We start from the raw sequence: 1,061,814 nt of genomic DNA, 5'->3' as shown, positions 1-1,061,814 counted from the left end.
GAGCAAAGGAGAAGTACGTAGAGACTTGAAAAAGCTCTGTGCTTTGGAAATTACACTCCTACTGCCCCTAGAAATCCTGCCCAGATAATAAGCCAAAGTTAGCCAGATGAAGGAACAGTGGCTCCAGGATTCCTGTCATACAGCCAACGGTCAGTGATATAGTGAGTCGTCTCCTATCAGCTAATCCTGAAGCAATCTTCGAGTGGAGCCGAGTCCCATGAGCTCTTGCAGGTCAAAGAGCCACACCTTGTCCAGACCCAAAGAAGCAACCAGCAAATCCGCACCACTTCTACAAAATAAACAGCTGCTGTTTTAGGCCACTCGGCTTTGCAGTTCTGTGTTGCATGCCCAAGGTTAACTGATACATCGTGTTTCTTCAGCTTATAAAAACAGTCTTTCAGTACTGTATTCTCTGCCTTTCACTGAATTTCTCTTACGTTCACGAGAGGGTGGCTCTCTCGACTCTACCCTTCATTTCCGTAACCTTTTCTGCGTCCCAGTCCCTTGCCCTTCCACTCTAAGTGTTGGGATTTCATATGCAATTTCACTTGAGGATAAAAACGAGCCTACACTTCCACCAGTTGGCCCAATAAATTTTTAATTAGGTAACCATATTTTTAATTTCCTGGAAATTTCTTGCTCTCTGCTTCTTTTTCGTAACAGCCTGTTACAGATATAACATCCTCTCAAGTTCTGCTAAGGGTACTAATTAGACTTCTTTTTAAAGTCTCCTGTACTCCCTAGAAGAAGACTTATACCTAAATCTTCTGGTATCGGCTACTCTTTTTGTTCATCTAAATATAGTTTTTCCTTAAATATCAAATGATCCTTGATTGTCAGCTTATTTTTCTAAATGAAAAATGATGCCAGTGGGTATCCACAGTCTTCCACGTACACGGTGAAATACATTATCCCAAAAGGCCTCTCCCTAGACTGAAACGGATGTCAACAGTCAGAACGTTCTGCAGAACAGCAAGTAGGCGTGGTGGTAACCCCCACAATGTTTTATGAATTTCACTACTGAACACATTTTCTACTTTTTCTCTAACGTTCAATGTGAGGTTTCATTGTGGGAAAAAAAAAATCCACAATCTGCTTCATTATTTTAATGTTCCCTTAGGAGAAAAGAGAATTAGGCTAGTGTGTTTCATCTGTTGATTCCAACCAACTCTCAACAATTACTTTCACCCTTGACCTCTTTTTAGGTTCTTGTTTATTAGCTTCCTTGCGTCATAAAATGCCTGATGCTAACAACAGAATTATTTTCGATGGAATGTATTTTGAGAATGCTACATGTAAAAAATGATATATTTATAATAATTAAAGATTCTAATACAGATATTTTATAGGAAAACCTTGACTTTTCTCTAAAATTCAAAAGAATATATACATTATGACAGTTTTCAAAGGACTTCTGAAATCAGCAATTATGTAGATGAATGGCTTATTATATGCAAACATTGCTGCACTTAACATTCTAGAACTGAAAGTTCATTTAAGTTTTCTGACACTGAATATTTCTTTTTTATGTTTCTAAACTTATGAAAGCAACACAAGCCCAAAAGAAAAGCAGTATATTAAAATAAAATAAGGTTCTCTTCCAGTGGCAACAGAGATAAATCATTTCCCAAGGAGAGTTCATCAAGGCTAGAGACTGGCAGAAAAATAGTAGCCCTCACCTTCAAAGATCAAGCTAATCTTAAAACACTCCCTATCTCCTGTTTGGCTTTGATGTATTCATATGCTCATTTGTCTTAAATCTCAAGGCTGGTGTCCAACAGGTTATGGTTACCAAAAGAACTGTCTTATGCAAAAATATTTATTTAGTAAGACTCACTTTGTTTGTATTTTAAAATAGTAACTTAAAAAATTTTGGCAGAAGAACCCAATTTTTAAACAAAATCTTACAGAAGCCACAAAACATACATCAGTGAGATAAAGTGGAGTTAAGTTTTGCATACAGAGGTTGAGGGCGGAAAACCCTCCTAACAGCTTCAAGGCCTGGAGACAGAGCAAAGATACCTTTTCCTCAAAAGAGACTGAAATTCAAACTTATCTTACATGAAGGGGAACAAGGGTGATGACTTCATATTGATATAAATAGGCTCTCATACATATTCCCTGAAAACAATTAAATAAAATACTTCACCAACGCATTAACTGAACATCTCTATAAGCAAATGGTGCAAGGTACACGGAGAGCTACGTAAGACAAACGAGGCACAGTCCCTAACCTCCAGGGGTTCAAATATGAGTCGTGGAGGAAGCTGAAGCCATTCCGTGTGGTGCTTAATTCCAAAGCAGACCAATGTAGGTTGGAGTATTTCAGCAGATTAACTGTGGAGGGAGAGGGAAAGATGTTCCTTAACCGTATCTTCAAAGATCACCAACATTCATGCAAACCGGAGAAGGAAGACAAGCAACACGGCAGTGGAAAATAGACTTTAGAGAAGACATGTGCAAATGTGCTGATGAGAGGGCATCTACGTAATGAAGTGGAAAATGGGGTAGGGGCACTTGGGTGGCTCAGGTGGTTAAGCAACTGCCCTTGGTTCAGGTCATGGTTCCAGAGTCCTGGGATCGAGTCCCGCATCGGGCTCCCAACTCCATGGGCAGTCTGCTTCTCCTTCTGACCTTCTCTGCTCTCATGCTCTCTCTCACTCTCTCTCTCTCTCAAATAAATAAATAAAATCGTTAAAAAAAAAAAAAAGAAAGAAAGAAAAGAAAATGGGTATATCCAAGTTTGAAGGGAGATATACTATAATAGCTAAGGGTGGGAAACAGAATTAGTGTTTAAACCATTTGCTGCCACTTCCTGCTCTGCCTGTGCCTCTGGGAGAATGACACGTCCCTTCTTCACTCGGGCCAGGCTTGCTGGACTTGCTCTGGCGATGCAATGGGAAGGGATGGTCATGACCTCCCTACTGCGGGACAGACCATGCTGAGAAAACAGGTTCGAATCAGATTAAGGATGATGTCAAAGAGAAGAATTTATGTCAGGCAGAGTGAATATCTAGTGTAGGTTTATAAAGAGTTTTCATTTCCAAGCACATCCTGTCACTCAGGGCTTTCCACCGAAGCACGGCTGACGCTGGGCTCCATTCTGACTAGTCTTAATTGCACATGGTGGCATGGCAGCCAATACCCAAGTCCACCCTTCTAGAAACGAAAGATGAGAAGAAACATGTCTTCTTTTCAGTCTTTATTCAAATGTGCCTTTCTTGGTGAGGCCTGATGGCCTCTTTTAAAATTTTAACCCAGGCCTATCCTCACCTGTCATACTCTGTGTCTCCTTCCCTGACTGTCTTATTCCCCATAGCTCTTCATCACCATTTTTGTCTATAAATATATAAATATATATGCATATATAAAATATATATCATATAGTAAATATATAAATTATATATGCATGTTTTATATCATTTAAATAAATATTTATATTTATAAATATATGTACATATTTATAAAACTTAAAATTAGTCAACATTTCACAGTATCTTTCTAAAAAATTATAATCTCTGTATCCCCAGAAAGAAGGCAAGTAATAATTCCCTTTTTCACAGACAGAATAAGGAGGAATGAAAAATCACTGGGAAGTTTATCCCAGTTACTCTGTTAATATCAGTATCAGAATTCAGAAAGATCTTGACCTATACTGGCTTGATATATCTTGACTAATGGATGACTCATTTTCAGCTAAGCAGGTGTTAGGAAAAGTCCCATTCCCACTCATGCTGCCAAAGAAAGTAAGTATTACTTGTGACAAAAGTTAGAATGCAGAACTTGTTTTGTTTTGCTGCCCCCCTGCCATAAAAAGGTTAGCAGTGGTGAAATCATTGCTAAGTGAGATAATTCTGTTTTTTTTTTTTATAGTTAACCTGCTTTTTTTATGCTGGCTAGGAAATTTACCATTTTCATGGGGTTTTTTGGTTGCTGTTTCTTTTCTTATTTTGTATTATTTTTTAATGGCAAAACAAATGTAATGTTTTAAACAAAACAACTTTTAATGTTCTGTTAGAACGCTATCATTTGAAATGTAGAGACTCATGATACTATGTTTGCAAATTGCAAGACTTCTCACAGAACATGATTTTTTTGTTTCCAAAAAACCTTTCCCCCTCAAAGTAAGACACTGTGCCTTTGAGAACAAATCTCAAGCTAATCATGAAGAAAGAACTCTTGCTTATGAATTTCTGCTCTTATTACTTCACAGATGAAAGAAATCTAAACTAGAACATCTATAGATATTCTAAAAATTAATTGAGCATGGGATGATTAAAATATAGTACTTTTGCCTGTCTTTAACTGCCTTATATTTTATAAAACATTTATTTTTATTTAAATAAAACATTTAAAACGACTTACCATTCACATTTTTTACAAGTAAAAAATGCTCAAATATCTGGTAATTACCAATACTCTTAAAGACTTTATTTATTTTAGAGAGAGAGAGAAAGAGAGTGAGAAATGGGCAGGAGGAGGGACCAGGACAAAGAGTGTAGAGCACACCTGCACGGAGCGAGGGGTCTGATGGGCGATGCTCTCCCAGGACGGTGAGATCATGACCTGAATAGAAATCAAGAGTCAGAAGCTCAACCAAATGAGCCGCCCAATTACCAAGACTTTCAAATGGCCCATGTCCTAGGGGGGATTCAACATTAGAATAAATAAGACAAAGTCTCTGCTCTATGGAACTCACAGTATCTACAGATACTAAAACACACATACATAATTACATTACCTCAAACTGACTCAGGAGAAGCTTATAGAGATGCTATATGAGAAGCTCAAGAGGGTCGTAACTATGTCTCAAAGATGAAAGAAAATTCTGAGGAAGTGCCATCTGAACTCTATCTTGAAGGATGTTTAGAAGTGTCAGTGCAGGTTCTTCCTTAGAAAGAGCCTAGTGTACACAATGGCACCAAAGTAAAAAACAAAACAAACAAACATAGAAACAAACATACTCAGAAAAGAAAATACCAAGTATTCAATAAATTGTTAAGTTTTAACAGATTATTTAGACAAATAATTACTATCAAGTAAATGTCATAGAAAATCATTTTGGTAGAATACTGTCGGCGATTGTGAAGAGCTTTATACCACAGGCTACGTATTTTGAAGCTTATCTTACAGGTAGTACAAAACCATCAGTGGTTCTCAAGCAGAGAAGGGGTGTGGTCAATTTACTCGTCTCTATTTAAATAAAGTCACTGGGGTTGAAAGGATGGGAGGCTGGTGACTGAGACGAGTTACTACGCAACTGTAATCACTGGGGTGAAGGAGGCAGCGTGAATGGAGATGAACAGACCGACCTAAGAGAATGATCTCCAGTCACAACTGTGGGGTGACACGTACCAGCAGAAAGAGGAGAATCAGCATTTCCAGGAAGAACATATGGAACTGCTGGGGTAACTTAACTTGTAGATGGCTGACAGGCAGTGAAGATGACCAGTGGGCAGCTTCAAGTAATGGAGTGAGGCTAGAAAAGGCATCAGAGTCACCTCGGGGAAGGTGGCAGTTGAAGTCAGCTCAGGGATAGCCACACCAAACAAAACAGAGGAAATCAAGGAGCCTGGAAAGGCAGCATCAGAGATATAGGGCAAGTCAACACAGAATCACACTCCAGAAATCAAGGACAACATTTTCAGGGAGTAGGACATAATGCCCTCAGGCCAAAAGAGTCAAATATATGGGACTATAAAAGTCCTTAGATACAGCAATGAGGAACTCATTAGGAAGGAAAACTGGAGAATAGAGCAGAACTCAAGATTATCATGAAATCGGAAAGAGAGCGAGGGAAGGCCGAGAAATAAACATCGTTCCTTGTGAAAGTTTTGGTGAGGAAGAGAAAAAGAAAAGAAAGACATGCACGTGTGAGCAAAGTAGAGTTCAAAGTTTAGACAGAGGGACTGCACAGAGCACAGGGAAGGAGAGACTGCAGAGAGACACAGCAGAGGTATCACAGAGAGAAACTACAATTGTGAGGCACAATAATACAGAAATAACCTTGGACATGAAGGAGGGAGACCATCTTTTTTTAAGCATTCAGTGTGTGCCAGATGCTTTGCTTTACATTTTCATGTACATTTCCTTAATTAATTAGCCAAACACTACCTATGCTTACAGGGTATTTATAGTCACTAAATGATGGAACAGAGAGGTTTATTAAAGACAGAATATCTCAGGAGTAATCCTGTCTCTGTGAAATAGGAGATAAGGTCATCTGTTTCAACAGCATGAGGAATCAGGTCGTAGAAGCGGTAGCACCCCCGTACCACATGGATAACAAAACATTAGTCTGGAATGATTTAATATTTTTCAAGCACCAGTTCAACAATTAGCATACACTGAAAATAAGATCCAATGGATGCTTTAATGAACAATGGCCTTTTGTTTTGCAAAGAAGACAGGAATAGGGGTGCCTGGGTGGCTCAGTGGGTTAAAGCCTCTGCCTTCAGCTCAGGTCGTGATCTCAGGGTCCTGGGATCGAGCCCCAAATAGGGCTCTCTGCTCAGCGGGGAGCCTGCTTCCCTCTCTCTCTCTCTCTGCCTGCCTCTCTGCCGACTTGTGATTTCTGTCTGTAAATAAATAAATAAAATCTTTAAAAAAAAAAAAAAAAAGAAGAAGAAGAAGACTGGAATATGGGTCAAACTGATGTTACCTACATCAATCCTCTCTAACGCTTAATCTTAAATCAACAGAGGCATTTCTATCAGGCAACTGTGCTAAAATAATGTCTATGCACGATTTCACAAGCATTTTACTATGTGAAAGCTCCATGCTGGGAATCACTATCAAATGACTAATTTAAAACTAATTATTTCAGCATCAATCTGGATAATGATCCATAATGAATGGGAAAAGAATCGTCTGATATTTCAAGGCTTTTCCTACTGCTGCAAATCAGATACATATAAGAAAACACTTTAAGTCTTTTATTTATAGATTAAAACATGGTCTAAAGAAACCTCACAGTGTTGACATATTTACAAATTATATTTCAGTTGATCACAGAATAAATAAAAATTTTCACACTGAGTCAGTTAAGGAAAGCTAAAATTTATATATTTTATTCTGGTGTGAAAAAATAACTAATACATAATGCTTGACCATATGGTCTTGTAGTCCTTTTGCTAATTACCTACAAATCACTGCATAGGTCTCACAGCTTCTTCTTATTAATAACTGTACTATCTTCCCAAAGATTTATTCCTCTTTTCATATCTTTTTGTTTTAACCACCATCAAAGAACATTCATATTTCTAATAGCATTTATTGCACAGGACTGAATATACAACCCAAAACACACACACACACACACACACGAAGCATGCCTTACATTTAAATTAATGTTAATTATTTGATAAAAGCTTCAGCAAACTAAAATATTGCAATAGTTTTATTTTAGTCAACATTTTAAAATCTTTCATTAAAGTCTGGCAGCCTGGAGCACGAAATGTGGCAAACAGGCATTAAGATGTTGTAATAACAGTTTCTGATATAGAAAGCAATTAGCTCTTTTAAAAAATGATCTATTTTATATAAGCTACATCTAATTTGGGACATCTGCTTCAAACAATGTTAGAGTCAAATTTAAATTTTGTCATATAATAAATCTAGAATAATTATTAATTTTTTAAAGTGCAAGCAGTTGGATAGCATGAGCGAGAAATGGATATGAAATTAAAATTAAAACTGAAGCATTTAAATCCTAATAAAACCCTTGCTCCTTATCCTTCATCAGAAAATTTTATATGTTCTATCCTTTTTCCAACTGGATATACTATCCAGCCCTAAAGTAAATTCCTGTGAGGCGGGGATTATGATTGATTCGTAACATGCATCAACCAACTGCAAATGACTTACAGGAGGAGGTGCTAAAAGTATTTGTTGAAATACAAGATCCATGACCTCTCAACTCTAAGAAGCGTCTTACTCTTACAGGGAACATACTGATTTGTTATCACGTTGGTCTTCTAGTAATAATGTATAAAAAGCAGGACACTTGGGTGGCTCAGTCGGTTAAGTGTCTGCCTTTGGTTCAGGTCATGACCCCAGGGTCCTGGGATCGAGTCCCACCCTGGGCTCCAGGCTCAGCGGGGAGCCTGCTTCCCCCTCTGCCTGCCACTTCCCCTGCTTGCGCTCCTTCTCTTTCCAACCAATAAATAAATAATTTTTTTAAAAAGCCAAAAAAGTATGTAGAATGTATCAAATAATCTGTTGACATCTTAAAGGCCCTTTTAACAAACAAATGTAAATTCTTCTCTAAGCTTTACACTGTCGTGCCAAGCTAACAGGTTTTCTTCTTATTAATACTGCACAGATCTTCAGGAAAGTTAACATCCATTACTCTGATTTCCCTGGCTGCCTAAACTGCTAATGGAACTTAGTAATTAAAGTTCTTTTAAAACAATCCCAAATCTGAGCCTCTTCCCACTCCGCCTGATTAGGAGCCGCCATTCACATTAGCATTAGTCCTTAACAGTGTAATACACACTTGATGTGACGGAGGCAATCATTATCTACAGATTCTTTCAACCTAGGAAGAACTTCAATCTGGGAAGAACATGTAAAGGGGAACTAGGATATTTCTATTCCTAATAACTGATTCCACCAGGAATCTTGTATGAAGCCTCACATTCGGAGCGAAGATCTCTTTACTTACAACATTCTCAGTCTCTTCATAGTAAAGAGCCCTGAATTCAGCCAGCATTTTAAAAGGCCACTTTGTCCCATTTCCTCCTCTTCACCAAAAAATGCAAAGTTTTGCAATGTCTCAGATAGGTATTCAGAAGCAGGTGCCCAAACTGATGACCAGTATCCAGAAGAAAAAAGAAAACAAAAAAAAAAACAAAAAACAAAAAAAAACAAAAAAACCCCTTTCTAATCAGAATTGCTAACTTGTAAAGCAAAAAATCAATAAGAAGCAAAATGAGTCTGAAAAAGAAAGGATAAAAGAAAACAATTTTACAGAACCACTTGGTCCCAATTTAAAAGGACTCTGATCGAACTGACCAGCATAACTAGGAAATTAGAGTTATTGGTCCTAATGCCCTTCTGGTAAAATTCTCATCTTTTCCCCAAAGGTTCATTCAAATACAAGAGGCCATAAGACCTCTCAGCCACCAAGTGATGGTCTGATGAACCTGTTACAGAATCTGAGGGACACAGTGCTCTTCTGTTTACAATGCTTCCAGAGAAAAATAAGGCTTTTAGAGGCAGTCCTCTGTTTCAGGCTTCAGTGAGATGTCAGGCCAGCGGAGGAATGATGTTCCATTGTAGTCCCTACAAAGCTGTAACTCAGATGTACTAAGTAGGCCATATATTTAATGTCAAAATTAAATTGCAACTATCAACAATCACTTACAGATAGACAAATGACTGTCTTTATTACTTCTGTTATAGTCCAGCTTTCCTAACAAGAAGCTGCAGTATTAACCCTGTGGTCTGCTTGCGAGTTCCTTGTAAGAAGGATGCTTTAAGAATTGATTTTGTGTAACTGGAGTAAAAAAGAGAAATATGTAGACAAGACAGAAGCAAAACTGTAATGAGAGGCAAACAATACCCAAGACAAAAATCTAGTTTGTCATTAAAGATAGCATGGTAAAAATAAAGAAACTAGTCTCATAAAATTGTTGGTCTAGTCTAATATAATATAAATAATCAGGCTAACTTTTCCATAATACATAATGTAACAAATATAATAAAATATATTTTATAAAAAATATCTATATATTTTATAAACCTCTTCTTTCTGGAAACATGAAACTGAAATCCGAAGGATCTGACAGGTACAATTCCACATGAGAAGGATTTTTTTTGTTTAAAATATTAAAGTGTTAACTTTCAATACTTTGTCACAGTTAATTTATACTTTATGTATATATGAATCTTCAATGTATCTTTAATACCCCCCTCTTAGTATTCACTGCTATTCCTCCCAACACCTGTACAGCCCAGGTGAGCAATACTATTTCATGGTATAAAATCATCAGGCTGAACTGTTAAGTAAATTTACGTACTTAGTCCTTGGGTAAGGTGCAATTACAACTCTAAGATGCCAGTTTCTAGAAAAATTCAATTATGGATAATGTCAGATTGACAAAACTTCATACTTCTGGCTGATTTTTTCACTTGGGAAATCACATGAATTCGTACAGCCCTGGAAGGTGTGGACTGCCTCAGTTTTGTACCCACTCCCTGAATGTAGGTGTCCAAGAAGCCTCATCACTGGCCACGCCAGCCTGATCTCTGCCCCCTTGGATCCTGACGTACGGGGAATGACAGAGGGTGTGCGGGAGGCAAGCGGATGGCTTGTGCCAAGATGAACTAATGAGAAAAACAGACAGAAAACTCCTTTCCCTGACTGCCCTAAATGTCCTCGGTATGAGTGGCAGGTAAACAGTGTTTAACTACACATCGATACTTCTAAGTAATCAGGAATGGAAAAGCTAGACAGTCCCAGAGAAAACTGAGCGCATGAAGAAACCACCACACGGCACAGAGACAAGAGAACTTACGGGCATTTACAGAAGGACTCCTGTGATGATTACGATTTTATGTTTTGTTTTTTGTTTTTGTTTGTTTGTTTTAAGATTTATTTATTTATTTATTTGACAGATCACAAGTAGGCAGAGAGGCAGGGAGAGAGAGAGAGAGAGGAGGAGGAGGAGGAAGCAGGCTCCCTGCTGAGCAGGGAGCCCGATATGGGGCTTGATCCCAAGACTCTGGGATCATGACCTGAGCTGAAGGCAGAGACTTTAACCCACTGAGCCACCCAGGTGCCCCAAGATTTTATGTTTTATTCAGCTTTTATCACCAGCAAAGTATGACATACCCAGAGTGATGGACGAATCTTTATTTTTTAAAATAAACGCTCCAATTTTCTCATCTGTAATATTGAGGTTTTATGTTCTTTTCAACCTCTATAATTCTATAATTTCATTTAAAAAAAAAAAACCTCAAACTCTTCCCTCAGCTACTAAAAATACAGTAAGTTTGATTCTTCATTTTGCATAAATCAAAGAACAAAGCATCTTTTGTGCTTTACCTTGATTTTTCTCTCTTTCGAGCAAGCCAGCCCTGGGTGCTCACAGAAGGCGAGTCTCACACACAGCGGTTAGAGAACAGCCTCACACATATTTTTTGTATGTGGGAAAAGAACACAGATACTGAATATTGAATGTTGAAAATATTCAATTTTCAAATTAAGTCCTTAGGTCCCCCCTCGCCCCTCCCTCTCTCCTCTCCCGCTCCTCAGGCTTTCCTTCCTTTTCTTTTTTTCTCTCTCAGTGTTTGAAAAGAAAAATTAAAAGTCATGAAAATCAAGGCAGTACAACAAAAGGCCTGAATTCTAGCGTAAAGTCATCAACATGATCCTAAGAGGCACATACTGAAAACTCTGCTGGACTCTGCATGTTTGTTACTGATGTCCTTTTTACCCACATTTTATCTATTCTAAGAGTGGAGCTTTGTAACCTTACCTTACCTTATTATTAAAGATTTCTTATTTTATCTAAACAATACTCTTAATTCTCATCACTCTTTAAGCCACTGTGTATTTCCTAATTTGCTTGACATTCAGATTTTTCAACTGTCATTATGATTTAAGAGTTTGCTGATTCTAAAAGGTAATCATATAAAAAAATTGTTCCAAGGAAAACAATGTTGTGATGCTTAATAGTATCTGATGATTCCACTAATTATTTTTCACAGGCAAATCTGCTACTGAGCACATGTGAATACCTCAATCACATGGCTAATTTCAGGTTTGGAGATTAGGAACCTGGTCTATTTTGTATGGTACAGCTAGCTGAAATCTGAGAAATATGACCCATTCTTTCTAGTACTACCAATCTCATTCTTTGTGTTTATTCGGTTAGTAGCAGTACTAGCTGCAAAGTAAAACAGTACCGGGCAGGTTTGGAGAAAAAGCTGCCTCCCAGACTGAAACAACCAGTTACAAAGCGTTCTGGGTATAAGGCATCCCATAAGAATTAAAATGGTTCTTTCTTCTTCAGTGCTAGTACTGAAATTATCATAAAATTATATAATTAAAATTATTTGACACTTGCAAATCTCACTAACAACAATGTATAACAACATAATTCACACAAAAAAGTTAATGCTAAATTGCTCTAATTTTAAAATACTTCTCATTCAATTTCAGATAATACTTTTTTTAACTATAGAAACAAATTGACACGAAATAGCATAAATATACAGGAAGAGCACCATGTCTGGCGAAACGTGAAGTTACAGACCCATTCACACCTACTGTGGACCAACGCAGGAAACAAGGGAATCAGTAAGGTGTAGATTAACCTTATTTTAACAACGAGGAAATATGGTCAAAGAGGCTAAAGAAATCACTAAACACGGTGCACACTGTTAAAGGCCCCGTAAAGGACTGTTCCAGGGAACTCTCATGCAAACCCTAGTTGCCCATGAAGCTACTCAAGAGCGTTACAGAAACCTTGCTGCTGTTTTCCCGACTGTAACATCACCAACCCAGACAGTGCCAGGTGTCGACAGTGACACAGAATGGATATACTGTAAAATAAATGAGGAAAGAACCCAGGAAGAAGGGAAATAATGTTAGGGATATCCATGGTGAGACTGAGACGCCAGGGGGTCAGACTTGCAAACACACCCACACTCAGGCACACACGCTCCTAAGACAGCCCAGTATTCCTGAAGATTCCAAACAAGCCCGAGGGATGAGAGCCCCCTGGAAGAACTCCTGAGCAAAGCTGACCAGAGTGGGAGCTGACTCAAAGGCATTCGATCACAACGAGACCAGCTCTTGGACTTGAACCTTCACTTTGCCTTAACTGGAGTCCCACAGGAACTCCTTCAATCCAGACAGAATTTAAAGAATGAAAGAATGTCTGGATTAAAATAAAAATTTGCTAAAATTTTTACCTTGGGGTAATTTGTTAGGTTAATGAGGAACTTGTTTTTCACCATTTCGTTTCAGAGCTTTTTCAAAAGCCCCTAACTTAAGCCACTTCTTCCCAAATTTACTTCATTAATATTGATTTTCATTCATTCATTGCTAATTAGGGTTGAATCATTACAGAAATACAGTATTTTTTTTTTCTGAACAAATACTACGGCTCTTCAATCCAATGGATGGCTGGACTGAAATGCCTGAAGAGAGGCTCTGTCTCAAGTCCGAGTCCAACAAGATGATCAAGGTACATGGTATTTCAGATTCCTTCATACTTTCCTCCATGATTAGGCTTAAAAGGAAAAGAAATACTGAACTGTGAAGTTCCTTCTCAACTTCTGGTTTGTCCTAACAAACACTGTATCCCCCTCTAAAGAGTCCATACTAGTCTTTTCCGTTGTGCCGACTGTAAAGCGAAGACACGACCGCCCGCACACCGGCGTTGCTCCTCTCCACCTCTTTGAAGGCATAGAATGAAGGATGCTAAGCGTTCCAACCAGCTCCCCTAGAAGTAGTTAATACAGAACAAGCACAGACAGTCTAGGGAAAAGAATGTTTCTGAACAACTGACGCGAAATTCTTTATATTAAGAAATCAGAAAAGAAGACATGCTGTTTCTGCCCATATTACCGTTATACAGCTGACCTGAAATCAGCTATGAGCAAAACGGGTGGATGACTATACTTCTGACTTTGTCTCCCTGATGAGAGAAGCCTACAATTATGATAGGAGAACACAAAGGCTTTGTCAGAGTATCTAAATCCGAACGCTCTAGCTTCTTGCCACCATCCTCTTCCCGTCCGTCCGTCGACCACTTTTCCCAGGTCTGGAGCAGTGGCTGCCTTTCCAGTTTCCCTCTTGTCGAGTCATCTTACTGATATCAGCTGACTTTCTGAATTTGTACGTATGTCATTCTTCCAGTGAAAAACTTTCACTGTGCCCCAAACACCACAACTGCTAGGCACCCCACCCTGCATATACTTCATTTCACACCTCTCTGATTCTGGTCACTGTGCAAGGTCAAGTTTGACAACCTTCCTCTAGGTCTTGCTGTTGCATACCGCTACAAACATTCTTACACAAACAAAGATCTATTGGAATTTGGTTTTCTCCCCTCACCTCCTGCTTGTCCCTGACCCTTCATTCCTTAGAAGTTGGTATCTGGGCTAATGGTACCATCATTCTCTCCCAGCTGCTTAAGCCTGGTAAAGTACAACTTTCAAAAAAGGTAAAACCCTGACTTGTGTGTAAATGCAAAACACACCTGTGTCAAAGATTTTATATACACAGAAATTAATGAGGAAACCAGTAAGATGTTGAAACCAGTTAAAATGAAAATTTGAAGAGCTATGTGTTTAAAGGCATATTTAAAAAGTAGTGTTAGGGTAAGATTGCTGGATTAGACACACAATGGGTTAATGTCCAATAGGCCAGTATACCATAATTTTTAAATCATCTTTTCTACCAGGCAGAAATCATCAGTATTTTCCTACCACAAAGTTATACAATAGCCTGGAAAATGGGATAGCGAGTCTTCACTGAACTGAAGGGACACCCAGTGATCTCCACACATATCTATGCTTCAGAATTATTTTTTTTTGGCTAATATTCTCACCTTTTGATAATGATATAATTCACAGACATTGTTTTTCAAACAAAAAAGGCTAGCCTCATTAGGTCTAGCCTAATTACTCATAGGAAAGCAATGTAAAAAGGATCCTAATCAAATATACAAACGTTCTAGAGTTTGTGCTGCAAATATGTGGGCTTACAGTCCTGAGCAGCTGTAAATGACGAAGAATTTACTTCTGCCTGGACTTTTCGTTGAGAGTCTTAACATGAGATTTGTAAAACCTCACTTGCTTTATCATGGTCTAGAAGACCAAGCCCGAGACACTCTGTCCTGCAGATTTCACTCTCGGTACCTATAAATTTGGCCTAATTCCTCTCTTCTTAGGGTTCCAAAATGTTCTCAGGTCTCTGACCTGGCAGGAGACCATCAGCGAGGCTGGTGCCCTGTAAGGCAAGGTTCTTGGGAGAACTCTGCAGGCACTGAGCCCACATTAAATAGTCTCGTATACAGGCTTCCAAGAAATTACTTGCTCTCTAATAGTACATAAGCTCTTCATACCTAATTAAATGACAATCACTCTCAAATGTGGTATTGGTTGCACAATTGATTTTTCCCATTTATATTCTAGTAAAACAAAAGAAGCAAGATTCTTATTGACTCTATCCAAATAACTGTATTACCAAGTAAAATAAATGAATCTCAGTAAAGTAGCTGTTTCTGAATTCTAAAGGATGAGTGAGAATCAGATAACATTAAAAATGTTCCATTTCATGACAGATGCTGGCGAGGATGCGGAGAAAGGGGAACCCTCCTACACTGTTGGTGGGAATGCAAGCTGGTGCAGCCACTCTGGAAAACAGCATGGAGGTTCCTCAAAATGTTGAAAATAGAACTGCCCTATGACCCAGCAATTGCACTACTGGGTATTTACCCTAAAGATACAAACGTAGTGATCCAAAGAGGCACGTGCACCCGAATGTTTATAGCAGCAATGTCCACAATAGCCAAACTATGGAAAGAACCTAGATGTCCATCAACAGATGAATGGATCAAGAAGATGTGGTATATATACACAATGGAATACTATGCAGCCATCAAAAGAAATGAAATCTTGCCATTTGCGACGACGTGGATGGAACTAGAGCGTATCATGCTTAGCGAAATAAGTCAAGCGGAGAAAGACAACTTTCATATGCTCTCCCTGATATGAGGAAGTGGTGATGCAACATGGGGGCTTAAGTGGGTAGAAGAAGAATCAATGAAACAAGATGGAATTGGGAGGGAGACAAACCATAAGTGACTCTTAATCTCACAAAACAAACTGAGGGTTGCTGGGGGAGGGGGGTTGGGAGAAGGGGGTGGGATTATGGACATTGGGGAGGGTATGTGCTTTGGTGAGTGCTGTGAAGTGTGTAAACCTGGTGATTCACAGACCTGTACCCCTGGGGATAAAAATATATGTTTATAAAAAATAAAAATTTTTAAAATAAATAAATAAATAAATAAATAATAAAAATGTTCCATTTCAGTTTACCATACTAAAGTCTATGAAACAGAGACTCAGAGATAACTCGAGAATAAGAAAAGGATTCCTCACAGAACCATAAAGAACAGAAAAGTCAAATAGTACCAACAATATCCAAACAAGTAACCACAATTAAATTTCCCTTATCATTTCATTTGGGCCTTAGTAATTAAGTGTTGCCCCACTGATACTGCTTTCATTAAGCAGATCTGCGGCTGGGCTGCCTCAGCCCCGGCACAGGCTGAATGCTGTCTGTCCCCTTGGTGGCAGGTCCTCAAGCCTATTCAGTCAAGTGGTAATAGTTCAGACACTGGTACAGTCCTGTGTACAGGTTCCAAAGATGGTCTTTGCTGAATTCTAGCCTGTAGCTCATGGCAGACTTGTCATGCAAGCAATGCAGAGAAGAACCCTGTCCACTAATGAGACTCGTGGGGACTCCTCGATGGCTCAGTCGGTTATGCAGATGCCTTCGGCTCAGGTCATGATCCCAGGGTCCTGGGATCAAGTCCTGCATGGGGCTACCTGAGGCTTCTCCCTCTGCCTGCCGCTCCCTCTGCTTGTATACACTCTCTCTCTCTCTCTCTCTGACAAATAAATAATAAATAAAATCTTTTAAAAAATGAGACTCATGATTGTGGTTAATTGATTACAGTAACCAATAATATCACAATGGCTAAGAGTAAAATTCTCTCTTGGGATACAACAAACAACTATTTCATAAGGATTTCCCATACAGTAAACATACAGTAAGGACAGCAGAAGCACTTAGTTTGTGTGTATAATCCAAAAAATATGTCTACAAATAGTTAACATTTGGCTTACCCAAACTTAACCTTAACCATCCTTTCAGACTGGATAACTTCAACCAGAGAGCTCTCAAAATACTTTGTTCAGAAACATGGAACCCATGGAATAAACCTAATTATTTCTCGATTGATACTACTTGTAAATTAAAAGAAGAATCTTTGCGATTTTCCAGAGTTCTTCAGGAAAAAACAAAGATAGCTTTAGGCATGAAAGACATTCTGATTTTTTATTTCCTAAACTTATAATCAAATCCGAGGAAGGCAAAATCAAGAGTTACTAGCGATCTGCTGACTTAAGACAGGATCGCGGCAGCGCGGGAGCCCTGGTCTCCTACTGAATCGACGTGGCACAAAGAAGATACACAAGTGTACGGGAACCGCAGTTCTTCACCAGGAGGGAATGACAGTCGCTGATTTTGTCTACTTGCATGTGTTTGTTTTATCTTGTTTTTGTAAGTAATCAATGACATGGTAACGTCAACACAAAGCTGAGAAAATCATTCAGCTAACTGAATCTCTAATACTTAGGCACATTACTCAGCAGGTAAAAAATAACCTGTTACCACTCTTGGTGAACTCTGACACCAATTTATCATTTTAACGGAGTGAGTCATTTTCTAGAAAGTTTTGTGTTAGTATGATGTTTGGCAGTAGAGATTTCAGGAGTAACTTTTATTTCCTTAAATTCTCCTGAGAACAATGCTATCAAAACCGAGCAAACTTTACTAAAGATTTAATACATTTCATTATGTCTTATCAGACTCAGGTAGTTATAAAACAAGGCAAATAAAATATATTGCCCTCAAACACTCCGCCACTCGCTATGTATACTCTCTCTCACCATTCTCTTCCTATACTGGAACTAATACTTCACTTTAGGACAAAACTAGTCTCATTTTTTTTTTCTTTTCAAAATCAAAAGCACTTACACAGTCTCGTTCCTCTGTCACTCCTGCTCCTAGCGATAACATTAGTTATGACTTTAGCAAATGTAGTAACTCCTACATGGTAGAGAAAACTGAGAGACAGATAATTGAGAACTGTCAGTCATTTGCATGCAGCTGTCATTTTAGCAGGCCAGCAAAGTCCTTAAATACACATTACACCTTTTTCTCTAGCCATATTCATACCTCTTTTATCTTCCTAAAATGGCAAAAAAAAAGAACATATTCACTGATGCAATCCATTAAAAGAAGAGTCAAAAGTACAGAAAATTCAAAATACGCTTTGCATTAAACTTAATATTCCATCTTGCTTAGAAATTATTCAGGTATCCAAAATATTACTTATTAATTAACTCAATTTAATATTAATGCAAGTTTTGAAGTTGCCTTAGGCCTTGAAATCATGTTTAAGCTGACACTCTATAAAACATAATTACTGTTATGAAATCACTGAATACAATTGATTAAATACATTTGAAAATATTTCATAATCTCAAACATTATATAAAAGCAATGCTAACTGATTAGTAAGGCAATGTAAAAAGTTTGGAAAACTTAGATTCTTCAGTCCTTTCATGAGAGAAAAGTAAATGCTATTAAAAAATAATATACACTTCTACTTAAATCTGAGAAATCAGAGAAAGTAACTTTTTAAAGAGAAATTATAAAGCCAATCTAATGTATTCAAAGATGCACTTTCACTACGTGAACTTGTAGTCTCCAGTGTTTCTTAGTGGTTTCTCTAAGAAGGATGGGTCAAGTGCAGTATTAGAAGTTCAGTTTCTATATGTTTGTGAGTTTAGGGAATATGGAATCTAGGAAGTACTTAATTATCCCTATAAACTAATCAGGAAAAGCATCTTTAAAATCCACGCTGAACTAGTGGGCATTGCAGGGGTAGGAACACACTCACACCATGTCACACACAAGCTTCCCTGAACTACAGTCACACGCGGGCACAGATGCATGGAACTTATACAGCTCCACACCTTCAGCCACAGGTCGGAAGAAAACTAGAAGCACAGAAACTCACCAGAGCAGCTCTCAAAGAAGTTCTTTCCCTTCCGGCGGGTACAAAATATATATTTTTTAATTGATCTAAGGGCATGGGGGAAAAAAATACCTCAAAGACTAAAAAGTTGGATTCTCTATCAACCTCTCACACATTAGAAAATAGGTAAAGCATAAACCCAAAACCCCAATCATCACTGCCACCAACGAGCTTATTGGCAAGATTCACATGCATTTAATTTCTCCTTCCTTTCTGGAGCCTCAGGTGAATTTATCACATGAAACAGGCAGTCATGATAATTTACTGAATTACTTTGCAAGACATATGAGGTCAAAGAATATAGGATAAAGTGGACTGTGAAGCTTCAGAACATGGATTTTTAAAGTTTCATCTTTTCCTACCTATTTTATTTTCTAATACTCAAACGCTGACAAACCGACTGTATAACTATTCTGAAATAAAAGCTAACACAGGCACAAAGCCAAAGAATCCTAAGTGTCATATGAAGGAAGAACAGATTTTCACTTGAACTATTTAAAAAGAGCTGTCAAATCTTCTATTTACCTAAAAATTAGACCTCTTGCAGACACATTTTAGCAAAAAAAAGCAGAACAAGAGCCCACAGACACTTCCCATTAACAGGCTCTTTCTGTTAAAGAGCAGGAGATGCCCTGAGACCTCTATGGGGTTGTCTTATCTTGAAATACTACTCAGTCTGAGTACTAATCAAAGAAAACTAGTCATTGTATGAATTTAGAGAAAATAATATTGATTTCACATTTATGTTTAGTTTATGAACATAGCATTCTTCATAAACATGCAGTGCATTTTTTGAAGTTTTCAAAGCAAAGGTTTTTGTCCAGAAACATCTTAAGTTTTTATGCATTCTGAAGTATACTGAATTTTCTATTGAATAATTTAGTCCAATTAATACTTACTTTCCTTTATGTGTAGCAATGAATTATTCAATTCATTAATACCCTCTGGGCTTCCACAATTTCTCAGATTAGAGGCAGCACAGCCTGTCTACCATAGATTATCAAGAAGCAAAATCACATGTGCACACATACATGTAATATACCATTTACCATTCTCAGATAAAACTCCATGCTTTGCTTAACAGCATAGATAAGGAAGACATACTATGTTGGAAAAATGTATGTTTCTACCCTGCAACTACCAGCTAAATTTTCTTGAATTATCATCTATTTCCAGTAAGCTTCACATTCCTAAAACGCATGGAAGATAACAATTATTTTAGTCAAGTTGCAATGGAAAACAAAAAGAAAAATTATACAGTTTATGTCACAGATGCTAAAAATTGACATGAAATGACATTCTAGACTGATAAATTAGATTCAACCCTATTTTTAAAGAAACAACAAAAATTAGCAGTAAAAACTAAAAGAACAAAAGGCTTAAAGTAAAAAGTTGAGTTCTTGTAGTAATCCTTTAAACGAATTGAACTGTAAGTATTTATAACTGCCTTAGTCTCTCAGTGTTTCTGATATTAATAACCTGGAAAGAAATAAGCATTGCTTCCTGATCATTACTCTCCAGTCCTTACTTTTGAATATGCCCATTTGTAGATTCCTGCTGAATTAGGATACACCAACCGTATAACTTATTGTCCAAACCAAAACACTTTTTAGGATAATAGAAGGTGTTTATTCATAATTACACCAGAGAAACAGACCCAACTAGGACCCTCACAGCAAACTGAGATGTATTTCTATGAATAAAAGACGAAATGATACAAAATGAACAAGACCATAATAATATATCATACTATCTAGATTACTCTCCATGACAATGAATTAAATAGAAGTCTATTCTAATTTTCAGAATGGAAATGCTGATCCTCCAATATAATTCCATAATAAGCAGCACTCAAACAATAGGATTGGCAAAGGAAAAGTACATTTAACCTAAAAAAGAAACAAAGAAATAAACAACACTACACTAGCAATATTGTCAACAGTGACACATTAGAATGCCTGAGCCACAGATAACCTAACTCTGATCTTACATCTGGGGAGCTGTGGGGCCAGGGCCAAGATGGACATTGACCTGGAGTCATCTGTTCTCTCTAACTCCATCCAGGTTGAATGCTACCATCTTCAGCTACCCATGTGGCTACACTAGAGGTAGAGAAGTTGTGTAAACTCATAGAAGGTTTCCTCTCTTTCATGAATCATAAATGCTTACCTAACTCCCTACTCCCCAGCCCCCTGCCTGCCCTGCTTCCTCCCATTGCCTTCCACTTATGGCCAGTAGGCCCTGACGCACCTCTGAAAGCCTAAGCCTTCCACCAAGAACATAGTTGGCTTCTTTCAGAAATAGAGACATTCCCTAAGAAAGACCAAAAATCTCAGAAAATACAGTGATTCAGCCCCAGCTGGTTTCAGAAAAACCTGATTTTCTCGGAAACTTGTGGCCAGCTAAGTCCTTCTGGTCAATGCCTACTTGATGTCATTTACAAAAATAAAAATCAGATCCAAACAATGTGCATGTGTGCACATGTCTTTAAAAACCAAACAAAACAGCCCAATGTGGTATCCTACAAAGAGTACAGGGTTTGAAATCCCAGAGACCTAGAGGCCTGGCACTGATGCTGAACAGCCGTGTGTGCTTGGAAAACTATCAGACCCTCTCGAAGGCTTAGAAACATTGACCTTGCAAGTTGTATACAGGATTCATGATATGGTGCCTATAGAGGATTTAGCATAGCTCCTGGAATGTAATAACAGTTACAATTTATTGAACAATTTCTATCAATATTATTGAACATTGTTCCCATGTATTCAATTTTTCTTTCAATGGCTTATTTATACAGTGCCTACCTAACGACACGGTCAATTCTACATCTTGATTTTTCACATTACAATATATGTATTGTCATGTTGAAACTGCCTTCTTATTTACTGTTTTACTGGCTACTATTCCACTGAATATCGCCAGTTCCTTGAATTTTATGAGGCCTTTGGTCCTTTCTGCCTTCCTAGTTCCTAGGATTCTATGTAGCAAATCATACAAAAGATCAAGGAAAGAGAGAAGGAAGAAAGGGGAAGGGAGGAAGAACGGGAGGAAAAGTCTAATCACTGTAATATGAATGGAAAAGGCAGGGGTGAGGGGGCTACTTAACTAGCCCCCCACAGCTTGGAATCCCCAACACCGTGACTGATTTTTGCGCATCTCCAAGGAAGAGTTGGCTCCGTTGCGCATCTCCGCTACGGCAAACCTCAGCGGTCTTAGAGAAGAAGGCTGAGCGCTGCACTAAAAGAGATGGATTACAGCTCTTCCTTTCCGTTTTCTGTTTCAGGGCACAGAAAACAGAGTCTGGTGGGTGCTTGGCCGTCTCTGTCAGAAGAATATGAGACTCTTGCTCTCGGGGTCGTGAGTGGGGCCCCACGTTGGGTGGAGAAATTACTTAAATAAACTTAAAAAAAAAAGTTAGGGATTCTTTAACTGTTTGATACCTGGGACGGTTTGATGAGTTAGCTGTGGAGCTGTGTAGACAGCTGGCTTAACAGGATACTGGGGAAGACCCCAGGGGGGAAAAGTGCTCTTGTACATGACCTTGTCTTTGGGAACTAAGTCATGCTGACCAAAACAATGCATTCTACAGACAAAGTAATGAACCATCAAATATAACTGAGGAGATTGTTTTATATCAGTCTTGTTCCCATGTGTCTCCTCGAAGGTTTCCTACTAAATCTGTTCTACTTCCAGAACGAGAAGACAAAATTATGATTCAGGGCAGTTGTTCACAAACTTTCTAAAGCAAGCCCCAGCTTTCCTAGGCAAAATCTTACAAAGTACCAGACACATGAAATAAAATAAAAGTTATTTTTGTCTAAAATAGCATTTATTGACTTTGTATCGTGCCACATTACTGAACTGCTGTATGAGTTCTAGTAGTTTGAGGGTGGAGTCTTTTGGGTTTTCCATATAAAGAATCATGTCATCTGTGAAGAGAGAGAGTTTGACTTCTTCATTGCCAATTTGGATACCTTTTATTTCTCTTTGTTGTCTGACTGCTGCTGCTAGGACTTCTAGTACTATGTTGGACAAGAGTGGTGAGAGTGGGCATCCTTGTTGTGTTCCTGATCTCAACGGGAAGGCTGCAAGCTTTTTCCCATTGAGGATGATATTTGCTGTGGGTCTTATTTTTAAAAATAAAGTATTATAAGAAATAAAAATGGCTTATAACTTCACAGTCTAATTAAAGAAAAACACAAACAAAACAAATTTAATTAGGAAATTAAAAGTTACAGAAAGGTACAAAATTAAAAAATCAAAACTTCTTCCCCTGTCTCTCGGGGCCATATCATCAAAGGTTAACACACATGTCAATTTCCTCTCATTCATTCTAGAGTAATTCTTTATACATTCACTCAAATATATGTATCTTAAAGGTAGTATTTTGCCAAATAAATTTATAAAATAGATTTTATATTTATTTTCACTAAAGTAAACCAACAAAAATGAAGTCTATTTTTTGAGCAAAAGCAAGAGTCAGGTGTTATGGAGGATAACTGAAGCCTCAACACCTCCAAACCAGGTTTTATTTGGGTGATTTGGTTACTTCGTATTACAAAAATGTGTCAAAGCACACAAGCAGATATATAATGAACAGTATTTAACAGCCTGCCTTAAAATCGCCAATACAGAAATTTGAGAAGAAGAAAGCTTGGTTTCAAAGCTGAATTTCTAATAATATATGGAAGATAGCTGAGTTCTTCATTCATGGATGTTAGTCAAACAAAAAACATTCAGACCTTTTAGCAAACACCAAGCCAACATTTTACATTCCCTTTTCGTTGTACAACCATGAAAGCACGCCGGAAGTGGGTGACGCTCCAGGCTGACCATGAAGCAAGGAGAAAATTTGCTTCTGTGCTCAGCATGGTCACCACCTCATGATTTTCAATACTTTCTTTTTCTTGCCTCTCTCCTCCCTCAACCAGTTTATCTACCACTCCTCCGCTACAAACAATGAGGTATGGAGAAATACTTTCAGTTCCTGGCTACATAACATCATGTTAGAGTTCTCAGTTCTAGGGCGCCTGGGTGGCTCAGTTGTTAAGCGTCTCCCTTCAGCTCAGGTCATGGTCCTGGGATCTTGGGATCGAGCTCCACATCTGCTTCTCCCACTCCCACTCCCCTGCCTGTGTTCCCTTTCCCACTATCTCTCTCCCTCTCCCCCTGTCAAATAAATAAATAAAATCTTAAAAAAAGAAAAAGAAAAAGTTCTCAGTTCTAGACACAAGATTCAGTCCTTTACTCCCATAGCACACGTGCACACACACACACACACACACACACACACACACAGTCTTTGGTGTATCATTTGTTGAACACCAGAGTTTTCCTAATAGTTCCCTATATCATCCTTCCCCTCAACTATTTCAAGAAAGGTGACAACATTTCTATTATAAAATCAAGAAAGGGGGCACCTGGGTGGCTGAGTGGGTTAAGCCTCTGCCTTCAGCTCAGGTCATGATCTCAGGGTCCTAGGATCAAGCCCCGCACTGAGCTCTCTGCTTGGCGGGGAGCCTGCTTCCTCCTCTCTCTCTGCCTGCCTCCCTGCCTACTTGTGATCTCTCTCTCTCTGTCAAATAAATAAATTAAAAATTTTTAAAAATCAAGAAAGTTCTGAGAGGAATAAAAGGGAGATTAGAGATATAAAATAACATGGCATTGTGACTCAAGGCTATAACATCAAACATCACATGCGCAGCTTGACAAAGACACCTTTCTCCTGCAAGCTTCCAAAAGGTCTGCCTTAACAATATATTTTATATGGCCTTTCCATAATATATATCTGTGTTTCAAGACTTTATATTATGCTAAATGAGATTCCAATGGTCAGTCTCTATGTATGTATAAGCATGGTTACACGGCGTTCTTTTTTTTTTTTTTTTTTAAAGATTTTATTTATTTATTTGACAGAGAGAAATTACAAGTACACTGAGAGGCAGGCAGAGAGAGAGAGAGAAGGAAGCAGGCTCCCTGCTGAGCAGAGAGCCCGATGCAGGACTCGATCCCAGGACCCTGAGATCATGACCTGAGCCGAAGGCAGCGGCTTAACCCACTGAGCCACCCAGGCGCTCTTTTTGTATACAACATTTTTCAGGAAGTTAAAGCCTTGTTAATCTTTTACTCTAAAATATGTTTATAATTTGTGAATAAGCTTCTTTTACAAATAAGCATTTATCTCTTGGCTTGGTGCACCATGTAGACGGAAGGAGTATGCGCAAACAAACACAGCTATATCATGGTTAATTGTATATGTGAACCTGGCTATGGTGCCAGTTGTTTGATTAAACATCCATCCAGATGCTACTGTTAAGGTTATCTAGTAGTTGTGGCCAAAATTTACAATCAGGGGCGCCTGGGTGGCTCAGTCGTTACACATCTGCCTTTGGCTCAAGTCATGATCCTGGCATCCAGGGATCCTGGCATGGAGCCCTGCATCAGCCTCTCTGCTCAGCAGGGAGCCTGCTTCCTCCTCTCTCTCCCTGCCTGCCTCTCCACCTACTTGTGATCTCCATCTGTCAAATAAATAAATTTAAAAAAAAAATTTTTATTTACAATCAGTGGACTTTACATAAAGGAAACAACCTATACAGTGTGGATGGGCCTCCTGCAATTAGTTGAAGACCTTATAAGCAGAAAAATCTCAGGTTTCCTGGAGACTAAGGAATTCTGCCTCAAGGCGATTATATAGAATCCCTGCCTGAATTTCCCGCCTGCTGGCCTGCCCTACAAATTTCAGACTTGCCAGTCCCCACAATCAGCTGAACAAATTCTTTAAAACAAATCTCTTTATATCTAGCTAGCTAGCTACCTACCTACCTACCTATCATCTCCTATTGGTTCTATTTCTCTGAAGAGCCCTAACTGATACACATAAAAAGTCTCTGCCAAATACAATTTTCAACAAATACTTACTGAGGGGATTTATGTGCCAGGCACTGTTCCAGGTGCTGGGGATACAACAATAAATAAAACAATCAAAAATATCTACATTTTGGTGATATTAAGGTGACTAGCAAATTTTTAAGTGAAGTAACCATAAAATTTATCACATGAGAGGACACTTCAAGGGTGAAACGGGATATAAGTAATATTATACCAGGACAATATGGCTAAACCGTAACTACTCTGGACAAACCAGGATGGTGGAGTTCACTTTAATCTTCAGTGTAACTCTGGCCCATATCCCTCAAACAACTATGCATCTGGTTAATTACAGAAACCCAAAGGTGTACTGTAACCCAATTACAGAAATACCCAAAGGTCTGTCTATGTGATTAATTAAGGTTGAGGGATAGACCTAAAAGGGCCTTACATGCTTTGGATTCAAATCCGGTCATAAATCCGCTCAATTACACATTATATTCAGGCCACTTAGAAATCTATACAAGTATGAGATCTAATGAGATAAATATGTAAAACATACACAAAAGCAATTGTTCTATTTACGAGTCTTTAAGTATTACTTGATTTTTAAAGCCATGTGAATGCATTTCACTAGTTTCAAAATGTTTAAGAAGAGAAATTTGATCATCTGCTCTGAAATGGGGCATTTTATTAAATGCAACAGTACTAATAAAATTACAGCAATGCTATATATATAATAATCCTGAGCATGGGGCATGCATCACTCATTAATATTACTAGAAGTCACTCTGCATTTATTTTTAAAATTTTTTGATTCATTAAACTGAATTCTACCCCAGTGTATGCTGAAGTGGAAGCTGACTTTAAAAAGAGATCAGACAATCTTCCAGCCCCATTGGAAGCTGCTGCCAGGAAACAATGGTGAAGAGATTTTCTCTGAAGCGTGACCACCTGAGCAGCAACAGCCGCATGGAAGCCACACTGTTTTGGAAGCTGGTTTCATAACTCTCCACCCATGGCTAAAACCTCAGAGAGAATCCTGGACCAGACCCATGAGCTGTCTGCAAAGAATATAAATACCTCTGAGTAGGGGCTAAAGGATGAAGAAAATCCTCCTGTGTCCCCAAATATCCCCCCCACTATGGCTTATTACACAGGCCAAAGTCTTTCTCCATTCCCTAAGAATCCTCCCAAAGGCACAAATCAAGAGCATCAACTCTGAAAATGACTCTTAAAATCTGAGAAAGGAAGAATGAGTTTACAGGTGTGTAAAGACAGCTTGGGCATGACAATTATTTCAGAAAGCAACATCCTAAATGATCCCAAATTGCGTATCGTTTCTTTTCGTTGCGGTGGAGAGTGTGGCTGGGAGAAGGGATGGCGGGGATCAAGGGAGGGAGAGACGCGAAACCAACACGGCGCCGTTTCTAGATCACAGGACGGTAGGACTTCCTAGTGAGATGCGTGAGAAGCCACCGAAGGACTGTCTCCCAAGGAGAAAATTCTGCTATCCACCAGGAGTTAAGAACTTACATTTCGGTCACTTTATAATCTCGCAACAGCGAGCCTTAAATGAGAATGACAACTATGTTGCTTTTTTTTTTTGTCCAACTTGCTAGAGATGTACTTACTGTTCCCCTCCGATTTTGAATGTGAAGTTCATTCACATGTGGGCCCACGCTCTCCTGGTAAGTTTTTCGGAAAACAGAGAAAATGAAAATCTCTCAAATGATATTGCCGCTGCTACATTTTGATGTGCATCCTCACAGAAATCTCCTTTGTATGATCACTCACATACACACGACTACATGGAACTCTGTAAGTCTGAAAATAAAGCAGGTTCCCTCCTCCATCAGAAATAATTTATCAGGGCGCCTGGGTGGCTCAGGAGGTTGTGTCTGCCTTCAGCTCAGGTCATGATCTCAGGGTCCTGGGATTGAGCCTGGCATTGGGCTCCCTGCTCAGTGGGGAGCCTGCTTCTACCTCTCCCTCTGCCACTCCCCTGCTTGTGATCTCTCTCTCTCTCTGTCAAATAAATAAATAAAATCTTTTTTTAAAAAAAATATTTCATTTATTTGACAGAGAGAGATCACAACTGGACAGAGAGGCAGGCAGAGAGAGAGAGGAGGAGGAGGCAGGCTCCCTGCAGAGCAAAGAGCCCGATGCGGGACTCGATCCCAGGACCCTGAGATCATGACCTGAGCTGAAGGCAGAGGCTTAACCCACTGAGCCACCCAGGTGCCCCAAATAAATAAAATCTTAAAAAATAAAATTAAATTAATTTATCATTCTGAAAAGGAGTTTCCATATTTTTTTATCTTCACTTAATCTGTGATATTACTAGATGCCCTCTCAATTATCACGTCTTGAACAAAAAAATCCAATTTGAGAAAGACACATTACATGAAACAATCTCAATACAGAATTGGTCATTTTCCTAGTGGTTATGCCTTCACAGTCACTAAAAAATAACCTTTTAAAGGTCACTTTTAAAAAGCTATACTCTAGTGTTTACACTGACAAAATCATAAATATATAGCTATGGGAGAAATGAAAAAAAAAAAAGTGTCCCAGTGTTATGTCGATGAATTTAAAAAGTGCTCTAACTCAAGCAATTTGAGGCTGTGCCCATGTTGACATACATGAAGAATCTGAACAAAACTGTTTCATGATAGTAAAAAAATATTTCTAAATTAATACTTTAATAATCATGGTTTTAGCTAACAAATTAATCGCTATGTATAGATATCTATTTCATTTTTATCCCTAAAATTTCATATGGGTAATTCAGGCAATGAACAGATTCTCATAAAATTCTTATTCAGGTATTTAAGGGATTACCTTTTACCAGGATTTTTCAACCCTGAACTTTTGACATTTGGGGCCTGTCAACTCTTGTGTTGGGGTCTGGGGGGCTGTCCCGTGCACTGCAGGATGCTGGGCAGCCTTCCTGACTTCTGTTCACCAGATGCCAGCAGTACCCCCTCATTGTCACAACCCAAAACACATCTCCGGACATGGTCAATGTCTCCGGGGGGTAAAATCACCCCTGGTTGAGAGTCATTGCTTTCTATTTAGAATCAGCCCTTATTTGGGCATGTGTGGCATATGTATTTGGTTTTTATGAATTTTGTAAACTACTTTTTCAACTGATCCATATAATTCTTTCCAATTTCTCAATCTTGCAAATGATACTTCAGTGATTTTATGCACAAATCCCTTTAGATATTTTTCAATTAGTTCCTTATGTTTTAAAAATAATAGTTTTAAAGATAACTGTCTAAGGAGAATTCATTTTTTTAAGTTTGTTTATTTTTTTTTGATAACCTCTACACTAAATGTGGCATTTGAACCCATGATCCCAAAGTCAAGAGTCACAAGCTCTTCCAACTGAGCCAACCAGGCACCCCCAGAGCTCATTTTAAATTTGAACAGTTTAAATATACCTACAATGAAAGACAATATAAAGTAAAAAAAAATTTTACGTTACCTATGATTTTTAGTTTCTATATATAACATATTTTTATTAGAATTAATAAGTAATCTACCAATAACACTTATTAAAAACTATTCTAAATGAATAAATGTTTCAACACTATCTTGAACATATTTTTCAAAGACATCAAAATAAATACTTCAGAGGCCCATCATGTAACAGAACTGTATCGCTTCTAGCATCTTTCCTTTAGAAACAGTATGTGGTGATTCAAAAAAACAAAATAATTCTTGTCAATCAGTGATTTGAAGATATTTTATTACCAGCTGTCATAAACTATGTTAAGAGGCTTAGAGACTTTTGCTCCAGCGAATTCCAACTAAATAGTTTTAAAGATTTTAAATACCAGTTGATGCATTTTTATATTGTTTATGAATGCAAGAAGGACATACCCAGTTGACAAGAGTGGAGCTGAACAGGGGTCCAAAGTAGTCTCAATTAATTATACCTATAAAGTTTAATTTCCTTTTTTTTTTTTCCTAAAGGTTTTACTTTTTTTGAGTAATCTCTACACCCAACATGGGTCTTGAACTCATAATCCTGAGATCAAGAATGGCATGCTCAGGGGCGCCTGGGTGGCTCAGTGGATTAAAGCCTCTGCCTTCGGCTCAGGTCATAATCCCGGGGCCCTGGGATCGAGCCCCACACTGGGCTATCTGTTCAGCGGGGAGCCTGCTTCCCCCTCTCCCTCTGGCTGCCTCTCTGCCTACTTGTGACCTCTGTCTGTCAAATAAATAAGTAAAATCTAAAAAAAAAAAAAAAAAAGAGTGGCATGCTCAATCAACTGAGCCAGTTAGGTGCCCCTAAAGCTTAATTTCTTTAAAGCATTTTCTAGAACAAATATGCCAAAATATTCACATTTATTAATTCAGAGTGCTGGAATACATAGGAGTCCACATTTATTACCGCAGTCTCTGAAATATTTTACGAATCTTTCATAATATATGTATTTTTGTTTAAACCAACTCATGATTTAACAGCAGACTTAAATGCATGCATGATTTAACTGCAGAGTCTTCTCACAAGAAATCTTATGAAATTTTTCTGGAATCAGTTGTGCTTTTCCAATAAATGAAATGAGTAAACAAGCATTGATTTTCATGAATTTTCTGTGTTTGAAGTCTCAGGTGATGGGATTTGTTTTCAAAAGCCTCCTCCAACCCTTCCACTCACTCAGTGTTGTTTGCAGTCACGTAAGTGCTCTTTGCCTGTTTCTCCGCCCCCCAAAAAACCATGACAGTATCTACTCAACAGCATTACCAAGAGAATTAAATGAGGAAACGTTTATGAAAACATCTTCTGAACATTAAAGCTGCCCTATACTAACTAGTGGCATAAAATATTTATATATTCTTTCTTGTGGTTTAAAAAATATTAAGCATTATGGTCTATTATTCCTCAGTGTTAAGCATGGTCCCCTTTTATCTTAATGTCCCTAAGACAATCTTAACAAATAACCACTTGTCAGATAATGGCAGAAGCAAGTCTTCCTCGTTCTTCAACAAGTGCCTACTTTGATCAGCATCTTTATGAAGGCAGAGAACTTTGATGCTCAGCATAAACTAGGTACTTTGTTGAAGTAAAATCTATACAGAAATTGAAACTCTCCACAGTATTTCGTATCATTTGACCCAACATTTAGCCCAACAGTAACTCTCTGGTATAGGAAAGAAAGATACTGTTATACTCATATTATTTATTTATTTGAAGATTTTTTTTTAATTTATTGGGGGGCCTAATTGCCTCAGTTGGCTAAATGACTGCCTGGGGACCAGGGCACCATCCCAGATTCTGAGGATCAAGTCCCCCATCTGGTTTGCTGCTCAGGAGGGAGCCTGCTTCTCCCTCTGACCCTCACCACTTTCATATTCTCTCTCATTCTCTCCCTCAAATACATAAATAAAATCTTTTTAAAAAAAAAGATTATTTATTTGTCAGAAAGAGAGAGATCGAGAGCACAAACAGGGGGAGCAGCAGGCAGAGAAAGAAGCAGACTCCCCTTGAGCAAGGAGCCCGATGTGGGTCATGATCAGGACCTGAGCTGAAGGCAGATGCTTAACTAACTGAGCCACCCAGATGACCCCATTATACCCATTTTAAAGATAAGAAAATAGGAATGCAGAAAGTTCACTTACTTGAAGTAGTAGTTAGGTCATGCCTAGTAGTTGAGCTTCCACATTTATTGTGAACTATCTTTATTATCATGGCTCTTCATTAGACCAGTTGGGGAAAGCCACATTAATAACCATCTTTAATAGTTATCAAGTTGTTGGGGCACCTGGGTGGCTCAGTAGGTTAAAGCCTCTGCCTTCAGCTCAGGTCATGGTCTCAGGGTCCTGGGATCGAGCCCTACATCGGGCTCTCTGCTTGGCAAGGAGCCTGCTTCCTCCTCTCTCTCTCTCTGCCTGCCTCTCTGCCTACTTGTGATGAGATTAAGAAATATCATCATAGATATGATATAGAAAATACTGAATTTGCTGAGAAGCACAGAGCCCAGAAGAGAACCGGAAGTGTACACTGTGATCAGGTACATACTATGCCAGGCACCGTGCAAAGCATTTCACATGGAAAAGCAAAGGAGAATCCATTCGGCAAGATACGTGCTACCAGTAGCCCCATTTTCCACAGAGGAAAACTGTGGGTCAGAGGTTAAGTGTTTTCTATAAAATCAGATAGCTAGCAATTAATAGCAACAGTATTCAAACCCAGGTCAACAGAACCTTGGAAAGCCCAAATTCCTAACTATGACTTGTACCGTACACATGTAACTATCAGCATTTAATAGTTGATGTGTACTATATGAAAGTAGGACTAATTTACCTTCCCTCATGAAGATAAAAGATCAACCAGCAGTCATCTTCTAATTGATTACTTACCCTTCAAAATTTCTCTTCAAATCTTTGATTCATTCAAGAGAAAACAAATTCTTAACATTTCCTTAATAAATGGAAATTCACATTCTTTCCATATAAAAAGAATGTGCTAGTCTTCTAATAATTAAATTTAACCAGTTCTGTGTATACAGTTATACCAGTGTAAATTTAAATAATTAGAAAGTGTTATTGATCTTTTAGTGGGATAAATCTGAAAGGTGCTTTTTTTTTTTCAATTCCACAGAAAATGTTCCAGAAATAATAAAAAAGATTCAGAATTTATTATTGCCATATGTAAATGACTTTGATAATCTTACCTACAATACAATTGTTAGGCCTTAAATATTTGATCACACTTTTACTGAATTAAACTAGGTGCTATCTGCCATGGATTATGTTTAAAAAGGATAAAGTTGGATAAATCCATGGATATTTAAGAATTTTAGTTGTTTGCTGGTTCATGGTTGTATTCCAACATTTAAAAAAGTAAACAACAGGGATTTTTGACTCCAGATTTTTACTTAGCGGCCTAGTATAACTGTGTAGTCCTATAGACATAGTCATAGCTCCTGTATTATTTTTAGAGTATATACAAAGAAAGAATATATACAAATTAATACTAATTAGCAAGTAAAGCAAAATGTATTTTCTACTTGGCTATTGTGAGTGTTCACATGTAATTTGCTCCTAAGGAAATTTTAGTCGGTTACAGCGTTGTGAGAATTATTTTAATTTTATGGTTATAATAGGAGCAAAAAGGAATTACAAAAAGCCCCCTTGGAATTCAATCATAGAAAGTAAAGATTCAATTACTTGGGAGGTCTTCAGTACTGTGAGATAGACAGTATACAGAAAATGAGAGGCAGACCAGGGTCATCATTAAACTGTAATCCCATATGGCATTTCCTCCTCTTAGCTTCTGCTACAATCCATTTACATAGAATATGAGCTGCAAACCAATCATTACAAACAGACATACACCCACAAATGAGAGATAACTATGCTAAGTGAAATGTAAACTGACTTTTAATTATTCATTAATAGTAATTTAGAATATTTGTGGCATGACATAATGTTCTCCTCAAGGTCTATATATACCAGAAATTCACCTTACAGATGAAAATCCCACTACTAAAAGGCTCAAGTTATAGAAATTCTTCTAGAACAGGGTGGGGTTCAGCATCAAACTCTTTCATTCTAAGTGCTAATGTAGTGGTTGAATGGCATGGTTGAAGTGCTAATTCAAGGTCAAATGGCACGAAGTAGATTGTACACTTAGAACGGTACCCAACACACAGTTAACATTCACTAGCAATAGCTACTATATGTACATTCACCCCTCGGCAATTTTTCAGCTCCAAAGTACAGTTAAGGGCAAGAACTAATTCAGGATATATACAGGCACAACCCACTTTCAATGCTTTTAAATTAAACAGCCAAACATGAAAGACTTTCCTCTGAGCCAAAGGATTCATCTCAGTCCAAGGCCCTGCAGCCACTACCAACTGAACAGAGCTGGCAGACAAGATGGAAGTTATCTGCCCTTGATGACCCGTGGCCTGGCGTGGCGCCCAGAAACCCAGATCCCAGCTACTGACCTCATCGTACCTCCCATGACTTCAGCTAAAAAGTTGGGTGTCCTGCATTGAGCTCCCTGCTTGGTGGGAGGCCTGCTTCTCCCTCTCCCACTCCCCCTGCTTGTGTTCCCTCTCTCGCTGTATCTCTCTGTCAAATAAATAAATAAAATCCTAAAAAAAAAAAAAAAAGAAAAAAGTTGGGTGTCATCCTTGAACCTTTTTCACATGCTCTCCATAATGCATCAGCACTTCCACTGGATTGGCGTCGAAATGTCACCCCTACCATGACAACTCCATCTTCGCCATCAGCACTGCCATATAAATTCGCCATCGTCTCCTACCGCTTTCACCAGTCCCCTGTAACTCTGGCTCCTAATGGCAACCAGAGCACCTGCTCTGAAGGGCACCCCTGAGCTTACTGCCACCACCACCCAGATCCAACCCTGAAAGAGTTTCCATTCCTCTTCACCTCTAACGCTGACCTTTATCTCTAACAGGACTTTGTGATCTGGCCCTTTCAGGCTATGTTCCAGCCTCAGGCAATCCTCCTTCCCTCCCCCGCGGCACTCCAGCCATACTCAAGTCCCTGGTGTCCAGCCTCCAGGTACCCTGCCATCACAAAGCCCTGGACAGGCACTTTCCTCTCCACTTTGTTAGGCAACTACTTTCCCTTCTGAGTTCACTACACTGTCACTCCCTCAGGGCTCCTTCCCCCACAGCCCTTCTTTGTAGATTCTTGTGACCTTCTTTGTAGATTCTTGTGGGTATACTTGCCATGGGCTTCATTTTACTGCTCCTTGAAGGCAGGGGCTCTATTTCTGATACACTTGGTCACACGGTGTCCAAGCAGCACCCAGGAGAGCCTAGCAGTGGCAGATGCTCAGGACACACTGTTGGAAAGCTAGAGTAAGTGAGTAAGTGGAATAATGAATACACTGATGCAATTACCCGCAGTCGATTATCATATCCTTGACAGAGCCAGTATCACAGAAGATTTAGTTTCTAATTCAGCACAGATCTGTTTGGCATACATGGTATTCTGTTCATTTAATACCGTGCATATTTGCTCAGTATTGCAAATAAATCACAAATTTGGCTGCAGTAGTAATCACACGTAGGTATGATCAAAATTCCCAAATATATACAAAGTTCCTTAAAGTCAAACTCCGACAAATTGATATCAATTTCCAATCAGTGTTTTCATTCTATTCATTTAATTATTCAATCATAGAAAAATACAGGAGGCTAAGCAACAAAAGAGTTCATTTAAAAGTTTTCAAGACATGGAATACATAGCGCTTCATCTACAAAGTAGCATGATGCCATCTATACAGAAGTTTTACAATTGTGTATACCAAATTTCCATATCAGTTTCTTTTATAAGGGTAATTGTGTCTTAGCATAATCGAAAGTTAGCATCCATGTTTGTATGAGTATGTAATGTTTACATAACTCACTAATCTTATGTGAATCTGGGTATAGATGTGTCATTTTGATAGATGCGAAGATTAGTAAGACCAAAAAAGAAGCCAATTTCTTAAAGTTCATCCACTGTCTACTTGCTGTTGCTACTGCATTTGAACTGTTTTTATACTTTCATTGGATTCACAATTGTTTGTCATTAAAGGTTTATTTATATATCGTAATTGTATTGATTTTCACACTCATATTTTCTGAGATCTTTGCCCCTTAAGTACTTTCCATGTGTTCACCCTTACAAACAAGGCATAGAGTCTTTTGTAAATCAGCAAATGTTTACACTGCAAAGAAGACTCTGCTTAATCGATCTATAAAGTTTCTCCTCGTGCCCCATTCCAGAAGTTAGCATTTCTTTTACAGTCTGTACACACATGCCTCAAATGCGCATTCAATGTATATGTCACATATCAGACTACTATTCACTAAAAAGGTAAAAAGTTATCAAGTTCAAACTCTTTAATTTACAAACAAAGTAAAGCACAATCATTATTAGTGCCCTTGCTAACAGATCTGGACTAGGAAAATCCAAGACACTGAAATAATTACAAATACCTAAACATAATTTTTCCATCTTACAAATAATACCAATAACACAAAATTATTGTTGGAAAAGAAAGCATAGCTAAAATAAAACAATACAAGAGGAATGAAATATTATACAGAGATAACTCTTTTTAATATTTTGGTCCGTATCCTTCAGAGACTTCCCTAAACAAACATGTATCTTAAAAATTAGCTAATACACATACTATTTTTAACTTGATATTTTAACTTGTCAGTATAGTGAATACCTGTCCATGTCAACAAAACACAGATCTACATCAACACCCGTGAAGCTGCATGGGACTCCAACCTCAACCCTCTTAGCCTCCCATTTATCTCCAAATGCCTTCTAATGACCTTCTGGAGGGAAAAGTCCAGAGAACAGTTGCAATAGTGGCCTTTTCTTAGTATATTCCCCAACTGAAGAGGAAATGCTCTTTCCAGAGAGGGCAAGATGTCAAAGGATATCTTCTGGTTGTTATTTCTATCCAATATGGATATCTGGCTTACACAGTTAGCCCCAATCTTGACTAAAATGAACATTTAAGAGCAACTGACTTGGTCAAGTTTTAATCCTTGGGCCTGAGAAGAGGAGCCTTCCAGCAGTGCTAAAATTTGACACCAAAAATTTTTCCTGTTTACATGTTAATAAATAATAAATCTCCCTTAGATGAATGGATAAAGATGTGAGATACATATAATACATATATTGTGTATATTTCCACACAATGGAAAATTATGCAGCCATCAAAAAAAAAGAAATCTTGCCATTTGCAATGACATGGATGGAACCAGAGGGTATTATACTAAGCGAAATAAGTCAATCAGAGAAAGACAATTATATGAGCTCAGTGATTATGTGGAATTTGAGAAACAAGGCAGAGGATCATAGGGAAGAGAAGGGAAGGGAAGAGAAGAAAAAATGAAACAAGAAGAAACCAGAGAGGGAGACAAACCGTAAGAGACACTCACTCTCGGGAAACAAACTGCGGGTTGGTGGAGTGGAGGGCTGGGAGGGACGGGGCGGCGGGTGGTGGACACTGGGGTGGTGTTTTGGTGAGCACTGTGTATTACATAAGACTGATGAATCACAGACCTGTACCCCTGAAACAAATAATATACTATATGTTAATAATAAAAAGAAAAGTCTTATAACTAATTGATTGGGTCTTTTGACAGGTGATTATTACACATCAACTTCCCTCCTATAAAAAAGTAAACTTTAAAGGACTTAAAAATTCAATCAACACTTCTCTATGCTCTCTCTTTGAGCCACTCCTTCTGACATGTGGATGATTTTCCAGAAATGTTAAGGAGAGCAGAAGCGGATGCCACCCAAGGAGCCAGTCCACTGGGGCAGATTGCTGCAACAGCTCGGAAGCTGCCTCACCAGGAGCCAAGCAGATGAAACTCCCTGTTCATGAACCACCAAGGAGGATCACCTGATAGAACGTTGGATCTCAAGTGACTTCTCTTCCCTCTCATTTCAACTTTTTTTTTTAAGATTATTTATTTATTTATTTGACAGAAATCACAAGTAGGCAGAGAGGCAAGCAGAGAGAGAGGCGGAAGCAGGCTCCCCGCTGAGCAGAGAGCCCAACACGGGGCTCAATCCCAGGACCCTGGGATCATGACCTGAGCCGAAGGCAGATGCTTAACCCACTGAGCCACCCAGGCACCCCAAAAATTCAACTTTAATATACTACTTCATCAGAATACAAAACTGAATGTCAAAGCACATTCCCATTTTTTTAACACGTTGCTAGTTTTGCAAACAATAAAAAATAACACATTTAAAGAAATGTCCATATACTCCACAATATTAGGAAATGCAAGGCTTTCAATTATTTATTTATTTTTGGTCATTGTTAAAGATTTAGTTCAAAGTCAAACTTAAATACAGTTGCCTGAACTTGTCCTGGGAGTCCATGTGTTTATTTTTATACAAATGTTACCCACATCACTTCAAGTCAGAAAAAAAGTGGATGAGCCACAAATACACATTGTTTTTTACAAAAAATATAGGTCCATTGTATATAACAGTTATCCCACCAACCCCATAAAAGACAATTAATAATTAGCTACTTTTAAAATATAGACAATACAGATGATGCAATCACTGAAAGGAGCCATAAAGTATCATTTAAACCTCAACTTGGCCATGAATGCATTAGGTAAACCTAGGATAATACATTCGCCCACCTGGACCATGATTTTCAGAAACACAGGTGAAGGGTTTGGCCTACATGTAATCAAAGACTTGCAATGTTTGTGGTTCTAAAGATCCTTCTGATACAGTGTATTCCAGTATCACCTGGAAAAGACTTCTCTCTTTTTTTTTTAATAAAAGATTTTATTTATTTATTTGACAGAGAGAGATCACAAGTAGGCAGAGAGGCAGGCAGGGTGGGGGGGGGAAGCAGGCTCTCCGCTGAGCAGAGAGCCCGATGTGGGACATGACCCTAGGACCCTGAGATCATGACCCCAGCCAAAGGCAGAGGCTTAACCCTGAAAAGGACTTCTCAAGATAGCTTTTCTTACCACATTGAGAAAGGTAAAAGAAAGTTCTATTACTGCTTTCTTAATCTATGCTAAAAGGCCCATACCCTTACCTTCTCCTAATGTGGCCACTAAAAGAAAATCCATTTTATTAACTTTTTTCTTCTCTTTACAAAAAATCTATTGGGATCAAATCATATATTCAATGAAAATATTATGTCACTAAACATGTTATGACTAAGAACTGAAACATGCAAACGAAGAAGTTCAAAGTTACAGTTCCCACAGCAAATCTAATCCAGTGTATTTGAAGCATACATGTAGTGTCTTCTTATTAGCAGATATGCAGTAAAATGCATGCCTTAATATATACAATTTGCACAGTTCACATGAATTATGCTTCCTATGGGGACCATAAACTTTGAATGTTCTTTCAAAAACTTTAATTCTTAGTCATAACTTTGCATTAACATAAGGCTAGGGCAACATTTTTGTCATGGTTGCTCAGATTTTACCATATTTCTTTGGAGGAGACATAAAAACACAACACAAAGAATAATGACAGGAAACCAGAATATATTTATGCCAATGTATATTAAGGCATTTGCATATGGTTATGCATGAAAATTATCCTAGGGTGCACATAATCACATGTTTTCCTGCCACAGGGAGAGAAACAGTAGTATTCTTGCTTAATATCAATATAAAGCAGTAAACACAGTATGAAATTAAAACTTTAGTATGTGATTGTCCATTAAAATCCTAGAGCGTCTTATTTTTTTTATTTCTAGATCACAGATAAATATAGGCACTATGTCAGATAATAGAAATTACTGCTTGATATACCTGTCCCAAAGAGCTTTGATTCCAAATGGACCTAATCATATTCTAATTACCTGAGAGCCCACAGCTGGCCTGAAATCAGAAGTCCCACCATTAAGCTCATATGAATAGGGAAAATTTTTTTAACAGAAAATACTCTGTAAGGATCTGGGTAAACTTGTTAAAGTCAGGCCAGTATCTGGCAAGTTAACCATTACAGGTGGACTCCATCCAATGCACGTGTAGCCACAGATGCTCTGTAAGGATCTGGGTAAACTTGTTAAAGTCAAGTTAAATGGCAAGTTAACCATTACAGATGGACTCCATCCAATGCACGTGTAGCCACAGATGCCCAGGATGGAGCAAAGAGCTGAGACCACAGGGAAATGGAAAAGGTACCAGAGGGTGGTTCCTCTGACTCAGCCAAAGTCCTCAGCAAATTATTAGCTTATAATTAGTAACACTATTCTGCTTAATGGGCTCCATGACGGTGATGTCATAACTATATCTGGAAGCTAATTGCATGGGTTCTTTTAGACAGTTAAGAAATGAAAAGTATTCAGGTTACTCAGGTTATACATTTTCTAAGCCTTGTTTTTCTCATATTCTTCACTATAATTAAAGAAATTAAACTTAGCAAATCCAAATGTCTGAAAGAAAACACTTGCACTATATCTATTGCGAATTAAGCCCACATCAAAAACAAGTGGGAGACTCTTGATACCATATGCATACATGAACATTCTTATCCTTATTCTTAACCAGGGTCATGTCCGTATGTTTGGTGTTGGAATTTAACAAGGACAGGAAGATTCTAGTGCCTAATGCAAACACCAAATTATTGGGTAAAATTATCACCTGAGGACTTCAGTTTCTACAACTCAAAAACTGGTATGTTGTTTTTATTTTCTGCCTCAGATAATTATAAGAAGGAGATGATGGCCTTGGCGGTATTTTAGAATTCTAAAAAATAATGTAAAATATCATGAGAACAATTTTGAAATTTTGATTTCATTTTACAAGGAATGCAACATATTATCAACTTTTACAACAAAACCCAAACCCTTACATAGGATAACGTTTCTAAATCCCACTGTAATTTAACCAGATGCATTTAAAATTACTACACTGTACATTGGTTCCATAGTTACTCGTTCTTACTCATTTCTTACAAGATCTACTACTGCTTTTAAACAATAAGTTTTTCGTGGGCAGGGACTACATCTACTCAACTTTCTCTCTGTAGGGTCTAGCTCTTTAAGCAAACATATAATTAATAAAATACTTGTGAAGATGGTAATGAGATGATATTTACCTAAAATAAGACAAAACTGAACATTTAGCACTCATAGCCATGCAAACCTATGATAATTTAAGATTTGAATTTAAATTCCCTACACATTCTCAATAAACTGACTGATAATTAGGTACATGAAACACCAGTATCATGTAAGTCACTTGGATTGCCAGTATAACTCAAGACAAACTGCACTTCAAGAATCTTTTAGAAGGATTTTTTACTGGATAAATGCACTTAATAATTTTTATGAGAATCAAAATAAACCCAGGTCTTACCACTTCTTTGGTGGTAAATACAAGAAGGAGCATATTCTATGGCATATGCAGATAGCTAGATGATAGATAAATGGAGAAAGAGGGGAAACAAGCATCTCTCAAACAGCTGGAAAGAATCAAGCTGGAAAAGCCTTGACAACTCTAGTTTACATAGAGGTGAGGGGCGACTGGGTGGCTCAGTGGGTTAAGCCTCTGCCTTCAGCTTTTTTTTTTTTATTTTTTTTTATTTTTTTTATTTTTTATTTTTTATTTTTTTTATTTATTTATTTGACAGAGAGAAATCACAAGTAGGCAGAGAGGCAGGCAGAGAGAGAGAGAGAGAGGAGGAAGCAGACTCCCTGCTGAGCAGAGAGCCCGATGCGGGACTCGATCCCAGGACCCTGAGATCATGACCTGAGCCGAAGGCAGCGGCTTAACCACTGAGCCACCCAGGCGCCCTGCCTTCAGCTTAGATCATGATCACAGGGTCCTGGGATTGAGTCCCGCCCCCCCCCCCCCCCCCGCCTACTTGTGACCTCTGTCAGTCAAATAAATAAAACTCGAGTTTAATAGATGACAGTGACTTTAAAAGTATAATTTTGTATGAATTAATCATTCACAATCTTTCACATCATTGTACTATAGCAAGAAGGTTAAGTGTTGTATCTTCCTTACTTGTGTGAATTCAAGGGCTGCTATTCAATAATTGTAAATAAAATACCTTTCTGGCTATGGCTGTACACTTTATCCCATTCCTCCTTTAACTCATATATATTGTTCGGTCAACGTCCAGCTTTGTATTTATAGTTTATATCAGAACAAGTTTCATTCGGGGTTGATTTGTGACATAGATAATACCATAAGCTACTTTTCTACATTGCTTCTTCGAAGACATTTCCATTCCTGCAGAGTATACAGATTAAGAAAGTTACACATAATAAGTAATGTGCCACTATAATTTGAAAAATTCATCTTGTTCACGTTCTCCAGCTCCTACTAAAAGATTTATAACACCACTGAAACAGGAATTGATGAATTCATCACTGTCTGGGGCATTTTGATCATAATCAATAACATAATTTTACCCTTAAATAGGATTTCAATTAAAGCATATTTTTCAAACTAATTTTACTTTAACATAAAAATGGGCTTTTGTACCATGAATCATTAACCCACGAGATGCCAGACGAAAATTATCTGTCTCTGAAGCTCTGCATCAAAAAATAATACATGAAACTAAACTCTCTCTCTTCTATTTCATATTTCCCACATGTGAATTTCATTTAAAAAATTACATTATTCTATTTTCGTCACAGAATATGAAAAGTAATATACTTTCATAAAATAAGAGAATCATGAAAGGTTTGTCAGATGAAAGTGATGATACACTGCCCCTGCTTGGACAATGTGAATTTTATCTACAAAGAAAACATTTTCATCTAAACAAAATTACTTTGTCATATCATTATAAAACATCAAAAAAATCTTTAAAAATCCTGTGAAATTTATACACAGTATAAAAAATGTATTTTATGATAATCTTCCTATTCTAGCTATCCTGTTGTATTACAATGTCAAAAAATGCACAAGTTTCTCCCGCAACACAGTACAAAATTGCTTCCCTCAAAATAAAATTAAAAATCAAAAATCATTTTAAATTTATGGTATAAATCATTTCATTATAAGGAAGTCACTTTCATTTTTGGAACCTTTAGATATATAGTCCATCCTGTTTTTGCCATTTACTAAGAACTAAACCTAAATGTTTTACTCCTTATTTTAACCACAATGACCTCATTGTTTCCCAATGGTTAAACCCAAGACATTAGTAAAGGCACAGGGAAGAGGCTTGTTTCTTGCCTCTCACTGAGTAAGTAGAATGCAAAATGAGTACTACCTTAAGGGTCTGTAGAGGGATGCCTGAGTGGCTCAGTCAATTAAGTGCCCGCCTTGGGCTCAGATCCTGACCCCAGGGTCATGGGATCAAGTCCCTCACTGGGCTCCCTGATAAGGGGGAAGCAGCTTTGCTTCTCCCTTTCTCTCTGCTGCTCCCCCTGCTTGTTTTCCGTGTGTCAAATAAAGAAATAAAAACTTAATTTAAAAAAAGGGCCTCTATAAATAGCCATGGGATCATGGAGAAGGACTGTCCAAGGGTGTCAGGAAAGACTGTACAAGAAAACAGTGTTTGAGTTTGATTTTAAAGGATGAATTCCTATTTCCTAGGCGGAAAGGAGAGAATGTGCAGAGGAAATGACATACAAAGGCACAGTGTATTGGTGAAACAGAAATCTTTACTGGGCAGGAGTACTGACCATGGCAGATTGATTTGTCCATTTTTCCCATACGAAGGGAAGGCTCCTGAAAGGTAGAGCTCTTACTCACCTTTGTGTCAAGAAGACCTCTCAAGATCCACTATACAGTAAACACTCAACAAAGTCTGTGAAGTAGATGAATGGGACAAAGGGGGACAATCCGCAAGCTCTGTTCGTTGATCTTAAGATGGTCAGCCCAATTAGTGTGGTTTTGCCAGTTTATTTGTAAATGCCTATTTAATCTTTGTACTGTATTCTGTTTGTGTAAGAGTCTTCCTTGGTTTGGTTCATTAGGTGTTTGACTTTCAAACTAAAAAGGAGATGAAATGTATAACTGAGAATTCCAAGCGCAGAGCAACATTCAACGAAGAAAGAACAGTGGTTAGGGAGCACGGGCCTGCGCTGATTTCAGATGCTCAAGGCCAAGTCAGAAGCTCAACAAGTTTCTGACGACATTTCTATGAAAGTTCTAATGCCTAAACATACCAGGCAGAGAATAAGATAAAGTAGAGGCTAAAGAATAAAGACAACTAGATAACATTGGGGAGGCAAAGGGAATGAAGACATGGAGTCCTAACCACATTACTGTTAGTTGGGATTGATTAGGCCAAGCGGCAGCAGGATCTAGCACAATGGAGAACCCTGAACACAGTGGTGTCTTTACTAGACACAATCAGTGGGGTTCTAGGCTCTGCCCTCTAACACCTGAACATTCCTGTGTCCTGGAACTCTGTAGTCAGTAAACCAGGCTTATTAAATACAGCAGGATTATGGCTGAGGGAATCAACTATTCATATCTCTGTATTTGGTATGTTCTCTAGCACTTCATACTTCTTTGCAAAGCAGAAAGAAAGGTTCAGATAAGTAATCAAATGTGAGGCAGGAAAGATAAAGGTACACATTTGGAGAGGTTTAGAACAGAACTCACACTTGGAATGGAAAACCATACTTGGAATAGAAAATATATTCCAAAGTCTGGGCCTGGGGTGAAGGGAGGTGGGGTGTGTGTGTGTGTGTGTGTGTGACTTGAGCTGAAGAGAAGGAAGAGGAGGGATCAAAAGCCTTAAAATGAAAGGACATGGAGCACCCTGGATTGGGAGAACCTGGGAGCAGAGTGCCCCCGTGTCTAGCTGTTCCCCAATGTACCTCCATCCCTACAACTCATCACCTATGAACAACCTGCAAGCCAATGGTTCTGTATTTATTAGTTAATACTTACTAAAATGTCTTTTGCTGTCAGAATCACTCAAAACATTTCACCTACGTACTGACTTTCAATACAATAACCCTCTGAGGGAGGCACTACTACCGTCCCCATTAAAAGTGTGGCAAGATAAGGTTAAATGCCTTGCTCAAAGCCACAAAGATTTCCATTCTTCCCTGAAGAAGGTGGTAGGAACTTGACCACCTTATGTGGAGAGGAGCACACACAGGAGAGATTTCATCACCCCAAGGAAGGCACTCAGTAGAAGACCATGGAGATTTCCCTCTGAGTTGGGGTTCTTACAAACATACCCCCATGATGTCTGTTTAGTCAATACCATGTTAAAACTGTTGCATGTCCAGGAGACATCACAAAAATAAGAGCATTTAAAACTGTTAAATATTTTAACATGTAAATTTCTTTTTACAGGTTGGGAAAAAAACAAAACAAAACAAAAAAGAAACAAAGGCACCATAATTGAATTAAATCCCTGCTGGTTCCTTGTAGATAGAAGAGAAGTGTGTATGCCCAGAAAAGGACTTCTAAGACATGTTAAGAAACAACTAAGGTTGGAAGGTAAGTTTCCTCACCCAGAAAAGAGACAACAGAATTGAAAAATAAACAAACAAACCCTTCTGACTAAAAACCACAGCCAGCTCATGGTTGGTTACATGAGTCTAAGAAGAAAAGACCAAATTTTGGTTGGGTAAGGAGGTGGCTGCATTCACTGATTCGCTACCATGGTGAAGACTTGCCCAACCTCTGATCATTCTCAGCTTATCCCTTTATTTCTAAGGTATCTCTAGGGGAAAAGGAGGAGGTAGCTTTCCTTTTTATCATGCTCAGATGCATGTTTTTTTATCCTGTAATTAGAATAAAGCAAGTTTCTGAGGGCCATTATAATAGCATATAGATTCTAATAATAATTGTGAACCAATACCCTGGATTTTCCACTAATTGAGGAAAATAATGAAATTGACAAAGGAGCTAGAATTCCTTGAAAAGCAGATGGGAACCATCAACATTCATGTATACACAAATGCCACTCCTTGTAAAAAACAAGATGTAGAGGAGCCTAGGTGTCTCAGTTGGTTAAGCGTCTGGCTCTTGTTTTTGGCGCAGGTCATGATCTCAGGGATGGGAGATCACACCCTGCATCAGGCTCCGAGCTCAGAAGGGAGTCTGCTTGAGATTCTTTCTCCCTCTCTCTTTGCCCCCCAACACACCATGCATGTACTCTCTCCAAATAAATAAGTAAATATTAAAAAAAAAAGGAAGAAGAAAGAAAGAAAGAAAAACAAGTTACAGCCCCCGATTTCCCATATCTCTGCACAGCACTTAAGAGATCAGTCCTAGCAGAGTGAAATGTTCAGAAAGGCTGAGAAAGCTGAGGAAATAAGAATATAAACCAATTCAGTAAGTGAATTAAAGTGTTCGCACATAGTATGGCATTCTATAATGTTTTTATGTCACAAATAAATTGGGGATTCATCATTTTTCTGCAAAAACTTTTACAAAGTCCAATTTCAAAATTATGTCAGGTTAATTTAAAAATAAAAACCTCATTTTTAAGCTAAGTTGGTAAATTTGTTAGAAGTATCACAGTAAAACAGGAAAATAATTAATACAAAGCAGTCTCCTGGTAGAGGAGGTACCTGGTACCCATAGCCTGTGTATTAAAATTTAACAAGTAAGCACTCACATAATAAGCAGAGTTTCAGGACAAACAAGCTCAACTAATTCTTGTTTCCATTATAAACAAATATTGAATTTACAGGTACAACACAGATGACATATTAAAATGAGGTTACAAAGTACTTAGGATTATGAATTTCAACCTATATTAATAAGAAGAATGAACACATCAGGTTACTGCTAAGCTCCATCTAATTACTTACAAATTAATTGAGTACAATATAGAAAATTATCATCTAAAAGACACTCATGATAGTACTACTAAGAAAGTGCGGAGCCTCAATTATCCATGCTAATTAAGAGAACTGGCTAATCCTATGCAGTGGATAATTTAACAATTCTTTTTATTGGCACAGATTACATGTCTGTGCGTGACAGATTTACCTGAACATTTTGTTTTTCTCAGTTCAGGAGTAAAAATAACTCTGCATTCCTTGCGAGATCATAATGCAAAGCCAGGATATTTTTTTAAGATTTAAAATGGTAAATTACGAAGTATATAATCCACACGTGGTATAGTATATAAAATCTGACTGCTGTTTATCTTTTAGTTAAGCTTTCAAAATACATTTAATAAATGCATTTATGGTAAATGAATTGTGATAAAAATAAAAAGATTAATTTTTTTTCCTATTACTTTGAAAATGTCTCAAATTTAAGCTATACAACGTATCTTGTGAGTCACCATCATTTCATTTTACAGATAAAAATCATAATCTTTAAGAAGTCACACATGGAGTTACACATGGTAAGCAAACAGCTATCCTATTTTTAAGAACTTTTTAAAACTACCTATTACAAACATATTTTGAGTTCTTTCTCACCCCCACTCTCATTCTCCTTTCTTTCAACAAATAAGTACTACTAGTAAAAATGTAACTGATTAAATAAACTGCACGCCAATGAAGTTAGCTGCCATTATAGACTTTGTTAGACTCTTGGATATTGGTCTTGGATATTGTTAGACTCTTGGTTTGCTGATCAGACTCTCAATTACAACATCATGTATTCAAGTAACATTCAGCACCAAATAGAGAAATACAGCACACATAGTAATTAGGAACATGCACACCAGAAACTTACCGGAATCACAGACAGTTCACACTAACGACGGTTCACACTACGACGTTCACACTATGATGGTTCACACTAACGATGGCTCACACTAACAACGGTTCACACTACGATGTTCACACTAATGACGGTTCACCCTACTTCACACTACCACGGTTCACACTAACGACGGTTCACACTAATGATGGTTCACCCTACAACTTCACACTACAATCGTTCACACTAACGACGGTTCACACTACGATGGTTCACACTATGATGTTCACACTACGAGGGTTCACATTAACAGCTATGACAGGAGACAAATTATTTAAATGGTTAGTGCCTCCAATACTTCATCTACAAAATGAGGATAATATTAGTCCTTATCTCTTAGAGCTACTGTGAAGATTAGATAATCCATAGGAAGGGATTCATACACAGTACCTATAGCAAATATTGACACATACTCGATCTGGCACAGACACGTTAGCTCTTATTACTGCAAAATATTTATTTTCAAATGCATAAATTTTAGACAAAAGAAGGAAAAAAACTGAATTTTTTTCTCTAAGAGAAATGTCACACATTTCCCACAGTTTCTTATAATGATTAAAACAATGACAAAACAGGGACGCCTGGGTGGCTCAGTCAGTTAAGCATCTGTCTTCTGCTCAAGTCAAGATCCCAGGGTCCTGAGATCGAGCCCAGCTTCTGGCTCCTTGCTCCGAGGGGAGCCTGCTTCTCCTTCTGCCTGCTGCTCTCCCTGCTTGTGCTCTCTCTCTCCCTCTCTCTCTCTGACAAATAAATAAAATCTTAAAAAAAAAATCAATGACAATACATGTTCTTTGAGTAATTACAGTAAGGATTTTCAACTGGTGTGAAGGGTAGAAGAGGAAGATATGGATTCAATAAGACATCTTTTAGTCAATACTTTAATAGAACGCTATACTTAGAAAATGAAAAAGTTCATAACTGTAACATTAAAATAGGCAACTTTATTGTAAAAGGGGCATGGATTTAAAAATAAAGATTTAAGATCAGAAAAGTACATCATCCCACAAGGTAATACCCAAACACCCCCTTTACCTTGTTCTCTGCTCCTGCGCCAGCAGAACATGGAGAGCCCAAATACAGACGCGAAGCTGCAGGAATGCTCAGGGACAGCAGTGGCAGAAGAGGCCCTGACCCAGGATGTGTGCTCCCAGCACAGGAGAGGCTGCCCAGGGGGGCAGTTGCCAGAGCAGGAGAAGGCCGGGCCCTGCAGGGGAGGCAGAAGAAGGGAACACCAGATCCCAGCAGATGGAGCCCAAACGCAGTCTGTTGTGTGCCATCCACAATCAGATCAACAACTGCAAGGCAGCCCGGCCTGCAGTCCTCACCCAACACTCCTACAGAGCCTAAGGACTGAGACAACAGGTACGCTAGGAACTACTCATCCTGGCCACTCCCGCAGCATCTCGGAGCCTCGAGGACAGGACCTGGCATGTGGCAGGCACTAGTTTGTAAGTCACGCTAATGATCAACGTTCAAGTTCTTTAAACACTGCCAACATGTGTCAACTTGCAAAACTATGGACTCGGTTATAATCTGAATCTACTTGCTTAGAGTGACTCAAGTCTGTGGAATCACGGGAAATTCCTACTAGGCCCAGGGACACGTAAGGGAAGACAGGAGGGAGAGACTCAGTGGCGTGCTCCCTCTCTTCAGCAGAGACACTTTCCAGGCAGGTCCTTCAATCTGGGAGGAGGCACTGATGATGATGATGATGACGAAGATGATGGAGATGAAGTAACAACATACTTGGACTACAGTAATGATGTCATTTGTACTTTAAAAATTTATCAGCATTTCAGAAAGTGAAAATAAAGGCCAGACGGGGTAAACAATTTGCCTAAGTTATAGGGATAACTGAAAGCAGTGAGTTTGGATCTCAGGCCTCTAAACCCCTGAAGTCAATGCTTTTATCCTGCTCTACCGTCCTCTCCACCGGAACGGGCATCCCATCATCCCATCATTGTCAAAGAAGCCTGAGATTCCTACTTGTGAAACTAAAAAATGAGTAGACATCTTTTTTCCAAATAAACATGTTTTTACATGTGTTCACATCTGAACAGATTAATAGTAACAAACTACCAGAGAATATAAAATGATTATATAGACTCCACCTAGTTGAAAACATTAACAGTGGTGTCTTCTTGAGTCAGAAATCCCATTTAATAATATTGTGTTGTAAAGGGGGCTGTTTATTTAGAGATCTGGATGGGAAGCTAAACTTTAGAATTAAGGAATTCTGATTTAACTGTCACTTATGTAACTATATTCTTTCCAACACCATTTCCTAATTCAGGAAGGTTACTCTCATTCCCAATCTCAAAATTTCCCCACCTGTGCCATTCATTACCAGTCTCATACTTAGTACCCCCTTTTATGTATACCAGTGAAGGTCTGGATGCCAGTAACTCTCACTTCCCGACACAGATGCTTGCAAACATAAGCCATCCCAGAACACGAAATTCGGAGTGCACTGCTGACTTCAGAAAACTGACAGGCAAACGGTATGAATGAATCTGCAGCTACTTCTCTGCATCTACGCTCAGGTGGCACCAAAAAGGACGATCCTAATATTCCAAAGCGTAATAATCTTGTAAGGAATTATATAGGGGTGAGGAATGGGGCATGGGGTATGATATACTTAGAATGTTCTCATTATTTTCCAAATTGAAAAAAATGGGCATTTAAATATTATATCTGAACCATAAATTAAGATTACCACCGTGGAAAGCAAACACACCACTTCAGAAGCACATTTAATATTTACAAACTGAAACAAAATAAGACAAGAACCAAACTCCTTTCCTTTGTGCTACTGAACATTTGCAAAACCTAAAAGTGTGCTTGGTGAAGTGGTTAATATATACAGATTTAAATATCGTTTCGAACTCCAGGTCATCACGAGGATGCAGGTCCGTACACAGTACTCTATTTGTCAATTTCAGATTGCTGTGGAAAGTGCTGAATCCCATTCTTTCAGGGGGATAGAAAACATTTATAATAGTAACAGCCCCACAGCTACATCTTCTTGTAACTTGCGCTAAGAATGAAAAAAAAAATCTTTATGACAATAACAAGAAAATGAATTTTCGTTTTCAAAGGCAGCCTGTACCATCACCGGCTGTCCTGCCACCCAGCTCTTCTGAAGGCATTCAGGCCCTTCACTGCAATGTCTCAAAAATCAATAGCAATTTATTCTCTCTTTGGACCCCAAGCAACAAAAGTAAATAATACTGTCACCTCTAGTCTGCCTGCAGAACATGGTCACAAAACAGCCTTGCCACTAAAATACAACCTTATGCAGCTCTTTATCTATGCCGGTGCTTTTGATTGTATTGGCTTTCGTAGGGGACAAATACTTCAGCAGAGCCACACAAAGAGGTCAAGCCCTTGTACCTTAGCCAGACAGAATGCTGAGGCCAGAACTGAAAAGAAATCTTGACATCCACCCAAGCTTCCTGCTTCGATGTGGCAGGTTTCACGAAAGAAAAATGAAAAAAAGAAAAAAAAAGTTTTTGTTTTTTTTTTCTTTTCAAGACTGTTAAAGCTAAGGGGAAAAATATGCTATCAAATATATCATATTTATAATTTTTCACTACAGTATTTTTAAAAATCACCAGGCTTTCTGAAATAACTAGCTGAACCATAACATTTTGCAGCTAAAATCTGTGATTTTTATATTATCTGACTGATATAAACATTAATCTATAAACAAAGACTTAAAAGTGAAAGTTCTACTTTATGCTCAACAGAGCAGTTGGTACCAACATCACCTACAAGATACTCCCCACACTCTAGAACATTTAAGGTGGCTTTTCAAAACAACAGAAGTATTATTTAAGAATAATCTAGTATAAACCTATCCTTCTCCAGATAAAGGAAATCAGGCCCTATATTGAAAACCTGAAAGATAGGTTACTGAGGAAGCAGGACTCAAATACAGTTCTGGCATCCTTTTCTCTCTACCGCTTATTGATGAGAAGTTCCATACAGGCATCCTAAAGAAGGGCCAGTCATTTTGATGAGAACAGAAAGCCAGGATCCCTCGGGGTTATAAATTATTTCTTAGAGAAAAATCAAGGACTTTGGAACATTTATGCAATAATCCAAATTTTCAAATCATAGAAGAATTTATCAGTCATACTAGAAATATTTACTAATTATCTGTTGTATACTCATCACTAAAAGGGTCTAAGAAAAAAAATATATACAAGTTTGAGAACTGTAAGACAAAAATAGAAAGTAATCAAATGTCAAATTCTGTGAAGAATTATGTGAAGAATGAACAGAGACCTGGTCAAGGGCGGGGTCGGATCAGAAGGCGGGATCCCAGGTGGGATCAGAGGACATGTGGGTGAAGGAGAGGGGACTCACCATGCAATCAGGCCCTGGGAGGCAGACACACTGGGGGTTGGAAGGTCCTAGTGGAAGCAGGCACCGCTGGCTCAGCAGTGGGCACCGGGGCTGCAAAGTGCCGAAGCAGGGGAGGGCCAGATGCTGGTAGCTCCGGAAGGACTTAAGTTTGATGTGGCAGAAACCCCAAATAATGTAAAGTTAAGCCTTTTACTTCGGAAAATCACTGTGGTCATAATTTGGCTCAGTCCTACCTCAAAAAAAAAAAAAAAAAAAAAAAAAAAAAACAGAAAAACAAAAAACAAAACAAAACAAAATACTCTAAAGGTATGGTCTTACTGGTCAGAAAAATATGACTTGAAATATTACTTAATTTTCTAAACCAAAATATTTTTCTTTGATATTTCACTTATACAACCAAAAGCATAACATTGTGAAGAAACAGATTCAAGACTTATGATACTGCTTTTCTGGTAAAATTAGTACCAGTAAACTAAGATAAGGGGGAAAAATCTCCGAGTCTTCATTTTTATTTTGTGACATTAACTACTTCAGAAAAAAAAAAAAAAATGAAAAGCCCAATTGGAAGTTTTGATAACTCAGGTTTAAATTTTATACTTTGAAGAAGAGATATTAAATTGAGATACACTCCATCTATAAATATATGAAGCATCTTAAGTTATTTATCAAAATTAATTCAAAATTAAATTTAAAACAATCAGGGGCACCTGGGCAGCTCAGTCCATTAAGCATCCAACTCTTCATTTTTGGCTCAGGTCCTGAGCTGGAGCCGAAGGTCAGGATTGCCCTCATCAGCAAGTCTGCTTGAGTTTTTCTCTCTCTCTCTCCCCCACACACACCCCTCCCTATTGTGCTTTCTCTCCCTCTCTCTCTAAAATAAATAGAAATCTTAAAAGAAAGAATTTTAAACACTTCTTTCAAATTTTAGAAAATTCAGAAGCTTTGTAGAGACCCAACATTTTTTTTTAAAGCATTCATTGTAGAAAGTTAGGGAAAATACATATCTATAAAACACAAAAATGCAAATAATCACATGAAAGCCTGTCTACCAGAGATGTCTACTGCAACATATGATATATGCCTCTTTCTGATTTAAAAACAATCTACAGCAGAGATATAAATATCCTACCTATAATTTGACAATACATATCAAATGTCATGAAATCCCATCAGAGAATACAGTAACACAGTAACACCACTCATAAGAATTTACCTCAAAAAACCAAAATTGTAGATGTGGACAGTAGTCTAGCAACAGGAATGTTTAATGGGACATTGTTGGAAAGAGTGAAAGTTGGAAATAATCTTATCCAAGAGCAGGATATTTAACAATTACTTTATAAACATATGCAGACTTCAAATATTGTCAGAGTTTATCTATTTTCCCTATTATCCTAACTTTTGAAGAAATACTCCTAGAATGTTTATAAATTAGTAATGTGCACTAATTAATTTGTAAACATTGAATGATGGTGATGGAACTGATCCTAATGTTAAATGCCTTTGAGGCAGGAACCATGTGTGTCCTGCCCACCCTTGTAGATAGAGACCACAGTAAAAGCAATAGAGGAACTGGGATATGAAAGAGAAGTCAGACTGTACCAAGACAGGGAAAGTGGTACTGGAAAGTCACTTCAGGCAGACTACATGGCAGAAATAAAGAAACCGAGTCCAGGGAGTACACAAGATGCAGACAGTTGTTGGAAGACGAGTGATGGGATGCTGGTGGAAGTGTGACATAAAGCAAAATGGTAATATTATGTTGGGGTCAATTTTTGAAGGATCTTGTGTGGAAGGTATGCTCTTTGGAATTCTTCAGATAAGCCAGAGTCAACTTGGACCAATAATGACATCAGTATTCTAGATAAGAATTATTATAGAAGACAGATAGGGTTGAGACAGTAGGAAGAGAGACAAGAGGCCAAACAAAAATAAAGAAGCCATCACAACAATATCAGGCAACAAATAATACCGACTAGAACAAAATAGGACAATGGGTCTGGAGAGAAGAAAACAGACAAAAGAAACACTGTGGGGTATAATCAAAAGAATTGGCATATAGGGGGCACCTTGGGTGGCTCAGTGGGTTAAGCCTCTGCCTTCTGCTCGGGTCATGGTCTCAGGGTCCTGGGATCAAGCCCTGCATCGGGCTTTCTGCTCAGCGGAGAGCCTGCTTCCTCCTGTCTCTCTGCCTGCCTTTCTGACTACTTGTGATCTCCGTCTATCTAATAAATAAAATCTTAAAAAAAAAAAAGAAAGAAAGAAAGAAAGAAAGAAAGAAATATGTGAATATTTAAAAAAAAAAAAAAGAATTGGCATATAAGACAAAGAGGGTTTCATGGTGTTGACCCTATATGGCTAGGGCAGTAATAAAATAAAGAGGGTAACACACAGAGAGGGCAATTTGGGGTGGCAGAGAAAGAAAAGCTTATTTTTAAATACACTGAACTTGAGGTAACTCCAAGAGGGTGATGCTCAACTGAAAAATGAAAATAAGGCACTGTAGCTCAGAATGTAGATTTTGGAAGTACTCAATATACCGGATTGGGTGAAATCACATGTAGACAGCTTTTAAGGTCAGAAGCAAACCACAGTACGCCACTTACAGTATCGATAATAGGTATAAAATATCTAAAATAAAAATCGCACAGGACCTACATGAAGAAAGCAGTAAGCTAGGGTAAGGGATGGAGGGAAACATCTTAATAAATAGAGAAATATGATAGGTCTGTATGGGAAGAATAACTTGGTTAAGGTGATCCATTCTTTAATTAATCTGCAGATGGAATGCGGTTCTCATAACATCTGCAATATAACTTTGGGAAGCTTAGTGAAGTTATTCTAAAGTTATCTGGAATGAATTTCTGAGAATAACTATTTTTAAAAGAGGAAGAAAGAAAAGAGAACCCGACTGAATGGACAGTAAACATCTTACAAAAGCGCAATAACCTACTGACTCATAAACGGAAAGAGGACAGGATGAGAAGTCCAGAAATAAACACAAGTCCATGTCATTATTTAAATTATAAAACCCTGGATTTCAGATCAGCAAGGGAAGAGATCAGTTAATAAGACGCAACATATAAGAAATTCGGTCTTTCTTCTGAGATGGGTTGGGGACAATGGAGAGAGTGAGCTTTTCATAGATGGAGGGGAAGACCTCAGGGACAGAAGTACAAAAGAGAATGTTTGTTTACTGCAAAGTTAGGGAAGTCAGGGAGTTGTGGATTCTAGTGAATGTTTAATGCTGGCAGAAGCAAAAAATGAAGTCACTCACTATAATGAAATGAAGCCTTTGTAGAGGAAAATGTCAAGAGGAATTATTTGACTCTGATGATTGGGACAGCTCTGGAGAAAAGTCTTGATGAGCTCTAGGATCTGACTTATGGGAAATGAAGGGATAGCAGAAGCAAAATAAATAAATAAATAAAACTTCATTGTCAGAGAGTGGGTTTGCCAAGTTTAAGATTTCTGAGTTGTCAGCTCTGAGAAATGGCATACTAAATCAGACTGCAGCCGGAAAAATGTCTGGCCGGGATTCTGACAGGTCGGTAATGTAGGCTCTGACGTTCCCAAAGAATTACCTGAGAATCAAGGCAGAGAAGGGAGGGCAGTGAGGTTGATAAAGTCCTCCAGGACTGCAGAGAATGGGACTGCGGATAAACAGATGAAGGGAAAGAAAAGGAAGTGCCTAAGATATATTTTGAGCTTTGACTAGGGTAAAAAGTCCCTGACAAGCAAATTGTGAGGCTGATGTGTAATTCGTCTTTGCACAGCGTCTAACACACAACATACATTCCGTAAAGACGGCTTCAAAGTCGGTGGATGCTGAAGATCATGCTGGAAGAAATCTTGAAAACCTGAAGCCCGCCCTGCATCTGACCACCGGCATGGGAGAGAACGCACAAGAACAGCAGCCGCGGGACAGCACACGCACACGCACGCGCCCTCAGCAAGAGCCAGCGAGGATCAGCCGAAGAGGATGGGCAGAAAAGCTTCCCTTTACAGGAGGTCAGTTGGAAAGGGACCGTTCAAGGTCCTCAACAGCTGAGCTGGGTGGGAGGCTTGCCTTTGTACCTTTGGAATGAAGTTACTTCATTAGTTCTGCAAAGGTTCACTTACTGGTTCCTCCATTCCTGGTGGCCCTTCCGGCTCTAGACAAGGGTCCTCGCCAGTAAGGAAACTATGGGCAACGGAAGCCATGGACAAAAATACTCTTTGCACCTGAAACTGTAAGAAAAGTCAACATTTTGGAAATGGTGGGTGAGGCAGACTCTGGGGAAAAAAGTTTTTTTCACAACCACGGTTTATTTCTGGATTTCAGTTTGTTCTCTCAATCCCACAGGTCTGGAACTCGGTCAGAGGTGCCGGTACTCAGGCCCATGTGACTGGTTTAAACTAGAGAGGCAATGTGGCAATCCCCGGTGTAAAATGCAATCCTCAGGCAGACCCTTATTTGCACCTGCATCAACTCAGTAAGTACTGATTAGCTTGCAAATTTCTTTGAAAAGAAGCTTATGTAGATATCTAGGTAAAGAGAGTCAAAGGACTGCGTGTTTTTAAAACCTTTATTAAGAGCTATAATAGGCATACAATACGCAGCATGTATTTGAAGTATATAATTTGCTATGTTTGGGCATAGGAAGGTTCCCATGAAATCACCACCACAATCAAGATAATGAGTAAATCTTGCCCCGAAGAACCCACCGGCCCCTCTGCCCCCCCAACGTCTCTCCTCCTCCCTCTCCCACCTCCAGGCGCCACGCGTCTATTCTCTGTCCCTACGGATTCATTTGTATTGGGGGGGCTTTTACAAATAAAATCATAGAGTTTATTATTGGGGGAGGGCTTCCACCTTTTATATAGCATTACCCTTTACCCAGTGAAGCTTACTTACAGCCACAGTCTTTTTCATACATTTGCCTCATTTGAAAAAAGGCTTTTTTAAAAATTTGCACATTTACAAACAAGTTTTCTTCATGAAAATTATACACATTAGAAAACTACAGTCAGATTTACTGAGTTAACCCCAAATGGCCACTATTTTTTTATAATATGGGACACATTTTACTGTGTGGTCTGGTCTCTTTCCTGCCATGTCATGATTTTCGAAGTCATTGCCACCATCCCATGTACCAACAGTTCACTCCTTTTTAAATGCTGAATCCTATTCACTTGTATAGATATACGAAAATGTGTTTATCTGCCTGTCGATGGTCATTTAGGTTATTTTCAGTTTTTGCCTATTACAAATAAAGCTCCCATCAACATTTGTACACAAATCCCCATATGGACATAGGCTTTCATTTATCTCAGGTAAATGTCTGGGAGTGGGAAGGCTAGGTCTCCTACAGTAACTGTACGTTTAACTACAAATCTGCCAAATTATCTCCCACCGAAAGTGCTTTTTCCATTTCCAATTCCACTTGTGGTGTATGAGATTTCCTGGTGTAATACATCCTTACCAATTCTTGGTACAACCAGTCTCTTTAATTGTATACATGCTAACAAGTACAGGAAGGCATCTCACTGTGCCTGAATTTGCATTTCCCTAACCAGTGATGGTGAGCATCTTTTCATGTGCTTACCTGCTGTGTGTATCATCTTGTGTGTGTATCATCTTTGCCGAAGTAGATGTTCCAGTCATTTGCCTATGTTATATTTGGTTTTCTTATTTATTGAGTTTCGAGAGTTCTTTATTTATTCTAAATATAACTTCATTCTTAGATATGCCATTTGCGAATACGTTTTTCCATGTCTTGCCTTGTGTTTTCATCCTCTCACCAGTGCCTTTTGAAGAGAAGTCGACAACGTCCTATTCATTGTTATTTGTTTTCTTTTACGGATCAGGCACTGGTGTTGCATCTAAAAAATCTTGCCTATTTCCCTAAGTCACGGAGAGCATGTTCTATGTTCTTCGGTGGAAGTTTTACAGTTTTAAGTTTTACATTTAGGTCTATGATCTATTTTTAAATTTCTGTATATGGTATGAGGTGCAGATTGAGATTAAATAACTACTTTTTATCTGACGGTGATGTTAAAGACCTTCCGATCTGACCCTTTGCTTTGTAGATGTTATGTACAGTATCAGAAAGTGACACAGTTGAAGTTTCTAAAAAAATACACCGATGAAGCAGATGTAAGACCTAAATTCAGATCTAAAAGCTAAATCTAAGGCCTATAATATCACCTCTACGTCCTCAGCATAGCCTGGTTACAGAAAAATCCTTGCAGGTTCAACACATGCTGATTTGGAAAGTGATGTTTACCTGTTAATGTTATCTACCTTCAAAGTGCAATTATAAAAATAGGCATAATAGTAAAAAAAAAAAGTTTTATTGAAAAAAAGAGAGGGTTATTATTTTTAAAGTGTGTCTCCCCTGAGAGAGGTAAGTAACACACTTCCTGATGAGGTTGCAGCATCAATGTCTCAACCATCCCAGGAGACAGATGGGGACAAACGTTGACTGATATTTGATACTACTGCCTTTTTCAAAAAGGGCAGATGCTTGGGTCCATCAGTTAACATGCTGTTAAGATGCCTGGGGCGCCTGCATGGCTCTGTCTGTTAAGCATCTGACTCTGGATTTCAGCTCAGGTCATGATCTCAGGGTGGTGGGACTGAGCCCCAAGTCAGCTCTGAGCTGGGTGTGGCGTCTGCTTAAGACCCTCTCCCTCTCCCTCTCCCTCTGCCTCTGCCTCTGCCTCTCTGCTTCTCGCTCTCTCTCCCTCTCTAAAAAAAAAAAAAACTAAATAAAACCTACAAACAAAATGGCAAATGCTTGGCTCCAATATCAATGCCAAACAAGCAGGAGTGATGACAGAAGTGTGATGCCCCCAGGTCATACTGCCTATTCTGCCGCTGACCCAGGAAACCTCAAAAGTGACAGCTCTGAGTTGGGCTCAGGCCTTGAGCTCAGCAGTCAGTGTCTACATTTTAAATTCTCCCTTGCTGTAACTGCTTTGGCCGCTGAGTATATTTCTTTTTCAGTGTCAATGTTAAAATATCACTGTCATCTAGGTTTTGTCTTTCTCATTTCTGATCCTATTTCCTTTCATATTAAAATATTATTTTCTAGTATCCCAAAATTATGAAATTCATACAAGCAGTTTTCTCTTTTCTTCCTCAAATAATATTAAGACAAATACAATAACAAGTTACTATTTTAAAAGTAGGTAAAATGCAGGAAGTCTCTTCTTTGGCCTCTTACTTCACACATTTTTGAACAATTCTAAAAATAGTGAAGGTTTCTCTCTGCTTAACAGCATAAAACAGCACGAGACTCTCTTATTTCATTTTTGTTCCATCAAGAAAATAATAAAGTGGAAGAAAAAGTAATATATCAGCAAAAAATACAAAACTTTATCAAGGATAAATTCTCTTACACATTTCTAACTCTTTAAAGTTGTAAGATAAACATAACTCAGGAAAATTTCATCATGAAAATAAAACTGTCATGACAGAAACAACAACAACAGCAAAACCTTAAAGCTGTGTTGGATGCCCAGTGTCAATGTAGGGTGTATTTTTTATATGTGACGACATTTTAGGACAATAATCCGACTATACATATTCATCAGCCTTAAAAAATATTCAAACACTTTGACCCAGTAAATTCCATTTCTCTGAATCTACTGGAAAATTTCAAAAACAAATCCTAAATCTGGAAAAAGCTTCACACACAAAGATGCACGTAGCAGTATGATGTATAAGAGCAGCATACCGGAAACATCCCAGCTAGCCAACAGTGAACTGATTAAATAAAATACAGTCACTTCACCTGGTGAATCATTATACAGGTATTAAAATCACATTTGCAAACAAAATGCAATAACCCTGTAATATTAAATAAAATTTCCAGATAAAAACCCGTGCAAAGATAATTATATTAAAAATGATTTGTAGAATCAAAAACACTGTGAAGAAATCTACTATCGCTGGGACGCCTGGGTGGCTCAGTTGGTTGGACGACTGCCTTCGGCGCAGGTCATGATCCCGGAGTCCCGGGATCGAGTCCCGCATCGGGCTCCCAGCTCCACGGGGAGTCTGCTTCTCTCTCTGACCTTCTCCTCGCTCATGTTCTCTCTCACTGTCTCTCTCTCAAACAAATAAATAAAATCTTTAAAAAAAAAAAAAAAAAAAAAAAGAAATCTACTATCGCTAAAACTTGAAATAATTTTACTGGGGCAATGAGAGCACTAGGATTTTTATTTGTACTTTACTTTTTACAAATTTTTTAATGAGCATTTATTATTTTAAAATGTAAAATATTTGGTATTTTTAATAAGAGAGTCAGGAAATACAAATCTGCTCACGCTTCTCCTACAGTGACAGGGAGCAGCCAACCTTGTTCTACACTGGTGCTGTGCAAAAAGGCCGCCACTACCTACAGGTAACTATTTCAATTTAATTAAAATGAAATAAAACTAAAAATTCAGTTCCTCAGTTACACCTACTACATCTTAAGTGCACAGTCACTGTACATGGTCAGTGGCTACTGTATCAGACCGCAGAGAGAACGAGTCCATCACGTCAGAAAATTCTATCGGAAAGTGTTGCTCCAAATAATTGGCACAAATTCTTAGAGGATAAAAACACCACAGAAAGGAGGAAGATCCTGAAGTTAGCCTGTGCTGACCCAACAACCTTGGTCAACTGAGGGGGCCTAACTTACAGGATGGAATATGCCATACAAATGACTGGCTCGAGGTCAGCAGCAAGTCATCCATCATTCTTTATGTATTATTTAACTATTCCCTGGGATGTCATTTCTGATATCTAATAAATTCATAACAAATATCAGGTCTCTTAGAGGTTTATGAACTTGAAAAATCTAGAATCCATGCCAAAATGGAACAATTCCATCAACAGGCAGCTTTCTCAGGGAGTAAATAAATTTGTCTTTATGTTGTAACACTAGCTTGACTTGGAGAGGCAGGACCACAGGAAACAGAATTTTGGCAATAATGTTTTTCAAACTATTTTTCCTTATAAAAATTTCTGGAAAAGAAGGTAAAAATGAAGGAATTTTTTTGAAAAACTGCACTTCTTTGTAGCATCAAAATCACTTAAGTGAATAAATATTTAATAGTAGAAAAATATATATCCTTCTTTGAGAAAGTAGCATAAAAGCAGTAAGAATACAATTCACTGTTCATCATTAATGCCAGTTTTGTCGACTGCAATATTTTATGCAGCTGGTAGTCCATTACATATTACGCATTTCCCATTAGAATGTTTATTTAATTTTCTTGATTTGCCCTCATCATTGTATAAAGATGTTCCAATCAATTTTAAATTAATAGGCTGCCTTCATTTCGAATATGCAGACTGCGTTTTACTGACATATTGTGCACACTACAAAAGGCCGATTATCTTTGCTGGAGTATGCCAAGACCCTCTGATTTTTCAGCGCTTTCCGCCCTTGAGATTTAAAACTCAGCTCCTTAGCCAAGAAAATCAAGGCAGCATAAACTATAACTATTAAGACTTAAGTTGCATTTAAAAGTGTTTTAACTCCCCACAGCTTTCTATACAATTCAGAAATCATGTATATTTTTAAAGGTTACTAAATGTTCGTTAGAGGTGGGAATTTTATCCCCATAGCAATTTATATCAGTGAATAACCCTTAAAGTGTAAGCCTAATGATTGCCTTTAAAGTGAGTCTATTAAAAGAGTCAGAAAAGTCGGGAAAAAAATAACAATATCTGGAGTCAGAAGGCTTGGATCTGATTACCAATTCTACTGATTCTTTAACCCTATTTCCTTACCAATAAATAAAATGGGGCTAGTAAAAAAGCATACTTCAGGGCGTGAGGATACAGGGCGTGACACAAGGAGCAGGTTACTTATTTTAAACTCTGATCAAATTAATAAAGTAAATTATTTGACACAAAACTAAAACAAAATGGCTATGGTTAAAAAACAAATCACAGCAGGATTTAAATTTATCTAGTAATATGAGCAAACAGATTTGTGAAAAATATAAAATAAGTATTCCTTTTTACTGAATATACCACTAAATACAGCTTTCTAGGACTTTTTAAAGATTTATTTTTTTATTTTTATTTTTTTTGAAGGTTTTATTTATTTATTTGAGAGAGAGACAGTGAGAGAGAGCATGAGCGAGGAGAAGGTCAGAGAGCGAAGCAGACTCCCCATGGAGCTGGGAGCCCGATGCGGGACTCGATCCCGGGACTCCGGGATCATGACCTGAGCCGAAGGCAGTCGTCCAACCAACCGAGCCACCCAGGCGTCCCTAAAGATTTATTTATTTATTTGATAGAGACAGAGAGTGTACAGGTGGGGGGAGGGGCGGAGGGAGAGAGAGAGCAGGGGAAGCAGGCTCCGAGCTGAGCACAGAGCCCGAAGCAAACCAGGACTCCATCCCAAGACCCCGAGAACATGACCGGAGCCAAACCAAGAGACTAATGCTCAACCGACTGAGCCACCCAGGCATTCCTCTAGGACTTTTAAAATGTAACCATGTTTATGAAATAAAATTAAAAAGATCTGCAATTCCTATAAATTGCCTCTTTCATATTGCTAGGTCAGAAATCTCGGACATCGTCCTTCTCATATTCAAATCCGCCCACCACTGACCAGCTGTTCACCTCTGAGCAGTAACGCTCTCCTCTGTGAGATGGGGGATGACACCAACTTCACGGTGCTGTTGTAATATCCAAATTACAATGCTGTGAAGATGTCACACGGAAAATGGGTACTATAAAGGATCAATACATGTCTACCATAATCTTGATATAGTCAGTCATGAACACTACTTGTCAAGTCCTCTGGTGTCGCTTTTTAGAAGGGCACTAATCCCATCATGAGGGCCCCACCCTCATAACCTCCACTAACCTAGTTACCTACCAAAGGCCCAACACAGTAGGGGATTAGGGCTTCCACAGATGAATCTGGGCCCAGTGGGACAAAACTGAATGTACAGCAGCAGCTGGCACTGGACTGGTCCTGAAAATGGGCAGCAGGGGGGCAACTGTTTTTTTTGTTTGCTTGTTTGTTTTTTAAAGATTTTATTTATTTATTTGATAGAGAGAAATCACAAGTAGATGGAGAGGCAGGCAGAGAGAGAGAGGGAAGCAGGCTCCCTGCTGAGCAGAGAGCCCGATGCGGGACTCGATCCCAGGACTCCGAGATCATGACCCGAGCCGAAGGCAGCAGCTTAACCCACTGAGCCACCCAGGCGCCCCAAGGGGCAACTGTTTTATAACCCTAACCAGAGCTAATACACCTTCATAATCTAGGATAAACAGAAAAGAAGACAAAAGCTGTGTGGAGAAGGACTTAAACTATATTCCTGAGAAGAAGGTGGGAGGAATAAACAAAGATAAAAGAGTCTTTTCTGAAGGAACAGTTGCCTTCTACTTTTCCCTTGTGGAAAAGAGATGAGATAATGCTGGATAAATTTAAGATAATGTTCGTATATGGTCATGCCTCTTTTTAACATAGCCATCCTACTGCAGAGGCTATGTACCTTAACGTGATGAAAAAGTAATCACACCATTGATTACGAACAATCTATATGAAATATAAAAAATTAACCTTCTGAGAAATTATAACAATTTGTTATTGAAGACGTGTATGTAAATCTTTCCACCTGTGTTACTTTTTTATACAGGCCAAACTTAGCAGGAATCTCTAATTATTTTAACAGTGGGATGGCTTAACAAGGGTGTTGCTGGCCCACAAACGCAATTCGATTCTCAGCATGACTGCAAGAATGACAATTTACAACCTCCAGCCACAAGTAACTAGGAATATTAAGGTCTTATTAATTTACACAATGGAGAGCACATTGCTCCTAGATTAGTCAGAACAACAGAAAAAAAAAATTGAGGACCCTTGTGTTAATACAATACTTATTACGTGTGCTGGATTTGGAACCCAAACGTTACGATGGATTCTAACAGCTCTAAAGCATTTACACATACCTCTGGTCAAGGCAACTGTTAAAACCACTCTGCTCATACCAGAGAAGGATTTCACCTAAATAAGCAGCCTGAATTAAAATTCAAGCCACAAGGCATATACCTAAGTTAAAATGGTATTTACTAAAAAAATTTTTTAAAAGGGCATTTACTACTTTACATATAGATAAATCTCATAGACAAGATGTTGACTGAGAGAAACAAGACATAAAAGAAAATACAATGTGTGATTCCAACTACATGAAGTTCAAGAACAGGCAAAACGCATCTATGGCGACAGGCATCAGACGGTAGTTAATTTCTGCAGGAGTATTGCTTGGGAGAGCGCGTGAGGGGGCCTTCGAGACGGGAGCCTTCATCTTATTATGCTCCATCTCAATCCGAGGGGTGAGAACGTGAGTGTGTGCATATGGAAAAAGTCTCTGAGCTCTACACATTTGTGCATTTCACTGTCTGTGTGATATACTTCAATTACAATGAAAAAAAAAAAAACAGATTTACACCATTAGATAACTACCTAACAAAAATGAGTAACAGATCAATAATACTAGATAATGATCTAATAAATACACAATAATCTTCATCATTAGTAAAACGATAGTAAGAACCAAGCGTGCACCCACTTAGGATGTTCTAAAACCCATCTCCTTCCAGCACGGCCTTCCACACTTTACATTTCAGTGTGGCTGCAACTCCTAATCCTCCTGCCAGATTCCTGCAGAAGCCAGGCTATTGATAAAACAATTGCTGCGCCTGTAAAGAGTTTTATTTGCTCTCGTTCCCCATCAGCTTAATACAAAGAAGAAAATATACTTGAAAAGGATCAAGTTCTATAAATAGGACTAAGTGATTATGGAGTAGGCATCTTTATAATTGTGTTTTTACCTTTTTTTCCTAGTTGTTTCTCAAGGAGTACAGCTGAAATTGAACCATAAAGCTTAGCTTGACAGAAAGGCATTAGCCTACCACACTAAACCACAAAGATAGGAGAGACAGTTATTTATGAAGAAACACTGTTTGCTATTATCCTTCTGAGATTCTACAAAGGGGCTAAATATTGATGTATTTCCAAGTCACCTTTCCCCCACTTCTTGTATTAACAAGCTGGAGCAGGTTTTAGATGCTCCTAATTTGTCAAGATCAGGTGAGCAGAACTGTAGTACAGAGCACACGGCTCTCACTCCTACAAGGGCTCTGTAACCCTGCAGGTCATTAATAATTCATGGCTCTTTCTTGGTTCACAACAGGGGCATTACTCAGAGGGCATCACTCTTACTGAAAGAAGTTAACGGCCATGGGCAGACAAACAACACACAAGTCAAACAAGAAGAAGTCCCCTATGAATCTGTGGACATTTAAGACCTGTTCAAGAGCTCCGACTGCTATACCCGCCCCTGCCCACCACCAAAAAAAGAAAATGCTCAGCATTCTTCACCTATATTTATACTGCCTGTTGGGTCCAATCTGACCATTTTTAGAACTGTATCAGCTGTGTTAACTCAATTCTTTTCAAATCACCTCACTCTATAGTATGTTGAATCAGCCAATGCTACCGGGTGTGACTGTGCTATGTTTACTGACTTAGTTTCTACAAACTAAACTTTTTGGCAAGAATATGACATCCACCATAACACTGGAACTATGGGGTTCCACATTATTTATTCATTAAGGAAATACAAAGGATCCCAATGTCTTATGATTGAAAACAAGTCCCCAGGAAATAAACCCATCTTTTACTGCCCTCCTCCATATGTTTAGCCCCCTGGGTATAATGTACACCAATACTCTATAAAATCCATCTAAAATAACAGGAGTTACGGTCTCCGAAACCTATAGGGAGAATCAGGCTAGAGTTTAAGACAGTAGAACAGGGCAAAGCCGGAGATTGTGACTGTAGATCCTGCTTGAAGGCATCTCAAAAAGACAAAACAAAAAACCAAAACAAAATACTGCTAGGTCAAACATGCACATGGGGGTGTGGTCTTGAATCTTAGACCCATGGCTCAAATCAGAAGAAGATTCAGATGAGGATGTATTCCTTCCTCTAAATGGAAGACATTCTTGTTGGTTAATCAGAGCATTCATTTTTTTTCTTGAAGATGTATTTGAGGAAATACACTTGATATTGTTTAGAATGTAAGACAAATTAGGTTTCAAGCAAAGCTTGAACTTTCTGAATATCAGTAAAAAGCAACCTTGCTCTAAGAAAGAATAATAATACCTACAATTGGTGGACTGCTTACTATGTGTGCCAGGTACCATTCTAAGCACTTTGCATAGATGAACACATTTCTATGGCTCACAACAACTCTACAGTCTAAGTACTATTATTACCTCCATTTCACAGATGGAAAACTAAGCAGACATAGAATGGCTAAGTAACCTGACCACAGACACACCGCTAGTGAACAATGAGGCTGCTATTCAAACCTAAGCCATCTTTCCTCAGAGCCCGCACTCACACACTGCTGTGCCTCTTAGCTAAAAGCACTATCCATGTACTCCCTGGGAAAGGATCATCAAGGGAAGGGAAACACTTTCATTCATTAGCAAGACTGAATCAATTTGTGGGGTGGGAGGGAGGAATGCCTTACATTTATTCCATACAAAATAAATAGAAATTTATCACCAAAATCACTACATAAATGACAACTTGCTCAGGACTAAGCAAGAAAAGGCTTTTATACAATCTGTAACTGAATAAAATTCTTGGTAATAATAATTAGTAGATATCAAATCAAATCAGTAAAAATTTGATACAACAACTATATATTGCTTTTGTTCCTTACTTGAAATCGACGTCTTTGGAATCTGTGGCACAAATATGAGTCTATGTCCAATCAGATGTTCATCCTTATTTCTTCTTTTACTAATGAAATGCCCAGGACAGAATAAGTAGAGAAATTACATGACCTTTGAAAAACATTGCTTTTTTTTTTTAATCGATAATTACAAATTTTAAATTCTACTGATTTGATGAGTACCAAATACAATTGATAGACTTCTCTCTTGGCACTGAATATTAAGCCTTCATGTTGCAATGAATGATTTTAGTCATGAAGGATAAGATGTCCCAAAAAATTGAGTCTTTGGTAGCAATATTATAATCTTTTACCTGGGGTGTGTTCCTCCCATTGACCTCTTTCAGAATAGATAGAACTTCACCAGAATCAAAGTGTGTACATTATTTGTTCTCCATATGTGGTAAGCACTAGATAATAGGGCATATTTTCACATAGACACAAAAAGCTTCCTTTAGTAAAATCCCTTACTATATCTACAGATGTAATTATAAACGTAAAGCTAAAGCATTTCAGATCATCATAAAAGTAAAAATATTTTTCTCAATTTACACAAACTTAAAATAAATATGGAAGATTTTAGCACAAGATACTTCACTTTTTTCAGAGAATTAAAAATACACGTGACTATCTTATAATGGAAAGAGCTACAGGCATGTTGCGTAACAGATAAGTGCCTGAAAATGTCAACTTTTTGTATAATTCCAAGAGTATGTCCCAAAGGAAAAAAAAAAGCATAGCCTCAAAATTTTAAGATAATAACAGTCGATATGATTAAATGCAGGGTTCCCCCAAACAGTCTATCCCATTAGATAACCCAAGAACAAAGCATTTATAGTTAGAGAAGTTTGAATAACACTTGAAGAATCAAAACATGTTTATCCTATTAAGGGCTCTGAGAAGTCTGCTTAAAAAAAAAAAAAAAAGTTAACTTTCTTAACCCCATATTTCTGAAGTTCAGTTGACCTATAACTTTTTTATCAAACCATTAAAAGTTCTAGAAACTAGTGGTTCATTGAACACATTTGAAGAAATGCATTTAACGCTTTCCAGTTAACAAAGTACTTCTACATGCAATATTCTCACTTCAGTCTTAATTCAAAACCAGTTTTTTTTTTTTTCAGGAAAAAAGTTCTATCAAATTACCAATAAGAAATGAATCCAACCTCTACTGCTATAGTCAATACCACTAAAAAGCAATGGGAAGGAAGGTAGCCCCATGTCCCCGAAGCAGCAGGAGCCTTGGGCACCCTGACAGGGAAAAGACAAATATACCTACCATGCAAATACTTTGGACGTTCCCAATTTTCTACAGCTGTACCCCCTCCTTGCTGGGCTCATGAGGACACAGGTTGTAACAATTTTTTAAAGGCCATGTGTGTGTATATGCACAAATCACAAAAACCTACTGCTTCTTCAGGGGTAAATAAGATACCAAGAGTTATGAACCCATACTCAGAGACTGCTGCGGCTGCTTCGATTGAAGTCATTCTGTCTGCTCCAGCGAAGAATGCAGCAGCAGATTCTATGCAGAAATCCCATAAATGAGAACCCACCGCTGGAAAGGGTGAATGCACAGCCTGTGTATTCACAAGTGTCAGTAGGAGGCACAGGAAGGCAGGACACAGGCACTGGTCCCAGAGACGGAGCTCACACATCTAAAGGCAGCGCTTTCAGAGCTGCTGTGGTTCTTTCTTTTTTAATCATAAAACACAGTAAGAAGTATATTTTACATCACAACCTGACATACATATGCATTCACAAGTACTTAAATGAAACTACAATTTCGTGAAACCATACAGACCTTTCTAGAGGAGGAGTTGTCTCCTCTCTATTCTGTTCCATTAAAAACTAAAAACCAGGGGTGCCTGGGTGGCTCAGTGGGTTAAAGCCTCTGCCTTCGGCTCAGGTCATGATCCTGGGGTCCTGGGATCAAGCCCCGCACCGGGCTCTCTGCTTGGCAGGGAGCCTGCTTCCTCCTCTCTCTCTGCCTGCCTTTCTGTCTACCTCTGATCTCTGTCAAATAAATAAATTAAATCTATTAAAAAAAAAAAACTAAAAACCAGCCATAACTTGCTCAATTAGCTTCTTGCACCACTGTCGGCTTACTAGCCATATTTTGTATAGTTCTGCACTGAAGGACTCGAGAAAGCCAGCACGGTCGGAGCACCCAGCAGCCGAGAAATCAGTGTCACCACCTCAGACAGAGACAAGCTGTGCTCCGGCTCCCATCACCTACAGTAAATGCTGCATCAGTCCAGGTGCGTCCCAGGAGACCTCAGGGATCAGGGCAGCATCTACTGGCTGAGGACCGAGCCGTCCCTGCAGGCAGCTGTCCCTCCTCTGACTGTGCTCCGGGAGCTCCCTCACTCCAGGTCCAACTTTCCTCGGTGATTGTGAAGTTACGTGTTGCACGACACGCAGGGGACAGTAAACCAGACACAAACATAAGCTTGAGGATGGAAGACTCAAGAGGAAATCCAGAAACGTGCCCAGCTCTGAAAAAGCCTGCCCTCCTCTCCTTTCTCCGCCGTGTCCCCCAAGTCCGAGTCTCCGCCATCACGCACACACCGAGGCCAGTCCGGGAGCGCCCTCCTCCGCCTCTGCGGACACCAGCCCCACGGGCGGCTCGGGACTCAGCTGTCCCTTCTTTCTCCAGACTCCGAGTCTGTGAGATAAGGCGAACTCTCAGTCCATACTTCCGATCTCCCTTCCTGGTTTTTATTTTTCTCCACAAAACTATCAATATGTACCATATTACGTATTTTATACTTTGATCCTAAGCTCTCACAAACACAGCGCTAATCCACCATCTTCCATCCCTTCAACATATGCTGCCTGGTCTAAGCACTTCCCTGAACTCATACTTCTACAGAATCGGAACAGGAACTGGTTTCCCAGAAATCTCCAGAGGCCATGCTAACAATCCCTCAGCCAAGCTACAAGGAGAGCTACAGAGCGCTATGGAAAGCTACAGCTTCAGTTAAATTTCGGAAATCCTTAAACTTGCCCCCTCTCCCACGTCAGAAATACAGCAAAACTAGATTACTGCAAGAAATGTTTGTTATTTAGCAAAACAGAAGTAGCCAGGCCAAGATGGAAAATGCAAAGGAAAACTGAAGGAAACAAGATAACAACATGGAAAAGGTAAGAAACCTAATTGACGGAGATGGTTTTCTCGAGGCATAAAATTGCTAAATGTGAGAGAAGTCTTAGAAATGATGCAGTCACTTCTCCTCACTTTATAAAACAGAAAACCAAGGCCCAGAGATTTATACATAGCTAACCCTGAAATGGGCAACTATTATAGAAATTTTGATGGTGTCTCCCTCGAAGGCACCCGTGAGTAGCAATGGAAGTACCCGTCCTGTCATCATTTTGAGGCGATAAAGCTAAGCAATGATGCTTGCTATAGCCCCTCACCCCACCTTCTACTGCAACATCACTACAGCTCGTTGCTCCGAGTCCTGCCCCGACTCTGGCTTCAGGTCGAGGGCACAGAAGGATCCAGGTGCTCAGCTAAGGAAATGAGTGTCCAGTTACAAAGACTTTATTGTTACTGGTTTCCTGGTGCCTGAAGTCCAGACTGAGTCTACAAGCTGTACCATATCGGCCCTTAAACCTGGGACTCTGGTTCCAGCTACAGTCTGAGCCATCAGCCACATGCCTGTGTTGCATATTCCCAGGTTTCTACCCCTTTGTGATCACGGTTGCTGTTTTCAAGACCTCTTCCAGACAGTCGAACTCCGATTTCCCTGCCCCTTGCATCAGCACAGACCGTGCTATGCCGCGTAACTTAGCAGGCCTCGGGTATTCGAGTCCTGCAAACTCTCAGATAAAGGACTGGCCCTTTACTTGCTCCTGGGATATGACCTCTGAGCCCTTGAAATATGAAAATGTCTTTTAGTACCCTGGAGTATTGAGCCGCACCACACAGTTTATGCTAGCAATGTGATTTACAGTAAACATCCATCTTTGTTCAGCTAGGCTGTGGACCATGCTATCAGTTTGACCTCTGGAGAGCCCAGAGACAGAGTAATCAAGGTCAGCCACTCTGTGACCCCTGCCTACCATACTCCTGGACACCGAGCTCGCTAAGCCTCTCCGGTTGACCATAATCCACACACGTCGTCACACATCCTTGCTGGGAGAATGAGGCACATTTGTAACCCACTGGGAGAAGACAACTGGGGGCTGCTCACGGTCTCACCTGTACTCCTCCCAATGTTCCTTTTGCTCATTTCACTCTGTATCTGTCACTGTAATAAACCATAACTGTGAGTATAACAGCTTTTCTGAGTTATGTGAGTACTTCAGGCAAATAACTAAAACTGAGGGTGGTCTTGGGGACCCTAGGCATAAACTAGATTCTCTTTTCCCACAAGTATCTCAGTCAGCCTTATTATCCAATTCCTTGGTCATGACCACTCTCTGTTCAAATATCCATAACCACTGAACCTCTTAAGTTTAATCAACTTCGGGTCTCAGTGGAAATAAGTGCACAGAAAGAATAAGCTCATATAATTTGTATTGGGGGAAAAAAAATAAGCAGCAACTTTTGAAATGTAAACCAATTACAGGAACCAATTTAAAATGAGTAAGACCGACCAACTGCAAACTAGATCATTTTCTGCTTATTTACCTGATGACTATTTTTCAGGTAAGAGATTAATGTGCCTCATAAATTCAACCCTGTAAGATTTACGTGCCCCACAAGGTCCTGCCCAGAGCAGCCATCTTGCCTTTCTCTCTGACCCATCTTTTCTTATCCACGGCCCTAAAACATCTGTCTCTAACACTGCACCCTCCCTCAGTAGAGATAAGGAGCTGATCCATCCAAACATCCATCACTGACCTATAAGAATCAAAGAGGCACATTGTTAGTTCTGCTTCTGGCAATGGAGGACACTGAGAGTTTGTCTTTGGGTTTTTCTCTTCACTTGGTTTTAGGCTGACAGTGGGCAGCTGTACCAAAGCTGTCCCTAACAGATGTGAGGAGAGGAACAGCACCCGATGTGATCAGCATCTCTGCCAGTCCCTTCCCCAACTGTATTAAAGGCACCCAACTTGGAAAGAGAGATTTGTCCAACCATCAGACTTCACTCTTACTGGTTCAGTGTTCCAAAATTCATTGTTTACTTATACCAAAGTATCAGACACCAATAGCTGGTTTTGCTTCAAAGAAACTTTGGTTACTGATGCACAGATCCCTCAAAATAGTCAAAATCACCACCCTGGATCTCAGAACTCTTAGTGCCTAATAAAGTTTAATTGCAGCTATTTTAAAAGAGCTATTTGAAGAGATACAAAGTGACTGAAGCAATCAAACAAGAACTAGATGGTGGGGGGGGGCGGTTAGGCAACTCAAACTGCACGTGAATTTCAATGAGACCCGGATGTTACTGAATATACTCCACCCCCCACCCTACAAAACCACGCCTGTTGACCTCGAGCAGCTCCAGGGATAAATACCAGAGAAACCAGTGTTTGTAGATGGAGGAGATCTAGGAGGCATTTCTGTCAATGGCTGTAATCAGTAGGTTGATCCTGACAGCTTTTCTCATTCTCTGTGCTAGAGATAAGGGTGATAATCACAGCAATCAGCAGAAGAAGAGGTCTTCCACGCGGAACTAGAGAGGAACAATAAGCCCGCCTGATGGATGGTTTCACAGGCCTTGGAAACCTGCCTGTTTGCACAAGTGCCCCTAGAGGCAAGTGAGCAGATGGGCAGCTCTGAGCTTTGAGAATCCTTTAAAGTTACTCAAAATTAAACTGTATCACTCCTCAGAGAATTTATAGTCCTGGAAGGGTTCGCTGCCCTGTGAATAACCTAAGAACATACTGAAAAACTGCATACAAGTCAAATTAGGTTAAATTTTAAACTTCTGTCCTTGAAAAAAAAAAGTCAGTATCTGATACAGAATTATTTATCTTGACTTGAATTTAACTGCATTTGATGATACCTTTTATGAAATGTAATAATACATTCCATGTTAAACAGTTGTGACGTTTTCCAAAATGGGTCCAAAGCAGGTTTCATCTTAAATGGGAAGCTTTAGTCCCAAAGGAATGGTCCTTATCTGGATGTTCTGTCAGGCCTACATTCATTTTTATAACCAACAAATAAAATTTAGTGCCACAATAGTAAGTGAATAAAGCTGTGGTTGGGCTTTTCAGTATGCTTTCTGGCTCTAAAGCTCGAAGTCAAATGCTGGTAACTGTCAGGATGCTCTTAGCACTCCACACCCAGCCCTCACACCTCAAGTCAGTGTCATCCGCAGACAGAAATGAGAAGAAATTGAACATATTTTATGGCTGTTCTGCTTGAGGGAAGAAGAATAAGGTAAATCAATACTTCTCGTCATTTCCTGAAAATAGTGTATTCTCCAAGACACTTAGCCAGCATTTGCCCATTTAAGCAAGGACAAAAACATAAAAAGAAAGTTTTTAACTCAGAAAATTAGCACGTCAATATTTCTGGGTCACAGAAATTGAAGTCATATCAAGCATTACTTTAAGATCTAAGCTAAATACACTCTCAGGGTTGGCTGCTCTCGGTAATGGTAACTATCATTAAGAAAATCTAAAATTGAAGGAATAAAGAGTCATATTTAACACCCTGTTATTGTTACTGAAATATTACTAAATTTATAGCCCCATTTAAAAATGCCAAGACTTGATTTCTTTTGTAAAATTAGATCTGTAAAAACTTTCTATAACTTTACTCACTGTCTGCCCACTCACTGCTCCATCAATTCAACAGGAAATTTTTTCATAAAACTCTACTGTTTGATGTTATTTCTGACCTTTGGGAGTGGGTATGTCTCCATTCCCTAACCATGTCATTCATACATTTAAAGAGGACAATGTAAGAGTGGGGTTCAGAGAGACTCCCAGTGATTTCTTACAACTTAGGAAATCAATTCTGAACCAGAAAATATAATTGGCTGCAGACTGGAAAACGTATGTTATAACTATATAAATTAAACAGGCTCCTAGCAATATTTAGAAATATTAAAAAACATCACTAGTAACATATGGTATAACCGGAAGTACATGGAGTTTAGAGTCAGAGAAACTCGAGTCCAAATCTTGCCGAACCTAATGACTCCTGTTAGACAGTTTTGACCTCTCTGAGCCTACCGTTAATTTTCGTACAATGGGAACATGCAGAATGTATAGCTGTTCTGAAGTTTAAATGAGCATCTACCTACATGCAGTGTCTGATGCAAAGTGTTCGGTAAATGTTACTCTTTTCTACAAATAAACTGCTTACAGAAAACACACTGAAGAAAGAGAAGGATCGGGGAGAGAGGGACTGGTAGAGAGCAAAAATAAAATAAAGACAAAAGATAGCACAGTAGCAATGATTGCTAAATATTATGGAAACAAATAAAAACTGGAAGAAAAAAAAATCCACAGTTAAGAAGCTAGATCATTAGAATCTTAGTTTTTGAAGCCGAGGAGTTCAATTCTAAATCCTAAGGGAGATGTGGAAAGGGCATCTCACAAGACAAGAAGTACAGCAAGTTCAAACCCTGTTTTGCTTATAGGTTTCCTCTTGAACCTTGATTTAAAAGTTGGTGGAGGGGTGCCTGGGTGGCTCAGTCTGCAAGCATCTGTCTCTGGCTCAGCTCTGATCCCAGGGTCCTGGAATTAAGCCTCCCATCAGGCTCCCTGCTCATCATGAAGCCTACTTCTCCCTCTCTCACTCTTCCCTGCTTGTTTTCTCTCTCTCTCTCTCTCTCTCTCTCTCTCTCTCTGCCAAATAAAATCTTAAAAAAAAAGTTGGTGGACCTTTTCCTGTGCCCTAACTAGACTCAATAGCTGGGAAGAGAAGAGCCATTCGGAAAAGCATCCATTTGTTTGTGGGGAAATTAGACACTGGATTCACTGCATTGTTCATTCAAAGAATCTGTGATAGGAAGGACTTCAAAAGAGCAAATTTTAAGCAAATCCCTGAGATTACATTATTCCATCCATAAATATTTCAGAATGAAATGAAATATTTAGGTAAGGACTAAAAGTTAAGGACTAAAAGGTAAAGTAAAGGTAAGGTAAAGGACTAAGGGTAAAAGGTAAGATAAGGTAAGGACTAAAAGGTAAGGACTCTTTTAAAATATACAAAACTATCATTAACACACCAAAAACTCAATAATACTTCCTTAATATCAAATTAATATTCAAATATGTTCTAGCGCCTCATAATTATTTTATAATCTAATTTTATTTTATTTTATTTTCAGTGTTCCAAAATTCCTTTGTTTATTGTTCAGTTCAAAATCCATATGTTTGCTTCCAAACAGGCTAGGTGTGGGGGAGGGTGGTGAGGCGCAGACTGAGGAGTTCCGAGTTGGATGGACGGCCCAGGGGCTCCATCATGCCATCCTCCCTCCTTCTGCAGAATCCTCATACTTTTGATAATAAAAATGTTTTACATCTTCTATAACAGGAAATTAAATACAAACATCAACAGCAGAAATAGGCAACTAGAAGCACCAGTGTTTTTGATGTATGCTATGGCAGCAAAAAGATGGGAAGCATCTGTTCAAGCAACAGTGTAAGGCTTTTGTTGAAGTTCAATGCAAACCTATTGAGAAACTTCAAAAGCTACTAAGGAATCAATTCTTATGAATCAATTTTTGCATATCTACCCCTTTTTAGTACCATTTCTTGAGGGAGGGGTGCTTGTTAAAAATAAAAATCCCCAGTCCCTTTTCGTTTCCTCTTCTATGTTCTGTTGGATAAATGATGCTCGCACACCCAGGACAGGAAGACACACACAGTCGAGGATGGGAAGTCATGAAGCACGAGTCATGAAGATGCAGAGATGACAGCACATATTTTCCGAAGCTGTCTCATCTGTGCTTAGGAATGGCCATCATAGGAAACTCTGGGGAATCCATTTAGATTTACACGTTAGAAAAAGCTTGTGCTGGCATTTTAGGGAAGGCCTCCCTCCTCCCTGCCTGAATATCTTAGCAGATGTGATGGTAGGTTCTAGAAGAGGATCAGCACATATAAAGCACTGGTAACTATGTTAAATCCTGCTGGTTGCCTAGTCCCTATCTCTTTTCCCTTTCTTCTTGCTAACAGAACCCTAATATCATCACGGGGCATGGGGTGACAATGCACCTAGATTTTTAAAACTATATTTTCCATCCAAGGTTGGCCAGGCAACATCGTCCATATTACTGAGATGTAAGTGGAAGTCACTGATGGACTGTGGGGAAAGCCTTTTAAAAGGGGAAAGATGAGCTGGTTCGCTACTTTTTTGCTCTAAGTCCTTTGTTCCTCTCTTCCTGCCTATAATTCTAAGTGATGGCTGGAGTTCCAGAACCATCACTTGAGCATGAGGACCCCAGGCAACCCCTAAAGACTGTGGCTCACAAAGCCAAAGGGCCTCATTTTCTGGCTCCCCTGGCAAGAAAGTCTGAGAGTTTCTTCCCATGTGCACTAGGCATCCAGGTCTTGTACTTGGCCCCAGGCCACAAGCTTCTGGGATTGGAACAGACTTCTAGAGCTTCCTATGTCCTCCTTCTCCAAGGCAGTGTGCACTAGCCACCAGTCTTTCTGCCTCTCTTCATTCTTCAATACCTCCAGGCAGTTGTTTCTGTGTTATGTCAGCTCTTTTCTTTCAGAGGGGAGGGAATTCCGGGAGGGCTTTAGTCCCTCATACTTGGAAGCAGAATACCTTAAATTTTACTCCTACCTAAGCCCCAAGGAACGGCTAGAATCTATACAATGTAGAGGTGGTTTCTTGATCAGAGAGAGTGGTACTCATAAACCACACCCAGTGATAGCATTCAAAAACCATGAGCTCTTCATTGTTCATTAAAATAATTTTGTTAATCATTTTACAAATATTATTAAATCACTCCATGAATGGTTTAGGATTAGGTACTAGCTATATACATAATCACTGGAATAGAAACAAGGCTACAGGGGTCTTATATGTCAATATGTTTCAGATCTTTATGCATATTTTTTTTCCAAGATTTTATTTATTTATTTGAGAGAGAGAGAATGAGAGAGAGAGAGCACGAGAGGAGAGAGGTCAGCTGGAGAAGCAGACTCCAGGCTGGTACATAAGTACCAAGTAACAAGCAAAGGATGGAGAAGATACTAAAAAATCCTTGCCTTTTTAGAATGTTATTGGAGAGTGGGGAAAAATGAAGGAAAGAACAACTGAAATCAATATACAATCAAATGCAGAAAAGGAAAAAATATGTACCAAAAAATCTGCCATATTATGACAAAATGTTCAAAACATAACTGAATCAACTCTTTCTAGATAATGTGATGAAACTAAATAAGATCTCATTAAATAACATCTACTAATAACATCTAGTAACTCACTAAATAACATTAAATAACATCTCACTAAATAACATCTAGTATGCTGTGGAACATGATTAGTAAATACAGAACGCTAGAGATCACCAATCAGTTAAGCTTACTACAGTAACAGATAAATAAGACACGTATTCTAATGCATCATCTATTCCTTGTCTATTTCTTCCTACGTTTTACGTTCAAGCATCCTATATGAACTAAAAGCTAATTTTAAGAATAAAAATTACTCCAATGTTTTAAGTCTGAGTAACTAGAAGAATGATAAAGTCACTAATGAAAATAAGTTGGGAGAAACTGATTTGGGAAGAAGAAAAAGAGATGACAAGTTATGTTTTGAGTATGTTTGATTTGCAAAAATAGCAGACAATCGTGGTTGCGTCCACAATTTTTGTGCTTGACTATTCATATCTGAACTCCACCCACTTCTTCATTTGGACGCCCTCAGCAAGACTGTACCATTTGGCTTCATTGATGGCAAAATTAGGATCATAACATCAAACTACAGGATTATATTTTGAGAAATAAGTGGCATAATTCAACTTAAACACACAGAAAATAGTATGTATTAAATGTTAATATCTTTCCCTTTCTTCCTTCTTCCTAGCCTGTCTTTTTGAAACCCACTTTGATTCTGTATGAATTTCTACTTCAAACTGACCCATTTCCTAACCATCCTTCAGCATCATTTACTCATACCAGTCACACATCCTTTACCCCTATTCTTCCTATTCCTCTCAATTTTACAAATGCCATATACATTCTTCAAGGTCCAACACAAGACTCCTCTTTTGATGAGTAAATAATCACTCCAATCTATACTGCTTTTCCTGTGCTAGATGCCTCATGGCCTGTGTTGCTAGTAACTGTTTTACATACTTATGACTTGTCTCTCCAACTAAACACAAGATTCTAAACAGCAGAATCTGTATGGAAAATTGCTTTCATTTGTAAGGACTGGAATCTGGCCCTCCTTGGAGATCCATACAAGCTTGCTGAATAAAGGAATCAGTGATGCCGACCATTAAAATCCAAGGACTAATACCAATTCAGATATACCCAGTGAAGTTAAACTTACATCATTTTTATTGGTGAGCATATCAAAATCAAATCTGATTATAACTGAAATTTTAAAAAAGGCTATTAGATTGGCCTAAAAATCAATGTTTTAAAAAGATACCGTAAAAAGAGACTTTTATAAAAGAACTTATACTACAATATTTACTTAACACTTGCACATGAAGGCAAGAATTAAAAATGGAAAGGGATTTTTATCAGAATCTTGACAGAATCACAAATAAGGGTTTAAGTAATTTATAAGTAATTTTTAAAATCAGAAATGTATTTTTAAAGATCAACTCACTACAGCAGCACTAGAATTAAAACTACTACACGAGTAACTTATTTATTTATTTATTTAAATTAATTTATTTGTCAGAGAGAGGGAAGGCATGAACAGGGAGAACAGCAGGCAGAGGGAGAAGCAGGTTCCTCACTGAACAAGGCACCCGATGTGGGGCTTCATCCCAGGACCCTGGGATCATGACCTGAGCCAAAGGCAGATGATTAACAGACTGAGCCACCCACATGTCCCAAAAGTACCTTATTTAAACTAAATGTGACAAAAAACATTCAGCATATGCAAAAGTCCAGCACACCTCCATAATTTACCTAGGGCTTAAAATAATGTATAAAGACAGCCTGGAAAGTGAAGGATAAACAAGGGATAAACAAACAAGTTTGAAGGGGTTTTGTTTTGCTTTGTTTCTTGTTTTTTGTTTTTTAGGTCAGTACACAACCAGACTCAATATCACTTCAAGCATCAGAATCAGTGCAAATTTTGTCACTGGTATTTGGGGTTAGCAAAATTACAGCTTTAGAGCCCTGTTCTTCCTTACATCCAGACAGAAATCCACACCACAAAATAAAACCTACAGAAGCACATGACTACATGTGGGAAACTGTTTCACTTGTAAATAATTTCTATGTATATTCTATGAAACAAAGTGCTTAAAAATCAAACCATATTACGTCTTTGTAAAACGAAGTATCTTCCACAAATTGATGTCTTTAAAATAACTGAAAATAACCTTGAAGATTGCTCTACAAGGTCAAGAAATTAGTAAATAGCTTACAGAACTGAAATTTTATATAGTAACAGTTATGTCTGCGTATTAATGAACTTCAAGCACTACACACTTGGCAGGATGTTGAGATCAATGTTTCCAAATATCTGCCATGATAGATTGATTCTCTGGTTATTTAAAGTCACTGCTTTGCAAGTAACTTTAAGTAGTTAAGCAACAAAATTCATCTATTTAGAAAAAATTCATATTCTATTTCTTCCATAGATGGTCCTTGTAAAGAAGCATAAACAACCCTAATTCTCAGCGGATAATATGCAGAGAGAACATATACACAAAGGAGGCTTCATTTAGATAAAATGACAAAGAAAAGTACCATTTCCTGATTTTTTTTTTTCCCTTAGCCCTCCCCACCTACCGCCTCGATTCTGGAAACGGCAGAATAAATTAAAGCTCCTTTCTTCTACATCAACTCCTTTGTCCTCTCAAGGTTGCCTAATCATATTCATCTCTTAAAATGAAGTAAGAAACATTTCAAAAGCGGTATTCACATTAAATCAACTTTCTGATTCGTGCATTGCAGGAATAAAGCAGTGTAATCACATCTTAAATTGGTTTACAGCAGGCTGTCTACCTTATCCTGGTTCTCAGGATTGATGAAATGAATAGTTTTAAAATAGCACTTTTTGAAATGACTGAGAATTAATAGTGCATAATTATCTCAGTGTTGACAAGTGAGAGATGTTTAACTCCTTAAATGAGCTTTCCTAATGAATCAGTGTCAGAGAAAGGCTTCATTGCCTGTACCTTGTTGATTGATATCTAAGGGGATTGATTTAACCATAAAGGCATACTAAAAGCCAATTTTAAAAATCATTTATGTAAAAACTAAATGACCCAACTTTCACTGACTATTGAAAGATTTACTTAAGATTTTACTGTAAGTTTCAATAATATTCTAGGTATTGGACTACCAGGAAAATTACATATTATCTGTCTACTTGCAACTCTTCAAGCTTTCCATACAGCTTCAGCAAAACAGATTTTAGTATTACACTGCCAAGGGCCTAAAATGAAAAAGGTAAACATTAAAAACTACTGAAAGGAAAAGTAGTACAGAGATTGTTTCCGACCTTTCTATTTGAGGATCCTAGTGAAGGACAACTACAATGAATATAAATAAATAAATCAATAAATCCCCATGCCTTTTTTTTTTCCATTTTTTTAAATTAAAAAAATTTTTTAAATTAAAAAAATACATGTAAAAAATTTGTAAGAATGTTATCTTTACCACGTTGAACTTTTAACGTTGTCTAGTCACCCCTTGTCTCTAATTCATGTTAACTCCTAACTACAGCATTCAATTCTGTGTCTTAAACACTGCGGGGGGGGAAAAACAGACTTCTATTCCTAAACACCTGGAAGAGAGAAACAGGAACACTGCCCAGCAACAGATATGCAGACGAACATAATACAGACCAGCTCTGATTTACTCTTTATTTTTCCATATCCTTCAAATATGCCAACTGTGTAGCTTAAGTATGTGTCAGGCGCCGGGCAAAGAACAGTCTAGTCTTCAAGACATCCAAAGAGCTAAAGAACATCTCCCCACTTTGCAGAGGAGGCCAAGACTATGGAGGCGAGGCTCCTGCCCGAGTCACAGAAGGGGTAGTGGGTGGAGCCTGACCTTGAACTAAGGAGACCACAATGCAGAATCCACGCACAGTGCGTGGGCAAATATTCGCCACTTAGATTATCCTTACGGGACCGCGGATATTTCAGCCGTCAGTAAAGTGTGGTGCTATGAGAGGATGCTCAGCTACTCCCTCACGGATTCATGATACTGGAGAGGGAACTGCATGTCAGTGTTCTCCCACAGGCGGGGATGCAGTGGCTCCAGGGACAGGGCCCTCCTGTCTGGAAGCCACAGATGGCACTGGGATGAAGGGGGGATTGCTCCGCTATTAAATCCTTATAGAAGAGGCCTGGGGATAGGTAAGTTTGGGGTACAAACTCACGTCTTCGACCTAGCGACCTCTGTAATTAGAGTCAGAGGGCCAGTCTGAAGAGCTTCAACGGTGGGAAACAGCGAGAGCAGAGTGTGAAGGCGACGTCAGCCCAAAGTACTGGTTGCTCTGCCTGGGCACACGGGGCCCAATGGCCGCTCCCCCCTCCAACACACACACACACACACACACACACACACACACACCGCAGGAGGTCCTAATCCGACACACACACACACACACACACACACACACAGGCCACAGGAGGTCGTAATCCGAATATCCGCCCGGAGGCACTCTCGAAGCCGGAGAGCTGGGCTCTTGTCTCCCGGAGTTGAAGGATGAACTTCACACAGGAGTGAGGGTTATGGAGCAAGGGTACAGGAAAAGCTCTCCGGAGTGACGGGGATCCCAACGGGTTGCCAATGTGGGCCTCCAACGACAGTCTCTTATTTAGAACAGACCAGGGAGCTTGTGGCCTTAACATTCTTGGGGCATCCTGGTTTGAGTAAGGACTGGTGATTACATCTTTAACGGCTTATTACTTTGGTCATAGGTGACCGTCATAAAAAAATAGAGACACACCCCCCCCCCAACACCTAAGGCAGGGTGATCTGGTTTATTCCCTCATCTCTGGTTTCCTCACACCTCTGCATTTTGGGGATTTCTGTGAGCCTGACCACAGAGCCCCTACCTAGCGCTCCCTACCCCTTACTCACTCTGGAGAAACAAACACCTTCACATTCCTTTAGGCAACCAAGGCCTCTGCACCAGCACTCCTCCCCGTGTACAAACCCTGCCACTTCTCCCCCCAGACTCCTACACGACACAGCAGGAAGGAAACTAGATCTTTACTAGCCAAATTCCCAGCTTCGGTCTTCTATCTTAGGTTTCCAATAACATAATTAAGATACATGAATGCCTCAGACCATTCTAGACCCATTAGTCAAATTTCAACTGTACATCAAAGCTCACTGGACTATTTTGCTAAACTGACACCTTAAAATGTTTTAAGAGAAATGCATTCGGAGGTCCAAATGTGTGGGTTAAACATGACTTCTTAAAGCATAATCAGCTAAGAAATTGCCAATGTTGATTTATAAATATTCATGATAAATATAAATGTGTACTAAAGAGAAAAAGGTCGGGCTTCCTCATCTGCATGTGGGGATTATGAGAATTATTTCTTGAGGAATATTAAATTAGTTACTGCATCTGAATGGGCCTGGTAGGATCTAGCATCAGCAGGACTCAAAGGTGGTCATGTTTGAATTGTAAAACAAAAGGAGTTCACACTGTATTTATATTTTTTAAAATGTACAAGAAAAACAGTACTTGCAGTAATCAGCTTTAAGCTACCTCAAATAATTTTATCGCATTTACCAAGTGCATAGAGATTTATATTGAAAAATAAAAACATACCAAGAACTGCAGAGTTTCAAAGGTAAAAATGTACTTCACATATTACTTTGTAGGTAATGTTCCTCTTTTTGCTTTTAATTTGCTATCATTAGCACAAAAATCAAAATGTTAAAATGAGGCTTTTGTTAAGAAGTTCTAGAAATTGGTCCTTCTAACTCTTTTAATGTCTGTGATGGACAACCTCCACACACAGCATAAGCCCGTGAAATGGCTGGCAAGCCTTAACAGGGTGCTTACCGTGGGGCGTGGGGTGCCCCTAGAGTACAGAAAAATGGGGATTTAAGGTCAGTCACCTCTTCACACGGTTTCCTGCCCTGCCCAGCCCTTCAGGTGTTGTCTCTGAAAAATCTCTTTCCTCCCTCAGGAGAACATGATTTTAGAAACAGCTATAAGGCAATAGCACTTAGCACCTGTAATTTTGTAGCTGTAAATTTAAGACTGCGGGCCCAGTCCAAATATTCCGGGCCTGAAACCCCACTGTTTTCATCAAAAGTGCCTTCAATCAAGTGGAACCTAGTAGCGCTACTTCTTTAAGGAGACACGTTCCCAGCATAAAATCTAGATATCCCTATCCCTCAACTGACATTTAGTGAGCAGTATCAGGCCTGGATGAGGCAAAACACTGGCTTTTTTCAACTCTTTCCTCAAAATAATGAGATTTCGAGAACAGCTGTCAGTCATGGAAAGCCATCCTCAAACACTGTAGGATGCCTCGAAACCTGGTTCTCAAAGAAAATCAAAAATTAAAATAACACATTTAACAGCTTATAAAGTTTAAAAGATCTTATCTGCTCTGAGACACAGAAAGAATCAAATCATTTCCTCGGCCAGGCAAAACTCAGGTTCCATTTGTAAGTCCTACTCCGTAACCCTCAGTCTGCCCTGTTGGAAGGTAATTATCAGGGCCAGAGGGATCGTCCCTGCTGCTCCTCAGAAGTGAACACAGGGAGCTAAATTAAGGTACTCAGAGGTAAACTCAAAGGTTGTGCAGAGCTTAGCTGTTTGACTCCTGTGGCTTCTAGAGCAGAACACTAACCACTCACACTTCCTCAGAGGAGGGACAGAAATGGAGCAGCAGAAACACGGCTTCTCAATCAACCCTCCGGCTCCTGCTAATCCACGGGAGTCACACAGCTACCACCTGAAGCAATGGTCTTAAAATGCAAGTTTTAATGTTATTTCATTGTAGTGTCCTTGTACCAAAATGCCTTTATTATGTAGTTTCCGTTTTACCTGTACATTAAAAAAAAAAAAAAAAAAAAAAAGGAAGAAGAGACCACAGCAGGAAAGCTAGCGCTGTGAGAAAGGAGGACATAAAACTCAAGCAATGAATTAAAGAGGCAAATGAAGGGACTCTTTTCCTTTATTAGAAATAGAAGAAACAGATTGTGCTCATCTCCCCAGGGCCAACAGCCGCCCTGCGTGGAACTCCGCCAGCTTCAGTCAGAAAGCTCACTTAGGAATTCTGCTCTGTGAAAAGAGGAAGCCAGATGGGCTATTTACTTTCAACAAGATAATTCTGGAGGAAATTGTTATAAGTCACAGAAACTTTTTAGCTTCATCTGCTATTTTAGCCTCTAAACTGATTCACCAAGAGGGGTGAGGGTGCTGTTAGAAGGAGAGCAGAAACCTGGGAAGGGAACGGAGGAATCAAGGCAGGTGCGGCGCGAGCGAGGCCTGGTCAGCAGATGCCGCCAGGCCTCCCAGCCTGGGCTGGCTCCACTCCCCACAGGCCACCCACCACCCCCCTGCACAAGCCAGTGGATCCTCTGCGCTTCTGTTTCCTCCTGGGTATCCTGGGGACCATTCAGGGTCCCAGGAGGTTGGGAAGATTAAATGGCCTGATGAGGGTACAGCACTTAAAACACAACACACAACATGGGCTCCCAATCACCACGGGGCACCTATTTTTATCCCTGTCATTTTCTCTTCTATTTGCAAAATGTAAAGAGAATCCATCATTCACACACATACACACACACCTCAAAATTCTCAATACAGCAAGAGCTAAACGTTATATTAATCTATTGATGCTACTTGATAGAACTTATACATGTGAAAACAAACTATTTTACTTTGCTATCACAGAGAAAAATAATCCAAATAATATCCTTAGGTCAAGAATTTCAAAGCAATTTTTTTTAAGTTTTTATTTATTTATTTGATAGAGACAGAGGTCACAAGTAGGCAGAGAGGCAGGTAGAGAGAGAGGAGGAAGCATGATCCCCACTGAGCAGAGATCCCGATGTGGGGCTCCATCCCAGGACCCTGAGATCATGACCTGAGTGGAAGGCAGAGGCTTTAACCCACGGAGCCACCCAGGCGCCCCTCAAAGCGATTCTTCTACATAAAAATTATTTCAAGAAAAACAGCCATGTAATTAATACAAAGGAGTTCATTTATCAGAAGCTTCTGATAAATATAAAAGACACTTCCTAACTCGGGAAGCAAAATTTTCCCTATCCAGCTGCAAATACTGACTATCAGGACAAAAGTCAAGATAAGCCTGAAATGCATACACAACGGAAAATGCATCCAGCAGCTTCACTTTTTGGATATACAACATATAAATATTACTTATTAAGCAAAACTAAAAGAATTCAAGGTAAGTTACGGGATCATTAGGCATACAAGTTAACCTACTTTTCTTTTTTTATACTTGTAATACTGCTCAGGCATAACTGATAGCTCTCAGAGAATACGAGTCACTCTCAACAAAGCAATACATAACGTTCAGCCTACTTATACACCTTGGCAGGAGAAAGGAAGACATTTTTAGAAAGATTATTCAACATGAAGTACTAAAATAAAAATATTTTAGTTTTGCATGGTTATCTGAATTGATTTTGAGGAAATCATAAGTATTTGATTTCACTGCCACATTAAAGAAATGGCATCACTATTTTTTGTAATATGTTCTCTTTCTAAAAAGGAAGATACCCCCCCAAAATAATTAAATTTTCAAAATGTATTTATGGGTTCAGATAAGACAAAAACAAAAGCAAACAGCTTTTAAAAACTAGAAACTCTAAAAAAATATATTAATGTATTTAATTTTTTACATTCTTGGTGACTCAATCCACTGCACCATGAGAAAATTCAATCAGTGTTTATGGCATGAACATTTGAGAAAATACACACACACACACATACACATGAAACTTACAGATTTTATGCCCTAATTAAGACCAGAAAATAAACTGAAAAGAGTCTGCAAGGAAAGATAAAAGAAGTGGAAATCATATCTTTAATTTAATTATCCTTTATAAAGTTAATATAAAATAAAATTTCCATAAGTACTGGAGAAAAGCAAATAACAAAGCAAGACAATTTTACATTTCAGTAAATTGGAAATGGGCAAGAGAGCTGATTTCCTGAGAAACAACCAAATAGGACTTCAAGCTACTGTCTAAACAGTGATGAAATATTAAATATGAAATTGTCACTTTTCTCTCTATACCCAGAATCTCCGCCGACTTCGAAAGTATCTATTATTTCACTAACCCTAAAGCCAAAAATCTAACAGCCTTTGCCACGGGTCTAACTCCATTCTGGACAGAAATAACAACGCCTGCCTGCTCTGATAGGGCATCAAGAAGCTCAAAAGGGATGTGCCTTGCTGGGAAAGCAGGCTTCCTTGGGCCGCCTGCATCCTGCACGTCTTACTGAGCAGTCAAGACTACAAAGAGGGTCTGACTGCTGCTTACCAGGGCCTGTTTCTCAGAACTGCTTTTGCAGATACGAGATAAGGCAACCTGGCCCCCTAGACAACGAACAGTTTTGGTCACTGCTTGCTGTAAAACCAGTGAATCCCCCTCACAGAGTCTCCGCTGCAATGCAAACTCACTGTATACAGCATCCGTCTAGACCACGGGATTTGCGGGCACGGGAAATGGCACCAATATGCTGATACTCGTGCTGCTGATTTTACCTTAGTGATAGCATCCTTGGTCTCTGGCCATAAGTCTTATGTCTCTGCCTGCAACCATGAAATAGTACTGTCTAAATTAACAGCTTGTCAGTAGGGAACATCAAATCCCAAATATGCCCAGACCGGAGAGTTTGGGCAAAGGGAGGAATGCTGACAGAAAAATGGCTTTCTGAAAGGAACAGGGATCACAAGTTCGACTTGGGGATATGGAAAAACATTCCAGCATCTATGAGGGAATGCTCTCACCAAAGTGAAAAGCGGGGGGACTAAGAGTCCCCACTGTCCTGATCATTAATGAGGCTCAGAGAAGAAAGGCAGGATTGAGACAAGTTACAGCAATGGTACCTTGGTTGTTGCTCATTCATTCTCCATGCAGGGGAGGAAAGGGGGTTATAGTGAAATGGAGGCAGCCAGGTCTTCAGCCTGGAGAAAGACAATGTGTGTGGGGTTGCTGAGTCAAGGAGTTCTCAAAGCTGTACAGCAGAATCTGTAATGATGACCTCGCTACTGACGGTCTTTGGGAGGAACAACCACATCCCATGTTCCTTTTGTTGGGCCCCAGCTGAGCAGTTGCTGGGAAACAAGAGGAAGTGTGGCTTGATTACTGATATGAAAGAACTGTCTCCCTCTACATTACCTGATGCCTGCCTTCCCCTCTCTTCTGACTCCACGTGCTTTAAGGAGAAAGGTGATCGGGGGATCTGAGGTCTCCCTGTCCCTAAAAAGTACTGAGATAGGATGGGGAAGAAAAGGACTCAAACTGTTATGGTTCTGTTGGACATAGGAACCCAAGCACCAGTGTCCCAGAAGGGACACTGAATTCAAGTGACGGGGTTCGGTATTCTCAGTGGGTAAGGGAAGCCAAGGGAAGGTTGTGAGAAGAACCTTGGGGATAATTCAGTGTGCAGTCATTGTGGCTTCCACATCTGACTCTATAATCAGAATTGATATGTGCCATGTATGCACTTCACAGTTCCTGGGTCAGAGGGTGTTTTCATGTTCAGGAACTCCTGTGCCTAGAGAGGTCATGTCCTAGTACAGCCGCATGCCTTCTTGATGGAGCCACAAAGTCCATCCTTTCACTTTTTTTTTTTTTTTTAAACAAGTAACTATTAACATACAACTCAGCCCTTGTGAAAAATAAACACCTGACATTCTCAGTTTCATGGAGGTCTACCTGGACTCGATAATCAATGAGATGGAAAGGGAATGAAAGACCTTGACAGTCCAACAGAAACGGCGTGTTCAAGAGTCAAGGCGTTCTGGCTCCCGCACCATCTTACCTACATTAAAAAAATGGCTACTCCTTTGGGGGAGACTAGAATCCCTATTCCACCATGTGAAACAAAGCTTCTGGTCCAACAGGGCTCACGCAGGTTCCTTTCAATGGCTGGGCAAAGTTCACTAACAGCTTGGCTCAGTTCAAAGTGCATGGTTCCTCTGAGCAACAGCAACCGTCCAGCCGCAGTGACAGCTCTGGAGGACGAGCTGCGGTAAGGACCGCTCACACCATGGTCTGAATGGAAAGCTGTCTCTCTTGTCTTAGACAACGCTCCTAAGGGCCAGGAATTCTGTACTTTTACAGACTCTCAGACAACTGCCAGTGGTTTAGATGACTGTCTTGTCTGCCATCTGAAAAACGAGAGACGGACAAATTAATGAGCCCCTCTCCATAGGGCCACAAACCATAGAAAATTGTGAGTGCTGATCAGTGTGGGTCTCTGACATAGGAGCTCATGGTATGGGTTGGTTCTCCAACGACCAATAGGAATCAGGCTGTGGTTCAAGCCTGTGCCGCCCAGATCCTTGCCATCATTACTGGGATCCACCATCATGGATGGAGCACAGAGTAAAGGTATTTCAGATGCAGAAGCTACCACTGCAAGTCAGACTTGTGACTCCTTCCAAAAGTTGACCCGTTTGTCTTCCAGAGAAGAAGACCATGTTTGCCCTGTGTACTCCCAGCAAAACTACTACATTAAACCTTTGACTCCCATTTTGAGATAACCCTAAAGCTTTATAATTGTCAACAGTTTTATAGGTTACTGTCCAGTCAGCTGACTTTGCTTATACCACTGCGTCTCTTGAAACTAAATGTGTCATGTTCTTAAATTTTGTCATACTATCTTGAGTCTGCCAATGGTGTGTCTTTTGCCATAAAGACCACCCAACAGCGAGACAATAGCCAAAGTGATCAACAGACATTTCAAGACCTTTATCAACCACAAATTGCTGTCCTTATTGAGAGATAAAAGGAACTTTAAGAATCAATTCAAAACAATTTCTGACCCAACCTCACTCACCACCTCTTGGGTTACACACCTTAATAAGGCAGTTCGGTCACTAGATAGAGCCATCCCCAGAAAGGGTAAGGAGTTACACTGACTTCACTGTGAAAATCTGAGATTTCTCCCTGACCACTCCTGGGCATAATGTGTTTTTCTTTCCCCTAAGAGGAATCTCAGGCCAGGATAACTGATAAACCCTCCTGGTGGAAGTCCATTCAAAAGGGGTCCTAGAAGATTCAAACACAAATTTAGTTCAGTCACCAGATATCTGTATTGGACTAGCAGGGTCCTAGATCCCAGATAATGAAGATAATGACTGTCTGGGTTACTTAACTGAGTCCACTGCTCACCACGTATCTCCCCAGTGGTCAAAGGGGTGGGCCTAATGAGTCTCTATAAATTGTGTAAAAATGCCCTTATGCCACCAGCACCTGGCCCTTCCAAACAAAAGCTCGACCTGGAGAAATGATAGAGGTATAACTACTGCAAGGGGACATACCCAATTCCCCTGGCTGTGGAGGGACAGCAGCAGATCTGGGACTGGGAGGGATCGTGTCAAATCCCAAGAGGTCTGACAGGTGTCATCAATGCTCTCTTAATTCTCTATATCCAGTACCTTGGCCTGGCAAGACAGTCATATGATCCACATGCGTCAAGGAGTAGTGATGACTGGCAATCTGACTCACTAACACACTTCTAAGCCTGTCATCCCCATCCATGGGCTGCAAAAACAGAAAAAGTCATGTGGACTCGATGTGGCTATTCTTGAACTGTTCTGCTGAGCCTCACGCCATCAACGGCAGCTCCAAAACATGGGCCATCCCATCATACCTGTGAAAACTCCCAGACGCAATCTTATCTCAGACTGATGGATACAAAATCATGGGCTTATCTGGACTCCTAAGCAGCCCTGCATGGTGGGCAAGGCTGCAGCTCTTCAGAAGACTGTCTATGTTGCTTAGTTAAACCTAACAGTGATCCAAATCAAGGGTAGCAGCAAATTCCAAACTAGAGTGACCTGTGCTCTCCATGTGAGAGAAAGCAGAACATGAAATAGCTCTCTACTGGGCAAGAGGTTTACTTTCTGGACCACCTATTGCCCCTGTTGTAACTATTGGCAATGTTATTCCAAACTTCCTTGTATGGGTCATAATAGAGAGTAGATTCCATAATAATTAAGAGCAACTGGACACCCCCTGGGATTTATTCACATCAGGCTGAGTCAGAGACCCTGACAGGATGGGGACAGATGGATGTAGAGTCAGTGTTGCAAGCTGGCCTCTTCCTGGTGCTTTGAATCCTACTGATCACAGCTTAAATTAAACGCCCTATGAGACAAGCTGAATAGATTTGATCCAAGTCTCTGTTGGCCCAGTGAATCAGAATGACCATCGTGATAATGACTCATGTGATAATTCATCACAAGCCAAAATGGTGTATTAAAGGCTGCTGCATATTAGGAGAGAGAGTTTTCTTCAGGACTCATACTCCCCTACATATGTTGCTAAGTGGACCTAGAATGCATGCCTCAATTTCTTTACCTGGGCCACTGTTGAATGCATAAGGGTTACTTACATATTCAACAACCTTAAGAAATAAGATGATGTCGGGGCGCCTGGGTGGCTCAGTGGTTTGGGCTGCTGCCTTCGGCTCGGGTCATGATCTCAGGGTCCTGGGATCGAGCCCCGCATCGGGCTCCCTGCTCCGCAGGAAGCCTGCTTCCCTCTTTCTCTCTCTCTCTCTCTGCCTGCCTCTCTGCCTACTTGTGATCTCTGTCTGTCAAATAAGTAAATAAAATCTTTAAAAAAAAAAAAAAAAGAAAGAAGATGATGTCTACCCCCAAAGAAAAGGTTTGCTTATTGCTTGCTATAAAAGTGGCAGGTGCAGGGCACCTTGGTGGCTCAGTGGGTTAAGCATCTGCCTTCAGCTCAGGTCATGATCTCAGGGTCCTGGGGTCAAGCCCCTCATCAGGCTCCTTGCTTAGTGGGAGCCTGCTTCTCCCTGTGCCCTTCCCCAGCTCATGCTCCCTCTTTTTCTCGCTCTCAGATAAACGAATAAAATCCTAAAAATGCAAAAAGTGGCAGACGCTTCAAGCTCAATAAAAAGTCCTCAACTGCAATGCAAACCCACTGTATGCAACGGCATCCATTTGTGCCAAAGCACACCAGCCTTACAGGATGTGGGGCAAAGGAAACTGGTGTAAATACGGTAACACTTGTGAAATTTGCCGTGCCATGAGTAATAAAGTCCTTCTCTGACCCAGAGTCTTGTGTCTTCTGACAGCACCCATGATACATTAGCAGGCTACCTACTGGTTTGCAAGGGGAGTAAAAATCAATTGCCAGACCCAACAAGCTTATCTCTGGCTTGAACAACCTGTGATACCTGATATAAAGCCCTGTTCAGGCAACCATCCATATTGAATGTTCAACTACAAACTGACACGGATGTCACAAAGTTGAAGCTATTCATCCTAGACTGCTGGATGAAAGCAAGAGAAAATCATTAACACATGAATGTAAAAACCTAGATCACTTCCCCATCTTCTAGAACCTCAATCTGTGGATTCTTCTACTGGGCCTCCACATAAAGCTGGAATTCTTTCCTTCAGTTCTAGCTCTTCTGTAGCAAAATCCTTATGAAGCGGAACTAGTACTACCACTTTACTACATTATAGTGGGAGAAAAACCTTAAGTATATGAGATATCATCATATTCTGCTTTAGGGGAAAGAGTGATTCGGACGACGGCCTGAACAGGGAAGGAGTGAATACGGGACGCTACTAGCCACATGCCGTGGGGGGGGGGGGGTGTACTTTATATTTATTTTTATATTTATATATATTTTTTATTTCCAAGCCTGATTTTCAGAAGTACCATTAATCAGTAAATCAACCAAACAAACAATAAGCCTACCCTCATCGAGGCAGCAATATGGCTAGAAGACTATTATTTGGGGTACCTGAGTGGCTCAGTTGGTTAAGTGGCTGCCTATGGCTCAGGTCAATCAGGGTCCCCGGGTCCTGGGATGGAGCCGTACATCGGGGTCCCTCTTCCTGCTGCTCTGCCTAATTGTGCTGTCTCTCAGTCAAATAAATAAATAAAATCTTAAAAAAAAAAAAACTATTGTTTATAAAATTAGGTCTCTGCCAAAGGAGAGGGAAAGCAGGAAAAGTATGCAAGATTCAGGGAAAAAAAAGAGTTAAGAAAGACAATTTTATCTTCTATTGTCAAAAATCCTACAAAAGTGGGCACCCGGGTGGTTCAGTGGGTTAAAGCCTCTGCCTTTGGCTCAGGTCATGATCCCAGGGTGCTGGGATCGAGCCCCGCATCGGGCTCTCTGCTCAGCAGGGAGTCTGCTTCCTCCTCTCTCTCTGCCTGCCTCTTGCCTACTTGTGATCTCTGTCTGTCAAATAAATAAATAAATAAATAAATAAAATCTTAAAAAAAAAAAATCCTACAAAAGCAAAATATTTAGGGTTCAAAATTTACCTTCAGAAATTTAATGAGCAGACCCAAATGTCACGGAGTGATTTGTGTATGATTACTACAAAAGATTTGTCTACTAGTTATCACTCACTGTTACAAGCAAATGAGGAAAGAAATTGAGAAAGGGATGAAATAATTTAGAAGCAGAATTATAAATGTTAAAATCCAACTCCCTCAGAGTTATGTCCAGACTTCAGGCTAAGTATCAAATGTGATCTGTAAATATTCCAGATTTATTGCGTTGTAATGCATGTGATTAAAACCAACTTGCTAACAATTAGGGAAATCCACAAGCTCGGAAGGTAATTTCATATTCAGTTGTCTCCATAATTCATTAAAAATACAAATGGTGGGACGCCTGGGTGGCTCAGTTGCTTGGACGACTGCCTTCGGCTCAGGTCATGATCCTGGAGTCCCGGGATCGAGTCCCGCATCGGGCTCCCAGCTGCATGGGGAGTCTGCTTCTCCCTCTGACCTTCTCCTCGCTCATGCTCTCTCTCACTGTCTCTCTCTCTCAAATAAATAAATAAAATCTTAAAAAAAAAATACAAATGGTTTCTGAGAACAACCACAGACAGGAATTTGATGGGTGACCCCTCCCCCGCCCCCTGGGAGCCATGCGGAGAAGGCAGCCTGTGCTTATTCATCATGTCTGTACCCTCATGGGGAAGTGATATGCCGGCATGTCCTGCTCTTCAATTATGTGGACACAGGATACACCCTGATGCAGACACTGCTGGGGTGTCTTGCTTACTGCAGAGACACAAATATTTCAAAACTATCCATAATTTAAAAAAAAAAAAAAAAAGGTTGAAGTTTAAATCTGTCTTATAAATAACATGAAAGAACATCATTAGAACAACTATGAAGAAGAATCTGACTTCAGTTCTTTGTTTTAGAGCTGGGACCTTTGTCCATTCCGGGGTCTTTGTCTAGCAGGGCTAAGAAGGAGGCAGAGCGACAACTCCAGACAGAAAACTGTGTGGATGACATCGGAGCAGGTCAAACACTAAGAGCATGGAAACAAATCTATTTTTCCCGTTTAAAAAGAATCCCTCAGAATAATTAAAATGAATTCCTACCCAAATTAAATTGCCTTGAAGTTTTCTGAGCAAGGCTTTAGGCATTATAAACACTCCTTGACTTTGGCCTGCCAGGTTTCCTCGATCAATCATGCGGTAGCCTAAAATTAAATTGAAATGATTAGATCAAGGAAAATCAAATTTTTTAACATTTAGTTTCAGTAATATGATTATGAAGCTTTTAGTGATATTGTAATTACTTTGAAGCTCTGAGCATATGTTTCTACTGAGAATATTCCATGGAGAAAAGGTGCATTAGGGAAACAAGTAAATACAGACCCCAGCAAAGCACTGGGGTCGTGAAGTTAAAAACTAACAGTGGAAAAGAGACAATGCATCCATGTGATTTATATTCAAAATATCCTGCAGGAATAACCACTTTTAAATCGCAGCTAAAATAATGGAATCGCTTCCCTCTAATGGCAGCATTAGAGAAGCAATAAGGAGAAATGCCAGAAAAGACCCAAGAAAAAAAGAAAGACATCATTATCCTGTACTAGCTCAATTTTTGCACAGGAAAATGTGACAGACTAAGATGACTCTAAAATTAATAAATCTCTTCTCAGAATACGAAACATTTTAAAATACCTCATCTATGCCCAAATCAAACCATATAATTACTGCCTTTTCTATTCTTTCATCCACCTCGACACTTACTGGGATTATGCTCCATTTGGGGATTACAAAATTAATTTAGATGAGGGCCCACCCACCGCAAGTATCAGTAGAGAGTGGATTCTTCCAAGGATGTACTTCAACCTCAGCAACAGGAAGGGAGATTAGAGAAGACAAAGCCAGAAACAAGACAATGGTCTCCTCTCCTTGGAGTCACGCTTCCACTCATTCAACATTTCTTAAGTACAAGCATACGTCGTCCCCCAAGAATGAGGCAAGTAAGTACACACAACATTAGAATGAAATGAGATTAGGTCTTTAAACTTTAGCAGGAAAATCATTCCATCAAAATATCTGAAGTACACAAATGTTTTGGAGGATTACTTTCCTCTGATGATCAATGCACAGCTAATTGTCCTCGTAGCTCAAAGATCCTAAGTAGGAAGCAATGCAGCAAACGTGGCGTTTACCTTAGATATTGCCTATTTTTTTTTATTTGAATTCACGTCTTACTTTCAGTCACAGACACTGTCACTTTCTACTGTCGTAGAAGAGCCCTGATTCATCAAGTTATATTCACCCACCAGTGACCACAGCAGGCAATCAAGTTTCCTTCCTCGACCCCAATGGATCTGAGTCTAGGGATTCGGCACAGAGCATCTGTTTCACACTTGCGACTCCTTATTACATCCGATGGGCCAGATCAGTACTGCCGTAACTCTGTCATCCTAAAGTGAGTACGATTTAACTTGGTCCCACTGCCAACGCAATCCTTCTGAAAATAAATCTGACCATGCCTGTCCCTGGCAAGCAGACCAAGTGGCTCCTCATTATTAGCACGACAAAACCTGCACCCTCCAGCACGGGACAGAAAACGGTCTTGAGCAGGCCTCTATCTCTCGTCACCCTGATCCCTCCTCATCTCCTTCTCTGAGGTCCTCACACTCCCAGCTCCCGTCCACAAATCCTCCATCCCCAGCACAGTCTCCGTGGTCAAGCCCCAGCATCTTGCTCCGTTAGGAACGCACTCTATTCCCCTGCTCAGGAGACTGCTCGTCCCTAAAGGTCCAGCACAAATGCCACCTCTTCTCTGGAGGTCCCCTTGTGCAAGTCAACACACTTCCATTATAACTTTTGTTGCTGCTGATCACGATTCTGCAGGTATAGGCAGCGAAGATGCTGAGTTGTAAGGTATCAGTGAAGATACTGAGTTGTGACTTCCTCATTCGGATCTGCAGAGCTGCTACCTGTGACGGGTCCTATAACACAGGGTCTCAATAAATACTGGTTGAATTTAACATTTATTTTCTTTCTTCTTTTTTTGCAATAAAAATAAACTTCTATTTTCTTACAAATCCATTTCTACATCTATTTTAAAAATTTATTCCTTATTTCTCTTAGAGTTCTCCCTAACTGTACTAACAATGGGTAACTGAGTATTTTCCAAACATTGCAGCTAAAACTGCCTTATGAAACCAAATTCTATACTGATGTCTTTTGAAAAAAAATTAAGCAAAATAAAGTACATAATTCCATTCTTTTTTGTCCTTCATAACTTTAATAGAATTTATTTACAACTTCTGTGTAATTTTCAACCAAGCCATATTAGTTATTATAGAAAGGACAGAACAATGTTACGCTATTCCACAGGAGCAATGGGCATCTGACAATCGTAGGGAACTGGCAAATAAGAAATCAAAATGTACATCAAATGGTTTTTGCTCCTGCTTTGCCTGGTCATGTGTTGTTGTGTGAAGTCATATTTCCTGTCAAAAGCATAACAAAGCTTCCCCTGCTCTACAGGATACAAATGAGCAACCTGGTACAGCAAATTACCCAGCTGTAATTCACCATTTCAGTCCTGGAGTATAGCCACGTGTTCTTTTGCCACCTGAGAAAACTACGTTGAAATATGAGTTATGTCCTTGGCCAGCCTCATCAACTAGTCCACAGAATAAATACTAGATTCCTCACGTGTGACATTACTGCATTGCCTTTAAACAACCTCAGAAAACCCAAAATCAGGTAGGATCACGGTCAACCCAACATCCTGTATCTGTTCTCCTTAGTTCATGGTAAAACACTTCAAAATTTGCTTTCAGATGGTGCAAACCCTGACGGTAATGGCGGCAGGCTGAAAAGAACCTCCTCACGCTGGCCACGTCCTAGTCCCTGAAGCCTGGCAGTGTGACTGCCTGGCAAAGCGGGGTTTGCAGACATCATGAAATTCAGGATCTTGAGATGGGGAATGTAATCACAGGTGTCCTTAGGAGAGCAAGGCACGGGGAGGTATGCCTACAGAGAAGCAGAGGGTGCTGTGACTGCAGACACCCCAGCAGCCGGGACGCAGCCTGTTGGCAGAGGTCCAGGAGCAGTCTCCGCAGCGGCCTCCGGGAGCCAGTTCTGCTAACACTGATTTCAGCCCCTTAAAACTCACGGGGAATTTGTGCCCTCCAGAACTCTAAAAGAATAAACTCGGGTTGTTTTTAGCCACCAAACTGGCAGTATTTTGTTACAGCAGCAACAAGAACCAACCACAATAACCAAGCCACCCCTCACCAGTGTATAATACCACTTTTTTTTTTTTTAAGATTTTATTTATTTATTTGTCAGAGAGAGTGAGCACAGGTAGACAGAGAGGCAAGCAGAGGTAGAGGGAGAAGCAGGCTCCCTGCTGAGCAAGGAGCCCAACGTGGGACTCGATCCCAGGACGCTGGAATCATGACCTGAGCCGAAGGCAGCCACTTAACCAACTGAGCCACCCAGGTGTAGTTAGTGAATTGATGGTGCTAATCTGGCTTCCAGAAAATACTACTTTTATGACCAGAACATGAGATTACTCGACGCAACGAATGGTAATTTATTTGACCTAATTTGTCACAGAAATACAGTGAGTGCCACATACACTATAATGGTGATACATTTGTCCAATCTTTAAGCCTGTGTTTATAACATATTTTGCATTTCTGTTATTTGCAAAATATTATATGCTTGATGTTGAACATCTGAAAAACACCAAATCATAATGCAAAAGAATTCCACAATCCAAAGACTAATTGGGGGGGGTAGTTTCTGAAATTTTTACATATATAATGTTATGTAAATATATGTAAAACATACATATGTTTTATATATATAATGTTATCTAGTTTTCAGGTATGGCAACTAGGCTCTTATATTAATATTTTTAAAAATATTTCTTAACTAATGAAGAATTTACACATTTATCAGGCTTAGGTCACAATGTTAATATTCTTATTATCGTCATTGCTTGAAGAGAAAAAAAATCATGTCCCCTCCAGAAACCTGACCTCAAATGGCTTCACGATCCATTCTCTAACTTCACCAGCAAAACTTACCGTCTACCCGGCATAAAATGATTAAATTGGCTGCAGAAGCCAGAAGGGATTTTTAATAAATTTATACACAAAGAATTGTGACAACCACGACTAGAGCCTATAAGGAAGTTCCTAATACGTTAGGCCTCAGATAAAATTATTCCAGAACGTCCCCCCTAAAAAACCCGTTATAAAATGTACAGTCATGCTGCCGTGCCCAGCAGTTACCAGGGTATGAAGGCAAGCATACAGACCTGGTGCAAAATCACCGCACACTGAGATTAAGATTATTTAGTGAATTCCTTGTAATGAAGCCAGTGGGGGGAGGGAAACAATACATTTGATACAAACTTTGCGTGAAGTGAGACACTCCAAATGCCAAGCATATACATAAAAATGGACCATGAAGAAAAAGAAAACTCTAGAGAGGACCACAATAAAGGAAGAAATGCCCTAACCTGCCAATGGCTGGGCCTCTTACCAATTCTTAAATGTAGAGTGGAAGCAAATACCAGACCGTCACTGCATATTACTTTCTGTTTGTATCATACAATTATGTCGAAGTTGACTGCCCAGTAAAACACACACGATTCCTATCCAATACTATTAACTCAGGCATCTTCATTTAAAACCATGTTTTGATACTGTCACACAGAATCATCCAGACTTGGTGAACGCCAGCTGACTTGTGCGTCTCAGTGAGTTTGTGCTCTGCAGCACATGGGATGCCGCCTCAGTTGTGCTTAAATCTGGAGCTCTCACTCTCCAGGGGCATGCCATGGAGCTCGAAAGGACTCCAAGCCAGAGTTCAAGGGGTGGAAAGAAGCATCCTAGAGCACGAGTTAGTATTCATCAACCTTTATTCTCCAGGCAGTAAGCCTAACTGGTCCCCCATCCACTGGCCAGCCTAGTTCCTCACTCCCCAGAACCAGATCAAGGAATAAAGTGTATTCAAGACCAGATTCCTAAGAAAGTAAAAGTCAGAAACAAGGCTTGTTTACCGCAGACTGTCTGGTTGGTCATGCCAGTCCCACTGTGACCCTCAGAAACACTTTTACAACCACCAGTCAAGCCCTGTGGAAACCAGCAGCAAGAGAGGAAAGAGTCCCCTTCTTTTTTTTCTTTTTTTAATTAAATTAATTTATTTATTTTTAGAAAAACTGTATTCATTATTTTTTCACCACACCCAGTGCTCCATGCAATCTGTGCCCTCTATAATACCCACCACCTGGTACCCCAACCTCCCACCGCCCCCCGCCACTTCAAACCCCTCAGATTGTTTTTCAGAGTCCATAGTCTCTCATGGTTCACCTCTCCTTCCAATTTCCCTCAAGTCCCTTCTCCTCTCTAACTCCCCTTGTCCTCCATGATATTTGTTATGCTCCACAAATAAGTGAAACCATATGATAATTGACTCTCTCTGCCTGACTTATTTCACTCAGCATAATCTCTTCCAGTCCCGTCCATGTTGCTACAAAAGTTGGGTATTCATCATTTCTGATGGAGGCATAATACTCCATAGTGTATATGGACCACATTTTCCTTAACCATTTGTTCGTTGAAGGGCATCTTGGTTCTTTCCATAGTTTGGCGACCATGGCCATTGCTGCTATAAACACTGGGGTACAGATGGCCCTTAAAAAACAAAGAGGCAACCCACAGAATGGGAGAAGATATTTGCAAATGACAGTACAGACAAAAGGTTGATATCCAGGATCTATAATGAACTCCTCAAACTCAAAACACATGAAACAGGCAAACATATAAAAAAATGGGAAGAAGATATGAACAGACACTTCTCCAATCAAGACATACAAACGGCTATCAGACACATGGAAAAATGTTCATCTTCACTAGCCCTCAGGGAGATTCAAATTAAAACCACATTGAGATACCACCTTACACCAGTTAGAATGGCCAAAATTAACAAGACAGGAAACAACATGTGTTGGAGAGGATGTGGAGAAAGGGGAACCCTCTTACACTGTTGGTGGGAATGCAAGTTGGTGCAGCCTCTTTGGAGAACAGTGTGGACATTCCTCAAGAAATTAAAAGTAGAACTTCCCTATGACCCTGCAATTGCACTCCTGGGTATTTACCCCAAAGTTACAGATGTCGTGAAAAGAGCCCCCTTCTTAATTACTCAGACAGCAGCTGGTCCTCCAAGTTGAAGAATGAAATGTTCAAATTCCAGTTTCTGAGAAAATGAAGTAATGTTGGGAGGAGAAACAGAAAGACAAAGCAAAGGGGGCGTGCAGGTGGCTTCCGTGAAATACGAACATTGCAAACTCGGTCATTCCTGTTTCTCTCCGTTATTCATGCGGAACAAGTTTTGGGTGTGTATCCTACCTTTGCATGTTCTAGAAAACGCATCCATTTGCCCAGTAAGCTTAAAAAATCACAATGTAGCTTAAAGGGCTTCATCTCAGGTCACCTAATGTATGTACTGAAACTCCAGAAACACTTAACGATAGGAAGAAGGGGCACATTCATCAATTAGATAATGAAATTATCTCATCTGGAACACCCCAATATTAATTCCCTGATCACTATTTTCTCCCTATTTAATGAGGGTGGGAATAGGGGTTTGAGGGACAGGTAAGGTTGCTATATATTGTACATCTCAAGTTTTTTCTCTCTTCCAGTGATAAGGGCTCTAATATTAACCTTTATGAGGGGCCCTGTTCAAGCTTTAACAGGAAAAGTGAATTGGAGAAACCATCAAGAACCTATCAATACTATTAAAAACACAAACACTGGTCCCAGGACGGTCTCAATACATGACGAGCTGTGTAAGTTATGCAGATACTGAAAGGAAAGAACCTTCCTCTGCACTACGCTGGGTCACTGCGGACTCCAGCTTTGGAAACAGTGCTTTCCCCATCTACCGAAGAAACTCTGCACAGAAACCGAAACATCACGGGCCTACACCAAAGGACATACAGAGTACTTCCAAAACATGAATAAATTCAAACTTTTAGTAACATGAAAAGAAATACCTGTCAGTGAGAGTATTTAATACATTCTATAAAAATAAGTACTTTTTTTTTTCTTAAAGAAATGTGGCCCTCCATCAAAGATGAGTTAATGACATCAGAAATGTCGCCAGGCTGAGAAAAACCATCTCCTATCCTACAACCTCCCCACCTCTCTTACTGGAAGACCATCTCCAGCTTTAGAGAAAAAGGAAGCCATTCGTACTTACCTGGACTTCTAGGCACTACTTAACTATACCACAGCTTTCCGTTCCCGCCACAGACCTCCCTCTGAGATGTCATCCGTTCTCGGGCACCTGAGCGGCTCAGTCCGCCAAGCGTCTCCCTTCGGCTCAGGTCATGATGCCACAGTCCTGGGATGGAGCCCCACGTCAGGCTCCCTGCTGGGCGAGGAACCTGCTTCTCCCCCTCTCACGGCTGCCCCCCGGCCCTGATTATGCCCTCTCTCTCTCATATAAATAAATCAAATCTATACTTAAATAAAGAAACAAATAAATAAAATGTAATCCATTCATGATGCTCTTCTGGATACCATGGTTCACCGACTCCTTGCCACTGTGGTATCGAGCTACCGTCTCCGACCCTGCCTACAGCTGACAGCCCATGCCCCTCCAGCCTCGGGCCGGCCTACTTCTGCGGGCCTCTTCCTCCCTGCATGGCCTTCACCCCGCTCTTCCCTCTCCCTGCCATGCCTCGGCTCACGTCTGTCCCCCCATCCAGAACGCTGCCTTCATCTAACGAACTCCTACTCATCCTTCAGCACTGGATCCCCCAGGCTCTATATCGCTGCCCCCGCCAGCGCTTCCCTGTAGAAACCTGTATATCATGCATGGTATCTGCAGTGTACGACTGCAGGTCTTTGTTTTTCTGTACTATGTGCTGTTGCGAAGCTCCTGGCTGACTCTAAAGGAGGAGCTGATTGTTTTAGATTGAGACGTGTGAGCGTTAACACACAGGTGGGGATCTTAAGGAAAACTTCATCTAAAGCTGTTGTCATTTGAAATGAATCTGGCAGGATGAACAGTCGTTTCCAGATGTACTATAGAGGAATGATGTTCAAAGGTGAGAAAATAACATGTGCAGAAGAGACCTGAAAATCTGTGGTGTGATGGTGTGTGTGTGCTTGTGTGTGCAAGTTTGTGTTCACATATACACATCTCTTTCTGATTACTCTGCTTCTGATGGGGGAGGTGAATTCTTACCCCAATAAATGTCTTATCAGTCCAACTAGATCACAGACTCGTCTCAGAGAAACAGTCTCATATTTCCCTGTGTCCCTTCCTGGTGGGCAATATACAATACACTTGCCCCCTGCCCGGACCTCCTCCCCTGCACAGCATCTCCCAGAACCAAGACCTTAATAAGAACCGACACTGAAATCATTAGTGGGAGCTGAAATACCTGTTAATCCAGGGAAGAAAGGTTTCTATTTAGTGAAAGTAGATACAGGAATACACCTGGTTGAAGTCCCAGATAATTAGGACATACAGTACTAGGGGAAACAGAGTAACCTTACCACCATTCTTTTTAACCAGACTCTCTCCTATAAGGGGAAGTAAATAAGCCAGGAAGGCGAGCTGCAACATAAATCAGCCAACTGTCATATAAATTTCCTTCTTTAATATTACAAAACTTAAGAGAGAAACCATTCAGGTTACTACAAAGAAATATTTAAAATGAACTCATTAAATGCAAATTAAAACAGAAACTCTGAATAAGCACTGGGCCACAATTAAAGGCTGAAGAAACAGCAGGTAAGAAACAATTTTCATTGATCAAAGAACTAAAAGCTAACAGAATAGACTATTCTGCATTGAAACTGGTTTCATGAATATGAAGCATTTCCAAGTAAGGAGATTTTTTTCCCCCCATTTTTCAAAGAAGCTTTGGAGGTGGAAATGGATCTGCATATCTTAATACAAAGTACTTTCATTGTATCATTTTCAAGCAATGAAGCCATGAAGTTTCTGAAAAATGTAGACTTCAAAAAAATCCTTAGAAATCATTCCAAAATTGAAAATGGCATAAGGTCATCATTTTAGAGCCTTTGGATCCAAAGAACTGTACATAATTACACAAAATCACTGATGCAAAGATTCACTAGGATGTCCTTTATGACACAATTGTACCTCATTGTAAATAGGAGCTTTCAGAGCCTATCCTGAGTACTTCCATGTAGGGTCACTTTTTAGCTAAAATTATTGAAACAGCAGAGTAGCAGAGTAGCAACTAGAAATATAAACTCTGAGACTTCAAAATTCATCACATGTAAGCTTTAAAACAAATACACAGATGTGTAGGCAAATAGTAAAGTTAGATTGCACATTCATAATAGCAAGGGCATTTTTTTTAAAATTTCATTTACTCATGTATCCCTGGCACCTGGAGTAGTACTAGGCACACAGGGACTCAATTACTGGATCTGCTTTCATGAAAATAAAACAATATAAAATAAAACATAAGAGAGTTTTTTCCCCTCATAAATTCATTTTAAAACTTAAAATATATTGATTTCCATTTAACAAGAAAGCAAAAATTAAAATATTCTATGTACACAAGGGGTAAATGGGCATTCTGATAAACACTGCCAGACAAGGCAGAGCCACCAAGCACAGTTGCGCAGCTTGTGCACTGCTCAAAGTCACAAACCTGAGCAGGGATGGAAAAAAACAGGGACAAAAGAAAAACCCAGTAGATGCTCTGCTGATGTATGTGAGTTAGCCTTGAGAAGGATGCCTGTTTGAAATTTTTCAGTCCTGAGGAGCAGGGCAACTTTTGCTACCTTGTTGCATTAGACAGAAATGTAAAATAGGATGACTTACCTTGGAACAATTGAGAAATACCTAGAAAAATTCAAAGTCCACTAATTCTTTGACTAGAAAATCTGCCCTGAAATTGTAACAAGATTTTTTTCTTTACAAATATGCTTATATATGCAAATAAAAAGATATGAATATAAGCATTTCTGATGATAGCAATCTGTAAACCTACTGAGTGCTCACTTGTGGAAGAATAATTACATAATTTGTGTACATCCACAAAATAAAGAAGTAGGCAAGAATTACTGCGGAGTGGAACTGTGTAGGTAGAAATATAAATTTCTAAGAGACAATTTAAGCAATATACAGATGTGACCATGTTCTAATTGTTATTTTTTTTTAAAAAACATCAAAAATTTTTAAAGATTAAGATACTGGATTTGAATTCTAATATTAACAACACTGTTGTATACAGATCCATGCACTTCAATACCTGATACTATTCAAATACCTAAATCCAGTTCTATAGGAATTAGAATATACAAATATAACTATTAAAATTCAATTTAAATAAAAAGAATCGTTAAATTTTAAAAGGGTAAAATACGTAATGATGCCAAAAATTATATTTTTCTCAGTAGGATTTTCTTTTTTTTTTTAAAGATTTTATTTATTTATTTGACAGAGAGAGAGATCACAAATAGGCAGAGAGACAGACAGAGAGAGAGATGAGGAGAAGCAGGCTCCCTGCTGAGCAGAGAGCCCTTATGTGGGACTCGATCCCAGGCCCCTGGGATCATGACCTGAGCCGAAGGTAGAGGCTTAACCCACTGAGCCACCCAGGCGCCCCTCAGTAGGATTTTCTTAAGCCTTTCTATTCTGCTTTATATTATCTTGATATCCTTCCTCAGACTTCTCAAAGTCATAATCACCAATGTCAATTAAACTATGTTTCTTTGGCTGTCTGGGTCAGGGCATTTAACATGTCAGTCATAATCCAAGTGAGAAATATAAGTACTTTTGAAACAGTCTCTGTGCCGAGAAGGAATCTTAGTGTTTAAGAACGTAAAGGGAAGGTTAATTCTCCTGGTAGTGGGGTAAGAGCCACTCCCCTTTACTCCTACTGTACCAACTCACCTATTTTGGTTTTTCCTCAAAAGTAAGCCAAGATTTATATAAAGTGGGAGAGTACTATTTGCATTAAAGAGGGTGTAGCAATTAACAAGAGCATAGGCATAAAGGGGCAAGTTCTGAGTAGCACAATGTCTTTAACAGAAAAAAACGATCCCAGATATGTACTGATTTATATTTTGATTCCCAGTTTATCAGTAGATATAAACTCTAATGCCTTTCCTGGCCCCGAAGAGTAGTCACAGAAACAGGAAACCCATCACTCCGAGACTTCCTTTAAATTGCCTCTACTTTAATCATTCTCCTCCCTTTCCACACTTGCCAACACAACCAAGCACCAAATTGGCAATTAAGATTTTTGCTAAAATGCACCCGCCAACAGAAGGACGCACTCTCTCCCTTCCTCCACGTTCACTTAGCTGCCACACTCTCTCTTCCTTTCCACGCTCTCCCATACAACCAAGGCCAACATTGGCAACGAAGATTTTTATAAACATATGCCCGACGACAGAATTAAGCAATGCAACTAATTGTATAAAATAATTTACTGCACATTGTCCACATGGTTTTTATATGTAAGGTACTCTTCTTGGGAGGGGGCATGTTGTAATACACATTTATTTGCACTGTGTAAAACTGTATCTGGAATATGAGAAAAAAACATCTTTTAAAATCTACCTTATATTTTTACCGTAATTACAAGTTACTAATAACTATCTAATCAAATCCAAAGATTGATTATACTCTTTCTTCTCCTGTCCCTGAATCCCAAATAAACTAAACAAACTGCCTAAACATAGTTCATCCTAACAAAGTGTTGATACAGTAATTTATTAGATAATAATTTAGAATTGTGATTTTTAGATCTTAAGTCCCTGTCTTTATATACAGCTTTACTATAAATTTGCTTTTAAAAGTACCCATTCACTAGGGGCACCTGAGTGGCTCAGTCGTTAAGCACCTGCCTACGGCTAGGTCATGATCCCAGACTCCTGGAATAGAGCCCTGCATCAGGCTTCCTGCTCCGGGGAAGCCTGCTTCTCCCACTCCCACTCCCTCTGCTGTGTTCCCTCTCTCTGTCTCTCTCTGTCAAATAAATAAATAAAATCTTAAAAAAAAAATCCATGCACTAGATTAAGCTGAATTAAAATAAAATTTGCCCAACTGTCTTCAAAATAAAATATAAACTTTTTTTCCTATAAAATACTGACATCACAGGGTCACCTGGGGCGCTCAGATGGTTAGGTGTCTGCCTTCAACTCGGGTCATGACCTCCATGTCCTGGAATCACGACCCATGTCTGGTTCCCAGCTCAGAGGGGAGTCTGCTTCTCCCTCTCCCCCTGCTTGTGTTCTCTCTGTCTCTGTATCTTTCTCAAATGAATTTTTAAAAAAAAATCTTTAAAAAGCATACTGACATCATGGATTTTGAAAATTTCTTGTACTTGATTTTCTGATTCAGTTTAAGAGTTGGATTTATAGTGGATTATATGTAATAGTCACCTTAAAAATCTCAAGATTTATAAAAGTTTATATGAAAAATGTATTTAGAAGAAAAAATGTCTTAATTTAATGACTCTCAAAAGTCATTCACCAAAAGTCTAGAAAGGTAAGAAAAGTTGGACAACATCATTAGGTTTTAGTAGCACTGCAAAGACAGCGCCAGTTAATCACAGAGATGATTCTCCCAGTGTTCTACATTTTAACATTAATTTCCTAAAAAAAGACTTAAGACTTTATCAGTGCATACAAACTTAAGGATTTTAAAAATCCACTTCTCATGTTTCTGGATAGATCACTGACTTCGGATGTACTCATTGCAATCAAAAGTGTTTTGTAAGTGGCACTCATCAGGAATAATCCCCAAATAGGCTCACCAAATCTCACATACACAATCTAGAGCAAGTCTCTGTCATTTAAAAAAAAAAAAGGCAATGGTTTCTAATCATACTGTGCAGTTCCACTAACTTCAAAAGATTCCCGCTAGGAAGAAAAAAAATTTTGGTTTAATAACCCCAGAAGGGAGAAACTTTGCTGATCTTACACACCACAGTGTTTAAAAACAATAAACCATTTCCAAAGCTTTCACCACAAAAATGCACCCAGGTCATTTTGTGTTAGATAACAATAATAATTCATTATGCAAATATTTAATCCTTGTTATTTACTCTTAATTCTTTCATCTCAGACTTACAATGAGAGATTTAAAAGGAAAAATCGGAGGGAGCAAGACGTTTAAATCCCTTAGCAGGAACTTCCTTTGATCCTAATCATCATTGCAGGCACCTTCCACCAGAGTTTAACGCTTCGCTAGGGCTTCCCCGGAAAGAGACCGGCAGACGGTGAGCTCCAGTCTGTTCCTACCCCGAAGGCAGCTTCCCAGGCGCCCCGAGGGACCTGCAGACGGAACCCCCAAGTCTGGCCGAGCGCCGCGCCCGCCGTGGGAACGCGCGACCCAGCCTTCGCCTGGGGAGGCGCGGGGGCGCGCACCACGGTCCCTGGAGAACTTGTCTCCTGGGGGAAGCCTGCCAAACCGCGAGCGGGGAGGGGGCTTGGAACACACACTTCTACTCCTGGCCCACGGCGGGCACGGCGAGGCCCACGGCGGGCACGAGGACGCCCGCAGCGCGGGCTGAGGACGGGCGAGCACGGCCGCCCTGACACTGACAGTTGACACCGGCGGACACCCTGGGGGTCCCTGTCCGCCGAGGCCCGGCGGGGCGGCGCAGAGACGCTGTACCTGGCAGGCACTCACGTACCTATCATGGTCACTGCGCAGGTGGAGGCTGCCGGGCATGGAGTGACCTACGCGGGAACCGCACCCGCACGTGCCGCCCACCAGAGTGGCTCCGGGGTTAAATCTTCCAGCGCTCGCCTCCCCGGAGGCCGGCTGTCGGCATGCGCACGCGCGGACGACGCGCCGCCAGCGGCCTTCTGGGAGTCGTAGTTTTGCCGCGTAGTTTCTCGTCACCCCGCCCGCCGGCCGCCGCCCCCCGCTCGCCGCCCGCCTTCCGCAGGCCGCCTTCCGCCGCCGTTCCGGATTCAGGCCCAGGAAACGTACGTCACGGGGGGACGGGGCCACTGGGCCGCCGTGTTGACGCGTCGCCTAGCAACCAGGAGGCTCACCTTTGGAAGCTTGCTGCCGCTCTCGCCGCGGTCCTTCCCTCTTCCCGCCCCTCCCCGCCCTCGACTCCCGGCACCTCGGCGCTGCCAAACATCTGGATCAACCTGGGCACTGCGAGGGCTTGAATTTCTACCAGTAACGCGCCTTTTTACACTTTTTCCCGAACTCCTCCTCACATCCGTAAAACCCACTGACTCTCGTACTACACGTTTTATGAGAACAAGACATTTCTTAGGAAGATGGTGGCAGAAAAAGAGACCCTGAGCTTAAACAAATGCCCAGACAAGATGCCGAAGAGGACCAAGCTGCTGGCGCCGCAGCCGCTGCCCGTGCACCAGCCTCACTCCCTGGTTTCTGAGGGCTTCACAGTCAAAGCCATGATGAAAAACTCGGTCGTAAGTGATCTTCCTGCCTTGAATGCCCTCGCTCCGAGTCCGGGGACGCCAGGCGATAGATGCTGGCCGGTCCTGTGGTGGATTCCGAATCTGTGTGCTGGGTGGTCTTTGGCAAAAATGGCAATTCCCCCGCAGACGGTGCCCAGCCCAGAGCGGAGGTCCCGCTAGGTTGTAGGAAGGGTCGATCCCATCCGTAAGCACCTTCCCAATAACCCCTGATTTCCAGACCACCCCAATTACTCTTAAACTATCGACGCGAAAATACAAAAGAGCCTCTTATCGATTCCTAGTGGAGCACCCCCCCCCCAACAAAGGGCCTTCTAGAAGGCAAGTTCTTAGAAATCATAAACTCTTGCAGAATTTGACGTGTGCTGATGCACACCTGGAAGCATGAACTGATTAAATCACCTACAATAAAAAAAATCTCATCAATTCAACCTAAGAAATTTTAGACTATCCCTGCATTTACTCTTAACAACCCTTTTTCTTACAATATCACATCAGCCTGTTAGAGCTAGACAATTTCATATGAAGTCTATTTCCAGGACTTTTAAATGATAATTTTTTTAAAAAAGTTGAAGATTCAGTTCAGGTACTTCTATTACTATAATTTGTATTTCATTTCTGTTATTTGCAGTAGTAAAATTAAAATATTCTCAATACTATTGTGGGGGGAAGGTTTAAAATGCACACAAGTGATTTAGCTACATGCCATGATAGGTTTAAAATAAAAACTTTACTATTTGTTAAACAGTTTTAAATTTGGTATGCTAAACCAGGTTTTACCTCTGACTGACTAAGCCAGCCCCTGTCTGGGAATGAGATATTAATAATAAATGCAGCTTTCAAATTTGTACAATTTACACTCTGGGAGCATCTGACTTATTGTATAGTAGTAGCTCGTTATGTTAAATGAATAGTGTTGCTTTCCAGTATCACATTATTTCTTTTACGTAAGTGTTGCAAGTCTAATATAAGCCCCATCCTTCACCTACATGAATGAAACAGATAACTTCTAGATCCCTAGGTCAGATTGCCATAGTGCTACACAACATGATATTTGAATTATTGGAATGTGTGTCAGTTGGCTTACAATAGTGAAAATTTGTGGAAATAGACTAAAACTCTGGCTTGTTGTGGTTGCAGTCCTTTTGCATGGTTTTCACATAAATCGGTGGTCATGGGGGTCAAGATGACTCACTTATCAGCAATATAAAATACTACAACCATTCAAGCTAATTATTTGTTTTTTCTTCCACACAGTATTTCTTATTATAATCTTGGTCATGTTTTCAGTGTTATATTTGTTCACAGACATGTAGAAAATTTGTCAGATTCTCTCTTTACTAAATTTATGTTTATAACCATGTTTGTTTTCTAACATAGTCTTATACCTAAAGTCATAGTTCCTGGAAAATCAAGTATTCTACTATTACCAAATGAAGTAAATATGCTTACAAAACTAAAATAACAAAAACCATTGTGAAGCAGCCTTCTTTATAAACAACTTATTTGAGTTAAATATCTCCTTATATTTGTATTTTTAGGGAAAGTCTCTTAATGTAATAGCTGTATTTCCAGGAAAACCCTCAAAACAGATGTGTCTTTCACTTCATTTAGTGGGAAATTACAATTTATAGATGAAAGCATTATCCGCTCATTCATTCATTCAATCAGCAACCCCTTATCCCTCTCCCACTCTCTCTCTCTCTCTCTCTCTCTCTCTTTTTTTTAAATATTTTATTTGTTTATTTGACAGAGAGCTAGAGAGAGAGCACAAGTAAGCAGAGCGGCAGGGAGAGGGGGAGAGAGAGAGCAGCAGGCTCTCCACTGAGCAGGGAGCCTGATGCGGGACTCAATCCCAGGAACCCTAGAATCACTACCCGAGCCGAAGGCAGCCGCTTAACCAACTGAGCCACCCGGGTGCCCCCCTCCCTTTTTTTTTTGGTTAGCTAACCCAAGAACCAAGAACTTGCTAGCCATAGGCACAGTTGTGAAGATTTGGGATCAGCAAATCAAAGTCCCTGTCCTTCGTCCTCCGAGGAGAATGACCATACAATAATGTTTATACAAAAGGGCTTCAGTGGTGTAGGAAATAAAACATTTCCTTTTCATATTCAATATTTACATTTCATCATTTCTGTCTTCAGCAGCATAAACCTTTTGGCATTAAAAAGTCAGAGTAGCTCTGTTTCTTTCTTAAGGTTTATTTCTATTCAGAAAACAATGTGCCAGTCTCCTGCTTTACTAAATTACAACCTCTGTCCCAAAGCTGACACCTAAGTCATTTTTCCAGTGTTGGGGCTCACCTTCAGTTACCTTTCAAACACTTGCTAATTAAGCAAGTCACCACCCAGTGCTCTTGCACAAAAGACAAACACAGCTAAACCCTAAAGAGTTCTGTGGGCACTCTGGGTGTTTGAGAATGCTTTAGTAACATAAGTAAATACACTTGATCGTAAACAGATTTGATCAGATGGGCTGTACAAACAGATCCCTATTTAAACAGTCATAATCTGTGTATAGGAATAAAAAATTTCTAAAGTAAGAATAAACATAAATGGCCAGTTTTTAAGACTCACTATCAGATATTTCTCTTCCTTCACTTCCTTGAAATTGTTGCATTCTGTATGAAAACAAGCAAGGAGAAAGTTACTGAAATCAGAGACTAATAATCAAATTCATATTGTTATATTTGCCTAAGAAGACTGATAGGACATACAGAATTTGAAGATTTCATAGTCCAGTTTCCTTTTAAAGGCCTTGTTTCATGGTATGTTAGAACCTATAACCAGAAACCAGTAGCTCGGTGTTTCATTGGTTTAATCTCAACTGACAGTAGGTGCTTTCCGTGCTAATACACTTTATCATAAAGCAAGTTAAGATTCAGACCCAGAGTTATGATGATACAGAAGTTGACTTCAACCGAAGCTTTGTACTGTAGCTTTCCTTTTCTATAAACTATAGGTGTTTTATGTTCAAAGCTTAAGGGAATGGAAGAAATAATTATTTAATACTACTTTACTTATAGAGAGATGTTTATACTTACCAATCATACATTCATTCAACACATAGTGGTAATGGTCAATATTTATAAATTATGCACTAAGATACCAATTTGGATGCTTTAACAGAGTCCAAATAACCATAGTTTAACTAAGAAGGAAGTTGTTTCTGTTACATATAAGTAAAAGTTTGTTGAGCACTACTTGTGTATTCTTGCTTTATATCCTGTAGGATGATGCCATGGGTCAAGGTGGTCTTACCACCACCTGGGTCAAATAACCACCCCCAGAAAGAAGGAAAGAAAAAGCAGAGAGCTTCCTTTTAGAGGAAAGACCCAAACACTATACCCCACTTCCATTCACATCCCAGTGGCCAGAATGTGGTCATTAGCCTATATTTTCCCTTTTTATAAAAACTTAAGAAAAATTGACCCTTGACACAACTCTCAGGCCCCCATATCTGTTTCATCAGGAAAGGGGCTATGAAAATTTTATACGTGCAAAAGGGCATAATCTCTAACACCTACTTCGGGCATGGGGAGAGAAAAGCGGGTCAGGATCAGTCTACAAGAAGAGGCAGGAAGAAATGGAGGACCAGCGGCTTCGTTAGGAATGCGTGTCCTAAAATTTGCACTTGTCACTCAAGTTCAAATCCATTGCCAAAACTTGCTCTTATGACTGCATCTAGTTGTAGGAGAGACTGGAAAATGGAGTCTCTGGCTGGTAGCTCATGTCCAGCTAAAAACTTGAGGCATTTTATCAGTGTAATAAACAGAAAAAGGGAAATTGGGGGATAATTAGAAATGTCCACCACCAGTGCTAAGCATGCTATATTGCTGATGAGAAGGAAACAGATGAGTAAAATAATTATAGTTCGTGTAAATACACATCTGTGGTAAGGCTTACAGATGTTTGCTCAGTATAGTGGAAGTACTAATGATGAGGGGACCAAGTGATAATAAGCTGACTGAGATCCTTGTCACCTGTCCAGATTTTTACAATACCATCCAAACTGGTCTCTAGCTTCCTTCCATCATTGGTCGTTAGTGTCATCTATCAGTATTACTACATTCATCTTTCCAGTACAAAGTTCCCTTCTCATCACTGGTACCTCCACAGGACAGCAGGGTCTTCTGTGATGGAATCCCATGCTAAGGTTTTAATTTCATCTCCCCCTATGCTCATTTCCTTCTGCCAGATTAAAGCTGTAACTCTTCATTGTTGTGATTCACTTATATTGTTCCCTTTGCTTGAATGCCCTCCCCCTACAACTGCGCACCCTCGTTCATTCAGACTTCATGCACAAGTATCTACTGATCACTGACTGTGCCAAGCACTGTTTTACGTGCTGGGAGTTTAGAAATCAGGAAGCGGTAGAACCCATGCTATGAAGGAGCTCAGGTTTTGTGGCTAGCTCAAACACCCACTGCTTCAGACAACTGCCCTAATTCTCCCTCTTTGCCAACCCAGATGGAAAGTTATCCTTTGCTCATTGTTTTCTACTTTTTGTGATAGTTTGACTCGTGTTTTACCTCCTGTAACTTCCCTGTGAGGGGAGAACACACGACTAACTAATTTTTTCATCCTAAGCAGCACCTAACAGTGTACTAAGTATCTGATGAATGGAGGTAAGCAAATCTACCCTTTCTTCCTGTTTCATGGGCGCCCTCTTTCTTGTTGCTATCATAGTCACTTGTCTTTAGACTGGGTTTTTTGTTTGTTTGTTTGTTTTTTAACCCCTCTCCCCTAATTAAGGAGCTCAGGAGATGCCTTTAAAACTCAGCCAGATTAAGGCATTCCTTATCACAAACCCTTCAATGGCTCTTCATCTCAGAGAAAACTAAAATTCTCACCCCTGTAAGGTCCTAAGTGGTAGTTCAGTGTTTTCTTCCTCACTCATTCTGTTCCATCCACAGTGCTTTCCTTGCTGTCCTTGAATACGCAAGTTGCCCAGCTGGCTCAGTGCCTTTGCCCTTTCTGTAACCTCTAGTGCAAATGCATTTCCCCCTTACATACCACCATCTCCTGGTCCTGCGGTTTTTTGTCAAAAATTAACGTTGCATTGACGGCTTCCGTGACTATTTAAAATTTCAGCCTCTTACTAATCTCTTCCATCCCTGCTCCAGCACTCATCTTCTGTACATCTTGTGTTTTTCCGTAAATACTGACCACCCGCGAATGTTGATTTCGTTTATCCTAGGTCTTCTTCCGCTACAGAGTAAGATCCTTGAGGGCAGGGAATTATTGCTATTTTACTCACTGCTGCATCTCTATCCCTAAGTTCCCGGCACATAAGAGGTGCTGGGTTTTGTTGTTGTTGTTGTTTGTTTGTTTGTTTGTTTGTTTTGTCAAATAGATTAATGAATGACCACCTTTTAATCTATAATGGACAATTATCTTTGAATTAGCAGCTTTAAGAAAATGCTCATGGCATTTTATAAATATAAAATATAGGAATTAGAATAATTTACAAATGTTTTATGCCATATTTTAACTACCTTATTATATAAGTTATGTATGTTCATTATAAAATGTTAAAGTAGTAAGGTTTAGAAAAGCTTTCTCCTATCTAAAAATTTTAGTTTTTTTCCCCCAAAATCCCTCTTAAAATTTTAATGTTCTATTTTAAAGCTTTGCTGTTTCCTGATTCATTTTTGTTTGGGAAGTGGGATAGATAGTTTGGTTGTTTTTTTGTTTGTTTGTTTGTTTGTTTGTTTTTTCCCCAGATGACCAGAGGGTTCTTACGCGACCCTTTACATATAGTTAAACTAAATTATATAAAATATCTTCCTATTTAATGTGAATGACCTGGAAATGGTATACGTATATTAAATATAGTAGCTTTTTTTTTTTTTTAAGGAGAGAGAATTTTTTTTTTTTTAAGATTTTATTTATTTATTTGACAGAGATCACAAGTAGGCAGGGAGGCAGGTAGGAGGTGGGAGGGAAGCAGGCTTCCCACTGAGCAGAGAGCCCGATGTGGGGCTTGATCCCAGGACCCTGGGATCATGACCTGAGCCAAAGGCAGAGGCTTTAACTCACTGAGCCACCCAGGTGCCTCTATAGTAGCTTTTTATATGTTTTGATATATATAGTCATTTTTATTCCATCTGAATTTCCAGCCCGTGTTATGAGGAGAAAAGGCAGATTTTTTTTTTCCCCACTTAGCATATAAATCTCAGACAACTTAATTTTTTTGTTATGGTGGTTTCAGGACACTTACTAAATGGTAGAACAAGGAATGTAACTTAGATTTCTAGGTATTTCTGACTGGGACCAGTCCACTATTGCTCACATGTTTTTTAGACTTTAGTTGACCCATCATATGCCAACATAAATGTATCATTTGAATATCAAACCAATGACACTGGTCCAACACCCAGATCGTGAAACATATATTAACACAGAACTCCCTCAGCCCTTTTCCAATCACTGCCCAATATACCCCCAAGTTCAATCTTCTGACAACAGATTTGCATCCATGGAATCCTAAAATCCGTAATTGTATTGTGTCTGGCCATTAAATTTGTGTGACTCACCCACATTATTGCATATGATTACAGACCCTCCATACTCATTCCTGTTTAATACTTTTGGGTGTCTATAGAACATTATGTATCTGTTCTTCCACTAATGAGTTTTTGTGTGACCTCTAGGTTAGGAATGTAACAAATAGTGTTACTAGGAAAAATCTAATACATTTTTTTGGAGAAAATATGTATAAATGTCCCAGAATATACTCCTGGGAATTTCCGAGCCCGGTGGTATATATATGTTTGCTTCAGAAACTATGTCAAAATCATTTTCCAAATTTATTTTTCAGATTTAAACTCTTGCTAGTTCTACATGACAATATTGTTTACTCTATCTTCTAGTTGTTCTCTTTATTTTGCATTTTAGGTTTCCTAGTGGGTGTATAATATTATCTCATTGTGAATTTAATCCTAATTTTCGTTATGACTAATGAAGCTTAAAACTTTTAAAAATATATTTATTGGTCATTTGATTATCCTCTTCTGTGAGGTGTCTTTTCAAGACCTTTGGGTGTTTTCCTTATAACTTCATTTGGCTTATAAGCCATTTATTAAATGTATATGTTCCAAATATAGTTTCCCACTCTCAATTTCCTACCCATCCTCTTTTTTTTTTTTTGAGGGAGTGTGATAAGAGGCCTGGGGCGAAAGGGGAGAGAGGGTTAGGCAGAGGGAGAGAGGGAGAGAGTTCATCCCTCTGGTAACCAGTAGTTTGTTTCCTATAACTAGGAGTCTCTTTCTGTTTTGCTCTTTCATTTGTTTTGTTTTGATTCAGTATGTAAGTCAAATTATGCAATATCTGTTGTTATAAATTATTTCACTTAGTATAATACCTTGTGGGTCCATCCTTGTTGCAAATGGCAAGATTTCATTATCTTTCATAGCTGAGTAATATTCCAATTATATATCTCTCTCAAATCTCTTTTATCTATTCATCTATTGACAGACACAGGTTGTTTCCATCTGATGGCTATTGCTATTGTAAATAACACTACAATGAACATACAGGTATATATATCTCTTGAAATTATTTTTCATTTTCTTTGGATAAATACCTAGAAGTGGAATTGCTGGATCACATGGTAGTTCTAAGTTTTTTAAAAATCCCCATGCTGTTTTCCACAGTGGCTGTACGAACTTACTTTCCCACCAACAGTTTATGAGGGCTTCCTTTTCTCCATATCTTCCCCAGCACTTTTTGTCTTTTTGATAACTGATCTGACAGGTGGGAAGTGATTACTTTATTCTGGTTTTAACTTGCATTTCCCTGATGATTAATACACTGAGCACAGAACATTGAACATCTCTTCATGTTCCTTTTGGCTATCTGTATGTTTTCTTTGGAAATATATCCATTCACGTCCTCTACCCATTTTTTAGTTGGGTTTTTGTGATTATTGTTGTTGCTCTTAAGGTGTATAAGTTCTTTGTATATTTTGGCTACTAACCCTCTTTATATCACATATGTTTTATAGATATTTTCTACTAGTCATGGGTTGCCTTTTCATTTTGTTCTTGGTTTTGTTTGCTGCATAAAAGCTTTTTAAGTCTTTTTTTTTTTTTAAGATTTTATTTATTTATTTGACAGAGAGAGATCACAAGTAGCAGAGAGGCAGGCAGAAAGAGAGAGGAGGAAGAAGGCTCCCTGCTGAGCAGAGAGCCCGATGCGGGACTCGATCCCAGGACCCTGAGATCATGACCTGACCCGAAGGCAGTGGCTCAACCCACTGAGCCACCCAGGTGCCCCTGCATAAAAGCTTTTTAGTTTAATGCAGTTGCATTTGCTTATTTCAGCTTTTGTTGCCCATACCTGAGAAGAGTGGTCCAAAAAATATTGCTAAGACCTATGTCAAAGAGCTTATTCCTGTGCTTTCTTCTAGTGATTTTATTATTTTAAGTCTTACATTCAAGTCTTTAATCTATTTTTAATTTGTTTTTGTACATGGCATAAGACAATGGTCCAGTTTCACTTTTTTGCATACTAGTCCAGTTTTCCCAGCACCATTTATAGAAAATACTGTATTTTCTCCATTGTATCATCCTTGCCTTCTTTCTCATAGATTATTTGGCCATATGTGCGTATGTGTCTATTTCTAGACACATTCTATTCCATTGATCTACATGTGTATTTTTGTGCCAGTAGCATACTGTTTTGATTACTACAGCTTTGTAGTATTGTTTGAAATCAGCGAGCATGATGCCTCCTGCTTTATTCTTCTTTCTCAAGATCGCTTTGGCTATTTGAGCTGTGTTGTCGTTTCATACAAATTTTTGGATTCTTTGTTCTAATTTTATGAAAAATACCACCGTATTTTATTGCGGATGGCACTGAATCTCATAGATTGTTTTGGGTAGTGTGGGCATTTTAACAGTATTCTTCCAATTTATGAGCATGATATGTCATTTCATTTATTTGTGTCATCAATTTTTTTTCATCAACGTCTTATATGTTGGTTTTTGGTTTTATTTTTTCAGATTTTATCTATTTGAGAAAAAGACCCATAGCAAGAGAGAGCAGAGCAGGAGGGAGGAGCAGAGAGAGAAGCAGTCTCCCTACTGAGCAAGGAGCCCCACATAGGGCTTAATCCCAGGACCCCACTGGGATCATGACTTGAGACAAAGGCTTAACCAACCAAGCCACCCAGGCACCCCAGTGCCTTACAGTTTTCAGAGAACAAGTCTTTCATCTTTTGGTTAAATTTATTCCTAGGTATTTTATTCTTTTTAATGCAACTGTAGGTGGAACTGTTAATTTGTTTTTGATGGCTCATTATTAGCATATAAAAACATGACCAATTTCTGTTAATTTTGTACCTTGAGATTTATTGAGTTCATTTATTAGTTCTAATAATTTTTTGGTGGCGCTTTTGTGGTTTTCTATATATAGTATCATCTGCAGTTTCTTTTTTCTTATCAATTCAGATGTCTTTTTATTTCTTTTTCTTGCCTAATTGCTCTGGCTAGGACTTCCAAAACTATTTTGAATAAAAATGGTAAAAATAAAGTGGGCATCTTTGTGGTCTTCAAGGAAAGGCTTTCAGCTCTTCACCATTGAATATGTTAGCTGTGGGTTTGTCATACATATGGCCTCTATTATGCTGAGCCACATTCCTTATATACTTACTTTGTTGAGAGTTTTTATCATATATGGACGTTGAGTTCTGTCAAATTGTTTTTCTGCACCTATGAGATGATAACGTAATTTTTGTTTTAGTTTTGTTCATGTGGTGTTTCATGTTGACTGATTTCTGGGTGTTGAAGCATCCATGCACTACTGGAATAAATCCCACTTGGTTGTGGCATGTGATCCTTTTAATACATTATTTAATTCAGTTTGCCAATATTTTATTGAGGATTTTTGCATCTATATTCATCAAACATATTGGCCTAAGATTTTCTCTTTTTGTGGTGTGTTTTTCTGGTTTTGTCATCAGGGTAATTCTGGCTTTGTAAAATGAGTTTGGAAGCATCTTTTCTCTTTCATTTTCTTAATGATTTGAAAAGGATAACTACAAACTCTTTTAAACAATGGGTAGAATTCACCTGTGAAGCTGTCTGGTCCTAGACTCTTGTGTTTTGAGAATTTTTAAGTTAATGATTAAATTGTATTATTTGTAATCAGTCTGTTAAGATTTTCTGTTTCTTCATGATTCAGTCTTAGAAGATTGTGTGTTTCTAGAAATTTATGTCTTCTAGATGTTGCAATTTGTTGGTGCGTAATTATTTACAGTAATCTCTAATGATTCTTTGTATTTCTGTGGTATCAATTACAACTTCTCTTTGGGTTTGGCTAGCAAACCCTGAGATGGCAAACTAACTGACTATTCCAGACACGTAAGTAGGAGAAAGAAGAGGGCCTGGGGCCAGGTGTGCTGCTGGTGGTGGTATGCCTCAAATCAACTCCACTTTTGTTATGCATGTTATTGTTACCTCAAAGAATCAGGATTAGAAAGGAATGTAGAGTTTCAATATCTAGGGCAGTGACATTTACAGGCATTGTGTGATTAGAACTACTTGTGTTCATGACCTGCAGGCAGGGAGTAGGTGACCATTAAGGATTTATATCTAACCTAAGTTAAGCCTCTGTGCCCTGGGGGATAGCGTTGGGCCACAATGAGGATCTGACTGTTTTCAGCCCAGAAATTTAAAAGGAGACCCAGTGTTCTGGTCACTCCTTTGCTTTTCAGCTAACCTCTTCCAAGGAGGATTGTGTTTGTTGCTACCCTGGCATTGTGAATTCTTTCTTATTCTTTGCAGGTTGGAGGTCTTGCTGCAGTTGTGCCAGGTACAAATCTCGAGCTTCTCCTGTTTGGGGAAAGCACTTTTATTGAGGCTTTGCAAACTAAAAAAAGAAGCAATAGACAAATGAGTAAAATAATGGACAGTCGATGAGTCCCCATCTGGTATTAGAAAACCAGTTTTTGGGGGTTTAACCATTGTAGATTTTGACAAGAAAATACTCTAGGTTTTTTGGTTATGCTCATGTTCATTAATGGTGAGAGAAGATAAAATCTGTTTTTTTAAGTTGTGAATGTCTAAGGTTAAATTGTCATGAAGGAATCCTTGAAGATGCTTCTTAATTCTTCCCAGATCATGTTGAGTACCGTTCCAGTATAAAGGGGCTTTATTGGCCTTATGGGCCTTATGCGCCCAGTCACAATTAAGATCCTGGCAAAAAGCCAGGGCCTCCTGTTTCTCTCCCAAGTATTCTATTGCTACTTCCATCAGTTGGAGTCTCTGAGACAAATTTTTTTTAAGATTTTATTTATTTATTTGACAGAGACAGCGAGAGAGGGATCACAAGCAGGGGGAGTGGTAGAGGGAGAAGCAGTTTTCCTGCTGACCAGGGAGTCTTATGTGGAGATGAATCCCAGGACCCCAGGAACATGACCTGAGTGGAAGGCAGCTGCTTAAAGATTGAGCCACCCAGGTGCCCCTCCCTAACAATTTTTGATTGATCGTCTGTTGTAATTGGAATTCTCAGGTTTCATTATATGCAATTTGATCAATACGTTGGGTGGTTTGGAGTGTATGGGTGAGAGTAGCTATGGCAACACTAGTGGTTGTCAAAATGGAGTTAGCTGCTACCATGCCTGCAATGAGCAGGCCTAGAAACCTGCATCGCCTTTTTGATTCATTAAGTGCCTGATGAAGAATGCTGAGAATGCTGATTTAGATTCCTCCCAAGGCCTAGTAAGGAGGACTGGGATAAAGGAAAGAGGCTGTCTTCTTAAAACAAAGATGGGAGTAGCTTTTTGGTAAGTAATGTTGTAATTACTTACGCTGCATAATGTGCTTTCCTCCTTTAGAAGTCTTGATAAAGTAGCGTCTAACCTCCGTAGATAGGGATATATTGGCTCCAAATAAGGAAACATAATGGTGTGGTATACAGTGTTGAATATAATCAGTAAAGTTCTTATGAAAAATCATGTTGTAACTACCTGAGGAATTGTAATATTCCCAATGCCACACAGAGAGAGGGGGGAAATACATGTCCTAGCCTCCAGAGGGACATTTGAATGGGGAGAGTTAAGGCCTCCTTCGCACCAGATTCTAGGAGAGGCTGCTCTGCGCATCCAGTCTCTGTCTCATTAGCTATTAGACATCCTCTTGGACTCTGGTGTGTAATAGTATTATTATCTAGGTTAAGGGTATTGGGTTAAGAATTCAACATGTCTCCCAAGTCACCCTCTCTGAAGATATGGTCCATTTAGTACTTGTCTTAGAGATGAAAAGAGAGGAGTGGCTTTTATTATGGGTCTCATTGCCACAGCCAGATAATGCCAATGAAGATAACGCTGAATTGGCTGTTTTTGTTGGTGCCTTTAGGCACAAAATGTAACCAAATTTGGGAGGAGACAGTAATGCAAAGAGGATCATACAGAGAAGTGCAGACGGGAAGAACTGTGGCATATAAATTTACATTATATGGTATGGAAGCCCAGAAGGAGCCGTTAAGCTGGGGTTGGGAAAAGGGGAAGGAGGTGTCTCCTACCCAGTTAGAGTTATTGTTGAGCACAAAAAAGGCACATCGGCTCACATTAAGGGTTTCCAGAAGGGCGGGTTAAGCATGTATGCCCAGTAGTTAGTGGCCATAGCTCCTGGAATGAAAGAGTATGATATACCCATCATGACAGAAGTTGCACTTAAAACTGAGAGCATGGCAGGAACATTTACAGGTGTGGGGCCTTACCCTGTGGGACTTCTTCAGATATCTAAGTAGTTTTCTTAAGGTCTCTGCAGTTCATTCCTGTTGCTTGTTGTGCTCTCTGTAGCAGGTGGTTTCTGAGGTTGGGGTTCGCTTAACTTAACCTGACTCATCTGTGGGATTGGGTTTGGGCTGTGACAAGCCATGATATGGCTTGAAGTTCTGTGTCAGGAGCCAAGGTGGTCCTTCCCATGAGGAGACACAAGCAGATCCTCTTCCCCAAGTGTTAAGCTCATGGGGGCGTTGCCATAGACTTGAGTTAGGGTCTTCCCATAAGACTAAGAGTTGTAGTCCTAGATATTCTCGTGTGAAATGTTTTAATGCTGGTGTTAAAAATTGGTCATTAAAATTAAGAAGGTTTAGAGTTAAGAGTTCCTTATATAATCATGAGGAGGGGTCTGGATTACTTAGACCCATATTTCCCCTCTTTTGTTTATTTAACATGTGTTTAAGGGTGGGGTGTGCACGTTCAATAACAGCTTGTCCTTGTGGGTTATAAGGGATGCCTGTACAATGCGTGATTCCCCCAAAAATGTAACTTATTTATTTATTTATTTATTTACAGCTCGTTGGTCACATCTGAGTTTACGCATGTCTCTCTCAAATATGACATTTTAGTCAAAGCCTTGGTAAAATAACCAGTGTTTTCAATGGTGTCCTGTTATAAGGAGAACAGATTGTTACTGAACTTATGTAAATGACTAGGATTGCCATGAAGAAATACTGAGACATCTTTGAATTTTGGAGGGTTTAGGTAGAGAGAAAAGTTAAATGCTTTAATTTGTTTTATTTTTCTGTATATCACTGATGTCTTGAGAGAAAGTCTCCTTAGTCTGGAAGAGCAAATAGAGGACCAGCAATGTTTTAAATAAGAGTCACAAAAAACTATAATTATTTTTTCCAATTCACTTAGTCCCATGATACTGTTCTTGTTTAATTTGAATGCAGCTTTAGTTAATTCTGGAAATTCCTACCCATTTAAGTTTTAATAGTAAAGATACCAAATTCCTGCATTTGCCCTTAAGTTCCTTATACAAATTTTCTTGAAGATGGAACAATAACTATAAATGACAAAAATTCAGACTGGACATAGTTAAAGATCTGATGAGATGAGAGTTTACAATAGCAGTAATCAAAATATCAAGCGATGATCTTATATTAAAACTTTAGGAATTGCATATAACCTCTAGAATAGTTACTGCATTTACCCAAATGTAACCTAAGGCTTATCATTTGTTTAACAATGCTTCCAGAGTAACTTAACATACCAAATAAAAACGCCTGATGAATTAAAGAGACTTCATTTACAATTTAATTCTTGGGAAATTTGTTAAAAACAAAACAAACCAAAACCAAAAATAAAAAAAATTAAAAAACCAGAAAGTTTAAGCATCTGCCTAAATAGGATTAGAGATCTTTAAAGACCTGATAAAAACAAAACATAGAAACTAGTTTTTTGAGCAGACAAAAGAGAAAAAGAATCCTTTGCTTACACTTTTTTATCAAGAACAGACCAACAATTCAAGAAAACTTTGACCTTTTAAGAAGAGAGTAAGCAGACTTTTAATCTTGTATCAGTGTACTTGAAAATCTATTCATTTTAATCTTAGTCGATCTTAACCATACCTAAAATTTGTTTCTAAAGATTTCCCTCCAGACCTTTTACAGCTTTCTTTTGCATTCAGATTTTTACCCAAGTCATTTTTCCCAACCAACCACTTTATTTAAGACAAAATTACCTTCTCTTACCTTCAACAAAAATGCATTCCCGTTCTTTATATCTTCCTTACATATCTTCTCCTTTCTACATATAGAGTTGTTTCCCTTAGTCCCATCAGTCTTAATTATATACTTACTTACATAATCAATTACATAATTACTACGTACACGCCTAGAAACCTTAGTCTGCACTGTGAAAACTAAGCAGTGACCAATTGTGAACTGTTACAGCAAAATTCTTTAGATGGCAAATTTATGAATTAATTAAGCTTAGACACATTTACCAACAGACTCAAGCATCCTTAGTTCTTTTGGAATAAGAAGTCAAAAGCATGAATATACATCCAGGAATCAATGCTTTAGCACTGAATGAATTTAATTTAGCACCAATGAATTTAATCTTGTTTCTCATTCAAGAAAAACCTTAAAATTTCAGGTTACCAAAGACTTTGAAAGCTATCTTAACAAGTACCCAAGAAAACTTTGAGACAGACAATTAACCATCCTTTTAGTTATCTTTAGTTATCTTTTCACTAACAGATAACATGAGCTTACTTGACTTTTAGTAAACCTCAATAGAATAAATTTTACATTTAGTGTTGATAATTTTAAAGACATGTCTGTCGTCGTTAAACCAACAAACTTAAATTAATTTAAATACTGAATATGTCTCACCTGGGCCCACTTTTTTAAAAGTCTATCAGTTTGTTCCCCATTGTCAGTTTTTACCTGAGACACTGGTGGGGAAATCCCAAGATGGCACATTTTTTTGTTTGTTTGTTTTCTTTGATGCACAGAAATTTTAAATTTAATTTTAAGTATCTATATGATGAAGTTTTAGAATATAGGGTGAGGTTCAGTGGGGTGAGGTCCAGAGCCGATGACCAAGAAAGAATTTTTTTTTTTTTTAAAGATTTTATTTATTTATTTGACAGACAGAGATCACAAGTAGGCAGAGAGGCAGGCAGAGAGAGAGGAAGGGAAGCAGGCTCCCTGCCAAGCAGAGAGCCTGGTGTGGGGCTTGACCCCAAGACCCTGAGATCATGATGGAGCGGAAGGCAGTGGCTTAACCCACTGAGCCACCCAGGCGCCCCTCCTCCTTACATTCTTGTATGTGATTCAGTCATGATGTGTTTAGCTTTAAAAAAGAAGTGTAAGTCATTGGTATCTCTTTGGCTTTCAGGTAGCAAAATTGCTCCCAGTAACCTACCACAATCTTGTAAATTATCACCCCAACTAGGTATTAACGTCAAGGTGGTGTTTTAAGTTACCTCCGACTACCATAACAAAACACCGTAGCCTGGCGTGGCTTAAACAACCGAAATTTATTTCTCATAGTTGTGGAGTCTGGGAAGTCCAAGATCAAGGTGCTGGACAATTCAGTTCCTGGTGAGGACTCCCTGCAGTGTGACTTAAACGTTGTGTCCCCACAGGGCCTTTCCTCAGTGCCAGCACACAGAGAGACTCTCTTACTCTTCTTTTAAAACTGCTAATTCCATCCCAAAGGCCCTAATTACCTTCCAAAGGCCCAGTCTCCTAAGACCATCACCCTGGGATTAGGGCTTCAACATACAAATTTTGAGAGATACAAATATTCAGTCCATAACAAGTTGGGGATGGAATTGATGAGTTTGACTCATCTTTGGGGGCTGAAGGAGGGGCCTACTTTCCCGGAGTTCTTTGCTACTAGAACAAAATGATGTTTCTGTAAACTAATGGAAAGCTAAAATTTTCCTTTAGGAATGAAACTAAATACGTGTGCTACACTTGCATTGTACAAAAAATAATTTATTTTGTTACGGAACCTGAACTGGAACTTGACGGAAGAACAAGTCAGAAGTCTCCTGACTCGGAGACTTTAGAGGATCAGAGGGTTTTTTAAATACCGGTGGGCTCAGAGGGAGTTGTTCTCCAAAAGTCTGAGCCCGGAGCACAAGTAGGGAAGGGAATTTATACCCATCTACTTCTGCATACTTGATACTTTTGGCAGGCGGGAAAGGGGGTAGGAAAGAAGAACCCAGAAGGCCTTTGAGGCAGGGACTGGAATTCCCTTGCTGGTTTGGCCAGCCGTCTTAGAGTACAGTTTTTCCCTATCAATTGGATTTAATGTTTTTCTTTTAACAATGTGTTTTGGGTGGAGGGGTCCCTGGGTGGCTCAGTCTGTTAAGCACCTGCCTTTGGCTCTGGTCGTGATCTCAGGGTCAGGCTCCCTGCTTGGTGGGGAGCCTGCTTCTTCCTCTCCCTCTGCTACTCCTCCTGCTTGTGATCTCGCAGTCAAATAAATAAATAATATCTTAAAAAAAAGAAAAACACAATGTGTCTTTGAACAATTATTTTAATTATAAAAGGGAAACATTCTTAGGTAGAGATTTAAGACAATACCTTAAAAAAAAAAAATATATATATATATATTTAAATACCTTTTACTAGAGTTAATCACTCTTGAACTATTCCTGAAAAGCATCTCTATATGCTTTTTGTGTAAAATTGCACTCTTATCATACATATGTTATCAATGTATTTTAAATTTTGGTAACTGCCATTCTCATTGCTATTTTTTTTTATTTGATTTACTTACAATTTGTTTGGCTTTTTGTTTTTATCTTCATATATTATCTCCTGAATTTTATCTGGTTTTGATAATAGATTTATTTCTGCTCTTGCATATGATTCTTGTTCTCTTACTCCCCTTTATCAACTTTCTTTCCTAAAGTTTTGATTGAAATATTTATCTCATGCCTTTCTTTTTAATACCTTTATTTTTAATAGAGATTATTATTATTATTATTATTATAAAGATATGTAATTGTATTCCTGTTTTTAGTTTCATATGATTGTTATTTATGAGTGATTCTTTTTCCCATTGGTTGGAGCTTTATGATCATGTTTTGACTATGGGTTTTTTTGTTGTTGTTGTTAACAGATTTGTTGCTTGATGGTTGTGTTATTTCATTTCTACAGTTTTGGTTCCTTGGAATTTATTAGTTATCATTGTGGTCTAGAATAAGATATTTTCTGGAAATATTCTTTGGAAACTTGAAAATAGACATTTTTTGTCCATAGTTATTCTGGATTGTTAATAGCAGATAATTTATTTAACTTCAGCTTATTACAGAAACCATCTATATAAACATATTTTCACTATTTGATAATATACGTCATGAGTAATAAGGCTTAGATCTATCTTAAACAAATCTGAAGTAGGCAGATAAGATTTGGTATTTCCTCTTGTTTCTTTTCTATATCCATATTTAATAGTCCATAGGACAGTACCGTCTTCTACTTTGTCTGAATGGAAGGTTTAAAAACACAACTGCTTGCTAAAAATCCACTTATTAAATGTTCTTGATTCTTGTCAAGGATTTTGATAAGTAAGGAGAAAAATGCAAAAGAAAACAAGTTACAGGGGCACCTGGGTAGCTTAGTGGGTTAAAGCCTCTGCCTTCTGCTCAGGTCATGATCCCAAGAGTCCTAGGATTGAGCCCCGGTATTGGGCTCTCTACTCAGCAGGGAGCCTGCTTCCTCCTCTCTCTCTGCCTGTTTCTCTGTCTACTTGTGGTCTCCCTCTGTCAAATAAATAAATAAAATCTTTAAAAAAAAAGAGAGAGAGAAAAAGAAAACAAGTTACAAACAAGAATTGGAAAACAGTGCAGGACACATACCAAATAACTATTTCAGGAGTTCCTGAAAATGACCTAATGATAGCTAACAATTTTAATCAAATTTACTTGAAGAACCCAGAATTTTGGAACTTGTCTATAGTATCCCAATTATTTGATTTGCTGGAAAAAAAATTATATTTTCAATATATTTTGTATTCTATGGCCTTAAAATGAAAATTTTGACAGAGAATTCAGGAAGACCTACTGATTTTTGTTACTGCTTAATAAGAACCAACTTAAAAATTAATCTGCCACTTTGGGGGGTTGTGCAGACCCATCATCAATCACATGGTGACCAAGTTTTGGTGAGAAGCATGACAAATTTTAATGCATAGCGTGACCACTGGTTTTGTTGGAGATTAAAAACGAGGCAAGAGGATTTTAGGTTTAATATTTAGCATCCAAGAATTGAAACGGTAAAGCATTTATAAGCTAATTCAGTTCATCTATGGTAGAGAAGAAGTATTATGTTTAGCGGGAGATTTATTAAGTTTTCCATATACATGTAAGAGTCATAGCCTAAAAAAAAAATTAAGATATTACTTATGAATTTTATTCCTTACCAAAGCCACTGCCATTTAGGAAAAAGCATGTGAATTTATTATATCATAAAGAATAAATTATGTTGTATAAATAATAATTTATACTTTAGAATTATCCTCTAAAACCAATTCAAATTAAAGACATCAATGTAGCAGAGGTTAGAGAAAGTAAGACTAGAAAAAATATGATTATATAATAAATGCCAAATAAAATAATGAGTAAAAGATAGATTATGGCGAACTACCTTCCTTTTGTGGTTTTTATTTAGAAGAGAATCCATGGAGAAATAGATACCACAGATTATTCTAAATTAAGGTAGTTAAGAATAAAGAGTCCCCAAGACAAACAGTAAATTCTTAACCAAATCTTCTGTGTCCTGCACTTTGTATAAAAAAAGAAATAAGTTATTTTACATGATAAAACTGTAACTTTATTTCAAAAACAAGCAGGTAACACACAATTAAATGCCTTCACATGAACATAAAAAAAGTATTTTAAATTAGCCCACATTATATTTAAGTATATTTTAGAATTTATATAATTAGTGATTATTAAAACAGAAAAGCAACAATTGTATAAAATAAATAATAGTAATTTTGTTATTTAGTTATTTATTCTTTTAGGAAAAATTCCTTACTTATTTTCCCAAAAATTTAGATTTATTCATATATTTAGAGATTGAGAGAGAGAGAGAGAGAGAGAGAACTCGCTCATGAATGGGGGAAGTGGCAGAGGGGAAGAATCCTCATTGAGCCTCTTGCATTGGGCTCCTTGCATTGGGCTCCTTGATCAGCAGAGAGCCAGCTTCTCCCTCTCTTCTGCTGCTCCCCCTGCTTGTTCTCTCTCTCTCTGTAAAATAAATAAATAAAATCTTAAAATAAAATAAAATAAATGTTTAGTCTCCTGTTAGGAAAAGCATGGGCTAATATCCCCCTGGGAAGGGTGGGGAACATTCTGGAGAGTGGATAATAAGCACCCTAAAAAGTTCTGTCTACTGCCAGGCCTATGTTGACAAGTTGAACTTGTTATTTCAACTTCTAATATTCTATAAAATAATTAGTTAAATTTGTTAATGTCACTCTGTTTTGTAATAGATCTCACCTTTATCCCTGGCCAGTCACCCACAAATAAGTGATATTTGTCTTTGAGGAAAGTAGATTGAAGCAAATCTGCTGAAATTTATTAAAATATTGGAAAATGAACTCAGAACTTATATGCAGTTTACAGTAGAAGAGCCATATAATGTCCTTTACATTGTCAATGGCTTTTCAGACTGAAAATTATTTCTTCAAGTCTCATTGTGACAGAGGCACAGGTTGGTAGGTAAAGTTGTAAAGATTGGCTTATAAGGGCTTCTCAGACCCTACCCCATGCCTGCTCCCTGTCCCCAAACCCACATTCTTTCAATTCTAATTAAGTATTTCTTATTTTAAATCTGTAAATAATATGCTTGTACTGCAACTTCCTTTTTTAAAAAAGGTCTTAATTGAGGTACTGACAATAAACTACATATATTAAAGCACAGAAGTAGGAATATTTTGATATACACATGCAGCTGTAAAGCCATCACAACAATCAAAATAATGAGCATATCCACCATTTCTGTGTTTCCTTGTGCCTCTTTGTAATCCCTCTCATGCTCCTTCTCCCACCTCTAGTCAACCAGTGATCTGCTCTCCATCATATGAGTATGCATTTTTTAGAATTTTATATAAATGGAATTATACAAACTATACTTCATTTTTTTTGGTTTTTTCTTAGCATAATTATTGAGATGCATCCCTGTTGCATGTATCGATACTTTATTCCTTTTTGTTTCTAGAAACACTCTACTTGTGTGAACCTCTCACAATTTGTTTAACCACTCACTGTTGGTGGGCATTTAGGTGGTTGTTTCCAGTTTGTGGTTGTTGAAAACAGTGACTATGAACATTGGTGCACAAGTCTCTGTATGGATTTGAGTTTATTTCTCTTGGTTAAATACCTAGGAGTGGACTAGTTGCACCAACTGTCAAGAGGCTGAAAGGATCAAAACCACATCATGTCAGCATTACCCCCAGCTGGTACAACGTTACTAATGGCAATGACAAGTTCATCCTTGTCATCCTTGAGACATTCAGAGGATCTCACAGAGGATGATAAGCTTGCTTTGTCCATGAGGGTGGTTCTTGTAGGCCTATAATACACAGAATAAAAGAAAAAAAATTGTTCTTATTTTAATAAGTATAAACCATCAGTGTGTACATAGCGCCATTACTATAATCTGAAAACATCCATCCTTGATTTATATATGGTATTAAATATATAATTATTATATGAGCTTTATTGAGGTATTTTTAATTATATTATAAAAACAAAGTCTTCATAATTTTCTCCATTAAGAATACTTATGTCTGCATTCAATTTCTCCATTGTAGGCTGCCCAACACATATTAATGTTTAGAATTTCTCATTAAAAACTGATAGTTCGTACTTTAACATTTTACTTCATTTATTGAGATTTATTTGTTCCTTGTCCATAAAACTCAGTTTTATGTTGCCTTCATTATTTTTTTTCAGAGATATCTTAGGAATCCTTCACATTTTATAAGGAACCATAAATTTATTCAGCCTAGGGCCAACAGCTAGCTTTCATGTTGACCCAGATGCATATATGCCATTTAGTCAGTGAATTTTGAAAATTTGAGTGATAGAACATTAAACTGAAATAATGAACCAGTAAAAATTTTTATAGCATTCAGAAAAATTATTTCTCAGACACTCAGACTATCATTTTACTCTTTAAAATTATTCTGGGATCATAAGGTAGACCATGAACGTATTCCCAAGGCTTGGGAAAATCAACAGATCATTTTTTCTGGTGATCAAATGATTTGACCTGAGTACATGATGAAATCTTGTTTTTGGAGAGCTATACAAGACATTTGTAACTAGATTATCCATCTTCAAATAATGGACTAGAATTTTTGGAAAATCTTTTCTATGGTGTCTGTAAAGCTCCTTACATGTTAAATGGTATGTATGTTTTGTCAATTAAAGCTATTAGCTTCATATAGTACCTGCCAGTGTGTACCATTGGGTTTAAACTTGGAAATCTTCAAATGATTCATCAGCAGATGGAAAAACTACTATAATTTCAAGGGGGTTTCATGGAGAGTAAAGAAAAAGTGCAATGAATCATAGGCAGATGCTCAACACCATGGAAGACCGAGGCAGGAAGTGCTCACAGGATGGTGGGTTTATATTGTTCACAAATCTGTTAACATTGGCCTGTCCTATAAAGCATACCTTTAAGGAGTTTATAGGATTCTAATCTTCTTGATGCTGTCACCACTTGTGGTAGTGAGTTAGGTGCTCAGGAAGGCATATTAATGCTTACGAATCACTAAGGTGCTATTTCGTGTTTGCCTGATCACTTCATTGGCCTTTACCTTGTTTTACAAATGCACTTAATTCAGTAAGGAGGAATGCTTCTCCTGAAGTTTTTACGTGGGTGATAAGTGTTTCCAAGATACACACATCATTTTATTTGGGATGATATATGTAATTCAAGCAATTACACACACACACACACACACACACACACATATATATATATATTTTTTTTTAATTTTGAAGGAAGCACTTTAAAATTAGCATAACATCTAACCATGTAGATACATATTCCTGTTTTCCATTATACTTAATGAGAATGATTCTTATATTTTAAGTAAGTATAAGTAACAAAAATCCTAGAAGGAAGATTTCATATCTAAGTATTTTAGATTGCAATTTGGCAACTAAATGCATTAATCCGAATAGATAGAGATTATAGAGACTATTCAGGTTCCCATTAGTCATTGAGACATTTGTGTGGAAATGTCATTTTTTCTTCTTTAATTCAGTTCAACTGCTATAATTAAATGATATTGTTCATCCAGCAGCAGTCCTGAAATCTTTTGTACCCTGGCATAACATAGCAAAAAACAAACAAGTTTTCTATAAAATGTAGTTTACCTTCAGTTAGAAAATTTTTCTTTTAAGTTTTTAGCTTTATCTTAATTACTACTACAGAATAGAGCCTCTCAGATCAGTGATATAGGCTAATTTCAAATTTTCTCTAAAGCTACAAATATACTCTTCATTTTCCCTAGTCTTGGCTTAAATTGCTCTGCTTGCATTTGTAATCAGAAATTGATTGGGTTGCTGTGGAAACTGGAAAAGTATGTTGCTCGTTGAAGACAAAATGCAGTAGAAGTACTGTTATCATAATTGTCCACCATCCTAAATACCTATCAGTCTGAACAGTACATTGATAAAATGTTCACACTCCAACCCTAAAATGCTTCTCTTCAGAATACGGCTTTGTGGTCAGTATTAATCCTCTAGACTGATTTTTATAACAACCAGCTTTGTTACGTATTTACTTTGTTTCCACACTGAACATTTTTTTACACACAAAAAATGAAATTAGTTTCCATTTTATTCATACTTATCAGGCACATCATAGAACAAAAAACATGAAGCACAGTAAAATATTAGTTTTTAGAACCCAATCGTCTGAAACATTTTATCTGCTGATCATGAAGATATAAAATAAGTGCAAAAAATCATTTGAAACACGAATTTTTAACATATGGTAATAAAGAACAATAGGAAGTCAAAGTCTATTTTATACACAAACACACATACACACAAAAGCAATATAAAGCAATAGTATGCATTTTACCATGTGAAAGCAAAGATGAATTCTACTTGTCTGTATTTATTTATTTATTTATTTATTTTTGAATTCTACTTGTCTTTAAAAGTCTTTTGTATGAATGTTGAGAGAACTAAGATTGGACAAAGGTAATAAGGAGGAAAATCAAAAGAAGGAAACACCAAATGCGCCCAGTAGTGGGAACAATGGGGTTATGAGGGATGGAAGCACATATTCCAGTGCTACAAATTTCCATTAACACCAGCAACTTTCCTGGAGACTTCCATTGTTTCCCTGATTTCAACAAAAACAACTCCAAAAAATGATCTGATTTCCACAGTTTAAAATAAAATATCCCCAATCTCTCATAAATATTAAGAAACCAAGGGCCACAAAAGAGAACAACCTACTGAAGGTTAATAGAATGTAGCATCTATGTACAATAAAACCCATGTTAGAAGCAGCTGAATTTGGAGCTACACCTCATCTCTGTAGTGTCAGGGACACACAAAATAGAGTACTTAAGTTCTGTTTTTCTAAATAGTTTAAGACCATGAGCAAAGAAATATGCCTTAGGAGATAAATATGAAAATCTATAATATGTGACGTAGTCTAGATGATGTATTACCTACGTAATGTCTTGCCGAGATCTGGATGCTAATCTTGAGTACTTTTTTCCACCGTATACCTCAGAAAAAAGTTTGAAACCACTGAGCATGTTTTGCGCACGCTTAGTTCAACTGTATCTTTATTTTTCTTTAAACAGTTTTTTTTTTAAAGATTTTATGTATTTATTTGAGAGAGAGAAAGCACCAGAGGGGACAAGGGGAGAGGCAAAGAGAGAGGGGGAGAAGCAGTCTCCTCTCTGAGCAGGAAACCCAACACTGGACTCGATCCCAGGATCCTCGGATCATGACCTGAGCCAAACACAGGCGCTCAACTGACTGAGCCCCTCAGGCACCCCTAGATTGTATCTGTAGAAGTGAATCCTTGTCTTCTTTTTAAGAACTGGAACATAAACGCAAAATACATACATATATATGTATGTATAGCAGTTTTCATATACTGTACACCCTGGTGCACAATTAAAATTGTTTTGACACATTAGATTTATTAAGAAGTTAAGCAGAAGGGAGAAAAACATTTGTCTAGATGCATGTACTATATTGTACACTTTTTGTTGTTTTAAATAAGTAATAAAAATTAGTTTATATGGGCTGCCTGGGTGGATCAGTGGATTAAAGCCTCTGCCTTGGGCTCAGGTCATGATCTCAGGGTCCTGGGACTGAATCCCGCATCCGGCTCTCTGCTCAGCAGGGAGCCTGCTTACCTCTGTCTCTCTCTGCCTCTCTGCCTACTTGTGATCTCTGTCTGTCAAATAAATAAATAAAATCTTTAAAAAAAATAGTTTATAAGTCGGAAGGGTATACACTAAAAAAAATCTTTCATTTTCATTTTCATTCAATCCATTTCTCCTTTCCAGAGGCAGCCAGATATCTGTATTTTACAGGGATATTTTATTCATTTTAAGCAAATTGTATGTGGCATTTATTATTGTCAGACTTCTTAATCTGAGCAAATCTGGGGGTTGTATAGTATGATATAGTTTTGGTTTTTTTTTTTTTTTTTAAAGATTTTATTTATTTATTTGAGAGAGAGACAGTGAGAGAGAGCATGAGAGAGGAGAAGGTCAGAGAGTGAAGCAGACTCCCCATGGAGCTGGGAGCCCGATGTGGGACTCGATCCCGGGACTCCGGGACCATGACCTGAGCCGAAGGCAGGCGTCCAACCAACTGAGCCACCCAGGCGTCCCAGTATGATATAGTTTTATTTTGCTTTTCTGTCACTATAATCACGTTAAGCTGCTCTTCATTTGTTCATTGGCCACTTCTTTATAAAGTGCTGATTGAACTGTCCTGCACATTTTTCTATTAAGTGCCTGTTTTGTTTTGTTTTTGTTTGTGGTTTTTTTTTTTTTTAAGATTTTATTTATTTATTTGACAGACAGAGATCACGAGTAGGCAGAGAGGCAGGCAGAGAGTGAGGAGGAAGCAGGCTCCCTGCTGAGCTGAGAGTCCGATGGGGGGCTTGATCCCAGGACCCTGAGATTATGACCTGAGCCGAAGGCAGTGGCTTAACCCACTGAGCCACCCAGGTGCCCTTGTTTGTGTTTTTTATTATTGACTTGGAAGAACTGTTTATATACTACAGATCTTCAGATCCTTTATTGGCTATATGTTTTGTAAATATCTCCTCCCCTTCTGTGGCTTGTCTTATCACTCAATTAGGAGAGTCTTCTGATAAACAGAACTTAACTAAGTTTAATGTGGTCAAATTTATCAATATTGTCCTTCATGATTAGTGCCTTTTTTGTATTGATTAAGAAATCATTCTCTATCTCGAGGCCATAAAAATATCCTTACTTTTTACATTTAGACCTATAGTCCAACCTGGAATTTGTTTGTTTTGTGGCTTTTTGTTTGTTTGTTTTGTGGGGGTAAACTGTGAGATAGGATCAAGTTTCATTTTGTCAGTCTGCGTATTGGATTGACCAGGCACCATTTTTTAAAAAAATACTACCCTTTCCGCATGTTTCACAATACAACCTTCATCATAGATTGAGTATTCATATGTTTCTGGACTCACTGTTCTGTTTTACCATCTTTTGTCTTGCTTATTCTAACTTTACATCGTATGTTGCTACCTGGAAGAGGTAGTCCTTGAAAATGTTTTTCTTCTTTGGGGGTAAATTGGCTATTTTTAGCCTTTTTCGTTTCCATATAAATTTAAATTTCCTTATAAAATCTGCCCAGTTATCAAAACAGAGTTGAATTTTGATTGGAATTGGAGTGACACATATCCGTCCATGGTGTGATTTGGCATCCTTGTTATGTTGCAACTTCTAAGCCATGAATGTGGTATATCACTCCATTTAGGCCTCCTTAATTTCTCTCTAAAAACTTTTATAATATTCTCTATAAGGGTCTTGCATGTAATTCTTAATATTGATTCTTCATACATTTTTGTGCCAATGTATATGGTCTCATTCTTGAGGTTTTTTCTAATTTATGACATATAAAATTATTTTTTAATACAGGAAACTTGTGAAATTTATCTATTAATTTTAATAATGAATATGTTGAGATTTTGGGTCTTTTGCAGATGTAATGATATCATATGTGAATGAAAATTTTATTTCTTCTTTTCCAATCCATTTTACATTTTTTTTTTTAATCTTACTGAATGAGGTTGGCCTTTGGTACATTGTCAAATAGTTAAATAATAGTGGGCATCCTTGCCTTCTTCTTGATCCCACAGAAGAAACTTTAATAATTCATCATAAAGCACAATATTTGTGATGCTTTTACTTTAGATTTCCTTTATAAGATTAATGCAATGTTTATTTCCAATGTGCCTGAAGTTTTTTTCTTAGATGTTGATTTTATAAGTTTATATCTATTGAGATGCTCATATGCTTGAAATTGGTTTGCTGATATATTTTGTTTGTGAATTTTAAATTTGTGTTCATAAATAATACAGATCTATACACCATTTCACATTATCCGTTTCGTTTATCCCTGTATATTGTGAAAACTTAAAAAAAAAAAACAAAACACCCCTAGTATGAACATTAAAAAACATGCAGTTCAATATATGAATATGACGTGTTTGCTATGTATGAATGAGACAGATGTATTGGCTTGGTTGTCGAAGTACTCTAGTTTTATTTTTAGCTTCCTCAACAAATAGCTGTGTGCTGTTTTGCCAGTCATTATATTCCTTGATCTCATACAATTTTTGTAAAATTAGGCATTTAAAATGTATTGTTTTTAAAGCTTCTTCCAGCTCTAGATTCCAGCGATATGCAAAGTTAATACTTGTGCATGACTCTAAATATGCACAAACTTATGATAAGTTCATATATTTTCTCTTGAATGTATAGCTTATTTTTAGCCTATATGTATGATTTTAAAATCAGTTTCTGTCTGCTTTGACTTGCCCAGTTCTTAACTAATTTTCACATGACTACTTAGTTCATTATTGATAGTACTTTGTAAAGACCCACAGATAATCGTAGATGGGGATATGCGCTATTCCACAACCATTTTAAGATTATGGATAGTCGAGCCAAATTGACTAACTTGGAAATCCTAGCTATACTAAGTGTTAAGTGAGATATTTCTCTCTTTCCCAATTTTTTTTCACCTATAAAAGATGATAATAAAAGTACATACCTCACAAGACTTTGAGGATAAAGTAACATATTACATTAAAAACATGAAGACCACTGCCTACTAAATATGTTTGCTCTTTTTATTTGTATAGATGTCTATACCATGACTTGATAATAAGCTATTTTTAACCTTAAACAAGTAAAAATAATCATTTATCTATAAAATTTAAAAACCTATTTTTCAGGAATTTTTTAAAAAAGAAAAGTAGTATTGGGGCACCTGGATAGCTCAGTTTGTGAAATGTCTGACTATTGATTTCGGCTGAGGTCGTGATCTCAGGATCATGAGATGGAGCCCCAACAGGCTCCAGGCTCAGCAGGGACTCTGCTTGAGGTTCTTGCCCTCTCCCTCAGCTCCTCCCCCCACTCCTATGCGTGCATGTGTGCACGAGTTCATGCTCTCTCTCTCAAATAAGAAATCTTAAAGAAAAAGAAAAATCATATACATTTTTAAGATATGTCTTTCACTCAAAAGATATGGTTTTGACCCAACATGTAAAAAAATTTTAAACTTCAGGAAAGTTCTTCTCTTCTTAGAGTCAAATTTCTATCCATTGAATAAAACTTAGGCTACTTCTCCATAAATTGACATGGAATTTCCTTTATTACTCACATGAATAGAGTGCATAGAGGAACATTTATTGAATAAGGATAAATAGCTCCCTAGAATACAGAAATGCTCAGATCATTTCCACTGATTACTATTGATCTTATTTATAAATTTCTCAGCACCAGGTTTCATTGAGTAGAATAATAAACTGGTGCTACTAAGAGTAAGAATACTTCTGGTAGTGTTCTTGATTAGTCCTTCCATGGACAAGCCCTTCTGTTTTATACAATGTATCCTCAAGAGGTATCAGGTTAGGACTTTGGCACCTACTCTTAGCTATGCTTCCTAGAGTGTGAGTCATGAGAATTTTCACATTACCATATGTTTCTGAGAATATTCTTGGCCAGTGATAAAAGAAACAGAAATAAAAGCTGTGAATCTGCATCTGCCACCCATTAAGAGTAGGACTGACTTGACCTATAAGAAGAAAAATGATAGGCATCATTCACTGGAACAAATTTTATAAAACACTCCACAATTTTATTTTCTTAAGAAATATCTTTCCAGATTTACTAGTTATAATAGGTGATGTTTTCCTCATCCCTCTGGCCAGGTCTAAATATACTTTGAGGGACAAAATACATGTTTCTTGGTCATACAGTGAAAGTAAATCTACTAAAGAATCTACAACTAAAATTACTGAAAATGTACTTAACAGATTGGTTATGAGTTATTATTTTCATCTACAGTAATACAAATGCAGCTTCAAGTATATTATTTTTGTTTAACACAGTGTTCTAATGGTCCAGTATTTGGGCTATTTTTCTTGAAAATAAACCTAGGTATGTGTCTTGATTGCCCAGAAGTAGAGCCTGAGGCAGGTATTCTTATGCAAGTAATTTGTGAAGGGGGAGATTTCAGAAGTCATAAGTGAAGCTGGAGAGCAACGAAGAAAAACTAAGCCAGGATGTGGCTTCAAGGAGAGTCTAGCCTCAGCCTGATCCCATGAAGTGTTTGCACCAAAAGTTGGGTCCTGACTTGAGGCAGAGGAGTGAAGCTTTTGTGTATGAGAGCTCTTCGTGCACCTTGCTGCAAGTAGTCCAGTTACTGGCCAGGCTATTCCAGGTGGGGGGTATAGCTCCAGGCACCTCTAAGCAAGACCACTCCCATTTCCCAAGTGCAGTGCTCCTAAGAAGTTTGCAGATATGAGCTGCCAGGGATGGCAAGTACAGGGTCCCTGGGGATCTGCATGGAGCACCAAAAGCCTACCATAAGCAAAAGTTGGGCCTTCATGGTTCCACACATGAATTGTTGATGGAGTCCATACTGTAGCAATCAGTGGAGGGGAGTTGCAGGTACACAAAGGGGCAAGACACACTTTGAGAGGCAGGGATGAGTATGGAATGCTTGAGGAACATGAGAGGGACGTTGTAAGAGGATAGTGGGGACAGAGGCAGTTATAAGAGAGCTGCTCAAGGAGGTAACAGGAGGAGCAGGGCACCAAGAGACTTGTGTGCCAAAGGAGTTGAAGGATTGTTTCAAGCACTGTGCAAAGCCAGAGGAGATAGGTCATGGCTTGATGTGATGAGGAACCACAGAAGGCCAGAGTGGCTGGAAAAGAGTGAACCAGGTAGAAAGTTAAAATGCTAGGAAATGAGATAAGAGAGTGGGAGTTTAGAAATTGTAAGGACTTCTAGGCCTTTGGAAGGCCTTGCTATGCTTTGGCTTTGGCTTTGGCTTTGGCTTTTTCCTGGGTGGAATGGGCCACTGAAGGATTGTGAGGAAGCAGTGATCTGGTAAAAGGATCACCATGGATGCTGTGTTCAAGACAGACCAGAGGGCCGTGTGAGCAGAAAATGGGGAGACCTTGGAGTGATTCAGGAAACAAAGGATGGTGGCCTAGATGAGGTGGTTGTACTGGAGATGTGGAAACTGAGCATATTCTGGGTACACGGTCTGCCTGACAACATTTATTGGTGCCTTGGATGGGCAGGGATAGGCATGTGTGCGAGGAAATACAAGAATGAAATCTTTCATGGCTTTCCTTCTGCCACTCATCTCTACAGCCTTCCCCACGGGGCGGGATGCCTTAGCTCTCCCTGCTCTCTGTGGCTCCGCCTTCTAACCCCACACTGTCCCTAGAAAGTCGAATTCCTTTACTCAACCCAAGAAGAACCATTTTAGCTCCCTGCTTGGATTTGTCCTTGGTTCCACCTCTGCGCACCCAAAGACTCATTCTTTGTTTGCCCTGCTAAACAAAGCGCTTTAGAGCTGAGTCTCACCCTTTAGTGACGATGAGTTAGAAGAATTTTTTTTTTGGTCTTTTTCTCTTCACTACAATTGTTTTTCAGTAGAAAGGAACAAAGTTAAGATTTATTTCCCCTCCAGTATGAAGTACTCTATTACCTTTAGAAATCATAGTATGTTTTGGTTTTGAATAATTTTTCACCGCACTCTACCATCAGTGCTAAGCGCTGTACGCGGCATATAATTCTTTTAATAGAACAGTCACATGTATCAAATGGTAATATCCCAAATTTATGGGTGGGGAAACTGATTCACAAAGGTTAAGTGAATTGCCCAAGAAAAAAATTTCAATAAGGTAAATTTCAAAAGCCTGTCTGAGTGAAACTAAATACATCTGCTTTGGAATGTCTTTAAAGATACAAGGAAGGGCACCTGGGTGGCTCAGTGGGTTAAAGCCACCGCTTTCTGCTCAGGTCATGATCCAAGGGTCCTGGGATCGAGCCCCGCATCGGGCTCTCTGCTCAGGGGAGAGCCTGCTTCCTCCTCTCTCTCTGCCTGCCTCTCTGCCTACTTGTGATCTCTGTCTGTCAAATAAATAAATAAAATCTTAAAAATAAAAAGTAAAGATACAAGGAAATGGGTCCAGTAAAAAGCTCCATGTAGTCAAGGAACTGCATTGCTACATTAACTAGCATTTAGTAAGTTCTCAGCAAATAACTGTTGAGTTAATGAATGAATCCATTTATGAGGCATTATCAACGTGACTCTGAAACTGTGGAGGAAGGAGAACCCAGTTCTAACTGGGAGCTTCATAGCAGATATGGTATTCTAAGGGGTCTTTAACACTGAGAAGGATTTCAACAGGTTGACAATGCAAAACCAGTTTTACTCCAAGCCAAGAAAACACTGAAAAAAGCAGAGGAATTATGTAAGGCATAGTTTCTCTTCAGTGGAAGCATTAAGAATCAGGGCTGGAAAGCTTGTTTATGATGGATCACCTAGGGCTTTGATCTCCGTGAACTTGTATTTCTTTCCACATTGGACAGCCTTTTGGGGGAGGGTGTATTAAAGAGTATAAATTATCTTTATATTATTTGTGAGTTTTAGTTTAAAAGATTAAAAGATCCTAAGTGTATGGGTGCTTTTTTAAAAGACTTTTTAAAACTATATATATATATATATACACACATATATATATATGTGTATATATATATATATTTTTTTTTTTATCATAAGTGATCTTAATATGGTAGAGATACCAATAGACTTCAGACTGTGTGTTCTTTTTATCATGGTTACTAATTTACATTATGTGAGTAAGTTACTATTTGTATCTTGTTGCATGCTAGAGATATCACATTTCAAAATCAATTTTACATATATAGCAGAGAATAATCAGTTTAGAAAGCAGATTAGTTTTGCATTTTTCAAACATAATCTTTGCTTTTCATTCTTATAGGAACTCTATTGATTTGCGTATAATATTATTTTACAGCAAAGTATACCCTTGATTTATGTCCAGATGTTAAATATTTATACTAGTTTACCCTTCGTGTGCAGTATTTTATCTCTATAATTAGACTAAATGAGCCAGGTTTGCTTTTTAGCGACAGTTAAGAATACGCCTAACAAAATATTCACTAAAAAGCATGTGGGTTCTGTTTTCATGAAACCAATTAATAATCCTGGCAGGTTCTCAATTTTTTCTAAATTTTAGGACTTGCCTTACACAAATCAGAAGTATTCTGGCTTTCAAATTTACAATATGCATTCAAACTTTAAATGCCCTTGATTAATAAAAATACATGTGACAGCAAAGTATAGCTCTGCTTTTAAGCTGTTAGAGAGAACATAAAATGATTATGGCTTGCAGTAAACGTTATTATGGTCCTTAGATGTTTCCTGAGGGACTCAACAATCTCTCACACTTTCCTTAAGACTGACCCTCTCTCCTTGAGAAGCAGACAGGAAGGAGAGCTGCAGAGCCAAGACCACTGTCGGGTCACCTGTCACGGCGCTGACAAGCCTCTGATAGAAAACCTAATTTACAGTTTAAGAAGCACATCCATTATCCTTCTGATTTTAAAATAGAACATACATCAGCAAAATGATAAAAGAAAGTGCTTTAGAATTATGAAAGTCAAGGACTATTTCATATCATAAAGTCACAACCCTTTTTGAATATTACTTTAAATTATAGCCAAGTCTAATGATATTCATGTGTTCTGCTCTCTGAAAATTAGTATCACAGTATTCCAACTACTGATAATCCAATAATCATGGATTAACTATTAACTCCCTTTTCCATTTAGGCAGATGATATTGCCAGTATTTAGATATTTCTTTTTGAAATGGGTGTGAACTAGAAGATTGCTAGAAGAACTTCAATAATTAATGTTTTTCTGTTTACCTACATTAAAAGTACAGCATTGTTTTATTTCAAATCAAATGTCAGTTGGCGATGTTCTTAATACTTTCTTTCTCACTTCTTACTCTTGTGTCTCTAGTTACTCCCAAATGATGAATGACATGTGGGAAAATCCTGGTATTTTTTAGAACTACTGTCCTCTTAAAATGCAAATAAACTCTTTTAAAGTGTCCACACAAAAACCTTGGATTTTCTTTTGAAAAGGGTAGTATTCCATATTACTATAATCATAAATTTCATTGCAGTAATTGTGTTATAATAATTAGTGGTATGGATTAGATAATTTGGATTTTCTAGCATTCTCTTCCTATGTTCTTATCATGGAAACAAAATGTAAACATTTTTTATAATAGGCTAACTTACTAGAATACGATTTGAGATTTGACACTTCAAAAGCAGAAATGTTGAAAAATTTGCTTTGTAGTCTATGCTAGTGGAATTCAGGGTGATCATTAACTTCCCCATATCCAGATTTAGAGGCAAAAGTCTGAAACAGTAGTAATTTATCTGCCTGTTAGCAATTCCTCCTATATTAGCTATTTACTGGCTTTAATATGAATTGTTCTCCCTATCTCTGCTATATTTTAGTGGACTGTGCTTAGCTTATCTCCTTCCTATCTAATATTATTTGAAATAGTCATTAATTTTTAATATACAGATAAGAATAAAAATAAAAGTATTATTAGACTAAAAATTTAAGAATCCACACTTTCACATTATATTCACATATAAACTACATTCTTTCTATCCAACTGTCTACCTACTACCTACCTAGATATTAGACCTACAAGGTGAGGTGCCTCTTGAATTTGACTACTGGCTTTTTACCAATCTGCCTATCTCATAATAAATTTTAGGCACTGCTTCTGAGGCCTCCTTCGGGGGGTGAGGGTAAAACCTTGAAGTCCCTTTTGCCCACACAGACTCAGTACCCAGTTACTTTTCCACTCTTAACCTTAACTCCTTTTTATCGTTTCCCTCAGCCCCAGGACCATAAAATTCCAGGACCCTTTTTTTAGGGCTCCGTCAAGACTGAAATGAGCCACTCTCCATTAGTGCATGGTCCGCAGGGGAAAATGGAGCAGGGAGAGGTCACAGTGTCTCCAGGTTACCTCATGTTTATTCCGTTACAGTAAGTCATTAAGTGCTTAACTTCGATGCTTTTGACTTTCTACTTCAATCTTTTGGTCCAACACCTAAGAGCTCATCTCTCCCTCCCTAAATCAGGGGAGGTCCTGATATATATATATATATATATATATATATATATATATATATATAACACATCATTATTATTTTTATGTCTATATTCATGAGAGAGATTAGTATATTATTTTTTCCCTATTCCAAATTTTTGGTCTGATTTTTGCTTCTAAGTAAGAGTGACCTCAGAGGTGGGTGCCTGGGTGGCTCAGTTAGTTAAGCGACTGCCTTTGGCTTGGGTCATGATCCCGGAGTCTTGGGATCGAGTCCCACATTGAGCTCCCTGCTTAGCAGGGAGTCTGCTTCTCCCTCTGACCTTCTCCCCTCTCATGCTCTCTCTCACCATCTCTCTCTCAAATAAATAAATAAGGTCTTTAAAAATAATAAAATATTAAAAAAAAAAAAAAGAAGAAGAAGAAGAGTGACCTCAGAGAATTAGCTGGGGTATAGTCCAGGTTTTTCCCTTCTGGAAGAGTTTGTGTGACGTTAGAATAATCTTTTCTCACAAAATTTTGCAGAACATTTTAGGAACATTACTGGGATGATTCCTCATGGAAACATTTAAAACTTACATTTTGCATAACTGTTTTAATACTTTAAATATTGTGGGAGGATTCACTCTTACTATTTTTTCTTGAGTCAACTTTCTAAGTTATATTTTCTATTTATCTCAGTTTTCAAATTTACTGGCATAAAATTATTTGTAACTTTTAATTAAGTTTAATCCCTGATAGAGCTCTGTGATGATCTTTTCATTTTTATTGTAATTTTTGTGTCTTCTGTTTTTATTCAGTTATCAACCAGTTGATTTTTAACCAACTTTCTGTTAATAACAAATATTTGAATTTGTAGAACCAATTTTAAATTTATTCATTTTATTTCTCTTTTGTATTCTATTTCATAAATTTCTCCCCTTATCTGTATTACATACTTCTTATTTTATTGCTTTTATTATATTTCTTTAAACAAGTTGAGCATTTAACTTACTGATATTTAGTTTTTCCTTTCTAAAAAATTATGAAGTGATATTTCTCTAAGTACTGATTCTTAGACATTTTTTCTTATACCAGTTTCTTTATTCTTCAGTTGTCATAATTTTTACATTCCTGTTATTTTTTCAAAGTATTAATATTGTATTATTGTCATCATCGTTGCTGCCATCATTATCTATGATGATACATTTGCCCATATATCTGAGTTGTTATACATTTTTTGTTTGTATATTTTCAGGTGATTCATTAGGCCCGTAATATTCAGAGTCATCGCATTTTTCTGGTGATCAAACTTTTATCATTATGCAATAACCCTTTCTTTCCCTAAATACATTTTTTCTGCCTTAAAGTCTGCTTTGATATAAATAACCCATAAATAACCCACCTTTGTTTGTTTAATGTTTTCCTGAAATATATATTTCATCTTTTGCTTCACTATTTTTAATTCTTCACTTTGTTTGTATGTTTGTTTCTTTGGTGGTTCTCATAAAAACAGCATATAATCTGGGTTTTATTTATTTTATCCATTCTGATGGTTTGTGGAATATTTAACCTATTTATGTCTATTGTAATCATTGATGTATTTGGATTTATTTCTACTTTATTAAATCTTGTTTTTTATTCTATGACCATTTATTACTTATTTTCATTTTAATTAATTATTTTATTACTTATTCCGTGCGTTATTTTTCTTTTTGGAGGATTTTAATACATTATCTCTGTTCTTTTAGTTATTACCCTTAAACTTTTACTGTTCATATTTGCCTTAATAATACCTAAATTTAAACTATTTTCACTTCTCTCTTCAAGACTATAGGTGAACAGTGCCTGGGTGGCTCAGTTGGTTAAGCATCTGACTCTTGATTTTGGCTCAGGTCATGATCTCAGAGCTCATGATCTTAGATCAAGCCCCAAGTCAAGGCTCATGCACTGGGCATGGAGCCTGCTTACGATTCTCTCTCTCCCTGTCCCTCTACACCACACCCCCAGAAAGACTGTATGTTTTATTAGAATACGTAAACTATGATCACCACTCTCAGACTTATATTGTTTTTCTCTAGCATTTTTTTTTAACCCCATGAATTAGACATCGTTTTTATTATATTAAATAGGTAATTAGATAGGCATGTATGATTAGTACCATATTTTCTCACCATTCCTTTTGCATCTCAGACCATTCTTCTGAAATCACATTTATTCTTGAAGAACATACTTAACCACCTCCTTTAATAAAGTTCTCTTGGTAGATTTTTTATATTCAGTGTTCTGGGAATGTAACTATAGGATAATATTGATTGTCTCTCAATTCTTCAAAGATACTATTCAATGTTACTCTTATTTCTGTTGTTGAGAAACCTGCTGTTAGTCTAATTATTGTTCACTTTTCAATGATCTACCTTTTTTCTCTTAAAATCTTATCAGAGTATTTTCAGTTAAGCAGTTTTACTTTGAGATTGAAACAGATTTTTTTGTCACTAATTGTGCTTTGGATGCACTGGAAATATTTCTTAAATCTGGATTTGGAAAATCACAACTGTTTTCAAAATTTTATCTCCTACATTCTATGGGAATTTAAATATGTGTTATACTTTCTCATTCTCTGCTCTATCTCTTAATTTTTAAAATAGTTCAACCTCATTTCTTCATTTTTATTTACTATATCGGTGATTCTCTCTTCAGCCTAGAAAGACTAGATTGAGAGAAGGAATATGACCAGAACATTTATGGATTTTTTTTCACTAAATTCTGAAATATCAATATAAATTCTGAAATTGCACTAAATTGTGAAATATCACTATAGGCTTCTTGTCTCTCTAAAATGACTTTGTACCTTTCTTATTTTCTTAAAGTAGTAAGATTCTCTAAGTATAACCTAAATGCACACATTTGATTGACAATGCTCACTATAAGTCAAATTCATTTGGGAATTTTTAACTCAGAAGTGAACTCCATTGCTTTCTATGGGAAGCCTATCTTGACTACCTTTTATGGCTGTTGTATACCTCTCCTGTCTGTTCTTACAGCATTCTGTACTTGATCAACAGGGGTTGATTTTGCAGTAAGTTCTTACTGCTCCACGACCTAGCATACCTTGACTACTGTAGTTTAGTTGAGGACAGACATTATTATTATTGTAATTTTACAAGTAAGGAAACAATGTTAGGCTAAATTAAGTGTCTTCATAAAGCCTAGATATTATTAAGCATAGTTCTCTGCTTTTTAGAACTTACTTTACAGTTTTTGTGCCTCCTCCCTGAGGAAAGTGGTTTTTGCCCAAAGCAGGCCCTGTAATGATGGAGAGTATATTGACAAGGTGCTTATAGAAAGAAAGAGCCTATGAAAGTAAATATCCAAATGTTGCTGGATTGTAAATGATGATGTGCACTTTAGCTCTGAATGTCTGGGTTTTACTTAGAATTATTTAGTAAAGTAGATATATATGAATACAATCACTGTTTTAGTACATTCAGGCAGCTGTAACAAAATACCACTGGGTGGCTTATAAACAATATGAATTTATTTATCACAATTCTTGGGGTTGATATAACAAGATGTCATAGACTGGGTAACTTCAATCAACAGAAACTTACTTCCCACAGTTTGGGAGGCTGAGAAATCCAAGAACAGGGTGCTAGCATGGTTGGATTCTGGTGAGAACCCTCTAACTGGCTTGCAGATAAACACCTTCTTGTGTCCTTATATGGTGTCATCAAAGATCATCTCTCTTCTCTCTTTTTGTAAAGGCTCTAAACGCTTATGATCCTCTACCCTGTGATCTAATCACCTACCAAAAGCCTCATCTCCTAGTACTATCATGTTGGGGATTAGGGATTTAATATATAAATTGGGGGAAATCTAAACATTCAGTCCATAGCATAGGTTTTTTTTTAAATTTTAACTTTTTTTTTCTTCAATTTCCTTGTAGTCTATGATTAGAAACACAACCAGACTATGCTTTCTTAAAAATTTGTAACCTAAAATTCATCTGATTAGTTAGTTGGAATTAATTGCCCTTATACAACTCAGGAACCTTGCTTCATTTGTTTCCTTTATTATCAGGGACATCACAATGCAGTATTTTTATTATATATGGCCATCTCCCCTATCAGGTAGAGCTTCTTGGGGATAGAGCTGTCTTCTGCCTGTCTTTGTTTGACTGGATGTCAGTATATGTACTGGGCAGGTAGCAGGGGCTAGGATTTCCCTAACTATAATCAAAACTTGATATATGACGTCTGCGCACCTGTTATCAATGAGCAAATCATTTTAGGACTCTGACAAAGAGAATTTTATGTGTTAGAAATATATGCTTATCTAACTTTAAGTTAATTTTGATTAATTTCATATAATGTATCATATATGTATAATGTAGAATATATAATATCAGCATATTATATAATGCACAAATCACATATACTTTTCAAAAGACTCAATGCCCTTAATAGCTATATAATTGAAAACTAAATCAATTACATAATTTATCTGAAGTGCTTATAACAGAGTGCAGAAGAGGGTTAAGCATAAAAAATATCAGGTTGTATAATGCATATACTTTTCAAATTATGTGCACATCAAATATTGATATGTTAAATAATGTTTTTCAATGTCTGTTATGATATCAGTGATATTTTATCTTCCTTTCATTTTGGAATCATGTTAAAGCAGATATATATCAGCTTTGTCTTCCTTGCCTATTAAATTTTCTATGATGTAGTGAGTTAGTCTAAACTAATACTCATAATCATATATTTTAACACTGAAATGGAGCTTAGGAATAATCTGGCCCAACCACAACCCTATTTTTAAATATGAGGAAACAGGTGTGGAGAAAGTATAAGACCTATATGAAATTAATTCAAGTTTGGCCTATAAACAAAGCTGGATCTAGGTTTACTGAGGCCTGAAGCTTATATAATTTGGGAAGCCCTTGTTAAGTAATGGAATAACCAGTTAGATAAGAAATTTAATATTGACTTTAAATGAGAAAAGAAATTAAGAAGGTGACAAATACCACAAGTATAATAAAATCCAGAAATTAACATTTGGTATTAGTGGTATTAAATTGTCTCCTAGACTTCCACAGTACTTTTCTCCCCATGTTTGCTAGCTGTGTATTCCTTGATCTTCTTTTCATAACAGCAATTGTATAATGTCATTTTCTTTAGAAAACAAAGAAAGATCATCAAACTTCTCTGTGGCATGGTTGATGAAAACTTGATTTTTACTTTGAGCTTTAGAAAAATATCTTTAAGCTTTTTAACTCCTTGTTGGTGTTGCCACATCTCTATCTTGCTCTCCATCTGCATCCCCTTCCTCTAGCCATGGGAGTCTTTGGGGAACCTCTTTTAATGTCTCTCAGCTCCCAACCACCCCCATCCGCAAGGCCCAAGGTAACATCTGGACACAGAGAAGCAGGCTGGTTCTGGTGCACAGACCAATTGGGATATAGTGCTGGCTGTCCCACCAACCTGCCTCAGGCCGGGGGCAGAGGTGACTAGCCTCCAGCCCTTGCAGGGGGCTGACACTGTTCCCAGAAGGGCCCCATACAAGAGAAGGTGCCCCAAAGCCTAAGCTTCCATTGTGTATCTCCCTTGCCTATGGCAAAACTTTTGCAAAAAGCCAAAAATTGCTTTCCTTTTTACCAAGAATTTAGAACATTCTAATTGACCTGCTAAGTACTAAGGTAAAAATGGATGATAACAAATACTAATTTAAGGAAGAGTTTCACGTTTAACCTGTGTCTCCATAGGCCACATCTCCTTGAGGTTGTATAGAATTAGCATTAACTCAGTCAAAAAGTATGTCTCTGGTTCAGTGTTCTACTGCTAATTTGAGCAAATCCTGATCCCCCTTTAAGAATCTCTTCTATGGGCAAAGTCTAGGTAAAATTGGCAAGGTAAACCCCTGTGAGTCCTTGGATTTATTATTTAGTGCATGCAATTTTATAAGGAAATATCTTATTTTGTACTTTTATTTGAGAAGTTGAGCTAAAGTTTCGTATTAGCATATTTTGGAGCAACTTGCAGATGACTGTCTCATAACAGAATCCCGCCGCACACTCCAAGTGCGTTTCGTTTGAATTATCACCTTCCCTGTACTTGCCTTGAACTAATGGAAAAATAAGGAGGTTTCTTCCCTCCCTCCCTTCCGCCCTCCTTCCTTCCTTCCTTCCATCACACGTATATAGTTAGTATCTTTTGGACCAAACATATTTGGGATCTTAAGTATAGAGTTGTGAGCCAAACAGCCACTGTCTCAAGCCTCACAGAGCTCACAGTCTTAATATGTAAAATACACAACTGCAGGAGAATCGTGTCACAGTTTTCTGTATGCATTAGGGTTTTTCAGGAGCTTTGAGAGAGACACTAGGTGTGAGAATTGAGTCTTCATACACGCTACCACTATGTTGACAAAGCTGTACTGAATCTAAAGAAAGAGTAAGTCAGCACCATACTCCTGGTGTAAGTTCTCATTCACCTTCTGTGGGACAGCTTCGATCCTATTAAAATAATGTGTCATAGGATGGATAGGGGGATTTTTACTTTTTCTTGTTTAGGTACATGATCCTGGAACTTGCTTTGTTTTATAGTTACATAAGTGTTATAACCCTAAAGAGCATCTACGTAGTGATCATATGCTTTATTTAGTTTTACTTATTTAGCATACACTCACAAAGCACTTATACCTGTCAGGCACTATATTAGGTTTGGTTTTCTTTTTTTTTTACAAATATCAACTCGTTTTTTTTGCGGATGTATTTTAGGTACATTGTGGTTAAAAATAATTCGGTACAAACTTGGAGGTCCAGCAGAATACATTTTTCACTGTTGTGAAGTTACTCAAATTGGAAATACCCTTCTGAAGATGAGGTACCTGATGAAAAGATAGAGACTCAAGGAAATCTCAGTAGCAAATACCAGAACACAATGACTCTCCCCCAACAAAAAATCTTCTTGACTTTGTCTCTGAACTCTAAGACTATCTGTTAATTCCTTCCCAGGAAGCTCTTTGGTTTCTAATAAAAATTGACACATGGAACAGGATTCTGTCAGCCTCCCCTCAAGTCTGGACTCTCAGAGGGAGCCTAGCTTGGGTTGGCCTCTGAGGCTCTGACACTGAATCTTTTTTAAAAAAGAGGAGAGTTCTACTTCTTGAAGGACATGGCCTTATCAACAGTGCTGGGTTGGTCTGGTTACAAGGAATTCTATTGAGAGTATATAGTCATTCTTACTAGAATATTGTATGTCTGTCACACTTCAGCAAACAAAATATATATGTATATATGGAGAGAACATGTACCTTCCCTTTTCTTTGGACTACCTTTTACCACTCTGCTCATTTCCTAGCATGTCTTCAGCCAATTTCAAACATCGTAAGCTTCATCCAGAATTCAACATTGTAAACCATCTAAAAGAATGCCATAATACACAGGTCTGAGAACTTGGAGGCCAAAGAATAAAGAATCATGAGCCAAATACACCGTTTTCCCCTTAAAATAAGTATTGAGAGTATTTATTTTTAAATGCTAACTCAATAATCAATAAGGATGTGATTTCAAAACAACGTGTAGTCCATTTCCAATCAAGAATGAATTACAGGAACTGAATTTTTCCTCCTACTTGAAACAACTCCAGACAAAATACATAAAGCAATAGCACTCAAGCCTGCTGGACATGAGCAACGAAAGGCAGTGATCACTGAGAGATGGGAAATGAGGTGAACCCTACAATTGCCTCAACTTACTGTCTTGAGAAAGTTTCCAGGCCATGACACAGGAGGCTTGCTATAAACTGAATTGTGTCTTTCTGAAATTCATGTGTCAAAGCCCTGACACCTAATACTTAGACACAGAACCTTTGGGAGATTAAGTTTAGATGAGTTCTGAGGGTAGGGTCCTCATAATGGGATTGGTGTCCTTTTAACAAGAGACACCAGAGACCTTGCTCTCTTTCTCTCTCTTTCTCTCTCTGCCATGTGAAGACACAGCAAGAAGGTGGCCGTCTACAAGCCAGGAAGAGCGATCTCATCAGAACCTGACCATGCTGGCACTCTGATATCAGACTTTCAACCTCCAGAACTGTGAAAAATAAATTTCTGTTGTTTAAGCCACCCAGTCTATGGCATTTTGTTATGGTGGCTCAAGGTGACTAATACAGGGTAGGAGCCTCGTCAGAGCCCAGCTGTCACCTCAAGTTCAGGAGATGGACTGGGAATTCAAGGAAGTCAAATCACCTAGCAGTCACAGAATAGGGCCTGAGAGAGGCATGAGGTACACAGGGAGAAATCTAAGATCTGCCAAGGTCCCCCTCAAGTGGTTTGCTGAATACTGATCCGTTCATTCTTGAGGAAACTGATAGAGGCTTCAAAGGACCACCTGGAACGACAAGATAAAATATGACCAGGGCTTACCAAGGGAGAGACAATTCCTGATCCTGGCAAACAGAGCAGGAAAACCTAGTAATTCATGGGGCATTGGTTAGAGTACTGAGAAGGTTGTCTCATACTGGAGGGAGGGAGTAGGAGTGAACCCTAGAAAAAATGATTTGGAGCCACCAAACAAATCTTAAAGGTACCCAGGTGATCCTAAATATCCCAAATAAATTAACCATGTCCAGAGAAATCTCAAGAATATTTATGGAATTTTCAGTATCCAAAATTTTCAGCATCCAAAAAGCTAACATCCAAAATATCTAGCAACCAATAAAATATTACCAGACATGCAAAGGAGCAGAAAAGTACAATGAAAAATAAGAAGAAAAGTCAATCTATTGAAACTGATCTAGAAGTTACATAGAAGATAGAAATGGGACATTAAAAAATTGTCCTTACAACTATATTTCATATGTTTAAGGAGCTAGAGGAAATATCTTATATGTTAGTAGGGATGCTGAAGATATAAAAAGATCCAAATCCAACATTAATAGAAGCTATAATGGCTGAAGTGAAAAATACACTGGTTTGGAATTAAAGGCAGGTTAGATGTTGCAAGGAAAAGGATTAGTGAACTTGTAGATAGCAATAGAAACTAGCCAAATGAAACATGAGAAAAGAAAAAATTAAGGAAAAAGATGAAAAGAGGATTAATGGGCTTTGAGACAGCTAGAGGTGGCCTAATATATTTGTAATTGAAGTCAGTGAAAGGACAAGGTGTTGCAGACAAAATAATTGTTGAAAAAGAATTGTTGAAAATTTTCCTAAGTTGGTTAAAACTATACACCCAGAGACCTAAGAAGTTCAGTAAAACCCAAGTACAAGAAACGTGAAGAAAACTTCACCAAAGCACATTATAATCTAATTGCTTAACACAAGTAATAGAAAAATCTTAAGAAGTAATAGAAAGAATAAAAGACATTTTTATGGATAGTGGAAAGAAGTTAAGTATGACATCAGCTTTTTTAATGGGAAAAAAAATTCAGGCTATTAAAAGGTGGATGAACATCTTTAAAGCACTTGAAAAAGAAAAAAAAAAAAGTGAACCTATAGTTCTTTACCCTGAGAAAATATTTTCAAAAATGAAGGGGAAATGCAGTCTTTTTCAGACCTATATAAGTTGAAAAATGTTCTCATCAGCATTCACTAAAGGAAATGTTAAAAGAAATCCTTCAAACAGAGGACAATGAAACCAGAGGAAAACCTGGATGTATACAGAGGAATGGAGAAAACAAAAACAAGATATGAGTAAATATACTTTATTTCTGTATGTTAGATAATACCTAATATTTTCATTATTTAGATCTTTAAAATTAATTACTCTTTAAATAACAAGTAACAATGAGGTGTGAGGTTTGTAACATTAAGTAGAAATAAACTCTGTGACTACATTAGCATACAGGCCCAAGGTGGGGGGTAAAGAAAGTACATGTTGGGAAGTCCTTTATATACTACATATAAAGTAGAGTATATTATCACTTGAAAGTAGATGGGATGAACCCTAAAGCAAACACTAAAATAACAATAATTATAGCTAGTAAGCTAAAAAAAAAAAAAAGAAGGGTAGAAAATACAATAATTAAAAATCCTCAAGTAATCCAAAAAAGGCAGAAAATGGGCAGAAAAGGAACAAAAGTAAAACAAAAAGAAAAAAATAGCAACATGTATATTTAAGCCCAATATCAATCCTATTAAATATAAATGGCTTAAAAACTCCAATGAAAAGGCAACAATTATTAGATTGTATTTAAAAGCAAGACCCATCTATGTCCTGCCTACAAGAAACACTTCAAATATAAAGACATAAGTAGAGTTCAATTAAAAAGATGGGGAAAGATATAACCTGCAAATACTAGGAAAATAAAGGTACAGTGGCTACTATCAAACAAGTATCAGAACAGAGAATAATACCAAGAATAAAGAAGGTCATTTCATAATAATAAAGGGATTAGTTCATCTGGAAGACATGACAATCCTAAACATTAAGCAGAAACGGACAGAACTGTGTGGAGAAACACACAAATCCTCAATGATGGAGATTTCAAAACCTCTTTCTCAATAATAAATAGAAGAGTAGACAGAAAATTAGTAATGGCAAAGATAACTCAAACAGTGCTGACAGTCAGCTTGATCTAGTTGACATTTATAAAGCATTCCACCAAAGAGCATGTGGAACACTTATCAAGATGGGCTGTATTCTGGGTCAACCTAACTGTTCATCAGCAGATGAATGATAAAGTGCATAAACAAACAATAATATTAGGAGGGGGAAAAGTGATAAACTAAAAATAAAACATAAATGAGGCAATAAAAAAGAGCAAAAAAAAAAAAAAATCCAGTTACCATAACAAACTTTGACTATTGCAAAAGACTTGGAATATGTGTTGAATCAAACAACTTTTTTGTTGTTCTCTAAGTGGGGAATAAATAATGCCCTATTTGGAGAACAGAATTTATGTGAGTCAGCCAGCTATTACTTAGAGAATTTAAATTTCTAAGTTTTTCTTTGTAAAACAGAGTGCATTCACTAAAAGCCAGTTTTCCAATGCCATATGCTTTACAAGGTTAAATTTTAGTAATAATTTAACTGATGCCCCTATGCACATTTGTGGTTTACTTATATTATTTGGCTACACAACTTTGCTGAATTACCTAGTTAAGGGAAATTTCATGTTAAAAAAAAGTGTTCTGGAAAAATAGGCCATATCAACTAATTCGGAGTTTTCTATCCTGAAGTTTGTATAAATTCAGAAATAATTTTTTCTAAATGCTTTTATGGAAGAAAACTTTTAGGAAAAAATATTATAAAAATTAATTCAAATGGAAATTCTAAGAGCTTTTGGATATTTTATCTAATTTAACTCTTACAAGTTTGTGAGATGGGCATTATTATCTCAATTTTACAGTTGAGTAAGCCCAAGCTCAGAGATTAATAATCTATTGGAAGTCACACAATTACATAGCAGCTGATAGAGACCTTTTAAATCTTTGTTCAGTAATTTTTCCAGTAACTTCATACTGAAAGTTAACACAAGACAAAATTACCTACATTCAGACCAAGAAATAACCACTGGTAATGTTTAATACATCCAAGTTCTGGGCAACCATTGACAGGGAAAATGAGTAATCTTTTAGACTACATAAAAGTTTACTCTTGGTATTTTATAAGCGTTCTTCCACAAGTTCTCAGCTTTCCTCTCTTCATCTTTCTCTCTCCTCCATACACACACAAATATAACACCAGTAAAATAAAATCATACTATATATGCTGCTTTTCATTCATTGCTATGTATTAGCACTTATTTGTATATGGATAATTAACTTATATTATACTTTTCAGTGGTTGTTTAGAATGCCACTTTAAGGGCATAGTTTGCATAACTGGTATCAACAGGGATTTCATAGTTTTTCTATATTTTAAAATGTGGCATGATAATAATTCTTGTACTACCTCTCTGTGAATTTTCCAATTATCTCATTAGTATAAATCCCTGGAATTATAATTGCTGATATTAGCATAATTTTTGACACCTATTATTAAACTTCCCTCTACAAAAATTGTACTTCATTTGGAGTCCCTCTAACAGAATATGATTATAAATACTTCTTTTATAACCCTGTCAACAATTATCAGTAGTGCATTTTTGACAACTAGTGAAGAGGCAATGGCATCGCCTTGTTTTATATTAATTGAACTTAAGAACATAAGAACATATCTTTTCATATGCTTTGTCATTTTTTAATAATTTTCTTATAAGATGTAGATGATTTTATGTTCTCTTATTTGGTAAACACTAGATATCTAGCCTTGAGTCTGGCAAACTAAGGCCTATAGTTTACTATTTTTTAATCATTTTATTTATTTATCTATTTATCATGATAACTATACTCTTTAATCCCCAGTCCCTATTTTCCAAATGCCCTCACCCACTTTCCTTCTAGGTAACCATTAGTTTGTTCTCTATAGTTAAGATGGTGTTTCTTGGTTTGTCTCCCCCCTGGTTCCCCCGCCCTTTGTTTGTTTTGCTTCTTAAATTAGACATATGAGTGAGATCATATGGTATTTGTCTTTCTCTAACTTATTTCATTTAGCATTATACTCTCTACCTCCATCCATGCTCTTGAAAATGGCAAGATTTCATTCTTATATATGGCTGAATAATATTCCACTGTATATGTATACCACATTTTCATTATCCATTCATTTATCAATGGACATTTTTAAAAGATTTATTTATTATTTATTTTTAGAGAGAGAGCACAAGAGAAGGGGCAGAGGGAGAGAGAATCTCAAGCAGACTCCACATTGAGTACGGAGCTCCATGCAGTCTGATCCCATGATCCTGAGATCGTGACCTGAGCCACCACAACCCACCCAGGCATTTCCTATTGATGGACATTTAGACTGCTTCCATAGTTTAGCTATTGTAAATAATTGCTGCTATAAACATAGGGGTGCATGTAACCCTTTGATTTAGTGTTTTTTGTATTTTGTGGGTAAATCCCTAGGGGCTGGATTACTGGATCATATGGTAGTTCTGTTTTTAATTTTCTAAGGACATTCCATGCTGTTTTACACAATGGCTGCATCAATTTGTATTCCCACCAATAGTGCAAAAATGTTCCTTTTTCTCCACATCCTCACCAACACTTGTTGTTTCTTGTGTTTTAGATTTTAGCCATTCTGACGGGTGGTATCTCACTGTAGTTTGATTTGCATTTCCCAGATGATGAGTGATGTTGAATATCTTTTCTTGTTGTCTGTTGGCCATCTGTATGTCTTCTTTGGAGAAATGTTTGTTCATATCTTCTGCCCATTTTTTAATTGGATTATTTTATTTTTGGGTATTGAGTTGTATCATTTCTTTATGTATTTTGGATACATCATTTACAAATATATTCTCCCATTCAGTAGGTTGCCTTTTAGTTTTGTTGATTATTTCCTTCACTGTGCAAATTTTTATTTTGATGTAGTTACAGTAAGTTTTGTTTGCTTTTATTTCCCTTGCTGCAGGAGATATGTTTCCAGTTGCTATAGCCAGTGTCAGAGTGCTGTTTAAGAATTTTTGTGGTTTCAGGTCTTACATTTAGAACTCTAATCTGTCATATTTTTGTATGGTGAAAGAAAGCTATCCATTCTCATTCTTTTGCATATGACTACCCAGTTTTCTTTACACAATATTTAAATTTACTTTTTATTTATTTTCAGCATAACAGTATTCATTATTTTTGCACCACACCCAGTACATAATTTTTTGAAGAGACTGTCTTTTTTTCTTTATACATTCATTCCTCCTCTGTTGAAGTTTAATTGACAATGTATTTGTGGTTTTATTTCTGGGTTTTCTGTCCTATTTGACTGATCTCTTTGTTTATTTTTATGCCAGTACCATACTGTTTTTTCATTTTATTTTATTTTTTCAGTGTTCCAAGATTCACTGTTTATGCACCACACCTAGTGCTCCATGCAATACGTGCCCTTAGTACCTACCACCAGGCTCACCTAACCCCCTACCCCCTCCTCTCCAAAACCCTCAGTTTGTTTCTCAGAGTCCACAGTCTCTCATTGTTCATCTCCTTGTCTGATTTCCTCCAATTCACTTTTCCTTTCCTTTTCCTAATGTCCTCTGTGTTATTCCTTATGCTCCACCATACTGTTTTAATTACTAACACTTTGTAATGTAACTTGAAATCTGGAATTGTGATACTTCCCATTTTGTTTTTCTTTTTCAAGATTGCTTGGGCTAGTCAAAGTCTTTGTGGTTTCATACATATTTTATGACTGTTTGTTCTAGTTTTGTGAAAAATGCTGTTGGTATTTTGATAAGGAGTGCATTAAATCTAGATTGCTTTGGGTAGTGGAGGCATTTTAACAATACTTGTTCTTCCAGTCCATGAGTGTGGAATGTCTTCTCATTTCTTTGCATTGTCTTGAGTTTCTTTCATCAGTGTTTTACAGTTTTCAAAGTACAACTCTTTCACCTCTTTGGTTAAGTTTATCCTAGATATTTTAGTATTTTTGGTACAGTTATAAGTGGAATTGTTTTCTTAACTTCACTTTCTGCTACTTTATTATTAGTGTATAGGAATGCGACAGGTTTCTGTACATTGTTTTGGATTCTGTAACTTTACTGAATTTATTTATCAGTACCAGTAGTTTTTTGGTGGAGTTTTTTGGTTTTTCTATATATAGAAAGATATAGTATAGATACTATATATAGTATCATGTCATCTGCAAATAGTGAGAATTTTACTCTCTCTCTTTTTTTTTTAACCAATTTGGATGCCTTTTGTTTCTTGATGTTCTCTATTTGCACTGGCTAGGAGTTCCAGTATTATGTTGAATTGAAGAGGTAAGAGTGCATATCCTTGTCTTGTTCTGGACCTTAGGGGAAATGCTCTCAGTTTTCCACCATTGAGTATGATGTTGGCTGTGGCTTTTTCATATAAGGCCTTTATTATGTTGATATGTTCCCTATAAGACTACTTTGCAGAGTATTTTTAATCATGAATGGATGTTGTACCTTGTCAAGGGGTTTTTCTGCATCAATTGAAATCATATTATATTTTTATCCTTTCTCTTATTGATGTGACTTATCATATTGATTGTTTTGTGAACATTGAGCCAAAATTGCTGCCTGGGAATAAGTCCTACCTGATTGTGCTGTATGATTTATTTAAAAATATACTGTTGGATTCGGTTTGCTAATATTTTGTTGAGGATTTTAATATCTATATTTATGAGAGCTATTGACGTGTAGTTCTCTCTCTCTCTCTCTTTTCTATCTTCATCTCGTTTTCTTTCCTCTTGTATTTCTTTCCTCTTGTATTCTTGGAAATTATTTGAGAAGAATGGGTATTAACTCTCTTTAAATGTTTGGTAGAATTATTCTATGAAGCCATCTGGTTCTGGACTTTTGTATTTTGGGTTTTTTGATTACTGATTCAGTTTCCTTGCTGGTGATTGTTCTGTTCAGATTTTTTATTTCTTCTTGTTTCAGTTTTGTGAGGTCATATGTTGCTAGGAATTTATCTATTTCTCCTAGGTTGTCCAATTTGTTGGCCTATAGGTTTTCCTATTTTGTTAGAACTGTTTGTATTTCTGTGGTGTTGCCTGTGATTTCTCTTTCACTGGTAATTTTTACTTGGATCCTCTCTTTTAATGAGTCTTGCTAGAGACTGATCAACTTAATTTGTTCTATTGTTATTTTCTCTGTTTTGTTTTTTAGTTTCTATATCATTTATTTTTGCTCTAATCTTTATTATTTCTTTCCTTTTGTTGGGTTTTCTTCTTTTTCTTGATTCTGTAGGTTAAAGTTAGGTTTTATATTTGAGAATTTTCTTGTCTCTTGAGGTAGACCTATACTGCTGTAAAACTTACCTCTTAGAACCACTTTTGCTAAATAAAAACACTATTGTGCTTTTTAAAAAAATTAACATATAATGTATTATTAGTACCGGGGGTACAGGTCTGTGAATCACCAGGTTTACACACTTCACAGCACTCACCATAGCACATACCCTCCCCAGTGTCCATGACTATTGCGCTTTTATTTCCATTGATTTTTATATAATTTCTGATTTTTCTTAATTTCTTGGTTGACCCATTCATTTTTTAGTAGTGTGTTATTTAACCTCCATGTATTTGTGCTCCTTTCAGATTTTTTTCTTGTGGTTGATTTCCAGTTTCATAGTGTTCTGATCAGAAAAGATGCATGGTATGACTTTGACTTTTTTTTTTTTTTAATTTGTTGAGATTTGTTTTGTGGCCTCATATGTGATCTCTTCTGGGAAATGTTCCATGTGCACATGAAAAGAATGTGTATTCCACTGTTTTAGAATAGAATGTTCTGTATATGTCTGTTAAATCTACTTAATTCAGTGTATCATGCAAAGCCACTCTTTCCTTGTTGATTTTCTGTTTGGATGATCTCCCTGTCAATGTAAGTGGGTTGTTAAGGTCCCCTACTATCATTGTATTACTATCAATTATTTCTCTTAAGTTTGTTATTAACTGTTCTGGTGTTTGGGTGCTCCCATGTTGGGCACATAAATATTTACAGTTCTTATATCCTCTTGTTGGATTATCCCCTTTATTATTATATAGTGTCCTTCTTTGCCTCTTGTTATTATATTTGTTCTAAAGTCTATTTTGTCTGATATAAGTATTGCTATCCCAACATTCTTTTAGCATCCATTTACAAGATTAATGTTTTAACAAGCCCTCACTTTCAATCTGCAGGTGTCTTTCTGTCTGAAATGAGTCTCTTATAGGCAGTATATAGATGGGTCTTTTTTGCCCCACCCTGTCTCCTTTTGTCTTTTGATTGGAATATTTAGTCTTTTTACATTCAAAGTAATTATTAATAGATATGTATTTATTGCCATTTTGTTATTTATTTTGTGGTTGTTTCTATAGATTTTCTTTGATCCTTTCTTCTCTTCTTCTCATTCATAGTTTGTTTGCTTTCTTTAATGATATATTTGGATACTTTTCTCTTTATTCCTTGCATGTCTGTTACTGGTTTTTGATTTGTGTTTACCATTAAGTTTGTGTGTAAAATCTTATACATATAACAATCTATATGAAGTTGAAGATTGCCCAGGTTTAAACCCATTCTTTACCCCTCTCCATGTCACATTTTAGGTCTATGGTGTCATATTTTATATCCTTTTATTTTGTGAATCCCTTGACTGATTTTAACAGAAATATTTATTTTTACTGCTTTGGTTTTTTTTTTTTTTTTCCTCCTCATACTCTCACTTATGGTCTTCATCTCCACTCAAACAGTCTTCCATAATATTTCTAACAGCCTGATTTAGTGGTCCTGAACTCCTTTAGTTTTTGTTTGTCTAAAAAAAATCTTTATCTCTCCTAGTCTGAACGATAGGCTTGTTGGATAGAATATTCTTGGCTGCAGATTTTTCCCATTCAGCACTTTGAATATATCATGCCACTCTCTTCTAGCCTATAAGGTTTCTGCTGAAAAATCTGCTGCAAGGACTTATGAGGCTTCCTTTGTATGTAACTGTCTTCTTCTCTTGCTGCTTTTAAATTATTATTTTTTTTTCTCTATTGCTTATTTTGCCTTTTAAATGCTATATGTCTTGGTATGGTCCTCCTTGGGTTAAATTTGGTGGTGGGGTGGGGGAGGCAAAATATCTGTGCCTTCTTTATCTGGATATCTGTTTCCTTCCCCAGATTAGGAAAATTTTCAGCTATTATTTCTTGAAATAATTTTTCTATCCCCTTATCTCTCTTTTCTTCTTCTTCTGAGATCCCTATAATGCAAATGTTATTATGCTTAGTGGAGTCATGAGCTCCTAAGCCTATTCTTAATTTGCATAATTTTCTTTCCTCTCCTTTGCTTAGCTTGGTTACTTTCCATTACGCTTAGTTACTTTACATTACTGTGTCTTCCAGGTCGTTAATTTGTTCCTTTGCTTCACCTAACCTGCTATTTTTTTCCATCAAGTGTATTTTTATTTCATTTATTGTGCTCTTCATCTTTGATTGGTTTCTTTTTATCTCCATGTTAAGAGTCTCGCTGATGTCCTCCACTCTTTTCTCCAGTCCAGTGAGTATCTTTATGATCATTACTTTAAATTCTCTATCAGGCATATTACTTACATCAATTTCACTTTGGTCTCTTGTTTTGTTTTGGTCTTGTTTTTTTCATTTGAGAGATGTTTCTCTGTCTCTTCATTTTGCCTGAATTTTCATGTCTGTTCCTGTGTGTTAGGAAAGTTAGCTACTTCTCTTGTTCTTAATGATAATAGAAGAAGTCCTATAGTGCCCTACAGTGCAGTGTCCCCTGTTCTCCAGGGCTTGGTGCTTTAGAGAATGTTTCCTATGCATGCTACATGTACTCTGCTATTGAGTATTGGGCTCCTTTTCCTTTAATCCAGTTGCTTATTATGGGTAGAAATGTGTGTGGTGATATGCTTATGAAATGAGACCTGCCCCCACTGCTACTAGAACTGTGGTCCCACAAAACACACAGGTCAGGAGATGTGATGTTGGCAGGGTTTGCACTGGTCTTAAGCAGGAGGTGCCCACAGCACTAGGGTTCAAGTGCAGGTCATAGGGAAGGACAGATCCCCAACATGGAGGGGGCCCGAGCTTGGTGTAAGCAAGTTAGGTAATAAGTGTCAGTGTGGTGCTGGTTCCCACAGATAGCCATTGTTTATGCTAGGGGATACGAGAGGGAAATGGCACCTGTTAGCTTTTTTATTCCTTGACTGATTGGTCTTTTATCTTTTATTCCTTGAGTGATTGGTCTGTCCATGATCCCTGTCCACACCCCAGGCTCTGCTCTGAGATGAGAAAATCACTCCTCCTCCCATCTGTCCCTAGTGTTTTTCCAACTGCTGGTTCTACAGCTGTATCTGCAGGAACTTTTTGTCATGCTGTCTCTTTAAGGGCAGGAGCTCTGACTCCTAACGCCCTTCAGGCTCTCCCAGAGCACAGCCTGCCTGCTGATTTTTAAAATTCCAGGCTTTAAGTCCTGCCAGTTTTAAGAGTTTATGAAATTTGGCTCTCTCACTTTGAAAGACAAATATTATAGAGATTCATCCTTCCTGTTTGTGGGCTCCCTGGTGTGAATGTCTATTTTCTGCCCTTCACTGAGCCACAGGCTCCCTCACTTCCAAGATGGCCATAGTTCCTTTTGTTCCTTTGTTCCTTGTCTTCACCCTTCTGACCTTCTTCAGTGTGGCTTCTTCCCTACCTTTAGTTGTGGATCTCATTCTCTCAGCCTTCAAGTCATTTCCTGGGTTATTTATGCTGATGTGGGTATTACCTAGTTGGATCAGTAGGACAAGGTGAGATTACCATCCTCCTACTCCACCATGTGCCCAACCAACCAAATATATTATTAATATATTTTACTCTTTATTATAAATTTGAAATCATTTAGTTAAGTTCTTTAACCACTTTATTAGTTGGATTATAATTATATTGACTTTACAGGTTAATCAGGTAAAAATAGCAAATTTAGACTATTGAGTCTTCCCACAGAAAAACAAGATTCAAATCTTTATTCTCTCGCGTCTTCGTTTCTATGTTTTTTTAGAACTTTGTTGTTTTCTTCATTCATCAATGTGTCAGGAACTCACCAAACCTTTCTTTCTGACCGAGATTAAGAAGGTCATGTAACTAAGTCCTAATGAATACCACTTCTAGCATTTGTTCTAAAAGTCCCTACCCATAGTCATCTTATATCAGTTTCTCCACTCCTTATCTGGATAGAAAGTACTCCAAGGGCTAGAGAAAGGTAGACTCACAAGATGGGAGGATTACATTAAAGGCTGTCTACCCAGTAGGAATGCCTACATTGGACTTTGTATGCTCAGTGAAGTAGAATTCATAGTTTTAGACCACTGGCATATTTGTTTTGTTCTGTTCTTTGGGGTGTGTGTGTGTGTGTGTGTGTGTGTAATTCAGAAGTTGGTTGTGGAGTAGGCAAATATCATAGCAGCAACAACAAAAACTAAAAGCATATGGTAATGACTTAGCAACTGGGCAGAAGAGCTGTGAGAAAAGGTAGAGCACACTGAAAGACTGAGCAATATTGGGATTCTGTGAACAAAATATTTAATATCAATTGTGATCATTTGGAAGGCAGACTTAGCTCCTCCTGAGGGTATGGCCCTGGGGAGAAGCTTGGAAAAGGTTCAGAATAATAGTTTGTGTGGCTATTCTTGGTGCCTTCAGCAAAGTGTTACAAGGAAGAGGTAAGATCAGGCACAAATTGTAAAATCTGTGCAGCTCCTAAAGACTCCCATTTCTGATGTTGTATATCCAGTATCTCATGTAGGATGACCAAAAAGTAGAAAAGTCCTGGAGGCCAGACCCAGGACCCATGGAGGAGAGTGTAGGAAGGAGGGAGGTCCCTCCAGAAAGCAGGATTAGGCTCTAAAGAGGGACTTTCTGTCACTATCATGACAGAGGTATCTCACAATGCCTTCTTGATAGGGACTGCTGTATCTCAGTTTTTCCTTCCCCTAAATGGAAGTATTCACTATAGCTATCTTATCCTGTTCCACCATTGTATATTGGTTTACTCAGGGGCCAGTAAGCCCCGCTTTGAGTTCATATGTGCCACATTGCTCCAAGATAGTCACCTTTGAGCTTTTAGCCTATGCTTGGGTGGGGCATTGGGTTTGTATATGGAGCCCATACCATCACCATCGGTGAAAAGAAGAGAGAAAGGGAGATTTGGCGATGAAGCTGGTTGATTTTAGCAAAGACTAGTTGGAGTCTTATAAAACCTGTTATGTTCCTGAGCACAAAGCTACACTACATTTCTCAGCCTTACTTGCAGCTAGAGGTGCTTTTTTACTGATTTTTAGCCAATGGAATGTAAGTGGAAATAATGTATGTTATTCCCAGTATGGTTGCTTGAAACCTCATAGAGGAAATCATTCATTCATTCTCTATCCTTCCTATCAGCAGAATTAATAGAGAGATTTCCTAGGACCTGGAAAAGGGTAGAGCCACAGTGTAAACGTTGTTGAATCCAAGAATTATCAAATAGAAGGCAGGAATATATACTTTGGACTTTGATCAGAAGAAACAAAATTCGAATTGGTTTCATACAATAGAAGTTGACTGGAGGGTTGATTGTTATAGCACTAAGCATTTTTTGCACTAATGCAATTTTTGTTAAATTTCTCCCTCTCCTTTTTAATGTTTTGAAGGTAGTCCTTCTGAGTGGTTCAAGGATCCAGTATGAGCAAAGTTCATAAAATTTGTCAGTGGCATCGTATCACTTAGGTTAACTTATATTTCATTAAAAAAGAAATCAAATGCATTGTTAGTGCAGAGTTCTATTAAGTCAAATATAGTGTACAATGAACTATATATTGGCCATAATTTCCAAATGACATTTGAAAGGACACAAAAGAGTAGCAGTTTTACAAGTAGAAATGCTGAAATTTCTGCCATGAGTAATGGTTTACACTAGGAAGAAAAATAAGTATGTGATCTGCTTTTGCTTTTGCATGATAACAGGGAAGAAGTGATTGATATTGGGTTATTCATTTATGGGTAGCTCATCTGTGTTTCATTCCTTGCCCTGTCAGACTGAGAAGACCTACCAATTTTATTAGGGCTGCTGATGTACTCTGTACTTATAGTTTTATTACCTGGTGGAGAAGCTACAAAATATTGGCAGTCTTTAATAACGAGCACTTTATGTTTCCTTGTGTCAGCAAATTTCTTAGATTAATACCCTATGTTTGATTGATGGAATTGTACTGAGTATTTTTTTTAAGGTTCTAATTTCTCTAAATGCTTGTTAAAAATAAAAAAACTATCAGGAAGCCTAACATATATATGAATGTGACCACATATGCAGATATGTGCACACACATGTGTCTCACATATGTATACACGTGACTGTGTGTATGTACACATGTGTGTAACTATATGTGTATATCTGTGACTTCATGTGTGTATATATGACATATATATGTATATGCCTCTCTTTGCCTGGGGAAATCTGTCTGAAGCTGATATTAAATATTTGTCTATGGTTACAAGTACTCAACATGTTGTTGTCCATGCTATTAGGTTTATTAAATATTTTTAAAAATCCAAACCACAAGATTTAGAGAGAAAATACAAACCTCAGTGTTCTGGAGTTGGGAGGCATAAAGATGCTTATTCTTTAGGTTTTTTTGAAGCTTATTAAAGCTAGCTCAATGTCAGCATTGGACAAGCGCTCTGAATTTTTTAAAAATTGAAATGAGAATTTAAAAAAATCAATTGAAACAAATATTTGATCTTTTGTTGTAAAACTTAAGATATGTTAGTTTTCCCTCCCTTCCCCTGTGGTCCTCCACACCATTCCTTATGTTCCACGTATGAGTGAAACCATATAATAAATGTCTTTCTCTGCTTGACGTATTTCACTCAGCATAATCCCCTCCAGTTCTATCCATGTTGATGCAGAGGGTGGATAGTCATCCTTTCTGATGGCTGAGTAATATTCCATTGCATATATGGACCACAACTTCTTTATCCATTCGTCTGTTGAGGGACATCTTGGCTCTTTCCACAGTTTGCCTATTGTGGACCTTGCTGCTATGAACTTTGGGGTGCATGTGCCCCTTCTTTTCACTATGTCTATATCTTTGGGATAAATATACCTAGTAATGCAAATCAGAGAGGGACACAAACCATGAGAGACTCTGGACTCTAGGAACCAAACTGAGGATTATACAAGGGAGGGATTGGGGGAATGGGGGTACCCTGGTGATGGATGTTAAGGAGATCATATGTAGTGATGAGCACTGGGTGTTACACAGCTAATGAATTGTTGAACGCTATGTCAAAAACTAATGTACTACATGCTCGCTAATTGAACATAATAATAAAAAATTTTTTTTAAAGAAAAAAGATACATTCATTATTTTCAAGGAATCTAAGAAAATGGAAAAGATATTTTTCCCCTCTTTTGATCCTTGGATGAGAAAGAGATAATTTCATAACATTTATTTTATTATCTTTTTAATTTCATAACTTTTAAAAGCTTAGGACAATTTTCAGAATAATCTTTGAGCTTTGCTGTAATGATTTTTGTGATACTTCTATCCAACAGTTGCTAGTTCCTATGGCACTAGGTAAAAACGTCTTGAAGAAATATGTAAGTTTTTAAAATTTAGTTTTATAGAATAATTATAGGCATATCAAATATTTAAACATGTCTGTTATTGTAGGGGACTAGAAACTCACCTTTTGAAGGAAAAAATCAAAGAAAATCACAATAAAAATCCATAATCATGTTGATTTTCAAGATATAAGCTTCACTAAGCATATTTTTCTTTATAGAGATGTAAAGGAATGCCTACTGTATCAAATTATTCTTAGTTAAGTTATAGGATGAGGTTTCTTACATCAAATTATGTTTTAACTATTTGAAAATTAAATAGGTTCATTTCAAATCATATGAATATCATGCATTAATTTACATAAATGACTTTAATTACTTTTCAATACATCATGAGTTATTAATTTAGGCTGTTCTCATAAGTCTCTTGGACTTCTTCAATAGAAAATAACTTCCTGTGAATTTGCACTAATTATTTCCTCCTATAAACAGGATTAATTACTGTGCCAAAATGATTGGCCAGAGAAAGTGCATGTGCATTTATTTTTTAATTTTTTTAAAGGATTTATTTATTTATTTTAGAGAGAAAGGGGGAAGGGGTAGAGAGGGAAGGTTTCAGGGGGAGGGAGAGGGACAAGCAGACTCCCCACCGAGCATGAGGTCTGACTTGGGGCTCAGTCTCACAACCCAGAGATCATGAGGGGAGCCAAAACCAAGAGTTGGATGTTCAACCAACTGAGCCACCCAGGCCCCCGAAGAGTGCATGTTCATTTAGACACCTTAAAAGTATCGGAGTTTGATTATAGCTTAACACTATTTGAATCATGGCCTCCAAGCCTGTACTTCTATCTGCACATGGAATAAAAACTTTACCATAAAATTAACCTTGAACATTGATGACCTACCATTCCCCAATATTAATATACTAATATTGGAACCAGATCTTACATAATAGGAAATTCTTCTGTTTTATCTGATTATAGAATCTGCTTTTGTGTGATGTTTTAACATAGCAAAATATGTATAGGTGCTCTTTAAAAGTTTAGGATGTAACATGATTGGAAGAAGTCTTTGTTCCCCTTGTATAACATTGGCATGAACTAAATGCTCTGGAATTGGCAATGATGTGTTAGCGCAGGGTCTGGGATTAAACACGTGTATGTCATTAGAGCTTGATAATTCCGATGTGCACGCTCATAGATTCTCAGGAACCTGTATAGTTCTCCTTTCTCCATTCCCGTTTTAAATATCCTAATGGGGTGTTCTATTGTTTTATAACAAAAGAAATAATTTTCTCATGTATATGTATATATCTATATCTATACATATATGTGTGTGTATATATATGTATCTATATAGATATATAGATACATATACTTTTACTTAATCATTCAATACATAGTTAATTCTTTTATCTTTCTTCATAAATCAATCTTTCTGGCTCATTAATCATCTGTACTGCCCTTTTAAATCTTAACCATATATTTCCCTTTCCTCAATACCTTGTAAACTTGATTTTCTCTCTGCTGCACAAAATTTATTACACATTCTTAAGTAGGCTGAAGATATAAATTGCTTTCTGGAAGAATGGCACTTTAACATTAAAATGTCTCTAAGAGTAGTCTTATCTAGATCTGTGTTGATCCTGCTATGTATCAAAAGACAAGTTAAAGCCAGAAGAGATCTGAAAGCATCTTAAAATTACTTTGCACTTCTGAACTACTGAGTTACATTTGATTGGATAGTTCTAATAAAATGACAAGATTTATCACTTACAGAACATTAGTCCTATATTATTGTGTATTGTCCAGAACTTTTCCTAAAGGAGAAACATATATTTAAAGATGTAGCCCAATTTTTTATTAATATAGATGAGCACAATTTTTCTAACCAGTTTTTCTTCCACTGGAATATATCATAGGTAGAATTAGCATGTTGCTTGCAATTTATATATGTGATCCTTATAAATTTCACATACTTCAAGATATGTTTTATAGTGAGTATGAGATTTATAGAGAAACAGTCATTCTATAGTTAGATTATTTATGTGTGAACTTGCAAGGATTAAAAACTGAACTGAAAACAGTGGTTTCAGTGGATACATTTGCTCTTTTTTTCCCATTCTGACTTTAGTTTGCTTTGTGCTTATCTCTTTCCTGTTTCTGTGGATCAGGATCAGGTTTAAGATCTTTTTTTTTTTTTAAAGATTTTATTTATTTATTTGACAGAGATCACAAGTAGGCAGAGAGGCAGGCAGAGAGAGAGGAAAGGAAGCAGGCTCCCTGCTGAGCAGAGAACCTGATGCGGGGCTTGACCCCAGGACCCTGGGATCATGACCTGAACCGAAGGTAGAGGCTTTAACCCACTGAGCCACCCAAGCGCCCCGGTTTAAGATCTTAATATCATCTTTGACTCATCCCTCTTTCCTCCCCCACCTCACATAGAAATTTTCAAGTATGTCAGAACAATGTCTTCTAATTATCTACTATTTTAGATTTCAAGTATGTCAGAATAATGTCTTCTAATATGTACAATAACAATGTCTTACTTTATTTTTTTATTTTTTTTAAATTTTTATTTATTTATTTATTTGACAGAAAGAGATCACAAGTAGGCAAAGAGGCAGGCAGAGGTTGAGCGGGGGGGAGCAGGCTTCCCGCTGAACAGAGAGCCCGACAAGGGGCTCAATCCCAGAACCCTGGGATCATGACCCGAGCCGAAGGCAGAGGCTTAACTCACTGAGCCACCCAGTTGCCCCAACAATGTCTTACTTTAAACACGCATTTATAGGTTGCTTGATCCTTCCTTCTATAATAAATTCCAGGAGAGCAGGGATCTTACCTGTCTGTTCACTCCTAAATGCCTGGAACCTAGAACAACAAATCCTCCTTAAATTAATGAATGTCAGTTGTGTTTGTTTTCCTTTTATTTCAGACTAGCCCTGCCCTGGTGCTTTTTACTTCTATTTAAATGATTTAAAATAAGTGACATTCCTTTGATTTAAACGTCACCATCCAGTTCTCTTTTCTAGAAGGAAGATGAGGCAGTGCAGGGTGTAATATGCAGTCTTAAGCAGGAGCGGTCCTGGAAAGCTGTAGTAAGGTGTGCCATGAGAAAGCATGGGTTCTGATGCATACCTGGCAGGAAGGTGTGTATGTATTACAGGTTAAGTGAATAGATGTGTTGGTGGGAACATATGGAAATTTTCTGTCATTTCTGTTTTTCAGTGAAGAGGAGCAAGATTATTAGCTGTGAATGTGGGTGGGGAAGAGGTTCTAGAGGTTTGAGCAGAGAGTAAATGATGTGAAACAGTCGTGTATATGAGTGGGGAGAAAGAATAGGGGATTATAACAAAATACCATCTTTTAGGTGCATAGGTGCTAGCACAGAGTTGGCAGAGAGTTTATTTAGGCAGCATTGGGGTTTTGCAAAGTACAAAAACCCGAGAGAGGGTTAAGGGGGTTGAGGGGAGTCCAAGGGACCAGTTGTAGACGTATCAAACCATGAAGTGCAGAAAGAGGGAATAAAGGGGAAAAAGGGAGATCACTGTTCCAGTGGAAGGTTTTAGGGTTAGGGCTTCATAGGGATTGGGCTAGAAAGAGAAGAGATGGTAACCTTAGAGTAGGATACTTGAAGCATGAAATTCCTGGATGCCTAGGAATGCAATGGCATCTTTATACATGCAGCTTTACTAGACAATTCCAAATGCTTTCCAGAGTGGCTGTATCCCTCTCTCCGAAAGGAATGAGACTTCCTATTCCTCCATATCTTCTGTAATATTTAATATTTAAGTCTTTAAATCACATGGAATTGAATTTGTGTATGGTGTGAGGTAGAGCTCCAATTTTACTTGTAACATGAATACAGATGTCTCAGCATCCTATATTGAATAGTACAGCCTTTCCATATTCATCAGCAATGTCTCCTCTACTATCTTATCAAATTAATTAATGCATTAATTCAACAAGTATTTACTGAACACCTATTCTGTACCAGGCACTTATAAAGAACAAAACAAATAATAATCCATTAATTAGAGCTTATAATTCAGCTTGAGTAGGAAGGCAATAAACAATAAGTGTTTTAAACACTTTCCACACTAAGGAAAAAAGAAAAGCAGAGCTGGATAAGAAGGCTGGGGGCCCCAACGTGGGGAGACTGTAATTATTAAGTGGAATGATCATGGTGGATCTCATTAACAAGATTTGGGCAGACACTTAAGAGTGGTAAGGGGGTTCATCAAACAAACATATAAAGGGAGAACACTCCAGTTAAAGGGAACAATCAGAGCAAATTTCCAAAGTTAGGGATATAACTGGTGTGTTCAAGGAGCAGCAGGGAAGCCAGTGTGCTGGAGCGAAGTCAGTTATGGAGAGTAGGAGGAGGGGAAACCAGAGAAGAAATGGTGGAAGCAGATGTGTAAGGGTTTGTAGACCATCATATGGATCCTTTCCCCCCACCCCGCCCCAGGACAGTTACTGTTTCTTTTTGTTTTTCATTTAAATATATCATCCATTTGGAACTAATTCTGTTGAAAAGTGGGAAGAATTGTTCCAATTTTATTTTTTTTCTGGATGTATCCCATTGTCCCAATACCAGCTAATGAGTAGTCCATGTTTTCCCCATTGATTTGAGGTCTACTTAGTGATATATTGAATGCATGTAATTATTTAGATCTATTGCTAGATAGTGTTCTATTCTTGTAGCTCCCCACACAGATTCTTTTTCAAAGATTTCCTACATAATCTTGTTGGTTTATTTTAATGCAAACTTTGGAATCATCTTGTCTATTTCTGAAAAGAGAAACCAGGTTGTATTTTTATTGGGATTGTGTTAAATGTATAAGTTCACTTTGTATAATTGACCTATTCATGATGTGAAATTTTTCTATCACAGAAAATTATTTTCTCACTTTACAATTCTTCTTTGTATCTTTTAGTCGTATTTTAAAGTGTCTTCAGATAGATATTATACATTTCCTATCAATTATATCCATATTTTTAATCTTTCACTATTGTAACTAAGATCTCTTAGGTTATATTTTCTAACTGGTTGTTTTAAATATTTACGCCCATTCCTTTGAATTTCTTCTTTGAGGACTTCAGTTATGCATCCTTGTTCTCCTTGGCCAGACTTTATTTCTCTCTCACATCTCCATTTTTCTGATACCATCACTAATATCCTGTGTGTATTTTTGCAGTGGTTTTTTTCCCTTTTTGCTTCTTCCAGTTTCATCTGCATATTTTGAATTCTTTATTTCTACTTGTTCTTAGAAGGCTCCAGCTTTGTTTCATCTTCTATCACATTGCCATTTCTTCTCTGTCATAATTCTTACATTTCTACTTTTTGGTCTTCTGTACGAGTGGTTGCTTCACACCAAGTTTTTTAAATTTGTGACAAATATTTGGTTACAGTATTTGTCTCTGCATTATATTTTTCTTTAATTGGTAAGTTTCATGGCTCTTTGATACATTTTTTTTTTCTTATAGTATCTTTGTTTTTGTGTAATGCTGGGTCCCATTTTAATGCTCACAACTGAATGAGTTGACTTTTCCTAGACTATAATCTGAAGTAGGCGTCTGGATTGGGATAGAGGGTAGCATTCTTCTGAGATTTATAATCCAAAATCCTTCTCCTTCTCTGCTGTCAAAAGAATGATGGTTGCCAATGCTATTTGTTTATGTATTTATTTTGGGGACACTTCTCCTCTGCTTCTCTGATCCCAAATGGATTTGAAAGGTCTTTTTCAGGGCACCTGGGTGTTTCAGTTGGTCAAGCAACTGCCTTTGGCTCAGGTCATGATCCTGTAGTCCTGGGATCGAGTCCCACATCGGGTTCCCTGCTTGGCGAGGAATCTGGTTCTCCCTCTGACATCTCCCCTCAGGCTCTCTCTCAAATAAATAAATAAAATTAAAAAACAAAAAAAAAACCACAAAGTTTTCTTCTATGAGCTCTTCTTACCCCCATTTTTGCAAACAGGAAATAAAAATTTGCACTCTGTGGGATCATCCTCACCAGAAACATTTTCTTCTGATATTTTCTTAAATTCATTATTTATCTCTCTCATCACGCATGATGATTTATCTCTTCCCTTCCTCCCACATGACTTATGCCTTATCTTAGCTAACTTTTTTTTTAAAACAATATCCTCAACGTCTATCCAGGTTGTCACAAAAGGCAAGATTTCCTTCTTTTTTATGTCTGAGTAGTATTTCATTGTGTATCTATAGAACAGTTTCTTTATCCATTCATCCATTGATGGACACTTAGGTTCTTTTCATCTCTTAGCTATTGTAAACATTGCAAGAAACATGGGGGGCATGTACATTTTCATATTAGTGTTTTTATTTTCTTCAGATAAATGTTCAGTAGTGGAATAGTGGGATCAAATGGTAGTTCTGCTTTTAATTTTTGAGGAAACTCCATACTGTTTTCCATTGTGGCTACACCAACTTATATTCCCAGCAACAGTGCAGGAGGGCTTCTTTCTCTCCACATCCTTGCCAACACTTGTTATTTCTTGTCGTTTTGGTGATAGCCATTCTGATATGTGTGAGCTGTTGGCTTGTTTTTGATGGGCACTTTTTCTCCTAATTTTATAGTAAATAAAATTCATATTATGTTTGTATGATTTTAGAATAAAAAGAAGAAAGAAGCGTACATGTCTGAAATCATTTTACCTTTTTTTTTTTTAAGATTATTTATTTATTTATTTATTGACAGAGAGAGATCACAAGTAGGCAAAGAGGCAGGCAGAGAGAGAGAGAGAGGGAAGCAGGGTCCCTGCTGAGCAGAGAGCCCGATGCGGGACTCGATCCCAGGACCCTGAGATCATGACCTGAGCCGAAGGCAATGGCTTAACCCACTGAGCCACCCAGGCACCCTCATTTTAACTTTTGAGATTTAGTACTTCTTAGGTAGCAAGGAACTAAAATAGACTAGGAAGAGGAGGGCATTTTCTGGACTCTTCCTATACTTCTTTTAAAGACAAAGTTATCTTATGTTTCATTCTATAGCAAAAACGAAGATCCAGTAACATGTCTCAAAGGGAAGACACAAGGAAACTCCTCACTGACTCAGGGTGTGTGTGTGTGTGTGTGTGTGTGTAAATTACTTCTGGAAACATGAGGAATGTTCATATAGAAGTCCAACATACTTCAAATCATGCCTGCAAATTCTATTCAAATTATTACTTGCAGGCATACCTCTGAAGTACACCATGGCTGTGGAAGAGGGAAAATTTCTGCATATAAAGAAATCTAATAAATCTAATAAATCTGAGTGGGCGAGCTCTGAGTGTGTAGTTGGGGTTAGTTGGACAAATGGCCAAGATTGGTTTGTGGCTTTTTATTTTTTTAAGATTTTAAGATTTTATTTATTTATTTTTGTGAGAGAGAGAGAGAGAAGAGTGTACAAGCAGGGGGAGTGGCAGAAGGAGAAGCAGCCTCCGCACTGAGCAGGGAGCCCCCTGTGGGGCTCCACCCCAGGACCCAGGATCCTGGGATCATGACCTGAGCCAAAGGCAGACACTTAACCAACTGAGCCACCCAGGCGCCCCGGCTTATGGTTAATAGAGAAGAGGTTAAGACTTTACTCTCCATGTGGACTAGTTGGCTTTATTTTGGCCACAGCCTGGCGTAACTTCATCTGGCATTCACAGATGAAGATCTTGGCTCAGGAAAAATGTACTTTATTTATTAAAAAATAAAATATGAGGTAAATAAAATGTAAAAACCACATTACATCTGGATAGCGAATAAAGCATTGCTAACTTTACTTAGAATAGACGACTCAGGTACATCTTAGATTCCACTTCGGGACTACTTAGGCCTCTCTTTGCTCCTTCTTTTTCTCCTCTTACATTCTTAACATTTCTTTACTGGTTGAATGAACTGTGATGGAAATCGTGATGGAAAAAATCCACACTGATCAGACTGTAATCCTGTATTTATCATGTTATCTTCCAGTTAAGTTGCAATATGTGTGCTTTGTATGTGTGATAACATACATGTTTTTGCACATTGTTTTCTTCCTTTTTCTGTCCATTAGAGTTTATAATTTTTAATGAGTGTATTGAACATCTCTATAATTATATGAACTTTCAAAGTACTTTATTTTACAGGGATCCAGTAGACTGATGGGAAGGCAGAACTCTTTTTTACCTATGTAAATATCTTTTACTGTAGACAGTTCCAAAAATCTTTTTTTCTATTAAATAAGTAGGTGTTTTTCTTTTCCTGGAGAATATCAGCTTGGGTCATTAGACACAAGGATTTTCCCATTTTCTATTTAAAATATTCATGATATGTAAGATGTGAAGGCTCACAGTTTCTCCACATACACAAAAATAACATTTTTACTCTAATTATTCAGTACGAAAGAACTCTGTTGCAAGACACAGGAAATGCACATTTCGATATGAACTGTTTAGCACGGTTTCAGCGTTAAAGGTGTAGCGGGGTCCTGTGTGTTTCAGACTCTTCCCCATTTATGTTCTCCTTTCACATTTAGCCACTCGTTTCTTTGGCCTTCGCGTGGGGTGTGACAGTGTATTAGCCAAGCTGTCTCGGGCGCTCAGGCATTTTATCAGTTCCACAAGACAGATGCTAAACAGCATAGTCTAAATTGAAACCTCTGATGACTCTCTGGAGACGGGTTGATAGCAGGAATCACACTCAAGCACTTAAATAGGTGGCCTTTCCCCATATTTAACTGCAAGGACAGAACAGCTTTTGAGTAAACGTTTTTAGCCTTCAGCTGTCAAGATTTCTTTTTTATCATTTGATTATTGCATCTCGTTTTGTTAGGAAAGGCGTTCAATCTCCTTTTTTCCCCCCCACGTGGAGAATTTAAAGGACCACTGATGCCTATTACTTTAAACAAAACAATTTAGAGAAGCTGTGTAGTCCAATATTGCTTTCAGAACTATTTTAGGCTACAGAGACAACATTTGGAAATAAAATCTTAGTGCCAAGTGTGTTCCAGTTGAGTTGTAAATTTAAAATGACATAACCATAATATTCTCAGCAATCTTTGGGACTTCCTTATTTCATACAGTTGTTGCAGAAGCATTTTTATATCAAATTTTGGATCATAGCCTGAAGGAAGTCTTGAATCTCTGAAACTGAGGTCGTTATAAAGGTGATAGAGCTGAGAAAAACAAGCCTTGGAATGTAAACAGGGATGTATTTCCATAACTCCTGTACGTTCCAACAGGGAGTTGTGCTTTTTGAGATTCCACTTAGCTCTACAATTGGGTGGATTCTCTGATAATATTGTTTGTCCTCAGTATTTGTCGAATTAATAAATACAGATGTTAGGTTATAAAAGTATAGAAAGGATCTCAGAGGTCAGCCAGTGTCATTTTTTTATGTTGAGCCACAAGAAAGCTGAGGCTCCCAATTGTGTGATCACTTGCCCATGATGTATGGGAACTAACTCATCGGCGCCAGGCTCATGCTTACTTCTGTACTGCTGTATCTTCACAAGCTGCCTTAGATCCTTTTGAGAATAAGGCAGGGCATAATTTATTGTCAAGAAGAGTCAAGTCTAGTACTAAAGTCTTCTAGATTTTTTGGATCGAAATATTTGTCATTTCATTCTGTATTACTACCTTCATTAACATTGTATCCACATTCTACCTGTGTGAAAAACTACACTATACGTTTCTTGGGTTTTTTTTTTTTTTTTTTTTTTTTTTTTGCGGGTGGAGATGTAATCATCATACGACAGTGCTAATTTAATTCTAACGTATTATAACATCTGTAATACTAATTTTAGTTTTTATTTATTCTAATCATATATAAACTAGTCTCTATAAGCACTTTAGACAAATCTAAGTTATTTCATCTTAGTGTCACACAAGCCTTAGATTTTAAGCAAAATTTTCTCATTTATCCAAGTAAATTTCAGAAGAGAAAATGTGGGCTTTAATGTAGAGTTTTTACATAAAAAGAAAATATGTATTGGTCTCATCAGTAGTGAACTTGTGGTCATAAGACTGACAATATTGATAGTTACTTAGACCTAAGAAATGTACAGAAAATACAGGCAGTTGGTTCTGACTTAATCATTAATAGATACAAAAGTTGTAGATACACAAATCTGTGATACAGCAACCATAATTATCTGATAATTATTTCTAATTGAAATTGTACAGAATTCAAGTTTATAGGAAATTAAAATATATTTCTGCCTGGCTCCACTGAAAAGTATAGGTATTTTGCAAAGCTAAATAACATTTTCTAATGAAATAAATAATGTCTTAAAACGGAAATGTTTTATTGTCTGAGTGCACAGAATTCTATATTTCTGTGGCATTTCTGTAGCATATCACCTGCTTATTTCTATAGAAGAGTCTAGGGAATATTCTCATCTCTTTTCCTAAATGATATGTATCTTAAGGATAATATATTTGACTTACCTGTTTGTCACCAATAATACCAAGCCTAGTGACTTGGAAATATTATATATTCAATGTATTTTTCAATGAGTGAATGACATAGACAGGATCTATTTTAGAGACAATTCCTTAACTCTATTTCTAAAAAATATTTTAGTGTATGTGACCATAGGCCCTTGAATTCAGGTTTATGAGTTTTTAACACTGAAGAACCTATACCTCTCATGTTTCTCTGGCTATTTTAGATAAGTGTATTAGTCATAAATATATATTTTATTCTAAAATCTATTCCATTTCCATAAGTGATTCGTTTATGAATTCCAGTATTATAGCCCATTAATGTTTTTTTTTTCTTTCTCCATTTCCAATCACAATTAACTTTGCCCAACTTTAACAATTCTACCATACTAGCAACTCAGATTATAACAGTTCATGGGGCAGGATGGCCCCCAAAGACTGCATCTGGTTTCACATTCCTCATTCATCCCTCAGTGCACTACAATCTGCTTTCCATCCCATCATGCCAGCAGAGCGTTTTAATTTTCAGAGAACTCTAAACCCTCTTCTTTTTTTTTTTTTTTAAAGATTTTATTTATTTATTTGATGGAGAGAGATCACAAGTAGGCAGAGAGGCAGGCAGAGAGAGAGAGAGAGAGGGAAGCAGGCTCCCTGCTGAGCAGAGAGCCCAATGTGGGACTCGATCCCAGCACCCTGAGATCATGACCTGAGCCGAAGGCAGTGGCTTAACCCACTGAGCCACCCAGGTGCCCCTCTAAACCCTCTTCTTAACTGGCCCACTTGTATCATTAAAAAACGTGTTCCTCTCATTCGTTGATTTCTATACCATCCCTTCCCCATTGTCTTGCTACCATTCTGACTCTTCCTAGTCTCCCAGAGAATCCATTTATTATTAAGTCTTCAGGAAATGTTTCAAGTTCTCAGCCTTTTTCTCACCGTATTCTTACTTTCCCTTTGGAAAGATTTACCAATTTCCATTGATTTAACCCACCACTTGACTACAGGCAAACTTTATCAACAGCCCGGATCTCCCTGATAATCGCCATACAGATTGTTCTGGTGGTCTACTGTTCGTTTGTCTTTTAGGCATTCAATGCCTAGTGGGAAGAGAACTCCAAGGTTGGGATATGGCCTGTCAGAAAAGTCTCCTGAGAATTAGAGGTTTGTGGTCATGAAGGTGATTCGTGGTTATTCAGGAGAAAAAGGAGGGAAAGGAATGGAATGATGGAGAATAAGAGGTTGGTGGAACAGGAAAGTCATGGAGCCCGAAGAGAGCAGGCCATATTTGAGAATGGCCAGTATGTGGGCATAACTGGTGAAGGAGCCTGTGGAGAAGTAACCAGAGGCATCACTGTCAGCTTCCAAATGCCTGCACGGCGGGAATGCATGTCAGTGGGAAATCATCTGTGGATTTTAAGTAGATGAAGGATATGATTTAGTCAATATTCATTGTGCACAGCAGTCACAATATCCTGACGGAGGAATGATATAAAGAAATTCAAAGCCAGAGCCTCATCTCAAAAAGAGCAAGTAAAGAAAAAAAACAAAGAAACTTTTCTACCAAAAAAAAAAAAAAATATATATATATATATACATGATATTTTAAAATGCTAAACAAGTAAAAATGAAAAACAAAGAAGGCGAGGAGATATTTACAATAAATGCAACCAATGGTTGATATCTGTTGATAGAAAAAATTCATACAAATTGATATTAATATAGAAAAGACATGAACATACTTTCACAAATGTATGCATATAGCATTATTCTAAAGTAAGAAAATATTTGTCCTCATTTGTTAAACATAGTAATCGAAATTGAACGATAGGAAGATGTCATGGACTGAATGTTTATGTTCTGCAAACTTCCTATGTTAGAGCACTAACCCCAAGTGTGATGTGTTTGGAGGTGGGGCCTTTGGGATTAGGTTTATGAGATGACCCCTAAGAGTGTGGCCTCTGTGACATGATTAATGTCCTGAGAGGAGGAAGAGAGATCAGACCTCTCTGGAGCACTCTCTGGGACATGAGGACATAGTGAGAGTCTGCAGGCTAGGAAGAGGGTTCTCAGCAGATCATGCTGCCATCCTCCTTGTGGATGTCCAGCCTGTAGAAATGTGAGAAAATAAATATCTGTCATTTAAATCATCCAATCTATGGCATGGTATAGCAGTCCAGGCAGACTAAGACAGAAAATCTATTCTCCTCTTTAATCAGCAAATAATTTTATTAAGATTCATAAAATATAAATTTTGATTAATTTTGTTATCTCATATGAGGGACTCTGTCTGAAGGATATTATTTAAAATGGGGGAAATGTGATATGCCAGAGATGTTTATAATAATGTGATTACGAAATGCAAAAAAAATCAGAAATAATATAAATTTCAAATATAATTGCAAATGGTGGAATATGGCTTGGCCACAAAAAGTGAACTTCTATTATCCATAGCAACATCAAAACGTATTATACTACGTGAAAAAGTACATTAAATAGAACATATTTAAAAATGAAAAATTATGATATTTTTACATATGTTCTAAAAGGAAATAGCACAAAATTAACAATAGGTGGTAGAACTCAAAGTAATTTAATATGATTTCCCTCCATCTCATAGTTTATTTTTTATGTAACTTAAACAAATTGGTTATTTGCATCTTTATTATCAGAAGCTTATTTCATCTCTGCCTCTGGATGTCTTCAATCAGTCATGTGCCCTAAATAATTCCCCTCTAGGTTTTTGCCCAAACCCAGCCTGCTAGCATAGTGACTAAGGACATGTCCTGCAGAGCAAAGTGCTAGGGGTCTCTTTCATATTACTTAATAACTCTGTGATTTCCGACAGTTTATTGAGGCTATTAAAACTTAGATTTTCTTGTCCATAAGGATCATTTCATGTGAGTTTTGTCGAAAACTGAAACCAATAATGCCTGTAAAACAATGAATAGTTCATTAGGGGATATTGTTGTTGTTCTTGATGGCATCCTAATTTAAAGCCTTAGCGACCTTGTGCTTGGACTACGCAGTCAAGTTCAGACTGATTATCCTGACTCTAGGCCATCCCTTTAGAATCGCATCGGAATAAGCTTCCTAAAAATGGGTTACCCACTTCCCTTGGATGTTTTCTCTGACACTATTACATGTAGGGCCTGATTGTTAAGGACTCCACAGTATGTCTATATATGTTGAATCTTTGTTGAAATATATATATTTTACCATATAAGGCATTGTTAGCTATTACTAACAAAAACATCAGTATCATAATATTTTTTAAATATTATTAAAGTTTCTTATACAAACATTACCTAATACAAGCTAACTTTTGTTAACATGAGGTGCCCCATCTACTAATACAGTCAGATTTACCAATTTGTAGTACTTTTGCAAGCATTTTCGTGTTCATCTACTAACTGTAGATAATGCAAAATATCTGATGTTTAGAGCAATTACGATTGGCAAGTGGGGCAGACACTGAATTACAGTCCTACTTACTCAGAAGGGTAGGCTGATGGCAATAAATTTGCCAGTCCTGGGGCTAATATTCAAGTGCCTCAGTAGCTGGGAGATAGGACAACTCTTGCCCACCAACTGCTTAACCACGGCACTTTCAATGAATCCACATTCCAGGTTAAAGCTGATGAAAACAAGAGGAGCACCTGGAGGGCTGATTGGTTAAGCATCTGTCCTTGGCTCAGGTCCTGATTCCAGGGTCCTGGGATCAAACTCAGAGAGCTCCCTGCTCCCGTCTCCCTCCCCCTCTGACACTCCCCTGCTTGTGCTCTCTCAGTGCTCTTTCTCTCAAATAAATGATAAATAAATTTTTTTAAGCTGATGAAGATAAGAAATTAATATCTTTGCTTTTTATTGTTTCAATGTTAGTAAGCTGGCTAAACAGACAAGTAGAATAACACAGTATAGATTTCCCACTTGAAGTAAAGTTTTTTTTTTTTTTAAGCAGCTTCAGTTTATGCTAAAAAATAAAACTATTGAAAAGAAAACTTTCAACTATAAGAAGAATTTTAGAGAACCTTAAAATTCTTTCCTACAGATTATTATTAGTTTTTGTGACTGTATGTAGAGCCTGTGGTCTATGTCCTAAATCCATTCCAGCATTCACTAAGTGTAAGCATATAAAGTACTCTGTCATTTACAGTCACTTCAAAGTGCATTCAATATCTTGGTTCCCAAGTGCATTAGATTTTATTAAAAGCATTCTGCTGCAACACCCATTCTTCCTAATTGGTTTATGGACAGCCCCCACCATTCAGACAAAACGTAATTGCATTTTCCCACAAATCTAGTTTGATTTATGGTTCCTTATTTGTTCTATATTATTTATAAGAGAGTTGGGGTAAAATTCTTAAGACATTAAGTAAAATGTACAGTAGTCCTTTGATAAATATGGGATGTACATAAGGATTCTTAACAGTATTTTGCTAATTTTTAACTTTATTTAGTCAGGCTACGTCCATCTGTGTGATTTCCAGTAGTAATATCTTTATTACCTTTCCAGAGATTGTTATTTACTTGATTTTTCATGTACATACTTCTAGAATCACTTGGAATGTTAGAATGGATCGTGTGTAGAATATTAAAAATATTCTAGCCTTCTATTCGGTTTAAGTAGGTATATATGTATTTGGAACAGAAAAAATATTATCCAGGAACAGTGACAGAGCAGCTGCTTACGATTAGGTAATGCCTGTGTTGCACTGCAGGCTTGACTAGTCAAATTTCAGATTCAGATTTGAGATGCCAAGAGTTAATTTATAATGTGTCTATAGGAGAATCCAAAAAATAGTGTTTTTAAGTGAGTAAATGGCAGAAATATAAGAACAGAGGTTAACAAACACTTAAGAAAGAATTTCCACATTGTTGGGTGATTACATAGCAAACCAAGTGAAGACTTTCCATGGAATTGTAGGCATGGAATCATTTCTGTAGCGAGTCCATGAAAATTTATGGGAAGAAAGAGGAAGTATACATTATCTTTAAACAGTTTATAAAGAGCCCCTTAGGTTTCTTAGAGAGAAATATGTTCATTCTTTGAAAAGTTTGGATGATTAGAATTTTGAATTCAGAATCAGAAAGAATGGAATATTAGAATAGGAGACAAAAGGAAAAAAGAGAAATTGATTTTAAGATAAATACAAAGTAAGGGAGAAAGATGGATACTCTCTAGCAAAATTTTGGTCAGTTAAACAAATGGGAGACTTGCTGTCAAAGCTTAAATAATAACTTGGCATCTAGAAGAATGGAAAGGATGGTTAGCAGATGATAAGCAGATAGAAGATCTAATGATGGTTGTAGCTGAATGTTTTGGAATGAGGAATTAAGCCTTTCATCCTTACTGGACCAGTAAAGAGGTCCTCAGCACCCTCAGTGGGGATAGCTCGGACTCTTACCCTGGCCAGCTGTGCTAAGCTCTTATCCTTTCTGCTGGGGTACCGTCAGAGAATGCCTCCTTGGGGGACAGGAATGTTATTACTGCCCAGCAGTAATGAGGCCGCCCCCTTCCGTGGTGTCCCTGTGGAAAGCAGTCATGGGGTGCTCCTTCTCCAACCTGTCCAGGAGGTGTCACTGGAGGCCTAGTGGTATTGAAGCCCTCACTTTTACCCATTATCCATGAGAAACTCCCTCTGTGGAGTCAACAGTGGCCAGGTGGGCCTCCAGGATTTCAACCCCAGCCTGACTGTAATGCGCTCGTAGCCTTTCCCCACATCTCTGCCAGACACATTGGAATAAACCAGCTAAAACAGAAGGTAGAAGGTCTGAGTCTCACAATCACCAATGTCCACGTTTCAACAGAAAATCAGTCATCACACAAGAATCAGGAAGATCAAAAAGCAAATGAAAAAAGACGATCAGTAGATGTCAGCCTTACCCTCTAGGCCCTGGCAAGCACCAGTCTGATCTCCGTTTCTGTGAGTTCAGTTCTTTTAGATTTCTCATCTAAGTGAGATCACACAGTATTTGTCCTTTTGTCTCACTCACTTACTCACTTAGCATAATGCCTTCAAGCTTCATCTGTCTCGTCACAAAAGGCAAGATTTCATTCTTTTCTTATGGCTGAGTATTTCATTATATGATTTATGTACGTATGTATGTATATTATCGATATCTATATTTATACATATATTTTTTATTTAATATTTATTTTTTTAAAAAGCACCCAAAATGAAATATCTACTTACTAGCAATCAGTACTGCACGGTAATACAGTGTACACACACGTAAACACATATGCACTATTCTCTGTAACTTTCTGTAAGTATGTATGATGCTGGTTTAATTTAGCTAACTTTTCTTTTCTTTCTTTCTTGTATACCACTTTTTGTGTGGTATACATTTTTGGATTATATATAGCACCATTTTGTTAAAATGGTGACGCAATGGTAGATTATAATTTTGGGGGGGTATATAACTTGTTGGCAAAATAGAAAGTTGTCAATTCTTTATCAATTTCCAAAAATGTGTTTCAAAATTTACCTCTCCATAAGTTGCTAAAGTCCTGGAGTGCCATCTCTGTAGTTTCTGTCATACTGATGTAGATGGGAATGTGTGTATAACATCCAGCTCAGAGCTCTGCACAAAGTAGTTATCATACACATATGGTTACTTGACAGTCGAATGAATTTGTCTGAAAATGGTGGGCAATAATTCTAATACCAGAACAAGTTTCAAATATTTTGTAAGTAAGAGCCAGTCTTGCTTCCCCACTACCCAGTATCACATCAATTATTTATGTAATTACATAATATGTAATATTATATAATTGATTATATAATAATTATGTGATTACATATGCTGGGAATAATGTTCTATGTAGTAAAGTGAATTCTAAACTCAGGGGCACGTGGATGGCTCGGTCAGTTAAGTGTCCAACTTCTGATTTCGACTCAGGTCATATTTTAGAGAGCGTCTATCTAGAATAGAGATAGAGCCGTGCATGGGACTCAGGGCTCAGCAGGGAGTCTGCTGGAGAGTCTCTCTCCCTCTCTCCCTTTGCCGCTCTCCACAACCTTGCATGTGTGTGGGCATATGTGGTCTCTCTCTCTCTACAAAAAATTAAAAAACTAAAAAATAAACTCTAATAATTTGTGTTACCTCACTATTCACCTCTAGTTCAACGTTTAATCATCTCAGTATTTTAATATCCCACTCAGTTCTTAGTATTAGCCTTTCTATGTGTGCTGATAAAATGTATTTATCGTATTTGTTACAATGATGTATTTTACATATTTCTTTATTGAAATTCAAATTTTTTACATGGATATTAAAAATTAACATGATATCAAGTAACTTAAAATACTAAGATATTGCATAACTTACTTGCTATTTTGTCCATATTAAGAATTAACAAGATAGTCTGTTTTTATTAAACTAGAAAATATCTAGTATTTACTTTTTTTTCAGAGAAAGGTAACCAGTGGTCTATAATTTTCGAAATAGTTCACTATCACTTTCAATTTTGTAACCTAATGAATTAATAAACAATGCAGATTTAAAAGATTCTTAAAATGAGTAACTCAATATAAAATGTTTCTTTTTTGGGGTGCTTGGGTTACTCAGTTAAGGGTCTGCCTTCAGCTCAGGTCATGACCCCAGGGTTCTGGGATTGAGCCCCGTGTCAGGCTCCCTGCTAGGTGGGGATTTACTTGAGATTCTCTCTCCCTCTCTCTCTGCCCCTCCTGCTCTGCTTATGCTCACTCACTCTCTCTCTCTTTCAAATAAATAAATAAAATCTTAAAAAAAAAAAAAGAAATGTTTCTTCTTTGATAAAAATCTCAGTTGGGGGTGGCAGAATCTCATGTAATCTAATGGTACTTTCTCATATATTCATAATATTGAAGGTGTGCTGTACTTGCACATTTTCTTTTTAAATTATCTTATTTGTTATGGCTTAATGTTATGTAACATTTTTATATTTTGTAAATATTCACAACAGAACATATTTTACATTTTATATATATGGAAAGACTTAAAGGACATATTCTATTTTTTAATATTTGTTTTAGAGAGAGCGAGCAGGGGGAGGGTGCAGAGGGAGAGAGAGGACCCCTAGCAGATTGGGTGCTGAGCAGAGCCTGACGTGGGGTTTGATCCCATAACCCTGAGATCACAACCTGAGCCGAAATCAAGAATCAGATGCTTGAACGACTGTGCCATCCTGGTTGGTGTATTTTAAATACATGTAGGATGTATTTTAAATCTATTCATTCAGTATTCCACAAAGTATATCAGACCTGAGATTAGAATTAGCAATTATTAAAAATGTTAAAAGTTTTAACACTCTGAACTTAAAGTCCTCTATTAAATATTTTACTTAAACGAAAGTTTAGATTTTTTTTCTTTATCATGTGATATTTTTAAAGTGACTTTTTCTAAGAATGCTATCTAAAGTAGCTTGAAATAAAGTAAACCCTTAATGGTTATAAAATAATTATCTTCTTTGAATGTTGTATTAGTGAAGTTGCTGTTGTGCATCATTAAACAATTTGGTTTTTATCTTCCAGAATATTTCATATAAACTAAAACTTAAGAAAAGTCTTTTTACTGTGCATTTTTGGTTATTTTTCAAGACCTGATTTCTATTTTTTTTTTTTTTTTTCTTTGAAGGTGAGAGGCCCTCCAGCTGCAGGAGCATTTAAAGAAAGACCAACCAAGCCCACAGCGTTTCGAAAATTTTATGAGCGAGGAGACTTCCCAATTGCCCTTGAGCATGATTCGAAAGGAAACAAAATAGCGTGGAAGGTAAGTCAGGGCACAGCCTGGAGAACCAGCTGGGCCGCTGGAGTGACATCTCCCAATGCCAAATAGACTTGGCCAAGTAGATAAACCAGAGTGATTTCTCGGAGAACGGAAGGTGGTGGGCAAGCTCTTAGAGAAAGCCCCCCTGTGTCGGCTGTCTACCTTGACTAACAATTAAATTACAGCCTGCAAAAAAGAAAATGACAGAGTTGCTTTGCCTCCGAGAATCGTCTGCTGCCCAATTCATCTCTATTTTTATGAGAACCTGGCAGTGGTGCCTGTTTCAGGCGGTCCATCAAATGATGGAGCTGGTGGCTGAATGCGGAGGGCAACAGCCATTCATCTCCCCCGGATTTCACCTTCCTGCAGGACACTTCCAAATGGAAGCTTTAATTACCTAAATGGATGGGTCAAGATTGTCCCCTCCCTGGCAATGCGGAGTGGAATACAAAAGCAGGTCGGCTCTCGCGCTTGCACTCACTCTCTCTCGGTCTGCGGCACGTGTCAGCAGCGGTGGCTGTCACACGTGCCCGGTTAGAGGCTGACCTCCACGCTGAAACCATTACGGCACCGACATTTTTCTGACAAAAGGTTAATTGGCTTCAAAATAAATGTATTGCCTAATGACTCCATTCTAATGCGGCTGTGTTTCTTTCTAAAAGGCTCACTGATGGTATTTGTAAAAACTTGCCAGTCTCTTAACCGGAGAAGGCTTTTACATTTAATTTGAAAAAACCAATGCTGATCTGTAACTGGCTTCTGCTATTTAATTATTTTTTGCTATCAAGGACCTTGCTTTGGGTGATTTTTATCAGCTAAAAGGGTTTCTCTGCCTAAAGCCAGAGCAGCACATGTGTGTATCACCACAGGGTGAGGAACGTGAGAGGTGCTTGCCAAATACCATCTCACTGATGCAATTGACCCATTTAACGAAAAAGTCCTACAGTCGTGTCTGAAGGTGGAGGTAGGGGTTGTTTGCACTTTGTGTAAATTTACAGCACTAAATAAAATAAAATGGCCAAAGTAAAGAATTCATCAATATAAACACTTAAGTTCATCAAAATTGACCTTTTCCTTCCTTTATGGAACAACTAAGAGAATTGTTTGCATTATTTCCAGTATGTCTTTAAATGTTTTCACAGAATTATCAAACATTTCCAAACCTTGAGTAGCCATAATGTAATTCAGTTATCGAACGTAGAATTACTACAGACTATTTGGTCATAGAAATCTGAAGGTGTTTCTTTTATTACATTTTGTCATAATGTTTTTAGGAGGATGAAGGACCGCACTATCTTGCTTTTAATCACTTCTATTAAAATGTGTATTTGTTATCTGACAGTGTGCATACGATGAGGAAAACCTTACAGCAAGTATGAGTCATTCAGATATTTTAGTCTTAATATACGTATATATTCCCAAAATTTTACTGTGATTTTTGTGGGTTTTTTTACGTTTGATTAGGTACATGGATTTTGTGTTTATTTGTCTGTCTACTGGCTCCACAGGGCAACACAGTGGAAGCTCTTTAAAATCCCAGTCCTTTGGAGTAAAAGGATATGCTATAATTCTTTTAAAAAAAAGTTAGTAGATTTTGGTGTTTTAAGCAATAATAGTCCATGAAAATTATATCAATAAAAACTTTATAGATTTATTTTGACCTGCTCTAATAGTCTTATGAGTAACTTTTAGAATTGTTGAGAGACTAGGAAAAAAATTCATCTTGAAAAGAATGAAAACATAGGATGAATCATTCATTTTGCTTTATCTTTGATAATCCAACAATCAGAAGGCATATAAAGTACTTTTCCTTTTTATAGCTGTATTAATTCTTTGAAGTTACTATTGACGATAGTACCAATTCAGCAAGCTAAAAAGTCCGAATAAAAAGGAAGGACTTTATTTGCTGTCGGTTCTAGAAGAATAGCATACGTGTAAAGAAACCTCTTATCCTATCACCTGTAGGCTTCTGCCAACCACATTTCATTTGTACTACTCTAATATTGAAATGAAGAGGTTAGAATTATTAAAGATAGGCTTGTAAACAGTCTCTCAATATATTCATATTTATTCCTTGGTGCATGGGCTGTAGGAACAGTCTAGTACTTGGTAGCCACAGAGGACATCTTTAGGATGCCATACCTAAGGAAGGGGCCTTGAATGTTGAAGGAAGCAGGGCTGTACCCCCCCTCACACCCCCCCACCATGAAACAAAAACAAACAATCCATGACTTTGCATGGTACTTCCTTCCTATGTGCAGACAGAGCACAGGTCGTGTCACAGCTCACACCCCCACCCCTCCCGCTGACAGCTCCCGAGTAACTCTTTTTCCCAGGAAAATACTGGTGCCTTCTCCATACTGCTTGTGACACCACTGGGACTTAAAGGGGTTCGTGAGTGCCTGAAATGGCATGCACAATTAAGTAGTAAGAAGTGGTATGTCTTTTATCAGAATTTCCTGTGACTCTGAAACCCTTAGGAGTCACCGTCCTGAAGCATGATGGAGGCTGTCCCAGCCCCTGAGGCTCAGCTCCTCCATGAAGTTGCTGATCCTTGCTGCCCACGACCCCAAATTCCCTATCTACCTGTTCTAGATTAGCCAACCCCATTATTGTTGTATTAGAAGTCACATATTTCTTGAAATAACAAAGGTGCTCTATGGTAACAATTTATTAATGACCAGAGAAAGTCGAAAATAGAAGAATTAGATGTAGGTAAATGTCTTTGCACATTTAGATTTTTCAACCCGCATCCTGAACTGCCACCCTCGTTTAGTGACCATGAAAATGGTTATTTGTTTCCCAGGCCAGGAAAACAAGGCAGACGAAATGCCATAATCTGTACGGTTTGGTCTATTCCGTATGGGATCGCTGAAAATCCGAGTACTAATGCAACTTTCTGCAATGGTGAAAATGTTCTACATCTGCACTGTCTAATAATTACAACTGGCCATATGTGGCCATTAAGCCCTTGAAATGTCCCTAGTGAGACTGAGAAACTAAATTTTTAATTTTAATTAATTTTAATTTAAATAGCCACATGGTTACCATATTAGGCAGTGCTGCTCTCCACTAAGATAGCAGCAGTCCAAAATGAATGCCGGAACCTGCAGGCCAGATGAGGGCTAGAGCTCTGTGCAGATTACTAGGAAATGAGAAAACAGGACTGGTGCATGCATTTTTTGGTCACGGCTGTCTATGCTTATCAAATATTCCTTGGTAAATATAAAAAAGGTTTTGCAAAAATTTTGTAGTGAAATTTTTTGTAGTGAAATTTCAATCTGCATCCTGAACTGCCACCCTAGTTTAGTGCCCATGAAAATGGTTATTTGTAGTGCAATTTTTTGTACTGAAATTTTTTCCATATACTGATCAGTGCCAAGTTAATTATCTGTTAAAAATGAATAGATCTGATCTGGAATGTGAAATCTACCAGGCAAGCTCTGGTACACTTTTTAAAAAATTTTAAATATACATTTTCTACATACAGCTAAAGAATGATTAATTATTAATGGCTAAAGACATTAAAAACATAATAATGACTTAAGAGAAAAAAAAATTTTTTTTAAATTTATTTGTCAGAGAGAGAGCGAGCGAGAGCGAGCACAGGCAGACAGAGTGGAAGGCAGAGTCAGAGGAGGAAGCAGGCTCCCCACGGCCCAAGGAGCCTGATGCGGGACTCGATCCCAGGACGCTGGGATCATGACCCGAGCCGAAGGCAGCTGCTTAACCAGCTGAGCCACCCAGGCGTCCCTTAAGCGAAAATTTTTAAATCTGTTTCTTTTTTCTGCATTCTCCTTGACTCTGCCAGCATTCAAGGAAACGTGACTTTATTCTATGGCTGTTATCTTCAATATCCAGAGCATAAGCAATAGAAGTGAATGTTAGCTGCTTTTGCTAAACATTCTGGATAACTTACAAAGCAGATAATCAGCATGAACAAAGGACATTCTAAATTGTGTTTGAGTTTCCACATCTTGAATTTCCACATGGGAGTAGAAGAGCTTGCTGTAAACTGTCCTCTCAAGTCCATCTCCCGCTTCCTCCATCCCTGCTCCCACACCCTCAGGGTTCCTCAGGAGTTACCCTGCCCGTCCTGTCCCTGCCTCCCTGCTCTCTCCCCCCTTCCCTGCTCGCCCTCCTCCTCTTCCCCCTCCTCCTTCTTCCTCTTCCTCCCCTTTCCCTTCCTTTTCCTTCCTTCTTTTCCTTCTTCCTTTTTTGTTTGTTACTTCCTGGAATGTACATTTTTGCCTCTCGTATTCCCATGGTCAGTTTTGGAGAAGGAACAGGAGCCCATTCTAATTCCCTATTTGCGGGCAGGAATCTGAAGTCCTTAGTACCCTAAGGGAGGGGAAATGATCATTGTTATTTACACGCTTCATGAGGAACAGATATATAAATCATAGGTAACACATGAAATTCACTGCCTTACAAACTCTGATCCCAAACCATTATTTTAAAATAGTAGGGCAATGCAAGTTACTTTAAAACAGCCACTTTTATATAGACCTTGGCAGAAGGAGTTGGAGAAAAATGTTGGAGTTTGTTTTTTAAATTAACTATATGGTATTATAAACCACTTATTTATTTTGGTGAGCTACAGCTGCACTAAGGTGTCTCTAAGTTTCTTCACTTTCTAGGCATTTTGATATTGTAGATACTGATAGAAATCACCTTTCTCCACCTGTCCATGATTCCATGCTTTATGACAGAATGTGGCGTATACTGAGTCTCGTTTTCACTAAATTTCTGGTGAACATGCCTAAAGATGTCCCAGGTATTAGATAGATTTGGATAAGAAATAAATAGCCTATAACTGTTGCCAAATCAGGATATAATAGAAACCCTCGATAAAAACGCAACTCAGAGAACGGACATCCAGACTGTCTTCAACAGGGAAAAAACTCAAAATGGGCTTTGTCAGCAACATGTAGTCCCTCACCTGGCAAGGTTGTGACAGGCATTGTTCAAAGTGGCATCACCGTGCGGGGCATTTCTGCATTCTTGTTTTCTTATCCCTTATTGAATATGTATGTAAATGATTCTAGTGACCTGTTATTCTGAAGTAAAATTGACAAAGTGAGAACTGATGCACATCGGCAGGTACAGGTGACAGCAGACTTCAGTAGCCTCTACTCCCTGCCCACGATGTGATCTTCCTCACGAAAGCATCCTTCCTCTGAGGTTAATGTATTCATTCTTGTAGTTACGTTGGTCAAAACTTGGATCACACAACTTTTTTTTTTTTTAATTAAAAAAGGACTTCATAAATTAACATTAATTAGGTAACTAAAAACACATTTTTCTAATTTTTTAAATAACAAATTATATATTTATATAAAAAAGTGTAAAATAGAGAGAGTTAGCATATAATAAGAAAAGTGGAAGAAAATGAAAAGCAAATAAGGGCCTCTAGTGGAGCCAGTATTAGGATTCATAAAAATGACTTATTCTGAAGTCTTCTGAGGGAAGAACCTCTGTATCCCGCGTTCATTTGCTCATTTATCTCAGCACCTGGAACAGTGTCTGGCACAGAGTGAGCGCCCAGTGATATGCACGGAATGAATGGAAAGCGTTCTGGAGCGGATTGGCTATCTCCAGGTTTTACTTCTCTCGACACTGTTTCATGACATGTCTTTCACTCTGTAGGCTTCACTGTCTTCATCAGTGAGTGAGAACCATATGCTAGATGATTGGTATGGCCGCTTTTCAATTATGGGAGCTCTAAGAAATTTCCTTTCCCAATTATAGAAATAACTATAATTTGTGATATCCATGAACTATTTCAGGGAATAAGTATTGCCTAGAAATTCCAGTAAATTTGAATGCACGGTCCAGAGTTATATGCACTGGTTTCAGTGGGCTGGACTTTTTCATGAAAATGCTCCTTTGATTTTATGTAAATGCGTTCCCAGTGAACTTATTTTTTTAAATTTCGTAAATTTCAAAATGGCAAGTTTTCACCTTTCTAAATGACTACATATATGTCCAATTTGAACATCCAAGTAAAGAAAGCACTATGCATAAATGAATACTCAAATTCATTTTTAAAATTTCTGACAACAGTGGCCAGACTGCACCCTCAATTCTAGGTTGACCCCTCTTTGCTAATACTTGGGCATGACTCTCTAGAATTTCTTCTTGGTATGTTCTTTTTCTCAGTTCTTTTCAGTCCTTAACAGCACTCATCGTATTCATGAACTATAAAAAGCTCTGTCAATGTGACTGTTTTCATTGACATAACTAATAATTTCCTAGTAGGAAAAACAGTTATTGAATATAATTATTATTAAAATCATGCACTAATTTTCTTACAATTAAAATCAGCCCCAAACCATGGTAGCTCATTATCTGTAAATAGTACTGCATTTTAAAGTAAGTCACTCTGCGATATGATATCTGATCCATTAGTCCTCGTTACCTTGTTCTCAACATTCTATACTTTGGATTAATCATTAGTCCTTTGGTGTCTTCAATTTCTTAATGTTTCAGTTTCTTAAGGACTAAAAAAAGATTGATGTTCTGTCTATACCGACCCTCTACCCCAGGTAAAACCAATGTTGATTTTTCAAATCTTGTAGGCAAATTTATTTGAGAGTTGCATAATTTGTTTCACATGAAGAAGGATGAATGTTCTTTTGGAATTGTCCTGGGCTTCTGTTTCTTTTGATAACTGCCAAAGCTTGAGTTTGGATAGCAGGCCTTAGTAGAATTTGTAAGGCAAATTTTACAAAAGAAGTGACAATTTACCTGATTTTTGTACAAGAGAGCTGCTGCATTTCCCCTATTAATTCCTCTGTGATTAATTAATAGACAGAGCTTATTCTAGAGGTCTTGAAAAAAAAAATAATCCTCTGGCAATTACTGTGCTGTTCTGTGTTTTTTGGAGGAGGGGACGGCATGCACAATTAATGCCATTCTTTTATTTGATGTAAATTGCTATGTCTTAAAAGTGTACAGCACGAAAAAACAGCCATGTATCAGAAATAACTTTAATTTAAATTGGTTAGATGACCTCTGAAAGCTAGATGAAAGATTTTCTGCTGAATGGGCTGGTGCTCCCTGCTGCCTATATAATTTATGTGAGAAATTAGTGCGAATGGTTCACTTTTATGGAGCAGTGCTGCTTGTAGCAAGCCTGCAGAAACAATTTTCCCCCAAGCCTCCATCTGTTCTTCAAACTAGGGCATATGCCATCTCATCGAGCTTGAAAGTCAACTGATTTATAACTCCTGGAAAGTGCAGAGATTGAAAAGAAAGGTCGACCGCAGCTCTGTGACAGTGATTTCGTAGGCACCGCTGAAGACAATTCTCATTACCAGGGGCCCAAGGGAAACAAGCCATGTTGTAAGTTTCAGATCTCCGTGGACTGACAACTTCAAGGAAACAAATCACTCCTGCTTTTTACGTTCAACGACCCCCTGTTGAAACGTAGGGGCAGTCTTGGTGGTGTGAGGGTGTCCCAGCTGGGACACTGCGGTGTCACTCACTCTCCCACCAAGACCTGGGCCGGTTTCCACCCTCCCAGAGATCCCTGCCACCTGCCCTTTCAGGAGTATCAGGACGCAAATCTTGAAACTAACAATGTGTGTTGCTGCTTGTTAGAAAGTTCCATTTGGGGACACACACTGGACTTTGATGATTTTTCCGTATCTGCCTGGAGGGCGAATCTCCAGATCTGTTCCAATTAGTAATTTAATGAATGGCTCCCACTCTGTCTTATCTCTTGTCACATATCCCTTTTCTTTATTGAAGCACTTTTGAGATCAGAAGTTCTTTGACAGATGACACATGCAATCAGATTGATGGTACGATAGTAACAAAAAAAAATCAATGTTTGTTGGACGCTTTTATTTAGAGTGGGCAAAGTGTGTCTCTGCATCTGAGGCTTCCAGATATGGAGTGAATTTTCAGCCCCCTGTAGTTGTATTAAAGTTTTTCCTTTTCTTTCAGGTAAAATCTAAATAAAGTGTTATGGAATACTGATATAAGTTTTAATCCATATTGGAGGCAGCAATTTTAGTAAATACATTTTACCTTTATCAAAAAACTTATCCTGACCTTGAAAGTTATATGCAAAAATCAGTACTAATAGGATAATCAGTTGATCATGTAAAAAAAAAATCATCCTTATCATTACCTATGGAGTTCTATTCTCAATATGAAATATATACAGTTATTTTATAAAATAAGAAAGTATTGGGAGGTAGAAAGAATAAATAAATCACCCACCATTGCACCATTCATGCATGCAACTGTTAACATTTTTTGACGTATTTCTGTCTTTATTTTTGCATAATTGAGGTCTTAGTGTATACAGTACCTTGTAAAAACATATTATACATATATTACATGGCATATAATATATAATGTTTTATATATAAGTGCATATAATAAGTGCATCCCATTTTACATGCCATATAATATATGGCATATATTATATGGCATGTAAAATGGGATGCACTTATTATACATATACATAAACATAAAACATATATTATATATTTATTATATAATATATAATATATATTATATGCATATACTATCTATTATATGGCATATAAAAATGGGATGCACTTATTCTTAGATTTTTCTGATTTTTTCATAGTTTAAAAGTAATAGGTGATTATTTTAGAAAATTTGGAAAACAGATAAAATGTATGCAGAAGACAGCATTTATTCTGAGATAATTAGTAACTGATGTTTCAGTTCAGTTCTTCTGCACGGATATTTTAACTTTGTTGAAATTCTGTTTCATAGGATGATTTTTAAGGGGCTCAGGGGAACGTTCAAGGACCTAATTAGGAGAGGAGAGTAATAATGGACATAGCTACCACAGGAGTATTAATAATTAATAGTTCTCTCCAGTTCAACAACAGCAACAACAACAACAACAACAAAACCCACAGTTTCAGATGCATTTTTAAATTCCCGGTGGTCATTGCAATGGGCAGTGGCACATGTGGCATCTCCTTTAGCAATTCTTATACCACAGTGATACTCGGAAATGTGTTTGTCATTGGGAACATGTGGTTAGGACATTTTTGGAGAAGAGAAACAAATATTAAGAAAAATTTTTATTAACTATGAAATACATTTCTTGCTATTGGACAAGGTGTAAAAATAGACAAAGGCGGTTGACAAAATCATTAGAAAACCACTTTCTGCTCCCAATCTAAGACATACTCCTAACAACAGCAAAAATCCTGCAGAGTTTCCACAATTGCATTCCAGTCTGAACAAGGGAAAAACCCATAAAACTTTGAAGCCATGTATTTCCATTCTTTGAGTCCTTACCTAGATTCATCTTTCTCTGCTCATGTATATCTTTAACCAATTTTATGAAAAGCAAGTACATGGGTAGAGATTTCCAAATCCTTGAATATCTTGAAACTATATTTTTTCAACTTTCATGCATGCAACACAATTTGCTTCATATTAACATTCTTAAATTAACAACTGTTCCTTTCCATACCTCTGAAAAACGTAGTATCATTACATTCTAACGTGATTACTGAGAAATTAAGACCAGTCTGATTTTTTTATTCCCTTGATCTGTTTTGGTTTGCTTGTTTATTTTGTCTGGCAGCCTGGGTAATTGCACTATTTTTGTATGATTAAAAGTTGCTTGCATGTGTATATTTAGCTTTCAGTGTTTCTTTCTTTAATATAGTAATATTATTTTGCCTACTTACTGGAAATTTTTTTCTCAAGTGAGGAAAGTTTTTTTTTTTTTCTGTGATGTCATTGGTGATTTTTCTCTTTTCTCTTTTCTTTCTTAAAACAAATACATGGAGAGTGTAAACGTGTTTTATCCTGTCATTCCTATCATGGTCTCCCTCAATATTTTCATCTTTTTATTCACTTTTTAAAACTTTTATGAAAGCGTTCATATATTTTCTGTTTTCTCTAGTGTCAGTTTGTCTATCACTGCCTCAAGTTCAAATCTGACTTCCACTGCTGTTATTTAGTCCTACAGATCTTTATACTGCTCGTTTCCCCACTCATATCATTACACGTGTCGGCTTCGGAATCATTGTACAAGCAAGTTTCTCATAGATACTGTTGTGATTTATTCTTATTTTGTACCTGGATTAACAAAACTAAAAAACATGGGCCAACCACAATCCCACAAGCTGAGGCAGCCTCTACTAGTTTGTTAGTGTGAACTCCTCATATTCTCTTTCTCTGCATTCGCAGATCTGTGTGCGTATTCAAATTTTTACAAAACATTTTACTCATCCATCATAACTTTTTTCAATTAATTACAAGTCATAACCATCTTTCCACATCAGTGAATGTGCACTTTAAAAATCATTTTGGGAATCTCAAGAGTACTCTGCAACTTAACCAATTCCCTATTGTTGGATATTGATGTTTTTCTTAGATAGTAATGCTTCTTGCCAATCTTCCGCTAATATAACCAATACTGTTCTCAATATCATTGTACATTTTGTATATATTGTGGCTTGCAAACATGTCTGATTATTTCCTAATGGTAAAATCTCATTTTCTTTTTATCTTGGTCTATTCTTAACAAATGGATTTCTGCTTTTCTTCTATAAAGAGGTTTGGCTTTGTGAATCTTTGAGCATGCCCATTTCTAAAAATCACTGATTTCTGCAGTAATGAATTTAAAGGGGCTTCCTCACCATCTAAATCTATAATACGATATTCCATTTCATTTTTTGCAAGATTCATATATTACTGTTTATTTACCTTCAATTTTACCTCAATCTAGACTTTGTGTTTGCTAGAACATAGAGCAGAGGGTTGTCCTTGACCTCATTCACTCTGCTTGGAGACTGGAGAGCTGCCCTTATCAGCATGACTTGGGGAGCCTGCCCAGTTCCTAGCCAATACCGTGTGTCGTATGAACATGCTTCCTCTTGTCCCATTCTGTTGGCCTTACAGGGACTCTCTGTGACTTCTGACAGTAAGACAAATGGATTAGGTAAACACGTACAGTCCTAAAAGTGCACATGCACCCAGCTGTGTTTTCCTCTGCCCTTACCCGCAGCATTTTGCTTGTGGGGCGCACTGCTTTCCAGGGTGCAATGCAGTGTGTGACCAGGAGTCTCTGTCCCTTTCCTGGTCACAGGTTTTCTGAGAGTGGGCCGCCAAAGGCTGTAGCAATGATATTGACAGAAATGAGGACGGAAGGAGGAAGACAAGTGCCTTTGTCTTGAAAAGCAGCTGCTTCATAGCAGCAGGATGGTGGCTGAGTCCATGCCCACCCCCGCCTGATTTTGTTGCCATCTTACCTTTCTCGGGGGACAGAAAGTGGAGGAGGGGTGAAAAAAACCACCTAGCAACTGGTTGCAAAACATGAATTGACCAAGAATTGTGCTTTTTAAGTTCAGTTCCATTGGCCTCATTGTATGTAGAAATTCCTTTTATTTCCACCTGTGCATTCATTATAACACCTGGTTTCAGTTTGCAGGTCGAGTTTTTCTCCTGGTCCGTATCTTCATAGGTGGTTTTGTGACGCGCTGGGAGATACTGTGACAGATACTCTTGTCCAGATGCTCTTTAGAACAGCCAAGTCCAATTTAGTTCTGTCCATCATGGGACAGTATTCCATTACAGAGAAGTAATGTGATCTCATCAACGCTGAGGCAACAGTGACTCATCTATTCATAAAAGAATTGAGTAGCTATAATGGGTAAGACTCGGCAGTAGCTCTGTAGCCCAGCTGATGAGGTTTTGGTCTTGAGAAGCTTCTTGACTAGAGTAGATCATTGTTTGATGAAGAAACTTAAAAGTGCACAAAGAGCACATACCGAATCTTAAACCAAATCACTTCCTCTTGAGTAGTTCATAAATTTGTAATTCTTTATTCAGTATGTGTTCAATGTTTGCTGCTTTAATGATATGGTTCAAATAATTTCTATAAACAAATTCTTAAAATTTGACTCTACGAAGTTTTTACTAGTTCATAAACTTCTATACATTTCAGGGAATGCAGTTTGCTGACACAGGTTTTTTTCTCCCGCTTCACTCTATTTATTACTATATAAACAAATAGCAAATTTTACCTTGAAAATGACCATGAGGTGATCAATCCACAGTCCTATGTGTCTACATATTGTGGCAATCCCAGGTATCAATGAGACATCCCTGACTTCAAAATTCTACACTTATTTTGAAACATACACTATTTTTCATGTTTTTACCTAGATGTGAATTTTAAAGATTTATCCTGTTTGAGATTCAGTCTAGAATTGGTGTTTGCTTCAAAATCATCATACAAGTTTTAAATTTGAAGACATTGGAGTCCCTTTTAAGTACAAGTTAGACTTTTTTCGTGGTTCCTTTCATATCTCTTAATCTCATTTTTCTTACTTCCATCTCTTTAAACTACTTGTTTCATTCTAGACTAATTCCTCAAATCTGTCTTCCAATTTAATAATTCTTTCTTCAGATGAGTTTAATGTGTTGCTTAACCTGTGTGTTGAATTTTATTTTATTTATTTATTTATTTTTTTACAAGGAGAGACTTTTTTTTTTTTAAGATTTTATTTATTTATTTGACAGACAGAGATCACAAGTAGGCAGAGAGAGAGGAAGGGAAGCAGGCTCCCTGCTGAGCAGAGAGCCCGATGCGGGGCTCGATCCCAGAACCCTGGAATCATGACCTGAGCCGCAGGCAGAGGCTTTAACCCACTGAGCCACCCAGGCACCCCTGAATTTTATTTTTAAATTCAGTTTTAGTGAATATCAATTCTAGAATTTTTTTTTCTTTCCTTAAAAGATCTGCCTGTTTTGTTCTTTCATTATGTCTTTTCCTTGCTTTATGGTTTCTCTTACTGTCTTGATCATGTTATATATTTTAAATATATTCCTTTAAAGTTTCTTTCACATTCATCTATTATCTCTAGTTCCCAGGATGTGAGTTTGAATCTGCCACTTTCTCTTACTCTCGGCTGTTTTGGGTTTTTTTTTTTTTTTTTTTTAAGATTTTAGTTATTTATTTGACAGAGAGAGATCACAAGTAGGCAGAGAGGCAGGCAGAGAGACAGGAGGAAGCAGGCTCCCTGCTGAGCAGAGAACCCGATGCAGGGCTCGATCCCAGGACCCTGAGATCATGACCTGAGCCGAAGGCAGCGGCTTAACCCACTGAGCCACCCAGGCGCCCTTTTTTTTTTTTTTTTTTGCATGCTTTATGATATTTTACTGGGAGCTTCCCTTTTGTGCAACGCACTTTCCCTGCGACTCCTCTTGCCCTCCGACGGAGAGGCATCCTGCAGTATGCTCTCAAGTGTGTTTCTCCCCAGGCATAGGTTCTGACTTAACTTTTATGTGAACCATGTTCCAGGTTTCTTCACCAGCCTCCCACTTACCATGGGAGATTTGAGTTTTTTCTTCTTTTCTGGGAGCTTGGTATTCGCCTTTCTTTCTTTTGAGAATGGCTATATATTTTGTAACTTTTCTTCCAGCATTTTTCAGTTGTATTAGCTTTTTCATTTGTATTAGCCAGAGACCTTATGATAGGGTTGCTTTCTCCATCAATTTACTATATTGCCTTTGCTACAGAGGAAGAACTATCTTGTGATACAAACTTTCTTTTTTTTTTTTTTTTTAAGATTTTATTTATTTACTTGACAGAGATCACAGCTGGCAGAGGGGCAGGCAGAGAAAGGGGGTGAGGGGAAGCAGGCTCCCTGCCGAGCAGAGAGCCCGATGCTGGGCTCAATCCCGGGACCCCGGGACCATGACCTGAGCTGAAGGCAGAGGCTTTAACCCACTGAGCCACCCAGATGCCCCAGTACAAACTTTCTTTATTGTAAGAACAAATCTAAAAATTTTTTCATGTAAAGAAATGGGTGAAATAAAATACTCTTTGTATTTCTCATGGAAGCCCTTGTATTTAAGTGAATGTTAACAATTAATGTGTATTGCATGATTTTATGTGTGTGTGTGTGTTTGTATGTGTGTAATCACACACAGATATCTATTAAATCTCTTTTGAAAGTATTAAAACTTGGGCTTGGAAAAATGACAGGGAAAAGACTTGTAAAGATTCTGTGCCAACCCACAATTCCCATGCTTATATATAACGGGGGTGGGTGGGAGTGTGTACATGTGTGTGCATGTATACAGTCATCGGTAGTTAAGATTTCAGTTTTCGTTTTGTAAATTTAACCAGCAAATTAAGGTGAGTAGAGTGACCCTAAGAAGACCTTTATCTTTTCACTATTCCTGTCTAGTAATAGTGAATTTCTTGAGCATTAACCCATCAATTGGAAAAGATTTTTAAATGCTTCCCATGTAAGCAGTAAGTTGTATAAAGTTTTACTAAACCTCATTAAGCATTTTTAAAAAAATCAGTAAAGTATAATATATTAAAGAGAATTTAATTTTTATAAATCTTTATTCACAGACATACTGACTTTAGATTTACTGTTAGTTTCTCTTTTTGAAGTGTTGTTTGGGGAGGGAAGTATTTGTGTGTGCACAGAAGAGACTACTCTTTAGCATACATTTTTCCTTTCTCTTTATATTTTTTAAAAATTCAATACGAGAAGCACTAGTGTATTACACTGGCAATATTAAAACCACAAGTCAAAAAATACAAGTTAAGACTTTTATAATTCTATTTGGGAATCTCCAGCTCACTCTGCCTGTGTGGGTTATAATTTTAACACTTCATTATTGTAACTTATTACATTTAATAAACTAACAATTGGGACTAGCTTCAAATCTCAAGAAGCAATTTGGGAGATGGTTCATTTCATGAAGAAGAAATGTAAACTCTCACGGTTGAGACTATACAATTGGGGAGACAGAAGGAAGACCGAGGGCAAATGTATCAGTCAGTTGCAATTTCCCCAGTAATATTTTTGTTTGGTCAAAAATACTAGAATTTAGGTCATTTTGCAGAAATAATGAGCTTTAATTTTAAACCCAATGAAGATATCCCCCACAGAATATGGTAGTATTGTGAAATGCTTTTTTGGTAAGGCATTTGCCTGTTATTAATGTAAAGCATCACTCTTTGGCTTTTTTTTTTAATTTTATTTATTTGAGAGAGAAAGAGAGAGAGAATGAGTAGAGGGAGAGGGGCCGAGAGAGAGGGAGAAGCAGACTCGCCCCTGAGCAGGGAACCCGAGGTAGGGCTCAATCCCAGGACCCTGGGATCATGACCTGAGCCAAAGGCAGACCCTGGGATCATGACCTGAGCCAAAGTTGGGATCATAACCAACTGAGCCACCCAGGCACCCCACTATTTGGCTTCTTAAAGAGTCACTTCAGTTTTTCTCATCAGTTGCTGTCTTGTACTTTATAAATCAGAAACCTTTGCATGGGTGGATTCCCAAACATGCCATCTTGTTTCTTCCCTCTTAATCTTTACTCGTGGTTTAGTACCTTTCCTGGGAAATCCAGCACACCCCATTGCTAGTCTCAATGCTGAGTGGTATAGACATCTGTCTTCAGGTCTCCGCTGAAGGATTCTGGAAGGACCCCGGCAGGGTGTTATCTAACTTTCCCTTACCATAGGCCTGATTTATCATGAATAAATATTTTAAAGGTGATGTTTCAAGTACTTTATTAAAATATTATATTTTCACATTTTATATATTTCATTTATTTAACACAATAGCAATTTGAATCGTCACCTATTCCAGAGCCCAGCGTAAGGATGGTTATCTTAGACATGTTTTTAATTTTGTTTTTAAGCTCCATAAATCTTTTGGTAGCTGTTTATTTGTATGATTCCTTATAGAATGTTGTCTGTAGTCCTTTGAGGACCTTTGTAGTATCGGCTCACTGAGTATTACAAAATTGCTGATAAATAGATAAACTCTAGTGGTCTGGTCATATTGTAACTGTGGTGTATGTGTTGTTTTTAACCACATATCATCTAATCAATGTCCGTGCAACTTAGTAAGAAGCATCCAGTCATTCAACAGACATCACCTGAATTCCTACTATGTGCCAGGCACTGCTCTAGATTCTGGAAATACAGCCATGAAAGAAACAAATTCCCTGTCCTCCTGGTGTTTCCTTTATAGAGGAAGAAAACAAGCAATCAAATAAGTAAATATAAAGACTGTTAAATGGTGATATTACAAAGAAAAATAAAACAGGGTGATAGAGATAGTCATGGGAAGACTGGGCACAGTTTTATGCGGTAATCAGAGGAAATCCCTTTATTTTAATAAAGTGACATTTCATCAGAGGCCATTTGGTAGTATTTTTTTTTAAATTCTTAAAAAAATACTTGACGATTTCCCCTTTTTAAAATGTGGTGATGCCAAAAAGACGAAAGTGTTAAAGAGAAAATACAGTGAAAACAACCAAATGAATTGTGTTCTTTCAGGACACATTAATTACTGAAAATCAGTGTCAAAGTTATAACCCAACACTAATGAATTAACAAATTATATTTTAATTAAGTTCTTATTCTACTTAAAAGCTAATTAAGGGATCATGAATGACTGTGTTTTGTATATTTCAATATAAATATTTTATGAGCATATGCAAATATATATTTCCTTTGTGAAAAGTACTTTACACATTTCAAATGTAAGGAAGCCTAGATAACCAACCAAATCCACTTTTATGTCCCTTTTCTCTTTGCTTTCGAAAATAAAATCATCACAAGTAAGCAGATTTAGAAAAAGAGATGGGAAATAATGCGACACACATGAGCAGACACAGCTGGGTACCGAAGTGTCGTATCTGTCTTGTCTTTACGTGGTTCACACAAAATTGGAGCTTCCAATTCAGGCAAAGTCTGGCCTACAGGGAGGACTGGCATATATCCTTTGGAGACACAATCTGATAAATTAATCGCATAGTATCTTTTTTTGTATAAACATACCAGACATTTACTATGATGGTTACATAATATACTGTTCTATCTCAGAAATTAATAGACTTAAATGAGAGGAGATTAGGTTGAGCATTGCATACACGCGCTCTCCATTTGTTTGTTCTGAGCATTCTTTCATCCATCACACACTGGCTGGCTGCAATTCATTAGGTGCAGCAGACGTCATTTGTGATAGAGGTCTCTGTACAGTGTGCGCCATTAGTCATAAGTAAAATGAAGTAAAAAGTAACTTAAAATAATGCAAAATTCCTGTATTTTATAAACCATAAATCTAAGTGCTTGCCCCACTCTGAGCCAAAAAAGTAGTGCAGAAAATGTGCTTGAGAAATCAATTGGATATCAAGATCATTATAACAAAAATCTAAGTTCTGCGTAATTAATAAATTCACATTTTTATAATTTATTTTTCTTTATGAAATTATTTTACCAGAACAAAAGTGTTCATCTATTTTTTAATATAAATCTGATGAGAGTTGTATAGCAGATGGAGTGTCAGTATATTTAAGCTATTTTTTATTGTTGGAGTAACAGAATACTTAAAGGATATTTAAATAAGTAACTGCAGCATATTTTTTAAAGGTAATATAACCAAGTCTGGATTCTGACTAATAAAAAGTCAGCATAGTCACCTAAGCCATGTTTTGGGCCTCAGATTCTTTTTTTTTTTTTTTCATTTTTATTTATTCAAATAGATCTTTAATATAAAATCAATATAGTATGGGATGCTAAAAAAAAGGAGGGGAGGAGTGTGCTCGTGTTACTTCTGTGACACCAGGAAGCGAATGAAATCTGCTCAGAATGCTGTCATGGTTCCTAGCTGATGGATCTAACATCAGTGAACTGCTTTATTCTCTCTCCCCACCTCCATGCCCCCATCCCCTAGTATGAACCAGAACGCCTTTCTGGTTTGACTGGACTACTTTTGATGAATTAAGCCAAAAGCGAAATTAGGGGAGACCAAGTTGGTGTGCCTGGATAATCTGGGATTAAGATTTTGCATGTCCATAGGTCCATGGAGGATTCATTGAGCTCCAGGTGGCCAGACAGATGGAGTCACTGGCAGGTTTAAAGTTTGTTTCACCATGAGTGTCACTGCCTGTGACCCTGGCTTGTCCTTACCCATCCAGTTACCTGGCTCCGAGGACTTAAGCCCAGAGCCATCCCTGGCCTTCACCAGGAATACTTTTTTCCCAGCTCTTGGCCAAGTTCACTCTCTCAGGTCTGCAGTCTAGCACGTCAAAGCAGCCGTCATTGGCCATTCTCTATAAAATGACACCCTCCCTGCCCTCATGCCCCAGGAACATGGTATTTCTGCAGAGCCCAATACCATGCCTGTCCCAGGCAAAACAGTGAACCAAGAAAGGCCTTTTTGTTAGTGGATCTCAATGCCATCCAGGAGGAGCTCCACATTTCTTCAGATGGAAGGATTAAAGAATGGTAGTCTGGATGAAAGTGTGAGAACAGGGCAGAGGGCAGGGCGCTTACAAGCACATTGTTCTTCTGGTGGCTTCTGTGGGTCAGAGCAGCTCAGAAGATGAGCCTGGTGAGAGAGAAATCAAACCACTCAAGATATCTCTTCTAGTGGCCACTTGGCATCTTCTTACTGTCCGTATTTCTGACATACACACTATCAGTCCTTTATTCATCGGTTTACTTGTTTATTCAAGAAATATTCCTGAGCACCTTTGTTACCGTCACTGCTTCCCACAAACCCTTCTGTCTTATTTTTAATCAGCTTTATTTTGTCTTACTCTGCTGGCTACTAAACTCACCTGTTCCATGTTAATCACATTAGAGGGCTGCTTGTTTTTCCAAAGTAAATATTGTTCATTGCTTGAGCCTAAGAGCATGACTTTAATGGCGGTATTTGGGTACAAGGGCAGGCATGTGGGGTTTAGAGAATAAGAAAATAGTCGGGCAAGAGCGTCTGTAAATTACACTTCTTAAGGCTGACGCATACACAACTACTTATTCCATCTAGGATAGGTCTTTGTGATCAAGAGTTAATGGAGTTCAATGTATACTTGTGGATTTTCATTGGTTTCATATATTTCATTCAACAACACTCAACTTACGGAGTATCTGCTGTGTGCCAAGCACTGATTAGGTGCTAGACGTACACCATCTAAATCCTTGCGTCTTGTTGCTTGAGTCACTGAATATGATAAAATCACACTTCTAAAAAATAGACATCTTAGTTGTTTGAGATTTTAACTCAGAATACCATATAATGATATTTTGGGACATTAGAAAAACCTGAAAGATTTATTTTCTGCTTCTTTGATTAAACTTCCTTTATTCCCTATTAAAATGTGGATTTTAGAGGAAAGTAAAGCTATGAAAGAAAAGATTTTTTTTATCAGTCATTGTAATAATCACAAAATCTAAATATGTCTTATCAGTATTCTGACTGACATGGGATGGTTGCTTCTAAATTTCCTTTTATAATAGTTGAATGAAATTAAACAAAATTCTTGCTATATTTGGTTTAAAATGATTTTGATGATCAGCATGTGTTAGCAGCCTTTACAAATTCTAAACAACTTTCACCACATCTATAATATTCTTTAGTTCCTTCTGGGATTTGCTGCTTAAAGGAAAGTGGGAACAATGAGGCTCACATTATTCTGATAATTAACATCTGTGAAGGACAAGCTTCTGCATAAATTTTTCTCATAATAGGAGGAATTACATAGAAACAGAGCGATGCATCATGTGCTACGGTTTTAATATTTAAACATTTTTCTCTTAGGGACTGAACTTCTAGCTTCTGCACATAAAAGCAATCTTTCATTTTTTATTTTTAATTTTTTGCTCAAATAAATAGAGAAGATACTTGCAAATAAACTATTTTGTTTGGTTATAGTCCTCTTTTCTACACATGAAAATCAGGGATTTGTAATTCTAATAGCTTTTCAAATTATTTCTCCAATTATTTTTTTAAATCATTTTTGTATAATTTATAAAGTGAAGATTTAATCAACATTTGAAAGAAACAATATTTCATTTTGATATTTAGCTAATTCCTCTTACTAAGCTCTCTCAAAGAATATTACTATGGGACGCCTGGGTGGCTCAGTGGGTTAAGCCTCTGCCTTCGGCTCAGGTCATGATCTCAGGGTCCTGGAATCGAGCCCCACAGAGGGTTCTCTGCTCAGTGGGGAGCCTGCTTCCTCCTCTCTCTCTGCCTGCCTCTCTGCCTACTTGTGATCTCTCTCTCCCTCTGTCAAATAAATAAATAAAATAAAAAAAAGACTATTACTAGAGCTTTTTCAACATATTAAGTCCAATGTACAGAGTTTTAACTTTCTTCCCCATGGATGCATTATGATGTGTTGAATTTCATGTGATTCCCATAGAATGAGCAGTCAAGCTTCCTGTCACTAGTTTCAAGACTAATTAGCTGTCTTTTATTGGGAAACCAGAAACATATTGCCCATCCCTTCAGCAGTCTTGGGAAATGGTCCTACTTCAAGATGTGGAACACATTACTTCCAATTAGTGACATGATTTCTAGTATGGTTAATTGTCCTCCTAGTAACTCAGGAAGATAGTATGAACACCTATTTCCACTTCTGATATCCTGAAGCTTTTCTAGTCCCCTTGCCTGGAGAACTTGTTTGGGAAGTTTTTCTGGAATTGGAGCTCTCTTTTTCTCTTCCTTTGAAAATATATACACTAATAATGAAAATACAGAAAGGGAAATTAGAGAATCGATTCCATTTACTATAGCACCAAGAACCATAAGATACCTGGGAATAAACCTAACCAAAGAGGGAAAGGATCTGTTCTCAAGGAACTACAGAACACTCCAATGTGGAAGACCATTCCATGCTCTTGGATCGGAAGAATAAACATTGTTAAAATATCTATACTGCCGAGAGCAATCTATACTTTTAATGCTTTTCCGATCAAAATTCCACCGGTATTCTTCAAAGAGCTGGAGCAAATAATCCTAAAATTTGTATGGAATCAGAAGAGACCCCGAATTGCTAAGGAGATGTTGAAAAACAAAAATAAAATGGGGGGGCATCACGTTACCTGATTTCAAGCTTTACTACAAAGCTGTGATCACCAAGACAGCATGGTACTGGCATAAAAACAGACACATAGGCCAGTGGAACAGAGTAGAGAGCCCAGATATGGACCCTCATCTCTATGGTCAAATAATCTTCGACAAAACAGGAAAAAATATACAGTGGAAAAAAGACAGTCTCTTCAATAAATGGTGCTGGGAAAACTGGGCAGCTATATGTAGAAGAATGAAACTCGATCATTCACCGTACACAAAGATAAACTCAAAATGGATAAAAGACCTCAATGTGAGACAGGAATCCATCAGAATCCTAGAGGAGAACATAGGCAGTAATCTCTTCGATATCAGCCACAGCAACTTCTTTCAAGATATGTCTCCAAAGGCAAAGGAAACAAAAGCGAAGATGAACTTTTGGGACTTCTTCAAAATCAAAAGCTTCTGCACGGTCAAGGAAACAGTCAAGAAAACAAAGAGGCAACCCATGGAATGGGAGAAGATACTTGCAAATGACAGTACAGACAAAAGGTTGATATCCAGGATCTATAATGAACTCCTCAAACTCAACACACACAAAAGAGTCAATCATATCAAAAAATGGGCAGAAGATATAGACAGACACTTCTCCAATGAAGACATACAAATGGCTATCAGACACATGAAAAAATGTTCATCATCACTAGCCATCAGGGAGACTCAAATTAAAACCACATTGAGATATCACCTTACACCAGTTAGAATGGCCAAAATTAGCAAGACAGGAAACAACATGTGTTGGAGGGGATGTGCAGAAAGAGGAACCCTCTTCCACTGTTGGTGGGAATGCAAGTTGGTGCAGCCTCTTTGGAGAACAGTGTGGAGATTCCTCAAGAAATTAAAAATAGAACTTCCCTACGACCCTGCCATTGCACTACTGGGTATTTACCCCAAAGATACAGATGTCGTGAAAAGAAGGGCCATCTGTACCCCAATGTTTATAGCAGCAATGGCCACGGTCACCAAACTGTGGAAAGAACCAAGATGCCCTTCAATGGACGAATGGATAAGGAAGATGTGGTCCATATACACTATGGAGTATTATGCCTCCATCAGAAAGGACGAATACCCAACTTTTGTAGCAACATGGACGGGACTGGAAGAGATTATGCTGAGTGAAATAAGTCAAGCAGAGAGAGTCAATTATCATATGGTTTCACCTATTTGTGGAGCATAACAAATAGCATGGAGGACATGGGGAGATGGAGAGGAGAAGAGAGTTGGGGGAAATTGGAAGGGGAGGTGAACCATGAGAGACTATGGACTCTGAAAAACAATCTGAGGGGTTTGAAGGGGCGGGGGGTGGGAGGTCGGGGTACCAGGTGGTGGGTATTATAGAGGGCACGGATTTCATGGAGCACTGGGTGTGGTGCAAAAATAATGAATACTGTTAAGCTGAAAATAAAAAATAAATTTAAAAGTATATATATTTTTTAATTTTAGGAAATAATAGAACTTTTTCATTATAACAATTTTATTTTTACTAACATTTTGTAAGTATTGTTACAATCACTTTGCTGTTCTTTTAAAAAATGATGGTAAAATACACATAATGTAAAATTTACCATTTATGTTTAAGTGTACAGTTCAGTAGTGTGTAGGGGAGAAATGTTTTTCTCTTGCCTTTGTTAGGGATTTTCAATTGGGTCTTAGGATTACGTCGGCATGAGACAGATCAACAGGAGGAGACTATGTAAGTTTTATGTGACATGGCCGACCTTATAAGGATTGAAGACCCCAAAAATGGCAGAACATACTGCTTACTTAGTAGGAGGAACAAAGGCAGTTATGGAAAAAATAAATCATCTGAGGAGTTTAAGGAAGACATGAATCATTTTAACAAGGCCTGTTTTTGTAGAATTCTCAGTCTCAACTTCTTGCCCCTGATAAGAATGTTACTTTCCTTCTCAAACAGAAAGGCTTGCTTTCACACGGGACCATCATCTCCTCCTTTTAACAAAAAGAAAGGCCAGAGTGTTTTTCTTGTATTTGCTATTTTCAAGTGCCTTTAACTCAAAATAATGTTTTTGCCGAAGTGGCATATTTTGGGGTGGCATCTCCCGCCATCCTTCAGATGTTAAGTACATTCACATTGTTGTGCAACCGACCTCCAGCATCCTTTCATCTTGCAAAACTAAGATTCTGTACCCACGAGATAACGTCGTCTTATTCCTCCAGCTCTCAAGCGACGGGCAGCTGCCATTCTAACTTCTGTTTCTAGGAAAAGAGCATAATGCATTCTATAAGAGCTTTAATAGATGTGTTAAGCACATAGTTAAGGGGTTATTTTGTTAGTTATATAGGTATAAGGGAGGAAAAATACATTTTCTCTACCTTCTTACATTTAGTGACTGAGGAGTGTGATTTAAACTCACAAAAGACAGATTACTAGGAGAAAAAGTTTATTGCGTGTGCACATAGCAGGGACTCCCAGAACAGAAACTAATAGAACCAGGGGCTTGGGGGCGCCTGGGTGGCTCAGTCGGTTAAGCATCTGCCTTAGACTCAGTTCGTGACCCTGGAGTGTCAGATGGAGCCCCACATGGGGGGGGGGGAGCATGGTCCCTGCTCAGCGGGGAGTCTGTTTCTCCTTCTCCCATTCCCCCTGCTCATGCTCCTTCTCTCTCAAATAAATAAATAAAATAAAATAAAAAAACAGGGGCTTACAATTTTTAAAAAGGGTGATAAAGTATGGAAAAGAAATTAAACCCAAGATAAAAGAGGATTTGGGCTTCTGGGGAGGAGCAAGTTGTGGGACAGAAACTAGGAAAGGCAAGGCAATTAAGATTGTTTTGTAAGGTTTGTTATGTGGGCTCAAAGCGTCTCAGGTGATGAGGGTTACAACACCCCCCCTTCCCCCCACCCCTCCATTTCCCCCACCCCCCACCCCTGTCTTCTTCCTGATAGGGTACATGAGGGCACTATTAGAAATGAAAATTTCCTTTACAAAGGAGAAATGTGTTCCCTGCCTTTATGCAGAAAGGGAGAACAGAGAGCTCCTCCTGTGTTTGCTGTTTCTTCATTGACTTCAGCTCAAAATAATCTATGCCAAAGTGACATATTGTGTGGTAGCATATTCTGATTCCTTTCATAAGGTATTGGTTTATGGACTCTAAATGTTAAAAAAAAAAAATCATTAAGTCAATTGTATTACGTCTACTTGAAATGTTAGTAGCCAGTGAAAGGAGTGAAAAAACTACCTGCCGTACAGAAGTCTCATGTTAGAAAATAAAATATCAGGACAAAAATATATTTTTTCTTTTTAACCCAGTATAAAACATAACAAATACATAAAGGTTTAAAAAAGCCGGGGCGCCTGGGTGGCTCAGTGGGTTGGGGCCTCTGCTTTCGGCTCGAGTCATGGTCCCGGGGTCCTGGGATCCAGTCCCGCATCGGGCTCCCTACTTCGGCGGGGAGCCTGCTTCCTCCTCTCTCTCTCTGCCTGCGTCTCTCCTGCTTGTGAACTCTGTCTGTCAAATTAAAAAAAAAATTATAAAAAAGCTTAAAAATGACACAAATTGTTTTAGGCCAGTTGAATTATGTATATGCCATTTTCCAAATATTTTGTGTAATATCTCTCTTACCTGTGCACATGCGTATGTGTGTTGGTGTTCAGTTTTCTCTTCTACTTGCAAGGATTTTGCTTTTCATACCCTGACTAAAACTTGGAATTATTTGATCTTTAAAAAAATAATAATAATGTGAAAAATATCTAGGCAGGTCCTGAGTGTCTTTGGCCCTGTTACCAGCTCTTGTTAAAAATGCTTTAAAGCACTGAAACAAGCCAGACTGGATATTCTGTTTCCATAGAAGCCTTTTTGCCTCTATCATTTGTGTGTTACTTTGTGACAGCTTGCAACCTAGAAGCTGGGATTTCATGTTAAGGAATACCATGAAGGTTTAGCCTATCCTAACGCTAATCCAACATTTAATTCTAATGTAACACTTAGTAATACATTTCAAACCAAATGGAGTTTACTTGGTTTACATAAAAGATTAAATCCCCTTTATCTTGGTAAATTAAATTAAAATAAGCTTAAAGAATAATGGGAATGTGTATACTTAATTAGTTTTTGAATTTTTATATTTTTACCATATTTCTTTGTATCGTTCAGCAGACTTTGTTTTGAGGACTTTATAAAACAAAAAGTTTTGTTTTCACTTTCCCCATTTCCTTACATTGTTTGAGGATTAGAATAAATTATACAAGCTAAACTTTACTATTTTTCATTACTCAAGTATATTTTTCTGATGATGAATATACTTTAGAAATGGCTTATTTAAGGGCTCCTGGGTGGCTCAGTGGGTTAAAGCCTCTGCCTTCAGCTCAGGTCATGATCTCAGGGTCCTGGGATCGAGTCCCACATCGGGCTCTCTGCTCAGCGGGAGCCTGCTTCCTCCTCTCTCTCTCTCTGCCTGCCTCTCTGCCTACTTGTGATCTCTGTCAAATAAATAAATAAAATATTAAAAAAAAAACTTTAAAAAAAATTTAAAAAGAGAAATGGCTTATTTAATAAATCAATGTTTCATCAGTCATTCCTGTATGATTTGCTATGCAAAGTATACATGAGCATTACAAAAAAGAGTGTTTATGTTAAATTTTATTCTGTTCGCTATTTGTTACCCTTTCATAATTGTTCATAAAACAAATCTCATTTCTAAACTGAAGATACAATAGTTTTCTGCCTATATACAGAAACAATCTTTTTTCTACATATATTATTTTTATTGTTATCTGTAATTTATTAAAAGAAGGCAAAGCACTATCCTGAGTCATTGGACCGTACTAGGAAGTCATTCTTTTATAGATACCTTACAATGTATGAAGATGAACAAATCACAAAGTGGTAAAATGAACACCAAGTTATAATGTTTGTAAATAATTTATTAACCACAAATGTATTTCATAAATATTTAATTGTATTTCTTAAATACATGTTTGATCATAATCCTGACAATCAAGAATACCAAGGGTTTATGAAACTCTATTATAAGCAGAGAAGATGTGGGTGTTTTTTGCTTTGTGGTTTTAGGTATTATACTCCGTAGCATGTGCTTTTGAATCTCTGCTACCAGTTATGTTAGATCTTCAAGTACAGATGCTTGCCACTGAGGAAGAGAAAACCAGCATGGATCTTGCAATCTTCCATTGGACCAATTTTAACAAAAAATAATAATTCATTGCCACTTTTCTGTTCTTTTAAGGTTTATGTTACACAATTTAATGAAAAGTATCATACTATTTGAGTTTTTTAGTAAAATTTCTCTTCCCAATATGAAAAAAGTGATTAAAAATAACATACACTTTTTCTTCCTCTCTTCTCTATTTTGTGTGTCCTGCATCCTATTCTGTCTTTTGCTTTTTTAATGTTAATTTCTTTTTCTAAATCTTAAATTCGGACTTACGTTTACATTGTTTTAAGCTGTAATCCTTCATTGTCTGTTGTTCATCTTAACAGTTACTTATTCCATTTTATGCCATTTTATAGTTACTTATACACAGAAGCTTGATTCACTACCAACGAGTCCACTGGGGCTTTGTGCCATTAGTATGATCTTTATATACTTTATATATATATTAGTATGATCTTTATATACAGGTGTTCCCCTTCCGTGTGTAAACGGTTTCTTCTATTAATCTAACCTGTGAGTCTTTGCCTGTGATAGGTTCCTGTGCTCTCTGATCAAATAACTCCCCTTCTTGAGCTGGATAGGAAATGATACAATGAAGGTGAACTCTATGGGAAGCTGTTCGTTTTTATACTGAACATTTGAAAGCAGCCTAAATATCCATACTTGGATAATCGGTAACTAAATCATAATACATTCATCTGATAAGATATAATTTTTTGGACTAGCAATGTGGTAAAAATAGTTAGGCTATAGTGCTAAATTTTTTTAAAAATGGAAAACTCTATATATAAAGTGGCATATTCCAGAATTAAAACTATGTGAAACACATTCACAGGTCAAAACAGTGGGCAAGAACATCAGAGTTTGCAAGATTCATTGTGTCAGTGTAATAGGAGTATCATCTATTTTGTGTGTGTGTGGGGGGGCGAGGTTCCATACTTTTAGGTAAAGTTCATTATTGATATGATTAAAAATATTTTTAACTATAAAGATAAATATATAAAAAATTTTAAGGATATATATGTTTAAATATTAGATGTATATATTTATCTGTAAAACCTATGATGAACAGTCACTTAACTAAACTTAGCTTTTCTTTTGTTATCTCAAGAAAATGCCTTTTGCTGTCACCTTTAATATTTCTACCATCAGATTGCTGCAGACCTCATGCCAGTTCTCTTTCTCAGAGGCTTGGGACTTTAACCTATATGATCTGCTTAGCTTCATTCAAATTATTTTCTTGAATTACATGTTTACAGTTTAATAGAAAGGTGTTAATTTGCCTCCAGCTGCTAAAATTAATTGCCAGTTTGCTTCTTTCAAATTTTGCATTTTAATTTACATGTTATCATACACTCCCTAATGTTTTGTATCCTGTTTTTTACTAAATATCACATTATGATTATTTTCCAGTAACAATAATGATAGAGTACCTGTGCTAACATCTGTGTCCTTAAGATAGCAGATGTCAAAACAAGGTTAGACATGCAGGAGATAGATGAGGAAAGGGGGAAGCCCTGCAAGGGCGGGCGAGCCCGCAGACCATGACGTGGGCTTGACCCCAGCGGAGGAGGAAGAACATTGGGTGGAAGCCCTCGGACTGCACTGCCCCCCCAGAGGAGCGCTGGGTGGGGTGGTCGGCAGTCCTTGAGTCTCGGTGGCCTGTCGGAAGATCCTGTGTCCCCAGGAAGAGCCTGCATCAGCTGCCCCACCCCAGCACGCCTGAGAGCAGCCTGTGGGAACACGGTGATGAAGGTCAGAGCGCCGTAGCTGGGACATGATCATCACAGTCCCTGACATCAGAGATCTGAGAAGAAGCATGCCCTGCCCACTTTGCAGAAATAAATCACAATGCTGTATAACATTCCATCTGAAAGCTATGCCATAGTAAACTTCAGTCTTTTGAGCAAGCCAGGAATCTAGGAATCCTCGACAACTTTCTTTCACTTCCAAAGCCAAGCCATCGCCAACGCATATTACTTTTGTACCTGAAATATCTCTTCACTCTGACCTTTTAGTTTATTTTGCCAAGACTCTAATAATAACTCCACCCTATTCTTGCGTCTTCACTTTAGAATGACCCCTGTCCACTCTGTCCCTCGGCAGTCACCATTGCGCCATGTTGCCAGAGTAACTTTGGACAAAGAGAACCATGTTTTCTTAACCATACCCTTTTCAAGTTCGCTTACGGCTTCTCATTGCTCTTTGAGTGATGTAAATTGACCTTTTTCCTGTAGTGTTACGAGTTCATGCTACACACTCCCTTGCTCTCTGTGCCCCCTTCCACTGACCCCCGTTCCTCCTCCACCGACCCCCATCCTCCTCCACTGACTACCTTTCAGTTTATTCCTGAGACACGCGTCCTCACAGCACAGGCTTGCTCTGTCTTCTTCTGGAACATTCTCTTCCCCTCCTTATCAACAGTGTATGCGTAGCTCAGACCACAGCTCAAACGTCAGAAGTCCCCTCCTTGACACTCCTGATGAGGTCAAAGCCCCTGACGATGAAGTCCTATAGCACACCATCTTCCTCATCTTTATAGCATTTACTCTAGCTCCAATTTCCCATTTCCTTTTATAATTATTGATCACTACACTTTGTAATACTCTGCAGTACCCCACTATATTCTGTGCTATGAAGGCAGATCCACTTTTTTTTTTGGCTCACCAGCAATTTATAACACCTAGTGCTATAGAACAAAGTAAATATTTATTGTTGGAGGCAGAATTAGTCTTACTGTAAAGGAATAAATTAAAACACAAATGGGAACAGTTGTAGCTGTAAGAATTTATGTGGTCTCCAAGGGAAAAGGGGGAAGGAAAAGCCATCCAAGGAGAACGCCTATATCCTGTATCATTTTGGGATGTCAAAACATCTTTGGAGGCATAGACTTGCCAACATCAGCATGCAGTCTTGTGATTCTTTGGAGAATCAAAAAGTACCTTAGATTAACTTGAATGAAAGAGATAATTTAGGAAGAGGCTGAAAATGAGGGTTGGTATAAAGAGACATCTAACCGTAAAGGAATTCATATGTAAGTTGAGTAATTTGGACTCTACTTGGAAAGCTATTTAGAAGCACTAAAAAGTTTGAAAGAGACACCTGAACAGATTTACTTTCTAGAAAGATTTGTTAGGAATGAGGAGGAGAAATTGGAAGGAGCCAACGGAGCCAAGAAGTCCCATCAGGCTGCTTTTCTGAAAGTCAGTGGATAGGAGAAGAGTTTGAACTAAAACATTAGCAACTGTGACATTGGAAGGGAGAGCTGGGCCAGACAAATGAAAGAGTTATTAAGGAATTAGAATATGCTGCAGCCAGCCAATTACTTCTCGAAGCTGGGGAGCTGCTCATGCCCCTGTAAGGTCAAAGAGGAGGTAGCCTGGGAACCGACCTTTAAATTGGGCAAGCAGTCAAATTTCAGCCTTCTCTGTGAGCCACAAATGGACTTTTGCCTTCCCCAAGATAGCACTCGCAGGGAAATGCAATTACTTCTCTACCTTTTACTAAAGCCCATCCTCTAGCTTTGAGAGGGACATAGAGTCAGGCCTTGGAAAGAGGACATCCATATGTCCAGATGGTTAGTAGAACTAAAGCCTGAGATCAGTGATAACCATGGTGAACACAGGATGGCCCAGACTTACATTCAGAACATTACAGAATGCCTGGTGCCCTCCCTTGGGACGAATAAATCACATCTAGAAATCTACCAAGATATACTTCTATTCACTCCTTGGCCTTGGAACAGGATATTAAGAGAAGCTTTGGAAAAACACTTAAAATATTCTCTTTCTAGCTTTCAAATCAAGGTAGTTACCTTTATTCTTTCAAAGGCTTCCTGAGGCCAATTTTTATGACAAAGAGGGCAAGTTTTGAAAGCACTGTATATCCATTCTTTGTGACTTTATTTAAGATTTGCAGATTGTATCTATGTTATGTTAGTGTAATTTAAGACTAATTTTATGTCAAATCCATTGGATGGTAATTATTTACTGAGCTGAATAGATGTACTATGTGCCAGGAACCATACTAGTGCTAGACATGCAGGTCCTTAATACAGAATGGTCTCTGCCCCCTTAAGTTATGTCACTTGGGGGGGAAACCCACATGTGCAAAAAAAAAAGAAAAAGGAAAAATAATACACATTTGTAACAAAGATATAAAAATCTAAGTGCTGTGGGAATACAGAGGAAAAGGCAACCTTAGGGAAATCAAGTTGATATCAAGTGGGAACTGAATTTTGTCAAAAGAAAAGTAAGAGAAGGGTTTAGGGGAAGAAACCCAGGCAAAAGAAACAGTGTATACAGAGATACAAAACAGCCGAGAAACTGACATTATGGGAGAGTAAGCAAGCACCTAATGCATTGACCTTGGGGAAGAGGTTAGGAAAGTTGTTAAGCTGGACTTTAACATGTATGCACGTGGGCACACACAGACCACACATGCGCACACAGGAATGGGGATATCACACAGGTGTGTTATGTTGTACGCAGACAGTAAGGCATGGGGACAGGGGAGAGAAACAACGGGATAGGTTAAATCATCTCAAAGTTCGCTTGGAAGTTCTGTAACTGTGGTCAATCCCCAGTCCCACCCATGTGTGTTAAGAATGTGATCCCATCTTCCTCTGTTCTGGTGCCAGAAAATCCTGCAGTGCCTGATGGACAGGACTGTTCCCCTTGGAAGGGTGTCTGCCGAATGGTGCGTACACCACCCAACAGTGTGCGGGCCCCAAGTGGTTATCAGTTCATTTAGGTGGTGGTTCAGGCACTTTCTGCCCTCCTGAGATCAGGATTGATAACACGCTCCGGTCTGTCTTTATCAATTTGTGGCTCACTCTCTTGAACTGCTCTGCAGACTCACTTTTGTCATCTTTCTAAAATTGTGGAGATTATTGAAAGTGACAACTTGGTATTTGCAATGATTAAGAAGATACTAGAAGTTTAGAGTTAAAACTTCTAAGTTTTAGATCATTAAAATATCTAAATAAATAAGGTAGATTTAAAATATATCAAAAAGAAAAGGCATGCTTTCTGTTTACCATATAATAGTAAAAAGTAATTGATCATGTTCTCAATAAGAAAGAAACAGGGGCGCCTGGCTGGCTCAGTCGGTAGAGCATGTGACTCTCGATCTTGGGGTTGTTGAGTTCAAGCCCAGATTGGGTGAAGAGTTCACTTAAAAGAAACCAAGAAAGATAGAAACAATAAAGCTCTAATAATACCAGGTATGAAATCTGGGGCAAGTTACTCATCCTCTCTCTTTTCTTCAGTTTCCTTATCTGTATCCACAGTCAGGCCTCAAGGGCTGTCCTTCACTACAAGGATTAAGTGAGAACTACAACTTGAACTTAGAACAGTGTTTGATCTGTTTGCTGTAGTTATGAAAACAATTGTTTTTATTGCTTTTAGTATTATATATGTTTAAATTAACTAACCTATTCTATGATCAAAACAGAAGGAAATATATACATCTACAAATTTTATCTCCTGTGTATTTTGCCTTAAACTGTAGTTATTTTATATGTTTAGTTCTTACTAATTAGTGAATTCCTGGGGTTAGGAGATCATTTCTTTTCTGATTAAAAAAAAAATTGGATGATTTTTATCTTATTCTTCTTCGTTTACTTGCTTGACTTCATATAGCGCCTTGCACACAATAAGCATTCAGTAGGTGTTTGTGGAATTGAATTATGTCAAAGCTCACCTTTTCTTATCTGTGAAAACCCATGGGTGGCTAATAGTCTATTAAGTTGGTAACAGAAACTTCTACCTGCATTGTTCCACAAAAGAATAACATCTGTAATGTTTGTTTAACCAGTGGAATTAAAAGATGCTTTGACTTTGCTCTAAGAATTAGAGGTTTATGTGACCCCAGATAAATGCTGTCTGACATATAATGAGACATCCAAGCAAAGGGATTAAAAAGCAAATAACGGGTGCCCCTGGGTGGCTCAGTTGGTTAAGCATCTGACTCTTAGTTTCTGCTCAGGTCATGATGTTAGGGGTGTGAAATAGAGCCCCAAGTCAGGCTCTGCACTAAGCGTGGAGCCTGCTTAAGATTCTCCCTCTCACTCTCCCTCAATCCCTCTTCCCCCAAGGAAAAAAAAAAAAAAGCAGATAGTATAGGTCTGACATTAATATATATATATATATTTTGGTTTCGGACTGACATTGTTTTCTACCAGAGAAAAATGAAAGCAAATGTTGTTTGTGCATGTACTTTTATAATTTACACTTACTTTGATAGGTCGTGTCACCAATAATAATTCGCATGTACACCTGAAAGCATGACTGAAAAGGCCACCATACCACTAATTACATCTAAAATCTTTTAGTTTTGACTGGGGCTATCCTGAGTCCAATATGAAATGCATTTGACTCTGACTTTATGTAAACGAGCCTGATAATATGTTCCAAAGGCCCTACTTTATGGCTGGTTGTCGTATGACCTCTCGGTGGTCAAATTCTTCGTTCTCATCAAGTTCTATGTTGGTTGCCCCTTTGGAGGTCATTTGTTGTCCAGAAAGCCTTGTTCTCCCTGTAACCGTGTCCTGGAAGATCAGCCCCCGGAGCATCGTCACTCTGGGGCCGGGCCTCAGGTGTTGGGAGGTGGGCTGGAGCCAGCTGGCCTTGCCTGGTGTTGGACCAGCTGAATCCCAGCAGCAGAGGATGAGTGTTGACCATTAAGGACTCATTCATTCCTAGCCCTGCAGTTTATTTGCTATGCGATGTGGGGCAAGTTACTGAAACTTCTCCAGTCTCAGTAGACTCCTTTGTAAAGCGAAGACAATTGTGCCAAAGTGCCCACACCTCAGGGCCCTGGTGAGGATTAGGTGAAACAATGCAGGTAAACCCCTTGGGCCCCTGCCTGGCTCACAGTAAGAACCGGGTGACATGGTGATGGCTCCATGGCTCTCTGACCGTTGTTCACTGGCCTGGGGTCCTTCAGTTTCCGCCAGGTCCTAATGTCATAGAGACTCTTCTTTTTGCCTCTTAAAGATATGCAACATGTTAAGTATGTTTTTAATCATATGTTACTCCACGGAGGAGAAAGTATTATAGTCATCTGTCTTAAATTGTTATTATTCTCATTTTTAAAAAATTGAAAAAAAAGAAAAATGGGGTAAGGAATTTGACTTGCCAACTATTAAAATGGATGTTAAAATAAAATAACCCCCAAATATGGTACGAAAACCAGTAGGGAGAGCCACAGAGCAAATGAGCAAGAAGAAGTCCACAAAGCAACATGACTGTCAGTGCAAGCTAAGCGAGCTCAGAGGAAGGCACACAGTTGTACTGGAAGCTGGTGGAGGCAGGCTCCAGCTCACCGACACGGGGACTCCCTGGTTGCAGTGAACCCATTAGTGTTTTCTTCCACTTGAGATACCTCAGTGGCACTTAGCACAGTTCCTTAAATGTGATAGACATTTGGTAGGAGGTCAATTATTTCCCTGGTCTTCCTTGGACACCAGTGACAGACCCTACTAGTCAACCCTGCCTCCTCTCTCAAGGAGTCTGGGCCCTGCCACAGAGCCTCTTTTGCACGGCATTCTGGACCATCTCTACCAAAATGAAACCTTGTGTGTGCCTGACCCAGAGTGCTGCTTGGCCTTGTTCACTTCGAAAACTGTGACTCTCCTGTCACGGACAGAGAGCCGACTCGACTTGTACCACCATCTAGTACCCGACTCACAATACATTCAGTTGGCTTCTGTGATTTTAGAGAAGTCACTTCAGTATGATGATGAGGTTACCCATGAGGTTACCAGATAATTAGCAGGTGTCCCACGGTCGTTCTCAAGTGGCTTGTGAATGTGTCATGTAGCAAAAAAAAAAAAAAAAAGAAAGAAAGAAAGAAAAATTTTACACATCAATGGCAAAAGCTTTGAAAAACTTACAGATCTCTTGCATGTGCCATACCACACTTTTAATATTCATTTAGTTTAAGCGATTATTTGATTTAGCTTCCTACGTGAAATGATTATTCTTTTTAAGTAATTTAAATCATCTTATAATTTTGCTACAGAACATTTAGCATTTTAAATGATCGTTCTTTGTAGCTGATTTTTTGCCATAGTTTCACTAGAAGGACTGGATTTCCTATTAAAGGCTTAGTACTACTCTGGAAGCTCTTCTCCCTCTGAATTTTATGTTCCCCGTTTTTGGCTATGGAGGCATTTGGAGTGATTCTAGCACGTTGACCTGGGTCTTCCCTAAAGAGGTTAGGCAATTAGACCGTGAAGGAGGGACGTGCTGTTGCCAGTAGGTGGCTCACTATGAATGTACTTGGGACAGGATCAGAAATGTCACCCCTCCTCCATTTGGCCTTTGTTTCCAATTCCTGCTTCTTTGAGGTTTTTTCTATAATGTCTGAGTCATTTCCAGAGGGGAAGACAGAGGGGTTAAAAAGAAGCAAGCAAGCAAGCACCAGCCTTTGAGGTCTAGAAGAGCAGAGACCCCCATCTTAACTCAGCGTTCACAAAGTGTAGCCTAGTCCCAGTTCTCTTTCCACATACAATTGCTTGTTCTTTTGTTCCTTGTGTCCTTGGCAAAGACTGAAAGAACCCAGCCTATAATACTTGGGCCTCCTGTGTCATTTAAGAAATAATAAGCCATTGTCTTCATTAAGCCACCCTTGTTTTAGCAAATAGGATCCAAATACCGGAGAGAGGACATTTCGAAGGGGGAAGAATTCGAGCAGAGATGCTTTGCAAAATTCCCTAGAGAAACGGCTTTGTTTCTCCTATTTTATTGCTCCTTACTGAGAAGATTCATATTCAAATGGGTTGAGGTTGTGAATAGTTGCTAGCACGTTCTCATGCACCCAGGAAGGCTATGATTATGGCTAATTACAATGAAGAATGAAGTCCTAACAAGAGTGCTCAATCAGATTGCTGTTCGTGCATGAAGTAACTAGGGCCAGCCAATGGAGGTGTGATTTGGGTAATTGCAAACAATGTGGCTATTTGAAAAATGCTTAGTAAATCTGTTCGAGACAAAATAAGGTCTAATTAATCACTTTAGGCTCTGAATTCCCCAGATGATCCATTTGCTGTTTTGGTGGTGGTTGTTGTTGTTTCCCTTTCTGGGTCCCTTTAATAAACTATTTCTAAGGTATAAAATATGTTCTTGTGGCCCACACTTCTGTTTGTTGGGGGAATGCGCTGTGTCCCCCGTTAGGTGGTTGCCTTTCTGCCAATCATGTTGCAGCCTGCTTTTAGTGCAACTTGACAAAATGTTTTTAAAAATAAATGTGTACATATTCTTGTTACCCTCCAATAGGAAAATGCATTATGAAAAATTACTGTAGGACATTAACTATTAAATGAGTAAGCACGTTGGTGTCACCATTGTGCTGTCGTGCCTTAACTTGGATAGTCCGTGTGTGTTGTGTCTGGCCCTTGGAGCAGTGTTTGCCGTATATGTTAGCTGGATAGCCCTGGCAGAGAGGCCTCTGGGGAGGCACAGTTACAGTGTAGGAACTCGTATGCACACACCCCCCATATTTTTCTCAAAAAATACTTGAACTGAAATTGACTTGAGCTTGAATCTTTTTCTGTTTACCATTTTGTACCTTTGTTTCCTCATCTAAAAATGGGCTAATAAAATGGCCAAAATGACAAGAAATGTGAAGGGATAAAAATTACCCAGTTAGAGGTTTTAAAAACATCGGTCTTCAATTTCATTTAAATGTCTAGTAGAATAAACTCTCCCTATTTGAGGAGTTTCATTAATTTTGCCTTATTTGTTTTCTGTATATGAACAAAAGGAACTTCCTCTTCTTAATTGAATTAACATGACTAGAAATTACACTCAGCACAGATTTTGACCTAAGGAGCAATGGATGTTTATCTTACAACCTTGGCTGCTGTTCATTCTAAATGAGGGAAGGGCGGCAGGGAGGAGGGAAAAGAAGTTAAAAAAAGAAAAAGGCTGAATTTTATGTAGATATCTTCTTATTTTAACTGATTTACATCCGTCACCTATAAGGAGAAGTAAATACTGAAATTACTGGTCTCCTCATGAAGATAAGTGAAAAAAACATTCTTGTAACAAAGAAGAAGTAATTCTACACATACATACCTATAAATCTCTTTAATGTATCTGAAACTAGTAATTTATAATTAGAAGGCTTTTTCTAGTAGTTATCACCAAATGAATTTTATATATAATGAAGACAGATAAAATAACAACGTAGGAAAAAATGGATTTTAGAGCCTTTGTCTCATTCTTTTAAAAATGTACTCTCGATACAATGCAAATTGCCAGATTCACTGCCTAGTAACAATATAAATTTGAGTCCTATTTACCATTACCATTGTTTTATTTTAGCTAATGATTTGGAATCTTTAGTGTGAGTTAAAGTAATTGTAGCTGTTACTTTGTCTACCAAAAATACCAATTTTCTATGATTTGATGATATAAAGCATTTGTCTTAATAATTTGGGATTTTATATTTAATGGCTTATCTCAAATTCCTGGTTGTCCAATATTTTGTTGTCAATTTAAAAATTTTAATCAATCAATATACATTTGAAATGCCTCATTATATGTCATACAAGAGAAATCACAATTATGTTCTCTAAGTCACTATTCTAACCTTGTTCAGGTGCTGCCTTTGAAAAATTTACATTTTGAGTATAAGAGAAGGTGGTTAAAAAATCCGAATTCAAGTAGTTGCTTGAGAGAATGAGTAAAGTCCATTTTTTCCCTGATTAATATTGAATCTGTTACTTCCCTTCCTGCTCACCAAACACATCAATACAGATGCAAATAAGGTGAGGCCACTTCCTTGTAAATCAGCCGTCAACATGTATCAGGGAGAAAAACAATGAACAAGGAGGACTGCTGTTCATAAAGGCTGTGCCTTTCTTCTGTTTGCAAGAAGAATATTTATGGCCTTTAGAGCTGGCAGCAAAGAGCATTTAAAAATATAAGTTCATATACATCCAAAGCATTTTGTGAATTAAATCAATTCAAAGTGTAGAGTTTGAGAGGGTTTACAATTTCTTGGTAACTGTTTCATAAAATTAATAGGTTGTTGGTTTGATATATTATTCAATTGGCTACAGTATATTCCCAGTTTTTACTCACAGATGTTAGGAAAAGTTAATGAAGATTGTTTTAAAGTTGCCAGTTTTCTAAGAATGTGAATACAATAAAACACAATTCATCAAAATATTATTTAATCTTTGATTTAGGTCTATTAGGATAGCAATAATGTTGTGCATGTATATAGTGCCTTCTATATTCCTCAAAATGTGTATTATTTCCTTTAATTTGTAAGTTAAAAACAAAAAACAAAACCTTGAGTAAAGTAGGTCTGGTATCCATATATCAGATATCAAAGGAAAAGCCACTAAGGCATTGATTGACATGATTAACTAAGGAGTACTCAGAAGTGAAGGAAGGCTAGCCCAAACACAAGTATCTCCCCTGCCCAAACACACACATGACCTCTCATTAAAAATACCTGTTTCTGGGGCACTGGTGTGGCTCAGTTGGTTAAGCATCCCACTCTTGTTTTGGTTCAGGTCTGGGTCTCAGGGTCCTGAGATCAGCCCAGCATAGGGCTCTCCGCTCTCAGCGTGGAGCCTACTTGAGATTATCTCCCTCTCCTTCTGCTCTTCTCTCCCTCTCCCTCTCTCTCTCTTTCTCTAAAAGAAATAAATAAAGCTAAAAACCAAACCAAAACACCAGTTTCCTTCACTTCATGGATAAGCAGAAGTGCTGGCGGAAAGTCCTGGGTAGTTAGATGTTGGATAAATCAGCTTTTACTCAATCTTTTTAAAGTAGGCTGCCTCCAGTTGTTGGAAGCACTTTACATTTTCGTGCATCACCCTGAAACGTGCCATTTATATAGACGTCCACAAATTTTGATATGTAGAGCTGAAATGCGACAGAGGTAGTCTGCAATAGAAAGATAGTATCAATTTTGATCTTCGGTTTTAGGCAGGAGAGCACAACTCCGCCTAACTTGGGCACGTGTTGATGGAAAAGAAATTGGGCACTCGTGAACTGAGGAGGAGGCTCAAGAGAGAGTTCTGAAAGGTCTGTTGCATGAGCTCCATGTCCCCCCTTCTACCACTTTGTACGATTCAGAGTTGGAGGAGGGAGATGTACAGATCTTTCGTCATGGAATTACGCCAGGAAACGAGAGGACAGGACTGGCAGGAAGAACTTTCTGGGACCCTGTCTTAGACAGCTCCAGCTTCTATAACAAAATACCACATAACAGAGATTTATTTCTCACAGTTCTGGAGGCTGGAAGCCCCAAATCAGGATGCCAGTGTGGTTGTTCCAGTGAGGGCTCTCTTCCAAGTCACAGACTGCCCACTTCTCCTCGTATCCTCCCGTGGCAGAGAGCAGAGAGAGGAAGCAAGCTCTCTGGTGACTCTTAAAAGGCAAGAGTCCTCCTCATGAGGACCCCGGCCTCCCGTCCTCGCCGAACCCTAATCACCTTCCAAAGGCGTCACCCGCTGACACCATCTCATTGCGGGGAGGCGGGGGGCCGGGGCAGGGTTGCAACAGACATATTTTAGAAGGACACGTACAACCCATACAGACTTCCTTTGTCCTCGGTGGTCTTTGGGGAGCACCTTTATTTATTCCCTCATCAATACTAACCACAGCAGAGGAAAGGAAATTCCCGAGAAGGGATGATGCTAGGAGGGGGCAGCGGACGCTGGCACAGGAGAACTGATGCAGTCTCCCGACCGCGAGCTGCAGGGGACGAAAAGTTTTCCTCAACCCTCTGAAGGTTTCTGGCTGGGCCAAATAATTAAACTGACAAAGACAGTTTGCCAGGAGAAAAGCATACAAATATATTTCACACTAAGTTTACGTGACAAGGAGCCTTCATCAAGAGATAAAGACCTGAAGAAAGGGTTAAGCTCAAGTATTTTCATGTCAAGTTTGCTGAAGAGTGGAAAGTTGTGAGAAAATGTGATCGAACAGAAGGGTCTGTATGAAGGGAGGTTAAACGGGGAGAACTCAGCCAACCTCTCAGAGCACCTCTACCCTCGGAGACAGCAAGGCTCCATCCCTCTGCACGTGGGGGCAGAGGGCGCCTCCTCTGTAAGGGTCAGAGAGTCCTTCCTACACCTGCTGTTTGTCGATTTCCTTCCACTTCAGATGCTCAGTATGCCAAGTGTGCCATCTTTGGGGGTACATTCCTGAGCCCCATCAACTGAAAGCAGAATTTCTCTCTAATGTTCCATGTTTAATAACTAAGGGGCCATCTTTATGAATCAGGAATATTTTCATATTCCAGACCCAAAGAGCAAAGATCTAAGACTAGTACGAAAAGTCACTCCACGTCATCAAAAGAGGATGGTTATCTACCTTAATGCATGTTTCTCGACGTTCCTTAATACTATTCTGTGCACACAAGTGAGATTGTAAGATCTAGAGAAAGACACGGATATGGCAGGAGCTAGAATAGAGACAGCCTCTTTCAGGTGGGGCATCATCTGCAGACCACTCGCTCTGACTCCTCTACACATGATTTCCCACCCTTTCCCTGCCTGACCCGTCTCAACACTGGAACTCATCCCGTATCAAAGGCAGAATCTCCTGGGCTCTCTGTGCCCTTCTGCCTGGCTCAGATTTAAGGTAAAAACTAACTGGAGGGACACCTGGCTGGCTCAGTTGGTTGAGCCTCTGACTCTTGGTTTTGGCTCAGTCCACGATCTCCGGGATGTGAGATCCAGCTTTGTATCAGGCTCTATGCTCAGCACAGAATCTGCTTGAAATCCTCTCTCCCTCTCCCCTGCCCCTCCCCCTGTTCTCTCTCTCTCAAATAAGTAAATAAATCTTTAAAAAAAAAAAAACAACTAATTTGAAATCTTTTTTACTTCCTATTCTCAACAGGTTAGTAATCAACTGGAAGTTTAGTGCTCTATGTTTGTCCTGTTTTGTTTTTGTTTTTGTTTTTGTTTTTTTCCCAAGCCCCTACTGTAAGTAAGAATGCCTTAAACATGGCAGAGTACTGAGTGTAGTGGAAAGCCTGGGCCAGGAATGCCCTTCACTAGTTCCATGACCCTGGGCAAGCCACCAGGCCCTCATCCCCCTGAAAGCAGAGCCCTGGGTTTGGCCACCGCATACGCTCCTGACAGCATGTGCTCAACTGACATTAGCTGAGTGAATAATCAGATAATTGCCTTAATAAATATGACTTTGCTGGGCTTCAGTTTCCCGCATGTAAAAATCAGAGAGCTGGACTAGACCACTTTTCAGTTCCTTCTAGTGCAAGGAGCTGTGTGTAACATAGTCAACAATACTGAACTTTGAAGAGAAGGCAAGCTTAAGTTGTCACGGATGTATCTTAAAATCCTTATTATCATTTTAAATGGTGTTTGAGAATATTGAGCAGGCACCTCTGGTTTTATTCCCTAAAAATTAAACTTGTCTCCTTTACAACCAGGGAGGGTGATACTGAATAGGAGGGCCTGAGCTATAGGCTGGGTTCCTGTTGAGAAATGGGTTAATCCACATTTTAACTTGGAACCACATGTGTGCAGTGAGCAAAACTTTGACATTTACAGAGCATCTATGCTGTGGCATAGTGCACTATTTTCACATATGTTATTTATGAAACCCTAAAGAATGCAGTACAGTATATAAAATTATTTAATTTAAAAAATGCAGGCTCTGCGAGATGACTCAGCTTGCCCAACTATAGCTAGAGACTAAATGGATGGAGCCAGTATTGGAATGTAAGTCTGGACACGTTGTTCATGCTTTCATACCTCCCTATCTAATGTTTCATTTCAAAGATTTCTACCCTTTTGCTCTCATTTTCTTTTATGTCTTTTTACTCTGCACATTCCTTATCTTGAGGCTTTTTGTTACTTTTTTCTCCTCCTCAGTTCTTCCATTATTTGGGTTTTTCCATTCCGTCCCTTGATGGATCTATTTTCCCCAGGGAACCAAGTTGTTTTTCCTCTCCCCAGTTTCTCCTGAGGATACAGAAATCCTCTACGTCTTGAGTTCCAGTTACAAAATACTTATTTCTAAGTTTCACCTTCGAATAATTATCTCTCTTTAGTTTTGTCTTCCTCTTCCTTTAAACTGTGTACTGCGTTCCTGTTGATATTTTATTAAGTCATTTTTACATGCTTGAATAAAAAAATTATACTTAAGATATTTAACTAGCAATTATCAATATTTGACTGCTTGATTTTCATAATGAAATCATAGTTTGACCTGGAAGATAGTATTCTAAAAGGAAATCATTTCACTGAAACAACAGAGTAGAGCTGAGGGAGAAATACCCTAGGATAAACAAATAAATATTTATTCATTCTATATCTGTTTGTTGGTTACCTACTATGTATCAGCCATTCTTCTAGGTGACAATACGTAACACCTAGTATCTTACTGATTTTAGAAGGTCAAGGATAGACAGATACAAAGATATAAAATGAGACAGATATATTCTATCTGCCTATTTGTCTTCATAAGGACTCAAGTAAAAAAAAAATTCTGATATGCTGGCTTTTGTTCAAGTTCTTGTTTTAAAGTTTAAATTGACTCTTTATATATTTTAGAAAATTTAATTTTCACTAAACTTTCAGTTCCTACAAATGTTACCACAAACATTAACTCCCAAAGTACTTTTAGTATATGTGCTGCCGAAGCGAGCACATCCAAAAGTGCTTTTAGTTGGTTGGGAAACTATTGTCTGATAAAGTCTGTATCTGAGGGGAGGAGTCTTCTGTTCTTTCATTACCCCTACACTTTTACTGAGTATTGACTATGTACAGTAGACATTTGTTGTAAGCAATTCCATGTATGTTTTTATTATATAACCACATCTGATCTGTAAAGCCTGTGCTGTTATATATTTTTTTCTTGTCATGTTCAAAGAATTTATTAGCCAAAAAACTGGGCAGAAATACAGTTAGACTTCCATGGTGATTGGTAAGGGAATGATCTATGGTAGCCCTGAGTTTTCCGAGCTTAGTGTGAATCTCTTACCAATTATTAAATGTTAGCTGAACATTTATGAACACGTGTCTTATACTCCCTCTAGGATACTATAAAACCTCAAGAAATCTAGGAAAATGGCCAAATTATTGCTCTGGACTGTGGTTTTTAACAGTAATTGACATATGCAGGTTACTGAAGAGCTTGTGGTTATTCCGGTCAGAAAACTGATATGTGAATTTGTAGAGTATCTATCCAATCTGCCATGGCTCTAGCAAAATTAAGGTTCATTAAATTACATAAGTATATTGTGAAAATGATACATTCCTGCCTAATATGCTGGTTTTACTCTTTTACCTACCGTCTTAGACCAGTGACAGTAGGGTCCCAGCATTTTAATAAACCTTACATTAAAGCTTCTCCTATACATTAATCTGGGTGTTTCATGCTGAAACAGACTTTTTTTTTTAAAGTGTATATCAAGTTTCAACTATACTGATTCATTTTTAACTGCCTAAAGAAGATTTTTAAAAGCTTAGACTGTAGCTCTCCAGATTTATAATTCCACTAAAGCCTGTTATATAATCCTGAAAATGTTTAAGTACATCACATGTAATTTAAATTATTGAAAAGTTTATTTTAACTTCTTGAAGACCCAGAACTCCTAATTTCACAAAAGTCCCCACTTCTCCAGAATAAATTTAACTTGCCTCATGCCATTAGTATTTAGAAAGACTCAAATTAAGTGGAACATAGCTAAATTGAACCTTTAATTAACTAGACTTTTTTTTTCTTTTGCTCTACTTTTAAAGAGAGAGCATAAAATTACTGGAAAACAAACAAGATAGCAATGATTTGTTTTAAAAATCCACCTTCAAGGTTGATGCTGGGGTTAGTGAATATAGCTAGCCCAGTTTGCATATGACAAAACTACAAAGTTACGATCCATTTAAAATAATGTACCAGAGATACCAATGTTTTCTAGTTCATGAAAGACGTATTACATTTTGTTTGACATAGTTTCATTTGCTAAAGCAGAAAAGTGAGCTAAAAGATGTTGAGAATATTTCCAGCAATGAAAGATTGAATCAGAATTGGTTTCCTAGTTATCACTCTGAAAACCAAGAAATTAAATTAACCCAAACTCATTTTCACCTGAGCATTCTAATTAATCAAACGGATTAACAAACGGATGGGTAAGAGATGAGAAATACTTGTGGGAGAGAAGCAGAATCAATACTTTCGGTGAGAGAAACTGCTCATGTAGAACAGTGGTGGCACAGACCACACACTTCCTGGGAGCAGCAGAGTCCTGTCCTCCTCACCTTTGCCAACTCATTTCCCTGCAGCCTGGTGTTTCCATGCCGTTTCCAGAGACCTTCCAAAGACAATTCCTGCCCAACAGATTCTAACCCCCTGCCCTCTGCTCTGGTTACTCTTTATGATAACATCTTTAATAAACATACACAGTCTGTCGTGTCTGTGCAAGATACTATGCTCAGTAACATAGAAACCCTCTATCCTGTAGACCTGGTCCTTTTGCTGTACCTTCTCTTAGCTCTCTGCACCTGAGGATTTGCAGTTAGGGTACTTCCTCTGTCCATTTTCTTCAAGAAATGCTTACGAAACACATAGGAAAAAAAAATGTCTAAACTGATTCTCTCTCACCACCTTCGTTTACTTCCTGACCTTCCTACTTCCACAAAGAATTTGAGGGAAACTAAAAGGTACCATTACAAGGAGAGCTTACACAGAAAAGGGACAGAGGTAGAGGGGAGAATTCTCTCAGAACAAGTCTGTTACGGGAGGCAATTTAACCCACACCAAAAGGTATCACTGATCTTCACAATAGGACAGAAAAAAGCCAGGAAACATGACACGTTCCCCAGTTCCTGTTTGATTAAAGGCAGTTAAGTCAGTGTGAAGGGGAAACCAGACATCTTCTCTGCGCTGAACTGAAGAGGTGTTTCCTCTGTGGTCGTTTGTCTCAGGACTCGTCCCATGACCGGCACTTGGGGATATTTAGTGACTGCTGAGTAATGACTATGGTCGGGATGTAGATGATGAACAGGACCCGCGGGGGAGACAGCCCCTGGCTGCCCTTGTCCTGCTGCCACTGGGAAGGTCCCTTTGCTGGTGGCTCGGCGTTCCACACACTGTGTGCACCTGAGATGTGTCTCCTGAGCGCTCCCCAGGCCTGTACCCCACTGGGGAGCCCAATGTGGGCCTTCATCTCGGGCACTCTCAGAAGCCCCAGGTCCCAGCCCAGTGTTCTCTTGTTTGGACTTTGACTTCCTTTGCTCGTTGTGTTTTTTCCCATTTGTATTTCTTGGTTATCCCTCCATCGCTGTTACCATTTCTCCCCCAATTCTCTAGTTAACAGAAATCAGAAATCAGTGGTGACAGGTTTTGTTTTTAACTGAAGTCTCGGGAGTAGCAGTTGAGGAAACTCTGCTACAGAACGGGGAAACAGTCCCCCTCTCTCTAGACATCACTGTGGTGAGACCTGACTTCTGTTCTGGCTGTGACACCCTACAGAGCTGGTGGCTCCCACCTCAGAGTTGCTTCAGGATTCCCTTGCTACGCAGAGCACCTGGAGTCTCTGCCTCCCCTCCCTCTGAGACAGCCCAAAGGCCCATCTTTCCAGAACCCAAATGTATCTGAGGTATTTTCCTAACAAAAAGAGGAACCAAGGCTAAGAGAAATGTTGTCTTCCTGGAACACCTGGCCCCAATTGGAATCTGATTTTAGAATAATACAAGTTTCCTTCCTGCTGCACACACAGAGCTCCATGAATGGGGTCCTGAGAATCAGGTGGTGACCCTCCACTATGCCGGGGACTTCTGCCAATCAGAACACTCCCATTTCCTTCTGCAGGAAAGGAGGTCTCTAGGGATCCCCAGTCCTAGAAGGCAGCCTCATGGAGGAAAAGGCCCTGCCCTTCCCCCTGGCTGACCTTGATTTAACTTTTTTCTCAACACTCAGTACCCTGCTGTTTGCTCTTGGGCAATTTTCAGAACCATTCTGAGTCTTACTTTTCTCATCAATAAAATGGAGAGAAGAAATCTTAACCTTTTGTTGTTACATTCCATTTTCCCTTCAAGGTGACTTTCCATTTTTTCTAGACAATTATTAAGCTTTCTCTCATGGTCTCAGGAGAAGCCTTACGTCCAAGGATTTTCAGGCACCCTTGAACCGCTAGCAGAGACCTTTGCACGTATCTCTGTGAGTCGCGTGTTCCACCATGTTGCTTATAGAGCCAGTCTGGGAGGTGAGCCTGCTCAAATCTTCACTCCATGGGAAGGCAGCACACACTCCGGAAGGCCAGTGGACTTGCAAGCCATGCAGTCTGGCCAGCTTCCCACTTAGTAGAGTGACCATAAGCAAGGCATTTATCTTTCTTGACCTCAGTTTCTTCTTTCTAAAATGGAATCATGATGTATCTCAGGGTTTTTGTGAGGGAAGTACTTAGTGCTTGGCATACAGTTAAGTGCTCACTAAGCCTCTAGAAGGTCAGGTACTGAAGCCCAGTGGTGCCTCATAAGCCTTTCTCCCCGGGTACTCTGGCCCTCTGAGGAGTACAGGATAGAGACTGCCTGTCTCTGTCACCGTCTGGAGAGGAGCACTTTCTCTGGCACCACCAGCCTAGCTTGTACTCCAGGATGTCCTGACAGAGCACATCCTTCCTTTCTGGTTTTCACTGTCTCCTCCTTCCATATTCCAGGACCATGTGAGCCCCTCCCAACCCCATGCACACAGGAGCTGCAAGGGAAACACTCTTTCCCCCTGGGGAGGAGATTTGGGGGGATCTTTACACAATCACAGGCCAATACTCTGAAGCTACTACTGAATAAGGAGATAGGCCCTTCCAGTTTTGCACTAAAACTTGACGTTAGATTCCTTTTAGACTTCTCTATTGAGACTGAATTAACCCTATAGCTGCTGAGAGCCCACAGCATACACTTAAGGGACCTAAATTAGACCTCCTGGCACCTTTGTTTATTCTTCATGTTTAGGTACCATCTGTACAGAGAAGCATGATGGGATGAGAACCCTCTGGCTAGTATTGTTTCAGTGCTGCTAGTTACTGATGCTTTACGGATCTTCATAGAATCAGGGAGAACAGCCAAGAGCTGTTGGAGTTTGCCACTGAATGGCGGCAAGGGCAAATCCCAAAATGGTTGTGAACGTACTCTGTTATCAGTAAAACGAAGGGGTTGGGCCAGATGGGCTTCACCATCCCTTCTGGCTCAGAACAATCTTTGATACTGTGATTCAGTCAATCTAACATATCCTTAAAGTCTTAGAGCATGTTTTCTGAGTATATCCCAGTAGAATACCTTGTCTGTAAAAAGCTGAAAGTTATTATTTGGGAATAATAAATCAGAGCAAAAAAGATGTAGAGTTCGTGGTGTCTTATTAGTTTCAAGTGTGCTAATCCTTATTTTATGAGATTTAATTTTCATGATGTTTACTTTCCTGTTCACCCTATTGTCAAAAAAAGAATGCTTTTTGTGTTCAGTGAAGAGATAGGCCAGAGACTGATAAATGTGTGCTTTGCCCTTGCTCAGATAAATGTGATAGTTAACAGAAGCCATGGCAGGTTATTGGGGAGCTTATGTTTACAATGATAAAATTAATACCTTACAAGTTTTCTAAGGAGTTTGTTAGATGTTGCAGGTTTATTTTCAATATGATCTCAGAGTTGGAAAGTTAAGACGAATGATCCCTGGTTCTTGACAAATGCATTATCCGTAATACCGCACGCAGAAAAAAACTACACGTTCAGCAAAACAATAATCTGTCATAAGGCCAAACTAATTTACACGTAATTAAAAATTTACCTGAAAATATAAGAGGAGCTCTCTCGAGAGTATATGGAAAATTTTTGTGATTATTTAATAGTCTCTACTTTTTTCTTGATCACTCTGTTAGGGCACGGTAGTCTATATGGTTTTATAAAAATAAAGTGAATCTTAGAGTAACTGAGCTGGAAGATACATTAAAAAATCATCTGCCTCTAGGAAAGATGGGTGTCCTCTTTTTGTTCTATCCCCAGATGGGTGTCCCCTCTCTGGGGATAGAATGGAGACATTCTGGAGCCTCTGCTGGATTTTATTCCTGTGGACATCCAGGTGACTGTCACTGTCTCACTTTCATGTGTCACTGCATTACCTCGGGGCATCTTCAGTTATTTACTTCTGCATGCAGAGATGCTTGCAAAGCAATTAGCACACCACTTGGTAACTGTTGGGTGTCAATGACAGATATTAGTATTTTTCTGTCTGTACGTGGCTTTTTGAGGAGTTAACCAAAATCTGGGGGAAATATTAGTCAGTTAATAAAAGTTATTAAATCATTTTCATTCTGAAAATATATATTTATAATCCTAAGTAAATATTCTTTCTGGTAATTGAATACTAGGATGCTATTGTGGTTGCAAACACATACCAACAAAAATCATGCTGAAGTGATCATCGAGAAGGAAGAAGACATCTAAATTTGTCACCCTCCACTTCTGTCTATGAAGAAGCTGCCGACTTCCAGACCGTCCTTTCCTGCCCAACTGGCCTTCGTGTCTCTAAAAAATAATATATACACAATTTGATTGAGTTATAATTTAACATTTTTGTATCTACCAATTTTTTGGAACATATTTGGGAAAAAAAAAACCAACAACATACAGAACATGATTACCTTGAGAAAATTTTGTATGTATATTCACATGCCTCAAAGCATATGTTATGTTAGGAAATTAGAAACTCCTCTTAAAAAGTATAATGAAACTTGTACAAAGTATAGGAAACCTTCATAGGAAAGAAGAAGAAAGTAGTTTATTTCTGTAGTTGGATTATTTTGGTAAAATCTTATGAAGAAAATGTGCAGGTATGATCCATGTTTTCCTAGCAAACACTTTTGGTTCCACTCACCACCAATCCCTCTAAATGTACCTCACCCAAAAGCAGTTTGCCTAAAGAGAAGTTTATAGAAATTCAGGGAATAAGTGTTCAAATGTAGTGCAGTACCTTATTATCTCTCATTATTATTCAGATTTTGGCCTCAAGGCCCGAATAGCACTAGGTCAGAAGCTCAATTTTATTAGTACATTCAAAAAGATAATTAGTCAATTAGGAAGTGAAAGTACAAAAACTAGTTTAATGTGCAAAAAGCCATTTACAGGATAGTATAAACCTGACTCTGATTCAAATTCTAGAAATTAATGCTAAGTTTGCCTTCTACCACCATGTTTCCCCTCCAATCTAAATATATTACTTATATGTATGAAGTATGGTTATCAAGAAATAAAAAATGTTGAATTCCAAGAGTCTTTAGGTGGAATGAAATTAAGTTGCCCTACAGACAGTTAAGTAGCTGGACCATGTGCTCTGTGAGGGGGCATGTCTGTTCCCACTTGTTCCTTAGTACCTAGGACAGTGCCCAGTGGATAGTAGATACTTAACTGACTCACTCATTAAAGATGGACCACTTATCATTACTTTCTGAATTTTAGTGGTAGAAGCTTATTAGATTCCTTATTAGACCCCCACTTTCATTCACTTAGCAAATATGTTCAAGTCTTAGCTGAGTATGCTGTAGGTCATCCAGAAATTGTATAATGGTTCTCAATATAATGCTAAGAAGGTCAGTTGCAGGGAATATTAAATAGTAAAAATGTCCAAAGCAAAGACTATTTAGAGATCACTAGGGATCATTACTAGATGTCATTGGTGATTGTTTTGGCAGGAAAGCATCAGTGATGCAAGCTAGGATGATCTTCTTAGATCCTGATTAGATGCTAAATGCTATTAAATGCCCTAAAGCAGAATAAATACATTTAATTTTATTCCAATCAACCTGGAAAGAGTTAATGCTACTTCTAAAATATGCTAAATATTCTTCTAGGTACTAGCTGGCTTAAAACCCCATTTAGCACCCAAACTTTCAGTGATTCCCTGAAACAATTTGATAGGGTGACCCAATAGTAGGTGTGAAAAATAGGAGTGTAGTCAGGGTAAATGGTACCTACCAGGCAGCAGCAAATCAAAGTGCTAAATAACTGCACGTTCTCTCTGGGGTTTCTTGTAATGCAAACTACCTTCTTTGCAATAAATATGAAGCCAAAGCCAGAAAGAGATTTTATTGCTTACAAGTAGGTGGTGCTTCTGCTTGTGCACTTTCATGTTAGACCTCATATTAACAATATTGATTATTATAGAGATTTGCATAAACTCAATATTGGAATGGACGAGTTTACATTTGCTTTGTATTCTAAATCAGACAGGTCAGGCAAAAATATGAGGGAGGGGGGGAAAAAAAAAGCCCAGCTGAAAGATAGGTTGTCAGAGTTCAGAGTTGTTTTTTTTTTTTATACTTAGCTTTTCACCCAACCCAACGCTCAGATGCCTTAAACAAGTCTTATTAATTAGACAAATTGCTTTAATCTTTCCTCTCAAACTTTATCTGCCCATTTGCCTATCTCTTTGTGAGCATGGGAATATACTTTCTTATTTCTTTATATCAATTAGGGCTTTGGGCCAAGGTTTGGGGGCATGAATCTTATATACATCCATCTTCCTCCTTAGGGTTTTCACTCAAAAGCTCTGTACAAAAGATGACAATAGAAAAATAGCAAATAAAGTGCCAGCTGATTAATTAGACTGGGAAAGTGCCCTGATAATCTTCAAAATCAGGAATTTTGGGAAGAATTATATGACACCATGGCTCCTAGGCCAGAAAATTCCTTATTTCTTTCCCTGAGTCTCTGCCTACTGAACCTCCAAACACGGAGCTTAGATTAGGTTAATTCTGTGCAGAGAAAGGCCAGTCAGAATCCCTCAAGCACCTGTCGGCAGAGGGAGCAATAGCGTGTGGCGTGTACGTGGGTAGACACACATATGGACACACAATTCCTTCAGCTATAGCGCCTGCATAGTGCGGTGTTTGTATATCTCTTGTCCTTCCTCACTGGAGATTTTTCTGAACTGCTAGTCAAAAGTGCCTGGAGGAACCCAAGTTCAGCATTAGCTACCCGTCTTTCATGTTCAAAGCCGGTCTTCCCTGCAACGTTCTGCTCTAATAGCTGTGTCCTTCACTCAGGGTGCTTAATACTAAATGCAGAGAATGATCAGTTTGGTTATCCAAGCTACATTTTTAAATAGTTGTCAATGATTATACTTCCAGGGAGATTTTCTTCCTTCAGTAAGATCTGCTCTGTGCTTAGCAACTATTTGGTCCTAGAAAAAAATTTTTTCCCCTTTTTCTGGAGCTTGAGCTCCTGGGTCTGTCTCGAATTACTCTACCTCATATTTGTCTAAAGTGAGTCGCCGTGTTGAGAAGGCACATCTGTATGCATTTTCTTCCCTAAGTAGCCCTAGCTTAGAAGTGATCTCCTAGCTATTTTTCCCCTTTACCAGCCCCCTCCCTTCCTAGGCAAAAGCTGTGTATGTCACAATGCCTCCCGGGCATCACTATAACCGTATGGGATGCAGCCATGAGTCTGGCGGGCGGGGGGTGGAATTTAAATGGCCACCATTGTAGGGGCTAATCACAAAAGAAAACAGTTACAGGTAGAACCTCATGGTAGGTGCAATGACGAGAGACTTTAAACCACACTTGAATCTTCTTCTGATAAGGGGGAAGCCAAGAATGAGAAGGACAACCCCACTGGGAACCATTCTCTTCTCTTTTTTTTGCCTCTACTAATGCGGAGAACGTGGTGACCATGACTGCCAACAGGTAGACACATCCCCAAATAACAGAATGGAACCTTGTGAGCGTTGACTCATTCTTGTGTGGGTCAGATTCACTCTAATATTCAGGAGTCCTCAATCGCACATGGACTGATTGGGACCAAATACCCAACAAATTGTATTTTATAGAAATGTTTTAAGGAAAAATGTTACGTGAAGTCTTTCAGTCCAAAATGGCCTTTCACTCTCTTGTCTAGTACAAAAGAATGGATGTCATAAAATATCAGAAGGGATGTGTTTTTTGGCTTATTTTTAAAAAGATAAAGATTGGGTTTTTTTTTTCTTTATGGAATTATAGTTACTGATGAACAGTTTCCTATCCCTATATTATTAGATAGCAATGGTCACCATGGTAACTAAGTTGAGTGCTTTAAATTATTTCTTATAACATTATTTTTGGAACTTTACCTAAGGTGAAAGGTAGGTTCACTTAACTATTTAAATACTAAATTTAGAATGTACTTGGGGGGTGCCTGGTGGCTCAGTTAGTTGAGTGTCTGGCTCTTGGTTTAGTCCGGTAATGATCTAATGGGTTGTGAGATCAAGCCCAGCAATATGGTCCGTGCTCAGCATGGAGTCTGCTTGGGATTCTGTCTCTCACCCTCTGCGTGTCCCCTGATTACTCGCTCTCCTGCTCTCTCTCAAATAAATAAATAAATCTTTAAAAAAATGCACTTCAGAGTTATAAATATTATAAACAAAAGTACAGTTTTACTTTAAAATTTGGAGACTTTTTTATATAAGGGAAATTGTAAACTTAACTTTTAGATGTTTGTACCAATTAGTGTGGATGAGATACAATATTGCAATTTGTACCTTTATAATAAAATTAATAATGTTATAACATTGAAATAGATATTACAACAACAGTAGTTTTTATAAGTCATGGATATGAATAACAATGAGAAGAAAATTATTATTATAAACTTAATTTCTAATGTTTTTCCTTAAATAAAACTCCACTAATAAACTAGCTTAATGATTAATTCTCTTTTAAATAAAATAATAACAAGAAACATTTTAATAAATAAGGGCTGAATATTTTACTTTTGTGGAGTGTTTAATGCTTTTAAAAATATTGCATAGAATGATGCATTTCTGTTGATTTTTAAGGAGAAAGATAGTATCTATATCAATTTATCTATCTACAGAACTGTAACTGTCTACAAAATTAATCATATTATGCATTAGGTATCTTATTAATATTATTAGGGAAATTTGGAAGTTTTCTGGCCTTTTAAGTTTGGACATAGAGCTAATACATATGGACAACTTAAAAATTAATCCTCTAGTTTCACAAAATATATTGCTTTTAGCTTGTAGCTTACCATAATTCATACCATGCTAAGATTAGTAAATGTATACATAAAGCCCTACATCATTCTGAATCTTAGTGGAGTGAATGTGATGGTGACAAGTATAACTAAGGATGTCTTGCTTTTCTTAGTTTGTGTTCAGAAATACTGTGGGTATTATACAATGGTTCTTTATATTTAATATTAAAATTTTAGTACTACTTAAATTTTTATCCACTGAATATTACATTTCCTGTGGTATGTAATTGCATACAAAGAACTGCAAACTGTTTTGATGCAACCTCCCTTACCTTAAAAATCAAAAAAAGCCTCTTAGTTTGCACGATCTTCTTCATAAATTAAGCCCTGATGTGATTATCCATCAGTTCACAAAAGAACACATTAAGCTCCATGTAAAATATATATTATAAAATAAATACTTTATTGCTAGTTGTACCCAAAGAGATGTAGCCTATTATTAACATTAATTAAAAGTCTTAAGCCCTTGATTCCATAGAATCTATCCTTAGAAACTACGCACCTGGGTGGCTCAGTCGGTTCAGCAGGGGACTCTTGATCTCAGCTCAGGTCATGATCGCAGAGTGTTGGGATCATCAGGCTCTGTGCTCTGCGGGGAGTCTGTTTCAATCTCTCTCCTCCTCCTCCTTCCTCTGCCCACCTCCAACTCGTGCACTCTCTTTCTAAAATAAATAAATAAATCTAAAAAAAAAAAAAGAAGAAGAAGTTTGTCCCTTGTGGAGGGAGAAGTTCAACACGGAAGATACGGGGAAACTATGTATTTACCTCCCCTTGATGCTCAGTAAGAGGAAGGGATTAGAAGTTTCATTGCATCTATTGGTCAGAAAGGAGCCATGGCATGTTTTGGCCTGAGTGGCCTGGTATCCATTCTGTCTATGCATGCCTCTTCGGTACTTAGCAATCATGGGTGGTGGTGCAGAGCTGATGCTGAAACTGATAGAAACTGATCTATTGTTTATATTTATTTGAGAATCTGCTTTGTGTCAGGCCTCGGACTAGTTGATGCAGAGAGGACAGTGAGTAACAGATGTAACTTTTAGTCAATTGGACGGTGATACCAAATGGTGGTCCATCAGCTCACAGAGCTGTGTGTGTAGGTCAGTGGGAATTCCGAGCACTGAACATGAATGAGTTGATTCTCTAAGAGTCAATCTCCAGATGTATCTAAAAAGTGCCTCTGTCATTAAGTGTCTATAATAGGGATGTCTACGAGGGTATCTTTTAAAGCACTTAGCAGAGCACTGGCATATGGTAGGTACTAGGTACTGGGTATCCCCCTCCCTCTGTGTCAAGATCAGACCAGGCCACTAGAAGAGACAAAAGTCAGTTCTTTGTTGCTGCCTCTGACATTGTTTCATCCACACTGGGTGCTATTTCCTTCTGAAACAGGGAAGACACCAGAGGGAAGACAACAGGTGGGGAATGGTTGCCTCTAATGTGCCCCTGTGTGGGAATGAATTTTCAGCCAGCAAGCATGGTCTGGGAGAGGGAAGGTCCGATTCTCTGGCCTCCAATGGCAGCTTGTTTTCTTGTCCCTGCATAAAAAGTAGCTATGCTGAGAAATGTTGGATTTTTAATTCGATTCAGCAAACACTTAACACCTGCCACATAAAAGGCTGAGTAACTTGCTCGGAAATTTGTGGGTGACATGGCCCCTTACCGGAATCTGCTGGAAAGAATTATCCTGTAGTTGATGTCAGATTTTGATAGATTTACTTAGGACCCTTGTTAGATACAATGAAATATCAGTGTGTATTTCTCTCTGTTATAGAAAAAGGCAAAGGAAGAGAATAGCAGAAAGTCTCTTGCGTAATCGACGCAGAAGAATGAGTGTGTCGTGTTGTTTGTGATATCTGTGGTGGACAGTAGCATGCGGCCAAAGGTTCTGCATGTTTATGGGGGGAAAAAGGTGAAATATGATTTTTAAAAAAAATTTTCAGGTGATTCTAGATTATGCAGAGTAAGTTCAGCCGTGATAATTAAACAAGAATATTTTTAAAAGATAAAATGAAAATTTTTATCCCTTTTAGAATAGAACTTATCTTAAATTTCTATAAATTTATAGAACTAAATAATTATAAGAAATTTATGAAATTCTATTCATTTTTATAAATTTATATTCCCTTTTGAATGAAAGGAATCTTTAATTTCTATGAAGTGTTAGAATTCATACATAACTATGGAGTAAAAAATAAATTGCACTTACCTGAATTCTTCCTCCTAGGTTCCCTAAAATGACAAGTCACTTTAATACCAGTGGGGCTCCACGAAAGCGAGACCACGTTCTGTGGCAGCCAGATCGGAGATGTGCAGCAAGGCGTGCATCGGCCCTCAGTCCATGCCGACATTGTCTTAGAGGGGGTTAGGTGTACATATCGCAGAGCATCTGTGTCCATAGAGAGATGAATATTCTAAATATTCTTTAGGTATAGATATCATTTTCCTGGCCATGGTAGCTGCTAATGGTGATGCTGACCAGGGTACACAGGTATAGCGTTGGATTAAAAAAGCCAGTATATGGACCACAGCCTTGGACAGCTTTGATGCACATACTTTATTCTGTGGATTGTGCCTGTTCAGAGTATATTAGAACTTAAAACCTGAATTCTTTGAGTTCTCTGCTTATGTACATTGCTCTCACAGTGTTACCAGTTTAGAGATTGATTTTATATTCACAATTTCTTTTAAATTACATCTCTGATTTCAGCAGTTTCTTAATACTTTGCTGTCTTGGGGCAAGTTTAGTACACTTGATCTTTATTCAGCAAGGGTGAACATCAAATGGTTAAGAATGCATCAGATGATTTTTTTTAGAAGTATACATATATACACACACATACACACAGAGAGAGAAATGATAGATGACAGATAGCAAATTATAAAGCAAACAGGAAAAAATGTTAACAGGAGATGAATCTGGATAAAAGGCATGTGGGTGGTATTTCCACTATTTTTGTTTCTGCAACATTTTGTACATTTGAAATTATTTCTTAACAGCAAAAAAAAAAAAAAAGCAAATAAGCAAACTTCCAATTACTTCATAAGTCCTAGTACATGGCATAAATGCTTTGTACTTAATTAGGAATAGAATAGTATTTGTAGGGCCCCTGGGTGGCTCAGTTGGTTAAGCGTCCAACTCTTGATTTCGGCTCGGGTCATGATCTCATAGTCGCGGGATCCAGCCCTATTATGCGCTCTGCGCTCAGCGGGGAGTCTGCTTGAGATTCTCTCCCTCCTTCTGCCCCTCCCTCAACCTGGGCTCACGCACTCTTTCTCTCTCTTAAAAAAAAATAAATCTTTAAAATAGTGTTTGTGATGAACCTAAAATACAAAATAGCAGTGTCTGTATGTCACCTTCTCTCATGTAGGTCTGGGTACGTGTGGGTGTGGGCAGACTGCACGTGGTGGTTGGTATTGGTGTATGTTTCATCAGCTCCACTAATGACTTATCTGTCTTAGCAGTGAAAATTAATTAAGTAGGGCCAAAGATTTTAGGGACCCAGGCTTATATATTAGACTGGTGTGAACCCAGCCTAGCAAATGTAGGAAACTGTGCCATGTAATCCACAATTCCTGTGACAGAGGTGCCCTCTTCTCCAGTCACAATAAACATTATGGAGAACCTTCAGGACAGAGTAGAGGCTGAATGTTAGCCAGGTCACTGTAACCATCTAAGATGCCACCATCACCATAATAGCATCTTCTGAGGTAAATTTTGGTCTTGTTGAGGTTACTTCACGCATCACATTGAAATAAGCACTACATGGATCAGAAACTATGAACAAGAAATGTTTTTGTCCGGTCATCTGTAGCATTTAGCACTTGACCAATCTCCCCTTCCGGCCGCTCTCTTTTCCCTTGCCCGTCTTGATAACTCTATCTCCTGGTTCCCTTCGGGTCTCTCTGGCCAATCCTTGTCAGGCTGAGACCTGGCTCCCCTCCTCTGCCTTCTTACCTGCATCTTTCCTCCTGCACCACTCCACTGTCCTTGTTTGTTCTGAATTGTTCTTCTCCAAAATCCTATTTTCTATGTATCCTGTGACCTGATGGTGCTTTGTGTGACTTAACATCAACATACAGCACGGCATCTCCTGGTGAGGTCGGGGCTTTGAGCCTTCATTCCTTGAAGTGTGAGGATTGTTTCTGTGGCAGCAGGCATGGGAGATGTAGAGACAGGAGACACTTCCCATAGCTCGTTGGCTTATTTTTTTTTAAGTAATTATTTTACAGTTTTCAACTGTTTGCTCATTGCTAAAGTTTTGGCTATTGTATGTCAGAGAGGGGAAACTTATTTTCATGTTTAATTTTTGTTACATGAATCTGGGGGCAATTGTCCACTCCTTTGTAACTATTAGTCACAGACCTTTGCTTTTCCCTCAAGACAAGTATGCAGGGATGAGAACTATAAATTCTGGACAGTATTAACTTTTTTGCATTTTAAATGATTTCTAAGGGAAAAGGAAGAAATGTTATTTATAAAATAATTGTACAACCTCAGTTATATTCGATTTGTTGCTTTGGTATGGAGGAAGTGTTCCTTATCAGCTACCAGACCGAAGCGAGTTCCTCGGGGATGGTCTTTGTCAATTAGGTGAAAGGTAACTTGAGTGCAGACTGGGCGTGTGACTTCCTGTGTGTTCTTTGGAATCTCTGGAAAAACCAACAGCAGATGCTGTTCTAAACACAGGGCCACCCTGGTTCATGTGACCACAGATGTCCCGGGGGGCAGGACTGCGCGTGACCTCTGCAATTGTCAAGGTACTCCCAGGGAAATCACTGTTTGTTGTCAGACTTCTACAAATATTCAGAAGGAAAGAACTAAAGCTATTTCTGAGACTTCTGTCAGGACATAATGTGAAATGTTAAGAAACGTAGCTATTTTTACCATCAAAATTGAAGTTGAATCCTGAGATAATCCCAGAAAGTTCTGTTCTTGCCCCACCATGATCCTCGAATGCGTTCCGCAGGCTCGCGTCTAACCACGGCTCCATCCCTGGGCGTGGGGCGAGGGCCTGATCTTCGCGTGAGCCCTCTGTGCCGGCGCTCACTAGCACAGATACTCGGCTCTGGATCTAAGAGAAGCCGAGCCCTTCTGGCCTGCAGCGGAAATGGGCATTTTGCTCCCTTCCTGGGCTGTTTCCAGGAGAGAGGTTGCAGATCACTTCTGCTCGTAGGCTTGTCGTTTCCATTCCAAGATCTCAGCCTTTGGGAGATGTGAAGAGAAAAGAGGGAAAGAGGTCAGAGGAGAGTCTCCTCGGCTCACCACGGCTCTCTCCTGCCCCCACGGAGAGAAAACCCTCTGGCCTTGGAGGATCGTGGGAGGGTGGGGAGGGGTGGAGAGTGGGGCAGGGCATGGGGGGGGGGGTGCTAGACCTTAAGCAGACATTTCTATATAGAGCTCTGGCTTCCCATCAACATTCTTCAGCTTTGGAAAAAACCAATGCCCAAGGAATTTAAAAGACAAAAATCTTTTCTCTAATTTTCTGCTATAGCAACCCTTCCCTAAGGCAACAAGCGCTATCTGCTGCCCTAACAGGAAAGAGGGTCAGAATTTCTAAAAATTAGCAAGGAAAGAGGACGGAGGAAAAATTTCAGAACGACATCCGTCCACAGTGGCGTTACTATGGTCATGGTGATCAAATTGGAAGCTTTCTTTTTAGGCTAGTTTTGGCATTTAGACTCAATTCTCCTGTGATAGAGAAGTATAGAATTGTCATAAACATGAGTATTAAAATAGCAGCATAATAATGACACTGTAGGAGTCAAACTGGATTCGATGGAGAAGCAGTCATCTCACCTGATAAGCCGTTATGACCCTTAAGCTTTTGAGGTTCATTTTCAGGTGTTAGTCATCAAGGTGGTTCTAGCTGTGAACAACTCTATATTGTCCTATAATATACACTCTATTTTCAGTCTGTTCAGATGATACCAAATTTTCTACATCATTGATCCACTAAAAAAAAAAAATTCTTTCCTTGAATTCTGTTTGCCACTAATCAGGCTATTATATTCAGTTTTTTAGATAGGTTAACAAATTGAAAATCCAGCTTTAAATGTTGCGGCAGTTTAAAAATAGAAGTCTTTTACTTCAAACTATTCTGAGTTGCTGCTTTAAGCAATAAAAATGTACTTTATAGCTTGTTAACCTAGATCTCATGGATATCCTTTCTGCAGTAATGTAAGTAGATCATTGTTTACTGTCTAAATCAGACTTGTCAGAGCAATGCTCTCTAGTGATTTTTTAAAGTCAGAGTAAACTGATACATTCTGTCTTCGGTGATTATCCGGCCTGGCGCAGTGTTCTCCTTGCGTGCTTGTATTTTGAATATGAATAGCAACCTTTAGCTGACTTTAGCATTTTATAGAAATGCTTATACGAAACTTCTTTTATATGTAACTTATATGTAACTTCTACATACATCAGCATCTACCAAATATATTAACTGAGCTTCATAACCTGGTTATTTTCTGTTTCACTTGCTTTTAAGACCCTTGAATAGGCACTCACCTACTTTATACTCATTAAATCAGAATATCGGAAGCTACCTTGTTTTGAGGTGAAACATAAAGTAGTAGGAAGAGTCCGGTTACTCCACATTTTAACATAATCTGCTCAAGGTTAGAGCATGCTACCAGCAAGCAGAACGTGCCAGGGGACAAGGTAAAGGTGACATGGAATGTTATGACCCGAAATGAAGTATATCAAACTGATTAGGAAGGTCTAAATACATCTTGAAAATTGGCAGATATTTTAGGAAGAAATGGTGAGTCATTAGAGCTGAGGCCAGTTAAATAAGAAGATTAAAATATATTATTCTGAGGGCCTATTGCCATAACTTGCAGTTTGGTATTGAACACAAAATCCAGTCTAGTTTTAAAACTTAAATAATTAACCATTACTTTGGATGCTTGCCATCTTTCTGTCGGTCCCAACATAAATATATATATTTATACATACCTATGTATAAATATATATGGTCTCTAACAGAACAATGTATAGTACAGAAATCATCCCTTCTGGGTTTTATTGTGAAATCTTGACCAGCTGTCCTCTTAATCGATTTTCTGCTTTTTCTCTCCAGGATCTTCAAACTCTCCGTGTGTGTGTGTGTGTGTGTGTGTGTGTGTGTGTGTGTGTGTTTAATTTTTGTTTTGCTTTCCTGGCTTTTTACCATCATCATTTAAATATTCTGGTATTTACATTTACCACAATAAAAATTGTGTCCTTGATCCTAATTTTCTCTCCTGGAACTGTCCCGGGGCTCTCCCTTCTTCCGAGCCAGCCCCTGCTAAGGGTTTCACTTGTACCAGTGCCTTCACTTTCTCACTTCAAGATCACTTGGATAAGGAGAAACTTCTGCCTATTTGTCCCCAACAGCAAAAAGGAGGTCCAGTGCCTAGTTTACTTTATCAAGTATTTGCCCCACTTGGGCATTCTCCTTGGTCTTCATATCACATAACCCACAAATCTGCTTCCTGGGGTGGAACCCAAACCAACTGGTTATGTTGGAAGCCCTCCAGCAAGCTACATTCAACCCTGAGGACCCCACAACCTCTGTGATCCTTTAGACCACAAGCCTCGGTGACTGATGGTTTTGGTGACTGGAGCCTGAGAAGTCTCCTCCTGGAAGCGCCCCTTAGAGTTTAGGTCTTCAAGCAGCTGCCAGAGACACCTCTTTTGCAAAGCAGCTGTTAACTTATAGCTGGGCTCTTCTCAGAACTGAGCTCCTGATCCAAGGAGGACTTGTAATTCTCTGGCCTAATACTCACATTTTGGCCTAAGTCAACTTAGACACAATGACTAAGAGGTAGGAGGGGCCCAGGCAGCCTCAGTTGTCAAGTGGAAATAGTTTACTAAGTTCCTGGGCTTAGTTCACTGATGCCTGGGATAAGCTTAGACCCAGTGTGTCCACTCGGCTGCTGCAACTGCTCAACTCCACCTCCAACTCAGGAGAACTAAAAATGGATGTGGTTGCTTTGGTTAGTGGACAGAACTGGAGGCCGTTCTCAGCTGTAACCCATACTCCTCTTAATAAGCCTTCTCATATGTTTTCCTGATTTTTTGGATATTGTCAATGGCCTAGCTCTTTGGGCTGCCCAACTACAACTGGCAGATAAAACACATTTTGGGGGAAGAGACTGTGCAAACAAATTGCACTGCTGATCACATCATCTGGGTTACTGATATAGAGGCCCATAGTGTGGATCTGTTCTCTGATAAAACTAACGGGAATCAAGCTACTGATAAAGCCTGTGCTGCCCAGATAGCCACCAGGTCAGCCTGGACCCCTTGTCATGCTGAACATGGCAACATGGCCGCCATCGTAGATTGGGCACACGGTACAGAAATGGGGGACTCTGTGCAGGTTTCCTACACAAAGCTACCACTGCCTAGAGACTTGTGACCCATGTGCACCACTGGGGTGTTTTTGCATGCTCCTGGAGACTGACCATACTGGACCTTTGGTCTTCACCTGGGGCTGCTTGTGGGTGGTGCCTCATCATGTCTAACATTGTCTCAGGCTATGGTATTGCTGTTTCAGTCTGATCAGCTCATTTCAGCCACACCATTGGGCCCTCAAAACAAATTTGCTCATACCTTTGGTTCATGTTTGCAGTCTGACAAAAGTATACCTTTTTATCACAAAACCACTCAAGAATAGGCTGATGGACCTTTAGCACTGCCTGCAATCCACAAGCAGCCAGCACTGTTAAGCACTGGAATGACCTCTTTAAAAATTAACTTAAAAATTTTAGTTTTGACTCCTTATCTCTTCCTGGTTCATACACCTTAGTAAGACTGGTTGGTCACTGAATGCAGTTATCTCCAGAAAGGGATCATCTTCTTTGGTCCGTTTTCTGGGTAATGATCAGAATGCAAGGGTGAGGAGTCATATAGACCTATTTTGGAAATTTATAACCCACCCTTGTTATTCCTGAAAGTGATGCTTCTTTCTCTACCCCAACAACACACTCCCCCAGACCCACTTGGTCAGTGTACCCTTTAGGGCTAGTGTGTTCAGATCTAATTCTAATTCAGCCCTCAGATTCTCTTGTGGGGTTGCCGTGGATCTGGGCCATTGGATAGTGACCACTGGCTAAAGGGTGTGCTCACTGATTCCCCCTATGATGGTTCTGCACCAGCTAAAGTGGTGACCATGATGGGTATCTGTAACTTCTATTAAAAAAATACTCTTGGACCTCTTGTGCTTGACCCACCAGATGAAAAGTTTGGAGTTAGTAGGAGATGTTGGAAATAAAGTGAGTTAACACCACTGAAATGGGCTTATGAGGACAATAACCCTTAGCACCTGTGTAGGGAACACCTCAGACATAAGGTGCTGTAGAGAAGGGAGGGACAGTAATGATATTCGTCCTTTAGAATTATCCCTGCTACCTTCCATATAAAGGAAAATGACTTGGTGCCGCTCACCCAAACTAGTATAAACACTTTAAATGTAACTGACTACTGGGTCTTCCATTTATTGCCAGACAGATATAACCAGGATCGGATTGCAATTCCCCTTAACTAATTGAGAAATCTGTTGGAGAGGGGATGGCCCCAGATCGCCTGGTAGTATGGACAAACAGAGCAGATAGATCGATGGTTCTTGGGCAATCCCTCCAAAACCAAGGACTTGGCTCAGTTATCCAGACTGAACTGTAAATCTGAAATTTTACCAGCTGGCCAAGAAGTCATGTTGTACTAACACAAAATATACCTCGAGTCAACTAGGTCTTACCTGGGGGTTGCCAGCTGCTGCAACCAACACTATCGTCAGAGGCATGCTAGCAGGTCCCCAGTATGTTTTGTGTTAGAGTCAGGCATTAACTTGCTTTCCTTCCTCCTTGAACTTTATGGGTGCTTCTTTAGAGTTTAGGAAATAACTACCTATAGGACATATAGCACTCAGATTTATAGGGATATCCTAAAACAAGGCTGCCTTTGGTTACCTGCACCCCATGGAAAGTTTATCCATATGTTGAGAGTCATCTAATCAAGAAAGTGGTGTGAAATATGTCCTTGACCTGACCTGAAGGTACCAAGGGCATTGCCCTGGAAGGCAGTCAAGTCATCTCTAATTTACTGACCGAAATTGTATGACTGATACATGTACCTTAGACCTGCTCGTAACAGGCCAAGACAGAGTCTGCACAATCACTAGGGCAATCACTAACACCTTGGGACAAATAGAAGTTATAGTTATTGGCAACAAAAGCATAACATTGTGGGTAGACCAAAGCTCTGTGCATAATTGTATTTTTCTATCTGAATTTGCTAAGGGGTTGATGTTTGGGACTTGAGTGGGATGGAACCTCCTGTTCCTGATAAAGTTATTCATGAATACAGAGATAGTCCTATGGTATTACCCCCTCATGCCCAGAACCATGATCTGGAACAGGATTTGCATAGAATGCCAGATTATTGACTTTAATCCAACAAGTATTTTTTATTATAAGACTCAATCCTAGGTTAGGCAGGTAGAAAGTGCAGATGGGTAAAAGCATATGTCTTATTTTCTAGGAAATTGTGATTTGGTTGGAAAAACAAGTGGAGTAAATGGCTTAAGTAACACTCTTTTGCTTTGTTATTTAATAATAAAATTGTACGAGGCCAAAAATTAGTAATACAAAAATTCAGGAAAGAGATTGCAATCTCTAAAGGCTGGAAGGGTGCCATTTGAGTGCATGCCAAGCCCAGTTGGCCATCTGCCCACCTATGAACATTAGACCACTATCTGTGGTCTGAGGGCTCTTCCAAATTCTCCAGTGACACGGATTACTTGGTCTTGTGTGACTTTTCTGAAGAGTAAAGTCTTGATATAAGTCATAGGTAAATGATTCCTTTTGTTGACTTGGAATTTTTTTCTATTCATTATCATATGAAATAAACTTTGTGGAAGAAATTATGCCAGCTCTGCAAAGAGTGTATTTTTAGAGAGAACATTTTCATTGAAACAGAATCAGAAATACAATATCCATGTGATAGAAATTGTGATTCTTGTTGGGATATATTATTATTATTATTATTATTATTATCGAAGGCATTTAATAAATATATAAAAAGTGCCCATTAAGTACACCAAAGATGACAACACTGACAAAAAGACATCAAAAAATATCTTTTTTTGAAAGACATTTGAAGATTAAAAGCAGACAATATACACCATCAAACAAAATGAACTATCTTGTGGGTGATTATAGAACATAATTTCAAGGTACCATGTACTGTATGTAAAGTGATAATTCGTGGTAATGAAAGAAAAACATTGCAGCTCTCACTGATGTTTCAGCCAAAGTTCATGGCCATGGAGCTGTATGATTGTCAGTTGCCCGTATCTGAGGAGCATTAACTCCATGGTCTTACATCTCTTCATCTTGACTCATCATCAGGTGAAATTATTGCTTACTTATCTATTTTAAGGCTTTCTTATGAAAACACACTCTTTTGTGTAGCTTAATCTTGACAGCAATGCCTCACACTAAGCAAGTCCGTATTTGGATTGCTTGGCTTCCACATAGGATGGCTTCAGACCTGTACAATCTGAAGATAAAATCTGCAATATGTTTTGTATGTGAATAAATCTTAGTTCTCTCTGAAACCTTAGAAGACTCTCCACAAACAAATGGACTCCACACCATGCGTCCAGCCTTCTGGACCGTCACTTATAGGATCCAACCACGAAGGCGTGAACTCCGTGCGGCAGGGGTGGCTTTTGGTTGCCTCCTCAGTGCATTTGCTGCTGCCTTTGCCCAAGGCAGACACATCAGTGTCTTTGTCATATTTTACAGTGAGGACAGTTGAATGTTTTAGCCAGGCCTTTTCTTTCTCTTACAGGAGAGTATTGTTAGCGATGAACAGGGAGAGATTACCCAGAGCGCACTACAAAGCGCTGACACAGCACCAGATCGATCCCAGTGGCTTTGCTTGCGACTGTGCAGGGATGGCTTTGCCATGAGGTCCACAGGGCCAATCAGGCGTGAGAGCTGTTCTCAACCCCGGACGGCGGAGGCCGTGTGCTTGTATAAAATTTGCCACAGTGAGACATTTTAACTGCAGGCCATTATTGCTGCGGTTTCTGCTCTGACTTGCCACCCCCACCACCCCGCGTCGCCCTTCCCCTGCTGTGTCATGGGATTGGAGTGGCGCTGGGCAGTTCAGGGAGGTGGCTCAGGGAACACCGATGTGGACATACACTGGCTGTGAGTTTATTGCAATACATGCGAGGGTTCACCTTCCCGCTTACTGACCGCCTCACCGGCCGTCGCTACTGAAGGTCCCACAATTGTGTCCCAATAGGGACAAGGCCTGTGCCGCCGGCAGCAGATCCCGGTGGAAAACAAGTCAGGAGAGACAAGCTTGGGGATGTCGGGAGCCAGAGCAAGTGTCTGGTAACTTCCCAGATACGGAAGAATTATGTGACTTGTTGGATGTGTAAGAACGTTGTCAGAGGAAGGTGCTCTGCTCATTGGTAATGTGATATGTGCGATTCTAAAGCTACCCTACATTGATTTCTTTTTTCATGGGAGTTATGTAAAATAAAATTGATCACAATCCCTTCCTTTGTCGGACCCCCATCTGTGGCAGCACTTCAGTAAGCGAGTGCGAAGTTGAATATTCTGTGCCTGCCAACATATTCGACCACCTTTTTTTTTTTTTTTTAGATTTTATTTATGAATTTGACAGAGAGAGCGAGAGCACAAGTAAGGGGAGTGGCAGAGGGAGTGGAAGGGATGCGGGACCAGATCCCGGGACCCTGGGATCAGCTGAAGACAGACACTTAACGGACCGAGCCACCTGGAGCCCGTTATTCAACCATGTCTTAACATGACTGATCATCTTGTCCCAAAGCATTCTGACACTTCCCAAATGGCACTTTTTTTTTTTAAAACCATAACCAGTAGTTCATTAAGAGGAAGAGATAAATCCTAAATAATAATGAATAGGCTCTCAGATTGTTTGATAACCCAATTAATGAAGAGAAGTGATGCCTATGAACCCAGTGGGAAGAGATTTGGATCTCCTGCTGCTTTGACATGAAGTTCTGACATCACAAAAGATGATCTCCCATGTTGCAGAGATGTGCGAGTGAGCCACTGCCACGGGAGCCTGGTGACAAGCCAGTTGACGAGTGTCGCCTGAATCAGAGTGTGGAAGGTTAGTTTCCAAACAAGAAGAGCTGAAAAAAGCCTGAAGTCATATAGCTCTCATGTGAGAGAAATTTTGGATTTCCCCAATCTGACAATTATAAAATGTGCACAATATAACCCATAATGAGTTGTGAAGATGAAAGAAAATTTCAAACTATCAATAATAAAAAAGATATTTGGATCAATTTTCATTATTATTATTATTGGTGCCTAAGGAAACTATAAACTAGGAATCAGGTTGTAGGGGTGCCTGGGTGGCTCAGTCACTTGGGCTTCTGCAGTGAGCTCAAGTCATGATCATGGGGTCCTGGGACTGCGCCCACCTTGGCTCCCTGCTTGGGGGAAGTCTGCATCTCCCTCTGCCCCTCCTCCACGCATGCTCTCCCTCTCTCTCAAATGGCTAAATAAAATCTCAAAAAAAGTCAGGTTGTAAAATTTTTTTGTGTTTTGGATATTTGGAATAATTACTAAAATCCACCAAATCTTGGTAAAATATTAAAAGAAAATAGAATATTTGTTAATATCCCCATTGTATTATTTAATATCTAAATGCATTATTTAACTGAGGTTTAGTATGTACACTTGCAATTTCAAAACCTAAGAAAGTGGGTTTAAGTCTCATCAAGTGTTGGGCCCCTGGAAGGCACCGTCAGTCAAGAACCGACTCTTGGTTTCAGCTCTGGTCATCATCTCAGGGTCGTGAGATCGAGCTCGTGTTTTAGCCCATAGTCTGCTTAAGACTCTCTCTCCCTCTGCGCCCCCCCACCCCGCCCTTGCTCTCTCTCTAATCAATACATAAGTCTTTAAAACAAACCTTTTCATGTGTTAAATATAAATAATGGTTTAATTCCGTAAGTGGTTCTCAGATGGGGCGAACAAGCACCCATCTGACAGCGTCCCCACCCCAGAAGATGAACACACCTGAATAAGTGTCTACAGCGATTTATTTCTGTGTGCTGAGTGTTCCCTGATTGTCTGGTCATCACAGTCCAGTGTTAAATATTGAAAATTAGTGGCAGTATTGGGCAGTGTGGCTTGACTGGTAGGACGAGGTGGTTGTAGGTGGATGAGACGATCCCTTACCAGGCAGGCTGAGGAGGAGAGCACAGGTATGAGGGAGCCTCACCAACAAGCAGGAACCAAGGGCAGGAAGCCGCTTACCAGCCCTCAGTCCCGTGAGTAACACTGCCGAACCTTCCAGGATTTTGTGTCGGCCACAGCACCACACAGCTAACTGCTGGTCGGATATGCAGAACCTTAGGCCCATCCAGACCTTCTGAACCAGGACTGGTATGTTAACGGCTCCACTTGTGTGCACTTGAACGTTTGCAAAACCTGGGACAGGAGACTGTCCTTCCATTCTCCTTCTGCCTTTGCTTGTGCTGTCCTCTGTGTAAGGAAGGCCTTCTTCCCAGCCAAGGCTGGGCCGCTGGCGCTGAAAAGACACGAGGCAGGTAAAATGTGAGCTAAAGTAATTGCACGAGGCAGGGAAAGAAATCTTGCTGGATGTGAGAAATATTAAGGTGTTAAATATGTGCAAGCTTGTCTGGGAGACAGGAGGATGACAGTGGAATTGGAAGCCTAGCACTGGTTGAGGCATCTAGATGTGTCTACCGTCCCTTCTTTACAGAAAAGGGGATGTGAAGGTCTCAAAGCCAGGACAGGCCCAGGCTAGTGTTCCTGACTCAGTAGCCAGCACACTTCCCTGGATGGACGTGAAAGGTGAGAACAGAGAAGGGTCAGCATGATGCTCAGACACCTGAGGACCAGAAAGGGACTTTTGGGGAGGAGGGCTAGGGAGAGGGAATCGGCTCATTGTGGTGAGCCCAGGGCGTGCTAAGACACCCTACAGAACTGACCTAATCTCCAGGAAGAATGGAAAGAGGAACCTGCGCACTCACAGCACTCGCGTTGTTCCTCTAGTGTCCCTGTCCTCTGAAACATCTGTTTTGTACCTTCTCTTCTTGTCTCGAACTCCCTCCCTCCCCACACTTCCTTCCTCAGACACTTCTAAGGCGTTCCGTGCCGAGGAGGAAGGATAATGTGAATGACGTAATTCCTGTGTGTGATGAACTTTACATTGAATAGGAAGATATATGGGTATAAAGCTACTTAAAATAGTCTTAAACTAACAATATTACCACACATAGTTAGAATGTTTGAAACAGTTGACCATTTTCTCTAAGATTCTTCTCTTAACTTCTCTGATATGTCTCTCTCCTGCATTTCCTACACTTTACTCCTTGCCTGGTTTCTCTTCCTCTTCCTTTCCCTCTGCTCAACCCTAGATGATGGGGCACCCTTCCTCAGCCCCTAGTCCCCATCTGTTTTCTTCCCTAAGTTGATAATAACCAATACCATGGCTTTAAATACCATCCCTATAATATTGACTCCCATATTGACATCCTTAGTCACTTCTCTCCTCTTGACCTTCAGATGCATATCTTTAATCTCCTATGTGATATCTCCACTCAGCTGTCTGATACCCCAAAGTTAAAATGCCCAAAATATAACTCAGTTTCTCTGCTTCTCCCAGTTCTTCCTCCAAAATGCTCACATTCCATCACAGTAAATGGGACCAATGTCTAACTTGTCACTCAGATATGAAATTGGAAATCAACATTGTTTCTTCTTTCCCTTAAATCCTCACATCCAAACTATAAGCAAGTCTAAATAACTCTTTCTCCTAAATATATCCTGCACATACCACTTCTCTCTATCTCCAGTACCACCTCGCTTGTCTAAGCCACCATGTTGTCTTGCCTGGACTATTGCAGTAGACTTCTTACTGGACACTCTGCCTCTGCTCAGGTCCCTATAATCCATTCTCCAGCAGCCAGAGTTATCTTTTATATTTACATATCAGATTACATAATTTCCTGACTCTATTCCTTCAATAGTTTCCTATTGGATTTAGAATAAGATTCAACATCTTCTATCCCACAGAGTCTTACATGAATTCATCCCTAATCTTCCAATCTACCACTCTAAACTCATCTTCTGTTGCCATCTTTCTCATTCTCCAGGGTTCAAGCACACGGCCTTCCTTGCTGTCCCTCAAATCTGCCACGTCCTTGGTGCCTCAGGGATTTCGTGTCTGCTTTTCTTTCTGCCTGCAGTGACTCTTGCATGCTGGCTCCTTCTCATCTGTCACGTTTAGCTCAAATGTCACTTTTACTGAGTACTCATGCCCAAATGCTTTATTTCCCTCAGTTACTCTCTATCATATTACCTTGTTTATTTTATTCAAAAGACTTATCATGAACTGAAATTATCCTGTTGGCTTATCCTCTTTCTCCCCACCTAGAATTCTTGAGATATGCACTACATATCTATCCAATTTGCTTTAGCATCTCTCATGATTAGAATGTGGGCTTGATATATATTATAAGCCCAGTAATATTTAATCAAATGAATGAGTACATTAATGAATATACAACACATAGATACATAATACACACAACTTAGCCTGACATAGAAAAGACCAGGAGAGATATGACATCTGTTTTCTAATATTTGAAGGAACTTCATCAAGAAGAGGGATTTAATTTATGCTACATCATTTCCAGGAGATAAGCAAAGTCAGAGGCAGAAGGGGGCAAATACTGGTACAGTTTAAAGGAGAACTTTCTAGCAGTAACATCTGTCCAAAGTTTGGGTCCTGTTTGAGAGATGATGAGTTCCTTGTCACTAGAGCTGTTCATGAATAGACAGCATGGCTGTGGGGACAGAGATGTAAAAGAGATTCAGAGCTTCCTGCAGTGAATGGTTTTTAAGGTTTCTCTCAATCTTGATTGTCTTTAAGGAGCGGGCAGTGATTTTTCTTTAAGGTGCCTATTGTCCTGTAATAATGAATAGATAGAGGTTAGGTTGGTGAAAACATAGACCAGACTCTTCAGCTGAATTCAGTACTCTTCACCAAAGACTAGGTTTTCACTTATGCTTTTTCAATTAAAATGAGATGGAAAGAAAGAGAAAACAGAAGCAACTTATCCTGATCCTGGGAAGGATCCTTGTCCTTATCCTGATCCTGCCTTCACTCAGAAGTCCTTAGAGTGTCTGCTCCAGAATTTTATTCAGAGTCATATAAAATGAGGTGTTTCATTGCTTTATGGTTTTACTATAATTTTTACAACAAACTGGTTTACCCAACACTTGCCACACTTTTTATTCATTAGATTTCAAGTCATATGACTTTTGCTTCAAACCCGTTTCTGATGGGTGAAGCATGCCTCCACTGAGGATATTTGAAATATGTTGAAGTCTTTATAAGAGCACACCCCAAAAATATTTTGCATAATGACAGGGTCACTAAACTACTTAAGAGTTCCTTCCAAGGTGACTGCTCGGTGACAAGCACCTATTGGACATATTGGTTCTGTTGGAAGTGTTAAAGAAACATACATAGACATATTTCATTAATGTCACGTGACATGTGTGTCGAGGTGCACATGCGTATCAAAATGCCAAAACTCTTACTAGTTTTGTTTGTTTTGACAAGAAGATCATTGCTGTATGGCTTTGCACAGTGCACCCTTAATATTTAGGGCTTTGCAATTGCAATACACATTGATTCTGCCATTTTGGGAGGTTTTTTTCATTGCACTTAAAACATTTATTATGTGTCTCCTCTGCATATGCACAATCAATGTGTAATAAGGCTATATATGTGATTATAGTGTTGTATTCACAAAGAAAATAGCTGTTAGTATGAAACAATCAATTTGAATTTCCAGTGAGTAATTTGAGTGGTTTGTAAACCTTTTAATGTTTTGTAAAAAAAGCAAGACTGATTATATACCTTTGAATATCCTTGAAATAAGGTAGTTTATTTTTGATGAGTGATTGTAGAGCTTCTAATCATATACTCAGCATATAACATCTTCCAAATTATATTCTTTTCTATTTTTAAGAAATGAAATGCTCTTTCATGTCTACTCCTAATTTATCATTTTGTAGTTAAACCCAACGAACTGATAGACCATTATCCTATCTTATTAAAACACTCATGGCTTGCTATTCTGACAATATATCAAAAGAAGAGCAAAACAAGGAAATGTATACAGAATACTTAAGTCAATTTTATCATCGATATGAGATTTTTAGGTAGAGATGCTATAATTCTTAACAATAAAGGTACAGTATAGTTTGGTTTAGCTTGAGTTTTCAGATCAATATTCTTAGACAGGAATAATCCTATAGTTTCATATTTGGCCAAATTATTTTCTTCTGAATCTCCCAAAAGGGAAATAAAGCATCCCTTTTATCAGTTTGACGCTGTTATGAATGTTGCCTTTGAGGTTTTGTTCCTCAATTCGAAAGACATTTTAACAACCATAATCCAAGAAAGAAGATCATATATTTATCATTTGATCATTTTCACAACTCCCGCATTTCTGCTATAATAATATACCTTAGTGCTCATTTTTCCCAACTATTAGAGTAAAGCTCTTAGATTGAACTCTTTCTGGTTATTTAGACATCCAAAAGCTGAAATATTTTATGACTTCTACCTTTCCATTAAAGAAAAGCTAACATTTGCCCAGATCTTGATAAAAATTGGTATCAGATTAATGTGACTTTCCCACAAACACTATGGTTTGTTGTCATATAGCAGGTAGTAGTGTTGTTACAGTCAGATACTCCCCCCACCTTTCTCTGTGAGGGACAACGGTCACTTGTGTTCAAGAGTTTGAATGAAGGATAGAAATACTGAAGAATACATTTTTGTCTGGAGAAAAAAAGAAGGCTATATTAATAACTTAAATAAAAGGCTTAAGATTTTAATATTGGAGAATACGTAAGAGTGTCTCACCTGTCTTGTCTGCCTGCCTCTCTTAATGTGACTATGGTAGGTTTGTGAACCAGAGGCTTCATTCAGCCTGTGCTGAAGTAGTCCAGTGTACCAGTCGGGATTCTCTAGAGAAATGGAATCCATAGGGCATACAGGAATAGAGAAACTTGTTTTAAGGAATTAACTTATGTGACTGGGGAGACTGGCAGGTTTGAAGTCATCAGGAGGGACATTCAGACAGAAGCAGATGTGATAGTCTTGAGCCTGAAATTTAAGACAGGATGTCAGAATGGAAATTCAGACAAGGTTTCTATGTCGTAGTCTGGAGGCAGAATTCGTTCCTTCCTTCTCTGGGAAACGGTTTTCCCTTCTAATTCCTTTAACTGACTGGATAAGACCTACCCACATCAGGAGGGCAATCTGTTTTACTTGACTTTAATGGTTTTAGGTGTTACATCTACAGGATACCTTCAGGGCAACAATTTAACCAGTGTTTGACCAAATAGGTAGACACCATAGCCCAGCTAAATTGATACAAAATTCAGCACCACACCCAGGGATGCTCCCCCAATCCCCACCCCCCCCCCCGGCCCCCCGGCCCCCGCTCCAGGCCTCTTTTGTGAGACTGATACAGTCACAGGAAAACCAAGGCAACACTCTCTTTCTGAAATCCTAGCTTTAAGACTGGGCCTGAACTTCAGGTTGAGTGAGCAGGGAGCACCAGCCCCTGCCCGCTGAGAGAGCTGGGGCGTGCAGCAGACGCTGGGGACAGGGGAGCGTGCGGCAGTGGAAGGAGAGAGGAACTGAGAGCTACTGAGGCTGACCTGGTGAGGGCTTGTAAGCTCGAGGCCTTGAGTCCAGCTCAGCACAGCAATTCTCTCTTTTGCTTGAGCAACGAAGTTTAATACGTGACATTATCAGGATGAAGTTCAGTGTTAAATGATGTTCAGAAATCCATGGAGTCATTTATTCGTGTGTGTTTTGGCTCCTGTATTTGCCTTTATAGAAACGTTGGGCACTGAGATAAAGCAGTGAGCTAGAGAAAGACAACGTCTGAAATGTTTGGTAGATTCAGCAAACAGTGAGCAGTTGATGGCGTGTGAACTACGGTTCACGCAAGGGTCAGTGGATGATGCAGCAGGGGACACTGTGGGAGGAGACGACCATCTTGGGTGAGGAACTGGGTTTCTCTCTCTTTCTTTCTTTCTTTCTTTCTTTCTTTCTTTCTTTCTTTCTTTCTTTCTTTCTTTCTTTCTTTCTCTTTTTTAAGATTTTATTTATTTACCTGACAGAAAGAGAGTGAGCACAAGCAGGGGGAGCAGCAGGCGGAGGCAGAGGGAGAAGAAGACTCCCCGCTGAGTGGGGAGCCTGATGTGGGACTCGATCCCAGGACTCTGAGATCATTACCTGAGCCGAAGGCAGACACTTAATGGCTGAGTCACCCAGGTGCCTCAAGAAATTAGGTTTCTTTGAGGAGGAGCAAGTATGGTGAGGCCTGAAGGACAAGGCTAAGTTATCTAGAGAAGGGAAGAAGGCTCCAGTCAGAGGAAAGGGGAGGAGTGAAGGTATTGGAGTATAAGCCAGAATCATACAAGGAACGGAAAGGGCGGAAGGGTTGACCCAGATGGAGGGAAGAGAGACAGAGAGACTCCTTAAGAGGAGAGAGCTCTACATTGTCCAAACCCTATTGGTGCCCTTGCAAACCACAACCAGTATTTGAGGAACAAGGTAGATGGTGATGCCATTATCTGAGATGGGAGAGCTGGGAGGAGGAAGCCTTTTAAGGAAGCAACGTGGTCATTCTGTTTGGGATATGTTAAATTTGGGAGGTCAATGGTAATTCTGTTGGGGATATCTTAAATTTGGGAGGGGATGTTTAATGTAATCAATGTTTGGGGCCCAGGGAGTGTGTCTGTATGATCCTCTTTCCCTGTGTGAACGGGGTGGGCAGAGGCTGAAAGATGGGACGAACTCTTTCTGAAGAATAGTCTACACACACACCAATAATGATAATAATAATAATAGTAATACTGCACCTTAGTTAACTGCCACTACAGCACGATTTACCAGTTAATCATAATTTACCATTACTGGTACATTACAATTTACCAGTTAATTAAAAAGCCCCTTCACTTAGCTCGCCAGTCAGACACCAGGACCACAGTCACAGAATGGGAGCTGGAAAGAATCCCACAGCTCATCGAATTCAACACTTTAATTTCAAAAATAAAGAAATTGAAGCCAAGAGATCATCAAGACGAAAAACAAAACTTCCTGATACCTAGTACTTTGCTCTTTCTACTATGGTTTAGTGAGAAGGGAGTAAGGAAGACAACACTTTAACGTGACAAATATTTCCCCTTTTTTCATACTGCACTCTCAGTCTTATTTGAATGCCATTCACCTAATTTCTCTTTCAATTAGTGTTAAGCCATGATTGATTGGCGGTAGCTGCCTGAAACACCATATCAGAAGCCACATTGCTTTGCAGCGTCTACTACAAATGGGACACATATTTAATGTCCAAACCACTCTCAAAGGACAGTGAAATGGAGATTGATTATTAATTATGCAGGGACAGCGGGCATGAGCCAGGACTGTCCTGAGCAAAGTAGAACCTGCCGTCTCCCTAACGAAGAGTGGGAGAGGACAGACATGAGGCACAGATGCCATCTTTGCCATTCCTCTGTGCTCTGGGTTTACCATCAAAATTAGAATTTGTTTTTATTTTGATAGGGGGAAAAAAGAGAAAAGAAAAGATTGATTCTGTGAGGCAAGGTTCTAGAATTTTTTACTACCATCCTCTTCATGGAGATTTACTAAATATTGGTCTTGGATGTTCATAATGTATTACTCCCCAAAAGTAACTAAAATAGAGTCATTTTTATATAACCCTACCTTGATTCAAAGGAAATATCTCAGAATGAGGACAATGTAAATGTTGGTCTACAAAGTTTGTCTCTCTGCTCTTTAAGTCAGTTCATCTTTCTTCTGAAAGAATATTTTCTATAAAGTCAAGAGCTGTGTCTCACTTTTGATGAGCACATTTAGAATGCTGGAAATAACTTAGACACAGGGTGGAAATTTTCTTTTTTAGTGTAAGCTAAATAATTAGTAGACAGTAGTGCTTCTAAAACAATTTTAAATGCCAGATCATATTTGAAAGAATCATGCAATTAGAGTTAAATACATTGAGGGAATGTGGTTATCACTTATGTCAAGAGCAAACTTAACATTAGTAATTGTGGTAACATATACAGCAAGTACTCATAAATGCGCTTGTTTCAGAATTTCCTCTTGACCTTTTTCACGAGCAGGTGTTGCCAGATCTTTCTCCTGCAGGTGAGGCATCTCAAAAGGAATTCAGAGTGTAGAAGTTCAGAATCCCCTTCACTGTGGGATTTGTATAAGGAATGGACACATTACAGAAGAAAAGACTCAACACCCATTACCAATTTTTATTTGAATCTCTGTACCTCCCAGTAAATTTCACTGAAAATAATGATCATATCATACCTAGTACATCAGAGAAATGTTCGTGTTAGTAGAAATGCAGAATCGTTCTAGAAAGTAGTGCGTTGATAACACATGAAAACGAATGACTTTTAGGGAAAGGTATAAATATGGGGAAATGCAAATCATACTAAATGGTAAAAATGTCACTAATGTGAGGAGCTAGAGTCATTAGGGTATGGAAAGTTGGTATTCTATGAAATACTTTTTTTTTTTTAAGATTTTATTTATTTATTTATTTATTTGACAGAGAGAGATCACAAGTAGGCAAGAGGCAGACAGAGAGAGAGGAAGGGAAGCAGGCTCCCTGCTGAGCAGAGAGCCCGATGCGGGACTTGATCCCAGGACCCTGAGATCATGACCTGAGCCGAAGGCAGTGGCTTAACTCACTGAGCCACCCAGGCTCCCTCTATGAAATACTTCTTAAGCAGAAGACTTAAGTAAAAAGCCCCCCAAATAAGAGTAAATCTCATTATTGAAACTTACTCTGTTCCTGTACCATGAGTTTTTTTCTATTTGAACTATTTACATAGATCAGATTTTTTTAAAGTCGAGACATTTTGCCCTGGAAAATAAGCATTTTTATGCAAATTTTGCCCTTTAAATCTTATAGCTTTTAAATGTGGTTGCTCTTTATCTCATAGTTTTTGAAATGGCTTATAATTAATGGTATTATTAAGATACGTTATCAGTATATGCCTGTTTTTATGTATATAGTAAGTGAATATCTGGACTCATTTGTAAAACAGATTTGAAATTAAGTAATTTTTCTTTCTTCCAGTTGGACATTCTAACATTTTTTCATAGTCTGAAAATCAGCTCCTGGGATAACTTGAAAAATGTTGTGGTCATGAGGAAGGAAAAAAAGTAGAAAAATATTTCCTACAGATTTAGCCCATTAGATACTAGGACTCAACAGGCAAGATTTGTCTGGTGGGATTTCATGGTAGAAAACAAAACGATTTAATTTATTTTAATCCACAACCTCAAATAACGTAAAGACCCATGAAGTTTTTGTGTGTGGCTTCTTTTCTTTTTGTTGTTCTTATGGGAAGGAGTGAGGAAGCTACATTATTTCATTTGTATTATTTCTAAAAATTGCATTTACAGTTGAAGCAGGCTCATACTATTGAGAGTATGAAACACATTTCAATAAAAATTTCCAATATTTTCAGAATGTTTCTATTCTCTTGGTAGAAGAGTGAGCTGAGGCACTCCTTTATCTTTTAGAATTTTTGTAGCCAGATCTTAAGGACCAGATTGATTATGTAACTATCATTTTCAAGTTATTTTCCTTCTGATTTCAGTAACGAAAACCTCACATACCTTGAAAACTTAAGAGTTCTGTGATATCACAACAGAAAAACTCCAAGCCATACTTTATGCAAATTGTAACAGATTTATGTTTTTCAAATTAATTGAAACTGCAACTTGGGTATTTCACTACCAGATGTCACTGTCTCATGATTTGAACTGCTGGAATTCAGCCAGTAGGTATATACTTAGGTATAACCATACACTAATTTTCAGATCAGTTCATTTCTGCCAGTTACTGGGAAAGATGGTCTGTTGGGGTTGATTAGCCTAAAGAATGAGGTTGTATCATCTGTCACATGGTGAATAGCCTATTGAGGGTGCCATGATGAAATAGTTTTAAGCCTCTGGGATTGGCCATGCTGGAAGACCGTATGCCACTGGCTTTCTATATATATGCCAACAAATTCCCCATTTTGTACTTAGACTATGTTTCTTTTTTTTTTTTAATTTTATTTATTTATTTGACACAGAGAGATCACAAGTAGGCAGAGAGGCAGGCAGAGAGAGGGAAGCAGGCTCCCCGCTGAGCAGAGAGCCCAATGCGGGACTCGATCCCAGGACCCTGAGATCATGACCTGAGCCGAAGGCAGCGGCTTAACCCACTGAGCCACCCAGGTGCCCCAGACTATGTTTCTTTAAGATGCAACCTAAAAGGTTTTAAACACAGTAGAGTAATATTTGGAATTACAGAAAAGTATGCTTTGGAATCATAGATGTCCACTACTGAGAAGGAACATATGTGAATTTGGACCACTTGAACTTAACTTTGAGCTTCAAAATTACACATAAGTGCAGTGTTATTATTTCTGTACAAAGGGTTATAATTTGTTCAATAGAACTGAAATAAGTTTGTGTTAGCCAGCCCTGGGTGACATGAATATCCAGGATCCTGTCACAGTGAACAAGGGGATGGGGTACTTTAATTAGCTTGAACTGTTTGCCTAGCCCTTGGCTGTGGCAGCAGGTGTGGGATCAATCCAAGTTAAGCCATATGAGATGGATTCCACACAGGAAGTGAGGCCTGTTCCTAAAAGATGGGGGGATGGAAGCCGAATGGGCAAAAACAGTAGATGTGCACAACAAAGCCTTGAATTGTTCTCCTGCATCTCTCCCTTTCCAGGAGAGGGTGATTGTATCCAAGACTGCCAGCTCTATGTCTCTAGAATAAAATCTGAAAATGACATCCCTAGCAAGAGTGCCAAGATGTAGTATGAACTCCGTAGTTCACAAGATTTCTCTGAACCTGACTTCTTGTTTCCCACTGGACGAGTCTCATCTCCATCACTCTCCCCTCCAGCTCTTCATGAGTCTTTTGAATTGTCACACTCCTTCATGTACTACTTTCCACCTCACACATTTTGCTCTTTCTCATAACAGAGATTTTTCCCAAGTTGTTGCTTCTACCTGGAAACATTTCCCCATTGTCTTCTGTAGCCATCATTTAAAATCACCCTTCAGCATGGCATTTTCTAAATTTCCTCCTTCCTTGACCCCAATCCCCACTTTCTTAACAGATTTAGGTATTTCTCTTATACATGTCCATAGTACTTTGTGCTTGCAAGTCTCCTTTGCATTTATTATACCGCATTATAATAAATGATTTATAATAAATGATCTATTTCCCAATTAAACAATGCCTTTATTAAGAGGAGAGACCAAGGGATATCTTAGTTTTCCTCCACAAATTCTCCCACAGTATCTTTCACAGGGTTTGGTACATAACAGACATTGAATGAATGGTCCGCCATGAGTGAGTGAATGCATGATCGAATGGATTCAGACAAGGCAGACACTAAAACATTTTCCATTTTCTCTCTGCAAATAACGAAGAAGCATTTGAGAGTCACTAAGCGCCATGATATGAATACAAGCTCCAGCCTGAAGGCCAGAGCTCAAAGCCCTGGTTCTTCACTTGCCAGCTATGTAGTTCTGGGCCGACTACCTGACCTCGTGTGGTTCTGTGTTCTCTTATGTAGAGAGAATGATGGTAGTTTCCACCATACCAAGTGATTTCTCCTTTCACAACTCTGAAAAAAACAATTATTCCTATGTTATAGATGAAGAGACTGAGATTCAGAATAGTGAACTGCTCCCTAAGGGCACACAGGTTCAAAAATGGGGGGAGTATTAACTCTATGGAAGGGCTACCTGACTAAAGCCTTCACAGCTCAACTGCAAGAGATGTTGCAATTTCTTTTTATTGCCTAGAAGATGGTACAGGGAAATATTTTTCTTACCTTAGCTAATTTTGGTACTAATGATTATTTTCTTTACAAGAATGTAACACAAACCAAACAGGCTTTAGATATTGCAACAGTTGAGCACACTGCTTTTTAAATTTTAATGTTTATCCTTTTGGGTAATTGAACATAGATACTTGATAAATAAATACAGCGATTTCCCTCAAACTGGAAAAAAATCACCACAGATCTTTTGTATTCAACATCTGCTTTATTTGTGTAGATATTAGCAATTTCTTTCCAAAAATAGAACAAGATATGTTGGAAAATGTGCTTGGCTCAGAATGGCAGAAATTTATTCAGAGTGTAGTGAAGCTGGATTCCTTTTTCTCCATTCCCATGTGACAGATGACCTAAAGAGAGATAACTGAGTCTCCAAAGCCCTAGATGACCAAGATGGAAGAATTGGTAGTTCGTTGTTTGTGTTTTTCTCTGCAGCTGAATTCTTAGAGCCCACCTAGGAAGGAGGAAATATGGATCAAACCAGAAGTCAAAGAAACATTCTCACCCTCTGGCCTACCACAGGCAGCTAGCACTAGCTGACCATAGTAAGGATTATGTACTGCTTGCTTTACCATCCCGAGCTCATGAAGTTGGACACTTCACATGAAGGATGATGGACCAAATTATGTTCCACTCAGAAGATCAGGAAAATACTGAATGATTTTTTTTGTGTGTAAAATAATTGACATATGTTGTTAGTCATGATATCTAAGTCATGACATCTGCATTGATATCAATTTGTTTTCATTAACTTAGACAATTAAAATCAAGAACTGTGTTATTTTAAGCAAACAGCTTCATTTTACATTCATTTATTTCTATTTTGCATGAACACAGCTGCATTATAATGTGCCAAGCACAATGCTCTGCTGTTTATGTATGGGAGAACGGTACCGCTCAGGTAGATGTGCAGTTTTACCTAAGGTGTTCTGAAAGGACAAGGGCATGAGATTTTGTTCTCTTCCAAAAATAACTCTTACTCAAACTTTAGAAACTATGGATTTTCTCTCTCTATTACCAAAAACAAATGGAATGTTCTGGGCCAATGGTCTAGGGCTATTGAATTGAAGTTATTTAATTTGTAATATCTTTCCCAATGGTTTTGAATCCCTTGGAAAAACAAATTGACCAAAATAACTCCTGCATTTAGGATATTTTCAGAATACAAACATATGTACCATATATGTATATATGCACAAACATATATATGTAACATACATAATGTTTATATTACGTTATATATACATAAATGATACAAATATATATATTATGTTATATATAATATGTATATTATATATATAATTCATGTATCTCCTCTGGTACGTGTACAAGTGACAGTTTTATAGGTATGTAACCAGAAGTGGGGCATCAGAAAATGCCCATCCTCAGTTTCACTAGTTATTGCCAAATTCTTCTACAGACTCAAATTCAGCACAATCCAAGGAAGACTTACTGGCAAAGATGACAAAGATGTGGAGAGAGGGCCCACCAAGTGGCAACACAGTGACTACAGCTAGTGGTAGCTGAGCTTTTAACACTTTTAACTACTTCATGAGAGATATCTGTAATTTTCTCTCTTTAAGAAAATTTTCAGTCAAGCATTATTGTTTGACTGAAAATTTTCTGTATTACATTCAGTCAAGTATTATTGTTATACTCACCTCCTAAAAATTGTTGGTTAGTGATCTCTCCTCTGTTTTCTGAAAATGTTTATGGAAGTTTGGTGTTATTTCTTCCTTGAATGTTTGGTAAAACTCAGCAGTAAAACTATCTGTTCCTGGGGTTTTCTCTTTTGGGGAAGTTTTTCGTAATAAATTCACTTTCATTAATAGAAAGATGGATATTTAGATTTTCTGTTTGTTCATGGGCAATTGTGATAATTTTACTGTTAAATCTATCTGCTTCATCAAACTTGCCAAGTTTTTGGCGTAAAGTTGCTTATAGTGTTCTCTTGTTATCATTTGAATAACGATAGAGCCTGCTGTGATAACCCCCTTTGCCTTCTTAATATAGATGATATGTGTTCTCTTATTTTTCCAGATCAGTGTTAAGGGCTTGGCAATTTTGTGGTTTTCAAAGATTCAGCTTTGCCTTTGTTAATATTCCTTATTGTCTTTTTCTATTTCCTTGATTCCTGCTTTATTGTTATTTCTTTCCTCCTGCTTACTTTAAGATGACTTTCTCTTACTTGTATAGTTTCTTAAGGAAGAACCTTAGGTTAGTGACTTTAGGTGTTTGTTTCCTAATGCAAGCATTTAGAGTTTAAGTGTCCAATCTTTGCTTTATCTGCATCCCACACATTTTGATGTGCCATTTTTTAAGTTCTCATTTAGTTCTGTGTTTACTCGTTTCCCCTGTGATTTTTGTCTTTGAACCATGAATTGTTTAGAGTTGTGTTAATTATTTCCCAGATAGGTACAGCTTTTCTAAATACATTGTAATTGTTTATTTTTGAATTAATTTTGTTGTGGTCAGAGAATACACTCTATAGGACTTTAATGCCTTTAATCTGTGTATGGCCCACATATAGGTCTATCTCCATGAACACACCATGTACACTGGAAAAGAATGTATATTCTGCTGTTGCTAGATATAGTACCCTATAAATGTCAGTTGTATAAAGGTGACTGGTCTAGTTCTGATCTTACTCGTTTTTTGTGTATTTCTATCAACTGCTGAAAGAAGTATGTTAAAATCTCCTAGACTGATGAGGTTATTGTCTATTTCTCCCTGCTAAGTCTTGTTTCATGTATTTTTTGGGTTTCTTATTAGGGGCCTACTTGTTTATAATTACAGTATCCTAATTAATGAATTATGTTATCATTATCATATTATGAATATCATTATGAAACATCTCTCTTTGCCTTGAAATCCATTTTATCTGATATTAAATAGCCATGCCAGACTTCTTATACCTACTATTTGAGCATTTGGTTATGCTCCATCCATTTACTTTCAAATCATCTGTGTCTTAATATTTAAAGTGTATCTCTTGTTGGCAGCATAGAGTTAAGTCCTGCTTCTTTTAAATCTACTCTGTCAGTATCTGTCTTTTAATTGTCATGTTTAGAACAGAAAGAGTCAAACCTTTTCTTAAAGCCAGATAGTAAGTTTATTAGGTTTTGCAGTTTAAGAGGCAAGTTTGAGGGAATTATATAGATATTTATATAGTTATTGAAAATGTAATTAATCAGCAATGTAAAACTATTCTTAGATTGTAGGCATATGAAATGAATGAATGAATGGTGATAGGCGAGATTAGGCCTTTGGGCTATAATTTGCCAATCCCTGTTTTATACTGTTAATATCTAGTATGATTATCAATATTGCTATTTGACCCATCATTTTATTATGTTTTCTGCTTGTAGTACTTTTGTTCTTCTGTTTCCTTATCTATTTCCCTTTTCTGCTTCCTTTAAGTTATTTCAATATATTCGCATTTCATGTTAAAGTATTTTTAGGGATGGCTGGGTGGCTCAGTGGGTTAAGCCTCTGCCTTCAGCTCAGGTCATGATCTCAGGGTCCTGGGATCGAGCCCTGCATCAGGCTCCCTGCTCAACAGGGGAACCTGCTTCCCTCTCTCTCTCTGCCTGCTTCTCTGCCTACTTGTGATTTCTCTCTCTCTCTCTGTCAAATAAATAAATAAAACCTTTAAAAAAAAGTATTTTCAGATAATGGCTATATGTTTTGTTTTATTTTCAAGGATGCTTATGGATTATAATATCCATAACCTAACCTTTCACAGTCTTGTTAGAAGTAATGTTGTGCCACATGATATATGATCTAAAAGCCTTGCAACCATACAAGTCCCTTACCTCTCTCCCCACTTTGTTATAGTTGTGGTGTGGGTTATATATTCCTGCACTGAGAAACCTCACAAGACAGTGATGTAATTTTAGTGCTTAGTAGTCGTATGTATTTCAATATCAAAAGATATTTCACATCTTTTAAATATGGAAAATAGTTTTCATATTTACCAGCAATTTATCATTTCCATTGCTCTTCCTTCATTTCTGAAGTTCCAGCTTCCCTCTTACATCATTTCTCTTCAGTTTGTAGAATTTCTCTCTCCATTTCTGGTAGAGCAGTTTTACTGAGAATGATTTTTCTTAGTTTTTATTCATCTGAAAATGTTCTTATTTATCCTTCACTCTTGAAGGATATTCTCACTGAATTCAGAATTCTGAATTGATAGTTTTTTGAGCACTTTAAAGATGCTCTTCTACTGTCTCCTGGCCTCCATAGTTTCTGATGTGAAATCTGCAGTTTGCGTACATTTGAATCACTTTAATGTATTGTTTTTTCTTAGGGGTTTTGGAAAGGTTTTTCTTTATCCTTGGCTTTTAGCAGTGGGATTAGGATGTATCCAGGCATGGTTCCTTTGAAGTTATCCTGTTTGTGGTATTTTGAGATTCTTGAATCTATACTTCTATGTCCTTCACTGAATTTGCAAGTTTTTGTCTGTTAATTCTTCAAACATGTTTTCTACTTTAATGATTCCCCTTTCCCTCTGAAACTTCAATTGTGTATTTCTTATCTCATACTGTATCTTTGGCATTTCATTCTTTTTTGTTTGTTTCTTTAACCTGCTTCCCTTATTACATTGTTCTTATGATTTTATAGAAACCATATTCTATGGTATCCTCTTTGAGAGACCATATAGTTTCATGAAATTTTCTGCTGCTACATATAAATATAAATATAGATATGTATAATATCTATATTATAAGTATAGATATTCTCTAAGTCTTATAAGTGGCATTTTATATATATATAATATTTATATGATATATATGTATTAAATATAATATCTATATTATAAGTAGAGATAATCTCTAAGCCTTACAAGTGGCATTTTCCTCCTCTTTTGTAGTTCTTTTTCATAGTCTCCAGCTGTGTTTTCTTATTTTTTAAGCTTTATTGAGATATAATTAAATACAATACTGTATAAGTTCAAGATGTGCAATGTAGTGGTTTGATATATATGTGTATTATGAAATAATTACTACAAGAAGGATAATTAACACATTTGTCACCTCACACAGTCACAATTTTTCTTTATTAAGAAAAGAAGGAAATCCTGCCATGCGTGACAACATGAATGGACCCCAAGGACATTATCCTAAGTGAATTAAGTCAGAGAAAGTAAAATATTGTATGGTGTCACTTGCATGTGGAATAAAAAAAAAAAATCAGAACTCAGAGAGACAGAGAGCAGACTGGTGTTTTCCAGGGGTGGGTGATAGGAGAATAGGTGAAAGTGCTCAAAAGGTAGAGATTGTGGTTTTAATCATTACATTTCCTCAAGCAAAGCAAGCAAGTCTCCTAAGAGCTGGTGTCAACCAAGAAACACAGAGTCTGTATTTGTCAAGGGACACAGTGAATTAACAGATCTGAGTCCTATTTCCAAAGCACAGATGAGGTGGCCAAATTCCCTCTCAGCTCAGCATTGGTTAATGTATAATACTCCTGATAAAAGTTCTAGTTTCTCATGGTGGCCTATTTCTTCTACCCATACTGCTTTGTCTTCTAATTTTCTGAAAAATTAAAATTTCCAGAATGCTTTCCTTTTTGTCTCTTTCCTAGAATAATTTAATTGTGGAGATCATACTTTCCAAGTTACACTGTAGATTTGCTTCTGGTGTTACTTTTGCCTGGATTTATATCTAGCCTTATATTAACTGTGCTATTTTGAGAGAGTTAAATTGGAGTATTCATGGTTTCACTATTTGGTTGAATTGTTGAAGAAATCTTGAAATAATGCACATAGGACATTTCTTACATTTCTTCTGGAATCCTGCAATGCATAGGAATGGGTGAGGCTGTTCTCTTCTTTAACCTCAGCAGCATAAGCATCTTTCAGTGCATCTGGCCATATCCAGTCATCCCTGCTTCTGCCTTGAATTTGGGGAGACTTATAGCCTTGGCACATGGCCCGGCTTCTAGGTTGAAAATACTTTCCTAAAGGAGTAGGACTCTCAAGGGCAGGTAGGGTCTGCATCCTGGCCCTCTGTCTCTGAATCAGAAGGCAAATGTCTTCAGGTCTATTTTAGAGAAAAATTAGAAGAGGTAGATTGAGATTCAGGGACCAGGTACTATTTTGAATGAGAATGCACGTCCCACTGCTGAATTTTTGAATGAAGAAACCATTCATAGCTATCTCCCTTCTCCACCTTTAGTCAAGTCAACGTCTAGCTTCTTTTACACACATGTCGTTACTGGAGCTCAGACTGCCCACATCTTTCCCTTCCACTCTTGCACGCGTCTCCTCTGCTTTGCCTATTGCTCCCTCTGGGGATGACTTCTCCAGCAAAAGTGTTTGCAGGAAATGAGATTTTCTACAAATATGGACAAAATGAAATATATTTATACTGGGAAGCTTTCACTCATGTCTATGTAATCATTCCTGTCATCTTTAGACTGATGTACCATTCTATAAATGGCAAATGTGTTGACAAGGTGTGAACTTGTGCTTATCTGATCTAGTATGTGCTTATCTGATCTAGTTACTTAAATGACCTAAACACTATGATCAACCTTTTAAGACACAGATAGACAAGTTATTAATCTTCCTTGCCACTTTGTTAGTAGACTCTACAATATAGTAGTTTTTAGACCACCAGATATTTTAAGTTAATAACATTCAATGAATAAGAAATCAGTTTTCTCCTCATTGTGGAAGGAAGCTAATTGTCATAGGTATCATCTTCCTAGATTAAGTTCATTAAAAATGTGTTCTTTTAGGAAATTTGACAACATTTTCAGCGTCCATTAGCTAATAGTAAATTAAAGTGTAACACCTCTGGCACTTCATGGGACGTCCGTATGAATACCCAATGAAGTCATAATTATACAACAATAATGAATATCACACCAATTTATAATATAGTTAAAATAAAGTCCTTTGAAAGTTTATGTTCTCATCAATTTTAAGAATGAGACATGAATATAGCTCATTGGAGCAATGCAGGCACTCAGTGAGTGTTTGTTTCCCTGTATTTCAGGCACTTACAATGATTTTGAAAACTGAAAAATATACCAACACTATGCTGGGAAGAGGTGTGAGTATTCAAAAGAGGGGTGCCAGTTTATAGACGATGATTATGAGAATATTTTTAAGGATAGAATAAAATGACGATCTTGTTTCCAAAGAAATTAAAACACATGTGTATTAATTCATTATTAAACAACTGAAGGATATAATAAAAAACATTGAAGGACATAACTAATGAAATTATCCAACCCCAAACAGGCTTGGCCAACTACTTAGAAAGTAAACTATTCTATTTTACTTTCAAATACAAATTCATTTTTCTACATTCCCCTTTTCCATCACAGAAGAAAAATTTACCATGTTCACAACCTGTCTTATTAAATTTAATAATTAATATGGTATTGATTTGGGGTAAAAGGCTGATATTGCAAAGATAAGAGAATCCAGGGACACTGACATAAGATGTGCAGCTGGATGGTTAGGACCTAAGAGAGAATCAAGCTCTATAGATGTGCAAGTGAGGGAGAGGAGTTAGTTGCAGTGTTAGCATTTGAGATGGGCCTTAAAGAATGTAACATTGGGACAAATAGCAGTGTGGGGGGTGTATTTTAAGTGAAGAACACAACAAGAGCAAATGCATGGAGACAGAAAAGTTCCACTATGTTTCTAGAAAAACAAAGGTTTTGTGCATATAGAATTCACGTCTGTGATTTGTGGGACATAAACACGGAGAGGTAATATATGGTCCCTGAGAAGACAAGACCTAAAGGGATCAGATAAGAAATTGGTTTTAATTCTGGGAAGTAATGTGTGAGTGCCTAGAAAAAGGACAGACGCTTTTTGAGTCACGAGTCATCCGAGCCAGGCTCCCGAGCACTGTGTGAAATGGGTCATGTCAAGGATGGAGACACCAGAGGGATTCTCAGCTATGGGGTTAGTGAGGTGGTGAGGGTGAGGGACAACTACTAGTGGCATGGGAAGAGAAAGGAAGCGTACGGATGTAACAGGCAAGTCTGAGTGTGATCGACAGGATCTACGATGATGAGGCTTCCAGGCTGCATGTTCACAAGGAATCCTTCTCCAACATGTTATTGTCATTGAACGGGTTGCTTTTAATTGAATGAAGGCATTGCATTACATTTTCCTAAACTAGGTCTTTACAGAAAAGTGTCCCCTCATGTATATGTATTATTCTAGTGTAGTTGAGTCATTAAAATTCATTTAAAATGGGGGCCCCTGGGTGGTTCAGTCAGTTACGTGTCTGCCTTCAGCTCAGGTCCTGGGATCAAGCCCCACATCAGGCCCTCTGCTGAGTGGGGAGTCTGCTTCTCCCTCTCCCTCTGCCCCTCCCCACTCATGTGCGCGCGCTCTCTCTCTCTCTCTTTCTTGCTCTGCACTCTCTCTCAAAAAATAAAATATTAAAAAAATTCATTTAAGATGATTATAAATATTTTAAATGAAAAATTGCACTGTATCAGATTGCTCAAGTAATACAGATTGCTATATAATAAAAAGTCAGAATGTGGTACATATATAAGATAAAAGTACATATTTTGTGAGAATACTATGCAGACATCTTCCTATTGTACAGTGATGGCTTCTCTGCAGCGCCAAAGCACAATGCAGCCCCTTGACCCTAAATTGGGATTGGGCACAGCCAACTCTTCCAGCCACGTCCCTTTATGCCCTTGCCTTCCCGCTCTACCGTCTCCCCATCCTTCTGCCCAGGCACAGCTGTCAGGTGTTCCTCTTGTTCCCTGAATGAAGGGGGGCCGAGGGAGGGAGACAGGGATGAAGGGAGAAAGCCAGAGCAGAAGTCAGGAGCTCTGACTCCATCTTGCTAGACATACCTTCTCAGGCAAGTTAATTAACTCCCTGAAGCTTGACTGTTTTTATTCGTAAAAAGGGAACGATAAGATTGTTATGAAAATTTAAAAATGAATGTATTGTGGTATCTGGGGCTATATCAGCCAAATTTGCAGTCGCTACTCAGACTTGCTCCTGCCCTAGTAAGCTTACACTTTACTACGTATTATTTCACTTCCCTTCTCGCTTTGGCTCATTACTAGAATTCTTGGATGGGTTGAGATTACCATCATGCCTGATAGTTAAGGACAGATGAATAAATGATGGAATTGGTACATTTCGGGTGTTTATTTCTAGCACTTGCCATGGATTTGAATCAGTTCAGTCAAATGCCCTTACCTGGTCTCTTTTACAACCATTGGCAAATATTAACTGTTGGCTGGGTATGGAGTGTGGGCAGTGAGTGTGAACCAGAACAACCTAATGGTTCAGAGCATGAAAATGTTATCTTGGCCTCAAAGGTACTCATGAGTAACCAGCTACAAGTCATCATTTATAAGTAAATAAAAATACTTGGTCACTTTCAGGAGAGTACGACCAATAGAAAGGAACTAATTTGGTCATCAAAATAGTATTTTTAGGCAGCCAAATAGGAGGTCAAGTTCATCAGCCCATATTTAAATTAGAGCTAATTTTTATTCTAGGTGGTAGGGAGAACAAAAGTTCTTATTTTTTAATTCTATGGAAATGTGCGAATCAATGCTGTTCATATTGTATCTGCCTAAGGCTTTCATAAAAACACAGTTAATTTTCAAAATAATGTATCTATTATATTTTATGTTCATGAGGATAATTTGAAACATATATTTCTACTCAGGGACTTTTGAACTAAGCAGTGGAACAAACTGCAATAATTAGCTGAACTACAAACGAAACTTGAATGTTAATGTGTTTTTATATAAACAAATTCTTGTTACAGCAGCTTGTTTGAGGAGCTTAAAACCTTTTGTTATACTCCGTACCTGACTGAGCCAGCACCGCCATGCAGACCTGGGACAGGTGCGGAGAAGCGTGGGCGGGTCCTGCCATGCCGCAGTCCTTCCGGCTCCTACTCTAGGAGACTTGGCTGCAGGGCAGGGCCTGTAGGAAAAATCCCTGCTGTTCTTCCCTCCACCATCCGCGGCCGCTGGTGGAGAGGAGGAGCCAGCCCTTGCCCAGGGGGCCTGCCTCCATCCCTGTGCATCTCACTTCCCTCTGGACCTAGTTTCCTCATCACTTGCATGCCTGGTGATTTTTGCTATTGGATGTGAAATCCTGTATGTACATTTTACATGTTTGGTGCCAGATATTTTTGTGTGCCCTTAAGTATTCTTGAACATTGTTTTGGGATGCCATTCAATGACCTCCAAACAGTGTGATCTTTCTAAGACTTTCTTTAAATTCTTAAAAGTTATCCTTCCATGAGCACAGTAAGTCTAGGGTTTTTTCCCTACCGTGAGCCGATACCTATTGGCTTCTTCTGCCCAATGTCTGTTGAATTATGAGGTTTTTCTACCCTGTGTGGTGGAACAAAATATAACCACAGCCCTGTGCCACTGTGAGGACGGTTTCCCCTGGCTGCTCCTGGTTTGGGGGGTTCCTTGGGCAGTGTCCTCATCTGCATGTGCAGATTAGTGTTAGGCTGAGGCCTCTGCAGCTTTCCAGAGCAAATCTCTCCTTGCCTCTGTCCTGTGAACTGTAGTCCCCCTGACTTCCCAAGATGCATAGTTCCACCTTTCCCACTCAGCAAAGACTGCTGGGTAGATCTAGGCTCTACTGCTTGACACTGGGCAGTGTGCCTTGTAGGGCACTTTCTGGGGGACACTGTCCTATTCTGCCTAATGCTCAAGATCTAACAGCCATTGTCTTCTGTAAGCCATCCTGCTTTTTAATATTTTCAGGTTGGAGAGTAAGTCTAGTTCTTGTTCCTGCATCCAGGTTGGAGGCAGAAGTTGAATTGGTCTGAGGATGTTCAAAATGTTGTCTGTATTGTCAGCTATTTTTAAACAAAACAAAGAATGACACCTTGTCAATGCCTTTGTGAATGGATAGAAGGCAAGACATGGAGACTGTGTGGTAGACTTTTGTGGTGGGACATTGCTGGTGGATGATGCGATTCTTCGGGACTACTGGAAGGATCCGGGCCAGTGCTGCTGTCAGAACGCGTGGTGAAGTGTGAGGTAGACTGCATGGAGCAGTGTCCTCCCACAGAAATACAACGTGGCCCACATAGTCAAAAATTCTTCTAATAACCACATTTTTTAAAAAACAAAATGAAATTTTGATGAGATTAGTCCAATATATTCAAACTATATTCTGAGCATTGATGATGGAGTGCTAGTCACATTTCAAGTGCTCCTGGCCACATGTAACTATTGGCTACTGTTCTAGAGTCTGCAGGTGTAGAGTGAGAAAGGAGAGTTGTAAATACACCTTGGCAGATCCCCACATTTGAAGAATAGAGAGATGCAGAGGGACCCTAACACAAAGGTTTAGAGGGGTCTTTCTAGATTTTAGTTGTCCACAAAAAGAAAGCAGCATTTTAAGTCTATCTACCAGATTCTCCATAGCACGAAACATCCAAGGTCAGGTCTAAGAGGTGGTCTTCTTCTATCACTGACCTTGGCCGTGCTCCCCAAACCAGTTTCCACTCTGAGAAAAGACATCTCCTCAGGTTGCAAGTGAGCTGGTGACCTCTCAACCTGAGATTTACCGGCCATCTTAATCAACGTAGTGTTAGGTGGGGTCATCCCTGTAACAGTAACTGCACACATTTAATAACGTGTCTGGTTCTCAGCCACTCCAAGACTTGCAGTCTAGCAAGTGGGATTCTGGGGAAAGTGTAAGACGACAGTACGACTCCCTTGCTTAGTGCTTTGTGGCTCATTTGCAGCAGTTACATCCAAAACCTCATTTGGGCCCAGAGCCAACACTGCCAGAGACCCAAAGTTCATGGAGAGGGAGGGAAAAAGAGAGTCAACTAAGCTTCTTCTTTTGGTCTCTATTGGTTATTCTTCCGTGCTGCTCTACTAACTTTCTCTGCTTCCTGTTCAACTTCCATGCCGTTTTCTCTTTTTTTCTCCAACTGTTTTCTCTTCTTTCGTTTTCTTTTCCCCATCTATCACCCCCTGTATTTCCGATGTCTTAGATTTTATTTTATACTATATACATATATATATAACCATTTAACTGTCTTGGAGGGATAGTTTTCTTTAATAATTGTTGGTATAATAAAAAAGGCACACATTTTCCGGGAGTTATGTTCATTTAACTGATGCTAGCATGGACTAGAAATTCATGTTTCATGATCTGTTATATTATTGAACACTGTTTTGTGTGCTGCCTTTTATTTTATTTTTATTTAGGCAATATTTTAAAACCGTAATTACATTTAAGTTGTTAATTTGCAAAATTTATTTAGTGCCTGCTGTCAGTCTTTTTCTTAAATTAAGAACCATGCAATAAATTAGTTCATACTGGTAATTATATTTTCTGAAATTATTGAAGCAAATCAAAACTAGAATGTCAAAGTATTTTCTCAAATGAAGCTGAACCAAACCCATAATTTAAGTTTGTTGCTAATTCTAATTGCATATAAACACTCCTTATAATAGATTTCTCTACTTCTTCTGGATCATGGGTCTGGAGCTTTGGAATATTACAAAGGAAAAGAAGAATCAAAAACAGTTCTTCCAAATATCTCATCTTACAGATTCTATACTGAGGCTAAAAAAGGTTCCCTAATGTGCCCAAGGTCAGACACAAAGTTAAAAGCAGAGGTGGGTTTAGATGAGAAGAGGAGTGAACTCAAACTTGGTGGCCCCTGCTGTGTTCTAGGCAAGTCAGGGACTAGATGCATGCCCTGCACTAGTTCCTTGACTCCTTCTCCCATGGTCTAGATCTGGCTTCTGCAGTAGTACTTGTCCATGTTCTTGTTCTTGTTCTCCATCTCTCTGTCTCTTTCACTAATTGAGTCTAGGATGCAGCAAAGAGTAAGGGAACTACTTCCCTAAGAATTAGGTAGGGGCAGAAAGGAATTTATTTCTTTAAAAGACATGAAAATAACATCTAGAGCTCCTCCCTGCTGGGCTCCTAACCTGGACTAGTCACCAGTACTCTGGGCCCGCCTTGTTTCTCATCGTTGGCAGGCTCTGGTGACTCTTTGTCCTTTTGTCTGGCTTTTGTTTTTATGGGTTGCTTTGTGGATTTTAAAAAATACTATGACATGGTGAAATGTTATGAAGACAGACAATGTCAGCAACCATCTTTGTATTGCTTTGGTACACAGAACTGTGACTATACTTCCAAACGCGGAGAGAAAAGAGTTTTTATTAAACTATCAGAAACTACAATGCACACCATAAAGAATGTTTTTAGAACTCAGTTTGTTTTTAAATACAACTACATGGGCAAATGTACACATTCTTAATGAGTTTGGGAAACCTGTTTCTCTTTCAGCCTGTGCATGTGACTGTGCAAGCATGAGATCTTCTACCAGTGTCCCCATGTCTCCTAAACTTGGAGGGCCATTCTGTCTTTCACCATTAAGTAGAGTAGCTGCAGCCCTCATGGCATGTGCTGTGAGAAACGTAGCAGCTCTTTTCCTCCCTTTGCTGTTCCCGCAGCTCCCAGGTTTTAGAAGGGGTTATGTAGTGTCTTCTGTCTCCTTTTCTCCAATGTTTTACACCTGATGCCCTCTTTCATTCATTCCCCTAAAGTACCGGGAACACGAGACTTTTACTGAGGGTTTGGGGAAATATGTGGAGGCTAGAGCACATCACAATCAAAGGAAATAGAGTTAAAATTGGATATTAGACACAAGTCTCCAAAAAAGTTGCCCATGATATCCTGACATCAGGAAGATTTTTACTTGTTTGTTTGTATTTGTTGTTGTTGTTCTTGGTTTGTTTGTTTGTTTTTTAATTGTTTGGCCTGCTCTGTGTCTTTTAAGCCTCTTAGACTTCTCAGCTCCCCTCCAGCTCTAAAACCCTTTCTTACCCTCGGTGTCACTGCAGATTTGAATCCCAGTGGCTGCTCCTTTCCCTGTAAAACACCCGAGTTACTTGACTCTGACCTTGGGTCAGATTGGCCCCCTTTGCAAAACCAAGATCGAAGCCTCAATGAACAGTCTACTGCTGCTTGTCAGTTCTTAACGCCAAAAAATATGCATAAATTTTTGGGGCACCTGAGTGGCTCAGTGGGTTAAGCCTCTCCTTTCGGCTCAGGTCATGATCTCAGGGTCCTGGGATCGAGTCCCGCATCGGGCTCTCTGCTCAGTGGGGAGCCTGCTTCCTCCTCTCTCTGCCTGCCTCTCTGCCTACTTGTGATCTCTCTCTCTCTGTCAAATAAATAAATAAAATCTTTTTAAAAAATGCATAAATTTTTTAAAAATCCCTTGGACCTTTGAAATTATAGTTTGTTTTTTTTAACATGATTGAATTCCTAGGCAGATTTCTTTAGTTAAAGGTGGGGACTGGTGGATACAAAGAGTTATTCTCATACACTGGAGAGGATTATTTACAGTTTGGGAAAATTATCAACCAATATACTCTCAGTATTACTGTCCATTCTCAGTCTTCTTCAGGGAGACACATGTAACAAGTATCATATCACCTACTCTCTTTTCTTTACTTTCCGTCCATTTTCCCTTGTTTTATCTGAATATTTTGTACTGACCAGTTTGCCACTTATTCGTCATCTGTTCAGTATGGCTAATCAGTTCCTAAACCTACCTTCTGATTTCCTAATTTCAAATTATAGTGGTATTTTTCAGGTCTAGAATTTCCATTTGATTATTTTTTATGTTCCGGCTCTTTGATAAATTCTTCACATTCTCTACTCTTTTGTACATATTAATTATAATTACTTAAAGTTCTTATCTTACCATGAGATCTAATCCACTTTTGTTCCTGCCTTTTGGTCATTTGGTCCTGGTTCTGGCATGACTGGTAATATTTGATCAAATGCCAAACTTGAGTATGAAAAATTTTGAGGCTCTGGATGATATATTTTCTCCAGAGATATTATATACTTAAACGTAGCAAATAATATACAGACAGATGCATACATGAGGCAGAACCTCAGTCAGATTCTTTAGGGCTGTGATTTAAACTTCCCAAGGACTGTTCTGTTTCCATTCCCTTTACTGCTAGAGTCTAGCTCTTTGGAAGATGCCCCTGAGGGATGGGCCTCTGCTAGGTATCCTTCTTTTGTTAGACCCTGTGCTCCTGCATCTTCAGCATTGCTAAAATATTTAAACTTCTTCTTAGATTTTTAACTTCTTAAGCCATGATGCTTTCTAGGCCTCTCTCCTGGGCCGGTGCGGCTGAGGATGTGCAAATAATTGCAGGAGATGTTGGGCTCACTTTCCTGTGCTTCCCTGTTCTCCTGCAAGTTCTAGTCGCCAAAACAGCCTGAATTCCAGGATTTTGCTCCAGTCCATTGAGACCGACAGAAGCTACAGGCCACTGCTTTCTCTTCTGTCTCTGTGCCCCACGAAGTGAATTGGCATATATCTCAAGGAAGAAAATCATTGGTGAATTTAGGCATTTTTTTTTCTGAAATTTTGGCCTTTCTGTACTAGATGTCTTGGTCACTGTCCAATGCCTTCAAAGAGCTTATTTTTACATTTTATATAAACATTGTATTTGCTTTGAGTAGTGGGGTTAATTTGATATAAGAAATCCAGAAGTAAAAATCCTTTCCTTGGGGTGCCTGAGTGGCTCAGTGGGGTAAGCCGCTGCCTTCGGCTCAGGTCATGATCTCAGGGTCCTGGGATCGGGTCCCGCATCGGGCTCTCTGCTCAGCAGGGAACCCGCTTCCTTCTCTCTCTGCCTGCCTCTCTGCCTACTTGTGAACTCTCTCTCTGTCAAATAAATAAATAAATAAAATCTTTTAAAAAAAATCCTTTCCTTCATTATTTTAAGTTATTTCTCCTTGCCTCTAGTCTTCCTACCCCTGAATACACAGAATAACATATTTCTGAAACCTCAACTATCCAGTCACTAAATTCTTTTTTTCTTGGGAAGAAATAGCCAGGAAGATTAATGCAAATATAATCTTTGTATGTATATTCATCCTTGTATGCATATCTATGTACGTATATCTGTCTTTTATATTCTGTCATTCTTGTGCCCTTGGAAATGCTTACATTGTGCTTGTGGAAATCTGAATTTCTCTTAGCAATCTTCACAGTGTTTTACCATTTTACTGCTTAACATCTTTGTTTAAATATATTTTTTAAAAATTAGAGTTTGTAGATTCATGACAAACCTCATACGTTTTTAACTATTCATGTCTTCCCACAAAATTCTTAAATTTTTGTATACATGTGTTTGGAGGTCACAGTGAACATACAATAGAACTCTGACACCTTGGCCAAAGCACTTGAAATATACTAGAGTTCCCTCAGCAAAGGAAAGGACTCTCTCTGCTCTGTGAGTAAAGCTCTGTCAAATTCTTGTTCCACATGGATGGAAAGGCCAAAATAATTAGTGTATGTTGCTTCATTTTTCTTCCTTACCTTAAACATACTCATTTAATGCTCTGTTAAAACAAGTAGATATAAATGCATTAGAAGAAGCATAAAAACCTCAAATTTTGGATTAACCTTAGTCTTAAAGGAGATTTGCCTTTACAATAGTATGTATTCTATACATTTTTGTACTTTTAAAATATACTGGCACATATTGCATGGAGCACTGGGTATGGTGCATAAACAATGAATTTTGGAACACTGAAAAGAAACTTAAAAAATTCTGTTGTTTAGGGATTTTTTAATCCCTATAATAAACATATAACATCATTACTAGTTTCCGGTTTACAATGTAATGATTGGGTATTTTTTTTTTAAAGATTTTATTTATTTATTTGACAGAGAGAGATCACAAGTAGGCAGAGAGGCAGGCAGAGAGAGAGGAGGAAGCAGGCTCCCTGCTGAGCAGAGAGCCCGATGCGGGGCTCGATCCCAGGACCCTGAGATCACGACCTGAGCCAAGGCAGCGGCTTAACCCACTGAGCCACCCAGGCGCCCCATGATTGGGTATTTGTATGCACTGCACAATGACGGCTGTGATATTGAGTTACCAGCCATCACCATATAAAGTTACAAAAAGTTGTTATGATGAGAACTTTTAAGAACTTTTAAAGTCTCTTGGCAACTTTCTAATAAGCACTACAATGTTATTGACTATCGTCACCATGCTGACATTACATCCCGAGTATATCACAACCCATGACTTATTTATTTTAAACCTGGAAGTTGGAGTGTCCATTGATGGATGAACAGATAAAGAATATGTGGTGTGTATATATTATAAGTGTGTGTGTGTATAAAATGGAGGAATACTACTCAGCCATAAAAAGAAAAATGAAATTGAATTGGACCTTGAGGGCATTATGCTAAGTAATATAAGTTAGAGACAAATATTGTGTGATCTCACTTACATATGGAATCTTAAAAAACAAACCACAAAACAAAACTCAGAGATGGTGAGAACAGAGTGGTGGTTGCCATGAAGTGGGCTTGGGGTATGGGCAAAATAGGGGTCAGCAGGGGGGTGAGGTGGCACAAACTGCCAGTTATACAGCGAATCGGTCACGGAGATGTTATTTTTTCTTAAGTTAAGAAATAGTACCATCCATCTTTATGAAAACAGTCATTTTGATTTCCATTTTTTCATTGAACACTCTCATTTCTGTGAATTGTGTTTTCCTAACATGAGATACATTGTGGGAAAATAGTTATTAAACATTAGTGAGCAGATCATATTTTGTACAGGGAATCACATGCCTCCTCTTCTCCAAATTAAAAATGCCCAGGGTTTGGAAATATGTTCACTATTCGGTTTTTTCTCATTATTTAAAACACATCAATCTCTTCTAACCTATTTGTTTTTTATGAATAAATTAAAGAAGAAATACTATAAATATCTCATTATTCTTGGATTTAATCCAAACTGATTTTTTTTTTAAGCTAGTAAAATATATGTGGGAAAGAATTCAATATAAGCACTCAAAACATTCTTCCATTGTGGAAAGGGCTAATAGATAAAAAGAAAAACCCAGGCAGAGTAAAGAAGACAAGCCACTTGGTGAAAATACATAAACTTGCTTTAGCTCAGAGGGAAAACAAGTAAATAAACAGTGGGTGAGTAAAATCCAGCTTTTAAATTTATATGAGAAAGAGAAATTCAAGCTGAAACAGACGGCATGTTTAATTTTTTCCTGAATAGATGAGATGAAGGATTTTTGTCCTCTTAAAAAGAAATTGAATCTTGCATGGAACGTGATGGTTGATGGTGTGCGCCTCCTCTGTAAGTTGGCTAGTATTTATTTATATTCCAGTTTCTTTTCTTCTTCTTCTTCTTTTTTTTTTTTTTTCTTAACCCCAAGTTATCAGTTACTGGGTTGCAAACATTCCAGAGATAATTTGGTATTCTTTCAACTGACAGTTTTTAAAAAGCAAGTCTGTTCAGTCGCTTGCTCTCGTAGTCCCCCTAGAACTTGTGAGAAATGGTGGATTTCTCTAGCCGCTGAATAGTGTTCCTGGCCTTAACTCCCTTTGCTTTAAGATTCCAAGAATTCTACTCTGCTTTCCAGGTTTCTGCTGGTAAATCCTTGGAGGGAAATACCCTGTGCATTTCACAAGCCTAGGAATGAGATCTGTTGTTAAAGGAGTGTCAGTGTAGCTCCCCGACAGACGAACGTAAAACGATGGGAGCAATGATTTGTTTTTTTCTATTCTGATGCGAATCCTAAAAGATGGAAAATATTTTCCAATAAACTAGCTCTTCCCTCTGTATGTTGTGAGAAACTGTTTATTGGTTACTAACCTGATCTGTTATTATAGGACACTGCCCAGGGAAAACTCATTTTTTAAAAAATTATGCAGTACATTTTTGTTGTAGGTCGTGAAATGGTTTGAACTTATTTGTATTTGATTTTTTGCCTTCAGCAGCTCAAGTATTCAAACTTGGGAACCCTTTGCTACTATCTAGCTCGCTGAATTTTCATCATATAAGCCTTTCCTCTTTAATGCAAAATATCCTAACAGACTCTTCCCTCAGAAACCACTTTAAAGAAACCTAAGGAATGGGGGTGGTTCAGTAGATAAATAGCACCGTTCCCGGCGGGGAGTGAGTTCACCTATCTTGATCGGATCTCTTAGTCTCTTGTGAGCAGCAGTCCAGAATACCGAACTGTATGAATAATTCCACTGTTCGGCGTGATTGATAGCCTTGGCTCAGGAGAGTCCCGGAATTGAACTAACAACCACACTTAATTGTATCGCATCTTTAAAGGAGATAGCCCCATTTAGCGGGGGCGCAGTCGCACAGAGGGTCACGGTGAGGAGCCGGCCCCACCTGTAGCGCCTGACTGGCTAGAGGATGCTTCCAGCTTGCTTCCGGGCCCATCTCTGAACCAGGTTGTGCAGCTCCTCCTGCACGGAATGATTTATTTTCTTCTCTGGGGCTGTTTCTAGCTTTGACATTTTTGCATGCGATATTATATCTGCTGATAAATATGTGAATTTTTCTTGCTAAATAATTTGTCTCTAGCAATGATAAGAAATACTCCTACTTCAAATATATAAGAATATTCCTATATGGCTGTGGTCCATGTGTGTTCTTTGGCATCCAAAAATCCTCTGCATTTATTTACCTGCTATTTAGCTATTTCAAAAAAAAAAAAAAATTAGAAGGATGAAACCTGGGGAATCTAACAGGGTTTACTGCTTTAATTTAAAGAACCAAGAGTGTCATAACTGCACTGAAAATATACTTTCCTTGTAACCTATATTTAATGAATTATGTTTATTGCCTTTTAGGCTCTATGGTAACAGGCGCTTCACCAGAAATAATAATAAAAACTATACCTTTAGCAAACATTACTTTAATACTTTTGAATTCTTATTAAGCTTTTACTGAATGACATCTCAATCTTCAGGCTTAATTAAATTCCTTAAGTGATATCGAAAGAGTTTCTTTTGCATGCGAAGTGTACAGATGAATCAGTGGAAGAAAAATAATTTAAAAGACTATGAAATAATTATTCTGAAATAAAATGAACCTTTTTTTCTGAAAAAGTAACATAAAGCAATAACTGTTATCTCATAAAAATAGAAGATTTAAGGTAAATTTCTCCCAAGAATGTTAGGGTCTAAGGAACCTTGAGATTATTCTCCACCTGTCAGGCTAAGGTATCAGAAGGCAGGTTTTCCTCTGGAATTGTCTAGGACTGCAGTACTACTCGACTGACAAAGCTTTTTCTCCTTCTCTCCCTCTGTCTGTCTCTTTTATTGTTGTACTACTGCATGCCAATCATCCGTGATAAAAAAATAAAAAAAAAACAGGAGAGAAGGTTGGCACATTCGATTCTCAAGCCTAAATTCACTCTCTCACTACCTTTGCAGAGTTCATGGTGCATCTATAGGCCATGGTTTTGTTTTGACATGACATATAGGCAAAACCCCAGGAATTGTAGATAATAATATATGAACTTTTTGATATTACCCTTAAAAATTCTGCTCACAATAAAGGTCAATAAAGATGAAATATTGCTGTAGAATACCAATTTTCGTGTTTAAGTGGTCTAATATAGAGAACTAAAGAGCTGTAATCTCAATATTTTTTGCATGGTTTTAATTTACTAATTGAAAAATAAATAAAACTACATGAAATAATTTCTTTCCCTATGGATAAGTGTTAAAAAAGGACACTCATCTTAGAGAGCATGCATGTTTATTGTATGCGGTAGTATAATCTAGCAAGTTAGAGATTGTTTGCACATGTTGGTGCTAGACATCTCAAATTTGTAGTCTATCTTAATGCATTTTAAATTAATTTTTCAGCTGCATTAGAAAGAGAAGGACAGCTCGGTTATTTAGCTGTCATGCGAGCGAAGCAGGCGTTGTGAAACACCTGCCCTTTTCTGTTCCACATGTGAAACGGAGGTAATGTGTGAAACTTTATCTCCACCTTCCTTTCCTAGGACTTACAGGATGGGGAAAAAAGCTATAAAATTTCCTGATTTAAAAAAATATACATAACCCTGAGTTTCTCACTTTAAAGATGGTCACACCAAATATTTAAACACGATTTCTATAATTGTGCAAACTTTTAGCCTCAGACACCAGATAGATCATTATAGCAGTTTCTGGCGTCCGGTGCTACCTAATGTTTCCCACTAATTAATTTGGAGTGATTTTCTTCACTGCCTTATTAGCATTCATTCATTAACTGAACAAGTTTTGAAGCTTACCATGTATTAGGCTTTGTGCTAAAATGAATGAAACTGTATGGGTGAATGAAAATCTTATGTCAAAGAAATTATTAATAAATCCTGTGTCAGGTAGCTTATAGGTTAGTAAGGGAAGGTAGCAAGAGTAATCAAGGAAATGCAATGTTTTAGCAAGTGTGTTTTTTGACCCTTAATCCTGCAAATTGGTTTTTACAGTACTTTGCAGAGATAATTGTTGACTACTCATGTCATAGCTGCTTTTTCCTTTCATAAGTTAAGGATTAACCTGATGCTACAAATTGAGAACACTAGCAAAAAATGAACTTAGGATGGTAATTAACCCATCATGACAAGTCAATTAGGGACCAGTAACATCTGCTAATACTAGGGCACTAGAAATATACGAGCTTTTGTGTAAACAGAGCCAATAATCCTTATCCCATGTTGTAGTACCTGGACTTAAAAATCAAATTATTTGGACATCACCTGTAGTTGTTCACACATCAATGAAAGAATGCCACAGAAAAATGAAATCAAAAGAGAGAAAAGGAACAAGAAAAGGCAAAATGGGCAGTTGGCTGAGTAGGTAAGGTAGCTGGGCTCATTAACAGCAAAAAGGTGAAAATATTTCCAATTCCCTCAGCAGACTGGAAATCTGCTCTAATACTATATTTGTATTTCCTGGGAATGCATAGAAATGACATGTTACTTATTTATCATCCTGAGCCTATCACCACGTTCCAAGACTGACTACTGCACATTCTCCCGAGTCTAGTAGGAGCAGAGTTGGGCGGTGGCATCACAGTCTCGGAGGCACACCTGTGGGGTCCGGTCATGGCCACACCTTTCAGCCTTCCCCACTGCCTGTGAGCTCTACTGCTTCCAGTTTCTTTCTGGGCTTTTCCTCTGTCAGGCCGGTGACCCGGTGGCGTGTGTGGAGCCTGGGGGGATGTCACTGGTCCTCCCTCTGGCCATTTTCCCTTTGCTGTGAGCACATGCCCAGAACACACAGGGTAGCTCTGGGTGAGTCCACTACTTGAACTGCTGGATGCCTCACATTAAAGCGTGAGACACAGTGGAAGGAGGCGCCAGTGACATCGCGGGGGACATTAGCATTGTGATCTTCTCAGCATGAAGACCCCACTGTGTGGGGGTCATTCTCTCTGGTCATATTCTTGTTGGTATTTTGTGATGTTTTCTTTTAACCACCCTATATTGTCGAACTACTCTTAATCAGCCTCACTTGATAGACAGCACTGTCAGCCTTTACCTGTGTTGGTTTCCCAGGGCTGCCAGGACAATGGATGTTTACGGTCTCACAGTTCCCATGGCCAGCAGACTGACCTGCAGGTGTCCACAGGGCTTTGCTGCCTCTGAAACCCACAAGGGAGGACACCCTGGCCCTTTCCAGAGGCTGGTAGTCCCAGACATTCCATGGCTTGTGGCAACATCTCCCAAATCTTCACATGGCATTCTCCCCATGTCTCTTCATGTAGTCTTCCTTCCGTGTGTGTGTGCACATCTCTGCATCTGAATTCCCAGTTTGTAAGGACGACAGTCATATTGACCTGGGACCGACCCACCTATGACTTCCTCCTAACCTGACTGCCTGTGCAGAGACTAGTTCCAAATAAGGTCACATTCTGAGGTCCTGTCGAGATACAACCAAACTTAAAATAGTTACTCAAGTTGTTCCAGTTAGTTTACTTCTTTAAACCACCAGTAAAGGTTTATCACATTTTTAATGTGGATTTCAAGTAGATGTCAGGTGATGCTGTAGAAATAAAACTGTGTAACTTCTCAGTGAAAGATAAAAATGAGAACAAGCCAATGTAAGACCAGTGATTTCAAGGTAGGCTCTGCAGTCAGACTTGGGTTCTAATCTCGTGTCTTCTACTCACTAGCAGTGTGACATTAAGGTTAGCCTATTGTTGGGTCTCAGTGTCCTCATCTGTAAAACGGGAGTGAGGTCTTCAGCTTATAAAGGAAACTAAGGAATTAATTGAGGGAATTAAGTTACTTGATCCGAGTCAGATAGCATAGTGTCTTGCACATAGTCAATTCTCTATTAGTGTTATGTTTATTGAAGCTGATTATCTCTTTGCTACTAACAAAATCTTGATTAGTCTTAGTAGAATATTAACATATGTCCTATGATGTATTCTCTCATATGTCCTCTTTTTTCCCTTGTGAATGTAGGGCATTACATGCTGTTCACTAAGATACGGGTAAGCAAACCCAAATCTCATCTTGTCACCTGTCGTCATTCCGTAGGTTTGGGCGGGTGAATAGACTAGAATTGGAAGGCTGGACAAACCTGATCCTGGGTGCCATAGGCGCAGCGTGGGAGAGGACCCTGGGGTGTCAGAAAAGCCAAGGATGGAGAAAGCAGGTGTGGGAAATCGCCATAGTTAAGAGGGCAAGAGACCAAGAATCCAAGGATTGGATATAGGCATCCAGCAGGGCCCATTACTAGCTACGACGCGAACCTGAGCCTGCTGTGGGTGGGGACCTGGGCTCAGAGGGGGACTCAAGAAATAACCTGGAGATTAAAGCCATTCGGTTTTAGGCATAATTGAGTATGGAGAAGGCTGGAGACAGACATCCTCAGAGAGGCTTACAAGCATTATTGGAAGACGGGCTGCTCATTAGCAAGCATCGCCTGGCCTGAGCCATGGAGTTTGCGAAAGAATGAGGTGGCAACCTCCGTGGTTTGATCTCAGGAATGTTACACAGGTCCTGAGAAACTCACCAATCCTTTCTTACCTCTTAAGTGATGTCCTTGGCTTCCAAACATTCTACATAACTTATCCCGGTTGATATTCTAAGATTATCCTCTTAGAAAGGGAAAACCTTCAATCTGTTACTAAACATTGATTCCAGTTACGGGTTAGTGCTATCGAAGTGAGAGTTTTAACAGGGAATGGGAGCCTGAGGATATGTGGCATCGGGATTAGGAGCAATCCCAGTGCTGGAGAAATGTCCATGCATCCCCGACATTGTCTTTTGACCGTACGCAGCTCCACCAGAAATTCAGGGACAGAGCTCTGCTCCCTTCATGGGGCCATAAAAATCATATTATAAATGTTGATTATGCTCTTAGGTAGCATACAGAAGCCATTGTAAACATTTGTTCAGCTGAAATATAATGCATTGACTGTAAAAACAACACAAAACAAGTTTGTCAAAGGTTCAGTAACCTCTTTCCTTCACTCAGTGACAGATGTCATGTGCTTAAGTCACTTGATCATTGCCTGCCCAGAACTAAGTTCCAACGTTTGTAATTGGTGCATCTGTCAGTGTCACGTATCTTTCTTAAGGTGAAGGGGAATTGTGTTTGATTTTTCCCTTGGGTCTTATTTTTATTTCATTGTGTGCTTACCTTTTTGTCCAAAATCCACATAAAGTAGGGCCCCTTGGAAAGGTTTTACTTTTGAAACAAAGAAGCTCGGAACTTTTCTTTCATCTTTTGTGTTGAGAAAAAGTAGAATGTGCTTTAATCATGAGGAATATATATCAAGCCACAAACTTAGAATAGATACACAAATATAAACAAGCTGGAAGTGGATGTCCAGTCATTTGCTGAAGAAATAGGCCATATATATTATTTGGGGTATTAGGAAAGGCAGGATAAAATTTACTTGGAATTCGTATGGGTGATACTTAAATTGTACTCTTAAATGTATCAAAAATTTTGCACTAATGATATAAAACAGGCTTTATTGAGAATAGAAAGCCATTGAAATCCTGAGAAGAATCAGGTTTTTGACAGAGTGAATCACCCAAATATCCTCTAGAACTTTAAGAAAAAAAAAAAATTAATTAAAACAGCCCTTAATTAGACCAGTGTGGCTCATGGGGCTTTGGTGGTACTGCTTTGCAAATCTAGCTAGCAAAAAGTTTTAAAAAACTATGCTAGCCTTAACATTAACTCTGTTTTATGAAAAAGAATGAATTTCAAATATTAATATCATATATTAATATTTAAATATTCATTTAAAAAGCCATTTTTAAAATAGCTCAGTTAAAGATTTTTTACAACATAGCTCATTTGTATGACAGACTCTTGCCCACATTCGCTCATGTATAATTCTTAAAATGAAAACTCTGAAATTTCCAAGCACACCTGATGCATGTTTATGTATTCAAACTTCAAGATGACTTGCCTTTGGCAGGTCTTCTGAGTGATGTGAACTATGGTGGTCATTTTTGTTGTAGTGCCCGCCCTGATAACCCATAGTCCAATGTGCTTTTTGCTTTTAAAATTAATTTATTCACTTGGCAAATATTTATTGAGTACCCATATGTTGGACATTGTCTTGACATGGGGTTCAGCAATAAACCAGTCAAAATTCTTTGTTTACAAAGCATGGGGATGTGGAGGCTGACAGTACATAAATGCAGAAGTACACCATGGAGCATGTTGGAAGGCAGTAATTGCTAAGATCAAGCAGGGAAGGCGGGTCGGGAGTGCAGCGGGGGTGGGGGGGCATGCTAGCATAACCAGCGTGATGAAGGACCGTCCTCCTGAGACATTAGGCACAGAGAGGAGGAGTGTCTGGCATGGTCCATGAAGAGCATGGTGGCCAGTGTCCCCAGTGGGAAGGAGGAGGGAAAACGGAGCAAGGTCGTGTCAGCAAGGTCACGGGACTAGCTCCTCTGGGCCTTGAAGGCCATCATAAGGACTTGGACTGTTGCCTGGAGTGATGAAGGAGGAAAGGGTGGGGCATCTGAGCAGAGCAATGACACGGTCCGGCTCGTGTTTTAGAGAGACCCCTCTGGCTGCCGTGTTCAGAAGAGATAGAGGGAACAAAGGTCAGGACAGGGAGGTCATGTGGGAGGAAGACACATGAACACAGAGAAACATAACTGGCTTAGACCAGTTCAGGAATGGGGAAGGTGCCGAGATGTGCTTGAGTCCTGGCATGTGGTGGCTCCAGCAGGAGGAAGGAACAGAGGACCTGTGTCGTACGCACCTGGCCGTGCCTGCACAAACTCCCAACAGTCCCTCATGTTTGTAACTTACGCTGTCCCCTTACGCTGTCTGATCCACCTGTACACCAGGTAGCACCCAGTAAAATCCAGGAACATGTCAGCTCTGTCCGTGGCTCTCACCCAGACCCGTGCTGTGTCCTTGCTTTTGTTCTCTGCAAACTTCCCCTTCCTCCCGGTTTCTAACCCTTTACCCCTGTAAGTGCCTTTGACAACGGAGTTTTACTGGCTGTTTCCTGGCCTTCTGTGTCCACAGGGCAGCCCAGCAGGCTCAGGGGCCCTGCACTCGGACCTCACCATGTTTTGCTCATGCTTACACCCCCCAGTAGCTAACATAACTGAGCGTTAATAAATATTTTAAGGTGAAGGAATGAGTGAGTGTATTTTTCTGAGGAGGTTGTTGATGTCACTCTTTCTTCTGAAAGTGTGGCTAACGGTAAATATCTGTGCCAGGAGGCAAAGGACAGTCACTGGGGACAAGGTGGACAGTGACGTAAACCGAAGTCCTGGACATGAACATGCCCATATTCAGGATCATTTTTAAAGGGTATTGCCTTCAGTGTGCCCTGTTTACCTTGGCTCATAAATAAGGGGCTTGCTTAGAAGACCTCTAGGGTCCCTCTAAGGGATACTGTTCTGTATTTATAGAGCTGTGTTAGTTTTTGTCTACCAGTTTGCTATGACGAAATGAAGATGTCTTGGGGAGCATTGGATAAAAGTCAAACCGGGGGGAAACAGTCATGGAAAGAAAGGCAGGTTTTCTGTAATGAACTGCTTATAAAAATGATGGAGATGTGTATTTGGGCAGGTGAAGACAGCTGGGGGTATTTAAAGTATGGGAGATCACATTTGTTTAGGGAATGTAGTTTTTAAGGACTAAGTCTATGTAAAAAAGGATTCTTCAAGAGGTGATTATATCAGTTATTAAAAGATGTTCGTGCCTTGGGTGTGCAAATATCAAAGTGTGGAATTTCTAATCTCTCATTATGTGATTCAACAATTGTAAGGTACCAATGAGATTCTCAGGGATCTCAAATGTATTGTGTGAAATTTTTAGCTCAAAATAATATAAACGTCCTGACATGGAATAAAACAGAAATACTTAGAATTAACATTTAAATGTGTATGCATAAATAAATGTATGTATAGACAGCTATTGACATGTGTAAGCAATCGTGTATATATACACACATCTGTTTGTGGCCTCTGAACAGTTTTTACTGGCCTTGACATTCACCAGTCCCAGGAGTGTGCTCAGTATCATAGAACTCTATCCAGACCTGCATATTTTCAGCATGTTTATTTTCCAACACCATTTCGTTGCAGTTGTAATATGCCAGTTATATCATGAGTTGCGACCCCATGCACAGTCACCTTTATAGCACTATTTCAACCTAGATAATAATTCCCTTGGGGAAAAGACTCTTGTCCTACATTGTCTTTGTCAAGCCAGAGAGACTAGTGCAATATCTTGCCAGGAGGAGTTGGAACTCAATAAATATTTATTCAATGAGTTGTTGGGAAATGAATAAGTAAACACAACAGAAATTTACTAGGAGACTGGTAATTTTGGAATACAAGACAATGAAAGCAGGAGCAGGGATGCTTTTATGTTGGTTAAAATCCCGGACTATAGAATCAGACCTGATTTCACATCCCAGCTCTGCCATTTACAAGCTAAATAACTTCGAGCAAATTACTTAATCTCATTAAAGCTCAGTTTTCTTATCTATAAAACAAATGAGTTTTTCTGAAGGTAAAATGAGATAATGCTTAGGAAAATTTTCAGCACACGGTAAACTCTGATTACTTTTAGCTATTTTTATGAAAAGTAATCATCACAAAAATATTACATTAGTGAAATCATATAGACCTCCTCTTTTTTTTTTTTTTTGTTAATCCTTGGCATTTGCACTGGAAGATGTGGATTTATGAATGGTTTCAGTGGGAAAAGGAAGATCTAAATTCCCAAGGGGAACACTCCAGAGCAGTGTGTAGCCAAAAAAGGGTGGAAGAAAGGGTTTGGAGCCATCAACAGATTTTCTGGACATCTGAGGATTCCAAGGCAGGTTCACTGCAATGGAGATTTTGACTTGGATTTGATTACATTAGGACAAAATTGAGCTCTTGAAAGAGGGAAGCCATGGTTGATGTTGAATGTAGAAAAGTAATTTCGCCATGTGCACTAAGGAGTAAGTGAGGAGAAGGCAGGTTTTCAGGCAAGGTCTAGAGCTAGGATTAGGAAGTTACCCACCAAGTGACCAGTGGAGTCAGAATTACGGGTTTAGAAATTGAAAAATGACAGGAATTGATGTTTGGGGAGGTGACACTGTCACAGGGGGGTTCCTTCTGGGAAATTCTCCAAGTAGTTTGAACACATTTCAATTTAAATAGCTCACTTTGTACTGTCATTATTTATCTGTTGTTGCTTTCCTCTTTAGAGAGTGTGGTAGGACACAGGAACTATTAAGCTATGATTTGGAAATGAGCCTAGTGGCGCTGGTGTTTGAAGATGGAAATGCTCCAAGGACTCCCAGTTGGGGTGGGGCGGGGTGAAGGGCAGATGCAGAAACAAGTGGTTGCATCAGTGATGAGACTTTCCTCATGGGGAGCCAAGAAGTGTTGTTGGAGTGCAGTCATGGTACGAGCATAACTGCATTTGGAAATACCTCCCTGATAGCATCATAGAGGATGGATAGGAAAACACTGATGGCAGAGAGACCAGAAAGTAAGTTATTAAAGTCTTCAGGTCAGAGGTAAGGAATGCCTGTGCTGAAGATCCCAGTAGGGAGGGGAGAGCGAGGAGTGGACGATAGTGATGAGTTAAAGGAAGGAATCCACAGCAGCAGTGACAGACTGAATTCAGATACATGGGTAAGTGTAGTAGAAGGAAAAGAAGGAATTTATACCCACTGAGCTCTTCTTTTTACCTTTTGAAGTAGAAAGCAGAGACATTTCCTGAGAATAAGGAGGTAAGGATGGATTTGTGGCCTCCAGGGTGTGGGAATGGTGTGGGATGGGAGAGGGGACGCATCTAAATCACATAAAGGAAATGCTGGGGCGCCTGGGTGGCTCAGTGGTTAAGCCTCTGCCTTAGGCTCAGGTCATGATCCCAGGGGATCCAGCCCGCATTGGGCTCTCTGCTCAGCAGGGAGCCTGCTTCCCCTTCTCTCTCTGCCTGCCTCTCTGCCTACTTGTGATCTCTATCTGTCAAATAAATAAATAAAAACTTAAAAAAAAAAAAAGAAAAGAAAAGAAAAGAAAAGAAATGCTATGTAGCCCTGACATGCAGATTTGCATGGTTCCTCTTGCTGCCAGGGCTTAAGAGAGAAGCAAGCTGACAGTTCAGTTGATCCAGGTTTGGGGATTTGCAGAGAATGCCAGGGAAGGCTCTGACCTGGCTAAGCAGGTGTTCAGCATTTGTTGGATGAATGAGTTCACAGTTGGACCCCACGGAAAAGGAGTTTATCAGGGATATTGTACAAGAAAATAAAAGTCCGGAAACAAGAAATTCATCTTGTTTTCTAAGACATCTCGTATTTGGGAAAGTCTTCTGTGACCCCAGGTATGTCCAGTACCACGTTGTATCTCAAAGGCCCCAGTCCCTTTGCCGCATTCTGCTTAGTTATAACCAATAACCAGATTGTTCATGACTGTTCATGTGATGTCTACTTCCCCACTGGCCCGTCGTCTCTGTTTTGTTGATCATTATATCCTAAATGCCGACACACTGAGAATACAATAAATCTGTAGTGCTCAATACATATTTTAACTGACAGAATGACATTTTTATATATTTTGTTGCTTGGTGGCATCTGGTAAGGTTTTGTGAGTTTGCTTTAGTTAGGAAGAAGACTAATAAATTACAAACGGTTCTTTATTGGGATATAGGTTCTTTCTGGCTCATAATGGCAAGAATCTGTGTATTTACTTTGGAATTCCATGGAAATCTCACCGTGTTTAGATATACAAATAAATATATCTAAAACCAGCTTCTGGGTAACTTAAATCTAGCCTGTGTGATTATTTAGTTACACTCAATGGTCTTTATAGTTTCTTCTTTACCCCCTTACTACACATTTTATTATACTAAGTGTTTTAAACCAGCTAATGCCCATTAAGTGGCACACGATATGTTTTATTATAGAAATGAATGTTTGCTTTAAGAACAGGTGCTTCTTATTTGGGGTTTGAAACAAAGAAGCATCTATTTTGCTAGAATACATCTGGTATCAGTTCTATTATAAAAAGTGAAAACATTAAAAAAAATTTTCAGATATCAAATGTGAATGTTTGTGATGTCTGATTTCTGAATGCTTATCCTAGCATCTTCTATTAAAATCTAGAAGTGTTATTAAAAGGCATATTGTTCTGTAGATTGCCTACATAGCTTAATATATTTTAGTTTAATAGATAGGAAGTTTGTGCCATGTGTACTGTGTGGTCTTCATACTTCAGTTATGTTTAGACTTTTGATCAATGTATTTCTGTGACTGGTAAACTTTCCCTTTTTAATGACTTTTTTGCATCCTAAAGTGTTACTTTTCTTAGCAATACAAAATTCAATATTGAGTCTATCAAATGAAACCAATCTTAAAATCATAATGGAATATGAATAGATTTCTCAAAAAAACCTTTTGTTTTATATTAAAAATTATTCTATATTTCTTCCCCTTAAACATCAGATATTATTCACAATATTGCTAAAGAATATTTTTATTTGCCCAATACTAATCTGTGGCTTATTTTTGGAGCAAGTTACACAGCACCTATCTGTCTTCTATCAGGTTGGATCTCAGATCATCATAATTTGGTAGGTAAATAGATGCTGATGGTTTGTGCTTCTTTTTCTTTCCATGCTTCTGAGTATTTGTCACATTCACTACGTTTTTGTTTTTTTGTTTTTTTTTAAGATTTTATTTAATTATTTGACAGATAGAGGTCACAAGTAGGCAGAGAGGCAGGCAGAGAGAAAAGGGGAGGCAGACTCCCCACTGAGAAGAGAGCCCGATGCAGGGCTCGATCCCAGGACCCTGGGATCATGACCTGAGCCAAAGGCCGAGGCTTTAACCCACTGAGCCACCCAGGTGCCCCTCATTCACTGTGTTTTAAACCAAATATCTTGGGGATCTATCACTGTTTGAGATTATCTAAACATCTGATTTACCTTCATCAGGGAGCATCAACTATCCAAAATGATATATCCCCCACATATACATTAGCCAGAAACTTATTTCATGAAATTATGAGGTTGTCATATAATCCACCTCACCAAGAATACTGTCAAAACCAAGGAAATCTGCACCAGTCTTCCTCACTGAAATATTGTGAAGATTAATGAGGCATTTGTAGTTAGATTGTGCAGTTCTTCCAGGAAATCTCAAAGCAAGAACAAGATACCACTTCCTTTTGAAAGGCATCTGTTTCACTGTCAGACCAAACTTAAAGCTGTCAGAATGATACACACTCCGGAGTAACTTCCTGCTTCCTTGGACATGTCAGAGTATTGATGTTCCAAAGTGACAGGGCTCTATTAATGAAGGAACCAAGGAGGTGGGAAAAATTGTTACCCAAATTTCAATCAAATGATAGATCATGAATAGATAGATTTCAGAGAAAAGAAAGCCAGAAATCTATGGTATGTATATATAGAAAGCTTGCAGACAAGTTCGTGGAAGTCCAGCCTTCCTTACCTAGATCCTATTCATTCCCTAATTGCAAATGAGACACATTTTAACTCATGTAAAATGTACTAAGGTACATTTTAACTAATTTTATTCATTGAAATAATATGTGATATATTGCAACCTTATGAACTTTAAAGAAAATGTATTTATTACTGAGAGCTAATCAGGCATTCAAGACAAAAAGCCAGGGGTCGTCCTTGGTTTCTCTCTTTCCCTTACCCCCGAGCCATTAGTGAGCACCATTGGTATTTATGCTCTCCCAATGTATACAGACCCATCCACTTCTCTCCAAATCCATTGCCACATCACCTCTTGTCTTGAACCCTGCAACGGACCCCATTTGTCCCTCCACTGTCTCTTTTGCCACCTGTCCCCCATCCAATATCCCCAAGAAGCAAAAATGAGCTTAAAATGTCAGTCAGATCATGTCACTCCACTGCAATGACTTTTCATCATCTTTTTAAAAAATCAAACTCTTTACCTTCTTCTTGCTGCGTAAGTTCTGTCCATTCTGGAGTCCTTTCTGTTCCCTAATAACTCTCAGCCAGGGGCACCTGGGTGGCTCAGTGGGTTAAGCATCTGTCTTCGGCTTAGGTCATGATCCTTGGTCTTGGGATCGAGCCCGACTCTCCCTCTCCCTCTCCTTCTACCCCTCCCCCATCCGTCATGGTCTCTCTCAAAGAAATAAATAAAAAATTAAAAAACCCTTGGAGCCATTTCCTGCATGAAGGCCTGGGGACCTCCCCAGTGCTTTTCCCTCTGTGTGGAATGGCTGGCTCTGTCCCACCGTGTAGATCTCAGCTTGAATAGTGTCCCCTCCAAAGGGTCTTTCTTGACCCTCTTTTTATCGTTGTGAACATCTCCCTCCCCACGTTATAATCTCAGTTGCAATCTATTATGGTAAATGCTATTAATGAAGCCAAAGTGTGTCTCTGTTAGGGCGCTTACCAGAAATTGCCACTTTTGTCTGCCTGCCTGGTTCCCATGTCCCTGAGAGAGTGTAAGTTCTCTGATGGCAGGACGCCTGCCTGTGCGGGGAAGCCCTGGCCCCCGGCCCAGCACCGCGCGCGCACACAGCATCAGTGCCGTGCGCTAGTGAATGAATGGTCACAGGAAAAGTGCCAGTAAGCTGGATATATGTTATGTGCCTAACACATTTACAAAGAAGTAGTTGGATGTGAGGTCTGACAATGGCCATTTAATTAAATTTTCAAACTCTGTATGTAGCCATGCCATGCAAACAGTTCCTTCTTGTGTGAGTTAGATTTTTGGTGAAGAGGGCCTCATCTTCCTTCCTTCTTTCTTTCTTTCTTTCTTTCTTTCTTTCTTTCTTTCTTTCTTTCTTTCTTTCTTTCTAAAATGAGATTATTTATTTATTTATTCATTTGACAGAAGGAGAGAGCACGAGCCTGCAGATCAGCAGGCAGAGGCAGAGGGAGAAGCAGACTCCCTCCCGAGCAGGGAGCCTGATGCAGGACTTAATCCCAGCACCCTGAGATCCCGACCTGAGCCAAAGGCAGATGCTTAACCCACTGAGCCACCCAGGCACCCCCAAGGGCCTCAATTTCTCCACCGAAAGGAAAGAAATGAGAGCCGTTGATGTCTACGTCCTCCTGCTCTGAGGCCCTCAGCCATTTCGGAGCTATCCTGAGGTTGTGTAGGTGCGGCCTACCGGGAGAAGCCGCTGGAAACACCACGTGGGGCTAAGGGATGTCTCTCTGAATGAACACAGGAGCACAGTGGGAGCAGACCATCTGTGGGGAGCACCTTGGTATTTCCAAGCTCTATCTGGGGCACACACGTAAGGTTCCATGGAGCAGGTTACCCTGCAGCAGGCTGACAGTATTGAACCTGCTGTAGCTCCCTGGTCCCCATTGTCTCATTAGCAGGAATGGCGGCTGCTATCAAAGAAACCAGCTGCTTTCCTCAGTAGCAAACACGCACACGACTGTTTACACAGTTTTGCTCCCTCCGCTTCCCCCTCTCACTTTCATCCCCAGCCACTTTACCCAAGGAGAATCTTGCCAAATAAATAGCAGATTAAGAAAATGCTTCTCAAAACAAAACAAAAAGAAAGAAATGAAAGAAATTCTTCTCCTTAGTTGTCTGTTCAAAACAACTTTGGAAGCAATCTGGGAGCAGGCAGCAGTATCTTTTCACAGACTTTTATCTCTCGCAAGTTGTTGAAAGAGCTAAATTAAAGTTCCTGTCATTAATCCTTGTTCTGAGCACCGTAAATCAAAGGAATGAAACACTTCTCCTCACAATTCAGATCCCAAACAGGTAAAAATTACAACATAAAACAAAATTTAATACTGGCATTGCCCCTGTCACCCGACCGTATATTCTTGACTGGAGTAATCAACCAGAGGGTCTGGGTGTGCTGTAATTCAACATTGTTTCAAAGCCTGTGGGTTTGATAAACACATTTCATTTTTAATATTTCTATACGCAAAACCGAATTTGGGTAAAGATGGGGATGTCATTCTTACTTGACTCTAAAAGCTAAAAAGTGCTGGGTTTGATGCAGTCTCTACCACTCTCTGCAATTTCCCTTGTCATGACAGCTTCCCTGACATAAATTCAGCTTGTAAAGCTGAACGTCCCTCACTGTCGCGGAGCATTCCTGGGGAAGGCTTTTCATTTGCAGGTTGCACTTGACGCGGGTTCTAGGGAGGGAAGGCGGGCGAAGAAAGAAGTGGACAAGGGGGGATGGCGGCGAGATCCCGTCGGGGGCCCTGACCGATGTGTGGAGCCTCCTGTCGCCTTCCCCATCTGCGCTGCGGTTCTGCCCTTCACCGGATGGGGGTCATGGGCCCCACGGTCAATCCTGTAACCCGCGAAGCCGCTCATTACGTACGAAGAGCCGGCAGGAATGGGATGCGCCAGCCTCACACCAGCCGCGGCGCAGTCACGAGGATCTGTGAGCGTCTGCCCACTCGCCCAAATGCCGTGGGAGGAAACCCGTGTCTGAGCACAAGGAGTTTATAGACAGCGTGAAAGAGGAGCCACGAAATGTCGCAGCCTCAAATTCCCTGGCAGTCCCCTTTCTTGGGGTTGTAGATTCATGGTAGCCGTGCCTCCTCCTCCAGAGTTGTACCCCGAATTTCAGAGGGGCCCATAAGCAGGGTCCATATTTTATTAGGAAATGTGGGTCAAAAGAAAACAACCTGCCTGCAAAGTAAATTTTACTGGATGAGGTTTTTAATATTACCAAACCGCAAACGATTAATCTTTTCCGCACAATTATCACTAAGGGTGGGAGCAGCACCGGCCTCTGTTACCAAGCCCCACTCTGCCCTGCTTTCCTGAAGTCAAGGGCAAGCTCCTTCCTTTCCCTGAAGGTCACTGCATCTCCGAGGCTCCTGTAAAGGGGACCTGCCCTGTGTTCACGCTGCCTTTCCTCTCTCCCTTCCCGTGTCTTTGTCTGCACTGTCACCAGACAACTCACGGTGCTCTCAAGAGACACATCTGTATTCCTCTGACTCAGAAGCCACGTGTGGTCATGAGGGCTCTGACCCCCATGTGGGACAGGTCAGGATGGCAGAGGGCAGAACGCTGGGCCAGAACCTGAAAACCAGCATCTAGTTCCAGTTCTCTCATTGGTTTTAAGACTTTGGGCGAGTCTCAAATGTTCAAAACTCAGATTTCCTCATCTCAAAGACATGAAGAAACTGGACCTAGTGATCTTTGGATCATTTCTAGCTCTGCAGGGATTCATTGTAAAATAATGTGTCCTCAGCGTCCTATAGAGAAGTTGAGGAGTGAAGCGTCTTAAGGCCACGACTCTTGCTGGAGGACAGTCTTCAGGATGGCCCACTTCAGCCGTCCAGTGGACTCTGCTCCACATTTTCTTCCGGAGTCCAATTCCTTCATTGGCTACTTACCATGGTCAAATCTGAGAGTCCACTACGATCTAAAGAAGCAGCGCCCTCTCTATTAACCCCAGCGTGGAATCATGTGTCCTTGCAACGACCTTGACCAGCTGTATCTCCATTATATACCATGAACTGAACGCATTACTTCGGTCCAACCCCTGCACTTGCAGAAGATCGGGCTTATGCCAACCACCGCCTCTACTCTCTGATTCCACCTGGACAGCATCGTTGAAGTTCAAGTGTGATGTTCTCCAGGCTTGAAAGATGAGGAGATTTCATAGCACAGCTGCCACACCCACCTATCCAAGGCCAAGTATACTTTCTAGAGATTCTGTGTAGTGATCATACAGAAAGCCGGGGAATTACCTACTCAATATTTGAATAGTTTCCTGTACATAGTACGCTAATGAAAACCATGTGGTCTCACATAGGAGAATCCTGAAATCCTAAAACCGCCATCATGATTTTTTAAATTTAAATGCTTATCACGGTGTTTAGGAATCCCAAGTGTTTATTAATAGATGACAACTTTTTATAAATCTGATTCTTTTATGTTTAATCCACCGTATAATACTCACATAAAAACTGTGAACTCAAGAATAAGAAATAGGGGGCGCCTGGGTGGCTCAGTGGGTTAAGCTGCTGCCTTCGGCTCAGATCATGATCTCAGGGTCCTGGGATCGGGTCCCGAATGGGGCTCTCTGCTCAGCGGGGAGCCTGCTTCTCTGTCTCTCTCTCTCTCTCTCTCTGCCTACTTGTGATCTCTCTCTGTCAAATAAATAAATAAAATCTTTAGAAAAAAAAGAAGAGTAAGAAACAGGTTGGAAGGGTCCCTGGTAGGGAGAAACTTAGTATTAAACCTATACCATTGACAAAGGAAAAAAAATCCAGAAAACAGATAACTGAGCATTGTTTCCAGAGGGGTCCAGCCCCAGCCCTGGCATGAGAGCCGACAGGTCACGAGACAGCAGGCAGGCCGTGCTTCTCTCTGGCCTTAGTTCTTTGTTGCAGAATTAGTCAAAGTGGATCTGCCCTAAATCGTTCACATTATTGTCTTGAAACTCAGACAAGAGAATGTTTGTGCAAGTTCTCTGCAAGTGTGATGCGCTGTTCTTCTCTCCCCATCCCATGCACGGTGCTTCTTGTTTTACCAGCAGCTTGTTTCTAGGACTCGCTCCCGCTCCCGTCTTGTACCGCAAATCCGGTTGATGGTGTGTTTGATGATGCAATGATGATCCTACTGTTGTTTTGTAGCAACCTGGGCAATTCTCTCATTTGAAATCCTACATCATCTTGTCTTTAAAGTTGTTAACTTTCCTTGTTAAGATGCTCTTCTGAGTTCTTCCCCCTAGATCACATAGGTATTCCAGTATTATCCACATTTTCTCAGATTGTCATTCAGCATATTTATGATGCAATAAACCAATGTTTCAGTAGGGACTAATAAGGTATCAGAAAGTCATCAGTAACACTGCTTTTTACAAAACATCAAAAATGACTTGTATGTGTGTGTATGATGTGTGTGTGTGTGTGTGTGTGTGTGTGTGTGTATGAATGATGCATCTTTTGAAAAACAGAAGAGTAACTGTGGGAGTCCCATTATTTCGGCAGAGGCCATGAAATGAACAGGGTTTGCAGTCAGGAGAGAGTTAGGTTTTGTAAAGAAAGAAAGAAAATGAAACAGTCTCAAAATCTACAAACTTACTCAAGTTATTGAAATATCCTTTAGTGATTATTTTCTAAATTTTCTCTCAATCAGTTATCCTTTTTCTTTTGAAATTTTAGAAGACAGTTTTGGAGAATTTGCTGCAAGTAAAATCTTAAGTAATAAAATAGTTTAAAACTGTAAAAAAAAAAACCTGTAAAATAGTTTTAAATTTTAAAATATGGGTTTTACGGACTTACCAAAGCTTAAATCAAAAAAGAATGTTGCAACCATCATTTCTCACTGTAAATGTAGGGTGGGGTGCTACCATATGTTATCTCTATAATGAAACATAAGGGGTGCAGTCGTATAATTAATAGCAAGCCATTTTCACTTAAAAAAATTCCAAAAAAAAGTTGAAAATATATTTTTTTAGAGGAATTCAAAATATAATGCCAAAATAAATTCTGAAAAATATAGCAACCTATCAATGTTAATGTTATTCTGCTTTAAGAAAATCAATATACAAAATTTAAAACATAAATTAATATTACAGTTATCACAGATTCTTTGCTTTTATTTCCTTATGTAATTTTTAAAATCGTGAGCTTGCCTCCTTCATTTACGATTCATTTTGTAACCAATTTTCTTCTGGCATGTGGTATCTATCCATTATACAGCACTGAAAATGTACTAGTTTCAGTGAACTCTTTGAGTTTCATTAAATACAAATATTAGTTGTTATACAGAATTTTCTGCTTTGTTCCTGTTTCCTATTGACATGCCTCTACTTCCTCCAACTATAATGATGGTGATATCAATAATAGCTAATATTTATGTAATGCTCATATATTTCTAAGAACCGTATGTTTCATCCTCAGGACAGCTTTATGAGGTAGATATTGTCACCTCCTGTCTTAGAGAGATGAATTCACTTGTCCATTTTATACATAGTTATCAGTGAATGGCCCTTGTGGGACTTGAAACTGGCCACCACCCCCAGAGTTCATGTCCCAAGTCACTCCCATTGGTTAGGGTTCCATAACAATAGCTATCTTGCCCTGGCTTGCTGTGACTGAGTCTTACAGAAGTAAGCTCTCTGGCACTCAAAATCTGTTTTCTGCCTTTTGCTGAAAACTTAGAGAAAATAAGTGTATGTGCTGAAATTTCAAGTGCATTACTATAGCAATCCGAGTTGACTTTGTTGTGATCTTGTGTCTTACCTGGAGGACGCCTAGTACTGTGTCCAGACAGTCAGACTGCTGGTTAAGGAGCTGAAAATACGTATTTGGGAGCCATGAGCCAACAGACAAGAACTCAGGCTATGGGAGGGGCCTAGTCACCTTCATGTAAATTGCTGCTATGATCTAAGCTCAACTATCTTAGTAATAATTAAAACGTGATATTGTGAGCATAAATATGCCCTGATGTATAACCAATGAATAACATGTATTATTACATGTCTTAAAATACAAGGTGATGTTGTGATAAGCACAATAGGACTACACAAGAAAATTCATCATCTGGAGTTTACCCAAATTCATCTGTACAGGATATCTGTTCTTTATGCGTTGTTTTGTACTTTAAATGCAATAAAGTGTTTACAAAGCATAAAGCACTTTACTCATTTTTCATGTTTTACTTCAGCTTTTCCATTTATTCTTTTTGCTCTCTAAACCACTTTTCACTGAAGATAAGTTTGCTGACATACAGCATAATTACTCATTTTTTCCCCTCAGTTATTCAATTCTGCTCACGATTTTTGTATACTAAAAAACACTTTTGTTTAGTTTATTCTTCATAATCATCTCAACATTTTTTTGTTATTGATTTAGCCCTATTTTTAGGAATAGTTGGATCTAAAACAAAGAATTTAATTCAAATAAAATCTCCCTCCCTTCCTTCCTTCCCTCCCCAAATATTCTTACTACCATACTGAGAGTGCCATGCTGTGACTACAAAGCTACAGTTACAAACCTGCCCTCGGGAGGTCCCATGTGCACTGAGAACACAGTATAGTATGAGAACAGAGTGGGACAGGAGGATGCACAGGGGTGGGTTTTTGAGACAGGATTTGAAGCACGGCGGTGTGCAGGAAGGCCGTGGCTGCACAGGAAGGCTGAGCAGAGAGAAGGCGTAAAGATGAAAAAGAACAAGTGTGTATTTGAGGAATCTTGAGAACGTGAGGCAGTGGGTAACTCACTGTAGTGAAAAATGGCGGTAAGAGGCACAAGACAAAATTAGGAAGAATGATTGCTTCCAAAATATGAAAGGCATTGGGTACCATGTTTAACATTTAAATTATATTCTGAAGGTCTACAGATCCGGTAGAGATTGTTACGTAGACGAGGAAGACTGTTCTGTGTTTTAGCAGAATGACTTTGGGAGCAGTTGTGAGGGCGAACTGCAGATGGACGGTGCCGGACGGTGTCGACGAGTCTAGCCGCCGTAGGAACAGAATAAAACCGTTGTCTTCTGTGTGGAAACACGAGAAGAGCTTGAGAGACGTTTTGAAGTAGCGTTGACAGGACGTTACAACCGATCAGGGTTGAGTAGGTGGAGAGGTGGTTGGAAATAGCTCTGTTTCCTCGAGTAGATGACTTGGGAGATGGCGCTGTCATTACCTGTTGTGAGCGTCATAGGAAAAAGAGCATGCTGAGCACAAAGCTAATTCAGATTCAAAAATATTGAGATTGAACAGCGTGAAGGTATCCAGGTTAAGACATTAGGTAAGAAATGGTAATAAAATGCAGGAGGTGAGAAAAAGAACTTCAGGTCAGATTTGTAGATATGAGAACCACTGGCATTTTAGTCTGCTCAGGCCTCTGTAGCAAATGACCACAGACTGAGTAGTTTAAACAACAAACATTTATGTCTTAAAGTTCAGGGGACTAAGAGGTCCACGATCAGGGTGCCAGTAGTTTTGGTGTCTGGCTGCCTCGTTGCTGAGTCTTCATATGGCAGAGAGCAGAGAGAGAAGGAAGCAAGTTTTTGTGTCTCTTCATATGAGGCTCTCATCCCATCATAAAGGTTCTACGCTCAAGGCCTAATCACCTCCCAAGGGCTCACCTCAAATACCATCACACTGGGTTTGGGAGCTCAGAATATAAATTTTGGGAAGACCCAAACATTCCATTCATGACGATTGGCATGTAGGTGTTAATTGAAACCCCAGACAATTCTCTGGCTTCTTGGAGTGTGAGTAAGATGATAGGACCAAGGATTAGATTTTGAGGACAGCCGAAACTTCAGATACAGAACATGGAGAAGGAGCAATTGATATGAACTGAGAAGTGTTCAAGGAGGTAGAGATTAAAGATTTTTTTTTTTCTGGAAAAAAAAAATAAGTGTTAAGCTATAAATATCAAAATACCTTACAAAAATGAAGTATGATAGAAAGTTTTAAAGTACTCCTGTTTAACAAAACTCAATAAAAGAACAACTGTTCATGATTAAATACTAAAGTCATTGATAGCAAATTTGACACAAGGCACGTAGCTGCTTTCATTTCTATTATTTAACATTATTTTAGATACTAATGTAATTAGACAAGAAAGTACAATGTATAACATAAACAATGAAAATAAAATTATTGTTGTATGACTATATTATATACCAACAAAAATAACCCCAAGATACTCAATTAAATATTATTAGAAATATCAAATGAATTCGGTAAGATGGATGAATATAAAATAAATGTACAAAATGAAAGTGCTTTTCTTTATATCAATGACCAGTTGGAAATAAAAACAAAGAAAAAAAATCACAAAAAACAAAACAAAACAAAACAAAAAACCCTGCATAGTTCCTAAGAAAAAATACAGCAGGAAATTTCAAGACTTAGGTAAAAAAATACTATAAAACTGTATTAAACATAAATAGAATAGCATTTATATTAGTAGATTTTTTATTATATTAACATCAGTAAAGATACTTTAACTGTAGATTAAAGATGAAGAATAGATCCAGAGAAAATATATTTGTAAACATTTGGCAAGTAAATAATATCACCAGCATAAAAATATCTTTTCCAAATTGAAAATAAAAAGGTAAATAGCACAAATAAAAATAGAACAAAAATTGAGCCAAATAACAACTGTAAATTATTTTAAAGCTGATATTTAGAAGTTGTTCTTCTATTAAAGTAGTACAAATTAAAAATACCAACGAAATACCATTTTCTGTCATCAATCTTACAAAATTTTTAAACATGCAGTTAATAGCCCGTCTTAGCCAGAGCTGGGTCGATATTTACCTGGTGAGGTCAGGACGGCCACTGGAATTCTAACTTTCTAGTTCATATACATTTGCAACCTTGAGCCCCTTCTTCTTTCAGAACCCTACTCTACTCTTCTCTCTGTGCAGACCTTCCAATTCCAAAATGCAGTAGTTAAAAAAAAATGCAGTAGTTAGAGGACAATGCATGACACCTAATGTCCTTGAATGTCACTGCCCTGCTTGTTAAATATGTGGAATCTTATCCCTGGGGAAGGGTGTAGTAAAGTAGGTAATGACTTATAATACAGATGGGAGTATAAATTGCTAAAACTTTTTTGTAGACCTACATGACTGTCCTTTATTTTTTTTTAACACTTTAATCACTTTATTTTTTGATCTTATAAAAATAAAAGCACTCATATATAATCACATATGTATAACTATGTTTATAACAACATAGTTTAAATACCCAGACACTATAAATACATGAATGCCTGTCAATTAGAAAATGACTGAATGAAATATAGTATATTTATATAATGGAATATTTTATACCTATTTAAAGAATATATTAGATGTAATGTGTTGACCTGGAAAGATGCCCATAATGCAGTGTTTTAAAACAACCATGTGTAGAGTAACATGTACTTTTTTAAGAAAAAGAAGCAGGTCTCTGTTTCTCTGACTCTTACGCTCACACACATGTACACACAGTGTAGGTACACATCTGTATATATGGTGGGCGGACTGAAATGTAGGGGGAAATACATTCCCAACTGTGGGAGGAATGGGTGCAAATAGATACACAGAGTATTATATTTCTCTTCATACAACTGTGTTTTTTAGATTTATTTAATAAGCTTTTTATTTTTGCCTTTCCAAAGAAAAAAGTAGGAGGAAAAGAAGGTCAAGATAATGCCATTCTCTAGAGTTGAAGCAAACTGATTATAGTTGAGAACGATGAATTCAATGTAAGTTGTATCATATGGTGGAAAAAGAAAGCAATAAAAATTTAGACTCGCCTGATAATACCATATTTCCTTTTATTGACCAAGTTCCTCCAGAACACTGATTTTTAACATTTTTAAGGGTGGAGAGTCCGATGAAACTCGTTTCTCAGTTAAAATTGCATGAATTTTCAAATCCATCAATTGCACATAACTGGTAGGTTTTATGAGTCCCTGTTCTAATATGTTTTTTTTTGTTGTTAAAAGAAGTTGAAAGTAAGTTTATAAAATTATACTCTCTGATTATGTCTTCTTTCCTCATTGCTTTTTTCCATTGTTTTGATGATAACCAATCTTTAGCATCACCTGATTTCTTAGGAAGAATATTTATTTTCCTGTTAAAAATTTAATACTAATTCAACCCAGTTTTGCCAGGGCAAGATTCCTTTATTCTCCTGTTAAATTTTCCACTCCAACCAAACCATACTCTTACTAATTCCCCAAACACAGTCTAAATTCTGGGAGTTGTTTTCTTTGATCACCTTTGCTTCGGCTTAAAATATCCTGCTTGTTGCCCATTCCCTGGCCATCTTGTTGCTGTCTATTGAAATTCTATTCATTCTTCTAGTCCCATGTCCAAAGCCTCCTCTTTAACTAAATTTTCCTCCAGTCCCTTAGCTGGAATGACTCTTGCTATACTGTGGACCACAGCTCCTTGTTTTTATTTCCATTGTATTTCCTATCTCATCTGTATAATGTTATGGTTAATTGTATGATGTCTTATCCCATTTCCTGGCCTATTAGGTCCTTGAGAGCAGAACTCGTATCTTGCTCATTTTAAATCTGCTATAACACTTAGCACAGGACCTTTCAAATGGTAGGTCCCAATAAATGTCCAATTGAATTGATTTTGAGCTGACTTCAGTAGGAGTCTGAAACAGAATAGCTTTTTTGGCTTTAGGTTTTTTAATGCAATTTTGCCTCTTCTCTTCAAAGATACCTCAGTCAATCTACACAAATAGTCCATAATTTTTGTTTCTAGCTTTCAAATTGTATCCTACTTTAGGTAATTCTAGTAAATGATATCTATTTATTTTTATTTTTTAAAAGATTTTATTTATTTGTCAGAGAGAGAGAGAGCACAAGCAGGGGGAGCGGCAGGCAGAGGGAGAAGCAGGCTCCTAACTGAGCAAGGAGCCCAATGTGGGACTTGATCCCAGGCGCTGGGATCATGACCCAAACCAAAGACAGACACTTAACCAACGGAGCCACCCAGGCATCCAAATGATACCTATTTATAAAAGAAGAGTGAATGTTATTTTTTTCTATTTTATTTATTTATTTGATAGTCCTTTTTTAAGTGGTGCAAATGAATTTATATTACTTTTAAGTTGTTTGATGTAATTTCATCTCTTAGACATTTGGAATTTTGATATACTTTTATAATTTACATGATTTGTTTTTAGTTTTAGTTTAAGTGACAAGTCATTTTTTGGTGCATTCTCTTATTTGGATAAATAATATGTATGACACAAGAATACTAATGATAGCTTAATGCAACTTAATGTTTTTTTTTAAATTTATTTATTTATTTGACAGACAGAGATCACAAGTAGGCAGAGAGGCAGGCAGAGAAAGAGAGTGGAGGAAGCAGGCTTCCTGCTGAGCAGAGAGCCCAATGTGGGGCTCGACCCCAGGACCCTGGGATCATGACCTGAGCCAAAGGCAGAGGCTTTAACCCACTGAGCCACCCAGGCACCCCAGCTTAATGCAACTTTAATGTCACTTAAGTACTTTCTATTTAACAGTAATTAGAAAGTTTACTTAAATAATATAAACTTAAACATGTACTAAAATCTCCCCCTACTCACCCTGGGCTTTAAAAATCTAGTATTGACAAATAATAATCAGACCGGAAAAGTAAAACTTAAAAAAACTATCAGAAAGTAAGAAATTGCCAAAAATTTTATATTTAGAAGGAATAAAGTTCTAAGAGTGTTAGAAATCTATGTAATTTAGTGCTTACATTTGATAGATTGATAGTACAGTAACTACTTTCACTGAGCAAATTCATAATGTTAAGAAAGTTCAAGGTCTTCTCAATTCTAGTTCTCATTAAAGTTATGTGAAACACACACATATATTTCCAGTGTAATCACTGGCATAACTTTAATAATAATGCATACATATTTCATCTCAATAGGGCCCAAACATAAGTCTATGCCTATATTATCCAATTTCCCATTGTCTGACCCAGTCCCTGAAAGATAAACAGTGGAACATTTTCATTCCTTTGGCTTTTCAGAAAGCAGGGGAGATCTAATTGCTTTTTTGCCTTTACATTAAGATACTATTTCAATTGGATACTGTCGTGATGTTTTTCTATCAGGATCAAATAAGATAGGTTCAGACATAGATCATAAATATGGCAGAATTAAGGGAAAATAAAAATACCCTGGTTTATACGTTTGTTTGTTTGCTTGTTTATTTAAAATCTCTAAACATATTTGTATACTAATTCTTTTTTTTTTTTTTTCATTCTAGAAACACATGAAATGACAACAGGGAAATACTGTTTTATTTATTCAGCCTATAGATAGAAAAGGAAATGCAGTTTGGCGACTGTGGCCATTGCTGCTATGAACATTAGGATGCAGGGGCCCCTTCTTTTCACTGTCTGTATCTTTAGGGCAAACAACTGGTAGTGCAATTGCTGGGTCATAGGGAAGCTCTATTTTTAGAATCTTAAGGAACCTCCACACTGTTTTCCAGAGTGGCTGCACCAGCTCGCATTCCTACCAACAGGGTAAAAGGGTTCCCCTTTCTCCACATCCTCTCCAACACTTGTTATTTCCTGTCTTGTTAATTTTTGCCATTCTAATTAGTGTAAGATGGTATCTCATTGTGGTTTTGATTTTTATCTCCCTGATGGCTAGTGATGTTGAACATTTTTTCATGTGTCTGTTAGCCATTTATATGTCTTCTTTGGAGAAGTGTCTGTTCATGTCTTCTGCCCATTAACTCACTGGGTTATTTGGTTTTTGGGTGTTTGAGATCTCGGATACCAACCCTTTATCCATAATGTCATTTGAAAATATCTTCTTCCATTCTGTGGGTTGCCTCTTAGCTTTATTGACTATATCCTTTGCTATGCAAAAGCTTTTTATCTTGGGTGGAGGGATGGGGTAATTGGATGATAGGTATTAAGGAGGGCACAAGTGGTGATGAGCACTGGGTATTTACATGCAATGAATGAATTGTTGAACGCTACATCAAAAACTAATGAGGTACCATATGTTAACCAATTGAACAAAATTTTTAAAAATTAAAAAAATGAAAATTAGGCTGACAGAACCCAAGACAAAAACAGAAAGGGAGGCAAACCATAAGAGACTCTTTAAAAAAAAAAAAAGATTTTATTTATTTGAGAGAGAAAGAGTGAGAAGCAACATGAGAAGGGGGAAAGTCAGAGAGAGAAGCAGTCTCCCTGCTGAGCCAGAAGCGGGATGTGGAACTTGATCCCAGGACTCCAGGATCATGATCTGAGCTGAAGGCAGTTGCTTAACCAGCTGAACCACCCAGGTGCCCTGAGAGACTCTTAACTATAAGGAACAAACTGATAGTTGCTGAAAGGGGGGTGGGGGAATGGGTTATCTGACGATGGGCATGAAGGAAGGCACCTGAAGTAATGAGCACTGGGTGTTGTATGCAGCTGATGAATCACTGAATTCTACCTCTGAAACTAATAATACAGCATATGTTAATTAAATTGAATTTAATTTTAAAATTTTAAAATGAAAATAGTACAAGAAAAGGCCATCAAAGTAATTTAAAAAAAAGAAAAAGAAATGCAAAAAAAGCATACTTAGTTCATTTAAGATTTGATTTTGTCAGGTTTGCATCAGTTAAACTAAATACAGATTTATAAACATTGCTAAACATCAGCTGTGTGGTGGACACTAAACCTAACATAAATAATAGCAATATATGGTTCTGCCTTTAAAAAGCACATTACACATTACCATGCAGCCATCAAAAGAAATGAAATCTTGCTATTTGCGACGACGTGGATGGAACTAGAAGGTATTTTGCTGAGTGAAATAAGTCAATCAGAGAAAGATGATCATCATATGATCTCCCTGATATGAGGAACTTGAGAGGCAATGTGGGGGGGTTGGAGAGTAGGAAAGGAAAAAATGAAACAAGATGGGATTGGCAGGAAGACAAACCATGAGACTCTTGGTCTCACAAAACAAACTGAGGGTTGCAGGAGGGAGGCGGGTAGGGAGAGGGTGGTTGGGTTGTGAACATTGGGGAGGGTATGTGCTAAGGTGAATGCTGTGAAGTGTGTAAACCTGGCAATTCACAGACCCGTATTCCTGGAGCTAATAATAAATTCTATGGTAATTTTTTAAAAAAAAAGCTCATTACACATTATCCATAATAAACCATACTACAAAAAAGAAAATACTGTGGCAATTTGTACAATAGGAATATAAGTGAGGATAGAAAGCAGGACCCGGAAACAATTATTTTTAGATTGAGAAAGAATTTAGGATAAATTTCACTGAGGAGATGTCTTGGGCTTTGAAGCAGAGATATAACTGAACAGAGAAGAAAAGGGATCACTACCAAAAAATGAAACACTTGGGTGTAAATCTAACAGAATATGTACAAGATCTATATGAGGAAAACTACAAAACTCTGATGAACAAAATCAAAGCAGCACTACATAAATAGATATTTAAATAGAGGGATATTTCATGTGCATGGACAGGAAGACTCAATGTCATCAAGATATCAGTTTTTCCTAACTTGATCTACAGATGCAATACAATCCCAATTTAAATCTTAGAAAGTTATTTTATGGACGCAGCCATCTGTTTCTAAAGTTTATATGGACCCAGAATAGCCAACACAGTATTAGAGGAGAGAGTTGGAGGGTTGACACCGCCCTATATCAAGATTCACTATAAAGCTCTAGTAATCACGACAGCGTGGAAAGAGTGGACAAATGGATCAGTGGAACAGAAGTAGACCCCATGACATACTGTCAAGAGATCTTTGACAAAGGAGGAAAGGCAACACCGTGGAAACAAAAAGAGTCCCTTTAACATAGGGTGCTGGAACAAATGGACATCCACATGTGAAAAAAATGAATCTAGACATAGATATTCACCTTACGCAAAAATTAACTCAGAATGGATCATAAGCCTATATTTAAAATACAAGAGCATAAAACTCCTATAAGATAATATAGAAGGAAACCTAGATGACTTTGGCTATGGTGATGACTTTTAGATATGACACTGAAGATATAATCCATGAAAGAGATAATTGATAAGCTGTATTTCATTAAAATTTAAAACTTCTGCTCTGCAAAAATAATAACAAGATCATGAAGAGATAAGTCACAAACTGGGAGAAAGTATTAGCAAAAGACACATCTGATGAAAGGCCACTATCCAAAATATATATAAAAACTCTTAAAACTCAACAACAAGATAATAATAAAGAACTCAAAGAATGGGCCAAATATCTCAGTAGACATCTCAACCAAGAAGATATACGGATGGTAAATAAGCATATGAAAAGTTTCTCCGCATCATATGTCACCAGGGAAATACAAACAACAATGAGATAGAACCATACACCTGTTAGAATGCCCCAAATCCAAAACACTGGCAGTACCAAATGCTGGCAAGGATATGGAGCAATAGGAGCTCTCATTTATTTGTGGTGGTACGAGATGGTACAGCCACATTGGAAGATAGGTTGGCAGTTTCTTACAAAACTAAATATACTCTGACCATATGATCCAAGTAATCCTAGTCCTATTTATCCAAAGGACTTGAAACTTACGTCCATGCAAAAACCTGCGTGCGGAGGTTTATAGCAGTTTTATTTACAATTACCAAATCTTAGAAGCAGCCAAGACATCCTTCAGTAAGTAAATGGATAAATAAGCTCTAGTAAATTCAGACAATGAAATGTTATTTAGTTCAAAAAAGAAATTAACTATCAGGCCGTAAGAAGACACGGAGGAAACGTATATGTGTATTACTAAAGCCAATCTGTGATTCCAACTGCATGACATTCTGGAGAAGACAAAAGGATGAAGACAGTAAAGGAGCAGTGGCTGCTAAGGGTTGGGTGGGTGGGTTGGGGAGAACAGATGGAGCACAGATGATTTTTAGAGCCATGAAAATACATGGTTCTGTAATGATGACCGGATGTCATTATACATTTGTCCAAATCCATAGACTACACAACGCTAAGACTGCACCATGATGTACACTATGGTCTTTGGGTAGTTATGGCCTGTCAGTGTAGGCCCGTCAAGTCTAAGAAATGTATCCTCTAATGAGATGTGTTGATAATGGAGAAGTCTGGGCATGTGTTGTGATAGAAGGGATATGAATAATCTTCATGCCTTTCTCTCAATTTTGCTATGAACCTAAACTTTTTGTTTTAAAAAAAAAATAAGGTTTTCATAGGGGAAAAGGGAGGGGGGTCATCCTTCAGAGATAGGAGCGAGGTTAAAGAAGCGTGGTTGAAGAATAAAGAGTAGTTCCACACAGCTGGATGCTGAGTTGAGAAGATGGAAGCCATGAAGCTGGGGGCACAAACGCATCTGCACTTTAAGGTTTCTAATGGCAAGTGAAGAGTTTAGATTTTGTTTCCAGGTATGAGTGACCGGACACGTAATTGTTCTGGGGAGGGAAGTGACCCAGTGAGTTATTTTCTACAGAAGGTAAATGTAGCTATGACATAGGAAATAGATAGAAATAGTTAATCATTAAAATACTTATAGACTTTGATGGAATAATCACATTTCCAGGAGTTTATCCACAGGAAACAACAGAATCTACTGAAAAACCTTTATGGACGATAGTCATTAAAATGCTGAGTAGTTTGGGAAATCATTAGAAATAGTTAGGGGAATAGTTAAGGAATCATTACAAATAGGTTTTGATAATACTACGAAGTTACCAAGCTATAATTTTTAAAAAGCACAAAACAGAAAAGCATGAGTATAGTTTGATTGTGGCTAATGTCACAGAATTATGTGTGGGAAAAATCCTAGAAGGAGATAAACCAAAATAGCAAGATGGAAGCTCCCAAGAGTTGACTATTGGTACATTACAGTACCCAGTACATTTCTCTAAACATGGATTAGTTATGCAATGAAAAAAATCAATAAACTTTTAAACAGACCAATTGAAAGTAGCCAAGTTCTTGAACCCAGCAGTGACAGCTTGAATGCAGAGGGAGAGATGGATTCAGATTCCAGGCAGGAACTTGTTTTCATGTATGTGGACGATAAGAAAGATCTGGTGCAAAGATGACACTGCAGCCCTGACCTCTAAACCAGGCAGATGGTGATGTTTTCAGTCACACGGCAAATGCAGGAGAGGTGGGGTAGGAGGCTTCACACTGAACATGTTTATTAGGAGGGATCCTTAGGATACCCAGAAGATGCATTCTTGGGGTGGCTGGTGATGACAGCATTCAGTATTGACAAAGATACAGTAAATCACCATTTTCTGGTCCCAGGATGGAGATGATGAAAAGTAATTTGGTAAAATGTACATGTCCTTCAACCCAAATATAGAAAATTCATTATGCACTTTGATCCAAAGTAGACACAAAAAATCATTATTTACAAAGATGTTCATTGTAGGATATAGCCTATAACCTAGTGAAAATAGAAGAAGAGGAAAACAAAACACTCCCCGCCAAAGTAGGGGAAAGTCAAATAAATTATGATGAATGCATTCAGTGGAATATTGTGTAGCAATTAAAAACAGTGTGTTAACAATGTATATTAACAAAAGAAATACTTCTGCCAAGTTTATTTTTAAATCATGCATTAAAATTATATGCACAGTACGGCTTTGACCTTTTAAAATGTTATATAAATAAGACCAGACTAATCACATATCAGAGTATTAACAGTGTCTCAACTCCTGCTAATAGTATCACAGACCTACTCATTTTTAACTTTCTTTATTTTTGAGTTCTTCTCTACCAAGAGCACACATAACTTTTATAACTAGAAGTTAAAAAGAAAGAGAATTAGAGGGAAAGAATATGTGTCCAGAGACCAAGGCTCAATGTGGATTTGAGAGTCAACCATATATAAGTAATAGCAGGAGTCACCGGTAATCCTTAAACTCCAGAGACAGATTATGTTGTCTCTCTTAATAACTTCTTAGTACATAGGTTTTATACAATAAACTGAAACATTCTAATGATTCAGTCATATGTTTATCAAAAGTCAGTTAGAGCCTTAGGCCTTTGTCATTTGGGGATGTTCAATAGAATGAACATGGTTTTTAAAATTGATTTGATAAAGATAAAACCTGACATTAATGAACAGTAATTCATTTTCTTACTCTTCTTCAGAAAATATGTCATGCTCAATTTTAATTTCAAGAAAATATAGAACAAATCTACATAAAGCAAAAATAGTAAAGGTTTGTTTGCCCTAAGATATGTTTTGCTCACTATAATTGGGTTGTCAGAATGCATCTGACATATGCTAATGAAACAAAATATGGTTTATTTGGTTACATTGGTCCTTTTCATACTCAAACCAGCAACATTTATTTAGCTTCTACTCAGATGCTGAGAATTAAAAAGTAGAAACTTAGGCAGCAGATGAAAACCACCAGCAAAAGGCGGCGAATCATTCATTCCAGTGAGTAGTAGAACGACATAGGAAACAGGACACTCGTGTCATTGTGAATGCTTAGATTCACAACAGGCTTCCTAGAGGAGGTGACACTATGGCGTGGACCTTGAGAGCAAGACAACAGTAAAGAAAACTTTAGATGAAGTCTTTCAGATATTGCCACAATGTTCTTCAAAGTGGTCATTTCAGTTTACATCTGAATCAGCCAAGAATAAGAGTCTCCATTTTTCCTCATGTTGGCCAATACGTGACACTGTCAGACTCTTAAATAATTTTTATTTATTTTTATTTTTAGAGAGAAAGAGAAAGAGAGTGAGCAGGAGGAGGGGCAGAGGGAGAGTGGGAGAATCTGGAGCAGCAAACTCTGAGTGAGCCCAGAGCTCCATATGGGACTCCAGCTGTGGCTCCATCCCGTGAGCCTGAGATCATGACCTGAGCCGAAATCAACAGTCAGACCCTTAACTGAGCCACCTAGGTGCCCTTATACTGTCACAGTTTTTTTTGTTTAAATTTTATTTATTTATTTGACACAGAGAGACACAGCGAGAGAAGGAACACAAGCAGGGGGAGCGGGAGAGGGAGAAGCAGACTTCGTGCTGAGCAAGGAGTCCGATGCGGGGCTCAATCCCAGGACTCTAGAATCATGACCCGAGCTGCAGGCAGACACTTAAGGACTGAGTCACACAGGCGCCCACTGTCAGACTTTTAATCTACATTTGTCATGTTGGGTGTCTTTTCCTGTATTTATTTAGCAGTGCATATTTTCTCTTCTATGAATTGCCTGTTAATATCCTCTGCTCAGTTTCTCTAGAGTTGTTTATCATTTTCTTATTGATTTAAAGGAGTTTTCTATGTATCCAGGATGCTAGTTCCTTGCCAGGAGATACTTTTCTCCTTTTCTCCATCTTCTTGTAGCCAGACTGCCTGAATCCCATACTCACTAACAATGTGTTCTTAAAATAATTATTTAACTTCTCTGGGCCTTCATTTTCTGAATGGTAAAATTGGCATAGTAATATACTTAGTGGATAGTGTTGTTGTGAAAATTAAATGAGCTAATATGGAAAGAGCTTGGAAGTATGTTTCAAGGTTGTAAGTATTAATTAAATGTGGGCTGTGGTTGTTACAATCATTATGGTTCTCTCTCACGAAGTAGATTGTTTCTTATTGGCTTTTTCACTAAGGGTGTGGTATTTTGGGGGTCTGGGCTTCAAGTAGGAGCCCCTGACCCACTTGTTGTGGACTCAAGGACTTGTCTTCTGTCTTTGTGCTATCCATAACTTAGACTCAAGTTCCCAGAGTAGGAATGTCCTCTGTAGGGATATGTTCCAACCATCACAGGGCTTGCCTTTCTTTGATTCTTGTTTATCCTTACTTTCTTAAAGGTTGACTATGAACAGAGAGTTGTTACATTTTTTGAAAAATTCCTATTTAAAAAAATTGAGATAGGTGTAAAATCAGGTTGTGCATTGGAGATTATTCTTATTTCCTGAGGTAGGCCTGTCTGAAAAAGAGAATTATAGGCCAATATCCCTGATGAACAAAGATGAAAAAATTCTCAAAAAGATACTTGCAAATCAAATCCAATAGTACATTAAAAGAATTATTCACCACGATCAAGTGGGATTTATTCCTGGGCTGCAAGTGTGGTTCAATATTTGCAAATCAATCAACGTGATAGGACACATTAATAAAAGAAAAGATAAGAACCATGATCCTCTCAATAGATGCAGAAAAAGCATTTGACAAAGTACAGCAACTATACTTGATAAAAACCCTCAACAAAGTAGGGATAGAGGGAACATACCTCAACATCACAAAGAGGTCATATATGAAAGACCCCCAGCTAATATCATCTGCAATTGGGAAAAACTGAGAGCTTTTCCTCTAGGGAAAGAGGGTTCAGGAACAATACGGGGATGTCCACATTCACTACTGTTATTTAACATAGTACTAGAAGTCCTAGCTTCAACAATCACACAACAAAAGGAAATCAAAGGCATCCAAATAAGCAAGGCAGAAGTCAGATTCTCACTCTTTGCAGATGGTATGATACTCTGTAGAAAAATCCAAAAGACTCCAACAAAAAATTGCCAGAATTGATACACAAATTCAGTAAAGTTGCAGGATACAAAATCAATGTACAGAAATTTTTTGTATTTCTATGCACCAATAATGAAGCAACAGAAAGAGAAAGCAAGGAATCAGTCCCACTTGCAGTTGCACCAAAACCCATAAGATACCTAGGAATAATCCTAACCAAAGAGGTAAAAGGTCTGTATGCTGAAACTATAGACACTTATGAAAGAAACTGAAGCTAACACAAAGAGATGGAAAACATCCAGTGGTCATGGATTGGAAGAACAAGTATTATTAAAATGTCTATACTACCCAAAGCAGTCTATACATTCAATGCAATCCTTATCAAAACACCACCAGCATTTTTCACAGGGCTAGAACAAACAATCCTAAAATTTGATATGGAGCCATGAAATTTGTATGGAACCAAAAAAGACCCTGAAAAACCAAAGCAATCTTGACAAAGAGAAGCAAGGAGGCTCACAATTCTGGACTTCAAGCTACATTTCAAAGCTACAGTGATCAAGACAGTATGCTACTAGCACAAAAGCAGAAGCATACATAGATCAATGGAATAGAACAGAGAGCCCAGAAACGGACCTCCAGATACATGGTCAACTTAACTTTGACAAAGCAGGAAAGATTATCCAATAGAAAAAAAATAGTTTTTTTCAACAAATGGTGCTGGGAAAACTGGACAGCAACATGCAGAAAAGTGAAGCTGGACCCATTTCTCTTTTTTTTTTTGGACCCATTTCTTATGCTATACACAAAATTAATTCAAAATGGATGAAAGACCTAAATGTGTTATAGGAAACCATCAAAATCCTAGAGGAGAACACAGGCAACAACCTCTTTGACATTGGCTGGAGCAACTTCTTACCAGACACGTCTCCAGAGGCAAGGGAAACAAAAGCAAAAATGAACTATTGGGACTTCATCAAGATAAAAAGCTTCTGCACAATGAAGGAAACAGTCAACAAAACTAAAAGACAACCTATAGAATGGGAAAAGATATTTTCAAATTACATATCTTATAAAAGGTTCATATCCAAAATCTATAAAGAACTTATCAAACTCAGCACCTGAAAAACAAATAATCCAGTTAAGAAATGGGCAAAAGACATGATTAGACATTTTTCCAAAGAAGGCATACAAATGAGTAACAGACACATGAAAAGATGCTCAGCACCACTCACAACAGGGAAACACAAATCAAAACTACAATGAGGTATGATCCTCACACTTGTCAGAATGGCTGAAATTAACACCGAAGTGGACAACAGATGTTGATGAGGTTGAGGAGAGAAAGGAACCTTCTTACACTGTTGGTGGAGTGAAAACTGGGGCCACCACTATGAAAAACAATATGGAGATTCCTCAGAAAGTTAAAAGTAGAACTACCCTATGACCCAGCAATTGCACTACTAGATATTTATCCAAAGGATACAAAACTTCTGACTGGCACCCTGATGTTTATAGCAGCATTATCAACGACAGCCAAATTATGGAAAGAGCCCAGTTGTCAACTGATTGATGACTGAATAAAGAAGATGTGTATATATATGTGTGTGTGTGTGTGTATAAAACAAACAATATATATTATGCATAATATTACATATATTATATAATGGACTATAACTCAACCATTAAAAAGAATGAAATCTTGCCATTTGCAACAACATGAATGGATCTAGAGTGTATTATGCTAAACAAAAAAGGCAGTGAAAGACAAATACCATATGATTTCAGTCATACGTAGAATTAAGAAACAAAATAGATGATCACAGGGAAGGGAAAAAAAGAGAGGGAGGCAGACTATAAGTGACTCCTAATGCTAGGGAGCAAACTGAGAGTTACAGAAAGGGAGGTGGGTGGGGCGAGTATTAAATAGGTGATGGGTGTTAAGGAGGGTACTTGTGATGGTGAAGAATCATTAAATTCTACTCCTGAAACTAATATTACGCTATAAAAATTTGGGGCGGCTGGGTGCTTACTGGGTTAAGCCTCTGCCTTCCGCTCAGGTCATGGTCTCAGGGTCCTGGGATCGAGCCCCGCATTGGACTCTCTGCTCATCAGGGAGCCTGCTTCCCTTCCTCTCTCTCTGGCTGCTTCTCTGCCTACTTGTGATTTCTGTCTGTCAAATAAATAAATAAAATCTTTAAAAAAAAATTAACTAAAATTTAGGGGCACCTGGGTGGCTCAGTGGGTTAAAGCCTCTGCTTTCGGCACAGGTCTTAATCCCAGGGTCCTGGGATCTCTGCTCTCTGCTCAGCGGGGAGCCTGCTTTCTCCTCTCTCTCTGCCTGCTTCTCTGCCTGCTTCTGATCTCCATCTGTCAAATAAATAAATAAAATCTTTAAAAATATATATATATATATATGTATATATATATATATATAAACTAAAATTTAAACAAAAACTTGAAACTTTAAAAAATTAAGGTAAAAATTATTTCTAAAATATTCCACATGTCATATTGAGGATGTAGAAGGCTTTGTCCATTTTTCTCTCATAGCATGCTATTTCTTTCCTTTTTTATAAGAACTCACCCTGTATTAAGTATATGAAATATTTTCTCTCATAGTGCAGATATGCTTTTTAAATGTAGCAGCATTTAATAGTAAAATGAAGCAATCTTTGTAATTTCTGCTTTTGGAGACATGCTTAGGAGTGTTTCTTTCATCCCAAGATAACATAAATGTCATTTATATTATTTCAATTTTCTTCCTATACATTTATGAGACTAAATATTATTTAGAATAAATGTTGCATGGGAAGTCAATTAGGGGAACTAACGGTGTTCCTCCAAAATGTGTAACTCGGTGTTACAACCCCTCTTGGTGAGTACTTGTTTGTTCCTTAATAGACGCATCCCTGGATCAGTTGCCAACTGCACTTTGCATTCCGTATGTGGGGCACTGCCAACTGTAGAAGCACCAGTCTGCTTTCCCACACCCAAAGAGTAAAGAATTCACATGATTTCCTACTGAGCAGGAATTCATACTGGCAGAAAGAATAGGGGCAAATATGGCATGTTTAATTACTTGTGTGATCAGTGTAAAACGACTTTGACCTTAATTAGCCAATAGTTGGGGTTATGGAGGGATTATCCTGGAACAGTCAGGAAATAAATATAAATAAAAGGATATAATAAAATTACTGGGAGATCCATTCTGTTTGGTAGGAAGCAGTCGAGGTGTCATTCACCTCTCATCAGAACTGATAGTCTCTGAATCAGATCCTAGAGGGACGCACACCGACCTTAGCATGAGATGGGTTATGGAACCTACCTTCATTAACTCTGCAGATACTTTTGAGCACCTGTATGTGTGAAGTACTGTAAGGCTCTCGAGCTGTTTATTGGCCTATGAGATTTAGGTATTGTGATTGAAACCTGTATTAGAGAGATGTTTGCCAAAGTACAAACTCGACAGTGGAACCTCAATAAAAGATTGGGTATTCACTGCTCACCTAACTGTTCAGACCCTCAGCAAACTTAATTCAGATTAAACACAATGACAATTCAAAAATAAAATTGGCTTAGGTTTCTATATATTTACTTAACATTTTAGGAACACACAAAATTTCCTTTCTTAGAGAAGATTAGCATTCCGTAGGGTAAAACATGTTAATTATAAAGATTGTGTTTATTTTAATTTTTAGAGAGAGAAAGAGAGACTGTGGAGGGTTGGGGGACAGAGGGTGTGAAAAAGAGAGAGAATCTAAAGCAGGCTCCATGTTCAGCACGAAGCCTGACATGGGGCTTAATTTCACAACCCCAAGATCATGACCTAAGCCGAAATCAAGAGTTGGACACTTAAGCAACTCAGCCACCCGGGCATCCCAAAGATTGTGTTTATATATGAAGTCTCCTGTTCCCATGCAAGGTTTAATCCACTAAACATGACTAATTTTCTTGCAAGCTTTACTTTAACCTTAGTTTTTCATGATTTCTGAGTATAATGTAATTAATCCTGGTGATTTAGGGCCTGCCCTGGTATTCTGCAGTCTTTAGCATGGAATCCTTCATTTAGAATGCTACAAGTGGACATGCGAACCTACAGTTTTACTTAGGAACATGAATTATGAAATGTAATTATAAACACAAATGTCTACATTGGTATTAATTTTACAACTTATAATTGTACTAGAAGCCTCCAGTTGGATGAACTTGCAGCATCCTATGGTTGAATTCATTTAGATGGATTGCAAAAGAGTAAGCTGTAAGCTGAATTCTATTTAGAGGAGTCTGATCATTAAGATCCTTGTATTGGGTTACAAATCTGAGATCACAGTGAACTGAGCAACATTAGTCCAGGCTACCCCTGCTAGATTTTTCTTCTTCCGTTCCAAACCTGGCAGTCTCTTAATGGGATCTGCTGCATCTGTCAGTAGGCAATGCCCAGTCAACCTGTTGGTCCACATGTGGGTCCTTGGAAGGCCCAACCTCACCTTGGCCTCTGCCCTTTGTGACCAGTGAAGGCTTTCCCAGAAGTCACCCTTTGAGGACACTGATGGGACCACTTCCCACTGGCCTTGCCCACACCATGCCACTCCACACAGCTTCCTTAAAGAGCAGAACTGCTCACCCAACCCAAGAGGGCACATTGGCCTCCTTACTTAGTAGTATTTGGAGTCTTTGACATTAAGCTGATGTGGACTGAAACTGTAGCTCTGGCTTTCTCAGTGTGTGTCCCTGGGTATGTATCTTGACTTTTCTTTATTTCAGTGCCTTCATCTGGTAAATGAGGTTGTTCTGAGATACACATATATCATACATAAGGGAGCCCCCTGGCTGTGCAGGAGCTCAGCAAATAGTAATTCACATTATTGTTAGTTCATACCACTGTTCATTTATTTTCTTCAAGAGTTTCTATTGACCATACTATGCTCTAGGAGCTATATAGGTACTGAGACTACAACAGTGAATACTACAGTGTCTACCCTCAGAAGCCTACAGTTCAACGAGGAAAGAGACAAATATTAAATCACCTACCGTTCAGTGAGATTAGTGCTGAGACTGGGGCTTCTATAACACATGGGAGGGCTCCTATAACCCAGATTTGGGAGCTGCCAGCAAGTGCTTCCAGAGACACTGATGGTCCCAATTTCTGGAGGAGAGGCAAGGATTTGACAGAAAGAAGAGAGCCTTCTCAGCAGAGGTGGTAGGATATGCAGGGGCCCTGGCGAGGGATTGGAGGTTTGTGGGTTCTGCAGAGACCTCGGTGGGACCCACTGAGGTCCCTAGATCCTGCAGGCCAGGCTGCACTTTTAAATCGATGGGATAGTCACTGTTCAGGAACTGATTTTATGCATTTTCGAAAGAGTTAATGAAACTGAACAAGGAAGAAACGGGTCTCCATGGAGTGAGTAACGAACAATACAGCTGTTCTCCAAAGACAGGAGGTAGAAGTCTGGAACTTCAAGAAGAATCCAGAAGCCCCGTTTTCTCCACCGTGCTCGCAGTTTTAAATATTTGCACATTCCCCAGACCTAGTCACGATAACATAGCATGAGAACTAGGCCAGACGGAGACTTTTTTTTAATGAGGTGGGAGTGACGGCCAATAAACAGAAAGCAGAACTAACAGGTTTAAAAGCCGTCAGACCAAATCACAGAGAAGAAGAGGAGAGGAAGACGGTCGTCTGTGGATGACTTCTGCTGCCGCTCGGTCTCTGTTTTATAAATTGGAAACGAGCAGTTTTCCCAAGGACGTGATACCGGTTCTTACTCCTAGGACACACTGACTACTTAAAGAAATTACCTTGGCTGCATTTGATTTTTGGTGGAATTTGACTTCATTATTTGGTCTTGTTTGCGGGTTTGGGAGCTTGATCAGTAGAAAGTTATTCACACAAGAGAATAAAGTGAAGTTACCTTGATAAAATTTTGTTGATAACTTTTATGCCAGGTGATTAAATTCTGGCCTAATGTGCCAAGACAGAACCTCATAATATACATTATGGCATTTGTTTAGTCCAAGAAAACTCACTCAACCAAGAAGTCCACTGATAGCATACTCATTTAATATAATTACCCTATTATGCATAAAATTATGTGTTTAAAGTGAGTTAGGCAACCTGCTTTAATCACTGCAGTAAGTTGTAAATGAAATGAAAAAATCCTAGCTGTGATCTTAAAAGCATTCTGTACCCTATCTGCTATCCCTGAATAAAGGCATATTTTTCAGAATGACATCAAAATATTGTAATCATTTATTTGGAAGTAAGAAATCTCCAGAACTTTTAATTAAAAAGTCATGTAGGTTGATCCATATTACACATTATAGACCCATGTAGATGACAACAAATTAATGCTTCTGGAGTGTGTCGTACAGAACCATGGTGGTTTGGGAGCTGCTTCTGACTTGCCATGTCTGCTTGTTGCTAATTAAGATTTTCCGTGGAAAAATTTCTGAACTGATCAGCAGTAAGATTCACTAGAATGTCTTTGACCCCTCTTTACATCTGACCCTTAGCAAGTTCTCTGATGTCATGTATGCATGTATGGAGTGAAAGAGAGGGAGATAAAGAAAGATTATTTGAGCCAAACAACAGAATGATTTTAGAAAATATCTTTTCAGGTTTAAAAAATAAAGAGAAAGAGAGAGAGAAGAGAACTTTGGAGAGCCTCAACTATATTTTAAATATCTTGGTGTTGGGGCACCTGAGTGGCTCAGTGGGTTAAAGCCTCTGCCTTCGGCTCAGGTCATAATCCCAAGGTCCTGGGATGGAGCCCCGCATCGGGCTCTCTGCTCGGCGGGGAGCCTGCTTCCTCCTCTCTCTTTGCCTGCCTCTCTGCCTACTTGTGATCTCTGTCTGTCAAATAAATAAATAAGATCTTTTTAAAATAAATAAATAAATAAATAAATAAATAAATAAATATCTTGGTGTTGCCCACAGTGACTTGATCATGGTAGATGCTCAAAAAATAGTCTTTGGATGGGTGAATAAATGGATGAAAGAAATGTCTCCCCCTTTTTAAAACAGTTTGGTTGAGTATTCAGGGGAAATTCTGTCTGTTGACAAATGAATAGAGGAGAATATCACTACAGACAACCAAGAGACTATAAATGGATATTTATTCCTTTGCAGAAGCTTTTTTCTTGTCATCAAACTCTATTTGATTTATTAGGTAGGCCTACCCAGCAGTGAGCATCAAGTATGAGGGAAATTTAGCTCCTCTATAATGAGGAGTCATAACCTGGAGGTCTGACAGCTGGTTCCAGCACTTAGATGGGTTTGATAAGCCTGAGTAATTGTTTTTTGTGAGACATTTACAAATGGAGAATTTTCACATCCACATCTCTGGCTTCTCTTGAGCACTGCGAGGTCTGACAATACCAAGCTTTATATTCTTGTGTGTCAATAAATGTCTGGAGTCAAGTAATACCTTCCTTGTTTTCTGCATTCCCATGGGTTCCTACTAAGTCCACCATGGTAGTGTAAAACCAGTTATGTTAATTACCCTATTTGCATTATTGTTTTTCTTAAAGGGAAGAAATATTTGTATGAGTCCAGATTGGGTGAACCACACGTTGCCAGAAACATGAGAAAGAACAAATTTTGGCGTGGAAGTGAATAATCACCTTGTTGATAGATACACAAATAAAATATGCCTGTGGGGAAAGAACAAGACACTGCCTGCCTTTATGATGCACTTTACTTGTATAGTTACTATAAGCATTTGAATTTTAATTCTTGCTTTCCAAATATCAGTGATGAAAGGGAGAGAAAATTGAGTTTGTTTGCAGTACAAGAATGGAATTAGAAATGATATGTGCTGGAAAAATCTGTGGAAGTAAAAGTAGCAGGAGATGAAAAAGGAATTATTTCTAATTCAAATCTCACTTTTTCCTATATTCACTTCTTGCTGAATATTATTGTCTTTTTCCTTAATTGTTGTCTCTCTCTCTCATCCCCATCTTCTTCCCATAAATTATTTTGTTAACCAACAGACACAGGTAGAATGGCCTCAAGGAAATGAAGTCTAACACCGATCACAGCAACAAGACAACCATAGTTGTTGTTCATTGTCCTCCTCTCCTCCACTGGCCGCTAGGTGCGGTGTCATTTCTTTATTTTATTTTTTTAAGGATTTGTTTATTTATTTGAGAAAGAGAGAGAGCACTGGAGATGAAGGGAGGAGCAGAGGGAGAGGGAGAGAGGGTCTCTCGTAGACTCTATGCTGAGCATGGAACCCAACGGGTATGGATATCGTGACCCTAAGATCATGACCTGAGCTGAAGCCAAGAGAGGGATGCTTACCTGACTGTGTCACCCAGACACTGCTAGATTAGGTGCCTTAAATAAATTAGCCCTAATCATCAATCACAATATTTATTTAAGATAGCATTGCTAACCCCATTTTTACATATCCTGGGACAGAACTTTAGGATGGTTAGATAATTTCCTCAGCTAATAAAAGCAGACCAAGATTCAAATTAGGTTCACATGATTGCCCTTTCCACTTGGACTTACTTAATAGTCAGCTAACCATTCCAACTGGATCATTAACTCATGCTTAAAAAAATAATAACCCATCAGTCTGTTTCAGAGTTCATTGATCCTGAAGTATAACTTAGAAAAAAATTCTCTATAATTTAAGTCACGGTTGGTCTTTACTTTTCAAACTAACACATGAAAATATTTTAATCTCGGAGCTTTTGTTGTATCCTTTTCTGATACATATGTAACATTATATACAAGGTATATTAGTGGTGACATATAGCATTGGTAAAATTTGAGTGTATAGGTTTGTACTTTCACATATATATAAATTTAATCTGTGTTTGGGAATTTACTTACTTTCCTAGCGAACATCTTTATTTGTTCATTTGTTCATTCATTTGGAGTAGTAGTATACAGACAAAAGCCTGGGCTGTCAGTCAACCCAGTAGACAATATCTGGCTCTACCATTTACTACTACTGTAAGACCTTGTTCAAGTTATTTCATTTCCCATATTTCAGATTTTTTTTTAAATTTTAAAACAGGACTAATAATGCTGGCTTTGTTTGAAAAATAAACTGATATACAGGTTACCTATTTCTTCCTGACTGTGCTCTAGTAGTTTTCCTGTTTCAAGAAATCCGTCTTTCATCTACATTGTCGTATTTAATGGCATAAACTTCCTCCATAATATTCTCTTATTATATTATTAATATAACAAAGTATTACAGGATATTACAGAAGACTACAGAATAACAATGAGGAGTCAGCCGTGGTATCAGCATGCTCATTCCCCCACGTGCTCATTTGTATCTTCTCTCTTTCTTAGTGATCTTTATGGTCAGGGGCTAATTGAAGGTATTGATCTTCTCAAAGAGGCATCTTTAGGTTTCACTGATTTTCTCCATCACTCTTACGTTTTCTATTTCACTAATTTCCACTCAGATAGTTCTTTTCTTTTCCTTTTTTGTGATTATAGTTGACACCCAATGTTACATTACATTACATTACATCTACACAGTGATTCAAGTCTCCAAACATTATGTTATGCTCGCCATAAGTAAAGCTACCATCTGTAATCACACAGCACTATTACAGTTATCATTGACCGTGTTCCCTATTCTGTGCCTTTTATTCTTGTGACTCATTCATCCCAGAACTTGCAGCCTGTATGTCCCATTCCCCTTCATCTGTTTTGTCCATACCCTACCCCCTTCCCACTGGCAACCATCAATTTGTTCTCTATATTAATGGGTTTGATTCTGCTATTTGTTTGTGTATTCAATTGGTTTGCATTAGTAAATTCATGTAGTATTTGTATTTCTCAGTCTGACTTATTCCTCTCAACAGAATGCCTTCAAAGTCCATCCATGTTGTCACAAATGGCAAGATCTCACCCTTTTTATGGTTGAGTAATATTCCATTATAGCTGTATCTATACACCACATCTTTAGCCATTTATGTATTGATGAACACTTAGGTTGCCTCCAGATCTTGGCTATTGTAAATGATGCTGCAGTAAACATAGGGGTGCATATGTCTTTTCAAATTAGTGTTTTCATATTTCTTTGGATAAATACCCAGTAGTGGAATTATTGGATCATATGGTATTTCTGTTTTTAATTTTTTAGGAACCTACATACTGTTTTCTACAGTGGCTGTATCAATTTACATCCCCACCAACAGTACATGAGGGTTCCTTTTCCCTGCACATCCTCACCAACACTTATTGTTTCTTGTCTTTTTTACTTTAGTAATTCTGACAAGTGTAAGGTGATACCTCATTGTGGTTTTGATTTGTCTAACAAAATATTAACAGCATTTTTCACAGAGCTAGATCAAATGATACTAAAATGTGTATGGAACCACAAAGACCTTGGATAGCTAAAGCAATCTTGAGAAAAAAGAACAAAGCTGGGAGGTATCACAGTTCCAGATTTTAAGATATACCACAAAGCTGTAGTAATCAAAACAGTCTAGTACCGGCATAAAAATATACACATAGATGAGTGAAACAGAATACAGAGTTTGGAATTAAACTAGTCAGTTAGTGTAAGAAAGAGGAGGCAAGAATATAAAATGGAGAGAAGACCATCTGTTCAATAAATGGTGCCGGGAAAACTGGAGAGCAACTTGCAAAAAATTAAACTGGACCACTTTCTAACCATACACAAAAATTAACTCAAAATGGATTAAATACCTATATGTGAAATCTGAAACTATAAAAATGCTAGGAGAGAACACAGGCAGTAATTTCTCTGACATCAGCCATAACAACGTTTTTCTAGATATATCTCCTAAAACAAGGGAAACAAAAACAAAAATTAACTGTTGGGACCGCATCAAAACAAAAAGGTTTTGCCCAGTGAAGGAAGTCATCAACAAAACAAAAAGGCAACATACTGAATGGGAGAAAATATTTGCAAATGATATATCTAGTAAAGGGTTCATATCCAAAATATATAAAGAACTTAAACCACTCACCACCAAAAAACCACAAAAACCCAAACAAGCCAATTGAAAAATGGGCAGGGGACCTTAATAGACATTTCTTCCAAAGAAAACATACAAGTAGCCAACAGACATATGAAAAGATGCTCAACATCACTAATCCTCAAGGAAATGGAAATCCACTCACATATGTCTTATTTCCTTTGTTTTTCCTACTGTGGCTTCTATTTTCTATTCTTTTCCTAATTTCTTAAGGTAGAAGCTGAGGTCATTGACTTAAGATCGTTCATTTTTTTCCTAATAGGGATTTTATTGCTATAAATTTCTTTCTAAGTACTATTTTGGTTGCATCTGACAAACCTTGATATAGTTTATTTTCATTCTGTTGAAATGCTTCGACATTGTTCTTTTGATTTGTTCTTTAACACAAGTTTTATTTAATTTCCAAGTATTTGAGGATGTTTCCAGAATTTTTCCCATTACTAATTTCTAATTTAATTTCATACAGTAAGATAGCATTCTTTGTATAACTTTAATTCTTTTAAATTTACCGAGACTTGTTTTTTGACCCAGAATATGGTCTGTTTTGGTAAATGTTCTCTATGCACATTAAAAAATGTGCATGTTACCAATTTGGGTGTAGTGCTCTAAAAATGTCAATTGGATTAATTGGTTGACCATGTCATTTATATCCTTTGGTAATATTATCTAGTTTTCTATATCTTTGCTGTTTGGGGGGCGTCTACTTGTTCTGTAAGTTATTGAGAAAATGTCATTGATAGGGGTGTGGCCACAGGGAGAATTCTTCTTTGTGTGTGCTTTCCTGTAGCCTGTAGTGGGGATTGGAGGAGAGTGACCAGGTCCCATGTGATAAAGCAGGCAATAGTGTGTGTGTCACCCAAGGAGTGGGAAGGATTGGCCCTACATTCCAGAGTTGATCTACATCACATCCACCTTTGTGAACATCTTTTCCAGTGTGGTTTGAGAATGTTCTTTTAATAAACATCTTTGCTTTGTCAAAAACAAAACAAAACAAAACACGAACAAAAATAGAACCATAGTTATGGCTTCTTCTAATTCATCCTGCAGTTCTGTCAACTTCTGCTTCCTGTATGTTGAACCTCTGTTATCAGAATTGTTGTTTGTTGTTATCGTCTTGCTATATTAAAGTCTTTATCAGTATGAAATAACCCTCCTTATCTCTGGTAGATACCTAGGCTCTAAAAGCTACTTTGTTGATGTTAACATAGCCTTTTACTTTTGGTTTACTATGACTTATACTTAAAGTATGTTTTTTGGAGGCTGCATATCATTTTTTAAAGTTTCTTGTTCTAATTCCAGTATAGTTAACGTACAATGTTATATTAGTTTCAAGTGTACAATGTAGCGATTCAGCAGTTCCATACATTACTCTGTGCTCATCAGGATACTGTGTTCTTAGCTCCCCTCACTTACTTCACTCAACCTCCCACTCACCGGGAGTTTGGTCTCTAGAGTTAAGAGTCTGTTTCTTGGTTCGTCTAACTATCTTTTTTTTTTTTTCTCCTTTGTTTGTTTTATTTCTTGAATACCACGGAGGAGTGAAATTGTGTGATACTTGTCTTTTTCTGACTGATTTATTTCACTTACCATGGTACTGTCCGGCTCCATCCAGGTCCTTGCAAATGCCAAGATTTCATTCCTTTTTAAGGCTGAATAATATTTCATTATAGAGTTAGATATGCCACATTTTCCTTATCCGTTCCTCAGTTGACGGACACATGGGGCTCTTCCATAGATTGGCTATTTGTGAATAATAATGCAATGAACATACGGAGGCATGTCCCCTTGAATGCATGTTTTTGTATTTTGGGGCTAAATAACCAGTAGTGTGCTTACTGGATTGTACGGTAGCTCTATTTTTAACTTTTTGAAGAACCTCCACACTGTTTTCCACAGTGGCTACACCAGCTTCTAGTCTCACCAATGGTACATGAAGGCTCCTATTTCTCTACATTCTAACCAACACTTGCTGTTTTGTGGTTTTTTTTTTTATTTTAGATGCTATATAGAATTTTGCCTTGTCTTCTCTATAATCTAATAAGCTCTGACTTTTAATTTAACTTAATTTCCTTTCATATAGTTATCTTTCATATGATTATGATATGGTTGTTTTTTAATTTATCACATTATTTGTATTTTTATTTGCCCCATCTGTGCTTTTCCGTTTTTCTTCTTTTTTAAAAAATTTTTGTTGGGTAATTATTTTTTATGATTTCATTTAATCTTACTTATTAATTCAGAATTTTTTTGCTCTATTTTAGTGGTAGCCATAAAGTTTATAATATATATTTTAACTTGTCATGCTAAAACTTCAAAAGCTTTATACCACTTAATATATAGTATAAGAATATTAAAACAGCGTTCTGCCATTTCTTTCCTCCTAAGGCTTGTGTTATATTATACCTCTTACTTGTACATGTTGTAAACCAATAACAAGACATTATTATTATTCTTGCTTCTAATATTCAATTATCTTTTATAAAGACCTAAATAATGGGAAAATTTACTCATATAGTTACCGTTTCCTATGCTTGTCTATCCTTTTCTTAGCCACAGGTTTTTGTGTGGAATAATTTTCCTTCTGCTGGATTGATTTCCTTCGACATTTTTTGGAGTGCAGTTTTGCTGTTTTGAACTTTTTGTACGTCTGAAATAGTATATAGTGTAGTACTTTCTCATATATTTTTAATGTTTGCTTCTGAAACATATATTTGAGGAGTAAAGATATCTTGTTTTACATTAAGTGTAACTTTTGTTCTCTGGGGTTTTAGGATTTTCTCTTTATCATTAGTCTCAAACAATTTGACTATGACATGCCTCTGTGGTTGCCCTCGGGTTCTTGTGCTTGAGGTTTATTGAGCTTCTTGGATCTGTGGGTTACAGTTTTCATCAAAGTTGGAAATTTTCAGCCATTACTACTACTTCTGCCCCCCTCCTTTCCCCTCTGTCTTTGGGGACTCCACTTATACTTGTATTAAGCTGTTTGAAGTTGTCCCATAGCTCACTGATGCTCTAATTTTTCTGTCCTTTTTTTATATGGAAACTTTCTGTTGCTACACCTTGAAGCATGTCAGTCTTTTTTCTGCAATGTCTAATCTGCCATTGCTTCCACTATCTTTTTCATCCCAGACATGCTGTTTTTCAGCTCTGAAGTTCTAATTTGTTTTTTTGTTTTTTAATATCTTTGGCATCTCTACTTAAGATGTCCAGTCTTTCTTATAGGTTCCTGGACATAAGAAATACAATCTAATAGCTACTTTAATATCCTTGTGTACTAATTCTGTTATCTGTGTTGTTTCTGAGTCAATTCAATTGATTGGTTTTACTTTTCATCATGGGTCTTAGTTTCCTGTTTATTTGCATATCTGTTATGCAAAAACATTGTCAGTTTAACTTGCTGGGTACTAGCTACTTTTGGGTTCCTACAAATGTATTGTAGCTTTGTTCTGCAACACAGTCAAGTTACCTGAAAGCAGTTTTGCTCCCTTTAAGTCTTGCTTTTATGCTTCAGGTAGAACCAAATCAGCATTTCCTGTGGGCTAATTTTACCCTGCTACTGAGCCTTCTGAGTACTCTACCAAGTGACCCAAGATTTATAAGATTTTCAAGAGATCTCCAGAAATCTTAAAATCTTATAAGATTTTCTGCAGATCTCCAGAGCTCTCCTTCTGGTAGGTCTCTTGTCACTGGTGCCTGTGTCCCTGGAACTGCAGCTGCCTTGGGCTCCCTGGACTCCCTGCTCTGTCTCCTCACCTCAGGGAGAACACTGGAGTTCTCTTTGCTTCACTGACTGCACACTTCCTCCAGGCGTTGAGTGGGGGCAATCCCAAGTCTTACCTCATTCATTTCCTGTCTCTCGGGGATCGCTGTCCTTCATTACCCAATGTCCAATGTCTTTAAGACCATTGTTTCATGTATTTTCATATGTATTTCACTTTTTATGTATTTTATTTTCATATATTTTTTAGTTATTTCAGGTATAAGGGTTAATCATGTCCCTCTTTCTCCATCTTGGTCATACCTGGAAGTTGCTGAGTTTCAGACTGAACCAGAATTTCCTGGGGGCACTTTATCAAGCTCAAACAAAGCAGCTGAGGCATGGGGCAGCCAAGAGTCTCGGTCCCATGACACAGAAGGGCAGCAACCAGCAGTGGAAGTTTAGCTGGGTGTCACAGATCAACCGATTGTTTCTTTAACTCCCCTCTCTCAGAGCTTCCTGAATCTAAACTCTCTGACTCACCTGGGCGAACTTCATTGTTTTTATTCTGAGTTTACAACCTCCAGAGGCACATCAGAGATCATAAGGGGACTTGGCCAAAATTTAATCATTGCACTTCCCTCCATGATCCTTTATCCATGTAGGTCCTCAGATTTTCCATAGCTCCCTCCAACACACACACACTCCCTCACACACACACTCTGTCACACACACATACACACACTCGTGCCCAAGATTGTGCTCCGTTCTTCAAAAATGGGTCGCTACAGTACTTCTGTGAGGTTCCTTCTCAGCACTTCTTCTCTATCTGTATCTCTTCTGAAATAAAAGCCAACATAGCATTTCTACAGCAGAATCACAACATATTGACCCCGAATCTCGCCACCCGGCTCTCGTTCAGATCACGTATGATCTTGCGACGAGCTTTATTTTGCATGTTGTCTACACCACCAGTGTGAAAGAGGAGGTGTAGAGAACTCCAGTGAAAAGAGGGTCATGTGTACATCACCATGTCATGCATAGATCTCTTCCCCCTTCCTCATGGAGCAGTGCACAGCATAACAGGGGGACAAAAGATAGTCTGTTTCCCATTGTAACTAAATTTGGCTTAAGTTTAGTCAAGACCAAGTCTAAGAATTTCCTAGGAGATACTGACACCCATTTGTGCTGTCTGAGTGGTGGCCTAGCACCGTACACACCTGGGGGGCTGTACATCTCTTCCCTTCACCAGGAGAGATGCTCAGGCTCTCACCTACCCCAGGAAAGAGGTCTGGGTTGGGAAACATGAAAGAGGCTCATGAGCTGCTAAACACTCGTATGTGTCATGTTGAGAGGGTAGCTGTTGAGTCTGTCTACGAGGGAAGCATGGAACCACTTGCTCCTGAAGTGAACTTCAAATTAGCTTTCGTTTTTTTATTTGATTAGTTGCTCAGCCTTGAGCAAAGCATGTTACCTGGGCTTGTTTCTGTTTCTTTATCTGTTAGTAAAGAAAAAGCCATGACAGTTTGATTTCCAGTAATCTTTCCTGCTCCAGAAGGCTTTTATTGCTCATTTTTGTATAGATATGGGACAAAATCACTATGAGCGAGAGTAGAATCCTGTGTTTCATTCAGGAAATTCTATGAAGCAGAAGACTACAGAGTGTGTGGACAGACCTATTTAGTCCATCCATGTGACAATAGCAACAAAATCTAAGTCATTAGCATAGTTCTTCACGTATTATCGAGGCTCATTCATTTAGTAAACATTTCATTCTTGGAGATATTTGTATCATGTGACCATAAATAAGAAATTAGTGGCAGAGATAGGAATAAAGTGTAAGATATTTCCAAGTCCTTTGTCCTGTACGAATCTCCCATTTTATATCTTATTCTATAAAATAAAATTATGCCATATTAAAAGAAAATGAACTCAGCATTGAAAATGTAAAACTTTCCATCACTGAAATTTATATTATTAGGATCTCAAATTTAAAATTGCATTAATGTGGCGCATTACATTTAATGATTTCAATAAAAATAAAGACAATAGTCCTCAAAATTTGCTCAGATCTACTTCCTGTAGTCTTTAGAAAAAGATTTTGCTCTCCTGTGTGGATCTCCTCCAGAATTTTTAATCTAAGCATGATTTCTTTGACAATCCAAATTATGGAAATTATTAGCACAGCTAGCCACTTGCTTCCTTCAGACGATGAGCAGGCACTAATTAGCTATGCTGTGGCATGTCCCATTGATGATTAACCAGCTGTGATGGAGTTATTTACACCTCTGGAAGCCGTGCAGAATCTTACACATTTGAAGCCGGGGCTTAATCATTCCTGGCAATAGAATTTCAAACTTACACCTGAAACGCTACTGGAAAACTTTAAGTATAAGTTTTATCATTATTGTAAAATTTCATTTTTCTGAGATTTGTGTTCCTTTTCCTTTAGTAATGGATTATCATTTTAAAAAAAGAAATTTCAGTGAGTACAAAGAATTGAAGGTTATAAATTCTTTCTTTTTGGTGACATGAAACATACTAATATATAAGTAAAATGTGATATTCTTATATTTGAGCATTTATGTATTTGTGTTATTTACATAGCTGGGCTTGTGTTAGTAGAAAACACAGAAATGTACATATTCAAAACAAAAAAATGATACTAAACTTTGTGGTCTTAGTAGTTTGGGATTCGAGATCATTTTGAAGGTGTCAGTAGCATTTTGTCTAGTAAAAAAATTTTTTTGATTCCTTCACTAATATGCTGTGAATGCTATGAAGCAGAGCTCGTAAGTTAAATTTAAAAAGCAAAGGATTGCAGTGCGATTCACTACAGCAAATCTGTTTTCCCGTACTAGATGATACCAAACTGTTATTTGTTTTTTGCAGAGATAATAAAGCAAAATACTACATTCTGATTTCTCTAGAGTTTTACTAAAGCAACATCCATTATTTGTTGTTTTGTTTTTCACATTATTCCCTCAGAAGCAGCAGCAAGAAATGAAGAGTTCATGCTGACGGTTTTATTAGCATGTTTACATGTAGATGATGTTTCCCGTGACAAGTCCGGAGGAAAACAGACCTAAATGCACCCCCCATGTCCGAAGCCCTCAACCATCAGTGCAGTCCCTCCTCCATAAAACCTGTTCTTCCCAACCAGCCCCATGCAGCCACTGTTCTTCATAGCCAAGCACGTATTTTTGGTGTCTTTATTTAGACAAGCCGTCGTATCTTGTGCACCGTGACATCCTTTCAATCTTTGTTAGATGAGTCTTGCTGTGCTACTTTTCTCTGTTTATGTCTCATCTTTAAAGTTTAGATCTCTGACTTCTTTATAAATAGCTCTCTTCTCCTCAGCAGAATTCTGAATAAACTGTGAATTCCTTCAACCAACAAGAAGCACCTGTGATGTCTCAAGCACTGTTCTAGGCAGGAGGACAGCCCAGGAAATGATACGCATGTAACAGCTTGCTCCCCTGGCGAGCCTGCAGATAAACAGTAGCATTAATAAGTAAGTCACAGCGTTTGGTGGCAATGGCCATCGGAGGACAAAGTGGAGCTGTGTGAACGGAACCAGGAGTGCAAAAGACACAGACAGTGGGGAGTCCCGGAACTAAGCTGCAGTGACCCTGGGACAAGTCTGGCCAGCAGGGTGCGCGGCCTAGGAGAGGAGAGGAAACCACAAGCAGGTCCCTCTCAGTTGGAAAATGGAGCAGCTGTGTTGGACGTGAGCAGATTATTGGTCCCAAATTTATGGATCAGGGAAATTACTTCACCTCCCCTAGGGATGAGTGGGTAAGGGGAGGAGACAGGTAAGAAAGGGGTCAGGAAGGGACTCTTCTTACCACGTGGAAGAAATACAGGAAGGGACATTCTCCTGCCTGCACTACTTTTTTTTATTTTTAGTAAAAAAAAAATTTTTAGTTTTTTTTATTTTTAAAATTAACCTATAATTATCACATGTCTCAGGTCTGTGATTCGTCAGTCTTCTATAACACCCAGCGCTCATTACAACACACAGCCCTCCCCAATGTCCGTCACCCAGTGACTCCCTCCCCTCACCCCCCTCCCCTCCAGCAACCCTCAGTTTGTTTTCTAAGATTTAGAGTCTTCTATGGTTCTGTCTTATTTCATTTTTTCCTCTCTTCCCCTCTGATCCTATGCCTTGTTTCTTAAATGCCACATATGAGTGAGAACATATAATTGTCTTTCTCTGATTGACTTATGTCACTTAGCATAAAATCTTCTAGTTCCACTCACGTTGTTGCAGATGGCAAGATTTCATTTTTGATGGCTGCATAATATTCGTGTGTGTGTGTGCGCGCGCGCGCGCACGCGCGCGTTTATACTCCACGTCTTCTTTATCCATTCATCTGCCGATGGACATCTGGGCTCTTTTCATAGTCGCGCTATTGAGGACATTGCTGCCATAAACATTGGGGTTCAGGTGCCCCTTCGGATGACTACTTTTGTATCTTTGGGGTAAATACCCAGTAGTGCAATTGCTGGGTTGTAGGGTAGCTCTATTTTAAACTTTTTGAGGAACCTCCATATTTTTTTTCAGAGTGGCTGCACCAGCTTGCTTTCCCACCAACAGTGTAGGAAGGTTCCCCTTTCTCTGCATCCTCACCAACATCTGTCATTCCCTGACTTGTTAATTTTAGCCATTCTGATTGGTGTGAGGTAGTATCTCATTGTGGTTTTGATTGTATTTCCCAGATGCCTAGTGATGTTGAGCACCTTTTCATGTGTCTTTTGGCCATTTGGATGTCTTCTTTGCTGGAATGTTGCCCACATTTGGAGTTTAAACACCAGCCTTTGATTAACCAGAGGTGGCCCCTGCCCTGAGGAGAGGCTCAGCAGTCTATGTGGACAGTTCACACCCTGAGCCTTGTAGTGCACTTAAACAGCCTGGATTTGGAAGTTGTTCACAATGCTAAAAATCTATGGAGACCCTGACAGCCCCACACAGACATGAAAGCCTGAATGTCCCCACTAGATCCAGTGTTCCACCATGATCCACCAGTATGGACTATGAAATATGAAAATACTTTCAACCTACTCTCACTAGCTACTACCCTAAGCTTTCTTCTCCCCACCAGAGCTATCCCTGCCTTGCCCTGGTCCTTCCTCAGATACCCTGGATATTCCTCCCTCCAGCAACTAAGGGACAAGAACCCTACGCAGCAGGGTGCCCAGAACACAGCCTTGCTGGCACATCTGAGCCCTTGTTGAGCAGATCGTTAAATGTAAATGTGGCCTCTGGGACCCACACCCTTACCAAGTCCCAAGAAAGTGCCCACGCTTGCAAGGAAAGGTCACTATTTAGAAATGATGTGGCTAAGAGCTACCCAGTTAATCCTTCCCAGTTTCACCAATAGAATCAATCACTCCATCATCTCTGAGACAGAGTGATTAAGGAGGAGGGCTAGGTTATCACACTAGCTGAGCTCTGGTCACATGGAAGGAAATGCCAAGAGTAGCAGAAAAGTTCCATCCCAGCATCTACAAGTAGATGTCTCTTTCATGAGGACAAGAAGCAAAGCTTATACTTCTTGGTATATGTGTGTTTAGTATTTTTTATCCTAATTAACATATTATGCTCCTTTGATCTTAATCTTAAGAGCAAAAGGAATTTAATCAATATGTTTTTCCCATAGTCAAAATAGATTTATGAATGTCATTGTTTTTGTAACATTTCAAGTTCAATCACGTGAAACTGTGCATCTGCAAAGCTAGAAAATCAAGTCTTGCTTTTTACTGCTCAGTAAGAGCTGACGATATCTTGAACTAGATTTGCAAGTGACCTGTACTGCCAAGATTAACACATAAAGAGGAGCACAGAGACAAGCTGGCAAGAAAGTCAGAAATTCAAAATTGAAATTGACCAATGATGTATCCATAAATATATGTAATATTTTAGATAAGGAATCTGAATGAGCTTCAACCCAGGTGGTTCACACCAGGGCTGTCAGGATGCTTATAGCTGTAGAATGTGAATTTTAGTTATCTATCTCACTTGCTCTGTGCGGCAGACCCCAATGTGCGTCTTCCCTGAAAGCTGTGTGGTGTTGTGTACTGTTTACAGCCTTACAACGTGCTAACTTTGCAGGAAGAAAGGACTGAAATGGTTATGTAACTACTCATCGATTTCCCTGACAAAAGCATAAGCATCTGAATGCACCGCTTATCTCTTGCTTACCTTTGCACACTTTTGAATACACAGCACAATGCCATGTATACAGCAGGTACTCCATAAATGTTCATTTCACAAACCAAATCTTTTACGGTCTGTTTAAATCTCTACACTTAAGCTTCCAACACAGTCACCAATACATATGCATGGCTAATGGGAACAAAGGCACATGGGGCAGGCATGGCCGAGCATGGCACAAGCCAAACTCTGCCGACTTTATATGAAAGAAGGAATGTGAAACATCTCTCTAACTCCTATAGAGACATCCCGTGGAAATGGTAGCGTTTTGCATGTTGAGTGTAGGGAAATACATTGATAATATTAATTTTACTTGTTTCTTTTTTACTTTTTAATTTGATGAGAAAATGTTAAGTTATGCATGCAGTTTGCTTTTATGGCTCACATTAGATTGTTTTGGACAATGCTGCTGTGGACAAAAATGTGGACAGTAGTGAGTTAAAGTGACCTCCTGTGGTCGCCATGACACCCATGTAAGCCCTAGGACAATGGAGTGCCCAAGTTGTGCTGTCATCGGATCTGGCATGACATTTTCCCTGTGGCGTATGAAGAACATTTGCGTGGCAACGACAGTGTCAAAGGACTGCAGTGTGCTTCTCACATGGGCTTCTGCTGACCTTCTGTTAGTGTGCGTGGTCTCCCCTTTCTGAAGCTGTATTTAAACGAGTCCGCTTTGAAGGCTGTCCTAAGAACGAGCTGATGTCAGGTTGAAGAGGAACTTCAACCAGACTCTCAGGAGCCGCCTGTGCAAACCTGAGCCTACACACAGATGTATTTGAGGGCCACACTGGTGTCAAAAATCCACCAGATCTAATGGTTCACACTATTTGAAAATATATTAAAATCAAGATGATGTATTTTAATTGTTCATATTTAAATAATTACATATAAAAATGAAAAAATAGAATAAAAAAGTTTTTACCTTATGAAATTGGCTAATTAGAAAATTGCTTCAAAATCAGCTTTTTTTATTTGATCAAATCTTGACTTGGATCAAAACCAAAATAATAAGCAGCATACCCTATGAAAAGTTAAGTGAAATGATAATAACACATGGGTAATTTCTCATCTTTTGTCATATCTCTGCTATATTTTGTAATATACAGTTTTTGCATATTAATTTGTAATTACAAATTTTGTAATATATACTTCCTTAGAATTTTATGGTATTTTGAAAAAAACTCAAATAATATTCAATTAACATTTCTTTAAAAATTCTTTGTTTCTAATCTAAATTTCCAATTCAAACAATCTATATTGTTGAAAATTTTTTAAACTTTAGGTAATATATACCAATAAAGCACTTATCTTTTGGTAGGTAAATTATTTAGTTATCTTTTATGTTACAAGAAATGCAATGCAGTAGAAGCTTTTGTAAACTTGCTTATAAATTGATAAAATCCCACAACAGCTGCACATCATAAAATAAGCCAATAATTTCTGGACAGTATTCTAATTATTAAGAATTATGATGCCACATTTCTAGACATGACACTGCACATAAAAAGTTAAATCATCTTCTAATATAGAAAATCTATACTCAACTATTTTAATAATGTTATCTCCAATGTATTTGAAGGATTAACAGTTATATTATGATTGTTATTTAAGTCATTGCAACTTTGAAACATTATTTTTAAATAGTATATATTTTACAAAGAAATAGAGGAAAATGGCAAAAAGAAACAAAAAGAATTTTGCATTTACTCAGATATATATCATTTCCAGTGTTTATCTTGCTTTTCCAAAGTTCCAAGTTATCCATCTGGTATCTTTTCAATCATCTTGAAGAATTCCCTCTCCCTCTGTATCTCCTGTAGTGTAGATCTACTCCTTCTAATCTTCTTTTATCTGAAAATGTCTTTATGTCACCTTCATTATTTTCATTGTTTTTTTCCCAGTTTTATTAAGAAATAATTGACATACATCACTGTGTAAATTTATTTTTTAAATTTTTATACATTTTTTTTGGTATCAGGTTTTAATTTAAATTTTAGGTAGTTAACAGATAATGTAATATTGGTTTCAGGAATGGAATTCGGTGATTCATCACTTACATACAATGCCCAGTGCTCATTACAGGTGCCCTTCTTTTTTTTTTTTTTTTTTAAAGATTTTATTTATTTATTTGACAGAGATCACAAGTAGGCAGAGAGAGAGGAGAAAGCAGGCTCCCCGCTGAACAGAGCGCCTGATGTGGGGCTCGATGCCAGGATCCTGAGATCATGACCTGAGCTGAAGGCAGAGGCTTTAACCCACTGAGCCACCCAGGCTCCCCTACAGGTGCCCTTCTTAATACCCATCAACCATCTAGCTCATCTCCCACCCACAACCCCTCTGTCAACCCCCAGTTTGTTCTCTATCATTAAGAGTCTCTTATGTTCTGCATCCCTGTCTTTTTTCCCCTAATGTTCATCAGTTTTGTTTCCTAAAGTAATTATATAGTATTTTTATCTTTCTCTGACTGACTTATTCTTAACATAACAGCCTCTAGCTCCACCTGCGCTGTTGAAAATGGCAAGAGTTCATTCCTTTTGATGGTTGAGTAATATTCCATTGTATATAGTATATACCATATCTTTTTTATCCATTCATCAGTGAGTGGACATTTGGGCTCTTTCTATAATTTGGATATTGTTGATAATGCTTCTTTAAACATAAGGATGCATGTGGCCCTTCTAATCAGTACTTTTGTATCCATTGGGTAAATACCTAGTAGTGCAATTTCTGGGTCACAGAGGAGTTCTATTTTTAACTTTTTTTTTTTTTTTAAGATTTCATTTATTTATTTGACAGACAGAGATCACAAGTGGGCAGAGAGGCCAGCAGAGAGAGAAGGGGAGGCAGGCTACCTGCCCAGCAGAGCGCCTGATGTGGGGCTCGATCCCAGGACCCTGAGATCATGACTGAGCTGAAGGCAGAGGCTTTAACACACTGAGCCACCCAGGCGCCCCTATTTTTAACTTTTTGAGGAAACTCTAAACTGTTTTCTAGAGTGGCTGCAGTAGTTTACACTCCCATCAACAGTGCAAAAGTTTTCCTCTTTCTCCACATTTTGCCAACATGTCATTTCCTGAATTGTTAATTTTAGCCATTCTGACAGAATTGAGATGTCTCTTTATGGTTTTGATTTGTATTTCCCTGATGCTTACTGCTATTGAGCATTTTTTCATGTATCTGTTGGCTCTTTGTATATTGTCTGTTCATGTCTTCTGTCCATTTCTTAACTGGATTATGTATTTTTTGGGGGGTGTTAATTTGGTAAGTTCTTTATAGATGCTGGATACTAGCCCTTTATCAGATATGTCATTTGCAAATATCTTCTCCCATTCTGGAAGGCTGCTTTTAGTTCTGTTCATTGTTTTCTTTACTGTGCAGAAGCATTTCATCTTGATGAGGTCCTAGTTCCTCATTTTTGCTTTTGTTTCCCTTGCCTCTGGAGACATGTAAAGTAAGAAGTTGCTGTGGCTGAAGTCCAAGGTGTTGCTGCCTGTGTTCTCCTCTAGGATTTTGATGCATTTAGGTCTTACATCTATTTTAAATGTATTTCTGTGTATGGTGTAAGAAAGTAGTCTAGTTTCAATCTTCTGCATATTGCTGTCCACTTTTCCTGACACCATTTGTTGAAGAGACTGTCTTTTTCCACTAGATATTCTTTCCTGCTTTGTCAAAGATCAGTTGACAATGAACTTGGGTCCATTTCTGCATTCCCTATTCTAGTCTATTGATCTATGTATCTGTTTTTATGTCAGGACCATTCTGTCTTGATAATTTCATCTTAGTAATACAGTTTGAAGTCTGGGATTGTGATGTTTCCTATTTTGCTTTTCTCTCTCAACGTTACTTTGGCTATTCAGGGTCTTTTGTGGTTCCATACAAATTTTAGGATTGTTTCTAGCTCTGTGAAAAATGCTGATTGTTTTTTTATGGGTTTTGGTGCAATTGCAAATGGGATAAATTCCTTAATTTCTCTTTCTGTTACTTTATTATTGGTGTATAGAAATACAGCAGAGTTCTTTACATTGATTTTATATCCTGCCACCTTGCTGAATTCCTATATCAATTCTAGCAGTTGTTTGGTGGAGTCTTTGGGTTTTCTACAGAGTATCATGTCATCTGTGAAGAGTGAAAGTTTGACTTCTTTCCTGCTGATGTGGATGCTTTTTATTTCTTTTTGTTGTCTGATTGCTGAGGCTAGGACTTCTACTACTATGTTGAACAACAGTGGCAGGAGTGGGCATCTTTGTCATGTTCCTGACCTTAGGGGAAAATCTCTGTTTTTTTCCCATTGAGGATGGTATTAGCTTTGGGTCTTTCATATATGGCCTATTTATGATGTTGAGGTATTTTCCTTCTATCCCTACTTTGTTGGTTTTTTTTAAAAAATCAAGAGTGGATGCTGTATTTTGTCAAATACTTCTTCTACATCTTTTGGGAGGATCATATGGTTCTTATCCTTTCTTTTATTAATGTGGTGTATCACGTTGATTGATTTGTGGATATTGAACCACCCCTGCAGCGCAGGAATAAATCCCACCTGATCATGGTGAATAATCTTTGTAATTCAATTAGGTAGTATTTTGTTGAGAATTTTTACATCCATGTTCATCAGGGATATTGGTCTATAATTCTCCTTTTTAGTGGGGTCTTTGTCAGATTTTGGAATCAAGGTAATGCTGGCCTTGTAGAATGACTTTTGAAGTTTTTCTCCCTTTTCTATATTTTGGAACAACTTCAGAAGAGTAGGTATTAATTTTTCTTTAAATGTTTGGTAGAATTTTCCTGGCAAGCCATCTGGCCCTGGACTCTTGCTTGTTGGGAGATTTTTGATTACCAATTCAATTTCTTTGCTGATTATAGGTCTGTTCAAATTTTCTATTTCTTCCTGCTTTAGTTTGGTAATTTATATTTTCAAGGAATGTATCCATTTCTTCTGTACTACACAATGTATTGGCATACAATTGCTCATAAATATTCTCTTATACTTGTTTGAATTTATTCAGTGTTGGTTGTGATCTCTCCTCTCTCATTTATTTGGGTCCTTTCTCTTTTCTTTTTGATAACTCTGGTTAGGAGTGTATCAATTTGTTAATTCTTTCTAGTTTCATTGATCTTTTCTGCTTTTTAAAAATTTTTATATCATTTATTTCTGCTCTAATCTTAGCTATTTTCCCTTCCTCTTCAGGTCTTAGTCTATTTGCTGTTCTTTCTCCAGCTCCTGTTGGTGTAGGATTAGGTTGTGTATTTGAGACTTTTCTTGCTTCTTCTTGAGGAAGGCCTACTATTGCTCTTAGGACTGCCTTTGCTATGTCCCAAAGGTTTTGGTCTGTCCTGTTTTTCTTTCATTCACTTCCATATATGTTTTTAAATTTTTTCTTTAATTTTCTGACTAATCCATTCATTTTTTAGTAGGATTTTCTTTCTTTAACCTCCATGTATTTGGGGTTTTTCCAAATTTTTTCTTGTGGTTGACTTCAAGTTTTTTAGTGTTGTGGTCTGAAAATATGCATGGAATGATCTAAATATTTTTGTACTGGTTGAGTACTGGATTTGTGACCCTGTATGTGATCTATTCTAGAGAATGTTCCATATGCACTCTAAAAGACTATGTATTCTACTACTTTAGGATGAAATGCTCTGAATGTATCTGTTAAGTCCATCTCCTCTGGTGTGTTATTCAAAGCCATTGTTTCCTTATTGTTCTTCTGCTTAGATGATTCACCCATTGCTGTGAGTGCGATGTTAAAGTCCTCTACCATTACTGTACTATTATCAGTGAGTTTCTTTAACTCTGTTAATTATAATTGTTTTATATATTTGGCTGCTCCAAAGTTGGGGCCAGAAATATTTACAAGTGGTAAATCTTCTTGTTTTTTATTATGACATAGTGCCTATCCTCATTTCTTATTTCAATCTTTGGTTTTAAATCTAGTTTGTCTGAAATAGGTATGCCTACTCCAGGTTTCTTTTGATGTTTATTAGCATGGTAGATGGTTCTCCACCCCCTCACTTTCAGTCTGGAGATGCCTTGGGTCTAAAATGAGTCTCTTATAAGCAGCATATTGATAGGTCTTGGTGTTTTTTTTTTTTTTAATCCATCCTGATAGTCTATGTCTTTTGATTAGATCATTGAGTCCATTTATGTTCAGATTAATTATTGATAGATAGGAATTCGTGTCCTTGTATAACCTGTAAAGTCACTGTTCCTATAGATCGTCTCTGTTCCTTTCTAGTCTTTGTTGCTTTAGGTTTCTCTTTCCTGCTCAAAGTGTGCCCTTTAATATTTCTTGCAAAGCTGGTTTAGTGTTCATGAACTCCTTTAGTTTTTGCTTGTCTTGGAAACTCTTTATCTCTCCTCCTATTCTGAATGACAGCCTTGCTAGATATCATATTCTGTCCAGATATTCTGTCTAGATATCATAGATATCATATTTTTCCCATTTACCATGTTGAATACCACTATATTCCAGCCTGCCAAGTCTCTGTGGACAGATTTGCTGCTAAACTCATGTGTCTACCCTTGTAGTGTAAGAATCTTTTGTCCCTAGCTACTTTCAGAATTCTGTCTTTATCTCTGTATTTTTCCAGTTTCACTATGAAATGACTTGGTGTTGACCTGATTTTATTGATTTTGAAGGGAATTCTCTATGCCTCTTGGACTTGAATACCTGTTTCCTTCTGAGATTAGAGAATTTGTTCAAATCAACTTTCTGCCCTTTTTTCCCATTCTTCTTCTGGGACTCCCATGATATGGATATTATTAGGCTTTGTGAATTGCTGAGTTCCCTGAGTCTATATCCATGATCTCATAATCTTCTTTCCCACTTAAGTATTTTCCATAATTCTACCTTATATACCACCTATTTGATCCTTTTTTTCTTTCATCCTCATTGTGATTACATCCAGTCAGTTTTGCATCTCAGTTATAGCATTTTTTATTTTGTCCTGACTAGTCTTTTACCCCTGTAGCCAGGGTTTCTCTGATGTCTCCTATGCTTCTTTAAAACCCAGCTAGTATTCTTATGACTGCTATTCTAAATTGTTATTCTTATTCTTATAAATGCTTATATTTGTTTTGAGCAAATCCCTGGCAGTTATTTCTTCTTGATCTTTCTTTTTGGGGAGAATTTCTCCATCTTGTCATTTTGTCTAAGTTTCTGTCTTTTGGGTTTTATGAAAGCTTGTTATGTTTCCTGCTCTTGAGGGTAATACTATTTAAGAAGGGACCCTAACTGTCCAGGGCCTGGTGCTTCAGTAAGTATTTCTGGTGTATGTTGTGGGCACTCCACTGTTGTGTTTTGGCTCCTCTTTCCCACAGGTCTGTTCTCTGAAGAGTTCCTCCTTGCTTGCTATGGGGAGTGTTTAGACCTTTAAGTAGGTGAGCTTTGATTTGTTTATTAAGATAAACCTCATATTTTTAAAGCAGACTGATCCGAGAAAAGAGAAAAGGAAAAGGCCATATATAAGCCTGCTTCCAAATTAAAAGAAGGAAAATGAAAAGGAAACAAACCGATAAACAAAAAACTGTAAGCCTGATTTCAAAGAAAAAAAGAAATTAAATTAAATTTAAAAATTTTTTAAATTTCTAAAAAAAGTAAGCCTGGTCCTATTTCTACCAGAGCTAAAGCTGTTGCTTTGGCACACTCTATGTTTAGTAGACTTGCTACATGTGGGGGACCAGTTTTGGTCCTCTGGGAAAGAGGCCTGCTGTGTTGGCTCATAGTCAGACATGCCCTAGTAAAGCTACACCTGCCAGGCACAGGGGGCGTGGTTTGGTATAAGCAACTCTAGCTCCCTCCTGAAGACACTGTATTTCTTTCTGAAGTCCAGCTGTACTGGGAGGTGGGTAAGAAGAATGAGGAATTCTTCATCCTTCCTCTCACCCCTGGGGAGGAGACTTGCAGTGCCCACTACTCAGGAGGCCCTCACAGAAAAATGAACAGTCTCTCCTGTGTCCCAGGCTTTTGTCAGACCTCAACCAGTCTGTGCCCCATCGTGGACATGTCTGGTGCCACAGTCCTCCTGTATTTTATCTCTGGCTGCAGCTGGGATTCAAAATTTCAAAACTTAAAGGATCCAAAAGGCACTGACCTGCTTTCCTCTCCTGGAGGAGAGCCTCACAGCACTGTGCCTTGCACCATTGTGTCCCAGAAAAGCAGTTGTAGGACTGCATACTGCAAAAAGCTGTGACCATGCTATCGGCCCTATGTATGTGCCTCTGTCCCCTGCTATTGAAAAGCAGCTCAGTAATGCCCAGCCGACCTTTTGTCCTTGGAGAGGTAGTATACCCTGTTCCAAATGTACTCCAGGAAGGGAGTTCTCTCCTTCTGTGACCCGGAGGATCCCTACACCATGGTGTCTCGAATGAACCCCACACACTGCTCTCTCTTCCGTTCCCTCACTCTCTCCCTGACTATTTCTCTCCACAAAAAGGGCTTCCTTTGCTTCATGGCACCTCGGTTTTTCTCTCCCTCAATTCTCATCTTCAGACCTTTCATCTTCCACATTCTCTCCCTCTAATTGTGCAATTGTTTTCTTATTTCTCAGATCAATTTCCTAGTTTTTAAAATAACCTGATGTTGATCTAGCTGTGTTCAAAGGAAGAGGCAAGCTCAGGGTGTCCCCATTATTTCACGTATTAATTCCTCCCTAGAATTTTCTTTATATAAATCTTGTCACTTGCAAATAGAGACCATTTTCCTTCTTCCTTTTCAATTCTGATACCTTTTATTTTTCTTCTTGCCTGGTTGTTCCAACTTGGACTTCCAACATCATGTTGACTAGAAGTGGTGAAAAAGGGCCACTTTGTTTTATTCCTGAACTTAGAGGAAAACTTTCAACCCTTCACCACTTAGCATTATGTGAGCTGTGGACATGTCATAGATGGTCTTTTTTATGTTGAGTTATGTTCCTTCTATGCCTAATTTGTTGAATTTTTATCATGAATTGATGTTGAATTTTGTAGAATATTCCTTTTTTCCATTATTGAAGTAATCATATATTTATTTTCTTTCATTCTATTGATATAATTCACCACATTGTTTGATTTGTTTATGTTGAATCATCCCTGGATCCCAGGGATAAATCTCATTTAATCATGGTAAATGATCCCCTTAATGTGTTGCTTAATTCAGTTTGCTACTATTTGTTGAGTTTTTTTGCACCCGTATTCATTCATACATGCCGATGGGCACTTGACCCCCCGCGTGGGGGGGATGCGTGCATTTATCAGCTAAAAAAAAAAATTAATTAAAAATAAATTTAAAAATTTTTAAAAAATGACAGATTCTGGCGAGGATGCGGAGAAAAGGGAACCCTCCTACACTGTTGGTGGGAGTGCAAGCTGGTGCAACCACTGTGGAAAACAGCATGGAGGCTCCTCAAAATGTTGAAAATAGAACTGCCCTATGACCCAGCAATTGCACTACTGGGTATTTACCCTAAAGATACAAACGTAGTGATCCGAAGGGGCACGTGCACCCGAATGTTTATAGCAGCAATGTCCACAATAGCCAAACTATGGAAAGAACCTAGATGTCCATCAACAGATGAATGGATCAAGAAGATGTGGTATATATACACAATGGAATACTATGCATCCATCAAAAGAAATGAAATCTTGCCATTTGCGACAACATGGATGGAACTAGAGCGTATCATGCTTAGCGAAATAAGTCAAGCGGAGAAAGACAACTATCATATGATCTCCCTGATATGAGGAAGTGGTGATGCAACATGGGGGCTTAAGTGGGTAGGAGAAGAATCAATGAAACAAGATGGGATTGGGAGGGAGACAAACCATAAGTGACTCATAATCTTACAAAACAAACTGAGGGTTGCTGGGGGGAGGGGGGTTGCGAGAAGGGGGGTGGGGTTATGGACATTGGGGAGGGTATGTGCTTTGGTGAGTGCTGTGAAGTGTGTACATCTGGCGATTCACAGACCTGTACCCCTGGGGATAAAAATATATGTTTATAAAAAATAAAAAATTAAAGGTCTAAAAAAAATAATTAATTAATTAATTTTAAAAAAAGGATAAGGATATTGAAAAAATTTAAAAAAGGATAAGGATATTGACCTATAGTTTTCTTTTCTAGTAGTAACCTTTTCTGGTTTTGGTATTAGGATAATACTGACTTCACAAATAAGTTAAGAGATTTCCCTCCTCTTTGATTTTTGAAAGTTTTTGAAAAGGGTTGGTGTTAATTATTCTTCAAATGTTTGGTAAAATTCACCAATGAAGCCACTGGTTCTGAGTTTTTCTTTATTTAGAGATTTTGCTTACTGATTAAATCTTCTTACTAGTAACTGGTCCATTCGGATTTTCTGTTTCTTCTTGATTCAGTCTTAGGTTTCTAAATATTTTTTATTTCTTCCAGATTGTTGAGTTTGTTGGCACATAGTTGTTCGCAGTATGCTCTTGGGATCTTTTTAATTTTTGTGGTATCAGTTGCAATGTCAACTTTTTCTGTTTTAATCTGGTTAATTTTGGTCCTTTCTCTTTATTCCTTGGTTAGTCTAGATAAATATTTCTAAATTTTGTTTCTTTTGAAAAGAACCAGCTCTTAGTTTAGCTAATCTTTTCTGTTGTATTACTGTTCCCTATTTCATTTACTTCTGCTCTAATCTTTATTTGATGAGTTTGGGCTCAACTTGTTCTTTTTATGGTTTCCTAAAGTGTAGAGGTAAGCTGTTTCCTTGAGACCTTTCTTGCTTCTTAATGTAGGCATTTATTGCAATGAACTTCCCACTTAAAACTGCTTTTGCTTCATCCCATAATTTCTGACGTATTGTGTTTCCATTTTCACCTACCACACCATTTTCACCTATCTCAGTTTCTTCTTCTTCATTCAGTTTCTTCTTTGATCCGTTGGCTGTTTAGGAGAGTGTTGTTTAATTTCCACATGTTTGATTTCAGTCCTCTTGAATTTCTTAAGTCTTGTTTTGTGGCCTAATACATGGTCTAGACTAGAAAATATTCCACGTGCCCTTGGGAAGAATACATATTCTGTTGTTGGACAGAATGTTCTGTTTATGTCTCTTATGGCTATTTTATTATTATTTTAATTATATATAATGACTTCTTTGTCTCTTTTTAGCATTTTTATTATTCAGTCTATTTTGTCTGATATAGTAGAATTCCTCCTGCCTTTTGTTATTATTGTTTTACCATTTGCTTGAAATGTCTTTTCCCATCCCTTCACTATCATTCTATGTGTATCTTCAAGACTGAAGTGAGTCTTGTGTGACAGCATATTGTTGATTGTTGTTAGTGTCATTTTTAATCCACTCAGCAATTCTGTGTCTTTTGATAGGAGAATTTAATCCATTTACATTTAATTACTGTTAGATAAGCACTTACCATTGCCATTTTGTTCATTGTTTTCTAGATCCATTGTTCCTTGTTTCTCTCTCTTGTCTTTTGGTATCAGTATGTTTTGACATCTTTATGATATTCTTTAGTGTAATTACTACAAGATTTTTGTCTTGTGGTTACAAAAAATATCTTAAACTTGTAATCCTGTATTCAATTCTATTCACTAGAATTCACATGTTTTGCACTTTTACTTCTCTCTCTCACATCTTAGACTATTGCTCTTATAATCTGTTTCTTTATATTGTGTAACTAATTACAGATTATTGTATTTATAGTTATTTTTTAAAAAGATTTTATTTATTTATTTGACAGATCTAGCTCACAAGTAGACAGAGAGGCAGGCAGAGAGAGAGAGAGGAGGAGGAAGCAGGCTCCCTGCTGAGCAGAGAGCCCAATGTGGGGCTCAATCCCAGGTCCTGGGATCTTGACCTTAGCTGAAGGCAGAGGCTTTACCCACTGAGCCACCGAGGTGCCCCATATTTGTAGTTATTTTTGCTATGATCTTTTTTTAAACTTTTAAACTAGAGTTGTTAGATATGTACTACTATTACCACATTGCAGAATCTAATTATGACTACATATTTATCATTACCAGTGAGACTTGTGCTACCTTTATGTATTTTTTTATTGATGTTAATTATTTTCTTTTACTTCCATCCAAAGAATTCGCTTTAGCATTTCTTGTAAGTCCAGTCTAGTGGTAAAGAACTCCCTCAATTTTTATTTGTTCAGGAAAGTTTTTATCATAAACTTTCTTTTCTGAAGGACAGTCTCAGCAGGTATAGAATTCTTGGTTGATTGATTTCCTTTCAACATTTTGAATACGTCATCCCATTCTCTCCTGGCCTGAAATTTTTCTATTGAGAAATCTGCCAGTATTCTTATGGGCTTTCCTTTGTATGTAACTGCTCTCTTTCCTTTTGCTGCTTTTAAAATTCTTCTTTGCCTTTGACTTTTGACAATTTAATTACAATTTGTCTCAGTTAGCCCTATTCAGATTCAACCTCTTTGGAGTCCTTTGTGCATCATGGATCTGGATGTCCATTATTTACCTGGATTCAAGTTTTCAACAGTTATTGCTTTATAATATATTTTCTGTCCCTTTCTCTTTCTCTTCACCTTCTAGAATTTCCACAATGCAAATAATGTTTCTTTTCATTGTGTCCTATAACCCCTATAGGTTTTCTTCACTGTTTGTTTGTTTTTTTCTTTTCTGTTCCTTTGACCGAGTAATTTCTAATATCCTGTCCTCCATGTTGCTGATTCTTCTAGATATCTGAGTTCTTTTTTAAAGCCTCTCTGAATTCCTCAGTTCAGTTATTTTATTTTTTAACTCTAGGAATTTCTGTTTGTCTCTTTGTTTGTTTTTTGATGGTTGCTGTTTCTTTGTTTAGCTTCTTATTTTGCCCATACTTTGTTTTCTTGATTTCATTTAGTTGCCTGTGATTTTTTTTTTTTACAGTGCATAGACTTCCTTAAGAGGATTATTCCTAGCTCTTTAATGGCTCCTGGATCTTCATTTCTTTAGGGTCACTCACTGGACCTTTATTAGTTTCCTTTGATGGTGTCATACCTGATTTTTCAAAATCCTTGATTCTTTACACTGGGATCTGTACATGTCTCTGCTTTGGCAGAGACAGTTTTTCACCAGTCAGCTTTGTTTGAGTTTCTGGACATCAGCTGGTTATGTCTTTGTCCAGATGGGGCCTGTTATTATGGCCTATTTTGGGATGAGACAAATGTTTGAGCTCTATGAACAAGGGTGAAGATGTACCAGTGGCTGAGAACAGCTGGATAGGATTGCTAGTCTAGTTTCCTACCCAAATGAGGCTGTAGGATGGGCTCTGTGGTTGCTTGAATTTTCTGGTCATGTTTACTAGATGATCAAGATTGATTACTATATTCAGTAGTAGATAAGTTTTGAATTAGCTTCCCTGGCCTGGCAGTGCAGCCAGCCAGATCCCAGTGCCTATACAGCTTGTTGTTTGGGGATCTAAATTGGGCTTTAGTGTGCATTGAATTTCCTGGTCAGGTGGGGTCACCAGTTTTATTCCGCAGACAGAAAAAGCCATGGAGTTGGATTCTGTTCAAGTACCACTATACTTGAATGGCCTATGCAGTTTCCCCAGAGCTCTGGTTAGGTTACCTGGTTGGATAGGCTGAAGGCTATATTCAGAGATGAGTGAAGCTATTAATTAGATTCCCTACCTGGACACAGCAGGAGAAGTAGCACTAAAACTGGTAAAGCTCTTCCTTCTCTTACCTCAAGCCAAATTTCATTCCAAGCTCCTTGGCAGGACAAAGACACTGGCTTTGCCCTACAGACTTCTTGCTCTATCTCTCCTTCTCTCAGCTCTAGCACTGCTGGTCTAAACAGTTTTCAGAAGTTCAGAAGTTGTCACCAGCCCTTCTGGTCAGATGGGGATGGAAGACACTCTCTGTGTAGGTGGAGCTATGTCTCAACCCCCTTGCCTGGGTAGGAAGGGGAGGGATCTCTCCAGACTACTCTCAATTTCTGAAACAGTCTCTACAGTTAGGAGGGGCTGGAGCTTCCCTCAGTCTTATGTCTGAATTAATCTCCTTGCCTGTGCATAGGGCAGAAAGACTCCCCACCCATTACAGATGTTCCTCTGGGAGTGACCTATTTTGCTTATTCCCCTTTTGGTTCCAGTGCCCCTGGGCCACATAGCTTCCAGTTGTTGATGCCAGCCCATCTGCTTGGATGGGGTTAACAGGCACTCTCCACAGTGGGTGGGCTGTACTCAGTACCTTGGCTAGGCATGACCAAACTGGGTTCTGAGGTTGGTAGTACTCCTCTTTGAGGATCTGATCAGTTCCCTGATCAGAGTGTACCCCTGACTTGGTTCTGCAGATGAGCAATACCTCCAGTTGGGATTACTACTTGGGCACTGCAGATATGAACTCAGTTTGTCAAGATCTGGGTACTGGCTATTCTAAGTCCCTACCTCCTTCTCTGTCACAATCAAATTCCCAGTGGGCAGGCACTACAGATTTTCCTACAGTCCTCATGGTGTAAGATCATAGTAGAAACTCCAACAAAGTGACCCACAATGTTATTGTGCTGGATATTCCCTCTGGGTTTTCTTTTTCCATTGGAGGAACCAGAGGCTCAAGAGATATCTCTTCACGTGGTGCTGGCCTGGGGGAGGGGTAATGCTATCAACTTGTAGCTGCTTCTTTCTTCCTTTGAATGCACTCTTTCCTAATCTTTGAGGAGAAATGACCTAAGTTGCCATCTTAGTGATGATACTCTCTCAGAGTAACTTTATATAAGCCTTTCCTTGGTTGAATTGTTGGCTAAGATAGAGGACATAACCTATACAATATCTCTGTTTCTTTTCTTTTTATCTGATGTTCCTTGTTTCATTCTTATTAAATAAGACTAAAAAGATGAACATTGCTTTGTGGGAGGCATCAGATGGTATCCTAGGAAGATCTGATGAGAGGACTGAATCACCCCTAAGACAAAGCCCACGGGCCCTTCAGCAAACGAGCACATCTTCTCCAGGGTGATGTGTCTAGACTCTCTGGATGTCACTGAACAGTTAACTTCTATTGCCTGTTTCTTTCAAATCTGATAGTGTTATTTGACTTTTCCCTGATATACCTTTTTTTTTTTTTTTTTTACAATTTTTTTAAGAGGGATGGACTACATGTAATTTGTTCCTCAGTCAATAACTGTGTGTTGGGGTGAGGGGAGAAGAAGTGAGATGACTGTAGAAAAGCTACTCACGGAAGTCCAAGTCCAAAAAATCTCTAGTCTTTTTGTTTTAGTAGCATTGAGAAGAAATGGTGGGAAAAGAATCAAAGCCAGAGTGTAAATTTCTTTTTTTTTTTTTTAATTCTTCAAGTCTGCTACCAGATTCAGTCACTTAATTCAGAAAAAAATGATGCCAAACTTGTTTATAGAACGTAAGTATTTTTACAATAACAAACTTGTAAAATCCTTGAAAAAATACATTGATTAGGTTTCTGTTAATTTATGATTCTAAAGATGAATATGGGGTTTAGATTAAAAAAAAAAACTACCTAAAGAATTTAATGATTTTTCTTAATGATATGACAAACACAGGCAAATTACAAAATGGCAGCATTTCCATCCTTTCTTATTTGATAGAAAAGCTAGAAAAGCCAAAGTTTATTTTTAATTGAAAACTATACACTAGATATTTAGATTGACTTCAATAAATGTAAATTTTAGGAGTTGAAATATATTATAATTCCATATTATTGTAAGTTCTAGTATCTTTATGTATGCTGGGTATTGTGAAGTAATTTCAAAGTTATTTAGGCCTTTCCTTTTCTCTTCTATTAAACTTAAATATTTGGACAGTATTTCATAAAGTCAGTAGGAATAGGTCAATATAAATTTATTGTTATTTTGGGTATCTTCCCTAATATGAAACTAAAATCAGAAAATATGTTTGATCCTAAAATGTACTCAAAATTTTTATCATCTAAAACACTTTTCATGGCCAAGAGAACTCTTCATTTGTTCTCTTTGGTTGGTTGGGTTTTGCTTCAAATGGTTACTTCTGGTCTATTTTTCACTATATTAATCCTGTTGAGCCTGTCATTTGAATAAACTTTAAAATCTGACAGACATCAACATATCAAAGTATGAACTTACCACAAATCATGATTGAGCTATTATGTCCATACTCACTATGTACATAAAATTTGGTAGTCAATGATGAATATAAACATGAGTGAACTATCAATTCCAGCTTCATGGAAAAGAAATTCTGAGAGCAGAGTTTGTAATCAGGGTTTCATTGTGCCTAAATTTGTGTTCACATAAATAATACCAATTATTTATGATATTCAATATAGGTCATTATGAGGTGGTCTAAATAAAGGTCTCCAAAGCAATAAGGGTCTTACTTGTGTCCTTCTTCAATTCATATTTACCATTAACAGGAGGTTAAAATTCCAAAGAAAAGAGACAAAATTCTAATATTTCTGCATTTGTCTTTCATAAGTAAGAAATGCCCTGCATCCTGACCACCTGAATTTAAAAATTTAATGTAGCAAATCTAAAAAACAAGAAAACATTCTGTCTAGGTTGTCATTGAAGTTGATAGAAGACTGATTAAAATAGAGGTGGTATTATTTTGAAGAGAGAATGAAATGTAATTGAGGAGAGACTTACCACTTTTTGTAATTCTGGATCATTTTTACATTTTTCCCTCTTTTTCTGTTAAACCTAGCAAACATTTTATTAGTGAGTTTCTTTTCACTTCTACTTTTCAAATGTCTATTTTCATCCTCTTTTACACCTGACACTATATTAAGTACAAGAGTAACAATCAAATTCAGGGTCCTGTATATTACTTGTTACACGCAGCATCTAATTTGGAGTACTATTCCTTTATGTGACAGCCATAGTGCAATCAACAAGTTTATCTATTTTTCACATGCTTTCCCATTTTTTACACTTACGCTGTACCATGTTGCCAAAGCATATAGCCATTACATAACATTCTTTTTTCCCTATAACTATCACTTACTCCTACTCCTAGTTTGACAGGTAAATATTTATCTAATCCTCATGCCCAATCCTTATGGCAGTACATCTCCAGACATTTGGTTGCCTGAGCTCTTTCTTCAACGGAGTTCTTAGAAAGAATTCATGAGATCAATATTTCCTGAGATGCTGAATATTCCTTAATAGATTTATTTGAGTCTTATGTTGGAAATTTATTATGGCTAGGTATAAAATCTTTGGCTCATATTTTTTTTCCCTTGACTTACCCGTTTCTTCTTATATAAAGCATTATTGTTAAAAATCATGATGAGAAATTTTATAAGCAAACTCATAATTTTGCATGGATTTATTTGCTTTTTTTTTTTTTTTTTTTTTTTTTTTTTTTTTGTTAGGCCTAGTAATTTTTTTTTAATAAGCCCCAGTGTTGGTTTTTTAGGATTACTTCTTTGGGGAATATGATTCTGCCTCTCAATATGTAGTTTTGAGTTGTTATTTTAAAGGAACATTGTCTTGAATTATAATATTTTAGTATGTGGTCTGTTCTACTGCTCTGGGTTTCCTCTCTAGGAATTTGTCTATGGTTAAGTCTGTTTTCTTCTCTTCATCTGTCACTCCCTCTAAACCTTATTCTATGACCGTGAATTATTTTTTATTTAAAAATTTCCTCCTTTTCATCTTCTGTTTTTCTTAAACTATTATCTGCTGTAACTGTTCTTTCTTGCAGTTTTTTATTTTCCCCCAATTTGGGCTTTATTTCTGAAATTTACTTACATTAAAATTTTTTTTAATTCTATCACTTCATTTCTTAATTATTTTCTGATTCTACTTTTTTAAAGTCTTTAATCGCTTAAAACCCATTTTGTTTTGATACATTAGTTTATTAGTTCTTTTATATAGGAATATATCTTGTTATGGTGCTTTTATTATCTATAAAGACACTCTTATGCTCCTTACTCTGTTTTTTTAAATTATGACTTAGTATGGGACTTGGCAATTGTTTTCTATCTTTGTACCCTTTTAGAAAGGAGGGTTTGATCAAGTTAGCTTTTCTAGCTTCACAGCTCTAGAACTACCTCTTCCATCTCTACAAAGTGATTTAAAAAATGTCATTGTACTTTTTATGATCTGTTTTCTCTCTTACTTTGCCCTTCTTTTAGGTAGACATTCTCTTTCCTTTCCTCTTCTAGTCTGGTGCCACTCTGCTCCATTTGGATTCTATTCCTCAGTGGAGGGCTTTATACTGGAAAGGAGCTGGGGATATTTTAGGTTCAAGAATGCTTCCAGACTCTTTCTCACTAACCACAAACTGGAGCGGACTTCACAGGTTGCCCCCTTTTGCTTCTAGCATCTGCTGGTGTAGTTCTAGTCCTTGGGTCAGGAGACACCCTTTGCCTTGCACAGCTGCTGATGCCACACAGTTGTTCACTGTTCACCCCACCCATGCTCATTCTAAGGGCCACCAGGTGCTTTGCACACAGTTTAGCTTCAGCTTTGCTGTCCTGGTTGCTTTCTCTGTTTTTATGAGAGGATTAGGAAAGATTCAAAACTATGCCAGGGGCGCCTGGGTGGCTCAGTGGGTTAAAGCCTCTGCTTTCGGCTTAGGTCATGATCTCAGGGTTCTGGGATCAAGCCCCGCATCCGGCTCTCTGCTCGGCAGGGAGACTGCTTCCCCGTCCCTCTGCCTACTTGTGATCTGTCTCTGTCAAAGAAATAAATAAAATCTTAAAAAAAAAAAAGAAAAAACTATGCTATCATATTTCCTGAATTCTTCCTCTTTTGCTTATAGATACTGACTCTGTACTAAAAGCAGTAGCTTAGGAACCTCAACTCTGAATTTTCTCAAGATAAACAAGATCTCCTCAACTAGAACAAAGTGAGGACTACGGCCATTTCAGATACCTCTGGCAAGATAGATGTCTTTTTATTGGCAAAAAAAAGAAATCCTTAGAGGATCCTAATTATGGTAAACAATTATTCAGAAACAAGTTGCCCTTCATTTAGACTGTCAGGATAACAACGTAAAGAAAACATCATACTTCCAGTCTCTACCAGTTCAGGGAATGGTGCTATCTTAAGGCTGAATGCCAAGAGCACAGGCCAGCTGTTACAAAATTTAATTAAAACAGTTTTGATAATTAGCACAACTTGTTTATGAATGTGAAAATATTTCTTATGTGAATATACCGGTCACCTTGTCAGTTATGGGGGAAGAGGAGAAATCCTACAACATATGGAGATGTGGAACAATTATTAAAAAAAAAAAAATCACGACTTGGAATTGCTCTTGAACTATCCTTCATTCCTTGTCACCCTGATAAAAGCAATAAAAATAAAACCAGCCATGCATGTCCTCCCAATATGATTCATATATATATAAATTAAGAGACAAGTTCTTTTTATTGAAATTAATAGAAATGAACCCAAACCAGTTTCAGCAGTGGATATTCTACAGACCATTGGCCTTGAATCCAACAGCCTGCATTAGGATCACAGTCTAGCTATTTCCTGGCTCTGACTTACAGTCATGTTTTTTAGTTTTGTCATATTTTTCCTTTTATTTAGTAAATAACAAATCACCTAGACAATTTTTCCCCTTTTCAGTATTTTATTCTGAAAGGTCCATTGCTTTTGAATAATATTTTGCCATCCAAGGTTCGTAGTACAACTGTTCTAAAAATGTCACATTTGGAAAGAAGAAAGAATGTCACGCCTGCTTTTTACTGTCCTCTGCCTCTAACATTCCTGTCACCATCAATTGACAAAACGCCTAAAACAAACTCGGGTTGTCTTCTCCAGATCCTTGTTGCCATCCCCCATGGCTTCAGTTACCTTCCTGCCCGCGCCTTTCCCTCAGTGGCTTCACGGTCTGATCCTCTCACTGCCTTGTGCTTTCTTTGGGATCCTTGTAAGGGTTCTTCCCTCTGCTTGCCCAGCATATGGTCCTCGGGCCTCTTCCCGTGCACTGTAAATGCTCTCCCTGGTGATCTGTCACCTCAACCTAGATTTCACTCCTACGTTCCCCGCTCACTCGTCCAGATATCTCCTGGTCATCTCCACTTCACTTGGGTGGTGCACAGAACTTGGCACGTCCATGATGGAAATCATGCTGTCATATGCCCCCACCCCTTGCCCCGGTTGCAGACCCGGCCTCCATCATTGCCCCCCATCTGGGTTGCGTGACGGCGCGTGAGCGTGTACTGAAGGTGGAAGACTGGAGCTCTTCTTGATCACGGGCAATTCTTCACGCCCACTGTAAATCTTCCACTTATGCTTTGTATGTCTGTCTTCGAATTATCTCATTTCTCATTCTATTTTTTCAGCCCCCTGATTAGCATCTTTCTACTTCCTCCTTAATGAGATTGAAACTGCTAACAAAGACCTTTTTAGCCTGGTCCTTCCCTGGGTCCATGCTCATCTCTCATAATGCCCACTCCTTCTAGCCTAAGCCTCGGCCGCCCTGAAGCCCGCAGTTCCCCAAGGGCAACATTCACACACTCCCGTCTTTCCTCTCCTGCCCGCTCCGCCTAGGTTGCCTTCTTGCTTGGAGGGAGCCTGTCTTCCGTCATCCTGAGTTAGGTTTCCTTCTTCGATGTGCCAAAAATTTGAGTTTCCTTTTCGTAACTTTTAATGTTATCCTAACAGTATCTCATAAATATCCATTTTGATACCCCTAAATATTTGAATTTCTCTTTGAAGAATTTTTACTTCGTAAGAATGGTTACGTGCAACCAACTTCTGATGGTCTGCTGGCAGGCTCTTCTACAGTGCCGCTTCCAGCCGTCTGAATTCTGTTTGGCCCAACTAGATAAAGGCCTGCTGCTGGTTGCAGGAAGGAAAATGGACTCAAATCGTTTCAAAAAGAATGGGGCCAGAAACCCATCTATTCATTGTAACTTTCACTGAATATTCATTGAGTAACTACTAGGTGCTCAATAACGTGCATTGTAGGAAGAATTGGGATTAATGAAAAATAAGTCCCTGCTGTCATGGAACTTGAAGCAGATTGAATAAACAGATAAACATATTATTTCATAATTATAGATTATTTCATAATTGCTTATGTCACTCAGCAAGAGAATGTTCATTGTCTCCAGCTGAGTTCTTACCGGCTTTCAGTTTTGTGATTCTCTCACTGGTGAAGGTACTGGTAGTCCTTCCTGAGGGGAGAGAAGACACCTCATGGCAAGATTCCAAGAATAACCCAGAAGAGATCATAGCAGCTGGGGGCCTCCTGGCTGTGGTGGGGAAAGTGTGGGGTCGGATGCTCTGTGGAGCAGCTTTGTAGAACTTACTTCTCACCAAGGCAAATGTCCCCAAACTCACTGAAATCCAGCTAAGTAGGCTGCCTGCCAATTCTAATTACCTGCTCCACTGATTCATCCATTATTATATGTAATAGAATTAACTGCAGCACTGAACCCACACTTTTGTGGATTATTTGCCATTTTTCTTACCATTTTCAACATTTTAAAAATTTGTGTGTCAAATCAGAGATTTAGGAATAATGAGATTGCCTTAGATTTGTCCTGGGTCATGATTTACTTATAATGAATTGACATGGAATTCACTTAAATAATTTCCTGCTTCCTTTTCCTCAATACTTAGGTCCTATAAAGAGGTAAGGGAGGAATGTGATGTTTTTTCCATCTTTTCATATTTACTCATTGCATAGTTACAAAGCATCTTGATCTTGTTTTGAAGTCAATGAAAAAGTTAACACCATCTCTTTAGCTTTCCAAGCAGTTCTGTCTGTCTTCGGTAATTTTCTGATGCTCAGTACAAAGCACTATTTTAAGCAAATCACTTTGTGTAATTTTGAGAGTGAAATGTGATGGAGTTTGCTGTGAGCATTAAAAAATCAGCGCAGTTAGGACTGATTTTCCTCTTGAAGTTCAAATTGGAGGCTTGGCCTTTGATTTGTGGATAAGAGAACCAGGCAGTGCTGAGTTTTTAGTTCCCACCCAGGGTTAGGGGGCCTCTGGTTCGTTTCCCGGCAGCCTCCAGGGTTGGTCCGGGAAGCAACCACCTAGGAAGGGCCGTGTGTCGGGGAGGATCCCCCACACTCATGCAAAGAGCCCAAGTGAAAGCTCAGAGATTCTTCAGGAAGTGCAGATGGAGGGCCAATTCAGACAATTAACAGCAGAAAGACTTTTTTTTTAAAACCAGTTTGATAAAGAGGAACAACATAAAAGTTTATCTCACTGGAAGCCTTGTATAGGAGCTGAGAAACTCAAACCCAGAGGAAAAAATTTTATATATTTAGCCAGCTGATGGCCTTCCACTCCAGACAATGGTCAAGTAAGCCCTTCCTCCTCCCTGCTAATTTCACACTTACATAATAGAGAATATTTAAAATTACAATTCTAGCTGCCACTCTTGTCCATTTTTACAGTTAATGGAGTTTGTTTATGTAATAACAGACATCATTGAATATTATACTTTCCCACACATTATTCCGGTGCAGTTTAACTCTTACTATTATCTATAATGTGATCTTTCTAGCTATTGCATTGCCTTGATAGAATGATTTTATAAAATGATTAGTAACAGTTCTAATACCATGGAGAAAGAGGTAGCACATAGCCAGATGTATGCTAGTTGAGAAAACAGTGTTCTATAATGTTTAAAGCACATCAGAATCCTACCGTTATTTATGGGGGCTATAATTACCTGTTGGCAGGACAGTGGGCAAGGCTTCCTCCATCAGACTCTTGTCTCATGTAAGTATCCATTAACTTGTTTTTGTTCTCCATTGAACTGTTAGCTCTTCTGGGGGAGAGAAGATTGTGCCCATCCCATGCCAAGAGCATCTAGTTTATAGCACATGGAAACACTCAGTAAGCTTTTGTTGACTGACTAAAGCATTGCACAGCTGGAAACCTCAGGGAATAGCCACATGCCAGGGCACACAGGGACCAGGTACAGAGATGTCACAGCAAATTTAGGATGATCCAGAATCTTCCCCTGAGGACAAGTCTGCTACAGGTTGTCCAATAGTGTTGAATAATTACTGAAAGGGATAGGTAGGTCATTTCTCATCAAAACTGCAGGATAAGTAACAGTACCCTCCTCCACTTCCTACAAAAGAGAGCCTCAAGATGAATAATTAACCCACGGGGTTTGTGTGAAAGGTGCCTTCATCCTTTAAAAGCTCCAGTGGATTTAAATGAAAATGCACATAATTTAAGGATGAGAAATTTATTTTTTATCTGTGCTGGAAATAGAGTGACTCTGGTTGCATCTATTTGTTTCATACCAACCCTGCTTGCAGGCACTCTGCATTTATCTGAGGTTTGCAGAACATTTTTTCTCAAGGTATGTCTGACTGCTCTTGCTTTTTTCATCTTTCAATACTGAGATCTAATTTCTGTACAATATCACGTTCATCACACTGAAAATTGTGCTATATTTAATGATGCAAGTAAATTGAAAAGTAGGGTAAAATCTGGAAACATTTCTACCTTACAATCATCATTTCAAAATCTCAGCTGAATTTCTAGAATTAATTTAATGCCCCTTGTCTATGTTATGGGAACATTTTCAAGGTGATTCTTGGTGTACTTTTTTAACCTCCTATGAATAAAAGAAATCCTCATATAGTGTGTTAGAATGTCAGCTCCTTAATTCTTGTCATTCAGTCTCCATAAGATATAATAACCCAACCTCACCGTGAGACAGGGACCTCCTGGATTTCCCCCCCTAGAAGATAGCGTGTCAGGTTCAGCAGAGAACAGTCCAGAGGTAACCTCCATCAAGGTTGCTCCACGCTGTTCGTGGCCAGTCATGAGATGACAAAGTGAAGTGGGAAGGAAGCCGGCATTCATCTCACAACATTCACATTCACATGAAAGTGTGATGAGCTTTGCCTTGTGAGCAGCAGTGACTTATTTTCTCATTTACGTAAATGGGTAGATAGATGTGTGTTTAGTGGTTTGGCCAATCTCTGCTCCCATCTCTGCTCCTACCATCTTCCTCTGGCTTCCACACTCCCTTTGCTCCTCTGTCCCAAGTTAAATGAAGACATAAGAGCATGAAAACCACACAAGGACCTCCACAGAAGGACCACACAAGAGCCCTGAAGAGGGCTCCTGTCACTTGCTCCCACGCTGAACTGTCTAGAAGGCAGTCATGGTCAGCTAAGCCCTCAGAGAAGGCTGAGAGAAAGAATCCAGTGGTAAACCCCTAAGGAAGTGGAAATAAGTCTAGTTTCTGTCCCATGAGCCAGGAAATTATAATTAGAAGAAATTAAATTATACCTAATTGAAAGGAGTCTATTTTATAAGACTGTCTATTGTGGAGCCCATATCTAAATGTCACAGGCTCTTGAGAATCTCTCCTTTTATGGTTTTCAATTTTTTTTAGGCCTTTGTGATTTTGTTTCTTTTAGCCTAAAAGTTCCTTTATCAAAATCATACAAGGTTTCCATGTATCTAGTGGCACCCTGGGGACATTCTAGAACTGAGTGCACATCTTCCAGATTTTGATCATTTTTCCCCTCCGTTGGCAGACAGAGGGCCGCGTAAAATGCAAGTCCCGATAGAACCATTAGAATGCTTAGATGCTAAAGATCCCTTAGAACCCAGCAGGCCTGGGAGAGAGCGGGGCCCGGGCGCCTGTTGGGGTGGCGCTCATTCCGCCACTCTTCCCCGCTCCGCTGCGGAGGAGAACTCCACACCCACAATATTTTAAATGTAATTAACTGATGAAAATTCTATTTTTTGTATAAAGTTTAAATTATTGGAAGTACCATCATTAATGTAAGGATATCGGTAGTGCTTTCCTTAATATAAAATTATAAATCTATCAGGCCGTGTGCATGCAAAGAGGAAGGATGCAATGATCTCAGTTATTTTTCTTGTGTCTAGTTCAGTCACTCCAACTTCAAGTCTCGCTCTGGAAGTGATGTAATCATTTTCTTATAGGGTTGTTAGTAGTGTTGCTTTATAACCCTCAATGGAAGTAAGCTGAATAGTGGCCCCCAAAGAAACTGTGGGTGTCCTAATCCCCAGAATCTGTGAATATGTTCCCTATGTGACACATGTAAGGGTCTTGAGGTAGAGAGATTGTCCTAGATTCAGGTGGACTCAGTGAGCACAGTGGTTGGTCCCTATAAAAGGGAGGCAAGAAGGTCAAGGTTAGAGGGACGCGATAATGGGAGCGGGGGTGGGATGATGGCTTTGAAGGAGGGAGGAAGGGAGGAAGCCAAGAAATGCTAGCAGCTTCTGGAAGTAGAAAAGACAAGGAAACATTCTTTCAGAACCAGTACAGCTCTGCTAATTTTAGTCTTTAAGACACATTTTGGGGTTGCCTGGGTGGCTCAGTCAGTTAAGCGTCTGCCTTTGGCTCAGGTCTTGATCCCAGGGTCCTGGGATGGAGTCCCACATCGGGCTCTCTGCTCAGTGGGGAGCCTGCTTCTCCCTCTCTCTCTGCCTCTCCCCGAGTTGTGCGCTCGCTCTCTCTCTCTCTCTTGCTCATCCTCTCAAATAAATAAAAATAAAATCTTTTTAAAAACCCACATTTTGGACTTCTGACCTCCAGAAATAAAATAAATTTATAAGTTGTTATAGCAGCTATAGGAAGCTAATGCACAGACCATTTCAAGCTGTCTTCTCTGAATATATATGATCTATTTATGACTATCTTTTAATTCTTTAGGTTGCTGTCTATAATTGACATTTTTAAAATGTGACTTTGCCAGCTAATCTCTCTCTTTTACCACCAATGGCTGGACAAAAATAGTAAGAGGCAGTTGTGATAAATATAGTTGCATTGCTAGTGATTTAGATTGTTTTGCTTAAGGAGATTTTTACTTAATTCTGTAGGGGCGAAAGGAGAGGAAGTGATTCAAAGAGAATTTTCTTAAATGTTAAAAACAGGTAAAAAGAAAAATTAGTTTGTATTTTCTGCTTCTGAGTGTTTATAAACTAGTTTATTTTTCTGCTTGTTGGTGATTTTTGGAGGTTTTGCAGCCATTTTGTGATCAGGAGGGGGTTCAGTTGAGCCCTGATAGAGGCCATAGAGGAAAGCTGGAAATACTCTGGCTCTTTGGTATTTTGAACAACTCATTTAAGCAATCGTGAAGCTGCCCTAACCTGGGACTTCTTCATTCATGCCACTGAACAAACTTTTTGATACAACTAGGTATTTGTTGGTCATATCTTCAGACCTTGCAGCTATAAGTGGGGAGAGGGGGTGTGGGAGGAAAGTAATTTTGAACAAGAGAAAGTGAAAGGAAAAAAATTATGTAAATGATGCTAGAGATTTTGTAAAACTAGGAGGAAAATGAGTTTCGATAGCTTTAGTAAAATGAACCATTCTATTCATTTCTTGGTCTACATTTTCCTATTTCTTTTTACTTCCTTCAGAATGAAAGGGGTGACCTCTCGTCTGATGTAAAACGCATCGTCAGAATCACATATGTGTCACTGTTACAGTGAACTGTGACTGTGGTCAGAGTTTCAGAGCAGTCCAGAGACAGTTTGAACCCTGTGGTTCCACAGGGCAATCAAGTCATGTTATATACACTATGTGAGAAATATTTCTTTTCTTTTTTTCTTTTTTTTTTTTTTTTAAGATTTTCTGTATTTATTTGACACACAGAGAGAGGGAGAACAAGCAGGGGTATGGCAGGCAGAAGGAGAGGGAGAAGCAGGGCTGAGCAGAGCCGACTCAGGGCTTGATTCCAGGACCCTGGGACCATGATTGAGGCAGAAGGCAGACGCTTAACCGACTGAGCCACCCAGGCGCCCCAAGAAATCTGTTTCTATCTGTCAAAATTCTATTACAATACAGTAAGTAACAACAAAAAGTTCCCTGTGGCTTGTGAGAGCAGATCACATGCTTCTCTACCAATTCCATTTCCAGTGATTTCAACTTGGTAGCTTGAAACTTGCTATGGTGGGAGTTTGCACAGCACAAAAATCAACAAACACTATTCATCTGAGTTCCCCTCCCCTGAGAGCCAGCTGTTACACATTCACAGCATGCCACTGGAAGCAATGACAGTAAAGACATAGTTTCTACCATCATTAATGATATTAATTTTAGTTACTTTGGGCAATGCTGTATTCCAATCATAATGTAATGACATGATTAATATTTTAATTTGCTAAATCAATCTGCTCAAATTTGCTGAATCGATCTACTAAAATTAATTGCTAATGCTAATGGTACATTGCAAGACTTAACTATCTGAAGCACTTTCAAACTTATTTTGTTTTACTTTTTCCTTTTCTATCATTTTGTCTTTCTATATAAAAACCATCTATACTACCAGGAGTTAGCATGAAGGGATTCTTTATTTCTCCTCTTTCCCACGGTTCCAGGCCTTTAAGAGAGTTGTGCATGGACTGTACACTCTGCTGGATCTAACAAACAACGGCATTCTGGAAACTGCTGGGTTGCGTATTGTGGGTCATAACGCGTAACCCTGGATGGAGGCAGGATCTAATGGCCCTAATAATCTGGGCCTTGTTTGACACATATCATGAACTAAAAGTGCAGGAGACTAAATGAAATCAAATGTCCCTTTCAGTTGAGAAAAGAACAATGAGCCTAAATAAGTTAGGATTGATGAGTGGACAATTCAATCACTTTCTGCCTTTGGGCAAGTCATTTTACCCTAAATGGAATTCTGGTTCTCACTTGTGAATCAAAAGGGGATTGAAATGAATGATTTAAAGTCATGTAAAATGACATGTTGCTCCCAGATGACTAAATCCAGGAGGTCTGAAGCCAATACTTGCTTGACATATTGTAGAAATTCCCAGAAAAACACCCTAAAATAAAGGACATTTGATCCAGAGAGGGTGGAGTAAATTAACTAAAGAACAGTTTATTCATTCATTTATTTATTCGTTTTTCCACCCATCCATCCGTCCATCCGTTCATCCATCCAGGTCTATGGGACAGACCCTGTGACACGCTAACTCTGGGCAGACACAGCACAGACATAAAGACAGACCAAACAAGAGAGGCAGAGTATAAATGTGTGTGTGCAAATGTGCATTCACACTTACGTGGAGAGGTACTGCATGGTGATGGGAATAAATGTGTCCTATGTGCGCCCTATGCAGCCTACGGGAACCCCCCTTATTGCCTATAACTGTTCATTTCTTGCCTTTAACATTCCATTTCCATCATGAGATCTAGGAGGTGAGAGAAGAGGGAAAGAGAGACGTTCGGAACTGACCCCATCCAAGTGTTTCATTCGCCCTCACTCCCTTCTCTCCTTCCCATTTGGCGTCACCTGGGTATGCAGGGAGGTTTAGGGGGCCTCATGCAGGCCAAATAGAGCGTCTGCGATCAATCTCATGTTGCCTTTGTCTTTTCACTTTCTCAGAAATGCAAAGTCATTTCCCAAGGTTCTTGGGTGTGGGCCTTTGTCCTTGTGCCTGTTGTGGAGCGATCTAGAGTGGGAATGTGTTCTTGGTATTTTCTATGACGCTAGGCCGCTGCTTCTGAAGCTTAGTGGCTGGCTGGGTATGAAGCTCCGTGCACAAGCGTGCTGGCGAGATTCACCTGTGTCTACTGACCTGTCTGAGCTTTGACTCGTCACCTTCAGTCTCTGTTATGATTTACTTCTCCGGGTGATGTCCTAAGAACCCAAGTATAGTAACCAACCACGATCCTTCCCCATCATGCTCAGGAACCATAGGACGTCCCTCAACCTTTTCTAGTTGTTTATCACACACCTGCATACACACGCAGGGCTTGGGTTCGGAGTGGAGATTGCGGGGCTCTAATGCTGACGATTTGCTCTTCACCTCCCCTCTCCCCTGCGCTTAGCTGACTGAGCCACCCAGGAGCCCCTCCTTCCCTGTTCCGCACTTTCCTCCTGCTCCTGCTTCCCTACTCCACCTAAAAAGGCAAGAGGAGATCTAGTTCATATTACTAAGTCAGTCAATATTTGAGAACACTTTTAGTAATTACCCATGTAATCGTAATATGTGTCCGATGCTATTGCAGTAGAGCAAACTGATAATAATGATTAACATGTACCTGGCACAGTTCTAGATGGTTTGCATGAATGAACGAATATATTATTCACAACAGACAGTTGATGTGTATACCGTTATCATCCCCATTTTAATGAAGACACTGAAGTGACTTGCCCAAGGGCATGCCGGTATGTAGAGGCAGAGTCAGAAGCAGGATTGAGATTCATGCTCCAAAGTCCACACTTCTCACTACCATTAGATGAAAAAGCTGCAGCATTAGTAAAATTTCATAAAGAATAAATAAGTAGCAAAATGGAAAAGTGCTCTAAGGAAGTAGAACATATTCAAAATAGTAAGATCTTTGGTATCATTGGAACTTAGATTGTGGGAACAAAATGTCAGAACATTAAGCTAGGAAGGGAATTTGGGTACAGATTCTTTACCATGGTGAAGAACTTAGGATATACCCTGGATACATTTAGTGATGGACATTTCAAAGATAAGTGGTATGGATGGAATATTTTTAAATATTTATATTAATATTAATATAAATTATATATAAATTATAAATATTAATTAATATTAATATCTGAAGAATGGACAAAACAGAAAAGAGAGTAGTGTTGAGGGATCACTTGAGAATATGCTTCTTGATTAATTCACTCCACAAATAGGCAATGGCCTATGCACCAGGAATTAACGTTACAGACCAGAGGAAATGGGTGGGTCATGGCACCCAGAGCTCAGAATTCAGAGATGGTGGCAGAATGTAAATAGATATGGTCAGCAAAACGAGTGTGCTCCTAAAGGCATCCCTACAGTCAGAGTTGCTCTGCCATGCTTATTTCTCCAAGAAAGAGCAACAGAGCTTCCTGAGCTGGGCGCAAAGGCATGTTCTGTGGAAACTGAGATCACTTGAACACATTAGATTTCTTGAAGTTTGACAGTAAAATCATGGCTCCCACGTGCCTGATATGAAACTATCCTATTTTTTTTTGTTGTTGTTTTTTATTTATTTTATTTTTTTTAATTTATTTTCAGCGTAACAGTATTCATTGTTTTTCACCACACCCAGTGCTCTATGCAATCCGTGCCCTCTCCAATACCCACCACCTGATTCCCCCAACCTCGCACCCCCCACCCCCACCCCTTCAAAACCCTCAGATAGTTTTTGAGTCCATAGTCTCTCATGGTTCACCTCCCCTTCCAATTTCTCCTCTCCATCTCCCCTTGTCCTCCATGCTATTTGTTATACTCCACAAATAAATGAAACCATATGATAATTGACTCTCTCTGCTTGACTTATTTCACTCAGCGTAACTCTTCCAGTCCCGTCCATGTTGCTACAAAAGTTGGGTATTCATTCTTTCTGATGGAGGTATCAAACTCCATAGTGTATATGGATCACATCTTCCTTATCCATTCGTCCGTGGAAGGGCATCTAGGTTCTTTCCACAGTTTGGTGACTGTGGCCATTGCTGCTATAAACATTGGGGTACAGATGGCCCTTCTTTTCACGACATCTGTATCTTTGGGGTAAATACCCAGTAGTGCAATTGCAGGGTCATAGGGAAGCTCTATTAAAATGCTTCAAAGTATAGGGATAGAGGGAACTTTCCTGAACTTCATAAAATCTATCTATGAAAGACCCACAGCAAATATCATCCTCAATGGGAAAAAGCTTGCAGCCTTCCCGTTGAGATCAGGAACACGACAAGGATGCGCACTCTCACCACTCTTGTTCAACATAGTATTAGAAGTCCTAGCAAACAGCAATCAGACAATAAAGAGAAATAAAAGGTATCCAAATTGGCAATGAAGAAGTCAAACTCTCTCTCTTCGCAGATGACATGATTCTTTATATGGAAAACCCAAAAGACTCCACCCGCAAACTACTACAACTCATACAACAGTTCAGCAACGTGACAGGATACAAAGTCAATGTGCAGAAATCAGTGGCTTTCTTATACACTAACAATGAAAATACAGAAAGGGAAATTAGAGAATCGATTCTATTTACTATAGCACCAAGAACCATAAGATACCTGGGAATAAACCTAACCAAAGAGGTAAAGGATATGTACTCGAGGAACTACAGAACACTCATAAAAGAAATTGAAGAAGACACAAAAAGATGGAAGACCATTCCATGCTCTTGGATCGGAAGAATAAACATTGTTTATTCTATTTACTACCTAGAGCAATCTATACTTTTAATGCCATTCTGATCAAAATTCCACCGGTATTTTTCTTTTTCTTTTTCTTTTTTTTTTTTTTAGTTTAAAAAATTTATATATATTTTTATTTCCCTTTGGTTTTTTTGTTTATTTTTTATTTTTTATAAACATATATTTTTATCCCCAGGGGTACAGGTCTGTGAATCACCAGGTTTACACACTTCACAGCACTCCACCGGTATTTTTCAAAGAGCTGGAGCAAATAATCCAAAAATTTGTATGGAATCAGAAGAGATCCCGAATCGCTAAGGAAATGTTGAAAAACAAAAATAAAACTGAAAGCATCACATTACCTGATTTCAAGCTTTACTACAAAGCTGTGATCACCAAGACAGCATGATACTGGCATAAAAACAGACACATAGACCAGTGGAACAGAGTAGAGAGCCCAGATATGGACCCTTAACTCTATGGTCAAATAATCTTTGACGAAACAGGAAAAAATATACAGTAGAAAAAAGACAGTCTCTTCCATAAATGGTGCTGGGAAAACTGGACAGCTATATGTAGAAGAATGAAACTCGACCATTCTCTTACACCGTACACAAAGATAAACTCAAAATGGATAAAAGACCTCAACGTGAGACAGGAATCCATCAGAATCCTAGAGAAGAACATAGGCAGTAACCTCTTCGATATCAGCCACAGCAACTTCTTTCAAGATATGTCTCCAAAGGCAAAGGAAACAAAAGTGAAAATGAACTTTTGGGACTTCATCAAAATCAGAAACTATCCTATTTTTATTAGGAACTTGTAATAGATCAGTTATCTTGGTGGACCATGTTTGCTCTATGATGATGGAAGTAGTCAGCAACCATTGCTTTAGAGTATTTGATTTACTCCCAAACAGAAAACAACCCATTAATTCAGCGGATTTTTAAGACTTCTAGAAGGCAGGCGGTACCAGGTATCAGTGGTGAACCGAGCCCTGTCCCTCCCCACAGGGAGCATGCAGACATATCTTCATACACTTCATTGCAGCTGAAACTGATGGCATTACACCATCTGAATGGGTGGCCATCGGAAATTAATAACAGAAGGCAGTAAGACCAAAGTCTAAAGAACTCAGGAGCACAGAGAATAATGACATAAAGGATTTACAGATAGAGCAGAATTGCAAAGGACACCCTGAATAGCAATGCTTGATCTTCACTAAAAAAACTGTCTTAGCAGATGTGGAAATGGCAGGGTTTATTTTAAGACGAGAGACTCTGAATCCCCAAGTCGTGTAATGAGGAGAATGAGAATGACCCTTTCACTCCATGTGGTTTCGAATTTTCTCTATAACCTTCACTGACTTAAAGGAAATACTCTTCATACTACATACCAAGAAGTTCAGTCTTTCTTATGACAGAGAAAGCATGGCGACATTTTAAAAACTCTGCTTTGATATTGGGATCTAAGGTGTCTACTTCCAGAATTACAACCTGGCATACAGATTGTATATGCATCATTGGTATACAATTCCAAAATGTCAAAATAATTTTATTTTAAATACCACACTTTCTATAAAAGAATTATACTTAGTTAGGTGGCTCAAGGTTAAACTTGAAAGCAGAGGTTCTGTGAGACAGATAGTAGTTTTTCATTAAAAAATTGGCAGAGGTTTTGGTTGATAAATGTGGTATCAGTCATTTTATGCGCTGTTATTTAACCAGTCAATGTATGTATTTGTTTTTGTTTTATAAACTACCTTATTGTCATACTCAAATAAAATACATTTTACAAAGTACCTTGTTAGTTTAATTCAGATGAGATTTTCAGCGTTTTATGTTTTTATCCCCTAGATTTATTGTTCTACCACACAAACTCAGAAAAGATGGTGTCATTTTCTATAAAGATATTCTGACCTACTTGAAAGTCCCCCGAATCCCTGGCAGACGTTGATGTGTGCCCCGCTTTAACCTGTGAGCTCTCCCGGCTCTGTGTTCTGTGTCCTTCACAAATGACCTCTGTTCTTCAATCACTTTAGACAAAATGACAGCAGGACCAGAATAGTTTAAGAAAATGTTGGTATAGCTAAAAGAGGACCTTTTTTCTCTGAACAAAGTGAAGAAATCAAAATGTAAAGAACACGGTAAATACAGAGGAAGTAGACGATACTTGAAGTTTGTCAAGGAGGGACTCCTGATGAAAACAAGAGAGGGCTCTTTGGCGGCTGTCTTGTAGCTCTCCTCTAGCGTTGCCCCTGTTCCGCAGGCATGGGGCTGAGCTACTGACATGCTCTCACTCCCAACATTCCCTAGGAGAGGGGCCCTTGTATCGTCCTGTTTTGAGGAGAAGCAGACTGAGGCCGAGAGGGATGAGTAGCGTGATCCACCAATGACCGAGGAGTGAGGACTCGAGCCAAAGTCCTCTGTGCTCCTCTGTTGAGCCTCTCTCCGTACTAAGAACGCACGACACACATTTGCAACTTGCCTGCCACACGCTAAACCATGACCGGTCTGGCTGATGTGCTTTTCGGTGGTTTGGTGGCATCTTGCCTGAAACCTTCCACATTGGCTCCTCCATTGACGACGACGTCCTTGGAAGCCTCCAGGCACCCAAATTACCTCCCTTTCTTCTCATTTTACCAGTGACACAGTCCAATTCTCTCAGCACTTGGGGAGGAGCAATTCAATTTTCTAATTTTAGTTTTACCACAAGATACCAACAGTATGTAAGCTGAAGCATGCCAAAAGGTATTTTGTTTTTAAAAAGAAATTTAATTGAGTTTTAATTGATAGAGCTAGGAAGATATTTTTAACCATAGGGTCTCCCCAGGTCTCCTGGCTTGCTCCTGGCCGTGCTGTAAAGAATGACGACTGGTTCGCGGACTGGAAGGTTGGCCAGTGCGTACACGCCTAGCATGATGCAAGCTTTGGGGAGAGAGAGCAACCGTTGTCTTTCCAGGGGGTAAAAATAGTCCTTCCTTCATGTGATGGTTCAAATTTCCTTGTAAACCCGAAGCTATAAAACTCCTAGAAGAAAACATAGGGGAAAGCCTTCTTATTATTGATATTGGCAATGACTTCTTGAATATGACACCACCAAAGCATAAGTCTACAAACAGAACAACATCAAGCTAAATAGCTTCTGTAGCACAAAGGAAACGATCAACACAAGAAAAGGCAGTCAAGGAAACAGGAGGCAATATTTGCAAAGCTATCTGATAAGGGGCTAATGTCCAAAATATATATCATATGTAATATTACATATATAAGGAACTCCTACAGTTCAGGTCGTGATCTCAGGGTTGTGAGATGGAGCCCTGTGTGGGGAATCCATGTTCATCAGGGAGTCTGCTCGAGATTCTCTCTCCCTCTCCCTTCACCCTCCCCTCAGGCACACACTCTCTCTAAAAATAAATCTTGTTTAAAAATGGACAAAAGACTTGAATAGACAATTATCCAAAAAAGACCTACACTGTTCAACAGGTGCATGAAAAGTGATCACTTTAACTCATCCTCAGGGAAATGGAAGCAAAAACCACAGCGGGATAAACCACCCCACTGTTAGGCTAGGTCTTACCAAAAGGTAACAAGGGTTGGCAAGTATGTAGAGAAAGGGGAACGCTGTGTGCTGTCGATAGGAACAGAAATTGGTGTAGCTGCTATGAAAAACAATACGGAGGTTTCTCAAAACGTTGAAAGAGGGAAATCCTACCATATGTGACCATGTAGACCTGACACAGAAGGACAAATACCAGATGATTCCACTTCTAGGAGGAATCTAGCATAGCCCATCCCATTGAAGTAGAACGTTGAATGGTGGTTCCTAGGAACTGGGGGGAGTAGGGAGATGCTGCTCCATGGGCATAAGGTTTCAGTTATGCAGGATGAAGAGGTGCCGGCTATTCTTTCTTAAATGGCATTGAATCCTGTCAGCTGCTTGCTTAAAAACCATCTTTATTTTGCTCGTGCCTGAAGTATCCGTCCAGACACAGTGGACACAGAAGGCGCCTTCATGCCTCCCCGACACCATTACTGAACTAAGCACTGTCTCTTGACCATGTTGTACCCAATTCCTGTTTGCACGCCTTTGCTCGGTGCACTCATGTCTTCCCATCTTGCGAGGCTCGTCAAGATCCTCCTCCCTGATAAAACCTGTCCTGTGGACTCCAGCCCATAATTATCCCTACTTCCTATATGCCAGGGCCTCCTCCTATTTGCCCTTGGTGTGTACCCTTATTTAGCATTTAATCATGCACCCCACTGAAATTTTACTTAATTTTTTTGTGAGTGTATTATTTTCTTTCCAGAGCATAGAAGGAATCAATATCATTTAGCACACGCTATCTCATTTAATCCTTCATGATAACCCTGGGAATTAGCTATCCATTTACAAAAAGTAAACTAAGTCTCAGAAAGCCATAGTAGCTTTCCAGCAGTCACAGAGTTTGAAAATGATGGAACCCTGTACATGCAAGTGATGGGTTTGAACTCCCCTCTGCCTGACTGCAGACCCGAGCGGCTCTCCACAAAGGCACTGTGTCAGTCACCCATTCTTTCCACAAACTGCTAATACTAAAACATGAATCCAGGAAGTAATTCCTATTTCTCATCTTTTTTCCTACCCACTAATATCCCCACCTCTCCTTGACATTCAGCACGGCACTATGCCTAGTAGAAGCTCTTCATTGTAATTTTTGCTTTAGTTTTATTTTAGGTGAAATTGGACTAAGAAGTGTAAGAACTCATGACTTTAAAGAACTTTAATAAATTTGTATCTAATCCCTGAAAGATAAGTACATAGCAAAATTATATGCCAATGCAAAAGGCATCCAATATTGCCCTCGTAACAATTTCTTCTTAAAAATTGCTTCATGACATGAACTTCACCTGAATTAATCCTTTGCAAATGTCCTTAATTCTACTGATTTGGTTGAGTGCATTGAGGTTCACAGTACATTATCTAGTTCACGGAGAGTTCTTGTAAATTAATGCCATGTTTTGCAGTTAACACCAGTGGTAAAAGCTGCAAATGATCTGTTTTTAACTGTGTCCCAACTCCTAAAACTGCTGGACTTCTCAGGTCTATCATGTTTCTTGCTTCTCAATTTGATTAATGCTTGTTATCCCAAAATATAAGTATCTCCTCTCTACCTATGGCAAAATTATACTGTTTTTAGCAGTATCTGGAGATATGATAAAGGAAAGAGAAACTTTTATTTAAATACATATTTTGCTCCTTTTATGTGCCCTTGGTTTAAAAAAAAACACTAATTTTAAAATTTTTAAGAAACTCCTTTAACTCTATGACAGGTGACAGAAGGTGGGAATGTTCAAAGCTATAGAACAAGGGATTATTTCTCTTTCATTTATTACACTTGAAAGTATCACTCACTGACTGCTGTGGTTAGGAACATACAATCCCTGGATAATAAAGGTTAAGTGTGCATAAATTCGAGATCTGCTTACAACTGACCTTTAGCTGTCTTGTTAGCATTTTTGACAGAAACTTAAAATAAGGTTATTCCATAAAATAACTTGATTCCCCATCCTCAAGTCCAGATTTTTTACTCTGCCATCTAGACAGAGCCTTCAGTATTTGTAATGAAACAACAAGACATCAAGTTATGAACAAGGTGAGCAGGTCAGAGGAAAGATGCACGGAGCCCCAGTCCTCACTCGGCCACGGCTTGGAATGGGGTCCCAACATGTCACGGAGATTCTCTAGTCTTTATAGATTAAATTGTACAGACTCACCCTCTTTTTGAATTTGAGTCAGCCCATCCATGAGTAGAGTCAATATATCCACTTGTTCATGGAACACTGCGCGGGTCTTCCATTTGTGCTTGTCATTGTCTCCCTAAAGTCTTGTGCATTGACTGTTAGTTTTATGACTCATTATCTTAAAGGTTTGTTTTTCTTCATTTCTTGCTATTGTGAATATTAAAAAAAATACTTTATATGTAGTTTTTAGTGGCATAAGGGAATGCTATTTTTAATGCACTGATCTTTTATGCAGCAGTTTTTCTGAACTCTTACTAATTACGTTTGTAGATTCTCTGGGTGTTCTATGTAGATAGCTAAATCATCCTCGAATAACAAGAGTCTTGTTTCTTCTTTGCCAATATTCATACATATTTTATTTTCCTCATTAGCTAGAAACTCCAGTACAATGTTGAAGTAAAGACAACAGTCTCCGTGCTTCCTTTCTATCGTTTTCTCCATAATGAGAATGCTCCTCAACTCTCCCCATAAAATAATATAGTTGCTCTAGGTTTTTCCTTGAAATGTTTATTTTTTAATGAATGATTTCATCAAATGCTTTATCGGCATCTAAGAAGATGATCTCATTTTTCCTCCTTTGATCTAGAAATTTAAAAATGATATTGAAGTATGCTGGTATTTCTGCCATACAACCTACTTGGCTGCAATTTTGAATGTGCCACTGAACTCACTTTGCCTAGTACTTCATTTTGATTCAGTGAGATTGGGCTAATCATAGTGGCAGGGTTATTCTGGCCTCTGAGAGTGAGCTGTATCCGTTTCCTTCTTCCTCTGTTCTTAAAGAATCTTTACCGGTGGGCTTTTTTTTTTTTTTTTTTAAGGTTAAGTAATTTCACTTTAATTCAATTTTAACATGTTATTATTTCTATAAGGATTTTTCTTTGGTCTCTGATTTAAAAGTGTTTTTAGATTTCGAAACATGTGGAGATTAAAAGTCTGACTATCCTTTTCTTCAGAAAATGTAACCCATGTGACAGATATTTTGGAATTTCTTGAACTTACTTTGCGGCTCACTACTATTCAGTTTTCTAAGCAGTCCCTTGTACACTTGTAAAAAACATGTTTTATCTAATTATTGAATGCAGAGTCTTATATAGGCCCAGTAAGTAGACCTTATGTCTAAAACTTGTCTAAATTCGGAACCTCTTGGAAAAAGGTACAGCTAGAAGAACATCTCTCACCTTATACCAAGAAAAGTTACAAATGGATTCGGGATTTTGATATAAAGAAATCCTAAGATACTAGAAAAAAAATTATAAATTGTTTTTTAATTGTTTCTATTCTTCTACAAAATGGGGGAAAATCTTTTTAATGATGACTCAAAATTCAGAACCTCACAAAAGATTAATGAATTCTAAAACAAACAGAAGTCTGCATTGCCATGCAGACAATTTTTTGAAACATTACATTTCAAAACATTTGAAATGTTATGGAAGTAACATACAAAAGTTGAATCCCTCTAACATAAATGAGCTAATTTATGAGTTAATTTATTGAACCCTATATCTGAAACTAATGATGTACCATAAGTTGGCTAATGGAATTTTTTAAAAAATGAATTTGGAGGGGAAATAAAGAGCTGGGAAAAAAAAGAGAGAAAATAAAACAAATGTCAGTGGGTACAAAAAATGGCAAAGGATATGAAAATACAACTCACAGAAAAGGAGAGACAAATGGCTTTCAAAAATATCTTTAAAAGGCTATTATTCAGGGCACCTGGGTGGCTCAGTGGGTTGAAGCCTCTGCTTTCGGCTCGGGTCATGATCTCAGGGTCCTGGGATCGAGCCCTACTTCGGGATCTCTACTCCGCAGGGAACCTGCTTCCTCCCCTCTCTCCGCCTGCCTCTCTGCCTACTTGTGATCTCTGTCTGCAAATAAATAAATAAAATCTTAAAAAAAAAAGGCTATTATGCTCACAGTAAAAGAAGTGGAACTTAAAACAACACCAAAATAATATTTACCTATAACATTGTAAAAAATAAACTGTGATAGTGTTTTCTTTGAATGAAAATGGAAAACAACTACTGTCATTTATTATTGATGAAGAGTTCATTTAATACCATCCCATGAATCACCAGTTGGCAATTTCTGTCAAAATACACAGAGGGTATGTATAAAAAAATGTATACATATACCATATATATACACCCTCTGAAAAGCAATTTCTATTCTAGGAATTTATCCTGTATTGTATTTATTCTTTTTTTTTTAACCATACCTTTATTTTTCACTTTTCTCTGCCATTATATTTTGAATGTGATTCTTACAAACAGATTTATAACTGAAGTATATTTTTTCTTTTTTAACAATTTCTTAAGAGAATAATCTAATTTAATCTATTTATACTTAGGATGATTACTTTTATATTTGGGCTCATCCTACATATTTTCTCTTCTCTCATGTGTTTTCCTGTTTTCCAAACATCCAAGTAGGATGTTTGACCAGCCTTCTGTTGGGCCGATTCCTTCTATTACATTATGTTCTCTTGGAAGTTAATTCTATTTCTGTTCTTTTGAAGGGTACCCTTGCATTATAATATGCTTAATTAATTTTGAGGTTAACCAGCAACCTTATCTTTATCCCTCTCAATGCAAGGACCTTACTTTGACCCGGATCACCTTCTTGTCATTTTCTGTACTTTTCCTTTCTCATATTGCGACTTCACGTTTTAACCTCACCATAATGGATTTAAAAAAAGTTACTATAGGGGCGCCTGGGTGGCTCAGTGGATTGGGCCGCTGCCTTCGGCTCGGGTCATGATCTCGGGGTCCTGGGATCGAGTCTCGCGTCGGGCTCTCTGCTCATCGGGGAGCCTGCTTCCCTCTCTCTCTCTCTCTCTGCCTGTCTCTCTGTCTACTGTGATCTCTCTCTGTCAAAAAAAAAAAAAAAAAAAAAATTACTATAGTCAATGCTTCTTTGGTCTTATCCATTTGTTACGCAGCAATTTTTCTGAACTCTTACTAATTATGTTTGTAGATTCTCTGGGTATTCTATGTAGATAGCTAAATCACCCTCAAATGTTATCTCTTGCATCTCATTTCTTTGTCCCACGTTCAGCATGTATAGCACATTTTATCCATTTTATCCTTCAGTGAGGATGATAATGTCTGGGTTTAAAACAAACAGAAAAAAAAGCTCCGTTGGTCAAATACATTTAGTTTGTCTTTATCTTGCAAGCCAGTTTAGCTGAGTATGGTACTGAAGATTAATAATTATTGTTCCTTTAGCATGTCTAGTGGTTTTTACCATCTTGTGTGGCCTCTATTTTGTTAATGAGAAGTATAATTTCAAGCCTAATTTTGATCCTTTACATGTTACCTGTCTTTTATTTCTAGCTGCTTTTAAATCTTTTCCTTGACTTTGGAGTTTTATAGTTTTTCTGAAAAATGGCCAGATTTGAATTTTTAGTCTGAAGATTCACATCTTTCTTCAATTATGAAAGATGCCCAGCCTTGATTTCTCAAAACACCTCCTTTCCTTGTCTATCTGGAACTCCCCGGGGTCTCATGGGTATGGAAGCCAATCAGGTAGGGGCTTCCCTGTGCTGCACTGGCTTTCCAGCTCCTGTGACCCAGATCCCTCCTCTTTTCATCTGTGGTCAATCTGTTTCCAACAACTGCGTTCTGAGGTTAATGATGCTCTATATTCTTTGGAAACTTTATTTCGTTCTTTTCTAAAAATGAAATATTCTATGTTTTAAGCACTTCCAAAAATTATTTTTTTTAAGATTTTATTTATTTATTTATTTGAGGGACACTGAGAGAACACATGCAGGAGGAGAGGGGCAGAGGGAGGGGAGAAGCGGACTCCTGGCCGAGCAGGGAGCCCGGTGTGGGGCTCCGTCCCAGGACCCTGGGATCATGACCCAAGCTGAAGACAGTTGCTTAACTGACTGAGCCACCCAGGTGTCCCCACTTTAAAATATTCTTTTCAAAAATTCTGTAATTTCTAGGTGCTAGTTCCAGAGCTCATTCCCATGATCACTGGTTTATTTAGTCTTTCTTACGATGACTCTGTCACCATGACGGTGGTAAGTTGTAGCTGTAGTTACATTTTCTGTGGCAGCCCTATGCACCTAGCTCATAAGAGTATGAACTCTTTTCCATTTGCTTTGTCTGGGTCCCAGAAGTTTCCTTTCCACTGTCTGAGAAATATATATATATACTATATATACAGTATATATATAATATATGTATACTTTTTTTGCTGTTTTTACTTTAGGTTTCCATTTGGGTTTCTGTTTCTCAGAGGGGATCTTTCCCATCAAGAGCTTTGTCACACATCAAGCTCTCTTTCTCTTCCACAAGTTTTCTTTTTGTCTCCACAAACTCAAGGAGAGACTTTCTGGTTCCCTTCCCAAGGTGGGGCAGCCCCTGTAGGCCTCAGTCCTATGCAAGAGTCTCAGCTGACCCCCCTTCTCTTGCTAAATGCCCTGTTTTCCTGAACTCTGGAGACATTGAAACCTCAGTCCCAGCCTCGAGATGTGGTCTGTATCTGATACTCTCCTAAGTCACATGGCACCAGCCCTGTGACTCTGAATTAGTCTGTATCTCCGGCGTCTGAGGCTTTTCTGACATTGGCTTTGCATTGAACACATTTTGGTATCTTTTGGGCTTTGTAGAGCCTAAGGATCACAGTAGTCTTGTCTGCCATCCTGTGTGAGGTCTCCTTTTTGAAATTAAAGAGCATTTTTCATGCTCAGAATTCTTTTTGCGTCAAAGACTTCATGCATTAGTGCGTAATTTTAAGTACTATCATTGAAAAAGCTTAAAATGACATTTTTCAGTTATTTATCGTCCTGTTATGTATTTGTCATACATAACATCTATATGCACTTGAAACATAAAAGTACATCTAGGTTTGAAATATGTTCCATACACTATCCACAGACAGTGCTTAATACCTGTGTCATTGGTCAGGCCTCTTGCAGGAATTCACCCACTTCCTCGAGGAAGAACAGTGGAGCTGAAGCTTTACTTTAGAAAATGGCATAAGTCCAAATAAAGTCATAATATAGTAATAGATAGTTATACTTTTTCAGATTGGCTTATGATTCTAAGCAAGATCTTCGATTCCTATGCTAGGAGCTGTAATAACAGATACTCAAGTTATATTTCATTTGCTAATTGAAGCAAGGATATGGAAATTTTAAGAGTAAGTTTCTAATCTGAATTTTCAATGAAAATCATTAACCTCATTGTGTTTCTGACTTTTCAGTATAGCATTACTACCTTACACATTTGTTATGGGGATAAAAAGTTATATATGATAGGCTGGTAAAGTTAGAATTTTATTGCTTTTGACCAAAGGTCATTGTAAGATTTAGAGATAACTTGTGAGTACTATGTGATCTTTAAAAGGTTATAAAACATAAATTTTAAAAAGAGAGAGAGATTCTGTGAGTAAAACTACTTGATGTTCTGGAGTTAACACCCAAATGGTGATCAATCAGTATATTACTATGTAATTTTATCTGATGTACCAAAATCGTCTTTGTTCTGTGTTCTACTTCAAAGAGCTTTCTTTTAATTCTGGATTTTTTGCATAAATGTTGAAGAAAGATTCCCAAATTTCATAAAAGTTTGAAAACTACTATTTTTATAGTAATACTAAAGAAATAAAAGTGTAATATGTCATTAAAACAAGTTATCCTAAGAGCAAAGTGATTAATATAACTAAAAAAAAAGGTTTATTGCTGAATAAGCAGTAAAAATGACCTTTTGTAAATCTAAATGAACAAAAAAACACATTGATTTAGAAAAACTCTAAAGAAGTCACCATGTGACAGACACGCGCACAAAGACAAATAAGAGACCTCCTCACTTATCTTTAAATTTTGTTTTTATCTTGAGCTATTTTCAACATCTAGATTTTTGAAAAAGGAAGTCCTTGTATTATTACGTATATATATATATATATATATATATATATTTTAAAGATTTTATTTATTTATTTGACAGAGGGAGAGAGATCACAAGTAGGCAGAGAGGCAGGCAGAGAGAGAGGAGGAAGCAGGCTCCCTGCTGAGCAGAGAGCTCTAACGTGGGGCTCAATCCCAGGACCCTGGGATCATGACCTGAGCTAAAGGCAGAGGCTTAACCCATTGAGCCACCCAGGCGCCCCTATTACCAATATATTATTATGGGCACACATTAATGCATTTATTTTTGATGATACTATGAAACCAGAAACTTTTCCTTCTAAAGTATTAAAAAGTAAACAGAATAGCAAATTAATCCTTGAATTATTTGTAGTTAAATGAGGGTAAATAGAAGCACTAAGAAGCAAGCCATTCTGATTGTCTATGAAAATACTCATAAGGGGCGCCTGGGTGGCTCAGTGGGAAGTCTCTGCCTCTGGCTCAGGTCATGATCTCGGGGTCCTGGGATCAAGCCCTGCATCAGGCTCTCTGCTTAGTGGGGAGCCTGCTTCCCCCTTTCTCTCTGCCTGCCTCTCTGCCTACTTGTGATCTCTGTCAGATAAATAAATAAAATCTTGCGGAAAGAAATACTCATAAAACTCATGAAATGTAAATAATCACTGTAGTCCTAATGGAGAAGACATAGCTTTTTATTTGTAGAGTACGCAAAGTTGTAGAAAACATTAACCTATGGAAACCTATATGCCCCATCATGCTACAGGGCCAGTGTTCACCACCAGGCTCTTTGTGCACTCTGCTGTGGTCCCTGATCTCACCTTTAGAGATGACCATTTGTCATCGGGCCATTGTGCCCTTTGCTGAGTCTGCCTCTCAAAGAGTTAGCACAGACGAAAGATTCCAAAAGGTCAGAATTGAAATTCAACACATGCTTGCTGAGTATTCACCTGTTATCTGCCCCCACCCTCTCAGGCAATGACAACTCCCTAAACAACAGAACTTAAGAAACAGCGATGGATAAATGATAAAAGCCACATAACAAATCAAACAGGGTGGTAGGCCACGGTAAGAGGGCCTCACTGAGCTAAACTCTACGTGAAAGGAGTTACCAGCAACCGAGAGTTCTGGGGAGAAGAGAACCAGTTCTTTCAAAGATACTCTCTAAGGAGCATTGGGTGAGGCTAGGCTGGTCAGGGGACAAAAGTGTCTTTCAGTGTCTCCAGAGAGCAGTACTGTGGAAGGATGGTGTGAAGCAACGGGACCTGGGGACAGATCGGGGAGGCCCTGTTGAGACCTGAGTCAGAAGCAACCATAGGTCAGGATTCATGTGGAGAATGGAAATAGGAAGGCAGAAATGGAAACAAGGAAATGAGTTAGGAGATGTTGCAGTAATCAAAGAAAGGCAAGGTAAGTCTTAGACTAAGCTGGCAATCTGCAAAATGGCAGGAAAGGAAATGAGATCAGGATTTGCTTGGAGGTAGATTCAGTTGGATTACTGATGGGTTGAACATGGGATTTGAAGGGAGGAAATCAAGGATGACCCCCAGTGCTGGAGGTATGGTGTCAGGCGGCCAGGGTCAAGGGTGTCATGTAATGAGAACAGAAAAGGGACAGGAGAGTTGGACAAAGTGAAGGTTACTGGTGACCTGGGAAGGGTCACCTGCAGTGGCATGGGCAAAGTGGGCTGAAGAGAGAATGTGAGGACACAGACAACTTAACTGTGGACACGTGAAATTGGGCGGGAGCTGTCAGGAGCTTATCAGAAACAAAGGAAAGTACATCAAAGAGAACTCAGACATATTACTAAACAAAACACAACACATGTGAAAGCTCTGGATTTTAAAGGAATGTAGGAAGGCTTCCCAAGTCCTAGACCACATTTGTCATCTGAAGCAATAGCACAGTAACAAGAGAAACCCAAGAAGATATACAAGCAGCAAATAAAGTTATGTACAAAAAAAATTTTATCCTATAGTAAGTAGAGAAATATCTGTACTGTTTCAAGGAGTTTCTTACCTCAAAATATAGGGGCAAGTCATTATTCCCTTGTTTGAGGCAACAGATCTACAGTGGCAGCAGATGTGCTAAATAACAAATGGGTCAGAGGAAGAATAGCCAGTAGAAAGGAGCTGCTGTGGTCTGTGAGCTCAGAGTTAGAGACCTAGAGATGATCTTTTCTCAGTTTCTCTCCCTGGGTCTTTCATTCCATTTCTCTGCCTCTCAATTGCTCCTCCTTTTTTTCTCTCTTCCTTTATTCTTTCTTCCATTGCTTCTCTTTCTTTCTTTTCAAAACTTCGGAGAGTAAGAATCATGTATGCTCTATATTTGTTGTTTTAAGACACATTGTGAAATGGGAGGGGCAAAAAAACAAATGCAGGCTTCAGCTACTTAGGAAAGATACTGTGAGGGGCACCGGGCTTAGTTGGTTAAGCGTCTGCCTTTGGCTCAGGTCATGATCCCAGGGTCCTTGGACTGAACCCCATGTCAGGCTCCCTGCTCAGTGGGGCATCTGCTTCTCCCTCTCCCTCTGCTCCTCGCCCTGCTTGTGCTCTTTCTCTCAAACAAATAAATCTTAAAAGAAAGATACTATTAAAACATAATGCCAGAGGGAGAAAGAAAGTAAAAGTGTAGAAGACACAACAGACAAGCTGGTTATGGCAGTGTTGGTGTTTGAATGGACCAGGACACCCTGTGTTAGTAATGGTAAAGGGGACGGAGATGTGAGGACACATGGAGTAGTCCCCAGGAGAGTTAATAATGCTGAGCCTCTACGTGCCTCACAATATAGCCTCAGAGGTTGGATCACATCCTGCAGCCAGATAGCTTGGGGTCAGATCCCAGCAACGCTTCTCTCTAGCTGGAGAACTTAGGCAAGTTATTGAACCTCTCAGTGTCTCAGTTTCTCCATATTGATAATGGAGATACGCATAACACCCACCTTTTAGAGTTGTCATGAGGATGTGGGGGAAACCAGAGGAGGAGATGAACCATGAGAGATTGTGGACTCTGAGAAACAAACTGAGGGTTTTGGAGGGGAGGGGTTGGGGTTAGGTGAGCCTGGTGGTGGGTATTAAGGAGGGCACGTATTGCATGGAGCACTGGGTGTGGTGCATAAACAATGAATCTTGGAGCACTGAAAAAAAATAAAATTACAAAAAAAAGGATGAAATGAACTAATACACATTAAGTATTGAAAATAGCGTCTGGTATCATAAACAGGGCATGTTTTTAATGTTGCTATCGTGGATGTTCTTAGTATTGTTGCCCCAAACCACACAAAGAAATAAATCAATGGAATTCCAAGGAAAAAAATGGCATGTCAGCAGTCTTAGTAGATTTTTAATTTTCTTCTCCAAGTGACCTAAATTTATTTTTAAATACTTGACAAAGACATGAGATAGCAGTAATAAAATATTTAAACAGGCTATCTTATCTTTCAAATCACTGCCCTCTCCCTCAAAAAAAGTAACCTACATTAAAAAAAAACCCTGCAAAATAGAAAGGAAAAAGTAAATGGAAAACAACCACCAATGGCCAAAAAATAAGATGACAGAAGCTAAAGTAGACATAGAGATAAATGTGAATGACTTAATGTATTAAAATAAAAAGTCCTAGATCAGACTAAGTACAAAATTTAATAACTTGCTCATTATAGGACACATATGTACAAGTATGATGGTGGGCTAAAACAGAAAGAATTAGAAAAACATCAATAATACAGACAAACATAATACAGATGGCATTTATATTATTAAGTTAGGCTACAAGGTAAAATTAGTGATAGCAACACTGTACCTTTTGGAGCTGAATGATGTAGCAGTATCTTTGTTAGTTGTACAAAACAGTGTTCTAAAATGTCTTCAGATACACAAAAATCCTTGAGAAGGCAGGCACTGGATATATATTCCATAAAATTTTACTATGAACAAAATAAATTTTATAAATATACAAGGAATATAAAAGAAAATTGATGTCCATATACACCTCCCTCTGGGATTCATTTGCCAAACTCCAATTCCAAGAGGACATCCAAACATTCAGCTCTTGACTGTTTATGTCCCTGATTGGCTGGGCACTCAATCAGCAGACTAGAGACAGACCTTCTGCTTGGCCAATGCAGGACATTTGACTCACCCTACAGTGACATTCGGAGATGTGGTGGTTTCTCACCACAGTTTCTCACACCCAGGGGCAGGCAGGCCTGTGGCTAGAGACTCCAAAAAGCTGAGAGAGAGCTAGAAGGTATAAAAACCTCCTAATGTAAAAGGCAGTTTCTCTAAGGTCTTGATGGGCTCCTCACTCAGTTATAAGGTGGTAATTGAAAGCTGGGTGCGTTCGTAAAGACTTGAAGACCTGGGGAATTTGCACCTCTCACTGGAGACGCTGCATCCTTTGCTCTGTAAATCGATTGTGCCCTCAGTCTGAGTCTGTTGGCTTCTTTCCATTCATGATATCACTATCACTTCTGTCACCTTGCAGGTGGCAAGTGAGGTCATAGATACAGTGAAGGACCTGGGCTAGAAGAGATCTCCTGCAGCTCGCAACACATCATGTCTTTTCTCAACCCCAGAGGTTTCGTTTCCATTCACTGTTGATGCTGGATGGTTTTACAAAGATCAGGACAAGAAGCTGTGGAGGTGTTATTGAGGGTGAAGGATATAACAATGGAAAAGTGACATATCTCTGTTCCTGAATGAAGCAGCTGAGCAAGATTGGGATATTTTGATTTTGAGGCGACTTGAGAGCACCAACATTCTCCTTGTCATGCAGGATCCAGCGAACATGCACATAACCCTATTTTATCCCTCACTCTCATACTTGCCAGGTCCTGAAAAGACACATTTCACAAGAGTATACTGGTGTGCCATTCCTATGAGATTCTTGTTAGAAATTCAGATGAAATCCTCTTTTCAACTTTTTCTCCCTTTTTTATTCTATTCTTGCATATATCTTTTTGACATACATATGGTGGACTTCTTGAATCCTTTTAGGTATTGCATTTGTGCCAAATGGTAAAATATTAACCAAAGAACCCCTAAGCCAATACCAATGTTGATTATTGATTATTGATTATTCCAATCTGTTGACATGTAAAGGTCAATGATTGTAACCCCATTGCTAATGGGATTAAGACATGATAATGCACTTCAGGTTGTTAGATGAGTTGCTTAATAAAAAAGTCTTCCCAAAGTCCTGAAGAATGTCTTCCTCCTAAGCCAGTGACAGCCTCCTGACGGTCTGGCCGGGCTTTGCCCCACTGCTGTCTTCACATGGCATTTCTTCTCTTTCCTTTCAGGTAGAGATTGAGAAGCTGGATTACCATCATTATCTGCCTCTGTTTTTTGATGGGCTCTGTGAAATGACATTTCCCTACGAGTTTTTTGCTCGGCAAGGAATCCACGACATGCTGGAACACGGGGGGAACAAGATTCTTCCTGTCATTCCACAGCTCATTATCCCGATAAAAAGTAAGTGAACAGGTGAAAAAGCATCATTCGGTTTAGAAGGTGCTGCTTTTTGACAACTCGCTAATTAAGCAATAAAACACAACGGACTCAGGCTATCCCCAGGTTTTGCGGGAATTTTATAGGATGACATACTGGGCCAGACATCCCAAATCTACTCTATCCCATTGCTGATACCACACTGAAGTTTCACCATGTAAATAAACTAAATTGCATGGGGTTTATAGTAATTTAAAATGCTTCGGAGTAATGATGCAAGCATTAATGTTAATTTATACATGCGCAAGTCAAGTGTGTGTGTACGCCACACCATCTCTAACTTATAAGTTCTTTTCAGATGACATCCTTAATTCCTAAATTACAATGTAAACCCAATTATCTTTAGGATCTTTTAGGTAGTAGGATTCATAATTTAAAGAAAAAAGTCTGAAATGGGGAAAAATAATGTTACCAAATACTTGGAAATTTTTTTTTTTCTGTGATAGGTTACCTGAGGAAACTCTAGAATAACCCTGTCATTGACTTTATTTCTTTTGTTAATAAAATGAAATACTTTCTTCCTATGCCACACTCTTAGGCATGAATCTCTCTGGACTAGTTGTCTGAAAGCAGCCCCTTCCAAAGCGTTTCTGGGATTTTCATTTGCCATTGAGATGGTCTATAATGACTGCCCAAGAAGCCCTTGGGGAGTCATTGGGTCTAGTCATCTGGGTCCAACCTCTTCTTTTCAGTCCACAGCTGCTGCTGACCCTTTTAATAGGGCCATCTTTTGGGGACAAGGCTCTAGGAGGGGATGGCAGCCTCCCTCAAGTTGGCAATGGCCAGGCCTAGGCGCTCGCCACCCACCATCACACCCCAGGCTCTGTCCACACCAGAGTTGCCATCCACGCTGTGCTGCTGGAAAGCAGAGGGGTGGCGCTGAGCACCTCCTGGGCAGTGCCATCCATTCCTTTCCCAGCTGCCCTAGGCCTTGGGCCTGCTTCCCCCACCGCGGCTCTGCCTCACTCCCTCATCCCGGGTGAACCCTTCCTGCAATGATTGATTGGACACCTGCTCAGTCTCCTGGGATCTGGGGGAACCTCACTCTCACTGTCTGGGAACTACCTTGCCATGTGCTTTGACCAAAACAAGAACGAAACAGTTTAACATTGGGTCCTTTCCCACTGCCTGGATTATTTCATCTTATCTGTGGTGACCTTTTTATTGATATGAATGAATTGTTCTTAGAATTCTCGATTTTTGGTCTTTCTGCTGTCATGGTTTATACTGAATCAACTCTGAAACTTGCTCTCATCTTTTTGAGTATTTTTTTTTTTTTTTGGTAAGAGATCTGTAACTGACCACTCCAGATTTCCACCAAGACATAGAAGGAAAACCAGTAAAAAGACAGGCTACCTTCTGTGCAAAGTAACACAGGAAGAGAAATGACACTTTAGAGCGGCTTCCTTGCCCCTCATGCATCAGCTGAATGATGATCTTTGAAGTCCTTCAGGAAGAACATATAATGCTGAGTGGCAGGAAAGTCCTTTCTGAATGTGATTTATTCTAACAGCTCACGATTTTTGAATATGTTAAATTCTAGCAGAAATGCTACATTTTCTAAAGAATGATGTACAAGTTTTATTGACAAATAAAAAGGCCCAGAACATTCTCCCCAGGAACCATCTTTAGAGGACACGATCCTTTTTCTCCTGCACCAACAGAATAGCAACAACATCCAGAAGTCTGTTCTGTTCTTGGAAAAAACCTGTTGTTCTTAGGCTCACTGTCTTCTCGGGACTTTTTCACTTGTACCTCCATTGAAATCACTGAAGGGCAGAAAGAGAGTTTCTAAGTAATATTTTGATTTTACTGTTTACACTTAATACATACCAAAATACAGCATTGCAGACCCAGGTGAATTGATTTTCAACTTTGATCTGTATTTTAAACATATTTAAATGAGTTGAGAGAAGTGATGTGTTCTAAGGACAAAATTTACAGTACTCACATATTAGAGGTAATTTGCTCACAAGTGAAAACATTATTAAGAACTCAGTAAACATGTTTTGTCAGGTAAAATTAACTACGAATTTGATAATTTAATCTTCCAAAGGCAATGAGAGTTTATTTTGGTAGATATCATTGCTTTCCTTCCTGGGCTTCTGCTGTTACATACTGATCCTGAATCTAACTTGGTTTGCTTCTCAATCTACTTACATCACTCAGAAGAAATACTGATTATGCAAGATCATGCACAGTTCCAGCACAGTGTGAAAAACATTACGTGCATCACGTCTTTCAGGTGAATTCTGGATTGAGGCTAATTGATCTGGAAGCAGGCTGAGGTGCATAATTGGCATAACATAGCATGTGTAGCTGATTTTTCAAGTTGTACTATTAGTATAATTTTGACTATCTCCGAGGGCAAAAATAACCTTACCATCACCAGCTAGCAGTTTTTAAATAGTTTTCCTCCAATTCTAACTAATATCTATATATTAGTAAAGCAAAATACGTGCACTCCCCACAAGGATAAGAACGAGACTGAGCTGCCTCTCTACTTCTCGAGTCTGGGGTTGACATCAGCTAATTACAAGGCTGATCGTTCTGATAGGAAGAATGGACAGATTCAGTGTCTCTAGGCTTTCTAAAATGAAGACAAGTAAGAAAGCACTTTCTTTCTTCTGTCTTTGGTTCAAGACCCCAAGTGAGGTCATTCAGTGATGACCAGAGGAGTGTGCATCTAATACTCGTTCTGTTTCTGCCGCTCTGTGGTGGTTAGGGTTCTCCCCTTTCTCCCACTGTTTGACTTCTACCTTCTTGAGTTATTCTGGGTCAGAAGCTTCAAAAAATACCCATATAAAGGAGTCAGGGTTGACAATGGAGCACTGATTGCTGACAGCAACAGCAGAACTTTGTAGGGCAAGGATGAGATGAACCGTCTCAGCCAGCTGAACTGTGGGATGTAGATTTCCATTTACTCTATCTGGTCACAAAAACACACATGCATCAGGATCCAGCAGAGCAATACCATGAAGAAGCCTCTAGAAACTCTGTACTTTAAACTCAGAGATTCCAGTAATGACCAGGAGGACAAAGAGAAGCCAAGAGCAGCCCCAAGCACTGGGTTTGGGAATCTCTGTCTTCAGCAGCAGCAAGAGCAGTTACCCTGAATGCCAGCACATGGGGCCATTCCTAAAAGGCTGCTACACACAAGGAAGGAAATATCTTGGACAATGAGAGGAAGAGAATACCTCAACAACATTTAGTTCAGGAGCCAGAAGAAATCCATAGGAATTTGACATCCTCCAGATGCAGGAAGATACGGCATCTGGGAGACAGAGGCCAAAACCCACAAGAGGGGGGGAAAGCTACACACAAAGAAATAAAGTAACTGGGGTTAAGAATTTTACCAACAGTAAATTCCAGACAACAGTGAGCATTGGAAGAGAACCACCTTGGGTACGTTTCATCCCATTCACATGAGTAGAAGACCTGATGTACGTAACTGCGTGAACATTTGTGGAAAAAAAAAAAAAAGAACTTATAAGTTAAATGCCCACCTGTCTCACACAAGAAGCTACTGAGACTGTGCTCCAGCTCTCGGGAGGGAAAGCCAAGTTAAGGACCCCGAAATAAGGATGTCCTAGTGTGAAAAGCAGTTGATATTAAAAGCCACTAAATCTAGAGTTAAATTTAAAGAGTTGATGGAAAAGAGTTTCAAAACTGCATGAAATCTCTAGTAATTATTTTGGAGTATTATGTCTAAAAATCCAAGGAAATTGAGTATAAGCCTTCTAAATCATGGAAAAGATCAAAGTAGTTAAAACAGAGCCTATACATTAAAAAGACAAAAACTGGGCAGACAGTAAGGAGGTGCTAAGTGTCAAAAGCATAAAATAAGGTGAAAAACATGAAATCAAATATATTATTTGTGAAAATTAACTTTCAGTTTAGTTTGTGGAAAGAACACTGAATATAAACTCTATATAAAACTAAATAGTACTTGAATAGTTTAAAAATAAATAACAAATTAGGATGAATGAGAAAAAAGGAGGAATAGTTATTTTAATTGTAGAAAGGTAGAATTTAATGTAAAAAAATCCACATGTAGAGAGGATCAATTTGTCTCGATAAAAATGTTCTAGGTAAAAATGTAATCATATGAGCCTTGGTTCCTGGAAAAAACACAGCATCATGTTTAAAACAACGAACAGCTACTTAAATTTAATTTAATAATTTCTTTGGTATGACCTTCAAGAATTCCTTTCAAGGAATCCTTTCAATCTGGCTGCTGATTGTCTTTGACCTTATCTCTTATTACAGTTGACCCTTGAACAATGCAGAGTTTAGAGACACCAGCCCCTTGCATAGTTGAAAATCTGGATATAACTTTGACTCCCTTAAAATTTAACTATCATCAGTTTACTGTTGACTAGAAGACTTATTAGTAGCATAAACACTCAATTACCATATATTTTGTATGCTATAAGGATTATATACTATAGTCTTATAATAAAGTAAGCGCAGGAAAAATGTTAAGAAAACTATAAGGAAAAGAAAATATATTTATAGTGCTGTATTGTATTTATTGAAAAAAATCTGCCTATAAGTGGACCCTTGCTGTTAGTGTTGTTCAAAGGTCAACTGTCTCTCCCTTTGTATGCTCTGTTAGCTCTAGCCAAACTAAATGTTCTATAAAATTTCTTTTCTGATTCTGTACCTTTGGTTTCTTTGCAGAATGCCCACTCTCACATTCCCCAGGGCCTCAGTGGTAAGGGACCTTCAAAGCTCAGCTCCAGTAGGAATTGTTCCTTGAAGCCTCTTTTGTTTCTTCTCTCCCTGCTTACCCTAATCTCTAGCCTTCTCCCTACCCCACCTTCCCTCTCCCACAGACTCTTATATGTTCCTTTGTTGTGTCACTTAGAACATAATAATGTTAGTAAGTAATATATTCCCAACATCATCTAATGGGATTGCTAGTACATCGTCAATTCATCAAAATACTTACAAAATTAATTTGATCGGATGCATAACTACTATTCATAAGAAAATTTATATAGATGTCATAATCAAGTGTGAAGTGGCCATTTGGGCTTGCCACTATAATGTATATCATACAAAAACTATTTTGTAAGAATCCCTGATATGAAACAGCAAATAAAGAGAATAATGACATAATGCTTTCCATCTACTAGAGAAATTATGTGTGTGGTGAAAGTAATTTTTTGTTTATTCATCTTACATTCTCTCATGTGATTCTTTCTGTTTATAAGCAGAAACATACATTTGTGAGATGGTCTGCTAGGAGGCAAGTTGACTCCAGCTGCTAAAGCATTACAGAAATAATCTCTTCTAGTCCCATCCATGTTGCTACAAAAGTTGGGTATTCATCCTTTCTGATGGAGGCATAATACTCTATAGTGTATATGGACCACATCTTCCTTATCCATTCATAGCAACGTGGACGGGACTGGAAGAGATGATGCTGAGTGAAATAAGTGAAGCAGAGAGAGTCAATTATCATATGGTTTCACTTATTTGTGGAGCATAACAAATAACATGGAGGACATGGGGAGATGGAGAGGAGAAGGGAGTTGAGGGAAATTAGAAGGGGAGGTGAACCATGAGAGACTATGGACTCTGAAAAACAATCTGAGGGGTTTGAAGGGGCGGGAGGTGGGAGGTTGGGGGAGCCTGGTAGTGGGTATTATGGAGGGCACGTACTGCATGGTGCATTGGGTGTGGTGCAAAAACAATGAACTCTGTTATGCTAAAAATAAATTTAAAAAAAAAAACGAATTACAGAAATATCACCGATCTACAAATAGACAGCGCATAAGAGAGTGGCCTCTTTGGAGAGCTCTAATGAGTTGAGGTCACCCAGCTATAAAGGATAAACATGCAGACACAATTAAAGGGACTTGCCATTTAAGTAGCAATAACATTTTAAAAAGCAAGATATTCTTGTTAAAGAACACTCAGTGGAAAAAATATACCAGGTAAAGATAAAGCATGAGAATTCATATCTCAATATAAAAAATTGTTCTGAGAATTCTGTTTAATTAGAAAGGAGCATGTACAACTGAAATGCATTACTCTTTGTGATCTAATAACTTTACTTAAATACCTTGAAATTATCCAGGCAAATTATTTTTAAAGTGATAATTATAACTATAAAAGAGTAATGATGTTTAACAAAAAATAAAATACCTAATTCTGAAAATATGGGAAAGAGATATATTAGGATTATTTTGATTACTAAATCAAAAAAAAATATTCAAATTGTCAGTCAGGTTTGCTTGATGATTCCTGTAACTGAACAATCCAGAGATGGGTCTCATTTCAAGCACGGTTTAATCTGGTGGCTCACCACTGTCATTCTCTGTTCTGTTTTATGCAAGGTATCTTAAAGCTGGCTCCCTTCTTGGCTTCTGAATGTTCCAAATAGGTCCAGGGACTACATGCTTGCTTACTTACTTATGTATACCTGTAAGAAGGAAAAAGTGTCATTGTCCCTGTATTTATTAAACCATATGCCAGTCTTGAACTGTGGTCAGGGTGATGGAACACACTGGCCAGATGAACCTAGGTCATGCAATGATAGTACAGGTTAAAGGAAAGGAGAAGTTAGTTTCCCTAAATAACATGAATTCTGTCTGAGACATTTACACCAAACATCTCACAGCTCCCCAGCATTTCTATTATGCAGTTCTGTGGAAGCATGGGACTAACTTTGCCAATGGGCTGTGAATAGAAGAGGTGTGTGTCCCTCCAAACTAAGCTGTTCAGAGCCAATGTCCTCCTCCTCTCTCTTCTCCCCACCCTGTGTTAACCTGAGTTGGATGTCTACCATGAATGTGAAATGGTCCTTTGCTGAGTGAAGCCAATGAGACATTAGGGTTAATCTATTACTACAGCAAACCTAGGCTATACTGACCAATTCAGATTCCCAGATGAGAACCCACAGCAATCAAGAAAAATGAAATCTGGCATCTTATAGCTTAAAATATACTGAGGAAGTCCCCTCCATCTTGTGATCTTTCAGCAGCTGATGCTAAAGACCACCTCTCTGTCCTTTTTGAGAATTAATGTGGCCACTGGAAAGGGGCCTGGTCTTTGCTTCTATCGTACACTCTACCACTTTGGGCAAATTAGTCCAACGCTCTGAGCTCAAGAGATGAGTCTGCGTCTCCAGAATAATGAAATTAATCATATCTCAGAGAGTTGTGACTGTTACATGAGTACATGTGTGGAAATGCCCGGGCCAGGTGAGAAGCAGGCTCTTAACAATTGGTGAGTGCCGTGCTGAAGATGAGCGGTTGTAGTCAGGTGGGATTCTAAAGTCCAGTTGTCTGATGATTGCTGTTCTTCCTTCTTTCCTCTCTACCCATTTCTCTCACACTATCTGTTAACCCTACTGCCCTTGTTTCTCCATTTAAAAAATCCTGCCATGAAACTAGTGTTGCTCTACAAGAATTCCCGCCCGGAAATAAGTGTTAAGGAGGTACAAGGACAACAGGCAGGGGTCGGCCGACCCCAGAAACGTGTGAATAGTTAGCTCGTCGCTTACCAGAGAAAGGATTCCTTCTGGGCCTAGGATGTGGGGTAGAAATCAGGCACAGCCCTTTCTGAATAGGGAAAATGAGTCAGAGAGATGCAAAACAAAGATGAGTGCTACAAGAGCGAATGGGAATGGAACATATAGCTGTCTGTGCCAAAAACACAGCTGAATAAAACGGGTAAAGACCTAAAAATAGCAAATTACATTCTCAAACCAAATTCACTGTGTATTGGCTGTCCATTTGCCATTATCTAATAAGCAAAGTTCATCAATTTTCTAGTACAGTGTGATGGTTAAGAGCAGAGTCTAAAGTCAGACTATTTGGTCAAAATCCTAACTCTACCACTTACCAGCTCTCAGACAAGTTAACCACTTGGAGGTTCAGTTTATAAAATTGGCAGAAGAATGGCACCCAATCTATAGGTTATTTCAGTGATTAAATGAGCTAATACATTTTAAGCCCTTAGCAGAGCACACAGTGTAAGCGTCATAAATGTTAGCATCACCATCATAACCATTCTCTGTCTTGATTAGGGCAACAGTTTTTAGTCACCAAAGCTAAAACTTCATCTGGCAATCTTAATCCTTCCCCACAAGGGCTGAGTTCTAGTCAGGGAATAGTGCTACTACAGAGTGTTGCTTACTTTCTCAGAAGATGCCAGAAAACTCAGCTCCATCACAATGACTCATTCCTTAAGAGAAATCTGCTTAAGCTCAGGACCTAGCAGATGTGTAGTCTGATTGCCCAGAGTCCACGATAGAGTCTGTGTTTGCTCTGCAGCTCTGAACATTTCTCCTGAATGTGAAATGGCTCCATTTTCACCAAGACTGGGTGAGACGTTGGGAGGAAGTAGAGTCTAACCACCCTGAGCCTAGGCCTTGAGCTCACGCAAACCAGACCTCAGCCTGCCATTAACTAGCTGTGTGGTTTTGGCAAGTGAATTATTTCATTTATCCCAGGGGATTATAAAACCTATTGCCCAGAGATGAAGTAAAGATTAACCGACCACATGAGTAGAATGATTAGCACAGTGCCAAGTCAAAGTGGTAATAATAGCAAATTACCATTTTTACCTTCTTGGTGTTCCGTCATGGTCATATCTCTACAGACTTCCTAGCTTTGGGCCATTGAAAAATTAATAGATTTGGATTCTATAATTCTCATCACAGTTACAATACAAATGTTAGATGGAAAATTGATTAGATCAAGTAGAGACCTCAGTGGTACTGTAGTAGGACCAAATCATCAGGGCATATCTCTTGGATTCAGTTGTTCACCCGGGGGAAAAAAAGGCTAACTCTTCAGCCGTTTCTGTGCCTTGCTTAAAAGGGAAGTCTTTCCAGATGCCTTGCTGATAGAGTCTGTCTATGATCTCCTTTATGAGTAAACTTACCAGAATACATGAAGAACTCACCCTGGCTCGTAATAATCACTGCAATTTTCTTGGGAGTTCTCAGATAACTTGCTTAAATAATCCATTCCAGAATTGTATCAAATACTGATGCCAAACCTAGTAGTGAGCAGTTCTTCAGACTCCTGCTTTGGGATGGAAGTGGAGCTCTTTCTTGGAAATGGATATACTAATCCACCTTCTGTTCAGTGCCCCAACTTCCTGGTTTTGTGAAAAGCCTATATACATTGTGGTCTTCTTTATAGTCTACTACTTCCACTGTCTCAAAGCTGGGGCAAATTTAGAAAGCTTTCCTCGACCAGAGGAAGAAATGTAACTGCAATTCTTAGATGTAGTGCCTGCTTGCCACAGCAGACTGTGACTGATTTGGTCTTATTCTGGGAATGAGGTCAGGGATGGCCAGCTCCTTGCTTTGGTCATCAACCCACCTGCGGCCCACTCCTTTGGGCTGAACTGAACCATCAGGCAGTCTAGGGACCAGGGAGCAAGGTGTGAAAAGACAAACCCTGACAGTTTCCTGACAAAGCAGAGTATGAGTAAGTTTACTCTTCATTACTCTCAGAGATGTTTGTGATGTATGGAAGTGTGCAAAGGCCCAAACTGGGCTGCAAAAAGAGCAGGCGTGTGTGGGATTACATTGTTACTCAGGTTCCTTTATGTCTACAAAGTTGTGAGTGTAACATTCTTCATGCTAGGGATTCCATCGTTGAGACCATTTTGGTAATGAATACTTCCACTTATTAAAAAAATTATCATGTATCTGTCTTTAAAACCAAGTACATAAGGGAAAGAAAAGCCAAACACTTACCAAATGCTAACTTGTGTTCTATGGTTCTAAAGTCAGAATACATTCTTGTCAATTGAGAAAGTGTAAAAATTAACTACTTCTCATAACAAGCTTTGATAGATCCCAGGACCCTGAGATCATGACCTGGGCCGAAGGCAGAGGCTTTAACCCACTGAGCCACCCAGGCGCCCCAAGCATTTTTTTATAAAGATAGTTCCCTTCTGTATGGGATGAGAGAAAAATTGATGCTTTTATTTTAACATAACGCTTACTGGAAAACAATGAACTAAAGACAAAATTGTAGCCTTTATCATAGGTTTCCTGGATGCCCATAATAGCTGAGCTAAATCTCTGATGCTTTAATTGCCCAAGAATATGAGAACTCGGCCATATCACACTTATTTAGCTGCTGAATTCTGCTTGGGAAAAGAAAAATTTCTACAATTTTAAAACCAACATTTAGTTTGAAAACATATTGTGATTTTATTATACTATGTAAATTCATGAATTACATGATTAACACCCCTTGACCAGTAAAATTTATGTCCATTTCAATCCAATTTAACAATTTGTGATAATATAATTATTTATAGAAACCCACTTAATTCTCTCAAAAACAATAGAGCCAGTAAGAGAATTAAGTAAGGGGGCGCCTGGGTGGCTCAGTGGGTTAAGCCTCTGCCTTCAGCTCAGGTCATGATCTCAGGGTCCTGGGATCGAGCCCCGAATTGGGCTCTGTGCTCAGCAGGCAGCCTGCTTCCCCCTCTCTCTCTGCCTCTCTGCCTGCTTGTGATCTCTCTCTCTCTGTCAAATAAATAAATAAAAACTTAAAAAAAACAAGAGAGAGAGAATTAAGTAAGTTCACCAGTAAATAAATATATAAAATAATATGTTTTTAAGTATACGTTATCAAGAATTTTTAGAATGCTTATTTCGATAAAATGGCTTTAGACAAGTAGTATCAAAGTATAAAATTCCTTTGAGTAAACCTAACAAATTATGCAGAATCTAAATGAAAAATAATAGCTTTCCTGAGGAGCTTAAAGATGACAAGGAAAATTGAAGAGATGCAGGTTTCTAATGGAAAGATTTCGTAATAAAGATGTAAATTTCCCCCCAAGTAGTCTCTAAATTTACTGAAATTTTTATCAGTCTCCAGCACATATTTTAAGCTGTCGAAATTATTTTAAAGTTTGTCTCAAGATACAAGTGGTTAAGAATAATCAAGAAAATACAGAGAAAGCATAGAGAGTTCTATATTCCACAAAGTTAAAATATACAAAGTCATGATCATGAAGAATAATATTTTTAGGTAAATATGCTGAATATTTTTTAAGCAGTATAAAAAATGTGCTTTTTTATTGGAATAAAATCCTATATGTGTGTATGTATGCCTACAGAAAAGATAGTCTCTGCTTTAGCGACTGAGTATATAAATTTCTGTTTACATTCTATTCTACAAAAGGAGATCATAGCTTTATAACCTACCTTTTTCCTCACCTGTATCTTATCAACATTTTTCTAAAAATGTATAAAAAATATATTTTTCTTTTTTTTTAAAGACTTTATTTATTTATTTGACACAGAGAGAGATCACAAGTAGGCAGAGAGGCAGGCAGAGAGAGAGAGAGGGAAGCAGGCTCCCCGCGGAGCAGAGAGCCTGATGCGGGGCTTAATCCCATGACCCTGAGATCATGACCTGAGCCAAAGGCAGCGGCTTAACCCACTGAGCCACCCAGGTGCCCCCAAAATATATTTTTCTATTAAGTGACTTTGGTAGCTTTGGAATTTTCCATTACATAGGTATACCTGATCGTATTTAATTCATTGTTTTTGGAACATTTAGATTGTTTCTAATTATAAGTAATATTATGGACCACATCCTTCCCTATCCCTCTTTCTGCACGGGTGCATACTTCCTTAGACTAAATGCCTAGAAGCGAAATTGCTGGGTCAAATACTATACACATACAGTGGCGTCCCCACCCACTGCCCCCACACTTTCATCCATGGTTTTGCTTTCCATGGTTCTGTCTCCCATGGTCAACTGCAATTCAGAAGCAGATGATCCTCCTCCAGGCATATGTCAGAAGGTCAGTAGAAGCCTAATGTTATGTCACAATTCCTACACCAGTCCACATGCACGAAACTTTTATTACACTCTATTGTTATAATTGCTCTATCAGTTGTAATTGCTAATTTCTCAGTACACCTAACTTATAAATTTAACTTTATGATAAGAATGTATGTATAGAAAAAAAACAAGGCATATGTTGGGGTTTGGTACTGATATGATAAGAATTTACTGGTCTTGGAACAGATCCCCCATGCATAAGGAGGGGACTACTATATTGCTACAGAAAGATTGTGATGGTTTCTAATATGGTATCTGTGAGAGTGCCTCTCTTCCCTAACCTGTGTCCACACTGAGTATTACATTTTCAAAAACTTTTTGTTAAATGACATTCAAAGTTATAAAGTAGTGTTATTTTGATTACTAATGAAGCTGAACATTCTGGAATGTTAATTTTTTGTTTTATTAATTTGTGCATTATGTATTCCTATTCCTTGCCCATTTTTAATTAGCAAATTCAATCTTTTATTGGTTTGTGATAACTATTTGTTTATCAAGGATATTAACATTTATAGCATATTTCAAAAATATTTTTTAGACTTTATTGTTTGCTTTTGTTTTTTGTTTGGTGTTTCCAGTTTTAAAAGAAGAACTAGAAATATTTCCATTTTCCTGATTCCCAAGTAGTGAATCATATCTGATAGTAGAAAATGTTTACATTTTGCAAAAATTATAGCAATAATGGTTTTTGTGCTTGAGAAAAATCATACATGTAACTTATAACCATTGAAGATGAATAAGTTTTACCATTTTGACTTTAAATTATTTTTTCCTTATTCTCCAGCAATTTCTATATATCTAGAAGCTCTGTCTTGTTGATTATACTTGAAAGAAGTAAGCAGCACAATAGAAATCCAATTTTTCTGAATAGAAAGGTCCCACTGGCTGATTTATAATGTCAGTAGATATCTCATGTTAGACCCTTCTTAAAATCTTAAATCTTGAGTTCAAAGTCCTCACTTATGTCTTGACAATAGCTTTCGGGCCCATCAAGACAATAATAAACACGTTCCTGCTCTTTTAAGGTACAGAATCATATTCTTTATATCTGTTAACATACTTTTTCAAAGGAAAAGAAACTTTTTTCAAAAAAAAAAAACTCCCTTTTTTATTTAATTCCATTGGGATGGTAAGAACAAAAAGACTTCCACCTTAATGGTATATCTTAATTCCTCAAGAATGAGGAAGAAAAAGAGAGGAACTGAAGTGGAAAGGGGCAATATAAAAAAATCCCTCCTGGATGAAGTTAAGAGGCTTTTAGAGTGCATAACCTGCCTTTATTTCACAGAGACTGCAGAGATTTTTGAGCTATTCCTTGGTCATTTAGGAGGACTGAGTTCCATTTTCGATGCCGTTAAGAAGAATGGTTCACACATTTTACTTGTCAGTCATTGTCAATCCAATAGCATTTATCACAAACATGTTAATTCAATCAAGGTTGCAGTGAAATGAAGTAATTATTTCCTGATGGCTGTTATTACCATCCATGGTGAGAGAGATTATTAGTTTATTTCCAAGTAAACATCATCTCTACAGACAGGCATAAACCTAATCAACAAAAGTTTGATGTCATTATTACTCATAGATATAAAAAATTTAGCTCTAAGTCAATATATTCTCTGTGGCATACTCGAACATTGGTAGTAAATGAGCATAATCTAGGCTGTTTTATTGCAAACTTTGGTATGCATATTCTAAAAAAAAAAATTAAAAAACTGAAAAAGCCAGTATTCTGTAGCCACTTTGGCTATGAAAATCTTTCCTGCCATTGTCACGTGGGCTCCACACAATGATACAACTATTTAGAAGACTGTTTCTGTGCTACCTGGAGTTCCGTTCCCGCATTGCTAAGTAGAACTTTTACCCCAGGAGCTGCAGTCAACCTTGTAGAAGGAAGACTCTTGTCTAAGAGGAGACAGCCTCCAGCATGCTGTTCCCTCTCCCGGAATAGTCTTCATCTAAGGAACAGCTACTCATCTCTTGAGTCTGTCCTGTGTCTGGGAGCCTTCTTTACTCTCTCCGCTGGGCTTAGGTGACCCTTTGGTTTGCTCTTTAACTACCCTATCAGTCTTATGAATATTCATCAAACTTGTAGTATTTGTTCACTATCTTCTTCCGGACTATATGGTGAGCCCCAAGGGGATGAGTGCTATATCTGTCTTCTTCACTCTCCTACTCCAGTTCCTAAAAGAGTGACTGGCACATACACATTCTCAGCAAATATTTGATGAGTGAGGATTAAGTAAATGAATACATGTAGAGTGCTCTGCTTCGTTTCTGGAATATGAGGGTACTCCACACACATGGGTACTCGTGCAGGAGCTATCACACAGCTCTGTGTACTTCTGAGCCCTAAACATGTTTAGCTTTATTGGTAGAGGTTTTAAGAGTGTCTCTGCCCATAATCCTCACAGCAACATTTCTGCGGGCTCCCAAGTTCTCTTTTGTTAAACTGAGCTGGGTCAGGAGGCGGGGTCAGTACCTGGTCGCCTGAAAAAACGAAACGAGTTTTACACTGGATCAAACGAGGAAAAGAGCCCCCACTACGGTCTGTGAGATGCTACACCTGCCCATTCCCCTTCCCACCTTCCCGTGGTATTCTGACGCTTGGCTTTTAGATGACTTACTACTACAACGCTTCGGCTAACTTATAGCCTTCCATTTCTAGTTGTTTTCAGAGTCTGGTCCGGCCTGCAGTGTGTCTGAATGCTGTGGTAATGAGCCAGTGTACAACCGAGAGCCATAGTTGTATTCAGATTGGTTCCCTGAGGTAAAGTGGAGCCACCTCCACTCATCACATTTGTGTTTATAGACGGTCCTCAACTTAAAATGGTCTCATGTAGGATCTTTCAACTTTAAGATGGTGTGAAAGCCATATGCATTCAATAGAAACTGAACTTTGAATTTTGAATTTTGATCTCTTTCTGGGCTAGCAATATGTGGTAGAATATTCTCTCATAGTGCTGGGAGTGGCAACGAGCTGCAATTTCCAGTCAGCCACGCAGGGGTGAACAAAGAGACACTTACGATTCTGTACCCATACAACCATTCTGGTTTTCACTTTCAGTGGAGTATGCAATAAATACATGAGATATTCAACAATTTTGACCAGAGCCTGGGAATCTGGTCGAATCATTACTAATAAGGGGAATGTAGGAAAAATATAAAGCTTATGGAGGAAACCTATCTTTGGAACACACTGAATTTGAGGTGCTGGAAGATCCCAGCTATTGAAAATGTGAGCTAGAGTTCAAGAATAATGCTAGGACTGCATCACATATATTGACCAGGTGCCATCCCTTTGGTGGCCTGGCTCCCTTTGTCTTTCCATACATGACACATAGTTTAATCCCAGCCAGTCTTTTCTTTAGAAGATGGAACATCTTACAAATAAGAGCCTTTGACTTTCTCTTAGAATAGTCTGGGGGCATCACCGTTTGTCACCATCTCTGACGTTCTATGATAGATGCTTTCTATAGCCCTTCTATTTAAATGTTGGAACTTTTAGTCATTTTAGAAGGTAAATAATACATTCTCATGATTGGGGAAACTGAGACCGTGTAGGGGAGTGAGCCGGTTCATACAGCTAATTACCAGAGTCCTGGTCCCTAGACCTCTGCTTCCCTTGCTGGGACCAATGGTACCTTTCAGACCCAGCAAGCAAGGGGACAGCCAGGTAACCCACTGCTTCCCACCCTGCCTCCGCAGTGTAGCTTGTTCCTGTGCATTCAGAATTATTCTTTAAAACCACTTTGGATCTCTTACTGTTGATTTCTTCTAAAGTCCTGAGCTTTAGGACTTTTCTTTCCAGCTTTCTTGAGAGTCTAAATACAGTCACTTTATGTTCACTTCTACCAGGAACTTTGCTGGTGTTTGTTACAGCCTGCGGTTTCTCCGCACACACACACCACACCCAGTTCTCCCTTCCCAAATAAATGTCTGTTTCCTGGCAATGGTTTTAAGGATCACATAAGTCGTTAACTGGAAAGGATTGTTGCACAGAAATTTGTCTTTATGTCGGCCTTCATGGGGTCCTCTCACCCCAGGGACACCAACGGACCCTCTCCATCACCGGCCTCTGCTGTGAAGGATGATGAGAAGCTTTCTTAGGGTTGGTGAGGGAATGGGCATGAGCTGGAAGAATGAACAATGCACAAACCAGGTCTTGCTTTTAACATTCAACACTACAGTGCATGATTCAAAACTATTATAATAAAAGTTCATCCAAGTAACCGAGTACAGTTCAATTAAATGGCCTTTGCCTTACCCTTGTAGAAATTAATGCTTTTTATTTTCGGTTTGTTCCTTGTTCTACCTTGAAGATGCCTTGAACCTTCGAAACCGGCAGGTTATCTGCGTCACCCTTAAAGTCCTCCAGCATCTGGTGGTGTCCGCTGAGATGGTGGGTGAAGCTTTGGTGCCGTATTACCGGCAGATTCTCCCCATCCTGAACATCTTTAAGAATATGAATGGTGAGTGATCCCAGGAGTCGAATGCCTTGGGAGCCCTAAGAAAAGGGAGCGGTTTGGAGCAGAGTTAATTCGCAACACATGTAGGATCTATGATTGCTTATAAAACCAGGATCCATGTGGGGATCTAAATAGTATAACTCCCACCCTTCCCTGCCACTCCTCAGAGAAACAGTAAAATGAACAATTTCATTTATTACTCCTCACACGTACAGCTTACTGCCTCAGTACAGAAGCGTTGAAGCAGTTCTGTAATCTCCCAGTAATTAAACTGTAAAGTTTTTGTTAACAGTCTTTTGAATACATTAGTAGGTTTTGAGTTTGTCCTTTCTCTTGGTAGTAATTCTACCTTTTGAAACTGTTAAAATTTTATTAATTGGCTTAAGATGAATTTTTAAGGAGAAAAATAGATAATTTGTAGCTATTTAGTTGATGGTGAGTGCTGATTACAAATATATATGTGTGCTGATGCATTTATTTGTTTTAATTATGCTATAAGCTTTGGAAACACTAGTGAGCTCAGCTGAATCTGCTTTACCCTAACAAAGGTACTAGCAAGTTGTGGTGATCTCTGGCAGGCAGTGGATGTATATTTGTTTATTGGGAGTGTGATTTTCCTTTTATTCCTCTTGAAAAGATGTGATTCTCATTTTCTTTTATGTTGCTACCTTGTAATTTCCATGCTTCTCATATGCACAGCGTAAGTCAACATTTGAAGTTAATTCCTGACAGTCATGTAAATAAGTTATCAGTTCAGTGGGACACTGCATGAATTTTGTGTGTGTGTGACATGATCTGCTCATGTACATACAAGAAAAAAAAAAGGAAACAAAAAACCTGCGTGTTCCTGCCACATACAACCACTTTGTTTGGAATTACTATTTTTTAATTCAGAAATTGCTATTAAAAGTCTGGTTAATTAAGCAGACTATTCAGGAAATCATGGAATCCTCAAAAGGTCTTTATCTGTCTTTCAACAGCAGGACCTACTTATATACTTAATATTAAGTGTATTTAGTAGAAAGGAATTCACCTGGAGTTATAGAAGCTTAGGAATGCTCATAATAGAGTGAATTAATATCCATCCAAAATACTTGAATGGCAGAAGACTTAATGTGGACATTGAGACAAGTTTCAGGAAACCCAAAACTGGGCCTTATTAAGTGAATCTCCTATGATCTAATAAACTGACAGATTTAGTAACAGCATTTCTACTCTATGGAAAATACTTGTTCAAGAATTTTTGTATTCAGACTTCCTATTTTTACTATAGAGCAGCGTCAAATAGCCACGGGGCTATAGACTGACTCTACGTGTGCACGTTGTTCCAATATGGCTCATTAAAGAAGCCCTAAGTTCGCTCATTCTGTCTAGACTCCAGTTCACTGGAGAGAGACAGAGATGGCAGAGAGCAAGAGGACGGAAATCGAGAGATGACGGAGAGAGTTACTTTAAAAATGGAAAATTCAGGAGGAGCCACCCCCAGAAAGTCTCAGTTGTAGCTAACATTTTTCAAGTGCGTGATTAGCAAGGGTCTCCTCAATAATCCTCGTGGAAAGCTGTGGTAAATGTACCATTGCCATGCCTGTCTTTTCACCATAAAAGCTGTCTTTCTGGAATTCTTCTCACATGTAAACCTGTGCTTCTGTGCTTGACCGTCATGGACCATGAGCTCTAGCACACGTCTCCCCTCCCTGGAGTAAGAGCAGTGGCTCCTACCACCCTGGGCTCATGCTTTCAGTGTCCCACGGTAGAATCTCCAGCTTAAATCTAAGCAATTTTGTATCATATAAAAGAAGAAAAACAGTGATGTTCAAAAGACAATTAGAATCTCCCACATCCTCAAGGAAACCTGCAAAGAAGAGTAAGTTTAGCCACCACTGAGAGATAAATCACTAGATCGTTCAAGAAAAGCAGTTGGTTTCTACATCTTTCTCATACTTTTGATTTAATTCTTTAACTCACAGATGTTCACATGCTTAACAAAAGAAGTAATTGGCTCTAGGAATATATCCCTATTTAGATTTTATCAATGTGGGAATTTATAGTTTATACCCTAGCCTTAATTGGTCCCAAATAAGGTTAATTATTTTGGAACATTTCGAAATGCATGCACGAGGAATTCTACATTCAACTGTTTTTCTGCTTAATATCTTTCCGATATTTGAGGGGGAAAAATATTAGCTTCAGCTTCATTTTCTCCTTATCTTAGAAACCTGTCAGTAGAATGCCAGGATGCAGTAAGCTGGATTTCCAGAGGGTCATATTACAAAATTGGAGCATTCCAGCTATAAAACTTAAAACTATTCTTCAAAGTGGCTATGTTGCCATAGGTTCAGTTCTACCAAAAGAAGCATATAACACAGGATTTCCAATTATAATAGTACTTTTACTACAGAAATAATTTAACTTCAGCAGCAGCTTAATAAATCCTATTTTATAATTATAGATATTTATATTCATAGACCATATATACTTATTTATCTGAGCGCATGTCTTTAGAATAGTCATATTTATAAAGAAAATTATATTAGAAATATATAGCATGTAACATTCGAAAAAATTCATCTTTAATTTCAACGTATTTAAAAGAATTCTACACATTTCTATGTTTCCCCTACTTAACTTTCACATAAGTCAAGGTCCTGTTAAATTCAGATTAAAACATTTCTTTCAATTCCCACCACAAAATATTTGTTTAGAATGAGACCAGAGATCAATGCCGGAAAGAAAGAATGAATGAGAGACTAGTCCTTCAAAGTAATGACCTTGTCCTCTGTCAGTGTTCCCTCCAAGGGCAAGCCTGCTCCTTTCCTGCAATTTCTGTCCTATTTTAATGTCAAATGGACTTTGTGGAAAACGAGCAGTGGGGCTGAAGAGATAAGAGCTGGACAAACAGTGAAGCAGGCACAGACTCCAAGGCGCCCTGGACTTCGAGTCTTCTCGAAGGGGGGACCAAAGGGAGCCATCGAGGGGCAGGCAGGAGTGGGAAGTGGGTAGCAGCACTGATCGATGGCCCAATCTACACTCCTATAGGTGTTCAAACTTCCAGCAAGCCCCACATAATGATTCCTGTCCTGAGACTTAAGAGTGGCTTTGCGTTTCTCTTTATGCGTATTTTTAAAAGGGTTTAATTAGGCTTCATTTTAAAAGTTATAAAAACAACAGAAGTCTAAGAAGAAAGCTGTGACTTGGAGGGGGTAATAACATCTAGAGTCAGAAGATGCAAGTCTTGTAGCTTTTCTGACTTTACATTGCTTTTAAATTTTTCTAAATCATCTATACAACATATAAGAGCATCTTTTTTGTAAGGTTGATGTGACAGTTGAAGATAATGTGTCCATAGGTTCTTTGTGTACATCCTGGTTGACCAGGTGCTCAGTGAGATGGCCATCAGTATCATACGACATGATATACATGTACCATATTATAGACATATGATACTAAGATGTTCTATACAGATATTGCAATGCTATATAAATTATTATATCACAACTTGAGTAGATGATTGAATGTGTTGGGCCCCCTGTTGGGTAACCCTTCTGCTTGGCCCTTCTGTGAGCCTTCTATGATTCCTGTTTTTCCAAGGGAGTGATCTCTTTGCCTCAAAGGATTCATCTTGCCTCTGATTGCCAAACGCCAGGTGGGTGACCAAATAAGTTAAGGACTCCGGGATTCATTCAAGGATAATGGGTTTTCAAGTCCATCTTTTCCTGGCATAACCTTTAAGCTGGAACATTTAAGATGTTTTAGAGAAAGTCATATTTTAAAAAGAGAAGCCTGAGTGTGACCAAAAAGGGACATCTGGATCACTATCCTCTTTGGAAGATCCAGAGTACTATCTAAGTTTGAGCTTGTTTTCCTTAATTCTAAACAATGAGTTTTGGATATCTAAACCATGTTGTCTTTCTAGGCCCTGCTTTGAGCTGAAAGAGAAGGAAGAAGTAGCAATTTCTTCTTTCCTATATACTTTCACAAATGTTATTAAAGGTTACAGAAAATTAAGACAATAGGAATGTTCAATTTATAGCTTCCAGAGATGAAACTACAAAATTAATGGGGCAGTGTATTGCATTTGAGAGGCATGAAACAATAAACGGCATTAAAACATTTATAGCTAAAATATGGGGCTCTGCCAGCAGATTAGAGCTCTCCAATCACCCTGCTTTCTGGAGGCAATCCTAATTTTGCTTCCTTTGTTTCCAGCGGCACCAGTAGTCCTAAAACAGCTCAGAGACTCCATGCATCAGTGATTCTAATAGCACCATAAGTTTATGTCATGGAACATGTGAAAATAGAGTAATGAAATAACGTTTGTTTATGTGGATGTGAAAATCAAACATGGCCCCTTTGTGTGTAGGTTTTCCTAGGATAGTTCTAGCATGCATGCCACTAGAGATTAATAAAAGTCGATGAAGAAAGGATTTAAAAACTGCAATTCAAGTTCAGACACATTAAAACATATAGATATGAAAATGCATTAAATTTGTAAAACTTCAGAGTATTTGTACCAAGTCTTGGACCCTGAAGTTTAAGTAGTTTGAAGAAGTAAGAAACAATTGTTTTCTCCTAGTAGTCATTTAAAACACTTCTAATGAAAGCCTAAGTGTTCTCCATCAACCGGATTCAAACTCTCCCAAATGTTTCAGAGAGCCCATTGGGACCCACTCTCAATGGTCCTTTAAAATGCTGACGAACTTTTGGGAGCTGATTGTGTGACAAAAAAGTCTGTGGGGTTTTTTAAATCTCCAATTGACTTGTATAAAGGTTATTTCTCAGAGTTTTAAATTTAATTTTGGAATTAAGTTTTATTCCCCATGGGATTCTGTCCAATTTTGAGGATGACTTAAATTTTAGAAATTTACTTCAAAGTTTCTTTGAAATCTTTAGTTTTATTAGATGTGAAGACACTTGAGTGTCTTCAGTTTACTAAGGTACATATTAGAACTACCTCCTCCATTCCTGAACGGTAGATTCGGAATGATCTTGTGTCTATCTCATCTTCTTTGAGTTCTTCCTCTGCTCAGATTTAACTAGTTGCCCTAAAGAGAATCCTAGGATCATAACAAAGCTGGCAGATACACATAGGGACCCTTTGGTCTGCACCTATCTCCAATTTACTGAACTACCATATCCCATCATGAGTTCTACAAGGTCAAAACATTTATGTTGGGTTTTCTTTCTCCTGTGCAGACTGTGTCATGCCTAGAAGAATTAGGTGCTTTGCAAGTGTTTGAGATTCATACCCTAACCCAGTCTTCCTGCCCACTACTTGTTTATTCAGTCTTGTCCTAAATAAGTAGCTTCACTATTTCATGAGGTAACCCATTCTTCTTCCAAAAGAAAGTCACGTCCTACGCTAAGTTGAAACTTATGACTAACATTCTGATTTACCTGTTTAATCCAAACCACACGGAACAGTGTCAAATCCCTTTCCCAAATAGCAGGACTTTGAAAAATTATGTAAGACTTTCCTTCCCTCTCAATCTTAATTTCTCCAAGATTAAGGTCTCTTCTTCCACGTGTTCTTTATAAGCACAGCTTCCAAAACCTCAGGGGGTGGGGAGGGAGGACCCTCAGATCTGCAAACACTGATGATTCTGCAGTAGTCTGAGAACAGCCCCAGGACACAGAGGTAAGTCTGCCCTCAATGAGGCACCCCACATGTGGTCAGCCTGTAAGATGTCTGTACTATTTAGAAATCTACAGATGTGCACTGAGTCAATTTCCTTTTCATTCAAACTGCTTCATTCAAGTTTTCAAACCCATTCACTTCGGAAAAGAAGTCCGTATTGGGTGGGGGGCACATAATAGAAATTGCCTCGGAACCTGTTCTGTTTCTTCTCTGTAGACCACTCTGGTTGCATCTGCCAAGAGGGAAAAATTATTCTCCAAGTTGTGTCTCTGTATCCAGAAACACATGAACAGGCAGGGTGATGACCCAACAAAACCAGAATCCAGTTCTGAAGGCTGTGTATTAGTTTCTTAGGGCTACTGTAAGACATTTCCAAAAACTGGGAGGCTTCAACAACAGAATGTAATTATCTCATGGTTCTGGTGTCAGTAGGGCCACGCTCGCCAAGTCTGTAGGGATGAATCAGCGCCATGCCTGTCTCTTTGCTCCTGGGGCACCTGGCAGTCCTTGGGCTCCAATGAGTACCTCCATCCACACGTGGCATTCCTCAATGTGTGTCTCTGTGTCTCTTCTCTTCAGAAGAGCACACCAGTCCTTGTAAGGATTGGGTGAAGGGCCCAGCCTATCCCAGGATGAACTCCTTTCAACAAATCACATCACGAGGACCCTATTTTCGAGTAAGGTCAAATATAGAGGTTCCACAAAGGACAATGTTCAACCCAGGACAGCCTTGGCTAACTCTCCTCCAGGGTACGTGGAGATAAAATCCCATCCTTGATAAGCAAAGCTAGAGGTTTCGTGTGCTTTCTGCTCTCACTGTAATAACTGAAAGCAGACTCCCGCTTTCCACAACAGCAAGTTCACCTTTTCCGTTCAGCGGGATGGGCTTGTTGGATTACGACAGGAAAGGGATCTAAGTGAGCATGAGCAGAGGAGATGGCAAGGACCTGATTTCGTTTCCCTTCAGTGATGCTGCAAACTAAGCAAAGAGGGGAAGCAAATGCTTCCTCAGCTTGGGGTGGTGCCCCGGCTGCTCCAGAATCCCCCAAGGGCACCACTGCCTCCAGGCTTCCAGAAGGCCCCAGAGCCCGACTCTGGGTAGGGGACTGCCTCACCTGCACCAGTCCAAACAGCTGGGCAAGGGGGCTAGGCCATTGTGTGCTTGAACGGTGTTTGGACCAGTAAGTTGCGGTTCACCTCATGGACAAGGACAGGTAGAACAATAAGGGGAAAAACCAGAAACGGGACAGTCTATAAGAGCAAAGGCTCTGCCATCCGGTTTCCTGGCTCTGAACCCTGGCTTGAGTTAGGGTTCAAACCAGCTGTGTGACCTTTGATGGGTTATGCAACTCTTCTGTGCCTCCATTGCCTTAATTAAGAAAGGAGTTTGGAGGCCTAGAGAGAGCTGGCTGACCTGCAGAGGGCTGCCGGGGATCGCTCAGGAGGGCTGTCAGTGCCGTGGAGATGAGGACAAGGCGGGTGGGTCACGAGTGAGGTGGAACATGGGTGAAGTTGCTTTGCAAACCGGCAGGCGGTAGGTGAAGGTCACATCTGCTGCCTGACTCAGAGGTTGTGGGGAAAGCTGTGGTTTCGGGTCCTTCCAAGAAAACTAAGTGAAATCAATTGGAATTCGTATGGCAGTTTGGTAAGGTGATCAGATATAATATAATTTTTCAAGAATTGATATCTTTTTCATATGCCAGCCGTCAGAAACACTGAGAAATTTGTCTCCGACGGGCCGAAGTATCCCATCAGAGGGAAATTTCCGCGGCTCCACTCCGTGAGGTAGTTTTAGCTCCTCCTCTGGATTCCTTTCCTTTCAGGAGAGAGTTGAAATATTTATCCAATCAAAAGGCGGAAACTAGAGGTTTTCCAAAACCAGCACACCCTAATGGACTATTGAAATCCCAACCTTTTTCTGAGACAGACATTGCTTTCAGTTTGTAAGTGGCTTTTCTATTTGGAGTTTCTCTGTGTGAATCTTTCTGAAACTCAGTGTCCGAGTGTAACTTTGCTTCCATGGGTCAGATTGTCAGAACACCAGATTATAGATGGTCCAGGGGCATCACTAGAGTCCCAGATTAATGGCAGACTTGGTGTTCTCTAGAACGATATTGTCTAGAACAGGCTGCACAGGTAAACCCCGCGCATCATCGCTAAACTGCTGCAGTAGGGCTGCTGTTTCATGGAAAGACGGGCTTGAGATGGGCGCTGGCCCTCTGGGCCCCACTGCCTGCTTGTCGGAATGGACCATGTGTCCTACACCCAAGATCTCGACCTTGAGTGACCACCCTAATTCCAGTCCAGAGACTCACAGGAGATAGCACTTGTTTTTTCTCCAGAAGTGGATTCAAACATTGCATCCTCTGGAACCTCCTCTGACCTTGCTGTGACCAGCAGAGGGAACTGGTCTCTCTCCCCTGGGGCTTGCTACTGTTGTCTCTCCCACTGTATAGATTCTGTAATCTACCCTTGTCTCTCTCATCAGCTAGCTGGGTTGGTCCAGAGGCAGGGAGAGGTGGGGACAACTGGCCGTTTGCTCAACCTGTTTGCCAAACCATGTGTGAAATTTGTGGTTTTTTCCCCCTTAAACCCACTCTGAGGTACTCCAAAATGGATCAACATACAGAATGATTTGATTCCAGCTGGTTCCTAATCCTTGGCCAGTATATCTCCACCACTAGCTGGAAACTGGCACTTTTCTGAATAGGAGATTTCCACGGATTCAGCTAAGGCCTTTAAGATATGCCTAGAGAAATCTGTATAATATGCTTTAATGTATTTAAAAGCTCAAGATGGGCCCCAAATGAGCAAGCATGCAAATATTCGCCCAAGAGAAAACAGTGTTCTCTTCTATTTTTGCAACAGAAAGTTTTACTTAATCTGGGCAAGAAAGCACATGGTGATTTCTAAAGCTTTAATTCAAAGAGGCTCCTATATTCCGCCAGATCATAATTTGTACTTTTTAAGTCACCTAAAATATCAACTATGGATTTGTAGATAATTAAGGTCTCGTTCTCATCTTCCTTTATATGCAAATCTTTCAGGAGCACCAACAAATGACTTTTTAGAGGTCTCTATGTGGACATTGCAGAGAAAATAAGCATGTCACCAGTGTAATTGTTATGTTGAATAGTCACTATTCATGACATAATTAAAAGGCAAGTTTTAAAGGGAATTGGAGACAAAAAATAAGCTTTATTCAGTGGGGGAGTCTTTCCCTGACTACATAAAACTTAACAGGGGCCTTACTTGTTCTGCTCACTCAGAAGATCAAAGGCACTTGGAGTCACACAACTCCAGTGCTTAAGAATCACTTCATGAACAGATTGACCAAAATTCTGAACTTGGCTTGTCCTCAGATACTCTGCCTCCCACGCCACCCCCCAGCACAGATCTGTTCTGTGCTGGAAGCTTGCCTCAGAACACAGGAGTGCCCTGGACCGTCCCCTCCATTTCTCTGCCTTATGTCTTGTCCTCCCCACAAAACTTCGTCTACCGAGGTTGTATCCCCTAGGTTGTCAGGGTGGGACACGCTGATGGTGACAAGAGGGGCAGTCCTCGCAGCCGATGCTACCCTGAGCTAGCATGACACTTACTTCTTGGGCCCGGAGGCTGTAAGGCTGATTGTCTCCTGGGAAACATGGCTGACAGATCTTCCTGATCCTTCCATGGGCAGTCACTCTCTATCCTGGAGATTCTCCTTCCTTGGCCCTGAGTCTTCTTCCTCCCTCAGTGAGGGTGAGTCTCCTACACTCAGCTCAGATTCTTGTGCCCACAATTCCTCGGTTCTTCTAGAAAGCCCTGTTCCACAGGGTGGAAATGACCCCCGCAGCCCTCCCTCCCGAGGAAAACTATACTTGCCCATCCTGAGTGCTGAAAACTCTGGGAGTGCAAGCCCAGGCCCTCAGTCCTGCTGGCCGGGCTCCTCTGGATTCTCAGCTAGGACGAAGCCCCAGGACTTTGTTTGGTCCCACTGTTGGGAACACGTTCAGGGCTCTCCAGATGGTTCTACCAGCCAGGTGAGATTGGAAGCAGAGCACAGAGTAGCGCCCTTCAAAGACATCTCCTCCGTGTCTTCTCACCACATATGGGCTCCCTTCAGAAGCCTTCCTCTGTCCATCTGGGGAGCTGGTCCCCTGAAACTCCCACAGGCGTGCTGCTGACTGAGTGGCTCTGTGGGTCGCATGAGTCGCGGTTTTCAGCTCCCTGTCATATCGGTTTTGGCTTACTTGAGCCAAACACAAAACTGTTGGAGGACTTTTCCACTTATGGTGAAATCAGCTTTCTGTTCGTATTGTCTTCCTCAAAAATCTATTATTTTTCACATTGACAGGGTGGAATGTATATAACTCAGCATAAGCTTAACCATCAATGAAGAAGGATTGAAAAATATAATAGACATATTTCCTTAGAAAAACTGCAAATAGTATTGATATTTCTTTGCTTGCCTGCTTTCTGTATTATATTTTCATGTACATCCTGAATTAATGTTCCAAGTAATAAAGAAAGAAGCAACGGAGGCAATGTTGTTATGACTAAGTTCTACTCAGATCCTTCCAAGATCAATTTGCGTTTTCACCCTTTAAATACGGTACTTGCAACTGAGCTTTCTGTGAGCCTATTTCTATCCATTTTGAGATGGCAGTGAACAGAAAGTGACCCTCCATTCAGTGACTCTCAGAGTCTGCATACCTGCTACAACCATGCTTCTGCTTCCCCCAAAGAAACCCTGCATTTATCTTAAAAACTAAAATCTAAAACTAACTAAACTAAAAAGCTAGTATTTTAAGCTTTGTTTTTACCTTTAGATAAGTTGGATATTCTACACATAGAGGGTTTCGAGGAATTTGTAGTTCTTCTAGCAGAAATCAATGAGTACGATACACAGTTGTATGTGGATATGTTTATTATAAATAAGGTAAACAGCCACCTGATCAGATGGCTGGGATGTAGGTCTGTCTAGAAGCAGTGGAATATATGTTATCATTTCAAAGTTTCTTAAAATTCTGCAAGTGTGGAAAGATGACACTCAAAGAGACGTAGTAGAATATTTAGCTTGTGATGGCAGAGGCCCAGCAGAACCTGGTAGCACGCCCACCTGTACTTACCCACCTGTCACACTTTCTGGTTTTGCCTTGGAGTACTGGGCCTCCTTTCTCTCACCTGAAGGCTGGTCTCACTACCTCCAGGAAAAAAAAGCACTAGGCTAGCTCAAGAAGCTGTAGAGAGCAATGTGGTTTTTACCAACTATTTGGGAAATGCCAAAGAGAAGACCACATAGTTTATATTGATTGATTGATTGAAGGGGGAAAAATTACTGTGCGCTTACCATATGCCAACTTGGCAAAGCCTCCTAAAAATCCTTAGAGATGGAAAGCAGGCCACATGCTGCCATTTTCCACTTCTCAAATCCACCAGAGGCTTCCTCACAGCCTTACCCCATGTGCCTGAATTAACACCAACCTCCATGGGAGACCTGGGGAGTAAAGGGCGTTTCCAGAACCCTGAAGAAAGAAGTCAGCTTTCGGTTCCTCTCACCCCCACCGTCTTCTGCACTCGTTAATACCTTGACCCTGAGGTCAGGGCATGAATCTGGAAGAATAAAATCCAGATGCAATGGTGGACTTGTTGAGACTGCTCAGATGGCAAGAGGAGGGTGCTTAGACTTAGTGCATTAGCTTAGCCAATGAAACAGTGAAGACATAGAACAAAGTTTCAAATTACTGACCATTACCATTGCCTTCTTGCCGAAGAATAGGTATGTCGGCATCTCCAGCCACACACTGTCCATTCCTGGGAAGGTCCTGAGAAGACCTTCTTATGTGGGCAACCTCCAAACACTATTTTTTGGGAGGAAGGTTTAGGTTTTGTTTCGTTTTTGTTTTTTGTTTTGTTTTGGTTTGGTTTTTGTTTGGTTTCTTTGTTTTGGTTTTACTGAAATATAATATATAGTATGCATAATTTTAAGATGTACAACATAATGATTTGATATATATTGCTAAATAATTACCACGAGAAATTCAGTGAACTGCCATCACCTCACATAAGTACCTTTTTTCCCCTTGTGATGAAAACTTTTAAGATCTACTCTCTCAGCAGTTTTCAAATACAGAACACAGTATTGTTAATTATAGTCACCAAGTACTGTTTTCAGCTGTCTCTTAGAATTTCCATGAGCAGTTTTTGTTGAACCTTTGCTGGGAATTCCACTGTGTGTAATTTTTACATAATCCCTGCTAAGGACTACAGTATGATATGCACACTGTGTTTACAAACCCAACCAGAGAGCATTTGAGATTATGAGTCCTGAAGCTACTAACGTTACAACCGGGTTTGAGAGCCCCCTCAAGTACATAAGATACGGGCCATGGAGGACAGGCCAGCATCTGGTGCCTCCTTCATCACCAGGGCAGCCAGCAGACCCAGCCTTTCTCTAATCTACCAAACAGCAAGGAGCCAAAAGCTAGGTTCTTTTTTCAAATCTCAGTATTGTTACTAGAATGTAAATTCTATGAAGGCAAGGACTTTTGTTTCTTTGTCACTGCTTTATCCTTGGCTTAAGAAGAGTTCCTGGCAGTTCTTGAGCTCAATAACATTTGCTGAATAGATGGGTATGGATGGATGGTATATTTGTTTTCTGTTGCTACCATAACAAACTACCTCAAATTTAACTGAAATAGCATCCATTTATTATCTATAGATCAGAAGTCCAGTGGGTGCCGTTGGGTAATATGGCCAATAAGGCCAAAATCAGGTGTCAGCCACCCTACATTCCTTACAGAGGTTCTGGAGAAATTTCTGCTTCCAAGCTCATCCCAGTTGTTGGCAGAAATCATTTCCAGGCAGTTGTAGGACTGGGGTCCTCATTTCCTGGCTGGTTATCAACAGAGGGTAGCTCTCAACTTGTAGAAGACGCCCACCTTCCCTGGCTCATGGTCTCTCCATCTTCAAAGCCAGCCATGGTCGATCAAGTCCTTCTCATGCTTCCAGTGCCTTAGACTCCCATTCTGCCACATCTCATCTGCTTTCCTTTTCTGCCATTAAGGACTCAGGTGATTACATCGGGTCTACCCAGCTAATCTTAATAATCTTTTAAGGTCAGCTAATTAGTAACCTTAATTCCATCTACAAAGTCCTTTCACAGCAGAACCTAGACTGGTGTTTGACTAAAGAATAAGAGAACAGAAATCTTCATTTTTAAAGATTTTATTTATTTATTTGAGAGAGAGAGAGAAATAGTGAAAGAGAGCACAAGCCAGGGGGAGGAGCAGAGGGAGACGCAGACTCTCCCCACTGAACAGGGAGCCCATGCAGGGGATCGTGACCTGAGCTCCAGACAGACATTTAACCCACTGAATCACCCAGGTGCCCCTCAATCGTGAGGCTTCTTAGAACAGGAATCTTGAGGGGCATCTTTGGAAGAAGTCATGCCAAGGCCATGACTGGGACCCAGAAGCCTATGTTCAGGAGGATACAAAATTAGCCTTAAAAACTTTATGAAGGTAGAACAGCTCTACACTCCCAAGATTGATTCAGAGAAGACTGAGGATCTGTAAAACCTTGAGTGAGTATAACAAGAGGTAGAGTTTAAAGACTTTGATTAGAGTCATTTCAGAATTGAGCCACGCTATGCAATGATCCAATGATTTATATGTAAGTGAAGAACAAATCAAGAAGTTCATTTCAACATGTCTTTTAAAAGTTTAGCCAGTGAGAAAAGAATAGCATCCCCAGTAGAGTTCAGTTAGCCTCTTGGCCAGTGGTGTTCTCTGCTCTACCACATGGCTCCTTATCACAGAGAGTATATTTCATTTCTGGAGTGATTTCATCAACATTACCCCAAATTCCCATAGGCCAGTAGTAGTAAGGACAAGGAAGTATTATTTTTGGTACTGTTATCCTTGCTTTACAAATAAAGAAGCTAAGAATTGGATCAAATGACTTGCCTAAGGCCGCATGATAGAAATAAGCTATAGCCAAGACTTAAAAAACAGATCCTCCATTCAAACCCAAGCGACAGATACTCTGAAAATGTAAATTGCTTTGCCAGAAACAATGGTTCTAAGGCAGTTCCGACCCACAGACTTCTTTCATTTAATGTGCTGAAGTAAATGGAGGTTTCATTGACCCGCTTTAATAATTATTGTGTGCTGTCAAATCAAAGCAGCTGTTGCTGATCTTCTCCACAAACTCAAATTCATTATAAAGCCAAAATGTTTTCTTATCATCAATTTCCATTGTGGAGTAGTGATCAATAATAACTTGAGAAAAATTCTGAACACAGAAAACTGGCAGCAAGTTCACCTGATTAAAAGCATGAAAGAGTATTCGCTATCCCTCACCTATGCTTCTGCTCTTTTTGCCAGAAGGCATCCAATTTTTTCTTCTAAGTGATCTCTAATCTTAGCGTGGGTCTCAAACTCACAGCCCCAAGATCAAGAGTCCCATGCTCTACCAACTGAGCCGGCAAGTGGCCCTTAAATCTCTTGTTTTTTAATCCAGTGTTTCCTTCTCGCAATTATCGATAAAAGCAGGGTACATAGTATAATCATCCTGTACACCAGGTCTTCCTAGAAAGGAAGTTACTCCCTAGAGTCTGCTTCAAACTCTATTTGAAAACATCTTGCCAAATATCATCAAATGTGAGATGTAATCAAGTGTTAAAGATAATCTACATTTTATGCAATCCTGAGAAAGAAAAAGTGTTGCCAGTTAAACTGACACACTATTAGCATCCTGATTAAGGAATGTATAAAGTGTGACTTAATGAAATACTTATAGCCTGGTCCAGCTTGCAGAGCGAGGTATCAACCACCTCAAACACGGAAGATGAACTAACAGGAACGGAGCGAGCGTCATGCCCTATTAACTCTCGGGGGACTTCCTCTCCATCCCCTCACCTAATCCTCACAACTGTCCTCTATGCCAACAGTAAGACCAGTTTACAGACAAGAAAATTCAACTCGGGAAATTCTACTGCTTTGCTCAAGGTCATTCAGGAGCAGAAGTGATTCACATTTAAATTGGCTTGATTCAAAATGTGTTCTTTTATTTTTTAAGATTTTATTTATTTATTTGACAGAGAGAGAGATCACAAGTAGGCAGAGGCAGGTAGAGATGGGGGAGGGGAAGCAGGCTCCCCGCTGAGCAAAGAGCCGGATGCGGGGCTCGATCCCAGGACCCTGGGATCATGACCCGAGCTGAAGGCAGAGGCTTTAACTCACTGAGCCACGTAGGCGCCCCAAAATGTGTTCTTCTTTAAAAAACTTTTTATTAGATTCCAGTTAGTTAACATACAGTGTAATATTAGTTTCAGGTGTAGAATTTAGTGAGCAATCACTTACACCACTCTAGCTCATCACAGGTGCCCTCCTTAGTGCCTATCGCCCATCTAGCCCATCCCCCACCCACCTCCCTCAGTCAACCCTCAGCTTGGTCTCTATGGTTAAGTCTCTTATGGTTTACCCACCTCTTTTTTTCCCTTCTCCTATATCTATCTGTTTTTTTTTTTTCTTTAATTCCACATATAAGTGAAATCATATGGTATTTGTCTTTTCCTAACTTATTTCGCTTAGTGTAACACTCTCTGGCTCCATCCATGTTGTCGCAAATGGCAAGATTTCATTCTCTTTTATGGCTGAGTAATATTCCATGGTGTACACGCACCACGTTGTCTTTACCCATCCATCAGTCGATGGACCTTCGTCTCTTTTTACAATTTGGCTATTGTTGATAATGTTGCTATAAACGCTGGGGTGCATGTATCCCTTCCAATCAGTATTTTTGTGTCATTTGGGTAAATACCTAGTAGTGTAATTGCTGGGTCATAGGGTAGATCTATTTTTAACTTTTTGAGAAACCTCCATAACATTTTCCGTAGTGGCTGCACCAGTTTGCACTCCCACCAATGGTGTAAGAGGGTTCCACTTTCTCCTCATCCTCTCCAACATTTGTTATTTTCTATATCATTAATTTCAACCATTCTGACCGGTGCGGAGATCATACTTCATTGTAGTTTTGGTTTGAGTTTCCCTGATGATGAGTGATGTTGAGCATCTCTTCCTGTGTTTGTTAGCCATTTGTATGTCTTCTTTCAAAAAATGTCTATTCATGTCTTCACATTTTTTAACTGGATTATTTGCTTTATAGGTGTTGAGTTTTGTAAGTTCTTTATATATTTTGGACACTAACCTTTTACCAGATATGTCATTAGCAAATATCTTCTCCCATTCCCAAGGTTGCCTTTTAATTTTGTTGAGTGTTTCCTTCTCTGTGCAGAAGGTTTTATCTTGATGATGTCCCAATAGTTCATTTTTGCTTTTGTTTCCTTTACCTCTGGAGACGTGTCTCGTAAGAAGTTGCTAAGGCCAATATCAAAGGGGTTGCTGCCTTTTTTCTCCTCTAGGATTTCAATGGTTTTCCGATCTCATAGTTAGGTCTTTCATCCATTTTGAATTTATTTTTGTATATGGTGTAAAAAAATGGTCCAGTTTCATTCTTCTGCCTGTGACTGTCCAGTTTTCCCAACACCATTTGTTGAAGAGACCGTCTTTTTACTATTGGACCTTCTTTCCTGATTTGTCCCAGATTAGTTGACCATGTAGTTGAGGGTTCATTTCTGGGTTTTCTATTTTGTTCATTGATCTATGTTTCTGTTTTTGTGCCAGTACCATACTGTCTTTACCACTACAGCTTTGTAATATAACTTGAAGTTCAGAATTGTGCTGCCACCAGCTTTGCTTTTCTTTTTCCAGATTGCTTTGATTACTTGCGGTCTTCTGTGGTTGCATACACATTTTAGGATTATTTGTTCTAGCCCTGTGAAAATTGCTGGTGGTATTTTGATAGACATTGCATTAAATATATAGATTGCTTTGGGTAGTATAGACCTTTTAACAATATTTGTTCTTCCAATCCATAAGCGTAGAATGTTTTTCCATTTCTTTGTGTCTTGTTCATTTCTTCCATAAGTATTCCATAGTTTTCGGCACACAGATCTTTCACCTCTTTTGGTTAGGTTTATTCCTAGGTATCTTACGGGTTTTGGTGCGATTGCAAGTGGGATCAATTCCTTGAAGCAAGAATTCTCTTGCTTCCTTACTGGTGTATAGAAATGCAACAGATTCCTGGATGGTGATTTTGTATCCTGCAACTTTCATGAACTTGTGTATCAATTCTGGCAATTTTTTCGTGGAGTCTTTTGGATTTTCTACATAGAGTTTCATATCATCTGCAAAGAGTAAAAGTCTGACTTCTGCCTTGCCTATTTGGATGCCTTTGATTTCCTTTTGTTGCCTGATTGCTGAAGCTAGGACTTCTAGTACTATGTTAAATAACAGTGGTGAGAGTGGACATCCCTGTATTGTTCCTGAACCCCCCCTCTCCCAGAGGAAAAGCTCCCAGTTTTTCCCCATTGAGGATGATATTAGCTGTGGGTCTTTGACATATGGCCTGTTTGTGAGTTGAGGTATGTTCCCTCTATCCCCACTTTGTTGAGAGCTTTTATCAAAAATGGATGCTGTGCTTTGTCAAATGCTTTTTCTGCATCTATTGAGAGGATCATATAGTTCTTATCCTTTCTTTTATTAATGTGTTGTATCACGTTGATTGATTTGCAAATATTGAACAACCTTGCAGCCCAAGAGTAAATCCCACTTGATTGTGGTGAATGATTCTTTTAATGTATTGTTGGATTCAATTAGCCTGTATCTTGCTGAGAGTTTTTTTGCATCCGTGTTCACCAGGGATATTGGTCTGTGATTCTCCTTTTTAGAGGGGTCTTTGTCTGGTTTTAGAATTAAGGTAATGCTGGCCTTATAGAATGACTTTGGACGTTTTGCTTCCATTTCTATTTTTTGGAAGAGCTGCAGAGGAATAGGTATTAACTCTCCTTTAAATGTGTTGTAGAATTCCCCAGGGAAGCCATCTGGCTCTGGACTCTTGTTTATTGGGAGATTTTTGATTACTGGTTCAATTTGTTTTCCAAGAAGGCTAGACTTTCTTCTTGTCCTTCTTATAATTTCTTGGCCAGCATATCTACCCGTTTCAGGCGTGTGGGTCAAGATGACAAATGGAGAAGGGACCAGGCTAAAGACCATATTGCAGAATTGTTGCTGCTTTATGTAGCTAACATCCAAGAAAAATGCATGACCAAATTAGGTAACTAGAATCTGTGTGACCATGAACATTCACGTGCATTTTTAAAAACAAAGAAATTATTTGGAATACAACAATAATGCAAATATTGATATATCTCAATTTCTATACAATATTTTTGCAAAACACTGATAGTCAAAAAATTAGCATTGTGAAACCAGTTTTAGCTTTCAATTTTTCACTAAACTTGTTTTTTTTATTTCAAAAGACCTACTTTTCAGAATAATAAATTTGAAATTATAACTCTAAATAGTCAAACTTTAGTTTCTCTTTATAAGGAAAGTGGAACAAAATGATAGCATTATAATGAAATCGGGAGAGTAGAATAAAATAAATATTATAAAAACAGTTTAGTTATATTTATTGTAATAAAGTGAAACAATTTAGTGTCCACATAACAGGTTAAGTACACTGGAGCTGCCAAACTATGTATGTAATTGATACTCAATTATTTCAAACACATTGTTTTAATAAACTTTCCTTGTTTGATGAATTTAGACTGTTTTTGTTGACTAGCAGAATTACTTTCTGAATCATAATCTTTTTATCCTAACTAATCACATAGTTCTCCCAGCAATTGTTCCAGTAACTATAGGTATGTAGATTAAAAATTACTCTTGCTGTTCACTCGTCATTTATTTGGTCAAGTTGGTATTTTGAGTTAAGCGCAAGTGGAGATTACACAGAGGACAGTTTTCTCCTAATCTTGACAACTCACAGAACAAGTGTTCTCATACTATCTATGAAGTCGTCTAAAATGTGGCATTTTCCTATATTTATAGCACATTATGGTAAAGTGCTTCTATGTACCAATTTCTAAAAAACCAATATCTAAAAACCAGTGTATACTTTTTCTTAGACTTTTCTGCCCACTTATACTAGAAAATTGATTACACTATTAAATTTATCTTAGTTTCCCATATTTTAAAAAGAAAGTATAATTCATTCCAAATAAAAATTTTCTAGGGTAATAACCACTTAGCATATAAATGATTTTAGTATTGATATAGCTAAGTTTCTCTAAATAAATAATTTCCATGCCCAACACATAATATACAAGACATGCCTGTTAAGTGATAGCTTTGTAATGCAAGAATTTCCATTATAAAAGCCTGTGAGATGCAATCTAACACATCTGAAGAATTAACACTCTCAGATTGTAATTGCAAGATAAGTTATAATTACTGTTTAATTTCTTGGTTGAAAATCTTTGGCATATGTATAATATAAAATTGACTCTGAAATTACGCAATTAATATTATTAGCATTTAGTGCTTCCTTTTGAAATTACAGTGACATTATCTTTTTTCACTCAAAAAATGTTCAACCAGAAAACCAGTGCTTAAAGTTTGGAAAGTTTAAAAAGTGTCCATTAATATAGTTAATATATAAGTTGCTAAATTCAGGTGAACTTATTCAACTTTCAGTCATTGAAAATATGGTATCTTCTATAGAAGGTATGCTGTTTGAAATGTTTTACAAGAAGATAAACATTTTTATAATTCTGTTATCGAGGCCATGAATTAATATGCAGCGTTGTGACATTATCCTGCAATCTTTGTCAAATCTATTAGGGAAAGTTATAAATCTCCTCTTAAAAATTGATGTGTTCTTAGAATTGATTGTTTGTCTAAACTATGTCTCTCACAACATAAATTTCAGAGAATTGTTCTGCCGATTATATTTCTAGGGTAGATATTTCTGACTAATTTTAATGGGATTATTTACTGATTTGTCCCAGGTTTTAGTTTGTATTATACAACTGTCTTGACAACAGCTAACAGTTATTTCATCCTTTCTATATGTCAGAATAACTGACATAAGATTTAATTGGGTTAAATGCTTCTTGTGAATCATCTCATTTAATCCTCACAAACCCAAGAGGAAGAAAGCATTCTTCATCTAATTTAATTGATGAGGAAATGAAAGCAGAGAGATTAAGTAATTTGCACATTGTCAGTCAGTTAGTCAAATGGTACGATAGCACTATTCAAGTGGAGAGAGGAACAAATGTGAGAACTTCTGTAGTTTTCCCCATTTCGTGAATGCTCTGCGTTTCCACTGCACCAATTAGTTCTCTCATTACAGTGTATTAGATAAGTCATTCCAATATATTGATTTCACCTTCCAGTGCTTAAACCAGCTGTGTTCAACAAATAACATTCCAAACTTGTGGCTTATTCCAAAGGGTTTCGTTTTGTTTTGTTTGCTTCTAAATTCCAGTTCCTAAATGAACAGAAATAGTGTTCAATACTAATACTTTACTATGATTTAAAAAAAAATACGATGTGTGGGGTTGATCATGGACAAAAGTTAGACCCAAATTCAGTATTTATGCAATAGGATGAAATTTTTTACCTGGCTACAGTTGATACAGGGTTTTGAAAAGATACAATACTTTTTTTTTAAGATTTTATTTATTTATTTGACAGACAGAGATCACAAGCAGGCAGAGAGAGAGTGGGGGAAGCAGGCTCCCCACTGAGCAGAGAGCCCAATGTGGGGCTCGATTCCAGGACCCTGAGATCATGACCTGAGCCAAAGGCAGAGGCTTTAACCCACTGAGCCACCCAGGTGCCACATAAGAGGGTTTTAATAAATATATAACATACACAATAGTCAAGAAGTTTATTATACATACTATATATTCATTAGAGCTCTTTTATTGTAATTAGAGCATGCATAGACTTTTGCTGAATTTATAGTACCAACCTCAAGAAGTCCATGAACGTGATGATATGGATAGCTTTTAAAACTGAGAAATTTTATCATGGAGTGTATGATTGTTCATGTGCAGTAGTTCATTCTTTGTGTAGAAAGACAATTGTGCTGACAGTGTTAGTTTTTACACAGAAGATCTCATCGTCAGCAGGACTTGAGATGATTCAAGGCAATTGCAAGAAATGCACTTTGGAATGAAGAGTTTATAAGATTTGTCCACTGGAAGATGTGAATTAATTGTAACTTGGAGAGAAAGAAAAAACCCAGTAGTTTTATAAGTCTGGGGAAGATGACTTGCTAATATTGATCAAGAGAACAGCCGTGCCATGTAAATGATTGCATGGTAGATCTTTAGCTAGCATATTCGCTTCGTTCTGAGAGAAAGAGAGAGGGAAGAGAAAGAGAAGAACACTGACCATAATCCAAACTACAGAAGGAATTTCAGTAAATAGAAAGATTAAATTTAAAACCAGAAGGACTCAGGTTTTTTAGGGGGTGGGGAGGGAAGAGTAATATGATAAGAAATAGAAAAGCACTGAAAATGTAGAGAAGGAATATCAAGTAAAGCCATCAGTTTTAACTGTCGGTATAAGGCAGGGTGCGTTCAGAATCAAGGTCCCAACGTGTGCTCTGGATGACCACTAGTCTGCTCAAATATATCAGATTCAGAAGGGCCTTATTTCCTATTTGGCGAGTCTCTTAACTAACACCTCTCAGTAAGCTGGCATCTGACCTCTGCTCAGACCCCCTGAATCACATGGGATTCACAGGACCATAGTGTGACTAATGCCATTTTGGAATGTCTTAACTGATAAAATTCTTTTCTATATTTAACCAAAATCTTCCTCCCTATAATTTTCCACTTCGGTCTTCATTTTACTATGAATTCCTCACTCAGACACTCTCCTTCTGTCCAGGCCCCTCTTTTTTTTTTTTTTTTTTAAATATTTTATTTTTTTATTATTTTTTAAAAAATTTATTTATTTTCAGCATAACAGTATTCATTATTTTTTCACCACACCCAGTGCTCCATGCAATCCATGCCCTCTATAATACCCACCTCCTGGTACCCCAACCTCCCTCCTGTTTAAACCCCTCAGATTGTTTTTCAGAGTCCATAGTCTCTCATGATTGACCTCCCCTTCCAATTTCCCCCAACTCCCTTCTCCTAACTCCCCATGTCCTCTATGCTATTTGTTATGCTCCACAAATAAGTGAAACCGTATGATAATTGACTCTCTCTGCTTGACTTATTTCACTCAGCACAATCTCTTCCAGTCTCGTCCATGTTGCTACAAAAGTTGGGTATTCATCCTTTCTGATGGAGGCATAATACTCCATAGTATGGACCATATCTTCCTTAGTATGGAGCACTCCATAGTATGGACCACATCTTCCTTATCCATTCGTCCGTTGAAGGGCATCTTGGTTCTTTCCACAGTTTGACGACCATGGCCATTGCTGCTATAAACATTGGGGTACAGATGGCCCTTCTTTTCACTACATCTGTGTCTTTGGGGTAAATACCCAGGAGTGCAATTGCAGGGTCATAGGGAAGTTCTATTTTAATTTCTTGAGGAATCTCCAGCCTCAAAAGAGGCTGCACCAACTTGCATTCCCACCAACAGTGTAAGAGGGTTCCCCTTTCTCCACATCCCCTCCAACACATGTTGTTTCCTGTCTTGTTAATTTTGGCCATTCTAACTGGTATAAGGTGATATCTCAATGTGGTTTTAATTTGAATCTCCCTGAGGGCTAGTGATGATGAACATTTTTTCATGTGTCTGATAGCCATTTGTATGTCTTGATTGGAGAAGTGTCTGTTCATATCTTCTGCCCATTTTTTGATATGATTGTCGTTGAGATCAGGAACAAGACAAGGATGCCCACTTTCACCACTCTTGTTCAACATAGTATTAGAAGTCCTAGCAACAGCAATCAGTCAACAAAGAGAAATAAAAGGTATCCAAATTGGCAATGAAGAAGTCAAACTCTCTCTCTTCACAGATGACATGATTCTTTATATGGAAAACCCAAAAGACTCCACCCCCAAACTACTAGAATTCATACAGCAATTCAGCAACGTGGCAGGATACAAAGTCAATGTGCAGAAATCATTGGCTTTCTTATACACTAACAATGAAAATACAGAAAGGGAAATTAGAGAGTCGATTCCATTTACTATAGCACCAAGAACCATAAGATACCTGGGAATAAACCTAACCAAAGAGGTAAAGGATCTGTACTTGAGGAACTACAGAACACTCATGAAAGAAATTGAGGAAGACACAAAAAGATGGAAGACCATTCCATGCTCTTGGATCGGAAGAATAAACATTGTTAAAATGTCTATACTGCCTAGAGCAATATATACTTTTAATGCCATTTCGATCAAAATTCCACCAGTATTCTTCAAAGAGCTGGAGCAAATAATCCAAAAATTTGTATGGAATCAGAAGAGACCCCGAATCACTAAGGAAATGTTGAAAAACAAAAATAAAACTGGGAGCATCACATTGCCTGATTTCAAGCTTTACCACAGAGTTGTGATCACCAAGACAGTATGGTACTAACATAAAAACAGACACCTAGACCAGTGGAACAGAGTAGAGAGCCCAGATATGGTCCCTCATCTCTATGGTCAATTAATCTTCGACAAAACAGGAAAAAATATAGAGTGGAAAAAAGACAGTCTCTTCAATAAATGGTGCTGGGAAAACTGGACAGCTATATGTAGAAGAATGAAACTCGACCACTCTCTTACACCGTACACAAAGATCAACTCAAAATGGATAAAAGACCTCAACGTGAGACAGGAATCCATCAGAATCCTAGAGGAGAACATAGGCAGTAACCTCTTCGATATCAGCCACAGCAACTTCTTTCAAGATATGTCTCCAAAGGCAAAGGAAACAAAAGCAAAAATAAACTTTTGGGACTTCATCAAAATCAAAAGCTTCTGCACAGCCAAGGAAACAGTCAAGAAAACAAAGAGGCAACCCACGGAATGGGAGAGGATATTTGCAAATGACAGCACAGACAAAAGGTTGATAACCAGGATCTATAATGAACTCCTCAAACTCAACACACACAAAAGAGGCAATCATATAAAAAAACGGGCAGAAGATATGTCCAGGCCCCTCTTAACTTCATGGAATTTCACAGCTTTCCCGGTGCATATCACTCTTTCGACTTATTGATTTGGAATAACATACCTTTTCTTTGTCACGTCCCAAATACACTCAGACTCAGTTTTAACTATTTCCCCAGATTGACTTTTCTTTTTTTTTTTTTTTTTTTTAGGTTTTAAAAAATTTATTTTTTAAAAGTTAACATGTGCATAAAAGGAAACTGAAAAACACAGAAGCAAAGAACAAAGTCATCCATAATCACAAGTAGTTTGCAGTTTGACTTCTAGGTCCCATGTGTGGTTGACTTTTCAAGACCACATTTATTTGCTGTGCTTTCCTTCCCTTTGTTTCTCTTGCTGTCTGTTAGTTTCTCCAAAATCCTAATGCACTGTTCAAAATTTGGTCCTCTTTTCTCGTACAAGTTTGCATGTCAAATTACAGTACATCCTAGATGTTTAGGAATCCCGTGTTTCTCATGATGTGAAAAATTAACACTGATCCTCTGTTGCCTGCATTTTAAATTTGGCATAAGTGACTCTGTTTGAGGCCAGAGTCGTCCACACAGTTAATAAATGTAGGCAGTCCCTTGTCTCCCCAGGATGAAACTTAGGTCACTGTTTTGGCCCAGAAGTGAAATATCATCTTGGCAGAACACTTCAACAAACATGCTGACATCTTGATTGTTTTTCTATCTTTTTGCTTATTATTGTTTTATTTGACAGGCCCGCTAGCTGGGTTCAGTGTCATGTTTCACAATGCTAAAGAAAATCTGTGATTGTACGTAAGGCCTCTCCACCAGACAGCTTCTTAAAAAAATAAAAAGTAATCTTTCAATATTTTCTTCCACTTGCTCTCCAAAATTCAATCACTTACCAAACTTATACTACTTTTCTGTTTGCAACTTTATTTCTAGCCCACTATTACCAGCCATCACCACCTGCCACTGCTCTAGGTCAGGCCATGACGATCATACCTGGTTTATTACAGTAAATCCTACCCTGTAGTCCTGGCAGCAAACATCACCTGGGTTGGTCCATCTCGGTTTGGAAGGCCTCCCTGCAATTCTAGAAACATGAGGTCAGCACTCTAAATGAGTACAGGACAAGAATGTGCTAGCAGGTAGTGGTTTTCTTTTCTTTCTTTTAAAATACTTCTATCTTTATAGTCATATGACATTATCTCAGGACTACCTGTTGTGGGAGAGAGAAAATCCAACTCCCTAAGCAGCCCCTCCTCCCAGGACTTTGAAGGGCCTGCACAGACACTCTCAGGACAAATAACACTCTTTCAGAAGAAGAAATGGCCAGCATGTCAACTAGATGAGTGTTCAGAGATAAACAAAAAGATTTCTGATTTTTAAAAATGTCTTTGCTTTGGGGTGCCTTGGTGGCTCAGTGGGTTAAAGCCTCTGCCTCAGGTCATGATCTCAGGGTCCTGGGATCGAGCCTCGCATCGGGCTCTCTGCTTAGCAGGGAGCCTGATTTCTTGTCTCTCTTTGGCTGCCTCTCTGCCGACTTGTGGTCTCTGTCTGTCAAATAAATAAATAAAATATATTAAAAATAATAATAAAAAAATCAAAATGGCTTTGCCTTATTATCAGTGTGCATAGGACTTTATCCGTGGTTCTATGAACGCTGCTGTTAAAGAAGTATTAAGAGGTGGGGCAAGCACCTGCCTCTTCCATAATGAGATGGAGGAAAAACGTTGGGGCCTAAAATCTCCCAGAGCCAGGTATATGTTCGGATGATTGGAGGGATATTGAAGCCGGAGGTCGGTTTTATAGAGCTAGCAGAAAGTCACAGACAAAGCATGACTGCTGAGATTTTTAGTGTGGAGAGATCACAACCCGGCTGAACCTATGAGAAGGTAACATTGTGGAGAAAAAACTAGGAACAAATAAATAAACAAAAAAGCTAGGTAGACCAGTCTTCACAGGTTCAGACAGAGAAAAGGGAGAGGAAAACATAGGTTTGTCCGTCGAAGGCTGGTAGGCCACTGTCTCACCTCTTTAGATAGAACTGGGTGGGATCATCTCTTTGATTCCTGCTGCTCCTGATCCGAAAGTCATAGAGAAAGCCATCTGCTCATGCATTTATAAAATGAGTTTTGACTGTCTTATGTGTGCCAGGCACTATTCCAAACACCAAATATAGAATAGTGAACTGACACAAATAAAATCACAAATATTTCACAAATCACAAAATAGTGTGCTCTTGTAAGTTCGAGGTGATGACGGTGGTGATAGCAACCAGCCGTACTGTGCGCTCGAAGTGATGATGGTGATAACAGCCAGCCCTACTGTGCGCTCGAAGTGATGATGGTGATAGCAACCAGCCCTACTGTGAGCTCGAAGTGATGATGGTGATAGAAGCCAGCCCTACTGTGCGCTCGAAGTGATGATGGTGATAGCAGCCAGCCCTACTGTGCGCTCGAAGTGATGATGGTGGTGATAGCAGCCAGCCCTACTGTGCGCTCGAAGTGATGGTGGTGATAGCAGCCAGCCCTACTGTGCGCTCGAAGTGATGGTGGTGATAGCAGCCAGCCCTACTGTGTGCTCGAAGTGATGATGGTGATAGCAGCCAGCCCTACTGTGCGCTCGAAGTGATGATGGTGATAGCAGCCAGCCCTACTGTGTGCTCGAAGTGATGATGATGGCTATAGCAGCCAACCCTATTGTGTGCTCTAGTGCTTTAACAGGTTATCTCGCAAAGCCTCCAGCTAGGCTGTGAGGACAGCCCCGCTGTGGTTCATTCTCCTCTGAGACTCCTGGTGGTCACACTGCTCTCTTCACCAAAGAGCTCTCCAGGGAGGAGCCAGAACAACACGGGGGTGGATGTGAGGGTGAACATCAAGTTCAGGTTCACATCCTATTTGCAGTCTTCCTCTAGCTGTCTGCTAAAGTGGCCACTGGACTCATACTGTGGCAACACTCTGATGATACAAGCCTTTCAGACAGGTTGTGTTGGCACGAACCAGCTAAGAGCCAGCTAACTGAGATACAGCGAATGAAGGACAGACACCCTCTTGCAAGGACCATCGTGTAGGTGATCAGGAAGACCAGGCTCGAGTCCTGCTCTGTTTTGGTAGGTTGTAGAACCTTAAGTGAGGCACTCATTCTCTCTTTGTATTTCTTCAGTGAGCGAATGGGAAGGGTAAGTCGTCCTATGTCCTCAAACACGTCGAACCGGAGGGGTTCTTTACTCTCGGTGGACATTCTCTGTGACACCAAGGCTCCTTGCACTTTTCACATCTCTTCCTTCTTTTCAGCCTCAGAGCTGGTTGTCCTGTGTTCCCATCACTCCTCACCACCCGCTTTCTGTAGAGCCTTTTACTCCAGAACCAAAGAAAGGAAAGACCTAGTTCCTTCCCGAGACCCCCACTGTCCCCTCCTTCTCCCACTGCATTGACTCCCAGCTGCCCAGCTCCATCTCCTACCTGAATGGCTGAAATCAGTAGTTTCTGGACTTTACGATCCTCTTGTAAACACTGGCAAAATCAATGAGATTTCCACACCGGAGGGTGAGGAACATTGATGTGGATGCTATTGATAATGACTTCCATTTCAGAAACGCGGAGTAAATACAGGGTGTTCCTGCTGCATTTATGCATAATGAGGCATTTATGCAAACAACCTCCACTCAGCTAGTTGAACTGCCTGGGGCAAAATAATATTCAACCTTCAAGCTTAATAACTGCATAAACTTAGAACGAATAGGAAGCATTCTGCTCTGGTTTTGAAGAGCCTAATTAAGTGTATTCAAGGAGATTTTTTTCAGCCTCCTCCCTTTGAAGCACATTTGTGGTCCGTTTCAGAGAATTGATGGCTGTCTTAATGTTTCATTGTTATAGAACATCCCTGTGATTTTTGCATTCTGTAATGCAATACCTTCGTTTCTTTGAAATAATCTGTGAGATTTTATGCTAAGCCTTGATCTTGTTCCTTCCTGTTTTTATTCTAAGTGTATTAACAAATACTCTTTGGAGAATGTGCTTGCAAGCTTAGGTGTATCTCACTTTATCTAATAAACGTGTTTCTGGCATGTAGTATGTAAATCGGATTTTAACAAATTGAATCATACATCTAAATGCCTAAGGGGTACCCATTTTAGGAAATAAATCGTGTTCTGAATTTTAAGTGAATTTTTACACCCTAATTTTTCTATCCAAGGTTTTCAAGCAGCTTCATCACAGACCTATTAAAAGAAAGGTCCTTAAAAAGTAGTCAGTGACATCCAGTGACATGGACAGCTTTGGACTGTAATTAGCCATTGAAATAACTAATAAGTCAACCAAATCCCCTATGTAGAAAGAGAAACCTTTGATCTCATCAAACCAACATTTACCACATGCCTACTGTGTGCTGGTTTCCAGAGTTACATGGGAAAAGAAGACGCAGGCTTCAGGGTACTGGAGTGGATTCCATAAAGGACTTTGGTTGTAGACTGAGTAGAAGAGATGAAACACTTTATCTTCCAGGGGACTAGCCTGGACCTTGGAAAGAAGAGAGGGATGCTTTCTATTTTAATTGATATTAAAACCACCCAGAAGCGAAATTTATATGGTATGTGGATGGCAAATGTTAGAAAAGCATCCTGAGGGTGATGGAGTCTGAACTGCTTTTTATTGCAATGAGGACATAGTCTGTATGTGTCTATAATTCCTCTTATGCCCCCTAACCTGAGGGATACTATGAGTGAACGATTATAGGTAGGGGAGAAAATCACAGGGGTCAGGATTGAAGGAAGCGAACTGATTTGACCAATGAGTTGAAAATTTAAGAAGGCAGAATGAGGGCACAGTTTGATAACAAAATCACAATGTTGACTACATGTCACCTGCTCAAAGACAACCAACTCCAAAGAACAGGTCCTCTCCATCCATTCCGCGTGCCATTCTGCTAAGTGAAGACATCAATCTCATGACCTCTACTCTACTCCAGAGAGGTCATGAGATTGATATCCTCCCTTAGTTTCAATGGTCTCATGTCTGATCATTGCATCATGGCCTCCCTAGTATCCTCATCCTAAGAGCAAGCCACCAGCCTCAGTGGCCACATAACCCAAGACGATCCATCATTCCACTGGTGGGAGCAATGGGTCTGTGCCGAGACCCTGGGACCTAATACCCCCTTGCCTTCCCCTGCCCACTTATGCAGGTTAGAGAAGCTTCCCAAGGGGAGTGATTGGTTGGGGGGGGAGGGCGTGATGTGTTTGAATGGAAGTTTGTCTTTTATAAACTTAGGATGATGAGCCACCAGAGTCAGAACCACTCAGCATGTGTCAAGCACCACTTCAGAGTATATTGAAGCAGAGAGCAACAACAGTGCTGGGAAAAACAGAAAACAGACAGAACCGATGACTCAGTGAAGGTTTTTGAAAGAAACAAGGGAGAGTAGGTTTTTGCTCAGAGCACAATGTCAATGATTTAAGGCCGGGGTCCAAGGGCCTGAGCTTGGGTTTGCACCAAGAGAATGGAGAGGAGGAAAAGCCTGAGAGATGGTGTTTGAAAAATCAACGCGGCTAGACAGTTGATGGATGTGGAAATGCGGACACATGCTGATCTGGAAACACCGTGAAGCCTCTGATGCCATTTCCCGGAAAAGACAGCACAGGAAGAAGCAGGTGGAGGGCAGGCTGTCATGGATGTGGTGAGCTGAGGTGACCCCGAGTGAACCTACTCAGGAAGGACCTGGAAAGGCAGGCTCTCCTTGCCGGCCACCCTGCGGGCGTGGTCTGTTCCCCCATCACCCACAGAAGGAGCAGTTTCATCCGGGTAACAATGCCAGGGTAGAGTGTGCAACATGAACAACAGGCAAAATCGGAACTTGGATAAAAGCAGAAAGAACCTAGGGGACACTCATCCAGAGCTTTCTAGAATCATCCACTAGGGTCCCTGCAGACCATCTAGGAAGCCAGCATCGCCATCTAACCTAGATTCACACCCACGAACACGGTGCTCCTCCCAAAGCTCCATGAAACCCCGAGTGGCCCTGTGCAGTGGCCTCAGCTCCCTGCCGGGCAGTGACAGGGGTCCAGCCTGGGCAATAACCCAGAGGTGGCTGAGAAATCAGGAAGGTAGGGAAAGGAGTAGAGATTTTGAGGTTTCAAAAGAGAAGTTTCTCGTGAAAAGGGGAGACGAGGCCATGGTTACAGGGAGCTGTAAAGTGCATCGTCGGCCTGTCAGACTGTTCCGCTGGGAGAGGAAAACAAGATCACAGACAGGGAAATGCATCGATCCTTAATTCTCTTAACCTGCAGGAGCAGAATCGCCAGCATTTATGATCTTGAAATTAGAGTGAGGTGGAAGAGAACTCCGCTCCTGAGAGCGATGAAGGCGGATAACGTCCAGGCTTCGGTGGGACGGGGACGGCCTGAGGTCTGTTATTGACTCTGTCAGTAGCTCATTATGCGGCATGAGGTAGAGCCTCTGCTTGCGAGGGCAACAGTGGTGAGAACAGTAATTATTTCCTGGGAGCACGCTGACGGCCAAGGTATTTATACATCAGGCGAGAGGGAGAAAAACAATACTTGCCACCTACCTACCCATTAGAGGTGACGTCTGGATGAGGGGGGACATGAGTAGGACTGTACCGTCAGCTTCTGATCTGTCGGGTCTTTGCCTGACTTCGCTCTCCGAAACAAGGTCAGTGGTGCAGTTTGTCCTTTGAGTTTCTGATTTCGTGTTTCCCCATTCAGGCTGAATGGCAGAGAAGCCTTCGGAGAAGTGAGCGCCCATTCTTCCTGGTTCAATAGAGCATTGCTAATCTATGTTAATGGTGGATATTTAAGGACAAATTTTTCAAAACAAATAAGACTCCTGCATGGCCAACCTTGTTTTATTTATAGAATCTCGCTTCGGAGTCCGTGGATATTCTTATTTGATATTTCTTCATCTTAAGCTAGTTCCACCTTGCTTATTTCATTGGCTAACTTAGTAAAGAAGAACTAGTTTTAAAAAATTCAGAGGGTGTCATATTTATTTTCTATACATCTTGTCACTTACTATGTATGTTTGTAAACAAATATGTTTCATTTTTTAGGAGACATATGGCTTCTAACTTGTTTGACTTAATAAGGTAACAGAAGTTCTGTGTGAAATCTGCCTCTAAGGGTTGCACTCTCGCAGTGATTTAATGCTCCGGAGGGTTTCAGCTCAAGGGCAGAGACCGATCCTTGTCCCCTCTGCGCCCCACCTCCCTTTGCCTTCCCAAACTCGTGGAAGGGTGATCCGTGCAAGGAGACTCAGAAAAGCGCTAAAAACAGACCAGATTAAACCTCAGGCTGTTTTCAGTGACCCGCTCTGTTATCCTTTCCTTTCCTTGGAACTGTTCAAAGTGTCCAGTGAATTCTCTAGGACACCCTCTATGGCAGCTTGGCCTGAGTTAGGAGAACCTGCAAAGGGATACGTGTGGGGAAGTGTCCTCCTCGTGTCACTGTGGGCCCCGCTTCCACAGAGCCCTCATGGGGCAGTTTCAGGCAAGGACAGGGGGGGCACACATCCAATCCCACAACAGTCCCACTGTGGGAGCCAGGATCTCAGAGAATGCACAGGATGGTCATGTAACTGGGGGGGCACGACGCAGAGGGGCACAGCTGCAGACCCCAGCCCGGGAGCCAGACCAGGGTTCCAAGACCAGCCACTTTGCAGTCACGAGATATATGAGCAAGCTGATTAACTGCTCTGTGCCCCATGTTCTCATCTGTGCAAGTAGGATATTAATAGTACTTACTTCATAATTCCGTTTAAAGATTGGGGCTAGCATTAGCAAAACATTCAGAACATTGCATGGCACCTGGTGAGTGCTACAGAAATGGGAAAATCACAGGCTCTTGCTGGCACTATGATCAAGGGTTGGTGTCCAGCAGCTCGCTGGATGGGTGTTGAGTGCCTTGGGGAAGAGAAGAAACCCCAGAGAGACTGTTCGGGACAATCCAAGACCATTTAGAGGCCTGCTTAGCTCTACCCTTCTTGGAATAATGAAGACCTAATATGTTGTGTATCTTGTAAACTTTGCAAGTATGAACAGATAGAGAAAGGCAATTGCAATCTATAATTTTCATTCATGAACCCTGTGTAGAGACTGATCATTGATGATGCCTGGGACAACTCAAAGATGCATAAAAACCACTTTGGGGCTGTCATAATAGAGACAGCAGAAAGTTAAAGGCAGGAAAAATGCTGAGGAAACAATTTCTCCCCTCAAAAGAAGTTTCTCTTTTAATTATAATCTCAACAGCCCTCTATGTATTCTATATCTATGTATGTTTGCTTGCTTTGCACCTTTACATGCTGGGATTATATCTGGGGGCTCATAGTCCAGATAATGGCTGGCTGCATTCATTTTATATTTCCATATTTGCAAGACCAATGGTTCATCATTTCGGGAGTCAGTTTAGCACTCTTTGTAGAATTTTGTCCTACTACTTTTTGTAGAGACACATTTTGTAGAGTTTCCCCATTCATGGCAGGAGAAAAATAATAGACTCATTTTTTAAAATAGTGTTTTGAAATTGCTTCCAAAATAGCTAGAGTTTTAGGAGAAAAGACTGTGTTTCACATGACCCTGAAATGTTTAATGTGCTAAATAAGATAAGGGGAATTCTTCTCTTACTGGGAAGACTTTGAGGGGACTGACCTAGTATTCGTCTATTCTGGGGATGATGCTCTGCCATGTTATAACTCCTACTGGTCTTCCCATAGCATCAGCTGCATAACACTGTATGTCTTAACAGATCTCCCTTCATTTATCTGGACACCTTCCTCTGAGTAAGCCATGGGCAGCATGGTCATTTCTTTGCTTCTCAACTTTAGTGTGTGAACTGTCAGCATGGGGCATTTCAGGTCCAGAAAATTCTATTAGAGTGTGAGAGTTCTTAGACCAGACAGTTGCAGATCACAAGGATAGGTGCCCTGGGCTAATGGGACATGTGACAAGTTAATACGGTTGGCTGGAAGGACGGAGCAGAGACACAGACACTCAACATTAAGCATCTACTATGTGCAAGGCAGAACTCTGCCTCTACTTTCTCCTCCTCTACAAACAAGTAGTTCTTTCTTGTTTTTTTTTTTTTTCACACATTGTAGACTTATGAATCATGTTGATTTTAGATAAAATTTTGCAGCTGAAAGTTTGAAAGAGTTGATCTCAATGGCATCCCTGCATGAGTTCTGATAATGAAGGAACTCAAAGAACCCCAAGCCTATAAGGGAATGAGCTGGACCCAAACATTTGCAAGCATGGCCTCATCACTTTGACGTGGGAACCATGCCATATCTTGCCAGACTCTGGCCACACATTCCTTCCACCAAGTGCCAAGAGGCATCTAACTATTAGTCTTCAAGGATAAAGTGTTGCTACATGAATAAAATGGAAACTGCCAAATTCAAGAGCTATTAAGTAGTATTCCATTTTCCAAAGTCATAAAATAAAAATAGTGTCACTCTAAATTTAATAACTGTAGTTACTCACACCTGACTCAGTAGATATTGGGAGGGCATAAGTGAATGCCCAAAATGTGTCTTTTTCAACCACATTTTTAACTTCATCGAGCCCCAGCTTATTCAGAAAAAAATAGAAATAATAATTACTTCATTGTAAAGATCACATCTGATAAGGCACTTGGTAAACTATAAAGCACTATACACTGTTCAATTTTTTCTTTCTTTCCCATTCCTTGGGTGAGACTGTTGTGATGTTCAAACCTGTATCTTAACATCACTGAATACTCCTGGGTCTTTGCTGAAATCTGAAAGTCCGTTTGACTTATGACTTAGCGTATGTCTCATTGGTTTGATGAGTATCTGTTTCAGGGTTTTGATAAAGCAGAGGGGCGGACCTCACTCTTGTTTCACCGCATGGGTTTGGTGGCCACTCATAATTCTCACCTCCAGCTGACCCTGACTCAGGTAGCCCTTCTCAGTTTGCTTCGTGCATCTAATATGTGAATTTCACTTCACTTCTCAGTTATAAGGAACTCGTATTGTTCAGTTAATTTTAACTTTATATAACACCCATTTCATTCTTGTTCATTCTTGTTGCTGTTAATCTACAAAAGCAGAAGGGTATTGGGAGGAAGAAGATGCAACATTAGTGGTCATTTCTACTGATCTGCTTCTAATTCTTCCAGATATCTGAAAGCATTTAAATTGATCTCTATTTTGACCAAGAAGGAGAGAAAATTCTCCAGTATAAATGCATTCAGAACATTTAGATAATATCCTAAACAAAAGAGAAAAAACAAGCTTACAAGTTTTCTTTGAATTTAATGATATATTTCTGACTCTGATTTGTTTGTATTCTCCACCGTCATCCTACTTGAACTATTTTGGGTTTTGTTTTTTTTTTCTCTTAAACAAAGAAAAAAGAACCTTTGTAAATCTATCAAATGAAGATAAGGGAGAAAGGCCAACATTGAAACAATTTAATTAAAACTGTGGGTTTTTTATTAGGAAAAAATATTTAGAATAAAATATGACTTTAGAAAACATTTCCATCATCTAAGACTTTGTCTGTTGGTTCTTAAGTTTAAATCCTGTATTCTAGAGCCAACAGTGCAGCCTTGGGCATGTAAACATAAGTTAAAGTAATTTACATGATATAGGAAAAATCCTGATTTCTAGAAAAGATACAAAAATTGGGAAAATACATTAACTGAATTTTTTTTTCTCAAAAAATGATATTAACATAGAATAGAGTTTTCTCATTGTAGAACCTGATGTCCAACTTTTTATGGATATGGCTCAAATACTATTTTTATTAAATCTTTGAATTGGTTGACTATTTAAGCCTTAATTTAATACATCATAGTATGACCAAATATAAAATTGTTTTCATTTTCATAAGAACTCTTTGGAAAAAAAGCTGAGGAATTTAGGAAGGAGGCTCTGACCCTACAATGAAATATCCAGTTTCCTCAGGGATGGCATCCTGTACAACAGCACAAGCAGGAAAAGGGCAGAGGAGAGTGGAAGAAGGAACCAGGGGCCAGAGCTAGTGAGGAAGACAGTGCTTTTTACCTGCTGGAGCCTCGAAAAAGCAGTATGACCATAGGATGCCCTTTGCACTGCCTACTATATTAATAGTAATTAATAATTGATCATTATAACAGCAATTAATAATTAGTAATATGGTGGGAAATGTCCAATAACCATTATTCTAATACTCAAAAATAATCCCCCCGTAGACATCTTGTAATTTTTAAAAACTCTAACTTTCATGACTCCAAAATATTGATTCTCATGAATTATATTCTTATGAAAAAATAACAAATATGTGGGACATATGAAGGAGGAGCAGGAAGAGATGAAGGCAAGGCAAGTGTTTACCCTAGTTTAAGTCAAATAGTACAAGGACTGGGGGTAAGTCAGTAGAAAACCGTGGAGAGTCCATAGACAAATCTCGAAGCATATGAGAATCTAAAATCCAGTCTGGATGACATTTCAAATCATTTGGGGAAGGCCGAAGTATTCAACAAGTAGAATTCAATGCTTCTCCATTTAGGAAGAAAATAAAAGTCAGGATGTATACCTCCCAGCACTCCTCAAACACTTCTCAAGTAGTTGAAGGATTTGTGTGTGAAATATTAAAACTATAAAAGTACTAGAAGAAAACATAGGATCATTTTATTAAACAAAACCAGAGTGTGGAAGGCATTTCTTAGATTTCAGATCTAAGAGACATCGAGAAAAAGATTGGTAGATTTGACTATATAAAAGCTAAAAACTTGTATACAATGAAAAGCAACCCAGTTTGTCCCCAACTGGAACTGAATGATTTCAATACATAAAACAGTGAAGGCTTAATGTTCAAAACATACAAAAATCTCCTAAATAGAGAGTAGAAAAAGACAAGCAGTGCAATAGAAAGAAACAAGTCAGAGAAGAAGCATAGTCAAAAAGAAGAAAATATCATCTCCATTGATGATAAACAAATTAAAACCACAGTGGGATATAATCTCTAGTTTTTATGAAATTCTTAGACATTCTTGTACAGTTAATGAAAAGGCAAGTAGGCCCCATGTTTTGAAAGATAGTTTAACACTTTCCGTTCATCTAAGTGAACATTCCATTCAACCGCTAAACCTGACTTCTAGAAAGCTATCCTACAGAAACCACCACACAGACGTCACTGACATAGCAAAGATCTGGGATGAGTCTAAGTGTCCATCACTAGACAGAAGCCTGTGCAGTGTTTTTTTTTTTTTTTTAAGATTTTATTTATTTATTTATTTGACAGAGAGAAATCACAAGTAGATGGAGAGGCAGGCAGAGAGAGACAGAGGGAAGCAGGCTCCCCGCTGAGCAGAGAGCCTGATGCGGGACTCGATCCCAGGACCCTGAGATCATGACCTGAGCCGAAGGCAGCGGCTTAACCCACTGAGCCACCCAGGCGCCCCTGCAGTGTTTTATAAAATGAGAAATACAGGGGCTCCTGGGTGGCTCAGTTGGTTAAGCCATTACCTTTGACTCAGGTCATGATCCCAGGTCCTGGGATCGAGCCCCGCTTCGGGCTCCTTGCTCAGCCGGGAGCCTGCCTCTCTCTCTGCCTCTGCCTGCCACTTTGCCTGCTTGTGCGCTCTCTCTATCTCTGACTAAATAAATAAATAAAATCTTTTTAAAAAATGAGACATATATTCTACCTTGGGAAAAAGGGCACTGTCTATTGTAAGATTAAGACATGCGCGCAAATACATAGGACGAGCAACGTGAAAGTGTGAGTCTATTTCTGTCTGGCAGCAGACACGAGTGTATGTGTGTAAACACACAGAAACGTTTACGTGTTTTCTAGTAGGAGCAGTAGGAGCAGGACGGCATGGGCCGGCAGAGTCACGGTTTCTGGAGGGTAAACAGATTTCCATCAAAATATGCCAAGTGATGCTTTCATTCAGAGATGCCAAAATACCATGGGCAGCAATTTTACTCAAGTCGTCTCACCAACCCTAGACTGAGCTTTCCACCTTTTTTCTGGAATGGCTGACCTTGAGACAGGGCCCCCGAACTGCCACATCTCTGCTGAATACTGTTAATTCCTCTAGATGACTCCTTCCACTTCTGCTCATTTTACAGAACTAATTTCTGTGACATTTTATTTTTACAAAGCACTGAACCCAAGATTGTCTTCAGTATTTACGAGGGCATTTACAAAAGGAACAGAGCAAATGCAGTTTAGACAGGTTCCAATAATTCTCCCAGTCTTTCTGACACCAGTGTTTCAGAGTTCACCTTTCCTCTACACACACTCAATTAAATTAAAATATAGCTTATAAAATGGTGGCAAAAGAATCTCAAAGGGCACAGCAGAGGTGAAAATAAAACAACTTCGTATAAACCATTCCTATTATGAGTGAATATATTTAGATTTTGTTAAAATTAAAACCCAGGATAACTATCAAAGCATAATGGCATAGGCCAGAGCAGAAATGAGGAGAGAATGAGGCCGGCGGCAAGTCACCAACTCCTGCGGCAGTCACGCTGCTTACCCTTTTTCTCAGCCCTGAGCGGCGGGCCTGGCATGGCCACTAGACAGGGGACGGTCTGGGTCTGCTGCAGCTGCTCACAGACTCACAGGGCAAGTGCCCGCCCCATCCCCACCCCCTCATCTCTAAGTCCCAGGAACTTAGCGGGCAGCGGGCACTACATGAGTGTGTTGCTGAGGAATTTGCAAACTCAAATCAAAATGGTGCCTTCCTCTTATTTTTTTTTTTTTTTAATTAGAAGAAGAAAATTAAGACCAACAGAGTAAGTGAAATTTAGCAAAAGCGAGGATTCTCCCAAATCTCTGACTGGCCCTTTTTCCTAGGAGGTCCAGAAAGAAAGACAGGTACGTTTATAAGGTATGTGCTATGGTGAGGAAAAACAAAAAGATACAGGTATGTTTTTCCATTATGATACTTTGTCAAATTATGAAACTTAAAGGACAGGTTGCCTCCACCGACTAAAGCTTGGAATTTTCTGTGCCACTTGCAGAAAATAACCTTTGCTTCCGTTGACATTTTTGTCAGTCCGTATTTCCAGGAGACAACCCTGCTTGTGGCCTCATTCTCTTGGGACGTGGAGCCCCATGAAGAAGGGACTGGTCTGTTTCCTTGACCGCACATCCCAGCATATAGCGGGTCCTCGAAAATGTTCGCTGTTGTAGCACAAGAATCTCCAGATGACTTCACAGCTATATTTCCTCATCTGGATTGATTTTCTCTTTTTTTAGGCCCCCCCCGGGGGGGGGGCTATGGAATTAGATCAGCCATGACATTTAACTAGTTCAACCATACCCAGAAAAGTTAGGCACTCTTTGTCGTGTACAGAGGAAGAAGTTACTATCTTTGGAGCTTACAGAGACTTACCAAAACGGTGCGGTCGTTTGGATTACGTCCTATCACTTGAACACCTCGTGCTCACTACAAAGCCCACCTGTATTTCAAGTGAATCACTAAGCCTGACTGACTGAAGCCCCCTGATTGTTTTTAAATTATGAGATCATCTTTGAGTATTATGTCTTTTGTTTCACTGGATGTATGTATTTCAATATGTCTCTCTTGCTTAATATAACCTATCTAAACATGATGCTTAGAAAATGTACTGTGTATTTTTAAATATTCCTTTGTCCCTCGATTGTGATTTATTATATTTCAAAGAGCTTTGAAATTAATAATTTCAAAGGCTTTGGAATTTAAAGTATTTGGTATTTTAAAATACCAAAATGGGGAGATTTTCTGAAGAAGATACTTCTATATCCTCAGAAAAGCCACTTAAAACTGGATGAAATTGAAGAATTAGAGTGAAAGTTTGATTCCCAGAATATTAATCTAGGCTTTCTTTGGAACAAAAAGCAGGGCCGAGAAATGGTCCTCCATTGTAAATGGAGAATGAGTTTAAGCATCTTCTTAAGAAATTGTAGTTTACTTCTAGTCAGGAGTAGCCAAACAAGAGAAAACTTGATTACTTAAAGGCACTAAGTGTACTAGGAAAAGAAGCATAAATGCCTCCAACTAGAACAGCCACTGTGGTCTAGCTCTTTAAGACCTGGAATTCTGATGGAAACTGGTGGGCTCTGTTACGGATGTCCATCGTGGAGAAAAGGAACTTAGGATGCCCTTGTCATTTCTCTTGTGCATGGACTGAGCTTCTTTAAAAATTGAGCTATAAGCAGGCAAGTTATATGACTTAATTTCCTGCTGAGATGGAACATAAAGGGATTAGCTCAGGGACACTCCGGCTCTGAGGCTTTAAACCCCGGAGGACTGCGTACATGAGTTGCAGAAGATTCGCGTGATACATACCTTTAGAACACTCAGGGGCAAGGGCTCAGACTGGCAGTTAGCCGAAACTGTGCGTGTGTTCTGCATGGGACAGCTTCCCAAAGTTGATAGCTCTTGGAAACTTGTCCGGACTGATACAGATTTTGGATACATTAACCTCATGGAAAACTATTTTTTATCCAAATCACCAGGTTTCTGGAAGTAATAACTCTTTAACTGTGTTTTAAAAAGTTTATAGCTTAAAAACCCCCAATGATAGGGGCGCCTGGGTGGCTCAGGCGGTTAAGCATCTGCCTTTGGCTCAGGTCATGATCCGAGGGGCCCAGATCTATCAGTTCCCCGCTGGGCTCCCTGCTGAGCGGGGAGTCTGCATGTCCCTCCTCCTGGCCCTCTGCTCATGCGCTCTCAATCTCATTCTCTCCTTCTTGCTCACTCTCTCTTTCAAATAAATAACATCTTTTTTAAAAAATTCCATTTAATAGATATCTCTATTTTAGTAGAAAATATGAGAGAATTCCAAATATTCTTAAAAAATTCAAAATATTGAGGAAAGCCACCTAACAGCCACAGACTCAGGTAGCTTGGGCTCTATGGGTGTTTCTTAAAAGCGTGTTCCTGGATGAACTGTATTAGAATCCCTGTGCTTGTTTAAATTGGGAGTTTCCTAGGCTCCAGCCATTCCTTGAATGAGAATCTGGGGGGAGAGGTGAGCAGGGGTGTGGAATGTGGGCTTTAACCAATTCTGCAAGTGAGTTTTGCAGGCACCCAAATTTGAGAAAAAATTTTCAGGTGTTTTTTAAAGATTTTCCCACTTGGGCTCATTTCCCTTTCTAGCACCATCCCCCACCACTGACGCCTTCCCTCACACTCGTGTTTTCACTCTCCCCGCCCCCCAACAAGCCGGCTCTCGGCATGACTCAACAAGCGCTCCATGCCTTGCCATGCCTTTGTGCAGTGGGTCCTGTGCCTGGAATTCTGCTCTGACCTCATGGGGCACAGTAAGGAAAGCTTCACTCAGCCAGAGACATTGTACAACCCACTGTGCTGGGTTGAATAGTGTCCCCTAAAACTCATATTCTTCCCAGAGCCACAAAATGTGACCTGATTTGGAAATAGGGCTGTACAGATCTAATTCGTTAAGATGCTGAGTAGAATGGGCCCTTCATCCAGTACGGCTAGTATCTTAGAAGAAGGAGTAGAAGCCCAGAAAGTCACACCCAGAGGGAAGAGCAGCATGTGAAGAGGGAGGCAGAGACTGGAGTGATACTCCTACGAACCAGGAAAGGCCAAGGTTTGCTGACAATGCCAGAATTTGGAGAGAAGGGAGAAATGGATTCTTCCCTTAGGTCTTCAGAGAGAGCACGGCGCCACTGACACCTTGATTTTGGACTGTGAGATGACAGATTGTTGTAAGCCACCAAGTTTGCAGTACTTTTTTAGGGCAGCTGTAGGAAACGAAAAGACTTGTGTATTGAAGGTTGAGTGTCCTCGGATATGAAATGGAACTATCCCACCTTCTTATCTCGCAAAAGTATTGTGGGGATCAAATGAGATAAGTAAGGTGAGTGTGTTACTAGATGTATAAAATTCTACACAAGGATAATGTAAAGTTTTACTTCTATTTTGAAAATCTTTTTCATTCCCTTACATAATCCCTACCACAATACTTTGCCTATGGCGTATGCCCAATAAGCTTGTTGAATATTTTAATTTATTATTTTATTTTTTTAAAGATTTATTTATTTATTTGACAGAGAGATCACAAGTAGGCAGAGAGGCAGGCGGCGGGGGGCAGGCTCCCCATTGAGCATGGAGCACAATACGGGGCTCAATTCCAGGACCCTGAGATCATGAGGGTTAACCCACTGAGCCACCCAGGCACCCCTAATTTATTATTTTAATGCATTGTGTTGATTTTATTGTAAAAGACCCAAACATAAATACACAGAACAAGACGCATATTCAGATTACTGTCTAGTCATTTACGTGCAGCTTTTACTGCAAGTAGTGTTACTTCAGAAAGACATGATTTGGTTTGTCTAGTTAAATATAAGTAATACATATAATATTATTATACTGTATATTAATTTTTAATATACTAATGAAGTGAAATCTATGAATTTGAAAGTAAGATTTATTTAAGATGAAAAATGTTTAATTTGTTTTCACAAGTATGGCTGATTTTACTTACGCTACTTACCAGAATGCTGAGTATATTTTATTAAAAATGGCTATTTTAATAGCATTCCTTTGAAAGTGCTCATCAATAAATTTAATCAATTTCCTATTCCAACAACGGAACAGATCTTCTAGTCTTCGCCCAATAAAATGATCTCTTCCTCTCCGCAAGGAGAAGAAGAATCTGGATACTGGGAATCATTATTTATAAAGCGAATGAAAACAGATTTCCCTTGGACACCCAACTTCTATTTAAAGTAAAACAACTAGAATGTTATTCTTGCTATGTTACTTTTCCTCTAAGACTCTTTAAGCAGTTAGTGCGTGCCTTGTGGTTACCAGTATTACAGTAATCCAGCGAAGCTGATGGCAGTGCCCCTTAGAGGCAGAAAGTAGACACTGAAAGTTTTAAGCAAGTGATCACCAGAGCCAGGAAGAGACCCTGAGATTTCTGTCACCCCCTGCCCCCAACTCCAATATCTCCTTGGCAGGAGTTTACTTAACTGATAAATTATTTCTGGCTCTTTATGTCATTTATTAGGTCTAAAAGAAAAACACCTAAATAGTTCTCTATAATGTTAAATATCAATTTGGATCCTTGGGAGTGAGGACAAAAGCTTCCTACTTCCAAGTGGACTTCAAATAATATCCACTGGACGTGCACTAGGAAAATATAACTTTAAAAGCTGTTCCCTAGGATTAGTGAAGAACAAAGGAAATGAGAATTAAGAAAAGTAATTTCTGGGTAATTTTCCTTCGCTGCTCCTGTCCATACATTTCTGGTGAGTGTGTTAGTTAGGGTAAGCTAGGCTAAGTAACAGAATGTGCCCCCAAAATTCAGGGACTACAGCAACAACATGGTTATCAATTTTTCAGGTTAGCAGGACAGTGTTGCTCAGGTCCAGATGAAATGGGGGAACAGAGGGACTCTGGTCCGTGCCGCTGATAACGGCTGAGAGTGGCTTTGTCGTCGTTAACTTGAGGCCTCAGGAGCCTAGTCATGAGGAGGCAAAGGCACTGAGCAGGATACACCAGAGGGTTTACTAGACCAGATCCAGATGCTGCGCATATCACACTCATTTTCACTGGATAGAACTAGTCTCATGACCATACCTCACTGCACAGGCACCTGGGAAATGGAGTCCACCACGCGCTCACAAACAGGAGGAAGTGGGATATGTAATTAGAACTGCCCTGGGGAGGAGCCTGTTGTCCTTCTTTGTTTCCCAGTTTCCTTTTGCTTTAAGAGACAGTTCCTCCTCCTCCTACCCACGAAGTCTATGCCACTGGTGGGGGGAGGCTGGGTATTTTGTTATCGAGTCGGGCAGGCTACATAATTTGCGGGGACCAGTGAAAATGAACTTGTGGAACCCCTTGTCTCAATGGCAGAAAAGTACAGCTAACAAAAAATGTAATGCTATTTTCTTTTTTCCATGGTGTTTCTCTCTCCTCTGTACACCCCTCCCTCTGTCTAGGTCTCAGTTTGCCATCGTGGGGTTTTTTTGTTTGTTTGTTTTTGTTTTTTTGCCCCTCTATGCCACTCTAATTAAAGACAAATTAAAATGTTTAATTATTAGCATGAATTTGACCACTCATCCTTATATTGTCCAATTCCAATTTTCGTTGGAAACATAAGAGCATCTAATCTGTGTGAAATCACTGATACCATACAGTTTGTATTCTGTGGCTCATATATGCATATGTATTTTGTTCTTGCAAACAAAGTGGAAATGTTGTCCAAAATTAATTCAACTATTTTTATTTCACCCCCTAATATACTCTTCCAACAGTCTGTCCTCAGTTCTCTAATGCATAAGGAAGGACTTTCAAGCCTTTCCCTGCTGTTCTGCATCATAAGCTCCAGCTAATGGTCGCTGGCTAACACACGGAACTCATGGGAGTAGGAAGGGGTGTGACAACAGGGCTGTTTGGTCACTCAGGTTTCTCGGAATGTCACCACCTCCTCTCTGCATTCAGAGTAAGTTCTGGTTCAAACCAGAAAGCCTGGCCTCTCAGGGCTGTAAGTGCTTACTCAGTCATGGATGTCACATGCTTACCTTGACCCGAATACCTCGTGGGTCCCCCAGAATCCCGCTTTCAAGGGACCCCACACAGGCTGCCTGAGAATGGGCAGCCAGAGGGATAGGAGGACTCATGTTCCTCTTGTCTCCTTCTCACACAAGTGTGCTCCATTGTGTCCCCTCCTCATTCGCAGAACACAGATTCAAAGATAACATTACTAAGAGGTTCAAGACTATAACAGTAGAGCATTAAATCAAACACACAATCCTTCTGGCCATGGGTACCATGCAACAGAGTAGGTTGTATAGTTATGAAACTAGCCACAGAGAAACTCTCCTCCAGTGCTTTGGGAAAGAGGAACTGAGAGCTTAGAACAGTCAAATTACCTGACTCACAAATCCATCTCTATACTACAGAACGTAGAGGTTGAGATCATGATAACACAGACCAACATGAAGATCTAAAGCACTAAGAACCGTAGGATATGCCATCAATTTGGAATGGCTTGAAGAGGGGAAAAAGAAACACTCTCTGAACATATATCCTGACTGTAAAGTGCATCTTAATGTCAGATATTGTAAAATAGGGGGAAGACTTCAATTCCTGGACTTGTACTGTAGCATGCTCGTTCTTGTTATGTGGCTAACAATCATAAATTAATATTTAATTTTAAATATTTCAAACATCCAGAAAAACACAGAGGCTGGCACATAAATACCTGTGGAGCCCCCAGTCCATTTTATCGGATACTTACGGTTTTCCATATTTGCTTCACAAGACTTTTAAGGGGAAAAAGGGGGAAACATTTCAGATGACATTGATACTGCTGGGCATCCTACCTCTAAGTCCATTCCTCTTCCCCTCTCCTCAGACGTTTTCTGAAATCACTATTTATCATTGATATGCATGCTTTTATACTCCAGTACATATATCCATACCACAAACAATACATTTTTCCTTATTTTATATAGACAGTATAGTAGCATACATACCATTTAACAACATGCTTTCTCATGCATCATGTTTATTCTGAGATCTGTATTGCTATGCGTGGTTCTGGTTAATCTATTTTAATTACTGAAAAGTGTACAGTGCATAAATATACCCCAAATTATCCATCTTATGGGTTGTCATTTAAAATGTTTCTAACCTTTCTTGGGGCACCTGGGTGTCTCAGTTGGTTAAGCGTTGCCTTCAGCTCAGGTCATGATCCCAGGGTCCTGGGATTGGGTCTGCATTGGGCTCCTTGCTCACTGGGGGGCCTGCTTTTCCCTCTGCCTGCTGTTCCTTCTGTTTGTGTGCTCTCTCTTTCTCTCTTTCTCTCTGACAAATAAATAGATGGAATCTTTAAAAAAAAAAAGAAAGAAAGAAAGAAAGAAAAGTTGTGAGCATTACATCTTTAATTCTTCTGCATGTTACCAAAGGACTCTCCAATTTACATGTTCAGGGGTAAAATATTAGCATTGTGTCCCTTCACATGGTGGCTGAGACTTGGAAATGTCAAACACTTTCATTTTTGCTAAACAAATGGGTGTAAGAGGTATCTTTCAGTTTGCATTTCCGTAATGACCGGTGAGGCCTAGCATCTTTTCTTATATTAGCTAACCAAGTTTCTCTTCTACAAATTGCCTAATTAATGCTTTCCTCATTTTTTTTCTTGGGTTGTTTATTTCTTATCAGTTTGTTGTATTTATTTGTTTATGCCTACTATTCCTTGGTTATATGTATATCCAAACTTCAGCTTAATTTTCACACTCACTTATAGATTATAATTTTAATGTAAGCAGTTTCATTGTGGTTTCAGACTTTTGACCTTGATTAATATAACTCTCCCTTCCCTGCCCCACAGATATATTCTTGTCTAATATTTTTCTAAAGATTCAGTGTTTCATTTCTTGCATTGAAGATTTTGATCTCGGGATGCATGGGTGGCTCCGTCAGTTAAGTGTCTGCTGTGAGCTCCGGTCATGATCTCAGGGTCCTAGGAACGAGTGCCCGCACTGGGCTCCGTGCTGAGCCGGGAGTCTGCTTCTCCCTCTGCCTGCCACTCCCCCTGCTCATGCTCTCTCACACACTCTCTCTCTGACAAATAAAATCTTTAAATACATAAATAAATAAATAAATAAAATAGAGATTTTTTATCTTTGATCCATTTCAAATTGTTTTTGAATGGTGTAACGTAGGGAAGTGATTGTCCCAGTATCATTTGAGTTCTCCGTCCCTCTGCCATCGGTTTGCTCTATGGCCTCGAGCGTTTATGACATTTCCCTTTACGCATGCAGGTTTCCTCCTCTCTTACTTTTAACCTCTATAGGTTTATAACAGACTTCTTCAAAATTACCTGACGTATTCTTGACTCTTTGTGCTTCTATTTGAATTTGAAGATCAGCTGGTCAAGATCCATTGAAAAACTCTGCTGGGATTATTTTTTAGAAATACTTTGTGGTGTAGAATAATTTGTAGAAAATAAACATGTTTAAGAGACTGAATTTTCCCATTCACGAACAAATGACCTATGTCTATTAATTTAGCTCTTTTTGTACTTTATTTATGTTTTAAAATCTTTTTTCATAATGATTTTGGACCGTGTTGGCTAGTTTAGGAATCATTTTTTAAAATTACTTGGCTGTTTACTACAATCCTTACATTTCTTTTATAACATAATATCTTACATTTACATAGTTATAGGTGAAACTGTTGTATTACACTTTGAATTTTCGCCAGATGAACTAATACAAAATCCACTTTATGCCAATCTATACTCTTGGTTTTGAATAATTTATTCAGTGAAAGATTTTTTGTGGAGAATCATATGTGATGAGTTAAAATATCTTGAATAGACTGCAAATGTTTCTGTTTAGTTTTCACTTAAAATGCATTCTAAATGTGCTAACAACGTAGAAGGATACTGAATTATACCTATTAAATTCCCCAAATATAAAAACTTTGGATGCATCCCTATTTCAAAAGATGAATAGTAGAAATAGTACTGTTTACAGCCATGTTTCCAAATGCAAAAGGAGGGCATTTTTTCTTGCACTATTTTGAGATGAAAAAAGTAAGCAAAGAGATTTCGTGATAGCTTTGAAACCAGTAATAGTCCTGAAATGCGAAATAAGGCGGTTGTCTGTCATCCTCGCTGAAGTCAGAGTTGTTTAACGAGCTCCTTTTTATGGGATCAACTTATGCCTTATTCGTGAATCTCCCCATTCTTTGCAATGCCATGCCGACTTTGGAGATGAATTTTAATTTCATCACTATCTATGACCTACAATATGTGCAGGAACCATAATGTATTTCCCCTTTATGAACATATTCCCAAACCTCCCTGTTCTGCTTTATTGTTTGTTCACCCGTGCTCAGTGTTATTTTATTCCTCTCGCATTCTAAATACAACAGAGACTCAGCCTTACTCCAAGGCAGTGTGGAATTAACTCATCAAGGGCCTCAGAAGAATCCCCTCAATTCAAAGGGCAGTCCAAAGATTCCACACGTGACAAACGGAACAGAGACTCTTACACCAGAAAGAGCTCTGGGATCCCATCACCCAACGTCCTCACCCCCTGGACTCCCAGGAAAGCCATCAGGCCTCCTGTAGAGATGGGATCTAAGATTGTGCTAAGTCGGGGGTTGGTCTCAACCTATGCTATAAATAAATAACGTGTATAAACTGCTTAGAAAGTTCCAGTTGCTTCATATGAGTAGACTCATTTAATCCTCCCAAGAACACTAAGAGGTAGGAACAAATTTTGCAGATGGAGAAATGGCTGGGGTCACGTTGTTGGTAAATCAGAGTCGCCTGGCTTCTTGGCCCGGTGACCGCTGTTCTCAGCACCAGGCCCTGGGCAGGTTCTTTGCACATGATCTCACGTGGACTTCTCACCAGGACCCTGAAAGGTGAGGGATCCGTGGCTAAGTTTCAATGACCTCTCCCACCTGCGGACCCAGATCTTGCCTCCAGGCCTGCTGCAGAGGCTATGTGCCCAGAATGACTGAAACAAAGAAGGGTTTTAGAGCTTGTCAGGGAAGCACAGGAATTAGCATAACCAAGTGCCAAATAACTGCATATGTGACATGAACTCCATGCCTGCCATCAACCTGACAGTAATGTTTTTATAATCACACATTACAAACTATGCTTGGTACTTACCTGAATTATAAAGCAGTTTAAATATTATCTTGTTAAACACCTTAGTTTGGATTTCAAAGTTTTTCCAAGTTGAGAATCAGAACATGGGTCATGCATGGGCTCCTGAAGAGTAAATGAAAAATGCCTGTTTACAGCCATGGAGGAATATTCGACAGCTCTACTCGGAAATGAAGCAAGTTATCAGTGTGATAAACCATCTCCTGGGAAAGTAATTAACACGAGAGCATTTCTTCTTTATTCCCACCTCTTAATGGTACCAGTGCATAAGCATTTAGCTGACACGCTTGTTATAAGTCAAGAACCTGGTTGTCCGGGTGACTGTCGAAGCTCCTGGAGGATCCCCCAGGTCCAGCTGAGTCTTGCTTTGTTCAGTTCACTGCCTCGCTTCTAGAATAATCATCCTAAGTCAGTGGGTTTTTTCCCTTGAGTATTGGTGAACAGGTGAGCACAGAGTCACAGTGACTGGTCACATGCCGAGTCTCCTTGTTCTGCTCACGCGTTCTGCTCCTGCGGCTGCGTCAGTCCGATCTCTGCCTCCGTCTTCACGCTGCCTCTTCCTCTTCGGTGTGTGTCACGTTTCGTCTCTGCTTCCGTCTTATGAGGACACTTGTGATTGGAAGTAGGGCCTCCTGAATAATCCAGGCTTATCTCCCTTTGTCAGGATCCTTAATCATACTTGCAAAGACTCTTTCTTTACAAAGTAACATTCTCAGGTTCCAGGAATTAGGACCTCTTCAGACCGTGATTCAGTCTCAGTCTGCTGTACCGTCTATATGATTTCAAGCAAATCACTTAGTCTCTCTAAATTCAATTTTCTTATCAATTAAATGTGTGCATTGAAAGTATCTATTTCATAGGGTTGCTTGAGGCTCACATGAGATAATTTACATAAAGCAATTAACATCATGCTTGGCAGAAAAAATAAATTTCAAATCAACAGTAGCTCTTGTGTTTTTCTATGCAAAGATGTCAGTATCTTTCCATCGCTTTTTGTCTAAATCTCTTAGTCTTGAAATTCGGTATGTCCATTATCTGGCCCCAACAATTTTTCCAACCTTGCCTTTTACGGATTTCTTTGTAGAGCTTCTGTTCTAGTGAGATTTGATGCTAACCATCTCCTCTGCCTAGTCTCCCTGATCCTCTTCTCTGTGCCGCTGTTCTCGGCTTCTCCCCTCTCGGAGACTTTGTCCTTTCCTCTTGTCTTGTCCACGATACTGTCTGTCCTGCGAGGACCGGATCAGTGACATTGGCCTCTTGGAAGCTTCCCCAGCCAAACTAATCCAGGGTAGTCACTCCCTTTGGGGACTGCCAGTGCCACTCTCAGAAGGCTTTATCAACTCCTACTGTGACGGCTGGACACTTACACCTTGCTGCATACAAACGCATGCTAGGTGCCAAGTGCACCATAACGATGGAGAAAACAGAAAGGGAGAGAATTCAAGGAAGTCAGATCTGGGCTCAAAGACTAGATTCACATCTTATCTCCTTAGACCAGAAACAGAGTAGAAATACTCTGGCAGTGAATGGGCCTAAAGCTGCAGGCCTCCTGAGACTCCACTCCAGAGCACACAGTGGTGGCTGAGAGCCGGGCTTCTGCGGGATCCTAAGGAATAATAACAGTCTCCCTGTAGGATGGAGATCAGGATGAGGCTCAATGTTCAGAGGCTGGACTGGAAGATTTTGCTACTAAAATCTGCTGCCAACCGCTGTCTGGTATGGTTGGGACCCAAGGCATTGGGTAAAGATAACTTGTAGACAGGAGTGGATACAGACTGAGAAAGAATGAGATAAATGGAGAAAAATAAAAACTTTCCACTTAAAATAAGTCAGCAGAGGGATGCCTGGGTGGCTTAGTTGGTTAAGCGGCTGCCTTCAGATCAGGTCATGATCCCAGGGTCCTGGGATCAAGTCCCACATCGGGCTCCTTGCTCAGCATGGAGCCTGCTTCTCTCTCTGCCTCTGCCTGCTTGTGCTCTCTCTCTCTCTCTCTGACAAATAAGTAAATAAAATCTTTAAGAAAAAAAGAATAAGCCAAAAGATAAAAATTCATTAACACATGAAGACATCAAATGCTAAGAAAAATAGCCAACAAAACAAACAACTAAAACATGTACCGTTCCAGACTATACTAAATTTATATAATAGTAAAGAGGAACTAGAGTATGTTCTGGATGAATGAAGAAATAAGACAATCAGACAAAAAAATAGGAAGAAGCTATTTTTAAAAAGAATAGAAAAGCTGAAACAAGAACAGTGAGATATAAAGAAGCACAAATTATCAACTTTGGCTAAGTAAAATGCAAAACCTCAGAGCACGGATGAACTTTAAACCAGAACATTGAAGGAGAGATTAGCAAGTTGAGATCTATTACTCGATTAGGAAATGGACCCCAAATAGGAGAGACTAAATACATAACTTCCGCCTAGGCACACCATGCATAAAAACCGGGCAACTTCACAGAAAACCAGAAAATATGTAGGGCAAACAGAGAGAAAGGCTGGATCGCTGCAGAGTAACAGTTGGGTTGACAGTGGAATACCAGCTGTACAAGATGCATGACAATGAGTCAGTGTCTCAAACTTGCCAAGAAAAAATAAATGTGACCACCTAAAATTTTATACACAACTGAAATATCATTCAAGAGTGAGGGGGAAATAAAGATATACAAAGACTCAAAGAGTTTCCAACTCTACTCAACTCTAGGTAAAGTGCTGTTTAAGTAAGTACATCAGCAACAATAAACCCAAAGCTGAGACTGGGAGACCAGATCTAATGGCAAGTCCTCAAACTGACAAAATGCTAGTAAAATTCAGTAACTGTTGACTGCTTTAAGAAAATGTTAAAAAAAAAAAAAAACCTAGACTAAAATTCTAGTCAACAATGGCAGGATACTAGAGTTTTCGATGCTCAACTAAAGCTTTGTTTTATTTGGGAGAAGGATAAAAATACTGAATCTGGATTTTTCATACATCAAACCATGCTGAAAGATTTGCAAAAAGGGTGGAGATAGAAAATATGTGTCCCAGGCAAATATTAAGCTAAAGAAAACTTATGTGGCAATAGACTATCAGACCAAAAATAACATTAGTAGAGAAAGGAGAGACATATGATAGTAAAAAGCAGAAGCTACCAAAGTGACATAAAAATTAAGATCTCATATTGACCTCACAACATAATCTGAACTGTAAGGGGTGAAAGTTAACAGAATTACAAGAAAACTTGACAAATTCATTAAGTAGGAGGTCATACTCCTAACAAACTAACAATAGTTTAAATAGACAAAATAATAATAATAATAATAATAATATTGAAGACACGGAGGTTTTTAAATTTTTTATTATTAAGTTTTTTGTCTTCATTCCAGTATAATTAGTAGTATTGTATTACTTTCACATGTACAATATAGTGACTAGACAATTCTGTACATTAGTCAGGGCTCATCAGAATAGGTGTCTTTTAATCCCCATGATCTATTTCCCCCATTCCTCCACTACCCTCACCTCCAGTAACCATTAGTTTGTTCTCTATACTTAAGTCTGTTTCTTTGTTTCTCTTTCTCTGTCTCTCTTATTTGCTCATTTGTTTTGTTTCGCAAATTCCACACGTGAGTGAAATCATATGGTATTTGTCTTTCTTTGAGTTATTTCATACACACACACACACACACACACACACTACATTTTCTTTATAAAGTATGGAGATTCCTCAAAAAGTCCTGTAGCAAGAGTCATTCCATCCTATATATATTCCCGCATCCACCTTCTTTATCAGTTCATCTGTCAGTGGACACTTGGGCTGCTTCCATAAATTGGCTATTGTAAATAATGCTGCTGTAAACACAGGGGTGCATGTACCCCTTTGAATTAATGTTTTTGTATCTTGGAAGGTTAATACCCAGTAGTGCAATTACTAGATCATAGGGTCGTTCTATTTTTAACTTTTCGAGGAACCTCCATACTGTTTTCCAGAGTGTCTACACCAGATTGCATTCATACCAACAGTGCAAAAGGGTTCCTTTTTCTTCACATCCTTGCCAACACTTGTTTCTTGTGTTTTTGATTTTAGCCATTCTACCAGGTATGAGGTGATATCTCATTGAAGTTTTGATCTGCATTTCCCTGATGATGAGTGAGGTTGAGCATCACTTCATGTGCCTGTTGACCATCTGGATGTCTTTTCTGGGGAATGTCTTTTTATGTTTTCTGCCCACTTTTTAGTTGAATTACTTGTTTTTTGGGTGTTGAGTTGTATCAGTTCTTTTTTTTTTCTTTTTGAAAGACTTTATTCATTTATTTATTTGACAGACAGAGATCACAAGTAGGCAGAGAGGCAGGCAGAGAGAGGAGAAAGAGGCTCCCTGCTGAACAGAGAGCCTGATGTGGGGCTTGATCCAAGGACCCTGAGACCGTGACATGAGCTGAAGACAGAGGCTTAATCCACTGAGCCACCCAGGTGCCCCAAGTTGTATCAGCTCTTTATGTATTCTGGATACTAGCCTTTTATCATATATGCAGATATCTTCTCCCATTCCGTAGGTTGCCTTTTAGCTTTGTTGATTGTTTCCTTTGCTGTGCAGAAGCTTTTTATTTTTATGTAGTCCTAATAGTTTATTTTATTTCCCTTGCTTCCAGGAGACTTATCTTAAAAATGTTGTTAGGGCCAATGTCAGAGAAATTACTGCCTGTGCTCTCTTCTAGGACTTTTATGGTTTTTGGTCTCATTTTTAGGTCTTTAATCCCTTTTGAGTTTATTTTTCTGAATGGTTCAGGAAAATGGTCTGGTTTCACTGTTTTTTATGTAGCTGTTCAGTTTTCCCAACACTATTTGTTGGAAGAGACTATCTTTTTCCATTGTATATTCTTTCCTCTTTTTTGAAGGTAAATTGATGATGTAATTGTGGGTTTATGTAGGTTGTTCTAAGCAACAAAATTAAAAGGTTAGTTTTGACCTATAGATCAGATCTCTACACCCAACAGACAGAAAATATACATTCTTCTCTAGGACTCCTAGAACATCTACAACATTGATCATGAAGAGTATTAAAATCTCAACAAATTCTAAAGAAGTTATATTATTTAATCCAATTTTGTAGGTATATACAACTAAAAAGATAGTGGTATAAATGAATTCATAAATTAAAGCTAAAGAGATTGAAAATAAATGTAAGCTATTCAGGTTAAGAATCAGAAAAAGAATGGATTAATCCCAACAAAAACAGAAAGAAGGAAATAAATAAAATAGCAAAGATTAATGAAGTTGATATCAAAGAAACAGACGATGTGCAAAGCCAAAACCTAGTTCTTTGAAATGGCTAATAAAATAGACAAATTTTCAGCATGAGGGCACAGGAAAAAAGGTATAAATTAATAATAATGGGAATAAAAAAGGGAGTGTAACAGATATTTTGTCATAAATATGTTCTAAACAAATTATGCTAATTATTTGAAATATAATTGGGATAATCTATTAGAAAAACATAAATTACCAAAATCAGAAACCCCTAATAAATCAATAGACATTAAAGAAACTCAAGGTCATCAAAAGCTAACCCCCCACCATAAGAGTAAAAACATAACCCAGCCCACTGTACAATTTCTTCTAAATTTTCAAAGATTATCCCTTTTTCTCATACAAACTATTCCAGAGAATCAAGAAACATGGAATCAAGAAAATGGAATGACTCTTGATGAAGGACTGGAGTGGTTGGTTCAAGACAGAAAATTGCAGACCAGTCTTTATGTACGAGTATAAATGCAAAAATCCTCAATAACATATCATTGTCAAAAAATTAATAATGCACCACAGTAAAATAGGATTATCCTTAGAACAGAAGTCTGGTTCACTATTGGAATATTTATTACTATAACTTAATATAATAACTAAAAGGGGAAATTATTTTAACATGTAGCAAAAATATTTGTTTGATATGTCTGATATGATGTTTTGAGAACGATACTTCTGTAGTGTTTTTCCCATAAAAACATAGCCCCGTTCATGATGAGAAAACCATTGGATAAATCTAAATTGAGGAAATTCTGCCAAATATCTGATCAATTCAGATGATGAAAAACAAGGAAAGACTAAGAATCTGTCTCAAGGCCAAGGAGACTTTGGAGACAGTGATGACTCAAGTCAATGTTGTGTCCTGATCGGATCCTCCAATACCATGAGGACGTTCATGGGCAAACTGGTGGTACGCAAATAAAATCTAGAACAAAGTCAGTTGTAATGGATCAGTGTTGACTTCTTAGTTTTGACATACATAAGATGGTAATGTAAGAAGTTCACCATCAGGGAAACTGGCTGGGAACTGTCTGTACTATCTTTGCAATTTCCCTGTACATCTAAAATTATTCCAAAATTAAAAAGTTTATTTAAAGGGGGGAAAAAAAAACCTCGACACCTACTCATGATGAAAAATCTTTGCAAACCAGGAAGAGAAAGGAGGTTCCTTGCTTTGGTACAGCAGCTGCACATCCCCCCCCCCCCCACATGCCCTCACCAGTCTGAGAGCTGTGGGCAGTCACAGAAGGTACCCCCAGCAGCACACCCACCTGTAGAGGGAGAACTGGGGCTGAGCTATGGAGCAGGAACTGAAGAGGTGGGGGGTGGGGTGGGGGGTGAGGTGGGGGCAGAGTGAAGGGATCCTACCCGAGAGACAAAAGGGGAGGAGCCAACAAGTGCCCTCTGCATGCAAGGGTGAGGGAGACTGAGGAGAGTGCCATGCCCCCAGGCACCTGGGAAGCACAAGGCAGAGATTCCCAGAGGAGAGGAAGGAACGGCCAGAGGGCAGGCTGAGGCTGGCTGAGGACTAAGATTTGTGAGTGGACATGTCTAGAAAGTAATTGCATTTTTTTTTTTTAGAAAAGAAGCTTTTAAATCTTTTTATTGATCATGCGTTCCATCAGTTAAATAAAATCTGTGCATGAAAAATAAACACACAACACACATATATAATATGTATTATATAATATGTACATTAATGAGATAACAGAATAGTAATAGATAATGTCAGATGTAATACGTATTATAATATGTAGGTTACTGAACTAGCGTTTGCATAATAAAAATACAAAAAATAAAAATGGTAAAGGATGATTCAAAAGAAAATATGAATGTAAATATTTTTCTTCCTGCACCTTGTTGGTTGAGGCAATAAGATCAGGTACACATTTAACGTCTGAGGAGTTGGTCTGGCAGAAGTGCAAAGAGGGGGTCCTTGCTAACCTCCCCCCCCCTCCCCTCAGCATCCTGCTAAGGTTGAAAGGTAATCCATGCTTCCTATCAGCTCTGAGCTTTACTGCTCTTGATGCTCTACCTCAGCGGTTTCTGGCTTGGTGACCCCTGGCCCTCCCCACCTTCTAGGAGAAAAATTCGTAAAAAGAACCCAGAATCCAGAGTCTGAAGGTCTGCATTTGAGTCTGGTCTTCTTCTGTTTTACTGTATGATCTGAGATAAATTACTCTACATTCTGAGCCTTGGCCTTCTAATCCATGAACTGGAGATTATGTACTTTTCAGGCATGTGTGTTAAATATATATAATATATATTATATAATTTAAATATCACATGTATATGATACATATTTTTTACATACAGAGTTTATGTAATTATATATTAAGGACTAAATGCAGCACTGTGTTTGAAAGTGATCTGTGAGCTAAAATTAACATTTCTTCCGACGCCAGGAGCTAGACCGGCATTCTCTGTGGTTGCTTCCGTAGAACAGTTTTAGCTGTGCAGTCTACATTCTGTCTGCACTTCCACGGACACCGCGTGTCCCTGCCTTGGGCCTGGAAGCAGCACTGACTGACTTTTCACGGTCATTAGGTTACCTTTTCCTGTCCAATCTAGAGCACTAGTTTTTAACTAGGAGAGACTTTTCCCTCCCAGAGCACACTCAGAGGTGCCTGGAGAGATTGTTTTGTTGCTGCACATGAGGGCAGAGGGACAGCAGCGGTGTGTAGAGGGCAGAGACCAGAGATGGGGCTGCACATCTCACAATGCCCAGGACAGTCACACAACAGGGAATTTAAAGTGATGATAGCGCCCGAGCTGGCACCCTTCCTGGAATTGTCCATCCATCTTCCGAATCTGTCCTCCCAAAAAGAATGTGAATGTGCATGGGTGGGATGCAGAAGGACACTGACGGGGTCAAGGGCATGGTAGTTTTGGTCTCTGTTAGAGGTCACTTGCCGGCACTGGCACGAGACCCGGGCCTGGCCCTGGGCGCTGCGTGCTGGGATCCTGACCACTGCCATCGGCGAGGCTGGGCAAAGTGCTGGAGGAGGAGGACCACGTGTGCTCTGCCTTCACCTAGCGGCGTTCCCATTCTGATGTGCGTGACTCCTCTGTCGGTGAAAACCTTGTAATCACTGAATTTCAATCTCACATAAATAACAGTAACATTTTACTGCTTTTCCTTCCACTTTTTTTTCGCTCCCTTCTGTTTAGTTCTCTGACTCTTCGAACACGCGGATATTCTGACATTTCCGTGAAGTCAGAAACCCCGATGTGCCAGGTCTTGCTTCTCAGGTTCTTCTCGGTCTTCCTTTCACAAATCGGCGTGGAGCGTTCCTCTGTGACCAGGACATCTTATCCACGGCTTTGACCCCATTGCTGCGATCCCGAGGCGCAGTCCTTGCCACCGTTTCCTGACCACGGCAGAATCATCAGTTACCAGAGGCAATGGGATACCTTCATCCCTGCCCTTGGTCACTTCCCCGATGCATTCGTTGATTTTCCAAAGCAGAAAGTTAGCTGATCATCAGAATTGTAAATTATTCAGTCTAATGGCATGGAAATTAATAAAGCAAAGTCGTGAGACGACCATCTGTTTCAAAGTTATCTACTTGTAGATGTTTATCAAGCTAAGAAACTCACCATATGTGTAACATATTGTCTGAAGAAAAGGAAATCTCAACTTCTTTCTGGAAAATCCTGACCTTGTACATTATGTTTTCCTGCATCATGTTAGGGCAACTTCTCTAGTCACAGGTGAATCCGAGAGTTGCTTCCCCCTCTCTCTCTGTTCGTTTTTCGTAATAGGAAGTCTGAATGAATTCTGTTTGCATAAGGTGTTCAACCTCATTCTACAAAAGGTCTGAAAACATCTTTTAAGTCCAATCTGTTCTTGTGTTTGCCTTAGACTAACCTGTTTTTAAAATGCCTCTTCAGAAATGATACACTTGAATTTTTCTCATCGTGGCTTCTGTCCAAACATGTCACATTGCTTTGGAGATAATATTCCATTCATTTTCACAATATTCCTCTGAAAATGTAGACAATATTATGCCACCTTGCATGTGGTCAAACTACAGCATTCGGGGTGGGGGGGTGTGATTCACTCTCTCCCCTGCTGTCAGCCCCTGGGATGTAATTCTGTTCTGAACATCATTTGCACGTAGCTGAATACCCCTTAGGAAGTTCCCCTCCACTCCCGAGATAATTCCGGGAGTGCGTCTTGTCTTCCTTCATTTGCCTGTAGGTTTTTGTATCCGGGTTTGATCCGTGTGAGTTCACATACTGAACTCAGCCCAGTTCAATGCTTGGAATTATAAGAGTGTTTAAGACTCAAATAAAAGGAAGGGCTATGAGCATTACAGATGGGCGCAGTGTGTGACATATTATTTAAGCACACCTATATATTTCTTGAATAGAGAAAAATGAAAATTTGGCACTTTACAGGATAATAGTGGTATATTTGTTTTCTCACGCCTTGCTTATTTTTCCTCATGACAGTCTCATTGTATAGACGGGCTTGATGCTCCCGAAGCAGAGATGAGCACACTGAGACTCGGAGAGCTTTCGTCGCTCTCTGGGTATCTGTAGGGACAGACACGGGGTCATTCAGCAGTCCTTCCCACTGTCTCGCAATTCCTTCTTTCCTCTTCCCACTGCAACGTCTTCCCTAAAACTCTCCTAAGCAACCTTCTTCCGTGTCCGCTCCCCGAGGCTTCAGATATCTCATTTCCCTAAGACTCAGCTTTTATCACATTTCCCCCTTACCTGAAAATCATCCGTGGGTCCTGAATATAATCGGTCCCTGCCTCCCAGTTCCTGACCTGGAGCTTCTAAGACCTTGGAATGTCCTGGGGATACGAGAGCCTTTGGCCACAATGAGCCTATTCTTGGTGGGCTCCTGAGAAGCCTCAGGATGGGGACCAAGAAGCTTGCAACTTTCAGGCCCACAACCCCACCCCGCAGCCCCCCACCCGGTGTCCCGAGCGAAGACAGCGGTAGAGGAATCACCTCTGTTCGGTTCCGCTGGACTTGGGAGGGTGTCTGACAGACATCATGAACCTTGTGGCTATTTTTCTTAATTTTATTGCGTTATCTAGTTCATGTAAAATGATACACTACGCCCAGATCAGTGCGGATTTGGCATTAGCGAGCGGACCCCGAGCGCGGGAACGCGTGCGGCCGGATCGCGCCGTCGCCGCCTGGTCCGCTCTGGGGCCGCGACCCGACGTCTCCGGCCGGACCTGGGCCGGGGCCCAGCAGTTCCCGGAGAGCGGGCCGAGGGCAGCCCCAAAGCCACACGCTCCTCGGAAGGTCCGAAGGGCCCCACACCGCAGCCCCGGACCCAGGACTCAGGGCGCAGCTGCGCTTGGGAAGCGGCCGGTTCCCCGGACTCGTCCGTCGGGCGCCCGCGCACGTGCCGCGCCCCGCAGAGCCCCGAAGGCCGCCGGACGCGGACGCCGCCGGACCCCGCGCCCCGGGCCGGACCCGATCTCGCCGCCCCGGGGGGGGGAGTCCGGAGCCGCCGGCGGAGGCTGACGGGTTCGCGCCAAACCCGCGGCCGCTGCGCCCGTCTCGGGGGCGGCGCCGGGTCTCGCGGAGGCGACCGAGCGTCCGCGGCGAGTCCGCGCCGGAGCAGCGTCGCCGACGCCCACGGGGAACCGCCGGCCGCGCGGGAGGAGCCGCGGGCCGGGGCCGGAGCGGCTCTGGGGGGAGCCCCCGGGGGCCCCGCAGGCCGCTCGCTGCTGGCGCCCGCGGCCCCCGCGTCTCCGGGGAATCCGAGGGGAAACGCCGCGACGCCTCCCCTGCTTCTCCCGCCCCGGCCGCTCCCTCCCGGGCACCGCCGGCTCCTGCCGCCGCGTCTCTCCCGCCGCCACCTGCACGCTCTCCGGGGGCGCCGCGCGGAGGCCGCCGGCTCTGCCCTCCCGGCAGCTCGACGTCCGCCGACGCCCACCGCGGCTCGGGCTCCCGTCGCCGCTGTCTGCGGCCTCGGCCCCTCCGGCCGCCCCCGCCCTCCTGCGTCCCCCGGCGCGTCCCCCCGCCCCAGCCTGCCCCCCGCATTCACGTCCATCCAACAGCTGATGACACGCAGACCCACCGGACTTCTAGAAGATTCCACACCTCCCGCCGGCCTGCGGTGTCCCCCTCCTGAGTTCCCACCCGGGACCCGCAGTTACCAGGAAACTCGGCCTCGTTCCCATCTCTCCGGACCGGGCAGGGCCGTCAGAATCTGCCCTCCCGGGACTCCCCGCTCTCCGCGGGTCACAAAATTTTAAAATGTGAAGTTTGTCATTTCTGCTGAGTCTGTCCAGTTGCACCTCAGTTCAGTCCCTCACTGTTACCGGCCTGTCTCGGTGCTTTTCTACCTGGATTTCCTGCTACTGGCCTTTGCCTCTCTGGCCCATCCCCGGCCCCACACGCTGACCAGGACAGTGTCCTTCAAGCCACTCCGGTCCCCAGGCTTCCCCACTATCCGGGAGCACTGCAGGCGCACCGCCTCTTTGCAACACTGGACGCATTGCTCAATCGCTCCGTGCCTCAGTTTACCGCTATACAACGGGAACGGTAGTAGTAACTACCTCCCGGGGTTGTTGGGAGGATTAAGTAAATTAACCTCCGCCCTGCCTGAGGACATGCCCCAGGAGCTGAGTCATAGCTAGACCTGAGTCCGGGCCAGCACGGTGGCCAGTCCTTAGTGCGACATGCGTGTCACCATCTGGCCCCTATCTTTCCTGCCATCCTGTCGTCCCTCTGTAGCCCTGGCGCTTACTGCAACAGGCATACTTCAAGGGCAGCTCAATGTCACCTTCAAGGAGTATCCCTTCTCTCCTCCCAGGAAGGAACTAGCAGAACTATTTGCTCTGTCCGTGCTCCTATTAAGCACTTCGGTCATGGTTTTAATGCGACACAAACAGTATGTTCCCATTCCTTCTGCTTGGTAGTGACCTCCCTGACTGTGGGACTCTGGACGCCGCCATCTTAAAATTCCATCACCCTTTAATTCCTTCGCCCAATAAATGGTATGCAGTGGCTCATAAATAAATATTGGATGAGTTAATTTTCTAAATTGTAAATTTAGTGAAAAGCGAGGCCGAGGATGATGTTTTGTGCTGGGTTTGGATTATATTGGTATTTGACTGAGGGTGTCTGGTCTGCCCTGAAACTTCAAAACAGGTTTCAGATCTTTTCTTAAAACAATGACTTTAAAAGTAAAATATCTTTTAAGAGATTTGGATGTATCACATTGTTTTACTTTCTATGAGAAAGCTTCAGTAGGTAATATTCAGATTTTTAAAAAAAAATTTTGGCATCCCAAAAAAGACATGAAAACTGAAAAATGCTCACTTGGCTTTAACATAACTGCGATTTGATAAATATTTTGGATGTTTATTTGCAAAAGAATATAAAGAATCTTTATTTTAAAGACTTGTTTGGTGGAGCTGAAATATCACCATTGTACTCTGCTAGAATGAAACATTTATTGTCCTGGGTGGTTTTTTGTGGTTTTCTTTCTTTTTTTTTTTAATCACTTGCTCTTTAGACTGTTGTTTAAATCTTTTTTTTTTAATGTGTTACCAAGGAGAAAATGTGATAGCAAATTCCATACTGTAGAATGGTATGCCCACCCCGCCTCCCTCCCCACCAACACACACATAATGATGTCTGAGTATGTTCTGATCCGTATCCACCGGGTTTTGTTCCAAGCCTGAAAAAGACAGCCTCCCACTGAGCAAATCAGCCCTCCAGAGGATGTCTTTTTCTTTGGTGTTCCTGCAAATTAGCACATATCTGTGCTGTGTTGTATGGTATTTCAGAGAGGCATTTTATTATTTTTCTAAATAGGAAAATGTACAGAAGGTATGTGTTCTTATGGCAGACACAATTCTTTCTCCTCTGTTTAAGTCAGCATTGGTGGGCATGGATTCAGTCCCACGAATGACCTGATTTGGAAAATCATGAATGTGATTTGAGTCTGCCCACAAAACCTCACCCTTTGGTCTGAGAAAAATGATGTACATAGCCTTAATTTTTTAGGCATGTAGATATTCAAAACTCTAACTCCAGGGTGAAGTATGAGATGAAATCGATGTCTTAGAAGTCTGCAGAGAGGTCATCTGACAATATTCTTATAAACACTTAGAGAGTCATTTATACTTTTGAGCCCTTAAAACCTATGCCCAAATATTTCTTCTAAAATTAGCTGTTTTTCTTCTGCCTTTAATTTCGGTTTGTTTGGTTTAATGATAGCTACTGAACGTAAATGCCCTTTACGATGGCACTTTCCAGCTGTGCGCAGAACTTTATATTTAAGTACCAATTTGTGAGGAAAGAATGCTTCCAGCTCAGTTGTCATCAGCATTAGAGGTTTTTAGCAATTGCCAATTATTTTCCTAAATTACCTATTTTAATTAAGTAAAATATTGTGAATTTAAGATTATGAAATGCTCAACTATTATTTCATCTCTAACTAATTAGTGAAAGAAAGAGGAAATAATATTTGGTGACAGCAAGTGGCTTTTTATAGAAGAAAACCCTTGTGTGCTTCCAATGCCTTCATTTAAGGAAAGAAGTACAAACTCTTCATGAAATCCCACCACACAGAGCATGTTTGCTGGAGTATATCCTCGACTGATCATTTGTCCTAATCAAGAGTGTATGTTCATTAGGACTTGGGAGGCGAGCTCTCTCCCCTCCCTGCCTGTTTGTACCTATGGAGAGCTCAGCAGACGAGAATCAAGTCTAGAATTTAGGGAAGGCCTTGATTCAACTGTGAATACGACGGGATCTGTGGTTTGGTTTTGGAATTTCAATCTCTGACTTAGGGCTGGGCTCGCATTCTACTCAGAGGAGAGTAGATTAAGGGCTGTGTGCAGACCAAGGAAAATTGGCTCCCAAACCCATCTGCCCAGCAGCTCACCACGATGTTGGAAGACATCAAAAGCCACTACTAACTGACAGGGGCAACTAACTAGCAGGTGAAAAAACTTACTTTTGTATTTTATATCAGACTAAGATTCCCCCCACCCCACCGCCCCCGAACTGTCGGGTAGAGGCAGAAGGCACAGGCGCAGCTCTCTTCCTACCCTGCACTCCCGGGGACAGTGGTGAGCTCCCGGGGACAGTGGTGAGCTCCGGAGGAGACCGGGGCTAGTCAAGAACCCTGCTTGGCTGCTTGAGGGCACAGCCAGAATTCTGCAGTCTAGTGAGCTAATTATGCACTCTTGATGAGATCATTAGAGGACAATAAAGGAAAATGGAAACAATTTGCAATATGTGTGGACAAATTTCCATATAGAATAATTTTTGTTTGTATTTCAGTGTTGGGTAGAAACATTCTATCCTGAGGAAAGGTTGTCTGTTTGTTTTTTATCTTCAGATTGAAACTTACCCTCTACACACCAAGGTATAGTCAAGAGTTATAACTCTTTATGGCCAGCATAGGCGATACTGCGTGTTTGCCTTTCTGATCTAATAACGGTGTGGCACCCCACACAGAAAAAGGGAAAAAACCCGGGAATCCCACCACTGCATTTTCTGAGTATTTATTTCACCCGCCCATCTGATGCTGGAAACAATTAAATTAGGAGATTTATGCTTTATATGTATTTTTATTAAAATAATATTCTTGGGATGCTGGGAGGCTCAGTTGGTTAAACATCTGCCTTGGGCTCAGGTGGGGATTCAGGGGTCCTGGGATCGAGTCCTGCAGGAGCCTGCTTCTCCTTCTCCGGCTCTCCCTGCTTGTGTGTGCTTGCTCCCTCTCCACCAAATAAGTAAATAAAATCTAAAAAAAAAAAGTTAAAATAAAAATAAATTTAAAATAAAATACCACTCTCATTTTGTTTTCCAATGTGTTCAACATGCAATTTTGAGTTATATATTTTAAAACACAGAGATAAATTTATCATTATTTCTAACATAATCATGTTACTTCTTGGAGTTTCTAAAAGAGACATATTTTACATCAGTCTAGAGTCTATGTCACTCAACAGTTTGAAGCATCTAAAATGATACAGGCAAAGCCAGGGACTCCTGGGTGGCTCTGTCAGTTAAGCATCAGACTCTTGATTTCAGCTCAGGTTACAATGTCAGGGTTGTGGGATCAGGCCCCCTGTAGGGCTCTGAGCTCAGCCGGGAGTCTACTGAGATGTGCTCGCTTGCGCTCTCTCTCTCTCTCTCGGCCCCTCCCCCAGAGGACAAGCTCTCTAAATAAATAAATGAAAAATAAATAAAATCTTTAAAAAAAATGATACAGGGGCATCTGGGTGACTCAGTGGGTTGGGCCTCTGCCTTCCGCTCAGGTCATGATCTCAGGGTCCTGGAATCAAGCCCCGCATCGGGCTCTCTGCTCAGCAGGGAGCCTGCTTAACCTCCCCCCACGCCCCGCCTGCCTCTCTGCCTACCTGTGATCTCTCTCTCTCTGTCAAATAAATAAAATCTTTTAAAAAACTAAAACTAAAACTAAATAAATTTTAAAAAATGATACAGGTGAACTGGATGGATGGCTCAACGAAGTACAGTGGAAGCCAATGAAGACAAACGCAGACTACCGTCTCCAATAGTCATCCTCTTTTAAATACAAAAGAAGAAAGAAAACCAGTTAGATCTAGTATGTGGGGAAGAGATGAGAAAGTATTTGTAAATGAAAACTGAGTACAATTGGGAAAATAGCCAGGTGCTGAGAGCGAGAGGTGCATGGAGTTAATTCTTCCTCCAAATGGGAGTCTTTCAGCTGCAGTATCGACTCTGGAGGATGAAGTTAGGAAGGAGGAAAGAAATGATTACCAACGACGGGCAGAAACGGAAAGAAACCAGCTCCTAGGTAGAAGAACTGTGGTGTTTTGCACCCTGTGGGGATGCCTCTCTAAGGGAAGGAGAGCACTGAACACGAGCTTGACAGCAGAGCATTTTAACACCTTCTCTTCTGCTCATGGATGTCCCGAGATCCCCGGAGAGTTGAGCGGGCTCTGGCAGAGCCGTAGGGAGTGCTCCGCGGATGGAGGTGCTCTAAGCTGTCAACCCCACACAGCCCAGGCGGAACTGGGCTCACAGCACAGCCGCCGCATGAGCCTGGGCTTGCTGGCCAAACAGAAAGGTCAGAGAAAAACCAGGATAAGTACCCCCAGTGTCATTAGCAAATGCTCTTGTAGGTCCTCTGTGCTCATTTGTTCTGCAGGGAACAGGAGAAAAAGTGGTCAGCAACCTAGATACTTAGGTTAAACACGAGAAAGACCATTTTGACAGCTCAGGGAAATGCTCTTGACAGTTCGTCTTCAAAGGTTATGGACTCTTCCTCGTTTGTAGCATGTGAGACCACGTGAAGTGGACTTCTGGAGGACGCAGAACAAAGGACCATAAACCATAGCAGGAGAAAAGGCATTTAAAAGTCACACTGGTTTGCTGGAAATCACTTCACTCTGGATCTGGATATTTCTTTTGGGCTTGCAAGATTTAGCAAATTAAAGTCTGGGGTGGCCCATTAATCTGAATCTCAGATGAATAACAAATGACCGTTTTTAGTGTAAGGATATGTCATGCAATGTTTAGGACCTAAAACACTTTTTATTATGTATCTGAAATGTGAAGTTCACTGGGCATCCAGTGTTTTCTCTGGCAGCTGTCTCCCGTGCATGCGATCTGTGTCCTACGGTCCTCTGTGCCACACACCACAGCTACTGCATCAGTAGATCAAGTCCAAAGTTACCGTCTTTCAAACAGTGAAAGTTACTAGACGTAATCACTAACCCAGTGAGGATAAGTTAAAAAAAAAAAAAAAGTGAAACTAACATATATATATATATATATATATATATATATATATATATATATATATATATTAGCTTACATGAAGCTCCCAAATCAACTGGTGGAGAACCTGTTTTCTTAATGTGACTTCCCGGCTTTATAAACTTCAGTGAGAGTCCAAACTGGCATGGAAGACTCTTTCTGATCCTCCTTCCCAAACGTTTCTGCTTCCTTTGCCCTTGACTCCTTCCCTGTGCTAGGAAGTGATAGATTTGGCTAGTGATGAGAAGACATGACTCATATGACAAACGGAAGCATTAGAAGGACAAGAGAGACATCCCATAAGAACGGTGGGCAAGCCCACCTCCAGGGGCCGGGAAGCACTCTCTGGGGGAGACAGTGTTCAGACTGTGCTTTGCCGAATGAGTCAGATCTGGATACGGGAAAAGGGGGAAGGAGAAACGGGGCAGACTAAGGAGCCAGGCCTGGAGATGGCGACGCACTTTTGTGTCGTAGAACGCTGAGAGGTCCTGATCAGCTGACTGTAAGACGATGCCCAGATTCAAGGAGATATTGACCTTTCTATAATCTAGAGAAACTTTTTGAGTACTGTGGCATAATTAGAGCCCTACAATAGGAAAATTTATCTGCCAGCTATTTTAAGCATCAGAAACTAGGAAGTTAATTAAAAATATCTCTGATCTGTGACTTTAAAAATTCATTTTCAATATTACTGTAAATCCACTCAACTGACTCTAAATCCCATGCCAATTCAAAAATCCTTTCTGTTTTATCCTATCCCCAGTCCACTCCCCCCCTTCTTGTCTAAGCGCATTCTCTTATTTCACCTTCTAGCTCAGCCAAGCTTTGTACACACTCCGCCATTCTGTGGCTTGTCTTCTGCTATTTCTTTCTATCATTCTTATTCAACCCCTCTCTGTGGAATGTCCTCTCCCTCCTTCATTTCCTGTAGGACCTCCTTCTTGAGCTGGGCTGTTCTTTTCCAGGACACTCCTGTGCACTTACTCTTTACACTCTACGAAACCCTCCCATCCACCTGTGAGACGCCCTGGTTTTGTCATTGGATCTTGGCTCATGCGGTCTCTCTTCCTCAGGGCTGTCGGCCATTCTTCTGGGTTCAACGGTTGCCCGCAAGCTCATGACTCCACAATTTCAGTTCCAGATTTCCCCCTAAACCACAGACCTATGTGTCAAACTACCTGTCTTCTCCCAAAGTCTCAAGGGTATTCTAAATCCAATGGGTTTAGCACTAACTGCTCATCTTCCCCCAAACATGCTCTTCCCCCTATGTTGCCTTCTCCAACAACCCAGTTCACAGATGAACCTGGGAGCCATTTTAAACTCTTTCTTTCTCTTTTTCTAAAGCATCACCTCTAGTCAGGTTAGTCCCTGTGCTGTCTCTTTACAACCTCCTGCATCCAGCAAATGTCTTCCTTTCCATTGCTACCACCTTGGTCCAGACTGAAGCTCTCTCTCCTGCAATCCTCCTCCAAGCCTCCTGGGCTCGTTTCCTATGGCTGCTGTAACAAGTTGACAGTTAAAGAGTCCAAAACCCCACCAGCTTATTGTCTTATGGCTCTAGTTCATCGATCCAACACAGACTACTGGGTTAAAACCAAGGTTTTTGCAAAGCTGCGTTTCTTTCAGGATGCTCTAAGAGAAAATGTTTCTTTTCCTTCTCCAGCTTCTATTTCTGGGCACACAGACCCTTCCTCCATCTACAAAGCCAACAGCATCACATCTTTGTAACTTTTCTTCCTTTGGCATCTTTAAATCTCCTTTTTTAAGGACCATTCTGATATTGATTACATTAGACAGGCCTATCTTATCCAGGAGAATCTCCCCATCTCAAGGTCCTTAACTTAAGCAAAAGTTCCTTTTGCCATGTGATATGACATGTCCACAGGTTCTAGGAATTAGGATATAGACATCTTTGTGAGGAAGCCTTACGTTGCCTCCACACTACTACTGGAGTGGTCTTTCTAAAACACATCTCTTACATTACTAACTACTGTACATAACATAAAATCCAAGCTTCCTAGTTGGGTCTACATCTCTGTCCTTTGTCAAGTAACATGGGATATCTAAGAAACTTGATATCTAAGAAACAACCATGATGTTGTATGCCTTTGTACTTTTGCTAACACTCCTGCAACCAAGAGTGTTCTTCCCTTCTCCCAGCTTCCATGAACATCCTCAAAGCCTTCCCAGATGTACCATTAGAGGTAGAAAAGCACACTCCCTCATTTGGGTCCTTGCCCTACCTATACCTGCTTCTCTCTCGTCACCTCTCCCACTTCCCTGTTTACCTATGGAGCCTGGTCTACCACTTGAAGGCAAGCCCCTGGTGGATGAGGAGGTGGTCTGACTTATGATCACATCCCCAGGACTTCACACAGTGCATTATAAACGACAATTGAGGGAATGAGTGGATGTGCTGAAGAATGCACAGCACGTATCCTGCTGATGGTGTTCGTGTATATTCCCAGCCTAACACAAGGATAGTTATCCAGTGGGTTGAGAATATAAATAGTTATGTCTCAGCATAAAAAAAAGGAAGCAAACTTATTTTTCGCTTTACTACACCACTAGTAAATTCAACCAAACCGTCAGCACTGCCTTTGAGGATGCTATCATCCCTTGTGCTCTGTCCCTCAGGGTTGTGGTTCCTTAGTGCCTATTCAAGCCAGCCCTTCCTGAGTGTTGAATAACTACTAAAATTGTCATTAGATGGGAAACAAATGGGGTATAATTTACTGATCATTTGACAATTAAGGACTACTGGCAAACTGATGCACTCTATTTTTGACATTTCTGTTCGGATCCCGGAACCCTATAGTTCTTGGAAAGGAATGGGGAAAAGACCATTTGTGGGTTCACCTACAAAGCCTAATGGATATTATCCCTTTAATTTCCCACCATGACCATATGAGGTAGTCATTTTAATGCCATCCCTTTCATGGGGTGGGGGGCAAACTACTGCTCTGAGAGACTAAGAAATTCACCTAGGTGCTCTGGTAAGTGTAAGAGCCCCAGTTGGACCATTGCCAGTGTTTTTCTGCCCCTAGTAAAATGAGGCTGCTCACTGTGTTAAGACCTATACCTGCAGGGAATGACCACCTTAATTCACGTTCGAGCCAGGGAGAACCAAAGATGGGCTTGAGCGCAGAATTACAGTAAAAGCAGCCACTGTGAGACGGAGGAGGGAGAGAGGTGGGTTTTAGTAACCTGCTTGTGCATGGCTGGTTGAAGTGAACCACTAAACCTTTCGCCCCTCATTACTTGTGTCTTAGGATGGGGAATGAGCTATTTGAGCTGATGAACCCTTAAAGATCAAAGATTCCATTTTTATGCAAATAGCCAAGAGCAATAAACCTGGGAAAGAGAAGTTTGGAATTTAAATGATGGGAGCAGTGGTATCACTGAAAGATACAGTGAGCCAGGTTGTTCCTCTGAATTAAATGCGTAGCAATGACAACTTTTTATATTTGTGTTTTAAATAGTTTTTTAAATGAGAAGAGATAATGGTAAAATACAACCCAGAATTTCATTGCTTCGATAACACATCACAAATTTGAGATGACTTAAGTATGCAATTCTGAATTATATATTATTAAGAAATAATATTGTAAACTCCGATGTCCAGGCATCTCTTCCCCCTGAAGCAGGTGTGTGGTACTGAAAGCTACTGGAATCCAAGTTCAGTACCGTCTTCAAATGAAACATGCCTTCTGTAGTTTTGGAAACCCGTTTCATAACCACAGCTAAGTAATCTGTTTATCCGTCGTGCTGCCATATTAACTATGAGTCCATCTTTACATCCACATCCTGCCTGAGCAGACTATGTGGTTTGGAGGCCGAACTTCCCATTGAAAGTGAGCTGCTTTCAGTGTCAAAAGCAGCTGGAGTAACGGAGAGCTGGTCCACTCATAGATGATCTACTTGCCAGCCCGGTTACCTCAGACAGTTTAGTAATGTCTCTGAGCTCTTTATAGTCACTGCATGTGGCCGTTCTCAGGGTCACATGATATAGTATTTTAAGGGATTTAAATATTGCATCTGTCTGGCATTGGGTAAGGGTTTTGAAATGTCCTTGTTATTTTTAACTTAAACAAAGGAAATCAATGTGCTCTAAAGGCAGGGTTGTCCAGCCTTATACTTGCATTTATACCATATATTTAAAAAACAAACAAACAAACAAAAACAAAACAAAAAAAACTAGTGTTAAATGTCTAGTAGAAAGAGCAGTGGACCGAGTCCCAATATACTGGTTTTAATTCTGGCTCTACACTGCCTATTTTTTTTTCCTTCCTTCCTTAGCCATCATATTAAGTATTTAATGTAACAGCATTCTGCTAAATTCTTTCTCTATCCTGCTTTTTTTTACTAAGACAAGGTCATGCATAACCTAGATTAAGTTAAAATTTTTTTTCTAGATTCTTTTACAAATAAGAGAGTTGAATACCTTCTCAGGTCACCTCAGTAATAGTATCCTAAAGAAAGGCCTTCAACAAAGTGTTTTTTTTCTTCTTTTTTTTTTTTAATTTTTTATTTTTTATAAACATATATTTTTATACCCAGGGGTACAGGTCTGTGAATCACCAGGTTTACACACTTCACAGCACTCACTAAAGCACATACCCTCCCCAATGTCCATAATCCCACCCCCTTCTCCCAAACCCCCTCCCCCCAGCAACCCTCAGTTTGTTTTGTGAGATTAAGAGTCACTTATGGTTTGTCTCCCTCCCAATCCCATCTTGTTTCATTGATTCTTCTCCTACCCACTTAAGCCCCCATGTTGCATCACCACTTCCTCATATCAGGGAGATCATATGAAATCTTGCCATTTGCGACAACATGGATGGAACTAGAGCGTATCATGCTTAGCGAAATAAGTCAAGCAGAGAAAGACAACAAAGTGTTTTCTTATTCTACTAGAACTCCCGGGCTGACAGTCCTGGAGTTTTCATGACACAATTACGCTCTCTTCCCTCCCTTCTGGAGGTCGCCATCTTCATTCTGTTTCCATTACTGTGACTTCCTCTGCCTTCTGCCTTGAAGACCAACCACCTTCATTCAGCTCTGCTATCTCCTTACTAGCCCTTTCCCATACAGCCTGGCTTTCTCCTGCAGAGTGTTGCTTACCTACGTCCATAGCTTAGTTATTTTTATTTTTACTCTTTTTGCTCCATGTCTGAGAACCACTATTGGATTAACAGGCCCAAACCAAAGAAATTATTCTGTATTATCTGTTCTCTATCAAGTCCAAGGGATGGATTTATTGTCATTTCTTATATTTTGTAGATGCCATAGTTGGGTGAGATTTCTTAATTTTAACAGAGTTAATGCTTCCAGGAAACTTAATAAAGATTCTACAGCCATTTTAATAATCAGGAAACAATAGTGAAAATATATCTGTGAGTAGCAAAAATCCATCTACTTCAAAGCCTGCCACCAGACTAAATAATGTTCCCTCTTCAGCATCCTTTCTCTACCTCAAGATGTCTTGTCAAGTGTATTTAATATCCAGGATATTTAATTTACCACAGAGTTAACTCAGATATATTTGTATTACTTTTCATGCAGAGCTTCGCAAGTCGCCAAGACTTAAAATAATGGAGGTCTAACCTGTAGGTGAATAATTACTTTTTTCCTTTTCATGTATTGCGCTCACTAAAATATATTGATGCATTAATAAATGGCATATCTTTTGTCCTAAATTTTTACAAAATAGCTGTTTTACTGAAGCTTGAGTTGCAGCGTGCACAGTATTGACATCGTGATAGGGAAGTGAGGCATTTTAGTAATTAAGTTAAGCAGTTATTTTGCCCCCACAACTCAATTTTCTTTCCAATTTTCCAACCCCAATTCAGAGTTACTGAACCTGAAACTTGCTGAGAAGAATATATGTACTCAGCTTAATTTCCCCCTTTAATATGCTTAAGGGAACAAAACCCTCTCCTCCTGGAGGAATTCCCACTGCACTTCCTAGATTTTTTTTCTTCCTTCCATAGCTATCATCTTAAGCATTTAATATTTTTGGCATATTCTAAATACTGTCTGATTTACTCATAAACATCTGTTTTAACAAAGTGATTGAAGCCTAGGGCTCATACATGCCCAGGGTCACAGTGAGGAAGTGGCATTTCCAGAATGTCGACTGCTGGAAGTCCATCGTTGCATCCGCCCCGTTAGATGAGGTGCTGCGCCTGTAGCTCCGTGATGGGACATCAGCACCACGTGTCCTTGGCCTCTGTTGCATTGTGCATCTTGTTAAATCTCATAGTCTGCAGTTTGGGGTCTTCCAGAATTTGGCTCCTACTTTACAGGTCTATTTTATTCATCATTACTCTTGAGTTTGAATTCTCTCCTTCAGCAAGGCTAGTTTCTTTGGCCCAGGACATGCCGTGTTAGCATGATTAACGATTAAAGTGTTATTTAGAGTATTCATTTTTCAAATTTTGAAGAAGTGGTTGCACTATTTCTTGTTTCTCATTTTTCTTCTCATTTAATGCAGTATCTTGCAGAATGTTTCATATCAGGACATTTAGATCTACTCATTTATTCAGAGACCGAATGCATTCCTTTGCGTGGCTCTGCCCATCTATATAACCAGTTCCTTTTTGATGGGCGTTAAAGTTATTTCTAGGATCTTGCTATGGAAAACAAATTATAACTTGTATTTTGTGTGTATACGTATATTTTATGCACTTGTGTAGAACACATTGGAAAAACACATTCTTGAGAATAAGATTTGCATGTTTCATTGTGAGATCTAGTGACCTTGACCCCTTCTATCTTCTAGAAGTCTAAGAGGTTGTTTGTCAAAATCCACATCTTCTGAATTTTGAGTTTTGCTGGTGGATGTCCTTTGACACTCAGGTTGGGAGTAATTTTGTTCTGCGACTCCATGGACTAAGAGCTTGTACTACACAGCATCCAGCAGAAATTACCAAGAGCTGCATGGACCTCCCAAAATCTAGGGATTACTTGTTCAGGCTTTAGAAAAGGATTAAAATTATAGACATTTATTAAAATTATTTGGTTTAGCCACAAGAGCAATGTCTTCTCAAATGCATTGGCATGAAATTGTAAATCTAGATCTTTCCAGTGGAACAGACTAGATATATATACCAGTCACAAAGCCCTTGGCCCGAAAGGTCAAATGCAAATCTCTACAAGAGATGTGTAACTCCATTGGCAATAAACATCTGAGCATTTGGAGGCTGGAGCCTCCAAAGCATGGAATCTGCCAGAAGGAAAATCTGAGGGTAACAGGCAGCTACTGGGACCTGTCCCCTGCAGGGGAACCAGGAGAACCGTTGATGATCTGCAAAGAGAACCATTCTTCTAGGTGGAGGACAGCCAGGGAAAAGCAGTAATTGGTTATAGAAACAGTAATCATTACCAGCATGGCTCCTGGTTTAGTCAGGTTCTGGAAGGACTGTTGTTCTCAGTCTTGGCTAGACACTGAAATCACGTGGAAAGTTTTAAAAGCCCTGATGCGGATTGCTATTCCCACTTGTTCCACAACACCCCCAACCCCCTCAAATACATACAAATAATCTGAGTCACATGTGTTCATGACACAGTCTTTTCTGCTTTCATTTCGTTTCTGCCAATTTCTCCCTTCCTGTTCTATCCAACCCAACAAGAGAATACCCTTTGAATTGGCCCACGCAGGTTACCAGAGTAAATGCCTGCATGATTTTCTCCAACTTCCTGGTCCCACAGAGATTCAGGCCTGGGGCTCAGCCTGGGCTTGAGCATTTTTAAAGTTTCCCAGCTGGTACTGATATGCAGCCAAGGCTAAGAACAACTATAGGAGGACCGGGGCTCCCGGAACTGGCAAGGGCTAGTCAAGGATTCGGGCCCCAGCAAAGCAGAGCATGGTGGTCTCCGGCCCCTACTGTGAAACTGAAGTGATGACAAAATGATGGAGGTAGAAAGCCAGTTAGGGGTCTCCCCCAACCCAGCAAGGCCAGAAAGGGCTACACGGGGCTGGGTCGCTGGGGCTGCCTTAAGACCCCCTAGAGACCACACAGCCAGACTAACTCAGATCTCATCAGCTCAGGCTGCTAATGTAACTCTGTTCTGACCAAGTTTCGCCAGGAAGCAAGTACAGCTCTGTCTGCAAAAGGAAGGCATCAGTAGCCCCAGCCGGGAGGGACTAAAGGAAATCCGGACCTGACCTCCTTATTTTGAAATAATCGGATACTTCCCATGTCCACAGTCTAAAACATGGTTAGCAGCTCCCACGTGAGGATTTTCAAATGTTTCCATACCTCCTTGTCAATTCAACTACTTTTTTTTTTAATCAACTCCAGTTTGGAGCTATATTTAAATGCTAAGGATTCTAATAGTATTGAACATATTATTGTCCATACTCTTACACGATTTTATTCTTGTTTCTAACTTTGTAATTGAATTTTGTAAATTTAGAAATTGTCTATGAGTAGTTTCAAAAGATTTGAGTAACATATTAAAAATTAAAACCTACTGGGAGAATTTATAGAAAAATAGATTTAGACCCTCAGCCCAAATTCCTTTTGGTGTGAATAGTAACTTTTATTGTATGATACAAAGGTAGGCAAGTATTTTTCAAAGCAAAATATTTTTGGAAAAATATTTTTCAAAGCAAAATAGAATTTTTAGATCTGGATTATTTTAAAACTATGGCTCCTATATTTTAGAAGTAAATACATATCTAATTTATTTCTTAAGTTGTCATGTATCAAAGAACAATCTCCGATAAGTAGAAATTGCTTAAATAGACACTATTTCAAATTTTCATTTCTTGGTTTTCTGTTTCCATGTGTAATTGTGCAGTTCTACAAAGTTTCACATTAAAAAAATATCTGACAAGAGAGACATAAAATATTTTGAAAAATCTAAGGAGGAAGGGCATGTTGAGAAAAGGTAATTGGGAGATAGAAATTGGGTCGCAATATGAAACAAAATAGTGTGTGTTTGTTTCTGTTCCCACTGATTCTGCGATACACCTAATCCTCCCTAAATTCCTTCCAACATCTGAGCGTTCATGATACAATCTTTTCAGCTTCTATTTGATCTCTGCCACTCTTCCTCTTCTGCTCAATCACCTAATCCTTTGAACCAGCCCAGGTAGCCAACCCAGCCCCTGCCACACACTGTGCTACTAAACTACGGCCCCCGTTGGGGACCTGGGACCCAACTCACCCAGTGGAAATTTCCTCCCAGGTTAGGACAAGACTCGGGCGTGACTGTCAGTCTACCCTCCACATCTATCCATTCTCCATGGGCTCTGGGCGGTGGGGGGTGATGGAAGGGGCTTTGTGCTTGTCCCTTGCATGGGTGACGGGGAAAGCCAGCAAGGCTACCTTACAAGCTTGTGAAACCTTTCATTACAGCAGAAGTCTTGGGAGCGGGATTCAAAACTCTCAGATTAATAACTATTGCAGTTTTCTAATGTGTTCTCTCTCTCTCATCCACGGGTCTGTTGGTTTTGGACCTTAGACTCAAGCTGGGGCCCCTCTCATACTTGATTTTAAAACCTTGATTAACTAGCAGGCCACCTTGCTTAAAGACAGAAACCTAGATTTAAACCCAGGGGTTCATGTTAACTAAGTGGCTTCAGACAAGTCCGTAAGCCATTCTGAGGCCCGCTGAGATGAACTTGGATGTTCACCCTATCCTGTAGAGCAGCTGTGGTGATATGACGAGGTAATATAAGCTCAGGGGATGGACGGACGGGTGAACGGAGTTGGGTGGGTGGATGGATGGATGGATGGACAGAGACATGGATGATGGATGGAAACTGATGGACGAGACAAGGATTTGCTGTAGTGGTCTTCACAGAAGTTTGATGCCAGAAGCATGTACTCAGCATCTCATAAGTGTGTTGTATGTATGCTAGGTCCTATAAGAGTTCAGTAAAAAGACTGAAATGAACCCTTACCCCCAGGGACTGACATGTGTGACAGGTGCTACATAGCGACAAACAAAACACAAGGGGGGATGGCCGTATTAATTCCAGATGGGAGTCTTGAAAAGGTCTGATGAAGAATAGCCCTAAAGAGGGCTTAACGATTTCTCCAGAAGAACATTAAGTGCATTCATTCTAGGCAGAGAACAGTGTAGCAAAGGCACAAAAACAGAGAGGATGTGGCACCTATCCGGAGAGCAGTCAACAGTCAAGGCCAAGTGTGTGGACAAGGGATGGAACTGGGGAGCGGAGGGAGGGACAGCTTTGAGGATGCCCTAGGACAGAAGCGTCACTAGAATCCACAGGATACCGAGCCGAGGCATTTGCTTCCAAGCCAGATTAGATGAGGAGGAACTGACAGCAAGTGACATCACCCATTCAGTGCCACCACTTATTTATCGTTCCCAGAGGTACCAAATACAGGGAATCCACTGGTAAAGGGGACACAGCCCTGACCTCAAGAGACTTCTGCGTCAGGGAGAAAAATGGGCAAATATACCAGAAACCTCCATCCTCATGATAAATGCTTACTAGGGGTGAGCATGGAGTGCCGGGCACCCGGAAGAGGGACGGCTGACCCAGGCGGGGGCAATCAAGGAGGGAGTTCCAAAGTTAAGCCCTGCCCACCGGGCTCCAGAGAGGTCTCTGGAGGGAGTGAGTGCAACAGAACAGGGAGAATGGGGAAGAGATACAGCATTTCAGAGACAGCTGTGGGGGTCCAGGTGACGGGTCCGAGAAGCTTGTGCAGGACAGTACGGCAGATAATGAACGAACGAAAGGCACTGTGTAATGGGCAGCGAGCCCATCAGCTCTGTTTTACAAACTTCATGAAATGCCAAATGTATTGAAACAGAACACAGTTTTTCTTATTTGAAGCTTTCACTGGTTCTGCCTGCAAGCTCCCTTAATCCTTCCAAATGCAAATTTAATATGAGATCGATGCATTGTGCTGAGTAATACAGAAGCCCGGATTCCTGGGCCCTGGTGGGCTGGAGTCCCTGCAAGCTGGCCTGGGGGTCCTGGGCAGTGCCGGCCCCTGCCAATGCACACAAACAGGTCTGAGCTCAATTCCTCTGTATCTGCTAGAGTGCTGTTGAATGTGTTTCTCGCCCTGCTTTCTCCCCTGTGTTGTCTCCGTTTGCCCGGCACCGTCACAACAACAAAAATGGAGATGAGAATCAACTCTTTATTTCAACAGCAGCGAAAGAATTATTTCGTTAATTGGTATATTGGTATCCCAAGAACGGCTTACTGTGCCAAGTTATTAAGAATAAGTAGACGAGGGGCAAATTAAACTTTGAATCACCTGTTCCTTTGGGCAAAATACATAAACTAAATTGACTGCAACCAAATGTCATATTATTTACATGGCGTGCACAATTTATTTCCCAAAAATGTGCTCAACAAAAGATTTGAATTTGCTCTTAAGCGTATAATGGATTCCACTTAATAGTGACGCTCTCTGTGTGCCCTTCTCTCTATAATTAAATCATATGGAAAAATGTCACAAAACAAAATAAAATGTATTTATTTCAGCCATATCTTCCCACAGCATGACATGAAGTCTGAAAAAAAAGAGTCACTAAGCATTTTTATGCCATCTGTGCTGGTAGGGGATACGTTTCCCAAGCACGTCACTGTAAAATATCCCATTCTGAATTAAGCATAGTCTACTTATTACTATATAGTATCTGACTGCATGAGTACCAAGCTGGACAAAATTCCAAATCTGATACAATATTCTTATTTTCTCATACGCTATTTTTTAGCAAAACTAGTCCACCATAATATCTGTTACTGGATTTCAAGAGATCCAAAAGAGAGGAGTCGTCAGTATACTATTGTATTGGTGTTAAAATCTCCACACCTCCTCTTCTGAATCAAGTTCCTACAGTATTTTCTAACAATTGAAATTATAACTTCTTATAAGCAGAGTATGGATCACTGTGACAACTTGCGTAAGGACATTATTGGGGGCTGATAATCCCCTGTTGCAGAAGGAGAGCTAACACGTCGTACAATCAAAAAGAGCTGTGGTTTCACTTAGCTTATGAAGCATAAAGTTCTATTCCATTAAAACTTCTGCCTTTCCAACAGAATAAACCTAAGGCTTTTCTTTGCCGTTATTAGATGAAATTTTATGAATACTTGTAGAAAATTTTATCTCCTATACTCACTGAGGCCTTCTCACAGTTTGTTTTTGAGATGTGGAAATCCCATAAATTTATCCCCGCACTGCTTGAGCGGCTCAGAGAAACCCCAGGGTTCCAGCCTCCACACAGAGTCCTAGCGCAGTCTTAGCAACACGAGTGGGGTCCTTCCGAGTTTGTCTCCCAGGTGCCATACGTCCTGGCATTGTTTGGAAACACATGTGAATAAGAAAATGTAACCTTCTTTACAAATGAAAAGTACTTTATTCTTTTTTAAGAGAGCGCACCAGGGGGTGGGGGAGGGGCGCAGGGACAGAGGGAGAGGGAGGAGCAGACTCCCTGCTGAGCAGGGAGCCCGATGAGGGACTCAGGAGGGGCTCCACCCCAGGACCCTGAGATCATGACCTGAGCAGAAGGCAGAGGCTTAACCCACTGAGCCACCCACATCCCCTGAAAAGTGCTTTATAACTGTCTTGAGCTCCTTCTAGTTCTAAATCTTCCCACATCAATTACATTTATGGTAAAAATTCAAACATAAGCTAAATTAAGAAGACAGGATTTACCTGAACATAATTTAACATCAGATTGTCCATTTTAATGATGTCAGAAAAGCGACAATTTTTCTAAAATTACCAATTATACAGTTTGTCATAAAAATCAAGGGCTGGATTTGCCTATCTTGATTCTACCCAAAACTCTGAAAAGATTTTAGGTTTCGGAAGTCCCATTTCCTTTAAAACCAACCCCACCATCTCCCTTAAGACACTTTAAAAAATTTAAATTCAACTAATTAACATTTAATATATTATTTGTTTCAGGGGTACAGATATGTAATTCATCAGTCTTATATAATACCCAACGCTCATTACAACACACACCCTCCCCAATGTCCATCACCCAGTTACCCCATCCAGCTACCCCACCCCCAGCACCCCTCAGTTTGTTTCCTAAGATTAAGGGTCTCTTAAGGTTTGTCTTCGTCTCTGGTTTCACCTTGTTTCATTTTTTTTCTTTCTTCCCCTATGTTCCTCTGCCTTGTTTCTTAAATTCCATGTATCAGTGTAATCATATGATAATCTTGCTCTGACTGACATATTTCACTTAGCAGAATACCCTCCAGTTCCATTCATGTTGTTGAAAATGGCAAGATTTTGATTTTTGATGGCTGCATAATATTCCATTGTGTATATATTCCATATCTTTATGCGTTCATCTGTCGATGGACATCTAGGCTCTTTCCGTAGTTTGGCTACTGTGAACATTGCTGCTATAAATGTTGGGGTGCAGGTGCCCTTTCAGATCACTACCTTTGTATCTTTGAGGTAAATACCCAGTAGTGCAGTGGCTGGGTTGTAGGATAGCTCTATTTTCAACTTTTTGAGGAGCCTCTATGCTGTTTTCCAGTGTCCCTTAAGCCACTTTTGACAATGATAGCTTGTGCAAAGGTAATTAGTGAACTTTAGATGAGACAAAACGTTGTCACCACCAGTAATATTATTATCATTACAATTGTGGCAGTGACTCTTTCCAGTGTGGTCCTACACATTTCCACGTGAACACAGTACTTTTTTCTGTGATATTAATTTTATCAACCGATTGTCTTTATTTTAAGCATTCTTTTCTACCCTGCTTTTGATATTGAGCTGTCAGTGTCTTCTGTCTATGGCTTATCCCTCCGTGTAACTGCAGGCAGGGTCAAGTCACAGATGTCTAAGTATCCTGTAGGAATCATTAGAGGCAGTCCAAGACGCATCATCTAAGCACTGAACGGACTCTGCTTGTGTCCCTATTCTAATTTAAACAAACAGATAAAGAGTGCACCTGAAAAAGACTTTGAGTCTTTTTTTTTTTTAAGTGAAAATATGACTTTCCTTTGGGCAGCTATAATTCCTTACATATTTACTTCTTAGATGGAGCAGAGCTTTTCCTCAGGTCCAGGAAGGACCGCTTTTACCAAAAAAGCAAATGAATCCATTTCAAGTTCTCACTTTTATTTCTATGAACTATATTCTCTGGTCACCTACATGAACGCTTTCAAATGAGACTTTTTCAAGTGTTAAATATTTGATTGTGCTTTCCCTTCCTAACTTTTGTAGAGTACTAGAGGTTGTGGCCATAATATTCTAGCACAAAATATGGATTAACTTTCAGTCTGAAAGTTTGAAAGTGCACGTACAGATTTTGCCAGCTGCAAAGGATGCTGATACTCGAATAAAAGCTTCTAGAACTGAAACTAATGCCATTCAGTGGTACACATGGTTATTTCCTCTTTCTCTTGAAACCCAGAAGGATAGGTCTACTTGTTCCTAATTGTGTTATCAGTTATTAATTTTTCTCTAGGTGCTCTGCTGCACCTTCTTTGGACTGAATATCATCAAAACCCAAAAATATGCAGCAATACGGATTTGAATGAGAAATTAATTCTGGTCGTACTTTTTTAAATTAATAAAACCAGTGATGATCAGGATATGCGGCATGGAGCAAACTTATGATAGAATTAACTACAGCGCACGGCTTCCCGGTTGATGTTCAGGAATCTGGTTTGGAGAGGAAAGGAAGTACCGCCATTCTTCCTCCTGGAGCCGAGGAGCGGCGGCGGCCGCAGACGGCCGCCTCTGTGAAGGAGAGACAGGTTCCCTCACGTGTCCATGAAATGTCTTTACATTAAGGGTCACGTGCCTGCAGTTTTCTCCAAATGCCTCTAGAGGGTAATCTTCCATTTTTGGTAATGACCTCTCTAGTTGGTACCTGACCAGCCTCAAATATCTTTCAAGGAGGAGCTTTACTATCTGGTGACATCACTCACTGCCACAGGGTTAACTAATCCTTTATTCTCATTATGCTTCTTGTGCCTGATAGCTAAGGAGAGTCTTGCATCAGATCAACATACCTCTTCAAAGGCATAGTCTCCTCCATGCAGGTACCTTTGATCCCCACCTTGCACTGAATAGCCAGTCTCCGTTTACTGTCTGTCACAAACATCCCACCCAGTGGCGGTCACTTCTACCTTTTTAAAGCCAGAGCTCAGTCTCTTCTCCGGCTCCTCTGTAGGGGTAGTCCAATTCCCATTCCTTCTACTACCGAGATCTTTGGTTCTTCCTCTTATTCTCCTATTCACTTTCATCTGTAGCCTACACTTACCTGGCAATCTCCATATGATCTCATAACACCCCTCCTAAATGGAAGTTTATCAAATGAACTACAGAAGTGAAAGGACTTCACCCGTGATGATAACAAAATTCTCAGAAACAGTTAGGTTTGCTTTTCTGCAAAACATGAGCATAAAGACTTTTGCGTCAACTGTTAGTAATGTAGCTCATTTAATTTGGTTTTGGTATTTCAAAAGACAAAAAAAAATGCATGTCCAACCATAATTTTAAAAGTAAAACAGAACACATTGGTGACTACCTTAAGGTCATTCAGTGACAAGTAGTATTTTGAAGAAATGACCTGTCTGATGTGATGGTGACTGGGAAGAAGGAACTCCCGAGAGAGAAGAAGCCCAGGACGGATAGCTAGGAATCGCGTTGGCAGCGTGCTTCCGGAGTCCCGAGCTGTGTGTTAAACAATTTATCTGCTTTATCTCATTTTATCTTCACCACCCAGTGAGGCAAGTCTTGGTGTTCCTACTTTACAGATGAGGGAACTGAGGCCCAGGAAGTTACACCATTTGCCATGACTATGTAGCATTGGAAGTGGGACTCTAAAGCGCAGAATCCTATCCACTCCCAATGATGTATCAATAACAGCACGACAACTACAGTTCTTCTCAGTGACAAAAGGATTCACTACCAATCCAGAAGTAAAATAACCTTTGCCCCCAATTTCTCACAATTTCTTGGTCTCTACTGGTCGGCCGGAGCAGCGAGGCCGTGCTACCGGAACGGAAGTATGTGAAATGGTGAAAAGAGGAGGCGGGAAAACTTACAGGTTGAAAAAGAAATTTCCTTCCTTGGGGTAATGTGAGCCTATGGGTTATGAGCTCCTTGTTGAAAACTGACCTCAGCTGGCCCAGACTGGTAGCAGAGGCCTGAGGACACCTCTCCTGAGACTCTGGAAGAGCCAGCTCTCCCCCGGGGGGGCACGTGGGTGGGGAGGGGCCATTTTGCGCCACAGATTCTGCCATGCAATTATTTTTATGCCAAAATCATAAGAAGACCTTGGACTTGGCACACAAAGTTAATGGACCTATGCCGACGTAGGACTCTGTCCTTGGTCTTCTCCTCAGCAAGAGCCCCAATAAATATGCAAATTACAAAAGCATCTTCCCAATATAGAAATATCTTTCATTATAATCCCAGGAAGCTCTCAGCTTCTACATTTTATTAAAGCCACAGATATTATTTTAGAACAAGGTCTTGAGCTTTCTTGGTAATATACTAAAAACTTGCAAATCGCTTTTTAGTGTCTTAAATCTGCAGCCAGCATCGGCAGTTTGCAGGTACCCTACCTTGGTCAACTCAGAAGTTTTTACTTCCTCAACCTAAATATGCCAGCCTTAACTTCACATGCAATTCTCTAAATGGAAGTTACCAAAAATACAACACAGATAGCTGAATTTTTTTTCTACTTCAGTTATTTTAATTGCCTGAAACTATATTTTGCTTAGGCATCAGGGTAAATAGCAATTTGCCCCAGACAGAGCCTTTTTGACCCAAGTCATCGAATGATTTTTATTAGTGCACACATACACACATGCATACACACACACACATGCACACACACACACACACACACACACACGCATACACACACAATCTGAGAATATATAGACATTTCAGCAGGACTTTTCCTGGGAAAAAGAATGCAGCATGCATTGATTAACACGATTTCCTGCTTCCTTCTCTTTTACTGGAGCCTGAAGCCCAGGTAAGAGAGCTTTACTGAGGAGTGGGGAGACCTGGGTTCAGGGCATGCTTCTGGCACCCAAGACCCGTGATCTCCAGGGTAGGCTGGACTTCCTGCCTAGCACAGACATCGGTATGCGAATTCAATTTTAAAATATTCACAAACTTGACCTAATCATTTTAACAGCAGGGATTAAACCTAAGAAAATTAAAGACAGGAAGAAACACAAATACCTAGATGTTTTATATGTGTTTTTAATAGTTTTGGAGAAACAGAAATGAGTTAAATATCCGATATAAAAATGGTCAAATAAATTATGTTTTATTCCTGTGATGGAATATTATGTTGCCATTTAAATAAATGAGGGCATTTTAAGGACATGATAAAGTTATCAAAATATAAAATCAATTTAAAAATCAAGGTATAGAACATATGCGATAGACTCTTGCTAGTGTGCTAACGCGTGTGATCTAAATACACACGCGCACATAGGTTAAGAAGGAGAAGCACGTAATGGCAGTGAGGGCTGTCTCTCGGTGGGGCGAGGGTCGATGACTGTTCTCTTCGTCTTTGCTCTTTACCACCTCTTTCACAACAAACAGTATAATCATAAAAAAAATTAGTTACCTTAAAAATTAAAATTTTGGATTAAGCTAGATTCTTTCGAATTTCTTTACAGTCCTAAACATTTACTCCATAACACATAGGATTTGGAATTCCCCAAAACCATCAGCCCTCAGGACAGAAACATTTTGTGCCATGGTCCCTCTCATCCAGGGCGAGACTGCAGAAGAGCTGCGTGCTGGGGCCATAAAGATCTCATGACCCTTTGAGGAACCCCAACATGACTGTTCTCCATCATGACATAGGTTTCCTCCTCTGGACTCTATCTTTAGGCTTTTGAATCCTGCAATAAGGTGGGAGCCGTGCTAACTTATGTAACACTCATCACTTTGCTCTTCTCTCCCCCCACACATTTCAAATGATTTTTGCCTCCAGACCTCCAGAACATGGGATAGTGATTCAAGCGGCTGCTTCCCTTTTTATACAAAATACTTTTAAGGTCCCTCTTTCTACACTGAAAAGCAGAAAAGTACCTTAGTGGGTGTCTGGAGGTTCCCAAAGCAGCAGTTCCCACCCACACTTGACCAGCACTTCGTGAGTTCCTGGTTTAAAATTGTAGAGTGGTGGTGTCTAGTTCTTCCCCGATCTTCAGGCATTACTCTGGGCTCCCGACGGTAAAGAGACTTAAATGCAGAAAGGCTGGCATGGGTTCCCTTGAGCAGCTGCTAACTGAACATTTATGACGAGGCAAAAAAACCCAAAGTTACCAAGTAGTTCTCTCACTATCCTTTGTAAGAGAATCCATGACTCAGGAGGCACGGCCGTCCGCAGTTCTTTTCCCAAATAATGCTGTTGACCTGGAGGTGATTTCTTATGTGAAATCTCCTTTCCTGCTTGCTTAGAGGGTATGTTTCCATCCAGTCTGAACAGGGAACAGCAAAATGAGTTTGACTCATACAATTTCCAGCTCTCAGTGCCTTGTCATAGGATCACAGGCGCTTCTGTGGCATACCAACCAGTCTACCTCATTGCCTTCCTGCAGAGCCATACGGAAGCCATGGCTAACTCATGGAAAGGGTTCTATTTTAGGGACCATTCAGGAGAAGCCCAGCCAAGTTCGTCAGTTGAAATGATTTCATGTCTTCAACTTATACCTGTCATGACAGTGTGTCAGTTTCTTAATCAGTTCTCCCTCAAAGTGGAAAATACCTGACACTGCCTCATGACCACTATCGCCATGACCATCACTGTGGCTAATGGTGCTGCTGTCACCTGGGGCACCTACCTTTACCTCAATCACTTCCTTCAGTCTTCACAGCAAACATAAGTCAGAGGTCTTGTGTTTACCCTTTTATACATGGGCAAATGAAAACTCGGAGTGATGAAAACGTTTGCCCAAAGTATAGCTCATTAGTAGCAGAGCTAAAACTCAACCCCGATCTGCCCCATCACATGCTTGTATAATTGAAAGCTGCTCATTTCCCCCTTTCTTAATCTTCACTAGGTGAATTGTCCCAGTCTCTCATCCTGTTTCCTAATCCAGAACTCAGTTCCTCTGAATTCGTTGCTGATGACTGTTTGTTGAGAAGAAGGGGCACTACAGTAGTATTTTTCTCTGGAACCTACTCTTTTAAGACCTGCCATTTGGGTTTGATCTGACGGGCCGGGGAAAAGAGAGTTCGTGTGAAAGCCGGGGTAGCAATGTCACCTGCCAGTTCCCTCAGGGGAGGCCATCTGGTTGGAAGGGGCTGAGGCGATTCTCTTGAAACTGCATTTGCAGAGCAAGCACAGAATTCTTTTTTTTTTTTTTTTTTTTTTTTTTTTTTTTTTTTTTTTTTTAGCACAGAATTCTTAATTAGACTCTATACTTCTCTGACTTGGTTTGGCGGGGAGAGACCTAGGAAGGCCACAGAAAGTGGCTCTGAGTACCCCCACCCAGCTGCTTTTGGAGCTACCACCCCTGAGGAATTGTGGGCAACAATTATTTTTGATGGAACATTAAAGTGGATTACTCTGGAAGCCCAATGGGGTGCATGAAAGCACTACCTGCTGCAAATACAGCTCCTGGGGTACACAATGGGGCCTGGGAGAGGTTGGGTGTCACACAGCACGTGAGCACAACATAATGGAGTGCTACACCAGCTGGGATCTGAGTGACATCCATCAGAAGAGAAGGAGCAGCTCTGCTTCCTCAGGCAGCACTTCCATCGAGGGATCTCAGCACTTTGCAATTATAAGCCAACATTTTGCTTCTGGGTCTGAAAGGATCAGAAGATAAATGGGCTTTTTCCATTTTGAATTTCCAGTCTCAGAGAGTAGAATCCTTCATGACTGAACGTTTCAGTTCTCCTATGCAAAGCCCAGGTAAAAAGTCTCTTCTGTGATTCCTGGGTGCTTACGTAATTTAGGGATTTTGACTTCCAAGTCCAAATAAGCTTACTCAGAGAAACAGCAAAGTGCAAGTACCTGAGCTGAGTGATTACGGAATGTGAGATGCTCCATCTTGTTTTCCCTCCCCGTGGGCTTCTTCGGTTTGTCTGTCCGCACGCAGGCATCAGTTCGTCCGCACACAGCGCGCACCGCATCCTCACTCCTCAGGTGGCCCCGACGGTAATCGGCCACAGAGGACGGGCGGGAAAAGCACACACAAGCCCCTGGTCCTCTGGCAGTTCCAGGTACTTCGAGGGAAGTTGTGCACGATCCAGGCTAAGTGACAAGAGGTAAAACTGTCCTATTCCTTAAGAGACACTTTTGCCCATGAATAGAGAACAAAGGAAGATTCTCTGTGTTCACCCGAGCAGGTGATACACCGGCCTGTCAGGTCCTTGACTCGCTTTCTCTTGATTTTCATTTGTTTATTGACTTAGCAAGTGTTTCCTGAACACCGGTCCAGGAGGGGGCTCTGTTAAGTGCTGGAAATGGGAAGAAAGAGGAGGAAGGAAGGAAGGAAGGAAGAAGGGAGGAAAACAGGAAGAGGGGCCGAAATCCAGGCCAAATTCCCGTCTTTAAGGGGACGGCAGTCAAGCTCAGGAGATAAGCTGTACAAGGGCCACAGACAGATGCCAATGAAATGACATCGGAGCCTGGTTTTAGAGATGAGGAACGTTTTCATAAAACATTTCACTCAGACTTGAAAAGCCAGGCAGGTGGGAAGAGCACAACCTAGGCTGAGGAATAGCACAAGTCAAGGCTTTGAACAGAAGCAACAGGTTTGCAGCAGTCACGGCCCAGGAGCCACGGGAGACGGGAGCGGGCGGAGGCGTAGCAGAGGGTGTCTGAGGACACACCCAGGATCCTGGCTTGATGCCGCAGGCAAAAGTTGCCGTTGACTATTTGCAAATACAGGAGCTACATAATCACCACCGTGCTTGGGGCCAGAGAGAGCGGCAGCTGTGCTGGGGCGCTGGGGCTGGAGTCAGGTGAACAGGCCTGAAGGCGACCCCGCTGCCAGGACCAAGAGCAGGAGGTGAAACCCCGGAGGCCCACGGACACTGCAGGAGATGATGGGCAGGGCCCGAGGCACTCAGTGGGCACCTCCCCAGGCATCACCCATAACCGAGCGTCTGGTCCCTGCACGGATGGTCAGGCCACAGGAGGGGAAGGAGAGAGACTTGGGAGCGTCCGTGCGAAGCCGGCCAGGGCCGGTGGTAAGCTGGATAGGTCACCAACCCGGACGCCGTGGTGAGGACAGTTCTGTCCAAGAGCACCTGTCGGGAGAGGGCGAGGGGGGAGATGAGCGGGAGGGTGACCTCGAAGGCCAGAGCACGAGAGCAGACAGGCCCCAGTCAGAGAGGCCTGCAGCAGAGCGTTTCCATACCCGGGATCCCAACACGACGAGGAATCCACGGACAGGGAAGGACGCGGAGACCCAGCCTGGGGAAGGCTCCGGCCGCGGCATCTTGGAGAACGTGTGGCCTCGGAGAGAGAAGTCACGGCACAGCAGAGGGGTCGGAGGCCAGTGCGCAGACGGCTGAGGGACTTCGGAGCAACTGGACAGTGGGAGTAGAGGAGCATTGAGAAAGAATGAGAAAAGGGATTTGGGGGCGAGGGGAGGAGGCACGACCATGTTCTCCCAATCAGAAGAGTCTGGGGAACAATCGAGCGGGCTCCGGTTCCTCTCGGGAGCTTGCTGCCTCGTGCACCTCTCCACAGCTCTTGCCCACGCACCGTGGCTGGGCCGGGGCCGGTCTCCCGCTCGAGCCCTCGTTCAGCGGAGGCTCCCGTCTGCTCCATCTTGTTCTCCACCTGGAGCTTCCAGGATGGCCGACTGCAGGTGCAAGACAGAGCAGGGAGCATGCACGTGAGAAAGTTCCGGAAGACGGAAAAAATAGATCGAGAGCAGAAGGGGCCAGGCCAGGAGGAACAAGAGTGGAAAGGAAGACAGAATGGGAGCAGCATCCTGTGCAATGTCCAGCCTGTCTCCCATGTTAAGCAGACACTGAGACAGTGGCTGCCTGATGCTACAAACATCAATTCTCCCTTATTCCTTAATAACCAAACTGCTACTTTGTTCAGACCACTGCTCTAAGCAGCAAGACAGGTTTCATAACTACTCCTAAAGTTGGTCATGTTGACTAACTTACGACCAGTGGCAGAGGGGAAGCGTGTGGCCTTCAGCTGGGGAGGGCAGATCTCTTGTCCTTCCCATGCCTGGAACTCAGTTGAGAAGGGTGAAGCTCCAGCAGCCATTTTTGTCTAGGAAGCAATCTTGAGATAGAAAATACATGCAAGACATTTAAATACAAAAGTAGAAGTCCAGTTCTCCTATTGCTTTGTGGGACTCTCAGACTTCCTAACAGCCATATTGTTTCCTTCCCTACTTTTACTGACATGAGAAAGAGTAAGTGTCTGTCTTGACTGAGCCAATATTATGTAGGGTTTTCGGTCACATGCAAGCAAACCTAATCTTTACTGGTAGGCAAATTAATAAAAGTCTGTGCATTGATAGGATGGGCTGCATCTCCAGGCTGCCGGGGTCAGTCCCATAATGACCAAATGCCCAGCTTTTTCATCTTCCCCACATCCACTCCGCAGACACAGAAGAGAAAAGGAGGTCTCAGACACGACAGTCTCAGCTTTCTGTATCACGGATGATTTTGTGGAACTCATTGCTTCGGGTTGCCACTCAGAGATAAAACATTCATGTATTACAAGCAAATTTTCATAAAATTACATCTGACAATTCCTACTGGGGTTGATAGAGCTTTTTCTTTAAAAAGGCTGAATTCCTTCTGTTCTTATAGAATTAAAGTTTTTACTTTTCATTTGTTACGAATTGAATTTTCAGTTTGCTGAAAAGTCATGGAGACTTACCACTTGGGACTCAATAAAATACCTTAAGTTTTTTTTTTTTTTCTTTTCAAGTTTTAAACTGTAGGTTTCTTTTTTAGAAATGGAAAGATGTTTTATGGTAAAAGCTTTGCAGCTTGGATTGCATCGATAACTTGTTATTCTTTGTTTATGCGCTTCATCTGGAAGGTGAGGGGGATCCACAGAACCCCTGCTAGGGAACAAAAGGACAGACAAAAGAAGCGACTGAAAGGAAAGAGGCATGCAGGGTGGCAATACCGTCTTTACCCTCTTTAACACTGACCCCTTGCTAAGCCATTCCGAAGGAATGGTGACCTGGGTGCACCCACAAGTGACCTGAGAGCCACCTTGGCCATCAAGTGTTCCTTTTAGGTGAATCTTACGTGGTTGGCTGTCCTTGCATGCCCTGTGCTTGTGGCCAGCTCCCTGGAGGCACAGGACCATCTCTGAAAGTTCTTTATAACTATCTTAGCAATATCCAAAGTGTAAGCCATGAGACGCCATCTAGTTCTAGCCCATCTATGTACAGACGAAATTCTGAAGCCTGGACAAGTGAGCTACTTGCCCGAGGCTACAAAGACAGAGGCCATGACCTGGCATGGATCACAGCCCTCGTGAAATGCTCATCAACATTGAACACGTGCTTGGTGAGCTGAATTACTGGCTCAAGTCATCCCGTGGCTCTACTGGCTTCAGGAGGTCTGTCTGCAGATGACATTGATTCTGATACCATTCGTATCACCTGGCTGCCGGCTCTGATCACTGGACTCCTTCCCAAGCCATACGTAATTCTTGTTTTCTTTCTGTTTGCCCTTAATCTTCACCTGTTCTCCCATCTGGCCCGCATCTTTGATTAGGGTTTGAGCCCGTTTTTGCTCAAGATTAAGTTTTGCTGCCCATTTCCTGGGCATATTCACTTCCCCGATGGAAAGTGATAAGTGAGTTACTTGCCTGATCGGTACTTTCTGAAATACGAGCAGCTCATGGTACTTTCTGAAAAATGAGAAGCTCATAAAGATAAATGCTTCTTTCCAATGGGAGAACATGATGCTTGGGTTTATCAACAAGAATATTCATGAGAATAACATGAATCCCTTACAAGATTTTGTAACTAGTAGTACCGGCAATAACATTATTTACTATTATACTCCCATACGGGGTAATGAATTCACACCAGTTGTTAGTGGATATAATAGATCATGAGAATTCTGCTACATAGTTGCACTGAGTTTATGGTCAGGTTTCTGCACTTCACATGAAGTAGTTTAGTCCCTTACTCTCTTATAAGCAACTTATTTGGTTGTCCAAGCGTATGCAGAGGCCAAAGGGCTGCTTCCTAGTTTGGTGTCATGCAGAAAACCAGATTTTACTTTTCTTTTCTCAAAGATTATCCATAAATTATTGACAATAAGCGCTGCTGCTCGTGGACTGACCACTTCATGGTCACACGCCAGAGGCTGTGTGTGCCTTGACTGGCGGTATCTGAATTCCCATCTTGCATATTTGTTTTCTTCTAAGTTTTATTTTAATTCCAGTTAGTTAACGCACAGCGTCATACTCGTTTCGGGTGTATAATACAGTGATCTGGCAATTCCGTCCGTCACCCGGTGCTCACCAGGACGGGTGCACTGCTTAATCCTCACTTAATTCCCATTTTACAGACTTGAAAGTTAGGGCTCAGGCACTTACAACAGCTACACAAAGGGCACTGAGATTGCAAATGACAGAGCCTGGTTGTGGCCCAGATATGCCAGCTCCAAATCTGTGTCTCTACTTAGCTTTGCAGCCTTTCCCAAAAGTCAAAGCAGCACTAAACCATTTAGTCATCTGGGCCAGTGCCTGTGCAGGAGAGATCGGGGCTCAGGGACGCTGAGCTCATGGGTGCTGGGCTGAGAGATCCCGCCCGCATTACTAGGAGATGCCGGTGCAGGGATTTGAAACCGAGTCAGGCTGACCGCATCCAGCCCCGTGAGGACCACCACACTTCGGGCTGTTTGGTAAACTCAGGGTGAGATAGAATGTGCAGTACAACTTCGGTAACAAGTAAGCATTAGCAAAGCTTTACCTCCCCACTCAGCATCTCCACGGCCACCTCGGTGATCCGGACGGCCACTTGGGGACAGCAGAGGTTCAGGGGCAATGAAAAGCTGAGCAGAGGCCGGAGATGAAAGAACCAATTCTCCATTATTCTGTGGGTGCCTAGAGACGAACACTGTGAACTTGTTCCCAGCCTCTGCTCTCATGCCAGCTGTCCCCCCTCCCCGCGCCCGTCCTCAGCCGCCACCCAAGGACCCAGCGCTGTGAGTGTATCCACATGTCGATTTGCCCGGAGTGGCAAAAAAATGGACACACACCTGCAGCCCACCCTTGCTATCACAGACATAGGGTCACTGCTGTGCCACCCGGACGGCGGTGCTTCCCGAGTCGGGAACCTGTGGTGTCCGTTTGTTTTCTCACCACTAACCGCTCAGTTCCTATAAACGCGTCATGAACTCACGAAGAAAAGTACTGCGCACCCCACAGTCACCTGAGTTCTACCTGGTCAGCGCTGACTGCGAGGCCTGGTGAGGCCCAGGGAGGCGCTGCTGTGTATCGTGTTGCTGATTGGGGAGATAGCCCTGAATGGGGACCCAGGGCGCCCCGGGCTGCCGCTCAGAGCAACCTTGTTCTTGTACTCCTCCCTTTTGGACCAGGTCTTAGACAAAGCCCCTAATCACTTCCGATCCTTAACAGCTTTCCTGCTCTTAGGTAAGGTTCGTTTCAACTCAAATAAGTTACCTAGGAACGTTCTAAGGGCTTAACCTACTTAATTCCCCTCATAGTTTCAGTTGAAAGTAATGGACTTTTCCCAGCCCCTTGTATTCCCCTGCCTGCTGGTGAGGTAGCTTTAGGGCCCACTTAGGCTTCTCTAGAGAGCCCACTGCTTCCGACCCACGAGTGAAATCGTGGCTTTCACCTATTTCTGAATAGTCACGTTCATAAATTCAGCTGATGGATGAAAGTGACTAAAGAAATCCCAATAGTTTAGGCTTTGCCTAAATTAATAGCTGGTTTTACTTTATTCTGCTTCTCAGTTAAAGCACAATGCAAGGATGGTCCCTGGAATGTTCTCATCTACAAAATCAATCCAAGTAAGACTGCTGATGACGCTTACTGTCTTCGACCACAATGACAATCCCTGCTAATTCCTGTGCTGCTGAAACAATGTCTAGAGTCAGGATATGTTCAAAAAGAGATTCTTGCTGTTTAATGGGGTGCCTGATCTCAAGGTGGGTCGGTTTTGCATCCAGCAGCCTTTGTTGGAAAGAAGAATCTCCAAGTATTTAATTAACAAAATTAAGAAAATGCACATCTAAACACTGACATGGATGTGAATGAAAACTCCCGACGTAAATGTCGACTTCCACCTGCATTACCTCATTTCGTCTTCCCAAGTAAAATGTGATGTGAGCATTCTCCTACTTTATTGATAGGGAAACGGAAACTTGTAGGTCTTCATTGATCTGTTGGAAGCCCCACACATGGTAATTTGCCAAGCGCACTCTCGTTGTATGGTTTGACTCAAGTCCTAACAGGGACTCCACTTTGCTAAGGGTGAGGAGAGTGGTCGGTAAGCTGGGTGCTGTGAGTCTGGAGGAGGGAGAGGTTCTGGCGGCCTTTCTCAGGTAACGAAGCTTGTGGAAGAAACACGGCAGGATTTGAGTAGTCTGGAAGGTGCAGCCATGAAACCATGGGGCTGGTCGGTCCTGCGTGACCAAGAAACACTAGTTGAAGGAGGGAAGAATGTGTGAATGAGGACGGAGGCGTCTGAGATCACGACAATGATCTCAGAGGGTAAGAAGGCAAAAATCCCCCTGGTGTGCTGAGGGGACACTGAGAGGACAGTGGCTCTGCGAGGGATTCTGTCTTGAGCAGAGGCCAGGAGTGGGGAGGTGCTCTGTGGGTGTGCAGGGAACTGGCACCAGGCCAGTAAGGGCAGACCCACACTGCTTTGGCCTGAAGAACTTTATCCTGAAAATAATCGGAAGCCAAAGGCCACCTGTAGGGACGTGATGTGACAAAGCCCAGTGTTTTAGGAAGATGAGCAAGGACTGAAACACAAAACGTACAGAAACGTCTGATGGTCCTGATTTTAAGAGCCTCACCTGTGTCCCTCCAGCGCCTCCTATCAGCTTTTCCATCAATGCGAAGCCGGGGACTTAAAGGTCAGCCTGGCGGGGGTGGGTGTGTTGGGGTGGGGAGCAGTGAGGTTTAAAGAAAACAAAGTAAAAGAAACACCTTTTCGGCTTTCTGTTCCTGACTTGTACCCAAAGAGATCTGTTATACGGTCACTCTTTTCATTAGGATTTTTAAGCTAATCAGTAGGCTTTATAAAGAATTACAAAGCTTTCACTGCAGAAATAATTAAATGAAGTAATTTCCTATGTCTAAAGTGATCAAATATGCTTCTGAAATTAGGAAAATGCAGGCTTATCATAAAAATATAGCTGTAATGAAACTGTATGGCTTTATTGATTTTATTATAAAATATTTCCTTTTTGTCCTCTTAATTCGCAATGAAGTGCTGATTTGCTTTGAAATAAAATATGGAAAAATCCTTGTACTGTAGGAAGCTTGTCACTCTAATGGGTGTCTCGCTCACTAGAACAGTATTTTGGCTGTGTTGGAGCACATTGAAAGGAATTAGATTTAGCTTTGCCAAAATTTCACTGTGAAAGAGTTTGCTATAACAGTGTTTTATTATATTCTTACTGAACTTCGGCCAGTTGAAAATAGAATCTCCTCACCATCCTTTTATATTAGCCTTAAACTTCAGACAAAAGACAAAAATCAATGTGCAAATTTAGCTCTTTGCACGCAGATTCTTAAGAAATTTACCCTGGTGCTAATATGCAGTACTCATAGATAATGGAATGTAGAGTAATTGGAAATTTTAAAGTAACGTCTCTTATTCAATTTAGGTCCATTTAAGTGTCTAGTAAGTCCTGTACATAAATTGTTTCTCTAATGCTACAGGTTATACCAAGTCTCCGCGTATGCCTCAGCGCTAACTCAATAAAACTATCCCCGATGCGTTTCCGGTGCCTTAACAAATTATGGTGAAATTCGGAGCTTCGAGTTATAATAAAAACTGTTAGAAAAGAGTAGTGCCTAAATAATGCTACAATCTATTTAATATTATATTTCATTATAATTGCAAAGAGCTTAGGGTACCTAAACAGGAAGAAGAGTGCGTGTGTGTGCGTGTGCAGCACACACGCGTACGCACAGCTCATTCCCCTTGGCCACCCCAGGTCTGGCGTTTCCAATTGCTTTAAGTGGTCCAGATGCAGGGAGTTCTGAAACCACTCTTACAGGGAAAAACCAAAACCAAAACCAAAAACCTTTGTGTGAATTCCTTAAAATAGCCATCAGACCTGGGCTAGTTAGCTCAGAGCCTCCCCTGTCCCGCTGTCCTCCAGCACCGACCAGAGCAAGATCAGGGAACACAGCCTCGCCGGACATCGGGCGCCGCTATAGAGAAACGTATGTGAAGGCGCCCGCCTGCGCCCGAGGAGGGGGAGAAGGCCGACCGTCCCTGGAAAAGACTGTGCCACGGGCTGCGCGCACAAGCGCACCAGCGTATGGGAAAGCTAGGAAGGGAACGGTGTGGCTCCACTGGGGACTTGGTGGGCACATGGAAACGGGGCAAACAGTGCAAATGAGGCCAGGTCACTCAAGATTTGCTTCCCGGCCGGACACCGGAAAGGCTGGGCAGCTGAAGCCAGAAGGGCCATGCAGCGAACAGAAACCAAGAAAGAGAAGAGCAGTTAACCTAGCATGTGCGGCCCACGGGCAGCCGAGCACTGCGGTCAGCACGCAGGGGCGGAGGGAGAGGCCCTCCGTGCCCAGCGGCAGCCCTGTGGGGAGCGGAGAGAGGAAGAGAAAGGAGCGAGCGGGTTCGCTGGGGGCTGTCACCCTCGATTTTTTACTGAAAACAGTACGTGCGAGCAACCGGCCAGAATAGGCCTGGATTGTACTAGAAGATGAAACCAACACAGAAAGATCAGAGGGCTCTTGTTATCAAACAACCCACCCAACTCCTATAACTTAGGGACATCTTAACAGGATATGTGAGGCTCGAGTCTCACGTTCAGCCTGAGGAAAGCCCCGGGGTAGTTCCTAGTTGTCCACAAAATCTAGATTTTTCAAATGAGCTGAGCTTAATGATGTTAAATGCTGTTGCTTTAATAATCAGCACCTTCCACTGCAAAGATATTAACCAATTTTTAGGTGATTAAAAAAATTTCGTAAGCGAAAGAACAAAGGGGATGCCCACAGTGTAAACCGGTGGCCTGGCTACAGGTTCATCATCTTTTCATCGCCCTCGATAAGATCCTGGAGGGGATAACCAGACCCTGAGCCCAACCCCACCTGACCGGTCCCGGCAAATGCCAACCAGCCACCTCCGCGTAGGTGCGGCCGTGTCGGAAACGAGGCTTGCGGTCACAAAGCGGGAATACGGACTGAAACATTCTTTTTCTTTTTCTGGATCTCCATCAATTTCCTGAGTCCGAGGCCCCCACCGACCCACCAGGTCCAGTCAGGACCCTTCCAGTCAATCCGGGGAGATGGTTTTGCCACAGTGAGGTTTAAGCTACCGCCCTGGTTTGTTGCATCTTACTTCTTAGCTCCTCCGCCTCTATTCCAAGGCCTAGGAAGTGACCCTGCCTCCCCCGGGCAGGGGGAAGGGCCCACTCCCCACCTTTCTCTGCTTCAGCCCAGCGTAGACAGCAGCAAGTCTTCCTCAAATGGTGACTGGGCCATTCTGCTCACACTTGCTCCACGGCGGCTTGTAGGCCCTGGCACTACCCATGTCCGCCAGTCCTCTAGAGCCCTCCCGCTGGGCTAGCTAGCCCACAGATTTCGTGGTGTAGCCGCTTCTCCGGCAGACTTTTGGATCCACTCTCTTCTGCTCAGAATGGAGCCCCAGGGGTTGATTCCAGAACCCTGGGCCAACGTAGCCCCCCCCCCCCCCCCCGCCATCCATGTCCCCACAGCCCCCCACTGTCCAAGGACATGGGCTAGGCGTGGCTCTAGAGCTGTGGTGAGAAAGCAATTATCCCGTTTTCTCCCCTCTCTGATTTCCCTCAAAGTTCTCCTTCATGGAGCCAGCGCAGGTCTAGAGACTTGTTTTCTCTTCTTGTGTCCCAAGTGGATCTTCTCTGCCTTATATCCTTGCTGAGATTTTGGGTCCTTGGTTCCATTGGTCGGGTCCCAGCACCCCTCACTTGGAACCTGCTGTGCCTCCTGGCCCAGTGGGAGCAGGTGCACATCTCCGACGACTGCTCAGGACAAATCCCTTCTGCACCCCAGCCCCATCTCATGGACTCAAAAAGGACCTTCCCTTGCTCCAACTTAGTTTGACGGAATTCTCTTTAGTAACCACCACTCTGCCCCCCTCCCAACCCCCACCCCCAGAAGCGCCATTCTGTCCATCTCCTGACTGGCACAGGCAGCAAGCATCTAATCAGCCTCAGTCCTCCGCCCACGCGCAGTGCACCCAGAATGGTGACTTTGATGGTTACGGGTGGGCATCAGATCCCGACATGCTCCCCTTTGATCTTTCTCTCCTCACTTGCATTCTCGGACTCGCCACCCCCGCCCCCGGCCCCGACCCATCCCAGTCTGGAGTGGCTGAGCTTCCATCCCCTTACTTCCGGCTCAGAGGATCCTGGGTCTATTTTGTAAAATCCTGCTCTCTCCGAATACCAACCGATGTTTTCAACTGCCTTTTAGACCCCTAAGACCCAGAATGGCCAAAATTGAATTCATTGTCTGTTTCCTCCTCTTTGTCACATGCCCAATATTTATTATTAGATTGGTCATTTTGCCACCCCTGCCAGAACTCCAGAGCCGTCACGGATGCCATCGTCCTGTCACCAACCACACCCAGTCAGTCCACTCAGTCTTCCTCAGGCTCTCCTTCCGGGCTCTGCCTGAGTTCAGACTCTCACTGTCTCGCTACATCTCACTTCTGGCTGGGCACGTGGGTTCCCTAACTGAGACTCCACATTCCTGTGTTTGTACACATGCCCGGCCACCACAGGAACTGCCTTTTTAAACACCAGATCACATCCTGGTGCTCCTTGGGCGAAAACAAAACTCCTAGTTGTCGTTTTGCGGCTACTTTGGGGTTGCGTGCATTTATACCAAATCTTTTCCTAAAGAGAGTTTTGTGATCTGTCTGCAAGCACAGACCTGGCTTGCTTTATAATACATAGGGATAAGCCACATCTCAGCCATTCTTTGTGTAGGAAAGTTTCTCCCAAATAATTTCCTTCTTGGACTTGTATACAGTAGGCACTTACCAGATGTTTGGTCGATGTTGAATTGACTTGGTCCTGCATCGGTTGCTTTGATGACAGTTGATGCTAAACCTGTACCCGACCGAAATGACTGGTTAATAACTCTGAATCCAGGAATCTGTATTTCAGCCCCCAAAGCTGCTGTAGAATATCGATGTACTCTCCTAAATGTGACCTTGATAAAATTCTGACCTGATGCCAGGGCGTCTGGGTGGCTTAGCTGGTTAAGCGTCTGACTCTTGATTTCAGCTCAGGTCATGATCTGGGGATTCTGGGATTGAGCCCCTTGTTGGGCTCTGCACTTAGCAGGGAGCACTAATACTCCAGTCTGAAAGACTGTTCCTAGGAAACAGGGCCCATACCAAGTGATTGGGCTGGGAACCCAGAAGTCCTCTCTCTGGCTTGGAAATGCAAAGCGTTTTTGAATCTGTGGTTCTAAAGGGCAGCCTCTCCCCGTTTTCTACGGGTCAGCCTTCCCCTGCTTTGTCTAGTTTCATTTTTATGGCACAGTCTGCACCAAAATTTTCTCAGTAGTTGCAAGCCCTTGTATGTTGTTCCTTCAAAACACAGTTGTTGTTGTCCGTCTAGATATCATGTGGTAGTAGCGAAAGAATTGTTTTATATATAGCAAGGTCGAGGCGTAGGACCTTTCCAAATGCTATTCACTTGTAGATATTTACTAAGAACAATTAAGGAACGCATGCTAGAACTTGAAAAACATCTTCTACATTTCTGTTTTCTTAGAAGCAATCAACATACTTTCCTTTGAAATAGTAGAGAACATTCCCTTTTAGCCTAACAAAATATGGGGTGGGGTAATTTTTTTTTAAACGTCAAATATGGTAAAGTGGAATAATACTGTACAAAACATTCTGCCAAAAGCAACTAAATTGGAGATTTATAATTTGTGTATAAACCCCCCTTTTATATGATCAAAGAAAGCATCATCTGTGCTACTAAGTTCTATGTCTAACATAATTTTGTTGAAGAGGAATCAGGCATGAAATGAACCGATAAGAGGTTTACTCACAAATACCTAACAGCCGTCATGATGACTTCTGGTTTTAGGCAACTCAATTCTGCGGGTGAACTGTTAGCCAGTTTGTTAACACAATGATTTAAGAATCCCTTTATAGATCCATAGAAAGAGGAAAAGATCCACCACTGCCTGGGCATTTATTACAGACTGTACTCGGAAAGAACAGAAACAGCCTAGCTATTTTGTGCCCTGCACATTTATTATCTGCTACCTCTAAAGACTGAATGACCTTGACAATCACTTATTGTAGCAAGTGCTTCCCTCAAGACTCAGCCTACAGATGGCTCATCTCTCCCATGGTCCTCTTACATGCAACAACATGTTCCATTTCATTTTCTTTCAGAAAGTTGGGCGTGGTACTCCACCCTCGAGCTAACTACATGTTGGTTTCTTGGGGAAGAGATACAAATGAGTTTTGTGAAAATGTATTTGGGGGCGCTTGAGTGGCTCAGTTGGTGAAGCGTCTGCCTTCGACTCCAGTCATGATCCTGGGATCTTGGGATCAAGCCCCACATGGGGCTTCCTGCTCAGCAGGGAAGATGCTTCTCCCTCTCCCTCTGCTGCTCCCCACTCATGCTTGCTCTCTCTCTCTCTCTCTCTCTGCGAAATACATAAATAAAATCTTTTTAAAAATGTATTTAAATGCAGGCACCAAACCATCAGCATCAACAGTCAGCTGCTTCCAGTCCCACTCGCCCAATGCCAGTGATGGACAAGGGCTGGCATTCATGGCCCCCAGTTTACGTAAATGCTGACACACTGGTCACACTTGACCTGCTCGGTTAATGCTTGCATGGTCAAGCTCCCAGGTGGCCTGTCACTTGTTTTTGTGAGTTATATCTGGTAATAGCACAAAAGCAGTAGAATCTATCGATAAAAGTGGAAGGAACAGAAACCAAAAAAAGAAAGACAACTGCAAGTAGGCAAGGTCAACAGTCCTCGAAAGAAGTAGGTTTAAAGTGTAGGTCTTAGTAATGTAACTGTGTGCCGATTGCATTAAATTGGTTTTCCCTTCTCAATAATAGGCAAATGAGGAAAAATAGCTCATTGCTGACCACCGGAAAGGTTTTAATCTATAAACCTTACCAGCAATAACTCATGAGTAGCCTATTAGGAGTCAGAAAACTTGCCTAAATATAATATAAATAGAATTTCAAAGGAAAGGTGTAAGTATTCTTCAATGAAACTCAAAGTCCCCAAATATCCTCAAGTGTGTTTGTTCCTCAAAAGCACAATCATAAAGATGGGGCCCGTCAGCAATGGTCTGCCTTGAGCCAAATGTTTGAATCTAAGTTTTCTAAAGCTAAAATACAGATTAGGGAACAATCCGGTTCATGCAAAGACTTGCATTAGACTCCAGTGCTCCGACAGGGCCCCCAGGAAGGCACTTAGGCTCTTAAGCAAAGAGCCCAATGCACTGAAGTAATTCTGAAGGTTAAATATGTCTGAAAATTGTCTAAAGGCCCTGCATGGCTGCACAGGGGACATGGAAGGCATGTGCTTTCTTATGAAATCTGAATCTCTTTCCTTAGAGAAGGTAAAAATGATCCATTTTCTACTTTTCTTCTGGTCAGACTTCAAAGGTCAAAAACATTAAGAACAAAAGTTAGTGAGAACAAACTAACCCCTCACTACAGAACCTCAGCAAAATCCATGGCGAGGCCCAGCCTGGAACGGGGCAAAAGTTTAAGGTGCTTTCTCTTGTGTTAAATCCGTTCATCTGTCCCATTAGCCTGCCCAAAAGACAAAGTCGAAACCAACTGACTCTTCTTTCCTTGATGATTCCGATCTTATTTTGTCTTCGGCTAATGAAGCCCACAAAGACCAACACAACTGTGTTCAGCCAACGCTCCAGTGCTGCTCTCCCTTTTAAAGATTTTTACCCAAACCACCGCTTAGCAATGTTTTCTGTGCTCCTGAAACAGCTCAAATCAGAAATTCCTTATTTCACACATATTAGAATATTGACATTAAAATATCACTTACGTATTATTATTTCAATGGCTTGGAAAAATTGTTACTTGAACTCAAGTTAGAAAAGGCATGATTAGTTAGTTAACCCTTAGTTCAGAAGAACGACATAAACTATGAGCATCTTTTCCTCAACTCTTCCACCCGGATGGACACTCGTACCGCAAACGCTATAGTAAACAAACACATCATCGTCTCTTCGAACGCTCCAGATCAAATTCCCTCCATGTGCACCGGATTTCTCTAAAAGACCCTACACGTCTTCACCAGGTGTCATCTGACTTTCCGCCTTCCTCTGACCTGCACATCTCTCTGTTCTGCCTCATCACCCTCTTTGGGGTGCCCCCCCCCCGACCCCCACGCCCATCGCCTTGCCCAGGGCTAGTGTTCCGCTCACATCCCTGCCTCCCAGTCTGGACTGCACTGAGCCCCTCCGCCCAGCCGTCATCCATGCGGTCAGTGCCCCCTCTGGCCCGAGACGTCTCTTCTCTTGAGCAAAGGCCCCCACGTAGGTCCTTCAGAAGGTTTCCCTGAGCTCTAGGACGGCATGTGTCTGTCCTTCAGCTGTAGACCCTGGGGCTCTAGCTTCGCTCGTATCCCTGCTCTTCTTAGCCAGGTACTTTGCCTTGTTTGTGGACCATCCTTCACACTTTATTCCCACTCTGTCCGTCAGTAGAATGCCACCTTCTCCCCATGCCCACCCTCTAACTCTAAAACCCTCTGTGCTTCAAGACTGTTCTCAGAGAACCTCTTATTTGACAACATTTCCATCCATCTCTTTTCTCTACACTAACGCGACACCTCATCACCGTCTCTTATGAAATACACGCTTTGCCCTGCCCGCATTACCCTCGTCTTGTACCCCAGTGTAGACTGTAAGCTTCTTGAAGACTATGGCTCACGCCTCTCTCTCAGCCTCCCCTCCCAAACCAGCAGCGCCGTCCACGCAGTAAGCACTGAGGGAGTATTTGTTGACTTGACTTCAATTAATTCAGTTTTTAACTGAATCAAGCAAAGGATGTCACAAGCTTGCTTTTATAACTAAAGAGAGCACAGTTCTGCAGCTGTCGACCCAGTCTCTGGGGGGTGGAGGGAACAACACGGGGAGAATCCTCAGCAGCCAGCTGACTGCTGGTCAAACCAGGTGCAAGTTGGGAAAAATTCTATAGTGAATGAAGGAAAATAAGACGCCCAGTGGGAAAGAATACCAACATTCTTGCAAATGAATCTTTAAGTATTATTTTTACAAAGAATACAAGGATTAGTTCAGTTCCCTTGTGGACTCGTTTGTATGTTCTTCCTACAGATACTTTCGGAAAAAGACCTATTGTTTGTTTTTCTCTGTGCTGACACAGTAGCCATTGTTTATAACTGTAATCATAGCACACATAGTTGAAAATGTGGGATCAGGGACAAGCTGTATTTCCCCCTCTGGTTCTTTAGACAGTGAATACTGTGTTCTTTATGTCTTATCACAGCTCTTTTGTCAAACATTTAATGATTTTTTTCCCCAGACAAATTTGTAGTTTGTTATCAACCATAAAAATGTCTTTATTGCCTTGTTTTTAAACATTTAAACTTTGGTATGTATGTCTCAAGATGAGCATGAATTAAGGTGTTTATTTCATCTTAAATACATTTTTTATTACGGTATATAAAGCCAGATTTCTCCAACAAGGATGGCTTATGTAGAACTATATTCAGGCTTGATGAAAGTATATTTTATTTTAGTATGTGTTTGTTCCTTTTTTAGAAGGTGGTTTTGCCTGTTGGCTCCCAGGTCAGGTGTGTTGAGAGCATTTGTCAAACGTTAGACAGGCGCAGACATCTGTAACTTCGTGCAGCCTGTGACAGCCACTAGATTTCCTGCTGCAGCGACAATCTGACACACTTCTCCACTCCTGGGATTTCTATTTTTCCAAATGCCCAAGATTTCTTACTCTTCTGCAATTCATAAACCTGAGACCCAAGGCTTTGGGAAATTAAAAAAAAGAAAGAAAAAAGAAAAACTTTTCTAAGGGCATAAATAGTAACTCTTTGTTTTTCCTGGTTTAAAAAATTACAATATGTTCCTCGATGTGACATTTGAAGGCTTTAATTCAAATGAATATTTATGACAAATAAATTTCAAACACATTTGGCATGTTACTTCAGGGCAATTTTAAAGTATCCATTTTTTAAGTTGGTGGTGGAGTCCACAAAAAGTCTTAATGTGCCACTTTATATTTTTATGAATATCAAATTAGAGAACATATTTTGCTGCTCTAACCATTTCCATGAGACTTCACTTAGATTGAAGGGATAAAAAATGATTGTCAGTCTTTCATATGCCTAGAGGAAAACCCTCTAGTATTGTTTTCAATTTGTTTTCAAGGGTTGATTTAAACTTTTTAAAGACAATGTGTGAAGAGGCAAGGTCAGAGTGGATACCTCCACCATTTTTCAACATGGATTGCTCTAACTTCTCTTACAAAGTAGGAAGCATTCCTAGTAAGGCAATTCTTCCCAGGGAGTATGAGACAGACAATTTTTAAGACTCTAGATATTGTGTCCAAAACGTGGGCCCTATATAGTCTTCCTTGAGAACAGGGTGCATCAGCTTTCAACTAGGGAGGTATGTTTTCTTAAAGCTTTGTATTATTTCTTAAGTAGTTATTATTTTTCTCAAAGATAATTTTGTAAGTTTTCATAGGCAGCGTTAAAAACTGTACCATCAAGTCATGTTTTTAAAGTTACTCCTGCAAGTATTTCAAATAAAAATGAAAAAGTGTATTTTCAGTGTCGTACATATTTTAGACATGTTAGAAGATGTATAGAATCAGAGACTTCTTCAAACCCATGTTGGATTAGGAGTCAATCTCTTTGTCTTTTTTTTTTTTAAAGATTTTATTCATTTATTTAACAAAGAGAGATCACAAGTAGGCAGAGAGGCAGGCAGAGAGAAAGGGGGAAACAGGCTCCTCGCCGAGCAGAGCCCAATGTGGGGCTCGATCCCAGGACCCTGAGATCATGACCTCAACTGAAGGCAGAGGCTTAACCCACTGAGCCACCCAGGTGCCCTGAAGTCAATCTCTTAATAGTGGTCATCCTGGTCAACAAGGAAGGCATCTGTGCTGGAGACTGAACCCAACTCCACCTTCCAGAGATCCCACAGCCAGTGTCCCCAGTGGCTGTGTTTACTTGGATGCCCCAGAACTTAGTTTTAAGTATTTCTTTTAGTCTGTTTCTTTCTTTTATTCTCCAACCCTCTTTCCTTCAGAACTTTCTGTCTGTCTTCATATTGGTCTTTCTTTCTCACAGTGGGGCCCTTGAGAACTCCCCAGCCAGTGGGTGCTCTCAGCCATGTGCTGCCTGCCCATCGCACACGGACAGGCTTACCAGGGCCATTCTAACCCTGGTCCTTCACCCTGGATGGAGCATGGCTGGGGTTAGTCTGCATTTGGAGTCCCACTGGCACATCTATACTGAAGATGCTGCCATTTTTTTAGGTCATGGTTGCTTCAGTCATCCCAATAGCCTTACTGTAAAGGCACCGATGTCCAAGTATTTTGGAGTTACTAAAAATAATTATGAAAATTAGGATATGCAGACCTGCTTGCCAATGGAATTAGGCCAACTGCCCCAAGTCAAGCATACTCTGCTTCTCCTCTCTCTTCCTACCTCTCTCTCTCTCCTCCTTCTGTATCAGCCCCTTCCTTGTCATCAATGCATGGTCTAGGCATCAGACATTTAGGGATATTCCAGGTGGTTCCTCCCCTAAATTTATGTCTTGCCTTCTCTCCTGAGCCTGGTTCTCTTCAACTTTCATCTTGATATGGAGTTGTCCTCCAGAGAGAAGCCACTGCCACTGACCCTCAGCTCTCACTGTGTTCAAAGTAAGGCAGTTTTTCAAAGGTAACAATTGAAGGAGGCTCTTTGTCCATGCAAGGGAAGATAGTATTTAGGGCTGTGTTGGTCCTCTCAACCACATATAGATGAAGGACATTTGATTGTTTTTGTATTTCATTTTAATGTTCTACAAATTACAGCAGATAGTTGTTGATTTCCTTTATAATTCCTTAAATTTCAGTCTTATCTTATTTCAGCCATTAAATCCAAAGAGAATGCTGTTAAGGAGGCTGTGAACTGTACACACCACCCTGACCACATTTCTGAGACTGTCTCTTGAGTTCAGTCTTACTTACACAATAAAGTTGACCGTGAAGCCCATTAAGAGATGTATCCGATGAAGAAGAGCATTGGGCCATTCTCCTCTTTCTTTTTCATGCGTCCTGATAACACTATGTTTTCAATTCCATGAAAATTCCTTTTGCTAGCCACCAAGGATTCCCCACTCCACCCTATCCAACCCCCATTTCCTGGAAATACACTTTAGACAATTTTTACACTCAGGGAAAATAGACAGGAATTCCACTTGTACCAGCGCCACCTGGGGCCTCGACGGCTAAGACAGTTGAACACCTGACCCTGCCTGGCCTCTCTCCTCACCCCCATTTGAACCTTATTGTACTTCTTTCTTTTCTTGCCTTGCCTAGCAAAGGAACTCCTATGCCTAAAGATGCTATTTCTTCTCCACACAAACACATTATTCTCCTCCTGAGGTCAAGTTTCAGTCCCCACCACAATTCTACGGTCGCTCTCTTGGAGAGCCATGACCTTCGTATTCTAGATCTGAACAATCTCTCCTCAGAGCCTCCTCTTTGACTGGCTGACGATGCAGACCTCCTTCTATCTTGGCCTGGCTTCTGAGACTTCCCCTCACAGCTCAGCAAGCATTCCTCCTATCCTTCTCTCCTTCATTCTCTTGCTCCCTGACGGGCATCAGCACCTCTTCCAGTCATGAATCTGTGAGATGGCCTCCGCGGCCTCTGTGCCGATCACTCATGTGTTTTGTTCTTGCTCAAACTCTGCTTCTGTGCCTCAGTTACCTGCTCAGCGTTTTCCCTGCCTCATCTCATGGCCACATCCAGAGCAACATGTCCACAATCAAACCCATCACGTTCCTCGTGGAGTCACTGAGGGAACTAAACGATGACGCTCACTCATCAGTTATAAGTACAGGGCAGTGCCTGTCCCCACAGACGCATAGTCACCCATAGCGCGAAAGCTGTTACTATTACCACTTCCCAAGAGCCCCTGATAGATTGTTTGTCTCTGTTAATGACACTGCCCATCCTCTGCTCAACCAGCATCTACATCCTACAGCGATCCTTGACCCCTTCCTCCCCTTTCCCCACGTCCCTTCCACTCCAAGCCTCCTCATGTATCAGGGCTACAAGGAACCTTACTGTAGAAAGTACTTTATTGAACAAGTTGTTGACTGCTTTCCACCTCTGCAGAAACAAAATAGAAATAATGAAATCTGTCTTAGCGGGTCTTAGGGTGACATTAGGCCAATGGCGTCTATAAACAGTAGACCAATCATGCTTGGCACTTGGTCATGCATAAAGATCACTTCTTATTGATAGTTCCTACAGTTCAAGAAGGAAGAAAAGCCAAGAAATAAGATATAAACAAATATTATCTCTATATAACAAAAAACCTGGGATGAATAGATGTTCAGAAGATAGCAAGACAAACAGGTAGGTAGATGACAGATAGACAGGTGGCTAGAAACGCTAGAATGATGGAATGACACAAAGCATAAATGAAAAAGATGGCAGGGTAATAAAACTGAAATAAAAAATATGTTGAATTACTGGGGATATTTTTATTTTTTTATTTAAAAACTTGAGCCTAACATTTTCAAGACAGTTTCCTTTTCCCCAAGAAAGAGCGTACATATCTTATTAGTTGTTTAATTTTTTCACTGTAAAAGTTTTCCTTTCAAATACAGTCATCACTGGCTTTCCGTTACCGCGAATCAGTTCTCATCTCTATGGACATTTTCAGTGCTTTCAGCTGTTTCCAGAGCACAAATCTATTTTGAAATCACCTCTAGCTGCAAAGGAAAAAAAAAATACCATCTGTAAATGCTTTTGTCTAGAGTTATAGCATCAAAATAAAGTACCACGTACCCCCTGTCCTTATGAAACTGGTGGCGATTTTCTCTCATTACCTTCCATTTTAAGGGATTTGACAAAGGAACATTTCAGACCAAAGCTATCTTATCTTCCACAGGAACATAGAATTAACCACATCCAAATGGAAATTAAAAAGAATAGTTCTCCAGTCCATGTCAAATGAACAAAGCAGAGAGTGTGAAGTTGTGATGTCATATAAAGCATTTTGAAACATAGAAGGCACTGCACAAGGGTACTAGTCTTTTTAATATTACAGAGGAAATGGTTTCTAGATATACCTTTATCTGTGTGACTCTCATTCATTCATTTTTGAAACAGCCATTTCAGTGCGGTCCTTCAGGGTAGCACATGTCTTCACCAAATGAGTGGAGTTATTTATCCATTAAGATGATTTTTTAAATTTTTAGTTTTAGGAAACTGAGGCTCAGAGCAGTTAAGGGTCCAGGTAGTGGTCACGTAGGTGGAAATGGCCCGTGCAAGATTCAAACCCAGGATGTGCAACCCAAAGGCCTCAACCTGACCCAACAAATGGCTGCCTCCTGAGCACTTCTCGGAAAAGAGGAGTGACAGTGGATGGCCCTGAGAAAGTGTGCGTGAGGGGAAGGTGTCTCCCTCGAATTCCTCCAACCCCTCCAGAGCTCAAACCCTTCCAGAACCCTCCCCAGAGGGAACAACTATGCTATGTAGTTCTTAAGCTTGTGTACACACAACATACTTATACATAAATATACATACAAACGTACATATCCATACACACACACACATATATATATATATACAGTTAGAGATAAACATATAGGCAGTATATGTTACTGTATAAGTAATGTTTCATACATTTTCAACATTATTAAGTGGCATATCATATATATATTTTTGTGAATCTTGCATTAGGATACAAAACATTTGGCTATTAAAGAATAGAAAATGACAATGTGTAATTTTTTTTAATTTTAAAATGGTGTCAGAAAGGTTATACTTGGAAGGGCAGAAAGGAAGAAATTCGCTTTGATAACGACTGAAAACCAGAGGAACCTTCTACTGAGTCCACACATAGGTTTTATTTTACAAAATGGAAAAAAAAATGTGACTAACTTTCTTCTTGTCTGGAAAAGGGAAGGCCTAGGCCTGCTAGTTCACAGAGCCTGGAGCAGCCCCTGAAAAGGGACGTTTTCTCTTGGAGCCGTCAGAAACTGGGACCCGGGCATCACGTCAGGACGAGAGCCTCCCGACTGCCCCCCATCCAGGGTGTGCACACACGCGTGCGTGCACACACACACACACATACACATACACACCTATCCTAGTGTCTACATGTCTGATTCCATGATCTGTAACATTTGCATGACCTCACTCTGAGGCAAATAGTATTAACCTTGGACTTTAAGCACCAAGGGTATGAATGTGGGCACGCGTCGCATACTTCGGAGTTCATGCATACTTTCCGAACAGCACGTGGCCGTGAGTAGGAGAGGAGGAGGGATTGAGTTGCATGAGCGGCATTCCAGATGTGTTGATAGAACTGCCCCGGGAGTCCCTTTTCTAAGTTAGGTCAAACGTTAACCTCTTACTGCTCAAAGCAAGAACACCTGACCGGAGTAACTGGGAAGCCAACAGGACTGAAAGTCCTCGGTAGCCTCAATGTCCTTTGCCGATCCTTGTTTTGGATCGCACCTTGAGGGGGTGGCCGACCACCCTGGTTAGCTCCGGACTGAGAAGGTGGCCAGGACATGGGGCTTTCAGTGCTAGATCTGGGACAGGTGGTGAGCCTGTGGCATGTCCTTGCCGTGGGATGACGGAGAATGGGCTGCTTTACCTGCATTCCTGGACGGCCTGACACCCGGGCCTTGGGCCATTGCCAGCAACCAGAAGCCGGGGCCTGGGCTGGACGCACAGAGCCTGGAACCCTGCCCGTCAGCAGTCTCATGTCCTTTGAGTTCTGTCTTACCGTTTCTAATGCTCCCATGACCAGGCTTTCATGCAGTCTGCAGAATATGAGTTTCCATAAATGAGACATTAATTATTTCTTACTTAAACCCATAAAACAATGATAAGGAAAATTAAAGTGACAGAAACATATGGGAAAACACTTTTAAAGCAGCATTATGAGAAAAATGCATACTTTAACAGAATTATTGAAAACTTTTAATTTACAGGGAGGATTCATCATAAAGCCTTTTTTACACTTCATTGGGGTGCGTATGTTTTATTAATTCTTATTAGTACATATAATTTTTTAAAGGATGAAGAAGTCTTGAATGTCAGTAGTTTCTCCAGTGGGTCGCTCTTAGTCCTGCTATCTGCCAGCACACATCTACGTCCCGGTCTCTCTGGAAATGGAGCCGTAGAGGGATATGGGTGCTTCCTGCGGCCCAAGGAATTGTGTGGTGATGCCGCTCGTCAGGAGCCCCATAGGAGATCAGCTGTGGAAAGACAGTCTCTCCATGACCTTCGGGTGTGGGCGGGCATTAAGTCACCCAGCTCACCAGCACCTTTCGCGTCTGCCTCCTGCCCAGCTCTGCTCAGCAAATACTAACAGCCAGGGGTGCTTGGGGGAAAGAGGGGAACAAGCCAAGACCCCACGCTCGAGGGAGGACCGCACGCCCCACGAGTGCCCGAGCTTGAACAGCAGACTCACAGACCCTCTGTCCCACCGTGTCACCTGTCGCTTGGGACCAGCAACACTCACTGTCCCGTTTCCACATGGGGAAAACGGCATGAACTGACCTTGGAGGTCTCTATAAGCATCAAACGTGTGCGAGGGCCCTGTATACCTGAGGCTGTCACAGACGTTAGTTGCTGTTCCTGCTCCTTGATAATCAAGGAGCACTGCTTTAGCAGGGCAGGCAGAGGGGCCTACACAGCGATCTCAGAGGCCAGGCTGTGAAGTCAGAGCAGCGCCGTCGCAGAGTTGGAGCCGGGCAAGAGTTAGAGTAGCCCGCAGAGGGGACAAGGGTGAGAGTGCACATGGGGACTTCAGCAGCCCATGGGGCAGGGAGGAGGGGACAGCTAGAAGGACGGATCTATAGGTCCTGTGGCTCAGAAGACCGGGGTGTGCGAGGGAGCAGGTGACTGAACGGTACCCACTGCCCCACCCGAAGGCAGCAGGGGAGAGGGCACAGAGGGAGGAGGGAGGCAGGCCAGGGCTCCCCGTAGTTGCCAGTGGAGAGTTAGGAACTGGTCCGTAACTATGGAATAAAAACGAAGTTGGCCCGGGGGTTGGGGGGAGCCCCATCCAGCAAACGACCTGTGGTCCCTCTCTGGTCCCAGCACCGCCATGTCTGTCTTCTGCCGCAGCTAAGACGTTATATAAATACGGGTGTGCGTGCGTGTGTATTATAGATTCAGATTTTCACTCCGATGTTTGCCTACATTCTGCCAGCAGTAATAGAACAAGTTACATAAATTGCCACCAACTGTCAAGTCCTCAGGATCCTCCATCCTCAGAGTTGAAAGAGCTGTAGTGGTAATGACGGTTTTCACGTTGAAATAAGGACGAGTAAACCAAGCTAGCCTAGAGAGGCTTCTAGAAAATAGACCCTGGATTGGTTCCTTGCTTGGGATTTCAGTAATTTATACCAAAAGGAAAAAAAAAAGGAAATGAAAAATATGCAATTTTCCCTAAGTCTCATGAATAATTGAGAAAAAGCCAGATTATTGGGGCCTCAGGAGGCACTTCCGCATAGGCTTCTAAAGAAAGAATCCCGAAGGAGTACTAGGAGGCCAGGCCCCGAACAGCCTGAGAGTTCAGTGTGGGGCACCGTTTCATCTCCTGTTTGATGGGCAAGGGTGATGGGCATGTCCTGTTTGATGGGCAAAAGTGAGGGTCTGCGGAGCTCGGGGTGTTGGGAGGCTGCTTGGTACCGCGGGTGGCCGCGGAGCTGATCCCTGTCCTCGCGCTCGCGGTCTGTCCCTGCCCCACAGTTGTCACTCGCTCAAACTGATGTGCTTGAACAATTTGAGATGAAGGCAGCACCCTCTCCCCCTCTCCGTGGGTCAAATGTACCATTTCTGAAGATTTCCTTTCGTAAGAAACTTTGTTGGCCCCAGTCTGTGGCCGAGGCCTTTCCTGCTCGGCTCCGCAGCTCCGGCAGCCGCCGTCCCGGGGCGCGCCCGCCGCCCTCCCGCGCCCCCGGAGGGGAAGATCGCTCCGTCCCTTCCGAGTCCCCGGGACAACCGCGGCGCGCTCTGGGCGTGGGAATGTCCACGGTGTCGCCCGCTCATCAGAAAAGGCCGTGAGCGATATGCCAGGGCGGTTGTGGCCGTGTCGCTTCATGAGTCTCATGACTTTGAAAATAAAAGGAGGAAAACTTACCTGTCAGGCGCTGCGCGCAGGAGCCCGTCCCGGCTCATGCAGGGGCCGCGGTGACTCGGGGCGCATCTCAGGCCAACCTTCATGGATCGTGTCAGGGAGCAGGTGTTGGCAGCCTGCGTGCCCCGTTCCCGAGTGCAGGGGGACGGTGTGTGCATGAGTCCCCTGTGGGGAGAAAACCGACGGCGCGCAGGTAGACCAGGCGTCCCTTCCACGGCAAACGTGAAAAGAAAGAAAATCATGGCGAAGTTTCAAGAAAGTGAAATTATGGAGTGATGCCCAGTTTCCTTCTGTGGCAGGCGCGGGAGTTTCTCATCCCTAACGGGGAGTCTCTTCGTCGTCGCCGTAAGCCTCACAGGCCCTGGAGCGCAGTGCGTGTGTCTGGGGAAAGGTGTGGGAAGGACTGTTAGCATTAGGTTGGCCTCGATCTATTTCTTTTCTAGAAATGTTTGCACCTGGTTACACATAAGTGAGAGAACACTGAGGTTCCAGGTTCCTTCACTGAAACTCCACTCTACCTTCGCCTTATCCACGGTATTCAGTTTGCTCTAAGATGATTTGTCCCATGGAAGTTCCCACCTTTGTTCTGTGGATTCGTGCTTTCCTGCATGGGCATGATTTTATACGCTCAGCAGAGCCGGAAACATGGACGGGATGAAACACACCCTTTATCCCCCGCTTCTTATCTCCTCCCTTACCCCCAGCAATCCCGTGTGGGGCACTGGGAATCTGGGGCTGTGATGCACGAAAGATCCAGAAGCTGGGAGATACTCCACCAGATCACAGGAGGATCCTGTAGCCGGAAGCCGTAGCAGGATGTCAGGGGCTAAGCCAGCCCGGCCCAGTGGGGGGAGCAGGGGGAAGAGGGATGGAGGAATGTTCGAGAAAACAGTGTTTTTTGGCTAAGTCCCCTAACTGGGGTCCCCTAATTGGGGATGGTCTAAGGGAAAAGTGATGTTTCTGCTGGCCTCTAGGCTTCCCAAAGGAAGCCAAGTCACAAGTAACATCAAGTCCAGATCTGGAAGATCTGGGGGAATTGCTGTAGGAAGAAAGAAATGAATAAATTCCTAACTCAGGAAATTACATGGAGAGAAGGTGCCAATATCTGTTTTTATTATTTTCAGTTTGAGAAATGCCATACTCCTTTTTTGGAAAAAGATGTTATTATGCATTTGAGTGTACTATCATGTCAATTGGGTTTATGTTGAATATTTCCCTAGGATTTTACATTTTTTCTTTCACAAATTGGAAATCTCTACCAATCTCCTTTCTGGTTTTTTTAAAAAGCTTCGTAGAAAGTGAGAAATTTCTTTAAATGAAAAAAAAAAAAAAATAGTAGCATAAGCACACATTCCTCTGTGGTCTATTGTCCAAGCTGTGTTTATCTCCTCCTAGGAGATCAGGCCCTCCTTCTAAGAAGTTCTTCTATGCTTTTACCCTGTTCTTTATAGCTCAGGCTGTGCTTTGTCTCTCTGCTGACATAACATTAATGACCACCGCCTCCGGTAGGTCTTTACCACATGGGACGGGTGAGGCCAGGGTTTCAAGAGTCTAAACACAATCCATGTTCAGTGAACAAAGAAATGAATGTGCAAGGCCTACATTTTCCAACAGAAATAAACCTCAAGAAATACCCAAATTAACTGTCATTCTCAGAAAAATCCTTTGTTCACGTTTTCACTCCTGTTCATACCGGACACTTGCGCTAATTTCAATCCTCCCCGCCCCATGAGATGGACACGCGTGCGGCTCATTTCTTTCTATGACAATTAAAAGATCAGACTGTCAGGATCCATAACAGTCCCTTCGAAGAAAGTGAAAGAACCTAGTATTCGTAATCTTGTTTTTGCAATGAAATTATGAATCACCGTTCACCAGAATGGAGTGCATTAGAATACCACGTGAGACCTGACTGTCTTAGAAGAGGCAGGCTCTCAATCTGTGGCTACCATCTGGACGTCGCCGAGGAGGAGTTGGGACGGGCCGCAAAGCTGTTAGGCGATGGGGAGCATATGGAGGTGGCCTCTTCGGGGCCACGGACCGTCGGTGCTGCTGCTTTTTCTCATCACAGTTGTCCAACATATTGCCACTGTCTGCACGAGCATAACTTAATAGCCAACTTGAATTCCACTGTAGTTAAAGTGGGGTTGCCCTGCTAGTAAGCTAGCTGACATCGCACACTTTGTTTTATTGGCTAAATAAAGCAAATACACTGTAAAGACTTGAAATAACTTCCTACTCAGAGACTCTTTCTGAGATGTTTCTTTTTGTTTCTTTTTTTTTTTTCCCCCTGTTCCCAAGACATAATGTGCTCCATTTCATCAGGGATAAAGATAACGTGAGAGTTGTGGTTTTTAAAAAAAATACAAATTAGAAAAATGAAAAGAGCAGAGATCAACTTTGAAGCTAAATGCTGGTTTTTTAAAAATTGTTAGATGGTTATATTTAAGTTAGAATCTTCTCTATATTAATCAAGTTCTATCAAGGAAAGTACAAAAATAAAATAAATATGCATTTTACTTACTGTTTTTGGCACACTCTTGGCTTTGAGCTGCTTTGGCTGATCATACCTTAGGATTTCATCTTTTTGGCATGGCCTCCTAGCATTTTAGTGCAATGGCTCCCAAAACGAATGCTAAAATATTACTTACAATCCAAAAAATATATATATCTCTTCTTTGTGTGGAATAAAATATGAACTAATTTGGAGAAAGGAACAGTTCTAGACACGTATTTCATTAATATAAATATCCACCTCACACTGTGCGAATTAACATCTCTTAGAATTGATACTACAATGCTAGTAAGAGAAAAAGAAATGAAAGCACTTTTCTACTAAAAATATTTGTCTAATGTCGAATGTGAGATTACGAAGCAGAAAAAGGCATTAGAGAATATGAGAGGATATTTTTCTCCTAATTTATTTCAATTGTCCCCTTTTGTGTTAGGCTTTCTTTAAAAGGTCTAATAGGGGTGAAGAGACAAGCTGTGTCTGAGTAGCTACAAATAGAAGCACAAGTCAAGGTAATCTATAGCCAAGCGCTCGAATGCGTTTACTAAATAAGGTTGTGAGCAATATTAGGTACATTTTTCTGACACCTTTCCCTGTTGACAAGGAGTTGGGTGAATTTAGTAAAGGAAGTACACAGTGAACTATTGTTAGCATTTATCAGCAAATGTGGTGAGTGGCCCTGAAATAGAGCATCTTATCATCCAAATTTCTCAGTAGCCTTAACAGAGAGTAGCTGGTCGACCTACAGAGTATTAATGTGACAACCCACCTCACTGGGAAGTGGGATTTTGAGAAGGAACCAGAGGATAGATTTTGGTGGGTAAGATTAAGAGTAGTTCTAAGTTGGCCTAGCATTTTATATTTCATTAATCAATTCCTAACTCTATCATAAAAAGAAACAACAACACAAAAACTACAGTGAATCGTTGGGTATCAAGTAGAGATTGAATAGTACCAACAACAAAACTTGTTAATATTGACAGGTTATGGTACAGGGATTATCTAATTTCACAGATGAGGGTAGCACAAAATGAGACAACTTCTACATAATGTTTATTCTAGAGGAATATTATGACTTTACTGAGATTTTTAATCTCCTTCATATTGATTTTTTTCATAATGCATGAAATAAACATACATCAACCTAGTTAACACTTAAACAAGGCCCCAACACAGTTAAACCACAATTTGATATGAAGCATGTGACACAAAGGAAATGTGATATTGTGTATTAGCAACTATATATTGTTTGAGGTCATACCATATATCTATAACACATATATCCTTTTTCTCGAAAAAAAGTGTGACTCAGCACTACAAAAGCCTTGCAACTAAGATAGTCTATCAAATCAACACTCCATGTCACAATCAATGTATGCAGCCCTTGAGCCAAGCCACCTAAAAATCTGTACGAACATCAAACTGTGCCCGTGGAGGGACCTCAGTTCACAACCAAATGCTTTGTTAATTTAACTTGGTAAACATCTCCACAAGGACCATTATTACTGCGAAAGATGCCTGTGATGCCCAGGAAAGCCGTAACGTATTCTTCCATGTATTTTTGAATACTATGAAACATACCCAAGCAATCAGATGAGTAAATAGACAATTAAATTGAGAATATAAAAGGCAAGCCAGCACAATGTATTAATTTGCTACTCTTTAATGGACTTTATCTGTGACCCATATATATTCCTTCTCAAGTATTCACAGAAAAACTATCAAGGAAGTTTAGATATTTTTATACCACATTTCCATCCCTTCTGTAATGCATAATATCCCTCTTAAGTGGAATACAGTGCCAAGTACTTGGTGGTTTCTAATAACTGTTGAATGTGAGGGCAATATATGTGTGTGTGTGTGTGTGTGTGTGTGTGTGTGTGTGTGTATCTCCACTGAAGAGTCCTTATCAGAAAAGATCCCCATCAAGGCACCTGGGTGGCTCAGTTTGTTAGCATCTAACTCTTGATTTTGGCTCAAGTCATGATCTCAGGATCCTGGGATCAAGCCCCAAGTCAGGCTTTCCGCTCAGTGGGGAGTCTACTTGTCTCCCTCTCCCTCTGCTCTCTCTCTCTCCCTCTCTCTCAAATAAATAAATAAATCTTTTTTTAAAATACCTATCAGGAATAAAGCAGAGACCATCAGAGTAGATGGTAAGATAGACATGGCCTTAGAAGGTCTGGACCCCTTCAGGTGCATCCAGTTCTGCAGGGAGTTAACAATAAACTTTGAGCCTTAGTTCTCTCTTCCACAACACATAGATAAATGTCTACTGCAGAGGTATATAGAGGAGATTGAATTAATGCATATTAAAGCAGCCATTAAATGTCTGGATTAAAACTAGGAGTAGACTCTTAATTAAATTCATGTACCTGCTTCCTTACTTATGCTGAAATGAAATAATATCAGTTCATAGTATACCAGTTTGTACTGAGTGGCACAACACTGAATTTTTAAAGTAATTTCCCCCTTAGAATAATTCAAAATATGGGACATATTAAATAAGAAACTGCAAGCTTTTAAGTCACTGAATAGCCAAGTTTAGGAGGGAACAGAAGGCATTTTATTTCGGGAATCCAAGTGCTGACCTGGTCAACTCTCCTCATCTTGGGCAGTCTCATGCCCTTTTAATCAGAATGTAAACATACCTAAAGTTTCTTAAAATGCAAAAATGTCTCCCTTCAAGTAATATCAACTTAATAAAAGTCTTTATGACTTTGTTGGAACCTTATTTGATGATACTAAATTTTTTCTCTTAGGCTTGTATGGTAGGTTTTAATCGCAGAAACTTTCCTTTAAAAAAAAATCCCTTTGGCTCTTAACACTGTCATTATGACAGCAACACTTAAAACTGACCTTTTTTTTTTTTTTTTTTTGACACAGTTAGAAATTCTTCCCCAGGCAAGGTGGTGATTCTTTAATGCTTATGTGCAAATTATGCAAATAACTCACATCACACGGGGACATTTCATAATCCTGTGTACTACCCCTTCTTCAGCTTAATGAAAATATTAATGCTGGGTTCCAGTAATATTTTCCATATAGTAAAGTTGCTGTTTTACAGATTAAAGGACCAGATACTTAAGATCAATCTAAATAATTGTTTTAAAACTTACCACAGTGAACAAAATGTTCTTTCTTATCCTATCCACCAGTACCAGAAAAATGTAAAGCTGCATTCACAGGTAGCTTTTTTCATGAGAATTTAGAACTTTACCATGTTTAATTGAGTATTTTTATAACGAATCTAGGCATAGGTCTATATAATGGAACTTTAAAAAAGAAATTACTCTTTGGACAAGAACAAATACTGTGATTCCCAGTATTTATATCAATATCAATTGTAATAATAAAATGACTCAAGAAAACATTTTGCATAATTTAGAGAATACTACAGTAAAAGGTGGCTTCCTGGTTTCTTTCCCTTAGAATGAGCTTCTATGTGTAAGCAGTGGAAATGTTTGAGCCTTTTGATTTTACAATCCTTTCAAGTTTGGTTGGAAACTAGAGACATAAACAAACAGGGGATGCAAAATAGGGAGTTCTTCCTCTTCCAACTGTTTGTCCAGATCACTAGGTGGTGCCCAGGACAGTCAGTATTCATCTGCAGTGGGGGAGCCATGGGTCCAGAGAGGGGTGTCAGAGCCTGAATAGTGAAGAGGACAGCCACCTGGTGGGAAGCAGACCCAATGGCCCCACAAAGGGGACTGGAGCACAGAGTGAAGAGAAGGACACTTGCACTAAGGCGGGAGAGGGGTGTAGGGCAGAGGCGGCTATGGGAGATTGGTTACATTCAGAGATAGATCAAAAATATAAATATAAAAAGGATAATGGGAGCCAAGGGAGCTATAAATCTGGAAAGATAGAAGATAAGAATATACCCTCTGGTGTAGAAATAGAATTAGAGATATTGGGGTAAACTTGTGAATTTCAATGTATATAAAGATAGATACAGAAATAAATATGGTTGTAGCTATCTTTGTATAGGTATAGTTCTGTGCACTGAGAGCTGGGAATAGTGGCACCCCAAAAGCAATGAGCACAACTAGTATCTAGATTTTGGTTTCTAAATACCATTCTTTCCAACAAGGAACCAATCCTCTTTGGAGAAATGGTGGATTCCAGGAATAAGCCAGAGAAAGTACAGATGAGTCTGAAATAGTTGTAGAAGGAAGGAAGGAAGGAAGGAAGAGAAGGAAATAAGGATGGGCTTAACAAAAAATGGGACAAGTGCAAGGGACACAGATGCCAGCCTAAAGGGGTCCCCAATTGCCAACCCAGGAACAATTTGAGCAACGTAACAATTAATGGTAGTAAAAATGGAGTTACAGACCATTGACTAGATTAGGAATTGGGTGAATCCATAATAATATAAATAAATAGATGAATAAAAATTTGACAGGTTGCTGGGTATTTACAGTTTCACAGCATCTTCTCACAAGATACTCATTAATTACAAGGGAAGAAGAGCAACTTTACCATGGAGATGTTTGGCAGGCATAAACTAAATCAAAGCAACAAAGTTTACATGACCAATAAAGGGAGAAATCAAAATCATGTGCCACCTGGTAGAATACAGTGTGATATCCCTGCTGAAATACAGAACTGGAATCTACTCATTAGGAAATATCTGACAAACTCAACCTGAGGAACAATCTACAAAATAACTGGTCTATAATCTTTAAAATATCAAGGGCATGAAAGTTAAGAGGAAAAAAATCTGAAGATCTGTTCCAGATAGGAGAATGAAGAGACATCACAACTAAATAGGACAAGTGATTCTGGATTGGAGACTTTTGATATAATGTATGACAATGGGACAGCTGGCAGACTATGAATGGAGTAGTCTCCTGATTGCAGTTCTTGTATTGTGGCTATGTAGGAGAACATCCTTGTTTCAGGGAAGGTACACTAAAATATTCAGGGGTGTTTCTTTCTCTGTGAGTAGAAAGGTAGAGTATTTTTTCAAGTAGAGTATATTTCAAGGTAGAGTATCTTTTCCTATGATTACTGGACATAGGTATTAATTTTTCTTACAGAGTCCCTTTACATTTTTTTTTCTATTGTCCTGTTGTCTTTTTCTTATTGCCTTGTAGGAGCTTTTTCTTAATTAAAGAAATTAGCCCTTTGTCAGTTATATGCATTGCAAATATCCCCACTTGAAGTGTACAAATAAATGCACTAATGTTTTGTTCTAAAACATTAAAGGGTTTTGCTTGTTCTGTTTGTACATTTTAAATCTCTGTTCTATCTGGAATTTATATAGGTATATCTAAAGAGATAAAGATCCAGCTGTATATCTTTCCAAATGGGTAGTCGGTTGTCCCAAAATCATATTAAAAAAAAAAAAAACCTTTCCTTTTTTCACCTTTGAAAAGCGGCCTTTCTCACAATCTATAAATTCCCACATTATTTGGATTGAATTCTGGACCCAATTCTTTCTTTACTGTGTCCTCTCCAGTATCAAACTGTTTCCATTGTTAAAGTTAAATAATGTGTTTATAGAACAGTGTCCAAAAGAACTTTCTGCAATGAAAGAAACGTTCTCTGTTTCTCTATCCAGTACAGTAAGCCACTAGTTACACTGAGTCCTTGAAATGTTGTTAGTTTGACCAAGGAGCAGAATTTTTTATTTTATTTATTTTTTATTAATTTATACGTCAAAGAGCCACATGTGGCTTGTGGTTACCAAATTCAACAGCACAGTTTTAATATTTTATGGGGCTAGTCCCTATTCATTTATCTTCTTTCCAGAATCTGCCAAGCTATTCTCACATGTTTATGTTTCCTTATTTTCTTCTTTTGCTAAGGAAACTAGATTTTCTGATCGCCCAGAAAAAGACACTTTGAATTTTTAGGACACTTCAAGTGGACTTGTTATAGAGTATTGTATCTTCAAGCCTTCTTTTAAGTCCTTCAGTAGAGTTGTAAAGTTTTCTTTATATAACTTTATACAACTCCATTTGAGTTCATTCATAGGTATTTTATCATTTTGTCTTCTTTGTTTTTCTATAGTAAATGACTTGCTTCCTTCCATTTTTTGCTACTATATTTTCCCACTGATTATTATTTATACATACTGCAACTGTGGTATATATACTTACAATCTTATTAAATTCTCTTATTTATAATAGTTTTTTGGGTGATTCACTTTGTATTTTCTAGTTATTAGTCATAAAATCTACAAAAGGTAGCGTAATTCTTCCTTCCAATATTTTTGTACTTTTAATTTATTTCTCTTGTTTAACATCATTGCCTACAGTTTCAGTAACAGTGTAAGTGGTTGTAGCACTGGCCAACATTCTTGTCTTGTTCCAGATTTCACTGGAAATATTTTTAGTGCTTTATCATTGAGCATTATGCTAACCATAGAAGAGTATCTATCAAATTCTTACCTTACCAAAAGTTTGTAAGATCAGAAATCAATTTCAATATTTCAGAATGCCTCTTTTGATATCTCCTATATGACTTTATCTAATTTGCCACCTTTAATTTTTACCACTATATATTGGTTTGACCCTTTTATAAATTTTGTATGGGCTCACCTATATATCCAGGACATAAATGCCACTTAGTTGTGGTGTACTTTTCTTTTAAGACTGCCAAATCTCTTTAACAATTATTAAAATTGTATAATAGAATAATTATTTGTATAAAGCTATTCTGTCAAGTTTTGGTGCCAGTGGTATGCTCTGATCATTTTTTTAAAAAGGACTGTGGAGGCTTCTTCCTTTTAATAGAGCTTAAGGAAAATAATAATTCCATGGAAAGTTGAATCAATTCATTTCTAAAGCCGTCTAGGCATGGTGTATTTTTAAGGGTAATTTATTAATAGCATCCATTGCTATTAGTTGGTTTTCTGTCTCTTCTGGAGTCAGTTTTAGTAGGTCCACTTTCCTTGAGTAGGTAGATACTGATGCCATTAACCAAGTGCTAAATTCAGAAAGAGAAGGGTTTTAGTTTTAGGTATATTGAGTTTTGATGCTTGTGGTACCTCAAGGTGGACACAATCCATAGATAAAATAGAATACATGTCTTAGATATATGTATGAGAGATCTGGGCCAGAAATACAGCCACCTGCATGACTGTGTCAGTAATTACATCACAGAGAAATTAAGAAAAATGGTCATTGATGGAATTCTGGAGACCCCAACATTTAATGGGGTAGGAGAGATTGGCTCCCATAAACAGTGTACAGAGTCAGTGTCCTGACCACCTGCATTAAAGGAAGAGGACCCTGGAGACCATGTGGAGACTCAACAGTGGGAGCAGCAAAGAGGTATTTCGTTCCCAAGAGGAGAGAATATGAGTGACAGCTGAAAACCGAAGGACTTTCACATTATCAAAGAACCTGTAGCAGAAGAACTTGGACCAAAGCTTGATGGAGTTCGGGGCAATAGAGAATCAACACCATTGGATTCACAGCACCGTCATCAGGACAAAAGGGGAAGAAAATTCAAAGCAACAAAACTCAAGGGAGGATTTATAAGGGAAATATTTACAAAGGCTTGGAAGCTATCATTAACGTAGAGTTGGGGTAAATGAGACAGACAAAAAGAAATCTGAAACACAAATTAGAGCTTGATGGTTTAAGAAAATCAAAGTTGAGTCTTACTGCTTCAGAGATCCCTCCACAAACACCACACACCCACCCTCCACTGTCCAGAGTGTGCACACACGTATACACAAGTATAAACTGTGCAGCAGTACAACCTCATAATAACGTGAAACTCGCAACTGGCAATGTTGCTGTACTTTCCCCCCATTTGCGTTCCAATTTCTCTTTTAATTATTTTTACACAGGGCACCACATTCCAAGAACAGAACGACCTACTCGTTAGGGCTCTGCTGTTATTAAGCGGCACTGCAACTTTACGGTATTTGATGTGCTTGCTTTTGACTCGCCTCATCTGATTAAATCCTTCAATAATCCATATAAAAACAATGATCCTTTATATTTGCTGCATCTACAGAATTTTGTTCCCTGTGAGGAGCTTTAAAATACCCACTAGAGCTCTACTAAAATGCCTTTACAAATCTGAATCTTCCCAGTTTTCATTCAAAACTTCCTTTGAGTCCTAATAGGACTGGGGGAAGGGAACCAGTACAATGGAGCAGACTCAAGGCTTAGTGGTGGAGGGTCCCAAGTGAGGTCTAAACCTCCCTGTGAAAGTCAGAGGTGCAGCCCATGTTCTAGGTAGAATGCCCGAAAGGTGGACAGGTCTAGGTGGATATCAGAGTCCAAACAAGAAGGCCAGCCTGGGTGCAGGAAGAAGCCCAACCATAGAACAAACCTGCGATCCAAAGCCCATAGCCATACAGGGGACACGTTGTCTGAATATTCCTAGGAGATTCATATTTGCTTTCTCCTCACCAACTGTTTTGTTCCTCATTCTTTGATAATAAATTAGCGTCCTATTTTCCTAAGAAAACAGTAACATCACAAGAGAACTAACACACCTTCCCCGTAAAATATATACCAACTTAATCACAACCATGCCCATATGTCCAGGGTTCCCTCCTCTTACTACAGACACAGTACCCTCTGTGCAATTACCTAAAATCCGCCCCTCGAGTCCTGGAACCCATCCTTTCACACCTACCCCCGGACTTCATTTCTGTAATGAGTCTATTCTCAGTGCATTTATCATGTTTAAAAAATTCCTTCTTACCCCCATACTCTTTTACATTCATCACACCATTTCTCTGTTTTTTTCTCTTCAACAAACCTCCAAAAGGTTGCCCATCCTTCCTGTATCCTCTCTCCATACCCACCCCACTTCCTCATCACCCAGGCAATGGCTCTTTTATCCCCTCCACCACATTAAGATACATCCTGTTAAGCCCCCGAGAGCCTCCATCTTGCCCAACCCAATGGTCGGTGGTTTGCCTTCATCTTACTCAAATTCTCAAGGGCTGAAGCCAATCTAGCTGTATGATGCTGGTTCCCAGTTCCCTCCCAGCTCACTGGTCACCCCTCCCCTCACCCACAGGCCACAGGGCTCTAGGCTCAGGCCATCTCTCTTCTCCAGCTGCACTCTTGCAACAACTCTCCCCACAGGGGTCGCTTGGAAATGTCTGGAGACATTTTTGTCAAAGCTTGAGGGTAGGCTATGGGCACCTAGGGCATCAGGGTCAGGGATGCTGTTATAAGCATCCCACAATGCACAGGACTGCCATCACAACAGACTCACCTGGTGCAAAAAGGTGCCTGTTCTGTAGTGCAACGCTGTTCTGGTTCACAGTTCTAAGCCATTTTATGTCCATATGACAGAGGTCATGACGTGTATGCTCAGCCTTAGCCATCTTTCTAGTTTGCAAAAACACCTGCCTACGCATCACAGTTGTTTGGGTCTCTAAATAGGCGATTCAGACGTGACCTCTGACACACAACTCTTGTTTGGTCGTTTCCATCTCGGTCAATGACACCCGTTAGGCCATCACCCTAAATGTCATGCTTCACTCTTCTCTTCTCCTGCCCTGACCTCAGCGAGTTTGTTGGTTCCGCCCGCAGCATCTATTCTGGAGTCGGTTGCTTCCCACTCCACTCAGAATGGACCTTCCCAAGCCTCCGCAGTCTTGATGAGGCTTCTGCAGTAGCCAAGGAGTGTCTCTCCTTGCTCCCACTCATAATCCCTGGACGTCTATTCTCCTTGTAATGTCCAGCATTACCTTTTTAACACATACGTCACATCACACCATTCCCCTGTTGAGTATTTCCCAATGGCTTCTCATGCTCTTAGATAAAACCTGCATTCCTGCAGGTGCCTCCAGCCCTGCTTGCCTGTGCGACCTCACCCACCCGCTCCCTACCTCACTCCCTACGACCCATGTGCACTGGCCTTCTCCCTGTTCCTCAGAAACACCCGGGCAATTTCCTTCTCAAGCTCGTTACGATTCACACTTTCTGCCTGGACCCTCTTCCCCCCAGCCCTTCGCAAGGTGCACACCATTGTTAAGATCTCTGTCCAAACGGTCGTCCCCACGGACCACCCGGTGGAAAAGCAGCGCTTCTTTCTCCCTGGGGATGCTATTCCCTTCCCCGCTTTCTTCTCCTTCACAAAACCCATCACCGTTGTCAACTACGAACTTACCTCTCTCCTGCTCTAAAAGGTGACCCCATGCTGGTCAAGGATTCTATCTTTTCACTACAGTGAAATCTAGATGAGAGATGGGAACAGAGGGAAGTCAAAATACAGGCAGAGGGAATTCTGTATCTTCTGCCATAGATGGGGGACCAGGGTGGGAGAGGGGCAGCTCTGTCTTTGTAATAACAACTCCCATTTGCCCAGGGCACTTTCTATGGGCTCTCGCAGAAATTACCTCCTTCACCCAGGAGTTGTGGTCTCCAGTGTTCAGCCCTGGCACCAGTGCGTGCTGGGACCCATGGCAGAAGGACAGGTGGCTATGCTGGCACGGTGGAGCCAAGGCGGAGATTCAGGTCACCCCCTCCTCATGTCACCACCTGCATCACAGACTCCGGAACAAGAGAGAATTGCAAGCTTGAGAGCCCAGCTTTAAGGCAGCAGAAATAACGCAGGCAAAGATGGTGGTTATGAAAACTCACAAAGCACCACCGATTCTCCGTCATCCATGACGCTGAATTAAATACGGAAATCACAATCCGATGCTGAACACCACAGGCCAGTTTTTGAAAGTTCCAAACGTAGGTGTGATTTGGAGATACACCTTTGCATAGCTTTTCTTCCATTATATTTCTTAATAGAATATCTGGAAAAGTTAAATGTTGATGACCACATGTAAATTTACGAATAGAAACCAGAATGGCATATTGTCATCATTACTAATAACAGTTAAAATATATTGTTTACCAAGAACCAGCGATCATCCTAAGAGCTTACCTGGATTATTTTAGCCAATCTTCAGAACACCCCTAAGAAGTAAGATTCATTATCATCCCCATTTTTGAGAGAGAGAAATTTAGGCTTAGAAGTGGCTTATGACCTCAGGGCAGGTCACACAAGAGAAGGGCAGAGCTGGGCTGACGCCAGGCCCCACCCAATGGCTCTGAGCCCTGGTTCTGTTTTCTGTCAACTTCACATTAGAAGCAAGACAAAATAAGAGGAAATGATAGAGTCCAAGAAGAAGACAAGCCTTACTATATGTAGATTGCTTCTGAAAAAAGCCTAACGACAAGCCAGCTTTTGGTGGCAAAATCCATAAGAAAAGGATGAATCGGGTCTGCCTCCACTGTCTAGAAAGCATTTCATTATATTATAAGTCAATATTACATAATAAAGTAAATATTCTTCCCCACATCTTAGTCAGAGCTGCATTTTCCCCATTTTCTTTGGACTTTTGTTTCCTTGTTCTTGTGTTTCCAAACAAAATGGAACCTGGTGATCAGGATCCTCAGAAAATCGCTCCACCCTCACACTCGAAATCCGGGAGCTGCAGGCGCTATGCCGTGGCCCTTCTAGGAAGGGCAGCTGGGGCGAGTGAGCCCCACCCTGAGGAGACAGCATCCTCTTATTCACATCGTGGTGCTTCGCTGGTGTTTCATGCATGCTCAGCGTGTCTGACACAGAACCCAGAGTCCTCGGCTTCAGTCTGATGACCAGGCAGGGAAGGTTATTCGTACACAAGAGAACTATTTAAAAATAGTAGCAGCTTGAAATAAACAAGAAAAAGTAAATGAAGAAATAAGATTCCAAAGGAAGGCAAAGCTGTATGGCGCCCTTGCCGGTGTGTGCTGGGTGGGCAGAAGCACTTCATTTTAGTGGGTCTGGGGAAGACCCAACATTCAGTGTCATTGGGACACTGATGACAGGGAAGACAGTACCTGTTCATTGTCCCATTTCCAGGCTCAGTGCATTGGAGAGAAGAGCCGAGGACCCCAGGCCCTGGGAACTCACACAGCTCAGCCAGGAAGAGTTGGACAAATATTTTCTCATCACCAGCTCTGGGGTCTTTGGATCGGCCTGAGGGTGGGAGTCCATAGACGGGCTGCGTCCTGGTGCCTGGTGATGTTCAAATTCAGCGCAGCGGAGGCCAAGTCCAGAAACCTAATGAACCATTTTCCCTAGATAAATCAATTAATTGAAATGATCAAATTATAACAATAAACTGATACGTAATTTTTAGAACCTTTATGATAGAAAACAGAATTAATTGAAAAAATCAAGAAAGCTGATGCGCCACAAGGAATATTTCAGTGCATAGTGTGGTTTTAAAGGAAACAAACAGGTTGGAATTCTTAGGATTGGCCTTCTAGAAATGGAAGATCCCCAGGACCCATCCCCACCAGTTGCCCTGCTGAGTGTGCTGTGAGGGGGTGGGAGACAGGAGTGTATGCCAATAAGAACAATGCATGAGCAAGAGTGTGGCCCACAAAACCACTTTCATAAGCACCGTTTCATGAAAGCTCATAAATAATGAGGAAGGAGGAAAATTGGTAGCAATCCTAAAACAGCTGAGACAAGTGTCCAGTCTATGCTAGAAAGAAAAATTAAGAAATCTGAACCAATAAGAAATAATGTAGACTTTGCCAACATCAGATAAATAAGGAAACATTTATAAATGTTAACATCTATAAAATTACTGGGTCTAGACTGCACGCATTGCAAGTAATTAAGAGAACTGACTATAATACTTAAAATGTTACTTTTGAAAAATCGTTTAGAGTTGAAGTAATATCAGAATGCCTCAGAGAAAGTTAACGATTATTGAGCTTAGAAAGGGAAATAAATGAAACTATAATATCATTGGGATTATTTGACCTAACGTATAGACACATCACCTTAGATAATTACTGATTAAATTTATTAAAAAATGTGGAAGTACGGTATGTGCATACCATACACGAGGAAAAAGAGAAGTAAAATAAAAGAATATTAAGAATAAATTAAAATATCAAGAAGAAAAATGTGTCTTCCTGAGAAGGCATTCCCTGGGTGCCGGCTGGGCTCTGTGCAGGTAGCACGCCAGGCCTGAGGGGGGCAAGGGCAAATTCAAGCAAGAATGAAAGAAGGTCCCTGCCCCCGGGGGGCCAGCAGTCTGCGGAGGGAATGACATGATTCCGTGTGCAGAGCACGGGGGAGAAGTCCGTGCTGGAAGCAGGGAAGCTGGAGCCGAGGGCTATAGGAGCAGGTGATTTTTGAACGAGGGAGAGGGAAGGAAGACAATCGGGAGAGACGCGGGGAGGGATGTGTTTTTTGCTGACATCGGCTTGCGGTGGCTCCCAGTGAGATAAATGTCTAGGGAGAAAGAGACGCCTGAAAACAGACAGGGAGGCCTCCGTTGTAAGGGGAGTGCCTTTCTAATTGCGCTGTTTTTCTAAGCAATGGGTGGAAAATAAAATAGAGGTACAGTATGTTGCCTCAGTCAGGTTTCCTGGAAACAGGCTGTGAGATGGAGACTGTCGTGCAGAAACCATACCCGTAAGAGAGTGACAAGGGACTGGCCAGAAGGGAGGCTGGGCTGCAGGGCGGGTGGAACCAGGGTCCCGGGTGATCCACCGAGGTAGGGGGCTGGGTCTTTGTGTCCAGACGGCAGCCACAAGTCCTTGAGTGTGCACTGCCCAAGAGACTGGACAACTTTGAACGAAGATCTCCTGTCTCAAGAGGAGGGCAACGGCCAGGGAGGGCCACGCTCCAGCGCCGGGAGTAAGACCTTCAGTTTTGAAGGGGACCCCGCGGCCCTAAGGAGCAGCCTCCACCGTGCAGGGTCCAGTGAATTGAGAAATGAACAGAGAAGTGTATGCATCCTTTACCTTGACTCCTACTTAAATAGCCAACTGGATTAAAAATCATGAAGAACTAGGCATGATTTCATATTAATTCGTATGTGGCATACCAAAAGAAAACACACAAAAAAAACAAAAAATATCATTTCCTGCTATTCTAATAAGGTAGGAATTGAAGGTGCCCCTGATCTACGGACAGCGAGGTTAGCAGGAGAACCCTGAGCCACTGGCAGCAGCCCTCCTGAACGAGCAGGTGTGCTTAGTCTGCCTCATCGCTACATGCCTCGGTCTATGCTGACGGTTGCAGAAATAGCTTTATACCGACCAGAAATCACAATGCTTTAACACCTAACTTCTCAAAAACACTCACTTTTACACTCATATTCTCATACACATTTGCAAGAAGATTGGCCTCGTGCCACGGAGATGAACTGCCCGTCGTACAGGAAGCCCAGCCTAGAATGTGATATCGTCCGCACGTCTCCCCTGCCAGAGTGACACGACCCACCAGAGATTACAATAAGAAGAAATAAGGCAGATGCAGCTAAGCTAATAGGATAGATCTAAGTTGGAAACACTAATTTTAGCTTAGAAAGAAGAGCACATGGATGAAGATTGCTAAAATTAACATATTGATTACGGGTTGAACAGAGAGGCTGTGATTGTGTGTCGAATCGTGAAAAACACATCAAAATGAGCACGAGTTCAGTTCGGAAATGTGACCAAAACGATTTTCGGGTGTTATATGCAAAAAATGAATCATGGAACATGACGTCAAAAACTAATGATGTACTGTGTGGTGACCAACATAACATTAATAAAATTAAAAATATATATACAGACAAATTGAATTCTCCACTGTTTCTAATGTTCCCATTAGGTAAAAGAAAATAGAGAGGTTTTTTTGTTTTTTTTTTTAATCTTCTACTAATGATTTTCACAAAAAAAAAAAAAAAAATCCATGCCCACTCAGGGATTTAACTATTTGTCCAAGCAAGGGATTCCTCAAGTGAGAGCTAGTGGAAAGACTTGCAGAATCTGGAAATGTAAGCCAAGTCCCTGAGCCCGGGGCGGGGGGGGGGGGGGGGGGGGGGGGGGGGTGGGGCGGGGAGCTTTAATCTATGTCTGAAAAGTATTGAACTAGATCAACCTTGTAATGGCAGGTAAGTTTTGGAAGCATTTTCTAAGCAGACCAGTCTTTAAAGTTAAATGAGAGAGAGGGGGAGGGCCGAGGGGAGGAAGGCAGGCAGGCAGGCAGGCAGGCAGGCTGTATAGAGTACCCCGTGTATACTGGAAGCTCGGCTTCGTTGAATTAATTAATTCAAAATTAGGTTGGAAACCATTTTACTGCAAAAGGATTAAGACAGTGATTCTATTTTCTGACAATGTGATATGATTAGTAAAACTGTGTTATACCCAAGATTTCCTTTTATGGAAAAAGTACAATCCTATTTTCTAAAACAATTTTGGTGATGCTGGGGAAACAAAGGGACCACAGTGAAAGGACATGGTCATTTTTATAATACTCCCCAAAGTGAAAATTTCAAGTGGAAATAAAAGAAATATTTAATATAAATTAAGTGAAATGCAGACTGGACTAATTATCTTAAAAAGTAGCCTACATTTGGACATGTCAAATAAGTCTTATAAGTCATAGACTGAATCCAGTTATTTTTTTTCCATTCGAGGTGGCTTGAAATTTAATGTCTATTCAAATGTCTGAAACTACAAAACACCATCTAAAATAAGTTTTCTAATTTGTTCACTTTCCCCCTGAAATGTAAAAAAGGGAGAAGGGGTGTCTAATTCTGAGACAATTGACTCTTCCTTTGGTGTTTTATTAAGATATTAAATCTCACTACTCAAGAGGTCCCTGGGTGGCTCAGTCGATTAAGTGTCTGCCTTTGACTCAGGTCATGATCCCGGGGTCCTGAGAATCATGTCCTGCATCGGGCTCCCCAGTGGGGGGCCTGCTTTTCCCTCTGCCCTGATGCTCCCCCCTGCCTGTGCTCGCTCGCTCTCTCTCTCTGATAATAAATAAATAAATAAATATTTTTTTAAAAAAAATCTACACTAAAAAGTGCTCAATTTCCTATGTCAATTTAAAAGTGTTTGCAAAATCATTTTCCAGCACCAGTTCTTCAGCTTCTCAGAGCAGTGAGATTGTAGCTCTCAGTTTGCTTGCCAAAATCATTTTATGGTTTAGCAAAGAATCATCAGTGGGCTTGCCCCAGTAAGAGTTCTAGAAACGTTCAGTTTAGGCTTGAATTTCCAGAGCCTTGGCACCCACACCACACCTACAGTCAAATACCATCATTTTCTCCTTTAATCAATTTCAGCACTTTTAAAAAAGAGCAATCCTATAGCTGTCAAATACTGTTGGGAAAGACTCAAGTAGTTGTAGGAGAAACCTTCTCTGAAGAAAATGGGAACAAAGAAAAATTTCTCTTAAGAAAGAAGAGAAGACGGAGGAGAAAAGTCTGCCTTTCTCTTATAAGGACCAACAGATTCCGTAATTCCTTCGGTTTCTGTATCACCAAGACTCCAACCTTCTCCAGGTGACATTACAGGTGTTTTCAATTTCATGTCCAAAGAGTCCCACCAAGATTCTACAATTTAGAACCTAATTCACCTATGATCCTGGAACAGTTTGCTTCTAGGCATTAAAATGAACAACTAAAATGACAGATTTAATATTGCTTTGTTGACATCCTCTCTAGTGGCACTGGAAAGACCTCCTTAAATCCCTGCTTATTTCCAAGTGGCCATTCTCCACGGCATCTTGTGCTCCTTTCTGAAAGTGCTTTGCAAAGGATAATTTATGTCCATATATGTAACACTTATGTTGTGTGTTACATCTTTAAAGAATTTTCCAGATGTGAACCTTCTTGACTACACAGCATTCCTTTAAGATCACGCATTTCAGAACCAACTTTTAATCTCTCCCTAGCAGCACAAAAGCTGTGTTCTTTTTTTTATTTTATTTTTTAAGATTTTATTTATTTATTTGACAGACAGAGATCACAAGTAGGCAGAGAGGCAGACGGAGAGAGGGGAAGGGAAGCAGGCCCTTGGGTGAGCAGAGAGCCCGATGCGGGGCTCGATCCCAGGACTCTGGGATCATGACCTGAGCCGGAGGCAGAGGCTTTAACCCACTGAGCCACTCAGGTGCCCCAAAGCTGTGTTCTTTATAGGAGGAATTTATGCACCTTGGAATACAGGTTATCCCAGGTACCAGCCACCAGTATTCTTGGAGTACTTGCCATGTGTCTACATATCTGCTTGTTGCTGTTGGGAACACCAAAATTCTAGGTATTCCCCTTAAAGATCCGTAAAACATAGTTAAAGATACAAATAGAGAGCACAGGACAGTATGTGACAGAATGCTGCGTTAGCGTAAGTCCAAAAGAGTTGGGGGAGTAGACCCAAAATGTTGTCAGAGCCTTAAGTCGTCAGAAAAAGCTTTCTGGAAGATGGAGACCTTGAACTGAACTCTAAACAGCAGTATATGGAGAGAGGAGGTAGGTAGAACATCCCTGTCTAGAAAGGCAGTGTCACGAAAGATGTCTAGAATGCAGTAAAAAATATAGTAGGTAAGATGGAGAAAGGGGAAGTTAGAGGTAAATACGCTGTAATGTGCAGGCACAGCTGAGAGGCAGATCCTTCCCAGCCAATCCAGAAAATGGATACCCCAGACAGGGGCTGCCAGGGCCCGCCCAGTGGCTTCTGATGAAGGGGATGGCACAGACATGAGGAAGCCAAAAACAAAGGCCAACCAGCCACAGGACAGAATGCCCTGGGCAGAGTCTCTTCCTGCCCAAAGCTCTGCCCATACTTCAGAATTGCTTCTTGCTGCTTTCATCAGATTTCTCAGCAGCTAACTTTTCTATCCCCCATCAACCACTCACCACTGTTCCAGCAAATGTGCTCATAGAACAAGAAGAGTCGTCCATGCCATTTTCTTCTCATCCTGACCTCCACACCTGGAGAGTTTCCTGACCATGCCCTTCCAAAGCAGTGGACAGTCTGCACCCCTTAAAAAGGACAGTGAGGTAATACCACTGTGATGGTTGTACCTTTCCACGTGCCCCTGCGTGCATGCACACATTCTGATAAAGATTTATCAGCTTCTTTGTAGGTCATGACAACTTTGGGACCAGTTCACGTAATCTGTTCGACTCAGTAAGAAGTGACTTCACAAAGTGTGGCTGGAAGAGGCTAGTAGTCCTTGACTTACTTCCTCCCTTCCATAGGACAAGCATCCAACTACATGACTCAGTTGCCCTGTTTTTCCAGTGGGTCTTTTAGTTTAACCTCTGCACCCTCTACTTCTGCCTGAAATTAGCCACATCTACTTCTACTGAGCTCCCTAGATGCACCCAGGAGTGAACTAACAGGAGAAGGGCCAAAAGGAGAGCCAGCATCTGTGCAGCTATGCTTCCTTGAGTCCTCAAGAGGACCTGGAAGACATTTGTCTCTGAAGTTGGACAGAGGAAGCAAACCCTCTGCCCTTGCCATGGTTCATGCTCGGATGTGCCCGGACCAAGAGGAGGATGTGGTGCTCATCATCTCTCCTCTACTCCACCCCTGCCACATCTTCCCTCTGCCCTCGGCAGACACCGCTCACCAGCCATAGCCCCTTACCATGAGCTGAGGGAGTAATTTCAAAATCAGTTGACAACTGTTCAGGTTGGCCACAAGATGAATCCCGTATGCCCTCTCTGAGCTAGGAACTTATGCATGCAAGAACCTCCCTAGATCGTGGTCTGCAGGACCAGCCACAGCCCAGCCCAGGAACGCTGACCGCTCTGTAACAGCATGAGAGCCAGTTCTTGCTTCACTCAACTAGACTTGGCGTGAAGTTGGTATTATCTAATACTGCGTTTGCAGACATACCACTGCAGTGTGTGTTGAAATGGACAGATAATTGCTTAGAACAAATAAAAAAACCATCTCCTGTGCAGACTACTTGATGCAGCCTGCCTACATGCCCAGAGTCCATCTTGCCTGCTCTGCTCTCAGAGTCAGCCACTACTGACTGAGACAGCATCCCACCAACCACAGAGACTGTGGGGAAAAGGGCATGAGGGTTAGTGACTGAGAACAGGCCAGTATGGTTATATTCCTTTTTAAAGTATTTATGACCAGGAGAAAGCATAAGGAAAGAAGATCAGGGTCCCATTTTTATAATCAAAGAATGCTCCCTGCCTCAGGTGTGATGTCCACAGGGGCTAGCAGTTCTTGGGACTCCTCAGCGGCTCTGATAAGGTGCCCCAGATCTGCATCTGAGTACCCCTCTGATGTGATGGCTCTTAGTTCCAGCATGGGGGTTCAGAGGAAAACCCCTTCACCGAGGCACCTAGAAGGTCAGGGAAGAGAGTAAAGGAGGGAAAAGAAACCGAGGAAGAGGAGGGAAGGAAGGGACAAATGAGGATAGGCCAGAGTGGGAAGGTGAGTGAATGACCAGCAGAGAGACGAGAACGGCCAAAGGTTACCTGTGGGTCAGGAGTCGCAGGCAGTAGGAAGAGACAGATAATTGCCTGGGTGTGCCACAGCAGGAAAACAGTCCAGTATGATCTGGGAACACACCAAGTTAACAGAGATTCCCTCCTGGGAGATTTCTTCCCAGCTGGAACCCCCAAATCCTGAACAAATGGCCCCTGCACCTTGCCTCCAGGAGCCTCCAGCCCTAAACCACCCCTCAGCCTCTCTTGAGCTATTCGTCTAGCTGACACCTCCCCCAGCAACAGGGCCACATCCCTCTGGGTTTGCCGCTGAGTGTCCCCGCTCAGACAAGCCAGTCAGTGGAGCGAAGGGCATCTCCTGGGAGGAGAGGGTCTCAGCAACAAAGCTGGGACTTTTAAATGCGTTTTCCGGCCAAAATACTGTGATGTATATGCTGGTGCTACATAGAACTATCAGCAGCCCTTTTCGTTCCCATGAAGGTCTTCTTTAGTACAGTTTGCTTCCTCAAGCTTTTCTCACAGCAATATCATCGTATGCCCTCTCAAATTTTCATCTTAACTGATTCATGGTGGGAATAGCCTGTTTACTGTCCTTGAGGTCCTTCTCACCAACTTGTATTTTATACAGACTTCTTAGGAGACTGGCAGAATTTAAGGACAAAGTTGGAGATGGATGTACGAATGGATGGATGGATAGATGGACTTATTGATGAATAGAGCATGCTCGCCAATCAAAACAGGGAATTAGAGAAGGGATCTAGGAAGGGAAGTCCCAGAAGAGTTTTCCTAGACATTCATTTAGAGAGAGAGAGAGAAATGCTATTTTCTAAATCACTTTTGAGTAGGTTAGATGACTTTTGTGTGCTAGCACCCCCAAAATAACTACCCTGTATTTCATTCTGTAAGAAAATATCAGTGTAAACCATGAATTTAGCTATGAGGTTTTTTTAAAAAAAATATGAGAAATGTTGATGTAGAGATGATGAGGGGTAGGGATAGCAAGAGAGACCACTGGTGGACAGGGAGACTGGACACAACTCTCCAAGTAAGAATTGGCAGTGGTTCCAATGTGTTAGGGGCAGAAGAGGAGAGAAATGAAAATCTTTGAGAAATATTTCAGAAATATAAAGGAACTGAGCAAGAATTCTTGTTCTTGGGAAGAGCAGTTTTCATGGAGAAGGAGAACAGAAGCCAGATTCTGATGTGCAAGACAATACATGAGATGTGATGAAGTGTAGACAACCCCTTCAAGAGACTTGGTTGTGAAGGAGATAAAGGCCACACGTTGGTGGTGTTTTGGGTGTGGGAAGAGATGTGTAGTTTGTTTTAAAATGAAAAAGACATGGCCATGTTATAATGAAGATATAAGCTCCATGAAACCAAAGACACAAAAGAGAAAGGAAATAATCTATTGGATGAGGCCTCTGAAGAGATGGAGAGACATGACTGGAAGGACATGATTGGAAGAACTTGCCTGACATTCGAAGGAGCTCACCTCTTCCAGCTTAGTAGGAGAGAAGAGGGCAGAATGAGTGGTTCTAGTATGGTCTGAGCATTTTAGATGTACCACATTTCCTACTGCTCTGTAATATACCCAAGATCCGTAATATTTTCCCTTCCACGAGTCATATTCTACTGATAATCCTGAAGTATATGACTATATTCCACCTCCATTAATTAAACATGGTGTAATCTTCTGGAGACAGAGGCTTAATTAAAATAATTTCCCAGTTTCTCTGTTGTGCCGTAGCTGCCCTCCACGAGGATAGTTTATAGTCACAAAATATCATTTGAGAAAATGGAGGTGGGTTTTGTGACTAGAAAATTTGTGTCTCAAGAGTATGGTTCTCATTTCCATGGCATGAAATATGTGCTTTGAAATTCCTCAGGATTGTCTTCCTTTGAGAAGGGGTTTTCCTTGTTGTCATCCCACGTTGTTTGTCTCCTGTGTCAGTACACAGGAGCCCGCAAAGAAACAGCATTCTCAAAATACAGTAACTTCCTGGCGCCAAAGAGAAATTATTAGAAATCTCACTTTCTTTTATATAGTTCTCTCCGGAAAACGTTCTCAGTTCCATGAAGTTTTAATGCCTATATTATAGAGACTTGTTTTTAATTTTTCAAAATTTCTGTACTATTCTCCAAAGGGATCCTTAAAGTGTACAGTTTCCTTTTTAAAATTCTGCCCTTGGCAAGCCAATTTACAGTTTGGTTTGGTGTTTCAGTATTGTCAAATATTGCTTAAAAGGGAGGGGCTTCAGGAAAACCTACAAACCTTCTACTTTCCCAAAGGTTACTTGTTATAGAACTAATCTCTGGGTACTTATGTATCTATAAACATCTTTCTATAATTCTTCCTAAATTAAGGCAATAATCACTACAAGATACTTTGGAACCATGATGGGCTAAACCACACAGCGTACTATCCAAATGTCGGGGCTTAATAATGTAAAAGGGAAACTGCTCTCACCGATCATCTGCCGAAGCACATCCATTTTTCTTCAAACCTAGTGAAGTTTTACCTCCAAGTTTCCCAAACAACACTGCCCTTCTCCACTCCTTTTAGCACCGGCTTGAACTCACTTCCTTCCGCGTACTCTTTCAGTTACCTGTTATTATGACTGACTTATGTGTATTTATGCTTTTCTAGCTTTTTTCCCCTCTTAGGAATTAAACATCGTGACAGAAGAAACTGAGCTGACTCTCTTCTACATATTCCTAAGCATAGGTATACTTTGAGCACTCCATAAATAATTGTCTACTGACTAGTTGAAAATTTAGTCTTACAGAGATGCAAATGAAAGTCATCTCTTTCCTAACTCAGATTGGTTGGTGGTATGGTTGAGCTCACAAGATTTGGAGGCTTCGCTCACCCCCAGGAGAATAAATGGCCATGATTAATTAAAACCGTCTACTGTAGAGACTTTGGGAACCTTGAGAAGAAATTGGGAATATGCAAACCCGTGCCAATCTCTCTTGCCATCTCTCTTTCGGGAGTATTAAATGGTTGGTAAATTACAGTAAAAGGCTTTTAAGAGACAATAATGTAGACATTTCCTTTAAATAGTTAGCATGATGAATTTAATCAGCTTAAATATGTGATTTATGTTTGGTTAGTCGATTGGTGGATTCAGTGGGAGGTGATTAGCTTCCATTTCTTTAGTCTGACTGTAATTTTTGGTAAATTACATAACTGTTTCACAAAATTCTATTAGGATTGTATCCATCCTGGTTTACAGTAGTTTTATTTTCTTGATATAATCTTACATAAGTGGATTCATGACTTGGTGAATATTTTCTATATGAACATTTTCTGCCAGTGTAGATAATTTGATGAGATGTTATTAAATAAGGAGAAATCTAGCCTTCTTTTCTTTTTTCTTTTGCTCAAGCTAAAAGAAAATGCTCAACTTTTGTTGAGAATGAATGTAAGGCCAACAATAACATTATTTTTTAAATAGTAATTTTTTTAAGACAAAGTAAGTTGGAGCGGTCCCTTTGTCATTGAAGTTACTGTCTCTGCGGCCACATTTCTGTTCTCGTAAGATAGTTCCTATGAAAAGAAATTGAAGCGCCATAAATCACATTAGTGTAAGGTCACAAATTAATCACTCTACAGCCTATTTTCTCTTGAAAACTCTTTCTTTGTAGAAATTCTGCCACAAAATACCTCATAGCATTCAATTTCATTGATGATTACTGCATGTTTTGCTCAGTATTCTAAACCAAGTCATTAGGAAATGGTGTGGTTGCCAGCCACCATTGTCCTGTTAGACATCAATAGGAAGATGCTTTATTTATATTTTCCGGTGTTATTTATTCCTTCCACAAGATATATGCATTTTATATGCTGCTGAAATCCCAGGGGCCTTTCACAGATCACTTAAATGAGGACTATGCCTTAAAGAACAGCTGTGGAAGATAGTTTTACCAAACCTTTTACATAAGATTGCACTTACATTTCCATTTGGGTTAATTGAAAAAGAAAATATTTGATGATGGTATGGACTAGCATCAGAATTAATTTTACTCTACAATTGAATTTATGTCCAAAATGTTCATATTCCTATTATTTAAGAATGTATTCAGTTCCAAAGCTCAAAGCTCACCTCTTCTGTATAAATATTGGTGTTAATTTGATTGAATCTGTCACTTACAGCAGTATCACATTTGGGGAAAAGGATTTAAATACCAGGACAGCACAGAATTTGGATCAAGTTTATATGAGAGGAAGTTTTCTGTTATATCTGCTCATATAATGAAAGAAGAAGTGATGCGACACAGATTCTTTCTGCTTTCAGTCCAATCTGAAGGAACCCTTTCTTCCTGGTGTGCCACACAGGGCATTTGAGCTGGGACTGCTGGCGGTCTCAGAACAAAGAAGAAACACTTTTAACACCCATCATCAAGGACCTCCAGAATCTCAACTCTTTCACTTTGAATAACTCTTCTTTAAGTTCTATTGACTTTAATCTTAAATTTTGTCAGCATTATAGAGTAGAAGATGTAGACTTCCCAGAAGATTCCTCTCAGGTGAAAAAAGCTCTCCTCAAACGTTTTCTCTTCAGAATTTCTATGGATCATTCTTTCTGTGCCCTACACACTTCAATTAACCCATCTCATAATACTTCAGCATCACTTTTGATTTGTAATTGAGATGATTCTTTGCTCTCTACCAACACAAGTGAGTTTCACGAACTCCTGTGTATCTCCAACAACTGGCCTGGTGGTCATCACATAGTGTGTAGTAAATATATTTATGAAATCAATCAAAAGGAAGCTTTTCAAATTTGAGATCCAAATCTCATCCCCTAGGTGATGACTTGAAACAAAGCAATTATTCTTTTTGAGCATTTTCCTCAATTATAAAGTGAGGCTAATGAGATCTTGTCTCTCGGTTACAATGACCAAAGAAAATAATGGTTGAGATGCAAAATATTGTTATTTTTCTACCTTCATGTAGAAGAAGTTCTGTCTGGCTGGTACTCTTGTGCATTGTTGGCACTCAGCAGAGACTTATTGCCTGCTGGAATAAGTCTTCTTTTATTATAATCATCTAGAGGCACTTGCCTGCTCTCTTGGTTTTAAGGACTACCTTTATGAAAGGAAGACCCTTCAAGATGTACACTTTATAGTATTTGGTCATTAATCTCTCCCCAGATTCATGTCTGTTAGAATTAGCTAAGTCAGAATTACTACCAGGAATCCCTAGTTGAATACCTTACTCCTTCTGGGGACAAAAATTCAATGTCTGTCCCACCAATTCTTTATCCTTCTTGCTATGACAAGATCAACCACACATAGTCCATGGGTCATCGCCCTTTTCCTTTTGACATCCCTACCCACACATACTCCTGAACTCTCCCACACTAGAAATGTGCTTGGGAATCATAGGTGGTTCCAACTGGAGTAAATCAAAGGCTTCTGAAAGGCTTTCGTTTGGGACTGGGATCCTGGTGGGGAGACTGGACAGAGCTATCCATGGGGAGGAAGTGTTTGGGGAAGATTGAGGTGGGAGTGGAGTGTGTTAAGGAAGAAAGCTATAGAAAAAGGAAGCTGTGGTGGAGAGAAGAAATTTAAGATAGGGGCAGAAATATTTTTTTTAATGTTTAGGAAAAGTTTGGCTGTCCGAGGTCCAAGCACTCTACTACCCACTTTGCAAAGCCTTCCATAAAATTCATAATTAAATATTTAATGTTTGCTTTTCGTGTTGAATTCGAGATCTATAGCGAGAAAGGATGAGGTCAGGGGTGTTGGAGGAGGCCAGATCCAACATGCCCGGCTGCCTATCAACATCTACTGCTTCTCTGACCGAAGGTGCTTATTAGAGTCATCTGTGACTCCTTTTCCTCCTCTGACACCATCCCTGTAGCCACTAGGGGCGGACTCTCTGCCACGGTACTGTTGCTCATAACTTTGGCAATTCAATTCAGATTATTAATGCAATTCAATTCACATTAATAATTCAACTTAGATTCAGATTAATTCAATTCAGATTAATAATCTTAAAAACACCTCTTTTTCTAATTTTTGCTCCTGCTTTGCTTGTAGGCACTTACAAGGTTAGTCTTTTTTAAAAACAAAAACCATACAGCCTAGAACTCTGTTTATTTATCCAACAATTTATTTACACTCCTGGTGCCTGGTGCCACATGGAAAGTCCACAGCGCAGAGGGAAAGGCCAACCAGCACTCCCGCAACCAATCCCACCTCTGCCCCTAGTAGTTGGGTAACTGCACGAGTTACTTCCCCTAAATAAACTGCTGGAACAGGTTTTCTTCACAGCCTGTAAGTCTGAGTCTTCTTCTTTTATTCCTTTTCTATGTAAGTATTCATGTTCCAGAAAGATGGCTCATGACATCTATTTGAAATTTTATAAAAGAAAAAGTTGGATTACTCTTTTAACGCTTTCTAATTCCCTAGGACAAGCAACTTAAAAATGTCTTTGATATATTTATATGCCAATCTTTCTTCAATTCTTAATGGAAATTACAGAGCAAATTGATGTTTGATATTTTTAAGCATGTTTTCTAATCAAAAGGTTTTATACACCATGTAAATTTCATTAACTCAATCCAGAAGAAAAAGGTGACAGCTAGCATTGAATCAACACACTGCAAAAGTTTCATATAAATTTATGTGTTCTCATTTGGGGAAAATCAATAAAATATCCAACAGAACGGTTACATTTTTGACACAATCTCACTTTATCTTCTGAAGCCTTTATTGGATTTTCACATGAAGAAAACCAGAAAAGATTATAGGTTAGAATATAAAACAAAACCAAGTCTTTATGATTATTCCAACTTTTAACCCAAAAAAAAGGGGTGTGTGTGTGTGTGTGTGTGTACAATGTATCGTCCGCCCATGATTTGGGGGTTTCCTTGTGGGGATGATGTAGCCGAGGCTCCAGCCAACTTCCTCAGGAGGCTCTCAGCCGGGCATGATGCAAGAGAGGGAACTGGTGGGCTCTCCAGTAAGGCACCAAGAGGGACGAGCCAGCAGCTAGAGGGCCCAGGCAGTGAGGGACCTGTGGCCCAGCCGGGGCCTCATCTGAGGAACTAGTTAAGAGCCACCATAAAGTTGAGTCTAGGGGGCCGTGTGGTGAGTCATGTGCTGTGTATATTCTTTGAATGAGAGTGCGGTGAGGGGTTGCCTTCCACACCAGTCAGGAACCAGAAAGCATGGTAAGCGGGCGGGTCCAAGCTTCCACACTGCACATGAACCTAGAGACAGGGCCAATGAGGCCAGCCCTGCAGAACTTGATTCTAAAGCGGAGCTCAGCCCCTGTCAGGATTCTGACATTCATGTCCACCTGTGAAAAAATCCGGGGGGGAAAGGAAGGACTAAAGGGCGGAGGTGAGCGTGGACTCTGACTCTGACTCAGAACAACAACGTTATTGCCTAACTGGCTTATCCAAGGTTAAAAGTTTAAAAAAAAAAAAAATTATGTTACCCAGCTCTAAAAAAGATTCTAACTTATCTTTGAGCTGTAATCTGTGACTGTTTCCTTCCGTGCAACAAAAGATGTGGGATGAGAAGTCAGAAAATTAAATTAGGTTCATTCGCAGCCAGAGATCTCTCCTCTTGCCCTATGGGAACTGCTAAGTCGAAATTTCACCTTCCTTCTCCGTGCAGCATCTTTAGGTGAATGATAATCATCTGATGCATTGCACTCAAAGCTAATCCCTAACATATATATCAGCACGGCCACTTTCTATTAATTAATGCCATTGTGTGTTGTGCAGGTGACAAATGCAAATTACCTAATGGGGCAACATTGGTTTCCTCCTACGCATTCTTTGGTGCAATTCAGATCCCCTTCGGAAAGCGCCGCTTGGTGACCGGTGGATTGTGACATTGTAGCGTTTTGCTCTGGATTCATAAGACTCAATTACTTTTCTCAGTTATATGAAATGTGTTCTCTAATAAAAGACCAAAAAGACAGTATTTTTAGCATCTGACCCAGAAGGGTGATATGATAACATTAAATTTCCCTCTGATCCAGCAAACATTTACAAATACAAATAAGGAAAATGACGATTGCTCATCCCATGTGTTTTGGCCTCGGTGGATTCAGTTAATAAGGCACTAGAAGAATTAAGTATGGGTAAACCACAGCACCTTTAGAATGCTTAACAGATTACGGGGTGTGGCAGGTCCAGCAACAAGTGTTTTCAGGCTGAAAGCAAAAACAAACAAACAAAAAATCACTTGAGAAGATGATGTCTCCAAATATTACAGGGAATTGCTCCTTTTGTGTTCAAATGAATTCAAACCTAAACCAGCATTTAAATGGGCTTCAATCATGAATTGCAAATTGCAGCTGAAATGAGCATTGTTTTGTGGATAGTTTAGTCTGAAAACAATTGTCTTTTTCCCTACCAGGGTAGTGCATACTTGATTAAGTGGCTTGTTGTTTTTTTGTTTTGTTTTGTTTTTTTATTTGGGGGTTATTTGCTTTGTAACAGGCCAATATTTGAATAAACGAGTTAACCCAGGGAGACAGCCTTGGTCCTGACCCAAGTCTGGCTTTTTCTTGTACAGACGCGTCCTGCAGCAGCCTTCATGCCTGTGCTGGTAGAGTTCGGTGCCCTTGACGGCACTCGGTTCGGATGCCGTGGCCTTGTTATTAGACAAATGTCCCTGACACCAGAGTCTCACTAGGGCCCCGCAGCTGGCTGGAGCTGACACTGCCACACACAGGCACTGGGAGGACTAAGCTCCTCAGGCACAAAGATAGGCCTTTGGCAAAGTCCTGTTGTTAAGGACGTTCCGCATTTGTCTTTCCCATTCAGCCCCAAGGGCGTGCTTCCCTCCACAAGAAGCTTCTTATGTGTAATTTTAAATTAGACTTTAAGTCTCTCGAGTGCCTTTCTGTGTCTGTCAGGAGAAATCTGTCTTTCCATCTGTAAGGTGTTATAAATAGTAAAAATCCTTGTGCACACTCACGTACACACAAGGGCAGGAGCATGTGCCTTGTGTCCCCAAGCACTGTCCAGTCTGCTCCCGTGGCTTCCTGGGAGTTCTGGACAGGGTCCTGTCTGCTCATCTTCTGAAATGGCTAAAGATGCTTAGAGACCAAGAAGACTTGCGTCAAACCCTGAAAGGCTGGTGGATTGAAATCTTGTTCCGTCTAACTTAGAAGATGAATAACGGCCTTAATTGTTGAAGACTTAAAAAGAGAGAGATTTATTCTGGGAGTCCAAGGCCCAGCTGCCCTGAGTTAGGGAAACCAGGGGACCCATCTCATCCTGGTTCAATAAACAGGGCCTGTGATTGATGGTAAAAACCAAATGTGGTCAAACAGAGACGGAGAGACGAAGCGAACATTTTCGAATCGAGCAATCCCAGAGCACCCTCACGTTTGTTGTCTCTAATGTGACGACAGGCTGTTCTCTGCAGCTGCTTCGGTGTGTTCCTTCAGTGCTCTACGATGAATGCTCTTTGTACCATGTACGATTGTGTTTCAGGTAACCCCAAGTGTCCTACTCTGTAACCCGTTCTCTATTTCATTTTACAGACTGAGATAGGACAGTTCATTTAATGACATTCATTCCGATTCTTCTCTATAGGTCTTCGGTTTGGGTTTTTGGTTTCTTATTTGGGTTTGGTTTTCCTGAAAGGAAGTCGCCTTTCTTAGTTCTCTTCCTTAATTTTTTCCAGTTACATTTAGGTTTGGTGGGGCTGATTTATGACACTTTTCTCTGTGAGCTTCACCAAGGATGTCTCCTTGGATCATCCAGTATTTTCTGTAATATTCTGTAATCTTGGACCAAGGGGACTTGAAATGTGCACTTCGTGAGCACATGTTAGACACTGAAAACACAGTGTGGCGTCTTGCTTTTGTACAAATAAGGTAAGAGCCCCTCTGTCATAAGAAAGACCTGCCTGCCTTGGTCAGGTGCTTCCATTTACACAAGGAATTCCTTGTTGTCTGTGCTGTGTATTTTAGAAGAGAATGCTTGGTACTATCTACTCTACATCCCACAAGGCCCCGTCGGATCCATCCAAGAGCCGTGAGGCAGAATCCAGCCCCAGAAAGTACAAGTCCAACCAACAACTATGACTTTAAGTATCTAATTTAGGGTTATGGGAAATTCGGCTTCGTTTCTCGAAACATCTATCCTCTAAAGGTACCACCTTGTTCAGTTGCCAAACTAATGCTTCATTTTGATGTAATCTGTTGGGAGAGTAAAAGTGAACGGTGCGAAAATGAAAGTTTTTCAAACACGGATGGAGCCAAAACTTGAGATTTTAAGGTTGGCAAACACGATAGCCCCTAAGAAATCGCCGAGTGTAAAACACTGCGGAGGTCTTAACGGAGGAGAGCACATTGTGTTCGGTTTCCGTTGTAAGGAACCCGGAGACAGACGCTGACTGCCGTCTGCGCCCTTGAGGGAGGCAGACGACCCCTCCCTCTCTTTCCGCCCTCTCTTTTCGTTACCATCACCATTTTGCAAAGTCTGATCTTTCACTCAGTTTCTGTTTCCCCGACTAAACTCTCCAACAAATAATGTTAATTTCGGGCATTTCACAAATTTAAAATTATTTCAAAACAAAGTGAAATAAGAGGTTACAATAATTTTGTTTTTACTGAAGAAACCCTACCTACATTCAGTAGGAGATTATTATGACCTTACCTTAAAAAAAAAAAAAAAGATTTTGTTTATTTATATGAGACAGAAAGAGAGAGATAGTGATGGGGGAATGTAGAGGGAGAAGCAGGCCCCCCACTGAGCCGGGAGCCCGACGCGGGACTTGATCCCAGGACTCTGGGATCATGACCTGAGCCTAAGGCAGGCGCTGGAGTGACTGAGCCCCCCAGGCACTCCGGGCCTTATCTTTTAAAGTCCCCTCTGGGAACACTTTTTCACTTACTTCTCTACTGTAAACTATCGCTCTTTCAGAAACATACAATTCTGTCAGAATTCTAATGAGAGCGTGAAGCTGAATTTAACTGAGCAGCTGATCAGACCGGGTGGTTTTAATATTCATCAAGGAGGACCATAGTCAAGAACAACCATGTTCATTCAGAAACCACCTGCTCAGCCCAGGCTTCTGGACACAGGTTTGGAGAGCCACGTGCTAGCACAGGTGTAGGGGCTGTGATCAAGGGGAACCCTGAATCGCAGAGTTAGTAGAGTCCCGCGCTCTGTCTGCTTCTATTCTTTTGTGTATCTATTCCCTGGTGACCTCATTCCTTCTCCCGGCATTCAACACTGTCTGTGAACTGACGCCCCATACCTGGCCGTGCTCCGCGCTTCTAACGCCCGAGTCTGGCTTGTTAATAAGCAGCTTCTCTTGGGTGGCCAGTGGGCACCTCACTGAGCATATTCAAGGCTACTCTCGACTGGCGGCTGGACATTCTCCGCCCCATCCACCGACTTCCCAAGAATCATAGAGTTACCTCGAAGCCTCCATTGCCTTCACGTCCTACATCCAGTTTGGCAGCAACAACGCACGCAGTGTTGTACCCTATTACCTGGGTAAACCCGGCTGCCCCTGCGCCCTCCACCGAGGCCTCTCAACCCGGATTGCCGCCGCAGCTTCGACGTGCCTCTGTTTCCACTACCGTCTGCTCTCACTTCAGTAGCCAGAATGGTCTTTCTCAAAATTAAATGGAATTTTGTTACTCCTTTGCTTAAAATCCTCCAGTGACATCCGCCATGTCTAGAATAAACTCCAAGTTCCTTACTACTGTGCACAAGACAATACAGAGCGCCATCCGGCCCGTACCTAATTCTGCAGCTCCATCTCCTGTCGTGTCAGTGTTCACTGTTCTACGTTCTCCCGTCTGGCCCGACACCGTATTCTTCCTCCAAAGCTCCAGCCTGGCTTTTTGCTCTGCCCGGAACACTCGTAGCTGCTACCCACGGCTCCTTTCTCCTCTGTGCAGATTGTTGTTCAGAGCAACCGTCTCATAGAGGCATACTTCCACCACTCTGTCTCTCTCTCTCTCTCTCTCTCTTTTTTAAAGATTTATTTATTTACTTATTTTAGAGAGGGAGGTCGGGGCAAGGCAGAAGGAGAGAGAATCTTAAGCAGACTCCGCATTGAACTCCACGCTGAGTGTGGAGCCTGACACGGGATTCTGTCTCACGACCCTGAGATCACGAACTGAGCCGAAACCAAGAGTCACCACCCAGGTGCCCCTGACCACTCTGTCTTAAATTAAGTAGGGATCCAGACCTACAGGCCTGGACACACTTCATCAAGGAGGACTGTAGTTAACTACCACTTTACTCAGTACAACTAAGTATAGGGTATCCCCATACCCTGCTTTATCTTCTTCCTCATATTGACAACCATCTGAAACGTATAGTGTCTATGGTACGCACATCCAGAGTATTTATACAGTTGTTTGCTTAGCTGTAAGATTCAGCCAACTAGAATGGCGGCACCAAGAGAGCAGGGAGTCCGTCGTGTTCAGGGTTGAAGCTCTCACTCCCAGAAGGTGCTCAAAAATATTTTTGAATGACAAACACTTCGAAGCCCTCATTTACATAAAAATGCTTCGCTCGGTATTTACACATAGTTACTTCTCCATTTCTTTTCACAAAGGATTTAAAGCAGCTTTAAGCAAAAACATATACAGGAAAGGTCCAAAATAACAATCTAGCACCAAAGGGGAAAAAAAAGTAAAAAAAAAAAAAAAAAAACCAGTAAGACACTCGGTTACAACACTATCATGAGAAAGTAGCAAAGTAGAAAGTGCACTGTGCTTTAAGAGAACAAAACTTTTCCTAAGATTAACTTCTAACTGGAAGTTCTCTGGGGAGCTTTCACACAGTAAAGGACAATGTCCACAGCACTGTTTGTAAAGCGAATGCAATGGTCCTTTTCAAACGGCTGTTTCTTTGATGATGGCCAAAGGCCCAAATTAAAATGCAACACAATGAAGGGGAGTCGTTAAGGGGCGGAGCTAAGATGCTCCTAGAACATAGGATTCTGCTGTCCTTACTTGAACCAAGAAATGACTTTCATCTAGAAAACTCACCTAATAACATAGTCAGCATTGTTTATTGCTAGGAATTAAGGTGATTTCAGTAATTCGATGAAAACCTTGCATTAAAGAAATGCCAGTGTAAACATGCCTTTATTTATACTGTTAGCTAGAAAGCCCTCCATCTACTGGGCGGGGTGTTAGCCTACATTTGCCATGTCCCTGGAAGAATACTTATTATTTTCTTTTATAAATATCCTTCTGTATGTTTTCTATTCCCTATTAAAGCTTAACTTCTGGGATACTTTGCTCTATTAACTCCTTTTATCCCATTTCTGCTCTTTGTTTATGGTCTATCCTTACTCTTAGTTTACTTACCTATAAATATTTTTTTTAAACAACTATTATTACTAAAATTGTTAAGAAATATCAAAAGTTGTGAAGTATGTTATCCTCTAACAACCAAAATACGGAATTATTATCACTATGAGTATTTTGTCACCGACTGTGAAAATCAGGACTTGACGTAGAGCAGAATCCGAATGTCATTCGGGCAGCAGTGAGCATTCCTTTAACAATATTTTAATTGGCTCTCATTTTAAAGGCATTTTTAAAAAGTACTTGTGGAAAGTCTGCAGTGAGCCTCAGGTGGTTATTTCGACTGGGATCCCCTCCATAACTATGTGTAAGGGACACCACAGTGTCTCTACCCTTCTGGAGACTTGCCATTGTCCCAGCTCATCTGTAAACAAGCAAGATTTGGTCATCTTTCTCACTGAGGCCCCTGCCCCCAACTCCAATCGATTCAAGACCAAGTCTTTCTCACTTTTGTGTTATGTGTCAAAACCAGGATCCTGTGAAGGACGGGCGTCTGTCAGCTTGGCCCAAGGGGAAACCCATTTCCGCGTTGACCGAGCTCATCAGTTCTCCCTCTAGCAACAGACTTCGGGGGGAAACCAAGACCCTGTTATCGTTGCCACAAACGCATGTCCGAGATACGCGACGCGTCCACCCCCAAACAGAATGGCGGCCAGTGTCTCTGACACTCCTCCCGACTCTGCAAAGGGCAGCAAGACAATGACGAGAAGGACATACTTGGTACCAGGCAGAGAGATTTTTGAATGTGGCAGGGACAGGGCGAGGAGACTGTCACAGTCATGTGCCCCGAAGAAAAATATCCCCTTTTATTTTTCATTCAGCTGTCACTGAGAATCAAAGAACGCATTGGTAATTGCTATTGTCTGTAGGATTTTTTGTGGTTCACAGCCAGATGACCACCCTTTACTGAAAAGCTGATTGTATCAGATTTACTCAGCCCCTTCCAGGAGATCTAGTGTTTTGTGTTGTTATTTCAAAGAATTTGTGCAAAGAAAAAGAAATTTTTTTTTGCTGCTGCCATGTTGCTCGATTATTCCATTTTATACAGTCAACAGAAATGTTTACTCTTAATGTAAACACACTCTTCCAAGAAGCAAAGTAGCTTCCTTAATTTAAGTTGTCTAATGGTTTATCTGAATGATGGGCTGAGACAGTAACCGCTGATTCCCCTGTCCTATGAAGCCACAGGATTCCCAGTTTCTGACAGAAGTCTAAATCTAAACCAAAAATCTATTTGACATCTCACAACTATTCGATTTTCTTATAATCCTGAGTAAGTAAGGGCCACACTCACTTCTAGAAAAAGCACATGCCTCTGTCCGTTTCAAACAGAACAAGTACCTGACTTGGTCTGAAAGAGACCAGAACCTAGAAAGTGGCTTGACTTTCCCACTTACAGTGTTTTCTTAGCCAGAAGAGAAAGAGAAGCACGTATACAACAGAAAGCAATTTTCCCCAGACGCTTCCCTTCTGAGCACTGATCCTGGCTAGTGGCCTGGACACGGACTCAAAGCTTCACCCCAAGTCTCTGGGTCATTATAATTTTGCCTATAGAATAGAAGTTGCCCCCAAACTCAAATTTCTCTTGACATCCCAACGTTATGTAAATGACATGATTAATCATTTCAAAACTTCTGAAGACACTTTCAAATATAGGTTGTCCATTTCGAAAAAGTACATGTCCCTCTTCCACTAAATAGTGCCACATTCACTCGTTTTACTCATTTGGGTTGTTTGGGGCCAAAGTAGTATTGGCTCAGATTACCAATGGTAATCTTCAGTAGTGGTTATGACTGAAAAGGTCACAGATTAATTTTGGTTAACAAGGGTAAGCCTTCGAGAAACAGGAGCTGGAGCCGCCAGAAACGAGCTGGGCCCTCCCCAGCCGCTGGTGTGCAGCGGCGCGCTCACATTCCAGGCTGCGGACACATCATTACACATGGAGGGGCGGGGGGTCTCCCCGTGCCAGGGGGAAGGTGCTGAATGTCCGGCCTCCCAGACTCAGCGACCCCACGGGCGTCCCTGAGGCTCCCGGCAGTGGGGTACTGTGCACCGCGAGCTTGCACGGGTTCATGGGGCGCTGACTCCGGGGGGCTCGCCTCTGGGTCGGCTCCTCGGTGCAAACTGAAGTTCAAGGCAGGAAAGGCTGTTGTTTAAATGGAAGAGAATCCTTCTGTGCCAAACCACCATCCATCCTCTTTTGTCCCTCTCAAAAGGGAAGTGACGCCAGCTGGCTGGTCTGAGGCGAGGCATCAGCATGGGGCTGGTCAGAGGACACTTTCCTTCCCCATGCACGGTTTCGACCGCAAGGAATGGCCATGGCAAACACCCTACAAGGCATCATCGGGGACCACCACTTCTCTGAATAACCTGTGGTGTTCTCTGAATAACCTGTGGCCACAAGGTGATAAACACATCTTTTCATCATTGTATTGTCCGCCGCAGGAAACTGCAGTTACCCAGTTTTTGCCCACTTACGATAAATCCATCCGTCATGGACGATTAAGTGACAGCTAATGAAGCAACACCGAATTCTGACAAATAAGGATGGAGAGGCAGCAAGAGACCGCCCACTCAGCAGCTTCACCGAAATGTGCCGTTAAGACTGAATTTGCATCATAACCATTGAAAAACAGGAAGTAAAAAACAGGAGTTTTTTTGTTTTTGTTTTTGTTTTTTGTCCACTGATTGCCTGGTAAAGAGACAGACCTTGCCACGGCTTGGCTGTAAATGACTTCACAGTGGAAATGCTCTGGGGCCTCGTGCACAGCCTCATCAGTTCCTCTCTGTCCTCTCCGTCCTGCTTCTGCTGTCTCTTCGGGTAGTGGGAGGAAAGCACCACATTTTATGACTTTTAGACAATCACACACAGAGAAAAGAACTAGAATAATAAATCATTTATTGGAACATCTGGAACTTCAGCTCTTTGCTTTTTGGGTTCTTGCTTATTAAATATTCCTATGAGAAACCGTCCGTGACCCTGTGAATCACTGTGATTGGGTATTTTAGTGGATCCTAAACTGGTTTGTCAATATTCAGTCAAAATCTTCAGTACCTTAAGTGGAAGACACATCTGTTTCCCAAGGTCCTCAGATATTTTCCATAAATATCTTGGGTACATTCTTGGATGCCTTTTTAGATTATATTCATTCCCTCCTTATCCTTCTGCTTCTTTTGCTAAATACTCCATGAGGTCATCAGTAAGAGAAGGTGTACATGTGAATAATCCCCACTATCTGTCCATTCTATAGTGCTATCCTTGGGACTCCATAGAAGAACTACAGGGACCAAATACAAGTGACAGTTTGTTGTCGGCATGTGATAGAAAAGCAGAAATATAAATGCTGTGGCACTCTGACGTCCAGGGATCTGAGACATGATCATTAATAAACAAGTTTGTAATCATAGATATGACCACGGGAGATGGTGAGACCTGAGTTGGAGTTTTCATCATTCACTGCCTGAGTGACTTTGTAAATTACTTAACTTCTGGGTTCTTCTTAAAATGGAAGGATAATAATCCCACCTATTACCACTGTTATTACCATTAAATCAATGTGGATTTAATGAGACAAGCCATATCCCCAGTATAGTAGAACAGCATCCGTTCACACCAGGAGCTCATAACCGTTGCAGTAGTTCGTGTTGTGCCACCAAACCACGGAGGGCTCCCACGTGTGTTTTCTCACGTGCATCACAAGACCCCGGGAGGCAGGCAGAGTCCCACTCACGGGTGAAGAGTCAAAGATCAGAGAGACAAGTGACTTGCAGGCATGATGAGGGCCTTGCTGGCATGAGATAAGCCATACCCTACTGACAGTAGTGGACATTCTATCCATTCTTGAATATTCTGCAAGTGTATATTGATTACCGAGCGTGTGCCAGGCATCTCTCACCAAACACGGCAGAGGCCCTGCCCTCCCAGAGTCCAGTCCAGCAGGAGGAAAGACACAACATTCAAGGGGACAAACCAATGAGCAGGAAGTGTCAGAGAGTGGTAATCCTGACTCCAAGAATGAAATGGAGAGAGAGGACAAAAGTGCCTGGGGAGGTGACATTTGAGGTGAGCACTGGTAACAGGACCCCAGCCATGAGAGGCCTGAGGAAGAGGGTTCCAGGGGCAGGAACAGTATGGGGAAGTTCAGGCAGAAACCCACCAGCAGGCACGTGGGGGAAGCAAGAAGCCAGGGCAGCTGAGGCCGCCGGGCGAGGAAGAGGGCCCGTTGGAGAGGATGGGCTTCTCTTTCCCGAGAGCCCTGACTGGCATCCGAGTTGGCATCCTGAGTGTTTAAGCCTGCTAATCTCTCTGCTCCTAAATTTTGGCTTAGAGATCGTTAATGAGATGCTTTATCTTTCAAATCGTCAATGAGTCTATCTCCCAAGGTGCAGTTCACCAGCACGTTTCCTCAAGTGCTCACCAACAAGTTTTTACCTGTTGACAAGAAGCAGATGTAATTACAAAAGGGCCTGGCTCTTGACAAAACAAAAGGCACATAGTTACCATAGTAAATCCTGAGTTGTCCCTGAAAAAACCAGCCCCACATGAACCAGCAATTCTACTTCTGGGTATTTATGTGAACGAAATGAAAACACCAATTCAAAGAGATATATTCACCACTGCATTCCTTCAGCGTAGTTTACAACAGCCAAGACACGATGGCAACCTGTGTCCACAGAGAGATGAGTGGATATAGGAGCCGTGGTGTGTGCATGGATGGATATACATACAAAGGAATATTACTCAGCCGTTAAGAAGAATGAATTCTTGCCATTTGTGACCGTATGGATATAGGTAGAGGGCATGACGCTCGCTAATGAAATGGGTCAGACAGAGAAAGACAAACGTTGTGGAGCCCCCTTATATGTGGCATCAAAAAAACACAGAAATAAAGCAAAGCAGGAACAGACTCACAGGTACAGGAAATAAAATATTCGTTACCAGAGGAGGGAGGGGTTGGTTGGGGTAGGCGAAATAAGTGAAGGGGATTAAGAGGTACAAATATCCAGTCATAAAATCAGTAAGTCATGAGGATGTAAGCTACAGCCTAGGGAACAGAGTCGATTCTGCAATAACTTTGTGTCGGTGCAGGTGGTAACTGGGCTTAGCATGGGGAGCATTTTATAATGTATAGAAATATCAGCTCACATCACTCTGACATGCACCTGAAACTAATAGGATAATGCATGTCAATTATACATGAGTAAAATGAGGGTTTTTTTTTTTTTTAAAGATTTTATTTATTTATTTGACAGAGAGAGATCACAAGTAGGCAGAGAGGCAGGCAGAGAGAGAGGGGGAAGCAGGACCCCTGCCGAGCAGAGAGCCCGATGCGGGACTCTGAGATCATGACCTGAGCCGAAGGCAGCGGCTTAACCCACTGAGCCACCCAGGCGCCCCAGTAAAATGAGTTTTTTCCAGCCTGTATCACAAAGGAAATAGTAGAGAAGTTTGGAAACTGTGCACGAGTAGACTGTGATAGAATTACGTCCAGTGATGTGTGTGTAGGTAGCTGTGCGCGCTTGCTTCCTCACTAATTGTCTGACCCATTCAGATTTAAGCAGCTACAAAGAAATAAAATCCTAGAGAAATCAGAAAATGTGAAAACTTGATGAGCTTTTGTGATATTTCTAAGAGACAGAATTCTAGTAATGAAATCGAACTGGTTGGACTCCAAAAAGTCTTCAAAGTTCCAGAACAAGTGTCTAAATATCAAAAAAAAAATGAGAGGATTTCAGAAAAATCAAATATGGTTTATCCATGCCCCCTTCCTTGACAAGAGCGGACACGGAGGCCAGAAAAGCTGACACAGTCTGTCTAGGCACCCAGAGGCAGCCGAGAAATCAGACCCAGAACTCTTTTCTCCGTGTCCCCGCCCATGACCCTGAGCTGCGTCCTCTCTACAGAGAAGGCGTGTTATCAGGGTCAGAGTCCAAGTAGAAGAGATGAAGTAGCATAAAACTATCTTCCCTCACCGGGGGCCTTCCTAAACCTGGAGTTCCACTGGTAGATAAGCATTCTCTGCAAAAAAGTACTTCCCAGTTGGTCTGCTGCTGGGAACTTGGAAATGCCGTGGCGACCAGTGTCAGGCCGAGTGCAGTTGGGCCAGAGGAGAGGGCCCCAGGAGCTCCTGGAGCTGAGCCCCACAACAGTAGCCTGGTGGGGGGACAGCGGTGGCTCAAGGACAGATGGGAGAAAGGGGGGGTGGGGAATGACACCAGGATTTCTCTGCCCCTGCCCCATGCCTGCCCGAAGAAGCAGCAACTTCGAAGATGCCGACAGCAAACTGAAAATGCAATTTTTTTTTTTAAGTCATTCATCATGTAATATTTCTAATCTGAAAACCGACATGTGATTTTTGAGGAGGCTGCTTTGGGCAGAATTTCCTGTTGGTCTCAAAAGATCCTGAACCAGCATTAATGAACAGAAGTAGGTGCCTGAAAGAGAGAAAGCCGAGGAAGGGGGCAGGGGGAGGAAAAGACTGCCCACCCACCCCAGGCCGGTCCCGAAGGAGTCCGTTGCTTTAGGGAAAGGCCCGGCAGTCCCAACAAGCAGCCCCGTGCAAGTGGGACTTCACATTCCAGCCTAAAAAATCCCAACCAACTGCCCCATTGTTATTTGTTGTTTTGCTACAATTAATAGACGAAGCAATTGTTAGGCAAGACTAGAGCTGCCCCGTGGGCACATAGTCCCGGTTCTTTGGTTTAGGAGTGGGCTCAGAGGGGTTTAAGAAGTGTGGGTGGCTCACCCCAAGGTCATTCTCCTGGACCAGGTAAATAAGGGTTCCCAAGGAGTCTCAGGTCAATTAAGTGGGGACTGCAAATGAATTGATCCAAGAGGACAATGAGAGCAAGGCTGTGTTCTAGAATCCTCCTTGGGGCAGTGATACAGCACTGCTCCCACCTATGGGGTGACCGCTTCCTCCCTGCCCAACTGTGCCCACCCCCGAAGGCCAGCAGGATGTTTCCAGAGGGAGACAGTTCCAGAGAGCTAGGTGGCCCCGCCTGCCCGCGGAGGTCTTAAAGCAGGACACAGAACAGCAGAGATCCTCAGCCTCGTTCAGAAAGTCTATTGTTATCTTAAAGCTTTCTTTTTCTAATCGACTCTTTAATTATGCAAACTACAGGCTTTCTCAGGCGGGTTCTCCATTACGAGTCAGAACAGGACTTAGGCAACACACAAAGGAAGAGCCCCGCACACTGAGAAGTTAATGGTTAACCTGGACTTAAACCCATCATCAGCGCGGGCCTCAGGCCAAGGCAACATCCAACCAAAACAGGGCCTCTCCCTGAGACCAGATTTTGTCGGACTGCCCTTTCCAATGCGACGCTCAGGTGGAATTGTTATCCTAGTGTGGGACCCATCAGGAAAAGACAGCATCCAGGAGGCAGAGGGGGCTGGGATCTCCGTTCAAGGAGGACACATCAGGCCTTGAGGGGAGCCAACCTGGCCCTCGGCTTGGTTCAAGGGATACTGCATGGGTCTCCCAGCAGGCAGACAGATAGGTGACCTGAAGCCGGTATCCTCCACGCTCAGGAGGTAACATCCCTTCGGTGGCCGCTCAGGTATTTGCCTTGAGGCAGCAGACGTGGCTCTCTAGGCCAAGAGGAGATGTGGGTTCTGGTCAGGGAGAAAGCTTTCAACCCAGGAGCAAACACAAAGCAGGAGGTCAGGCCAGAGGTCATGGGTTTGGGAGCAAACTGACCACCTGGGTATCTTCTCCAGTACCAGCAGGTCCTGACTTACTGGAACAGAGAGGGCACAGATGGTACCGACGTTTTCATGTTTAAGTAGTTGAATCCATCACTATCAGCTTTGTACCTTCCTCGATTGCTTCAGTTCTTTAAAAGTGATTATCCTTCCAGAGTCTCATGTACTATTCTACTTTCTGCTAATTTTTCTATGAATTTTTAAACATATTTGACTTTAATTTTCTTTTAGTACACAGGATAAGATGTGTATCTAAATTAATTTTTCTCTAATGTGCTATATCTCAGAATCATATATCAATTAATCCTCCTCCACTGTTTTGTAATGCCTGCTTCACTGTACATTAAATTCCTACTCATAACTCGGTCTATTTGCACTCATTCCACAAACACACTGAGACCTTGCCACGTGGCAGGCACTGCTCTGGGCGCTGGAGATACAATAGTGAGCAGCCAGGCTGAAATATCTGAGCAATTTTGGCTGGAGGAGACAACAAACAAATCAACAAACCACGTAGTCTATCAGATAGTCATACATTCAATGAGGAAAAATAAAACAAAGAAGGGAAATGAAAACTTCCAGCCAATGTGGGCCAGGTGCAATTTAAAATCAGGTCAGGGAAGACTTCACCAAGATGCAGCCATGTGACAAAGACCGAGGGGTAATGGGCTCATGAGGGAACGGTGTTCCCGGCTGACAGAAAGCAAGTGCAAAGGCCCTGAGGGCATGGCACATTCAGAGTACTCACAGAGGCCATGGTGGCTGGACCAGATGAAGAAGAGAAGTGGTAGGAGATGAGGTCAAAGGTGAGGAGGTCTCCAGTTCAGGCGGACCCCCGTATGGACGTTGACCATTACCCTGAGCGAGACGGTGGATTGGTTTCCTAGGGAAGTTGTATCAAATTACCACAGCTTGGTGGCTTGAAACAGCAGAGATTGGTCTTCTCACAGTGGTGGGGGTCAAAAATCTGCAATCAAAGCATCGGTCACGTTGGTTTCTTCTGGAGGCCCTTAGGGAGAGTCTGTCCTGTGCTTCTCTCCCAGCTCCTCATGGTTAAAGGCAGTCTTTGGCCAATCTTGGCTTATATTCATCACCGCAATCACTGCCTCCGTCTTCATGTGGCCTCCTCTCCTGTGTGTTTCTCAGTGTCTTTTCCTTGTCTGTGTCTTCTAAGCACACTGGTCATTGGGTTTGAATCCACTCCAGATTTAAGTCTGGAATGGTCTTTAGCCAGATCCCCAATTTGACCACATCTGCAAAGAACTTATTTCCACACACATAGGTACCAGGGGTTAGGACTTAGACATATCTTTTGGGAAGACACAATTCAACCCAGGACAGATAGATAGCTGTTGGAGGTCTTTGAACACAAGAGTGAAAAGATCTGATATGAGTTAAAAGGATGCCTCTGGCTGCCCTGTGGTTGTGCATAAGGGGGTCAGGGCAGAGACCAGGTCGGAGGCTACACTGGTCATCCAGATGACGGATGATTAGAAGTGGTGGACATAATAGTTAAATATGAGATAGAAGTCCTTGTTACAGAAGAGATAGATTCTGATCCTTTAGTCCCACTGATTTAAATTCCTATTTTTTTTAATACTACCAAACCATTTTTTTTAGATTTATTAATTTTTTTTTTGACAGAGAGAGAGTGATCACAAGTAGGCAGAGAGGCAGGCAGAGAGAGAGGGGGAAGCAGGCTCCCTGCCGAGCAGAGAGCCCAATGTGGGGCTCGATCCCAGGACCCTGAGATCATGACCTGAGCTGAAGGCAGAGGCTTTGACCCACTGAGCCACCCAGGTGCCCCAGTACCAGACCATTTTTATTGCCCTTTCTCTATGTTTTTAAATCTCTGATAGAGCTAATCCTCCTATTTTCCTTTCCTAGTAAGAACCTATTAAGAGTATTTTGTCTTCTCACTCAGGAAGATAGATGACAGAAAGATAGATAGATAGATAGATAGATAGATAGATAGATAACCTGTCAGTGTATTCATTTTATTATCACTTTTATTATCGTTTTTAAGATTTTTAAGAAATGCTCTCTATAGCAGCTACATATACCCCAATAGATTCATCCCCCAAGGGTATCTTAACAGAGAAGGGGTTGGTATTGTGATCAGGATCTATATTTTCATTACATTTGGTGGTGGCTGATGATAATTAGCAAAGCTATTAATTTTGGTATGTTTATTTCAGATCAAGCATTTTATTGAATCATTTTATTAAACCTGATTATTTTTGCTGACTTCTGTGCATATTCTAGCTTTCCATTATGTTAAGTGCAAATAATGATCTTTTCTCTCTTCCCATTATCACACCTCTTTATTTTTTCATGTCTCATTGCATTAACCAGAGTTTTCAGAACACTATTAAGAAGCCATCCTTGTTCCAATTTTTAAGCAGAATTTAATTTGTCTATCCATTAAGCACACTATGGGCTCCTATTTTCCACAACTTTATCATGGTAAACAAGTAGCCTCTATTCCTAATATTTTAATATTGTGAAGGGCATTCCTAAACGTTATCAGTTGTCTTTTAGACGTTGATTTGGTTAACTTCAACCTATTGATGTTGTTGATTGTCCTAGTAAATCCTCTCATGTTGAATCTTTCTTGCCTTATGTCACATAGCTTCCAGAAGACTCCTTTAGATTGGCTTAGAGAAAGATTTCAGGGTGTTCTTTCTTGCGTTTCTTTTTATCTTTTTAAAATTGGGGATCTGCTTTGTTTTGGTGAGGTAGTCATTAAAATCAATATTCTTACATCATATCGCAATATTTATGATGATCGTGACACCCCCGGAGAGGGCCTGGGAGAACTGCCTACTGATCATTTTTATTAACCCTTCTGGAAAAAGCCCTAGCTTTCTGTATCAACATTATTATAAAACTGTTTCTTGAAATGCCTCTGGTAAGTGCTGCTGCTCTGGTACGACACAGAACCGTCCCTGTCCCCTACGAACTAGTGAGGCTCCCGGGTTGCACGGCCTCTGAGAGTTTCTAAGCCTTCTCCCCGCAGATTGTCCCGAGGCGGTCTGTTCCCCTGGCGCAAGCGCAGGGCTCCTCTCAGCACCCGGCCACTGCCTGAGCCCTTACAGCCCCGCGTGCGGGAAAGCCCAAGGGGACATCACATTCTACAGGGATGTGGAGCAATCACTTCTCCGGGAGAGCCTGGAAAAAGTTCTTCTGGAAGTTCCAAGATCCCAGGGGCCACTTCCCAACCGCCATCTGCACCGCTCCCCACCCCCAACCTTGTGTAAGTCCCTGGCTCCTTTGACGTTCAGGCCTGACCCCTCCTGCTCTCGGTCATCTGCAGACCCTCACCCACGGGCCATGCCGGTCTCAGCCTCTGGCTCCCAAGCGGCCTCTCTACTCCTCCTCACCATCTGGGGGATCCTCCTGTCCTTACCGGAGGCCCCCCTAAAAAGACTCCTTTGACTTCGCGGATCCATTCCGTTCTAGAGATGGTTCGACGTCACTTGAGCCACCTGGGCCCGTGGCCTCGCTGTGAAGCTTGTGAGGCCCTCTCCTCGGCAGCGCTCCCTCTCACCTGTTGTCCCTCCTCCAGACTTTCCCCCGTGGTCCCATCTGTCCTGGCCCTTCCTCCACAGGCCGGGCCACATGGTTGGCCACTCGCACCGTACGAGACCTTTCCCTGGGCTCCCATTCATTTTGACAGCAGGTCTTGGGGTTGAGGGATGGGGTGGGAGACAGTGAAATTGAGGCCGGAAGGAGAAGCTGGAGTCTCCGAGGAGCTGTTTCATGCTCTGTTCCCATGGCCCGGAGGATAGAGCAGTGTTTCAGACGGGAAGAAGGGGCTGCCTGTGTTTCTGATGAATGTACCTCCCTCCCTCCACGGAGAACATCCGACGGCTCCAGCCCCCAGCCCTGGGGTCGTCCTGTGTGCCACAAGTCTCTTCTCGGGCTCTCCTCTCCACGTAGATCTTCTCTTTCCTTCCCTCCCTCCGCGTCCCCAGGCACTGTCACGGCACTCAGGCATTGCCACCTCCGGCCATCATCCAGAACCTCAGTGGACCCCTTGGCCAGCACCGCCTGGGTCTGGGCTCTGAACTGCTCCCAGCCTGGTCCTTTGCCATCCGGCTGTGCCTCATTTCCTGCCACAGGGAGTCCTCTTCAAGCTCCCACATTGGTCCAAATTGGTCCGGTCCCTACCAGGCTTCAGAGCCAGTTTACAAAGAACAAAGGCCAGTTAGTCTCTAACTCTGCAATCATTCAAAGTTGAGTCTTTAAAACGCAGGGATTTTTCTGCTTCATCTACCCACAGCTCAGCAACTGTATTTCTACAGCTATTGTTATTCTATTTCTGTTCCTAATTGCTATTATAGAAAACCGTGCCTCGCTGAAGCTTTGGGAGTTGCCAATCTGTGGGCTCCCTTCAAATGTAAATGTGTTATGCAAATGTCTTCTGGGGCTGGGAGTGGGATACTGTGGTCTTCCCTGGATTGAGACAGGAAAAGAATACTTTCTGGGATGGCTGAGAAATAGAAGACAATTCCCTCCCCTCCTGATTTAAATACACACTGTTCTGAGATGTTCCTGTCTCCAACTTCCTCTCCCACTCTAGCAGCTGAATTTAAAATACTTGCTACAAAATGCTGCTGCTTAACTGTTTCATGGTCACTCGCTTATCGGGACGCGGGAATGTTGGCCCGCTGAACCCCCCCAACCCTTTTAGGGGCTCAGTATGTTGGGGGTACAGGAGATGCTATTAGAATCTGGGAAACTCAGGGTTTTGTTTTGTTTTTTTTCAAGTATGGAAACTGACCTCCCTAATTACTGCCCCGAAACGGATCAGTCACTGTGTTGTTAGCAAACCCTTAAAACGGTGGTAGGAATGGAAACACCATTCCAAGTCGTCGCAAGTCATTGAAAAGCAACTACGGAGAGGCAGTGAAGGTGTCCTCTTCCCAGGACGCCTCTGACGTTGGAGCGCTGGGTCCTCTGTCCAGGCTCTCGCAGCTCCGGAACCCGCAGCGGCCCCCCCCTCCTTTGCGTTGGGCTCATCTCCCTTCTTCCCACCATCACCAGTAGCAATGTGGCCCAAAAGAAAGTTCTCGGCTTCTGAGTTAACAAGTCCTCAGACCCACTGGGACGTTGACTTAGGACTCACTGTGCTGTACCGGACACCTTGTGATGATGCACTGGGCAGAATTTCTGTACCTGCTCTGAGGTCCTCAGTAGCTTCTCTGTTCGATATCGTACATTGCTGACATTTCCGAAGGTGGGGGGATGGGGGTGGGCGGGGAGAAGTGGCACAAATGTATCCTGCACGTTCTAAGGTCAACTCAATGCTAAGCTATATGGAAGTAGGGGGCAACTCAGAAAACGCTGGGAACGCGGCCCTGGCCCACGATGTTTATTTAGCTATCGTCTTGCACACCATCCTGTTACTGAGTACTGCCCGTGCCTTCGCTGTATCATTCTGAACTCCAGAGGTAGCGAGAGGAGCTTACCCTTCCCTGGAACACCATTTATGTTCTAAAGTGCTAAAAATACTTTAAAGTGCAATTAGCTTATTTAAGAGGCAGAGATTATAGAGTTCTCTGCCTGCCTTGTAGGGTCATTGGGAGGATAACAAGGGTGGGTAATACATTTTTGAGCTCTGAGCACAGTAGGAAGAAAATCTTCATATAAATCTGAGGTGGCTTTGTAATTATCCAGCAAGATCAGAATCTGATCAAAGAGAATCACTCCAATCTATTCAGTTACAACATGCTCTGCATTTTTTTTTAAGGTTTAATAATATATTACAAATGGACACGTGTTTGTGAACATGATTTATGGTCCAATTAGATCCCTTGGGTGGTGCCTTATGAAGGTCCGTTACGTTCTGTCCTTTCCTGATCTCATGACACATTTGTCTCATAGTTCCTGTTCCTGTAACAACCTTTATCGTGTTTTTTTCAGGGAAGAAAGTTGCCTAATGTATACATTTATCCAAAATTGTGAAAAACAAATAAATTTACATGCCAGATTCAAGGCCCCGCTTTTTAACTTGGCTCCTGGAGCCAGGTCCTTTGGCCCCGCTGTGGCCTCTCTCCCCTCTTGCAGACACATGACTTGAGTTGGCACGGAGTGGTGCCAAGGCCCCAAGGAGCCCGGGAAGAATTCTGCAACAGTCTGGGAGCCAGCGAGATTCTAATAGGATGGCTGACCTTGCTTCCCAAGAGAGAAACGTTAGCTTACAAGAGCTGCCCTTCTAGATGTGCTGCCCATGTGGAAATACCAGGTCCCTACTGCGGCCTACTATGCACCAGGGCGGGACCCTCCCCTCCAGAGCAAGCTCCGTGACACTCAGAAATACCTTCCAATTGTAAACCCTTCTCATTTCGATCACAAAAGCTCTTTGATAATTTCTCCTACACAGTCAGAAAATGGTGGGAAACTTTCTCGCGTTAGGCACACCATTTTTTCTGGCAGGATCTGGAACTACGGACCCAGAGTCACGTTAAAAACGACATTCTTGCTGAAACAATTTATGAGAAGCCTATTACCTAGCAATTTCATATTTGAATGTAATTATGTTAATGTTATTAGTACATTATGAATGGGACTAACATGATTATTGTTTTGTGTGGCATTACAGGAAATTAATTTAAGTGGATTTACATATTTTCAGATAAGAGACCAGCTAACGTGGAAAAATAGGGGAGCGGACGTTACTCTGAAACAAAAATCAAGAGTAAGAGAAAGCTGCGTGGTGACTTCATTTCTAATCCGAATGCAGCCATTATTGTGGGGTTTTTTGTTACGGGCAACATTTTGCAATTTCCAAAGTGTTTTTCTTGTTTAAACGAGCCGTCCGAATTAACCTCTCAGCCGCTCTGGGGCGTTCCTTGGCCCATCCGTCCACAGTTGAGGGAACTGACGATCCAGGGATAAAACATGCTGCCCCAGATTATACCCAGAGTCCCAGGCAGTGCAACATTCAAACCCAAATTGCCTAGAGCTCCACTCCTACACCTAGATCACAGGGGAACGCAGCTTTTTACGTCAAACCATGTAGACGTCTAATTGAATCAGGTAGGGCCTCTGAAAATTCTCCTTCCCAGGATTTAGGTGAAAAGAAATGCCCATCAAAGGATTCATGTTTGTGTCTGCATTTGGGGAGGCATAACTGCTGTCACGGGGTTGGCTTTCTGCACGTTTCCGTCTCCTCCCTGGAACAGTCTCCTAGACTCACCAAGCACCCGCTCGAGGCCAGCCCTGGGCTGTCAGAGCTCTGCCGCTGGGACCCAGCACGTACAGGAAACCCGCCGGCTGCACAGGCCCCGACTGTGCATTTGACCCCGCAGTCAGAGCTAGCTGAGGGCACTCAAGAGTGACAGAGCGGTCCCTGGGGGTGGTCGGGGAAAAGCTGCCCAGGGGCAGGACTGGGGCAGGGCCTGGACACATGAGCTCCCCTGGCCAAAAGGAAGCTCAGGGCATTTGAGGTCAGGGGACCTGTGGGTGCAACAGGCAGAAGCAGGAATTCGCAGGGCATATTCCAGGCCAGCCGTGGAAAACCGAGGGGTGAGAGTAAGTTGGAGACACGTTGCAGATGACCTGTAGTCCAGTGGTGGGGGCGGGGAGTGGTGGCTGTTTCTGCGGGCTTCTAAAAGCATGACTTGGACACGGGGAGAAGCTTCATGCAGTGCAGAGGAGTTGGAGAAGAAAGAACTGGGTTAGGAAACCCGAGTCTTTTGCAAGTTTCTAGGCCTGGGGTGATCAGGGCTGGACCGGCTGGCTGTGGTGGCCACTGTCAGGCCTGTGAACAGTATCTCATCTGACGCAGTAAAGATTCCAGTCACCAGTTTTATGCAGACATGTGCTAATGGTTGGTGATTTGCTTTAAAATGGACAGTTCTTGGAGGACCGGCATTTAGGTCTCTGTCTCTTCAGCACAAAGTCCATAGCAGGTTCCTCCTGAACACGCAGTGACCAAAGGATTGACTGTAACGAGGGCCCGCCAGAGAGCATCTCCTAAGGACAGGGACTCCAGGCGTCTGATGAGCCCATGAGGAAGCTGCGAGGGGTTTCGTGCAGGCCTCCGGCAGGCTCCATCGCCAAGGCACAGGGCCCAGCTGGCCCACACCCTTTCCCTGGTTGAGGCGGAAGGTTCCAGGTGTTTCCTGTGGGTCTGCGGGGCCCTCGCGGGCTGCCGTTCACACCGCATGAGGACTGGGGTGGTTTCTGTCCCCTGTGAGCTGGAGGTGGACATTCTTTCAGCCCATGGGTATTTTGTATTTGTCTTAAGAAATGTGAGTAAATACAGTTTCCGAGTAGAGAATGAAATGGAAACGATAATAGTAATTCCTACGTTATGCGGTCGTTGTGAGGATTGAATGAGCTAATAGTCACGGGTCTGTAGGAACCGCAGTATCAGCTGTTGTGCTATGATCTCAACCTCTGACCTAGGCAGTTGCTCCGCCTTGTAAATACAAAATATTTTCATTCCAGGTATAGACTTAAAAAAACTATTGCTTCGTTTCACTTTCAGCCATGCAGACTTTCCTGCTTTCCTTTGAAACAACAGCTGGTTTTCTAAGCGCCCAGTTGGTATGCTGGATATCGGGGTTAACTATTCCACCAGTGTTTTATTTTAGTGATTAAAAAAGAGGAAATAAACCTAGATTTTAATATTAGCATTTACCATAATAGAATGTTTCTCAATTCTGAATCAAAGATTAATATCATAATATTTTGACTATTATACAGTTCACTTCTGCAAATAATAATTTGATCCATAAATTTCAATGGATATCGGTGTATCTCTCATTATTTAGCATTAAAATCATTCTGTCATTACTTTCTAATTATCTTTTCATAAAAAAAAAGGAATAGATCTATTCCTATAAAGTAATTTGTGTTTAATTGAATTAGTAGTTGTCTTTGATTAAAGTATTCTAAAGCCATTATAAAATGAACCTCTTATGTATCTCATATTGGTGAATCGTTTTTACCTGTGTTATCGAGATGGCTAGAAATATCCATTATAAGGTTTTGGAATGAGAAGTGATAATTCTTTTCTTTCAGAAAGGTGGGTGAAAATACTATGAAATTATAAACCAGGTTTAGATTTTTTAAAAATCACAGGTAAATATGATGCTAGTAAACACGATATTTCGTCAACAGAGTGCACCGTAGTGTAGGAATATAATGCAATACGAGGGGAGCAATTTGGGGTCAATATAGTATTTTGCCATTTTGCTGCTCAGCAGGAGGGTAGAGCATATTTACTTATTTTGTGTGGATCTGAATTTGCTGGTAATTGCCACAGGGACGGAACAGGACCCCAGGGGAGTGCGTCAGACAATTGCCGGGGAGCCTCCAGAGGGGACGGGGTGAGGCCGGGCGGCGCCGGTGCTGGATGAGCATCTTAGATCTAAGAACATTCTGCTGCCTCTCCATGCTCTCGTGCTCCCCTTACCTTCCTTTTTCCTAACATTTATTGATCATTTACAAGCAATATGCTGAGGGCTGTACCTCTTAATTCTCAAAGTGATCCCATGAGTTAAATATTCTTGTCGCCCTCACCTTGCAGCGGCTCCGAGACTGGCCTCACGGGTTAGCGTCCGGTGCTCATGCTCTGGACCGCTGCCTCCGTCGAGAGCCACAGCATGGAGGAAGTTTCCCTGTCCCCGCGGTGCTCTCTTTTACAAGCAGAGCTCCTTCCTGCCCTAGTTTACAGTAGGTGGCTTAGGTTTAAAACAGAAAATATCTCCTAAGGCTGAGGCTAAGTCTGTGTGCCTGGGGTCGGTCCAGAGACCTGGAAGTCGAGGGTCACGAGGGTCATGAGGGTCGGAAAGACAGAGGGTGCTGAGGAACACGGGCACCTTGTGACCAACTCGGGATCTGGAAGAGGCAGGAGAGTTCTGGGGAGGAGTCCCTGCAAGGGACAGTGGCCGTGAACGAGGCGCTTCCCGAGCTTTGTACCTGTAGAGGCTGGACCTATCTCTTGGCATTGCCGTTGGCAGAAGCCTTGAGCCCTGAGAATGTCATGCTTCACCCCCACACCCTTCCACAAGCCGTAGGCTTCACGCTCAGTATGGTCCAGTCCATCTCTGACTCAGCAAAGGGCCTTTCTGCCCCCAGAACCACATGCAAACCCATCAGTATATGCGACTCAGTCTTTTTGTAAATAAATGATTTCTCTTCACTCATTTACTTACCAAACAACTACTGAATGCCTACTATGCGCCGTCTACTGAGCAGTTTCCGGTCAAGAAATGAGTCAACGTATGAGAATAGAAGATGTCCTGCTTCAAAGTCCTAATTTTTTAAGGTATTTTCACAAACCTACATATGCAATAGAACCCTAATATTTCATACCATTCTACAAAAATCTATTTTCAATTAATACAAAGCTTAGATCATCACGCATTTGAAAGGTATAGTTTGTTCTTTTGAAGTATCTACCAAAACTCAAATTTTATTATTAAGATACTACAGAGAACCTGCTCTTTTTTTTTTTTAAAGGATCTTATTTATTTACTTGAGAGATAGAGTGCGTGAAAGAGAGAGAGAGAGAGAGCACAAGTAGGGGTAGGGAGAAACAGGCTCCCCACTGAGCACAGAGCCTGACCTGGAGCTCGATCCCAGGACCCCAGGATCATGACTCGAGCTAAAGGCAGACACTTAACTGACTGAGTCACCCAGGTGCCCCCACAGAGGACCTGCTGTAAAGGCTAGATTAAAAAGCAATTTTTGGGGGGGGTACCTGGGTGCTGCAGTCGGTTAAATATCGTGATCTCTCAGGGTCAGGAGATCGAACCCCATATCAGGCTCTACCTGCAGTAAAGTCTGTTTAAGACTCTCCCTCCGCCCCCACACTGTGTGCTCACACTCTCTCAAATAAGTAAATAAATCTTTTTTAATAAAGCAATTTTTTGTATATCAATGCTACTTATATATGCAGACCTTTTAAGCTATTATTATTTAAAAGTAGTTTATTCTTAGACGATATGATATAAATCCCTCATTGCTTAAATTATTTCCTCTGTGAGTAAAGGTTATCTCAACACAGTCCATAATAAATTATTGCCAATTCCAAATTACTAATTTCTGTCTTTTTTCTCTTATGATTGTTAACTTTCTGGCATTTTACCATGCTTCATAGGGATTGGCAGGTCTGGGAAAGAAAGCTAAGTAATAATCAGATCAATTACTTCTACTTTTAAGAAGTGTTTTCAGGCCGCTACTTATGAAAATATTAAAGTAATTTAAAAAGAAAAGAAATTTAGTTGCATCATAATGAAATTCAGCATATTAATTTTAAATGGATAACATTTAAAGGAAAACAAAAGTAAACTGCACAATGCTTTTGGAAATATGGGAATATTATAGGTGATAATATTCCACTCAATCTACATTTAAAATCTGAACTGTCAAAAATCTTTTACTTACTTGATCGAATTTATGGCTTCACCTTTCTGATATAGTAGGAATATTTGCCTTGTTTTTTTTCCACAAGAAAGTACTAATTTAGTCTGATGTTCATGGTTTTTTTTCTGACAACTAAGTCCTTATTTTTGTTTAAATTGTTTTATGATTCTATCAGCTATAACATCAGATTTGCCAACTTTCATTCCAAAAATCAGCAGGTTTTACCTGGTTTTATGTAATATTCATTTGTGTTTTATTTTTATCCGTGCTTCCTTAAAAAGCCGGAAATTGGATTTGGATCACGGTCATATTTCTGTCTTTACACTTTTAGCCCCCCAGGCTAGCCCCTGCTCTCTCCTCATACTTGTTCCATCTCTCCTGTACGTGGAACCTCGTGTGTGTTTCCAGCCTGGGTGGATAGACCAAAATCATGTGCCTCTCAACTTTTCCTAGCTTCTATTTAAAGTTTTCAGACTATATTTGGCTTTCTATAACAGCCTTCTCGTCTGTCAAATAAATTAAAATATTTACTGGTCTTTCCTAGATCCTAGCAACAGCCAGTTGGAAATGGCAGTTTTCAAAAGATCTCATTCACAATTATAAGGGAGCTATAACCAAAACTGTGTAACTGCTTGAAGTAACCGTAATAAGGAATCTGCAGGACCTCTGTGAAAGGAACCATTTGGGAATTTTGAGGACTGGAATAAATGGAGAGACATAACCTTCCAGGTTGAAGCTGCTTATGTAGTGACGGTCCTTGATTTTGCCCTCTAGCATCTGGTAATGGGCCTTTAGTGTTCTTCGGGGACGCTAGCCTGGCCATTACAAACACTCTAGGTAAGGTGGGACACTAGAGAGGCCCTTCCCACCTGCCTGGCCCAGAGTTTAGCATGTGGATCCGTTGGATCAAGTGGGACAGACTGAGGTGCTCGGAGATGGTTGTGTGATTCCCGATGGTGGATCCTGAATGGTGGCTCCAGCCTTAGTTCATACCACCCACATTCCCAGACCATCCGCGGTTCCTGCCTCCTTCCCAAGATCTGGCTCTTCACTGTTTCCTTTGATTCTAGAAGCTACCTCATACCTTTCCCGTAGTTGCTTTTTATGCTTATGTTATTTAAAGTTAGTTGTTGCTTTGCCAAGAACGCAACTACGATAACTTAATGCTGTAGAGATGCTCCACCTCAAGTTAATGAGCCATGGGAGACTTTTATAGATCTTAAAAAAGTGATTCCCATATTCATATGGGAGAATAAATGGTTTAGGAAACCAAGTAGGTATTGAGGAGAAAAAGAAAAAAGAAGGGGACATGGACCCTACAGATTTTAAAACAATGGTAATTAAAATTTATGACCCTAAGAATAGTATAAGTAGACCAATGTAATAGGAATGACTCTAAATTATTTAATATTTTATAAAGATGCCATTCCAAATCAGTGGGAAAGTAAAAGCTCATCCCATAAGAGGCACTAGGTTAGCAGACTAACCCTGGGGGTGGAGGAGGAACAAATTGCAATGATTAGGCCTATCTTACACCATTAGTAAAATTTAGAAATATAGATGAATTAAAATAATTAAATGTAAAGTATAAAGTAAGGTAATTTTTAAAAAAGCCAAAATATAACAAAGGCAAATGTAATATCAAAGAAAGAAACAATAAAGGAAAGGTAGATTTGATTACATAAAAATCAACACAATTGTGTGTGTCAGAATTCTGAGTGTGTGTGTGTGTGTATATACACACATATATATGTATATATTAATATAAACTTATAACTTATATAACTTATACATTATATAACTTATAATTTATATATATAAACTTATAAATTATATAATTATAAATAATATAATTATATAATTTATATATAAACTTATGTGTGTGTGTATATATATATATATAAACTTATAAGGGAAATTATCACATTCTTTGTTTTTATCAATAATGGTTATTGAACATCAACTATGTTGAATGATCATAAATATTTACTTGTGCCTTAATATAATTAATTTGATTAATAGCATTCTTAATAATGAATCATCTTTATATTCTGAAATAAGCTATATTTGGTAGTGATGCATCAACCTTTTAATATGCTGCTGAATTTAGTTTGCTAATATTTTATTGAAGATTTATGCTTCAAAATCTATAAATGATATTGGTCTATTCACTTTCTCTGTGATTTTTGTGTTTTGTGTATTATACTTCCTATGGAGAAAAAAATTTGCTAGTTGCGCATTTTTTCACCCTTAACTCTGGAAAAATACATTGGATTTGTGGAATTCTCATGTCTGGGCGGAGTGATTTTTTTTGTTGATTGCAGGGAAAGTAGCTCTTTGATAGCCTTCTGTAGTTCTCCCATAGAAATCAAGTCTTTTAGATTTTCTATCTCCTTTGGGGTCAGTTTTGATAAACTACAAACTTCTTAGAATTTTTTTTCTATTTCTCTGAAGTTTAAATTTGTTTATGTAGAAGTGAAAAAACTAATGTCCCATGTTTCTCTTAATTCCCTCCATGTTCTGTTACTCACCACCTCCCTCCATCCCGCCCTGCTTATTATTTCTTCTTTGCATGTTCTCTCTTCTTTTTCAGTTATTTTGGCTATTGGGTTGTATCTTTTACTGTTTTTTTTTTCCCTTTCCAAAAACATCTTTTAGATTTAATTTGTTATTTTGCCATTTTTGTCTTCTAATTTATCTTTTCCTCTTAAAAATTTCTTCTGACTTTATTCATTTATTTTTGTGCTCCTTTTCTAACTTTTTGAGTTAACTTAATTCTTTGTTAATTTTTAATTAATAAAAAGATATGAAGTGATACATTTTCCGGAGCATTTTAGTGGCCTCTTGTAACTTCTGATGTACAATGTTTTTATTATGCTGTTTTCTATTTATTCTGTACTTTTGAATTGTATTTCCTCTCTGAACTAAAATTGCACCAATAAAACCAAGTCACTCAGCATTTTCCTTTGCTTTTTTTAGATATACTTGTATGTCACTTGAGAGATCGTCACTTTTAAATGATGCTCTTTAACCCCCAACTGTTGCAAATGAGGCAATCAGCAAATAAGCTCTACTTCCCATCTTCTTTCCCCCATCTTTTTCTTTGCTAGTTGTGTCATATGTACATTGTCAGAGCATATTTAATATTCACATTCTGTTTTGCCACCCTAATTCCCATATCATTTTAGTCTCCATTCTTCAGTTAAATCTACTCAGTACCTAGCATGGATCATGTTTGTTATCTCTGGTATGTAATGTAATGTTGGTAAACTGAGGACTGACCTCCAGCAGTTTCCTGAAAAAGGAGAGAAACAGCATTCTCTTTATCTTTTGTCTTTAGATAAAGACAATTGTAGTTAGCTTGTTTGTCCTTAGCCTTTGTATTTGAAGCCTAGTTTGACTGAGTCTAAAATCCCTGGTGTATTTTATTTTCTTGAGTTTGGATAGGTACGTCTCTACTATCCACTGACCTTGAGGATAACCGTGGAGAATTTTGAGACCAACATGAGTTTTCCTGCTTAAAAGTGGCTCAGTCCTTTTTTCTGGTCACCCAACTATTTTTCTCTATATTTAAAAGTCAATAACATAGTCTATGTCTTCATGAGATAATACACAGGATCAGATCTTCAAGTCGGATCCACAAGAATCAGAGATCCTGCCTCTTAATTAATAATTCCAATGATACAAGTAACTTCAAGACACAGGGAAAGCATGAAGTCAGATTATCTGTATAGCTTCCAAGGTCTTTTCTGGACACATCAGGATGTGCTCTCTGACAGACATTTGAGGTCCCCAAGGAATATGTGGAGAGTATTACATTTAATCATGAAACATTTCCATTTTGTAGTCCAATAATGGGCATTTTTCCCACTATGTGTCCCCTAATAAATACTGTAAGGAGGTTCAGAGTATGTCCACATGAATATATGGTCATATCTTTCTTTCTGTCTCTACTTCCGTCCCAGCCTTCATCCCCACCTTCATCCCAGGATAGAAAGGACGAGTTACAGACCCACTGGTGCTGAACATGTTGGGTCAGCTTTCCATGACACATGGTGTATTCCTCCAAAATATGGGCTCAAGTCTTCCTTTATTTTAATAATGATTTCTTAAGTTTTTTAATATGTGTTCTGTCCCAATTACTTCTCTCAAGAGCGCCAATTATGCATATTTTGAAAATCTCTATACCTGTCCTCTCTCTCACTTCTCTCCTCGTTTTAAATTCTCTATTTCACTTCAATTTTGATCAAGTTCTCTCATTTCTATTACTTGTCCTTATCATGTTTCCTGTAGGACTGTTCTTCCTGTGCTGCTTTCAATTTGATCTTCATTTCTATGATTTTTTGCTCTTCTTTCCCGTGTTCTGCCCCCTCACCATTTCCTCTGGTGGTCTTTCTGTCTGTTCCCTGAGATTTTGTGGGCTCGCTTCATGGTTGTGATTGCTTCTTTGTTTATGTATCAATTGTTATTAATTAAGTTTTAATGATTCAAAGTTTCAGAGATTTCTGTGTCTGACCACAGTGGTCAAAATTTCCCGACCCTTTCCCATACTTTTTCTTCAAAAATCAGTCCATGCCAATGTTGGTTTCAGATTCCTCTACAACATGAGTTGGACTTTTTAGTCACTTGGAGGACCTGCCTGTGAGAGAAGAGGGTCCACTCAGCACAGATAGAGTGTTCCTGCCTTATTATATTATCTGGGAAGAATTATTTTTCCTGCTTCCTCAAACTAAATCAACCTAGGAACCCATCTGCCTGAAGCCTGCCCTGCTCACCCTGAGTCAGGGTCTACCACTACATCAAACCGTATGATGGACAGTCAGCACCAATGTCTGGGTGGGATGGGGTAAGGGCATGGGAAGGGTCCACATGTTTGAAGGTCTATCTTAGAAAGTGTAAACTTACAACGTATGCAAAATAGATCGAAAGTCGGGGGTGGGGAAGAAACTCTAGCACAAGGTCTATAGCAATAGTCAAAAACCAAGTTCAATCTTTTTTCCTTCTATATGAAATCTATATAATGTACATTTAATTTCATTTAATTTCATAAATAGAAATCTATAGCAGGCTCTCTAGAAAATGAATCTTCAAATTAATCATTTTGAAGCTAAAATTTAAACAGCTTATATTCAATAATTGCCAATTCTAAGCCAAATACAGTATTCATAGAATAATGATATGTAATTGACATCTGCTGTGTATGAGTCAGGCTACATTGAACTAACCTTTTGATCTAGTAATTTAACAGCACAGGAAAAGAAATGAGGCCTGCTCAATTTTAGCAAGCATTCCAAATTCAATTAACTTTAACCAGTATATTGACAGCATTCTCTCTTTTCATATTAAATTAAAATATCTTCAACATTCAAGATAAAATCAGATGAGTATCATGTCCACAAAAAGCTGATCAAGTTTTTCAAGAATGTTTTAAAATTATTATAGATTAAATCATTAGCAATAAGAGCATTAATTTAAATATTCTGGCAGGTGATCTTTCCTTTAAAAATTTTCTTGTTTAGATCACCTGAAGAAAAACTGCAATGTTCTTTTCCTTACTGGATAAGGCATTCAGATGATGCTAAGACATTGAAACTGAAGGCACCATCGAAGAAAAATTCCACCTTACCATCATAGATTTTAAATCAAAACCTATGAGGTGATACACACACTAATGGTGATCTACACACAGGCTTACCCCATGTAAGAAAAAGAAACATTACCTCCCACTCTTAGTAATCATCAGGTCAAACTTGTCCTCTTAGAGCCAAGAAGTTAGAATCTAGGCAAAGTTCATGGTCGAGATGTCTCAACTCAAATGCTTCCTCTTGCATCTGTAATTTGCTCTTTACGAAACTAGTTACTCCTCTTGTCTTTTCATAAAAGAAAATTCATTTACATATCTTTGGAATTTGCTGTGAGAAGACTCAGACCATCCAGTTTTCTGCACTTCCTTTAGTCGTCAGATGTGCCCAGAAGCAGAAGTTTCTTTCTGCAAACTCACAGAGCCCTATGGCCCCCTGTCCAGCCCTCCTTGATACAGGTTTTCAATCCATTCCTACAGTGGCCTGATAGATATACAAATTTTGTGTAATCATGTAAATTGTGGTGATTATTGTCGAACAAAAGAAGTTCCTATCATGCTGAGATAAAACGTATTATGGAATGTTTTTGACTACTAGTTCTTGGCATTTGGTACTTTTGTGTGTGTTAATTAAAAAGTCATTTGGAGGGACGCCTGGATGGCTCAGTTGGTGAAGCAGCTGCCTTAGGCGCAGGTCATGATCCCAGGGTCCTAGGATCGAGTCCCACATTGGGCTCCTTGCTCGGCAGGGAGCTTGCTTCTCCCTCTGTCTCTGCCTGCCACTCTGTCTGCCTGTGCTCGCTCTCTCTCCCTCTGTCTCTCTGACAAATAAATAAAATCTTAAAAAAAAGTAAAAAGTCATTCGGAGATTACTATATACATAGCTATCTGGCGTTACAATGTCATTATTATATGGCATTATATTTTTATGAAAGAAATCAAATTTTAAATTGATTTGGGTATTTTAAATTTATATCTCATTCATAAATGTGTGTGATATTAATGTAAGGAACAGAGATAACCTTAAAGAACAGTGTTTGATGATTCTGTTTGGTGATGGATGCATATTGCGGTGTCTGAACTCTTTTTTCTTTTTTTTTTAATATTTTTTTATCCATTTACCTGACAGAAAGAGAAATCACAAGTAGGCAGAGAGGCAGGCAGAGAGAGAGGGAAGCAGGCTCCCCGCTGAGCAGAGAGCCTGATGTGGGGCTGGATCCCAGGACCCTGGGATCATGACCTGAGCCAAAGGCAGAGGCTTAACCCACTGAGCCACCCAGGCACCCTGTGGTGTCTGAATTCTTTGTACACAAAACTCCTGATGACTTCCCAAAAGAGCTTGACTTTAAGATGTGGAAACTGAAGAAGGAATTGGTTCTTCCAATTTATAACCAGCAATTACATATCAAAAAAGATTAGAAACTAATGGTTGAGTCAAATGAACAAAGAAATGCACATGCATTTTTTTGATTATGTTTTTCATAGTAGGATGTGACACAGTGTTCTGGATACATAGACAAGTGTTGGATTTTTCCAGTAAAAAAAAAATATTTAAATAGAGTTTAATAAACAGATTCATTTTACATTTTTGTAAATGGTTGCTAGCCAAAAGAATTACAGACTTGGAAAACTCTGAGTGACCTTAGGGATTCTCCTGTCCCTCTCTCTCTGCTAGACACAAACCAACCGTCCTTTCAGGAGGTTGCAGCTGGCCCGTGGCCAGTGCAGGAGCTGCCTTCTAGAATGCAGTAGCTCCCACCTCATCAGTCTGTCTTCAGCGCCCCGGGTGCCCACAAGGCTCTGAGGCGTTCGTCTGAGGAAGGGTGGTCTGGCCGAGGGAGCCCCGAACTAGCGACTGGGAGACGGGAGTGGTTGTTGGAAACGGCACGTGAAATTTCTAAGTATATTTAACAGATAAATCTCATTTTAGATCCTTTAAAACTTGGAACAGAACAGTACCGTGACCCAGATAGCATCCTGTGATTGGTCTTCCTGTCTCCGGATGGCATTTAGGTTCCAGATGTGGAGGGCCACCCGTCTCCCTGAGGACAGCTCCCTGATGATGCTGTCATGTGTCCACAGGAATATCCATACTCTTCCCTCTACCTCGAAACTTGGTCCCCTCTCTCAGCGTTCCCCATTGAAGCTAATGCTGTCGCCGCCTACCCATCTGTATAAGCCAGAAACAGACATGCCCTCACGCCCGTCATCAGATTTAACATCAAGTTCTATTTTTTATTGTATTTTCTGAAGTTTGTCATCATTTCTCTATCACCCTAGAACAAACTATTATGATCACATTGTACCTGAACAGCGCAATAACCATTTAGTTTATCTTCCCTCGAACATTGCTGAAGCAGTAGCCAAAATATAAAAGTAACTGTCCCTTGTCTGTTCACAACCATCCTTAAGATCTAATTTTACCCTTAGAATAAAGGTAAATGACTAGCCTTCACGTGACCCATCCCACCGGATGTCACCGGACTCCGGCATCTCCTGAGTCCCGCTTGCTTCTCCGGCTTCACCTCAGATAGCCCTCCCTTCTTCCATGTCCCCTCGATTCATCGCAGTTTCCGAACATGTCAACACTCCTCCGGTTCAGGGCCTTTTCTCCAGCTGTTCTCTTTGTCTGGAATCCCCCCTCCCTGTTCCTCCATCAGGCTTTCCCTGACGCATCCAACTCAAGGAACTCCCCTGCCCCTCTATACCTGAGCAGGCTTCTAGGTCTTACAGTCCCATAGCACGATAGAAGGACGTGTTTGGGGGCGCCTGGGTGGCTCAGTGGGTGAAAGCCTCTGCCTTCAGCTCAGGTCATGATCCCAGGGTCATGGGATCAAGCCCCGCATTGGGCTCCCTGCTTGAGCCCTTCCTTCTGCCTACCTGTGATCTCTGTCTGTCAAATAAATAAATAAAATCTTAAAAAAAAAAAAAAGAAAAGAAATACGTGTTTGTTCGATGTCCTTCTTTCCTGCTAGACTGAAGCTCCATGAGGTCAGGGACTGGGTCTTCTGTCAACCTCCGTATCCTCAGTTCCTAGCACAACCCTGACATGGACTGAAAAGAGAGTCTGTCGTTGATTGAACCTTGCTGCCTGTCACGGCAGGAAAAGCCAAAGTCGCCATGGAGATAGCTGCATGTGACACCATCAGGAGGCTGCTCGGTCCGCAGAGCTAACGCAGAAGGAATGCAGCAGCCACGGAAGGAGGAAGGACACGCGCTCCTGCGCAGGCCAGAGCGGACCATGCCTGTCAGAAGGCGCGGAGCTGTCACCGCAGGGGCTGTGATCAATTCTCGAGACGCGTGGGCCAAGCCGTAATTATGAAGCATATACTATAAATTTGTCGTGGCTAGATGACGGCGCCCAGCAGAGAGCCTCGCCCGCGCTGGGGGCTCCGTAAGCACTGCGGGTTTGAACTCAATACCAGCGCCGAAGTGAGCCGGCGATTGACCCCGGCTTCCGGGACGAGCGGAGGGCTGGGCACTCCGTGGCGCCGTGACACCCATGGCTAGTTGCATCGATTTCACTCCCGAATTGGAGAAAGGGCTGCATTACATGGCTCTGTCATGTAAATCACTTTTAAAAATTATTCTTCCATCTATAAAATTCTGCATATTTTGCAACATGATCTGTCTCTATGGAAGTGGAAGGGTGAAAGGAATATTTCATCAGAATAACTATTTACTGACAATTCGTACTCTTTTATAGTCCATGTCTTTTGGAATGGATGGGAGTTCATTATTCACTGGTTTGTAAAATCTTCCAGACTGAATGATGAACTCACGTCCGTTCCAATTGGTATGGATGATAAAACTGGTGTGAATTGCCCATAAATATTTATTGTCAGGAAATATCAACACGTATTGCTGTTTTTGGGAAAATAATGCATATTTTACTATTGATACATAAAGCAGGACATTTGTGTTTACTACACATAATAACATAGCAGTAAAATAATATTTTGTGGAATATCACAGAGGTAGAAACAAAGACAAAATTTTGGGTTCTAAAGCCAGTTTTATGAAAACATTTTTAAAAGGCCATACTACTAAAATGAGCCCCTTTTAAAGTATTAAAAACTATCACTTAGTCAAGAATTGGCCATTGAGTTTCAGCATCAGAATGCAATTATAATTTCCATTGTCAAAAACTGATGGTTTGCAAAGACCACTGTGACTAACTGGTATACTCATGATAAATTCAACAACCCTAGGTTCCTAACATGAGCCTTGATCATGAACCCTAACACATGTTCCTTACTGAATTCCATATTTTCTCTCCACCCCCCAACCCCCACCAAATAAAGCTCTTTCGGGGAAAAAATTTCCACAATGAGTAACTCTAACAATGTGTAAATATGTACGTGTCTGTGTGTGTGTCTTCATATGTGTGTATGTGTGTGCCTACATGTATACTTGTTGCTTAAAGACCATCTGATCCTGTATTTTTCCTAAAGAACAGATAAAACGTAATAGTTCATGTCTGACTTTGAAAAGTCTCTGTGTTTACTGGTCAGTGGCACCATCAGATGAACGTGATTTGTCTGGGTGACAGATGCTACAAAATCCAGAGGCCTAAGGAAGGGAACCGTGGGTACACACGGAGCTCCGTTCATTCTTGGTATTCCTGGTGGGTTAAAAAAGCACACTCTCGCTTTTCGTTTCGCAAAGTTGAGTCAACATTTTAAAGGCCTGATCTATGCTTCTGGGGCTTACACAAGGGGAAGGAGACAGTCCCCCAGCGAACGGGGCCGGCGGTCCCCCCACGCCCCCCCTCAGCGGGTGGTGCCGGCGATGCCGTCCTCCGCCTCTCCATGCTCCGCGCCGGTCCCAGGGGCCTCGGGCCTGTCGCGTCCCTGGACGCAGCGCCAAGGTTAGCCCCAGACTCTGACAGGGCCCCTCAGGGTTTGCAGTTCCCACTGAGCCAGCTCTGGCAAGTCCTTCAAAGTTCTACATTTCTTGAGTTTTTCTCTTTAATTCTGACTTTCTCTGACACAGTCACCCGCAGTGAGCACCCCAAGCCACGGCAGTGCACACACACGCTCTCTGACACTCGAAGCCTTGAGGCCAAGAACCACCAGCGTCTTCTGCTGCGTCTCTAGTTGTTTCTCACGTGTCGGATTAGCCCAAATACCCCTTTCCTTTCGGGCTGTGTTCGGGTGGAAGCCTCACACAGTGGGCATGCCTTGGAGGTTTTGGAAGATTTTTCAAAACACAGCACAGGAGAACTCTGTGTCTTTCGCTTGGTTGTTTTCTTGGAAATTAAGGAAATGACTTTTGAGAGACGAGGCCTCCGGATGCTCCTCTTTTTTTCTTTACTCCACACAACTTAGGATCCAAATCACATTTATTCTGTGTCATCTTTCTAGAGTTTGCTTTTCCAAAGAAGGTGTCCAGCGTTCCGCTTGTGACAACGGCGTGTCGTCACACCTCACTGAGACCCTGTGGGTCTTTCGTCATTGCTGTCACATGGCAGGTAGTGGGAGTCCCAGGTGCCGGCGGTGTGGGAAGCGAGCTGGCATCTGATCTACCGTCAGAATGACGCTGAGCCTTCAGTCGCAGGAGTTACACACTCGACCTTTCTCCCCTCGTGCTCCGTGCGCAGTGTTGTGTAGCAGGGACCCCGAGCCAGAGCGCTGGAGGGGCGGCAGTCTGGGAACTGAGCTGGGGGTGGCTCCGAGCCCGGACCGCTCTGGGATGCTGGTGTCATGCCCTCCAGGGTCTCAGCCTCGGTTTCTCCACCTGTCAGGTGACAATTAGCCCATCACACGGGACCGTGGAGAGAATCAGACTCAGTGTTGGTCAAATGCACATCACAGAGGAAACATTGCGTAACTAAGGGCTATTACTGACATTATCCAACATTTGAGATTTAAAATGAGTGTAAAAGAATTTGGCCATTATCCTCATATCTCTGAGCGGGAACTAAAAACAAACAAAAAAAGGCCTAAAAGTTCCTTGTTGCCAGATTTACAATGTTGAATCATCTTACTTTACCTGGAATTTGAGCATAACATTGGTTCTTGATTATCTGAGAGACATAATGCACAGAGAACTTTTTAATCACAAAATAACTACTCATCCCGGCGCCTGGGTGGCTCAGTGGTTAAAGCCTCTGCCTTCGGCTCAGGTCATGATCTTGGGGTCCTGGGGTCGAGTCCCGCATCGGGCTCTCTGCTCAGCAGGGAGCCTGCTTCCTCCTCTCTCTCTGCCTGCCTCTCTGTCTACTTGTGATCTCTCTGTCAAATAAATTTTAAAAATCTTTAAAAAAATTAAGAAAAAAAAAAACTACTCATCTATGCCACAAACACTTGTGAATGACTTTTCTCAGTTACCTCCCCAAAATGCAGAGAACATAAAGGAGTTTTATCTAATACCTAAAAATACCAACAATGATGACAGCGCGGTGATGTGTGTGTCGTGAGAATCATCCGTGCTTCCTAGAGAGAAGTACAAGCAAATTTAAGACTGGATGTTCTTTCCAGTGACTTCCTCCGCAGCTTCTCAAAATTAATGCAATTAACCGTGAGCTGCCACAGGGACGAACAGAAGATGGTGACCAGTGAGGCTGGGACCAAGTGATAAAAGCAGTTCTCGGTCAGGGAGGACAGGCCCGAGGTCAGCTGGGGGCCACCGCAGTGTTAGACCGGGACGTACAGACAGGAGGCTGGGAACCAAGCTCACGCGTTCCAATGCGGAATGCGGACTCAGCGCTGGTGGCCAATGCTGGGATCCGCCACCGCCCAGCCCCTGCGCCACGGTTGTCCTTGCCTGTCCTTCAGTCTTGTTTGTTTTGACTGACTGGCTTTCCTGATTTCGGCATTAGATGCGTGAGAGTCAAGTCCGTTAAATATGTCTTTTTTCTTTACGGGATTCCTTTTCCTAAGTATTTCAAAGCACTCTGCTTAATGACGTCACAGACTGTAAGTATCGTCATATTTCTTGTGCCAATGTTTCTGTTGTAAATATCTCTCCGTTTTCCCACTGACTTCCTCAATAGTTCTTTTTATATGTTTTTAAGTTTTTAAATATGGAAGATTATGCTTGAAATAGAATTCAAGCAAAGCTAAGAAAGCCTTCTAAGTGGTCCAGTTCTCGGGTCCAGGTGCCGGCAACCGTGGCAGTAATAGGTCAGTCCAGTAAACACCCGCTGCGCGGCGCCTGCACGGACGCTGCCCCCCTACCCCTGAGCTCGTCCCCGGGGGGCGTTACTGTGATCCCCTTCTGCTGGAAGAAACGCAGACGGGCCGAGTTCAGTGACCTGCTGGTCCAGTTCCTGCAACTGGTAGGTGGGGTGGACCCAGGACCGTGCAGGCAGCCAAGGCTCCCAGCCTTGGCCATGCTGCCTCTCAGCTTTGCTTGGGCAAACCCGTCTCCCACACATCATTGCTAATCCTCTCTCTGTGCCAAAGCTGAATTCTCTTAATTCACTCGCACACAGAACCATCCCTGGGGACGGTCTTAGTGGGCGCAGGTCCTATCCGTAACCTATTTTATAGGAGAGAAGTTTTCAAGAGACCCCAAATGGACAGCAGCACCCAAATCTCCAGCTACTGCTGCCCGTTTCTTTGGCTCCTGAAGATGCGCGGACAAGCCCAGACTGAGCCAGCAGGCAGAAGCAGGCCAGGAGCTCCTGGGCAGAGGGGCAAAGCCCCGGCTGCCTCCCGCTGCCTCCCTTCCTGCCTTCCGCTGGCTGCGCGCCTCGCACCGTGTCTCTCACACTCCCTTGGCCAGACTCTGAGGGGGGACGTCAGGAACTATGCTTGCCTCACAGTCTGTTGCAAAGGTGAGATGAATTCATACAGTTCAGCAGACTGTAGCACCTGGCAATAAAAAAGCACAGAACAGACATCAGCGTTGCCATTAGAATGATGTTGTGGTTCAAGGGAGGGTGCTCCGCGGGGGCCGTTCACACGAGGGGGTCGCCAAAGGACGCTGCCGTAGACGGAGTCAGATGTGCATGAGCTTCACGTGAAATCCAAAGTCAGGGTGAGGGTGAGACAAAAGTTTCTTCAAAAGTTTCTTCAACACCTACCGTATGAAGGGAGACAGCACAGGAAGGGTGTCCGGGTGGCTCAGTCAGCTCAGCATCTGCCTTTGGCTCAGTCCTGATCCCAGGGTGCTGGGATCAAGTCCTGCATGGGGCTCCCTGCTCAGTGAGAAGCCTGCGTCTCCCTCTCCCTCTGCCTGCCCCTCTGCCTACTTGTGATCTCACTTTCTCTCTCTCTCTCATTCTCTCAAAAATAAATAAATAAATAAATAAAATATTTTTTTAAAAGAGAGAAAGGCATGCAAAGAGAGCTCCTGTCTTCAAGGAGCTTAACTCTTGTAACTGAGCTATTTTCACATTTCCTGCAGCATGGGGTACTTGGTGATAAGTGTTCTAAGAAAAGTATACACTCTCTGTGAATGATTCAAAGGAAAATATCTTGTGATTTTTGTGATCACGAAAGTCTTTATGATATGATGAGCTTTTTATAGATTTTAATAAGCAGAGACGGGGAAGGAAATCAGAATGAAGGAAGAGCCCAAAGGAAAAATGAGAAGGCGGGAGCCTCTGACTCTTGGTTGGAGATAACAGGTGTCATTTGACTGGGGCCCAGTGCGCCTGCGGGAGGTGATCGGAAAGTGAGCGTTGGCCTCAGGCCCATTAAAAAGGACTTAATTGCAGGCCAAGGAAGCTGACATGTATTCCGCAGATACTGATAGATCTCCAAAGGCTCTCGCCAGTGGAGAAATGCAAGCAAACTGAGTTAATGAAGGTTTAAGTAGGGGTTGGAAAGGGTGAATTCGAGGGGCGCCCGGGTGGCTCAGTGGGTCGGGCAGCTGCCTTCGGCTCAGGTCATGATCCCAGCGTCCTGGGGTCGAGTCCCACGTCGGGCTCCTTGCTCGGCAGGCAGCCTGCTTCTCCCTCTGCCTCTGCCTGCCATTCTGTCTGCTGTGCTCGCTCTCTCTCCCTCTCTCTCTCTGACAAATAAATAAAATCTTAAAAAAAAAAAAAAGGATGAATTTGAGGGGATAGAGAGACAGAAGGCAGGGCACAATGGTGAAGTTGTTCCGATAGTCAGACAAATTTAGTGCCGCGCTCTAAGGGACTAAGTGTGAGGCCAGCTGTGACCACTGAGGGGGTGTGGAGTGTAGGATAGGCCCGAGTCACTCTTCTTACACTTCCACAAGCGACAAGTCCAAATTCTTTTGGTAATATAGTCCAGTGTCTAACATTTTTCATGGAACAAAATTTTCACAAAAATAAAGCATAATATATTCAGAATGAAGGAGGAAATGTTATAGGAAACTGTCATTCGGCCAATGTTTGTTTTAAATAGTGCAAATTCAAAGATGCTTTCACTCCCTAACTGGCTGTATTAATATTCTTCAATCACACTGAGTAATCTAAACCAGATTAATTCAAAATTCCGTTTCTTCCAGCTCTCTAAAAAGATCTTTCTCCATGCCTCTGAGTGTACTATTATAGAAGATGGGTGTTACCTTCCGTCCAGGGATCAGCGAAATAAGTGTGCAATCTCACATTCTTGCAAGGAGTTTTTCAAGCATATGGCCAGATACAGATTGATCCTGAATGTAAAAATCAAACACAGTGCTAATATTTATTAGATACCTTCCCAGCATATCAATGAATTATTCAAGTTACTAGAAAGATTTTCCATTACTGCCCTTTATTATAAATATGAAAGGTTAACAGCAAGTAAAGTTTCTAGAAAAATCCTATCAGCCATGTTGTTCTTTGGAGATTTTAATGACACTTGGGTCATGAACAGCTGTCAATAACGAACTCCGGATTTCAGCCCTAACGATCAAATGCAAGGGCCTCGATTTCTTGTCTGTGGCTCACACGCACACGTGTAAGCACTCAGCAGGGCAAGTGAGCGTGGGGGCCCCAGTTACCTCTGCGGTCTGGAATATCTGCAGCCCAAAGCCAGCCCTTGTCTCCATGCTGGGAACCAAACAGCCTTCACAAAGGGCAACAGTCAAAGTACAACAATGGAGCGAAGCCTTACGTGCTCATGTCTAGGGTGATCCAAGGCAATGGCCTGACCAAGACAATGCAGCCTTCTCCGCAGAGAGCTGTGTAGTTGAGAGTCGACATCAGGAATTAAGGGAATCGAATTTGTTGGAAATTTCAATTATCGGCATATGCGGTCCATGAGATCAGAAAGATTTGCAATAAAATGTTTACCCTCCATGTAAAGATTTGGGGGAACAAAGAAGCTGATATAATAATCAGACAAAATTATGTAATGAAGTCCAGTGAATATTAGAGAAATTTAGCACAAATACTCAAAGAATTACAGATACATGCATTAATGTATGTCAGGTCCGGGCATATAAAGAATCCAGGCTCATCATGTTGTGAGACTTTTAATGAAAGTTTCTATCATTTTTGAAAATTAAATGAGTATCTAGAAAATCATGTTTTTTGACATCACTGAGGATTATAAAAGAGATAATGGAAAAGAAAATAACAGCACTAACCACACTTTGATACATTCTCATAGTCTAGTGATAGCCTCTAAAACTTCTCTGTTTTAATTCCAGCCTCGATTTTATTTTTGCCAAGATACCACCTAGCCTGAATAGCAATTACAGAATATGACCCAATTATTTCTTCAAGAAAAAAAGAGAATTTTTTTTTTGTTAGGAAACTAGATATTTTAATGAAAATGTTCTAAAAGATGCAATTGTAGTAAAATAGATGAGGAAATCATACTTCCTTGTATTAAAATATTTTTCATAAAACATTAAAAATATATTAATAAGAATTTAATCTCATATAAACAAGTTAATCTGCTCTAATATTGCTTTATGTATGTTTATATGAAATTGCATGGGAGTAAAACAAATTATGTCATCATAATATGGTTTTGTATCCCCTACGGAAATACTTGTATAGAACAGTTTTAAAAAGCATATTATAGAGAGAAAAAAAAATCTTAGACTTAGTGAAGATGGTATCTTTAAACAAGTTATTTTCTTGAAAAAGCAAGGGAAATTGCTAAAAACAAAATTTATATTTAAAATTAGTCAATAAAGTTCAATTGTCAATCTTGGTCTCAGTTCTCCATGTTAAGTGGCAGGTCAAGGAAAAGAAAACCATTGGGCAACCAAACCATTTGGGAAGGAAAGAAATATTTGAGGGATCAGAAATAAACTTATTTTTTATTTTACAGTAAATTTTCTGAAAACCATATCTGTATCTATATTTAATTTTTATTAATCATGGTGACTCAAAATTACAATTTGTACAGCATTAATTTCACAGAGTAATTCCAAAACAATTGTAAGGACTTAAAGGAAGTCAGAATTTTGTGTAGTTTTGTTTTGTTTTGTTTTGTTTTTTACCTTCTGGCTTTTTAGAACCTAATGTTTGGGGTCCTAGGTATATAGTTTTTTATAGGATTAATCGGCGGTTTCCTGGCAGACTCAGGCCTGGAGCAGTGGCTGGTTCCATGGGCTAAGATGTGAAGGCCTGCGATGTAGCTCATGCATTTTATTGTACCTGGTCTTTCAGATAGGACAGTAATTAGACCCGCCAGTAGCTTTTCCATATGAGAAAAACAACTTTAACTGCTTCACACTGATTTCTGCAAACAGTTTGCTTTTTCTTAATTTATAACATTGTATCTTAGAACAGGCTGTACACAAGAGGAAGTGAAAAAAGTCATACATCCTGAAATGTCTCTCCAAATAATAATATTTACCTTATCTCATTGAATAGCATGTCAACTATAAATCTGACCTTGCAGCAGCTCAGTGCCAGTCAGAAATTCAAAATCCTTTATAATGTTTGTTCTTACCTTAGTATCTGCTCTCAGTGTAATATGCAACTTTCTTTCTGCTACAAAGCTTTGTCACGTTAATTAAGTTGAATTAAGAATATGGAAAGACTTTATGTTCCCTCGTTATTCACTAAAGAGAGCGGGCAGGTTCATCACTAGATCTCAAAACACAGTTGACACAACTGTGCTTATTGATGCTAAAAGAGATATTAGTTTGCTCACTGAAATACATCTCCCGCCAGAGGTCAGGGTTAAGGTTATTGGCATGGTTGATGAGGACGCTCATGTTGCACCTGTCTACACTGTCTCTCGCCTGAAGATAAATAGCAGACTTCAGTTTCCAAAATAAGAGTGTTGTTCTGTATGACCTCGTTTGTACAAATCCGGCTTGAAGGGCCCCCCAAAGTCTTGACCGAAGGCCATGGTCAATGAGGGCCAGACCGAAGCGCTCCAGGTGGCGCCAGTGACAAGCCTCGTTAGTAACTGAGTTGGTCTTTCCAAGGACGACCTAGGAAGCAAACCAACGGGTGGGCGTGGGCGGCTGAATGGGTGGTTGGAAAATCATAAGGGAAGGTTGTAAAGAAAGCTTTTTAGAAACGGAATCACTGCAAATGCTCCTCCTTCTGGAGGTGATAATCACTTTCTCTAAGTAACTTAATGATTATGTGATTCCCTCTAAAATCCACAGATTTCCTCTGCGATCCCTCAGAATCTTTCAGTTCCCAGGGTACTACTGCCTCCGGGCACCTTTAGAAGTCACAGCAAGTTCTTCCGGCCATCCTGTTGCCCCCTGAAACAGCGTCTATTGAATCAGTCCAAAAGAAATGATGCCAGAATGTCTTGTGCCCTAGGAAATCTAACTGGAGAGATCTTGCCACTCCCTGGCTTCCCAGGATATTATGAGACTTTGTTTCTCTTATAAAAACTACCCAGTAGATAAACCAGCTAAAGAACAAATCATTCTCATAGGAAGGGAAAAGAAAAAAAAAAAATGAAACCCACATAGGAAAAAAAAAAAAATTAAGAAAAAATGTTAGCCCTCCTAAGTAGTGGGAAGAACGTTAAATTAACTGAAGTAACCTTGAGTAAGGTTTGGCAGACAGAGTCACGAAACAGTATTTTCATGCTAGCACCCAGGGCTGTGGGGAACAGTAAACTCAGAGGTTGCCTATAACATTATACATTGGAATAACCTTCTTGAAAATCAGTATATATAAACCAACAACCGCAAAAAAGAACTGTGAAGCAGTAACCCAGCTTCTGAGGGTTGGTTCCAGGAAACAACAGAATTAAGAAAGAGACAGTGCACACCAAGACGTGTATTTATTGCATCGTTCTCAAAAATTGTGACAGTCAGAAAGTAGACAGTGTCCCTAACTAGAGGAAGACCGCTACATAATTCACACTCCCGCAGCCCGTAGCCGGTAAATCGTCATTAAAAGTTACAGTTCTGTGTAATGTGTATCCATGTTGACAGGGACGAACGCGATAACTTGGTGGAACCGTGCACAATGGTGACAATGTCTTCCAACCTCAAGGCCTTTCTCTGCGCCCACGCTTGGGCACAGGCCGTCCTTCCCGGGCTGCTTGTTACAAGCCCGTTTCTTCCCAGCGTTCTGGTCTCAACTTCAGTGTCACTTTCTCAGGAAACCTTCCTGGTCATCTGCCCAGGAAGCATCTTCCATTGCTCGCTCGAACTTCTCACTCTGGGAAATGCTGTCGGTCCATCCCGGGGTCCTGGGCGAACGTTCTACCTCTTCCCCTGGGATGCGAGCTCGCGTGTCACTAATCGTGTTCTCCACTCACCTTCAGCTACTACGACGCTGCAGGGTGTGTCTTCTTGAAGTCGCAGAACTTGGAAGCCCGCCTCTGAGTTTAAATTAGAACCTGGCACCCGACGTCCACTGTGGGCTCACCGCCTCCTTCCTCTTGGCCTCCCAGGGGGCAGCCAGTTTGCAGACGGGGCTCCGAGCGCGTGAAGTAGAGTGTGAGCGACCAGCAGCTGCTCTTGCCCACCTCAGGGGCTCTGGCTGCTCCCACAGGCACGGCCCCCACACACAGCCCAAGCCCGCGGACATGGCAGGGGTAGCCAGCCTTACGAGTCCCCCTGCCCTCAGTGGAGGCCAGCCTAAGCAGAAGGAGGGCAGGGAACGAGTTTGGTATCTTCCACTTCTTGGCCTACCTGAGAACCCCTTGACTCCTGAAATCCCCACTAAAGCTGCTTCTTTGAGCCAAATGTCTCTATAAAAATGTATAGAACCAAGATACAAGGACCCACCATCACCTGGCAGATGTTTTAAGACCAAGAGCATAGGTCTTGTCTAGAGAAGCCTATAGGAGGGCAGTGCTCCTTAATGGGCAGTATTTCCAAGATTTTCATGTCCATTAAATGGAATGACTTACTTAGAGGCCTTGGGTGGCGAAGGATGGAAGGAAAACAGAGCCCCGGTAGGAGGACCCTGGCGTGCAGGAGGTTAAGGAATCAGTTGAGCCCTGGGTCCCCATCTCTCCCTCCACCTCCTGGAGGTTTGTCATCTTTTGTCATCTGTGCTTTTTTGCCAAGGACATTTGCCCCGTTTGCCCAGAAGCTCTGAGTCTAGGGCACTAAGGTCAAATTTGGGAGCCTGGCCAGGGATAGGAGCCATGAGGTCCACCACCATCCCAAGGGACCCAGGGCCCTTGAGGAGTCTACAAGAGGAGAGAGAGCTTTTTGGGCCAAAATAGTACCCCCTGTGGTGATGGTGGTAGATGGGGTGATTTTAGCTAAAATAAGAAACAGGAGAGCCGTGGTCCTGAAGCCCCGTGTCGGTCAGCAGCCTCCTGTGGGGCTGAGCTCTGAGCCCACACGCCGGTCCATCTCTTCCCTTGGTCTCACTGTCCCTTTGCCGGCATAACTTTCTCCGTGTGGTCAGCAATAGGCAAGGACCTCTTCTCCCTCCGCCCCCCAACACCAACCCCCGCAACAGCTACGTGCTGGATATAAAATGGCAATTTTAGCACATTGTTATTAGTACATATTAAGTGCCAGTTAGTACCTCAAAACACAAAATAAGGAAATCCAGATATATATTATTTTGCAAATATTAAGTCCCATGGTAATGCTACCTAATTACGACCTAACTATGGCTCCGGGCACAAGCATCAGGTTTGCATTCAAAAGCAAAACCCACTTTGTCCTGTTGATTTCTAGGACTGCACCTGGCGCAGTCAGCCAGCGGTCTAGGAAACTGGCTCATCATGAACTGTGCCCCCGAAATTCGGCAAATCAGGAATTCACCAACGGGAAACAGAAATAAACGGGGCCACCGGTGCTCAGAGAGTCAAGCCTGACGCCCTTTGCAGTAACGCGTCTCTCCCCCACTCCCTCAGGTCCCAGCAGATCGGACCGTCCCCAAAGGACGACAGGGCTTAGGAAACTCTGGGGGATACGCTTACGCCATAAATGGCTTAAAAAATCCTACAACCCAGTGTCTCCATAGAGCCAAGCAGGGTCTGAGGACCCAGTCTAGACTAGAGGGACAAACGACTCCTGCGTAGGAGCACCGAAACCCAGGGCTCCGTGGGCACCGCGAGTCTGGGGGACAGTGAACTTGTGCTTCTGCGTGACTTGAAGATTAGGGTGCTCAGGTCAGCGCCTTCTCGGAAGCCGTAGAGTGAACCCGCAGTATAAACGATAGAGCAGAAAGCTCCCTCCAAGCTGTTCCGCGGGCTGTCCCTCCTGTCACCGCAGAGGAGAGTTACATTCCGGCCAGCCCGCTGGCCAAATTATGACCGACGTCCTCATGGCTGCGGCGGTAACAATCGTAGAGATGTGTCGGCAGCCTGCTGAGGTCATAAGGACGGAGCGCAGAGCCTCTCATTTTCTCCACGCTCCGGCCCTCCCGGGCGAGTATTACAGCGGCTTCGATCGGAGATGGAGCCCCAGGTTGAAGGTTCCCCGGAGCCAGGATGCAGACAGCCTGGGCCTGTTCCACCGCCCGCCGGCCTCAACCCCTCGGGGAGACCGTTCTTTCTGTCTAGACTCACCTCCTCTTAAAATCCTGATTCGGAGGAAAGCGATTGTGTGCCCTAAGCTGAGGCATCTTCCATCGATAAAAGCGTAACTCAGGCAAATACACATTCCTCGTTCGAAAGTACCAGAAGTCAGCGTATTTGGCCCACCGGCGTTTCCAGCAAGCTTTGGTTTCACGTCTCACACAAACCCGCCGCCGCCGCCGCCGCGCCAGACTAAATGGCCACATCTTCTTCATTCCCCCACCCCACACACAATTTAGATATATTTTTAAAAACTACTTTGATTGGACTTGAGCAAAACCTTAAACATTTGTAAGAATTTTGTTAGGCAAGCGCCAGTATTTTCAGATGACGTTCCCGGCCAGCACGCTTGGTGGCAAAGTGGGTGTCTCTTGCCACATTTCACTCACCAGTGGAGAGGTTGATAAAAGTTGATAGTTAGAGCTTTGGAGGATATTGCAAGGTTATTTTAAACCGAGACACCCGTAAAAGGCTTGACGGTTTTCACGCGGTCGCTAGCAGCAGCCACTCAGTCTGCTCAGCCCCGGAGACTGCTCCGATCTGTTCATTTAATATATTATTTTTGCATTAGTCGAGCTCATTTGATGAGAAACGTTCCCATTCTGTAAAATTTCCAGCTAATGGCTTGGAAATCTACTTGAATTTTGCGCCCAATAATTCATTTCAGAATTTCCAAGGAGGAGATAGTGAAGGCAAGCCGAGATAAACCCCAGATCAGCAGGAGAACATCTGATCGACGTGTGTTTTCACTGTAAGCATCATTAGTGAGCTGATCTCCTTAATTATTTTCTGCAGTAGGACAAAAAGTACATCAAGGCCATGGAGGCCTTTTACTTCGTGGCTCCCTGCCCACTGTGCAGGCGGTTCCTCTAAAACGTTCTAACCAAACTTTGTCATGCTGCCGATGTCCAGCCTGGTCCTGCACAGGTTGAGTTCCAAACTCATTACATAGATGAAAGTTCCAACAAAGATAATTTGGAGAATGTATCTCCCCATAGTTTACTGCGTCTGCTGGTAACATTTGGTAGAGGTTTGAAATTTCTCTTTTCATTTTTGTGCCTCAATTTAAAAAAAAAAAAAATTAGAGCTGAAAGTGGGTTGTATCATTAATGTTTCCTGCTAATGGAAAACCATAATAACAGCTGTCATTTTGGCTCACTTTAAAAAATTTTTAGTATCAGTCTAAAAGTAGTAAAATTATTTCCAATAGGTTTGCCTCACTCCTAAAAGCAGCAATCAATATTTCTTTTCCAATTAAAATCATGTATTTGGTTATCTCTGGGGCTGGTTAGAAATTACTGTGTGGACATATAAGAAATTATATTAAACAAAATTTAGATATTAAATGAAAACACTATAAAAAGTTGGCATTTTCTTCATCTTGGAACAAATGTTGCTAATAAAGTGAATGGAATAATCTAATCAGATTTTTCATTTTGGAAAAAAAGTTTTATCTTCTCAAATTTGAGGGCGATCCAGGTAAACCCCACTTTAGACCCAGGAAGATTTTGGGAAACAGATGAAGCTACCTAACTACAGACACCCTCCATGCACCTAAACACATTTGCTCAGACTTGTCCAAATTCACATAAATGCTATTTTCATGGCTAGGAACTCACAAGCATGTACATAGTGGACAAGAATAAGCATTAGGCAAATTGTTGGCACTCCACTTGGCATATAGTTTATTTAGAACGGAATTTGCTTATGTTGAATCTGGCTTGGGTAAACCCACGTAGTAATTTATTCATTCATACCTTCCCTTTACAAATGTTCAGGTTGCATTTGATGCCCATGAACAAGGTTTACACTGTAAGTAGTGTGATCCTGTCCTTCAAGAGGTGGTAAAACGTAGGAAGACTAAGCAAGCATCAAACACTTCCTAGGGGGTTCCAGAGTGACATGGAAATAAGGAACGTGAATGGATTGCCGGCTATAGCCCTAGGAATTCAAAAGAAGGAAAGATGACTTGGAGTCAACTTCACAGAGGCAGTCAGTCAGAGCGAGCCTTAGAAAGGGTAAGGTCGGACGTACCAAGAAGGAGAGGGGAGCACACTGTTACAGGGAATTCAAAGGCAGAAGTGAAAATTGCTCACTCTGGGGTTAGGAAGAAATCAGGTCTGCGTGCAGCAGGAGGTCTTGGTGCGAAGGAGCAAAGTAGGAGACTGACCTCATGAGGAAGAGCAGAGTCCAGAGGGCTCCGATGATTGGGAACTGGAATTTGACGGACAACACCATGTGGGCAGAGATGTTGCCTGTGGTCAGGAGAGAAGGCCGCTAGGAAGTTAGTCTGCAGGCTAAGTAAGCAAGGAAGGGAGGCCACGAAGACAGGAGGGCGGACTAGAGGACTCGATGCGCCCCAGGGTGGCCCGGGTTCGTGGCACAGACCCACCGTGCACCGCACGTCACCAGCTGAATACGGCAAAGGGAGGGGTCAAAGACGGCGCTGAGACTGGGGCTTGCGAGGCTAATGGAGGCAGCACTCACCTTGTGGGCCCGTTTGAGAACCTCCACACAGCACTGGATTCCATCAAGGACTATTCCAGAGTCCCACGGAACAGTGTACTGAAGGAGCACTTCCGGACGATGGGGACCTTGCACTTTGTTCCATAATTTCCCCAACTTCTGTGGCTTTGGGTTCGCTTTTTTTTGCTTTTAAAGATATAGAAAGATAGCTACAAGATTTCTCCTGTTTACCTCTTCACTCCCTCTCTCCCTTCTTTTAAAAATATTTTATTTATTTATTTGACAGAGAGAGAGAGAGAGAGAGAGAGAGCACGCACAAGCAGGGTGAAGGGCAGGCAGAGGGAGGGAAGAAGCAGACTCCCCGCTGAGCAGGGAGCCCAGTGAGGGGCTGGAGCCCCGGACCCTGGGATCACGACCTGAGCCGAAGAAAGACGTTTAACTGACTTAGCCACCCAGACGCCCTAAGAGAGGTTATTTTGGGGGTCCAGGAATACTCGATAATTCTTCCATATAAATTAAAGGTAATTGCTTCTTCGATAAATGCTACTTTGGCTTACAAAAGGTTTTATAGAAATGCTTTACTTTGAAAGAGCAGGGAAAACCAGTAAATCACAAATGCTCCTAAAGATGGGGGTATGGAATGTGAAATTAATCCTAGAATTTCCCTCTATTACTCACGTATTGTATGGCACTGAAAAAATAAAAAAGCCCTTCAAATCGACCAGCCCTGATTGTTGTCTTTCTGCACACCCTGTGAAGGATGCCATTATTTCAAGCACTTATGATGAAGTAAAGATAGCGTAACAGTCCGTGTCGTGAAAAGGAGGCTGAGATGAGCAGGTGCCGCCCTGTGAAGCACGAACGTGTGGATGGCACAGGTCCAGTGCCTGCCCCCCGCCCCAGCACTGATTCCCCTAGACCCTCTCCTCCAATGGCATTCTTCCTCTACGGGCTTGAAATTCTTCTACAGCTAGAAAGGTGGCGTTTCTGCTGCCTTGTGCCTTCCCTGTGTTGACAGAGGCTGCTGACGTCTCTCTTTCTGGATCTTCTATCCCCCTTCTTGTTGCGTTTCAGGGACACCTGCCGCGATTTCTCGATCACCCACGGTTTCCGTTGCTCTGTTGACCTATTTCACTTCCCTAAGCGGAGTTTGCTTGCCTAGGGAGGGATGCCAGCAACAGTAGCCAGCTCACGGGGCTAGTCTTTGCTTTAAGTGATGCTACGTTCGCTTTGCTGTTATTACGACGCCACCGCGAGATAGGCCAACGAGAAACAGATTCAGGACAGAACTGGACAGAGAACTCTCTGCCCCTTTTAGACGCAGTCCGCTCATTAAATGCTGTGGGCCAACAAGAAGAGAGATGCGCTTTCACTTCAAAAGCTTGAATCCAGTTAAATTCAATGGCCACTGAACCTATTGTTACAATTATCCTGTAGAGAGATAAATTGGTCAACCCCCCTACTTTTTTCAGTATAACTTCCAGATAAAAATGGTCATTATTCAGAGATGGACCTAACTTGCTTTTTTGTAACCTTGACCAGATCACTATCAATTGAATACGTTAAAAATCCACATTTGTTCTTTATTGTAAGAAGTCGGAATCTATATGGACTTATTGAAATAGCGAGTGGAATAACTTTTCACAGCGTGTCAACAAGTAATTTGACTTTTTGACAGTGTTTTATTTCTTTTTGCCTGAAAGAGTGCTTTTGCTTCCAAATTATAGAAACCATTAGGCCTTTCAGGTTTTCTTAGAATTTGATCTGAAAGCTGAGTTTGATGCTTGGAGATTTGCGACTTACTTTGTAGAATTATACATTTGCTTTATCAACTTTTCAGTTGAAATACAATGCATCTCTTGAAGAACCACCATTTCCAAAAAGCATGTTCCAAAGTTATATTGTGATCTTACAAAACATAATGTTAGGATGGTAGCAACCAGAGATCACCCGAAGTTCAGTCCCTTCTTTGTACAGGGGAGGGAACTGAGATTCAGAGGAATTAAGCAACTTGTCCATACTGAGACATCTAGTAAGTTATTGAACACTGAAGCTACTAAGTTGTTGAAAAGCTGTATTACAAGTCATTTGCCTTGACATCCAATGTTATTTTTACTATGCCAGTACATTCTAATGTCATCATTGTTAATATTTATAGAGAAATAAATCTAATTTGCAGTTAGCGGATGGTAATTGTTTAGAAACTTTCATTGTCTCTCTGAAGGGGAATTTTAATATTTAATAGACAATTGGGCCAAGATCCATGATATCTTCAATTTCACAAGTGATCGGTGGCCCCATTCAGAAGATGAAAACCCTTCCTTGAGCTTTTGAAACCGTGTTGGCTTAGTAGACTCTTGCTTTAGTCACCCAGCCCCTGTGTCAAAAAGAGAGGAAGAGAGAGAGACATCCAGCTGGGAATCGAGGTCTTGCTTCAAAGCTTTTATCTTCAGAGGAAAGAAATCTTGTGAATTTCATTACTGTCAACAAGATCTGAGAAGATTTGAAGTATTTAAGCCCTTGGGCATCTCCAGCATGCCAAATGCTATGGTTATTATAAGTTATTGGTTGCAACAGCATTGCAACTTTCATTCACACCCCCCATGAACGAAGACTTTGGAAATATCCATTGTACAGTCATACTTCGGGGTATGTTGAAAACCGTTACTTTCTAAGAAGATAAAAAGTCAACAAGGAAATGGTGACTAAGCTTAAGCCAAAAGGGGGAAACACCTGGAATTCTGAACGGGGTGAAGGAATAAAAAGATCAGTCCCCTCCAAGTACCACAGCAAAGCTAAGAAAGAAAACAAAAGAAGCATTGGCTGAGGATTCTAAAAGCAGATAACCCTCAAAACATCTCCCCCAAAGTGTCCTCCTCTCAGTGTAGAAAAATGAGTCGTGTTCCAGGACTTCCGGTCCCTCTTCCCTTTCTCCTCTATTGCCTCCCCTCCAAAAAGGACCAGACTGGAATTCACGATTGTTTCCACTCTACTTTTCCAACCTTAACGGGAGAAAACCCTTTCCTTTCCAAAACAAGGAACAATTTCTCTAGAGTCAGTTGGGTCCAAGCTAACCCCAAATAAAGGGATATTTCTGGAAAAACAAATATTGACGATTGAAGCTGGGTCTTGAAAGTAAACATTTCTTAAAAAGTAAAACATATCTTCTGTTTCTTTTCCTCCTTTCTTAAATTAAAAAGAAAAAATTCACAATGCTTTAGAAAGACCATTTCATCAATATTATGAGATATAATTTCAATGACTTCTCTTTTTTAATGATAAGAGTTATCTTTCGGAAAATGTTAGTTTTATTCTACCGAAGCTGACATCTGCTTAAACACCAGTTAAGTGCGCCCAGGGACTCCCTGCTTGGTCATCTCAAGCTTGTAACTGCTAAATCCATGACACCCAAAGGAAAAATTTGTTCAGAATCATCCAACAGAAAATCTGTGATCAAGAAGGATCTTGTAATAATAATAATAATAATAATAATAATAATATTTGCGGTAGGTCCCACCTGCACATCCCTGCCAAGACCTGAACCCAGGCCCCAAGGGCTCACTTTCTTTCTCCACAGGGATGACATCACTGACACGCAGCCCGGAAGGAATGCAGCTTTAGCTCTGACCGAGGCCGTCAGAAGTTACAGGTTCTGACAAGTAGAACTCACTGCAGGTCTTTAGAGCCCTTGAAATATTTTAGCACAGCATTAAGAAACCAAAAAGTGCATTTTCTAGTCCAGAAAGAAACGCTTTGGTTTCTTCTGGTAGCACTCTTTTTTTTTTTTTTAAATTTCACTCTCTTGCTTTGGGGATGTCAGCCATCCCCATTGGGTCACATACCACAGGACCAGAGTCCTTGCTACCCGCTCAAGCTCGCCAACCACTTCACCTGGGGAAACGGTGCAACAAATGTGCTGTCTGTAAGTCATTTTACATCAAAGGATGCTCTCATACTGAGAACCGCTTCGGGCTGGACTTGGTCTGGATACACGTTCAAATACCGTGTCTGCAAAGTGACCAGACTTCACAATGCGTGAGACCCCACACACGAATGGCCAGAGAAACCACGGGAGGCCAAAAGAGGGTACAGCCAAACCATGATGGGTCAGGAGCAATTCCTTTCAAAGCCCTGGTTTTATGGCTGCAGTTTCGCCCGAGGTACACTGTGAGCATGCTGTCTGCCTGGCTCACTGTCTGGTGCTCCCACAGGTGCTGTGAATGAGGCTCTGTCGGGTGAACCGTCTTTTCATCTGAGAAATGGGCTATTTCCCCGGTTGTTCAAGGTTCTGTTGTACACGGGGGAGCCGACATGAGCCACTGTGGTTGCCGAGCATGGGGAGCTAACATCATAAAGTCGCAGCTTTTAAAGTCAGTAGTGAGCATCAAGTGACCAGAGCCTGGACAGCATTTGAACCCCCTCATCGTTTCTAGACCCATGCAGGTGCTTTGTAACCAAGTTTCCCAAGCCGGTATTTTTTCTCCGAGGCTGTGGTTCATTGGCTTTTAAAAGCACTTAGGTCGGGCGCCTGGGTGGCTCAGTGGGTTAAGCCGCTGCCTTCGGCTCAGATCATGATCTCAGGGTCCTGGGATCGAGTCCCGCATCGGGTTCTCTGCTCGGCGGGGAGCCTGCTTCCTCCTCTCTCTCTCTCTGCCTGCCTCTCTGCCTACTTGTGATCTCTCTGTGTCAAATGAATAAATAAAATCTTTAAAAAAAAAAAATAAATAAAATAAAAGCACTTAGGTCTTTCCCACAGGGGTGGGGGGTCCCGCCCAGCCCTCCGGGGAGCAAGGACCACTCCAGCCAGGACATCCCCCAAACCCACAGAAGCATTTCCCTCCTGGAAATTGGGCCTGTCCATCTTCTTAGTCACACCCAGAAAGTACAGGCTGAGTTTAAAAATGATTTCATCTGTTGGTTCACATAATAGTTCAGGCACGTGGACTAAGCCACCCCAGGTAGGCAGTTACAAGTTTTATATTTCCGATGCCTTAAATAGTGCTTTCCCTTCCAAATAACACCTTTGTGTAGTACCGTTCCCATGAGAGTATCTACACATTTAACACTTAAAGAGTATTTACCGAAAAGCGTTCAAGTCAGAAAAATCCAAATGTGAATGTAACTGCTCGCTGTGTCCGTCCACGCGTCTGAGATAGAAGTCTGGGGCACCTGCTGGAAACACACAGATAAGGGTGCTCTCGGGACACAGGTCACCAAGATAAGCCAAGCAGCGAGGGGGATGCCCGCGGCCCTGAGGGTCCTTGAGGCGAGGGCGCGTGATCCTGTATGGCCTTCCATGGTGGGTGGGTGTGATCAGAGCATTCTACAAGGCGGCGCTCAGTCAGAGGTTCCCCAGGAAGGTGATAAGCCCTGATTTTCCTGGATCTCATTACTCAGCGGTGCCCAACAGAGTGCCTGGTCTGCAGAGGGCCTCACATCGTAACAGCTCCCGGGAGGGCCGGGGCCAAAGGCACCCACAGTGGGACCAAAAAATTCTGTCACCACCAACTGCAGCGCTGACGTGGGAAGCCCTTGCTCTGGCCGCTGAAAGTGTCCCCTTTTTTCTGGCTTTGCTTCTCCTGCCTTTTCCCCTCCTTCCTGTAATCAGATTAACTGAAGGAAAAGAATGCAGCTTCTACATGGTTTAGAAATCGCGAAAGTGCTAAGAGAATATCTCACCCAAATTCTACGTGATATGTATCTGTTGCTGGCCCGTGTCCACTACACACAGATATTTGTGTGAAATGCAGATGTGTCTCATGTAGCATCCCTTTGAGGTGGCCCTTGGTGGCGAGGTGTGATTCATAGTCACGTCTCAGAGCCGCTGAGTTCATCGCCAGGAGCAGGCTGGTGCCAGAAGCAAGGCTGGGATCCAGACATCCCGGCTCTGACCAATATGGCGCCTAGAAGAGGAAGCATCTGGATCAGGGCGGTTTAAAGAGGGGTATATAGGAAGAAAGTATGCATGGGATAAAAACCGATTGCCTACACCATCGACCGTTTCAGCATGCAGAATAACAAATGCATTTACGAGGGTACTAAACAGGCACCACTTTCAACCATTACCTGTACACCTCCTGCATGAAGAATCTCCAAGAAGATTACTACACCCCTTGCTCTGCTCTGCTTGCCTATTACCCCTCTAGAAAAGCATTCTGGCTTAAACCTCTCTTACAGTCGCTATTTGTTTGGTTATAAATAAAACATATCTTTTCCACCATCGATGTATCTTTCCAGCTGCTGGACATAAAACAGATTCCTAGCTTCCTAAATTGAAATGTCATCTTTCTAATCAGAACCGACGATTGTAAATAACCATCTGGATTTTTTTTTAAGTGCCCTATTCTTACAAGTGAACCTTCCGACCGCATCGCGGGTGTTGGAAATGGTGAGCTCCAGCTCCGATTCTCAAAGAAATGGCAATATAACTGCTTGGGAAGGGAGAGCACATTGCTCACCTGCCTCTCAACATGGTTTGAGGCTAAATTGTGCCCTGTCATCGCTAAAGCATGCCAAATAAGGGATGTGTTCCTTTTTGGTCTTTTTTTCTGCCCCAGTGATATACGTTCTGCCAACCACAAAATATGCCAACTCCAACTCACTTTTTGAATAAGCAACTTCTGTTCTGTTCTGTTCTGTTCTCTTTTATCATTGGGTTTATACGCTGTTGAGAAACAAAAAAGCTACATAGTTTACTTACTCCTACAGTTAAATATTTTTTAAAAAGCAAGAATAGGTTATTATTGAAATAAAGTGTTGCTTGTCACTGTAGCCTTCTGGAAGTCAGTGGGAAAAACAGGGTGTGTTAAGCTTTCCATTGTGTGCAGACTTTCCAGCCCCTCTGCCTCCACCAGGAAAATATGTGTCCCGTGATCTATTCAGTTCTTGACCTTTTGACTAATATGCCAACAAAAGATGCCATTTATTAGTGATTGATTTACGTATCTTTGCATAAGGAATGAGATCGAGGCTGTCACCACTCAGCACCATCACCGATGACATTTGCCATGTGCCCTCTAGATATTTGCGCTATGGGCTTGGCTGTCCCGTGCAAGCAAAGCTCATGCAACCTTCCCTCTAAGTCCACGTCTTTCATGACCAGGAGAAGTCTATCAGGAATGCCATCCTGGAAAAAGAGGCACAGAAAGATCAGTCAAAGATCCCTGCTGGATACGCTTGCCCATTCCAATTGGAATCTTGGGAAGCAGAAGCTGTTCCCAACAGATACCTTCTATGATATCCATCGCACTTGCCACACGTGATCTGTCTCTGTCCCTCCTGCCCCTTTTTCTGACTCTCTTGCCCTGCCTTCTTTTGGACTTTCTTTCTTAAGATCTTTTCTTGACACCTGTAACAAATATCAATGACCCCCTCCAACACACACACACACACACCCGCGCGCACGCGTCCTTCTCTCTTAATTCAACCTAAAGACTTTCTCTTTTTGGAAAGTTCCCCCAAATAGATTAATATCACGCTGTCCTCCCTAGTGGGCACTTCTGACTGCAAGGACTCTCTCCTCCCACCGCCATGTGGATCTAGAGGAAAAAATAAGCCTGTTACTCTGTGCGTTTGTCTACATTTTTGTTTTCTAAAAAGTTTATCTTTTGCTCAAAAACAATAAGGTAAAAATCTTTCTTCAAACATCTTATCTCTTGCTTATTCTACAGTAACTCATATTTAGTTCTTTAGGATGATCAACTACTCTGTACATCAAACTCACTTAAATTGAGCTTTCCGTGTGATCACAGAAGTGCTTGCATCGTGAGCAAGGGGAGCCCGTCTAACTGAGGCACCTGGGTGGCTCGGTTGTCTAACTGGCCGACTCTTGGCTTTGGCTCAGGTCATGATCTCGGGGTCATAAGATTGAGCCCTGCATCAGGCTCTGTGCTGGGCATGGTATTTGCTTAAGATTCTCTTTCTCCATCTTCCTCTGTCCCTGCCCCCGCTTCACACTCTTATGCGCCTGCGCTCTCACTCTCTCTAAAAAAAAAAAAAAAAGAAAGAAAGAGGAAAGAAAAGAAAACCCTACCTAATGACAATGGCTTTGCATTATAAGGCTATTTGTTATGAAAAATTGATATATACCATAGCTTTATGACTCATAATCTCACTTGGAAAATCAGTAATATTTCTGCCTGCCTTCACCCCCACTGAAAGAAACTAACCAGGAAAGCGATTCCTTTTCCTTATGCTATAGAAGACAGTGATATTTCTCTAATGGGTTTCTGGAAAAATCAAGCAAAAGAGCTGCTTATCTCTGCTGTATGGGGTTGCACTTGTTCCTTTTAATACTGGTCTAAACCATTGCTCGGTCCTTTCGTACATGTCCAAAATAACTGAGGAGAAAAGTTTGAAAAACCATTTTTCCCTCTATAATTTTCTCATTCAAGCAAAATCAACATATTGGAGCCATACTTGAGATGTGGATAGAATGAGGACTTTTGTCTGCAACTCCGGCCCAAGCGGGTCCGCAGCCGGTCACTTCAGCAGAGATAAGAGGGGGTGACGTCAGCAACTGAGCAGCGGCGTGACCATGCCCTGCTTCCTGGGAGCACAGGGCGGTGGAAGCCCTAGAAACGTGTGCGAAGCGCATCATGACGTGTGTGTCAGAGAGAGCTATTGGGGGAACCCTCGCGGGATCTCTACCCTCTGGATGGAAGCCAAGGGTCTCCATTCTAGTTAGACCCCTTCACCCCTGGGTAATTCCTGCAGACATCGTACAGGTTGGGTGCAATCAGGTACTTCTCCTCCAAATGGTTTGAGATGGAGTTTGCCTACCCAGGCTCCCAAGGCCAGTGAAGGCCCATCCCGGGAACCCCTTCCCGTGTAGAAGCTGGCAGGGAGCTGCAGAGGGCCCTTCAAGGTTCTGCAAGGCCCAGCCTTGGCTGGTCCCTGGGAAACCGTCGGATAGCTCCAGCAGGAAAAGCAGTTTCCTCCTAGCCGCCCCCCCAGCCCCCACATCTGGGTGATGGAAATCACTGCAGATGACTGCGCGCTTGGAAGAGAGACAGATGCCACAGCACCAAAGACGTGGGGGCGGGCTCAGCCTCTCCTTCCCAAGCGTATCCGTTCAAACCCCTAACCTGAAGAGAGTGTTCATTTCTGGGACTTTGAAGAACTCAGGGTCCAAGAGAACACTCTTCGTCACAGTCAGTCCTGAGATCTGTGGTTGGTCGTGTGCCTGTGATCACCCCACTTGGGGTTAGTCTGCTGTTCCCTTAGTTCAGAGGACTTTGTGTCGGCCGCAGTCTGGGGCTTTGCATGCTCGCAGAGCTGCTGTTTCCACTCCTAGAACTCCCCGGGACCACCTAGAAAATGTGACGTGCTTGCATCCCCTCACAAGCGTTTGGAGAAAATGCCTAGACGGGTGTGTAGGGTGTCCTGGAGAAAATGGCGCAGTAACGGGGCTCTTTGTGTGTTTGAACCAGTGAACTCCGGAGACGGCATCGACTACAGCCAGCAGAAGCGGGAGAACATCGGCGACCTGATCCAGGAGACGCTGGAGGCCTTCGAGCGCTACGGCGGGGAGGACGCCTTCATCAACATCAAGTACATGGTCCCCACCTACGAGTCGTGCGTGCTCAACTAGCGGGCGGGCCCCTCCCGGCCCCTCCCGGCCCGCGCCCGCAGCCCTCTCCACTGCTTTCGGCCTCTCATTCCTGGTGACTCTACAGCTTTCTCTTCTCCAGCTGCTAAAATAGTGGCTTCTGGACCATTGGACCGCTAGCCCTACTGAGAGCAAGGCTTTCCAATGCATAAATAGTGCCTGTTTCTTAGATTACAATAGTGTACTGTGCTTATTTGTTCTCCGAGAAGAATTGCTTCTTTATACGGCTCGGACAGAAGCAGGAGTCCGAGCGAAACCTTCAGTTGTATAGACAATAAAACTATGATTTTCATGTGCAATTCAGCAATTGCTGTTCTGTGTCTGCCTGCCCCGAGGGTGATGTCAGAGGTTGTAAGGGAAGAGTTTATGCTGACAGCTTAATAGGTGTTTGTCATGGAGGAGAAACCCGGGTTCTGTGGCCCCTCTCCGGCAGCTGGGCAGAGCTCCACGCTTGGACGTTCAATAAAACCGTTGACTCTCCATTCCAGTTGCAGAAGGACAGGGTTGTGGCCCCTTATGGGGCTCAGCTACCAACGTAATGAATGCTCCTAGCCCACTAGTCGTCTGGGCTTGTTGGGGGCTTTCCGGTGCATGTCTGGGGGAGACTGGAGGGTTGGGGGTGTAAAATGCAACACAGCAAACGCCATAAAAATGCCAGCGTGCAGGGCGCCTGCGTGGCTCAGTGGGTTAAAGCCTCTGCCTTCGGCTCAGGTCATGATCCCAGGCTCCTGGGATCAAGCCCCGCCTCAGGCTCTCTGCTCAGCGGGGAGCCTACTTCCTCCTCTCTCTCTGCCTGCCTCTCTGCCTACTTGTGATCTCTGTCAAATAAATAAAATCTTAAAAAAAAAAAAAAAAGAGTGGGTATAAACTCACTAGCTCTAAAAAAAAAAAAAATCCAGCGTGAATGGCTGACAAGATGTCACCCGGCCGTTTGCCTGGGGCTTTTGATCATTTTCGAGAATGACTTACATGCATCTCAACAATTGTTTGGCAATTCTCTTTGCCTTTGCTTCCACTCACAAGGTGGACGGGTTCTCCTCTGTAGGTCTAAAGGCAGTGTTTTGGAATTTTACTGTAACCAACCAAACAAACAAACAAAGAACATGTACTTTTTCATTTAACTGAGAAAGAAAAAAAAAGGTGCCCAAAGAGAACCCCAACCGTAAGGTAATCAACCCCCCACCATTTGGCTTTTTAGGCTCAGCTGGGTGCTGAGCTCGGGGCGTTTGAAACTCAGCCCAGAAAACTTCATAAAGACGGAACACTGACTTGCACACCTGAGAAATGCTGCAACTGCCCAGAAATGCGTAGCCTGAAGTCTCTCATTCTGTAGCAAAGTGCAGTTTCTGCACAAAAGTGAAGACACGGGACGTGCTCCACCATGCACGAAGCAATGGCCTCGAGATTACTGTCACTAATTATTTAAGACTCAAGTTTCCCAAGGCAAACACTAAATTCGAAGACTGGTCCATTATTCATCTTCCTCGTTGACTGGCTCAGCATATGAAATCTCCCATCTCAGCAGCTCCCACCACCCAGATTCTGGAAGCATTTTTTAGGATAAACAGAGACGCATGACTATGTAAAACAAAGTGGCTTTGGTGTATATTTTGCAAAGGCGTAGTTAGAAGCAGACACCGACAGGTTAAGGCAGGTTTTTCTCCAAACGGTAATGTTCACTTACACCCATTAGAGCTTGTCCTGGCATCACGGACGTATCTGAAGGGACACCCACATCCGTGAGACTCACAAAGATGGTGACTTGTTGGCACCTTTGGAAAGTGCCTACTTTCCTTGTTTTGTTAGGAGATGGAAGCAGGACTGGCCTATGGCAGCAACAGGCCTGGCTTCTTGCTCTGGATCATGTTCTTGAAAGCTACCTGGGAGAGGGAACAGAGAGTGTCCGACACCCTGCCAGACCAGGAGCCCCAGCTTTGGCTTGGAACGAAAACATCACAGTTCCTCTTCTGCTCTCAACTTACTAGCTCTGTACCTTGGTCATGTTAGTCAGCCTCTCTGAGGGTCAGGTGCTCTCGGTGGTAAGGTAGAAATTATTCCTACCTATAGGAATGTTGTAAGGACTAGAGTGATCCATGGGAAGGGCCCAGTGCAGTTTCTTATACTTTTGGCGTTTTATTTCCAAGAGAAACATTATGAATAATGATGAGTTTTTCCCCTAGCAAAGCAATGTATATTCGGAGAATCTTCAAACAATATGGCACTTCCTGCAAGGCAATGATGAGTTCCTTGTTATAACGAGATAATCTTGCAGAAAACCAAAATAACTCCATAAATAGCACCACGTTCTCTGGAGAATTCTTCAAACGTCATTTTACCACTACGGAGATAGGAATGGCCTGCTTTTCAGATCCTACCCTAGGTTTGTCTTCTGCTCCTCCCAGGTAATTTCAGATTAACTCAAAGGCAATAGTGGCTTCTTTCACGGGCTCCATCTTTGCACTGAAACTTCCTTTTAAAGATGCCTAAGGGCGTGCGGCAATGAAAAGTGGGAGCTGTCAAGCACTGGTGTAGTAGGCAATGGTGTTTGCCTGTGTCGCTTGTGTGCGATTGTGTTATTTTTACCGGAGGAAGACGCCAGCCCAGTGTCACAGTTAGTTTAAGGGAAGCAGTCAGTAAAGCCCTGAATGTGAGAGTCAAGATCCGGGTGGGAACTCTGAGCTTGGTACTCAGGAGCTGCAGAGCCCAGGGCGAGTCACTGACTAATCCCCCTAATAGCCTCTGCTTCCCAGGGTCGATGCCAGGGCCAAACGATGGGTGCAGGGCCCAGTGGTTAGAGCACCGGAGTGGGAACCTGGCAGATCTGGGCGTGAATCTCTTTCCACCAAGAAACGGCCTGGTGACCTTGGGCAAATTCTCGAAATGCTCTAAAACTCAAATCCCTCATCCCAGAACAGGCCTTGCAATGTCTTCTTTGCAGGCTTGTAACAAGCATCACATGCAGACACATGTGGTCAGCCCGTCAGGGTGCCCCATGGGCTTCCGGGATCCTAGGAGGATTTTCCTGGGAAAGCAGCCAGCCCAGTGCCTGAGGTTGGTCGTAGGTGCTCAGTCCCTGAGTAATGCCCCGGGCGGGGCGGTTCTCACTCTGCCTGACAAGGTCCCCATCGGCGAGGGCATGGTCTCCGGCCTGCCTCATAGTCACGGGTCTTGGGTAAACATGGGTCCTGGTGAGAAAGACATCAGAGCTTCCACAAGGCCACCCGCCCTCCCAGAATTCATCTCGGGAGTTACGCCCTCACCCGTAAGAGTGGCCTTCCCCTCCGGCCACCACGGGACGGGACGCCAGCCGGTCATCGTTACTACAGAGGCAAAATGTCAGGCAGAAATACAGAGTTCAAAAGTTCTGCGAAATGGTTGCATACTTGGGGAATAGGATTTCAAACCCGAAGCTTTCTTAAACAAAGATAGCTTTAAGTCCTTCTGGGTTCACTTACATGAGCTCTCGAGAGAAGTTTCAGGGTAGGCTATGGGATATCTCGGAACACCGTAATTTAGAGAAGCAAAAATGAAGTCATGTTAAGTCTGTTTCAATACCCAGGGCATCGCGTACTTCTTTTGGCTATTTTGAGATGTTCGACACCAGCTGTTCGAAAGCAGAGGCTGGGAAGCTAATATACCCTGGGAAATATTCCCCGGGACATTTTTTGAAATAGAAATTCTACTTTCAGGATTTTAAGTGACAGCAGAAAAATCTCAAATGTTTTTTAAACAACTGTCTCCACAAAAACATCCCTTTCCTAGGAAAGCCCCCATTAACCAAAGTTCATCCAAAATCGGACACTTCCAGATCTGAGCTGAAAATGACCCAGTTACCGTTCACAACAAGACAACTCACGTCCACTGGTTGGATGTTCGGGGCCCCAGAGGATCTCGGCGCTGACACAGTCAGCAGATGAGTTGTGCTCTGAGCCACCCGGGAGCCACGCAGGCAGTAAGTCCCCCTCGCGGTCAACCTTCCCCACCACGTGCCCCTCCAGGGCCGTCACAGAACACGGCACTCTCCCGGAGACCCAGGAGGAAAGACTTCCCCAAGCTCTGCCAACCATGTTTTCTAAACCTCGGTACTTTCCATGCAGTACGGTTCTGGTCAGTCCTCGTGCCCGAGACTCAGCACGGCCTTGCTCGGCTCCTGAGAGCCCTGCTGAGCTCAGGGGGAAGGGCCTTTTCGAAATGGGACCTCGACCTCATGCCCCCGTGACCATTTGTCGTCATGCTGTTTCAATACAAAAGAAACCACAAGCGTCCTAAATAATAAAAATAAAATAATAATAATAATAATAATAATATAATAATAATACAAGGGTATGGGACTTACTCAAGAGCGCATGCCGCAGGGAAATCTGTGTTGGGGTTGACTCTGATGGTAAAAATATCTCGCGTCGCCTCTGTCTCTCTTGCGGTCTTAAATGCGTGAGTGTGAAATCCCAAACCCACATTGGCTCTGTTTCTGAAAAACCCTAAGAGCCTTTGCCCCTTCCCTCAAGTGCTGACAAAGCTACTAAAGCGAACGCAGGAGCGACCCAGCCCAGGCCAGAAGGTGGCTTCGCGCGATCTCCCGAGGAGGGACCGCTTCTGTGACCTGCGCCCGCAGGTGCCGCGCCCGGGTCTCCGGCTGACGGGTTTGCGCCCTCCTGCAGGCTGCGCGGGTTCTCCTGGCACTCGCTTACCATGGTGCTCGGCAGTTTCTCTGTTTCAGGAGGAGGATGTTTGCTCTCCCCAACGGGAGTATTTTTTAAGGTACTTGGATTCTTTATTCATCCTTACTTTGCCAGATTGCTGTAGGTTTCGGGCTGGGTGAGAGGTCTGTCCTCGTCCCATGTTCCAGAAGTCTAAACGCGCATCACATCAGCTTCGTGATTCTTTAGAAAGTACTGAGGAATGTCCCCTCGTTTTGCCTTAAGAATCTTCTGGAAACTGTACACGGTCTACTCGGACGAGAGCACGTGGCACGCGGGACCTTGAGGATAATTTCAGGGCATTTCCAGACGTGCCTGTCCCCAGCTGTGCCCCGTGGGACCCCACATCCAGAACGCCTTCGTGAGGAGGTGAGCCCGGCTCTTGCCCTGAGGAAAGCAGCGCTTCGGGTCAGAGAAGAAGAGGACACGCCGTGCGCCCGCCTAGGGACGGGGCCCCCGGGGGACCAGGACAAACCCCGCTGTAGGATGAGCCTCCAGCCTGGGGAGGTCCGTGGACGCCCACACGCTCCTCTACTCGTCTCCGGCGCTGGATTCTTCTTCTCTCCTGACCTCAAACACGTCAGGGCCCGTGGCCAGGCCTCAGTCTCCCTCCCCTTCCCCACCCGGGCCCTAGGTCACCTCTCCCAGGCCAAGACGTCAGATGACCGCTATACATCCCCGATTCCCAAACTTAACGCCCGCTTCCCGAATCCCCACCCGACATTCCGCTCGGACGCCGAAAGGATGAAACCAGACGGGAAGCCGGACCCTTGTCCCGCCGCCTCCCGCGCCGCACGTCGGGCTCCGCCAGCGGGAACCGCCTCACCCCTGCTCCTTCCTCACCCCTCGCCCCTCGCTTCGGCCCCGTGGGGACGCCACGCGCGGACGCCAGCGACCCTTCAGACCCGGATGCCCTCGGATCAGCCAACGTGTCCGGCCGTCCAGCGACGTCGCCCTCGTCCCCGAGAGTGACTCCAACTCTCGCTCCCTGCACTTTGGGGCCCCGGCTGCGCCTGAGCTCCCCGACCTCGCGCCCCAACTCCCGCTGCCGCCGGTCTCCCACTTCCCTGTCGCAGCTCTGCTGGCCTCACCCCTGCCCCGCAAACAGGCCGGACATTCTGGCCTCAGAGCTCGGCTCCCGTCACCCCCCACCCCGCCCACTGCGTCCCCTCGCTCCGGACGTCGTCCTGGGCTCTGCCAGCGTCACTTCCCCAGAAAGGCCTTTCTCGCCGCCCGCTCCCTCCCACTCTCTGCCCCTTGTTTTGCTTCACTTGCCTCAAAACGCTGCTGAGCATCTGACCCGCTGGGGCACGTTCCCTTGCTTGTTTGTCGAACGCAGGCTGCGTGAGCCCCGGGACTTTGTTGTGTGTGTGACGGTGTCCCCTGCCGTGAGGCGGCTCCGGTGCGCTGTCAGAACTCAGTGAACATTTGCCCCATCGGTGAATGGGTGACCCTTACAAAATGGCCCAGAGGGTCCACTGTCAGACCAGCGGGCAGAGAGACCTGGGCCCCTCCTCGCACGTTGCAACTGACAGACGGGGACACCGACCGTCCTTGGGCGGTCCCGGGACGGAAAGTTACCAGTCCACCATAAGAGTCATTGAAGACGCTCAGACCTTGGAAGATTTAAAAAGAATCTGCTGTCATGGGGACAGGCATTCATTATTCTGTTTAAACCAAACCAGAGGAACGTGTTTTAAATATCCTCCCAGTCTGCCAGAAACACGGGGCCAGCGGGGCGTCCAAGATGGACAGACGGCCTCCGTGTGCGTGGCCACATCAACGTGGCTTTGGCATGTGGTGCTGGATCGCGGGCTCACCGCCGCCTCTTCCCGTTCCTCCTGCCGGGTTCCTCCAGGAATGCTACCGTGCTGGAGTCGGGAGGACCATCAAAGTCCCTTCCAAACACCCACAGTCGAATGGATGTTTCCGTGGGGGACTCAGCACGAATGGACTCAGGTGTCCGTTTAAATCTGTGTTGTCGGGGAGGTTAACCAGAAGTAGACACTGACACCCGGAGTTAACAGTACATCCGAGCACAGTGGTTCTCAAATCGGGGTCCCTGGGAGCTTGGGACGGGTTCACATTTGGGACCCCTGCTCAGATCTGCTGATTCAGAACTTCAGAGCAGGGCCAGCCTCTGCGTCTGAGCACGTCCTCCAGGGGCTTCTGATGTCCTGGGAAGTTAGGGAATGACAGTTCCAAACCAATGTCTCTGTCCCAAACATTGGTTCCAGCCCTTGTGGAGGCCGGTCTACACATCTACACATCCTCACAAGGTCATTGACTGTGTGGCACCAGTCTCCAGAGACCCTGATTTCAAGCCTGACCACTCTTGCAATTTTCCATTCAGCATAGGACTCTTCGAGAAAAGTAATTTAACGAAGCCTTTAAGAATAGGAGGAAAGCTTCAACGTCCCTCATCAGGAAGATAAACTAAATTGTTCACAGACTAGAGAATGAATAGGTGTATCTTAGAAAAATATGGTTTAAATCAACCAATAAAAAGCCAATGGTAAAAACCCATCATCTTCGCTTCAAGAGTTACCAGGAAAAAAAGAAAGGCTTAAAGTATCAGGCTTCACTCTCCCATTTCCAAATATTCAAGGTGGTTGTCATCTTTATACTTGAAACTTAAAAAAATTGAATTATTTCTATTAATACAGAAAGGGAACTTTCTAATGAACTGGGCACAGTTCAGAGGGTTTGGAGCAGTGGTTTTAGAAACAGCTCACTTACTACGCGCCCCCTTGCCAAATTCCCATGCCTACGTGGGCATCTCCCCACCGCCTCGGGTTTGTCTTCGGGGCTGGAGAGGCCATCCCACAGCTCCCACCGTCCACGTGCGTCCAACCACTCCCCCAAATGCAAAGCGGGAACCTTCCAGAACCAGAGCTTTAAGTGGCCTTTTGTCTTCTCCCTCATGCATCTGGGGCCGTGAACATTACATTAAAATGCAGCAGGGCAAATGTCCTCTGAAGAACTTTATTGACAAAAAGGTAAATTTTTAATAACCCGTCAGTAGGCTCCCTTCGAGAGGGGGAATGTGTCATGGGATTGGGCTTTTTCCATCTCCTCTAGGAATTCTCCAGACGAAAAGGATGTTTTCCGTTTAGAGGGAACCCAACAGCAAAACATCCCTGAAGTGTGACAATCTCTGCCCCAAATCTCATATATCTGGCGGATCTCTGTTTGCTGAGGGGAGTCAGCTGCCCTCTGGTATGGTGCCGTTCCCTTCCGTCAGAGCACCACAAAAATGACCCAAACGAGGAAACTGATGAAAAGGCTGTATTGGGACGGAACAGAGTTTCTCTGGACTTGCTTGACTATCTAATAACGTCACTAACAGTAAAGGCCACGTATCTAACAAATACCACAGCGCCTCACAAGAGGCCGGAGTCCTGACTGAAGAAAGCCTTTCTCTGGAAATCCCCCGTCAGAATAACCCACCGAGCGACGAAACGCAGAGAGGCCTCTGCTTCTCCAGCAGCGAGAGGGGCCGCCAGAAGGCCCTCCCCACCCCCGGGGTTTCCTGGGCCTCCTGGACTGGCTAGAAAAGGGAACCGTCTAACTCCAGTGTGAAACATAAAATTAAGTCCAACGAGGGGGTGTGGGGCAGGCGGGGGTGATAAATGGTGGCTTGGGATTGGGTTGGGACTCAGTCAGGGCACGTTTTAAATGGCGGCTCCACCACCTACCAGCCGGACAATGTCCGTCTTCCAGTAGAATCCTCCGTGCCTCAGTTTCCCCGTGCGGCGGTGGGAGGAAGGACTATGTGGGAAGGCGTCGGAAGGGTTACATGAGGTATCTCGGGGAAACCGCTTAAAACTGTGCCTGAGACGTCATCTCTCAACGGAAGACACCTGGGACCTGCAGCTGCCCGTCGGACATGAATACAGACCAAGGGACACAGCTGTGAGCCTCCACCTTCCCTCGGCGGCCCAGACACGCCACCTCAGAGCACGTGGCCTTCTGATCACGAGAGAGAGACAACCCGGGACCCGCCAGGGCTCGTGCCATGAGGTGCGACTTCCCGCGTGGTGTGGCCTTCCCTCACCGCCCGGAGGGGACACCCCGCACGAGGCTCCAGACCTGTGTTTTTCCTTCTGTGCGTCACACTGTGAGGCGGTTTGGGGTGTCGCTACAAAATACCACGGTGAACACGGACCCCATTGCGTTAAAATGTTTCCTCCGCATTTTATTCGTGAAAATGCCAGCCCGGCTCGGCTCAGCCTACAGAGATGTGCGGCTGCTTTCGCTGGCAACCGCGGCCCAGCCCTCAGGACCCCCGGGCTCGCCGGCTTTCTTCTGGGCCTCCCCGGCCTCCAGCTCTTCTCTCGGGCGGCTTTCCGTCCCTCCTGGGCCCTAAAACCGGATCAATAGTCAGTCGTTGGACAAACATTTTTTAATTTCCCAGGAACCGCAGACATAAAGCAGGGTGAGAGGGAGCTTGGATTTAATCACAGATGAGATTTAATTTGTGTATTTTAAGCTCCGTAAGAAAGTTGTAATGTTCCCTTCCGAGCTCCACCATTAATCCTCCTTCCTTCTGTCCCAGGCGCTGTGAATGTCGCTCGTCCTTGGCCTAGAGGAGGGGGCGGACAGCTTGGATCGCGGTGCCCCCGCCAGACTCAGGAGGAGATGCTCGGGGCGGCCCAGCCCGACGTCTCCGCTGGCCAGGCAGGGCCACCTCCAGGTGTGGACGGGGCACCTCCAGGTGGGGAGGAAGGAGGGCACAGGCGGGGCCTCCGTGGGCCTTGGCTTCTGATCGGCAGGTGCAGGCATCTCTCCATCCGTCGGGGCTCACCGCACCGCGCCGTCTGCGGAGGCCGAAGAGGCATCCACGAGGCCAGGAACATGAAGGAAGCAGGATATGTGGCCTGGACTCGGGCCTCCGGAGGACGGTGTGGGGCAGAGAGTTCTTGGGCACCGCACATTCGCAGACACCACTGGTGACACAGTGCGCCTGCTTTGTCCCCGAGATGAGAACACGGGCCGTCAGGGCTGCTGATGAGCTGGTCCCAGGCCACGCAGCCGGGAGACAGGGATGCCCAGGGAGGGCCCCGGTGCCGTGGGGCTCCCAGCACCCCAGTCCATAGGCCCCTCGAGTATCTCTGGGGGAGGCTGTGTGGGAGCAAGACAGGCTTCCCACCCACGAGCTGGAGGTTTGGGTGAGCACCACACATGGTTTAAAACCTGACTCGAGGGGCGCCTGGGTGGCTCAGTGGGTTAAAGCCTCTGCCTTCGGCCCGGGTCATGATCCCAGGGTTCTGGGATCGAGCCCCGCATCGGGCTCTCTGCTCAGCGGGGAGCCTGCTTCCCTCTCTCTCTGCCTGCCTCTCTGCCTACTTGTCATCTCTGTCTGTCAAATAAATAAAATCTTTTTTAAAAAAATAAAATAAAATAAAATAAAACCTGACTCAAAGCTACCCAGCTGCCCAAGGAGCCAGAGACTTCCCTTCTCCTTGGAAGCTTCAAGAAGGGCCAGGGACCGTCAGAGACCGTCCCAAAGGGGTTCCTACAGTGGGCAGGAAACAGGCCCACGGAGACCCAGAAGTCTCTCATAACCTTCACATTCTGTGAATCCGCACGATGGCATCTACCCCTTCCAGAGGTCAGGAAAGGAGAAAGAGCAGGTCAGCCAGCGGCCAAAGCCCACAGGAGGGACGGACGTCTTCCACAGACGCCCGCTCCCTGCTCGGGGTATCCGGCACCCCTTCCTGGAGCCTTCTCCCCTCCCCCGTCCCAGGTGCTGATCTGCCCAGGCCTTCCCTCGTGGGGTTCCGACCAGGACGGCGCCCCTCACGGACCCAGAGACTCCTTCAGTTTCCCACCCCACGGCCTTTCCCCTTCCAAGGGGCACGACGGGCCAACCCTGAGCAGGGCTTCAGGAACCACCAAGCCACTGAGAGCTCCTGGACACCAAACGTGTAAATCCTCTGGGCCTCAGTTTCCCCTTCTGTGAAATGAGGTGACAGGGGTAAGTCTGCATCTCAAAGCTCCTCCCAGACATTGGACTCCGGGATTCCAATCCGTGATCACAGAGGCCAGGGACTCCCTGTACTTCTCCGTGTGCTTCTCCCACACAGCTCACCACGGCGCCTGCACAGCCTTCGGAAGAGAACAAGTAACATCCGCGTGGCTCCGATCTGGGCCACCCTGCTGGGGAGGGAGCTGCCCCCCCCCAAAAAATGTGGCAGCCCCTGCCTCTTTGCGGTGCTAGAGCTTTTCTCCAGGAGGAAATGGGTCTTGGCCAAGGTTGTCTGCGGGGCCTGGGAATGCGCCATCCGGGAGCGCAGAGGCCGTGGCGTCCTGTGCCAGCCTGTCGCCCTCCCAGGCTCCCGGCCACAGCTGCCAGTGGCTGCTTTCACTGCGGCTGAAAGGGGCCGGCCCCACGCACTTTCTCACAGCTCCTCACTGCCAGAGGGAGCCCTGGCCATGGCGGGCACGCCAAGAAGCTGCTTTGTGCTTGCTTGAGCTGCGCTTTCTTACCCACTGGCCTTTCTTCTCCGCGCCCCCCTAATCCTTTCTGGCTGGCGTGGGTAGACCCAAGGGGCCGGGCCGTCCTGTTGGGGGGGCCCTCGGGGCAGGGCCCCATGCTGGGCCTGGCCCACCTTGCGGCCGTCCACCCTCGTTACCATCCCTGAGCCGTCCAGCTTCTCTCTCGCAAATCTTGAAGGGCTGGGACTGCCGCTCTCGCGGGCAGTTTCAAGTTCAGGTGAGGTGACATGGCGGCACCTTGTTCTAAAGGAATAAGGACAATTGGATCCGGTCCCAAATGAGAACACTTGGGAAGGGGAGCGTATTTTTATCACATGGGTCTCCACCGTGGAAGACAGGGGCTAGAGGTCTCTGGATCATAAACTCGTGTTTGTAAGCTGCTCATCTGCTGGTCTCTGTTTTTCACCAGACTCGTTTTAAACCTGTACTTAGGGCACCGTGGGCTCTCCTGCAGGTGGAGGGTCCTCCGCGTCACTCTCCCACGACCCTTCCAGGAGCACGTAACTCCCACGCAGGAGCAGACCGCGGAGGGCTGTGCGACCCGTCCCGCCCCTCCCCGCTCATCCAACCTGCCCCATCCCCCCCCCCCCACCCCAGTGGTTTCCTTCTCTCTTCTGCCTCGTCTGTGGCCCATTCGGAGTTCTTCCAGCGAAACTCCCGGGCAGCTTCTAAGGCCACAGAAGCAGAGCGGGAAAATCCTCCCACTGCGAAACAAGTCCCTGTAAATGAAGGGGGTCCGTGTTGGGGGAGCCCCTGTAGAAGGACAGATGAGGGGTGACCACGTGGGTCACCGCGTCCAACTGGGTGGGGAGCAGAGACCCAGCAGGGCCAGGTGGCCACGCTGTGCTGGGCAGGGGCACAAGCTCCCTGCGGCTCCCTGGTGGCTCTGCGCGTTCTCTCGTAAACTGTCTGAGCTGGCGCGAGGGAACCTCCTCCAGGAAGGGTCACAGATGTCACTCCCCATTTGGAGAATTGGATTCATTCTTGAAGAAAACTCTTTGGCGCCATGATTCTCCAACACCAAGGGGCCAGTCCCGGAAGTGTCCTTCCTTCTCCTCAGCGACCAGCTCTGTCCTTCTCTCCCACCCTCTCCAAGCCCCAGAAGGTGAACTCCTTAGGGGACAGGCCTCGGTCTTTCCGGCCCTCTAGCCCCGTTGAACCTTGCCCCTCCCGAGGCAGCAGGATGCTCTCCGAGTACACCACCCACAGAGTCCGGTCGACAGCACCCGTCTACTGACCTCCAGCACCTGCCGATGGCGAACTCAGCAGACCCCCGGACGGCAGGAATTGGGAATAACAGTAGGAACACACGTGACCTTGCTTCTTCTCAAAGACCGCTTCCTGTCCACATGCCTTGGATACTCTTCACTAAAGGTGGGCAAGAAATTTGATTTGTGTGTTGAATGCCCATCTGAATAAGTTCAACAATAGCTATAGTGCTTATTAAGGAAAAGGGGAAAATTAATTTTAAGAAGTCGCAGAAGGATATACACCAATAGCCAATAAGCGCGTAAAAAGAAGTTCTCACCATAGATCGCTGGGGAAATCCAGACTTGAACCGCACCGAAGCACCACAACACACCCACCAGAATGACTGATGAAGACCACAACCACCATACGTTGTTGATGAGAGAATAAATGTCATAACCACTTCAGCTCTGACCCACGATTTTCACTCCTTGATATTTACCCAAGAGAAATGAAAACATTTGTACACAAAGTTACTTGTACAAGAATGTCCATAGAGCTTTATTTATAATAGCAAAGAACTGGAAAGAGCCCAAGTGTCCATCAGTAGGAGAACTCCCATAAATAAATGGGAGTATGTTCCTATAATGCCTACAGCTCGGGAAATAAACACAATGACCTACCGACACCAGCAGCATCAGGGACGCAACCCAAACTAGACTCACCAGGAGAGAACGTGCTGTCCATTCCCTTCACATGAAGTTCCGGAACAGCCAAAATTACTCATGGGGGAGAAGGTGGTTACCTCTGGGTGTGCCAGGACTGACTGGGAAGTGACACATGGAAGCTCCCAGTGTTGGGACTGGTCTGTTTCTTGATAAGAGATTTGGGTTAAACAATCGTATACATTTGTCAAAAATAAATAAATAAATTAGCAAATATGCACATCCACTGTGTGTGTGTTGCATTGTAAAGGGGTCCTCTAAAGAAAAAAGAAAAAAACACTGTAAATGCTGGAGAAAAAGAGCTATGGTCTTTCTTGGGAGCGGTCGACGAGGGAAACGGGAGGACACAAAGGTCTTGCCTCGCAGCGGTACGGGGCTCAGGCCGCTGTGGAGGCCTAGGTCTGGTGAGAAAGCACATGCCCATCACCCCATCACTAACATTATTCACATTAGTGGAGGTGGTGCTGGGAACCCAAGGACGGGATTTCTCAGAACTGGAAATCTTAGGATGAGTGTGGTTCCCAAAGGGTAGCTAGCAACTAGGGGGGCTCAGAAGATGGGCCAGGCTTCCCCTCCCAGTGCCAGCTGCCACCAGATAGGGTGGCTTCCTGCCTCAACTACCAGAAGCCTTCAAGTTGTCACGACTTCAGTGTTGCGAGGAGCACTGGCGGTCAGGGGCTACTTCCCTGCTCAGGCAGGAGCCCCCAGGCACCATCCCCAGACCTAGAAAGGCCCAGCCTGAGTCACCCAGACATTTTATGTCTGTTGATATGAGGGACTTAGAAGTGACCGCCCTCTATGCAAACATGCCTTACAAGTGCAGCTGACAGTTACGATGAGCCCCAGGGTGCAGGCGACACGGGGGACAGAGGAACGGGCCAGACGACATCTCGGAGAAAACAGTCAGACAAACCCAGCAGCAGAGACGTTATGCAGCATCACCATCCAAACTAAGTCAATGCCACAAAGGGACAGTGATGCTCAGGGAGGCTAACGGACACAACCGTCGGCTACAGTGAACGGCTACAGATGCATGATTGGTTTGAGTGAAGCCACTGGAAACAAGACACAGTTTGAACATAGGTCATGTACTGAGTGAGAGGTAAGGACAGTTGAATGAAGCCAGTAGACAGTGGTGTATGCATTTTGTCCCGTTTTAAGAAGTCTTTTTCAGAAGGATATGCTCTAGGATATTCAAGGTGGTCGTCTCTGAGCAGGAGAAACATGGAAGTTTTGGCTTCTATTTTCTCAATTTCTACAGTGCCTATGTACCATATCTGTTGTGAATTGAATTGTGCCTCCCTGCCCCCAAATTCATATATTGAAGCTCTCACCCTCAGGAACTGAGAATGTGACCTTACGGGAAAGAGGGTCATGGCAGACAGAATCAGTTAAGTTAGGATGAGGTCATCCTCCTGCTGGAGTCCCGTGAGCCCAGCCCAACAGTGCTGGTGGCCTTATGAAGGGAAGTTCGGACACAAGGAGAAGGCGGTGTGGGGGTGAAGGTGGAGACTGGGGCCGTGCTCCCACCAGCCTAGGAAGGCCTGCAAACCCCTAGAAGCGAGGGGAGAGGAGCGCGACAGACCCTCCCTCCGGCCCCAGCAGGAGCGCCCCCTGCCCACACCCGGCTCTTGAACGGCTACCTTCCAGAATCGGGAGGCGATAAATGGTAGTTGTGGAAGTTCCCCAGCGTGTGGCACTTTGTGGCTACAGACTAGCAAAGTAAAATGTCTATAAAACAAGAAAATACTTAAATTTAAAAATTAAAGTAGAGAATGTGGGGCTGGGGTGGGAGGTGGCTGATGCACGGGGTGGGAGCTCTCAGCACGCCAGGGACCTCTCTCCCACTGGGCACTTGGTTCCATTTTTTAAACAGCTTTAACGGCGAGAACATTCTTCCTTATGTCAAGCTGAAAGCTGCCTCCCCAGCTCTCCGCCCATTGATCTCATGAGTCAGGCTCCCCATGAGTCACTTCTGCTCCCTGGAGCGGTGCAGAGGAAGGCTTCCTTCCTGGGGAGCCCCCAGAAGCTGTGCCACTCTGCTCCCCGCCTTCTCTTCTCCCCTGTGTCCCCGCGATGAGCTCTCCCTTGGATGGCACCGCAGAGCAGAGCCCGGGAGGGAGGAGGGACCCTGAGCCAGCGAGCCACCGTGGTCCCAGTGCCCTCGGAGAGCCACGGCCTCCAGCGAGCTCGGAGTCTATTATTATAATGAAATGCCTCATCCTCCGGTTACGTGGCCCTGAGGCTGGGCACAGAAACATGAGCTGACGGGGGCCAGCAGATCAAAATCACTTCCAAGAATATCCCGGCCCGCGCCGCTCCTCCTGCACGGCCTGGTGTAGGCCCGGCCCGGCCGGCACTTCCTCCCCACACTCCCCGGGAATGAGGCTATCATGTCGCACACACTGAAATTCAATAAACTGGAACAATCGGAGGAAGTGTAGAGCTTTCTCCACACGGGGAGTGAAACGGGACCCTGCTTATCAAAGCGACGAGATTTATTCAGTTGTTACAAACTTCCAAAGACTTCCTTTCCCAAAAGAAAGGCCCGGGGCGGGGGGTGGGGTGGGGGTGGGGGGTCATGTCCTTCGGTCACCTCCACAGAGCCGGGTCCACCATCTGCTTCACTCCAAGCAGGCCTTCAAGGGCACCCCCAACCCCCACCTGGCCTCTCGCCTCCGAGATCCAGGGCCAGGGAGGGAGCGATCCATCTTTCAAGAGTCCAGGTAGGGGAGGCCCAACCTCCTCTCAGACCACAGGCCAGTCCCCAACACGGGGACCGACCTGGGAGCAGGGAAGGGGGAGGAGAAGAGGGGGGAGGGAAGGGCAGATAAGGACAGAGAGGGCTCACCTGGAGGGACGAACCCAGGGAAGGGGCAAGTTCCCTCCTCCGCACCTGCTCTTGGCACCTTCCGCACTAACCCAGGCCCTCCAGCCCAAGCCCCACGCCAGGTGGTCCTCCCTGCCTCTGGACTCCCCTCCACTGCCCGCTGGCCTACTGCTGCAGATCAATCTTGCTACCTTCGCATTTCCGTCCTGCCCTCTGTCTCTATGTCGCGCCCTCCAAGTAGAACACACCTGCTGAGCCAAGTGAATGGGGCTCTGGTTCCCTGGCCCCAAGCAGGCCCCAAATCCTGTGGTGGGCCCTTGCCCGGGCTGCCTCCCCACGGGCCCTCTGCTCTCCTTCATAGCCAGGCAGAGGCTCCTGCCAAGCGTGCGGAGCCCTGGGCCTCTCCCCTGACCCCGTGCCTGATGCCCTTCCACTGGGACGGGCTTGACCACTGTCCCGTGCTCCCCTGCCAGTGCCCAGGGTGGGGGGTAGGCTCTGAAATGGGGGCACAGCGGAGCTGGCCTGTGCTCTCAGACGAGGAGGTGCTCTTGGGGTGGATGGAAGCCCACTTACCGCGGCGGACAGGTGAACCCGACACCAGTGTATTGGTTTCCACAGAAGTGGCTTCAGAAGAACAACTTCTGGGAAGCTTCCTCTGCTTCCTGGAGGAGGTGTGCCCCCCATCTCAGATGGTCTCTGCACAGAGAAGTTGATCTAAGGGACCGGACCTTTTACAAGATGCGGGGAACCCTTTTGGTGGTCTCTACTCTGGAGGGACTCCCTGACTTTCCTGCTCTAGAAGCCAAGAACCAGTCCTTGGAAGGATGAACATCTCACCTGTGTCCTTGGGAGCCTTAATACTAATAAAAGCTAAATTTGGACAGGGCTTCAGAATCCTTCTCAACACCACAAACCAGATCAGTCAGAGTTGGCCTCTACAAGTTGAAACCTGTTCGTTCTTCCTGAGGAGGACCCTTGGCATCTCCCCACGGGTGACATGACCCCTGAGCCGTCAGCTCACGGCTCATCTCCAGGACATCACCCTGGGGTGAGGTGCCCCCAGCCGCCCACTTGCTCTAACCTTGAGGCCTCCCTCGTTCTCTCCCCCGCGGCCTGGCAGCACTGGGCGGTGGGCAGGAGTGCGGGAACCACACGGTCCAGCCAGCCACCTCCTCCACGCAGATGGCACCTTCCCATGCGCCTGGGTCACTCAGGCATTTCTAGGCCTTCTCTGGGCTTCCATGTATCCACCAACCCGTCAGCAGTGACTGAACACCTCCTACAGAGAGCCTCAGCCATGGTCGGCAGCTGATCACCTACAGAAACTCAGGATGGCTGCATTCGTGTTAACTGCATCAGCTACGAACGGAGAAAATTCAGTTAAAATTGCCCTAAGAAATAGGACATTTATTGTGTCGCATAAGAAGCACAGAGTCGAAAATCGGGGCTCGCGGAGGCACACCCCAAGTCCCAGGAGCTCCAACTTCCCATGGGGTCGCAGAGCAGCCTCTGGTCCAGGGCCTGGACGCGTTCCAGGGGGCGCTTCTCCCTCTCGGGTCTCCAGGCCCCTAAAACCGGCTTTCCCAGAGGTTACCCTGGCAAAGGGCCAACCATCCTTCAGGTCCCCTGGGTCTGGAAGTCTCCTGGCCTAATCCTAACCCAAGCGAGGGCAAGCAGAGGGAGTCCTCGGGATGGGCTCAAGCCCCTGGGGGCTTCCTGGGACAAAGGAATCCAGGACCCCATTTGGAGGCCTCAGCAGCGGGGGCTGTGCGGGCATCCACACCCGGCCCGGGGTTTGGGGAACTTCACAGACCCCCTGACGTCTCTACAGAGACCACACAGGAAGATTCCCCTGGCGGCCTGGGGACCAGACACTAGGTCAGCACTATGCACTGGACACACGCCTCCCCCCAGAGACGCACGCTCTCGGCTAGCAGGGGACACGCAGGTGCCCATCGGGGCCACAGAGAGACCATCCGGCCATGGAAAGATCACCCTGGTCAGTGGAAGGGCAAGAAGGACCCCCACAGCGGCTCGGCGGTTCACACGGAGGAAAGTTGTGCTGGGACGACATGGGGAAACCGAGGCAGCACGCTAGCATGGACCAGATTCCAGGGGAAGGAAAGGCAGGCGGGGGGCGTGGCCCACAGACATTCCAGACCCCGAAAAAGCCCTGAGTTTTTCCCGTGACAGAGGAGTTTGCAGCTGTGGCTACAACTAAGCCACTGGCCGGCCCACGGCTGTGTTTGTATTGAGTCCTTTTGATGACAGCGTGAATTCTGAGAACAAAGCTTCCAGGCTGGGGCTGTGTAACCAGAACCCGGAGACAAAAATAGCTTCTCCTGCCATGCGTGTGTAGGGTCTGATGTGTCGCTTTGAGAAAGTGTTTCTGTCATTTAGAAAACTTAGCAGGTTTCTAAAAAACCACAAAACAGGTGAATGATGGAACATTTCTATTGGGCTAGTTTCATCACATATAATATTCTTTTAGTTATTTAGTACGTACCTAATTAACTTTTCCTTCTCTGATTGAAAAATCCAGTGACTTTTCAAAGTGTTTCAAGGTATAATACAGAATGATCTAGCAGATTAAAAGGTTGGAGTTTTTATAGAAACGTGGAAGAGGGTATCAGGGAACTGAAAACAAATCTTTTTATTTTATTATGTTATGTTAGTCACCATACACGACATCATTAGTTTTCCACGATTCATCCAGAATTCCACGATTCATTGTTTACTAATAACACACAGCGCTCCCTGCAATCTGTGCCCTCCTGAATACCCAGCCCCTCACTCCCCTCCCCTCTAAAACCCTCGGCTCGTTTCCCAGAACCCATAGTCTCTCATGGTTCATCTCCCGCCTCTGATTTTGCCCCTTTCATTTTTCCCTTCCTTCTCCTAATGTCCTCCATGCTATTCCTTATGTTCTACATGTAAGTAAAACCAAAAGGTAATTGTCTTTCTCTGCTTGATTATTTCACTTAGCCTGATCTCCTCCAGTCCCGTCCATGTCAATGCAAATGGTGGGTAGTCATCCTTACCGATGGCTGCGTAATACTCCGCTGTGTATATGGACCACATCTTCCTTATCCATTCAATCTGTTTAAAGGGCATCTCTGCTCTTTCCACAGTTTGGCGACTGTGGTCATTGCTACTATGAAACACTGGGGTGCTTGTGCCCTTCTTTTCACTACATCTGTATCTTTGGGGTAAATTACCCAATAGTGCAATTGCAGGGTCATAGAGTGGCTCTATTTTTAACTTTTTGAGGAACCTCCACACTGGTTTTCCAAAGTGACTTACCAACTGCATTCCCACTAACAGTGTAAGAGGGTTCCCCTTTCTCCCATCCTCTCCAACACTGTTTCTTGACTTGTCAATTTTGGCCATTCTAACTGGCGTAAGGTGGTATCTCAAGGTGGTTTGATTGAATCTCCCTGATGGCTAGTGATGATGAACATTTTTTCATGTGTCTGTCTGTAGCCATTTGTATGTCTTTCTTTGGAGAAGTGTCTGTTCATGTCTTCTAGCCCATTTTTTGACTTGATTATTTGTTTTTGAGTTTGAGAAGTTGAGTGTTGAGTTTGAGAAGTTCATTACAGATCTAAAAGCAAATCTTGAGGAATAAGCTTTCCTTAGAAAGGCACATCCACATCCTCAGACGATATTGCTAAATCGATGTCAGGAAATGCCCCAAAGAGAACATAGCTCCCTTGTGTCCTACCTGAATTCCTGAATTGGGATATTTATACCCAATACTGGTCAAGAAGAAGTGAATCATGAAGAACTATGGATTTATAACATGTACTATGGAGAAATTAAGATTATATAAATATATTGATAATAAAACAATATAAGTATATCCAATCTCTTTATCAACATAAAACGAATTGCATTTTCTTTATAGCTTCCTTTCATGTGTATCATGTATATTTATGTTACTTTTTAAAATATTTGCAATACTTCAATATTTCATATCCTTACCTGACATTATTTTGTAGACATTGTATTTTTGTATTACACTCTGTCATTTTTAATCACCATGTAATATGTTATAAAGTTTTAGTATTCTGTGACAAAGTAATTGTCACTATATTATTGGATTTTTAAAACTCTTTTAATTCCACCTTTATGCCTCATTATAGATATAGCTTCTCTTAATTTGTATTATTTCACTCTCTGAACAGAATTATGGGGTCAGTGTGTAGAATGTTGTGGCTCTTCATGGTAACTCTTCCAAATTCCTTTCCAAAATAATCAAACCAATTGGTACTTCCATCAGGAATTCCTGGATATTCCAACTTACCCATTCCTTCCTATAACAACAGGGTCTCTGTTGTTACAATGACGTTACACATTACTTTGTGCTTCACTACCAGTGAGTTTAGTGGTAGAGAATAGTCACTGAATTCATTTGTTAACTTTAGTTTCAACTTTTGTGAACTGTGAACTTTTTTGGCCATTCTTTAGAGTCTTATATGCTTGGACATTTGTAAGAATCTTTTATGTATTTTTCACACCTCTGTCATTTATTACAAAAATACTTACTGTTACCACATTATTATTATTCACCATTTATTATTGCTCACATGTGCTGAGTGACCTCATTATAACCACATGTGAGGAAGGATGATCCCCATTTTATAGATAAGAAAATAGAGGCTCCACCACTTAGACATTTTGGTCAACAACACAGAGCTAGAAAATGTCAGCCATGACTCTAGATAGTCCCTTACTGCCCTGCCATGGTCCCAGTATTCTACAGACTCTTTCTGTCTTGGTGTATTCTGGTTACTTGGTTTTTATAACATTGTGGTTTTTGATTCCATATAATCATGCATGTCCATATTGTTTTAAATTTTTTTATTTCTCTATAACCATAATTGCCACTAAGCACACGTTTGTTGACTTTGCTTGATATGGGTATTTAATAACTCCCAGGGAACGGTGCGCAAACCTACTTTGTAGAGCCATTTTTGACATCCGAAGCATCACTTGAAGTAGATGGTCACTGAGATGCAGAGATCTTTGTCATAGAGAATTTTAATTTAGAAGGATTTCTTTCCATAACTCAAATCTACCCATTTTAGAATTAGCACGAGTAATAACATTTTCCAAGTAAGAGAAGAAAAATGAGGCCGTAATGAGCTGTGCTTTGGGAGGAGAGCAGAAGCGAAGCAGACGTGAAGATCTGAGCTGACTGTCCCCTGTCACCGCGCTGGCTCGCTACTGCCGGGGGCCAGCCTTAGACTGTCCATGCTTGTAAGATCGGGGGTGAGTCAATGCTCCCATCGCTGGCATCTGGAGAACAGGTCCGGACACCCCGTCCGTGGCTCCTGTGCTTTGTCCGCTGCTTACCCTTCCTCCGATTCGGACACAAACCCTGAGACTCCGGGACCGGCCCACCGATCCCCAGCCCGGCCACGGGCTCCACTCTCTGCCCCATGCCCCCCTGGTGCCCTGCCCGTGCCCGCCGCCAGCCAGGCTCTCACTGGCAGCGCTCACCAGCCGCAGGTTGTGAGAACCATGGTCCCGGCTGCTATGTCTCCGGGGTGACAAGGGATTCCTAAACCGCTCATACTGTCACTGGGGGATACAGACCCTTTGATCTCCGGAAGCGCTGCCGCTGCTGCTGCCCTTCTGGGCAATTCTAACAAAGGAGGTGACTCTTAGCAAAGAAACCTTTCTGCAGTTCTCCCGAAGCCAGACACCACACTCGGGACAGGTGGCTCCGTCCGTCTCTCCGCACGGCTCCCGGAGGCGACGAGGGACCCCGGGGTCTCCCGCAGGTGCTCCTCGTCCCACGACGCTGTCCTTGCAGTCCTGGGGAGCCCGGCCGGCCCCCAGGCAAGCTTTCTCCTCCCGCCTTGCCTTCTGGGAACATGAGCCGGAGCCCGCCTTTTATTCCGGACCTCCCTCCTCTTCCAGAACGCTTGCACCTGCGGATCGACCGGCCGGGGCACTCTTCTCCTCCTCCCACTGCTGCTTGCCGGTCCCCCGCCGCCCACGGTGGTCGGTGGTCGTCTCTACCGAGAGCCCATTCACTTGCCGGCGGCGCGCACGTGATGCGTCCCAGGCAGCTCAGCCCCGTCGGCTACCGGCTCTGGCAGGACCCGTGGCCCCGCTAGCCCCCGGCTGCAATCTTTCTCGTTCCCACAGTTTATTCTGCGGCTGAGATAGCCGTACCTCCAACACAGGATCACAGCAACCCACGGTACTTATCGTAAGGACAGCTCTGTGTTTAGGAATGAGAGAACCAGGCGCGCCAGCTTTCCAGGGCCACCGTCACGGAGTGTCCCGGACGGGGGCTGAAAACAACTCTAGCCTCCCACCCTCCAGAGGCTACGAGTCTGAAACCAGGGTGTTGACAGATGCTGACAGATAGGGCCGTGCTCCCTCCGAAGCCTCTTGGGGAGGCTCCTTCTCGGCCTCTTCCAGTCCTGGAGGCCGTGGGTGGTCCTGGGCGGGGGGCAGCATCTCCGAGGCTCTGCCTCCCCCGCCCTGCCCCCGCTCCATGGAGCCTTCTTTTCCCTCCTCTTCCGGAAGGGTCCCATCAAAGCGGAGTAGGGCCCACCCTGATGACGTCATCTGATCTTGATCACAACTGCAAAATCCGTACCCCAAAGAAGGTCACGTTCACAGGCCCTGGTGGGTAGGACTTCATGTATCTTTGGGGGTCACACAGCTGAACCCTTAACATAGGCAAAGTCTGTCTTCGGCCTCCTTCTCATCATCCCAGTCTGCATTTCCATCCTCAGCCTCCCTGGAATCCCTTCTTTCCCGTATCTGCTCCCCAGCCCCATTCCAAATGAGCATCGGCAGGAGGTCGGAGGGAAGCTGGGCTCCTGCTGGGGTGGGATTAAAAGTCTTACACTCACAGAAGACACTGATGATGGGGTTGGACACATCCGTGAAGGACGGAGGAAGGCAGGTGATTGAGGCCTTGAGATCCTTTCTGGAGGCATCTGCTGGGTTTGCTGACACCGAGGCTCGAGCCAGAAGCCTGGTGTCCCCGGGTCTGAGTGAATCCGCCGGTCCCAGCACTCCCGGCACGAAGCAGCTGGAGGCTCACTACTGTAGGGCAGAGGGAACTGTCAGGGAGAACAGATCTGTGAACATGAAATGCTCAGGTGCTCGAAGACCCAAAGGGTTACCGGGAAGAAACAGGGGTGGGTCCAGATAGGAGAGCCATACGTTCCCACCTTAATGGAGGAGACACGCTGGCAGACACTGTGAAGACAGGAAGCCAATGACCCCAGCCCAGTATGACCAATAAATGACACACATGTGGTCAGGCTCCTTTCTAGCACCTGCCACTGACTCAATCAATCCGTTACAGGTCGGTGATTCCTAGAAGCCAGAGGGTGACCTTAAAATCCCCCCACACAGTGGCCCAGGCAGATCAGCAATTGGAAAGACCTGACCCTGAGATGAAATCTGTCTGCGATCCTTCGTCTGGACCTAGTAGGACAGACATGTCCGGAGTTGTGACCCGAACTGCACGGGGACACCATGGCCTGTGTGATGACAGACGGGCCCCCTCCGTGGCGTCTGTGTTATGGGGCCCGGGAAGGGAGACGGAAGAGCCTGGCAGGAAGAGCTGGAGGCCACACTCCTTCACTCCTTTGGGGAGTAGGGCCCACTCCCCTGTGCCTACCTAGCAATGGTGACGCTGTGGCCAGGGCCAGGGCCAGACCCATACATCTTTACTCTTTACCCTTGTCTGTGCTCAGGGCTGTAACGAGGGCTGTGAATTCCAGCTCGTGGATCAAAGCGGTGGCGGCTAGAGGAAAGCGGGGACCACTCACAGATGCGCTGCGGGGTGAGTATCCCGGGTGCGAGGGCTCAGGCTCTGAGGCATTTCAGAATCAGTCCTCTCTTCTAGAAGTGTGTTCATGTCATCCTGGTATTTTAAAAAAGGTGCTGCATCAAAGTTCAAATTCAAGCAATAAAGTTGTTATTTAGCAACAGGTCTGTGTGCCTCCTTCAAATTTTACTTTCAGGACACCTGGGTGGCTCAGTCGGCTAAGCGTCTGCCTTGGCTCAGGTCACGATCCCAGCGTCCTGGGATCCAGCCCCATGTCCGGCTCCCTCCTGAGCGCGGAGCCTGCTTCTCCCTCTGACCCTCCCCCACTATGCTCTCTCTCTCTCTCTCTCAAATAAATAAATAAACATCTTTTTAAAAAATTTACTTTATGAAAAGATCCATCCTATGTCCTTTCGCGACCTACTCTTCTGCCTCATCTTTCAACTTCTTCCATTCATGCTGACTCACTATGCTCCAAGCTGAACAGTGTGAGTGACACCTGGACACAAGGCCGGTGGCTATGGGCGGAGATACGCTAGTTTGCCGTACAGAAGAAAGCCTCCACTTTCCTCCAGTAGGCGCCCACCATTTCTCAGACCTCGACGGAACTGTCAGGCGACTGAAAATAAATCTGCACCTTGGCCTTAAACTCTGTGCAGTGTCCTGGACCTGCCAGCTGCCCAGCCCCCAGGGACCCACTTCGGGGTGGCACACTCTCCGCTCTGGGTTCCTCCCCAAGGGCAGAGCTCCAAGCAACTCCAGCAGCTGCAAATGTAGACTTCCTTCCCCACAGTCAGATTGAGAAATAGGACCCCCTGCATGTTTGGACCCCCGCTGGAGCAGGATTTGTGTGAAAATGGGAAGGAAGGAGCTCGTTGGCTGACTTTTTAGCTCACATTCAGCAGTTTTTCTGGGGCTCGCTCACCCTGGCCTGATCTGCTCCTCAAGGATATCAGCCACACCTCTGTACGGCTTCCTCCCCCACCTTCCACCGAGCTTGTAGTCTTGCAGCCCACCTCCCGCCTCTAGGCTCTGCCTGGAGTCCCATGAAGAAGTTCTAGAGCTTACCGGCCTACGGTGCAGTCGGGGCTGGGAAAGGACTTTGGTCCACTGCGATTTCCAAACGTCTTCCTGTTTGTGCTCCTGCACTAGGCAGGCCCTCTGGGAAGCGGTCACAGACACAGAGAAAGAGCAAGAGATTTAAAAGGTGAAAGGGGAGGAACCAGGGTTGAGCAAGGGGAGCCCCGGCCCGTGGGGCAAATCTGGCAGAGTCTCCGCCAGCTCCGGAACAATGCCTTCCTATTAGAGGACTGGGACAGGTAGCAATGCCCACGCCCTCAAAACGTAAGTCCCCACCCCAAGTTCAGTCACTGATGGGGCAGCTCAGGAAGAGCATGGCCTGGGCTGGAAAGCTGAGCCCGGCTATGGGGGAGCTGGTTGCTTCTTAAAGGAAGATAACACATTCCTACCGGGACACTTCCCCATGGTTGCCCCAGCTCAGATGTGTTTTGCAGGGGTGTGTGTGTGTGTGTGTGTGTGTGTGTGTGTGTGTGATTTCACTGCTTCACTGGAGGTTGTTTCTGAAAAAGAAACTATCTCTTCTCTTCCTGGTCCTTGACCATTGACGGGGGTCCCATGCAGCCAAGTTCCCTCTCCTAGGTGTCCATTGCTAACGCGTGTGTAGATCACTGCACTCAGCATCAAGCCAGGGCCACCTCTCCCTCAAAAAGCACAGGGAGGCTCTCTCCTTGAAAATTAATTTCAAGCGGCCTCCTGGTGCTTTCTGTATGTCCCCTGGGACTTGTCCTGCAGTGTGCATGTGGCCAGCAGCACACTGGGCAGCACCTCCACTGTAGGGCTGGTGGGCAGGGGTCTTGGCGGGTCACAAAGTCTTAGCTGGCTGAGCAGAGCGGACTGGTCCTGCAGGCTGGCGGGGGGACCCCTGAGAGCCCCCCACCTCCGTCATTCCTCCACACCCTCAGAAGTCCCGGGATCCAGCCCAGCTTCCCATTGTCCGGGCCCCAAGGTGAAGGACAGCCGACCGTGAATCAGCTCAAGTGCCTTTGGCCATCCGGTCCGAATGCCTGGGTCGCAGCGTGTGTTACACATGTCACATCAAAACATCCCTAAAAATAAGGGCTGATGTCAGGAGGCTGGGCCGTGAGAGCTCCGGGTGAAAGGGCAGAAGAGGGAGCAAGACCCAGGGGGAGCTCGTCCCTCCCGAGTCTTCTCTCTTCCGGGGACACTGAAGAACCAAGTGCGAGCAAACTGTGCCCTTCACCTTCGGAAAGACCCTGAAATGCTTACTTTCCAGATAAGGTTAAACAACAGGAAACTTTCAAAATCTGTTTCTTCCGACTGGAACTGCAGCTCAAAGAACCTCTCCTCCGGGGCCCAGGCTTCCCCTCTCCCTCCCAGGGCTCCCCCCCCACCCCGCCTCCGCTCCCTTCTCCCTCCCCCTCCCCCTCCTCCTCTCCGGCCTCCCCTCCCTCCTCTCCGGGCTCCCCCCTCTCTCCTGCCTCCCACTCCTGCAGGAGCCCCTCTGGAGCCTCTCTGCGGGTTTGGACCCAGCCCGAGCTGCTCCAGATTCTGCAGGCGAGCCGCTCCTTTATAGACTTACACTCTGTTGTCACAGACGCGGACCCCAGGAGCCCAGAGGGCACCTGGAACCAACCGCGTGGAAGGGGCCCCAGGCGACAGTGACCATGGCCCGCGCTCCAGTGGGCCCCGCGCCGGAGCAGGGGTCAGCACCCGGTGCGGAAGCTTCTGGGGGTCAAAGGCCTGGGGATGCCAGAGTGCCAGCCCTTGGAACGATTTTATTTTATGAATGTTAACACACTAGAAGCTCATAACACGGCCAAGTGGTTATGAGCTCAAAAGCTTTGTGAGAGATTTTCTCTGAGGACTCGTTAATGTGGTCTTTTAATGGAATCCTCCCGAACCTGGATCCTTAACCGGAGCTATAAATAGGCTGATAAGTACTTGACAGGGAAGCAGCCCCGGCCCAAAGAGCCCTTCTTGTCCCAGAGTTCTGTTTGCAAAGACCACGGAGGGGACAGAGGGCACCGGGCAGGGGAGGAGGCCGCCGCAGTGCGGTGGCGGGACACGTGTGTCTTGGCATTAACAGCCCACGGGAGTCGGGCGGGGAGGGCGCCGCGGCGGGAGAGGAGTTAATGGAGTGGGTCGAGGCACATCCCGATTGCCAAGAGCCGTGGAGTTGCCTCCCAGCGCTACCATTAACCTGGATAAATCCCGCAACTCAGCCAACCGTACCCCTCAGCCCGGCCCACCCCCAGGGCCTAAAATCCTAGGGCAGAGCTCCCCGCTGGTGACTCACGGTCAACTTCCCGGCCCGCCCGCCTGCCTAAGGCCCTGCTCGGTGTCACCTTCCAGAAATCTTCCAGTTGAGGGAAATTTCTTGGGATATTTTTGGTAGACAGCTGTTTGTGATTCTAGCCCCGAGTGCTGGGTGGCACTGGCTAAAAGGGTGGGGCCCGGGGACCCAGCTGGGGGATGTGGACATGAAGAAGGGACGAGTTGTGCCCGGGAGAATGGTGCCTGGCAAACCCGCACTAGGAGGCTGGGAGTCTGGGAGGCTGGCTGGACGGCTGGACGGCTGGACGGCTGGACGGCTGGCTGGGTGGCTATGTGCCTGTGGGAAAGAACAAGTGAAGGTCCAGCTTCTCCAGCTGCCCATCTCCAGCGTGGAGGGGAGGTCCAGCAAACCCTCGCCAGATATTTCTGAAATGAAATTGCAGATCTTTCAGCTGGAATTCCTCTTCCCTGGTGCTCGGTGCTTCCCTCACCAACATGTGGTGGCCTGCAGAGAATGCGCCCAATGGGAGACGCGAGCCCTGCCTGTAATCAGTCCAGGCAACGCCCCAAACCGGTGTGAGATGCGGATCTGCTCACGCTGGGCCGCCTCCTCCCAAGGGGCTGGGATGTGATTTCCCAGACTGGGTTCCCGCTTTCCCCTGAAACATGAATCAGTGTTGCACGGGGGCAAAAGAAAAAGGATAAGGACATATCTTTGGTCAAACAAGATTGGGAAATACTACATAATACATTTCTCTCTCAGATTCTATTAATATACATTAGCATATTAAAAATTGGAAAAGTTCACCTGGCACCTGGGTGGCTCAGTGGGTTAAGTCTCTGCCTTTGGCTCAGGTCATCACCTCAGGGTCCTGGGATCGAGCCCCACATCTGGGTCTCTGCTCAGCACCAAGTCTGCTTCTCCCTCTCCCTCTGTGATCTTTCCCTCTCTCTCAAATACATAAAATCTTTAAAGGAGAATCAGAAAAGTTCTGTGGTAAAGAAACCTATTTAACTTCATATGACCCAACATTTCTAAAATCTGTTTGTTAAAAAAGAGCACTTTGTGTCATGTGGTTACAGAACAAGGCCAACCCCACAGGCGTCCATGTCCTAATCCCCAGGACCTGTGCCTACATTACCTCACAGGGTGAAGGTTACCCGGGGAAGGTTACCCGGGGACTCCCCGTGGGCTTAATCTAATCACAGGAGTCTTTACGAGAGAGAAAGCTTGTTGTCAGGGACAAAAGTTGAGACAAAGAAACAGAAGTCGGAATGATGGATTTGAAAAGGGAGAAAGGCCCAGGGGTCAAGGAATGGGGTGTCTCTGAAGCTGGAAAGGAGAGCAAAGAGGAAAAGAAAACGATTCTCCCCAGAACTTCCAAAAGGAACATAGCCTGCCCACACCTTGACTTTAGGGCCCACACCTTGACTTTAGGACCCACGCCAGCATTCCGAGCTCCAGAACTACCGGCGCGTGAATCTGTGTTGAGTTGCTAAGTCGGCGACAACGCGTTACAGCAGCAAGAAGCAGCACACAAATAGAGTATCGGCGTTTCAGAGGTGATCCGCAGAGTTCGGGAAGCTGAGGACATCCCTGCTTGGTCGTCAGGCAGGACGAGACGCCCACTGCAGGCCTCCCCAGGACCCGCGTACAACGGAGCTGCAGGTGTTCCTGGAGTCCTGTTTTGGGGATATGGTAACAGCTGTTGAAGGAACGCATCCTCTAAGAAATCAGTATCTGATCTCATCGGTTTTTTTCTAATACTGTGACCGTAGAACAGAGACAAAGGAGCTGAGCTCCTGTTTCAGCGGCTAGCCCGATGTTAGGCTGCTAAGTCCTTGCCCTAAGGGAGACCCAGCCAGGAAGGCTTTGGGGAGCTAAGCACCAGCGAATGTTGTGTGTACCTTCATCAGAACACCTGTCATTCACATCCTGGCACTTCTCCCCCATAGAACATTCTGGAGAAGGGCAAAGAACCCTTCAAGGCTTCCTTCCACCCCTCGTCCTAAGTCCTAAGTCAGTCTTTGGGGCCATGAGCTAAAGGGCCTGGCCCATGGACGTTTTGATGTAGAGAAAGATTAGAGGGGTTGAAAACAAGAAAGAAAGAAAGAAAGGAAGAAAGAAAGAAAGAGAAAAAAGAAAACAAGCAGACATCATCTTGCCAAAAATCTTGCAAAGAAGAACCAGCTCAAAAATGAAGTTGCTGAGGTAGAAGAGCATCTCCAGCTCGTTCTCTTCTGCACGTTGGGTCTTCGAGGCAAGAAGTCCGCCAGAGGGGTGGAAACCCTCATTCACTTGCTTCAACCCAATCGCAACATATTGTTCTCAGGCCAGACCCACTCCGGGGCCAAACGGAACAGCCTGCAGACCCGCACAAGGCCCATTGTATGCCGCCCGCCTCGGCTCCGTGTGTCCTCTGGAATGTCCTCCCCCAGCTCCCTGCGCAGCCAAGCCCTGTGTCTTCAAGGCCAGGCTCCTCCGACGGACCTTCCCTGACAGGCGGCCAGAAACACTCTCACACCCCAGAGCAAGGGTCGCAGGGTCCCACCCGGCCCTCACAGTGCTGTGGCCCTGTGACCGGGTGTGTGTGTGTGTGTGTGTGTGTGTGTGTGTGTGTGTGTGTGTTTGTGTGTGTGTGAATCAAGACTCAACCACGCCCTTGTTTGCGTCCTCAGACCGCACTTTCCCGAGGGCCGGTCTGCCTCAGGGCTCTTTGCATCCCAGACCGCAGAAGCCCGCCCAGTCTGGCTTCCTCAGAGAAGGAAATGATCCTAAGAATCCTGGTTCAGGTCACCAAGCCCAGGACTGATTTCGCCGGGCGTCCACACAGGAGCCCTCAGCCTCGCCTTCCCTGACTTCAGGGAAGGGGAAACTAGAGAAAGGAGTTTCCTAAAGACGGGGTCACTGGGAAGTGGGGCGCATTTTCTCGGTTCCGTGACCTTCCTAGCACCCAGCTCAGTGACTTGCATATGGAAAATGATCCCTGAACCAATCAGGAGTGGTTGAGATGACTCGGGGATAGGTTGAGATGACTCTGTGACCGGTGAAGGTCGTCTCACTACCATTTATAAGGGAGACCCAGGGCACCGCGGGGAGGTTAGGAAAGACCCTTCCCACACTGACACGCACAAGATCAAAAGTTAAATACCTTCTGCTCTCACCTACACTGAATATGTTTGCTAAATGTCTTTCTGACTTTCCAGAATTCTTTTTCACCCGTGGTACACTTCCTGTGATTTTTTTTTTTTTTTCAGATGAACATGAGGGCCCATTGCGCTCCATTGATACCTGGAAAGGTATCAGAGTTCGAATACAAATATATCGAGCATATTCTCTGAAAACAACTATGTTTGAAAATAAATGTGTTCTAAGCCTCGCAGCCTTTTGGACACTTGGGAACTCACTCTTTACGTGCCCCCCACGGCCCCCACCCGCCCCCACTGCCATATTTTTACGGTGAACCCCAAAGCCCTTCCTCATCCTGCAGTGGCTAAGCCACGGGCCCAGTCACCAGCCTTTCCGGGGCGGGACTCTTCCCTCTCATTCCCCACGGCCGTTCTCACACCACTCCTCTGCACCGGGCTGCATTTCGTCCAGTCCTCGGGACCCTGCGATCAAGTGTTCAGACCAAGGCGTCTTCGGCTGGGTCACGCAGCTCCTTCCCCAGGCCCCTCCGCCCAGCCCCTGGAGTACGGTTTGTGCTCACAGGGGCGTCAACACGGGCTTCTTCCAATGGCACAATACGATGACCGAGTGGTGGCAGGCGTGATTCATTGACACGGGTCGGTGGGTTGGCTCATTTGGTTGGAGGGGCTTTCCCAGGACCCACTGAGCCTTACAGACACCCCTGTGCACGGAGCACCTCAAAGTACCGGACCCCGTGTGTACTTACATGCAGTATCGCCCTGGAGAAGAGGGTCTCAGGGTTTATTCAGTTTTATTTTCCCACAACGGCACAACGGATCAGGACTAGACCTGAGATCAGAACCAAGGTTTGTCTGTCTGCCTTTTGTCCCATGCAACTCCTCCACCCGTCCTTGCCCGCCACCGGCTTCTCAGTGAATTCTACGAGATAACAGCTGCTTTAGAAATAACCATATATGTCCCCTTCTAGACCAAAAGGGAATCTATTTCCAGTTTGCCACTGAGCACCCCAGGGGACCTGACCAGCTCCGTGGTCACACCCCAACTCAGCATCTCTTGAGTGAAGATTTGCTGAGATGCTTCGGGAAGGAAGGACATCACTTAGGGAGCACAGGAATACACTGACCAGCACCACACCTCTTCTGCAGCCCAGCAGACTTGATGAAGCTGGGTGCCCCTGTGACTGCGGGCTCCTCTTCTGTCACCACCCCTCAGCCCTCCCCAGGAAATTTACAGAGGGCATCATTTGTGTCAGTGGGCCCCGGACCCCAAGGGGAACATTGGAATCAAACCCCATGGTCAGGCTGGTATCTTGTTCACTTTCCCTGGAAGTATCAGCATTGAAAGAAATTTTACAAATCAAATCATAGGCACATTAGAGTTAATTATATACTATTAAATTCACTGTTGTGGCAAAGCCTTGGAAAATGAAGAATCTGTTTCTAATTAAAGTAAACAAACTCCAGGTCCCCTCTTTGCTTTGCTTTTCTATCACACCCTCTGCGGAAGGCACAGTCAGTCCCACGCCAAAAAATGGTGCAAAAGCCCAGGCGAAAAGATCTAAGAAATCTTTCGGAGACCAGAATTTCTGAGCCTTTCTAAGCATCTTTGATAACGACTCTCAGCCTGTACTTTCCTTCCTGAAGAGCTCAAGGGTTTGTAGATGGAGACAGTGGGAAATGCTGGGAAGAGCCAATGACACAACCTCCAGGCTGCCCTTGGAAACGTGACAACCGGCGGAATATGAGAAGCAAGAAATGCAGCAAACTCTTGACTGAGTCCCACAAGGGGCTTCCCAGTCAGGCCTGCCTCTTGGTTTCTGCCCCAGCACAGTCCCCATGTGACTGTGAGATTGGGCAGGGCCCACCTCACGTAATTTGCATAGGAATTTCAGGAATGTGAGGGTGTGAAATATTAACAACTCTCTATATAATTATTAAGGGATTTTTTTTTTCCAGGCTGAAAAATTGTTACGGAGCTTAAATACAGGCTGAGAACATTTCATTAGCTTTTCTTTAAGTTTCTTTCAGACCAGTGGGAATCACAATTTGTAATAGTGGAGCTCTCTTTGGTAAAGAGTGATAAGGCTGAGGTTTCTGATTCTAACTACACATGCTTTAAATAGCTATCATAATTAATTATTAAGAGAAGTAGCCTTCTTTTACACGCAGAAGACTAAAATTGTGAGCAGGGAAAAAATATAAGATTGACATCTTATATTACATGATCTTTTAGGGCACCCGAAGCTTAAAATGGGATTCCTGTCGGTCAGTATTTTAGGAGTGGAGATGTCGCTTTTGAGGAAGTGTCTCCAGGAGACGTTTTTGCCCTCAAAAAGTCATGATAAAGGAAATGCTGTTCTTTCTTTCCACTGTGCTGTTCAATGCTGGGAGACAAAGGGGAAAATCAGACACTCGCTCCTGTGTTCCTCCCTGTGGTTCTCAGACGCAGATTGGACTTGCAGAAAACAGGAGCCAGACACAGGAGAAACTGTCTCGCAGCAACACGGAAGGGTCCAGACGGTGCCCCAAGGGGGTAGAACACCCATGTAGGAAGGGGTAAAGAAGGGAACACAGCCGGCTAGATTCATTTCCTTTTTTGATTCTGGGAGGCTGACTTTCATTTCCCCAAAGTGCATGCAGAGCTGGCATGGAAGCTTCCAGACTGGGCAGCCCCCCGGCAGGAGCTGTGGACAGCACTGCGAGGCTAGGGACTGACTCCTGGCAGCTCCGGTGGACCTGACCCGTCCTGCCTCATGGCCACGCGCCGGCGGGGATGTGGGCAGACAGACGGGGTCTGTGCTGGTGGAGCACAGAGTTAGGGAAGCGCGTGGCTCAGGGCTGGTGTGCGTGCGCACGTGTGCCGCTGGGGCAAGCTGGCGTCTGTGTGCGGTGAGTGTGGTCTAGACCTTGTTAGAAAGAATAAGAACCATGAGGGCCTTTGGAGGTACTTGGGCTGGACATTGAGATTATTTTTTTTTCTTCTCCTGCTTGGCTACAAACATCCAGAGGAAGTGAATCTCCGCGACCTGATGACCTCATTTCCAGCGTTTCTCAACAAGGCGCCGAGCCGTCAGCAGGAGGCCGGGCCAGCCAGGCATTCGGGGCCGGGGGAATGGAAGGTGCTCGGGCACGGACCGCAGCGCAAGCCTTCCCCACTGCTCTGCTCCGCACCGGCCCGGCCCGCTGGCCCCCAGCCCCGCGCCCCTCTCCTCCCAGGAGGTGTGTCTGGCGAAATCATTCCAGAGATGAGAAGGTGACGGCCATTCCCAAATAATAAAGCGCCCAGGTGGACGGGATCCCGCCGATGGGGTGGGGTCCTTAGTCAGGGACCGGGTTTCCGGTGATGATGCCCTGGAAATTAGCCACCCGCCGGAATCAGCAGGACACCTTCTACTGACAACGTTTGCCAAACTGGAGGCAAATCGAGGGCTTCATCCTGCCCGGTGACAATGATAAATGACTTTTATTAAATCAATAGATCAATTCAGAGCCAATAAGTCAAGACGTCCAGAGGTCGATCAAAGCAATATGCTAGCACAGGAGCCCCGAGGTCAGCTCCCCGCGAGCTGAAACTAGAAGCACACAGAGGAAGCCTATGAAGGAGCAGAAAGTGAAAAAGGACCGTCTTTGCCTTGCTCTGCTCATCTGCTCAGTTTCAAAGGAAAATAGAAACAGGCCATATTTTGTCCTCGAGTCTGTTGCAGCAGAGCCTGTCCTGGCCTCAGGACCCTGTGGGCAGACACGGGCTGTTGGAGGGCGTTTCAGCAGCCACCGCCCCTGTGCATTTTCATCAGCGTCTCCTGAAGGAGAAAGTGCAGAAAGTGGAGGCTCCCCGCGGGATGGGGAGGCCAGGCGGGAAGCGGGAGGGAGTGTGGCAGAGCACCGGTGGGGAGCACGGATTCCTAACCCCCGGAAGGCCGGGGCGGTGGGGGGGGGCTAGATTTCCTGCTGGGACCCAGTGGGAGCCGGTCAGCAGCAGGGCAGTCCCTCCTGGGGGCCACCCCCTCCGCTCCCCGCAGGCTGGCAGGGGCACCTCTGGGAGCTGGACGCCGATTCTCTCCACAGGCTGCCTCACAAGCAAACACACCTGCTCATGCTGTCACCCACGAGTGTCACCCACGAGTGTCACCCACTCATGCGCCCAAATCCACTCCCACAAATCCTGACACAGCGCTCATAGGTACGTGCGTGGCGCTCGCTTTCTCTCTCTCTCACACACACACACACACACACACACACACACTGGACACCAGGGCCACCCCCCACAGCACCTCTGTGAAGGCTGGGGGTGACGTTAACCTTTTCTTCACCCTCCCCCAATCCTGGCCTGCGTCACGGGCTCAGGTGGCAGGTGGAAGACCGAGACACGGCAGGGTTTCCTCAGGAGCGCTCGGAAGGACGGGGCGTCAGGAGCAGGTGTGTGGGCAGCGCGGAGAGAGGAAAGGCGGCGGCTCCTGGGAGCGGCCCCGTGGGGTGTTACCGAGAAGCAGACCCACGCACAGCCTGCCCTGGGCTTGGGGAGCCTGGCCACTCGGCGATGGCCCAGAAGGAAAAGGAAATACTAGGAGAATGTTCTGGAAAGCCTCGCTGTGGAGAAGGGCGGGTTTTGACGTGGGGCTGGCTTTCCCAAGTACAGTTTGGCCTCACAGATCTGTGCTCCCGCACAGGGAGTCCACCCGACGCGGGTAAGTCTGCGGCTGCCGGGTTCGAGCTGGAAAGAGCGGGGAGACGGAGGCCCCGGCGTGGAGGTCAGGCCCCCCCATGGCGGGAGCGGGGGTCCTGCCTGAGGAGGGCCTGGGCTGGAGACGGGTCCCGCGTGAGGAGAAGCAAGCGAAGCGAACCAGCGCTGTGTTTTCGTGGACACGCGTCACGCGCACACAACACTCTACTGAGCTACACATACGAGGGCAAAGAGTCGTTCAAATAACACTTGACCCAACTCCACGTCCGTGAAGAAATACATTCTTAAAGGACACAGAGTCTGAACCCAAAAAAGCTTACAGTCAAATAAAGTCCAGAAAACAAGAGTTCCAGCAGCAGGAGGATGTATATATTCTTTACGGCCGCTCGTAAATGTCAAGGAGTCCCAGGGGCAGCTAGAGCCACTCGCGGGCCTGAAGGAATTCAGTTCAAAAGCTCCTTGATGGGGTGTGGGAGTGTGGGAGGAATGCGGGGTGGTGTCCAGGAGGGAGGCCGGCACGCCGAGGACATACTGTAGGGGACGCGCAGGGAGGACGGGGTGGCGGAGCCGCAGGGGAGGGCCCGGTCCGAGGTGTGACGCACCAGGGCTCGGTGGCACCGACTTGTATTCTAGGGAGGAGGGGATACGTGGTGGGGGGCTGGGAAGATCGTCCTGAGGAGTCGTAGGTCTCTTTGGAAAGGGCACAGGAAACACCGAGCTTCCAAGAAAAACGGCCCCTTAGCCAGGAAAGTTCTGTGGTAGCAGAACAGGGGGGCTGGAGGGGGCTGTTGACGGAGGTTGTGGGGACCGTGCGTGGAGGACGGGGAGAGGTTGTGGAAAGCAGCGTCCCGTGCACGGCACGGATGGGCCGAGTCTGGGAGACAGAGGAGAGAGAACTCACAAGTGACCCAGAAGCCACTCCTGACCAGGAGGATAGGAATGTGACTGCTGAGAAACGAGGGAAGATTAGAGCATGAGGGGAAACTAGAGAGAATCCGTTTAGCTTTAAATACTAGCGGATTTCTAAGTCCAGATTTCCCACCGAAAGCAAGAGGAGGAGATGGAGGAGGACGTGACGGGGCAGACGGAGCAGGAGGAGAAGACTGGCTGGACTTGATGTCGGAAAACAGCCTTGCAAGGGCAAGTTTCGGAACTCGGTAGACCCACATCACCTCCTGCAGAAAAGACAGGCGCTAACAGGCCAGCCTCAACGACCAGGAGAAGTACCCTGAGACCACCAGGCCCTCCAGAGGGAGACTCCGCGGAGGGATGATTACTGGGCTGGACCACCTGGCAAGGGGTCACCATAGACGATCACAGATTTCTTGCTTTTGTCCATTGAATATTATTTTTAAAGTTACGGTTTTCCCTTTTATGGTTTAGTAATGGGGGGAAAATTTTAGATACGCAGAAAAGTTGCAAAGATAGACTCTTGCATGGTCCTGGTTCCTTAGTCTCTTCTGCTTTGGCGCTCTTCTCAGTCTTGCTTTGGGTGGCATGACCGTTTGGAGGACTAGTGGTCAGCTGCGTTCTAGAATGTCCCTCCGTTTTGTTTCGTTCTCATTTCTTTTCTGTAAATAAACTATGGCTGGTGGGTTCTGAGGGGAGGGGGGAACTACAGAGATTCAAGGTCATCTCACCCTCCCTCGACAGATGCGCACTGTTTACATGACATCAATGAGTGTCATTAACTGTGGTCACCTGACCAAGGCCGTGGTTGAGAGATTCGTCCAGTAGACAGTTCCTTTTCCTCTCTTCCATGCTCTACTCATACTCTGCTCAGAAGCGGGTCACTAAGTCCTGCCCTACTCAAGGGCAGAGGGTGAAGGTGGAGGAGTATCCGTGTGAGTTACTTGCAATTCTTCCGTAAGGAATATTTGTCTCTTTGCTCCCATTTAAGTCCTTATTCAGGAAGTTGTTTCTGTCAACATGGACTCACAGAGATTTATTTTAGACTTTGAGCCATAACGGTGCTATGTTACCTACTTTTTTGCCAATTTTTTGTACCAGTCAGTACAGCTTTGGCCATGGAGAGCTTCTTCGGGTGGGCTGTTGGGTCCCTCTGCCATCCCCCATCCTTATGTTATCTGAGCACTTCCTCACTTTCTGCCACCACCAGAGCCTCCAGACTCCTCTTGTGTTTTTCCTGATCCAGTCCCAGAATGAGCCATTTCTCCATGAGGCCCTGGAGAGTTGCCTTGAGAAACCAAGATCTGGGCCCTGGGTGCATTTGATGCTACTGGAATGTCTCTGCTTCTTGGCCCTTTCAGCAGACAAAGCTGGGAGATCTGTGATTGCACACTAATTCATGCACACACGTTATCTGTAGTTACTTTTGTCTGCATCTATCCTGAGCTAACCAACGTCTTGGACTCGAATCCGTGGCTTTCTCCCCTTGCATATCCTTAACTGCCTTCTTTCTCCCACCATCCACCAACCATTCACTCATTTGCTTGACGCCAGAGCACACGTGAAGTTGTTTCAGATGGTGAACCTGCACCGCTGTGGAACATTTTTATCTATGCTTTTGGAGCACAAAACACTCGTGTATTAATACAGTAAAATCTCGGGGGAAGTATAAAAGCACATGAAAGAATAGGATTCATAAAAATATCAACCAGCTGGAATAAGGAATCCAAGTAAAAATGTGAACTTCCAGTACACACAAGAGTTCAAAAATAAATAAGTGACATAAGTAGAGCCCAACAGAGAACAGGCTCCCAGCAATTCACACGACCGGGGAAAGGAGTGGACGTATTTGGTTGACCACAAGCTTGGGATGTGGCCGTGCTGGGAAATAAAACCGAGAGTCTGCCCTGGTGAAAATAGAATATGGTAGTCAAGGCAGGAAAATGCCCCCCAGTCTATGTACAGGTCAGACACCATGTCTGCAGATGCATTTATATCCATCCTTTAGAACAGGGCATGGGAGGGGGAGCAGAGTCATACGCAAGGGATAAGATCATCCTCTTAAAATACTAGCAGGGATTAGATGTACCGTGTGCCACTCCAGAGAGAAGAACTAAGACCTAGGAGTCTGGGGACGAGCCCCTAAGCGGTGCGACTGCACAAGCAGAGGGCCGAATCTGCCCCAAACGCTCCTGACACGGGGGCCAGCAGAAGCATTGTCCCGATTCGGGACCCTGGAGGGAGAGGCTAGAGGTCACGCCCTTGAGAAAGCTTCAAGGACAAGCCGGAAGGGTGGTCCCACGGGGCTGTTAATGACAACGCTTCGGTGAAAAGCACAAATAGGATGAAGAACCAACATGAGGGAGGTCAGGGGACCAGGAGAGCGGAGATCCAGGAGCAGGAGGAGGATGGGCAGGGAGGACCCCTAAGGACCCACTCCCAGCGCACTGGGGACTTCCCAGCCAATTCCCTCTGACCTGTGGAGCCAAATGACCCCACAAGCACAGCAGAAGGAAGGCAGGGTCTGTTTGACTAGAAGGAAAACTTCCAAATAATCAGAGTTGTCCCCAAATAAACATAATCCCTAGTCAAGAGAGGGTTTCTAACAGGTGGGTGGGCCACAGTAGCAGCGTGGCCCCCGAAGACAAAATGACACTGCGGTGCCATGATTGTAGGGGACAGGCCAGTGCTGGGAAGAGAGACCTGGGATGGTGGGCTCGGAGGTCCCCGGGGAAGGAAACAGCGCTAGTCGGAGACTCACGACCCCTGGGAGCAAAGTGCGTGTCACAGAGCGTTGGAAACCTGTTTGATTTGACGTGACTCTCGAAGTTGCTTCTGTTCTTTCTTTTACACGTATATTTTTAATTACAAAAAGATAATCTTAACATTGAGCCACGAGGCCAGGATGCCAATTCTGACTCAGGGACACGACATCTGGAGGACCCCGGGCGAGCGACTTGGGTGCCGTGAACCTCAATTTCCCAGTCCACAGAAGGAAGGGGGCGCACCAGGAGATCTCTCAGGACTCTTCCAGCTCTACCTTTTTAGAAGAAGAGACCCCATTATTTCAAACAAGACCCCCTAAAAACTGTTTCCTCTCTAGGATGTCATGGAGCCCCCTTTCCAAGCCCGGTATGGTTTCTTTAACTTTGTTAGCAGAAGGAAAACGGATCGCGCGACCCACAAGCATCCGCTGCCCGCCGGGGACGCAGTCCCGACAGTGGTGACCAGGAAAACTACGGGTGGATTCAGAGCGTACCAACCAAGGAGCCAAAACGGTGATCTCAGCTCTGTAAGCGTCCGACACGATGCGGACCACAGAGCGACCACAGCGTGCGAGGGTGAGGCCAGACGCCACGTCTGTCCGAGTTTGGAAAGGAACACAGCCCCGCGGAGGAGACTGCTATTTTGGTTTGCACAGGGGAAGGCATCCTGTCATGGGATACTACAGGCTGTGTGGGCACCCCGGGCGCAGGAGCAGGAGGACTCCCGAGGGATGAAAAGGAAGACGGAAGCTGAGAGTTAGCGAGCGGGCTAAGAGGCGAGCGGGTTCAGCCCAGAGCCCAGTGCCTCCAAGGAGCTGAGCAAATGTGGGCTGGACGAATAACTCAGAAGTAGCAGGAGATTGTGGGCGCCGGCAGGCGAGAGGACGTTCAGTCTGTGAAATGTGGGAATAAATCTGCCTCCGCGGTGAGACTCCCCCAGTCTGACCCTGGTACACACCTGCCTGCGTGTCCGCAGCTCGGTTGTGAGAGGTGTGAGGTCAGCACCTGCACCGAGATTCTGAGCCAAAACTTTTAGATGAAGGTAAATATATGCAGACCACCAGCAGGAAGTACGCACACGCACTTTCTGGAAGTTTCTGGAAGTTACCAGGGAACTGTGAAGTTACTTCCCAAAAGGGTTAGGGCAGCCCAGGGTACACTGAAAATCCACGTTGTAAGTCTGGCCAGAGCCGTTTCCTGGGTTGTTCCTGTGTCTCCGGGGTCGGCATGTGGTCTCTAGCACTGATTACTCCTGTGGCCTTCACAGGTCTGTGGGAGAGGTCTCACCGGACCCCTTGCTATTCTGGGGTTTGGGGAAGACTGGGTGAGTAATTTAAAATGAAAGCAAAAGCCTGGCTTTGGGACATTTTTGATCATTCTCTTCGTTAGCAAACTTCCTGAGTTTCTAAGATGGATAAAATAATGAATTGAGGGACGCCTGAGTGGCTCACTTGGTTAAGGGTCTGCCTTTGGCTCAGGTCATGACCTCAGGGTCATGGGGTCCAGCCCTGCGTCAGGTTCCCTGCTTGGTGCGGAGTCAGCTTCTCCCTCTGCCCTGCCCCCCGCTTGTGATCTTTCTCTCTCTAATAAATAAATAAATCTTAAAAAAAATAATGAATTGATAAAGGAGTTGAAAAAGAAAAAGCGTGTCCTTTTGAAATTCAACTCACAACGTAAGAGGAGGAAAACAGTACAAACAGAAACTGTATTATAAAAATTGGCAGCTTTGATAAATCTTAAAATAACAAAACTATAAAACACTAGAAGAAAACAACAAAACAATAACGAGAGGTGCAGAAATGTTTTGCAAATAAGAGAAACGTTCTTGGGTGTTTGGGGATGACTAGATTCGAAGACACTAAGTCTTCTTCCCTTCAGGGGGTCTTTGGAAGGCTGAACTTAAACGTGGGCCTTGGCTGGGCACCTTCCAGGAGCCAACACACCGCGTCATCTCCTCTAGCCTCGGTCGTCCTGGGAACCAAGGTGAGGAGGAGGCCGCCGGGTCTGGATTTGGGGGAACTGAGCCCCTGAGAAGTTAGCTTCCTTGACCTCGTTGGTTCCCACAGTGACTGCAGAGCTCTGCACAGAGGAACGGAGATTCAGTCCCGAATAGGCCTCACGGTGCACTCTGTGCACTGATCCCTGGGGCTCTGTGACTGGCTAGCGGAGGATAGGGGAAGTAGGACAGACACCCGTGGTAGTGGTGGGTAGGACAGATGCCAGTATGGAAATGTGGCAGCTTTGGGTAACTACAGGAAGAGCATGGGGAATCCAAGTTTGGAAAGCTTTCTGGCTTGGCGGCGCACGCAACGCTCCCCCAGGGGGGCTCTGTGGCTCGGGAGGGTCCTCGTGTCCGCTCACCCCGAAGCGGACAGGGCTGGCCTCCAGCTTTCACACAACTATCTTTTACTGCAACTTCAACCTTAGGATTAAGCAAGAGCCACCTGAGGATCCAGGGAAAGCCTAGGGTGACATCACGTGGGTGCTTCTGACACGTCGTGACTCCGTACGGAATCATACACTCTGTCACCGTGGGGTGCACCTGCTTCCCAAGATTTGGCCTATGCATCAGACATGGCGGAGAGCCCAGGAGCAAAGTTCTAAGAAAGCACTGCTTCTGTAAACGGTAAATTGTGTTTTCTTTGTTAATTTGGGACTAAAAATAGCCGTCAGACCACCATAGAGTACTTGGGCGCTATTTCCACCCACAGAGAAGGAAAAAAACAAGGCTGCTGGTAGGAGAGAAAGTTTTCCTCCCCCCAGCTCCGTTTTGTGTCCTTTGAATTTTCACCTTTCCCCATGGAGAACGAGACGTCGTGCATAATTAATCCTAGAGTTTACCCTCTCCAAGTGGGAATCTGCCACAAGTAAGTTCTGAATGGGAATGTCATGTGTAAGAGCTTTTAAGGTTATGATGGCACTATATAATATTTCTCCACTGAAATATCAAGTTCTAGAAGGAAGGAACGTGTCAAAATGCAATTCTTTGTTGTCATGGTTCCCAGGTTGATTCTCTGCTTTGGGCCCTGGAGCCTTCTGAGAGGCCCTGACTCATAGGTCAGAGGCCTGGCCTGGGGGTCAGATCTGATTTCCAGTCTCTTGACTGTACGACGAAACCTAATACATAACAGCCCAAGGCCCTGAGCCTCTTGGGGCCTTAGTTCCAGCTCCAAAATCAAGAAATTCTGTGCCTCAACCTTCAGAGACCCAGCTACGATGTTTTAAATATGGCGTTCTGCATAAAACATGGACACAGGCCATTAACTATCTCATTAAATATCTGTCAAATGAATGAATGAAGGAACAAATGAGTGCCAGTCAGGGCTCCGAAGCCATTTTCTTGAAAATTTTGAAAGAACAATCAAAGGCAAAGTTCAGCAACCGAAAACCGGAGACTTTGATTCACTGTCACCGAACAAGTTGAAAAATCTTAGTAAGAGACACTTGAACCTTTTAAGTATCATCTTGTGGTAATAATGACCTCTCATGCATATTTATGCACTCAGCTTTATAATAACCACTTGAAAGACGAGGTTTTTTTCCCCCCTGGGGAATGAAGCTATGTGAAGTGTGACAAAATATTCCAAGTTCAAAGGTCCAAATATGTAAAATACAAAACGCTGGAATTTCTTCTACAAGCACAAAGCACCTTAGTGTTTACTGACTTAGGGAGCCTTTGGACACTCCAGCCCTCTTTGAAAGCCGCCAAATGCTTGCCTACCCCCGGCATTCCTTCGGAGGCACCCTGGCCTGCCCCGCCGAAGTGTGTGCGGCTCAGCCGCGGTCCAGGCAGGGCACGTGTGGAGATGGAGGAAAAGGTTGGTCGTCGGGTGCTCCGCAAAGAATTCCAAGCAGGTTCCGACAGCCGGAGCTGCTCGGCAGAAAACCTTTCTGCTACCGTTACTCAGGGTCATTCATTACCCTCCCAAAGTAAAATCATCTGACCCCATTTCCTCAGTAAGTTAATTATTTCATTTCTTTGTAAGAGGCAAAACACTACTTTTATTGTTAATTAATATGCTAAAATTAGGTTATGCCATTCTGGACATGTGAAATTGAATTTAGTACTTTCAAATATATTTCTTGAAAGCCGGTTAAAAATAAATGCCTTCAACATCTTTTCTTTTTCCAACAGCATAAATTTCCTTCCTATGAAATTTCACTTCTTCCTGCTGCGACAAATGACAGAAAGCCGCTTATTTTCCAAAGGGAAGGAGGAATAATAGTAATGAGACATTCGGTGAGCATTTCAAAGTTCATATATTTAATAATTGAGCCAACTGAAAAGAAAAGAAAAACAAAATGCCACAAAAGAGGGAGAGCCCTCCGTGGGTTTCAGGAACAAAATTATTAAATAGAAAACTGAGAGGAATTCTTTATTTGTGGACTGATTTCAGGCACTTAATTCAGGTTTGAATTCAGGTTTCAGGTTTCTTTTTCTTTCTTTTCCCCTTGATCAATGTGAAGAGATCATGGAAGAATCAGAAATTTCTGTTTCTGAAGAGAAGCAGAAATCCCACGCCTGTCTAGAGACGGCAGGAAAGCTTCCTTGGAGGGAGGGATACAAAATGGCTCCTTCTTTCCCTCAGTTCTTCTGCTCTAATGAAATTCCCCCTGATACATCTGCCATCCGGCACTGTTAATTACTTTTCTATTTATTTAGTAGACCTACAAGTGGAAAGCAATCTATTGCCAGGGACTTGTTTGACTCCTATGCTAAGTAGACGGCATTCCGATGTGGTGAGGTTGATAGCGGCCAGCCGGAGCCCAACTTTTATCTCATTGCCATGTCAAATTAGCACCCAGCAGGCCCTGGATTCAAGGAGGGTTTGGTTCTTCCCTTCTCTGCAAAAGGTTCATAGTTCTTACAAGTCAGTAAACTGACGCTAGTCATTCTCTGTTGGGCCCTGCTTCTTTATCCCTGCAAGTGACAGGAGAGACTAAATGTAGGGTTTCCAAGGCGGGGAGGGGTCTTTATGCTAAGGACCTCGCTGTGAAAGTGCAGAGGTACCTTCGGATCACTGCGGTAAATGCACTTGGAATAGTGGGCCGTGTCCCCTGGAGACCACCGGAGGAGTAGGTCACGTCTACGCAGCAGACGTGCTATGGCGTCACCCCTTTGCCCCAGGTGTACCCCCAAGCACACGTGGGATTTCTGGCCGTGCTTCTGTGAGCCTGATCTCCATTCTTTCCACCCGGGGTCATCTGGTGGTCAGTTAAGAGGAAAACGGAGTCAGAGATCAGACTTATCTCTGCAGGCCGCTTGGGCGTCCCCAGGGGCCGGGGGTGACGCGGGCGCCGCGGGTGTGCGGCCACCAGGCATCACTGAGGCGCAGAGAGAGGAGCCGAGCCGAGCCGAGCGGGGGACAGTGCTCCCGTCTTGTCTCCAGCCCCGGGGCCGGGTCCCTCACACGGTCTCAGTCTCCGTCCCGTCCGCTGCTCCTGCCCGGTTTGCAGTGGTTTGTTTTGTTTTGTTTTGTTGGTTTTCGTTTTGTTTTTTTTTTTTGTCTTCCTCCCGCCCTCCCTTCCTTCCCTTCCAAGACTGCGGGCCACATGGTGTCTTCTGGAACGTTAGAAGAAGGTGGGAGCAGAGGCCGCCACCAGGAGAGCCCGAGTGCGATCAGCTGTGGCGGTTCAGACTCGCCTTCCCGTCCCGGCTGACCTCGAGCCTGTCTGTCTGTCCGCCTCCCCGCCTGCCCGCCTTCCCCGACCCCGGCCCTGTGCCCGCTGAGCGGCCGGGCTCGCTCTGTGCAGGGTCTGCCCGGCGGCAGAGGAGGTCCGCAGCCCTGAGCACGGCCCGACCCTGCGACCAGGGTCCGGCCCATCCCATCCTGGTCCCGGCGCGTGTCCTTCGCCCCCGGCGCGTCGGCCGACCTGCCCGCGGGCCTGGCTCCGGCCCGTCCAGTTCCCTCACGACGGCCTCCAGCCCCTTCCACTCACGCGAGGCCTGTGTTTCCTTTGACCTTCAGCTCTGCCCTGAAGCATGTCCTGACTTTCCGGGGTCCGCTCTGGCGACACCCTGGCTCCGAGCCCGCTGGCGCTTAGGAGGACGGCCGGACGGCTCTCCCCGGCCCGACGGCTCTTCCCGGCTCGCATTTGCTTTGAAAGTGGGATTCCCGGGTCCTGCCCGAGGGGGTCCTAGCGCAGGTCCTGCTACAACAGTCTGTGACCTCGGACTGGGAATCGAGGAGCCCCGGCGTCCTCTGACCTGGACACACACTGGGACCCTCCTCGGTGAGCCCACCTCCCTCTCCTCCCTTCCTTGCTTGTCGGCCTCCCCTGGGCCTTCTCGCTGCTCCGTGGCCCCGGCTTCGCGGCCCGCTGCGGGGCCGGATGTCGCCCCGCGGGCTCTGCAGCAAACTCTGTCCCAGGGCCCCGTCAAGCCTCTAGGGAAGGAGAGACTGTGCACCCTCCCAGGGCGCCTTCTCCAGGGCTGACCCCTCTCCCCGGCCCCGACTCTCCTCCCCACCTGACCCGTCCGGGAACACGTGTGCCATCTCGCCGTCGGCCGGTGCTTCCGCGCAGGCTGGGGCCGGGCGCGGCCTCTGTTCTTCTCGAGGTGGGAGAGTCAATTACGCATCAGAGTCTATTAATCTTATAAACAGTTATGGAGCTGAAGAGGCCGAATCGAACAGCTGAGGTTTTAAAGAAGTTGGAGTGTGGGAGCCATTATTATAATGAACTTCCGTGATGTATAATCATGTCTCTGGGTGACCAGCCACAATTCTTTAAGTCCGAGAAATTGTAAATGAAGTGCAGGGGTTTTATTTATTTATTTATTTATTTATTTACTTTAATGTACATAAAGCAGCCTGCCAAAAGGTTGTGCTTATGACCAACAGCCCCCGGGACCCCTGTCTGGGGATGCACCTGCTCCCAGCCTGACTGGCCGGTCTTCGGCACCGTCGTCCCCAAGCTGGCAGACCCCGCAATCTAGCGAGGAACCTCTTGCTCCTCCCAGGGACTGGGACAGAGGATAGGGTGAGGAGGAGGAATATGCTGTGGTCCTTCTCTATTCAGACCTGTTTGGTTGTCTGTCTCTTAAATGTGGTTCAGTGGCATAAGAAAGGGGATTTATCTTCCTCCACAGATGTAACAAACAGATGCTGGGACCAGAGATCTTGCATAGTCAATAAAAGATAAGTCATACAATCTATAAAACTGCTGAAAGAAATCAGAATTTCAGCAAATTCTAGTTTCTTTTTTTCGGGCTGCTCCTTTTGATCAACTATGGGGGGGGGGAAGCCAGTCGTGCATAAATTCCATCTGTGATTATACCACGGTAGGAACGTGGCCAGAAGAGGAATAGGGGATAGAGCGATCATTGCGCTGCGATACTGACGCAGTAGAATGGAGAAGGATGCCGGTGATAAAGACAAAGCTGTCATAATCAATTAGCATTTAACTTTTTGTAAAGATCTGGGAGGCGATGGGTTCTTTAGATTTTAATGTGCAACTTCAAAGTAATTTTGTAAGCTATTTAAATGATGCTCCCTTTTTACAACTCTACATAATTTGATTATACAAACCATCCTCCAATCCTTGGATATGCAAATGCAGCATCAAATGATTTTTTCCATATTTTGATAGAATTTGATGTTCGTGGCAGTGATGAGATGTGACACAGATCACAGCAGGGTTTCAGTAGCCTGTCCGTCAGGTACACTGAGGCCGGTCAGGTTTTAAATAAAGGCTTTTTGAGAATCACCCTTCACAGTAAAAATCTGGAAACCAAAGACAGGGCAGTGATTGATGGGAGTTTGGAGTCAAAAATGCCTTGCATCTAATCCCAGGGCCACGACGATGCTAAATCTGCGAATTAAACTCCCAGATCCTCAGTCTTCCCACCTGTAAAATGGGACTTATAAGTCATAGCTGACAGAAATGTTATAAAGGTTGGCAGTGAGAATGAAAACACCTGGTAGAACATGGAGAGGACCCTCATATGGCAGCCATCCTTGCTCTACGACTAAAACTAGGACCATTACTAACTTCCAAGCTATTCCTTTGGCAAAGTTATTCTTCAAGCAGGCATCCAGTGATGTAGTGATGCTGAGATTATGCCAATGGCTTTGTCGTGATTTTAGAGGAGAGGGTACTTGGGGGCGCTTCCTCGAGGGGTCACCACCAGAACGGACAAGCCTAGAATGGCAGATTGTGCATTCACTCAACATTTCCTCAACTCCTCCTGTAGAGGTGATACTGTGCTGAGGGCTGACGAGTTAAGAATATGGGATCATCATTGACCGCTAGGAATTCACAGTCTAATAAACTCCTAGAGGTCAACAGACTCCAAGACGTCAAGGGGTAGGGGAGACAGACAATTGCACAGCCATGGAATAAGCACCAAACAGGGACGCAAATTATAAGGTTCGGTTATAAGCAAAAGAGAGAGGACTTGCTTAGGGCAGTTCCAGAAGGCTTCGCGGTAGACCTGAGGTCTGGATTGAGGCATGAGAGAGGAGTGGGTTTGCCAACAGACAAGTCATGAAGCTCATTCCTGGAGAGCAGTGGTTATGGATCGGGTGTGATTTTCCTCCCGAGGGGGCATTTGGCAAGATCTCAAGACATTTTTGATGGGCATGACTTGGGGGTGTCAGCGTCCACTGAAGCAGGGATGCTGCGATAGTGGACGGCAGACCCTCCCCCAGCAGAGGATCATCCAGCCCCAAATGTGAGTCGTGCCCAGGCTGAGACTCGCTGGGCTGGGGGCACCAAGAGGGCAAGCACACGGGGGCAGGAGATCACACAGCGTGTCTGGGAAATTCCACTGACTCGGTATGGCCTCGTGCCCTTGCAGGAGAGGGAAAGGAGCCCGGATGGAGTCAAACTGTGACGAACCTTGTCGGCCATAACGGGCTGAGGTTTGCTCCTGTTTTTGTGCTCCTTATACTTCCCCTAAAGTAGCCCCAGTGTTACAGGACAACTAACTCAGTCTGCCATATCGGGAACCAACAGCTTGAGAGAGCCAAAGTTCTGTATTATCTTCAATTTTCCTTCCCTTCCTAATTAAAATTAAAAAAAAAAAAACAAAAAACAATAAGGCGTTTTTCCCTACAAGTTGAAAGTCAGTGCTTTCGGTAGAACAGCAAGTGTGTGTGTGTGTGTGTGTGTGTGTGTGTGTGTGTGTGTGATCCAGGATGAGATGCTTGAATGAGCCGGGCCGGGCCTGAAGAATTTCAAACGGGAAATGACAGAAGCTGACGTGGGAGTCTGGGTCTTGTGTCACACAGGGCTGCGTGAGAGCGGGCCAGCTCCGCAGCGCCGGCAGAACCGGCCTCCCCGGAGGACCGATTCTTGATCTGGTGGCCCGGAGCTCAGGGTCACAGCTGATTTTGAACCGTCCGTCAGCAGCACTGCCATGGAAGAAAGGAGCCCACTTCCTTCACAGAAAGACCAGGGGCTTCTAAAGGCTCTGGATCGGCCACTTATTAGCTGTGTGACCTGAAGAAAATCACTTCACCTCTCTGGTCTGGGGCGACAAGAGTTAGCTGGCCCAGAAGAGCTTGTAGGCTCCCAGCCTCACACTCCACACCGCCGGGCCTGGGGAAGCCTTTCTGCACAGCGGTGGGTTCTGGAAGTCAGCGGCGTTTGGCTGGGCCCTGCACACCAACCACGGCACAGTTTTGGGGTTTGGGGAGGCCCAGTGGAAATTCAGCAGCAGTGAGTTTAATTTTCCACTTTCGTCATTTCATTCCTTCTGAGTCTTGAGAATTCTTTGGCTGTCAAGAGTCCCTTATTGTTATACAAATCTCCCGAATCCCTCTCAGCTGACCTCACAGGCCTCAGAGAACCCTTGAGTGCAGATTAAGGAGAATGAACTTGGGCGGACAGAACAGAGAGGCCTACGTGCGGCCCAAGAGCATGGATACTGTTAACGTTCCCTCAGAAATATTTACTCACCCGTTCATTTAGGTAATGCCCTTTCTCTCTGGGTCACAAAGCATTACACAAAACTAGAAATGGGTTGTTTCCACCTGCCCAAAGGGCCGTTGATGAACAAAAGTCACATACAGTGAACAAGGAGGGGCATGGGACTGAGTACCCTTTTCCTTGGTGGCCACAGGGCTCTGAAACGTCTTCCCAGACAACCACGTGGTAGACCTGAGTCGGTTCTTACCGCCTCCCATCCATGCCCTCATCTGTGAACTAAGCAGCTGAAGTAGATGGTCCCGTACCTCTTTCTGCTCTAAACTTGTACGATTAGCGGGGTTGAGCCATGGATCTGTGCTGGCTCCACGGTAAAACTAGGGAATGGAATTCTGGTTAGCAGACGAACTTCCAATGAGGTGGCTGATGAGAGACTGAGGGCTGCTTTGTGGGCATCTCTGGGTTGACAGTGTGGCCACTGCTCGATGAGTCATTGCTAAGGAAAAAGAATGGCTCCGAACTGAAAGTTGCCCCACTGAAGGGAGGAAACCAGAGACCCATGGGTGGGAGAGACCCAGAGGAGGAGCAAAGAGCCCACGCAGGAGAACGCGAGCCCGGTCGGTGCCCCTTGGACCTCGGGCAGAAAATCCTGGTATGGTTTGGGAAGACAGAATTTGGGGGCTGCCCACTTGACTCACAAGAACTTGTAAACTTCTTCCTCTTTCATCCTTGTTTTACTGGAGTTATGTAAGAATGACGTAGTCATATCACAGGGTGATTTTCAAAGGCAGTCCACGGGACCTGCGTGTGCGGCTTTTGGGGCATTTGTATGTGGACAAGCTCCTTCAGCATCACCTGCTTCCCCCGCCCCTTCGTCCATGGATCTGTCCGTTGGTTTGCCCTACAGCCCCCAAACTCACAGTAACCCTGAGGACGACCCCGGATCATCCATCCCTCTCACGGACAGAAAGCTAGTAGAGGCCTGTGTCGGGGGGCGAGTGGGAACGGGAGGGAGACAGAGTAGGGGTGAGGCGGGCCCAGGTCAATGCAGAACCTGCCTCCAGGGCTGGGCTCCAACTGCACTGATGGTCTGGAAGGATTCAGGAGGTCAGAGGCGTGGGACAGACTTTTTGTCATTTTGAGCATTCGAGACATGCATTTGTTGTATATGAACTATTCATAAATTGGCCCAATTGTGCATCTGTATTGATTGGGGCAGGGAATAGTTTCCCAGCAATAAACTTCAGGGGCATCATAAAACAGGCATTTTTGAGAATAGTCTTTGCCGAGATGCCAGAAGGCGTCTCACCTCCACGGGCTGTTCCTCCACCCACTCCTGAGAACGAAGCCCACGGAGACCCCATGGCACACCCCAGCTCACTCACTCCTGGGCTGGAGCTGGGCCTGCTCCCCGGGGTGGGGGTACCCAGGACTAGGCCCCTGCATGGAGCCAGGAGGCCCAGTGTTGAGTCTGGGTCCCAAGGCTGGTCCTTAGGTCCCCGGCGAGGAGACTCCCATCTGACAGGAGTCTGGTGCCTCTGCCTCCGGCACCCCAGGCAGCCCTGTCTGTGATGGAATTCTGGAAAACAGCAGCATTCAGTGAAGGCATCTGCTGTGGATTCCGAGTCAGTTCCAGAAGTGGATCATTGGTTCTTGCATGAATTCTCTGAGCCACCCCAGTAACTGTTGAATATCTTTTTATCACTTAAGGTTGTTTGAATAAACAGAAGCTGAACTAACAGGAAAAATGAAACATACCCTTCTTGGGTTCCCCACTCCACCTGCTTATCAGGATCTACTAATTTACCTTCAGGCCCCATCAACTGGCAAATTGCTCTCCTCCTGCTGAAGCTGCCTGGGTCTTGCTCCCTGCGGATCGCCCCCCCTCCCCACCGGGCCAGTGTCAGGTGGCTTCGTCTCCGTGGCTCTGTGTCTGTCCCATAGCTCCTCAAGGGAGACACTGTCCCTCAAGCTTCAGAGTTAAGAGGGGACAAACAAAACCTGCCATTGGATTGGTCCGGACACCTTATATCTTATTATTTGTATCTTTTGTATCTTATTAGTCTTTGTATCTTATCTTTGTATCTTATTATTAGTATCTTATTACTTGGGCCAGACTCCACAGAGAACCCTGGGTGCCTCTCTCCCCTGAGCAGCCAGACCGATTGGCACAAAATCTAGTCGTAAAGGGGGTGTTATGTAGCACAAGAAAGTTTAATTAGAAGAAAAACAACAAACATTCACCAGGAAGTGACAGGAAAGTTGCAGGAATTCCATGAAGCGCGATGAACATTCCCTCTGCCATTACCATCGGCAGTGTTGACCAACGGCACCCCCAAAACACATGTGTGCCCCCCGAAAAATAGGTTCCCATCCCAACCCCAGGAAGCTGCGAATGTGACCTTATTTGGGAAAAGGGGCTTTGCAGATGTGGTTAAATTAAGGATCTTGCGATGAGATCATGGTTTCCTAGGGTGGGCCCTGCATCCCGCGACAGGTGTCCGTCCTCACAAGAGACACTCGGAGGAGGGACCGAGAGAAGAGGAGGAGGTCACACGGGGATGGGGGCAAGGCAGAGAAGAGGTGCTCGGTTAGAACCCCTGAGGGGGCATAGCCCTGCTGACACCACGACTGGACTTCTGCCCTCCAGAACAGTGAGAAACGAGATTTCTGTGGTCCTTTGTCATGGCAGTCCCAGGAGCCTACGACGTCAGGACTGTGGCTCGCCGGTGGTGCTCTGATCCCGGGAGCGGCTTCCAGCAGGTTTCTGCTCCGTTGTCACATCCAGTGCACAACCACCATGTCCCCTACCTTCTCTACAGGAAGGGTAGGGGTGCAGAAGCCTCCTGTGTGCTGGGGGGCCACGCGTCCGGGTCCCCTCCCTTGGCGCACATTCCAGAGTTGCCAATGACGTCTAAGGTCTCCTCAGTCACTATGACTATTTCGGTGTTTCACTGGTACAGAGACCATGACCCACACGACTTCCAGCAAAAAGCAAGAGGAACGAATTCTGCAGATGAATGGACCCCAAGGGCCAGAAGTGCAGTCAGGGCCGAGAGCAGAGACTGGGTTTTTTTCCGGTTCTTTTCATTTCTCTCTCTGTACCAGCTGCATAGTCATCAGTTCTGGCTCCCCGAGCTGCCTCCGCTGGGTCGAGGCAGCGGTAGGGAGTGGGCACCTCTAAGTCCAATTCCATGTTCTTGGGAGAGAGAGAAGTGAGCTGGGAGAGATCCCTGGCGAAGGCCAAGGGGGCAGAATCAGGCAGTCAAAGGAGCGAAGGCGGCCCGCTGTGCGGTGTGGAGGGGCTCTCAGAGAAGGGGTCTGCGGTTTGCCGGACTAACAGAGTCGTGTCTCTGGCCCGAGCTGCAGCCCTGACAATAAGGGCCACACGCCAGGGTTCCCTTGGTCCTCAGCCTCTGCACGCGCCCAAGGCTGAGCCTGTGCACACGCTCTCCGTCTCCTCTCTCGGGGGCCCTTCCCCGCCCTTCTTTCCAGCTGTCCCCCACGGGGCCCTGCAGGACATCCTCTTGTCGAAACCCTCTGTGCTTCCAACACCCCCACTCGGGACTGAGCCTCGTTTAGGAAGAGCCTCCCTCGCGCGTTTGCTAAGGTGCACTCCTTCGTACCGCACCGGCCGGTCGCCTCCATCTTTGTCCCTGCAGACGCGGCTACCGATGGGGACCACGCCGGACTGCTGGGCCCCCCGCTCCACCCCAGGGGTGGGGTTCCACCTCAGGATGATTACTAAGCACACACGCCGGAGACTCACCTTCGGGCCCTCCAGGGGCTCACCAAGGAGGTCTGGGCTCAGGTGCTGCCTCGGCTGAGCAGAGGTCACGGACACGGACGTTCTCGGATGGCGACCCTCCAGAAAACAGTGTCTGTTTCTGGGTACAGATGTATGTGTGTAGCTAAGGCTGCAGCACCAAAATTAATATCCAATTTCTGAAGAAGTGAGAGAAGGAAAAACTAAATAGGGAAATGGAAAACACTGTGCCTCCGGCCATTCAGGTGGGACTTCTGCATCTCCCGCCTCTGCCGTGGCCGCTCCACGGTCTGCTGGCCCTGCGTAATGGAATTTCAAAGTGCCTCCCAAGCAAAGGGCAGAGCACCCTGTTAGGTCTGAAAATGAATAATGATGAACCCCAGGCTTAGTCCTGGTTGGATAAGGATAAATAAAATTAAAATTGGGAAATTTGTTTTAAATGGGCTGTTAATTGCTGTTGAGCTTTAAATATTTGAGTTTATTAATTTCTCCCTCACCCTCTGAATTATATTTCAGCAACATTCCCCTGTTATTAGGCTATTAAATCAGACATATCAAAAAGGAAGCATTTATTTATATCTTCAGAGACATGTACATCTAATTAAGACCGTGTTACTGTGCATATTTTATATCAGGCAAATGCTGTCTGTGATCTCAGCCTCATCAGCTCTGAAGGGCCTTCATGAGTGTTCGGAAGATATGCCTGGAGCTGGAGAAGGAAGACATCCTGTAAGATTTCTTAAGAAACTTCACCTCGGAAGAAGCGGCTGTTGCGACAGTAGAAAGCCCCTTCTTTAAGAATCCAAGACGGCAACCTCCAGAAAACGAGAGACGTGAAAACTGGCTGCACTGCCAAAATGGTCCTGTGTTAATAAAAAGAGTGAAACTGGCTAACATTTAGAGAATGCCTCCTGAATGCCACAAATCACAAATTCTTTTTTTTTTTTTAAGATTTTATTTATTTGACAGAGATCACAAGTAGGCAGAGAGGCAGGTGGGGGCGGGGGGAGCAGACTCCCCGCTGAGCAGAGAGCCTGATGTGGGACTCGGTCCCAGGACCCCAAGATCATGACCTGAGCTGAAGGCAGAGGCTTAACCCACTGAGTCACCCAGGCGCCCCTGAATGCCACAAATTCTTAATGAATGTTCATTACCTCATGCAGTGCTCCCAACAGCGCAAGGGGGGAGAGAATATCTTTATCCTCATTTTACAGAGGAGCAAAACAGAGGCTTAAGAAGATTCACTGATTTGCCTAAGAGGAAGAGTAGGACTAAAATGAGGGCCTGCCTGAACTGGAGCCCAGGCTTTTTCCACTTGGACTCTTTTCGGAGTCGAGAAGAGTTCATTCATTCTAGAACTTTGTCAGCCAAGGTGATATCATCCCTCCCCCCAACAAGAAAATTGGTTCTTGGGGAGCAAAAGTCACATTATTTTTATCTTTAAAGCACTACATATAGTATGTAAGTTGATAAACAGTATTTCTGTGAGAGTAAAACTTCTCAGGTGAGGACGTTTAGGAAGACATGTCTGAAAGGTCATCTTAGGGAGAAGTCAATAAAAAAGGTTGAGAAATACTATTTTATAGCAACTGCTGGAATGCCCCCCACCAGTTATGCCCGTCTTTGTGTGCGATGATAACACACTGCAGGCCTGTTGCTATTGCTTCCTCTTTGCAACTCAGATAAACTGGATATGAACCAACTCTGTGACCCCCTGCGATGGCAGAGCCCAAGCACCAGGGTCCCACGGCAAATTCCATTCTGCTGAGTTTCTTATCTGAACTTTCATCATAAACAATAAAGTCCCGTTTCCAAAGGACAATCAAGTTCTCCATGTGAAGCCATTCCAAATCCTGGAATGATTAATTCACACCCTGGGGGCCCAAGATTCCTGATTCTTTCCCCACCCACCCCCCAACATCATACAGGAAACTTCTGGACAAGGTGTGAGTTTGGGTCATATTGGAAAAACTCAAGATTGAATCATGGGTCTACACCTTCAAAGCACCTCTGTATTCTCACTGGTAAACCCAGATTCTTACTATATGGTGAGCATTTTACCCTGGACTCCTACTGTCTAATACGGAGACCATGAGTCACATGTGGCTACTTAAAATTAAATTCATTAAAATGAAATAAAATGTGGTCTAATTCCTTAGTCACACTAGCCACAATGCAGTGCTCAGTAGCCACACAAGGTTACCAACTGGACAATATAGGTAAGGAACGTTTCTTTTCTTTAAAGATTTTATTTATTTTATATATAGGGAGAGCATAAGCAGGGGGAGTGGCAGGCAAAGGGAGAGGGAGAAACAGGCTGAGCAAGGAGCCCAATGGGGGTTCGATCCCAGGACCCCAGGATCATGACCTGGGCTGAAGGCAGCCGCTTAACGGACTGAGCCACCCAGGTGCCTGATACGGAACCATTCTATCACCACAGAAAATTCTACTGGAGACTGTAATACCAAGAAGACATGAAACTTGTTGGCAAGGGGTGGTTACTTTTCATTTAACAACTGTTTAGTGACAAACCCCCTTTGTGGAGGCCCTCACCTGAGCACAAGAAAAGACCTATAATTGAACCAAAGTTCCCACATTCGAGAAAGAGATTATTTGTGTTATTTTTACTGTTATTATTCATTTTTGTGATTTCCTAGTGATTGGGCAAGAGTGTGGTGTCTAAAAACATTAGTAAGGGGGCAGAGCACCATGACTTTGAATCAGAGCAGAGTGATGAGTAAATCTACTTTTATTCTCTCTGAGACTTACTTTCCTTCTCTGTGAAATGGGTATGGTAATCATTTCACAGGCTTGTTTGGAAGATTAAAAAGGAAATGGATGAAGAGGGTGTAACACAGTGTCTAGCACAGTAGGTATTCAACAAACGGTGATTTTCCTTGTTAAGATAAAAACCTGGTCTGGTTTGTTTGAATCTAGTTTGTTCATATAATACGGTATTTCCGCTGTTGTGTGGGGATTTATCGGTTTCTTATTAAGGATAAGTTTCAGGATATTTCTAGAGGCTACCCGGGGAAAATAATATGGAAGTCATGCTTAAGGTGCCACTGGAATCCATTCTTTAGTGCACATTTCATGATCCATTGGCCACATAACAATGACAGCGTTCTTGTTGGGCTCCGTTGCTGTTACGACAGAACATAACCTTGAAGAGGTTCTAGAAAAGATAGTTGAATTCACGTGCCATAAAGGTAAGGAAAGTAAAAGGCTGGGAGGTGATGTGCCCAAGGTCACAGCTCTGCAGAGGCAAATGGACTAGAACTTGGGTCTCTAACCATCAGATCGCCTTCTATCTCTGTCTGGCAGCTGCTCCACCTCCCCAGAGAAAGTTACTACCAACACCTGACCATCCGGCAGACAACGAAGTGGGTGTTCACTCAAGTTAACACAGCATTTGAAGCCTGGAGTGCACTCAAGTTTTGCCGTGGCACCCGCAGCAGCCCCGATGCTGCCGGCCCAGGAAGAAGTTTCCCTTCCCTCATCCTAGGTGCTGCTTTGTGCATTTCGTCATCTCCCCCATCAAACCCAAGAAGTCTCTTTCTGAAACTCCAAGCCTTGGAGGGGAGGCCCCTTCCCCTCCTTGGGTTTAGGTGTTGAGTGCTAAGGATCATCTGTAAGATGAGCCCGACTTACTCCTTTCTTCTGGTCCCTGCATGGAGAAGAATCTTGTGCTTCCCCCATTTTAAGAGACACATTCAAATGCAGACAGAAAAAATTAACGCTGAAGAGAAATTGCACATACAGATCCTTGGACACAAAGCAGGGGCTGTAACAACCCTCGGCCAGAACTGAACTTGCTGACCAGAGAGGGAGGAGTTTTACAAAAGTGATCGATTTCACTGGATGGGAGTCAGGTTGTGAATCAAGAAGGCTTATTATTATTATTATTATTTTTTAAGAAAGGACTTTTTCTTTTTTTCTTGCCCTCCAGCACCCAAAATATTTTTATACTCCCATTAGCAAGCCCAGAGAATGAAAATTACAGTGGACTGTGGATTATTCCTGGGCCACCTGGATGCTTCCGCCTCCTGCCCCCAAGGTGGGTCTCCATCCGGTTACACAGTTCAGGCAACGAGGGAGGTGGGCTCCTCAGGTCCCTGTCTCCCTGACTTCTCCTCAGGCAGCGAGAGGGTGGGGGAGAGGAACTGAGCAGAGAGAGGGCGCTTCTCTGAGGAACTTGTCCAGAAGGCGATGCATCAGCATTTCAAGGGCAAATGACACAGGAAGAGGAGCTCAGTCACCAAGCAGCTGGATTACTAATGCGTGTGAACTTGGGGTAGCTGTATGTGCTTGATTTTTCCGTAAAAAATGTTTCTAGAGAATTAAACAACTGAGTGTGTGAGAGGCAGCAAGGTCGCTTTGCCTCCACGAGACGAGTGCGCAGTTACAGATCCGTGGCATTGCGCGAGGGTTTTTTTAAGGAGTTTGGTGAGTCTTCATGATACGATCGATTTTGTAACAGAAAACTTGGCCTTCGGTTGGATGCTGATTGAGATCATCGCGAAGTACTCGTATTTCCTTTGGAATCTTACGGCATTGGGCGCGTACAAAAATGTCCCAACAGGAAGAGGAGGGAAGAGCAGGAAGTGTATGGATGCTTAGATAAGTTCGGAAACTGTCACAAACAGTCCTGTCCTGTCCCCTCCGCACCCACGGAGAGAGCGAGCAATCACAAGCCCTGTACATGCGGCGTTGACTACCTCGAAGCCTCAGCACCTTTCCCGGCCGGGGCTTTTCTCTGCAACAGGCCCGGCACTCGGGATGTTCTGGAAGGGCTACGCAAAAATGGGGGCTGGTTTCAGTTTGGGTAAAGGTAACATGACTGAATCTGAAATTGCCTCTGTGAGTGTCCTGGTTATTTGGGGATTAGAATAAGGAAAGAATAGAATTTCTTGCCCATCTGTGAAGAGCTTTAAGTTAGAGTTAACTCGGAGGCTCCCTGGGAGTAGACGGCACGATCCAGTGGGGGAGCAAGCAGGCTCTCTTCGCCTGCCGCGTCTCTGGGGGCCTGGCGCCGTCCGCGGCCTGGCCAGCCTGTGAGCAGGAGCGCCTGACCTCTGACAGTGTGGTCCGTGGCGTTTCTTCTCTCTCTTCGCTCTTGGCTTGTTCTGCGGCTCAGCCCCACTCATTTTGGCTCCATAACTCAGCTCCCCGTTTTCCAAGAGTTACTTTAATTTATGACATGGTTTGGACACACTCGTTGGCCATGACCTTGGCCCTCAGCCCAGAATATTATTTTCAGCATCTATCCTCTTGCTCTCCCACTGCAACCATGGGCAAGGGATGCTCCATGCCATCACGGCCCCACCGCCCAGGCCCGAGGGACAAAGGCCAGGGCAAACCTCATGCAGTTTCCACCCCCAGCTCCCAATCAGGTAAGAGGTCCACATGGGGTGGGCGGGAGCATGGAGTTGGCTAAATTTGCTGCCGTGTGTCCTACTTTTACAGCGACAAACAAATACTTTTCTTCGGGCAGCACCGAAGGTCGTCACACTCACCTATAAAGAAACTTGGCACTCACTCAGGTTTTACCTTTGGGGAGACAGAACAGCTACGGGTGGCGCCTGGAGAAGCAGCACAATAAAGCTATGTCGTTGAGACGTGCCAACGGTTATGCTCCGAGCATATATTCACCCAAACACGGAAGTTCTCGTCAAGAGGGAGGGAGAAGAGGGTAAGATCTCTCCCAGAGCACCGAGTGCAACCTGGGCCTGCAGGGTAAGATGGACAGACCCCATGGGTGGGCAGTAGAAAATGAGAGGCGCACATTGTAGGTAGACGGTACCCACGTGAGCCACCCAGAGAAGCTAGATCTAGCGGCACACTGACATCACGGAAGAATGGGCTGGAAGTCCCCACCACAGAGCCACGGATAACTGCATACGACGGGCACAGGCATCACCCAACGGAACGAGTCCCGTAGCTGACATGAACCACCAAGGAGATGCGTTCAGGGATGGAAAAGCTCTACAAAGAGACCTAAAAGGTGCAGGAAGGACATTGAAACCAGTGCAGTTCCCAAGAGTTTCTCTTTGTGTTGTTACTTTGCTGCTGCTCATTCAGGTGATACTCTAAAACACGGTCAACTAGGTGTACACGATGGATAATGTATCTCGTAATTTACATTTTTTCTAATTGAAAAAATTTCAGGAATAGCCCCAAGTAAATTGCGTGCATGATTTAACAGGAGAGGAATAAAATTTTGGGGGCACCTGGGTGGCTCAGTGGGTTAAGCCTCTGCCTTCGGCTCAGGTCATGATCTCAGGGTCCTGGGATCGAGCCCCGCATTGGGCTCTCTGCTCGGCAAGGAGCCTGCTTCCTCCCCTCTCTGCCTACTTGTAATCTCTCTGTTAAAAAATAAAATCTTTAAAATTTTAACTATGAAAAAACTCTGAAATGGTGCTGTTTCCTAACAAAATAGAACTAGAGAATGCTTCTGATGCTCGGTTGTGTACTTTCTGGAGATTAGCCACTGGAATGGGTTAGCGGCCAGACGAAAGGCACAGCGAGAACTAGAATCCGTTAGTCTACCTCTTACTGGGTTAGCACTTTAGACTTCTGAAGGCACTTCTGAATCGATTCTAATTCACTCCTCATACCAACTGCAGAACGCAGGAGGACACGGTTTTGTTCGTCACCCGATAGAAAGCTTCACCCATGAGCCTAACGTAGCCTTCTCCAGAGAGTGGCGGAAAGGCCCGCGCTCAGGCCAAACTTCCGACATTTGTGAGCAGTTACTGCTTTGACTGCTTCTGACCTTTCCTCCTTTCTGGGAGTGCCACTTCTTTCCTCAGGGAAAACTGCTTCTCTTTCCTCCAACCACCTGGTTCAAACAGGCGTTCAGGACACGCTCCCATCCAGGGCCCCTGATCTAACCTGGGGCCGCCAGGGTCTTTTCAGGGACTTTTCAACTGCGATCAGGCTTGGAATGAGGAGGTGGGCAATTTAGTCAAGTTTTAATCTTTCTTCTTGGGGCAAAATTATGAGATGTGTGGGGCAGGCTGGGGGACAGGAGTTGTTGGTGGCTGTGTGTCCTGGGCATGTGTAGGACGTTTAAGAAAAAGAAAAACAATATGCAGTGAGAGAAGAGAAAGTCTTCCTAGCATTCAAATTTCTGGTCCCAGTGGTTTTTGAGACTTCTGTTGCTTCTTTTCCATGGTTACTTGAAACTTTCAATAGACTTTTTTTTTTTTTTGCTTCAACTATTTCAAGTTGAGTTCATGTCCCTTAAAAAAAACAAAGGAGTCCTAACTAATACATCTCTCCTCAGTGGGACACTGCAATGTCACCTCTATCCCCCGTGAACCTTTCATAATCTACTTTTGTATAAGAAGAAATAAGGCTTAGTACAATTAAGTAAGTTGCTCCAAATCTTATGTTGGGTTATTGCCATAATTACGTCACTCACCAGTACATGTTATTAGGACCCTATACATGTCATCAATGAAGTTTCACATATACTGTCTGCTTTGATTTTAATGGCAAGTTCTTGAAACAGATTGGAAGAGCACTGTGGATCCCAACGTTACAGGAGAAAGTTGACATTCATGATGGTGGGTGATGTCCCTGCTCTTGATCAGTAAGCGATGGGACGGGGCCTGAACCCATGTCTTCTGACATAATGTCCAATTCTCCTTCTAACCACCCCTCACTGTATGTCTGAACATAACATACAACATGCACAGACATGCCTGCATGAAAAGGTTCATTTCAATTGAAAACTAAAATCAAATACAGCGAAATAACTGTCCTTCTTTCTATTATTTTTATAAATTGCTTTAAGATATCACTGCCCATAATTATTTGTGCCAAGACATTGGTTTAGGATCCACCTAGCTCTTCGGTAGATCTAACTGGGATAAAATATTTTCTGTTATCTTGAGATTTGATAAAATATAAGTAGCTTGACTTTGTCTCTCTTGGTTTTGATACCTAATGAAATGTGAAAAAGCAAGATGACACATAAAAGAAAAGCAAAAGATAACTAATTTAGAAATTAACTTTGGAAAAGCTCCAAAATTAGATCATGTAATTAGTTCACAGTTTAGAAGCCTTTGGTGGAATTAGATTTATGCAAACAAATTCCATTCACATAGTTTAGGAAGACTGAATGATTTTATAGATGAATCAGGCTTAAAATTGAGGATTACATAAGACTTATTCCTTGTTCTCTCTTTTATATCAACGGGTTATAACAATCAAGAAAATCTGAGAGTGGGCGCTGAATTGTTCACTGGAAAAACTGATGGTGGCACTGACATGGCGGAAAGAAGTCTACGACGAACCTCCATTATAGTGAGTCTTTAAAAGGCATAAACATTTCTTGAAGGCAAGTAGCCCAGGTTGGTGGGCTCCAGTCGTGATCTGCTCTGGTTCTCGCGTCTTTGCGCCGTCCCGTACAGGGGGACGTGAGTAAGGGGCGAGGCTGGATCACCGGTTTTGAAGTTGCATTTTTGTTGGTTCAGGAGATCTGACACATAAAGCAGTCAAAGGCGAACTGCTGCCATTGTATGGGTCAGGGACAGAGACACAGAAGCCCAGGCCTCTGTGATAGCCACCAGCCACCTGAAGCATTTGTGACCGATCTTAGCTGCATGTGACCGAGTGCTCCAACACCGATCACAGTCCCGTGATCGGAACTTAACACATTCCTTAACGGGAGTTCTTCCCCAGAGGATGAGAATTCAGATTTAAGACTCCTCCACGGAGATAACGACTAACCACTATAAACAAACCAGGCAACCGAGTAAGTAAACTCACCCATTACTAAAAAGTAAATGTTTTCCCTTTTCACTGAACTGACTGGTTGGTTGTCATTATGGGCAAAGATGTTTATTTCATTGTGCGAATACTTCTCGGACAGCTCTTCCCCGTTTACAAACCAGCTTTTTTTGGAACGAGTCAGTGCGTGTCTACACTGTCAGAGGAAAGGGCAGACAGGTCAGGGGAGTCTCGTGCTTGGCACTTGGCCAGTAAACTTTTTCATTCACTTTGGACTTAGGCTCAGCTGTGAACCATGTGTCTCAGTGCAGGGTAGTGACAGTTTTGGGCTGGAACAATGTCATGATGTGGACGGCCAGCGTCTCCCCCGGCTTCCATGAAAACAGCTGGGGCTGGTCGGCCTGTTTCTGGCACGTTGAAGAACTCTGTGTCAACATTCTGAAACAAGCAGTATTTCTAAACTTTGCAATGAGTTGGGCGAAGGTTTCAAGGATCAAATATTTGACAATGTTTGAGAAACACAAATTATGAGATAAACCCTTGAGGGAAAATGACACTGAATGTAAAACTGGCATTTTTAACATTTCATATGGACAATCTCATGTGCTCCTTGCTGTTTTAGTACAGATTCAGGTCAGTTCTGGTTTGAGAACGCTTTTCTGTTTGCAGGAAACCTGACGGTAATGAAGTTGCTCTAGGAAACGCAGAGGTTAGATGAGGAGGAGGTCTACAAGTTGTTGAAGAGTGTAAATGCTAAGTGTTGCCTATATTTGCTGTGAAGTTGGTTAGATCTAAAAAGACAAGTGAGACGTTATACACCATTTTCGGAAATATACATATTTTTATTTGAAATAATTAAAAATTTCCAATTTTGTCTACATTTCTCAAAACATGACCATTTCACTGACCTCTGCATGTTTTATTTTAATGTCAGGACAGACACTACCTTTTTTTCTTTTTTTTTTTAAGACTTTATTTATTTATTTGACAAAGAGAGCGCAAGCACGCAGAGTGGCAGGCAGAGAGAGAGAGAGGGAGAAGTAGGTTCTCCACTGAGCAGGGAGCCCAATGCAGTGCTCCATCCCAGGACTCTGGGATCATGATCCAAGTCAAAGGCAGAAGCTTAACCAACTGAGCCACCCAGGAGGCCCAGGACAGACACGGTCTTAAGAGTACTGGCACATAGATTTCCATACACTCTTGGAACCTGTGCATTTCTGTGACACTGGAGTAGTTTCCATGAAGTTCCCAGAGGGGACGCTCAATCAATGAGACACCAAGCAATTTGTTGGCAGGGGACTAACTTTCTTCCTTAATAAATTTTGCTTCTTATTATATAATTATTTCATGCTTATTATAGAAATACAGCTAAGAAAAAAAAATAAAATGCAATTTCTTTCTTCTAAATCCTCATTAGAAATAATAATGTTGTTATATCTTTGCCCATCTATGATTTATATAAAATAAATTGTCAGAAGTGATATTATAGCCTAAAGGCACACAAATCCTAAGTTCTATGATATATGTTAACAAATTATCTTGCGCAATGCTCCTATCAACTTACAGTATTACCATGAGTATATGAGAATATCAGTTTATTTGCTTTGTTTATGGCGGATTTTATGATTAAGACGTATTTTAGAAATTTAGTGGTAAAAAGGTAATTTCCATTTTCCCAAACTTCTACACAGTACATAGTTTTTCTTCAGCTTCCTCTACCCCGCAAGCTGTCACCTTTATGTGCTAGTCTCCCCCTCCCCCGAAAAGATATCTTGGATTCCCAGGGAATGCCGTTCTAGCACGTTCTAGTACATTCTAGTAAGTTCCTCTACAGAAACACTGTTGCAAAGGCCTGAACTTTTCCTCCCTTAGTGTATTCTGTGTTTTTTGTTTTGTTTTTGAGAGGCAGGGAGGGGTAGAGGGAACGAGAGAATCCCAAGATCCTGAGATCATGACCTGAGCTGAAATCAAGAGTTGGACACTTAACCAAATGAGCCACCCAGGTGCCCCAATTCTGTGTTTTAAAATATGTTTGTTTGTTTGTTGTTCCTGCTGAGGTGAATCCAATACAATAATTTCAATCAGCTTAACAACAGATGGCATCCTCTCAGATTTATATAGGCTTATCACTAATCGGAATCTTGAGAAGAGCACTGATGTATTTTTAGTAAAGGGAAATTTTCTTGGAGACCTTTCACTCCATGCAGATCATGGCCTGATGCTGTGGCCTTTAAACGGCCAGCCATGCTGTTTTCCACTGTATGTTGGGTGGGAGATGTCAGTTCAGCCTAGGCCTGGTGATGAGTCTGGGGTGATGCCTTTATACTAGGTGCGCTCTGGGTGACAGGTGCCTTCTGCTGAGCTCTAGCAGCCTCAAGTATGGGATATATGTTGGACTTACTCACTGAATACTCACACAGATTTCCCAAGTTTAATACAAAATTCCCTTCTGAAATACCTTCCAAACAACGCATTTTTTTTTTTCTGGTGGTGTTGGGGCGGTAGGGAGTTGGAACAATTCTGTGAAGGTTTCAGTAAATTTTTCCTTAAAACCTGGATGCAGTTTTCTTTCAACTGAGACATAGCCACATGCCTATTTGTCTAGACAAGTAAGTAGTAGATGACTAAGGAATAGTGCTGAGTTAATGCCATTCCCTGTCAGGGTCTCAGATGAAAGACTGTTAACATTTTCCGCATTTTCCGTGCAAACGTTTTGTCTTCGTTTTTATTGATGACGTTGATTTAAAGACGCTCTGGTTTAAGCTAAGAATATGTAATGTTTAGATTATATAACCGTTACATAAATAAAGTAGGGTCAATTATTACCTGGACTTCAAATAACTATTAATCAAGTAACCAGCTTTTTGGCGGGGAGGAGGGAATAGGAGACTATGCTCTGTATTTTACCCCACTGCGAAAGAAAGAAAGAAATACTAGCTCTCAGCAACTAACTTTCAGTTTGTCCCCAAATGTGTAGAGAGGCCTTGAGTACTTAAAAGGGAAGTTGGAGATTTAGTTTCTGCTTTACCTCCTTCAGCCACAGCAGCCTTGTGGGCTGTGTGGGGTCAGGGGTAAGATATTTTAACCTTTTTTGTACCTATCAAGATAGTTATGAGAGCCAGGCTAATTATTTCTTGAATCGAGCAAAGATTCTAAAAAATAACAAACACAATCTTAGCCTTTTTGTATATTATGACTTACAAATGAAAATAAATACCAGTTGAGGAGCTATATATAAATATATATATATATATATATACACACACACACATATATATGAGGATATATATACATATATATGTATATGTATGTGTGTATATATATAAAATATATATATATATTTATTTTTAGAGAAGAAAAAATACCCTTTAAAATCTCATATCCTGATGCACAAGTATTACAGATAATCACAAAGCCGCAGAGCCCCGGATGAGCAGGGCCCTGACTACTCTGCTCTTCTGTGTTCATAGGAGAACAGGACGGAAAGGGGAGGCCAGGAGGATGATTAAAGGGCTGGAAAGATGACTTCCTAGCAGTGCGATATTAAGGCCATTAATATGTCTGCATTTCAGCTCCAGTGTGTTAATATATTATTTTACCTATTAAAATATCATAAAGATTACCCATAATTAAAGATGATTTAGAGCCTAAGTCATAACTAGATCTAACTTCATGCAAACACATTTAGAGTGAATTCACTTTAAAGTGGAATTTAGCTAGCCTAATGAAAACAGTATCTACAGGACACTGAAAAGCCAGAGAAAAGAAAGACACTATATATGGTCAGTACAATAAAAACCCTGACAACCCTTTTATGGATTCGTACCCAAAGAGTCTGTCTTGAAGGAACATGTGTAAAGCACTGCTTAAAAGAAAATGTTGGCTAGTTCTTTGTTTTCTAATAAATGATACATTTCCAATACCGAACCTCTGTGCTTTATTTTTCATCATCACCGGGAACAGCCGGGCAGCCAGTTCTCCTTTTTTTCGGGCAATCAGCATGTTTTACTTCACATTTGTACCGACTTGAAACAACAGTTACATTTGCAACTCCAGAAAGCTAAGATGAAACTTTGTTCTTGCTTTTGTGTTGAGCCCTACAATTTATTTCTCTCCTGGCAACAGATTTTAAATCTCTCTTCCTCCCCCTCTCTCTTTTCTTCCTTTTCATGGGAACTGTTTGGTGAGTGCCGACAAAGCGCTCTGTGTGTGTGTGTGTGTGTGTGTGTGTGTGTGTGTGTGTTTTCCCCTTTGCCCGGTTTCTGTGTCGGTGTGCACAGGCACGCATTCATTAACGTAATTCCTCAACATCCAACAAGAGCACATCATAAACCCGGGAGAAAAAGCCTCATAAATATTTAGATGTTCCCTCTACCTTCCAAACTGGAGTGAAAAGCTTATTTAGTGAAGTGTTGGTCTTGGTTAATCTGCATGTGAATCAAGATTGGGGACAAAAGGATGAAAAGGTGATGGAAACTCGAATACAAACCCTATGGTCTCCAGGGGGTCATTCATCTTGTTCTTGTCAATACCATCCCAGGGCTTGGCTTTTTTCTGCGCATGAGCAAACAGAGCCGGTTTCCAAAGGCAGCTGGCAAAGGATGTGTGTGCTTTGTTCTATCTTGTAGTTTTTTAAGGAATGAAATTGCTTTACACTTTATATTTCACTGACTTCTTCATCCTTCTGAGTTGCTGCTAGCCATGGAGTGATGCATCTGTATTTAGGGATGTATACAAACACACAAGACAGGCAGTATGAACAGGATTTTTTTTTTTTTAATTGTGACAAAATATACAGAAGGCTTACCATTTTAATCATGTTAAAGTGTATAATTCAGTGGCATTTACTACATCAATGTTGTGTGGCCGTCACCGCCATTTCCAGAAACTTTTCATCGTCCCAAACATGAGTTCTGTACACATTAAACAGTAACTCCTGACCTGCCCCTCCCCCAGGGTACACAAGATTTTTTTAAAACTCCATACCTAAAACTCTCTGTGGAGTGGGAACTCCTGGCAGCTGATTTCGGAGGTGCTGTGGTGCTGGGCAACAGGGAGTGAAGGAAAATGAAGAAGGTAGAGCAAGGAAAGTCTTTTCGCTAAGTGTGCTTTGACTGAGCTAATGGACTCGAAGCCTGGAAACGAATATGGGGAAAGAAACTTGGATGTCAAGTAGCCGGTCTGCCTGCCTCACCAGAATGAAAGAAAATGATAGTGAAAAGTTGAGCAGCTTTTGAAAATTCCCCATTATTATGAAAAAATCGGTTAAGAATTTTAAAGTAAAACTCAAAGATAAAAGCCTATTAATACTTGATGTTGTTTGAGACAAAGCAAGAGAATTAGGTATTCTACAGAGCTATTCCTGGGGGGTATTTTGTACTTGACCAAAGACTTGATGTGAAAGCTAGGAGAATGACCTTCTAACTAACGGTTGAAATTAATTTATATTATTATTTCCCATTTTATGTGTCTCTGAGGTTGTAACCAAGTTGCTTTTTATTTTTTTTAAAGATTTTTATTTATTTATTTGACAGACAGAGATCACAAGTAGGCAGAGAGGCAGGCAGAGACAGAGAGAGGGGGAAGCAGGCTCCCCGCTGAGCAGAGAGCCCTATGCGGGGCTCTATCCCAGGACCCTGGGTCATGACCTGAGCCGAAGGCAGAGGCTTTAACCCACTGAGCCACCCAGGTGCCCCTACCATGTTGCTTTAAGGGAAAAACACTGAAGAAGCACTATTGGTCAAATTCCTTCACAAGGCAGCGTATTAAGGAGGAAATTTGCAACTCCAACCTCCAAGTGCCCCGCTTACCTTAAGAAATCTTAAAAAATAAAAAATTTTCAATGCAATTTTAAAAAGTGGGGGCTGTCCTACTGAGTTTGTCTTAATGGGATGCTTTTTCCTAGCATCTATAGCCAGGTTCCCTCACTAAGAATGAGTACTAGCAGTTGAGACCACATGTGAGTGACTAATACTCTTCTCTCAGTGGAAGTCATGCCTGCCATTATCACTGATTATTTAAGGAATTTTATTATTTTATACAGTGTGAAGATAGCAGCTTTCAGGAGCAGGTGTTGGGGGAGGGCAGAGTGTGTGTGTGGAGCCAGAGGCCCGGGGGAACTGGGGGAAGAGGCAAAGCTGGTACATTGGGAACTTGAAGTTCCAAATAATGGGAGTTCTGATTCGCTTAACCAAAAAGAAGGTTCACTGACCAAGGTAAATGGGAACTATGAATCGACATTACTGCGGGAGCTCAAATGATGCCATAAGGAAAAGTTCTTCCAGGCTGGCTCTCTTGCGCTCAGTAGCTGCCTCTTTGGCAAACTCCTTCCGTGTGGCGACTGCCACCATGGCTACTGCATCCTTCAAATATTTTCTTCCACCGCAGCCAGGAGTCCCACCAAGAAAAGGGTGGTCTCTGTTTTCCTGAAGTTTCCATGGGCGTGTAGCCACAACTGACTTGCTGCGGGGTGTCGGGCGGCTTTCTGGGAAGGACCTGGAGTCCTGCGTGCACTGCCTGCTGATGCTGGCAGAGGGGTCAGGGCATAAGGAAATCACACAAGATTTCCCGTGAAACCACAATGGTTCTTTAAGGAAAGCAGGAGGAGTAAGGGGAAAGCTCTGGCAGATAGTTGTCTGGCTGGGCAGGCAACCGTGGCGCTGACCATTCACGGCAAAATTGGTCTTTTGAGTTCCGGGTATATGAGTTGGATCAGTGAGGGTTAGTGAGGCTACTGGCCAAACACGTATTAGTTTAAATACAATAAAAGCACATTTCTTATTTGGGTAACAGAACTATACCGGTAAAGAGGTCTACAGAATGGCCTTTCTCTGGGCAGTCACTTGGGGACTCTGACCTTCTGGCCGCAAGCCCCATTCCAGCTGGCCCCACTAGGACAGACTGCTAGAGGGCATGGGGAGGCTTCTATGGGCCAGCTGGGAAGGGGCACCTAGCCCCTCCCCTTGACCCCTATTGTATTGACTAGAACTCAGTCACATGGCCACACCTAAGTTTAAGGGAGGTGGGAAATGTGCATTAGTGGGGTGCCCAGAAAGAAGAGGAAATCATTTTGGTGAATTGCTGTGAATTTTTGCCTCATTGGTTGCCCTGATTCTGCAAACGGGCCGGAAACCGGAGGCATGCAGTGGGCGAGAGGAACAGTTACTGTGTTCTCACGAAGGCCTTCAACTCCTATAATCCTCTCATCAGCCTGGGGGCTGGGACAACCAACCTCCTCATCAGAAGTGAAGAAACAGAGGCCTAGGGAGAGTATGTAACTTGCCCAAGGTTGCAAAACTGGAAATTGTTGGAGTCAGGATTTGACACAGGATAAGGCTGTGCACACAGGGCTGTAGGGGAGACTAGCTGAGTTGATGTTTGTGAAGACCCAGGTCATGCCAAGCATGTGCGAAACAGTCAGTGGAAGTTGGACCATTAATCTGGTCCTCAGGCTAAGCACAGCCTCTCAGAGGGAAGCTCATCTGGAGACCAGCCTTGAGGCTCAGGGATGATGGGTGTCCGTAGAGGAACGTTCCAAAAGGCTCTTTCCTACTGAGGATAGGGGACTACCAGATCTGGATCTATCCGGAGCCCATCCGGAGGCTCCTATCCTGAGCCTGGATCTGTTCATTAAATAAGAGCCATTACTGAGCTGGTCAAGTTCATGTTAGGGCCAGACCAGCCATCACCACTGCCCGGACACACTACCCTCCCCAGGCGGGAACACATGGACAAGCTTCTCCCATTCTTGTCCTCAGCTGGAGCTGGTCGCTCCAGGCTCAATACTCATGAAGGACATCAAGCACATTAACAGGCAGCTGATTGCTTGTAATTTGGGGCTTACTTGCTCCCTTTGCCACCCAGCAAATTTCTCGAAGGCACAATCACTTGGTGTCCTCACTTCACGCAGGACACACAGGAAGCCATCTCAGTGTACGCCAACAGCCAATACGTACCGAGCAGTCCCTAGATCCCAAGCGTCTGTCTGGCCTTGACAGTCGTTACCCATCTCATCCTCACAGTAACACTCCAAAGTGGGTTTTATTAGAGCCCCGTTTCCCAGCAAGGTACACGGAGAATTGCTGAGATCCAGGTAACTGCCCCACATCACAGCAGGAGATTTTCTTCCTTGTATCACCTCACCGGGCTGGCTTTCTTTCTTTCTTTCTTTCTTCTGTAACATTTATTTATTTGAGAGGGAGAAAGAGAGAGTCAGGGAGAGGAGGGACATCACGAGTGGGGGGAGGGGCAGAGGCTCAAGCAGACTCCCCGCAGAGCAGGGAGCCCAAAGCCTGACAGAGCTGGATCCCAGCACCCCGAGATCGTGACCTGAGCCCAAGGCAGCCACTGCTTAACCGACGGAGCCACGCAGGCGCCCTGGGGACCACTTGAATTCCGTGACAGAGACCGACGTCCTGTTCCACGCCAGAGGCACAGGGACATCCAGAAGGAGCAGTGACTCAACTGCAAGAACAGGGAGAGACGGCTCGAGGGGGAGGTCTGGGCTGTGGGAAGAGGGGCAGTGAGGGCAGACCCCAAGACCTCAACCAGGAGGGGCTCCATTAGAGACCACGGTGGCAAACTGAATGTCAGAACAAGTAGCCTCAAGCCCAAGAGAGCAGCCTGAGAGGGCAAGACGGGACTCCTTTGTCACAGGGGCAGAGGTCCGGGCCTGGATCCCTCAAGAGCTAGGGCAGCACACCCAGTAACAGAGAAGGGTGCCGCCAGGGGACCTCTAACTGCAGAAAAGATTAATAAGAATGTTCAGAAACATTCCACAGGGTTGACCTGGGTCTCCATTGAAATGTAAATGAGGGCAGGCTTCGGGAACCCCTGCTGGATTTTTCCGAGATTCTTTATCAACCCTGTAATTTTTCTCGCTGTTTGTAATTTTTAAAACTCTGACCTTTCTAGAACTAAAACTCCTTTGTCCTTTTTTTAATTTGGGTTTGTTTTGGAGGCAGCAGGGATGAGGAGAGGTTGAGGAAGCTGCGTCCTTCCTGCGGGGGCCTGCGGGAGGGGCCGGCCTCCATTCCAGGGGCTGGCCAGGAAGGAGACCAGGTGGACCTGAAGGGCTGGGCTGGCGGCCGGGGGCTGGCCAGGGACGCGGGGGACACAGAGGGCTGGTCAGGAACTGGCCAGGGACGCAGGGGGATGGAGGACGTTGATCCACTTCTTTGGTCACTTCTAGAACTTCACTCTCAGACCCAAGAAGGGTCTGTGTCACACAGAATTTTGTGTCCATGTCAGGAGGAAGCCAGTGCACATACTTACCTTTTTATTACAACTGCAGTTTCAATTAAATTAGGAGGGGAGCCTGGGTGGCTCTGTTGGTTAAGTGTCTGCCTTTGGCTCAGGTCATGATCCCAGGATCCTGGGATCGGGCCCCATCTCTGGGCCCTCTGCTCAGCGTAGAGTCGGCTTCTCCTTTTCCCTCTGCCTGCCGCTCGGCCTGCTGTGCTCTCTCACTCTCTCTGCGTCAAATAAATTAATAAAATCTTAAAATAAATTAGGAAGGAAAGACTATAGGCTTTGCAAATCTCCTTTGTCAGAATTTGGGGATGAGAAGCACCTTACAGCTAAAATCACTGGAGGCCTACCACTGCAGAAGGGGAACCGCAGCTCCTGAGCTATCTGCTTGGAACGGCTTGGCCACGGAAACTCCTGGTTGCTGAGCAGATAGGGTGTTGGTAGAACAAACTGTGAGGTTTAATTAGCATGAAGCTTTTCTCCCCAGATCTGGGGCTTCCTTTTGATTCCTAACAGGGGAAAATAGCTAGTGAATGGCAGCATGTTTCAGTTTTGTGAAGTCGACCACTAATTCAATTCAATTCCAATGAAAAACAAACAGCGGGTCCAAGAACTCTTCTGTTTTTTCTTCTCTGAAAGACTTCTTAATATTTTCCTATGGTTAACATTATACAGAAACCAGGACCTTTTCGTCAACAATGCAGATCTTGCAAACAATTTCAAACACAGCCTAGGACCTTAACGGCCTGTTGAACCACCCGGAGCCAACGTGAAGTTTAGGATCCATAGATAGACTAAAGCCGTGGAAACCCCACGGGGTTGACAGACACATGAGCTAAAACCTGAGCTAGCAGACAAGGAACGGTATTTTTGTGTGTAGAACTTGAAAAATAAACCTGCCTGGTGAGAGTGTTTTCCTGGAGTTCTTTTCTTCCCCATGCAATTCCCCTTTATTTCCTTGACTACACCGACACCGTTCCTGGATGCTGTGCACCGTTGAGTCTGCTGAATACAGGGCCAGGGGAAGCGTAAATGGCACTGATAAATCTTCGGTTAAGTATTTTTATTATTTATTTATTCATTCAGTCACTTATTTATTTATTCATTTGTGTGTGTGTGTGTTTTTTTTTTTAAAAGATTTTATCTATTCATTTGACAGAGAGATCACAAGTAGGCAAAGAAAGAGGGGGAAGCAGGATCCCCGCTGAGCAGAGAGCCCGGTGTGGGACTCGATCCCAGGACCCTGAGATCATGACCTGAGCCGAAGGCAGAGGCTTAACCTACTGAGCCACCCAGTTGCCCCAATTTATTTGTTATTTTTAAGTAGGCTCCATTGCCCGGCGTGGAGCCCAATGCGGGGCTTGAACTCACGGCCCTAAGATCAAGACCTGAGCTGAGATCAGGAGTCTGAAGCCTAACTGACTGAGCCACCCAAGTGCCTCAGTCTTATGTTAAATATTTTTAAAAAGCTATAATGAGATGCCAGTCATGGTTCCCATCCAGGAAGTTCCCTGACAGACATTAAGAACAAGGTTACAGTGCGCGCACACTGTGCTGCTGGTATGCATACGTTGTGTTATAAATAAAAAATTCTATCACATCACACCAGCAAGTTCCAAGTTTAAAGTAACTCGTAGCAACACAGAGACTGTGTGGAGAGGCTGCTGGGCTGGTAGGAAATACCCTCCAACCACAGAAAATGGGGAAAAGCAGAGGCAGGGAGTGAGCAACGGAGCTTGAGACTGCATGGGGGAGGGGAAGCCCCAAGAGGGAGGCCCAAGCCCCTGTGTCATTTACAAAGTGAGCTGACAGCTTAGTCATGGGACCAGGATTTTGCCTTGGGAAAATCTGGTGTAAAAATCAGTGCTTTGGGATTTTTGCTGTGGTCTCTACAGCATTACCCTTACTTAGTGCACAGTTGTATATAGAGGTTACAGTAAGTGAGTTCTGTAAAAACAGATATGGAGAGAAAAATTCTTATCGAGCCCTTGTCAGGGATTCAGTTATCGTTCAGGCTCAATCACACCCCCCAGGTATGGAGTGATGACACTCTGCCCTTTTGGTAACATATGAGACAAGCGTGGGTTTTGTTCAGCATTAGTGTTGTAATGAAGTGAGCAATTCACTCAAGAGGGACCCCCAATTCCAGAAGTGTTTATTTAAACGACTCCTTTTTCTTTTCAGCTACCTTGATTTAGTTGTGGGTCCCCCGGCTTTCATCTTGAAATGATTCTCTGAAAGCTGCTTTTGATAACCTGAAAACCACAGAGAGAAAGTCCTGGGTCTCTGGGTCAGCTTTGCAGAGGTTGTCTGCCGGCCGGGCATGGTGTCAGATCCAGAGGCGATGGAAATCAGCGTCAGAGAGCTCGTTTGGCCAGAGTTGAGGCTTCTGGGGTTCACTTGGAGAGATCAAGGTCACTTCAGGGAAGGCCCTGGGAAGCCAGAGCTGTCACCGGCTCTCGAGTTGCTTCATATGCGACCTGACGAAACTGACCTGCAGAAACCGCTTGCGAGTGTAGATACATATGTGTCCCCCCGCCCCCCCACCGGCTCTCAGACCTGAAGTTCCTTAAAACATGAGCAATTTTTTCCCATGGCGTCTGATTTAAAAAGGGGGGCGGTGCTCGTTGCTTTGTGTACCGAATGTCTGCTAGGAGACACCCTACTTGTTCACTTGCCTGTGTTGTTGGCTGTGGCCACCTGTGCACAGACTGGAGAAGGCCCTCGAACTGGCCTAAGGCAGCCAAACAGGTGCTCGGGCATCACATTTTTAAACCTGGGGTTAGTAGGCAACTGTCGGTGTCAGAAAACAGCGGTGGGATCCCAGGGTTCTGTGAGCTCCTGCGAGTCTGGACAGTGCCTGTCCACCCTGTCCCGGACCTTCCAGGCCCCCCTACCTGTCTGCTCCGTTGTCAACAGGGCAGAAAAGGGAGGGACGCAGCCTCCTTTTCCTCATTGGCCCCGCTGCTTCCGAGCTCTTTCTACTCTCTGGCAGCTGAAAACTGGGTCTTGAAGAGCTTGGGGGCCCCGGGCCAGCTTTCCATCTTTGGTCTCTGCTGCGGACAACACAGCCAGCCTGGGAGGATCAAGGCTCCTTTTCATCAGGTCCTTTGTCCTTTTACTTCCTGGTGTCAGCAGTCCTGGGAACAGGAAACGGTTTGTGCAATAGGAAGACAGGAAACTGATGACTAAGTACCTCTGAGTTTTGTGGATGCAATTTCAATGCAAATAGAGTTATTTACCCACTTTCTAAAAACGCACGTGCATCCACATAGGAGCTATCCCAAGAGCTCACTCTTTTTAGGTTTCTGTTTACTAAAAGCTACTGTGTGCCAGGGATTTTGCTGGGCACGTCATGTTCATTTACTCCGTGATCCCAACACCATCCTTCGCTTGCACGACCCCATTTACAGGTGAGAGGGCAGGCGTACATAGTTGAAGTAGCTTCTGGTAAGTGGCAGGGCCGAGATATGAGCCCAGGACATTGGTGGCTGCCACGCTGGACCCCCCGTGCTCAGTGCTTCTGCCAAGGGCCAGCAAACACTTCACAGTGAATGTTTTAGGGCTTTATCTCCTTGCTTCGGTTTAAAGACGATTCATCTATGTCATCTGTGAGAAAGGCATTTCTATGGCTTGGCAGGTAGTTATGTAGTGGGGCTAAGGCGCTATTATTTCATATTTTCACGATGTGGAAGGAAGTACTCATTAGACACCAGGTGTCTGAGTCCAGAGAGAAAGGCCTCCTTCCCCCTGATACCAAGGAGGCCTGGCCACTCCCTTTCCCGAGGGGAGTGACAGGGTCTGGTTGGGGCCCTTTGATTAAGTGGAAGCCGCCTTCCTCCAATCAGGCCCCTGCTCCGATTAATGTTGGAATGGGGTCGGCTGAGGGACTGGAGAAAGTCAAGTCTGGCTCTGGGTCCTCAGAGGTCGAGGATTCCAGTTGCAGAGAAGGGCCTGCCTCCTCTCCCACCCGTGGCCAGGCGGGCCAAGAGGAAGCCGGTCCTGGAGGGGGAGTTAGGATTATGGCTGGCATGTCCGCTGATGGGACAGTTTACAAAACTGTCTTTGAACTCTGTGAACGCAAGTCTTTTTCTCTTTCCTCATTTCAGGATATAACAGTTTAGTAGTCTTGATCCCCCCCCCCCCTTAACACCCCTTCTGTTCCCTGAACAGCTTTACCTGGACAGAGAAACGCTACCCGCACGGGTGGGGGGGTGGGGAGGCCGCACTCCACCATCTGTCACAGTTTCAGCGGGCACTTCCCCACTACTTAATTCCAGGCTCGCACTATAAATACAGGGCACCCGTTTTAGAACTGTTAAACAAACGTGTTACTCATTTCACTATGCTGCGTTTTATTTCCATCTGAAAAACCATGCTTACTACCAACGGGTATGAGGAAAACACTGCCACCAATGCCTGTTCATCAGGTCGGTGGCCCTTGAAGGTCTACAAAATGTAACTGTCACACATTTTTATAGATGGGCTTGGACAGAATAATTAGGAAATAGTAAATGCTGGCATCATCAGGATTGCTTGTGAGTTCAGCAAAGGAGCGTGAACAGCTATCCAGGACAGAGGAGAGAGCAGAACAGAGGTACTCTTTATGGAGTGAAATATCAGAGTTTTCCGTGAGGAGAAAGTAATCATTTTTCAGCTCTGGCAACAACCTGTTTATTAAACCATTATTTGGTGGAAAATAGAAAGTAAAACAGAAAACTTCGGTATTTCATTATAACTGGCTAAATATGATTTTCATAAATTTTCTTTCTAAACTTGGATATATGCCCAAAGAGCCTGTATATGTATACATATTTTCAACAGAAAAATTCAGTTTAGTCACAATTGTAAATCTGAGTAAAACTCAGATTTAATGGACATGAAGATAAGAAATGAGAAGTTTTCCAAATATGCAAATAAACTGATGCAAATGTAAGTATTATTCAGAACGTTTTTGACAAGTGGTAGGACAGAAAGCAGGTGACCCAAGTGGCCGTCAGCCCCGCTGGGAGCCAGGCACCAAGCATCACTCTTCAGTTGCTGGGTCAGAGGGATTCCTGGGGCTTCGGCTGGAAGGGCAGGGCAGTGTGGCTACGAGAAGGAACTAGGCCCAGAGTGGTGTGGAAATAGTTCAACATTTAAAAATGGAGAACGTGGGGCGACTGGGTGGCTCAGTGGTTTGGGCTGCTGCCTTCGGCTCGGGTCATGATCTCAGGGTCCTGGGATCGAGCCCCGCATCGGGCTCTCTGCTCCGCAGGAAGCCTGCTTCCCTCTTTCTCTCTCTCTCTCTCTGCCTGCCTCTCTGCCTACTAGTGATCTCTGTCTGTCAAATAAGTAAATAAAATCTTAAAAAAAAAAAATGGAGAACGTTTACCGGTGTGTACTGATTGAGTATCAGTGCTGTGAATAACTGCTTTTAACCTTATACTTAAAGTGATTCTGACAAAGCCTCTTTTATACTAAAACAGGAGGTACTTGTTTTCTGACCTAGTAAAGATTGGGGGGAGACTATGGATGCCTGGGCCCCTGTTGCCACAAATGGTATGGTTCCTGCGGGGTGGGAATAGGCATCTCACACTCCAAAGGGCTTTTTAGGAATCGTGGAATCGCACTGCAAAAACTGTCCACACAGTAGCAGACGCCGAGGCTTCTTCTTCCCCTTTTGTCTTCCCTGCGTCACCGGAGGCAACGGTTTTCTGATGCTACTATTTACTCAGGTAAGTATTCTGGACTGGGGAGCAGCTTACACAGCTGCCTGCCCTCCCTAGAGACCAAGTAGGTCTAAGTTTTTTTCTTTCTTGTTTTCTTCTATTCCCTCAGGACAGGTAACTACCGAAAGAAGACGATGTGTAAACCATCAGAAGAGCAGAAAGAGGAACAGGCCTGGAATCTATTCTCCAGGAATTGTTACGCCCTCAGAGTGGTAAGTTTCTCCACTAGGAACTCTAGAGATGATTTTGTAAGGCTCCACTTTTTCAGTTGTAACATGTTAAAGAAAAAAAAAAAGAGAGAGAGAAAGAAAGAAAGAAAAAAAAAGAAATTTTTTGGTTTTAACCTTTTGTTAATTATAAAAATGTAAGAATTTCAGTCAAATGTATTATATTGTCTAAGGAACACCAATATCCAAAAATATGACTTTTTTTTTCAGTAAGCAGAGCAAAAATGACACCTAAAAATTTTAAACAGATTTCTTACTGCCATCATCTGACCACCCATCTGTGCATGGGGTTATCCTAGGCACAGAAATCAAATTCCAACACAATCAGCTTGCTGATATGGTGAGAACATCTTATTTAGAATCTCAGAATTTTAGAACTTCAAAGCCTTCCGAGATTGCTCAGTTCACATGTCAGAGACAATATTACTTAACTTGGTGTTGCACAGCTCATTAGGATAGAATAAGGGCTTTTTATACCCAACACAGCAATCTCTTCTCTATAGGACACCCGCATTTCAGTGGGATGTAGGAATTTAATGTTTGAAAACGATTCAACATCGCCACCGGTTGGGATACTGTAAGAAGACGGACTCAGAGAGGACAGTATTTTAGTCATTTCAAGACCCAGCTTTGGGGCACCCAAATTTAACTGACAGAACGGCCAGAAGTGTGCTGTGAGTCGCTCAGGACTTAGGAGGTTTGCTTTGAATCTGGTTCCCAGCATTTACTAACTGCGTCACAAGAGTCACATCACTTGGTTAACTCTGGGTCTCAGCTTCTTCACTATAAAATAGGGGTAATAATTAGCTCGAAGCTGCCAGGTACTCAATGAGCTCATAACCAAAGTGTTTAACAGTTCGTAGGGACTCTATAAATGTCAGTCCTCTTCTTGTCGTTCTGATCTTATAAAAAACTGTTTAGAAAGTACAAATACACAGTAATTACAGGAAAAATGTACAGGAAAAATGCAGCATTTTAGGCTATAAGTTAAATTTTAGTAAAGGACAGTGGTATTTGATGAAATGACTTGGACATGAGTAGGCACGTCCTTGCTCACAAAAAATGTTTACTCACATTAGTTATTTAAAACTAACACAGAGAGGGGTGGGTCCCCAGCTGGCTCAGTTGGTAGAGGATGTGACTCTTGATCTTGGGGTCATGTGTTTGAAGCCCAAGTTGGGGGCAGAGTTTACTTAAAACAAATAAATATATAAAGGGTACATTTGAAAAACCAAACCCAAACAAAACCCTAATGCATAGATTATGAATCACTCTGTATCTGCTTAATATGTTAAAAAAAAGTCCAATTACAGGTCCATCCTGAATGAGCCAGATCTTGAAGGGAAAAAACAGCAAATCAACAACTCCAGGGGAACACTATGGAAATTGTTTTGCAATCGTAAACCCATGAATCAGTCTGAAAGTTGATCAAAACTAAATGCATTCTGGGGCGCCTGGGTGGCTCAGTGGGTTAAGCCTCTGCCTTCTGCTCAGGTCATGATCTCAGGGTCCTGGATCCAGCAACCTAGCCCTGCATCAGGCTCTCTGCTCAGCAGGGAGCCTGCTTCCCCACCACCCCCTCCCTGCCAGCCTCTCTGTTTGTGATCTCTGTCAAATAAAAAAAGTCTTTAAAACAACAACAACAACAAAACAAAACACATTTTTAATTTACTCTCATATTCCTATAATTAGCAGATGGTTATTTTTTAGTTGAAGTTTCTGTTCAAGTGTGGAATGAAGATGGGATTACCTGGCACAAGCCTACATCCTGGCTGGGAGCGTCTTTCCCTCTCAAGTTTCATGTAGGGTCAAATGAGTAGAAACTCTACACCATCAGTCCACATTTAACCACTGTGCAGTGGTTTAAGCTAAATGTTAGTATTACATCTGCAACTATCATGTTAGTGGTTCTAAAAGGCAGCACAATTAACAGAACAGCTGTGAAGAGCAATGCCTTTCATTTTACAAATGGTACCTTTGCACTAAGAGATTATATAAATATGCCTCACTGAAAGGAATCCATGTTATTGCTTGATTAATCCATTTCCTTGTATTATAAAATTCCCGATGCTCTTCTCCATGAACACTTTAGCTTGACATTTGAGGCCAACCAAAAACTGGCACCTACTACTCTTTCTGGAAATCCTGCTCTGCAGCCTGACCGAGTTCTTGTCCATACCCCCCACCTCCCAGGGCTGTGTTGCTTAGGCTCCCAAGCCCTGAGTGGTAGTGCTCATTTCCATTCTTAGGACATTTTGTCTTTACCACTTGCTTTTATTAGTTAACTTTTCATCCGTATGTGAGCCTAACTCCCAGCTTAGCCTTAGGGTTCGTGACAGTCTTTCGATATACTAGGTACTCAAATATTTGTTCATTAAGAAATTAAGTGTCAGGGCACCTGGGTGGCTCAGTGGGTTAAGCCGCTGCCTTCGGCTCAGGTCATGATCTCAGGGTCCTGGGATCGGGTCCCGCATCAGGCTCTCTGCTCAGCAGGGACCCTGCTTCCTCCTCTCTCTCTCTCTGCCTGCCTCTCTGCCTACTTGTGATCTCTGTCTGTCAAATAAATAATAAATAAAATCTTAAAAAAAAAAAAAAAGAAATTAAGTGTCATTTTCAGCCTTCCAAAATAGTGACTGATAAGACATCTCACAACTGAAAAGGACACTTGAGAAATCTACTAAGATAATAAACATAAATAAGACAATAAACAAACAAAAGATTATAGGAAAGCCCCACTCCATTGTAGGAAGATTTAAAGATTAAAGATTAAAAAACAAAACAAAAACAAAAACACAAACACATTTGGGACACAAGGCCATCAAAGATTGGATTCTTAAGTCCGAAGAAGAGTCTTTTATTTTAGTTCCTGACAGAACTCCAAGGTGATGGAAGATAAAAAATATTTGGAATATTCAAGTTTTCTACTTTAAATGTCAAGAATAGCAATAAGCAAATAAAAGCCAATCAAATTTTAGAGAACAGAAAATATATTTCCACTCATGTTTAGTTACTGATGTTACATGTGGAAACAGTTTTAGTGTCAACCTATTAAATGACATAGTTTTTCATAGTGAAAACACTATTATAGAGATCTTCAACATGAAGCTCACCATGTGTGCATTGTAACTTGTGAATATTGTAAAGCTATTTTGTAATAATGTTGATTAGAGTCTTTCCATAGTAACTCTTAGATTTTTAAGCTTCTTGGAGTCAACTGATATATCCCAACAATTTTTGTATTCTTCATGCACTTGTTACATGTTAGGTAATTAATTGGGGTAAGATATACCCAAAAGGTCTGAGGCAGGAGTGTGAGAGAGACAAGGAAGGGGTATGGTGGGTAGCACGGTTGTCTCCAGAGGCATCTCCCCGAATGGACCCGCTTCTGCCTGCGTGGGACCAATTGCTTACTACTCTGAAGCACCAACTATCTCTCCTCTGAAGTCTGGCTATTCACATCTATCCAAAATGTTTGCTGGAAGGATCAAAAGAATATAGGTAAGGGGTTTGCACAGTTTCTGGTGAAGATCTACTTAATACTTTTTTGAATATATTTTTAATGAGTGCCTACATGTACTGTTCTGTTCCAGGTGTTGGGAATGCCACAGAGAACAAAATAAAGCCCTTGCTCTTCTGGAGTTTACATTGTAGGGGGAGGGGAGAGGCAAATTTTCCCATAGAACATGTCTGGTAGAAATAAATGTTATAAAAAGAATTAAAATGGTGGGGGTGGAAGCAGATAGAATATAGAGGGAGCGTATGTGTACTTGGCATGTGTTATCCAGGGTGGTAAGGGGAACCTTCTCTGGTAAGACCTGAGAAAGCGTGGGAGGCAGGCTTACAGATGCGAGAGGAATGCTCTGCAAAGAGAGGATACACCAGGTGCAAAATCCTGGAGCGGAAAGCATGCCTGGCCTGTTTAAAGATGGGAAGGAATTCCGGAGGGAGAGCTCAGTGTGCTGGGGGGAGAGAGAAACAAGGGCTGTGAGGCAGCAGGGGCCAGAGCATGTGGGGTCTTGAAGGACTTGATAAGGTCTTAGGTTTTTCATCTGAAAGGAGAAACGCAGAACTGTGAGCAGAGAAGTGATCTACGTATATCTGAAAAGGCAACACATAGCAGCTATTATAAATGCTGTAGCCACGTGAGATTTAATATGTGGGACATGAATATTGATTATTCTTTAACTCTGATCTGGTTTACCAGAAGATGGCTTACCAGAAGAATCAGGTGAGCCATATGAAATTGCAATTTCTATCCATCAACAATGGTGGAACATCATTAAAAGTTTCAACCTGACTTACTGGATAGGATTAGTAAAGGGGTTTAGAACATAGGCTTTCGGATAAAATGTAAGTGGAACTGAGTCCCCCGATCCAGTACTCATGAGCTTGGCAAACATCACTTAACCTCCTTCTCCTTGTGTTTCCCTTACATAAAACAGGGATAATAGCACACATAAATTACAAGGTTGCCTTGAAAATTAAATGAGATATACATGTAAAGGATTTAGCACTGGGCCTGGGAGCTTACTAAATAAGGAAACTGATTAAGAAGGGGAATGAAATCTTTTACACTATCAAACTACTTGAATAGCTCAGTCCTCTTTAAAATACCTATCATTTTGCTACATACTGAAGTAGCATAGGTTCGTTTCTAAAGAGGCAACAGGTTTATTTAAAATCAAAATCCTGCATTTAGAAAATCCTGCATTTACAAAATCCTTTAAATTGATAATTGAGTAGGCGAATATTCTATGGCAATGGAAGTAGGAGAACTTAAAATATTTTAGAGTTAAATGTCTTCAATGTCAACTTTGTCTGCAGGGCAATTCCATTTCCTCTACCAAAGTAGCTTAAATTTAGAAACAATGTTCCTTAAATGAACAGGACAGAAGCTACTTGCTACTCAAAGAGTATTTGTTCGAAATTCAGCTAGTTTCAATACAACTCAAACTTAAGTGTTCCTCAGAATTTCTATGAAGTTAAAATTTTACCAAAAAATCCCCATGTAAGTTCTTCCCAGTTAAAACAGAGTAGACATGATTAACAGATTTCAGCCACTTGTCGCTCTCACCACGGTCAGTTTGATGTTAGATTTCGTCTACATTTATTGAACATGTCATAATAGGCTTGCAGGAGAATGCTGATGCAGATTTTGCGACTGACAACATTCTATAAACCAAAGAGAACTACAGTGTTGCACTTCAGAAATCTTTCCCAAACAAACCTAAATATTTGAAATCCATCATACCACAAGGAAAACCCTCCTGCCCATTGTATCATTTCTTTACAAGTGGGCAAATGTGAACGTTGACTTCCACCTTTCGAACTAGGTACATGATCTTATTACGGCTGCCTTTCAAAACTGCACGCGGATGCCATCACGGAGTGCACCATCATCCCCCCTTCACGTCCCCGTCCCCCTCCGTATTTCCTACAGCTCGGTGCCTGCTCCAAACTGCAGCCTAGTCTCAGAATAACGGACGCTGCATCACGGCAGACCCTGTCTCTAGAGGCGTGCCCCGCCACTGGGCCAGGTACTGCACAGATAGTGGCGATGCCGTCGGGGCGACGAGGGGCGCCCACGCGGAACCCACGGCGCGTCGGGCTCCTTCCCGCAGCGGTGGCTCTCGAAGCCGGAGGACCGCGGGGACGCCGGCGGGGGTGGGTGGGTGGGTGGGCATGTCTTCGTGCGGTGCCACCAACGACAGAGCGGTAATCTGAGCCCCCCGGGAACGCGTCCTACAGGGGAGAACTCGACACCCGGGAACGAAGATTCCGCAGCTTCTAGCCCCCACTCAGCCATCTGGGGGTCCGACGGCCCTGCCGTTCCAACCCTCCCCCCACGGCGCGCCCCCGCGCCAGCCCCCGCCCCGGCCCCGGCCCCGGCCCGCCCCACGCAGGCGCGCGGCAGGCCCTGCCCCTCCCCCCTCGCTCGCGGGGCCCCGGCAGGGGCGGAGCGACCCTCGGAAGGGGCGTGGCCGCCTGACTCGACGCGCGCACGCGCTCTCGGGCCTTACGGCTACGTGTCGGGCCACGTGATGCCCACCCCGAAAGTCCCCCGTGAAGCAACAGGACGTTAAAAAAAATTCTTTTCTTTGGGGTGGGGGGGGAGAACGGACGAGAGGATTCTTAAAAAAACTATAGTAACGCAGGAGAGGATGGGGCCGTGCGGTGGCGAGCGCAGCCCCGGCGCGGCCCGCATGCAATCCCTCTCACCTAACGCCACAGCCCGACCGCGCCCGCCAGACGAGCCGGCCCGGCGGCGGGGAGCGCGAAGCGGCGCGGCCCTCGCCCCCGCCCCAGTCGCAAGCACCGCCACCCGGCGCCCTCCCCCACCCGTCGGCCCCGCACCCGTCCCTCCCGCCACTGTCGCCCGCCTCGGCGGAGACCCCAGCCCGGCGCCCAGGCCGGGCTCGCCGGGCGCCGCCTCCATCACGCACCCCGCCGGAGAGAGACGTCGCGGCGGCCGCGGCGGCGGCGCCCGGGCCGGGGGCTGCGGGGGGCGGTGGCGGGAGGAGGAGCGCGCCGGCCGGGCCCCGCTAACGGCCGCCCTGCGCGGCCCCGCCCGCCGCCCGCCCCCGGCCCTCCCCGCGCCGCCGCCCCTCCCCCCGCGCCGCCGCCGCCGCTGGCAGCGCCGCCTGAACTGAGGCGAACTCCGCCGCCAAGTGAGTGAGGAGGAGGAGGAGGCGGCGAGGAGGAGGAGGAAGAGGAGGAGCGGAGTCAGAGCGCGGCGGCAGCGGCAGAGGCGGCCGCGGCGGGGACCAGCCCAGAGAGACCCCGAGCCCGCGGCAGAAGCGGCGGCGGCGGCTGAGCGGGCGCGACCAGCCGAGCGAGCGGCGGCGGCCCGGCTCCTCCTCGTCCGGCGCCGAGCGGCCCGCGCCCGCACTCGGCCCGCGGAGACCCGCCTCCCGCCCGCCGGCCTCGTGAGGGACGCGCCGAGCCGGCGGCCGAGGAGCGGCGGCGGGCCGGGAGCGCGTCGGGCCGCGGGCGGAAAGTGCCTGCGGGGGCGGGGAGAGCGCGGCGAGCGCGCGGTCCGGCCGCCCCGGCGCCCGGCGCGGGAGCGGAGCGGAGCGGGACGCCGAGTCCCGAGCGGCCGGCGGCCGGGGCTCCCCGCCCCTCCCTCCTCTCCGGCGGCGGCGGCGGCGGCGGCGGCGGCGGGCGGAGTGAGCTGCGGAGCCTGGAATATGGTCGGGGAAATGGAAACGAAGGAGAAGCCGAAGCCCACCCCAGATTACCTGATGCAGCTGATGAACGACAAGAAGCTCATGAGCAGCCTGCCCAACTTCTGCGGGATCTTCAACCACCTCGAGCGGCTGCTGGACGAAGGTGAGTCTCCTCGGCGGCCCCTCGCGGCCCGCGCCCGGGCGGCGGCCCCTCTTCCCGGGACCCGACGCCCGCCAGCGTGTTGGGAGGGCGGGAAGGTCGCGGCCGGCGGGGCCCGTGCGCTCGGGGACGGACAGGCCCGGGCGGGGCGCATGGAGGCGGCGCCGAGGCCGGGCTCGCGGGGCGCGGCGGCGGCGGCGGGCGGGTCGGGGCCGCGGGGCGCGGGCGGGACGCGCCGGCGGGACGCTCGCCCCCCTCCCCTCCCCCCCGCCCCCGGACCCGAGACCCCCCGGACCGGAGATCCCGGGCCTCGCGCGGCCGGCGCCCAAGTTGGTGCGCCGGGGAAGGCTGCAGGGCGAGCCCTCTCGCGGCCCCGGCTTCCAGCCGCGCCGGCGAGCACCGCGACGGCCGGGAGCGTCGCGGGCCTGCCGGAGAGGAGCCCGGCCTCGCCCGCCCCGCGCCCCGCGGGCGCCTGAAGGACATGGGCCCCGGGGCGCTCCCGGAGGGGTCTCTCCCGGAGGACGCCGCCGCTTCCCCAAGGGGAGGATCCAGCGGGGCTTCTGCGTTTTTGGAGTTTGTGCAGCTCGCAGACACTCGAGGGGAGTAGCGCGGGGCCGGGGGATTGAAAGGAATTCCCTGGGAGAGCGAAAGTAGAGCTGCTTTAGCCCGAGGCGAGGACAGCTGACAGCGGAAAGCACTTTTTGTCCTTTTGTTTGGGGAAGCGAGAACTGTTGGGGAGTTGAACTTCACTTCGGGCGGGCGGGGGGCGTGAGCGCGAAATACCGCGAGGACGGAGGTCCGCGTAGTCCGGCCGGAGAGAACTCGGGCGGAGGGCTGCTGGCGAGGACGCCGCCGCCTGCCTTTGCCGCGCAGGAGCCGAAGACGTGTGCAGGGGCGAGGGGAGCCGCGAGGAAAAGTTTCGGCGACGCCTCGTTGGTGGAGAGCTGCGCGCTGCGAAGCATGACAAGAAGATTAATTTTGGCCAACTCTGGAATTTCTTTAACAAGTTCTGGTGGCGTGGCTCCGGATTACTGAATTCTAGGAGCTGTGCATTTCTGCGAGCGCCTGGAGACGGAAGATGACCCCCAGAACAGTCTGTTTTGAAAATCGAGTAGCCAGGAGTTTTCTCTTAGAAGCGATACCGGAGGACTTGAAGCTGAAAACTGTCTTACAGAATTGACCAGTGGATTTTAGATTTTTCACAGGAATTTCGAAATCTTTCCTATAGAACTAGGGAGAAGGAATCTGAAGCCCAGAGAGTTGGAATGTCACCGAAGAACAAAAGACCGGAAATGTCTCCGTGGTTAAAGATGGTTAAAGAAGAATCCCAGGAGTTTTTGTTGTCAAGAAAGTCCTAGAAACAACTTTAAAAGTACGAAATTGTTAGGTATTACTGCGTCCTGGCTTTTGCTTACATATGTTAAACACAGCAGCAGTAACCTTACTGGAATGTGCTTTTTCCACTGTTGAAACAGCAAATCTGTTTATTTCATATTGCTCCAGAAAAAACTTGAGCTGTCCCTTTAAGGGGTTCTGCTTTTTCTATTTGTGTTGGCATTTGAAAGATTGTGGAGGCAGAAAACTTTCTGGAATGTCAAAAAAAAAAAAAAAATTGCTGGGACTCTTAAATTGAGTATTTCCAAATGTGAGCGCTAAGGGGCGCCAGTTATTTTTTTTTTAAACGTGAGAAATGTTTGGAGCAAAATGTGTATAACGTACTCAAAATAATCGGATCTGTATTAAATTTAGTTGAAATTTAAATCACAATAAATCATTTTATGTGTCATTTTGTGGAGTTATAATACATAATGTATTTACACACACTGAGAACACATTCTTTAAAACTATAGAAACAATTTTGTTACATTTCAAAAACAATATGCTTTTTCTGCCATGGGATATTGTGGTAAAATTAAAAGTTTTAGTAGTATTTCTAAAAATTTCTTTCAAGGTTTCTTTTTTTAGTACAGTTATTTAGAAGAAATCTTTCATAGACATTAAAATGAAAATGGGTCTCACAATATTTAGGGCTAAAGTTGCATTCTTTATATTAAAATATTGAGTTTAATCAAATGACATAGGTTATAAAAAATCGGAAGTATTTTCTCTTTATGCGTATTTTGTTTAAAAACATACATAATTTTAGTTTCTCTGATTAGTTCTGAAAGGCTTCTCACTTTGCTTTTATGTTGATCTAAAATCTCTAAATGATAATTTGGAATTGTTCTCTGTTCAAGTTTCTAATGTTGGCTTCAGTAATTTGTAATCTTCCAAATCTAGAATTTCACTTATGTCATTATCTCTTAACAAAGGTTTTTTGTTGATTCCTCTGTAGTTGGAAATCATAACCATTTGCATTTTAAAACTTGGAGATCACTAGCTGAGGATGATACATTCTAAATGATTTTTTTTTCTTTTATTGTGGTTTACTCCATCCCTTATCTTGGTCTATCTTGAATTTTAGCCTTTTCAAGTCCCCAGCCTAAGTAAAGATTGCTTCTTTGTGGTAGCTGGGATGTTTAAAATGGACAGCATAATGACTAGGAAGTTTGATTGTTTTTTTTTTTTTTTAAATCAGACCAGTACAAACACACAGGAAAAGGGGCTATTCCTTACTGTGGAATAAGCTGCTTCCTCTAATTGTTAGTCTTATAATAAACTTAATTTAACTTAAGAAAAATACGTTTTTTGAAATGTATCGCTTTTTTGGGGGCCAGATTTTATTCTGAAAATTTGGCAACTTGCTTTGCCCCTTTTGTGGCCTGTCATTGTCCAAAACAAATTAATCATGACTTCTGTTTGTGGTTAGGAGTTACATTTTTCCTCTTCCATATGATTGGTGGAAAAATTTCTTCAATTTAGATAAAGCTCTAAGTTTTAGGTTGATAATTAATTAAACCAAGTTAAGGTACTGGACTTAGAGTAGATGTATTTTCTCATAATTAGAAATTTTGAATGATTATTTCAGAATCCTATTAAAATATTTTTTAGAGTAGATTTCAAAAAATTTGCTTGTCTGAGAACTTTTATTTGGCTAGTTGCAAATTTGGGATTTACGTGTGCTCTATTTTCTGAGTTGATTCAAACTTGAATGCTTTAGTTTGAGCATTTCAATTCCATGCCAAGTTCATCTTTAGCCTATATTTTGACTGTGGACTTTCTTTGTGGTTTTTGGATTTATTTTTTTGTCTGGGGTAGGAAGGAGGTGTAGGAATTGTCAGACTTTCCTCTAAGTGTCTTCACAGTGCTTTTAAGTTGTGAGTGCTTTCTGGGTTGAACCACTCACATAAAGGGAGTAATTTCAGTTGTTTTCAATACTTTAAGAATCTTTCGTTGGACATAGTAGATGATTACACATAAAACCGGGGTTTTAAAGTCTTAAACTGTTTTCTTAAGAGAAGTTTCCAAACTGAAAACTGGGACCATCCATGGGAAAGAGCAGTTACCACAAGTTTTTAATTAAAAAAAAACTTCCTTTGTCATGAAAATGAAAGTCATGCAACAGTGGTACTTGAATGCAAATTCTGTTTTTATAAAGTATTGTAATTGGAATTGAGAAGGCCAGAAATGAAATTAGTTAGACTAAAAATTCCAGATGGGGAGAAGGGAAGAACTAGGGATTTTAAAATCAGATTTTGAGTTTTCATTTTTTAGGCAGAGGGAGGTTAAAGCTGCTGATGGGAAAATTAAAAATGCATAGTATGTATTATAAGTAAGGCTAGCCTAAATCTTCCGTAAGTATTTGTAAGTATTTGAAAAATTAATGTGTGGTTCAGAAAAAATGAGCAAACATGTTAAAGACTACATTCTGCATTTCTCATTTGAAAATGCATTTTCATTTTCTCATGGTCTTTTGGGGGCGTTAATAAATTTCCTTTCTGACCTCAGTTTTCTTTCCCTCCTTTAAAAATGTGGGGAAAAATTTTTTTAAATGAAAACTTGCTTCACTTGTTAACATTTTTCCATGTTAATGTTTATTTCCATTTATTCATTCGATGTTGAAAATATTTTATGCCTTTGGTTTTCTTAAACTTCAAAATTTTTTTGCAGAGGAGATACCTTGTCTACAGAAAACTTTGTTTCAAAAATTAATATGGTTATTTGTTGGTATTAAGAGAACTTGCTATATGAGTTTATTAAAATTCTAACGTTTTTTTCTGGAGCATTGTTGACAGTAATCAGTCTCTTTAACAAACAGATTTTATTTACTTAAGTTGAAGTAATTAATCTGTTCTTTAGGAAGAAAAATTTTGCAGTTGTACAGTAGCCCTTTGAATTAATAGTGATGAGAGAAGGACGTGGTATTTATAATTAGTTGTCCTTCCATTATTTTTCTCCTCACCCAGGGGGTTTCACCGGCTCTGTAAAGTAATAATGGAAATAACTTGTATCCTTGGTCATTTATCCAACCTTCATTCTGCACTTCTGAAGCTTAACTCCCTTTAGGCAAAGTATATATTCAATGTACATGTACATTCAGTGAGGCAGAAGGTGATGCCTTTTTCTTAACTTTATTCAGTTTACATGTTTCGTAGTAAAGGCTGTACTCCCAAGGATAAAATGTGATTGAATTAAAGGAACTAGATTTCCTTGACAAAAGACAAGTGTGCTCCCCCCCAACCCCCTGCACACACAAACCCACACACCGTCTTTATTGGGCATCTTTTTTACCTGCACTTTTTTGAGGCCAATATATTTAGATATGTGAGCTTTTTGTTTTGTTTTTTTGACCTTTTTGGCCCTTAAGAGAATTAAACCAGTGTGGTCATAGGAACAGCTTTTTCAAAAATCTGACTGGAACATCTTTTAATTTACTTGAGAAATTTATTACAGTTAATGCAATTTGATTTATGATGGTGCAGTTACAAGTAAAACTTGTCTTTGTTGGAGATGGAAAATGCTGTGCCTTTTTTGAGTTTTATTCGTTTGATAACTCAGGTGACAGAGTCCATAGAACAACTTTCTGCCATTGGTATGTCAGATACTATGAAGATATCCAAGGATCTATTTTAGTGCCAAAGGGTCAGGATAGTGAAAGAGCCTATGTCAAGAAGTCAGAATTATATTATGTACCAATTTTTTATTTTTGTGATTGACAGGACTTCATTATTTTTTCTGACCCCCCCCCCCCTTTTTTTGGGACATCAAGATACTGTGTTTTTCCCTTCATGGGCACTGTTAGGGAATGCTTATACACCTTTTAAAAACTGGCATTTCAGTTTTGGGGCCCAAAATAGCTAGCTTCTTTTTTTTCATTTAATAGGAAGCAAACATGGCATTAAGCTTTTCTTAGTGAATGCATTTTGTTTTGTTTGTGTTATGAAAATTGACTGTAAATATAATCCATTGTGTGTTAAGTATTAATGTCTGTAGTTATCATCATACTTCATGTTGTAATACTATCTCTTCTTGTGTTTGCCTACCCTTATTAGAATTAGTTCCTTGAAAGTGCCCACTTTATTCCCTGGTACACTAACTCTCAGATGTTTGGTGAATTAATAAATAGGTTGACATTGTTATCCTCTTGATTTCTGTTTATTTAAAATACGGGATTAAGCCAGTTATGTAATAATTGGTGATAGTTTTGGGCAATTAGAATAAAGGTATGTGTATTTTTTTAATGATATTTTTTAGAGATCTTAAAATATTACTTGCAGTGCTTGTTCTCAGGAAGCTTTTATCTTCATTTTACTTCAGTACCTTTGGTGTGAATGAGAATTAGAAAGGTAAAATTGCTTTACTTGGGCAGTAGTTTTCAGCCAGTCCTTATACAAAGTGTATCTATCAATCATATCTATCAATCGGTAAGCAGAGAGAAGCTGTCAGTGCTTATTGCAGCTCTTAAAAGTTTTGGTGTTTATGGAATTATGTAGGTAAACCTTTTCCCTGGTCAGTTACCTATAAAAGTCAACATGTAGCTGGTATGTAGGTCTTGTACTCAGTAAAACACAGTATATGGGAAAGATTCCAGGTCCCCGAGTGCTGCTTTGATGTGTTCAGGATAAATAAGGACTATTTAAGTGGTTTTAGTTTAGAAGAAAGCAGAGCATAAACCTAGGCGGCAGTTACAGTTATGTAACACAAATAGTAATTTTTTAAACACAGGTGTTTCTTTAAGCTAATTTTTAAGTGCCTTTACTTAGAAGACTGATAATCTAGGTTTTCAGCTAATTTAACCCTCTTAAAAGCAGTCTACTCTACTGCTTTAGCCCTAACAGTGTTGTAAAGTAAATCAGTCATGAATTTTTAACAGATATATAACTTGTAGAAGATAAGTGGTTTGTCCAAAATTCTTGTAATTAACAAGCAAATGATTGTACTTAGTGGTTCATTTTTTCAGTTTCTTGAAGCAGCCGCTCTAGTTTGAATTCCAGCAGTCCTATCAAGTCTAGCAAAATAAACATTTTATGTTCATAATGTTGCCTTGTATAGTGATTCTAACTTACATGTTTTATTAAACTGAATTTTGCAACTTGTGAAATGAATCAGTTTATTCTCATATTTCTATCACATTATTTATGATAAAGCATGATTTGTCAGTTTGGATGCTTTTTCAAGGGTGCTGAGGTGTCAGAAAAAAATATCAAAATGTAGTTAAATCCATAAAGTGGTCCCACGTAAATGACCATGGTAATAAGGAAAGGGCTTGTGTGTGCACACATGTGTAGGCATGGATGTATATAGAGGGAGACATGCAGTGAAGGTGAGCTGGCCCTAAATCCTTCAGATTTTGGGTGCTAGGGCTGGTGAAGTTTTAGAACAAGGTTGATTTTTGAAGTAATGAAATACCTGCTTGGCCCCAGGATTGAAATGATTGTGTATTAATAGTGGAAAAGGATCTTATTAGCAGGTCCTAAGTAAACACCTTGGTTTTGGCTTTCATGCAGGACAAGTTGTAAAGATCAGGTCAGTTACAGATTATTGGAAACTTGGGGCTTTTAAGCTAACTTAAGAGTTTAAAATCTATAGGAAAGTCTAATAAAAATACATAACGTATATATATATATATATTTACTACATTTAAGAGTATTAGGAAAGTGCTGGTAAAAAAGCAAAGTTTTATGAAATTCTGAAATTTTTATTTTCCTTAATTGTTAGTGTCATAATACGGGCACTCAGAATGGTTTTACAAAGAGTATTTGAGGAGGTGTATATATGAAAAAAAAAACAGAAAAAATGGAAAACATTTCTTGGATGCCATTTAGTGTAGGGAAAACAATAATAATAATATCAAAAGATCATGGAATTTCAGAGCTGTGAGGGACCTGGGAGTAAATGGAAATCGTCGTACTATAGGTGCAAAAACTGAGGTCTAGAGGTTGTGACTCGTCCACATCATAAGGCAAGGTAGTGTCAGAGTTGGAGTAGATCCTCAGTTCTGTCTTCTGATCTTTTTGGTGAATGTGTCACTGCATAAGTGGAACTGGAGAAGAAAAACCCGGAATAATTCCACGTGTTAAGAAGTTGGCTGTGTTGCCTTAGGTTGTGAACATGAAGGAAAAAAAAAGTAAATGGGAGTAGTGTTAATTCTGTGGTATGTTGGACTTGGGCAAATACTGGTCAGATTCTTGGAGCTAAATTTTTGTGATAGTTAAGATGCTAGAAATGAGAAAGAAAAGGTGTTTAGAGGATTTCAGCTCATTCACTTAAACTTTTTATTTATTTATTTATTTATTTATTAAGATTTTATTTACTTACTTGAGAAAGAGAGGGCAAGCATAGAGTGAGAGGGAGAAGTAGATTTCCTGCTGAGCAGAAAGCCCAGGCTCCTGAGATCATGGCCTGAGCCAAAAGCAGACCCTTAACCCACTAAGCCGCCCAGGCACTCTTATTTAAAGTTCTTAATAACAATAGGATAGAGCCTTAATTCTTTAAAAGGTACAAACCCAGTGTGTATTTAGTGTTACTACTGGTATTACTATTGCTGATATTATTATTAATGCAGTTACTATTTTTAAAAACTACTCAAGAGGAAATCTAACCTTTCTGACTGGAAGATTGATTGACTGATTGATTGATTTGACAGATCACAAGTAGGCAGGGTGGCAGGCAGGGTGGGGGAAGCAGGCTTCCTGCTGAGCAGAGAGCCTGATGCGGGGCTCGATCCCAGGACCCTGGGACCGTGACCCAAGCTGAAGGCAGAGGCTTTAATCCACTGAGCTACCCAGGCGCCCCTGGAAGATTTAATATAAAGGTTTACTGTTGCTTGGTGACCCAAGTCAGGAATGTACACTTGGTTCGCTTTTACGTTTGCATAGAGTGGTTAATAGCAGAGGTAGCAGCTCTGAAGAGTGACTGGCTGGAGGTGGGGGATGATGGACGGAAGTGGGAGCTGCCCTGGGTAGCCTCTGCGCTCCATTCCTGATAGCCGTATCTGGAGTATCAGCTGATGCTTCAAGTATATTTGAAGAGTATTACTTCATGGTAGGTAAATAAACTTTCTAAGAAATAAAATATCACACCGAAGCCAAATAAAAGGTATTTGGAAATTAACTGTATCTAATTCTTACCATTGTTGCTGCTACCATCATTGTTGCAGTGATGCTCTAGTTGTTAGGACAGGTCTTCAGGTGTCAGCTGTGTAATAAGCATGTGTGTGTGTATACATGTATGAATGTGTGAGCCAGCATAAAGATAAAAATTAACTTTTTGTGTTTCTGTCCATATACTAATGAGACCATGTTGCAAGTAGTAAGAATTCTTTAGTAGACCTGAGATTTAGTCATGAGTTTGCAGTTAACTAGTTTGGTGATCTTGGACAAGATACCTAACCTCTCTGAACCTCGTATTCTTCATATGTAAATGGAATTATTAACTACCCTGCTGACTTCAAATTAAAATATTGGGAGGCTGGAGGGTACTATATGCAAAAGAATTTCTCAGACTGTAAGGTAGCATCATCTAGTATCTTTCAATATTTTTAGGTTTTTTTTTTTTTTTTTAAGATTTTATTTATTTGACAGAAATCACAAGTAGGCAGAGAGGCAGGCAGAGAGAGACGGGGGAGGAAGCAGGCTCCCCGCGGAGCAGAGAGCCCCACTCGGGGCTTGATCCCAGGACCCTGGGATCATGAGCTGAGCTGAAGGCAGAGGCTTTAACCCGCTGAGCCACCGAGGTGCCCCTGGGTTGTTTTTGATAGGATGGACATTGAGATAAGCAAGGCAGCTTGTAGAGAATCTAAGAAGAAAAGAAAAAAAGAAAGGTAATTTATCCACATGAGTATCCACTAGTTTTTATGTTCATGAGAATCACTCACTAGCATTCTGGTAGTCAGGAAATCCTTTTGAGAGCATTAGAATCTGACTTGGTACTAGTAGATGGTAGGATTTAGTGAGGTGAATGGGAGAGTAGAGGATGTTCCACTAGAAGAGAAAGTGCTCTGGTGTCAAAACGGTGGTGATGGGAGATTGAAAGATTTTCGGAAAGTGTGTTTAAACTCAGGTGGAATGGCAAATGTGAGCGAAGGAGAGCCATGAGCAGAGCCAGCAGCCTCGGTTTGGGCTCTACCATGGTGGGCCTTGAATGCCAGGATGAACAGCATACATTTTATTACGAGCTTTGTAAGGAACCAGTGGAAGGCTTGGATTATTTTGGGGTATCATACTGAACTCTCTGAGGTATCATAATGAACATCTCTAACAAGAATGTAGACTCTGTGGGTCAGAGGAAGTAGAAATTGGAGGCATTGTGAATAGTTAAGGTAAATGGTTAGGTAACTTTTAAATACTTTAAAATTTTAAAATATTTTCTTAAAATATTGAATAAAAATATATCGTGAGCTTTATAGATTTAGGTTTAAACTCTTCAGAGTTTTTAAACAAATGTTTTTTTAACTAAAAATAAACATAAAAAATTTTTTCCTTACCCTTAAGTTCGTTCTTACATGAACCCTGCGGTATGGAGAACATGTGGGGCTCATTTGTATAGCTGCCAACCGAACGTTGGGTTACTTAGAATTAAGCTTATATGTAAATTAAAGAGAATTGAAGAAACTCTTTGGTTTAGGGGGATCTTAGAAGTTCTTGAATTGGTTTGAGTTCAAGGAAGTTTTGTCCAAACCTCACTCATTTGATATTGTTGAATCTAGGTGTGTTATCAAGTACAAAGATTTTTGAGAACTTCATTATTTTATCATCTATTTTACTTTGTTTTTATTTAATTACATTTTTAAGTGTTGATTATTTTAGGTAAATTAGAGATGTCTTGACCTTCCATCTGTGTATGTTCATGTATCTCTTTAAACACTAGCATTTTCCTATATAGCAGCATCACACTGAATAAAATAGATCAGTCCTATACTTAATGTAATAACCAGTCCATATTCAGGTTTTTGTTGTTATCCCCAAAATATTTTTTATAACTGGCTTACCCAAACCAGAGTTTGACTCATGCATGATCCCACTCATTGAATTTGGTTGTTAGGACTTTATGTCTTTTTAATTTAGAACCATTCTTTTTTATGGCACTGCCATAACTTCCTTTATCACTGGAATTGTTCTTTTATGCCCTGTATGTCTGGTACCTGGGAACGTAGGTATAAAGGAGTGAATAGGTTCAAGTACAAATGCGTAGGTGATGCTATACACATAATTTTGTATCATGCTGGGGACCCACATCCGGTTCCACCATTGGTGAAACTGAGATGGGTATCTGGGTTAGCGTGGTCATAGACTGATTCTCCTGCTATAGTTAGGTAAAGCTTTCTTTCACCAGCAGGGAATATATTGTTATTCTGAAAATAGTTACTTTACTGTTGGAAAAGCCAGATAAATGCTTATTCTTAATCAGTTATTGGTGGTTCTTGGAGTAAAGCCTTGGTTTGCTAGTTGCCTCAAATGGTGACCAATGAAAAGGTTTTATTTCTAAGTAGTTGCAAAATCTCTACTGCAAAGTTTTTCTCCTTACAAACTTTTAATAGTAAGAAAGTTCTGTTCCAGCAGATGGAGATATTAGTACACAAAAGACAGTGTTTAGTGATTAAAATTTGTTGAACTCTTTTACAAGAAAGGAATTTTTTTCCTTTAAATTGTAAGAGGAGAGTTGTTCAGGAATATGAGAAATAACAATTATTAAATTCATTATTTAGAAGAGTCATGTAAATCAGTTGTGATATTTCTTTAAAGAGTTTTTTTTTTTTTTTTTTTTTTGAGAGACCATATGTTAGATGTTGACTATAAAATGTGACTGGATTAGGACATTCCATTAAGTATAGTAATATTCTGAAATACAGTTTCTTCCTTTATAGCGTAGTAGTTTGAAGGTTTTTTGTTTGTTTTAGTGCAGGGCTGGGTCAAGTCTGTTGAAAAGTATTCTACTTGTATATTTTCTTTTCAATTCTAAAGTTTTTAACCAGGCAGTTTATTTGTTTACTAATGTAAATCAGGAAAAAAAAAATCTGTGCCCTAGTTTACTATTTCATGTTATATGAAGAGAAAGTTCTTTAGGGGATTATAGTTTTATTATGGTAATAAAAAATTATCAGCAGTAAAAAGGTAATCTTATCTCACTTTATTATAGTTTATAGCATTCCTTGTCAGCTTTTTTTTTTTAAGGTAAATATTACGTATTTTAAAATATAGCTTGCAGTTGTTGAATAAGAAATACTGCTTATTTAACTTCCTTCTTAGATATGATTTGGAAGTGTGCGTTTTTTTAATAACACATTTAAATTATATTTTCCAACTTGTTATTCTGAGCTTTTTTTAAATTGCTCTATCAGTTGTAAAGTATTTTATTTCCTTAATCAATTGAAATTGAACTCAGACATGTTTATATGTAGAAGACCAGGGAAGAGGATATCAATGGTGATACATTCCTTAATAGAACTGATAATAACTCGCATTTTACTTCTTTCTCCCCAGTGTTCTTTTTTTTGTTTTTGTTATTCATAACATAAATTGAATTTATGTAGAGAATTGAAGATGTAAACATTTTCAGTTCACCTTTGGCAGTACTGCGTTTTTTGGTCCCTGAGTCCTAGGAAAGGTGGTATCGAGGGCAGAGGGGTGTCATAGCATATTGCCTGTGAACCTTAATTGAAGCATTGTTTTTCAGGGAAAGTTTTTCCTTGTGGCCAATTTTGTGTATACATTTTAAATATTGTTTCTCATAATCGTTTTAGAGTATAGGAAAAGCATAAATTGTAAAATATGTTGTTATCAGGATAAACACATTCATTTTATTTTAACAAGTATTCTTCATCTTACGGAAAAGAACTAAAATGTATCAAGAAGTAAAAATTACCCATAATTCAGTGCTAATCACTCTTGATATTTTGGCACATTCTCTTTTAGACTTTTTTCCCCATCTCGATTTATGGATAAAACAGAATTGTGACTCTACTCTAGTGCTGTCTGTGTTTAAGTAAATTACATCAGGAGCATGTTCCCCTGCCATTTCATATTCTTTGGCAGTATGGTTTTATGTTAACAGGTCATTTTACAGAGGTGTATTACAGTATACTTAACTATTCTATTCGACGTATCACTTTGTTTTCAGTAAGCTTGTGTGATGAAATATCAGATGTTTCAGAACTTGATTACTTACTGTTTAAAAAGCCTTATGTTATTAAATATTGTAATGGCCCTGTGAGTACCAGGCTCTTTTATTTTTGTAATGTAGTTAATTAATTGGAAATCAGCATTTTTATACTGCATTCCAGTAGAAAATGATTACTATTATGTGATATTTAATTTTTGAGTAATGTCAGAGTTGCATATTTCACTTATTTAATGACATCTATTTGAAATTTTTTATTCTAGTCACAAAATTTGAATGCATACTATGTGTGACATACGAGGTATGCAACAAAGCTTCGAGTTCATTCCTTACCTTTCAAGTTGTCTGAGTAGTAAGGTAGATAGTATAGAAAGAAAGTAATAAAGAAATATAGCCAAGAAAGGTTGAAAGACTGGTGCTAAGGTCACATTAGGCTGGGGAGATTATAGAATGTTTCAGGAAAAGAGGTAAAATTTCAACTTTTACAGGATAGGTAGGATTGAAGTGGAGAAAAGTTTAAGGGAGTAGTAGCATTAGTAGCACAGGGAACACTGTCCTTGAATGTGAGGACATTCTGAGTAGGAGAAAGAAGTAAATTATTCTATATCTCTTCCATAGAAAGCTTTAACTTCCTGGAAAAAGATTCCATCCTGTTGATAATGGGAGACCCATTTAAGGCTTTTCTTTTTACATCTTAGCTTTTTTCCCCCTTTTATCTGCCTTCATACTTCTGTTTAGTTAGGGATTCATGTGATAGATTGCTCTGCTTATTGCATATTTTTAGTCTTTCTGGACTTACTCCTTACCATCCCCCATTCCAGTATTTTGCCTCTTAACTTCTGTTTTAACTTTATTTTTTTAACCTGTGCATGCTTAGTTTGGCTTTCAATTTTGTTTTACTAGTACATTTGGATATGCTTGACCTGCTCTTTTTTTTAAGATTTTATTTTATTTATTTAACAGAGAGAGAGTGATCACAAGTAGGCAGAGAGGCAGGCAGACAGAGGGGGGAAGCAAGCTCCCCGTGGAGCAGAGAGCCCGATGGCGATGGCGGGGCTCAGTCCTAGGACCCTGGGATTGTGACCTGAGCCAAAGGCAGAGGATTAACCCACTGAGCCACCCAGGTGCCCCAACCCGCAGTTTTTATTATGCCATTCTTTGTGTCTTTTGGTGATTGTGTTGGGTTTAGGTGCCTGGAGAAAGGGAGTTTACCTGGAATTAGTGAATGTGTGATTTATAGAACTGGTGAGTCTAAACTCTGAACTATAAATGAGTTGCTAGCATGTCTTGTCCTATATGGATGGCGTGGCTTTTTGCCCTTCATCTTTCTCTCTATTTGCTTTTGCTCTAATGGCTTGAAAGTTCCTAACAATCTTATATTGGGTGGGAGAAATGGAAGATCTGCCAGTTTAACTCTGAATTGAGGGAGGCTATAGGGAAAAGTGTTTGCAAAGTGTATTCCATGTAATACTGGCCTCCTGAGGTAGTCTGAGAATAAAGTAGTCAAGGAAGTGCTGCGTGTTCTTTTGTGAATTCAGCATGTGGTGACATGTTAAATATCCAGTATGTGCTAAAGGAAGCTAAGTTGGTTTAAATGAGTATTTTCTGAAAATTATTTGGTAGAGGAATGCCTTTTTTCTTTCTTTTCTTTTTGGAACTGGTGTCCTGAGGATACATTATGATAAATACTAGAAAGAGGATTTATAAGGACTGTGGATCCTAGGAAGAAGAGGGTTTAAGTGATAGTTGTTTGGGAATCTTAAATTTTGGATGAGAATATTGTCTCAAGTCAGATCAAAGTACTCTCTGAAAAACATAATTAAATTTCATTTAGTTTGGGATTATTTCAAATTCCATCTAAAAGGAAGCAAGAAAAAGTATCTTTTCTGACTTTATATAATGGTACCAAATGGTTTCAGTAGTGAATTTTGTTTAATTGAAAGTATTTGTTGGGGCGCCTGGGTGGCTCAGTGGGTTAGGCCGCTGCCTTCGGCTCAGGTCATGATCTCGGGGTCCTGGGATCCAGTCCCGCATCGGGCTCTCTGCTCAGCTGGGAGCCTGCTTCCCTCTCTCTCTCTCTCTGCCTGCCTCTCCATCTACTTGTGATCTCTCTCTGTCAAATAAATAAATAAAATCTTTAAAAAAAAAAAAGAGAGTATTTGTTATTTAAATAAAAATTTAGACTTGCTATTTTTTAAAAAATAGTTTTCTAACTGAAAGAAAATTAACAGAATTCTGACAACTTAAATGTAGAACTTAAAAATACTTTAAAATAGGTAATGCACAGAGAAATAGTGTTCATTGGTTTAAGTTGGGAACTAGTGAATTGTTAGGAGAAAGGAATTTTGAACAGAAAAATATTTACCTTTGTTAGATTGTTTAATAAATATTGATATGCAGTGATTTAGTACTTTGGTAAGATCTGTAAGTCAGTAATTAGATGAGCTTTTTCTGTTTAGATTTTAATCTGAAAGATATTAGCTCTCTTTTTGTTGCTATAGCAATTAGTCATATTATAAAATGAACTTTTGATGACATTTATAATGAGCAGTCTTTAAAGAAGGGTAAGTGTAGGGTGGTTGGTAGAATAATAGCATTTCATCTGGAGGGCCCAACAGATTTTCATTAACATTTTTTTTCTAGTTCAAAGAAAAATCTATAATTCAGAGATTTGAAGTTGGAATGGATCTCAGTGATTACAATTCCATCTTCTCATTACATATGTAAGTGTAGTTCATTTACAAAGGATATGAAGTTTTACAGATTAGAAACTGCTTGCTTCAGGAATGGTAGTTGATTTTGCGCTTGTGACAGAAATATGTCTGTAAGTGGTATTATTAGTCAGAGTACCTTGGGCCTGATCGCCTCTATGGTGAATGACGTTATGACTGATAATTGGTATATTGTGACTACCTTCCAAAGTGAGTAGTCTTAATTATTTTAAATTTTGTTTAAATACTTGAAATAATCTTCCTAGGGAATTTTTGTGTGTGTGTGAGAGAGAGAGGAGGGGAAAGAGAGAGCATCTTAAGCAGGCTCCATGTTCAGTGCAGAGCTGGACACAGGGCTCAGTCTCAACCTTGAGATCATGACCTGAGTGGAAATTCAGGAGGCCTATGCTTGTCCAGCTGAGCCACCCAGGTGCCCCTCTACCCAGGGTATTTTTAACTTTTCCTGTAAATATGAATAAAATCAAGCATCTAATGCATACAGTGATACTGTTGTTAAACTGATGTTAAAGACAAAAAGGCCCTCCTAGGTTCGTTTTCCAGCCAGCTGACTCTAGGTCTAGATACAATTTAGTGTACATAGCAAAGGAACTTCCACTGTCTGTATTTTTACACAATATTTTAAAGTCCTTAGAATAATCTCTCCATTACCCCCCTTGTAGATCTAGGTCATTTGCGCTAGAATAACGGGATAAAAGTCTAAGGTGAGGATAAGGGAAAATGAGAAAGCTGCTTAAGTGTCTTCTAAATACTTGGTTCAGATTCTCTTGTCATTGCTAAGACTTAATATGTAGACTTGTGTTTGGTGATGTCCTATATAGGTTGTTTCATAGGCGAGTGTAAATTTATCTAAATTTTGAAGGGTGATAAGTTTAGGAGAGGTATCTTCAAAAAACATTTATGTTGTTGTTTCATGAATCCTGAATCGAAGAAAAATGAAAAGGGGAAGAGGGTAGAGAATGATATGATAGTAATTAGGGACGGTAAAAGTAAGATCTCAGTTAGAAAATCCTACGTTTGTTTTTAGGTTATAGAAAAATGTATTCATTTTACGGTGGTAAAGGACATGAGAGTCTCTTATTTTTTACATTTCACTTTTATTCAAGGGCTAATAACCTTTGATTTTCTTACTAAAATGTATTAACTGAATGTCATAAGATATGCCACATGATACTACAGATATGGGTCAAGTTGTCCAAATTGGAATGTACAAAATTTTTAGTCACTTATCAGTGGATGTTTAAAGCATTGGAGAAAGTAGTAATAAGAGGAATTTCAAAGTGATATCTTTGATTTTGTGAATCAGGAGGCTCTTTGATTGCTAATACAGTTATTTATTGAAGAACAGGTACATATATTCTGACTGTAAATCAGAAAAAATGGTATAAATGTGAGCAAAAAAAGGTGTTTGTATCAAATTTTTAGAATGTTACCTGTGAAGAGAAAAATTTTTTTTTTAAGATTTTATTCATTCATTTGACAGATCACAAGCAAGCAGAGAGACAGGCAGAGAGAGAGGGGGAAGCAGGCTCCCAGCTGAGCCCGATCCCAGGACCCCAAGACCATGACCTGAGCCAAAGGCAGAGGCTCAACCTACTCAGCCACTCAGGTGCCCTGAGATATTGTTTTGTACATACGTTTTGATATAACTAAACAGCTGAAATGAAAGCTTCATTAAGTAACATCTGTGTTACTTACCTGTGGCATAATCTACTGTTTTCCCGTTGTGTCATTTCTTTATTTTAAAGATTTACGTATTTTAGAGAGAGAAAGCATGTGCGCATGTGTAGGCAGGTGGAGGTTCAGAGGGTGAAAGGGAGAGAGAGAGAATCTCAACCAGATTGTTTGCTGAGTAGGGAGCCTGAGGTGGGGCTTGATCTCACAACACTGAAATCATGACGTGAGCCAAAGTCAAGAGTGGGATGCCTGACCGACTGAGCCACCTGGGCATCCCTGTTCTATGTCATTGAAAAAGTGTTGGTTGTGACTAATACTATAGAATTAATAGGTTATGACTTGTGTAGTTTTAGCAAAACTGTTTTTGTCTCCTACTATAACTTAGTTTTCAACAGACTTTTTTTTTTTTTTTTTTTTTTTTTTAAATCCATCCCTTACCTGGGTGTTGCAGATACAAAAATGAATTAAGACGTGGCCTAGTACTTAAGGAGACATGTATGGAGAGAGAAATGAAATAATTCTGCAATGTAGTGCTTTAACTGCTGTGGCAGAGGCAGACTCGGGTTAAGATGAAAGGGATCACATTTTCTAGCAGGTAGATGAAAATTTCTTGGAGGCTCATGTATTAAATAACCTGATAATTCCTCTGATGATGGGCTTCATTTAATGTGAAATTTAGTCCCCCCCCCCCCATAAATTCTAAAGTGGTTACTATCAAGTTTACTGAACTATGGGATTTCTGAATTTTTGGCATAAAAGCCAAATTTGTAAAAGTGAATGTTAATTTTATAGATAATCTCGAAAAATATCTAAATCTTAGAAATGAGTAATACTGTGTTCTTGAATATGTCATGGTGACTAGCTTTAATGACTTTATTTGGGAAATACTATTTCTTTTCTGACTTGATCTCCAAACCTTATATTGTCACTAATTATGAAGGTAAAGTTAGGTAGAAGGGTTTTATAAATATAAACATTATTTATCTGTAGATCTTAAAATTATCTTTGACCTTTGGCTGTTTGCTCAGATAATGAAAGTTAAGTTACAAAGCAAATGATGAACTTTTAAAAAAGATGGATACTTAATTATCTAACATTTAAAAATCATTTTGTCATTTTATTGAAATTTGGAAATATTCCCTATGTTAACATCTTGGAAATATTCCCTATGTTGATTCATTCACAATAACAGTGAATATAAAAATTTATGAGATTGGTTGGATATTATAGAGGAAGGTCTTCCTATCGAGTTTAGGTTCTGTGAGTTACAGAATTGTTACAGTTTCTCTTATGAGTGATACAGGCTACTACATCAGGTTGAAGAAGCTAATGTCTGAGTGGACGTGGTGGTTGCCTTAGAATGATTTTGCCGTTAGCAGTGAAAAATGTTTTTCTTATAGTTCTTGTGCAGCAGGCCATGGAGTAAAGCACATTTTTATAATAAAGGTGATGAATTTAATCGCAAACTGGCAGCCAAATGGAAATTGCAGACCTTGATACTGGGAGAAAATTGCCTATAAAGCAACTCTTGAGGGAACAGGCTTTAAATTTATCCACCCATTTCGACATTGAGGAGAACATAGGAATCAGAGGATATTTTGCTTGGCCTGCTTAGTTCAGATGAATGACACTTGAGCATTCTATTTAAGATCTAAAGATGGTTGTTTTAAAGTTGCTTACGCTTTGTATGTGAAAGCCTTAACCACATGCATTTTTGTATTTCATTAAATGCCTAAAACATTGCTGATTTTTTTTTTTTAATATTTCAGCACATGATATGCCTAATGAATTGAAATCCGTTTACTACATTTATGGTGCTATGCTGTGTAATTTATGTTTCTGCCATTTGTGTGATGAACTACAGTCTTAAAGGATGCAGAACACTCTGGGTTTATAAGTAACATTCAATTGATAGGTCTTATAAACTATCAGTCTTAACTGTTTTATATTATATTTAAACAGTTTATATTACAGTATTTAAACAATGGTAGAATTTCTATTATGGGAAATCTGGACTTTGTCAGTTTTTACTCTAGGTGACTAATGCTTGTCATTTCTAAGAATAACGTAACCCTTGATTCAACATACAGTATTCAGAGTGTTTTATCCTGAATTTTTGGTATATTGTACCATGCATTTTGGTGTACACTTTCCTCCCATGGTACATATATTTGTTGACAGGTATCTCTGTCCAAATTCAGAGAATTGGTTGTGACTTTGTAAAGTGAGACTTATTCGAAGGTTGGTAAATATGTAAAATGAAAAATGTTAATGTAAAATGTAAAAATAATATTTCCTAGTATACTAACTGAAACTGTTGGGTTTTAAGGGTAATTGAGGACTACTTCTGGGAGGCTGTTAGATTTTACTTGGATACGTAACCTGATTAATAGATTATATAATATGCCATGCTATCCAGAAAATTAATAGGAGTATAACTGTGGTAGGTCTGTTTCTGTTCTCTTTAAGCACAGGATAATAAAAATGTTTAATTTTGAAGTAAAATGTGGGAATTTAATATTTGATGCCTGGAAAATGCAAGAGTAGAAAGAAGAAAAAAGTTGTACAGGTTATCTATATTTAGAAAATAGTTTATTGAGGTTGTACATATGAGATTGAAGGTATAAAAACCTTCGAGAAATAGTATTACTTCTTGTTGAAGTAAGTTCCAGTTGTCATTGAAAGTACTTTAAGTTACTTTAAGTGCTAGATTGATTTTGATACAGCCATGTGAGAAGTAAGCCTCCATGTGTTGCTGAAGATAAATTAGAATGTTTAGCCATCTCTGACATTTACAAAGTTTAAAGTAAATCAGGACCTCTCGGGGTGCCTGGGTAGCTCAGTTGGTTAAGTGCATGACTCTAGATTTCTACTCAGGTCATGATCCCGGGGTCCTGAGATCAAGCCCCGTGTGGCGCTCTGTCTGCACTCAGTGCAGAGTCTGCTTGTCCATCTGGCTCTGCTCCTCTCCCTGTTCTGCTCTCTTTCTTCCTCAAATAAATAAATAGATAAAATCTTAAAGTAAATCAGTACCTCTGTTTTCTTATCACTGATACAGTTTGGCTTAAGTAGGCTGTGGCAAGTTTAGAATTCAGAGATAGAGCCTAAAGATAAATATTCTTTAAGCTAGGCCTTCATGAGAGAAATACAGTATAATTGCTTAAATTCTAATGTTCCTGATTGGTAAATCAGTATGTGGAAAGCTATGTTTTCAATTTCAGAAAAAATTAAAAATTTTAACATTGAAAATGAAGCTAGAATAAGACATATGGAATATCTATGAATTGTATACATATTTAAGTTAATATAGTTTGGTAATATATTTAATGTTTTAATGTTACACATGTGTATAAGTATAGCATATATAATTCATATATAATTTTATTGATAGTAGTATGTGTGTCTACACATGTGTATATATATATATAGTAACCATTTCATTAAAATCACTTTTCTGTAGTGAGATGGTTTTAATTAGTTGTTTATAAGCCGATACAAAATTCAAATTCCATAGTTACTGGTGGGAGTTTATGTTTTTAAAAGGGTTTTTTTGTGATATGTTTAAATTCACATCCAAATCTACTATTGTGATAAAGGTAGGCACAATTTAGTTCAAGATTGTTTACGCCAGAATCGGAAACACCTGAAGCATCTAAGATAAAATTCTAAGTTTTCCTAAAATGATTTTAGAATCCTGTGTTTTTTACCGTTACATCACTGAATTAGCTTAAGTAATGGATTGTCACAGAGGAGTGAAATAAGGGGAGTGTTTGCAGTAATATTGTGGTTTCAAGGTGACAGTTTAAGATGTGACCTTTTTGTAGTGTTTTGTTTTTGTTCCTCTATTTTAAGTTATTAAATTGTAGTTATGCAAATATGTATTTACAGCCAAACCGTGTCTCTAACTTTTCTTTCCTCAAATTATTTATTTGAGGTAAAAAGTAATCTTAAACGAATGGTTAAACCAAAGCAGGTCAGATCCTGATGCAAAGAGCTCTTAACGTTTTCTGAAGTGTGTTCTGGGAAGGTGCTGTAGAGAATATCTGCTTCAGGTACTTAAGGGTCATTTTTAATAAACTGAATATACTTGTGGTATTTGTATTTGAGTAGTTAGCATGGTTTTCTGGAAAACGTGGTTGACTGTTTGAGGAGGTGCTTAGTAAAAGTGAGTTGGAAAAATTAAACTGTATCTTTGTTACTTTCTACTTCCACTTTGCCACTATGATAAATTTACATATGGAGAAGTCATTTGCAGAGTATTTATTGGTAGGTGCCTTTACTCTGTGTTTTCTGTATGTCTGTAGTCTGGGAAAAGTCCGGATTTCAGGTAGCAGATATTCATTAAATTAGCAGTTACTGTCTTTCAGACATATCTGTCAATATAACAGCATTTCCAGATACATGATTTTATATCACAATTATCATTAGTAATGATGATATGAACATACTTAAATTTATGTAGTAGGCACTCTTTATAAATACATATTCATTACCTTGTTTAATCTTTACAGCAGTCCAGTGAGTTGGAAAGAATTCCATTTTATAAATGAAATGGAGTCAGACTGAGATAGTACAATAGTTTTTATCAAAGATCGCATTTTCAGCAGTTTTTTTCTTTGTCACAGATTATTATTTACAATTTTATAGTCAGCTGTTAGGTAATAGTTTTTTAAAAATAAAATTTTATCTGACTTTTGAACTGTTACTAGGTTAGTTCTGCACAAAGACCTGGAGACTTGGAGTTTTTTCTTTAGCAACTGTAGCTACAGCTGTGAGAAAGGTGATGGTCTATTGATTGTGTTAATAGCTTGCTTTATTTGACATTGTCATTCTTTTTATAAGAGAAAAAACAAATATTCAGAACGCAGGAAGTATGTTTAAATTTCTCTCAGAGCTTGTTCCATTTAATACTGAAATTCTGAAAGTGGGTTCACTTTTTCTTAAATCTTGATACACTGATACACCTCTTACTGCGGGTTACTACAAATGCCTTCTGGCACCTGTGAATTGGCTTGATTTTGAAAAACTTCATGGCCTTTTCTACTTCCTCACTTAAAAAAAAAGGTGAGCTGGGGAGTGCTAATGTACATCTTACTCTTCTGTTGCCTGTGAAATTCTCCAACAAAAGATGATACATACATCTTGCTGTACTTACTCTTCCTAGAAGTGTTCAGTTTTAAACCACAATTAGGAAGGAATTAATTTTTAGTGAAAGAATTTTATTCATTTTCCAGTGTGATGGGTTTTGTGGAGTGCTTTTTGAAATAGGTTGCTTTGAGATTTTAGTTTATATCAGTAATTTTCCACTTGCTCCTACTGAGGCAGGCCTTGGTGAAGATAGAACTTTGGTTTCTTAGAAATTCTGTTCATTACGAACTTTCCACGAAAAAATTTGTATTGGTTTTAAGAAACAAATACCTAATTTGCATAGTAACTTCCACATCTTTAAACCTTAGCGTGACTATTCTAAAATACGCAACTCTTCATTGACCTTTGCCTTTGAGAAGTTTCTGAGTAAATGAAAAAGTACCATGGGTGAGAAAAACAGAAGTACTTGCCTGGATAATTACAGTCATTACTAAAAATAGCAATCCACTACAGAGATGGATTAGAAGTCAGAAACCTGAGGTTTGGAAAAAAATCCTTGAAGGGGACAGAAGCATATGTTTTAAGCATTTTTTCATTTATCAGCATCATCAACATAAATGTGTGTCATTAGAGTGATAAATATACATCATTTTTTTCTGCTTTTATTCTCCTTTCCTTCTTAATAATTAAAGTGATTGTTTATATACCTAGAATCCAGCTTTCCCTGGCATGATCTCTTCTACTGTGGAATCAAAAGAAACCATAGAACCATAGAACTCTGGCTTACTCTTTAAAAATATTTACTTTGTCTAATGTTCAGGTCCAGGTATTTATGTCCCAGGACGCTTAGCCTCATTGTCAGTCACTTCTAACCTTCTAATCTATTTACATAGAAACCAGTTTTTACTACCAGAAGAATTGTGATGGCAGGAATCACTTTGCTTACCAGGGTCAGCCTAGCACCAAACACAGTGCCTGATACCATAGAAAAATAGCATATAGTCGGTGAATAATTGCAGTTTGAGTATCTGCCAGAGACTCTACAAATGCATTCTAGTTGAAAGAACTTTTTCTGTGAAATTCAGAAATTTAGGTGTAGAGTTATCTTCGATGGTCCTTGTAAATGATAGAGTAAATGTAGACCATGTGGTTGAAGTATGTGCAGCTAGTCCCTTCAGAGCTTAAATGAGACTATCATTCTAGTTTTACTTTAGATTATACTGTTCTTTCTTTCCTTCATTACTGTTTGTATCTCTCTGCTTTTCCCTCTTTTTTATCTGTATCTCCCATTTCTATATTCTTACCTTTTCCCCTCTTTTCTGTGTGGCTTTTATTGTATTCTGACACTGCTTTCCCTATTATTTTTACTAAATAAGCCTTGAACAGACTGTAAACTTTGCTGATCATAAATGTTAGAGGTTATTAAAAAATTTTCAAGGGGAATGAATCACTTATAACCCCTTTGGTGCAGTCTTGATAAGGGGCAGTCTTTTTCTTACGGGTTAGGGTTTTTTAAAAGCTAAGCCCATTCATTTAGATGCTTGTGTGTTTTATCTTGTCATTTGATATAAAACACACCAGAGGAATTTAACACTGATATAATGAACATATGTTATTAACTATGTGTTTTAGATTTTCACAAATCCTGAATAAATACAGCAAGCCCTTTTGAGAAGAGGAGTGCATTTCTGTTACTTTAAAGGGAACAGGAGTAAGTCGTGAAGCTAGTAACTTACTGATGCTCGAGTGAAGTTTCAAGCATGTTTTTGTAGCTTTGTATGTTTTTGTACTAATTGTCCTGCCAATATTGTTCAAAAGGTGTTTTTTCCCCAAGGATACAGATCCTTGGGAATATAGCAAAAGACAAAAAGCAAAGCTGTCTGTCCTTCCGGAGTTTACATTCTTGTAGGAGACAGGCAATAAGCAATCAGTATGTTCTATGACATATTAGACAATATAGGTTCTGAGGGTACTCTGAGCCGGTTAAAGGAGATAGAAGTGTTTTGGATAGATTGAAGCAGGTTGTGGTTTTAAATAGGGAGATCAAAAAGGACTTGCCTTTTTGAAAAATTGATGTTAGAACAGTGATTTAAAGGGGTTAATAGAGTGAACCATACTGCTCCCTGGGAAATAGCTTTCCAAGAGGAGGGAAGAGTCCGTGCAAAACGGTGAGGCCAGGACCTGCAGTTCCTTGTGTGGCTGTGGCTATGAATGAGGCTTGGTGGTCAGCTGGTAAGGAGAGTCGGTCTGAAAGGTGAGGAGGGGAGGGTAAAGGGTAAAGGGTGAGGACCTGGGCTTTTGCACTAATTGAGATGCAGGGTCATTAGAGCATGGGTGAAATGTGGTCTGGGTAGTCTCTCAGGAGTCTGTGAGGTCTACCTGTTTTCCTAACAGCAAGTTTTTTTGACTTTTTTATTCTCATTCTCACTTGAGTTTATAGTGGAGTGTTTCAGAGGCTGTATGCTGTGTGATACTGCAATGGTTTGAAATCGAAAAAGATTGGAGGGAAAAAATGAGAATTCCATTGTGTCTATTAAGAAAGACATTTAAACAATTTGCAAAAATAGAACAGTATCTCTCCTCACTATTTTGTTTTGTTGGATAAAATGTTTTTTGTCAAAATGTAATGGGGTTTACTATTACGTTAAAGTAAATCACGAGTAATGGAGATACTTTTTGGTTTTGATTTGTAGTATGGTTAAATATTAACAAGTGTAACTCTCACAACAAAACTCTTTTGTAACTACGCGTTGAGTCCTGAGACCAAAAAATAATGACCGACAACTCCCTTAGGTTTGAGCAAAGGAGTGACATGTCACTTGGACTTGAACAGGCTAACTCTGGAAAATAGAGACGAGGCTGACAGGGACAGTGGTGGAAATGGGGTAGACCAGTTAGGTAATTTCACTGGTTTAGGTGAGATGATTGTGGCTGGAACTAGGAGGGGTGGTGGGTTGGGGGGAGGGTCAGTGGGATTCTGGATATATTTTAGAAGATGAGTAAATAGTATTTCTTGGTAGATTGGGTATGATGTGTGAGAGAATGGACTTGCCAGTTTTTGAGATCAGGAGGAGCACATTTGGGGACAGATAGGAGTTTGGTTTTAAGTGTGTCGAGGTGACATGTTTAGAAGACAGTTGGATACAGGCATTTGGGAGTTCAGGAATGTCTTTGACCAGGATTTTTCTTGTATTATTTTGGTAATATTTTTATATGATAACATTTAGTTTCCGTTCTAATAAATTAAGCTTTTATGATCTCAGAAGAGTGCTGTATTCTGCATTTTATAAACTCGTATTAAAATTGCATTCTAAGAGTATTTTTATAAGATAGTAAAATGTATACTTTTAAGAGGCAGTAAAAAGGTAGTAAATGTAGCCGGTAGCATAGGCAACATTAGATTTTCTGAATCTGTTTTTTTGTAAAGTAAACCAACTTTGTTTCATTAAAGGGGATCATACTAAAATACCATGTTAAAATAATGTTTTCAGTATCAATTATGTTGACAACTGAAGGTATTGTGTATGTTGCTCTTGTTACAAAGTTTCAAGTTTTTAAATTCAATCTCAGTGCTTGCTATAAAGGACCTTTGGAATATCATATATAGTAGATTGTTTATTATAGCTTAATAAAACTCCTTTGCTTTTTTAGTATGAGGGATTTCTCATGTACATGGGCTGCTGTAACAAATGTGAATGTCATTGGACATTGATTTGCTTCAGTTTGTGGAATTAAGATGATGTTCAGATACACAAGGGATGTGTGATTAGTGATCTTCAGTTTTTCCTCCATTGAGCTTAGGAGGAATTTGGAATATAATTGAAAAGGATAATTAAAAATCAGATAAATTGTTAGGTAGGAAAAGCAACCTATCTCCACCTCTCCCCCTACACAGACATAATTCCTTCAAAATTTTTGGGAGTTCTGTTTTATTTTCACTCGTTTACCAGATTCCTTTTAAAGCCCTAAGTAATTTAGAGCTCGAGGAGGATAAGATGCATAGGGCGGCCCTCTCCTTACCTCCCACAAAAATAAATAGTAAAGCTGGTTATATGATTGGTGCTTTCCCAAGGATATTACTTAAAATAAATCCTGTTGACGATTAGTTTAGGATATTTTGAAATGTAAATTCTGAAAAGAGTAGGTTTGACTGTCTGTGGTTTTTGATTGGTTGTTGAGTTTATGCAGCCCTTTCCTATGGGGTATTGATGATACACAGAGGGCACAAAATGAGGTTCTCAGAGGAAACAGGAAGGTCCCCAGACTCCTCCTGATCAATATTACTGATCCGGTCTAACCTGATTTTACAGAGGAGGAAACTGAGACCCAGAGGGTTAAATTCAAAGCCACACAGCTAGATCCTGTAGGGGGTCAGAAATAAAATTTAGGTTGCATAAATTGAAGGCCAGTGCTTTTTTTCCCCTTACTGCTTGTGGTTATTAAGAGAGGTTCTGTGCTTATGGAAAGATTATTGTTTATGGATTGTAGTCTTAAGGTTCTTAAGGCTCGTTTAAAGTACATTGGGTTTTTTAAGCAGTAACTGTTAAAATCTGAAAGGTTATTTTGAATTAAAGAGATTATTCTTAATGACTTTGAGATCCTCAGTTTTATTGGTAAGCAGGCATTTTATTTTTTCAAACCCTAGAAAAGTAAGACATTTGCCTGGCTTTCATTCTCTCCCTCAACTGTTCCCCCTCAATGAGGATAAATAACTCTGAGGCCAAAGCAAAAACTTTATTTTGCAGCAAATTTAGACTTATACAAAAATAGAATTACAGCACAGAGGTTAATGGTAAGAACTCATATAACCGTAGTACAATTAGGGGAACTGGGGAGTTAACATAGATATCATATTATTAGCTAATTTATAGCTCTTACTCAGACTTCACCAGTTTCCTATTCACATCCTTTTCTGGTACAGGGTCCAATCCATAATCGCACACAGTATTTAGTAGTGATGTCCCTGTGGTATCCGAGGTCTGTGACAGTGTCACATTCTTTCATGATGCCTTTCTTGATATTTTTGAAGATAACTGGTCATTTAGTTTGTAGAGTATTATTCAATTTTAGTTTGAATACTATTCCGATTTAGTTTGATGTTTTCTCGTGATTAGATTAAGGTTGTGCATATTTGGCAAGAAAACAACAAAATTACCATTTGGCCTTTCTCAGTTTGTCATGCTAGTATGTATCTTATTGGTGATAGTATTCGATCACCTGGTTAAGGTGGACTGTGCCAGGTTTCTCCACTGGATGGTTAATTGCTTTTTTTCTTCATAATTAGTAAATGACTTTTGGGGAGATACTCTGAACAGAGAACCCTGTTTCTCATTTTTTTTCTTTAAACTCATTTTAGCAGTACCCATTGAGTAGTTCTTATCTGCGATACTTAACTACCCTGGTGGTTTTCTAATGGTGATTTTCTATATCCATCTTTCCTTCCATCTTAACTGGGAATTCTGTAAGGAAGATCTGCCACTTCTCCTTCTTGTATTTGTTTATTCAGTAATTTATGTCATTGTGCTCTCATGGATATTAATCTGTTACTGTTGTTATCAGTAAAATCTTCTGAGGCAAGCATTTATTTTTAAGAAGTTAATGTATTGAGATGCTTAAACATTTCAAAGGTATGTAGAAGTATATGGTAAAATCTACCCATGTATGTTGGGCACCCATTTTCCATTGTTAGGAATTTGTTTCCGTTCTTTAAGAAATATTAAAAGGGTTGGGAAAAGAGTTATTAATAAGAATAGCTAGATTCTCAAGTATTAACTTTTTACCTGGATCCCAGTAGTGTCTGCTGGTTTATTATTGCATCTTCTTCAGCTCTGCATTAATGGTGTTTCTTAACTAGGTTTCTTAACCTTCAGATGTAAATTTTAATGCAGTGATTATTATATAGAGATAAGGATTGGTTTCCCCTGTTTATTTTTAAAAAACTAAATGAACAGAAGGCAATATTTTTCTTTTCTTTTTAAGATTTTATTTATTTATTTGGCAGACAGAGATTACAAATAGGCAGAGAGGCCGGCAGAGAGAGAGAAAGGGAAGCAGGCTCCCCGCGGAGCAGAGAGCCCGATGCGGGGCTCGATCCCAGGACCCTGGGATCACGAACCCAGCCGAAAGCAGAGGCATCAACCCACTGAGCTTACCCAGGCACCCCAAGGCAATATTTTTCATAAAAAATCTTTGACGTATAACATATAAAACTAACCATGTTTAAAATGACTTCCAAACAAAATTCAGTTTAAATGAGAAAGGATGCCTATTCCAATTAAATTATTGGTTTTTATTCACTTAAAAAAAATGCCTTCCCCCGTTCGTTTCTGTTCTTCGTAATGGCCTATTTTGCCTTCTTTATATGCCAGCAACATGCATTTATTCATTCAGGATTGTCACTTTTCCAGGCACGTAGGCCTAGAGTTCCCCCACTGAAGAGGTGTTTTGTTAGCATGAAAAGAGGAGGAGGGCAGTCTTTTTTGCAGTCACTAGGAAAACAGTGCGCTGAACTTGTCAGAGCACATCTGGCGATAAACTAAGTTGGTTTGTTCCGTTTTCCTATTTTCCATTCTCTAATTACCATCTCCTAAAGTAAGTTTTAAGGGTTTCTTGTTCCAGAAAGTCTTTAATGAAACTCTAAATAAAAAGCTGGTTGGTCTTGCTGTGACACTGGACCAATTCTTAAATTTCTGAGCCCTATTTTTTTCCCCTTTATTTGTTTCTTTCATAAAGTGGGTATTCTGTCTACTTCACATTATGGTGAGAATCATTTAATAATTCATATATAAAGTATTTCAGCATGGTGGAAGCTGCTCATGTTAAAAAAATAGGTCTTTGTAGTTTATTTTTATAGTTGGGAGTCAGTGACTTAATCCTTTAATTATAATCCAATATTATATACAACATTTTGACTTAAAATACTTCCTAACATCCTAATGAAAATATCTTTACTATTTTATGGAAGTAAAAAAAAAAAAAATTCTTATGTGAATCTAATGTGAAAGTCAAAAATAGTCCCTATAAATCCATCTTCCAGAGATGATTACTGTTAATAGTTATATCCTTTTTTTGACTTCTGTGTGTCTGTCCATGATATATTCCATGATATAAAACTGCTACTGAGAGCAATTACGGAATTAGGATGGACTTTTTTTTTTTTAAGATTTTATTTATTTATTTGACAGTGAGAGAGAGGGATCACAAGTAGGCAGAGAGGCAGGCAGAGAGAGGGGGAAGCAGGCTCCCTGCTGAGCAGGGAGCCCGATGTGGGTTCAGTCGATCCCAGGTCCCTGAGATCATAACCCGAGCCGAAGGCAGAGGCTTAACCCACAGAGCCACCCAGGTGCCCCAGGATGGACATTTTTTAAGACCTTTGCTGGTTTGTTTTTTTTTTTGGTAAAATTTATCCACAACTTTACACAATTGTTAAATTAAATTGCCAGAACAATCCAAGGGAAAGCTATGATGTTAAATCTAATTTTGTAGTTTTTCTTCTTTTGCTTATGGTTGTGAGTTCAATACCCCAAGTCAGGTCCCATTAGAGAATTATTGATGGCTTGATTTTTTTGGGGGGGTGCAGTTTCTGAGCAATTTCCTCCATGTTAAATCAGGTTTATTTGATTATTCGAGTAAGCTAAATACATTTTACTAAATGTTGTGCAGTCTATTAGCCTGTGTTTTAAATTATTTTCTTTCTGTACCTTGTGGGTGTGGCTTTTTAAAGTAAGTACAGTGAGGTTACATTATTTTTGCTCTACTCAAACTATCTTCAAAACTTTCCCTGTATTTAGTAAAAGCTGAATTAGAAATTACTTTTTATAGGAGATCTTTGTTCCCTCTAAGTACATAACAGCCATCACCTAAACTGGTGTTTGGTTATAAATAGACTGCTAATATTATTGTTTTAAGATTTAGTAAGTTTCTTGTAGATGGAGTGTAGGGATTTGTTAAGACCTTAAAATAAATAAAATCTTCCTTTGCTTTTTATGTTCCTGTGCCAGATTAATGTCCAGCAGATACTGAGGAAATGATAGAGCCTATTTAAATTTCAATTGAAATGATGAAAGCTGTCATTTTAACTTCACTTATAAAACTTTTACTATGTACATCAAAACATATATTTTTATAAGTAAGTAGCTCTTATTTCACTGAATAAATTAATGAAAGCATTAATTTTAAAAACAAGGCAGTAATGGTCAAATGAGAGTGTAACATTCTCATTTCTTTCTGTATTTTTAGGTCTAGCTGTATTATAATGATAAGATAATTTTTTGCTTGATTTTAAATTTAAGGCTCAAAGAAAAAGCAAATAGATGCCCGAATAAAATGATAGCAGCAGACCAGTTGAACAATTGGAATTAGCTACCACAACACTGGGTGTAAAATGTGTTTTATGTGAAAATGTTTTCAGTGTTTTAAAAAATTGTCTTTTAATTTATTATTAAAATTCTGAAAATAATTTAATGCATTTTATTTTTATGTTATTTGCATATCATTAATAGGCTTTTTATGTACTCTTGAGCCAGTAAATATTTTTCATATTTCATTTCCTAATTTTTATTTTCTTGGTTTAATTTTGTTGAAAAAATTCTAAAACCAGTCAGTAAATAGGGTTATATTCAAGTCTTTATCCAGTCTTCCAGCATTGTAGTATTAAATTTATACATAGCCATTATGTATCTGTCTTGGGAAATAACTACTTAATTTTATAATTTAGATTTCTCAGCCTTTATTTTTCTGTTCTTTAATAGTTTTTCAGGTTATCCTTATTTCTGATATTACTTTCCCACAGAGAGATATGTTATGTTATGTTAGTTAATGATATGTTAGTTAATCCAATAATTCAGAAATTTTAAAAATGTGCAAAATTTTAAGGTGGCAGAGGATGGGATGCACAAATAGTGATTCAGATAGAATGAAAGAGTCATGGGGATAAAGTGCCAAAGGCAAAAATGAGCTGAGCCTTATGAAATGATAAGAATGATTTTAAAGCAAAGGTTTTAGTTCTTTGGTGAATTAGGTAAATTAGGGGAAAAGGTGATGTAATATTAACAGGTCACATAGAACAGAACTGTGCAGTGACTATTTTTCTTCTTAGGAGCAGAATTCACTGACTGATGATTGAGTTTAAAAAAGGGAAAAATAGGGACACCTGGCTGACTCAGTGGGTTAAAGCCTCTGCCTTCTGCCAGGGTCATGATCTCAGGGTCCTGGGATTGATCGGGCTGCATGGGGCTCTCCGCTCAGTGGGGAGCTTGCTTCGTCCTCTCTCTCTGCCTACCTCTCTGCCTACTTGTGATCTCTGTCAAATAAATAAATAAAATCTTAAATAAAATAAAATAAAAAGGGAAAAATCAGGATTGTTAAACAGAGAAATGTAAGGAGACACTAAGTAGTAAGACCGAAACAAATTTTCAGTCTTAAACAAAAGTAGTTTTCAGGATATGGGAATTTGAAAAAAACAAAGTCATAATCAAATATCAGTTTTAGAGAACATGAAAAATTAGAGGACCCTGAGTGCTGGAAAGGTGAGTACTCCCAAAAGCTGAAAGGTTTGTGTTCTGAAGTTGCTGATGCAACCTGTGGAATCCAAAACAGACTATTTCCTGTTTAAACTAGCAGAACCAGAGTGGGTTTGGGTCCTAGTGTGGCTTGAGATTTCATCAGGTAGTTGATAAGGTATGCCTGTATTTCAGTATGCAAGCTGCAGAAATGTGTGTACTAGGAAAGTGCAGTTTGTTGGATCCTTGAGCCAGAAGAGTCATCCCTAAAGGATGTCAGCTGGTAGATTCACAGTTGGAAGGGATTTGTCTAGTAGAAAACAACCAGGAAAAAATACTCGGTCTAAACAAACAGTTGTGGAAGTATGGAATGGTGAAAGCTTGGCTTAGCACCACCATTTGTGTCACATGTTATGTTCATCAAAGAAAGAAAGGTGTTCTTAAGCACACTGTGGACTTGGAGTGTTTGGGATTGGAAGTAAGCAGCCTATCTGCATTCTTCTCATTTGTCAGGGAAGGATGTGTTTCAGGGAAGGATTTTCCATTTTAAAGGACATAGATATGTGGGAGTGTGTCTGAATGAGTGAAAAGGTATAAAACCGTATTATTATATAGCTCAGAGAAGAAGGTACTCAGATACAGAACTGTTCTAAGTATTTTTGTCATAGGAACAAGGCATTGGATCTGTTTAATGACCTTTGGAGGGTTGAATGGGGGGAAGTGGGAGAATTTTTAGGAATGATTTTGACTCAGTAAAATTTGTAAACTCTAATAACTTCAGAGATGTCTTAAACAAGTTGTCCTGATAGTGAGGATTTCTGGGATTATTGTAATGGGAATTTTTATGCTAGGTGATTAAACAAATGCTTCTGAACTTACGGTGCTCTGAGCCACGGTTGTAGGTTGATGAGGATATTGTGGAGATGAGATGTTTGAGCATTATCATGCAGTGTTTGATAAAACAAAAGTTAATACAATTGACTCTTGAGCAACACAGGGCATTGGGGCCCTGACTCCCCTCATGGTCAGAAATCCATGTATAACTTTAGATTCCCCCAAACCTTAACTACTAATAGTCTGCTGTGGACTGGAAGCCTTACCAATAATATAAACAGTCAGTTAATTCATATTTTGTATGCCATATATATTATATACTGTATTCTTACAATAAAAGTTAGCTGGAGAAAAAATATTAATAAGAAAATCTTAAGGAAGAGAAAATATGTTGACAATACTGTATTGAAAAAAATATCTGGATATAAGTGAGTACAGACTGTGTTATTCAAGGGTCTGTAGTATAAAATATATTAATTATGAAGCACTTCCATGTTTCATAAATGAACACTTGTAAATCTACCACTTACAAAGGAACTAAAGCACTACCCATACCCATGACGTGTTTCTGTAATATTTTGGCCATGGTTAGATATACTTGATGGTATAACTAACAAAAACCTTTGCATGCCAGGACTTACGTACTGCAAGCATTGCAGAAAAAACTTTGTAAAATACGGGGTTAGGAGAGAAAATAATAAATGGGGTTCTTGCATACTAAGGTTGGAGAACAATGGATTTAGTTGAGTCATTCAGTAAGCAACCTCTAATTACACGAGGTAAAGGTGCAGAGAGTTTAAGAGATCTAAAATCACACAAACAAGATTTATTTTTTAGGTAATCTTTATACCCATTGTGGGGCTTGGAGATCAAGAGTTGCACGTTCTATCATCAGCTGAGCCTGCTAGGCTCCCCAGAACTTGTTTTGACTTGAGTATTGGGAATAACATAGCAAGAAGTGCTAGTGATTTCCTGGTTACAAAGGTGCTGTTGATAAAGGTAGTACTCAGCTGGTTAGACCCCCACAATGAATAAGATGGTAAGATATTTGAGAACTAGGACTTGGTTGTCTTTTCATTACTGTCAGTACAGTGTTGCTTATGATTTGTATTATTAAATTGAGTGATATATCTGAGACTAAAAGAAACATGGTAGAAGAACCTTTTATCTTGAGAAAACTAGAATTTGTAATTATATTGTTTGTACCTTTGCTTCACAGTTTCTTTCTCAGAGTTTATGTATATCCCATATGAGACTAACTTTTGGAAAGCTTGAAACCATGGCTTGTTCAACGCTAATGCCTTAGAACCTAGCTCATTTACCCACCTACCTGCCCAGTGCACCGAGTATTAACAGAGGGCCCACTGTGTTCCAGGTGTTTTTCTAGGAGGTGGAGCCATAATGGCTAGCAGAATCTCAGAACTTTCAGTTAAGAATCAGAGAATCACAGAAATATTTATAGAAATAAAATTTAAATGGTAAATATTATCTTCTATTTTATCATCTAAGTGGATATGTAAAGGTCATGGATTATTGTGGTATTTATGTATTTTTTTAATTTAGTCTTCTGAATTTTCTTCTAAGTCTCTTGGTTTTTCTAAGTTTGATAAAATTGTTTACCTGGAAATATGCTGGTGGAGCCTGTTTATATAGCATGTTTGCATCTATATTTATAAGCAAATTTTATTTATAGTTTTCTTTTTTGATATTGTCAGGATTTTTATGTTGGCATTACTAACCTCATAACAAGACTTAGTTTCGGAAGAGGAAATTTAAATGTAATAAATTAATATTGAAAGTGCTTTTATATAGGGACCTGGACTAAAAGATATATGCATAATTTTAATTAAATTTCCCTAATGTCCTTTGGTTAATTATTTACTGTAATTGTGTAATTATATAAACATTTATGTTTAAATTATTTGGTGGTTCAAAACTTGATTGGAGAATTGCTGTTGCATGCTAATATAAAATAAACACTACTTTGATACTGGCCATGTTTAGGAAAGAGTTTGTTATGAAACTAAGTAGTATTAAAAAGAGCTTAAGGAATGAAGTCTTACCTTTATAATATAGGTAAATCCAAGGGGCCTTCTTTTGATTTTTTAAAAATTTCATTTGCTATTCAGAGGTGCACATTTGGTAAGCTTTGACAAGCAAATTGCTATTTAAGAGATAAGATGTGTTATAAAATGAATATTGCCCTCATTGAAGCAGAAAATGTATGTGATACAGTATTTTCACTGATTTAAGGCTGTCTAACTGGGTAAGAACACCTTCGATCATGACTTTCTGTTGTATTGGGTTTTATTTAGCAAAGTGATATAAGTAACTAGTTAAGAAAATTAAAGTATGCATTTATATTTCAAAGTTCCTTAATAGCAGTAGATTGAAATTCCATGATTGGAAGGCAGTCAGAATACATTATAAAAATAAAAGGCATTTTACTTTTAAATACTAATGGACACAAGCCTCTTCCCTAAGAAGGTAATCTCTAGCATAGGGAGAGAGATAAAGAGGCATCCAGCTAATTTAGTAATCACAACCCTTATTACACAGTATGTTCTAATGGGCAGAGGACTATCTTCTAACACAGTGTGGAAGTTTAATAAAGACTTCTTGAAATAATTAATCGATTTCTTTGTGCAAGTCTTGGTTCATTGGATTTCTTATATTTTTTCTTATAAGAAGCATATTTATATACCTGGGAATTGTCCTAATAATTTTTTAAAAGGTCATTGGCTTTAGATTCTTGCCTTTCTTCTTATATTTCATATATTAACCTGATGTAGTTTGATCTCTGTAAACCATCTTTTCGTTGAAACTTCTCTGATCACCAGTGGCTTAGTGGTCAAATCCAAGGTACCCTCTTTTGCTCTTTACTTTACCATACTTCTGTGGTTTTTGACCCTGTTGATTACCCTGTTCTTCGTTCTGTCATTGTTCAGCTTCTTTGACACCTCTCTTTCCTACTTCGGCTGCCCACCTTCATTTCTTCGTGGTTTGGATCTTCTTTGCTTTATTCCTTACATGTTGCTTTTCTCCCTCTTTTCTCTCTAAGACATCTTTTCTCTTCCTGTAGCTTTGACTAACATACTTGTGTATCAAACTCAGACTTCTGCTGAACTTAAAATCTCTGTTATCTATTGGGCATCTGTTTGAATAGTCCAAAGATACCTAAAATAGCTAAGGAAGTGATTTAGTTCAAAATCTCATTCAGACAGATTAGTTCTGAAGTATAAAAGAGCCTTTGTCATTAGTTTTGTCTAATAGGCATTCTTATTTGATTAAAGTTCTTGTTTGGAATGACTGGCCTCATTTAAGCATGGAGAAGTAAGCAAAATAACAGGTATGTTAAAATAGAGGATAAGAGCTTGGGCTCTTTAGTTAATTTTTAAATAAAATATAGGGGCGCCTGGGTGGTGCAGTCAGTTAAATGTCTGACCCTTGATTTCAGGTCAGGTCGTGATCTCAGGGTTTTGAGATTGAACCCCTACTTGGGCTCCACCCTGAGGGTGGAGGCTGCTTGGGACTCTCTCTCCTTCTGCCAGACCCAACCCCCAGTATGCTCATTCTCTAAAATAAAGAATAAATCTCTTAAAAATAAAATATATTATTTGGTTTAGATAAATTTGATTTTTGGTAGAAAATTAATTAAGGCTATAGTCCTGTTAAACAGACTTAATCCAGGGAATGGTAGAATAGGTTAATAATTCATTACTCTTTGAGTTTTAACACTTTATCAATGAAACCCTCCCCTACCTTCTGTTTTATTTCCCCCCCTCGACTAGCAAGAATATTTTTTTGTCTAACACATTTAAAATTTTTACTTTTAACAGAAATTAGCAGAGTACGGAAAGACATGTACAATGACACATTAAATGGCAGTACAGAGAAAAGGAGTGCAGAATTGCCTGATGCTGTGGGACCTATTGTTCAGTTACAAGAGAAACTTTATGTGCCTGTAAAAGAATATCCAGATGTAAGTATATTTTGTTGTCTTATTCATTTTTTTTTTTTTTCTGCTTTACATACTTTGGGAAGGGATATATCTGGTGACATATAAAAATAAATGTCATCTGAGGGAAGGTTAATACTAGAGGTATTAATTTGGTGTGGACAGTTAAAAAATTTTTTTAGATATATTTTCATTTAATGGCTGCTGTTGTCACTTTTGGAAATGCGCATGGTAAAGACTTGGTTTTAGATTTCATACTGAGGCCAGAATTATGGAAAGAGCTTTGGCCTGAATGTCGCGGAGAGCACCAAATACAATTCTCTTCTCATTTTTAATCTGACCTCAGAGAAGCCACAACCTGGGCTATGTCATCCTTTCAGTAAAATGAGAAGTTGGACTGTATGACTGCTATGCTTCTTTTCAGCTCCACAATTTTTATGATAACCATTGTTCATAATTTTTTCTTTTTTTTTTTTTTTTTGTCTTTTTCATTCCTGTTTCTTCCTCAGATACTCTCCATAAACATCTCGTTGCAAGTAGCCACCTTGTCCTATACCACTTAATTTATAATTAGCTCCAAACTCTTGTTTGTTACAAAGCGCTATGTCGTATGGTTCTTTATATCTCTCTGACCTCATCTTAAGTGAGATTCCCTCTCCTAAATACACTGTAATCACATTGGCTGTTAGAACAAGTCAGGTCTATTCCCAGCCTAAGTATGTTGATGTTAGCTGTGTACTGGCTGGCTTCTTGTTACGGTTAAGATTTTAGCCCAAATGTTACTCAGAGAAGCCTCCCCTCACTATTTTATTGAAAGCAATCTAGTTACTCATTGTTTCACCTAATTCTCTTTATTTTTCTGAGGAGCACTTGCTGTTTGGTATGTTTTAATTTGTTTTTCTGTTTATTTCCATCATAGTGTAAGGAACTTAACACAAGAAAATTTTTTGGTTCTTTTTTGGTGGTGGTTCACCATGTACTTCCAATGTGCATAATCGGTTCCAGTGCCTTCTGAATACATAAAGGCAAACTGTTGGTATTTTGCTAGGTTTCAGAGAACTATTCTGAAAGAAAAACTATTGATTCTGCAAAAAGGAATTGGTATTGTGAGGTCAAAATGTGATGTATATTGTAAGATTCATTGATTATATGGACAGTCTGCTTGTTTAAAGATGGAAAATAAATGTCTTAAGTTGGATTAATGGAAAAAAGCTTTGACATTTCACAAGTTGCATTTCTAATACAATTTTCTTTAAGGCTAATATATTTACGTTGTAAGTATTTTTGGTTGCACATATATAAACAGTTCTGGATAACATAGGCAAGGAGTTTGTTGGAAGGTAATTGGGTATCATAGGATTAAAAGAAGTGGCTAGAGAACAAAGCCTCCTGTAAGAGAGGGGCCATGATACAAGATACAGCTTTGAGAACCTCAGCACTAGGAATTCAGCCTTTTCTTTGAGACCCTTGCTTTTAACATAATTTGATTTCAGTGCTTCCTACACTTTATCTTCAAACTTCAGATTCTTAGCAGAGAAAATGTGTTTTGGACCAGTCTGCCATGACTGAAGGTGGAAGGTTAACTAATAAAACCAAGACATGATTACTCTGGTCCCACCCTCGATGACTGGAATGATTCCTAGAGATGGGAAATTACGATTTGGCAGCTATTCCAGTTGGTGTCTACTGCTGTTTGGTGTTTCATTAAAGGATATCAACCTTCTCATCTGTTTGTTTAAAAGATAAAGTTTCAGCACTAGTCATTAACACAGAATACATAAGATCATAGGATGTTGCTAGAGAAAATAATCTTGGTCTGCTTGGTCTGCATTCTTCTGGAAAAAATCCTGTTCAGGGAAGGTGATATTTATATTGCATTATTTAAAAGGCATGTTTGATACAATCCTCTTAAGTGAGAAGAGATATATTTCGTAGCGTGGGTACAGTAGTAGGTAACTTTGCACTCTGTTCCTGTCTGTCTTCCACCAGTTGAGATTCATTGCCATGGTCAGCTCCTGTTGCTGATAGCTGTTAGGCGGTGTAACATTGTCTAGGTCAGTGGATCTCAATATGTGGTCTTCAGATATCGTATCCATGCCTTCTGGGAACTTACAAATGTTCAAGCCCTACCCCAGACTAGTTGAATCAGAAACCTGTGGGCTGAGGCATCGCAATCTGCCTTCCAAGCCCTGTCATTGATTATGGTGCACGTTAAAGTTTGAGGAGCACTGCTCTTACTTGTTTATCAACAGAAGAAGTGGGGTAACAGGTGGTTCTTTCGCCAAGGATTGTTCAGGAGGTGGGTATAATGGTGAATTAAACAGTACCTCTGCTCTTATGGAGCAAATGATGTAGTGGCAGAGATGGCAAATAAACAAATGAATATTTAAGTGCAGTCAGTGCTATTGAAAAAAATAAGGTGGGCTAAGCATGTACATGATGATTGTGTATTTATAGTACAATTATCTCTTACAAGATGGAGGGGATGCAGAGACATGACTGACGTGATGGGGAGAAAGGCTTGAACATTATCTGGGGGAAGACTGTTCCAGGCAGAGTGCACAGCAGTGTAATTCCTGAGGCATGAGTGTGCTTGGGAAGTGTGGTAAGATACAAGATTAGAGAGTTAGCAGAGGGGCCATCTCATGTAGGGGCTGTGAGCCCCTGTAGGGATTCCAGATACTACTGAGTAAAGTGGGAAGCCATTCAGATGTTTTGAGCTGAAGAGTGGTAATGGGCTGAGTTTGGTTTTAATATATTCATTCTGGTTGCTGTGGGCAAGGGGACACCAGCTTAGGGAGTAGAAGAGAAACTTGAACAAGAGGACTTAGAAGTTCTTGGTTCTTGGGTGGCTCAGTGTGTTAAGTGACTGCCTTTAGCTCGGGTCATGATCCTGGAGTTCCAGGATCAAGTTCTGAATGGGTCTTCCTTGCTCATTGAGGAGTTTGCTTCTCCTTCTGGCCCTACTCCTCCTCGTGCACTCACTTTCTCTCAAATAATAAATAAATAATAACATCGTGTTTTTTTTTTTTTTTTTAAAACAACAACAACAAAAAAAAAACCAAAAGAAATTCTTGGATCCTGCATAGATTATTAACTTAGAGCCAGTAGCATTTGCTGATACATGGGGTATAGAGTGTGAAGAAAGGTCAGGAATAACTTGCAGGTTTTGATCAGTTGGAGGAACAGAATCACCAGTTCCTAAGATAGAAAGACTGAGGCAGGAGCCCATCGGGCAGGTGGGGATTCAGCAGTTCTGACGTAGCCATGTTGAGTTTGAAGTCAGATGTCCAGGTGTGGGCATATCAAATAGGTAGGTGGGTTTATGAGTTGTGGATGACTTTTGGCATCCAACAATATCTATTTTAACAAAGCTTTTAAAATGAGAAATTTAGTTATAATTCATAAGAGGATTGACATGGATTTAAACCATTGTGGTCTTAACAGGTAATTTTTTCAAAACCTTAAAATTTTAACTTTGTTACAGGGATTTAAGGTGTATTTAATACAAGAGTTCTATTACAAGAATTAAGTTAATTGTGGTGCCTGGGTGGCTTATGTGTCTGACTCTTGGTTTTGGCTCAGGTCATGATCTCAGGGTCCTGAGATCGAGCCCTGCCTTGGGCTGCTCCGTGCTGGGCATGGTGTCTGCTTAAGATCTCTTTCTCCCTTTCCCTTTGCTACGCCCCCTCCCCCCCAGCTCACGTGTGTGGGCATGCCTTCTCTCTCTGAAAAAGTAAAAAAGTTAATATTTGTTATAAGAATTTAAGAATTATTTTTCTTTGAGGTTATTAATATATACCAAATGAGCAGTAACTGTTTTGTGCTCTGTATTAGGAACTTTATGTCACCTTTTGAAAAAAAGGAAATAGTTCTCAAATAAAACAGGGGAATGGGAAAAGATTTATTTCAAAATTATGAATTAGATATTGGCCACAGTGGAAAAAAAGATGAATTCTTCCTTTTCCTGATTTTCTTCACTTTTGTATCTTAAGAGATAATTTCATACGGTTCTCTTCCACCCACACCATTTGTATATAGGTTTGATTTTGTGAATTCATCCTTTTTGACTCAAATGGCTTTTATTATTTTACATTTATTTTAGAGAGAGAGAGAGAGCATATGCACGCGAACCTGGTGGGAAAAGGGAGAGAGAAGCTCAAGCAGACTTGCACTGGGCTCGGAGTCCGATGCCTGGCTCGGTCTCATGTCCCTGAGATCTCCACCTGAGCGAAAACCAAGAGTTGGACACTCAACTGATTGTGCCACCCAGGTGTCCCTGCTTGTTATTAGAGCTTTGAAGGGGCATGTGACATAGTAGTTTAAAAAGTATGGATGCAAAGCAAACCCAGACCCTTGACTGGCTCTGCCAACTTACTTTGTAACTTTGGGCAAATTACTTGTCATTTATGGTTCTCCGTTTTCTCACCTATATAAGGAGGTAGTAAGTCTCTCACAGGTATACAAGGAGTTAGAAGAAGTGAGTTAATACACATGAAGCACTTGGAAAATGACGTTACACTGTATAAGTGTTAACTAGAATGCAAGGTCCATAAGGGTAAGGATTTTGTCTCTTTTGTATTCTCACTGCCTGGAAGGGTGTCTGGTGAATGGTAGATGTACCATAAATATTTGGTGTGTGTATCTGTGTGAAAGCCTCACTCTTTCAAATACTGCTAAACTTATACTTTAAACATGTCCTTTCCGTCTGCACATAGCAACTTATTTTATAAAAGTGTTAATTTGGAGGTATAACAGTAGCATATTGAAAATGAACTGAAAATTGGCTAAAAATTCACATTCAGTATTTATATTTATTAACAAAGCAAGCTTTTATTGCATCTCTACTATGTACCAAACACATCCTGGAGGTGGGGATATTAATTCTGTTGAGAAAAACTCTTTGACATAGTTGGGTAATAGTGGGTTTTTGAGCCAGACAGCCCTCAGTTTTGAATCTTGGCTTTACTCCTTTGCGGCTGTATTTGTCAACAGTTGCCATAGTAATACGCCGTAATAGGCGACTCTGAAACTTACTGGCTTAATAGAACAAGCATTGGTTTTTGTGCTCTTCAGCCTTTATTGTATGGTGGCTGAGAGTCTACTGATTAGGCTTAGCTGAACTTGACCTATGCCAGCTGCCGGTGGGTTTAGATCTTTGTGTTCATTCTGGGCTCACTCTGAAGGGGCAGCAGCTAGTAGGAGCGTGCTCTTCTGGCAGGGCCCTGGAGTACCAGAGCCGCACCAAACTGCTTAAGCACGTTTAAGGCCTCTGCTCCTGTCTGCTAACGATGCATTAGCCCAGTGATTGTCCACTGTGGATGATTTTGCCCCTCTCAGAATTTGACAGTATCTGGAGAAACTCTGGGTCAGCAAAACTACAGGGGGTGGAGATACCGGTGGCATCTAGTAGGCAAATGCCAGGGATATTGCTGAACATCTTAAAATGAACAGGGAAGCCCCTGCACAACAAAAGATTATCTTACCCCAAATGTCAGTAGCACTGAAATTAAGAAACTGCATTGACAGGCCATTCAGTCCATAGTGAGAAGGGGACTGGAATAAATACTTGCTGAAAAATAGTCTGTACTATCATACTGGCTTTGAGGTATCATGTTAACGTTTTAGAATCTGTTTCCTTGTTCACTAAATTATAAGGTCCACCGCATAAAATTGTTTGGAAGAATAAAGATAACAAATGTAGAGTATCTGATACTGTACTCAGTATGGTTCTTGTGATCATGAACATGAAAACAATTTCTTCTCTTGAAGGAGTCTACAGTCTTGAGTGAAAGATAACATATATTACATTAAATCATTCAAGAATATGTAAGTTCAGGGGCACCTGGGTGGCTCAGTAGGTTAAAGCCTCTGCCTTCAGCTCAGGTCATGATCTCAGGGTTCTGGGATCGAGCCCCGCATCGGGCTTTTTGCTCAGCAGGGAGCCTGCTTCGTCCTCTCTCTCTGCCTGCTTCTCTGCCTACTTGTGATCTCTCTGTCAAATAAATAAATAAAATATTTAAAAAAAAGAGAATATGTAAGTCTAGGGGTGCCTGGGTGGCTCAGTGGGTTAAAGTCTCTGCCTTCAGCTCAGGTCATGATGTTATGGTCCTGGGATTGAGCCCCGCATTGGGCTCTCTGCTTGGCAGGGAGCCTGCTTCCTCCTCCTCTCTCTCTGCCTGCCTCTCTGCCTACTCGTGATCTCTGTCTGTTAAATAAATAAAAAATCTTAAAAAAGAATATGTAAGTTTATCATACATTCATAAAGTGACAGACAGGAAGAAGATTAAAGTTAAACGTAGGCCATCAAACTGGTAATTTGGGTGGTTAAGTTATTAAGGACTAGTCCGAATCTGTGGAGATCTTACAAAGCGGTATGTGAATGAAGTTAACTCTCATTGATGCAAATAGAAGATGTTATGTTTCAATGAGTCAGTAATAAGTCTCTCATTAAATTTGCCTAGTTATTCAATTTTGAGTTGTGAGATACTGTTTTATAGGATTAGCCTCGGTGGTAGATAAGTCCCAAATACTGTGAAGGTCTGGCTGTTAGGGATATTAGTTGTGTAGTACACACATGGACAGATGAGATTGCTAAACTCTTTGCTTGGGATGTGATAGGAAATTAGTGAAACTTTCTCTAAATATTAAATATGAAGATGACTCTAATTTTTTTTACATTTTTAAAATGGGTTTGTTTTTAATGATTATAGCTTTGAAATATATATCTTGGGTGTAGGCTATTATGATGACCAGACCATTGTCAGAGGTTTGTAAGATGGTTAAATGCATTTTCATTTTTTTAAAAGATACTGTTCATTTGAGAGAGAGTGAGAGAGAACATGTGGGGACCGGGGAATGGCAGAGGGAGAGGGAGAGGGAGAAGCAGACTCCCTGCTGAGCAGGGAGCCTGAGATGAATGCATTTTCAATATTTTTTCCAAGAAGGATCCCAGCCTGGCAACTGTAATTAATAATACAGGTTTATAATATTGCTCATCACTTCCTGTAGTCTCATAGGAATAGTCTGTGTTAATGGTGGAGCAAGAGTTTTAAGTTGCCTTTCAGTTCAGTTTTCAGTTGATTTTTTCCTATTTCTCAAGGTTGTCTCTTGCACATTGGCTGTTGAACTGTCTTGTTTGTTTGGGATGGGCTTTGAGGAGAACAGGCATCAGTACAGTTACCTTTTATTAGGCCGTTGCTGCTTTGACTATTGTGGCTTCCTTATTTGTTGAAAGAATTAATCAAGAGTCTTCGAGAATCTTCATATAAACTACTTTCGCCTTTGTTCTCTGGAGTGACAAATGGACATTAAATCCAAATTTAATAATCTGCAAAGTCTCCTTTTTCATTACCTAGGTTAAGGCTTAATTTTTGCCTATATATGATCTTAATTATGAGTGAAATATAAAATAAAAGTAAGATCTGCATATCTCTATCTCTCTGATAGTTTACATGTTAAACTATAAATGATTGATTGTTGATTTTTAGGAATATTGAGTAGAGCTGTGAAATACTTTAGGTTATATATTAATCTGTTGGAGTTTTTAATTTAGCAGTGCTGTTTGATGAAAGGGAGCATATCTTTATGTTTTAGGTAGAGAAACTGTTAACAGTTGACTTTGAAGTTTAAACAGATAATTTAGTGAGGGTTAGATTCATGACTTCTGTCTTTCTAGTTTTTTTTTTTTTTAAAGATTTTATTTATTTATTTGACAGAGAGAGATCACAAGTAGACAGAGAGGCAGGTAGAGAGAGAGGGAGGGAAGCAGGCTCCCTGCTGAGCAGAGAGCCCAATGCGGGACTCGATCCCAGGACCCTGAGACCATGACCTGAGCCGAAGGCAGCGGCTTAACCCACTGAGCCACCCAGGCGCCCTGTCTTTCTAGTTTTGATTTGGAAGTTTCCTTTTTATTTTACTCTACTAGGGCATATTAAGGCCTGCTGTGTATCAGATATTTAATTAGGGTTTTTATGGCCTGAGGTATATTAAAATTTCTTAGATTCCTAATAGAAGTTATTTGAAAAAGGATTTCAAGACATTCTGAAAACAATAAATTTTGTTTACCTCAGGTTTTCTCAAAGTTTAACAATTTTAAAAATAATAAGTCTTCTCAGAGTCTTAAATTTTTAAGCTTTATTTAGGTAATACATTTTAATATTTAAGAAGAATTAGTATTCAGAATAGATTTGAAAATGAGTTTGCTTTTAGGGGATTATTATTTGTAAGCAAGTGTTTTCCAGGGCCACCTGAGATAAAACGTTTTGTCTGTGATTTATCCAAAAAGAGTTTCCTAGGATCTGATATGGTTAAATTAATGTTGTAAGAGACTTCTCAGTCAGTTCAGTGCCTTATCACTGATATCTAACCTCCATATTTCTAAGATTGTCCCTTAAATAACCAAAGGAATATAATAAAAAATGGAGTGAATCCAGATTGTCAGGGCTATTCATATTCCAGAAACATTGAAGTGTTTCTCTTAGCTATGAAAGGAAAGTTTGAGATGTGGATAGACTTTTGGCCCATCTTGAGGTAGCATGGCCTCCTGGAATTGAGTGAAGCAGTCAGTAATACAATCTTCCTAATTCTAACCCTCTTCCCTCCAAAATCGGCAAACAAAATGGGCTTTGGAGTAGTTGAAGGTTCTATCACTTGAGCTTGACCACCCGTTCTTAGTGCTTGCTTATAGTCGAAGACCTAAATTTGTTCTATGAGTGAATGAATTCAGCATTTATACTTAACTTTTGGGTTGAATTTCAGCGGAAAACTAGTTTTCAACGGAACCTGCCTTAGCTTTACTCTAAGAACATTGCAATCAGACATTTCAGCAAGTAGCCTTAGAACTAAATTCAGTTAATTATTTCATTGGGAAAGCATTGTATGTCTTAATAAATTCAGCTCTTTAAAACAAGTAGTTTGTAAGTAAATTAGGCACTTCCTGAAATCTCATTTTGACCTACCGTAGAAAACTGTTTTCCCCAGTCCAAAAACAATATCATCAGGTAAACAGCCTATCTAGCATGACCTTGGCCATCTCCATGTTTCATATTGGCGCAATTTATTTATTTATTTATCCATCTATTTATTTATTTATTTTTACTATTTTGTAAGGAATTGATTAAGCTTTAAAGAAGTGTGTATGTATTGTATTCTTTGGGGTTAGAGAACAGTGATTGCTTTGATTTATCTCTTGCCTTTTTATTTATAAATTGTACGAAAGCCGTATAAATTTGCAATTTTAATAGATTAAAGCAAAAGAGAAAGTGAAAATTTGAAAGGTAATTAAAAGCATGAAGACTGAAGAGATCTGAGTACAAACCAGTAAAATTTTGGCATCATCCTTTATTTTTTAAAAGATTTTATTTATTTTTTTGACAGAGAGAGATCACAAGTAGACAGAGAGGCAGGCAGAGAGAGAGAGGCAGGCTCCCTGCTGAGCAGAGAGCCCGATGTGGGACTCGATCCCAGGACCCTGAGATCATGACCTGAGCCGAAGGCAGCGGCTTAACTCACTGAGCCACCCAGGCGCCCTGGCATCATTCTTTTATTTCAGACTTGTGGTGACCTGTGCTAGGCACCAGGCACAAGAAGAATATGAAAAGATGCAGTTCCTGCCCTCATAGTATCTGTTATGTCCATAATCCTGTTATATAGTAACAAGGACCTGAACTAAGGTAGTGAGGTTGAAATGAAGAATAGAGGACAGATTAAATGTGGGGGTTAAGAATGTTATATATGCGGGGGTTAAGAATGAGAGAGGGCTTTGGTAGTGGTGCTGTTTATTTAAAGTAGAGAATACAGGGCAAGATTTTATAACTTACTATTATAGAGAAACCAAGAGTAACATCAAAAACATACTCTATTAACAAAAGAAATAATTTAACACTCTCTAAGCCTCATTGTTCTTAACAATGTGGGAACATTGAACCAGGATGGTATACAAGATGGTTATCAGATGTGACCAAAATTTGTGCCAAAGAAAGCAGGTCTCTTTAAGAGCCGAATTAATAATTTTGAAATAGTGTATGAGGTTGATAATACTTACGCAGCAAAATTTCAATCCATTTCAAAGAGCCTTAGATAGCATTTGTAATCCATGGTCAGAACTATATATTTAATCTTCTAGACTCATCTTCTGGGTTTGAAGTCACACTTGTAATACAAACTCAGTTTTGACTCAGATAATCATATTCTTCTCTTTCTGTTGAAATTACCATATTTTTTATTGAAATAAATGGTAGAAGTAATAAAAACATAAAGGTTGTCATTCCTATAAAAGTTCAGTTATGCTAAGAAGGATGTATATCATGATTGTTAAGGCAGTGATCCCAATCAGTAAAAGGTGAAAATATCAGGGTGTGGTTATGTAATAGTGGTACAGTAATCCTAAATTTTGAGATATAAGTAGAGAAGAAATTATTTAAAAAAAACACAGTTGGACTCTGAAAGTAAACCTGAATCTGAAGAGAGTTTTTATAAACGTTTTACCAGACATTTTGCGTGAGAAAACTGAACGTGAGTTTCTGGTGTGATTAGGATGTATAGTTTTTAGGTCTTTAGAAGGGGCCTTGGGGCCTGGGTGGCTCAGCGGGTTAAAGCCTCTGCCTTAGGCTCAGGTCATGATCCCGGGGTCCTGGGATTAAGCCCCGCATCAGGCTCTTTGCTTACCAGGGAGCCTGCTTCCTCCCCCCTGCCTGCTTGTGATCTCTGCCTGTCAAATAAATAAATAAAATCTTTAAAAAAAAAGAAGAAGAAGAGGGGCATTATACTCTACAAATTAAGTGTCCAAACTCTGTATGCAATCTAGGTGTTCTAGGATTGGGGCTAGCTACTCTTGTCACCTCTCATGTATTAAACATTAATGATAATGGTGCCTTTCAGCAGTGTTATGAGGATGAAGTGACTTAATGCACATAAAGTGCTGAGCATAGAAGCTAGCTCATACTAGAACACTCATAATAAAACACACTTCAGTATAGTCAGCACCTAGGAGATGTTGAATGACCTAGTCATTGCACTCATGATACTTCCATATTGAAATGGAAAGTGCAGATAGCATTTTGTTTCTGTGACGTCATTGGTTTTATCATTTGGAGTTTATCCTGAGATCAGTCCATCAGGCTTATTTGAGAAATTTCTGAAATTTGGAAGAGTTCCTGTGCTGCATATGACTTAGTGATTTAATTTTTTACCATGAGAATGAAAAAATCACTACATGATTTCTGTGAACGCTTTTAAATTGTATTAGCCAATAATTGAATAAATATTAGCTTTGTCTGTGTGCTGTATATTGTGTGAGGCATTGTGGATGAAAAATAATAATAAAGAGGACCAGGTACTGGTTTCTGGCTCAGGGGATGATCTGCAAGAGACATGTATGTACATCCTTGCATATCATGTGGTAGGGGCTGTGAGAGGGGTGCTTATATAGTGCTCTAAAATCCTCACTTTGGAGAGGAAAACAACTGTTTCTAGGAATCAGAGAATTCAGAAAATCACAGGAAGAGGAACACTTGAACTCAGTATTGTATGTTGAGGAGTATTTGACATGTTTTGAGGGAGGGAAGGAAGAAGAAAGGTGTTTCAGGAAAGAAAAAAGTATCTGCCTTTTTTTAAAAAAAAAGTACTCCCCGTTTTTTTATAGGACAGTGAATTATGTGGCTAAACATGCAGGTAACAGCAAAAACAAAGGTTTAAAAAGTAGTTAAGAGACTTTTTAAAGAGCCTGGTGTATAGGAGTTTGGACTTTACACTGTCAAAAATTATGTCCTAAAACTCTTTGTGTCATGAAACTCTTGTTGGCTTTCATATTTTTATTTTTTTATTTTTATTTTTTAAAGATTTAATTTATTTATTTGACAGAGATCACAAGCAGGCAGAGAGGCAGGCAGAGAGAGAGGAAGGGAAGCAGGCTCCCCGTTGAGCAGAGAGCCTGATGGGGGGCTCTATCCCAGGACCCTGAGATCATGACCTGAGCTGAAGGCAGAGGCTTTAACCAACTGAGCCACCCAGGCGCCCCAAAAAGGTTATTTTTCTTAAGGAGCTGGAAGGGGTCTATCATGAAGATTACTTAACTAGTATTGACCAGGTAATTTCTGACTGATTGGTTTAAGAGTCCATTTGGAGAGTCAATGCTGTAATTAAGTCTTGGTTTGGTGACAGGAGGCTTAGCACAAGAAACTCCATTTGGAACCTGTTGTCTTGTTTTTTTTGTTTTTGTTTTTGTTGTTGTATTTTTAAAGATTTTATTTATCTATAAATAAATAAGTAGAGGCTTTAACGCACTGAGCCACCCAGGAGCCCCTCATATTTTTATTTTAATTGCTTACATAATGTTTGTTTTCCAATGCAGTTACTATTATTTAGCTTCTAGAAAAATAATCATCTGTTTTACTAATCGAGGTTTGTTTCCAGAGTGGTTTCAGCTTCTTTCCCAATTTTATCTATGCTCAAATGATGAAGACTTCCTAAAATTTAGGTTATACACATTTTATAAGCCACAGATTTCATATTTTAGTTATTACTAGTTCCTGTTTCCCCCACCCTTACATCTGCTGGTACAAATGCCTTTTCTTGCATAGCATTGTGCCATTAGTAGAAGATGATTATAGAGGCCTAATATATGAAGATTTACAAAATGGTTCCTGTAATAGTTATTGTGTAGCGTAAGAAGACTTACTGGCTGCTTGTCAAGAATTAATATGGAGATGGAAAAGGGATAAGACATTTATCTCCCCCAAAAGCACAAGACGTTTTTTTAAAAAAAAATTTTTTTTAAGATTTCATTTATTTATTTGACAGGAGAGAGAGAGAGAGAGATCACAAGTAGGCAGAGAGCAGGCTCCCTGCTGAGCGGAGAGCGCAATTGGGGCTCCATCCTGCGGCCCTGAGATCATGACCTGAGCCGAAGGCTTAACCCCCTGAGCCACCCAGGCACGCCAGCACAAGACATTTTGATATATTCAGTCAGTTTTTTGCTTTTGGAGTGTGTTTGTATGTGTTTTACACAATGCTTTCATTGATTTTTGCTGAACTTTTGTATCTCTGGCTAAATCCTGTGTTTGAATTGATAAAGGAGTATAGTTCTGACATGAATATTTGTTGGTTTCTGCAATTGTGTTAATAAGTAGATGAACATGAAAATCAAAAGACATGTTGAAACTTCATTTGTTCCTAAATGACAAGAGCAGCTTTGCTGCATTGGATAATGGTTTTGAATACTGAAAGAACATTGTGCTATTCATGGGGAATGACTATAGACACAGCAAACTTTCAAATTTAATCTGTATTATTTTCTCTCTAAGTGCGATAAGTCTAGAGCCAGTCAGTAAAACAAACAAAATATCATTTTGGTATTTTATTTAATTTATATATTTTTAAGGGTGGGGAGAGAATATGCATTGTGAGGGAGGAGTAGAGGGAGAGAATCCCAGGCACCCTCCATGCCCAGCACCAGAGCCCAACTTGGGACTCAGTCGCACAACCCTGAGATCATGACAACCAAAATTAAGAGTCGGATGTATAACTGACTAAGCCACCCAGGTGTCCCGGTTCTGGGATTTTAAAATAAAACCAGTTGTACTGCCCAAAAATACCATGTCTCTTCTTTCCTCTTAACATATTTGCATAAGATAAGCTCACTAATGTTGACTGCATTAGAGTTGGTATATTTTTTCTTACTTCCTAAGAGAAGGAGTTCAACAAATACACATTTGTATGTGTGTTTCATGCCTACTATGTCATATAGGAAATACAATATAAGGTTGTAAGGTGTCTTACACTGTAGAAGCACCAGAAACAGTATTTTAAAAGATTATCAATCTGTTATGCAAAATACAAGGCAAAGAGTACATGTTCTTTTAAAATTTATTTTTATAAAATTTTAAGCAGAAATTGCTCTTTAATACCTCTTAGTGTTTCACTGAAATGCTTTTGGAAAGCCGTGTTTTATTAGTTACGTGTTTGACAGAAGATTTTATCTTTAATTGTAGATTTCTTAAAAGGTTAATGGAAAGATTTGCCATATTACTTTCTATTTTGTCATTGTGAAAAATCTGTCATTTCTATTTAAAATGAAGTGAGCAGCAACTAATAGCATTAGACATGATTGTTGTTAACCTCTTCTTCAGAAAATAACATGCCATTGGGTAGAAATAGAATTGGTGAGCCACAGAGAAGGTCTGTACTTAAACAGTGGGGTTAATGAATGTCTCTTCTTCTTTCTTTCCCTTTTTTGGCCTTCAAAGTTGCATTTAACTTGGGCTGTTTGAAATGATTTTCTTTGACTGTATTGTGACATTGTTTTAATTGAATGAAGCTGCAGAACTAGCGTGATAAATCAACACAGAATGAATTTTAATGCAAGGCAAATGATATTAACTTGGAAATTGGTTGCAGTAGACAAAGCAGCTGCTATGATAATTTTTTTTTTTTTATTCTTACAGCATTTTGAGAAGGATGACCTTGACAGTTTCAATTGTGTTAGAATCCCAGTGGTATGCACTTTAACACACTTGAGCTGTTTGTTGGTTTTTGGGCAGTAGAGTTTGTTTCATTTTTTAGGTTAGGAAATTTTGGTTTGCAGTTTTAATACATTGGTTTTGACTGGTTTTAAAACATTTCCTATTTAGATAATAATTGTGAGGATTACTTAGTTGTGGTAGAAGACCATGTAATCATAACACTGTGGTTCTGGCAGAAAAGGTTTAATAAGTGAAAGAATAGGATGTGTCAGAAAGGGTCTTCTAAGTGTATGTCATGAAGTTTATGCCAAGCAGTTTGACAAAGAACACAAATCAAAAATAATTACGTACTACTTATTGGAAGCACTAAGTTATCTCTGTTTATTAATGTATTTTTCTAGACATTCTTTTCCATTTGTATATCCAGTACATGAGTTGCCTTGGAAAAGGATCTGTATAGAGCACAATATTACTGAGGGAGAGAAGAGCTGACAAGGCCACTTACTTTAAGAAACAGTCAAGGTAACACATAGAGTAACAGCATTTTCACACATTTCATGAGAGCAGGGAGAGTTTCTCCTCTGCCTCCACTTCTTCCTTTTTTCTTCTTTTTTAAATCCCTAGCATCTCTTTTACTCTATCACATAGCAGACCTTGAATAAATGTTTTAGTGAGTTAAATTTAAAGATGTTGTACTAGAAAAAAAAATAACCGAACTAAACAAAAAGAGGGAAGGTGAGATGTGCAGATTCTTGTCTCTCTTCATGCTGTTTTTGAGGGGATGAGGGGCGTGAAGTTTTAAGGAATTTGTATGTATAAAAAGGTAGAGTTTGGGGGCGTGCCTGGGTGGCTCAGCCAGTTAAGTGTCTGCCTTCAGCTCAGGTCATGGGATCTAGCCCCTGTTCAGCCTCCCTGCGTAGCAAGGAGTCATCTTTTCTCTCTGCCCCTCCCCTGCTCATTCTCTCTTTCTGTCTTTCTCTGTCTCTCTTTGTCGCTCTCAAATAAGTAAGAAAAAGGTAGAGTTAGGAAGTAGCAGGTAAGTAGGAATAGTCAGCATAGGGTCAGGCTTGCAGGTAGACTTTCTGTAGTATGTGCCTTATTTCTCTTCCTCCGACTCTCATTCTGATGTAGTTTTACCCCATATTGCCTGAAATTATGTTAGTTCTGGATCTCTTTAGGTTAAAAGGCAAGCATCATCTTTAAAAATGCCGTGGACTTCTCTGTTCTAAGGGCTAACAGGGTAATTCAGACCAGCTAGTAGATTCGGAGCTAGAAGTTCAGAGCAATTCCAGTAAAATAGGACACAAGACAAAGAAACATTTGCTTGAACTTATCAAAGCTCCAGGAAGATCGAGGGCAGATAATCAAGGATATAAGTCTGGCTTTTAGAAACCTTTCACTGGGTATGTATTCTAAATCTGGAGAGGACAGTGGAGAGGCTGAACTTTGGGGGACAGAAGTTGAAATTTGTAACCTGTCTATACGGACTGTTCCCCATCTCCAGTCTTTGCTTGGGGGAGGGGTGTTGATGGGTATGAATTACGGGAGTAAAAGTGAACCAGAATTTCAGAGGTTCTCACAGATAGTGTGTGTCCGCATCTAATTGTTTTAAGAGGTGATCTTGGATTGTTAGTAATAGAACTTCTGGGAAAAGCTGATGCATATCCTTTGTGGAAGAAGGTAAGGTCATTTTGGGCCTTACATTATTATTGTAAGCTGTGATATGTACAGTGTCTGGCACCCAGTAGAAAATAACCCAAATCATAAGAAGATAGGATGACATTAGCAAAAATCTGAAGAAACAACAAAATAATAAAAATAAATCCACAGGGGCTCTAGGTATTAGAATTATCAGACTTAGATTTTATAAGAGCTATGCTTATTACGTAGGAGACAAAAGTTAAGTTAGAGAAATATGGCAGGGAAATGGGAGCTGTAAAAGAAGAATTGAACTGGAAAAATTCCTTAACTGGAATGAACAGGTTTACCAGAAGATCGTAGAAGCATTGGAAGAGAGAAGTCGTGAACTTGGAAGATAGCTCGGAAGAAAATACTCAGCGTGGAGAGGCAGAGGGATAGAAAAACTGCGAAAAATGAAAGTGAGAAAAGTCTAATGTATGTAGTCGGAGTTTTAGAAGAAGAGAGACTGGCACAGAAGCAGTGTTTGAAAGGAGTGCGTCTGAGAACTTGAATAGCAAAAGCAGTCAAGTCAGAGGTTTGTGAAACTGAATTGTAAAACAGAAGTCATTCCTAGGCACATCATAGTCAAACTTTTGAAAACTAACGTTGAAGAAATCGTAAAAGCAGTGAATGAGGGAAAAGATTACCTTTAGAGGAGCCATAGTCAGGACTCACTAGCTCATTTTTCAGAAGTATGACGGAAGAAAACAGGAGACAAACTAAAGGGTCTTTAAGGTGTTGGAAGAACATAACTGTCCAAGTAGAATTCAGTACCCGTCAAGAAGAAGGTAATTTCAGATGAGGACAAAAATGAGAGACTACATTACCAGAAGATGTTCACTAAAGGCAGTGCTTAAAGGTGTTTTTTAGGAAGGAGAAACATGATCTTCTTTGGAAAACTGAAGATGAGAAAGTAATAAAGAGCAATGAAAATGGTAAGAAATGCACATTATTTGTACAGGATGATAATCTGTTGAGTTAAAAATGCACACAAAATTTAGGAAAACAATGGTATATAAACTGAATTAGAATAAATGGTGTTAAATAGTCTGGGGTCCTTGCATTATATGGGAAAAGGGTAAAAGTACAAAATAACATTAGTGTTGGACAATTCGGTGATGCATGTCTAGCATAAACATGTAACTTTCAGGCTAATTGGAAAAATAAAGGAAAAAGCATGCTCATTTCTGTCTGTGTCCCTGATACCCCCTTCCCACAAAGAAAAAAAAAAACAAAAAGGAACATAGAGGAGGATTGACCTGTAGAAAGCACTAGGCTCAGTGTTCCAGTTAAAATTCAAGGATTACAAGATTGGTGAAGAAACAGACTCATCGAGATGCTGTTTAAAGAAGTCCTGTTTAAAATACAAGGATAACAAAAGATTGAAAGTAATAGGTTCAAGAAAGATGCACTTTGAAAAACAAAAAATTTTTGCCTATTTGAATATCTGTAGGCTAAGTGGCAGAAGGTATTTCTAGAGATGGAGGGCCATTTCGTAATAGTATTGGTAAAAGGCTACAATAATTTAAATTTTGTATATATCAAATAACAGTGTATAATAAAGGCAAAATAGAACTACAAGGAGAAATAGACGTAATTATGGAAGAATTTGCATTTTTTTTGGAGCACCTATGGAATATTTAGAAAAATTGACCGTATGCTGTAGTATAAACTCTGTTCAAACAGTGCATGATTAATATTCCTGCACAGTATGTGTTCTGATTATAATGTAGAAGTTAGAAATCAATGACAGATGATTAGGAAATTCATGTTTGAAATGAGGAAAACATTTAAATATTAAATAACAGTTATTTGATTTGAATGATAAGGGAAATACTACATTATCAAAACTTTGGGTTGCAGCTAAAGCCAGTTTAGAGGAATACTTAATGCTTTAAAAGTATATAAGGAAAGAATAAGGTGCAGTAAGCTAAGCATCCATTTCAGAAAGCTGAAAAAAAGATACATTAAACCCAGTAGAAATAGAAGGAAGGAAATAATAAAGTTCAAGAAAGATACACTTTGAAAAACAAAAAATTTTTAGAGTAGAAATCATTGAAGACAAGAAACCACAAAAGGAAGAGAATCATTGTATCTGGTGGGTCTCATGGCATTATAATAACTGATGATGATTGGGTTACTTCATTCTCTAGTAGGTTAGTCTGAGCTGCATTAAATGGGAATAATAGGGTTCTAAGAGAGTAAATGCTCCTAACATTGAGATTTAGGCTTTTCACACGAATGTCATTCTTCCTACTATGTTTTACTGGAAAAGCAAGTCACAGTGCTAGCTAGCCCAGACTCAAGGGTTGAAATGAGCTACAAGTTTACACTGCAGTGGCATAGATGTCTCGAGGGGTGAAAGAATAATGGCCATTTTTAAAGTCATTCTACCCCTGTTAGCAAAAAACAAAAGTCATTTTTTGAAAAGACTGGAAGACTTGATAAAGAACAAGGAAGACATAGATAACCAGTCAGGAATGAAACAGGGGACAGCACTACAGATTCTGTAGATACTGAGAAGAAGATTAGATCTAAGCCGACATCAACAAATTTGAAAGTTTAAACTAATATGGACGTATTTCTAGGTAAATACAGGTTACCAAAATTGACATGAAAGGCTGGAAAAACTGAATTAAAGAACTGAATCCGTAATTAAAAACCTTGCACAGAGAAAAACTCTAGGCCCAGGTTGTTTCACCACTGATTTCTATTCAATATTTGAGGAAGAAATCACGTGTCTTCTACAAAGCCCATCGGGAGAGTAGAGAAAGAGGGAGTGTACCTCAGCACGCTTTGAGGCCAGAATAACTTTGATGCCAAAACCGAAGAAGCATATTATGAGAAGGGGGGATTACAAGCCAATTCCATTTATGAATGTAAATTTTAAAAAATCATCAAAGTGCTAGCAAACTGAATTAACTTATGAAAAGGATGATGCATCAAGATTAACTTGAGTTTATTTTAGGAATGTAAGGTTGTTTAATATTCGATAATTGTAATCTACTGCACTAAGAATTAAAGAGAAATATTATGGTTGTCTCAATAGATGGTAAACAAATGTGATAAATTTAAATGTCCACTCATGGTTCAAAAAGAAAAAAAAAACCTTTAGCAAACTGAGAAATAGAAGGAAGTTTCCTTGATCTGGTAAAGTTATACCTACAAAAAATCTACAGATTACTTTGAACTTTATGGTCAACTGTTGAAAACTTAATTTTGAAATCTGGTACAAGCGAAGGATGATAGGCTCTTCTTTGACTTTGAACTTGAGATGTATTGGCTAGTGCCATATGGTTGGGAAGGAGAAAGGATATATGACAGTCATTATATGCAGGTGATAGGTTTATTTACCTAAAGAGTAAAAAAGTACCTGCAGAAACAGACTGCAGATTTTAAGGTTTAATACAGAACATTCAGTTACGTGTTCATATACAAGAAACAAAAATGAATTAAAAAATCTATATAATAGCAAAAATGAACCCCTAAATATCTAGGAATAAGTCTAACAAAAATGAGTAAAGTCACAATAAAAAAGCCCTATGTATATTCTTGATAGAAATTAAAGAAGACCTGACCAACTAAAGAAATTATACTGTGCTCTTGGTTTTGAAGCCTCTGTTGTAATATCTCAAATTAAAATTACCACCAGTATTATTTCGGAAATTGGTTTTAAAATCTGTACAGAAACAAAAGGAATGAGTAGCTGAGACATTCTTGAGTCAGAGCAAGGTAGAATAACTTGGAATACTGCCTATTAAGATTTATTATAAAGTTATAATAATTAACACAGTGTGATATTAAAGTAAGAATAAGCAAATAGATTGATGTAATAAAATAGAGAATTCAGAAATAGACCCAAGTATATATAGGTGTTATTTATGACAATGATGGCACCATAGAGTAATTGGAAAATAATAGTCTTTTTTTTTTTAACATTTTATTTATTTATTTGACAGAGAGCACAAGTAGGCAGAGAGAGAGAGGAGGAGCAGGCTCCCCGCTGAGCAGAGAGCCCAACATGGGGCTCAATCCCAGGACCCTGGGATCATGACCCGAGCTGAAGGCAGAGGCTTTAACTCACTGAGCCACCCAGGTGCCCTGGAAAAGAATAGTCTTTCCAATAAAATATGCTAGGACAATTGGGTGTCCATGTGAGAGAAAGAGAAAAAGCTGTACTATCACAGACATTAATTCGTGGTATACTGTGGACATAAATGTCAAAGAATAGTAATGCTTCTAAAAGTTAATACAGAGGGATATCTTGATCTTGGGATGGGGAATGATCTCATTAACCATGAAGAGAAGACCGATAACTTGAGATACATTAAAATTAATTCAGTCTAATTAAATTCAGTTTACAACACCATTAAAGAACTAGGAGGCAGTGGGTACCCAGGTGGCTCAGTCCGTAAAGCATCTGCCATCAGCTTGGGTCAAGTCTCTGGGTCCTGGGATTGGGCTCCCCCCGCCCCACCCCCGATCCGGTTCTCTGCTCAGCAGGGAGTCTACTTCTTTCTCTCTCTCCCCCTCTATGCATATACTCTCTTTCTCTCAAATAAATAAATATATAATCCTAAAGCAACAACAGCTAAAAACCAACAACCAGAAAGTTAGGAGGCAAGCCACAGGGTGGGAAAAGGTATTTGGTACGCATGAAACCACAAAGTAGATACCAATTAAGAGGGATGCCTGGGAGCCTCAGTTGATAAAGTGTCTGCCTTCAACTTAGGTCATGATCCCAGGGTCCCAGGATCAAGTCACACACCAGGCTCGTTGCTCCACAGGGAGATTGCTATTCCCTCTGCCTGGTAGTCCTCCTGTTTGCTTGCTCTCTCTCTTTCTGACAAATAAACAAATAAAATCTTTTAAAAAAAAATCAGTTAAGAAAACACAATAGAAAAATAGAAACTTCACATGTGCTTCAAGAGAAGTATAGATCTTCTTCAAGAGAAGCATTAAACTTGAAAAAAATGATGAACTTCATTAGTAATCAGAAGAATGCTAATTCAGACATTGAGCGAGTGTGTCAGGACGGCTCAAGTAAAAAACATTGTTAAGAAGGGCTGGAGAAGAAATGGATCAAAACAAATTCTTACCCTCTTCTTTGGGGACCCTAAAATGCATACAGCCATTTTAGAAAATATTTCAGCATTATGTACAAAGTAGTTCTTTTTGGATATTATCTTCTTTACCAACAGTCTTTTACTCAAGGAACGGTGCCTTGTTTATTTTCTATTGTCTCTTTCTTGTTCTCCTTCTTAAGTCTTTGGTGAAACTGCTTTGTCTATTTGTATTTAAGTTTGAAGCATGGAACATTGGAATTCTGAACTTACATATTCATGAATGGGGCTCCCCCACTGCAAGCTTCAGTTTGAGGTGAACAGCTGAATTGTCAGCTTTGAGAAAGTAGCCGTGTGCTCTTTATGGAGACAAAGACTCAAGACTGTTATCTGCAAGTCAGATCCCTGTTTGTTGGTTTTCTTTTTTTTTTTTTCTTTTATTTTATTTTCAGCATAACAGTATTCATTATTTTTTCACCACACCCAGTGCTCCATGCAATCCGTGCCCTCTATAATACCCACCACCTGGTACCATTTCCACCTTTTCTTTCTGGTTTTTTACAGAACTCTGTGATTGAGTGTTAAGTTTTTCTGGGGTTCTCTAGGGCAAATTTGCTATGGACCATATCGCATTACATGGACATACTAAGTTGTGTGGGTATTTGATTGAGGGCCTGAGGTTTCCTAAAGTGAATTTGTAGTGGACTTGGTAGGCTGTTGATTATCCACTATATGTGCCAGACCATGTATTGAACCTTTTATATGTATTATTCTGTATCTACACTCACTCCTCAGTACAACTCTGCCAGATAGTATCATCTCCATTGTATAATTGAGGCTTATTTGATGTGACTTTCAAATTCCTAATTATTATTCAGTATTGGAGCTTGGATATCAGTTGGAATCTGTGTGCTTTAAAAGTTTTTTTTTAAACATTTAATAATAGTTTAGTTCTTGAGTTTATTCAAATTGGAGATGTAGAAAAGGGATTCTGGGTTGGAAGCACGTTCATTGTTAAAAATGGATAATGGCAGGGATTTGGGTTGATTAAAGAGGTGGATAAAGTACTATATGCCAAGGAACGAGGAAAGGATAAGGGGTTTTATTTGAATATAAAGGCAAATTTCAGAATTGGGGATCTTGTAGAGCTTGATCAGGTGTGTATAGGATCAGTCTATGAGGTTGGTGTGGACAGAGTTGTATCAAAATCCCCTGAGGAAAAATCCTCTGAGGAAAGGGTGCTTTCTCCCAGTTAGACTTGTGTATTATCCTTCTTTGATTTGTCTGTCACTTACGAGATGTGGCAGTATTGGTGAGCAGTTTAGTGAGGGGAATGTGAAAAGCTGTTGGGAATACAGAAGGTTGGAGAAATGCCTTAGCTTCTGGAGCCCTTACAGCAGCGAATGCTGGCATGTTGCTTTTACGTGATGATATACTAATAGTAGGATCAAATGCAAGAAAAAGGTAGGAAGCTGTAAACATAGGAATCGGTACCTGCTTGAATAACTGAATTAAAAACCACCATGGCTTTTTTGTGGGATTGATGGATAATACTCACTTTCGTGTATTTTGTTCAGTTGACCTGTGAATGAGGGAACTTTACTTTACAGTATTCAGAGTCAGTTTGTGCTTCCCGTTGGCCTTTGTACTAGAAGTTTCTGTTGAGGGATGGCAATTATTTATATATACAGTTACTCTTAACACTGTCCTACTCATGGAAAGAATTAAGGTTCCTTGCAAAACTAGTAGCATAAGTTAAAGTTAGAAATGGAAAAAAAGGAAGAAAAATAAGGTACCGACATAAAATTGTATAAATAGTATTATATTCTCAAGACTGAAATACTTAGTGGAATCCAAATTTGGCCATTGGTGTTATGGAAGCCAACGGAAAACTACTATTCTTTCCTAATAATTGCTTTAGAGAAAGTATATTCTTGTTATGTAAATGAGACAGGAAGTTTTCCCAAGGATCTCTGTAAAAAATGGAAGTACTTATTTAACATAATGAACAATTTCTTGTATGCTGCTGACATTCCAGAGTTTTGTGGAAAGGATTTGTATTGGGAGGCGTCTAAGATTTTGTCAGACTCCTTAATATACTGGTTTATTCTGTTCAGATTACATGTTGTTGGCCAGTTCAGTATAGTACCTGTTTTATGTAGATACTGATGTTCGTAATTCATATTTTGTGTTAATACGTACGAAACTTCATGCTGAACAATGAGCTCTTGTAATTATGTCCTCAAACTGGGCTACAAATTCATATGTACTCTAAGATTTATTAAAAAAACAGTTTACTTGACAAAGTAAAAATACATTTTAACATAATTTTAAGAGCTATAAATTCAAGCAAGTGAATAATTATAGTGACTTTTTTTTTTCTAGTTTAATTTTGTTGGGAGAATCCTTGGACCTAGAGGACTTACTGCTAAACAGCTTGAAGCAGAAACAGGATGTAAAATAATGGTCCGAGGCAAAGGCTCCATGAGGGATAAAAAGAAGGTAAGTCCTTGAACATGGGAGGAAGTCTTGATGTGAATAGCTTACTTACAATTTTGCATTCTAATAATAAAATATCCCGATCTTTTGTGCGTAAAGCACTATACATTACTTCATATCTGAAACTTTTGAACTTTTTTAAGGTGTTGTCATGATTTTTTCTTTTGATTATCAGTTTTCATTTAGCCAACTAAGGTATCACCCAGTCCATCATGTTAACTTATTTTGGTATTTACAGTTGAGATGGTGCCAGTTTGGAAACTAGTCACACTATAACATTGTATACATAAAGGTATGTCATTAAAAGTTTTAAAAATGTAAAGTGTTTCTGTTGATGAAATTTTAAATGAAAGTAATCAAATGAATAGCTTTGGCTGTGTGTTAGATTACTGGGAGAGCTATTAAACAGGAAAAGAAAGCTCTAACTAGCCATATGATACTTATCTTGGATTTCACCAACATTTTGTGTTGATTGTGTATTTATTAGATATTTTACTTTATATTGTTCCTGTTTTCTCTTTTTAATTTCTCCTGCCACTTACTGCTCTGCTACTTTAATTAATGAATACCCAACTATCTACTTTAAATACTGTTTTTTTAAAAGATTTTGTTTATTTATTTGACAGAGAGAGAAAGAAAGATCACAAATAGGCAGAGAGGCAGGCAGAGGGAGGACGGGGTGGGAGGTGGGGGGACAGGACCCCTGCTTAGCAGAGAGCCCAGGACCCTGGGATCATGACTTGAACCTAAAGCAGAGGCTAAACCCTCTGAGCCACCCAGCCGCCCTTTAAATGCTATTTTTAGGAAGGTTTTATATGCCTGGTTTCCTCTTCTCTAGTGATACTGTTAGGCAGGATACTTTTGAATGTGTATCTGTGTAAAATGGTGTTCGACTGATTTTTTTTTTTTTAAGCTTATTTAAAAAAAAAAAAATGAAATCACATGGTATTTATCTTTGACTGATTTCACTTAGAGAAAATCCTCTAGGTCCATTTAACCCTGAAACTAATGTAACACTGTATGAGAATTATACTTCAGTTTCAAAGAAGAAAACCTAGGTTTGATTGCCAAATATAAAACGTACTGTCAGGGAGGGTATTATTTTTTAAAATACAATGCCTTGAGAAGGCTATCAAGTAATAAACCTGTGGTTAGCTTATGTCGGGAGTGTGCGCATTGAATCACTTTGTGGAGTTTATGGAACAAACATCAGGTCTTCAGAGGAATCTGATTTTTCGGATGTGCTGCTTTTCTGACCTGCCACCTCACTGCATTTACGTTCTCCGCCCACCTGACTGGATTGCAGTCATTTGCTCAGCCTGCAGACAGATAATGACTTCGCAGTTAAAACACTGGGTATGAGTGGGGAGGGGGTATCCCCAATGATAATGATGATCTTTAAATCTTTTTAAAATCTGTTCTTGTCAGCTGAGTTTAAATATATTTTGAGGCAAGTATGTGAGTTCTCCTTCAGCAACTTTAAATATTGTATTTAAAACATTTATTATTAGAATCTTAAAATATTTAAACATTTTCTGAATCAGCTAAGTGGCAGTCTTACATTGGCATGCAGTTTGGGTTCCCCTCTTTGCTCTTTCCCCTCTTTTAGTTGTATTGGCATTAAGCAGTGCTAATTTAAGAGCCATAGAAAAATGAAATCAATAGTTGATGGACAAATAAATCTTAACCTTAAGATTAGTGTATCCGTCAGTTAAACAGTTACTCTATAAATCCATGAAAAAACGTGTTTTCCCCTCTCCTCAGCCACTGTTAATTCTGTAGTAATGCTCCCCCCTTACTCACACACTCCTAGACACCAAGGATTAGAGCTTAGAATTTGTGTAGTAAGACATACATGAAGTTTTTGTTTTTGTTTTTGATTGGGGTTGAAATTTTTATCCTGAAGAACATACTCTGCTGTCTTTGACAGAAGAACCAAATAGTTAAGACAGTGAGCTTTGTGACCACATTGTTTAGGTTTGAATCTTGGTTCGGTCACTTAGCAGCTTTGTGATGGACAAGTTACTTAATCTCCTGCTATATAAAAATAGGAGTAGTAAAGGTACTTGTGAGGATTAAATTAGAATAGTACTTTGGATCACAGTAAGTGATCAGTTAATGTTAATGATTATTCCTAATAAATTTTATCTTTAGGGGCTCTTGGGTGGCTCAGTTGGTTAAGCAACTGCCTTCGGCTCAGGTCATGATTCCAGAGTCCCGGGATTGAGTCCAGCATCAGGCTTCCAGCTCCGCCTGGAGTCTGCTTCTGCTTCTCCCTCTGACCGACGCTCTCTCTTACTTGCTCTCTCTGTCAAATAAATAAATAAAATTGTTAAAAAAAATTTTATCTTTACACTGTCGTGGTAGTGCCCCGTATTCACAGGTGGGGGGTCTGTTCTTAGACCCCCAGTGGAAGCCTGAAAATGCAGATAGTACTGAACCCTGTATATACTATGCATTTTCCTGCGTAAGTTTAATTTATAAATGAGGCACAGTAAGAGATAACAGCAATAATTAGTAATAGAACAATATATGGTAATAAGTTATGAGACTGTGGTCTCTCTCTCTCTCTGATGATATCTTTTAGATTGTACTCACCCTTATGATGATATCAGAGGGTAAAAGGCCTACATGATGAGATGATGTGAGATGAATGATACTGTGATAGTAGGCTGCTGTTGACTTGATGAGTTGGGAGGAGGATCATCTGCTTCCTGACTTGGGATGACCATGGAGAACTAAAATTGCAGAAAGCAAAGCTGCAGATAAGGGGGGACGACTGTAACTGGATAGTTGGTGCCTTTTTTTTTTTTAAGATTTTATTTATTTATTTGACAGAGAGAGATCACAAGTAGGCAGAGAGGCAGAAAGAGGAGGGAGCAAGCTCCCTGCTGAGCAGAGAGCCCCAAGCCGGGTTCTATCCCAGGACCATGAGATCATGACCTGAGTGGGAGGCAGAGGCTTTAACCCACTGAGCCACCCAGGCTCTCCTACTTAGTGCATTTTATGTTTAAACTCTTACGTTGCATCAAGGTTGGGGGGACTGCTACTGTTTTTTTAAGTTTTGGAAAGGAGAATACTTCGTTCTTTTGTGACCTTTGAATATCCCATATTCTCATTGCTTTTCTGTTTTTCTCTGGTGGTTGGTGCATCTATATTCTGTCTTGTCCACTTTGTTCTTAACCACAATTAGAAACAGTTTACACTTCTTTTTATGTTTAATTTATACTGTTGGCTATCAAAATAAAACTTACAGAGTATATATAATGCGAGAGTTAACAATAAAATAAGACACCAAAAAAATTTGGCCACAGATTATATTTTTAGTTTTATTAAAATGCTACAGATGAACATAATTTAGGCATATCAAATTAGTTTGAATGACTACCATTTGTTTGATATTATGGTATATGGAGTCTTTGAAGAATTTATGCACATATTTTTAACGCCAGGAGTGTCTTCTATAATTTTAATGTAAATCTATACATAAATAATTGTTAATAAGTCATTTTGGTTGATGCTGTAGTTACTTTATTCATTGAACTTTTGAAAATGTCAATGAAAGTAAAGTCAAGTGGAAAGTGCTATCATTTGTTACTTGACTTTTATTTTGAGAAAAAACTCGACAAGCAGATTGGAGTAACAAGGAAGTATTGATGTGATACTTCTTTATACTAAGCTGATTTAGTGTTTTCACTAGTGTTTCAAAGGAAAAGCCAACTGGCTTTAAGCTTCTCTGCAAAGTTTTCAATTTTTGTAAAAGCTGAGAAAGCTAGAAAATCTTTAATTTACTGGTTGCCTAAAATATGATGGAAAATGCTGTTTGCTGATCTGCATCCTTCATTAGCCTGGTAAACTCAGTGAAGGCAAAGCATGTCTGTTTTATGGAGCATTTCCCTGGTGTTTGATGAGTACCTGGCTTAGAGTAGGATATGAAAAAAGAATAAATGTTTAGTTTAGGTAATGAATGAAAGGTATAGATGCCTCCCACTATGTCTCCATAAAAAAGCTTATAAATATAGGAAATAATAAACCCTATGTGCTTTTAATTCTTTGGGCAAGATAAGCAGTACCATAGTATTCTAAGCTGCTGGTTTTAAGCAAGGGAGTGAATATGCCACCTTAATTTTTATTCTGTTGGGTTGGTATTCAGAGTTATTGATGGGGATAATAGCATTCGTTTTTGTATATAAGTACCCAGTAGAATGGTACTGGGTAAACTTCATGGAACCAAAGAGTAGGAGCTGTGGTCAGACCTTATGAGAGACTGTGGCCAAAGCTTGGATGGCTTGTCTGTTCCAGCAAGTACTCACCTGGAGCAGGCCATGTAGCCTCTGTCTCTGATTAAGTATATGGTACCTTGGTGTCAGCAAGTGGAAACCAGTAGTTTTATGGACACTTCTTTTTAGAAGACTTATTTATTTGAGAGAGGGGGAGGGAGGAGTCTGGGGAAGGGGAATGGGGGAGAGAGAGAGAGAAATTTAAGCAGACTCCAGAATGTGGAGCCAGATACAGGGCTCAGTCTCCTGACTGGGGCTCCATCTCCAGACCTGGAGATCACACCTGAGCCAAAACTAAGAGTTGGATGGCCAACCAGCCGTGCCACCCGGATGTCTCTTTATGGATAGTTCTTTTGACTTGTATACTTTGTATTAAGTATTATTCTAGGTATTTTATGCACATTTGTTTAGGACTTGGTTTCAGGTGTACAATATAGTGATTCAGCAGTTCTGTAGATCACCTGTTGCTCATCACAACAAATGCATTCCCTAATCCCCTTTACCAGTTTAACCCACTCCCCACCCCCCTCCTCTTTTTTATGTCTAAATGATATGTAATTATGCATACCACATTTTATTTTATCCATTCATCAATCAGTGGACCCTTGGGCTGCTTCCATATCTTGGGTATTGTAAATAATTGCTATAAACATAGTGGGGCATGTATCCCTTTGAATTAGTATTTTTGTATTGTTTGGGTAATACTCACAGGATGATTGCTGGATGGTAGGGTAGTTCTGTTTCTTTTTGGGGGAACCTCCTACTGTTTTCTACAGTGGCTGCAGCAGTTTGCATTCCCACCAGCAGTGCAATAGAGTTCCTTTATCTCCATATCCTTGCCAACACCTGTTGTTTCTTGTGTTGTTAATTTTAGCCATTCTGACAGGTGTGAGGTGATCTGAGTTTTATTATTCCTATTTTGTAAGTGAAAAAAACTGAGCCTCAGGAGGTTAAATAATGTGTTCAAAGGTCAGTTGCCAAAAATAAGCAGTCCGCATTCCGCCTACAGCCTGTGTTCTGCTCCCCGCTGTACTGCTTCCTAGTTAGAAGCATTTCTGAGAGTGACAGCAACTTCGGAAATACCAGACCTTGAATCTTGAGTAGTTTTAAACTTTGACTGTGAGGTCAACATGGATATATTTGGTGAAACTTCTGTAAAGTTTTTAGTTTTTTCCTCAGGGATAATATATTTTGAAGTTTTGTTTTTGTGTCATTCCCAGGATTTTCACAAATCTTTTTAGGAAGGAATAAATCCCATTTTCTGATAAAAACCTATATAGTTGAGCCTAGAAATTCTAGAGAAATAATTTTTGGAAAAGGAAGTGGTTTTTGATAGCTTTTCCATTGATGTAGCAGAGGGTTACCGGGGCCAGGTGGAGAGCTCTGGGTAAGATATCTGTATGCTAGAGGAAGTGTATTCATCTTTCAAAAAACAGAGATGGCAGGCAGCTGGTTTCCAGTGTAGCAGATGAATACATGTAAGTCATTAGAACAGGATATATAAATACTTGATAATATTTTGGAGTGATAGTTATTAAAGTGGTAAATGAAGTTCACCTTTGGGAGTCTTTGTGAGTGGCGTTGTAGGGGACACTCTTGGGGATTTGTCTCTTCAGCATCCATTAGCTCTTTGAGAGCTCCCCTGTCATAAATAAGTGGGGACTAAGTATCCATGCTTGTGTTTCTGCTTCCCACTTCCGCCCCCCCACAAGCCAAAAATGTTGATGAGTGAAATGTCTATAGTTGATCAAAGCCAGGTTAGTTAAGTGTGGTATCTTCTGGACCTTTTCATTGAGATTTAGTAATTTTACTTAGAGTTCTTTGCTTGAAATCAAGGAATGTGCACTTATGGGATCAGATGGCCCTTCTAGGGCTGCTAATAACTATGGCCAGATGGTATCAACTGCTTTCACAATCTGTGCAATGTCTGATTTAGACCCTGCAATAACCTCAGAAAATAGTTTTACTCTTCCAACAGGATTGGAGGCTTAAAGAGGTGATGTAACCTGTCCTGTCCCCCATTTCTAACTGATGACTATAGTAGATACAAATGCAGATCTCATTGAACATTCAAATTGAACTATGCAAATCAGTCTCCTCAGAATATGGGCTTTGAATTTAAAACCTGATCAGTCTGTAATACATTTTTAATTTTATTTTTATGAGGATATACATTGTTTTGTGGAACTTGGTTTATGAAATGTTATTAGACATATTTTGTAATTGCAAACAGAATTTCATAACATTTCTACATTTTTTCATATACATTACAAATTTTTCTTAAGTATCTCTTAAATCCTATCACTTCATTTCTTATGGTTAATATATATTTTAATTACTTAATATATATTTTTGGAGAAGTTTAAGAGTACAGATAGTCTGAAAAAAAATTAAAGGCACCACCTGCTCTGTTCACTCTACAGCCTATCCTTGTTAACAGTTCTTGCATGTCTTCTTATAGATTGTTTTTCATGCAGTTATATATATACATTCATATGTGTTATAGAAGATGGATAATGTTAGATATGATGCTTTATAATTAGCATTTTCTTCTGCAATTCTGTATCCTGTCCTGTGTCAGTTCACTAAATAATGGACCTTTATAATTCTAAGACACACACAGGATGCTTCAAGGCACCTATTGACAGCAATATGCAAGGACAGATTTTCTCGATTTTGGGGGGTTGCTTAGACTTTTTTCTTATCAAAGATGTCGCTCTTGTCTCAGCACTTTGAAAGTGAACAAATTAATACAGTTTTTTTGGGTTGACATCGTAAAGTGGTTATGAAGGACAGCGACATAACATCAAGAACAAGCATGGTTCAGACAACCTTGTAATGATCTTGTTTTATACTTAGCTTTCTGACATCCTTTAGCATAGGTACAGTTTATTCTTTTAAACTTTTCATATAGCTTTTTTTTTTTTTTAATTTATTATGTTCAGTTAGCCAACATAGAGTACATCCTTAGTTTTTGATGCGGTATTCGATGATTCATCAGTTGTGATAATACCCAGCACTCATCACATCACGTGCCCTCCTTAATACCCATCCTGGCTAATTGTAAACATCACTAATCCGTTAGTGAGCATCAGCATTGCTGGTCTCCTTCGAGGTGCCCTTACTCCTCTGCACCTCTTACTCCCTCTTTTGCTTGCCGTATGATTTGGGGAGCACATTCTGGACATAATATCCTCTGTAAAGATTTTATTACGCTTTTCTAAAATAACAGGGCTCTTAATGCTATCATGCTTTTTTATCACCCCGGATTTTCTTTGTTATCCTATATCTAGTCAGTGTTCCTCGTTCTCCTCTTGTCTCATAAATGTGTTTTTAAAATACTTTGTTTGAATGGCATCCAAGTGAGGGCCATATACACTGCAGTTAATTGATAAGATTGCTTAAGCCATTCCATCTCTCAGATCCATTTCTCCTTCTACATTTTTATTTGTCAAGGGACTGAGTTATTTGTCCTAAATAATTACTGTGGATTTTGCTGATTGCATGGTGGCATTTAACACTGATCTCTGTCCTCCATATTTTTGGGTAAGTGAGAAAGATTTGATCAGATTCAGATCTCCTGCTCTCCCTTCTTCATTTCCTTTCTTCTTTTTGAAAGTGTATTTCACAAGTAGTGTGGTGATGGTGGGTTTTTTAGGCCTTTTATTTCAGTAGGAATTGTGAAATGGTTATATCCTATTTGCTCATTAATATTAACTAGATTCACTTTTTTTTAAAATTTTTAATTTTTTATAAACATATATTTTTATCCCCAGGGGTACAGGTCTGTGAAACACCAGGTTTACACACTTCACAGCACTCACCAAAGCACATACCCTCCCCAATGTCCATAATAGATTCACTTTTTATAGGAAAGGCTAGATGAATGCTCAGTTCTTTATTTACTAGTTTAAAAATAGTTGGTTCCTAGGAATCCTTCAGAGGTAAAGAATAGGGTTTTTTTGTTTCCTTTTTAAAAATCAGTATGAATGCATGTTAACTAGTTTGATGTTTCAGTTCATTGCAGTTTTTCAGTGATCATGCTGTTTGACCATTGGGGGCTTCCTCAAGTTCACTTCTAAGTGCTTCTAAGTGTTCACTTCTAAGTGCTTCTGACACTGCCTCAGTGGTTGGGGCTAGTAACTTTGCTTTCTAGTGTGGTATGATAGTCCAGTGTCATCTTAAAAAATTTTCAGGCTTGGAGTCATCCATTTCTTTAATAAGGAATCCTAGTTACTTTTAGTGAAAAATACTAAGTAGAGATTGCATTCTGGACTTAGGTGATACTCATTATTTGTAGACCTTTTCAGGACAGAGCTAGGAGATACATACGTACATACATACATACACACACTCACACATTCAGGAATATAGGTGTATATACAAGTCCATTCTCATTCAAAATCAGGGCTACAGTGTTTTATTTAATTGATCCTATAAATCTGTTTTCTTCCCCACTGAAAACTTCTGCTTCCTAAAGACAAAATAAGGACTCATTGGCTTTATTCTAAGATATATAGAAGTCTCAGAATAACAGTACAAACACTACTATAGTAAGTGAAAACAATTTTTCCACAGTTCCTATTGTTTTTAGGTTGTATTCTACTAGAGACTGAAATTTTGTCTTTTAAAACTCTCAATAATTTCTGAGGGTATAATAGGTACATCATTATGGGGGTACACATTTAAGCTCATTTGTACTTGGTCTTCTAAGTTTAATAGTTGCTTCAGTTATTTTTCTGTTACTTGTAAAATAGTTATGTGGTTCAAATCTATAAGTAGTCAAATCTGTAAGTAGTAGGGAATTTTCAGAGACTCTCGCTCTTACCCCTGTTGCCTCTATGTATTCCTGCTCCTTGCTATTCAGGTAAATTTTTTATATTTGTTTCCAGTTTATCCTTACATTTCTTTTTTGACCTAACAGTTACATAAGTGTGACAATTGTGTATGCCTGTGTGTGTAATTTCTCACTTTTTGTAGGTGGCTATGTACACATTACACTTTGTTGCACCTTACTTTTATTTAACAGTATATTGTTGAGATCACTTTGTGGGGATATATTGAGACAGCTCTTTTAATAGCTTACCATATTCCATTGTGTGGATATACTGTAAGTTATCCCAAATTTCCCCTATTAATGGACATTTAGATTGTCTCTAAGCTTTTTTTTTTTTTTTTTAAGATTGATTTAATTTTTAAAACACTTTTTTTAAGGTTTTATTTGACAGAGAGAGGGAGAACACAAGCAGAGGGAGTGGGAGAGAGAGAAGCAGGTTCCCTGAGCAAGGCTTGCTGAGCAGGGAGCCTGATGTGGGGCTCAGTCCCAAGACCCTGGGATCATGACCTGAGCCAAAGGCAGATGCTTAACTGACTGAGCCACCTGTAGCTCCTGTTTATTTATTTTAGAGAGCCAGCATGCAAGCATGAGTTGGGGAAGGGGCAGAGGGAGATGGAGAGAGAATACTCAGGCAGACTCCTTACTGAGCAAGGAGCCCGACAGAGCGCTTTGTCCCAGGACTCTGATAGCATGATCTGAAGTGAAATCGAATATTGGCTGCTTAACTGACTGACCCACCCAGGCTGCTCTGCTTCTAGGCTTTTGCTGACACATAGGGAGAGCGCTACATTTAATACCTTTTTACATATATTTTTACATGACCTTGTTAATTTATCTTTAGGATAGAGTTCTAGAAGTGGTGTCCCATAATTTTGCTAGCTAGTCCTGAATTTGTCTCTCTCTAGGGGTGGTTCTCATTTTGCATTACCACCAACAATGTATGAGAGTTCCACTTTCCTAAAAGATTGACCAGCAGTCTTAAACTTTTTTATTTTATACAGGAGATTGAACATCTGATAAAGGCACTTTTAAAAGTCATTCTTTCAAGTATATTCCTGTGTGTGTGTGTGTGTGTGTGTGTGTAGAAGGTCATTACTGTTAGGAGCAGTGCAACCGTCTCTGGTTTCCAGTTAGTCATTTCTTTGCAATATATTTCTTATGTTCCCATCCAGCCCATTTATAAATAATTATTAGACCTAGTTGAAATAGTGTTATTGGTCTTTAGGTGCATTATAATTGTAACAAACTTCTGTTTGTGCCTAAGAAATTAATTGCTATTTAAAATGTTTTCAAGAGGAAAAGTGCTGTGATTTTTCTGTTAGTTTATATGGCCTTTTTCAGCTAGGGTTCCTCTTCTGAACCACAGAACATAAAAATTCTGTTTTACCTAGAGTGATTCATAACAAGTATCATTATAGATGTGTAGGAGAGAAGCTAATTATATATAATTTATGCCTTGGGCCCAGCATTAAGACTTGATTCTCTTGTGAGTCCTTAGTTGGGAAAGGCTATTTATTCCGTGCAAGGAATGTTTTTTTTGTTCTACTTTATATCCCTTCCTTACTCCCCCCACTCACCCCACCCCCTCTTCCTGGTACCTTTGACTTGATGCATTCGAAAATAGGAACTTTTACAGATTCTCTTTATCTTATAAATCTTATAAATTGAATACATACGAAGTTTCATAAATATTATTTGAATAATAGTATTTATCTGTGAAAACAGATTACTTGCTTTAGAAGAATGATTATGAAAATTACAGTATTATGTAATCTGGTTTGGAAGGAACCTTATTAAAGCCATGAAGTCTAACCACCCTGTGATACTTTATTCCTATATTGCAAATGATTGTTACTCAACTTTTGTTACCTCCTTTCATAGTTAATTCAGTGCCTTCTCAGGCAGCAGATATTTTTCAGTGCTTTTGATTTTTGTCCTCAAGGAGCTTTCATCCATGGGAAACTGATGTATTGACAGTGAATTAATGCGCAGTGTGCTAAATGCTCCTTTAGATGTTATTCCTTGTGCTGTGGGAAGTCAAGGAGGTGTGTAAGGAGTTCTGTTGTAGATTGAAGGTTTTAGGAAAAGGTAGAGAGAATCAGACTACAGCAGGAATTTACAAGACAGTTGAGAGGAATAGTATTCTGGATACCACCTGTAGGATCAGCCTGTGTACACTTGGCCTGTTTCAGTGGAAGCTCTGAGGTATGACGGGGAAGGCAGCATAGATACTGGAGGCAAGACTGAGATCTGAGTATGTAAGGACTTAAATAAACATTTTTTTTTTTTAAATTTTGAAAGCAGTGCATTTGTGCTCTTATTTTTAAGATACGAAGTTTTATGTTAATTGTTGTAAAAAAGATAGCTAGGCAGTGATAGGTGGAAGGGAGAAGTGTCCTAAGGCCAGAGACAAATGACCAAGTTTGTTAGAAAGTTCTTCCTTGTGTTGAGATAGAATCAGTATCTTTGGAACTTAGATCCTCTGATCTTAAATCTGTTTTGAATTCAAAACAAATATAATCTCTTAAACCTTGGAGCCTTTGACATAATTATGTGGTAGTACTTATGTCTTAAAAGTACGCTTTTGTAGCTATAAACTAAATCCCTAGTAGCTGTAGTCTTTTTTTTTTTTTTTAATGTTATGAGATTTGGTCTTGAATTCAACCTTGAAATGATTGATAGGTTTCTTTTTTTTTTTTTTTTTTTTTTTTTTAGTATTTTATTTTTTTTGACAGATCACAAGTAGGCAGAGAGGCAGGCAGAGAGAGAGAGGGGGGGGAAACAGGCTCCCTGCTGAGCAGAGAGCCCGATGTGGGGCTCCATCCCAGGGCCCTGGGATCATGACCTGAGCCAAAGGCAGAGGCTTTAACCCACTGAGCCACCCAGGTACCCCAATAGGTTTCTTTTTAAAAAGAAAGGAATGCTTGCCTTCTGAAGAGTTAAATTAGTGCTCTTCAAATAATCTGCTGGGAAGACCATTACAGAACAATTCTAATCCATTGTAGGCCAATCCTTTTGTAAACTATAATGAAATTATCAGATAAATAGAATTTGAAAAAGACAAATTCAGTCCTGTTTAAGACATTTTTTTATCAATAGATAAAATTATCCAGTTGGAATGCTATAAAGCTTTCTAAACATACTTGATTTCTATACTTGCAGGCTATATCCCTAGCAGTACCAGTTTAAATACCAGTTTATGACTTGATCTCCTGGTTCACAGAACTGTAAACTAGATTCATGGTGTCTTCTCCCTCTCTACTTGGTTCTCCTCCCTCTCTCAGCTTCGCTGTGTGTGTTTTTAAAATAAAATTCATTTTGGAATACTGACTTCATAGTTTTGTTTCTGATTACATGTTTATTATGCGCTCAAGTGGCTTAGCCTTATTTTAAGATAGAAAAGTATAAAACAATGTATTAAAAATTAAATGTTTATTTCAAATTGGATAGTATCTCAAGACACTATTACAGAATAGATCTGCTGTTGTGCCACCTTAGTTGTTAAGGAAGATTGGAAGGATATGAAATAAAAATTCTATTCATTTAAGGTACAGTTATTAAAATTGGTGAGGCACTCTTTGAGGAGTAAAAGATGGATCCAATGAAAATAAACCTTTGTTTTCATTAGGAAAGTAACACATTAAGTAACCTGTAAAACTTAAGCTAATTACTTGCCATAGATCTAATACCAAGATGAGTTAATTGTCCATGTCTAATGAAATGAGATATGAGTTTCATTGAAAAGGGAGAGTCCATTTTATCACTAGATGCTGTTAATGAGCCTTTTAAAATTAAGTCTTGATTGGATTGCAGTCAGCTTAGTTAAAGAATATTTGAGCACCTCGTAGTTATGTTGTATATAACAGATTTTCTTTTGAGAGGATTCAGTCTGTGTCGACAGAATTAGTAGGGGACCATTGCTTATGTGTATATCATGCTGCATCAGTTGATTTTCTTTTTCAAAATCCTTTATAACAAACTGGAAAATTTTTTCTCTCATATTAACAACAGATTATAGGCAGTTTCATAAGCCTAGTGAACCATCCTGTTCTGTGTTGCTAGTTTTATTTTTCTGTTTAACTCCAGTTGTGAATGATAATGAGTCACAGAAATTATACTGTTAGTCTCTTGATTTTTTTAAAAAATTTTTTATTTTTTATAAACATATTTTTATCCCCAGGGGTACAGGTCTGTGAATCACCAGGTTTACATACTTCACAGCACTCACCAAAGCACATACCCTCCCCAATGTCCATAATCCCACCCCCGTCTCCCAACCCCCCTCCCCCCAGCAACCCTCAGTTTGTTTTGTGAGATTAAGAGTCACTTATGGTTTGTCTCCCTCCTAATCCCATCTTGTTTCATTGATTCTTCTTCTATAGTCTCTTGATTTTAAAACAGGTTAACTTTTATGTATAATTGTTAACTCTTTTGCTTTTAAAGGTAGGTGTAATTGTTTTGTGAGGTTTATGTATTAATTTATTTATTTTAAATTGTCATGCCAGGTCAGTATCACAGCCTGTGGGTCCGAAAAATTAAAGCTGAATCTAGATTATTGAAATGATTTATATTTTGTGATTTGTTACTTAGAAAGTAAATAGAGATTATAGCATATAAGCATATTTATAAAGGTATTAATAATTTTTTAACAAGTTTTTGCTGTATTCAAATATCTATAAAGTATTGCACATATAGAGGACTGATCATTTCATATTGAAAATATTTTTAAGAATGTGATATTAAGAAAGTTTTGTTTAATTTCATCTTTCTAACTAATAAGATTAATTTCTGACAAGTAACTTGTGTAATTGGAAAGTATCCTTGAATATGTATAATATGATCAAGCTGTTGCATCAGAGTGTTTTAAGACATTTAAAATTTACAAGAGGTCACAACTTTAAAATAAGGCACAAGTAGTAAAAGTAAATGCTTAAGCTTATCTATTGTAAAATAAATTTTTATCCCTTGATTATGAAAGCCTTTCATGTTTAGTATGGCAACTGATAGACACTTTTTTAAAAGCCGTAATCTTTTCCATTTGGAGGCAGGTTTTACATGTATATGTTGATGTATATTTTGAGACCATATGTTTTTGTAAACTAATATATTTTACTTAAGATTATTATATCTATTGGGATGCCTGGGTGGCTCAGTGGGTTAAGCTTCTGCCTTTGGCTCAGGTCATGATCTCAGGGTCCTGGGATCAAGCCCCACGTCGGGCTCTCAGCCCCACACCTCACTCTCTCTCTGCCTGCTTCTCTGCCTACCTGCTTCTCTGCCTACTTGTGATATCTCTCGTTCTGTCAAATAAGTAAAAATCTTTAAAAATAGTATTATATCTGTCTGTGCCTATAAAAATTCATGTACATGTTAAAAATGAATTGTTTTTTTACTATAAAAATGTTGTGAAAAACACCTGCACATACTATTAGGATGAATTTATAGAAGCATAATTGGTTGGTTGAAAATGTATTACCAAAATTGCCTTTTAAAGCTACTATTTGAAGTTATAAGCACTCTCAACAGCAAAGGGAAGTGCTTGTATAAAGAATCGTCTGTGAAATTGGGATACCAGTTTTTTGGGGGACAGAAATATACTCTGTATTGATTTGTATTTTTAGTGAGGTTAATGAGGTTAAATCTGTTATATCTATTTGGACTTTAATACTTTTGTATTGCCTGTTATTGCTACCAACGCAAACCACATTTTGTGTTTTTTGTTAATATCACTTTGAAAAAATACAAATTTCTATCTGCAGAAAAGTTTGAGAGTGGTACAATGGATCCTGTATACCCCTTACCTAGATTTGCCAGAGTTATTAACATTTTGTACATCTTTGTGCATGTCTGTTCTCTTCCTGTGTTTATATATGTTATATGTAGGTGTCTTCACTTATATACATACAGTTAATGCCCATTTTCTAATTGTGCACTCATAAATTTGCCTATTTGCTAAGATTTATTAATAATTTCAAAATTAATACTGGTGGTGCTTTCACAGTTACACATGGATGTGCTTAGAGCAGGAAAAAAAAAAATTGTGAGTCATCCAGTGCTCTTGTTCCCAGCTGAACTCAAGTAAGGCAACACCAGTCTTTCATTTTAGCTCTAATGCTATGAATAAGTGTTCTTTTCACGGTCTGCTTAGTGCTATGTTTTTTGCAAAGTTGCTTTTTGCTGGTGAGTTTGGTGTTAAAAATGACCCCAAAACAAATTGCTATCTAGTGTTTCTGAGCTCACGAAAGCTGTGACATGCCTTAGGAAGAAAAACACACGTTAGTTTTCCATAAGGGGTGATGTTGGCTGTGAGATGAATGTTAATGAATTAACAGTATGTATCAAATAAGGTATCTTTTAAACATAAACACACACAAAAAACACATAAAACCAGATTACATATCCATTGATTGATGAAAATGTTGTGACCAGAGGCTCACAGTAGCATGATCCTGTTCCAAGGGAACCATTGTTCCCTTAGGAACAATGGTTTAATATTCTCTAATTCATTGGTCGCAGGACTTTATAGATCATAACTATACTGAATAATGAGACTGTGTGTTGTGCGTGCAACGTGTGTGTATAAAATTATTAATACCTTTTATTTGTGAGTCATTTGAGAGTTAAGCTGCAGATGCCCTGACCCTTCATCCCTATGTTAGGGTGCGGTTCCTTCGAACAAGAACATCTGTTTACATCATCAGGGTCTCTCTATTCACATCCAGCAGAGTCCATACTACTACAATATTACATTCGTTGATAGACATTCTGAACTCAAATTTTTCCAATTTTCCATTCATTTAAATTCTTTCTGTCCCAGAAACCTGTTTGGATCACAAATGACACTTGTAGCTCTAGGTCTCCAGTTTGAAACAGCTACTGAGCCTTTCATTGTCTTTCATGATTTGGGCTTGTTTCATTGTTTTCTTATGATTAGAGTCAGGCCATGCATTTTGGGCAGGAATGTTTTTAAAAAAGGGATGCTGTGCCCTCAGCACACTGCATTAGTTACCCAGTGTTAGTTTGCCCCATTTTGATGATATTCAAGTTGATCATTTGGCTAAAATGGTGTCAGTCATATTTTTTCACCATAGAGATACTTTCCCCCCTTTTACATTAATAACTAATCTAAGGGGAACACTTTGAAACTTTTATCCTTTGGCCTCTGCATTTTTCTTCCTATTCTTCATCACTCTTGAGATACTTTGTGTTTATTATTTATCCCTCCTCCTGGGGGAGTGGATTTGGTGTTTTTTGAGAGGAGGGTGCTGACTGTTGTGCACATTTTGTTCACAGTCCTGTCCTCGCTGGTAAAGCTGTTAAGTACCTGCCACATTGGTATTCAGGAAATACATGTTGAGGGAAGGATTTTCCTTTTAATTTTGCTTATACTTATTTTGCACAATGAAGTTTTCACTTGGACAGTCCAGCTATATTTTATTGTTGCTTTGTGGATTCTGTCTTTAGGGTAAAGCTCAAAGGTTTTAACATTTCCCAGTAGTTTGTATAGTTATTTGATGTTTTCTCTAATTGTTATGGTTTTATTTAGTCAATTAAATCTTACATTCTTTTATAAATTATTTCATTCTATAAGATAAAATTGGAAATTCCACTGTTCCTCAGTTATTTCTTTTATTTCAATTACTTTGCTTTTTAAAACAATTTAACAATTTTTAATTGCTTTTGATAAATGCATAGTTTATTTTTTACAGTATGTAAAAAATGTGAAATTTTAAATTTTTTGAAATTCTTAATAGCAAATCTTTATTTATTTTTTTTAACTTTCTAAGGAACATTTTTGTTTGCAGTTTACTGTTTGGAGGAATTGACTCCAATGGTATATGTCAGAATTTGCCCAATTAATTGTATTTTGTCCAGTTATGATATATTTATTACCAAATGAGCTAATAAAAACAGGAGTAATGTTTGTGGTAAAATGATGTGTAGTGTTTCTAAGCATATTATCTTCGTATTTTGATACCATGCTAAGTCGGTTTTTTGTTTGTTTGTTTTTTTGAATAGCTCTTTGGAAGAGAGATGCTAAGTTCTGATTTGCTCAGGACAGACCTAATTATTGATAAATATATCTTTTCATTTTTAAAGTGTACTGGTTTGAATGACAAATTGCATAGTCACCCTCAGATGTGGGTATTTTGGTGTTCAATTTTTTCTACAAAACATTAGCATTGTCATTAAATCTGCTTTTGTACTATCCTTCATGAGATTTGTTATGGAATGATACTGTGGCCTTATGGAATTTTTGTTATATAATCAAAATGTTACTTTTAATACATCTGTTTCAAAGTGGTTCCCTTAGAATAAGAACTAAGTTCTGTATATTTGAAGAAAAATTATGGAAGATGTGTTATCTGAGGATCATTTTGCCCTCTGGTACTTGATACCTTCCTTGCTTGTTTATAGGATTTGATTCATGTTCTTTATTGGTTTGCTCTTACCAGCAGCCATGGTTTTAAAAAAAAAAAAAAATACGTGGGAGACATCCTCAATTCTTTGTGTCCGTGGTTGGCCATGAGCAGATTTGAGTAGTTGTGCAGCTCAGTCTGTTCAGATTTCTCAGCGCTGCTGGCTCAGTCAGTGCTGTCCTTACTCTTTGACCAGACTTTTGCAGTCTCCTCTTTACTCTTCTTTTTCCCAGTTTATTTGCATAACATCTTTTTTATTTTCCTGTAAAGTGAGTTGTTTCGCTATTAATGTCTTGTTAGTATATGTATATGTGCCTGTGTCTTCTTCTTTTTTTTTTTTTTTTTAAAGATTTTATTTATTTATTTGACAGACAGAGATCACAAGTAGGCAGAGAGGCAGGCAGAGAGAGAGAGAGGGAAGCAGGCTTCCTGCAGAGCAGAGAGCCCGATGCGGGGCTCGATCCCAGGACCCTGAGATCATGACCCGAGCCGAAGGCAGCAGACCAAACCACTGAGCCACCCAGGTGCCCCTGTGCCTGTGTCTTCTATCTAGATAGGTGTAAGGTTGTAGTACTCTGTTAGGAAATGAACTTTCTTCTCACCCATTGCCAGGCAGTTGAATGTCCTATTTCCATTACCTGATTTACTTTGAGTTACTCTAAACTTTTGATTGTTTTAACTGTCTAGATAATTCATACAGTAAATACATTCTCACCTGTCAAGTTTTAGACTTCTCCTTGTATATAGGGCACTTTTCTTCTGTTGATGTCACATAACCTAAGTTTTTTGAGTCAGGGTTGTCTTAGGCATTTGATCAGAAGCATCTGACGTCACAACTATGATGTTTTAGAAGTTAAGATTCTTTTAAAATTTACTCTTTATTGCTGGTTATAATTATCAGAAGAAAAGAACGAAGTCCCCATGGAGAACAGTACGTGAGTTTATGTTTTGAGCATTCTACAAATGTAGAAGTCGTTGGTAAAAGAATTTAAAATAAAAATCATTTTATTTATTTGGCATAATGGCAGAAATCTGTTGGCAGGAGGTGACATTGTTGTCCTGATCAGATCTTCTGGACAGAGACTTCTTTCAAAATGGAGTATTCTATTATAGTCAAGGTTGAGGTGCATGTAAATACTCCAAAATGATCTTTTGTGTCCTCTGTCACCACCAGTTAGAGGATACCTACTGGGACCCTCTGTGATTGAGTTCAAGATGCTTGTCATCCCTAACCTCCCACATCCCCACCTGCGCCCCAGGCTTGTTTAAATAGAACTTTTCAAGGTATACCTAAAAACGTACTGTCATTTTTCATTAAACTAGTCTAAATTAATCAAATTAAAATTGAATAAGAAAACTTGAGTAACCTCACAGCCACACCGAAGTGCTCAATGGCTGTGTGTTTTAGTGACTGGCCTTCAGGACAGCAGAATAGACCATTCTCATCATTATGCAGAAAGTTCTAGTGGACGTTACTGGCCTAAGCAGAGATTGGAGGACAAATAATTTCTGTTTTGTAACTTTGTGTAATAATTTAAAATTTATAGAATTGCAGAAATAATACAAAGAATTACCATGTACCTTTCACCTCTTTCACCATTTTTTATTTAACATTTACCACTTTAGAGCTCTTGGGCCTGTTTATGTCACGCATTCCTCTCTTCCTCTTTCTCCTTTTCTCTCTCCCTCCCTCTCTCGGAATTCGTCTGAGAATATGGAGAGTTGCCTAGCCTTTCTTTGATTTCTGTAGACATTGGGTTTTGGGGGGAAATAATTTTTTATGATTGAAAATATTTAACATGATTATAGATGTTTGACAGGTTTATAAACCAGATTCTAAGGGTGCTCATTTTGTTTCTTTGGGGTATTTTCCATTCACTGAAACATATGTATTTAGTTGTATTTATTCAGGCAATCAGCGGTCTCAGTGCTTTTTCCCTTGCTGAAAAATTTTTTGAACTCGTTATGAGAAGTATTAAAAATAATTCAGGAATGTGCTAATGACCAATCTCTTTAACTTTTGTCCATGTTCACCTAGATACTTTGGACCAATTTGCACTATGTAGGTGCCAGTGATAAGTGAAATTCAGTTGATACAGCAAGTGAGTTTTATTGGTATTAAAGCTAACTCATCATTTTTGAGGAATGATGGAATGATTGATTCTACTTTGATGGAAAGATCAGATGAAAAAGAAAAACACTTCCTTAAGCTGGCAGAGACCGGGAACCATTGTGACATTAAGTGTGAGGTTTGATGACGATGTGAAGCAAGTAGTAGTGGCATCACGATGCTGCGACATGTGACCTCTTGCAGCAGCAGCAGCAGCAGTAGCAGCAGCAGCAGCAGACATTGAATTTAACGTGACACAGCAGACAGTACAGTGAAGTCCGTTATATCCTTTGTAAGATGTTGTTTTCCCTCATGACGTCAGCCCTGTCTTCTCACCCCTGGTGTGTGTTCATTACTTGCCTTTATCCACCAGAATATTCTTCCACCTCTCAAAATTTATTTAATAATTTAAAAGTATTTTGATTTCCTATATTGGGCCAGACGAGAAACAGAGTTTTCCTGTATTCACGGGGGCGGGGGAGCTAACTTAGAGAGGAAGACCAAAAATAAATAGCCAAGTATAAATGAACTAGACAATTTTAGATAGTAGTTAAGTGCCATGAAGGGAATAATACCAGGTGATACAGTGTGATCAGGGTGGAGTTTTCAGAGAGGGTGTGTGAAGCTTTCATTGGGGCTGTGTAAGGAGGTGACACCTACCAATGACAAAAGGGGCTGACATGGGAAGGCCTGAAGACTGGATAAAACGAGAGCCCAGTGCAAAGGCACTCGTATTGGAACGAGATTACACTGAGGACTAGCAGGGCCCTGTTGGGGTGGGGGTGAGAGGAGCTGAGGGCGCAGGAGATGGGATCTGTCCGGATTCTTCCAAGCAGGCATGGGAGGGGCTTGGGATTTTATCGGAAGAGCAGTTGGAAGCCAGACGATTTTAAGCAGAGTGGGATGATCTGATACATTTTTAAAAAGAATAGTCTCAAAGTAGTTAGAGAATGGTTGTAAAGATTGTAAGTGTGTAGGGCGGTGGTTAAGAGCGGAAGCAAGGGGATTTGAGAGTCGCTCTAGCAGTTGTTGAGGTGGGAGGCGACGGTGGCGTGGACTGGGAACCTTTCCCAGGTGCGTTTTAATTCACCACTGTCAGGGCACTTCTGCCTTCCCTAAGCTTCCCTTCTGAGCTTCCACAGTGCTTGTCTCTAAAGATACAATGTAGTATTTAATTTTACTACTCCTGTTTCCTTACTAGGCTGCATTCTCCAAGAGCAGTTATTTATTTGTATTTCTGATTTCCTCAGTGAAGTGTGGACATAGTTGTGCCCATGTAAGAATTACATTCTAACAGAAGAACATAAGTTCTTAATCACCACTTCCTTGAATTTTCCGAAGTATAGAAGTTGACATAGATAATACGGAAAACTCATTGAAAATTTATTTAAATACAAATGACTGATAGTATGACTTAAACTACATGAAAGAGAAGAAAAAAAAAAGAAAAAGAAAAAGCCAGCAAGCACTTTATAAGTTAGTTCAGTAGGACTTAAGGTTAAGAAATGAAACTGAAATTTAAAATGTAAAAGTAACATGAATTGCCAGGGTAGAAATAATACATTAAGTATATTTTGAAAGAATATCAGTGGCCTTAATTAGGTTTCAAGTCACACCCACAGACATAAGTAACAATTTTTTACCTTCTTTTTTTTTTTCCCCCTCAAAGATTTTACTTATTTGACAGACACAGATAACAAGTAGGCAGAGAGGGAGGCAGAGGGAGAGGGAGAAGCAGGCTTCCCGTTGAGCAGAGAGCCTGATATGGGGCTCCACCCAGGACCCTGGGATCATGACCTGAGCCAAAGGCAGAGGCTTTAACCCACTGAGCCACCCAGGCACCCCAACAATTTTTGATCTTCTTAAAGTGAAAAATGTTTTAACCCACTCCCCTCCACCAGGATATACATGATTCTTCACCTTAACATCTGTATATAGCCTATAATGTAGACCCGTAATGAAAGATAGCTTTCTCGGTCCAATGGTTGGAATACTTAACTACTATTACTTATAATACTTAAAATATCTTATATTTTGTTAATAATAGGTTTCATTTAATAGAAAATATTTTAAGAAGTTTAAAATAAGTTTTGACAAGTTTTGAAGTAAACCTCAGTAGACAGTGTGAATTAGGATGTATTCTTTCCTTTGGTCACTTACCATGCCTCCCCACCCAGCACAAGCACATACACATGAACTGGGTTTTATTAAGAGTTATTCCAAGGATGTGTTTTAAATGTTTTTGACATTTAAAAAAAACTAAGGCATTTGAGACAGAAATGTTTTTTAGACAATAGTTGTTTAATGAGCTGCTTGTATATACAAGAGAAGAGAATGGGCCTGATTACTCACAATCTGATGTTTGAAAAAGTATTTTTCCGGATCTTCTACATTTGCATATCTAATTGCCATGTAATCAAAACTAAGTGAACTGTAGCTGCTTGAAACTCTGAAATGAAAAGCAATCATCTGTCTGAGGAGGAGGGAAACCCCCTTACATGCAAGCTAGCCTGAGTATTAGCATTATAGTCTTCTTGTGTTTAATTATAGGTGTCTGACTGAGCAGTAAATGTATGCTTGTGTAATAAAGAAGTGAATATGACTCTGAAACACCAGCTCGACTTTTTGGTAACAGAGCATTGGCTCTGAGAGAAGTTAGTATCCATTGTGTATTTTGGCGATAAGGGATTGTGCCATAATGGCTGTTAATTACCTGCTTTGTTTGATATGGAAAGTAGTGGTTCCACGTTTTCCTTCTTACCAGTGGCAGCACTCAATTAAAATGTGTATTAAGCAGCTACAGTGCCCTTCTTTATCTGTTGGGAAGACAGGAACTAAAGAAAAGTAATGGGGCTTTTTCCAGCTGTTTGTTGGCAGCTTTGTTTTCGGGTAAATCCTTTGAAAATAGAAAATTGTTTACCCCAAGATATGGCCTTCATATGTCTATAGACTTTAACATTGTATTTTGTTATTTTTGCTACCACATAAAAGCGTTATTAAGAAAGAGATTATTTTCTTAATATTCTTAAATGTCATTTGGAAGTTCTGTAGCCAATGACTACCAGAGAATTTCAGATTACTTAAAGTTCCTTTTATGTTTTAACTCATTTGAATGTCTAAATCTAACACAAATTTAAAACACACACTCTCTCTATATATATATTTTTTAATTTTTCTTATTGTCAAATAAGTAAATTACCTCTTTGTTTGTTTGGTATTGCTTTACCTTCCTAACTTGGGTGTTGAATCTGTGGAATTAGAATATAATTAATAACCACTACAGTCTGCTTAGAGAGATTGCGGTAATATAGGTAATATGTGTAAAGCATGCATCCTGGATGTGGTTAGACGCTGCTCAACTCAGTGCCACTTCTTCTAATGTTGTCTCTGAGAAATTTTTCTTTAAAAAAAAGTATTTATAAATATAGTAAATCGCCAATATGTATATTTTCCCGTGCTCTGCCTGCTGTCCTGCACTCTCAGCCAAGGAATGCTAATGCAGCGGATCACACATTCCTCAGCATCGTGCGTCCTCCTGCAACACTGTCAGCTGCTTGAGTGTTGCACATTGTATGTAGTTCCCTCTGCTCTGATCTCTGCCATTTGTTTTTTGTCCTTGAAACTGGTTTTGACCTACAATGGCTGATAAAAGATGTGCAAGTTACAGTTTTGGTTAGTCTACTGAATGAGAAAATAAGAGCCTTAATGAGAGTTTTGGGTATTTTCAAGATAAAAAACTAACAGGCTCAGGGTCAGCAGGGACAAGTATGTGGTCTAGGAGAATTGAATTGACTAAGAATAGCTGGAAGAAACAGGATTTGGAAAATATTGAATTATTAATACTAGTCAGAATGGGAGAGTTGGGATACATTTACAATGTTTTAATAAATGTGGCGTATAAATTAAATTAAAAAGCAATGAATGACTGTGCTATCACAGCCTATATAGAATTTAGGGCTCGGAGAAGATGTGTTTGTGTGTGTATACACATGTATACATGTACTGTACATGCGTGTATATATAGTATGTATATGTGTAAAATGTTTATTGTGTATATATGTGTATATGTGTGTATATATAAATTGATTTTATTTTATTTTAAAGATCTTTTTATTTTATTTTAAAATTTTATTTCAAAGATCTTTTATTTTTATTTATGAGAGAGAGATTGTGCGTGTGCGAAGGAGAGGGAGAAGCAGACTTCCTGCTGCTCAGGAAGGCCAACTCAGGACTGGATCCCAGGACCTGAAAATCAGGACCTGGGACAAAGGCAGCCGCTCAACTTACTGAGCCACTCAGATGCCCCTAAGCTTGTAAAATTTTAAAGAAAATAATTTTCAATCACTCCTGAAATATTTTACTTATATCATTTGCTGTTACGATGTGGGAGTAGGGTAGAGATTATTGATATATTACAATTTCTTAAGTTTTACTTAGGAAATACACTGGGTTAAATAGGGATGACTTAATAGAATATTAACCTTTGAATTTTTTGAATTAACCTTTGAATTCAAAAATTCAGAATTTTTGAATTTTGGTAAATACTTATATAATTTATTAAGCTTACATAGTTAAATGTAATTCAAGCTTTAAGAAGAACAGGTTCAGGGGCGCCTGGGTGGCTCAGTGGGTTAATCCTCTGCCTTCAGCTCAGGTCATGATCCCAGGGTGCTGGGATCGAGCCCCACATCAGGCTCTCTATTCAGCAGGGAGCCTGCTTCCTCCTCTCTCTCTGCCTGCCTCTGCCTACTTGTGATCTCTCTCTCTGTCCAATAAATAAATTTAAAAAAAAAAAAAAGAGCAGGTTCAGTCTTGGACTAACATTATGAATGATAAAGATTCAGGGTTGGACACTATAAAATATTAAGTATTTGATGAAACTGTAACTATGATTTCTTTAAGAATTCTTGAAATTTTGGCCTTCTTACAGTTTTTGTGCTTAAAAAAGAACTCCACTGTATTTGAATCTAATAGAAGAAGGATTATTCTATTTAGAGTGAACTTGAAATTTATATTGTCATTGTCATTTTAAATGGAACTTACACATGAATTCACTAATTCTTCCTTCTCTTTTAATACTTCCGAATCCAAACACTTATTCTAAATTAGAGCTTTATTTGGAAAACACTGCATCCTCTGAAAATTTTTTGCTTAATTATTTGAGGAAAAAAAGTTTTGTATTTTAATAAACTTCATTAATTGAGAAAACGTTATCAGAGAGATGTCCGTTTTTCTTGTGAAGTTTTCCCAGTTTAGGTGACATTTTTGTTGCAGCATAATTAATATTCATGAGGTGTTATTGTGTAAAAGAAGTAATTGAGGGATCAGTTGGTAAAATCTGAGTAATTGAGAGTTTTATGGTTAAAAAATATTCCTTAATTTCGTGAAGGACATCTATAGCCACAGGAAATAATCATTGTGCAAATGAGGAAAAGTACCCTTTTAAATCCCATTTGGATTTTTCAAATCCTTTTCTAAGTTTTCATTAATGTATTCAAAGGAAGTTAGTTGTTTTGTACTCCCATCAATCCCATACTAATCTTTTATCTCCATTCAGTCACCTAATACATTTTTGTGTTTGATTACAGAATGTTTCTCAGAGTGCAATCCTCTCTGGAACGTGCACAGTGCCTGTGGCATATCCCAGAGACTCAGGAATGCTTTGTGTTTCCCTTCGTGTCTTGTATTCAAGTTATTAACTAGAGCTGTTCATCTCTACTGTTGAATTAATTTTCCATTTTCATATATAATTTCAGTTCTTCAGTACTGTGTTTTAAGATTTATGTTGTCTAGTACTAGTGTTGGCTAATATGTGTGAATTTTTCCCTCTGTGAACCAGAAACACATAGCTGTAAGCAAGGACTATGGAAGACTCACTCAGTTCTGGGATGATTAAGGGCTAGATGGACAGGATATTGACTCTGAGCACGAGTAATAGGAATTGGAGCCAATTTCACAGAAGTAAACGGGGCTTTGGGGTGGGCTGTGTCATGTGTGAATAGAGGCTAAATACTGTGACTACCACCTAGGAAATGTTTCTAGTGGCAGGAAGAAGGAGAGAGTTACAGAACTGTAACCAGGGCCAAGCTGTCTGCTGTTTTTGAATACTGGATTATCACCACCCCTCTGGAAGAAAAGGCGCTTTGAAATAAGAACTTGAGGTCTTTTGCTTCCAGTAATGAATGAACAAACTCCTGTCAGACTGACTCACCTGCAGAAAGCCACTCTGCAGAAGGCTACCATTTGTATCATACAAGGCTATTCCAAGGCACTGGGAAATGAATATAGGCAGAATTTACATGAGGGAAGGAAAAGAGGAGAAATCCCCAAATTCTTGCTGACTCCTAAATCACACACATGCAGAACAGATGTAAAGGATCTCAGCTAAAGGTCTGAATTAAGACCAGAGCTGAGACCCAAGAAATGAAGTTTGTAGTTCTGAATTGAATCAAGACTAATTGCCTAGTAAACTAAAAATAGATCTTCAAAAGATAAAAATCTAAAATCAGCATATAGTTCAGAATTAAAACTTAAAAGTTAATCACCTTCTCAAAGGACAGTCCACTGAGCCCATCCTCCAGATGTCAAAACTAATAAGACATGTATTTTAAAGTAGTTGTTACAGTATTTCTCATAAAGTAAGAAAAGATACAAAAGGATAGAAAATCTTAGCAGAGAAATAGAAACAATAGAGAAGACGAAAAGGGAGTTCTGGAACTGAAAATAGAGTATTTGATGTAAAAAATTACTGATGGATTTAACTGCTGAGGAAGGAGTATGCCAATTTGAAGACAGAGCAGAGCAATAGAAACTGTTGTAAATAACAGGGAGAGGAAAAAATTGAGGTAAAGGGAATAACATGTCAAATGGTCTATCTAATGTGTGATTGGAGTTCCGTAAAAAAGAGCGAACAAATGAAACAAAAAGAACTGAAAAAATGGTGGCAGAGGATTTCACGAACTTGTTGAAAGATATAAATCTACAGATTCTTCAGGATGCTTACCATGTAACAATCAGAAAGAACATGAAGGAGACCACACTGTAGCACACTATAGCAAAACTGTTGGAATCCTTAAAGCAGCAAGAGAAAAATTAAACGCTACATATATAGGAGCAATGATCGAGGTAATGGCTGATTTCTCAGAAAATAGGGAGGCCAGAGAAGAGTAAAATATCTTTTAAATGCTGAAAGAAAAATACTGTGAACCCTGAATTCTATAGCCATTGAAAATATCTTCAACTGAAGATGAAATAAATCCATTTGAAATAAAAGATAATTAAGAATAAAACCTGCATAGTGGAAAAGCTAAAGAGGAATTTTTCAGACTTAAGGTCAGCAAGAGCAGAATGAAAGTTTGTTACTTAGAAATAGAAGTGAACACCAATCATGGTAAATTCCTGGGTAAATAGAAAAGACTTTCTTTGTAGGGAGAAATGGGTGTTTTTCCATTTAGTTTCTTCATAATACACATAACTGTTTAAAGAGGAAAAAATAACACTGTCATGTGGATTTTAAATTTTCGTATGTGTAAACATGGACCTCATAGTGGTGGTTACAAAGTTCGACATACTGTGTGAAGTTGTAAAATGTTAATCATAAGTGGACCTTGAGAAGTTGAAGATTTATATTGTAACCCTCAGAGCAGCCTCTGAAAACATAATGTAGAGGATAAAAATACCCTGGAGAAAACTAAAGTGGAATTGTAAAAATATATTGAACTAGTGTATTTTTAAAAGTTGGGACTGGAAGCAGAGAAACAAAAACAGGCTACAAATAGAAAGCAAATAATAAAGTTGGTAGATGATCCAAACCTAATTTTATCAATAATTTCAGTAAATACCAGTGAAGAAACACCTCTATGAAAAGATAGAGGTTGCCAAAATGGATTTAAAAAACTAAGGTACAGCTATAGACTATGAAGATGTAGCTATTCTAAACTATGTAGCTTCTGGAAGAAAAAGTTGAGTAGTAAGATAGAAGTAGTTTGAAAGTAAAGAGGTGGAAAAAGATACAGCAAGAGGGGTGCCTGGGTTGCTCAGTTGCTTGAATGTCCAACTCTTGGATGTAGCTTGGGTCCTGATCTCATGGCTCCCAGGCTTGAGCCCCACGTCAGGCTCCCTGCTCAGTGGAAGTTTGCTTGGACATTCTCTTCTGCCCCTCTCCCCACTCTTGCACATGGGTGTGTGTATGCACCCCCCCCCCGCCCCAATCAAATACACCTTTTTTTAAAAAGATAGAGCAAGAAAACAGTAAACAGAAGGTTGGAGTGACTATATTAATATCAGGTAAAATAGATTTCAAGAGAGAAAAAACTGTCAGGTAAAGGGGACATTTTGTAATGATAAAAAGTCATTTATCAGAAAGACCTAAAGGTAATCATAAATGTTAATACTGTTTATTCACTTAATACAGTGCCACTTACTGTATGAAATAAGAATTGACTAAAAAGCAGAAATAATTCCATGATCAGATTGAAATTTTAACTCTTTCTTCATCAATTTATAGAATGACACCAAAAATCATGTAAGACTTAGAAGATCTGAACATTATTATTAGCCACCTGATCTTAATGGTGTTTATAAAACACTACAACTGACAACTGAGTGAACATGGTGCATTCACCAGTATTAAAATATTTGCTAGACCAAAAGGTAGAAAGATTGAAATTATGCAGATTATGCAGAGGATGAGCTCTGGCTGAAATGGAATTATCCCAGAATATTGGGAAATTGAATAGTATACTTCTGTATAGGCCATTGCTCAAGAGATGTCACAAATTAGAAAAATTAGAAAGTATTTCTAACTAAATGAAATTTTAGCAAATTTAATCCAGTGATACATAAAAAGGATGCTGCATCAGTACCAAATGGGATATATCTTGGCAATGCAAGTGTAGTTTAGCATCTAGAAATTAATTAATGCAATTCATATGAATAGAATAATTTTTAAAAAATATATGATTATTTATGATTATGAAGAAGTATTTGAACAAAATTTTATGATAAAATCTCTAGCAAACTTAAAATTAAGGGAACTTCTCAATTTGATAAAGGCCACCTCTGAAAATATCTGTAGCAGCATCATACTCCACAGTGACAGACTCACTGCATTTTCCTAAGCTCATGAACAAGCCAAAGGTGGTTGCTTTCACCTTTTCTATTCCAGTTCCTGCTAAACTTCTTAGCAAGTGCAGTCAACAAAAAAGGAATAAAAATGGCATGCATATGGGAAAGGAAGAAGTAAGTAATACTGTTACCAGACTTCCTGATTGTTTATATAGAAAATTTTGAGTTACATACAAGGTCAGTCCCAATAAGAAGAGATTGTGGTCTTAAATTTGTATATACCAAATAGCATAGGTTGAAAATACATATTAAATAAAACTTACCAGAACTAAAAGAACTCATATCCACAGTCATAATTTTAGTATAATCTAAATAACCGATCAAAAAGAAAACTTAAGAATATAGAGGATCCAAACAACACAACTAGCAGATTTGACTTCGTTAACAACAACAAAAAGAACATTGCATCCAACAGTGATGTAATTCATTCTTTTAAAGTGTATGTGGAACATTTTGCAGAATTGTGTGTTGGCTAGTAAAGCCTCACCAAAGTTCAGAAAACTGAAATAATTCATTGTGCTTTTTTAATCACAATGGAATTGAGCTGGAAATCACCTAGAAATTAAGTGTTGACAATAAGTGACAATAAATGACATTTTAACTTAAGGATCTAGAAATAACAGTGAAGTAGATCAAAGCAAAGGAAAAGAAAGAAGTAAAGCAAAGAGCAAAATTTAATAAATAGTAAAGTTGCTCAATGTTGATGATTAACAAAAGTAAAGCTGTTTCTTTGAAAATGCACAAAATAGATAAACAACGACAAAAACAGATTTAAAAAAAAAGGGCAGAACTAATTTGATGTCACTAAATGCAGCACTATTATGTACCACCAAGGTGAAGAAAGTAACCAAATAAACTTACAGAAAGTTTGTTATTTATGTAGAATCTGTATTTATATAGAGATTTACTTATTCTGTCTTTTCCTTATATTCTGTGATCTAAGTGAAAAAGCAAATAATTAATTTTTAAGAACTTTCCAGACAGTTCTGTCATCCTTTTATTCAGTCATCTTTCTCTTGCCATATGTAATCTAACCAGGAATGTTGGAGATGTAGCATTTTTTAAAGGAGCACTTTATTATAACCTAGTTTTCCCCCCAAGTCAGTGCAAGTTTAATATACATTGTTGTTAAGAAAAGCAAAGGGTCTGAAATTTTTATACCACAGTTTCAAGGACGCTGGTGGAAGACTTGAAACTTTTGTATCAGAGAGCAGTATACATTTGTCAGCTAGGAACTGGGGCTCAGGGAATCAGTGCAGAGGGTCCAATTTTTAATTATTATTCTAGGTAGTTTCAGTGTTTAAAAATATTAATGTGTTTGTTACACATAGAATAATTTGAAAAGGGAACCTTAACCCATGGGGATATGGTGATATGTCATTCTGTATGTGAGATGGAGTTTCAAGAGATTTTTGTGTCTAATTTATTAAACTATCAAGAGGCACTCTAAATATTGAATACTTATTTTTTTGGAGGGCATATATAGTTACTGTTTTCTGTTTAAAGTACAAAATTAGTCTAGCAATTGATTGTTCATAAGTGACCAAAACTTTTCACTTTTTTTTTCACCTTTCTCAAATCTCACCTCATTATGATAATCTGTTCATTTATATATGGAATTATTTTCAAAGACTCCTCTCATGATTAAATTGTAACTAAGTCCAATTGTAGGGGCGCTTTGGTAGCCTTCAGCTCAGGTCATGATCTCAGGGTCCTGGGATTGAGCCCCGCATCGGGCTCTCGGCTCAGTGGGGAGCCTGCTTTCCCCCCCTCTCTGCCTGCCTCTGCCTACTTGTGATCTCTCTCTCTCTCTTTCAAATAAATAAGTAAAATCTTAAAAAAAAAGTCCAATTGTATTCTCAGATATTAGGGTAAAACGAGATTCATATCTTTCTAGGTTTATTAATATGTATGCATACGCATAACATACACGATACATGTATATGCATTCTGCTCTGTTGCTTGCAATTTATTAATATGAAGGTCTTTTGGATAAGATGGAGGATTTCCAAAAATTCATCATAAAGTATTGTATCTAGTTAAATTTGGGAGTTTATGGCCTTTTCAATGTGCCTTAATGCTTTGATGAAATGAAAAGAAGGCTTTTCATTTTCCCTATCTTAACTGCTTTTTCCAGCAGGTTTATTGAATAAGAATTAATCCAACATGTTTATTTTTTTTTATTTTTTTTTAAAGATTTTATTTATTTATTTGACAGATAGAGATCACAAGTAGGCAGAGAGGCAGGCAGAGAGAGAGGAGGAAGGGAAGCAGGCTCCCTGCTGAGCAGAAAGCCCGATGTGGGGCTTGATCCCAGGACCCTGGGATCATGACCTGAGCCGAAGGCAGAGGCTTTAACCCACTGAGCCACCCTGGCGCCCCAATCCAACATGTTTATTAAAGAAGTTATTTTTTCACACCAAAATGAATACTTCTTTCCTTAGCAGTGGGGATTTGGTACTTGACTTTCTGGAATAGATTTTAATTGATTGAGCCTAAAAATAATCCTAAACATTATGACTGCTTTGAAATACATTGACCAGGGTTATGTTAGTTTCTTGCATTCATACCATAATTATGACTTTAGTGCCTTAATCGGATTCTTTAATTTTATTTTATAATTTTTTTGTGATGGTGAAACTTAAGTGTACAGATCAGTTCAACCAATGAAGCAGCAGTGGGACACACACACGCACACGCACGCGCGCGCGCACACACACACACACACACACACTCACACACGGACTTTAATGAGGAACTGATTTCACACAGTTGTGCCACCTTCTGTTCATAGTTGCTCCAGAGCAGGCAGGCAGTCAGGAAGATCCAGAGGGAAGGGAAGTACAGACTCATTTGCTTTTGCTAGTGGGAGTATATAGAGTTTAGAGAAGGCCTTATCCCTTTTTTTTGAGGGTTCCAACTGAAAAACTAGGCCCACCCAGGATAATCTCCCCTTTGAGTAAAGTCAGCTGGTTAGGGACTTTAATTACATCTACAAAATCTTTTCACAATAGCACCTAGATGAGCATTTGGTTGAATAGCTGGGACAACGTTAAAGAAAAGGCCACTGCCTCCTTTTTGTCTTCCAGCTCCTAGGAAGAGATCCATGTTAGTGCTCCACGGAACTGGTAACACACACTAGAATGGAATTCTGGCGATTGTAGTTCAACATAGCTAAACTGACACACCCAGATAACTAGCTTTTCTCCTTAAACAGTAGCTTCCTTTATTTTGATTATTGATATTAAAGGATAATCTCATTGATGAGCAAGACATAAAATTTTGGATATTATTAGAAGATATATAGCTGTTTCTAGGAGGTTAAGATCAATCAGGAATCATGTTGTCCATTTTTGGTCTATTTAGTTTACATTTAATAGATAGGTTTGCTTGTTCCTACCGACCTTTTTCTTTATTTTCCTCCCTTGTATCAGTTTTCCATGTTCAGTGTACACATGCCTTTTAATATTTAATATGAAGAAAAGTGGATATTTAGGGTTTTTAATGTAAGCAAGATTCCAGTTTATTACAATTTAAGTAATCTAGAGAGAGATCTGATTCTTACCTCAAATGAAAAGGAGCAGCTGACTAGGGGAAAACAGATCACACCAACTGAAAACTAATTTATTTCTTGATTCTTTTATCCAGTAGATGTTTAAAAAAGATTTCTTTTGTGGTAGGGAAGATGCTAAGTCCTGAAGATACAGTTAAATACAAGACAACAGTGCCTGCCCTTTCATAGGCCAACTGGACAAGTATAGATTTTAATTAGAAGAGATTCAGTTAAGCAAGGTTAGATGATGCTATTTTCCATGAGTTCTTAGTTTTGCTCCAGTTGTGGGTGTAACTTAGAGGGGCCACAGACTTTAAAGTCTTGAGGGTTTCTGGATAGGTTTTTCAAAATTACTATAAACCATTTGAATATTTTAAAGAAGAGAGTGTTTTATACTTTACTGGGAGGAAGGCTTTTATTTTGGTTATTGATATTAAAAGATATTTTATTGATAAGGGATATAAATTTAAGTGTTTGGTTTTTTTTTTAAGATTTTATTTATTGGACAGAGATCACAAGTAGCCAGAGAGGCAGGCAGAGGGCGGGGGGGGGGGGAAACAGGCTTCCTGCTGAGCAGAGAGCCCAGTGTGGGGCTCTATCCCAGGACCCTGAGATCATGACCTGAGCCGAAGGCAGAGGCTTAACCCACTGAGCCACCCAGGTGCCCCAAATTTAAGTGTTACTAAGTCAAATTTGTATACGTAGTAGATAAATTCTTTGCAGTTTATGAGCTGTAGACTTTTGAGGATTAGTGTTCCATTTATTGTGTAATAGTTTCAACTAAATGCTTAAAATAAAATCAGTTCTTTCTGCATGGAAAAATTAGAATAAAATGCTCTATTTTTTCAAAGAAAATCAAGTTAATTTGATATGTAAGTTCTTTTTTCCCCCCATAGAATGTCAGTTTTATAGTTTAGTGAGAAGATCTGGCATGGTAAGCCTAGGAAGCCACAGTTCAGCTGTTTACGGCTCTCCCAAATGCAGTAGGCATTCACAGAGGCTGGCTTTCTTTTGGAAAGATTTTATTTGTTTATTTATTTATGTATTTATTTGAGAGAGTGAGAGAGCATGAAGCTGTGAGTGGGAGGAGCTGTGAGAGGGAGCTCCTAGAAACAGCTATATATCTTCTAATAATATCCAAATTTTTATCTCTTGCTCATCAATGAGATTATCCTAACTTGCAGAGGGAGCGAGTTAACTTCAAAGAGACTGCACACTGAGCACAGAGCCTGATGTGGGGCTTGATCTCATTATCCTGAGATCACGACCTGAGCTGAAATCAGGACTTGGGTGCTCAACTGACTGAGCCACCCAGGCACTCCCAAGCTTGCATTTTTTATGGCTGCATGAATTTATTTGTTTAGTGTTTTTTATTTTTTTAACGCTTTATTTAAAGAGTAGCATGGAAATAGTCTCCAGGTGTTGTCTACTTCGAGGGTATATTGTTACATGTCCTACTTTGTAGATAAAATTAGAGAGCTGAACTAGAGTTGGTATATGGAGTTAATGTTTGTTGAACATGGTATTTTCTCTCCCGTTTCGCTAAATAAACATCTGAATATGAAGAATATCCTAAGAAACATTGGGCAAGAATCCTAATCTTAAGTAGAATTTTAACCCATAGCAGAAATGAAGAGATGAGAGCTATATAGATACAGGGTTGCCTTATAAAATGTGTCATCGGTAAGAATCCGAAGACTTCAGAAATTCAAGGTGGAAGAGCTCCGGAGACAGCTTGTCAGAAATGGGCCTCAGAGATACTTTCACATTTCATGTGGACATGGAGAAAGGTCGAGTGATGGTGCTTCCAGTGTGGCGTAGTGGAGAGGAATGAGAAGGAAAAGTCCGATTTGCATTTCTGTTCTAGGTCTTTCACTTACTGGTTGAAGGACTTGTAACAAGTTACTTTCTCTGACTAAATCTCATCTGTAAAATAAGGTTGATGATATCTATCGTTCATGGTTACTGAATAGGAAAGAGTTATCTTTAGTATTTTCTCTATTGATTGTTTTATAATATAGGCCGTTGATAAATCTTTAGGTATATGTGGTCATTTTCAAAGAGATATTTTCTTCAGTTATAATGATTACTATTAACATTATTTAAATTGAACCTCATTCTCAAAATTAACCATGGTAATTATTAATGATAACTTAGTTCATAACCATTAACAATGATTTCATGCGGTTGTTATAAAGCTTGTTTTATACCTCAGAAAATGGGAATAACATCTGTTACATCTGTTCCTTAATTAGCTGAGAGAAAGTGGAGCAAAGTTATTCTGAAAGCATGGACTTAGGTGTTCTGTCTAAGCAAGTCTTGTTTCTGGAGCTAAGAGAAGTCTTTCATCACTAGCGGATAAGTGGTGCACCATTCCCTTGGTCACTGAAAATACTTCCTTGGTCACTGATGAAACATATTTTAAAGCTGTAATTAAGACTTTGAAGCAAATAATAGCTTTGTGATTATATTGCTGTAGTGATGTCAGTGGACAGTAGAGAGAGGAATTTAAGAATTGCACTTTTGTTCCATGTCTCTGAAACTTGAGCGTGCTCAAAATGATTTTTAATAAAGAAAACAAAACATGGATTCTCTGAACTTTTATTTTTTATTCTGTTCAGAGATCATAACTTTCTTTGGTGAGGTAGGTGAATTCTCAGGAATTAGAGTAGAGTGTAAAAGTAACAAAAGAATGCATAACGTTTAACTTGAACATTACTATAACATTGGATAATGTATAAAATATAAAATATATAAATATATATAAAAGTTTGTAACAGTAAAGAGTCATGAGTGTAACAGGCCAGGTTTAGAGTTAGTAAATAGTTCAGGAATTTTTTGAACAGTTTTTAGGGAAATTACATGTGTTGGCTGAATAACTAATTCATGAAGAAGGCATTTCGAAAGCTGTTTTTACCCATTAAAATGCCGGACATGCAGAGTGACATTTAATAAAGAAACAAAAGGTAACAGACCCTATCCTATTTTTCCCTGTTTTTGCTTGACCATCACCTATCTGATGCAAGTGTTTAAAGGTGCTGTTAGCTGTTGTGTTTGCACTTAACGTGTGTTCAGACTGTTGAAACACATTCCAGTCATCGTAACAACATCGTTGAAGAATAATTTTTTTTAAATGTTTTCAGTTTATTTACATCTTTGGATGTACATGGCAGTCTTATTCTGGGTCAGTCATTTTTCACAAGTACCTACAGGAAATGAAAATAATTCAGTATCTTTAAGGGAAAAGGGAAATTGCATTACATAATACACTGTCCTACAGTAACTGTATCACTTTTATGGTTATATTTTGCTGACCAAATTATCCTGGAGGTTTATTAGAAAGGTGTCATTTTTTTATAGCTTTATTTTGTTAGCCACATTTTAATAAGATTAGAAGAAAGTCTTGGATTTCATAGGTTTTGGATGATAGAGGAGGTATAACAGGAGAAATGTAGACCTGGGGAGCCCTGAATTCACTTTGTTCTGCCAATGAGGTAAAGTTATTTTTGCTTTTTATCCTCTGAGAAGTGTAGATAGGTGATAGCTTAAATATGTTAATACTTTGGCATTATTAGGAAAAGAACTCTGCTCCTAATACATTAATCATTTGAACAATCTAGTATTATACTTTTATTCACGATCAGGCATCATGTCATCTATTAACCAGAAATAAGAGGTATGCTGTTCACAGTTCTTACACCGGCTACCACCTGGCTGTGCATTAGAACCATCTGGAGAGCTTTTCAAAATACAAATGCTTCTGACTCATTGCTCTGATAATCTCTGGGGTGTGTTATGGATACCTATTTATATTTTTTTTCAGTTGAAATCAGGACAACGTTAAGAGACTTAACCAAATAATCATCAGTGTTACAAGTATTGTAGATAAGAAACACAGAGCCTCCATGGGGTGGCTCAGTTCATTAAGTGTCTGCCTTTTGCTTGGGTCATGATCTCAGGGTGCTGGGATCAAGCTCCACATTGGGCTTTCTGCTCAGTGAGGAGTCTGTTTCTCTCTCTCTCTCTCTCAAATAAATAAAAGCCTTAAAAAAAGAAAAAAGAAACCGACTATTAATATTACATTGGTTTAACTGACTGTTATCATTCTAATCTTAATTCTCAAACTTTCCAAGGTTGAAAGTTCTTGTCATGAAAAGAATAAAATATCCCAGGTGATTGGGGGTGGGCATCTTTATTTTTTAATGTAGAGGAATCATTGGTTAATTGCTATTTCATTCAATTTAATTAATTTTATTATTTTTCACTGTGGCTTTGATTTTGGGGCTTCCTTACAGAGGAACTAGGACTTCTTTGATGGTTGGTTATGTTAACATAATGACAGGCAGTGGAATTCATATTACCTAGAAAGTCATCTTTTAAGGAAAATCTAAGAAGGGAGTAGGGATACTACTAGGAGGTACATAGTAAAATATTAGGTACTATGAACTGAGTCACTGTCTTAACATCCTTTCGTTCATTTAATCCTTCTAACCTTGTAACCTTTACAGATGAGGAAATACAATTTCAGGAGGTAGTTATTTGACCAAACAATCTAGATCAGTCAAGTGTAATATGTACTTTGGAAGTGAATTTTGGTGTCTGTCACTTCAATTGTAAGTAAATAGCTATTCGTTACTACTTATTTCACATGTGTCTTCTTACCTAGCCTGTGAGCTCCTTTAGGGCTTGTATGTCTGTCCACTTAGGTGTCATAAACCTTGTTTACCAAAGTACCTTCTGTTTAGTAGAAAAAACTAAAATACTTACTAAGTAAATAAATGAATATATGGATGAGTTGCTCAGGTCACAGAGGTAACTGAAATAAGGTACTGAAATAAGGCTGGCATTTGAGTCTTTGTTCACTTTTTTGAGGTAGGGAGAGACCTTCGTGTTTGTTGTCTTTCTACTTAACCAGTTCTTTTTATTCTCTATTACACAATGACCAAATGCTGATTTAGGGTTTGGAGCATACTTAACACTCTACTTATTGTTAATAAATATGAATACTTGATAGATGCTCAGGACCATAGAATATAAAACAATTATAAAGCATATTCCTTTTTTCCTACCAGAGATCTTGAAGTTCAGTTATGGCAGTAGAGCTCTGCAGTATGCATTTCTGTATTAGAGACAGTTCTGTTTTTGATCCTGCTTATCACCGATGGGTTCAAAATTACCTGAAGGAGGCTGTGAATTAATGTTTGGGCAGTAGGAATGCTGTAAATGTCCATAGTAGCATTAGGTTGGACAGACAGGACATTGCAAAGTAATAGCTACAAATAATAGAGCTGCTCTTCCTCTTTCAGTCCTCAAGGACTGTAACCTAACAAACCACGTGCTGTTGTTCTCTTACATTCTGGAAAATCCTTATTGTATAACATTCAGCTTATGGTCTTTGGCTTCCAAAGAAATGAGACAGGCCATACCTGTATGTGGATCCTTCAAGATAACCTTTACTTCCCTGTGACTGTAGTTTATTCATTGATCTTTTTATTTTGAATATGTATTTTTACTTCAGTTACATGTTTAATGTTTTTAATCACAGAGGAGAGGTGGAATATTCTGTTTTGATACTGCCTAGTTGATATTATTCTTTATAGGTCTTAAATTGAATTTTTTAGATGTTTAATGATTTTCCCTAACATAGAAAAGTACACATGTACAAGGCACAAAAAAAACACCATATGGCTTAGGAGTTTAGTGATCATTTAACCAATATATTTTATTTACATGCTCCTTTAAGTTTATAATACAGAAATTTAATTCCAGATTTTTTTAAATGCTTCCTGTACACAAAATATTTTTCCAGATGTGTTATGGAAATGAATTCTAATATATAAACATAGTAGTGAGTAAAGCAAATGTATAATGATTAAAAAAATACTAATTTGAATTTAGTGATGCTTTTGAAGTAAATTTGTATTGTGTTCATTAGAGTAGCACATATGTGTCTTGAGAAATGAGTAGGACACTTGTATGTGATTTGTTGTTCCATTGATAAAATATACATATATATAGAATGTCAAATACTCAACAAAAACTGATGAAAACCTTGTAAAAGAAGTACAAATCCACATCTGTGCAGACTAGAACAGAGAAATGTACAGCTACTGGTTATATACCAAACTCTTATTTAGGCATTTTTTTTTTTTAAGATTTTATTTATTTGTCAGAGAGAGAGAGGGAGAGAGAGCGAGCACAGGCAGACAGAATGGCAGGCAGAGGCAGAGGGAGAAGCAGGCTTCCTGCTGAGCAAGGAGTCTGATGTGGGACTCGATCCCAGGACGCTGGAAGGCAGCTGCTTAACCAACTGAGCCACCCGGGCGTCCCTTATTTAGGCATTTTTAAATGTATTTGAATAATACAAAAACTGAGAAGGAACCATTTAGCTCTCTGGAGTCTTATTACTCTGTGTACTGATACAGAGGACTATCTGTAAGTACAGTATTAAGTAGTACTATAGAACCATGAAATTCTATGGAAAGAAAGTGGGGGAGGTGAATTTTGAGGGGATTATGGGAAAAAATTACGGAAGCAGTATTTGAACTCATTCTTCAGTTTCATTAATTTTTAATAAATTCCTTTTACTGTTCCTTTGGTCTGTTTCGTATAGAGCTCATGGAAAAGACATGGTTTATTCCTTTTTCTGGGAAACTGTAGTCGTCTTTATATGCTGTTCCAATTCCAAACCCTGATTGGAAGACAGTTCAGTGCCTTGAATAGCTGAGCGCTCTCTTGGTCGGCTACCCCAGAGATTATAGGTGGATCCTTATTGAGCTTCTTTCTCATAAAAATTTTATTTTAAGATAATTTCATGTTTTTACTTAATGTTTAATCTATTTTTATTGATTAAGTTAATTAAAAATTAGGCTATGTTAAGGTGGTACTCTTGATCCCCAAAGTGCCTTCTGATTTTATTTTTCTAAATTACAACCTATAGTTACCTGTTTATTTGCTGTTTGTTCAGTCCCTTCTCTGAAGTCGCTTCAGTCCATTCTCTCATCCATTCTCTTACAGTCCTGCGTATGCCATTTCCTACCGTCCTTTATTCCTGTTAGATTGTAGATAGCTGTCCTTTTGAACCACAGTAACATCAGTTACATAGGTCGGATGAGATGCTTGGTGTTCTTCTGTACAAACAGCACACTGAGAGCTCATTCTAGTCCTGTGATGTCAAGTACTAGACTTACCTCTGTTATACAGGGAGGACACCAAGGTTCAGGTATTTTGCCTGAACAGCTAGAAAGTAGAGTGTCATAAATTCCTTAGAATATCAGCAAATGAATATTCAAAAATCATATTTAAAAATCATATTCTAGAATAATTGTGTTTTTTTAAATGTCTGTAAAATTTATTGTCTAAATAAATTCCCTTGGGAAAAAGTACCTTTGTAACAGTGAACCATATTTTGTCACTCTCTTAACTCTCTCCTTAAAGCTATCATTCTTGGACTTGGGAATGATCTTTGCTCAAGCCAGTAAGTTAATCTGTAGGTGGCCTTGTCCGAATAATCATCTCGTTTCTTTTTATTGTTTTCAGTGAAATAACTAATATTTTTGTTATTTTGGTTTTAAAATATTATATTTGCCCTTTCTTTCTTAGTAGCATACTGTTGTGTGGAAGGCAGATTGTATGATCAGCAGTCACTTTAGCTGAGTAGCACTGAGTAAGTCATTTTTTCAGTGAGAAACAAATGATTTATAATAATACCTACTTCTAAGACTTTAAAAGAATTAACTTTGTAGGATATAAAATGCTGAGTATGAGGCCCCTATATGTTTACTTTTGTTAATAATATCAGCTATGGCTTTGTCTTTGTATTTCGCGCTGTGTTCTAGTAAAAGTGGAACATTTATGGGGAATTAACTGTGATCAGTGCCTTACAAGGAGTATGGAGGTGAGTTTGATTTTAGACTTCTTGGAGCCTTTTAGATAGTAATTAAAATCAGACTTACCAGGTCAGATGAGAAAATGATAGCAGGAAACATCCTGTCTGAGAGGACGTGGGGAAGATTTCCTTAAGAGATGATTTTTGAAATTGGGATTTTGATGATTTGAGGGGAAAAAAAAGTACAAATGTTAAGTCTTTTTCTTTTTTCTTCGTGTACTATCAGCAAATAAATATTCCAATTTAATATTTTAAAACATTTTTTAAAACAAATGACTATTTTTCTATACCTTAATTCTTTCTTACATGTACTAGATAGTGAAGAGAATAAAACGCAGTATACAAAATTTCACATAGGAATAGCAAAAGGATTCTAATGCTTTGAGGAAGTATTTCATGCTTCCATGGGCAGTAATTCCTTTTATAAGGGTAATTGTTAGTAATAGAAACTGAGTCCCAAGTTTCCAAAAGAACTTCCTGATTGTTCTTTATTTCTTTCCTCTCTGTTTTTGTTAATCATTACCCAGCCATTGATCTTTAAACTTGCTGGGAAATGAAATTAGGAAATCATTTGATCATTTTTGTGTGAAATTGTTCTTGTAGGAAATTCTTTTTTTTTTTTTTTTTATGGGACAAAATTTTTTTTTATGGGAAATTCTTTACACTTTTTTGGTTCAGTCTTTTCAGCCTTCACTGTGGCATCGTTAGGATCATATTCAGCTTCCCATATGGTCACATCCAGAGTTATTTCTGCATACTAGCAGCTCAGATCTAGAGATATCTTGTTACTTTGGTTGTCATTGGAAGAAACCAATGTACTTTGGCCATAGTGTGGCCATAATTGGCGATATATAAGTTTATTTTGGACACAGAGTCATTATACACTTAAATTAGTAGAAATACACTTAAATTAGTAGAAATACTAGATGAAAACTGGAAAGGGGGATGTACCTGACAGTCTTGTATTGTTTATAGGCCATAGATATTTCTTGTGAAGAAGTATTGAGAATAGTCCTTTTGTTTTTAACTTGGAAAATATTTGACGTAAAACAGTAAAAGTTTTTCAAATTTAGTAAATTGTTTCATTGTGCTTAATTAATTTATTTGAGAGAGAGAGAGAGCGTGAGTGGGGGAGGCAGAGGAAGAGGGAGAGAATCTCAAGCTGACTCTACACTATGCGCAGAACCTGATGTGGGGGGCTTGATCTCATAACCCTGAGATCACTGCCTGGGCTAAAATGAATTGGACACTCAACTGACTCTGCCACCTAGACACCCCTCATTTTGCTTAATAAGCATTTGTTGAATGCCTGCTTCCTAATAAATTTCCTGGAGGTACCTTCAACAAACTGAATATAAACATATTCTAATCTTCATACATTACTAGAAAATAATTTGCTTTGAAAATACCATTGTTGGGATGCCTGAGCGTCTCAGTTGGTTAAGTATCCCACTCTTTATTTTGGCTCAGGTCATGATCTTGGTGTTATGGGATAGAGCCCCTGTTGGGCTCCTCACTTAGCTGGGAGTTTGCTTCTCTCTCTCTCTCTCTCTCTCAAATAAATAAATAAATAAATAAACCTTTAAAAAAAATATGATTGTTGCTGGGCTCAGTTCAAGCTAAGAAAATTTTTGAGGAACTTTATAATTAGAGTGAGCAGTTAGATTATGTGAAATCCACTTTATGTCCAGTTTCTCAATGAATATTTCTTAAACTAATTTAAGATTGTGTATATAGTTGGAGGTAGTTATATGTTTAAGCTTTGTCTCTCAAATGTGCATATTCATCATTTTGTCATTGGAACCTTGGTTTGCTTAAATATGTAACACTTTTGAATTCCTTTCTTGGAAGTTTTGACATACGAACTTTCACATTAAGAGCACAGTAGGGGCAGAAGTCTTGTACTCATTTGCCTGACTACGAATGTGTAATTAGAAGAGATTATCAGCAGGGGTTGGTACAGTCAGTGTGGTCTGATGTTTCATGTTACAGGATTACTTTGTTGTTCAGATAGATGCTGTAATTAGAACATAATTTTAAACTTCACAGAGCACTGACTCATCAGGTGTTTTTTGGTTTTAATCTGAAACTAATCAGATACAATAGTGGTTTCTCAAATTTTGAGAAATTTTTTGACTTAATATGTTTATGTCATGGTATATGGTAGCTTCAAAAATGAAATGATTGATGTGTAATTGAGAAGTAATGGTTAGAACTTGTTTCAGGACAATGGTTTGAATTAACCCTAACTTATTTATAATATTGGATATATTCATTGGGTATTAAGACCAAATTTTAGTTCTAAGAATCTCATCCATTGAAAATTTAATAACTTAAGGAATTCTATGTGTTAAGTGGCCACAAGTTTATCATTTCTCTATATTTTTGTTACTGAAATTTGATAAACAGTTGTCTCATCTCGGACAAAATGCGTATTTGTAGATGTAAGAGATCTGTTTCACTGGGTGCTTCTCTGCCATTTGTTGATACTGCTCTTCTTGCAACTTACTCAGGAATTCATTTATGGAGAAGAGTGCTTGACTTGGAACTAGGAGTTAGGACCAACACCAGAAAACCCCCAAAACTACATTTGACAAATAATTTGTCTGTTTCCTTATCTGCATCCAAAGTGGCTAATACCTCTGAATGTCACACAGAGTTTTAAAGGTAAAATAGAAAAAGTTCTCAAGATTTAGATCTCATTGTTCTGTTTCTTTTTCACTATTGATGCTATTTTAGGACAGTTTGTTTTATTTGGGCTCACATGTAGTTGATGACGTATGCTAGGAATTAGTATTGCTGCTGCAGGCTCAGAAGTCATTCTGCCAGATAGAACTGACAGAACTTACTGTCTGTGAGACCTGGGCAAGCCAGGTCTGTCTCAACCTCCTTATTAACGTATTAGTAAGAATAATAGTACTGCAGTCCTGTGGCTGTTGGGAGGATTGGATGAGGTGGTGTGTTTATATTACTGAGCATAGCACTTGGCAAGCAGTAAGTGTTTAATAAAAGCTTAGTTACATGTGTCATCATCATCACCATCATTATTTTCATTTCTGAGTTTCTTCTTCATCACCTGATTGACTAAAAGTTATTTGAAATTTGTTATGTTTTTATAGTATATTTGTCAGGAATGTAGATCATGATAAAGTATCATTGGCAATTATATCTATTCTATAATTAAGGAATGAATGATATTATAAAGTTGCTTTATATGCTACTGAAATTTAGTTTATTATATAAAGCTATATTGCTATTTCCTTGAATGTTGTCTTATCATTTCAGCCTCTCTTAAATCAGTGATTTTAAGCCTTGAACATACAAGTTTTCTTTGCTCTTAACTTTGTTCTGTTAAGATATAACTTTAGTCTTGCAGGTTTTTTTTTTTTTTTTTAACATTTTATGTATGTATTTTAGAGTGAGAGAGCATAAGTGGTGGGGAGGAGCAGAGGAGAGGGAGAGAAATGTTTTAGCAGATTCCACCACTGAGCTTGGAGCCTGGCCCAGGGCTTGATCTCAGGACCCTGAGATCATGACCTGAGCCAAAACCAAGAGTTGGTAGGCTTAATTGGCCGAGCCACTCTGGTGCCTCTAAGTCTTGTAGTTTTCAAAAGACCTTGACCTTTCTGTTACTGCATTTTTCTGATAGAATGAAGCAAGGTAGTACTGATGTGATAGAGTAAAGGAAAAGCACTGTCTTTGAATATGAAAATCATACCTCAGGAGCAAAACTGCAGAGAATCCGGGAAAGTTGACTAGAAGAGACCAAATGTAACAGGCAACTTAAATATGAGGTCAGAAAGAAGCAGGCCCAGAAACCAAGATATATAATGAAAGGAGATTATATAGAGGCTTAATAGACAGAGACACAGAAATCACACAGCAAGGCACTGTGGGGAAAGCTGCAGTGTGTTGATGTGTGTGTGTGTGTGTGTGTGTGTGTGTGTGTGTGTGTGTGTGTTTTTAATGATTTTATTTATTTATTTGACAGACACAGATCACAGGTAGGCAGAGAGGCAGGCAGAGAGAGAGGATGAAGCAGGCTCCCTGCTGAGCAGAGAGCCCTATGTGGGGCTTGATCCCAGGACCCTGGGATCATGACCTGAGCCAAAGGCAGTGGCTTTTAACCCACTGAGCCACCCAGGCGCCCTGCACTGTGTTGATGTGTTTTTGACACTCCTTAATAATTAAAGCTCAGTTGTTCAGTAAATACTTGTTAAGGGCCAGATAAGGATGATTTATGTCAGTTATATACATATTATCAAGACTATAAAAGTCAATGAGACATGGTTCTGGTATTCAACTAAGATGGAACTTTCTAATAAGCTAGAACAGGTAATTATTAATTGCAGTATGATACTTAGAACAAAAGATAAATAAAAGCAAATACTAAAGAAGGCGTTCTGGATATACGTGATGACTTGCATGAAGTTATAGGTACCAGACTCCATGTCTGTGAATAGGCCAATTTATTTACAGCATGGAATGAATATAAGCACGAAACTGCACCTGAAATTTGTGTGGAGTGAATAGGTATATGTATAGCAGCTTCTCTCTTTTGAGGCATAAATAACCTTTTGACTGCATTTCGAAGATTTTCCTACAGCACCAGTTAGTCTTTGTCCTAAAGTTTAAAATATGCATTTACTAGGATCAACAATAACTGAGACCCCCTTGTAGACAAGTTTGGAGAAGAGAGAGAATGAGCTCCAGCTGAGACATGTTGAGTGCTTTAGAGACAGTGACATCCAAATGTCAAGTTGGCAGTTGAATCCGAAGCAGGGATGACTGCGCTGGAATGCAAATTTGGGACTATGTCAACTGGAAAAAAATCCTTGTTCTTCTATATTGCTTAAGATTTGGTGGCACTTTAAATGATGAGACATTGCTCTGGGTGATTATAAAACAGACATTTAATCATGAGTAATAAGGAGCTATTTTTTTCTACATTGTATCTCTGCTGTTGACTCTTGAAATATTTGAGGGGCAGCTGGGTGTCCTAGTCGGTTAAGCATCTGCCTTTGGCTCAGGTCATGATCTCAGGGTCCTGGGCTCCCTGCTCACTGGGGAGTCTGCTTCTCTCCTTCTAACCCCCCTCCTAGCTTGTGCTTGTTGTTTGTCAGTCTCTCTCTCTCTCTCTCTCTCTCAAAAAAATAAGTAAAACCTTAAATATGTATAGTATTTGAAATGTAACTGTAGAAAGAAATCAATGCCTTGACCCAAGTTTCTAAGAGATACATCATTTTAGATATATATCTATTTTGCCATCCCTCCTCTCTGCTTCATTTCAACCTTTTATTTGTCTCAAATTATTTATAGAAGTGAGAAGTTTAGGGAGTAGATTCTTTTCTTTCTTTCTTTTTTTTTTTTTTTATAAGATTTTATTTATTTGACAGAGATCACAAGTAGGCAGAGAGAGAGGAGAGGGAGGAGGAAGCAGGCTCCCCGCCGAGCAGAGAGCCCGATGCGGGACTCGATCCCAGGACCCTGAGATCATGACCTGAGCCGAAGGCAGAGGCTTTAACCCACTGAGCCACCCAGGCAGCCCTAGGGAGTAGATTCTTAATGTAGGTATTGGATACAGAAGTGTGTAGTCTCATTGTGCTATAATTTATTATTATTATTTTTTATGACTGAAAGAGAACATTTATGGATAGGTTTTATTAACTTCTATGGTATTTGCCAATTCCAGATTGCCTTTTTATGCATTACAGAAACAGAAAAAGAACACAGGGAGAAGTTGTTTGTATTGAATAATAATTAGGCTTAAAACTCACTTTTGAAGAAGTTTGCTTTAACTCTACCTGAGTTTAGAATGGACTACAATTGGATAAATGTGGCTTCTTGGTACAGTGATCTTTTAAAACCTTTTTTTTTTTTTTAAAGATTTTATTTATTTTGACAGACAGAAATCACAGGGAGGCAGAGAGGCAGAGAGAGGGGAAAGGAAGCAGGCTCCCTGCTGAGCAGAGAGCCCAATGCAGGGCTCGATCCCTGGACCCCGGGATCATGACCTGAGCCGAAGGCAGAGGCTTTAACCCACTGAGCCACCCAGGTGCCCCTAAAACCTTTTTTTAAAAATCAAGTTTGATAATGTTCATTTTTTGAAGTCAGGATGAAAACATGGGTCGTCCCCCTTGCCCACTGGAGATTCTTTGGTATTTATTTCTTATTGCTATCTTTTGTACTTATGTTGCTGATAGTTGATTTTTTTTTTTAGTTTTCATCTCCTTTTTCCATTGTGGTGAGAAACCGTGGGCCCTTTTCATTTGGAAGCTCTTATCCTTCAGTTTCATTTTAAAAGTATGTATTGTGTTGATTTTTCTAATTCCATTTTCTTTTTCTTGGTAAGACATTGGTCTTTTAGATTCTGGACCTCTTGAACTAGTCCTCTAATTTTTATACTGATCTTCACCATTTTCCACCTGTGTCTTTGCTGTTACTTAGAGGGAGAGTTTCTAAATTTTTATCTTCTAGTCTCTCGAGTTTTTCATTTCTACTATCATATTTTTAGTTTCTCAACTTCCTTTTTACGTTTTGAATTTTCTTAACAACATCTTTTATCTATTTCAAGGATTCAGTGTCTTATTTTAGCTCTGCAAAGTTTTAAATTTTTCTTCTCTCTGGTCAGCATTTGCTTTCTTGGGGTTATTTTTTGTTTGTTTGTTGGGCTGGTCAGACTCCCAGAGAAAGGTCTTCCAGTATCCCTCCCTTCATCTGCGGGCTGACTGCCTTCACTCTAGATGCAGAGTGGGGGAGAAGCCTCAGTCTTCAGTATATAAGTGATCGCATGAACTAACCCTCAAAATCCTGATCTGGGGGTGCTGGGTGGCTCAGTCCATTAAGTGTCTGCCTTCAGCTCAGGTCAGGATCCCAGGGTCCTGGGATTGAGCCCTGCATCAGGCTCCCTGCTCAGTAGGGAGTCTGCTTTCCTGTACCCTCTGTCTCCTATCCCCTGCTCATGCTCATGCTCTGTCTCTCTCTCTCTTTCAAATAAATAAGTTAAAATCTTTTTTTAAAAAGTCTATGAAGTGAAACTCTATAGGAATATATTTCTAGTCTTTTGCTGCGAATTATGGAATGCCAGCTCTCTGGGGAGAGGAGATGTGGAGATTATCAGCTGCTCCTTAGTGCAAGTCTTCTTCTGGTCTTAGACCCACCTTTACCCCTACTACTGTTGCTGCCATTGCCTCAAGTTTTTTCCCTGGGGGATAAGAAGGGGTGGCATGGGGTTGGGGTTGGTTCCTTTTCACTTGGGATTAGCTAAATCCCTGATTCCTTAGCCCATATGCTTTGTGGTTTCTAAATTGTATTCTTTTCCATTTTCTTCTTCCTTATGAGTTTTGTACATTTTAAACTCTATAGTATTCTAGAATTTTAGGAGGGAGTGAAAGTACATGATTACAATAATTTCATCATCTTTATCTTTGTCTACAAGTTTTTGTTCTTCTAAGTGTTTTAAAACTAAGCAAAACCCTTCATTTTGAAGCCAACATTAGGATAGGTATAGCTTCTCTTTTATTTTCAGTTTTTAACTGGCACTTCAGTTACTGAATTAAGAGTATACATTTACCAAGATGTTTTCAAACTTAAAAATTTATTCAATACAATACAAATTATTGTAAAGCACAATGTCAGATTATACTTTAACTTTATTCCCTGTTCCTGTGATGCAAATAATACCTCTTCCTTTTCAAATCCTTTGACTTTTTGTCTTTCCATGTATAAAGGTTTCTCTGGTCAGTCATTTATGGTTTTGGTTTTTATTTTTACATCTTTCTAAATTTTTTGAATTACTAATGTTCCTCAGTTATCATTGTATTAATATCTATATTAGTATCTGTACTTGTGTCTCACATGTGCGTGTGCGCACACATGTGTGCACACATACACTAGCTTTTAGTGTCTTTGTCTACTAATTACAACAATTCTAGATTAGTTTGATGATTGGTTTTTCTTCTTACTTATGTTAACATTTTCCTGCTTCTTTGCATGCCTGTCAGTATCTGATTAGATGCCAAATAGTGTGACTTTTACCTTTTTGGGTGGATGTTTACTATTCTTTTAAGTGTTCTTGGCCTTTGTTCTGGGACAGTTAGAAACACTTTTCATCCTTTTAGGCCTTGCTTTTAAGATTTATTTAGAACATGGTCAGACCAGGTTTAATTACTTCACATTACTGAGGCAAGACCTTCTGTTCATTTTACCCAATGTCTGTGAATCGTGAAGTCTTCCAGTCTGGCTGTCTGTGAGGACCCAGCGCTTCAGCCTTGAATCCTGTGGCTGATACCAGCCTCTGGTATCTTCTCTCCCACACGTGCACTGACTAGTGTTCAAGAGTGTTTGAGTGGACCTTGTGCAGATCTCTAGAATTCTCTCAGTAGAGTTCCTTCTAGGCCTCTTCTATGAACTCTAGTGAGTTGGTCTTCCTGGATCTTTAGGTTAGTCAGGCTAACCCTGAAAGGCAGCTGGCACTGTTCCCTGGGCTGCAGCCTTGGAGACTCCCACGCTAGAGAGCTGAGGTAATCCTGGGGTTGACTTCATTGATTTGCCATCTCTCAGCCTCACTGTCTTCATTACCTGATATTCACAGGCTTGAGACCTGGCATTTCTTATGTTTTGCTTTTTTTGTTGTTGTTGTTTCAGGCAGGAGAGAGAGTCTTGTTCATGTTATTTTTATCTTGGCTGGAAGCAGAAGTCCCTTATTCATGAATATAGGCATACTTTTTTAGGTTCATCAAAAAATATAAGTCATTTTATTAGGTCTGTCTACCAAAATAAAAAAATACAAATTCTGGTGGAAAAGAAAATTAATATTTTAATAAAAATTAAAATCCGTATTTAAAAATTGATTTTCTTGCCACAGTAGAGGTATGTGTATATACATTTTACGTTCTTTGGCATACAGAGAACCCTAAGGTTGTCAAATTTTAACTTATTGATGCCCTAGTTTCTTACTTTTTCATGGTGTCTGTCCCCTAAGCAAAAGGAACACTTAATAGGGTTTTTATTAAATAGTTACTTCCAAACAACCTCATTAGTACTTATATCAAAACAACTTAAAGTGAAAAATAAATTTTATTGATAATTTAATTTTTATTCACATCATTTATTAATGGGATCTCTATTTTTCTTGGGCACCATCCAGATTAGCAAACATTAGGATGATATTAACAGAGAAAAACAGGAGAAACATAATACTTAACCATAAACTATATTTCCATCCTTATTGGTTAAGGTCCATATATTTTCCCTAGTATGAGCTCTGCAAACATGTAAGTTTTATGCCAGTTTTTATCTCCTTTGATTGGAATCTCACATTTTATTTTTTTTAATTTATTTTATTTAAATCCAATTAATTAACATACAGTATAGTATTAGTTTCAGAGGTAGAGTTCAGGGATTCATCAGTTGCATATAATACCCAGTGCTCATTATATCCGCATGCCCTCCTTAATGTCCATCACCCAGTTACTCCATCCCAGAATCTCACAATTTAGTAAATAGTGACATTGAAGAGGAAAGTACAACCAGACTTACTATCTGTTACTTATGTATGGTATCTTGCACTAAGCCAGGTACTTTCATACATACTTTTTTTTTACTTATTTATAAATTTATATTCTTATTTTTTATTTTTAAAAATTAGTTATGAATTATATATTACTTATGTGTATATAATATATATAATTTATGTATTTATGTATTATATCTAAAACGAAAAACAAGAAGTAATTCTGAAATTATCATATCTTAGGTGAAAGGAAAATGTAGCCAACCCTACTTCCAAACCTCCCTGTAGCTTGACTGTGTTTCCAAACTGGGGTATCCCTCACTAAGTGATGTGAAGACATCAAGGAAATGAAACATTGATGCTTCTATTACACTAGCATTTTTGAGTTGATAAAAATAAGTGACCTTATAGTTCACTGTTTTTAATGCAAGGTCTGTTGAAAACATATATTTCTTGTAGTGATTATAATGAAATGTTTCCATAATTACTACTTGATACAGTTAAGCAGAATTTCTCTTACACAGTAATGTCTATGTGCAAAATACTTGTCCTAATCTTGGATTCAGCCAGTGTTACTAAAAGTAGTTGTACAGAAATGGAGAGATCACTGAATTTGAGAATGAAAATGTTGGTTCAGCTCCTAAATTGACATGTTCTTAGCTATGTGACCTTGACAGCTGATATAAGTTAGCGTTCATGACCTGTTTACCCCATAAATAAAATATGGAAGAAATAATATGCTTTTCATGATCACCCAAGGATGACTCCTTAAGTTTCTTAGTACATATGAACACTGCAGGGGATCTGACAGTCTTGTTTATTACTATTGTATCTTTAGTTCAGCATCGAGTTCCATGCTTGGCACATGTAGGTATTCAATAAATATTTGTTGAATTCACAGTCATTTGACCCCACGGTCTCACACCCAGCCTTTTTATGAGGAAAATAATTAAAAAGGTTTATAATGTCATCATAGCAGAATGATCAAACATAGCCTAAATAATAGGCAACAGGTTAGTATTATGAAAGATAAACTCTCTTGGAGAAGAAAAATCAGTAATGTGTTTTGTAAATTTTTTAGGAGGAGCAGAACAGAGGCAAGCCTAATTGGGAGCATCTCAATGAAGATTTACATGTACTGATCACTGTGGAAGATGCTCAAAACAGAGCAGAAATCAAACTGAAGAGAGCCGTTGAGGAAGTGAAGAAATTACTGGTACCTGCAGTAAGTAATAATTTCCAAATCTTGGGGCCCAACCCCTTTTTCCATATAATTTTTTAAAATTACTGTAATGTTTATATTAATAAAGAAAAGGTTATTTATTTTTTAGAAATTTCATTTAACCACAAAACATAAAAATAATTTAAAACTCATTTACTACACTGTAGTGGGCAAACAAAGACATTGCTCAAATCCTAAAATGGGAAAGCCTGTTTACTTTGGGGGAAGGAAATGTTGAGAGGGGAACAAACTCAGTTAGCGTCCTACTTCTCAAAGGTAGTCTTTTTATTGCATCACTCTGTTATAGGGTAAGAAAGTTCCATTATCAAGGTGATGAAAGCTTTTATTATTTATTATTTTTTTTTTTTTGAGGGGGAAGCAATTTCTCACTCTAAGCAGGTAATGAGTATACAGAAAAGTCTGAACAACTAGTATTTACGTTGGAGGGCCTGTGTTAGTAGGAGCACATTGTTTGAGTTGCCTGTGGGTTCCAAGTACCTGCCTGGCATGTCATTGTCTCTCCAATAGAAAGATTCATGATCCATAGTGAAATTTTCCCATGTTACGATAAAATTTATGATAAAATTTTCTTTTAGAGAAATAAGAGCTAACTTTTGCTGAAGCATCAGATACCATTCTGAGCACTTTTCACACGTCAACTCATTTAATGTTTTTTCTAAGATACTGAAAGTATTAAAGTTCATATTTAGGGATCTTAGATTAAACACCGAACGTAATTTTGGGGGGTGACTTCTCATAAAGAAGTGACCCGAACGCCTTTGTTCTCATCCTCTCCCTTCCATCCTCTGTTTCCCTCCCCCCCAGCCCCCTCCTTTTGATCTTTTCCTCATTATTACATAACCCTTTAGTAACTCCTCATTTAGACATGATGATTGCACTCACTTCCAGAGTATTCTCTTTTTCAATGGAAAATGAAAAATAAGTTACTGTTTTCAAAGGCATTTAAAATATGTGTGTGTGTGTGTGTGTGTGTGTATGTATTTTGGTAAAAATGATACGAGTGTGGACCCTAATTTTCTGTTGAAAAAACTAGGAATACTTTTAATATTCTATCAAACAAAAATTTATTGACATTTACATAAATGAGTATGGTGTCAGTTGTTCTTTATTCCCTCGATAATCTGTTCTGTAAATAAATTTACAAGCTATAAACATTTTCCATTTACTGGATAAAATTAACTACTTGGAAGAAAAACATTTCATTTAAATTTTGTTCAATAGGTCTTATAAACAAACAGGTTTAATTATGAACTAAAATACTTAGTTGTATACTATTAAACCATATAGTCTTCCTCCTTTTCCTTAATAATTGTGCAGTTTTGAAAAGCTATATGGAAAAGGGCATTTTTCTAAGTATATTGGACTATTAGTTCCATGATCAGAAAGTTATTTAATATTACTTATTGCTCTATATCACTGAATATGCTCAGCTCACTAATACTAAGTACTTAAGGTCACCTAATATAGCAAATAGATCAGTTGTCTGATAATTAAAACTCTTCCTGACCTATTATTTTATTCCAGCCATTCTGTGAACTACTTTAGTTCTTAAAGTTATTAACCTGGGAAAGAGCATCATTTTAGAAGCGATGTTAGTAACTAGCTATATGTCTTTCAGAAAGTTCGTATATTTCTGTTTCCTTGTTTACAGAATGAGAATTGTAGTAAATGACTTCAAAGGACCGTTTTGGTTTTAAAGTTGTCTTTGAATAGACAATAGAATAAGTAGTAGTAGATAAAAAATGGCAGAAGCTTTTTAAAAAATTCATACAATTTATATTTTAAAGGAAAAGAGCACTTTTGATGATAAATCTATCTCCTATGGAAGTACTTTTAGGATTGTTATCACCACCTCTGAAGGAATAAAACTTTCTTAGAATTACAAATTTTAGACTAAAAATACTTGCAGGTATGGGTTCAATAAAGTGATTTAACCTTGTAGCAATTTCTTAATCTTACCATTTTATCAGCTATGCTTATTGTAACATGGCTCCTATGCTTGGGAATTTGTTTTCATTAAACTCAACATTACTGTACATTTCTAGTGATGGTGCCCTAATAAGCAGAGGTTTAAACAAAAGAGAAGCTTTATAGTCCTGAACTATCAAGTGATTTAGGTTTTTACTTTTAAATTGTTGGGAGACAGAATACATCATATTTGAGAGCTGACTTCTGGATTTGAATCCCGTCTTTGTGGCTCGTTCTGTCTGTCTCTCTTTTCTCATCTCTAAGATTGGAACTTCACTGAACTCTCATGTGGTTATTGTGAAGTTAGGTAATATTGGCATATTGCCTACCACATAACTGTTTCATTAAAGCTTGCTGTGGCTTCTTGATGCTGTCTCAATATTACTGTTTTATGATTGTATATGTTTACATACTGTTCTTTCCAAGTGCTGATTATAAAATGAATGCATTAATTCAGAATTGGAGAAAAATACAAGTTCCTTCTGAATTCATTATTCTTTTTAAGTAAAGTGGTTTGACCCTTATAAAAAAATTCACTGTGAAGCTCCTTAAAAAACCCTTTAGTTTATTGTTGCTTAAATATTTTCAGAACAGTAGTTTTGGATTGAAAATGTGGACTCATCTTGATCTTCTGAAAAGAATTCACATATAAATTCGCATATAAATTGGTTAATTCTGATTTATTTTTTCCTGTTCATGTAAAAGTTAAAAAGGGAAGTGGAGACTAGCATTTGTTTTGGAATGTATTATTTAAGATGTCCTCTTACTAGGTTCAGAATTGCAGAAAAAAATTATTGCCCCAGCTCAGTTGGTTCAAAGGGCTGTCAGAATCACTACATAAAAGACAGTACATTTCTTAATCAGCATTTTGTCTCACCTGCGTGTCCCTCCAGTGAGCTGCCAATAGATCTTACTTAATTTATTCTTATATTACATGAAAACTTTCTTCAGCATTTCTGTGGTTTTCATGTCTCAGAATTTATCTTGAGAATAGTGATACTCAAAATTCTGTTGACCATTCACTCTCAGTGCTTACTTAACATGTCCATTAACAGGAACTTTTGCCTTTCCTGTTTCTTCAATATTCTGCATATGACTTGGAGTCTCTAGGTGTTATCAGGTGTCCAGAAAAACACCAGATTCAGTCAAGTTAACTTCCTGTATCCCTCAAATGTGCCCATGTCCTTTTGTTCTCATTTTCTTTACCTTTGTTTCAAGCTAGAGTTACCCAAAACCCCAGAGCCAGAATCCATGCTTGCAGTTTGGGACCCACAAACATTGCGGTCTGTTCATAACCTTCCCATGCTTAAAAAAGCCTCTTGTTGGTTCCTTCTCACTCCAAGAGGAGAATGGAGAATTCTTTAACATGGCTTTACAATTGCTTCATGATTTGCCATAGGTTATCTTTCAGGCTTCATTTTTCACTCTCCCCCCAAACATAAAGTACACACACACACACATGCCACACTATATCCTGTATTTATTTGATTTCTTGAAACTTTAGTTTTCTCACTTCTGGGCCTTTGAATTCATTCAGTAATTGTTCATTGAGTGCATTTACTGTGTCAGCTGTTGAAGATACAGAGTAAAATAAAGCTGACTAACAAAGTATCTACCATCTTGAAGCTTACCTTCTGGTGGGGGGGATGGGGCAGCTTGGATTACAGACAATAAGCAAAAATAAATATAAACTATATTAGGTTGTGCTAAAATGTGAAGGAAAATAAAGCAAGAAATCAAGAGCTGTGGATTAAGGAAGTACTATTTTGTATGAGACAATTAGAGAATGCCTCTTCAAGGTGACATTTGGGAAAACAACATGATTGAAATACAGTGCAGTCATTTGGATATCCAAGGGGTTTCCAAGCAAAGAGAACAAAAGTGTGATAACCCAGAGATATTTTTGAGGTGTGTCATAGGGTCCAGTGATGTGTCATAGGGTCCAGTGAGGAGCTTAGGGAACAGGTAGGAGGATAGGAGGAAGTGGGGGAGACGGCAGGTGACAGAGGCCTGTAGGCCATGATGAGAATATTGGATTTTAGTCTGACGTGAGAAGCTATTTGGAGGAGTTTAAGAGAGGAATAACATAGTCTAATTTGTATTTTAAAGGATCATTCTGAATAGAGCACACACTTTGAGGGTGATGGAGAAAGTAGAGATGCCAAGGCACAAGCATTTATATTTCATAAATGAGGTAAAAGTGCCATGGCCTAGTATTGAAGGGGCTGAGTGGTAGTAGATTGGAGGTTTATTTTCAGGGTAAAGCTAGCAGGAATTTCAGTGGATTGGGTGTTGTGTTTGTGTGAAGACTTCAAGGTTTTTACCCTGAGCAATTGGATTTGTTTCCTGTTTATACTGTTAGGGGAGCTAGGTTTGAGAGGGAAGTCAAGAAATTGGGTTTGGAAATGTAAACATTGAGATCCCAAATGTTAAATGGGCGTTTGGTTAAACAGTCAGGTTGAGAAGATGGGACTAGAACATGTCAGTTTTGAGGTTGTCATCATACCAAAAGCTTTTAGAGCCAGGAGGCTAGATGCTGTCATCTAAGAATTGGATAAAGGTGAAGAATAGTCTGGGGACTCAGCTCCTGGTACTTCACCATAGAGAGATTAGGAGAAGAGGAGGATCTAGCAAAGGAGACGGGAGAGGAGCTGTTGAGATTGAAGGAAAACGAGGAACGTGGAGTCCTGGAAGCAAGGTGAAGGAGTTTGTTGCTGAAGGTTGTTCATTTAAGATAAGAATTGGGAGTTAATCACTGGATTTGGCAAGTAGTGGTCATTGGTGATCTCACTGATTGATTTTTTTTTTTCCTTGAATGTTGGGTTTATATCCTTTTTTTTTTTTAAGATTCTGTTTATTTGACAGAGAGAGACACAGCGAGAGAGGGAGAGAACACAAGCAGGAAGAGTGGGAGAGGGAGAAGCAGGCTTCCTTCTGAGCAGGGAGCCTGATGCGGGCTTGATCCCAGGGCACTGGGATCGTGACCCCAGCCGAAGGCAGACGACTGAGCCCCCCAGGCGCCCCTTGAATTTTGGGTTTAAAAAGCCTAATAGGTTTGGGTTCAAGAAACTGTGGGACAGGAGGAAAAGGAGCTGGAATTTTTTCACCTAAGATTCTATCATTTACGTAAATGATTCTTTCAGTACTGTTGGCCTTGCAGTTCTTTTATTGCTTCACTGTCTGTCATCTTTTTCTCCATGCTTTATCAGCTTCCCACTCCACACTGGCTCCTTGGGTCTTTTGAGGGCACCTCCCTAAACATACAATAGCAGAATGTCCAGCAGTAGACCATTTCCTTCTCTTCGTCGAGAAGATGCTGCATAAATTTGGCAAGAAGGGTACTTAACTTCTGCATATACTTGTAGGATAAATCTCTTGAAGTAGCATTATTAGATTAAAGGGTAAGTGCATTTAAATTTTTTTTTTTAAGATTTTATTTATTTGAGAGATAGGGTACTATGTGGGGGAGGCAGGGCAGAGGGAGAGGGAGAAACAGACTCCCTGCTGAACAGAGAGCCTGATGCAGGGCTCGATCCCAGGACCTGAGATGACAACTTGAACCAAAAGCAGATGCCTAACCAACTGAATCACCCAGGCGTTTTAAATTTTAATACATAATTCATAAATTGCCTTCCAGAAAATATTTACCAATTTACTTTCCTGCCAGTTTACATGAAAGTGACTATTTCCCAGCACAGTCTGAAACCTGGGTATTGACCAAAGTCCTAAATCTTTGTTCTCCTAGTAGTTTAAAAAATGTGAATAGAATAATTCTCATGGTTCTTATAAATGTTTGGTTTTAAAGTTTTTATATTAAGTGGCTGTGTGATATTACAGATATTTTTCTAACAAAATGTATGTGTTTTTACCTTTATGTTCATATCTTGAACAGGAACACGCAGTCCCTAGTTTCCTATTGTTTCTATGGAGAATATGATTCTGATTACATTTTTATTCACAATAAATCTGTAGCTAAAGTATGGAATTGTCTTTGTGTTATTTCAGTATAAATGTTTCTTACCTAACCATGTAGACTAAGTTGATTCTTGGGAAGAAATAGATGTAGTAAGAGTTGCATGTATTTTAATGTGGGTTTTTTTTGCCCATTTTGTTTAATGTCATATAGCAAAAGATCTATCCCTGGCTTGAGGGACCCGGGGGAGGAAGGAAATGGAGAGGAGAGACTTTTTGCTTTATCTGAACTTTCATAATGAAATGTAATAAATAATTGATTTGTATCCCGCATCTGCTGATTTCTAAGATTTAATAAGTCTGGGTAAAGACTGTACCTATACTCAGTGTGACAGGGTTCGAATTTTCCAAAGATTTGGGTGATTTTAATGTGTCCCCATTAATTCACATAACACTACATGTAACTAACTGTTTAGTAAACCAGGATTTACTAAAGGGTTCAAACCCTTCAAATTCAAATTGGGTTTCAAAACAACCTTATGAAGTAGGTCCTCACCACCCCCCCTCAATTTTTGTGAAAAGCACATGGACTCAGAGAAATCTTAGTATCATTAGAGTACTTGGTAATTTTTTTTTTTTTAATTCTTATTTCATTGCAAAGGTAAAGAGTTGAGATGACTCATACTTAATTCATTAGTAGAATCTGATAGCATTTTACCTAGGGAACTTGTTTACTTTGGAAAAATACCATTTTTATTTCAGATGTTTCTTTGATTTTGGTGGTCAGTTTATTTAAATCTCTTTTGTTTCTTAAATCACAAATCAAACCGTGCATAATTAGGGAAGAATAATTTCTCTCGTTATATATAAAGTTTTTATCTGACAAGTGTAAGTCTGTTACCACTAAATATCTACTAAATATATCTTTTTATTTTTAGTCTGTTCTGTTGTTTGAATCCTCACTTTCACAAACCTGAACTATACTCCTTCAGATTTTTGAGGTCTTCAGTATGCTGTTACAATTACAATGTGACATTTTGTGAAAATTTAAACTATACTCACTGATAAAAAGATTATAGAACAGTGTCCTAATTTTGCGGACTATAATATAAATACATTTTTTGTATAAAATATGTATCTATATATATAAATATAAAAATGTGTATATAAATAAGTACAAATATAAATCTACCTTCAGAGTATTTCTTGAGCACATGTATTCCTGCCACCCAGTTGAAGTAATCTTTCTCCCCACTGGTAGTTTTACTCCATTTAATTCTCTCATAAGTTAGTAAGAGTGATTTTAAAAACATCCGTAAATCTTATTAAAGAGTGACTTGCCCTTTCAATTAGATTAAAATTCAAGCTCCATATTGGCTTCAGGGGAGCTGCTATTTGGTATGAAACTGTTGTGTGGTGTGGGGGACTCACTTGTAAACAGGTGGTTGTGAAAACACACAAAGTCGAAGAAAAATGTTAATGAAATAATTTTAGGATTTTGGAAAGCTCCATGTGACTATAAATTTTAATTTCCACATATATTATTCTTTTCTTTCTAAGTTATTTTGTAAATGGGAGAAAAAACTTTGAAGTACAAGGATGGAGTCAAAGGAAATGACAGGAGCAAAGAAAAAATAAATCACTTTTTCTACAATGATTATGAGGAGATCCTCGGACTGACTAGTAGAATTTTGCTAAATGTGCAGGTAGAATGTTAAGGAAGGAACTGTGTGTTGTGACCTGCTTTAATACAGTGATATCCTTCTTATTTTAAGTATACACTATAAGGAAATTAGTGTTATGGGATTATTTAGGGATTTGGGATTTCTGGTTTTATATAACTGTTTTATTATATAAGTTAACTGAGTAGGGAAAAAAACTAGTGTTCTTGATATGGAATTTCACATATGGTTAATTTACTAATTTTTGCTTAATATTTATTTAAGACAGGTTGTTGATTGTTTTTGTTTGGTGGTAGAACTTACTGCAAAGTGGCACTATTACTTGCTTTTCTACAAATTTTTGGATCCTCAACTGAAATTGTGTGATAAGTTACTAATTTAATACAGCCTTTATGATGAGTTATTATTTTGTAGTTAAATTATATTTTAAGTAGATTACTTAGTTCTTACATATGTAAACCTTAGGGTTTTAAACATATGTTGAACTTCTTTATTATAATTAGGAAGCTTTCTTCAGGTGACATTTTAATGCTTATTCTTACACACATTGTAAATTCTCACACTTTTTCTATGATCCCTTCAAAGTAAACTGGACTATTAAATTTCTTGGCTGAATTTCTTCTTAAAGTCTTAGGATTTACCTAATATGCATATATAAGTAGATAGGATTCTGTGAACTAGGAAATAATGACTTCTTACCTTACATATTTTCAAATCACTTTAACATATATTTGATTCTTAGAGAAAGCTTGTGTGTTAAATTACTCATTTACCAATTCTGTCATCAGATGTTTTCATTTTCCTTTATAATTACTATAGTGATACTGTAATATGTTATAAATTTCCATTCATTTTTGCCTTTTTTAAAACAGTAAACTTGTTCATAATTAATTTGGTTTTGATATGCTCATGTACGTATTAGGACATAGGTCATAGATTAGTTATTGTCTACTATTTTAAGGATTCAAGCTTTTAGTGTGGGATGGGTAAGACCATTGGAAGGCTTTGAAGAGAGAGGAAATGACAATATCCGATTAGTATCTTTCAAGATTACTTGACCTGCTGTGTTAAAGGAAAGAGTAAAGGCGGGGAAGAAAGGAAGCTCTCACGGGAGCCTGCAGATTTTGGCCCGTGGGCCAAATCCATCCTCCCACCTGCGTTTGAGTAACGCATGAGCTAAGAATGGTGTTTGTATTTTTTAACAGCTGGAGGAAAACCAGAAGGAGAATACTTTATGAAATGTGAAAATTGTATGAAATTCAATTTTTATTATCCATTTAAAAGTATCCTTGACTGTTGGGAATGCAAGTTGGTGCAGCCACTTTAGAAAACAGTGTGGAGATTTCTCTAAAAATTTAAAATAGAGCTACCTATGACCCAGCAATTGCATGCCTGGGTATTCACCCCAAAGATACAGATATAGTGAAAAGAAGGGCCATATGTACCCCAGTGTTAATAGCAGCAATTCCCCAGTAGCCAAACTGTGGAAAGAGCTGAGATGCCCTTCAGCAGATGAATGGATAAAGAAGATGTGGTCCGTATATACAATGGACTATTACTCAGCCATCAGAAAGGATGAATACCCAACTTCTGCAGCAATATGGATGGGACTGGAGAAGATTATGCTGAGTGACATAAGTCAAGTAGAGGAAGTCAGTTATCATATGGTTTTACTTACTTGTGGAACATAAGGAATAACATGGAGGACACTAGGAAAAGGAAGGAAAAGTCAAGGGGGAGAAATTGGAGGGGAGAGAAATCATGAAAGACTGTGGACTCTTGAGAAACAAACTGAGGGTTTTAGAGGGGAGAGGGTGGAGGGATGGGTGGTGGTGGGTACTAAGGAGGGCACGGATTGCACGGAGCACCGCCTGGTGGTGGGTATTAAGGAGGGCACGGATTGCATGGAGCACTGGGTGTTAAACAGTGAATCTTGGAGCACCACATCAAAAACTAATGATGTACGGTGACTAGCATATCACAATTAAAAAAATAAATTTTTGTTGAAACACAGCCCTGCTTAATCATTAGTATATTGTCTGTGGCTGCTTTTGCACTTCAGTAGTAAGTTGAGTAACTGCAGTAGAGATCACATACCCAGAAAAGGCACTTATTGTCTGTCTCGTACAGAAAAAGTTTGCCAATTCATGGACTGTTGAATTAATCCACATGAGAGGTAGTGATGAGTTGGGCCAAGATAGCTATAGAAGTGAAGCATGGTCTGATTCTGAGCATATTTTTAAAGTGAAGCTTGCAGTTTTGCTAATGGATTATCTATGGGATGTTAGAAAGCAAGGATTGTAGACAGAAGAACTGGAAGGATGTATCGGTAGGACCTTGATAAAGAAGACTGCGTAGGAACAGACTCTGAAGAGATTATCAGGAGCTCAGTTTTGTACCTCATAAGTTTGAGGTAATAGTTGGCTGCCCAAGTGCAGCTGTCCTAGTATTCTTTTCAGATTAACAAATACTTCTAACAGGTTGACCGTGTTCTACGGCATTAGGATACAGAAAATTACAAGTTAGGATACAGAAAATTACTTAAGGCAAGATCCTTAATATGCAGGGCAGTGCCATTTCCGTAACTGTATTCCATGAGACACTTTTCATAGGTATTCTAGGTAAAGAAAGCCTTTAATATGCTAGTAAGTATTGTGAAGCACTGGTAGGAACCATTTCCAAATTTAATGGACCATCTTTTTTTTTTTTTTTTGCTGGGAGTGCATTCCCATCTAGTGTTCTAGAGATACATGCTTAAGAAATAATACGGCAGCTCATGGGTCCAATTTAAATACAGTTGAGCTGTTTTTCAATGCTGAGGAATAATCATTTTGAAGACTCGAAGGAAAGGAACTTAAGGGTTTTTTTTTTCCCCATTTCTTATTACACATAAATTAAAACACATTCATTTGAAGTATACAGTTAAGGGTTTTGAAAACTGTATACCACAGTCACGATTTCCTTCACCCGCTGCATCAATTTACTACTTCCTCTTGCTGCCTTCAGGCAACCACTGGGGTTAGTTCCCCCCACCCCCTTTTAATGATCTCAAAATTTTCCCCAACTTTATTGACATATGATTAACCAATAAAAATGACATATATTTAGGTTGTACAGTGTGATTTTTTTTAAAGTGTGCATGATGATTCAATATACGTATACATAGTGAAATGGTTATCAGAATGATTATAACACATCCCTCACCCACCTCATATTTATTTTTGTGTGTGTGTGGTCAGAACACTTAAGATCTCCTCTCAGCAAATTAGAAGTAAATAGTAAAGTTAATGGCAGTCACCATGCTGTACTTAAGTTCTGTAGAACTTACTGCGGAAGGTTTGTACCCGTTGGTGAACAGCTCCCCATTTCTTCCAGCCCCCAGCTCTTTGCAGCCACTGTTCTACTCTTCAGTTGTATGAGTTCAACTTTATTGGACCCAGTGTCGCATTTATTATATTTCATATAAATGAAAAAATTTTTATGCCTGCCTTTTTTCATGTAGCATGGTGTGAAAGTCTTTTGAAGTTCCTCTGTACTGTTGCATAGATCAGTGGTCTCTACCTTTTTGTTGATAATTAGTATTTCATTGAATAGATAAGCCAGTTTATCCTTTCGCCTGTTGTAAGTTTCATTTTATTTCTCCAGAGACAAATGATCTCAAGCATCTTTCCATGTTCTTCTTGACAATTCGTGTTTCTTCTCTGGTGAAATATCCATTTAAACCTTCTGTCTTTTTATTGACTTGCCCTTCCCCCCACTTCCGCCCTGCCGTTCTAACAATTTTTTATATAATTTGAGATTAAATTCTTGGTCAGTTATTCTACTCTGTGGCTTCTATTTTTCTTCATTTTGTGGGAAAGCTTTTAATTACAAATACACTTTTATTCATAAATATGAAACTTGTCGGGTTTTTTTCTTGTTTTTATATTTTTCAAGGAGTTTATCTTTGTGTTCCCTTTTTACCTTTTTAAGGTCTCTAGGATCTGTGGTATTGTTCTCTCTTTTATTCATGACATTAGCAATTTGTGACGACTTTCTTATTTTCTTGATCAGTCTATACCTCTGGAGAGAGTTTTTTATTAATTCTATTGATATTTTCTAAGAACCATCTTTTGGTTTTGTTTATTTTTCTCTAGTCTACTTTCTTCTGTCTTAAAGATAGAAATTTCTCTCTATAATGCTTTAGCTGCTTCCAAAAAATAATGTTATGTTTTATTTTCATTACCAGTCAGTTCAAAATATTTTTAAATTTCCTTTATAATTTCTAATTCGACCTATGGGTTATTTTCATATGTTTCCAGATATTTGGGACTTTTCCATTTATCTTATTACTGTGACTGATTTCTAATTTAATTTTTTTTCTTAGAGATTGTATTCTGTAAGACTTTAGTCTTTTTGAATGTAATTAAGACTTTTTATAATCCAGCATATGTTATGAATATTCCACATACACTTAAAAACATGTTTATTTTGCAGTGGTCGGGTATATGTTCTGTAAATGTTTAGATGAAGGTGATTGAAAATGTTCAGGTTTCTCCTGTTCTTACCCATTTTCCCTACTTCTGTGAACTACTGAACGAGATGTGTAAAAATGTTCATTCATTGTGAAAGTATGCACAGTAATATACTGTCCTTGAAAACACTAAAATAGCAAACTAATTTGGTATATGCACATGGTTACATGTGTGTATATGTGTATGTGTGTATGAATGAACAGGGTTTAGCATCATTTAAAGATGTCATTCTACATTTTATATGATGACACTTTTCTCCTTGCTTTAATTTTGAAATCTTTGGTTTTTTCCTCAAAAAATGCCAGTTAACTTCATGCAACACATTTTCTAGAGAGATGGTACCGAGCAGTACCTAGGTGGCAGTCAGTGTTAGAGAAGATGTTAACTGAATTTAAAAGAAGGTGTACCATGGACTGGGTGCTTAAGGAAGAAGACTTGACAGCAGTAGCTGAGGCTTGATCTGGAATTTTAAGACACAGGACTCTAGAGACAATATCCATGTGTTTTTGTGCCAGGTCAAAAGTAGTGACAAATGCAGTAGTATGTTTGGACAAATCATGCATGGTCAGGGACTGTCTCTTAAACTTGGAGCTTTTATTTCCTTAATTATAAAATTGGGCTATTACTATTTTTTGCTCATTTGCCTTAGAATGGCTTCATGGAGGCAAAAAATTATTATTTTAGTTATATGGAATTATAAGACTTATTTTTTTTTTTAAATATATATTGTATGGACTGGTTACCTCAACTGCACCATTGGCTGTGACAATTTCAGGTCACAGAAGGCACCACACAAAAAGGAATTCTGTTCCTCACCTACAAAATGTACCGTCATTGCTAATCCACAATTTTACTTTATAGGCTTTTGATTATGGTGTTAATAAGATGATTATGAAACCATGGATTAATGTTACTAAAAAGTAACATCCTGTATAAAAGTCTGCTTCCCCACCCTCCCTTCTCTTCCCCCCTCCCCCATCTCTCGTCCTCTGTCTCTCCGTCCCCCTTCTCCCCTCCCATCTTTCTCCTGCCCCCCCCCCGCCATCTTCCTTCCTTTCTCTCGCTCTTTCTCCCGCTCTCTACCCCTCCCTCTTGCTTTCTCTCTCACCCTCTCTTTTCTATCTTTCTCCCCCACCCCCGCCTCTGTTGCCCTCACTCACTCCCTCACTGTAGTCCCTCGGTCACTCGCTGTGGGAATGCATCATCATCTCAGCTGATCAGATACCATCCCTCTTGCAATCAGTTCTCATTCCAGTTCGTTGTAAAATAATAAATACTATTTCTCATCATTAGCTAAGTCCTTACACAAATACGTATCTAATCCTCTCCTAAGGAACCTAAAAAACACTAGACTAGTGGAAGTCGGGGAGATATTATGCTGGACTTATGTTGATATGAAGACTGAGAAAGTAGAGGTAAGGGATATACGGCCAAATAACCCTCTTTCTTACCATAATTTTTCTTCCCTTTCGATAGGAGCAGAGGTAAAGATTTCTCTAAAGGAGGTATAGAGTACTAAATGGAAAGACCAGACTAAATGAGCAGCACCAAACTGTGTATTAGAGGAATTAGTGTTGCTAGGCAGCTGAAGTTTACATGGTCTCATAATTTAAGACAGACTTTCACATACCAAGATGCCACCGGTCCCAAACAAGTCATAAAGTATTCATTTCACTTTTTAACATTTCAGCTTTTAACTTTATTGTGGGGGTAATCAAATCTGTTTTGTTCTTTTATTTTTTCTTTAAGTTTGCTTGTATGTACTTGAGAACTTGAACATGAATCAATTTTGGACATTATAACTTACTCCTTCATGAAACCATTAATATGTGTAGAGCTCAGTAATAATTGATCTAATACTTAATAGATTCTGATGAATTTCTCGATGAGGATTTTGAAATTTAACGTTGCTCTGGTTATTTCAAGGAATATTATGACATTGGAAAAATAATTAAGTAATTTTAATTCAGTGTCTTGAATTAAAAAAACTACAGATGCTCTCAAAATTTGGGAGAATGGTAGGAAAAAAGGATCCGCCACAAAATTTTTTAAAAGTTTACTTTTCATGTTACCCAAAGATTCTCTTCTTTCTGATGCTATATGCATTTGGCTCATAGTTAACTGTGTATTAATTATAACCTGAAAATAAATGAAGAGAGATGGAGTAGTCTTATCTTGGAGTTCAGGGTTTTCAACTGGGTTGTGAATGAACTGATAGTATTACTTTTAGTTCTTGACCATGGTGCGACTCAGTCAAGTCTGTGGTCTTCTTGTTCTCCTTTTCATTTTCCTGGGAGAGAAGGTAACGTATTAAAAGACATCTCCCTGTGATGCGCTTGGCCCTTGATAGAGCTGTAGTCTGAGAGAGCATCTCTCTCATGTAAAGAAAGGTGTTGCTACTGTTTTCTCCCATGCACAACCGTTTTAATCTGAATGGGAAATCTGTCTAGGGACCCAGAGTACAGTAATTAGCAGTCTCTTCAGAGTGTCAGAGCAGAATTACTATTGTAATGGTTTAGCTGCAGGATAAAAGGATTGAATTTGGGTCTGCTTGTCTGCCAAACTAAAATGAGTTGCCATGGGAATTTTCAAATGTGAAAGGCGTTTACTTAAAGCAATTTGGCAGGTTTGAATAAACTCATAAATTACAGGTTTGAAAGGAGCCAGTCCTCGCTTCCTCTCATACAGGCAGGACTGTATAGAAGGCTGATAGCTTCTTAAGTTCTTAATGAGAATGAGTTGATCCATGCTCTCATGCAGTCGATCCACTTATTAAGGCTTGTTTATTCACTAAATATAGTACAGTAAGCACATTTAAGGAAAGGTATTTTGTTCCAGATCGATGGAGGAAAAAGAAGATGAAAACTAGAGACATAAATTTTCCCTCCTAAGTTAAATATATCTTCAGATAACTCCCTTAAAATTATTGTTTTGTTTTAATGAGCACTGACCTGATATTAACTTTAATTTTGCTCAGTGCATGTAATAAATGTATATCTTTACACATGCTGCATTTGTCTTAAAAGTAAGATTAACATTTAAAGCTTTTTTGGAAAACAAGGTACCCAGACTTAATAAGCTGGATTATTTAGTTTGCATATAAATGCTTTTCAGAGAGACCTTCAGTCTCTCATATCTTTCAAAAGAACTGGGTCTTAGTATAAATCACTTTTTAGTAGAAAATGCTCCTTTAAATGCCTTGGTGGTGAACATCACTTAGGCTTGTATGACCTCTCTTGTCCTCAGGATATCAGTAATAATAATAGTTCTTGCATTAGTGTTTTATGTCTGCCCTCCAGAAAAAAACTTAGTGAAATTTAAGTATTTAAAATTTTGAGACTAACATATTTTCACACAATAAATCAGGTCTTTGGGGTAGTCTCTGTTAACATTTTCAAGCTACTTTACTTTTGTAAGGAAGAAAAAAATATGGTTGTTGCAAATCTTAGTGCCCTGAAAATGTAGGTGGAGGTTTCAGTAATGTTTTACAAGGAGATACAGGTATGCAGAAATTGTTTAATTCAAATAAGAAAGTACAAAATGAGTATTTTTTTAAGATACGACAAATATATTTTTGTTTATATAGTAATCTTCTTAAATTATATTTACATATCAAAGTACTCTGATTAAAATCCTGTAGTTCTAAGATTACCATTGAGCCTTAATAAATTAATAAACCTTGACCCAGCGACAGAGAAGACTGTCAGAAATCTCATTTAAATTTAGCCTACAGAGATCATTAGAGAAGTCCTTGTCAGAGATCTAAGACTGGAATAGAGTGGCATAGCACACTGTATGCTGTCTGTGAGATGCTCTGATGCATCAGTCAGTGTGCGCTGCTTTAGGAAACACGAGGGGGAAGTGCTTGCAGAAGTTGAAATGTGGTTAACTGCTTCTTCTAGAGAGGGACAATGCTAAACAAAATTTAACTGGATTCCACATCAGTATCTTTCTATATCCTACCCCAGATTCTGCATTAGAGCAGCCACAGGAGCCTATTCCAACTAGAATTTTCACAAATAATTGAAAATACTGTATCTTTGGATAGCAATCCATGTGGACAGATTAAGAAGTGTGACATGGTATAGGTTGTAAGACTTCGATCATTGTCATAAATCACTGAGCAGCTGTGTTGAAATCTCTTTACTGTCTGTCCAGCCATCATGTGACTAGAAATGGGTCGGCATTTTTTTAAATGAACCGGGGCCTTTTCCCCATACCTGGAGCTGCTTGACAGTAATAGTAAGATAGGTCTTGTGTGTGTGAACAAGCCCTCAGAAAGAGAGTCTGCAAAAAATATCTTTTTGTTATTACAAGGATTCATTAAAGAATGGCTTCCCTAACACAAGAAATGTGGCTGACAGTTTAGATAGCTTGTAACTCTAAATTTAAGGTGTTGCAAATATAAAACAGATTCTTGGGGTAAGGTAATAGGGTAGTATGTGTTTATTCTCTAGGAAATATTTTTGTAGTTTATATAAAAGTTCCTTTCATTTTAACCTTACATTCCATGCATCCCTCAGAATTTGCATGCTGAATTTATTATGTAACATTTTACACTTACTAGTACCTATGTATTCTTAACTCTTAATGTTTCTATCCCATAACTAAAAACGCTGGCTGGGATAATGCATTTTAGTTGTTTATTTGTTTGTTTGTTTTCTCCCTTACTAAATGTATGGTATTCTACACAGATACTCTAAAATTGATTTACTATATATTGATTTTTTTTATTAAAGACATAAAATTATTTAATAGAAAAATAGAGTGATTTCTCGGTGTATCTTCTTTAGTTCAATTATTTTCATACATCCCTTTAATTTGTTTGCATGCCCTTCTGATGGTTGGTAAGTAGCATCATGTTCCTTATATATAGGTGAAGCATTTGTATTCCATTCATTTTCTATTAATGCACATTGAAGTTGACTTAGCAAAAAAGTTAAGAAAATCAAATACCCTTTAGTTAACTTACGTTTTTAAACCCTTATATCTAATTTTTTTGACAACACTTCAAATGTTTGAGTATTTTATGTAAGTAAAATTATTCAGATATTACCATTGTGAGATTTAATGGTATTTTAAAGAGTCAGGTGAGCATTTTAATTTAGTTTCAGGTAAACTTAATTTGGTAACTTGTCATAAATAGCTTGATTTTCTCCTGTGTTTTTGATAACTAAATTTTTAAAATTTGATTTCACAAGTGACAGTACTAATAAGACTTCTCCTTTATGGGCATTAATCTGAAGCCTGTATTGCATATTTGTATAAGTAGACGAGTTTTTTATTCTTTTAACCTTTAATACCTTTGTGGGGAAAAAAATCAATTTTTAATGTGTGCATCAAATACAAAATAATAGAGTGAGTTTTTAAAGTTATGCCTTTAAAATATGACATCAACTTATTTTTGTTAAACCTCTTTGTAGAATGTATCTCTGAGCAAGTTAAGAGACTCATGAATTAAGCTTTCTTCATATTTATATATTTTATGTATTTGCTTTTGAAGGATGATAGTATACTCTTAAATAATAGACTTTGATTACTGAATTTAGTATCTGTGGAATTATAACATACTTGTAGAGATTAGAAAACTCACTTAATGACTGTCAAAAGCAATTCACTCACAAACTTCTATTGAGAGACTGCTATATACCAGCCTAGAAACCAAGACTTTGGTACATACGGAGATAAGAGATTTAGTAATATAAAAATGAGAGGAGGGCAAAATTAATGAGTTTCCTGGTTACTTAGTTAGTCACTTGATGCTTGCTTTTCAGAAATGTCATGCTGTTACTGGAGGTAGAGACTTCCCAGAGTGATCTTTTTGCACTCCGGTTTGTTCTTTCTGGGCATTCTCATCCAGAATCTATCTCCAGGGACCACTGCCATCATGATCGTTCTTCATTATGCTGCTCATCTCAGCCCCGCAGCTCCCCAATCCATTCAGCACCTCCTTGGGATGATTTATACAATCTCAAACATAACCCTTCCCAAACTAACATCACATTCTTCCCTGCCCTCCTCATACAGCAGTTCCTCCATTGTTTTCTCTTTGTGAATGACAGCCCTTGCTACCGAGTCATAGATTCTTAACTGCACCACTGCTTCCCCTCTGCTCCTGCTCTTTCCCATCCATTTCATCCTGCTCTGATTTCTTCCTCTTAGTAGCACTTGGCTCTTCGTTTCCGTGCTCGCTCTTGTACTAGGTCAATTGGTGCTCCTTCCTAGTTGCAGCTAGTTACCTTTTTTTTTTTTTTAAAGTTTTTATTTATTTGACAGTACAAGCAGGGGGAGCACCAGGCAGAGGGAGAAGGGAGAAGGATGCTCCCTGCTGAGCAGAGAGCCTGATGTGGAGCTCGATCCCAGGCTCCTGGGATCATGACCTGAGCCAGAAGCAGACACTTAACCAACTGAGCCACCCAGGCACCCCCAGAGTTATCTTTTCAGTATATATTTGAAGTATTATCATGTTCCCTATTTTACATTTTCATGGCTTTCTGTCCTTGCCTGGTAAAATTGCAAACTAGTTAGCACAGCATTTGTAGCCCATCTTCACCTGGTACATATCTACCTTTCCAGTTTTGTTTCATGTTATTTCTTCCTTACCCTCCCCCAATATAAAATACCTTGCAATTCCCAGGACACCCCTTGTTTATTTGTTTAGCAGTAGAAACTAAGATGGGAAAAGGCCTGGCAGAAGCCACATAAAGATTTCTCCTAGTATACCAGCATTTAGAATAGTTTAAAATTGCCAGTGAAACACTAGCAAATAAGAAATGTGTTCTCAAAAATACTACATAGTATTTGTCAAATTTTTTACATGACTGTATATTAGCATGTAATAGTGTTTTGCTTTGTTATTCATAACTTCTTAAAGAAAAATTCTGTTTTAATTTAACATGCTACTGTTTTAACCATCTGCTTATATTCATTGAACAAATATTTATTACTGTTTCATATATACTGGGAACATACTAGTATAGTTTTTGTTGTTATGAAATTATTGAGTCTGTTCCACAACAAATGAAGAAGTATGTTCCTTATTATATGCAATCAAGACATGGTTTGTAAAAATCTTTTGATTCATAAAGTTTTTCATGGGAAATTAGGAGTTTGAAACTCACATTAATAAAGCTGTTTTTTCCTATAGGAATTTTAGTAAGCAGAAATTTTTGAAAAAGCTATAAATCCAGTGCTATAAAACCAAATTATAATAGGATAGATCCAGAGTTGAATTACTTCTAACTCTGGAATCAGAGATAGTGCCTTTCTTTATATCACCAGCAAATTTTTTCTTAAATCTTCATACCAAATATTTAAAGCACCCACCATCCCATCAAAAAGCTGCTTACCTGTGGAACATCAGTGACATTTCAGCTAATAGTGGCTACGCAATGAATATGTTGTTCTCTGATTTACTGCTTTCTTAATTCCATTACTTACCATGAAAACTTGTCTGTCAGAAAAATACCTGTGTTTGTATGTTGATGCTGGTGGTAGGAAGTATGCCACCACTCAGAATCCTCATACAGCACTGAAGCGGTAGAACTTGCTGAAGCAGAAGACTATTTCTACTGTGGTTTAAAAACCAAGTAGTGAGTGTTAGATTTGGTAATGATTATAGTTATAAGCCAATTAAAATGTCCTCCAGCCATGCAACTTAATATTTTTAAGGTGTTCCTAAATCTATTTATTTATTTAAAAGATTTTATTTATTTGACAGCAATCACAGGTAGACAGAGAGGCAGGCAGAGAGAAAGGGGGAAACAGGCTCCCTGCTGAGCAGAGAGCCCGTTGCAGGGCTCAATCATGACCTGAGCCGAAGGCAGAGTCTTCAACCCTCTGAGCCACCCAGGTACCCTAGTGTTCCTAAATTTAAAAAATGCATTACAGCAGCTTCTAAAGTATCCTTCTGTTAACAAACCCCATTTTAGCTACTAATTTTTATAAATTTGAAGTATTTTCAGTATAAGATCTGTCACTGGAATGCAAAACATTTAAGAGTTTGCTGATTTTATATATGTTGGATATTCTCTGTGATAAAAAGAAACTGTGAAAGTACAAGTAACTTTTAAAAACTATGCTATACATACAGATATGTATACATAAGTACTTTTTACACATACATATGTATGTTATATGTACATATGTATATAAAATATATAAAAGCAGTAAGAAGCATTAAAACAGTCAAAGTACAAGCAATACTTAATACTCTGTGATCTTTATGGTTACTTGTCTAGCTTGTCAGGTGAGAGCCACCAGGCACAGAGAGAGATCATCATTTTACCATGCACATAGCTTTTTAGTGAACTCTAGCATGTTAATACAATCCTGGCAGTTACTCTGTTTTCATGGGGAAATAAAAGTGGGAAAATCACATCTCTTCCTGGAAGATGCCTGAGAAAAAGCCCAATTTGAACTTCCATTTAAGGAATCAATGACATTATTCCCATTTGGTTAGCAGTTATTTTGTTTGAGTTTTTCTTTTCTTTTTCTTTTTTTTTTTTTAAATAAAACAAGTTATTGAAAAGACCATAAAATGAATACCCATACCTTTGTAACCATGGACATTGCAAAAGCCTTTTCAGGACACAGTTTAATAGGGTATGCAGCCTCTGGCATGAAGTAGTGGAGTAAGTGAGTAAGTGCAGTTCTTAGTTTATTCCAAAGAGGTAATCCCCAATCAGGAAAGTAATTTGTAACAGTATTCTTCATAAAAGCAAAAAATTAATGTAAGACAATGAGGAACTATTAAACTGTGAATATTTAGAATATTGTGCTGCCGCATCCCCCTTCCCCCACACACACACGCACCATTGGTTCGGCCCTCCAACCATCTCCTACTTCTCATCTCTCCATCCCTGTTGGAATTGTCTCGGTTCAGAATATCATTATTTGTTGCCTGGATTAGAAACACACAGTCTCTGCTTTATCTGTATGATCTTCCTGCCTGTCTTAGTCTTACCTTTCCAGATACTCTCTGTACCGCAGCTAAAGAAGTGCTTCTAAAAATAGAATTTTAATCATGATTTTCCTTAGGTTAAGACCCTCTAGTGAGTTTGAATTACTCCACAGAGTATGTCCTTGCTTGAGCACGGCTTGCAGACTGTTACCACATTATCAACCTAACTGATCTCACTCTTGATTCTAGATTTTTTTTTTTAAAGATTTTATTTATTTATTTGACAGAGAGAGATCACAAGTAGGCAGAGGCAGGCAGAGAGAGAGGAAGAAGCAGGCTCCCCGCTGAGCAGAGTGCCCGATGTGGGACTCGATCCCAGGACCCTGAGATCATGACCTGAGCCGAAGGCAGAGGCTTTAACCTACTGAGCCACCCAGGCGCCCCGATTCTAGATTTTTGAGCGTGTTCTTTCTCTTCCTTGGAACCACCTTCACTCTTTCTGACCCCTTTAACTCTTACTCATCTGTGTGTCTGACATTGTACATTACTTTAACATGTGAATATCCCAGAGCCTTCACTACCTGGTTGATCATGAGCCCAAACTTAGTTTGACATCCTTGCTGAATATTCCTGGAAACTCCGTATAAGTTTGTTTTAACGGCTTAATTGTCTATATCCAACTCCATCTTCCCTGATACAAATTTCCAAGAGCGCAGTCTTTGTTAGTTAAAACCTGTCTTAGAGATATAATCATCTTTTAGAGATTTAAGGACTATAATGTAAAGACTTTTCATAGGATATTTCATAAAAATAGTAGGATAAAATTATATATCAACTATAAGGGATAAATTCAGTTTATAATAAAATCTAGATGGGAATAAAGCCATTAAGGCTACCTTGAGTAGTAGCTTATATGTAAATTTTAAAATACAATTTAGGGACTCCTGGGTGCCTCAGTTGGTTAAGCAATTAACCAACTAGTGATTTCGGCTCAGGTCATGTACTTATTGGTTGTGAGACCTAGCCTCACCTCTGGATCCTTGCTCAGCAGGGAATCTGCTTGAGATTCTCTCCCTCTTACACACACACACAAGTGCTCTCTCTCTTGCTCTCAAATAATCTTTAAAATACAGTTTTAAAGTTAATACAAAAGCACCTAGATTTGGAAAGAAAATATTTAAGTCCATTGGTTTGTGAGGCGAGATCACTGAAGACCATTTCCTGCTTTCATTCCCTGGATACCTCCTACTAAAGAGTTAAGGGCCTGCCCTTGGTAGTTGAAGACTTTGTCAGTGTTTTCAACCCCCTCGGTGTGGTATATCATTGATACCTTCTTCAAAATACATCAGTTTGGTATATACATAAAGAAACCTGTTGAGGCAGTTGACACCCTTACGTACTAGAGCTCATCAAGTCTCACAGGGAAATCGCTGGCAGCCTGAATATACCTGGCCCCTTCCCAGTGTGCATAGTCACATTCTGTGCAGTGTGGACGATTCATTCGCCCAAGGCTTGAGGTCACACCACACAGCTATCATTATGAAAGAAATTTCATCTTGGTTTTTAAACCCTTGGTTGGTTGTTTGTTTGTTTGTTTTAAGATTTTATTTATTTATTTGAGAGAGTGAGTGAGAGGCGAGAAGGTCACAGGGAGAAGCAGACTCCCTGTGGAGCTGGGACCCCAATGCAGGACTCGATCCTGGGAGTCTGGGATCGTGACCTGAGCTGAAGGCAGTTGCTTAACCAACTGAGCCACTCAGGCACCCTAAACCCTTGATTTTTAAAATACTTTCCAACATTGAACATTTTCTCACCATTTTAAAATTTTTGTTTCTCTTGATAATTGTATATTACTAGTTTATAGGCTAATTATTATTACACTTACTGCTATAATGTGGTTTTTTTTTTAATATTTATAAAACACCTCAAAATACAAGGTAAACATGGGAGCCACCAAGAATACCCAAAAACCAAATGCCCATGCGTTATCAGCTTGCTTAAGGAGAGTGCTTTGTTAACTTTGAAAGTTGATAAGGTTCACAGTTCTTAAGTAGAGGACTTGAGAGGACTTCTTATATTGCCTTCTTCTAAAATAATATCTGGTACACTCCAGAATAACAGCTGTTTTTCTCATAAATAACTCCTGCAGTAGAGGAAAAATTTCTAAAGTTTTAGTTCAGAATTAACTCCTGTTCCTAATTGTCAACTCCTATGCTTAACTTTCCCTGATTTATTTTATGCCTACTTTAAAATGTGGTTTTTAGGTTGCTAGATAGCTGAGCCCACTTAAGAGATGAAGGAGTATTTGTAGTTTATTTCAGAAGTACATTATTCTTCATCCCTAAAGAAAAGTGTTATTTATATCCCACATTTTGTTTATTATTTTATTCTGCAAGTTTGGCCACCCGTACTTGGCTTCCTAACTGTGGGATAGCTAAGCGAAAGAAGCATTCAAGTGCTTTACTAACATAGTGGCACAAACTCCTGTCTTACGTTAAATTTTACCCTAAAGTACAACCAGTGGGAGAGATAACACCTGTGTTATAGACCTTACAGGTTGTTAAGAAGTTTAAATCGGATAAGAATGACTAAATTCTTTGAAAGTTATAAACACTTGAAATAAAGGCTTATTTGAATCCCAGAAACAAGAGACCTTTAAAAAAAAAATGAGATAATAAGAGACCTTTTAAAAAAATGAGATATTTAATTAGCTTAATTTTTTTTTCCTCTGGCCAAGGAAAAGTAGATAATAAGAGTCTCAATCTCAGAACAAAAATTATAGGGCAAAACTTAAATCTTATTTGTCTTCATTGCAGTTGTGATACATCATAGAGGTCAAATGCTACCAGGTGATACTTGAAGAAATTCCCTGCCCTTTTTTCTTCCCTGTTTTGTCTCCCTTGGCCTTATGTTGAGGTTCAGAGTTTCAGTCAGCTGTTTACAGGGAAGATACCCCTTTAGATATCTTACAGAACAGTAAAGAACAAAAGTTAAGGTGTGAAGCGACCAAATTAATGGCCTCAGTGTCACCGTAATGACTAGATCCAAAAGTAGTTTGTGTATAAGTGAAACTAGCAATAGTGACCTGCCATTGCTCTGAGGACAGGGCAGCTTTCCGCCTCTACTCTCAGCTTAGAGATCATTACACTGCACTTGATGGCTCAGAAATCTCATCAGTGTGTCCTAGTGCCTATAGGTTACTTTGAAGAATCCCTGTAGTAGGTTGACATCATATAGTAGCATTACCTGAAGTCTTTTAAGACCATGATTACCAGTTTTGTTTGTTTGCTTGTTTTTAAGATTTTATTTATTTGTCAGAAAGAGAGAGAGAGAGAGAAGGAAGAGAGAGCACACAAGCAGGCAGAGTAGCAGTCAATGTGGAGAGAGAAGCAGGCTCCCTATTGAGGAAAGAGCCCAGTGCTCTTTCCCAGGACCCTGGGATCATAACCTGAGCGGAAGGCAGAGGCTTATCTGACTCAGACACCCAGGTGTCCCGAACAGTTTTTTTTGTTTGTTTGTTTTGTTTTTTTTTTTAATTTTTTATTTTTTATAAACATATGTTTTTATCCCCAGGGGTACAGGTCTGTGAATCACCAGGTTTACACACTTCACAGCACTCACCAAAGCACATACCCTCCCCAGTGTCCATAATCCCACCCCCTTCTCCCAAACCCCCTCCCCCCAGCAACCCTCAGTTTGTTTTGTGAGATTAAGAGTCACTTATGGTTTGTCTCCCTCCCAATCCCATCTTGTTTCATTTATTCTTCTCCTACCCACTTAAGCCCCCATGTTGCATCACCACTTCCTCATATCAGGGAGATCATATGATAGTTGTCTTTCTCTGCTTGACTTATTTCACTAAGCATGATACGCTCTAGTTCCATCCATGTTGTCGCAAAGGGCAAGATTTCATTTCTTTTGATGGCTGCATAGTGTTCCATTGTGTATATATACCACATCTTCTTGATCCATTCATCTGTTGATGGACATCTAGGTTCTTTCCATAGTTTGGCTATTGTAGACATTGCTGCTATAAACATTCGGGTGCACGTGCCCTATTGGATCACTACGTTTGTATCTTTAGGGTAAATACTCAATGTGCGAAAGGAATCCATCAAAATCCTTGAGGAGAACACAGGCAGCAACCTCTTCCACCTCAGCCGCAGCAATATCTTCCTAGGAACAACGCCAAAGGCAAGGGAAGCAAGGGCAAAAATGAACTATTGGGATTTCATCAAGATCAAAAGCTTTTGCACAGCAAAGGAAACAGTTAACAAAATCAGAAGACAACTGACAGAATGGGAGAAGATATTTGCAAACGACATATCAGATAAAGGACTAGTGTCCAGAATCTATAAAGAACTTAGCAAACTCAACACCCGAACAGTTTTATCATAGATACTTTTGGGTGAGCTTAGTTCTCTGTTAACCCACTAACAGTGTAGGTAACATTTTGCCTTTGTACTCTGGATTTTTTTAGACAGGTTCGTAGTTATCTTTAGATCCTTGAAGTGGTTCTTGGTCCTTTCCCCATAGTTCTGTGTTTGGTCTTCAGCTACAGCCTGCGTACACTTCTCACAGCAGCTGTTACACTTTATTGAGCTTGCTTTCCTTTCCGTCTCTATCCAGACCAGACTCTCAGTCTTAGATACGAATGCCACATCGATTCTTTCTATACCTAGACTAGTGATTGGTCTTTAGTATGCAGTGAGTATTTTCTTAAAAAGAAAATAAATTGGGGCGCCTGGGTGGCTCAGTGGGTTAAGGCCTCTGCCCTCGGCTCAGGTCATGATCCCAGGGTCCTGGGATCCAGCCCTGCATCGGGCTCTCTGCTCAGCAGGGAGCCTACTTCCCCCCCCCCCCCCCCGCCTGCCTCTCTGCCTACTTGTGAGCTCTGTCTGTCAAATATATAAATAAAATCTTTAAAATAAGTAAATAAATAAATAAATAAATAACCATTAAAAAAAAAAAAAGAAAAGAAATTACTTTTCCTTCCTGTAGACTTACTGCTTAATCTGGATCCATGTGAGTTTAATGTGTTATTACTTCTAGAACTTGTCAGGCATTTGTTATGACATCCTACAAGGGTCTACTCACTCCCTACCACCGCTGCCACTGTATATATACTTTGCAAATTTTTCCCTCCTTCTCCCATATACCTCCCACAACTAATCCATTTTTAGATCATCATCATTTTCAGGTACCTGCTCTTTATCTTCTGTAGAGTCAGGCTCTCCTAAGCTCACAGTGTGTAATTATATGCCCTTCCTTTTGTTGCCCCAGCCGTATAGTCTGAAAGTGTTTACCTAAAATGATCTATTTCAGAGGACTTTCTTCCCTGTAAGATAATTTTGTGGCTTTGCTGATACTAGTTTAGTGTGTAGCCCAAGGTATGGATCGTGTAAATCTTTCAAAAGTTTGTCATTCCTATTAAGCTTACCATAAAGAATAAAATATCAAATTATGTCTTACTGTGTTTCACATAGGAAGAAATAAATGCTTATTATGATAAGACTTTTCTGAGATTGTTACTGCTTTTAATAGATCTGTTTATGCCTTGTTGAGGAAAGAACACATTATCTTAAAAATTTAAAAAAAAAAAAAAAAAGTATTCAGTGGAGGCACTTGGAGAGCCCAGTTGGGAGAGCATCTGACTTTTGGTTTGGCTCAGGTCATGATCTTAGGCTGCTCTGCCCCTCCCCCCGCACATGCATGCTCTTCTCTCTAAAATAAATAAAATTTTTAAAAGTTAGTTTTTTATATAGTTTAATAAAATTTATGCAGCAGTGTGTGTGTGTGTGTGTGTGTGTGTGTGTGTGTGTGTGTGTGTGTTTAAACCTTTCAAACTTTTCTGGCTAAGGAAATGCCTCATGCTTCTTCCTCTCTATCTTGCTTTATTTTTGGTAAGTTGTTGCTGCTAAACCAGGTATTATGATTAAGTGGAAGTTTGTGGGATAATGAATGTAATGGCAAATAGTGTAAAATACGCCAAGATTTTTCTCCCCCTACTGTGTCAGTAACATTTTGACCCACGAATTTTTCAACAAAACAATAAGATAGTCTTCGCGTATCATTGAAAGTGGAGGCTTACACATTACCTTTTAGTACTCGGCCTGTGTAGCCAAGGTGCAACAGTGGTGCTAATGTGCCTTTGCCTCTCCACCTAAGCACGGAGTTCTGATACATGTTTGCAGTGTTGGGTTTCTGTACGATTCTGGGACTTTTCTCTCATGCTCTTCAGTTGGTGAACATCATTATTTTTGTGTTGGACTTTAGCACAGTATCTGCATCATAGTAAGTGCTCATTAGTCATCTCTTAACTAGACATTGAAGACTGGGAAAGGAAAGGAAGGTGGAATCAAGCAACTTGTAAATCTGAAGAAACAATAGATTACCATGGAGTCCACGTACCTTTTTGGCACAAGATGAAGTTGGTGACTTAAAAGAAATTGGTGTAGCCATAAAGGCCAGTCTGGGAAGTTCAGGCCCTATGAAGTAGTAGTAATGGGGAGCCACTTCCTTGTATCAGGAAAACAAAAGCCACACTAGGTTTTTCAGTGGAGAGAATTAATGAATTAATTGATTAAACATGTGCTGAAAACTACAAAAGGAGCAGGGTGTAATACAGATTGAGAAACGATAGGCAGCAGCTCTTATGCCAGGGCTGGGAGAGACAAGAGAGAGATTGGTACTGTTGTTCGATCTTAGGAACTGTGAGAAAGTTCTGTGCAGACGTGGAACTTGCCTCATACGGGAAACACAGTAGCTCAGAGGAGTAGATAAACTGGTTGGCTGGTGGTGTTCCTCATGGGTGACATAAGAAAGCTTGTTCTAGAAGTGCTGGGAAGGAAGTGTGGAGCCTGAGAACCTCTGGCACGGGAAGGAGCATCCCTTCTCCCCTCCATGGTTCTTCCGTCTTGCTTAAATGCCCTCTACGGTGCATCTTGGTTGTGAGAGCCCACCAGAACCAGCTTGCAAAGAAGAGATAGTACTATCAAGAGTCCTAAACCCACTGTTAAAAGTATAGAGCTGGTCAGTTTGAAACTTAATAATCTGCATAATCTAGGAGAAAAATATTATAAAATAGTGCGGGAGGTTAATTTTTCTACTAGTGTTATGGGATGAATTTGAGTAAATAGTCGCGGATTTACATTAAGCTCTGTACCTCACATCTCCACTTGGCTATTTAAAGAGCCAAGCATTTTCAAACTTAGTATTTCCAAACAGAGCTCTTGATTCTGTTCCCCTCAGCCTTTCCCTTTATTAAATGGAGCCACCATCTACTTGATTGCTTAATCCAAAAACCTGAACATTATTCTTTAATGTCTCCTTTCTCTCGCTTGTTCCATCCGACTAGCTGTCAAGTCCTTTTGAGTTATTTTTTTTCCATCTGTTACTACTTCCACGCCAGTCCAGTACATTTTCTGTCACTGGGGTTGAAGTCAAGCTCCTCATGACTGGTCTCTCTCTAATCGTACTCAAGCCCCAAACAGTCCATTCACAAAATAACAGAATATGCCTTTAAAGACAGATTCTGTTCTGTTTCTCTCCTGTATAAAATCCTCTATTTAGCTTAAAGTCAGTTATGTTCTTTATCAAATTTTCCTTAGCTGGCGGACCATATACAAGTAATGATTGGTATGAAAATTGTTTTAAACTTTTGTCACTCTCCATTCTCTCTTTTTTCTTACTAATTTATTGTTCAGAAAAGTGAATTTATGTTTAGAAAACTGTTTCTACTCATGTATGTTCTTCTTAAGATTTTATTGAGAGAGAGGGAGAGAGAGCACAAGCAGGAGGAGGGGCAGAGGAAGAGGGAGAAGCTGACTTCCCACTGAGCTCAGTGTGGGGCTCCATCCCAGGACCTGGGAATTATGATCTGAGCCAAAGGCAGACGCAGACGCTCAACCAACTGAGGCGCCCAGGCCTCTCACCACTCATTATTTTAAATTTATGGAAAAGAATCAAATTTTTTAATGTTAGTGAGCAAGTTCACGTCTACAAGGCATTGGGAGCTATAAGAAGACTGTTTTAATTGGTTAATGGTTAATTTATGGTTATAAGTCACATGAGAAATTTCCTGAAAACTACATGAAAAATAGAAAAAATGAGATAGTACATGGCTATATAGGATTGAGTATCCCAAAAGGAGCAACATAGATTTAGGAAAATGATACCCATTGTGTGTGGGTGTGATTAGGAAAAATATACTCTGGAGGGAACAGTCATCTGGGCTATCAAAAGAAGTATGCAGAGGATGCTTCTAGATAGGATCTTGTCTTGGTTGGGGGCAAAAAAGCACAAGCAGGCTTCTAGGAACAGTGGGAAGATGATTTTAACTAATGCAGAATATTTGCAAATAGGACTGCCTTATAGACAGACGTTAAGTGACTTGATTGCTAAGCTGGAGAGTTTAGGCTTTTTTTAATAGGAAAATTATTTTACTAATCACATTTTAATGATTTGGAAATATTCATACATTTGCTTCACTTCTCTTTTGTAATTAATTACATTATTGTAGTGGAGTTTGTTTTAATGTGTACTTTATAAATTTAAAGATGCCAAATAAACATGGTTTTCTTAATTTCTTACTTGAGGTCTTCGATGAATCCAAAGGATAATTCCACTTAAAGGCGCTGCACCAAGGAGAGGGTATGATAAGGAGTTTAGATTGAGTATGCTGGGTTAGAAGCCAGTTTGATGGTGTGACCATATGCGACATTAGATAAGCTGCCTAACCTGTCTAGGCCTCAGGGATAACACAGTACCAGTGCCACAGAAGTGTTATAAAGTGTAAATGTTTAGATGATGAAAATCTGGTATCTAGCTTTAATAAGGTATAGCAGCATATAAGTTCTACTTTAAAATGCTAAGACCTCTGCATTCTCAGTCTAGTATTAACCATGACCTATTTCTGTCACTTTAACATAGCTGTTAAATATAGCCGGTAACATAGCTGTAAATTATTATAATAGATTATAGAGTATGATAGATAATAATGCATAGATTATTTATACAGATTCATAATCTGTCTTCCATAATTGTAAACCCCCAAGAAGTTCAGAAAAGAAAAATAATCTGTCTTTATCCTACTTATTAGTGTATTATTTTTATGTTTGTCACAGATTGGATTATTGCAGTATTCCTCCAGACCCAATGGGGATGTTGTGTAATCCTTGGTATAATGTCTTTATACATATCTGAAAAATTCTCAAAATACTTAGGATGCCACAGGTTTTAGATATGGGACAGTGGACCTATAGATGAGTTAGCAGGTGTTTGTTATATTTTTTAAACTTCTACATTTAAAAGGTACATTATTCCTAATTTTTCAGTAACTTTACATAATACTTTTCATACAGGAAATGTGGGAGAAATATTCATCCTATGACCCAGTAATTCTGCGTCTAGGTGTGTGTTCAGAAAATGGGGCAGAAAAACTACATTCACAAAAATATCTTACATGAGAATTTTCACAGTGGCTTTATGCACAATATCCAAAAACATTCCAATGGCCATAGCAGAAGAGTAGATAAATAAATGAAATACAACTCAGCTGTCCAAACAGGTATGCCACTGACCCATGCGGCAGTGCGGAAGAGTTTCATGAATAATGCTGAGTGAAAGAAGCTGGGGCACACGAAGTGTATGTACTCTGTCATTCCATTATATGAAATTCTAGAATAGGAAAACTAACCTGGTGACAAAAATCAGATTGCGGGTTTCCAGGGGTAGAGTGGGGAGGATCTTAACGTGTGAAGAGGCACCGTGGAACTTTTGAGTTGATCGAACCATCCTGTGGCTTGATGTGCATTCATCAAAACTGACTGAATGTTGCACTTAAGATCTCAGGATTCCACTGCATATAAATTATATCTCGGATTTTAAAATATAGAGCAAATGAGAAATAAGAATTCGTAAAGTTCTAGATGAACACTTTGATTCAGCATTATAAAACACCCTTCTACGACCTGAGGTTTGGTTGTTCAAGAACAGCTTCTTTTGTTACAGAAGGAGAAGTCGGTGTTCCATCTCTGTAGAGGTGTTTGTTCTTGTGCAAGTTCTACAGAAATGCCTTTTGAAATATCTGGAGTTGAGATGTATGATTTCAGGATGCCTTGTTTGATCAGCTTTTATCTTTGAGAGAAGAGGAAACATCAAATAAACTCCTGATAGGAAGCCTGAGTGGCAGAAGCTCTAGAGCCTTCAGGACTATAGGAAAAACTCAGGAGAAATTAGCTAAGAAACCAGCACATTTTCTTATCTGAAGTTCTGTTGGAAAGAGAGATGGCATACCCCTTCAACAGCATCCCGGCAGGAATATGATGTCAAGTTTCACTGACGAAACCAGGACAAGAAGGTTTAACTAACCACTTCTCTGTTAGAGTAATTCTGTAACGAACTCTGCAGACTCTTGAGGCACAGCATCGTGCTCTGTGCATACAGAGTGGCGGGCGAGGTGGGGAGAAGTGATGAAGAGGCCAGAGTAAAGCTAATTTTGGAGTGAGACCACCACGTTGAAACTCTAGCTTCCGAACTAAATTTTGTGCTCTGCTAGGAGGTATTAGTGGAGCCCGCCGTAATGTGATGTAGTCAGTGTGCATACTATAATTACTAACTTGTGAACCTCAGTGGCCTCCAGCGAGGTCATTGTGGCAGAGTCCATTGCTGCTGCCTCGTGAAAGCTGCGCTGCTCTCCTCTTGGGTAGGCAAGGGGGAGGTCTGTGACCCTATATCTGTTTTTCAGTGTCCTGCACCTTGTAAAAGGTCAAGACATACATGCACGAACCTTGATGTGCACACATGTGTGTCTTCCATCATCTTTCTCTTTGGCTTTCTCCTCTGTTTTAACCCTGCATCACCAGCTAATGAGTGTGGTTAAATTGTTATCCAAAAAAACAGTTGGGTGAGAACATGCATTCCAGTCCGTCTTCCCTCTGCGGCACTCTCCGAGACAAGAGGTCACGTAACTTCTTCCATCTTTATTTCTCTTACTTGATGACATTTTCAAACACGTACCATTGTTTCACTGTTGAAAGTAATGAAGGTATACCTATTGCTTTTCTTTTTTTTTTTTAATGTAGAGTATAATTTATATGTTTCTGATACTCCGTTACTATGTATAGACTTAAATTTGAAGTGATTTGGTGAGATTTTAATATCACTAGCTTTCAGGGAACAAGTTTAAGGAGTTTGGGTTAGATAATGGATTGCTAATTTGTCCCTTTTGCTGATGCTTTTCTTACCATTAACAAGTAATTGCTGTGGCTTTCAAAGAAATCCTGTTAACTTTTTTCTCTGTCATCGTTGTACATGTTCTTAGGGGTCAAGGAATAGTGATTCCACAAGCATTCAAGTCTCCTCTGTTTTTTCCTACAAAGTAGGTTTTTGAAAAGTTGTCAGTGACACCTGAAACTTTATCTTCGTGATGTTTTCATTCATCTTTTTAATTCTTTGTGGTTTGTTAAAAGCTAATTTAGCAGTTCTGTTTACTATAAATAATAGTACCCTTTTTGCTGCTGTAGTGCCAAGGACAGGGTTTTGTGTATCATTGACAGTTGCAGTAGGGATGGAGGACAGACAAGCTTGTCATGTGGTCCTGCTCCTTTCTGAATCAGGTCAGAAAAAAGTGTCATTGGGTTACTTTGTTTTTAAATATTAAGTACTGAGGAGTAGATACCGCATAATACATGTGAGGAGTACATAGTTCCGCTGTCTTCTAGCATCGTCTTCAGGAATGAACCTTGGTAAACGGACCTTCATCTACTGCTTTTTTTTGCTGTCGCTAATGCTTACCCTACAGGATTTAGACATTTGAGATTTGGAAATAAAGTTAAAAGATTTTTTGTACCAATCATTTAGAAATACTAGCAAAAATAGCTTGTGGGACAGGGTGAATGGGTATACAGGCAGTGATAAATAAGAAATAGGCTCTGTTCTCCAGGAACTTACTTTGGTGGCGGTGATGTACATGAAACTAGAACTCAAGGTAGAAACAGTATAATCTAAGGAGGGCCCTTTGAGAAGGTAACATTGAGGTTGGGAGTTTGCAGAGAGTAGGTAGGGTTTAGGAGGGTAGAGCGGAGTGCAGAGGAGCGTTCAAGGGACGGAAGTCGAAATACGCACAGAGACGCGTAACAGGGACTGACGGGATTGATTGACGGTAGAAGAAAGGTGTACAAAATAGTGGAAAACTAATTGCTTTACCTTGAGAAGATAATTTGGGCCCAGATCCACAGATAGCTTAAATGGTTTATATTTTTAGATAGCAAGAAACTAAGAAGGGTTTAAGACATAAAAATGTTAAGGAACATTAAGAAGAAAAGTTGTGTTTGTGCAGTTAATCTTACCCTTGTATAGATTGATTGGAGAAGAGATACCATTAACATGAATACTGTGGTAGTTTTGGTAATACACCAGTAATGACCAGAACAGGGGTGACAACAATCGACAGAAAGGGTGGGGCAAGTCCAAGGTAAACGGGCCGGCCAGACATTCTGATGGTCAGAGACAATCCTGGTGTTCAAAGCCTGTCACTGTAACATAGTTGTTAAGAGCTTTTACTTTTTTTTTTTTTTTAAAGATTTTATTTATTTGACAGAGATCACAAGTAGGCAGAGAGGCAGGCAGAGAGAGAGGGGGAAGCAGGCTCCCTGCTGAGCAGAGAGCCTGATGCTAAGTTCGATCCCAGGACCCTGGGTCATGACCTGAGCTGAAGGCAGAGGCTTTAACCCACTGAGCCACCTAGGCGCCCCTAGAGCTTTTACTTTTAAATGTCTCAGGGGTTAGACAGTGTATCATACGGTGGCCCTAAAGATAGATTTGCTTTAGAATGGTGATAGTATTTACTAATTGAGAGGAGACAGGAATGTTGGCATAAGACAACAGAATATATATTCAAATTTTAGAAATTCTTATGATTGTGATTTTATTAAAGCTTCCTTTTTGGAAAATTAAACAGAATTCTCATATGTGAATACCACCCTCATATATTACATGTTTAAAATCCCAGTTTGGTGGGTCCTGGGGAGGGGGTTGTGTGTTTTTTTGGTGCATTGTTGGTGCCTCCCCCCTTTTAATGAGCACATTGAGTTTCCGAATGTGCTACAGAATGATGGTTAAGAGAAGAAATACACTACATTTAATCTTGACTAACATTTACTCCATTTAGCTAAGCTTTGGGGGGAACTTTAATAAATCAGTGTAGTTTACATAAAAAATGTCCACATGGAAATAAATGTAGCTAGTGGCGGCTGAGGGTATTCTGGGTATCAGTATGTAGCACCTTTTGGTTCTGTGCCCCCCCCCCCGCTTTGAGTGAAGCCGGTGGCTGTAGTCACATACTCCTTATGTAAGGTTTGGGAGTAAAGACGACTCGTGACGGACGCAGCCCATCTTAAGTGCCTACTGCTCTCATGTTTCCACGCAGGCAGAGGGAGAAGACAGCCTGAAGAAGATGCAGCTGATGGAGCTTGCGATTCTGAATGGCACCTACAGAGACGCCAACATTAAATCACGTAAGCCTGAGACTGAAGTCCATGGTTAGAGCCGCAGCAGCCGCTGGGTCCACAGACCTTTCTCCTTTTGGCAGCACAACACACGATCAGTGAAACAAAGTGAAGATTCGAAATAATGGTCACTTGAGACGGGACTGACAGTCAGTCCCATTTTTACGGTTTTCATGAATTGGGGACATTCTCCTTTATTTTATGTCAGCATGTCTAACTAAGTTTGGGGTTTATAAACTTTATTGTTCTGGTGAAATTTCAACTTCTAAATTCAAGAGTTTCAGGAAATTTCCTGTTCTGTTAACTACAGATTTAAGGCTTCTAGCTTATTTTGTTATATTTATACAAAAGACAAAAAAAATTTTTTAAACTTTTTTTTTAAACCATATTTAATTTGGAGTGTGTCTGAAAGCAGTGACCCTTCTGTCAAATTCTGTCCTTTGACCTTGCTTGCTAATGTTCCCCTCCAGTTTTTTCTCTGTTGATTTCAAATGTGAATGAGTTCACAGAGAGCAGTAGCTGATACACTATTTTTAATCCCAGTTTTCCTTTAGATACGTCTCTGGATGCTTTCATAAACTTAAAGAAGATTGCTGTTTTACATTGTGAGGGAATTAAAGCTTCACAAGTCTTTCAATGAACATAATCTTCTACTTAAATTACTAGCTTTTTTTTTTTTTTAAAGAAGTAGAATTTTAAAGTCCTATCCCACTTTCCAAAGTAGAGGCACTTTAGTGGGTTCAGAAGTGGTTGCTTTACAAAATGGAGTAGATCATTAACAGTCTTATATTTAGGAGTGGGACATTTTTTAATATTTTTCTATGAAGTTCATTACAGATGCAAGAAATTTATATAAAAGTAGTAGTTAGTAGGTTAATACGTAAAAGTTACTCTTTTCTTAATTTGAAACTTAAGCTATCCTATTAGAAATAAGCCAAAACTGTATTTCTGTGGACTCCAATTCCAAAAAATTTTTAACATCTTTTAATGCGAGTGTTTTCATGTGCTTCTGCATGTATCTTTAGTCTCATGAGATCTTAAAAAATAGATACATCAAATATATGAACTAAATATAACCTGTATTAATGATCTCATCCCTTTTTTTTGTTTTTTATTTTTTGTTTTTTGTTGGTTTTTTTTTTTTTTTAATTTTTACAGTGGCTTGTTGATTTTTGCACATGTATTCTTAATCACACTGGGAAAGGGGAAGCTGTTTGCATTTGATCAGTGTGCTTTGGCATTTTGTGTGATCAGCGCATGTACTAATGATTTCCTTTTATTTTTCTTCTTTCCTGCTTTTCCTTTCTTTTTCCTACTTCCCTCTCATTTTCCATATGTTATACTGCTGTCTCTACACTTCCTCCTACATTTCTTTGCTTACTGTAGCAGCCCTTGCCTTTTCTCTTGCAGCAACAGCCCAGGCTGCTCCAAGGATTATCACTGGGCCTGCGCCTGTCCTCCCGCCAGCTGCCCTGCGTACTCCTACGCCAGCTGGCCCTACCATAATGCCTTTGATCAGACAAATACAGACCGCTGTCATGCCAAACGGAACTCCTCACCCGACTGCTGCAATAGTTCCTCCGGGGCCCGAAGCTGGTTTGATCTACACACCCTATGAGTATCCCTACACGTTGGCACCAGCTACATCAATTCTTGAGTATCCTATTGAACCTAGTGGTGTATTAGGTAAGTTGTTCTCCCCGTGTGGCTGGCGGTATTTTTCTTCATAACTTCTGTGCCTCAGACTTTGAAATGATTGCATTAGCTTTAGAGAGGCAAGACAAGTTTCCATTAGGAAGACAGAAGCCTAAAGTTTGTTTTATTTCGGCCTCTCTTAATGGCTCCCCTTTTAAGGAATTGCACCTTAAATTTGCTTGGATTCTCTTTGATAACTCAAATTCACTTTGGGTAAATCAGTTATAAACATTTTAAACAGAAAATACTTTTTACCGGTGCCATCACTGAGGTCATTCTGAGTTTGGCCTGTCCCCCTCCGTTGGCTGCACTGCCTGGAGTTAGATTCCTTTCATCTTAAGGAGGTACTTAATTGTCAGCTAAATTTTAAGTTTCTGTGTGGGAATATTTTGAGATCTTTTTTTAAAACTTACTGTCTGTGTGTTTTCTAATATTTATGATCACTTAAAATATGAAAGAGACCTGGTAAATTAATTGGATTCTTCAGGTTTTCCAGTTTTTCTCTTTCCAGTTTTAGTTACTCTCAGTCATAAGAGAAACTCCTCTGGTTTCAGTAGTACAGTATGGAATCGATAAGTAAATACCAAGTCACTGTTACAGAATCACATTTGAGGCAAAAGTTAAGATCATACTATGAACGCTTGGTTTTACATGAACAGAAAGTGGTGTGCTTGAAAAAGACATTACTGATGCCTTTTTTTTATAGAGTGGATTGAAATGCCAGTCATGCCTGATATTTCAGCCCATTGACTTGCTGGATGAAGGACTAGAATACAGCAGCTGTTCTAACACGACCAGTCAATGTGGGACAAACTGTTTCCGTGCTGCCCCTTTGTTTTACCAGACAGAATTTGAATCCTTTTTTTCCTTGAATTGTATATGACCTTGGTGCTGCATGCGTGCTGTTGACTCTTAGGACTTTTGATCTTTTAAGGTTTTTTTCCAGCATTAATACTGATTTATAAAAATTTGGAAGTCTTTAATGAACCCGGACACTAAGATTCCAACTTGAAAATTCGCTGTTCAATTCAAGAAAGCCACAATGCTCTGTATGTTATCTGTGTGTGTGCACGCACTCAGGTGCCTTCTGTTTCATGAGCAAATAGGTTTTATTGTACATGTGTTCCGTTGATCTCTAAATCATTGTATAAAGTATCACAGGTCAGAATTATACTATAGAGGTGTTTATGAGAGGCTTGTTTCTGTTGCACATTTCTTGAAGCATTTTTAAAATAACATGTAACATGTAACCTGTTTACGTTTTCCTTTCTGTTAACGCTCTGTCCTGTGGCCCATGCCTGCTGCTCTCCCCAGGGCTCCTCTCTGCTGCACGCACAGCGTCTGTTCGAGGAGCTGGTTGCTTCCTGCGCGGCTGGCGCTCTAGCCACCAGCTGCTGTGCCAGCACGCTCACTGCGAGATCTCGCTGATTTTGCCTCGTGGAATTATACTTGTCTAAGATTAGTATATCTAAAATGAAAAAGGGGTGATGGACCACTTTACTGCTTAGAAACAGCAAGAGGCACTGCAGTTTCTCATTTTCAGCACTGTGTTTTTTCTTGTGTTGGGAAATTTTTATTTATAATACTTAATTATTCAACTGACAAAAGCACAATGTACAGATCCCTAATTGGCATAAACTAAATGACCAAAATGACCAGTCCTATTTCTCGCTTTGCCACCTAAGCAGTAAAACATGACCTTGAGCACTTGGAGAACTGAGAAAATTATTTCAAATTGCTAAGTTATAATAAATTTGCACACAGATAACATGCATGATATATCAAGCCTCACATCATATTATTTTAAAATAAGCAGTGCCCTTCAAAACAGATGCAGACATGTGTGTTGGTGGTAGTGAGGAGATTGGTATTAGCATCAAATCTTCATTGATGACTAATTTTTAATTCCCTTCCTTTTATCTTTAGGTATGGCTTTCCCAACGAAAGGCTAAGAATTCAAGAACGGTCTTAACTGAACCCTCATCAGATCTGAATTTAACAAATGCTTAGTCTCAGCAGCCTCCGGGGGGGGTTGGGGGGGAAGCTTAGCCTAGCAGTCAGTGACTTACTTGCACTTTTTGCACACTGATAGAAAGTAAAAGTATGTTATTAATTTGGTTTAGTCTGTAATCTTACAAAGTAACGGTAATTTATAAAGGAGTGTATAGTAGTATACTGACTGCTAAGTGTACTATACTGTTTGCTTTACTAATCACCTAATTCATTGCAGTTCATACTTATTGACTCAAAGTTTAAAACCACAATCTGTAGGCTTTAAGAATTGCTTTTAAACCTTTTTAAGTGATAAACTCTGGAAGTGGTCTTAAGGTTAGCAGATAATTGTCAGTATTAAACATGGCATTATTTAAGTGGTCCTGCTGCAAGAAAGGCACTTCAGTGAATATGTGAATAGTAAAGCTTAAATATGTTTGGATCTAATAGAGTTGATGAAATACTGTAACTTGGGATTGTGAATGAATGGATAAAATAGGTTAAGGCCAAGATATTTGAAATGAATGCAATATTAATAGACGCATATATACACAACATGCTATGGTTAATTTTAAAACTACTGTGCCTTAACGTGTTTCTTAAAATGAAACTTTTATAGTAAATGAACATTTGAAATCCATTTTGATAAACCTGCTGTTAATGTTTGTTTTTTTCCCTTGTGAATGTTTTCTAACTTTGTCTTGGTAATTGCAATTTAACTAGGTGCGGTGGCTACTAAAGTTCGAAGGCACGATATGCGTGTCCATCCTTACCAAAGGATTGTGACCGCAGACCGAGGTTAGTTTAGTTCTGCAGTTCTTGTTTATAAGAAATGCGTTGGGTGTCCATAATATTTGCAACACCACACCTGATGGAAAAATATAACTGCTTACCTGCACACCATTTCTTTTCTTTTTCTAAATTGATTTGTCATAATTGACAGATGTAAGGGTTGGGATTTTTTTTTTTCTTTCTTTCCTTTTCTTTGTTCTTTTCCTTTCTTTCTTTCTTTCTTTCTTTCTTTCTTTTTTATTTTTGCTCCCTTCCTATTTTAACTTATTAAATCCTATATTAGTATGTACTGTGATATATTCCTACTAAAACATAAATTAGTCCATTTGGGGAGCTATTAAATTTTGATGTCACCTTAATTATTTTTCAGTCGTAATTTTTGCTAAAATTTACCTTTTAATTGTTCTGAAATTTTGGGTTGGTTTTGCAAAAAGAACTGAGCGGATGGTGCTTTAATGAGAGAAGTAAAGGAATATATGCCTCCTGTGTCCTTGTGGAGAAAACTGAAGATTTAGTTTCCATTTTCCTCTTTCATAAGATATTTGAGCCACTGTGTGAATGTGAGGTCATACATGTCAGACACTTAGCTGAAATCAACAAAGCAAGGACCGTGAAGATCATTTTGATGCAGTTGGTGGTTTTTTGGTTTTTTTTCTTAAATAAATGAGAAAATCAGTTCCCTTTTATTCTTACATTATCCTGCCAAAATGGATCCTTTGATTTTGTCATTTGCTGCTAAAATATATTATCTGAAGGTAAACTGTCTCTTAAAGTTCTATGGAGACGTGAATCCAGCTTTGAATATGCTTTTTTGACTAACCTGTGACTGGAAAATAAGTCTTCATTTTTCTCCTTTTCAGCATTTGTAATTTGTGTCCTATAAATGCCCTTGGACCCTTTTATAAATTATTTATGTTTTTGAGGAGTAATATTTTCGGTTTATTGACATTGAATTGTTTTCTAAGTTAGTCATCACAGGATAAAAATCTGAAGCAAGGTAGAAAAAGATTTTTTTCAAGCTTCTGTTATGGCACATTTATTACTAATTAAGTTGATCAAACTCTCTAATAATTAGTGGGAAAAGTGATGGAATTTACACTCCTGTGCTACATCTGCTCTGAACTTATGAACAACCTACCTGCTTCACATGGTTCTTCTGAGTCCTGAGGATAAATACTGGACACAGCTGTTGTCCACATCAGAATAAAATACTTTCCAAAGACATGGATGACATTTATTTAGCATCATACGTAACTAAAGAGCCTTGAATTGAAGACTTCTAACTAGTACATACATTACTTGTGATTATTCAGTGAACAGTATAATTAGACCCCAAGCTCAATGATGATCTGTGACAATAACGCACCTTGTAGGTGTGTCATGTACAAGTGTATACACCACCTTCTTGCAGAACAAGCGTCCTAGTGAAGGAGGAAAGTTTTTTTTAAGCTATTTTGGATTTAAGGAAACGGGATAATTCCATGAATAATTTGAAGCTTTTTTTTTTTTTTATACTGTTAATGTCTGAAATAGTTTGAAAGAGTATTTTAAAGTAGTTTTTATTTTATTAATCTTTCCCTTCCTGCCCCTTGTAGGAGATTTTTCTTAATTTTAACACAGTAATTATTGGTTACTCAATGCAGTGCCTTGAGATAGTTGAAAATACTAGGAGGATTTTATAGTATTTGGAAATGACAACACATTCCATGCGTGGCTCTTTTGTAGTTATATGTGTTTTTGATTAGTCTTGTCATTTTACCCAAAATGCAATGTCAGCAAACCGAAATGCTACCTTTTTTATTTTCTTTAAATAACAGAATACTTGTATACTGCTGTTACTATCACTGTATGCACTCATTGGGTCTAAGGGAGGTGTCCGAAGTCCTTCATTTAAATTATTTTATGATACTACTGTTTTCTCTATTTTTGAGGTGTTTTTTTTTTTTTAATTTTTGAAAGGAAGAATAATATAAGCATTCATTTAATGCAGGAAAACTCAGCCCTTGGACATATAACCATGTAATTTTATATAAGTATTTAGAGTACTACATGGTTGACAGATATATCTAGTTCTTTACTAAAAATAAGCCCACTTCTACACATATTTCTAAATTGAATTTAAAGCCTGTAAAAGACCAACTGACTTTTTCGTTGTAATGAACCATAAGTGATTTTGCACAGCTGATACACCTGTGTGTACTGTAGGAGGCCAGGACTTGGCAGAGGATGTATTCTATCTAGGTGTACTGGTATATTTATATAAGTGCTAATTTGCTTTGTTTATATATTCCACACATACAAACACACACACAAAATAATCAGAATTTTTCTGAGTGATGATTTTATAAAAATCATCATTATATAATTTGTATAAGAAACTTAATGCAAATGCAATTTTAATCAAAATTTAAAGTAATATCAAAAATGCTTTAAGGTTCTGTATTTTGGGAGTACTTCCTATGAAGTGGTATGACTACATCGTGTGAAATATTTATTTTCTTTAATTTTGGAATAGCAGTTTTTATTTTAAATAAAATTCCACTTATTTTTAAGAAATTCAGGGAAGATTTGGTCTCATTGAAGATACAGTATTTTTGTAGTATTTATAAACTATCCTAAATGATAGACTCTAGAAAGCATTTTTGTTATATGAAAGTAAACCAGTCCATTATATAGATTATTTCAAATAACTCTGTGAACATTATACCTACTGGGTTATGATTTATGAAGTGGCATGGAACCTACCTTTGCACTGAGTATTTTTTTCATTCACATCTCCTCTGCCTTAGTCACAGTGGCAACAGTACAGAAAATTCTCTCAAACCTCAGAATATAGTAGAAATAATTAAGCTGTTGAATGAGTCTTAAAAATCATACTACTGTTAAGTGGACCAAGTTTGGTGAAGCAGAATGTGACAAAGGTTGATTTATAAGGAAGGAACAACTTGAGGACACTGGGGACGATAACTTTCCACTTGAGAACTACTTTATGTTTTACTGTAATTTTTTAATTTTTTTTGTTCTGTTTGTTGTTTTGCAAAAGAAAATAGTATTTACAGGTGGCTTCTTTTAAAATATAAAATATAAAGCAGGAATGTATATGAAATGTCAGATTTTATTGTATTTGCAGAGTATTAGCTTTGAAATTGAATAAAGAAAGCTGTTTGTAGTTTTAAAATGCCTTATTGGTATCAATTAGAAATTTCTTCTATTTTTTGATGTACTTAGAGCTTTTTGAGTATAGAATTTTAAATGGCAGGATTTTACAGTGTTTACATGCAAGTGCATTTTATAAGTGTTCTATATGTGTAAAATAGTATTTTCAACTAGAAAGTGTTGGCTAGCTCAAAAGGCCTGGCCTTTTTCTGGTTCCCATGATGTTGCCTACACTGCTAGACTACAGTTTAGTATTGCTTTGTATCATAAGGCCAAGAAATTCCATGTTGTTTGTAAATAGAATAATTGAAAAAGCAATAAACATTTATTGAACAAAAGAAACCTTGTTTGGCCCAGAGTTTATGTTGAACCAAATTGTTCACAGAAATTTAAATTTCTTTAGACTCATTTCTGTTAATCATCAGTTATTAATAATCACATCCATTCATTAATAGTTGCTTTAATGCTTGCATCTGAGAGAGTACTAATGCTTAATAGCAGTCAGATACTGATAACTGCACTGACTGTTTCAGAATTCTGTATATCAAACCTATTCATTGTTCTCCAGTTTCCTTCATTGACTGCTACTAACTATTAGTTGTTAGTTGTATTTATTTCTATTTTTTCTTGTTAACCAGTTTTTTTGTTTTTTGGTTTTGTTTTTTTTTTGTGGGATTGGGCTCTCCTTCATTTGTTCAAATCATGATACGAAACTGTCATGATTTTTATTGTATTCTGTAGATGGTGTCAGTCAGTTTGTCAGAATTAAACATGCTTTTTTTTTTATTAGTTGTGATTAGTTTTTCATGTTGTCATTAAGCCGTCACTAGCTGAAACTAATCTCTTCTCTATCTTTTCTTTTCTTTTTTTTTTTTTTTTGTTTTTTTTTTGTTTTTTTTTTTTTGTTTCTAACCACCCAGCCGCCACCGGCAACTAACCTATGACCTTCTGACCTCTGAACTCTTCACCCAATGATGACCTGACCATGCCTGCCTGCTGATCAGTTAACTGGTAATCGCCTTTGCTTGCCTGTCGTCAGTGCAGCGAGCTGAGGCACTTGTCCGTTCGTCTTACCATCTAACCAAACAAAAGACAAAGAAATTGTTGTCCTCCAGTTCAGCTTTCGGTTTTTCTTTCTGTTTGGGTGAAAGTGGTTCTAGAACCTGCACTGAATAGTAGTAAAGCAATAAGGCCCAATTCATCCCACAGCACTGATCATCTTCTCATGCCCTGCCCTCAGCGAACGGTAAGAAGGCCTCACTTCAGGAGGGGAGACAGATGGCCCTTAACTACTCAGTGACAGAGGCAGTTACTGTGAGAGACTTCTAGGAACCTTCTTCTCATAGCGAGTCACAGCTCTCTGAATGTACTGTGTGATGATGCATCATGCATGAACCTTTGGTCAGGGATGTCATTGGTGAAGTGATTTCAAAAAGTATTCAAAATTTGATACGCTGTTTAGTCACTACAGTGCCCTCAAAGGGCAGAAGTTGCAGCCTTTTTTATATTGCCTGCCAAAATTTGAAGTATTAGAAGTGTGCCATGAGAGAAAAAACTTAACAAGGAATTTTGAGAAGTAATGCAAAGAGCAAAACTGCAACACTATTTTTAAAAAGATAAATATCTGAGTTAAAATTACTGAACCTTTATTTTACAACCTCCTTTAAAAACTATACGAGAACAAGGTACATGCATTATGTGTCACATTACTGGGCAAACTGTTCAAATATTTTTTTTAAACCTCCCTGTATAGAAAAAAAAAAATCATTAAGGATGTAAAAGCCATGCTTGCCTATTTGCTGTATACATGTAATGAAATTGTAGATAAAGTGTAGTGCATTGAAACAAATGAACAAAAAGTAGATACTTTTACTATACAAGGGTGCTGGTGCAGAAAAAATATATATATTTTTGGAAATGTAGCATTTTATACTTTCAAGTGTTATAAAAAAAAAAAAAAGAAAAAGAACAAAGAAACCCTTTATTTCATTAAATGATTTTTTCTGGTGGTTGTCAAGAAACAAAAGACCAAAAGAGCCTTTTTGTCTTTCTTTTTTATTTTTTAAGTATTGGAATAAGTCTAAAGAAAAGAAAGTGCCTTATTTTCCTTCATGGTCATTTAGTCAAGTGTCTTGTAAGATCAGCTCCTCCCTCAGAATACAAGTTAATGCATGTTACTCAGTCGCCCGCCCAGTATGTGAAAGATTTGAGGGGAGACAAATGAGTTGATGGTTTGAATTATATGATTTTTGCCACGTTACCTTGATAGAAATTTGCCAAATCTGATACTGTGAAAAAATTTGATACCTTTTCTAATGTCTGACAAGTAAGTTTTAAAACATCATTCTTTTAAAATCATTATTGAGTACTTTCGGTTATTGTGATATTTAATGGTAGCCCACAAGGTTCTGAGATAAAAATTATGTGTGATCTGAACATCAGTTTACAGACAAACGTAGAACTTTATTTTATTCAGAGAAGGAGGGGTATGTTGGATTTTTTCTTTTTAAATTGAAGATAATAGTATCCCTAGCAAACTTTTTCACAAAAATGAATCTTTGTGATTTCATTCTGGAGAACAGTATTTTTTAATGGCCCAGATCTAATCAGACTTCTTTCTGCCGTATCAGATCACTTGGGTAGTCCATATCTTTGGTGGTTTTAATAACCTAAGAGTCCCCCCTACCCCCACACACCTTTTTTTTTTTTTAAGTTTAAAAAAAATGAAGATAACTGGCATCATTGTGCATAGAAATGCTCAACTACATGTGAGTTTAAGCTTGCAGTTTCTCATGAAATGGAGTCAGTTCTGTAGTTGAAGCGATTCGTGCACAGAGCAGACTCCATGTAAACACTGGAGGGAATAGCCCTTACCTGCTCAGTACCGGATATGGCAAATACCAAGTGGCAGTGGGTCCCCCGCTCATCAGCTCATCCCCTCTCGCACCCCTTCACAGCTTCCCAGTCACAGGTCCGCAGTAAGCTCGGAAGCCCCTTCGCGGTGACCTCCTCCGTCATTTTGTCTCACTTGGAAACCGTTTTCAGTTTATTTACTATGCAATAGACATTCATTATTTTGTATTCAGCTAGCGCGGGTTTAATGTGCCACTGCTTTGTCTTTCTGTTACACATACAGTTGTTCTGATTTATTTACAATATATGCTGTGCCATTTTGGTTTTTATTTTGTTTGGTTGGTGAATAAATTTGCGACACTCGAACACTTGAGGTGACAGTAGTTTAAAAACAATACCAGTATTTGATCCAGTTTCATCTCAACTACGTTGTACCTGGACATTTTAGATGTTTATCAAAGGTCTTTTATGGGGAAGAAAGTAAATGTATGAAATAAATGTGTGACATTTATAAGTAATGTTGGTTCTGAACAAACTTTTGAAAACTTAGTTGATAAAATTTTGGATCAACTGAAAAAAAGCATGACTTTTGAAATCTCTGAATGCCTTGGTTCTCAGTATTATCATTCTTTATTGAATTTATTTCTTATTAAAATATGTAGTTTTTAAGACTTCTTTTCTGACAGTATTATGTAATTTTTTAGCGTGGGTAGATGGGAGTGTCGCTTGTATGTTACCGTACAGCTGACATGTATTTTGTCAATTCTTTATTATCTTAGTAGTTTCATGCTATGTATGTATCATAACCAACCTATTGCCTATGAGAAACATGTAAGATAATGTATTTACAGCCATTGTTACAAGTTTATAATGTATTTTTCTATCTTGTTTTATATGTATGTTATATAACATTCAAAAAGAATTTTTTTCTTGATTGAGAAAAGGATACAAAATGCCGAATCCACAATTTTGATAACTGAAAATTGCCAATTGTTTTGCAGTACTTTATTATATTGGGTGTCTTGTCTTTCTTGGGCTTTTAGTTAGCTAATGAATGAATACATTAGACACTTTTGGGTTTTAGTTGGGATTTTACATAGCTTGCATTTTAATTCTTTGGTTCTTTGCTGTTTCTATTAACCCATAGCATTATTTTAATAAATGTTATAATACCAACCTACTAACTCTGGACTATGTCTGTTTATTAACCTTTTCGTGTTTAATTAAAATAAACAAATAAAGACAAAAGAATGTAAAGTCTTGAGTTACTGGACTAACCCTGAAGAACGTGACCACAGATAACATAGTGTGACTTGTTTTTGTGTTGTTCGTCAGCTGACAACTGCGCGCACTACTGTTACAATGGCTTTGGTTATTCTGGCCTTTTACCTTGGGGGGTAGGCACCAGTAGAGAAGGGAACAAAGTAGCATTGGTTTGAGGCATTCTTCTAGTCTTGCCACTTGCCTTTCAGTCTCTTGCATTACTAATTCCACACTCTTATTTTTCCTTCTCCAAAATAATCACTGTCTGCTCACGGCGTAAAGAGGAAAGAGATTCCTTGTGATGATATACCCCCCAAAAACCAGTTTGATTCTTTGTTGAACCATTTCTTTTAATTTCTATTAAGTGGGTACTTTCATGGTCACGTTATAAAGCAAAGAATCTGATGAGGCTTTGTCTTTATTCACATTTGTGTTTTAACTGGACATTTTCCTTTATAAAGTGTTAAAGTGTTTTAGCCACTGTTTCTTTTGGCGTGGGATGGTGGCAGGGTGGGGGGAGAGCTCAACTAGCCAAAGGTAGAGTGGCTCTGTTTCTCAGAACAGTCCGAAGTACGCCATTTAGTAATGACAGTGCACCCTGCCTCTCTCCTCTTGTAACCCCTAGGGACAGATGAGACAGCATCCTTGAGTTTTCCTGAGGTGTAATTTCTCTCACCCTCTTCCAAAATGCAGCCAGAATATTCTATTAATACAAGAAGTTTAAGGGAGAATGACAGCGGCATTTGAGAAGTTCTATCTCATTCATTTCTTGCAAGCAAGTCGATGTAAGATTTATTAAATACTTTCATGCTTTTCTTGGCTGCAACTTAGATAAATTGACCTCCACATGTGACTTCTTTACTCTTGAGGTACATTTTTATTTCACAGATACTGGTAGTTTTTTTTTCCCCTATGAAAGTTCTCCTGAAATTAATAAGTTCTCAGGATGAATTCCTATGTCTGTAAATAGTGGCTTATTTTTGTAAATTACACTTTATTTATTTTAAAGTTCTAAAACTTGGGGCTGAAATGAGTTATATGTTATAAAAGATATACCAGTACGCCATTAACCAGTCAGACTGTCAAAGTGCCCTCATATTTATATATTCCCATAGTATATCTACATAAATGAATTTTATAGAATAGTGATAATAGCTAATTTAATCATCATAGAGATAGTTTGGCTCAAACAAAGCCATTTCTTTGATGGGGGGTTCGTGTATTTTTGTTAGGTAGAGCTTTAATATGCTACTCTGTAAACGTTCTCATTGCTGTACAGTTCATAGATTATTTTGTAAAACTTTGAAGATACCTGTCAAGCTGCTAATCTGTAAGTCATGATGGTACCGTGTCACTTAAATTGATGAATTTCTATGCAACTCACTACACATTCTCCGAAGCCTGTGAATGCAGTCTCATCTCATTTTCAGTTAATGGTACTTCATGTATAAATATGTCATATTGTCACCTTTTATGTTGAAAAATATGGAAAAGACCTTAAAAGGTGAAAAGAACAGTACAAATCCCATTTTAATACAAGTTGTAATAGTATTAAAAATGAAACTACCAAATTCTTAGAATGATAAAATGCTATTCCATTGTTTTATACTATCCTTTGACAAAACAATTGAAAGTTAGGCTTTCAGTCAAGAAGATGGTGAACTTAGTGTTCTTTGTAGTTAAGCGTGTTTTTCTTTGGCAAAAGGTCAGGAAGAACATAGCATGAAAGCGGGTACACACACCTTAGGGCAGCTGCTTGCCCGTAGACACTAGTCCGCCCAGAGCTGGTAAAGCACCCTGTTCACAAAGGCAAGATGTGTACGTTCATACACAAGGTGGTTAAGGTTTTCTTAAAAAAAAAAAAAAAAAGTAGATAGGAAGAATCTCAGTTTTCTAGTGCAGTGAAAGCAGACAATAGGTTTAAATGAAATTGCTCACTACCAAATCAAGAATCTTTACCAGTGAAGTCCAACACTTTTATATATCCTGTATGACAGTTCAGGGTTTCTCCAGTTTCTTGTTGTTTTCCGTTTGCTTGTTTGTGATAAAGTGTCTTTTTTTTTTGGTAACAGTTAGCTATTTCAGGATTTCTAGCAAGTGATTTTTAGTAGAATGTAATATAATGCTAAATTATGATAGCAAAAGTTACTCCGAAAGCTTTGACTCAAACTTTCTAAGTGCCCAGGCTAGTTTTTTAACCCTGTCACAAATCCCTAAATACCTTTAATCTAAAATGGAATAAATGCTACATTTTATAGGCAACACTTAGAAATATTCATAGGGTACACACACGTAATTTTGTCTATGGTTTCTTCCATAAAAAAACCTGAAATGCCTTTGTTAGGAAGAGACAAAATTCTATGCATACCTGGTACTCAATGCTGAATCAAACTGGTTCACCTAAGCATAGTGCTCTCCTGTCTGTTTCTGCTGCACTAATTGCCAGGGGCGGGAGAGGAGGAGGAAGAGCTAATTGAGAGCAGAAGCGATGGTAGCAGGTGCGGCAAATAGCAACACAATGTTGATTTCGCATTGCTTAGGATTTTGGGGTCCCTTCTTGGCAAAAGACATCACTTTGCGGAAAAAGCTCAGCTCCTAGGGTAAAAAACTACATATATATAGTTTTAAATGCTATTATTGAGAAGTTTTGATTACCAAATACATCTTTTCTGGTTTATGCTGTAGTGGTGTGTATAAGACATTTAGAACTTTACTTGTGGAAATTGTATATATAGAGAAAACTTTGCATAGGTCTCAAATCACATGTGAATGGAGAACCACGTATGACTGTACATGAAGTGCAATAAACCAAATGGAAAAAGTGCATGTGCTTCCTCTCCAGCCCGCTGCAGCCAGACATGTTGCTTATCTCCCCCCCCCCCCCCCGCCCGCCGCTCCCGGCAACAAGACACAAGAATAAAGAATGCACGTTATTTTTAAATTTTTGATGCTTTTAACACTATTTTTAAAGGAAAAGATAATCTGACATTATGGAGCTCTTATCACTTAACCGGAAGGGGGTCATACTGTTTGCCTTGATCTCAGTGATGAAGAGAAGGAATCATAGTGTTCCTGAGCTGGATGTACGTACAAAACAGTTACCACTTCTAACTGAGCAATAGGTACAATTTGTAGTCTTTACGCATAAGAAACAAGAAAGGATGCTGACCAAGTCTCTGTCTTGTCAGCTGCATGTCAAAGACTCGTGTGAGTTTCTTGAACAAAGCAGAAGAACGGATAAAGAGATTGTTTCCAGTAGTTTGAAACTTGCTCCCTGAAGATTGCATCTTGGCACCCAAGTTTTATGGCTCCCCTGTACCTGCGGTTTCCCAGTTCTTACGTGTCCATACGATCCAATTTCTTCTCTCTGATCACAAGAACCCTCTTTGTCCTTGGCAGTATTTTTTCCACACTCCTACAAGTAGCTGATGGCGGTAAAACCCGGAGCACGAGATGTGAAGTAGCAGCCCACAGAGGGCGTTCGATCTGGCCTGTACAATATTGCTGTTGCTTTTTAATTGCCTTCCGTCGTTTAATGTCTGAAGATTACACTTTTAAAAAAATATTTTCACAAGGTCTGCCCTTTAAAAATCAAGTATCTTAGAATGCTGAAGACTACATTCTCACGCGGTAGCCATAACGCTGAAAATGAATAATTCTGATGCTCCCCTTGAACCGTGCCCCCACTGGTTTGTCAGCCCCCACCCCAACACACACGCGCACGCACACACTCCTCACTCCCTCCGCTTCACAACTCCCTGTTGAATTCCTTAATCCTATCTTGAATTTTTACCCTCAACTCCCTGGTTCCTGTGGGGATCTGAGCTTGCCTCTTGAAATCCAGAAAATCTGACTTCATGCCTCCAACTAGCTTCTCAAATGTTTATCATTTGTAAAGCAGGTTTTAATGATTTTCTTCCTGGAAAAGTCAGATGAGTAGGTTTCTAAATTAATAAGAAATTATTAGCCTATCATTCATGTCATATTAATATTTAATTAGGGAGGAATTTCTACTGAGTGAAGGGGGTAGATGACATTTGGGTTTCCTTCCTAATGTAATTTTTTAATAATTATCAGCTACCTCTATATCATAGTAACTCTCCGTGGTCTTGTTAGAAGACAGTTAAACTTACGGAACATTTAACAATTATGTTAAAAATACTCTACAGCTAAAAGAAAATATTATTCCCAGGAAATGTATGTTAAAATTAGGTTGTTCCAGTTACGCTATTCCGTGAAGTGTGTAGAGTACACACCATCATAAAAGTGCTTATTTGTACGTATGTGCCATACAGCAGTTGTGTTTCAGGGAGCATCTAAAAATTAGGGTGAAAAAAAAAATTTTTTTTTTTTTAATGTACGCTCCTGTTACATAACTGGATATTACTTATACTCTGGTTACTTAACTGGATACTAGGGAAAGTCATGGGAGAGAATAGTTAAGATCAAATACTGAGAGAAGAAAATATTTGCAGATGATTCCACAAGTATTTTCTTGCAGAACTGTTGGAGTTGATACTAAAAATTTCACGATCACTCATTTACTTAGAACTATCAAGGTTGGGAATGAATAAAATACGTTATGCTTGAAATTTTGAAAGCTGCTCTTAATCACAGTGTTTTAAATTTTGTCTTATAAAATTAAAAGATTAGTAGTGTAAATGGAAGGTTGCCTTGAATACATTCTAATTAAATGATTTATGTTAATAAGTTATGCTTTTGCCCATTGTTTTCTCAGTGAGGTAAGAAAACACTGAAAAATTGTTCGAAGTTTAAACTTAAGATTCCAGTTGGTGGGTAAACTTAAAACTTGAAGGTAGTTCGTGGAGTGCATATGAGGACGCCTACCCTCCTCAGGTCTCCGATGTCTAAATTGGGATGTCGGAAGAAAACCAGACCCACAAATCCAACACACCAGTGCCCGCACCCTGAGCCGCTGCTCAAGCATCAGTTTGCTTTTGGGGGAGGGGGGTTGGAGGGGGCTGTTAGCAGTAAAGTTGCATTTTAAGTCAAAGGAAAAAATTAAACTGGGAAAGTCTGATTTCACATCTGGAAGTAGTCACTAAATTCTCAGTGTCCGTTCTAAAATGAGTTAGATAACCCCTCGTTCCTCTTGGAATGCATAAGAAAGGCAGTCTGGCATGGGGACACACAAAAGGAAAAATGTAGTTTGAGTTTTCGGTACTCCAAAGGCCATCGCATTTTCACTGAATTCTATGTGAGTATTTGACAAAGAGATTTTGTGCTATTCAAGAAAAATCACTGCTGTGGACTCCACCAAGTGCCTGTATACCATTAAACTAATAAATACCAAAAAGTACTTTTATATATATTTTGACTCCTTCAAAGAGCCATTAGCCCACATTTCCCCCACCTGCGTGTCACGGTGTACTGAGGATTCTCCGTCTCTTGTCCGTAGCTCCATTCTAGACACTTCCCAGCAAAGAAATTCTATTGCTGAAATTCTATTCTATTGCTGAATCACACGGCATAGATTATATCTGAAATAAAACTACTGAGCAGTAGTCACCGGGAGGCGTAACGTGTATTAAGTACTGGAGTACATGTGTGATACTTTCATCTGTAGAACTCTACATCTGAGCAAATACACAATCAACTGTAGCCAGCAAGATTGTCCATTACTGCTGGGACTACTGGGGAGCTCATTCTTTCCTCGCCTCTGTATCCCCTAACCTCAAGGAGCCTATGCTTTCAGGACCGAATCGAACAGAGCTAATCAAAGGAAACGGGGAAAAAATGTGAATTTAAATAATTTACGAACTCAAAAAACAAAATTGGTTACCACACCAACTCCCATTTCTTAAGTGTTGTTTGACGTGTCATCCTACCAGACCCTAACTCGGCTGTGAGGGTGGTCTTAGCCTTTGGAGCCACCTGCTCTCTTGAGAGTTGGCTAATCCGTCCCCAGGAGCCATCTTCGCCGGTGGTCAGGAAGGTCTCGGATTTTTATGGATTTTTATGCCCCCTCTCGCTTCTCCTTTAGGGTTTGCCTTACTGCCCATTTTCCCTACAAAAATTTCTCGTGTAGAAACTCTTCGTCAAACTGTGGTAATGACATTAAAACACAGAAAGGCCGGAGGACAGAAAAGTTCATTGTGGTACCAAATCATATAACAATGGCTTTAAAAATCGAATACTAAATCCAAGACACTGGAAAGTACCCCATCAGGAATCGTGTCTGTCTGGCACTCGGTGTCTGCTTCACATGGAGGAATCCCAGCCCTGCTGCGGTCGACGTTTTGAGTGCTTACTGGATCGGATTCGTGGTGTTGATCTAGATGCTACGATCAGTATACGATTCAGTGAAATCAGTGACATAAAGTGAACAGAAATAACCGTTTCTCTGTATATGGAAATGCGTTAAAACCAAACTTGAGCATAAATTTTGTTATCCAAAGATGGTAAAGCCGTGTAATAAAATAGGTTAATGCTTTGGAGTCAGAAACCAAGAGAAACCCATACACACGTGGACATCCGTGTCCTTTCAAAAATGCTCCCCTGGTGACCTGTTCGGGAGATTGTGCTGCTGTTGTTCTAGTTGCTGCTGAGTCTCACACAGGTGGTCTGGGTAGACAGCATTATAGGGAATTTTGTTTTTAAAGATTTTATTTATTTATTTGACAGACAGATCATAAGCAGGCAGAGAGGCAGGCAGAGACTGAGGAGGAAGCAGACTCCCTGCTGAGCAGACAGCCCGATGTGGGGCTCAATCCCAGGACCCTGGGATCATGACCTGAGCCGAAGGCAGAGGCTTTAACCCACTGAGCCACCCAGGCGCCTCCATTATAGGGAATTTTAATCGAAGACATCTTTCATTGTACAAGGAATTTTTATTTATTTTTTAAAGATTTTATTGATTTGAAAGAGAACATGAGAGAGAGCAGGGGCAGAGGCAGAAGGAGAAGCAGACTCCTCATCGAGGAGGGAGTCGGAGGCAGGCTTCATCCCACGACCCCCTGGGAGGCATGACCTGAGCCAAAGACAGCCACTGCACTGGCTGAGCCTCCTAGGCGCCCCACTGTACAAGGACTTTTTAGAGACAAAATTTATATTTGTTTTACTGCCACTCTTAAGTTAAATACTTGTCAAGCAAAACAACTCTAAGAAATTTAAAGGTGAAGTATTTGTGGAGGCCACAAATGAAAAACCACGGACACAGTGTATAAGTATATGCAGTGCATTAATATTTTAATTTGTGTTTTAGAGCAGCATAAGCTTGCTTTTCCCAGTTACACTGTGGGCTTATGTTGCCAAAAGCCTCCGAGTCAAAAAGCTTGATGTATTGCAAACCAAGCTGGAAATTTTATGTGCTCCTTAGGATTTCATGAGCTTGGTCAGAAGGAATATAAAAGCTGTGCACTCACTGTCAAAATAAAGATTGCAATTCCACAACGACATTATAATGCAGCAAGTTAATTCGGAGTATGTGTCTTTACCGAGATAATATTTTTAACGGAGGCTGCTCGATCAGAGTCCTTTTTCTATGCTTCCTTCTATCATAGGAAACGTTACAGATAAATAGAGGTTGCTTTATTTTATTAATTTAGTACACTGATGATACTGGCAGAGTGTTTTTGTTTTGTTCTTAACACGATTTTTTAGAGCCATTTTGGCTTCATGGGAAAATTGAGCAAACACGCCCCCTCCCCGCTCTGTGCGCACGCGCACAGCTTCCCCCGTAGTCAGCCTCCTAACCCCCGAGTGACACATTGTTACACCAGGGAAGGTATAGCGACACGTCACAATCACCGACCTCCACAGCGGATCCTGTGGCTGTTGTACACTCTGTGAGTTTGGACAAACGGACAAATGGCTAACGGCATGTTTACGTCCCTGCGGTAGCACATCGAGCTCTTTCCTGCCCTGGACCTCCCGCTGCGCTCCGCGCATCCATCCCCCCTGCCTCTGGCACCCACTCTTCGTCCTGTCTCTGTAAGCCAGGATGGCTTGAGCTGGAATCCCACACGATCGAGCCATCTCAGACGGGCCTTTCACTGAGGGATACACATTTAAGTTTCCTCCATGTCTTTTCATGATTTGATGGCTCGTTCCATTTTAGTGCTAAATAGTATCACCTTGTCTGGAGTATCCACACTTTACCCATTAATCTACTGAAGGACGTCTTGGTTGTTTTTGTGTTCCCACCATCATGAATAAAACTGCTCTCGATATCTGTGGGCTGGTCTTTGGGTGGACATAAGTTTTCCCCTCCTTTGGGTAAAAACCAAAGAGTGCAACTGCAGGATCATATGGTAAGGGTATGTTTAGTTTTGTAGAAATCGCCAAAGTGTCTTCGAAAGTACCTGTACCATTTTGCATTCTGAATGTAGTAGAGGGTGATGATAAAAGACGTAGATAAAAATATATGTAGAGGAATTTCAAGACTGAGCCATCAGTTACATTGTTTCATAGACAAATCCAATTTGGAACTCATGCTTATTTATTGAAATTCCAAATATGAGTAAATGAAGAACTTTCAAAATTGTTAAGCTATGTTACTCATGCAGGAAATATTTGTGTGCTGGTATGATAGTGCTGAACACCATGTCTTGCCCCTGGTAGACAAGAATGAAAATACAGTTCTTGCTTCAAACAGCTCACAGTCTAGGACCGAGGAAGACACACATAATATAGAAGTAATAAGTTAATTATCCAGCCTATAGAGCAACAGCATTCCAAGCCCCAGTTGTGTTCAGAACATCTCGTAAATTTATGATTCTCTCTTGTGAAGAAAGGAGCTAAGGGTCTGTTCATGGTAGAGATGACTTTAATATTTTAATGCAGTTCTGCTTCTTGGTGTAGCCACGTTTGAAGCAACCCCATTTTGTACAAGCCTCTCTCGCCGAATTCCTATCCAACAAACATACCTTCAAAAAGTGACTCCGTTTTGATTGCTGAGTGTTGGGGAAACAGCCCATTTGTCTTCAGGTGCCTTTGACTTCTGTTTAGAAAGGCACTTCCCCAGCCCAAGCACAGTAGCTTAGGTCCTGACTCTGGGTGTCCTAGAGGACTCAGTGGTCTCCCTTGGACCCACAGCCAAGCTCTAGCCTGAGGGAATTTACCCAGCTGGCATGGCTGCGGCCCTAGTACTGACTCCCTCACCAGTCTCTGAAATCTTTCTTGCTCCTCTGGGATACAGCTTATTAGGGACTTTGAAATTCAAGAGACTTCCATGGTCCTTGTCTAAGAAGAGGAATTTTATCTAAAAAGGGCCGCCTTGCATCGAATCTTGGTAATCTACACGCATTTAGAAAATTTTTCTTTAAGCTAGTCCTTTGGTTAGCTCTGTTCTTTGAAAGCAGCTTCAGATGTGAGCCAAAGTATGTCTAGGGTGGTCTGAGGGTGGGGAGCTCCCTGGACGTTCCCCCTCTTTCTCGTCGCCACATTTAGTTGCGATTGGGACCTAAGTGCCCGATAAACATTTGCTGAGTGAGTAAGCGCCATTCAGGGTCTTTCCGAGGCGGCTCTAGAGAATTGTACAATCGCCTGAGAGCCTCTGCCTGGACACCGGCGTGGGGGGCAGCCCACAGGCTGAGCGCACTGGGGAGGCGTCGAGCTGGGCCCGGGCAGTGGCGGCTTCTGGAAGGCAGCCGCGCCCGGTGGCGATGGAGGCCGGGCCGCGGCGGGGCTGGCCTGGGCTGTCGCTGGCGTCGGAAAACCTTAGGCCATCGCCCTCCCGCGTGTTCTAGACTCCAGGACGGCCTGTGGCACATGCCCGCGGGCGCGTTTACTCACATCACGCTCCTGAAGGGAAGGTGACATTCAGGGAGCGGGGGGGGGGGGGGGGGCGCATTTCCGAATGGGACAGACAGCCACGCACCTGCTCGCCGGCAGCCCAGGGGAAACGGTCGAGGACCGAAGCGAGGGATCCACGCCCCTTGCAAGTGGAGAGGCTTCGGCGACCAGACACACGCACCCCCGACTGCTTCCGGATGAGGGGAACAGACACCCACAGATGATGTCCCTGAACCCATGTCCCCGGGGATGCGCCGGCTCGAACTTCCCCACCAGCCCGGACTTAGAGGCGCGGTTTTCTCGCCGGACTCGGGCTCTCTTGGGGCGACTGTCCCCCCCCCCGCACAGGGCGCTCTAGTGTCTTTATTGTTTCAGGCATTTGCTAAAGACAAAATAAAACGGAAAACTGAACGGGGCACGTTCGTAAAATCGTGTTCTGTGGAATTCTAGAATCCCACGAGCGGAGAAAGTCTGCAGAATCCGTCCACCTGCTGAAGGCTGACGTGGGGCGCGGGGACACAGAAAGTCCAGACGGGGAGCTGCCTCCCTCTTCCCCCGTGTGCTCGGTCCCCGGGTGAACCCGACACCGGGTGTCCGCACGGCCGGTTCCGCCGACCGCGACGCCCGGATCCACGTCCGAGTCACCGCACCGGCCTCGGATGCGTATTTCGCTTCTTGCTTATCCCAGAGTCCGCCCGCCTTTACCCTCTGTGGCTCGCGACGAAATTCCCTCCCTCGTCTGGTGGCCCCTTGTAGGGGCCGCATCCGTTTTCCTGCACAGTCATAAGGAACAGGGGGAGGAAGTGGTTTGCGAGGAGGCCTGGCCCCCACCCCCAAACCCCGGGGCTCAGGTCGGTTCCCCAGACCAGGGCCTCCGGGAGTTTTTCTGCTCAGGCCTGTCAATCTGGGAAAAGGGCTAAGTGGGTCCCTGGGGGCAGTCGGTGAGGCGGTGGCTCACGGCCCGAGCCCGAGACTCCCATTCGGGACTCATCACCCGAGTGGACGCCAATATTTCGGATGCATCTTGCTCTGGGGCTGGGGATCCGGGCAAACAAGCCCCTCTGGGGGAGGGCAGCTCCGGGAGTGATCCCCGCTCGACCTCGAAAGTTCAGAGTTGACTATAGCATGATTTGAAAACTAATACTAGTTAACTTACCACTATATCTAGAACGAGGCAAATGTCACGTGCTTCATACTGGAAATTCATAAGAGTTTTTGGTAATAGGAAGTGAAGCCAGTGTGCTTTTCTGAACAAAACATAAGCTATTATCTACCAAACCCGATTTTTGGCCTTGCTGTGTCCACTGTACGTGTTCTATCCTTATAAATCGTTTGTCACCTACTTCTGGGTCAGAGAAGTGAACATTCTAGCAAGAGTTGACCTCTTGGGAACTTATTTTATACCACTGCACATGTTCATGGGAAAGTTAGAGAGGCCTAAAGACTTAGAAAATTCTCACTATAATAAAATGAGCTTTATTCTCACCTTGACCTGCAACAATTAAAAAAAAAAAGTGTTTCTGTTGTTAGAAGCGTGACTATTTGGATCAGCTAAGGATTTGATCCCTCACTACTTCAAATCTCCTTTAGAAGAGACGTGGGTTGTTAACTAAAGATTTCCACTTGGTTCCGGTGATGCCCCACGTGCGGAGTCTGGAGGACAGCTGTGCTACGTAATGCACTCTCAACCACGGCCCAGGTAGGGACAGAAACAGTTTTCGTCTACAGCCCAATGGCAGCCCACTCTCCCATCTGATGGAGAGAGGACTGAGCTCCTAGTTACTTTAAAAAAAAAAAAAAAAAGTAATATTTTCGGGAAGCAGTTAGAAAGTACTGTCAATCAATCAGAATTGCCGATTAGAATCCTACACCTTGCAGGTGTTCTAGAAATATTTTTCTCAGGCAAAAGGGTATGTATCCACCAGCAGGACGAGGGCTCTGTGTGTTCATGGCTCCTGCTCCTGCCGGTGGTTTGCACGGGTTACTTCAAGCTCCCATCTCGGATTTCTCCTGTTGTTCCCGGTGCCACATTAAAGGCATGTATTTAAACTGGAGTCACGGGGACTGGGAGCTTTGGAAGCTTTCCTACCCTATCATAGTCTTGAAAGAATGGAACATGCCTTCCTGAGCCATGTGCCTACGTAAAGGGGGCGCCCAGGCCCCCTGCAGTGTTAAGCAAGATATGCTACAAGTTTCCTACGTGATTAATGTAACTTGTGGCATTTTATAACTAAGCTGAAGTTTTCAAGTCTAATCCAGCTAAACTCTCCCACTGATAATGGGCATATACAACTCTGATGGCCTAAAAAGTCATGATTATTAAATGATATTTAAAACTTGTCCATCCGCGTATGAAATTCTACTTTATATATTAAACATCAGTTTACATGAACAGAAAATTTCAAAAGTAAACACTCCCCACCTACACCTCCCCCTCCCAACAATTAGATTAGGATGCTGTCTCCCAGGCAGTTTTGCTCACGTTACATGAACATTATTCGGACGAGGCATACACGGGGATCTGACGATCAGGGAGCGAGAGGAGAATGGCGGGCCAGCCAGATGCCAACAGCCTCCGCTGACGGCCCGGAAACCTTCACAGCCATGTTGCTCGGCTGCCTTCCATGCTGCCCTCTTCTACCCTGTCCACGTACAGGGGACACAATCTGTAGGGACCCATTGTCTGAATTTTTATCTAAATTCAGGTAATTAACATATAGTGTATTATTAGTTTCAGAGGTAGTATTTAGGGATTCATCAGTTGCATACAACACCCAGTGCTCATCACATCACCTGTCCTCCTGAATGCCCGTCACCCCCCACCCTCTAGCTACCCTCAGTTTGTTCCCTGAAGTTAAGAGTCTTCTTTGGTTTGCCTCCCTCTCTGATCTCATCTTATTTTATTACTCCCTCCCTTCCCCCATGATCCTCTGCCTTGTTTCTTAAATTCCACATACAAGTGAGATCGTGTGATAACTTCTTTCTCTGATGGACTTACTTCGCTTAACATAATACGCTCAAGTTCCATCCACGTCGTTGCAAATGATAAGATTTCTTTTTTGATGGCTGCGTAGTATTACAGTGTGTGTGTGTGTGTGTGTGTGTGTGTGTGTGTACACCACCTCTTCTTTCTCCATTCATCTGTCCTAATGTCTTCCGTCACCGACTAAACTTGCTGAGTTTCTCCTCTAAGCGCTACTGCTGGAGAAATGCAAGCAAACATGAACAAGCAGACAAAGCTGAAGGAGGCTTCCTGGATCGCGACTTTGTCTGTGTTCCTGCAGAGGAAAACCCTGCTGTGTCTTTACCAGGTCTCAGAACTGTATCCACTCCTTTCTCAGGAAGTGACAGGCTCTGCTCTCGTGGTCAATAGTCAGAGGAGCGTGCGGCCGTGGAACCCTTCCCGGAGAAGCAGCGGGACGCCAGAAGGAAAGGCTGCTAGGTCACCTACCCTTTGTTGTTGAGGGGATGTGTGGGGGAAGCAGCCCTGCACAGGCTTTAACTTTACCAGCCCTGCTAGTCCACAGGGACCAGGCCAAGAGGCAGACATAGAAGCCAGTCTTTGAATGCACCATGGACTTGGTCCAGAGGGACGATCAGACACAGAGCATTAACACACAATCGAATATCTTAAACTCTTCTGTTGTCTGTGTGAGCACAGCTTCGTTTCACGAGAAACCTACCCCCTCTGAAAAAAGAAGAGAATAAAGACATAAAAATGTAGTAATAACCATAACATTCCCTGGAATGTTATGTAAATCTGTTCTTAAAGGACCCCGAGAGGGAAAGCCAGAGTGAGAAGGAGCAGGAGACTAGAACGGGGCCTGGTCACATGGTCACAGGAGAATTCGCGAGAACATTGATGACTAGACCAACCCCCTCATCCTTCTATTTGGGGAGCTGGAGAGGAATGGGAGGGAGGAAGGGAGGGAAGGAGGTAAAACTGCTGGTGCCAGTGGGTGTTTTTTTTTAAATTTTTACTTGTTTTCTCTTGGGTTCTTGGCTTTTATGTATTATACTTCCACAGTTAAGCATGTGCCAGAAATACCGTTTTTTCTTTGAGTAGATTTGAATACTTGTCAGCAAACAAGAACCTTGTAATTGGTCTTGTAGAAACTTCCTGGCTCCAGACAGCAAAAGAGGGGTCTGGATAGGAGCTCAGTTATGGTGTGGAGGAGACAGGCTCGTATAAACACAAGATTAGAGCAGAAATAATTGCTATGAGTGGATTTCTTGGTTGGAAACCTGTTTTATTTTTTATTTTTATTTATTTATTTTTATTTTTAAAAGATTTTATTTATTTATTTGACAGAGAGAGATCACAAGTAGGCAGAGAGGCAGGCAGAGGGAGAGAGAGGAGGAAGCAGGCTCCCTGCTGAGCAGAGAGCCCGATGCGGGACTTGATCCCGGGAACTCGAGATCATGACCTGAGCCGAAGGCAGCAGCTTAACCCACTGAGCCACCCAGGTGCCCCTGGAAACCTGTTTTAAATAACAGAGGTGTGAAAATGGTGCCAGAGGTCACTGACTGGAATAGTGACATTGAGTCGGGAGTAAAGCTGAAGAAAATGTAGAAAATCAGCCATGTAGTCATGCTGGGAACATTTTTTTTTTTTTCTGGGGGAAGTGTCAGGGTCTTGGGAAAATTTCCTTTGCATGACATGAATTTAAGAGTACTGCAAAGCTACATGATGACTCCCTCCAGCAACACCGGGGAAGGAAGTGGAGAGAGCTTAGTAGGCTTGAACCCAAAGTAGAAAAAAGGACACTGTTCACAATCCCATGGCATTGCACTGAAGGCTACTTCCATTTTAAGTTTCTGTCCACTACTGAGACTCAAATTCAATATATTTGCCTCCCTTGTTCTGGATGTATGCTCAAAGCTACAAAAAAGGATGCTTGAGACCCACCAGATCCAACATGGAACCCATCAGCTTCCCATTCAGGTATTTTTACCTCACCATCCACTGGTTCCCATGAACCTGGAAGTCAGCCTGGCTCCTCTCTCCCAGACCCTCCACCTTCCAGCAGCCATCCTGTTGGTTTCCTCCTCTGCCCTCTTCCGCTACCCTCCACGCCCGCCATGTTGGTGCTGTGCCTCTGGGACACTGCCCCAGCGCCCTCCGGACAGCACCTCTGCTTCTGTCTGTCTCCAGCAACCCCTCCCCATGGCTCAGAAGCCCTTCCAGGCTCGTGAATGCTGATGCCTGGGTTCTCCCACGCCCATCCCTCATTTTCTTTTGGAGTCCAGAGCCCAGAACATTCTATTTTTGGCATTCTCTTCCTTTCTGCAAGCCTCTAATGTGCCAATTACAACTCAGCTCTGTGGACAAACTATAGTGACTACGGTTGTCTTATGCTCAAAGCAGCAATTCTACCAGATGGGCCTTTGAGATATTTAGCTCTTTCCTACAAAGCTCATAACTCTTCAGCAGCCACTGTAATCCCCTTTACCACCCCCTCTGTGCCCTCCTGTCTACTTCAGCCTCCCCAGGACCTGGAATCCAGCACTTCCTTCTTTGTGATATGTTCTTCTCCAAACCACCTCAGCAAAACAAAAGCCAGTGAGACAAACCATACTGACTGTTTCAGACTCACACACTGGAAGGTCTTCAACCCAACCCAGCCCACAGCTGGTCACTCTCCTAGAGATCCCGGGCAATGCTCTAACATCCTGCATGTTGACCTCCCGGCTGTCATCTCTCCCCACCCATTCCACCCTCATGCTCTAAACTGGACTCCTACTTGAGTGACTGTTAGTCAGACAGTACACTCTTCCCCCTGCAAGCTTTAAGCACACTACCTGCTATTTCCTCTGAATACCACTATTGGTTTCCTACTTTTGCTGCCTAACCAGATCCTGGTTTTTTTTGTTTTGTTTTGTTTTGTTTTTTGTTTTTTGTTTTTTGTTTTTAGCAGTTCTGTCAGAAAGTCTTCTCTGAACTGCCAAACAGGTGTGTGGCCCCTTCCCAGTATCTCATGGCTCCCAAAAATAGGAATGGGAGTGTTGATGGCACTTTTCACCCTCTGCTGTGTCTGTCTCCAAGCCCACCTCCCCAGCATATCATGATGTCCTTGAGACAGGAACCGAGTTATTCATCTGATATCATAGCACCTAGAATAGCTTCCAACAATTAAACGATAATTAATAAAGGATTTGCCTAAACTGAATGACAGATTTTTGTTTATGGTAATATGGTTACTAGGTGGTAAAATATATGTTTCCACTGAAAATAGCAAGATATGTTGCATTAAATATATTGTCCAAATATTTTAATATTAAACAGCATTGATAAGGAATTCTGTGGCCAAAATTTAGAGGGTTGTATGAATCTAGTAGAGTAACTGGAGTTTTGAGACTGGCTCTTGCTAAGGAATTATTTGATAAGGCAAGAAATCAAACTCTCAAACATATCACTTTGTAAGGCACAGAGTACAGGATCGAAGACCTGGGCCAACCCAAGGTGGGGACTCCAAGAGGAGAACCTCGGTCTATAGAGCTGGATTCCTCAGTACAAGGGTAACTGAGAAACACACAAAGACTGACAGCACACAAGGGACTGCAAATAGAGATGCCACTTGCAGCCTTGTGTCTGAGAAGTTTATCCACAAGCTGCCTTCACACCAATTTGTTGCCTGGCTTCAAACCTTCCGGATGGATTAAAAAGTCATCTCAAGCCAAATATTTAGTTTAAAGGTGTACCTTACTAGCACCTTCTAGGAACAAACAGAAATGTATCCTTTCAGGAAAAATCTTCCTCCATCCCAAGCCTCAGACTTGCCACAAATACAATTCCAAGAAAAGGAAATGCATAAGCAAATAAGGAAAGAAGACAGCATTCTATGTGTATGAATATAAACACAGACAGAAATACAGAAGTAATAGTCACAAGGACTTCAGGTATGAGATGTACAAGAAACACCGTATAATCCCTCTTTTTAATACATATAAGGAGATAAAAGACAGACTTAAAAATACATGCATAGAGGGGCACCTGGGGGGCTCAGTGGGTTAAGCCTCTGCCTTTGGCTCAGGTCATGATTTCAGGGTCCTGGGATTGAGCCCCACATCGGGTTCTCTGCTCAGCGGGGAGCCTGTTTCCCCTCTGCCTGCCTCTCTGCCTACTTGTGATCTCTCTCTCTCTCTGTGTCAAGTAAATAAATAAATAAAATCTTTAAAAAATACATGTATAGAACATAAAACTATAAAGAATAACAAGGCACATATAATAGGAGACAAATAAAATGCTTATTAATGAAAATGTGTAAAAATTGTAAGTAAAATCTCAATGTACTGACTTGACAAAAGCTTGGATACTAATGAAGAGACAGTTAAAAAATTGTCCAGATGTTGTATGGATTTATAGTGTGAATGATACATTATATATACACACACACACACACACACACACACACATTTATAGTGTGAATGATATGTTAAGTGTGAATGAGACATTGAAAAATATGAAGGTTGAGCGACTTCCACTATAGTCAGGGTTTCAGTAGGAAAGAGAGCCGTCACTAGGCAAAGCCAGTAAGTGAAGAGACAATGGAGGCATTTCCAGAACTCATGGAAAACATCACATTGTAAATTCATATCAGTGAATAAAAAGAAATCTTGATGTTGACAAACTAAATGTCATGTTCAATCAATGAAGATCTATTTCAAGAATAAGTGTGAAATATATTTTCAGATTAACCAGAAGCAGGAGAGTTTGCCAAAAGGCACATACTAAAGGGAATTCTAAAATGTGTATTTCAGGCAGAAGCCAAGTGACCCTTAGTGAAATATCTGAACATTTGCAAGGAAATTAAAAATCACGAACAGCTGTAAATATGTGCGTCAATCTAAATAGACCTTGATCATGTAAAATAATATTTTGGGGTTTACCAAAAGCAAGATCAAGTTAAATGCCCATCAATAGTATACACATAAGAAAGTGGTGAATGGAACCATTCAGATTAGGCTAGGTCATCCCAAGGAACAAGCAGCCCTAAAATGCCAGGGACTGAACACGATGAAGCTTTTTCTCTTAAACACCTATCCCCATGCAGCTTGGTGCATACTCACTGAATCATGAACATTCAAGGACCCAGAGTAATGAAGTCTCCATCTTGACACTTCTTTCCAGATTCATAATGGCAGAGGGAAAATAAGAAGAGAATCACTCACTGGTTGTCAAACACATCTGACCTCCTTCATCTCTGGTTGGCCGAAGCAGGGCACGTGGCCACACACACATTCATAGCATGGGGTGGAGGGGGGAAAGTGGGGAAGGCCAAACCATCACAAGGCTAGCAGGAAGAGCAGAGAGGCTTAGGTAACAGCTCTAGTGACAAAGTCTTGAGTCTGTGGGGACCAGTGTAACAGGATTTCTTCAGAGAAGTTTGTGTTTATTTCTGCAAAGGTGATAGGACACAATGCAGGATCCATCAATAGAATGGTAACAAAGCATATATGTCCCATTCTTGAAGAGGGAAGAAACAGGGCGAGAAAAATAAAATAAAAAGCACAAAGTAAGGTAGTGGGTATAAACATAAACTTATCAGTTATAGTAAATGTAAATGAACTTAAAGCTCCAATTAAAACACAAAAGATTATTATGCTGGATTAGAAAAAAATCTAGCTGTATGTTATTTAAAATACAAAAGACAAAGGGCGCTGGGGGGCTCAGTCAGTTAAGCATCTCTCTCTTCATTTTGGCTCAGGTCGTGATCTCTGGATCATGAGATCCAGCTCTGTGTGCAGGCCTCCACACTCAGTGGGGAGTCTGGTTGAGATTCTCTCTTTATTTCCCTCTTCCCCTCCCCCACCTGGTATGGGTGTGTGTATACATGCAATCTCTCTCTCTCTAAGTAAATAGATAAAATCTTTTAAAAAATAAGAAAAAATAGAAAAGACAGAGTTTGAAATTAAGAAGATAGCAAAAAAAAAAAAAAACCAGTATAATTCTAAGCAAAAGAAAGCAGGTGTTTCTATATTAATATCAGACCAAATAGAGTTAAGACAAAAAGATGTAGTAGAGATAATGATAAAGGTTTGTCAATAATTAATAATTTAAAAATCTGAGACAGATGCATAAAATAAAAATTTATCAGACGTATAAGGAGAATTGAGCGAAGTCACATTTAGACTGAGAGATTTTAATGTCATTTTCTCATGAACCAATAAAACAAATATACAGAAAAGCAAGAGAAGATACAGGAAAAAGGTAGACTATTTGAACAATATGATTGAAAATATTGACCCAGTGCATCTACTTAGAACACCATACCTAACAACTACTGAATACAAATTATTAGCTGTTTACTGTGTCAAAATGGGTCTTCAAAAGTATGGAAATGTCCATGTTGTCTTTCCACAGTATAATTAGGCTAGAAATCAATAACAAAAATGTAACCAGAAATCTCCTGTGTGTTTGGAAATTAAGAAGCACACAAAGGAGGCTGCATGGGTCACATAAGGAAGAATGAGGACAATCAAAATAATGATAAGATCAGAACAAAGAAAATTTTGAACTGAATGACAGCAGCAGCAGAACTGTGTATCAGAATGTCTATGATTTGACTAAGGCTCAGAATGGAGGGAAATGTACAGCCTTGGATATTAAAGCTGCAAAGGAAGAAAGGCCAAATGACTGAGCCTCGTTTTGTAGGGAGAGGTAAGGGGACATCCATATCTTCATGTCCCTCCTCCTAAAACCATGTGGGGCCACAAGGAAAATGTTTGCAAACACTTCAAATGTATGCCTTTCAGTAACGCTATAAAACAGAGGAAGCCCACAGTTTCCAAAACATCAGTAAGTTTTGTGGAAAAAAAACACAAGAAATCACTGTGACCAATCCAGATAGCCAGTATGATGTAGGTGTTCCCAGGAGGCCAGGGAAGTAGTAGATCCCAGGAATAAAGGGCTCCAACCTAGTTGGAGATTGACAACAAAGGTCTCCAGATTAAGGAAATTGCCCATCATTCTAGCAACACATGAAGTAGCCCCTTACATGAGAAACCAAGGGAAGCAGCCTATGAGCTGAGATGAGTACTTCGTGGTAAAATCCAGCTCAAATGAATGTGGATCATGAAAGGAAAGCATCTACATCCATAGAAAAATAACATAAGAAAAAATAGAATTTAAGGCTTCACAGCAGAGGGGAAAAAAAAATCAACAAGAAAGAAAAGAATTCACGGAGCAAAGGATACTTGACAAGCAATATTCCAAAATGCATCTTAACAGAAAAATAACCCTATAGAGCAACTGAAACTCTGGAAGGAATCTTACAAAGCAGTTTTTAAAAAAAAAAAATCAGAGATAATTGGAACTCAGAGAAAGTTTTAAGAACAATATAAAATCATTTCATACAGTAAAATATCCAAGGGAGAATAGATATCATGGAAACAAGGATAAATGATGGAGCTCATAAAAATGAGAAAGAAAGTGGGGAAAAATAGATTAATGGGATTGGAGGAAAAGGATAGATTCAGTACTATCAAAAAAGGTCCAACATTTGTATAACTGCTACACCCTAAGAAATAAAGTGACAAAATAGAACAGATATTTAAAAAACTCTAACTTCAGAAAATTTCTCTAAATTTGTTTTATTTGGGTAAAATGACCCCAGTGTTTATATGGAAGAGATAAATTCTTAAGAATATTCAAGACAAAGGCTAATAGTGAGGGAGGACTTGACCCACTGGCTAGCCAAATTAGAAAGAGCTCACATCCCTTTGGGAGCTGCTTTGGGGATGGGATGGTGTATCTAGACATAGATCTCAAATATGTGTGGATTATATATATGACAAAGTAGCATTTCAACTCAGTGTCATTTCATAGATGGCAAGGTAGTATTTCAATTCATTTAATATACACTGTTCTGGCACAGTTGACCATCTATTTGTAAGAAAATATAAATAAATATAATATATAAGATTCTTATCTTACATCATAGAAAACCAAACTTGGATAAATTAAATGTAAAACATAAAAAATAAAAAATCATTAAAATACTTCAAGAAAAATAAATGACTATATCCCCAAGTCTGGGGTGAGAGAGAGAGGGTTTTATCTGGAATCCTTGAAAAGTAAAATAACAATGGGTCGACTCATGTGACTATGTAAAAATTAGTAAGTTTTGTATTGGAAAAGAAAAATGAAGAACACTTAATAATGAACAAAAACATAGGCTAGGCATTGCTGGGATTTAATCTCTATAATGTCTTACTAATTTTGTCAGGAAGAGTGCAAATAACCCAATAAAAAAATGGACAAGAGACTTAGGCAATTCACAAAGAAGAAAAACCAAAGGGAAACAGTTTGAAAACATGACCAAATGCAAAATAAAGTGTCAGTGAGGTGACAGCCCCATGTGAAGGCAGTTCTGTTATTAAATAGTTGGTCATAAAGCAGAAGAGAAAAAAAACCCAGCAAACTTCCGGTGTGGAGGTAAGGATGGGGAACTTTTGTTCATTTCTCTTGGGAATGGAAAAATTCACAATTGTTTTGAAAAACAAATTGGCAATGGTTGTTAAAATGAAAATACATAAACCCTTTAATTCAGTGGTTCCATTCATGACAGTCTATCCCACTGAAATACAAGGATCGGTTTCTGGGACTACTTGCATGAGGGCATTTATTGCCACATCGCTCCTAGTGGCAAGACCAAACGAAGACCCAGAATCTAGGAAATGATTGAGTAATTCTAGTACAATCACTTGGAATATCAGGCAGCTGTTAACACAGGGAGTGAGTTAGAATTACAACAGGTGAATTGGAGGGATTTCTTATAAGGTATTGTTGAGTATCAAAAGCAAGATTCGGAAAACTATTATGTGATCTCCATTTGATAAATAATAATGAACCCTTCAATATATATGTATAGGTATATGCATGTCATAAATACATGTGAATAGGATTATATAAGCGTTGAGAAGAATATTTAAAGATCTAGAATATTATGACAGAAGCCCAATGTTTCTACACTCATTGACCGCAACTTTTCTCAATGGCTTCCCTCTAGGTGTGGAAAATAAGAGGGCTCTACTCATGTAGAAAAGTTGATTATGCAGAGAGAAGGCTGCTGCCTTTCCTCGAGAGCTGCGATTTTAGCCAAGCTCAAGTCTCCCACTGTCAAGTTGACAGAAGAACATGTGTTGAGCCAGGAAGGGAAGAGTATAGAATTGCAACAGGCTTAGGAACTACATCTCGGAAACTGTTTTCAGTGTAATAGGCATATGGAAGAGGCTAAAAGTGAACATACCAGATACTCAAAAGGCTTCTGAAGGAATGAGATCGCCAAAGGGTAGTTTGCACCTGGCCCAAGATGAGCTGGCTGTGAAGGGACCTGTGAGAACCTGAGCCTAAGACAAACTGGGCGCACCCAACCTGCACCAGCATCCAGGGGATGTGAGCTCTGCAGCCACTGCAAGCCCCCTTCCCACGTGGTAATAATGGACAAGCCTTCCCAGAGGTCAAGCCAGGAGCCAGAGAGAACACTGGACCAGGGACTTCCTCCCAGAGAGCAGAACTCAGGTCTGACCCAGAAAAAAACCCCTGTCGTGGAACCTGCTTTGCAGTCCCTGTCCAGCATGACCCACCATGGTCAAGGACAAGCGAAAGCCATGGTTTTTCTTTTCTCCTTTTCTGAAGGAGACTTTCTAGTGAGCATATCCTGTGTGTACTCTAGCATTATCTGTTGGGAGAACATGTGGGAGCCTTGATGATTATCTTGTCATTTACAGAACATCAGACCCGATGGAGAGAACTGAGGTTTGCCCAGGGATCCCTAGGCTACGCTAGCTGATGACTTTGGGCTGTCTTCTTGGGGGAGGGTGGTCTAGGCTGCCTGCGACAGACAAGGGGAATGCACACATAACTGGTGGCTAGGACATGGAGACCCAGGTGGGGACTGCCTCTTACAGCCTTGCCTTGTTCCCCTGAGCACCCCGGGCAGCTGGATGTGATTACATGACTGGGCTCTCCCACGTGGAATGTCAAGAATTGATGATGTGCCCTTTCCACTGCACATTCTTCGGCTTCTGCTCTTCCACTCTTTCAGGTGGCTGGAATGTCAGGGATGAGAGTGACCTTGGCAACCACATAGAGAAGATGGCAGAGCCTCCATCATTGAATCTCTGAATGGTTACATCCAGGACAGCCACCTGCCCACTTGGAACACCCCCACCGGAAAAGACTGTTAACTGAACAAGACATACCCGTACGTCTTGTTTGAGTCGTCGGGACTTTCTAGATACCACAGCTAGTGTAACCCTACAACACACATACTTTATTGAGGGACAGGTGGTAGGACCTATGAGGGGGTGCATTAGTGTCTTATGGTTTCTGTAACAAATTATCACAAACAGTGGCTTAAAGTAACACAAATTTAATTCTTTTAATGTGGAGGCCAGAAGTCTATAATGGATGTGCCAGGCTACATTCCTTCTGGAAGTTCTAGGGGGCAACCTGCTTCCTTGCTTTTTCCAGCACCACAGCTCACCTACCGGCCTCAGCTTGTGGTCTCTCCTTCATCTTCAGAGCCGGCAGAGCCAGAACCTTCTCTCCTCTCTGTTTTCTGCTTCTTGGTCACCATGAAGGTCCTCCCTCTCCCACAGACCCCAGGGACTACATGGGTCCCACTTGGATAATCAGGAAGAATCACCTCATCTCAAGGTCCTTATTGTAATGACATCTGCAGAGTCCTCTTGTCATGTAAGATAACAGACTCATGAGTTTTAGGTGTGGGGAATGTGGGGGCCTTTGCAGAGAGAAAGCATTCCTTCTACTAAGAGTGTAAAGAGAGGAAGAAAAAGGCAAGCGAAAACCAAAACACCAAAAATCTCAAGCTTTGTTGGGATTATGCAAAATTATGTGTGTGTGTACATAAACGAGCCACTTTTAAAAGAAAACCAGTATTTGAAGTAAAATGATAAAGGAGAGAGTACAGCTAGGAAAAAAAAAAAAAAAAAGAGGATAAGTAAGAAGTGGCGAGAGTTATTTTCGAGGCGCGATTTGAAGTAGTATATCCATTCATGCCTCTGGGCAGCAAAGGTGTTTCCTAAGAAATCATTTCAAAATTTGATTCTATTTCTCATAGGCTGAGTTTCAGTTCCCTTGTTGGGAACAGAAAAGCAAGTGAGAGTGTGGATGGGGATTTTCATTTTTAAAATGTTCCCCAGGTGTTCCCTTTCTAGAACTGAAATCCACTACTCTCTCTTCGTCATAAAAATAAAAATCTTCTTTTTTTTTCCCCGAGTGGGTGCTCATTGAGCTGTACGCACCTGACAGCCAAGCTGGGCTTTGTGTAATTTCTGCCCATTGGTAGGTGCTGGGAAGAGCCTTAAGAAAGCCAGATATCTTTTTATGATGGTATTGAGAAAAAGTAGCACTTAAAATAAAATTCTTAGAGAGAGAATCCCTTGGAGAGAAATGAGGTGAAATTAGACATAATACCTATTTTTATCCTCTTGAAATTCAAATTTTCTGGAACCAAGAACGAGATTACTGTGTGAGCCTTTTTCTTTATTTAATTCCTAAAGAGTTTTAAGAGTAACCATTTCCTTGCCTTCCTTTGAGTTTCCTCTCACATTTGAAGCTGGACAGAGACCACCAATGCACGAATTCTGGTTGTTGAGCATCACGGGACAAGGATGCCCGTGTGAGGGCAAGGAACACCTTCCCACCTGAGGGGCATTGACTCCTCCACGCAGAGCTCCGGTCCATCGCTAGAGCTGACTCTCCAGCTGCAAATCTGCTTGCCATCCTGACATGGAGAGCTTGCCAGGGGGTGCGGGTGCAGATGACCCAACGGAAGGGAGACAGGAGGACAGCAGCAGGTGGACGAGTTGGAGGACGAAGGTGAGGAATGGTATGATGCAGGGAAAATGGACGAATGAGCCACAGAGTCAGCCTTACGTCTGGGCCCTGTTTGGAAGCACAGACTTAAGTGGCTTCATGGAAGTCACCAGGTTCAAAGTTCACAACGAAACTCTCGTGGAAAGTTACCTTCGTGTTATTTAGGTCAAGGCTTCAGGTGTTGGTGGGAGGTCTAATTTTACTCCTTGTGTACAGATTTGATTAAGGGCCCTGCACAGATTCCTGGTGGGATGGTGTGTGCATGTGTACATGTGTGTGCGAGCCTGTGCGTGTGCACGTGGTACTGTAACTGTCCCTTCCTGCTGGTTGTAGAAGAGCGGTCAAGCACTTATTCAAGCTCTTCTTGGTTTAATTCAGTCAGCCTGATGGGTTCGATACACATTTACTGCAGGAATTCCTGAGATACACATGGGGCGTCATGTGGCCCCAGGCCATACACTGAATGAAGGATGGCATTGTGGGTGAAGTCCTGTAGCTGGAGAAGGACTCCAGGGATGGCGTCCAGGCCACGCTCCCCTACCGTGCAGACGTGTACAGTGTTGAGCGCGTTAATGCAACACACACCCCTCCCTTGTGTTCTTAAGCCTGTGGGTGATGTGGAATAGATTTCTTTACCAATTGATACATTTTCTAGCCTGAATTATAAATCAAATGTGTTTATGTTCATTGAAATCTGTCTTTCTGGATCTCCCTCCTGTTGGCCCTGGATCTACTCCTTGGAGCTGCAGCCATTTAAGTCTTTCTCTAGCCTGCGGAAGCCCTTCAAAATGCTGCATGCTCCCAGGGACTTTGGCCATTTTTCTTTGTACATGGCAAATACTATCACAATCACATCTCCAACTGATGAAAACATTTCCAAACTTCAGCCAGTAATGGCTTAATTCTAAGCAGCCCTTGCTAGGGGAATGTCATAACACAGAAGCAACATGAAAAATAACCACTTGGATGACAGGTTTTTGACTAGTAGGTTGTTCCATTGTTGGAAAATAAAAAATGGCAAAGGGATAGATAAAAATCAAAGAATGTTGCTAAGGATAAACATTTGCCTGCTGCCGAAAGATGCCAGACTGAAGTTACCACAAGGGCTATGTACGAATCAAAGGTTATCAGGAAGCCATATGATAAGAACGAGAAGAAATATGATGCATTATGGAAAACAGAGTGTTTAATAATAATTTTATCCCATATTATCTTAATATTGGCATCTGATAGCACACATTATGTATATTTATACATTTCTTGTTTTCTCTTCTGTTTCTGATAAAGAAGTTCATTCCACTCACAAAATTAATTCAAAATGGATTAAAGCCTTAAATGTAAGATTGGAAACCACAAAACTCCCAGAAGAAAACATAGGGGAAAAGCTCTTTGACAAGGATCTCAGCGAGGATTTTTGGGATCTGACACCAAACGTAGAAGCAATAAAAACAAAAATAAACAAGCAGGACTACATCAAACTGAAAAGCTTCTGCACAGCAAAGGAGAACATCAATAAGATGAAAAAACAGCCTACTGAATAGGAGAAAATCTTGGCACATCATATATCTCAAATCATATACCCCCAAATATATGAGGCCCTCCCACAACTCAATAGCAAACAACCCAGATAATCCAATTAAGAAATGGGCAAAGGACCTGATCAGATGCTTCTCCAAAGAAGACACAGAGGTAGCCAATAGGTACAGAAGGAAAAGTGCTTAAAATCACTAATAACCTGGGAAATGCAAGTCAGAACCACAACGAGGTATCACCTCGCGCCTGCTCCGATGGCCGTCATCAAAAAGACGAGACAACAACAACAACAAAGATGAGAGAACAGGCGTCGGTGAGGAAGTGGAGCAGTAGTAACCCTTGTGCACTTTTGCTGAGAATGCAAACTGGTGCAGCCACTCCGGAAAACAGTATGGAAACCCCTAAAAAAAATTAAAAATTAAATTACCAAAGGATATCTGAAGGAAATGAGGTCATTAACTGAACCTGCCATGTTCCCTGCAGTGTTATTCACAAGAGCCAAGACATGGAAATAATCTGTGTCCCTTGACAAATGAACGGGTAAAGAGGATGGAGCGTATAATACGTCCACAACCGGTATCATGCAGCCGCGAGAAAGAAGGAAAGCCCGCCATTTATGACAACGTGCGTGGACCTCGAGGGCATTATGCTAAGTGAGATAAGTCTGACAGAGAACTATGACTAGTATCTGTTCTCATTTATAGGTAAAATGTAAAAAAAAAAAAAAAAAAATCAAACCCCCGATATCACAGACACAGAGTAGATTGGTGGTTGCCAGAGCAGGCAGGGGTGAGGCGGGGTGGGAGAAAGGGAGGAAGGTGGGGAAGGGCGCACGCGGCTGGTTAGGAGAGGAAAGCATTCTGGGGATCTAGTTGCAGCATCGTGTGTCGAGTTAAGATTACTGTCTTGTAGGGACGCCTGGGTGGCTCAGTTGGTTAAGCAGCTGCCTTCGGCTCAGGTCATGATCCCAGCGTCCTGGGATCGAGTCCCACATCGGGCTCCTTGCTCCGCAGGTAGCCTGCTTCTCCCTCTGCCTCTGCCTTCCACTCTGTCTGCCTGTGCTCGCTCTCGCTCGCTCTCTCTCTCTCTGACAAATAAATAAATAAAATCTTAAAAAAAAAAAGATTACTGTCTTGTACACTTGGAAGTGGTTAAGAGAGTAGATCTCAAAACTTCACACAACACACACAAAACGGTAACCACGTGCAGTGATGGACGTGTGAATTCTCTTTATTCTGGTAATCAGTTTGCAATAGTTATGCATATCAAATCATCACATGACATTTCTTAAACAGACACAATGTTATATGTTGACCATATCTCACTGAAGCCAGGAGAAAAGATTATAGGAACATTATCAATGCTGCTAACAGTATTGAATCTCAACTTGGAAGTTCAGATTTACTTTCAAGTACTTTTAATTAGACTCACTGAAACAAGGATAAGGCTAAGAAAGAGAGGTAATATCACTCTCTTTAAAAAACTAGGGAATTAGAAAAATAGGAAGAATTAAAAAGGTTAGCAATTTCTCAAACCACTCTGTATATATCCCTTTTACTATTATTCCAAAGGTGGCAAATACTTCATTCAAACCTCGGAGGAGGGGCTTTCGCTTGGTTTGGAGCCTACAACATTTCTCACACTCGAAGTGGGAACATGTCATGCTTAAAGTTAAGTAAAAAAGATTTGGTGCCTTGAGGAAGAAGACTTTCATCAGCAAAGAGCAAAAAAAGAATTTCACTTTTTCCTGAAAATATTTTATGAAGGATTCATAGCATGTATTTAGAGACATGGAGAAAATCATTACGATAAAAGAGCTTCTCTGGGTTACTTCAAATGTGGCGCCCATGACGCTCTGGAGAGTGCCAGGGTCCTCCTGCCGCTCCAGCTGCGGACGGTGGGCTGGACGGGACCTGGTCTCTGCCTTGGAGAACCTGCAAGGGTACAGGGGAAGGATCCTCAGCCAGCGCGGGGAGAGCGATGGGCCAGGTTTGTCCAGGACAGCACGGGGAAGGCAGGAGCTGACGTGGAGGGCCTGGAGGGGACCGGCAGGCCCTTGACTTGCTGGCGCTTTGCCTGCTGTTTAGCGACCTTTTAGTTTTTCAAGTTACGTGTCAACAACGCGGTCGGCTAGGGTCACTATGACGGAGGCCAGGCCGAGGTAGAGTAATAGGCTGAGGCTTTACTTGGCTCTACTTGGAATACAGATGCTGAAACGGCACAAAAATCTGCCAACAGGAACATCCACGCCGAGATGCCCCGAACCCGGCCTGGGACGGCTGTGACGGGTCTGAAGGCAGGTGCGTCTTCTCGGCCTCGTGCCCCGCGGGCGCAGTGCAGCTTCTCCCCGTGCTGCCCTCTCCCAGGACCCGTTCCAGTGCTCTCTCGAATCACCGCGTCCTCACAAGCCAGATGTGGTTTCCGCTGGCTTGTTTTTTCTCTTCCATTTTTATTGGGGTGTAGTTTACACACGATAAACCTCACCATCATGAATGGACAGTCTGACCTTCAGCGAATTTAGACAGCCGAGCAAACATCAGCACCGTCCAGTCTTAAAACATTATTTATTTATTTATTTATTTATTTATGACGTCCTCGACTCCCGGCGGCCCCCTTCTCTCCTCCATCCCCCCGCACCCCGATTCCACCGCGCCTGTCCGGCCTGCCTCGCCTCGCTCCTGTGCTCTCGTCTGAGCATCTGCCGCGCACAGCTGGCGCCGCTGAGAACAGAGCTTGGCGTTTGCCGCCACATCTCAGGCCACCAGGGAGCCGAAGGACAAGCTGCGTCTGACCTCTGCCAAGAGCCCACCCTTGGCTGAGTCCCCAGAGGTGGCGGGTCGGGGTCCTGCGGCCGCCGAGCAGGAGGGGCGGCGGGCGGGGCTGGCGCCGGTGGCTCTGGCTGGGGCGATGGACTGGTCGGAGGCAGCGCGGGAGGCGGGCGCCCTCAGGGCTGTTCCTCAGGCCCGCAGGGTCCAAGGCGCCCAGATTCGCCGACACTGGAATTCGGAAGCTCTTGGGGGCGGGGGCGGTCCTAGCGACTTTCCGGAGAGGCTGGCGTCCCTTCGCTCACCAGGGCGGCTCTCGCTCGCCGGCGGGTGCTGGGGCCCAGGCGCGGGCGCGGGAGCCGCGGCTGCGACCACCCGGCGCGCCCGCGCGCGATGCTCAGCCCCTTGCTGTCCCACTCGGACTCCTTCTCTGAAAAGTAGGGACGGTAGACCCGGCCCTTCCGCACCCCTCCGGAAGGTTCTGCCACCACCCACGGGCCCTCGCGTCCGGCTGGCTCAAGAAGGCGTGGGAGCCGCACTGTCGTCGGTGTGTGTCACCGGGCCTACAGCCTGTCGTCGGTGTGTGTCACCGCGCCGCCAGCGCGTCACGAGATCGAGTCAATGTTCTGTACAAAGCCCTAGGAGAGCCGGAATGAAATTGGGCCAGCATTCTGATGTGTTTTAGTTAAAGACACTTTCTAACCAAGGGCGGAGCAACGGCTGTTCGGAAAACGTGGGTTTCTCGGCCAGTCCGTGGTGTGGCGAGGGCCAGGCGGCCGCGGTGGGGTCCGGCAAGAGCGCGACAAGAGCGGAACGCAGCGGGGGGATGTTCTGCCCAACGTGCTGCTGACTGTCCGGACCCCGGACCCGAGGCTGCGCGTGGCCTCGGTGTCCAGGGCTCCACGGTTCTAGAAAATGCTGGTTGGTCAGCACCGGACAGCGGCCCCGGGCGAATCCCCCACGCGAGAACCGACGCGCTGGAGCCTTTCTGCGTCTGCGTCTGCGCAGGACCCGCGGGGCAGCCCCTCCTCGAGGCTTCCTTGTCCCAAATGCGAGGAGCCAGAAGGTGAGCAAGGACTCCCCGGGCTCCGTTCTCTTCCTCCGCTTGGCTCCTGCGCCCTTCACGGATCCTCGCTCTGGAAAAGCTGTCTTTTGGTCCGGAGGCTTTTGTGAGGGACTAACAGAAAATAATAGCAAGACGCTTACCCAGGGATCTGATGGGGAGGCCGTGATTTGGATTGTGGGTAAATAAGAACCATTCGTTCGCTTGTCTCGTGCTGAATGTTTTCATGTATCAGTCATCTCACTTAGTCACACAGAGAATGGCAAGTGTCTGAGTTCTCATCCTGTTTCTCTCTCTCTCTCTCTTTTTAAGATTTTATTTATTTATCTGACAGACAGAGAGATCACAAGTGGGCAGAGGGGCAGGCGGGGGGTGGGGGACAGGCTCCCCGCTCAGCAGAGAGCCCCATGGGGGGCTCGATGTCAGGACCCTGAAATCATGACCCGTGGCAAAAGCAGAGGCTCAACCCACTGAGCCACCCAGGTGCCCCTGTCATCCTGTTTGTCTTTCTTTCTTTCTTTCTTTTTAAAGATTTTATTTATTTATTTGACAGACAGAGATCACAACCAGGCAGAGAGGCAGGCAGAGAAAAAGGGGGAAGCAGGCTCCCTGCTGAGCAGAGAGCCAAGTTTGGGGCTCCATCCCGGGACCCTGGGATCATAATCTGAACCGAAGGCAGAGGCTTTAACCCACTGAGCCACCCAGGTGCCCCTCATCCTGTTTCTTCACCTCTTCCAATTCATGGGCGCCAGGGTCTCCTCGGAGTCTCAGTGGGAGGCCCATCCTAAGGACTTGGGGCTGCTTCTTCACTCTGCTATTGTTCACCCCTCCTTTCCTGGAGGGGCATCGGATTAGAATCGTGGCATCAGAGTAAAAATGCTTGTGGAACAACTGAAGCTTCGATGTGTTCGGTTCAGAGCGATACATGAACAGGCAAAGTTTCCCATCACACTTGGAGGCAGTCGGGTGCACGAGGCAGGGAAGACAGCTGCGACTTGGGAGGTGGCTCTAGCCTGGTCCCTGTCCAAGTGCCCCTTACCTCTAAATGCGCTCCCTGCTTGCTCTCTTAAACATAATCTATTCTTATACAGCAGCTAGAAGGATCTTTAAAAAAACAAACAATCCCCCCAAACCCCCAGGTGAATCTCTTCCTTTCAACCCACTATTGGCTTCTTATAACACCTGGACGAAAAAGGACAAGGCTGGGCCTTTCCTAACCTCCTTGACCACCTGGGAGCCCACCTGTACCCACCCGGGACCCCAATTAGAGCCCCATTTAGAACCCCCCACCTGGGTTCCCACCTGGAGCCCACCTGGGACCACTCTCCATCTTGCTCACTGGGTTCTACAACCCCAAGGTCCTGCTGGGACTCCATGGTCCCATGCTGACTGCCACTTGGGAACCTTCGCCACCAAGGATCTTGGGCCCTGGAATTTCGCACACACACTCTGGTGGCTCCCACCTTGCCATTAAAATCTCAGATCTACTCTCTCCTTCCTGGTTTCTAAAGGAGCCTTTACAATGAACCTCAACTCATTTTTCAGTTTTATCTGTCTGATCACTTCGACTTGAAATGATCTCATTACCAATTTGCCAGTTCATTGCCTGCTTCCTCTAGACTATCAACATCATGAGAGCAGGGACCGTGCTTGGTTGTGTCACTGTGCCCTCAGATCCAAGAACTCTGCAGGGGGCGCGGGGGGAGGGTCAGGATGGGTTCACATACCCTGCACAAATGGCTGGCATGGGATAGGGGGCAGCTTCATTGTTACAGACTTCAGTCCTCTAACACATAAAAGACGATGGACCCCTACATGCTTACCACATGCACATGGGAAGCCGTACAGCCTCTGTCGCTGCATGAGGTCAGCTCCTGCTGCCTCCTGGCTTATCTGTCCTTACTGCATTTGCCACTCTACAAATAGGTCCTAGTAATGCTGCTGTTAGAACAGTGAGACCTCAGCCACTGGCCGAGGCCACCTTATGTGAGAGCCAGGGGTGTTGCATCATCTGCGGGAGGTTTAGAGATTTTGTTTTAGAGATTGAGAGGCGAGGGCTGTGGAGGTGGACAGACAGGTGTCACCTGCAGTAAGTGTACTTAAATCCTTGTAACCATGAGCTTCGACACACAGGTTTCTCTGTACTTTGCTCGTTGTGGGCAAAGCCCAGTGCCAACCACACTGGTAGCTTTGTTCCTCGTTCCAGTGGGAGCCGAGAACACTATTTCTCACTATTCTCCCTGAGGACTGGCTGGCTGTGAGTCTGCCCTTGCAGGGACTGGGTATGTTGAGAGGTGAACCAGGCTCCCCGCTCCCCAACCCCCCTGCCCCCTGCACCGCCCTGCATTGGCTGCATCATTACTTAAAACACTAACATTAATGGGGATTTTGTGTTAGTGTTAGAAGAGTGACTACCTCCCACCTCTGAAAAGGGTTGATGCAAAACTACAGTGTCTGGGCAGGAAGCAGCCCGTTGATATCTGGGCATGAGCTCTCACTTCATTAACGCTGTTGCCATGAAGCCAAATGAAAGCTTATGAAGTTAATTGAGTAAAACACTGAGCAAATAGGCACCTTATCTTCAGGTTACAGTGACTGGTGGGTCTTGTAGGCATCACTAATACATGTACTTGATGAAAATGATTTATAGGGATTTCCATGCATATTTAAAATCATAAACTTAATATCTTTGAATATTAAAATTACAATCCTAAAATTTGTATGGAACCAGAAAAGACCCTGAATCGCCAAGGAAATGTTGAAAAATAAAAACAAAGGTGGGAACATCATGTTGCCTGATTTCAAGCTATATTATAAAGCGGTGATCACCAAGACAGCAGGGCACAAAAACAGACACAGAGATCAACAGAACAGAATAGAGAGCCCAGATACAGACCTTCAACTCTATGGGCAACTGATCTCCAACAAAGCAGGAAAAAATATCCAATGGAAAAAAGTCTCTTCAATAAATTGTGCTGGGAAAATTGGACAGCTATATACAGAAGGATGACACTCGACCATTCGCTTACACCATACACAAAGATAAACTCTAAATGGATGGAAGACCTCAATGTGAGGCAGAATCCTAGAGGCGAACATAGGCAGTAACTAAACTCTTCAACATTGGCCACAGCAACTTCTTTTAAGACACATCTCCAAAGGTAAGGGAAACAGAAGTGAAAATGAACTTTTGGGACTTCATCAAGACAAAACGTTTCTGCACATCAAAGGAAACAGTTAACAAAACAAAGAGGCAACCCATGGAATGGGAGAAGATATTCACAAATGACACTACAGACAAAAGACTGATATCCAAGATCTATAAAGAACTCCTCAAACTCAACACCCAAAAAACAGATAATCATGTCAAAAAATGGTCAGAAGACATGAACAGACACTTCTCCAAAGAAGACATACGAATGGCTAATAGACACATGAAAAAATGTCCATCATCATTAGCCATCAGGGAGATTCAAATCAAAACCACATTGAGATACCACCTTATACCAGTTAGAATGCCCAAGATTAACAAGACAGGAAACAACAGGTGTTGGAGAGGATGTGGAGAAAGGGGAACCCTCTTACACTGTTGGTGGGAATCCAAGGTTGGTGCAGCCACTTTGGAAAACAGTGTGGAGATTCTTTAAGAAATTAAAAATAGAGCTTCCCTATGACCCTGCAATTGCACTACTGGGTATTAACCCCAAAGAAATAGACATAGTGAAAAGAAGGGCCATATGCACCCCAATGTTCATAGCAGCAATGGACACAGTCACCAAACTGTGGAAAGAGCCGAGATGCCCTTCAGCAGATGAATGGATAAAGAAGATGTGGTCCGTATATACAATGGAATATTACTCAGCCATCAGAAAGGAAGAATACTCAACTTTTGCATCAACATGGATGGAACTGGAGGAGATTATGCTGAGTGAAGTAAGTCAAGTAGAGAAAGTCTATTATCATATAGTTTTACTTACTTGTGGAACAAAAGAATAGTATGGGGGACATTAGGAGAAGAAAGAGAAAACTTAAGGCATGGGGGAACCAGAGGGAGAGAAAAACCATGAAATACTATGGACTCTGGGAAATAAGCTGAGGGTTTTAGAGGGGACAGGGTGGGGGGGATGGCTTAGCCCAGTGATGGGTATTAAGGAGAGTATGGATTGCATGGAGCCTGGGGCATTATACACACACAGTGAATCATGGAACAGTACATCAAAAACTAATCATGTCTTGTATGGTGACAAACAAACATAATTAAAAATATAAAATTATAAACTTAAAGTTCTAGATAGTCCGTACTGTTGTTTTGGAACTGCCTGAGAACAAAATATTTCCTGATAAGTTGTAAAAATCTTTTTTTTTTTCTTGTATATCACAGAATAGTAAAATCTCAATTAGTTTTTTTTTTTTTAAATCCAGGTCTCAGCTCTCCCATTTGTTTATGTTGTAATTATTTTACCATTAATTTACAGTAATTCACATCAGCTCAGGCAAAATTTTTGGTGTGTGACTTGAACCTTGAGATGAGAATGAGATTGGAGTAAAAACTTGGTATCCTCTCCCCTCTCCCCTCCCTTCTCTCCAACACTCTCCCCTCCCCAGGGCAGGGGCGGTGGTTAGCAGGGTGTGGCCAGGCTGCAGAAGTCCTGGATGGGTCATGCTGGACAAGGCTCTGCCTGGTCCCTTCATCTCTACTCCATGAGAGCTCTGCTTTCTGGCTCCTGGAATTCTTTTGTTCTAGGACACATTCCCATGTGGGTAAAGTCTGTCTTTCGCTGAAGTGCGAATTCCCCTGGGAGAGGGGAGACAGACAGACAGACAGACAGACACACACACACACGTTTTGATCCTTATTGTTCATTCTATCTTTCACGTGAACCCGTGGCTCTCATCTTTCCTGTGAGCAGAGCTTAGAAGTGGAGGCAGGAGGAGGCAGGAGGAGGCTGGGGGTACGGGTGCCATGCCCAGGAGAGGCTGGGGCCAAGCCTTCTTCCACTGTCCGGCCTCAGAGCTGTCCACACACACGCGCCCCCCTCCATGGGCCTGTCTGCGCGTCCACGTTGTGAAATTCCACTTTGAAGCATCACTCCGAGGGGAACATCACTTTGAAACTGTATCTTACATTTTAACGTGCCGATTTACCTCATCTTGTCATTTTGTCTCCTTTGTATTGTTTTAATATAAAAGCCAAATGATTTTTCCATTTTCATGCACGATAGTCACTGAGATTATTTAGCTGCAGAAGTTAATAACAGTCTGTCATCCAGAAAACTAGTTTGCGTTTCATTTGGGGAAGAGATTTCAATAATTAAATATAATCAATTGTGGAGTTTTCATTCCAGCAAATATCCGAATCTGAGAAAGACGCTGTCGATTTGCACTTTAGTGCCAGTGCTATTTATTCCATTAACGGCTCTTATTTTAACAAGCTTAATCATCTTTATAGGTTTCTCTGAATCTTTCTCCTCTCCCTCTTTTATTGCTTTGCTCATATAAATGCTTCCGTAATTTAGTTAATACGAGGCGGGAGAGAGACGTACTTTTCTTGCTTGATATTAACATTAGGTCAGCCCCTCTGGTGACCTCTACGATCACTTAGATAATGTGTGGGCTATACATATTTTTTTAAGCTCATTTGATCTGGGGGAAAAAGGGTAAAACCCATGGTCTTAATTTTTGGACCCAGAGGAATTGTTTTGTTTGTACCTAGTGAGGCCCTCACTTCTTTCTCTTCCTTACCTCTTGATGAAGGCGGAAGGGGAGGTGTTGGCAGGGCAGGTGTCAGCAAACTTCTTTGGGCTGAATCCGGCCTGCAGCGTAGCCCGGCGCAAGCGGCTCCCGGAGCTAGCCTCCTCGTGCTTAGGCAGATGAGAACGCCGCCTTGCTCCCCAGGACTGTGCGCCCACCCGACCGCGCCGACGGCCTCCAGCCACTGCACTGGCTGGGTGGACCCTGTGCAGGTGCAGGTCTCTGCTCCGCTCCCCAGGGACGTGCCTCTTCTCCCTTGAGGACTGACCACGCTGAACATGACAGGAGTTACGGGGGGCGGAGTAGGAGCCCAGACCCCACGGTGACTGATGGCCCAGGACACGTGACCGCAGGCCTCCTGGTGCGGAAGGAGTGGGGAGGACAGAGTCCCTCCCTTCCTCACTCCCTCCACACCTGCCACAGAGGACACATTTACGACTTGCGGCTGGAGGCCAACGGCTGTGTACTGGGTGCTGCGGGGAGCATGTGGTGGAAGGTCCAAGCGGCTAAGGAGTCTCCCGGGCCAGCCTTACCGGAACCGTTCCTCCTGACAAGGCTCGTATGGGCAGGTGTCACAGAATGTTCCACAGCCCTGTGTGTGTGGCGGTGACCTCTTTGCCCTGCTGGAGCAGCCAGCCAGGAACTGAATTTGGGGGCCAAGGACTATGCAGCTTGCGTCTGGGACCCTGTCTGGCAATCCAGCCTTTCTGGGTCTGATGTGCACTTGAGAAAGTCACAAGGAGAAGATGTGGCTGCGTGTGAGCCTTTGTAAACAGTTTCTTGTTTCTACTTACAACCAAAGAAACTACTTTTGCTTATAGCCTATGGCTTCAGGTTTACAAGTTGTGCGCACATTTAATGGATGAAATTTACTGAGATTAAGCCAGTTTCTGGGGAGCATGTGCAGTGCTTACCTCTCGCACTCACACCTTCAGATTCTGCAAAGAGCCTGCAGTACAGGAGCGGTGGACAGGAGATGCAGGGAGATCACAGGTGCCAGCAGATCACAGTTGCAGGCGGATCACAAGTGCAGGCGGATCACAGGTGCAGGGAGACCACAGGTGCAGGGGGTCACAGGCGCGGGGGTCACAGGTGCAGGTGGACCACAGGTGCAGAGAGACCACAGGTGCAGGCAGACCACAGGCGCAGGGAGACTTCAGGTGCAGGTGGACCCAGGTTGGAGCCCTGTAGCTCCTGAACTTTCCCTTAGGGGTACTTTTCTGAGTGAAGGCAGACAAGAGGGTCATGGCTTTTCTTGCTGCATTTCGTGCTCTCTGCTTTGACAATCTTTAATAAACAAAATGTTGGGCAAGAATGAAAACACAGAAACAAGCCTTTCTGCAAACTGAGTTGCCGCTCCTGGCTTGCTCTGCCCAAGCGTTGCTGATTGACAGGACCTGGTCCAGGCAGCACCTGGCGGCGGGCTTTATGAAGCCCAGGGCGCCTCTGCGGGGCACCCTGGGCAGGCCCTGCAGGCCCTTCCACAGAGGCTGTGGGGTTGGAGGTGACCGGAGGGTGGCAGGAAGAGGTACTTCCCCAGAAACTAAGAGAAAGAACACAAAATGAAGGTGGTTTCTCTTCTGTGTATAGATCAGTGGGGTGGGGGACGGTGCGGACTCCAGGACCCCATGCATGCACGTGGCCTGGCGCACCCCGGGGAGCGCGCACACCACACCTGCTCAGCACCTCGCCTCTGCGGCTGCCGGCGCCAGAACCCGGGGACCGCGTGTTGTGCGCGGAGCCTGTCGCTGGGGGCACGAGGACTTCATAGAATTTGTCCATAAAAATCTCTACCCACGGTAGGGGCAGGGGTAGAGCAAGAGAAAATCTTTTTTGAATCTCACACGTGGATTCAAGTGAATTAATGGAAAACGTTGTGCGTCTTCACTTGGGAAAAGAGATGTCTGAGTTGGGCTGAGAGTCGTGATCACTCTGAAGCTGGGCGACGGTCGCCTGCTCTGCTCCCCGCCGTAAACCCGCGCAGAGGGACCGCCCGTGAGCTCCCCTCGGGCCCACCAGGGAGAGGGTCGGAGGCCCGCGGCTCAGCTCGTGCCCCCCGTCCTGCAGACTGGCCGCTGCCGTGTGAGAGCAACGTCGGGATCATGCTCACAAGTAAAGCACTAGTTGGTCCCAACAACCATAGCTAACACGGGCAAGACAGACCGCTTCTCTCGCGGTGGAGGAGCTGAGCGCCGAGCGCGGGTGCAGGGCGAGCGGCTCTCAGCGGCTCCGACGCACCTGCCCCTGTCGCCCACCCAGAGGGTCTGGGGGCGGAGGACCTGCGTTTCTCCGCTGCCCTGGGTCAGGCTGAGGTCGTTGACTCAGGACGACAGTCTGAGAACCACTTGTCTCCGGGAGCGAATATATATATATATATATATATTTTTTATAATTTTATTTTTTTCCCCATGTTCCAAGGTTCATTGTCTACGCACCAAGAGCGAAATTTAATCCTAACAAGCCTTTCGGCCTTCCCATCCCCACTTACCTCCGAGAAAGCGCAGTGGAGAGGGTCTGACGTGTCAGTCTTCCAGTCTGAGTGGGTCCCCTCTAAAGCCCGGGACCAAAACCACGGTGGTGGATACCACGCGAGCACGGCAACTGCCCAGAACGGGGGCAGACTCGGGGAGACCACCTCAGAGCCCCAACAAGTCAGCGGGCCAGACGCCAGGGAAAGCCAGCCCTTGACCTTGGCCTTTGGAAACTGCCGTGGTGCTTCCCACCCCTGCCTGTCCTTCCTCCTCCGGAGCGTGCCCAGGCACTGAGAGATAATGATAGACTTGCCCTGCACTTTACCACCCGGTCATAAACACCAGCCCTTCCGCCAAAACTTGTTCCAGGGCCGCTCCTGCTCCTGGGGGCACCGGGGCTGGGAGACTCATACCCTTTGCTGAGAGACAACAAAGGCACCAGATTTTAATCTCTACTCTGTTTTTCCCTAAAAGGAAATATCTACCTCCCTACCCTCCCACGAAGTACTTTTTAAAGACACAAGAGTTAACCACCGTTCATGGATTAAAACATCATTTTTCAGATGTAGAACTTTGATTCGGTGTCACGTTTTAATTAAAAAAATCTTGACTCTTAACATCGGTCCTCAAACACCCGGAAAGGCACTCAAACTTTAAAAGTCCATGAACTGGGGCGCCAGGGGCTCCATCGGTGAAGCATCTGCCTCCGGCTCAGGTCACGATTCCCGGGTCCTGGGATCGAGTCCCGCCTGGAGCTCAGCGGGGAGCCTGCTACTTGCTCTGCCTCTGCCTGCCTCCCCCTGCTTGTGCTTTCTCTCTCTCAAATAAATAAAGTCTGTATGAAAGTAAATCAATAGAAGCCCATAAACTGAGGAGGCCCATTATAACGCGAATCCCCAGAGCTTGTCAGAGGCCCAAGCGCATCCTTCATCAATTATAAATCTGTGCTGGGTGTTTACCAGAGGCGCTTGTTTATCATGAAACATTTATTTCCAGGCTCTGAATCCGCTCTTCAGACAGATGACAATCTCTCCTGTTTTTCTGAGGGGGTACCACTAAGACAACCCAGGTGACGGCATCCAGATTTTCTCTCTGGCCCACGTCAGAAGCAAAGGCATTCTTTCAGCGGGGGCAAATTTTCTGATTTGCAAAAGAGGCACCGAGATGAATTTCTTAGTCGGTTGCAGCCATAATGACCAGGTATAAGAACACCCCACCCCCAAACGCTGCTACTCCAGCAGCCCACATTTATTCCACACGCGCAGATGGCCGGGCCAGGCCACAGAAAGGCAGCACCCACGGGGCTCCTGCTTTCTCCTGGTGGGTCAGTAGAGCACAAGAGGCTGGTCAGACTGACCACACACAGGAAAGGCATCTCTTGTGTCAGGACCTCTAAAGGGCTGAGCCACCAGGATGCTGCTCTGTCCCTGAGTGGATGGGAAGGGACAGAAGTCTGGAGGGTCAGTGGCCCATACCATCGATCTTACTGTGTCTTGCAGAAATATATTAAAGAACAGCCCATGTCCCGCTGCAGGGACAGCCCATGTCTCTTTATCTATTTTTGTTTTACTGTAATTAGGAGACCCAGGTTTTGGCTACAGGATTCCCAAGATGAGAATTGTTTCTGGCAAAAATATCTATATTGTTAAAAAGAAAAAACCATACTACCTTTTGAAAGGAGCTAGATGAAACCGTTTGTGCTGGACCATTTCATTTTTTTCCTTTGAAGTCTTCAGCCACTTTTGGGGCTTGGGTTCAGGCCGTGGTCCCACGGACTGATCGAGGCCATTACCCTTCTCTGTCCCCGGTGCAGGGCGTCAGGCGAGGGTTATGGAGGGGACTGTCTCTGACCGCTCAGCTCGGCCGCTGATCCTTCAGCTTGGTGACCCCGAGCCCCGACCCAGGAGAAAAGTGTGTGGAGTGTCTTCTGGGTCGAGGGCGGCTCTGAGAAGTCTGGGCCTCTCTTGTGTGGTGTCAGCTCTGAGAGCCACGAGGGCAACGGTTCGTCCCTTTCTTTCAGCGTCCTTGAGAGCCGAGAGCAGGAGTGGGTCTCCTCGCCGGAAAAATACACGCACGCAAACAGACCCGCGTTTCAACATTTAACATCGTCACTGTTCCTCGGAAATGCAACCCTTGAATCCCATGTTCTGTTCTAGAATGTTAGCTCCAAATTGATGTAGACACTAAGATTTTTTTGAAAATACATATCATTTGAGTCCCAAGTTAATTTTATTTGCCAACATGGCCTATTGATTTCTTTCACCTGCTGTTTGGGCTTATTTTTTATTCTTGAAGTATATTCTCGAAGTGTATTAAGATGTCTTGGTGGTCATTTGTATCCGAGCATGCGAAGATCTTCACTTTGCCTGCATTCTTGCCTCGTAAGCTAGAGGGATGGGCCTGCTCAGGTCGCAGGTGTCCCCCCTGGCAAGCGGGTGTCTGAGGTTACTATTCCACTGTCTTCTGGTGCAGCCGGCTCCGTGTCTGGTCGGTGCCACAGTGGCTTCCTGTCCTCCGCTGGGTATCCGTGTACTTGCGTAGCTTCTGCCAAGAAATTATGTTTTCCAGAATTTCCTCCTGTACGCACCTTTTCCAGATTTCTGTTTGGACAGTGTTGTGGTTTTTGAGTTGTGTATTGGTCAAGGTTCTCCAGAGAAACGGAGCCCCCAGTAGATTTATTATGAGGAATTGAGTCATGCAATTTTGTCAGCCAAGTCCCAGGTCCTGCTGGGGGCGCCCTGGAGGCCCAGGAGACCCTGCAGCCCGCTGTGCCCGCCTCCGAGCTGAGAGCTGAGATATGGACTCCCCCGTCTGTGTCCGAGGGACTGTGAGGCAGGGGCACTGATGGTGTCAACCACAGTCCAAGGCAGGAGAAGACTGACGCCCCAGGTTAGCAGGCAGGGGGACGGTGGAGGAAGGGGGGGCAAAGAGGGGGGGAGTGCAAGAGAGTAGGAAAGACGGAGGGGGAGGGGGGAGAGGGAGAGGGAGGAGGAGAAGGGGGAGGGGGGGCAAGTGGGGGGGAGGGGAGAGGGGACGGAGAGGGAGAGGAGCTGGGAGGGGGAGACGGGGAGGGACTCGGAGCAGGGGAGGGGGAGGCGAGAGAAAGGGGGTTCTCCCTTCCTCATGCTTATTCCCTTCGCCCGCTTCCACCTGTTGGATGGGGCTCCTCACGCCGGGAGGGCGCCCACGGGACTCCCTCTGTGGATTCACATTCGGGCGTCACCCAGAGACACCCTCGCAGACTGGTCATGGCGAGCATCTGACCAAGTGCACGGCCCCCTGAAGCCTCGTCGAGGTGACACGCCGAGTTTACCATCACAGGTTGGGGGGGCTGTGGGAGCTGCTCTCAGGATGGGGGGCCTCGGCCCGCCGCCATGTGGCCCTGCACGCAGTTCCCCCTCTGGGCTCAGGGACAGGCTCCTCTGCCTCGGAGGGGGACGGGTGTTTTAAGTGTGTGTGTGTGTCGTGCTTCTGCACGTGGACACTCCCGTGCGCGTGTGCATGTGCACCTCAGTCTCTGGCAGAGGAGGGGAGGTGTGCGGCGTGTTTCCGTCATGACTGCGCCCTGGCAGCCCCGTGTCAAGGGACAGTGAGCAGGGACCAGTCAGGGTATGGAACAGGCTGTGTGGACTTTCAGGGGTCCTCACCACGCAGCCCGGGGGGGGGGGTCCCACCGGCACCCACGCCCCGCCCCACCTGCTGGTGTCAGAGCATCCCCGGCTCTGTTCCTCTCAGAGCCACCAAATAACCGTCTTTGACCTAAGCTGCTCGAGTCTCCCTACCTGGAAACCGGACAGTCTAATTGCAAGCACAAAAAATAAAAGCTGTATTTAAGTTTCTGAACATTGACTTTTCTGGAATCACGACTTCCGCAAGGGAAATGAGCAGTAGGGTGGGAGCCGGGGCAGCTCACTGATAGGAAGCCCCGCAGACCTCACGGTCCTGCCTTTCCGACTCTGTGTTTAGGAGGGCTGCTGCTTTACACAGCGATTTTGCAATGCCAGAAGAAGAAAAATGGGAAGTCAGAGGGCCACCGGGTGCCAACAGCGTTCTCTGATGGCCACCCGAGGTGCACCTGTAAAAATGGCCGTCAGGAGGAGGAGGCTCTGGCTTCACACATGGCCCTACGTCTTCGCTGACTACACTTTTCTTTCACAAGACCTTTGTCTGTCATGTCAGATGTCAGATGTCAGATGGAAGCCATTGGCGACCAGTTAGTGAGTCAGTCTCAGGAGTAATGCCTGTTGGTGTTCACCCAGAACTTCCAAATAAATCTGCTTCCTATGAAAAAAGAGGTCCCTGTGTCTGGGTGGCTCAGTTGGTTAGACATCTGCCTTCAGCTCAAGTCATGGTCTCAGGGTCCTGGGATTGAGTCCCGCATGGGGCTCCCTGGTTAGCGGGGCATCTGCTTCTCCCTCTGCCCCTCACCCTGCTTACCTGCTCATGCTCTCTCTTTCTCTCAAATAGATAAATAAAATCTTTAAAAGAAAAAGGGGTCATCAGAGTTCCATGATTTTGCTGTTCATAATAACACTAAAATCATAAAACTCATTAGAATAAATTAATGATCAATACAAGGTATATAAATATAACGAAAATAGTGTTTATGAAGGGCCACAGAACATTACTAGAATAAACAAAAAAGTATGCATGTGTTTTGTTGTATGGCAACAGACTACTGTAAAAAGTGCCCACTTATCTCAAGGTAGTTTCTAAATTTAGTGCAGTTTTTAATGACAATGGATTCTTTGGCAACTTGACAAAATGAATTCAAAATGGTTCCAAGAGAGAAAAAAAATATACAAATAAATTTTGAAGAAGAGTAGCGATGAGGTCTTTCTTTTAAAAATAGTTGTGAAGGGGCACCTGGGTGGCTCAGTGGTTTAAGCCTCTGCCTTTGGCTCAGGTCATGGTCCAAGGTCCTGGAATCAAGCCTCACATCGGTCTCTCTGCTCAGCAGGGAGCCTGCTTCCCCCTCTCTCTGCCTGCCTCTCTGCCTACTTGTGATCTCTGTCTGTCAAATAAATAAATAAGATCTTTAAAAAAATAGATGTGAATGTAAGTTATGAAATGACTATAATCAAAATAGTATGGCACTGGATTGCATACAGGGGTCCATATAAGAGAACATTTAAATACTATCGGCATAAGAATTGAACACTTTAAAATGTTGGGATAAATACTTCCATTTCAGATTGTTTGACATTTCCGACCAACTGAGAAACATACTCAGTAAACATGCTGACAACAGTGTTGACTATTGGAAAAAATGTCCAATGCCTACTTCACAGCATGCAGACCATACCCCATAATAAAGTCCGTGGGGCCAAAACATTTCACCAGTCAACAAGTGGGTAAATGTTTATCTGAATCTGGGGTAGAAGAAAGGACTTTCTAATCATTGAGGAGTCATGGGTTTATCTGTAGGTAGATAAAATCGCCAAAAATGAAAGTAGGTAAAATCAAATCAAATGACACATTGGGTAAACAGATAACAATTCCTTAACATAGAGAGCTTCTAACATCAATTTTACCATAATGACAAACGCAAGCAGAAAAGTGGCAGGACAACAGAAAATTCATAAAACAAAAAATGTAAATGGTCGATAGATCCTAACCATTTAGAAACCCTGGCTTTTGAAGAATATATAAATTAAAACATCGATATGAATTTCCCCCATGAAACCACAAAATATCCAGTGTGTCAATAGCCCATGCTGATGTGGGGGAAGGAATTGGACATGCTCATGTTTGATGGAAACTCATAGGCATCTCTCGGGGTGCACACTTGCCAGAACTCACCAAATGTCTTCATAATTTCCCTTTGCCTGAGTAATTCCACTTTTCCATAAAGTCGAATCAAATGAAATAACAAATATCTGTCATTCTGACCTACAAAAATGGTAGTTTTACATGGTCGAACCTAGTAATTTATTCTAAAATCATTTTCTAGGGGGTTGGGACAAAGATTGAGAGCAAGAGTATTCACAGTGGCATTTCTTACAGAAAAGAAAAATTGTAAGTCAAATGTAAACATTCAACACTAAGAACTGGTTAACAAAGTACAGAAATTTATGTGGTGGGATATGAGGTCTCTGCTAAATTATTCATGCAATGTATGAACTTGGATTGGATTCTGGATTGTGAAAAATGAAAGATCTCTAAATACAGTATTAGAATAATTGAAGGAATTTGAAAATGAACTATGGATTAGATAATAGTATTTGTACCGATAGTCAATTCCTAGGTTTTGATAATGATTTGTGTTTTTGTAAGAGAATGTTATTATTCTTAAGAGATGAACCTTGAAGTATTTGGAGATAAAGGAGCATATTTGCAATTTACTCTCAGATGGCTGGGAAAAAAGCATGTGTGTGTGTGTGTGTGTGTATAAAATATTCTTTATATCTGCACATATATACACACATATATAATATTCTTTATATCTGCATATATTTGACATATAGTCTATCTATATAATTATATGTTCTGTATATAAGTGTTCTGTTATTCTCTGTATTTTCTATGTTATATAATGAAGAATATGTATACTACATATATTCCTTCCCTATATATGGGAAGAGAGAGCATGCACATAGCAAATGATGAATGCTAATTTGACCCCTCAAGGTAAAGAGTACAAGAGTTGGTTAATCTGATTAATCTGGGGTAAAGCATGTAAGAATTCCTTGAACTACGAGTCTTGCAAATTTCCTCCAACTTTGGAATTTTACTTAAAAAGTTAAAAAAAATTCCTTCAAAACAGAAACTATGTTCTCAGTTTAAAGATGGGAAAACTCCCACTATATATTTGAGTAAGGAGAGCACCTTACCAAGCTATCAGTCTCTCAAACTATTGTCCTTCATACATCTAGCTTTGCATCTGTGCAAGAGGATCTCTGTCCGTATAAATATCATTGGAAGGATATGTACCCAAATCTTAGTAATGTGTGTTTGTTTTATATGACTGAGAGACTCACACTGAAACTTCCTCTTGTAGTTTTCTGTATTCTCTGAATTTTCCAAGTATGTGAAAGCAGAAAGATAAAATTCCACTTTAAAAAGAATTGGAAAAAGCCCCTACTTTTGTAACTTGATGACTCTCGCTCTTTGACCTTGTGTCTCCTTGTGATTTTGAACTTAGTCTCATAGAAGAAAAGCAAAAGTCATAACTAGATTCACAGTGTGATGTTGAGAGATACTTTAAGACTCAAAGGTACCGTGATCCTTAATGTTTAAACTAGTAAACATCTGACAAAATGGTTGAAATTGTGTCCTGCAGAATCCAGGGTGTCTGAAAAGCAAACCTTGAATTGTAACGTGTGCTCTTATTGGGGCCCAGGATATTTTCCCAGGAATCTATTGGTGAAGATGTCAGTTACAGAGGGCAGAAGGCTTGTCATTTGCTTTATGCAACCAAAGAAAGGGACAGCATGCAGGGGAAGTCGGTTCTCAGGGAGCCTTATAAAAGAGGGGCCAGAGATTAAAAATTAGAGTTCATCAGGTGCTGCTCGAGAGTGACACCATGAATTTGGTAAACTGTAGGTATTATGGTATCTAGAGGGTCCAGTGGCTCTTGCGCTGTTCTCTCCAGAAGCAGCAGCAGTTATCAGTGACTCGAAGAGGGCTCCCTCAGCTGCCTGCGTGGGGTTTGAAGACTTCCCCACCCCTGTTCCAGCCTAAGTTCTTTCTATCCCTACTTTTTTCATGGAGGCAGAATCGGCCACAGGAATGAATCAAATATTATTAAGAGTGGCTCTAGATTTTTCAGCTCATTAGGGGTTTGACTCAAACCTATGTACCTAATAAGGGAGCAGGGAGGGATCCGCATGGTCTCTGGGTACTAGTGGTTTCAGGTTGGATAATCATCCTTCTAAGACGACCATGACTATGAAGTGTCCTATGGGAACTGGGAGTTTCCTGCTCAGTGTCAACTTTCCTCTTTCTGTCATAATTTTGTTCAGGCTTTCTTCTCCCTTCCACACAGCCATCCAGTTCAGAAGGTGTTCAGCATATCCCCAGATCCCAGGCTGTGCGCCAGAATCTATGTTAGCCAATGGGACATTAAATTCTTCTGGGAACTATTCCGGTTCCATGGGGAGCCTGACCTAATTTGGCTAAATTAGACCTATATTTGTGGTTTGGGAGGAGGTTTTCTCTTGCTCTTGTCTTCTGACCACGAACAAGAAATGATGGCCACAGTGGGCATCTTGCAATAAGCTTTGGGAAGAAGTACATGTTACAACAGAACAGTGGAGAAGAGAAAAACACTGGATCTGTGATTCCTTCTCTACTTGTCTGGATCATACTGGGCTCTTTGTATCTCCTTATATGAAACAATAGATCTCCTTATTGTCTAATCCAGTTTGAGCTGTAATTTCTGTTAGCTGGAGCCAAAATTACTCTATCTGAAACAAACGCCAGTCATCTATACCTGGGGTGGCAGGTCCTCAAAAAGATACACCCATATCTTAACACCCAGACCTGTGAAAGTGACCTTATTTGGAAAAAGGATCTTTGCACATGTAATTAAGTTAAGGATCTTATGGTGAGAATATTCTATATGAGCCAAGAGCAAGAAAATAATCCAATTAGGGTGCCTGGGTGGCTCAGTGGGTTGAGCCTCTGTCTTCAATTTAGGTCATGATCTCAGGGTCCTGGGATCGAGCCCTGCATGTGGCTCTCTGCTCAGCAGGGAGCCTGCTTCTCTCTCTCTCTCTCTCTCTGCCTGCCTCTGTCTACTTGTGATCTCTGTCTGTCAAATAAACAAATAAAATCTTTAAAAAAAAAAAAAAAAGAAGACATCCAGATGGCCAACAGGCACATGAAAAGGTGTTCAACATCACCCCCAATCAGGGAAATGCAAATAAAAACCATAATTAGATACTACCTCACACCAGTTAGAATGGCTGTTATCAAAAACGAAAGAGAAAACAAGTGTTGGTGTGGTGTGGAGAAAAGGGAATGTGTCCTCACTTTTGGTGGGAATGTATTATTCTATGGAAAACAGTATGGACATTCCTCAAAAAATTAAAAATAGAGCTGCCATAGGATATCTGAAGGAAACAAAATCATTATCCTTACCCCTCCATTTTCTTTGCAGTATTATTCACAATAGCCAACACATGGAAACAACACAAGTGTCCCTTGACAGATGAATGGATAAAGAAGATGTGGTTTATATGTATTTAGCCCTGAGAAAGAAAAAAATCTTGCCCTTTCTGACAACATGGTTGGACCTTGAGGGCATTATGCTAAGTGAAATAAATCAGGCAGAGGAAGACAAATACTATCTAATATGACTAACATGTAGACTTTAAAAAAATCTGAACTCAATGAAACAGAGGGTAGAGTGGTGGTTAACAGGGGGCTGGTGGGTTGGCAAGAAGAGATGTTAGTCGAAGAATATAAGCTTCCTGTTATTAGACGAGGAAGTTCTGGGATAATGTACAGCATGGTGAGTATAGGTAACAGCACTGTACTTACACTTGGAAGTTGCTGGGAGAGTAGATCTTACCTGTCCTCACTACAAAAGAGAAGCGGAATCATGGGATGGGGTGGAGGTGTTAGCTAACGCTGTGGTGGTAATCACTTTGCGATGTGTTAAGTGTATCAAATCAACACCTTACAAGTCAAATCAATGTGTTGTGTGCCTTAAACATGCACAGTGTTTGTGTCAATTATATCTCAAACAGCTGGGGAAGAAGTGAGTCCATCCTGGATTATCTAGGTGGGTCCTTAACCCAATAGCAAGTGTCCTTATGAGAGACCGAAGAATTGTACGCAGAAAAGGCCATTGGATGATGGTTGCAGAAGTCGGGGTGATTTGGCCACCAGGCAAGGCACTCCTAGAGCTTCCAGAACTTAGAAGAAGCAAAGAAAAACCCTCCTCTAGAGCCTCTGGAGGGAGTGTGACCCTACTGGTATCTTAATTTCCGATTTCTGGCCTCCGGAACTGTGAGAAGATAAATTTCTGTTTTTCAAGCCGCCATGTTTGTGCTAATTTGTTGCAGCAGCCCCAGGAAATGACTACAGCCTGGGTGAGAGATCAGCTTTAATGAGCATTTAAGTGAACATTGCTGAGGGCTGTGGTTTTTTGTCCTTTCTCCATTGTGGACACAGGGCTCCGCTCCAGTGCGGAGGACCCATACTGGCTCCGAGCGTCTGCAGAGGGGCATGTCCTGCCTTTCCCTTTTGGCAACTTTTGCAATTACCATCTTGTGCGTAGCATGTCTCCTTGGTTCTGTCTTTCTCTAAATGCTCCTGTGGATTTTTTAGGTTTTGGAGTCACACATTCTAAAACCTCATGTTTTGAGGTTTTGGGTCACAACTTTGGCAACATATTCACAAGAAAAAGGAATGAGCTGATCCAAAATGGAAAAAAAAAAAAAGAAAAAAGAAAAAAGACACAAAATCTATGGCATTATTATTCAGAGGAGACTTCACGGTAGTTATGTCGAAATTTTTTCAATAAATTAACTTTACAGACTTTTAAGGGATAGCTTTTAGATGAATGGAAATATTACTTGAATTTAAATTCAGCCCATTAAGTCGTCAATTATTTTGTTGTTGCAACATCATGTGTTTAATGTTAATGACACACACAAATAAAAAAGAAACGACACAAGAAAGCTATTTGCTTTACTGTTTTGGGTGATCTGAGCCAAATGCTTAATAAGATTTACTCTTTGTAGTTAAAACAGAGCTGAGGCTGTCAGAAAGGGGGACGGACACCCCAGAAGCAAGCTCTATGCCATCAGAGGATTCTGCAGTGTGACATGATGGAAACAGCCATATTCACCAAGTGAGGATGAACATGGCTTCTTTACCTGTGTCTACTCGATCTCCCTCCATTCTTTTTTCCTTCTGTCCTACTAATACGTTTTTTAAAAATTTATTTATTTGACAGAGAGATAGAGAGAGAGCACAGGTAGGAAGAGTGACAGGCAGAGGGAGAAGGAGAAGCAGGCTCTCCTCCACTGAGCAGGGAACCCATGCAGGACTTGATCCCAGGACCCAGAGATCATGACCTGAGCTGAAGGCAGCCGCTTAACCAGCAGAGCCACCCAGGGCTCCTTTCCCCCTAGTATGTTAATCGAACCTATGGTTCTTATTCCACATCCTTTGCTCCTAATTTCGTTTTCTTCCCTGCTTCCTTCTTCAAATACTGTTCAGTTCTGTTGGGTTTGCTCTACTCCCCAAATCTTGAAAGGTGACATTCTCCCCAGCCCCATGCCCCTATACTCTTTCTCAGGTAACCCTGGTTCCTTACTGTGATTTTTGGCTCAACCTACAGAGCAATCTAGTGCAAATTAGAAAAGGATGTCTTCTTTGGACAGGCAACTTGTTAAAACGGTTCCCTTTCTGCATAGTCAGAGTGATGAGCTCAGTGCTTGATTAAGGGTGACAGGGTGGATTCCAGCACTTCTCAACCCTTTGGGTGAGCTCTGCTGTGCAGTGTAAACATGGCAGTTATCTTCGTGTCCCTGTTTTAGCTGCCTCACTACCCCTTGACTCAGCCCTTCATTCCTGCTAGCCTACCACTAGACCCTTGGTCAGCTTTTCAAATGTGGTCTCCGTGGCATTTCTGATTCCTTTTCCTTCTTGTCCTTTCCTGGCTGGACCACACCCATGAGTGTAGAGAATATGTGTATCTGATGTGCCACTGGGTCCTCAGCCTGGCATATACAGCTGGCACGAACGTGTTACCATTTATAGGAGCCCTTTCCCAAGAGGTCAATAAATGTTTGTTGAATGGATGGATGCCTTGTTCCTTCCAGCAATCCACTGATCAATCCCACATCACTTTTTCGCTCTGCCCCTGCGTTTTTCAGAGCGAGTTGTACCCATAGGAGGTCTGACATCAATCTGAATTTATGCAGTAGAGCTCCATCATCTATGGTGATCCTGGGCACCACAGAATATATTCCCCAAACCCCCATCCTTCTCAAAATCCCACTTGAATGTCCCCCCCACTTCTTTTTGGTACAGCATGTCTTCCCTTCTATGGTACTAAATCACGATATGAGAACTTGAGACCATCTGAATTCTTCCATCTTCTGTGTTCTCCGTTTTCTTTCCATCCCCAGGCAAGCTCACCTCCTTCACACCTCAGAAAAAGATGTGTCCTTTCTTCTATATTAGGCTAACCCCACCATGCTCACCATTAATCGACCCATTGGCCATCTCTTCTGAAAACTTGTTTTACCCACTCATCTTTGGCCATGTCCCGTAGATGTAATTTCTTTTGCCTTCTCTTTGTTTCATTTTTCCATGCTGGCATCCCAGATCTGGTCCTTACCACCTCTGACCTGGCTGTTGAAGTACCTTCCCATCACAGTGGTCCCCTGTCCAGCTGTCCTACCCTCAACCCTTACACATGTTCTAGCTTCGTCCTTCAGAAGTTCAATGCTGGTTACAGCAATTCCCCTTCAAAGAAACCATCAAAGGCTTACTGGTTGTTGAGGTAGAATAGATTCCAAATCCTGCATTCTGTGCTTCAGGAGTTTAAATAATCTGGGTTCAATGGAAAACTGCAGCCTTAATTTACATAATTCACTTTCCCCATTTTTACAACAGCCAAATGGAAATATTTTCTCTTCTTTAATCATACCCCATGGTTTGACCTTGGATTTTATTCATGTGTTGATGCTGCAGGAAGTCCCTTTCCCATGGTATCCACATATCAGAATTGTATTCATTCCCCACAGCAAAGATGAACTGTTGCCTTTTCCACGAAGCCTGTGCTTTATTCTCCCAGGGAAAGATGGTCTCTACTTTCTCTGCATTTATACAGAGATTATTATCTCTTTCTTGTGACCATTCTTTCTTTCTTCTTGTGATTTAGTTTGTATGTACACGTGTTGTCTCTCTTTCTGGACCACAGGAGGTGTTTCCTCAAGGACATGACCCCACTCAGGCCATCTTTGTGACCTCCAAAGCCCCATCACAGTCCCTCATACATAACGGTCTTTCAAGACATTTATTTATTTATTTATTTATTTATTTTAAAAAAATTATTTATTTAACAGACAGAGATCACAAGTAGGCAGAGAGGCAGGCAGAGAGAGAGGAAGGGAAGCAGGCTCTCTGCTGAGCAGAGAGCCCAATGCAGGGCTTGATCCCAGGACCCTGGGATCATGACCTGAGCTGAAGGCAGAGGCTTCAACCCACTGAGCCACCCAGGCGCCCCCAAGACATTTATTTAATGACACTGTTTTTCCTTATTTATTTATTATTCCTATACTGTCTGCTTCTTAAAAGCATTCATGGCAGCCTATAGTAAAGACCAAGTATATAATAAGATTTTAAAATAAGTAGAAGGTCAACACATGTGGAAGGGAAAATTGGACAAAGGATATGAACAGACAGTTCCCACACACACAGGGTGTTGAGCGGCTAAGCAGGTGTGAGGATGTTTCCACTTTAGCAATCTAAGAAGTAAAACTAAAACAGCAACAAGCTACTGTCTTTCAAAAATCATGTTAGAAGCCACTAGGAGAGGATAAGTTATTATTATATAAATATACTATACATTTTTAAAGATTTTATTTATTTATTTGACAGAGAGCAAGATCACAAGTGGGCAGAGAGGCAGGCAGAGAGAGGGGGAAGCAGGCTCCCTCCCGAGCAGAGGGCCGAATGCGGGGCTTGATTCCATGACTCTGGGATCATGACCTGAGCCGAAGGCAGAGGTTTTAACCCGCTGAGCCACCCAGGAGTTCCAATATATTATATTATTTTATATTATAATTATTAACATTATGAGAAATAGTATCATATTTAAATGTATTGCGAACTTTCTGTAGGTTACTTTGTCAGTATATTTTTAAAAACCAAAAGATTGCTTACATAGTAATTTTACTTCTAGGAAATTATTATAAGGAAATAAATGTGGATAAACACAAAATTTGGATAACACTTTTCTTTTTAAAAGATTTTATTTATTTATTTGACAGAGAGAGAGAATGGACAAGCAAGGGGAGTGTCAGGCAGGGGGAGAGAGAGAAGCAGATCCCCGCTGAGCAGAGAGCCTGACGTGGGGCTCGATCCCAGGACCCCAGGATCATGACCTGAGCCGAAGGCAGACACTTCACTGACTGAGCCACAGAGGTGCCCCTTGGTACCACTTTAAATGCCAGTATATCTTTGTTTCTTATGCTGAAAGCCTTTTTCCTGATGTTGCTCACCTAATTATTATTTATTTTTATCTTCCGTGTGTGTGTGTGCATACTTTAAAATATGATGTAATAACTAGCAAGAGATAGAGACAGCAAGTTTGGATTACTTTAAGATGTTTTTGGCCTTAGGATATATCACATTAAGGATACAATATCAAAAAACTGTGTTTGGGTGTTATTATAAGAATTCTTCTCTGTGTGAATAGGACAACAGCTGGATATTCTTTTGGTTTATATTCAGTTTTTCAAGAGATCCTTTTATCTTAAAATAAATTTTGTTTTTTAGGGGCCCCTGGGTGGTTCAGTTGGTTAAACATCAGCCTTTTGGCATAGGTCATGATCTTGGGGTCGTGGGATTGAGCCCCACATGGGGCCCCCTGCTCAGCGGGGAATCTGCTTGCCCCTCACTCTTTGTCCCCCCCCCCCCCAAGCTCTTTCTTTCTCTCAAATAAATAAAGAAAATCTTAAAAAATAAATTTTGATTTTTAAAATTTGTAAAACAGTATATAGATTCAGAGCCAAAACTCTTCGGTCGGAGTGCTAAGTGAGATCCAGGCTCTGCCCTGGCCCTTTCCCCAGGTCAGGTTCCCTTGGGCTCCCCTCTTCTTTCAGTCATGAAGGATAGCATCCCAGGAATGTTGTTCTGTAGCTTTTTGTTGTTTTCCACGTAACAATCTATCCTGCAAATCACTTCAGGCTGCAAGGATATTCCCTACTCCTTTTACAGCTACATAGTATCCTGTTGTATACAAGTTTATTCCACCCTGTTTATGGACTTTCAGCTTGTGAACAGTCTTCTCTGCCATAAAGGTACTAAGTAAATAATCTTGTGAATATGTCATTTTGTGTTTTTCTCAGTGTGTATTTGTTACAAGCTCCTAAATATGGAATTGATGATTCAGAGGCAATGCATATACAATTTTTTCATCTCTTGCCAAATTTCTCTCTGTAGGGATTATATCATTTTCCTTCCCACCAGTATTGCATGAGAATGTGTACTCCCTCTGCATTGTCACTTTTGTTATTTCTGCTAATCTAATTGATGAGAAATGGTGCCTCAGTATAATTTCAATGAGTGCTTCTCTTATTACTAGCAAGGTTGAGGATCTATTCCTAAGTGTGTCATTTGTGTTTCTTCCCAGTGAACTGTGACTTCATATCTTTTGCCCATTTTTCTACCAGGGTACACTGTTATTTTTAAGGATGAAAACTGTTTCCATTCCTTTTTATCTTTTCTTCTCTTTGACTGTGAGGAAATGGTGGAACCCAGAGATTAATGTAATCTACCAAAGATAATCATCACATTTACATAGTTACCATTTTTCTTTCAAGCTAGGATTTCACAACTGTCAGACCCACTGACTAATATTTCATGGTGTCAATGCCCCCCAGCCAAAGACCACTGGGAGCAAGGATCTGCGTTTGAACACGTTGCGCTTATTACTTGTGGGGATGAGGGAGAATGCACACTGTTGAGAATTACGGGTGTTGCAGTAGCAGGGTGTTAGACCAGACTTCGAGAATTTGGGCTTTGGTTAGGTGATTTGGGGAGACAGGCTTTGCCTGGATTGGACACTGTCAGAAAGTGGTGGTAATTCTATGACTGAGTATCTTGATGAATCCTCTCTGAAGGACGGAAGACTAGACCACGGCTAAACTGTAACTGGTGAAGAATCTGAGACACTTGTGTCAGCCAGGGTGGGGTGGGGGTGTCTGGTTTTTGTGAACTGCACAATGTCCATGTTTTGTCTGTCTTCAGGCATGATAATGAGTGGTATTATTGTTGTCTTTATCCATTGTGGTCACAGAGTAGTCTTATCTGATATGATGTCTTGTGAGGGTGTTTGTGCTCTCCAGGAGAACACCAAAGCCCGCCGAGCCAGTTTGCACCAGTGCCAGCATCCAGGCAACGGTGCCAGACCAGCTCTTGGGCGCCAGGACTGCTCTTCTCTTTTCCATCAGCCATCAGAGGAGAGTCTCAGGCCCCGTCGCTTTAGTGATGAGGCTTCTATCTGTAATGCTTAGTGATTGCAATTCTGAAGAATTGAAGAAAACCAAAATTTATATATTTACTTCATATAATGTTGTGTAATATCTCATCACATCAGTGTCTCATTATGTTCTAACCAAGAGAGGGCCAGGGTTAAAGATTGAGGTCTCTTTCAATATCCAGAAGGTCTTGTTGAAAGTGCTTATGCCTGGAGTAGGGGGATCTGGCTCTCAGAGAAGGGGATCTGACACAGTAGAAAGGGAGGGAGAAGGCAAGAAGGGACAGTTAATCAACACTTGGCTGAGTGTGGTCAACTCCAAGTCTGGGCACTGGGAGGGCTGGGAGTCCCCCGGCTTTCCCCCAGTTTTACTTAAAATTACCACTTCTCAATCCCTTTGACACAAATAGGGGACTTCTAAAAGTGGATGGCTCTGGGGTAAATGTTAGTGAATAATAAACAAGTGTCACATATGGCACGGAGCACTGGGTGTGATGCATAAACAGTGAATCTTGGAACACTGAAAAAATAGAATAAAATAAAAAAAGAAGAGAGTCTTGTCCACATTTTCAATCTGTGATATTGGAACTAAATCAGTAAGGTATCTTGGGGAGAGTCTAATAAGGAAAATGTAGTTATAATGCTTTCTGAAGTATGTCTTGGTTTGATTAGAAATTTTACTGCAACTTCTAAGTCTCTTGAACATCTCAAGACATAAATGACTTACAATTTAGGCTTAAAAATAATATATTAGACCAAAAAAAATAGATATTTAGGCAATTAGAAATAGCACTAAATATCCAAATATTGAAAACAGGTATTGCAACCACCTGGATAGCTATATCAGTTTTCTGAACTTCACAGTTTCATTTGCAAGAAATCCTTCTCTTAAGCTATGGTAATGACTAAATGTGGTGATGTGTTCTTACAGCATTTGGTATGCTTCTTGGCACACAGTAAATATCCACTAAATCATAGTCAATTATAACAATAATGAATCTGAATATTCTGACTTTATAAAATATTTTGTGCATCTCCAAAAAATTGATATTACCACATTTTATCTTCTTAAAATCACTTTAAGTTAAAATGTGAAGGTCATCAATGGGCTTCTATACTTTGCTTAGATTTTAAAAGTGAAAAATAATTAGGGTGCAAAGATACTTGGAAACACAGGGAGGCTGCATGTTTTCTCCTTCTTGTGAAAAAAATTGTAGTCTGCCCAGATGCCCACAGACCTCTGTGGGTGGTGTGGGCAACAACTCTCTGATCCACTAGGAAGATGTGGGGCAGAATCTTCACAGCGTTGGAGACTCATGTGAGCCAGCTTAAGACATGTGTGAAGGAAGAGCCCCACCTTTTGTGTCTAACCTTACTTCTTGGAGGTGGCTGTTTTGCCCTAAAGATGCCTGAGAGGCAGGAGAGCCTCAGAGTCCCCAAGGAGAGGGCTCACCCAACCTGCGTGGTGCTGAAACGGACAGCGCCACTCTGATGAACAGGGTCCGCAGGTTCCAGGGAGGCAGCATCGCCATCAGCTCAGGCAGGCCTCCAGGAGCAAGAGATTTGTGTCTGGCAGGGAGAAATGCCACTTATCCAGGGAAAGGTAGGATGTGGTGGATACTTGGAACTTACCTGGTTGGATCCAGCTTTTTCTAATAGAGAAACAACTTTAGAAAAACGATCTCTGTAGGTCCACCAGTAGTTCTGAGCCTGCTCCTCCATTTAAGCCTTATCCCCTGCACACCACCTTTGTCATGTACTTGGAGGGAGTTTCCGGGGCTTACTGAGCATATCCAACAAAGCCAGAATTTTAAAAAATCTGTTTCTTCCATGAAGAGGCATCCAAGGATTATCTAATCAATAATGCTTTCTGCCACTTTTCTCTGGACTGGAAAATACTGTGCCCTTAGTCTAAAGCATTGACCATTTGGTTATTGATGGTAAAGTTAATCAGCCAGTCACATGCTGAGTATGGCTGAAAGTTACCAATTTTTACCTTTTGGGGTGATATAAAAATGGACATGATTTGGAATGGATTTTTCTTTTTTTTGAATATGAAATGCTGTGAGGATAGAATGGTTATCTGGTGGCCATGTGATTGTCTTAAATAATTCAGAGTTATTAGCTGACTCATTAATTGAGTCAACACCCATTAACAAGTTATCTATTGAGCACTGTGATATGCAAAATAATGGTCCCCCAAAGAAGTCCACCTCCTAATACACAAAACCTATAAATATTTTAGGCTACATGATGAAGGGGGAATTAAGGTTGTAGATGGAATTAAGTCTGGTAGTCAGCAGACCTTAAAACAGGGAGATCATCCTAGATTATTGAGGTGGCCCAATGTCATCTCAACTTTCCTTAAAAGTAGAAGAGGGAGATAGAAGAGCTAGGGTCTGAGTGACAAGATAGCTTTGAAGATGTAGGAAGGGGCTGAAAGCCAAGGAATGTTTCTAGAAACAAACAAACAAACCCCAAACCCCAAAACAACAAAAAACAAGGAAACGGATTCTCTGCTCAAACTTTCAGAAGGACCAAACTTGCCAGTGTCTTGATGTCAGCTTAGTGAGATGTGTGACAGACTTCTGACCTTCCGGACTGTAAATAACAAGCTGTGCTTTTTAAAAGCCACTACATTTGTGGTCGTTTGTTACAGCAGCAAGAAGAAAGGAAGACAAGCTCCTTCCATGTGTCAGGCTCTGTACTGGGTGCTGAGGATAGAAAGGATGGCCTACATGTGGCCCTGCCACAGTGGACTCGGACTTTGTGTGGGAAGAGCCAGGGCCTTTGCAGTGAGTCCAAGTCCTCTCCTTCATGCAGATCCTGTCGACACAGTGTTCTGACAGCCCGTCAACCTGGTGAGGGGCGAGTGGCCTGGAAAACCACTGAGCTCAGTGGAGAAGTGATTGTTTGGAATTACTTAACTCCCTCCCTTACTTTAGTAAATTGCATTGCAGTAAATATTGAAAATTGTATGCATTAAACATTTTTCCAACTGGCTTAACATGATTTAACTACAATTTAACTTTGTTCCAATCAAGTCTTGCTTCTTTTAACCACCTTAATTGACTTTTGATTGATATAAGCAGTTGTGAGGTTATCCTAAGTGTCTGTCCAGAGGGCCTCGTCACCCAGGATAGGTCTGGGCTTTGGCCTCTGGACGGTGGGAGCGTTCTCTGCCTTCATGAGCTTGTTGTCTCTGGGAGGCCAAGGGGCCCTTTCTTGTTGGTTATAGGTCCTCTTGCTCTAAGTCATCTGGACTTGGTTTTGTCATTGTGACATTGGTGGGAGAAGGAGAGAGGGGCAGCTTGGAATTGGGAGCAGGGGCTGAGGCAAGAAATGCTGACATTAGGGGAAGTGGACAAAAGGCCCAGGGAGATCACAGACCTCACTTTGCTTGGACCCAACTTGAACCAAGCTGTGCGCATTTCTATTGCACCTGGGTGGTGCCCCAAAGATGGAAAATGATGGCATCTTATTAGACTGTAGCCACATAGTCCATGACCAGGGTGGAGCCGTTCATCGGTTCCCTCCCTCTATCTTAACTGGGCAGCTTCTGCAGGAAGAGGAGGCTGTGAGAACACATCAGTGTTAGAGGGTGTGCGTGCCGCGCCGGGGCGTGGCCGTGCTCTTCCCGTAGTGAGGTGTGCTTCCCATCAGTTCACTGCAGCTGCCACTTCGGCTCAATTACAGCAGTGGCCGCCCGTTATCCCTCGGTTAGCAGGTGATTCCCACCTGGCGGAACATCGAGTATGCATTTCTCATCAGCCACACAAGGTGCATTTGTCTTGGGTCCTCCTGGCCATGCCTTTATGTATTTAGATGAGGAGCAGCTGACGCAGAGCTGGGCTGGGAAACATGTCGTCCCAGCCGATGGTTTTGTTGAGATGTGTTAGAGGCTATCATGCAAGTGGCTGAGCTGTAGACCCCCCGACAATCAGTCATTGATCCTTAAAATAATTCATGAATGTCTCCTCTAAAACCTTGCATCATAGGATAAGCTTATTCTTTCTTTTGATGTTCTATATTTCTAGATTTCTTAAAAGCTTCCTTCTTTTATATTCTCATATTTCAGTTACTTGGGCTGCTAGCACATTGTGTGGCCTTTTTCTTTTCCAGAGGCTTATCTTGTGTTCCCCCCAGCAACCTGATCAAATTCGTCCATTCATTTATTCCGTTAGTATTGCTATTCAATTTTGACATGGTCCCTGTCCTCTTAGAGTGTATATCCCAGGAGGAGAAATAACATGCAAATGAGCCAGCAAACAAGTCCGGGAAGTGACAGGTGCACGGAGGAAACATAAATCAAGACCAGGGGATAGAGATTCCAGGCATTCACATAAGGGGTCAGAGATTGCCCCCCGCCCCACCCCACCCCCCCGGACTGGAAGTGAAGGAGAAGCCAGATGAAGAGCTGGGCAAGGAGCATCATGGTCAAAGGTGCAATCAGAGACTCTCCAGGGAGCTGAGAAAAGTCATGCCGATTAAATATGCTAATGGGATCCAGACAGAAGTGTCTCATCCCTCACCCCCACAGAGAAGAGGGTCCAGCCTAGCAGGCAAGGGGATGCTTAACTAATGAGATCCCCCCTTCATATTTTTATATGAATTATCAGGATATTTCTAACAAAAGTGGATTTTGGTGGAGAAGGTGCTTACCCTGTCCAGCTGGTGGCTTCAGTTTTCCATGTTGTTTTGTATGTGGGCACAAAGTCTGATTCAAAGACTTCTTTTATGAACACTGCTTAAAACTTATCTCCTATTTGCAGAAAGCACCCACGGCAGATGGCTAATATTAAAGATGCCACTTAGAGCGAGCCTTGACTTAGGGCTGAAATTAGTTGAGATGTTTGGTGATGCCTGATGTAGTCGCCCTATCAGGCAGGATGAGGAAAAAAGTCATGATTCCATAATACACCCATAGTAATGGAAGCATGCATTTACCAAATGATGGGTTCTTTCTGTTTTGCTCAGAGATTGTACTTTCAGAACAGCTAGTGCATAAGATATGAAAAGGAACAATCTTTCCAGGTAATGCATGGAAATATGTAATTTTGCAACTCTCCATAGAGCAGGAGGCTAGATATGGAGATTGGGGGAGAATGCTGTTCTCTGTTTAAAGAGCACGACGGGCATATGCAGACAGAATAGACAGAATATCTCCAGCTCTTCGTGTTTTCTTTCATTTGTAAACATTAAAAATGTAAAAATGTAAAACGTAAGCTGTTTCTAAGCAGGGCAGGACACGGAAAAGGTAATCTAGATGCTAGAAGTTAAATGCAGCCTTGTTGGTCACACGCAGCTTCTAACATTTCCTACTGACGAATGAATGAGTACACCGATGGCGATTCTTCCTCAACTTACTAAGTCTGAAACGATTTTTAAAGAAAATCGCATATGGGCGATGTCTTAGTTCTCCATTGTTATAAAACAACTTGCCCCAAATGCAATGGACTTGAATAACAAACATTTGTATCTCCGGGTTTCTGTAGGTCCGGAGTGTGGGAGCTTAGCTGGCTACCTGTCCCCGAGTCTCCCGCGGGGCTCCCTTGCGGGCGTCGGCTGCGGCTGCGGTCGCGGTCGCGGTCGCGGTCGCGGTCGCGGTCGCGGTCGCGGTCGCGGTCGCGTCCGGAGGCACCACTGGGGGAAGGACGTGCTTCCAAGCTCACAGACACGGTGACTGGCAGGATTCAGTCCCTCTCCCGCTGTTGGCTGGCAGCTGCCCTCGGTCTCTTGGGGTCCTCCGGTAACACGGCAGCTGGCGTCGCTGGGACCGAGCATGAACGAGCAAGGGTGTGGGGGGCAGGGAGCCAGTGGCCTCACAACCGCACCTCAGAAACTCTGTCCCACCCGTCCTGCGGATTAAAACTTTCCCAAACCTCTGTCCATCAGTGTTGTTCAAGCAGATACATTTGAAGTGAGTCCATATCATTTATGGGGTGACGGAAAGGAAATTTTGGGTAAAAGTAGGTTTTGGATAGTTAGGAAAGAGAGAAGAAAGGAGGGGGTGAGGTCTCGGAGGGCTTCTTGCTGACGGTTAGATCTAAGGGTACTTGGAGTACACTCTGACAGGCTACAGTGTTTCCGCTTCCAAAGTCCTTAGAAGTCAGCAAAGCCTTCCCTGGTGTCCGCTCCTTATGCTCTACTTTCACTGTTTTCATAAGAGAGACCAAGGACTAGACGTAGGAGTTCTGAATTTCAGACTGCAAGCCCAGGTGGCAGGAATAATAAGCTACTTATTTTTCTAAGGCTCACCTCATTTCTATTTCCCTAATCACAGCCAGTTTTGTTCTCCGCTTCCTACTGCGGTACACCTGGGCCCCGGGGGCGGGCAGTAGGAGCGGGCTTCCCCAGTCCTTAGAGAGCAGCGTTGTCCTTGACTCTCCAGTCCCAACTGGACCTTGATGACAATAAAAGGAGCCAGGACTAGTAAGAGTTTAGGGAATGGCAAGCACTGGAGGCTAAAAATAGGAAAAATGCCTGGGAACTTGGGAACAATTCCCCGTTGTCAGAACCAAGTGAGAAATTCACTTTTCCCCCCGTGTGTGTGGCAGGCGTCAGAGGGGGGGAATGCACTTTGAGACATAAAAAAAAAAAAAAAAGGTAGAAATGCTGCCTGGGTTGGTTGAGGTGGAGAAGGAGTCCCTGGTACACTGAGGCCTCTGTGCAGTTTGACAGCTGTCCCTGACCACGTTCCTGTTCTGGAAGGGGGACTTGATGCTGGGGGCTGAGCTGGGAGCCCTTTGATCCAGCTGTGGGTGTGTGAGTCCATATTAAGTTTGCTACTGTTTTGAAGGGCCTTGGCTGGGAATAATCCACCCATTTATAATTGTACACAGTGAGAAATGGCCATCGGATTTACAAATCAAATGTCGCAACCGTACTGTAACCTAAATATTAAAATCAGAATTCATATACTGATTCTGGTAGACTCATTAGACAACACAATTACACTGACATTGACTCTTAGTTAGAGTGTGCTTTATCACTTTGCATCTTACTTTAAATTGCCATTGCTTCTCATCCGTTGTCAATCTCGTGTCCATCTGTAGACTCATTTGAGTCAGGCACGTCCGGCACTGTATTTCACTGAGTCTTTAACACAGGCAGCCCTGTATGTTGGTCTTCTCATTCCTACCATACAGGGGAGGAAATTAAGGTCGTAGGAGAGGACGCAATGTGTTCAAGGACTTTCCGCGAGAAAGGCGGAGGGTGGGGATCTGACATTGCAGGTGGCTTAACTTGAACACCTTTGTTTTTTCCAAGGAGAAAAAACCCTATGTTGTTTTTTCCCCCCTGTGATGCTAACCTGGCTCTTGTCTGATAGACAACCATTTGCAGACTTTTCATATTTCCTCCTGCGACAGAGACCTTGCAAAGGTAGGGCCCTGCACACAGTAGGCGATCAATCAATAACTTTGGCATTGAATACATAATTAAGCATGAAGGAATTAAGGAATGTGAGTGATTAAGTCTAACACTTGGTTTTATGCTGAGGCATAGAGTTTTTTTTTTTTAATGCAAGTTCTATAAGAACGGATATGTGTAGAGAAATAATAAATGTCTGAGTTGCTAAAAATGCAAATTTGTGACCTATCACAGACAGCACTGTATTTCTGACAGGTAACGTTTGTTCAAACAACAGTGGTTTAGTGTTATGAATTATTTAATTTCTCCTTCAACATGGAAAATAATTCAGACCCAATCGCATCCTCGGAAAATGTCAAGTGTGATATTGAACCATTTCTTAGCCTCTCTGCTGGCGGGGAGCAGGCATCCCTGGAAACATACTTCCTGATCGGCCCATTCCAAACCAGCCCATAGGGCTAATGACCCTTCAAAGCAATCTCAAGGACGTTTCTGGGAAATAACTAAGAGTTGAGATGAAGGCAGAGTGAGAAGTTTCCTGGGTCCGATATCTGGGGATTTGGAAACACCAGTCAGCTGAGTAGTTTCAGTAGAACAAAGTTTCTGCTGCGGTTAGGAGCAGTGAAAGCAGAGAATACACAAAGGAGTGGAGTTGTGTGTGGGGACCGGAGGTGACCGCATAGTCACACCGACCCTGTGAGGTGCCATCTCTAAGCCTCTTTTATATATTAGGAAACCTCAAGGCTTCACAAGCAAAGCACAATGTGTACCCAGATACTCCAGATTTAGAACCTGTGTGTGCTCTTTAGAATAACGGGATGTGGCTTTTCTTTTCTTTGAGGTCCAATCTAATATATATATGTATCTATATATATCTATATATATAGATATATAAAATATGTAATATATATTGAAGATATACATATATAATATTACACATATATTATATAATCTTCAATATATTACATATATAATATATAAAATATATACTCTTCTATTGAAGATTGATCTCTCAAGTCATGTAATTCTGCATTCTACTTCATAGCCGATGTGCATTTTAAATAGTGCACGTGTGTTACTCACTTATCCTCAGAATCGTGACACAGTCTGGTGCCCCGGAATGACGTTCCATACTGGCCTAACGTATTCGCTGTCCCAGTTTCTTTCAGGGAAGAACTCAGGTCCAGAAAGTGAGGCTGGTGGGAAGTGCAAATTCTGCGGCTTCTACCTCTGGGACATTGAGCATAGCAATGTGGTTGATTATCTTGATTCCCCAGAGAAATGACAGCCTTGACCCAGGTTCAATAGCATGTCCGTATGACACCTCCGCTAACGTACAGCCCGCACATACAGCGTCCCGTGTGTCAGGTCGGGTCTGGTTGACCTCTTGAAATGCGGTGCTGGGAGGAGCTTAGATTCCCTGAGGAACGTCTCTGTAACCTTCCTGCTTGGTCCACCACCAGGCTCCGGCCCAACCCAATGCTTCGGTCAGCCCCAGTCTGAAATTTAATCCTAAAACTAAAATCCAAAACCCCCGTTGTGCATTTTCCTACGATCCCCGAGTAGCTTCAGATTTCCAGGTCCCTTGCACATTTCCAAAGGGGAATTTACTATAAGCCTTTCTAAATCTTTTCTTGGAAGTATGTGGGTGTTGAAACACAAATGTAAGTACATGAATATTTCACTCAATACGCAGACCTAACCCTACACTCCATTTTGTGAGGAAGCTGGTCCCGGTGAGGCAGCAACCTGTCTGTGTGCCCCAAATAAAGCGTGTGGGTCAAATCCGCTCTACCTCACGGTTTTGTAAACAGTTCTGTTTGAAAGACACATTTGTTCATGTATTGTCGGTGGCTGCTTTCAGGTTAAAATGGGAGAGTAGAGGGGTTACAATGAAGACCTTACGTATAGCTTACAAGTCCCCAAATATTTACTATCTGGCTTTTTTACAGAAAAAACTTGCTGGCCTTTGAAATACAATGTAAACACAAGGTAGTAGAAATTTGTGTCTAAAGATCATTTCAGCTGACCTGGCCAGATAATAAGGGCACACTTTTTGTGGGTGGTGAGAACATGCAGGGGATAGTAGACATTTCTCCCGGCAGAAATAAACATTTCTTCACGGCACTTCCCACACAGTCATGGGGTGAAGAGTCCACGTTCCAGAAAATGGGGGTTGGTCCCACTAGAACAGCTGTCCCTGGGTGTGTGCTTTTGGGAACCCTCTTTACCTCCCCAAACTACCTTAGCAGCTTCATCGACCTTCTAGCGTGGCCAAGGGTCAGAAAAAACAGGAGGAGTGAATTTCGCTGTAAAGTGCTGTTTTGTGGGACGTTATGATTAAGAGCTCTGCGGAGCTCTCCACTGTGATATTTTCAGCAACCGTTTGTCTAGGGATCCGTTGAAGCTAGCGACCATGTTAGCCTTCCCCACCCTGTCCTCATGTAGATTTGGGGAGTCTTTTGGCAAACTGCGTATTTATTATCATTTCGAACCCACATTATGAGTATGGACGAGAATTAAAATCCATCCATTCTACAGCTTGAAGGAGAGACATTGACAGATGCTGACGCCACAAAAGGACGAATCAAGATGAATGGAAACAGTGTTATGGATAAACAGGTTAAATTTATTGTTAAAATACTGGAACTAGTAAAATAACTTTCTTCTTTTGCACTCTGCCTAGGCAGACGTAGCCTTCGTTAACTGAACTCATAAAAGGTCTCTGAGAAAAATTTGTATTAAAATAAAATTTCAATGTATTTTCAGCATGGATGGCATACAAGAACCCATAAAGATTTATTGTTATTATTTCGAACATCATTGAAATTAGACTTAATTATCTGTGCAATTTGCTGGAAATAGCATTTTAGCATTTTTGATCAAGTATATGTCATTAATTTTAGAATAGAAATGTACCAAGCTGCTTTTTAAAAATTTTCCCAAAACATAAATGCTAAATTGCCTGCTGGAAAAAGCCTCTCTTCTTCCTTTCCTCATTCCTAAGAGTTTTGTCACCTCTACCTGTTAAACTGGTAAATAAGTTCTTTTGTTTGCTTGCTTCTTTTTTCAACAACGACAATTTTGAATGGCCAGATGCATCCACGTGAACACCCAGGAAATCCCTTTGGAGGCACAAGGAAATAGATTCGCTCTTCAGGAAGCTTTAGACTTTGTGAGGACATAGGTTAATGGCTTTTTATTACTGGGCTTTTCCTTAGGGAAAAGTAATCCTGTATTTTCTCAGCGTATGCCTATGTCTACACGGCACAGAGAAAAGCCGAAATTTATCAAGTTAATTAACTTGGCTATTTCAGCTGAGTAATCAGGCTCGGCGGTGTACTTTTTTAATGGCTCATTTTCATCAAGGTGACAATGTTAAGTGTATGTGGCTTACCCTGGAGGCTATGATTTGTTTTTTCATACTTTGCGTCTTCACAGAACTCTCTATCACGCCGGTGACATGCACTGGTGTTCAAGCAGGTGGTGTGCCCCGAAGGGCCTCTCTTCCTGAGCGACACGATCCGGGGTTGTTGGTGGCCTCCTCACGCTGTCACACTAGTCTTTTCACTGTTCGCTCCAGAATCCTCTCCAAGGGTCCCAGACACCAGCCCAACAGAGTGGATCCGTTAATATCCCACCCGGCCTGTGGGTTTGTTTGCTCCCGGGCCCGGCTCGCCGCTTGCCTCACTTTACCGTCCACGCAACCAAATCCGGTCACCATAGTGGGGGCCACGGCCCTGCCTTCAGAGCCTGCCTGGCCCCTGACTCTCCCTGGGCTCCGTTATCTGTGATGTCCCAGCAGAGGGCAGGGAGGCCAGCACCTCCGGTCCCGGGGCGCCTCCGGGTCTGGGGAGATGACAGGGTCATCTCAGTCTGTACTAACCCTTCTGCCAAGGATTTCGTGGGGAGCAGCTCCATGCGGGAGGGCAGGGGTGGCCCAAGTTTGGCACAAAACCAGGCCTACTTCTTGTGCTTATGCGAAATGTCTGGGTTACGTGTAGTTTCGGTACCCTGAGGACCCAAGCAGCTCTAACACGTTGTAGTCAGTGATAGCGAAGTCTCTGGTCGGGAAGCTAACCATTTTGTTGCCCAGTGAGGGCCAGTGGGCGGGGAGGTCTGATTAACGGGCATCACACGCAGGCCGGAGTAGACAGCAGGGAAATGGGGGTGGGGTGGGGTGCAGTGGGCGTGGGGGGTGATGCACGGGTCCCCGGCCATCTTTGTTCATACATGAGTGAGGCTCTGGAGGTGGGGGCTTCACCGGAGGCCTGAGATCACCCTACAGAGAAGCCCCCGAAGCTGTAGGCATCCTGCCGGCCTGGCGGCAAGTCCACGCTCGCGGCAGCACATGCCTTGCGGAGAGCCCACGTTCAGAAGTTGCCCGAGGGTCACTTGGTTTTGGTGGCTGGTGGATGGAGCCCCGAGAGGACTCTGCAGTCTATGATTTCCAGGTGGGGACTTCGCGATTTTTTTCCCCGTTTACTCCATTGAACGAAACAGTTTCAGGTTAACTTTTGGTTTAAAGAATTGTGCCCCAATTAAGTAACCACTTCCTAACATTCTTCTGGATAACTGTATGCACCGGTGTTAGTCTTCTACTGCTGTGGAACAAATTCCCACACATTTAGGACCTGAGAACGACACACATCGATCACTTCCCAGTTTCAGGGGCTGGGAGGTGGGGTATGGACTGTCTGGATCCTCTCTCAGGTCTCGACAGGCTCGTCTGTGCAAGATGGGGCCTCACCGGAGCTCACCTGTCCTGGACAGGATTCATCCTCTGTTGTTGTGAGCCTGGGGCAGCTCTCGCCCCTTGTGACCACGTGCCTCAGGGGCCGTGAGCCCTGGGCCCAGTACAGCAGGGATGTTTGTTGGCAGGAGCGACTTGTCAGGTGACTTCACCTTCTCTTACCTTCTCCTCTGATTAGGTCAGGCCCACAGGGAGTGATCTCCTTTCGATTACAGAAGATGAGGGATTTGTCACCTGATCACAGAGGGATATTCTGAGGCCCACTGGCCCCACTCACTCGGAGACGGGGTTACAGAGGCAGACCTGCTGGGGGGAAGCTTAGCGACCATTTCACACTCGGAAGGCACAGTGTCTGTGCTTAGGCCACTTGCTCTCAGTTTTTGGAAGGGGTCCGTAGGGGCTGCCTTCTTCTTCCTAGCCTTCCCATGAGGGGTCTTGGGAGGACCTGCTGTTGACGTGTGACAGAGTGGCCTCTGATGCCACTCTCCCTTTGTGCATTTTGACTTGTCCCTGCAGCAAAGCCAACATGTCTGCTTCTTGGGCGTCAGGGCTGAGGGTCTGGAGCTTAAAAGAGGGAAAGGAGGGGCCCCGGGTGGCTCAGGCCATTAAGCATCCGACTCCTGGTTTTGGCTCAGAGCCTGATCTCAAGGTCCTGGGATCTAGCCTTATGCTGGGCTCCGAGCTCCGCAAGAAGTCTGTGGAAGTTCTGTCTTTGTCTCCCTCCATCTGCCCCTGCACTCAGGCGCTCTCACTTCTCTCCAGTAAATAAATACATCTTTTAAAAAAGAGGGGGATGAGGCGCCTGGGTGGCTCAGTGGGTTAAAAAAGAAGGGGGAGGAGAAGAGATTTCCTCTCTTCCTTGGTACTGGAAAATTTCCTTTTAATCCCAATGAGTTGAAGAGGAAGAGTTGGAGTAAGCCAAGAGAACCAGGGACGGAAGCTAGCAGGGCTCCGTATTCAGAGACCATCTTTTAAGTGACAGGAAGCGACTACCCATCACTGAGGGTTTTCCCAGAGACCACATAGATTCACCAGCTACATGCCCATCTTTCGTGCTGACCCAGCTTCATGGGGGACTTAGTTTGGGGCCATTTCTGTGTGGCAATCGTTGGAAACATTAACTGGAAACCCAGTGGCTTTGCATCTCGTTAGAGTCTCCCAAGGTCTCCAGATGACAGTTTTATCCGTTTCCCCTTTGTTCGTAAGTGTGCTCTGCTCATTTCGAGCACAACCAATTCGAGATCAAGCTCTGCTCTGTGTCTGTGGCCCAGCTCTGCGCTCGGAGGTGATTCAATGAGGTAATTAACGCCGACATGAAACAATCAGCATGTGTGGGTGATCAAGTCTAAATAATTCAAGAGAAAGACCCGATCTGCTTGGCATGTTTAGATACAGACTTCCACCTTGTTTGCCTTCACAATAGTCTCCCGCATTCCAGTTAGGTTTGTGGATGATAAGTCATGAGAATATTACTCAGGCCCCAAACACACGGCATTACAGATCACATCAGCGTTTTAGTCTTAAGAAAATGCAGCATTACTCTCTTTTGACATATTTCATTTTGAGGAGGGAGAGGAGCATCTACACAGGCTTACCTTTAAGTGCCTACGACCGCCAGAACATTATCATATTACATAAATAATTTAAGCCCGAGTGTCATTACAGGTGTAAATCAAAAGGACAACGTATCCTTCCAGATTTGCCTGTGTTTGTAAATTTATATTGTGTTTAGGAAGGAAGCATGCAACCCGCAGAACTATTCCGGGGCCTTCAACCCCTCTAGTTGTGGTAACCGCCCGGCGACACCAAGAAGCGGCGACTTCACCGTCCGGTGTGAAGACAGCCTTGTGTTTGCCGGGGGTGGGGGGTGGGGGTGGCGGCGGCTGTTTTATAAGCCAGCTGTGTTCTCGAACCGCGCTTCTGCAGCATCATCCCGCGAACTTGTTAGAACAGAGACCGCCGGGCCCCACCCCAGAGTTTCCAACTCAGGGTGTTTCTCCCAAGGTCCTGGGAGATGCCGACCCCCCTTTTAAGAACTACAGTGTCAGAAGAACAAAGGAGTTCTCATGGAGGGCAAGTGGGACTTGAGAAAAACACTTTGATGGGGACTTTCGGTTGACAATCAGCTGGTTCGGATTGAGAAGGAGTGAGCCAAACGAAGGGAAGGAAAGGGAAACCGGAAGCCGGTCTGTGTGTAACGCAGGGTCTTGCTGAGTGGTAGCCTGAGAGCGGACTTGGGACTGTGGGTGACCGGGACAGGGTGAGCACCAGAGACACAGCCTGTGGGGACTCGGGCCCCTGTGGCGTCGACCTGGAATAGATAAGGCCAGGAAGAAATGTCCTGAGACAGGGAGGCACCAATGAACTCCGAGAAACACGGGAGTCTGTTCCCAAGTCTGATGTTCAAGTTGAAGTCTTCCTGAACTGTGCTGTCATCTCCCTACAATCCCGATCCTGCCCTTGCTCTTGTCCCCACATTGCCTCGAGATCTGCTGTGCTCAATAGCCCAGGGTGGTCCTTTTGGATCCTGCCACTCAGCGTGTGGTGTGTGGACCTGGGGCATGTTGACTTCCCTGAGAGCTTCTTAGCAATGCAGAATCTCAGGCTCCCTTCTAGGTCCTCTGGACTGAAATCTGGAATTTAGCAAGATGGCCAGTTGATGAGCTTGCACCTTCAACTTGAGAAGCCCTGCCTAAGGCAGAATTCCCCAGACTTCCATGATGTCAGCGTCGCCAGGAACACTTTTACCATTCAGATTCCAGGGCCCCAGGGCAGCCCTCTGAGTCAGCAGGGCCAAGGAGGGGCCTGAGAATCTGGGTTTACCAAGAGGAGCTGAAGAGAGCTGGGGACAGGGCTTGCAGAGAAGGAGAGCTGTTTCTGCGCTGGAAGCAAATGGAGATGAGGGCGGGGGGCAGCCCCAGGGGGTGCAGGACAGATAGTGATAAAAAGTAAGGAGTGAAGAATTTGCAGAAAAGATGGTGGGAACCGTAAGCCCTACTGCCAAGCACCCTCAGGCTGCCTTGACTATTACGAAGGTGTCTGGGTTCCCTAGACCAGTTGTTTGCAAATGGGTGGTGTGGGGGGAAATACTTCTGGAGACACAAGTTGGGAGTCTGCTGGACATCCTGAGATACATGAGACAGACCCCCCCCCATCCCGAAGAATCACTCAGCCCCAAATCTCTGTCTGGGGAAGTTGAGAATCCTGGTCTACAGCAGTGGTTCTCAAATGTGGTCCTAGACCAGCAGCATCGCGTACCTGGGAACTTGGGCTCTTGTCAGATGTGCGAGTCTGGGGCATCCCATCAGACACACTGAACTGGATGCTCTGGGGTTGGATCCCAGTGCTCCAGGGTGATTCTGACGCTCGCCACAGTCCGAGGACTTCTGTCGCAGGGGGTATGTGGCTCAGCCGTACACACACGGACTCTACATCGCATGAAAGAGTCGTCCTAGAAGGTCCCAGTACTTGATGATGACTCTGTCAGTGTTGCTGTTGCTGATGGAGTGGTCCAGGCAAGGACTTTCAAGGGCAGCTGCCTGGTGCACGGTAAGCCCAGAGACGTGCATCTTCCCCGGGTGGTTCTGGAAGTCTTTCCATTTGAGAAGCATCACTGTGCGCATTTTGACTAAAATGAAGATCATAGTTTCCTCTTTTCCCTTCTCTGGCTGCAAGTGTTTTTATTTTATTTTATTTTTTTCCATTTTAAAGTTATACTTGACATTCAATTTAACCTGATTTCATGGATGTATAATGGTGGATATACACACCCTCAGAGCCCTAAATTGACCATTTTCCCCTGCACACAGCCCCCAGCATTCTGGGAGCCCGAGGGCCCTGCTGGCAGCGGCTGTGCACAGTCGCTTTGAAGTAGGGCTAGTTCTTGTTCTTCTCTTTCTCCCAACCAGAGAAACCCCATTTTTAACTATTGTATGACCTGGACTTCTGGCTTCCTGAGTTTTCCCCACACCCAGAGAGTCAGTTCTTTCTGCAGCCCAGGGCTAGGCACTGGGGACCTCACAGCGCTGACCAAGCTGCGTGGAGGCCAGAAGGCACCGTTGGTGGCCCACTCGCGCTCCCAGAGTTCCCCAGATCACGTGACCATGTGCCCCAGCTCCTTGGGTAAGAAGGCCCTCTCGTGGGGCTGCCATCAGCCCTGCACTCTCAGACTCCTACAACAAACCCACTTCCTTGAGAGGATGTCACACGTGACACTCATTGGCATGTTAGCCCATTTGGGATTTCCCTAATAATGTTGGCAGATTCGGGTTGTCTGGCCATAGCAACTTGCCTCTCTTGTTTATTTCACGGTTGTTTACTGAGCATCCCTCTCTGTGGAAGACACTGTCCCAGATCAGTTCCCTTCATGTGGCTCCATAGCAATGCTGCAGAGCAGGCCATGGGCATCTCCATTCTGCTAACGAGAAACTGGAATTTGGAAGGATGAAGCTACTTGTCCAAAGCATAGTGAGGTGTCCAATTGAGACTCACCTACTGTTCCTCCTGCACACCACTGTGTTCCCAAGATGGGTGCACAATCTGGCTGAGAGCCAGCTGGCCAGAGAGAGGACAGAGCCTTTTGCCCCAACCCCTTCAGCACATTGTCAACACCCAGGGCTAATTAACCCGTCTCGGTAAAAATTACGGAGTGCTGACGCTGTGCAAACCATTGTAGCAGCCATGATAAACAGTGAGGAAGCAGTCAGGCATTTTATCAGGAAGAAGCCTGGCCAGTCCATATGCTTCTAGTTTTAATTTTAATATTTCAAAAATTAAAAAAAAATCACATTGAAGTCCCAATGCAAAATATTTCCAACCGCAGCAAGGACAGTATTGGAAAACAGGTCATTTTCATGTAAGTTTCTGCCTGAACAGCTAAAAGATCACCAAACCTGTGTGCCTCTTTCTGGAAGTACATAGCTAGATACCTGCCAGCTTCCCTTATGATTGGGTGTTGTTGCCACATTACCGCGTTCTTGCCAACTGAGTGTAAGCAGGAGTGACGTGTGCCCTTTCCATTAGACGTCCTCACAGGTGAGCCTTGCTCATCCTCCCTCCTCTGTGGGCAGGACCAGATGACTTCGAAAGTCACGGGTTGAAGATGGCAGAGACAGAAGGAGGTAAGTGTTGGGGAGAGCTGCCTGCCCCTCCTGGACACCTGCTGGCCTCTTGCAGCGAGCCAGTGGTTGGGAAAGCAAACATTGTGCTGGGTCTGAGTCCCGGCTCTGCTCCGCTAGTGTTGAGGTCTTTGGCAAGTCATTAGCTGTCGTCAATTCCGCTTACTCTTCCATGAAGGAGAGACAGTCTCTCTGCCTTAACATAGGATGACACTGTTCCCAGGGTCGGTTAAGAAGAGCCATTGGTTGTGGATGCAAGGGCCAGAGTGGTTGTGAGGTTTCTGTTGTTTAGGTGCTCAAGGTTTTCAACATTTTTGAATCAGTTACCAACATTCAAAAGCCAGGAGATTTCACATATAAATTCTGATTTTTCACTTTTCTTAAAAAGTCATGGGATCTGGTGATACCTGGCCAGCATTCCTGCATGGCGACTGTTGGTGGGAGCTGGTTGTCAGGGCTACTTTCTGAGTCCCAGTTTGTGACTGGTCCACTGCATTTGGCTTACTTTCTAGCCCTTACAACCTTTGAATCTTCTGCTCCTGTATTGTGCATAACGAAGCTTGTATTATTAGTATAGTACTTCAGAATTTACAAAATAATACCTGTGATAAGAAGAATAAGAGCTAGCAATCTGGGTGGCACCTGTGTCAGTGAACTGACTGTGTTATGAACTGATGGCTGGACATCTCCCAGTAACAGCCAAAAATCAGAGGAGATTTTGATTATGGGCCTGACTAACAGGGAGGTCACCAATTATTTAGCATTCTTTGGCTCTGGGTCCTTAGCTTTAGGGTACTTTGTTGACCTACGCCCTTCATATGAGCCTTAGACCTTTGGAAAGAATGTCATCTTACCCAGTGCTTGGAAGGTTGGGAAACCCTCTTTAAGGTCCCGTTCTCATCTATTTCCTCTGAACCAGAGCCTCCTCGGGCCAGGCCAAAGAGCAAAGAGTCACCACTGACATCCCAAACACAGGCTGTGATTGGGTGAAGACATGCAAGTCTTCCAACAAGGTCAGCACACAGGAGGTGCCCGCTATCTCCGCGAGAACCACCGCCCTACAAGCAGCAACACAACACCCCAGCGTGTGTTAGAGAGGTTGTGGCCTCCCCAAAAGTGTTACCATGACTTCCGAAGCACGAAAGTTAGCATCCAGAACTGACTTTGGCAGCCCCCGAGGGGAAAACAGCTTGCAAAGCAGTTCAAAGCCTGAGAGGCAGGAGAAGAACAGAGTTTGAGAAATGGATCCGCGAGAACAAGTTATGTTTAATTCAGAGTGGAGTCAGAACTGCCTTGCTAACGCTTTACTGAAGCTGGGAGAATCAACTTGCCACTTGGAATATAGTTAGGGGCTCGATTTTGTGAAAATGAAGACCTTCCTATGCAAGCAAACAAAATAAGATGGAAACATTGGTGTATGGGGAGTCAAATAATGGATTCCAAGCAATTTATTTCAATTCAGTGCAATTCAAGAGATCAGTACTCATTTATTATTCTCCCTTGTTTAGAAATAGTATGTGTTTCATATTTTTCATTACGGTTATGCATAAAATGAGTGCCTTAGTAAGAAAACATATAAAAACTCTTCCCACTGCAGGAACACACGGAGGGGCTCGTGGGTGTGTGCCATCCTCAGGTCTTGCGTGCAGGTGGAGAAGCTGTTCTGCAGAAGGAGGATATTGCGTGATGTGACCGAGGGTCATGGTAGATGAAAGTTGACCGTGAATCATCGACAGCGTGGAAGCTAGAGCAGGCGCAGCACGGAGGGACATTCAAAGCAGGCTGACACAGCAAAACTGCAAAGTAATCCTTCTTTTATGCTTTGTGCTGGGCAGTCTGTGGAAAGCATGCTTTGCAAATAGGGTTTTTCACTGAAGAGTCCAGGATAGAGGTCAGAAGAAGGTCACAAAGATGGTCTAAATTTGGGAAATAAGAACCCGGAGGAGAGGTTAAGGTGTTAGTTGAAACCAGCAGCATTAGCACCCCTGGAACTTGTTAGGAATGCAGATTCACCCCGGGGATCCTCAGTCAGAACGCTGACTGTGGGGCCCAGCGATCTGTGCTTAACAGTCCTCCAGGTCATTCTTTTTCTTTTTTTTTTTTAATGTTATGTTAGTCACCATACAGGACATCGTTAGTTTTTGATGTAGCGTTCCATGATTCATTATTTCTGTATCCATGTAATCTGAGCCCTCCTTACTACCCATCACTGGGCTCACCCCAGCCCCTGAAATGCTTAGTTTGTTTCCTGGAGTCCACAGTCTTTCATGGTTTGTTTCCTCCTCCAATTCCACCCCCTTTCATTTTTCCCTTCCTTCTCTTAATGTCCTCTATGTTATTCCTTGTGATCCACAAGTAAGTGAAACTGTATGATAATTGGCTTCCTCTGCTTGATTATTTCACTTAGCACAATCCCTTCCGGTCTGGTCCATGTTGATGCAAATGTAGGTCATTCTGATGCGGGGCTAACATTGGAGAACACCGGACCAGCTGTGGGGACCAGAGCTCATTAGCATGTGAGGGGAGACTGAGCCAGGTGTGATCTGTCTTTAGCTCACGCTCAGCAGCCCGCAGCTTGCTTCCTCCCATTCCTGCCCACTTCTTCTGGGGGTGTGACAAGAGGCAATGGGGCAGTCAAAGGGGAGCCACAGGAGGTTCCAGACCTGGCTGTCGCTGGACTTTCCCGGGGAACTGTCCTAACGGCACACGTTCTTGGGTATTCTGATTTCACTGGTTGATTGACGCTCCCCACGTGGATCTCGTGGGCAGCCATGGTTGAGAGCCACTAGTGTCCAGCAGGGGAATTGATGGGAGTGACTGTGCTAGAGACTCAAGTTGGGGGAGGGGGAGGGCATACCCCAAAGGGCAGTCAGTCTCTTGAGGGTTTCACAGGGTCACCAGCCCCAGAAGAGGAGCCTACTATCTCAGGGCTCGTGAAAACCTTTAATTACGCCAGAGTCTCCCTCCAGCACCGTGTTGTTTATCTTTTATATAAAGAGATATTGTCCTGAGAGCGGTTCCTGCCTTGCCTTCCCACGTCTCTTCCCACCCCAAAGAACACATCAGTGTATCTCCTCCCCATCAGGCTATATGCTCAGCGTCACTTCCAAACCAATAGCGTTGAGCTAAAATGAAATATCCCAATGGCCTCAGGTGCATCTGAAGAATAGTGTTTTCTTCTGGATGTTCCTCCCATCTGGCTTTAGATGCAAGGGATTTATTTATTAATTTTAAATACTATCCTAGATTTTGGCAAAAGAAAGAAAAAAGGAGCTCTGTCTAAATTATTTATATCTTCATTTTTCTAAACAGCCATTGAATGTTAGATAATAAAGGGTGATTTCTGTCTCAGACATAAAATGAAACCCAAGCCTGTTTTAGGACGGAAGGCCCTGATGTTCTCTACTGTCTGTCACAAGCGAGTACCATCTTACTTGTAAGCCCGCCTATGAAGGGATGAGGGGATGGCATGCCTGCTGTGGGTCCCTGTTCTTGGCCTCATTCCCCCTACTGTTGGGACTCCATTTTGTTTGGATACAGGGTTATGGTTGCTTAATCTTTTTTCCCCCAGAATGTCCCTTTGTTATGCCCACGATTTCCTGTAAGGCCCTCTTCCACTGACAGTGTGGTTACTTCTCTTTCTACTTCTTGGTTTCCAGACTCATGCCTTCCTAATAGGGACACAATGGCAGACAGAGGACTTTGATTCCATCCGTACGTTGCCTGCTGGGGAATGGCGGCTTATCCTTGCAGATTTTTCCTTCTGAGCCGGCACTTCCTCTGTGCCTACAGCTGGCTGTTGCGGTGCTTGATCTGGTCAGCAACGCCGTGCTAGCATTGTACACTTTACTCTAACTAGGTCTGATGATCATGGACCCACTCTCACACCAGCTTTGTTGTAAAGTGAGGTTGGTGTTCTGAAGCAGGGGCATGTGGAGTCCTGAACCAGTGAGACAAAGGCTTTTGTTAGCCCCTAACTAGTGGTTCTCTCTGAGACCCTGCAAACAGGAAAAGGCAAAGCCATACTGTGAATGCATGTTTATTTCTGGGACTCGTAAGCACTGGGCCTTGCAGGAGGGATTTAATGTAGTCAACATGCCTCCAGGTACAGAGCTGGGCTTCTTGAGGATGGTGCCATTCTAGGGGCTCAGCGCTGGTCCCTTTTCCTCATAGGTTAGAAATGCGATGGTAACAGTAACTACAACAGTCCTAGGGAGTGCAGGCAGCTAGGTCCATGGTTAGTCTTCACTCCTGACCGGTATGTCCATGTGCCAATCATGCCGTAAACATGGCCGATGACAGAGGTTCGTTGAGGTTGACCAGTCTATCATTTTGACTACTTGTTTATTGCCCCTTCAATGTGAATAATTTCTGGTGAGCATGGGCACATCATACAAACAGCTTTTCACTCTGAGCCTGTTCCCAAATGTCCACATGCTTCTAGCTCAGATTTCTTTGTCTCCCATCTTTGCATCATTTTCCTTTTCAGGTCCCTAATGATCTAGCCAAGACATGTACAGCTGCCCAAGCGTTCATTTATAGTCTAACATCAGGGCACTTTTCTTGCTACCTAAAAGGAATGATCAGGTGCATTGCCCGAAGTGGTACCTAGTGGTAGGGTTTTCCATCAGTGATGCCTTTCAAAGACAGCTTTAATTATTGTCACACACCCACACGCCAAGCTGACACATCCATACACCAAGCTCCTCCTCCTGGTCACACAGAATCACTACCTGTGGCCATATCCATGAACCAAGAAACAGGAGCTGCGGTGACAATAGTGGATGTCATTGAGGTCTGGGCTCCCAATCATGCAGCTTCCTTGTCCCTCTGGGCCCGCTCTTCTTTGAACCTCGGTAAACCTCCTCCATTTTACAATAGATTGTTGCTGGTCCTGCTTAGACTTATAACTTGGTAGGTCTGAAAGGCCCCAGCTCCTGAGCAGTCTGGTCACATGGTTGTTTGGTGCCCGTGGTCGAGCATTCTGCTTCTGCCATGACTGCATAGCATACCAGGAGTTGTTTTTCAAAAGATGTATGATTCCCTGCCGCAGGTGGCGTGTCTTCCCTCCACGGCTCCAGGGAACTGCACTGTGAGTTTCCCATTGGGTTTGCCCCAAACTCTACATCATGGCTTTTCCTCCATCATACCCTCAACACTCTACTGTCTACCAAAGCATAGGGTTCCAGTGCTAGTGCTGTCCGTATTACGGCCATGACATGAGCCCTTTCTTGCTCCAGGTTTCATTCAAAGCTGGCACAACTTCATATGGCACACTTTATGGGCAATATCCCCATTTTGGCCAAGGTCAGACGAGAAAAGAAAATGCATCTTAGAACTGCTGATACATGGTGGGCTGGGTAGTTTTATGTTAACTTGTTGAGACTATGGGGCCCAGCTGTTCAGTCCAACACTAGTCTCGATGTTGCTGTGAAGGTATTTTGTAGATGTGATTAACATTTACAATTTGTTCACTTTAAGTAAAGAAGATTATCCTTGTCAATGTGTGGGCTTTAATCCAATCGGTTGAAGGCCTTGGAAGCAAAGACTGAGGTTTCCTGTGGGTTACCCTATGGATTTCAGATTTGCCTCCCACAACTGCGCAAGTCAATTCCTTAAAATAAACCTCTTTATAACTACGTCTTTATTGGTTCTTTTTCTCTGGAGAATCATGACTAGTACATATAGTATGTATGTCTTGATGATAAAGAGTTTTAAAAAATCTGGATAAAATGGATGATTTTTTAGAAAAATAAAAATTAGAATAATAGTTGACTTGTTAAAATAATAAAATTAGAATATCTAAATAGACTAAAAAAAACAAGAAATCGTGGAAAACATGATGAAAACAACAGAAGTACTATGCTTTCCAAAGTGCTTACATAATTTTATGGACCAATTCTATAATACTATCACAAATTCATATGGACAATTGCTAATCAGTTAAAGTGTTTCAGAGCATAGAGTGGGATGGAAAAATTTCCAATCTATTTTATAAAGGGCGCATAACCTTGATAGAAAAATGGGACATCAATAAAAACAACAGGAGCACAAGCAACAACTACAGATGAATCTTATTTATGAATAGAAATATGTTGAGTCATTCTAATAGGACATCTTTAAAACATAATCATAATGAGGTAGGGCTTGTTCCAAGAATATGTAATGGTTTCAGAAATAATGTAATTTATTTCTTAACAAGTCCAAAGGAATAACTATATCATTATTTATAAGGACATTTTTATGAATTTTTGAATTTTTCTTTAAACACTTCTGGTATTTAGGAATTAAAGTTTAATTGAATTATAAACTTGAATTCAAGGCCTGTTTGATAGTTCTCAAAGACAGCATCGTTACCACTAAAATAGGAACAGAGTTTGTGCATGTCTCCCTGAGTATGAGTGTGTGAACAGGACACATTTCTTATTTCTCCCAGTACCTGATCTTGCCTACTTAAGAGTTGTGATTGGCAGCCCACAAATGCCTTTCGATGGCTGTCCTTCCCTTGTTATTGGTGGCTCTCGGTGCTACCCCTGTGGATGTAATAAGTCCATTCCGATTTACAGCTTCTGATATAGTGAGTTAGGACCCTTTACAGCTCAGTGTGTTAAAGAGGAAACATATAATTTCAAGAATTACTTGCTGTCATCTGTACAAATGCATAACAATGAAAAAATCTCATTGAATCCTTTGTCTCATTTACTTTAGATATATTTTCTCAAAGCTTATTTTCTATGTCACAAGGTGGTTCTGTCACAGCAGAAGAATATAATAGAATCTTCGCTTTCACCCTTGAAAAGTATATTAAGTTTATTAAACAAAAATGAACTGTCACAAAACAGATGCTACTTTAAAGAATGGAGTTTCTGGTAATTTACCTCTGAATATAAACAAGTAGCCCTCTTCAATCCCATTTTTGGACATTTAATATATTATTAATTACAATCATGGCACACTAACTAGGAACTTATTTTCTTTTCATTTTCAGAAAAATTTTCTTTCTTATTCCCCTAAGGAACTTTGAAATGAGTGAAAACAGGGCCAAGACAGAATCTTCCTAATTTGACTCAGTCTTCATTGGAAATTTCAGGAGCGTATGTTTGAATATGTTTTGATGTTCATTCCATTTTTTTTTCTTTTTTAAGTGAACTGATTACCTCTGAGGCTGAAGCATCAAGCTGTGAGAAGGAAGTCTTCAGCAGACGAGGTTCCTGGAACCAAACACCAGTCTAGAAGTTACTCTCAGATGTTTGACTCCCTCCAAGCTTTCATCCGATGATACCCTTGTTTACAACTGGACTTGGTCTCTTGGACTGGACCTCTTCTCACCTGCCGGGTGCTGATTTCCCACCTCCTGGGTCCGCCCACCCCCCACCCTGTCCTCCCCTGCCTCCCACACCGTGGCCACCTCTCTCCCCAGGGCTGATACTGCCTTTCTTCTCTTTCTTTTCCTTTTCTCTTCTCTTTTGCCTTTTCTTTATGTTTCCCTCCATTCCTTTTTCTTTTTTTTTTTTTCTTTTTTTTTTTTTTTTTTTTTTTTTTTTTTTAAACCAGAATCGTATATATGCATAGAGTCAAAAAGAGCTATGGCCTCCTTATTTTCCTTTCCCCAGAAACAGCCACTTCCAACCGTTTTAGCTGACTCTTTTGGCACTGACTTCTGTTTCACTAAAACATTATTATTTCTCGTTTTATTTTAGCGTTAGGCATTACTTATTGACTTTCTGCTTTGGAAGATGAAGATTTATTTTTTTTTCACACTCCCCTAGTCCAAGCCCACCATACATGCATATATCCTCAGGCTCTGGTTCTTGGATTTACTTCCCATTCTAGGTCCTTGTTGCCAACGGAACCCAAGCTCTCTCCCACTGGGATGCATCTCTCACGCTCCCTGACACAGTGGGTAGTTCACCCACTTCATCTTCAGCAAAGCTCGGGAGACTTCTGAACCATTGTAGTCCAGACCGACGTCCTCCAGCTCAGCCACAAAGCTGTCCTTTTTGAGTTGTCCTTTGTTGCCTTTTGGAGATAACCTTGCTTCTTTCTTGTTTTGGATCCATGGTTTCACAGAACCTATATCTTCTGCTTTTACACTTCAACCCTTGCTTGAAGGAGAATATCTTCCTGCTCTTTCCTGAGTTTGCACTAGTAGGTGGGGTATTTTGAGAATTGGCTTGTCTGAAAATCTTTGTTTCACCCTCAAATGTGAGGACTACTCTGGCTCGCTACCAAATTTTAGGTTTGAAATGGTTTTCCATTGAACTTGTGAAGGATTTGCTTCAGCTTACAATATGGCTGGTGAGAAGTTCAATGACATTTTGATTTTTTGATCCTTCTTAGGGTACCTGTTTTTAATTTTCTCCCTAAAAGGTTATAGGAAATTTTCTTTGTCCCTAGGGATGTAATTGTATGCTGATGTGCTTTTGGGTGAATCTGTTTTCACCACGGTGTTGGGCATTGAATGGGTCCTCTCACTTGGTAAACATGTGTTCATTTTTTGAAAAAAAATTCTTGCATTATCTTGTTGATTTTCTCTCTTCTAGTCTCTGTTCTATCTTTTCTGGAACGTTTGTTATTTGGATATTATATCTTATACCCCCCCACACACACTCTCCTGTCCTTCCCTTTCCCTCTTTCCCCTCTCTCCTCCCTCTTCCCTCTCGGGAGCTTTAGTCAATTTTCTTTCATGCTCTATTAGATGGAACAAGTGTGGCTGCTGGAGTGAGAGATGGCAGCATACACAAATTGCTTCTCTCCCATATAAGAGCCCAGCATAAATGGTCCTGGGCTGTTGTCACAGCTCTGAGGTGTCAGGCCCCTGAGTTCCTTATACCTCATGGCTCTGACTCTAGAGTGTTGCTCTCTCTTGCAAGGTCCACAGTGTTCCACCATATTCTACCAGAAGTCTCCCTACTCTAGCTCTTGGGGAGGACGTGATGGGGAAAGAGAGGACCTAAGTTGTGTGTTTCATACATCATTTCTATTCACATACTCTTGGCCAGAGCTTAGTTACCTGGCCACAGATACAGGAACCAGAAAGTGTGGTCTTTATGCTTGGGTCCTGCTCCCACCTAAGCACTGTGGGGTCCATTTCTTCAGGAGAAAGGGAGAATAGACGTTAAGTGGCACCTAAGAGTCTCTGTTTCAATTCTCACTTCTGGCAACCCAAACATCCATGTCCTTTCCTTTTGCCCCCACAAGAGAACATCTGCACCTTCCTAAGAAATGGAAATGTTGTCTCCAATCCACTTCCTGCATCCAGCTTAAAGTTCCTGCTTATCTTCCCAAGTAATGCCCTCTATAAGCAGGATATACATGCAGAGTAACCTCAGTAAAAACTCCCACTGGACAAAGAAAGAATGAAGAAGCCCACAAGGACTCCTGATGCCTTATGGTGCTCAGATGCTGCTGGGGACCAAGTGTTGGTTGCCCCTGCACACAGCTGGCCCTGCTCTCTGGGAGTAACCAGCTCCCTTGTCCACTGGGCTCCCTGGGAGGTTTGTCCTTGCCCAGCATCCGCCACGGGCACATGAACAGTGGACACTGCACACCATGCCCTTTTCTGGGAGTAACAGCTTTATGGCCCAGTTGTTGCAGGTTTGAAGACTCAAGGATTTCAAACTAGTTCAACAGTCAGGTTTGGCATGCCAGTGTATGTCTCTCCAGCAATGAAATTCACTCACAAACAAACCCACAAGTCTATTTGTTCTGCCCAGTTCCATATGTGAGGTGACAGCCAGGGATCACATCTGGACAGTTTTCAGCCTGGGATTCTTGCTTGTCCTCCCTGCCACCCCCCGACCCCCTGGAGGGCATCTGAACAAAATAGCTGTGGTTGGAATGCAGCACCCTTCTTCTGATTTTGCCTGCTGGGCTGGTTCCCCTGCTCTGCCCAAGGACTCTTAGGGAAGGGTAACTGAAATGCGGTTGGGGGTACACTCTTTACTCATGCCAAGGCTGTCCTTCTGTGGAGTCACCTATTCTGCCTGCCTCATCTTGGGCCACAGAAGCTTTGGGCATTTTCAACTCTGCCTTGTGGTGTATGGCCTGACTCCCCGCCAGCTGAGGTTGTGGGCTGCAGAGGGGAAACTGTTTCCCGTTCATGGTTGGTTCTTCTCTTTCATGGAGGGCTTTGCTGGAAGAGGCAGGGGCAGACCTGTCTCTGTAGGTGGCAGCCCAGCCAGCTTCATGCCCTGGTGACAGGGAGGCATTGGGAAGGTTGGGTTGGTGGGGACTGACTTTGGAACTGTGTTCTTTTGAGGGGAAGGGCAGATAGAGGGGGTTTGGGAAGAGTCCTTAGAGACTAAACACATGGAAGCTCTCCCTCCACTGGCCCTTCCTCTCTGGGTTCCAAAAAGGGTAAGGGGGACTCCTTGGTTGTGGCTCTAACGGGGCTCAGGCCAAGAGAAGCCTGGGTGCAGATCTGTGTTTGTCCTTGAAGTTGCGTGAAACTTAGCCAGTAGAATTACTCCTTTCCGTATCTCTGAATCTCCTCCCTGTTGCTAATGCGTGTTGTAACTGGAGCAAGTCAGTGTGGGTCAGGCTGATTCATGATTTTATGGCGAATGAACTGGAACAGATATGGTGCTGCTGGCAGGAATTCAAAGCTCATATACTTCCCTTGGACCTCTGACTTGAGTAATGAAAATTCAGTGGTTTGATCCAAATGGGCTCCAGGTAAACAAGAGAGAGAAAGGCGAATAAGAAAAGGTAAATTAAATCATGAAGCAAATGTCAAGTAGAGGTCAAAGGAGATGGAGGGCCTGAGGTAGGGATGATCTGTGATTCACAGTCCCAATTTCTTGCTGTCTTTCTGACAGGATCCAGTTCCATTTGGTAAATGGAGGTAATTGGTGAATTTTGTAGAATCAGTTGTAGGACAAAACTCCCTAAACCCCATGTGCTAACAGAGGGGCTGCCCCAGCTTGCTGTGGACTTGCTGCATATGTCCCACCGAGCACGTCTCTTGTGTTCACAAGCCTCTCTACGGACTGGGATTTCCCTGACATCATGTGTGGGCCACCAGGGTTCCCAAAGTGGCTCAGTCCTTCTCAGGGACCAGCCCTGGTACCAGCATCCCAACGTTGAGCAGCCACAGCTCCCAGAGATATGGGGAATGCAGAGGTCCACTGCTTACTTCGGGCCAATGGGCTTTAGCCTGGATGTAGTTAAGTTTCTATTCTTGAGCAGACTGACTTTACTCTCGGAGCAGAAGTATCTCCCAACCCAGAAATTCTTTCTTCTGTTCACAGGACAGCCTGTGAGCCAGGAAGGGAAGGTGTGGGAAAAGGGTTGAAACCCTCTGTCCACTAGCAGCACACACTGCCCCCTTGCTCCCAAGATATACATCCCATGACCCCGAGCTGTTTTGCTATTTACCCCTGGCCTCAGGAGCGACACGTTTGAGGAAACCTCCGCAGAAGTATTGGTTACCCTGTGGATTGAAAGCAAAACAGAAAGGGTTTGAGCAGGGTCTACCCCAGGCAGGAGGACAGTCGTTCTGTGAAGTCTGAGTCAGGGCCGTCACCCTCTGGGGACTGGCAGTCTGTTGGTGTGACGCCATGGGCACCTTAAGCAACAGAACCCAAAGCTGGAGCAAGACTGTGCCGGCTGACGGCTCCAAATGGGAAACACGACAGTAGCCTCCGCGGGCCGTTCAGGAGGGGGTTGAAGAACACAGACTCAGGGGTCACGGGGCTGGGTTTCCGTCTCAGCTTGGCTACCTATTAGTGGTGACCTTGGGCAGGTTAACCATCCTCTTTGTGCCTTAGGTCCCTTGACTGTGAATGGAGGGGATTAGCAGCACCCACCCTAAGGATGAAGTCAGTTCTACTGCAAAGCACCGAGCGCAGCATCCAGCTCCCAGTAGGGGCTCTGGCATTACTGGCTAAGCTGAAAGTTCCTTTTTTCTTATCAGTAGGGCTTGCAGGCATTCCTGGGAACGAACAATCCCATCTGCTTAGGCTGAGCAGAGAAGGCTTCCTGGAGGAGGTGGGATCCGAGTCGAGACTTGGGAGATGCTAGTATTTTGTTTGGTGGAGAAAAGAAGGGATGGTGCTCCTGGCAGAGAAAACTGCAAGAGCAAGGTCAAGGAGGCTGGTTTGGGCAGTAGGGGTTGGGGGAGCGTGGCGACTAGAACTGTTTGGTCCCACGCCTCTGACGGTTCATTCTTCCTGGGTGACAAGCTGGTCTGGATGGGCCTTGAAGACAAACCACGAAGGTCTGCAGCAGCGGCCGTGCCCACCGCGTTGACTCGTGGGAGCAGAGTTCAGCCGTCAGAGAGAAGCAGCCAGTTCTGGCCGGAGCGGAGGGTTTATTTCGGAGAGAAGTGAGGGACACGGAGTGCCAGACTCAAGCAAGACGCGGTTGGAGAAGGGGATGGGGTGTTTTGTCCAAGGGCCACCATGGGGATAAGGTGACCGCCGAGTGCCAGCTGGATTCAGATCAACGGCGGGATATTCTGAGGGCATCATGAAAAGACTGACGGCTCAATGCTCTTTCTCACCAGGGCATTTTCCTTCCTTCCTTCCTTACTCCTTTGAGCTTGCCCCGTTCGCTGAGCTGTCGTGTGAATCGAGCTCAGTCCCTTCGCACGCTGAGACCCCTGCCGCTGGTTTGAGACAGCCCCTCTCTCTCCTACTTCCTCTGCTGTAGAAACATTCTCGCCCAGACAGGTGGTCTCCGCGCAGTGGCCTCTGTTTATCCTTGTGCCTGGCCACCTTCACTAGATTGAGACCCACACACCCTCTTGGTACCAGGACGATTCCTTGCCAGTGACAAGAAACAAGCTGAAAGCCCTGGGAATGTAGACCATGTGGTGGTTGCCCAGTTTTCTGGGGTACCATGGTGCTAAGTGGTCAAGACTGGTCCTACTTTATACCCTGGAGAATAAGGGCTCTTGAAAGTTAGATCCCAGAACCTAGTGTTTGGCTGAAATTACTTAGAGTACGAAATCCAGCATGGAGCCCTTGGTTGGTCACAGATACCTGGGAATTCCTGAAGGTTCCTATAAGTTTCAGACAGAAGAGAGACACCTTGTCAAATCTTGGAGAGAAATGAATCGTTGGAAGGTGAGCACCAGGCCTGACGAGAAAGTCCTCCAGTGGCAGCAAACGCAGACATTCCGGAGCGGTCCGTGCTGCATCTTGGTCCTCACAAAGTGTCCTACATGGGCTCCCCCAGCCTCTGCGGGTGACAGGTTTTTGTTGAAGCTATGGGGCTGTCCCTTAGGTAGATGAATGTATTTTGGAGGAAATGTCTTTTTTCACAAACTTTAAGTTGCAGGAAGTTAAAATCGACCAGATCAGTTTGAATTGGCTTAGATTTGCAGATTGGACTTCTTGCCAACGACTGAACCCTGAGAGCACTCTTAGAGAAGCCCAGGAGAACGGTGGCCTGAGGCACTTCTGGCCTGTGACTGTGACCGTTAAGCATCAGTTGTTTAAGGCTTCCTGGAGCCTTCCTTAGTCCTGGTTTTTCTTGGGATTAAAAACAAATTAAGTAGTGGATTTTGAGTGTATGGTCTCTGATGCCCTGACTAATTTGTCTTGAAGGGAGAGAAACTATCCAACAGAAATGGAAATTGACAAAAAGCCTACATTGAATCCATCAGTTAATCAACAGGGATATATTGACAAGGTGGTTAACTCTACTCGGAGATCATGGCTCTGGCCAATCCTATTTAAAACCCAAGTCAGGGTGATAGAAAAAGGCGGTTTTCCCATTTGGTGTAGCACTCATACACATGCACACTTTTCATGGACTGTTGCAAGAGGAAGGTGTCCGGGGAGGGGAGGGTTTGGATTATTTATTTATTCCTTGAAAAACTGAGTGACTGCTATGTCTGAAACACACTTTTTAGCATTATGGAACACATACGCTCCAGACAGACACACAGAAACATAGAGACACACACTTATATTCTGTCCTCAAGAAATTTCATGTAGAAGCTTCTTTGATCTTTTGAACAAACATATTGGTGTTTTGAACACCAATTCAAAACAATGCAGTTTTGGGCACGAAAATGATCAGTCCTGGGGGAGATTGGCAGAGGCTAGAAGAAAATCTGAACCAAGACCGTCTATTAACATCTAGCCGTGCTCATGGTTGGTACTCGTTCAAGTTAATCACCACCGCTCCTCTCCAAACCCCGCCCCACGGTCCTGTTGGATTATATAATAGACCTCAATAACTCTAAACGAGCTATTATATTCTGCCATATAATTATATATTTAGGACACATGTATGGTTAAAAAAAGCAATCCACGGAAAAACACTGCAACAAATTGCAGAGCAATTTCAGCGACTGATTACATTTAAGCTGCAGAGTGTCAGCTGCTCTCATATTTTTTTCAGAGTTCCCAAATCCATTAGACTGTATTCTGGAGCTATCAAGCATTGGTCTTTATTTCCGAATCAAAGTCATTTTAGAAATGTGAAAAGTCTGCTTCTCTGATCTTTTCTTTTTGAGGCGCATAAAACACAAAATGTGGCACCTCATTAATTTTTCTTGGACAAGTCTTTTAACTGCTTGTCCTATTTAAACAATAATAATACTAACAATAAAATAAAAGCCGTTGTCCTTTGCTGAGCTCTTACTTTTTGCCAAAGACGGTTGTGTGTATTTTGTATCACCTCATTTTAATCCCCACAGCAAATGGGAATGAGCCATGAATTGGGCGAAGACCCTGAAGTTTGAAGGATCTTGTTGGAGAAAAGTGGCTCAGAAAGAGCTAAGTCGTCCTTAGAATTGGGTTGGGTAGTCCATTCTCACTATTTCTGGCAGTAACGGTCGCTAATATATTTTCATTTTGTAAGGTATTTTCACATATGCATTTCACTGATTCTTATGATAATTCTGTGAGTACAGGTTTTGTGGTACTTTTTCCATTTTACAGATTGGGAAAACTAGGGTCAGAGAGATTGGGATTTGCCAAAACACAGCTCACTTCCCAGCAGGGCTCTGGGGCACATTGCATGAAGCAAAGCTGGCATGAAAATTGGGCCATCGGACTTCAAATCTGGTGCCTAATCGCGATTCTACACTAAGGAAACAAAATAACCCAACAAAATAAGACAGAAAAAAACATAAGAACCACTTGTGGGGTTGAGGGAGTCTGTTCCCTCCATGTATCCGCAGTGCTAGGACGGGGGTCTCTGCCAACATCAACACTATGATGAACACACAGCACGAAGCTATGGAGCCCACACCTGCCCGGGGGAGACTTCCCTACCTGTGTGCCTATCCTAGGGAACTTACCCTACCTGTGCACCTGCCCTGGGGAGCCTACCCTACCTGTCACCTGCTCTGAGGAGGCAGGAGTGCTCACAGAGCTGTCCAGCTTCAGCACCATGGGGCACCAGAGGGATCAGGTGACGTGCAAGAATTTGAGCTCACCTTGACTTCTCACAGGCTGGGTAGTGAGGGAAAGGGAGACCAGGCAAGCCAAGAGATAAGACACCGTGCGGGGGATGGCCCGGAGGCTGCAGGCCTGGCCGGGTGTGAAAGAGAAGGCCTCGCGGGGGATCATGGTGAGAGCTGACATCATGGGCACAGCGTGAGCTGGGAAAACATTAAAGGAAGTCGTTTTAATCTTCAGAATGAGCTCAGAGGTATACAGGGTGAATATATAATGTCTATTCATTCATTTAATATATGATTAGATGTCAGTGTTGTTGGAGTTACATTTTAGGAAATGACTATTCATAATGGAAGTCCTGGCAAGGTTTCTTTATAATCAGCAAAATGGGGTGGAGGGCTCAGCTGTGGCACCCTCGCAAGAGGCTCTTAATTTACGAGTGATGTTAAATTATACCGGCTGCCAGATAGTCAGATACGGGAAGTGATACAATAAGTCACTGGGGAGATGCTAGTTTTTCTTTTTTCATTTGACAACCACAGGAAGTGGCCATTAGCCAAGCCATCTGAGGAGAAAGCATCTGATTGCTATGCTACGTGCACAGCGTCCTGAATAACTCCAAAGGCCTAACAGGAAAGCCTGCTGGGCATGGGGGTGGGAAAGCTGGTGGAGGAGGACAGAGGGCTGGCGCGCTTAGGGGTGGGTACTCAGGTTCGTCAGAAACGGGCATCCGCAGGCTCCTGGGGCTTGTTTCGCTCAGGCTTCCCTGGGACTTCTCCAGGTTGCATGGGCTCTACTTACGTTTGCCAGAAGTCTTATAAAAAATAGTTTGCAGGTATTTAGGGGGCAAACCGTGTGTGAAGAACTTAGAAATACCTACACTCTCACTTTGTGCTTTTCTAGAAAGAACGTCAATACAATGAGATTTCTAGTGGGACACTTCTGCACCAAGGGAGGGGCAAATTGCAGAGTGGGGCAGTTCTGTGGATCCAGGGCCAACTACTGGCAGTGGATATAGCCTGCTCTGTCCCTTCCTGAGGCTCAGACTGAGACCCAACACTGCGGGGAAAGTACCAGGACTCTCAGATGATAACCCGGGTGATAAAGTGTGGGGAGGGGGGTCACCGGGGTGTACACATTTGGGAGGCTCCTTTATAAAACTGATCCCAGGGCTCAGAGGCAGTATGTGAATCCTTGAGAAAGACGTTGTTGTGTTTTGTTGTAAAGTTGATTCCTTGAGATGATGCTAGGTCATGGGAGCTAAACAGTGGGGTCTTGTAAGAGACGGACTAAGCTGGTGTTACAGCAGTGAGTGGGGAGGGGGCCGCTCCCTTTTTATATGAACCATGTGGATTGACTAATCTGATTTCCAGAAAGCTCTCTGGCTTGATGGCTTCCCTCTCAATGGCCAGCCATTCATTGAAATAAATACTTTCATACTCACCAAAAAAGTGTTGTTGTTGTTGTTTTTTAATTAAGAAAAAATACTGAATAGTTTTCGAACATTCTTGCACATTGGAATTCCTTGGACATCTTTATAACATTCTGATGCATGATGCCTACCCTTGCCATTCTGATATAATGTGTATGGGGGTGTTGACTTGGGCATCAGGGTTATTACAAGCTCCCCAAGTAAATGCAATGTGCAGCAGAGTATGGGAACTACTGCCCTTGTCCTGCACTTTTCAAGACTTTCATTGGAAGATCTGCTTAAAAATTCCTTAGTAAGAATTCTGGTCTTTTCATAGGTCCTTGTCTCCAAGGTATTAGGTATTGATATTCCTACATCATCTAGAGTGTGGGATAGGGTTTGTTGCTGTAACAAACAACTTTGACTTCTCCGACACAGGTTTATTCCTCACTCAGACTCCATGCCCACTGTAGGTTAATAGGAGCAGTTTCTTGTGGTTGACCTTTGGGGTTGATAGGACGTTCCATTTTGATCTGTGCCTCCCACTGTCTCAGTTGAAGAAAGGATACCTCATCAAGTGCCTGATGGTCTTGAAGCTTCAGCTGAGGAATGACCCTTCATTTGGGTTCTCATTTCATTGGGAAAAAAAAAAATCATGTGTTTTGCCTGATGTCAAAAAGGGTGCAGAAGCATAATCTTATCATGGTCCTGGAAGGAGGAAAATCAGAAATATTTGGAGGATAGCAACAAGTATGACATACAGATTTCTGATTTTGTGTTCGAAATTTTTCCAGTGTGGCTAATTCTTTCAAGACTTCCTTGTTCCCTTATAATTTTGAGAATTGAGGTTAGATTTGCTGCTTCAGAATGGAAACACTTTCTTGGTCTGAACCTATGAGGGAGGGTAACTCTGGTTTTCTCTTTTGTGACTATTTTCATGGTTTGATGACTCTATTAGTTAGGAATGCGCTTTCCCCTAAATAATAGCAGATCTTATTGGTGGGTCTGAAGCAGTGATTTTTATGCCTTGCATTTCAAAGTCCGGGTGCCAACAGTCGAAGGCTGACCTTGTGCCATTCAAGATTCAGATTCCTTCTGAATTTCTGCTCAACTATACTTAGTATTTATCCCTTTGTCCTCAACTTACTGACCATGCTCACAGGATGGTGGCTGCTCCTTCAGACTCCCTGTCCAAGAAACATGCGGGGGAGAAAAAAAAAAAAAAGGCGGGGTGGGGGGAAGAGATTAGAAGGATCCAGTGCTTTCTCTATGCAAGGCTTTGCCTTTTTCACTCGGGAAAGGATTCCTCTCTGGGGCTTACTTGTCCATCTTATTGGCCAGGGCTGTGGCCATGACCGTCTGGAACTGCAGAAGAACTGTTGTAGAGGAGGTAAGGGAAATCCAGTTGTGAGAATGGTTTTTATGGAGCCAATTTGCAGTGTACATTAGCAGGAAACTCCGAGTGTAGACCTTGGGCTGTCACTCCTTGTAAGTCCATAAAACACCTCCATTAATTTCTAACAACGTGACTTCAGAAATGGAGCTTGTGCTCAAAATTATGAAAACAGTTAAAATGCCTTCTACCACAGTGTCCATGAGGTAGCCTGGGTGGCTCTTTACAATTACACCGACTTAGATTTTGAGTCATAGTGAGCTATGCAGAGTTGGGCTGATACCGAGTATCAACAATGGAAAGTGTCGCTACCAAAATGGTATGTCTGATGAAATTGCAGTTCGGAGACTTTCTGTGCCAGAGCTATAGAATCTTGAACTGGACAGAAAATGGGAAGTGAAACAGTGAAAGCTGAGCATCCCTTGTCGAAGTGAGGCCGAGAATTCAGTCAATTACTTAGTACGTCGGGTGGGAAGAGGAAGTGCTTTCTTTCTGAGATGTGACCTTCTAGATCTCTACACTCTAGCTTTCCTGAGGTCACCAAAGATGCATTGGACTATTCCTATGTTTTCTCTGGATTATTGAGTTTCTTCATTTTGGAGGAAAATGGTTCTTAGGAGTTAATGGCACTCAGAAGTGGCCTGGGCTTCTGGCTGGTAGATCTTCAGTGAAAGCAGATGGCCACAATGGTATTAAAAATAAAGACTGCAGTAAAGCTTTTAATTGAAAACAATTGGACCCTGCTGGATGGTAATTACCTTGGCTGCTTGCAAATAATATCCTGCCCCTGATACCATGAAAGAAAAGCTGAAATCGAGCGAACAGGATCTGCTTGATGTGCATCTAATAAGGATGGAGTTCCCCAAACTACTTTCTCTAGGGATTCTCAGTAAAAGAGAAATGAAGAGGGGAATTTGCTGCAGCAAGAATGGCAAAGACACAACATTCATTTATGAAGCAACCTAATGGGTCCATGTTTACTAGGAGGAGATCGGAGTTCCAGCTACCTTCAAGAAAAAAAAAATAATGATGCTTTACATCTTTCTTTCTTTTTTCAGTAAATGATAGACCCTAATGAGGAAGATGTTTCATTTGGATGATTTCCTTTAAGATGTTTGCCGCATGAACTGCTACCACGCATGAGAAGTCACAGGCATTGGAAAGCCTCAGCTTCAGGGGAACCTATAAATATTCAGGAGGTAGTGACATGATATTAGTCTATGGGACTCAGCCCCAAGGGCTAGATTTATGAGCAAATTTTGGCCAGAGGGTCATTTCTAAGCCCAAGTAACAAACTATTAGAATGGAAGACTTGGGGGAGGTGGATGGGAAAGCGTCTTAGGAGGCCATCAGCTCCGTGGTCCCCCCAGAAACTACAACCTGAGGTCTGCTCAGTGGACATCACTAAGGTGATGGCTGTTATCTAATGGACTCCAGGTGACTTTTGAAAAGCCCTGATCTAGGCTCTTCTGCACCCTAGTCAGTAGCAGGATTCCATTCCTGGTGGCCATTCCTAGATATCCACATCTGACCTAAGGAGGAGCGTTTAGCTTCACACAGATTTTGGGCTGTGGTCATAATCTCTCTGTCTTGGTGGTGACCCTCAGAGCTGTTCACAAAGATTGCTCCCTCTGCTTTGGGTCGCCTCGAAGTCAGGTGTGACCACAGGACTGGCTCCTATCAATGACATGCGGGAGGGACTCCAGTTAGTCCTTTCCTGTGGGGCCTCCATGATCCTCACGCATTCTTTCCCTTTGCCTCTGTGACCGGCCAGGTGGTGGTGGCTGCCCCCAGGTCCCCAAGTGGAGTGAGCCCACTGCTGTCCCGTGCAGGAGGAGCACATAGAAATGTCTGTGGCAATTGCAGTAAAACCTCTGGGGCTTGTCCTGTCAAATCAGTGCTTAACGGGGCTGGGTGTGAGTCTGAGAAGGACATCTACTTCATGGTGGGCTCTGCCAGGTTAAGGATGGAGCAGAATAAAACACATGAGTGCAAATCATTGAACCACTGAAGATACTGGAGGAAGGTCTGAGTAAGTACCACCACCTCCATAAAGCTCCCGTCAGGTGTGTGGTTTGCGGCCTTGAACCCAAAAAGACTTGTAATTTTCACCTGCAGACTCTCCTTACTCCCATCACTGGAGTTGCTTTTCTGGGCAGCTCTGCAGGGCTCACACTTTCGGCATGGTGTGAAAATAAAACTCAAACAGAGCCGGTGAAGTACCAGGGCTATGTTCACATGAAATAGTTATTTAATCACGATAAAATGTAAAACATCTAATTTAGCTTCAGATGTAGCATAATACTTACTAGAGCAAAAATGAGATACACACAAAAAAACCCAAAACCTGAACAAGAAAGGGAGAATGTGTATAAAGAAGTTCTTACAAAACAAAAACAAAAACAAAAACAAAACAAAACAAAACAAAACTCTCTCGACTTTGCTGCGGCAGCTCTGGCTTGGCTATTCCCTGGTTAGATTTTTCTCAGTTGTTTTCGGTCTTGAGTTGTGTGCTAATTCTCTGGGTGGACATCACTTTGCTACTCACTATGCCTAATAAGGGCACAGTTTCTTGGATTCCCCTGGTCTGATTTTTTCTTGGGTTTTAGAGCAGCCAGGATATTTTCTCTGTCTGGTACTCGTTACCTTTGGGGCTCATGACGTACGACACTGCCTCCCAACAGGCTGGTGTGTAGAGGGACCCACAGATGTCCCCATGTTCTTTCTCCCCAAAACGGCAAGCTTCTCTCTGCTCGTTGGATGGATATCTGATCTTGGCTGTCTCTATTTTTCTTTCCTTTCTCTTCCCCTCTTTTTCTGTTCCTTCTGGCCATACAGGCATGGGGGCTGTGTCAGATGCTAGGGAGAGGTCAGGCTACACTGGGAATCTCCAACTGTGGAAACTGTAGAGACTAAAGAAAGCACAGGGTGAATAGTATCTACAACTATCACCAACTATGTATGTTGATACAACTATCAACAACTACGACTGGGGAAACAGTGCTTTCCTCTCACTGGTGTCAAAGCAGGGCCAAAGAAGGTCCTAGGGTCCTAGGAAAGGATATAATGATGTGGACCTAGGAGCACAGACCACTTCTTTAAGCATGAAATATGCTTTTCTGCAGCGTCAAGTAATGTCCTACTTGGGACCAAAAGGAGCTCATGCTTTGAATACAATTCTTTAATGATCCCATTAGTTCTATTCAGCACTGAAAATCTCAATTTTGGTGACAGTGCCAGAATATGGGAATAAAGCACTATAAATATACTTCTTGATATTGAATTTTGTTTGAGAAAGATGTAATGGGAAGGAAGTTAGCATCAAACATCCCATAATTTTTCATGGGCAGTTAAGATAACTACTTGTCGTTGGTGCTATGCTATATAATTGTGCTGTGTAATTGCTTCTTGTAGTCCCATAGTATCTGTTCTATAGCAGTCTATTTTATAGGTGTTTTTAAGGTGTATTTTTTATTGATTTGGCACATACACAGCAATAAGCTGCTCTTGGATTGATTAGATACTACAGCAAAGCTGAAACATTTAGTGCATTGATTCTTAATCTGTAAAGATGTTTATTTGCAGTTCTGCATATATTTATTACTATGGTGTAAGTAATGTTAACATTAAAGAGAATATTTGGTGTGTATGTGTGTGTTCCTAGTAATAAATTAAAAATTTCTTGGTTAGCTCTTTCAAGACGCTGCCCAGAGAAGTCTGGGAAGACGACAGAAACCGTGAAGTTATGTACAATGGACCACCTTCTGGGCAGGGACCGTGTATGTTTACACCCTTATCATGCCTAGCTCAGTGCTACTGATGTTGGCCGATTGCATAAATCTAGATATAGTTGTTGCATCTTCCCACAAATAAGACAGTCAAATGATGTAATTCCTCCACCTCTATTTTTCTTGAGCAAAAATGGGAAGATTCTGGTTAGCTCTTTGAGAAGAAGCAGTGCTCACTATACAACAGTGTTTAAGGGCTATGTCTTCGGGACCTTGCTGTAGATCTCCTAGACTTCTTCCTGTCTTCTTTGGTGGTTCACTAGGATTTTCTCATGGCTGCTACAAAGCCTATACGTAGGTATTATCTGCCATTAGACACTATTCTATTTTGACCAATCCTGCTCCTTCTTTCAGTTTTGCTTCCATTTGGGGCCCACAGTAGTATGCAGGTTTTAGTTTGGGAATGGATGGCAAAAGGACGCTTTTAAGAAGGAAGGGAGGTTTGTTCCTGGATATGACAGGAGCACTTCCATGGAATGCGGGAGGTCAACCATTATGGCATCAGTTCTTATTTTCTGGTTCCACACTTTGACTTGGTAAGTAAAAATCAGAGCAAAGAGGAGAAAGATGGTTTGTGACTGGAAACAGAAAAGATGGATGGGAGCATAGCATGGGAGAGTTGGTTGAGTGTCTCTGGGTCCCCCAAAGCTTCCCGTTGATGTTGGCTTGCGCCATGCTGTCTGTTGGATGGAGGAGTCTGACGTAGGTTCCCACTGGTAGAGGTAGTTGACTGAACTAGCTAGGAAACATTATTCACGGCTCTCTGTAAAGTGAATAATTTACTCCCTTCCCTCTGATAGAATGCAATCTGTAAAGCCTTTGGGACTCTTTGGATAAAGTGCTCTACAAACATGTCAGATGAGTTTTGGTTTTAATGCAGAGGAGCCTGGTTAGGATGAAAAATGGAAGATAAGTTAAACACAAGGATTTATTACCTGAGGGAGCCCTTGTAACATAATTGTTTTAAGAAACAAGCATGTGATAAAGGAGTTGAAAATCAATTGCATGTTATAAATTTTATTTGATATGGTTATATTTGAATGCAGGTGCAACTCATTTTTTGGTAAATAATTAATATTGTAGTTATAGCCTTGCAACTTCTCATGTTACCACTTGAATGCCGTGATTTTTACTCATAATCTCCAGCTGAGTCTCTAGTCACTGAGACTTACAGGTGTGCACGGCAAACACACTACCCCAGTCACTGAGTCCTACTGGAAACTGGAAAGGCAGGTGGTGTGCGTGCGCTCACGGCTGTTTGTGTGATTGAGCACTCCTGGGGTAGAGGATAAAGATCTGTGGTGGACAGGAAGTGGGGAAAAGAGACAGAGGAGAGGGAGCTGGGATCTACAAAGGATCTCTGTGTATTCTCTATGTCCTCCCCAAACTGAACCTGGTGGTAAGAGTATGGCTGTTGTTACAGGCAACCGTGCGTGTTATTGAGTGTGACTGTGCTGTTGAATGGGATGGGGACGTGATGTTGAGCTAACAGAGCATTTTGTGTTCATTGGAGAATGGAGTCGTGTTAATGTCATCCAAATGCAGGAAATGAGGAAAGTTTATAATGGGAGATGTCTTTGAATAAGTTCCGCATCATGGCCTGGCAGCAGATTTCCAAGTAGAGACGTTAGAGTTTTTTTCTTTCCCTGCCTTCCCTTCTCCGTCTTACCTTCCTTTCCTTCCTTCCTTCCTTCCTTCTTTTCTTTCTTTTCCTTCTTCTAATTGATGTTTTCCCTGTGGCTGCTACAACTCATCAGTTAACATAATTGATCAGAATATATTCTTAGGGTCCATGAGCATGTGTATCTGCCTGAACAAATGAAGGAAATTCTGATCCAAAGACCAGCACATTTAGGTATTTAATAGGCTAGATAACTTTCTCTAGTGTCTTGCTTCTCCTCTTGTAATATCTCCATATATGGTTTCTATGTATTATTTTATGTATAGCATATATTATGATCTGTTATTTACAGGTTATTTGTAACATATAAAGTCACAAGGCTGGGCATAAAATGTGACAGGAGCTTCAGTCCATTCATCCACCTGGCGTTGACAGCTCTGATCCTTTCTTTGCCACCTCCCTACAGTAATGGAACACTTAGATAAAATATAAACACGCCACTTGCTTTTGTGGCAATAATTATTATCTAGCAATTTATTTTATTTAATCATAATGCATGTAGAGTTGAGCAGTACCAAAGGGATTAAGGTTATTTTTGGAAAACACCTGGAACACCTTCCATTCCCCATAATGTCCTCACATTGTCTCATGGAAGAGCCAGGCTCTGGGGCCAGTGAGCTGGTTCCGGTCCAGGGGCCACACACACTGCTTCATGAGGTATATGCGGTGACTTGAGATTCAAATTAAGTTACATTGATCGAGAATTACTGGGCAAATGGCCATTCAGCTGAGTTTCTGAATCCCAGCTGGCTAACTTCAGAAATGCCTGCAGTTGCTCCGTGGATGCCTGGATATGGGAAACCAACCCAGAGTGCTGGTTTATCAGTGTTGTACAGTAGCTTTTGGTCCAACACTGGGTAAGAAGATTCACAATTTTCCTGACATGCTCACAAAGGTTTCCCTTGAAGCAGCGCCCTCTTATCCTTGATGCTTTTTTGAAGAGGAAGTCTGAATCTTCGCGTGCATGGTTAGTTTGAGATAGATCATTATTCTTCTCACAGATGGGATAAGAATCAGCTTAAAGAATGATTTCCTGAATCATCTTCTTTGGGGCATTGGCCTCAGGCTCAGCATTCACAGTCATGATAGACTAGGTTTAGTCACCACCTCTGTAGTCATGCTAGACGAAGGGATTTTTTTTTTTTTTCCAGAAAACTATCAAGTCATGCAGCCAAATGATTGACTTATGGGGTAACAAAAACCCAATTTGACGCTGTTGCTATGCAGCTGGTGAGATAAAGTGGTTATGGTTGTGTGTCCTCATGGACACGGATTGTCACTTATTGATTTTGTACACCAGTACTTAGCACAGTGGTAGGTATGCTGTAGCCAGGAGGAAAGTGTTTTTTAAATGAATAATGAAAAACAGTCAGAAGAGAGAACAACAGCAAGCAATATTCTCTAAGAGACTAACCACTTATCTCAACATCGTAACGCAACATGAGCTCTAAACCCAGCATGGAAGCATGTGTAGAGGCTTCCTCAGGACCTTTGCACATACGGCTGTGGGGGCAGAATTCTATACCCCCTTGTAGAATTCTCTCCTCTTGGACATGGCAGGGACATTCATTTTGCTTCCGAGCAATGAGATCTGGCAAAGTGAAGGACTTGGCCGATGTAGTTAAGGTTCCTAATGAATCATCTCTAAGTTAATCCAAAGAGATATTATTCTGTGTGAGTTTAACCTCATCGGCTGAACTTTTTAAAAGAAATTCACGAGGTCAGAGACTGAGGAAGTCAGAGACTCTCTCTCCTCTGCTGGCCTTGAAGAAGCAGCTAACCTGAGTTCTATGGCAGCAGCAGAATGGTCTCTGCCAACAATCAGGTGAAGTTGGCCGAGAGCCCAAGGCTCAGATGAGACTTTAGCGTGGGCCAATACTTGGATTCCAGGCTGGTAGGATCCTGAGCAGAGAATCCCCCTAAGCTGTGCGTGGACTCTTGACTCACAGAAACCATAAGATAGTGTCTGTTTTTCTTTACATCACTGGATTTGTGGCTATTTGTTATGCATCAGTTCATACAAAGGGCACTGCAAATATTCATGTGCTGCTACATTGTATTTCAGTGTGTGATGTGAGAGAGAGCAGCTCATGCTGATTCTGGCATGTGATCTATGTTTCCTTTTGTGTTAAAATACCATTCTGTATGTGGGATCTTGAACCAAATGAAGTTTTGGGGGGAAGAGATTTGCTTTGCTTTTCGTGGATTATAGGGACTCCCAGGCAACTCTATTGACCTCTTCAGACTTCAGTGAATAAACTGGCATATACAGCAGCCTTAAAAAGCATTTCATGAAAATTCTATCACCTTTCTAAGAAATGTCACTTACTGAAAAATGTTAATAATTCTTCTTATGTATTCTTCATTTGCATTTTCAGTATTGTTCCAGCTGATGATAATGAAGATCATTCTTGTGCAGCTAGTTTTATTTGACAGATGGAAAAATGGAGTTTAAACAGATTATTCTATCTTGGTTCCTATGAAGTTTGGGAAGATCTCTCTTTTTAATTTTAGGCATTGTCAGTGTTTATGTGTGAGAAACAGTCCATAGCTCGATGGAAATAAATGCCAAAGAATGCAACAGTGGAGGGATTCGTGCATAGATTGGCTCTCTCAACCTTTCTGCATTCTATTTATGGAAACAAGTTAGTTTTCACTAATCAGACACGACTGTTGCAAAATTTGGAAGGTGTTAGTAAAACAGACAAATTTTCCTTCCCACTTTTGGCTGTTTGTATGACTTTCTGCACAGTATTCCTGTATCTGTGTCCAAGCTGCTGGGTTACAGGAGGCCATGTGGTGGTAGTCATGACATCATCTTTTCATGGTAGCTATGGGAATGTTCTGGAACTTGCAGCTCCAGTGGCAGCTTTAGAAAGAGTAGCTTCCCCTTGGGGTATTTCTAAATTTTTGCTAGAATCACATTCATAAGTTCATCCTGGAAAGTCTCTTTCAGAACTTCCAGCAACATTTAGGTCTCTAATTCCCTGCGTTAAAGCCTTTACAGTTTAAAATAACTTCACCCAGTGCCACTGAATCTAGATGCTTGGGTTTGCCTAAGCAGTGAATATATCTTATTTATACAACTTCTTTCTTTGAACAGTCTTGCAAGAGAATTACCTATGTCTTAAACTTTTGTGAAAAAACAGTTTTGGGGTTTCTTTTGTGTGTATCTGTTTTCTGATCCATTAATTTCTGCTCTTACCTTTGTGGTTTCTTCCCTTCTGTGGTTAAAAAAAAAAATTTATTCTGCTCTTCTTTATATAATTACTTAAGTTTTATATTTAGTTCATTAACTTTCAGTCTTTGTAGGGTCTTTTCTTTCCCAAAATAAGCATTCAAGCCCACAAATTTCTCTTTATGTAGTGTCTGGCTGCAACACATGAATTTTTGATATGTAATATATATTTATGATGGTTTAGTTCAAAGTATTTTTTTATTTTCAATCACACATGTTCTATTTCTATTAACTAAGGCTATTTAACAAATTTTTAAAAACTTTATGCACGTAAAGATGGCTAAAGCATGGTTTTGTTACTGATTTCTAACTTACTTGCATTGGGCTATAGAATGTGGGTTTGTCTATTAACAATTTTTAGACATATGTTGAAGTTTAGTTTACAGCCTAAGTTATGGACAATTTTTATAATTTTGCATATTTGCTTTAAAAGAGTTTTGTACTTTCAGGAAGCACATCAGGATAGTTAATTGTACTGTTTAAAAATTCTCTGACTTTTCAAATTTTTTAATTGTCTATCAATTATTTAGAGAGAAACATTAAAACTCTTCCTCTATATTAGGAGATTTTTCAACTTCTCTTGAAGTGCTCCTATTTAAAAAAATATTTTGAAGTTATATTAACACATACAAGTTTAAGATTTTTTTTGTCCTCTTGACAGAAATAATATTGATCATTTTATTATATTGTAATGACTCCCTGTATCTCTACTAATGTTTATTGCTTTAAAGACTATTTTTCCCATTATAAATGCCAGTTACCTTTCAGTTAGTATTTCATATGTATATCTTTTCATTTTCAACTTTTCTGAGTCCTTTATGTCTTAAGTGTGCCTCTAGTATATTGTATATATTATTTTTAAATTTTAATTCCAATGTGGTTAACACACTATATGGTTCTTTTTTTTTTAAGATCCAGTCTGACAACCGGTGTCTTTTAACTGATGAATTCAATCCATTTACATTTATTGCAATTATTGATGTATTTTATTTATTTTTAACATCTTATTTTTGTGCTATTTGTTCTGCTTTTTCTTGCTAATTTTCTTCTTACTTGCTTACTTTTTGATTGACCAGGATTTTCTTCCTTTTCTCTCATCATAATTTTCCCCTCTACTAGTTAAAGGTTAATGTATTATCTTGTAGCAGTTTCCTTAAAAAGATTAAAATATATTTAGGTTAACAAAATCTAAAGCCAGTTAGTATATTCATTTTCCTTGTGAATAATAGAGGAAATTTAGACTGCCTTAATTCCTGCCATGCCCCTACCAACTAATATACTATTGTTCTCTAGCCTTTCCGTTTTTATTTTCCTACTTGGAATTTCTTGTGCTTCCTGAATCTGAAGATTTATGTCTATCATTAATTTTGAAAAAATCTCAACCATTATCTCTTCAAATATTTCTTCTTCCCCATGGCATATTACCTCTTTCAGAAGCATCAATTAGGTGTAGTAGACTCTAGGATCATATTTCTCAATTACTCATTAATATTTCCTTTCCCTCTTTATGCCTCTATATTCATGCTGAGATAGTTCTTCAGATTTATCTTCCAGTTTACTAATCTCTCTTCAAAGATGTCTAATCTTCATCTTTAACCTTTCTGTTGCTTTCTAGCCCTATTTTTAAAAATTTATTATTTTATTTTTTATACTTTCCAATTTTAGAAGATTTATTTGGTTCTTTTTCAAATCTTAATAATTTTTTAGTAGTGTTTCATTATGAATTTGACATCTTTAATTTCTTCAAACAGGACATGTATATTTTTTGTTTGTATTTGATAAATCTAGATTCTTTTTCTTTGTCAGTTTGCCTCTGGTGCTTACTACTTTTGTTAGTTCTTATTCACAGTGGCTTATATCCTTGTATATACTGCCTGATTTTGAACTATGAAATACATTACTTGGAAATTTGTGTTTAGGAACTCTTTGGGATCTAGGTTTAAGGTTGTTGCACTATGCCTATGGACAGAAACACCAGGGGGTCATTTGGCTGCACAGGTAGTGTGATTCTGGCCCAAATGCTGTGAAGGCCCAAATGTGGTTTGAAATCTTCAGGGTGGAATTTTTTTCCCTCCATTCAGGACTAACACTGGAGCAGTCTTCATATTGTCTCCTTACTGTGCTGTTGTTTTCTGACAGTTTCAGTGTTTATTTTGTGACAGTCTTGATCTGACTTAATGCCTTACATAGATCCCAGCCTTGCTCTTCCATTTTTCTCATACAATCTTCAGATATGAGCAGATTGCTGCATCTTTCAGACTCAGTCTTTGCTTACCAATATCTATTCAGGATCTGTCATCATTTCTGGTATGTGAGAATTTCCTTTAAATTCTTGCCAGGTTAGCTAGAAAAAGATTAAAAAATGAATACTATAGATAATTTTTAGTAGTTCTGTATTTAGACGCTTTATGAGTGTATGCTTTTGGTTATCTTAATGAAAATGGAGCTGCTGGAGAGCTCCTGGGCTTAGACTTACCAGTCTGGATACTCAGACTGTCTCTTTCCTAGAGCTTCTTTACCCCAGGTCCTTATGAGGACAACAGAAATGATCCCATAGAAGACAGTCACTACTGGAGATCTCTGTTGTCTGTTCTACTTAACTTGTCTTCTCAGTTAAAAGTTGCTTAGAGAAAACAAAAGTCATCATAATGTAAAAAAAGTCACTAATCAACAGAAGAATGACCAGTCCTCATGGAAACCACATTCCTTTCTTACCATTGTCTTTATTAAATCAGACATCGCTATGCAAATGTGTGCAAAACGTTTGCAGAGTGAATTTGTGGGTGTTGCAGTAGAGGCAGGTAATGAAAATGATGTTGGAGAACTGTTAGAATCTTGGGTTCAGCCCTTGAAAAATGAGCATCTGAAGGGCTATTCCAGTTAACAAGTGAAGAGTAGAAAGTTGACAAAAATGGTGACATGGTAAGTGTTTTAAAATATCATGAGGGGTACTCGTAAGCATTGAGGAAGTGCTCAGATTTTTTTTTTTTTTTCTTCAAAACAGAACCTCTTTTGAGCACCAGGGAAACTGAATACAAAATGTAGGATGTCATGTTGTGACATCTCTCCCATTAATCCTTGAGTGTTGTTTGTTTAATGAGAACCTAAAATAAAGTTAAATATAAACAAAAGAAATTTGTTTTTATGATTTTCAGTTCAAAATAAACCTGAGTGAACTGGTTTATATCACTGTGAAATACGGGTTTCTGTTTTAAGTGGATTCATTGAGCCAGCGTTTCTTTCTGTACCAACTTAATGATAACAAGGCCCCTGGTGTAACAAATCACACATAGCCTATGTCTGGTGTAAAGTCTTGAATCTTTCATGACAGGAACTGGAGAAAGCCCGTAATCAAGCTGAATGAGAGCGCATGCCTTCCGGTCCAGATTCCTCTTCATTTCCTGTGTGGTCCAGACCGGAGGGATCCTTTGTTCTGTCTTTCATGCAGATCTACACTCAGAGGGTCACTTTTTTTGCCCAAGGACCTTTACAAACTTTTAGGGAAAATTCAGAGTCTGTCGGAATAATATTCAGCATTTATTCTGAGTATTAAATATTTCCTGACGGTGTTCTTGAGATTGTTCCTCTAATATGAGCTATAAATTGTCTCACTGGTTACTTTTAGCCCTAGGGCTATCTTCATGGGGATATAGATCTAATCAGACAGCAGTGTCTGCTTCTTCTGTCTTCTTGTCACCATGCTGTGGTAAAGGAGAACATTGTTTCTTGTTTACAGGTTGATGGGAGGCATAATTGCTAGTTGGGATTCAGGCTGAGAACCTATTTCCCAAACTGGGCAGAAATCCACCCAATGTCTTGACCCTTCCTGAACATGTGTCAGAAGAGCTATAATACCCTTTGGATTACTCTAGTACACTAGTAGTTAAAGGTATAGACTCACGGGCCAGGGAGCCTGCCTCCGAATCCCAGCGCTACCTCTCCTGGGGGTGTAGCTTGGAGAAGTGGGGCAACCTCCCTGTGTTTCTGTTTCCGCATTTCCAAAAGGAGTGTACCTGTGGCTCTTAACCAGTTGGTTTGTTATAAGGACAAAAAGGAGTTATTTGGGATGTGCTTAGTAACTGTCAGTTAAGTGCTTGTTAAAATGAATTGTATGAACTCCGTCCTATTGCAAGTGAGTGAATTCTGAGGTTTTAGACATGAAGCGACATGGAAGAGCTAAGAGGATCATGTGCATGTGTGTGTGGTTGAAGACGATCCTGAATTAAGGAGCCCTCGGAGCCACTAAACCTTCTTCAAATGTCAGATTCCAATACTGGCACACAGAAAGTAAAGCAAGTATTTGCTGGGGGCCGAGCGTTCTGAATTATTCATGAAGGCTTTGCTATCTCGAATCCTTTAATTCCATCATATCTCTAGTACAAAAGGCAAAGCCAATGTTTTCTAGTTATAGATTTTGTAAAATAAAATCCTTCAGCCATGCCAACCTGGTAAAGCTATTTTTTAAATTTAGGGTATCAGCTGCTGTATCTATTACTTCAATTAAAGCTTACCACTGAAGGAAAACCAGGAGACACCTAACCTCTGGGGGAAGAAAAAGTCATGAACGGAGGTGTTCCGAATCTCTGAGTGTGGTGTTAAGCTTGTGGGACCTTGCTTTGGGATTTCTATACAAAGACAAAGACTGAAGATGGTAAATTAATTCTTTCCTAAGTGAAGCTATGCTCTCTAGTAGCTGGAGTTGAAGATTGGCCTTTTGGAGGCTTCCTTGTTGACCAGATGCCATGATCACGTTCCTGGTTTCTGTGGTCGCCCACACGGTCCCCACTCCATCTGTCCACCTCTCCCCCCCTCCGCCTCTCCACCCCGGCCAGTTCCCTAAGCCCCAGAATAGATTTTCCCCCATTCCCAGGACTTCTCCTCAGACTGACTCCAGGGGAAGTGGTCACTCCTCATCTGAGCTCTTCAAGTGTTCCTTCCACTCCTTCCTTTGACAGGGAGACACCCTGGTGGATACTGTCTGTCTCAGATTCTCGTCTAGAATGTAATTTTAACAGAGATGGGAAATCTATTTACACTTTTTAAAATCCCCACACTGCTAAAATCCCCACACTGCTAACACATGGTAATAGACAGCTCCCAGAGGGTTGGATTGTGGGACCCTCCGTTCTAGGCCTGGCCCTGCCACCATCTTGCTAAAGGAACTTCTGGCATCTTGACCACATGTGCTGTCACACAGATACAAACCTCAGCACATGCATGCGTCTCCCTGAGCGCTTATCATGTTTCAATATTTTTCTAAACCGTTTACATGTGTTAGCTAATCCTTCTAGCTTAAAACCTTATAGGTTTAATCCTGACAATACATCTAGGAAGTAGGCACTGTTTTCATCATTTTGTCAACACAAGAAAGTGAGATGCTGAGCATTAGATAAGAAGCTTGGCCAAGGACACGGCACTAGGAGAAGGAGACAGAGCCAGAGTTCAGACCCATGTAGCCAAGCGCCTCGATCTCTTGACTCCGATAGCAATAATGATAACATGATGCCCTTCTGATGTGTTAACTTGCTGAGGTTAGAATAACAGTTGTTGAATCAATACTAGTCCAGCTGTTGATATAAGGGGATTTTTGAGCTATAATTAAAATTCCTACTCGGGGCCCCTGGGTGGCTCAGTCAGTTAAGCATCTGCCTTCAGTTCAGGTTATGATACTGGGGTCCTGGGATCGAGCCCCACACTGGCTCTCTGCTCCGCAGGGAGCCTTTTTCTCCCTCTTCCTGCCACTCTATCTGCTTGTGCTCTCTTTCTTGTCAAATAAATAAATAAAATCTTTTAAAAAAATCCCTACTCAATGGATTTTAAGTAGAGATGATCTTGGGGAATCCGTGTAGGTTTGAGTGGTCACTTGGCTGGCCAGCAAGGCTGAGAGTCCCTGGAGGGGAGAGAAGCACCGTGTGTTTGTGCCATGCAGCTCCCTCCTGCCTATGACCTTCTCTTGCTGACTCCCTGCCCTGCGGGTTGCAGACATGCTTAGCCAGCCCGACAGTCCCAGGAGCCAATTCCCTGTAACCAATCTGTCCGTGCACATGTCTCACACTGGTTCTGCTTCCCTGCTTGGACCCTGACTGAAATATACTGTGATACCTACTTCGTGCTCTAATTTATCTATGCCGTCTGCAGCCCTCCTGCCCAGAACATACCGCTCCCTTTAGAAGCTCTCTGGCATCTCTAGGCTCTGCCTGTGAAAACCTTCCCTCCCCACGAGCTCTGATTCTGGCTGAAGCCACAGCAGACAGAACGAGTGCTTTCCCTCCTAAGTCCCAGTGCCTTTCCTGCGTAGCCACACTTCCCAGCACTTAGTACAATCTTCTTCCTATTCTAGGAGATTCTGCACCCTTCACAGTGGATGGGGAACCGTCTGAGGGTCATGGCTCTTCTCTCAGATCTATCATCACTGCCGAGGGCAACCGTAGCTCCTGCAGAGTACTCTGCTTGTACATGTGAAGGGTTGAATTTCCTTGGGCTAAGTCCAAAGTGGTTGCCTTCTGGCTTTGGCGGTCAGGAAATCTGCTTTTTTAAAGAGGGCTGTTTGCTAAGTGCTCCCCACCCCCCGCAAAGACTTTATTTATTCATTTGAGAGACAGAGAGAGAGAGAGGGAAAACATGAGCAGAGAGAGAGGGAAAACATGAGCGGAGGGGAAGGCAGAGAGGGAGAAAAAGGCTCCCCACTGAGCAGGAAGCCTGACTCGGGACCCGATCCCAGGACCCTGGGATCAAGACCTGAGCCAAAGCCAGATGCTTAACCATCTGAGTCACTGAGCCACCTGGGCACCCCTTGCCAAATGCTTCTAAACCTAGGAGACAATACAGCTAGAAACATTGAGATTGCGGCAACTAACTGGTAATATTCATAGTAATGATTAAAGGTTAAACTTCTTTAACTGCAATGCTTCAATCTTTTTCTCCTAAATTGAAATTTATTGAAACATATTGACAAGTTTCAGAAAGAATGAGGTGTGTGTATGTGGGGAGGGGGAACCAAGGGACAGTCACCCGCTAGTAACGTGTGCACTTGTGTGACTATGTATCCATGTCCGGGAACCAGGGCTCATCCTGCATTTGTAAGAGTATCTTCTGCAGAATATATGTATTAATACCCAAATTAAATGAAATAGCATCAGGGTCATGTTTTGATTCCCTGTCTTGGTTCTGTCCTTCTCCCCCTTTGTCGAGCACACACAAACAAGCCCACAAATCCACACACAAAAAGGACCTCCTGGGAATGACTGGGACGCACAGAGCATAGCGAAGTGTGGTCAGGCCTGGAGTCCTGCTCTCCGAGGTCGCAGGTGCAGCACGAGGTCGCTCCAAGAGCCGCGCTCCCCCAGGCAGGAGGGACTCGGGGCTGAAGTCGGTTTTGCTCTGGTGGTGTCCCCGGCCAGAGCCGCCTGGTTCTGGGTCCCGGGGCTCGCGGTGCGCAAGGATGCGTGGGCGAAGGGCCCTGCCGCTCTTTGTGTCTGTACATTCGGCTGCTTTGTCTCGGGGGCTTTGCTATACACATGGGCGAGCCAAGCCTCCCTGCGGAGGAGGACGGAGCTGGACAGGGCACGATTTTGCTGTAAATGCCTATGTCAGCTGTGACTGTTTGGAGACAATGCCGCTGCGGGCGGCGCCTGGCATTTCCCGCGGCCCGTGCGCTCACCCCGCGACGCTCGCGGGGTCCTCCTGGAGGTGATGGTCCGATGGCAAATGCTCCACTGGGACTGAGCCCAAACCAGCTTGGAGTCTGGGGGAGAGCATGGAGACGACGAAATTAGATTTCGAGTTCAATTCAGTGGTTTTATTGTAGAGTAGAAAACAATCAAATACTTCCTATCTTGTTTACTCTGCATATGTTCTTCCCCTAAGACTGTTGGGAGGCCAATTCTTGTCCTTTCTAAGCCTAACTCATTTTCCTCTTTCCTAGGGATAACCTCTGACTTTTTTAACCCCTGAGGAGAGAAGCAACCTTCCTTAGTAACGTTCTAATAGTGTTCTCAAAGCAGAGATAGAAGAGGGGGGTTTGCAAGTCCGCGCTCTACAGTCCTCGGCGCTCTCTTTAAGATCTTCTGCTCAAAGTGTTTTATACAAAAATGTTCCAGTCTGGGGTGAGGGCTACTCACTAAACTTGAGCTACAGAGGGGCATGAAAACTCTGAGAAAGAAAATTAATTTCTTTTGAAATTGCTGGCATGGGGCGGCGGGCTGAAGGAAGTGGGGGCAGAGCTCCCTTGCTTCTCTTTTTGCGTCAAAGCATCCTTCTTCTGTGGGAGGGCATCAGAGACCCCAGAAACTCTCCCTCTCTCCTGGCTGAGGACAGAGCAGCCGGAAGCATGGAATGAATCCAAGGCCTGGTTGCTTCCTGCTCTAACAGATTTGCTCTAGTTCTCCCACCAGAATCTCCCTTTCAAAAATGTTGTTGCTGGTTTCTGGACGGAAGGCAGAGTGCGGCGAGGAGACGTTGTCCGGAGGTAGGCTAGGACCGCTCCTGGACAGGCTTGCTAGGAAATGAAGTTCGCAACAATTTGTGGGGAAGTCTTGGGAAGAAGCTCTAGACCCTCTGAAAACGGCAATTCCTGGAAGAGGATGGGAGCCCAGAATGCAGCAACTTGGAATGATCAAGAGGTTCCAAATGCTAAGCAAGGCCAACTGGGGGTCCATCCCGGTGATTGAATTCAAACCTGAAGGCTTTAGATGTAGCGGAGATGGTTTCTGGAGCACCTTTAACAGTCTTGCCTGGAGGGAGGCGCTGAGGAAGTAGTGTTCACTCATTGGGGGTGGGGGGGTCGGTGGGACGTGACAGAAGGCTCAGCTCGGTCTCTGCTGGGTGGGCTCTAGCCTCCCAGCACCTCCTTCTTCAGTGTGTCTGGCAGGGGTTTGATTGTCCCCATAGCCCGAGAGGCAGCAGGTGTTTAGTAAATACGACCCTCCTCTAGCACGAGAACCGGACACTCATCTACATGAAAGCCTCATAGCTGGTCACCGAAGGGGTCACCGAAGGGGGATTGCTCTGTCCTGAGGGACAGTGGCTATTTTCATATTTCAGTGATTCTGCTGGGAAGGCATTCGATTGCTCAAAAGGCTTGAAAGATTTCACCGGAAGTAAAACAATAGTTGAACCTAGTGTAGTGTTACTCTGTCCTTTAAAATGAAAAGCTATATTCAGTTCCATTAAATGTCAATTAAATAATTTACTCGTTCTTTCTATTAAGAGTGCCATGAAGCACTTGCCGTTCAGCCAGGGAAACAGACTCCCCAACAAATGATACCACCACCACCAACATTGCATGGGTGCTCAGACGTGTGACCTAAACATTTGGTGGCGCATAAGGGAGCTAGGAGTGTCTTCAAGGGTTAGACTACTTTTGAGTTTTAAAAGATATATGAAGACTTATTAGGAAGAGATGGTGACCATGGGGGTGTTAGGAAGAGGAACATTTTGCGTAGGTACAAGAGGCGATTACGCTGACTCAAGGCAACCTTGCATGTTGGCTCTCCTCCCTGTGAAGTGACCAGACCTTCACTTGTCTGTCCCATGGCTCATGTGGTCTCTAAGGACCCTGTGCTATAGAGCCAGAGGCCAGGACAGAGCAGGGGTCTGTGCTCTTGGCCGTGGTGGCACCTCTGGGTCACGAGAAGTAACACAAGAGGCTCTAGAAAACAATCATGCCATGGCATTGTGGTTCCTCCAAGTAGGGGCATGGTTCACTCATCCTCTCTTTCCTGGCCAAGCCATGTGCCCTGGCTAGGACTATGACATCCCTCTCAGCTTTCCTGAATAATCTTTAGAAAGTAAAATCTACTAAAAAAAAGCCCCCATCAAATATTAACCTAGGCTCCTAAAGCAACATTGGTATGACCTCAGCTTTGAAAGCCATGAAGATTATGATTTGAAGTAATCATAATCTTCCTAAGCAGAATAAAGACCAATATAACTTAGAGTTCGACCGGTTAAAAGTAAACTTGCCCCCAAAGTACTTGACATCTTTTTTTTTTTTTTAAGATTTTATTTTTATTTATTTGACAGACAGAGATCACAAGTAGGCAGAGAGGCAGGCAGAGAGAGAGAGAGAAGCAGGCGCCCACTGAGCAGAGAGCCCGATGTGGGGCTCGATTCCAGGACCCTGGGGATCATGACCTGTGCCGAAGGCAGAGACTTTAACCCACTGAGCCACCCAGGCACCCCAGTACTTGACATCTTAATAAAACGTAGATATCATGGATGGTATCTTTACAAAATTACACAGCCATTCACATGAGTGTTTGTACATACACGTATCTCAAATGAATTTTTCTCCCAGTAACAGGGGCTAGGTGAATGAATGAGTTAATTTTCACTATTTCTGGCCAACTTTGGAGACAGATGAAGCCACTACCATTGTCCTCTCGTCTGCTTCTTCTCCTGCTTCTTCCAACATTTATTGGATACTTCGTGTGCTGGTTCTGTGTTACAGGCCTTACACTTGTTCTCTGAGCTAATTCTCATAACCACTGTATGAGGCAGTGGTATTATGACTCTAATTTCCCAGATGAATAAACCAAGGCTTACAGAGCAGAGTTGTTCAAGGTGATAGGCAGCTGGTAGATGGGGTGGTCTGATTTTGAACCCAGATAGTTACATTCCAGGACCCATTGCCGAACCCCCTTTTTTACTTTGTACTTTTATGATAGACAGAACTTGCTATGCCTACCACAGTGTATGCAGATATGGGAAATACTGTCTGCATGGAATTGAAATACAAAGTGTTTTACCTCTGTTTGTCTGTGCCCCAGATAAACGTACATCAGTGGTTTCAACAAGGGCCATTTTGTCCGCATTGGACATTTGACAATATCTCTCTCTCTACACACACACACACACACACACGTGTGGTTCATGGATGGTATCTTTACACTATATTACACACACGTGTGTGTGTGTGTGTGTGGAGAGAGAGAGACATTGTCAAATATATACACAAATATTTATGTGTATATACATATTAGTTTATTTTATTTTTTCTGTGTTTCAAGATTCATTGTTTATGTACCACACCCAGTGCTCCATGCAACTCATGCCCTCATTTTTTTTTTAAGATTTAATTAATTTCAGAAAAGCAAGAATGAGAGAGATGCCAGAGGGTGGCAGAGGGAGAAGCAGATTCCCTGCGGAGCAAGGAGCCCGACACGGGACTCAATCCCAGGACCCTGAGACCATGACCTTAGCTGAACGCAGACGCGTCACCAACTGAGCCACCCAGGCTCCCTGAGATATTTTTGACTGTTACAAGTGGGAGAGGAGGGTGCTCCTGGCATCTAGTGATTTGGCCAAGGATGCACAGGACAGCCCCTGCAATAAAGTTATCTGGCCCAAATGTCAGTAGTGCACAGGGTGAGAAACCCCAGTATACCTCATTTTGGTAAACGTCTGTGAAAGATTGAGGCAAGGTTAGCTCTGATAACCATAGCAACAAAGGACTGATACGTACTACACATTTCTTAGAGAGGTTTTGAGCATTTCCATTGTTGAAGCTCTTCTAGGAGTAGTTACCATGTATTTGAAAATCATGCCTCATCTGGTCATTCTCCAAAGAGATGTCTCCAAAGAGTCATCCAACGGAGTCCAAGGGACATCAGCAAGAGGTGGGTTGATACCTACGGTTGTGGACATACTCCGCCAACAAGAGATGGGAGGTTTTGTGTAAGGCTTCTGCATTATGGACCGTGGCTAAAGTTTTCTTTGTGTAGCTTAAAAACTTGAAAGAAGAGTATACGGTACAATTGTAGCATGTTTGCCTCCTGAGGAACAGTTTTATAAACATGGACCAGCAGGATTAACTACTTGCATGCCTGTCGAATCCTCAAACTCACTAAATTACCAAACACACTAAAATTATCACTGAATTCTGTATCTACTTATGTTTCCTTGGAATTATAAAAATAGTTGCTACTGTTGTATGTTTATCTGGATTTGATACACTATAACAGTAAATTTGGGAAAGTGTTAGTTTTTTTTTTTAACGCTTTCAGTGAAAATTTTAAGTATTGGTGTTACATCTATAATTTGTTCATGGGCTCTCAAGTAACACTTTACACCACTGTAAACAATCCCTTTTCAATAATTTTCAATAATATATCCTTGTAACAGTGAGCTGTGATGTTTATTTCCTCATGGAAACAAAACAAAACCACAGATCCCCACCAATGCTTTGCTTGGTTTGCCAATCCTTAAGAAGCTGAATAGGTGGCAATGTTTGCCACAATACATGTTGGAGTTTCAGGGATGGTGCTGTGGGCAACTGTTGGGTCCCACTCGTCTTTCAATGCACTTGTATTTCTTAAGTCATGGGTCCTTTGTAGCATCTGCAGGCTCACTGCCAAAAGGGACACAAGAGTCATTCAGTGCATGTTACCAACCAGTTTCTCCTCAGGTAGATTAAGTTTTTGGCTTAATAATATCAAGCACATAAATTATATATCAAAAGTTAAGTAGATAATACATTAAAAATAAATATGTCCAAAAAAAGTCATTGTTGATGTCATAAAGATTTTCCTTCTAGCCCTTGTATGGTTTTAGATTTTACATTTAGGTTTTTAATCTGTTTTGAGTAGATTTTTGTATATGGTGTGAGATAAAGACCCAATTTCATTGTTTTGCTTATGGATATCCAGTTTTCCCAACACCATTCATTGAGGAGACTATCTTTCCCCATTGTGTGTTTTTAGCCCTTGCTGAAGACTGTAAATTCTTGGATTTATTTCTGGATAGCCCTAAAATCATAGACAACAAAAGCAAAAATAGACAAAGTGAGATTACATCAGAGTAAAAAGCTCTGCTGGACAAAATAAATAATCAGCAGAGTGAAAAGAAAACCTGTGAAATGGGAGAAAATATTTGCAAACCATCCATCTGATAAGAGGTTAATATCCAAAATCTAGAAGGAATTCAAACAACCCAGTAGAAAAAAAAAAAAAAAAACCTGTAAAAGGCCCAAAGTAGTAAAAGGCCCAAATAGTCATTTCTGGAAAGAAGACATACAAATGGCCAACTGCATAAAAAAATGCCCAACATCATCATCAGGAAAATGCAAATCAAAACCACAATGAGGTATTACCTCAGACCGGTTAAAATGGCCAAGAATCAAAAAGTTAAGAAATAGCAAGGATTGGTGAGGATGTAGGAAAAGGGAGCCCTTGCACATGGATCATGGGAATGTAAATTGGTACAGCCACTGTGAAGAAGAGTATGGAGGTTCCTCAAAAAATTAAAAATGGAACTATCCTATGATCTAGCAATCCCACTCCTGGGTATACATTCAAAGGAAATGAAACCAGTATGTTGAAGAGATATCTGTACTCCTATGTTCATAGCACTATTACTTACCATGGCCAAGATATGGAAACAACCTGTGTCTGAGCACCTGAATGAATGAATGAGTAATACATATTTTTAATATTGTGTGTATGTGTATATATGAAATATATATTATATATTATATATTCTTTCTCTGTAATATATATTCCATATATATATTCTGTTATAACAGAAATATATATATGTTTATATATATAAGTATATATATATTTATAACAGAATATTGTTCAGTCATAAAAAAGAAAGTAATCCTGCCATTTGTGACAACATGAATAAACCTGCAGGACATGATGCTAAATGAAATAAGCCAGACACAGAAAGACGACTGCAGCATGATCTCACTCCCATGTGGAATTGAAGAAGCAGACAGGGGAATAGTGGTTGCCAGGAACAGGGGGAAGGGGAAACGGGGAGATGTTGGTCAAAGGGTACAAGATTTCAGTTACATAGGGTGGGTAAGTTCTGGAGATCTAAGGTATAACATAGTGATGACAGTTAATAATATGGTACTGTGTACTTGATATTTGCTAAGAGAGTAGATCTTAAGTGTTCTCACCACACACACATATGACTATGTGAAGTGATGTTAATTAGCTTGATTGGGATAATCATCTCACAATGTATATGTATATCAAAACATCATGTTCTACACCTTAAATATATACACATTTTATTTGTCAACTAAATCTCAACAAACTGGAAGAAAAGAAAAATTGACTTAACTCATAAAAAATAAATGTGGTGTTAAAATAATTCCCAAATTTGCCAAAATTGTTATAGGTATGACTGGATTTTAGAATTGAGGTTTGGATTGAAGCACCCACTAGCACAGGCATTGTTAGGTGATCAGAGATCCTCTAGTACAATGGCCTTACATTTCTATGACTAGATGACTTTCTAAATGTGAAAATAAGCTTTGAGATGACTTGTTGTCCTTCTCACTTCTAAGTGATGACATACAAGGCATGCCTTATATATTTAAAAGATAAATTAATACATGGAACTTGAATTTTGGCAACAAAATAGTAAGTTGATGAAAAATAATAAAATGTGTATTTTAGTTGAAAAAATATTTAATCCCCAATATTCATGATGTTTATTTAGGTACACACCTATAACTCCTTCAGCCTGTTGGCCACGTCCCACCCTCCAAAACATACGCAAACTTCCTACATTGACACCTGACTGATGATGTGTGAACACCCAACACTCTACAGCAGCCAGCCCACACCCTCAGGCTGGTCACAAATCTGCAGTCACATGAATGATGGGTTGGTCTGATCTAAGTCTTTGTTTCTTAAGAACTTGAACTAGAGGGTCACCTGGGTGGCTCAGTGGGTTGAGCCGCTGCCTTTGGCACGGGTCATGGTCTCGGGGTCCTGGGATCGAGTTCCGCATCGGGCTGTCTGTTCACTGGGGAGCCTGCTTCCCTCTCTCTCTCTCTCTGCCTGCCTCTCTGCCTACTTGTGATCTTTCTCTGTCAAATAAATAAAATCTTAAAAAAAAAAAAAAAAGAACTTGAACTAGAAGTAAAGAAAGTGTTTCTTAGTAGTAAGAGAGGGACACTTCTGTGTCTGTGACGGTGGGTGATGGAGCACTAGAATGGAGACCCACACACCCTTGCTGATGGCAGGTGGGGGAGGGTCTCCTTCTTCCATCTCGAGCCCAGGTCCTCAGTTGCCGCATTGATTCTGGGCTCCGTGAGGGGTTTCTTGTCACTTCTCACATAAACACCTCCTCCTCTGCTCTACCTAGAGGAATTCCTCTGGTTGTCCCAGGCAACCAGAGGAGTCTGAACTGGAACATGCTAAGGGAAAGGAAACTCTTCAAATGTTTGGGGAGGAAATGAAAAGCAAAACTTCAAGGTATTGAACATTATTTGAGGTTTTTTTGCTTGTTTGTTTTTGCTAGAGACCTAAATGAAAGGCAGAGTTGGTTTTGTAAGATGACTCATTTGTAAGTGACTCAACTCAAAGTACTTGGAAATCTTCCATTTTTCGTATATCCTCAAGGCTAAGGCATTCCCAGGGCCTCATCCAGTCTTCTGGTGGGGCCGAGGAGCTCACCGAAGCTTGCTGTCTTAGACATCGTGTTTGAGGACTGTTGACCAGGGATTTTTACAGGGTTCTGATACTAAATCCCATGAGGTATCTGGGCTCCTTAGCAAGAAGGACAAGATTAATTCTCAGTGTTATCATAATGCTGTCATTTAGACTACCCATTACACTGTTCACAGCAATTTCTCCCACTGTACTCCATGTAGAACTGTTCACGGTAATTTCCCCCACTGTGCTTTACGTAGACCTGCCATTGAACGTGTGTCATACATAATCAGATGTCAAAACTATGATTAGAATTTTAAAGCTTTTGTGGCCCTGATTTATGCCTTCATCTCCTGAGCTTCCCTAGTTAATATATAAAACATGTTAAGGTAATGTTCATACCTTCCTTAATCTACAGGACAGATAGGAGGCAGCTTGCCGATGTGGTGTGTGAGGCATAGGTGAGACCCATCCCTCAATGTCAACGTTACGTGTCTGTGCCCAATGCCAGAAACACACTCAGTAAATCATCTCTCCAGAAAATACTGAATGGATTAATGACTTCACGTGTTCATTCAGGCAACATTTGTGATGTCTCACACACTGAACAAGGCACTGGTAAGAAAAGGGGGAAGTATAAAGGAAAGCGATAAAAACAAGACACAAATCCTTCTCTCACGAGGTTTATAATATAGTATGTACAGAGTCACAGAAACATGAAAAAAATGTTGTGTTGGGGGAAAGCCAGAGACAGTGATTGTGGATAGCATGCAGAGGGCTTTGTGGGGGAGAATCTTGGGATGGACGTTTGGAAGGGCAGGTTGTGACCATTAATGGAAGGTTTCACATGTTCTATTTGTCAAGGTATAGTCAGGAAAAGAGGAACCACACCATGTGTTCCAAAAGAAGGAGTTTAATATAGGGCGTTGATCTCACAGGTATGGATGTGAAAGAGTTAAAGGGGACTCCTGAGGTAACCCTGACACACAGCTTCAGGAAGTAGGTGCCACCCTATAGCTTGGGAGAGTGAGGGAGGAGATGGGGTTTTCAGAGCTGAGAGCTTGGGAGAAAGGGTTTTATGGAGGTGAGGTCAGGCTTTTGAGGAGGGCCATAAGGCAGCTGCTTTAAGGGCCCCCGAGTGGTACACTTGGGCTGTTTCTGGGAGCACAGACAAGTTGAAAGTTGGAGCCTACTGTGACCACTGGGCCACAGTGTCACCACTGTGTAATGCTGACAGGAAGCAGATAGGAGGCAGAAATTTCCTTCTCTCCCACCTGCTTGTCTTATAGTTTCTTCTTAGTGTCTTTTAGACACTTGGCAGAATCTAATGGGAGACATCTGGCAAGGGAGTCTAAAAAAGGTGGGGTGTAGAGTCAAAGCCCAGCATCATGCAAGAGCTGAAAAGAGTGGGTTTGGAGCCGAGAACAAATAGCAAAGTAACCAACCCACAGACAATAAAATAGTCTTAAAATCTCTTTTTTCCAGAAATAGGGTTTTTCAAAAGCTTTTAAACAAGGGTAAGACATAATCTTGCTATACATACAGAAGCCATACTGGCTGAGAGTTGAAGCCTGAAGGTAGGGGTGCCAGTTGGGAAGCTGTGGCAGATTGCTTTTCCCAGCACACATCATACCTCCCATCCCACAAACTCTTCTTCTAAGTGACTTTGCCACTTTGATTACAAGGGGGCATCTACACTCGCTCCCCTTGAATTGGGTGGGCTTGGGACTGTGAAAGAAGTGATGATTTGTGACTTATGAGACCAGGGAAGGAAAGTCTCTACAGGTTGTTCTTAGTGTTCTTTAAGATGCTCATTTTCAAAATCTGGCCACCATGCTGTGAGGAAGCCCAAGTAGCTGCTGAAGAGACACTTCCCCCCATGTAGGCAATCAGCTGGCAGCTAGGATCAACCCTCAGCCATGAGAGCTGGTGAGTCATCAGATTGTTGCAGCTCCCAGCCATCTTCTTACTCCAGTCTGGTCTTTCTGCCTGAGTCCCCATAGAGTCCATGATCCTGGTGCATGGTTGCTGTTTTATGCCACTGAGTTTGGGATGGTTTGTTAAGTAGCAATGGTAAATGGAACAGGAATTATGACTATAATCTCTTCAAGAGAGGATAAAGACATGCTACTGGTCAACGCAGTGGGGATGGAGAAAAGAGAAGAGAATGAAAGATGATTTTGAAAGTAGAATGGGCAATATTTGATGGCTATTGATGACCCTCGTTGATAGGGAGTATCAAAGAAGGAATAGATTGGAGCAGGGTGGTGGCAGGGCAGTGAGATATGTTTATCTGTATTGTGTGTGTGTGTGTGTGTGTGTGTGTGTGTGAGACAATACCCTATTTTGTTTCAGAAAAAAATACAATAGCAAATAATAAATTTACTTCTGAATGGGGAGCAAATGGGGTGTATGTGTGGAGGTGCTTGCTCAGAGTCTGGAAACAGGGGTCAGAAGACGAGTAAGATATAAATATTAGAGTCATCTTGTACAGAAGGCAAATTAGCTCACCTTGGAAAGAAGGCTAGAGTGAGAAGAAAAAAGGGGTAAGGACAGAACTCTGAGGAAAGCCAACATTGAAAAAGTCAAGGGATGATCACAGGAAAATCAGAGAAGGAGAACCAGAAAGTTATTTTGCAGAAATCACTGATGAAGAGAAATTTCAGGAAAGGCTCAGTTGTTAGAAGTGCCAGATTCTTCCAAGAGTGGCTAGGGTAATGATGGGAAAGAGAGTATGCATTAGTTCTTATTGTCACTAACAAAGTACCATAAGCCAGGTGCCTTGAAACAACAGAAATTTCTTCTTTCACAGTTATGAAGGCTAGAGGTCCAACGTCAAGGTATTGGTAGGGCCTAGATCCCTCTAAGGACACTAGGGAAGGCTCTTGTTTGCCTCTTGTCACCTCTGGTGGTGGCCAATCTCTGGTGTTCTTTGACTTGGAGAGGCGTCACTCTAATCTTTGCCACATGGCATTCTTCCTGTGCGTCTCTTCAAGCCTCTTCTTACAAGGACACCAGTCAGATTAGATGAGACCCCATCCAAATGTCCTCATCTTAATGTGATGATATCTGCAGAGACCCCATTTCCCAATCAGGTCACACTCCCAGGTTCCACATGGAACCCCGTACAAGCTGTCCTCAGTGATGGTTGGAGAGGAAACCGTTTCAGTGAGGGTTGGGGGCACCTGCAGATGGCATCTGCATAGAAGGGGAGTGGGAATCAGGGTGTGTGGGCAGCTCCCCAAGAAGCTGGCCAGGGGAGGAGAGTGGTGGCATCTCACAGGGAAGGCGGGGAGGTGTTTCTGCATCCTCTTCCTTGGATGGGAGTCACGGGGACGTTTCTAGGCTGGAGAATGGAGCCAAGAGTGGGGAGGGATGGTGGATGGAGCCCAGCCTGGGGAAGGAAGGAGCCATGGGGTTTGGCTCAAGACTGAAGGGCTGACCTGGGAGGAGGAGGCCCCTCAGCCCAGGACAGAGATGTCCGCCTGGAGCCGACCAGTAACCGGAGCGGGGAGCCGATGGAGCCGCACAGGCTGCAGACTTGAAGGAGCGGCTCTTTTCCCCTCCTTCTGGGTCTAGATCTGCTTCATTGTTCTCTTATTTTTAAAGGTAACCATGAAAACATATCACTGCCATCTGGCTCCTCAAAGGCCAAGAAACTGTGGCTTGTTCCCGAAGCCATGATTAAGCAGTCCATGCCACGTCCAGGGCTGGTGTCCGTTCCGATGACAAAAGTGCACCCCCGGGGGTCGCCAGTTCCCCTGTACAAGCAGAAAAGTGACGGAATCGAAGGGGGAGAACAACCATGAGGCCCCAGGACGCGGGGAAACCGGGTGTCTAACGTCAGGCACGAGCTTGATTTGGGGGCAGGGCTGTAGATGTGGAATCCTAGTTAGAGGAAGTTCAGGAATTTCACATAAGTAACTGTTAGAAAGACCAGTGATTCTGTATTCTGAGCTGAATGGGCTGTTTCACATGAAGCACTATTTCTGTTGATTTTTCTTTCAGGAGAATGGTGTTGGTAGATTTTGAGGGAGTCAATTTACCCCATTTGAATTCTGGACTAGTGGAGAAAGAGAATAGAATTCAGATAGGGGTTAAATGTGCTCTTTCCTGGAAAAACTGGATACAACAGGGCTTAAATGTGAGGCCAAATGAGATTCCTACCATAGTTCCCCTAAATTGAACTTACTGGCTGAGTTCATAGGCCTGGCCGATGGATAGCACCTCCTATTGTGACTCACAGTCTGAGGGGCCAACGGGTCTGGAAGAAAGCTAGGAGAGCAGAAACTCCCTCACATGCAGCTTCCCTTTCTTTTGGACTCCAGCTCTCAGAGGAGCAGGGACCCCTGGTTGTCAGACCCTCATTGTCTCACGTGTTACAGATGCCTTCTTTGCCCTCATTGGGAAAGAGCTCCCAGGGGTGGACAGGAGGCAGCTTCTCCCCAGTGCCCCTAGAAGAATGGATGTGTTGGCAGAAGTTCTAATTTCATGGGTTGGCACAGAGGGAGGGAGTTGGATCCCTCCCCAAACGGAGGATCCATAGGCTATGTGGATATCCTACACCCACATCCTATTATGGAATATATATTATTAGATATTGTGCGTCTGTTTCTCTGGGTAATATCTAGGGCCTGTGGAGAATTTCCTTTTCTTGGGAGAAAGTCCAACCCAGGTGAACACCCTCCCCCCGACCCCCCGCCCGATTCAGAGTCCGAGAGCTAGTTTTGTATCCTTGGCAATGCGAGACCCTGGGCAATTTACTCGAAGGACTTTGAGTCACAGATCCCCCATCTCTAAAATGAGGACAAGAACACTCTGATTAGGAAATATAATCAGATATTTACTGAATGAGTCAGGATAGGTGAGGTCATGCTGCGACCACGTCTCATGGTTTAACATACAAAGGTGACTTCTGTCTCACATGCAGCCGTAACTTCCAGGGCAGCTGTCTTCCTCGTTATGGAAGAGCTGGCCCCGAGTCTGGCCTCACTACTGCCAGGAGAGTGCAATCCTCCCCGGTGGCTAGGGAAACAGCACTTGTTATGGCTGAGTGTGGGATCTCTACCTCAAGCACGCATCCTTTTCTTCTAAGGGCCCTCCTGTTCATTTAAATGACATTGGGTCTTCAAGCTGAGGAGACTGGGGAGCCCAGGGCCTCCAGCTCAGCATTCACTGCAAAGACTCACCCTGTGGGTGGTCATGTCTCCTCTATGGGATTTTTATGAGTTGGGGAAATACTTGTTTAAAACCTCAGTGTGCAGGGTAATCATATTTCCTGGATTTTCCTAAGCAGTACCAGATTCAAATATTTTACCCTTCCACATCCCAGTTTTGGGTCTGGGTATTACTTTTATGATTTTATAGCCAAAGATCTTAAGACTCTGGTTAGGACAGCAACAAGGATTTCTTATGTCAGGAGAGGTGCCTGGCCTCGGGGAAGGAAATGAGGCCCACGGCATTGTCCCGTGGCTGTGTCCTGTTCATTCTCCCCTCTCCCTGCTCAAGTGGATCTCCTCGCCCACAGGGGCTTACTCCCTCTCCACTTCCCTCCTCCCAGTCTGGAATTGCAAGTACACATCCTGCTTCACCCGCCAAGCGTGGCTTGATGGTTCCAGCTCTTGGTGATGGCTCTTTACTTGCACAAAACACTAAAACACTTAGAATTTGTGCTATGTGGTTTAGAAGTTAATTACACCGATTTGTTGTCTAAGTGTTCATTGTGTAATTCCTTTTTATTTTTTTATTTTTGGATATAAAGTTTTTTGAGGGCAAGGCAAGCGCCATCTTCCCCAATGTATTCAGCTAACGTTTATCTTATGGGGGGAGTATAATCCCCAGGTTTGAAAAGCATGGAATCTGGTAGAGGATAAATCTCTGGATGGATTACTTGGTTATTGGCTGAATGTGTCCAAAAACCCATCTCTTCAAACCATGGAGTTTGGGGGAATAACTTTAGGAGGGGGTTGACTCTGTACCCCCTCAGAGGGGAAAAACAGCGATAAATGGTGGCTTAGGGATTAGAGCAGAATGTTGCTGATTTTTAAAGGTCAGGACGGATGTTGGCTGAGAAGATGTCATTCTCCAGGAAAGAAATGGAGTGTGTAAAGATCCAGGGGCAGGGGGAGCATGTCTTTGGGAGATGGAGAATAGTATATTTTGACTGGTGAATAGTTTGCATCTAGTGGGAGGTAAGCCTGGATATGGTCAGGGCTGTACTTTGGGAGGATTAATTTGGCATGAGATTTAGAACATCCTGGAGGAAGAAATACTAGTTGAGAGCAATCACAGCTGGCTGGGTGAGAGGTTGGGTGGCTCAAGCCAGAGAGGTCGGGGTGAAAATGGAAAAGAACAAATGAGAGTTACTTACAGTGTTTGAGTTAAGAGAGTTACAAGGCCAGTGCGCCACGGTAGGCAAGAGAAGGGCGCCATGGAGGAGGATGAAGCCAGCCCTGTGTCTTGTCGCAGAAAGTGTAAGAACCTCTTGGATCTGGTTATTTATTTGGATATAAAATTTTTTTATATAAATTGGTGGAACCTGCTGCACTTAGAAACACATAAAAGATGATTAAAAATTGCTGTTTGATTTTTGGAGGGCTTCTCTCATTTACTGTGAAAGTTCATGTCATAATGATTGTTATCATTTGATGCATAACAACTGACCTCCAAAATGGGTGGCTTAAAATACCCACCTTTTCGGGGCGCCTGGGTGGCTCAGTAGGTTAAAGCCTCTGCCTTCGGCTTGGGTCATGATCTCAGGGTCCTGGGATCGAGCCCCGCATCAGGCTCTCTGCTCAGCGGGGAGCCTGCTTCCTCCTCCCTCTCTGCCTGCCTCTCTGTCTACTTGTGATCTCTGTCTGTCAAATAAATAAATAAAATCATTAAAAAAAATACCCACCTTTTAATTATATCTCACAGCCGTTGGGTTTGGGAGTCTGGACAAGCCTTGGCTCAGCATTTCTCTTGTTTCACGTAGCGTGGACGAGAGCTGGGGGTCGTGAGCGGCCAGTGGGCTAGTCTGGACGGTATGAGCTGGCCTTGCTCAGGTAGGTGAGGTGTGGAGCCATCAGCCGGAAGGGTGGGTTCTCGTCAGCCCCTCTCCTTCTCAACATCTTTGAGTCATGAAGGCCCTTCTCTAGCTCTGTCAGAGAGGCTGTTCTGTAAACACGCCTTTACGATTCTTGGAAGCCATCTTTCTAAACAGATGAATTCTGTGGGGCTGGCCTTAGACATCCTTGGCCAGCTGTTTGTCTGTCTGAAATGATCTATGAGATGCCACCTTAGATCTTCTGGGGTTTTAACAAAGAGTCTTGCACTAACGCACTGGGTTTGATCTTTGCCCTGAAGCCAATTTTTACTTTGACAACCTTTTGCTGTGAGGGGCTAAGGATAAGAAGTAGTTTTACTTTCAAACCTAGCAAGTCCTGGCAAGTTCATATTTCCTCTACCTTCTGATAAAAACATGAAAGTTTCCCCTTTGGTTTATCTTTGTCTCCTTGAATTTTGCTGTTGGCAGCCCGAGGAAGAGTTCTATGTGCTTCCTGGAAATGTTCTCGGCCAAACTCACGAATTTAAGGATATAACTTCCATTTTCCACATTACTGCAGGAGATGGTCTTTTTAAACAGCTTTCCCCTGTATAACACGGGTCACACTTCCCAGCATCCAGGAACACTCTCTCCTTGTCCTTCCTTCCCACTAACAGGAGCTGTGAAGCCTTTCTACCAGCAGGTCCCAAATCCTGCTCTGCAGATTGCAACTTTTAACACTTCTAGGTAACAAGTGTCCTCCCCCCTGCTCTCTGGTAAATTATTGCTGTGTAACAAGCTAACCCAGTCCATGGTGACTTAAAACATACATAATTTTGTTACATTTCCTAGTTTGGGGAGTGGAGAATTTGAGCAGGACTTAGGTGGGTGATTCTTCCGTTTCATGTTGCATTGGCTGGGATTATCTGGTATTATTTAGCTACTAGCTAGGCTAGCCTGGGGTTTCAGGAAAGCTTTTCTCAGAGGCCTAGCACCCTGGCAGGGATAAGTGGAAAGCTGGGTTCAGTTAGGCTCCTTCCTCTCACCCCCTCCCCCAGGTCATCTCAGGGCCTCCCCAAAAGCCATGGAAAGCAGACTGCTGGACTCCTTACATGGTGGCTCAGGCCTCCAGGAGACCAGAGTGGGAGCTGCCAGTTCTTTTGAAAGCTATGTGCAGAATTGGCATAGTGTTATTTCCTCCCTACCCTACTAGTCAAAACAGTCATAGACTAGCCCAGAGCCTGGATAGGGATGGGGTGTGGTGGAGAGAGAAATAATCCTCTTCTCTCAAAGGGAAGAGTGTTAAAGAATATGTGCCTATTCTCCATCATCGACCACAACTCATCATTCAAGTTGACCAGTCATAAAAACTGTCAGCAAATGTGTTTTATTAGTATTTAGTACATGGTGGATTTTTAGTAAGTACCTCCTAACTTACTTACGGAACCTGAGCCTGCCACCCCACATAAATGATGGCACGGTATGGGGGACCTTTGCAGTAGAAGTTGAGTCTTGGGTTCTATGGACTTGCTCTGCGAATTTGTGCACATCTCTCTACCTCACTAAACCTCAGTCCCTGTATTTACAAAATTTAAATTATCTTCTCTTTATGCCGCAGAAAATCATTCTGCTTTGCACCCCTTAAAAATCTTCAAGATTTCATCAACTCTAAATGGTCTGATGCTCAAGGTAGCGTTAGTGAAGAAGCGTAAGAGGTCTGGGTGCAGACCCGTGGATTTTGCCTCAGCTCTGCATTCAATCTCTTGTGGCTCAGTCAACAGTTTAATCCATCTGAACCTTGGTTCCTCTCATCAGAAAGTGGCTGTTACAATCCCTCTGTCACGTAGCCACGAAGCAGAGTGGGCTCCACAGACGGTCCTAGCAGTTCTGTTGTCGTTACTCTTGGGCACTCGGACACTAGATAGTGAGATGAGTTGTGTGTGCATCTCATGTTAGTACAAGTCAGTACAAGTAAGTGAGTCGTGCGACCACCTTCCTACACGGGACAGAGAAAGGACAAAGTTTGAAGAGTCCATCCCAAATCAAGTCTGCTTGCTGTCACGCCTCAGAAAGTGTACAGGGAGAAATACGCCTAAACGCTGTTTCTCTTACGGCCACGTGATTACTCTCTGATAAGCCAGCTTGTTACTGCTCGTTACTGCTCGTTAAGGACTGGATTTAGTGGTAATGTCCTCTGTCTGTGTCTATCACATAGGTAATCCTCGGTGGGTGTGCTGTTAGTGATCAGTTGGTGTTTAATTAACATGTGAAACTTTCCTGTTAAACCTAAATTAAATTTGTAGGACGTCTACTTGAGATCACTTAGAAAGTTGTCAGGACAACATTTTCCTTGGCTGAAACGCTGAATCATTAGCATGGATTCTAGAGTTTTGAACGCTGACATGCTGTGGAACACAAAGGAAGGACTTTGCAGATCAAGCCTGCGGAAGTGGCTTAGTTTGACCATGAGTAGTGGGGGTCTCATCCTTCTCTTTGAGCCCCGAGTGAAGCCGTGGCTCTCAGAGCACGGTCCCCTGGCCGGAAGGCTCTGATGCACCCGTTAGGAACGCCCGTTCATGGGCCCCACCCACACTCACGGAGGAGGAAACTCTGGGGTGAGAACTGGGGACCTGGGTTCTTACAGACTTCCAGGAGATTCTGATGCCCCCTAAGTTTAAAAATCACTAAGCTATGGTCTGGTGTCAGGATGGAGGAAACAATGAACATAAACTATTCCTTGAAAGCTTAAATTCATTAAATCACCACCTAGAAAAATACCTACACCCAGGGGCGACTGTATCTTGGCAATTTTTCCTTCTTTTTGTGTCTTTATTATATTCAGCATGCCAGTCAAAAATACCTGGTTCCCATGGTAATGAGTAATTGGGATATCAAGGCATGGGTATGGGTATAAATTCTGAGATGCTTGCAGAAGTCCCATATTCACTTGACATTCGATGGGAAAAGAATGCTGTTTTCTTCTGCCTGGGTTGCATTTTTCCCCATCTTCCTATAAATTGGTTTAGTGATATCCTTCACTTTATTTGCTCTGGCTTCCCATATGTCTGGAATTCGGGCGCATCACAAGCCATCCGTAAACTCCGTCCCCCGAGAGTGAGAGTCATATAGCCCCAGCCCCAGCGAGGCTGTGGGATAAATTTAAACCTGAGCACTTCAGACATGCTGTGAACGAGCGCGTGGAGAAGGAAAAGCAGTCTTTTGTGACGTGGGTGGTGACTTCAGGAAATGTCTGCAGAGCCTGGAAGTAGGGCACTGGGCGGAGACGGCGTTTCTCTGGGACGTGCCCAGAGCAGACCCCACCTGTACCAACGCCATCTCGGAGCAAAGAGGGTTTTCATCTCTGAGCTTCAACCACAGACCTGTTGTTGCTGAGAGTCATGAGCGACATCTCGCCCGAGCACAGAACACAGACTGCTGGGCAGAGGCTCGCTGCAGGGGGGGTTGGGAGGGGGAGGTTCCCGGGAGGGATCATAGAACGTTTTCCCTGGAAAATAGGACAGAAGAGGCGGAACAACAAACCAGATCTTATTCCCCGTCTTTCTGGACACAAAGGCAAAGAACAGGGAGCGGGAATCAAGCCCAGCCTCGGTGAGAGACAAGCAGATAGCACATGACCAGGCGCCCTTGAGGTAGACCTGGCTGTGCTTCGATCTGGCCAGTGACTTGCACTGTTGGTCAAACGTGTGGGATTTCGAGCCACCAGACTGTAATGGGGACTCGTGAACAAGTGACAGCACTTCAAAAAGAAGCACAAGTCGGCTGCTCTGAGATTTTTTATTTGTAAGAATTTCCCTGGCTCCATGCTCCCCCTTAGTGTTCCCTCTTTGATTTCTAGGAGGTTCTCACTTTTCAGAACAAGAGGCCCTGGGGTAGAAGATGAAATAGTTTTCATGTCGGAGGTTCAGGACTTGAGCCACAGCCTGGCATGAAGTGGTTTCTTTCTCCAGCGGCGTCACTGTGATGGCCAACTGAGGAATGCAGGTGTCGCAGGGTCACGAGGGACAGTCCTGCCACAGAGCCACGCTCTTTCTCAAAAGTTGCGAGAGCAACGTGGATTGGCCTAAGACGCTATGCGGACAACCTGTTGTCTCTCTCATTCCTGTGATAGAAAACCTAGCATGTGTCATAGGAATGTTATCTCAGAAACAGAAAGGGTCATTCCCCTGCTCCATGAGCTGAATGTCCCGTATCACAAACAACTTCTCAAGCCAAGGCAGCCTCGACTGGAACCGGTCCCCACAGTTGGCCGCGGAAGGTTTCTCTTTATCCCAGAACACTGGCGAGAGGCCGAGGAAGTGAGACGAGGGAGGAGGTCGGTTGGGGAGATGCGGTGATGAATCACTTTGGTTTCCCAGCTGACATCTGTTTTACTTTTATTTGGGGATTTAGTCTCTACGGTTTGAGGGCTCTGTTGAGAAGCCTAAAGTTCTTCATGTGATGAGGAATGGAGAACTTGCAATGCTAGAAGACTTCTCCGAGGCCTTGCTGCGGCGGGCTTTCTCTCTCGCGCGGCCGGGTGCCAGTGAGGGCGTCCCGGGCACAGGTGGACTGTGGGCCTGTCTGCCCGGCGCTCCGGCCCTCATTCTGTCCTGGAGGTGACTGGACTGGGCTTTTAGAACCAGGTTTCTCCTTCTCAGCTCGATTTCTCTTGAATCTATAAGATGGGATGTGGCCTTTCAATACAACAGGGATTGAAAATATAAGACATAATGAAAAAATGTCCATGCTATTTAAATATAGTGTTTATTGTGCATTACTGAGATTCACTTTATGTGTTCTAGAATATTTACAAATATTCTACAGGATTTTAATATAACATTTTATCCTTCAAAATTATATCCCGAAAGGAGAGGCCCCCTTATAGCTAATCTGTCTCAGCTTATATTATTGGTGGATCACTACAGGTAAAGTTCTTTTTAGCCTTCATGATAGTTGACACGCATCACTGTCAGATGCGATACATTCTTTTGTTGAGAAGTGATCAAGGAAGAGTGAGCAAAAACGCTGTGTATATGACCCATTATTAGCCCCACACCCTCTACCCCATCGTCAGAGGGAGGAAAAGCCAACCTGGCCGTTTGCACATGATTTTCCTTCGGCTCAGGGATCGCTGATACCCATGTCCTGGGAGCACGGCCTGCACACGATGGCCTCTGAGCCCGGCTCTCTGCTCTAGGAAGACGACTCCAGGGGACATGCACCCTGTCAGCAGATGGCAAATGAGGGGTGGCCGCTGGAAGAAAATGTTCTCTGTAGCTGACCCCAGGTTGGAGACACCAAGAGAGAGGCTGGGGTGGCTGATGGGGGAAGAGACTGACTGTGTCAGACTGACTGACTGTGTCAGACTGACTGACTGTGTCAGACTGACTGATGGCGCGCTCTCTCCCTGGGTCCTGGGGACACCTGGGGAGGCCAGCCATTTCAGAAGTCCTAGCTTTGAAGAATTTCACGAAATAGCCCCCTTCAAGGGAAGCTTTTGGATTGACTCGCTGTCCCCAGCATTACAGCCTCCCTTCATGTCCCCAGTCCACATGCCTCATGGTGAGTGCCTCCGCGAGGGCTTCAGCCCTCTTCCCTAGGAGAGGAGGGAGGTCATGCAGGCAGCCCCCAGCCAGACGCGGGAGACAGTGATTTCTTCTCTTTGGTGTGGTTCATTCCTGTTCGGGTCTGACGGCGAACAGGCAGGATGAAAGGCAGAAGGGAATCCACACTCGGCACGGCCCAACGGTTCCCCGAATCTCCCCTTCCCCTCGCCAGCTATAGGCTCTTTGGCTCAGTCTGAGCAGCTAGAGCAGGATTTGGCTTTCGGGCTAACAGGTCCCCCGAGCCCCACGGTGCGGAAATCACGGTGCGGAAATCACAGAGCTCTTCATCGTGCGTGAAGCACAGAGGGCGGCCCGCGATCCCGCCTCCTGAACGTCCCTCTCAGGCTGCAGGTGTTTGAAGCTCTTCCACACCACAAAAACCCACATGCGTTCGAGGTTGGGGGAGGCTTGGTACTTTCACAGGCTGTTGAAAGTTAGCGGCATTTTGGAGGCTGGCGTAAACCAGCAGCTCCTAAGCACCATTTTCTACTAATAAATAAAGTTGATTTGAGACAAATTAGCTAGGGGGGCCCCTCTCCTTTCAAGATTTGATTGCGAATATAAAATGCCTTATTAAAACCTTGTAGAGTGTTCGTAAACTAGTATGGCGTATAAAATAAAATGCCAAGACAGTACTTACAGTAAACCTTACATTTAAATAGCCCAGGTATTTTTTTTTTCCATTTATCACATTTCCATTTATCATCAGTTTTTGATCCTTTTTACACCCAAAGCCCCATGTTTGCATTTCATGGATACAGGAAGAAAATGAGCAAGTCTGAGTTGTGGAGAGGAGCCTAAGCCTGGCTGTGGGTCCGGATCATCTGGGAGCGAGCACACTCCCACACGGGCAGACGGACCGCCGGGCTGCCCTCAGACCCCGGGCCTCAGCCCCTCAGCCCCGGGATCTGCGTGTCTAACGAGTCCCTCATGTAATTCATTCGCGTTCTGTCCAGCGTCCTCGGGGCAGGGAAGGATCAGAGATGGCAAGCATCTGGACTCATGGGAACTGCCCTAGAAGTCCCAGGTCCTAGGTCCTGGCTTTCACTAGGCAGAGATTATATATAGAAATTACATGCTTCTGAGGTTTTTTTGCTTCTTTCTCTCTCAACCTGGTTACTTTCTTGGATGTCCTGTTGCATTTCCTGCTTTCATAAAAGCCTAGCTTTGCCCTTTTTAAAATTAAAACTTTGATTGGCTTAAGAAAAGCAATTCCTCATTCTCTTGTGCCCAGTTTACTCCTTGGAGGAGAAACGGCTCTGGGAGTGAGCGGCCAGCCGATCACAGCGGCAAGTTCAGGGCAAGTCCATGTGCCGTGGGGACCACGCCGACTACCCATGGCTCCTTGCTAACACCAGCTTTGCGCAGAACAGTGTCTAAGAGGGCAGCCCTGAGATGGGAGACCCAGCCCTCATGTGCGGCATGGGGGTGCTGCCAGGGGGTCTGGAGGAAGTCGCAGGAAGTGGAGGTCAAATGAACAAGCAGTGAGACAGACTCGTTGTCACCGGAAAGCGGGCAGCAGGCCGTGAAGGAAGGGCTGTCCTTCCCAGTCTTCACAGTCCTCACGGAGCCGGCCATGCAGCGAGGTACGCCCCTGTCCCCCGGCCCCCGCCCCCCTGCCGGAGTCATCAGAGCCCGACTCGGAGGCCCCTGTGTGTCCTCTCCGACACCGCCAACCCACCGCACAGACAGGTGCGCTTGAGTGGGATCCCATACAGTGTTGATCCGGAGGACAAAAACAACGCTGGGATGCAGGGGGTCAGGAGCAAGGTCACGGGCCTGCTGACCGGTTGGCAGGGCCGTCCACACCCGTCGGCGCAGAATGAAATCAGCTTTCCAAATGGTCCCTCTGCGCAGGAGTTTCCAGCCGGTGGGAACTCTCTGTTCTCCTCTGCAGAGCCTTGCAGGGAGCGCGGTTTGAGGACGGCCAGATGAGGAAGGCAGATGTTTTTCTCGTCTCCACCCACCGCACAACTGTTGTTTGCCAAGCGGAGGGTGGGGGGAGCAGGACACGATCCTCTGCGGGGCGGGGGTGGGGCGGCTCGGCCACGTGTGTAGTGGGCGCACCTTTGAGCAGCTCCCGGGGCCCCTGGCTGCAGGAGGGGGGCGGCGGGGAGGGGACGGTGAGGAGGGGGGACGGGGGGGGGTGCGTGGGAGAATGCACCTCCGGCTCCACTTTGGTTTCAGGGGCCAAGTCAGGGCTGGACGGGGCGGGCAGAGAAAGATGACACATGCGCTGGGTGAACAATGTTCGCTAAATTTAGAGCCGTTTACACTCGCCAGTTCTGAGTTTTGTAGTATTTTTGAAGCAAACACAACTCATTTTTTTGGCAGGGAAGTGATGCTTAGAATTAAAGAAAAAGAAAAAGTATTTGGTGGAACTTGCATGAAACCGTGTAGATAGGGGACGGTTTCCAAGTTCTCAGGCACCGTCCTTGAGCACACAGCAGGGGTCTGTCACCGAGGAGAGGGACGGCCACGCCCTGGGGAGGCCACATGCTCCTGGGACTAGCCAGACGCAGCTGCTCCGGACCTCACCCTCCCCGGTGGCTCCCGCACCCGCCCCGAGGGGCACGGCTGACGCTTCGTTTCATCTTTGCAGCTGTGGACAAATATAGGTCCTCGCAGGGCGTTAGCATCCCACAGCGCTGGCCCCGAGCGGGTCTGGCCTCACTTCCCCCCAGGGCTGGAAAAGCAGAAGGGCTGAGTCTCCAGGGCCTGCCGGGGAGGGGTGCAGGCTGGTGGCTCCCAAGGTGGTGCCTTTGAAGGGCGGGAGGGGCCGAGCACCTTCGTCTTCAGCAGAGTGTGTTAGGACAAGGATGCACTTTGGTGACATTCAGTTTACTTTGGCTCTTGAGCTCCTACTGGGTACAAGGGGTGAAAAGCAAACCTGAGGCAGACTCTGCCTACAGAGAACGGACTCTGCCGCGGAGGAGACTCTCCCACACGGAGACCCACATGGAAGCAGGGTGGTGGGGAGACGTTCCCAGCAACAGATCCTAAGAGGAGAGGGAAAGCTGCCTCTTGCCTTGGTATTTCGGGACGACAAAAGGCGTGGGGGTTTTGCGTGGGTATTCTCAACCTCCTGACTCTCTCCATGAGCTCTCTCTCCTGGCCGACAGCTGTTGGGTCTCGGAGACTGGAGTCTGGGCAGAGACAAATGAGTCTTCTGCTGATCCTCCCGGCGGCCACGGCTGTGTCTTGGCCCACATGTGGCCATGCCGGGCTTTGGCGAAGGGATTTGAAGAAGCAGGTGACTATGAGGAAGGAGACCACGGTCCTACGACAAGATTCCATCTTTCATTTCTCCGAGGAGGTCCCTCCAGGGCCATTTTCACTTGGGGAGCATCCTGGAGGGTGCTTGTGAGACCCCAGCCTGGCCTGGGGCACAGGGCGAGGAGGTCAGCGCCGTCCCACATCCCTGTGGGCGGTGCCTCAGCGCGGGCCGCACCTGCCACCTGCTCCGTAGTCCACTGACCCTTCGTCCCCGCCCCGGCTATCCAGGCCCTCCTCCTCCCGGGAAGGCTGTCTGAGCCCCTAGCGAGCTTCCCTCAGGGACCAGGCGCCCCTCCTGCCCCTTTGTTTCATAGCTGAGCTGGCCGAGAGCCCTGCTCCTCCGTTCTCAGGTCCCGGTTGCTCCTCCAGCCGGCCGTTTGCGGTGTCCGTGCCCCTGCCCCCACCGCCTTTCCTCCTCCTCCTCCTGTCCGCAGCCCTCTCCCCACAACCCCCGCCACCCCCCGTTGTCCTCCTTCCTTCCCATTTAGCGGCGGTGACCCCCCCGCCCCCCATCCTCTTGCCCTTCCTTCTCCTCACTCTCCCTCGAGCCCACTTCCGTTGTCCCAGGGACGCAGCGCCTCCTCGGTGGGGGGGGGGGGTCTGGGGCCGGCGCAGGGGCAGGAAGGAGAGCAAGGGCTGCTCTGGGCCTTGGGCTCACCCGACTTCTCTCAGGGACAAGCCCAGCCCTCAAGGGGTAGCCGAGGGTGCCGGGGAGAGGAGCTGAGACAAGACATTGGACTCGGAGATGGGAAGGGCCCTGCTGGAGGGACCCTGCCGAGGGCAGGTTGGAGGACGAGGGCCACAGGGCTGTGGACGGGCGAGCACGGAGGGCCGTGGGTGGAGGCCTGGATGGAGGGCACCTGAGTCCGAGGCCCCTTCCACGAGGGCTCCGGGCCCACCGGTGGGGTAGATGCGGAGACAGGAGAGTCCCAGACGAGGCTGCGGGGGAAGCAGAGCTCTGGATCCTAGGACTGAGCACCGTGTCAGAGGGAGAGGCGGGGGCGGCAGGGGCCCGGGCGACCAGGGCAGCGGAAAGAGGCTGAGTTTACAATCCCAAGTGGGGGGGACGGGGCCAGTGTCCTGGACAGCTACCTGCCCCCTTCCCCAGGACACCCTCACTTCTGTGACTGGAGCCAGGACGTGTCACTGGTGCTCTGGGGTCCTGGGGTCCTAGGACACCCAAGAGTGGGCATCATGGGTACCCAGGAGAGCCAGTGTCCTTGTGACCAATCCTGCCACTTGCTAACTGACAGCATTTCCATTTAGGGTCCCCGAAACTCCATTTACAGGGAAATCTCCTGAACCCCCTAAAGCAGAGGATTAGCATCTGCAGAAGGTCAACCGGGCGTTTGTGGCCACTTTATAGGTTTTGGTTTACAGACTTCACGTGCCTCTCTCCTTGGTCAGCCGCGTACTGTTTAGATCAGCCCAGGGGTGCCTGTGAACGGAGGCCAGGTGACTTCTGAGGATGTTGCTGTAACATTTCAAACAGAGCTGAAAGCCAATGCACAGAAGTCGTTAACTTACGAGGCCGTCCGTGTTCTTGTGCAGCGCCCCGCCCGGCCCTCGCACGGTCGCATCCGTAGGCGCCTTCTCAGCGGGTCTGAGTCTTTCCTCTAGGACAGGTGGGCACAGCGGTCATTCAGAAGAGGGGCTTCAGGATAGGCTGGAGGCCAGAGCACTTTCCGCAGGCTTCCTTCACTTGTTGATCTTCCGTGGAACGTCCAACGAACTTGCTCCTTACTTGTCCCTGTAGACTCCGGTTCCCCCTCCAGGGTTCCCGCCTCCCGGCCCCTGCCTGCTTGCTCCATTTACTAAAGCGATCGCCGCCTTTCCCCCACCGCCCCTGCTCCAGAATGGGCACCTTCTCAGCAGCTCCGCGGCCCCCAACTTCTCAATTTAATGCTGACTTTTAAAAGGCTTATGCCCCACGGGACTCCTACACTTGAGAACACATTAGGGCAGAGCTCAGAGGTCCAGAGTAGACATTCGGGGTGAGCTCTGGCAGTCAGCTGGGGCGCTGGTCGTGGACCCGATGGCTAATCTCTGGTGGTAAGAATGAGGACCATCACTCACCTCTCATGGCACACTTACCGCGTGCTTGGCACTTCGCATGGATTAATTCATTGAATCCTCACATTCGTGGGTGATGTTAAAAAGATGATCAGACCTGACACGGAGCTTGTGGGGTCCTGCTCTCAGCACCGTGTTGGGACTTCTCTCCTACTGGCTGCTTACCCTCCCCCTCACAGGCCAGTCTCCTGCTGAAGACCTGCTTATGCTCACGGAGCTTTAGAGGGAAGCCCGACCCCTTGGCGGATCCCCGTAGGTGCTCTGACCTGGCTCCTGCCATGCTTCTCCCCACTCCCTGCTGCCGCACGCCAGACATTATCTCGCCTTCCCGCTCTGTCCTGTAAGAGACGCAGGGTCCGGGTGGGTCAGAAACAGTTCCCAAACCTTAGTGGCGTAAAACAGCTAAGCAGTATTTTCCTCTGAGATGAGAACCCAGGTGTCCTAGCTCCTGCAGTCTGAGCGCTCTGTGTGTGATCGACCCCGGGGCCCAGCGTCTCTACACGGCTCCCGTGACCCGGACGGAAGTAGGAGGCGGCCGTGCCAGTCGTGCACTCGTACCCAAAGCAGGTGACTCTGCCAGGCTAGCTCTAACGCTGGAGCTCCTGGGGCTGTGGGAGGGGGACACGGTGGAAGGACGCGGTCCCACAAGCCATGCCTGCTTGTGCCTGTCGTGTCTGCACCTGCTGCGTCCTTTGCCTGGGATGCTGTCCTGACCCCGCACGTGGCTAGAACGGCTTTTGCATCCAGACCTCCACTCAGGAGTCACCCCTCAGTGACTCTCCTGACCAGACAAAATAAAATAACCACCTCCCGTATCCCTTTCTTGATCTTGGTTTTGCCTGGTATTCATTACTCCTGCTGTTTCTTTCATTTGCGCCCCTGCCTATCGCTGTCCACTTCCATCTTTCTCATCCTCGCGTATCAATCTCTGTCCCCATCCATCCAGCCTTACGGATATCTAGATCACCTTATCTCCCGGTCTCTCATTTCTGTCTGTCTGTCCCTGGGAGAGGCTCTTGTTCTGTGGTTCACGGCGGTATCCGAGGTCCTTGTCCTGCTCACCACACGGCAGGTGCTCAGGAATTGTCTGCTAGAGAATGTGTGACCCGTGCGCTGTTGTGATGTAAGGAGGCAGCGGGGTCCGGCCGCAGTCAGCAGTCACCGTCCCCCGCCTGAACGGGGTGCTCAGCGGGGGAGAGCTGGGAAAAGCGGTGTTTCCTCGGGGGAGGAGCAGAGCAGAAGACCCTAAGGTCCTTAGTGATCAGGAGGACCACGGGAGGCTGAAGGAAATGACTGCGTCTGGGCAGCTGTTGTCTATCACTTTATGTTTGCAGGATATTTTAAAATTCCAGAAATATTTGGCGGTGCCCTTGATGAGCTAAAATGTCCAAAATCACCACTAAGCAAGCGCAGGCGGTGTTGCTGGAGTAACACTGCGCAGCACCTGCGTTAGCTTCCCAGGGCCTGCTCAGACCCAGAGCAGCTCAGACCACGTAGCCTGAAACCGCAGGAATGTACTCTCTCGGGGCTCTGCGGCCAGAATCAAGGTGTCGGCCGGGCGGTGCTCCCTGCGAAGCCCGCAGGGGAGGATCACTCCCTGCTTCTTCTAGGGTCCGGGGTTCCCAGTGTTCTAGTGTTCCTGGCTCGCAGATGCACACCCGTTCTCTGCCTGCGTCCTCACGTGGCTTCTCCCCGTGTGTCTTCACCTGGCTCCCCTCTGGGCCTCTTTTCCTCTTGGGAGGTGGACACCCATCATGCGGGATCAGGACCCACCCCAATAACCTTATCTTGACATGTTTACGTCTGCAAAAACTCTTTCCCAGTGAGGTCACATTCATAGGTTCTGGGACATCAACACAATTCTCAGGGGACACGGTTCTGCCTCTGACAACACCTTAACCCCATTTTCACAATTTTACGGGGCGGTTTTCAATGATCCCACGATTTTTCTTGGTTCAGGCCTTGACTGTGTGCCCTGAGTGTAGCCTTGTCTCCCGGGGCCCCACCGCTGCTCAGCTCAGTGCTCACCGGCTGCTTAGCTGCACGTGCACGTGGATATCTCAGCCACCAGAGTCTGGGGCCACACGTGACGAGTTGTTCGTCATGTCCTGGTGCTGGGGTTGAGAATCACAGAGGGGGACAAAAAGAAGTGGAATATTATATGTTCTGCGTGTCAAGAAAGAGGGCTGCCCTGGGTCAGGAACTCTGGCTTCGGACGCTCTGGCTGGTTATTAGCGGTGTGGCCCTGGGAAGGTGACTCTGGGTCTCCTTCTGTCTTCTGTGACGCCGGGAGATGGAAGCAGAACATTCCGCAACTCCAGAGTCTGCAGGCCCGTGGGAAGATCGACGGCTGGAGGCTCAAGCTTCTCGGATTCACAGTGTTGCTGTTCTCTTAACCCCTATGTTGGCCCAGAGAGTCAGTTCATCAAATTTGAGTGATTTTTTCCAGCTCTTACCTTGACAATATATTTTCCCAAGAAGCCAAGATGACTTGATTTCTTACCAGGGTTCCCAAATTATTAATTAATTGATTAAGGACCTCAGTCGAGTTCCAAATGCCAATCAAGACACAAAAGGAATGTGAATTTCCTTGCTCTCCCTTGTAAAACCAGCCGAGCGACGTGTGCAGCAGGGCTTGGTCCGGGAAACGCGGCTGAAGGTGACAAGCACGGAGACACAGCTGTTGTGGGTGTGGGGCCAGCTGTTCTGGTGGTTGTGACAACAGCTGCACCAGCTCCTGGTGGCACTGGTGGCCTGAAAGGAGCCCGGACAGGAGTCTGGACAGCAGTCCCGAAAGGAGCCCCGACAGGAGCCCCGACAGGAGCCCCGACAGGAGCCCCGACAGGAGCCCCGACAGGAGCCCCAATAAGAGCCCTGGCAGCAACCCTGACAGAGGCCCCAACGGGGGACCCAGCAGTAGCCCCGACATCAGCCCAGACAGGATCCCCGACAGGAGCCCTGAAAGGAGCCCCGACAGCTTAACTCCTATGTTGGTCCAGACAGCCCTGAAAGGAGCCCCGACAGCAGCCCTGACAGGAGTGGGGCCTCGCAGGGGTGTGAGAAGAAGCCGGGGTTCAGGGGCAGCAGAGAAGCTGTCTCCACACAGAGGGGCCCCCACCACCCTGCTCTGTCACTCACTGAGTCCCGGTGGGGTTGCTAACCCCGCACCGTCTCTCTCCCCCTGCAGTGGATGGATCTGTTCTCGCGTGTCCCCGGCTGCTGCCAGCGTTGGCCCGCCATGGCTGAACTGTGGCGGCTTCGAGAGGGGTCGGTCCCTGACCCGTCTGGTGAGGTTGAGGCTGGAGGCCAGAGGCTGCGGACACGACACGGCTTTCAGCCTGCGTGGTGGCTGTCACATCAGGTGCGCACGTCTGCGAGGCGTCCTTTACAGACTGTTTTAGGAGCATTTTCAAAGTAAGAAAAGGGTATGACTGTGTGGTTTGAGCCAATGTTTCTTGCGACTAAATAATGTATAAACCCCTTTTAAAAGACCTCCTGTCTTGACTTCATTATGTTTATGATCCCACTACTTAATACGTACAAATAGCAAAACTAAGAAAAACCTTACACTTCTAGTTTGTATACAACTAAAACTCCTTTACAAATTCAGTGCAGAGAAAACTAGAAAAACAAACAAAACTCACACTTAGTGCTAATTTACTGTGACGACTGATGTTTGGCTGAGAAAATAGCCCATGATCTTGCTGTTAACTGACAGTCTCTTTATGGAGATAGGTAAATTAACTGATGAGACTCCAAAATAATCCTGAACAATTTTTAAAAGTTTTTTTTTTTTTTAACCCAAAAGTCCTTTCTTGCATTTCCCCTGTTATACTCACTACTAATGAACTCCTGGCAGCTGGTGTGTGCAAAGTTTGAGCCCAGATAATACACGGGCTCCAGGTATCAGTGTGGTCAGCATGTGTGGCTTCTGTGTTTTACTCTCCCACAGTGTCCTCCGCTCCAGCCACTGCAAAACCTTTGTTGGCACCAGGAGGTGGGAATGTAGTACTTCACCTATGAACACTGCCGGCTCTGATCTTTACTCACTTGCCCGCAAAATCCTCATCATGACGAAAGTGTCTCTCACTGGATTAGAGATGCATGACTGTGTTGTGACCACCAAGAAAGATACGCTGCTTCCAGGATCCCTTGGCGACTCAGCTGGTCAAGTGTCTTGACTCTTGATTTCAGCTCAGGTGATGGTCTCGGGGTCGTGGGATGGAGCCCTGCATCAGGCTCCATGCAGAGACGGGAGTCTGCTTGAGATTCTCTCTCTCTCTCTCTCTCTCTCTCTCTCTGTCCCTCCCCCTGGTCTCTTTCTCTGTCTAAATAAATCAATAAGATCTTAAAAAAAGAGAAAGATGCACTGCTTCCAGCTAAAATAGGAAAGGCGATCAATTATAAGATGTGAAAATGTGAAAACTATGCATGCTAGAATCCATGCAATAGAGTAATTTTAGCGAATGTTTGTATAGCTCTTATGTACTCGGCATGTTTTGTGTTTACGTACACTGATTCATTCCTCTCAAAACATCCTGTGGGGAAATGTGTCAGCCAGAACAGGCTAGCTTATGCGACAGAAACAAGCAACGCCAAATTTCAGTGGCTTAACTCAGCCAACGTCTATTTCTTGTGCATGGCAAGTTATTTTTGAAGGCTCTGATGTCACCTCCAAATCAACTTGGGTTTCCATGATGGTGCTTCTGGGGGAAGAAAATTTGGAGAAGTGCACCAGCTCTTAATTATTGCTCCCCGGAGTTCACCATGTCACTTTCCCTGATATTCCATTGGCCAAAGCATTTCCTGTGGCCGCACCTAACTTCAAGGGGACATGTAGCGGGCAGCAGAGAACTAAAGATCTTGCTGAAAGTCATGCTTGCCACAAGTAGATGATACCCATTTTACAGTCAAGAAGACCGAGGCAAAGACAGGTGAAGTAATGTACCCAAGCCCCCACAGATAATCCGTGGCAGTGAAGATCATCGTGGTTCTAGCCACTGTCCCCTGCTCCCCACTCGCTCTCTCCAAGATGTTGTACATCACTCCGCCATGCTGATGGGTTCCCATGATGCCAAGGGAAGTCTACTAAATAATTTGAGAGACCAAACCTTTAGTATTTGAAAAATGCTTCTTGACTGTAAATGATCCTTTCCAAACCAAAATTTTACTTTAAAACTGGTTAAAAAGGCAATAAGAGAAGACTCGACATGCGTTCAGCTGGAAGACTATGGGGTTTTGGCATGAGGACCTGTGACTTAGAGGCAGCCTGAGGTGAGCACCAGCATATCCCAGCGGAGCAGGGCTAAGGGTTCAAGGGCTTGGGACAGGGACACGGGTGTGAGTTCTAAATCAACACTGCAGGACTTAGGGGCCCTTGTGCGTATCATGTCATTCAGACAGTATATTATTCCTTAAGGTTTTCAAAATGAAGACACAAAATAGGAAATACTCTTAGATTCCCGTGCTCACCGCCAAGACTGATCCATGCTCTTTGGTTTGAAACACATGGACTTAGCAGGTTTGTAACCAGCAGAGACACAGGGTCCGAAAACCACCCTAAGCTGTGAGATGTAGTCACTGTGGTTTTCCTTCCATTTCGTGTGCCAGTTGGTGGCATTATTATTATTATTTTGATTTATGCAGAGATCAATGATAGGCACGTGACTGTGAAAATACTGATTACCGAAGATACCTTTGGCTTGCTCCAAATTTGTCATTTCTTTATCAATGTTATTTTTTTTTAAAGATTTTATTTATTTGTTTGACAGACAGAAAGGGGGAGATAAAGAGCACAAGCAGGCAGAGAGGCAGGCAGAGGGAGAGGGGGCAGCAGGATCCCCCCCGAGCTGAAAGCCCCATGCAGGACTTGACCCCAGGACCCTGGGATCATGACCTGAGCCAAAGGCAAATGCTTAACTCACTGAGCCCTCAGGATCCCCTATCAATGTTCTTCTTACGGAATTGTCAAGTGGTTTGGTAAATCAGACACCTTCAGCTGACGGCTACAGAACGACATACAGTAGCTATTCTCGGCTCTAAGGCTCTGGAAATGGAATTTCAGTTCTACTGTAGTTTTGTTTTTTGTTTTTACCAAAACCCACTAGTTAAGAGTTTCTGAAAATGACTGGTGCATATAGGGAGGCCAGGGGCGCCTGGGGCTGGGAGGCCCGTTAAAAGCCCCTGCAGCGAGGTCGGCTAAGGGCCGTGGGGCTGGGGCACCTGCATAGCCGCGTACAATCCAGGCGGCTTCTCCTGCGCTGACATCCGTATTAGGTAGAGGAAGGCCACGCTACGCTGTTTCTGAGCAGGTCTAAGAGGAGTGAGTTATTGTCCTGGGTCCCGTAGGCCAAGAACCTCCTATTTTATCCCTAAAAATACCCTCAGCCACATCCTCGGGCCACTTACGTTGCAGTTTGTCGAAACAAAGCGAGCTGCCCGGCCCGCAGCTCTGACTGGAGAGAACAGATGCGCCGACGGTACAGCTCTGTGGCTGCACAGACAAGGACACTGACCCGCTTACGGCGGGTCTGAAGGTCAGGGACGTCAGGCAGGGTTGGGGCATCTGCACCCTTGTCTGACCCTCGTCTGCAGGGCGAGGGTCGCCGTGCGGCCGCGCTTCCCTGGAGACTCAGGCCTGAAGCCATGGAAAGACGGACGAGGGACAAGAGGCATGAGAAGTTTTTTGGTGGTAATTCCTTTTTTTTTTTTTTTAAAGATTTTCTGTGTTTGGGAGAGAGGGAGCACAAGCAGGGGAGCAGCAGGCAGAGGGAGAAGCAGGCTCCCTGCTGAGCGGGGACCCACCTGACATGGGGCTCCCTCCGAGGACTCTGGGATCCTGACCTGAGCCGAAGGCAGCCGCTTCGCCGACTGAGCCCCCCAGGCGTCCCAGGAGATGATTCTTGTTTGGGCGGTCGGCAACAGGGCTGAGCGTCCAGTCTATACCAGGTCTGTCTCTTCCAGAAAGTTTGCTTCCCGTCGGGCCTGACCCCCCGCAGCAAATGGAACTCCATCACTGCCGGTAAGGCGGGCCAGACAGAGAGAGAGTGCTCCTTCCCTCCAGGCCAGAATAATTCGCTTATTCTTGTGAGTGTCCACCATGTGTCAGATTAAACTCACCGCCCCCATCTGAGCTCCTGATGAGCCAGGGCGAGGTGCTATTATTACGCTCATTGTTCTGCTCCGGGAACCTAGGCACCAAAAAGGTCAACAATGGGTTCTTCGGCACATAAGCATCTCCAAATGTCCAGTGTCACTTTTAAAAAGAATACATTTTTTTTTTCATCCACAATATCCACAAGATCCCACATATTATAGTTTTTGATGGGAAGGACACGGAGCTCTTCTGTATGGAAAGTGTGGTGAGTCCCTTTCTCACTGGTTGTGCACGAGATGGACACACGAGGCACTTGGCTTTGGACAGCCGGCAGCCTGTGGGGCCGGGCGGATCCTGCCTCAGGGTAGCCGTGATGGAGACCCCCACCGGGCGGTGGAATGAACGCCCCCACCGTGGTGACGGGGTGATCATCGCAGGTGGGCCTTGAAGACTAGAGGCAGGGATGACGGTGGCATGGGGGTGGGGCTTAGGGGAGCGTCCACGGGGATGTGAGCAGTGACGCTTGGGGGACGGGCGTTTTACCCCCGCTCTGTAGTCTTGGGGAAACGCAGTGAGAGCCAGGGCATAGATTTCTGGAACCCTCCCCAGTGACAAGTGTGACAAGACGACTACGCCGCTCATAAGTGCAGGGGAACGGAGAACTTCAGGGAAAGGGAGCGGTTCTTGCAGGACGGTGGGCTGTAGGCTGAGGGGGAGGAAGGTTCTAGAAGGTGGAAGAGCAGGTGGCACAGGCAGAGCGGAGGGGACAGCACCACCTACCCAAAGGGGCTGCCCTACTGTATGCAAGCGTAAGCTATCTAAAACCAATACACGAACTGGAGTAAATACTAAATACTAATCCAACCATGACTTCACATGCTTTCCCCAATTCAGAAAGGCTCTTGTGGGATTATTTACATGATCTGGTTCTCTTCGTAGAAAACCGGTTGGGTGACTTTCAACTTCAGTGTCCCCTGCAGCCAGCAGGCGGACAGAAGTCACCGGATAATGCCGGCTGTTGACAAAGGGGTCATCGTTCTATACACACAGGCTGGCAGAGCAGCACGTCAGCCCCTGAAAGGCCCATGCGTCAAGGTGGATTTCCCAGAAGACACTGAAGTAAGGGGCGACCACGAGGGCCGGGAAGTGTTGGCCGGCGCGGGAGCTGCGGACGGAAACCCGTTCGCCAGCAGGAAGCGTCTCTGTGCGAGCAGTGAGGGCCGCTGGCTCAAGATGTCTCTGACCGCGGGCGCTCTGGGCTCCGGGAATCTGTTGTTCTTTCTCTTCTCGTTATAAAAACGCACGCATGGCCATCCCTAGTGCTATATCCATCACTTGGTGCCTTTTTTTTTTTTCTTCCTTAAAAAGCACTCCCTGCCCCTGTCCCTAATTGTGTAAGGTTTGGACCCCACCAAATCTGGACTGATTCCGGCTTAGAATGTTTGCAGAGGGTTTGGCCGGGTGGGGTCTCTTGAATTATTTCCTTTTGCTCATGATTTTTCCCTCTTTCTTCAGTCCACGCCCTCTGGAGGTTGCAGCCTCCAAGGAAGGCTGGGGTCATGCAAGGGCGAGGTGGAGAAGTCGTGGGGGGAGCGCCGAGGCCGTGGGCTCCATGGGGCCTGGAGGAAGGCATCCACCCTGGGGGAGGGCGTTTACAGGCGGGGGGGGGGGGGGCGGCTGAGCCTCCTCCTGTCCGCTGTGGCCCGCACTTTTACACAGTTGCACCGGCTAGTTGCTGCTTGTGGGAAGGTGCTTTGACCCCAAGCCCTCATTTCCTTTGCTTCTTGGGGCGTCTGCACTCCGTCATCGGTAGAGGGCTTGTCAGTAGCAGGCGTCGATGGAGCCGCAGACACAGTTTGTAGCGGGCGCGGCCCACGGTGCCTCCTCCACCCACGGGGCAGCCCTGCGAGGTGGGCGTCCCTCCCCATTTGCAGGTGGAGAGGTTAAATGACTTGCTGCAGTTTGTGCAACTGGATCAATCCATTTACTCAACACATCCTAACCCCCATGGGAAAGAAATCAAGTAGCTGCCACGCTTGGAAGAAGGCCCAGGCTTTTCTGTACCGGGGGACACTTCCATAGGGCCCACCTGGACAAAGTTGGGGGGCCCAGGGTAGGGCTTGGTTTGGAACAGTGCGTAGACCAGCCAAGTGTGATTTAGAATAAGAAGCAGCAAAAATACGTGTGGTGTGTGTGTACCTGTGTGGATATGCATGTGCCCATGCGCGCATGTGTGTGTGTGCGTGGGTGTGTGGTGTGTGTGCCTGGAGCTCATAGTCACACGTGTACATTCATGTGCTCATGGGTGCACAGTGCGTAAGCTGTGCCCGCACAGGGGTGCGTGTGTGTACACATGTGTTCACGTGTGTGTGTGTGGTGTGTGTGTGCATTATGTGTGTGTGTACTTGGATGTGTGCAGGCAGGGGAACATGGGAGTGGCGGGGAGAGAGGTTCAAGGCCACATGCTACCTCTGCCCAGTGACCATTGTCCTGTGAGGGCCGCTGCCTTCTGTCCATCATCACTTCTTGGCTCTGAGCAAGGGCTGGGAGGCTCGCGGGCCCAGGAAGGATCGTGACTGAGATGTTCGGCTTCTTGCTTTGACAGCCAGACTGTGATAGATAGGGTGGGTGGAAATCTGGCCAGGTGAGGGCTACGCAAACCAAGAAGAACAATTACTCAGGGCAGGCAGGGAGCCCCGCTGAGTCCTGCACGACCAGGGTCAGGAGGCAAGAACAGGGAGAGCTCCCAAAGCCCGGTAACAAGTTGGAGAAACGGGGTCTGCAAAGAAATGTGCTGTGACTTACCCCGGCGCCTGCCGGCTGCTGTGCGAAGTTGCTGTTCTGCGCTTTGCTGCGCACACAGAAGCCGTGCGTTTCTTGGCTGGGTTCCAGGCATCCAAAAGTTAAACTGATGGGTCCTGCCAGGGAGGGTGCTCGGGAACGGGAAATGTAAGGATGCGGCCGGCTTTAGTGTTCCTTGTTCCCCCTTCCTGTCAGAGAGTTTTCTTCCCAGACCAGCCCGAGACGGAACTGTGCTCACCGTCTTTCTCCTGCCTGCCCCTCTGGAGAAGACCTACACCAACGTGTGATCTGTTTCGTGGCTCCAGCCCACGGGGCGCATCGGTTTGTTCAAATGACTCTCTAAATGGCCTCCTTTTTCCTGACATGGGACAAGAGGCAACAGTGTCATTGTAGGAAAATCCTGGCGGCCCTTTCTCTGCTCTGAGCCTTGCTGGTCTTTGCCGTCGTGACTGGGCCTGGGGTGCAGCTCTGAGGTCTCCCCACTTCTCCTGTGAGTGAAGGACTGGTGGTGAACCCCTGGGTCACCCTGGGAGGGAGGTGGTCGCTGCCCACGGGCTGCAGGAGGCCCACTTTCCCTGGGCCGCGGCGCTGGCTCCATCCGGGACCCAGAAGTGTCAGCCAGACCAGACCTACTGCCGGGACTTTTTCCTACCTGCCTTGGCTTTCTTCTTGGCCAAACAGAAGCTACCAGGCAGGGTGAGCGAGCTGGGAATGAGAAATGTGGGTAGACTGATGCCCGGACAGTGCTGTGGGATGGAACGGCCTCTAGGCTTCTCAGTCCCTGGGCTGCCAGGATAGGACGGGGCACGCCACCTGTCTCTCCACCGAGGAGGCCTCAGGCCGTGGCCGTGGCTCGGTGCTGGGCTTGATGCTCAGTGCCAGAGGTCCTGGACCGAGGCTTTGCGTCTGCTGCTTCTGCCCTGCGTGGTCTTGGGTAAGCCATTTGGAACCTCAGTTTGTTCACCTGAAGGACAGTGGTAATGACGCTTTGTTTTGAAGTTGGGTAAGTGGACTGTCACGTTGGAGTGAAGTTCTTGCTTCGTGTTTAGTGTTTCTGAGCACATGGGCACATGTAGAATAATTCTTTTGAAACTGCAGAGTAAGAAATAGTTCATGAGATTAAATGTCTATACACAGGAATGGAAACCAGGAAATATTCCATTAACCAGCCAATGTATTTCCTTGCCAACATTCTGGTTTTCTTTGAAGAAACTTACCACTCAAGGCAGACAACCTAGTCTCCTATTAGTCGGTCCTGGAAGGGCGTGAAACCAAAGCAAACACACACCTCCAAAGCAGAAACCCTTCTTTTTCGAAATACATAATAAATTTTCTGATATAAAGACCCTTAAAGCCACTTTAAAATATACAGCTTCATGTTAAACAGTTGATCATTTTGTTGAAATTTGGTGACTTCTAATTTAAAGTTACATTTAAAAACGTACTTAAAAATGTGAGAAATCATTATGACTTTAGAAATATGCTCACAAGTTCTTCTTCTCATTCTTATTTATTGTGAATAAGTCTTTCTTGTCTTGGCCTCCTACCCATCGATTTGACCCCAGTCTGAGAGGTACTGGCCAGGCTCAGAAAACAGGGCGTTGTTGATGCACCCAGAGATTTCCATCTCGATACTTCGGAAGAAGCCAAGATCGAATCCGGCAGGAAGGCTGCTTGTTACGCGATGGTGTTGCCCCGGACAAAAACCAAAGAAACTGACAGCTGTGCTCTTTGGGCTTATCCGTGGTGCAACCTGCGGACCTTCTTGGTTGCACCTTCTTGGTGTGGCCTGCGAACCTTCTCTTGCCTCTTCCTGGCAAACCCACCGGCAGCACAGGGAGCTTGTGGGCTGGGGAGAGACTGCTCTCGGGGTCAGGGATAGGAGCGGATTCCCTGGCTTACCGTGTCATCGTGTCTCCTGGCTTACCGTGTCATCGTGGCTTAATCCCAAATAAATGTTCATGGTCATATAATGTCCACAGAGAAATTTGCCAACTGTTTCAACTTTGTTTACCAAGACTTAGTATGCCCCAAGGACTTAAAGAAAGAACATTCAATGTAGAGGCAAGAGACCTCAGGGCGGTGCCAACTGAGGTTGGTGGCCAACTTATTTTAGCAAAATTGCCTTTTCCTAGGTCACCTCGTGGCCTTTCTCTCTCTCTCTCTTTTTTTTTTTAAGATTTTATTTATTTATTTGACAGACAGAGAACACAAGTAGGCAGAGAGGCAGGCAGAGAGAGGGAGGAAGCAGGCTCCCCGCTGAGCAGAGAGCCCAATGTGGGGCTCGATCCCAGGACCCTGAGATCATGACCTGAGCCGAAGGCAGAGGCTTAACCCTCTGAGCCACCCAGGCGCCGCGTAGCCTTTCTCTTTTAAGGATGGTCTGGATCATTTGTTCTGGAGGCAGAGCTCTTTGTGCGGAAGGATTCGGGTTAGTATGACTACTAAGAAAAACTTGTAAGGGGATCCTCAGCATTTTATTCTTTGAGCAAGATTATGCTTCCTAGTTTTAGAAATGTAAGGTCCAGTGTGGGTGTGTCTGTTTGTATGCATATGGAAACACATATATTTTTAAACTCACTATATTTTATTTTATTGACAAAATGTGCACGCACACGGTACAGTACTCAGAACCCGAGTGGGCGCACACACCAGAGCGACGCCGTTTCTCCCGAAGACGTCCAGGCCCTTCAGGCGCAGCCACACTCTCCCGTGTCTCCTTTCGTAGCTTCTCGGCACGTGCGTGCACTGGAGCTCGCGTTTTAATTTTGTAGAAATGGAAATATACCATGAACACTCCCGTGTCTTGGTCTCCGGCCCCTTCCATATCAGCACATCCAGATCTGCTGCATTTTTAAAATGGGGTCATAGAATGACACTGTACGACTGTGATTTTTTTTTCTTTTTTAAACCAGTGCCCCGTGCACAGGCAGGCGCGCGCTCCCCGGTCTGCTGGGACAAACGAGGCTGTGAGGGCATGCATCTTTGCCCAGGGTGTGGCTTAAGGTGCTGTTCCTGCTCTGCTAAGTCCTCCTTTGCTCTGCGGGTGTGCGGCTGGAGTGGGAGGACTTCCCAGCAGGGGTGACGTCGGGACGCCAGACTCACCATGGTTCTTGGGATCGGAGGGCGCCTTCCTGGGACTCCCCAGCTCCTACATGAGCCCCTCCCCCTCCCCAAGGATGCCTCCTTCTCCTCCTCCCTCGCCGCACGCAGAGGTCCGTGGAAATGGCCAAATCTGGGACCCCCTGCCAAGGACAGCTCCCTATCACCATCCTTGAGCTCTAGACAAATTGCCTTGTTTTAGAATCATGCCTGGCATCATTGCTCAGACTCTTTCTCCTAACCCACTGGTTCTCAGCAGTTTTATTTGTCGGTCCACTGGGGGAAAAGATACCATTGTCACCTACTGCATGGACCCCAGGGATGCTGCAGAACCCCTCAGCTCACAGGGTTTAGTCTCTGTCTGTGGCCCTGCCACAGAGGCTCTCCAGCCCACGACATCCATGGCAGTGCCGTGGAGAAACGCTACTGGACACTTTTCTCTCCAAGAGGGAGAAGGTCTACTCGCAGGTCTAGAGGACACCTCAGGTCCATGCAAGGCTCCGTGCACACTGGCTTTAGATTGAGCTGATGGGGGGAAGAGGCGGGACTAACGGCCATGGGCTAGAGGTCAAGGTCCTCTGTCATTGCATCAGCAGGTGGCCACTGGGACCCACAGGGGCTCCTGGACACAGCGGCCCACCCGGATGCGTTTAGTGATGGAGGACAGTCATTTTTAGGTGGCACGTTCACATACTCTAGACCTTCTTCCTGAGAGTCAATGGATGTAAGGAATCGTGGCTCTCAGATTCCAGTGAGGCTCTTAGCTGCAGCAGCACAGCTGGGCACTTTGATGGGGGCAGAGGAGGACGAGCACACACGTAGGAGGGAGTGTGGCCGTGACAGGGACTGGCAAGGCGGTGTTCCTGCCTCTCCTGGGAGGCCCTGATTGCCCAGCAAAGGAAACCCAGCCTTAGGCTCCTGTCTCCACGCTGCTGTGGAGAAGTCTGTGTGGAGTGCTTTGGGCCCAGGTGGCAGAACTGAAGAGAAGGTATGAGGTGCGTTCCGGAAGGGTCTCCTTTCTGCGCCAGCTTCCTGGAGGAGGAAGGGCGGACGCCGAAGACCGCGCTCCGCCGCCGGCTCCCTCTGTGCTCCTGAAGCACAAAGCACACTCTTCTCCAGTTCTCTCTTCCTCCGGCAGTTTCTCTTATCAGAGGCGATTTTTTATTAGGCCTGGGGTGGGGGTGGGGGTGGTCAGGCTGCATGTTTGACACCTGCTAAGGTGGTGGCCTTGGCACTGATTACTTTCCGAGAAGCCAGACCAAGTCCGTCGGTGCATATCTTGCTTTTTTTTTTTTTTTTTAGATTTTATTTATTTATTTGACAGACAGAGATCCCACGTAGGCAGAGGCAGGCAGAGAGAGAGGAGGAAGCAGGCTCCCCGCTGAGCAGAGAGCCCAATGTGGAGCTCGACCCCAGGACCCTGGGATCATGACCTGAGCCAAAGGCAGAGGCTTTAACCCACTGAGCCACCCAGGCGTCCCGTCTTGCTATGTTTATAATGATGGGGAGTAAAGCTCTATTGCACAACAGACGTCCACTCAGAGCGTGCCAGGCAGTACCTAGGCTCCAGGTGGGAGGGATTAGATAGAACTGGGAAGATAAAATGCGTTTTTTGGGGAGGTATTATCTGTACCAGTTGAAGCTGTGGGATACAGCATTTCCTTTCAAAATGGGTAACTGACCATGACCACTGTACCCCCCTGGCTCTGTGACTTCGGCCGTGGCACCTGCTGGAAGTAACTACCAGACGAAAAACGTATTAATTGTCTTTTGGGGCTGTTCTTGCCCTCTCTTAAGTGCGTTCCATCCGAAGAGGCATTTGCTGGACGATTCCCATGTGAGATAAATCTGTTCCCTGAATTCAGGACTAATTATCCTCGGGGTCTCGCTGGACCCATCAGCGAGATGAGTAGACATAAAATAGCACTGGTGGCTTTGCACTGTTCCTGCTGCCCTGTGGGCCTCGGGACCCTCCAAGGGCGGGGAGGGCCTCGGTGGGGCTGGCAGGAGGCCAGCATGGGCGTGGGTAGATGGTCACGCTTCTGGGCTGTTTTGTCAGTTATAAAACAGGATCAGATGTCCCAGTTCACGGTACTTCCGAGGGTGCAAGGTCATCGGTTTGGGATGCAGGCTAAGACATCTGCTGACCGTGGGGTGAGAATTTCCATTCCTGGGCATATTACAAAGATTAAATGAGGTCTGGCATGGTGTTTCTGCTTCCACTTTGCCCTCTCCTGGCTAGCGTCTCCCCTCTACCCGCACCTGGCCAGGCCCTCCTTCTGGCCCCTGCTGCAGTCCCGGGCCCTCACGGTTCCCTGTGCATGGTGGGCCCACCGGAGGCAGGACTCAGTGGGGCGGGCCGCCCAGTGTCTGCCGGCCCACTCCCTCCTGGGCCTCAGGGCTTCCCTCCCATGGACCCTTCTCAGGGACGCCTGCCCTGCGACACCTTACAGGATGGTAACTTCTTCCCCCGATGTCCACTCTCCCTCTCTGCCCATGGTGGGTGGAGGAGTAGCGCGTGTCCTAACCCCAGAGCAGAGACGATGTCATGTCACGGGATGAAGGGGCTTTGCAGTGTGGCTGAGCTACGGACTGGTGATGGAGAGAGTGTCCTGGGTTCTCCAGTGCACTCACACGGTCCTTCCAAGGGGGACATGGAGGGTCAGAATCAGAGAAGATATGGGGTGGAAGCAGGGGTGGGAGGAATGACTTGGGGACAGGGCCCTGGGCCGGAGCACGTGGGTGCCTCTGGAAGCAGGGAAAAGCAAGGATGGGTTTTTCCCCTGGAGCCTCTGGGGGGCAATCGGCTCAGCCTGACCCCTGTGCTTTGGCTCAGGGAGATCACGTGGACTGCTGACTTGCCGCCTTGCCGGTGACGCACGTGTGCTGTAAGCCGCTGTGTTTGTGGTCACTGGTTACCGTGGGGCTGGAGACCGACAGATGGCTTCGTATCCCCTGTGTGCCACCGCCTGAATGTGCTGCGCCGCCGTCCCTGTGGCCGGAGACCGATCTCCCCCACTCACATGAGCCCCCTTCCTCTGCCGCTGTCTCCCCCGTGGCTCGAGCGGCGACAGGCGCACAGTAGGCCTCCAGGAGTGAGCGAGTCTGGGGTGGGTACTTTGCTTGCTCGTTTTAGTCACTCCTCCATCATATGCTGAGCGCCTGCTCTGTGCCGGTGCTGGTGCCGAGCCCCGACTGTGACATGGTCCCTGGCAGCCAGGGGCTCGTGATCTGAGGCGGGCCCGGTGGACAGACCGGCTTCGTGAAGTGTCCCGGGGCCTGGCTTGGGCTGTGTCCGAGAGCACGCGGTGGTCTGGCTGCATCTCCCAGAAGAACTGGGGCTCCAGGCCAGTGGGTGGTGCTAGGAAGCCTGGGGAATCCGACAGAACTGGGGGCTTAGGGCAGGAGCAGATGGTGAGGCCCCGACGGAGAGCCTGTGGAGGCCGGGGGGCCTGCAACCCCACGCCATCCCTTTGTCTTGGAAGAAATGGTGCCTCTTCCACTGGCTCAGGGTGTGCTTCCGTAATCTGCCCCAGCAGCAGGAAGAGAGCAAGGCTGAGGCCATCCTTGCTGACACGCACGGGGCATCCTTGGAGGCCTCCAGCTTTGCATGCGCTAGAGCCCGCCGCCCCCGTGAGACAGTCACCACATCACCATCCGTCCACGGTGAGAGGCAAACACGCTTGGAGAGGGCAGGCCACTCGTTTGAGTGGGTCACACGCTCATGACCAGGGTTGGCCTAGACGGTTGACCCCAAGGCCAGCGTGTGTCCTGTGGCCAGGCTCCCTCCTTGAGGATGCCGCCCAGGAGGCAGATGAAGGGCCGAGACAGGGCAGGAGCAATGAGGGGGCGAGGAAGCGGTGAGGGATTACAGGAGAAGTGCGGGTGGGTTTGCTTATCAATTAGATGCAGGCAGTGGGGGACGTGAGCTGAGATTCCCTCCATGCTCCTGGCCCTTTGCCAGGGCGTATGCTGCCTTCCAAGTAAACCCAAATGCCATGAGCTCTAGAGCAAGGGTTTTAGTATTATTTATTTATGGTTTTATTTATGCATGAGGGTGTACGAGTGAATTAATTTCCTTCCTTCCCCATAAAGTAGACAGCAAGTGCTGGGCTTTTCATCAAGCCTCTCCCACACAGCTCAGGTTTCAAACCTTAGGTCCACTACTGTCCTTGAGTCTTTCCTAAGCATCCGAGCTCACGGCATTGCTGTTGTCAGAGTTCAACTAAATGTCCTGGAAAGGCCGATGCTGCCAGCACGGGGCTCAGCATGGGGATGGGGGTATGTGATCTGCTTGGTAGTGGCCTTCTGTCCCTTTGCCTCTGAGCACTTGCTGAGCTAACTTCTAGAAGATCTCAGTTCTAGTGACACCAAACAAGTGTTTTCCCACTCCCAGAACTGCACGATGGGAATCACACTGTTGCCTTGTTGGCCGGGGCTACCGGGAAGCTCAGAACTCAGTCTGTGCTCTGAAGCTGAAGCCATCTCCTCCCGAATTCTCCATCTGTTTACCCCCTCTCTCGCCCTCTCTCCTCCCTCTGCCCTTTCCTTCTGACCTGCTTGTTCTCATTATTTCGACCTAACTGCCAGGGCTTCGATTGCAGTCTGCAATCCTTTTGTAGCAGTAGAAAGAACACGAATATAAAGTTAAATACAAACTTAACGAATCGGTTCTGTGTCCCACCCCCTCAGCAAATTACATAATGTCAGGAAGAATACAAGGGCGGAAATCTTGGGTGATTTTTGGATCTCATTTCTCTTATTTTGCTGCCAGTGAATAGTGTTTCTCTCGTCTGGCACATGTTTAAATTTACATGAGAGGATGTCACATGAGTGAAGACAGTGACCTAAGCTCCTAGTTTACAGACGAGATTGGAAACATTCAGATGCTTTTCTAGTTCTCTTCTTTCTTTCTGACCTCCTTTTGGTGGTGGCTTTCTCATCCCCAAATTGGAGCATTGGCGCTGAGCAGTCTCCCCATCCCGTTTTGGTTCTATCAGTTCGGCCCTCAAAGTTTCCATGCTTCTGGGCGATTTCCGTCCATCAGCTTCTTCTGTAATCCTGTCCCCAGCTGACCAATGGAAACCGGAGTGGTGTGTAGCCCGGTGTCCTACATGTCCGCTCGGTGCTAGAGCACCTGTTCTGTCCTGTGAGACTGGTAGAGCTCTTCCTCCTTCTGGAAAGAGGACGTTGAGCTCTTGGGGGGTTGCATGCCTTCTCCACAGTGAGCACAGTGACCGAGCCGAGAAGCCCTAGGGGCTTTCTCTCGGCCCTCTGCTCCTTCATGCCTTGGAGTTTCCAAGTTCTGAGGCTGCCCAAGGCTGTGCACAGAGATCTGATTGGGGAATGCCCCACTAGGGAGGTACTGCTGCCTTAAACCTGAGAAGCTCCCATTCCAACTGCAAATTCTTTGGAAAATTTTCTGTGAAATCAGCGCTCTGCTTTTAACAGTCTGAGAACAGCTGCTCCACACATCCGTGGACCTTTGTGTGTGTTTCCCTTAGACTTCCGGTTAACACTTTCAACTTTGTGTATGTTCCTCTCCCCGCTCTCCCCTACAGCCTTCTCTCCAGCTGCTTCTTCGCCGGGGAGCTTCCTCCCATCACCGGGACCCCAAGCTCCTTCCTGACCCACATCTGCTTGTGCGTCTCTGACCACAAGACTAGCTGGACCTCTCTCAGTCCTGCCCTTCCAGGGAGTCCGGCTTTTCCCACACTTCCTTCCCATCCCTGAGAGCCCCTGCAGAGCTTCTCAAGCCCAGCATCTCGGCAGCACTCAAGTGCGTGGTGCACGCCTAGGCTCCTGGTATCAACAGCAGCCCCACCTGTAGGGCGAGTGCTTTTGCTCATAGAGACGGCCCACATGAAGTCACTTCAGATCATTACAATCTTGACACTTAATACAGTTTTAAAGATTTTATTGTTTAGAGCACTTAGAGGTTCACAACAAAATTGAGCAGAAGGTACAGAGAGTTCTCCTACACCCTACTGACCCTACATGCGCAGCCTCCTCATAATCAGTGTCCCTCATCAACTGCTGAACCAACATTGACACATTGTTGTCACCCAAAGTCCAGTTTCTATTAGGGGTTCACTCTTGGTACACATGAAATGGGTTTGGACAGATGGGTGCTGACATGTATGATGGTATCATGGAGAGTATTCTCACTGCCCTAAAAATCCTGTGTTGCATCTGTTAATCTTTCCTTCACTCCCCTACCCTCTGCAACCAAAGAACTTTTCACTGTCCCCATAGTTTTGCCTTTTCCAGAATGTTGTATAGATGCAATCACGTAGCGTGTAGCCTTTACAGACTGGCTTCTTTCTCTTTGTAACACGTATTTAAGTCTGTTCCACATTGTTTCACAGCCTGTCAGCTCAACCATTTTCTGGATGAACCACTGTTTATTTAATCATTCACCAAATGAAGGATATCTCAGTGGCTTCCAGGTTGGGGCATTTATGACTAAAGCTGCTCTTAGCATTCATGTGCAGGTTTTATGTGGACATGTTTTCAGCTCCTTGGGGTAAATGGCAAGCAGTGTGATCACCGGATCTCATGGTGAGAGTATGTTTCGTTTTGTAAGAAACTCATCAATTGTCTTCCAAAGTGGCTGTACCTTGTTGCACTGCTGCCTCCCCTGCCAGCGGTGAAGGAGAGTTCCCGTGGCTCCACATCCTCACCAGCATTTCATGATGTCAGTGTTCTCAATTTTGACCATTCTAAAACATTTTATTTTGAGATAATTGTAGAGTCTCATGCAGTTTTAAGAAATGATATGGATAGATACATATACCCTTCACTTACACCTCCCAGCATCTTGTGTAACCAGATCTCTCTGGTTTCACATGCAGACAGTGGTGTGTGTGTGTGTGCGTGTGTGTGTGTACGTGCGTGTGTGTGTGTGTGTGTGTGTGTGTGTGCGTGTGTGTGTGTGCACATTTAGTCCCATCACTGGGCAGTGCAAGGCATCCTTGTGATAAATTGTTCTCTATCTTGACGGTGGTCATCACACAAATAAACACATGATAAAATCACGCAGGTAATGTTTTTATACTTTTCATAATTAATGTCATTCTCAGGATGCCTTGGGCTGCAGGGCACATCATAATTGCTTAATAAATATTCAACATAGAGATGTTAATAAATATGTTATCCCTTAAAGGAAACAGCAATGTCTCAGAAAATATGAACCCTGCTCTCAAAGGCTACCTCTTCTTCCAGGGGCATGTGGTTGAATAGGAGTGGCCCTGAACTTGCAGGAGCAGCCCTCAGTCAGCCTGGCTTTGCTGCTTCCAGCCAAGAGGATCCACTTTATACATTGGACCTTGGTGTTCTGACCTATAAAATGAGGAAGTTGGATTAATATTCTCTATGGTCCCTTCTGAATTTGAAACCTTTATAATTCCATCAACTGTAACATCCTTTAACATTTTCAGTATGGCTTTCCCTTCTTGAACGTTTTCCTCTTGTTATTTGAGTTTATCAGCTTCTGAGTTTGTTTAATTTTCAAGCTTTGAACCATGGAAGAAAAATAATCTTCTACTTGATTTCTTACCAACTCAGAGACAACATGAAAGACCTCATTTGCATGAAGATTCCAGAGCAGAGTCTCAGGTTGGGAGACAAGCAGGCACTAGGAGCTGCTTTGTGTCCACATGGATGACAGCCCAGCCTGGGCAGTGGGGTAGCTCCTGAGATATACACCTGCTAAACAGGTTTGTGGGACATCTCCCTGCCCTCCCTAGCCTTCAGAAGAGCAGGCCCATACCCCACAGCCTTAGGTTGTGTGGCTGTAAGAGACACCTCCAGGCACTCCTGGGTGGTGCAGTCAGTTAAGCTTCTGACTTTTGGTTTTGGCTCAGGTCATGATCTCAGAGACATGGGATCAAGCCCTGCATCAGGCTCAGTGCTAGGTGGGGAGTCTGCTTGGGATTCTCTCTCTTCCTTACCCTCTGCCTCTTCCCGCTCTAATAAATAAATAAATCTTAAAAACAATAAAAAGAGACACCTCCAGTCTCAGTGCCAGTGCTGGGGGGCTGGTGGGGGTGAGTTGGGTTCTGCACACAGTTCTCTGCAGGCCCAAGGAGTCTTTCAGGTTGGGGTCCTCCTTCTCGGGGGCCTGAGTGTGACCATCTATCAGAAGCAGCTCCTGACCCCATATATGAACCAGAAAGTGACAAAAAGAGAAAGATAGAACCAAACACACTGGACAAGAAGGGCATTCTGCCAAGCTTGCTGTGTGGAGCAGGTGGGCAGGTTGGGAGTGTGGGCTCTTAGCACTGCTCTGCTTCTCACCAGATGTTGACCTCAGGTACTTCCCAGCTCTCTCTTGCCTAAACTTCCTAGTCTGTAAATTGGGAATGGTGACACTCTACCCCCAAGTATTGTGAGGATGGTTAACTGAATTAATTCGGGCAAAGAGCATGACACAGTGCCTGAAACATGTAAGTACTTGATAAATGTTGCCTGTCATTATTTTGCTCCATTCTTTACCTCCTAACTCAGCTGTTAATCCCCAGAAACTTAAGATACCCTCAGGCACTCAGCCTGTGCTGGTGAAAGTGTGTATTTGGTGATACATTTTACGGGAAAGCCATGATGATCTGGCAGCTGGTGAAGTAGACTCTGTCTCATTTTAGGTTCCTACGAAACGTTGAGTCCTAATGGAATGGCAGGGACTCTCAGAGAGGGAAAGAGTGTGTATTTTTTACAAAGCTATTGATGGAAAGCCTCCATCCTGGGATTTGACCTGGAAGGACACCCCTCCTAGACACTGAGCCTCAGAACATCTTTGAAAGATGAGAACCCGAAGCAAAGGGTCCACCTGAATGCTCTGGGGAAGTGGGCCTGTGCCATCTAGAGAGGACTTTCACTCGATGTTCCTTTAGGCAGGAAATTAATGGGATTTTATAAGCTACCTCGCAGCGATCTGAGAATCCTACACTCTTGGATAAGCCCAGCAAATATGTGGGCTGCCTTCATACATTAAAATTCTCTAAACAGGACTTCTCCTAACTTGTGCATTCATATGTGTCTGCCACAAAGCTATGAATTTTTTGATTTTTGTCACACTCTGATAAGATTAAAAAAACACAGTTAGATGTGCTCTTGCTGGCTGAATTGCAGAAATCATTTCTCATACAATTGAAATCTAAAATTTGGTAGATGCCTTTCCCAGTGGGACAGGAAGCAATTCATCAACTCCCATTAGCTTTGGTCAACAATCAGGAGGCTGCTTTGGCCTGTGTGTTCCTCCACTAGCAAGGAAGACTTACGGCTGACGGACTTCCCAGGTTTCGTAGAGCCGTCACCCTTGGTGCTGGGCCTCTGGCCTGCTCGTCTGCAAGAGTGATCCCTGATCAAGCGGGGCCTGCAGACTAAACCCTGTCCTTCCAGGCCTTCTGGGAAGGCCCCCTGTCTTTCAGGATCCAGAAGTCCCAATGAGGGTCTGGCGATGTTCACATTTTTCCAAATTCAGAACATCTAAGAGAAGGTTTCTTATGTTTTTGAACTTTCAGCATGGGGAAGCCTTTGCTAAGAGGCCGAGTACAAATTCGAGTTCACATCCTAAAACTCAGAAACACAGTCAGCGACCTGGCGTAATTAACTCCTTGCAGACTCTAGTTCCTTCCTTTCCCTGCACGTTTCCCTTTCAAACAAGTCCATGTGGTCACCAGGTCTCTGTCAGTGCAAACCCCGGGCTGAGGATGGATTTTCTGAAAGGAAACTAGACTCCCCACTGCTGGAGTAAGGAGTCTTCTGTAGAAGCTAGTTGTATCGATTTTTACCCCTATGGAAATTGGGAGGAAGCAAATATTTACTAAAAACACCGAGGATTTAAAATAGCCAGACTGGGGCGCCTGCGTGGCGCAGTGGGTTAAGCCGCTGCCTTCGGCTCAGGTCATGATCTCGGGGTCCTGGGATCGAGTCCCGCATCGGGCTCTCTGCTCAGCAGGGAGCCTGTTTCCTCCTCTCTCTCTCTGCCTACATCTCTGCCTACTGTGATCTCTGTCTGTCAAATAAATAAATAAAATCTTTAAAAAAAAATAAAATAAAATAGCCAGACTAGAAATCTTCTTCCACATCTTTTTCTTCTTTCATGTCCTGGGTTTCTTTAAATGGTAAAGAGGTCTGAAGGCTTTTGAGAGATGATTTTAGTGGAGGATCACCCTCATTTCTAAATTTCAGAGCCGTGGCTCGGTTGCTGTGAGCAAGGCGGCCGGAGCGTGAGGCACAAGGGGGTATTAGCACAGTCGTCTCCAGGGAGGCCCTTCTGGTCTACACGCAGGTACGCAGGTCTGGGCGCTGCTTGTGTGTTTCGTCGTTTGTTCAGGGCTGGGGCAATGACACAGAGACATGGGCTGCTTGAGGCAGGAGTAGATGGATGCTGTGGGTCATCACTGTGATTGATTTATCTGTATTTCCCTGGGTTTCCTCAGGCACGGTCTGTCTGGGAGCCGGCTGGGAGTCTGAGCTCCATATGCTACGGAAGAATGGAGCATTTCGGCCCCTGAACAGCAGGCAGAGCGAGCCCCTCACAGCAGTGTTGACTGGGTGACCACGGGTTCCTGGCAGGTGGGCCAACAGCCTCGTGGGTATGAACACAGAAGTCTGCACGCTGCTCACGTCAGAGCAGATGCAGTAAGCGGTGTGCAGGGATGCCGGGTGTGCAGGGATGCCGGGGTGGGCAGGGATGCCGGGTGTGCAGGGACGCCGGGTGTGCAGGGACGCCGGGTGTGCAGGGACGCCGGGTGGGCAGGGACGCCGGGTGTGCAGGGACGCCGGGTGTGCAGGGACGGCGGGTGTGCAGGGATGGCGGGTGTGCAGGGACGCCGGGTGTGCAGGGACGCCGGGTGTGCAGGGACGCCGGGTGGGCAGGGATGGCGGGTGTGCAGGGACGCCGGGTGTGCAGGGACACCGGGTGTGCAGGGATGCCGGGTGTGCAGGGACGCCGGGTGTGCACGGACGCCTTTCTCCGCGCTCCCGAAGGCTGTGGACAGGCCCGTGGCCACGTGAGGTGAGAAAGGAAGATGGCTGGAGGCCTTTGGGCTCAGAAATTGAAGAGATTTTCTCAGGGTGAAGGAAAGTCAGGGCCCATGAGAAGGGGTGCTTCCATCCCGGCAGAGTGGGTCTGCCAGACCATGGGGCTGGGGGCGCAGGGACTGTTTTTTGGGAGATCTGGACAAAAGAAAGTAGGTGAGAACAAGTGCTTGCAAAGCAGGGCTGCCCCCACCAGGTATTCGCTACACCAGGGCAAGACCTCACAGACAGAAAACCTCAGCCCTCAGGAGGTGGGGTCTGATGTGGACCAAGAAAGGGCAGGACTGGAATGTGATCTTGAATGAGTCCAGGGCACATGGCATGGTGTGGGCTGCACTCGTTCCCATGATGCCTCGTGAAGTCCCTGCATGAACAGCTGGAGGCCTTGTCTTTGAAGAGAAGCTGCTTTTAATCCCTTAGAGGTCCCCAGTGGTGATATCCGAGGGCACCGGACGTTCTGGATCTATTTCGGCTTGCGTTCTGTGATTCTGAAACATGAATCGAGGGGCCTGTTCACCTTAGTCCCTTGAATATTCTAGTCCCTCACTGCTCTGCATCTTGGACTTCTAGAAAATTTAATGTATAACTATGTCAGATATCAATAGTAACAGGCAAAATAATAATGATTTTAAGCTTGAAATAGGGGAGATAGAGAAGTTTTCTTGTCAGCAATAAAATTCCAGACTCCTGAAGGATCACTGTTCAGGTCTTTTCCAAGAATTGTAACTTGCTTTTCAGGCCAAATTTTCCACAGTCTAGACTCTCTGGATGTGAGTTATAGGACTTTGTAGTTCCCACGAGTGAGGGGCCCACATCCTTTCTGAGTCAGGCTGTGGAAGGAATTGTGTGAGCAACGTGGCAGCCTGAAGGGTGGTTGCTGGTCTTCCTTGTCATCACCCAGTTACACTCTGCAAACTCTTTGATGGCAGGTCTTGTCCTCTTTTCAATCCCCAGTTCTCTGCCTCATACCTTTCCCATAGCTAATATTCTGTAATTATCCGTTCAATGAGTTGTGCGAAAGCAAATGTCTTGTCTGTGAAATTCTCAGTTAATTCACTATTTACTCACTTGATCTCTAGGGCAGCAATAAGAGGTTCATACTATGCACACATCTTAAATACTGATATTTTTTGATATTATGTCTGATTTCATGTATGAGGCAAAGGAGTAAAAAATTGGGACCTTGAATAAGGTGTTTAACTTTTATTGAATTACAGTATCCTTATCTAAGACATGGGTATGAGGATGAAAAAGAAAAGCACGAGTTCCTGTTTGAGGTGCTGCCTCCCTATACCATTTCATTTTCCAGAGCCATCTCTTGCCCCACAGCACCAGATGCTGGCTTGGCCACCAGAGCAGTGAGCACTTTGAATGTAAGGAGGCTTCTATGTGACGATTTTTTTTTTAATCATAAATAGATGTTGAGTTATGCCAAATGCTTTTCCTGCGTCTTGATGCAGACTGTCATTAAGATGGTCATATGATTTATATCCTTCATTTTGTTAACATGGTGTGTCACATTGACTGATTTGTGGATGTTGAGCCATCCTTGCATTCCTGGAATAAATCCTATTGGATTACAGTGTGTGATCCTTTTAATATATTGTTGAGATTAGTTGGCTAATATTTTGTTGAAGTTTTTGTATCTGTGTCCAGCAAAGATATTGCTCTGTAGTTCTCTTTCCTTGCAGTGTCCTTGTCTGGTTTTGGTATCAGAGTAATGCTGGCCTCATGAAGTGAGTTGGGAAGTGTTTCCTTCTATTTTTTGGAAGAGCTTGAGGAGAATTGGTATTAATTCTTTTTGTATTGAGTAGAATTCACCAGTCAAGCTGTCTGGTCCTAAACTTCTATTTGTAGGGAGTTTTAAAATGACTGATTCAATCGCCTTACTAGTAATTGGTGTGTTCCAATTTTCTATTTCTTCATGATCAGTCTTGGAAGGTGGTATGTTTCTAGGAATTTATCTATTTTTTTCTAGCTTGTCCAATTTGTTGGCATATAATTTTTCATAGTAGCCTTTTGTGACCCTTTTAATTTCTGTGGTATCAGTTATAGCATCTTCTTTTTCATTTCTGTTTTATTTAAGTCCTCTCTTTTTCTCAGTGAGTTTAGCTAAAGATTTGTTAATGTTGTTCCTATTTTCCAAGATCTTGATTTTGTTGCTCTTTTCTTTTTTTAAAAAAAATTTTTTTTTTTTAAGATTTTATTTATTTATTTGTCAGGGATAGAGGGAGAGAGAGCGAGTGAGCATAGGCAGACAGAGAGGCAGGCAGAGGCAGAGGCAGAGGGAGAAGCAGGCTCCCTGCCAAGCAAGGAGCCCGATGTGGGACTCGATCCCAGGACACTGGGATCATGACCTGAGCCGAAGGCAGCTGCTTAACCAACTGAGCCACCCAGGCGTCCCTTGTTGCCCTTTTCTATTGTCTTTTTCATCCCTCAATCATGTATTTCTGCTCTGATCTTTGTTATTTCCTTCCTGTTACTAACTGAGGTTCATTTTTTCTTTTCTTAGTTCCTCGGGGGTGTAAAGTATTTTTTATTTTAAAAAAATTATTTTTTTTGTTTCTCGAGATAGGCGTTTATCACTATAAACTTCCCTCTCAGGACTGCTTTTGGTGCATTTCATAATGTCAGCATGTTGCGTTTCCATTTTCATTTGCCTGAAGGTGTTTTTTAAATTTCACTTTTGATTTCTTCATCGACTCATTGGTTGCTCAGTAGCATGGCATTTGATCTTCACGTACTTGGGACTTTTCTAGTTTTCTTCTTGTGATTAATTTCTAGTTCCATGCTACTGTGGTTGGAGAAGATGCTTAATATGATTTCAATTTCCTTAAAATTTTTCAGACTTGTTTTGTAGCTTGACATATGATGTATCCTGGAGAAAGTTCCATGTGCACTTGAGAAGAATGTGTCCTACTGCTTTTGGATGGAATGTTCTGTTTATATCTATGAAGTTCATCTGGTATAGTATGTTATTTAAGACCAATGTTTCCTTATTGATTTTCTCTCTGGATGATCTATCCAGTGATGTTAAGTAGGGTATTAAAGTCTCTGACTATTATTGTATTGCTGTCTATTTCTCCCTTTACATCTGTTAATATTTGCTTTGTATATTTAGGTGCTCTTAAATATGTCAGGTGCATAAATATTTACAAATGTTATGTCCTGTTGATGGATTGATCCCTTTATCATTACCTGACATACTTCTTTGTCTCTTAATACAATGTTTGCTTAACTTCTATTTTTTCTGGTATGTCTACCCCAGCCTTCTTTTGGTTTTAATTTTCACAGAATTTTTTCCCCTTACCTTCACTTTCAGTCTCCCTATGTTCCTACATCTGAAGTGAGTCACTTGTAGGCAGCTTATAGATGGTTCTTGTTTTTTTGTTTGTTTGTTTTGTTTTGTTTTTGTTGTTGTTGTTTTTTAAATATCCATTCAGCCACTCTATGTCTTTTAATTGGGGAATTCAGTGCACTTACATTTAAAGTAAATACTGATAGGCATGTACTTATTGTTATTTTGTGAATTGTTTTCTGGTTGTCCTGTGGTTCCTCTGTTCCTTTATTTTCCTTTTCTCTCTTCCTGGGTGATTGGATGACTTTATTGGTATGCTTAGAGTCCTTTCTCACTATCTTTTGTGTATCTATTATAGGTTTTTGCTTGGTGTTTGACATGAGGCTTACATGTAAAAATTTGCATTATGACAATCTACTTGAAGATGATAACCACTCAAGTTTGTCATGCTTTCTAAAGCTCTTCCCCATCCATCCTCCCATTTTATGCTCCTGTTGCAAAACTCAACATTATTAGTGCCTCCATGTCTTTTGCTTTTGATATCACATTTTATATCTTTTTATCTTGTATATCACTTAGTTATTATAATTACAATTACTTTTGTTCCTTCATTTTTTAACTTTAATACTAGCTTTATACATGATTAGTCCACTATCTCTGCTGTAGATTTACCTTTCAAGTGAGATTTATTCTTTCATACATTTTCTTGTTTCTATTTAGTGTCCTTTTTTTTCAGCTTAAAGAAGTTTCTTTAAGAACAGTTTATTGGTAATAATTCCTTTAGCTTTTGTTATTCTGGGAAAATTTATCTTTTCCTCAATTCTGAATAACAACTTCATTGAGTAAAGTATTCTTGGTTGGAAATTTTTTCTTTCAGCACTTAGAATATACTGTGCCACTTTCTTCGGGCATGCAAAGTTTCTGCTAAAAGTCTGCTAACACTCTTATGATGAATCCCTTGTACGTAAGAAATTGTTTTTCTCTTTCTTCTTTTAAGATTCTTTGTCTTTAACTTTTTACATTGGAGTATAATATAAATTGGTGTGTTTCTCTTTGGCTTCATCTTTTTCAGCACTCTCTGGAATTCCTAGATCTGGATGTCTATTTCTTTCTCCTGGTTAAGGAAGTTTCAGCCAATATTTCTTCAAATAATTTCTGTCTCTTTCTCTCTCTCTTCTCATTTTGGGGCTTCTATAACGTGACTTTTAGTGTGCTTAGATTGTCCTATAAGTCTCCTAAGATATTTTAACTTTTTTTTTTTAAATAGAACATCTTCAGCAAATTTTTATTTCAAATACTAAAATAATAGAGAAAGTCACATATCACATGATCATTACAAGAAACTGATATACAACTCAATAACAACAGCAACAACAATAACAAACAGATTAAAAATGAGCAGAGGAACTAAATAGACATTTTTTTTTTGCTTTGCTTCTAATGCCCTTTTATTTTATTTTATTTTTTTATTTTTTATAAACATATAATGTATTATTAGCACCAGGGGTACAGGTCTATGACTCGTCAGGTTTACACACTTCACAGCACTCACCATAGCACATACCCTCCCCAATGTCCATAACCCTACCCCCCCAACCCCCCTCCTTCCAGCAGCCCTCAGTTTGTTTTGTGAGAATAAGAGTCACTTATGGTTTGTCTCCCTTCCAATCCCATCTTGTTTCATTTATTCTTCTCCTACCCCCTTAAACCCCCATGTTGCATCTCCACTTCCTCATATCAGGGAGATTATATGATAGTTGTCTTTCTCCAATTGACTTATTTCGCTAAGCATGATACCCTCTGGTTCCATCCATGTCATCGCAAATGGCAAGATTTCATTTCTTTTGATGGCTGCATAGTATTCCATTGTGTATATATACCACATCTTCTTTATCCATTCATCTGTTGACGGACATCTAGGTTCTTTCCATAGTTTGGCTATTGTGGACATTGCTGCTATGAACATTTGGGTGCACGTGCCCCTTCGGATCACTACTTTTGTATCTTTAGGGTAAATACCCAGTAGGGCAATTGCTGGGTCATAGGGTAAGATATTTTAACTTTTATTCATTCTTTTTGCTCTTCTGATTACGTGAGTTCACTCTTCCTTTTTTTTTCTTCATCCAGTATGCACTTGAACCGTCTAGTGTATTTTTTAGTTTGCTTATTGTATTATTGTATTGTATTATTCAGTTGTGACTTCTGCTTGGAAATTTCTTCTATTTCTATCTCTGTTTAAGTTCTCACTGTGTTTATCTGTTCTTCTCTTGAGTTTGCTGAGCATATTTATGATCATTACTTTGAACTCTTTATCAGGTAAATGAATTATCCCCATTACATTAATGTTTATTTTCTGCGGTCTAATCTTATTCTTTTGTTTGGAACATATGCCTCTGTTTCTTCATTTTTCTTGACTCTCTGTGTTAGTTTCTACACTTTAGATGACATAGATCTCTCCCTATCTTGAAGTGTTGGCATTGTGTAAGAAATGAACCTTATCATTCAACCCTATCCTACTGTTGGTGGTTGTCTCTTGAACCTTGGTTATTGTTCAGACAGCCTATTTTATTTTTAATAGCTCCTAGTAGTTGAGGGTGTGCCTAGACCTGTCATTGTCCCAAAGGGGAAGGGATCTCATTTAGCACCTATATTCAAGCTGTTTGGAAGCCAGACCCTCTGACAGTAGCTTTTAAAGGGAGCAAAGATGTATAGTTATCTGGGAGTGCAAATATAGGCCCTTCTGGCCATCAGAGTCAGATGATCTAGAAGTGTCCCTTGACAGCACCAGAGAAGTGTATCAGCACCAGAAAAGTGTATATACTTTTTTCTCTAAGATACCAATGAGCTGGGTGCCTGGGTGGCTTGGTGGGTTGAGCCTCTGCCTTCGGCTCGGGTCATGATCTCAGGGTCCTGGGATCGAGTCCCTCATTAGGCTTTCTGCTTGGTGGGGAACCTGCTTCCTCCTCTCTCTCTCTCTGCCTGCCTCTCTGCCTACTTGTGATCTCTCTCTGTCAAATAAATAAATAAAATCTTTAAAAAAAACCCAAAAGATACCAATGAGCTAGAGCAAGGCAGAGGGAGAGAACAAAGATTACATCCACTGGTCCCCATTTCTTGAAAACACTTCTATAGCCCTATTTAAATGAGCCAAACCAGAAGCCTGTGCCTCAGGCCAAAGTTCCTAGATAAGCAAATATGCCTCTTTCTCAGAAAGTTGGGGAATGTGTTTCAATCTGCTATCTATTTAGCACCCTAGGAGTGGTAATCTGCCAATAACTGTCTGTCTGATTGTTATAGTTCCATGGACCCAGAAATAGAAACCCTCAGACTTCCATAGCCAGGTGATCAAGGGAGGGTCCTTTGGGTTGAAGCCTCAAAAAGTGGGTCACCAGATGTAAAAACTGGGGCACCAGATGTGTGAGGAAGTGCTTCTCTGGGAGATATTGAAGCCCGGCGCATGTGAAGTGTGTGAAGATGATACCCACCAGCTCGAGTAAAGCAGAGAGGGAGGATAAGATGGCACCTGTCAATAAAAGAAAAAAAAAACCCACAAACCTCGAAAAGGAAAAGAAAAAGAAAAACAGGGGAAAAAAAAGACAAAAAAGAAGAAAAAGAAATATATACACAAACACACAAGGATGGCAAGGGTGCCTCCTGAATCTAGCAAGGCAGAGGGAGAGCTGGAAGAAAGATGGCGCCCACCAGACTCTGTCCTGGAGGACAAGCCCCTGCTCTTCAGACCAATACTTTAAATTAGGAAACGAGTCTCTTTCAAATAAAGTCTGGGCACTTTTCAAAAGGCTGCTTTTGTCCTAGGCCCTGTGGCAAAAGAGTTTGCATACAAGCACTTTAAGAGCCATTCCTCGGCTCACCAAGCCCCATGGGTTCTGCAGAAAGAAGCCCCACTGGTCTTCAAAGCCAGATGTTTGGGGTGTTTGTCTTTCAGGTGCCAGTATGAAAAGCTGGGGTGCGTGATGTAGCATACGCATACAAATCATCCGTCAGGGAGAAGCTTCAGGTTTTGAGTTTCTTCTTCATCATGGGTCACTGTAGCGTGGGTGGGTTTCATGGTGAGCTTGCGTCTCAGCCTTTCCTGTTCATTTTGATGTAGTTTCCCTCTTTTTTGCCAAAGGAGAGGGCATCATTCTACAGTTTTAGGGTTTTTCAGAGGAAATTTTTTCATATATAGGTGAAGCTTTGGTTTGTCTATCTGATGAGGTATACTTAGGAGCTTGTCATGTTGCCATCTTGAACCAGAAGCCTGGTCATATCTTCCCTTGACCTAAGACTTTTAGAGGAGTTCAGTGGTTGAGGCAAGATTGGGCCCAGATCTTCTGGGTTATACTCCAAACTGTCCCTTCACTCTGAGAAAGGGTCTGATATTGTATTACTTTCAGGAGACTCCATGGTCCTTTTGGCAAAATGACTCTTAGCATCAGGTCAGGCTTGCCAGTAACCCAGAGGTCCTCAGCATGTTGCATTTTTAGTGTAAGGATAGTCTGTTCCTGGGGTTTTAAATAAATGGTGACACTTACATCCCTGGATGCTGTCTTGGATCCTTGTGTTGTGTGCCTGTTGTCAGGGAAGGGGCAGGACCACGTCGAAGGGAAGAACTCTGCTGGGTGTTGTGCATACAGATTGGTGTTAAATTCAGTTCTATTAAACATCTTTATTAATGATGTGGAAGTGGGGTGTAAACAGAACATTAATTAAGTGCCTGAATACTAAATTGGGAGGTGTTGCAAAAGACAGACTAATCACTTTATCATTTACTCAGTGTACGGAATTGCACAATTCGGTGGATTTCATGATTAAAAGTGGAACATATCTTTGTTGACAACACTATTTGCTCAATTTGTAGCTGGCATTTTGGTTGGCTTTCTTCACATGCATATTCTTATACTGAAAACCTTTCTATTTATGTTAGTTTCAGAATGATGAGTCATTCCACTTGTATATTAACAACCCAGGAAGGGAGGACATATTTTTGAAAGGGTGAGGATATAAACAGTAGCGGGGACAGAGGAGGACATACAGTCGTCAAGTTACCTCAGATGTCTGGGGACTGAGGTGTCTCTCCTGACCCTCGGTGGGGCCTCTTCTGTTTCTTATATGGCAGCTGTTCTCCTAGCGAGTGTAGAGCAGCTGCAGAACCTAGCATACTCTTTATACCTGTGGGATAGATTGGGGGTCAGGAGACTTGGATTTTCATCCTCATTCTGCATTTTTCTGACTCTGTAGCCTTGATGAAGTCATTAAATCTCTGCAAGCCTTGGTTTCTCTATCCTTGGAAGGGAAAGAATACGTATGTCTCACAGGCTAATGCTGAGAGATGTAAATAGTGTGATATTTTTGAATTTTGTAAACTGTAGAACTGTCCAAAGTTAGTATGACCTTGGATTAATTTTCAGAGAATGAGGCGTACTATCCCAGTGCATATAAACTACTCCAAATAATTATCAGCAGAGCGGCCAAGAACATTTAGAAATATGGATAGGAAATTCAATCTGGAAAAATGCTAGTAAATACTTAGGGACAGTAGAACATTGGCAGGGTTTTGAGCTGGCAAAATTAATCCAACTGTTTTTCAAATGCTTGGGTTCAACAAACGATGATGAGTTTGCCAAGCACCTTTTCTTATAAATTTTGGATTCTTTGTGTGTTTCAGCTAAAACATGATCCATAAGCTTCTGATTCATTTACACTTAATTCGCTAAAAGACTATTTGTCAGCAGTACTCAGATGTTCCAGAAACCTGCTGGGCCCACAGAAAGATGCTTTCCAGATTTCCTTTTTTCAGAAGTGTTACTGGCCTGGTATGCAAAGGGCATATTTGAACATTATTTAGTCAAAATTCTTATTTAAAAAATTGAATATATATATTCAATATTTTAAGATAAGGATATATATATATATATATGACTCAGGGTGGAATTTCTTGCTTGACTCCTACCACTCATCCTTCTCTCTCTCTCTCAGCCCTTCTGACAAAGTATAAATAAATGCAAAGACATGTGCTAGTTAGAGCCCAGAATACGAACCCTGTTTCGGGAAGTCTGTGTTGGAGCAGGCTGGAGAGGACCCCCACGGAGCTGCCCACGTCCTTGCCCTCACTCGGAGGCTGCATGACGTGCTCACCTGCAGGCACGCTGTGAAGCGAAGAGCCTGGAAGAGCTGGGCTGCCAGGCTGCAGGCCGTGCGCACGCGCCCCTGAGCTGGGGTGGGTATGCCGCCGCATGGCATTCATTGGCTATTTTGATGGATCATCTCCCCTCCATGTCCTGTGGGCTGCTCACCACACGGCTCTGTTTCTGGGCCCCAGATAAGAGGCTGCAGTCCAATGAGATGTCAGAAGGCTTGTTTGACATCAGATCTTCTTCTGCAACAGGTTCCCTCCTGGGGTGGGGGGTGTTGGCGGATTATATTCAAAGCAGAGTTGCAGGAACGGGAGAGATGGAGAATGAGTCATGACTGTCCCCTCCCTCCCCCCATGCTCTCATGAATGACCCTTCTAAAACCCCCTGCCAAGGCCTGAGACTCAACGACCACAGCTGAGTTTCCTGTGTCTGTTACTCCTGCTCTGGAATCAGCAGAATGAGGCTGATACTGCCATTCAGCTGTTGAGAATAAAGGGTTTACAGGGCTCCCCTGAAAGGGCCTGCTGAGGGGAGAGCTTTGTCTTTGTAATTGTGAGAAATGCTTTTCTAAATAAGACAGAGCAGCACCAACTTCTAGAAATGAATCCAACCCGATCAAATCATACACATGCATTTCCACATGTATGTACAATATAGTCACACATAGCACACACGCACGAACATGTTTACACACAAGAACATATTTACACAAGTGAAGGAGACACAGCCAGGCCTGGGGTGGAAAATTTTGTCTCCTTCCACATGCATTCAACCGTTTCATTTTAAAACTCTCTCCCTTGCAGGAATGCTTTTCCCCTTGGGCTATGGTATGCTCCCAGCGCACGGGGTCTCTAACCATGCGTGGCCATCCTCTCTCCCCACATCATGCCTGAGCCTCTGGGCCAGCGCTCACTTAGCCTCTGGATTCCAGACTCACCACATCCCCTCCATGCCTCACCTCTTCTCTTGTCTCCATCGCAGCGCTGGAGGTGAGAAGAAAGCATATGGATTTTTCTCCCTTCTTTATTTCCCAGTATCTGTGCACAGAACACGTTTGATGCCTTTTCCAACCCTCCATCTCCTGAGGGTCTAAAGAAGAAAACCGAGCTATTTTATCTTTGTGATTCTAAATGAGCCATGCATTTGGCAACTTTTCTATTTTAGCTGTCCCGTTACAATTTCCCAGTGGGGGAGGGGAGAGATTCCTATAATTCCAAACCAGAAAAATAGTTGAGGAGGAGATTAGTGAGAAATACATGACTTTCATATATGTGAAAATTATTACCTTGATATCCTGAGCTCAAAGAGGGGAAAGAAACCGCGTGTCTGTCCATTGCTTCCAACTGATTCAGAATAGATGATTATGGGCCAGAATGGGGATGGATGGGTGGTCACTTGCAGCCACTTGGGAATTTTGGGGGCTTTTTGTTGTTGTTGTTCCTTGCAGATGACCCTGGTTGTGTCGTCTATAATGTCCCCTGATAGCCTGGAGCTCCTTGTCATTGGTTTGTAGCTCATCATTCAGCAGACGATACTCAAGACCATTCTAGTCTAAGAGTAGAACTCCTTGGGCTTAACGATTTCTCACAAGTACTATGAAGCGGCTTTTCCCAACACAATCGGATAAATGTGACTCTAGCAGGAGACAAAACTTCATCTCCACTTGTATGCATACTCCTTCAAGTTTATTTTTTATTATAAAATATGCCTAGTGTAAAGTTTACCATTTTAACGAGTTTTACATGTACACTTTGTGACATTAAGGACAGTCAACGCTGCTGGGCAACCATCACTACCGACCATCTCTAGAACTTTTTCATCATCCCAAACTGAAACTTTGTCTCCATTAAACTCCCTACTTCTCCATCTCTTAGTCCCTGGCACCCAACGTCTACTTCCATACAAGACTTCCCATAATGGTGGTACAAACATCCACAATTAAATCTTGCTTGAAATAATACGGCCATAGTGACAGTGTGCCCAACTAACCTTGGACCACCTCGTCCTTCGGAAGAAGGCAATCGTTTGTAGTGATTTGTGGCACTGAGTGTGTGTGTGTGTGGTGGGGGGTGAGGCCCGTCATGGCACTTGCTCACCCCATGCCCACCCTCAGAACCTTGGGTCCCCACAGACCCTGCACCCAGCCAGGTCTGCTTCCTGACCCTGCCCACCGCAGCTTGCAGTACCAAGCATGGCGAGTCCCCAGCTACGGACGGGTCGGGCCCCGCTGGCAGCAGCCTGTGTCTGAGGGACTGGGCTTCACAGGAGGACTGGAGCCGTCAGGCTCGCCTCTCACAAATGTGGAAACAGCCTGTGCCAATCGCTGAGGATCTGAGCAGGAAATTTCACAAGAAGACTCTGTGCGTTTGCCTGGTCGACTGTAAAAAGTGCGGAAGGCTGTGTGTCTCAACCCACAGACATGTATTTCCCTACCGTTCCAGAGGCTGGAAGTCTGAGGTCAAGGTGCTGGCAGGGTGAGTTTCTCCTGAGGCCTCTCTCCTCAGCCTGCAGACTCCACCTTCTCCTGCGCTTCCAGGCGTAGTTTCCTCTGAGGAAGACGCCGGTCCCACTGGAGTCCCACGCACTGCAGTGACCTCATTCCAGCGTAGTCACCTCTTTACAGACCCCTTTCCAAATAAGGTCACATTCTGAGGAGGAGGTCAGGACTTCAGCCTATGGGTTTGCGGGAGACCCTGGCTTGGGGTGTAGCTGAGGTGAGGGCATGGGGGGGGGGGCGGGGGGAGAAGGTGGAGGGTGGGAAAGAGCCGGCTTGGACCAGAACAGGCACCCGTGTGCGTCTCTGTAGGGAAGCACCTGCCTTTACCCCTGACAGTTTCCAGGGACCAGCTGCAGACAGTTTCCATTTCCCCGAGCAACCTGCCAGGACCTGGCACTGGAAGGGCCCAGGTGTGTACAGCCACAGCCTTCTTTCCCACAGGGGAGAAGGATTTGGCCCCCAGAGATGTACTCACCTGTCTGGTTTATGGGGCAGCTCAGTGTGCCTAGAGATGGGTAGGGGTGAGAGCAAAACCCCCACATGACCCTAGATGCCCAGGTTGGCTTTGTGTTTGCTATGCTTTGGGATTGTGGTGATTAGTGCCATTTGTTGACAGCTCTGAAACAATTCCCCTTCTATCCCTTTTCCCCCCTGAAATGTAGTCTTTCAGCCAAACAGTATGGTCCTCACCCTATGTTTGTTAAAAAGGTTAGGGAAAATGTCATCCAACCCACAGCCCAGAAAGGCGCTCTGAGCAGCTGCTGGAGGCTCCGTGGGCATTTTCCAGCAGTCGAGAACAAACAGAGACTGTATCCTTACAGATACTGTGAGCTGCCAGCCGCCGTCTGGGCTCCGCGAACAGGTCCCACGCGGTGTGCTGAGGCTGAACGGCGTCCCTCTGTCCGCCTCCCTCCAATGGGCCAGGCCTGGCTCCCCACCACGCCCTCCCGCCCGGCTGCCCTGCTCCGCCAGCACCGCCTCGTCTCCCTGGGAAACCCTCTATTCGATTTTAAAGGCATAAAACAGCCAGCGTGTGGGAGGGAAACCCCTGCATTCAAAATTTTATGAAGAAATGAAATTTTGTGTTGCTTTAAAGAATACCTAGTATTTCAATAAGAAAGCAATAAAAGGGTAAGAGGCAGATTTCTTTAGGCAACTCTTTAATTCATAAAAGAGAGGATTGAATAGGAGTATTTACAGTGAGCATTTTCTGTGTGATACTAATTGTACTGTGTATTAGCAAATTCATTTTACAAAGATAGTTCAAAGGCAAATGTCAACCTGGCTCTGCCCAAATTGTGTGTATTCACACACACCAATAATGTCCAAACGAATAGGGGAGGATTAATAAGGTTTTACCGATCACGGCTATAGGTAGGATTTAAATCAGCCGTGTTTGACCTCAATCAACGACAGTGGACGCAAAGATATTCATTTGGAAGTGGTGTGACTAAAAACTGCTTATTAAATGAGCTACATTGTATAAGCATTTCCACTGTACCTAATTTAAAAATGGGAGCTTACACTTGGGAAGGCATTTCCTTTTTTGGGGGGTTGCAAAACAGCTCTCTCTTTGAAGGGGCTTGGGCGGGGGGTCGGAGGGGGTGGGGTGGGCGGGGCCACCTGTGGATGAGCACCGCCCACTGCTGGAAGCACCCTCACAGGACCAGTCCTGATGGCTCCTGCGGTGACCGGCAGGCAGGGCCTCTCACGCTATCCTCAGCCACAGGGACACTCCTGGGTCGGCTCTGTCTGCTCCGTTTTCCTTCCAGCAAGCTCTCATTAAGCAAGAATGTTGTCTTTTCTGATAACATCCCAGATGTGCCTAGTGGTGATGAAGGCAAAGAAATCACAGCCAACACATCGTTTCACTTGCCCAGGTTTGAGCTTCCCACTTCCAGGAAGGTTAAGTGACGTGTGTTCCAGAGAGCTGGGCTGGCATGTCAGCTTCGTTACCTGAACCTCAATGACTGGGAGCCGTGTAATATAATCCCTTTAGCTCCGGTGTTCTCATCCGTACGATGTGGATAAAATAAATATGTTTCATGTGAAGATTTCATTATATAAAATATATAAATCCTCAACCCCACCCAGTGTGTGGTTCAGCACAGTCTGCTTGTCCCTCTCCGTCTGTCCCTCCCCCAACTTGCACTTGCACTTGCACTCTCTCAATCTCTGTCAAAAAAATAAAAAATAAAATCTTAAAAAAAAAGGCGTGAAGAACTGTCCAACCCATTCTGTATATTCATGGAGCTTTGAAACAAAGATGTGGGGACAGCGATGTCCTCCACAAGCGTCTCTTAGGCTCATTCCCAGAGGCCAAACCCGGGCTGGCCAGATGCTACCTTGGCATGGAAATCCTTGCATGCTTTGGGGGTGCTGAGCTGTAAAAAGGAAAGTAGGGAAAGGCGAAGAGGGAGTGGCCTCATTGGCCTAGCACCACGTGACCATCTACAGAGCCCCTCGAGGTGGCTGCTTGAGTTACACACCCCTTCTCTTATGAATTCATTTTGCCTCCGAAGAGTCTGTCACAGGTGTGCTCATATCGCCATTGAAAGGAAAGAGGTGTGAAAACCAAACGGGATGCCTTCCTGATCCTCATTCTGGAAAGGTTTACACCGATTTTGCCTGTCTCCATCAGAGATCCAATTCAGTAAAACTTTGAGATATAAAGAGCATCTGACCTGGAACCAGACCCAGACTTAAGTGCTCATCTCATCCCTTAAAGCTGACAAGCTTGGGCAGCTGCGTAACTTCTCCAGTTCTGGGTTTCCTCGTTTGTCAAAAGGGGATGACTTGTGCCACAGGTTTCCCTGGACCCGTGAGAACGGTTGGAGGCAGCAGGTGTGTGATGAGCCTCAGGGGCTGTCGTGTGTCTCACGGATGCCGTGCGGATGGGATGCTTCCTTTTCAACCCACGTACCACTTATTCGAAGGTCCGGACCTAGCCATAGGGTCAAGGGTGTCCCCTGGGGCTCTCTGGGCATGAGGACCTTCAGACCAACCTGGAAAGAAACTCATCCTCAGGCAAAAGAGTGAGAAACAAGAGAAGCGCCAAGACAACGGTGAATGGAGGGCAGGGAAGAGAATTCTGAACGGAGGCTTGTTACTCATCTCTTCCCGTGCCTGCCTTCTCCACGCACCCTCCCATGGAACATGCGGAGGGGAGGCCTGGACAAGACCGCGAGAGCAAAGAACCGCCTCTTGAAAGCTCTGTGGGGCATGGGGCCGCCCGGCGGCTTTGCATGGATTCATCCAAAGGGCCAAAGCACAGAACGGGAGAGCGGCCTTGTCCAAGCTGCTTCCCAGCTCCAGCGTGACCTGGCACAGGCGGCACCACCCGCTGTGGCTCCCATGCTGTGTGTGGTTGGAGGCAGGGACAGCACCGCCAGCCGGGCCAGCTGCTGGGGAGGCAGCAAGAAGCAGTGCCCCTGGCAGGAGCGTGTGCAGCCTCTAGAGAGAAGCAGGGCAATCGCTCTTTGAGTTACGAGTGGTGCAGGTGGCGTGGAGGGCCAAAACACCCCAAAGAAGGCCAGGACAGGGCACGGGGCAGATAGTGAGGCCCCGACAGAACTTGTTTATGAATCTGTGTCCACCGAGCGCTCGGGCGGATTTGGCGTGGAGGATGGAAGTCTGGGGATTGCAGGAGAGGGTGAGGGAAAGACGAAACACATACTGATGGCTTCTCTGGGTAGAAGGTTCTCTTGTAGAACCTGCCGGGAGTGGCCTTGGGAAGCCCGGCTCCCAGGACAGGTGTCGTTAATGTCTGGTTCTCAAAATACTCTTTCCCCTTCAAAAACACGTACCTGTGTGTTTTTGTCACTGAGTAAAATATGCGTCCTCCTGATAACTCGCAAACATCCAAGTGTTTTGTTTTTTTATTTTTTTGTTTTTTTTTTTCCTTGCCCTCGGCTCAGCGAGCAAGCCACTGGCAAGTTCGGGAGTGGTTTCATTAGCAAGGAGGTGGGAGCCCTTTAGCAGGTACAGGATTTGTCTCCATCTTAAAAATTTGCTATCTGGTTGGGAAAACGAACAGCACACATGCAAAAGGCAATTCATATTAGCTTTGAAATTCAGAGGTAGCTGGCACCCCCGAGGAGGAAGCCTTATTGGAGAGGAACAGTGCTCCCTGTCGCAGGCCTCTCCTGGCGAGAGGAAGGGGTGTGATCTCCACCACGTGTGCACGGAGGCACCATTCCCGGAACGGGAATGCTGTTGCGATGAGCTTATATCTATTACCTTTAAAAGATATTCTTGTCTGTCTCATTTGAAACAAACCTGAGGGTTGGCTGCATGTAAATGCCCCACAAACATCTATTTCTAATAAGGCATTATTTCGTTTCTGCTTCTGCCTCCGTCGGCCCCCTGCCCCCTCCCGTGTGTGTACTTAGTGCTCACACTATCGCAGAGCAGTCTGGGATGAACGACTTAGGATCGTCTCTGTTCCCATTACACTTAGGTCTCTTATTTAAGGATGCTAATTCTCTAGGCAGCTCTCCACCGCCTCTTCACTCCTCTGGATCCTGAAGGCGATGCTAATCAGCCCTCCGAACAGCTGTCTCGGCATCCCAAATGTCGCGAGAACCTTCCTGTCCCGCAGTCTCCGCAGCCCCTCCAGCAGGCTGCGGTCCTCACATCCACTCCTCGCTCTTCAATCGGGACTTGGCGCTGGAGAGCTGTTCGATGTCTGCATTCTTCTGCTCTCCTCCCTTGCCAACCACTCACTTCAAGTTGTCATATTCGATGATAATATTTGAGCCTGCTTTTTTGGGTAATAACCACGGGGAGGGAACTAGAAGCCTGATCTCTCCCGAGCGTGAGCCTCTCACGTTTGCATGGGTCCCCTCAGGGCTGTGGTGAGGTCACTTACTTAGCGTGCACAGTGCCTCCATGAGAGAGGAAGCCCATGGAAAAGACATGAGGTCTGGCCACTGACTCCTTCCTCTGGGTTACCTTTCCTCCATGTGACCAAGGTGAAGGACCTAACTCCCCAGTGCCTGGCCATGCACCTGCTCCTAAGAAGCCATGGTTGGTTTCCTTGGGCAGCAACTCCTTTCCTTAACTGCAGTGTGGGGGCTTCCCCCTCTCTTCAGGTATATTTTGCACATTAAGACATTTCAAAGAACTCTGGGCTGATTTTCCACCGCACTACTGACTCCAAGAATCTATGCCCGGATCCCTAGCCTTCCCACAGCTGCTCATTCATTGTTGTAATTGTCTTAGCCTTCTGGGATCCTCCAGGCTCTAATGAGAAAGAAGGGAAAGGACCAAAAAAAAAAAAAAGAGTTTGTTAGAGTGGAACCCAAAGTCTGGTAGCCGGATGACATCTCTATAATTGAAGTGTTTATGTGTCTAAATAGTTCAGTGTCATCTGCAAATAAACACGAGATGTGCAGAAGTGAGTATCACACCACGGCAGACACCTGCTCAGGCAGGTCCACGCTTGCAACCTTGTGACTTCTCTTGGAACACGGGAAGGATTTTCTCTCCTTGAGTTCCCATTAATTTAAATCAAAACTAAAGTTCACTGTGTTTCTCTTCTGCTAGTGACATTTTCCACTTCACACATTGTCAACCTCATTTAACGTGTTGCTACTTGGCTGCGGTCACCTCGGAGGGGAATGGCACACCCCAAACAGCAGCGGCACTTCTTTGCTTCCTCCATGCCTCCCCCTTCTCTCCTAGGAAGCACTCCCTATGCTGGGGACCTTACTCCAGGTGTGTGGCCCAAGGAAGCTCGCCATTGGCATTGCCCACTATGGACACCAGTGATGGGCAGCTCCCTTCTGTCTGTTCTTCTGAGTGTTTCCAATGGACTCAGATGTTGGGATCACCTCATGATAAAATTAATGTAAGCAGCAATCTGTGCCATGGGCCATTCTCTGGAAAGCAGGAGAGAAAGATCAGATGTAAAACAAAACAATGGCAAGACCATGATTATCCACCAAATGAAGGTCAGCTGAGAGTCCATGGGCCAAATTCAGGCCAGGATTGTACTCTGTTGTATAGTGATTCATTGTCAGTCCTAAAATAGTGTCTGGAGATATCATTTAAAAATTCAGGCGTCTGGCTTCTTTGTAAATATCAGTCTATCTGCCAATGCCGGCCTGTGTTTCCCTATGGAAATGAGCTTGCTAGCCTTCAGGGGGACTGACTCCGGATATGCCACCCTCCCCAGAAGACATCCTTCACTTAGTCATGGAACTGACCTATCCCTCTTGGCATTCAAGCTCCCAGCTCCTGCCCTAAATTTGGTAACGCTGGAAGCTACTATCTCTATGCTACCTTTGTCTGGAATTTAGAGGAAAATCTTGTACACAGTATGTATTTGATTGAGGCTTATTTCAATGCATACCTGAAAGTCAGAGGTAGCCTTTGAACACTTCTCATGAAGAGTAGTTCCCTGGCAATATTTTTCAAAAATGAAAAAGCCAAATTTAGAAAAGAATCTAGATTTCTTCTTCCAAGAGTCAAATATCACACCAAGAGCAGAATTCACTGAACTCAACACATGCCCACTGCTATGTGTTAATCTCCCACTCTGTGGCAGGCGCTGGAGTGACTATGCCTCTCTCTCCTCACCAGAACTCAGGCTCCCTGAGCAGGAAATTTGTCTCACTAACTGTCTCACCCCAGAGCCTGAGACACACATTTTTTGAATTGAACGTTGAGTGAATGGGAAGACAGAGAGAAAAATGGACAAGGCTCTTCCTTCAGGTGGACATCTAAATATCAGAAGAGGAGGGGAGATTTCTCCAGCAAAGGTGAGAATGAGGCAGGGAGGAGGGCCCAGCATGTGCAAAGGCCCTGGGGATTAAAGAGAGTGGTGTATCCATGGGAAACAGAGAGGATCTGGGATGTAAATGAAGAAAAAAAGCAGCTGGAGGGCTAGGTAGGAGCCAGAATCTGGACGACCCACAAGGTGAACTTAGGGAGTCTGCAGTGGTTGTAAGTGGAAGAGGACAAGTAGAGGCAGGAAGGACAGGGGGCAGAGAAGGAGAGAACTGACCCCAAAGTCAGGGACTTTTAATCAGAGAATGAGGAAGCAGCCAACCATTGAGCAGCTTCAGCGTCCCTAGTGGAGGAAATGGGAGTCCCTGGGGGTGTAGGGGGCCCGGCTTCTGGGTGTGGTCAGGCTGCAGTTAACACTAGAAGGGAAGAAATGTGAAATTTCAAGTTAGTTGGCCTTGATTTAAATTCCAGCTTTGATATTTGGTTGCTCTTGGGCAAAATCCTTAATTTCTCTGTGCCCGGGTTTTCTTATTTGTAAGACGAGGAAAATAATACTTATTTTGCATGCCAGTTATGAAGATTATATAAGATTATAAGATGATGTATGTAAACTTGTCAGTAGTAGTGAGAAATGAGTAAATGACAGACACTACTTAGTATTGGGATCTTCTACCTGTGATGGTCTACCCAGAGACAAAAACCTTCTCAAGGACTTTCTGTTCTTTTGACTCGGTAAGGGTGCCAAACCAGACAGGAAACCTGGACCCAAGGTGTTCTTCCACAAACAGCTTTTGCCAATGAGGATGAAGATACATTAAGGTAAATACATTAGTTAGCTAGGGCTGCTATAATGAGGTCCCACAAGCTGCATGAGTTAAACAACAGAAATTCATTGACTCCTAGTTCTGAAGGCTACGGGTCTGAGATCCAGGTGTGAACAGCATGGGTTCCTTCTGAGGTCACGAGGAAGATCCCCTACACATCTCTTCCCTGGCTTCTGGGGCTCTGCTGGCCTTCAGTGTTCCCTGGCTTGTGGAAGCATGACCCTGACCTCCACCGTCATCTTCACATGGTCTTCTCCCTGTGTCCATGCCTGAGTCCACCCTCATGGCCTCATCTCAACCTAACTAGTTCTCCCTTCAATGACCCTATCTCCAAAGAAGTCATGTTCCAAGTTCCTGGGGCTTAGGATTCAACATTTGGGGGCACACAAGTCAGCCCATAATACATAACTTAAATGTGGTGGATAAATCTTTAAAAGTGCCCCTTCCTTTTTTCTTGACAAATGAAGACTTTTGTCGCTTGTTTTTCAGTTTTTCTCTCCACTCTGGTTCTGCCATACATACTCAGTGTATACTTGATGGCCCGTCTTCTTGGCGTGTTGATCCTCGTAGTCCCAGTGATTCCCAATTCATGATGGCCACCCTTTCATGTGATGACACAGTGTCACTGCAACATCACAAATACACGTATCTGTCTCTGACTCAGTCAGCTGCTCCCATTAGACTGTCTGACCCATCCGTCCAGTTATTCATTTATCTTAACCTTCTCCTTATCCATTAGCTCCCCCTCTTCCTTCCATATGCACCTTTGATGTGTTTGTCCATCAAACTACCACTTACGAATATACTCTCTGTCTCATAACTTTGTTAGTCGTCACTCCAGCTTAGGTGAACCCAACAATACATTTTCACTGTGCCTACTCAAGCATCTCTGGAGGGCGTGGAAATTCACATCATCGGACAGCTAGGAATCCTGATAAATTTGTAGACACCAGCCTTGACTGGATCACCCCCCTCACAGTAGTCCTTAATGACTGTTTCAAACTTTCTTCCATCTTCCAGATATTCTAAAGCCTCAACAATATCCTCCTTGTCAATAGTGAGCCCTGATTCTTCTCAGGGAAAATGAAAGTATTTTGATTCAAACTCATCAACTTTCTGCTACCAAACCAGTACACCTGCCTATCTTGTTCACTCCCATCTTCATTCTCTCCTTCTAGACTTGGAGGAGGCGTTTGTCCTCCTGGAGAATGTTTCCATTCTGTCTGCATCCCATACTGCATCTCCTCCCATCTTTGAGAAATGCCTGAGTATTGATTATTCTTTCTAGCTTTGATTCTCTCTTCTTCTACATTCTTATCACTATTTAAATATGTTTGATTGTCTACTATCTTTATAGAAGACATGCTTCTCTCTGACCTGACATTTGCCTTTTAGTTTCTTCTTTATCTCTTTTCTGTTCCACAACCAAATTCTTTGAAAAGGGTGTATATAATTATTAGATGATTTTTTTAGTTACAGAAACATGTCATTTATTTTATCCTATCTACATATGAGGGTTATATTTTCATAACCAAGTTTTTATTTTTAATTGTGCTAAAATACACATAACATAAAATTTACCCTCTTAACAATTTTTAAGTGTACTACAGTTCAGTGGTGTTAAGTATATTCACAGTCTGGGTAACCAGTCTCCAGAACTTTCATCTTGCAAAACTAAAATTCTCTGACCATTAAGCAATTGCTTCCCCCGCCTTTGCCCCTCTCTTTAGCCCCTGGCAACCACCATTCTATTTCCTGTTTCTTTGAATTTAACTACATTAGGTACCTCACATAAGTGAAATCACACATTATTCCCCCCCACCTTTTTTTGGTTCTAGCCTATTTCGTTTAGCTTAATGCCCTCAAGGTTTATCCATGTATTAACATGTGTCAGAATTTCCTTCTTCTTTTTTTTTTTTTAAGATTTTATTTTTATAGAAGTATGGGGTGGGGTGGAGGGAGAGACAGAAGCAGACTCCCTGCTGAGTAGGGAGCTTGTTGTGGGGCTCAATGCTAGACCCTGGGATCATGACCTGAGCAAAGGTAGATGCTTAACTGACTGCTGACTGAGCCACCCAGGAGCCCCATCTTTTCATTTTCTTGATGGAGTCCTTTTTTTTTGTTTCACCTTTTTAAAAAGTTTATTTTTATTAACATATAATGGATTGTTTGCCTCAGGGGTACAGGTGTGTGAATCATCAGGCATACACATTTCACTGCACTCACCATATCACATACCCCCCCCCCCCAGTGTCCATAACCCAATCACCCTATCCCTACCCTCCCCATCCCCGAGGAACCCTCAGTTTGTTATGTGAGACTAAGAGTCTCTTATGGTTTTTCTTCCTCCTGATCCCATCTTATTTCATTTTTCCTTTCCCTATCCCTCACAATCCCCTGCCTTGCCTCTCAAATTCCTCATATCAGAGAGGTCATATGATAACTGTCTTTCTCTGATTGACTTATTTTGCTCGGCATAATAATTTCTAGTTCCATCCATGTTGTTGCAAATGGCAAGATTTCATTTCTTTTGATGGCTGGTTAATACATAAATAGATACATAGATATATCACATCTTCCTTATCTATTCATCTGTTGATGGACATCTAGGTTCTTTCAATAGTTTGGCTATTGTGGACATTGCTGCTATTAAACATTCAGGTGCACGTGCCCCTTTGATCACTACATTTGTATCTTTAGAGTAAATACCCAGTAGTGCAATTGCTGGGTCATAGGGTAGCTCTATTTTCAACTTTTTGAGGACTCTCCATGCTGTTTTCCAGAGTGGCTGAACCAGCTTGCATTCCTACCAACAGTGTAAAAGGGTCCCCCCTTTCTCTGCATCCTCGCCAACATCTGCCATTTCCTGACTTGTTAATTTTAGCCATTCTGACTGGTGTGAGGTAGTATCTCATTGTGGTTTTGATTTGAATTTCCCTGATGCCAAGTGATGTTGAGCACTTTTTCATGGGTCTGTTGGCCATCTGGACATCTTTTTGCATAAGTATCTGTCCATATCTTCTGCCCATTTCTTGTTTGGATTATTTGTTCTTTGGGTGTTGAGTTTGATAAGTTCCTTATAGATTTTGGATACTAGCTATGTCATTTGTGAATATCTTCTCCCATTCTGTCAGTTGTCTTTTGGTTTTGTTGACTGTTTCCTTTGCTATGCAAAAGCTCTTGATTTTGATGAATTCCTAATAGTTCGTTTTTGCCCTTGTTTCCCTTGACTTTGGCAATGTTTCTAGGAAGATGTTGCTGCGGCTGAGGTTGAAGAGTTTGCTGCCTGTGTTCTCCTCAAGGATTTTGGTGGATTCCTGTCTCACATTGAGATCTTTCATCTATTTTGAGTCTATTTTTGTGTGTGGTATAAGGAAATGGTCCAATTTCATTTTTCTGTATGTGACTGTTCAATTATCCCAACACCATTTGTTGAAGAGATAGTCTTTTCTCCATTGGACATTATTTCCTGCTTTGTTGAAGATTAGCTGACCATAGAGTTGAGAGTCCACTTCTGGGCTCTCTATTCTGTTGCACTGATCTATGTGTCTGTTTTTTGTGCCAGTACCATACTGTCATGATGATTATAGCTTTGTAATAGAGGTTGAAGTCTGGAATTGTGATGCCACCAGCTTTGGCTTTCTTTTTCAACATTCCTCTAGCTATTCAGGGTCTTTTCTGATTCCATATAAATTTTAGGATTATTTGTTCCATTTCTTTGAAAAAAAATGGATGATGGTATTTTGATAGGGATTGCATTAAATGTGTAGATTACTTTAGGTAACATAGACATTTTCACAATATTTGTTCTTCCAATCCATAAACATGGAACATTTTTCCATTTCTTGGTGTCTTCCTCAATTTCTTTCATGAGTACTTTATAGTTTTGTGAGTACAGATTCTTCGCTTTTTGGTTAGGTTTATTCCTAGGTATCTTATGGTTTTAAGTGCAATTGTAAATGGGATCAGCTCCTTAATTTCCCTTTCTTCTGTCTTGCTTTTGGTGTATAGCAATGCGACAGATTTCTGTGCATTGATTTTATATCCTGACACTTATATGAATTCCTGTATGAGTTTCAGCAGTTTTGGAGTGTAGTCTTTTGGGTTTTCCACATAAAGTATCATATCATCTGAAAATAGTGAGAGTTTGACTTCTTCTTTGCCAATTAGGATACCTTTTATTTCTTTTTGTTGTTTGATTGCTGAGGCTGTGACTTCTAGTATTATATTGAATAGCAGTGGTGATAGTGGACATCCCTGTCGTGTTTCTGACCTTAGGGGAAGAGCTCTCAGTTTTTCACCATTGAGAATGATATTCGCTGTGGGTTTTTCATAGATGTCTTTGATGGTATTGATTATGTACCCTCTATCCATATACTTTGAAGAGTTTTGATAGAATTTCCTTCATTTTTAAGGTTGAATAATATTCCATTGTATGTATAGACTACATTTTTAAAATTCATTCATCTGCCAATGTATGCTTGTGCTGCTTCTACCTTTTTGCTCTTGTGAATAAGGCATCTATGAACATGGTATACCAACATCTCTTCCAGATCCGGCTTTCAATTCTTTTGGGTATACACTCAGTAGTGGAATTACTGGATTATATGGAAGTTCTATCTTTAATTTTTTGAGGAACCACTACACTGTTTTCCAACAGTTTACTTTCCCACCAACAGTGCCCATGAGTTCTAATTTGTCCTCATCTTCACTAAAACTTGTTATATTCTGTTTTTGTCCCCCCTCCCCCCGCATAGGAGATCTCCTAATGGGTGTGAGATAGTATCTTCTTGTTGTTTTGATTAACATTTCCCTGATCAGTGATGTTGAACATTTTTTCATTTGCTTGTTGGTTATTTGTATGTCTTCTTTGGAAGACTGTCTATTCAGGTCCTTTGCCCAGTTTAGCATTCTCTCTGAAGCATTTGGTGTGATAGATCTCTATCTTCTCTCATACCATTGGGTTCCTTGACAACAGATATTTCTACTATCCCCATTTGTCTGGTTGCCCACTTTTCTGGCTTTTCCTCTTCTGCCATGATTTTGCTTCTTGCACAGATTTTTCTGTTAGGTTTCCTTTCCTTCCCACTCTACTCTTGCAGGAAGAAGTTATCCTTACTCATGGCTGTTACAAGCTGCAAGCACCATTTGTATTCCAATGGCCCTTAAATTTAAATTTCTAGAGCAGCCAACTTCTCTGAATTCCAGATGCGTATTGTCTAATTGCCCACTTGACATTTCCACTTGCATATGTTAAGGGTACTTCACCATGTTCAAAACTGAACCATTGATCTGTCCCCAGAAGTTAATCTTCTACCTGGATTGCCTATCTCAGAAAGTCACCATTTCTAACTGGTCCCCAGAAACCTCAGAATTATGGCATTGTCCTCCCCTCCTTTCACATCTCGTAAATATATTAAATAATTCTTACATATATTTATGCTCTTGCCTGCTTATATTCATCCTCATTGCCACACACATGTCTAACTCTTACTATTGTCTTCTAACTCAGCGCCCATGTTGACTTTTCTATTTATAAACTGCATGCATAATGATGTTTTTGAAATAAACGTTGGAGTGTCCCTATCCCTTCTTCAAATTCCTGTATGGACTTCTCACTGTTCTGAGAATAATGTCCAGGGATTTTTTCTGCCACAGGAGGATTGAGCCCTTGAGAACTCCACCCTAAAGGTCTGCAGAATGGGAAGTCCTGGGAGAAATCATGGCTAGGAGGACAGAAGGAAGACCAGGAAAGGGAAGGAAACTGAAGTCAATGGAGAAGACCTTCAGGAAGGAGGAACGGATCAGATGATACTTAAATGTACAGAATGCTGAGGGCTGGGAAATGTCTGGAGTGAGTTGAGGGAAGAATGTGTGGTGAGTAAGTGGAGAGAGTTCTCCTGAGTTTTGCTGTGAAGAAGAATTAAATGGTGTGTTGGTTTGCTAAGGCTGTTGAAACCAGTGCCACAGACTGGGTACCTGAATGACAGAAATTAACTTTCTCTTGGATCTGGAGGCTGGAAATCTGAGATCACAGTGTTTTCTGGGTGGGTTCCTCCTTGAATTTTGTACAACCTTCTTCTCCCTATGTCCTCATATGGTCTTCCCTCTGTTCTTATCTGTGCCCAAGTTCCCTTTCTAATAAGGACATCAGTCATATGGAGTTAGGGACCACACTAATGTCCTCATTTTAACTTAATCACCATTTTAAAGGCCCTATCTCTAAATGTAGTCACATGCTGAGGCACAGGGAGTTAGGACTTCAACATATGAGTCTCTATGTGACACAATTCAGCCCCTCATAAATGGGGAGAGGAATCCAGGGGCATTATACTACCCCTAGGTCCTTTTTACATAGAAACTGTGGGACTGACTTGGCTGTTTTTTATTTGTTTGTTTTGCCCGAATTGCTCACTTTTCTTTTCCTAGTTACCCCCATCATCCCTCCCAACAGATCAATGAAGATGCTGGTTCTTTAGATAACACTTACCTGATCCTTTCAGCTAATGGTCTATCCCAGTAGGGATTTTCCCTGTTTACTAAAGTTCACTGTAGTTTTCTCTGACATCACTCACCAGTTTGTAGTCTCTCTCTGTAATGGACTATAAAATCAAGGACTGTAGTTTCTTAGGTGTTCAGTTCACTGGGTGCTGAAGATCCAGCAGAGTGCCTGGCACGTTGCAGGTGCTGAGTAAATATTTGTTACATAAATGATTGATTGAAGGAAAAAACCAACATGTTCCCTGGTAAACATTTATTTTAATTTTGCATACTTCTTAAAGTGTATTCCAGAGGTTCAACGACTCATGAAAATAAATAGAAACAGGCAGAGCTAGGGTGGAGGTCAAGACGACTAACAATAGAAGGCTGCAATAGAAGGCACCTTCTAACTTTCTGCAGATGGCCACAAAATGTTAATTATCTTGTGATTCAGTATCCTTATATTGTACCCATACACTAGTTTTGTAGACTTTTCTGTATTTGACAGGTGTTGTCTTATAAATATATCTTATATGATATAAAATATATCCTATAAATATCTTATATGGTGTTGTTTTTCCAACATGTTCTATGAATATACACCAAAGCACTTTAGTAAGAAAGTTACCTATTTGAAGTTACATTCATATTTAGTTTTCCAGCAATACTAACTCTATCAAGGCATTCAGAGTCAGATCCAAATTCTTCACCAATGTTGTGACATTTGGCACTGGGGCTTCACTGCCGCATGTGCTCCCACCTTTCCCATTGCTGCTAGCCCATGTGGATTCCTCCAGATCATGCAACTTTGAACTTGCTGGCCTGGGAAGTTCCCCTTTCAGCTTGTAGGTGGCCTTAGTTCTTCTGGTCACAACTGAAATGTCATCTCTGCCATGAGACTTTCTGTGACTTACATATTTAAGGGATCAGGCTTCATTCTATCCTCTGTCATGTGTGTCACCAATGCTCAGAATTTCTAGTCACCTATCACAGCCTGTAAATGAACTATTATTCATGTCTCTGCTTGCTTCTCAGTCATTGCTCCCTCTGCTGGAATGTGAGTTCTGTAAGGCCAGGGCAGCTTTTCTTGTGAACTTCAAATCCTCAGCAGCCAGAAAAATGTCTAACACAAGGCTGTGGTATAATAGATATTTGTTTCATAATGAAAATGTTTTTAGGTGGACATTTAATTACATTACAAGAATATAAAGGACAGGAGAATTAAAGTTAATTTGTAGAAAGCAAAAGCAAAGGCAGACTTTGATTTTTAATTGAGCAAGTTTGTTTGTTTGTTTATAATCTCCCCTCTGGAATTCTTGTTTATTTATTTATTTATTTATTTTTAATTAGCATATAATGTATTATTTGTTTCAGGGTACATGTCTGTGATTCATCAGTTATACACAATTCACAGCGCTTACCATAGCACATACCCTCCCCAATGTCCATCACTCACCCCTCCCGTACCTTTCCACTGCAGCAACCCTCAATTTGTTACCTGAAATTAAGAGTCTCAGGGCACCTGGGTGGCTCAGTGGGTTAAGCCTCTGCCTTTGGCTCAAGTCATGATCTCAGGATCCTGGGATCAAGCCCTAAATCGGACTCTCTGCTCAGCAGGGAGCCTCCTTCCCCCCGCCCCCCTCTGCTTGCCTCTCTGTCTGCTTGTGATCTCTCTCTTTCTGTCAAATAAATAAATAAAATCTTAAAAAAAAGAGTCTTTTATGGTTTATCTCCCTCTCTGGTTTTGCCTTGTTTCATTTTTTTCCCTCCCTTCCCCTGTGAACCTCTATCTTGTTTCTCAAATTCTTCATATCAGTGAGATCATATAATTGTCTTTCTCTGATTGACTTATTTTACTTAGCATAATACCCGCTAGTCTCATCCACATCATTGCAAATGGCAAATTTTTTGCCATTTCATTGCAAATATGAGTAATATTCATAATATTATTCATATTTGAATAATATTATAATATTTCATTATATATTATATTATATATAATATATGCTATATATTATATATAATATTTCATTATATATTATATTATATTATATATTATAATATATATTATATATAATAATATATATTATATATATAATATTTCATTATATATATCTATATATATCTATATATATACCACATCTTCTTTATCTTTTCATCTGTTGATGGACATCTAGGGTCTTTCCATAGTTTGGCCCTTGTGGACATTGCTGCTATAAACATTTGGGTGCATGTGCCCCTTCGGATCACTACACTTGTATCTTTAGGAAAAATACCCAGTAGGTTGTAAAGTGGCTCTATTTTCAACTTTTTGAGGAACCTCCATGCTGTTTTCTAGAGTGGCTACACCAGCTTGCGTTCCCACCAACAGTGTAGGAGGGTTCATCTTTCTCTGCATCCTTGCCAACATCTGTCATTTCCTGACTTGTTAATTTTAGCCATTCTGACTGGTGTGAGGTGGTATCTCATTGAGGTTTTGATTTGTATTTCTCTAACGCTGAGTGATGTTGAGCACTTTTTCATGGATCTGTTGGCCATTTGGATGTCTTCTTTGCAGAAATGTCTGTTCATGTCTTCTGCTTGTTTCTTGATTGGATTATTTGTTCTTTGGGTGTTGAGTTTGATAAGTTCTTTATAGACATTGGATACTAGCTCTTTATCTGATATGTCATTTGTGAATATCTTCTCCCATTCTGTCAGTTGCCTTTTGGTTTTGTTGACTGTCTCCTTTGCTTTGCAAAAGCTCTTGATTTTGATGAATTCCTAATAGTTCATTTTTGCCCTTGCTTCCCTTGCCTTTGGTGATGTTTCTGGAAGAAGTTGCTGTGGCTGAGGTTGAAGAGTTTGCTGCCTGTGTTCTCCATATTGAGTTAAGTTTTAGATTAATAGAGACATTTTATGAAGTGAGAGTTGAGAGTATAGGATGAAAGAGTCTCCTGGTGTGGAGGGAGAACAACTTGTGCTTCCTTAGGGGTGCCCAGGTGGGTCCATCACTTAAGTGTCCAACTCCTGATTTTGGCTCTAGTAATAATCTCAGGGTTGTGAGATCAAGCCCTGCAATAGGCTCCACACTGTGCACAGTCTGCTTAAGACTCTCTGTTCCTCTTCCTCTGCCCCTCCTCCTGCCTCTCTTTATAAAAAATGCAAAACAAATAAATAAAAACTCAAACAAAACTGTGCCTCCCTATAGTATTTAGCAGTATGTCAGGGACACCTCAAGTCACAGATAAACATGGTATGTGCTGAATTTTGTCCCCCCCCAAACTCATATGTTGAACCTCTAACCCACATGTGATGATATTTGAGATGAGATGGTGTCTTCAGGAGGCAGTCAGGTTTGGATGAGTTTATGAGGGTGAGGCCCTGATGATGGGATTTGTGCCCTTGTAAGAAGAGACACCAGAAAGGTTGTCTTTGTTCTGTCCACCACATGAGGGCACAGCAAGGAGGCAGCCATTTGCAAACCAGAAGGAGGGCTCTAACCAGGACCTGACCGTGCTGGGCCTTGATCTTGGACTAGCTTCCAGAACTATGAGGAGATAAATTTCCATTGTTGAAGATGTCCAGTCTACAATATTCTGTGATAGTGGCCCAAGTAGACTAATACAACATGTCTTCTGACAGTGGTAATTTTGCCCCCTGGAAATTCATTAAAGACAAGAAAGTGTTTGCACATCAACTATGCCAGGGCTCCACATGGCTCAGTCTGTGCTTGGTCAATCAAAAGTGTCAAATCATGTCCAAAAAAAAAATCAATGAAAAGCAATCAATATCTTTTTTCCAGTCTCTCAAGGAAACAACAAAAGGAAAAACACAATCCTATTTTATTGTAAAGACAGAAAAGATGCCCTCTCTCTGGTCACTTCCTCCACAGGCAGCAGCTCTGCTCCCAGTATGTGCCTTAGCTGCTCTGAGTCCCTGAACCCCAACCCTTCAGCTCCCATTGATGTAGGTTTTAGAATTTGACTCTCCACTTGTGGTCTTTCCTCTAACACAGTGAAGTACCCTACCACAGAAATCAGGTTTTGCTCTCTGAATTCATGGATGAACCTGAATAAGAGACTTCATCAGCCCTCTTAGGCAACAGCATTTCTTGGCTTCCAGAGCTTTCCATCCCTGTACAATTCCTGTGGCAAGCACTAACCATGACTCAAGAATCTGTTTGTCTCCGGTCCATGTCTTGGCATGTCAGTGACTTTCTCAAGTGTATAGCTGAAGTCAAGCTGCTGAAACAGTTCAGAACTGGCTTTCAGCAGTGGCCAGCTCTCAAGGAACCTGGTAGGTGGGTCTGTCCTGTTCCTAAATGAGTCCAAGTGTGTTTGCTGTCACTCGTTTTTTGGTCTTCCACGGGAAAATAAAAACATAGGTGTCCGTGGAGGTGGGGGTAAAGGACAACATCTGGCTTGCAGTACTGTGAGGAAGGTTTTAGACTTTTCTGCCAAGTGGACTTACATATCACTGCATATGTCTGGTACTATGCATTGAGTCCCAATCAGTGTATGTTCTTTCAAATTGTAAAACAAATCTCTCTGTCATCTCTACTATGTTTGTGGTAGACATTACTAGTTTCCAACAATAATTCCAGGTCTTCCTTTCCTAGAAAGAGGAAGGTTACCTTTCTCAGCCCTCTTTGCTCTTGAGAGCGACAGTGAGAGAACAGTATGTGATTCATCATGTTTTCTTTCTTTCTTTCTTTCTTTCTTTCTTTCTTTCTTTCTTTCTTTCTTTCTTTCTTTCTTTCTTTTTTATTTTCATCATGTTTTCTTCTCCTGTCTTGGCTAACCCTGAAGACTTATATTGTGATGGAGGTGCCACAGATTGAAGAAAGCTGCAGTTCTGTGTTGCCTCTTGTAGGAAAGTTGTCCTCCATGAGAAGACAATCAGGCTTTGTGTGAGAAAATTTTTGTTTTGTTGGATGCTGAAAAATTTGTGTGATTTGCTAAAGAACATAACCCAAGCTATCCTGACTGGTAGAACAGTCTTCCATTTTTTTGGATATTTTTCTGAAGATCAACATGGCTTGGACCTGGCCATTGCTCATGATCTTATGCTCATATTCAAAACACACTCTTGGTCAGATACAGGCTAACCAAGCGAAAACAAGCTATGGACTCCAACTTGACTTTAGAGCTACAAGCTGAGAAAGTGATGTGGAAAACATTACTGAAGAATAACTGAGAACTATGTGGACAATCTTTTCACATTATCAACTCAAACACAACTTCAAATAAAAAAAGAATTTATGATAATTCCAATATTTAACTCTATTCATTGAGGAATTATTTGGGGCAGAGGAAGAATTGAAAAATACATTCTCAATGCACAAAAATATCTTTTAAACTTCTTCCTTCCCATTTCTGCCACTCTCAGTATCCTTCACACAAAGCAGCAGCTCCACAAAACTCTTGTCTCTGTTTCTCACGCCGGCCCCTCAAAATTCTGTACCACCTGATATCTGCCAGCATGTTGCTTCACTCAGGTGGATGGATCCTCCTTTCTCCTGTCTTCTTTTGTTTTGTTTTGTTTTCTCTTGCCAGTTGTCATTTGTCTTTCTGATAGAAAGAAAGAAAAGCTATGTATATACTCATATGCATTAATAACCTTTGTCTCTATTGCATATGAAGGGAAATATCAAATCACTCTGGAAAAAAACCCATGAACTTATTAAGATAGAATAAAAACAATTCAAACTTTGGGCAGACCATGGTGGTTTAGAACTTGAACCCCGGATTCTCTCCCTCCCAAGACTTATTGTTTGCTAGCAGTATGAATTAGAAAGCAGATTAAGCATTCTGAATGTTACTAAATGCATTTGGAAGATGAAATTAGTAATATTATAAACTCCATAGTATTATCATTAGGTTTTAATTAGATAGTCCAGGTAAATTATTTGGAACAGTATTTGACGTATACTAAAAGCTTTTTCCTTTCCCTCCTTCTCTTGGATGTTAGCTAACCTACTGTGTTTTATTCTCTCCTATTGTCTGAGAATCACTGCATTATATTAATTAACCCCAACCTTATAGCCACTTTAAACTAGGTTGTATAGTCCTTCTTTTGCAGATAAAGTCAAGGAGGAAGAAAGGAAAAGAGGCAAAGGAGACAAGATGAATGAAATGCTCAGGGACACAGTTTCCCTCATTTCAATTTCTCCTTGAGTTGAGAAGGTAAGCACACTTTCTGCCTCCACTTTCCTCAAGTCTTTTCTGTATTTCCAGGCCAGACTAGGAACCTAGTTAAGATATCTACGATCCTTTAAAGATGAACATGAAGCAATCTGGAAAAATAAAATATGGACCAGTGTGGGCCAGCTGTCCCACTGAATTTGAATGATAGATGAGAATTTCCAAAAATTCCTCTTACTCACAAAAGATGACTAGTGTATTAGTCTGCTAGGGCTACCATAATAAAACACCATAGTCTGGGACATTTAACCAATAGAAATTTACTTTTTCACAAATCTCTGGAGGCTGGAAGTCCAAGATTAATGTGCTTGCAGGGTTGGATTCCTCTGAAGCCTCTCTCTTTGGTTTGCAGATGGCAGCCCTGTTTTTGCCTCTTCATGTGGTTTTCCCCCTGTTCACAAGTGTGTGTTGTCTATTTGTATCTTCATCTCCTCTTTATATAAGGATTCAAGCCTACTGGATTAGGGTCCATCTTAATGACCTTGCATTAACTTAATTACCCCTTTAAAGATTCTATCTTCAAAAAGTCACATTCTGGAGAACTAGGGGATAGGGCTTCAACATATGAATTTTGGAGGAGAACCATTTATCCTGCTACAGCTATAAGGTACAAATATACTTTGTCAATGTGGTGATGAGGGAACATTTTTGGTATGTGAGGAAATTCATTGTTTTTAATGCAGAAGACTCAATAGCACCGGTGTGAATTTAAGTCACATCCCAGGGAACTGGAAATCACTGTCCATGTGTGCTGTCTTTGGAAGCTGTGGCAAGTGAAGCTCATTAATGTTCACTTTGGCTATGATTTAATGATGAGCCAATGATGCATTTCCAGCTCATAAAAATAAACTCAAGAAACCAGACTTGTAAAAATATTGTGTGTGTGTGTGTGTGTGTGTGTGTGTGTGAGAGAGAGAGAGAGAGAGAGAGAGCTGACTGTTGTGAGCATGACTTGAGAGTGAAACTAATAATATTCAACAGAGAAAAAACACCATTCTCTGAACCCAATTTAAAGAAGAGGAACAAGCACAGTGTTAAAGGAGGAAATATTTTAGTCTACAGTATATTCTAAGGCCAGAGTGTTTAAAAGTGCTGTGGCCTCAATATGTCCAAGGATTGTTTGACACCATCTTTGTAAGAACCTATTGGATATTAAAAAAAAAAGTCCTCAAGCTATTTTATTCCTATAGAGCATAGAGTGCTATTTCACAGTGGTATCAACTATTTTGGGTTGGATATTTTCTGCTGCTCCTTTCCTCTTTGAAAGCAAAAACTGGAACCCCAGGAGCTCAAATTGTTATGAAAAGCAGAGTGTCGCAGGTGTGGTGGCTGAGGTTGAATATGAACACATCTTCTTTTATTCCTTTGTCAGCAGGTTTGGACCAGAGTGAAGGCCAAGGTGTGGATAATAGTGCAGTTGTCTCTCTTTATCTGATAATCTCACTTTCCCGGGAAGATCTTTAATCTTGGATTCAGCATGTTCCAGTGAGGTGATGAAAGAGACTAGGAAGGAAGAGTTGTGAGCACAAGATGCTCCTTTGGGGGCCAGAAAGTGGGAGTTTGAATGCTGAAGCAGAAGCCCACGGGCAGAGGGGACCACATGCATGTCTTTGGATTTTCTTGGACCCTGAAAGGTACAGTTTGAATTCTCAGCTATTTAAGTTGATGGTTTCTCCAGGGGTGTCTGGGTGGCTCAGTTGGTTTAATGCCCCACTCTTGGTTTTGGCTCAGGTTGTGATCTCAGTGTGGTCAGATCGACCTTGGCATCAGGCTCCGTGCTCAGCCTGGAGTCTGCTTGAGATTCTCTCTCACCCTCTTCCTCTGCCCTTCCTGCTTATGCTGTCCCTCTCTTATTCTCTTTAAAATAAATATATCTTAAAACAAAAAAAGCTGATGATTTCTCCAGATAAAATCTTATAATCATTTAATACTGTTGAAAGTGATCTTTGGTTCTGGTAGACAGTCTTTCGTTTTGAAACTAATAGTTATATTAACCCAGTTGTGGAGATTTTAAAGCTACTTTAAGCTTTTCTACAATGACTTTATGGGACTGTAAAAAATACACTCACATTCAATGACTCTTCATAAGACCTTTCCAACTCTATGGGTGTATGGCCCTAAGCTCCTCCTTCTTTCCACTCATACCTGGATGGATTGCCTTCCATCTATAGCTTTAGGTCTTATCCATACATTATCTTTTCTCCTGACCTCTTATTTCCTCAATCCCATTGAATCTAACCCTTGGAATATGGGATTGCTTAAATGGAATGATCTGTTTCCAGTGTGTAATAAACACAGAAAGCCCAAGATTTCACTTAGATGATGTTTAAGGCATCATCTAGTTCAACGATTTCCGTAATCCCATGTCTCATCTCCATAACGTATGTACTCTCTATTTTATCACACGGCAATATTATTCTTTGATCCACTTTTTGATCAAAAGAGCTTCAGTGTTGTTGGACTAATTCTGGGCTTCTGTGTCTCTTATATTCTGCCACATGCTGCCAGGATTATTTTCTATAGCATATTTCCTTGTTTTCCTTCATTTTAAGGCAATGAAACCTTCACAGCATTTCCAAAAGAAGTAAATCTCTGGTATCTGAGTAGGCAAAGCATTTGGCAAGTCCCAATATTTAAGAGAGTTTGTGAAGTGTGTTCCACATTTTTCCTTGTTTCTCTTTCCCCCCATACTAGGTGAACAATGATTTTTCCCACCCTTTCATCATTTGTCTCCCTCCGTGGCCCCCCGAGGCTTGCGGCCAGACATTACGGAGGTAGTCTCTCTGAATGATAGCCTGTTCACTGCCAGCATTTCCCCGGGAGGGGCTGTATTCTCTTTACAATCCAAACAACCAAACCAGAATAAAATCTCTGCAATTTTTCTGGCCTATAAACAGCATGCCTTCCTTGGTTCACTTCCTGACCTCCCCAGGCTGTTTGGGTTTCTGCAAACATCCTCACTGGCTTCAGGAAGGGTGGGATGCAATTGTTTAGTTGTTCAAGGAGTTCTGAAGTCTCTCTCATTAGCCGGCAGTTCCTTAAGGAAATAGGCCCAGAACAGGCAGTCCAGAGAGAGTGAGGCGGGGAGCAGAATGAAGAGAGAAGCCAAGTTGAACCCTCACACCGAAGTGCAGATCTGGAAGTGTTTGGTAAAAGCAATCGTGTTTCATTTCTAGCAGGCTTGTTCAGTCGTTCTGAGCAACAGCACAATCACACTCAGAGACCTGTGGTTCACTCTGCTGTCCCTATATAGCTCAGCTAGATACCAGACTGCCACAGGGATATCTCTTCAAGGGCAAAGAGCCATGGATTCCTATTAAAGGGTGGGGGCACACCCTTGGGTTAGGTTACTCAGGGAGGCTTTGTGGGTGTCAGGAACTGGGCAGATAGGAGAGCATCTCCTGTCGTGGGACAAAAGCACTTGAATAAACCTACAGAGAAAACAGGTTCCCCTGTTTCTTTTCCTTTCTTTTTTAAACCCAAGAGCAAGGAACAACGACTAAATGGATCATCTTTCTGCTCTTTTTCCTCCTTCTGACAAGAACAGCTGTGACATTATGAATGACAAAGAAGGAGCAATTTGCAGAGACAAAGAGGCAAATGACCAACACTGAGTGTCTAATTTACACACGGAAAAATGCGTGACTTTGGGGCTGATTCTTGGAACAAATACAGACTTGCCACTAGTTGGAGATCTGGGCACCATGACATTTCTACGGTGCTTAATTCTGCCATTGCACAGATGCCACCACGCTGAAGCCTACCAGACCCCTGCAGTTACTAGCTAGGCCCAAGTTTCTGCACAGCTGTTGTTTCAATTTTAAACCTTTCTTTATTGATAGTAACTTTATAAGCCACAAAGTAGATTATAAACCCATTAATATGTATTTCAACTTTTTCAATGTTACAACGTATTTTGTAGTAGGTTTTAATATGTTGCACCTGTCACTAGGTACATACCATAATATTTAACAAAGTTTCTTCAGTATGTTTTTTTTTTTTTAAAGATTTTATTTATTTTATTTGACAGACAGAGATTACAAGTAGGCAGAGAGGCAGGCAGAGAGAGAGGAAGGGAAGCAGGCTCCCTGCTGAGCAGAGAGCCCGATGCGGGCCTTGATCCCATGACCCTGAGATCATGATCTGAGCCGAAGGCAGCGGCTTAACCCACTGAGCCACCCAGGCGCCCTCTTCAGTATGTTTTTATGAGTTCATTGTAGGAGTGCCTTTAACACTCAGGAGTCCTAGGGACCTAAAAAGTAGCCTAGAAAATAGCTCCAAACTTATATGGTGGCACCAACAGATTCTAACTATTCTTTTCTCCATCTCTAAGCTACTCTGAATTGGGTGGCACTGTTTATTGGGTTGGAATCCGGTTCAGTGGTTCCTATGACTTACTCTGTGATCTCAGGGAAGTCTTTGTTTTTCAACTACTTGTACTGGAGGATGACATTTTTCAAATGGAAGTTGTCAGATGATTCTCCCAGAGGCCCCTCAAGCTCTCAACTTAATATGTAAGCTATATACCTTCACTAATGTAAACCTGGTTCCCCCAGACTAGGACTCCTTCTGAAGAGGGAAGCTGAACAGTAGAGTACTTATGCTGTACTGTGTTTCAGTGCTTGTCACCTTGTCTCCCACAGTGGACCTAACTGTCAGTTAAAGGTGTTTGTGTGTGTGTGTGTGTGTGTGCTTGCATGTGTGTGAATGTGGCATCATGATGGTCCTTGTCTGTTGTTCATGAGTCAAAGTCTATGGTGAACTTGGCTGGATATCAAGCACACCAAGATGTAGATAAGTTCCCTGTTATTCAGAGTTATTTACAGGCTCTGGATGACACTAGGAAATCTTGTCTAGTCCTTGATGATGAGTAGGGTAGGAAGAGAGCAGGCTCTGGGCTGGCTTAGTTTTATTTACTTAGAGGTAACTAGACTATACATAGCAGGGCCCTCAAGTCTAGGATTTGGGTTGGTGAGGGAAACAGATGTCACAGAATAAAGCAAAATCTCTTGAGTAGATACACAATTCAGAGTTTGGGACCCTCTGATTTTAGTCATATTGACTGAGGCCTTTTTTTGTAGGTGTGTTATCTCTTAGCTTCTCATCAGAATTAATAATATAATCTATTAAATGGAGTTCCAAGGCTAAAGATCGTGTCTGATTTGCTGATTTATAAATATTTTAATATTGTGCTTGAATAAACCTCATCCTGCTCAGGCTCATAGCTTTGCTTTTGGTTAGAATATTAAGAAAAGGTGATGGTGACATGCACTTATGATTTCTGTTCTTGTCACGTTTGGTTTGCAGTTTTCATTGTGTGTAGGTAATTATATTTTTCTCTAACATTTTTTTACTTTTCTTTTTTGAGTGCCACTTTTTTAAATTCAGAGGTGTTATAAGACAGGAGAATCTTTCCTATATAGTTAATTTAATAAACACTTAAAAAGTTTTCTTCAACACAATATGGAGGAAAGAACTAGGAAATAGTATTCTTGGCTTTAGGTCTCAACTCTGTTCCTGTGTGAGCTTTGATGAATTACTTGATCTCATTGGGTCTTATTGTTTTTGTTTTTATTTTTTTTTTTATCTAGAAGCTGGGGAAAAAACCATGTGTCCACTCCTTCAAAAGTTGTGATAGTCAAGTGAGATCTTTGCAATGCTTTGTGATAATGGTTACTTTTTTGAGGTTCACACTTGCACCCATTACCTATAATAAAGATGACCAAAAAACATCAGTGGCACACAAGCTTAAGAGTTTACTGTTCATAAGTCTGGAATGTTTGGCTGGAGGCTCTACTCATCTTGGTTGGAGCTGGCTGAGGCATTCTCATTTCAGCTTGAATTGCTTGTATAGGCATCAGCTGGTTCTCCGCTGATCTGGGATGGCCTTGGGAGGGACAGCTCTGGTGACTGCATGTTTCTCCCTCAGAAGGCTAGCTTAGACATGTTCTCATGATGATGGTAAAGTACAAAAAGCAGGGGTGACCCTGATGGCACAAGCCAATTACAGGCAAATCTCTACTTGTGTCCCATTTGTTACCATCCCATTGGCCAAAGCAAGCTTGGAGCCTTAATGAAAGGGCAGTGGGAAGCCACACTGCAGGGGTGTGGATTCAGGTGAAAAAGGGGCACATGTTTGTGATATGCCACAGTACTAAATTAAGGAGAGTGGGCAGTGTTGGAGCTGAAGTGAAGATTATCCATGAATTGGCCATTGTTCATGCTGGGCAAGAAGAGTATGTGAGGATTCATTATACACTTTTCCATAATAGAAAGGTAAATCAAAACGGCCCAAGTTCCTCCACTTGGGAAGCCCAAAGCAGGTTTTCTTGAGACTTTTGGTGGATTCATTATTCTCTAGTGTTTTTTTCTGTTCTCATTAGGCTGAACCAGATCATAATGTCATGATTCTTCTGCATGGGAGGCTGGCCTGTGGGTGGGGAAGGCAGTGAGTACAGATTTCTAAACATATTGGAATTTTTGCTTTCTCTTTGTCTGACATTGCAGTTATGCCCTCAATTACCAAGTTTCAATATAAAAATTCGTTTTACCCATGCCTTCCTGCCTTTTCTTATGAAGCATATGACTGAGACAGTGTGTTCTTTATGTGCCATATACCATATAGTTAGATACCTACACACACTAACTGTTTGAGCATATGACAATTTCAGCCTGCTAGCAGTGAGACATTCCTTCTTCTTTACTTCTTTCTCTCTTTCTCTTCTTCTACTCATTTAAAAAAAAAGTAATAAACTTCTACACAGAGCAACAGTGGTTTAAGTCTTGGTGATGAAAGGGGAAGCAGAAAAACAGATCTGCCCTCATCCAGACTGTAGTTCATTATTTCAAGCTCAAATTCATAAAACGTGCAAAACTCTATTATGGTTTGGATCTATCAGAACACTTTTGATTATGATATTAGATTCCTCAACACATGATACTTAAATGGTAATCCCCTTTTCTAACGACAGAATACCTGTGCAATGTCTTTTTTTTTTTTTTCATCATTGCTTATGCACCACACCCAGTGCTCCATGCAATACATTCCCTCCTTAATACCCACCACCAGACTCACCTAATCACCCACCCCCCGCCCCTCCAAACCCCTCAGTTTGTTTCTCAGAGTCCACAGTCTCTCATGGTTCATGTCCCCCTCTGATTTTCCCCAATTCATTCTTCTTTTCCTTCTCCTAATGTCCTCTGTGTTATTCCTTATGCTCCACAAGTAAGTGAAACCATATGATAATTGACTTTCTCTGCTTGACTTATTTCACTCAGCATCATCTCCTCCAGTCCCATCCATGTTGATATAAAAGTTGGGTATTCATCCTTTCTTTTTTTTAAATTTTTTAAATTTATATATATATTTAATTTATTTAAAAAAAATTTTATTTTTTTAGCGTAACGGTATTCATTATTTTTGCACCACACCCAGTGCTCCATGCAATCCGTGCCCTCTCCAATATTCATCCTTTCTGATGGAGGCATAATACTCTATCGTATATATGGACCACGTCTTCTTTATCCATTCATCTGTTGAAGGACATTTTGGCTCTTCCACAGTTTGGTGATTGTGGTCATTGCTGCTATAAACATTGGGGCACAGATGGCCCTTCGTTTCACTACATCAGTATCTTTGAGGTAAATACCCAGTAATGCAGGGTCATAGGGTAGCTCTATTTTTCTTTTCTTAAGGAATCTCCACACTGTTTTCCAAAGTGGCTGCACCAGCTTACATTCCCACCAACAGTGTAAGAGGATTCCCCTTTCTCCACATCCCCTCCAACACTTGTTGTTTCCTGTCTTGTTAATTTTGTCCATTCTAACTGGTATAAGGTGGTATCTCAACATGGTTTTGATTTGATTCTCCCTGATGGCTAGTGATGATGAATATTCTTTCATGTGTCTGTTAGCCATTTGTATGTCTTCTTTGGAGAAGTGTCTGTTCATGTCTTCTGTCCATTTTTCTGAACCTAAGTAGCTACCTTCTCTAAATCCAAACCTTTAATCATTCTGTAGCTCCAAATCTTTATATTTCAAGTCATAAGTCTAATTTTTTTCCTGAACATTATTTCTACAGTCAAATCTCTGCAAATTGCATATCTGGACCATGTTGAACAATTCAAATACAGTGTGGCAATTTATACTCAAAACTCAAGAAAGGTGGGGCTGGTTATGTTCATTTTCCTGGCAGCACATGAAAATAGCAAACTATATTGCTTTATTAGTCCAGTTTCTCTCTGAATTGGTTTTACTTTTTCCATTTGTTTGCCCAGAAACTGTCTGTGTGTGTGCGTGTGTGTGGCATTTCTCTCTTCTTAGCATGGTGTGCTCACCACTAAGGCTGTCATGTAAAGAAGGGATGGCCTATGTCAGAGCAAGCACTACCTTCTGTTCAAGGTTGTCCCCTTAGTTCACTGCCAAACTTAATGTCTGTAAGGCGCCATTTTGGACTTTGGCAAACTTGAGAGAGCAAAGCCTAGGGTAGCCACACCTAGGATTGTAGGTCTAGCTGGGCAAGTTGACGTTCATTCATCTTTGACACGTAGTCAGGCCCCTGATAATTCCAAAGGGCGTCACATTACAAGAAAAGCCCCCTTTATGACCAATGAAGGTGTGTTTCCAGTCTATTTCCCACCAGGGTCCATCTGGAACTGCCAGTAGCTGCGAGGGAGATCAGTGGCACCTAACCCGGTTTTGCTTAATTGAAGAAACCCAGCCCACTGTCCATTCCGGGGAATGGGGAGTCTTTTTGCAATTTTTGTTTTAAATTGAATTTTATTTCTGGTAGTTCATGAAGAATTCAGTCTTTATGATCCCCTTAGGAGCAGATTCTGTTTTGTACTGGGGTTATTTCCAAGAAGAGACAGTTCAGGCTGGAGCCTGTGTGCCCTCCAGCTGGCTTCTTCCACGGTCTCCTTGTGGAGGAAAAAAACCCAGTGCAAACAAATGCAGGAGGGCTAGTGAGGGCGATGCTATACATATGCATTAAAGTGTAAGGGCAGTAGGTCTTCCCAGCTGTTCACTAAATGCTTCCGCCCCGGGCACCACGGGTGAGCTTGTTAACCCTTCACCTCTGCAGAGGGGGATTGGCAAGGGTGAACTTGCTGGTGTTCTTTTGAATCTACAGCTATTTGTGGTATCAATATGCTCATGATGGGCCCAGATGGTGATAGAGGATTTTAGTCATGAGCATCTTTGAGCTGGATTCATGTGCCATATTGCAAAGGAAAGGAGCAACATTGTGGTTCAGTTTTTCCAGTTTATAGAATGGGCTTTGGATGGTGGGGGTTTAGATTTGAATCCGGGCTTTGGAACTTTCTAGTGATGTGACTGCTGTTGGATTATTAACTACTGAGTCTCATCTTCTCTGTCTGCAGAGTGTGAATGACATTTTATATCACTACCTCCTGGAGTGTTTGAGGATTAATTAAACACTATCTATAAAGTGGAGAGCATAATGTTTTAACCAAGGACAACTTTTGCAGTACTGATGATGATGATGATGAGGAGGAGGAGCAGGACGATGAGTATGAGGACAACGAGTGCCATGAGAGATAGTGTTGCACAGTCATGTGACCTGGGGAAGCAGCCCCACGCAGGTGAATTCAATGGCCCAGGCATCCATGTATTTCCTTTGTTTTCAACTCTCCAGATCTTTTTCCATGAGGATGAGCTTCGATATCTATGCTTCTTTTATGAGGTCCCAATGACCTCCCCTCCTGGCTTCTCCTCTGATCTGAGTCAAGCAGGCTATTGACGCAGTGGCTGATGTAACATTTCTACCTCCCTCTCTGTGCTGAGTATTTTCTCCACTGTTGTCTTTTGATTTTTTGAATTGAATCTCCAATGGGATCTCATCCTTGAGACAGAAACTCCACCTAAGCTTGTGGGTGATTGTGTTCCATGCCGACTGAGACTGTGTGGCAGGTGTCTGCCCTCTCTAGGCAGTTGCTCCCACTCATTATAACTTGGGTTGGCTCAGAGAAGCGGCAGACTCTCCAGCCCACAAGCTAAATCTCAACGTCTGCTTGTTTCTGTAAACCGAGTTGGTCAGAATGGCCGTCCTATTTGCTTCCGTGTTGGGGATGGTTGCTTCCTCCTCCAACGCAGAATCGAGTCATTACCCAGACCTGTGGCACACAAAGCCAACCTTATTTACTCTCTGGGCCCTTAAAAGTAAATTTTACTGACTCCTGGTCAGAAAATGGGAAGTGCTGGACTCCTGGTCCCAGCTCTATTATTCAGCCTGTGATGTGGGCAATGTCTCTTTGCGGAAGTAAGGACTTCCTTCTCTCAACCTCCCAAATTTTCAAGTTAGGTGGTAGAATTACTGTCAATTGTTTCCTGAATGAAATGTTGAAAAACAAGCATTCTCAGAACAGCATTTTATCAGAAGGTCCAGGTCGATATTTTTTCAGAAACTTTCATGACATCCCGTTCTCAAGTAGTTTCGCTAACTCTGCTAAGCCACGAGGGGAAGTCATACAAGCTACTTTAAGAATCAGATCACAGGCTAACAGGTCTAGCCATCCCTGGAGCCACATGATGCAGCTGTGGGCAAGTGACAGAACAGAAGCAGAACAGGAGGCAGTGTTAGGTACGATCACGTGCGGAGAGAGATCCATGACACCACATATAAAGGATGTAAGTCAGGGGGACAAAGGATCAAAAGAGAACAGGCTTATATGTAGAGAGAGATCCATTGGAACATGGCAAGAAATCTCAAAATCTTTCATATCATACTTTCCTGGCATCCCTTAGACCCTATAAAAGAGTAGGACACAAAGGAGGGAGGAGAATGGGGTATGGCAGGGCTGGGAGGAGCAGGGCTGGCTGGCTGTGAGTCAGGGGAACAATGCATGGCTGGACAGGACGGGATGGGGTGTTTGTGTGAGGACAGACAGATGCGCAAACACTGTCATCTAGTACCCTTCTGTTCTAAGGAAACTTCTGGAATGGAAGATCAGTCAGCCAGAGGCGGAAACCCCCACCCGAGGAAAAAGGGTGTGTGGCCAGCGAAGAATAATGGGCTGCTGGGAGATGCCAGTGGAAGAAACATCTAAACGGTAGTTTTGTGGGCGGGAGAGTGAATGTTAGGGATGAGTGAGATGATTTCCTACAGCTGGGGGAGGTAGAAGGAAGTAGAGCTGCAGTATTGCAAGACCAGGCTGTAAAAAGCGCTAACGCCAGACCTCAGTTTCTCTTTGCAAGGCAGCCGCCTGAGTCCTTGGGAAAACTCACATTGTGGGTGGAGGGAATGGGTCTCAGGTCCCCTCTGTCACTATCTCTGTGAACACAACAGCCAATTTCCCACAGGCTCAACTTTCTCATCTACAATATTGGGTCAGGTGGGATGGGGCAGAGACTTGATGAAAGGTAGAGATGCCTCCACCTCCCAAAATGCTACTGCTTCATGTCTGTCTGTATCATGTCTGCATTTCACTGTTGGAGTTCAGGCCTCTATTCTCAAAAATCTATCTACTATCTATGTATCTATGTATCTATCTATCTACTATCTATGTACCTATGTATCTATCTGTCTGTCTATTATTATCTATCTATCATCTCTCTCTATCATTTCTCTCTCTCATCAATCCATTCTCAAACACCTATCTTTTAAAATGCTGCCATTGTTGGTTTTGCCTTCACAGGAATAAGATGTATTTTTGTCCCCCGTGATTTGAGCATGTCTGTTGCTCTTAAGAGTTTGAATCACTCCACACGGCTTGGTGGTTGGGAAAATTCAGATGGGATGAGTTCTGGTTTTTACTTCATTGTACAGAGTAAATACGATAAGCAGGGGAAAATAAATCTAGCAAGTCACAAATAAAAAACAATAAAACTTTAGGCATTTTTTTCAAAATATTTTGTTTATTTATTTGACAGAAAGAGGGCGAGCAGCAGTCAGAGGGAGAGGAGGAAGCAGTCTCCCACTGAACAGAGAGCCTGATGGCAGAACTCGATCCCAGGACCCTGGGGTCATGACCTCAGATGAAGGCAGGCGCTTAATGACTGAGCCACCCAGGTGCTCCTTTAGGAACTATACTTTGAAGGTCGAAGAATGTACACCTTTTGGTATGGCTGCTTGGGGAGTGGTGGGAAGGCAGAGCCAAGGCAAGAAGAGAAATCTGTCATTTCTAAAGTGCTACGCATGGCATCGACGTCAGTGCCTTTAATTTTCGTGACCTCCCTAGAACTTGGTACTGATCTGCCCCCTGGAAAGAGTTGAGTTCTTTCCCTGGGAAGCTAATTGGCTTGCTTGGGGAAGGGGTGAAAGTGACATTTGGATACAGGTAGGTAGTCCCCACAGGGTCTGTTCTTAACCCCGATGCCCCCCTGCCCCTGTACTTTATTGTGGCAAAGCACACTGGTTCAAGTGCACTTCAGTTCTCAGCTTCGTATTGGGTGGCCATGGCAAACACAGTGACACTGTGTGTCACTCTCCAGCCACACATGCGTATTCCTGCTCTTCTGGAAGGGTGAGGTTGGACGTCTCACTCAATTTTATTTTCCTATTTGTTAAATGCAGACACAAATGTGCATCTGAGGGGATCACCAGAGGGATTAGAGAAGTTACACTTATCCATTATCTGGCACCCAACAGGTACCCAGGTAATAACCGGCGCTTTCTACTCTCTTCATTTAGTGACCAGAATGTGCAGTGTTTTGTTAGGGAATGTGGTGAGAACAAAGGAAGGCTAGGGGCTGGTTTCAGCATATTTTCGATTTAGCTGAAAAGGGAAGAGAACAAAATCACACATACGGACACACTCTATTTGTCTACGCTTCCGGGATCTCCTAGGAGATACCAAGTGGGCCCGTGGAGAAGGGATGTTTGTCCGAGGGATTCCGTTTGGATTTGAACTTTGAAGATGGATATATATGGCTGCGCATGAGGAGGAAGGAGGTCATGGAGCATTGCACACGAGGGAAAAGGACGAGGAATGCACAGGTGAGAACAGGTTTGAGACAATAAAAGGACTCATGGATCCGAGTCATTTTCAGGTTTAATAGGGTGTACGATGTTGGTGAGAAGTTGTCTGATGATACCTCATAGCACGAAGCTTGACGGGAATGCTAGGAAGTCTCTGTGGCAACTCCTGATGGAGGTTACTAGAATGTGGCAAGCACAGACCTGAAAGGCAGAGCCAAACCTGACACAGAGTCGAAGGTTTACAAATGATCTCACAGAGTGTGGGGGGAGGGGAAGCAGAGGGACCAGATGGCCCCAAGGTTGCGAGTGAGTGTGACCGGAGGGTGACAGGAAAGTTGGTGATCCCCGTGGTGTGGAGGGAAAAGCCGGAGCTGCTTCTGTTAATTAACTTTGAAAGTCTTTCAATGGTGCTTCAAATGTCACTCAAAAGGCTAGCCTTCCCATCTTTCAATTGGTTCCTGAGGGTCCTGAGAACACACTTCAGAATATACCATGTCAGGAAGGGTGAAACAATCTTCTAAAACAAGGCTTCTAAGTATCTTGAAGTATCAGAATGTGCCGTTCTGTTAACCCTCCTGGAATAACTGGAAACATTCTGCTTAAAGGTGTATATATTTGTTTTCTATTGCTACTGACACATTACTCTATATTTTCGCCGGGGCAATGCGCATATATTATCTCACAGTTTCTGTGGCTCAGAAACCTGGGAGTCTCAGGATGTTTCCATCAATGTGACAGCAAGAGCTACCACCGCCTCAAGCTTCCACCTAGGGATGACCTGCTTCCAACCTCACTCAAGTGGACCTCCCGTCAGGGCTGCCTCCTAGTATGGTAGTGGCTTCCTGTGTGTGAGCCACCTAACAGAGGACAGGGGAAGCAGCTGAAATGGAAGCCATAGTCTCTGATCTCAGAAGGGACATCTCAGGGCTTCTGTCATGTCCTGTTTGTTAGAAGCAAGCTAGCAGTTTTGGTTCACATCCAGCAGGAGGGTGTGACCCAAGGTCATGGGCACCAGAAAGTGGGGACCACTGGGGCCATCTGTGTCCAGTGTAAGGGCTTCTGTCTTGTGTTTCCAAGAGGGGCTTGAAGCTGGTCTGTTTCACTATCAACATCCAAGTCTCCCCGACCACCATGTATTGAGGTCCTACTGCATGCAAAGCCTGAGTAAATCAGAGTCCCTCCCCCCACACTGCTGCCTTGGAAATGTGAGTTACCATTTAACGGTCTGATCAAATGCAAAGCATTATTTTATAGGCTTTCACATGCAGGGGGAGAAAACAATTTCTAGGATTTGTCATAAAGAGGGATGATGTCCTTGCTGATAGTTCCTGAAGATACTATTATCAAGAGGATGATTTTAGGGGTGTCTGGGTGGCTCAGTGGGTTAAAGCTTCTGCCTTCCACTCAGGTCATGATTCCAGGGTCCTGCGATCGAGCCCCGCATCAGCATGGAGCCTGCTTCCTTCCTTTCTCTCTGCCTGCCTCTCTGCCTACCTGTGATCTCTGTTTGTCAAATAAATAAATAAAATCTTTAAAAAAAAAAGAGGATTATTTTACCTTTCTTCCAGAAACTGTGAACAAAAGATGTTGGCTTGCAAGAATCTGTGCCATTTGCTTATGTTAGACCTGCTCTTTCAAAAATGATTAGTAGCTGATGTACGGAGTGGGTCCCTAACATGAGTCCTAAGGCCCTCAACTGAGCAGATGTTGGTGAAAATACTTTTCATCAAGTCATGGACTCCTATTAGTTTTAGAAATGATTTCAAGAACCTTCAGAACATGTTGTCTTTCTGTTGCACACATTTTAATTTGTTTTCTTTCAACTTCAAGGATATTCATGTATGTTAGTGACTCTTTCAAATGTCTCGTTTCTTTTCTTTTTTTTTTTTTTAACTGACAAAGGCATTTGAATAGAGGGATTTTCTTTACATTGGTTTAAGCCTTAAGAGGTTTAGAGATTGAGTAATATTCTTTTTTTTTTAAAGATTTTATTTATTTATTTGACACAGAGAGAGAGAGAGAGATCACAAGTAGGCAGAGAGGCAGGCAGAGAGAGAGACAGATGGGGAAGCAGGCCCCCTGCTGAGCGGAGAGCCGGATGCGGGACTCGATCCAGGACCCTGAGATCATGACCTGAGCCGAAGGCAGAGGCTTAACCCACTGAGCCACCCAGGTGCCCCGAGATTGAGTAATATTCTAAAAATAATATTTTGTAAGAGTTTGAAAACATCCTGCGCATGCAAGGGGAAAAAAATGCTTAATACTACATGGGTCTCATCAAACTAAACTTGAGTCAAAACAGTGTTTCCAATTTATACAGGTTCCTCAAAGAGCCTCATTTTGCTTACCATGCAGCCTTCTCAGGTAAGATGACTTTCCATTATTAACTATTGGATAAATTGAATAAATTTCCCTCAGTGAAGGTCACCCTTAATTATCAGGGCTTGCCTAATCAGGAACCTCTCTCTCTTTGTGTTGAAATCGCTGATTTTCCAAAAACTCCTGCATAATATCTTTTGCATTGCTCTTTTCCACCTGAGGTAATCAATCACCCGGTTTGCTTTTTAAATGGGAATATTTGTAACTTCTAGCGATTCAACCACTATGAGAATACTGAGATAGAACATTTGAAAATATCTGGAAATGTTTGCAAAGCCCTTCGAGATCCTTAAATAAAGACGTATTTTGTAACGGCGTGGTATTTTCTTGGCTCATTTTAATCTTTTTACCTTAATGAGAAATCGATTTCACATAGTCTGTCCCCGCTCTCAGAGTTGCACACTAAGAAAGCAGAGAGCCTGCAGCGTGTTGCCATCATGTCAGAGAAAGCTTTGTTTTAAGCACACGGGGGAGTTCTGCCAAGGGCCCACTGGCTCTGGTGAGGACAGCTGCAAGGAAGCCGACACATGTGGGCCTGGCTGGCCCTGGGCTGGCAGCGGGCCCGTGCCTCCGTGTGTGACCACCTCTGACTCCGGCAGTACCGGTCCCGACTCTGGAAAATCCTGGGCAGATGGGACAAATGCTTTAGGGAGCAACTGGTTTGAAAGAATAGACTCTTTTAACTCCCAGCTGTGAGGGCCACTTGTGAGAAAGGCTCCATGCCAGGGCCAGGGTCAGAAACAGCTGTTGGCGGGGGGGTTCGATTTCAAACCAAAGTAAATTGCTGGCTCCAGGACAGGATTTTGATCATATATGGATTTGTTCAAATTCAGCTGTTGACTTCAATGTGCAAGGCTTCAGTCCACAAGTCTCTTTACCAGCTAAAGGCAGAGCCCATGCAGTAATCCCTTAGACCCATGTGAGGTCCTGAAAGCCTAGCTTTCATAGCCACATGGGTCATAGCCACTGCACCTGTGCGGCCCCTAATATTCGGCACCTTCTAACTACGTGCTTGTAAAGTGAAGGAATAATTTTCTAACTTAGAAAACTGGTTTTTTTTAGAAGATCTATGTGGGGTGGGGAAGGTACTTCCCTACATCATGATGACTCTGTCAAGAAGGAGTTGTTTCCTTTCTTTTAAGATCATGTAATGGCAGGGGCGCCTGGGTGGCTCAGTGGGTTAAAGCCTCTGCCTTCGGCTCAGGTCATGATCCCGGGGTCCTGGGATCGAGCCCCACATCGGGCTCTCTGTTCAGCAGGGAGCCGGATTCCCCCTCTCTCTCTGCCTGCCTCCCTGCCTACTTGTGATTTCTGACTATCAAATAAATAAATAAAATCTTTAAAAAAAAAAAAAAAAGAAATCACGTAATGGCAAAAAGGAGAAGAAGGAAAACAAAACTCCTCCCCCTCCCCCAACTTTGGTGAAACTGGGAGATGTGACTAGCCTAAACCACAATGTATAAAAGAGAACATTGAAAGTCAAAGTCGGATTCCGGAATTTGCGAAGAAAGTGAGACCATAGTGCAGATTGCTGGCACAGCACGCTTTGCCAGGCACAAGGAGCACTTTGAGAGGTGAGCCTAAGTCTTATCTTGGGGGAAAAGGAGCTTCCCCAAATTATTTGCATACAAGAAAATCAGGGAAGATGAAAGGGAAGAAAAATTGCAACTGTTTGCCGTATTTTTAGGAAGTGGTTTGTTATAGATCTCAGTTGTATGCAGAGAACCAAAAGCTAAAAAAACCCACGATGTGTCATAAAGAGAATTCCAACCAGCCTGTAAGAGAGCCCTGCCTCATGACCCTTCTACGATGAATGGTCTGGGGTGGGTGCATCACTGGGGTAGAAGAAAACCCACGATGTGTCATAAAGAGAATTCCAACCAGCCTGTAAGAGAGCCCTGCCTCATGACCCTTCTACGATGAATGGTCTGGGGTGGGTGCATCACTGGGGTAGAAGAAAACATATTCCTTGTAAAAATGTCCTAAGAAAAAAGGATAAAAGCAAAGGAAAGACAAATGGCAGATAAAAAATAAAATGTCACAAAGCGGATTGAAACTGTGACCAGGGCATCTGGGTGGCTCAGTCAGTTAAGCGTCTGCCTTCAGCTCAGGTCCTGATCCCTGGGTCCTGGGATGGAGCCCCCGCATCAGGCTCCCTGCTCAGTAGGGAGTCTGCTTTTCCTTCTTTCTCTTCCCCTCTCCCCTGTTAGTGCCCACTCTCTCTCAAATAAATAAATAAATAAATACTTAAAAAACATAAAAAATAAAATTGTGACCAAAAAGTGTCCATCGATTTGAAAATGAAAGAAAAAACAAGGATGAAATGGTCTAAGCAATAACCTTTATAAAACTGGTGCCGAGAGCAGAGGTTTGAGAGCTGAGGGCAGAAATGGTGACAGAAATAAGGTGAGTATGCATCGCAGGAGCTATAGGAAAGAGACAAAAAGAAAAATAAAACCATTATCACAGTGAATATTTTATTGGAAGCAGCACAGAGGATAATACACAATGCTAAAAAAGGATACTTTGATTCTTTCTCTTAGTTCTTCACAGATCAGGCAGAAAAAGAAATAACATTTAATACATGATAGCTAATTGAAGTCAATCAACATTTAGTCTATAAAATAGAATATATCTTCTTTAATAGAGTCATTAAAATTTTCACAAAATTTCACCAAAAAAAAAAAACCACCCCACGCTGATTTCCAAAGAGTAGAAATTACATACATATCATTCTCTGATGATAATGAGACAAACCAGATATTAAAAAAGAAATCACTATCCTATGTAAATGAAGAATAAAAGTAGTAAAAACCATGATGATAATGACAAAATAGATCCTTTGTAAGCTACTGTCGAGGAAAGGAAAGATAAATATGGAAACTGGAGGATATCTGAGAAATAAGGAAAACAAACTCCACGCAGAAATTATGGGACAAGAAACTGCAGTCTTGAGTAATAGTCATAGTCTTAAATATGTGCATTAACATCAAAGGAAGAAGAACACAGTGCATGGTGAATGGGACTGGAGAAGTAGAAAAATAATTATCAAATAAGCTAAAGAAATGAGTTTGTAAAGAAAAACAGATGTGGTTGCATTAGCAAATAAAAACTGATAGAAGTGGTAAATAAATTTAAAAGCTAGATCTTTGAAATGAGAAAAGAAGCAAAAATATACATATATTGTTGGCAAATCCAGTTAAGATAAACAGTGAAAGCACAAATGCATAAAATGATAGGTAATAATTACAAGTAAGCAGAAATTAAAAATCAAAACAAGTTACTTTCCTTATTTCTGCATAAATAATTTCAGACCCTAAAGCAAACGCTTTACCAAAACTGACCTCCCAAAGGGAAACATTTGAAGAGATCTGTTATTACAGTTGAAATACAAAAAGTTTTCAAAAGCTACTTTTTGAAAAAAAGAATCAGGCCTAGATTATTTCATGGAAATTGTACCAACACTTAAGAAGTATAAAATTCCAACATTTACCAAGGCATTCTAGAGTATATAAAAAAGAAAAGGAGTGAGCAGCTTCTAAATTATTTTTATGTGTGTGATATTATACTGTTGACCTTAACACAAATAGGATACCAAAAGAAAGTCACAGATTTAATCACCCTCATAGATGAGCAATATTACAAATATAATCCAGCAGCAGCAAAAAAGAATAAAATACACAAAATGGAGTTATTTCAGGAAGTTGAATTCAAATTCATATTTAAAGAGAAAAATGGTGAGATCATTTCCAAATGTGCTGAGAAGGCTTTTGCTAATATTCAATGTATGTCCTTGATTAAAAGAGGTTAAAATAGGGATAAATATTTATAACAGCTTGTACGTGTAGGCCCGAAGACAGCAGTGTGCTTGTCAGACATATGTTCCGTTAAAGTGAATAACAATCAGAAAGGTTACTTGCCTACCATGGCTGTTATTTAACATTGTTTCAAAGATGCTAGCCAAAGGTATATGATGAGAAAGAGAGAGCGAGCGAGCTAGGGGTATAACCATTGCAAAGAAGAGATAAAATTATCTTTATTTGCACATGATATGATTGTTAACTGAAACATCCAGGACAGCCAATGGAAAAACCATAGGTAAGTTGGTGGGTACAAGATTGATATGCACAGATCAGCAGTCTCTGTGCATATAAACAAAAACCAGTAGAGATATAGTGGAAGAAAAGGTCTCACTTAAAATAGTGACCAGAAAGGCTAAGATGAGTGGATATAATTTTAACAACAGTTGTACGTAATCTAACTGAAAAACTTTTTAAAGCTGTGCTGAAAGACATAAAATCAGTTTTGTATAAAGAAAAGTTTATTTTGAAAAAATAGCAAGGTTGGGGTGCCTGGGTGGCTCAGTGGGTTAAGCCTCTGCCTTTGGCTCAGGTCATGATCTCAGGGTCCTGGGATCAAGCCCAGTATCTGGCTCTCTCCTCAGTGGGGAGCCTGCTTCCCTCTCTCTCAACCTGCCTCTCTGCCTACTTGTGATCCCTCTCTCCCTCTGTCAAATAAATAAATGAAATCTTTAAAAAAAAATAGCAAGGCTGAATATGATTAAGGTTTAGTTCTCTTTAGGTTAATCTATAAACTTAATGAGAGTTAAATATAATTACTGATGGCTCTTTTCTTTGGGAGCCATATAAGCTGATTTTAAAGTTTCTGTGGAAAAATAAACACATAAATTTAGCCAAGAAATTTTGAAATAAAAGAATAAAGAAGGGCATACATACTATATTTAAATAGAATGGTCTACAGTATAGATAAGTTAATGCAACCAAAATATGCCCGCTTTAGTCATTTTGTATATTGTAAAGGTAGAACTTCAAATCAGTGGGGGAAATAAATATGGCTTTGGAGCAACTATACCGAACATCTGGAAAAAACTAAAATTGGATTTCCTATTTTACATCCAAATAAGTTCCTGATGAAAAAAATTTGTATGTATAATAATTAGAGAAATTGTTGGAAGACAACATGGAATAATCTTAAAATAATAATCTTGACATAGATGAGCTCTAGAAATGTAACCCTAAGTCCACAAGTTACTTATTTAAAAAAGACCTGCTAAATCTGGTTACGTAAAACTAAAGAAATTATACATGGCAAATGGATCACAAATAAAAGAAAAATTAAAAAAATGAAAAAATACTTCAACTCACTTTACAAAGACATTAGTTTCCTTAAGACAAAAATAGCTCTTACAAATCTGTAAGAAAGTTATCAACAACCCCTTGGGAAAGTGGGCCAAGGAGATGATCTGTTACGGTGAAAAAAAACTCAGGTGGCTTTTAGACACAGGAAAAAGTGTTTAACCTCACTTAAAAGAAATAGTCAAATCAGTGATGCCTGGGTGGCTCAGTAGGTTAAGTGTCTGCCTTCAATTCAGGTCATGATCCCAGGGTCCTGGGATTGAGCCCCACGTTGTCAGGCTTGTTCAGAGGGGATACTGCTTCTCCCTCTGCCTGTCACTGCCCCCGCTTGAGCTCTGTCTCTCTGTGTCTCTGACAAATAAATTAATTTTTAAAAAACCTCTAAAAAATAGTCAAAGCAAATCTAAAATAAAGTAACATTTTTCACATACCAAATTGAATGATCAATGAGAGACTGTGGAGTCTGAGAAACAAACTGAGGGTTTTGGAGGGGAGAGCGGTGGGGGGTTGGGAGACCCAGGTGGTGGGTATTAAGAAGGGCGCGTAGTGCATGGAGCACTGGGTGTGGTGCATAAACAATGAATCTTGGAACACTGAAAAAATAAGGTAAAATTAAAAAACAAAAAAGAAGATTGATATCTCAAAGATTCTGCAACCATGTGGAGAGACAAGCCCTAATTGCTTGGAGAGTATATAGTTGTACAACCTTCATAAAGGACAAATAGGCAACATTTGTCAACATAAAAATATGTATACCCTTCTAGGAACCAGTAGTTCAGCAGTTCCAGTTTCCAGGAATTTATCCTAGACACATTTTTTTTTTTTTTAAACTGGAGGAAAATGACCCACGTGAGATGATATTTGTGATATTTATTGTAGCACTTTCTTAAAGTAACAAAAGAGTTTCATCTGACCAGAAGTCCAACAGTAGGAAAGTAGGAAACTGGTTAAATAATTTATGATACGTCTACATAAGACAAAATTAAGCCTTGTTAAAAAGAAAGAAGCAGAGGTGACAGAGCAGCATATTTGGGATGTTGCCATCTGTGTAAGAAAGTTGTGGGGAGGGGTCGGAAGGGGGGAGGGGAAATAGAGAAAGAGAAAGGGAGGTTGAGAGAGAGGGAGGGCAAGGCTGACTATCTCTTTGAGATGATTCACAAGAACCTGGAAGGAAAGGTGGGGTCTGGGCGTAGAAGGAAGATTCAGTTTTCATTGACTCTGATCTTGCACCTTCAAAATGCAGAAACCCATGCACATACTACCCATGGACTGTAACGACAAAATGACGTTCTAGGAAAAGCTATTTCATAGTAGTGTATCTCTTAATCATCACTCCTAGAACTAAGAAGGTCTTTGTCATATTTTAAAAACTTGCTATGATTGTAACCGTTTGACGATCTGTAGAAAAAGAAAACGTGTCAGTGACCTCTGACAGATGCACATCTCAACACACTATTACGTTGCTTTACAACTTCTTCCCTTTATCATGATCTCGGTGTCCTGGGATCCAGCCCCCCACTGGGCTCCCTGCTCAGGGGGGTCTCCTTCTCCCTTTCCCTCTCTCTCTGTCTCTCCCACTCGCTTGTGCACACATGCTCTCTCTCAAATAAATAAATAAATAAGAAGAAGAAAAACCATTAAAAATACTCCTTCCTTCCCTTTCTCCTTTACAAGGGTAAAGTTCTAGCAACTTTCATGCCTACACTTTGCTTAGCTCTCTGGTATCATCTGCCAACACTTCCTGCTTCCTCATGCTGCAACTTCCAGAGGGTGATCTGTGCCCCCATCTCCCTTCTTGCTTCTAGTTCTCTTGCTTCGAGCTCCACACCATGTGTGTCTTTTCTTAAGAACTCTTCCCTTTTCCTGTGTGAAGGTGGTCAAGGCTGCCGTTGAAGACTTAGCTCTGGCATTTCAATCTCTGGGACCAGCACTGGCATCTGATCCTGTGATGGGTTCACCGTAGTATGCGATACACCATGCTATACTTGCTGAATTTGTCTGAGCTCCTTCCTAGATCAGGGACTTTTTAGGGACAGGAGTTGCACTGTAGTGCCCTGAGTATAGGTCTGCAGTTAGTCACTGGAGCTTGAATTTGGCTCCTTGCTGCCCACTCCCACGCAGCCCCATTCCTACTTATCTTTTTACTGAGCTCACATTTCCTGAGCCAGCATCCCAAAGTGAACTGCATACTGTCTCACCTGCCCCCCAGAAGCATGATGTCATTGGCTCTTCTTGACCTCAAGGAACATCTATACTCTGGTCTCCAATTCTTTTCATGTTTCATAAAAAATTTGACATTCCTGGATCTCTATCCTCTTCCTCTGCACAACTAACCATTCTCCAAACTCATTTTCCACCTCTTCGGTGACTTCTCAGTCTGTTCCCTTGTCTCCATCCCAACTATTGAAATCATTTCTGCTGCATTTGTTGGAATTTCCTTTGAACCTACCACCCCACCCCCTGCATCTCTCTCCTCCAAACTGTTCTGGACTTAGCCCCACCAGATTCATCTCCCTGAAAGGTGACTTCATCAGGTCATTCTCATGCTCAGAGCCCTTAAAGAGTTTGTATAGGACAAACCTTGAGTCACTGGTATGATGGATAATGTCCTGAACCACCTGGCTTTTGCCCCCCTCTTGGGGTATGTCACTTGTCTCTCCTTTTTCTTTCTTCTTTTTTTTTTTTTAAAGATTTTATTTATTTATTTATTTGTGTGAGAGAGAGAAAGGACAAGCAGGCAGAGTGGCAGGCAGAGGCAGAGGGAAAAGCAGGCTTCCTGATGACCAAGGAGCCTGATGTGGGACTTGATCCCAGGACCCTGGGATCATGACCTGAGCCAAAGGCAGCGGCTTAACTGATTGAGCCACTCAGGCAACCCTCCTTTTTCAACTTCAGTTCTTGAACAGTCTTTCTTCCACCTTTTGGGGGCCTTCATCCCAACACATCCTCTCCCCCAGCCTCAGTGACATTTCTACTGGAAACCCTTCCTTAACTCCACAAATTGAACCAGCTCCCCTTCTAATGTCTCCATCAGCCTCCTCTTTGGCCACTCTCCCTGCACATACTGTGTTTGTTGTTCTCATCTCTTTAAATGTGGTAAGTTCAGTGAGAGTAGGCATGAAGGGATTTTGACCTATTCATCTCTAGTCTGGCATATAGGAGGTAGTCAACCGATCTGTGTTGAATCAATCAAGGAATGAAAATGCGTAATGACCCCAGGAAACCCAATGGAGACAGTGTTGGGATCCTTGAGGTTACCAGGAAGGAAGGAAGGAGGAGTGCATGAGTTAGGAGGGGAGGTGATCTGAGGACTGGGGAGGATCCTGCTCCCCGCTCTGTCTTGTCTATGGTTGCCATACACACATATCTAAACTGCCCCCCACTAAATTTTATATATTCATATAACATTTTATATTATTACTATATGCACTAGAAGATATAATTATTTTATATTATTGTATCTTGCAATACAATATTATAACAGCACTAAAGGGAGTGCTAAACAGACACATGTTATGCCTGATCTCATCAGTGGGGCCATCCCTTTCAACATTGTTTTGTCTTCGTATTTTTTGTTCACATTTATTTTTATCCTTATGTAGGCATAGTCATACTTTATATTCTGTTTTTTCATTTTGTATTTTACTGTAAGCCTTTCCCTGCATTGTATATTCTTGAAGAAAGTGAATAAACGGGGCTTTAGCTTCCTCTGTTCCAAGTTAAATAAGCTTGAATCTGCTAATGTTTTCTCAAAGGTCTTAGTTTCCATTAACTTAATCATTGTGGCTGCTCATCTCTGGATCCTTTCCAGACCTAACACATTCCTCAAAATGCAGAAACCAAAGCTACACCCTAAAACATGCTGATCCCTTGTTTTCCATCCTTGCCGAATAATCTGTATTGCTCAGCTGCCATCTCATTGTAGGGTGTGCCCTATTTTAAGAAAACGCAGGATTTAAAAATCTAAATTTATGGTACAGATTAACTGGAAAGCAATTATTATTCACGAAGAGATTTATTTATTTATTTATTTATTTAAGAAAGAGAGAGTGCCCATGGTTGGGGGGACAGGGGAGAGAAAACTTTTTTTTTTTTTAGAGACAGAATCTTAAGTAGGCTCGATGCCCAGTGCAGAGCCACACATGGGGCTCTATCTCATGACCTTGAGATCATAGCCTGACCCAAAATCAAGAGGCAGATGCTTAACTGATAGCCACCCAGGTGTTTCCCACTTTAAAAAAAAATTTTGGTATTATTTCATTTTTTTAAGAGTTCTTTGTTTTTAAAAAGATCACCATAATATATCTTTAAATAAAAAAACTTTTGGTACATATAAAATAGATTTGAGAACAGCACAACTCACATATGACTTTTGGGGAGCAAAATTGCTGTGTAAGAAGAGGTACACTTTGAGTTTTCAGAGGCAAGTGTCCACATCTTTCTCTCAGATCCCCAAGTGTTGTCCATTCTGATCTCAGAGTTGAATTTTTCATTCTAATTTGGATGGGTTGGTAGTTCTTAACACAGCCTAGCCATGGGATGAATTTAGTACTTGGTGTAGGGCTTGGTGGGTTTTATGGTGTTATTCATCAGACATAAAAATAAATACTTCTTGAAATTTTCATTTAGCATAAGGGGAAATTATTAGAATGCTTCAGTCTTTCCTATGGCTATTCAATGAACTGACCTATGAATCGGTAGTATTTGTTTAGTTAGATGGTCTAGTAATATGCTATTTGCTTGGCATGCAAAATTATTATTTATTATGACTTTATCTCTTTTAGCCTTTCTTTTAACAGTAACATTCAGATAAGAGTAGATATTTTGCACAGAAAAACTACCATTATTTTGATTAATTAATATTACAATAATATTTTACATAAAAACTAAGCGTCTAGAACTCCTGGAGACTTAACCAAACTTACATCATGGGGAAGACTTACAGACTATGGATGTCTTTTTTGTGGGTGAATTTGTTGGGAAAGGAAGTGAAAAAATCCACAGAATGAGAAAATATTTTTAAATCATACATCTATAAGGATCTATTTTTCCAAAATTAAAAAAAAATCCTTATAACAATAAAAAGAAAAAAAAAGACAAATAAACTAATTTAAAAAGTGGGCAAAGGGGTTGAATAATATTTCTCCAAAGATGATATGCAAATGGAAATTAAACTCAAGAAACAATGAATTCAGCATCAGGAGTCATTAGGGAAATGAAAACAATGGACATAATGAAATGCCACTTCACACTCATTAAGATGGCCATAATGGTCATTGTCATCATCATAGTTGAACAAGTACAAGTGTTGATGAGGATGTGGAGACATTGGAATCCTCATACATTCCTGTGGGAATATAAAATGATGTGGGCACAGGGGGAAAGTTTAGCACTTCCTCAAAAAGTTAAACATAAGATTACTATATGACACAGGAATTCTTCTCCTAGATATATACCCAAGAGATTTGAAAACATGTTCACATAAAAATGTGTACAAAATAGCCATTTATGATCACTCTATAAATATTCATTAACAGCATTATCTATGATAGCAAAAAAGTGGGCACAAACCCAAATGTCCGTCAACTGATGAATGGTGAACAAATGTGGTATGTCCATATGTTGGAATAATATTCAGCAAAAAACACGGTCTACGCTTATCCTGTAGCAATGTATGCCATAACATGGAGGAACCTTGAAAACATTAAGCTGCCTGAGCAAAAGCAGACAAAAATGGCCACGTATTGTTTGATTCCATTTATATGAAATGTCCAGAACAGGTAACTCCACAGAGACGGAAAGTAGATGAGTGTTTGCCAACAGACGGACGGAGAGGGAACTTGAAAGTGACTGCCGATAGATGCAGAATTTCTTTTTAGATAAGGGGAATTAGATAGTACTGAAGGTTGCGGAGCACAGTGAATATATTAAAAAATATTGAATTATGTACTTTAAAATGATGAGTTTTATGATATATGAATTATATTTTTGTTTGTGAACTAACCATGCTCCTGAAACATGTAGTAGAAGCCCCTTTAGAAACTGCAGGCTTACTCTTGGTTGTTGGTGGGTCTTATCTTAGGACTGAAACAGAAAACAGGTGAGTTAAGCTGAAACAAATCTCACCTCACCTCTAGAAAAAGACCCCTTACCAGTGGCAAAATCTATCAATGGGGCAGAATAGAAATAAGAGGCTAATAAATAAGTAAGTAGTGATTCTTTAAGGATAGTGCATGATTTTTGAATGTTTTGTAAACAAAGAGTTCTTGACCTTAGTAGGAACCTCAGTTAGTGGACAGCAAATCAAAGAATGCCTGAGTGCCCTAAGGCTGTTATAAAAGTAGGACTACACAAAACACAAGGGAGTAACACAGAGGCTAAAGGAAATGTCCTGGTTGATTTTTATGTGAGACAGGCAGTCCCACTGAGATTCTAACCTTTATAATATACCAAGAGACTAAATCTTTGGAGAGATTCATGGAGGCTATTATAGAAGGCAAAAGATCAACTCCAAAGTAAGAGACTCTCAAACAGAAGCTTGCAAAAAAATTTTATATAAAATTCCCCAACACAATATGAAAAATGCCCAATGTACTCAGTCAGCACTGATGGGGAAATTTTACTCAAATTGTTAAGGTTGAAAGTGGGGAAGGTCTCTGGCCCATGTCTCACTTGTCACCAGCAGAGATGTGATGAAATTGTAAAGGTGGTTAAAGGTGGGACATGGGCAAAAGCCCAAACCTCAGGACCACTTTGCTCAACTCTGAATGACTTTCATAAGCCTACCATCTGAGGTGGGTTTTGAATATGTCTTTTCAACGCTGTTTGATTATTTTTAGGATGGACTGAAGTCTTTCTGGAATTCTCTAATTTTCTTTATAGCAAAAAAATTTTTTTGATTTTGTGTTCCCAACTTGGGGAATTACTACACCTTCTCAAGTGACATGGAATTCCATTTTATTGAGACTATTATTAAAGAGTTTTGCAAAACCTTTCCACTTGCTCAGAAACTCCAGGAAAGAAAGAAATAACAAAGAGAATTCTAAAAGTCAAATCAGGAAAACTCATAGGTATTCTAGAACTTTCACGACATAAGGTACTACCACTGGCTTTAATGATAAGGTCAAATGACTCTAGGACTTGTTGACTCAATGTTCATGAGTTAGTAAGAAGCAGGCCCATATATTTGTCAATATTAATTCCAATTCTAGATTCCAAACTATTGCAAGTGGACATGGTCAAATATTGCAGGGACTCATGTAATACACCCAATTGGTACCAATGGGTACCAGCAGCCTTTCCCTAATATCATCCTAGACAGAATTTATACTATCCAAAACCCAGATACCTGCTCTTTTGAAGGAGACATCAGACTCCCAAGCCTCAAAGGAAAGGATATTATTAAGCACTATTAACAACTAAAATAGTAAAATTCCAAGGGACTGATTCTTCGGTTATAGGTCTCAGTTAAAGAGGCAAAAACTTATCCTCAACTCACAGAAGACTTTCTGTTGGAGACTTCAAGCCAAAGGTTCTGAGAAAGCCCCAGAAGCAGATGATCTTTAGAATGAAACAGTTTCTCCCCAGAACTTTGAACCAGGTTAACGACGGCATGAAATAGAGACATCTTTCCATAAGATCTACAGAACAAAACCACAGACAGTCAAGCTTTCATCTGCATTCTTTTGTTCTTGATTTTTCTAGAGATTGTCTTTCTTTTCCAGCCCTGTTAAGGCAACTTTGACCTTAGATTTAAGAAATTCGTTTATGCTGTGCTTTGGTTTAGTTTTCCTCATGTTATGCTTGGGGTTTGTTGTGATTCTTAAATCTGTGTGTTTATAGTTTTCATCATGAGTGACCTTTATTCTTACAAGGCCCAATTCTTAATACTGGTTTTTGTATTCTTAGGCATTCGTTGGTATGGGCCCACTATCTGGCTACAATTTACTTGTTGAAACATATGATCACCTAACTGGTGGGATTTTACACATTTTCCTTTGGAGCTACTCAGCTTCCCTTTGTTCCACTTTCTTGTGATGGAATTAGAAGATTAACTAATTAAATCAGTTGATTTCCTGGGTAACTGGACTCAACTATTAAGTGAATTTTGATTTGGCAAACACCACCACAACTAGAAATATATATATATATATATATATATATCTCTATCTTATGTTGCATGTCTGGAAAAGGAAGTTAATGTCTCTACCAAAACAATACTTGGGGACATTTTGTGGGAGCTGGTTTTGGTAAATGAACTTTCACAGAAATAGGCAGGTTTCATTAATAGGGTCTCCTCAGTGCAAGCTGAAGAATGACAAGGAGAATACTAAGAAACAGAAGCATCTCTATAACCACATAGCATACTGTTCACCTTAACATAACTTTACTATAACAATATCCTTATTAACATATTTTTATTATTTCAGGGATCTTTGTCCAGAGAGATAAAAGTTGCAAATATCTTTCTGAAAGACATAACACATTATTTACAAGAAAGGCATCAAACTACAGTTTACTCACTGAACCTCTTGCACTGAATTGGAATTATCAAAGCAGTAGGAACACAGAAAAAATATTTGAAGAATAATGGTTACTCATGATGAAAACTATAAACACACAGATTTAAGAATCACAACAAACCCCAAGCATAACATGAAGAAAACTAAACCAAAGCACAGCATAAACGAATTTCTTAAATCTAAGGCTAAAAAGAAAACCTTAGAAGCAGCCAGAATAAAAAGTCCTGATGTCTACAGAAGAACAGATAGAATGACAGCTGACTTCTCACTGCAAATGGAAAAACAGAGGAGCAACATCTTCAGTGTCTTGAAAGAAAAAACGCTTTTAAGTGTTTAGAAATCTATACTCAGCAAAAACTATCTTTGAAAAACAAGACGTACAGAACCTGAAAGTGTTCAGCACAAGCCGACTCAAATGAGCAGAGATTAAAGGAAGCCCTTTAAGGCAGAAGGAAAATGATACCAGATGGGAATCTAGATCTATAGGAATCAGGAACACAGGAAATGATTACCTGGATAAATATATAGGATTATTTTTTTAAGTTTTTTTTTTTTTTTTTTTTTTTTTTTTTTTAAATAGAAAGAGAGAAAACATGTGTGAGTGAAGTGAGAGGGAAGGGGCAGAGGGAGAGAAAGAACCTCAGGCTATACACCTAGTGTGGAACCTGATGTGCGACTTCAGCTCATGATGTTGCAGTGATAACCAGAGCCAAAATCAACAGTCCAACACTTAACTGAGTCACCCAAGTGCCCCTTTTGATATTTTATTTTTAAGTAATCTCTACACCCAGTGTGGGGCTTGAACTTACAGCCCTGAGATCAAGAGTGGCGTGTACTTCTGACTAAGCCAGCCAGGCATCCCTATACAGGAATTTTTAATTATTAACTCTCTTTAAAAGATACTTAACTGCTTAAACAAAAACAATAATAATGTATTATAGGGCCTATAATATGAAAAGGTAAAATGTATTAAAGTAATAGCTTAAAATCAGGCAGGGCAGAAATTGAAGTTTATGGTTTCTAAGTCTCTTAAATTATATGTGAAATGGTATGATATTGATTGACAGTAGACTATGATAAATTAAAGATATATACTGTAAATCTTAAAGCAACCCTAAAATAACAGAGTAACAACTAATGAATTTTAAAAAAAGCAATAAAATGGAATCATAAAAGAGATTCAATTAGTCCAAAATACAGAAAAAGAGGAAAAGGACAAGAAAGAACAGATGTGAGCAAAATTACAGATTAAACTCTGATAATGTCAATAATCACATTAAATGTAAATGATTTAAACACCCCATTTAAAATACAGAGACTGTCAAATTGAATGAAAAGTACAATTATAAGTTGTCCTTAAGAAAATTAAAGGCACAAATAGGTTAAGTATTCAAGACTGGAAAAAGATAATCCCATGCTAAAAGACCCATCAAAAGAAAGCTTCAGTGTCTGTATTAATACCAAGGATACCAAAGAATATTACCAGAAATAGAGAAAGTCATTTCTTTTTCTTATTATTTTAAAGGGGACAGCTAGTCAAAAGGGCCTAAAAATTATAAATGTTTATGACCCTAATAAAAGAGCTTCAGAATATATGAACAAGAAATTGGAAGAGCTTCAAAAAGAAATAGCAAATCCACAATTACAGTAGAAAAATTCAATAACAATTTCTCAAAGTTAATAGAACAAGTAGACAAAAAGTCATCAAAGAAATAGTAGACATTAACAGCACTATCAATCATTAGGACCTATTTAACATTTACAGAACACTTTGTTCTGTGACAGCATAACATTCTATATTATTAGCCATTGAGGAAGTGACATTAGCACCACAATGAGGTGTCACTACACACATATTAGAATGTCTCAAATTAGAAATATTGGCCCTACCAAGTGTTGGTGAGGATAAGCAGAAAATGAAATTTCATACCCTACAGTGGTGGGAATATAAAATGATACAAGTTTGGAAATCACTCTGGCCGTTCCTTTCTCTTTATTATTGAAGTACGGGTGACACACAGTGTTATATTAGTTTCAGGGGTACAACACAGGTGTACAACACAGTTATTTGACAATTCTGTATATCACCCAGTGCTCACCGCAGTGAGTATAGGCATCATCTGTCACCATACAATGTTTTTACAGTATTATTGACTATGGTTTCTTTGTTGTGCTTTTCATCTCTGTGACTTATCTATTTTGTAACTGGAAGATTGTGACTTTTAGTCTCCTCTACCTGTTTTGCCTGTTCCACCAACCCCTCCTCTCTGCCAACCACCACTTTACTTTGTGAGTCTGTTTCTGTTTGTTTGTCCATGTGTTTGTTCATTGGTTTTATTTTTTAGATTCCACATATAAGTGAAATCATGTAGACGTTGTCCTTTTTGTGGGACTTATTTCACTTTGCATAATAGTACCCTCTGGGTCCATCCATGTTGCAAAGGGCAAGATTTAATTCTTTTTGTGGTCGAGTAATATTTCACTCTGTGTGTGTGTGTGTGTGGGTGTGTGTGGGTGTGTGTGGGTGTGTGGGTGTGTGGGTGTGCATACCATCTTCTCTATCTGTTCCTCTATGGATAGATGCTTAGGCTGCTTCCATGCCTTGACTATTATAAATAATGCTGCAGTAAATGTGGTGTGCATATATCTTTTCAAATTAGTGTTTTCCTTTCCTCTGGGTAAAGACTCAGAAGTGGAATTATTGGATCATATAGTATTTTTTTATTTTTGGAAGAGCATTTATACTGTTTTCTATGGTGGGTGGTTGTACCAATTTACCTTCCCACTAACAGCACACAAGGTCTCTCTTCTCCACACCCTCATAAACACTATTTCTAGTCTTCTCAGTCCTAGCCATTCTGGCTGGTGCGAGGTGGTATCTCACCGTGGTTTGGTTTAGATTTGCATTTCCCTGATGATTAGTGATGCTGAGCATCTTTTTATCTGTCTGTTAGCCATCTGTATGTCTTCTTGGGCAGTTTCTTAAAAAAGGTAAATATCAACCATATTATCTAAGCATTCCACTCATGGGTATTTATCAAACAAAAAGGAAGCATATGTCCTTATAGACGAATGTTTAATGCAGCTTTATTTGTAGAAATTCAAAACTGTAAACAATCAAAACAGCCTTCACTGGATGAGTGGATAAACACATTCTGATGTATCCATACAATGGAATACTTTACAACTACAAAGGAAATGAATTATTGATGCATGCAATGCAAATAAATCTCAGAATAATAGTGCTAGTGAAAGATAACAGACCAAAAGAGTACATGTGTTATGATTCCACTTAAGGAACGAGAATCCACACTGACAGAAAGCAGATCCATGGTTGCCTGGGACTGGGAGTCATGGGCAGGGGTGGGAAGGAATGATTACCAAAAAACATGAGGAAACTTTTGGGAGTGGTGGATATGTTCACTATTTGGATTGTGGTGGTGGTTTCATGCATGTATATATGCATGTCAAAAGTTATAAAACTGCCCAATTTAAATATGCATAGTTTGTTGCATGCCCAACAAATCTTCTAGAAGGTAAGCCATTTTACAAAATCTGGAAATAGAAAATTAATATTATTGAGTCTTACCCAACCTAACAAAGTCTCCAAATTGAAAGATTCACCTTAAGCCCAATGTCAAAATCTCAACCAATATCCTTACTTTGTCCTCCCTTTTGGAGGTGTTGAAAAACTCTTTTGGGTTGGTGACCCCCAAACCTCACTAAGCCATAAGCTTGGCTTTGACTGATCAGCAGGCTGGTTTGGTGATATTTTGAGGAGCCAGAATTTGATAGTGTATCAGTACCACGGACTACTACGCAGCTCCAAAAAAGAAGTCCTAAAGCAGAGAACAGAGGATTTCCAGGACGCAGTGGGTAAGCAAGAGACGCCAAAGGCAGAGATAAGTCTTACATTTTTATAAAGCATTGATGAAATGAAACCACATTTTAGATGAATAGGTATATATGCTTGTGCTGTGATGATATGACCCACGCAGAAAGATACGAGTAGAATTATGTCAGTTGGTAAACATTGACTGTCTGAGGACAGTGACAGGCCAGACAGAAGGCGGGGTAGGGCAAGAAATATGCAAGTGAGCCAACCTGTCTATAGAAAAATAGTGTCCATAATGAAAGCAGCAATTCCATCGTGAGCTCATTTCCATGCTTCAAACATAGTGTCAAGTTTCCCTGAATTTTCCTGAATTAACCACCATATGATAAAAAGCATTATTTTACTACATACTACACTCACTGTTACCTCTTTCTCTAACCTTAGTAGCTTATTATCTCATTGATTATAATAATTCTCATGTAAATAGTAAATTTTGAAATAATAAGTTCTCCTTAATGAGGATCTTTTTGTTGTTTTTAACAAATAACTGATTTCGCTTTATCATTTGTTCTACAAAGGTCATTAACACTTGACTGCTTGATCAATGTTTTATGGTTTTTAAAGATATAAATCTTCTAGTGCATTTTTTAAAATGAAACTACCCAGGTGTTCATGCTATCGCTTCTCTAAAACTAGCCTAATTCCATACAAATTGAAAAGACCTTGGCACTGCCTTTGTCTCTGGTGAAAAATGAGCCCCATTTGATGACTGACCTTCCAAACAACGGTAGTTTCCACAGAAATATATAGGATCCATCGGCCCACAGCTGTTACCTTCCAAGAATCATGGCTTGAGTGCTCAGGGGAAAACTATTGCCACCGATAGGGCTGAGTTGACGGAACACTCAAAAGTACGATAAAATGGAGTGGATGCATATAAACCCTGAGAGAGAGCTTTGATTGGAAGCAGGACGGGTCTGTTACCGAAGGCAGGCGCAGTCGTGTCGTTGAGGATATCGGCTGCTCACGTTCTGGGTTATTCGAGAGACTTAAAATGTATGTTTCTCCTGGCCCTTCCGCAAAATGGATGTGAATGAAATTTTCACAAATAATGATGTTTATAAAACAGACTTGTGGCTGAGAGTGTATGAGGTTGTCTGGAGAGGTGAATTAGCATCTTTTGTCTGTCTGTGGTCTCCTGCGAGATGCTCTTGAATGCGGTGACCGATTCCTTTCCATGCTGTTCACAGAATTGCTTCTTATCCGCACACAAACAGATTCCTCTCGTCCTTTTATGCTGCCAGGCAGCTCCCTGCTACCCAGATGCCCAGAAACAGATGCTTCCCTTGAGTAGTTCCTTGGAGGGTGGGATGGTAGAGCTTACAACACGGCGGAAGCGGTTTCCTTTATAACCTTCCCATTCCTTGATTTCTGATGCTCCTGTCTCATTGCAGCGGTCACCTTGGGAAGTGTGGGTAAGTGTCTTATGTCGTGTTAGGATGGGAAACTTGGCTAACGCCTGGATAATCTGAAAGAGCTGTCCTGCCGCCCGGGTGTCGACTCCCTGTGTAGCTTACAACATATGTTCTTGTATTCCTCTTCTTGCCTTATTACCTGCTTTCTCCTTGCCCCGGATGGGCCACTCAGGTGCCGTTCAGAGAATTGTTTTATTGTTCAGCTGCAAAGGTAAAGCATACGATGCAGAGAATTCAAAGATGAGATTGCTGGGATGCTGACAATAAGCCCTTGTAGATAAGCAGAGGGGAAGTTTTTAATTAAAACTAATTAACATGAAATTGGAGTTTCTGGTCATTAATTGTGCAGTCTGATTTAAATTTCTGAAGCTCCTTAGGTCTTGCACTAGTGATTGAATCTGTGGGAACAAGGATATTCATGGTTTTTTGTCTTTGCAAGTGACTTTGCTCAGACGTTCTGCACAACTTTTATTTCCACTCTGGAATTAGGCTGAGGTAATAGACCTGAGGATAGAAGCAAGGGATGAGGTGGAGAAATGAAAACCAGGGCTACCCCCCTGGAGTTTATGAACCAAAGTTTTCTAGGTGCCTGGCATCCTCTGCCTTCCTGGCAAAGAAAGAAACTCTGTGATGACCTTTGTGAACTGTTCCAGAAGTACTGAAGGTATTTTCAAGAACATCATTTCTTCCCTTTGGGCTCCCAGCATCTCCCATGTGCCAGGAGAGCAGAGACCTCAGGATGAGCAGCGCCGCCCAGGCGCGGGGAGCAGAGACAACATGCCTTCCAGTTCCTGGTCTTGTGGAGGTAGGTCAAGGCCCCGCTCTGCTGTCCGGGAGCCTTCCCCCCCGTATCTGGGATCTGGAGGGAGTCATCCAAACTTCAGACCCGATTTTGATCACCAGTGACACGGAAATGATGGCATGGGTGCTGTTGTGGCCACCGGGGTCCCCACCTCTGCGGGCTGTGCTGGAAACAGTGGATTGTGCTGGGCCGCTTGGAGAAGGACAAATAAGTGCCAAGAAATGCTAGTCCTGGCAGGGTTTACAAGTCTGCATTTTCCAGAGAAATAGAACTGATAGGATATATTCTTTGTCTTTAAAAATTATCCTTATTAATATGTTCTTTTGATTGCTCATGTATGATGTTAGTAAAATACAGCAGAAGGAGAGGAAAATAAAGTCACCTGCAAATCCCTCCCCCAGAAATGATCATCTTTTTATATCGTGGTATATTTTCTTCTAGCCTTTACTTATGAAAAATTAATTTTGATGTCACATAAATGGTTCTACAAAAGTATTGCTGGAAGTTTACATTTAGCAATTTTATAGCTCATGGCTTTAAATTTGAAATATACACACACACATATTTGTGGGGGAGAGAGTGAGAGAAACTTATTTTTAGGAATTGGCTCATATGATTGCAGGCTTGGCAAATCTGATTTGCAGGGTAGGCCAGCAGGCTGGAAACCAGGGAAGAGTCGATGTTGCCGACAGTCTGCAGACCATCTGGGGATGGATTCCTTCTTCCTGTGGGAGGTCAGTCTTTGTTTTTCGGACCTTCAACTGTTTCGGTGAGGCCCACCCACATTATAGAGAGTCAATCTGCTTTACACTAAGAATACTGATTTGAATGTTAATGTCATCTGCAACTATCTTTATAGCAATATCTAGACCAGTATTTAATCAAACATTTGGGTGTGGTAATGAACCTTCCAGCCCAGGCTGCTGATGGCTGGCCCAAAAGTTCTACCTTGATGGGTTAGTTGGAAAGTCAGAGTTGGTTGGTGGGGGCAGTTCTTGGAAAGAGGAGGGACCTTTCTGTTCCAGCCACTTCCCCCTGGTGCTCTGTAGACTGTTTGTTAGCAGATGTTTGATAGAAGACCTTCTCAGCGCATTACCGACACACAGTCTCTCTGAGCTCATGGGGCTCTGTGAGAAAGTCCTGAGTGGACCCCCGGAATGTGCACTGTGAGTCCCAACTCTCCAGGAAGTAGTTCTTGGAGGCGGCTCATGGCCCCGGCCATTCAAGGACTGAGAAATCAGAGGTCACTGACTGGCTTTCGCTCAAGTGTCCTGTGGTGTTTCCTGATTGCTCACCTCCAGCTCTTCATCGGAGGGTGAGAGGCCAGCTGACAGCAGAGGACTGACTGAGGCTCTGCCCTTGGGTAAAGCCTCCATTCTTCTGGATGCTTTGCTTTAGGGCAGAGCCTGGTCGGAGAGAACTCCTGGGTTTGATTAACAAGAGATGTTTATCCTTAAAGAAATTCAGCCCTGCATCACACCCATTTTCTAGTTATCACTGAAGAACCACTTTATTTTTAGTGTCTTATGAATTACATTTTATCACATATTTGTCCGTAGGAATATCATATGACACAAATATTTTTCTACATTTTGTTTTACCTACTATGTATTATTTTTTTGTCTTGGTGGACATGTATATCCTGCTACATTTTCCAGTTTAAAACAGCAGGATATAGCATGGCTAATTGCTAACCTCCAGCAGCACTTGTATGGAAACATCAGGATTATGTTGTATTAACTTGTTTGGTGACATCAGGATTAACTTTCATAAGTAAAGGCTAGAAG

At 41.3% G+C, this 1,061,814-nt stretch overlaps 2 protein-coding genes, 4 long non-coding RNA genes and 1 pseudogene across 19 annotated transcripts; 4 read left to right on the top strand and 3 right to left on the bottom strand.

Moving 5' to 3' along the window:
- Positions 1-106,545: 106,545 nt before the first annotated feature.
- Positions 106,546-619,539, top strand: PACRG (parkin coregulated). 8 transcript variants are annotated; one of them, XM_032337975.1, is made up of 5 exons: positions 106,546-107,018; positions 183,109-183,243; positions 383,349-383,520; positions 399,719-399,868; positions 402,649-402,885. In XM_032337975.1, the coding sequence occupies exons 1-5, from the start codon at positions 106,863-106,865 to the stop codon at positions 402,747-402,749; spliced, it is 714 nt and encodes a 237-aa protein (XP_032193866.1). In that variant the 5' UTR covers positions 106,546-106,862; the 3' UTR covers positions 402,750-402,885. The 8 variants fall into 8 exon arrangements, with proteins under 8 accessions (XP_032193866.1, XP_032193870.1, XP_032193868.1 ...); XM_032337977.1 differs by lacking the exon at positions 402,649-402,885 and adding an exon at positions 546,102-546,154 and having other exon boundaries at positions 106,550-107,018; XM_032337976.1 differs by lacking the exon at positions 402,649-402,885 and adding an exon at positions 403,454-403,509 and having other exon boundaries at positions 106,550-107,018.
- Positions 605,106-609,316, bottom strand: LOC116587476. The gene is made up of 3 exons (XR_004284462.1): positions 608,963-609,316; positions 608,673-608,802; positions 605,106-605,298 (listed from the first exon to the last, which is right to left on the bottom strand). It is a non-coding gene; the product is annotated as an uncharacterized LOC116587476 (long non-coding RNA).
- On the bottom strand, positions 617,026-622,406 carry LOC116587475. The gene is made up of 2 exons (XR_004284461.1): positions 621,053-622,406; positions 617,026-619,268 (listed from the first exon to the last, which is right to left on the bottom strand). It is a non-coding gene; the product is annotated as an uncharacterized LOC116587475 (long non-coding RNA).
- Positions 622,407-630,798: 8,392 nt separating this feature from the next.
- Positions 630,799-643,808, top strand: LOC116587473 (annotated as a pseudogene).
- A 3,061-nt stretch (positions 643,809-646,869) lies between these two features.
- LOC116587477 lies at positions 646,870-649,301 on the bottom strand. The gene is made up of 2 exons (XR_004284463.1): positions 648,444-649,301; positions 646,870-647,907 (listed from the first exon to the last, which is right to left on the bottom strand). It is a non-coding gene; the product is annotated as an uncharacterized LOC116587477 (long non-coding RNA).
- Positions 649,302-671,802: 22,501 nt separating this feature from the next.
- On the top strand, positions 671,803-673,872 carry LOC116587478. The gene is made up of 3 exons (XR_004284464.1): positions 671,803-672,145; positions 672,249-672,351; positions 673,680-673,872. It is a non-coding gene; the product is annotated as an uncharacterized LOC116587478 (long non-coding RNA).
- Positions 673,873-679,051: 5,179 nt separating this feature from the next.
- Positions 679,052-834,470, top strand: QKI (QKI, KH domain containing RNA binding). 7 transcript variants are annotated; one of them, XM_032337970.1, is made up of 8 exons: positions 679,052-679,695; positions 715,858-716,000; positions 739,567-739,683; positions 790,490-790,633; positions 825,059-825,146; positions 826,524-826,823; positions 829,548-829,622; positions 833,693-834,470. In XM_032337970.1, the coding sequence occupies exons 1-8, from the start codon at positions 679,554-679,556 to the stop codon at positions 833,707-833,709; spliced, it is 1,026 nt and encodes a 341-aa protein (XP_032193861.1). In that variant the 5' UTR covers positions 679,052-679,553; the 3' UTR covers positions 833,710-834,470. The 7 variants fall into 7 exon arrangements, 6 of the variants coding, with proteins under 6 accessions (XP_032193861.1, XP_032193862.1, XP_032193863.1 ...); XM_032337968.1 differs by having other exon boundaries at positions 679,445-679,695; positions 826,548-826,823; XM_032337967.1 differs by having other exon boundaries at positions 679,445-679,695; positions 826,527-826,823.
- Positions 834,471-1,061,814: the final 227,344 nt, after the last annotated feature.

This window comes from Mustela erminea, chromosome 4 (assembly GCF_009829155.1).
Source record: "Mustela erminea isolate mMusErm1 chromosome 4, mMusErm1.Pri, whole genome shotgun sequence".
NCBI lineage: Eukaryota > Metazoa > Chordata > Mammalia > Carnivora > Mustelidae > Mustela > Mustela erminea.
The sequence above is the reverse complement of the archived record's forward strand: the minus strand, read 5'-3'. Positions and strand labels throughout refer to the sequence as shown.

Coding starts and splice junctions, on each gene's coding strand:
- PACRG (XM_032337974.1), top strand. CDS start 106,863: ATGGTGGCAGAAAAAGAGACCCTGAGCTTAAACAAATGCCCAGACAAG. Junction 107,019..183,108: donor CCATGATGAAAAACTCGGTC/GTAAGTGATCTT, acceptor TTTTCTTTGAAG/GTGAGAGGCCCTCCAGCTGC. Junction 183,244..383,348: donor GAAACAAAATAGCGTGGAAG/GTAAGTCAGGGC, acceptor CTTTCCTTTCAG/GTAGAGATTGAGAAGCTGGA.
- QKI (XM_032337970.1), top strand. CDS start 679,554: ATGGTCGGGGAAATGGAAACGAAGGAGAAGCCGAAGCCCACCCCAGAT. Junction 716,001..739,566: donor CTGTAAAAGAATATCCAGAT/GTAAGTATATTT, acceptor TTTTTTTTCTAG/TTTAATTTTGTTGGGAGAAT. Junction 825,147..826,523: donor AGACGCCAACATTAAATCAC/GTAAGCCTGAGA, acceptor TGCTTACTGTAG/CAGCCCTTGCCTTTTCTCTT.